Source organism: Pseudorca crassidens, chromosome 2, assembly GCF_039906515.1.
Source record: "Pseudorca crassidens isolate mPseCra1 chromosome 2, mPseCra1.hap1, whole genome shotgun sequence".
Taxonomy (NCBI): domain Eukaryota; kingdom Metazoa; phylum Chordata; class Mammalia; order Artiodactyla; family Delphinidae; genus Pseudorca; species Pseudorca crassidens.
In genome coordinates, this window is record NC_090297.1 from 126,994,983 (window position 1) to 128,148,415 (window position 1,153,433).

Here is a 1,153,433-nt window from a genome sequence, read left to right on the forward strand (position 1 = left end):
CAGAAGATGAGATGTCCTTTCTTAACTGCATTCCCTCTTGCCTCAGGCAGAATGCTACCTCTTTCCTATATTACCAACCTCTTTATCACAGCTGACTCCTGGCCAGGGCAGAGGACAACAAACTTTTTCTGTAAAGGACTATATAGTAAATATTCTAGGTTTTGCAGGCCATATGGTCTCTGTCACAACTACTCAACTCTGCTCTTGTAGCATGAAAGCAACCATGGACAATACAAAATGAAAAAGCAGGGCTGTGTTCCAATAAAACTTTATTTATGGACAATGAAATTTGAATTTCACATGAAATATTATTCTTCTTTGGATTTTTTTCAACCATTTAAAAATGTAAAAACCACTGTTAGCTCATGCAAGATACAAAAAACAGGAGGTAGGCCATATTTTGCCAACCTCTGCCTTAGCCTATATATAACAGTGGTTCTTAGAGTGTGGGCAGGACAGCATGAGCATCTCATGGGAATTTGTTAAAAATGCAAATTTTCCTGCTCCACCCCAGACCTACTGAATCAGAAACTGTGAGTACAACCTGCAATCTGTGGTTTAACAAGCCCTCCAGGTGATTCTGATATACACTCAAGTTTGAGAACTACTAACCTCTAAACAAACTCTCTGCTTATATAAACAAGTCTCTCCTTCCAAAAAAAAAGTTCCCTGACTGCACCTCAAGCTCTTTTTCTCCTCTTTTCATCCAAAATTCCAAAGTGATCTATCAATCCTTGTCGTCTCCATTTTCTCATACATTTATAAAATGATGGTAAGAATACCACCGAGTAGTTGTAAGAACTACTGAAGATGATTGTTAGAGGTCATTCCACATTTCCATGGTGGGGGAAGGTGGGGAGGATTTCAACTTCACATCCCAGGAGAGAGAAGTATGGAAGGAACATCGCCTATGTCCCCAAACCCCCTCACTCACTCCTCCACGTGGAAGAAGAGAGTAAACTTATAGGTGAATCTGGGAGAGGGAATGGAGCCTGCTCTGCTCACATGGCCAGGTGGAACCTATATATCTCCTTTCTGCAAAGTCCAAAAAGGCATCTCCACAGGCGAGCACAGCCCTGGGGAACAAAGCTTGGTGACTGGAAGATACCCTGTGGGAACTAGAATAAGACACACCTTCTCCAGGTGGACAGAGCCCAGGACAGGGTCCCGAGGGCCACCCCCAAGCTCTGTTTGTTCAGCTCCTGATGGATTCATTCTTTTCAGTCTCTAATTTATCAAGATCTGTTGATTCTTTAAGCCTCTATAAATATCCCCTCAGGGTTTCCCTGGTGGCTCAGTGGTTGAGGGTTCGCCTGCCGAGGCAGGGGACACGGGTTTGTGCCCCCGTCCAGGAGGATCCCGCATGCCGCGGAGTGGCTGAGCCCGTGAGCCATGGCCGCTGAGCCTACGCGTCCGGAGCCTGTGCTCCACAGCGGGAGAGGCCACAGCGGTGAGAGGCCCATGTACCGCAAAAAAAAAAAAAAATATATATATATATATATATATATATATATATATCCCCTCAGACTCAATGAAATCAGACAATCTTGATAGAAATTTTTAAATGGCCATAGGTGGCCAGTGGGGCCCTGTACTTGCCCAGGACTGCCAGGACAACTTTCCCTATTCTTTCTATCTGCTGACCAACATCACAAGGGAAAAAGTGTTATGGGGTGTGTTGTTCTAAAACATAGGTGTTTAAATTTCCATCTTTCCTGGCTCCTAAGACCAGAAATGCAATATTTAACGCAGACAACAATCTTGCCTCCATCTTTGCTTTTGGAAAGAATTTTGCTTTGAAAAAAACAAGAACACACAAAGAATGTGCCAAGTCTGAGCTTTATTTAAAGTGCTGGTGAAGTGTCAGAGGAAGTAAGAGGATCATGGAAGTCCTCCCACATCAGTGAGAAATAAGTAGCATTTTTATAGGTGGATAAGGAGGGAAAGAAATCCTAAGTGAGGGAACAGTATGAGAAAAGTGAAAAAAGTGTGGAGTGCCTGGAGCATAGAAGAATTGAGAGTTAGCACAAAAGGTAGGCCTGAAATTCTGGCAAATTCTTGACATTTATATGCCATGCTAAGCCCCTTCAGGGCTAAAGCTATTTAACTCATCCCTTTTCTTTAATGGTTCTAATAGAGTGCTTTGCGCATAGCAGCAGATTATTAAATATTTGTTACATGAAAAAGCAAATGTGTGAAATTACATTTACTCACGCTTAGCTGAGTCAGGTGGCCTAACAAAGTATGAGGAGTCCCAGAAGATGGAGCAAGCTGAGAGTCAAGCTAGGAAATTAGCATATGAGTTATCCGATGAACTCATCAAATGAGTCAGAAACCATTTTCCCAATGTTCCTGTACAGTCAGATGGCAAAGGCAAACCTTATTTGCTTCCAATAGCTTTAAAAACAAACAAACAAACAAACAGTTATTGCAAAAATAAAGCATGTTCATTTTCAAAAATTTGGGACATACCCAAAAATATATAATAAAGACAATTTAAATCCCTGTAATCTCACCAACTAATGATGTAATATTTTAGCAAGAACATTTTCTCATGTCATTAAAGATTCTTTGAAAGTATGGCTTTCATTAATATAATTTTCTATTAATGCACACATCAAAATATTTTCAATTTATTTAACCATTCCTCTATTATGGAACATGTAGTCTTCAAATATTTATTGCACTTGTGTAACTATATCTTTAAATACATCTCTAATGATTTCCATACCCAAGAGTCCTAAAAATAGTCTTACAAACCTTATTAAAGCATAAAAGAAGGCCAGAAAAGAATATCACATTCATGCTGAATAGTTTACCAGTAAAAATGTATAGTTTCTTCTAAAAGTAACATATACATTTAACATATTTTCAGTCAAAATTTCCAGCACAATTTTGAAAGGAATGTGACAAACTGATTCTAAAAAAGTATAAAGGAAAAAAAAGTACAAAGAATAGCTAAGGCACAGGTAGTTAAGGCAATTTTGAAAAAGAACAAAGATGGAGAACTTTTCTTACCAGATATTAAGACATACCACAAAGCTACAGCAACAAAAATAAGTTAATACTGGCATAAGAATAGACAAATGGATCAATGGAATAAAATAGGAACCCAGAAACAGACCCACATGTATATGGAAACTTTCTGTATGATAGAAGTGATATCTCTAATCAACAAAGATAGATTATTTAGGAAATGATACTAGGAGAGCTGACTCACTACATGGAGAAAAATACAGTTGGATTCCTACCTCATACTACATAGAAATGCTAACTGTAGTCGATTTTAGATACTTTAATCCGAAATGGAATCCAATAAAGATCAGAAAGTATAGAAAAATATTTTTCTGACCTTGAAATTAAGAAGGAATTAGTAAGGAAAGCCTAAAAACCACAAATCATCAGGGATGGGGGAGAATTTGTGGATTTCAGTATATTAAAAAAGGGATTTCTTTTCAAAGAAGGACATCATAGACAAAGTTAACAAATGACAGCCTAGAAGAATATATTTGCCACCTCTAAAACCCAAGGAATTAGTATGTAGAATATACAGAGAACTTCTGTATATCGACAAGTAAGAAGCGGGAAATTCAATAGAAAATTGGACAAGGAATTAGAATAGGCAAATCACAGAGGGAGGAATCTGAGTGTCTAAAAAATCTATGAAAAGATGCTCAAACTCTCTATTAATCCAATAATGCAAGTTAAAATAACGAAATAGCACTTTATAAAAATTTTAAAGTTTCATATCAAGAATTGATAAGGGGCTTCCCTGGTGGCGCAGTGGTTGAGAGTCCGCCTGCCGATGCAGGGGACACGGGTTCCTGCCCCGGTCTGGGAAGATCCCACATGCCGCGGAGCAGCTAGGCCCATGAGCCATGGCCGCTGAGCCTGCGCGTCCGGAACCTGTGCTCCGCAACGGGAGAGGCCACAACGGTGAGAGGCCCGCGTACCGCAAAAAAAAAAAAAAAAAAAAAGAATTGATAAGAATGGGACTTCCTGGTGGTGCAGTGGTTAAGAATCCGCCTGTCAATGTAGGGGACACGGGTTCAAGCCCTGGTCCGGGAAGATCCCGCATGCCGTGGAGCAACTAAGCCCATGCACCACAACTACTGAGCCTGTGCTCTAGAGTCCATGAGACACAACTACTGAGCCCGCGTGCCACAGCTGCTAAAGCCCACGTGCCCAGAGCCTGTGCTGTGCAACAAGACAAGCCACTGCAATGAGAAACCAGCGCACTGAAACGAAGAGTTTCAGGCGAGCCCCCGCTCGCCTCAACTAGAGAAAGCCCGCACAACAAAGACCCAACGCAGCCAAAAATAAATAAATTTATTAAAAAAAAAAAAAAAAAGAATGTGGGGGAAGGTTACTCTCACATGCTATTGGTCTGCAACTATTAACTGAGGCAGCCACACTGGAGAGTGAATTACCAGTAGTTATACAGTTAAGTATGTCCCAGCATTCACACTCCTAGGTAGATACCCCACAGGAACATGCATGCAGGTCTTTATGTGGGAATCTGTAAGAGGATGTGCATCTCAGCATTGTTTGCAACATCAGGGAGTTAGAAGCCGCCTGGGGGCTAGTAGACAGGGATATAACTATCAGCTGTGCTGTATGGCAGCAGTCAGAATTAATGAACAAGATATACATTTAGATCTACGGTTAGCACTTAAGACATAGTATCAACTGGGAAAAATGTAAGAAACAAAATAAAATGGATAGAACTGTAACAACGTAAATTTAAAACATTCTAAATAATATTTAAGTCTCAAGCATACTGGTGGATGCCTATGAGAGATAACAGAAGTAATGAGAATGGGGAGCAGAAATGAGGAGAAGAGAAGGCCTGGTGTAGAACTAAGATAACAGAGTGTGATTGATGCTATTCTTTCAGTTGTTCAGGGAAAAAAACAAACAAACTTGGAACTGTTAAAATAATCAAACAAAAAGGCCATTAGACTGAGGTGGCTCCAGTGTCCCCATAGCCTAGGTAAGCAAACCTAAACCAGAGTCAATCCTGTGAATGCCTCAAGGTTAAGAAGAACAACAAATCACAAACAGCCAGCTAGGCTTTCCCAAATAACGCATCCCTTGAGTTAAAGCCATTCAAATAATTTCCTTGCTTCGCTTCCTTGTTTCCTCTATAAAAGCTTTGCCCCTAGTTTCTGCCAGCGGAGTGCTCTTAACCACTTCCAGTTTGGCACTGCCTGATTAAAATCAATGTCTGCTCAGATAAACATAAATATTTTAATATGCCACAGTTTATCTTTTAACAGAACTAGCCCTGATTTCTTTCTTTCTCTCACACCCCCACATTCCTTTCTCTCACACCCCCACATTCTCCCACATAAATCCTTTATCTTCCAAATGTATGCAGAATTCAATCATTTGTCATTCTTTCCATCAATATCACCCTGGGCTTAGTCACCATCACCTCTGGCCTACTTTTGGCAACAGTCTCTTAACCAGTTTCTTTGCTTTTGCGTCTGCCAGCCTTTGGTCTATTTTCACTACAGCAACCAAATGATCCAATTAAACAAGTCAGATCACATCAATTTCTGCTCTAGGTCTTCCGGTTTTCTGTCTCACTCAGAGTAAAAAAAAAAGCAAAGTCCTAATGACCCACAAGGTCACATGAGCTGGACTCGGCCCCACTCACACACACCTGCCTCTCTGGCCTTATCTCTTAATCTCTCCCCTTGGCCACTCCCTCATGCCACACTAGCCTCCTGCTATTCTAGAACATACCAAGCACACCCATTATTTAGGGCCTTTGCAGGTAGGTGTTTATACTGCTTCCTGGAATGCTCTTTCCTTACAGTTACAAACAGCTCATACCCTCATCTCTTTCAGATCTTTGTTTAGATGTCTTAGTGAGACCTTCTCCAACAACACTATTTAAAATTGCAACCCTCAAGTGGACAAAAGATCTGAACAAAGTGGGCAAAAGATCTGAACAGATACCTTTCCAAAGAAGATATGCCAATGGCAAGTAAGTACATGAAAAGATGCTCAACATCATGTCATTAAGGAAATGCAAATTAAAACAATGAGATACCATGACACACCTAGAATGGCTAAAATCCTAAAAAATGTTTATTGTATAAACATTTATACAATACTATTCTCTAATTCACAGTACATATTCGAGTAACATCGATTGTTCCAGCAGTGCCTTCTATAGATTTTTTTTTCCTAATCCAGGGCGCAATCCAGGATTATGCACTGCATTTAGTAGTCATGTATCTTTAGTCTCCTTTAATCTGGAACAGCTCCTCAGTCCTTTTTTTTTCTCTTTTTGGTCTTTCTTCACTTTGACATCTCTTAAGACCAGTTATTTTGCAGCTGTCCCTCAATTTGGGTTCGTCTAGTTCCTCATGATCAGATTCAGATGATGGGTTTTTGGCAGGAACACCGCAGAAGTGATGTGTCCTCAGAGACACGAGATGTTGGCCTGTGCCAAGGTTAGTGATGTTATCTCTTGCTTAAGGTGGCATCCATCAAGTTTTTCCAAAAAGGGAATTTTGTAAGTTTCATTCACTGCTATATTTCCAAAACCTAAAATGGTGCCTGGCACATAGGCACTCAAAAAGAATATGTTGAATGAATGACTAAATGACTTCAACTCTGTGGAGTTGAAAAGACAAAGACGAGGACGTGGAAGAGAAAGGAAGAGGAGGAAGAGAAGGAGGAACAGGGGAAAGCAGTACACTTACGGAACAGATCATCAGTATGCACATCTGAGGTTCATAATTATTCAAAGGATTTCCAGGGCATTTGTATTAATAATAATACCATCAATATTATGAAGTTTCCAGACCTATTATACTCTTGCTAGTATACCAAACACATTTTCTTTTTCTTAAAGAGTAATTATTGCTATTTATTTATTTATTTTAGATTTTTTTGGATGTGGACCATTTTTAAAGCCTTTATTGAATTTGTTACAATATTGCTTCTGTTTTATGTTTTTTGGGCCCCAAGGCATGTGGGATCTTAGTTCCCGACCAAAAAATCGAACTTGCACCCCCTGTATTGCAAGGCTTAACCACTGGACCGCCAGGGAAGTCCCCAAACATATTTTCTAATGTACTTCTTAATGATATAGATTTGTCCCCAGTAATTACTCATTTTAAGAATATCCTAATTCTAAAAGTATTCTCAACTCTTTCAGGAGGAAAATCTCCTAAATAATATAGTAGAGAAGCCTATTTCATAGATTATCAAATTTTATTATAGTAAGCAATCTATCTCTTATGTAAATATAATTTACTCTCAAGTCATCTCTAATTTGGTTCGTCTTGCAATTATAAAACAAGCAGTGTAAAAAAAAAAGGTCACATGTTCAAGCAATATGCTAAGAAGTATTGAAGGACATGAGAACACTATTCTCAAAAAGTTAATTTTGTCAATTTTTATTGACTAAACAAGCAAAAGTCAATTTTGATCAGCTCAATGTCCATAAACACTTACAAATAAGTGAAACAAAATTGTGTGAACCATTTTGTTTTAAATCGTATTTTAAAAGCAATCTTGAAAGTGAAAATTTTAAGCTTGATTTTTAACTATCAACATAATAGATTTTAGCCTGCATAAAGAAGGATTTTTTTTCTCTTCTGATTTTTAAAAAAGTTACTGAAAAACTTAAATCATCTCTGCTGTTAACAAGTTTTCCCCAGCTCCCCACAACGGGGGTGGGGCGGGGGGGAAGCCCTTATAAACAAGTGTGTGAAGTGGAGACTCTTTGAAAGTCAATCCTTCTAAAAAACAGTTTCCAGGCTAATTGCTTCAGTCCCTCAGGGTTAGAAAATTTGCGTGCAGTTATTTCCCATATACCTTTGGGACTTTATTATATAAACAGATAATGACACACTCACCAGACAATACTTAACTGAATGATGGGTATGTTTTCTCTTATTTGTAAGTTCTTTCATAAGAAAAATGCAATTCTCTTTGTTTGACATAAATTTGAACACCATAAAAATGAAGTCTATTTGATAATTGGATTAAAATTTTGGATCTAGCTTCCTATTTTCTAAATGTTTCTTCATAACTCTTCAAATAAATTAATATTTAACAGGCAAAGTTATTTGTACCTAATATGATTAGAAAGGGAGTAAACTTGGAAGTGAAACATCTACTAAAAAAAAATTAAAATTCAAAATATTTATGTGTGGGCATGATTAAAAGAGGAATTCCATTCGTGTTCAAACATCATCTAGAGAAAAAAAATTATCTGTACATGAAATAGTTTATACTCAATGGTGACATCTCACCTAAATGAATGATTTTACTCCCACCAAATACTCTTTGATATACACCAATTTAATCTCTTATGCTTCTAATCTGTGGTGTTGAGTCCGAGTCTAACCTTTCAGGCAGTGTTCCTTTTTCTGTAATTAATCATTTTTTCGACCTAAATATTTCAGGAAAGTAATTTGTGCAGAATTATCAAAAGGAAGTGAAACACATTCAGAGCCAGAATGACAAGTGTTTCACTCCTGAAGGGGTTTTTCAAATCCCAGAGCAGAATCATGGTCTTCCACTAAAGGGCATGGACATTCGAGGCACTCTAATATCCAGGGATCTTCCTTTCTACATTTTCCTGAACAAAAAAAAAAAAGAAAGAAAAGAAGAGGAAAAAAAAAAAATTCAACCACTGCCATCCCAGTTAGACACAACAAGCACTAGTCTAACAATTCCAGCATGCCATTTTTATATACATGCAGCCCACAGGCAGCAGCACATAATAACATCCTCCTCCTCTCACCTCCCACTCCCTTCTGAGGGATGAAACACTGAAGAAAGTGAACAAGTGGATAAGCCAATTTAAGAAATTGTGGGTGAAGTTAGAAACCTGCTTGAGGATGCAAAAGCTTCCAAACTGTGAGACTCCAAAACCATGGAAAACCTTGGTTCTTATCTGAAATGTCATGGCACTTAGAATCTGTACTAGCCAGTTTGCACTTAACCATATTATTAACTGATATTGTTAGTTCTCTTTACATATAAATCTTCACATTTTCTCAGTCATTAAGAAAGAGGAAGATCTCACTTTGCAAAGTAATTTTTTTTCAGGAACATTTGTTTGTAAATTATATTTTCATAGATAAAACATAACTGAAATACACCATTGGACCTAACAATTTAAGGATTCTTGCAATACCTTTAATCATTCACTATTAAGTATTTAATTAGGTCCACTTGGTGCTTCGTACTCTGGTGTCTGAAAACCTCTTTATATTTGTTCACTTGTTTATTATCTGTTTCTCACACCAAAATAAAAGCTCAGTAACTTAAGGAACATTTTTTAATCTTTTCCTCTGCTTGATCTACTGCACCTAGAACATAATAGGAGCTCAATAAATATTTATGGAGTGAACATGTGCCAGCACCTAGTGAAATGTTTTTTCTCCCTCTAGAAAGCCACCTGAGTGTCTCTCTGTCGGCCATAAAATCCCAAACTGCTGTTACCCGAGTCACTGTCACACTGCTTTATGGAATTTGAACAGCAGTTCACTAACAAACTGCCTCAAAGATACTCCCGAGACTACAATTTGCTTATGTCATCAAGGTTCTCCCTTGGGGTACTCATATTATTCCCTTTGTGCAAATCTGAGATACGCAAGAATGAGTTTAGACTAGATGCTAACTCTTGGAAACTTTTACAAATTTTTAAATTTTGATGTTAAAACCAAGAACCCACAGTTACTCTGACATAGATTGGGTTACCTCCAGTCCAAAAAGTGAGCATCAGCAGATGCACGGGGGAAGTGCTGAGCTAAGCTTGGCATTCCTCAAGCAGAGCCAAATAGGAATTTTCCATAGGTACAGACAACCTGGAAATGGAATTAGGCAAATTTTAACCCATCTATCTCACCCTCTGCTTGCATAGAGACTCACAGAAGCAGGAGCTGCTCTGGCAGCCAGTGATTAATGGAAAAATTGGTTCTTCTGTATGTAACCTGTTCATAAGCACCAATCCTCTCTCTTGCCATCAATGCTTCTCCTGCTACCAACCTTACCCAGATTTCTGGGTGCTCCTTCTCTTCTCAGAGACTATCCCTGATATTATTTTGACTTGATTTCATTCAGATGGAAATGGCAAAAAGTGTTTTCCAAACTTGCCTGATCATAAGAATATCTGGAATATTTATTTTTAAATGTAGCTTCCAAGGGACTTCCAGAATAATTATAGCTGTATAAATCAACATCATAAACCTCCTGGAAAGTATACAAAACAACGAGGAAAGCAATAATAAAACATAAAAACAAATATATAATTTGTGTACGCAAATGTTCATAGCAGCATTATCCACAGAGCCCAAAAGTGGAAACGATCCAAATGTCCATTAAAGAATGAATGGATAGGGCTTCCCTGGTGGCGCAGTGGTTGAGAGTCCGCCTGCCGATGCAGTCCGGGAAGATCCCACATGCCGCAGAGCGGCTGGGCCTGTGAGCCATGGCCACTGAGCCTGCGTGTCCGGAGCCTGTGCTCTGCAACGGGAGAGGCCACGACAGTGAGAGGCCCGCGTACCGTAAAATAAATAAATAATAAATAAACAAAATGGTTAAAAGGTTAAATTTTATGTGATATATATTTACCACAATTAAAAAACCCAACAAATACATAAAAACACTCCATTTTTAGTGAGACCAGGTAACAGATATACTCTGCAGATTCCAAAACATGTCAGGGCAGCTAAAAGCAGTTGGGAATGGACAAAATCCATGTGAGAGTAAGTGAAGAAGAGAAATTTGAAGGGTGGTGAAAAACCCTTACATTAGAGCTCAGAAAATAGCAGGAAAAATAATTCACTTTCTTAGGTGAAGAGCTCACTTTCAGCTAAAAGGCAATATCATTTCTTTGCAAAAACTCTTGTGGAAATTTGCGTGAGCAAGGCTCTAACCAGAAGCCTTCCTGGACACGGTATGGTCCACAAGAGAAGTATGGGTGGAGGGACTACCCAAAGAGTCACACAGCTAATTCAAATCTTTAGGAGTAGTATGCTTCTGTAGCAACAGAGAAGAGAGAACCTTTGGGCTATAAAACATCAAAAGCCACCTTCACCCACCTCTCTTGCTGTGCATAATCTGCAAGAAGGTGGTTTATGAAAATCTAACTCATTCATTATTAGGCAATAAAAAAAGGTTCTGGCACTCCTGGGTTTCAGCACCAAAAATAAAAAAAGGTAAAAGTCCTGGCACAGAACGATACATATATACTTTTTTTTTTAATGTGGAAACATTACAAACTTATCAGTGGGCAAGTCATACTGACCAGGAGAAAAATAGCTATCAAGAAACAGGAAATTTTAACCAAAATTTTCATCATGAATTCAAGAAATCTTAATGAAGTAATTATATCTCTGGAAGACACCCACAAAGTGGAAAGACGAGAATTCTGGAAAGAGATGATGAGACTATAATAGGAGATAAAATGTGAACAGAAAGAAGTACAGGAAAAAGCAAACCCAACAGAGATGAGGATGACACAGAGGGAACACAGGGAGAACAGACACAGAAGGAAAACACAGTAAGGATCACAGAGTATAAAAATAAGAAAAGTGATATAAAGATTTTAAAGGAGAGAGCATTATACAGGAAACAAGTAAAGAAGCACCAACACAAGCATAATTTAAATCCTTGAAGAAGAAACCCAAAATAATGTCATAACAAATAGTTAAAGATATCCAGGAAAACTTTCCTGAAATAAATGAGGACATGAATGTACACTTTGGAAGAACATACTAAGTACCAGAGAAAATTCATCCGAAAAAGCTGTCAATGAAAAATTAATCAGTCGATCTAAAAAAGAAATGGAAAATTTTATTCGAGCCAAATTTGAAGAGTATAACCCAGGAAGAGCATTTCAGAAAGCTCTGTGAACTGTTTTGCCCAACAGAAGTCAAGGCACAGTTATATAAGTTTTTTGAGACGGGGGCTATACATCAAACGACGTATTATTGACAGTTTACATAATCCAGATCTAAGTGCCGTGGAAGGAATGTTATCTTTAAGGAATTGTCTTACTGATGCTAGGAGAATATTGCTCTTTATGGTTGAGCAGGTATTTTTGCCGATGGGGAAGTTTGGTTGATGCATAATGCAGATACATAATGCACAGTGGGGGAAGAGAGGAGGCCAAAGAGCAGGGAAATTTTTTATTTAAATTTTTCTTGTCTTGCCATAAAATATGAATTTTATTCCACAAGCATTTCCTAGGAAAGTTATTGGACTGAAAATATAAATAAAGAATACTTTGGACAGCAAGGAAAAAGACTAAATCATTTATAAAGGAGAAAAAAATCAGGATGGCCCCAGATTTCCCCACAGCAATGTTCAATTCCAAAAGACGTTGGAGGTTTGATTGGAGCCAGATTTCTCTCTTTTTTAAAAATCTATAGGTAACATGGTACTGAATTTTTTTTAATATTTATTTTATTTATTTATTTGGTTGCACCAGGTCTTAGTTGTGGCCGGTGGGTTCCTTAGTTGTGGCATGTGAACTTTTAGTTGCGGCATGCATGTGGGATCTAGTTCCCTGACCAGGGATCAAACCCAGGCCCCCTGCATTGGGAGCAGGGAGTCTTAACCACTGCGTCACCAGGAAAGTCCCCCAGATTTCACTTCTTAAGGTTGTGGCTGGATTTGATAATTCACTGATTACTTAACTCAACAAACATTTAGAAACCATTCAATAAATGTTTGTATATTTGGACAATAGACGTATCATCTGACAACCTATAATTTTCCTGAGGATTAAAATCACATTCTAGGGACGTCCCTGGCAGTCCAGTGGTTGGGACTCTGGGCTTCCACTGCAGTGGGTGCGGGTTCAATCACTGGTAGGGGAAGTAAGATCCTGCATGCTGCACTGTGCTGCCAAAAAAACACAAAAGACATTCTATTAGTTTATATGCCCTTGGGAATTTTAGAAGCTCACAGACTAATAGGAAAGACAAACAGGTAAATTATCACAATACAATTTGATAAGGGTCAAAAATCATGACAGGAACAATAGGAAAGTTGTGTTCAGATGGCAAGAATTTCAGGGAGAGGTGGAGGATGGCCTACTTTAGGGCCAGTTCATTATGAAATTTGACGTTAAATTATAGGTGACAGAAAGTCAATGAAGGGTTTTAACTTTGGGAGTAATAAGGAGAAAGTGTGTGTCTCTCTGTGCTGTGTGTTCACATGTGTAGGGATAGGATTCTTATTGGACCTCAGATGCACAGGGATGAGTTAATCACTTGATAGGTCATGGCATAGTACCATTTTTTTTGGTCCTTTTATTCTCTTTTTATCCTCATATTCATTTTCATTTCCCTTAACTCCTACCATATGTAATCATATTATGTTTAATGACATTTTTTGTTTTATGTGTTCTTACAAAATGTACATGTACTTTTAATTTCTGTAAATGATAGTTTGTCACACAGTTCATCTCTTTAGCGTTTTTTTTTCTTTTTTTTGTTGGTCTTTTTTTTAGTTTTTTTTTAAAGGGCCTTTTTAAAAATTTTATTTATTTATTTTTGGCTGCATTGGGTTTCATTACTGTGCACCAGCTTTCTCTAGCTGCAGTAAGCAGGGTCTATTCTTTGTTGCAGTGCACGGGCTTCTCATTGCGGTGGCTTCTCTTGTTGCGGAGCACAGGCTATAGGCGTGCGGGCTTCAGTAGCTGTGGCACGTGGGCTCAGCAGTTGTGGTATGCAGGCTGTAGAGCACAGGCTCATTAGTTGTGGTGCACGGGCTTAGCTGCTCCTCGGCATGTGGGATCATCCCGGACCAGGGCTCGAACCCATGTCCCCTGTATTGGCAGGCAGATTCTTAACAACTGCTCTGCCAGGGAAGTCCTTTAGCATTTTTTTATGTTTATTTATTTTTGGCTGTGTCGGGTCTTAGTTACGGCACGTGGGATTTTTCGTTGTGGCGCCCAGGCTCTCCATTGAGGCACGCAGGCTTTTCTCTAGTTGTGACGTGCAGGCTTAGTTGCCCCTCGGCATGTAGGATCCTAGTTTCCTGACCAGGGATGGAACCACGTCCCCTGCACTGGAAGGTGGATTCTTAACTGCTGGACCACCAAAGAAGTCCCTTTAGCATTTTTTTTTTTTTTTTTTTTTTTTTTTTTTTGCGGTACGCGGGCCTCTCACTGCTGTGGCCTCTCCCGTTGCGGAGCACAGGCTCCGGACGCGCAGGCTCAGCGGCCATGGCTCACGGGCACAGCCGCTCCGCGGCATGTGGGATCTTCCCAGACCGGGGCACGAACCCGTGTCCCCTGCATCGGCAGGCGGACCCTCAACCACTGCGCCACCAGGGAAGCCCTAGCATTTTTTTTTAACTAAACATTATGGTTTTAAAGTATATCTGTATGGCTCTGTGTATATCTAATCTGTTTATTGTAATTGCTATATAAGGGTGTGCATTCATCACATTTTACTATCCACTCTCCAAATGTTGAATGCTCAACTCCTCACTACCATACCAAAAAAAAAAAAAAAAAGCTACAATGAACATCCTTTTATGTGTCCTGTTATACATCTGTATGATAATTCTTAATTTGACTAAATCATTCCAGGCTGCTCTCCAAAGCAGCTACACCGGTCTACATTTTCACCAGTAATGCATGAGGGTAAATTCCCTCACCTTGCTTAAACTTTCTAATATTTGCCAGTTTACTTGGTATAAACTATTTCATTGCTGTTTTCATTTGCATTTCTCTGATTACCAATGACCAGCTTCTAGTCATAAACTCATTAGCTTTTCAAGTTTCCTCTTCTGTAAACATCGTTGGCCCTTTTTTTTTCTTTCTTTTTATCCTTAGCCCATTTTTTCATTGGGGTTGCTGTCTTTTGTAAGAATATTTTAAAATATTCTATATATTAATCCTCAGGTAGGTTTAGACATTACAAATTCTTTTTCCTATTCTTTCCTTTGTTAACATCATTTACAGAAATACTCAGTTTTGATATAATTGCCTTTGCCAATTTTTTTTCCTTACAGTTGAGGCTTCTGTTCTATTTTAAGAAGTCCCATCTGACCCGAAATCACAAATATATTCTCCTTCGTGTTCTTCTATTAACTTTGTCATTTAGCCTTTCACTTTTAGATCTTTAATCCATCCATAGCCCACTCTTCTATATGGTGTTAGGTATTGGCCATGCTGCAGGGGCATGCGGAATCTTAGTTCCCCAACCAGGGATCGAACCTGTGCCCCCTGCAGTGGAAGGACAGTCTTAACCACTGGACTGCCAGGGAAGTCCCATGACTATCTTGATGATTGGAATGTCAGAACCTCTTCTCTATCACAACCCCATCTTCACTTCTTTAAAATCCCTAAAAGTTGACACATAGAAAGAATTTCATAAACATTTACGGAAAGAAGGGAGAGAAGAAGAATAGGTGAAGGATCTGGAAAAAAAAACAAAACAGGCCTTTTCTTTCACTTGTAAAACAAGAAAAATCGAAGTTACCAACTTACCTACGTTTGTTCCTGCCAGCCCAGCCCCACCTCCCTGCAAATAAAAATGTTAACTAAGGCATACAGTTGCATTCTGTACTCCCAGTTCCCAGGAAAAGATTGCAAAAAGACACACAATTGGTCATGTTGGCTGCAAAATATATCTCTAAGCCTCCGTGAGTAAAATACTATTTGGACAGTATTTAAAAATTATTTCTTATATGTAATTAATAATACCAACAGAACCCAAAGAATACAAAGACATAAGAATTAAGATTTAGTGAAGAAAGCTTCAAAGAAAAGATTGTGGGAGTTGTTTTATCTTTTTCTGTTGTGACAAATATATATATTATATATATATTTATATTATATATATATATAGTTCTGAATTCTCCACAGCAACATTCAACTCTGTAAACACATTTTGCTCATGCTTCTGCTAAACAACCACAGTTACTTTGAATTCGTTTCTTCAGGATACCCTGGTATTTGTTCTTTTTATAGTATGTAAAATTGCACTGTTAGTGTGGTCCTGATCTTACTCTTTGTAGCTAAGGAAAATAACCATGTTAAGTTTGAGAATGTGTTAACTCCCATGGGGTGGGGGGGATGAAAAAAAACTAGGCTCAATTAAATTATAAAGTTTTAATATGATATTTTTTTTCTTTATTTTGGCTGCGCTGGGTCTTAGTTGCAGCATGTGGGATCTTTGTTGAGGCATGCGAGATCATTTAATTGCAGCGTGCAGACTTCTTAGGTGCTGCATGTGGACTCTTAGTTGTGGCATGCAGGCGGGATCTAGTTCCCCAACTAGGGATCAAACCCAGGCCCCCTGCATTAGGAGCATGGAGCCTTACCCACTGGACCACCAGGGAAGCCCCTAATATATTTTAGAATGTCATGAATTTTCGAAGCTAGAGCATAAATTATCTGACAACTAGGTCATCTTCCGCTATAAATAAACATTATTCCAAAGATTCACCTAACATAAAAACTGTAGGGTAGGTTCTTGAATGCAATGACTTGGCTGGAAAACCCAGATTATCCTTGGAAAGAAATGAGCACCAGCAGAGAAAATAAAGGGTGATTAGCTAGGAAAGGAGTGCTATGAAGGGTATCCTATTATCAGATGAAGGAACAGGCATTTGGTGCCAAATCACCTGTTATTATATGCAGATGTATATACAGTCCAATTGTTTTACACTGTCTCAACCAAAAGATCATTATGGTCATTATTCCCAAGAAGCTAGATTCAAAGACACTTAGAACTGGAAGGGGATTATTGAGATCATCCAGTTCAGTTTGCTCATTTTCCAATAAGGAAACTGAAGATCAGAAATGTGACTTGCTCTCAGTAACCAGATCATGTGCTCCTTTTGAACCCCCTTGCTTCAGCAGCAACTGCACCAAGCATAAGTTATTCAGTAAGTGGTGCTAAATTTGTATTCATGAGCAAAGCATGGGAAGGGTCATTTTCATGGTGCTTATATTCTAGCTGTGCTTTTGGAAGAAGGTTTGTCAACAGAAAGATTTCTAAAACAGGGAGAAGTAAGAATATGATGTAGAATGTGTCACTGGGAAAAACCTTTAAAAAATTTTTATTGTGGAAATTTTAAAAAATTAATGAAAAGAGAATACAATGTATCCCTAACCACCTTAAACAATTATTGACATTCTGCCATTCTTATTACATATGCATTTCCTCCATTTGTTTTTTCTTTTTGCTTTGTTTTGTTTGCCTAGAATATTTTTAAAGCAAAACTGAGACACTGTATCATTTTACCTATAAATATTTCTATATGTATCTCTAGGAGATGAGGATTTTTAAACAACATAACCACAGTAACATTATTATACCCTTAAACAGGCTAACATCTAGTCCAGGAGAAATTTAGTTCTATGAGAGTATTCAAGAATTGATCAAGATCTCAAGTCTTTCAATAAGGCTAAGAATTCAAAAGAGGAGAACTTCAAAACTAAAGATTGCAATCTCATTTTTTCTTGTATTGCTCTGCAAATACAAATCTGGATACTCAGATTCCAGAAGAAGATAAAAATAGTCTATGAATCAAAACCACTAATCATACCCTGTTATTTTTAGTTATGTTTCTTCCTGATATTTTAATTCAAAATCAGTTTAATATATTTAATCACACTTTTTTTTCAGGGAAAAAGTATTTTAGGTTGAGGTAGAAAATTTTGACCAAAAGATAAATTTAAAGCTAAATTAGGGTGGTTGTCAGAGCCTATATCCATGACCTTGGATGAGGTGCTCACTTACTCACTTGGAAAGTCTCGTGTTAATAGTCTATTCTACGACTCAACTATCTGCCTCATAGAGATAGTACAAAAACACCCTCAAAAAACTCACACCCGGAAAGGTAAAAAAATCACAAAAAATATATAAATGGTAATTGGGTGATAGGTCACATTACCTCCATACTAAAAGCAGACACTAATAACAGGAATGTTGAGATAGCTTGTAAAAACATCTGGCTCTGAGTAAACTTAGAGTCAAATTAAAGTACCAGAGTTTTACTTCTGTTGGAATATTTAGAAAGACCCCTCCATACACAGTAGATGCTCAATAATATTCACTGACTGGATTTAATGCTGGAACCAAACTTTGCAACATAGCAACTATTAAATTTCTGATTATGTAAAATGCAATGGATATGTATTAGTCTACATCCTGGAACTGAATAGGAGAAAACGTTTTTCTTACACATGCTTTTGCTCTGCACTCAGCACTTTTTCTGCTGTCCCAAACCTATACGTTCATATTCAGGGTTCATGCTGAATTTGTGTTTGTGTGGATGGAGACACCCAGCGTCTCTACTTCACCCCCATCCCCAAATTTCAGGGAAGCCAGAGGACTGTCCACAGAGTGAGTGATAATGGGGGCATTTTCTGGGCATTGATAGAAAGGTACTTACCAACACTTTATTTTTACACTAATTCTTCAGGATAGACAGCCTACTTGGTAAGGATATCAGACCTCTCCAGACAATTCTATTTCATCTTTTCCTGACCTAGAATTCACTAAACCTAAGTAGACTTTATATTATCATGTATGCTTCTAATTACATACCAGCTTATATATAAACACATTCTATCAGTCCACATACTTGTCTACCAGCACACTTTTACTCCCAACAGTAACATGAAAAAAACAATAGCACTTGGCCGTCTGTGAAGCCTTAGGCTGTATTTTGCAGGAGGGATGATATGGACAAATAAATTTATATTACCTAGAGCCAAAATCAAACCAACAAACAACAACAAAAACTGATGTGGCTTGACTAAATTTTCCTTATTAGCTATGCTCCTCTCCCAGTCATCTTTGTGAATAGGAACAGTGCCTTCAGTATATTTGCTTTCTTAGAAGAGTTCATCAGAATCACATAAAGAATTTTTTTAAACATGAGTCCCCAGGACCTTGCAGCCCTTTACCACAAATCCCGGAGTGTGAGACCCAAGAATTTATGATCTTAACAATTCCTCAGGTGCTTTTTCTGTGGCCAGCACCAGGAGTGTGTGAGAATCACTGCCCAGAATACCTAAAACAGCACTCTACACATAGTTATTTTATATAAATGTTTGATAACTGAATGAATGAGTAAGTCAAGATTGTGGAAATTAGCAAATCCATGTGTTCTAACCACACCCAAGATCTACTGGTTTACGTACCTTCTAAGTGTCTTGCATCTTGCATAGTCTGGCTTAGATAGATACTGACTCAACTCTGATCTGTGTAATCTCACCCCCATTCTACCCTGAGCAGCCAGCAACAATCCCACTTAGCCAAGAAACAGTGATAAGAAAACTGCTTTATTTTTACCCCTTGACTGGTAAGGTAAACAGACTGAAATCATAAACCCTAGCCTCAAAGAAATACCTCCTGGCATTCAATGTAACTACTTATTGGTTATCTACTATAGACTTTATATATGTCATGCACAGTATAAGATACAAAATGATTACAAGGCTTGATACATGTCCTTGAATATTTTACATTCAAAGTTGATAAGACAAAAGGATGTGTCACATCCTGTGCTGGGAGCTTTTTGATATCATCTTATTCATTCCTCAGAGCAATTTTATGGAGGGAAAAGTATTATCTCTATGTTATAGGTGAAGAAATTGAGGCTTAAAGAGGTTAAATACCATCTCAAGGTTGTATATTGGCAGAGTTTGTATCTGAATTTCTCTTCTTTCTGACTCCAGAATTCAAGCTATTGCCCCAAAACTACTATGCACCGTGCAATGGAGATTACTATCCATTCAACATCCACTCCAGAAGTATGTAATAAGCATTTACTATACACTAGGTCCTGGCATAGATGCAGATCACACAGGGTCTCTGTCTTCATACAGTTTCCAGTTTAATTGGAAAGGCAGACATTTAACAGGAAACACAACAAGGATTATAAGGGAGAACTAGAACTATAAGGATGTTATACAGGAACCTGTAACCAGGAACTTATTTTGGTCTAAGGATTCAGGAAGTAGCTGAATCCATGTAAACCCAGGAACTCCACTTCCTAGCTGCACAGTTTGGGGAAAATGACAGTTCCTTATCTGCAAAATAATGACAACACCAGTTACAGGTTTTGTGAGGGTTAAGAGATACAATGTATATGGGCTTCCCTGGTGGTGCAGTGGTTAAGAATCTGACTGCTAATGCAGGGGACACGGGTTCGAGCCCTGGTCCGGGAAGATCCCACGTGCTGCGGAGCAACTAAGCCCGTGCGCCACAACTACTGAGCCTGTGCTCTAGAGCCTGAGAGCCACAACTACTGAAGCCCACGTGCCTAGAGCCCATGTTCCACAAGAAGAGAAGCCACCGCAATGAGAAGCCCGTGCACTGCAATGAGGAGTAGCCCCCGCTCACCACAGCTAGAGAAAGCCCACGCGCAACAACGAAGACCCAATGCAGCCAAAAATAAATATATAAATAAATAAATATATTTAAAAAACCAGAAAGAGATACAATGTATGTAAAGCACAGAACCTGACAAAAAAATACTCAATAATCATTAATTAGCAGTTATTTAAAATATTCATTCATATTTAAGAATATACAAAAGCAGGGGTAAAACAGAGAGAAAAGAGCAGTAGAGGGAGAAGGAAAATGCAGGGCAAAGGCCCTAAGGCAAGAGGGGCAAAGCATCACATAACTTGGTTTAAGATCCAGTCCTGCTGGCTAGAAAGTAGAGAGCTCTGCCAGAGAAAGCTGGAAAGGCAGGTGGGGGACCACAGCAAGCCTTCAGGTAAAGATTTTTATCTTTATACAGAGGCAACTGAAGCAATTAAAGGAACTTAAGACAAGGAAGAAACTTGTTGAGATTCAAATTTTAAAAGATTACCCCAAGGGAGGGTGGAGCAAATTTGTTTCCATTTTCTTATTGTACATATATACATATATATAATTTCCAACTAGCTTGCACATGCAGCTTTTGTAATTTAAAAATAATAAGATCAGTGATGAAAATGTTACCTTGATTGTGGTAATAGTTTCATTTGACTACAGATGACTAAGGAATAATATACATTACACTGTATTCCATGTGCGATGCCAAGAAAATTCACCAATTTTACCTAGACTACATAATATCCCAGTGTACATTCATCCAAAGGCTCCTCTTGCCCCTGGGGTAGATCCAGACTCAGTTTAGAAGGCTCTTTGCAGTCTGGTCTCTGATCACCTCTGCAGTTTTGCTTTTTACTTCTACTTCTTTTCGCTTTAAGCAACAGAGCTACCAAGATACTTCCTTTTTTTTTTAAGATTTTTTTGATGTGGACCATATTTAAAGTCTTTATTGAATCTGTTACAATATTACTTCTGTTTTATGTTTTGGTTTTTAGGCCACGAGGCATGTGGGAGCTTAGCTCCCCCACCAAGGATCAAACCCACACCCCCTGCACTGGAAGGTGAAGTCTTAACAACTGGACCACCAGGGAGGTCGTCCAAGATACTTTAAAATCCTCAAACATGCCATGTTCCCTTGGGTTTAGGGGTGTCTTTCCACATGATGCTTCCTCTGCCTGCACCATTCTTCACCCTTCTCTATATGCAAGCCAGCTGCCTCTCTTTCCCCAAACACTGTCCCACCAAATACTGCAATTACCTCCCCCATCACAGACACACACTCACTCTTAACATACACCCATATACGTAGCTAATTCCTATAAAATGTTAGGATCCATCTTCCCTGACCAGCCCTCTCTGCATATTTGGTTTAGGTGTCCATTCTTCTGGCTCACATGGTACCTTTTAATTCCCTCATCAGAGCATTTATCACCATTAGTTATAATTGCTTGTAATTTTTTTAACCTCCCCCTTTCTCATCCCACTTGATTATACACTCCCTGAGAGCAGGAGTTTAGACTGTCTTATTTGTTGAAGGAAAAAAGAAAAGTTAAGTATAACATATATAAAGTTAAATGTCCCATACTAAAATTAAAGCAAATAATACAGATTTATGATATACATCATGACATTTACAAATAGCAAATACAGTTTGAGTAATGTATTAAGAATTCCCACCCCCCAAAATAAAAAATGCTTATAGGGCTTCCCTGGTGGCGCAGTGGTTGAAAGTCCGCCTGCCGATGCAGGGGACACGGGTTCGTGCCCCAGTCTGGGAAGATCCCACATGCCGCGGAGCAGCTAGGCCTGTGAGCCATGGCCGCTGAGCCTGCGCGTCCGGAGCCTGTGCTCCGCAAAGGGAGAGGCCACAACAGTTAGAGGTCCGCGTACCGAAAAAAAAAAAAAAAAGAATTCCCATTCCATTTATTTTCTGTGATCCACTTCAAAAAAGGTAAATTCTTCCCCTGACATTAGGTCATCTCTGTGACCTAATAAAGTTCTATACTTATTAGCAAGTTCAATACTTATTAGCAAGACTGATGCCAATTCTTTAAAGCAAAATTCCCTCTAGGCTGATTTTTTTTTTTTTTTTTTTGGTGGGGGGGGCTACACCTCACGGCATGCAGAACTTCCCTGACCAAGGATCGAACTGGTGCCCCCTGCAGTGGAAGTGTGGAGTCTTAACCACTGGACCACCAGGGAAGTCCCCTCTAGGCTGATTTAAGGAAACTTTCTTCTAATACAAGGCAACAATAGTTATGATTTGTTAACAATGCACTTCATCCTAATAAGCCCTTAAACCCTTAACTAGTACCATGGGCTGGCTGACCAGCCCAGAAGTCACACTGCTAGAGAACAGGCAACAGGCTGTTGCTCATTGTTTTTTTCTTCCACTGTTCCTGGAAAAAACTTACCTTTTGCAAGTTTGGGTGCTGAACAAAAAATAATAATAAAAATCTTGAGCCCAAATTTTCTTTCATTCTTCGACTTTAGATAAAGGTCAAAATGTTAAGCAAATAACTAGAACTTATATTTGCATGGTACCACGTAAGCGTAAATACTTTCTCACTACCTCCTCATTTCATAACATTGATAAAGTTGGATAATTAATGCATTGCTGAATTGTTGATTCAATTTGAATTTTAAGGAGAGTGACTGGGGATTTCACTCTAAATCAGTAATCTAGTTACTTTAGTGTTTTTAATTGTATCAGACCAAATTACTGATGATTTATTACTTAATGATTTTAAGCAACTGTATTTCTTGCTTTTGGTGTTAATCTTTTAACAATGGATAGTATTTGTTCATGCTTATTCTTTCTGTGCTTTTTAAAGAATCACTTTAAATCACCTTCTGTCATTGAGTTGAGGGAGATTTCGCCAGCAATGGTCATGCAGCATAACGCTCTACCAGCAAGAAAAGAGCCTGATCTAGTTAACAGCATCAGTCACTGTACCTGAAGGTCACAGAGCAAGTGATGAAGAGATACAGTCCTTGAGTGAAGGGTCAGAGAAAGTATGCCAAGAACCTTCCAGACTGCATCAGCTTTGAAGTTAGACCTAAGTTCAAAACACCAACTCTAGCACCGATTAGCATTGTGAGCTTAAAGCAAGCCCCTTATCCTTTTTGAGCCCAGTTTTATGATCTGTATTGCAATTTGCCACGTAAAATGATATGTGTAAAGGACCCAGAACAGTGCTGGCCAGCAAGCATGTGATAATTTGCAGCTATAACAGTGTAGAAGAAGTTAATGCAGCACTAACAGTCCAGTGAGAACCACAGAACTGATGTGTTCAGTTGCTGCCAGGGGCTCCTAAGGCCTAACTTTTTGGTTTGCTGCAGTCTGGCTAACCCCTCAAGATTAAAAGAACCTTCTCTGGCATCAGAAAAGGCTCCCTTCCTGTTAGTGGTCTCCAGAAAGGGCATCTTCTCAGGCAGATTGTAGAGATCAAAAGGAGACTATAATGTGGAAGAACTTTAGAACTAAGATCTATGGCTCCACTTCATTGCAGCCAGCATAGGGTGACCAACAATCCACTTTGCCCTGGACTGAGAAGTTTTTTGGATCATGGGACCTTCGGTACTAACACCACGAAAGTCTCATGCAAACTGAGATGATTCATTATCCTAGCATTTTCCAAGGTTGGGCAGGTGGCCTGGTAACATGTAGCCTAATAGGTGGTACTATTTTATTAATCATGATTAACACTTTCCAATTAAAAATCTCATACAGGTAATAATGAATATTGAAGAGTTTCATTTCACTGCAATTTACCCAGTCTGTTAAATACTTTGAGAAGCTTTTTCTCAATTCTCTTTCAATCACTATTCCTCTTTTCTTTTCTTCCTATCAAGACAGTGCCCTATAAAGTTAACAATGGTCCAATCCCTCGAGTATTGTGCTTACTATTAATTCCCATTTGAAGCAATTATCTCACTGATACTCTCAGCAACTCAAAGAAATATTTCTGAAATAACTGTTTAATTAACCCCAGCAGGAATAAAAATGGAGAATACAAAGAAATAAAATCTGAACTGCGTGTGAACTACCGATACGCTGTAACACATGAAATTCTTTTTTCCAATAGAAGCCTGAAAGTTATTCAAAATACCTAATCCCAGTGCTAACAAAGAAATGTACTATCATGAAATAATGCCATTTACAGCAACATGGATGGACCTAGAGATTATCATACTAAGTGAAATAAGTCAGACGGAGAAAGACAAGTATCATATGATTTCACTTATATGTGGAATCAAAAAAATCTTCAAAAAATGATAAAAATGAACTTATTTACAAAACAGAAACAGACTCACAGACACAGAAAACAAACATGGTTACCAAAGGCGAAGTGATGGGGGAGGGATAAATTAGGAGCTTGGGATTAACAGATACACACTACTTTATATAAAATAGATAAACAACAAGGTCCTACGTATTGCACGGGGAACTATATTCACTATCTTATAATGACCTATAATGGAAAAGAATCTGAGAAAGCATATATATACACACATATATATATAATTTTTTTAACATCTTTATTAGAGTATAATTGCTTTATAATGGTGTGTGAGTTTTTGCTTTATAACAAACTGAATCAGTTATACCTATACATATGTCCCCATATCTCTTCCCTATTACACCTCCCTCCCTCCCACCCTCCCTATCCCACCCCTCTAGGTGGTCACAAAGCCCTGAGCTGATCTCCCTGTGCTATGCGGCTGCTTCCCACTAGCTATCTATTTTATGTTTGGTAGTATATATATGTCCATGCCACTCTCTCACTTTGTCCCAGCTTACCCTTCCCCCTCCCCATATCCTCAAGTCCATTCTCTAGTAGGTCTGCATCTTTATTTCCATCTTGCCCCTAGGTTCTTCTGACCATTTTCTTCTTTTTTTAGATTCCATATATATGTGTTAGCATATGGTATTTGTTTTTCTCTTTCTGACTTACCTCACTCTGTACGACAGTCTCTAGGTCCATCCACCTCACTACAAATAACTCAGTTTCGTTCCTTTTTATGGCTAAGTAATATTCCATTGTATATATGTGCCACATCTTCTTTATCCATTCATCTGTTGATGGGCACTATATATAGATTTTTTAAAAAAAGGGAAATGTACTACAACCTTACTTCTCTTAATTACTATGTAGCAATAAATGATTTGAATTGGTGGCTTCACTTTTACATTTTACATACAATTGGTTGGGCAGCAAAAAAATTAAAAGTGACTTATACTTTGAGAAATGCTACAGGCAGCAGCCAAAGTTACAACTTTAGAGGTAATAATTGAGTACTGTATTTACATCCATCAGCAATATATCAATTTTCTATTATCTGCCCTAAAACATTAAGAAATCACCTTTTCTGTATCTTCAATTACCACCTGCCTAGTTTCCTTTGTAATCTTTTCTATTTTGCATTCCCTAGACCCACTCCCTTTCCTATTGGTCTCTGGATCCGTGCCCTCTATCATTTACTCACTACCTGACTTGTAACTTCCAGCCTAAGGCAAAACTGTGAACCAGTAAGTCTCTTTCCTCTAGTTCCTTCCTCTTCCCCTCCTTTCTTCTCCATGATATTCTCTGTTCATTAATGACATTATACCCTCTTGATTTAAATCCACTGCTCCAAGAACTTAGTTTCTCCTCTTAGCTAAGAAAATTGTGGGGAAATTTTGGGTGGACAGTAGACTCCACTTAATTCAAATTTCTTTGACATATGACTTGTGATAAATGAACACTTTTAGCCAAAAATGTACCTTTTATTCCATTATAAAAAGGGGTTGCTGAGCAAATTAAGAATAGTCTGATAAATAATGAAAATCTTTATCCTTTACATATATTTTTATATAACATATATAGTAATATATTTAGTATATAACATCTTACAAGTTGGCAAAAGGTAATTTTTCAAAGCACTGGCAATATGTTTTCTTTATTAGCAAAATTACAATATCTGTTGAGGTTTATATAATGAGATTACATTTTCATACAGTATTTGGGTATTATGGTTTTCATTATATCAGGCTCATACTATTTCACAATTTTACTAATTAAGATTTGCTGGGCCATTGGTGAAAGGAAACCAAAATTGTCATGTGCACATAAATATTTAAGAAACACTATTACTAATGAAGAATGATACCTTCATTGGTTCTTTTGTTTTTCACCTCATACCCCATAAATGTTCAGTACCTATGGGTTTATAGAATCAATCCCAATGAGAAGGGTAGAAACAATAAAACTGCTAGCAGATAAGCCTGGGCAATCACAAAGTAGGTCATACTGTTTGGAGAATCAATTTGTTTTCAGTAAGAAACTAGGTTGCCCTATTTCATATATCAATTGGCAATTTGATGTTAACCTAAAATTAATGTTTAAAAAGCAGAACTGGAAATTAAATGCAAGTTTTCATTCAAACTGTCAGGAAAAAAATTTTTGTTATGACAAATTTATCTACACTAAAAGGGTGTTAGGAGAGACGCAAATAATCCAAAACAAAATAAAATTTTTAAAGAGTATTATTTGGCTTTGAACACTGTACCAATATCTAGAGATTGCAGTGAGATTTTCCCCAAGATATTGGAAATAAGGATAATACGACTGCTTCCTGAAAGCTAAACTTTAAGATTATATACAATGCATATGAGCAGAAGTAGGCAAAGTCACCTTTAAAACACAAACTGGGGCTTACCCGGTGGCGCAGTGGTTGAGAGTCCGCCTGCCGATGCAGGGGACGCGGTTCGTGCCCCGGTCCAGAGGGATCCCACATGCCGCGGAGCGGCTGGGCCCATGAGCCATGGCCGCTGAGCCTGCGTGTCCAGAGCCTGTGCTCCACAACTGGGGAGGCCACAACAGTGAGAGGCCAGCGTACCGGAAAAAAAAAAAACAAAAAAACAAAACTGGCCTGACTTGATTGTAACTTGACTTTTAATGAAGAATATTGTTAAGAGGTTTGGGTAGCCATGGAAACAGAGAAAAGAGCATACAGGGTCACTTTAGGGTCAATGCCCATCCAAATGCTGTCAGGAGAGAAGGAGCCCAAATCAACAGTGCAGCAGGATGCCCCGACTATATTGGAGATCAATGTACAAAGTTGCAACCATTGGAAACTGAGTATTTCTATCTCTGGGACAAAACAGTCCGGTCATGGAGTTAGATGAATCAAGAAGTGTCTGTATACACAACTCCACTTGTTCTGAACCTGTGCTCATCAAGCAACCTTCTGTTAATGCCTTTGGTTTCCTGAGTAGGTTTGTCTACATAGAAAATGCGCTGGCTTTGCAATCTTGAGTATTCAGGTATATAAATTACAGCTCTTGGAAATTAACAACTATTCTGGCTGTATACACCAGTCTTGTGACCTCAGTTAAGGTAAGTTCATCTGATGGCCGGAGCTGTTCTACATTGCTAATGAAAGATATTTCTGTTCTAAAATACTCTAGACAACATCCTAGAGTATTTTGGAAAATTCACCAAAGTTATGCTTCCCTGTCTGCCTGGGGACAGTCAGCAGGCCTTTCGCTGGCAATGACCCTATATCAGCCAAGCTTTTCCATTTCAAAAAACTATTGATTATCAGTGGGGTGGGGGTTGAGTGCCTGTGATTTACCTCTCTTTATTATTTTATTTATTCCAACGGTGACAATTTCATGACCACAGTCGTATAGAAGACAGCTCAGACCAGGAGAGGTGGTAGGTAATCTTTGGATATAAAATATACCATAAACAATTTATAAAGTGGACACAAGTTACCATCTACTACACATCCACCATATGTTTAAACACAGTATTATCATTACAGTCTCTCACTTACAGATATCCTTGCCTCCCTATGTTATACATGCCTGGTAAAACTCAGCATGGGTGAATCTTCCTACCTTTTCTGTAGCTGTACCAAAAGAGCTACCATTGCTGGAGAAATCATATGAATAAACTGAATGGCATATTTTAGATCCATAATCACAACTTCAAAAAATGCTCTCAGCAGATCATGCGAATCCTACTCTTCCTCACACTAGGTTTACTTTTTCACTCTCTGAGATAACTTTTGAATCTCCTTCTCCTCAAACTCCTACATACCAAGCCCTCTCAACAGATTACTTTGCTCCCTACTTCGCTGAGAAAACAGAAGCCATCAATGGGACTTCCCTTATGCTCCCATCATCAAATCATCAATTGTCCCTAGAGCTGCAACTATCTTCTCCTCCATCAGTGCTCTGGACTCACCTCTTCACACCTTCTCATGGATTTCTCTCTTTTAGTTTCCCTCTCTCTATTACATAATTGCCACCTCTTCCCTCTTCTGGATTATTCCTATTATCATACAAACATGATCTATTGTCTCCAATGTTTTAAAATGTCTCTCTTTACTCCACATCTCTCCAGCCACTACTTTCTTTCCCTGTCATGACAGAGTTCAAGTTCTGGAAAGAATGGTTTATCTATAGTCTCCACTTTCTCAACATCTATCTAATTTTTAGCTCACTACCATATGGCTTTCTGACCTCACTGCTCCACCAAAAATTCTTGTAAAAGATACCAGTAACCTCCATGTTGCCAAATACAACGGACACTTCTGGCTCCTTCTTCATAAGACTTGACCTCTCAGCAGCATTTAACATAGTCGATTGCTCACACTTTCTTACAACACTCCTCTCTTGGCTTCTGTGACATCACCCTCTTGGGTTTTCCAGTTCTCTGGCATCTGCTCAGTGTTCTTTGCTTAATCCTCCACCTCCACCTAACCTCCAAATGTTGTTGTTCTTTAGGTCTAGCCCTTTATTCTTTTGTTTCTCTAATCTCTCTCTCTGAGTTATCTTATCTCTTCCCACTGCTTGAAACACGTGAAGTACATATGAAACATGTCTATGAAGAGCAAATCTCTATCTCCAACCCCAACCTTCCCTCTGAGCCCAAGACATCCATGTCAACTGCATACTTTATCTACAGTTGGACACTATGTGAACACCTCAAATTTAACATGCCTAAAATCTAATTGTTCTCAATTTTTTCTTTTTAATATTTAATTTTTATTGCTCCACCAACCAAACTGCTTTCCTTCCCTCTCCCAACCCCATGGTCTCTATAAATGTCACTGTCATCCACCCAATTGTTCAAGCCATAAACCTATGTCATCGTTGTTTTTTTTTAATTTTTGGCCGCATTGTGCAGCATGCAGGATCTTAGGTCCCTGACCAGAGATGGAACCTGTGCCCCCTGCAGTGGAAGTGCAGAGTCTTAACCACTGGACTGCCAGGGAAGTCCCTAAATCTACGTCATCATTGATTCTTCTCTCTTCTTCACACCTTCCCCTCACTTAGAAGTGATCATCTCCCACAAGCAAATATATTCTAGCTCTAAAAATATATACCAAACCTGTCTACTTCTCTCCATCCCACAGCCTCTTATCCTACTCCAAGCTACTATCATTCTTCACTACTGTAATTACTTCATTACTGCCTAGTGGGGCTCCTTGCTTCTATTCTCACCTCCCTTTAATCCATTCTTCACACTCTTCACTCAGCAGTAACAGTGAGCTCCTTAAAATGGAAAATCAGACCATGTGACTCCCCTTCTTAAAATCTTCCAATGACTTTTCACTGTACCTGGAAGACATTCTGAACTCCTTACCCTGGCCTCCAAGGCCCCTCTAAGCCTAGCCCTTGTCTCTCCTTTTAGTTTCATCTTGTGCCACTCTCTCTTAACTAAGCTCCAGACAGACTCCTCCTAGCTCCTAGAACATTCCAAGCTCTTTCCCAAATCAGGGCACTTGTAATTGCAGTTCATTTGGTCCAGAGCACTTTTCCACCTACTCTATGCATTGCTGAGTAGGTCCCTACTCTTATCATTTAGGTCCCAGTTTAAATGGCACCTTCTCAGAAAGGTACTCACTGACCACATAAAGTAAATCTGGAGTGCCTGTCTTCCTGGTTATTCTTTTCTTCCTTCCTGTTTCCCTTCCTTCCTTCCCTCTGTCTTTCCTTCCTTCCTGACCTTCTTTTCTCTCCCTTTTTTTCCCAGTTATTCTTTACCTTAATATCCTGTTTGTTTCCTTCACTGCACATATCCGAATCTACTATGTGATCTGCATCACTACACTGTTTCATTAGGACCAAGATCTTAACTTTTCTTTACCTTTGTATCCCAGTACCTAGCACATATAGTAGGTGCTCAATAAATATTTGGTGAGTCAATAACACAAACTTGAGAAGTAGGTGTTATTATCTCCATTTTACAAAATGAGAAAACTGAATTTAAGGGATGTTAACTTATCCATACTACATAGTAATTAATTAGCAGAACTGTTCATTCATACCTGTTTGAGTCTTATTTTAAAGCCTAAAAAATATGTAATCCTTTTTGTATCTTAAACACAATGCTATATATACTTACATAAGCATGCACACTATGTATGCACTATATATGTATACACACATTTATCATTTGTTTCTCATAACAATTTTATCACTCACAAAAATTTTTCTGATTGTAAAATCTGGAAATTACAGAAAGCCATGCATAAAATATTTTTAAACATCTGATGGCTCTAAGAAAACTATTGTTAAAGTACTTAGCATTATAAACATTTCAGAGTACTTTTTTTTTTTTTTTTTTTGCGGTATGCGGGCCTCTCACTGTTGTGGCCTCTCCCATTGTGGCGCACAGGCTCCGGACGCGCAGGCTCAGCGGCCACGGCTCACGGGCCCAGCCGCTCCGCGGCATGTGGGATCTTCCCGGACCGGGTCACGAACCCGCCTCCTCTGCATCGGCAGGCGGACTCTCAACCACTGCGCCACCAGGGAAGCCCCAGAGTACATTTTAAAGTCTTTTTTTTTCTATGACTATGCATATATGTGTGTTTTTAATAGCATATTTAGGGCATAAGCGTATTATGGCTTAAGCATTCCCTTGTCCTTAAAAATTATTCTGAATTTAATGGCTTCCAAATATTCCATAATATTGGTGTAACATAATGCATTTATCTCTGTATCTTTATTAACAAACAGGTTTTGGTATTATGAATACTGAGTATTGTGTATGTACATTTCTAGAAAATACCGATACTGCCAAATACCAAGGTTAAAGATTATGCATAGTTTTATTTTGATACACACTGCCAAAGTGTTGTTTTAACCAATTCACACAACTATCCAGCACCTACAAGAGTGCTCACTTCCGTGAGGCATAACAACCTGTAATGAGGTCTCTAAGAGTTCCTGGAGAGATCTCAGGCGAAATCTTCACCCTGCATCTTGAGCTCTGATCGCAGGAACTCCCTCGGTCCAGCAAGCGGCGCCGTCGCCTTCCGTCGAGGTTGGGTCGTCACGGAGACCTCACGTGATCCGGCCGTCTCTGCGCCGGGGGGCGGTCTTGCGGGGATTTGCCTTACGTACGCCGCCGCATGACGTCGTACGTAGGGGCTGGCTAGCCGCCATCTTGCTTCTTTTTCTCGCTTGCTATTTCCCTCTCGAGAAGGAGCGAAAGTGCTTTGGCGGTTTGTCCATCCGCAGCTTCGGCTCTCTGGGGCCCGGGGTCCTTACAGCCGCCCCCTACCCCTAATTTCCCCTTCCCCTTCCCCCTATCAGAGCTCTGCGGAGCCCCTCGAAGCGCGCAGGCACACTCAGCTTGACACTCATCCTGGCCGGTAAGGAAAGCGAGGGCGTAGGAGCTGCGATCAAAGCGGGCCCTATCCGGGAGGGCTGGCGTGGGGCGGCCCGGGGCGTGGGAGCACACGCCGACCTGGCGCCCAGAGACGAGGGAGCCGCGTGGAGAGGGCCTTGGGTCCGGGCATCCTCTTTTTCTCTTTGGCTACCATCATGTCTGCTTCTGGGGGAGCCTCGGCCTCCTGCTTGGGGAGCGGGAAAAACCGGAGTCAGACCCGCCCCATGTGGTCTGCAGCGGGAGTTCCGGACCCGTCGGCCTCCTCCCACTCAGGCCCTGTAGGGGGATTACGCGCGTTGCCGGGTAAGGGAAGGGAGTTTCCTTCCCGCGGGATAGGCGGGTGCGCGGTTTCTTTTCCTAGTGTGGGTATGTGTCCCCCCAAACAACTCAGAGGCTCATCTAGGCTCTTTAATGCCTACCTCTTCTTCATGTTTAGTGAGGGTGAAAATTGCAATGAGTAGTGTGCGGGAGAGACCGGGTTAAAGGCCGGGCTCGGTGAGAGGCTCTTCGGGGAATGAGGACCAGTCCTACTTCCGCTAGGGACGTGCTTCCCCAACTCCAGAGGCGGGTTCGGATAGTCTTTTCTCACCCTAGGCCTCTGCATCCGCTAACCTGCTTGGTGAATCTCACTCCGCAGCTTTCTCTCTTTGAGATAGCATTAGTGTTGGTGTTACGGTAAAGGCCCCACTTTAGGGCTTGAAGAAAAGGGCATAGGGGGCCAATAGGAGCACTGATAAATTCTTCCTTCCCTTGAGAGGAATGTGTCTAATTCCTTTAAAGGGATGTGTATATGTTTTGACTTGATCTGAGATTCTTTTGAGCTTTCCGACGTGTCTGATGTTTGCTGGCTTCTAAGGCTAGCCGGATTTCCGCATTGACCGATCTTCAGACTATGTCCATAGATTCATACCTCGCCAGGGTACTTAGAATTGTACAGTAGGCAACTGTGCTGTAAGATTTTCATTTGGAATGCCCCCAGAAGAATCGGGATTTTTGATTAAATGCTTGATAGCTTATTCCCGCAAATAAAAATGATAGGGTGATACTTAAACGCCCACTAAGCCCAACTCCAGCATTTGTTAGAAGTAGATTAACCTCCTCTGTTGGTAATTAAGATGCTGCTCAGACTGGAGCCATTTTTAGGTGTGTGTCATAAATGCACTGCAGCATCTTTTCTGGTTCACTTCAAATGCATTGATCCCCTAAAAAAAGGAATAGGTTGAATTTGAGTTTCTAGCATATAGTCAACGAGTAATTCTCTCCTTTTCCATAATGGAATTTTCAGAATATAGACTTTTTACTTTTGTGTTTCGGTATGTGGCTGTTTTCCCTCCACTAGTTGACCTTTTACCATGTACTGAGCACATAAATAAGCTCTTTACAGACATTCTCTTTGTTAATCCTACAGCAAGCCTTTGAGGGAGGTACTATCATCATCCCCATTTTACAGATGAGGAAATGAAATCTGAGAAATTAAAGTAGTTTGACCAAGGTCACACAGCAGTTATTGATGGTGCTGTATAGATTCAAACCCAGGTTGTCTAAACGCAAAGGGGATGCTCTAAGCTGTCGAACTGCCTCCCTGTTTCTTGTAATTTTGCAAACTATAGGACCTAAATAAGATACAGCATTATTAACCTAGTTTTTGTTTTCCTTGACTTAGTATAGAAACATGGTTGCCTGTGAAGGTTAAAGTGTTCCAAGGTGTAAAAAATACATTATAGCTACTCTGGGGATAGAAAAGCCAGTCAAGTAAAACTCAAATGCTGTGGTATGACAGATAAGTTTTAAATTTTGATATCTGGCCTATATTATTGATAAAATATTTCCTCATCTGTAAAATGGAGATGATAATAGTAGTAACTCCTTCAAAGGCTTGCTGTAGGTTTATCACAGATAATGTATGTAAAGAGCTTATTACTGTGCTCAGTACATAGTAAAAGGTCAACTAGTAGTGGAAGGAGAATGACAGAATGCTGGTAGAAGAAAATACTCTTCTTCCAAGCAGTGGGTAACCTGTATATTCTCAGAATGGAGTATACCTTTGGGAACTTAAGAAATAGTTTTCCTTTTTTTTTTTTTAAGGCTTTTTTGGACTTAAATATCTTTTTTTTCTTTTTTTTTACACTTATATATTGGGTTTTGTTTCTTAAAGATTTCTTCATGTTCTAGAGTCAGTACCCCTGTGATCAGTATATTGGGCATAGCTGAAAATACAGAAGTTCTGCCTCATTCAAAGTCCCTGTCTCCTCTCTACCCCTACCCCACCCCACCATCCTTATGGTAAAATGTCTTTGAAGATTATATTATGTCCTCCTCTCCCTCCAAGTGGTTTCCTTCTTCCCCCAGACGCCAAACACCACTTCAGTTTGTAATTCAGTTGAGGAACTCGTTTTTCAGATGCTATTTATGCCATATTTGTGTAAGGCACGAATTGATCATTCATAAAATGTTGACACAAACTGGTATAGAACCCTATTCTTACCATGAAGGAGATCCAAAAGTTGTGTCTGCCTGAGTTATGACTAATATACTTTCAGTAAAGCGAGCCTTGTCATCTTATGAATAGGCTGACACAATGAAAGCTTGTCTCAGTCTGTGTTAACTGTTGCTTCGAAGTCTTGAGAATTAATAACTTAGTTTTGAGTCATAACATTTAAAAATTCTCAATAATGCCATTGATGCATCAGTCAGGACATCTTTGGGGGTAAAAGTGTTCTCTAGAGAGGGTGATTTCAGTAAAGTTTTTATTGTATGTGTGTCCTCCCCACTTCCCCAAAGGCTAAATGTAGTCTGACCCTTTTGCCAGTTATATTTCTAGTCATTATTTTGCTCTAGATTGACAGAATGCCTGTCACATTTTGGGGGCTTTGTGTGCACATATTTTCTGGCAAATCAGAACAAGGACTATTACTGAGTTTCAACAGTTGTCTAGTTGACAGAAACTTTTATGTGGTTAGCCTATACCTAGAGTTCAACACAAGATAGCAGTGGAATTATTACTGTTAATGTAATGTACTCACCCATGTGTGGTGCTGCTAGGTGCTCTACATTAAAGAAGAGCAGGACATAATCAGCAATTGTGAAGCACATCTAGTATTAAAAAAACACTATTGGGTGTTTTTTTTTAATTTATTTAATTTTGGCTATGTTGGGTCTTTGTTGCTGCGCATGGGCTTTCTCTAGTTGGGGCGAGCGGGGGCTACTCGAGCGGGGGCTACTCTTCGTCGCAATGCACAGGCTTCTCATTGTGGTGGCTTCTCGTTGCAGAGCACGGGCTCTGGGCATGTGGGCTTCAGTAGTTGTGGCATGCGGGCTCAGTAGTTGTGGTTCACGGGCTCTAGAGCACAGGCTCAGTAGTTGTGGCACATGGGCGGCTTAGTTGCTCCGCGGCATGTGGGATCTTCCCGGACCAGGGCTTGAACCCGTGTCCCCTGCATTGGCAGGCATATTCTAAACCACTGCGCCAACCAGGGAAGCCCCAATACTGAGTATTATTTACATAACATTATATAGTAGTTTTCTGTTTCTTGTCTGCCTTCTGATATTAGTCTGTTTTCCTTTACTAGACTGTTTCCGTGTCTTATCACTTTGTACAGTGGTTCGCATGTATCTAGAGTTTATTATATGTTATTGAATAAATGAGATTAGGAAACAGAAAGATTAGACCCACAACTAAGGTTCAACTGACAAATGCCTTAGTGGAGCAAAAGAATACCCCAGTCATTTTTCCCCCTTTATTTACCTATTAGAATAGTATCAGATGCTTTCAAATAGTTTGTGTTTATGTTCTGTACATTGTGAGATTTCTTTGCATCAGATTATCCTTACTAATTTTTAGATTTATTCAACAAACATTACAGATTCTTTTAATTTTGTAAGGCACAGTGCATGAGAGGAAAATGGCTTTTGGTTCGTACTGCCGAGATGGTCACAGTCTTAAGGATTAATATTAAAAGTTATCATGTGATCTTTGGATTCATACCAGAATATAAAAATAAAGATATACAGACAGGTAATGGAAATTTGGGGCAGAAAATTCATATATGGAAAATTGTCCATAGTATATAGGTCGAGTACCCAGTTGGTTACAAGTAAAGGCATGATGGCCAGGAGGGACTAAGAATAATTGTAATTATTAATATTTAGTGAGCACTTACCATGCCAGGCACTGAGCTAAGAACTCTTTGAGGATTATCTCTTTCATTCCATACAATAAGCCTAGAATGTGGATTATTTTATTCCCATTACACAACTAGAAAACTGGATTTAAAGAGATGTAGTAATTTGTTCAAAGTTACTTAGCTAGAAGGTGAGATTCAGATTATTGACCCAGAGCCTGAGTGCTTAACTTCTATGCTACATGGATTTCCCAGTGGCCAGTGTTTCTCAAACTTCAGTCATTCACAATTTTTGCTTTATCTTCAAACCATCTGTCAATATTTTTGTTTAATTTAGCTTCCTATCTTTTAATTAAGTGAGTTTAAAAGAAAAATTTATGTGATTATTTGGTGTTAGAGTTTTTTCCCCCCAACATGTGTTAAACATGTAATTTTAAATATTCCTCTATGGACTACTTAAAATCATCTAATATACCATCAGTACTCATTTGTATCCTACCCTTTGGGACATAACTGCTATAAGAAATGAATACTGCATAGGATCAGGCAGCAGTTGGAATTAATGAAGGCCAGAAGTGATGAAAGCCTAAAAATAGAATAGATTCATCAAACAGGAAATGGCAGCATTATAGGAGTAGAGATATAAATTAGAGCCTTAACTACATACTTGGGACAACCATTTCCAGGATGAACTGCAAAGTGGAGTGGGTTTATTTAGACAGAGAAATGTAACAGGATGTCTAAGATAATCTATGGCAAGAGAAGGAGAACAAGAATGACTAACTTAAGAAAGAAGTCACTACAGAAATCAGGGTGGAAAAGGAAAATCTCTAAAATAGGATTGTGACAGCCAAATGTAGCAGAGTTCAGAAAAATATGTGAGATAGGGCTCTTGGATTTGGCTTGAGTGATCCTTGGTGACCCTAAGAGAATTTAAGTCAATTAATGAGGCTGAAAGGTTATAAGCAGGGAGGAATATGTAGTGAGACCTCTTGATTTTTAGGTGTGTTGAATACTCAAAATGAGCTCTGGACTAGGAGTTTGAAAATCTGGGGTTAATCCTTTTGTCACTTGGGGGCAAGTGACTTGGCTTCTTCAAGTTGTGGATACACTATTCATCTGGAAAATAAGGATAATATCGGTTTCCCCTATCTTAGAGGATTGTTACAAAGATCACATTAAATGTATTTCTTATACTTTTTGAGTTTAATATTCTTTGATATCACATGAGTCTTAACCACATTTAAAACAAAAGGGACGCGTGAAAAGTAGAAAGTTGAATTACGGGAGGATAGGTTCTCAACGAGATTGGAAGATCTCCTCATGGTGCATATGTAGTTAGAGAATGGGTGTCTAGAGAGGTTAATAATCGATCTTCCTCCTTTCCTAATGAATAATCTGAAAGTGCAGGGCTGCTGTATATGGTTGTACCATTTGTGCACTGCACAAAGATGCCTAGCTGAAGGAGGCAACAAGGACTGAAATCTAGCCCTTGATCTGCTTTCAGAGTCCGGTGCCCTGGCTAGGCCTCCAGCAGAAATTGTGCCTCCACTTCTCTTCTCCCTCACAAGACATCAGCCCTCTCACCAAGATGAGTACCTGTATCTTCCCAGAGGGTGTGTTTTTCTATTTGCACAAAGGCCCTGTGGAGGCCAGTGCTCTGAAAGGCTCCTTAAGGAGACATATTAAGGATATGGGTTTAGAGCAACATCAAAAACATTTGGGAGACTGGAGAAATGGTCACTAGGAACAGAAAGCTTAGAACTTATTATGAAAATGGGTTAAGTAGTTGCCCAACAGCAAGTACAGAATTCTAGTTTATCCAGTGTATTTTAAAGATGGGCATTATAACTTATTAAGTGTTTCTAATAATTTGGAAACAAATGTTTATTAAAATATCATATGTAGATTATCAGCTTTCAAAGAGAAAAGAGAATATATGAATAAAACTATACTTAACATTTTAATCTTCAAAAAAACCACTTTATGCTTTTTCAGTTGCAATTACAATTTATATTTTTGGCAATATGACTATTGTTGCTTGGCCTATATTTGTATATATTTTTAATGTTATTTATTTTGATGTTTGAACTTTTTTTGGGGGCTGTGTTGGGTCTTCATTGCTGCGTGCAGGCTTTCACTAGTTGTGGCGAGCGGGAGGTACTCTTCGTTGTGGTGCGTGGGCTTCTCATTGCGGTGGCTTCTCTTGTTGTGGAGCACAGGCTCTAGGTGCGTGGGCTTCAGTAGTTGTGGCACGAGGGCTCAGTAGCTGTGGCTCATGGGCTCTAGAGCTCAGGCTCAGTAGTTGTGGCATACGGGCTTAGTTGCTCCGCAGAATGTGGGATCTTCCCGGACCAGGGATCAAACCTGTGTCCCCTGCATTGACAGGTGGATTTCTTTTTTTTTTTTTTAAACACCTTTATTGGAGTATAATTGCTTTACAACAGTGTGTTAGTTTCTGCTTTATAACAAAGTGAATCAGTTATACATATACATATGTTCCCATATCTCTTCCCTCTTGCATCTCCCTCCCTCCCACCCTCCCTATCCCACCCCTCTAGGTGGTCACAAAGCCCCGAGCTAATCTCCCTGTGCCATGCGGCTGCTTCCCACTAGCTATCTATTTTACGTTTGGTAGTGTATATATGTCCATGCCATTCTCTCACTTTGTCACAGCTTACCCTTCCCCCTCCCCATATCCTCAAGTCCATTCTCTAGTAGGTGTGTCTTTATTCCCGTCTTACCCCTAGGTTCTTCATGACCTTTTTTTTTTTTCCTTAGATTCCATATATATGTGTTAGCATACGGTATTTGTTTTTCTCTTTCTGACTTACTTCACTCTGTATGACAGACTCTAGGTCCAGGCAGGTGGATTCTTAACCACTGTGCCACCAGGGAAGTCCCTTGGCCTGTATTTTTAAGAAACTGGGGTTTTTTGTTTTGTTTTGTTTTGTTTTTTGTCGTCGTCGTTGTTTTTGCGGTATGCGGGCCTCTCACTGCTGTGGCCTCTCCCGTCGCGGAGCACAGGCTCAGCGGCCATGGCTCACGGGCCCAGCCGCTCTGCGGCATGTGGGATCCTCCCGGACCGGGGCACGAACCCGTGTCCCCTGCATCAGTAGGCGGACTGTCAACCACTGCGCCACCAGGGAAGCCCTAAGTAACTGTTTTTAATGTTAGGTTTAAACTTTGTAGATCTTAATTGAACATAATATGAAGAATTACTTCTGAAATGAGACAGATAGAGAAATTTTATTTTAAAAGCAGGGAAAGGATGTTATTGAAATAAGCCTTTTGACAGAGATGTGGAAGGTTGGTTATATTGCTGTATAAGTGTTAAAATTTTGATTAAGAAAAATTGGATTTTTTGATATGTGTAGTTACATGTAGCCCACACCACAATTAGGATACAGAATGTAGAAAGATGAAATATCTCCCAACTGTAGAATCAGAGTCTTCTGACATTTTGGAGACACAAAATATCTCTCCTGATGAAGAAAGAGCTATTGAGTAAGGATTGAAAAGTCAAGAATAGCTTATATGTGCTGATTGCTTGATTTCCTGACCTGACCAAAAAATAAATAAATAAATTTCTTTGGTTGTATAGTTATATTTATGACAAATTTGAAAACATGGAAAAAAATGAAAGTAGAAAGTAGGAGAAAGAGATGGGTAGGTTAACATGTCTCAAGACAGATCGTTTTAATGGTAGAGGAATAGAGCCAGTGCTTGGTGGGGAGGGATGCTAACCCATTCTCTACACTTAAAAATTTAAACTTACAATTCCAACCCTTAAAGGCAGCCCTTTAGTTATATGAAAGGTTTAGAATAATTCATGATGTTGGATGAGCATCTTGAACAGAATGCTTCTCTTTTTCTCCCATAAAATCCAACATACTTGCCTTTAAAAAATAAAGTTGACTAAGAACTTATTTATGCATTAGTTTTTATTTACTATCTATAAGTTTTGAAAATGTTATTACCGTTTATTAAGCTCATTATTAAGTACCAGACACCATCTAACAGCTTTATACACGCTTAAATCTCACAACAGACTAGAAGATATAGCCAACAGATGAGGAAATAAAAATTCAGGATTATATTTAATGACTGGAAATGCTTATGCCATAAATATGTGTATGCCACAATTATGCTATAAAAACACGTCGCTACTAAATGTTAGAGCTGGGATTTAAACTGAATCTGTTGTAAGAGAAGTAATTGTGTAATACGAACAGTTTTAAAATACTACAAGTTGTCCAAAAGAGTGCTCTGGCAGTCACCTTATAGAGTAAGTGATAGACACACAGCTTTACTTTGCTGGGATAGTAATTTATAATACAGAAGATTTGATAGCTACATTTCTTTTCTGATAAGGCTTTCTTGGCCTCAGAAACTTAATTCACATATTTCAGTTTCTAAGAACAGTCTGAGCCCTTCTACCATTTTGATTAAAACTGCAACAGATTTATTGGTATTACACTTTGTTTTTAAAAATAACAATTTTTAATGCTTTTGCTGTAGTGCTATTTGTAGTAGAGGCAGTCAACGTGGTGATATTCTTAGCTTTACTATTATAATAGCAGATGATCTTAAAAATATTGGATGTCACTCTAACTTTATTTTTTTAATTTATTTTTTATTGAAGTGTGGTTGATTTACAATGTTGTATTAGTTTCAGGTGTATAGCAAAGTGACTCAGTTATACACATATATATATATTCTTTTTCAGATTTTTTTCCATTATGGGTTATTACAAGATGGTGAATATAGTTCCCTGTGCTGTACAGTAGATCCTTGTTGTTTCTCTTATATATATAGTAGTGTGTATCTGTTAATCCCAAACTCCTAATTTATCCCCCCACCCTTTCCTTGTTGGTAACCATGTTTGTTTTCTATGTCTGTGAGTCTTTCTCACAGAAAGTGATATCTCACATGTAAGTGATATCATATATTTGTCTTTGTCTGATTTACTTCACTTAGTATGATAATCTCTAGGTCCATCCATGTTGCTGCAAATAGTGTTATGTCACTCTGAATAACTAAGTGATTATAACAGTTAGAAATGGAAGTGACCTTAGAAGTTGACCAGTTCAACCTCTCACTCAAAGCAGAAGTTACCTTTTAAAATATTTTTGATAAAGGCTTATCTTGCTGTTACTTGAACATATGTGGTGCCCAGGAAGACACTGTAGTCAACCTTTAACAGTCATTTTAAGATCTTCTAAATTTCCAAATATTTGAACACCATGATAGCATTCAAACCTCTTCACTTTCACTTGGCTTCCATTATCTGCACGAGGATTTGGCTTTCTTTTCAGAGCTCTTTTTTCCCCCACAAAGAAACAGTTATGTATCTCTTCACGAGAGTTACTGTTTCTTTAAAAAGCAAAACAAACTCTGGGGATGAGACAGCAGGAGAGATAGGGAGAGATGTCTAAGCTTATTTCCTAGAAGCATCCTTCTCTCACATACCTCATGGCATTGTGGCATTTTGTGCCTCAGGAAAATTACTTATCACTTCATTTCACAGCTCTTTGGGTTGCTTGGCTAATGGTGAAAGTAGAGAATGAGTTTAAGATATAACTTGTTTCCACCTATGGGTAAACTGAACAGTTACGAAATTTTTCTTTTGTATCCAATTTAGTTTGTTTTTAATGTTTGTCTTAATGAAGACCAGAATTGAGCGTAATGCTCTAAACAATGTGATAAACACAAGATTCAGTAGAACTGTCACAATTCTAGATTTGTGCATTAGATTTCTATCAAAGTAGCAATTTTTGTAAAGCAGTGCTGTCACACTACTAGCTGTTACTAACTGTCCTGTTTTATATGAACAGACTGGGTCTGTATTCTGTATGAAATTCAGTTCTTGAGCTATGACTAACTACCTATTCTTTTTTTTTTTTTCTTTTTTTTGGTACGCGGGCCTCTCACTGTTGTGGCCTCTCCCTTTGCGGAGCACAGGCTCCGGATGCGCAGGCTCAGCGGCCATGGCTCACGGGCCCAGCCGCTCCGCGGCACGTGGGATCTTCCCGGACCAGGGCACGAACCTGTGTCCCGTGCATCGGCAGGTGGACTCTCAACCACTGCGCCACCAGGGAAGCCCACTACTTATTCTTAAATCCAATTTAATTTTATCCAGCATTCCAAGAAAGTCATTAAATCTTAAGAAAGTCATTAAGCACATTGTTACTCTTTCAGATGTTTGTGTCATATGTGGTGTCTACTTTCCAGGTCTTTATTCAAGTTTTTGACAAAAGGCTTTGAAAAGGACAGGGTCCAATATATTAGTTTTTCTGGTCACATTACTTCATATTGACTTACTTGAATATAAAATAATTTTCAGCCTCAAATATTATATGATCCTATTTGTATTTAAGGAGGAGTGTATAAAGACTAGTACTTTGATTAATGTGTTTAAAGTCAAACTGCGGGTGGGGAGTTAGTCAAAAGTAAACTTTTTAGAAAGGTAATATTTTACATTATAAATCAACTATACTCCAATAAAAATTAATTTAAAAAAATTTTTTAGAAAGGTAATATTTTGTGAATGCTGATTGACCTGGAACTCAGAGGAGTGTGGTGAATGTCTTGACTTTTTATTTTAAATGAGTTAAAATTTGAGTTATAAAATGCTGTTTTCTGAAGTTAATACATCAATCCCCTCTATCTTTGTTAGCTACCATGAGAAAATACCATAGGCAAGGTGGCTTAAAAAACAAAGTTATTTTTCACAGTTCTGAAGGCTGGAAGTCCAAGATCACGGTGCCAGTGTAGTCGGGTTTGGCTGAATGCCTTCTAGCTGAGTCCTCGCATGGCTGAGTAGAGCTCTGATGTCTCTTCCTCTTATAAGAGAACTAATCCCATTATGAGGCCCCACGTTCATCACTTCATTTAACCCTAATTACCTCCCAAAGGTCCCAGCTCCAAATACTTTCTATTACATTGGTAGTTAGGGCTTCAACATATGAATTTTGGGGGGACACAGTTCAGTTCATAGTAACCCCCTCTTTTACAGTCTATAGTGCATTGATTTTTATGCTTTTTACATTGTTACACTTCAAAATAATATTTCTACAACAGTTGGAATACATTCATTAATTGAGATATTACTATGTTTTGTTGCTTTAATTTTTTTATCCTTGATATTCAACTCTGTATTGTAACGGAGTAAGTTTTTTTTTTAATTAATTAATTTTTTGCCTGTGTTGGGTCTTCATTGCTGCTCGCGGGCTTTCTCTAGTTGCAGCAAGCAGGGGCTACTCTTCATTGCAGTGCACGGGCTTCTCATTGCGGTGGCTTCTCTTCTTGTGGAGCACAGGCTCTAGGTGCGCGGGCTTCAGAAGTTGTGGCACGTGGGCTCAGTAGTTGTGGCTGGTGGGCTCTAGAGCATAGGCTCAGTAGTTGTGGCACACTGGCTTAGTTGCTCCGTGGCATGTGGGATCTTCCCGGACCAGGGCTTGAACCCGTGTCCCCTGCATTGGCAGGAGGATTCTTAACCACTGCACCACCAGGGAAGTCCCCAGAGTAAGTTTTGATACGAAAAACTTGAATCTTTTAAAATCTCTTAACCTCAAATGACATGTTATTTATTATGTATTTTAAAGGTTTTATGCTTATCTCTTCTATAATGAAAATTGAGTTCTGATTTTCATACGGTGAGGTTATCTTGGTTACTGGCTTTGACAGTAATCTTGGCTCCATCACTTCCTAGCCTTATGAGTTTTACTTCTCTAAGGTTGTTTCTTCATTGGGTAAGTTTTGGTGACTTGGGCTTTGAGCTCTTCTTATTTCCAGTCTGATATTTTTACATTCTAAATCTCTAGAGCTCAGATTTTAAAAAATTGGCTTCAAGAGACATTACAAAATTAGAATGTATAGAAATCGGATCCCTCTTTATGTTAGAAATGGGAGAAATAAATATAGAAGATTATTCAGGGTTTTAAACTAGAGGTTAGGGAAAATGGTTATGGTGAAATTGGGAAGAACATGTTTGGGAAAGCAGATAAGCTTTTAGACTTTTTTGGGGGTTGGATAGTCGTAATCTCAAAGAAATGTTGTAAAAATAATACAGAGAATTTCCATATTCGTTCATTCATATTCCCTGATTGTTAATAGTTTGCTGTATTTGTTTTACCATTCTCTGTGTGTACATGTACCTATGCACACACGCACACATATGTTCTTGACCTTTAATGTCTTGGTCTAAACCCTGTCATTACCTGAAATGTTACATTCAAATCACAAGCTCCTATGCCTCCACTTTTCATTCAGTACATTTTCTCCTGCTGTTTTTATTAAATGAACAGAGCAATCCATAGTAAGCTTGACTCAGCAAGCATTCAATAATCACTACTGTTAAGAGCTTTTATTCAATCTTTTTGAAATTTCCAGTTCCTTCTCCTCTCCTCCTTATTTTTTTCCAGCTTGTCTTACTTCACTCTCTGATTTAGACTTCCATGAAATGTTAATCTAACCATTCTCCTGGCAGTATCCTCATCTCCCTTGCTTTTCTTTACACCTGCCTGGCGCAACTCTAATTTCTTATTCGATCCAGCTGCTTTGTGCCTCCCACCACTCCCTACTCCTAGACATGCTGCTGGACATTGTTAACAGTCTTCAAACTGCACAGGTTTGGGAATACTGTATATTCCCAGTTTCCAGCTTCTACTCAGGTTTCAGTGCTGCCTGTCAATGCCTCGTTTTACTAGTTGGCTGTCTTTTCTCCCAGTTCTTTGCAAATCTTTTCCAGCCTTCTCAAATCTCCACTCAGTTGATGAGATCAGCATGTCTCTTTTTCATTTGTTCCTAGTAGTGCCTGATTAGTAGGCACTGGGTAAATATTTTTTTTGCGTGGATGGCGGAATTAAACATTTTTAGTGCGTAGTTCTGTCAAGAAACTTAAGTGAAGATGTTTTGTTCTATACGCAATTAAAAATGAATGTCTAAAGATTGTAGCTTGAAGGAAGGATTTGGTTGGGAATTATCCTTACTGAAGCAGTGAACAGTAGATGAGATGGCTAAAGAGGTAAGCACATAGAGAAGAGAGCTGACAAAAGCAGCTAACATTTATGTAGAGGGATAGGAAAAAAAAATGAGGCAGATGTCAGTCACAGAAACCAGTGAAAATGGTTTACACAGAAGCTGTTTATTTTTATATTTGTATGTGATACTTGACTGTTATTAGTATATATTCTTCCTATATTTGTTCAATAAAACATTTGTTGAATGTGTCCAGCAGGCTCATCGGGAAATGGTTGCAGTTTCTTTTTAATGTTAACAATTTGAGTGGGACATTGTGCTGTGTTTCCCAGAGGAACTAAACAATCACCATAAGAATAAGGAGGAAAGAGGTAAACAGAGGCTGGATACCTAGAAGCCCATGGAGGCCAGAAAGATTATGATTCTGTCATTTAATTGAATTTTGCAAATTGGTGATTTGCAAAAGTATGAGGTTCCTCCCTCCCCCCCAAATATACTAGATTTTAAATACTAGATTTTAAATACTTAATATTTTTGGTATCAAATACTTTTAATTATTTTGTAATCGTAGGTGAGTCACCTTAGAATCTTACAATTTTTGGCACTGATGGAATTTTAGAGGTGGTACCTAATCTCCTCTTGATGTGGAAATCTCTTACAGATTTTTTTCCCCACAAATTTTCCGCCTACAATACCTATCCTTTCATGAAAACCATCTTTTTGTTACCACTGTTTGTTATTCTTTCATTTCAAAAAGTTGATGTTTATATTATGGTAAACTGCTGCCTTCCAAATTTCCCTTGTACCTTTTGGAAACAGTCTGTTGGCTTTAAAAGCACTGGCTTCCTTTTTTTTTTTTTTCTTTTTTCTTCCTTTCTTCCATCTTAACTTTTTTTTTTTTGGTCAAAAAAGGTAATATGTATTTATTCAAAATTTGGAAAATGTAGGTGCATGTTTTGCTACATCTAATTTCAGTGAAAAAAATGCTAGTTTCTTACCAGCATTGCTCAGTTATAGAACCTTGAATTTAGAGAGATGTTTACTTTCTCTTTCCTTAAACAGAGAAAGGGGATGTGTTATTCAAAAAGCTTTATTTTGGAGACTGACCCTCAGCCCTTAATGATTTAGATTTTTTTAGGTACATAGTAGACAGGGTAGTAATATAAAAAATAGGTGTTTTTTTTGGCCATGCCGCACAGCTTGAGGGTTCTCAGTTCTCTGACCAGGAATTGAACCTGGGCCACAGCAGTGAAAGCCCAGAATCTTAACCACTAGGCCACCAGGGAACTCCCAGAATGCTATTTTTAAAACAAAGACAAGCCTTTGCTCAGAATTCAGTGGTTTCCCATTGTTTCAAAGATAAAGTTTTTAATCCTAATAGGCCCACCTCATCCAACCTTCTTTCTCTCCTTCAGCTGTCCCTTTCTTACTAGCTTCTGCTTCCCCAGCTTTTTTGAACATGGTTAGCATATCAGGGCCGGAGGTCCTTTGCATTTGGTTTTTCTTCAACCTTGAAGCTGCCTGTTTGCCCTTTAGATCCAAGTCAGAAGCTCTCTCCTCAGAGAGGCCTTTAGTGATCAACTTATCTAAAGTAGTTCCACCCTTTCTAAAGTAGTTTCCACCCTTTCATGTTGTCCTGTTTGGTTTTATTTATGGCATTTGTCACCATCTGAAATGATTTTATTTACCTATTATTTGAATCACCAAACTAGAAAGTAAGACCGGAGAGAGCAGATTCTTACCCCTTGTATCTCCAGTGCACAGAATAGCATACATAGTAGGTGTTCAGTAAATGTTTCAAAATATGGATCACTTAATGACTGACATAGATTATAAATAAATTTTACCACATACCATATTGTAGTGAATATCCTTACGTGTATGTGTATTTTGCACGCATTAGTATTTTTTTAGGATAGATTCTTAGACTTTGTTTTAAGCTATGCTGCTGGGTTCTAAACCATTCTTAGCTCTCTACCCAAGCCTTACAAAACAGACCACAGACTGGATTTGGCCATAGGCCTTAGTTTGCCAAAGCCTGCCTTTAGTTCATTGTAAATAGCATGTGAATTGTCTCTGTTTAATGTCAGAATTCCCTTGTGAAATCACCTGGGCCAGACACTTCGGGGGTGGGCAGCTTTTGGACAACTTTTTTTTCCCCATTGTTTTTACCTGTTTATTTTGAGCCAAATCTGGTAATTTCTGTTTTCCTAGAAAACCCTTATTTCAAAGCCTTCTCTTCATGTGTGTATTTTATATCATCTTTCTCATTCTTAGTGTTAACTTAAAATTAGAGTGATTCAGCTAATTTATATATATTTTTTCCAAAAGAGCCAGCTCTTGAATTTATCAGTAGTTATTATTTTTTTTTAATTTGATTTTTCTTTTCTGCTTTTTTTTGGGTAACTTTTAAAACATATTGTTTTGTCTGGTAATGAAAGTCCTTAAGAGCATTCCTTTGAATTATATGATTCTGCGCTTTATGGTTTGATAAGAGGTGTGTTTGTTTTTCACTTTCAGTTGATTTTCTTCTACATTTCTAGTTTTGTCTATTAACTTTGTAGCCACAGGAATATTAAACTACTGTCTTATCAATCCCAGGAACAAAAACAGTTTGTTGATTCCTTGTTTATGATGTTCTGACATTTTTTTTTCTGCTCTGGTATGAGCTGTATTATTACATTGTTCTTCATTACTCCTTCTCAGAGCTACTGATTTCTCCAATTTCATATCTTGCCAGCCTGTTTCCCTCCCTGCCATCCCTGCCCTCTTCCCTTGTACAAATGAAAAACACTACTGTAGGGACTTCCCTGGTGGGGCAGTGGTTAAGAATCCGCCTGCCAATTCAGGGGACATGGGTTCAATCCCTAGTCCAAGAAGATCCCACATGCCGTGGAGCAACTAAGCTTGTGTGCCACAACTGCTGAGCCTGCGCTCTGGAGCCTGCGAGCCACAACTGCTGAGCCTGCGAGCCACAACTGCTGAAGCCCGCACACCTAGAGCCCATGCTCCGCAGCAAGAGAAGCCACCGGAATGAGAAGCTCACGCACTGCAGCAAAGAGTAGCCCCCACTCACCTCAACTAGAGAAAGCCCGCACACAGCAACGAAGACCAAATGCAGCCAAAAAAAAAAAACAAAAGAAAAAAACCACTATTGTATATCTCCTATATTAATATTCTACTTTACTTCTGACATTTCTGGTCACCACGTGGAGGGCAGGGTTCCCCACACCAAGCAGTTAGATTCTCCAGCCACTGTCTGGGTGTCCTGAAATTTAACTCAATTCTGATCTAACTACCCAGAGATAGCATTATATCCCAGAGATTAATAAGGGCTCAGTCCCACAAGACTGTCCCCTCAAATACTTCAGATGCCAGTTGAAAGTCCAGATTGTTAACGATTGTTAACCATGCTGCTAGCTAACTGGCTGGCTGGCTGTAAATCATGTTTGATTAATTGGCTAGAGCAGTTCACAGAACTCAGGAAAACAATTTACTTGCTAGATTACTGGTTTATTACAAAGATATTAAAGTATGGGAGTGAATGAAAAGATGTACAGGGCAAGGTCCAGAAGAGTCCCAAGCACATGAGTTTTTGTCCCTGTGTAGTTTATGGAACTCCATCCTCCAGGAAGTGCTCCCAACCTTAATGGAGGCATGAATAATTAAATCTTTGGCCAATGGTGATTAATTCAACCTCCAGCTCCTCTCCCTACCCTGGAGGAGAGGAGGATGGTGTTGAAAGTGCCAGCCCTCTAATCACTTGGTTGATTCCCCTGGCAACCAGCCCTCACCCCTAGAGGCCTTCCTGGAGTCACTACACTAACTTATCCTGAGGTGTGGTTGTAAGGGGCTTGTTATGAATAACAAAAGATACCTTTATCTCCTATTATTTAGGAAATTCCAAGGGTTTTAGCCCTGTGTCAGGAGTGGGGCTGAAGACCAAGTATAATTTTCTTATAAATCACAATATCATACCTTGCAGTCTACACTCCACTTACAATAAATTTGTGTAAATATCTGTAATAACTTCATTTCTAATCCCTCTTGTTTGCTTGGAATCTAGGGGTCCTTGATCTTTTTAAAAATATTTTTTATTGACATAAAATAAACTGCACATACTTAAAGTATACTGTTTGATGCTTTGCATATACACATCATGAAACTCTTACCACAGTCAAGATAATGAACATATCAAGAAAAATTTCCTTCTGTTCCTCCCAGTTCCTATCCATAGGCAATCACTGATCTGCTTCCTGTACCATAGATACATTTGCATTTTGTAGTGTCGACTGAAAAAAAAGCACAACCTAAAAGTTGAGAATTACGTTTTATTTGGCGGACAAAACTGAAGACTTAAGCCTGGAAGTTAGCCTTTCAGATGGCTCTTAGGGACTAGTCCAGAGAGGTAAGGGAGGAGCCAGGATATATAGAAGTTTTGCAACAAAACCCAGGTAGTTGGAACATCAAAAAAGGTTAAGGTTAATTAAAGAAAACCAGATGTCTCAAGTTAATGAATTTAGCTCTTTTCTAGTATGGGAAGATGCAAGGGTCTGGGCTTATTGAAATCATTCCTTTGATATGTACCTTAACTCTCTAGGACCAGTATCCTCCTTTTTCTCCAACCTGGATCCCCTCAGGGTGCACAGTTGGCGGTGGCTGCTGTAGCTTCTGGCTTGTTGGCCTGCGGCAACATCCTTTGTTTACTGATATGGGAGGCAACATTTTTCATCCACAGTTGAATTCAGTATATAGTGTATATGTTGGGAGTCTAGCTTCTTTCCTTCACCATAATGACTTTGAGATTTATGCATGTTGTTACATTTATCAGTAGTTCATTCTTTTTTATTACTTGGGTATTCATTCCATTTATGTATATACCACAATATGGTTATCCAGTAACCTGTTCGTGAACAGTTGGGTTGTTTCCAGTGCTTGCCTATTACAAATAAAACTATGAACCAGAGTACAAGTCTGAGTCTTCATATGGACATATATTTTCATTTTCTTGTATAAACATTGGGAATGGAATTGGGATTGTACGGTTTGGGGATTTTTTTCCTTTTAAAGAAGCTGCCAAACTGTTTTCCCAAGTGGTTATACCATTTTACATTCCCACGAGCAGGCTATGAGAGTTCCAGTTCTTCCACATCCTTGTCGACACTTGGTATAATTATTCCGTAGTTTTAGCCAATACGGTAGAAGTATGGAGTTATCTTACTGTGGTCTAAATTTGCATTTCCCAAATACTAATGGTGCTGAAATGCTGAATATCTTTACACGTGTTTATTTGCCACTTGTGTATCTCTGGTGAAGTGTCACATCCTGTGCCCTTTAAAAATAATTGGGTCATGTGTTTTATTATTGAGTTCTGAGAGTTTTGTACATATTCTGGATAAAAGTGTTTCGTCAGATACATGATCTGCAGATGTTTTTTCCCAGACAGCAGATTGTGTTTTCATTGTCAACCGTGAGAATTTTCAAAAGGCAAAAGTCTAGTTTAAAAATTTCATCTTCTATGGATTGTGAGCCCCGCCCCCACCCCCACCAGCATGCGGCTTGCAGGATCTTAGTTCCCCAGCCAGGGACTGAACCCACGCCTTTGGCAGTGAAAGCTCTGAGTCCTAACCACTGGACTGCCAGGGAATTCCCTATGAATTGTGTTTTTAGTGTACTATCTAAGAAGTCTTTATATTTAACCCAGGGTCACAAAGATTTTCTCCTATGGTTTCTCTAGAAGTTTTTATAGTTTCAGGTTTTACCTTTTGTCTGTGGTCCTTTTTAAAAAATTTGAGATATTTTTAACATATGATGTCATATAAGTTTAAGGTGTATTTTTGTGCATTTATATATTGCAGTGTGATTAATTATGCACGTGATGTGTGGAGGTTAAGCATTAGCTTAAACCTCCACACATCACGTGCATAATTATCATTTAAGATCTTAGCTCGAAAAATCTACAAACAGTAAATGCTGGAGAGGGTGTGGAGAAAAGGGAACCCTCCTGCACTGTTGGGGGCAATGTAAATTGATTCAGCCACTATGGAGAACAGTATGGAGGTTCCTTAAAAAGCTAAAAATAGAACTACCATACGACCCAACAATCCCACTACTGGGCATATACCCTGAGAAAACCATAATTCAAAAAGAGTCGTGTACCACAGTGTTCATTGAAGTTCCGTTTACAATAGCCAGGTCATGGAAGCAACCTAAGTGTCCATCGACAGATGAATGGATAAAGATGTGGCACATATATACAATGGAATATTACTCAGCCACAGAAAGAAACGAAATTGAGTTATTTGTAGTGAGGTGGATGGACCTAGAGACTATCATACAGAGGGAAGTAAGAAAGAGAAAAACAAATACCATATGCTAACATATATATATGGAATCTAAAATAAAAAGGTTCTGAAGAACTTAGAGGTGAAATAGGAATAAAGACGCAGACATAGAGAGTGGACTTGAGGACATCGGAAGGGGGAAGGGTAAGCTGGGACGAAGTGAGAGTGGCATGGACTTATATATACTACCAAATATAAAATAGATGGCTAGTGGGAAGCAGCCACATAGCACAGGGAGATCAGCTCGGAGCTTTGTGACCACCTGGAGGGGTGGGATAGGGAGGGTGGGAGGGAAACACAAGAGGGAGGAGATATGGGGATATATGTATATGTATAGCTGGTTCACTTTGTTATAAAGCAGAAACTAACACACCATTTTAAAGCAATTATACTCCAATAAAGATGTTTAAAAAAAAAAAAGATCTTAGCGGCTTCGAAATACATATACAATGTTGTTGACCATAATCATAATACTGTACATTAGGTCTCCAGAACTTACCCCATCTTCTAACTGCAAGTTTGTACCCTTTGCTATGGTCCATTTTGCATTGAGTTTTGTATATTTTTGTATTCATTCATTCATTCAGCTAGCTAGCTGCACTGGGTCTTAGTTGCGGCATATGGGATCTTTGTTGTGGCATGTGGGATCTAGTTCCCTGAACAGGGATGGAACCCTGGGCCCCCTGCATTGGGGGCACGGAATCTCATCCACTGGACCACCAGGGAAGTCCCAAGTTTTGTATATCTTTCTATATTCTGTTCTGTTGATCTGTTTTACACTGTTATTACAGTGTCTTCATTGCTGCTTTATAAGTCTTGAAATCAGGTGACATTGGCCCTCCAACATTATTTTTCTTTTTAAAATTCTTCTGCTTATCGTAGAAAAACTCCCTCTGAGGTTTTGTTTGGGATTGCTTTGAATCTGCAGATAAACTTGGCAAGAATTGACATATTATTGGGTCTTTTGACCCACAGATATGGCCTATCTCCATTTATCTAGGTCTTCTTTAGTGTTTTGTAGTTTTCAGTATACAAATATTGCACAATTTTTGTCAGATATATCCCTAAGTATTTCCTAGTTTTAATTGCTGTTATAAGTTGTACTTTAATTTCTGATTGTTCGTTGCTACTATGCACTGATATAATTGATTTTTATATGTTGATCTTGTATACAACCTTGCTTAACTCTCTTCTTAGTTCTAGTAGCTTTTTTTAGACTTAGTCAGATTTTCTACGTATATGATCATGTCAGCAAATAGACAGTTTTATTTCATCCTTCCCCATCTGACTTCCTTCCCCCCCCCCCTTGTCTTACTGCACTGGCTTAGAAATTCTAGAACAGTGTTGAACAGAAGTGGTGAGAGTTGATAGCCTTTCTTTGTTCTTTAGAACATGGGTTAAGCATTCAGTCTTTTACCATTAAGTATGATGTTGCTATAGGTTTTTGTTTTTTATTAGTAGACTATTTTTTTTAAATAGGTTGTAATAGATGCCCTTTATCAGGCTGAGTCTTAATTTCCTGAGAAGATTTTATCAGAAATGGGTGTTGTGTTTTGTGAGATACTTTTTCGGCATATATTGAGATAATTGTGTGTGTGTTTTAGTTTACTATATGGTGAACTGTGGCTTCTCCCGCTGCGGAGCCTGATGCACAGGCTCAGCGGCCATGGCTCACGGGCCCAGCCACTCTGCGGCATGTGGGATCTTCCCGGACCGGGGCACGAACCCGTGTCCCCTGCATCGGCAGGCGGACTCTCAACCACTGCGCCACCAGGGAAGCCCCTGTTGGTCATTTCTGAAAGTATTTTTGCTGGATATGGAATTCTAGGTTATCAGTTTTTTCTTTCTAAGTATGTGGCTGCAACATTTTCTCACTTGCATGGTTTCCAACAAGGATTCTGCTCAAATTTTTTTGTTGTTGTTGTTAAACCTCTTAGTTCCTCTTAGTTTAAACCAGGGATTGAACCCGCACCCTTGGCAGTGAAAACGCAGAGTCCTAACCACTGGCCACCAGGGAATTAATTCCCTCTGCTCTAACTCTTATGTTTGTTTCTCTTATTGCTTTTCAGATTTTCTCTTTATCACTAGTTTTGAACAATTTTATTATGATGTGCTTTGGTATGGTTTAGTTCATATTTCTTATGCTTGGACTTCGTTGAGTCTTTTGCATCTGTATTTATAGTTTTCATCAGATTTTGTAAGATTCTGGCCATTATTTTTTCTTTAACCCACCTCCTTGAGCGACTCCAGTTACACATAGATTAGGCTGTCTAACTCTGTCTCAGGGCTTATCTTTCATGTCTCTGTATTTAATCTTTTTACTTGTTGAACATATAGAATGCAGTTATATAAAATAACTTAACATTTTTGTCCACTAATTCTGATACCTAGGTCAGCTAGATTGGTTTCAGTTGATTGATTCTTCTCTTCAATAAGGTTCATATTTTCCTGCTTCTTTGCCTGCGTAGTTTTTAATTAAATTGTTCAATGTGGATTTTGCCTTCTTGGATGCTGGATATTTTTCCATTTTTTAAAATAAACATTCTTTAGATTTGCTTGGGACTCAGTTACCAGAAACAGTGTGATTTAAAGTCTAGCATGTGAGAATTGGTGCTATTCCCAGTCCTTCCTGAGCAACAGGCACTGTTCCCTCTGATTATTTCAGATGGTTCTTTCCTGGCTTTGGGTGGTTTCCTCACTCACGTACATATTGATACTCTGCTGAATACACAAGGGGGAACAGATCCTCTGCAGATCTGTAGCATTTTCTCTTTGTATACCTCTCTTCTTTCCAGTATTATATCCTAGCTACCTTGGTCATCCTGAATGCCCAGCTTCATTTCTTCAACTTAGGGAGTCTCCCAGCCTCCACTTGGATTCTATTCTGAGTTCCCTTCTCAGTGCCATGACCTGGGAGCTCTCCAGGCAATAAGCTCAGGAAACCATAGGGCTCACTTCATTTCTTTCCTCTCTGTTAGGGATCACATCAATTCAGTATCTTAAGTTCTTGTTTTATTTATATATAAGTAAAATTATACACACCTACCTGCACTGGACAGTATATATAAACACATTACATATGCATGTGTACAAAGTGATTCAGGTTTTTTATATATATATATATATATATATATATATATATATATATATATAAATTCTTTTTCCTACTCTTTTCCATTATGGTTTATTAGTTCCCTGTGCTATACAGTAGGACCTTGTTGTTTATCTATTTTATATATAGTAGTTTGTATCTGCTCATCCCAAACTCCTAGTCTATCCCTCTCCACCCCTCTTACCCCTTTGGTGAAACCACAAGTTTGTTCTCTATGTTTGAGTCTGTTTCTGTTTTGTAAATAAGTTCATTTGTATCATTTTAGATTCTACATGTAAGTGATATCATATGGTATATGTCTTTCTCTTTCTGATTTCACTTAGTATGATAATCTCCAGGTCCATCCATGTAGCTGCAAATGGCATTATTTCATTCTTTTTTATGACTGAGTAGTATTCCATTGTGATACATACCACATCTTTATCCATTCATCTGTCGATGGACACTTAGGTTGCTTCCATGTCTTGGCTATTGTAAATAGTGCTGCTATGAACATAGGGGTGGGGTGCATGTATCTTTTCATATTAGAGATTTCTCTGCATATAGGCCCAGGGGTGGGATTTCTGAAAGTGCCCACATATAACTGGCAAACCATTAGAGTGCAATTGGCTTTTCTGATTTATCCAGTCTTATTGTTTATGGCTTTAAATTCTTTGTCTTTAGAAATGCATGATCTTTTATAGAAATAGGTACATTGTGATAGTTTGTTCTTATCTTTGATTGAATTATCTTTTGAATGCATTTGTACTAGCTTCAATCATGTATTTATGATTTACTTTTGGAGGGGGGTAGTAGGTACTATAAAGTCTTCTTGGGTTTTATACTGGAAAGGCTCATAGGATATGAAAGAATAAATTTATTCTCTATTCTAATGGCCTGAGAAGCTGACTCCCTGGCCATATTTCTTACCTCAGAATATACCCAGTATGTATTTTGTTTATCTGTTTGGTGAAAGAGCATGCACTGAAGGGCATACCATATAGGCAGTAGTTTATTAATAGGGGAAGGAGAAACTTTGTACAGAATTTTGAACCTTAAAAAGAACTACTCAAACTTGAATTTTATTATATATTTACAGGAATTTTCTTTTTTTTTTGTATTTGGAAATTCCTTATAATTTAAAGGAAATTTTTTAGTTTATTTAACTCTTAAGTAGGAAAATTAAGGTTCATTTTGTGATTATTTCCAGGCTCTAATGTTTTGTGATGGCTGAGTTGAATTAGATATTCTGTCACCCTACAGTTAAATTGTGTTATGTTAACTTTGTTTTCCTTGTGTAAGCCTATGGACAAGCTGAACTGCCCTATCTTGTTAATTTTGTTTACTTATAAAATTGAACATTTTAATACATTTGCTTAGTGGTATTTCTCTATAGTGAATTGTTTGTTACATATAGCATTAATATTTGGGTTTCTGCAAGTTTTTTTCTTCAATTTGTTGACTTCTTACATAACATTTGCATTTTGTCAAATGTTGAGGTATTTTTCCTGTTGACTCTCAACTTAATATTTTTAACTACAGTTTTCCTCTCGTGATTTGTGAATATTCGGTAGGTTTGCTTCTGAAACGTTTAATGTGAAATACATGCCTGTGTTGTAGGTAAAGTTGAAACTTTATTCAAAACAAAGGAGAAATGTAAACAGGAAGTAGAATTATGTAGGAACACAGAGTTCTGGGCTGGAGATATAAATTTGGCATGATCGGTTGGTAGTTGAAGCCTTAGAATTGGATGAGATTTCCTACAGAGATGAATTTAGAAGGAGAAAGAAGGTGAGGACAGGATGGGTAGCACAGAAGGAAGGATTGGCCTTAGATGGAATGGGAGGAAAGATACACTTCCTTTATTGCAGTGGTTCTGAAGACTGCTTACATATTAGAATTGACTGAGGAGCATTTTCAAAATAAGGATTGATGATGAGATCCCACCTCACATGCCTAGAAACTTTTTTTTTTAATAAATTTATTTATTTTTGGCTGCATTGGGTCTTCCTTGCTGCACGCAGGCTTTCTCTAGTTGCAGTAAGCAGGGGCTACTCTTCGATGTGGTGCGTGGGCTTCTCATTGCAGTGGCTTCTCTTTGTTGCAGAGTATGGGCTCTAGGTGCACAGACTTCAGTAGTTGTGGCATGCAGGCTCAGTAGTTGTGGCTCACAGGCTCTAGAGCGCAGGTTCAGTAGTTGTGGCGCACGGGCCTAGTTGCTCCATGGCATGTGGGATCTTCCCAGACCAGGGCTTGAACCTGTGTCGCCTGCATTGGCAGGCAGATCCTTAACCACTGTGCCACCAGGGAAGTCGCAAACTGGTATGTTTTAAATCCCCAGGTGATTTTAATGTGTGGCAAGAGTTAAGGACCGACCACTGCTTAGCATATATCTGTTTGTAGTAAGTCAGTGAGTCTTGAACTTTTGTGTTTTTCAGAATCACTGGGAGGGCTTTCTAAGGCACAGTGGTTGGCCCCATCCTCAGTTTGATTCAGTAGGTATGGGTTGGAGCCTGAGAATTTGCATTTCTAACAAGTTTCTAGATGATGCTGAGAACCACTGTAACAGTAGGTGAAGGAAAGGAAACCCTTAGGAAAGATGGATGTAGATGCTGGTGGGCTTGTAGGTTTGCCCCTAGGAAGTTTAAGGAGTTTCTTTCTTAACGTTGCGTTGTTTATGATGTAGGCACGTTAGGGTCTCCACTAAGAGTGCTGCATGAGTAGTTGTAGTGTTAAGAGGGGTTTGAGGATTCTTAGGTGTTAAAATTGCCATCAAATGAGGGTGAAAGAACAAGTTGACTTTTTATTATATGTCAGTTAATTTTTTTTCACCTTGAAGAAAGATCTCCTTGAATCTTAGTTCTGTCGTCTGATGAATATGCACTGTCCTCTTTTGTCACTGGAGCTGAATATTCTTCCTGTATATCTTTGTCCATGTTATTGGTGAAAATATGTCAACAGGATAGATTCTCGCAGTATATAGATAGCTCTCTTCACACCGTCATCGTTAGCACCCTTGGGATAAAATTAATTATATACATTCTGCCACATATGATTGTAAGCCATCTTATATTCACTAATGTAGTTCTTTTGGTTTCAGATGAGTCGTTTTCACAATTTATTTCAAGGAAAGATGGTCTATCGTAAATGTATACTTGGAGAAGCTAAGTGATTACAGTTACATGGGGAGGAGGCAGCATGGTGTAAATGGACTGACCCAGAAGCCTTGATTTCAAATCCAATCTTGTTTACCTATGAACATCAGTTTCCTTATCTGTAAAATCAGAATACTAACTGTATCATAAAGTTACTAGACTGAAATGAGATAACAGATGTGAAAATTATTGATAAATTTTATGGAACGCCATAAATATTGTGGCAGGTGATATGAATATAAAATCACGTCTCTGCAGGTGATGCTTATTCTGCAATTGACAAATGTAAAACCAGTACATAAAATGATTTTTATGATGGTAGGGTCTACACAGGCATTCCTTGACTTTGAATGCTTTTTGCATTATATACTACTCTGTGTTATCTTTAGCTCCCATGCTTTTAGCTGTTGATGGTTTATTGGTAGAATTCACCGCTTCCTGTCCTATGTCCACCCTGAAAACAAAATAAACAAAACAAACAGAAAAAATCCAACTCCTAAGGTTGATAATGTACACCTCACTAAATTGAAGGGAAATAGTATGAGAGCTAATTTGTGTCTTTTGCCCTGTTTATTAATAAACTAGTTTTTAATTGGGTACATGAGTTCCAAAGATGAACATTCTCTTTGTATATGAATGTTCATTAAAATACTATGTACTTCTAATAACTTCTTATATATACAGAGATTTGTTTTGACAAGTGTACACCATTTCTTGAACACTTACTCCATAGCCATGAAATAGAATATTGTTTTTATGTACTTTGGGTTTATAAAGAAGTATCTACCCTTTGCAGAACATCGAGAAAATAGAATGTTCTTTCTATTCTAAACTGTTAAACTAATAGATCTTTGTTAGACACATACTGCCTGAAAACACAGGCATGCAGTTTATAGGGAAATGATGTTATCCTTCTGTCATGTTTGGATTCCATATGTGTAAGCTGATCATGCCAGTCATCTCAACCCTATTAAGTTGAATGATATTTGTTTATTAAATAGAAAGACATTATCCATAGATTCACTGTATTTGAACTGTTCATCTCAGTATGGATTGAAACCCTTATTCTCTATAGTGTAGTTAAATGGTTACAAATCATAAACAATATACTCACCAAGTACGTGGAAGTTTATTTTGATTAATTTTGTCACATTTTGGTTGTTGGAATTTTACAGGCTCTTGAAATTATTGTTGATGTGAGTTATTGAAGATTGACTTAATTTCTCATGTTTTTATTTTTCAGAATTTCTGTGAACATTTGAATTTACTAACAGCATTTAGTAAACTAATTCTAAAGTTTTCCTCCTTGTTTTTCTTTCTTATGTGCATCTTAAAGACTGGTTTTAAGGGGTGTGGCAGGACGTTCTGGACTCGATGAGTTTCCACTGAAATGTCGGAGAAGTCAGGCCAGAACACAAAAGCAAAGGATGGGAAAAAGTATGCGACACTCAGTTTATTTAATACTTACAAGGGTAAATCATTAGAAACTCAGAAAACCACAGGTGAGTAAAATCAAGTGGCATTTATATTTTTTATAGTTTTCATGGTTTTGTTTTATTACTGTAAATGACACACTAGGGCTATTGCTATTAGGATCTAGGTCAAACATATGTTAATGCAGCCCTGTTTACATTGGGCTTTTTATATACGTACACATCTTTGAAGGGATATGAATTTTTTTAGGCTGAAAATTTATAAATGTTATAAAATATGGCTTTTTTTCCTGTTTGTTGTCATCAGAAAATAAATAAAACTATGTGGTTCCAAAAGGGAGACTTGGTCAATGAAATTAATAGGCATAAATATTAGTGGATTTATTCTACCACTTCTAGTTATGGACTAGAGAGTCCTGTGGTTCTTAGTTTTGTTTTGTTTTTTAATACCTTGAACCTAGTGTTTACAGTGAAGAGTGAAAACTGGACCATGTACACATGATAGCTATATGGTGCATTAACAGTGTTCATTATGTACATAAAGGTAGCATATTTCTTCTTTTCTAAACTTTATTCAAGTATAGTTGATTTACAGTAGTGTTAATTTCTGCTGTACAGAAAAGTGATTCAGTTATACATATACATACAATCTTTTCATATTATTTTCCATTATGGTTTATCACAGGATATTGAATACAGTAGCTCCTTGTTGTTTATCCATTCTGTATTTAATAGTTTGCATTTGCTAACCCCAAACTCCCAGTTCACCCCCCCCACTCCCCTCCCCCTTGGCAACCATGAGTCTGTCCTCTATGTCTGTGAGTCTGTTTCATATCATGTTTATTCTTTAACGTACGAAGTTTCGAGTTTAAAATCGATTCCCTGGAAAAATTAAAAAACAGCATTGTCAGTGTTTTCTTTTTCATAGTTTATAGAGTTGGTTCAGTTGTTAGAATTTTCTTTTTTTAATGTATGTTCTATTTTATTTATTTTCTGTATACTCTATTTTATTTATTTATTTATTTTTGGCTGCCTTGGGTCTTTGTTGCTGCGCGCGGGCTTTCTCTAGTTGTGGCGAGCGGGGGCTACTCTTCATTGTGGTTCCTAGGCTTCTCATTGCGGTGACTTCTCTTGTTGCAGAGCATGGGCTCTAGGTGCACGGGCTTCAGTAGTTGTGGTGCGTGGGCTCAGTAGTTGTAGCTCATGGGCTTAGTTGCTCTGCGGCATGTGGGATCTTCCTGGACCAGGGCTTGAACCCGTGTCCCGTGCATCGGCAGGTGGATTCTTAACCACTGCGCCATCAGGGAAGCCCAGAAGCGTGGAGTCTTAACCACCGGACTGCCAGGGAAGTCCCAGTTGTTAGAATTTTTAAAGCATCTGCTGCTCAGTGGCTTGATAGTTAATTTTAGTATAATTTCTACATTGGGTTATGTTGCAGGTGTGTGGCTTAGTTTTAATTTTTTCATTTTAAAATAGAAAATAATAATTCAAGATCCCGTTAATTCCTATTGTCTTTTTATTTTGTTTTAAGAATAAAATAGTTACTAAGAAAGTTGATGTTACTGATCTTTAGTTGCAGCTCGACATGGATTGCAGAGTCTTGGAAAAGTTGGTATTTCACGGCGTATGCCTCCACCTGCTAACCTCCCAAGTCTCAAAGCGGAAAACAAAGGCAATGATCCTAATGTGAACATCGTACCTAAAGATGGCACAGGATGGGCATCAAAACAAGAGCAACATGAAGAAGAAAAGTGAGTCAAAGTCTGTTAAAGAATGAAATCATTCCCCTTTCTTTGTGGGAACTTATGTTTGAGTTCGTTACGTGCTAGGTGTTGTGCTATGCCCTTTTTTATATAGTCAACTTTTGTGTTTTATATAGTCAACTTTTGTGTAATTTTTCCTATGCGTGGGTTTAGTGGCAGTATTTTTATGTGTCAGGGTAGAACAGTTGACAGAATTGCTAATCACAGTTTTCCTTGTATCATACACTGTCGGGCTCCCTCCTATTCCATCCTCACCAAATCAGGCATTCTCTTTCTAAAATGATTTAAGAGTTGATTCTGTTAACTACTTTTCATGAAGCTAAGAGTTTCTGTCTGCCTGATTCATTGAAACTATACCTGATGCACATCATAGGTGCTCAAGTAATATTATTTGAATGAATAAAGAATTCACAAGAAAGCTGGCGTGGAATTAGTAATATCCCGCTTAATCATCATTCATTCAATAAATATTTAGCATTCTGTGTCATGGATTATTCAGGGCTCTTGGTTTATTAAATGACCAATCTAAGTAGTGGTAGTTTTTAAAAATAACACAAGAACATTAATACTTAATGCTTTTTGCCTATATCTGTTACTAAATTTCTATATTCTGGTTTGGGGAGCTTTATATAATAAATACAACTGCTTGGGTGAAGCTTACTAAAGACTTATTGTTCTCTACTTCTTAGTTGTTACAGAATTATTTTATAGTAGCAAGTCAGTTTTAGATCTAAGTATACCAGAAATATATTGCATTTCTTAAGCCTGTTAACTGCCTTTTTCATTTTTAAGCCTTAACTCATTACAAGAATTGAATAAAACTGTAGACCCCTTTAAAACACCTTTTACTCATGGGGATGCATCAGGCAGGTTGCTGTTACCTCTTTTGATTAACAGTAATATGTACAGTCGTGAAACTGTGGACTGCCAAATGGAGAGCTTGCTTAGCCTTAGCCCCTGGTTAATCCCACCAATCCAGACTGTATGTATGACTATAATGTTATTCCTAATTATAAATGTTCACTTCTTCAAAACAAATTTTTGGTAGCTATGTTCAATAATGAGTGCTTCTTTTTTATCTTTCTTTCTCTTCTTTCCTTCCTTCCTTCTTCCCCTCCTCCCCTCCTCCCTCCCTCCCTTCCTCCCCTTTTCTTTCCAAAGTTAAAAACAAAGCTGTCATCTCCTTGGGTTATTCATGGGTAGAAATGAAAGGAGACAAAATTTAAAGGAATGTTGCAGAGGGAAAACATGGTGGCGTGCATCTGAGTAAATATGTAGCCAAAATAATTTGTATACAAATTTAGTTTAAATGCAATATTTATTTTATTTAAACATATAATATCTGAAATAATGGAGTCATATTTTTTTTAAGAGCACCAGAAGTTCCACCAGCACAACCAAAACCTGGGGTTGCAGCTCCCCCAGAAGTAGCACCTGCTCCCAAATCATGGGCCAGTAACAAGCAAGGTGGGCAAGGAGATGGTAAGTGGACATTAGCTGGGGAAACTGGTTAGGCTTGATAGTTACTGAACAGCCATGCAGGAGATAAGGGGCGAATTATGGTGTTTTGGCAGGGGTAGAGAACACTGTCAAAAGGTATTATCAGGCCCTGAAAAAAAGGGTCTTGTAAAAATTCTCTTGGGCTACTTAAGTTTCAGTGTTAAGAGCCATGTATGAGCCAATAATAGAGATTAAAGAAGGAGCCTTTAAGGTACCTTGTGCCCCACATTACTCTGTCTTTACCCTACATGACCAGAAAAAATCTTGTGCCTTCAGCTCTGAGACATAAAAGTACCCAGACGTTATGTTGATTGCTAGAAACCATTTTATTTTCCATCTGTGCCCCTAAACCTCTTCTGTTTCAAATATGCTGTTCACGATTTCCGTGGTAGAGAAGACCTAGAGAGTAGCCATAAAGCACAGTAGCTGTAATACTTCCCTCCCTACTAGAAATGATTGGAATCCCCAACAAAACTTAATTTTCCCACTTGCAAAACATATCTATAAAACATTGTATGGAAAAACCCATCTGGGCCCTCAAGCTAATAAAATCAGCTCTTTTAAATATATGGAAGTATAAAAATAAATAGGCGGGCAGGTAGGTAGATAGGTGAATGAGTGAATAGTGAGGTGCAATCAGTATCTCTGCAATAAATTAAAATGAAGCATTTTAGTCTCACCATGATACTTGTAGTGTTGATTCATAAATTCTATTTTAGCAGTATTATTTGAACTGATTCTTAGAGTTATTTATTAGTAAAGGAATTTTACTTATGTTGAAAATGAAAGGAGTCATAATAAAAGAGAAACAGAAGTGAAATTCTCCTTACTTTCCTCATTATCTTTAATGAGTCCACTGGAACAATGTCTGGCAGATTCCTTTCTTAGATTTTTATTTCCTCATGGCTGTTCATTAACTTTCCAAGGGATTCTAATTCTAGATAAATTTAAAAGTTTTATGGATACAAACAGTCATCATTGAAATGTGGAATAAATTATCAAAAAAAGACAGAGCTCTATCCTGGGAGGGTTTTTGAATTATCTTCAGTATAAAAGTTACATGTAAGGTTTTTTAAAAAATATCCATAGGAATCCAGGTGAATAGTCATTTTCAGCAAGAATTTCCCAGCCTGCAGGCAGCTGGGGATCAAGAAAAAAAAGAAAAAGAATCAGTTGATGACAGCTATGGACCTGGACCCAGTTTACGCCCACCAAGTAAGAATACTTTCTATTTAATAAAAATACAGAATGAGATTATATTTGTGTTTTATCTTGTGATATAACCTCCTGTCTGCTATTGTTGTATGTATGATGACTCACCTAGTTTGAAAAGGCAGATAGTAACTGTAGTTGCTTGCCACTCAAGTATGGTTTTTACATGAACAGCATCAGTTTAACTTGAGAACTTGTTGGAAGTATATGTCTTGGGCCTCACACCCAACCTACTAAATCAAAAGTCAGCATTTTAACAAGATGCCTAGGTGACTTGGTTGCACATCAATATTTGGTCATTTTTACAATAGTAAAATTTTTTAGCACACCTCCCCAATATGCAAATATTTGTTTATAATTTATATCCATTCGTTTGCTTTCTGTTAATATTCTGAAATCAAACCGAGGAACCAGTCAATTTGGATAGTAAGAGATACTCGTATTATGTACATTATAAAGCAGAAACTAAAAATAGAAATATAAAATCTTTGAGAGATTTTAAAACATCTTATTAATTATATTGGATTCATAGTGTTGTCACCAAATATCTCAAAGAACCCTGTACCATGTACAGGGAAGTTCCTATTTACAGTAATGATTACAAATTTATGTTTTTGATAACCTAATACATTTTCTATCTCTTTGGCTCATTTCTTGCCAGGTCTGGGTAAATCACCTTTTTTAATTTTTATTTTTAATTACTGTAATGTGGTTGATGAGTTTGTATTAGGAATAGATGTGTCAGCTCCACTGTTCTCTTGTTTAGTTTCTTTTCACCAGTTACCTGTTGCTGTGTAACAAATTTGGCAGCTTAAAAAGACAAACTGAACTGGGCTTACCATTTCACACAGTATCTGAGGGTCAGGAATCTGGGAGCCACTTAGCTGGGGGTTCTAGCTCAGGTTTTGTTGGTTCTCTGTCAGCAGAATTGCAGTGAAACTGTCATCCGATGCTGACTTGACTAGGGCTGCTGTTTTAAGCTCTCTCATGGTGGCTCATTTGTATGTGGGCGGCTCACAACGGATTTCCTCAGAAAAAATAAGGAGGGACAGACAGACATCTCTCACCCGGGATGGAACCCCTAGGCTTTCATAGCCTGTTCTCAGAGAAGACAGCCAACACTCCTGCCTTATTCTACAGGTTACACAGACCAATCCTGGTACACTGCTGAGAGGGGACTACACAGGGTGTGAATAGCAGGAGGTAGAGACCATTCGAACCAAACAAGGTTTCCTTGTAAAACCATTTATCTCTTTTATTTGGTTAAGTGTAGTTGAATCAGGTAATGCAGTCACTAAATCTGCTCACTTGGGCACATGTAACTAGCAATAGTAGACTGAAAACGAATGAGAGCATGCATCACTGTCAATCCTTCTGGGTTATGGAACTCCCTCTGCCCTTCTTCAGGACACCTCAGGTATAACAGTGATTTTAATCTCTGTATCAAAAATTGGTGAAGCTTAATAGGGAAGTTCTAATATTTTCTTCCCTGACCCCAGTATTTGCTTTTGGTGGTACCCTCTGAGGCAGGGGTCCCCAACCCTTGGGCCGCAGACCAGTACCAGTCCACAGCCTGTTAGGAACCAGGCCACACAGCAGGAGGTGAGCGGCTGGCGAGTGAGGAAGCTTCATCTGCCGCTCCCCATCACTCGCATTACCACGTGAACCATTACCCCCCTCCCCCTGTTTGTGGAAAAATTGTCTTCCATGAAACCGGTCCCTGGTGGCAAAAAGGTTGGGGACCGCTGCTCTGAGGTACATCCTCTCTGCTTTGGAAGCCACTGCTCTTGACTACCTAAACACCTTCAAAGTCTAAATTTCTAGTACAGCCTAGATTAGACTTTCACTATTCCTTCACTATGCTTACTTGCTTAACTTCTCTTGAAATGTGCCTAGTTTGGTTTCACTCTGTTCCATTTTCAGATTTTTTTCTTATTTTTTCTCTCTCTTCATACCAGATGTTGCTTGTTGGAGAGATGGTGGTAAATCTGCTAGTTCGCCTTTAACATCTGACCAAGATGAAAAGTCTGGCCAGGATGAAAGCACGACTGGAACATCAGAGCAAAATGATATCCTCAAAGTGGTGGAAAAGAGGATAGCTTGTGGTCCTCCACAGGCTAAACTGAATGGACAACAGCCTGCCCTTGCTTCTCAATACAGAGCTATGATGCCTTCTTACGTGAGTATTGTTGAATCAGCAAGTGGTTAAAAAAGAGGTTTTTGATCTGGATTCCAAGGAAAGAATTGGAATGGGAAAAAGTTGAAGTCTTTATTTTCATTAACATCTAATTAAAAATTAAAATTTTCTTTGATTATGAATTTAGGAATCAAATCACAGAAAGTATCAGTACCCATGTTTTATCCTTAGGGATCATAGGTATTTTCATATCACATTACATTGTTTTTAGGTATTGCAAATATTGTTTATACTCAGCATTCCTTCAAAATAGTTATTAGTGTTATTTAATGAAGCACATACATTACTGTATCACAAATTTGTTTTTTAAATATTGTGGTAACAGAATTTTAGTATAATTGTTTCCTTAGTAATACTGTGTTTTTAATTATACATTTAAAAACATTTCTGTGAGAAGAGGTCCGTAAGATTTATCAGACTGCCAGAGGGGTTGTTCATGGCACAAGAAAAGGATAATACCTGCTTTAGTTCTAAAGTTTTTATTAGTATACCTTGAATTTTTTAAAAAAACTTTTTATAATGGAATATTTTTAACATTCAAAAATAGAAATGATAAAAGAAAGCGTGAGCTTTCTTCCTCCCATAACTACCATACATCTTCAATGGTTATCGATTTGTGGTCCATCTTTTTTACCTGTTTCTCACCACCTGGGATTACTAAAATCCTAGATATATCATCTCATCCATATATATTTTAGGTTATATTTTAAAAGATAAAGACTAGGGAAACGTCCACAGTGCCATTACCACACCTAAAAAGAAATTCTTATTTATTTATTTATTCATTTAATTTTTTTTTTTTTGGCTGCATGGGGTCTTCGTTGCTGCGTGCGGGCTTTCTCTAGTTGTGGTGAGCGGGAGCTACTCTTTGTTGAGGTGCATGGGCTTCTCATTGCAGTGGCTTCTCTTGTGGAACACAGGCTCTAGGCTTGCAGGCTTCAGTAGTTGCGGCATGTGAGCTCAGTAGTTGTGGCATGTGAACTCAGTAGTTGTGGCTTGCAGACTCTAGAGCGCAGGCTCAGTAATTGTGGCACACAGGCTTAATTGCTCCGCGGCATGTGGGATCTTCTTGGACCAGGGATCGAACCTGTGTCCCCTGCATTGGCAGGTGGATTCTTAACCACTGTGCCACCAGGGAAGTCCCTGAAAATTCTTTTTAAAATACCAAGTCAATATTCTAGTTTCCCTGATTATCTCATAATTAGGATCCAGGTAACATCTATTCTTGAGATGGTTTATATTTTTGTTAGTAATCTTGTTATCTATGGGTACCTCTTTTCCTTTATCGCTTGTTTTCTTTGGAGCATATCTATTACAATTTATTTGTTTTCCTGTGCAGTTTCTCATAGTCTGGATTTTGCTGATTCCATCTTTGTAGTTTCATTTAATATATACTTCTGAGGGGAATTCCCTGGCAGTCCAGTGGTTAAGACTCCACACTCGCAATACAGGCACGGGTTCGATCCCTGGTCAGGGAACTAAGATCCTGCATGCCACACGGTGCAGCCAAAAAGAAAAAAAGAAAAAAGAAACAAAACTTAATAGTGGTTGCTTCTTGGGCAGGGGAAATTTAAAAAATAAACAAATATATATATATATATATATATACACACACACACACACAGACACACACACACACACATATACACGCACACACATATATATATACTTTTGACCCCCATATTTCCTATAAATTAGTAGTTAGATTTGGTGCCCTCATTCATTCGTTTGCTCTCAGTCTACTGTGAAATTATATGGCAAGTTACATGTGCTCAAGTAAATAACTTTACATTTTTTGAGAAAACCATTAATCTCAAAGGAAAGAACAATCTAGTTCATACATTTATTTTTCTTATTACTTAACTCCTAAGTAGTCAAGGTCCAACCATATTTTCTATTTTTTCTTTGTATCATTATTACTTAACCATTCTAAGGTAGAGGGAAATAAATTATTAAATACAATTACTTGTTAAATATTTTCTTAAAAATTTGGGGTGTATGATAAAACAATCTTATGTGCTAACCTGACCTTGAATAATGATTTGCATCCAAATACTTGTCTCCTAAGATTTTTCAAATTGTGCTTCCAAGGACCCCTGCCTGAATTTCCAGGCGTAGGGGTGGAATGGGATAAGGGGGAAAGGTGAGACCAAGTGAGCTTTGTTCCCAATTTCATCAATGAGTTTATTCAAATAAAACGTTTCACTAAACAAAAACATTTAAAACACCATTATTATGTGTTGAGAACTTATAGTTGTTTCTGCATTTTTTTTTTTTTTTTCTGGCTGTGTTGGGTCTTCGTTGCTGCGCGCGGGCTTTCTCTAGTTGCGCGAGCATGGGCTACTCTTCGTTGCAGTGTGTGGGCTTCTAATTGCGGTGGCTTCTCGTTGCGGAGCACAGGCTCTAGGCGTGTGGGCTTCAGTAGTTGCGGCATGCAGGTCCTAGAGCACATGGGCTTCAGTAGTTGCGGCGTGCAGGCTCAGTAGTTGCAGCATACGGGCTCTAGGGCACGCAGGCTTCTGTAGTTGTGGCTCGCAGGCTCTAAAAAGTTGGCGTGTATGTAACTCTAGTGCAGGCTCAGTAGTTGTGGTGCAGGGCTTAGTTGCTCTGTGGCATGTGGGATCTTCCAAGACTAGGAATCAAACCCATGTGCCCTGCATTGGCAGGCGGATTCTTAACCACTGCTTCTTGTTGCGGAGCACAGGCTCTAGGCACGGGCTTCAGTAGTTGCGGCACGTGGGCCCTAGAGTGCATGGGATTCAGTAGTTGCGGCGTGCGGGCTCTAGGGCACGCGCTTCAGTAGTTGTGGCTCACAGGCTCTAAAAAGTTGGGGTGTATGCAACTCTAGTGCAGGCTCAGTAGTGTGGCACACGGGCTTAGTTACTCTGTGGCATGTGGGGTCTTCCAGGACTAGGAATCAAACCCGTGTCCCCTGCATTGGCAGGCGGATTCTTAACCACTGCACCACCAGGGGAGTCCCCTGTTTATGCAGTTTTTGTGGCAAATTCGTAAATTTCAAACATTTATTAATACCACATGAAATTAATACCTATGCCTAAATAATCAGAAAGATCTAATGCAACTTATCCTATGAACATTTGCCTCCAATAGTGTATTTGCTAATTTCAGTGTAAAGTGTGATGCAACCGAAAATTCTGCAGTGTTCCCCAAACAAAAAGCGTCTCCTGTTGTGTTTCAGCTGTTGTTTATCTTAATTAACTTTTGCTCCAACCCTGCTTAGAAATTTCTTGTTTACACAGCACAATCATATAAACATAGCCTTTCTTCTAGTATAAAGTAATTCCCTTATCAGTTTTTTTTAAAGAAAAACTAAACTATTTCAGGATATAAATTATGTATTTAAGATAATACAATTTCATTTTTTTAACCATAATTTAACCTGGATATAAGCAAATAGTAAATAATCAAGCACTCCTTGACACTTCTTCCCTTCCAAATCATAGGATGAATCCTTTGGTGTTATTATTTGTCTTCATAATCTTAGAATTCTCCTAAAGTCAGATTCTCAAAGCCAAGTTCCCGTGGAGAGCATCATCTTTGCGCCTCTGTATATAATTACTATCTGTGTAATGACTCAGAATCCACCTATGCCCCATCCATAGAAAATCTCTCAATTAGCTCCCTACCCACTTCCTCCTTCAACTCTGTTGGGTTATGGACTATCCTTTTATCTGAACTGAGTTCCTCTTTATCAGCAAATCTGCAAATCTACTCTTGCATTAGGATGAGGTCTCACATTATATCATGTCAAGTATTGATATTTGAACTTGGTTAAGAAACTGAAGTTTTCTGGGGTGCATGCATGTCGTCGTTTTTACTTTTTCATTTCAGTACACAGTCATTTTTATGTAACTTAATTAATGGGATAACAGAAGTTCTTAATAAGATGTGTCCTAGTTATTACCTGTATTTGTAATGACTTGTTGGAGGCAGTAGATATTTAAATGGCTTGTTATTGAGGGTGAATGATCATCTATACCAGTAGATAAAATTATTTATTGACAGTACTGTTTATTTTAATCATTTCTATAAATTATAATTTCAGGCTTAGGGTGATCTTTTTTTAAAATAATAACTGGGTAGCTAGATTTTATCAATTTTTGTTTCTTTTATACAGATGTTTCAGCAGTATCCAAGGATGGCCTATCCTCCTCTACATGGTCCCATGAGGTTTCCACCTTCTTTAACTGAAACAAACAAGTAAGACTATTAAATGATTAAAGTTTGCAGGGTATATGTATACTTGTTAAGATTTTCTGGAGGTTGAGTGGATTATGGGGATTTATTTTTCTGTCCTCAAGGTGCATTTGCCATTAACAAGTAATTGGCTAACTTTCGTAAGACAGAACAAAAATACTTTATTCTTCTAAAACTTTAAATCAGCTGACATAAAATTCTAAAAACTGAAAATTGTGGCCCCAAAAATGTATGGCACTTGTTTACTCCTTCCTTCCATGATGTTGATAACCCCCATTCTCTTTTTTTTTTGCTTAGTGTATTTTGAGATTAGTATTAGTCTTAGCCATATCATCCTTTAACATATATTTGTTTTATTTTAGATGTTTGAAAACTTTGCTATTAAATATCTGCATAAGAAATATAATTATGTATTATCTTAAATTTCTTTGTTAATTTTATAATCTCTTCATACATGTCAGGTGCAAAATATTTTGTATATCACGGTATAGAAAACTAATGCTGAATTGAAATGAACTAAATTCCAGTCTTTTAATATTTTCCTAATTTAGTATCATTAAAACTTAGTATCCTTTTCTCTCATAACCTGTCACTGGTTAGAGGCCTTCGAGGAAGAGGCCCACCTCCTTCATGGGCCTCTGAGCCTGAACGCCCCTCCATCCTTAGTGCATCAGAACTGAAGGAGCTTGATAAATTTGATAATCTAGATGCTGAAGCTGATGAAGGTTGGGCAGGTAAGAGGCAAGATTAATTAAGCACTTTTAGTTTTTAGATGCTTTGAAACAGTCAATCTGAGTTCTCCTTAATTTAATAGGTGCTCAGATGGAAGTAGATTATACAGAACAGCTGAATTTCAGTGATGATGATGAGCAGGGAAGTAGTAGTCCTAAAGAAAACAACAGGTAAGTTGTGATATCTCTTACTAATAATAGTATGAATTTGTTGATGTGACATGAGCCATTTACGCAGAGAGGTTTCATTAATAGGTATTTGTTCCCCGCTTACAGAATTTCTACATTCTACCCCAAGGAGTTTTACTGAGTGGGAAGGCGATTAATGAGCCAAATTTTAAAAGTACAGATAATCAAGGAATTAAGAGTTTGATGTTTCTAAAGAAAATACATATTTTTAAAAAGAAGCTATTTAGATGCTTGTCATCTAATTGGAAATATTTTGAGAAACCGTATTTGGGACCATTTAAAACTTGTTACTTACTTGACCTGATCCATATTTATAAAATTGGAGAAAAATTACTTGGGTTACAACAGCTGCTTCAAGTCTTTGATTTTTTTTAAACTTAGCAAGGAGCAATAAGGTCTTTGAAAATAGGAGCTTTTTCTCTTTTTTTCTGGAATATAGGGGCATCAGAGTCAGGAATATATGGGTTATGTAACATAAAAATTGGGCTCTTAAGATAAACAGGAGTTTGCATGCACATATTGGTATAATTTTTCAGCCATAGTGTTATAATACACTGCTGTTTCGTGATCAGTTGTGAGATGCCTACTAAAAATACTGTAGTTTGATTTCTCTTTTCCATTAAATCAGAACAAATTAGAATACATTAATTAATTAATTATCTGGAATATTGGTTGTGTTCAGATGAGAGTTTTGGGTGGGGGTAATAGAAAATGATGGAATCATATTGTGTGTCAGGTGTGAGTGTCCGTATTTGATAAGTACTATATCGCATCTTGTATCTTGTGGTGATAAATCTGGCCAAGCCCAGGCCCCATCACATTATAGATATATAGCATATATTTCTTGAATGAATAAATTAACACTGCTAGGTTACAACACCATCTCATTCCTTGATACATTTTCCCCCTGAAATTGTATGGAAATAATGTCTTTTTTACGTTGAGAAAATGCATTTACTTGTGGTACATTCTGTCCACTCTATTTTTTATTTCACCTGGATTTTGATTCTTCAGTGAGGATCAAGGTTCAAAAGCCTCTGTAAACACTGAAAACCGAAAAGAAGCAGATGAAGTTTTCAACACTAAGTCATCTTCTCAGATACCTGCCCATCCATCAGTAGCAAAAGGTCCCTATGGGAAAGGACCTCCACTTAATCAGGTTTGTTGGACTCATGGAGATTCTTGTCACTGCAGACAAGTGACAAGGATGAATTAATCATAATCATAGAGTTAGTTGGAAAAAGACCTAGGGAATGGAAACTATATATTTTTTCTTAAATAGCTCTAGACCTAAACCATAATTTTATTCCATACCAACAGGAATTATCAATGCAGTAGCTAAAATTATAAAGTAGAAACTAAAGTTTCACTCTTCCTTCTTAGAGCAGCTTGGGCATGTCAGAGTGGAGGGATAAATTGTTTTTCCAAACTAACATAACTGAAGTGCTTTATAGTTTACTGAATGCTTTGTAAATCCTAGTTAGTATTCATGTGTGAAATTGTATGTTATCTGAGTAGGGAAATCACACTAGGGAGTAGAGCAGTCTATGTAGTCTGAGCCATTTTGAAGAATGTTGTTAAAAAGGGGGAAGTATGTGGGCAACAGATACACTTGATCCTACCTCAAAGATGTAGCAAGAACTGCACTGCAAAGTGAGAATTTAACAGGGCTATCTTCCAGAGAGCCTACTTAAGTAATTCATAGTATACTCAGCATGTATTTGTTGAATTCATACCAAACAGATGGAGGAATCGGTGCCTTCAGGGAGGTAAAAGTAAGTAGCTAACAGTGCCGTGATAGGGTGCACATAGTTCTTAGAAAATTCTATGTAAAACATTTCACAAAAGACTTGATACTTGAAGCAGGAATTAGCCAGTAAACAGAGGGAAGAGGGTGCTTCCAAGCAGTGGGAACATGTTCAGGGTAGAGAAGTATAGTAAAGCATGGCCTAATCAAGAAGTCCCCAACAGTTTGACGTGGGAGAGGAGTAAGAGAGCTATGTAAGAACTAGTAGTTGTTAAGTCTTGTATGCTATACAAGAGGTTTGAATTTTATTCTTAAGGCATTGGTTAGCCATTGGAAAATAAATTTGTGAATTCTGGAAAAGAAGGATTTTTAAAGTAATTTTTAAATAAAATCTGTTGTTTTGTGTGATTTTTAACTTACTGGCATAATGGGGAATGATAAAAAAATAGAAAAATATAGACCATATCTTGATGTTTTGATTTGCATGCGTGTGACACTGATATGTATAATAACAAGTGAATAGTCTATATATATCTGGTTCCAATGTTTTAGATGTTTCTTTTCCTTATATAAATTTGAAAGGTTTAGTTTGCCATTAGAAAAAATATTGGGTTTATGTAAATAAAAATTTGAAATTAGAGGCATACTTCTTCACAGCCAGATTACCTGGGCTAAAATTCTAGAATTTGTACACTAAGATTCTACTCTTAACAAAGTTAATTTGAGATTGTAACCTTAATTAAAGTGGCTGAGTGATTGTATAGAACATAAAGTTATTTTGTAGAGACTGATGTACTTTTATTTAAAAAGAGAAAAGGATAAAGATGTTTTACTTTTTGCAGTCTTTTGGTCTCACTGAAAAACATTGCAATCAGAAATATTTCAAGTAGATATTTTTTTATCTTACTTTGTAAAAATCCTTTTCTTAATAATAGGAACGTGGACCATCTTCACACTTGCCACCACCTCCAAAGTTGCTTGCACAGCAGGTAAATTTTAACTAAATGCTTGTTAATGGTCTGTGTGTATTATTTGCCCTATTTGTTTTAATGGAAACGTCCTCTGTGTGTTTCTTATTTATAATTTTTATGAAACAGTTGTTGACTTTACTTTGTAGCTCCTGCACGTCTTCCTCTTTAGCCTGTCCCTCTTCCTTCTCAGCTGATAAGCATATTCCTAATTTTTCTAAGAAAATAAGAAACAGCTCTTCTTCCCATTTGAGTACCCTTCCTGGTCTGACTTCTTTCCTGTTGCCCTTGCTCCTGAGGACGACCCTTCTACTTGTTCTCTGGATCCCATCTTCTGTCAGTTACCAGTAATATTCTCTCTCATCTTTAAAAAAAAGTTTTAAACACCAACCCTTCTTTAACTCCCACTACACTCCATTTCCCCAGTTTCCTACCTGTATCTCTGTTCCCCTTCATGGCAAAATTGTTTTAGTGAGCTGTTTACACTTACTGGCTTCACTTTGTCTCTCATTAACCCTCTCCAGTTATGTTCTCATCTCCCCACTATACCTTTGAAACTGTTAGTATCAAGGTTAGTAATGACTGTTGCATCTTGCCAAATACAGTTCTCTTGTATTCATTTACAAGATTACTCATCTCAGCAGCAGTTGACATAGTTAATCTTTTCATCCCTCCATCCTTCTTAAAACTTTTTGAAAACTTGCTTTTGAGACATCATACTGTTTTGTTCTCTTTTTAAAATTTATATTCCTTTTGGACCTCCTATACTTAAACCTTTGGGTGTCGGAGGGCTCAGGGCTGTGTTCTCATTTCTTTTTCTAACTATATTCTTTCCCTGGGGGATCATCTGATGGCACTCAGTAAGTTTCTTGAGCCCTTAAAGCTCTGTCCTGACTTCGAAAGTCATGTATTCAACAGTCGGCTCAGCATTTCCACTTGGATCTCTGGTAGATATCTGACAGTTAATAGTCCAAACCATAACAACCCCCACCCACACTTAGGCAGTTCAGCTACTGTCTTCCCTATCTTAGATAATGACATTGCTGAGGTTAAAACGTGGAAGTCACTCTTAAATCTTTCTTCTTTTTTACCTTACATCCAACCTAATCTATCAGCAAATTGTCACCTCTACCTTTAGAATATATTCCTATACTGAGTACTTGCTGCCACCAGATATATTTCATTTGGACTTAACAGGTCGTCTTGTTTTCCTGTCTTGCTGCCTTCTCACCCACTACGTCCACCCCGAATTCTCCTATAGCAGATATAACTTTAAATATGTATATATTTATATATCTTATATTACATGTATATGTTTTACACACACACACACACACACACACACACACACACACACATACATACATACATACACTAGGTCAGTTATTCCTTGCTCAGGTTCTTTTCATGGTCTTTAAAGTTTCTGTCTCCTTTTCTGACTTCATCTACTTTTCTCCCTCTCTGTTCTTACCACACAAGCTTTATTGCTCTTGTTTTAATTTTACCCTCAAGACATTTTATTTGCTGTTGCCTCTAACCAGAAGACTCTTTCCGAGGTTCTTGCTGTGGTCGAGTTCTTTGCTCAGGTGTTAACAATGCACAGGCCTTCCCTGATCACTGTACAATGACAGTGCACATACCATCACCATCACCGTCATCTCCACCAGTCATTTTCCTTTTAACCACTGAATGCTCTTTGTAGCATTTCTATACACATAGAAGCTAAAACTAAAACATCTAGCAGAAAATGTAGAAGAAAGTCTTTATGAACTTGGGCCAACAAAAATGTCTTAGATAAGACAAAAAATTCAAGAATTAGAAAGAAAAAGGAAATCGATCAGTTGGACTTTGAAATACATCTCTAAGGCGAAGAAAAGATATCACAGGAAAAATATTAATACATCTGACGAAGAACTTGTATGGGGGTGTGTGTGTATTTAAAAGCCCTTACAAGTCAATAATAAGACAAAAAGTCCAACAAAATGATTTGGACATTTACTTCATAAAATAAGGTATACAAATGGCCAATAAGCACATGAAAAGATGTTCAGTATCTTTAGTCAGCAGGAAAATGGAAAGTAAAACCACATTGAAATTCTGTTACACATCCAGAATTTAAAAGGCTGATGACACCAAATATTGGGGAGGATGCAGAGCAGGTGACACCCTCATATATTGCTCATGGAGCTGTAAAACCTTGTAATCAATTTGGAAAACAGTTTGGCAGTTTCTTATAAAGTGAAACACATAGTTACTATATGACTTGGCAGTTCCACTCTTAGGTACTCATCTAAGAGGAATGAAAACATACATTTACACAAAGACTTAGGCATGAATGACCATAGCTGTCTTATATCTAGTTAAAAAAAAACTAGAAGCGGGCTCCCCTGGTGGCCCAGTGGTTGAGAGTCTGCCTGCCGATGCTGGGGACACAGGTTCATGCCCCGGTCCGGGAAGATCCCACATGCCGCGGGGCGGTTAGGCCCGTGAGCCATGGCCACTGAGCCTGCGCATCTGGAGCCTGTGCTCCGCAACTGGAGAGGCCACAACAGTGAGAGGCCCGCGTACCGCAAAAAAACAAAACAACAACAAAAAAAAAACTAGAAGCAATCCGTATGTTCATCCACAGATGAAACAATATGCCTATGATGCCATACTATGCAGCAATAGAATGGAGTAAACTCCTGCTACACACAGTGACCTCAGAACCATTACCCTGAATGCAAGAAGCCAGATACAAAACAGTATATAACTTGATGTATCCATTTTTGTGAAATTTTAGGAAAGGCAGATCTACTCTATACTGCCAGAAGTAGATTGCTGGTTGCTTGAGGTCAGGGATGCAGGCAGAGGACTGATGAAAATGCTCTATATGTTGATTGGGGCAGTAGTTACCTAAGTTTATCATTTGTCCAAACTCATCAAACTATACAGTTAAAATATATATATCACATTTTATGTAAATTATACTTCAGTGAAGTTGCTTTTTAAAAAATGCTTACTCTCTGAGTTTACAGTGTAAATTAGGTGTGTTTATATAATTACTTTGTTTTTGCAGCTTGTCTTTCAAGCTATAGATGAAGTAACTAAATACCAGAGAGATTAAACGGTTTGCCTAAGACAGCACTGTTAGTAAATGGTAGTCTGGATTCATGGTTTGTTTGGGTTTTTTGTTTTGTATTCAGTCCAGTGTTTTCACCATATCATTATTTTCTCTTTTGTAGGGATTCTGACTAATGGCTTTTAAGGTTTCTTCATCCTAATACTATTAAAAATCTTTTTTGTGGTTGCGTCACTGAGCACGGGCTTCTCATTGCAGTGGCTTCTCTTGTTGCGGAGAACGGGCTCTAGGTGCTCAGGCTTCAGTAGTTACAGCACATGGACTCAGTAGTTGTGGCACGTGGGCCCTAGAGCACGTGCACTTCAGTAGTTGCGGTGTGTGGGCTCATAGTTGCGGCATGTGGGCTCTAGAGTGCAAGCTCAGTAGCTGTGGCGCATGGGCTTAGTTGCTCCACGGCATGTGGGATCTTCCCAGACCAGGGCTCAAACCTGTGTCCCCTGCATTGACAGGCGGGTTCTTAGCTGCTGCGCCACCCCAGAAGTCTCCAAAATCAATATTTTTTAAACAAATTTTTTAGTTCCTTGATATTGCAGCTCTTCATGTGCTTTTTTCATCCTGCTTGTCTTTGCAAAGTTGCTGGCATTTTTAGGCTTTGTAGTAATTGTTTTAGAACACGTTAGTTGAAAATTAAATCATTAATACTCAGCCTCTCAGGTCATCCTCCCATTCTTCACCATGGGATCTAGATACGCCTTTCTGGATCTTTCAGTTTAAAGATAGAATTCTCTCTACCCAAGCTGCTTTTTAGGAATTTCCTCTCCTTTGGCATGTCAGCAGCAGCAATGTCTCCATGTCCTTTACTTAGCATCTTTGACTGTGTGCTCTTTCCTTGTAACTGTATCTCAACCTTCTCAGGGCTCATGTGGTGCCATGTTGCATCTTTATGGACTTCTTTTCTCCCTCTTTAGGCATTCCATCTCTGGAAGTTCCTGCTAAAGCACTCACATTCTAAATTTCCTTTGTCTCTAAATATAGATTTTGAAATTCATGTTGTGGCAATTTCTAATTTTATTCAACAAATACTGAGTGAGCAGTAATGTCTGGCACAGTAAATAGGTACACTCTCAGTAAATATTTATTAGATGGCTGGATTAATTATTCTCGAAAATTAACTAGATTTACTATTTTCCCCACATTGTTACTTGTTTACATTTTAACGTGTATGTTTTTCAGGAAAATTTCTGACACACTGGAGAATTTTGCTCCTGCTCCGTGTCTGTGATATATCCTTTGTTGTCATACTCATCTGATAATTTATCTTAATGTTTCAGCATCCTCCTCCAGACCGACAGGCAGTACCTGGAAGACCAGGCCCTTTCCCCCCTAAGCAACAGGTTCCGGATGAAGATGAAATATGGAAGCAAAGAAGAAGACAACAGTCAGAACTTTCTGCAGCAGTGGAACGTGCTCGTAAACGGCGTGAAGAGGAAGAGCGAAGAATGGAAGAGCAAAGGAAAGCAGCATGTGCAGAGAAGCTTAAACGATTAGACGAAAAGCTTGGTATAGTGGACAAACAACCCTCTCCAGAGGAAATTAGAGAAAGGGAGCGAGAAAAAGAACGAGAAAAGGAACGGGAACGTGAGAAAGAACTTGAAAAAGAACAAGAATGGGAGCGAGAGAAGGAGCGGGAAAAAGAAAGGGAAAGGCAACAGGAGAAGGAAAAAGAACTGGAGCGAGAGCAGGAAATACAGAGAGAAATGGAGAAGGAAAGAAAGCAAGAAAAAGAGAAAGAACTAGAACGGCAGCAAGAAAAGGAAAAAGAACTGCAGAAGATGAAAGAACAGGAAAAGGAATGTGAGTTGGAGAAGAAAGAAAGGGAGAAGGTGGAGGAAAAAATTGAACACAAAGAACCTACTTTAGAGCCTATGGTAGAAAAACCAGAAAGTGAAAACAGCTGTAACAAAGGTATGACAGTCTTGTTTGTCTTTATATAAGCTTTACAAAAGGCTTCATGTTACATGTGGATATTGGATATTTTTGTATTTTTAAAATATGTAATCCGAATAAAAGTGATTAGTGTTTTTTGGATAAGGTTGAATTTTATTGGATACTTTAAAATGTTTTTTTCTGTAATTTTTTTTATTATGATAAAATACATGTAACATAAAGTTTAGCATCTTAACCATTTTTAGGTGTACAGTTCAGTGGTATTAAAAACATTCATAATGAACCATCACTACCATCCATCTCCCGAACTCTTTTCATCTTTTTTTTTTTTTTTTTGCGGTACACGGGCCTCTCACTGTTGTGGCCTCTCCTGTTGCGGAGCACAGGCTCCAGACGCGCAGGCTCAGCGGCCATGGCTCACGGGCCCAGCCGCTCCATGGCATGTGGGATCTTCCTGGACCGGGGCACGAACCCGTGTCCCCTGCATCGGCAGGCGGACTCTCAACCACTGCGCCACCAGGGAGGCCCCTCTTTTCATCTTCTTAAATTGAAATTCTGTATCCATTAAACAGTAACTCTCCCCAGCCCCTCCCTGGATGGTGATTCTGCTTTCTTTCTGTGTAAGTTTGACTATTCTCAGTACCTCACGTAAGTGGAATCATACAGTATTTGTCATTTTGTAACTGGCTTTTTTTGCTTAGCATAATGTCCTTAAGTTTCGTCCATTGTAGCATATTACAGAATTTCCTTCCTTTTTAAGGCTACTAATCATCATATAAATACACACACACACCACATTTTGCTTACCTAATCTGTTGATGGACACTTGGGTTGATTTCATGTTTTACCTATTTTAAATAACACTGATGTGACTGTGAGTGTACAGATATCTCTTTGAGACCTTGCTTTCATTTATTTTGAGCACAGGCATACCTCAGAGATGTTGCAGGTTAGGTACCAGACCATTGCAATAAAGCAGATATGGCAATAAAGCAAGTCACATGAATTTTTTGGTTTCCCAGTGCATATAAAAGTTATGTTTACACTATTCTATAGACTATTAAGTGTGCAGTAGCATTCTGTCTAAAAATACATATATGCTGTATGTACATACCTTAACTTAAAAATACTTTATTGCTAAAAATGCTAACCATCAATGAGCCTTCAGTGAGCCATGATCTTTTTGCTGTGGGGGTGAGGGAGGGTCTTGCCTCAGTGTTGATGGCTGCTGACTGATCAGGGTGCTGAGGTGGGGGCGCTGTGGCAATGTCTTAAAATAAGACAACAGTGAAGTTTGCTACATCGATTGACTCTTCCTTCCACAAATGATTTCTTTGTAACGTCCATTCTGTTTGATAGCATTTATCCACAGTAGATCTTCTTTCAAAATTGGAGTCAATCCTCTCAAACCCTGCCAATGCTTCACCAACTAAGTTTATGTAATAATGTTCTAAATCCTTGGTTGTCACTTCAACAGGCTTCACAGCATCTTCACTAGGAGTAGATTCCATCTCAAGAAAGCACTTTCTTTGCTCATCTGTTGGAAGCAGCTCCTTATCCATTCAAGTTTTATTGTAATATTGCAGCAATTCCACCATATCTCAGGCTCCACTTCTAATTCTAGTTCTCTTGTTGTTTCCACCACATCTGCAGTTACTTCCTCCACTGCAGTGTTGAATCCCTCAAAATTATCCAGTACTAAGTTGAATAAAAGTGGCAAAAGGAGGCACCCTTGTCTTGTTCCTCATCCTACAAAAAAAGCTTTGTCTGTCAACATTGAGTGTGGTATTAGCTGTGGGTTTCTCATAAGTGGATTTTATTCTGTTGAGGTAGTTTCCTTCTGTTCCTAGTTTGAGTATTTTTATCATAAAAATGTGTTGAATTTCGTTGAATCCTTTTCTGTGTTAATTGTGATGATCATGTGTTATTTTCCCTTCATTCTGTCAGCGTATAATATATTGATCGATTTTTGTATGTTAAACCATCCTTGCATCCCAGGAATATATCCCACTTGGTAAACGGTGTATAACACTTTCAGTATACTGCTAAATTCTGTTTTCTAGTATTGTGTCGAGAATTTTTGCATCAGTGTTCATAAGAGATATTTGTCTGTAGTTTTCTTGTAGTGTTGTTGTTTGGCTTTGGTATCAAGGTGATGCTGGCCTTATAAATGAGTTAGGAAGTGTTCCCTCCTCTTCAGTTTTTTGGAAAAGTTTGAGAATAATTGATGTTATTTGTTTAAATGTTTGGTGGAATTCGCCAGTGAAGCCATCAGGTCCAGGGCTTTTCTTTGTCGTGAGAATTTTGATTACCAAGTCAGTCTCCTTACTAGTTAAAAGTCTATTCACATTTTCTATTTCTTTGTGACTTAGTCTTGGTAGATTTTTTGTTTTTAGGAATTTGTACATTTCATCTAGGTTATCCAGTTTGTTGGTGTACAATTGTCCATAATTCTCTCATAATCCTTTTTATTTCTGTAGAATTGGTAGTATTGTCCCCATTTTCACTTCTAATTTTAGTAACTTGAGTCTCCTTTTTTCCTTAGTTCACCCCCTCCCCACCCCAGCTAAAGATTTGTCAATTTTGTTGATCTTGTCAACGAGCTAACTTTTGTTTTCATTGATTTTTCTCTGTTTTTCTATTCTCTTATTTTCTTGATCTCTGCTGTGATTTTTATTTCCTTCTAGTAACCTTGGGTTTAGTTTGTTCTTCTTATTCTCATTCCTTAAGTCGTAACTCTAGGTTACTGATTTGAGAGCTTTCCTGTTTTTTAATGTAAGCATTTATAGCTATAAATTTCCCTCTTTGCTTTGCTTTTGCTGCATCCCAGAAGTTTTGGTATGTTGTGCTTTTGTTTTCATTCATCTCATAGGTATTTTCCAATTTCCCTTGCACTTTCTTTTTTGATCTTTTGGCTGTTAAAGAGTGTATTGTTTAATTTCCACAGATTTGTGAATTGTTCAGGTTTACTTCTGGTGATTTCTAACTTCATTCCATTGTGGTTAGAGAAAATATTTTATGTGATGTCTATCTTTTTAACTCTTGAGAGATGATTTGTGGTCTAATGTGATCTGTCTTGGAAATGTCCCTCAAGGAAAATGTGTATGCTGTTTTGGGGTAGAGTGTTCTGTATATGTCTGTTGGATCTAGTTGGTTTATTAAGTCCTCTTTCCTTATTTATCTTCTGTGTGGCTATTTTAGCCATTATTGGGATTGGAATGTTGAAGCCACTATTTTTTTATATATATAAATTTGTTTGTTTGTTTATTTTTGGTTGCGTTGGGTCTTCGTTGCTGCACACGGGCTTTCTCTAGTTGCAGCAAGCTTGTGGGTACTCTTCGTTGCAGTGCGCAGGCTTCTCACTGTGATGGCTTCTCTTGTTGTGGAGCACAGGCTCTAGGCACATGGGCTCAGTAGTTGTGGTTCACGGGCTCTAGAGCGCAGGCTCAGTAGTTGTGACACATGGGCTTAGTTGCTCTGCAGCATGCGGGATCTTCCTGGACCAGGGCTCGAAGCTGTGTCCCCTGCACTGGCAGGTGGATTCTTAACCACTGAACCACCAGGGAAGACCGAAGCCTCTGACTATTAATGTGCAACTATTTATCCCCTTAATTCCGTCAGTATTTTGCTTCATACGTTTTGATGGTCTGTTACTAGGTGTATAAGTGTTTTATAATTGTTGTATCTTGCAGTATTGAACCTTTTATTAGTATTTAATGACTTTCTTTATCTCTTGTAAAACTTCTTTGATTTAAAGTCAATTTTGGGGCTTCCCTGGTGGCGCAGTGGTTGAGAGTCCGCCTGCCGATGCAGGGGACGCGGGTTCGTGCCCCGGTCCAGGAAGATCCCACATGCCGTGGAGCGGCTGGGCCCGTGAGCCATGGCCGCTGAGCCTGCACGTCGGGAGCCTGTGCTCCGCAACGGGAGAGACCACAACAGTGAGAGGCCCGCGTACCACAAAAAAAATAAAAAAAAAATAAAGTCAATTTTGTCTCATGTTAGTGTAGCCACCCTGCTCTCTTTTGGTTACTGTTTCCATGGACTATCTTTGTCCATCTTCTCATTTTCAATTTATTTACATATTTGGATCTAAAGTGAGTTTATTGTAGATACCATATAGTTAGATGACCTTTAATTCTATTTTGTCTGCAAAATTGTATTAGCTTCATAGTTAGGAGATGCTGATTCTTCTACTCTTTTCTGATTCCAAGATATTTAACTACTAAATAAAATCTCATTTGTTCACATGTGTTAATACCTCTAAAACTTAAGTTGAATAGAGGTTAATGGGAATTTTGGATTGTCGTAATTAAATGACTGTACTCTGTTCATAATTTCATATTTGTTTTTCTACCAGTGGGAATAGAAAAGCTTCCACAGGTCATTTATAAGCTTACCAGACAGTAATTATGCTTTTTGAAAAGAGCCTTTGCTGGACTTTCCTGGCAGTCCAGTGGTTAAGACTCTGCGCTTCTACCTCAGGGGGCATGGGTTCAACCCCTGACTGGGGAACTAAGGTCCTGCAAGCCACACAGCGCTGCCCAAAAAAACCCAAAGCCTTTGTTAGCTATAATCAGCTTTTTTGTTCTTTCCCAACTTAGCTTATAAACTCTAATTAATAAAACTTTGCTCCAAACTTGCTGTAAAATTCAGTCTTAATGAATAGCTTGAGTTAACAGTGATTTAAAATAGAAATAGTTTTATTTCAGTATATTTTCTGTTACGGAAATACTGAAATTTTTTTTACCTCAAAACCAATGCTCTTTCTATAAGACCCTGCTGCTTGAAGTTATAAAGCTGTTTAAAGTTTTGCTTTAAGTTTTTATCTATATTCTAGGTTACCTTCAAACTTGGTCCTTAATGTAACTATAAAAAGAGTAAGAGTGTTTTCTCTCAATTTTTTTAAAAAAATAAGATACAGCCCATGTGGATTATTTGTTTAGTTACCAGATTTCACAAATTTTTATATTAAGCAGTCTAGAGATAAGTTGAAATTGATAATGGGCTTTTATTATATATCTTAAGCACTTTGCTCAAAACACTCAAAAAAGGTAAAGTAAAATTTCTCACCACAGAAATGAAAAACATTTGTATACTTTAAAATTGATGAATTCTGAAAGAGAACAACCTTAGGGAATCTCATTCACAGTTAATGAGAAAGGACCATGGATTAGAAATAAGGAAATGCATTTTAGTCCTAGTTCTGCCAGTGAATACATGTAATGACCCTGATTAATTAATTTAACCATCAGCAGCCACTATATATACTTAATTAGTTATGCTTTTGTTTTTAATAATCGTTATTTAGTGACACGTTTATTTTCATTCACATTTTATATGTCTTCTGATGGCAGTTTAATTTTAGCTGGGTTTATCATGAGATGTACCCATTTCATTTTTAAATGTTGCACCTACTTGGCTCTCTTTTCTCGCTAATATTTTATTTTTTTAGCATTTTTAATATTGAATGTAATACAGACAAAATGTGATTTGTGATTCTTTACTGCATTGTTTTACCATTGGCATTACATTAGCTTTCCCATTAAAATCCACCCCTAATTATCTGAGAAAAGAATTTATAGTATGCATGGCTTTGTAGTTGTGACAAATAGCATTCTCTAGAATGTATATATGGCTCTGGTTTTCTTTGGGATGAGAACATTTTTTGTGTGTGGGGGATGTGTGTGATTCTCCTTCTCGTGTATCATAATTGATACCCTTTACATAAAATAATGATTTTTAAACTCTGATGACAACAGAGTGATCACCATCTATCTTCAGATATATCACAGAATAATGATTTATATATTTGAAGATAGCTGGTGATCACTGTTGTCATCAGACTTAGATTCATTAGTTTTCTTTATAGATAACATCCCCTGATCAAAAAAATTTTTAAGTAAACCAGTATGTTCTATTTTAAGTATTTATAGGCCATTTATGTTTTCACCTCAGTCCTAGAGGACCCCAAGTAAATTTTGACAGTAGTGTTAATATTTAGTGAAACAGTGCAAAATAGGTAGTATTTGAAATGGTTTATTATCACAAAATATCAAATACAGACATTTGTATGGTAAAGCATTTGGGCATGTGATTTCTGTCTTAAGAATCCAGCTTTGAGAAGGTCTAGGGTTTTGTTAATCTAATGTTACCTCATTGATGGTTACCAATATTAAAATACAAAAGTGTTTTAGAGTAAGGATGCTTTCTTCCTTGTTAACTTTTTAAATATATCAATCTAATTATTTCACTCCAGTACAAACAACATGTATTTGTCAAGTGTCGTTGATGAGTATAATTATCTTTCACCTTTTCTTTGGGCAGAGGATGACCCAGTTTTCAGTAGACAAGATAACAATCGCAGTGAAAAAGAGACCACACAAGCAGCACATGAAACAGAACCAGAGTCAGGGTCTCAGCCTCGGCCTGCTATATTATCTGGCTATTTTAAACAGTTTCAGAAGTCTTTACCACCACGATTCCAGCGGCAGCAGGTAACAATAAAAACATTTTATCTTGTATGTGTGATTAAAAAGGTTCATTGTTCAGTAGTATAAGAAATAATTTGACATAAAACTCAAAATACACAAAGCATACAAATTTTCCCTGAAAAATTTCCTCCTTTTAAATTAGTAAAAGTTTGTTGATAAGGGCTTTACTGTGAAACTTCTGTGTCGTTCCTTTTTTCCATCTGCCTCATTTATAGAAACCATCTTCCGTTCTAGGAAGTGGTTTCTGCAGTATAATTAATGAGTGATTAGTTGCTTAAGTCACGTGTAAGGCAAAATGTCATAACTTATTCTTTGTTCTTTTGTCTTGCCACCTCTCACTGTCAAATGTGTTTGGAATTCTTTTCCCTCAAGGTTTCAAAAAAGCCTGTTTTCTGATTGATTGTATTAATTTATCACATGGAACTAAAGTCTCAGATGTAAGGTCCTGCTTTTTTTAGGAACAGATGAAACAGCAGCAGTGGCAGCAGCAGCAGCAGCAAGGTGTACTTCCACAAACGGTTCCTTCACAGCCATCCAGTGGTGCTGTCCCTCCACCACCACACAGACCTCTTTACCAGGCCATGCAGCCTCACCCTCAGCATTTGGCTTCTATGGGTTTTGATCCAAGGTGGCTCATGATGCAGTCATACATGGATCCGCGAATGATATCAGGTAGACCTGCTATGGATATTCCACCCATTCATCCTGGTAAGTTTAAGTTGGCATTGTCTCATGGCTCACTTGCAGTTTTGCAAGTTCAAAGTTTTTCATTTTCCCCACGTTTTTAGTCTTAATTCCTTTGAGAGTTATAATCTAGTCAGAACTTAAGTAGGACTTTTTAATCATAAAATTATGTGTCTTCTCTCAGCACAGAGTAGTTAAATGCCAGGTACTGTACCAACAGTGTGGTAAGACCAAAGAGAAAATATATTTTCTCTCTTGCAAATACTATTTTAAAATTTTCAGGTGGAAAATTGCTATCTTAGTTATAATATCTGTTATTCGCTACATTGTTTTTATTCTTTCAGGTGTTTCAGCATTTGAATTTTGTCCATATATTATATATTACAGCTTTTCAATTTTCTCTGTCATTTGCCAGCCTAACACTTGGATTTCCTAATAGTTTAGCTAAAAACAAATAAAATAGCAGTCTTTATCAGAATAAATCCAGATAATCCAGTACCAAGACAGTCTAGAGGAAAATTTAGAGGTGACAAAAATATGATCAAGAATCACATCTTTATTTTAAAATTTACACTGAAAATTTTAAATTTAAGAGGCATAATTTATAGCATATTGATCAACTAAACTAGATTAATGGGATTTTCTATAGAAAATGTTTTTCTGAAAATTTATCACTTGGTGTAATTGTCATAATGTTTAACATGCGTAGAGTCATGGTGCTTGTTATCTGATTTTTATAGGCATTATCTTTTCTTTCCTTTAAAGTAAAATAGGCTGTTCTTATGGTTTTGCTTGCTTTGCTTCCTCAATTTTTAAATCTATTTAAAAGCAACGATAAAAATCTCATTCACAGAAAAACTCAATATAATTTTCACTGATTATTTTTTTGAATTAATCAGTTTTACTTGCCAAAAGTATTTCTTTGGTTTAAATATAGAATGTCCAAATAGTAATTAAGTAATAATGTAGATTCTACGTCTATAATGATTTTGTTTCCTTCGTTCTCCTACCCCCACCCCCCAATCTTTTTCTGATCTTTTGTATAGGAATGATGCCTCCTAAGCCATTAATGAGAAGAGACCAGATGGAAGGGTCACCGAGCAGCTCTGAGTCATTTGAGCATATAGCTCGCTCTGCAAGAGATCATGCAATTTCCCTTTCTGAGCCTCGTATGATGTGGGGGTCAGATCCCTATCCTCATACTGAGCCTCAGCAGGCCACCACTCCCAAGGCAACAGAAGAACCTGAGGATATAAGGTAATTATTAAAATTATTAGTAGACCAATAGAATATTGTGGGGAAACGAAAACTGTGTAGTCTCTCTGAAGATCTTTCTGATTTAGGACTGAGCCACCGATCTGATTTTCTCCCATTTTAGTATGCCTTATTTCATTCTAGGACGTATTTTCCTTTTTCTGGCATTTCTGTATTGATTAGGGCATTTTGTAACGCAGTTCTGTACACTTAGTTAAATGCTGAAATTCAGTGGTAGATGTTAAAATTGGCAAGATTCTGCTGTTGATTAAGTACTTGACATGTAATGTGGCTAAAGTGTGGATGTAGTTCTTCCACTAACGAGAAATATGGTAGACATTTAATTATCGATATCTTATGGAAGTTTTCTAAGGCTGAGTTGAGGACAAACACTAATTTACAGAGTTACTATGAAGTGTCAGACAATTGGTGATCTCTAACAGTTTATAACCATGAAGTTAGAACTTCTGCCCTTTTAAGGAGTATGTTATGGTGTTTTAAAATTCTGATTCAGTGGGAAAGATGGACCTACTCTAGTGCACTCTCGTTATAAGTGGAAATGACTAGTTTCGGTCTTAAAAATTCACATCAGCATGGTCTAAACTTCCTCTTAAGGAATGAGCTTCATTTGTTTTTAATTGTGGGGGTAGAAACATAGCATATCTGCCCTCCTATCAGAATTTTAAGTGTAGTATAAGCATAATGTTGTACAACAGATCTCTAGAACTTTTTAATCTTGCACAACTGAAATTTTTTACCCATTTAATCATACTCATTTCCGCCTTCCTCTTAGTCCCTGGCAATCGCCTTCTGTGTGGATGAGTTTGATTACATTATATAGTATATATAAGTGGAATCATGCAACATTTGTCCTTCTGTGACTGGTTTATTTCACTTAGTGTAATGTCCTCATCCATGACATAGCATGTAGCAGGATTTTCTTTCTTTTTTTAATACTAAACAACATTCTATTGTATGCATTTACCACATTTTCTTAAGCCATTCATCTGTCGGTAGGCATTTAGGTTGTTTCTATCTGTTGGCTATTATGAATAATTTTGCACTAAACTTTTTATAGAGACATATAAAGCTCTTTATGATTAGAATCCATTTTTTTCTTTTTAAATTAGAGGGGTTATTTTGCTGTACATGTACCTGTGAGAAAGATTTTTGCCTTGATGGCTGTTATTTCTTTGAATTCTCCTTATCATAGGCCTGAAGCCCCATTGGATCAGGAACAGATAACTGCTGCTTATCCAGTAGAACATAGTCAGTTAGAGGCTCATCCAAAAGCAGACTTTGTCAGAGAATCAAGTGAGACAGAAGTACAGAAGTTTTTAAGCAGATCAGTGGAAGACATTAGACCTCATCATACTGACACAAATAATCAGCCTGCTTGTTTTGATGTACCTGATCAAAAGACTGTATCCACTCAAGAAGAGCGAATTTCAGCTGGAGAAAGTCAGCCTGCCCGGAAAAGAAGTGTTTCCCATGGATCTAACCATACTCAAAAATCAGAGGAGCAGAGAAATGAGCCATCTGCAAGCATTCCTAAAGTAACTAGCAGATGCATTGATTCAAAAGAACCAGCAGAAAGGTCAGAGGAAAAACCAAAAAAAGAGGGCTTTATACGATCTTCTGAAGGACCAAAACCTGAAAAACTGTATAAATCTAAATCGGAAACTCGTTGGGGCCCAAGGCCTAGCTCCAACAGAAGAGAAGAAGGTAATGATAGGCCTGTGAGAAGATCAGGTCCTATTAAAAAACCTATACTTAGAGATATGAAAGAAGAACGAGAGCAAAGGAAGGAGAAAGAAGGAGAAAAGGGAGAAAAGGTCACCGAAAAAATGGCAAAACCTGAAAAGACAGAAAAGAAAGAGCCTCTTCCTCCACCCCCACCACCTGTAACACCGCTTCAGCCACAGTCGGTTCCACTGCCACCTCAACCAGAACCAGAGAAATTTCCTTCAGTAGAAACTTCACCTTCAACTTTGGTGCAAAAGCCACCTCAGGATACTGAGAAGCCTTTGGAACCTGTAAGTAGTGTTGAGGTAGAGCCTGCAGCTAAAACTGTAAACCAGCAAACTGTCCCAGCACCAACAGTCAAGGAAGAAAAGCAACCTGAGAAAGTCATCAGCAAAGACCTTGTTACAGAGAGGTCTCGACCAGATTTAAGACCAACCGCTAAGAAAGAATCAGCTTTACCCCCTAGGGCCTATTGGAAAGAAGCTAGAGATAGAGATTGGTTTCCAGATCAAGGGTACAGAGGTCGAGGCCGAGGTGAATATTACTCCAGGGGGCGAAGCTATAGAGGCTCTTATGGAGGGCGTGGCCGGGGTGGTAGAGGACACACTCGAGACTATCCTCAGTATAGAGACAGTAAGCCACGAGCAGAGCATGTGCCCCCAGGGCCCCTCAGACAGCGAGAAGAAAGTGAAACACGAAGTGAGAGCTCTGATTTTGAAGTAGTTCCCAAAAGAAGAAGACAGCGAGGTTCAGAGACTGACACGGACAGTGAAATTCATGAAAGTGCAAGTGACAAGGATAGTTTAAGCAAAGGTAAACTTCCCAAAAGAGAGGAACGGTCTGAAAACAAAAAACCTGTAAAGCCTCCATCTTCTTTCAAGCCTGAAAATCATGTCCGAATAGATAGTAGACCTCTAGAAAAACCTTTTGTAAGGGATGATGATAAATCTAAACCAGGCTTCCTTCCTAAAGGAGAGCCTACAAGGCGAGGCAGAGGGGGAACATTCAGACGTGGTGGAAGGGATCCTGGAGGTCGCCCGTCACGCCCTTCCACTTTACGAAGACCTGCTTATCGGGACAATCAGTGGAACCCAAGGCAGGCAGAAGCTCCTAAACCAGATGATGGAGAGCCACCAAGAAGACATGAGCAGTTTATTCCTATGCCAGCAGATAAACGGCCTCCAAAATTTGAGCGAAAATTTGACCCAGCTAGAGAGAGGCCCCGAAGGCAGCGTCCTACCCGACCACCGAGGCAAGATAAACCTCCCCGATTTAGACGGCTAAGAGAGAGGGAGGCTGCTTCAAAAACCAATGAGGTGGCAGTGCCCACAAATGGCACAGTTAGTAATGTGGTTCAAGAACCAGTTAATACTGCTGGGGATGTTTCTGGGAATAAGACACCAGACTTATCTAATCAGAACTCTTCAGATCAGGCAAATGAAGAATGGGAAACAGCTTCTGAAAGCAGTGATTTCAATGAGAGGCGTGAAAGGGATGAAAAAAAAAATGCTGATTTGAATGCACAAGTGGTTGTGAAGGCTGGAGAGAATGTTTTACCTCCAAAAAGGGAAATAGCAAAGAGAAGTTTTTCTAGTCAGAGACCTGGCATAGATCGCCAGAATCGGCGTGGCAACAATGGTCCACCCAAATCCGGAAGGAATTTCTCAGGTCCTAGGAATGAAAGAAGAAGTGGCCCACCATCAAAAAGTGGAAAACGAGGGTGAGTATTTTGTGTTAGATATAATTACTTACGCAACTTCTCTTTTTTTTTTTTGGCCGCCATGCGGCTTGTGGGATCTTAGTTCCCTGACCAGGGATTGAACCTGGGCCCTCGGCAGTGAAAGCACAGAGTCCTAACCACTGGACCACCAGGGAATTCCCTAGTTTTGTACCTTTAGCGAAGCTAAAAGTATACTTCTTGGTTGAACTGTGCAAAGGAACTAGTCTATAGAGGGCCAAGACATTCTTCTCCTAGAATTTTTTTCTATTCTAAAAGTGTAAGGGTGCTTGAGAAAGAGGTTAGTGTGTCTCAGGAGTCTGCCTGTTGTTACGTTACATTTCCCAAAAGAGTCCTGTTAGGAATTTGTAGGTTTGGGAAAATCTACACACCTAGGGCAGGACCTATATACAGTGTCTTCCATTTGGTAAATCATCTTACTGATGATGAGCAGCCTGCCTTTCTTTCTTGGTTTCTCTTTGGAAAACTGGTGCTCACAGGTGTCCTCTGGGACTTAAATTAATATGTTGTAACCATATACAGTCACTCTGTACTGGTTTCTAGAGAGTGAATGTTGAAAGTTAAGGATAAATTATATTCCTCACTCAAGTTGCAAACCTACAATAAATGATCCAGCTTAGAGAGAGGCCTAGAAAGCAAAGTCCTGCCCAACCACCAAGGCCACCAGTAACATAAATACCATGTCATTGGTGGTGTTTTTAAAAGAATTTTTCTCAGCTATGCTAAACTTGGTCTGTTTTTTTAAATATTAAAATGTTGGTTATAGTAAATTATTATTATTATGTTTAGTATTAGGAAACATTACAAAGTAGCGTTATTCCTAGTTTTAAATCTAGACTCTGGTATTTACTAGTGGTATAAACTCTGCTTCCTCACCAGTAAAAGGGGGAGAAAGTAATAGTACTTATAAAAATGTGTGAAGATTTAGTGACATGATATTTGTGAAACTTAATGTAACACCTGGTATATAGTAAGCAACTATTATTATGGCCTGCCCGTTTGTTCTTTTTTTTTTTAAAACCAATTCCCAGATTTGCAGCCTGAGCTGGTAGGAAATGTATTCAGGCAAAGTATCTTAATCTGCATTGGTTAGTTACTGACACTTAGCATTTCAGGTTACTATACCAGTCAGCGAAAATATTTTTGCTTTCTGATAATTTAGACGAAGTTCCAGGGAAATAATACTACCAGTTGTGTTTGAGTACCTGCTTAACACAGAATTTAAATCTCCCTTTAAAAGTCAAAAGAATAGGATAACATATAAGTTAAAACAACAACGTATCAATAGTTGTTGACTGTAACCAAACTATTAGAATTTCAAGTAATAATACTCAGGGAAAAATTGATCAGATTTGTGTGCACTGTAGATCTCAACTACTTAGCAAGACTTTTGTGCTATGTAGATGATAACAACTTTGAACCTGCAGAAATAGCAGTTACTGGCTGTAGTGAAATGAATGTTTTGCAAGAGTCCCATTTAGAAGAAATGAATTCATTCTTCACCTGTTTGAGGTCATGCTTTTTGTCAGGCTCTTGTTAAGCTTTTATCTTGAGTAATACTATAGACTGAGCTGGAAATGAATTGGTAAGGCCATTTTTCATGGTGTATTTTCATGAAGTTTTTATAAAATGAACCCAAGAAAAGAATCTGTTAGGTAAAAAAAAACCCTGTAGAAATACCTTTGGTTTTGTGACGTGAATCGTTTCCATATTAAAACTGGTTTTTAAAATGTTTACATGTATATAAATCTGATTGAACTTTAAAAAAAAAACATACTTGTAGTATAAGCATAGAATTCTTTAAAAAGACATTTTCATATGCTGCCCTCTTGTGGAGAAGATCCACTAGTGAATACTTTGGACTAGCTTGGATCACAGAAATTTTCTGCTGTAAACAATGTTGATAGCTCATTTATCACATGATAGACACAGTAAGAATAGACACGATAAGAACCTTCAGAGGATAATTAGAATTCTAGAATTTAATTGCTGGAAAGAATCCTAAGGAGCTTGTCTTATCTCCTTTACTGGGAAGCTCCATCTTAGTGAAGTTGTACCCAACCAAAGTCACTAAAGCTTGTTGGTTTTAGAGTTAGGGTCTTCTATCCCACTGTTATTTCTTCTTAGATTGAACTTTAGAAACTGCCACTAAGAGCATTTTTCTTTTGTTCGGATATGTAGAGGTAGTAATAAAATCTCAAATTATTATTTTGTAGGCCATTTGATGACCAGTCGGCAGGCACAGCTGGTGCTGATCCTGTCAATGGCAGCTCTGCACACCACCAGGAAGGAGCCCCTAATGGTACAGGACAAAAGAACTCCAAAGATTCTACTGGGAAAAAAAGAGAAGAGCCCAAACCAGGCCCTAAAAAACCCAAAGAGAAAGTGGATGCACTATCACAGTTTGATCTCAACAACTATGCAAGTGCGTCTCAGGTCCCTTTTATATATCTATCTGTTTATCTATTTGTTACATTTAAATAGATACTGTAAATAAAGAAGTCATCAAAAAAGAAAGAGTTGGACTTCAAGGTAGAGATAGAGACTGGTTATGAATCACCGATATAGCTTTAACTGAAATAACACCAGCTTTTAGCATAGGCTTGAGTGCTTGATAAAATTCTTGTTAAAGATAATCCACAGAGTTTCACTGTTCTTCTTTAAAAAAAAAAAAGAGGAGGAAATTAACCACGCTACCTTGCTAGACAGGTGTGGGGAAGCACAGAAAACCAAATGTGAAGGTGCTTAGTTATATCTGTACATATTCTGTGTCTGAAAGGAAAGAAATATTAACCTCAGTGAGTTATGACCTTGATAAAATTGGCATCTAAGATACGATAAATAGAGAATAAATAATAGGATGGGAGGTAGTGTTGCTATGGATAAATGCTTTCAGAAAGCCACAGAGTGATAGGATATCAAATATGAAGGACAACACAGCAAGAAGGAGATATTTGATGAAGAAGTTAACAAGGAATCTCTATGAGTAGACACTTATATTGATACATGTAATAATGTGCTATTTGCCATTCATTCAGATGAGACTTAAGCTGGAAATACTGAATAAGATTGAGAGATTTACTAAGTTAAGACCAGATAGTAGTAATGGGAAACTTGGGTTAGGTACTTTTGTTATATCAGTATTAGAGATGTAGATGAGAGTTTTCTTTCATCTAGTTAATACTTATTTATACATACTAAATTTGATTTGGGCCCAGGACTTTGGCATTATTATTTCTAGACCAGCGGTTCTCAAAGCGTGGTCCTCAGACCATCAACATCACTTGGAAATTTGTGAGAAATACAGAATCTTGGGCCCTACCCCAGACCTGCTATATTAGAAACTCTTGGAGTGTGAAGCAATCTGTGTTTTAACAAGTTCTCCAGGTGATTCCAATGCACGTAAACTTTTGAGAGCTAATTCTAGACTACCATTTTAGGATTCACATGGGAAAGAAATAAACTTATCTTAATTGCGCGTTTTAAGAATTTTTAGAACTGTGGTTCTTAACAGGGATGGTTCTGCATTTGGCAATCTCTGGAGATATTTTTTGTGTCAAAACTGGTGGCCGGATGCTGCTGACATCTTAGTGGGTATAGGCCAGGAATGCTGCTAAACATCCTACCCTGCACAGGACAGCTAGCGCAAAATGTTAATACTGCTAAAGTTGGAAAGTTCTGATTTAGAGAGAGCGATTAAAGTAAATCCATAGGAAGCTTGGATGCTAATCTTATTGTGGTCCATGAGAAGAGATTAACATCCATCTAAACACTACATTTGGAAAATGACAAGTGAAGATTACAAAAGTCCACAGAACATGGCAGACTTCTCAAATATTTGTTTACTAGTTTCTCTTTTTCCAAACAACTTCTGGAGTAGAAATTTTGCAAAGTATTATATTATTGGATTAACACAATATAAAAAGGTAAGAAGTCAAATTATTTCTGAATTGATAATGGAAATTGAGCTATTAGTTTTAACTTGTTGAAGTTAATTTTAAGAGTCATCTTTAGGTTCTTTTCCTAAAAATGTTCTATAATTTCCTAAAAATGGTCTTCCTAATAATGTCCCATTAGCCCAAAACGTTGCAAAGCACCAGGCAAGAACAGGGTGTTGAGAACAAAGTATTGTTCACATGTCCGTAAATGCTTCATGTAATTGAGTGAACTATTCAAAAGGTTTCTAACGGAGCCCTTAGGCAAGAAAATTAAAATAATGAGTGATGGGGCTTCCCTGGTGGCGCAGTGGTTGGGAGTCCGCCTGCCGATGCAGGGGACACGGATTCGTGCCCTGGTCCGGGAGAATCCCACATGCCGCGGAGCGGCTAGGCCCGTGAGCCATGGCTGCTGAGCCTGCACGTCTGGAGCCTGTGCCCCACAGCGGGAGAGGCCACAAATGAGAGGCCCGCGTACCGCAAAAAAAAATAATAATAATGAGTGATGACATGACTATGAAGATGAGCTTTAAACACACACACTTTTTAGTTTAAGTGAAAAACTGAGATGAATTTAGAATTATGAAGAGGTCTCTTCACAAGTCTGAAATACTGGAGTGCATGACATCCTTAGAAATGTTGGACTAAAACCTTGCATTGAGATGAGCATATGCTCCATTTTACACAGTTAATTTCTTTTTTTTTCTTTTGACATCTTTATTGGAGTATAATTGCTTTACAGTGTTGTGTTATACACAGTTAATTTCTTAAAGGATTTAGAACACAAGTAGAAGCGTCATAGATAAATCAGAATCAATTGGCTTTTTCCTTTGAAATTAAACTTTTATTAGAAAAACAGTAACAGTAATAGGTTTATAAAGAGTGAAAGCCAGTCTTAGTATTTATTTTTTGTTTCCCTGTCAGTGTTTCTATAAATGCAAATTTTTAGCTATTTAAAAGGAACTGTTTGCCAGTAGATTCTCTATGATCCACTCCATGGTCATATTCTCTTGCCAGGCCCCGCAAGTTATCACCATTCTGAATTGTATATGTATCATTCCCAAGCGAGTATCTATTTTTATTACGTGTTTCCCGATCAGAACATATTATATATTTATATTTGCAAAATTAAAATAATTTATTTGAATTGCCTCACCCTTTTCTTATATTTATTGTGCAAACATTATGCCTACAACCCAAAATCACATCACCTGGAATATTTTTATTTTTCTTCTAAGTATTAGTTAATGGATCTAGATTTCTTATACTCACTGGAATATAGAATTTTTTTTTTTTTTTTTTTTTTTTTTTTTTGCTGTACGGGGGGCCTCTCACCGTTTTGGCCTCTCCCGTCGCGGAGCACAGGCTCCGGACGCGCAGGCTCAGCGGCCATGGCTCACGGGCCCAGCCGCTCCGCGGCATGTGGGATCCTCCCGGACCGGGGCACGAACCCGTGTCCCCCGCATCGGCAGGCGGACTCTCGACCACTGCGCCACCAGGGAAGCCCTAGAATAATTTAACAAGATAGCCAGAATAATTGTTAGAGAATGAGTTGAAAGTATATCTTGAATTATTCTTCCACTGGGTTATTATGATGTATGTACATCTATGCCACTTTACATTCACATGGAACTTTAACATGTATTTCATGGTTTTTAACAGCTCCACATTATAGACAATAGTCTACGTAAACTAGAGGCATTAAGAATTATAAGACCAGCTTAGTTGTTCAACACCGCGTTGTTAGCACATCAGCCTCTCAGAGCTTATTACATACATCCTTTGAAAAGGGGAAACAATAGTAATACCCACCTCTTAGAATGGTTAGATGCAAATGAGATAACGTACTATGTAGATCTTTAATAGCACAGCACACATCTTGAGGCTGGGAGAGGTAGAGTTTAAGTGATTTGACTACGATAAGACAATTTTGATTTTTCTTTCTTTTTTTTTTTTTTATAAATTTATTTATTTTTGGTTGCGTTGGGTCTTCGTTGCTGCATGCGGGCTTTCTCTAGTTACGGAGAGCGGGGGCTACTCTTTGTTGTGGTGCGTGGGCTTCCCATTGCGGTGGTTTGTCTTGTTGCGGAGCACGGGCTCTAGGCGCCCGGGCTTCAGTAGCTGTGGCTCACGGGCTCTAGAGCGCAGGCTCAGTAGTTGTGGAGCACAGGTTTTGTTGCTCCACGGCATGTGGGATCTTCCCGAACCAGGTCTCGAACCTGTGTCCCCTGCATTGGCAGGCGGATTCTTAACCACTGTGCCACCAGGGAAGCCCTTGATTTTTATTTTAAAAAACAAGGCACTACCACTATATTGCTTAAGAAAAAAGGATGTATATCATTCAAAGTAGATAGTCTCAGGACTTTTAACCTGTTTATGAAATTTTTTCATATATCTATGAAATCTTTTCAAATTTTGCTGCTAAATGGCCATTTTATGGTGTGGGAAATGACTTATATACTATGCGTTATGAGAACTAGATCTTTGCCATATCTTTTATTTTTTAATCACTACTGGACTAAACATTTCTATTTATCTTTTCAGTTGCAAAAAAATATCATTTTAAATCTTTTTGTATATCTGTAGGTGTTGTTATAATTGATGACCATCCTGAAGTAACAGTAGTTGAAGACCCCCAGTCAAATTTGAATGATGATGGTTTTACTGAAGTTGTATCCAAAAAACAACAGAAACGTTTACAGGATGAAGAACGCCGAAAGAAGGAAGAACAAATCATTCAGGTATAGCGTTTCAATTTGTTACTAGTTATTTAGATTGTTGCCCAAAATATACTAGGAAATGGTCAAGGTTTCTATCCACCTATAAGGTCAGGGCTGCAGTTATTATTCAAGTTTTGAGAATGACCTGATTTTTCACAACTTTAAACTTTTTAACCAGAATGAGGTAAATTTTAAGTAGAATGTAATCACTAGCTCACCATTTGCCTTAGAGAAGACCATCTTTACTTTATTTCAAAATATATCTTATTTGCCCCATCATACTTCATTGCAGAGTTAGGGTTAATTTTAAATCATCTTGGAAACTTAATGAATACAGCTGCCATGATCTCTAATAACTTGCAGATTCTTGACCTATACAAGTTTCTGTTGTAATCTAAATTAGTTCTTTGAAATACATAGTATGAATCACGATACATTATTTCCTTTAGATCAACCCAACACCCATTTTACTAAATGCTGACAGAGGATAAAAATAAATAGAGCACATAGGTCATACCGATAAAGAGCCCTAACAGGTGAGAGGCTTAAAAGCAGGAAACACTGTAAAAATCCTATGTGGTTGGTAATATTGAGTTTAATTGGATATAATTCTTGGGACTAGATATTTTCAGAAGTCATTTATTTGTTTATTGTTTAGGAAGATACATTGGTGCGTATTTTATATAGCATAATACCTAGCAACACTCCCAGGATTAATGCTTCTGTGGCAAACATGAGTTGAGTGAAGTCAGTAATTTTTTGTCAGGTGGGGTCAGATTTTGCTGCCAAATGAATTTAGTGCGAATTTCCTTAATTTCTTTAACTTCAGAATAGTGGAAAAGAGATTGTGGACCTGTATGTCAAGAATATATAATACATATTTGTCTTTTTTCCCCTATAGCATCTTGTAATTTAAAATCTCATTGGCAACCTTGATGTTTTTATTCTATCAAGTAGCTATTTTGTAAAGTAAAGGAGCTAAATTAGCAGTAGATAGCTTTGTTGGAATGTCTGTGTATGAACTATTACTTTCAGCTGTGTTACTGACACAAATGATTCCTGCAAATTTTTTAAGGTCTGGAATAAAAAGAATGCAAATGAAAAAGGAAGAAGTCAGACTTCTAAGCTCCCGCCAAGATTTGCCAAAAAACAGGCTACGGGAACCCAGCAAGCACAGCTTCCAGCTTTGGCTCTAGCCTCAGCTCCAGGTCCAGGTTCAGCCTCAGCTCCAGGTTCAGCCACAACCTCAGCTCCAGTTCCAGCCTCAACCCCAGCTCCAGTTTTAGCATCACCCTCGGCTCCAGTTCCAGCCCCATCTGCAGTCCCAGTCTTTACCTCCACCTCAGCTCCACTCCCAACCTTAGCCTCAGCCTCAGCTCCAGTTCCAGCCTCCACCTCAACTACAGCCACAGCCTCTTCTCCAGCTCCAGCTCCAACCCCAATCCTTGCCTCTGCTTCCACCCCAGCCTCTGTCCCCATCCTTGCCTCAGCCTCAATTCCTATCCTTGCTTCAGCTCTATCACCAGCTTCAGCTCCACCTCCAGCCACCTCAGCCCCAGCTGCCCCCACCTCAGCCCCGACTGTCCCTGCCTCAATCCCAGCCCCAACCCCTGCCCTAGTCCAAGTCTCAGTCCCAGCCCCTACTGCCCCAGCCCAGACTCAGGGACAGACTCACAAACCAGTCCAGAGTCCACTACAGACTACAACACAGTCTTCAAAACAGCCACCTCCTTCAATTAGACTGCCTTCAGCTCAGACACCTAATGGCACAGATTATGTAGCCACAGGAAAACCCATCCAGACCCCACAGTCACATGGCACTCTTACAACTGAATTATGGGATAACAAGGTGGCCCCACCAGCTGTGTTGAATGACATCTCTAAGAAATGTAAGTGTGCAACAGGAAGTGAGGGGTGGGATATGGCATGGGAATTGGGGGTTTGTTTTCAATTTTATTTATATACTCAGTATGTTTTTTCCTAGGCATTTCTTTTTTGTCAGTAGGAAGCAGTAACAGTAATCTTTTCTTAGCTTCCTTTCTTAACACCTTTGTTTCTAAGACAAGTGTGTTATATTTTTAACAGCCATATTTTATGGACACAACTTTGTGTTGATAAAACAATGGTACAATGTTTTGGAGGAGATTATATTTATTTTGGTATGCAAGAATCTCTTTAAGTATTATATACCATGTGAAAAGTCATTGTTTTATTATCTAGCTACCATTAAAAGAAAGGGTTAAATGGATTAAAGATTATTAGCCTCTAAATTTTCATGGTCATATTTCCTGTGGCTTCTCCTTCTCAGTAGGTCCCATTAGTCCACCGCAGCCACCTTCAGTCAGTGCATGGAATAAGCCCCTAACATCATTTGGATCAGCTACTTCATCAGAGGTAGGAACAGACTTAATAATGGCTTTTGTGGGGTTAGTGTGGCAGAGTTTCCTTAAAACAGTTTTTCAAACTTTGGCATGCATCAGAATCACCTGGAGAGCTTATTAAAGTAGATTGCTGGGACCCATGCCCAGAGTTTCTGATTCATTAGTTCTGGGCTAAGGCCTGAGTACATTTCTTATAAGTTCCCAAGTGATGTTAATGCTACTGAATCTCAACAGTTATAAGCTGCTTCTCACCTTTAGACATATTAAGGTTAACATTTTAAAAGTTCTAGCTTTGTGACACAGAGAGTATAAGTGCAATTACTATTTTCTGGACTGTTCTATGTTTTTAATGATATGCACGTTTGAATAATCAGTATAATTACCTAGAAGCAGAGTTTCCGGGAGGTTGTTCTAACGTAATTTCTCAAACACGCAGTATTGGTAATTGACTATTTAGGCCAGCAATTCTTCATTCATTGAACAAACATTTATTGAGCACTTGTGATGGTATCAGGCACTGTCCTAACCTGTGGCCTTAGAAAAAGTGGGTGGTGGTGTGAAAACAGAATAAAAACCCTGTGCTCATGGGGCTTCCATTGTAGTTGGGGAGAACCAACAATAAATAACACATAGAATGTTAAATGGTGATCAGTGCTGAGGAGAAAAGCAAAAGCAAGGAAGGTGTATAAGGAATTTCCCAGGCGGTGTGGAGACAGCTTAAAATAGGGTGGCCAGAAAAGGCTACTTAGGTGACACTTGAATTAAAGACTTGAAGGAGGTAAGAGAGCATGCTATTCAGTTGTCTGAGGAAAAGTGAATTCCTGGTTCAGAGAATAGTAAATACAAAACCCTAACACAGGAGCATGCCTGGTGTGTTTGAAGAGGTCCATATGGCTGGATTGAAGTAGGGATGAAAAGAGAACAGATGAGGTTGGAAAGATAATAGGTGGAGGATCCGGTAGGGACTTCGGGCATGGTAGGAAGACAGTAGATAGTTTTGAGAAAAAGAGTGACAGCATCTGACTTTTTAAAAGACTATTCTAAGTAGTCTGTTAAGAACAGTCTGTGGGAGCAAAGAATAGATGGTAAGATGCTGTTGCAATAATCAAATGATGATAGCTTAAACCAGGGAAGTGACATTAAAAGTGATCAGAAATGGTTGGTTTCTGGGTATTTGAAGATAGAGCTCATAAATTTACTGATGAATTAAATGTGATATGTGAGAAAAGGGAGTCAGTTATCTCCAAAGCTTTTCACTTGAGCAACAAAAGGGATAGAGTTCCCATCAGTTGAGATTGGGAAGCTGTAAAATGAATCATCATTGGGGAAGAAGATCAGGGAATTCAGTTTTGAACTTGTTAGATTTAAGATGTTTATTACACATCTAAGTGGAAATGTCAAGTAGGTAGTTGAATATAAGAATTTGTAGGGCTTCCGTGGTGGCACAGTGGTTGGGAGTCCGCCTGCCGATGCGGCGGACACTGGTTTGTGCCCCGGTCTGGGAGGATCCCACATGCCACGGAGCGGCTAGGCCCGTGGGCCATGGCCGCTGGGCCTGCATGTCCAGAGCCTGTGCTCTGCAGCGGGAGAGGCCACAGCAGTGAGAGGCCCGCGTACCACAAAAAAAAAAAAAGAATTTGTAGTTCAGAGAAGATAGTCTAGTTTGACTACATAAATTTGTAAGTCATTAGATGGTGCTTAAGTGATGACGTTGGTTGAGGTCACGAAGGGAGAATGAGTTATAAAAGTAGTTAGAAAAAGAGAAGAGAAACAAAAACCGAGTCCCAACTCAGGGAGTTGCGGGAGATGGAGAAGCTAAGTGATGAGAAAAGTGTCCTGGAATCCAAATGAAAGATGAGTTTAAAGAGGGATAAATCAAGTGTGTCAAATGCTGCTGGAAAGTCAAGTAAGACAGACCCTGAGAATTGACAGTTGGCATTAACAATGTGGAGGTCACTGGTGACTTTGACAAAAAAAATGTTGGTGGAGCACTTGGTGCAAAAGCCTGGTTAGTGTGAATTTAAGAGAAAATGGGAGAAAAGATGAGTACAGTCGTCCCTCAGTATCGCAGCGGGATTGGTTCTAAGATCCCCCACGGATACCAGAGTCGAATGATGCTCAAGTCTCTTGTATAAAATGGCACGGTATTTGCATATATTTATCTCTAGATTACTTGTAATACCTAATACGATGTAAACGCTATATAAATAGTTGCCGGTGTGCAGCAAATTCAAGTTTCACTTTTTGGAACTTTCTCGGGTGTTTTTTTGGTTTTTTTAATCCAGGGGCGGTGGAGCCCATGGATGCTGAGGCAAGGCTGACTGTGTAGAGAACCTAGAGTAGTTTTGCCATAAAAGGGGAGCAGAGAAATGTCAAGGAAGATACAGTTAAGAGATTTTGTTTTTCTTCTTTTTTCCTTTCAGGGAAGTCTTCCTGTTGTTCCCTACCCCCAGTTCAGCTTTCTGACTTAGGTCTGGAGTAGGCCTCATCATCTGTTTTGATTTTTTTAAGTTCTACAGAGAACTCTTTGTAAAAATAGAATTAAGAATCACTGGATTCTGTATCTGAGATGCCCAGTTTAATCGTTTTTCCTCTGCCTATTTGTTTTGACATTATGATTAATTAGAACATTTCTTGTATAGAAAGTTGATTTTTCATTACTAATGAGAAGGATGGAGTAGAAAGTTTCTTTTCTTTGTTTTGGATGAGTGTACTGGTTTAATAATTTTATTAAAATGTTTGGTCCAGGTTTTTAAGTTGACATTAAAGTACAGGGACCATAATCTCTCAGCTGCAAGATTTTTGTTGTAGACATTCCACTACAAGTTGATAATACTAGAAGGATGCTTACATTCTTCTTCAGCCTCTTGGAGCACCAGGATATTTTGTTGGTATCTCATTTTTCTCATGCATATTTTTCTTCATCCTCTTTATATTCTTTATATTTTCTGGATAGAATGATTTTATCATCTCTCCTTGTCTTATCTATATTTTATAGACATTTTTTGTTTCAAAGAATATAATATTGTCTAACGTTCTCTAAGTCCCATTAACTATTTTAACTAGTCCCATTAACTATATTCCTATTCATTTAACTATTTATAAGTTCTTAATTGTTTTGTACATAAAATCAAGAGCTTTCAGTTATTAAGTACTGCACCATTCTCTCTTCTAAGATTAATTGTACATTTATATTGAACTGACTAGAAAATTTCAACATTGACTAAAACAGAGATGTTTATTCTAAGTTATATCAGTACTGTTTGTAGTTGAAAGTGAATGTTCAGATATTAAAAATAGATCTGAGTGACATGCCTTATTCCTACTGTTGACATTGTTATACTGATAAATATAACAATAACCTTACACAGTAATTGCCACACTTAATTCAGGGGTACCAAAAATGATATGAAATAGTGATATGATTATAAGACCAAGGCCTGAAGTTTAACTTTGTCCCTAGTTTTGTCTTTTTGTTTGTTCTTCCATGAAAAGGTTAAGTACAGTTTTTGTGGTTTCAGTTAACTGCAGTCAACCACAGCCTGAAAATATTAAATGGAAAATTCCAGGAAAAAACAGTTCATAAGTTTTAAATTGTGCACACCCTTCTGAATAATAGCGTCATGAAATCCAGTGTTCCCACCCACCCATTAGTCATTTAGTAGCCATCTTGGTTATCAAGTTGGTCGTTTTGGTGTGTTTGTGTTCACATAACCCTTACGTAACTTAATAGTGGCCCCAAAGCGCAAAAATAGTGTGACTGGCAATTTGGCTGTTCTCTTACTGTGCTTAATTTGTAAATTAAACTTTATCATCAGTGTGTATGTATAGGGAAAAAAACACAGTATGTGCACTGTTGAGTACTATCTGTGGTTTTGAATGTCCACTGGGGGACATTGTTATAAACATCCTCAGGCTTACAAAACCCCATGTCATCTAACCTTCTGCTTGTCCATCTTCTGCCACTGTTCCTAATACCTGCTGTGTTCCAGCCTCACTAGGTTTTTTTTTTGTTTTTTTTTTTAATTCCTGACCTTTACACTAGATGTTTGCTCTGCCAGAAACACCTTCCACTAATCCTATAGTTTAGATTCAGTTTCAGTATGACCTCCTAGGGCCTTTTTCTAAGTGGTTTAACCATATTTTAATTTTTGCATATCCCTTATCTAACTTTTTAGTTGTTTATTTTCTTCATCCATTATAATGCAAGTTAGATAGGTAGTGTCTGCCTGGATCAGCGCCTAGCACAAAGAAGGTATTACATAAAGTAGCAGTTTAATTGATGAATGAATTTCTGATGTGTGTGCACGCCATTACCAATCACGAAGTACTTTCATGTATATTAATTCATTTTATTTTCAAAGCAGAAGTGGGTGACACTGGAATTCCTATCTTTTTTCTGCTCCATTAATTCATTCCTTTATCTCTTGCTGGTGGTACCTTTCTGTATTTGTTTTACATTTGTTTTAAATGATGTTTTACATTTGTTTTAACTTGAGGCTGTGATTTGCCCTTCAACCCAGGGCACTTAAAGCCAGGACTTTAAAACTTAAGTCTTGTCCTAGTTTTTATTTTATCTGTTGTTTTCTAATACAAATCAGTAGGGTTAAGGGAGTGTTCTCCTAAAACCTAAACCAAGGTCAGTTAATCTCAGCTGGATGTAGATTGCTTCAGACCTTCTATTGTACTTTTAAAATGTGTGCTATTACATAAATCATTCAAATTTGAATTCTGCTTTGAAGCAAGTATTTTTTTTAAAGTTTTTATCATTATAAAACCAGAGGGGTTTTTTTTTAATATCTTTATTGGAGTATAATTGCTTTACAATGGTGTGTTAGTTTCTGCTGTATAACAAAGTGAATCAGCTATACATAAACATATATCTCCATACCTTCTCCCGCTTGCTTCTCCCTCCCACCCTCCCTATCCCACCCCTCTAGATGGTAACAAAGCACAGAGCTGATCTCCCTGTGCTATGTGGCTGCTTCCCACTACTAGCTAGCTGTTTTACATTTGGTAGTGTATGTATGTCCATGCCACTCTCTCACATCTGAAGCAAGTTTTTAAATGTTCTCTTACTAGGGAACAAAGAATAGTCAAGAAAGTGGAGTTGAAATTGGAATTGACACAATTCAGTTTGGTGCTCCAGCTTCAAACGGGGGTGAAAATGAAATTGTTCCTGTGCTTTCGGAAAAAACTACTGACAAAATATCTGAACCTAAAGAACAACGGCAGAAGCAGCCACGGGCAGGCCCTATCAAAGCCCAGAAGGTAAATATAGTTCATGTTCCAGATATAATTGTATGAAAGCCACTAACACTTAAGGAGAATAAATAAGTTTCAAAATTGGATTAGTTTTCAATGAATGTCTTTGATCATGATGTGTTTTTGTCATAAACATTGAATTTAGCTTCCAGATTTGAGTCCAGTAGAAAACAAAGAACATAAACCTGGTCCTATTGGAAAGGAACGTTCATTAAAAAATAGAAAAGTAAAAGATGCCCAACAGGTGGAGCCGGAAGGACAAGAGAAATCAAGCCCTGCTACAGTCAGAAGTACAGATCCTGTGGCAACAAAGGAAACCAAAGCAGTTTCAGAAATGTCTACTGAAATAGGAACAATGATCTCAGTATCGTCCCCAGAATATGGCACTAACGTGAAGGTAAGCAATGTGCAATGATTACCAGTTCAGTTGATGCAAATCACATCTAAAATGAATGGGGAAAGCAACAACAAAATACTTTTTTTTTTTTCTTGAGGCATATAATTCTATAGCTTATAAGGGTTATTATTTCTTACAGAGAAGATTTTATTTCATGGTGTGCATATGTGATCTAAAGAAATTCCTTACAGTAAATTATTTTTCTATGGCAACTTAATTCTGGACTATTGAGTAGTTCAAAGTGAAAAAATATTTACCGAAGATTAGAATGCTTTTCAGCGTGTTTATAGACTTTGAAAGAATTGCTCTATATTACTTTTTATTTTGTTAATGGAGTTACAGTGGACCCCTCCTTATCTTGCACACTAGTGAGATTCTGAAGTCAGGAAAGATAAACTAAAAGATAAACTTTTAGTAACTCCAGTATAGCCAGTTTTCTTTCAGGGTTGGAACAGATCATGTTTCATTGGTTGAGCACCAGAGGAATGGTTGACTTGCATTTAGGAACTACATTGAATGAAAGATGCATATCTTTAGAAATAGTCATTAAGGCAAGATACACTGAGTGACTTTATGGGGACTGACACTTGTGGGAGTAGCAAATTTATATCTGCCATTTGGTGTTTACTCCGGAACATGTATTCATGGAGAAGAAAGGTAGATGGAATCTTTCATATTACTTGAATATTTTTCTCTTTTTAATTGCCATACTACTCAGTGCATAGAAGTGAAAAGCTTGTGTGATCTAACTCTGCCATGTTTAAAGAAGAGATTCATGATGATAAACAAGGAGTTTATCCTAAAACCTAATTAATTGTGACAACTAAGATCTTGACATTCGTTTATCCATGTTTTATTTTGAAGAAAATAAAAAATCAATAGTTGAAAGTAAGCTATAGATTGAGTATAAGAACCACACAGAGTTCTTTTAGAAATCCATAGAAATAACTATTTGACACTGTTGACAACCTCCTAGTACTATACAGTATATTTTTTAAATGTATAGGACCCCAGCAGTGGTTGGAATGTGGTAGGTCCATGTTTGTTTTATCCCACTTTTGGTCTTTAAGATTTGAGTCTTAAGATCTGCTCTTCTCTCCTGCTTTCTTCCAAACAACTTTACAACTGTTAGGCTGTTATTAGAAAGTGACTCTTTAATTCAGTTTAAAACGTATTTTTTTCTATTACCACTCCACAGGAGTCTGTAACAGACTATACTACACCTTCTTCCTCTCTGCCTAACACTGTGGCTACTAATAATGCAAAGATGGAGGATACTTTGGTTAATAATGTAAGTAATCAACCTGAGATGTGGCAAGTTTGAATAGGAACCTGGCTCTTGTTATCTAATACACACTTTATAACCAATATTTAACTCTTCTTAGGGAAAAAGTTGATAGTAACTTTGTATTTAGGAGCACTGTAATATAATTAGGGGAAATAGTCAAAGCTGAGTTGTTGCTTTTCCCCTGAAAGTCATCAGCTTTATGTTTAATATACAGGCTTGTGATGCTGAGGCTTGGTTTCATAAGTACTAATCCTATTAACCTGGTTTGGTAAGAATTTTTGTTCTTAGCTTTCACATTCTACAGATTCGGCATTTATTTGGTTGGTAATTTTGTTCTTAAATGACACCTTTTTATAATGCAGTGAAAGGTCATTCACTTAAAAAGACAATTAGATTATTACCAAAGATTTATGTGTTTCTTTTTGAATTTAAATTATACTGAACGTTAACAACTTCATTCCTCTTGTGAAGATTGAGCTATAATGTATATCTTCATATAGCCTTAAATGCTCTATTAACACATTATGGACCAGGGGATTTTTGCAGAAACTAACGCCTGTGGCCGTAATATGTCTCCGTTCAAAAATGTGTTAAAAGATGACAGTAAGTTATGTAAATTTAGCTCTAGTATCCCAAAGCAACCATGTTATAATTCAAGACTGTTAAAAACCAGTAAAGTCCAGTATTTGGCCTAGTTCACTAACTGACAGGTGAAAAATTGTGAGCCAAAAAAAAGTTAGGTAACCTCCCATGGAAGAAGAAGAAGAGCATTTTAGAAGTTACGTGTATGGCTCTTGTTTTGGAGAGCAGGTATGGTGGAAATTCATCTGGTCTCTTTTTTAAATATAGCCTTCTATATTAAACAAAGGCTTCTTTTAAAAAAATAACCTTTACAGATATATTTAAAGATCTCTTAAAAAGCTTTAACTCTATTATTTTAGAATAAAAATCTCAATTATCTTTTATTACAATGTCTTTCCCATGTTTTCTGTTTTTCTCTCTAGCATCAGGTATATAGACTTTTAGGTGAGATGCATTAGGGATCATTTAATCCAACTTTTGTAGTCCAGCTGAAGGAAAAAGGAGAGAAAGGAGGAAGACACACATTTTCTCTTTGTGATAAGAGAACACTTTTGGAGCTGATTAATGTAATTTGTCCAACTTATGTTATGAAGCTTCACTTCATATGCCAAATCCTCTTCCCCTGACCTTTTGGAGAAAGGTTTATTTAACCTCTTATAGCAAGTAATAGAAAACTTGGGAAGGGCAGAAAGACTTTCTGTCAATTTACTTCCTGATGTCACTACATGGATTCTCAAATATTGAATTAGTAACATTTCAGTAAGGTTTAATTATACTTGAATCATGCTGTCTTTTCTCACTTTAGAAAAATGTAGAGTATGTTACCTTTTCCAGAAAGTATATGATGCTTTCTGCCAAACAACTCTTTTCTAAAAATATAATTTATAAAATATGAATATGGAAGGGAAGATCATTATTCTCAGAACCCTTAAAACTCATTGAAAATATCCATATGAGCATTTTAATGGTTTCTGTCTAATCTGCAAGGCTAATTAACATAGTGACTTGTACACAGAGGACTACTGAAGGGAAGACGCCCAGTCTTGGGTTTAAGTAAATAGTCTATATTTGATTTTTAGCAGTGTATCCAGAGTATGTTTGAAAACAAGATCAGTTTGGGTCAGGGAGCATTATAAAAGGTGATAAGTTTGGAATGATTTCACAGTGTTGCTTATTTGTGCCAAGTTTGGTGGTGATTCTGAGCTTAACGTAGTGTTAAAAACAAACGTCCTACATGGGAAAAAATTTTAGGACCTTTTGAAATGTCCCTTTCTAATTCATTAGTCTGGGGGCTCCATTTTATGCATAGAACTTTTGTCTTTTTAAAAATTAAACTGGGGAATTCCCTGGTGGTCCAGTGGTTGGGACTCTGCACTTCCATTGCAGGGAGCACGGGTTTGATCCCTGGTTGGGGAACTAGGATCCCACAAGCCGTCTGGCGTGGCCAAAAAATTAAAAATTAAAATTAAACTGAAAAAAAGCCTTATTTCCCGAGGCTTAACGCACTTTTTAAGGATCTTAGCTAATATTTATTGGTTGTAGTACCTTATATTACAATTGTTTGGAATCTTGAATGTCTTGAAGATTTAAATGCAGGTGGTGTTTTGATTATTATGGCACAGCTATTTTAAAGATTTATAAAATAATCTCCATTAGATTGTCCATAGTACCACAAAGTGATTATCTTAAACCCACCCCCAACAACTCAGTCATTGTGTTTAAACAACTGACTGAACCATCATGTAGTAGTACAAATCAATCATATAGTAGTACATAATAAACTCTCAAGATCCAGAGACTTAGAGGAAGAAAAGAGATATGAGTAGTGAATTTCTAGTATCTTCAAGTTTCTAACAGTACTTGCCATAATCATGTCTTACTATAGCAAAGCAATTTGGTTAGTGTAATGAGGTGGGGGTGATACTATATATTTTCCTCTCAACATTACTTTTGTTCTTGAATCTAGTTATAAGTTGACTAGGTTGCTGTAAAGAGAATAATTTCTTATACTTACCCTATCATGTTAAATGCTTCTCATAGAACCTGTGGGCCCTGTAAATGGTGGAAATTATATTACTTAGAGCTTTGCTATACAGCGTATGGTCCAGGGACCAGTAGCATCAGCCTCACCTGGGAGCTTGTTTGAAAGGCAGAATTTCAGGCCTTCCCCAGGCCAAGTGAATCAGAATCTGCATTTAACAACACCCCCAGGTGTTTTGTATATATATTAAAATATAGGAAGCATGACCTTTGAGTTTTTACCTTGTGTTTGCGACAGATTCTTTTTCTGTCAATTTATGCATAAATAAGCAGATATAGTATTTCTTCTCAGAAGTTTTATCTAAGATGTCCAGAATTATCAGTTACTATAAATACAGTGTAACTAAGCAGTCAAATATTCCTCTTGGCTCTGATGAAAATAGCCTTAGTATACATTAGCATTATCTTTAATGGGGCTTTTGTAGCAGACTTAGTTAGATTATAATATGTGTTGCCTACCTTTTCAGGTGCCCCTGCCCAACACCCTCCCCCTCCCTAAGAGGGAGACTATACAACAGAGCTCCAGCCTAACTTCAGTTCCTCCCACTACTTTCAGCCTCACCTTCAAGGTATGTACTATATCCATTTCTAACGGTCCTTTATTATTGTATGCAAGGGGACATAAGTTAACAATACTCTTGGTATTTTTACTAGTTTTGTGTGAAAAGCAGCAACACTAAGCTGAAGAAATGATGTAAAATTATACCTTAAAATTGTATTCGTTTCTAATACCACATAGCAGTGACTTGATATCCTCATATTTAAAGTAAGGCGTATTATGCTTGTGAATTTTGTCTTAAAAGTACAGGAGAGCATTTTATATTTCATGTTTGTACTGAGTTCCTCTTAGAGATCTTAATAGTTATTGGATACATAAGTTGTATAGAAAACAACTAACTTGGTGTTGCATGTTTTTTTATCCTAAGTACTAATAATGGTAAGAATGCTAATTTTCTGTCTTTCCTCTAAGTCATGTGTGAATTGAATGAATGTAATGTAGTAATTAAGAATATTTTATGAAGATGTAATTGATTAGATTAATACAAGTGATTTTGATTTGATTTTTGTTGGATAATTTTTGAGTAACGGTCCAAAAGAGTTTTACACAACACATGTTTTTTGATGTCAAGAAGTTTAGGCTTTTTTTTTTTAAATCTCCTATTCTTATAATTTTGAGCTATGTTACTAATACTTTTTTTTACAATTGTGTTATTTGAGAGTATTTTAAATCAGTTGTTCACCTCAAGATTAGTCAGTGGTTAAAAGTACAGATGTGGAATTAAGTGAGGATTTTTTTTTTAACTGCATTTATTTATCTCTTTGGTGCTGTTTGTTTAGTTTCATAACCTGGGCAAGTATTTATCCTCTACTGTAGCAGGGCTTTCTAATGCTACACTGGTTGCCAGTGAATCTTTTTGATGATCTTCAGGAGAGGGAGTAACTAAGTTTTTTTTAATAATGTGACCAGTGTTTATTTCTAGACTCTTTCTGTTTGATTCTCCAGCCTCCTGACCACTTGTCCCCTTGCCCCCCCCAACTTTTTTTTAATACCCCCAACTTCTTTTTAAGAAGCTGCTTAAATACAAGTTTGAGACTATAAGATTTTACAAGACAACCGCTTCTGCTTTGTGTCATCTCCATCTTTACCCAGTTCTTACTGTTTACTGCCAGTTCCTACTCAGCCTTTTTTGTTGTTTTTCCACCTGAATGACTGTCTTAACCTGTGTTTCATACTATATCTTACATGTGGTTTTTACCGTTATTCTGCTTAAGGCAGTCTCATTTCGCATAAGCAAATACAATATCATCATTAATTATTCTTCAGGCCAGTTGTTGATTCTTCAGAAAGCCTTTCCTCATTGCCTTTCACTTAATGTTTTTAACACCCCAAAAAGAAATAATATGCATTTGAATTAAAGTAAATTTAAATTAAATTGTATTAGCTTAAGGCTTTTTCTGGTTTATTTTTACTTTTTTTTAATTTAATTTTTATTTTATATTGGGGTATAGTTGATTTACAATGTTTTGTTAGTTTTGGGTGTAGAGCAAAGTGATTCAGTTATACCTATACATATATCCATTCTTTTTCAGATTCTTTTCCCATATAAGTTATTACAGAATGTTGAGTAGAGTTCCCTGTGCTATACAGTAGGTCCTTGTCAATTATTTTCACTTTTTTTTGGACACCTTTATTTGAGTAATTTATGAAGTATGGAAATTTCTATTATATGGGTATTGTCAACAGTATACTTGCCAAAAGGAAAAATGAATGTAGTTAAGTAATTATACTTTTTAGTTTCCTTGAATTTCCAAAATTAGAATCTAAATTTTCATGCTGCTTAAGAAATGAAATGAAACCACTGTATATGGCTTAAGTATTATGTAAGATTGATAACCTATAATTTATGTATTTCCCATACAACAAAACTGGTTGTAAAGGCATTGTAGTCTATAACATTGCTCTAAGCTATAAAATCTCAGACTGTACAAGCAAATTGCATTTTGTCTAACTTGCTAAGTGGTGGTGTGGGGGTTTTTTGTTTTTGTTTCTTACCCCCTAAGACTTTTGTTTTAAAATAAAATACATTTGAAACCAGCAAGGTGATTGTGAGGAAAAGGAAAGAGTCAAGTAAACCTAAAAGTGTCCTATGTTTTGAATTTGTAGTAATGATATTAGCCATCAAGAAGAGGTTATATTATATATAGTGTGTGTTTTAACAGGAAAGTAGGGAGATATGTGATACTTCTCAAATACTTAAAATCAGGTTGAAATTTTTAAAGTTGGTACTTCAGAGACCTACAAACTTCCCAACAGTGGTATTTTTAAATCTTATTTGTGAAAAGTACCCTGGTGTAAGTCATTGCAGCTGAATTTTATAGGTTATCTTAGATTTTTCCTCTCAGCTCAGTATTTTGACTAGTAGAACTAAAAACTTCAGAATCTCTCTGTTTGTTCCTTTCCTGTTCAAGGAGCCTCAGGATAGTTGAGGATCTACATCTGTGCTCTCCAGTTCAGTATCCACAAGCCACATGTAGTTATTGAGCACTTGAATGTGGCTAATCCAAGTTGAGGTGTGTGCTGTAAGTTTAAAATTAAATAGATGGTGGATCTGAAATGTTAATTTTTTTAATTAAAACATCTCAATGTTTGTATTGATTATAGGTTTTAATTATTATTGTAGATATATTGGGTTGAATAACATATGTTACCAAAATTAGTTTTACCTCTTTATTTTTATTTTTTAAAGTGTGGCTACTAGAAAATTTAAAATTATATGTGGCTTGCATTTGTCTGTCTGTTGAATAGCTCTAGATAGATTAAACTAAGCCTACAGGTAAAACCAGCAGCCACAAATACAAATGGTGGCAGTCAGAACCCAAAATGCTTGATGGGGTCTGGAGGTGAAACAAGAAGTGTTTCTACTGTACCCAAGCCTAAAACCTGTCTGGTTACACTGCCTTTTAAAACACTGAGCATAAAACAGCCAAACAAAAGGTACCTGTCACTTGCCATTTGAGAACTGTTGGTTTAAAAAGAAAGACTGGAGAGAATGGATATTTATTTAATGGAGGGCCTTTAGTGTCTTTCCTACTAGAATCAGAGCCTTATGTCAGTCCTAAAGGGACATGGTATTTCCATTTCCTTATTCACTGGTAGGAATAGGGACTCAGGTTTAGATGATACAAGAGCTGTGACTATATTTCACTGACCTGTTTGCCAAAGCTTTCAACAAGTTCTCTATAGAGACATAATTAAAGCCCACTGCCTCCAATTTGAGTAAAGGAGTAGAGATAAAGGAGAACATGAAAGCTTTGAAAGCCTTATGGTCCTAATCTTTATATGTGGTTTTTGAAAGGTTATAGTTGGAACACATTTATGTATATGTATTTGTTTATATATGTGTATTAGTTTTGTTAGCATAGTGATTTTCTTTTTTTTTTGGCTTTAAAAAATGTTCATTTGGTTGCAGATGGAGTCTGCACGTAAGGCATGGGAAAATTCTCCAAATGTTAGGGAAAAGGGATCTCCAGTAACTTCCACAGCACCTCCAATCGCAAGTGGAGTCAGCAGTAGTGCCAGTGGACCAAGCACTGCTAATTACAATTCATTCTCAAGTGCATCGATGCCTCAGATTCCTGTTGCTTCAGTCACTCCCACAACTTCACTATCAGGTAGAGGTCTTGTACCTTTTCTTTAAATACCTTAAATTATTTAAAGTTTCTTATGATCTTTTCCTGTTTACTATCCCTCAAAGTATTATTTGTAAAAGACAGAAGATTGCACATGAGATAATTATCAGCTGGTTTATAAACTTCTTCCCTCCCTCCCCTCTCTTGCCCTCTCCCAATTTTAATTTGGCAAATATTTAATGATGGCTTACTAAAATACTTCGCTTGACCCTCTCTTCTTCCCACCCCAACTCCCAATACACATACGGGTAAGGAATTGGTGGGAAATTTTCTGTCTTGTTCCTCTAAATTTTTCTATAAATTTCACCTTTTAATTTTTATTATTTAACTCATAGAGCTAATTAGACCAACTCGGAAATAACACAGAATCACAAAGCTTTTAAGTTTTGTGTGATCTGTATCTAATTTGAAGGAGCTCTTGGCCTAAGTCTGTTGGTTTAACATATTTTCTGGGGAAGAGTTACAGGTAGAGAATTTCCAGTCTGTGTTATTTGAGTAAATGATATCCATTAGTTTCGGGGTTTTGTTTTTGTTTTTGTTTTTTAAAGGAAAGTCCATCAGCATCCCAAGTTAAAAGGTGTTTTTCTTTCTTAAATGTTTCTCTAGTGTGTAATCCTTTCATTGAACTATATTTCATGTGGGGCTTTATCATTCTTAAAGAACCAGAGATGTTTCTGAAATATTTGGCTCTAAGAAGGTATACCCTTTTACCATATGTATAACCATGTTTCTTCTACTGAAAATAGAAATTCGTTTTAAGCTTTCCTAATACTCTCTAATGTTTCCAAAACAGTCGGGAAACTCCTTTCCAATACATGTAAAATATATACAGCACAGAATTTACTTGCTTTGGCTAGTTCTCATTTAATGAATGCAGTAATGATTTTCAGTATTCTGGCTTTCTGTGCTATTTTCAAGCACCAAAAGGACAGAGGTTGTACTATAGTTATTTTGACATTATCTGGAATCAGATATATGTATTAAGACAAGCCCAGATATTCAAATCAAAAGAGAGTATTCCAACTGTACTTCTTCCCTCTTTAAACCCTTTCAGGCACTACCCATCACCCATTTCCAAGGCATCTTCATTATGCTTACCAGCTTGGGCCCCAGACTACTTGGGTGGATAGGGGGTGAGGCTATAAAGGAACCAGGAGGAGCGTATGGTAGGAAGATCAGGAAATAAAGGGACTAGGGAGGTTCCTAGTTTTTTCTTTGGAACCCAACTACTTCCTTTCCTTTGGGTCTAGTTTCCCCACATTCCCCTCAACTAGGATAAACTTCTAACAAGGACCTTCTTGGCTAGTCATCCTACTGGTAGATTCAAGTGCAAGAACAGAGGTACCTCAGTCTTGGTCCTCTCTTAGAACATCATTTGATATCTGAAAATAATAACTACTACATCACACTTTTGAATCAAATACCTATATTGTCATTTGCTCTAGTATTATTAATAGTTTGTCTTGTTTTTAACGTATCACTAAATACCAGTTTTTGCTGGTATATATACAAGGAGAGACAGGAATAGTCTTATGTTTATATGACTTTTTAGGAGCAATTTACATTAAATTTTTATATTACATTAATAATTATTCTTAAGGCACTTTATCCTTCTGTGTTTTTATGTCTATGCCTGGCCTTTAATAGATGTTCAAATATTTATTTATAAATAAGTGAACTTCTAAAGATTATCCTTAAGGTATTTTGCCAGAAAGAGGAAAAAAATTCTAACCTTAAGTTTATGTGACTTTTTAGGAGCAATTGTGATCTCTCAAGGCCCATTTTGTGCTAATATTTATGCCTCACCATAAATGAATGAAGCTCTTGATTATCCTTTGTGATGATTAAAAAACTAAATATTAGTTTGAGGCTAAACTATAACAATGTTGTAGGCTCTCAGCCTCCTTATTTTGTGAGTTTATTTTTAAATTTTCTCCTCATTTTAATTTTGTATTTATATTTCTCCAGATTTTATAGTCTTATTTGCATCTGATAAATGTGTCTTCCTTTTACAAGCCCCCTCATATCCACTTGTTGTCTGAGGTACCGTATATAAGCGCCTAATAAGTACACAGTGGGCATAAATATTAATTTTCCAGTTTCTGGTTGGTGCTTGAGTTTACTGTGAACATCAGTGGTACTTTAAAATATGCTACATTTCACCCTTATTTTATCCCTCCTCCGAATGTAGGAGCTGGTACCTATACTACCTCTTCTTTAAGTACAAAATCTACAACCACGTCAGACCCTCCTAATATTTGTAAAGTGAAACCCCAACAATTACAGACAAGCAGCCTGCCTTCTGCAAGTCATTTTTCACAGTTAAGCTGTATGCCTTCCCTTATTGCCCAGCAGCAACAGAGTCCACAAGTCTATGTGTCTCAGTCTGCAGCAGGTAAGATGTTTGAATATAAGGAATTTAGAAAATGAAGATGTTTTAATGCTTTTTTTTCTCTCTTCCCTTACCTTTCAAGTTTAAATATTTTTTGATCTGCTTTGCAAATTTGTTTCCTCATAGAATTGAGTGCTGTCTCTCCTTGGCAAGCATTCTGGGGTGTGTGGCAATTGTTTCTTACACATATGTTATATATATAATAGACATATTAGTGTCCAGTACAGTCTATATCCATGGATTCCGAGTCTACGATTTAACCAACTGTGGATTGAAAGTAATTCGAAAAAAATGTTCACAAAGTTCTAAAAAACAAAACTTGTATTTTCTGCACACAGGTAACTATTTACATAGCACTTACATTGTATTAGGTATTGTAAGTAATCTAGAGATGATTTAAAGTATATGAGAGGGGACTTCCCTGGTGGCGCAGTGGTTAAGAATCTGCCTGCCCTGGTCCAGGAAGATCCCACATGCCGCAGAACAACTAAGCCCGTGTGCCACAACTACTGAGCCTGTGCTCTAGAGCCCACGTGCCTAGAACCCGTGCTCCGCAACAAGAGAAGCCACTGCAATGAGAAGCCCACGCACCACAACAAAGAGTAGCCCCTGCTCTCTGCAACTAGAGAAAGCCTGCGCGCAGCAACAAAGACCCAGTGCAGCCAAAAATAAATAAATAAACAAATTGGAAATAATTAAAAAATGAAGTATATGAGAGGATGTGCTTAGGTTATATGCAAATGATATACCCCATTTTACATTTGCAGGTTTTGGTATCTGGGGGGTGGTCCTAGAACCAACCCTCTACAGATAACTGGAGTTTGTTATCTGAAACCTGACAAATTGATGATAAAGTTCATGAGGAAGAATAAACCTAAGAACAGCAAAGAAGAGAAAAAAATATTTATTGGCAGGGGGTAACTTGTCCTACTAAATGTCACAATGTTAATCTGAGTTAAATAGTAAATAAGCATTTGAAAAATATTCAAGCTCACTAATGATTTAAATTCAAAGTAAAAGGATAGTGAGGCTATTTTTTGTCTTTCCATGTGGGAAATATTAGGAAGATTGATAATACCCCGCATATTTAATACCCACTATCGATAAGGATCCACAGGTATTATTAATAGGCTCTTAAAAGTACATTGCTGGGCTTCCCTGGTGGCCCAGTGGTTGAGAGTCCGCCTGCCGATGCAGGGGACATGGGTTTGTGCCCCGGTCCGGGAAGATCCCACATGCCGCGGAGCGGCTGGGCCCATGAGCCATGGCCTTTGAGCCTGCAGGTCCAGAGCCTGTGCTCTGCAACGGGAGAGGCCACAACAGTAAGATGCCCATGTACCGCAAAAAAAATTAAAAATAATAATAAAAAAAAGTACATTGCTAGTGAGCATATAAATTGGCAGAATTCTTTTAGAAAAGTATCTCAGGATATTTTATGTGTACATAGTCACTGTAGTAGCAGTTTCATAGTTGGGAATCTTATTGTACTGGTAAACTTATTAATCAGAGATATATGTATCAGGGTGTTCATTCATTGCAGTATTGTTTATAATGATAATAAATTAAAAACAACATGGGAAGTTCTCCCAAACATACTATTATATAGAAACAGCATAATACAAAGTAGTGAGTATAAACATAGAGAAGAAATCTGTTAAGAATCTATACCAAATTCTTTCAATTATTAAATGTCAATTCTTTTGAAATATTTTGCTAAATTCTAGTTGGTAGATTTAAAATTGGAGTGGATTTGCTGGTAAACAGGTAGGTTCATTTTCAGTTTTAGTGGATTATGTAAAATTTTACTAGTTTATACTGCAGTGGCGGCACTGTATGAGAGTGTCTATTTTCGTCTGCCTTCACAAGTTCTAGAGTTTCATTGTTTTAATTTTGCATATACCTGTCTGAAAGAAGTTTTACATCTTTTTGCATTTGTATCTTTCCACATTTCTAGTTTTTCCTTGGCTGTATTAATTTTCAGAGGGCTCACTTTATTTGAAATCCGCTTTTTGGGTTTTCTGTTACTATTTGGAAAATTCTGAAGTTTAGACACTCATCGCTGCTTGTTTTTCCTGCCAATCTAGCTCAAATCCCAGCTTTCTATATGGACACAAGTCATTTATTCAATACCCAACATGCACGATTGGCTCCACCATCCTTGGCTCAGCAACAAGGCTTCCAACCAGGTCTCTCTCAGGTAAGTATCACAGGCTTCTTCCATTCTGTATTTGTTTCTTTGCATTTTTGTGGTGTGATAGTATTTGGGGGCTCAATGTAGAACTAGTAATGTATTGAAAAGAAATTTTAGATGTTTACATTTGGTTTTGTTTTAAAAAGGAACTGATACATAGCATTAATCTTTTGTTTCATATCTCGAATGTTTATTTTCCAGGTGTTGTCATTTGTGTATATGGTGTTCATATATTGTTTTTTTCATTGCATTGCAGCCAACTTCAGTTCAGCAGATTCCAATCCCTATTTATGCACCACTGCAAGGGCAGCATCAAGCCCAGCTAAGTTTGGGTGCTGGACCTGCTGTTTCCCAGGCTCAGGAACTATTCAGTTCTTCACTTCAACCATATAGGTAAAAGCTTTAAAATTATGTCTGTGATGTTGGAAACAATGTAATTGCTGAGCCTTCTTGCCATATCCTTTCTACTCCCTCCTTCCCCTCCAAAACTCAATGACCCTCTTACAAACTACATTAAATAATTGTGTTGAGTATATGTCATGAACTTCAGCCTCTGGTAATTTCTGTCAGTCTTTATTGAACAAAGTGAATCGTCAAAGCGTCTTGAAGAAGAGGCTAACAGCAGTCCTATAACAATTAGAAATCACAGAAAATAGCTGCTAAAGGACCTGAAAGTTTGAGTGCCATCTCGCTGCTAACAGCTCTAAATCCAGACCTGCTCTGTGTAAGAGCTGAGGCATGGCAGATATCATTACAGTATGTAAGGGGGCAGAGGCCAGCGTGAAATATAATAAAAGCGAGAGAGTAGAGTGTCAAAGAATAGAAGTAGTGGTGATGAGTGGTGATGCTCTGTAGTGTAGAAGAAACCATTGTTTTGAAAGATTCACTACTGTAAGTTATCTTTGCAGTTAAGCAAGTAATGAAAACTGATCTTTATTGAACTTCTTTATATATGATAGTTATTCAGCCCTTTACATACACTAATTTATTTAGTTTTCACAAAACCATATAAGGTAGATTAAGTCATCCCCATTTGACATTCGAAGAAGTTGTGGGGGTTTTTTTTGTTTTGTTTTTGGATTCTTTGGTATTTTATCCTAATGTTACACTGAAAATAAGTGGCAGAGCCTGGACTTAACCCAGGTGTCTCTCATCTCCAACTTAATGAGAGTGGAAGGGTGGGGTAAGAGTTGAATGACAGCAGTGATCATGGCATAACTCAGTCATCATCATGGTATACCTGTCATTGATACTCATGGTAATGGCCCTAAACCATCAAAAAGAAAAATAAGGGACTTCCCTGGTGGCGCAGTGGATAAGGCTCCACGCTCCCAGTGCAGGGGCCCGGGTTCGATCCCTGGTCAGGGAGCTAGATCCCACATGCATGCTGCAACTAAGAGTTCGCATGACACAACTAAGGAGCCCGCCTGCCGCAACTAAGGAGCCCGTGAGCTGCAAATAAGGAGCCTGCCTTCTGCAACTAAGACCTGGTGCAACCAAATAAATATATAAGTAAATAAATATTTAAAAAAAAGAAAAATTCCTTTCAGGACATTTACTGTAAAGAAGGTTGCAAAACTAGGCATTTCCTTTTGGAATTTTGCTTTTTAAGTGGTTCAGGTAGAATTTCCATACTTTATAGATTAAACTTGGCATCAATTGATACAGCTCATTTCTTTCAGATTACGTTTTATTCCTAAAGAAGCTAGGCTCAGCTAATCAAACTTTCTCAAAGGAACGGAGTTATTAGTAAACTTAATAAATGTGGCTCTCACTTCATTTTTTATTAAAGATTATTCAGTAGAATTTAGTACATCTGTATAATTATATAGTATGTTTTATTTTCTGGTATTATTCTGTCATACCAGAGTAATGGTATAGTATGACAGTTTGGGTTTGGTTATTCCAAGAAATTCTCTCTCACTACCAGTAAAATTATTTACCCCAACTGGAATTATAGGCAATCTCTTTCATGTTATTAAATTTGAGGTTATCTTGAAATTTGTGGTAAAAATTAAAATTTTAAGGCTTCCCTGGTGGCGCAGTGGTTGGGAATCTGCCTGCCAGTGCAGGGGACATGGGTTCGAGCCCTGGTCTGGGAAGATCCCACATGCCGTGGAGCAACTAAGCCTGTGAGCCACAACTACTGAGCCTGCACGTCTGGAGCCTGTGCTCCGCAACGGGAGAGGCCGTGACAGTGAGAGGCCCGCGCACCGCGATGAAGAGTGGCCCCTGCTCTCCGCAACTGGAGAAAGCCCTCGCACGGAAACGAAGACCCAACACAGCCAAAAATAAATAAATAAATTTATTTTTTAAAAAAAAAATTAAAATTTTAAAACTTCAGTAGATTTAGATATAGCAAATAGATTTAATCTCAGAACTAATCTCCTTTTAATTGGTACTGGCTGTTTGAAACATTGTTGAAAAGTTTGCTACTTTTCAGCTCTGTTAAAAAGAGTTTAGTAATTAATAGTAAGGTCTTCCATAGCCATGGGAGATGGATTAGCAATGCAATTCTGTATTTGTAACCCCCATTTTAACAATTGCCTTGGAAGATGTACTTTTTTTTTTCAGTACGCGGGCCTCTTACTGTTGTGGCCCCTCCCGTTGCGGAGCACAGGCTCCGGATGCGCAGGCTCAGCAGCCATGGCTCACGGGCCCAGCTGCTCCGCGGCATGTGGGATCTTCCCAAACCGGGGCACGAACCCATGTCCCCCTGCATTGGCAGGCGGACTCCCAACCACTGCGCCACCAGGGAAGCCCCAGAAGATGTACTTTTTAAGACCAGACCTGTTCAATAGAAATATAAGCTGTATATGTAATTGTGGCAAATGGCTACTTGGAAGGCACCAGTTTCAACTTTGAAAGTAGTTTGTATCCCTACCGCATCATTCTGCTGTTTCTTGTTCTGAACGTAACTAGCATAGTGTTTATTAACAGGGAATCCTTGAATTAATTTCTGCCAGGACCAGGGTAGTTTTAACAGTATGCTTATGTTTTACATTTTATATTTGAAACAGATTATAAGTGGACATTGTAAAGAATACTTGTGACCCTAGACTAGTGCTCCTGCTTAATGGGTTTTGTTCCTGTCACATGTGTAAAGATTGGACGCCTCCATCCCAGAAATAGTAGGGCAGTCTGAGGTTAGATTTCAGCATTGTATGTTTTTTGAAACCTTTCAAATGTGCAGTACAGTATTATTAACTATAGTCACCATGCTGTACATTACATCCCCATGACTTATTTTATAATGGGAGGTTTATACCCTTTGACCATAATAGTGTGTTGCATATCTGAACATTGCTAAGAGAACAGATCTTAAAAAGTTCTCATCACAAGGAAGAAAAAAATGTGTAACTGTGTGGTGACAGATGTTAACTAGACTCATTGTGATCATTTTGCATACATACAAATACCAAATCATTATGTTGTACACCCGAAACTAGTGTAATGTTATAAGTCCCTTATACCTCAATTAACAAAACAAAATTTTGTGGGTAATCTTGTTGCTAACTACTACTCTGCTTCATTCCATAGAGGTCTTGAGACCTCTTAGAGGAAAAATATATGTACATATATATGTATGTATGTATATACACACACATATATGTGGAAGTAATGAAATACGAATAACGAAAGTCAGAGCTATTGGGGTCTATAAATTTGAATAGAATGTCAATACCAAAGAGAAAAACAGCAGATTTGGTTCTGAGCTGGCTAATGAACACATGAAAAGAGAATTATTCTCATTGTTAAAGAGAAGGAAATCTTACCATTTCCTCAGGAAGAGCAAGCCTTTTCCCAGAACTTTTACATGGGGAGCTTTGCTGTATACAGGGCTCTAAATCTTGAAACAAGTGCTTTAGACACACTCTGCCTCTTTAATTGTGCTGATTAGAGTATTTGGTCATTTGAGATACTCATTCTTAAGATTCCAGATAGAATTAACTTCTAACACAAGCCTTTTCTCTTTAATACTTCTGTAGATCTCAGCCAGCCTTCATGCAAAGCAGTCTATCCCAGCCATCTGTGGTACTTTCTGGTACTGCCATCCACAACTTCCCAGCTGTCCAACACCAGGAACTTGCCAAGGCACAGTCGGGTCTTGCCTTTCAGCAAACTTCAAATACTCAGCCTATTCCTATACTGTATGAACATCAGTTGGGTCAGGCATCAGGACTAGGGGGTTCCCAACTGATTGATACACATCTTCTCCAGGTAAGGCAGGAGCTAGAATCATGCACTGTCTTTGTATTCCTATGCAGCAAATTATTTAAGAAAACAGTTTTGAAAGAAAAAATGTTAAATGGCGCAGTGGAAAAAACAAGATCTTCCTTTCTATCTAATGCTAAAATTCTTAGAGCTTACTTTGAAGTCATGATCTTGATATCTGAACTGAAAAATATTTCAATCTTACTTCTTACAAAATATTTTCTAGGCTAGAGCGAATCTTACCCAGGCTTCAAATCTTTATTCTGGACAAGTACAACAGCCTGGTCAGACAAATTTTTATAACACTGCCCAGTCACCAAGTGCTCTCCAGCAGGTAAACTATGGCATGGTAAATTTCCTCAATTTTCTTTACTATTATTGTTGTTGTTGCTGCTGTTGCTTTTGTTATTGTTGGGGAATTTAAATAGAACCAAGATGGGGAAGTGGTGCAGTGGTTTCAGACTTCTCTCTGAGATGTCTCGGAATTCCATGGGGTCCACTAGTAGTGGGACATGTTTCAGTCCTATACCACCCCTCTTCTCACCCCCACTTCAATCCATTATGTTTTTTACCTCTTTTTAAAATGGATTTCTGTGTAATCATTTATTTTAACAAAAGATTCCACAAATGTAAAAATTTGAAAACCATTGTCCAGGATATGCAGTTACATGTGTGATAAATGCTTTACCCATTTGTGCTAGAGGTGAAGGAAGACCCTGAAGACCACCACACCGGTTAATATAATACATAGGACTGTGTGGCAGAGTTATGACAGTAAAAATGACAAACACATTTCTTAAGTATATGAATGTAATAATAATTTTCAGTGAAAAATGTATATTTTTATGAAACTATCTCCTCTGGCAATGTCATTAATCAGCTTACTCTTTGAAAGTTGGTAGAGGGCTGGAGGAGAGAGGCAAGCCATTAGTCATTTTCTCATAACTATTTTTGGTGGCTATTTTAGGGGGTGAGAATTCAAAAAATATCACCACATTGACGTTCAAATTAAATATTATTTGTATGAAAACTGAAAGACTATTTTTTTGTCAAAGCTCATTTTGACCACACCTGAAAACAGTATAAAAATGTCTGTTATAAAAATGAAAGTTGTAACTGCTTTCTTAAATTGTATATTCATAATTTTATTGTATTTTGTGGTTATTAGGCATGTACTATGGGTTAATTCAAAGATAGTCATAATTATTTTATATGTATAGTTTCTCTACTGCTAATCTGTTTTATTGTTGCACATTTAATAAAAGAATGGAGATAGTCGCTAAGCAAACTATTTATATGTGAAATATAGTAATAGATTGAAGTATTCTGTTTAAAACATTACTCAAAAGTATTTGAAGAGTCATGTATAATATATAGTAAAAGGGATATACAACAGGTCTAAGCAAATAGTTACAGTTTCTGTTTGCTTATTTTCTAGGTTACAGTACCTTTACCAGCCTCCCAGCTTTCCTTGCCTAATTTTGGATCCACCGGGCAGCCTTTAATTGCTCTGCCTCAGACTCTTCAGCCCCCATTACAGCATACCACCCCACAAGCACAGGCCCAGAGCATGAGTCGTCCTGCACAAGTAAGCCAGCCTTTCAGGGGATTAATCCCTGCTGGAACACAGCACAGCATGATCGCAACCACAGGAAAAGTAAGTGAAGAGAAATGTACGCAGTTTCTTTGAGAATTTAAGGCCATGAGTTTAGATATGCATCTGTGTAGTATATAAAAATAAAATGCATCAGTTTTTACCACCCTCCAAGAAATGTCAAACTCAATATACTTATTTTTTATCTACTCTCTGTTAATGTGTTTGGTCCCCTCTGGTTTTTACCTAATAACAAAGAATTCATAAATTTTGTGGAGGAATTTTGTACTAAGGTTCTTTGCACTTTGCCAGATGAAGTTATCGTATATAGAATACTAAACACAGCACTTTAGTTTATGGAATTGCAGAAATATTAAGTTTACTTTATGCTCTTTCTCAGATGTCTGAAATGGAACTAAAAGCCTTTGGAAGTGGCATTGATATAAAACCAGGCACACCTCCAATCAGCGGTAGAAGCACCACACCAACGTCTAGTCCTTTCCGGTAAAATGGGCCTTTAAATTTGCTTATAGAATATCCGAATAACTGAGCACCATTTGTTTGTTAGATACTTAATGCCACTTTTCCTATAGTAAGTATAAGACATTCTGATAGTTTTACCAAAATGTTAAGCTATTAAGTTATTAAGAATGTATTTGCTGTACTCTATTTTAAGAAAAAAAAATTTAACCCAGGGAAAATCTAGCTAGTGTGCTTTCTCACATCTGCACCTCCAGTGTCTCTTCATTACCACCATAATGTTTGGTAACTCACCTTGGTAAATTTGCATCAACTACCAAGTATGATGAATCTACCAAGAGCAATGTCTCTAAAAATCTAACAGCATCATTTATGTGGCACTACCGTACTGACCAGTGATGGCTTCTTTCCAAGGGCTACTTCCACAAGTCCGAACAGCCAGTCCAGCAAAATGAACAGCATTGTCTATCAGAAGCAGTTCCAGTCAGCCCCTGCCACTGTGAGAATGACACAACCTTTTCCTACACAGTTTGCACCCCAGGTGGGCAGATATAAGTGAGAAATGAGTATTATTTACTTGCAGGTGATTGCTAATCTGGCTAATTCTCTGATTTAATAATCTTGCCGTATTATAACCAGTTTAGAAACAGTTTTTAGTAAATTTATGACATTCAAATATATTCTCTACAATCTTTAGCTAGACACAAGTAGTAACCATATAGTTCTAAAGCAGACAATTGAAATATAGTCATAAGATTCCCCACACAGCTCTGATCATTCATTTCAGTCCTGATCCTTTTATCTTTTTGAAGATGACTTTTCAGAGAAGGGTCCCAGTGCTTAACGTTTTCTAGTTTTAAAGTTGGGGGGTGGGGGGGTTGGTTTTTGTTTTTTTAAGATAACTATATGTAGTTGAGCTGGAAATTCAAAAAGGTGTTCTATTGTATGTGTAAAAATGTTGGCTTCCCTTTGCTAATCATATGGAAGGACTAACTAAAGTTAATAAGCACTCTCATATATTTGTTGAATTAGTATTATTTTCATTTATCTTCAGATTATATTTGGTATAGGTATGTGCCTTTTCTGCAGTTATATCTTTTTTTAAAGATATCCTAATTAATAGCCTTTCTGTCTCCCCTTCAGAATTTGTAGCTGAAATGCTAGAACCAACTCAAGTGCCATAGCATGCTTTGCCTAATTTTTCGGTTAGATTCTCCAAGCATGGCCCATTTGTTCTTGGTCCTTGTAATAGAATGGCACAAACCCATACACTTCCTTTCACTGACAGAATGGGCACAGATTTACTCTGGGATAAGCCAACCTGGTCTAGTTGGCAAATTTTTTCTTTTTTTAACAGTTCAATGTTGTATGTTTTGTTTTTTTCACTCAGATTCTCTCTCAGCCTAACCTGGTCCCTCCATTGGTAAGAGCCCCACATACTAACACCTTCCCAGCGCCTGTTCAGAGGCCACCAATGGCACTGGCCAGTCAGATGCCTCCTCCGCTGACCACAGGCCTCATGAGCCATGCTCGTTTGCCACATGTAGCCAGGGGTCCTTGTGGATCACTATCTGGAGTCAGAGGTAATCAGGCCCAGGCTGCGTTGAAGGCTGAACAAGACATGAAGGTTAGTACAGTGTTAACAGCCAACAGAGCAAGAATCTGTCTCTGAACCATGTCTTAAGATGCCTCTGGACCCATAACTGCATATCCAGGCATTCATTGTCTTAGCAGACTTTTAACCAAACTAACTACTTTTATTCATCCTACCCCGCCCCCCTTTTTTAATTTCTTTTTTTTCTCCCTACCCTCCCCACACTTTTTTCTTTCTTTTTTTTAATGTTTTTGTTGTTTTTTGTTTTTTGCAGCTATAGTCAGCAAACAAGTTAACATTTTAAACTCTGTGGCCAAATGAATTGCTTACAAAATAAATATTTGAGGGAGATCTAAGTTTAGCTACTACATTTTTTGGAAGAGCAAATAAGTAATATGAATAATTATAGGCTTCCCCATTTTCTTTTTTTTTTTTTCTCCCTTTCCACCCCACCCCCATCCCCCCATCCCAAGATATAAATCATGGTTATGTGAAAACTCTGGAATGGGTGAGGCATTTACCTATCTTGATTTTTCTTCCTTCATGAGTCATCCAAGTATAGTTTTCTTCTCAAACTGGTTTCATACCCTTTTTTTTGCCTGCCACCTGAGGCAGCCATATTCCACAACAGATTGTATAGTGTAGATGAAGAACTCAAAAAGCACTTTGGGATCCTTCGTGATAAAAGGCGCTGATAAACTTGAGGTTTGCTAATGCAGAAGGGTGCCTTTAGGAGTCTGTGTGGGGACAGTTTTTATAGCATAAACCTTACCTGTCTGCCTGTACAGCTAGCTGAATCAGTTTATTTCTGTTTCTACACTTAACTTCAGAGGTCTTAATAATTTTGCCAATTTTGTCACTTTATATATCAGGTCAGACAAGAACAAAGAAAAGCTTACTGCTTTCAAATGGGAAATGTCCATAGTAAATGCTTTACTCTGAATTAGAAACATGTTTGTGACAATCCTGCTAGAAAATTCGGTTGACTGAGTAAAGTTTCTTTCTGGGTGGATATCCCTTGTTTCTGATGCTGAGTAATCAGATTTAAAGACTACCCTGCAGTGAAATGCTTGTTAAATGTTACCCATTTTAAAATAGGCTGTGTGCCTAGGATTTCCATCCATTCATAACTATTAAAAATGCTAGTATGTGTAGAAGTCTTTGGAAACCATTTGGCCTTGGTTTCCAGTTCTCTTGCCTTCTTGGCACTTGATTTTCATACATCCCCATGTTGGAAATGACATTAGAGCTTAATAATGAATGGGCTGGGGAAGGATACAGATTTCATGAAAATTGCTTCAGATCTTTGAATATAGTACAGGTTACCTATAGAACATGAAGGGCTTTTGTTATATGCAAGAGGTGTAGAAACTTTAGTTTTAATTGTGTATGTTATACAATGGTATAATTTACAGATTGACGTAAGTATATTCTGTGGGGGCACAGAGTCAATAAAACTAGGAAATTATTTTACCAGCTCAGAATGTGGTAGGAGCTATCAGAACTTAGTGATCAAGTGAAGTTGTAGTTACTAATTTCTGATGCTCTTCCCCTGCAGAAGAGAGCTGTGGGAAGAGGACTCAGCCACAAGACATTTGGTCCTAGGTGTTGGTAATGCCACAATATAAGTGCTTCCTTTTCATTTTATTGTAGACCACATATTGATAACTAGAAGTTTTAAGTATTACATATATGTTTTCAAATTTGCAAGCAGCCTCCCTAAATAAAATTTAATATCAATAAGCTTTGTTCCAGAAAAGATACAAACCAACAACAATTTCTATTTTATTATTTTATAAAAGGGCAAACTTTGAAAAGATGGTGGGAGGTGGTCCTGTTCTTTTTATATTTTTTTTTATTATTTTTTTAAATCACATGGAATGTTTTCAAAAACAGGAAGAAATCTATCCATTAAAAGCCAAAAGATCAGTGAGGTACTTTGGGGCCAAACCAACATGGGGAAAACTGATTTGTGATTGGTAAAAGAATTTGAACTGAGCTTGATTGACAAGCTTTGGTAATACTGTAGCATTTTCAGTTGTTGTTTCTCATTTTTTAAGGCAAAGCAGAGAGCAGAGGTTCTTCAGTCCACGCAGCGGTTCTTCTCTGAACAGCAACAGAACAAACAGATAGGAGGCAAAGCCCAGAAAGTGGACAATGATTCAAGTAAACCTCCTGAAACACTGACCGACCCTCCTGGTGTCTGTCAGGAAAAAGTAGAAGAAAAGCCACCCCCTGCACCCACCATAGCCACCAAACCTGTTAGAACTGGACCAATCAAACCTCAGGCAATCAAAACCGAAGAAACAAAATCCTAAAGGCTGTGGGCTGTTGCAGGGGGTTGGGGGAAGGGAGAGGGGAGAGAGGGAGGATGAAGTCAGATAATGCCAGCAGCCAAAGGGGTAAAATGGTCTCTGACATTATCCTGTCCAGAGCTTGGAGGTGCACAAGGGACATAGGAGCAATTTACACTGACACACAGCTGCTGCACCAGTAAAAATGAGGCTTTGCCAGCTTGCACCTACTATATAACATGCATTCTGTTGATGGCCATGCATCTTCAGTCAGAAATTTATATACGAATATGTGCACGCATTCCTTGAGTGCATATAATTTAGAACTAAAATCCTTATGGTTAGATGAAACACCAGAAATGTGAGGGCAGTAACATCACAGAGGAATAGCTCAGCCTGAACAATGCAATGATCCCAGCTAAGACATCAGACGTGGTTTCTTTGCTCCGTTATGTTCTTTGGATATGGTTATAGCATTTATAGGCTTGGTGGTGAAGAACAGAAGATAACTGGTGCTGGATAGAGGAGCCTTATTTTTTATTATGGCAGCTTGCTATTTTTGTAACATGGTGATTGAGTTGAACACAATCAAAGTACAGTAACTGATCTCCCCTTCTTCCTGAATGAGTGAGCAGATGATGAAATATTGTCGTCAGCATCCTTGAACATATCCAGGTGGGCAGTGTTTGGCTACTGCTTCTGTTTGAAAAGATGCTGTGTTTTGGTTGTGGCCCAAAGGTTTGATGTGCTACTTGGCGTTTTCTTTCTTCCGTGGAGCTCTTACGGTTCAGACACAACAGAGTTGGTCAAATACTAGTTAGGTTGAATCTTGCTTGCCTCTACTCAGTCATCTTTGTATGAATCCAGTAGTTTTTTTTATTTTTTAAAACGGTTTTTAGCTGATGTTCATGAAGATCAGTGAGTACCTAGAACTGTGCCACTAAAGAAAGGAAATCCTATCTAAGAAGGTGCATTTCTGCACTAGAGCTGTGTTATAACCATCCTTTGGGCCCTCTGCTGGAAAAGTAGAATCAAGTCTCAAATAATGCCTTTTTAATTATATCCTCTAGTATTATAGATGTAGGACAGTACTGTATCATACCTCTGTGAATGTAAAATATCTTGTACCTGCTTTATGATACGTAGTAGTGACCGTGCTTTATCAGATCTGTTTTTAATGACGTTATTCTAGAATGTTTTCTTTCCAGATGATAATTGAGAAGCTAATTAAAAAAAAAAATGGTGCCAGGTACCACAACAGTAACAGAATTTGCTGTTTTCTGAGGTTTTGTTTTTTACTTTTTTTTTTAATGGAGTGCGCTGGATGTCTCTATAATTTTGTTCAGATGACTGCAGAACCTGGAAAAGCTGTTGCTGCTATTGATGCATAACATACTGCTATTGGTCTTTTTATATAAATAAATAAATCTATCTATATATATATATACATATATATATAATTTGAATTTTTGGAAACTTTAGCTGTGCTGTCAACTTTGGAGAAGTATCCCAGTTGTACCGTGTTGGGTTGGCATTGTACAGAAATCAACAGCCATATTGGTCTAGAAACATTAAACATAATTTTTTCCATTTGTACAGGGGTAACGCACTGTATTAAATATGTAAGGTCTTATCTACATGGGTTTGATTACAGAAACTAATAAAGTATTCTCTAAATAATGAGTCTTGGAGCTTCTTATCCATTCCTAAAATCTGAAGCAAGAAGGCTTGTCACATACCAAAAAGAGTGATCAAGACTACATTATGCTCTAGGAAAAAAGTCATCATCCCAAGACTTGATTTCTAACTTTCAAAAACTCTAAAGCTTATTCAATCAAAGTAAAGATTGTTTCAGAGGATAATGTTTATGGCTCCTGTTCTCAAGGTAGCCATACTCCTGTTGAAAGCAGTCTGCCAAGGAGGAGGAGAAGAGAAGTCTTTCTTGATGATGCAAAGTGCTGAATGTAGAAAATAGAATCGCCATGCTTCTGGCTGGAAATGGAAGGACCCAAAATAGATCTCAGTACTTATATTTGTATTTTTCTTACTTTTGCTAGCACATTCATAGCCATTATCACCCACACAAGCAGACAGTAAGGGAGTTTGTTTTATCATTCACTCAATTTGTGAAGTGAAGTACTGAGGGATTTCAATTGCCTAAAATCCTGTATCCAGAACGTGTGGCTTCCAGATCCAGCTTTAGGAAAACTAGTAAATTCAGTTACTAATAACCTGTGTGCCTTTTTTACTCATAGATGCTGTGATTCTTAAACATTGAAAATATGCAAGTACTAATAAACCCTACCTTGATGTCCAAGCTTTCCAGTCTCAGGTTTTTCTCTAAATGTGCTCTAATTTGGTATGATGGAGAAGGCTGGGAACACAAGCCTCTACCAAAATGCTGTAGTCACTACTTCACATATGTGCCTTCTCACTCACTTCCATTACCACTCTTTCATATTCTCATCCTTAAGTTCAGTCCTCCTAAATTTTAGGACTTTTAGGACTTACAGAGTGACCAACCAGCTGTATAGTGTGCACCGTCTTCACTTACAAGCCACCAAGTATGTGCTGTTCAGTTGGTTGTGTTAATTTGAAACCATTAATACCTTAGGCCCTTTATTAGCTAGGATCTACAGTGGAAAAAATGACAATGAAAGTATAGCCAATGAAAGAAAGATATTTGTATAAGTTCTTCTCCACAGTTTGGTCATATAAATCTTATCTCTGGCTTCTCCAACATAGGACACGATAACCCAAAAGATGTTGCAGTTAGTGGTTGACAGTAGACTTGGTCACATAACCTTCTGCCCCTTCAGCCCTTCTGGTAAGGGGGAAGGGGCATGATTTTGTCCTTAGTTAATACAAATTGTGCTCTATGATAGAAAAATGATCAGGGGCTATGTTGGGGAATGAGATGAGTATAGTCTGAAAAGGCATTCAATTTACTTGCTTTCACAGTATAAATTACAGAAAGCAAATCTCCAACATACTCTTGGTTGGGGGCAAGATGTAGAAGGTAGGATCAGAGTATATCATAGGTTTAAAAAAGTTGAGAGTAGATGGTCAGAACCTAAATGTATGAGGTATGTCTTTTCTAACAGGTCATCGGTGATTTTTTTTAAGGCAAATAATCCATTTTATTTTTATTTTTTGGCTGCGTCTGGTCTCTTAGTTGCAGCACGCGGGCTTCTCTCTAGTCGTGACACGTGGGCTAAAGAGCACATGGGCTGTGTAGTTGTGGTGCACGGGTTGCAGCGTGCAGGCATAGTTGCCCTGTGGCATGTGGGATCTTAGTTCCCCGATCAGGGATTGAACCCGCATCCCCTGTGTTGGAAGGCGGATTCTTAACCATTGGACCACCAGGGAAGTCCCCATCAGTGATTTTTTTTATGCTGCCACTGTATCATATTTCATTGCTTCTTGGCATTTTCAGTGTTTTCACTTTTCCATTCCAATCATAGTCAGCAGTTAACCACAGTTGACCTATTTGTGAAAAGCATCTTAATTCTATTTTAGGTGCTTTAAGAAACTTTAGCCATAAAATTTCTGCTTGTGAAATGAAACAAAAGAACTAGACAAAGATGTCTTCATGTTACACTGGCTATCTTAGCATTTGCATGTTTCTTTTACGTTGCCAAAGGGAAATGGTTCCTTGGCCCCTTTCCTTCCTCTGTGTGCTGGTCCTCACACCTTCAGGTGTAGGGCTGGGTCTGCTGTTGGTGCTCAAATTAGTGACTGGTTTTCCTGGAATATCCAGAAGATGGTGGCAACAGATGTTAAGCCAAGAGTGCTATTGATTTTCAGCCTTTCTTGAGTTACAATGGGTAAAAGCTTATTTCTGTGGTAGGGTGACCGTGACATGGCATCACTTAGATTCTTAATAGAAGCCCTCAGATCTATCTTTCTGAACTGGGGGCTGTTTAGAGTGGGAAATCAGAAAATATGGATACTTTAATTGCATGATTTTAGGTGTACATTTATTTTCCATCCAACCTTTTGACAAAGCCTATGCCATTTCTTTGACATGTCTGCTAGAGTCTTTTACATATGGCGAATACAGAATTTCTTTGAATTTTTACAGATACTTTCCGTCAGTTTTTTCCACACCTAATTTGACAAGAATTTTTTAGAGTGAAAATTGGTAGATATCAAGCAATATAGACAACACATATTGACTAATGCCCATTGCTAGGAGGCTGTTATCTAGGAATGGTTAAAAAAGTTTGGGTAAGATTCACCAACTTAACTCCATATTCTAACATGGAATTACTCCAAAGAATTATTGTCAAAAACACACATTTCCCTGGACAGGGAAATATCATACCAAAGGAGAAGGAAATTTTACTTGCACTGGAGAGTTTAAGCAAGCGATGAGGCTCTGTTATAATTAGGCAAGGAGTCAAGTATCAACTACGTATGTGTCAGGTGCTGGGAATATAGAAGACAGTTCTTACCTCAACATAGTCTAGTGGTAGCTTGAGGTCTTTCAGGTTGCCATCACTGATACCTGACCTCTATTTCCTGGGTCCCTCAAGCTGTCTTCTTCCAGTCAATCTCTCCCTTCCCCTGCCATATATCCATACTGCTTAACTTCTAAGTATGATTAAAACCTTCTAAAAGTATTTAGGTAATACTAATCTGGTCTTGTTTCTCACCATTTCTTGATACACTAGGTAGTAAGTAGTAGAATTATATGTAAATTTTGGTCTTACTGGTTTCTGAGCAAAAAAAGCGAAGTCAACAATTTGTTCATCTGAGATGAAAAGGGAGCCCCTAAATGAGTTAATATTCAGTGGAGAATTAGAGTGCGGAAATTTCATTAATCAGGCCTGAGGTTCCAGATGAATAAGTCTTAGGTTCAGGTTCAAGGATGATGTAGAGGGACAGAAAAAGGATGGACAGATGTATCTTGGCCCACTGGAATTAGATTTGGAAGTGTTCAATTTCAGTTAATTTCACACTGTTAGGTGTGGAATGATACGTGGTTTACTGACTTAGGGTTGTGGTTTTCAAATTGGAAGTACACATACTGTTCAACTGAAGCAGTTTTACTTTAAAATTTTGGCCAAGGGATTCATCTGCTACAAAACACAAGCATTAACATGAATAAGGTTGATTGATTCCAGAGAGGAGCTGCCCTCTCAAACTCTTTAATATGAGAAGCCAAAAAGACGATTGTACCAAGAGTAAAGCCACACTTCCCACAGAAGCTGATAGTGATACCCATTGGGGGGATTGATTGGTTCTTGAATTTCTATAACCTGGGAATAGAAATGGATGTTATAAAGTTCCCTCTTAAACAGCTCAGTTACCAGAATTTTATATCCAGCTTAAAGCCTCATGGGGGAAAAACAATTCTCATAGACATTACCACCTTTTTTTCCTCAGCAGCCCAGAATCAGGGCATAGTTCAGGTGCTTGAGTTTTGTTTTAACCCTCCTGGCCAAGTAGGCCTCCCACATAAAGCAATCCTATTCCTAACCATAGGGAAAGGCACACGGGCACTCCTATTTATTCCAGAAACATTTGTGCAGCACCTAACACATGGGAAGCATCATCCTTGCTAGGTCCTAAGTGTTTAAAGCCAAAGGCATGATTCCACCCTCCAAGAAGCTCACAGTTTAAGAGACAGTGTGACCAAACAGTAGTGGCACTTCCCTGGTCGTTTAGGTTACTGAAGGGACAGGACCTAGCCACCAGTGCCAGACCATGCTCATACTCCTTCTAAAGTTCCCATCCACATCCATAGTACAAAGGCTTCTCCCAAGTACATTCTGACCAGAGAACACAGGGAAAAGTGGTAACACAAAGAGTAACACTCTCCGGCCACACGTGTCCAAAACTAGCTTTTTCCTTAGTCCTCCTGCTATGTCTGCATAAAAGTAGGAAACAGAAAATGCCAATGTGCCAGGGACTGTCCTAATAACCATGTATCAACTGATGCCTCCCAATACCCTTAAAAGGTATTTTTATTCTCATTTATACTTCAGGAGAATGAGGCATAGATAACTTGCCCAAGGATATGCAGTAAGTGTAGGAGCCAGGATTTGGTCCAGGAAGTCTCTGATTCTCAAAGCACAAGCTCTTAACTACTGAGCTGAACTGCTATGAAAGCACTGGACTTGAAGTTACTAAGAAAATCACAACTCTTATGTCTGTTTCTCCAGCTCTAAAACGGAAATGATTCAGTCTTCCTCACAGGTTTTGATTAAATGAAATAAAATATATATACATACACACACATATATCCACACACACTATGCCTGGTGTTTGGCAGGTTGCAATAAAGTGATTCATGCCTTGCTAAATCCACATAGCTTAATCTAAACTAGTATCTATGCTCTTCAGAAAACTGGAATTTCTAGCCCTTCCACTATGTGAGCATAAAATAAGTCTGCATCTCAGAAGAGGACACTTACCTGACCACGCTGGTACCCTGACCTCAGCCTCCGGAACTAGATAAGTTATAGAAGAGCTGCCAAGATGGCAGAGTAGAAGGACCCTAAGTTCACCTCCTCTCACGAGCAGACCAAAATCACAACAGTCTGCAGGACGACCATCACTGAAAAAGACTAAAACCTTCCAGAAAAGATCTTCTACGACTAAAGACATAAAGAAGGAACCACAAGGAGACCAGTAGGAGGGGCAGACTGACAATACAATCAAATCCATACCCCCGAGGTGGGTGACCCACAAACTGGAGAAGAATTACATTACAGAGGTTCTCTCATAGGAGGGAGAGCTCTGAGCCCCACATCAGGCTCCCCAGCCCAGGAGTCTGCCACTGGGAAAAGGAGCCTCCAGAGTATCTGGATTTGAAGGCCAGCAGGGCTTGATTGCAGGAGCTCCATAGGATTGTGGGAAATACAGACTTCACTCTTAAAGGGTGCACATAAATTCTCACGTGCACTGGGACCAAGGGCAAAAGCAATAATTCAATAGGAGCCTGGGTTGGACCTGCCTGCTGGTCTTGGAGGGTCTCTTGGGGAGGTGGGGGGCAGCTGTGGCTCACCCTGGGGACATAGACACTGGTGGCAGACATATCAGGGAGGATTCATCCGTGTGAGCTCTCCTGGAGGCTGTCGTTTTGGAACCAAGACCTGGCCCCACCCAACAACCTGTAGGCTTCAGTGTTGGGATGCCTCAGGCCAAACAACCATCAGGGCAGGAACACGGCCCCACCCGTCAGCGGACAGGCTGCCTAAAGTCTTCGTGAGCACAGCCACCTCTACACACGTCCTTAGACATGGCTCTGCCCACCATCTCTAGAAGACCAAGACCCAGCACCATCCACGAAGGGGCAGATAGAGGCCCCTCCCACCAGGAAGCCTGCACAAGCCTCTAGACCAGCCCCACCCACCGGGGGACAAAGAGAAGCAAGAAAACTACAGTTCTGCGGCCTGCAGACAGAGTCGGCAAACGCAGGCCAGACCCTACCCTGGGACCAGCTGGCCCTTGGCCCTTGGGTGATAATAAGGGAGTGCACTGCTGGGACACATAGGATGTCCCCTACAGAGGGCCACTTCTCCAAGGTCGAGAAATGTAACTAACCTACCACATACATAAAAATACGAATAGCAATTTAGACAAAATGAAGTGACAGCAGAATATGTTTCAGATGAAGGAACAAGATAAACCCTAGAAGAAGAACTAAGTGATGTGGAGGTAGGTAATCCACCTAAGAAAGAGTTAAGAGTAATGATCGTTAAGATGATCAAATAACTCAGGAGAAGAATGGATGCACAGAGCGAGAAATAAAAGTTTTTAACAAAGAATTAGAAAATATAAAGAACAAAAAAACAATTGGAGAATACAATAACTGAAATGAAAAATACACTGTAAGGAATCAATAGTAGACTAAATGAAGCATATGAACTGATCAGAGCTGGAAGACAGAGTAGTGGGAATCACTGCCACTGAACAGAATAAAGAAAAAAGAATGAAAAGAAATAAGGACAGTTTAAGAGACTGCTGGGACAACACCAAATGCACTAATATTCACATTGTAGGGGTCCCAGAAGGAGAAGAGAGAGAGAAAGAGCCTGAGAAAATACTCGAAGAGATAACAGTTGAAAACTTCCCTAATATGGGAAAGGAAACACTCACCCAAGTCCAGAGAGTGCAGAGAGTCCCATACTGGATTAACCCACATTAGAACACACCAAGACACATTGTAATCAAAATGACAAAAATTAAAGAGAGAATATTAAAAGCAACAAGGGAAAAGAAATAACACACATGGGAATTCTCATAAGGTTATCATCTGATTTTTCAGCAGAAACTCTACAGGCCAGAAGGGAGTGGCATGATATACTTAAAGTGATAAAAGAGAAAAACCTATGACCAGAATACTCTACCCAGAAAGGCTGTCGTTCACATTTGATGGAGAAGTCAAAAGCTCTACAGACAAGCAAAAGCTAAGAGAATTCAGCACCACCAAACCAGCTTTACAACAAATGCTAAAGGAATTTCTCTAGGTGGAAAGAAAAAAAAGGCCACAATTGGAAACAAGAAAATTACGAAAAGGAAAAGCTCACTAGTAAAGGCAAACACAGTAAAGGTAGGAAATCATCCACACACAAAGCTAGCAGGGAGGTTAAAAGACAAAAGTAGTAAAAATCACTTGTATCCACAGTAAGCAATTAAGGGATACACAGAACAATTAGATGGAAAATATACCAAAAACAGTAATCATGAGGAGATGGGAGTATAAATGCAGGGTATCTAAAATGGAGTTGAAATTAAGAGATCAGCAACTTAAAACAAGTGCATATATATATAGACTGCTATACAAGAACCTCATGGTAAAAGCAAAACAAAAATCTGTAATAGATATACACACAAAAAAAGAAAAAGGAATCCAAACATAACACTAAAGATAGTCATCAAATCACAAGAGAAGAGAACAAAAGAAGAAAGGAGGAAAAAAAGACCTATAAAAACAAATCCAAAAGGAGACATCACAACCAACACCACAGAAATACAAAGGATCTTAAGAGACTACTACAAGCAAATATATGCCAATAAAATGGACAACCTAGAAGAAATGGACAAATTCGTAGAAAGGTACAGTCTCCCAAGACTGAACCATGAAGAGACAGAAAATATGTTCAGACCAATTACAAGTACTGAAGTTGAATCAGTAATTTAAAAGCTTGTAACAAGCAAAAGTCCAGGACCAGATGGCTTCATAGGTGAATTCCACCAAACATTTAGAGAAGAGTTAATACCTATCCTTCTGAAACTATTCCCAAAAATTGCAGAGGAAAAAAAAATGCAGAGGAAAAAATTGTCTCTTATAGGAAAACATAGGAAGAACACTCTTGGACATAAATCACAGCAAGATCTTTTTTGACCCACCTACTAGAGTAATGGAAATAAAACCAAAAATAAACAAATGGGGCCTAATGAAACTTAAAAGCTTTTGCACAGCAAAGGAAACCATAAACAAGACGAAAAGACAACCCTCAGAATAGGAGAAAATATTTGCAAATTAATCAATGGACAAAGGATTAATCTCCAAAATATACAAAGAGCTCATGCAGCTCAATATCAAAACAACAAACAACCCAATCAAAAAATGGGCAGAAGATCTAAATAGACATTTCTCCAAAGAAGATATACAGATGGATAAGAGGCACATGAAAAGATGCTCAACAGCACTAATTATTACAGAAATGTAAATCAAAACTACCATGAGGTATCACCTCACACTGGTCAGAATGGCCATCATTAAAAAATCTACACGCAGTAAATGCTGGAGAGGGTGTGGAGAAAATGGAACACTCTTGCACTGTTGCTGGGAATGCAAATTGATACAGCCACTATGGAGAACAGTATGGAAGTTCCTTTAAAAAAACAGAATATAGAATTACCATATGACCCAGCAATCCCACTCCTGGGCATATACCCAGAGAAAACCATAATTCAAAAATACACAGGCACCCCAATGTTCATTGCAGCACAATTTACAATAGCCAGGTCATGGAAGCAACCTAAATGTCCTTTGACAGACGAATGGATAAAGAAGATGTGGTACATATATACACTGGAATATTAGCCATAAAGAGGAACAAAATTGGGTCATTTGTAGAGACGTGGATGGACCTAGAGACTGTCATGCAGAGTGAAGTAAGTCAGAAAGAGAAAAATATTCTATATTAATGCACATTTGTGGAATCTAGAAAAATGGTACAGATGAACTGGTTTGCAAGGCAGAAATAGAGACACGGATGTAGAGAACAAACGTATGGACACCAAGGGGAGAAAGGGGGAGTGGGGTGAATTGTGAGATTGGGACTAATATATATACACTAATATGTATAAAATAGATAACTAATGAGAACCTGCCATATAGCACAGGGAACTCCACTTTGCTCTACAGAAGAAACTAACACAACATTGTAAAACAACTATACCCCAATTAAAAAAAAAACAAAACAGGAATTTCAGGTTGTATTTCCTCCTTTACTCAAGAATTATTTCATACCGTGCTTCCTTTAATAAATATTGAGGAGGGACTTCCCTGGTGGCACAGTGGTTAAGAATCCACCCGCCAATGCAGGGGACACGGGTTTGAGCCCTGGTCTGGGAAGATGCCACATGCCATGGAGCAACTAAGCCCGTGTGCCACAACTACTGAGACTGTGCTCTGGAGCCCGCGAGCCACAACTACTGAAGCCCGTGTGCCTAGAGCCCGTGCTGTGCAACAGGAGAAGCCACCACAATGAGAAGCCCGTGCATTGCAATGAAGAGTAGCCTGCACTTGCCACAACTAGAGGAAGCCCGTGCACAGCAACAAAGACCCAACACAGACAAAATTAATTAATTAATTAATTTTAAAAAATAAAAATATTGAGGAATTTTCTGAATAAATAAATAAATAAATTCAATGGTGTCTGTGATAAGAGTGGGCAGTGGACCTAGTATATGGAAATTGTGGGTAATTATCAGAACATTTCAACTGTTTCCATTGGTACATTTTCTCTTTATATTTCTCTTTACATCTGCAAACTGCTGATTCATTCCTGTGCTATTTTCATGTTGGCATATTTCTCCCATGCATTCTTTGCAGGTATTATCTCCAAGATGGTGCCTCAATTGTGTCTTCAAAAGGCCATTCCATTGCACTGTCGGGGTGGCAGCTTCTAGTTGGTACAGTATGCAATAGGACAGTGGACTCTGGTTATGCGTCCATTGCCACATCTCCTTTGAGGTAAGGTGGGCTCCTTTGTTCAAAGAGAGGTAGGAACCCTTGAGGGGAGAACACACATTCTGTAAGCTCTCTGATGGTGCCAGTTGAGGTCCTGCAGGCAGCGAAGGCAAACCCATATACAGAATGGGTCAGTTCCAGTCACCAAAGGGTTGGATGGTCTTCCAGGCATTTTTCCTTCCAAGCTCCTGACCAATAAGCCAAGTCTTCTCCCATTGCTCATGAGTTTGCAGATATTCTTGGCTTGGGCCCCTTCTCTTTCCACACAGAGTAAATGGCCAGATGAATTGCCCAAAACTCTACTGGGACAATTTTCCCTTGTCCCTATCATTTAGGGCCACGACTAACAAGAGGTACAGCACAACAGCCATCCAGTTTTGGCTTGCATCCACATATTACAATGACGGGACCAAACTTGAGTTTTCCCCTTCTTTCTAGGCTGACCATAAGGGACACTTCATGCAAACGTAGGGATGATCTGAGGGAGAGGTGCTGTGCAATATTAATGAAAGATATGGGGGTCTGGGCCACCTGCTTGTAGCATGGGCCCTACGTATGCCCAGTTCTAGATATATAGCTTATGATAGATTGCTGCTGGGCCTGCTCAACTTACGACCCTGAGGACCTAACAGAGCTGCTCAAGATGAACAGTCCTGGCCATTTGGTCACTTCGCGTCCTGAGGTCAGGTGATCTGTTTCTCCCAGGAGCCTTGTATACATAAAACTCCATTGCAGATGGTCTTGCATTGTAATTTTCCTACTGTATCTTGCCACACAGATCTTTTTCCCGTCATCAATACCTTTGATGGGGTCTTCTAGTCAGTTATCAACCAAGTGGCAAGTGAGTACACTTGCCTCACTGTACCTGCAGGGGCCTTTCCTGCTCTAGAACCTGCTCAAGTTTGGCAGACTTTCATGTCACTCAGTACTCCCAAGTATGGAATATGCTGCCTCAGAATCCAACAATTGTGCTTTTGTGAGAGGTGTAAGGTGCAATATTTTGTCCTTTAATTTGGAGGTGATGGAACGGCGTGACCCCAGATCTCTGGATCCCTAAAAACTTCACTGATGGGGTAGACCCACATCGACCTGCTCTAACAAATGTATTACTTGACTCAGCAGTGACAATTAGGGCTACAGCTGGATTGAGTTTGCAGTAATCTTCAGTCTGGTTTATTGTAGAGGCCAGAGGAGCGAATTAAATGGGGATATTATGGGAGCCAGTATCTCTGCACCCTTTAGATTTCTAAGGGTGGTGCCCATCAGGGCAATAACCACCCAGCACAAGATATTTGATTTACTATATTGACTGGGAGGAGACAGTTTCAGAGACTTTCATTTAGCAACTTAGTATTTCCCACAACAACAGCTCCTACCTCAGGCCCAGGCACGATGGGAGAGGACTGCCGACTTCCAAGTACGTCTGTTCCAATCATAAAAAGCATATGGAAAGCATGTGGAAAGGACCACTGGGTAGGTCCTGGACCCAGTGGACTCACTGTGATTCAAACCTGGGCCAGGACTCTATCCCTGGACTCCATGTGTTCCCAACTCTAACAGAAGGACCATGTTGGCACTTTAAATATCAACGTCAACTTGAATCCTGTATCCAAAAATCTTCGAAATGTGTAGGTAATTCCCAGTGTATGGTTACTTGGGTAAATGGCCCTAGATCCCCATGAGGAATCATTATCATACACTCTCACCAGGGTATTGCAAGGACCTCCTCCTAGAACTTGATTTCTCTTTTATTGATTGATTTGTAAATAATTAATTAATTTCTTTTTTTGGCCACTCTGTGCAGCATGCATGATCAGGGATCGAACCCGTGCACCCTGCATTGGGAAGATGGAGTCTGAACCACTGGACCAACGGGGAAATTCCTGATTTCTCTTTTAGTGAGTGTGGGTTATTAAGGTGGCTGCCCTCGGCCTCATCATCCAGCATTGATCTGATTGTAGAAACTGAGCAATACTTGCTGACTCTTCATTCCTGGGAAGGCTGTGTTCTATGAACCACTTCTATAGTTGTGTGGGGGCCAAACCACCCAGCTGCCACTCTGGTTTTGCTGCTGGTTATGATAACATTATCCACCTGTTCCTGATCTTTAACCACCTGACCTCTCTTACTTTAGTATCTATTATGCTTGCTGCTATACGTGAGGCCAATTCCAGTCATAGCATCTCCCACTGTCAGCCCTTGCCTACAGAGGACAGCCACCCCTGGGCTTCCTAATGACACTGGAGCCCTTTTGTGCAATACATTCTTTGTTCCTTTGGTAAAGGGAATGTCCGCCATGTGCATCCCCAGAGCCTACTCAACTGGGTTTTCTGCCCTACACAGTCTATCCAGTCTAGAATGCCCATTTCTCTGAGCCTTGTGTTACCTTCCACCATCCATCCTGGAATTTATACTTCATTTGACATGGGCCAACTCTTACTGCCAGCTTCCAAGAGCCATCATAGCAGCCGGTGAGCACTGTCTCCCAGGGTCCTTGCTGGGGAGTTAAAACATGTATTGCAGGACAGGGCTCTCCTAAACCCCCCTTGAGCCGGCAGTCACAGGATCCGGTCTCAGATGTAGATTAATACCAGGCCCAGCTGGTACAGGTTAGCCGAGTGCTGTAGCTGTTTCTTCCTATAGTCCCTTTGGTCCCTTAGCAGTTTCCTGGCAGGCTATGTGGTGACTTGACTCTAGGTATTGGTCTGGCAGCCAGAATGGAGATCCTGAAGGGTGTGTGTGTTACCCTACAACACAGAGGCCTCTGCAGCATCTTTAATCAAGAGGAGTGCTAGTCTCCAATAGGGAGGACTAAACCATCTCGGCAGGCCCTGAGGATTTGCTTATAAATTTACTTATTTATTTATTTTTGGCTGCGTTGGGTCTTCGTTGCTGCGTGCAGGCTTTCTCTAGTTGCGGCAAGAGCGGGCTACTCTTTGTTACGGTGCCCGGACTTCTCATTGCAGTGGCTTCTCTTGTTACAGAGCACAGGCTCTAGGTGCTCGGACTTCAGTAGTTGCGGCATGTGGGCTCAGTAGTTGTGGCTCGCGGGCTCTAGAGCGCAGGCTCAGTAGTTGTGGTGTGCACGGGCTTAGTTGCTCCGCACCATGTGGGATCTTCCCAGACCAGGGCTCAAACCTGTGTCCTCTGCATCGGCAGGCGGACTCTCAACCACTGTGCGATCAGGGAAGCCCTCTGAGGATTTTCTTCATCCCAAGTCTCAGGATCCTGTTTTTTCCCAGCCCTGCTGGAACTGAGAAGTCAGCCTCCTCTGGAATGCTACTTTTTTTTTTTTTTTTTTTTGCAGTATGCAGGCCTCTCACCGTTGTGGCCTCTCCCGTTGCAGAGCACAGGCTCTGGACGCGCAGGCTCAGTGGCCGTGGCTCACGGGCCCAGCCGCTCCACGGCATGTGGGATCTTCCTGGACCGGGGCACGAACCCACGTCCCCGGCATCGGCAGGCGGACTCTCAACCACTGCGCCACCAGGGAAGCCCATGGAATGCTACTTTTATAATTACGTCCTCAGCCTTATCCTCAATGTCTTCTGTCCTTTGGCTGCAGAAACTAAGCTGTTGCCTAAGAGGCCTCTGACTTTCTCACTTCACCTTCAACTGCTGATTAATGACCCCAATCTTTCATCATCTTTGTCAGAAAGAGGCATTGTCCTTATAATTGGTTCTTCCCCTGAGCCTCTGAAAAGCTTGAGATATTAAACCTTCCAGTTCATCCTCTTCCAACACAATCCCATCCCAATTCACCATCAGTGAAAAAACTTTTTTGGAATATAATTGCTTTACAATGTTGTTAGTTTCTGCTGTATAACAAAGTGAATCAGCTATATGTGCACCTATATCCCCATATTCCCTCCTTCTTGCACATCAATGAAAATTTTAACCACTGGCCATTACAGCTTGCCAGGGACTGATAATGCTCCACATACCATCAGTGATAAGGTTCTCTTTGCCTGGTAACCCACAGCCAAAATCTCTTTTTAGAGTCGTCTTCCTTAGACCACTGCTGGCACCTGCTGTGCTAGACTGAGTTTCCTGGGAAACACACTGAAATGTAGATTTATGTGCGGGAAGCTCATTGGGGGAGTGCCCTCTGCATCAGTAGCCATGGGAGAGAGAAGCTGAATTGCCATGTATCGATAATTACAACAAAGGCCTCGGTTGATTCTATAGGCAGCTCCTGAGGTAGGATGGGTCTGGGCATTCATACCCCTACACTGGTCAGTCATTGGATGAGGGCTATCATTTGTCTCTAGGGGAGGGGCTGAGGCAACTGTCTTCAGCTGAAAGCAATGCCTGGAGAGGGACTCACCTGAAAGCCATCAGCCGCCAACACTCCTAGCATCTGGGGAAACGAGTGCCTCAGCCAGAAAGAGGATCTGGATGACGTGCCACAGCATCAGCTACGATGCGCTGGATGTTGTTTCAGGTGTTGAGATACAGCAGGGAGTATAGCAGGCAAAAACCTGTGTTTTTTTCTATATTTTAAATGGAGTACACGAGGAAGGCATCACTGTGCAGGCAAAATTGAACGAAGACTTGAAGGAACAGAGGAAACAAGGTATGTAGATATTTGGGGCCGCGTGTTCCAGGCAGAGGCAACAGCAAGTGCAAAGCCTGGCTTGAAGAGGGAGTGTCCCCGGGTGTTCAGGAACACGAGGAAGCCAGAGTGAGAAAAAGGGGGAGTAACAATTGTCGAGGTCAGAGAAATTGGGAGTGAGGGAAGGAGGCAAATTGTAATAAGCTCTGAAGGCCATTGCAAGGGTTTTTGGCTTTTACTCTGAGTAAAAATGGAAAGCCATTGGAGGGTTTGGAGCAGAGGAGGAACATGACATATTTTTAAAGGATTGCTCTGGCTGTGTGTTGAAGGAGGGGCAAGGATGAAAACAGGCAGGCCAGTTAGGAGGCTTTTGCAATTATCCATGCCAAGCATAATGATGAGTTGCGGACAAGGGCAGGTAACAGTGAGGGTGGTGAGAAGTGGCTGGATTCTGGATATAACTTGAAAAGTTGAGCTCAAAATCCATCTGTTGACGGACTGAATGTGAGTTTGAGAGAGAGGAGAGAGATAAGACAAAGATGACTTCTAGATTTGAGGCTCAAGCAGCTGAATGGATGGGGTTGCCATTAACAGAAATGGGGAAGACAGCAGGTAGAGCAGGTTTGAAGGAGTTGATCAAGAGTTGATTCTTAGGCATTTTGAGTTAAGTGTTTATTAGTAAAATGGAGATGTCAAGTGGACAGTTGATGTATCAGTCTGTGGTTCAGGAGAGAGATCTGGAGAGACAGACAGGATGTCATCATCCTAGAGATGGAATTTAATGATGTGACTAAATGAGATCAACAGAGAAATGAGAGTAGAGAAGAGATTCAAGGACCGAGCCTTGGATGCTCTAATGTTAAGAGTTTAGGAAGATGAAAAGAAACAAGCAAAGGGAACTAAGAAAGAGTAACCAGTGAGGTTGGGGCAGGAGACGTGTGGTGTCCTGGAAGCCAATGAGGAAATGTTTCAAGGGGGAGGGAGTGATCTACTGTTTCAAACGCTACTGATGGCTGAGTGAGAGGAGCGTTGTTTTGGTAATTCACCACTGGCGTGGATTTGATAGAGGATGGAAGGAAAGCAATTGGAGACAATGAATACAAACAACTCTTCTTCAAGAAATTTTTCTTGACTTGTTTTGCGGTGGGGAAAACTGGATTCAAGACAGAGTTTTAAGATGGGAGAAATAATGTTTGAACACTGATGGGAAAGATCCAGTAGAGAGGGGACATTTGATATTCAAGAGGAGAGGATTACTGGAGTGAAGACCTGATGTGGATGAGAGAGGATGGGGTCAGGTGTCCGAGTGCAAGCACTGGTCTCTGAAAAGGCATTGATAGTAACGGGAGAAGAGGCAAACAATATGGCACAAAAGCTGGAAGGTGGGTAGATGGGTGGGTGGTGGGTACTTTTGGAAGTTCTCTTGATTGTCTCTGTTTTCCTCAGCTGAAAATGAGAATTAGGAAGAAGGGTTGGAGGTTTGGGAAGAGATGAGAAGGTTTCTAGGCCTGAGATAAGTACCCAGTTGAAGTTTGCCGTCATGAATTTCAAGTGAGTAGTCATCAAGGTGTGTGTTGGAGCGTCAAGAGGTAGAGAGGTGAATGTAACTTAGGCTGGCACTCAGCCAAGCAAATGCAGACTAGAGAGGGGGTCAAGGGAGCTGAGAGTAGACTTGAGGGACTCACACACCTGTGTTAGTGCTAATTATCCTGTTACCTCAGCTAGGCATCTATGCCTATAAAAATTATACCCGGCTTATACATCTTGCAGAGATTGAGACTAACTGAATCCCGTTCAGGGTAGAGTGCTAGAGCCATAAATTTTTGTAGCTGTAGGGATGGCAAGATAATATAGTCCCTAGAGGTGTCTCCACTTTGGCTTTCCCAGTTCAAGTCTTCCTGGGAGGCACAGCAGGGTGACCCATCCTGTTCTTCCAGGAGGATTCCTGTCCCTCTTTTGCCTGCATATCCTCCCAACAATCCCTATCCCTTGGTCTTTGTTCCACATAGCTGAGAGAGCCTAAGAGAGAAGTTTCAGTTCCCCTATTGTAAAATTAGTAATATTGGTAGTTGTATAGTTTTCTATTGTTTTTTAGAGAATACATGTTTTCATTTTATTCTATTTTGTGAGTGGAAAACCGCAGTCATTAAATATGTGAACTTTGGTGTCAGGTAGACCATGTTTTGAAGCCCAGCTTTTTTTTTTTAACATCTTTATTGGAGTGTAATTACTTTACAATGTTGTGTTAGTTTCTGTTGTATAAAAAGTGAATCAGCTATATGCATACATATATCCCCATATCCCCTCCCTCTTGCGTCTCCCTCCCACCCTCCCTATCCCACCCCCCTAGGTGGTCACAAAGCACCGAGCTGATCTCCCTGTGTTATGCGGCTGCTTCCCACTAGCTATCTGTTTTACATTTGGTAGTGTATATATGTCAGTGCTACTCTCTCATGTAGTCCCAGCTCACCCTGCCCCCTCCCCGTGTCCTCAAGTCCATTCTCTACGTCTGCGTCTTTATTCTGGTCCTGCCCCTCATGAACCCCAGCTTTAACACATGTTATCTCACAAGTAGCAGCTAATTTCTAATGTGATTTCATTATAGTTAATGGATAGAAATACCGATTCTCTTACCACCAAACTACTCTATTACCAGGGCTGCTTCTTACACATCTGAAGTGTCAACTTCATGTTTGGATGTCAGGGTTCAGAAACATGTTTTAGATTTGTATGGAATATCATAAAGGATGGCTAGCATAGGAGGTAGGGGTTTGTCCAGGTTTGTATTGCTGTTAATCATTCAGATATATCTGACGACAGCAAACTTCCCAAGGGTTCCTACTTAAGAGCTCAGACTTCGTTCTCCAAAGTCATTGGGCCAAAAGAACACCAGACAAACACAAAACAAACCAATAATTGTTTCTGACATATTCAAACACAATAGAGAAATTTGATTATGTTAGACTTTAGTAATCACATGGCTAAAGGAGACAGATGGGAACACAATGCTATTGCAGTTTCTGATTTAATTTAAGTAATTGTTGGGTTCCCACTAGGAACTCAACACTGTGCCAAGCCTGGGTTAGGAGGGAGGGAAAAAATAGGGCTCCTGGGCTTCCCTGGTGGTGCAGTAGTTAAGAATCTGCCTGCCAATTCAGGGGACACGGGTTCAAGCCCTGGTCCGAGAACATCCACATGATGCGTAACAACTAACCCCATGCACCACAGCTACTGAGCCTGCGCTCTAGAGCCTGCGAGCCACAACTGCTGAGCCCATGTGCCTAGAGCCCGTGCTCTGCAACAAGACAAGACACCCCAACGAGAAGCTTGTGCACCGCAACAGAGTAGCCCCCGCTCACCACAACTAGAGAAAGCCTGCACGCAGCAATGAAGACCCAACACAGCCAAAAATAAAAAAATTTAAAAAAAAATAGGGCTCCTACTTTCAAAAAGTATATAATTGAGTTTGTGAGGAAAAGGCTTACATTCATGTTACTACATCAAGGGCAGTATACACACATATTCATATTCATCCTGGGCTAAATGTATATATATGTATATATATATGTGTGTGTGTATGTGTATATAAACACGAATTTAAACATTTTAAAAGCCCAAAAAAGGTTAAATTAGGGATTTTTGCAAATATTTTCTCAATCCTCACAACTGCCCTTGTAGAGATTATTACTTTTTGTAATTGAAGTATAATTGATTTACAATGTTGTGTTAATTTCTGCTGTACAGCACAGTGATTCAATTATATATATATATATACATTCTTTAAAAATTCTTTTCCATTATAGTTTATCACAGGATATTGAATATAGTTCCCTGTGCTATACAGTAGGACCCTGTTTTTATCCATTCTATATATAATGGTTTGCATCTGCTAATCCCAAACTCCCACTCCATCTCTCCCCCACTCCCCCTTCACTGACAACCACAAGTTTGTTCTCTGTGAGTCTGTTTCTGTTTCATAGATAGGTTCATTTGTGTCATATTTTAGATTCCACATGTAAGCGATATCATATGGTATTTGTCTTTTTCGTTCTGACTGACTTAGTATGATAATCTCTAAGTCCATCCATGTTGCTGCAAATGGCATTATTTCATTCTTTTCTATGGCTGAGTAGTATTCCATTGTGTGTGTGTGTGTGTGTGTGTGTGTGTGTATATATACACCACATCTTCTTCTTTACCCATTCATCTGTCGATGGACATTTAGTTTGTTTTCATATCTTGGCTATTGTGAATAGTGCTGCTATGAGTATTACTCCTCTTTTACGGGTAGGAAAACCGAGGCTTATAGAAGTTAAATTACTTGCCCAAGATCATGCAGCTCAAAAGTGAGAGTCATGAAATCAGTCAATACCTTTTATTTCAAAGTCAAAGCACCTGCCGCCTCAGCAGAAGTGCTGAGTCATCAGGAAGGAGTGGGATCAATTATTATGATGGTGCTGGGAGGACAGCTGTACATGAATTAGCTTTTTAAATGTAGTCAGTAGTAACAGGTCATGCTTTCCAGCCTCTTTCTGTGCTTCGTCGTTGCTCATGTCGCCCAAGGCTCTTGCCCTGCTTTGCGCTCAAGACCCATCTCCCCTGCTGCAACATCTTTGGAGATTTCTCATCAAGGTCAATTCTGCAGGGGAAATCTGTGTCAGCTGCTAACTTATTTATTTATTTAGTTGCACTGGGTCTTAGTTGCAACAGGTGGACTCCTTAGTTGCAGCTCGCGGTCTCCTTAGCTCCAGCATGTGAACTCTTAGTTGCGGCACGCATGGGTGATCTAGTTCCCTGACCAGATATCGAACCCAGGCCCCCTGCATTGGGAGCTCAGAGTCTTAACCACTGTACCACCAGGAAAGTCCCAGCTGCTACCTTTGAAGGGCAAAAATCAATCAATTAACTCAAGCTCTTGAGAGAGATTGACTACAGGAGGATTTAAAAAGTCTGGGAGGCAGTTGGCGGCAGTAGTGGTGGTTTTAGACTTTTCCTTCTCTGAGACGGTGGAGTAACTGACGTGTGGGAACAGAGACTGCACAGAATGAGGGCATTTCTTCAAAGACCATGAGCTGAGGTGTGGAAAGGGTCATATCGTGAGCTGATCTGGAATCAAAAGGTGAGTCATTTGGGCTTCCTCCTAAGAACAAACCTTTCCAGCCAGCAGACCAGGCTGGCGAGCTCAGGCCATTGCAACTCACGTTCTGAGAACGGCCATGTCACCCCGTAAGTGTGACCAGGTATCCAGGAATCCAGGTATCATCCAGGTATCATCCCTTACTCCTTTGGAAATGGCTTGGCACCGAGGCAGAACTGGAGGGTCACTTGACCCTGTACTGGAGTCTTTGAAGCCAGGCAGACGTAGGTTGAGATTCTAGGTCTATTCCCCCTGGGGAAGCTACCTAATTTCTCTGCAGCTCCATTTCCCCATTGGCTCAATGGGGATCATAATAACTTATCTTGCGAGTTACTGCGGTTACCAAACAGAATACTGTAAAAGGATATCCCACATCCGACACTAAAGAGGTCCCACTGCTGTTATTTTTCTTTTCAATATCAAGCCTCCAGTATCTCTGCCAGGTGCATATCTGAATAAGTAGCCTTGTCAATCCTATGTCCCTTTCCTGTTCTTTAGAAGGTAAGTGCTCCAGGAAGAGGGCGGCTCTGCGTGTGTCAGTGATGCCAAACAGCCCTGTGAGAGAAGGGCTCCATGGAAGTGGCACTCGTTAGAGGGGAAGCAGCACCGACAGGGCCCAGCTGTGCAACCTGGGGAGAAACTGTTCACCTCTCTGGGCCTCCGTTTCCTCAGCTGTTCCCTGGGGGAAACCATCGCTGCCCTTGGTTTCCATAGCATGAGATTGGGTTAATAATACCTGTTCTATCTAAGGTGGGGAGGACCTTGCTCTTCCCCCACAGCAGGTATTTGAATGAGAAAATGTCTGCCTCGTGACAGGGGTGGGACTGGGGAATGGGGGGAGGGGGGTGGGCTGTAGGGAGGACCCACTGAGAACATGGCAGTGAAAGTCCTCTGCAAACCGTGCCATGTTGGACCCAGGCAGAGCAGTCCCAGCCCCTGAAGCATGTTTGCTGGTGCTTTTAGATTCGCAGGTGCGGTGAATATAAATCCTCTGAGTGCAAGGCCATGGCAGAGAAACGCTCCATGGGCAGCAGCATTAACCTCCCCTACAGAGACCTGGCCTCCGAGGTGACCAAGCGCCGAATCACCATGACCATGAGGTATTTCCGGGGTCTCTGGTGGGGGTTAGGATGGAACATAAATGCTGATCCTCACCAAGTGCCGTAAAATGCCTCCAGATGCTGGTTTATGTAAATGTATTCATCCATTGCAGCAAGGCAGATTGTTTTTTTTTTTACATCTTTATTGGAGTATAATTGCTTTACAATGGTGTGTTAGTTTCTGCTTTACAACAAAGTGAATCAGTTATACATATGTTCCCATATCTCTTCCCTCTTGCGTCTCCCTCCCTCCCACCCTCCCTACCCCACCCCTCCAGGTGGTCACAAAGCACCGAGCTGATCTCCCTGTGCCATGCGGCTGCTTCCCACTAGCTAGCTATTTTACGTTTGGTAGTGTATACATGTCCATCCCTCTCTCTCGCTTTGTCAGAGCTTACCCTTCCCGCTCCCCATATGCTCAAGTCCATTCTCTAGCAAGGCAGATTTTACAGATGAGAAAACACTTTGTCACCCACTGTGGGAAACAGACCCTTGTCACGTGATCCTTCAATAGGCAATGATAAGGGCGCTGGGATGAACTTCAGGTCAGTGGCTCTTGACTGGGGAGTGAGGATCACGTTGATAATCAGCTGGAAGTTATGATGTACCCTCTCAGTGTAAAAATGCATGACTTTGCAAAGTTTGGGAACAGCATGGACTCCCCGAAGCTTGTCCTCATTCCCAGCTAGGCTGTAAGCTCCCTGCAAGGACTGCTTTTCTCCTTCATGACTCTGCACCTGGTGCCCAGGACTGTGCTAGCATGCCCTTAGCAAGGGGAGGCCTCGACAGCTTATCTGGCACAAAGGAGAGGGTTTGCCTGCCTTGGAGTAGTTAGCTGCCTGAGCTGCATGCTGGAGTTCTCAAACAAGTCCACTGCCTGACACCTTCCCCTGATTGTAGGCTCAGTGGATAAAATACAGGATGCCTAGTTAAATTTGAACTGTAGATGAACAACAAAAAGGGGTTTTTTTGGCCTAAGTAAGTCTGTGTGATATCTGTGATATACTTACAGTAAAAGTTGTTTATCTGAAATTCCAATTTAACTGGGCACCCTGTATTTTCCTTTGCTAAATCTGGCAAGCCTACGATGGCCACTGTGGGATGCTCTGCACTCTCTCTGGTCTGAGATCCCCAGATCAAGTCAGGTGCCTGAGACATCTCATATATAAAGGTATATAAAGAAAACATTAGGACTCCAATTTATAGGAAAACTGAGCTCTATTGAAATTGATGTTGGTTGGATGCTGCACCTTCCCTGTGTGTCAGGAGGTTGTGTGTAGATTGAGACTTTCCAGATGGGAGGACGGGAGCTGCAAAGCTGGAGGAAGGCCACCTTCACTGGACTGCTTCACTCACTCGCAGCAAATGCCAACATGTTGCAGTTTGTCTGTGTGAGTTAAGTGGACTTATGAGTTATTGTGTCTAGGCCTTTTTTTTTTTTTTTTTTTTTTTTGCGGTACACGGGCCTCTCACTGTTGCGGCCTCTCCCGTTGCGGAGCACAGGCTCCGGACACGCAGGCTCAGCAGCCATGGCTCACAGACCCAGCCGCTCCGCGGCATGTGGGATCTTCCCAGACCGGGGCATGAACCCATATCCCCTGCATCGGCAGGCGGACTCTCAACCACTGCGCCACCAGGGAAGCCCTATTGTGTCTAGTCTTAATGAATGCAACCCTCAACAGAGAAAAGTGGCCTAACAAATTTCTGCCAAGAAACCTAGGTTGAAGTCATTCTAATAATGCAGATATGAGTAAACAACAATTGGCAGAGCTGACACTTTTGGTCTGAGTTCTGTGGGTATAGTATGAGCTTAAAAATAATGATTTTGTGAAACCTGACAAGTTGGCTCAAAATAAAAATTATTGATTTGAAATAGGAACCTCTGTCCAGTTTGTTCACAGTGCTTCTTGACTTTAGAGTTTGTTGGGATGTAAGATATTAGTGAATTGATTTAAAAAATTATGTACAATTTCTTAGTTAACATAGGTATGGAGTTTTAAACCTTTACAGATGGGGCTGCGTGGCAAATTTGACACCACTGGTTAGACTGTGGAGTGGGCATTGTCTCCAGGGTGCTGTGGTCACTATGTTCTAAAATCCACTCAGGAAGGAAGAGATCCCACAGTTCTGGGGCCTCTCCTGGCTTCCTTCCCGGTTAGCCCCTCCCCATTCCCCCACATCCCCGCAGCAACATTAGGCATCAGCTCTCACTGGGAGATGCAGCAGTGAACTTGTGATCAGGAAATCTGAGTTTGGATTCCAGTTCTGTATTTTTTTTTTTTGTGACCCATCTCCCTTTTTATTTTATTTTATTTATTTATCTATTTATGGCTGTGTTGGTCTTCGTTTCTGTGTGAGGGCTTTCTCCAGCTGTGGCAAGCGGGGGCCACTCTTCATCGCAGTGCGCGGGCCTCTCACTATCGCGGTCTCTCCTGCTGCGGAGCACAGGCTCCAGACGCGCAGGCTCAGTAGCTGTGGCTCACGGGCCTAGTCGCTCCGCAGCATGCGGGATCCTCCCAGACCAGGGCTCGAACCCATGTGCCCTGCATTGGCAGGCAGACTCTCAACCACTGCGCCGCCAGGGAAGCCCTCCAGTTCTGTATTTTACTGGCCATATGACCCGGGTAAATCGCCTTCTGTCTCAGCTTCCTCAGCTGAAAAACTTAACAGGGGTGAGCTGTCCTTGAGAATCTGAATGTAGTTAGTTTCTAGTTAATTTCCAAGTCCCTAGACCAGAGTAGGTGTTCATTCAGCGAACAGTTAATTCTGAATCTCTAATCACTTAACTGGCTAGTCCTATTCCCTTGAAGGCAGGGTTTGCCCAGACCTGAGTAGAATGGAGATGCCTGGTGCATTCTAGCAGATGGGAAGGAGAACCTGGCAGGCTGGAGGTGGGGACAGGGGGGCAGGGGGTGACTAGGCAGAAAGGAGAGCTGAAGTGAGCCCAGGCTGAACTAGCCAGAGAATAGCTGGTATGCAAATAAAACATTGAGAGAGAGAGCCTGCCCTGGACTGAAACTACAGAGAGCTGGCTGGTAGGGGTGGACCCCAGCTACACTGGTTCCATGGGACCAGTGGAGATGGTTAAATTGTCTCTGAGAAGAGCAGACACACAAAGTGTAAATAGAGTGTATCTTATCTTTGCCAGGTGATGGCTCTGTAAACGTGGGTAGGTGAGTCAAGATGTCCTCCAAAATACTGTATGCTCTTTAGGTGCTGGGATCTGGGGGTTCTTTTTAAAAATCCCACCTTTAAATGACATTCAGTGTGCCTTTCTTCCCAGAGAAGAGAGATTTACCAAGAAAAGTGATGAAGCCGGGGAGATACCCTCAGATTTGGATTTGGGACAAGCTCGTCCTCCTAGTGCAGCTGGCTCCGAAGTACCCCCAGCCCCACCTCCTTCTCCAACTGAAGACTCCAAAGTTTCCTTCTTAAGCACCTAAAACATCAATCATTTTGAACTAGACTTTGACAGAAAACTCCAAAAAACAGTTTCTGTGAAGTCACTGGGGTTGGCTTTGAAGACTCTCTTGGAAAATCTTTGTTCTTTCTTTCCTAGTTTTCTTCTCCTACAACCACTGTTGAGCATTGTTTATCCTTACTTATGCACTTAGAGTAATCTTTGGTTTCTCAAGCCAAGTCTCTGATGTCTCTGTTTGGTCTTTAATTTATGCCACACGGTAGAACACTTATGGTAGTCAGTTGTATTTGAATTAAAAAAAAAATTATCAGGCCTCAGTGTTTGTTACTAAACCTGGATGAGCGAAAATCTCAATTTAAAGATCTGAGCTCCAGAGAACCCTGAGGGGTTTGGGTTTTCAAACCTCAGCCTGGGACGTGACAGTTTTGTGGCCTTTTGTGGCATCTCCTGGGCTTGGACTGGGCTGCATTTCACATTGATGGACGAAATTTTCAAAGTTTGTTTCTTGGAGATTTTCAAGTGAATTTCAAACTCTAACAGAAGAAACTTAACTTCAACAGCAGCCAAGCGCAGAGCGGCTTAGTTAGGGAGGAGGGACCTTAGTTAGGTCTCATGCTCAAGACTCCCCAGAGCGCTTCTAAGGACCCACAGGACTCTTCTGAAGAGTCAGAAAGCATTAAAGAGGTGATCATTCAAATCCACTTCTGGGAAATGTCCTCAGCTGCCGTTGGGGAGGGGGAAATTTCCTCCTCTATTCCTCTTGAGTTCTGGTGGTTGGACTAATAGTAAAATTGAAAAGACAGATGAACAGGAGAAAGAGAAATAAATTTTAATTCATGTGCATGGAGGTCTCATGGAATTGGGACCAAAGAAGTGGCCAAAGCAGGCAGTTTTTATACTTTTTAGACAAGGAAACAATACATTTGTGAGGAACAGGTAGGACAAAGAAATTTAGGTTTTGGGGTGCTCAATTAATGAAGGATCTAAACAGTTTGGGCTTGGAGTAGTAAATAAAAGAAGTAACAAGATTTGTTTACAGGCTTCTCAGCCCGAATTCTCTCTCTGACCATAAGTGTGTCTGTTTATGTGAGAGATTTATTTCCTACTTTAAGGGTCAGACAGAAAGGAGGGTCAGAGTATTCCTCTTGCATTGGCCGTTTCTTAGGTAACGTATTTAAGGTAATCCATATGCCATTGAGGCACATTTTGGGGTGGCCTGCCCTGGCCCCCAACAGGGCCATCTTTTATTGCATTCACTTCTTCAGAGTTCTTGTGGGCGTTCTCCCTCCAAGCCCACCCTTATGTGTGCTCAGATCCCCTCCCCACATAGCAGGCTGTGCTGTTGATGTGGAAGTCAGGTTCCTTCTTGTGGTCTGCCGCCGCAGCAGTGAAGCAGGGGGAGCAGGCCTGGAGCACCTGTCATCGCCAGCTGGGGGCTCAACACACACATGACCTCATCCTCAGTCAGATGAGAGAACAAGCCTGCACTGTCCAATAGGGTAGCCACTAGCCACAGGTGGCTACTTAAACATAAATTCATCAAAATTAAATATAACATTCAGTTCCTTGCACTAGCCACATTTCAAGTGCTCAATAGCTACATGTGGCTGGTGGCTACCATACTGCATGTTACAGATATAGAGCATACTGTGGTTACAGAAAGTTCCATTACCGCTGGAACAGAGGTTAACTGACTAGTCTAGGGTCACACAGCCAGTTAAGCATAGAATCAAGGAGGGAAAATGGTGGGAAGGGGTACCCCTTGAGGTAGTTTTATTTCTGATTGTTTCTGGGCAAGTTCCAGGATATTTTTTCTGTTTATTCATGTGTTCAAAATATTAAGTACCTACTGTGTGAGCTGGACACTGTTCTAGGGACATATTATTATTATTTTGGCTTTGTTAAATCTTGGTCATGAGTCTATTTTTTAACATCTTTATTGGAGTATAATTGCTTTACAATGGTGTGTTAGTTTCTGCTTTATAACAAAGTGAATCAGTTATACATATACATATGTCCCCATATCTCTTCCCTCTTGCATCTCCCTCCCTCCCACCCTCCCTATCCCACCCCTCTATGTGGTCACAAAGCACCGAGCTGACCTCCCTGTGCTATGTGGCTGCTTCCCACCAGCTATCTATTTTACGTTTGGTAGTGTATATATGTCCATACCACTCTCTCACTTTGTCACAGCTTACCCTTCCCCCTCCCCATATCCTCAAGTCCATTCTCTAGTAGGTCTGCATCTTTATTCCCATCTTGCCCCTAGGTTCTTCTGATCTTTTTTTTTTTTTTTTTTAGATTCCATATATATGTGTTAGCATACGGTATTTGTTTTTCTCTTTCTGACTTACTTCACTCTGTATGACAGTCTCTAGGTCCACCCACCTCACTACAAATAACTCAGTTTCATTCCTTTTTTGGCTGAGTAATATTCCATTGTATATATGTGCCACATCTTCTTTATCCATTCATCTTTTGATGGGCACTTAGGCTGCTTCCATATCCTGGCTATTGTAAATAGAGCTGCAATGAACATTGTGGTACATGACTCCTTTTGAATTACGGTTTTCTCAGGGTATATGCCCAGTAGTGGGATTGCTGTGTCGTATGGTAGTTCTATTTGTAGTTTTTTAAGGAAACTCCATACTGTTCTCCATAGTGGCTGTATCAATTTACATTCCCACCAACAGTGCAAGTGGGTTTAGGGACATATTACTGAACAAAACAATCACTGCCCCCGTGGAATTTACACTCCAGTGGGGGAAGACTGACAAAAGGTATATATAATTTAAAAACAACGAATTATATGTTAGGAGATGTTAAATGTAATGGAAAAGACATTTAAAAATAATAAGACAGGGTAAGAAAGATTAGAAGTGGCAGAGGAAGAAGCAGGTGAGTTGCAATTTTAAATAGGGTGGTCTGGGTAGGCCTCATTAGGAAGGTGATATTTGAGTAAAACCTTGAAGACAGTGATGGAGTTAGGTGTGTGGACATCAGAGCAGAGGGAAGAGCCAGTGCAAAGGCCTTAAGACAAAGGTGTATCCAGAGAAGGAGAAGGGGCCAGTGGGGCTTGGCTGGAGTAGAGTGAATCAGGGGCCATTAGTAGATGAAGTCACTGGTGGGGGCGGAAGGAGGTAGATCACGTGGGGCTGTGTAAGGACTGACTTTGAATGAGCTGGGAAGGCATGGAGGGTGTTCAGAAAAGGAGACGCATGCTCTGGCTGTTTGTGTGGAGGACAGGCTGTACGACGGGAGGAAACAGAATCATTTCAGAGGCTACTGTAGTAATCCAGGAAAAAGACAATGATAATTTGGACAAGTAATAGTTGGGATGGTGAGAAAGGTGGTCAGATTCTAGATATATATATATTTGAAGATAGAACCAATAAAAGTTTCTCATGGTTTGGATGAGGGGTTGTGAGAGAGAAGAGTAAGGGATGACCCCAAGATTTTTGGTCTGAGCAACTGGAGGGATGGCGTTTCCATCAGCCTCAAGACGAGTAGATTTGGAGTGTCTGAGGGGGTGGGATGGGCAAACTCAGAAATTCCATTCTTCCTCACTTAATATGCCTAACAGACATTTAAATGGAGAAGTCAAGTGGGCAAATGAATGTATGAACCTGGAGTTCAGGAGCAGTCTGGGCTGGAGATATAAATTTGAGGCATTGTCAGCTTAGAGATGGCATTTAAAGCCATGATGCTAGACGAGATCACCAGACGAATGAGTAGACAAACCCTAAAGTGAGCCCTGGGGTGCTACAGTCTTAAGAGGTTGGGGCTATGTGATGGTTCATGTTATGTGTCAACTTGGCTGAACCAAGGGGTGCCCAGATTAAACATTATTTCTAGATGCATCTGTGAGGGCGTGTCTGGATGAGGTTAGCATTTGAATTGGTGGACTCAGTAAAGTAGATCACCCTTCGCAGTAAGGGTGGGTGTCATACAATCCATTTAGGGCCTGAAAAGAACAAAGAGGTGGAGGAAGGAGGAATTCACCCATTTTGCTCCCTGCTGGCCTGTTTGAACTGGGACATTGGTCTTCTACCCTGCTCTGAGATTTACACCATTGGCTCCCCTAGTTTTCAGGCCTTGGAACTTGGACCAGCTTTCCTGGGTCTCCAGCTTGCAGGTGGCAGACAGTGGGACTTCTCCACAATTGCATGAGCCAATTCCTCATACTAAATCTCTTTTTATATCTGAATCTGTATTTATACTTATATGTCTCCTATTGGTTCTATTTCTCTGGAAAAGTCTGACTAACACAGACTAAAAGGAAGAACCAGCAGAACAAACAAATAAAAACCAAGAAGGAGAAATCCATAATGGAGGAGGAGTTTAATGTCCTGGAAGCTAAGTGAAGAGTTTCCTTCTCCCTTCTGTTCCTCCTTCCATCACCCTCTTCTTCCATCCTGAAGCCAGAAGCAGTAGCTGGTGGAGGGAAAGAAAAGGAAACGTGGGCAGGGCTGTGCAAGCAGGGTTGGCCTTACCTATGTGTGTGCTGTGACCACTCATCTCATTACCCAAAAGTGTCTCGTCTTCCACTTTTCATTCAACAACACCTGGCAGCTACATGTCCTTAGAAAGGTGAATGGCTTCATGCACTCTGACTTCTGGGTTTTCTAGGTTTTAAGAGTTTGCTACCAGTGGAGTAGAGTGGTAATACCCAGTTGTTATGGGCTGAACTGTCTCCCCGCCACTTCATATGTTAAAGTCCTAACCCCCAGTACCTTAGAATGTGACTGTCTTTGGAGCTAGACCTTTAAAGAGGTATTTAAATTTAGGTAAAGAGGTAATTAAATTCCTTAGGTCTGCTCACCTGAGGTTGTGGCTTATGAAATTCATACCTGTGACAGCAATCTTAGAACCAAATAAGAACCAAATAAGAACCAAAATAAGAACCAAAATAGAGCTAGGGTGAAAGAGGGTAAGTTGGAGAAAAGATGAAAAGATTGTTCGAGAAGGACCAAAATCACCAGGAGATGGGCGTAGGAAGGTATGGATTCCACTGTTTGCCTGCTGTCATCGTGGGTGACACCTCAAAACCAGGCATAATCCTCTCAGTTACACACACACACACACACACACACACACACACACACACCCCGAAATTTTAGCAGCCTGTAATCATACCTCCCAACCCAAAGGAATTATCTGATGGTTGGAATCTGTACTCTTCTCTCCAGCAAAGTATCCCACAAAGTTCAAGGAGAATATTGTGTAAGATTATTTTATTTCACGGGGCAAAGTTGCTGTAATATCCAACTGGATCCCACCTGTAGCATTAGAAGCCACCTGTAGTAAACACATTTTATATATGTTCAGCGCTGCCGCAATAGCTGTTCCTCTGCCTTTAGGAGTGCTGCTTGTTATTATAGCTCATGGTAATCAGGCAACATGCAAGAGCAGGTGATGCATGGAACAGGTTCCACGTAGGGAAACATGTTTTTCCCAAACTATTCTCCAAACATATGTTATTTAGCCATTGAGGGCCATTTATTAAAAACTTTGTGGTTTTCATGAAGAAACTACTGTGCATTATAGCTTTTGCCTCAAATCACCAGAAAACTTAAACTATTTTGGTTAAATATCCCTTTAAAAGCTGACAGAAGAAAAGAATATCTATTATAATGTGGAATCATCTAAATCCCCAGACTGTTATTCCCGCCCAGTTGGACATGGTGACCATGCACATTCTTCTGGGTTAATGCAAGCTTGGAAAGCCAGAAAAGCTGCATGGGCATGGGCTGGCTGGCTGGCTTTCCCCTCAGGAACCCTCAACATCATTTCCTTCTGCCTTTTCTGCTAGCGCTCGGCGGCTTTTCACACCTGGGAGAGCCTGATGTCATAGGTGACCATGTTGAAGTTGTCCCAGGCAAAGAGCTTCTTCTCCAGGGGGTTGTAGTCGATCATGCTGCTGTACTTGTAGCGGTTCTTGAACGGGACCATCAGGGCCTTGCTGCTACCGGTGCTGGTGTCGTATGCGAAGTTGACGGTAGCATCAGGCAATGAATAGCTGCTGATGGTATACAAGGTGCTGCAGATGATGAAGGCGTTGGCCACCGACTGCTTACGGATGTTAGTCTCCCAGGTTTGTTCCAGCTCCAGATTCTCTGGGTTCAGCTTGGAGAGGACAATGGCGCCTTTGGCTGCCTCAGTGCTGTAGATGACCCAGAGGCCTGTCTCATCTACTGCCAGGTCGATGTCTGTGTAGCCGCCCCAGGAATAGGGGAACTGCCCGTGGTAGCCGGCTCCAGGGATTTCCTTCTCAGCCTTCAGCGTCTCGGTGCGCAGCTCGTATCTGATCACCGTTCTGGACTCCGCCCCCTGGAAGTAGAGGCTGCCCTGGTACACCACGGCGCCTGTGCTTTCCAGCGGCCTGGGCAGCACGTGCACCTTGGAAGGGTAGCCCTGCAGGAATTGGCTGATGAGGTCATACTCAAAAACCTGGCGGATGTCTGTGCCCACTGTGTCGATTCTCCACGTGGTCTCCTGGGTATAGGGGTAGGCGGCCTGGGGGTCTCTCATCCACACGCCGTACTTGCCCGTGAGTGTTTCAGCTGTTCTCAGAGTGACAGGTTCTCCTACCCAAATGAGTTCTCCACATCCTGGTGAATTAAAACAAATACCATGTAGCCACCATCTTTCCACAATGTGGAATCATGGCAGAGCCGGTAGAAGTGAGAACCCCAGAGACAGACCGTCTGGGTTTAAACCGGGCTTTGCCACGCATCACCTTATTTTGTCACTTATTGTGACTTTCAATAAGTTACTTTGCTCTCTAAGATTCAGTTTTGTGATTTATAAGGGGAGATAAGAGTAGTGTTTTGGGTAGTAGAGCTGTGGTAAGTTTTAAATGTAATTATACATGTTAAGTGCTCGGTAGAGAGTAAATGCCCAGTAAATTTTCTGTGATCACTATGTGATATCAGAGTACAGTTGACCCTTGAACAACATGGGTTTGAAAAGTATGGGTCCTCTTATACGTGGATTCTTTTCAATAAATACTTCTACTCAGTATTGGTTGTAAAGATGAAGGCTGCACAGAGGGCTTCACACTGTATTTGTAATATTTGACTTAAGCTGGGCAACGTCTCATGATGTTCATTGCATTACTGTTTATGGCTTTCATGTCTGATTTATTTCATTATTATAAAAAATGAGACAATAATCAAGTCATTATAATAATCTCTATAAAACAAGTTTTTCAAGCCCTTCCCCAATGGACCACATACTTCAGCCATCATTTTACTATTTTTTTTTTTTTGTGGTACGTGGGCCTCTCACTGTTGTGGCCTCTCCCGTTGTGGAGCACAGGCTCCGGACGCACAGGCTCAGCGGCCATGGCTCACAGGGCCAGCCGCTCCATGGCATGTGGGATCTTCCCAGACTGGGGCACGAACCCGTGTCCCCTGCATCGGTAGGCGGACTCTCAACCACTGCGCCACCAGGGGAGCCCCAGCCATCATTTTAATATAATAAAATCTCAGTATGATTTTTTAAATGAAGAGTTGGTTGAAAAACTTAAATTTGATCGAATCACAATAAACCTCTGTATTTTAATGGGCATCTCAATTTCCTTACAGAAAGTGGAAACTCTTTGTTGCCCATATCTCGGAGAATCATATTCTGAATATCTCAAAACTCTCCATCCTCATGCATGCCCTCTGTACTAGCAATAACTGTCAACAACATGGATAGTCACTGTCTCTAAAAGACACAGCCCTTGTCTTAAAGTCAGGCTTTCAGGGAACACCTTTCAGAGGGTCAATTGTACTTTTCCTAAATACCCAAAGTTCAGAAAAGGTACCTTTAGTAACAGACACTATACTGGGATGGTCCATGGTGTCTCTCTGTCCCCAAGATAAAGATATGAAGGATCTACCGAAAAATGTTGTTTTTCAGGTGCAATCAATTCTATATGACAACCAAGTGGGTGGAACAAACACATCTCTCATCTTCCCTCAGTGCAGCCCAGTCCCCATCCCAAGTGTAGGTGATAAGATACAGAGCTTTGCTAGGGAAAGGCCAACATCCTGCCAGTGTGCCCTGGAAAGGGAGCAGAAAGGGGCTTCTGTTCCTCTTCCCCTTTCCTGCCTCTGCTCCCAGGGAGGTTATTTGTCCACCCCACTCCCCCATAGTGGGCTGAGCAACTCTGAATGCAGAGCTAGACACAGATAAAGACCACATTGGTACAGCAGAGGAGAAATTGAACTCCATACCAGTGCCTCCCTCTTCACTCCTGGGTTGACCAGATGGACTCTCCTTCAAGATTCGGGAAGCAGGAACCTCAGTTAACTCTGACTTCAATTCCTGAAAGTCCACGTTCTCCAAATTCCATTTAGAAACTATATTAAAAGAAAGAGGCAAAACTACTGTGAGGAAAAAGGCCTAAGGATAGACTATGTTGAGAATGGGATTTAAATAGGCTTCCAAAGACATGAGGATGTTTGAGATTTGTTTTAAGATAATAAATGGGGTTCAGGGAGGGGGAGGGACAATGAAACAAGATTGGGCTATGCTGACAACTGTTGGAGCTGGGTGATAGATATGTTAGGGTTTGTATTATTCTCTCTACTTTTGTGAATGTTTGAAAAATTCCATGATAAAAAGCTCACAAATAATAAATTGCATAGCAATGTGCCTAGCACAGAGTAGAGTATTCAAAATAAAGTAAGCTTGTACAAAATTAAAATAATTCCCACTAGAAGGTCTGATTTATGAGTAGGTGAGGTGTGATGCAGGGATATTGAGAAAATCCTTAGCATTTTCTGGGACGCCAGAAATTCAACAATTAACAATTCTCTGCCTGACTTAGGTGTTTTTTTCTCCTGTCATAATGCAAATGTTCCCGTAAGAAGTAACATATTAAGCTTTAACGTGCTCGGCTGAAATATTCTGTCAGATCCCTTTCCAAGACCATTTTAGACAAGGAAGAGAGTGTGCAGGTTTCCTACAGGAATTTGGGAGATGGTTTGAGCCATGGAGAAGGGAAGAGGTGTGGATGACACTGGTTAGACGTTAAGTCATCACAGTGTATCACACGTTGCTACTTTGACTTAGGATCATGGCATATAGCAGCCCTTGAATACAAGGAAAAAGTACAGCCACAGGAGCAGCTGTTTTAAAATGCAGGTTGGATTATGGTTCAGGTATGATGAGGCCAACAGATCAGGAGACAATTGCCATTAAAAAGATAGCTCGTTATACTCACTGATCCCTAGAGGAGGGGGGACCCCACCCCATAGAGGGCCACACGGTGAAGCACCAGGGTTCATCAGGAGGGAGGGGGAACATGGGTGAGAGCTTTATTTTGATTTCCACGGGAAGGAATGAGTGAGGCAGGGTAAGCAGGTTTAGGATTGGCTACTCTGAATAATTTCTGCAGGCTCTGAAGCGTAGGAGCTGTCCCCAGTTGTCTGGTACCTGGCCCGCATTGATCAGGGCAGGAGAATAGTCGCCCTGAGTGTGAGACCCGATGGAGGAGGGGTTGGGGGTATAGGCATCGAATTGGTTCATTTGCGTATGAAAGGTGTGCTTACAGGTGAGCCATTTACCATCTTTAAGAATTGGCTAACCCTCTGAGGGGCAGTCCCTCCTGTTATCAGCAAGACCCAGATGTCAAAAGATATGCTTAAAACATCGGCCTTTTCTCTTGCTGAACGTCTCAGGCAGTCTGACCTGGCCCCCAGCCCAGCAGAATAGCAGGGAGGGCAGTCAGGGCAATGCCTGCGGCTGGGCTCCCACACAGCCCAGAAAGTCAGGAAGACATTCTCTGTCTTTCATCACTTGTTAGCTTAACTCTTCTAAATTCACCTCTCAGGCAATGGAACTCTTAACCCTCCTGGATGTGCCACATTTCATCAATCTTCAGCCGCACATTCTTTCACATTTTCACATGTCTGGAATCAAGGTACCCTCTTATAGTCGCTGGTATTCAGCTTAGGTGAACTACAGTACTAGAAAAGGCTCCTATAAGGAGGTAGGGAAAGCACCCAGCTAAGAAGCGCTAAGGCTTGGGCTGGGCCAGGGCGCTGGGGTTGGCCTTCAGGCGTAGCCCCTCCACCTCCCCTCCCGACCCCACAGCAGTCTCCACCCCTGCCTTTCATGCAGGGGCCTGGCCTCCAGGGGAGTGTTCAGCTGGCCTCCAGGGGAGTGTGACTGCCCTGGAGGGGGTGCGTGCTCACACCCTGGGACGTTCCTCAGTCTAGACTGGGCCGGGTGACTGGTTATGAACTCTAAGCCAAAACGTGTAGCCAACTGAGGTCATCCTAGATATGCACTCCACACTCCAGGGGTAACTGGGAGTACCCCTAGCGATATGGAAGGTCTTCGGTGTCCGCAGCCTTGGGAAGCTGTTTATCCATCCTGTCAGCCAGCCCCTCTGGAGCACCTATTAACTGTTAAGACTAGATGTGGAGAAAACAGGTGAATAAGATACAGCTGGTCCATGGTTCCCTTTAGGAATGGATAATCTGGCAAAGTCCTCTTGGCCAGGAAGTGACATGGGTTCATTCCAGGCTACTTTGGGAACCAGGATCGGTTGGACCATCCAAACAGTTGCTGGAAAGTCCTGGGAAGTTAATTTGGTTCCTTGAATCTCCTTCTCCCTGTCTGAAGAGCTGTGGAGGTGAGGAAACACCTCCGTTCTTCCCTCTAAAGATTGCCTAGACCTAGGAGGGTACCCAAGGCAGAGGCTGCTCTACTAGGTCAGATGTAGGTTCCCTAGACCAGACCAGTCCGGGAGCTGCGTGGGCAGCATGCGAGAGGAACAAGGTGCCCAAGGTCCCCTGTTCTTCTGTGCTGCCAGGAATAGGTAAGTGTGAGGAAGCCCCTTCCTTTACGAGGGGCTGACAGAGCTGTCTTCAACCGTCCCAGCCTCCTGAAGCCCAGGCCTCTGCCCTCTGTCTGCCTCTCCCAACCACTTGACTTATCTCTTAGGCCTAAAACACAAGGAGAGAGCCCTGACTCCTGGCTGTCAGAAGCCACCACCCCCTGCCTTGCCTATGCAACCTCTGACACTGACCAGAGGCTCATACACTGTGGCCGTTTCTCAAAGTCATGTCACTGAGCGAGTTCCCTGAGATGAGCTGTTTTCCTTTCCTTTGTACCTTTCCTTAGACCACTGTTCCTCAGGATAATTCAAACTTTGTTTCCATTAATTCTCAGAACATAGGAGCTGGTGTCAAGTAACGTGAAGTGAGAGAGAAATACTGCAGTGACATCTGTACCAAGCTGCAGAGTTCCCTCACCCCACCCCAGCTCCCTGCCCTTCAGCTCCTTGACTCGCAGTTGCCATCCATCAAGGGCTACTGTGAGCCTGCCCTCCCCTGCACCTGGCTCCTTCCTCTGTGCCTCTGATACAAATCGTTTCACTCTGTGAGTGTAGCTAGGATGGTCATATAATTCAGTGAGAAATTTTACTGAAAAGAAGATGTATATTGAGAAAAGTAGAGGCACACACCTGCAAGTCAGTGAGAAGAAAATTCAGAGAAATGGGGGACTTCCCTGGCGGTCCAGTGGTTAAGACTCCACGCTTCCAGTGCAGGGGGCTCGGGTTCAGTTCCTAGTCAGGGAACTAAGATGCCACATGCTGGTGCGGAAATGCCCTCTCGGGAATTCCCTGTAGGTCCAGTGGTTAAGACTCCGCACTTTCAATGCGGGGGGCGCAGGTTTGATCCCTGGTCGGGGAACTAAGAGCCCCACAAGCCACGTGGTGTAGCCAAAAGAAAAAAAAAAAAAAAAGAAAGAAAGGAAAAGGCCCTCTTTAGCCACAGGGAATAAAAAAAAAGTGAGGGGGAAACAAACCCAAACAGGCATTTTCCCAGGTAACTTCATTGAAGACATTTAAAGTACTGGCACTGAAATACTGAAAAACAGCTTCTTTGTGAAAAGAGTTTCAAAGCAGTTTTATATAAATTATTTATGTGATCTGGTGCCTTCAAAAGTTTTAGAGAAATAGAATAAGGCTTTAGAACTGCAGTCTGCCCCTAATTTAACTATTGCCACCACTTAATAAGTGCCTCCTATGAGCCAGGTCCTGTGCTAGGCTTTTGCTATCATTACCCCTATTCCACATAACAGTCCTAAGAGGGAACGTTATGATCTTCGTTTTGCAGAAGAGGAAGCTGAGGCTCAGAGAGGTTAAGTTACTTGCCCAAGGTCACACAGCTGGTAAGTGGTGGGACTAGCACTTGAACCCACGTGTGCCATCGTCATGGCAGTTGTGAACCTTTCCACCCTGTGGTGGGGATGTGGGTCAGTTATAAATGTACTGCCTGTCAGTGCTGAATGCACCCTTCCATAGATGCTCTCTCAAAAAAAGAGACATTTCTCCTTTAAAGTGAGTATGATGTTAGGCTTTCTCAGTAGAGGGCGCTAGAGGGACACAGTGGGGGGGGGGCGCCCAGTCTCCTGCAGTGTCCCGCAGGGGCTGGGCTGGCAGCAGGAGTGTGAGGACATCTGGTGGAGCTCTGCCTCAGGCACTTGCCAAGGATGTGGTTCTTCTGTGACCTTGCAGCCTCAGCCTGGCCATAACGTTTCCACGACCCTCTCAACACCGCACCCAGAGTCCTTGCATGGGGACCCCCGTGCTCTGCAGACCTCTGCAATCCCCTACGCTGGCTCTGCAGGGCTCCTGCAGCCTTTCCCAGACTCAGGAGATGTCCATTCCACCGCCAGCCTGGGCTAACCAGACAGCGTCTCTGCTCTCTGATGGGCTCAACCCCACCTTCCTCAGTGATGTCGGAACCCATTCCAAGTTTGTCCTTCCTCTGTACCCTCCCTCAGCCCTAGGGTGCCATGTGGGGTTTATTTTATCTCATAGTTGCTCTTTCATCAGTTAATTCTTTATATTGAACATCCCTGACTTAACCTGCTATGTGGTATATGCCTCCTGCTTGAACTGAGACTGCTTCCAGAGGCTCTACACTGCTCAGCACCTCAGGGGGTGACCCACTCCTGGAGTTGACTCAGATTCCAGTGGGTGACTCATACACACACCGCTCCCAGGCGATTTTCCCAGAGAGACATCTTCCCGTCAGCTCTTCCTCCCCTACACGTGCCTGGCTGGTGCCCAGTTCCTTTCCTGGTCCCACCAAGGTCCTCAGGGCTCTAACCAGGGGGTCTTTCTCCCTGGCCCCCTAACCCCCAAACCCTTTGCAAGAACCACACCTCATGTGCTTTCTTTGGAGTAAACAAGAATCACAATAAAACATAAGGTTGTGCTTCCCTGGTGGCGCAGTGGTTGGGAGTCCGCCTGCCGATGCAGGGGACACGGGTTCGTGCCCCGGTCCGGGAAGGTCCCGCATGCCGTGGAGCGGCTGGGCCCGTGAGCCATGGCCGCTGAGCCTGCGCATCCGGAGCCTGTGCTCCGCAACGGGAGAGGCCACAACAGTGAGAGGCCCGTGTACCGCAAACAAACAAACAAACATAGGGTCAGGGAATGGCTTCCAGAATGACTGTAAGGCCAGTTCTCAGTTGGCAGGTGGGATGGTTGGAACACCTGGCAACGGTCAGATTCCAAGAGTAGAGTCGCCTGGCGTAAGAAGCAAAACCTGTGGGAGAGGATGCAGAGCCCAAAGGAAGGGAAGCCGTTGCGTAAAGGGGCCTGGCTGAGCCAGAAGTCATAGTTTCCTAATTCAGTCCTGCCATGTACCAGCTGTGTGACTTTGGGCAATTACTCAATTTCTCTGAGCCTCAGAATTCTTAGCTCAAACTATAAATGAAATGATCCTCAGTAAAAATGTAACAAAACTAAAATTTCTCTGGAATGTTTCAAAATCACTCAAATTTCATTCTGAATGTGGGAGAAAAACAAAAAGAGGTTATGAAAAGATTAAGGACTGTATTGTATCAGACAGCTAAAAATTTTTAGGGCTTTTGTTTGTTTCTATGAAAATTCAGTCCTTCTGCGGTTGAGAAGTTCATGTCTATTATAAAATTTTGGAAATATTTTCTTCATGCTCTGTCCTATTTATATACTTATGTGTAGATATATAAGCAAATGACATTGTAATGATTTTTGTAGTTATTTTCTATCACTGCCTGAAAAGTTAGGTCAGTATTATATACATGAAGAGGATGAAGAAAAAGAAGGGTGCCAACATAATCACAGGTTGTCGTGAATACTCTAGAAGGTGAATATTAGCTAGCAGACTACTGTCCTGGGTGCTGCTCCAACATATACTGTCTCTGGAATCAATGCGTGTTACAGAAATGATATGTACACGTCGACATTTTGATCTATAAATGACATTCTTTTTTTTTGGCCGCACTGGGTCTTCGTTGCTGTGTGCAGGCTTTCTCTAGTTGTGGTGAGCGGGGGCTACTCTTCATTGCTGTGCGCAGGCTTCTCATTGCAGTGGCTTCTCTTGTTGCAGGGCACACGGGCTCTAGGCACGCAGGCTTCAGTAGTTGCAGCATGTGGGCTCAGTAGTGGCGGCACGTGGGCCCCAGAGTGCACGGGCTTCAGTAGTTGCAGCGCATGGGCCCAGTAGTTGCGGCATACAGGCTCTAGAGTGCGTGGGCTTCAGTAGTTGTGGAGCACGGGCTTAGCTGCTCCATGGCACGTGGGATCTTCCCAGACCAGGGATCGAACCCCTGTCTCCTGCATTGGCAGATGGATTCTTAACCACTGCGCCACGAGGGAAGTCCCTATAAATGACATTTTTAAACAGTAGTGGAGCTCAAGCAAAAGAAGCCCTTCGTAGCTATAATCCATTTACTGGGTGGTCACTCAGTGCCAGGCACTGTGCTGGATGCTTTCCTGCGTTACTTCTAATTGGGGGGATTATTCTCCCCATCCTGTAAGTGAGGAAGTGAATCTGCAGCACTTGTGTTGAGCAACTCTGGTGCCCCTCCCTGCATATCTTGCCCACCTTTTTCTAGCCATTGCTGTGTCAACCTCTGCAAGAACAAGCCTGGTGCTCACATCTGTGGATCAGGGAAGTGCAATATACCCCATGGGATGATCCTTGGCCAACAGAGTATCGGATCTGGGAAGGAATGCTTCCTTTCTCTGTTGCATTCTACACAGATTCTCAGAAGTCTTGATGGGGTACAGCCTTTGCTGCCCACCATGGGGACCAGTTGAAGAAGGGCCCTCCCCCACTGCCCCATGCTGGTTCTCTTTCCTTCCCTGTCACACTCTCCCCTGTCCCCGATTCTCCTCCCTGGGATCGTGGCCCATACAAACACTGCACACAAGCCCTCATCCCAGGTTCTGTTCTCTGAGAGTCCAAAGCAGACGAGAAATAAAGGGGAAGGTGGGATTTCTCTTGTGACGCTATAAGCAACTCTAGTTTCTCTTTTCGTAATCTGTATTTTCTATTTATTTAAAAGATTTAAAGATTTCTAGACATTTCACTACAGAATTATTACTACAACATCTTATATGCATATATTATTTCAACTCACACACACACACGTATAAACAAGTGACTTCCATGATTCTAAGGACTTTTTTTTTTTTTTTTTTGCAGTACGCGGGCCTGTCACTGTTGTGGCCTGTCCCGTTGCAGAGCACAGGCTCCGGACGTGCAGGCTCAGCGGCCATGGCTCACGGACCCAGCCACTCCGCGGCATGTGGGATCTTCCCGGACCGGGGCGCGAACCCATGTCCCCTGCATCGGCAGGCGGACTCTCAACCACTGCGCCACCAGGGAAGCCCCCTAAGGACATTTTTTTTCTATATAATAACTACACAATAAAGAAGATGGTGGTGACAGTTCGAATTACAGGTGGAGTCAGGAAAAGTCCACCTCCTCAGGCCTTTCCTCTGCCCACTCGGCCTCACTAAGCCCTCAGTCCCACACCCTCCATCCCTCAGTTATTGCCTCTCCTGCCTAAAGCACACCTACACCTGAATCCCAGCCGCACCAAACACCCCTTTACTCTCAAATCTAGGACCTTGAAGCACATCTTTTGTTCCAAGCGCTCTTTCCCTGATGTTTAAATGTAGCTTTTCTGTCATTCATCTTTAGGTTCTATAAACTAGAGGTCACGGCAGGGTCCTGAAGAGCCACTGAACATCGGGGGAGGGGCTTGAATTCTAGTCCTGGCTCTGCCACTAGAGGGCTGGTGACTGGGAACCTCTGAGCAGCCTCTCTGGGCCTAAGTTCCACATCTGCACAAATGAGCCAGAGGCATCAGATGCTCTCGAGGCCCCCTTTCCAGCTATACATTCTTGTACTAATGTAATTTCCTGCTCACGAAAAACCCACTGCTAGAAAAGAGCTTCCAAGTCTGTAGTTCACTATAATGGGCTGTTGTCTTTATTTCAAAAGTAGAGCAGCTGGAAAGCACAAAAAGAAATATAAAATCAGGGCTTCCCTGGTGGTGCAGTGGTTAAGAGTCCGCCTGTCAATGCAGGGGACACGGGTTCGAGCCCTGATCTGGGAAGATCCCACGAGCCATGGAGCAACTAAGCCCGTGCGCCACAACTACTGAGCCTGTGCTCTAGAGCCCACGAGCCACAACTACTGATCCCACGTGCCACAGCTACTGAAGTCCGTGTGCCTAGAGCCTGTGCTCTGCAACGAGAAGCCACCGCAATGAGAAGCCCGCACACTGCAATGAAGATACAATGCAGCCAAAAATAAATAAATAAAACAAATAAATTTTAAAATATATGTATATAAAATCAGAGAACACACTTGAATAAATTCCCAAAAACTTGTTAAATGACCACAAGACAATAAAAAAAATGTTTCCTCTATTTTCTCTCTCTCTCACATACACACACACTCTCTCTCTCTCTCTCTCTCTCTCTCTCTCTCTCTCTCTCTCTGTCTCTGTCTCTCTCTCATGGGTTCTGTTCATTCAGTTAACAGTCTGAAATACGTAATGCCTCATAACACTTCTATTAATGATTCTTTCATTTGTGCTCAAAGACTCAAGTTCAGCAAGTCTCAGCACCATCACTGCTCAGCTGTTCAACCTGGGATCCCTTGGCATCTTGTGACCTTACTTCCCTTCATTGTAGAATTTAGAATTGGATCTTTTCCAACTCTATCAATACAGGATTTTAAAAAATCCTTTATACCTTAGAGTCATTTCATTTGAACCCTACAAAAATCATTATTCACAACAGGAATTTTCATTGCCACGTTATGGGTGAGAAACCAAGGTGCAGAGACTAAATGACATGCCCGAGGTCACACCCAGGCACGGACCCTTGGGTTTTCTGGTGTCACATCTGTGCAGATTTTGCCTTTCATGCAGAGCCTCTTTAGAAGATAATTTCCCTTCATTTTATTTTGAAGATTTTTCAAAGCTTTTGAAAAGATAACAGACAGTACAATAAATCCCCCATGTGTCGTTCACTTAGATTCGTCAACTGCTAATATTTTGTCACATTTGTATCATTTTTCTTTCTCTCTTTATATATTTACAGTCTTTGCAAACCATTTGAAAGTAAACTGTAGACATTCTGATGCCTCATCCCTAAGTGCTTGAGTATGTATCTCCTTAGAACACGGATATTCTTCATAACCACAATACCATACCTCACCCAAGAAACTGAACACTAATCCAATAACACAACCTGATAAGCAGTCTATATTCAAATGTCCTCAAGGATCCCAAACCTGTCCCTTGTAGCTTTGTCCCCCTGGATGCAGGGGCCACTCCAGCATCATGTACTGCCTTTGGTTACTACATCTCTACAGTCTCCTTTAATCGAAAACAAGGCCCCCACCCCCAGCTCCCTTATTTTTTCTTTCTTGATGTTGACATCTTTGAAGAGCCCAGACTAATAGTCCCCTAACTGGATTTGCTTGCTTGTTCCCTCATGATTGGAAAACTTATTAAACAGTGAATATTTGGGAGCAGAGTTTCACAAAAAGTGACACAAATACTTTCTTCCCAACTACTGGGAAGAGTGTCCCTCCTCCCTCAGTGTACACTCATGGACTCACCTGGCAGGGACCAGGATGAACAGAATGACATCTCAGGTAGCAAAAGCCACTTCAAAGTGACTTAAAAGCAGAGGTTCTCAGATTGGACCAAGAGCAGGAAAATTTCCAAAACAACATATTGAGGGAACCCACACTGGGTTGCTGCCTCTTTATTTTGCCCAGGAAGGACACTTAAAAAAAAAACCCTACCACCTATCATCATTTCATAAATCTATTGTCATTTCATAAACAGAGGTCATTTTAACAACAAAAGGTAAGCGTCAACAATCTCTGAACAAAGACTCACAAAAGGACAGTTTTCTAAAAAGGATAGTTGGCAACTTTCTACTGATCCTATATATTTGCATCTCACCTGGTCTTTATATTTCTCATTTTGCTATGGATTGTGAAAACTGTCATGGGTAGGCACAAGAACTCAGAACCGGGGCTTCCCTGGTGGCGCAGTGGTTAAGAATCCGCCTGCCAATGCAGGGGACACGGGTTCGAGCCCTGGTCTGGGAAGATCCCACATGCTGTGGAGCAACACAACTACTGAGCCTGCATTCTAGAGCCCGTGTGCCACAACTACTGAAGCCTGCGCGCCTAGAGCCCGTGCTCCGCAACAAGAGAAGCCACCGCAATGAGAAGCCTGCGCACCGCAACAAAGAGTAGCCCCCACTCGCCGCAACCAGAGAAAAACCCTCACGCAGCAATGAAAACCCAACGCAGCCAAAAAATAAATTTAAAAAAAAAATAATAAAAAAGAACCACGAACCTCAACAGAACTCTTGGGAGCTGACTCACTAGCAACATGTGAAAGTGATTGCTTTGCCCTCCCTAATTTGTCTGACTCACGCTAGATGCGTGGTCTCCAGGAGAAAGGAGGGGGCAGGAAGGACAGGCCTGGCCACCTGTAACAGGTTTCCGTGAACCGTGCCACCTTCACCCCATGGTGTTACCTTCCTTGGAGCCTGGTGGCACGTCCTCAGAGGTGCTGCGGGCCTGGGGACACAGGCCCCTCCTCAGGCTCGCTACCTCCTCGCTACTGCTTTCCAACCTCCTGGCCAGATCCCCGTTCTCTGCCTCCAGTCGTCTCTTCTCCTCCTCCAGAGCTGACTTGTCACGGACGAGGTTGCTGTAGGCTAACTCCAGCTCCTTCTGCAGCCCCTCCTGGGTGTCCCAGGGCGTGGCAGCCTGGCCCAAGGTCAGGCGATGGAGGAGGGCCTCCAGGTAGCTGAGCCGGGCTTTGGTGGACTCCAGGGCCGCGCGCTGTTCGCTGCTGTCTCTCTGCAGGTCCTGGATGGCCGACATGGCCTGGCCCTGCTCGAGGCAGCTGGACTCATTGGGGCTGGCCACGCTGAAGGTGTACTGGCATCGGCCGCTGCGGTCGTTGGCCTTCCGGAACTGTGCTGTCCTGGCACCCACACCCCATACCAGACAGGCCAGCAGCAGCAGCAGCTGGACAGCTGGCATCTCGGGCCTGCAGTGGCAGCAACGTGCACAGAAGCCCTCAGAGCAGCCGCTGGACGAGGCTCCCTCTGGAACTCTCCCCTGCGCCGCGAGGTGTCTGGCTGGGTGGCCCGGCTGATTCCTGCCCTGGCTGCACAGAGGTTTATATATACTGGGGGAGGCAGCCCTGCGTGGGGGGAGGATGATGCGGTCACGTGAGGCTGGGTGAGGCCGTGCACAAGGGGGGGCGCTGTTTTCACACTGCCAGCAAGAGTCTTAGAAAATGACCTTCCAGAAGTCTGTTTTGAATTTCTTTTAAAAAAGAATGCCCCACTTTATGCACCCCACATCCCCATAGCAGGCCTTATATCCCCACCCTGTTTTCCCACATACACTCACACATACCCACCTCATTGAGCATGACTACTTGTGTGTCCGTTTCAACAAGGATTTATTTCTAGTTCCTATTTCCATTACTCTGCAAACTTTATTGAGAACCTGCTCTGTGTCAGGCACTGTTCTAGAAAACGGGGATACAGCCATACTTAAGACACAGTCCCTTTGTCCCTGTAGCAGTGACGGAGATGAATAACAGCCAGGCAGGATACAAAGGCAGCATGCCGCCAGGCTTAAGGGAGCAGCAATGCTTTAAAAGCAGTTAGAAGCAGAATTCTTCCCCCGCCCCTCCCTTTAAAACAAATGTGGCTGTATCTTTGGGAGGACGTTCCGATTCTAGTCTTGCTTCTCAGGTGCCAAGGTCAGTGCTAGCCTCTAGACTAGTTCTCACCACATGTGTACGTGTGCATGCAAATGCCATTGATCTCACTGATGATATCTGTGGAAGCCTCCTCAGGAAGATTTTTCTTTTTTTTTTTTTTGCAGTACGCGTGCCTCTCACTGTTGTGGCCTCTCCCGTTGCGGAGCACAGGCTCCGGACGCGCAGGCTCAGCGGCCATGGCTCACGGACCCAGCCGCTCCGCGGCACATGGGATCTTCCCGGACCGGGGCACGAACCCGTGTCCCCTGCATCGGCAGGCGGACTCTCAACCACTGAGCCACCAGGGAAGCCCAGGAAGATGTTTTTAAATGTATGAAATATATAGGATTGCAAAGGAAACATATATTGAAATACTACTATCAAAAATTTTTTTAATTGAAATATACATGTCCTTTTTATTAACGTCTTAAAAACAAGGTCAAGCAGGGGGGTATCTAATTTCAAAGTAGTTTTGCACGTAAATACTATTGCATGATAACTGCAACAACTGTAATGAAATGTAAAATGTCTGTGATCTCTATTGGTGACAAAGTCGCAGGTACTGCTAACACAACTTTGGATTTATGGCTAGATCCATATGGAAGGAAATGTTAAACCCAAATTTTACTTCAAAAGTGGTAAAAATAAAGATGTAGTTTTTTTCCATCCAAATTCATGAGCTTTCTGGACCCTAGGTTAATAATCCCTGCTTTATATTAATAAATCTAAAGAGAAACAAAAACCCCACCAAATATGCCAAGAAGAGGTCAACGCAAATCAGAACGTGTGCAGCAGCCTCATAGGTAACTTTTTAAATAACATTTGCATTTAAGCAATTGATGTTGTCTGATACCAATAACATCTTAAGTATTTTTTTTTTTTTGTGGTACGCGGGCCTCTCACTGCTGTGGCCTCTCCCGTTGCGGAGCACAGGCTCCGGACGCGCAGGCTCAGTGGCCATGGCTCACGGGGCCAGCCGCTCCGCGGCATGTGGGATCTTCCCGGACCGGGGCACGAACCCGTGTCCCCTGCATCGGCAGTTGGACTCTCAACCACTGCGCCACCAGGGAAGCCCATCTTCAGTATTTTTGAAGTAAATATAATATTTCAGATGTGCCCTGGCAGTCTCTGCTCGAGATTGAGAAAATACATTTTGCTCTAAAGATTCTATTCTTATTTGATTGGTTCTAAAGTTAGACTTGAACTTGAGACACTTGCAAGTGGGTGTCTGTTTACTGCTGACTAAAGGGTACTATTCTCAGTTCCTGAATCAGGTAATAAACATTACCAAAATGATTTTTTTTAAATATCTTATAGTCAGCAAGAACCGATGCAAATCTGTTTGGCTTTACTCTTAGGAATGTTCTCTTTCTGTTAAAAGGACTAAGATCGTTCCTGGGCTGCCGACTCCATGGAGGAAAAGAGTTCTGGATAAAGAGAAACGTAAGTAATTTTGCTGCATTCGGTTTGCTCAGGATAACTCTGCTTGTAAAGGAAGAACATAGGACTAGAAATCAGGTTTTCTGACTTCCCTTGAATTGATTTCCTTTTTGTGATACAGCACTGCCTCGGATAATCCAGGAGCACACAATCTGTATTTCCCGGGGCTTTTCCAGTCAGTTCCCAATGCCCTTTAGTGAATTTTTGTCTTTTTCACCCACACTTTAGCCCTCTCTTTTGCTTTATCTCCCCTAAGCTGCAGGCCAGTCACTGTTGAGCTGTGTAGGTGCCAGTCAGGGGTGAAGAGTTTAACAATCCCTGGCATTTTTGCTTGGACCAACCCAGTTTTTGACTGTCAGGCAAAAGCAATCATTCTCAACATTCTGCATGGTTCCTGGCAAATGCCACTGTGCTTAGGGAAAGAAATGTGGCTGCTGGGTTCATTGACCTTTTCTCTATCACTGTGGTTCACTGTCCCGTCTTCCCCCTGGAGCCAGATATGATAAGGACTGACCAGGCCCTCACATTCTGCCTTCCTCCCCTGACCCGTCATCACGACCCCTATTTACACCTCACTGCCAGAGCTCTGTCTGCTGCCCGCTCTTAGCATCTCCCTCTCAAAGCCCTCATGGAACACTCGAGCCACCAGGGCACTTACTGATGAGAAAGGACAGGGACTTGCCAAGGTCACACAGCCAATGAGTGGCAGAACCAGAAAGAAAACCGAGGTCTCCAGATTCCAAGGTTTTCCATCTTCTCGCCTAAGCCTAGTCTACCCAAGGGCCCACTAATTGCCCAGAATACGTGAAAGACTCCAGTCACTTCTTCAAGGAATCACTGCTCTAGGAAATGAGCTAGCTTCCTATATTCCCATTAAATAAAGGCCTTCAGTGAAGCAAACCCATGCATACCCTTGAGTTTTCACAGCTGATTTTACAAAACTGCATCCTTTCATGAAATAGAGTTATTTTCCTAAAAGCAGAGAAAAGGTTCACTAGAAGACACAGGAAACTTTCTAGCCCCATGAACAGCAATAAACATGTGGTCGGCTTCCTCCTGCCCTTTTCACCCTTCTGCCTTTCACCACCCTCCCCGCGCCAGCGCCCGACTCCCCGCGCCAGTCTCCACCTCCTGGAACCCTGCACATGGAGACCCCTTTCCCTCTGACGAAACCCCGTCCACTCCAGATTCGCCGTTAGACTGTGTGTTCCAGTTGCATTTCCTTTCCGGAGTGTGGAGCCAGGGAGTCTCCGGCTCAGATGCTCCCGGCAGCCGGAAAGGCGTGCGTCCGGCCACCCACAGAGCTAGGTTTGTGGCCGGAGCAGTCACGGAAGGCGCTGGCCTGGGGCCTCCGTGCAAGATGGGGGCAGCAGGGGGCACGAGGGAGCGGCATGCTTAAGGAATATCCGTTACATAATTCGTTTCGAGGTTGTGTTTATTTCCGTTCTTTTAGCCTGGGGTTTAAGCTGGTTGGCTACTGGTTTTCTTCTGCATTTCTTCCACGAGAAACTGGAACCTTCATGAGGGTAGAGCTGGGGACCGCTTGGCTCACCATCTTGTCCCCAGGGTCGGGCAGATATAAGCGCTCAATACATTTTCAGTGGATTCGTGGATGGGTACGTACTTCAAGCGGAAATAGAACACAAAAGAGCCCTCAGGCATGAGAGTAAAGCCATGGATGGTGCCATCTTCTGGGCTGCTCAGGACCCTCTGGGCGCCGCCCTGGGGTCTGCCAGCAGGGCTCTCCCAGCTGGAGAGGAAGGCTTTGCTGGGGACACACTCCTCTCCCCCAAATGCACACACATAGCCTCAATTGGAATTATTTTATGTATGCCTTTATTTCACTACGGATAAGGAGGCTTACTACAAAACACTGGTGAATTAAAATGGTAACTTACTACCATGAAAATGAGGACCAGGGAAGGGACTGATGAGACGCAGTCTTAACCCGGGAGCTCAAGGCACCATTCTCCACCCCGCAGCTTTCCTCTGTTTCCCGGATGGTTCATCATTGAAGTGATTCATTATTAAGCACCTACTGTGTGCTAAGGGCTGTGGCACACACAGGAATATGTAGGAGGTGGACCCCATACTCAAGGATCTCTCAGGCTGTAACGCTGGGTAGGGCTGGTGGAGTAACCTAAGTGCTGGAGAAGCCCAGGGGAGGTGGGTGTCCCTCGTGAACGGGGGGGCTTCACAGGGGAGATGCATCTGTAAAGAGACCTAAAGAGATGACATGTTAACAGTTGCTCAGGTCCTCGGGTTGCGACTGGTTATAGGTCTGCCTTGGGTTCTTTCAGTGTACCTTGTGTCTAATGACAAGGCATGCGGAATCACTTTCACATTAAACATGTCTATTTCCTCTGTGGCTGCCTCCCACCACCCTTTTACCCAAAGCAGGAAGCTGGGAGGGGGGCGTGGATCTTAAGCCATTGACCCCTGCACATTCTCTTCCATCCAGTGCTTGTCTGGTGCTGTCCAATGGGAGCTGGCCCTGGGCACTGGGGCATCCTCTCCCTAGTGGGAGAGAGAGAGACTTACAAGGGTAGGACCCAGCAGCTGCAGCTACAAAGTATAGCCCAGGAGCTTGTCCCTGCCTGGAGAGGAAGGCTTTTATGAGACGTGAATGTGTATAGGGACAGCCCTCGTGGCAGTTCTGAGAGCTCCAAATGTCATGCTATCATCTAGATAGTGTCAAACCACACTTATCACAATAACATTGTTGGCAATTTTCATCCTACAGATTCTACCACTAGTGCCATGAACATCCCATGAAGCCTTATTATATGGCATGTTAAGCTGGTTTTCTTCCAGCTATTAATGGGTAGCATTTCTATAGGGGATTAGGGGGTGGGATATGGAGATATGAAAGGAAGGACGGAAAGAAAAAGTGAGACACTTTCGAAAGACCAAACAATAGCCCAGTTTGAAAAAGAGCATCGGGCCTGTGTTACAAGGGCTGTGATAGATCAGGGTAGAAGAACTAGGCTTGGTCGGACAGTGATTTCTAATGATTTCTAACCAATCAGAAGTTGGATACAGTATTCTTGTATGCCTGACTTTACAAAATTGTTAGCCTTCTCTAAATTAATTATATGCCACATACTTATATCTATTTTTAATTTAGAATAATTAAAATTAGTTCTCTTTTGAGAGTTTCTTGAGATTTCCTAAGAAAACTGGACTTTTAAAAAAGATTTAGGGTCCCTGCCATCAGACCTTGCTGGTTTGAATACACTCAATGTTCTAGGTGTCTATAAACAGTCTTTTGTTTTACTCTCTGCTCTTTTATCTTTCCCTTAAAAGCCTGACTTAACCCAGTCAATTGTTTGTGTCTCCTGATACAGGGAGATGTTATGAACATGTTTAACTACCTCATCACCTTCTGTTATGAAAGCCTGCCCGGTCCCCATTTGCTTCCTGCATTTGGAGAATTTTGTTGTCCTTTTCTTGCCCTACATTCCTGAGCTCGCCTCTGCACAGTGATACTGTCTGCTTTTGTTTTGTTTTATTTTTTAAATGAGGATCCACTTTGGGATCTGATCAGATCATGCTTTTTATGTTTTTTCCATTTTTCCTTCAAGTTTCCATGGAAGTTCCTTCCTAAGGAACAGGTACTTAATTATCAATTTAGAAATGTCTTTTTCTGTGCTGTTTTCCTTACTCATTGACTATTGATTCTCATCTTTTTTTTTTTTTTTTTTTGCGGTACGCGGGCCTCCCACTGTTGTGGCCTCTCCCGTTGCGGAGCACAGGCTCAGGACGCACAGGCTCAGCGGCCATGGCTCACGGGCCCAGCCACTCCGTGGCATGTGGGATCTTCCCGGACCGGGGCACAAACCTGTGTCCCCTGCATCGGCAGGCAGACTCTCAACCACTGTGCCACCAGGGAAGCCCCTCTCATCATTTTTTCTTCCTGAAGTTAAAAGCAAGGGAAAACTTCATTTTCCATTATTATTTGCTCTCCTGGGATTTTCACATGGACAAGTCTCATAATTGGTCGTGTTTGGTTTCTTAGCTCCGCCTTAATGGACTTACCTTATGGAATCTTATTCTTCCTGAAGGTCAGCTTCTGTCAGGAGGAGCATCAGACACTAAAAACAAGAGCAGATATAGCCTGAGCACTTCCCTGGAGCTGACACTCCTTATTCAATTCTTTATCACGCAACCAAAGACATATACCTGAATAAGGGCTGAAAAGTTTACAGGACACTTTCACATACCTCGTTTTATTTAACCTCTCGCAAGAAACATGAGCAGCTGCTCTGTGGCCTGCGATGTTACCCGGGAGTCCCGGACTAACCCTGAGGGCAATCCAAGACTCCTCCAGAGGCTGTGTGAGGGCTGAGGGTATAACTCTTCCTTAGGTTGAGCACAGAAATTCTCCTGTTTTAGTTTCAAGGTACAGATTTCCATTCAAGTCTCCTCAAGGAGAAAAGAAAAAAGAAAAGTGTGTGTGTGAGGGGAGTGGTGGGTAGGGAAGCAGGATATGAGAAGTGTTCTCCTAAATTGAAACTGAAACTGACCTTTTGAAAAATGAACTAGTTTCCCTGCTTCTCAAGAGCTGCGAAATCTTACTCATGGTGGCTCTGCTTCTCAGCATGTCAGCTCTGTTCTCTACTTTACCAGTATCTTCCTGCTGACTTCAGCTTTCATCTGGTCCCCCATGGTCAGCCCAGGCCTGAGCCTACCTCCTAGCACAGGGCCTTTCAGCTCTGCTTACTGACTCAGTGTCTGTCTCCCAGGCCACGTTATTTTATTTTATTTTATTTTAATTAATTTATTTATTTCTGGCTGCATTGGGTCTTCGTTGCTGCGCACGGGCTTTCTCTAGTTGCGGTAAGCAGGGACTACTCTTCATTGCAGTGTGCGAGCTTCTCACTGCAGTAGCTTCTCATTGTGGAGCACAGGCTCTAGGTGCCTGGGCTTCAGTAGTTGTGGCATGCAGGCTCAGTAGTTGTGGTGCTCGGGCTCTAGAGCACAGGCTAGTAGTTGTGGCACACGGGCTTAGCTGCTCCGCAGCATGTGGGATCTTCCCGGACCAGGACTCGAACCCATGTCCCCTGCATTGGCGGGTGGATTCTTATCCACTGTGCCACCAGGGAAGTGCCCCAGACTATGTTCTTGAGAGATTTGATTGGCTGAGCTCATTCATTCAAGCCGACCACACCAGTTGGACGTTGTCCAGTGGCCCACTGAAGTTCTGCCCTTGGGACAGAAATTCAACTTCAATCCGTTTGTTTAATTATGTGGTTTTTTTGTTTTGTTTTGTTTTTGCGTGGGGGTGGGGATGAGGGGACTATTTAGAATAGAAAAGCCAGGGAGGGGGAAGGGTAAGATGGGACGAAGTGAGAGAGTGGCATGGATTTACATATACTACCAAATGTAACATAGATAGCTAGTGGGAAGCAGCCCATAGCACAGGGCGATCAGCTCGGGGCTTTGTGACCACCTAGAGGGGTGGGATAGGGAGGGTGGGAGGGAGACGCAAGAGGGAGGAGATATGGGGATATATGTATATGTGTAGCTGATTCACTTTGTTATAAAGCAGAAACTAACACACCGTTGTAATGCAATTATACTCCAATAAGATGTTAAAAAGAAAAAAAAGAAAAGAAAAGCCTACTGGCAAAAAAGTTTCCCTTAGAAGGAGATGTGAGATAGCTAGCAACTCTAGTTCAGTGCCCCCAAAGTAATATCTTCCTCACCGTGTTTAGGCAATATTTATTACCATGGAAGGAAACATGGTGGGACATTCATCTAATAAATATTCTAGGGACTTCTGTGTGCGCAGGACTGTGCTAGGCATGGGACAGATATTTCAAAGTTAGGGGTTAAGGGGAAGACAGAGACAACTTCCTGATGACTTAGACTTCCCTTCTCACCCACATAGAGGGAAAAAAAACTGGGTACACAATAGCCAATAGTAAGAACATCGGTAACATAAACTTTTATGGGTTTTGGGGGCCTCTACTTATCATTTACATTTTTCTGTAGGAAAATGCTGAGTTCTCATGGCTTGCATCAAAGAAGAAAAACATGCTTCTTTTTTATTTTATTTTTAATTTATATTTTATTGAAGTATAGTCCATTTATAATGTTGTATTAGTTTCAGGTGCACAGCACAGTGATTCAGTTTATATATATATATATATATAAAGCCATGTATATATGGCTTCTCATACACTAAAAGTTTATCAATTATTGATGGAGCACAATCCACTTGTGATCTTTGGGGTGGAGTCAAGGTGGTTCTTGATCTACTGTTAATTAAATAAATGGTCAGTGCTCAGTGGAGGGGTGATGAGAGTCTCAGAGAGCCCTGTGCCACAAGAGCAACACGATGGACTGAGCTTGGTGTGTAAAAACACATGAGCAAAAACTGTGGGCTTTTGAGAACATTTATAAATAGATAAAATATTGCCTTATTTCTCTGAATAGTACCTCTGTATGTAAACATATTTTTACGTTTACCAACTCATGTTTGTTTTGAACCTTATGACCATCCTGAGAGATAAGTGCCATTAACCCCATCTTACAAAGCAGGAAACTGTGGAAATTGACTTGTCAATCCATGAATGGGTTACAGAGTCTAGCACCGCCCTCCCCCTGGCACCACGGCATCTCCCATATTCTCCCATGCCTCTACTCACCCGCTGTTCCACCTCATGGAAATCATATAAAAGTTAAGCAATTTTAGCCCTGATCTATATTAAATTTATACTGATTTTTTTCCTGGCAGGTAATTAGTATAAACTTTACTTTCACAGAAAAGCAGAATGTTTTCAATAGACAGTGATAAAAAGTTATTGAAATATTCCCATTGTATTGCTTTTAGTCTAATAGTGGAAGATTAATAATCAATCTGAACTTATTTTAAGTGATTATTAAATAACTTACCTTAAATTTTTTTTAAGCTTCTTCCAATCTCTTTATTTATTCCTTATATTTCTGCTCTTTAGGAGTCAGTATATTACAGCAAAAAGAAAATGGGACCGAGATATCTCCACCTGGTCTGTTCACTCCTTGTGTCCCTGGGGCACTGGTCAAATGGTCATACCTCAGTTTCTCTGGACTTAAAATGCTTCAGAAAAAGCTCTTGTCAAGATCAGATGCCAAATTAGACCGAGAACCTTGAGAGCATAGCATCAGGATTTTTAATGCTCGTTATCACTCATCTGTACCTCTAGTGGAGCAAAGGGGCTCCATAAGGACGAAAGTTTCTCCTGAATTCTTGTTATGAGACTGGATGATACAAGAGTTAAGAATCATTTCCTGATAAAATGGCCCGGATCACACACTAGGTGCAATCATCCTTTCAACCACCCTATTAGATGCTTAGTAATTTCCCCACATGACTTTTGAATAAATTCAGTTTCTGAGTCTCAAAGAAAAACGCATTGGTAAGAATGGGAGCTGGGATGTGCACCCAGCTCTTCCCCAGGGCCTGGGCTCCCTGAGTGACCAGTTTGTTCTTTCTTACTTGAGTGAAGTTAAGTAAACTTTCCAGTCGATAATTTCTCAGTGTGACATGTGTTAAAGAGAGGGATTTCATTGCGGGAACACTTTCAACCATTCATTTCCTTTCTGAATTCTTTTATTCCCCTGGGAACAGAAAATCTCTTCCCTGCCGATCAGTTAAATCCATGTAATAGATTTCAGTAAGCATGATTCAAAGGGTTTTTAATTAAGAAACTATTGCAATGTATTTTATTTTTAAAGATGGAACTGTGATCTGCCACCAGCAAAACTGAATGATGAAAGAATGCCACGGAGGCAGACACACACATTCATTTAAAGTTGGCAGTTTGGGTTTAAGGGAGAACAGTTTGTCCTTTAAAAACCCAGTGCTGCTAGGTTATAGCCAATGTTCCGGGGAGGGAGGAGGGGGACGCAAAAGTAAGAGCTATCTTCCTGTGGCTTTTTGCCCCATGTAAAAGTGAAAAAATATCGAATGCGGCAAATCAGGAAAGGACCTTATGTCAAAGACCCCTGAGCATCCTGCTGGGAATTATGTGTCTTGCAGGTTTTCTGTAGCTGTATTTCAGGTCCAGTGAGCTTCCTAAACAAGCTCCCAATCTCTCAGGCAACTTTTCCACAAAATCTAGCTAGCCTGTGGTCAGGGAAGTCAGAATGATTTTACTATTAGCACCAGGAAGACTGAATAAAAAGGTAAATCTGCTAAAAACAAAAACAAACAAAAAATAAAACTAAGAACATAACACAGCCAAGTTAAATATAACTTTGCTTTTCTTCCTTTTTTAAACATTTTACATTCTTTTCTATCATTACAGCATTTAATATTGATTCTGCACTCCTTCTGGAATATTGCTTCACTCTTGTAGCAACACTGATCTTCCCTGCGTCTCCTGTGCCCCTCTGATTGCTTCTCCTCTGTCTTAGCTGGGTTCTTTCCTTCCTTCTGCTCTGTATCTATGGATATAGATTGCAAGTTATAATGCGCTTTATATTTTAGGTAATAATTATATCTAACCACTCATTGAGTACCTGCTATGTTCCAGAAATTGTGCTGTGTACTTTACGTGCATTATCTGTTTTTGTGTTTTTGTTTTTGTTTTGTTTTATGGACCATGCTGTGCAGCATGTGGGATCTTAGTTCCCTGACCGGGGATCGAACCCTCACCTCCCATATTGGAAGCACGGAGTCTTAACCACTAGACCTCTGGGAAGTCCCTTTTTTCTTTTGTTTTGTTTTGCATTATCTGTTTTAATCTCACTGCATGCAGTCCTGCAAGGCAGATGTTCACATCCCCAACTTATTGGCGAGGCAGCTGACATTCAGAGATGACAAGAAATTTGCCCAAGGTAAACACACCTAGGAAGTTGTGGAGCTTCAGAGCGATGACCCTCTGGCTGTTAACCTCCTGTCCTTCCCCTGTGCCGTGCTTGCCCTGGCCCTGGGCCGTGGTCAGGTAGACGGGACTGACTCTGCCTTCACCTAGGCTCTGTGTATGTGGCTAGGGGCAAGGTGGGGGATATGAACAGAGAAGAAATAACTGGACAGGCGAAAAAAAATAAGAGGTAATATCTAAGGTCTATTACTTTAGTTTAAGATGGAAGAAAACTTGATGTGTTTATACGCTAAAACGAAAGCACCAACAGAGCAGAAGGGTAAGTACTGATGATAATAACAGCTGACACTTATTAAACATAGCCGTGTGCCAGGGACCATGCTAAGCACTTTAGCAGGATTGCATCACTAATCTTTCACAACACGCTTATAAAGTAGGTACTATTATTATCATTGTATTTTACAGATGAGAAATATGAGGCTTTGTCCAAGATCACCCAATGAGGGTGATTTAAATAAAGGGGATCTGAGCTGCGATGTTCAGGAATGCAGAGGTAGCTGCCTTTCCTGGTATGCAAGCCAAGCTTCTGTTTAAGGAGCACCCAGTAAGTACCAAGACTTTATTTACATTACTGTGACACTTAATGATATCCCTCAGGGTAGGTAGATAAATACCTCAACCGCAATCCCATATTAAAGTGAGAAAGCTGAGCCTCTGTGGCTACAGACTTGTTCAAAGTCTTCATCTTTTCTCTTTAAACACCCTGTAAAGAATGATGATAAATGTGGAGCTCTACATCCTCAAATCATAATCAGCATTTGTTTCCAACACTTCTCATCTAAGGAAGTGGAATGAGAATTCCTAGCTCAGGGAATGATGTTCTCGGAGCAATAGTTTAGGACTGTTTGGCTGCACCACCCTCCTAAAGAGGTTTGACTCAACTGTTGGGATTGAGATGATGCTGGCAATCGGGATCTTTGCTTTTGACAGTGGAATTCTTTTCTTTTTTTAATTTATTGTAGTGAGGTATGGTTGATCTACACTGTTGTGTTCATTTCTACTGTACAGCAGAGTGATTCAGCTTTATATATATACATTCTTTTTCATCTTCTTTTCCATTATGGTTTATCACAGGACATTGAATATAGGTCCCTGTGCTATACAGTAGGACCTTGTTGTTTATCCACCCTATATATACTAGTTTGCATCTGCTAATCCCAAACTCCCAGTCCTTTCTTCCCCCAACCGCCTCTCCCTTGGCAACCACAAGTCTGTTCTCTATGTCTGTGAGCCTGTTTCTGTTTTGTAGATAGGTTCATTGTGTCATATTTTAGATTCCACATACAAGTGATATCATATGGTATTTGTCTTTCTCTGACTGACTTCACTTCGTTTGATAATCTCCAGGTCCATCCACATTGCTGCAAATGGTGTTATTTCACTCTTTTTTATGGCTGAGTAGTATTCCATTGTATATATGTACCACATCTTTTTTATCCATTAATCTGACAATGGAATTCATAATCTTACTTTTAATGATATAGGTATGGTACTGTTTGGTACAACACTCATTTCACTGAATAAGGCAACTAATTTTATTTCTTTTCCAAAAATTGCAATGCACAGTATACTTTGGCTTAATCATAAAAAGTTTCTGAAAATAATCAATCAGTAGTAAATAACTGAAAAAAAAGGTTGAAAGAGTATAAGAAATGTAATATAAACTTTTGATGAATGAGAGGCTTAGAGAGAGAAAAAAGATCCCAAATAAAGACGGTCTGTATGCTATTAATTCTATATTTAATTGACCAGCAACTAGTATCTGAAATGTTTATGTTGGTTCCCATTTTCCAAAGCACAATCCCATACACACCTCATTTGTCCTTCACAACAATATATGTCAGTTAGAATCCTTTATCTACATGTAACAGGAAACTTGGCCTAAATAGATGGAGGTTGTTTTTCTCATTTAACGAGAGGCTGGGACGTGGCATTCTGAAACTGGTGTGGGGCCCAACAGTGTCATCAAGGACACATGTTCCTTCTACCTCCCACTTCACCATTCTGATAAGCATGCTGGCCTCTCACCCTCATAATGTGACAGTTGCTCCAGGCATCACATTGGTGTTTAAGTCTGGAAGAAGGAGTAAGGAAAGGAGCAGGTACCAGGAACGTCTTTGCTTTTATTAGAAAAACAAAAACTTTCCCAAAGGACCTTTCATTGGCCAGAACTGTGTCACTCAGCCATCCTTGCTGCAAAGGAGAGTGGAAAAGCAACTATTTAGCTTTTCCAGGTCATCTATAGTGAAGGTGAGCAAGAGTGAAGCATTTTGGCAAGGAAATCTGGTTAGCCAACCAACAGTGTGGACCACATAGGATTCTTTACAGATGGGAAAGCTAGTGTGCATGCTGATCACTCAGTCACAAAGAGGCAGAGCGGGGGCACAAACTAAGGTGCCCTGATTCCAGCACCCATGTAGTTTCCACTGTGCTATTCAGCCTCTCTAAATTCCTCTCAGGAAGAAGACAGTACTTAAAAGTGTAGAGCAATGGGGATATATACGAAACAGATCTTTAAACTGGTAGCTTTATATCAGTATATCATATGATACCTTTATAATTGTTGTTTAATAAACATTATTATTCCATTTTTCTAAATGTGTATAACAACTAAGTTTTAAAGATATTGATTGAAGCATTGTTTATAACAGCAAAACACTGCAGGGAAAGCCTTAATTTTCAACAATAGAGAATGGGTTGAAAAAAGCATATACCATAAAGTAGAACAGTCAGAAATAAAGTTTCAGAAGAATATTAGTATTTACAATATTTTATTAAATGAAATAAATAAATTATAGAACTGTATATACAATGTGAACCTAAGTTTATAAACCTATTTTTATATATAAAAGCTAGACATATATAGCAAAATGTTCATAGTGATTATATTTAGGTGATGAGATTACATGATACTGTGGTTTTCATCTTCGTATTTTTCTGCAATATAATTTAATTTTTAAAAGTCAAGCTATTGAGTGTGAATCACTATGTTGTACACCTGAAACTTATATAATATAGTAAATCAACTCTACCTCAATTTTAAAAAGATTTTAGATTTAAAAAAAAGTCAGGCTGTTGAAGTATAATTTACATACGATAAAATTTACTCTTTTATGTGTGAGTTTTGACAAATATATTGTTATGTATCCAAGACTACAGTCAAAATATAGAATATTTCCTTTGCTCCCCAAAAGTCCCCTTGTGCCCTTTTGTGGTTAATCCCTTTTTCCTTTTCATTGGCTGTTGGCAACCACTGATCTGATTTTTGTCCCTATAGATTTGCCTTTTCAAGAATGTCATAAAAGTGAAAATATGTGACACACAGCCTTTTGTTTTTGGCTTATATCGATTGGCATGAATGCTTTTGAGATCATTCATGTTGCTTCATGTATCAGAAGTTCATTCCTTTTTACTACTGAGTAGTAGTCCACAGTACAGATGTACCATTATATGTTTATCCTTTTACCACTTGATAGACACTTGGGTTGTTTTCAATTCTGGACTAATAGTAATGTATTAATTTACTAGAGCTGCCATAACAAAAGTACCACTAACTGGGTGGCTTAAACAACAGAAGTGTATTGTCTAGCAGTGTAAGAATGACAAGAGAGAAAGAAATCTACCAACTCAAGGAAATGAAAGGAAGCTTGAATCTGTTTCCTGAGAAGCCTTCCAAGAAACTGAAACTGTCTTTCACCTTGCACAGATCTGAGGGTTGAACTGATACCACCTGAATGGTCCAGAAACCCCCAAGGTGAGAAATAATATAAAAAATAGATCCCTGATAATACTCTTGGAATGCTTGGCAGAAATAATGTGAAACCGGAAAGCAACTTCTATGGGGGTCCCACAGGAAAAAATATCCATACTAAAGATAATTTACCAGTGGAAATGTATCAAACAAGGCAGACCCCATTAGGCCCACCACAGGTGCCTGCCTAGGTTGTGTGTTGCACACAGCAGGGGCACATGCACGGTGATGAGAACAAAGCTCCTGGAGTTATGTGTTGGGGTGGCCCTGGAAGCCATCTACCACCAGCAAGAACCAGCAGGCACTGCAACAGGGGTAGGAAAGCCCAAGAACTTCAGTTGTTGAACTTCAACTTCAACAACATACGTCTTAACTAAAAATATGTCTTAAAAAAACAGGTATTGTAAAAATAATTAAAGGCTTGAAAGAAAGACTTGAAATCCTAAGAAAATAGCAAGGTACTATTTTTTCAAAGAAGAGGCAGATTTGAAAAATAAATATAACTTCTAAAAATGACAAATATGGTTGAACTAAAACCTGAAATATATAGGTTAAACAGCAATTAGATATAGATGGAGAGAAAACTGATGAGCTGGAAAGCAAATTGGAAGATATTCCAAGACGGCACTGCAGAGAAATAAAGAGATAGAAAATAGGACAGAAATTAAGGGGCTTAGGAAGAGATGACATGTTCTTTGAAGATGTGGCTTCTTAGGAATTTTTTCTTGATAGAGAAGAGATTATTACAAGACAATAAGTTCTTTAGTTTTCTCCATTTGGGCAACTAAGAAAAGAAAACACAGAGAAAAAGTCTTAAGAAAAAATCTGGACTTTAGGAATATCAGGATGCAACCCCAAGAAAGAGTCTTTTATTAGAGGATTAGAATTAATAGCAAGGTGATTAAATGAAGAATATAGTTGCTGTGAAGGCAGATGTAATTAGGACAGGCAGAAGCTATGTTTAGGCATTTGATTTCCAAACTCTAAATGGAAGAAGTTTAAAAAAATCTTTATGGGAGAAATAATAGTTAAATGGTGATATTTCATGCTTGGGTTTAATGTGAGAAGAGAGCCTAACTTGTACCTTGGTGAATAGATTTCTTTGTCTTACTCCAAATATTTATTTATATTAAGCAAAATAGTTGTGGGGAAAGTGGGAAAGTTATGCTCATATTTGTACTTTTTGTTGTTAAATCACCCTGATTACTTCAATCACATCTGGAGCAAGTTTACAATTGGGGACCACTGCCAAATACAAGGATCCAATATTTCCTTGGAAATGTCAACTATAATCACAAGCAGAACGCCAAGAAGGAAATCATCAATCTCTTTAGAGCTGACTTGTATTTTCAATTATTACAGTACAAGTATCTGATCACCATTTCCTTCAAGAAATAATATAAACTACTGATGAATGGACAAAGGCAGGAGATACTGAGGACTAGATAGAGGATGAAGGTCTTTAGTAAGAAACAACCTGTTTACAAACATAGGACAGTGCTGCTTTTGGAAGTCATCAAGCAACAATGGCCTTCAACCTGGCTTTCTTGGAAACTAAGGAAGGAAGAAATCATTCCAAATTTTAAAAGTAGATTGGTAAAAATTTTAGCGACATGTTTCTGGAAAAGCTATTTTCTCTTCCCCTAAACTCCCCTCTTAAGTAGGGCATACTGTTCAGAATTCAAAACCTGCTGGCCAAGTTTCTAGGATAAACAAGACTTTGTGGCTCTAAAATGAGCCCTAGCTTGAAAGCTGATTTAATTTGGAAACAGGGATGAAGGGAGAGGAAGAGGAGTTCTTAAATGAAAAGGAATATGGAATTTAAAAGTAAGTAATGCTTGGATTTCGTTCCAGGCACCAATATTTCTCCAGGCAATTTTGGGCATGTACTATAAAATCGAAGCCAATTTGGCTAAGCCCAGAGCTGGCTGTACACCTGAAGGAATCTCAAGTGTGAAAGCCATCAAGAAGTGGGACTCGGGGGCTTCCCTGGTAGCGCAGTAGTTGAGAGTCCGCCTGCTGATGCAGGGGACGCAGGTTTGTGCCCCGGTCCGGGAAGATCCCACATGCCGCGGAGCGGCTGGGCCTGCGAGCCATGGCCGCTGAGCCTGTGCGTCCGGAGCCTGTGCTCCGCAACGGGAGAGGCCACAACAGTGAGAGGCCAGCGTACCGCAAAAAGAAAAAAAAAAAAAGAAGTGGGACTCGGACTATGGGTATAGAGATGAATTTTAGAAGAGGATATAAGCTTTTCGGGAAAGCAGGATAATATAAACTTTGGGGGAAATGAAGCTTTTTAGGAAAGCCAGGGGAAAACTGACACTATTTAAGATACAGAATAAGAAAAATGTTCCACAGAATAAGTTAGATCGACGAATATGAGCTTAAGTACCAGAAATGAGGGAATTCCCTGGCAGTCCAGTGGTTGGGACTTCACCTTCCAGTGCAGGGAGTACAGGTTCGATCCCTGCTCGGGGAGCTAACATCCCACATGCCTTGCGGCCCCAAAATCAAAACATGAAACAGAAGAATATTGTAACAAATTCAATAAAGACTTTAAAACTGGTCCACATAAAAAAAATCTTTAAAAAAATACCAGAAATGAAAGAAAACGATTGGCTTTTTTGGTTCTTGTTATTGTTGGCTGATATTGTTGTTGTTCTTTGCCTGAAACAGAGGGTTTTAAAACTTTTCTTTTAATCCTGCCTTTACAATGATGAAAAGGCCCTTTGATTAAAGAGAAGATGAGAAATAAGTGTTTCATCTTAAAGGATAGTAAACAGTTTCAGTTTAGTGCTTGTCAGCAAGATGGAAGGTTAAACAGAAAAAGTTACAAAACTGATATTTTTCCAGTTTTTTTTTTTAAATAAAAGAAGCCATTGTTCATTGAGCTAGTAACATTTTTTTTTTTGCTAGTAACATTTTTTAATTAACAAAATTATATTTTTTATAATGCTAAAGACCTACTTTTTTTGCTCTTCAGTTTATGGAGATATAAAGAATTTTGACTTGTTTTAAATGCTTTGAAATGTAGTTCTGATGATTGCAGCAAGGTGGAAAAATTGATGATGTTTTAAAAATTGTATAATTTGATGTAAGAGAGTCCATGGTAACCTAAGATTTTCTTAATGGTGCATTGTTTCCAAACCCTATAAAAAAATAGTTTATCTTAGAGCTTATCAACCTCAGCACTCTTGACATTTTGAGCCAGATAATTCTTTGATGTGGGGGGCTGTTTTGTGTATTCCAGAATATTTAGCAGCACCCCTAGCCTCACCCAGCTAGACACCAATAGCATCCCCCACCCCAAATTATGACAACCAAAAACGTCTCCAGATATTGACAAATGTCCTTGGGTTGGAGGAGTGTATAAAATCACCTCCAGTTTTGAACCACTGGTTTGTTTTAATAGTGTTAAGATAATCCACTTAAGATTCAACTTCTAATTACAGTAAAAATAATGTAGGCTTATTTTCTTAGTTGATATCCTCAACAAAAGAGTGGGTTTTGGGGGAGGTTATTTTTTAATTAATTTTAGAATTTTATTTATTTTTTTATACAGCAGGTTCTTATTAGTTATCCATTTTACATATATTAGTTTATATATCTCAATCCCAATCTCCCAATTCATCACACCACCACCGCCTTGCCACCACTTTCCCCATGGTGCCCATACGATTGTTCTCTACATCTGTGTCTCTATTTCTCCCTTGAAAACTGGTTCATCTGTATCATTTTATTAGGTTCCACACATATGTGTTACTATATGATATTTGTTTTTCTCTTTCTGATTTACCTCACTCTGTATGAAAGTCTCTAGATCTATCCATGTCTCTACAAATGACCCAATTTCGTTCCTTTTTATGGCTGAGTAATATTCCATTGTATACATGTACCACATCTTCTTTATCCATTCGTCTGTCAATGGGCATTTAGGTTGCTTCCATGACCTGGCTATTCTAAATAGTGCTCCAATGAATGTTGGGGTGCATGTGTCTTTTTGAATTATGGTTTTCTCTGGGTATATGCCCAGTAGTGGGATTGCTGGGTCATATGGTAGTTCTATTTTTAGTTTTTTAAGGAGCCTCCATACTGTTCTCCATAGTGACTGTATCAATTTACATTCCCACCAACAGTGTAAGACGGTTCCCTTTTCTCCACACCCTCTCCAGCATTTGTTGTTTGTAGATTTTCTGATGATGCCCATTCTAACCACTGTGAGGTGACACCTCACTGTAGTTCTGATTTGTATTTCTCTAATAATTAGTGATGTTGAACAGCTTTTCATGTGCTTCTTGTCCATCTGTATGTCTTCTTTGGAGAAATGTCTATTTAGGTCTTCTGCCCATTTTTGGATTGGGCTGTTTATTTTCTTAATATTGAGCTGCATGAGCTGTTTATATATTTTGGAGATTAATCCTTTGTCCATTGATTCATTTGCAAATATTTTCTCCCATTCTGAGGGTTGTCTTTTGGTCTTGTTTATGGTTTCCTTTGCTATGCAAAAGCTTTGAAGTTTCATTAGGTTCTATTTGTTTATTTTTGTTTTTATTTCCATTTCTCTAGGAGGTGGATCAAAAAAGATCTTGCTGTGACTTATGTCAAAGAGTGTTCTTCCTATGTTTTCGTCTAAGAGTTTTATAGTGTCTGGTCTTACATTTAGGTCTCTAATCAATTTTGAGTTTATTTTTGTGTATGGTGTTAGGGAGTGTTCTAATTTCATTCTTTTACATATAGCTGTCCAGTTTTCCCAGCACCACTTACTGAAGAGACTGTCTTTTCTCCACTGTATATCCCTGCCTCCTTTGTCATAGATTAGTTGACCATAGGTGCATGGGTTTATCTCTGGGCTTTCTATCTTGTTCCATTGATCATATTTCTGTTTTTGTGCCAGTATCATATTGTCTTGATTACTGTAGCTTTGTAGTATAGTCTGAAGTCAGGGAGTCTGATTCCTCCAGCTCCGTTTTTTTCCCTCAAGACTGTTTTGGCTATTCGGGATCTTTTGTGTCTCCATATAAATTTTAAGATTTTTTTTTCTAGTTCTGTAAAAAATGCCATTGGTAATTTGATAGGGATTGCATTGAATCTGTAGATTGCTTTGGGTAGTATAGTCATTTCCACAGTATTGATTCTTCCAATCCAAGAACATGGTATATCTCTCCATCTGTTGGTATCATCTTTAATTTCTTTCATCAGTGTCTTATAGTTTTCTGCATAGAGGTCTTTTGTCTCCCTAGGTAGGTTTATTCCTAGGTATTTTATTCTTTTTGTTGCAATGGTAAATGAGACTGTTTCCTTAATTTCTCTTTCAGATTTTTCATCATTAGTGTATAGGAATGCAAGAGATTTCTGAGCATTAATTTTGTATCCTGCTACTTTACCAAATTCACTGATTAGCTCTAGTAGTTTTCTGGTAGCATCTTTAGGATTCTCTATGTATACTATCATCTCATCTGAAAACTGTGACAGCTTTACTTGTTCTTTTTCAATTTGTATTCCATTTATTTCTTTTTCTTCTCTGATTGCCGTGGCTAGGACTTCCAAAACTATGTTGAATAATAGTGGTGAGACTGGACATCCTTGTCTTGTTCCTGATGTTAGAGGAAGTGCTTCAGTTTTTCACCATTGAGAATGATGTTTGCTGTGGGTTTGTCATATATGGCCTTTATTATGTTGAGGTATGTTCCCTCTATGCCCACTTTCTGGAGAGTTTTTATCATAAATGGGTGTTGAATTTTGTCAAAAGCTTTTCTGAATCTATTGAGATGATCATATGGTTTTTCTTCTTCAGTTTGTTAATATGGTGTATCACATTGATTGGTTTGCATATGCTGAAGAATCCTTGCATCCCTGGGATAAATCCCACTTGATCATGGTGTATGATCCTTTTCATATGTTGTTGGATTGTGTTTGCTAGTATTTTGTTGAGGATTTTTGCATCTGTATTCATCAGTGATATTGGTCTGTAATTTTCTTTTTTTGTAGTGTCTTTATCTGGTTTTGGTATCAGAGTGATGGTGGCCTCATAGAATGAGTTTGTGAGTGTTCCTTCCTCCGCAATTTTTTGGAAGACTTTGAGAAGGATGGGTGTTAACTCTTCTCTAAATGTTGGATAGAATTCACCTGTGAAGCCATCTGGTCCTGGACTTTTGTTTGTTGGAAGATTTTTTAATCACAGTTTCAATTTCATTACTTGTGATTGGTCTATTCATATTTTCTATTTCTTCCTGGTTCAGTCTTGGAAGGTTATACCTTTCTAAGAATTTGTCCATTTCTTCCAGGTTGTCCATTTTATTGGCATAGAGTTGCTTGTAGTAGTCTCTTAGGATGCTTTGTATTTCTGCGGTGCCTGTTGTAACTTCTCCTTTTTCATTTCTGATTTTATTGATTTGAGTCCTCTCCGTCTTTTTTTTGATGAGTTTGGTAATTGGTTTAGCAATTTTGTTTGTCTTCTGAAGAACCAACTTTTTGTTTTATTGATCTTGTTATTGTTTTCTTTGTTTCTATTTCATTTTTTTCTGCTCTGATCTTTATGATTTCTTTCCTTCTGCTAACTTTGGGTTTTGTTTGTTCTTCTTTCTCTAGTTTCTTAGGTGTAAGGTTAGATTGTTTATTTGAGATTTTTCTTGTTTCTTGAGGTAGGCTTGTATAGCTATAAACTTCCTTCTTAGAACTGCTTTTGTTGCATCCTATAGGTTTTGGATCGTCGTGTTTTCAATGTCATTTATCTCTAGATATTTTTTGATTTCCTCTTTGATTTCTTCAGTGATCTCTTGGTTATTTAGTAACGTATTGTTTAGCCTCCGTGTGTTTGTATTTTTTATGTTTTTTTCCCTGTAATTCATCTGTAATCTCATAGCGTTGTGGTCAGAAAAGATGCTTGATATGATTTCAATTTTCTTAAATTTACTGAGGCTTGATTTGTGACCCAAGATGTGATCTATCCTGGAGAATGTTCCGTGCATGCTTCAGAAGAAAGTGTAATCTGCTGTTTTTGGAAGGAATGTCCTATAAATATCAATTAAATCTATCTGGTCTATTGTGTCATTTAAAGCTTCTCTTTCCTTATTTATTTTCATTTTGGATGATCTGTCCATTGGTGTAAGTGAGGTGTTAAAGTCCCCCACTATTACTGTGTTACTGTCAATTTCCTCTTTTATAGCTGTTAGCAGTTGCCTTATGTATTGAGGTGCTCCTATGTTGAGTGCATATATAATTGTTATATCTTCTTTTGGATTGATCCCTTGATCATTATGTAGTATCCTTCCTTGTCTCTTGTAACATTCTTTATTTTAAAGTCTACTTTTATCTGATATGAGTATTGCTACTCCAGCTTTCTTTTGATTTCCATTTGCATGGAATATCTTTTTCCATCCCCTCACTTTCAGTCTGCATGTGTCCCTAGGTTTGAAGTGGGTCTCTTGTAGACAGCATATATATGGGTCTTGTTTTTGTATCCATTCAGCAAGCCTGTGTCTTTTGGTTGGAGCATTTAATCCATACACTTTTAAGGTAATTATCGATATGTATGTTCCTATGACCATTTTCTTAATTGTTATGGGTTTGTTTTTGTAGGTCCTTTTCTTCTCTTGTGTTTCCCACTTAGAGAAATTCCTTTAGCATTTGTTGTAGAGCTGGTTTGGTGTTGCTGAATTCTCTTAGCTTTTGCTTGTCTGTAAAGCTTTTGACTTCTCTGTTGAATCTGAATGTGATCCTTGCCGAGTAGAGTAATCTTGGTTGTAGGTTCTTCCCTTTGTTCACTTTAAGTATATCATGCCCCACTCCCTTCTGGCTTGTAGAGTTTCTGCTTAGAAATCAGCTGTTAACCTTATGGGAGTTTGCTTGTGTGTTGTCATTTTTCCCTTGCTGCTTTCAATAATTTTTCTTTGTCTTTAATTTTTGCCAATTTGATTACTATGTGTCTTGGTGTGTTTCTCCTTGGGTTTATCCTGTATGGGACTCTCTGCCCTTCCTGGACTTGGGTGGCTATATCCTTTTCCATGTTAGGGAAGTTTATGACTATAATCTCTTCAAATATTTTCTCGGGTCCTTTCTCTCTCTCTTCTCCTTCTGGGACCCCTATAATGTGAATGTTGTTGCATTTAATGTTGTCCCAGAGGTCTCTTAGGCTGTCTTAATTTCTTTTCATTCCTTTTCTTTATTCTGTTCCATGGCAGTGAATTCCACAATTCTGTCTTCCAGGTCACTTATCTGTTCTCCTGCCTTAATTATTCTATTGTTTCCTTTTAGTGTATTTTTCATTTCAGTTATTGTATTGTTCATCTCTGTTTGTTTGTTCTTTAATTCTTCTAGGTGTTTGTTCTTTAATTCTTCTGGGTCTTTGTTAAACATTTCTTGCATCTTCTCTATCTTTGCCTCCATTCTTTTTCCGAGGTCCTGGATCATCTTCACTATTATTATTATTCTGAATTCTTTTTCTGGGAGGTTTCATATCTCAACTTCATTTAGTTGTTTTTCTGTGGTTTTATCTTGTTCCATCATCTGGTACATAGCCCTCTGCCTTTTCATCTTGTCTATCTTTCTGTGAATGTGGTTTTTGTTCCACAGGCTGCAGGATTATAGTTCTTCTTGCTTCTGCTGTCTGCCCTCTGCAACAACAGAGTGTTTGTGACAAAGTGACTAATGTTGAGATGATGCATATAAAGCACCTAGACTGTGCCTGGCATTGCTTGAGTGTTTCAAATAGTGATGATAATGATGGCTCTGGAGATGACAGAGAGAAGGGAGGGGAGGAGGCAGAAGGAGGGAGAAAAGGGAGAGTGAGAGGATGATGGAGACAGAGCATATGCTGTACTTTCCATGCTCGGAAATGTGTGACTCTCATGTGGCACTGGGTCAGAGCCTGTGACCAGGAAGAAGATAGTGAAAAGTAGGGTAGTCAGGTGGGGATAAAAGGTTGGGTTTTTCATCAAAATATTGGTGTTCCTTTTTACAATGATCTCTAAGGATCAATTCCTTTACACACAGGGCATTTTCTGGTCCCAAGTAATACTGACTTGGCTTTGGGGTGGCGGTGGGAATCAGACAAGTCAGATTTATTTCCAGGACCGCTTGAGGGAAAGTAGATGTTATTGGTCACTGAGTCAGTAACGCTTTAAACTTCCTCCTAGTGTATTTAGATCTATTGATGTCCACACCCATTTTGTAAATAGATTCAAAAAACATTTATTGGATGTAAGACACTCAATAAATGCTAATTGCATGCATTTTCATTAACTTTACTGCAGTGAAGAATCTTCTGACACAAACGTTGTCCTGTGGATTTAAAGCCAGGATAAGAGATTGAGAAAATGTAAGCAAGTTAAGTGAGTTAAGCTAGTTAAGTGAGTAGGTGATTCTGGGATTAGCCTCACATGTGAGCACAGGCCTTCCTCGTCACAGGCCCACAGCTCTTTCTGCCACCCCACAGCTGCTCTTCATCACTGTGTGCTTAAAACTCAGCACAGGCAGCCACACAACTCCTGAGAGCCGGCAGATAGCAAAATTTCTCCTCACACCTCTCTGGTCTCTCTCTTTTCCTCTATCCCTCCTCTTCAGGCCCTGACGCCTCTAGGTAAAATCCTGCTGCTCACTTGTCCTGCTCGAGGGAGACAGAGGTCAAGAGTAGGTGTGGAGCTCCACTTGGGGTCACCGCTGCACTGAGGTACAGCCCTTCAGAGAGTTCTAATCGAGGTGGCTCCACCTTGCCTTTGCACCAATCACCGAGAGGAAAAGGGACCCTCCGGCTGGCAGTAGGACCTTGCTCTCTGGCCAGGCTGATATCAGCCGCTGCGTAGATGTGAGTACAACTGTATTGATTTGAAATTGTTGACATATTTCCTTCTCTTTGGTAAATAGCTGTTGCCCTGAGCCCTTGAGGGTCCTGCCCCGGTCCTGGGCTCAGTCCTCCCTAATATTTTAAAATATTTTGAATATTACCTTGATGAGTCTAGTGCTTTTAATGCTTTTAGCTAATGACTGAGTTCTATTAAAAAAAATTTTTCGGGGGCTTCCCTGGTGGCGTAGTGGTTGAGAGTCCGCCTGCCGATGCAGGGGACGTGGGTTCGTGCCCCAGCCCGGGAGGATCCCACATGCCGCGGAGCAGCTGGGCCCGTGAGCCACGGCCGCTGAGCCTGCGCGTCCGGAGCCTGTGCTCCACAACGGGAGAGGCCGCAACAGTGACAGGCCCGCGTACCGCAAAAAAAAAAAAAAAAGAAGAAGCTAGGATCAGGGCTTCCCCGGTGGCGCAGTGGTTGAGAGTCCGCCTGCCGATGCAGGGGACGCGGGTCCGTGCACTGGTCCGGGAGGATCCCACATGCCGCGGAGCAGCTGGGCCCGTGAGCCATGGCCGCTGAGCCTGCGCGTCCGGAGCCTGTGCTCCACAACGGGAGAGGCCACAACAGTGAGAGGCCCGCGCACCGCAAAAAAAAAAAAAAAAAAAATTTTGTTGAGTTTACAGGTGGAAGTCAAGGTGGGTAGAGCATTAAGAGGACAAATTTGCCAATCCCATGGGGTAAATAGCTAGTTTCTAATGGGTATTGATTTCCAAGGAGTGCTGGGCACAGAGTAGCATTGAACACATATTTGTGACACATATTTGTGACTGAACAAATCATTGAATACAAGACTGCATGACAAGTAGAAGTACCATCTCAGGATACTTGTTTTTATGAGGGTTAAACAAGATAATGCAACAAATGTGAAGCACTTGCTCTATGTCAGGTTTGGGCTAAAATACAAAGTTGGGTCCAAACAAAGACTATTAATTAAGAGGAGAAAGTAAGGTTGAGAAATGAGAAAGTGTATGCAGCAAGGAATTGATGGGCCAGAGAAAGGTCTGGTATTTTAGAGGATATGAAAGATAATGAACAGAGAATAAAATCAGCAACAGGGTTCAGGCATTAAAAAAAAAAAAATTCACATGATGCTGGTATTAGCAGAACAACCCAGCTCTATGAGATAATTCTCTCACTATACTCCATCTTACTAAACTTACACTACTGAGCTCAACTTGGGCCCCATAGTTAGGATAGGCATTGAGAACGTGTAAATGCTCCAAGGGAGAGTGGCCAATGAGCTGGGTCAGCTCGATGTGCATGTGACAAGTGCGCTTCCACCTCTTGGCTATTGTGAATAATGCTGCTATGAACGTGGGTGTACACAGACCAGTTCAAGTTCCTGCTTTCAATTCTTTTGGGTACATTCCAAGAAGTTGAATTGCTAGATCATATGCTAATTCTGTTTTTAATTTTTTGAGGAAATGCCATAATATTTTCCATAGTTGCTGTACCAATTTACGTTCCCAACAACAGTGCACAATGTTTCCTTGCCAATACTTGTTATTTTCTCTTTTTTGATAGTAACCATCCTAATAGGAGTAGGCTGGTGTCTCACTGGGGTTTTGGTTTTCATTTCCCTAATGGTTATTGACGTTGACCCTGTTATGTTTTATAACTAATAAAATATATATATATATTTTTAAACTAAATTTATTTATTTATTTGTTTTTGGCTGTGTTGGGTCTTCATTACTGTGCTTTCTCTAGTTGTGCTTTCTCTAGCTGGGGCTACTCTTCGTTGCGGTGCACGGGCTTCTTGTGGTTGCTTCTCTTGTTGTGGAGCACGGGGTCTATGCACGCGGGCTTCAGTAGTTGTGGCACGCAGGCTCAGTAGTTGTGGCTCTCGGACTCTAGAGCGCAGGCTCAGTAGTTGTGGCACACAGGCTTAGTTGCTCTGCGGCATGTGGGATCTTCCCGGACCAGGGTTCGAACCCGTGTCCCCTGCATTGGCAGGCGGATCCTTAACCACTGTGCCACCAGGGAAGCCCGAGCTGGGCAGAAACTTAATCTGAGTTTATGAAATCTCTTTGCAAGGAGATGTTGATCACCTGTTGCCCATCACTCTTGACTGTGGAAATAGAGAAAAAAGACTTAGTGAAGGTTTCAGAGATTTATTCATAAAGGAAAACCGCCTAGCACAAGGTGATGCAGCTTGATGTAAAGGATCCAGTGGTTGGTTTCACGCTGGATTTCAGCTTTGGCTGTCACGCATCACCTGTGCAAGTGCCGGGTTAATTGTTAAATCTCTCTCTGTGCCTTGATCGGCCAGGCAGGGCAGTAGGGGCAGATCCTGAGATGGGCCAGCGTTGTGTTGTAGGGCACTTGCCTTGTCTGAGGCGCTTGCATGGCTTTCAAGCAAGCAAGAGTGAAGGAAGAAAGGGAGCTTTATCTGTCAACAAGGGGGGTTGGGCCATTTCTGCAGGCCCAGAGAGTTTGGGGATCTGAGGATTCAAGTTTCTCAAGTGCATCCAGGCAAGTATTCCCATCTCAAGTCTCTAGGTCCTATTCCTTCTCTACCAGGACACTTCTTTGGTATAGACCTGCCTAGGCTAAGGAGTCATCCTTCTTTGAAGTTCTGCCAACTCTTATGGTTAAGTCCTGGGCCTGGTCTCCAGCTCTCTGTTCTTTAGGCTCAGGAAATGAAGGTCTCCTTAAATACTTCCAAGGAGACTCCGATTCTCACATTTTGCTTTAAATTAATGATTGATTGCCCTGCACCTGTCGTTTTCCTTTTCAAAGCTATGGAGGGTTTTTGGCAGTAGGCACCCTATTCCAAAGTCCTTATAAATACTCCGTTCCTCTCAAATGCCAGAGATATTGCATGAATTTATGCATCCCCTCTACCTGTATCACTCCCTCTCCACCAGAGGGGAACATTTTAGCAATTGCACTGCTACTGCATGTCAGGAACTATCAATACCCCACCTCCCACCAGTGATGAGATCCATATTGCCCTCCAATCAGTGGGTGATCTAATTCCAGAATCTCATCCTTAGAACTTGTTTTCTAGGACCACTCCTGGTACCAGCCATTTTAATTGGGTCCCTTAGAAACAGTTGGGCCCAGGGATTCAGGCCCATTTGTTTTGCTGAGGGAGTGCTTTTCAGGAGAAAATCTGCACCCTGATAAGGGATGCAGGATAAGGAAAGCTAAGCAAGGATGTAGTTCTGGGTAAAGTCTAGTCTCCACTGAGCCAAAAGGGTGTGTGTGTGTGTGTGTGTGTGTGTGTGTGTGTGTGTGTGTGTGTGTGTGTAGCTCTGAAGCATATATCACAACATAAATTTTCTCACCTTCAGACACAGAGTCAGCCTTCTGAACCCCAGTATGAGTCAGTCATTGGCTCCAGGGTACCCTTAGGGATAGGGCATAACCTCCAGGTGAGGCAGTGCCCAGTGGCTGAGGGCAGTTCTCCCAGAGAAGGGGGCAACTGTGAGCCATTAGCAGCTACCATTTACAATAGCTGAGGAATGGGATCTGGGCATCAGATGTACTCTCCACCCTACTTTTGGATGGTGACCGGCATGGACTATATCACTAGGACGCCTTGCCATCTACTTTCTAGTTGGGTTAAAAAAAAACTGGGAGCCTTAGCACTGGATCACACAGAAAATGGAATGAGGTCAAGGTATTTATGCACTTGGCTTCCTCCCTGTAAGATCATCTTACGCTGGCTACATCCCTTGACCAAGTCAAGACAGCCCTGTCCCTGTGACTTTTTACTTCCAGGTTCCTTCCAGGTAAACTCTCCCTTCCCTCATCCCTTCAAACTTGGGTGTTGCCCTACCCCTTCTAGTTCCTTTAAGCCCCATCCATATTTTGTCAACAATCTCTTTATTAAACGTTCCTTGAATTATTTTGAGTGTGTTGTGACCTGTGGAGACTAATGCAGTATGCCACCATGACAGCAATTGATGGGATCAGGAAGATAAAAAGTTTGCTTTTTACTCAAGTACACAGAGCATCTATCCAAGGTTTTTGAGTAGAAGAGTGAAATAATCTGATTTTTTTTGAACTTTCAATTTTCTCTTAGTTGCCTGTACCATGTAGGTTTTCCAGTAATTCTTTTCAAGAAAAGAGACAAGAATGTTATATTTTCTGAACCCTCATATTTCTGAGTATGCATGTGTGTTTGTGGTTTTCATGCATAAGTGATAACTGGCTGGGTATTAAAATTCTTGAGTCAACAGTTCTAGCCTCCCAACTGTGTAGATGCCTTTCTAGGATTCTAGAATTTAGTGTAAGAGAAGACAGAGATGAGCTTTATTTTTGCTTCCTTGTAGGTATCCCATTGTTCCTGCCTCAGTACTTACAGGATTTCCCCCTTAAACTTATGGTTGTATACTCTGCCACAGGGTATCTTAATGTGTCTTTTCTTATATTTGACAAAACCTGTATGTCCTACAGGACTTTTTAAAAGTTTTTTTGATTGATTGATTTGATGATGGCTTCTGCTCCACTCTTTTTGGATTTATTACACAGGAATATTATGTAATTATTAGTAATCTTATTCTTTTTTCCTCTCCATTTACATTTTTGGTCTTTTTCCTCTGTGTTCTGTGCCAGCTTTTTTGGCCTCTCTTCCATTCCTCTGATTTTCTTCAGTCAATTCTGCTCCTTACTGCTTCAGTGAAGGGTTTGATAACTGCATTGGAATTTGTTTCCTGGCACTCCTTGCTTATTTAACTTGCTCCCCTTTTAGCTGATCTAACTGTCTTTATAACTCCTTAACTGTTTTATCTGTGACTTTCTGAATTATGGAGGCCATGATGCCGAGGTACTCTAAAAATGTAGTTCTTGTAGTACATCATTTTAAAAATTATGGTTGTCTTTTGCTTCAGGATAATTGACTCATTCATTCATCTATTGTAGTGAGTACCTTGGGATACATCAGAACAAAAGAGACAAAAATCTCTCTTCTCGTGAAGCTTACATCTGGATGAAAAGAGAAAGACAATAAACAAAAGGCATAATTAATTAGATAACTACAGAATGTTAGAAAGGCTAAATGTTCTGGGAAAATAGAGATGTTAGTAAGAGGATTAGATAGTGCACTCGGGGAGACTTCATTGAGAAGATGAAATTTGATCAAAGACTTGAAAGATGCCTGGGAATTGTTCATGCAGCTCTCTGAGGAAGAGCTTTTCAGATAGGCACACAGCAAGTGCAAGACTGTTAAGACAGGAGCATGCCTGGTGTGTCTGAGGAATAGTGAGGAGGCCAGTGAGGCTGCAGCACGGTGAATAAAGGAAAGAAGACAGGCAAAGAGGTCAGAAAGGTAACCTGGGGATACATCCTGAGAGTTTTTGATTTTTACCCTAAAGGGTTTTGACTCTTACCCTAAAGAAGATAGAAAGTCTTTGGACAGCTTTTTTTTTTTTTTTTTCGGTATGCGGGCCTCTCGCTGCTGTGGCCTCTTCCGTTGCGGAGCACAGGCTCCGGACGCGCAGGCTCAGCGGCCATGGCTCACGGGCCCAGCCACTCCGTGGCATGTGGGATCTTCCCGGACCGGGGCACGAACCCATGTCCCCTGCATCGGCAGGCGGACTCTCAACCACTGCGCCACCAGGGAAGCCCTCTTTGGACAGCTTTGAGCAAAGGCATGATCTGATTACATTTTGAAAGAATCTTTTCCACCATTCTATTGAGAACAAGTTAAGGGGAGAAAAGGAAAAGTAGAATATGGAGAACAGTTAGAAAACCATTGCAGTATTCCAGGTGAGAGGAGACGGTAGCTAAGGACCAGATGGTCACAGTGGAGGTAATAGGACTGGTCAGATTTCAGATATATTTTATAGGTAGAACTAGAAGGATTTTCTGACAAATGTGAGTTGTGAAAGAAATTAAGGAGTCAATATAACTCCATGATTTGGGGGCTAAGCAATTGGAGGGATTCAGTTGTCATCAACTGAGATGGGAGAAAATGCTTGTGGAGTAAGTCTGGGGGAGCAGATGGGAATTTTGTTTTAGATGTGTTAAATTTGAAATGAAGAATAATGAAAATGTCACATTGAATATTTATTTACTTTTCATTGAAATATAGTTGATTTACAACATATTAGTTTCAGGTGTACAACATAGTGATTCAAAATTTTTATATTATCGGCAGGTGGACTCTCAACCACTGTGCCACCAGGGAAGCCCTGTCTTCCTTTTTTGTTACATTCACTAGTTTGTTGTATTTTTTAGATTCCACATATAAGAATATCATACAGTATTTGTCTTTCTCTGTCTGGCTTATTTCACTTAGCATAATGCTGTCCAGGTCCATCTATGTTGTTGCAAATGGGAAAATTTCTTTTTATGGCTGAGTAGTATTCCATTGTATATACATCACATCATCTTTATCATTCATCTGTTGATGGATACTTAGGTTGTTTTCATATCTTAGTTATTGTAAATAATGCTGCTGTGAACATTGGGGTGCATGTATCTTTTCAAATTAGTGTTTTTCTTTTCTTTGGATATATGCCCAGGAGCAGAATTACTGGATAACATGGTAGTTCTATTTTTAGTTTTTTGAGAAACCTCCATACTGTTTTCCCTAGTGACTGAACCAATTTACATTCTAACCAGCAGTGTACGAGGGTTCTGTTTTCTCCACATCCTCTCCAACATTTGTTATTTGTTGTCATTTTGATAGCCATTCTGACAGGTGTGAGGTAATAGCTCATTTTGTTTTGATTTGCATTTCTCGGATTAGCGATGTTGAGCATCTTTTCATGTGCCTGTTGGTCATCTGTATGTCTTCTTTGGAAAAATGTCTATTCAGGTCTTCTACTCATTTTGTAATCAGATTGTTTGCTTTTTGACATTGAGTTATATGAGCTATATATATATATATATATAAAATATATATATGTGTGTGTGTATGTGTATATATATATAATTTATTTTTCATGGAAAGGCATTTTATTTTAAATATAGCAGTGTGTACATGTCAATCCCAAACTCCCTCCCAATCTATTCCTCCCCCCCCCACCCTTCCTCCCTGGTAACCATAAGGTTGTTCTCTAAGTCTGTGAGTCTGTTTCTGTTTCATAAATAAGTTCATTTGTATCATTTTTTTAAGATTCTGCATATAAGCAATATCATATGATATTTGTCTTTCTCTGTCTGACTTACTTCACTTAGTACGATAATCTCCAGGTCCATCCATGTTGCTGCAAATGACATTTCATTCTTTTTAATGGCTGAGTAATATCCCATTATATAGATGTACCAAATCTTCTTTATCCATTCATCTGTTGATGGATGTTTAGGTTGTTTCCATGTCTTGGCTATTGTAAACAGTGCTGCAGTGAACACTGGGGTGCATGTATCCTTTTGAACCATGTTTATTCTGGATATATGCCCAAGAGTGGGATTGCTGGATCATATGGTAGCTCTACTTTTAGTTTTTAAGGAACCTCCATACTGTTCTCCACAGTGGCTGTATCAATTTACATTCCCACCAACAGTGTAAGACGGTTCCCTTTTCTCCACACCCTCTCCAGCATTTATTGTTTGCAGATTTTTTGATGATGATCATTCTGACTGGTGTGAGGTGGTATCTCATTGTACTTCTAATTTGCATTTCTCTAATAGTTAGTTAGCAATGTTGAGCATCTTTTCATGTGCCTCTTGGCCATCTGTATGTCTTCTTTGGAGAAATGTCTCTTTAGGTCTTCTGCCAATTTTTTTTTTATTTTTTTATATTGAGCTGAATAAGCTGTTTGTAAATTTTGGAGACTACTCCCTTGTCAGTTGCATCATTTGCAAATATTTTCACCCATTCTGTGGGTTGTCTTTTTGTTTTGTTTATGGTTTCCTTTGCTGTGCAAAAGCTTTGAGTTTAATTAGGTCCCATTTGTTTATTTTTGGGAGATGATCAAAAAAGATATTACTGCGTTTATGTCAAAGAGTATTCTGCCTGTGTTTTCCTCTAAGAGTTTTATACTATCTGGTCTTACATTTAGGCCTTTAATCCATTTTGAGTTTATTTTTGTGTATGGTGTTAAAGAATGTTCTGATTTCATTTTTTTACATGTAGCTGTCCAGTTTTCCCAGCCACTTATCGAAGAGACTGTCCTTCCTCCATTTTATAGTCTTGCCTCCTTTGTCATAGATTAATTGGCCATAGGTGCGTGGGTTTATTTCTGGGCTTTCTATCCTGTACCATTGATCTATATTTCTGTTTTTGTGACAGTACTGTACTGTTTTGATGACTGTAGCTTTGTAGTATAGTCTAAAGTCAGGGTGCCTGATTCCTCCAGCTCCATTTTTCTTTCTCAAGATTTCTTTGGCTATTCAGGGTCTTTTGTGTCAAAAATTTTTTGTTACAGTTCTGTGAAAAATGCCATTGGTAATTTGATAGTGATTGCACTCAATCTGTAGATTGCCTTGGGAATATGGTCATTTTAACCATACTAATTCTTCCAATCCATGAACACGATACATCTTTCCAACTATCTGTGTCATCTTCAATTTATTTCATCATTGTCTTATAGTTTTCCAAGGAGGTTTTTACCTCCTTAGATTTATTCCTAGGTATGTTACTCTTTTTGATGTGATGGTAAATGGAATTATTTCTTAATTTCTTTCTAATAGTTTTTGTTAGTGTATAGAAATGTGACAGATTTTTGTATGTTTATTTTGTATCCTTCAACTTTATTGAATTTATTGAGCTCTAGTAGTATTTTGTGGCATCTTTAGGATTTCCTATGTATGGGGTCATGTCATCTGCAAACAGTGACAGTTATACGTCTTCCTTTCCAATTTGGATTCCTTTTATTTCTTCTCTGACTGCTGTGGCTAGGATTTCCAATAATATGTTGAATAAAAGTGGCAAGAGTGGGCATCCTTGTCTTGTTCCTGATCTTAGAAGAAATGCTTTCAGCTTTTCATAATTGAGTGTAATGTCTGCTCTGGGCTTATCATATATGGCCTTTATTATGTTGAGGTATGTTCCCTCTGTCCCACTTATTGAGAGTATAAAAACTCTTTATAATTTATGTTTATGATAAAACATAAATGGATGTTAATTTTGTAAAAAGCTTTTTTTGCATCTACTGAAATGATCACATGGTTTTTCTTCTTCAGTTTGTTAATGTGGTTTATCACATTGATTTTGTGAATATTAAAAAATCCTTCAGATGTAGAGAACAAATGTATGGATACCAAGGGGGAAAGGTGGGGTGGTGGGATGAATTGGCAGATTGGGATTGACATATATATGCAATTGATACTATGTATAAAATAGATAACTAATGAGAACCTACTGTATAGCACAGGGAGCCCTACTCTGTGCTCTGTGTTGACCTAAATGGGAAGGAAATCCAAAAAAGAGGGGATATATGTATATGTATTGCTGATTCACTTTGCTGTACAGTAGAAATTAACACAATATTGTAAAGCAACTATACTCCAATAAAAATTTTTTTTTTAAAAAAGTAAAATAATTGGTCCATAGGGAAAAAAATTAAAAATAAATAAATAAATAAAATAAAAAATCCTTGCATCCCTGGGATAAATCCCACTTGATCATGGTTATGATCCTTTTAATATATTGTTGAATTTGGTTTGCTAATATTTGGTTGAGGATTCCTGAATCTATGTTCATGAGTGATATTGGCCTGAAATTGTGTGTATGTGTGTGTGATATCTTTGTGTGGTTTTGGTATCAGGGTGATTCTGGCCTCAAAGAATGAGTTCAGAAGTGTTCCTTCCTCTGCAATTTTTTAAGTAGTTTGAGAAGGATAGGTGTTAACTCTTTTCTAAATGTTTGGTAGAATTCAACTGTGAAGCCGTCTGGGCCTGGACTTTTGCTTGTTGGGAATTTTAAAATTACTGATTCAATTTCATTACTGGTAATTGGTCTGTTCATATTTTCTATTTCTTCCTTGTTCAGTCTTGGGAGATTGTACCTTTCTACGAATTTGTCCATTTCTTCTAGGTTGTCCATTTTACTGGCATATAATTGTTTGTAGTAATCTCTTATGATCCTTTTGTATTTCTGAAATATATGTTGTAACTTCTCCTTTTTCACTTCCAATTTTATTGATATGGGCCCTCCCTCTTTTTTTCTTGATGAGTCTGGCTAAAGGTTTATCAATTTTATCTTTTCAAGGAACCAGCTCTTAGTTTCTTTGATCTTTTCTATTGCTTTTTAAAATTTCTATTTCATTTATTTCTGCTCTGCTCTTTATGATTTCTTTCCTTCTACCAACTTTGGGTTTTGTTCTTCTTTTTCTAGTTCCTTTAGTTGTAAGGTTAGGTTTTTTACTTGAGGATTTTCTTGTTTCCTGAGGTATGCTTATATCACTATAAAATTCCCTCTTAGAACTGCTTTTGGCTGTGTCCCATAGGTTTTGAATCACTGTGTTGTTCTATTTACCTCCAAGTATTTTTAACTTTTCTTCAGTGATCCATTGGCTGTTTAGTAGAATATTGTTTAGCCTCCATGTGTTTGTGCTTTTTGCAGTTTTTATCTTGTAGTTGATTTCCAGTTTCATTGTGTTGTGATTGGTAAAGATGCTTGATATGATTTCAATTTTTAAAATTTACTAAGACTTGTTTTGTGGCCTAAGATATACTTTATCCTGCAGAATGTTCCATGTGCATTGAAAAGAATGTGTATTCTGCTGCTTTTGGATGCAGTATTCTCTCTATATATCTATGAAGTTCATTTAGTCTAATGTGTCATTTAAGACCAGTGTTTTCTTATTTTTCTGTCTAGATGATCTGTTCATTGATGTAAGTGGCGTGTTAAAGTCCCCTGCCGTTACTGTGTTTTACTGTCAATTTCTCCCTTTATGTCTGTTAATATTTGCTTTATGTATTTAGGTGCTCCTATATTGAATGCATATATATTTACAATTGTTACCTCTTCTTCTTGGATTGACCTTTGGTCATTATGTACTGTCCTTCTTTGTCTCTTGTTACAGTGTTTGTTTTAAAGTCTATCTTGTTTGGTATAAGTACTGCTACCTCAGCTTTCTTTTGATTTCCACTTGCATGGAATACCATTTTCCATCCCCTCACTTTCAGTCTGTGTCTTTAGATCAGAAATGAGTCTCTTGTAGGCAGCATATATATGGGTCTTGGTTTTTATTTTTCATCCATTCAGCCACTCTGTCTTTTGATTGGAGCATTTAGTCCCTTTCCATTTACAATAATTATTGATAGGTATGTACTTATTGCCATTTTGTTAATTGTTTTGGGGTTGTTTTTCTAGTTATTTTTGTTCCTTTCTTTTCTCTTCCCTTTTGATTTGATGACTATTTTTAGGGTTTATGTTTGGATTCCTTCTTCTTTCTTGCATGTGTATGTAGTATAGATTTTTGGTGTGTCATTACCATGAGGTTTATATATAGTAACCTATATATATGTGATTATTGTAAGTTGTTGAGATCTTAATTTCAAATGCATTTTAACAACCCTGCATTTTTATCCCCCTCCCCACCACGATTACTCTTTTTGACACCATATTTTACATCTTTTTGTTTTGTGTATCCCTTAACTACTCATTGTGGCCATAGATGACTTTACTAATTTTGTCTTTAACTTTCCTACTTAGCTTTGCACATGGTTGATTCACTACCTTTACTGTATATTTGCTTTTACCAAAGAGTTTTCTCCTTCTGTAATTTTCAGGTTTATAACTGTGGCCTTTTCTTTTCTGCTCAGAGAAGTCCCTTTAACATTTCTCATAAAGCTGAGCTCTTTTAGCTTTTGTTTGTCTGTAAAACCTTTGCTCTCTTTATCAAATCCAAATGAAAGCCTTGATGGGTAGAGTATTCTTAGTTGTAGGTTTTTCCCTTTCATCACTTTAAATATATCCTGCCACTCCCTTCTGACCTGCAGAGTTTCTGGTGAAAAGCCAGCTGATGGCCTAATAGGAGTTCCCTTGTATGTGACTTGTTGCTTTTCCCTTACTGCTTAATATTTTCTCTTTATATTTAATTTTGCCATTTTCATTACAATGTGTCCTGGCATGATTCTCTTTGGGTTGATCCTTTTGGGACTCTGTGTTTCCTATACTTGGATGTCTGTTTCCTTTCCCAGGTTAGGGAAGTTTTCAGCTATTATGTCTTCAAATATGTTCTCTACCCCTTTCTCTCCCTTCTCCTCTGGGATCCTTATAATGCAAATGTTAGTAAACTTGATGCTGTCTCAGAGGTCTCTTAAATTATTCTCATTTCTTTTTATTCTTTTTTTTTCCCTTTGTTAAGCTTCAGTGGTTTCCACTACTCTATCTTCCAGCCCACTGATCCATTTCTCTGTATCATCATCTAATCTGTTGATTCCGTCTAGTGTGTCTTTTACTTTGGATATTGTATTCTTCAGCTTTGCTTGGTTCTTCTTTATATCTTCTAAATCTCTGTTAAACTTCTGTCTTCATCCATTCTTCTCCCAAGTTCTTTGATCATCTTTCCAATCAATAGCTTGAACTGTTTATCAGGTAGATTGCCTTTAAACTTCACTTAGTGCTTCTTCTGGGGTTTTATCTTCTTCCTTAGTTTGGAACATGTTCCTCTACTGCCTCATTTTGCCTAATTTGCTGTTATTTCTATGAGTTTGTATCACCTTGGATAAGTGGCCTTTTGTAGACGATGTCCTGTGCATTCCAGCAGTGCACTCCCCTCTGGTCACCAGAGCTGTATGCTCTGGAGGTGCCCCCTCTGTGGGCTGTATGGATCCTTCTATTGTGGCGGGCTGACTACTGTGGGTGGTCTGGTAGTCATGGCTGGCTCCCAGTCCGGTAGGTTGCAGGCCCTACCTTGTGCAGAGGGTGCAGCTACTGGTTGGGCCGGGTCACATGGTGGCTGGCTGTGGAACCCTGGGTGGTGGGCAGGGCTAGTGCTGGCCTGCTGGTGGACAGAGCTGGGTTCTGAAGTAGGTAGTCGCAGGGCCAGGGTTCCTGGATCTAGTGTCATCCTGATGATGGTTGGGGCTGGTTCCTGACATGGCTAGGTGTGGGTTCTGGTGTGTCTCAAAGCTGGTACGGGCCCACTGGTGAGAAGGGCTGGATCCTGGGGCAGCTGGCTGAGGGGTCCAATGTGTCTTGGAACTGGTATTGGCCTGATGGTGGGTGGGGCTGTAGCCTGGGGAGTCCCCAGACTGGTGCTGGCCTGCTGGTGTGCGGGCTGGGTCCTGTCATGGCAGGCTGCAGGGCTGCGGTCATCCTGGGGCTGGTGTTCACCTGCTGGTCAGTAGGGCTAGGGCCCAGGGTGTCTGGGTAGTTGGTTCCTGCCCACTGATGTGAGATGGCGTTCCTGTGGCTAGTGACAGCTCACTGGTGGGCAGCACCAGGTCCTGGGGTCTCTGGCTGCAGGACCTTGGAAGTCCCGGTGGTACTGCCAATGCACTGTGTGTAGGGCTGGATCCTGGACCCTCTGGTGGACAGGGCTGTGTCCTAGACAGGCTGTGGCCTCAGGGGTTCTTAAGGTTGTCTCCTGCTGGTAGGTGGGGCTGTGTCCCCACCTGGCTAGTTGCTTGGCCTGAGGTGTCCCAGTACTGGTGCCAACAGGCTGGTGGGTAAGGCCAGGTCCCAGTGCTAATAAGCTAGAGGAAAGATACCAAAATGGTGCTTGCCAGCACCCGTGTCCACATGATAGAACAAGCTGCCAAAAGTGGCTGCCACCAGCATCTCTGTCCCCAGGGTGAGCTCCAGTTACCTCCTGTCTCTCCCAGAGGCTCTCCAAGAACAGCAGGTAGGTCTGACCCAGGCTCCTTTCAAATTACTTCTTCTGCCCTGGATCCCAGAGCATGTGATTTTTGCGTGTGCTCTTTAAGAGTGGAGTCTCTATTTCCCACAGCCCTCTGGTTCTCCCAAATGTAAGCTCTACTGGCCTTCAAAGCGAAGAATCTAGAGGTTCATCTTCCTAGTGTAGGATGCCCGGGCTGGGGAGCCAATATGGGGCTCAGACCCATTACTCCTTGGGGAGAACCTCTACAATTGTAACTATCCTCTCATTTGTGGGTCGCCTACCCAGGGGCGTGGGTCTTAACCATACTGCAACTCTACCTCTCCTACCCACCACACTGTGGTTCCTTCTTTATATCTTTAGTTGTAGATGATCATTTCTGCTAGATCAAGTTACTCTGTAAATAGTTGTGATTTTGGTGTGCCTGTAAGTGGAGGTGAGCTCAGGGCCTTCCTACTCTGCCATCTTGGCCAAGGTCCTCTAGAATATTGAATAAAGTCTGTATTCAGAAGTCAAGCAGGAGACATAAACTTGGGATTTGTCAGCACATAAATGTTATTTCAAATTAGATAAGATTACCAAAGGGGATGTGTGTGGAGATGTGTGACTCAGACCAAGACCTGAATCCCGGAGCAGTCCAATGTTGAGCTGGGGAGAAGAGGAGCAACCAATGAGGTAAGAACAAACCAAGCCCAGGAAGTGTGTATTAAGGAGAAAAGAACAATCAGCTGCATCAAATGCTGCTGATGTGCAGGGAAGAGGGCTGAGACTGGAACCCTGGCTTTAGCAAAGCAGAGGTCATTGGTGATCCTGACAAGAGTTTAAGTTTGGAGTGTGGAGGCAAAAGTTTTACTGAAGCATTTAAGAGAATGAGTGAAAAAGAACTAGAAACCATAAGCATAGACACATTTTTTCAAGGACTGTTGCTATAAAGAGCAAAGATATGAGGTGAAGGCTGACAGGGGAAGTGGTGAGGAAAGGTGGTTGGTGTTTTGTTTTTGTTTTTGTTTTTTGCGGTACGCGGGCCTCTCACTGTTGTGGCCTCTCCCGTTGCGGAGCACAGGCTCCGGACACACAGGCTCAGCGGCCATGGCTCACGGGCCCAGCCGCTCCGCGGTACATGGGATCCTCCTGGACCGGGGCACGAACCTGTGTCCCCTGCATCGGCAGGCGGACTTCCAACCACTGCGCCACCAGGGAAGCCCCCGGTTTTTGTTTTTTTAAGAAGGAAGAAACAACAGTGCTTTTGTATGTTACAGGGGATGACCCAGGAGGATGTTCTCTTTCGCTTCTTACAGTGTGCTCATAGGCTCCACGCACAGCTTTTCACACATCCTTGGACGAGATCCAGTCCTTTTACTCAATACACAGGGTGAGTGCACTACCCCAGGCCCTGCTCAGTTATACATTTGGCTACTAGTCAAAACTCTTCTTATACCTGCAGCTGAAAAGCAGGGTGTTGTGCTCCACAGACGTTTCTAGCATTCAGTAGCTGTTCACAAAGTGTGACTGTTGAATTCAGGTAGGATCTGACCTTCCTGCCTGGTTCTCTCATAGATGACTGGTTGAATTATATTAAATACCATCATTCTCAGAATGCACATACCTGGGTCCTTCCCATCTCCATTCCTGACTACAGCCCTCTATTTATAGAGACTATATACCTCTGGGTACAATGATGCCCCCAGTATCATCCCCTTCCCACACGTTTTTGGAGAATTAAAGAGACAAAATTTAGTTTATGGGTGGAGGAAAGTTGAAGAGAATGAACACTACTCTAGTTGCCTCTAAAAGCAGCATATGCAGCTGAGAGGGAGGTGCCAGGTTTTCTGATTGGAACACAAAGCATGAGAGAAATTGGTCCCCCTTCCTCCCTTTCAAATAGACATCACTGAGGTAAAGCATGAGTATTCCAGCAATTGGTTTTTCTGCAGTTGAGACTCAGTAATTTTACACTGAGACATTCTTCCTAGATTCTCTTAATAGCTTGGGCATTGGGCATGGTTTTTGGTGACGGAACACTTTTTATTTCTTATTTTTCCTCCATGTACTTTATTGGAAAACTGGGATGGATTAAATCAGGGTGATTAGCCAGATGGTATTTCAAATAAGTTATGCTTTAAAGTTAAGGCAACAGGTAACACATATTGAATGAGCCGAGAAAGTGCTTAATTTTCTTTTCTATGAAATAGTTTATTTTACTGTTTACTATGGAGGGGCTACAAATACATATCTGATAGGAACACCAAGGACTAAACTTTGCAACACTGGTAAAAATGGTTATGAAGACTTGACAGTCTAGAGAACAGGGTGCATAAAAAGGAATGAAACGTGGATGGACCTAGAGACTGTCATACAGAGTGAAGTAAGTCAGAGAAAAACAAATATCGTGTATTAATGCATACGTGGAACCTAGAAAAATGGTACAGATGAACTGGTTTGCAAGGCAAAAATAGAGACACAGATGTAGAGAACAAACGTATGGACACCAAGGGGGGAAAGTGGGGGGTGGGTGGGTGGTGGTGGGATGAATTGGGAGATTAGGATTGACATATATACACTAATATGTATAAAATGGATAACTAATAAGAACCTGCTGCATAAAACATAAATTCAAATTAAAAAAAATAGAGAACAGGGTGCACATCTTTTTCATTGCTCATCTCCCACCACACCTCTTAAAACATCAAAGGCACTTATCAAAATGTTTAAATAAAGGAGTGTGGAATTTAAAACAATGACACATACCCCAGGCATAAAATCAAGGGCTTGAGTTTTCTAAGAGTTTGATTTCTGACATTTTACTAAAATCTCTGATTTATGCAATTTACTTTGTAGCCTTCAAATATTTAACAGATGATTTGATTTCAAGACCTTTTCAAATGAAAAGAACCTAATGAAATACTGTAAAATCAGAATTTTTCTTTACCCAATTATTATAAAAGAGCACTACTATCTCCTGGTAAAGGCAAAAGACCCACTATTATGTCAATCGTGCCATCTCTGCAGTGAGGAATATGGACACCAACACTCACTTTATGAGCAAGCACACCGGTGTCTTTGTGGTTTTCCTAGGCACACTCATCTGGCCAGGTGCACAGCACTATGCTGGGTTGGTCATGCTTTCAATTCCTACTGACCTGTCCCAAACAGCTCCTTAAATAAAACAGGAGCAGGAATAAAAGTTTGTGTCCCCCTATCCCTTATTCTACTTGATTTCCAGAAAGTCAGAGTAAGACAAACTTATACAGAAGGCTCAAGTCCCACATCAGTCTAAGAAATGGTTCCACTTTGTCTACAACATGGAAGAAACAGTGGATGGATTGAGAAGCAGGGCGCCTTCCAGCTCCTTCTGACTCAGTGTCTTTACGTTGCAGCAACTTCCTACAGAAACATCAGCACTACGCTGCATTCTGAAACAAGTGTATAAATGCTTCTGGACTGATCCATGCATGCTGTTACTCCCCACTCAGGGAAAAATAAAATTGACTCCAATCACATTTCCATGTGAAAACACAACCTTAGACTAATATGAGTTGGTTTTCCTAGACTTAGGAATACTGACGCAATACAGTTAGACATCTTCTAAAGGCATTCATTCTCAACATGAAAAGATAATTTCTTGCATATTTTCTAATTGTAGTATATACACATTTAGATGTAGATAGTGTGGGCAACAATGCTGACAGGCCATTAAGCATGTTTAAGATTGTTCTGATGAGAAATTTCCATTTTTTTTTCTTCTCAGTTTGTACACGTATAATCATTTCCAGGATACCCACATGCTACACAGAATTGAAAGATACTCAATTTTTCTATTAAAAAAATGAAGTTATAATTTTCTAGTGCAGAGTGACTGCACAGGAAGACTACCATAAGCAATCTACAGGAGCGCTAACGGAAGGTATTTCTGTATTTGATGTGTACTAATTACCCTTCTTCCATTTTAGATAACGTTCCATTTTCAACAATGAACTTTTCTTTAGTCAAGAAATCCCCACGTTTATAAAACCTGAGAGCAATTTCCAGTGAGCTTTATCAGGATAGAGGGGCCAAAAGACCACAGGTATTACTGGGTTATAATCAGTAGGAGGAACTAATTAATCAGCATTATCATGAAACTGCTGCAGGGCAATAGGTTTCAGTAATTAAACATAAATCACGAGGGTATGTTGCAGGCATTATAAAAATAGTGACCTGATTTCACTGGGTATCGACTAGTATTTACAAAGCTACCTGAATTTTTCTGTTGCTCTGCATTGCTGTTAAATAACGAGAGTTCTGATGGTGGGGAAACTTCATTTTTCAAGTGCAGGATGATCCGAGCTGAATAAGAATGATTAAGGGAGGGGAGGAAGGTAGGCCTGGCATCAATTTGAACAAATTTTTCTTTTTCTGAAGGCTCATGTCTCCAAGGTTATGATAATAAAGTCATAAACATGCCAGCCACTTCAAGGGTCTCAGGATTAATGAAGACCAAGAAAGATGAAATGACAAACTGTGAGCCAAGCCACCACTAGTGCAAAGCTCTAACAGAGTAACATATCCGCCACCAGTATTCTCAGCAGCAATATATTTAAATACAAAGAGAACTACGTATACATGGTATTGTCATATAAATATTTCCTTTATTTTTCATGGTTAAAAATTTTTTAAATTTTATTTCTTTATTTAAAAGCATACTTTATTAAAGAAACACTGGAAATGTGGATTCTTCTTGAGAAATAATCTTCCTCTTCACCGACAGATATGAAGAAACCAGATTTCTATACCAACAAATGGAAAATTAACCACTGGTGAGTCTAGTTCCAATCCCAAATCAAGGACACACATGTTAGTACTGATTCTGTCCACTCAGTTAAAACACTCCCATTCCTGAAGTACATTAGCTACTGAAATTCTAAAAATGCTCATTTTCCTGGGTATCCTCTTTTGTCAAAGGGTTTATTATTTATTATGTTATTTACAGTAATTGACATTTACGAAAAGTGGAGAGACCAGAGAAAACACTCCAGAGAATGTAAAACCTTTATCTCTTTTTAAATGTTCTTAGCAGACTATAATACTAAGCGATTATATTTAGATCTTCATGACTTGAAGGTGTCTTCAATACCTCTTAATCTGCTTTCTCCCTTCAAATTCTTTCCATTCTAAAGAGAACATTTTTGCATCTTAGTACTAATCCTGTAGAATTAAAAAAAAAACAAAAAAACAAAGATTCTATGTTTCATACATTTTGAATTAAAATTACCAAAGCAATAAGGATCATTTTTTTTCTTATTTAAATACTGGTACTTTCTATTATCCCTATTTCAAATTTAGAGTTATATATACATTGTGAAGATGTCCATGTACACAAGTTTCTGCAGAACCTCCAATTTTATTATAAAACTTCTTCCTCACACACATTAGAGAACTATGTATGTTCACTTTCACATGTTTAAACAACCCAAGAAGGGTGGCATATTTTAAAGTTAACACTTTTTATCATAAAAACAGACTGAGATCAATGGTGACTCTAGCATTTGGTTACTCTGACTGACTGATTAGCTAGGCTCCTGACTTTTTATATTCATTATTGTTGGCTAATGTGACACTGGATTGTACATATCACATGCATTTTCCAGGAGATAAAGAGGGAATACAAATAACGCAAATTCTAAGCAGATGATTTTGCTACTTTTAGCACTTCTGGTAAAAGGGCTAGTTGAAGTTAAACAGGAAAGCTATTAACAAAAAGAAAAGTAGGGGACAAGATACCTGTGGATTTCATTTACTCACATTTGCACTGGTCCTCCTTATTGGAGGCTAACTGAAAACAGACCAGACCATGACTTCTAGCTTTATGTTGGTCACTTTCAAATACTCCAATGACACTCTCCAATAATTTTATTATTTCCAGTTTTATGACACCATACTATGCTTTTCACACTGTTTAAATTTCCCATTTCTATAATCCAAATGCCAAAAAATTACTACATTCCCTTATACAGTCAAAAATAGGTTTACTGGAATGTTGTTAGTTATAGCTGAAGGCAGTAACATTTACATTTAGCTTTTGTTACACCCATAAACATGTGAAAATTGCTTGCAAAGCAATTGTAATATGAGAAGAATCTTGCAAATATCAATGGAATGGTTACACACGTCTTTCGGCATAATGATTTGGTACTCTACAGAGGCTCCCTGATCACCAGCCTGACCCCCACCTTGATGCAACAAATGCAAGTCCTTATGCCATTAAAATAACAGTATGAAATATCATTATCAGTGTTTAACTATATATACAAATAATGAACTGGCAAGTATCTAGTTTCAAATTAGACCTTTGGAATATGGCAAAATCGAGGCTGGTTATCTTTGCCTTAAACATAATTTTTTTTTCTTTTTTTTTTTGCGGTACGTGGGCCTCTCACTGTTGTGGCCTCTCTCGTTGCGGAGCATAGGCTCCGGACGCGCAGGCTCATCGGCCATGGCTCACGGGCCCAGCAGCTCCACGGCATGTGGGATCCTCCTGGACCGGGGCACGAACCCGTGTCCCCTGCATCGGCAGGCGGACTCTCAACCACTGCGCCACCAGGGCAGCCCCGCCTTAAACATAATTATTAAAAGCACACTTTGTTGGAAGGGAAGAAGATAATGGGACATTCTCAACGCTCCAATTTGAAGTGATACTTGCCTCTTAATTTCTTGAAAAAGAAGCTTTGAAAGTTATATACATGGGTTTCACTTAAATTATGCAGCAATCTTTTATTATTATTGTCCCAGATTTTGTTTAATGAAGATCTGTCATCAAATCAAGTACGGTATTTCACAACTATAAGAACTGCAAGAGAAAAAAATGAAAAAGAAACATCAAAGTCAGATTCATATGCTATGTTAGAAACAATACTCCTAAATGTAGCTGTGTCCATTTTGAAAATAGTTAATGAGGACAACTTTTATCTGAAATGATAGATAACAAATGGGAATGGAGAAGCAAAAATATGAAACAACCTAAATGTCTAACATTAGAATTTTGATCAAATAGATTAATATATAACCATAGATTAAAGCAGCTAAAATACTTTTTAAATATTTAATAACATGGGAAAATATTCACAATATATTTATTAGAAAGTATACATATGATCTTAGTTTTTGAAAAACATGTTTATATATTAATAGGAAAAGACTTAAAGTATATACAATAGTTATATTAATAGTAGCTATCTCTGTGTGATAAGAGAACAGTTGGATTTTATTTTCTTCTTTATGTTATTCAACATTCCATGGGTTGATTCTTGGTACTGGCAGTAGTTATGTTCTATAAAGTCATCACAAACACTGAATGAGTAAACACTGAACCACTGCTCTGAGGGGAAACACAGGCTTAAATCCCTGCCAGCCTCTGGCTACAACATTTTTGACAACCAATCCATACATAACCTTGTATTACATGTTTCTGTGTGAAGACACCTTATTTACTATATACTGTTGGCTTATTAACACTGAACTCCTGTCCAACAGTGCTGTCACTCACGCCTGAACAAAGCTCATCTAACACGTGTATTTCCTCCATAAGACACATCACAGCCTTGCTGTGCTCAGCAACACTAGCCAGCACTGCAGCACCAGTATACTTGGGGGCCTTTTTAAACAGCAAAAGCATCAACAAGACACACAAAAATGTGAGAAACTGTGCACTAACATTCGCTTCTCTGACCGCATCTGCCAATGACTCTGAAAGCATTGGGGTAACTGATCAATGTTAGCTAGTAGGTGAAGTCACAAACACAGAATCCACAAATGATGAGGACTGACTTTTTCTTTAGAACAAAATCTTTTTTTCTGTTTAAAAAGAGTATCACCATGGAATTTTTCAAATGGCTATTCTGAGATACTTTCCAAATCTTTATAAAATCCCTGTAAACAGAGATAAAGAAGCTTTGGAGAAAAGGAGATATTAAAAATGATCTGACCAAAGAAAGACAAATATATGATATCACTTGTATGTGGAATCTAAAAAGTAATACATATGAATCCATATACAAAACAGAAACAGACTCACAGTCATAGAAAACAAACTTCTGGTTATCAAAGAGGAAAGGGGAGGGGGGAGGGACAGATTAGGAATATGGGATTAACAGATACAAGATACTATACTTAAAATAGATAAGCAACAAGGACCTACTATATAGCACAGGGAACTGTATTCAGTATCTTGTAATAACCTAAAATGGAAAATAATCTGAAATAATATATAACTGAATCATTTTGCTGTATACCTGAAACTAACACAACAATGTAAATCAACTACACTAAAAAAATTTTTTTTGAATGATCTGATTTTAAAAAGAATATTAAGGGGAAAAAGGAAGGGCAAGAGTTATGTTTCAATGACTGAAATGAAGCTCAAATCCAAAAGAAAAATTATCATCTGGAGAATTTATCTGGATTTTCCTTCAAACACAATATTATGAAATGCAAGCTGCCATATCTAAAAGTTAAAAATAAATAGAAAATGTGTGTTATGGTCCTGAGCGTTAATAGTAGCCATATTTGGCCTCAAACAAATCACTTAGCCCTGCCTTTGCAGGGGTAGGGGTGGAGGGTAGGACAGAGGTTCTCTTTGAGAATCTGATGAAAGATAGATATACTCTCACCATAAAACTGTACATATACACATTCACATAAAATTTTACATACAATTTATGTGCATTTTCAGAGAGCTACAGATTCTAGGTTAAGAGCTCCTTACTGGAGTCAGAAGTCATTACTCAATCCTGACATTAGTCATACTAGGTCAACTGAATATAAATTAAAAAGGAAATTTAAATGAACTTCAAAACAAATGACACCCCCTCCAAATTAATAATCCAGTAAATACTTACTGATAATCACTAACAAAACGATAACAGCAACCAAAGCCATGATGGCTTTTATCTACAACACACAAAAAGGCATGAGAAAGATTAATGTCTGACTTGTTAATAAAGACTATCTGTTGTGCTTTTTACCACATTACACTAACTCATCATTGGACAGGCTCATTCCTTGAAAGGTTTCCAAATTTTTTCTCATATGAACTTCTGACTATTTGCATCTTTCTGTAATAATCAGAGTTCCCCAAATTTGAGGGTTTTGGCTTGCCTAGATTTTATTGTTTAAGGCTGCAGAGTAAACAGTAATAATCAAAGCCTTTATGGGCCTGCTCTTTTTTGTCTATGATTTCTCACACATTTCTAATCTAAGACCAGGAAAAGAACAATATTTTATCAACTCTGTTCAGAAGTGTCAGGATATTATGAATAAGATTAGCATCCAATACAGATGGTTCAATATATATAGAATAAGGCAGCATTTTTTATAGCACTTATTCTCAAAGTATATTAGAATTCTGTTAGTTTTTGCTCCCCTTACTTTCTTCTTAGCATTTTTATCTTCATTTTGAGGAATATAGTTTATACTTTTCGTGAAGAACCTCATTTAATAAATAACTTGCCTAAGAGCATTCTGTGTGTCAGTTTCACAGTCGAGAAGAGAAACCTTAAGATTAGTCCTTAGCTAGTTAATATTTTAGGTCTACATCACCTCTCTCCATAAAATTGTCACATTCCTCATCTAATCCTAAAATGCATAAATTATAAATTGACTTGATTTTCCTGATGAATTCAAATGAGTCTTGTTTTCACCAAACATTTTCATAGATAATTGATTAAGATGGTTCATTCAGAAAAAAGATACCCAGTTATTATAAACACATAAAACACTCTGATGAATATCACAAACAGCAACTAGAAGTAGCTAATGAAATGTTTCTAAAATAAAACTACTGGCTGCATTTTAGTGGCATTACACTCATGATGAGAACAAAGTGGCCAAGAGAATACATGGAGGCGTTCCAATTTGAATACCAGGTGCCTATTAAAATTATTAATTATGATAACCAAAAAATGTAGAAAGTACTTTACACTGTAAAGTACTTTAGTGACCAAGTGATCCAGAGAATATATGGAAGCTCTGCATCTTTTTTTTAAGCTGAAAACATTTCTAAAGTAATGTGGAATTTTACAATAGCTTTTCAACTTTACCAAAAATATATCTTAATTTGCCCTGTTAATTTGTGCTAGCCTTAACATTTAGAAGATTTAAATGGAAATATCAATACCAATTTTAAAATACCTAAATAAACGGAGTTTCTAACGCTGGCCAGGAAACGTTTACAACCAAAAATGGCAGCAATGTATTCATGCATGTCCAAAGTTCTCTTCTTCCAAACAACATAGACAAAAATCTGTTTCTCATTAAACACATAAGAGCCTCAGAGCCCCATAAGATACTTAAGAGAGGTGTCACTGATTCTCTCTCCTCATCCATTGGATAATTCTGTTCACTTACTTATTTTTAAAGTCAGGTTTATTAAAATATACTTTACATACAATAAAATTCACCCTCTTAAAGTTCATTTTGATGCGTTTTGACATACATACAGTTGTCAACCATCACCTTCATAGTCAAACATAAGACATTTTCATCACTCAAAAAGTTCCCTCATGCCCTGCTGTAGTCAATCTCCACCCCTCCATCCTTAGCCACTGGCAACCTCTGATCTCTTTTCTGTCCCTATATCCCTTTCCTTAGCTCTTCCCAAATAATCATTATGAAGTTAATCAAGAAAATGGTAGTGATATAGAGACTATTTAAAAATATAAATTAAAAATAGAATTCAATTTTTCCCCTTAAAAGCATACTATTCCTTTGATGTGGACCCCGTAAAGTACAAAATGAAACTCTTTAGATATAGCTAAAAAAAAGCTAGGCAAAATGCACATTATCATTTTGTTAATGGCCACATGAATGAGTCATGTGGGGAGAGGAGGTAGCTCACGGACCTTTTGTTCTTCCAAACTAGTCTGCAGGATAGAAAATTTCTATAGAAATAGAAAATTTATTCATTAAAGAAAAACAGAAAATTTAAATTCTACATAAGGGAGCAATGAAACTTGTTTCTTTCCCTAAGTTCTACTTCTGAAAGTAAGAGAATTCAACAGGTCAACAGACAGAAATAAGCAAATCCAAGGCAACTCTTGAATGAAATCCTTGGCATATGTCCACATCAAGTTTTGAAAGTTATTGCTAAACTTGAAAATGAGAGACTAAAAACAATGTGGTATATCCAAGGTTTTCAACAAAGCCAAAAATGACAAATTTTTATTTTATATCTTATTTCTCCTATCCAAGTACTAACCAGGTCTGATCCTGCTTAGCTTCTGAGATCAGGCAGGTTGAGGGTGGTATGGCATAAGACTGTATCTTATTTCTCTGGAATAATGAGGGACAGTGGGATTTTCTTTTTAGCCCCATTTGCCATATGGATTCTGACACATTAAACTGCTTTTATTTTTTTCTCCATCCAACAGAAAATTGTATTTTTCTCTGGCTTGCTTTCTGTCTTTTAAATATCTCTATGTAATGCTATAGGTTGCTCCAAAGAGGTACTAAAAATAAATTACAAGTTAATATTTCTTACAAGATAAATCTAGAGGAAGCTAAATTATTAATAAAATGTGGATTACTCTCTAAGAAGAAATCCATGAAAACATCCTTTTAGGCACTGCTTGATTCCTTTAGTTATTTCTGACCCATAAGATATTAATTCAACAAATATTTACTGAGTTCCACCATGTCCCAGGTTCAGAAGATATAATAATAAGCAAGACAGCTGTAGTCCCGTTCCCCACAGAGCTTATCCCCTAGAGGCCCTTTTTTCTTCATGTCTTTGAATACCACTGGATATGCTGACAGACCTATCCAATATCTTCCAATTTACTTACTTTGCATCCACGCCACCACATTTGCCTTCGAAGTTGTTTGGATCTGTTGCTAAAAGCAGTTGCATTATCCGATAGGCTTTCTATATCACATAGAGGATGGAGAGAAGGATTAATCAACATAACAGCACTCTTATCTAGTCACACAAAGACAAGAAAACATTAATTTCTACTTCTGCAAATCTATTCCCTTTTAAGCATGAAAACATCTTTCCTTTCCTCTATCCACAAACTCTGGCATTCTGTATTCTAAAAAAAAAAACAAAAAGTAAAAAATGGCTGCAGGTCAGTTTGCTCAATCCACTTTTACAATAAGAGTAAGAGAAGTCTTCCCAGGGCCTCAATGCTTTCAAATAAACTTATGAATTCTGGTAGAAATACTCTGTAAAAATTCAAATACTTGGCACAACTATAGAAAAAAAAATTTACACATGGAGAAGGCTAGGTTCTTAGAAGATATCAAAAGTGACTGATTTTGAAGCAAAACAATATATTTTTTAAGTGTTTAAGTTTTTTGGTTAAAAAAGTCTGTCAAGGATTAATCAGATATTCACTCAGCCATTCATCATCTAAAAAATATGTGAGTGCCTAATAAGTGCCATGGACTGTTATAAGAACAGAGACTAACATTTGTCAGTAAAGAAATGTTACTAAGTCATCAGAGAAAGCATAAGATAAAAATATTAGCTATGTGTGAAATAAGTTTGAAAAGAAGTGATTAGACCTATCCTCCCTGAGATCAGGAGAAATACAAAGCACATCAACGTAACAGGACAAAAGAAAAAAATAATCTAACTCTTCAACAATGAATTTTAATCTTTCCATTCTCAACTGATCAATTAAAGAAATAATACAACAATAAGATGATTCAAAGCAAAGGGAGCTACATACAACTCAATAACAAAAAAGCAAACAACCCAACTGAAAACTGGGCAGAAGACTTAAATAGACATTTCTCCAAAGAAGACATACAGATGGCCAACAGGCACATGAAAAGACGGTCAACATTTCTAATGATTAGAGAAATGCAAATCAAAACTACAATGAGGTACCACCTTGTATCGGTCAGAATGGCCATCATTAAAAAGTCTACAAGTGACAAATGCTTAAGAGGGTGTGGAGAAAAGGGAATCCTCCTACACTGTTGGTGGGAATGTAAATTGTGCAGCCACTGTGGAAAACAGTATGGAGGTTCCTCAAAAAACTAAAAATAGAGTTGCCATATGATCCTGCAATCCCACTTCCAGGCATATATCTGGAGGAAACTATAATTGAAAAAGATACATGCACCCCAATGTTCACTGCAGCACTATTTCCAATAGCCAAGACATAGTAACAACTTAAATGTTCATCAACAGATGAATGGATAAAGAAGATGTGGTACATATTACAATGGAATACTATGCCAGAAAAAAGAGTGAAATAATGCCATTTGCAGCAACATGGATGGACCTAGAGATTATTATACTAAGTGAAGTAAGTCAGCAAGAGAAAGACAAATATCATAGGATATCACTTACATTTGGAATCTAAAATATGACACAAATGAACATATCTACGAAACAGAAACACTCACAGACATAGGAAACAGACTTGTGGTTGCCAAGGGTGGGGGGTGGCGGGGTGGGGGAAAGGATGGATTGGGAGTTTGGGATTAGCAGATGCAAACTATTATACACAGAATGAATAAACAACAAGGTCCTACTGTATAGCACAGGGAATTATATTCAATATCCTGTGATAAACCATAATGGAAAAGAATATGAAACAGAATATATATATATATATATATATGTATAACTGAATCACTTTACTGTACAGTAGAAATGAACACAACATTGTAAATCAACTATACTTGAATAAAATAAATTGTATATTAAAAAAATAAAGAGAGCTAAAGTTAAAAACATTAAAACCATAAATGCCATTTTTCCTAAGTCAAGATTCCTAAACTTTGGCTAGAAAAATGCAAGAAGTAAACTATCAAAATACAGATTAATAACATCAAGAATTATATGAAGTATCTGTACCTGATTTGTCCTGTAGTTCATCTAGTCTCTCCCCTCTTTCTATTACCTTTGTAATATTTTCTTGCATGACATCAATGACTTCATCCACCTGGTTCTGAACACTAGTTTAAAAAAAAAGATTAAAAAATAATGCATTCTTCTTTTGAGAATTTTACAGTTTTTGAGACTTTCATTAGACATGATAGAAAACAGCAAGTTCTCAGAGTTATTCAACTCTAAAATGTTTAAGTTTAAGGCTTGTAGCAACAGTCCTTCCATTTGTGGGCTTGATTACTCAGGCAATTAAAAGACAACATGATACAAATAAAGTAATATTTAACTTATAGTTTATTCTTAACCCTGTTTCTTCAAATTAAATATACTGTCAGAATGCTTAGTAACTGCAGAATTTAGCCAAATAGCTTGACTCTATGTAATCCGTTTCATTTTCTTTTCAATAGGCCACTGAGGCATCACATAGACACAGCTATAAGCTACTTTTGCTATACATATAGTTCACACACTAAGGCTAACAAAAGTTTGCCCAGGTATGTTAGAAGCCTATGAAAAATATTCAGTTTCCAAAATGGAAAGGTACAGTATGCTCTAGGACACTAAGGCTCAGTGGGTATAACTCTTCACAGCTCATCAGTTTCCTCTTAAACAGGGTTTAAAACAATGAGCAACACTTGGGAGGGTTTTCAAGCACCCACGAAGGAGCAAAGAGGAAACATTTTTGGTTGTTCTTCAAAATGAAAATATGATTTTCTTCTTTATATCAAGTGATGAGAGCCTGTTCCAACCAAACTTCAGACTGTTCAGTGAAGATTTTTTTTTTTAATAAATTTATTTATTTATGGCTGAGTTGGGTCTTTGTTGCTGCGCGCGGGCTTTCTAGTTGCAATGAGCAGGGGCTACGCTTCGTTGTGGTGCGTGGGCTTCTCATTGCAGTGGCTTCTCTTGTTGCAGAGCATGGGCTCTAGGTGCATGGGCTCAGTAGTTGTGGCGCATGGGCTTAGTTGCTCCGCGGCATGTGGGATCTTCCCGGACCACGGCTCAAATCCGTGTCTCCTGCATTGGCAGGCGGATTCTTAACCACTGCGCCACCAGGGAAGTCCCATGTTCAATGAAGATTTAAACTAAATTCAAAAATTTAATAATTGGACCTCAGCTGCCTACTCTCACTCAGAAGTTACCCCCAGAGTACATAAACATAGAAATGATTAAGTGTCTAGTTTTCCTCTGTTGCTTCAATCATTTGACAAATGTCTAGTTTTCCCCTGTTACTTCAATCATTTGACAAAATGTTACCTTAAATTAGTTTATGGAATAAGTCATGCCAGAGCAATATTTAAAAGGAGAAATAAAATGAACTCACAGTTCTTATAACTCAAAAACTGTTTAAAATATAAAAACTGTTTAAAGTGGATTACTAGCAACTATAAGTAGATATATGTTTTAAATAAATAAGGATATGCAATTATTCTTTCTAGTCAGGGAAGTGTATCAATTTATCAAATATCACCTAGGAAGCTTTTAAAAAAATTTCACAATACACATCTCCTCACTGCCCCTCTACTCTATAGTGAGTTGGGAGTAAGGCAGGACATGTGTAATTTTGAAAAAGAGTTCTATCCCTTCCCTGCCACGAAGATATATCTTCAAAAAGTTTGCTTTAAAAACAAATGAAGGCCCATTTAGACACATACGGGTTCGTAAGAAGCATCCTCAGATTCAAGTAGAATTACTACGTTTGATGATAGTCACCCCCCCTCCCATGTTAAAAGCACCCACTGATTATCCACACATAGACTTCAGGGTTCATCATAGCTTCCTAGAGTTCTGTGCCTCTCACACAGTATTCTACTAAACTGTATAAAACTGAAGCACAACTAAAGTGGGACATGGAGAATTCCCTTCTGCCCACACAGAGCTGAAAGAGCCCCCACATGTCTAAGAGGTCTTGTTGCAACTCCTAAGCAGACAGCTAAAGATGTAAAATCTTATACAAGAACAATGGCACAAATACTGCAGCAATTTATTCAATAAATAATTAAGAAGAGCTTACTATGTACTGTTCTAGGCACTAGGAAAACAATACTGAACGAAGCAGACAATAATTCTGGCTCTCATGGAACGTATGCTTAAATGTGCAATGAATGCACTTCATTAACCTTCAGAGTTGTTTAACAGTCTGTGTCTAACCCATTACTGTATATTGTTTACAGCATTTAACACTAAGCGAAAGTATTTATTTATTTACATGCTTATTTCCTGTCTCTCCCCATTAGAAGGTAAGTTCAACAAATGCAGAGACCTTGCCTACTTTGTTCACTTTTGTAGCCCCAGTACCTGTAACATTGCTTGGGAAAGAGTATGCACTTAATACTTAACAGCTGAATAAGTGAACAGTTTGGGTATAAGTCCTGCAAAGCACATCCAGCTACTTAAGAAAGAGTTATAAGGCAGATATAAGAATGTAGAGGTCTCCATTTAACTATAATGGAAGCAGAGCTATTGTTTATCAAGGGCCAATCTTGAAATTCCTAGGTAGTTATTTTCCATCATATGCAAGAGATAATAGCCTAAAGTAAGGTGCAGCACAGTGGAAATGGACAGAATGTACGGCAGCACCTACACATAATCAGATTATAGCTATTATGGATATTAATATACCTATACTACATGTGATTTTAAAACAAAACCAAAATAACTGAAGGAATCATTATGGTCCCAGAATCCCTATAAGCAAGACTCCATGAATAATACAGGCAGATTAATTGGAATAGAATTCATAAAATTACAGATTAAGTCTTACTAGATTATGATAAACCTAGGGGTATTACCTCAACAACATGACACACATGTAATCTCTATGGCTAATGGAAACCACCCAACATTTTAATTTTTCCTGCCAAGTGATTAATAAATTATTGTTACTTTCTCCTTCACATATTACTATCCACTGGTATAACCCTCTTAATCCAGCTACTGTATAACTGTCATTCAATCTTAAGATAACGGAACATCTCATGACTGTGCTTCTATATTTCAAGATATTTTCATGCCCAGAACACAACTTTTATAGAAAAAAAAAGGAAGAAAATCATCTACTTATTTACTTTAATATAAAGGATAATTTTTAAAAAAACAAGTGGAAGGGGACCTCTCTGGTGGTCCAGTGGTTAAGACTCCACGTTCCCAATGCAGGGGGCCCAGGTTCGATCCCTAGTCAGGGAACTAGATCCCACATGCCACAACTAAGAGCCCGCATGCCACAACCAAAGATCCAGCAAGTTGCAACTAAAGATCCTGCATGTGACAATGAAGATCCCACGTGACGCAACTGAGACCCGGCACAGCCAAATAAATAAATAAATATTTTTTTTAAAAGTGAAAACATATTTCCCCATGATTTCTTACATTTTCATAGTAGTTACAATACTTTGATTTCTACTTTATGTTGGTCTTATCCTCACTATTATACTGTAAATGCCTTAAAAACAGAGATTGTCCCACTCATCTGTTTCCCAGGTCATGTGAAATGTGCCTAGTAGAAAATAGGCATTCAACAAATATTTTCTGATCTGAATTAAGTATTTCATTTATTCAAAAATATATATTAAGGAGTTATTATTATCCTACGCATTGAGGATACTGATGTGAATGTTTTGATCCTCAGCAAGATTACAGTCTAGTGGGGAGCACTGGTAGCTACGATTATATTACCATATGTCAAGTGCCATAATGGAAGGAAACACATGGTATCAGTCGTGCAGCCTAGATGAATCCAGCCTGGACCAGAGATGGCATCAAGATCCTGCTGCTGAGTTTTGAGAGGTTAAGAGTGAACTGGGCAGAGTAAAAAAGGTCATGGATGGTGGGAAAGTTCTAGGCTAAAGGAATAACAGGAGGGGATATTTCAGGAACCAATGATTACCTGGATATGGGTGATGGAGCTGGGGCAAGAAAAGGGTAGAGAACTTCTAGATTTATAATTTGAGCAACTGAGTAGATGTAGATGATGGTCATTAACTGAAATAGAAAATTAAGAACTCAAAGAAAAAGCAAGTTTTTGAAGGAGGGGGTGGAGATTTATTTCCTGTTAGAGTCATATAGTAGAGATACCATTATATTGAGATATTAGAGATATCATTTCCTGTTAGAGTCATATAGTAAAAGAAAGGACACAAGAGAGAACATACCCAGGAAAATATCAAGACATGTAGAGAAAAGACATTTTAACATTGTTTTAGTAATTTATTTATTTATTTTTGCTGTGTTCGGTCTTTGTTTCTGTGCGAGTGCTTTCTCTAGTTGTGGCAAGCGGGGGCCACTCTTCACCGCGGTGCACAGGCCTCTCACTATCGCAGCCTCTCTTGTTGTGGAGCACAGGCTCCAGACGTGCAGGCTCAGTAGTTGTGGCTCACGGGCCTAGTTGCTCCGCGGCATGTGGGATCCTCCCAGACCAACTCGTGTCCCCTGCATTATTAGGCAGATTCTCAACCACTGCGCCACCAGGGAAGCCCTTAACATTGTTTTAAATCCTGCTTAGAGTCTGACAGCACTTGTGTTCCTGAGATGTCTCTATTCTAATTATCACCACTACAGGGAAGCCGCGTGGTATAGTGTAGAGAGGCCAGGCTCTGGACACAGACAGATCTGGGTTTGCAATTCAGCGTTATCACTTACTATGTATGTGGCTTTGCAAGTCATTTTGCAAGCCTCTTTGAGCCTCATATTTTCTCACCTTTGAAATGAAGATGATAATCTTTCCCTTATGAGAATTAGATGTGACAAGTGTGTTTTAAACACTTAGCACGGTTCCTAACACTTAGCATGTGTTTAATGTCAGTGTTCTTCCATTAAGGAAAAAAAAAGCTCATGCTCTGCAACACACACTCATCTGTTATTTTATAAAGAAAATATTTATTTTCACAGTTAACACCCCCATCTTGTGGCCTCTTAAGGTACTGTTGACAAAAAGTTTTAAATATGTGCTGTATTTTTGCACATATATATATACACACACACACATACATATATACTATATGTAGTATATATGCTGTATTTTTGCAATTATATATATACACATATAGTATATATGTACATATATACGTATATATGTGTATATATGTGTATCTGTTCATCATAGAACATTCCTTGGGGGAATAAAGTTAAACTTGCTGGACCAAGGCTATAGATAGGAGATTTCCTACTTGTGGCAGAGAATGTCTACAATTCATTGGAGTGGCATTTATAATGCTACTATTTAATTTAAAAGCAAAGGAAACATTCCAAAGAGAATCATAAATTTTTTATATAGGCATGTGACTATTTAAAATCTTTCCCAAAAATCTTCCCTGAAAAGTGACATTGGAATACTAAAGAACCCATTAAAAGGACCTACTGTATCAGCACAGGGAACTATATTCAATATCTTGTAACAACCTATAATGGAAAAGAATCTGAAAAAGAATACATATATATGTACAACTGAATCACTGTGCTGTACACCTGAAATTAAACATTGTAAATCAACTTATACTTCAATTAAAAAAAGAAAGTGACACTGGGCATTTTTGTGGGATTAATCTGCTATCAACATGTCAGTCAAATGCAGACAAAGCAACAATGTTGCTGATCCACACATCAAAAAAACACCCTGGGGCTTCCCTGGTGGCGCAGTGGTTGGGAGTCTGCCTGCCGATGCAGGGGACGCGGGTTCGTGCCCCGGTCCGGGGGGATCCCACGTGCCGCGGAGCGGCTGGGCCAGTGAGCCATGGCCGCTGGGCCTGCGCGTGCGAAGCCTGTGCTCTGCAACGGGAGAGACTGCGGCAGAGAGGCCCGCGTACCGGGAAGAAAAAAAAAAAAACCACCTTGTATGGAAACGTTACACATTAAGCGGTGACAACACACCTTAAAGAAACTCACCAGTGCTCCCAATTTTAGTTACTAAACAAATGCCAGGAATCTGTCCTTGGGCAAGTAGCGTAGCAGGTTGTGCTCCACCATTTGGGGCCACTTTGGGCACATGCCTGAGTCATGCCCTGGTTAGATAAACACTCATGGGGTTGTGCCAAAGGTTAATTTGTGTGTTTTGATGACTGACCATTTTCTGAGTACGTATGATAAGCCTTCAGCTCTAGAGTAAGAGCCATTACACTTCCTCAATAGTGCCTTACTGTTCTAAAATTCTGTGATCACCAACGTTATTATGGTAATTTAATATGCACATATACACATTCACGTGCATGTGTGCTTGGCACTTACTAACACAGACATATCCTGCAATGCCCACTCTGTACAACTGGCACTGGTTTTGTACAGCTGTACAAAACTGTACAGCTGGAAAGTCAGCTGACTTTCTGTACAGCTGGAAAGTCATACTCAAAAGACTCACTGGGCCACACTCAGTACCAGGCTCACTCTGCAGAGGATGTCAGACAGGAAATGAAGCACATTGGCAGGGAAAAAAACAGGTGTGTCATCAGTGGAGTCCTCTTCTCCTGTGGCAGCTGAGGTATATATGTGGGTGGATAGAGAAGTCACTCTGGCTCAGAAGGGCAACCGTTCTGCCATGGCATCCTCGCAAACTTGAATGCCTTGTGATCCTTCCAAAGATGAGGATGAGTGGCTTCTGAGGCCATCTCCCACTCACCTCCCCATCTCCCCTAGGAGACTGTCATGAGACAGTTTCTTATCACCTCCCAGGTTCTGATGACATATAAGGCTTTCGGCAGGATATACCTGCAGACTATAAAACCACTTAGCTGCAGGCGAGAACTGGCTCCTTTGTAATAGGGCATCTCACTTTTCATACTGTAGCCACCTGGACCCCTCTATTTTGGTATCATCATTTTTGGTGTTTAGGACAAGAACCCAGGGAGCTGGCACCTTTGGCTACTCTTCCTTTGACAATCTATGTGAGTAATAAACTGTCTGAATCTCAGTGGCTCATTGTATCTTTACTGGCTGAATCAGACACTTGAAGCAGCAGAGACTCTCTTCTGCTGGCCTTGAAGAAGCAAGCACTGTGGGTTGTACAGGTGCAGGGAAGTGCATCCTGTCAACAACTACCTGAGCTTACTCAGGAGCTTCAGATGAGATCAAAGCCCTGGCAACACCTCAATTTCAGCCTTGTGAGACCCTGCAGAGGGCCCACCTAAGCAGTGACTGAACGCCTGACCCATGGAAAACGTGAGATGATGAATGTTTGCTGTTTTAGGCTGCTAGGTTCAGGGTAACTTGTTATACAGCAATAGAAAATGAAAACATCCCATTTAGTAGTCAAATCAATTTGTTGGTACCTTGCTTCTGTATTACAGAATCCATTAGCTAGGATCAGGATAAATGTGGACCTATTTCTTCACAACAACCACTACCTGACTAAAGCCCAAGTATCTAATGAATAACTTTTTTCTTTTTTAAACTGTGGTTTATTATTTATTTATTTATTTTTGTCACATCACGCAGCATGAGGGATCTTAGTTCCCCCAAGAGGGATCGAACCCATGCTTCCTGCAGTGGAAGCGTGGAGTCTTAACCACTGGACCACCAGGAAAGTCCCTCATCAATAACTTGATATCCCATTACAGTACCCTTCCCACTATGTGCCATCTATATCCAGACTTAGGGTAGCAACTACCCCTCCTTAGATCCTGAACCTGGGCCATTCAGTTTATCTTCCAGTTTATCTTTTATAGCTCGGTACGTTTCCGGGCCTATTTCACTGCTCCATTCATTCCTTCTCCCTTCTTGCCAGGACTCATATGATTCTAATGTTAGATACATTCACTACAGCATTATCCACCAGCTACCATCAACAATATATACAGAAAAGCTCTAAACTGAAAATTAATGAGCCATAAAACTTAGATCAATAAATGGATTAGGATAAGTAATAGATATGAACAAATTCTGGAAGTATATAAACAAGATACTGTACTTCAGAAAACTAAATCTATTATATTACTTTTATTATCATGCTGAAAATGGGAATCAAGCTATAGATTTAAAACCAAAATAGACCTTGAGATTATGCTAAATAAATGAATTTGATATATAATAATTAAATTAAGAAAACCAACAACCAGGAATTGCATCTCCTTAGCTATAATTAAGAGGTAAATTTGTGAAAATGAAAAGAATGACTGGGTTTTTACAACCTAGTAGTAATATTAGTCTACATCAAGGCTCAGCAAATTTTTCTGTAAAGGGCCAGACAGATAATAGAGAGTTTAGATTTTGTGGGCCATAAGGTCTCTGTCACAACTACTCAAATCTGTCACTGTAGTTTGAAAGCAGCCAATATATCTATAGGAATGGCTGTGTTTCAATAAAACTTTACAAAAACAGGTGGCAGCCAGATTTGGCTCATATGCTGTAGTTTGCCAACCTCTGGTCCTTGTAGAAATATGATAATCATTTAAACAAATGAGCGTCTCACAAACTTACTGCTTAATTTTTTCATTTCTAGGTCCAAATCTTGGTCCAGATGGTCCCCTTCTGAAAACAAAACACCAAGTACATATTAATGAGAGCATTAAAACAAACCCCAAAACAGAAAACACACACACTTGCTGAATTCTAAACATGGATCATTTATCATAAGGAACCACATATTACTGGTACTGATGGAACCTAATGATATTTAATCATGTCTGTACTTCACTGGTACTTAGTGCAGGCCATCACAACTTAATTCTTCTGAATGTTATCACTTTTAATATAATTGTTAGTTATACACAGGTAGTTTTAATCATTAAACTCTGAAATACCATAAAACTAAAGTGCCAGTGACTATGAATAACTTTATGATCAATTATAGAACACTAGAAGTCCAACTACCTTGAATTTAGGCTCTAATGAAATGCTGATTTGGGGGATGGATGTAGAGAAAAATCCATTCAAAACACTAAAATTTTTCAAGTATGTTTTTTGATTACTCATCTTAAAACTTAGCAACATAACTAAAGGGAAATTTAAGAGTCTATGTAAATATTAACATTTCTCAAATTATTATCTCTCCATTATAGTCGAGTGTGGTATCATTTAAACCAATCCATTTTAATAATCTAAAAATTAAAATTTTTTGATGTTTTAAGTAATTTTCCATCTTCTGATGATAGAAAATAAGGTATAAACCATAAAAATCAAAAAAGAATAGGTTCTGTACCAATTAAACACTAATTTCCCATTTCCCCCTCCTCCCAGCCCTTGGCAACCTCCGTTCTACTTTGTGTCTCTATGAATTTGATTACTCTAGGCCTCAGATAAGAAGAATCATGTAAAATGTATCCTTTTGTGACCAGCTTCTTTCACTTAGCATAATTAATGTCTTCAAGGTTCATCCATGTTGTAGCATGTGTCAGAATTTCCTTCCTTTTTAATACTGAGTACTATGCCATTGTATGTACATACCATATTTTGTTTATCTATCTTTCCACTGACGGACACTTGGGTTACTTCTACCTTTTGGCAATTATGAATAATCCTGCTATGAACAGGATTATTGTTCATAATAATCAACAGGTGTTAATTAATATATATATATATTTTTTTGCGGTATGTGGGCCTCTCACTGTTGTGGCCTCTCCCGTTGCGGAGCACAGGCTCCTAACACACAGGCTCAGCGGCCATGGCTCACAGGCCCAGCCGCTCTGCGGCATGTGGGATTTTCCCGGACCAGGGCACGAACCCGCGTCCCCTGCATCGGCAGGCGGACTCTCAACCACTGTGCCACCAGGGAAGCCCGTGTTGATTAATTTTTTAAAAATTATTTCAGAAATTTTATTAGCTCTGTCTCCCTTTCAATACATAGACAGAACCACAGGGTGTGGTAGTGTGCCGGTTTTGTCGTCAGGCCCTTTGGAAGATGTACAGCATTATTTGGGAGTGAACCTCCAGTGTACAGTTAGCCTGAAAAGTTTTTGTTTCTCACTTACATTCGGGTGATCACTTGTTTAGCCAAAGCATCTGACCTTTTCAATACTGAGTCCTTTGTTGACAGGTAGCTGTTGCTCTAGTCTAAGGCTTCTCACTGTAATTGGCACTATGAGCAATTAGCTTTTTGACTCTGGAAACCTTGTTACCTGTAGGAAATTATCTTCCCACTTCATCTGACTTTCCTGCCAAAAATGATACTATTTCCTGTTATTGGATTTGATTTCCATCCTGCAGTCTCTTTTTGCCAATTGCTTCATGGCTGTCAATTACTTTTTATAAAATGTTTTATACAATGTTTTTTATTTGGGGAAAAAAAGCCTCTATAAAAAACTCCACAACATTATAGCAAAGTGGGAGGTAAATGTTTCCTCCCAGGCATACCCTTCTGGAGGTATGAGCCTCCAGAGAAAACTCCTGCAACAATATGTCATCCTTCCTGACTTTGCAAATAAAACCAAGGCCCTTTCTAATCAAAACTGCAAAGGACTGACCAGGTTAATTAATTCTGACAGAGCATCAAGACAATCCAACAGGGAAAAGATAATCTTTCCATCAAATGGTGGTGGAACAGTTGGATATCCATATGCTCCCTGGCCCCCCCAAAATGATCCTTCACCCTTAACTCAACCATATATAAAAAAATTAACTTATAATGGATTATAGACCTAAATGTCAAAGTCAAAACAATAAAACTTTTGGAAGAAAACAAAGAAGAAAATCTTAGAACCTTTAGGTTTGGCAAAGATTTCTTAAATAAAAACAATGAAAGGAAAAATTTAATAAACTAATTTCATCAAAATCAAAACTCTGCTCTTCAAAAGACACAGTTATGAAAATGAAAAGATTCAATTACAGACTGGGAGTAAATATCTGTAAAACATATATCTGACAAAGAACTTGTATCTTGAATATGTAAAAAACTCACAACTTAATAAGACAAACTTAGAAATGGGCAAAAGATTTTTAACATGTACATCATCAAAGAAGATATAAGGGGCTTCCCTGGTGGCACAGTGGTTAAGAATCCGCCTGCCAACGCAGGGGACATGGGTTCGAGCCCTGGCCTGGGAAGATCCCACATGCCACGGAGCAACTAGGCCCTTGAGCCACAACTACTAAGCCTGTGCTCTAGAGCCCACGAGCCATAACTACTGAGCCCATGTGCCACAACTACTGGATGCTGCGCGCCTAGTCCCCATGCTCCACAACAAGAGAAGCCACTGAAACAACAAAGAGTAGCCTCCGCTCGCCGCAACTAGAGAATGCCCGCACACAGCAATGAAGACCCAACATAGCCAAAAGTAAATAAATAAAAAAGAAGATATAAGGATGGCAAATACACACAAAAGATGTTCAGCATAATTTGTAATTATGGAAATGCAAATTAAAACTGTATGGGATACCACTATACACCCACAAGAGTGGCTAAAATTAAAAGACTGACCACATGCAGTGCTGATGAGGATCTGGAGCAACTAGAACCCCCATACAGTACTGGTAGGAATATAAAATGGTACACAACTTTGGGAAACAGCTGTAAACATACACCAGCCATTCCACTCCTATTTACCCAAGAGAAATGAAAGCATAAGTCCACACAAAACCTGTACATGAGTGTTTATGGCAGCTTTATTTGTAACAGCTAAAAACTAGAAACACCCCAAATATCCATCAATAAGTGAATGTGTGAATGAATTGCAGTATGTTCATACAATGGACCACTACTCAGAAATAAAAAGAAACAAACTATTGATGCATGCGACAACATGGGTGAATCTCAAAATAATTATGCAAAGTGAACGAAGCCAGTAAAAAAGGCATACTGTATGACTCCACTTCCAAAAAAAAATCTAGGAAATACAAACCACAGTGATAGAGAGCAGATCAGTGGCTGCCTGGGACTGGGAGAGTGACAGATTACCAAGAGGTTTGAGGAAACTTTTGAGGTGATGGCTATGTTCACTATTTGAATTTCATGATGATTTCACAGGTGTACAGTGGATATGCCAAAACTCTTATTGTACACTTTATATGTATTTTATTGTATGCCAGTTACACCTCAATAAAGCTGTAAAAAGAAAAACAAAAAACTTACAGAAAAAAGTCCTCTTCTTCATCTGAATCATCTTCCAAAAGATTTCTCTGTCAAAAAAAGAAAAAGACTTGAGTTTTTAGATTCCAAGGGGCTTACAAACTGTCAGGGGCAGAGTAATGAAACAAGTTCTATCCTGGTGAAATTTCTTAACTCCAAGCTTCCAGACACAGGAAAGAGTAATTACAGGTGCTTCACTGGAAGCTAAAAGATATGGAACCACACTGCAGACTTTCTAAGAAAATGCTTATAAGCCTGGAATCCTTTGACTGACCACAAGGTAGAGAGGTCACTGAAGCTGGCATGGGAGTAAGGGATGCAGGCAATCAGGGAGGGGCAAGTCCTTCCTCCTCCCCCTGCTTTCCAGTCTCTCTCTATCAGCAGAACCTAAGAAGAAGCTGGGGGCAAAGGAGAAATGTAGCTGCAGAGTCCAACCCTAGCATCAGAGAGAAGAGTATAGAAGGTACGTTTGGAGCTGAGAGACAAGGGTTTATTAACTGGCACAGTCCACCTAACAGCTACTCGGCCTATGAATAGCCCTCTACACATATTTGAACTTCCAAACAAAAACAACTTTATACTTTTACCTTATAAGATACAACTGTTTTTATTAAAATGAGGAATGTCTCACCTTCTACCCAAAAGGGGAAGAGATAAAGTTCCAAAAGGAGGCTGAAGAAGAGCAAAACCCAGACCTTTTCAGCATGCAAGAACTCAAACAGTATACAACTTGTAGGCCGAATAATGGCTCCCCATAGATGTCGACATCCTAATCCCCGAAACCTGTGAATATGTTTCCTTGAATGGTAAAAGGAACTTTGCAGAAGTTATTAAATCAAGGATCTTGAGGTTGGAAGATCAATATAGTGGGCCCAAAGTCATCACAAAAGTACTTAAAAAAGAGAGAGGCAGAAGTGTGTGTGTGTGTGTGTGTGTGTGTGTGTGTGTGAGGGGGGGGGAGGGAGGGAGGGACAGAGGTTGGAAGATGTCACCCTGTTGGATTTAAAGATATAGGAAGGGGCATGAGCAAGGAGGTCAGGCAACCTCTAAAAGTTGGGAAAGGCAAGGAAAGAGCTTCTTCCCTATAGTCTCCAGAAGGAACATGGCCCTGCCAGTGCCTTGATTTTATCCCAGCAAGATCCATTTTGGACTTCTGGTCACCAGAACTGTAAGATAATAAATATGTGTTGTTTTAAGTTTGTGGTAATTTGTTAAAGCAGCAACAGGAAGCAAATACAACACCCATGTACCTTTTCTGAAGTAACTACTTAAGGAATTACACCAGCTAAAAAGAAAATTAAATCAGAACAAAGATCTTAAGATGGAGATTGACATACTCAGTACATCTAATAAAATGTGTGGTCAAATCTAGATGGAAGGGCTTCCCTGGTGGCGCAGTGGTTGAGAGTCCGCCTGCTGATGCAGGGGACACGGGTTCGTGCCCCGGTCCGGGAAGATCCCACATGCCACGGAGTGGCTGGGCCCATGAGCCATGGCCGCTGAGCCTGCGCGTCTGGAGCCTGTGCTCCGCAACGGGAGAGGCCACAACAGTGAGAGGCCCGCATACCGCAAAAAAGAAAAAAAAAAAATCTAAATGGAAGGTGATTGTGAACTATAACTTGAAAGAGAAAAATGCATAATATAAAGAAAAATTCTACAAGAATCTAAAACTTTTCTCACAAAACCCAAAAGCAGGAAGTGGAGAGTAAAATGAGGAAGTTAAAAGCAAAGTAACATGCTCATCTTGGTGGGGAGAGGAGTGGAGAAGTGGGAAGAGGCCTAGAATGAAAAAGTAGTGTGGAGGGGCATAGTTTTTGGCATGTTGAGAGAGAACACAAATTTAAACATTATTGTTAACATATAAAGTTAATTAAAAATAGAGCGGGAAAGAGAAAGAAAGGGAGGAAATTTTTAACTGCCTAGTGGTCCTGGGGGCAGGGAAAAAGTGAGGAAAAATAATCCATCTAGCTAAAGAAGTTAGGGAAAATAGGGAAAACATAAGAAATACAATGAATATCATTATCTCTATATATTATAACAAATAATACACAAAGAGTAAGAAAATGAAAAGAGAATGTGTTCAATATTCATTTAACAACTATGTCTGAGCATCTTCTATGTACTAGGCACTGTTCTAAGTACCAAGCATCAGCTTTGGACAAGACAGACAAGGTCTGAACTCTTACAGAAAAACACCTGATGGTGATGAATGTTATGCAGAGAATTAAAACAGTGATGGGATAAAAAGTGACAGGGTGACTAAATAAGATTAGGCTGTCAAGGAAAATCATTCTTAAAAGGTGAAATTTAGGCTGAGATCCAAACAATAACAAAGAGCCAACCAAAGATCAGGGTGAAGAGCATTCACTGCCAGCAGAGGGACTAGCAAGTGCAGAAAAAGTCCAAATATATCAGTTACCTTAATAGATGTGAATGGTTTGAATGCTCCTACTCAAAGTAAAAACTATACATGATTAGAGTTCAAAAAAATTGCAGCCAATATGTTTATAAGAAATTTACCTAAAATAAATGTCAAATAAAGGATGAAAGAAAAAAGAGAGATGAAAGAGATATATTATCAAATTCTAACAAAAAGAATGTTAGAGTTAGCAAAAGTAATATAAAGAGATTATTTTAGGACAAGCATTAAACAATCAAATAAGATTTTACAATGACAAAATGCACAATCCACCAAGATTTAATAGCAACGAATGTTTATGTGTAACAATATAGTTTCAAAATACATAAAGCAAAAGCTGCTCAAATTATAAGAAGAAATGGATACATTCAAAAATCATAGGAAAAAAAAAATCATACGAAAGCTTTAACATATCCTTCAAAGATGGAGAAACCAGGAAGACAAAAAAATAAATAATCCAGAACTGTGTACTCAGCAAATGTTATTTTCAAATATCCAAGAAATGAATAAGCAATAAAAGAATTTTAATAAATAGCCCAAACTAGAAATTACACAGGCCACATTCTCTGGACATAATGCAATGGAAATTAAAACAAATAAAAGGAAATTTTAAAACACTCTTCTGTTAAAATGTTAAAAGGTAAATGCAAACCTAACAAACTACTTAGAAATCAATGACACTGGGGACATTACAAGACAAAATCTGTAGAGTATGGTCACAGCAGTACCTAAAGGAAAATGTGACCTTAAATCCATTTATTTATGAAATTACAAAGCCTGAAAATATATAAAATAAGTATTTAACTATTAAGATGAGTAAATTATTCCTAAGTCACAAACAACCCCAGAATTTCTAAAGAAAAAAAATTCATGAATTTGATTACATAAAAATTTAAAACATAAAGAACATACAATATCATACACAAGGTTAAATGGCAAGTAACAGGCTGGGAAAGAAATCTGCAACATAATTTCAGACTAAAGGGTCTGGTATCTCTCTTATATAAAGATCACTGACAAATTAGTAAGAAAAAGACACATTATAGAAAAATCATCAAAGAAGAGAACTAGACAATTCCTAACAGAAAAAGAAATGGCCAATGACCACATGAAAACATGTTCAAAGTCAATAATATTCAGGAAGATACATTACTTCCTTCAACAAATATTTCTAGCTAATAAGTAACAATCATTACATTTACAATACAGTTTATTTACCTTAGAGGATGATGATACTAAAGTGTGTTTATTATAGTTGCCCAATGAGAAACACAATGAAAACGAGTGTCTTTACACTTATTCACTGAACAAAAAAACACAAGAGCTAGGGATACATTATCAAAAAAGGGTAATGAGATACAATGAGATGTCATTTCACACCCACTAGGCAGATAATAACAAGTGTTGGTGAGGAGAAATTGGTGGTGAGGAGAAATGTGGAGAAATTAGAACTCTCATACACAGCTGGACGGGAATATAAAAATAGTGCAGCCACTCTGGAAAACAGTTTGGCAATTCTTCAAAAGGTTGAACATAGAGTTACTATAATACCCAGTAATTCTACTACTAGGTATTTACCCAAGAGAAATGAAAACATATGTAATGAAATGAAATGAAAATAAAAACTTGTATGTGAACATTCATAGCAGTGGTATTCATAGTAGCCAAAAAGTGTAAATAATCCTAAATGTCTATCAACTGATGAATGAATAAAGAAAGTGTAGTATATTCATATAGTGGAATATTATTCAGCAATAAAAAAGAATGAAGTACTGATACATACTACAACATGGATGAACTTTGAAAACATTATGCTAAGAAGCCATTTACAAAAGACAACATAGTGTATGCTTCCATTTATATAAAATGTCCAGAATAGACAAATCTATAGATTTGTGGTTGCCTAGGGCTGAAGGGATGAGGAGGACGGGGGATGATTGCTAAAAAGTACAGAGTTTCTTCCTGGAATGATGAAAGTGTCCTAAAATTGATGGTGGTGATGGTTGCACAATTTGGTACTAAATACTAGTTACTAAAATCCACTGAATTGTACACTTTTAATGAGTAAATTGTATGGCATGTTAATTATATCTCAATAAAGCTGTTATCAGAAAAGTGTTACAGGAAAGAGGAACAAAATTTTTAAAAGTTTTATAAAAGTAATTTATAAATTCTTAGAACCAATCAGTTATCAAATTTCATGATCTGATAAACATTCAAAAGGAGGACTCTATTTAAACAGCCAATTTTTTTTTCAATTCTGCTATCTAATATCCTATTTTTACAATAAATTGCGGTAGTATTCAACCAACAATGTAAAAAGAAAGTGCCACAGTTATGGTCTTAGAAGTAGAACTGATTGAAACTGTATATTTTATATTTTTGAGTAAATGAAGCTTATTCTAAAAAGTTTACTAGCAGTTAGTCTGTTGGTGGATTGTATCCCCCTTCAAGCAAAACAAAAACAGACACTGAATAAAGAGTTAGAATAAAGGGATGACAAATGATTCCTGTACTGTATTTCAAGATACTCCTAAATCATAAGATGTTAGACAGAGGTTCTAAGGTTGTGCAGAAAAGGAGCATGTAAAATGAAGTCAAACAGACTATCTGCTGTTTAAGGGCAGAGACCATGCCCTCTAGTTTTTAGCACAATGCCTAGCACATAGTAGGTAGTCAATAAACATTCGTTGCGTGAATCAGAAAATAAAGAATGGCAAGAAGATAGGAAGTGAGGGAGGGCTTTAGGTTGCTGGATGAAAAAGAATAGCTCTAGTTCCTTCCCTCAATAAATACTTATTGATTACTTATTCTAAAAGTAGCCTATCTACAATACTCATATCAATGTTATCTTGCAAAATGCTGCATAATTTCTAGATTTATACGATCCTGCACAGAATGTTCTGAAATAAACTAAAAATTGAACATTATATAAAAGCTACTCTGGACTCTGTGGCAACTGCAGGACAAGAATCCTTTATCTGCCATTCCAAAATCTAAAAAGTTCTGAAAACCAAGAGATTTTATAAGCTTTGGAGTGAAAACTCATTTGGAGGAAAATCTTACCTGAATTGATGTCAGCTAATTTATATACTTAATTAGAATAATCAGACATTCCACTGAGAAATATTAATATGTTTGGAGGTGCTGCTCTAGACCCCCAAAAGGCTCTTGTATAATGTGTACTAACTAGCTTTGTAAAATCTGAAAATTTCTGAGGAACTCCAACCACATTTGGCTCCAGAGTACTAAATAAGATATTGTGTATTTGTACAAAATTCCCTTTGAAAGACTAGAAAGAAGCTGGGAACATAATTTGGTCAATAATGGAAATAGAATTTGGTTGAGTCCCAATCTAAGTAACATATATTTTTTGATGTTTACTATGAAGAAAACAAATAGGATTCGAATATAGCCACAAATATTAGATTATTCTAAAACAAATTATTTACAAAGGAAAGAAAAGATATTTTGAATCTTTCTTTTTTAAAGATTAAGATTCTGAACTTACCCTTTCACTTTTCACAGAACCAGTGACATCATCATCATTTAGGTGGCGCTTAAACTTGGGAGGCATCTTTTTTAGTGAAGAAGTACGCTTTTACTTCTCAGCAGAATAAGTCTTCACCACCTTAAGGAGAAAATAAATTTCATCAGATTTGAGACTTTGGGGTATAAGCTAAAGTACTGAAAACAGCGTACAAGGCCCTATATGGTGGGGCCCCTCCACTTCTCTGACTGCAGCTGCTCCCTCTCACCTGCTCCACTCCAGTGACCCTGGCCTCCAAGCTAGGCCTCAAAACACAACAGTTAAAAAGAGAAAATGGAGGTAACTTGTAGAGAACACGTGGGGGAAATTAGCGAAAATATTTTTATAAAATCAAAGAGCAGCTTGTACAGGAGATGGGGAAAATTAGGAGGTTGTCCCCTTGCAAGTGAGACATCAAATGCTTAAAGATTTTAACTTGGAGTCAGAAGACGGCAGAACACTTCTAATTCTCTCACTTTTAGGGAGTTGCTTAAACAATGATTCTGTGTCCTCATCTGTAAAATAGTGATTTCTAGGCTTCTGCATGGAGTTGGGATGGTCAAATGAGATTAATACACACATGCAAAAACATTCTGTCAATTACAACGTCCTGTTCTAATGCAAACACTAGGTGCTCCAGGAAAAGGGGTAAGTTTGGAAAGTACTGGGTTAAACAAAGCCAGGTTTTTTGTTTAATTGGTTTGCTACAGAAAGTCTCACAGTCTTTTATATACTAATTTGCATTATGATTTTCCAGGAAAATGCTTGAATACGCAACATATTCAAAATTTTCTTGAGAAAAAGCTGACAAGCAAATACGAGTTTTCAGCATCTTGGACTAGAAGATGGATGAATAATAAGAATAGCTAAGGTGTACTGAATGTTTTACTATGTGTCAGGCACTATGCTCAGCGATTTACACACATTTTCTTTTACTCACTACAACACTCCTTCAAAGTAACCACAAAGAAACTAAGAGAAAACTAAGGCTTGGTAAAAGATAAGTAACTAATAGTGTTAGTCACTCTACTGATTGAAATATCAGAAACATAGGCCTAAATTATTAATGGCTGTGCATGATCCATTTTAATATTTATCCAATTAGTTGTCTATCAGGTTATACAGTTCTGTTCTAGAAAGACCACTTCCCTGTAACAATCCAGCAGTCCTCTTTCCCTTTCCACGAGAAGAACCTCTAAGATTTTTAAGTGTAATTAGACATTTGTTGGTTAATATCATACACTTAAAAAAGAATAAACAAGCCGAGTCCAGTTTCATAAACAAAATAAAGTAAAATTTTAAGTTGACTTCCCATCAAAACAAATTGATACACTTTGATAAGAAATAATTTTCCAAACCAGAAACTTAACCACTTGTAACAAAAACCAAATACTTGCTACCTAAGTAACAGCTCTAGAGTTCTTCATTCTACAATATTTCTGTCACGTACATCCAGCATCTGACCCATTTTATTCCTCATACTTTGATTTCAGAATAATTCATTCATGCAGAAATGTTACAGAATGCATGGAGAAACAGATGACAAAGTAAGCAACCGAAGAACTAGAGCTTTTAATTATACCTGTATTTTATGTATATTTTAAACCCTACAAAGGGTCTGCTTCAATATCCAAAAGCAAATAACAGGCCAACTTACATAACATCTTTATGAAATATACAGTAAAGTTACAAGTTTAATGATGAGCAAACCCAAATTCAGGTCCCATAATCCAAGAATCAGCTTCATGAAGGCAAGAAATCACTGTCTGACAAACATAAAAGCCATCAGCAAAGCAGCAGGCAGATTAATTAACTGTGCTTGAGGAAGCACAGGGTAAATGATGGTATTTGCACCAAATGACTAGTAGAAATAAACAATGCTCAGAAATTAGATTTATACATATTCTACCTAAGAGTTCTCCTGTACAAAATACATATGAATTCAGGTGTTTGTGTCTAGGTATATATGTAAATAAGAGAACCTTCATGATGTATTTCAACATCACCAATACATTTTTAAAATGTCACACACCATACGCTTTTTATGCCATCATCATACGTTTACAATTTCATGTATGTATTTTTTGAAGAGGCAGTACGTTCTGAATTCAATGGCTTTACAAGTAATAAACTTCTAACCTGTTGTTTAGCAAATGTTGGCTTCTTTTTTGCTTTATGCAAACAACAAGCACACCAACCCCCCTAGTATTTCATTTCACAAAAAGCTTGAATCTGGGCAGAGGCTTCCCTTTTCCCAGCCTGCGTTCCCTTTCTGACTCCTCTTCCTCATCTCTCATCAGCAGTCTTGGTTGGTGCAGTTTCACGGAAATAAGTGACTTGGATGGACACAGCCTGGAGATGTTATTCACAAAACCTGTCAAAGTGTAATGATTCACCTCACCTTCCAGTCATTATAAACACAGCGGGGTTGGTGCTCTCTCCCCCAAACCTTTTCATGGTGAAACAAATCCATCCCTCCAGCAAGCAGCTCCGTTCACACCCCCCCTCCCACCCCATCTGTCGCACCAGGCCACGTCCCCCGACATCTCCTAACTCTAGTCCTTTCTGTCCCAAGATCCCCACTCGCAGTCCGGGCTGCCTCCCACTCTTCTCCAATCTTCCCCAGCCCCGCCACTATTCTCTTCCCATTTCCCCAGAGCACCCTACAATTTCCATTCTTCTCCCCCTTAACCGCTCCCCATCGCACACCCCTGTCCTGGTCGCCCTTCCTCTGGGAACCCCCGGTCCGACCCCAGCCTCTTCCCACTCTGGGCTCCCTCCACTGCCCCCGAGGCCGGTCCCCCTGCCCGACGCGGACGTTGGGGGCGGCGGGGCAGGGACTTCGTCTCCGTTTCCTTTCTCCGCACATCACCCTTTCCCGTCGGGAACAGGCGGGCGGCCGTACCTGAGTCTCCCGGAGAGCTCCGGGCAGCTCTCCGGGGCGGGCAGGACTGGGCGGGCGGAGGAAGGAGTGGGAAGCGGAGGAAGAAAGCGGGGAGGGGGAAGACAGTAGGCGCGGACCCGGCGCCTGCCGCTCCGCCGCAGCTGCACCCCCGCTCATCGAGCCGCTCGGCGCTCCGCAGCCTGGCGCCAGGCGGAGGGAGCGGGTCCAGGCCGCAGAGATCGTCGAGGGAGTCGATTCCCCCCTCCGCTCTCTACCTAGAGGCCCTAGCGGACGCGAAGTTTGGATCCCCGGGATGATTTTGTGCTTTAAGGGAGGGACAACAGCCGCGGGCTCCCGAGGTCCCAAGCGGAGGTCGGAAGTTCAGGGGAGGTGGTGGAAGCTCTGAGAAGTCACGCAGGGTGGGGCGCCTTAGGGCTTGCTCCTGGCTGGGGTTGATGAGGCCTTAATAACGTGGTGCTTTGTGCCTGGTCCATTCCCCGGGCTAAGGAAGCCTAGCAGAAAAATGAGGATGGCTCGAAGCCTGACGACCGGCTTCAGCTCGTCTTGGGCCTTTTCTGAAGTAAGGAGATGTGTGTGATCCCTTGTTTATAGCATCAGAGTTAGACTGATGAGAGATCTTCAGGAGAGAGATCTTCAGGGTTACTAATCCAGGCTCTTTATTTTAGACATTAGGAATCTCTCGTCCAAAGAGATTTACTTGACGTTGCACAGCTAGTTGGACAGGTTTGGGACAAGGACTCATTCTTTCCCCTGTATGCAGTAGAGTTCTAACCTAAAATAACCGGGTCCAGACACCACGCAGACACCAGAGCCTTCAGATTTCAGGTGGGAATTCACTCTTGCACGTCCATTCCACTGTTCTCTTGACACCGCCTACCTCCCCTCCCCCCAAGTTAGTAGCATATTTAAGCCTGCAGTGGCTGGGCATAGTAATCCAAAACAATTCCAGTTTCGTTTTTGCTTTCTCTTGTTTCTCTTATTTATCCATTCCTCCCACACACGCCCCAGCTGGATTGTTTTATCATTTTTTTCCTATCCATTTTTTTGCTACATGTCATTTCTACTAAATATCTTTGGGTCCTTTGTTTAATACAGTGTTTTGATTTAGTGCATATTTAAGCCAAACAAACACTAATTGAATGATACCTTGGCTAGGGCAATGACTCTCAAGTTAATTACATAGAGTTGAACCACCTGGAAAGCTTTAGAAATGGATGCCCCCGCACTACTCTGAGATTCTGATTTAATTGGCCTGCGATGTTGAGAAACAGTAAGCCATAGGTTGTCAATTGAAGCTTCTGAAAGCCTGATGTTAGACTCGCTCATCATCTGTGAGTCCACTACTCGGATCCAGGTTGACTTGGACTGAAATAGTCCACCTGGAAGGGAAGTTGCTTATAGTATGTTTCTCTGCTTGGGCATGATGATGAGACTACCCATCCACAGATAACCCAGAAGTTTTTTGGTTTGTGTTTTCCTGTCCACAGTTGACTTTATATCTGCATATCTGCTTGCTATGGCTGCTTCCCTGCATTGGTGCCTTAGCCAGTTAGAGCTTTAGCCAGTTACAGCCTCTGCCCTTCTTACAGAACAACTTAAGGCAATATGATTATTGAGCTGTACTGGCATGTCATTGCATAGCTTGCATGAATAAACCATTCTTTTTGTTTTTTTTAACCATAGTTCTTTAGTTCTGCCAAATATTTCGGTATAATTGGTTTGGGAAGGGCTAATGCAAGCCTCACCCTTTAATCACCTGAACAAAGTCTCTGACTATCCCCAACATTTCTGAAAGCTTAGAAAATATCCTTTTACAGTAATATGAATCAGATATACCAGCTATCCTGAAAGAATATAAATAGCACTGGATGTAAGGTCAGAATGGGGTTCCAGTCTCACCAATTTGAATTATTTGATTATCTCCTACCCTATTTTCTTTCTTAAGCTCCAATTATTCAGATGTTGGTCCTCTAATTTTCTTATTCTCTTTCAATTTTAGACCTTCACCCTTAGTGGGGCCTAATATCGTCCTCGCCAGAGATCCTTTGTTCTTTCTTTTCAGAGATCCTTTCTTCGAGGACTAAATCTCTGGACTTCTGATTGATTCTTAAATAGGCTTTCTATTATTCCTTCTGTTTTTAGCCCACACCGTGCTCAGAGGTATCTGGTGCTTTCAATTCCCTTATGTGGGGTTTAGCTGTGTGAATTAGGTTGCTTCATGACCTGCTTAGGATTCCTGTCTCTCAAGTTGGCTAAGATAATTGCCACTAATTCATATACTTTCCAGGTTTCAATATTTTGTTGCTATTATCTTCTCTCCCATGAGGCAGAAAAAAAATACAAATCAGTTATAAGCCTGTGAACAATTGTTCAACATCAGTCAAAATGTAAATCAAAATAAACAATGAAATATCATTTTTAATCTATCTATTTTTATCTTCCTTCCTCCTGGGAAGGAAGGAGTTAAGCAGCAGATCTACAATCAGTGCTCTCCCTTTAGAGGGAAATACTCCTAGGAGAGCAAGCAAGCATGCAAATCTTAAAAGTATGGTAATAACAGACTTCCTGGCTACAAACTAGTATTTACTAGCAGGAGAGTTTGTATCTATTGAATTCCTTTAGCAAGATGTCCTTGGGCTGGGATTGATTATAGAGACCAATTGTTGATCAGTTAATTTAAAAAGTCAGTTAAAGCAATAGGTCATAAAAATGGCAGATATACTTTCACTTTTAAATTTTTGACTCAAATGTGTAATTATACATTCACTCACTAATCTTTGAAGTAGGACTAAGACCTTTTATCTGAGCCTGAATCTGTTTGTTGGAGCACCTCATTGTTTTTATTATAAATTACTTTGTTTACATTTTTTTTCTTCAAAGCAGAGCAAGAACTTAAAGACACATTTGAAGCAATTTGAGTGCCAAGTCAATCTAGATTTTGTACAATTTTTTCCCAAAGTTTTACAGATTTTTCTTACCCATATCTTGTTCTATAGTAATTTATTTGTTGTTCACCTTCATCAATTTAGTTTTCATGGAAACAACTTTTTATTGGTATTTCATTGGTTTGAACATTTAAATTCCATAAGTATAATAAGAGGCATAAATATTTTAGGTTACAAATACAAATTGACTCTTTTGCGGTACGCGGGCCTCTCGCTGCTGTGGCCTCTCCCATTGCGGAGCACAGGCTCCGGACGCGCAGGCTCAGCGGCCATAGCTCACGGGCCCAGCCGCTCCACGGCATGTGGTATTCTCCCAGACCGGGGCACGAACCCGTATCCCCTGCATCGGCAGGCGGACTCTCAACCACTGTGCCACCAGGGAAGCCCCAAATTGACTCTTGATAAGCATACAGCTCAACTGTTTTGGTGAGGAAGTACACAGGTATATCATATAGCTAACCTGTTAGCCTCTAACCTGTTAGTGCTCAGAGGGCCTTGGTGTTATGTAAATATAATTAGCTTGTTTTACTTTTGATTTTGAAAGAATCTCAGACTTACCAAAGAATAAATACAAAGAACTCTTGCAAACACTTTATTCAGATTCACTGGTTAACATTTTCTGATGCCAGGCTCCATTCCTCATTGAATTTCATGGCTCACAGTGTGAATAATAGTGAAAGAGTTCTCTCTCCTAGTAGATGAAGGAACAGAGGGCCAGAAAGTATACTCGACTTAACTCAAGGGGGTTGTTAACATTTCACTTCATTTGCTTTATTCTCTCCCCACCTCTTTCCCCACCTAAGTATTTAAAAGTTACATAATCATGCATCCTTACCCCTAAATACTTCAGTGACTATTCCTAATAACAAGAACATTCTCTTCATAACTATGATTCAATTTTCAAATTCAGATAATTTAACATCAATACAATACTATTTTCTAATAAAGCTTCCATATTCAAAGTTTGCCAATAGTGCCAGTTGTGTCCTTTGTGGCAACAGTGAGTACAGTTCACAGAGAGAATGTACAGTAATGAGTAACAGAGCAAGTGGGTTAAGTGGAGTCTGGTTTTTAAAGATAGACTCTATGGTAGTTTAATTTTTGTTAAAAAATATGTAATAAAATGGAATGTCCCCTATGCTTTCCTCATGGAATGTTAGATCTAACATTATAAGATAGACTCATAGAGATGCTTTGTTCCTCTCCTAACTTCTTGTTTATTGATGTGACATGTTATAAGCATTTTATCTCGGAGAAGTTGCCTCCCACAAAGATGGCAACAACAGAGACCTGTGTAGTAATATGCTCTAATTGTATTATAAATTTACTTGCTATTTCTCTGAAAGTTAAACGTGGCTACCACTTATTAAATGCTCATTTTGTTAAACACTATGTTCAGTGATTAGCATATGTTATTTCAGCACAACAACCCTCTGATAACAAGTATCATTTTTTTCATTTTATCAATGTGGAAACCAAGGCTTTGAGATGAATTATGTAATTTGTCCAAGGTAAGAGTACGGTAAAATTGGGCACATTAGTAAATATTGCAGAGCTATAAGTTTAAATTAAGATGAGATAAATATTTTATTGAAATGGGTTGCATGCTTTGCCCTTAAAATAGAAATTAGACATTCTTAAAGCATGGTAAAGGTGGAATCTCTCAGGCTTAATGTCTTATGATGATCTTATATGACTAAGGAGGCTTTAGTCTGTTGAAGGTCAAACACAACTTTAATTTCTTGCTGAAGATAGTAATATTAATCTTGGGTGTTATATCAAAGTGAATAAATTCATCTATCAGCTATGTGACAAGTATTCTGTTAAAGTCTGGTGATATAAGGATGGTAAACAGTGTTTTTTGTCCTCCAAGAACCCACATTCTTACATAGAAACACAAGACTAAGCAACTATTGAAAACTGAGTAAAGTTAATTATAGATTCAAGTGAACAATGGAATATATACTTATATGTACACACACATATATGGATATCTTAGCAAACAGAATTGCCTAAGGTGAACTGTAATATCAAAACTGAATTACTTGTAGGAGTCTAACAGTAAATTAAAACCACAAATGGAATCAAGCAGACATGCTGATACACCTCAGGACAAGCAAGAGGAGGAATCCATTACTATTCCCAGGTACGAAAAGGCAAGAGAAGGGTCAACAGAACAAAGCAAGAGCCATAGTTGTAGGAGAGGGGCTATCTGGCAGGAGCCATGGTCCTAGATAGAGGAATCTTAGCCATTGCTAAGACAGCTCTGACCTATTCGCCTCCCACTTCTCTTGCCAACTAAGTGAACCCCATGGAAAGGCAAAAGGAAGGTGATAAAGTCTGCCCCTTCCCTTAAATGCACTTTTCTTTGGGGAAAGTGTTTTAGCATTCCCAGAGCATGGGAATCCTCAGCTTCAATTATTAGCTCTATGAAGAAGAATCCAAAGAAGAGTGTATATAAGGAAGAAAAGCAGAATTTAGGAGAATGTCTGTGTTTAGGGGTGAGAGGATGAGGGGTGTTCAATAAGAAGTGGCCAGAGCAGTACACAGAAAAACAGTAGAGACAGGACAGTGTAAAAGAAGGAGGAATGGTCATTATCACCAAAGACTTCAGAGAAATTGGGGATGGGGAGGGAGTGGGGAGAGGGCAGGGGTCGGGAGAATGAAGGCTAGAAAAAGCCATCAGATTTATTGACTCGCAGACCACTATTGATCTTCAGGAAGTGTTTCAGTAATGTTGTGGAAGTGGAAGCCATATTGTAAGATTTGAGTTTTAGGGGAAATGCAGATTATATATTCCTCTTTCAAGGAATTCAGTTGTAAAGAGAAGTTGCAACTCAAAGCAGCAATAGGGTTAAGGTACCATCAGAAATAACTATGTTATATTTAGGAATGGGGAATAAGGAGCCAGTGTGAGAATGAGATTAACAATGCAAATCAAAAAAAGAAAAAACACCAACGGACATTGGAGTGATATCTCTGAATAGGTGGGGGATCAGTGTTTGAGAGTAGCAGAGGGCAGTTCTGGGCCAGATGGAGAGAGAATACCTTCTTGCAGGCAAGGGGGAAAGAAGTGACTGATGATGACGATAAAGAGATTTTGAAATGGAAAAGAGAGAAGTTAAGGAAACTCATAGACTCAAAATGATCAGTAAAAGGCAAGCAAGGTCTTATGTGAAGGGTCAAGAAAGCAGTGTTGGAGTTGGAAGCTTAAAGAAAATGGAGACGGTTTGGAATAGCTGCTTTAACCATGGTGAAATGGTGAACAAAAGGAAATTCTCAGCAGTTGTGAAGATCAGGCTAGAATCGTGATTTTGACTGCTTTAAATCAAGGACTCTGTCTTAGATTCCTTCTTATCCTCCGTGGTACCTTGCACAGAGCAAGCACACAATAAATATTTATTGATGATTCTAATTTTTAAAGTTTGCTTTTGAATGAGAAGAAAAGACAAGAGAAAAAAGAAAATAAGGGAAGTGAAAGCATGAGAGAATGTTTTATATTGCCAGTGCGTGGGATTCCTAGAAGCACTTTGCCTGCTTACTGACCTTCACAAAGTCATTTACTTTCAATAGTACTGGTTTCATTTCCCAGGCTGCAAAAGAATGAGTAATCTCCACCTCCTATTGTCTTCCAAGAATATCACAAGCTCTTAGTAAAATAATATTTACATATTCTTTTGTTCACCTTATAAACAAGATAATATACAATTTCTCCATTTTTAAAGATTTCCTGCTCTTTTGTCTGTACTGTTTTATTATTATTAAAAGTTAGCTAGTGAGAGTTTGGCCTATTGCCATTGATTTTCTTTTGGCATTTCAAGAAAACAGAAGTGAGAAAAAAGAGTATGAAAAATGGGCTTCCCTGGTGGCGCAGTGGTTGAGAGTCTGCCTGCCGATGCAGGGGATGCAGGTTCGTGCCCCGGTCCGGGAAGATCCCACATGCCGCGGAGCGGCCGGGCCTGTGAGCCAAGGCCGTTGAGCCTGCACGTCCGGAGCCTGTGCTCCGCAACGGGAGGAGGCCACAACAGTGAGAGGCCCGCGTACTGCAAAACAAAACAAAAAGTATGAAAAATGAAAATTTGTGACTTACAAAAATAAATTGAAGAAAGGAAACAGAGGCAATTTGATTCCAAGTCTAATTAGTCAATATCACTGTCTTTAAGTATTTAAATAAATGTTTATGTTGGGATTCCATAGTCATTTCACCTTATCAGTTTACCTGAAGTACACTTTAATTTCATAATCTGGACTTCCCTGGTGGCACAGTCGTTAAGAATCTGCCTGCCAATGCAGGGGACACGGGTTCAAGCCCTGGTCCGGGAAGATCCCACATGCCGCAGAGCAACTACCCACATGTCGCAGAACAACTAAGCCCGCGTGCCACGACTACTAAGCCTGGGCTCTAAGCCCGCGAGCCACAACTACTGAAGCCCGCGTGCCTAGAGCCCATGTTCCACAACAAGAAAAGTCACCGCAATGAGAGGCACGTGCACTGCAACAAAGACTAGCCCCTGATCTCTGCAACTAGAGAAAGCCCACACGCAGCAATGAAGACCCAGTGCAGCCAAAAATAAATTTAAAAAAAAACATAATCTATTTCTAGGAGGCACTCTCTCTTTGTATTTTACTCATAAAGTGTAAACAAGCAAAATGCTTTAATTTAAAAAAAAAAGTTAACTGGAAAACACCTTTCTAAGTCATCCATAGCTTGCTGTATCATATTCAGTTTTTCCCTATGTTGTAGTAGATCACGTCTCTTTTAATAATTAATAATAGAACAGTTTTCCTTCCAGCTCTGGTTATGTTGTTATTTTGAGTTTATTAAGCATCCAACATTCCCTCACTTTAAAAGAAAAACAATTATTTAACCAGAAAACTTCATAGCATCTTTTCTGTGACTCTGAATTCATCATGTTAGCTTACATTACAGTGAATGCCTCAATGTCAGGCAGGTCCAGGTCTGAACCATGGCATATGAGATTAACTGCGGGAAATCTAACTGGCCTCAAGCTCAATGACAATCATCCCTATGGAATAATTTTAAGAAAAGTTTTTGGCAATCACCGTGCTGCCTTTCTCCCTCAATCCTTTACAGATAAATAACAAGTTTTGCAACTATTTTCTAAAATGTCATGGTAGTAAATTTAATAATGGACCTGTGCTTAGAATTATTTTGAGAGAATTCTTGAGGACGTTTTTGTGACCAAAGAACTCATCATTATGTTTTGAAACTTGTTTACTGCAACACAGTTCTAAGAGTATACTCTTGAAGAAAAATGTGTTTACATTTTAAAAGTTTTTCTTTTTTTTTAAACGTGTGCGCAAATCCTTTGAGTCTGCACTAGATCTCAGGGTTCCGGCACTGACAGAGGGCTCCAGAGATGCAACTGAGTCACATCCCGAGCCTGTGTCAGCATCTGTGTGCACAGACATATTTCCGTACCTGCTCTTGATTTTCAGGCTACTCTTGATTTCAGTTATTGTATTTTTTGGTTCCAGAATTTCCATTAAAAATAGATCTAATTCCCTGGGGAAATTCTCTATCTTTTTATCATATTTTTAAAATATTTTAATCAAAGTCCTTGTCTGCTAATCTAATAGCTGAATTACTGGCTTCTATTATCTATTTTTTTCTTGGATTTTGGTGATATGACTCTTATCTCTTGGTATACCTAATAGTTTTTGATATTCATTCGATATTGACTATTGAATATAAAATAACCAAGTATTAAAAATTGAGTAGAGGGAATTCCCTGGCCATCCAGCAGTTAGGACTGCGCTTTCATTGCTAAGGGTGTGGGTTCAATCCCTGATGGGAGAACTAAGATTCCACAAGCTGCACGGTATAGCAAAAAAAAAAAGAAAAAAGAAAAAAATTGAGTATGAGAAAGAACATCTATGTGATGTTATCCCTCTCCAAAGTGGAATCACTCTCATCTCTGCTGGATAGATAAAGATGCTAAGCAGAAAGCTTCTGAAAAACAGTGATTTTCTCATCCTAACCTCCCACCCCAAGCAGCTTCAGCATTCAGCAAAATTTTGTGGGGAAACCATCTGTGTCGCTCAGTTATTCTCTCTTCTCTTCTCCCTGAAATCCTGGCTCTCCAAGATTTCAGCTTTGTCTCTTCAGTCCTATGAGAACCCAAAATGTAAGTGCTTTGTTTTGTTCCCCAACAATGACCCTTGACCCAGGCGAAGCCCCGATGCTCAGCATCTTGCCTTGTACCCAGAATCTATAAGCACCTCCAGCTGGCAAAGGAAAAAGCTCACCATTTTGCAGTTCCTCCTCTGGAATCTTGGTTCCTCTAGTCTTGTTGCTCCAACAGCACTTGGATTGCTTTATAGAGATGCTTTTGGTACTTATCTGGCTTTTCCATTTATTCCTAGAGGGAGAATTGGTGTGGCTCAGTTTACTCCGTCAGACCTGAAAGTAGAACTATATTCAAGCTACTCTTAAACTACTATAAAGAGACCAGCTCACTTGCAGTGACTACACAAGAAAATGGGAGGGAGGGGTTTCTGAAAGGGAGAGTTTCTTAAGTCCTCCCACATACAAGCGGGTAGTTAGAGTGCATTACTTATTATAGGCTCTGGCTGGGTGGTGAGCCAGAGTGAGAAGATCCTGGTTTCTTCAGGCAATGAAGGCACATTCAATCAGCATCGTTTATTCAGAAATACTTGGGTCAGCTCCCCTTTGGCCACATATTACAGAGTTGGTAGAAAGAAAAGTAGGGTCTCCTTTTACTTTATATTTCTCTTTATATATAGGCTGTATCTAAACCTTTTTATGCATGATACATACACATTTATCATTCCTATTTTCCTTTATTACAGCAGTGAATTATTCGTTTTTCATTTTTAATCTTTTTTTTAAGCAAAGAAATGATCACATCCTCTGTTCACACTCATTTCAAAGCCTATAACACAATCCATAAAGTTGGTCTCAGAGTCACAGTCACACTTCACTGACATCGCAAATCACAAGGGCTCCATTATCATAGTTCCCTGCTTTAGGTTCTATGGTCACAAATGGCATATGAGCAGTTACTTAGAAGGAATGAAATTATGTCATCAAAATACCTTGAATAGATACATTTCAAACTTTCTTCAGAGGATGAAAAAAAAGTGAAATAATAAATCTTTCCCTAACAATGTTTTTTAAAAATGTAGTCAAGTTTTCTCTATGGACTAAGCCGGCCTCTGTGGTTTATTCTTTACGTAATGATAGATTTAAGGCAGCACCAAAAGCACAGGAAAAATTCTCGTGACCATGAAGCATCCTTCATGGCCCTCCTATTAAGTGACAGGCACTGTGCATACACATTATGTACCAAGAACCTTGGCAATCTAGTGAAATCTAGGAACCTCTTATTAAAATAATATCTCTAAATGCATCAAAATACAGAATTACAAAGGAAGGAAATTTATAATGCTATAAAATATTTTAAAAGAAAATTTGTGATACACTAAGATATATTAACTCATTAAATAAAATCTAGCGCCAGGCCTAACATCTACCATGATTTTGAATTAGTAATAGCATAAACAATATTTCAAGATATCTATGGTTGTAATGTGATATGAAAATCTTAGTGATTCCCATCACTAGAACTGCTGAGGGTTTTGGGGGGCTCCATTTTATAGTTGAAGAAAATGCTAATATCTGTTAGAGATTACTGAAAATAAAGATGTAATTTCTTTCCCATCCAAGTTCACAGACCCTCTGAATTCTATCCATGGTCTTCAAGAGTTCCCTGATTTAAGTATTTCATCCTCTTCGCCAAACAGTGGATGGCCCCAAGGATACTAGGAGGTTTCTTTCTTTTTTAAAAAAAATTAATTTATTTTTTGGCTGCTTTGGGTCTTCGTTGCTGCACGCAGGCTTTCCCTAGTTGCAGTGAGCGGGGGCTACTCTTCATTGTGGTGCGCGGGCTTCTCATTGCAGTGGCTTCTCTTGTTGCAGAGCATGGGCTCTAGGCACACAGGCTTCAGTAGTTGTGGCTCGCGGGCTTAGTTGTTCCACGGCATGTGGGATCTTCCCGGACCAGGGCTCGAACCCGTGTCCCCTGCATTGGCAGGCGGATTCTTAACCACTGCACTACCAGGGAAGTCCCAAGTACTACTTTCAGATGACATCCAAATGACAACCTGAGGAGGCCAATTACCAAAATGAGCCTTAAGTTTTGCACACTGTGCTTTGAGGCAAGGAGGAAGAGGGAGAGGACGCACTTCTGAATAACTGGTTGTTATTCTTTTCCCCTGAATTTCCATGTTGTTACATTATTAACAGTGAAACCCTGGGAATTCTCTGGCAGTCCAGTGGTTAGGACTAGGCGCTCTCACTGCTGGGGTCCCAGCTTAAATCCCTGCTCGGGAAACTAAGATCCTAAAAGCTGAGCACAGCTAAGTGCTACTTTCCTCCAAATTAAACCTGAATTGTACAAGTAAAGTGGTTAAAGTAAGACGGGGGTGGGGCGGGATATGCAGAAGATAGAGCTGGGTTGGGCAGCTTTCTTCTGCTATGGACTGGCTCTACTCATCCCTTGCCTCACTTCCTTCTAATCTACAAGTTTTCCTTTTCCGAGGCCCCCCTCCTCCAGTGTGCCCACCGCCGTCAGCGTTCAGACCTTATGTGGCTCGTGATCAGAATGGGAGCTCAGAGACGAAAGGAACAAACAGCCTGGGACCCGGGAGCTCTCTTCCAAGGCTGAAAGCCCAGAGCTGAGAAGGCTGCCCCCGCTCGGTGCTCCGACGTAGGCCTGGGACCGGGACAGCCCAGCTCCCGCCCTGCCTCCGGCCCTTGGCGCCGCCCCTCTCCGCTCCGGCTCACGTAAATAAAAGCGCGGCGCCTGCGACGAAGCCACCGGCGTGAGGCGAGCGCGTTGCAGCCAGTGACGTGCCAGGACGAAAATCACTGACCAATGAGCTGCTGAGATGATGTGGACAGCCAACCAATCGCGAAGCCTCGCACCCGGATATAATTGCCGGTTCTGAAACCGAGCTCAGAAAAAGTGTGAGGGCCTCCCCGCATGGGTCTGGGGCTTTGAGATGGAATAGGGGGTGAGCGTTTATTAGGTTCAGTGCCTTACGTGTGCGGTGGGCGTGTAAGGATCATCTCTTTGGGTTTTGAGTGAGGGACAAGTCAATGTGGCTGTTTGTCCGTGGAAAGAATTCCCGCTGCGGTGTTCCAGAACCAGCGCGTGGGGAAACCCCTCGGATGGTACCGCACAGGGAGTAGGAGAGTCTTGAAGACGCAGCTCGAGCAGTGGGAATATGAATCTCTTACCTAAAAGCCCTAAGGAGTTTGGCTCCATTGACTATTGGGAGAAGTTCTTCCAGCAGCGGGGAAAGAAAGCTTTCGAGTGGTATGGAACCTACCTGGAACTGTGCGGGTTGCTGCACAAATATATCAAGCCCAGGGAAAAGGTAAGCGCGGCCTGGCAGCCCTGTGTGTGCCCTGGAAAGTAGGAACTGATAACAGAAATCCTGCACTTGGTAGACGGTGACAGGCGTGGGGGGCCCTAAACAGGCCCATATTTTCAGGATTCCATGCAACATTCTAGCTAAAAGGTAATTACAAAATATCCTTTTAAAGGTTTTCAGATAACAGAACTTCCACCCCCAGATCATTTCTTGAATTAGTAACCTCACTGGAAGAATGAGTGAGGTTATTAAGAATAACCTCACTTCTTTAGTAGTGCAACCTAGACATCTCCTCCTAGTGAGGAAAGTGTGCTTTTCTGTCACTGTGCATCCTCGTGGAGCTGGCAGCACCCGTGGCTTTACTGATAAATGAATCTGTTATCAAATAGTTGTTGTGGGCCCACTGACTTTCAGGCACTGTGTTCAGCCCTTAAGCCACACGAGCATCAACATATAAATCCTGGGCAAGTTCCAGAAGTGAAAAGTGCCAAGTACAGTAATAGGAGGTTTGATAGAGGTGGAAGTAGGGAAGGAAGAAGGGTAGAAAACGAAGATTTGAGGAAGAAGCTTTTAAGAGTCAAACCTTATGCTGTGTGTGTGTGTGTGTGTGTGTGTGTGTGTGTGTGTGTGTGTTTGCTCAGTCATTGAGTTCTCATAATAAACCTTGAGGTGAGTGGTAATACACGAATTCTACAGATGAGGAAACTGAGGCTCTGAGAGCCAATTTCTTGCCCAAGATCATACATGTAGTAAGTGGTCGTGTGGGGATTTAAACTTAGATCCACCTAGCTCCAAAGCTTATGCACTTGTCATTGTACGATGCTTTTCCAGAGATGGTGATATCAGGGCAGAATTTTGAAGGATCAATGGGAGATTCCTCCACAGAGAGGGAGGCAGCAACCTGTGTTTTAAGTTTGGCTTCAGAAAATAGCAGAATATCGTGAGTTGGAGCCAAAGGCATGAGTGGAATAGGATTATGCCAGACCTAGGTTTTCAACAGTAAAACAAATAGGAGATTTCAGTTATAACTACTGTATTTGGATTCTGTGACTTCCTATCAATTCTTAAATAATAAATTCTTGATTAAGAGAAAAGAACAACCATGATTAGTTTGTTCCTGCAGTTGATTAATAAACGCTTGATTCAGAGAAAAGAACAACCCCGGTTAGTTTGTTTCTGCATAACTTGCATTGTTATAGTGGAATGTGCTTTGTTACTAGTGAGTTCTTCTAATCGGTGGTGTTTCAAGATGGAGCCTAGAATCCACTTTGTAATGGTGCGCTCTCATGGCATAGCATCTTCGCCCTCTGAAAACATACAGCAGCCAGGGTGAGACTTGATTCCTTGAAGTGTCTGAAGCTCATTCCTTTGCCTTGATGACCTCCATCTTGTTTTCTTTCCCCCTGCTAGGTGCTGGTGATTGGGTGTGGAAACTCAGAGCTAAGCGAGCAGCTGTATGACGTGGGCTATCAGGATATAGTGAACATTGACATCAGTGAGGTCGTCATCAAGCAAATGAAGGAACGCAATGCCAGCCGACGGCCCCAGATGAGCTTCTTGAAGATGGACATGACAGAGATGGAGTTTCCCGATGCCTCATTCCAGGTGGTGTTGGACAAGGGCACCCTGGACGCAGTCCTGACAGATGAGGAGGAGAAGACCCTGCAGCAGGTGGACAGGATGCTGGCTGAGGTTGGCCGTGTCCTGCAGGTGGGCGGTCGCTACCTCTGCATCTCCCTGGCTCAGGCTCACGTCCTGAAGAAAGCAGTGGGTCACTTCTCTCGGGAGGGGTGGATGGTGAGGGTGCACCAGGTGGCCAACAGCCAAGACCAGCTGTTGGAAGCAGAGCCTCGGTTCTCCTTGCCTGTCTTTGCCTTCATCATGACCAAGTTCAGGCCGGTCCCTGGCTCTGCCCTTCAGATCTTTGAGCTGTGTGCTCAGGAGCAGGGCAAGCCTGTGCGGCTGGAGAGTGCCGAGCGGCTGGCTGAGGCGGTGCGGGAGCGGCAGCAGTATGCCTGGCTGTGCAGCCAGCTGTACCGCAAGGCCGGGCTGGGGAGTGTGTCTCTGGACTTGTGCAGTGGGGACACGGGGGAGCCACGCTACACCCTCCACGTGGTGGACAGCCCCACTGTGAAACCATCGCGGGACAGTCATTTTGCCATTTTCATCAGTGAGTTGGGATTGCTCCCTCTCTTCCCTGGAGGGGGCTGGCTTGCAGGGGCTGGGGCTGGGGCTTTGGCGGATGGGTATGCCTTGGCTGGTTTTATCTTGCAGGGGGCGGTGCTTGAAGAGGTTAGACTGGCCAAGGCATGAGGAAGGGGGAGCTGCCTGCTTGGATTTGAGGTTTATTTCTTCTCATCTTCCATTGCAAAGGCTTGAAGTAATATAGATACATTTAGGCAGGTCACGCATTTGTAGAGATGTTAGTCACTTTGTAACAAGGAGTAGTGGAAGCAACCGGGAGTCCCAGCCTTGTAGCCTGTAAGCTGTGTGACCTGGGGAAGTTTCTGTGCGTCTCTGCTGAATTCAGAGGCAGTACAGAGTAGTAGCTAAAAAAGTGAGCTCTGGAACCAGACTATTTTGTTTCCAGTCCTGGCTCAGTCGCTTCCTGGTGGTATTGGACAAGTTAGTGTTCTTTCTGTGCCTCTGTTTCTTCATCTAGAAAGTGAGATCTTAACTGTGTAATTGTGAGAAGTGTAAAAGCTCTTTGAATGGTGCCTGGCACATGATAAGTTTTACAGATGTTAGTATTATTATTGAAAGGGGTAAATGATACCAGATTCACCTTAGTAATGATCAAAAGAGGTAGTATGAGGAAATGCTTTCAAAAGTAGAATATTCTAGACAAACGTGAGGTGGTGATACATCATGCTGGTAATTTGTTCCCTGACATCGAATCCATTTTTCCAAGTATTGCCTTATCCTAACTGTGCACCTGTTAGAACTAATAGCACAGAGGATACGAACATGGAGTCTGGGGCTGGACTGCCTGGGGTTGAGCCCTAGCTTCGCCAGTTACGAGCTCTGTGAACTTGGGCAAATAATGTAACTTCTGTGTCTTAATTTCCTCATTTATAAAATGGGAATAATAATAATACTCCCTGCATCTTGGGCTGTTGTGAGGATTTGATTAGTTTCTGTTTGTGAACTGCTTGTAATAATGCCTGGCATTAAGAAGTGTTAGCATTATTGCTATTTTTCTTGCACTAGGTACTTGCCTCCCTCCCCTTACATACACGCTCACACTTTTCCACGCTGGGTCCTGCCACGGGTCTGATGGCCACTTTGCTGTGGACATTGTTGACTGGGGATTGATAGCCCCTCAGTAGGTCACAGTTGGAAGGGTTGCTGGGCTTGGGTAGGGGCTGGCTCTCTGCCACGTAGGGCATATTGGTTGTGGGCTTGAACTTTTCCCAGGACTCCCTGTCAACAAATGCCTCTTTCCAGTCCCCCAGGGTCGGGAGACCGAGTGGCTCTTTGGCATGGAGGAGGGCCGGAAGCAGCTGGCAGCCAGTGCGGGCTTCAGGAGGCTGATCACAGTGGCCCTTCACCGAGGTCAGCAGTACGAAGGCATGGACAGCATCCAGGCCGAGCTGTCAGCCAGAGTCATGGAGCTGGCCCCGGCCGGGATGCCCGCCCAGCAGCAGGTAACAAAGCTTTGGTAGCAGTTTTCAGGGTCTCTGGAGAAGTCATATTAGTAGCCAGGAAGGCAGAGGGTATCTTAGCAGAAGCTAGGACTAGGGTCTGTGACCCTAGTCTGTTCCTGGAGGGCATGTCAGCAGCTGAGAGCTAAGTGAGCAGAAGTTATGTCCCAGGCAGTGAGTGGAAGGTGAGCGGTTGCCCTTATTGAGAACCCCAGTAGCATCTGTGCCTGTGGGGCCACTCGGATGGCATGAAGGAAGTGCTCTCCACCCTGCAGGCTCCAGCTCTGCACACTGCAGCTTACTCAGGCTGTATTTCTCCTAACTCACTTTGTGCAGGATTTCCTTGGCCATTTTGCTTCTTAGAACCATCATTATGTGAGGTAGAATGGGAAAGGGCCAAAACAGCTCAGCTTAATTTTCAGGATATTAACATTGCTGGTCTGATGTTCCACTGGGAAGGAAACTGAAGGTCTTTGCCAAAATGGTGATATGGTATTATCAGTTGACACCATCTGTCTTGTACTATCCTGCTCACGAGACAGGGTAATTGATAGGTGACTTTATTGCAGGGGCTTTATAGAAAGGAGTTTATCCTTCTTGATAGGTGGGAAAGACAAGGTACCTGGAAGCTTGATGCTGTAGTAACAGAACTGAAAAGAAGAACCAAGGCTCCTGGGTTCCCAGCCTGTGGTTCTGCCCACTAGGCTGGCTTGTGCTTACAGATGAATATGTATTTGATGCTTTCTGGAAGACTTTGGGGTTGGTGTCCCATCAGAGAGACCCAGATCCTGTGGGGAGGCTCGTTTGTGACTTTCTCTCAACAGTGCCTACATCTCCGCAAAGTCAGGAGTCCCTCATGATTATTAAATACTCTTGTAACTCTTTAAAAATAAATAAATGTGAAGGTTGGGAAGGGAGTGGAAAAGTTTAGGGGAAAATGTATTTTTTCCTCCTAATTTTTTCTTCTGTTTAGAAGAATGCAGAAAAAAGTTGAGAATAACTGGGGGAAGGGAGACACTTCGCCAAATTTGGAGTGGTTACTTTCCCCATGGATTTTGATATCTTTATCCCTATTCAGATTCCTTCTCTCATGATTCTAGTCCCTTCATGAGGCTTCCTTCTAGCTTTCATTGTCTTGGACTGTTGAAAGTCCTTTTAAGGATTACTGTTGACAAACTCATATTTTTCTTGTGGAGAACCAACTGCATTTCACGAATGGTTTGGGGAATCTTTAGTTGTTCAGTTGGTTTTCAAAAAGGTCAGTTAAACCTTTTGAGATCTAGTCAAACGCCCCAGAAGAATACTTTAACGAAATGGCAAATCTTCGGAGTTGTTGCTGCTCAGAACCTTGGTGCGGGGATTCTTCACATACAGACAAAGGGAAGGGATTATAATTTCTCGTATTTCTCAGTTGAGCTGGTGTTTTCACCACATCTCTGCTCTTCCTTCAGGTACCCTTCCTGTCTGTTGGTGGGGACATCGGAGTCCGGACCGTTCAGCACCAAGACTGCAGCCCTTTGAGTGGTGACTACGTCATCGAGGATGTGCAGGGGGATGACAAGCGCTACTTTCGGCGGCTGATCTTCCTCAGCAACAGGAACGTGGTGCAGTCAGAAGCCAGGCTGCTGAAGGATGTGTCTCACAGAGGTGAGGTGTCGTGGGCACAGTGGTGGGGCCCACGTGGATGTGGTATGGACAATTTGGGGTGGTCAGAAAGACCTGGGAGCTTGGCGGAGCTGTAGGACAGACCCGGATACCTGTGACCAGAGGCACACGGCTTTGTGGGTGGTCCTCTTATCATCTGGGCTCTTAGGGTGTGAGTGGCGATGAACAGAAGGGAGGTCGATGTTCTGTTCTTGAGCAAAGCCTGACTCTGCAGTGATAAGGAGCCGGGGTGGTGGTTTACCAGACAAATGTGATAATCACTTTAACGCCTGCAGTTCAAAGACCACGTGTTTTACAAGTTGCTCCATATACGTCTGTATATTAATTCAGTAGGCCTGCCCTCCTCCATGGGGCCACCTCCTAGCACCTGTTTTAGAGGGTTGTACAGTTGGTGGGTGCCCTAGAGGTCACCTAGTCTGGTAGAACTTTCTGCAGTGAAGGAAATGTTTAATACCCAGTTAGCTGCCCAGGGTGGCAGCCATGAACCATATGTGGCTACCGAGCACTAGGAACATGGCCGGTGTGACTAAGGAACTGAATCTTTAATCTTTTTTAATTCTGATGAACTTACATTTAAATTTAAATGGCCACAAGTGGTGCGTGGCTACAGGCGTCAACAGGGTAGATCTCTACCATGTTCTCTCTTTTTTTTAAATTAATTAATTAATTTATTATTTTTGGCTGTGTTGGGTCCTCGTTGCTGTGCGTGGGCTTTCTCTAGCTGTGGTGAGCGGGGGCTACTCTTCGTTGTGGTGCCTGGGCTTCTCATTGCGGTGGCCTCTCTTGATGCAGAGCACGGGCTTTAGGCGCGCAGGCTCTAGAGTGCAAGGCTCAGTAGTTGTGGCACACGGGCTTAGTTGCTCCGCGGCATGTGGGATCTTCCCGGACCAGGGATCAAACCTGTGTCCCCTGCATTGGCAGGCGGATTCTTAACCACTGTGCCACCAGGTAAGCCCCCCACCATGTTCTCTTTTAAGTGGTCTCCCAGGTGCTGCTCAGAAACACCCACTAATGGGGAGAGCAATCGTTTGTTTATTTTCTTGGGGCATTATATGTTTGTATTATAAAAGTAATACTTACTCATTGTAATCAATCACAGATCACATGTATAGAGTAGAAAAATATTCCTCCCTACCGCTTCTCCAGTATAACTTCCCTTTAGAGGCACAGAGAGTCAGGCTTGGAATCTGAAATCGGCTCTCCTGATTGCCGGTCATTCCCTTTGCCTGATGATGCTGTCCTGTTGGCAAGGCCATCTGGAAGGAGGGTGAAAAGAGAGAATTCACAACCTCACGAGGTCATGGGTTTGCCCACAGCTCAGGATCAGGTTATTCTCAGCAGGATGGTCTCCTCTTGAGGGGTGTCCCCTGGTCATGTGCACCCGTATTTGTTGGGTTCCTGTGCTGTCATTGGGTCACTTGGGCTGCAGGTTGGTTCAGTTTCATCTCACTGAGAGCTCAGTAAAAGTGCTTCAAAGAACATTTTGCCCTCCAATTTGGGTTTTGGTTTTTTTCCCCACTGTTATCAAGCCTGTTATCAAGTATCACTTAATTCTTAGGGGAATGATTTCCCTCATGGAAGTATTGGTGAGCAAGAAGAAGAATGTGTTAAAAAGCAATTTAACATCTCTGAAAAGCATGCTGCCACTTACATTACAGTGCCCAATGGTGCAGCTGGTCCCTAGGGAAACCCCAGAGCCATCTGTTCACTCTCTCCTGGAGCAGTTGAGGAGTAGGTAGAGGGAGAATAGAGGGGCCTTTTGTACGATTTCCCCCCTTCTGTGAACATTTGTGATGTCCTTGTCCAATGGGGTGGTATGAATTACTGTCTGTGTGATGTAGTAGAAAGGTGATAGCTGCTGCAGACAGGTAGTCCCAGGTTCAAATCCTGGCTGCATTGCCTACTGATTTGGGCCTAATTAATAACTCTTCAGATCTTCAGTCTTTCCATCTGCCAAGAATTAGAATAAGAGCATTGATATAGGGTTGTTTCAAAGCTACAAGAGTAAAAGTCCTAGTATAGTAATTGGCATAGAGGAGGTAGTTGGAAACTAAGTCCTTTTTCCCCTAAAAGAACTGATGAATAAACTTCTCACCTGTTAGTGGCTTTATATTTCCCAGAGGAGAGGTACTAGTACTCCTCACTTGAGTTTTCCCAATGTTCTGAGTTTTGGGGTGTTTCTTTGCCACTTCCCTTTTCTGACTCTCTGGTGTATGTTAAATATTTAACAACCGTCTCTTTGGGGAAAAAAGCCATGATATGCACTGTTTGCCAATTTCTGTGGCATAAAAATGGCCACCATGGCCAGATTTCAAGCCACCAACATGTCAACCAGTTCACAAAATTCCTGCATATTTCACAATTGGGTTCTCGAGTCTCATCAAACCAGTTGCAGCATACTGCTGCTGTTGTGCCTTACTTTCCAAGGAGTAGTGTACCACGCATATGACTTCATTCATCTCTGTCTGTGATCTAGCCCAGAAGAAACGGAAAAAGGACAGGAAGAAGCAGCGGCCTGCTGATACTCCAGAAGACCTCCCTGCAGCTCCGGGGCAGTCCATTGATAAGAGTTACTTGTGCTGTGAACACCATAAAGCCATGATTGCTGGCCTTGCCCTGCTGAGAAACCCGGAGCTGCTCCTAGGTGAGGGGGTCGCCACTGCCTTCCACAGGAGGGAACATGTAAGATTACAGAGGTAATCAGTGTCAGCTGCCTTGCAGTTTAAGAACCATGATTATAGACCAACAGATGCACATATAGTCATGTCTTTCTTATTCCCAACCATCTTCTACATTCATGAACATCCAAATAACTTTTCCTTCAAACTCAAATTGTTTGAAACACCTACATGTGCTGATACCTAAATTTTTTTCCTCTGTTCATTTGTTTAAAAAATCAGTGTAAATAAACTATACTCAGTTTAAAAAGTTAATGTATAAAATACATTCAATGAGATCTGTAAAGTATACAGATCTTAAGTTGTTCAGCTTGATGAATTTTTGCACATGCATTTACCCATGTAACCAGATGGAATATTTAAAAATCACATCTCTGGAGAAATATACCTGTGCACTTTAGGAGAATTTCTGGCTTTTCGGTGATGCATTATTTGAGTACTAGATGTAATTCTATCTTGAATTTCTACTTAAAAAAAAAAAAAAACATAGTATAGGTAGTACTGTCATAGCCTTATCACTAATAATAGGTTTGGATCTGACAACAGTAGCAAAAATGTTCATGATTCTGTCTACTCTTGTAACTGTCTTCACCCAAAGTCCCTAAGTATGTCCTACTGGAACACGCTGTACATTTGATCTATCTTGGTGTTGATGTATGTCCCTAGAGTCTCAGGTCTTCCATTTAATCCTCAGGGTCTGTCTCCTTTTGGTGATTCTTTCTTTTTTCTTAACCTTCCTTTCATCCCCTGTGGTTGCTGTGGTTTTTCTGTGCTTGTGTGTAGGATTTGGGCCTTTGTTTTCCTGTGGTTTCTGGAACTTGGGTGGATTGCCCTCACTTGGTGGCTGTGTCTGAGAAGGCAGTGTGTCCTTTGAGTTGAAAGCTGAGCAGAGGGCATCACATCTACATTCCCTGTGATCATAAACAAGATGTTGGCCATTGTCCCTCCCGTTTTCTAGGGGGGTTTAATAATGCTTATGGTGGGGGTTATTGCTATAATGTCAGCTGAGTGCTTTGGGATCTTTAAGGGCCCATAATAATAATACACTGGTTCATCTTCTGGATCTAGTAAAGGAAGGATTGTGAGGCCAGGGTTGAGTTTTCAGATGTTAAATTGACTCCCGAGTTTCTAGAAAGAGACAAGGGAGGCCAGGTCTCTAAATCTTGTTTCCCCTGGGCAGCACCAACAATCTGACTCCCTCTTTCGCCCTCCCCAAGTGTGGTACAAAACTTTACAGTGAGCAGGTAGTAAAACGATGCTTTTATTCTTTATTACAGAAACCCCACTGGGATTGTTGGTGGTAGGCCTGGGTGGGGGCAGCCTCCCCCTTTTTGTCCACGATCATTTCCCAAAGTCCTGCATCGATGCTGTGGAGATCGACCCCTCCATGTTGCAAGTGGCCACTCAGTGGTTTGGTTTCTCCCAGAGCGACCGTATGAAGGTCCACATCGCAGATGGCCTGGACTATATTACCAGCCTGGCAGAAGAAGAAGGTACTGCTATTGGAGAATTTGGAGGGGTGTTGAGGGAGGATTGATCCAAGGTTGTCAGGCCTGCAAGGGCCTCTAGAACTCATCTCTGAGAGGGCAGCATCCACATCATCCCAGTTCGTTTGTTCATTCATTTGTTGATAGTTATTCAGTAAATATAGAGTGTCAACCACATGCTCAGTACTCTTAGGGGTTGGGCTATGGCAACAAGCAAAACAGACCGTTTCCTGCCCTAATAACGCTAACAAACAAGTGGGCTTCCCTTCTGAATCTCTTCTGACCCTGCCACTTTCTCATCATCCCAAGAAACCCAGAATCTGTATCTGAATGAGGAAAAGGGGAAGACACGTTGGGGGTGTGTGTTGGGAAGTTGTTTTGTAAATCTTTCAGCTAGAGGTGAAGCCAGAAACAGAGCAAAACAGCATTCATGTAGATGAGTGCTTCTAAACCTCAGGGACAATGTCCGCAGGCACTTTTTTGTTGTAACCATTAGGTACGAGTGTTTCTGGCATCTAGTGGGTCGAGACCAAGGGTGCTGCTCAACATCCTACAATGCATAGGACAGCCACTGATGATAAAGAATTATCTAGCCCAAATGTCAATAGTGCTGAGGTTAAACCATAATGCAGGTGTTAGTGGGAATTCCAGTAGCCTTGCTGCTACTGGAATTAAGGCTCCATTTTGCTATAATAATTTGTATCCCAGACTTGGACAAAAGGCATATTAATGTTTTACAATAGCTCCCCTGATCCTTCTGCAGCTTAATATGTAGGCTTCTGATGACTGATGCTTTGAAGAACATGAGCCCCCAGGGAGAATTCAGTTAGGTTGGTTCAGTCCTACGTGAACCTGGGGAGCCCAGGCCACACGCCCTTCCAGGCCTGCTCATTCTATAATAGATGCTCTGGTTCTCGCTGGGTTAGAGTATCTTCCAGGAAGGGTGTGGCAAAACGGGTTGCCTGGGGTAAGTGTTTTGGTGCTGGGATGGACAGATGCTGTCTTATGTAATAGCAAACTGAACTTAACTCTATCAGAGTTTCACAGGTTCACTCTCTGAGGCTGGGACCAGTCTGGGGGCCCAGGGCTGATACATGTGAAGCTCATAAAACAGTGCCAGGCACATGGTAGGTACTCAATCCATGATGTGCTGCTGTTGTTATTACCTCTAAGTCAGTTTTGAACAGCCCTGGCCTTCGTCTTAACAACAACCTTTCAGATTGTTGGAGGGCTCAGTGCCACAAATGTGGGCCTTGGTTGTCCTTGGACTTTGATGAGCCAACATGTTCTGCTCTTGAAGAAACCAAAATCAGATCTGTGCTGTGAACAGTGATGAACATGCTGTAGTCCTAAGTAAATACGTATTGAATAATCATTAGCACTGTCTCGAAGTTTGCCCAAAACACATCATTAGTATCGCAGGCCTACCCCTTGTAAAAACTAACATTATAGTAAGGAGTGGATCAGATTCATGGTCAGTTCTTTCTCACTCATTGAGCAAAATCAGTTCTTTCTTGAGCCAGTAATTGTTCAAGCAGCTAGAAAAGATATGCTAACTTTAATTGAGAACACTTTCTCCTAGGAGGCAACATATGCTGTTTCCAGAGTTAAGTTAAAGTTACCATTTGCAGGGTCAGCCCTTAAAGGCAGAGGCAGCTGCTTTGTCTAGATCAATGGTTCTCAACTCTGACTATATTTCGAATCACCTGGGGAGCTTAAGAAAAGTACACCGGAGGCTTCCCATCTCCCCTCTCATCTGTTCCTTACCACCCCAGGGTTTTAACTCTGTTGATTAGGAGTGGAGCCCAGGTTCTCTGAATCTTCAGAATTTTCCCATTTGACTCTAATGGTCTGTCAGGATTGAAAATCATTGGTATAGATTGACTCTTAACCAAGCAGTACTCCTGCTGGAGTGGACCCCAGTAATGTGTGTCTGTGGAAAGGGCTTTAAAACGTGGAGGAAGAAGGTGAGATGAAGGCTCCATCTTAGACGTGGAGTACTCACGGCAGAACGCTGATGACGTGTCTCCTCTGGACTGTGACATTAGTGCCCTTATAAGCAAACCACATCCTCCATGCCATCCTTCTGACTTAGCCACCTGTGTCCACCACGGAGGAGATGTGGTGGAGGAATGTAAATGGTGTTATTTTATCCAGCAGAGACAAAGACTCGTTTGCTTCTCTTTCCCAGCACGACGTCACTACGATGTCATAATGTTTGATGTGGACAGTAAGGACCCAACCCTGGGAATGAGTTGTCCACCCCCAGCGTTTGTGGCCCAGCCTTTCCTGCAGAAGGTCAAAAGCATCTTGACTCCTGAAGGTATGAAGAACAGAAGGTTGGAGAGGGAGAAGGGATGGGCCCTTTAAGGAAATTTTTCTTTTTAATGAAAAATGCACGTATCATAAGTGTGTACCTTGATCGATTTCCCCAAATTGAACATATTCATTTACCAGCACCAAACACCAAACATTTCCAGTGCCCCAGAAGTCCACCTCTTACCTCCTTTCAGTAACTTGTCCTCTCAAGGATAACCACTGTCTTCACTTCTATCAGCACAGCTTAGTTTTGCCCATACGGAATGTTCTCTGTTTCTTTCACTCAGCATGATGTTTGTGAGATTCACCCATAGTGTTGTGTTGACACTGGGTGATACACAGTTTATTTCTCCATTCTGCTTTTGGCATTTGGGTTGTTTCCTATTTGGGGCTTTTATAAGAAGTGTTGCCATTAACGTTCTAGTAGATGCTTTTTGGTGAAATGTGTGTGCAGGTCTGTTGGACATAGATGTAGGGCTATAATTGCTGGATCACAGATTATGCATATGTTCAGTTTTTGTAGATGCTGCCACACAGTTACAAAGTAGTCGTAGCAATTCACATCCCCACCAGCATGGGGCGCTAGTGACCATTTGAATTCTTCCCACGTGCCCTGGACTGGGCAGTATGTGATTTCATCTTCATAGCAGCCTGTTTTCAGATGAGGAAACTGAAGTAGAGACTTGCCAAGGTGACACAAGATAAGAGCTAGGGCTCCAACCCTGATCCTTGTGATTTGAAAGCTGGAGCTCTTAATCCTTATGTTCACTGCCTCCCAGGTATTTTGATTTGGCTAAGGTACTGTGGTGAACAGAGTTGATTTAGAACCCTTAATTGTCACCAGTGAAGGCATGTGATATATATGTCAAGTACATAATCTCTCTGTGGAATTGCTACATTCTTACTTGGTATTAATTACTTCTTTCTCAAAGCAATCCTTTGTGAAACTGAAGCATGGAGAATGGTAACATTTGTTAGCAGCACAAAAGAGCAAGAAATTAGCTTGAAGTTTTCTCATGGTTCACACATCCCCCACGCTTTTCTCTTCCTGCCTTTGTATGCTGTGTGTTCTCTGCAAAGTCACTGCCGCTGTAGGTGTGTTCTTTGGTCCACCAGCCTCCCTGGGGCAGGAATGGCTGTATTCCTCAGAGCTGAACCCTGTCTCCAACGTGTCCCCTGAACCAGTCATTCTGACCCTTTCCTCCCCACCCTACAGGTGTCTTTATCCTCAACCTCGTGTGCCGAGACCTAGGGCTAAAGGACTCAGTGCTGGCTGGGCTCAAGGCGGTGTTCCCCCTCCTGTATGTCCGGCGAATTGAGGGTGAAGTAAACGAGATCCTGTTCTGTCAGCCACACCCTGAGCGGAAACTTGCCACGCCAGAGCTGCTGGAAATGGCCCAGGCCTTGGAGCAAACCCTGAGGAAGCCTGGAAAGGGCTGGGATGACACATACGTCCTGTCAGACATGCTCAAAACTGTGAAGATTGTGTGATTGTCAGGACCAGGCAGTCCTCTCAGCTTCCTGCCAGACTGACCTTGGGCTCCTGGCCTATCAGAGATTGAAGAAATATAATGCACAATACTTTTTAAGCCTTGTATTTTTCTTAGTTTCATACTCACCTGCATGCAACCTTCTGCTTGGTGAGGTTGCCTGAAGATCTGGGAAAATAAAAAAGTCCTTTCCATCCTGTCTTCTTCAGTACTGCTTGGGTTGATTGCCTTCACTTCCTTTACTGTGTCCTTGAGTAGGAGTCCCTGCTGGAGCCCCCATCAGGTGTTATGCCTTAACGAGCATGCCCCAAGCTCCTTAGGACCGGAGACGATCAAATGCGATTGCTGGTTTGCTTTGCTTTCTCCTTCTCTTGGTCCTAAAGGAACAATCTCAAGTGAGGTAGCAGAATATTCTGTGCCAAAAGACTATAAATAGAGTAGGATCATTTAAGAGAACATCTACGCTGTCTCCCTACAGATGGAACAGCTGCTGACACGGTCCCAAGTTTTTTTTTATATAAATTTATTTATTTATTTATTTATGGCTGTGTTGGGTCTTCCATGCGGCCAGCAGAGGCTACTCTTCATTGCAGTGTGTGGGCTTCTCATTGCAGTGGCTTCTCCTGTTGCAGAGCATGGGCTCTAGGCGTGCGGGCTTCAGTAGTTGTGGCACGTGGGCTCAGTAGTTGTGGCTCACGGGCTCTGGAGCGTAGGCTCAGTAGCTGTGGCACGCAGGCTTAGTTGCTCCGTGGCATGTGGGATCTTCCTGGACCAGGGCTCGAACCCGTGTCCCCTGAATTGGCAGGCGGATTCTCAACCACTGCGCCACCAGAGAAGCCCAGTGGTCCCAAGTTTTAAGAATCTGCTAACCCACTCCTCTGCTTAACAACTTTCCTTGTAGCCTAAGCCATCTGTTCTGTTCCAGTGGAGGGAGTGGATGTAACTGGCCCCATGACTGCATGTGTCAGAGACTTAGCAGGCTGAAGTCTCCAGTATTGGTTTACTCACATTTACTGAGTGGCAGCTACATGCCAGAGCCACTGTAAAGAGCTGTAGTGGAAGTAAAGATGTTTAAGAATTGCCCAAAACCACGAATTAGTGATAAAAATTAACATGTTCCAGGAACTTTTCTAAGTAATTCAGTACACTGTCTCATTTGATCTGAGGTAAAGGATAGTTAAACCAAAACTGCATCTAACCCCAAATCTCACTTGGCCAGAAGTATCTATCTTACCTATTGAAACTGTTATGCCAGCAGTTCAGAAATTGGCTGGAATTTCACCTCTCCTAATAGTAGTAAGCCAAGGCTGACTTAATGAGCAGCACCATGGAAAATCCACCACCCCAGCACCTCTCTCCACAGGCCCTTAAAATGAACTCTAACCTCGAGGTGAAGCATATTTCAAAACTAGGTTGTCATCCTTACAAAATTTGCAGCCCGTTGAGGAGAAGGCTGTGTAATGATTTTAGATGGTATCCATTAGAAATACTGGGTCTTCTTCAGCGGCGGGGGGGCCTTCCCTGGAACTGTGTAAAGGGAAGCTAACGTAAAGCTTAGCATGCCCTGCACCCCAAGGACCTCAGCTTGGGAATCCTCCATTGTTTTCTAATTTGTAAACTTATGCAGTGTTAGGATAGGTTATAGAGGCACAGGGTCTGAGTTGGAGGATCTAGTGCTGTGCAGACTTTGAAACAGCGTACTTGGTGGTATAGCCAAGCTAGAGAATTACCAGAATGCTGACAAGGTCTCAACTGTGTCTCTTATGAGGAGTAGTTGAAGGAATTAGGTTCACTGCAGAGAAGCCTTTGGATGTAGGAAGAGGCACTCAGGGGTGATGATAATTGTCTTAAAATTTTTGAAAGACTGTGGGTATGTAAGAAGAGTGAGGTTGGTTACACGTGCCTCCAAAGGCTGAAGAAAGACCGATGGGCAGAAATTACAGTTGGGCAGCTTTCAGCTTAATTTCCTACAAAGAGGTTTATGCTGATAGAGACCATTGTGTTTACCAGGACACATGGTGATTCAGGCTTTTACTCAAACCCTAGTCTAACTGCTCGGTGTGCTCACTTGTGAGGAAAGGGTTTTGTGTGTGTACCAGGCAATGCCATTGGCCTGTATACCATCTTTCCTACTGGAGAACTATTAACTTTTTCTTTTTTGGGGGGGTGGGGGATTTCATTTTATTTCATATTTTTAAAAACTGAGGTGTAATTGATACAACATTATATTAGTTTCAGGTGTACAACACAGTGATTCAATTGTATATATTGTGAAATGATCACAGTATGCTATTCACTTTTGCATTGATGACAGGCAAATGGCTCTTCATGAGAATTTTGCCTGACTTTAGGCATATGAACTCTGGAGGATAGGGAAGCTTGTAAAGTCATATTCCTTCTAGACCAGGCAAGTAACAAAAGAGTGAAGTGAGCCAGGTGTGAAACAGAAAGGCTAGGATAAAGCCTGCCGTAAACCAGAGAATATATGCCCCGTAGAAAAGCAGCAGCTCTTCTTCCAGTGGAGAGTTGTTCTGCAGGAGTGCTAGATTTTTTTAAGAGAAGCCAGAAATCCCAAGTGGATGTGTGTGTGTGTGTGTGTGTGTGTGTGTGTGTGTGTGTGTGAATATTAAAGTGTTAGCCAATCAGAACACCTCTTCAAGCCATATTCAACCAGTTGGCCAGTCATCTTCCACTACAGGGGACAGCCTTCAGAACACTTGAGAATCTGGCATACACCCAGGCTCCAAATGAGCATAAAACAAGGAACAAGCTGATAGCTACCAATCTCAAAAGTCTGGAAAAGTTCCATCTTGTGTTATGACTTACATTTTCTGTAATGGCTATCCTTGAGTGGGGATTGTCCCACCACCTTTGGGATAGTGTACAATTTAACTTCCCAGGACTGTCAGAGAACTGAATGAAAATATATCACACGACCCACCCCCCCACCACCAAGACACGTTCTGCAACAATGTAGAACTGGTGAGACTGGTTATTGTTCCTCCCCCTCCCCCCTCACACCAGTTTTTCACTGTGTGTCTCCAATCTGCCTTCATGGCTCAGCTCGCTAACTGGGCTGCTGCTTGAGTCCATCTTCTTACAGGTAGACCAGTAGTTCTCAGCTGCATGTTGGCGTCATCCGATATGATAGGCAAAATAATGGTCCCCAAAGATGTCCACATCCCAGTCCCAGCAACCTGTGAATATGTTACATTACATGGCAGAGGGGAATTAAGGTAGCAGAAGGAGTTGAGGTTTCTAACCAGCTGACTCTGATATGGAGATTATCCTAGAGTATCCAGGTGGGCCCAACATAATCACGAGAGTCTTTAAATGTGGGAGAGAGAGGCAGAACAGCCAGTGTCAGAGTGATGTGATGTGAGAAAGTTTCGACTAGCTTTGAAGATGGAAGGAACTCAGGCAGCCTCTAAAAGCTGTAAAGGTAAGAAAACCGTTTCCCCAATAGAGCCTCCAGTGAGAAATGCAAATCAGCCAATAACTTAATTTTAGCCCAGTGAAATTTCTGACTTCTGCACTATAGACATATATAATCAGTTTGTGTTTTTTGAGCCACTAAAATTGTGGTAAATTGTTACAGCAGCAATAGAAAACTAATATACAGGGGAAAGGTGTGTGATAAGAACTTTTAAAATCTCGTTTGGCAACTTTCAAATATGCAGTACAGTATTATTAACTATGGGTCACCATGTTGTACATTACATACCCATGACCTGCTTTTTTTTTTCGGTTGCGTTGGGTCTTCGTTGCTTGTGTGCAGGCTTTCTGTAGTTGCTGCGAGCGGGAGCTATGCTTCGTTGTGGTGCGCGGGCTTCTCATTGCGGTGACTTCTCTTGTTGCGGAGCACGGGCTCTAGGCACGTGGGCTTCAGTAGTCATGGCTCGTGGGCTCTAGAGCGCAGGTTCAGTAGTTATGGTTTACAGGCTTAGGTGCTCTGCGGCATGTGGGATCTCCCCGGACCAGGCTTGAACACGTGTCCCCTCCATTGGCAGGCGGATTCTTAACCACTACACCACAAAGTCCCAAAACCTGCTTATTTTTTAACTGGAAGTTTATATCTTTTGACCCCCATTTTACTATCACTGCCACCAACCCCCCTCTTCCCCCATCCCTCTGCCTTTGGCATCCACCAGTCTGCTCTCTGTATCTATGAGTTAGGTTTTCCCCTTTTTAGACTGCACATATAAATGAGATTATATGGTGTTTATCTTTCTTTGCCTGACTTTTAGCTTAGCATAATGCCCTCAAGTTCCATCCTTGTTGTTGCAAATGGCACTACTTCATTCTTTTTTTTAATGTCTGAATGATATTCCATTTTGTGTGTGTGTGTATGTATATATCTCACATCTTCTTTATCCATTCATTCATTGATGAACACTTAGGTCGTTTCCATATGTTAGTTATTATAAATAACGCTGCAGTGGACATGGTGGTGCATATATTTTTGAGTTAGTGTTTTCATTTTCTTCAGATAAGTACCCAGAAGTGGAATTGCTGAACTGTATGGTAGTTCTATTTTAATTTTTTTTGAGGAAATTCCATACTGTTTTCCATAGTGGCTGCACCAATTCACGTTCCCACCAACAGTGCACTACCTGGGAAATTTTAAAAAATACTTGAGCCTGGAAATTCCCTGGCAGTCCAGTGGTTAGGACTCAGTGCTTTCACTGCCATGGCCCAGGTTCAATCCCCAGCCAGGAAACTAAGATCCTGCAAGCTGTGCGTTGTGGCCAAACAAAACAAAACAAAAAAACAAAAAAACTTAGGCCTGGGCCTAAGTTAAATCAGAGATTCTGATTTAATTGGTCTGGGATTCAGCCTATGCCTCAAAATTTTAAAAAGCTTTCTAGGTAATAATGTTGTGCAGCCAAAGTTGAGGCCCACTGAGGGAGAGGTTCTATGGTAGCTGTGTTATTGTAACTGAAAGTGGGGTCTGGCTGCTCACTGCTCAAAAGCCAGTAAAGAGGCAAGGTTGGTGGAAAGGAAAGTTTGCTTTATTTTGGGTGCCGGCAACTTGGGGGCGGGGAGGGTGGACACCTGTCCAAAGGCCGACTCTCCCCCACTGACAATCAGTGGGCAAGGGCTTTTATAGACGGACGGAGGGAGCTATATGTAGACACAGCACAGTCAGCTCTGACAGTCATCTTGAAATTGGTCATCGGTAGTCTGGCCAGTGTCGTCTTGATTGTTTTAGGTACAGTTAATCTTCAGTTCCAGGGTCGGTTTGTTCCCATTTCCTTGAGGCCAATTCTCAGAATTGTGGCAGCTTATGTCTTGGCTAAAGTATTGTCCTCATGTAGTTAACTTCTTCTACCTAATGGGGGTTTCAGTATCTGCAAGACAGTTCACAGGATATGGCTCAGAATATTATCTATAGCCCTTGAGCAGGAGCTAAAAGTCCTTGACTTTACTTAATGACTAAACTATTATTACTTGGTCTCTTTTGACTGTTTTCCTTTGTTTCTGCATTTTCTCCCTTCTCTGATTGAACTTATTCTTTGGCTAAAGTTTTTCCACAGACAAAAGGCAGGCGAAGGACATGGTTTGTGTGTGGGGGGAACCATAGGGTCCTGGTCCCTTTCATTATGAGATGGGGGGAAGGAGCTGTTATTCCCATCAGTGAATATCAGTTTAGCTCTGAGATGCAAGCAGCAACAGTCACTTGATAATTGGAATATGCTCTCCCACCTTGTCTAGGAAAAACACACTGTGTTTGCCTTTACTCACAGAATACTCTGATATCAGATGTGTGGGTTCTTTCTCCTCCACCCTGAGCAATTCTCCACCTCTCTCTGGCACCAACTAGGGCTCATACAATTCAATTCAGATCTGACACTCTCTTGCTGGGGTTAGTGCAGACCACACAAGACTGCCCCCAAACCCTGCTTCAGACGCCAGTCTCCCCACTGCAAGTCCAGGTTGTTGCCCGTGCTTCTGACCAACTGGCTGTAAATCCAAGGTTCCCATGACCCTCTCCTCGGGTTTGATAATTTGTCAGAGTGACTCACAGAACTCGGGAGAACAGTTTACTTAGGTTACCGGTTTATTATAAAAGGATACAACTCAGAACAGCCAGATAAAAGAAGTACATGGCAAGCTATGTGGGAAGGGGTGTGGAGCTTTCATGTCTTCTCTGGGCGTGCCACCCTCCTCGTACCTCCATGTGTTCACCCACCCGGAAGCTCTCAAAACCCTGTGCTCGTGGGAGCTTTATGGAGGCTTTATCATGTAGATATGATTGATGATTAACTCTCTGTCCAGCCCTTCTCCCTTCCCCAGAGAATGGGGGTGGGTGGTGGGGATGAAAGCCCCTAGATTCTAATCATGGCTTTGTGAGCGACCCAGGTTCTTGGACTCTTTAATCAATAGAAATTGGTAAGAGGCCAGATGAGGAATTCAGGCAAGGCTTTATTGGGACTAGTGCTGCGGCATGAGGGAGCCAGAACAAGTAACAGGTGCCCTTGCTCGCTCCCCGTGGCGGGGCGCTGGGGCAAGGCGCTCCCTTAAAGGGGGTGAGGTTGGGGCAGATCCGTGGGTGGGGCCGTAGGGGCAGCTTAGGTGGTCTGCCCGTCTCCTTGGTGGTGCTGTGTGCAGGCATCATGCGCAGTACCCTGCTTTTGCTCCTGGCACCTCAGAAGTGGCAGCTGGGTTTTGGTCTTTTTGTATCTTGTTAATAATTTGCCCCAACTGCTCATGCAGGCAGTTACTTTTAGTCCCTTATAGTTTCTTTGTAGTCTGTTGCTTGAGGAGCTGTTTGTCCAGGTGCAAGCACTGCAGTGAGGGGTCCCAGGTCTCAGCCTGTCTCAGCTTGGTCTTTCTGACGGCCAGCTTTCATCCAGGGAGCCTACCAAGAGTGACCACTTAGAACAAAAGATGTTTTGCAGGAGTTTTAGGAGCTCTATGTCAGGAACTGGGGTCAGAGACCTATACATACATAATTATTTCGCACACCTATGCGCTGCTGCACACGCCAGCCCCCTGCCCTTTAAGTGGATGGCAGCAGGGTGGGGAGGTCAGCTTGTGGTATGGGGTGATCTCCTCCATGGCGCACCGTGGACACACTCGCGCCATAACTGGGCCCTGGTGTGCATCCTAACGACTGCTCAGTGAAGGCCAAATACTTCAGAGTAAATCACAGGTAATCCACTTTCCCTCTTGTGGGTTGGCTTGCCATTTCATTTCTACAAATTTGTCAATAAGTAATGGTCAATAAGAAGCAGAATTCTTTGGTTTTTTAAAAATATTCAACAGGCAAAAATATATATATATATATTCAACAGGCATTTTTTTGAGAGTGTGTTATGTGCCAGACACCATGCTTGTGTTGAGGATAGATGCAGGAAAGAGAGACAGTTCCTGCTGTTACAGGACTCACTGACAAACTGCAACACCTGGATGAGTTCTGGAACCACCGCCTCTCCACCCATGTTAATTGTGAGGAATGCACAGAAGATGGTCAGGTGTTTGCTAGGAGTCTTCTTAGATCCTGTTAGAACAGACAGGAAAGGGTCAAGTCTCAATAAAAAATGGCTCCCTTAAAGTGACTCAAGGTGTGACGAACTGTTTTGTTTTTCTGGCTCAGGTCTGACCTGGTTCCTATGTTTCCCGGTAGATGGCACTAGAAAACGCATTTAAGTGCTGGGGTTTCTACAAAATTTCCTTGGGAGAGGCAGAAAGAACTCTTTCAATGACTTGTTTCACCTGAACCATACTTCCTGCTTTTTTCTCTCATGTCTGAGGACAGACTCCTTTTTTCTCTCTCTTTACCCAATATCCTACCCCCTCTGCTCTTTCATCATCATTCTTTTGTTCTTCCCATGCATATAAAAAGAGTATGCTTTTTCTCCAATCAAACCTCTACAATGGCTTGCCTCACATCCCTGATTTTAGAAACACTGGCTGGAAGTAGAGCAATGGGATAATTCTAATAGAGCTTAAAGCTAGGAAGCGTATAAGAAAGAAAAATGTAACAACATGCATCTGGGCCTGAGTCAAATTTTCTGTCAGATGTAAGTCATTGCTATCATAGTAAATTAGAAGATAAGAGAAAGGTTGGTAAAAGTAAAATTTGATTGAAATAATGGATTTTGATATTTTTCATGTAAGCCTGCCTGTAGTGCGTTGAACAGTGGCTCCCAAAAAGAAATATCCAAGTCTTAACCCCTGGAACCTACACATGTGATCTTATTCAGAAAAGGGTCTTTGCAGTTGTAATTAAGAATCTCGAGATGAGATTATTCTGGATTGGGGCAGTTCTAAATCCTATGACAAGGCCTTAGAATAGATGGGGAAACAGACTGAGACAGGGGAGACACACAGGGTAGAAGGCCATGTGAGGACCGAGGCAGATTGGAGAGATGTAACCACAAGCCAAGGGATGCCAAGGGTCACTAACAGCCACCAAAAGCAAGGAAAGAGGCATGAAACCATTCTCCCTCAGCCTCCAGAAGGAACCAACAATGCCGACACCTTGATTGAGGACGTCTGGCTCATAACTGCGAGAGGATGAATTTCTGTAGTTTAGCCACCTAGTTTGTGGTCATTTGTTTTGGCAGCCTCAGTAAATGAATACCACTGCCTGTCCACGCCACTCCACAGAATCAGAGGTTGTATGGTCTCTGAGCAACGTGCTACCCACAGGTGCGTTTAGTTTAGCCCTCACAGGACAGTTTATATAAAATCTGGATTTCTGGCTTCTTTGGAAAACTTAGAAGCTCTGGCGATGTCAGGCTCACATTTACACTTGGCTAGAACTGGTAAACATCTGTCCATTTTAGATCAATCATATTTGCTGCAGTCCCCACTGCTCCCTGTCTGCCTCCTTCATGCATTTGTTACACACCTGGTCCTGTAGGCATTTGAGGTTGTAGATTCTATATATGCATCAGGATTGGTAGGTTAAAAGACTCAATCCTCTCCTTTAGAATAAGAGGAAAGAAGCCCCTGATTTTGCAGTCAGTAGTTTTGGAGGGTTTTTATAAAGCAGAACAGTGTAAGAGGTAGTTCTGAGATCTGGTTGCTTAATAAAACTACCTGGAGACCATTTTCCATATACAGATTCTGGACCGTATCCCAGACCAACTGCATCAGAATCTTGGATATATGTATGGGGTGATAGAGGACAGGGGTAGAGACTAGAAATCTCCATTTTTAAAAGCTCCCAAGTGATTCTGATAATAAACAGGCCATAGAACAGCTGCTACAGGATATTATCTTCTAGAACTAAAAAATGGAGTGTGAATTTCTTATCCCAGTGGAGATCTTTGAAGCATGTTGTTTTTAAAAAGTCTTTTCTCAATAAAATTGGAATGATTTGCAATATTTTGCAGACCTAAGGGTTTGAATTTGTTAAATTCTTTGTATTTAAGTATCTACAAATGAAAAGTGGCCAAACAAGGTAGCTCCTTTTAATAAGAGCAGAGAAACAGACAGCTAATTAATATTATAGTGATATATTTTATCCAGGCAATATATTCATAAAACCTTTTTTCTCTCTGTCTTGGTCATCAGTGGGAACAAGCTGAGAAGATGCTCCATAGGGCTTGTTGACCTGCTGATGGGGCCTGCAGAGTACCATTTTCCAGGGATAGTACTGGTTAGGTTGAGACGTAATCTACAACTCTGAAACAGATATTTCCAGCTTCTCTTCTTTAATATAAGGCCCAGATGTCTACGAGGCTCCTGGGGTTGCTCGTAGACCATCTGAAGGAATAAATAAGGAAATACGAGGGTATTTAAAGGAAGTCGTTACCACAATTTTGATCAAGGAAGGTTACATTTGGCGATTCTCCAAAGCATTGCATACAAATTCAACTCACAAATATCTTATTAAATGATTCTTTTATTCGATAAACATTGAGTGCCTACTATGTGCCAGGCACTGTTCTATTGCCCTAGAAATACTGCAGTGAATAAAAATAAAAGTCCCTATTCTCATGAGCCTTGTATTTGATGATGAAAACTAAAAAGAGAGCTTTGTTAATATGTGGCAGGTGCTTTTCATAGAAAGCATGTTTGTTATATGGATTATATTAATTTATTAATTTTAAAGGCACCTATGCCAAAATGTCCTGCCGAGAACCCAAGCTGACCCCTCCCTGAAAGATAATAGTTCACAGAAGCCAGCAAGTGCAATTTTCAAGCTAATTTCTCTCAGCAATGTTTTATAACTTTTAATCCACAATTATTGTACACCTTTGTCAGATATCTGTCTAAATACTTTATAATTTTAATGCTATTGTAAATTGATCCTGTGCAGAAATGGGGAGGATTCCTGTCTTTCTCCTGTTCTCAGCTGTATTTCTTCATCTTCTAAAACAATGCTGCTGGGGTCCAGGCCAGGCCTTTCAGGGGCTCATCACCTTCTGCCTGGAATGCCCTCAGGTGGCACCAACTTCACCCTCACAGACCTACTCTCCCCTCACAAGCAAAGCAATGTCTGCAGCCTTGAGCTCCACACCTTTATCAGACATACTCAGGTTCCTCAGTATCCTCTTTATTGACGTTATTCCGGGACCTATACTAGACTGAGGAGCCAGAAGTCACCATGCAGGCACACAAGAACAGGAATAGAAACTTTGATCTTTTCCTTAATATCTTCCTCCTTTCAGCGTTTATCAAGCACTAGCCACATAACAAACACTGTGCTGGGGCAGTAGGGTACAAAAATCAAGAACTTCACATTTTGATAAGCTACCAAATTGGGTTAGATTGCCAAAGATGATGGCCCTGCGAGGTGAGGGTGGAGAGGAATGAAGGTAGGCTAGCCTTTCTCACTTCCTGGCTCTCCGGGGGCATTGCCGATACAGAGCTGCTAGCTTAGGAAGATTGAAAGCAAAGGTGACTGAGCAGTTTAGTTTTTCAGAAATTATTTCTGCCCTTTTTCTGGTGAGAGAAGAGCTCCCCTAGCCAGGAATTAAGATCCTATTAGTTCATAGCTGTAAAACATAGTTGTTAACATAAAGAGAACTAACATTTACTTATGACTTACTATGTGTGGGGTACCATACAAATATTGTATAATTTTTAAGAAGTAGCTTTATTGAGGTATGATTGACAAACAACAAACTGCACATGTGTAACTTATCATACACTGATAAGTTTTAAAATTTGTATATACCCATGAAACAATCAAGCCATCACCCTCAAAAACTTCCTTCTGTCTCTTTGTAATCCCTTGGCCCTATTTCTTCCCACCCCAAGTCTTATCTTCAAGCAACCAATGGTCTGTTTTCTGTCACTATAGATTAGCTTACATTTTCTAGGATTTTATATTATCAGAGTCATACAGTATGTACTCTTTTTTGTTTGACTACTTTCACTCAGCATCCTTTGAGATTCATCATATTGTGTGTATCAATAGTTAATTCATTTTCATTACTGAAGGAGATTCCATTGTTTGGATATACCACAAGTTTATCCATTCATCTGTTGATTAATATTTTTTTGGCTGTGCTGTGGGACCTGTGGGACCTTAGTTCCCCAACCAGGGATTGAACCCAGGTCCACGGCAGTGAAAGCACAGAGTCCTAACCACTGGACCGCCAGAGAATTCCCTGTTGATGAATCTTTAAGTCATTTACAGTTTTAGTGATTAAAAATAAAGCTGCTATGTTCAAGTTCTTTAACGGCTGTGTACTTTCATTTCTCTTAGGTAAATACCTAAGAGTGGAATGGCTGTGTCCTATGGTAGGTGTATATTTCACTTTTTAAGAAACTACTAAACTGTTTTCCAAACTGATTGTATCATCTTACATTTTTGCCAGCAGTGTATGAGCCTCCAATTTCTCCATGTTTTTGCTAACACTTAAGTCTGGCCAGTCTTTTTAATTACAGACATTGTAATATGTGTGTAGTGGTAATAGCTAATGGTATTGAGCATCTTTTCATGTGTTTATTTGCCATGCATGTATCTTCTTTGGTGAAGTATCTTTTCAAATCCTTTGCCTGTTCAAAAAATTAAATAGTTTTCTTATTCAGTTTTGAGAGTTCTTTATATATTCTATACTTTGTGTTACTTGTGTCTTTTATCAGATAAGAGATTTGCAAATATTCTTTGTGCCTTATCTTTTCATTTTCTTAACAGTATCTTTTAAAAAGTAGACATTTTGATGAAGTCCAGTTTATCAATTCTTTTATGGATTGTGTTTTTGATCCATATCTAAAAAATCTTTGGCAGCTAGCCCAAGGTCACAAAGATTGTTTTCCCCTTTTCTTCTAGAAGTTTTATAGTTTTTGATTTTATATGTAGGTCTAGGGTTCATTTCAATTTAATTTGGTGTATGGTATGAAGTATAGATCAATTTGAAATATATATATATATAAATATCCAATTACCAGCACCATTTGCTGAAAAGACTCTTTTTCTCGCTAAATTGCCTTTGCACTTTTGTCAAAATCAGTTGTTCAGATGTGTGTGGGTCTATTTCTGGACTCTGTTCCATTAAACTGTCCATCTTTATGCCAATATTAGTCTTGATGACTATAACTTTATAGTAAATCTTTTTTAACAATCGTTTATTTATCTTTGGCTGTTGGGTCTTCCATGCTGTGTGTGCGCTTTCTCTAGTTGCGGCGAGTGGGGGCTACTCCGTGTTGCGGTGTGCAGGCTTCTCATTGCAGTGACTTCCCTTGTTGCGGAGCACGGACTCTAGGCACACGGGCTTCAGTAATTGCAGCACGTGGGCTCACTAGTTGTGGCTCGAGGGCTCTAGAGCACAGGCTCAGTAGTTGAGGTGCACGGGTTTAGTTGCTCCGTGGCATGTGGGATCTTCCCAGACCAGGGCTTGAACCTGTGTCCCCTGCATTGGCAGGCAGATTCTTGACCACTGCACCACCAGGGAAGTCTAGTGCTATTGTAAATAGTGTTTCAAATTTTCAATTTCAGATTGTTTGTTGCCAGCATATGGAAATACAAGGCCAATATACAAAAGTCAACGTATCCTGAAACTTTGCTAAACTCTTTTACTCTAGTATCAATAGCTTTTTTTTTTCCAGATTTCATAGGATTTTGTTCATAGTCATGTCACCCTGGGTAAACAGCTTTATTTCTTCCCTTCCAATTTAAAATTTTTAAGTGTTTTTATTGCCTTATTGGACTGGCTAGACTCTCCATTACAATACTGAACAGAAAAGGTGAGAGCAGATATCCTTACCTTGTTCATACTTAGGGGAAAGCATTCTGTCTTTCACCATTATGTATGATGTTGGCTGTAAGTTTCTCATAGATACCCCTTATCAGGTTGAGGAATTTGCCTTCTACTCAAGTTTACTGAGATTTTTAAAAAAATCATAAATGGATGTTGGATTTTATCAAATACTTTTTCATGATTTCTTTTCCTTTTTGGTCTGTTAATATGGTGAATTATATTAGTTAATTAAAAAAAACAACCTTGCATTTCTGGGATAAAGCCCACTTTACTGTGATGGATTATCCTCTTAAAATATTGTTTGACTGGTTTTGCTAAAATTTTCTTAAGAATTTTTACATTGATGTTCGTGAAAAATGAGTTAATAATTTTCCTTTCTTGAAATGTCTTTGCTGGTTTTGGTTTCAGTGTAATGCTCATTTTGTAGAATGAATTAGGAAGTACTCCCCCCTTTCTAACTATCTGGAAGCATTTGTGCAGCATTGGAATTCTTTCTTCCTTTAGTATACCTCACTGGTGAATTCGTCTGGGTCTGGAATTTCCTCTGTGGAAGGGTTTTTAACTACAAATTAATTCCATTTTTTGGATCGATATAGGGATATTCAGGCTTCAGAAAAAGTTCTTGAGTGAGCTTTGGTAGTTTCTGTCTTTAAAGGAATTTCTCTCCCCTACTTTGGTGACTCCAATTACATACATCTTAGGATTCTTGAGATTGTTCTACAGCTCAATGATGCTCTATTTATTTTTTTCATTCTCTTTCTGTTTTATTTTTGATAATTTCTATTGTTAGGTCTTCAAATTCACTTATTTTTTTTCTGCCATGTTTAATCTGCCATTAATCGCATCCATTGTATTTTTTATCCCAGATCTGTGGTTTTCATCTCTCGAAGTTTGATTTGGGTCTTTTTATATCATACATATCTCAAACATATTTAATGTTCCTCTAAGTTCTTAAATGTGTGAAATGCAGTTATAATTGTTTTAATGTCCTTGTCTACTAATTGTATCAGCTGTCTTTTTTCGTGGTTGATTTTGGTTGACTTTTTTTCTCATTATGGGTTGTGTTGCTCTGCTTCTCGGAGTGCTTGTTAATATTTGATTGGATGCTGCACATTGTGAATTTTATGTTTTTAGAGTGCTGGGTATATATGTATACTTATAAATATTCTTAAGCTTTGTTTCAGGACATAGTGAAGTTATGTGGGAACAATGTGATACTTTTGTCTTGCTTTTAAGTTTTGTTAATCAGAAACACAGAAGTGTTTAGTGTAAGGTTGATTTTTGCCTTACTTTGAGGCAAAATCCTTCTGAATACCCTACCTAATGCCCCAGAAATCATGAAGTTTTCTACTCAGGATGAAAGAACTATTCCAGATCCTGTGTGTACTCTGGGTATTATTTTCCCTAATCTTTACAGTCCTTTACTGAATACTTGAAGGGACCCTCTGCCTGGCAAACTCTGGCCACTTGATCTCTCTGGAGTCTCATCTGTGTGTCTTCAGCTCAGAGTTGACCAGGCTTCATGTTGATTCCATGGCTTGGGAACTCTCTTATGGCAGTAAGCTGGCTCAGTCGTAGGGCTCACATCACTTATTTACCATCAGTCTCGAGCGGGTGAGCCGGCAGGCAGGTGGGCCCCAGCTGGAGCTGGAGTATTCCTTGGCAGGGACTTTGTCTTTTATTGCCTGATGTCCAGTGTCTTGAAAATAGTTGTTTTCTATATTTTGTCTTGTATTTCAGTTGTTGAAAGTGGGAGGTAAAATTTGGTCCCTAATACTCCATTTTACCGGAAATGGAAATTACTTAATCCTAATAACTTCATTTTCCAACGAGTATTTTTTTATCCCTATTTTTCATGCAAGAAAATTTTGGTTCAGAGAGATTTCATTCTAAGATAATTAAAGGTAAACCAAGGGCTTAAATCCAGGCGTTTCTTTCCAAAGTCTGAGTTCTGTTCACTGTGTTAGGCTCATGGTGTTGTCTGAATGGCAGTCAGGGCTTGGTTTTAGCTCAGTCTCTGACTTCAATGATATACACGATCTTAGTCAAGTCAAGCAAATTTTCTATGTCAGGGAACTCAAGGGAACGTTTCGATTGCTTTGTTCCAAGGCTACTCTTTAGGCCCTGACTGACTTTTCTTATAGGCCACATATTTTCAGCCTGGTTTTCTGTCCCTTTTAAAGCAATGACCCTACTTGTAAAGTTATTTTCCTTTAAAACTCCTTTCTCCCCCCAGTGCCTAGTGCAGAGTCTGGCACACAAAAAGGTCCTCAATTAATGCTTATTGAGTGAGTAAATAAATGGGTGTATGCATGATTGACTGAAGAGAAGGGTACTGTCCCCTTCCTTGCCTTCTCCTAAAAACCACAGCAGGAGGGTCCCAGGCCCCTGTAATTCCTGGACACCAGTGGAATCACATTAACATCAGCAATTCCCAGCATCTGGTTCCACTCGGTCAAGCAGGCCCTTTAGCTCTCTTGAAACTCTTCCCCCGCACCCGGTAACAGTATTTCTGAATTTTTAAGAGTTCATGAAGGAATAACTACCAAGTATTTTGAACTGTTGGAGAAAAAAGGCACTAACTATAGTTACGTAAACAGAAGGTGGTAATTTTTTTGTTCCATCAATTTAAAAACCAAAGTCTGAAATTCTGATGGTACCGGTTTCGGGCTGTAAATGTCACCTGTCAGCAAGAAAGTCATGAAATTCATAAAAGGGCACTTTTCTTCTTAAGATCCCTCTGGCTTAAATAGCTCCTGCTGACCAGGTGATGGGATGAGTCAAGGCCCCTTTCTGGCACACTTGGCCATTACCAGGAGCACTTGCCTCCTAGGAGGTCTTTTGCAGCCCAGTGGGCTATGGAACAAAGAGGGAGGGGCCGGAATAGAAAATTCTGCTCAACGGCCCCACACGTGTCTTTGTCCTTCAGGCATGGTGACATCCCCATTTATTGTTTGATTCCACAAAATGGTTAGTCTCAGACGCTGGCTTTTAGGACGCTTGGGAATCCAGTTAAATTTAACCGCTGTTTATGGAGCATATGCTGTGTGCCCAGCTCGGTGCTCTTATCGAGGTGATCTTTAGCTTTCAGTTTGGCAGATAACTCACTCCTTAATCCTTCGCTCTGAAGAGAGAACACTGAGAAGTAATACACTGGGGCCTGGGAGGATCAGCTCTGCAAAGAGACTGGTAGCTCTGATAGATTAAGGGTCTCTGATAGTTATAGAAATGCCCAGAAAATTCTCTGCCCTTTCTGATCCCACCCCCCTACTTATTCCCATCCCCTGAAAGGCTTGAATATGCAGCATTTAGAAATTAGTTCAGGTAAGTCCAATGAAATCAATTTGTGTTTTAACTGCTTATTAAAATTCATACTTAAAAGTGAATATTTTATATGTTAGTCATATCTACATGTTTATCCATTTTGTCTTTATAAATACTTATTTGAGATAGGTGCTAGCATTTTCTCCATCTTCCTCAGGTGTGGAAACTGAAAAGGGTTAAGGTATTTACCAAACAAGTTAGAAACTGAAATTTAATTAAAATTTGATCGGCTGATTCTAGTTCCAATGCTCTTCTCGCTATACCCCTTCCTCTCAGAGGGACCTCTTTATGGGCCAATAACATTTGTTTTAGATCTTGAATTTACCTGTTAGTGCTTTTTCTTCTACCTATGCTGCTCACTATTAATTTTAGTGTTAGATAAACCTTATTTTAAATCCTGGATTTATCACTTAAAAGATTTGTGACTTTGGGCAAACTACTTAACTTCTCTGACTCTCAGTTTCTTTAGGATAAAAGCACCTGCCTTTCAGGGTGGTTGTTTTGAATATTCTGAGAGATTATGTATATAAATGCCTGGCACACTAAATACACTGGGAGTAACTATTACTAACCATACAGTTCTCATTTCTTTCACAATACATCCTCTCATTCCACTTGAAGCTTCATTCCATGAAATCTTCCCTTATTATTTCGGATCTCGTGAATCTATCTTTTCTAAGTTACTTCATTATTTACAACCTCTGTTGTTCAATTTGGCAATTATTGTTTTATATTCTTTTTTTTTTTTTTTTTTTTTTTTGCAGTATGCGGGCCTCTCACTGCTGTGGCCTCTCCCGTTGCGGAGCACAGGCTCCGGACGCGCAGGCTCAGCGGCCATGGCTCACAGGCCCAGCCGCTCCGCGGCATGTGGGATCCTCCTGGACCGGGGCACGAACCCGTGTCCCCTGCATCGGCAGGTGGACTCTCAACCACTGCACCACCAGGGAAGCCCTGTTTTATATTCTTAGTCTTAGTCCCTGACTAGTTTGGAAGCTTTGGGGAGCTATTGGACTAGGTCTGAGATCTCTGTATATGCTATGGTATTGAATACATCCTAGGTGTGCAGTAAACACTTGATGGAGTGCGATGGCTTAGATTCTTTGGGGAGTAAGTCTTGTAGTCACAGTAGAAAGCAGAAGGCAGGGTATCCCAGTGCCACTGGCTTGTACTAACATGTCCAGCTCATATTGCTGTACAGACTGAGAGGATAAAGGCAGCCTTCCTATGTCCAATCATACCTGTTTGTAGCAAGACTGGTGATTTCGGTTATGTATTGCCTCTCCAGGTTGCCCGACCCATAGTGACCTATGCACTGAGTCAAGGTGGCAGTGAGACCAAACCACAAGTCTCAGAGCATAGACTTTGAGTCTTACATCCATTTTGACTACCTTTGGGTCCCTGAGCAAGTTTTATCAGCCCTCTGAATCTGTTTGCTCATTTTAAAAATGGGGATAATGGTCTTTGCAGGGCTGTTATAAAGATAAAATGAGCTTTATTAAGTGCAAGGATTTAGTAAATGGTGATGTGCTATAAAATCTTTTAAAAATTATTTTTATTAAGAAGGATTTGGATCCTTGTTTTTACTATTTTATAAAAGGCAGAGAAGGGTAAAATGAAGTGAATAAAAAGAGAGCTAACTTGTTGTTGCCCAAATTGTGATTATCTAGAGTCAAGGAAAAAAGGTGAGTGAGACAGTTTTGGGGAAGGGCACCTGAAGATACTGGCAAATTGATAAGCCAAGTGCAGAAAAGTGTCCTCATCAGAAAAAAGGCTTGCTTTTTCAGAGTCCTAGAATACTGAGGGAGCTAAGATGGTTTTGGGGATGTGGGATGGAAGAGCAAGAAACAGGTATGATCTTGAGGGTCAGAGCTAGAGAAAGAGCCCATGGAAGGAGTAGAACCTGTGCTAATTCAAGGGTCCACGTGCCAATGGTTAGCTATTTACCTAGCATATATACATCGGGCACTGTGGTAAGTATTTTCCAGGCTGTATCTCATTTAATCTTCACAACAACCTCTGGGTAGCCGATACTGCTATCCCTGCTTTACTGGTGAAGAAACAGAAGCTTAGAGGAGTTAAATCATCACAAGATCAGCTCTTGTTCTGCCTGACTGCAGATCCTAACTCTCAACCAATATGTCCTACTCTCTTGAAACCTGTGAACTTACGTTTCTACTTAGTTTGTTTCCCTCCAAATGTTTTACTTTGGAGTAAAAACTACTTCTGTATGTGAACACACCAGGGTATGTGGTATTGTGATCTGGGTTAGGAGGTTATTGCCCTGGAGAAGAGGAAGTGGAGAAAGGCCACAATCCTAGCAACAGACAGACACACACACCTCATGTTCATTGATTCTCTGGTCATCATGGAAGCAAAAATTTACCAAAGGCAGTGATGGAAACCCAGATTAGCAGAGAGCAGGGGGAGGGTGGTAAATTTTGGATTGGGGACTGCCCTGCAAGAGCCCCATTTCTTCTCAGCACTGTGGGTCAAGATCACAAGCTGTTCCCAAAAGCACATTCACCTCTTCCTGGAACAGTGCTTATTTCCAGAGCTCTGTAGGGCTTCTTATACATCCTGACCATCTCCTGGGATGTGACCTTAATAATTCATTCTTCATACTGCTTATTAACTGAACATGACAGCATAGTGGAATACGATGGGCCTGGGAGAGAAAAGATTTTTTAATAGCTAAAAGAATCATTTAATCTCAATAAGAAAAAGATTTCTCAATTTATTCCTCAAATCTTGTCTTGAGTCACCTCTTTATGGTTATCAACTGTACCAGGTAGAGATGAATAAGAAACAGCCCCTAAGTCTAATGTAAAAATGTAAATGTGATACATTGTGATTATTACCAGAATAGAAGTTGCAGCAATTAAAGCCTCCCTCAATTAGAATAGATTACAAAGTAAAGTCATGAGCTTTCCTTTTTCTGGAAGTTTCGTGCAGAGGCTGGATAACCACCTGGTCATGACTGGATTCTTGCATAGGATGGGGACATGGACTACATGACCTGAAAATAGTCTCTTCCTGGGGTGCTAAGACTATTATTTCACTCAGCAGCTACAATGTTGTGGTAGTTCTGGCATTAAGGCAGAAGCAGTGTGGCAGATATTCCTGGTTGCCTCCCCCTCAATTTATTCTCTCTTTCCTAAGAGAAATCCAAGTTTGTCCCGATTATGCCCAGCTAGTTTGCCACTAGGGGTGGCCTTGTTACATAGTTCTGACAGTGAGATGCAAGATCAAGTCACCAAGTGGGGCTTCTGAGAAACCTTGTTAAACGAGGCTGAGTCATCTGCTAAGAGCCTTTTCAGCTTTTACATTTTGCCTTTTGTCCCCTCTCCAACTTTTATTTTCTGCTAGGAACATGGCTATGATGTCTAGAGGTGGAATAGCTATTTTGTGACAAAAACCACTTTGCTAAAGATAGCGAGACAGAAAAAGAAGAGAAACCTGTGTCTCTGGTGCCATCCTAGATACTCTTTACCAGCCTCGATTCCACACACGGGAAATTTTTGTCACAGGAAAAAATAAACCACTATTTAGTTAACTCACTGTAATTGAATTTCTGTTAATTGCAGCCAAATACACTCTTAACTGATATATACAATATAGTGAAAAACATCTGGGTTCAAATTTCCTTTTCATCATTATTATCTATGCGACATTAGGCAAGTTACACGGATCTCACGAAATGTCAATCTTATCTTTAACTGACATGAATAATACATATCTTACAAGGCTTTTGGAAAGATTAAATGAGACAATATGAATGAAGTTGTCCAGCACATTACCTGGTACACAGAAGGACCTCAATAGATGTATCTTTGATTTTTGTAGTTGAATATCCCCTAAATGTGGTCCTTGAGACCACTGAGAAAAGATGCTCACTTTATTGATGGGCAGAATCCATAGTGGGGATGCGCAAGATGATCCACTGATGTGTGAAAAGAAAATATTGGAAATTCTATTTAGATTTATTTGTATCTTTTTAACATTTCTATTTTGAGTGCATTTTATCTTATAAGTACAGAAACACATGATCTAACTTATAAATTAAAAAATTAAATGCTTGAAGTGCATAATAAAAAATGGTTTGGAGACTACTGCAACATTACTTGGGTTGCTTGTTTAGAAAAGGAAAATTTCTGGGCCATTCATTACCATGAGGTGACCGCTTTCATGTGGTATGAACAAAAAGCAGTGGGAGCACAGGGGAAAATATCTAGTTCTGTTTGGGAGAGGCAAGGACAGCTTCCAGAAAAGGCATCACATGAGTCAAAGGATGAGGAATTTGCCAAGGAAGGAAAGTATGTTCTAGGCAGAAGATTCAGCTGGGCAAAACTTCAGAGCAGGAGAGAGCTGGAGGGTTCTAGAAAATTAGAGTGCTTTGGTTTTTTCTGTATCAATGTGGTGGGATGGTCAGGAGATGTGCCTGGGACCCAACTATGCCATGCAAATGTTTAGGTTTCATACTCTTAGCAATTGGGAGCCATGGAAGGATTTGAGGCAGAGAGACACTGTTATATTTCTGTGTTAGATCACTCTAGGAGCAGAATGGAGAATAGATTTGAGGGGACATCAGCCTAGAGAGAAAAAGACCAGTGAGAAAGCCAGTGTTTTTTGACCAGGTACGAGATATGAGGGTCATCGAGGGAGCTGGTAATGGGAGTGGAGAGGAAGGGATGGATTTGAAAGATAATAAGAGGTTCACATCAACAAGACATGATATATCTTTGTGATATACTGGATATGAGCAGTGAGGGAGACATGTTTTTTGCTAAAGTAATTAGGTGAATGGAAGGGCCATATCCCCAAAATAGGATGTTGAAGGAGGAGGCATTCTGCTGCTTCTGCCACTAACTGTCTGAACTTGACAAGTTACTTGACCTTTTCAAGTCTCATTTCTCTTCATCCATAAAATGAAATTGTTATGACTATTAGATATAATGGTATGTAGGAGGTACTCCATCCATGAAGGCTAACAATAACATCTTTCAGATGTTAAAATGCATATTTTATTTTCCCAAGTAATACATATGCTTTAGCATAGTAAAAAAATGCATGCATGCATCTTCAGAAAGTCTTGAATTGTGTGTGTTTGTATAGTTGTATTCACTTATATTTGCATAAAGGAACAGAGAAAGGATATACAACAGACTTAAGTACCTAAGGGATGGAGATGGGAGTATGGGATGGGGGGAGGGAGGATGGGAAGATGAACATAGACATTGGAACAAGATTTTAAAATGTGCACCCTTTTATATTGTCCTAATTTTGAACCATGACTATTTTAAAATATTAAATTAAAAAATTAGAATGATAAACAACAAGGTCTTAATGTATAGCACAGGGAACTATATTCAATATCCTGTGATAAACCATAATGGAAAAGAATATAAAAAAATGTGTATATGTGTATAACTGAGTCACTTTGCTGTACAGCAGAGATTGACACAGCATTGTAAATCAACTATACTTCAATAAAAAAAAAATCCTGGGTGACTTAAATGGTGTGAATTTCAGGCTGTCCAATGGGTTCCATCAAAGGTCCTGGGGCTCTTACACCTCTCTGCCTTTACAAAACCCACCTCTTTTCTGGAATTTTCCTCCTAACCTCCCCCCACCCCCAACTTCCCTTCTACCTTGGTTGACTTATTTTTTTCTTCCTTTCCTTACTTTCTGCTCCTCTTCCACCCTCCCCTCCTTCTTTCTTTCTAAAATATACACATATATCACCTATTCTGGCCTCTTAATCGCAATTATTAAGTAATAAGCAGAAATCCTTCAGCTATGAGGTTGACATAAACAAGGGCAAAAATTCACCCTTGCATAATACCAGAGCCAAAGGGAAACCAGAAGCCTTAAAAGAAATTCAGAAGCTGTTTCTCTAATTAGACTGTGAGCTCTTGGAAAGCAGAGACTCTTTTCTACTTTTGTGGCTCCAGTACCTGGCACAGTGGCTGGTACACAGTAGGTGCTCAGTAAATGAGTGCCAAACTCAATTGAAAAAAATCTAATAGGGCATGTCCTTCCTTCTCTTAAGAATTTTTGTCTGGAGGTAAAGAACTCTGAATTTTGAAAATTAAATGATGCAATATACACAGAAGCAGGAAAATGGTTAAGAGTGCGAAGCTGAGGGGCAGGTAGACCTGGGCTCAAATTCCTTTTTTTACAAATAACTATGTGACCTTGGCTAAATCACTTAACTTCTCTGAACCTGATTTTCATCTGTGAAACGTGTACGCTCGGGTACGCACACACACACACACCAGTTTCAGATGGTTTGTAAGACAATTGAATGGGATAACCAAAGTAAAGGCCTTAGCACAATGCCTGGCACCTAGTAATTGCTCAGTGTTGTATCATTGAACGTGTTATTGCTGAACATGATATCTAGTTACTATAAAAAAATTTCTGCAAGGTCAGGTCAATGGTACAGGTCTCAAACTTATGAAACCTGAAAGAGCCTCAACTAAGAGAGGAGCTGAGGAGGAGAGACTGGATTAGAAGCCTGTCAGCAGAGGGTACTTGCATCTTTAAATTGAGTTCCTTGCTGAAGCTATAACTGGAAGACAAGAGAAACCAGGCTTGGAGTCATGGATTTTGTGCACGACAAAATGATTAGAACAAAGTGCAGTGTTGGCTGGTGGCCTCATGCTTGTTATCTCAGAAGTGCAGACCTTATGCACCTCTATCTGATTCATTTTCAGAAATGTACTTTTTTTGTGGGTGGCATGGAAAGAGGAGGGATGACAGAAGGATATTGGAGGACTGATGGGAGAGAATATTTGAGGACATGAACCAAATAGACCAAGATTCCTGTGCTTTTTTTTTTTTTTTTTTTTTTTTTTGTGGTACGCGGGCCTCTCACTGTTGTGGCCTTTCCCGTTGCGGAGCACAGGCTCCGGACGCGCAGGCCCAGCGGCCATGGCTCACAGGCCCAGCCACTCTGCGGCATGTGGGATCTTCCCGGACTGGGGCACGAACCCATGTCCCCTGCGTCGGCAGGCGGATTCTCAACCACTGCACCACCAGGGAAGCCCTCCTGTGCTTTTTAACTCATTGATTGCCAGGAACCTGGCTGAGGCAGAGCATTGGTTTATTCAGCTTTTATGCAGCTCAGCAGCCTGTTAACAATATGTGTCTGAGTCACAGGAGGTCAAGTGACTGCAGCTTCTCTGATGAGTCATTGTCTTGCTTACACTAATGTCCTGGTGGCTGGGGCTGACTTGTTTACTGAGAGCAAGCTACAGCTGTCTGCAGGTACAGACTCACTTGTGCTCCAGACCTCACCAGAAGAGCCAACAGGCTTGATTCCAGAGCTTCTGCACTCCTGGAAGGTCCTGATGTGGAACAGGTGGTAGGGGCAACCCTATGTGATGTGATAATGCTCCTCCCTTTGATTTGATATATGTAGTGAGCAAGTGTTTAGATTGGGAACCCAAAGGACTGAGCAAGAGGTAGAAGGTGTGAATAGCACTAATTACATCACTTAGGATCCTAGCATGACAGATGACACATTCACACTGGGCAATTGAGAGCACTTAATAGAAAGACTATTTACAAGGTGTGGGCTGGGTTCAGGGAAACAACAAGGGATGGTGCAGGGTCTCTCGGAAAGCAAGAGTGGGGAGCCATTACTAGGCTGAAGGAGCAAGGAGAGGGAGTGGCTACTGGAGTTGGGAGGGAGGAAAAGTATGGAGAGGGTCACCTGAGAGGAGCTGTGGCCATCATTTAAGGGTTACAGTCGACTTCTAGTCAACCAACAGGAAGGGAGCAAGAGGAATAAATACCCAACCTTACTCTCCTTCCACTCTCCCTTCTTAGATCCTTCCACTGGCCAACTCTAAGTGGAAGCCAGTGCGCAAGGGGGCTATTGATATAGGTCACAGAGGTCAGCCTCCTGGGAAGGGGGTGGGTGGAAAAGGGAGAGAGAGGATCTGGGGGGCAAACAGAAAATATTTTGTACTACTTCCTGCCTAGATATGCTAGTTTCCTCTCTGGTTCTCAGTTTTGTTCATCAGTAAAATGGGAAAATCACTCTACCTACTGTGCTTTGAGAATGGAATGAAATAATGCGGGTAAAATGTTTTGAAAAGCCCCAAAGGGTTTTGTGAATGTTGAGCATGAAGTTGCTGAGTAGCTGCTACGTTTCAAGGAAGAAAATGTCATAGTGACCAGAGTAAATGCCTTGCTTCCAAGTTGGTTTACCAGCCCTTTTAAAAAAAATTTTTGTTTTATATTGGAGAATAGTTGATTAACAATGTTGTGTTAGTTTTAGTTGTACAGAAAAGTGATTCAGTTACACATATCCATGTATGTATTCCTTTTCGAATTCTTTTCCCATTTAGGTTATTACAGAATATTGAGCAGAGTTCTCTGTGCTATATAGTAGGTCCTTGTTGGTTATCTATTTTAAATATAGCAGTGTGTACATGTCAATCTCAAACTCCCAATCAACCCTCCCCTCCACCCTTCCCCCTGGTAACCATAAGTTTGTTTCTAAGTCTATGAGTCTGTTTCCATTTTGTAAATAAGATCATTTGTATAATTTTTTTTGATTCCTCGTATGTGATATCATATGATATTTGTCTTTCTCTGACTGACTTCACTTAGTATGATAATCTCCGGGTCCAATCAAGTTGCTGCAAATGGCATTGTTTCATTCTTTTTAATGGCACCAGCCCTTCTTGAGACCCTACTAAGTATATAGCCCACACCTGAAGCTGAACATGGGCAAGATGGGTGGGCTATAAAAAAAGGTGGTGACAGATACAAGGCATAGCCACTTCTCCCTCAAAAGCCTGTACTATAGTTAGAAAGATATGAAGGTGTGTGTTCATGTGTGTATACTCCTTCATCTACATATGAAATGAATAGAAAGACAGGATGATATCTATCACGTGAATACACACACATGCACAAAATAATGCAGTCACTTATGCAAAATGAAGCAATACAGTTAGGAATGATTAGAGCTGGTTAGGGACAGTCAGGAAGGTATTCAGAAGAATGGAGTTTGAGTTGGAAACTGGATCTTGAGGTGCTAGCCTTTGGCCTGTCCAGGTTGGTGGTTATTATTCTCCTTCCATGTTTAGAAATAGACTTTCAAAAAGAGGAGGAAATATTTGAGTTCTTTCAACTTACATCTTTGTTTCTTCTTTTTATCTCCAATGTCAGGCACGGTATTCTGAAGGTCCTCAAGAAATGTTTGTTAACTGAATCAGTAAAAAAGATCTGGCACTTTGTGCTGTTTTATTAAGTGAGAGAAGAGAATTCACATGATAACAGTGTCTCTTTTCAGCACTGGTCTCTATGAGAATTCTTCCAAGGGTGTTTAAAAAAACCACTGCCCGCAAAAGAACCCACAGTGAGTGAGCTTAGCATATGCGTTTGATAAGTGATTTGCATATGATTAGTGTGTGCATAGATTGCAATCTTGGAAATTTCCAGACAGAAAATGACTGCTCTCTGGGAGATGTTTAGTTTATTAAGAGCCTGTGACATGCCAGACATGTTTCTCCTCTTCTTCCGTTCTGGGACTCAGTAGATAAGAGATGAGTAAGGGTGGTGATAGTCTCCTCAAATAGTTGTCAGGTTATTGTAAAGCTTAAAAACAGTGGTTAGCCCTCAAGCACTTGTCCCATAAATGTTACTAGTCAAGGACTCAGGATGTAGCAATGCGACAGAGTGTTAAAGTAACATTATCCAAACTTCTTTGAGCAAATATCAGTGGAAATGATACTGGTGTGGGACTGCTCAGAAACACTGCTGTGAACTCAGAAATCACTGGCTCTGAGCCCATGGGGCACAACCCAGAGAACAGCCCTGGAGCCATGCCAAGGCTTCTTGAGCTTTGAGATGTGTCTGTAGCAGGTAGGAGCTCTTGAAACTGGCTGAATATTGTGGAATAAAAGCACAGCTTGCCCTTCCTATCATCTCCCTGAAGAAGAAAGAGGAGAACATCACCCACTCAGAAGCTTGAGGGCCACAGAGGATGTTTGTTTCAACCCCTGCTCTCCCCCAGGCTCAGGGCTGCGGGTGTGTGAGACTGGTGTCAGGCTTCCGATGACCAAAGAACAACTTGTGCCACACCTCAACCTAAACACAAGACTGCCAAGCCCTGGTAAAGGACCACAGATGATGAGGTGTATATATGCCTAGGTGGGTCCTGTCTGTTGAATTTTTTTTCCATTTATTTTTATTGAGGTAAAACACACATAAGATAGAATTAATCACTTTAAAGTGTACAGTTCAGTGGCTTTTAGTACATTCACAATGCTGTGTAACCATCACCACAATCTAGTTTCAAGACATTTTCAACATCCTAAAAAAACACCCCATGCCCATTAAGCTGTCATCCCCCATTTCCCCCTTTGCTCGGTCCCTGATAACTGCCAGTCTGGGTTTGGTCTCTATGGAGTTATCTATTCTGGATATTTCATATAAGTGTAATCTATAATATGTGGCCTTTTATGTCTGGCTTCTTTTTCACTTAGCTTAAAGTTTTCGAGGGTCATCCATGTGTGGCATATATCAGTACCTCATTCATTTTTATGGCTAAATAATATTCCATTGTATGAGGATACCATATTGTGTTTATCCACTCATCAGCTGATGGAAATTTGGGTTGTTATCACCTTTTGGCTATTGTGAATAATGCTGCTATGAAATTCGTGTACCAGGTCTTTTTGAATACCTATTTTCAGTTTTAGGGGGCTATATACCTAGCAGTAGAAATGCTTGCTGAGCAATATGATAATTCTGTGTTTAGCTTATTGGGGAAACAGCAAACTGTTTTCCATAGCAGCAGCACCATTTTATATTCCCACCAGCAATGTAGGAGGGTTCCAGTTTCTCCACATCTTCACCAACACTTATTTCCCATTTAAAGAAAGGGTTTTAGCCATCTTAGTGTGTGGTTTTGATTTGCATTTCTGTAGTGACTAATAATACTGGGCATCTTTTCATTCCCGGTTTCATTTTAACTCAGTGGAAATATTCTAAAGCTATAAGTTTCTGCCCTTGAGGGGATCTGTAGTATAATTTAGATGGTAAATTCTCATGTGTAGATTTGTTTAGCTATCTTTGAGTCATGTGGAGTAGGCTACTATGGATGAGTTGCAAGGTCTTTCCAGATATGACCATTATCTTTAGCAGAGCTAGAGATTTCTTCATTTCCATTTCTCTGTAGTTTCCTGCCTCTGTGTTTTAATAACTGGATCTTAACATTCCTCAGTGAGTCCTCAAATGCAATCTGCAATTGCACTGATTTTGAGTTGCTGTAACTGGTCCTGAGTGTTCTGAGATTGGGACATATTTTTTTTAATTTTTATTTTATATTGGAGCATAGTTGATTAACAGTATTGTGTTAGTTTCAGGTGTACAGCAAAGTGATTCAGTTACACATATACATGTATCTATTCTTTTTTAAATTTATTTCCCATTTAGGTTATTACAGAATATTGAGCAGAGTTCCCCATGCTATATAGTAGGTCCTTGCTGGTTATCTATTTTAAATATAGTAGTGTGTACTTGTCAATCGAGACTGGGACATATTAAGAATATATAGTGAGATCACATTCCTCCTTCTTATTTGGGTATTATTTATTCAACAGAAATGTTCTCTTCTTCCTAGTAGGATTGCAGATAAATACAGGATATCCTGTTTTGTTTCATAATTTACCTAAATCTGGCAACTCTACTTACTGGGCACTTAGCTGGACTACACTTCTTAGTGTTCCTTGCACTTGGGGGTGGCCATGGGACTGAGTTCTATCAGTGTAATGTTTGTAGAAGTGATGTGCCATTTCTAGGACCAGCCCATAAAAACCTCCCATGTGTGTTCCTGCATGATTTTTCCTTTTAGTAATTGGCTAGAATGGAGAAAACTTCTAGGGTGACTTTGGAAACTGCATGTTGAATGTGGAGAGCTACTGTTAGACTGACTGCATAGAGGAAGACCACCCCATTACTTATTCACTTTTCTGCACTATGTGAGCAAAAAATGAATTTTTATTGTATTTGGACTATTATGCATTTTGGGATCTATTATATTTGTTATATGAATAGTTTACTTAACCAATAAATATATGCAGGGGGTTAAGTAATTTTATTGGTGACTAAATTGCTAGAGAAAGAGAGAACTTAGTATGGAACAGCTAACTGAATAATATGGGAATTATTTATAACTTCCAAAAGCAGTGCTGTAAAAGTGTGCCAGTAGGCTCTTGCTATGTAATCATTAACTCTAGAACTTAGTGGCTTAAGAGAACAACAGTCATTTTATTATCTCTCAGGTTCTGTGGGTCAGGAATTTGGGAAGGGCTCAGCTGATCAGGATATTATTTATACTGAAGTTCAATTCAATCGGTATTTAATGTGGAAACTCATCTTATGGAAGCCATGATTTGTGCTGTGGAGGGAAGTCAGAAAAGTAGATGGCATGATTCTGACCATCAGGAAGCTTGCAATACTATCAGACTTGCCCATATGGATAGGTACAAAATAATATAGAACACCTAGTTAACGTGTTAAAATCATTCATTCAGCAAATTCTTGGGGGGCGGAGTCAAGATGGCATACTAGGAGGACGCGGAATTGGCGTCTCCTCAAAACTAGGGCACCTACCATGCACCAGTGTGAGACCACGGACATCTAAGGGGATGGGAGGAACCCCCAGTGACTGGGTAGGATGTGGGGTGTGGGGGCAGTGAAGGGGGACGAGAAGTGGAGGTGGGACAGAACTGGTGCCCCTGAGGGGCGGCTGGGGGAGGGGAAGGGATCCCACTCCCGAAGGGGGAAATTGGGGAACCATTGGGAGGGCAGAGGATCAAAAGAGAGTGTGGCCAGGTTTCCCCTGCCCACTTGGACCCCAAGGAACCTGCTGAGATCCTGGGCTTGATCCTCTGCCCACCTAGGGCCCCTCCAGCCGCGCGGGTCCTGAGGGAATGGGAGGGAGGGAAGGCGGAGCAAAAGTAAAGGCCGGACCTCCGGGACCCGGACCCCTGAGGGGTGGCTGGGGGAGGGGAGGCGTTCCTACACCCAGCGGGACCCACGCACGGTTAGGGGTCAAGTGCGACAGGGGAGACTCTGGGGGAGACGGTGGGGGAGGAGTGTGAAGGAACGGAAGGGAACACAGCCAGCGCTTTCCCTGTCCACTTAGGCACCGGGGAGCCTGTTGGGCTCCAGGGCCTAATTCTCTGCCCTCTGAGCCTCCCGCAGAGCCCAAGCCCCGCCGCTACACCCTCACGCAGGGCCCTACCTCCAAACTCCGGAACTCCATACTCCAGAGTCCCTGCTTTGGACATGTTGCCTCTCCCCTTCCTCGCAGGTCCTAAGTAGAGGCCCCGTCCCACACTTGAATATCACCCACCCACCTGCCTAGATCCTGCCCCACCCTAAATCTGTCCCTGCCTAAGTTCCACCCCCACCTAAACTCTGCCCCCATAACTAAGGCTTTTTTTCTTTCTTTCTTTTTTCCTCTTTTAGATTGGGGTTCTGTTTTACTTTGTTGATTCATTGTAGATTCTTCTCTATTTTTATTTTTCCTAATCTTTTATTTTTCTAAATTTATTTTATTCTCTTTTTTTTTGTGGTACACGGGCCTCTCACTGTTGTGGCCTCTCCCATTGCGGAGCACAGGCTCCGGACGCGCAGGCTCAGCGGCCATGGCTCATGGGCCCAGCCGCTCCGCGGCATGCGGGATCTTCCCAGACCAGGGCACGAACCCGTGTCCCCTGCATCAGCAGGCGGATTCTCAACCACTGTGCCACGAGGGAAGCCCTATTTTATTCTTTTTACTTTGTTATTGTTCTCTCCTTTTGGCTTGTTCCCCGCACCCCCCCTTTTTTTTTTCTTTTTTCTGTTGTGTTTTATTTTACCTTGTTGCAGTTGTTTCAATTAGTTTTATTTTTCCTAATATATTTCTTATCTTTCTAATTTTATTTTGTTTTTTATTCTTTGATATTGTACTGCTCCTTTTTTTTCTTCCTTCCTTTTTTTTTTTTTTCACTGCGTGACAAAGCTTGCGGGATCTTGGTTCCCAGGATGGAGGTTGGGCCCGAGCTCCCGTGGTGGAAGCTCCAAATACAAACTGCTGGGCTAACAGAGAACCTCAGAACCCAGGGAGTATCAGTCGAAGTGGGGTCTCCTGGAGGTTCTCATCTCAGCACCAAACCCAGCTCTATCCACTGCCTGAAAACTCCAGTGCTGGACATCTCAGGCCAAACAACCAGTAAGACAGGAGTACAGCACCACCCATCCAAAAAAAAAAAAAAAAAAAAGAAACGACAAAAAAAAGTCACAGATAAAGGAGCAAGGTGAAAAAAAGACATGACCAAATAAATGAAGATGAAATAGGCAACCTACCTGGAAAAGAATTCAGAGTAATGATAGTAAAGATGATCCAAAATCTCAGAAACAGAATGGAGAAAATACAAGAAACATTTAACAAGGATCTAGAAGAACTAAAGAGCAAACAAACAGTGATGAACAACACAATTACTGAAATTAAAAATACTCTAGAAGGAATCAATAATAGAATAAGGCAGAAGAACGGATAAGTGATGTGGAAGATAAAATGGTGGAATAACTGCCAGGGAGCACAATAAAGAAAAAAGAATGAAAAGAATTGAGGACAGTCTCAGAGACCTGTGGACAACATTAAACACACCAACATTCGAATTACAGGGGTTCCAGAAGAAGAAGAGAAGAAGAAAGGGTCTGAGAAAATATTTGAGGAGATGAGAGTCAAACTTCCCTAATGTGGGAAAGAAAATAATCAAGTCCAGGAAGCACAGAGAATACCATACGAGATAAACCCAAAGAGAAACATGCCAAGACACACATTAATCAAACTATCAAAAATTAAATACAAAGAAAAAATATTAAAAGCAACAAGGGAAAAGCAACAAATAACCTTCTGGGGATTCCCTTATATGTTAACGGCTTATCTTTCAGCAGAAACTCTGCAAGCCAGAAGGGAGTGGCAGGACATATTTAAAGTGATGAAAGGGAAAAACCTACAACTAAGATTACTCTACCCAGCAAGGATCTCATTCAGATTTGATGGAGTTAAAACCTTTACAGACAAGCAAGAGCTAAGAGAATTCAGCACCATCAAACCAGCTTTACAACAAATGCTAAAGGAACTTCTTTAGGCAGGAAACACAAGAGAAGGAAAAGACCTACGAAAACAATTAAGAAAATGGTCACAGGAACATACATATCAATAATTACCTTAAATGTAAGTGGATTAAATGCTCCAACCAAAAGACATATACTGGCTGAATGCATACAAAAACAAGACCTGTATATATGCTGTCTACAAGAGACCCACTTCAGACCTAGGGACACATATAGACTGAAACTGAGGGGATGGAAAAGATATTCCATGCAAGTGGAAATCAAAAGAAAGCTGGAGTAGCAATTCTCATATCAGACAAAATGGACTTTAAAATAAAGACTATTACAAGAAGCAAAGGACACTACATAATGATGAAAGGATCAATCCAAGAAGAAGATATAACAATTGTAAATATTTATGTACCCAACATAGGAGCACCTCAATACATAAGGCAAATGCTAACAGCCATAAAAGGGGAAACACACAGTAAAACAGTCATAGTAGGGGACTTTAACACCCCACGTTCACCAATGGACAGATCATCCAAACAGAAAATTAATAAGGAAACACAAGCTTTAAATGACACATTAAACAAGATAGACTTAATTGATATTTAAAGGACATTCCATCCCAAAACAACAGAATACACTTTCTTAAGTGCTCATGGAACATTCTCCAGGATAGACCATATCTTGGGTCACAAATCAAGCTGTGGTAAATTTAAGAAAATTGAAATCATATCAAGTTTCTTTTCCAACCACAATGCTATGAGACTAGCTATCAATTACAGGAAAAAATCTGTAAAAAATACAAACACATGGATGCTAAATAATACGCTACTAAATAACCAAGAGATCACTGAAAAAATCAAAGAGGAAATCAAAAAATACTTAGAAACAAATGACAATGAAAACACGATGACCCAAAACCTATGGGATGCAGCAAAAGCAGTTCTAAGAGGGAGGTTTACAGTAATACAATCCTACCTCAAGAAACAAAATCTCAAATAAACAGCCTAAACTTGCACCTAAAGCAATTAGAGAAAGAAGAACCAAAAAAACCAAAAGTTAGCAGAAGGAAAGAAATCATAAAGATCAGATCAGAAATAAATGAAAAAGAAATGAAGGAAACAATGCAAAGATGAATAAAACTAAGGGCTGGTTCTTTGAGAAGATAAACAAAATTGATAAACCATTAGCCAGACTCATCAAGAAAAAACGGGAGAAGACTCAAATTAACACAGAAATGAGAAAGAAGTAACAACTGACACTGCAGAAATACAAAGGATCATGAGAGATTACTACAAGCAACTATATGCCAATAAAATGGACAACCTGGAAGAAATGGACAGATTCTTAGAAAAGCACAACCTTCAAAGACTGAACCAGGAAGAAATAGAAAATATAAACAGACCAATCACAAGCACTTAAGTTGAAACTGTGATTAAAAATCTTCCAACAAACAAAAGCCCAGGACCAGATGGCTTCACAGGAGAATTCTATCAAACATTTAGAGAAGAGCTAACACTTATCCTTCTCAAACTCTTCCAAAATATAGCAGAGGGAGGATCACTCCTGAGATCATTCTACGAGGTCACCATCACCCTGATACCAAAACAAGACAAAGATGTCACAAAGAAAACTACAGGCCAATATCTCTGATGAACATAAATGCAAAAATCCTCAACAAAATACTAGCAAACAGAATCCAACAGCACATTGAAAGGATCATATACCATGATCAAGAGGGGTTTATCCCAGGAATGCAAGGATTCTTCAATATCCACAAAACAATGTGATACACCATGTTAACAAACTGAAGGCTAAAAACATATGATAATCTCAATAGATGCAGAAAAAACTTTTGACAAAATTCAACACCCATTTATGATAAAAAAAAAACACAACTCTCCAGAGAGTAGGCATAGAGAGAATCTACCTCAACATAATAAAGGCCATATATGACAAACCCACAGCCAACATTGTTCTCAATGGTGAAAAACTGAAACCATTTCCTCTAAGATCAGGAACAAGAAAGGGTTGCCCACTCTCACCACTGTTATTCAACACAGTTTTGGAAGTTTTAGCTTTGGCAATCAGAAGAAGAAATCCAAATTGGAAAAGAAGTAGCACTGTCACTGTTTGCAGATGACATGATACTGTATGTAGAGAATACTAAAGATGCTACCAGAAAACTACTAGAGCCAATCAATTTATTGGGTAAAGTAGCAGGATACAAAATTAATGCACAGAAATCTCTTGCATTTCTATACATTAATGATGAAAAATCTGAAAGAGAAATTAAGGAAACACTCCCATTTACCACAGCAACAAAAAGAATAAAATACCTAGGAATAAACCTACCTAGGGAAACAAAGACCTGTATGCAGAAAACTATAAGACACTGATGAAAGAAATTTAAGATGATTCAAACAGGTGGAGAGATGTACTATGTTCTTGGATTGGAAGAATCAACACTCTGAAAATGACTGTACTACCCAAAGCAATCTACAGATTTAAGGCAATCCCTATCAAACTACCAATGGCATTTTTCACAGACCTAGAACAAAAAATTGCACAATTTGGGGCTTCCCTGGTGGCGCAGTGGTTGAGAGTCCGCCTGCCGATGCAGGGGACACGGGTTTGTGCCCCGGTCCGGGAAGATCCCACGTGCCGTGGAGCGGCTGGGCCCGTGAGCCATGGCCGCTGGGTCTGCGCTTCCGGAGCCTGTGCTCCGCAATGGGAGAGGCCACAGTGAGAGGCCCGCGTACCGCAAAAACAAACAAACAAAACAAACAACCCAATTCAAAAATGGGCAGAAGACCTAAATAGACATTTCTCCAAAGAAGATATACAGATTGCCGACAAACACAGGAAAGGATGCTGAACATCTCTAATCATTAGAGAAATGCAAATCAAAACTACAATGAGGTAACACTTCACACTACTCAGAATGGCCATCATCAAAAAGTCTATAAACAAAAAATCCCGGAGAGGGTGTGGAGAAAAGGGAACCCTGTTGCACTGTTGTTGTGAATGTAAATTGATCCAGCCACTATGGAAAACAGTATGGAGGTTCTTTAAAAAACTAAGAATAGAAGTACTGTACCACCCAGCAATCCCACTACTGGGCATAAACTCTGAGAAAACCATAATTCAAAAAGAGTCATGTACCACAATGTTCACTGCAGCACTATTTACAATAGCCAGGACATGGAAGCATCCTAAGTGCCCATAGACGGATGGATAAAGAAGATGTGGCACATATATTCAATGGAATATTACTCAGCCATAAAAAGAAATGAAATTGAGTTATTTGTAGTGAGGTGGATAGACCTAGAGTCTGTCATACAGAGTGAAGTAAGTCAAAAAGAGAAAAACAAATACTGTATTCTGAGGCACATATATGGAATCTAAAAAAAAAAAAGCTTCTGATGAACCTAGGGGCAGGACAGGAATAAAGATGCAGACATAGAGAATGGACTTGAGGACACGGGGAAGGGGGAGGGTAAGCTGGGACGAAGTGAGAGAGTAGCATTGACATGTATATATTACCAAATGTAAAATAGATAGCTAGTGGGAAGCAGCCGCATAGCACAGGGACATGAGCTCTGTGCTTTGCGACCACCTATGGGGGTGGGATAGGGAGCGTGGGAGGGAGACGCAAGAGGGAGGAGATATGGGGATATACGTATGCATATAGCTGATTCACTTTGTTATACAGCAGAAACTAACACAGCACTGTAAAGTAATTATACTGCAGTAAAAATGTTACAAAAAAATACTTAAGCATCTACTAAGCACAAGGCACTGTACTAGGACCTGGGTATATAACTGTGAACAAGATAGACAAATTCCTTTCTTCATGGAGCTTACTTTCAGCTGTGTGTGTGTGTGTATAACAGCTAACAAACAACTTAAAAAGTTAATTATGTAGGATATTAGAAGATACATGTGATGGAGAAAAATAAAAGAGGAAAGGAGAATAGAAATTGTCTGTGAGGGAGTACAGTGTTAGGTGCAATGATCAGGTAAAGTAACATTTGAGCACAGACTTAGAAAGAAGTGAGGATGAGCCTGGGGACCATTTGAATAAAGAGTGTTTCAAGCAGAGGGAAGAGCAAGTGAAAACCCCCCACAAAGGAATGTTTTGGGTGTTTTCAAGGAGCGGCCAGGAAGCCTATGGCTGTAGCAAAGTGGGTGAAGGGATTAGTTGGAGATAAAGGCAGAGGGGAAGCGGGATGGGAGCCAGGGGATCAGTAACAAAGGCCCTTTTAGTCTGAGTAAGATGGGAAACGAGTGGAGAGGTTTTTGACTAAAGGGGTGGCACGATGGGATTTATGTTTAAAAGCATCACTTTGGCTGCTGCATTGGTAATAGTTAGTAGGAGGGTCAGGATAGAAGTAAGGAGGCCAGATAGGAAGCTGTTGTAATAATCTAGGTACTAGATGGTGGTGGCTTAGACCAGGGTGTAACAGCAAAGGCGGTGAGAAGTAGCCAGGTTCTAAGTCTATTTTGAAGGTAGAGCCAATAGGATTTCTTGATGGACTGATTATATGGTGTGAGAGAAAGACAGAAGTCAAGAATGATCATGTTTTTTTGGTGTACTCAACTGGAAGGAGGGAGCTGCCACTAACTGAAATAGGTAAGAAAAAAATAATTATATGCTGATGGAATGATCCAATAGAGAAATAAATGATGCAGTAAAGAAGAGAGAATCGTTGTAACTGAATAACAGAGTAGAATCTAGTGTGTATGTGGAGATTCTGTCTTAGGAGTTTCAGTAGTCCATCTATTAAAAAAAAAAAAGTAGGGAAGGCAGAATATATGGCCTAGAAATAGGATATAATTCATCATTTGAGAATGAGGGTGAGAAGAGACATGGAGGTCTGAGGAGAAAGGAGAAAATATGAAGTTGTCGTCTAGGAGAGTGAGAGAGTGAATGGACTATGGAAAGGCAGTAGGATTGCCAGATCTATTTGAGGTTCAGTGATATTAACTTAAAGTGGTTCCTTATCAACATGATGGTGCATTTTTTTTTTTTTTTCTAGCCATATTCTGCTTCTCAGGTGCAGGCACAGAATAGGAGGAGAGCTGGATTTTCCCAGGGCTGGGTTTTGCTAAGTGTTATAAATTGAGAGAGAAGCAAGAGGGTGGAGGGTATAAGTAAGACAGTGTTTATAATGACAAATCACAGCATTTTTAAACAGGATAAGGGAAGTGAGGACATGATGGGGGTGAGGAACAATGAACAGATGGTACAATTAATTGGTTGTACACCCTAGTGGGGCTGATGGATTATTGCAGGTAGACACTATAGAGAGTGACCTGGTAAGAGAAGTGGATGGACATCTGACTGTGGGATGTTTGAATCTGAGATTATGGGTGACTGTAGATTTTGGTAATGACAAGGACTAGGGATTGGCCCAGGGGAGATGGACTGAGATAGGGTAGAGGACAAAATCATTGGAGGGGGGAGGATGGAAGAACAAAGAGAACAGTGTTGAAAGTATCATCAGCATGGAACTGAAATTACTAAGAATTAAGACAAGCATGTTGTTAGAGTGACAGTGGCCTTGAAACATGAGTGAGAATGACCAAGAAGTTGGTAGATGTCTACAGCAAGGTGGGGGGTGATAATATACTGAGATATAGATTCAAAACTGGAAAATTTTAGGGAGAGGGAAAGAGAATGATTTAGAAACAGCAATGAGGAGCACAGAGTATACCTACCTCACTTTTAGTCCTAAGAATTTAGGACACATGAAGGAAACAACAGCTACCACTAGAGACTACTCCAGTAGTCTGCAGACAGGGTCCTCAAGGAAGAACCAGGTTTCTGTTAGTAACTTTGGAGAAAAGTTAAGGATAGAAGAGAATTTATTGCTAATAGACTGTGGGGTGCAGAGGGCACAGTGGAGGGGGTTCAGCAGTAGGGGGGAGATGGAGATAGGAGAGATGACCAGACTGAAGAAAATAACATAGGCCCTATATATATATATATATATATATTTTTTTTTTTCTTCTTTCAGTACGTGGGCCTCTCACTGCTGCGGCCTCTCTCACTGCGGAGCACAGGCTCCGGACGCGCAGGCTCAGCAGCCATGGCTCCTGGGCCCAGCCGCTCCGTGGCATGTGGGATCCTCCCGGACTGCGTCCCCTGCAATGCCAGGCAGACTCTCAACCGCTGTGCCACCAGGGAGGCCCTGGGCCCGTATTTAATGCAGAGGTTATTAATGATAGTATGAGAAAGTTCTTTCCCTTGTCTGCTTCTGACTGACTGTTTCCATGAACTAGGGCTCTGTCTGCAGTAGGTAGTATGTGTCCTAGTTCTCCCCTGTCTAAAATGGATCTAACTTTTGGAACAGAGAGGAGAAGCAGATAATAAAAGAGCCCTCAGCCAACAAGGCAAGATTAGACATAACTGTCCATCAACTCTGTAACTGATTGCCCTGAAAGAGACTTCTCTGATTTTCTTGTTCTGTTTGGATGAAGACATCTAGGTAGGACAGAAAAATCTTTGAAGAGCCCATCCCGGTTGCATGAAAGACTTGGCAATGGGAAATTTTTCCATTCCATTGCAGTGTCTAGCCCCTTTGGATTGTGAGAGAAATTGTGTCAGTGGATGGAGGACCAACACTGCAGCCAGATCCTTCTCTAACTAGCCACTGTTGAACATTGATTTTAAAATGAAAAAAGAAAAAAAATTGTATTAGTATAGGTGATAAATGGCTCATCTGAAACATATGCACACTCATTCACAGAAAACATAATTGTTTTCTTGCTGCTGCCATGGCCTCCTTGGCAGAGCTGTTATTTTGCAGATGTCAGTGGCCTGAAGGGACTCTCTCAGTGTGAGTGTGTGTGTGAAAAATTCCTGTCCTGCAGTAAAATATAAGTAGAGCATGCCCTAATGGAATCAGAGGCGTTGTACACTGAGTTTGGGATTCAGTCTTCTCAGTTGAATTTTTATTTTTCAGAACATATTTCTTCAGCAATAAGGTCTTTTCTGGAAATGTTTACCAATAAAAAGAAATAAATTGCATAAAAGGGAGATGGGGTCAAAGCTGCCTCTTACCTTTTATGTGATTTTCTTTCTATTCTCTCAGCACATATCAGCCAGCATTTATACTCCTAAAATGTGAGAATGGAAGAAAACAGAAAAAAAAAATTTCCTCCAGCTACTCTAAAAGGAGAAGATTTTGAAGGTCTTATAGGGCTGCACAGAGAAGATTTTATCCTAGTGACTGGTGCATGGAATAGTGAAGTGGTAGTAAAATCAAGGGTCTACTGTTTTGATGCTTTTCCCAGGTTCAGCTCTGAGACCTCAGGGTACTGACTTCTTACAATGAGTTGCTCTTTGGCAGACTTGATACAGGACTAATTCTTAGATCTGCAAATATTTTTCAAAGATGAATGAAGGTGCTAGCTGGGAGGAGGGTCAGCAGGCTGAGGGAAACAGTGTAGAGTGGGAGTCCTGCTTGAATGGTCACCAAGGAAAGTAAAAAGGAGGCTTCCGCAGGGAGTGGGAATTTTTGGAGATCCTTGGTTCCAGAGATACTGGGTTCCTTTTCCTAATTTTGACTGAGAATCTGAAAATTACACTTGTGTCTTTGGCTACTTTGATTCTATTAATACTTTAAGCCCTTTTCAGCTATACATGGAGTACACAAAATTTGTAAAGGAATTAAGCTTAATTGTAATTGCTCCATCAAAGTCAATCTTGGCTCACTTTTGCCACCTCTTAACTCGCTGCTTCCTGGATGTTCTTACCTATTTGTGAAAACTCAGTTTGCTTTCCATTACTTTGTCATGCTTGGTTCCTAGTGAATTGTTACTTTCACCTGCACTTTCTGTTTGGTTATTTCTGGGCTCTTCCTAAGAGTGAACTCTTCAACAATTCTTATTTACTAGATGAAAGAATCCTAAAATTGTTGAGATCCATGAATAGTAAGATTCTTGAAGATATTTTCTCACATAGATCTTTAGCACATAAATCATTTAAAAATTAATTAAAAACCTTTTGGTTATTAATAAAACATATTACAATCCCTGTGTAGGTTTGGATAATTATAGATAAAACGTCTTAATAGTCATTTGGCACTGTGCAGTTTCTAGAATGTTTTAGTGTTCATTATTTATTTGATTTCACAACAGTTCCGTGCATTAAGAGGAATGGACATTAATATATCCATTTTATAGATGAAATTAAGGGCTAGGAGAGTGAATCACACAGCCAGCAGGAACTTGAATCCCAGTCTGCTGACTTAAGGTCATGGCAGTTGAAATAATTTATGTAAAGATAAAACCTGCGTTTGTTCACAAACAATACTGTGCATTTTAAAATATTTATTTTTAGTTTTTTTATACAATTTTAAAGGTTACACTCCATTTACAGTTATTACAAAATATTGGCTATATTCCCTGTGTTGTACAATACATACCCAGTAGTTTACACCTCCCACTCTCCCACCTCCTATATTGCCCCTGTCCTCCTCCCCACTGGTAACCACTGGTTTGTTCCCTAGGTTTGTGAGTCTGCTTCTTTTTTGTTATATTCACTAGTTTGTTGCACTTTTAAGATTCCACATATAAGTTTACCATGTATTTTTATTATGGATTGTGGCTGACTATTACTTAAGTTGTCCCCAGAATATCATACTTTGTATTACCATTTCATGTATTACTGTTACGTAAATGCCAGAGGTTATTTATTTTTATTGCAGTATAATATGAAGTGTACAGTTCAATGAGTATTGACAAACATATACAACTACATAACTACCACCACAGTCAAGACATAGTTTCCATGTTCCCTAGTCCCCCATCCTCATCATCAGCTCCAGACTGCCTTCTGTCAACGCAGATTGTCTAGAATGTCATATAAATGTATTCATGTAAGATTCTATGTTTGGCTTGTTGACTCCATAGATTATGGCCTATGCTTTAAGTAAACAAAATTCAGTACATGTAACTACTTTCCTACACCTGTGAATAGTCTGCAGTTTTGTGAACTGAATGAACTCTTGGCTAATGATAGTCCATGTGATCATGGTGGCCTGGGCATCTCACATTTTTACTGTTTAAATCAGACAGAAATATTTCCCATTTAAAAATCTTAGTTATAGTTAGCTAGTTATCCACTGCCATTGAGTGGCAAAGTTTTGGGGATAGGGAAGCTTGAGGACTCTCCTGCTTCTATTTGCAAAGGTATTTTAACCTTACATTATGCAACACTTTTGTCTTTGATAAGCTGTTGTGTATGTAAACCAATTATGGGTCAATCAAATGGCATTTATTCAACTTTTAATTTTTTTTAACTCTTCTTAAAAGTTTTAAAATTTACTTTTGGCTGTGTTGGGTCTTCACTGTTGTGCGCGGACTTTCTCTAGTTGCGGTGAGCGGGGGCTACTATTCCTCGCGGTGCAGAGACTTCTCATTGTGGTGGCTTCTCTTCTTGTGGAGCACGGGCTCTAGGCGCTTGGGCATCAGTAGTTGTGCCTCTCGGGCTCTAGAGCACAGGCTCAATAGTTGTGGCGCACGGGCTTAGTTGCTCCTCGGCATCCTGGACCTGTGATCGAACCCGTGTTCCCTGAATTGGCAGGTGGATTCTTAACCACTGGGCCACCAGGGAAGTCCCTATTCATCCTTTTAAATTTTAAGAGTAATACATGCTCATTGTAGAAAATTTGAGAAATAAAAGGAAAAGGACAGTAATTTTCCCCCCATACTTTCTCATAGGGAATAACATTAAATTTCTGGGTATATTTCTTTCCAGTTCTTTTTCTTAGACATGGCCTTTTATGTAGATATGGTAATACTTTATATAAAAGTTTGTACCCTGCTCTTTAAATTTAATATTTCATTTTTACCATTTCTTTGTGTCATTAAAAAGTTTTCATAAACATTTTAAACGGCCATTTATAGCTTACCAAATAGATATTATTTTATTATAATTCTATATATATACATAGATGTATGTGTATATATATATATATATACACAGAGAGAGATTTATAATTCAATAAATGAGAATTAAGAAGCGCTAGAGGGACCTTCACCTTTAAAAGGAGTCCTATGTGATATCTAACTTTAGTATATATGGATTATGTTTACAGGAGAACACAGTTATACCTACTTGATAGAAAGAAGCACAAATTGGCTGCTAAATCAGACTTAAGTGATATAGAGAGTTCTCCTTAACCCTCTCTCTTAATACTTTACACTTGCCTACTGGTATTTGTGCTCTGCATGTGTGTAGATTTATCCATGCTTCCATGAGACTACTGGTGAGTTTCCATCTGTCGGATCTCACATTGACAGAAGTCATACCGAGTGGTGCTTCCAGAGTTATTTTGCTTCTTGATGACAGCTGATGAAAAATATGGACAATAAAACTGGGAGTCTTTGCCCTCTCACCACCACCCTCCCCCCGACCCCAGACTAAAGGAGAGAAACCCTGAGAGGCATGTGTCAACTACAATGGCTACAGTATTGAAAGTCTGTATATCTATATTGGATGTTCACAGGGTTTACAGAATTCAAAAGATGCCCACAGACAAGCAGATTTGCAGTAAGATCTAAAATCTATCCATGAGATAACCTTTAGAGAAAGAACTGAAGGCCTTGAATAGGTCTTAAATAGTACATAGAGTAACAATATTGTAATAATATTGTTTATGACAAATGCTTAAGTTTGTTTTAAAGATTTTTTGATGAGGACCATTTAAAAAAAGTCTTTATTGAATTTGTTACAATATTGCTTCTGTTTTATATTTTGGTTCTTTGGCCCCCAAGGCATGTGGGATCTTAGCTCCCTGACGGGGGATTGAACCCACACCCCCTGCACTGGAAGGCAAAGTCTTAACCACTGGACCGCCAGGAAAGTCCCATTGCTTAAGTTTTTATTCAGTTCTGTTTCATAAATATTTATTGACCACCAAGCTAGGCACTATGAGAAATAAATGGAATATGACTTTGCAGTAATCTGACTGGTTTAAAAAAAATGAATTCTTGAATTCATATATTCAAGTACGTGCTGTTCTTTGAGAGGTTAAACATTTTTCTAGGGATGTTTTTACCACTTCAAAATTTTCTAACTCTTCTCTTAGAGCTTTCCTTCAAGCCTGTAGCATATTAAAAAAAAATCTATCTATAAATGTAATATGTGTATACTTGTGTATATAGATACATATGCTTAAAATTAGCCAAAAGTTATTTGGTGCTAAGTCCTATGAATGAGGTAGGAGATCAATGTGGATAATATTCTGTTCATCTAAAATGATGTGTGACTGAGTTTGAACTTTGGGGTAAGGTTCATCAATTTCAAAGGAGTTCCACTGATATTGTATGAAATGTGGAGGTATTGCAGTAAGTTTGTCACTTCTCAAAATGACCCTGAAGGAAAATATTCATTTAAATATAAGAACTCTGAAGTGTTTATAAAAAGTTCTAATTTCTTAGCTTGAGAGCCACGCCTAGAAAAGGCTGTTAACCTTTGGAATCTTCTGCCTTGCTAGGAAGATGGAATGGAAACAAGTGCAATAGAGGGCAAGAGTTGGTGTTAATTACTTGGTGTTGAAACAGTGCTGAGATGATCGTATGGTACAGTCAGGAAGCTGGGGTGCCTGACCAGTCTCCCCTTTTCAGCTTTGCATTCACTCTCAAAGGTGTAGGTTTTCTTTCTGTCAAAATTTTCCCCCTGCTTTTTGCTTTCAAGTTTTCCCTTGCTAGTTGTTTTATCCAAGGTAGTTTATGAACAAATGGTATCAAGTGTGTCTGTGTGTGTTTAACTTCTCTCGATTCCATGTTACTGTAGGACTGATTCTGGAAATGGGAAGTAAAGAAGGAAAGCAATTAACAAGACTAGTTCAGGATGATTTCTCGAAGGAGGTGGGTGGGACTGACTTTTCCTAAGTTCTAGAGAATAGAGATGACAGGCATTGCTTCAGTGCACATGAAATTCAAATTTATCTAAGGATGATACATTCTCTGTCTAATGCATGGTAGCACTGTCTCCTAGAGTGGAGTGCAAGATACTTGAGGCAAGGATGAGTGCTTCTGAATCTTTTATATTCCTCACAGCACATAGCCGAGTGCAGGACAGACTCATTAAGGCTCACCTCAAGAGTCACCTCTTCTCTGAAACTTCCATGACCCTCTCCAGGCAGTATTGTTACTCTCAGATTTCCATCTCGTGTTCCTTGAAACAAACCCTGTGTCTTAGCTTGGGCTGCCATAACAAAATACCATAGGCTGGGTGGCTTAAACAACAGAAATTTATCTTCTCAAAATTCTGGAGGTTGGAAGTCCAAGATTAAGGTGCTGACTGATTCAGTTCCTGGTGAGGATCCTCTTCCTGGCTTGTAGATGGCTGTCTTCTCACTGTGTCCTCGCATGGCAGAAAGAGAAAGAGAGCAAGCTCTCTAGTGTCTCCTCTTAGAAGGACACTAATCCTATTGGATCAAGGGTCCACTCTTATGACCTTATTTAATTTTAATTCTTTACTCCAAATACAGCTACACTGGGGGTTAGGGCTTCAACATACAGATTTTGAGCAGACAGTTCAGTCCGTCGCACCCTTAGAACACTTATTACATTTTGTTGTAATAATTTATTTCTGTCTGCAATAGACTATGGTCGTCTTAGGTGCGAAGCACTGTGCTAGGCATTGAGAATCACAAAGATGGATGTTGCCCTCAAGGAGCTTGTCATTAGTTGTATTAGCTTTCTATGGCTGCTGTAACAAATTACCACAAACATAGTGGTTCAAAACAACACAAATTTATTATCTTACATTTCTGTTGATTAAAAGTCCAACACTAGTCTCGCTGGGCTAAAACCAAGGTGTTGGCAGGGCTCTGGTCCTTTTGGAGGCTCTCGGGGATAAGGATTATCTGTTTCCTGCCTTTTCCAGCTTCTTGAGGCTGCCTGCATTCCTTGGCTTGTGGTCCCCGCTTTCTGCATCTTCAAAGCCAGCAAAGTTGCATCTCTGTAACTACTCTTCTGTAGTCATGTCTCCCTCTGACATAGCTGGTAAAGGTTCTCTTTTCCTAAACTGGGCCCATCCAAATAATCCAGCATAATCTCCCCATTCAAAGCTATTTAATTTAATCACAACTGTAAAGTCCCATTTGCCATGTCAGGTAAGATGTTCATAGGTTCTAGGGATTAGAATGTGGACATAATTTGGGGGGGCATTATTCTGCCTACTATGTTAGTGGAAGAGAAAGATGCAAATTAGAGACTCAATGCAACGTGTCAAGTGCAATGTGAAGATCTATTCAAGGTGCCTGTACATGGGAAGCATAGAAGAAGGTGTCTGTTCAACCAATCACAGTAAAAATGAGGCACTGACAGCAAAAAGGAGGAGGAGATGGGTTCCAGGGAGGTAGAAAGGGCATGATTTGGGAACCAACTTGAGGTAGGGGATGAGGGAGAAAGAGAGAAAGGGAGTTAGAATGACTTCCAGATTCTGGACTGGGACTGGGTGGTACTCTTCGTAGCTGAGCCTCAGAAATTAACTAGAATGAAGACATAAGTACCTTAGGATTTCTCTCTGCTCCTCTCTTTCTGTATTTAATTTTTCTCTCTGAAGACCAGCATCTTTTGCATCTCCCTTCTGTAGATGAAAACATTACTAACCATAGTTCCATAGTTCTCTCTTTCTCTCTCTGAATTCTGTAGTACTTGGAAAGGTCTCTGATTGATACAGCATGAGTCAGTGTTCCCTTGGTGCATCAGGCTGTGGCCACAACACAGTTATTGCCCTAATGCCATTTTATTGTTACGACTGCTCTGGCTTCAACCATATGGTAGATGGAGGAGTGATTCTTAGAAAAAGCAGACATTGCTGTCTGTTGGGCAGACATCCCACTTACCTTGGAGAAGATGATGTGTTCTGTTTTGTTTTTCTTTTCTTCTTTTTTTTTAAAGTTGAAGTATAATTTACAGTGAATTGCACAGATCTTAAATGTTTAGTTTGATGAGTTTTGGTAAATGTATACTCACACTCAAATCAAGATATAGAACATTTCCATCACCTCCACAAGTCTCTCATGCCTCTAGCAGTCAATCCTCACCCCTCAAAGACAACCACTGCTCTGACTTCTGTCACTGTAGAATAGTTTTGCCTGTTCCAGAACTTCACATCAATGGAATGATACAATACGTACTTGGGCTTCTTTCATTCAACATAATGCATCTGAGATTCAACAAAGTTGTTGCTGTATCAGAATCCACTCCTCTTTGTTGCTGAGAATCTGTCACTGAATGCATATATCCCACTTGTTTATTCATTCACCTTTTGATGGACATTTGGGTTCTTGGTTTTTTGGTTATAATGGACATTTTTATACAAGTATTTTTATGGTTAGAGGAAAATTTATAGCATTAAGTGTTGAGACTAGAAAAGATGAGTTCAGATTTGAATAAATTAAGTCAGAAGTGAAGATAAATTAATTCAGGCAGTGAGGTCTAGGACCAACGGGAATATAGTCTAAGGCCCAGAAGAGAGAGGTGGGCTAGTTATTTAGATTCTGTAGCCCCTAGCCATTATGTGTAGTTAAAGCCATGGGAAGTCCTCAGGTAGACTAAAACGGTCCATGAATTAAATCCTGAGGAGTATCAGTATTTGAAAAGAGGATCCCTCTAAGGAGGCTAAGGGAAGCATGCATTTATCCTTTGTGTCGCCATCACAACGCACAGGACCCAACGTACAGTCTCAGTTCGCTAAACTTAAGAGAATGGGTGCAGAGTGCATGGTTATTGATAGAGCCTATAGAAGGAGATCAGAGGAGAAATGGCATGAGGGGTCGCAAAGGACAGAATGAGCTTGGTAGATTGAAGAGGAGGAGTGGTGCGGGGTAAGCACGACGGACTCCACCTTTCCTTAGATGGGGCCGGGAGGACCAAGCCGTTAAAGTTGAACGATTAAGTAGGGTCAGACTACGCAGGGCCTGAAATGGATGTCAGATTGAAGAATTTAGACTCCAAAAGGCCGGCTACCCCAGGAAGAGCCAGGGTTCTGAAGTGGGGCGTGAGAACGAGAGATTTCCTTCTGGGAGGTGCACTCTGGAGGCGGTGCACTGGTGGAGGCAGCCGAGGTGCTGCCGCAGGCGACAGTGCTGACTTGTTACCGGTGGTAGGGCTTTCCACTGGACTTTGGCTTTGTAGCTACTGAAAGGGAACAGTGCCGCCGGCTGCTGCTGATTTTGTGCCGTTCCCTGCCCAAGTGCTGTAACTCTGCTCCTGAGCCTTGAAATCAGACGACAGAGGCGGTGGCATCTGGCCGCAGCTGGGAGGCAGTGCGTGCGCGCCGCGCTGGGATGTCTGGCTGGGAATACTAGGGCAAAGCAGACGCCCAGCGCGCCGCGGGCGGGGCGGCGCTGCCGCGGGGCCAGGCCACGCCCCCGCTCGCCTGCGCAGGCGCGCTTTGGGGCCGTTTCTGTCAGGAGCGCACTAGAGGCCGGACAGTGGCGGGATCCGACGTCTGACTGGACCCGGCTGACTGAACTGAGCGCGGCAGCGGCGGCGAGGGCTGCGTGGCCCCGGCTACCCGCCAGGTCGCAGAGACTAGCAGGGTCTAGCGGGCAGCCGGCGGCGCAGGCACAATGGGGAACCGGGAGATGGAGGAGCTGATCCCTCTGGTGAACCGTCTGCAGGACGCTTTCTCCTCGCTGGGACAGAGCTGTCTGCTGGAGCTGCCGCAGATCGCCGTGGTGGGCGGCCAGAGCGCCGGCAAGAGCTCGGTGCTCGAGAACTTCGTGGGCAGGTGAGTGTGCAGGGCGCGGGGGTGGGGCGGTGGGGGTGGGGGCGACCCCACTCCGGGCCGTTCGAGCGTGGACGGCGGGAGCACGAGGCTGGACCAGGGGCTGCGGCGGAACGGAGGGAGGAGCGGAGGTGTCTGTGAGGCGGGCGGGGTCGTCCCGGCTCCGGGCATCCTCTGTCCCTCCCTGCCTGGCGGTTCTCCTGTCTGCCTTTCATCCTGCTATACAAAGCCATTTCCTCCTGGTCCTCCGGTCTGGGAGTCGGGGGAGGGGGTCCGCCCCGGGATCGACTTCCCCCGCCCGATGTGCACCAGCCCCGGGCAGCCTGGGTGCGTCGCGCGCCCGGGAGCTTCGCAGTCCCCCTCTGTTTTCCCAGCTCAATATCCTCCTCCTTTTCTAGTCAGCCTCCCGGAGGCTCTCGGCAAGGCTGTGGGGTATATTTCCCCGCCCTTCCCCCCCCCCGCGCCCCCCCCCCCCCCGAGATGCTTTCCTTCTTGCCCTGATTCTCGGCTCCTGTCAGCTGTCTACTGTTCGGGACAGTCGTCGCCTGCCCCTAGCAGGGGAGGCGGGGTACGAGGAGAAAGAAATCGTTTGTTGTGGTGAGGCTTTAACCCGCGACGCTTCCCCACCATTCTCCTCTCTAGAAGTCGAAGAATAAAAGGTGGTGTGTTTGCGTGTGCACCTATTCACAGATCCAGGCATATGTCAGAGAAACCGAGGCACAGACTCTGAGGGGGGTGGACGTGGACTTGTGTTGTCCAGGTGCCATGTCATTCCTGCATCATCTCGGAAGGGACGAGCATCTTTCTCGCACTCTCTCTGCGCCCCCTCCCCCCAGCATCATCTTCGGTTCCTTAAGCTTTTATTTGTCCTGCCAGCCTTCAAGTTAACACGCTGAATCTAAATTATAGTTACAGGTTTCGTAGTTACTCTTAATTCAGAAAAAGCTAAAGAATTAATTTTTAAATTGGGAATCAGCATTTTTTCCATTGAGCAATTCATGAGAGATTAAGTTACCTTAACGGCCTTGCCTGAGCAGTGTAGACATTTGCTAAGAAAAGCCCATTAGAAAGCATTATGAAAGCCGAAATCTGTTTTCTAGCAGTAAACCAGGTAGAAATGTACAACAGCCGAGAGAGTGGGCCAGAGAGGGTACAATACAGAGATTGTACTTTACTCTTTTTATTTGGTATTCAGAAAGTTTCTGTTTTTTGGGTTTTTTTTTTCTTCTTTTTTTGTTAGTGTTTGGTGATGTGTAAAATTTAGATATTCCTATATCTCCTTTGGGAATGCTAGTATCCATAAAGTGTATATTCTTTTCTCTCAGATGATGCTCTGTCTCTCAGATGATACTCTTAGGGTTTTTGTTTTTTTGTTTTTTGTTTTTCTGTTGAACTAGAAAACTAAGAAACCCAACTAAAAAAAAGTAAAATTGCTGACGGTTGGTATCTTTGACTAAGTCACTTAATCACTTTGCTTGGTTTTATCATTAATCTGAGTGATGAGAAAAGTGATGGTAAAGCATTTTGCCTACGTCATCATAGACTTATGGTGAAGTGATGGATGAATATGTGATTTAAAACATGTACACAGAACAGTCACATACTTAAGGGTTTTACTCTCTTTGATTTATTGCCAATGAAATTCACTAAATTTAAAGTGGTATCTATAGGGAAGGTGAGGTTTAGATGACAACATTTTTTGGGTTTTCAAACTCTAGAGCATTTAACAGTATGCCTTACTTGTCATTTAGCTACTTTTGTTTTTTAAACAAATACTTAAAGATTAAAATTGTAAGTAATTCAAATGCAGTGACCATATTTTATGCATCTTTCATATATTTAGTTGGATGAGTCTGTTTTATAAATGCACTTTTTGTGGCAAGAGCTTTTGAACCTAATGTCAATTTTATGCATGTATCTTAATTCTGTTCTTCAGATTTTCAAATCCTGAATATATTCATTAATGCTGTAATAAAATTGTAAACATTTTTCCTCATTAACTATCCTCATTTCAAATGAGAATTTAAAAAAATCTGGAAGAGTAAAATATTGTAGCTTGAACATTTTTTATGATAGAATGAAAAATAGGGACGTCATTTACCAGAATACACTAGTAATTTATTATACTTTTTAAAGCTTTACCAATAATTAATTACTGTAAGAATGTCAAGTCAAAGAAAAGGATGGACATAAAGGGAAAAACTCATTTAGTAAATATAGCAATGCTTTATTATCTGTAGAGATGACACCTGCCAGCAGAGCTTATATATTACGAGAAAATTAATTAAAAAGGTCATTTGACTTTAATAAAGTTTTCGGTCATTGAATTATTGAGGAATCTAATTTCTAATTATAAACCAACCTTGGGGAAAAATGAATTCTCTATTTTGTTAGGAGATTCATCCTAGGTGGAAAAAACTACTCGTATTCTACTATAACATTTTATCTTTTTATTATCCAGAAATTTTCCAATAAAGATAAGGTTCTTTTCTTTAAGAATGAAACTTTCCTCTTTTACATGTAGCTGTTTTCATTTTAAGACTCTGACCTCTGTGCAGTTATTGAACACAGTCATAAAACAAGGGGTCATTACTTGTATAAATTAAGCATTTGCTCATCATTTAAGCTGGTCTTCAAAATAATGATGCATTTTCTCCTTAATATTTAACATTTCATGTTTAGTGGACTAAACATCTCTTCTCCTCTCAGTTTGTTTGTTTATATTGATTTTTTTGACACCACTGAGTGAATTTGGATGTGAATGGGTTAGTTTATTTAACTGTAGCTCTAAAATCCAATTTTGGGGTGACAAGTTTGAGATTATTATGAATAAAATGAATCATGAATGAACTACTTGTTTGTGATTTTTCTTGCTGAAGTGATGAATTTACATATTAATGTAATATAGTGTGAGTAACCAGATTGTTCTTTTGGGTGTTCAGATGAGATATAATGCTCTCAGTGAGAGGCAGCTTAAGGTCTAATGAATAGAAGCTGAGACTCATGGTCTGAATATAGGGGTTCACTAGATGGCTTGGGGTCTGCCCATTGGTCTGGTTTGTGTACAGAAGAATTTATTCAACTACTTTTATACACCCCTCTTTATTTTTTAACAGTGCAGTGAGACGTTGATGATGATAATGGTCAACATTTATGGAGTGCTTGTTATGTATCAGGTACTATTCTAGGTGCTTTTACATGGATAATCTCATTGAATCCTCATAAATCCCTGAAGAGGAGGGTACTCTTTTTTTTTTTTTTTGCGGTACGCGGGCCTCTCACTGTTGTGGCCTCTCCTGTTGCGGAGTACAGGCTCCGGACGCGGAGGCTCAGCGGCCATGGCTCACGGGCCCAGCCGCTCCGCGGCATGTGGGATCTTCCCGGACTGGGACACGAACCCGTGTCCCCCGCATCGGCAGGTGGACTCTCAACCACTGCGCCACCAGGGAAGCCCGAGGAGGGTACTCTTAAGAGTTCTGTTTTGTAGAGGAGGAAATTGAGATTTAGAGACTTTGAGTAACTTGCTGAAGGTAAATTTAACATAAAAACAGTGGAGCTAGGATTCAACTTGAGGTATCTGGGCTCTATACTTGTGCTCTAAAACCTCTGTGCTGTATTAAACCCCCTCCATATTGAGATTTACCAGTGCCTCTGATAAATACTTTTAACTTCTTTTTTTGATCACACTTAAAATCACCACCTAAAATAATAAGAAACTGCTATGTTAATAATTTCATTCATATTTATTTATGTATGTCTATCTTGCCTCATTTCACGGAGGATTTGAGGCAACCCCTTAGGCAGAAACAACATTAGTTAAAAGATAAGTTTTTTTCTTCATATTAGACATTCTTGAAGGGAGCTCTCGGATATAATTGGGTTATTTATTTAAGTATGTATTGATAGGGAATATAACTTGTTTATAGAGGTGTTAAGTGAAAACTGTACTACTAGTTGCTAAAGTGTAAATGTTTTTTAATGACATACTTGTTAGAAACATTAGTTCTTCAATGCTTATTATATAGCCAGAGGATTCACATTATTTTCTTCTAACCTAAATGGTAAATAGACTTTCAATTTTGCACAAGTAGAATAGGTTTTTTTGACTAATGGGGATCAAATAAAGGATAAAGTGACTATGTTGAGGGGAGTACATTTCAATGTGGAATGTCATATAAGGTTTATTTATTTAGTTGTGAGGTTTCTAAAGATGGGTATGTTGATTATCAAATTAGAGTTGTTTCACAGGAGAAACTTAAAAGTGAGCCATTTAATGCTATTGTTGAATGGATGTGACCAGATAATTTTTCAAAAATCCAAAGTCATTTATATGTCTTAGATAGATACTAATTTTTTTTTTTTTAAAGAATAACCACTTCTGTAGGCTCTTTTATTTTTTTTTTGGGCTGTGTTGGGTCTTCGTTTCTGTGCGAGGGCTTTCTCTAGTTGTGGCAAGCCGGGGCCACTCTTCATCGCGGTGCGCGGACCTCTCACTATCTTGGCCTCTCTTGTTGTGAAGCACAGGCTTCAGACGTGCAGGCTCAGTAGTTGTGGCTCACGGGCCTAGTTGCTCCGCGGCATGTGGGATCTTCCCAGACCAGGGCTCGAACCCGTGTCCCCTGCATTAGCAGGCGGATTCTTAACCACTGCGCCACCAGGGAAGCCCCCGATAGATACTAATTTATTCTTAAATCCTTTGACTGATTTCAAGAGAGTATTAAAAATTGAGGTAAGAGTTCTCTAATTGCAAGTAAGATTAGGCACAGAGCATGCATATTAGTAAACTTCTTAATTCAGAAATAGGTTTGTATTGAGGGAAAAGATTTTTAAAAATATCAAAGCATCTGAATTAGTGACTATTTTTCAACAATGGCTTCCAAGTATTAAAGTTATTAGGTAAATGGGTGCTAACAATTAAAATGTGATAATTGTTGAAAATCATACTTCATGGTTCTCAAGGGTCTATACTTCATGGTTCTCAAGGGTCTATTAAACTGAAGTGTCAGAAACATAAACCTTGTTTCATCCAACAATGAATTGCTAAAACCTGAAATTACAAAGATATTTTTGCTGAATTCACATTATGTAATATACTTTTAGGTTATCATAAATTCAATTGGTAGGATTTAACTATAACAATCAACTTAATTATCAATAATTCGTTAGAAGCAATATACCTAGGTGAACTGGACTTCATAGGATATCTCTGTTTTGAAATTTACTTATGATTAACAGATATCAAAAAAAATGCACTCCATTAACTTCTTTAAGAATGAAGTTGGGCAGGCGTCATCCAAAACTTTGGAGGAATGGAAACTTAGTAGTTAGCTGTTCTAGAAGGTAGGCTATTGGGCTCTCTACCAATGGGACATACATTTAGTATATTAGTGTTTGTCTTAGGTAGTAAGTACTTGGTGCTAGGGCTCATAAGTACAGTTAAATTATGCTGTTTTACTTATTATGATTAATTTTAAGAGAGGACTGCAAGCAGCTAAAAGAAATAGATGATTTTTTTCCTCTTCCACCAGAGCCAAGTCAAGAGAACTCTGAGCTAATGTACTGTATAGAACAATTCAATTTATTTTCTATATGGCCAAAGTTTTGCCTATCTCTAAGTCTGCTTTGCTTTTTCTCACAGTTAGCATTCATTTAAAAATTCTCAAGGATTATGTTATAGTAAACACATTTTTATAAAGTGGAAGGAAGAAGGAGACCAATACTTGCTTCGCCTTACTTGGTTGCAGGCATGGATTCTGTTATACACATTCCATGCCTTCTGTAGCTTGTTTTCACATCCCCATGTTAATGAGGGAGGAAACTCAGGGTTAGAGAGACAAATAATTTGTACAAGGTCACATGGCTAGCAAGTGCCAAGCTGGAATTTAGCCTTGGATATGACTCCTATTGATACTCTTGAGAAATGTGGGCAAGGGAAGTCAATGAGCATATATTACTGAGTTCTAAGTATACTGGGTAAGAACGTAGAAGGAAGTATAAATGTATAGGAGCTGATGTATATATAAAAAGAGAACTGACAGCATAAGCTCTGAGACCACAACTTTCAAAGAGTTTGTAAAATGAAGGCAGTTGGGTATAATGCAAACTAAATGGGACAAAATTTTTACTATGTCACTTTATTTTTGTGAAAAAGAAAACAACTCTGAAAAACTACAATTCTGAAAATGAATTGTGATATAGTGGAAAGCAGACAGTATTTGAGATTTCAGTGTCATTTGGCAGTCGGTATCATTTTAGCTCAAGGCTGCATGTACTGAAGTATCGATGTCAAAGCAGGGAGTTGGTGATCTGTGTCTCAGTGTCTGACTTGACAACAAGGCATTGAATTTAGACTGTCACTTAATCACAAAGAACACTGTATGTTGGAGAGCGCCTGAAAGAAGAGTAGCAGGAAAGAAAAGAGGTTGGAGAGATTAAAAATATAACTGGATGCATTGAGATAGGTGGGATGGATCAGACTCACTAAGGATCTTTAAGGAGATGGAATTCTATTCTTTAAGAATAAGGCATTTAGTTAAAGTAGTAGAGCAAGTGGAAGACAAAATGTCCGGGAAAATGTTCTAAAGGCAAACCTGAGAATAGAAGGTATTTAGAAAGAAAGGAGGGTAAAGGCAAAGGGAAGGTTGATACTAAATGATTTGTATTATTGAATTAAACTGTTCCAAAAAATTAGAAGGTTTATTAATACCAGGTTGGCAATTTTGGTTTTTTTGGTCATAGCTGGCTTAGCTTTTTTAAAATCAGTAGTGAGGACTGGCTTTTCATTAGGTTCTGTAAAAAACTTTCTCCTGGTTTAATTTTGGTCACTTCTTGGAGCTACATTGGGATGCAGAGAAACAAGAGATTGGCCCAAGGTCAGAAATAGAATCACAGTTGAGTTTGGAACTTGGTGTTCAGAACTGGGAGCCCCATGGCAGTTCATCATTTTCTCTTCCTCCTCTTATTGTTTTAAAGTGCCTCCCTCTCATCCTCTCCACCTCCTTTTCCCATTCCATTCCATTGGACCACTCTTTCCTCCTCCTTGATACTCCCCTCCATTACTTTTCTTGATGGTAGACCAGCAATGATTTTTTTCCCCCCATACACAATAGGGTAAAGAGACAGGGAACAGGATTTTTCTCAGGCTTAGTCCAGGTAATTTGGCTGAGATAATATATTCTAGAGTAAATTGTAACTTTTAGGAAACAGATGGGCCCAGGAAAAGACTACATGAAATAGTGGATGTTTTCACACAATATTTGTTTTTTGGTTTTTTTTTTTTTTTTTCGGTACGCGGGCCTCTCACTGTTGTGGCCTCTCCCGTTCCGCACGCTCAGGCTCAGCGGCCATGGCTCACCGGCCCAGCCGCTCCGCGGCATGTGGGATCTTCCCGGACCGGGGCAGGAACCCGTGTCCCCTGCATTGGCAGGCGGACTCTCAACCACTGCGCCACCAGGGAAGCCCTTTCACACAATATTAATATTTTCACACCAGGTGGGCATATCTAGAAAGTTGTGCCTGGGTTGGTCACTGATTGACCTTGCTTAAACCGAGGAAAGCTTCTGAAAAGTTGTGTATGAATAAGTAATATAAATGGAAAGGTTACTATTTAAAGAAATGGGTGAGATTTTTTTAAAATTAAGATATATATTTGGGGCTTCCCTGGTGGCACAGTGGTTAAGAATCCGCCTGCCAATGTAGGGGACACGGGTTTGAGCCCTGGTCTGGGAAGATCCCACATGCCACGGAGCAACTAAGCCCGTGTGCCACAGCTACTGAGCCTGCACTCTAGAGCCCATGAGCCACAACTGCTGAGTCCATGTGCCACAACTACTGAAGCCCGCGTGCCTAGAGCCCATGCTCTGCAACAAGAGAAGCCACCACAATGAGAAGCCCACGCACTGTAATGAAGAGTAGTCCCTGCTTGCCGCAACTAGAGAAAGCCCAGACGCAGCAACGAAGACCCAGCGCAGCCAAAAATAAAAATAAATAAATAAATTTATAAAAAACAAAACAAGTGAGCATGCTTTAAAAGAAATAATAAATAAGATATATATTTGGGTAGCAAATCCTTACCTTTCAGTTTGCCTGTTTAATATTTTTTTGTGTTTGTATTCTTTGGGTGAGGCCCATCAATGTCACAGAAATTATTTTAACAGTTTCAACAAGCATTAATGTTGCGTTAAATTCTTAATGTTAACAAGAAAGGCAAGATAATTGTTGAGGAAAAGGATGACTTATTTGGTCCATGAATTTTATGAATGATACAGGATTGCTTTAGATTTTGTTTTTCTTCTAACATCTCTGCTGAAGATTCTCTATTTCCAGGAGTTTGAAGTGTGTGTGTCTCAGTGCTTCTTTGTGACAGTGTCTTATTTTCATTTCCCGGAGCTTCAAGGTCATGATATCCCCGGGGAATAACACATACACACCTATTAGAAGTTAGTAGGGCTTCTGAAGGACCTCATTGTCTATAATTTCCTTGGCTTGAAATTGAAAAGACTAATTCATTTAAATAAGTAATTTGATGGGTACCTAATCTTATTAAGATATTTGTTTTCTTAGATCCTCAAAAAGCCAATATTTGAAAAGGAGTCATCATATTCTGGTGATAGAGTGCCGGCTTTGCTGGTAGGTGTGTCCGTCCCACCGCTGACTCTATACTGGATACACACATGGCTCCTCAGCAAGGCACTGAACTTCACTGAGACTTAATTTCCTCATTTGCATTATAGGGACAATAATACAGACTTCATTGTTTTATGTGCGTGTGAGTTCCAAGTAAGATGATGTAAAGCGTATGACCCATAATAAGCATTTAATAAATGATTGCTGCAATATTGTGATTTATAAGAAAAAAATATATTTTGTCATTCACATGACATGTCATTCACATGGTAATTCTCAAATATATTTGGTCTTTGTTCACAGTTCCTGGTTCACTGCTCCCAAAACCCTTGGAATTTCCGAAGTGTTGAAGGTGATAAGGGTGTCTTTTGTTAGGTTAATGAGGTGACTTTTGGAAAGCGCCCAAGGATGAGGGCCGGTTACCAGTGGAACCAACCACGTGATTAGAGAGTTGGAACTTTGTCCCATTCCCCACCCCCAACCTCTAGGGAGGGGAGTGGGGCTTCAAGTTGAATCAGTTGCCAGTGGCTAATGATTTAATCAATCATAACTGTAATGAAGCCTTCATAAAAAACCCCCCAAAGGACAGGGTTCAGAGAGGTTCTGGGTTGGCAAACACGTGGAGATTTGGGGAGAGTGGTGTACCTGGAGAAGGCATGGAAACTCCTCACCCTTTCCCCATACCTTGTCCTGTATGTCTCTTCTATATGGCTGTTCCTGATTTATATGTATCTTTTTATAATAAACCAGTAATATAATAAGTAAAATGCTTCTCTGAGTTCTCTGAACTGCTCTAGCAAGTTGACTGAATCAAGGAGGAGGTCATGGGAACATCCAATCTGTAGCTGGTGGGTTAGAAACACACCTAACAACCTGGGCTTGTGATTGGTGCCCGAAGTTGCAGGAGAGAGTGGTCTTGTGGAACTGAGCTGTCAACCTGTGAAATCTGATGCTTTCTCCAGGTAGATAGTGTCAGAATTAAGTTGAATTGTAGGATACCCAGCTGGTGTCCGGCGTACTGCTTATTGTCGGTGTGGAAAACCACCTCCCCACGTTGGAATTGCTACCAGAACCCATTTAATGGTTATTAGCTTTAGTCTTTTATCTAGAATGGATGTTTTCCAACTATTTTAAAAATAACAGTCAATTTAGGAGAGAGGATAGATAGTACTGTGCCTGGTCTATGATAATGCAATCAATAAATGATAGCTATTTAAGTTTTTTATCTAGACTGGGTATTTTCTGAAACAAAAGCAAATTTAGGAGAGAATAGATAGTAATGTGTATTTGCAAATTCTCTTTTTTGTGCATGTGGGAAAAATCACAGCTGCATCAAAATACTAACTTTTAGATCAGACTAACTTAAAGTATATTTGGACCTTTTTAAAAGAAAGCATTGTCCACATTTTGCATAACCCCAGGGTATTTTTTTTTCTTTAAACAGATATATACAACATAAATCCCGTTTGTATACTCTTCCCTCCCAAGAGTTCCAAAGTACTTTTCATTTATTCTTTTATTAATCCTAACAATATCCCTTAGAGCATAGTGAAGGCATGTTTTATTAATTTCAATTTAGAAATGTAGAAGATTGAACTAGAAGAAGTTAAGTGACATGCTAGGGTTTAAATGGCAAATACCAGAGATAATGAACGTAAGTAGAATTAATAACAGAGATAATAGAATTAAAATGAATCTTGCTGAAATTATTTTCATAAGTTCTAGAGGATGAATTTTAAGCAAAGTATTTGATTCTGTGATGTGGAATAAACCATTCTTAGCATATCTTTATCTTTTGGAAATGTTAGATGAAGTTGTAGGCAAAGATGGAGGTAGAAGTGGCAAAAACAACTGAGAGAGTCTGATTGGAGAAGCAGGACGACTTAGCAAGAATATGAGCTAAGACCAAGGAACAGAAATGATCTACAGACAAGGGATCAGGAGGTAAGATAGAAAAATAATAGTGTCTGGTGCTATTAGACCTTAGAGAAGTATCAAAATTCTTGCAGTAGGTGTTGAACTAATACCCAGTGACTCTATTTTCAATGGAAAGTTTCATATCCTGACTTGATTGACATTTCCACAACTGTTAACCTCCAATTTTAGCTCTGAGCTAGTTAACTAATTCCATTTGGTATTACATTATCTTTGTGTTGCTAGGTATGCCTCAGAAGCTTTGTGTAAGAATAGCTTTGGGTTATCCAGAGGAGGCTTAGAGCTTTGTGTGTATGTGTGTCTGTTTCTGTTACCTAGTTAATAAAACTGAGGTCCATTCTTTTCATATATTTAAAGGAGGAGAAAAGATTTGAAGAAAGAACACAGTGGAATCTTACTGCTGAGGGAGTTAGGAGTATTTGTGAGTTATCTAGTTTGAGGTGGATTTGATTTACACCCACTGTAGGTGTTCCCTGGATGTTTGTTAAAGAAATACCGCAGATAAGCTGAGGCAACATGGCAGAAAGCAAGGAGAGCTAGGATTAGTCTGGTCTTTACTGTCACCCCACTGGTCTTCTGCAGCTCTCCCTGTCTGATTTAGAGCCCCTCTTCAGTGGTCCTCGTTCATACTTCACTGCACAGGGATCTTACTGTACAGTTGGTTGCCTTGTCTCTCTGTCCAAATGTTTGCAGCTTCCATGAAGTCAGGAGCTGTGTTTCATCGGTCATTTTCCATAACAAAATGCTGGCATATAGCAGGAGCTAAATGAATGAACTAACTACGTGATTCTATACATTTATCCAAGCTGAAGCATATGTTCTTCATCAATAAATTGGTTGAGGATGGGGTGGATGTTGGACTGGATCCGAGGTTTTCAAACTGTGGATGTGACCTACTAGTGGGATGTGATATCAATTTAGTGGGTTGCAACAGCCTTAAAAAAGTATCAGAGTACCTTCCAGGTAGTGATGATAAGCACTGTATGGTGAAACTTTTGTATTAGTTGTATATTTGTATATGTTTACCATGCAGCAATATAAAATGTATTTCTTACTATGGTTGTCCTCAAAATTGTTGAATGCCTCTGGACTAGATTAATGTTACCTCTAGTCATTTATTTAATTCTATATTTCAATAGTAGGTTGTAATATGGAAGGCAGAATTCACACTATACTATACTATTTCTCTAGGTGAGTTAAAATGAAGAAATTTTAATATTTTGTTAAATTGACTGTCTTAATTGAAAAAGGAATATGTATATGTGATAAAAACTCAGACGTTTCAAGAGTGCGTATAGTAGAAATAGTAAAAATTGTCTTTCTCTCACTGAGGTTTCTTATTTATTAAGATGTTTCATTTAACCTGCATATCTGACAAATTATATCTGAGTTTATATTTTCTTTATATTACATTTATTTGATTTTTGAGGGCAGAGAGAGTTTAATAAACTTGTTTGGTTGTAGGTAGATGATTAAACCAGTTGTGAAAGGAAACGTTTGAAAATTCTAATAGCAGGTGGATTTGTTCACTTACTGAGTCATTTACAGTCATATTTTGAGAGTCCACTCCATGCCAGAAACTGTGTGAGCCTCTATGTATATAACAGCTCCTTCAAAGAACTTCGTGACCCAGAAGGGTACAGGATTGATATGCACCATGCTGTCATTATCAGGGTAATCAGGCTAACAATTTTTATGCAAGGCATTTGTTAGAAAGTACTTGGCTGGGTCAGGATGATATCTCCAAATATCTGAGGAGCTGTTAATTGGAGATTGACTCTATGTCCCTGGAAGACTGAATTAGAACAAATGGGTGAAAGTTATAGGCAGGCAGATTTAAACTTAACATAAGGGAGACTGCTCAACAGAACGGTTGAGAAACGGAATGAATTGCCTGTGAAGCAGTAAGTATTCCATCACCAGAAGGATAGAGGCTGGGGATTAAAGACTGACTGGCTTCTTGGCATGGCGTAGAAGGGAGGCAGGTGGAGCCTCTGAAGGTTCTTGACTTTGAAGATTCTTGCTATCATATAGCAACAGTTATGTGTTTATGATTATTATTGGAAATGGAAGTTTAGATAGAATTTGGGTGTCTTTAGAGGTACAGAGTGGTCTGAATGGTTAAAGGAAAATATCACACCTCTTTGGAGAGTCCAGGAAAGATTTCATCAAAGAGGTAGGGTTTGAGATGAGCAGGAGAGTCTAAGAATTTGATAAGTTGAGATGGGGCCAAAAGTCACAGATTGCAGCCTTTTCTGACCTCTCGATGACTTAGGGATGGTTCCCTAAGTTTAGTTCCATGCTGTTTAACTCTTCAAGGTTTCTGACTGACTTATTGTAGTTTGTGGTCCCTGAGGCAGACTGCAAACTCCTTACTGGTATTCCCCATAGTATCTTGCACAATTCTGTTTTATGTACTTAATTTTTATTGAATTTTCACTAAGAAAACTGTTGACCCAACTTAAGATGGGTTGGTACTGGGCATAAAGATCATGGCTTTTAGAAATACTTCTATTTGACACTTGTGAGATAATATTGACTGTATTTGAAATAATGCTCTTAGCTTGATAAACTAATATTTATAGCCCATGTGCCTTAGTTTTTGAGTTATCCTTTCTCTCACCTGTACTTCTCTACTATTTTTACTTATTTAAAAAAATTTTAAATTAAAGTATAGTTGATTTACAATGTTGCATTAGTTTCAGGTGTACAGCATAGTGATTCTTTTTTTTCAGGTTATATTCCATTATAGGTTATTATAAGATATTAGATGTAATTCCCTTCCATTTTTTTAATGATATAAATGTACTTATGATTCTCTGTTTTAACATCTGCCCTCTTCAGCTGTGTTAGCTTAGCTCTTTCCTTCCCATACTATCTTTCCAACTTTTACTATCTGAACTCTTGTTCTCTGAACCCAGGAACCAAGTAGATTTGAATTACAAGGGATAATTAATACGTGAAAGAATGGTCCATCTCAACATTTCCCAAAGCAAGTATATAGATATGTGTGTGTATGATTTACCTGAGGAACTTGTCAAAATATGGGTTCCTGGGCTCCACTCATGGAGACTGACTCAGTGGGTCTAGAGTTAAACCAAGAGTAATCAGTGTTTTTCCAGAAGCTCTTCTGGTGCTTCTGATAAGCAGCCAGATTTGGGAGCTACTAATCACTACTTTCACAGTTCTATTATTTCTGCAGCTGTGGATAAGGAATGAAATGTGTCTTCCTTTCCCATCAGTACACTGAAACTGCCCTTGCCAAGGTCACTGATGATCTCCAAACAGCTTAATTTGCTTTCTAAGTATTTCTGAAGTTAATCACCTATGTATGCTTAATTCCTATTACCAGTGATGCTTAATTCCTACAACCGTTAACTGAGTTCAAGTTATCATCATTCATCTTCTGGACTATAGCAATATACTTAATGCCTTCCCCATCTGTAACCCTTCAATCTAACTTCCACACAGCCATGGCATGATTGATATGAAATTAAAATTAAATGGTGTCACTATCTTAGTGAAAACTTTTCAGCTCTTAATGCCAATAGCATAAAATTTAAGCTTCTTGGCATGGCATAAAAGGCCCTGAATGGCCCAGCTTCTCCAGGTTATCTGTTGTGCTTTGACTGAACTCTGATTCATGCCCTACACACATTTACCATGTGTTTCACATTTCTTTGCCTTTTTCATGTGAACCCCTTTATAAGAATGGTATTATAATCTTGGAAGAACAAAAACAAAAACAGTAAAGTTGGAGGACCCACACTTTCCAATTCTAGAACTTACTACAAAACTGCATTAATCAAAATAGTATAGTACTGGCATAAGGATAGACATACAGATCAATGGAATAGAATTGAGAGTCTGGGAATAAACTATTATATTTATGGTCAGTTGATTTCTGACTAGAATGCCAAGACAATTCAGTGCAGGGTAGGAAGAGTAGCCTTTTTAACAAATGGTGCTGGGCAACAGGATACCCACATGCAAAAGAATTTGGAACGCTATCTCAAACCATATACAAAAACTAAAAATGTATTGAAGACCTAAATGCAAAAGCTAAAACAATAAAACTCTTAGAGTTTTAGAGCAAAACACAAGTGTAAATCTTGATGACTTTAGATTCGGCAGTGGTTTCTTAGCTATGACACTGGAAGTACAAGTGACCAAAAAAAAAAAGATAACTTGGACTTCATCAAAATTAAAAACTATTGTGCTTCGAAGGACACTACTAAGAACATGAAAAGATAACCCAGAGAATGGGAGACTTTTTTTTTTTTTTTGCAAAGCATGTATCTGATAAAGGACTAGTATCCAGAATATATAAGGAACTCTTATAACTTAATAAAAAGACAACCCAATTTAAAAATGGGCAAAGGATTTGAATAGATATTTCTCCAGTGAATATATACAAATTACCAATAAGCACATGAAAAGATGCTCGGTGTCATTAGCTATTAGGGAAATGCAAATCAAAGCAACGATGAAATATCATTTCACATGCACTAAGATGGGTATGATTAAAAGAAAAAGATGAACAATAACAAGTTTCAGTGAGGATATGGAGAAATTGGATTCCTTATACATTTCTGATGGGAGTGTAAAATTGTAAAGCCACTTTGGAAAACAATTTTTCGGTTTCTTAAAAAGTTAAATATAGTTATAATATCCAGCAATTCCACTCCTATGCATTACACCGACAAGAATGAAAACCTAAGTATACACAATAACCTGTACGTGAATGTTATAGCAGCATTATTCATAATAGCCAAAAGGTAGAAATAGCCCAGATACACATCAGTTGATGAATGGATAAACAAAATGTGATATATCCATAAATGAAACTTTATTCAGCCATAAAAATGAATAGAGTACTGATACATGCTACAATGTGGATGAACCTTGAAAACATTATGCTAAGTGAAAGAAGCCAGACACAAAAGACCACATATCATATTCCATTTATATGAAATGTCCTGAATAGGCAAATCCATAGGGACAGAAAGCAGATTAGTGGTTGCCAGGAGCTAAGGCAGGGTATGGAAATGGAGAATGACTGCTAGGGGGTATGGGGTTTCTTTTGGGGGTGATGAAAATGTTTTGGGATTAGATAGCATTGATGATTGTACAATATTGTGAATATGTTAAAAATGACTGAACTGTATACTTCTAAAGGGTGAATTTTATGGTACGTGAATTATATCTCAATTAAAAGAAAACCTTAGGGATTAGATTAAATCACTTCAGGAGAGGATATGTGGAAGAGGGGAAAAAGAAGAAAAGCCGAAGAAAGGCACCCTGCAAAGGGAGGCAAGGAGAGACCAAAGATGTAGCAGGTAAATCAAGAGGCTGTTTAGAACTGAGGGAAAAGAGCAGTTTTATTGGAGGGGTAGGAATCTCAACTTGGAGTGAGTTGAGAAGGGAATGGGAAGTAAGTGGGGACAGAGTGCATAGACAACTCTTCTGAGGAAAAGCTGGAACAGGGTTTGGGAGGGTACATTTTTTTGATGGGAGATATTAGAGCAGCGGTCCCCAACATTTTTGGCAGCAGGGACCGGTTTCATGGAAGACAATTTTTCCATGGACCGGGGGGGGGGGGGGCGTGGGGGGGGGATGGTTCAGGCGGTAATGCTAGCAATGGGGAGCAGCAGATGAAGTTTCGCTCGCTCACTGCCGCTCACCTCCTGTGCGGTCCGGGTTGGGTACCCCTGTATTAGAGCATTTTTGTTTGCTAGTGGGAATGATCCAGGAGAAGACATAGATGATACAGGGAAGAAAGACAGGAGGGAGGGTCAGGAAAGCCTTGGGAAAATGCAAGGGGATGGAATCCAGAGGTTCTGTGGTGGAAAGCCTCTTACAAGAGGAGGAGGGGCACCTCATCCATTGGAACTAAAGGATAAAGAAGTTGGTGCATAGAGTTGATAGGGGGAGGATAGGGAAGTTCCAATTTGATAAATGACAGCATTAGCTGATGGTAGAGTGGGAAGGAGAGGGAGGAATAGAAAGAAGAAGGGAAAATGTAGGCAAAGAATATCTGAGGGAATGGGAGTGTGAGTTCAGTAGAGAACTATATTCAAAATGTATATGAAATTGTCCTTTTCATAAGTCAAAAACAAGTGGATTTTCTAAAATGCAAGTTTTGTCGTTACTCTACTGTTAAAGTCTCTGTTACCCAGCTTTTTAGCATGATACGCTGTTTCACTCATGATCTGCCATCTGCCTCTCTCCATTCTCTCCTGCTGCTCCTCCTGTTCACCGTGGTGTTCAGTCCTGCTGAACTACTTAGAGTTCCTAGAAAAAGCATCAAGGCCTTTCATGTCTCCATAGCTTAACACATACTGCTATCTACCTGGAAAGCTCTTTGGGTTCCCTTTTGCCTGCCTAACTTGACTTACTTTTCAAGATACAGCTTTCATCTCTTCTTGGAAGCCTTCACTAAACTCACAGGTAGAAGATATTCACTAAATGTATGTTGAAAGACTGGAGATTCTTAGAGCTCTGTTGAACTGATGATGAGCTCTTTGAATAAAGAAGAATTATCCAGAAAGGCAGTGTTGTGTGTACAAAAAGCCAAGGGCTCTTGAACTTTTGTGGCTTTCTAAGTTTGCATTTGCAAAGTCTTCATTTTCAAAGTCTAAAAAGTCTAAATGTCTAGGACATAGGACATAGACTCCTCAATAAATGAGCTTTAAAAATAGTGCTTAAGCAAAGAGTTACATGTAGCAAAACATGCCCAAGAGATGGTCTCCATGCAAGGATCACAAGGACATTTGCTTTATTTAAAATGCTGCATTTTTTTTGGCATAACATTTAAGACAGATTTTGAAAGACCTATAATGAAAGCTGTTTTTCCAAAAGTTAATGTTTCTTCAGAATGACTTGTAGGTTCCCTGGTTTGGACCCATGGATGGGTGAATGGAGGAATACATTTGGCGTAGAAGGAAAATATGTATATTTGGACCTAACCTGCATATTTTCCATTAAGGTCTCCAGCTGCTTGAGCATTAAGGAGTTGTGCCAGTGAGGAGGACAGGACCTGGTAACTGGTTGAAAGGAGCTAACAGAGCTTATGATAAGGCTTGCCAGGGCAGAGGACAAACTCCCAGTTGTCCATAGAACAGACAGGACTTGTGGAAACATAGTGTTAAGTGGAGGCCCCTGAGCTTGGAAAAGGGACTTTTCTATTAGGCTGGAACCAAGAAAAGCACAAAGAGATCACAGCTAATATACATAATATACATGTACAAACACCTCAATTTGGAATGGGGTACAACATTTATTGTTGAGTTGTCATTGTGTGGCTTGTTTATTCAGTATCTTCTTTCTTTAAAAAATGGTATATAAATTGAATATTTGTAAATAGTGTTTTCTTAACACTTTGCATTACTATATTAGAGATGCTTTAATCTTCAGATTTTGCTTGCCAAAAGTTTCTAATTCTTGAAAAATTTTTCTTAGCATGTAGCTTGGATTTTTGGAGTGAGAATCTTTGCGAGGCTAAATTGTTTTATAATGAAATTGATCATTCCTTAATTCCCCTTTTAAAACACAGATGTTTAAAATCTAGCAAGTTTTCTTCATTGGAGAGAAACATTTCCTTAATTTATAAGAAGTTAGTTATCATCCCTGCAAATAAAACCATTTTAAATTTATATTTATTTATATCCTGTTTTTCCACTGAGGATTTGAGGTGGCTTCCTATATTCATTCATTTTTTCAACAAATATTTATAGAGATATTGGACACATAAATGAAACAATAAAGATTAGAAGTGAAGAAGCAGGACAAAAGAAAAAGTAACTACTGTAAGATCAAAGAATGGAGAATAGAAAATTTGCAAACATAAAAATTATCGTAATAGTGGACTTGAACGCATGTAAACAGCCTGGTAGTCAGGGGCAAAAGCGAAATATGATCACTTAGTTTTATTACCAGAAAGGAGAAAGAAACATTCATATTCACAGAGTCTCCTCTAGAGCTAAGGCAAGAGCAATTTCTCATATTTTATAACAACCTGTAGTAGCTTCCTTCCTCTTATTCATTATCAGGGTTCAGCTTGGCAGGTGACTTTGGAATCTTGAGCCTGGATCCCATTCCCATATTGCAGATGCATGCTGAAATTTCAACTTAAATGCTCATACTTTCACTAATAGATTCATCATCTTCCCTAGATAGCTCATTTCTTATGTGTATTAATGGACTTCTCTTAATCAACAAGCCTTAAAACTTTCATATTTTCTTCAAGTCTCCACTCCCCACACCAACTAAATGTAGGGTTTCTACTTCAGGGTGCCTTTGTACTTACTCTCTCAGTGCTTTTCCACTTCTGTTGCTGTTGTCTCAGTTCTGAACTTATTTTCCTCTTGCCTGCTCTATTACAATAGCTTGTTTAATAGCCTCAGTTCTTCCAGTGTCAACCCCTGTCTAAATCATCGTAAATACCCTTGCCAGAGTTCTCTTAAAGCACAACTCTAATCATCATCAGCTCCTTTTTCCAACATAATAAAATCCTAACTCCTTGGCATGACATTTAAAGCTTTCCATGATCTGGTCACCAACTACTTTCCAGCATAATCTTCCATTCCTTTCACACACTGTAGGTACCATTCTCTGGAACATTCCTTGTGCAAATTTCTTTCCCTTGTGTCATTACCCATACTGTTTCCTCAATCTAGAATGCTTTTGCTCTTCCTATTCCTCCCATTTTAATTCAATTTATAAAAATTTTCCTGAGTCTTTGCCATAAACAAAGGGTCGTGCTAGCTATTGTGGATTCAGAGATAGAATGCTTACCCTTTCCCTCAGAGATCTCACAATTGTATTCAGAGGAATTAATAAATTGAAGTTTACCTACTGTTTCCTCTATGAAGCCTTTCTAATTTCCTAGCTTAAATTGATTTTACTTTCTTTCATGTTTTTTTAAAGCCCTTACTTGCATTTTTTATTTTTCATTTAAAATTTTTTCTACAGTTTTTTTTTTTTCCTGTGGTACGCGGGCCTCTCACTGTTGTGGCCTCTCTCGTTGTGGAGCACAGGCTCCGGACGCGCAGGCTCAGCGGCCATGGCTCACAGGCCTAGCCGCTCCGCAGCATGTGGGATCTTCCCGGACTGGGGCACGAACCCGTGTCCCCTGCATCGGCAGGCGGACTCTCAACCACTGCGCCACCAGGGAAGCCCTTTTCTACAGTTTTTAAAGATTACTTTCCATTTATAGTTATTACAAAATATTGGCTGTATTCCCTGTGTTTTATAATAGATCCTTGAGCCTATCTTACACCCAATAGTTTGTTCCTCTCACTTCCCTACCCCTGTTGCCTGCCTCGCCCCCTCCTGCCCCTGCACTGGTAACCACTTATTTGTACCCTGTATCTCTCATATATTTTAAATAGGCCTTATGGAATTCCAAATATTATTTTATATGCCCCATTATAAACTTCTATGCATCACATTACCTGCATCCTTAGGTCCCTATGCATGCTATATTATAACTTTCACACAGTAAGTGTTCAGTAACTATTTTCAGGGCGGCATACATGGTCAATTGGCTGAGATGTTACATAGATCCTAAGAAGTAGGTATCATTGTCAAAACACTCACAGAATGTATTTTTGGGGTCTGGTTTGAAAAGTTGCTTTTAGGTCTTATCTTAAAAGCTTTGGTGCATGTAAGTTTTAATAAAGGCCAAACATTTAAAAAGTTTTCCGCTATGTGTGTAACCACACATGGAGCGCAGCCTTTGAAGTCAGCAGGAAATCTACACAGCATGTGGAGAAGAGCCTGAAATGGTTTGGGCAGGGATAGGAGTCAGACTTTCAGGGCAGGCCTCCCCCAAGGACAAGTGGGCTGAAGATCAGGTTTGGAACAGATTTGAAGCAAACCTGTATTCACATGAGAGGTGATGGCTTTTGAAATTTGATATAACTCTGATTAGTTTGCTGTGGAAATGCTGTGGAACCAATTACTGGTTAAGTAATTGAAGAACACCCCTCTCCCTGCCCCTACCATGATTACTTTATTTCATTAAAAACACCCCTATATTTTATTTTATTTTTTTAAACTTTTATTTTATTTTTTATTTTTAAATTTTTTTGGCAGCACTGCACGGCATGTGAGATCTTAGTTCCCTGACCAGGGATGGAACCCGTGCCCCCTTCAGTGCAAGCGAGGAGTCCTAACCACTGGACCGCCAGGGAATTACCCTAAAAAACCTATATTTTAATATGGCTGTTCATACTTTGAACCTCAAATATTTGGAATATAGATGTCACATCTGTGCTAGGCTATAATAGGTCGCATCCATGGTTCATCTAGTCCATGATTCTTCTGCTAACACATAGTCAAGTAACATGCCTTGGAGAGACGCTGGGCACATGGTCTCACTTTCATATATTAATCTTAAACGGAGGTTAAATGCGCCCAAAGTATTTTCGTATACTTGTCATATTATATTTTTTCTGCATTTCCTTTGAATTTACTTTTATTTAAACCTAACTTCTGCTTGGAATAATGTATACTTCATATTTATAGTCCACTTTGGAAATTATTAACAGGCTGCAAATTTACATGCTTGAGTGTTGAAGGGAATTCTTATCATCCCAGTATTTGACATTTGTGGGTTCTACTTCAGTGGTACCTTTAATCATATATCACATGTTTATATATTTACCATATTTTATCTATCAAAGATGCCACAATTTTAAGATGCACCATTATTTTATATAAGCTCAGAAAGAAAAAAAATCCACTGTCATTTAAATACATGCTTTCTGGTCATAAAGAACCTAGGGGCAAGACGGGAATAAAGACACAGACCTACTAGCGAATGGACTTGAGGATATGGAGAGGGGGCAGGGTAAGCTGTGACAAAGTGAGAGAGTGGCATGGACATGTATACACTACCAAACATAAAATAGATAGCTAGTGAGAAGCAGCCACATAGCACAGGGTGATCAGCTCGGTGGTTTGTGACCACCTAGAGGGGTGGGATAGGGAGGGTGGGAGGGAGGGAGACGCAAGAGGGAAGAGATATGGGAACATATGTATATGTATAACTGATTCACTTTGTTATAAAGCAGAAACTAACACATCATTGTAAAGCAATTATACTCCAATAAAGATGTTAAAAAAATAAATACATGCTTTCTTATGTTTTATAGTTATTGGAAAAGCTCTCAGACTTTAGAAATAGATTTTTATCATATGTCACTCTTATGTATACTTAAGTTGTAAGATGTTGATAAAATAAATTGGTTAATTATTCCCCAAACTTCTTCACATTGGGTCCAACTCATGAATTACTCTTCAGTGCATGACTGATGATTGTGTTTTTCCACCCAATATCATCCCCTATACTGTTTAGAGTGTTAGTGGTGAAGTGTTTCTTTAAAAAGTACTTCTTGATTGAATAAGAATAATGTTATCTCCTAAGAGACAGGATCTTTTAGAGCTGATCAGTTTTAGAATTCTTTGGTTCACGCCCCGTGACCCACCCTCCATGGTGAGAGTGTCCAGTGGTATCCTGATCACAGCTTCTGGCATGCCAGGCATCCATCTTCTCTCTGGTCTGCCCAGGCCAAGGGGCAGAAACTGAAACACCCTGAAGAACTTGGTGCCAAGCCAAGTGATTTTTCCTGTTTTCAACCCTGACACTGTTCACGCATTGCATGAACGAGTGGAAAATTTTGAGCAAAAAATGGCTTCTTGCCAGATCTATTTGAAATACTCAGATCTACCTATTTAATGGTGTCTTCATAGAGATGCATAATTGAGTTAGAGATGTCACAACTTAGGCAATTTTTCAGGCAGAAAGAAAGGAGAATTAGCTCTCTTCGAAGTCAGTGCTTCTTGGCAACTCTGGCTTGCTTTATGAAGCAAGGAGTAGCCTCTGTCTATTGAAAAACATAATTTTTTGTTTTCTTTCATTGATAGAGCAATTGCCGTATGAGAAGAAACAAAAGAAGCTTCTTGGTGTCCTTTATATAATTTATCAGACTACAGTTGCAAGGGCTAATTATTCTTGCGTGTGCTTTTTTTAAGGATGTGTATTTGAACATCATATGTTTGGTCTTTTGGAGAAAACCATTTAGTGAATGAATGCTTTTGTGCACAAGCTATTGCTTTCCCCTCTGAATTAAGGTATGTGAAAACACCTGGCACATAGCCCAAGTGCTATTTCCTTTGCACTCCCCCATCTGGTACTATCCTCCACATGCCCAAGGAACTGTCATCTCCTTACTCACTGCTTGGCCACGTAGGATCTTAGCAGAGTTCAAGTTTCCCAAGATCTACAGTGTGTGATTTTCACTCTTGCTCGAGTTTGTTTCTTCAGAGGCATTTCCTCATAAGGGAAGCAGGTAGTTATATCTGTCATATGTAGTTAACTGTTGAATTGTGCTGCTTCATTGTAGAATTCCTCTTCTCTAGTTTATACTAACCACGTTTTTCCTGTACCCATATCCACAAAGAAACTTAAGCTCTTGACCTGAAATTTTCTGGTTGTTTATTTTCTCTTTTTCCATTTACTTAATTATAAATGGATTCATGTCATGACTGATAATCATTAGTTCTCACTGAGATATGATGCTGGGTTATTATCACTAAAATATTTTACTGCTGTACCTTATTTTTATTGTTTGAGAAATTAAAACTAATGCTTATAGGTGATAAATGTTTCATGCTACCTCAAGACGGAAATCAACTTATTACCAATTACTTTCAGTTTAATTTAACCTTCAGCTTGTTAAAGGTGGGAACTGATAACTTTTACATGGACTCCAGTTAATTTTTTTTAATTGAAATATAATTGATTTACAATGTTGTGTTAGTTTCTGATGTATAGCAAAGTGATTGTTATACATGTGTATATGTATTCTTTTTCATAATCTTTTCCATTATGGTTTATTACAGGATATTACATTTCCCTGTGCTATATAGTAGGACCTTGTTGTTTATCTATTTTATATATAGTAGTTTTTATCTGCTAATTCAAGTTAATTTTTTAATATGGGAAGTTCTGACATGTCCTATAATTTTAGATACAGCAGCTCATATCTGATATTCAGCTTCCTTCACTAATCAGGGAGGTCAGGGAGGAACCAGTGCCCATTGTTTAGAGATGGAGTGATACAGTACACAATCATGTATGTGCTCACCACTTTGTGCTCAATGACTAGAGTCACAAGAACAGACAGATACATTGCTCTTAGGGATCTGATTTTACCAAATGCTGCACAATTTTTCATAAATTTCCGAAAAACAAAGTATAATACAATCTTCTCTCAGTTTACATGCTAGTTTTATTCTGAGAAAATTCCATGTGTTACCTGAATTCTTGTTTATATGTAAAACAGAATTAGGCTCCAGTTCAGATAACTTCATCTACATGGATGTGTAGCAAAAGATTAGAAAATTATGCAGGATGCAGGGTAGTTGTTCAGTGTACAGAACTCTCCCCAAAATTCAGGATGGTTAACATTCCTGATTCTGCAGTCTCTGTGAAACATCTTCATGAATTTCCAAATTGCACTCCCTTGACAACCAGTGCCCTAGTGTAATATCAGTGACTATGTAACTTATATGTCCTAATTTCCCTTTTTTGTTTAAATATTTGGTTGTTGTTGTTTTGCTTGTTTTTATCTGCTGAAGAGAACGTTTAAACTGTAATCCTCTAGTAAGACAGAGGTCATGTATTAATTTAATGTTTTCTCCAGAAAGATAGATTCTGTGGATTTTAGAAGTAGTAAATTCTTTATTCCATTCAATTTAGCCAACATTTGCTAAGCTAGGTACCATACAAGTCTGGGCTATGGCTTCTGCTCTCACATGGCTGGCTAATAGCCCATCAGGAAAGTCAGTGTGACAAGGAGTGTGTGGAGAATTTGAGAAATGATAAAGCCTTGTAGAGGATTGAGGGAAGGTCAGGGGAAATGACAGAGACTGTCACATTTGAGTTAGGTCTTAAGGAATAAGTGTAATTTTAATAGGATTTTAGGAGTGTACTACTTTGTAACAGAAAGTTGAATTTGACATGACCTTTCAAGTCATATTACTTATACAGACTTTGCAATGAATTACCAAATGCCAAGTATTTCTTGAGGTGATAAACTATCCCCCAGTTTCTACTTTTTTTCTTTTTGCTGTTAACTTTTTTATTGTTTGTCTTTACATCTTTGTATCTTGATCTTCCCAGCTGGTTTTTGAGGACAGAAACTGTGCCTTACACTTCACTGGATCTCCCACAGTGCTGAGCACAGAGTAGCCACTCAGTGAATATTGGAACTTAGATATTGTCAAAATAATTTATGTAGGAATGAAGGGATTATTCTTAGTTGGGAAAATTTTCAGTTTATTTTCCTATTAGCATTTCCTAGGAAAAGTGAAGTCAAGATGTTAATAATTGGGACAGTAGGAGGACAGCCTAGCCTCCACCAATCTTGGCACGCTGAGTAGGCCCCAGGTGTACTGTGTCTCAGTTTGTAGAACCATGTTGTTTTTCTCCTAGTCTCTTTCCTTAGATAAGAGAAAATTTGGAAAACTAATATCTGCTCTGGAATTTTATAGAAATTGCCACTCAGGAGGTCTCTTTATGAATATTCATGTCTCATTCAGGTCTAATTTGGACAAGATGTTCTTTCTCACTTTGGAGTCAGTTGACAAGTAAGAATTATAGATATATTTTTTAATAGTTTAGATAAATTTGATAATATTTGTAAAGTATGTTATAAATTGGAAAGCATTACAGAAATTCTGCTGCTGCTGCTATTATTAAGATTGAGGGAAGGGGCTTCCCTGGTGGCACAGTGGTTGAGAGTCCGCCTGCCGATGCAGGGGACACGGGTTCGTGCCCTGGTCCGGGAGGATCCCACATGCTGTGGAACCGCTGGGCCCATGAGCCATGGCCGCTGAGCCTGCGCGTCCGGAGCCTGTGCTCCGCAACGGGAGAGGCCACAGCAGTGAGAGGCCCGCGTACCGCCAAAAAAAAAAAAAAACAAAAACGAAAACAAACAAAAAAAAGATTGAGGGAGGAATATAATCATAGCAAGGAGGAGCAAAATAGTTCTATAATTACTTTTAGGGTCTGAGTCTTGTGTTTGCCATAATTTGTGAAGACACTTGGTAAGCTTTGTTGACTCACATTTTATTGTTGTACTTATTGGATGTGTTTGGATATTTAAAGATATAATGGTGTAGTCCTTTAAGGAATCAAGTTGAATCATACTCAAGATGAAAAGATCTTGAATGAGCTTCACTTGCTGTGAAGTTACTTAATCTATGTAGGTGAAACATTTCTCATCAGTAAAATGGTATGTATTTCCCCATCCTGTTATGAGTTTCTTTAATGGGTATGAAGGGCACAGCTTGGTGCCTGGCCTGTGATAGGTTCTCCATTTCCATAAATGTTTGCTATAGAATATTACTATTATTAAAAGAGTTATTTAAAATCCCCAATTCAACAGATATTTGTTGAACACCTACTATGTGTCAGGCAGTATTTTAAAAACTAGAGAACAAAGCCAATGAAGGAATCAAAGATTACTGTTCTCTAGGAACTCATATTCTAACTGCAGAGGTGGATAAGCAACTGGCATAATAAATAAGTAAATTTTATGTTATGTTATGGAATGGTTAGGACTATGGACCTAAGTAAAGGTAAAGCATGGCACGGGGGATCAGTACTGTTCAGGAGGAAGAGACGAAGACTTGGAGATGACAGCATTAATTGTGTCTCCAGAGTCGAGAATCGGTATTGCAAATAGCAAAATAACTTAAGGTGGGAGAGATTGGTCCCAAGCAAAGAATAGGTAGTTTTGGGAGTGAGAAGCTGACATCTCTTAAAGAAGTATTCAGCCCCTTTGTTCTAAAGAACAGCTGTTACTCTCTAGAAGCTGTGGAAATACCTGATGTTCTTAACTATTGGCTTAAAACCTGTGAAAAGTTACATATGTTTTCTTTTCCTTTCTCCAGAAAGTAAAAAAAAAAAAGTCCTTTATCTTTTCCTTCAATGACAATAAAATAAGCTTTCCTAATAGTATTATTAAATCTTTTCCTTTAGGAGCTGTTTCCTTTACTTCCTAAAGGATTTTGCTCTAATTCAAACCAGAGGCACGTTTAAGTTAAACCTCTCATTATATGACATTATTACTGTGTTTTCAGAAGTAAGAATGTTTCTATTTTTCTCCTGAATGTTACTTGATTACAGGAAGGGAATGTGAGAAGGCCTCTTACCACAGCTAAAGTACATTATTTAGTACTTTATGGTAGACAGTTCTTTTTCTGGAACTCATTTGAAAACTTAATGTGATGTGAACTCAGTTTTTTCAATTCCTAATCAGATGTCAGTTTTTCTATTATATTTTAAAATTATATGTCACATCCATATACATATATACAAACATGTATTTTTCATATATCTAGATATTCAGGTATAAACTTAGATGCCATAAATATATTTGTATATATTGTGTATAGATATGTATATATACACATAAGCATATTTTAGTAATTAAATTAATTTGATTAATCTGTTAATTGTTTGAAAGAATTGGGGAAACCATCAGTTTTTATAATTAAAATTCCCTTAAAATTAAATTAATTGTGGAATTTGTACAAGTCAAAATAATTTAATGTTTCAGTGGTGTCTGTGATAGTTCTTACATTTCGATGCTGCAATGAGAAGGTATACAGTGGTATAATAGATAATATAGGATTTTCAAAAATACCTTGAGAACTCCATGCTTTTAGCATGAAAATATGATACTCAAATAGTTCATTACTTGTCAAATGCACATATATAATTAGTGAGCCTGGATGACTTGCTATTCTTGCATTTATTCAGCAAGTTCTAGAGTTCATGATTGCTTTTTCTAAATTGTATGTACTAAAGCTACTAAAAAAACCAGTGTTATTCCATTGAAATAAGCATGCAGTTGTACCTTTTCCTGCTTGGTTGAAGGACTAACAGTGTCTCTTTTTGAAGACAAGTTGGAACATAGGATGTAAAAATGACTCTTGTGTAAGTTATGGCTGGACTCTGAAGGAGTAAACCAAGTATTTACTGGCAGTATAGTGTTGTGTAGTGTTTAAGAGCATTGATCTGAGCCTGAACACTGGATTTAAATCCTGTCTTGCCACTTACTAGGTGGCCAGTCTTGGTCAAGTTGCTTAACCTTCTGGGCTTTAGTGTCCTCATCTGTGAAATAAGAATATTAGTAACTACATTCTAGGATCATTTAGTTTTTTTTTTTTTTTTTTTACGGTACGCGGGCCTGTCACTGTTGTGGCCTCTCCCGTTGCAGAGCACAGGCTCCGGACACGCAGGCTCAGCGGCCGTGGCTCACGGGCCCAGCCGCTCCGCGGCATGTGGGATCTTCCCAGACCAGGGCACGAACCCGTGTCCTCTGCATTGGCAGGCGGACTCTCAACCACTGCGCCACCAGGGAAGCCCTCTAGGATCATTTTGAAGATTAAATGAGTTGGTATTTGTAAAGCACTTAGGATATTTTGTTACATAAATATAAAAATAGATATCACAGTAAGTAAAAAAAATGTCTTCATCGTTTAAATAAATATACTTAAATCTTTACTGATAAAATGTTGTGGTATCTGGGATTTGCTTCAAAATAATCTGGTAGGAGAGTGGGACATGGGAGTGAGAGAGAAAAGGGATGAATCAAGATTGTTTATGTGTTGATAATTGTTGAAGCGGAATTTAGGTGTGTGGATTTATTATACTATTCGTTCTAATTAAGCTTGGAATTTCGCAAATAAAAAGTCAAAACAACAAAAAAGTGCAGTTTGCCCCTTCCCATTTTCTTTTTCTTTCCTTCTTTTCTTTCCTCCCTCCCTCCCTCCCTCCCTCCCTCCCTCCCTCCCTCCCTTCCTTCCTTCCTTCCTTCCTTCCTCTTTCTCTCTCTCTCCCCCTTTCCTTTTTTTTTTTCTGGAAATATATTTTTTTAACATCTTTATTGGAGTATAATTGCTTTACAATGGTGTGTTAGTTTCTGCTGTATAACAAAGTGAATCAGCTATATATATACATATGTCCCCATATCTCCTCCCTCTCGCGCCTCCCTCCCACCCTCCGTATCCCACACCTCTAAGTGGACACAAAGCACCGAGTTGATCTCCCTGTGTGATGCGACTGCTTCCCATTAGCTACCTACTTTATAATTGGTAGGGTATATATGTCCATGCCACTCTTTTCCTTTGTTCCAGCTTAACTTTCCCCCTCCCCGTGACCTCAAGTCCATTTTTGATGTCTGTGTCTTTATTCCTATCCTGCCCCTAGGTTCTTTAGAACCATTTTTTTTTTTTTTTACGATTCCATATATGCGTGTTAGCATATGGTATTTGTTTTTCTCTTTCTGACTTACTTCACTCTCTATGACAGTCTCTAGGTCCACCCACCTCACTACAAATAACTCAATTTTGTTTCTTTTCATGGCTGAATAATATTCCATTGTATATCTGTGCCACATCTTCTTTATCCATTCATCTGTTGATGGGCACATAGGTTGCTTCCATGACCTGACTATTGTAAATAGTGCTGCAGTGAGCATTAAGGTGCATGACTCTTTTTGAATTATGGTTTTCTCAGAGTATATGCCCAGTAGTGGGATTGCTGGGTCATATGGTACTTATATTTTTAGTTTTTTAAGGAACCTCAATACTGTTCTTTATAGTGGCTGAATCAATTTACATTCCCACCAACAGTGCAGAGGGTTCCCTTTTCTCCACACCCTCTCCAGCATTTATTGTTTGTAGATTTTTTGTTTGTTTGTTTGTTTGTAGATTTTTGATGATGTCCATTCTGACTGGTGTGAGGTGATACCTCATTGCAGTTTTGATTTGTATTTCTCTAATGATTAGTGATGTTGAACATCCTTTCATGTGTTTGTTGGCTACCTCTATATCTTCTTTGGAGAAATGTCTATTTAGGTCTTCTGCCCATTTTTGGATTGGGTTGTTTGTTTTATGATATTGAGCTGCATGAGCTGGTTGTATATTTTGGAGATTAATCCTTTGTCAGTTGCTTCATTGGCAAATATTTTCTCCCATTCTGAGGGTTGTCTTTTCATCTTGTTTATGGTTTCCTTTGCTGTGCAAAAGCTTTTAAGTTTCATTAGATCCCATTTGTTTGTTTCTGTTTTTATTTCCATTTCTCTAGGAAGTGGGTCAAAAAGGATCTTGCTGTGATGTATGTCATAGAGTGTTTTGCCTATGTTTTCCTCTAAGAATTTGATAGTGTCTGGCCTTACATTTAGGTCTTTAATCCATTTTGAGTTTATTTTTTTGTATAGTGTTAGGGAGTATTCTAATTTCATTCTTTTACATGTAGCTGTCCAGTTCTCCCAGTACCACTTATTGAAGAGGTTGTCTTTTCTCCATTGTATATTCTTGCCTCCTTTTTCAAAGATAAGGTGACCATATGTGTGTGGGTTTATCTCTGGGCTTTCTGTCCTGTTCCATTGATCCATATTTCTGTTTTTGTGCCAGTACCATACTGTCTTGATTACTGCAGTTTCTATATAGTGTGAAGTCACGGAGCCTGATTCCTCCAGCTCCGTATTTCTTTTTCAAGGTTGCTTTGGCTATTCAGGGTCTTTTGTGTTTCCATACAAATTGTGAAATTTTTTGCTCTAGTTCTGTGAAAAATGTCATTGGTAGTTTGATGGGGATTGCATTGAATCTGTAGATTACTTTGGGTAGTATAGTCATTTTCACAATGTTGATTCTTCCAATCCAAGAACATGGTATATCTCTCCATCTGTTTGTATCATCTTTAATTTCTTTCATCAGTGTCTTATAGTTTTCTGCATACAGGTCTTTTGTCCCCTTAGGTAGGTTTATTCCTAGGTATTTTAATTTTTTTGTTGCAATGGTAAATGGGAGTGTTTTCTTAATTTTTCTTTCAAATTTTTCATCATTAGCGTATAGGAATGCAAGAGATTTCTGTGCATTAATATTGTATCCTGCTACTTTACCAAATTCATTGATTAGCTCCAGTAGTTTTCTGGTAGCATCTTTAGGATTCTTTATGTATATTATCATGTCATCTGCAAACGGTGATAGTTTTACTTCTTCTTTTCCGACTTGGATTCTTTTTATTTCTTTTTCTTCTCTGATTGCTGTGGCTGAAACTTGCAAAACTATGTTGAATAATAGTAGTGAGAGTGGGCAGCCTTGTCTTGTTCCTGATCTTAGTAGAAATGGTTTCAGTTTTTCACCATTGAGAACGATGTTGGCTGTGGGTTTGTCATATATGACCTTTATTATGTTGAGGTAGGTTCCCTCTATGGCTACTTTCTGGAGAGTTTTATCATAAATCGGTGTTGAATTTTGTCAAAAGCTCTTTCTGCATCTATTGAGATGAAAATATAGTCTTTCTCCTTCAATTTGTTAATATGGATTGTCACATTGATTGATTTGCATATATTGAAGAATCCTTGCATTCCTGGGAGAAATTCCACTTGATAATGGTGTATGATCCTTTTAATGTGCTGTTAGATTCTGTTTGCTAGTATTTTGTTGAGGATTTTTGCATCTATATTCATCACTGATATTGGCCTGCAGTTTTCTTTATTTGTGACATCTTTGTCTGGTTTTGGTGTCAGGGTGATGGCAGCCTGATAGAATATGTTTGGGAGTGTTCCTCCCTCTGCTATATTTTGGAAGAGTTTGAGAAGGATAGGTGTTAGCTTTTCTCTAAATGTTTGATAGAATTCTCCTGTGAAGCCATCTGGTCTTGGGGTTTGGTTTGTTGGAGGATTTTTAATCACAGTTTCAATTTCAGTGCTTGTGATTGGTCTGTTTATATTTTCTATTTCTTCCTGATTCAGTCTTGGAAGGTTGTGCTTTTCTAAGAATTTGTCCACTTCTTCCAGGTTGTCCGTTTTCGTGACATAGAGTTGCTTGTAGTAATCTCTCATGATCCTTTGTATTTCTGCAGTGTCACTTGTTACTTCTCCTTTTTCATTTCTAATTCTGTTGAGTTGAGTCTTCTCCCTTTTTTTCTTGATGAGTCTGGCTAATGGTTTATCACTTTTGTTTATCTTCTCAAAGAACCAGCCTTTAGTTTCATTGATCTTTGCTCTTGTTCCCTTCATTTCTTTTTCATTTATTTCTGATGTGATCTTTATGATTTCTTTCCTTCTGCTAACTTTTGGTTTTTTTTGTTCTTCTTTCTCTAATTGATTTAGGTGTCAGGTTAGGTTGTTTATTTGAGATTTTTCTTGTTTCTTGAGGTAGGATTGTGTTACTATAAACTTCCCTTTTAGAATTGCTTTTGCTGCATCCCATAGGTTTTGGATTGTTGTGTTTTCATTGTCATTTGTTTCTAGGTAATTTTTGATTTCCTTTTAGATTTCTTCAGTGATCACTTGCTTATTTAGTAGTGTATTGTTTAGCCTCCATGTGTTTGTATTTTTTACAGATTTTTTCCTGTAATTGATAGCTAGTCTCATAGCGCTTCAGTTGGAAAAGATACTTGATATGATTTCAATTTCCTTAAATTTACCAATGCTTGATTTATGACCAAAGACATGATCTATTCTGTAGAATGTTCCTTGAGCACTTGAGAAGAAAGTGTATTCTATTGTTTTTGGATGGAATGTCCTTTAAATATCAATTAAGTCCATGTTGTTTAATGTGTCATTTAAAGCTTGTGTTTCCTTATTAATTTTCTATTTGGATGATCTGTCCATTGGTGAAAGTGGGGTGTTAAAGCCCCCTACTATGATTGTTTTACTGTGTGTTTCCCCTTTTATGGCTGTTAGCATTTGCCTTATGTATTGAGGTGCTCATATGTTGGGTGCCTAAATAATTACAATTGTTGTATCTTCTTCTTGGATTGATCCCTTGATGATTATGTATTGTCCTTCTTTGTCTCTTGTAATCGTTGTTTTTTTTTTGTTTTTTTTTTTGGTGGCATGCGAGCCACTCACTGTTGTGGCCTCTCCCGTTGTGGAGCACAGACTTCGGACACACAGGCTCAGCGGCCATGGCTTATGGGCCCAGCTGCTCTGAAGCATGTGGGATCTTCCCGGACCGGGGCACAAACCCGTCTCTCCTGCATCAGCAGGCGGACTCTCAACCACTGCGCCACCAGGGAAGCCCTCTTGTAATCATATTTATTTTAAAGTCTGTTGTGTCTGTTATGAGAATTGTTACTCCAGATTTCTTTTGATTTCTATTTGCATGGAATATCTTTTTCCAGTCCCTCACTTTCAGTCTGTATGTGTCCCTAGGTCTGAAGTGGGTCTCTTGTAGACAGCATATATACAGGTCTTGTTTTTGTATCCATTCAGCCAGTCTGTGCCTTTTGGTTGGAGGATTTCATCCATTTACATATAAGGTAATTATCAATATGTATGTTCCTATTCCCATTTTCTTAATTGTTTTGGCTTTGTTATTGTAGGTCTTTTCCTTCTCGTGTTTCCTGCCTAGAGAAGTTCCTTCAGCGTTTGTTGTAAAGCTGGTTTGGTGGTGCTAAATTCTCTTAGCTTTTGCTGGTCTGTAAAGGTTTTAATTTCTCCGTCAAACCTGAATGAGATCCTTGCTGGGTAGAATAATCTTGGTTTTAGGTTTTTCCCTTTCATTACTTTAAATATGTCCTGCCACTCCCTTCTGGCTTGCAGAGTTTCTGCTGAAAGGTCAGCTGTTAACCTTATGGGGATTCCCTTGTATGTTATTTGTTGCTCTTCTGTTGCTGCTTTTAATATTTTACTTTGTATTTAATTTTTGATAGTTTGATTAATATTTGTCTTGGCTTGTTTCTCCTTGGATTTATCCTATATGGCACTCTCTGTGCTTCCTGGATTGGTTGACTATTTCCTTTCCCATATTAGTGAAGTTTTCAACTATAATCTCTTGAAATATTTTCTCAATTCCTTTCTTTTTCTCTTCTTCTACTGGGACGCCTATAATTTGAATGTTGGTGCATTTTATGTTGTCCCAGAAGTCTCTGAGACTATCCTCAATTATTTTCATTCTTCATTCTTTATTGTTTATTTTCCTCTGTGGTAGTTATTTCCACTATTTTATTTTATTTTATTTTTATTTTATTTTATTTTTTTTTGAGGTGCGCGGGCCTCTCACTGTTGTGGCCTCTCCCGTTGTGGAGCACAGGCTCTGGAAGCGCAGGCTCAGCAGCCATGGCTAATGGGCCCAGCCACTCCACGGCACGTGGGATCTTCGCGGACCGGGGTACGAACCCGTGTCCCCTGCATCGGCAGGCGGACTCTCAACCACTGCACCACCAGGGAAGCCCTCCACTATTTTATCTTCTAGGTATCTTATCCCTTTTTCTACCTCAGTTATTCTGCTATTAATTCCTTCTAGAGAATTTTTAATTTCATTTATTGTGTGTTCATCGTTTATTTGCTCTTTAGTTTTTCTAGGTCCTTTTTAAATGTTTCTTGTATTTTCTCCATTCTATTTCCAAGATTTTGGATCATCTTTACTATCATTACTCTGAATTCTTTTTCAGGTACACTGCCTATTTCCTCTTCATCTTTGGTCTAGTGGGTTTTTACCTTGCTCCTTCATCTGCTGTGTATTTCTCTGTCTTCTCATTTTGCTTAACTTAACTGTGTTTGAGGTCTCCTTTTTGCAGGCTGTAAGTTCGTAATTCCCATTGTTTTTGGTGTTTGCCCCCCCGTGGGTAAGGCTGGTTCAGTGGGTTGTGTAGGCTTGCTGGTGGAGGCGAGTGGTGCCTGTGTTCTGGTGGATGAGGTTGAATCTTGTCCCTCTGGTGGGCAGTACTGCATCTGGTGATGTGTTTTGGTGTGTCTGTGAACTTATGCTTTTAGGCAGCCTCTCTGCTAATGGGTGGGGTTGTGTTCCTTTCTTGCTAGTTGTTTGGCATAGAGTGTCCAGCACTGTAGCTTGCTGGTCGTTGAGTGGAGCTGGATCTTAGGGTTGAGATGGAGATCTCTGGGAGAGCTTTTGCCGTTTGATATTACCTGGGACTGGGAGGTCTCTGGTGGACCAGTGTCCTGAAGTCGGCTCTCCCAACTCAGAAGCTCAGGCCTGACACCTGGCCAGAGCACCAAGACCCTTTCAGCCACATGGGTCAGAAGAAAAGGGAGAAAGAAGAAAGAAAGAAAGAGAGAGAGGGAGAGAGAGAGAGAGGGAGGGAGGGAGGAAGGAAGTAAGGAAGAAAGAAAGAGCAAGCAAGAAAGAAAATATATAATGTTATCAAAATAAGAAAATATTATTAAAAATAAAAAATTAAAAAGTAATAAAAAAAGAAAGAAGAGAGCAACCAAACCAAAACACAAATCCACAAATGATAACAAGTGCCAAAAACTATACCAAGAAAACAAACAAAACAAAACAAAACAAAAGCAGGACAGACAGACTCCTAGGACAAATGGTAAAAGCAAAGCTGTACAGACAAAATCACACAAAGAAGCCTACACATACAGTCACAAAAAAGAGAAAAAGGAAAAAAAATTCTATATATATAAAAAAAAGAAGAGAGCAACCAAATCAATAAACACATCTACCAGTGAGAATAAGCTCTAAATACTAAACTAAGATAAACATAAAACCAGAAACCAATTAGATGCAGAAAGCAAACCCCAAGTCTACAGTTGCTTCCAAAGTCCACTGCCTCAATTTTGGGATGATTCATTGTCTGTTCAGGTATTCCAGAGATGCAGGGTACATCAAGTTGATTGTGGAGATTTAATCCACTGCTCCTGAGGCTGCTGGGAGAGATTTCCCTTTCTCTTCTTTGTTCATACAGCTCCTGGGGCTCAGCTTTGTGTTCGGCCCTGCCTCTGCATGTAGGTCGCCTGAGGATGTCTGTTCCCTGCCCAGACAGGACAGGGTTAAAGGAGAAGGTGATTAGGGAGCTCTGGCTCATTCAGGCCAGGGGTAGGGAGGGGTACGGAATGTGGGGCGAACCTGTGGCAGCAGAGGCCAGCATGACGTTGCAGTAGCCTGAGGTATGCCGTGTGTTCTCCCGGAGAAGTTGTCCCTGGATCAGGGGACCCTGGCAGTGGTGGGCTGCACAGTCTCCTGGGACGGGAGGTGTGGATAGCGACCTGTATTTGCAGACAGGCTTCTTGGTGGCTGCAGCAGCAGCCTTAGCATTTCATGCCTGTCTCTGGTGTCAGCGTTGATATCTGCGCTGATAGCCATGGCTCACGCCTGTCTCTGGAGCTTCTTTAGGCGGTGCTCTGAATCCCCTCTCCCCACGCACCTGGAAACAATGGTCTCTTGCCATTTAGGCAGTTCCAGACTTTTTCCTGGACTCCCTCCTGGCTAGCTGTGGCGCACTAGCCCCCTTCAGGCTGTGTTCACACAGCCAACCCCAGTCTTCTCCCTGGGATCTGACCTCCTTAGCCCGAGCCTCAGCTCCCAGCTCCCACCTGCCCTGGTGGGTGAGCAGACAAGCCTCTCAGGCTGGTGAGTGCTGGTCAGCACTGATCATCTGTGCAGGATTCTCTCTGCTTTGCCCTCGGCACCCCTGTTGCTGCGCTCTCCTCCGTGGCTCCGAAGCTTCCCCCCACCCCTGTCTCCGCCAGTGAAGGGTCTTCCTAGTGTGGGGAAACTTTTCCTCCTTCACAGTTCCCTCCCAGAAGTGTAGGTCTCATCCATATTCTTTTTTTTTTTTTTTTTTTTTTTTTGCGGTAAGTGGGCCTCTCACTGTTGTGGCCTCTCCTGTTGCAGAGCACAGGCTCCGGATGCGCAGGCTCAGCGGCCATGGCTCACGGGCCCAGCTGCTCTGCAGCACGTGGGATCTTCCCAGACTGGGGCACGAACCCGTGTCCCCTGCATCGGCAGGCGGACTCTCAACCACTGCGCCACCAGGGAAGCCCTCATCCATATTCTTTTGTCTCTGTTTTTCCTTTTTTCTTTTGCCCTACCCAGGTATGTGGGGAGTTTCTTGATTTGGGGGAAGTCTGAGGTCTTCTGCCAGCGTTCAGTAGGTGTTCTGTAGGAGTTGTTCCACATGTAGATGTATTTTTGATGTATTTGTGGGCAGGAAGGTGATCTCCGCGTCTTACTCCTCCGCCATCTTGAACGTCCTCTCTCTCCCCCTTTCTTTTTTTTCTTCCTTCCTTTCCCTCTCTCCCTCTCTCCCTCCCTCCCTCCCTCCCTCTCTCTCTCTCTCCCTCCCTCCCTCCCTTCCTTCCTTCCTTCCCTCCCTCCATTTCTCCCTTCTTTCTTTCCTTCCTCCACCCCTCCCTGCCTCCCTATTCCTTATCACTCGTCCAAATCTGGCATACTATTTCTGTCTTTTTTGGTGTAGTTCAAATGCCACCTAGTATGAAGCCCTCCTTGATAACCCCAGCCACATACCATCTCTTCTCTTCTTTCTAACGTAGCCCCTGGGCCTTTCTTAGGCCCTCCTGTATGCTGTATGGCTCTGGGATTATTCCCACATATGACTGTTTTTTCTTCTAGCCTTAAACTCCATGGGGGCTAGAATAATTGTTTAATTCCCATAGCAAACACCTGACACTTCACATCTTTGTAGAACAAATGGCCTTTGTTGACTGTAATTGAGAAGGAGTGTAAAAAACTTTGTGTCACTCTTGTTACTAAAATACTGTGTTTCTGAATGAAAGATTATTATTAGGATTGTATAATGGTAGTTCTAAATAGAAATACTTGTGGCTTTATATTATTTTTGCTGTTTGGGGTATTTCCTTTTATCTTTTCCAGGATTTCATTTGGAAAGTTAATGTTGTTTCAGGTTATTAGCTAAGTTACAGAAATAAATATTCATCTAGTTCTAGAATATTGGGATTCTGAATATGTGTGATACTTGTTTTCCATTTTATAGTTATGGAAAGTAAGATTTTCATTTGTGGACCCACATTATTTTTTCTGCTTATAGACTTTAATGATTCAAAGAAGAGTCTAGTACGAAATTGGGAAAAGTTAATGTTGAAAACCTAAATCACAGAACTTTGTTTTGCTTCTGGATAGGCCCTGCAATCATAGAAATAAAGCAACCATAATTTTAGTCACCCAACTCTTGCCCGTAACGCAGGTAAGGTTTTCTTTAGGTGTATTCCTGAAACACCATATGTAAAATACAGTTTGCTAAATGGTATATTTTAATTTATATTTTAAACCCAAAGATTTTATGTCTATTAGACAGTTGTAACTAGAATCATTTTTATAAAGCAGAGACTATTTTAAAGCAAAGGATTATAATTAACCTTATAAACAAGTTTGCTTGTTTATAAGTTGAACTTACCCAAGGTGAAGATTGCATTCATCTTAGCCTTTTCTTTACAATAAATCTTTCTTGCTGAATATATTGCCAAGTAGTGAAATTGGGCCACCTTGAGTTTCACGTCAGTTTCCTTTCCATTTACGTCCTCTATAGAGGTGCTAATCACCAGTGAAATAGTTAAAAGGTGATGCTAACAGCAAAAAGAAGCACTAAAGGACAGGGCAGTCTATAAACTAAACAATCAAGTTTCTAAAAAAAAAAATGAAGTGAGGTTATATTGCCTAACAGCATTATTGCCTTGATTTTCTCATTTGCAGTGGAGATCAAAGAGTCTCTGACTTTGATTTTCTCCACTCCCTGCTGCATTGCCACCCCAGTGGCATGTTCTCATTAACCCAGTTTCTTGACCTTTAGCTACTGCACTGAAGAATTCAAATTCGCAAGAATTGAATTGCCTCATTCATATCTGCAAGGTTCGAATCATGGTTAAGTTTTAGGCGGGGTGTCTGATGAACAGGCTGCAAGTGAGAGTGGGTGTCCTTTAGTGAGGATTTGCGCTTGCTAAGCTGTATTGTTTCATTCACTCATTTTCTCATTTAGCTTTTCCGTAGCACTAAGGACAGTGATTCTCAGTGTAGTCATTGTGACACATCATGCTATCTCTGGCTGACTAATGAGGTTCTGAGACAATTTAAGAATAGATTTTTCACTTAAAAATATGCCACATGAAATTATTAAGAAGAATGAAGGAGTAAGTATTGAAGATAAGATGTCCAGCAACTCCTGCAAAGAAGGATTACTAACCCTTTGCCAAAGCTTTAATGAATTTTTTTCTTTTGCTTTTCACATAGATTAAACAAAACAGTGTGAGAACTTCTCTCCCTCATACTTTCTTGGGAATAGGGACCTTGTTCCCTATTCTGCTGAATCCTTCATTGTCAATTAATAAAATGCTTTGCACAAATTGAATAATCAGGAAATATTAATTTAAAATTACTTTTTTTGGTAGTTGGGAAAAACTCAAATCTGTTGGCAAGTTGATAGGACTGTGGGTATTTATTTATGAAAAATGCTTGCAACTGAAGCGGACTTCTCTCCTATACTAAACGTGCTTCTGGTAAAAGGATCTGCTGAACCACCTGTTTCTCCCATGAACTGGAGAAGAGACTTGTGTTAAGTGACAGAGGTGAAAGTAAGCCCCATTTATTCCACTGCTTTTCTGCAGAGGTGTGAACCCAGACTGGACAATTTATCATCCAGGGGAGAGCCAGGTGGCCATGGCTTTATTTCTTTTATATTATATTTTTGCATGGAAAGGTATGTCATTAGTACTTTAGGGGAAGAAGAATATTGCATTGATCCCTAGAGGTACTTGGTACTGTTGGGACCTTTCATCAAGCAGATTCTGTCTACCTCAGTGAGTGTATTTCTGACCTTTGAGATCAAGTTCTCTTTTTTTTTAAATGGAAAAAAAACATTAATATGTGAAAAAACAGAAATAACCTGAGGAAATTATCCATCTGATCAGATCCTCTGTCATTCTGGGAAATTTGACTATTACAACCTTTATAGAAATTTACTAAGATTTTAACATGGAGCCTCCTATATTTTCTGTCAGAGTGTTTCTAGTTGTACAATAAAGTAAATAGATTTCATGCTAATACATTTAATTTTATCTGTAACATTCTCATAATTCAATCTGCTGCCCCCAAATCAAAATTAATGTACTTTTGGCTTATCTACTAGTTTGAATCACCTGTATCATTCTGCCCATACTCAGTTGCTAACATGTATTCAGGGTCTGATATATGAAAGGCTCCATTTTAGTTGTTCAAAGAAGCAAGGGTTGGAAGTAGTTAGAAAGTCCTTTCTTTATTACAGTTTTCAAACATCAAATCATAATGAGTTTTAATGAAAAATGACTCACTGTGTTGAGTAGCTGTGTTTTTAAAATCTAGGGTTTTTTTTTTTGTTGTTACAGCTCACAGAAGAGAATGAAGAATTATATGATGTGTGCAATTAGTGCTGTCCACTTTAGATTACTTTGGATATTTGAAAGCATGAAAGCATTCAGACAGGTGAATGTTGCAGTTGCAGGTAATGGAAACCACTCTAGCTATATAAGCAAAAAAAAAAAAAAAAAAGTATCTGCCAAGGGAATTGCTACCTTTAATAAGTTTAGGAAACTGGGGACTCAGGAAATCTCTATGCCAACTTCTGGTTTGACCACTTTAGTCACCACCAAGAGTCACGAACCACCTGTTGTCTTCTGGGACATTCTACCTTAGCTGTGATTCACAATCAGATTGCTGCCTGAACTGTTAGCTTCAAAGCTGTCTGCTGCCTGCTAGATTTATACCAGCAAAAAAACACCTTGAGTGCTGCTTCTCTCCCACTTAACTTGATTCTGAATTCAGTTCTTACGGAAGTACATCTAATGGTGAAACCTAAATTGCATTGAGAATGCTAGTTACAAGGGATTCTGGAAAACAAAGATTTTGGCATTCTAGCTTCTGCAGTATAGGAAGGCAGAGAAGGAGACTGGAACAGAAGTTGAGCTAGCTGGTTGCTGTCTCTACCACAAATGCTCTTGTGTTATTCCCTGTGACTTCTAGAAAATAATCTTAAATTTAGAATTTGACTGATTAAATAAGGGAAACGATTTTCAGATATAGACCTTGTATTTTGTATTTAGGTCTTCATGTAGATTTTTAAATAGATTTTTTGTTTTTATAATCTAATTCTTCAGAAGAGTATCTAGTAATCAGCAGTTACATGGTCAGATGTGTCAACTGTAATCGTTCAAGTATCTATAGGTGTAGTTATAGTTTGTATTACATATGTCTTCTCTTTAGAACTTGGCTATTTTTTGAAATTGAACTTTTCCGACTGGTGCTTATGCTAGTGCATTTAATTGAGATTATTTTTTGCCATAGAGAGCAATAAGTAGAGCAAATGGAGCATAAACAGTATTAGTTTACTAACTTCTTTAATTTTATGATCATGATATTGAATATACATTAAGTATAGTGTAGAATATACTTAAGATAGAGCTCCTTCTTTCAGGAACTTAACATTTAAGGAAATGGACAATGTATAATGCTTTTTAACCTGAAAATTCTTCTTTCCAGTTTTGTCTTTTCACATAGAACTAAGCAGAGGGACTGAGGGGTGTGGTTTTCAGCTGTACTTGGGAATATTTACATGACTGGTAAATTTTCAGATGAGATAATAGGAGATTCCAGGCAGAGGGCCAGGCTGAGCCAGAAGTGGCACCATAGAGCCAGGCAGGGCCTGAAAGAGCTGGAGAGTCTGGATGAAGGCCATGGGTGAACTATTATTCTGTGTATGTCGTTGAAATGGCAGCATTCTCCATACAGTATAGATATGCAAATACCAGCACCCAGAGAGCCCCACTTTGATGTGTTGCCAAGCTCCTTTGGCCTCTAGTGGGTGCTGAGTGGGAGAGATTCCAGCCTCAGTCTAAACATCTGTTAGGAGAACAACAGGATTAATTTCGGAATTTGTCCATCTCCTACCTCAGTTTCTCCAAGGAGACAGTTTTGTTATTTGACCTGAATGTTACATAATGTTTTAGGAACCAAATCTTAGAATTTTCTATGAAACAATAAATTTGCAATACCAACTGAATATTATTTCTCTTTAAATAGATTTTTTTCCAGGTCTAGAATTATTATTTTTGACTTTAGTTTGAAATAATTTCAAACATAGAAAAATTGCAAGAATAATATAAAAATCTCCTGCACACCCTTCACCCAGATTAACCAATTTTTAATGTTTTGCACACACACACATGTGTGTGTATGTCTTTTCCTGTACCATTTGAGAGTTAGTGGAGATATCATGCCCCTTTACTCCTAAACACTTCTGTGTATATTGCTTAAGAACAAGGACATTCTCTTATATAACCACGTGGATATATAATCCCTATTCAAAATTTACCAACTGTCCCAATAATATTCTTTAGATCAGAGGTCCCTAACCTTTTTGGCACCAGGGACCGGTTTCGTGGAAGACAATTTTTTCACAGACTGGGGTGGGGGATGGTTTTGGGATGATTCAAGTGCATTACATTTATTGTGCACTTTATTTCTATTATTATTACATTGTAATCTATAATGAAATAATTCTACAGCTCACCATAATGCAGAATCAGTGGGAGCCCTGAGCTTGTTTTCCTGCAACTAGATGGTCCCATCTGGGGGTGATGGGAGACAGTGGCACCCGAGGTGTGTTGCTTATGTCCAGTCTACTCCGTCATCTCGTTTTGGTGGCCGTCACTGCAGAAAACCCTGCTTCACAAAGATAGGATGTTGGAAATGGAAGCAGGCTTTTCAGTGCTTTTGTGGCAATCTCAGGGTATTCCGCCTTGACTTTAATCCAGAACACATGGAGATTTGAAGTTGTCTCAAACATACTTTTAAGGCCACCATCACTTGCGATCTCAAGCAGTTGATTCTCTTCTAGCACAGACAATGTCGATTCACCTGGCTTGTTCACAAATGGGGCACAGATCCATTCCTTCCCAGTTCTGGGGTCTTTTGTGGTTGGGAGGTAATGCTCAAACTCTTTTGAAAGCTGAGATAGGTGATCATGCACCAGGTGGGAGAAAGAAGGCCCTGGCTCAGTCTCTTTCAAAATCTCTGCCAATGTTTGAAACATGTCAGAAATCCCAATGTTCCCTCATCACCCCCATAATTCCAGTTTGGCTTTGAATGCAGCCACTTTGTCTGCCGACTTGAGCACAGTTGTCATTCTCCCCTGAAGTGACAGATTGAGTTCATTGAGCAGGTTGAATATATCACACCAGTAAGCAAGTTTTGTGACCCATTCTGTGTCACTGAAATGTGCTGCCAGTGGTGACTGTTTTTCTAAAAGAAATCTCTGGAACAGCTCTTGTAACTCAAAAACTCTGGCCAGTGATCTACCTTTAGAAAGCCATCTCACTTCTTTGTATAAGAGAAGATGTGTGTGCTCTGCGTCCATCTCCTCACAGAGCTGCGCGAACAGACGTGAGTTAAGGACATGTACTTTAATGTAGTTGATAATTTTAATCACATTCTGCCAAACATTGTTAAGTTCAGGTGACATTTTTCAGCTAGCCAGCATTTCTTTATGGATGACACAGTGCATAGAAGCGACCTCTTTGACCCGAGTAGTGAAACCAGAAAGCCATCTAGTCATGGCAGCTGCTCTGTCCATACATATACCGACACAAAGTGACCAATTCAGTTTTCCTGATAAGTAATCATTCAAAGACTTGAATAGTTCTGCAGTTGTGGTGTTGGTTGGCAGCAGAAGTGCACATAACATATTCTCATGTGCATCCTGAAAAATTTATTGCACAGAAACAAGCATTGTTGCCTTGTCAACATCAGTAGACTCATCAACCTGGATTGTGTACCACGGTGACTCATTAATCCTCTCTAACAATTGTGCCTCACTAACCTCTGCTATTTCATCAGTTCTTCTAGTTATGGTGCTAGCTGAAAGAGGAACACGTACCACCTTTGAACTGCAGCCTCTCCTAAAAGTTCATGATAAATGTCCTTAATAGCAGGCAGGATCAACTCTTCACCAATAGTAAAGGGCTTCTTAGCTTTAGCAATGCAGTTAGCCACTAAGAATGATGCTCTCAGTGCAGACACATTTGATGAAGTGGTAGCCTTCAATAATTGATTCTGTTCTTCGTGTTCATATTGTTTTCTTTTGAAAAACTCCAAAGGCTTGTTTTTTAATGCGGGATGCTTGGTCTCCATGTGGTGAAGCAGTTCTGAAGGTTTCATGGCTTCCTTGGATAGCAGGTCTCCACATATTGTACAAAGTGGGCTTGGAGAATGTGAATCACCTGTTGCAATGAACCTGTAATTTAAGTAGGACTCTTGGTATTCTCTTTTAAATGCAGCTTTCTTTTTGTTGACAGTCTTAGAGTCTTCGGCTGTCTCATCATTGGGTCTTTACCCCTTTTCAAAGAAGTCCTCCAGTGACGTTTGTTTTTTACTCATTTTGGCTAGGGTTAGCTTGTGGGCTTACCAAAACTGTGATTGAGACAAGTGCACAGTATGGGAGAGAGGCGCAGACAGAGGTGGTAAATAAAATAATGGGTGAAAATATAAAATAAAATAATGGGCGGGGCACATGCAGACTAAAATAAGGGTTGGGTTCTGACTTAAAGCCTGCCACCAGATGCAGCTGTACAATTGAAGTACATCAACTCACTTGCCACTGTAAAGCCTGCCACCAAATGCAGCTTGTCACTTGCCACTCACTGATAGGGTTTTGATATGAGTCTACAGGCGATTTATTATGGTCTCTGTGCAGTCAAACCTCTCTGCTAATGATAATCTGTATTTGCAGCCACTCCCCAGCGCTAGCATCATCGCCTCAGCTCCACCTCAGATCATCAGGCATTAGATTCTCATAAGCAGCGCGCAACCTAGATCCCTCGCTGCACAGTTCACAGTAGGGTTCGCGCTCCTATGAGAATCTAATGCTGCCGCTGATCTGACAGGAAGTGGAGCTCAGGGGTAATGCAAGCGATGGGGAGCAGCTGTAAATACAGATGAAGCTTCGCTCGCTTACTCGCCGCTCACCTCCTGCTGTGTGGCCTGGTCCATGGCCCGGGGGTTGGGAACCCTGCTTTAAAGTGTATTTCCCCTTGACCAAGCAACCAAGTCAAGATCACATACTGCATTTAGTTGTCATGTCTTTCTAATCTCCTTTAATCTGGAACATTTCCCTAGCCTTTCCTTTTCTTTCATGACACATACCACTGAAGAGTATAAGCCAGTTGTCTTATAGACTAACCATTAATTTTGGCTTGTATGATTCAATTTTTAAAAAATAAATGACTTTATATTTTAATTTGAAAAACATAGAAATATATGAGAAGGAAAACATTCACCTATGATCCTGCTATCCAAGGATACAGTTGACATATTTCCTTTCTTCCCCTATGAATATATTTTTCTACGTTATTGAGATCATTCTGTATATGCGATTTTTGTAGCTGATTTTATGAGAATTTTCCACCTTATTAAATGCTCATTGAAAGCATAATTTTAGTAGCTTCCTTGTATTTATTACAGATACACTAACATATATTTAAATATTCTTTTATTGTTGGACATTTAAATTGTTTCAGAAGCTCAGGGCATTCCCAGTCTGACTTTTGAGTAAGGTTTGCTTTCTCCCAATGTGCCAGTGTACCTGTCTGTTCAGAGTGTTTGTCACACCATCTGCATTTTCTCAGTCTGCCTGCTGGGAGATCACAGGGAGTTGAATATAGCTGAGTCAAGCAGATGTTCAACTTGGATGCATCTTCAGGGTCTTGTCTTATTCCAGTCCTGAAGAAGCTTCTTGGGCTCTGAGAGACAGACAGAGCTTCTGGCTGAAAGAATACTCCACAGTTTTTCAGTGGAAACAGCAGCCCATGGATTCCAGTTTGGTTCTGGTGTTCTCTTTGGGGATTTGTATCAACGATGAAAGAAGCAGAGGTTGGCTGAGTCTGTCACCTCCTGAAACGTTTTTTTTTTTTTTCTTCAGAATGAAGAATATGCATCATCTCTTCTGTGATTCTTTTCTTGACGCTCCTGTCCAGCCTTCCACACTGGACCCAGCATGGTTAATCACCCTCACCTCTGAGTTATCCATGAATCTTGTCCTTAGGTCTGTTACTGTAGCCCTCATACTGTATTGTGTACAAGACTGGCTTACCCACAAAGCTTTGAGTTTTTTATCAGTTAGACTTTTCCCTGCAATGAACTACCCTAAAACTTAGTGGCTTAGAACAGCAGCCATTAATGTAGCTCATGATTCTGTGGAATCAGCAGTTTGGGCTGTGCTTAGCAGGGCTCAGCTGATTTTTGCTGGGATGGACTCTTATGGATGGCCACTGGTTCAGCTGGGGGCTGGCTGATTGATGACTGGGACACCTCAGTTATTCTCTTGGGGTTTCTCATTCTTAAACAAGCTACTTGGGCTTGTTGACTCATGGCCACAGGGTTCCCAAGAGCATTAAGAGGGCAAACCCTGAAGTGCAAGAACTTTTCAAATTTCTGCTTCTGGTACATTTGCTACTGACCCATTGTCCAAAGCAAGTCATATGGCTGACCCCAGAGTGACTGTGGGAGGGCGCTATATAAGGGTGTAGATATGTCAACAAATGGGGCCATTTCTGCAGTTAATCCACTAGAAGTTCCTTGATGTCAGGGTTGAATTTACACATCTTTCTACACTTAGCTTGTATCATGCGTTTGGCACAAGTTAGTTGCCTGGGAAATGTTGAACTGATCTGTATAGTTACCTGACTCCTTTAGCATCTCCCCAAATTCTAGGGTACAGTGAGAGCATTAAGGCAATGCTCTGGGGTGCCAAGCTTTAGGAGACTCTGCTTCTGGCTATTGATCAGTTAGTTGATAAGGAGTGTCTAAGAGAAGGTGGGTAAACACTTGGTATTTTTTTAAAAAATCAGATTTTTAGTGGAATCCTAATAACCTTCTCTATCTCCTAGACAAAACATGCATACTTTTATAATTATCTTGTACTCTTATCTTTCTTAAAAGATTGCCCTTGATGTTCATTTTAATCTGATTTTATTCTGTAAAACTATTAGGAAGAGGGCATACAGCTGTGTTTAGACTGTATCCTCTAGAGTCAAGGCCTCTGAAGAATTCTTGAAATTTCAAATAACTAGGAAGAGTACCTCCCTTAGTTATATGCAATGGGGACCTCTGTCGTAGCCTTCAAACTGTAGAGGGTCTTACTCTATCTTTCCTCTGGCTTTATGGGGCTAGGAGTTGGAGGGGTCAAGGATGTGCCAGGGGGCACATGCTCACCTAGAGATTGTACCCTTCCTCCTTCTAAATTATGTTCCAGGTAACTCAGACTCCAAAATTTTCTGCCTAAGTGGCCTTAAGTTGCTTTCAGGACCTGGGTGGGCCTCTTTGCTTTTCTCCTAAAGGCACACCACACCAATGTGTTCCCCTTAGGTGCAAGAAATGTCCAAGGAGTAGCATTTGCACAGTGGGGTTTAGGGAGAAGATGGATCTTGGACTTTGGGTTGGGGTACCCATAACCTTGCTTTGGAGGATTCTGAGGGTGCGGGTTGGAACTGGGAGTATGATGAGATGTTGACAGGCCCTAGGCTAGGGGCCACTTTGCCTTGCACTGCAAAGGTTGTGGGTTGTCTGATCAGGAATCTTGAAAGGCTGTTTGTTGTCAGTAGTGGAATATTCCAGGGGAGCAAGAGCTGGACTGGTCTCTTTGGTTCGTTTGTTTTTTTTGTTTTAATTGAAGTATAGTTGATGTACAATATTATATATTAGCGGTGTACAATATAGTGATTCATAATTTTTAAAGGTTATATTCTATTTATAGCTATTATAAAATATTGACTATATTCCCTGTGTTGTATAATATATCCTTATTACAACTTATTTTATACATAGTAGTTTGTACCTCTTAATCCCTTACCCCTATGTAGCCCCTCCCCCCTTCCCTCTCCCCACTGGTAACCACTAGTTTGTTTTCTATATTTGTTAGTTGGCTTTTTTATTTATTTGTTTATTTTTTTTTTTTTTGCGGTACGTGGACCTCTCATTGTTGTGGCCTCTCCCGTTGCGGAGCACAGGCTCCGGACGCGCAGGCTCAGCGGCCATGGCTCACGGGCCCAGCAGCTCCACGGCATGTGGCATCTTCCTGGACCGGGGCACGAACCCGTGTCCCCTGCATCGGCCGGCGGACTCTAAACCACTGCGCCACCAGGGAAGCCCTTTTTTTTTTTTTAATATTCATTAGTTTGTTGCATTTTTTTAGATTCCACATGTAAGTGATACCATACAGTATTTGCCTTTCTCTGACTTATTTCATTCATCATAATGTCCTCCTAGTCCATCCATGTTGCTGCAAATGCAAAATTTCATTGTTTTTTATGGCTTAGTAATATTCCACCTGTTCTTTATCCATTCATCTGTTGATGGACACTTAGGTTGCTTCCATATCTTGACAATTGTAAATAGTGCTACTATGACATCAGGGTGCATGTATCTTTTCAAATAGGTGTTTTCTTTTTTTTTTTCTTTAGGATGCATACCCAGGAGTGGAATTGCTGGGTCAAATCACAGTTCTATTTTTAGTTTATTAAGAAACCTCCATACTGTTTTCCACAGTGGCTGCATAGACTGGTCTTTTTTGAATTCTGGGAGTTTTGCTAAAAATTAAATGACTTCTGGAATATAATGAGCTAAACACTGCTAAATAGCTGCTTAACCTACTACATTTTATGGCAGTAAGTGAATTTGTTTCTTCTTTTGTGAGATTATGAGCTGAAAGTTTGGTTCCTGTTAATATATGACAAAATTATGAGATTGTATTCTTTCTTTTAGGAAAACGGTCAAGTTGTTAAGCTACTTTTCCTTGATCAATAATAAAATCTTTTGAGGTCTAAGTGAATACTGTGTAAAGTAATCATTACATCATTATGGTATAATGATGCCTTTTTTTTGTCCTTCCCTCTCCCCTGCTCTTTTTTCTTTCCTTCAAAATCCCCATGGTCAGTCACTGCCTGCCTGGAAAATTACCTTTGCCTTTGTTATTTACCTTATGATTTTAGGAATTTAGAATGGTGTAGGAGTCTTAACAGACGAGTTGGAATCAAAGCTTATTGTTTTCTGGCTATGGCTTGAATTTGAAATAAGTAAGGGCAAACATAAAAGTTTTAATCTTTAAAATGTGAGAATTAGGTTAAGTTATTAGTGGTGAACATATGTCTAGTAATTTCATTTACAAGACATTTGATTAATGACTATACTATAAACATTTCTTCAGATTCACATAGCTCTCTTACAGCCAAATTATTTTTGCAAGTTAGCACATAGAGTTATCTTTTCTGGCTTAATGTTTGAAAGAGTCATTATACACTTTCTTACTAGAAAGTTATTTCCTATTGGTTATAGTAGAATTATATTTTAATGTGTTGTGATTGGATAGTAATGTATTATCATCAAATAAAAGGGCAAGAGAAGGTAGATTTATCAGACAATTGAATTATTGGAGATGTAATTGCTGTGAGGGAAAACCCAATTGCCTGTTGGTTGTAGACAGAGTGCTTCCTATTTTCTGCTGGAGGACTAGAATTGATTAGATTCAAGCCAGTAGACTTCTGCTGATATTCATAGAATCACAGAATTATAGAGATAGGATTTTAAAAATTATCTAATCCAATACCTTCATTTAAAAAATAAGGATATTGGGCTTCCCAGGTGGCACAGTGGTTGAGAGTCTGCCTGCTGATGCAGGGGACACGAGTTCGTGCCCTGGTCCAGGAGGATCCCACATGCCGCGGAGCGGCTGAGCCCGTGAGCCATGGCTGCTGAGCCTGCGCATCCGGAGCCTGTGCTCCGCAACGGGAGAGGCCACAACAGTGAGAGGCCCACGTACCGCAAAAAAAAAAAAGTATTGAGGTGAAAGTTCTCTTGTTCAAGGTCACACTGTAGTCAGAACCCAAGGACCATAACCCTGAGCTAGTGACCATTACTTCTAAATACAGAGATTGTCTGCTCTTTGTTCATATTAGGTACACATTCTGGAGGTGAGGTCTTTTTAAAAAATTGTTTATTATTTAAAAGATTTTCTATAATTTTCACAGATGCATGAACAATTAAGCCAGTTCTTAGCCTGTTTTTAAAGTTCTTTGGTTTGCCTTTATTATTGCCAGAGTTATTATTGCAAAAAGATCCCATGCTTTTTTTTTTTTTAATGCGGTATGCGGGCCTCTCACTGTTGTGGCCTCTCCTGTTGTGGAGCACAGGCTCCAGATGCACAGGCTCAGTGGCCGTCACGGGCCCAGCCGCTCCGCGGCATGTGGGATCTTCCCAGACCAGGGCATGAACCCGTGTCCCCTGCATCAGCAGGCAGACTCTCAACCACTCCGCCACCAGGGAAGCCCTGCTTTTTTAATATTGAGTTACATGAGCTGTTTATATATTTTGGAGATTAAGCCTTTGTCCATTGATTCATTTGCAAATATTTTCTCCTATTCTAAGGGCTACCTTTTCGTCTTGTTTATAGTTTCCTTTGCTGTGCAAAAGCTTTTAAGTTTCATTAGGTCCTATTTGTTTATTTTTGTTTTTATTTCCATTACTCTAGGAAGTGGGTCAAAAAAGAACTTGCTGTGATTTATGTCAAAGTGTGTTCTTCCTATGTTTCCTCTAAGAGTTTTATAGTGTCTGATCTTACATTTAGGTCTTGAATACATTTTTAGTTTATTTTTGCGTATGGTGTTAGGGAGTGTTCTAATTTTATTCTTTTACATATAGCTGTCCAAGTTTCCCAGCACCACTTATTGAAGAGAGTGTCTTTTCTCCATTGTATGTCCTTGCCTTTCTCCATTGTATATCCTTCAACTATCGTTTGTCATAGATTAGTTGACCATAGGTGCGTTGGTTTATCTCTGGGCTTTCTATCCTGTTCCATTGATCTATATTTCTGTTTTTGTGCCAGTACCATATTGTCTTGATTACTGTAGCTTTGTAGTATAGTCTGAAGTCAGGGAACCTGATTCCTCCAGCTCCTTGTTTTTCCGCTCAAGATTGCTTTGGCTATTTAGAATCTTTTGTGTCTCCATACAAATTTTAAGATTTTTTATTCTAGTTTTGTAAAAAATGCCATTGGTAGTTTGATAGGGATTGTATTGAATCTGTAGATTGCTTTGGATAGTATAGTCATTGTCACAATATGGATTTTTCCAATCCAAGAACATGGTATATCTCTCCATCTGTTTGTGTCATCTTTGATTTCTTTCATCAGTGTCTTATAGTTTTCTGAGTACAGGGCTTTTACCTCTTTAGGTAGGTTTATTCCTAGGTATTTTATTCTTTTGGTTGCAGTAGTTAATGGGGTTGTTTCCTTAATTTATCTTTCTGATATTTTGTTGTTAGTGTAGAGGAATGCAAGAGACTTCTGTGCATTAATTTTGTATCCTGCAACTTTACCAAATTCATTGATTAGCTCTAGTAGTTTTCTGGTGGCATCTTTAGGATTCTCTGTGTATAGTATCATGTCATCTGCAAACATTGACAGTTTTACTTCTTCTTTTCCAATTTGTATTCCTTTTATTTCTTTTTCTTCTCTGATTGCTATGGCTAGGAATTCCAAAGCTATGTTGAATAAGAGTGGCTACAGTGGACATCCTTGTCTTGTTCCTGATCTTAGAGGAAATGCTTTCAGTTTTTCACCATTGAGACTAATGTTTTCTGTGGGTTTCTCTTATATGGCCTTTATGATTTTGAGGTAGGTTCCCTCTATGCCTACTTTCTGGAGAGTTTTTGTCATAAATGGGTGTTGAAAGCTTTTTGTCAAAAGCTTTTTCTGCATCTATTGAGATGATCATATGGTTTTTATTCTTCAATTTGTTAATATGGTGTATCACATTGATTTGCATATATTGAAGAATGCTTGCATTCCTGGGAAAAATTTCACTCGATCATGGTGTATGATCCTTTTAATATGTTGTTGGATTCTGTTTGGTAGTATTTTGTTGAGGATTTTTGCATTTATATTCATAAGTGATATTGGTCTGTAATTTTCTTTTATGTAGTATCTCTGTCTGGTTTTGGTATCAGGGTGATTGTGGCCTCGTAGAATGAGTTTGGGAGTATTCCTTCCTCTGCAGTTTTTTGGAAGAGTTTGAGAAGGATGGATGTTAGTTCTTCTCTAAATGTTTGGTAGAATTCACTTGTGAAGCCATCTGGTCCTGGACTTTATTTGTTGGAAGATTTTTTTTTTTCTAATTTTTACTTACTTATTTATTTTTGGCTGCGTTTGGTCTTCATTGCTGCGCGAGGGCTTTTCTCTAGTTGCAGTGAGCAGGGGCTACTGTTCGTTGCGGTGCATGGGTTTCTCATTGCGGTGGCTTCTCTTGTTGTGGAGCACAGACTCTATGCTCATGGGCTTCAGTAGTTGTGGCACACGGGCTCAGTAGTTGTGGCTCATGGGCTCTAGAGCGCAGGTTCAGTAATTGTGGTGCATGGACTTAGTTACTCCATGGCATGTGGGATCTTCCTGTACCAGGGCTCAAACCCATGTCCCCTGCATTGGCAGGTGGATTCTGAACCACTGTGCCTCCAGGGAAGTCCCTGTTGGAAGATTTTCAGTCACAGTTTCAATTTCATTACTTGTGATTGGTCTGTTTGTATTTTCTATTTCATCTTCATTCAGCCTTGGAAGGTTATACCTTTCTAAGAACTTGTCCATTTCTTCCAGATTGTCCATTTTATTGGCATAGAGTTGCATGTAGTAGTCTTTTATGATGCTTTGTATTTCTGCAGTGTCCGTTGTATGTTCTCCTTTTGCATTTCTAATTTCATTGATTTGAGTCCTCTCCCTCTTTTTCTTGATGAGTCTGTCTAAAGGTTTGTCAATTTTGTTTACGTTGTCAAAGAACCAGCTTTTAGTTTTATTGATCTTTGCTATTGTTTTCTTTGTTTCTATTTCATTTATTTCTGCTCTGATCTTTATGAGTTCTTTCCTTCGACTAACTTTGGGTTTTATTTGTTCTTTTTTCTCTAGTTGCTTTAGGTGTAAGGTTAGATTGTTTGAGATGTTTCTTGTTTTCTGAGGTAGGATTGTATTGCTATAAACTTCCATCTTAGAACTGCTTTTGCTGCATCCATAGGTTTTGGATCATTGGGTTTCCATTGTCATTTGTCTCTAGGTGTCTTTTGATTTCCTCTTTGATTTCTTTAGTGATCTCTTGATCATTTAGTAATGTATTGTTTATCTCCATGTGTTTGTGTTTTTTGCGTTTTCTCCCCTGTAATTGATTTCTTATCTCATGGTGTTGTGGTTGGAAAAGATGCTTGATATGATTTCAGTATTCTTAAATTTACTGAGGCTTGATTTGTGACCAAGATGTGATCTGTCCTGGAGAATGTCCCGTGCGCACTTGAGAAGAAAGTGTAATCTGCTGTTTTTGGATGGAATGTCCTATAAATATCAATTAAACCTCTCTGGTCTATTGTGTCATTAAAAGCTTGTGTTTCCTTATTAATTTTCTGTCTGAATGATCTGTCCATTGGTTTAAGTGAGGTGTTAAAGTCCCCCACTATTATTTTGTTACTGGCGATTTCCTCTTTTATAGCTGTTGGCATTTGCCTTATATATTGAGGTGCTCCTATGTTGGGTGCATATATATTTATAATTGTTATATCTTCTTGGATTGATCCCTTGATCATTTTGTAGTGTCCTTCCTTGTCTCTTGTAAGATTTTTTATTTTAAAGTCTATTTTATCTGATATGAATATTGCTACTCCAGCTTTCTTTTTGCATGGAACATCTTTTTCCATCCCCTCACTTTCAGTCTGTGTGTGTCCCTAGGTTTGAAGTGGGCCTCTTGTAGACAGCATATATATGGGTCTTGTTTTTGTATTCATTCAACGAGCCTTTGTCTTTTGTTTGGAGCATTTAATTCAGTCACATTTAAGGTAATTATTGATATGTATGTTCCTATTACCATTTTCTTAATTGTTTTGTGTTTGTTTTCATAGGTTCTTTTCTTCTCTTGTGTTTCCCACTTAGAGAAATTCCTTTAGCATTTGTTGTAGAGCTGGTTTGGTGCTACTGAGTTCTCTTAGCTTTTGCTTGTCTGTAAAGCTTTTGTTATTTTATTTATTTATTTATTTTTAATCTTTTTTTTTTAACATCTTTATTGGAGTATAATTGCTTTATAATCGTGTGTTAGTTTCTGCTTTATAACAAAGTGAATCAGTTATACATATACATACGTTCCTATATCTCTTCCCTGTTGCGTCTCCCTCCCTCCCTCCTACCCTCCCTATCCCACCCCTGTAGGTGGTCACAAACCACCTAGCTGATCTCTCTGTGCTATGCGGCTGCTTCCCAGTAGCTATCTGTTTTACGTCTGGTAGTATATATATGTCCATGCCACTCTCTCACTTTGTCACAGCTTACCCTTCCCCCTCCCCATATCCTCAAGTCCATGCTCTAGTAGGTCTGTGTCTTTATTCCTGTCTTACCCCTAGGTACTTCATGCCCCCCCCTTTTTTTTTTCTTAGATTCCATATATACGTGTTAGCATACAGTATTTGTTTTTCTCTTTCTGCCTTCACTCTGTATGACAGACTCTAGGTCCATCCACCTCACTACAAATAACTCAATTTCGTTTTTTTTTATGGCTGAGTAGTATTCCATTGTATATATGTGCCACATCTTCTTTATGCATTCATCTGTTGATGGACACTTAGGTTGCTTCCATGTCCTGGCTGTTGTAAATAGAGCTGCAATGAACATTTTGGTACATGACTCTTTTTGAATTATGGTTTTCTCATGGTATATGCCCTGTAGTGGGATTGCTGGGTCATATGGTAGTTCTATTTGTAGTTTTTTAAGGAACATCCACACTGTTCTCCATAGTAGCTGTATCAATTTACATTCCCACCAGCAGTGCAAGAGGGTTCTCTTTTCTCCACACCCTCTCCAGCATTTATTGTTTGTAGATTTTTTGATGATAGCCATTCTGACCATTGTGAGATGATATCTCATTGTAGTTTTGATTTGCATTTCTGTAATGATTAATGATGTTGAACATTCTTTCATGTGTTTGTTGGCAGTCTGTATATCTTCTTTGGAGAAATGTCTATTTAGGTCTTCTGCCCATTTTTGGATTGGGTTGTTTGTATTTTCTGTTATTGAGTTGCATGAGCTGCTTGTAAATTTTGGAGTTTAATCCTTTGTTAGTTGCTTCATTTGCAAATATTTTCTCTCATTCTGAGGGCTGTCTTTTGGTCTTGTTTATGGTTTCCTTTTCTGTGCAAAAGCTTTGAAGTTTCATTAGGTCCCATTTGTTTATTTTTGTTTTTATTTCCATTTCTCTAGGAGGTGGGTCAAAAAGGATCTTGCTGTGATTTATGTCATAGAGTGTTCTGCCTATGTTTTCCTCTAAGACTTTGATAGTTTCTGCCCTTACATTTAGGTCTTTAATCCATTTCGAGTTTATTTTTGTGTATGGTGTTAGAGAGTGTTCTAATTTCATGCTTTTACATGTGCCTGTCCAGTTTTCCCAGCACCACTTATTTCTCCATTGAATCTGAATGAGATCCTTGCCAGGTAGAGTAATCTTGGTTGTAGGTTTTTCCCTTTTATCACTTTAAATGTACCGTGCCACTCCCTTCTGGATTGTAGAGTTTCGCTGAGTAATCAGCTGTTAACCTTATGGGAGTTCCCTTGTATGTTATTTGTTTTTTTTCCCTTGTTGCTTTCTGTAATTTTTCTTTGTCTTTAATTGTTGTCAGTTTGCTTACTATGTGTCTTGGTGTGTTTCTCCTTGGGTTTACCCTGCCTGGGACTCTCTGCCCTTCCTGGACTTGGGTGGCTATTTTCTTTCCCATTTTAGGGAAGTTTTTGACTATAATCTCTTCAAATATTTTCTTGGGTCCTTTCTCTCTTCTCCTTCGGCACCCCTATAATGCAAATGTTGGTGTGTTTAATTTTGTCTCAGAGGTCTCTTAAGCTGTCTTCATTTCTTTTCATTCTTTTTTCTTTATTCTGTTCCATGGTAGTGAATTCCACCATTCTGTCTTCCAGGTCACTTATCCGTTATTCTGCCTCAGTTATTCTGCTATTGATTCCTTCTAATGTATTTTTCATTTCAGTTATTGTATTGTTCATCTCTGTTTATTCTTTAATTCTTCTAGGTCTTTGTTAAACATTTCTTGCATCTTCTCGATCTTTGCCTCCCTTCTTTTTCTGAGGTCCTGGATCATCTTCATTATCATTATTCTGAATTCTTTTTCTGGAAGGTTGCCTATCTCCACTTCATTTAGTTGTTTTTCTGGGGTTTTATCTTGTTCCTTCATCTGGTACCAAGTCCTCTGCCTTTTCATTTTATCTATCTTTCCGTGAATGTCAACCTGTCTAGTATTTTAATACCCATATAGTCAAGAAGTTCTTGGTTACCTCCTAGTTAAAGATTTTTCTTTTTTTCCTTAGGTTTTATTTTTTTCTTCTTCTATTTCTATAGGTGGAAATCAACTAGTTATTGTTATATATTAAGAATTTAGAGGAATTTTTGGTTCTTTTTATGATTAGAAAAATCATTTGTTCGTGAAGTGTGAAAAATTAGTGACGTTATATTTGCAATAGAGTTTTGAAGCCAATTCCCAGGGCTATACAGTGAAACGATAGTAGAGCTGGGAATAAAACCAAGGTCTTATGAAATTCATTTTTTTTTTGTTTTTTAGAGGGGAGGAAATAATGTCATTTCCCCAGAGAACAAACTCTGTAGCTAGTAGAAACAATGAAAAGAGTTCTTAATATAGATTTTAAAACTGGTATAGATGCAAGAAATAGTAGTGACGGGGAACTTCTAGCATCCTGATGTTGGCTGGAAGTCTAATTCTGCTAAATGAAGAGCAAGGCATCATAATGGAAAGGACCCTGAAATACGTTCCAATTTCCTTTTGCTTGGCTGAAGGACCTTGAGTAAATCATTTAACAGTTTCTGTCCTTGGAACGTTAACACCTTTCTTTCCAAACTTGTAAGGTTATTATGAAGATCAAATATGGTAAAGCTTGTGAAAGTATTGAAAAGAGTACTGTACAGGTGTGAGTTAGCATAAAGCTAAAACATCTGATGTATTCTTCTCTCGTATTGCCAACAGTGTCATCTCTTTGATGTTGGAAGAAGCAGTGGAGAGAATTGCCATTCTGTGTCTTTTAATGACTGATAAAGAATGTATTGGTGATATGACCTTAAAAGGAATTCTGGGAAAGGTGACCTTATTTGACTTTATAATGTCAAGGCAAGACACTACTGGGTATAATTTTTTTAAAGTAGATTTTAAGAAATTTAGAGAAAAAGTAGATATTTTAGAAGGGACTGTGACTCATGACGATGGTTCATAATAAAAAGTGAAATTCTAATGATTTATTTGTAAATGATTTAAATAAGAGAGGAAGGTGTATGGGCAAGATGGTTTATCTTAACAAAGCCAGTGATTTAGACAACTCTCTGAGCACAAAGTGTATGGAAAATATAACAAATAGTAAGGGAGGGGAATGTAACTAAGGAAAAATACAAGCATAGAATTTATTTAAAATGAAATTGGTTACTTTCCTGTAGTAGAATTGGCTTTAAAATATGCATTTAACTGAACATATTTTAAAGTTAAAACAATGGCTATTGGCTACTCCTTAACTCTCTGAGTAGAAAAGAATTCATAAGAAGGTTTAGGCAGGATAGTGTCATTTAGGCTTAAACTGAGAATTAGCTGAAGTTTATGAAAAGATTAGAGCAAACAAACAAAAATAGGCTAAAGATAGGAAAATGGGCTCTTTGTTTTGTAAAGGTTAAAGCTCCTTCCAGTTGATAGAGAAGGGGATAAGGCCACTTATTAGGAAGGCTGGAAATCCTCCTTAAAGCTAGTCTTTACTGCAAATATATTAACAGAGACTGAGCATTTACCAGGGATAGTTGCAGAAGAAGGGGAAAGATTTGGGTTTAAATGTCTTTATTTCTAGCATTACTACTTAATGTATTCAGTGTAGCAGCATGGATGTCTAGATGTGTTGTCATCATCATGATAGAGTTTAAGGCTCATTTTGTGTTCTTCTAATTAGGATTAACCAGTCATTTGTAGTGCAGATTTGTAGTGATATTGAGTGCTGAGAACTAGGGTATATGGAAAAATTGAGAAAACCTACAAGTGTACCAACCTCTATTATCCAAACCACCCCTAATTATTTACAGTAGTCTCAGTGAATCAAAGGATGCTCTTGGGTACAATTCTTCAAAAAAACTATTCTCAAACAGTATGGGATCTACCAAGTTGAGGGCCAGAGAAAGAACATTAAGGGTACTTTGTAGCTTGCTGGGGACCCGTAATCAAACCTCTCTTCCAAAGCTGATATGTAGTGCCTTAAAATGAGCTGTTTACTTGGTTGTGCTTTCTCTTTTACATTTTGTGTTCAAATTCTTTACAGCTCATGTCAAAAGAGAAGAATGGAGCCTGGGCAGCAACCCCTTTTGTGAGGACATATTTAAAACTTTGTTTGATATTGTACTGTAAGAAGGATGCTAAGAATAATGATCATAGTGGATCTGTTTTCAAGTTTTATTTTAAGATTTGGCTTTTTAAAACTATCATCAGTCTTAAATGGAAGTACTTATTCTGTGAATTTATATATAAGTAGCATTTCTAGCCAAGTAGAAAAAATGACTAGTTTGTTCATTTTCCTAGAAAACTAACAGATGCTTTCCTAGAGATAAAGTGTAATTAAATTTATTTATAGTTGAGTTGGTAACTTTCTTATAGTAAAATTGGCTTTACAATATGCATTTAACAGAACATATTTAAAAGTTAGAACAATGGCTACCAGCTACTCCCTGAGCCTCTCGTATTAAAAAGAATTCATATGAAGTTTTAGATGTCAGTTGAATTAACTTATAAGCAATGTCCAGTGGGGAAAGAAATCATTAAATTGGCCCTTTTTTCTTTTGACACTGCTCCTGAAAAATAAGTTTGAGAATTATAAAGGTGACATAGTTTATGCTAGAATAGTAATAATAACTTCCAATTCTGTATGTGTGTGTGTGGAGGGGAAGGGCGTGTATAACTCTATCTAGAAGGATATCTTTTTGGTCTTGATATTTAGATACCGATCACATCAGCAAAAAATAAAGTCATTAATCTTGAATTGAAGGTAAAATAACAATGGATCTGGTTTCTAAGAGTCACTCCATGTGGTTATTGAGAAGTCTGATTTTAAAAATGTATTGGGGGCTTCCCTGGTGGCGCAGTGGTTAAGAATCCGCCTGCCAATTCAGGGGACATGGGTTCGAGCCCTGGTCCAGGAAGATCCCACATGCTGTGGAGCAGCTAAGCCCATGCTCCACAGCTACTGAGCCTGCACTCTAGAGCCCTCATCAGCCACAACTACTGAGCTCACGTGCCACAACTACTGAAGCCCACATGTCTAGAGCCCATGCTCTGCAACAAGAGAAGCCACTGCAATGAGAAGCCTGCGCACTGCAACGAAGAGTAGCCCCTACTTGATGCAACAAAAGAAAGCCCACGTGCAGCAACAAAAACCTAATGCAGCCAAAAATAATTAAATTAATTAATAAAACCCCCCAGTAATTCTTTAAAAAAATAAAAAATGTATTTGTTTCTGAAAATTTTCCCATATAATTGACTTTATATGGTTTTTGCAACCAAATTGTGCTGAGATGGCCAACAGCCCACCCAAGAGAGGAAGAGCATCAAAGTGAAAAGGCCACAGTGGTCAAAATGTCAGATCTAAGAGTTTCCCATTTAGAAAGCTGGAAGTGGCTGATGTCAATGGATAGTATTAAAGATGGGGCTGGAGGCGTAAATTTGGTAATCACATGCAATAAATATCCCATCTCTTCCCTAACTATTATTGTTACTACTTTTTTTTTTATGGTACGCGGGCCTCTCACTGTTGTGGCCTCTCCCGTTGCAGAGCACAGGCTCCGGACGCGCAGGCTCAGCGGCCATGGCTCACGGGCCCAGCCGCTCCGCGGCATGTGGGATCTTCCTGGACCAGGGCACGAACCCGTGTCCCCTGCATCAGCAGGCGGACTCTCAACCACTGTGCCACCAGGGAAGCCCTTCCCTAATTATTTTTAAATAAACTTTTAATTTTAGAATGGTTTTAGGTTTATAGAAATATTGCAGAGATAGTAAAGAGAATTCTCATATACCCTATACTCAGTTTCCCCTATTATTAAAATTTTACATTAGTATGGTATGTTATAATTAACAAACCAAGATTGATATAATTTTTATTATTTAAAGTCTGTATTCTATCTAGATTTCCTTGGTTTTTATCTCGTGGTCTTTTCTATTCCAGGATCTCATGCAAGATAGCATTCTGCATTTAGTCATTGTGTCTGTTTAGGTTCTTCTTGACTTTCACAGTTTATCAGACTTTCCTTGTTTTTGATGATATTGACAATTTTGAGGAGTACTGATCAAGTATTTGGTAGAATGTCTCTTAATTGGGATTTGTCTGATGTTTTTATCCTGGAGTTATGTGTTTTTGGGAGAAAGACTACCGAGGGAAATCGCCTTTTTCATCACATCACGTCAAGGGCACATACTATCAACATGACTTATTACTGTTGATGTTGACCATTATCACCTGAGATAGTGTTTCCCTTTCCATACTGTCCTCTTTGGAAATAAGTCACTTTGTACAACCTGCACTTAAGAAGTGGGAATTTTATTCCACTTCCCTGAGGGTGGATTCTTTCCATAAATTACTAGGAATTCTCCTGCATGACAGATTGGTTTGTTCTCTGTTTATTTCTTTACCCAACCATTTACTTATATCAGTTGGACTCATGGATATTTATTTTATACTTTGGGGTACAAGCCAATACTATCAATACTTTGTTTTTGTTCACAGTTCCCTTGGGAGCTCTTTCAGTTGGTTTCAATGTCCCCTTTACCCATCATTTGTTCCATCTTGTGTGTGTGTGTGTGTTTGTGTGTGTTCTGAGCACTTCCTTACTTTCTGTCGCTGTAAAATGCTCCAGGATCATCTTTTATATTTCACATGCTAGTCTCAGAATCAGCTGTTTCTCCAAGGAACCCTGAAGAATGGTATTAGGAAACAAGATCTGATGTTAGTTGTGATCATTGTTACTGGGATATAGTTGCTTCTAGGCCTTCTCAGCTTACAGAACAAGGAAATATATATGTGTATACTAACCCATGTATATACACATAAATATAAATATTTCTGTATGCGACCATCTGTACCTATGTTAAACTAAACATGAGTTCATACTCATGTCTTCACTCTAATCCATTACCATGTGGATAATTTACCCTCTTCCTCTTGCTTATTTGTAACTTCCCCATTCCAACAGTGAGAACTTTGGCTCCCACCTTTCATTTATTTACTCATTTTAAGTTATCATGAATATATCCCATAATATTAAATATATAGTTATATTTTACATACTTGGTAAACACTGTGACAAAACTCCTGTAATTTTTCTGAAAAATGGCAATTTCCTTCTGTAGTCTTTCTCCCCAAAACACATAACCCCATGATAAAAACATCAGACAAATCCCAATTGAGATATTCTACCAAATAATAGAACAGTACTCCTCAAAATTGTCAATATCATCCAAAACAAGGAAAGTCTGATAAACTGTCATAGTTATATTATACATGTGTAACATTATCAGAATTTTTAACTTGTACCCCCAGGGGTAACAGCTTTATCAGCCATGGTACAGTGGTTATATACAGTTCCTTTTGTCTTACGTCTTGCAGATTTCACTCATTTCCAAAGTTATTTAGGTAAGTACCCTACCCTGTCAGTGAATAGTTTCATACAGTTAGAACAATTTGTAAGAACAATTTGTGATACAGTTAGATTGTTTTGTCATACTCTTCATTCCATTTTGGAATCCTCTGATGTCTTTAATGATTTTTTTTTTAGTTGCATACACTAAGGTTTACTTTTTGTGCTGTAAAGTTTTATAAGTTTTTAAAAAATTTAATTAATTTTATTTTTTGGCTGTGTTGGGTCTTCGTTGCTGCTCACGGGCTTTCTCTAATTGCAGTGAGCAGGGGCTACTCTTCGTTGTGGTGTGTGGGCTTCTCATTGTGATGGCTTCTCTTGTTGCAGAGCACAGGCTCTAGGTACGCGAGCTTCAGTAGTTGCACCACACGGGCTCTAGAGCACAGGCTCCGTAGTTGTGGCACATGGGCTTAGTTGCTCTGCGGCATGTGAGATCTTCCCGGACAAGGGCTTGAACCCATGTCCCCTGCATTGGCAGGCGGATTCTCAACCACTGCGCCACCAGGGAAGCCCCAAAGTTTTCTAAGTTTTGACAGTACATAGTGTCATGTATTCACCACTGCAGTGTTATATACCCCAAATTATTTTTAATTGTTTAATATTTGATTATTTTTGACTAAAAAATTCCAGCAGTTTGGGGTGATTCAATCTAATATCACTTGAAATGTAAGCCAGTGATTATTTACAGTTACGTGAAATAGCTGAAACTTTCAATTAAGTTTTAAGTTATCATAAAGATATACTATAATCTTAAACATATAGTTATATTTTACATACTGGGTAAACACTGTGATAAAACTCCTGTAATTTGTCTGATAAAAGTTATGTTAAATGGTTACATTCCTTAATCCTCTCCAAATATTTGCATTTTCAAAGAAGAGTACATAATAATTCAAATATATCCTATCGAGTGTTAAGAGTTTTAGGCAGTGTTAATGACTTGACTTAAAAACTTGTAGGCAGGGTAGGGGAATCTTGCTCTCTAGTGCCAACCTCCCTTAATTATAATTTAATGTATTGCTTCTTACTTCATTTTTGAAACGTCCTAGAGTCGTAGATGTTTGGGACCATCTTAACATTATCCTCAAGCCACATCATCCGTGTGAAACAGGATTACATTTCTTCATTCAACAAATATGTTTTCGAGCATCTTCTATATGTGTGATATTGTGTTAGGGGCAGCATTCCATATTGTAGATCAGCTACCTTCTGGGTGGCTAAAATGCTCTTGGAACCAGTGGCTTCCAGACTGCTAAATTTCAAGAGAAAGTTAAAGAAAAATAGCGTGGATGTAGAGTTGCCACCTTTTTATTTTGTGAAGCCTGGACATTAAAAATGAACAAACAAACAAATAAGACTTTGATCAGGCAGGATTTGTTTTGCCTTTTCTGAATGTCAAATTTAAATTACATATTATTTTCTTTTCTCTAATTAATAAAAGCTTTTCACCCTAATCCACTTTTATTTGAAGGCTTTTTTCTTAAACAACTTCAGCTATTATCCTACTCTACAGATGTCAAGGGTAGACCTTCAATGAGAAGAACAGATGTCAGAAATTTGGCAGTTGTGAATAATCATGTCTATCGCTTGTCAATATTTTGATTCTAAGTAAGGGAAATACTGTGGAGAACTGCTGCTTTGGTTGGAAACCTAGATTAGCACATGCTGTTCCATAGTGAATGCTTAATAATATCTGCTAACTGAATGAAATAATGAACCTTCTCAAATCGTCTCATTCATTATGTGGGGATACAGAATCCAGCATCTGACAAGAACTTCCTTTGCTATAACAATCTGGCATTTTCTACATTTTATACGTGAACATAATAAAAACAAAATATTTGCCCTAATTGGCCTAATTCTAATTGGTAGAATTTAGCCTTGGTTTTCTGACTTTGTCTTAATCTCTTTATAATAAGAAATCATTTTAAAATTAGTACATTTCTCATTCTCATTTTCATTTTGAACCTAGTTTCACAAGTAAGCATTTCATTGGACATGACAAGACAGCATTTTGTGGATTTAGTGATCCTACAAATCTTGTACCATCACTTCCAAGACCTAATAAGGCTGAAATAAAAAAATTGTTTTAAGTCCTTAGGATATAAATAAAAATTGAATATATTTATGAAGATATAGAGATTTATAAAACTTAATCAAGAGATGACTACCTCATTCTCTGAAACTAGTTTTTCTCTCTTAAAGAAATATGTTCATTGAAGAATATTTAGAAAACACAGATTACATGATAAGAAAACAAAAATCACCTATAGTCAGCTGAAAGTTAGCCATGTTTTGGCATAGATTTAGCTTATATTGTACTGTTATGTCATATGATTTAAAAATGTAATTTATATGTTTTTATTTTATGTAGAAAATGAATGAATTTTTTTCATGTAATTAACTATTCTGTTATACTATAATAATAGTATTCCATTGTGTGATAGGTCCCCTCTTTTTGGGTGTTTGTATTATTTCCAATCACAATTTCACTTTAATTCTTGTTAATTCGACAGGAGATTATGCTGTTGACTTTTTAGGAGAAAGGGATGAAGAGTTGTATTTGAAACTAAAGTGAAGTTGTGGGACAGCAATGCCCTTAAGTGCTTGGAATCACTGCTATGGAATTTGGTCTGCTTGCTTCCCTAGCTGGGCTGCAGGCCTGCTGAGGCTTGTTTGCTGTTAGCCAGCTGAGAGGGCAGTGGCCTCAGTTGTGTCAGCAGGAACAGAGCGGGCTTCATCTCTGCTCTTTGTCTCAGATTTGGTGCTGGTGTGTTGTCCCTGCTGCTACCATGTGATGGCTCGTAAGCAGCACTATACCCTGTAACTCCTTTTGAAAGCTCTATTGTGAGATGCTGCTGAGTTTTAACGCAGAGCAGGTTTTTGCTAGCGTGTTGCTTTTGGTTTCTTTCAAATGTGAATGTGCCTTCCTCTAAAGAATCCTAAGTAAGGAAAGCACCTAAAAGATGAATTAAATTATCCTTCCCTTCAAGCCTCCTATGGTAGAATGGTAATGTAATAGAAAAGTAAGTACTCATATTTCTTTCTCTATTTTGCATTGCAGTTAATCACTATGAGAGAAGTGAGAAATAAGAGAGTGGGTGTGGGAATCAGGGAAGGTTTCATAAATGAAATGATATTTGAATGGGGTGATGAAGAATGGGTACGGTTTTTGAGAGTAGAAACAGATGACAAGAAGCACAGAAATGTGGATAGTGGAAGTTACTCAGGTTTTTTTTTTTTTTAATTCATTCATAAAACATTAATTCAGGGCCTATGATGTACCAGGAATTATACTAAACGTTGCTTACACAAGGATGAATTAGATATGGTTTCTCTTCCTAGCAGTTGAAGTGTGGTTGGGAAGGTGGAAAATATATAAGCATATATAGTTGGCTCTATAATATAGGTTTCTACAAATAACATGGAGTTCAGAGTAGGGATGTCATAGCCCAGCTTAGGCAAAGTAACAAAAAGCCTTGGAGGGCTGATACCTGAGCTGAGTCTTGAAGGACCTATAGGCAAGGGGGAGGGTACTCCACGTAGAGGAAACTGCATGTGCAAAAGCAAGTATGCAAGGAAAGAAGATGGAATCTACAGGATACTACAAGAAGTCCGGTGTACAGCAAAAGAAGATACTGCAAAGTGGAGGAGGATTGGCAAGAAGTAATTTATGAGGGCTTGAGTTAAGACAGATGGGGAGAGGGACTTTCCTGGTGGTCCAGTGGTTAAGACTTCGCCTTTCAATGCAGGGTGTATGGGTTCGATTCCTCGTCGGGGAGCTAAGATCCCACATCCCTCGCGGCCAAAAAACCAAAACATAAAACAGAAGCAATATTGTAACAAATTCAATAAAGACTTTAAAAATGGTCCACATTAAAAAAAAAAAAGACAGATGGGGAGAAAATCAAGGATGACTTCCCAGTTTTTTACTTGGTTGATTGGTTGGTGCTGCCATTCACTGTTACAGGAGATAAGGAGAAGTAGATTGGGACATCACTGTGCTTGGATTGGGACATGTTGAGTTTGGGGTGCTTGTGATGTACAAGTAGAAGTCTGGAGCTCAGAAGAGAGGCGAGACTGCAGATACTTGACTGGGAACCATTAGTAGGGAGTGGATGAAATCACTGAGGGAGAACATGTAGAGTGAGAAGAGGGCTGATAAAAACCCAGAAAGGGCTAGACAGTGGAAGACACTTAGAAGGAGAAGAGGTTGGAGTAAAACCAGGAGGGAATGGAGTGAGGGAAATTAGCTGAGAAAGCATCAGGAAAGGAGAAGGAGAAGAGGTTGTAGTAAAACCAGGAGGGAATGGAGTGAGGGAAATTAGCTGAGAAAGCATCAGGAAAGGAGAAGTGAGAAGAGGAGAGGATGAGAGGAGAAGAAAAGAGAGGAGAGGAGAGAGAGGTCAGCAATATCAAGTGTTCCTGAAAGAAGAAGGAAGATAAATTCTGGGAGTCCCATTGTTTTTAGAAATAAGACGGTCATAGTGATATTGATGAAGGCAGCTTTAAGGGTGAAGTAGAAGACTGACTTGAATTTCAGTGTTTGAGGCACACATTAGAGGTCAAGGAGGCATGATTTTATTTTATTTATTTTTGGCTGCATTGGGTCTTCGTTGCTGTGCGCAGGCTTTCTCTAGTTGCAGTGAGGGGGGGCTATTCTTCTTTGAGGTGCACGTGCTTCTCATTGTGGTAGCTTCTCGTTGTGGAGCACGAGCTCTAGGCGCGCGGGCTTCAGTAGTTGTGGCACGTGGGCTCAGTAGTTGTGGTGCACAGGCTTAGTTGCTCTGTGGCATGTGGGATCTTCCCGGACCAGGGCTCGAACCCGTGTCCCCTACATTGGCAGGCGGATTCTTAACCACTGGGCCACCAGGGAAGCTGGAGGCATGATTTTAGAATCCTCTTCTAAGAAACTTGGTTGTAGAGGGAGTGGTGAGGGGTAAGAGGAGGTGGGAGGGGATGAGTGGAGCAAGGACGGAGAGAGATGATGGTATTAGTTTGCTTGTTTTTTCCCCGAAGATGGAAAACTGGAATATATATATATATATATTTTTTTTGGAATATTTTTATAAGAACCACTTGAGAGGGGAGGTTGAAAATGTAGGAGAGTCTGGGAGGATGTAAATTACTGGAGAGAGTTCTCTGAGGAGGAAGGAGGGAAGGGGGTTATGAGCACAAATGCATAATTGTACGGAGATCTTTCTTTCAAAGGTGTCTGAGTGATGTTAAAGGTACACATACTAGTACACAGACTTTATTCTAAGTGGGCCTTAACTCTGTCTCTGTGTGTTTGTAGTGTTAGCCTATTTCAAAGGCTTTACTATTTTATGTCCCCCCAAGAAAAAACGTATGAGATTAGCCATTTAGTCTTTCTTGTCATCCCGATATTCTTCCTCTCTCTAGTTTAACCTATGATCTAAACCATTTTTTCCCCTAATACCTACTGAGTGACCTCTGTAAAAAGTAAAGAGTAAAATTTCTTGACATATTCCTCTCGACCTATTAGGGACATGCTCTTCTCAAGTGGTGGGGGTCCCTGGAGAGAGAACTTCATGGGTAAGGCAACTTCTTTGGGAGACAATTCTTTTAGAAAAAGTACAGGACTGGAAATCATGTTCCAGCCCCAATTCTGTCATTAGTGAGCTCCTGTGATAGGGTATGAGTCCCTTAACCCCTCTTTGTCTCTTTCCTCACTTGTAACACGTGAGTACTAAGTGCCATTGTACTTACCTCCTGTACTGTTGAGAGAACTAATATATGTATATTATTAATGCTTTGAAATGTATAGAATGCAGTGCGTATGAAAGATGATATTATCATAGTTGTGCCTTACCTGGCCAGAATTCAGAAATCCAAACATTCATTGGTCCCTAGTAGTGACAGTTTAACGACATCGTGCATTATGTGGTAGAAAGCATTTTCACACCCTTGGGTTTCCATGTAACCCTGAAAGAAGACAGCTATAAAGGGACAAGAGGTGAATTAAATAGGTTCTGCGTAGCCATGGTGATGTAGCAGTGTTCCTCTAGATTACCCTCAGGTGAGCAATGCAGGCTGTTGCCCAGAACCCACTCACTTCCTCACAACTCTCACAGGCTGGGTTTTCTGACATCTACACCCATTATGGAGTAGGAGTGGCAGACTAGGAGCTAGGAGGAAAGGAATGGTTAAGAGCAGGCACACTTATGGCAGGGAGATGTGGTACCTATCGTAAAATACCTCTTAAGGGAACAGTAATAATAATAAAAGCTCACAATTTGTGCAGGATTATCAGGCCTTTTAAAGATTTAATGTGGGCATAGCTATGTTTTAGCATAATACAATTGTTGATGTTTAAAATGGGGACTTTATAAAAGAAATATTGAAATACTTGATATACTGTATGCTAAGAATGCCAAGAAGAAAATATCAACTATATTTATAGTTTTTCATTAAAATAAAATTTTGACAGTTAAAGTGCCAGCTGGGGCCTTTCCCAAAGGGTCTCACTCTTCTATTTGTAGGATGCTCATGAGTTACTGCTTCTTATATAAATTGCTGAGAGATAGAGCTCGTATCTATCTCTCATGTAGATGGTAGATGGTGTACAAAACCTGATGATGGATGAAGGGAGCTTCATATTATCAGTTCAAGCTTATATTTCCATAGCACGTTTTAAAAAACATTTTAAGTCTGTAGTGCTCCATGGGATCATAAGAAGGTTAATCCATACTCAGGATTTTTCAAGAATAAAATAACCTTACCCCAGACTATATTCTGACCCTGGAGAACACATTATCAGCTTTGGAGTAGCAATTATTCATCTTTCTAATTCTGAGATATAGTGTTCTTTCATTTAATATCTTTAATTGAAATAGTAACCTATAATAGAAATTACTAAACATCAAATATGAAAGTTTCATTATATTTCTTTTACCAGTTAAATGAGTATTTTAGTTATCCTTTGAGAATTGCCAGTGATCAAAATCAGCCTCCTGTAAAAGGAAAGTAAAAATATTTATTATTGAATTGTGGTAGCCCTGTTGACATTCAGGAAGGACAAGCCTTGAAACCTTCTAAGATCCAAAATTCTTGCCGTGAGAAATGTTTTTGTCTTTTATAAGCAAGAGTCTGAAATCTGGACAATGGCTTAAAATCAAAGTAATGACCTGGAATGCTGTTGATTCAGAAGAAATGTGTTCAGGAGTGATAATCTGTGTTAAAAAGGAGAGACTATTTTTTAAATTGATCAAAGACTTACATTTCTCATTATTTTACTAACAGTTGTTTCAGTGAACATGTGCTACTCTCTTCACATTGAAGTTGACTTGTTGAACATTCGATAAGCTTGAGACAAAGTTGTTGTGTCAGAAGCAATATATTTTGGTGATTGACTTATCTGCTGGTAGTGACAGGTTGTTAGGTGTTTGTCAGGGATTGGACATATAAAAGTACCGTTAGTGGTTAAAAACTACTTGTATTTTTCTGTTCTCTGAGTGGAAATTTTCTACAGCAGTTACGTTAAGAAAAGGCTTTTTAAAAAAATACTTTTGATTTTATTGAAAAAGTTTAAAAATCAGTAAATACAAAGACTTTTACAACAAATGCCAGTGTACTCATCACCCCAAATTAGTAAGTTATTAATATTTTGTCTTTACAGATATGAATGACATTATAAATATGATAGAAATAAATATTACATGTATGGTAATGCCTTCTTTGTTTCTTCAGCTCCATAGCCCAGAACTAATCACCAACTTAAATTTGATGTTTATCCTTCAAGGCTGTTTTTATACTTTTACTCCATATATGTGTTTGTAAACAAAATATAGAATTGTTTTGTATGCTTAAAAAATCTACATAAAAGCTATCATTCTGCACCTTTTTTTTCGACTGAACATTACTTTGTTAAAAGCTATCCACGTTGATTCTTACAAATCTTGTTTATTCATTTTAATTGCTGTGTATTATATTCCACTGTATGAATAAATCACAACCTACTCTAAGAAAAGGGTTGAACTGGGGTGAAAATGGAGTGATACCATAAGGAGAAGTTCTAATTGAGGGAAACAAGATAAATTATTATTGATTTCTTCTTTGTACTTGATGCTATCTTTCTGAATTTTATTTTTCTGGAGGTAACTTTTTTCATTTAAATTTATGCTCCAAGGTGGATGTTGACAATAATACTGGCTTAAATTTTTTTACTTTTCATGCTATAATTTTTAGAGAGCTTTCCCAAGCACTATCTTATTTATTAATACATGACATGACTAATTGGGAAGGCAAGTATACTATTGCTGTTTTACTTGTTTAGTAACTTGTTTAAGGTAAAAGGGGTTTAGTAACTTGTTTAAGGCCCTAGAGCTAGTGTCAGGACAAAACACTTTCTTCCTTGTAACGCATTTTCCTTTTTTTTAAATTAAATTAAATTTATTTTTTATACAGCAGGTTCTTATTTGTTATCTATTTTATACATATTAGTGTATATATGTCAATCTCAAGCTCCCAATTCATTCCACCACCTCCATTGTCCTTTATTTGTAGCACATTGTTAATGTGAGAATTGATGAGGAAGATATTTTGGCTGGAGGTTTTAACTGAGCTTGGAATTTGAAAATTTAACTTGTAGACTTGTCACTTTTGGAAAAGCGGGCTTAAGTAACCTTAAATTAAAAAGATAATAGCTAAAAATTCTACATATGTCTTACACACTTTAAAATTTTGCTTAAAAACTATTTAAATGAAACTAAAAATAGAGCTACCATATGACCCAGCAGTTCCACTCCTGGGTATATAGCCAACCCCCGCCCCAATTCGAAAAGATATATGCACCCCAATGTTCATAGCAGCATTGTTTACAATTGCCAAGATATGGAAGCAACCTAAGTGTCCATCAACAGATGAATGGATAAAGAAGATGTGGTATATATATACAATGGAGTACTGCTCAGCCATAAAAAAGAGTGAAATAATGCCATTTGCAGCAACATGGATGGACTTGGAGGGGGTTATGCTAAGTAAAGTAAGTCAGACAGAGAAAGACAAGTACTGTATGATATTACTTATATGTGGAATCTAAAAAAATACAACAAACTAGTGCATATAATAAAGAAGCAGACTCACAGATATGGAGAACAAATTAGTGGTTATCAGTTGAGAGAGGGAAGAGGGAGGATTAAGTGGTACAAACTAGCATGTATAAGATAAGCTACAAGGATATATTGTACAACATGGGAATTATAGCCAATATTTTATAATAACTATAAATGGAGTGTAAACTTTAAAAATTGTGAATCACTATATTGTGCACCTGTAACTTATATAATATTGTACATCAACTATTCTCCAATAAAATTAAAAAAACAAACTATTTAAAATGGTCTATTAAGGGCAAAATCATCATAGAACTAGAATTCATTATCCACTAGATATGGGTTCATAGGCTCTGCATTTATTATAACTAACTAGTGCTTTGTAGAGGAATAATTCTGGAGAATATTTTATTGACCAAGTTTAGAATCTGTCAGAGACACAGATTTGATTTACACTTATAGATAATGTGACTATATTTTAATGCTGGGGTTAAAGGATAATCCTTATATCTATTCTATAAGTTTTGTAACATATGTTGCACCTAGCTATACTTTAAGGGACAGATTGGTTTGTGATATGTCAAAAATATGGATTTATGTAATAGCTAAAATATATCCAGAATATATATGAGTGCGAACTGTGGCAATTATACTAGGTGCCTGTGATCTAGTTGGAGAAGGATGACTTAATGTTACTTACATATATGTTAATAGGGCAACTTATCAAGAATTCACTGTAGCATGGTAGAGAAACACAACTTCGTTTTTTGTTCTGCAGCCTTAAGAGAAGCATGCATTCTATCCTTAGGAATGGGAGACTATTTACTCCATTCCTCAAGATGGAATTCTTATTCCCAAGGAAGGTAAACATGCTCTTGGATGGTCCTAGAATTCATGGTGCAGGCTTTTAGGACCATCTTGTGTCTCAAGTCTTTGAAAGAACAACTGAATCCTATTATTGTTGAAAGAGATTGGGAAAGAAATGCTAGTTGTCTTTAGAAGATTGGCTGATCCTCTTCCAGGGAAGAAAGAAATTTCTAGGGAGTGGAAATCAGAGGTGGTCAATTTTTGTGGGCAGTTGAAGCTGGTACTCTAGTTGAAGCAGTTCCTTGGAGGTTCCGAAGTGGGTATGGTTATGTGGGTGCTAGGGAGGACTGAGCACTGAGACAACTTTGACATCCATAGTGAAGGTCCTCATGCCTAATGTGGCATAGAGTAAGCAATGGATGCTACCAATGGAGCTAAGTCACCTTCAACAGGGCCATGAGGGTTTACAATGAGCACTTCCGGGAGGGGGTGTTCACCCTGGGCCACTGACTTCAGGCCTTGCCTTCATTTTTCTTCACTGCATCACCTTTTGGGTCTTTTGGCCTCGCCGCTCGGCTTGTGGAATTTTAGTTCCCCCACCAGGGATCGAACCTAGGCCCTGGCAGTGAAAGTGCTGAGTCCTAACCACTGGACTGCCAGGGAATTCCCAGCGTCACCTTTAGGGTCTGATACAACTTAAGGGGTGAGGGAACAAAGAGCCTTTAAACATGTCAGATTTCTCACTGACATGGCTGAATCATGTCCTTGAAGTCTGAACTGATTTGAATATGAAAAAAACAAAAAGAGGGACTTCCCTGGTGGCGCAGTGGTTAAGAATCCGCCTGCCAATGTAGGGGACACGGGTTCGAGGCCTGTTCCGGGAAGATCCCACGTGCTGCAGAGCAACTAAGTCCATGCGCTACAACTACTGAGCCTGTGCTCTAGAGCCCACGAGGCACAACTATTGAGCCCGTGTGCTTAGAGCCCGTGCTCCACACCAAGAGAAGCCACCGCAATGAGAAGCCTGTGCACTGCAACAAAGAGTAGCCCCCGCTCGCCACAACTAGAGAATGCCTGTGTGCAGCAGCAAAGACCCAATGCAGCCAAAAATAAATAAATAAATTTATTAAAAACAAAAAGATGTGATATTTCTTGCATCTCTAGTGTAGTGGAGCAGTTCATAGCTTTATATGCATATGCACATGAATATATATATGCATCTGTTTCATACCTCCCTGGCATTTATGCATCCATCCTGAAATGTCTTCTTCCCTTGTTTCACCACCTGGAAAATGCTTACTCATCATTCAAAATTCATGTCAAATACCACTTCTTTTTGAATAAGCAGAGAGTAGGGAGTCTAAAAATAATTCTTGGCTTCCTAATTTGCAATATAGAGATAATGCCTGCCTTAATTAAATCACAGACTGGTTGTGAGATTTTTATTAAATGACATAGTAAAGAGACAGAAGGTATTAAAGACTGAGGGAGCCATACAAAAGCATGGAGTAGAGGAATTCGGTGCGCATAGAGGCAGGGCACTAGGGAGACCTGTCTTGATGGAGCTGAAGATTTATTTTTAATTTTTTTTTTATCTCTGGGTGTATGTGGCTGGGAGGAGAATAACCAAAAAAATACTTAGTGTGAGACTGGATTTAGGGGAGGATCTTGAAAATCGGGAAGAGGACTTTTAATACAATGAGGTGGTTATCAGGAAACATTTTCTTAATAGATGAGGGAGTATTTCAAGTCAATTTAGCTTGGGAGTGTTACACAAAATTAATTTTATTGAAGGGTGAAGAGCCTGGAGAGACAGGAAAATTAATGTGGATACAAGTAGATTGTGAGGGCAAAAATCATGAACAGGTTTAAAAGCACAACCTCAAGACTGAAAATATAATGGGCTGCTTTTGAAGTAGAGAGTTTTAAATTGTAGTAGGTGACTCACCTTCTAAATTTATTGGTAGAGTATGATTTCAGGGTGTGATGGTTTAATGAAGGATGGATGTACTAGACTGAATTCCATGGGGGAAGAGACTGTTACTGGATTGTTCAATCTTTTCACAGTGCTGGCAACATCATAGCTTTCAGAGATTAGCTGAAGAAATGAAGTAACTTATCAAACAGTAGTAAGATATTTTTAGCTGTAGTTCCATTGTACTTTGTAAAAGGAAATATTTTAATTCCTTCTTTAAGACAGTTTCTTTTTAAATAACCGTTCCCCATTTCAAAGACCAAGAAGCTGCTCTTCGTGTTCCACCATTAGGTCAGTCTTATGAAATGATGAACCTGAGTGTCAAGAAACTTTTGCACAAAATCCAGGGTCTGACATGATTCTGAATCTACTATTTTGGTTTTTTTAATAAAAATGCACTGTGGTTATGATTTATAAGAAATATACATTTGGTCATTCAGATAACCAAAATATATTTCTCATATATATATTTTTCATCATCCACAGTTTCTGGTTCACAGCTTCCAAAACCCTAGGAATTTCCTAAGTGATGAGAGCCTTAAAGGTACCTTTTGTTAGATTAATGAGGTGACTTTTGGAGCCCACCTAAGGATAGGGGCTGATTGCTAGGGAAACTGACCAAGTCATAGGGGATTGGAAACTTTAGTCCCACCCACCTGACCTCTGGGGAGGGGAGGGAGCAGGAGATTGGATCAATCACCAGTGGCCAAGTATTTAATCAATCATGACTATATAATGAAGCCTCCACAAAAACCCAAAAGGACTTCTAGGTTGGTGAATACCTGGAGATTTGGGGAGAGTAGTATACCTGGTGAGGGCATGGAAGCTCCGTGCCCTTTCTCCATACCTTACCTTATGCATCTCTTCCATTTGGCTGTTCCTGAGTTATATCTTTTTATAACAAATCAGTAATCTAGTAAGTAAAATGTTTCTCTGAGTTCTGTGAGCCCCTGTAGCAAATTAATTGAACCCAAGGAGAAGGTTGCGGGAACCTGTGATTTATAGCCAGTTGGTCAGAAGTACAGGTAACAATACCATGTTGCAATGTTAGAACCCCCAATCTCTAGCCCCATCAGTCAGAAGCACAGGTAATAACATGGGCTTACAATTGGCATCTGAAGTGTTAGGGAGATGGGGGCAGTCTTATAGGACTGAACTCTTAACTTGTGGAATCTTATGCGATCTCTGTGTAGATGGTATCAGAATTCAGTTGAATTCTTGGGAACTCTGCTCATGTCAGAATTGTCGTTAGTGTGGGGAGCCCCTCACGCACCCCATACACATTGGAAATTGAGTTTCAGAACACCAAAAGATGCACTAATCTTTCATATTTTATGGATATCAACTTTATTTTGGAAACTTATTTTTATTAAAAATTCTTCCAGGAAATGTCCACCAGATGTGACTTCCTGGGCCTTTTGTATTTTAAATATGTCTCCAACAAGTAATAATAATAGGAAGAAAAAGAGCTCACGTTTATTGAAGTCCTGCTATGTGCTCTGTGCATATTATTTAATCCTTTCAACAATGCTTTAGAGTATATAATTCTATTTTTATTTTATAGACCTCCACCCTGAGATTTAGAGAGCTGATAGCCAAGGTAATATAGACTTAATGAGCAGTAGAGCTGCCATTTGAACCCAAGTCTTTTTTGGAAACAAAGTTTGTTTGTGTCCCACCACATTGTGCTGCAAGGCAGAAATAATTCCAGGCAGGCTCTGTTTTTAAACATACCCAGAATCTGACCACCTCTCACCACCTTCACTGTTACCATCCTGGTTCAATGCTCCATGATGTTTTGCTTCTTTTTTATTCTAACATTTTCTGTTTTCCATACTTCTCTCTATGGACTCTAGTTTATTCTTAATAGCTGAAGTGATCCTTTAAAATAAGTCAGATTAATAGTTCCTGATTTCACATTTCTCCCTCTGACCTAATCTCTGATTTCTTTCCTTTGCTAATTCCTTTCTAGCATGATTTGCACAGCTAATTCCCTCCACCCCTTCAAGTCATTTTCTCATTGAGCCCTACCCTGACCGACTATTTAAAACTGTAACCCCAAAGGGACTTAATATACAATAATCTAGGATTTTCAAGCTCTTGATAAAGTTCTTAAAACTCAAATTCTTTGCTTCAGTGTTAAACAATAACTTTTTAAATGTTGAAATACAGAATTGGAATATATGTAAAATACCGCAAACATATGTAGCCTTAAGTGGAATAGTGAAGATGCACCTAGTGTTTTTCAAACATTGACTATATCTCTTTGTAAGAGATACATTTTACATTGTGACCCAGTGGATGTTTATAAAATTGAAACAAAAGTATTGTGAAATACTTAACATTTCTACATGTGATATACTGGGATATTTTCTATTGAATTATATTCCTTTCCATTATAAAAAGTATGTTGGTTATGATTTATAAAATTGATTTCATCACCTACTTATTGGTCAGATCCCATAGTGTAAAAAATATTGGCTTATTGCATCTCAAATCTCATTGACTCAGGAGTTAAGATATGAATCTTGAGCACTGACTTCATGAAAATATAAACTGTAGAGAGTGACAGCTGAAACTTCACTTCAGTTTTGAGTTATTGGCATGTGACTATTAGTGAATATTTACGATATTCACATTAACAAAAGTAATAGATTTAGTTGCATAAATATGTAATTAAATGATTTGAAGTGCTTCTATTTTGTTAATATTGTGTACTAATGTTAGAACTCTTGTGCTACATGCTACTTTCCACCTAATAATCAAGAGATTTCGTTCTATCTTTTCTTCCCTCACTTCCAAATCTCAGTGAGGGATTTTCATTCATTCAGTGAATTTTCATTCATTATTTTCATTTTCAGTTGATTGGCATTTATTTTTCTACCTATATTGATACTAAAAACTAACAATGAGGAAAAATATTCAATAATGAAAAAATATTGATAATTTATGCTCCATAAAGTATTACAACAATAATTCATAAATACATAACCCTACATAGCCTATCACACATTAAATTTTTTAGCATCTTATTTCTGAGGGTAGAAAACATTTAATAGGTATTATCTCTGTACTATTTACTGATATAGTATATTCTCTAAATTTAAAATTTCCTAATATGATCTTTATTAAAAGTAAGAAACCCATATTCCAAGCTGTCTTTAATCATTGTCATCTTACATGCCCTGCTCCAGCCACAATAAATTATTTAGCCAATCCGTTTCTTTCTTTCTTTCTTCCTCTCTTCTTGCCTGCCTTCCTTCCTCCCTTTTGTCCTTTCCTCTAATAGTTTTGAGTACCTGCTATGTGCCATGCATGGTATAGTAGGGAGAAAATAAAAGACATAATCCTTTGCCTTCGTTGGATTTAAACTGGATACAAATATCTCCAGTTGTGGAAGTGAAAACAGGAAGCCTTAAGATTGCTTAGAAAGCCACTGATGGGATTAGATTCTGTGTATCTTGATTTACTTCTACCATCAGACTGATAGAGCATTGGAAGTGGCAGAGGTGTTCTCAGACATTAGTTTAGTCCTCATATTTTAAAGATGTTTTAGAAAACTGAGTCTTATAGATTAAATGATGTGTTGAAGTCACAGCTGGAACCTAAGATGGGTTTTTGACCAGTACTTTTATACCACCTCCTCTCTTTTTTGTGATATTGTCTACCCAGATCCCATGTTGTCATATACTTTTATATGTGGTTTGTGTTGTTAAAGATCTCTTTTCATAATGCACACACTGAACTAAAGACTTTTATACTATTATTGGTTTTGTTTCTTGAAATTATAATTGGAACTATTAGAGATACATCTGTGGAAAGGCAATGAAAGGGGGCCATTAAGTGCTAATAAATGCCTCTCCTTATGAGAATGGAAATCTTTTCTAAGTATTTGAGCTTGAGCTCTTTTCACTGGTGCTCTTAAGTGGCTAGAAATAAAATTTGCAATACGCTTGTGGAATACTCTAGATGCCGGGGGATTCATTTCATTCTGCATTTGAATTGAGCACATTGTAGTTGGAGAATGTTTGTTGGTTTAAGCTTTCATTCCATGTTTTGCATTAACCTTTATTATGGAAAACAGCAGAACAATACTGAGAGCTCTTAGAGAATAGTCTTTAGGTAGCTGATGACTTTCCAGGAAGCAGCTGAAAAGGTTAAAGTTATAGGTGTTTATTTTGATATATTTTCCTTTTCATATTACCCAAAACTTTTCAGTATGACAAACTGAATCTAGTTTACCCTAAATTCACATGCCTGTGGCTAGCAGAAGATCATCAAAGATACTTGTTGCTATGGATATATATATATATATATATATATATATATATACATATATATATATATATATATATGTTCTGAAACAAATTTGGGTAATTAATTACTAAATAGATTTCAGGATAACTTACTAGTACTACTTTTTTTTTTTTTTTTTTTGCGGTACGCGGGCCACCGTTGTGGCCTCTCCCGTTGCGGAGCACAGGCTCCGGACGCGCAGGCTCAGCGGCCATGGCTCACGGGCCCAGCCGCTCCGCGGCACGGGGGATCCTCCCGGACCGGGGCACGAACCCGCGTCCCCTGCATCGGCAGGTGGACTCCCAACCACTGCGCCACCAGGGAAGCCCACTACTACTATTTTTGCTAAAAATAATGATGATGATGATGGTTATAATGATAGCAGCTAATATTTTTGACCACTTACTATGTGCTGGGTGTTACTATAAGTACTTCAGTCTTCCTGTCTGTGATTTCAAAATGCAGAATCCTCTGAAAATTAAATATTTTTGTAATTCATCTGGCAAAACTTATATTGACCTAAATTCATTTACTGGCAAGCTTTACCTGACTGATGTGAGGTTATTCACAGTTTGTCTTTATCTCTGTTAGTGTGAATATTCGTTTGTTTTGCTATAGATATACTAGTAGCAAATATGTGTTAGATATATTAGCCTGTTTGATTTTAGGGTGCTGCTTCAGATTTCATTACACAATGTAAGTTTCATGCATGATTTTACCATTCTCAAATCAGAAAAAATTTAAAAAAAAATTTTAAATTGAAGTATAGTTGAGTTACATTGTTGTGTTAGTTTCTGGTATACAGTGAAGTGATTCAGTTATACATATATATATTCTTTTTCATATTTTCCATTATGGTTTATTACGGGATATTGAATATAGTTCCCTGGGCTATACAGTAGGACCTTGTTTTTAAATCTATTTTGTATATAGTAGTTTGTATCTGCTAATCCCAAACTCTTACCACCCCCTTTCCCCTTTAGTAACCATAAATTTGTTTTCTGTGTCTGGGAGTCTGTTTCTCAAATCAGAAAAAAATTGAGTTGCGTTATCATATTTGGCCAACAACAGGTAAACTTACACCCCAACTTACAGATGAGGAAACTGAGACAGTTAGCAATGGATTTTGAATTTAAACCCAGGCATTTTAGTGCTAGAATCTGTGCTCTTAACCACCATGCTATACTGCCTTAAAAATAAGTCTTTAAAAGCATTTCACAGACATAATTATTATATTATTTATCTAATAAAACTCCAGTAAAGATAAATTCAAATTTGAAAATAATTACTCCATTTATATCTCTCTGTTCTGCTTCCTATGTTAAATGCTATCTTAAACATTCATTTTTTTAGTAGATTCTGCCAGATTTGATTGTTTTATCTTCAACCTAATGGTCTGTTCTCCTTTGGACTTCTTAAATTTTCAAAAGCTTGTGTGCTCGTTTTTTAAAGCATGCTGGGGGACTTCCCTGGTGGCGCAGTGGTTAAGAGTCTGCCTGCTAATGCAGGGGACATGGGTTCAAGCCCTGGTCCGGGGAGATCCCACATGCCACAGAGCAACTAAGCCCGTGTGCCACAACTACTGAGCCTGTGCTCTAGAGCTCGTGAGTCACAACTACTGAGCCCACGTGCCACAGCTGCTGAAGCTTGTGTGCCTAGAGCCTGTGCTCCGCAACAAGAGAAGCCACCGCAATGAGAAACATGTGCACTGCAGCGAAGAGTAGCCCCCGCTCGCTTTCTCTGCAACTAGAGAAAGCCTGTGTGCAGCAACGAAGACCCAAGGGAACCAAAAATAAATAATTAATTAATTAGAAAATAAAGCTTGCTGGGTCTTACAAGAAAGAGGAAACATTGCTGCTGAGGCAAATGATACTTTGAGGTGCTTTATACTCTAAATAAAGAAGGAAGCCACCAAGCAATTTAGTATAGCAAATAATTTGGACAGTAAAAAAAAAAAATGGCCACCTTAGTTACATACTCTCAGTTTACTGATTGTTGGTGGACATGTAGTTTACATATTATTCTTGACATATACGAATGAGCAATATGGTCTAATGGGTATACTCAGAGAAGTATAGATAGAGAAAATAATTCTTAAGTTTATTCATTAATATGCCTTCTTTAGTCAGCAGAGTTTATTGAATAGTAAGAAGGAATTATTTGAACTCTGTGTTTCCACTGGCTACTTTTAGTACATTTCAGGACTTGGAGCTATTAAAAGTATTTTTCCTAAACTTTTATTGGGAATATAGTTTCAAAGGTAACTTCTAAGATAAGAAATAACTAAACATTTATTATGTGTGTATTTTAAATATATATATTCATGTTTATATATATATATAACCATCTGTTAGATATTGAGTGCTTTTCCTTTTTCCCTAGTTCTTTGATCTTTAAAATTTTCGTAATCAATGATATAGGATCACAGGAAAAAGTCAATTAAACAGACAAGAAAAAACACATTTCAGGTAAGAAAATAAAACAATAGACCACATACATGATACCTATATCTTTAATTATGAATGTGTATTTATTTTTTAAAAGCCACCCCTTAAAATTTATCTTCCCAATAAATTCAATTTTCATTCCTAGAATGCTGACTTTATGTGTTTACCAAGTCACCACTGAGCACGTTCTTTGTGCCAGGTGCTATGCCAAACACTGGCGTTATAGAAATGAGGTTCCTGTCGTAGGGAGCTTGTCTAGGCAAGGGGATGTGACTGGGGTTCGTGGTACTTTGGAATAAAGAGGAGGAGCATCTAAATATACTGTCGTATAAGGAAATACTTGCCATGCATAGGAAGCTCTGCCAACATTCTATCTTTAAGGGTGAGATGGGTAAAGAAAGGTGCATTGGGTAAGGGCTTCTGTGGTAGAGGAGTCAACACAAGGCTCTGAAATTAGTGTGAAGTCACTTGAGAACCAGATGTTCTGGGAATAAAAGATTTGTGAGGGGGAATAATGGATGAAGCTTCTAGAGTGTTAGGGAGGAACTGGATTCAAGGATCCACTTAAAGCTGTCCTTGACAATTGGAAATCTTGTTCCCATTGACAAAAACACTATACGGTGTGGCTGTGGCTCTCTGTTTTGTTTTCATGGAGAAAATGACCTATACTTTTGGGCTATTTTTTTCTTCCAGTGTCTCAGAAAAAGTGAAAACAGAGAGTACAGTATTGACTAGGGAAGTTTCTACCCTTATTCATACTTTCCTTCCGTCACCCTGCCAAGGAACCTGTAGTACACATTCAGGACCAAGGACAGTAATTGGGCCACATTTCTCCAAGTTATGCCTTAGTAGGGGAGGGGTCGAAGTGGGCTGCCTAGACCAGCTTTGCCTAGTCATTGGATAAGTGTTCTCTCGCCCTTGTTTCTCACTGAGTGTGGTCTTCCACACATGGGCCTTTCCTAGCCATTGTGGTGTCAAAGTACAAAGGTCTGAGGTTCATGAATGAGATTCATGGAAAAAGGGGCACGGGACACCTTTCAGTTTCTTTGATAGCCAGGCTTTAGGCCTGCCTCTTAACTTGGCCAAATGAAGGTTACATATGATCCAGCCCATGTTTTCAGGGTTGTGAAGGGAATGTATTGGGGTTTGAGGCAAAGGCTGTCTGACCTTGTCCTTTCCACACATCTCTTTTAAAAACCCTGCAGGAAGGGGTGACCAACAGAACTGAATGTTTAGCACCCTGGGTTCTCTTATTTTTCTTTGATCTGTAGTACATATTTTCAATGGGGGTGAGATTGCCCCTGAGGGGGCAAAAATTGATTCTTGGGGGTCAAAAAAAATCTTACTCTTTTTATGTATAAAGCATAGATGTACATGCTGTACATATACTATAGTACAGCTGTGGTATTAAATTTAATGGGAGGAAATTAATGCGGAAAATGTCTAATAAGGCTTCTTATGTGCACAGTAGTAAATAAGAAAGTTGAGAAACATGTCTAAACCATGCTGTCTCTCTTTTTCTTTCTCATTCTCTTTGTTAGGCAGTGCAAGGCTGGTTCAGTGACTCATAATGCCATCACTATTCTGGACTCTGTCTTTTTTTTCTCTGCCATTCTTAGTGCATAGCTTTCTTCTTCAAGGTTGCCTTGTGATGTAAGATGGTTGCTGCAGCTCTGCTATCATGTATAACTGAGAGGGAGAAGAAAGAGGGTAGGGCCAAAGGTATACATCAGTTAAATTAGGTCCTTTCAAAGGAACTATCTGTGATGTCACTCAGCAACCTCTAATTATATCTTACTGACTAAAATATAATTGTGTGGACACCCCATTTATAAGGGAGGCTGGGAAGTGTAGGTTTATTTATTTATTTACCTATTTAAGTTGGGCACATTGCCATTCTCAACAAAATTGGGATTCTGTTAATAAGAAATAATGGGCAAATGGTTATTGGGTAGGCAACTAACAGTCTCTTTAGTTGTCCCTTTGTCATTCATTTGCACGGCAGCTACCCAGGGTAAGGTATAATCTGTGATTTGAAATAGAATGACAGCTAAGTGCCTCTACTTGATGCTGGGACTCATTAATCTGGTGCTTTAGATTCTTGAACTGACTTTGTGAATAAGTAATTAAAGTGGATTACATATGAAGGCATTAAATTTTTGAGAGCATTTCCTAGTGGGGAGAACACATGGTATTTGTAAACTGTGAACTGGCTTCTTCCTTCAGTTTACAGATCTCTGACTCAGAAACTTTTGCATTTTGAATATTGCAATGGGAACCATTAATTATTGGTTAATTATATTTAATGAAAACATATTGCTTAGAAATTCTGAGTTTTGTGAATGAAAGGTAAATATTGAAATTTCTTAGATGTTTGTAAAAAAAAATAAAAGCACTGTGTTTCTTGCGTTTGGATTTGCAACTATGTTTTTCAAACAAAATGATGGTGGTATTTATTGAATACCACAAATTATAGAGTAAATGATAGCCCCAAAATGTGATCTTTTACAAATCAGTAAATGCTAATATTCTTATTGTGTGCCAAGAATTTAGGGGAAAAAGGAAACTGTGGTGGAAAACTTCCAATTAAATGTGTGGATTTTGGCATAATTACTTCCTGCAGCAATTAAAGTGGCATTGTAATGGCTGGCAAAGCTCGAGATTAGGGCATGCAAACACAAAGCCATTTTAACAGCGCCATTGTGTTCAGTGTGTGGAATACATGACCTCAGTCCTTCTTGGGGCAGGGAGTAAACAGTATTTGGCAGTGACCTATCTCTGTTTCTCTCTCCTATTTCTCTCCCTCTTTTTCCTCTTTTCCTTTCTTTCTTTAAAATTGAGTTATCATTTTGAAAGACTGTGAGATAATAATCCTACCGGAACTGTTTTGGAACACATAAAATTACATTTTGAGGATAATTTTTAGAAGAGACGTCTCTGTTTTTAAGGAATGATTTTAAAAAGTATATTGGCCCTTGGATTTTTAAAAATATTGTTTCCTTCAAATTCTATTCTGTGTCTTCAGACATTCAGTAATATTTGCCTCCCTGATGTTCTGTATTGTGTACTTTGGTGAATACTGTTAGATCTTAAACATTCATAAATAAAATATTAATTTCAATGACCTCAGCAGATTACTGGTAAATCAAAAGTTATCTTGCCTGTTCTTTCTGTCCATGGTAAAATGCCACTTAGTTGTCTGCTTGTTGAGAATCAAATATGAGAATGTTTTTCTTCCATGTTTTGAATATATGGGGCAATAAGAAAACATCCTGAAAGAGTAGGTGGAAAGTGTTAAAAATAATACCTGGGCACTGAAGGAGGCACTGGAAGGAACACAGGGATGAGGGAGCAGATGTGTAAATAGACCAGTATGACAAGTGTGTGTTGAGAGTTTAGGTAGAGGCATGTACAGGGGGATTTCAAAGAAGGTGTACAGGGGGATTTCAAAGAAGGTGTACAGGGGGATTTCAAAGAAGGTGTACAGGGGGATTTTCTTGGAGAATGTGATATGGAGCTGAGTATTGAAGATTAAGTAGGAGTTGACTAGATGGAGAAGTGGGGAGAGCGCATCCCATGAGGGAAGCATGGAATATGCCAAGGAACGTGCCCGAGAGCACAGGTGAACACTGAAACTTCCACTAGGATGCACACTTTTTTTGTTGTTGTTTACAGTTTGGATTTCATGCTAAAGACAGTGGGGATTCATTTAATGATTTAGAGTCTGTGAATGTTGTGATGGGACTTATGTTCCTCTTGAGGTTGGATTGGAGGGTGCTCAAATTGGATGCAGAGAAATTAATTGGGAGATTATTGTGGTAGTCTGTATGAGAGTTGGAGGCACCTGGAACAGGGATTGAAATAGAGAAGAGAGGATGCATTTAAGCGATATTAAGGTAGAATCAGCAGGACTTGGTGGCCATTTTGGAGCATGAAGACAGAGGATGATGGTGGATGGATGATTTCCATGTACTTGGTTTGGCTGACATGTATGGATGCTGATGATGTGGATTGTGATTGAGAATAAAGGAAGAGAAACATGTTGGATAGATGATAATGAGTTGAATTGTAGAGAATAGTTTTGAGACATCTAAGTGGAGATGTCTAAGAGGCTAGTGTGACTTTGGGATACCTCTGACTTCTGGTATTTAACTTATTGCTCTGGGGACTCTTTCTCAATCTCTTCGTTAGTTCTACTTCTTTCAGGTGCTCATTAAGTATTGGTATTTTCCAGACTCCATATTCATCACTCTTCTCCACTCTGTTCCTACTCATCTGTTCTCTTGGCTTTAACAACCTGCTCCAATGAAGACTCACAAATTATTATCTCTGCACAGGACCTTTATCCTAAGTTCCAGTTGCTCAGTCTAACTATGTACTTGTTGTCTTAATCTAGATATTCTCTAGGTATCTAAAGGTCAACATATCCTCATCTTCTCTCATTTTTTTTTTACAGTGTAGCATAGTCTAATGCTCAAGAGCACAGATGCTAGAGTCACACTTTCTAGGTTTGAGTCCTAGATCTGTCACTAGCTTTGTGACTTTGAGAAAATTATGTAGCGTTTCTGTGCCTCAGTGTTCCCATCGGTGAAGTGAGAATAACAATAGTATCTACCTCATAGGGTTGTTATGAAGATCAAATGAGAATGATGCCTGGCACATGGTAGATACTATATATATATCAGCTATAACCAGATATTTCTGTATTTCCTATTCTGATTAATGGCACCACTATTCAATCAGCTTCCCAAACCAGAAATATCCTGGTGGCTATTAACTCCTTCATATCATTTCATTCCACATCAAAGTGATCATTAAGTCCTGTCAGTTGTCCATCCTCTCTGTTGTCTTCTCTCCATATTCACTATCACTGCCTTGAATAACCTTTATCATCTTCTTCCTCAGTGACCTAGACTGGTTAGTGACTAGCCTCCCTGTCTTTTGTTTTCCCTTTTCAACATTCTCTGTAGAGTCCCCCAGTGAACTGTAAATCTGATCACTGAAAACTCTTCAGTGCTCTCCTGTTTTCATAGGAAGAAAAAAATACAAGTGAAGCATCTAAGGTCTCCTCCTGCCTCCTTCTCCAGAGACTTCTCCACCTCATTCTGACCTTTCTTTAATATTTACAGTTCCATAATGTTCTGTGTTATGTAGATCTCCCATGTCTTTACACATTCCCTGTGGATCCCCTGTGGGAATGCCTCCTTATCTTATGTCTCTCTGAAATTGTTTCTGGCTGGTCCCCCAAGCAGAATAGATTATTCCCTGCTTTGCATTGATACTTCAACTTGTGTGGAGCTTAACCATAGAGTCTGTCATGCTTACTGTAGTCATTTGCATTTTGTTTCCCACTCCCCTCCCCAAGACTAAGATGATTTGGCTTTGAATGGATCAGCTACATGAATTAACTTATTGGAGGGTATGAGTTATATCTCTTGGCTTCAGTCAAGAGCAGATGTTAGACATTTATTTACTGAACAGATCACCTGGTTAGTCATCATTACATCTATATTGAACAAAAGCATGTCCATAGTTTATTTTCTGCTAAGGGGGGGGAAATTCCTTTTAGCTTTGTTGATACAGCCATTGCTCTCTTTTTAGGCTTCCAAAGATCAATCATTTCCTAATTGAGCAATGATAATATTTCTTGATAACTAAGTTTCTGGAAGAGCCAATAAGAAATGTTATCAAGGTGGTTCTTAGACCATAGCATGGGAACTGTTCTCTCCTTTTTGTTCAGGAATCAGGAAACCATGAAAGAGCATTGACTTTTTGTCTGAACACTAGCAGTTAAGACTGTGTAGATTAATGCTTTATTGAGATGGGTTGAGAGAGAAGAAAGACATTTGAATCGTAGCTGCTATGTGGCATAGAGAGGGAAGCACTACTCCTGCCTTAAAATCTGTACAGTCCAATCATAGATGAGGCATTCAGGCTAAAGAAGGGAGTCAATTTAATACTGCTTAGTCTCCAGATTACTCTTCTTGCTCTACCTTGAAGGTCCATTTTTCAGGAAAATGGCACACAAATTTAAATCCACAGTAATACTAAAGGCACAGTCTTTTTTTCTGCATTAATTTAGCAAAGTAATTTTTCTGTAAGATCTACCTACAGAAGAACCAACCACCTATTGCACAGAAAATAATAACATTCAAATGGATGGTTGTACTCAATGGCTAATGAATTATTCATGATTGTTTGTATCAGTGCCTTGGCTCCCTGTTGATGGAGGCAGGAATAAGGAACTGAGCTTTCCAAACCAGTGCAGCTGGTCAATATCAAGGTGACAGTTCAGGTGGGATCTGAGCCTCCTCACCTCCAAATTTCATTCATGAAATGTTAAAAATTGTCAAGGCTTTTTTTCTTTACGTGAGAGGATGCTAAAATATCAGGGAAAACACCCTGTGGTTGTATTGTAGCAATAATAATAGTACTACTTTTTTCTGTGGTGCTTTGGTTTTTAAAAATTTCCCATGTGTTGCATTTCCTTTAATTCATAGGATTATCTCAATTTAGTAGAAAAAGAAACTAAGGTTTAGAGAATTTTGCCCATTCAGTGGCAGAACTGTGGTTCAATGAGAAGTCCTCTGTGTTTCATTTGAGGGCTCACCCCCTTACCTCTCACAGCAGGGGTGTGCTGGGCATATGGTTTTCATGCTGCTGGGTCATCAGAATGACATGAATCTTCAGGGTGCCAGATTAGTCACTCAGTCTTCAGAAGAGAGAAATTTCTCTCGTGCTTTGTGGCACTCAGATACTCCTGTGAAGTCAGGAGAGACTTCAAAATAGCAGGATTTGGTTACCAAATCTTTTGACTTTTGGTGAAAATGTATGTGTTGGAGGTAGGACTGGTGAGAGCCATGAAGGGGATACTTGAAAACGTTTATTACTCTTAAAGCAAAGTTCTGTTTGCTTAATAAAAATGTAGAGAAAAGTGTTAGCTATGTCTGTCGGCTTACTTTTTAGCCAAACACATGATAATTATTTGTTATTTAAGATGTTTGATACCTTCTCTTTTGCTTTGATAATGTTCAAATGATTGTTACTAAATCTACATCATAAATACATGGTCACAAGCATGAGTTGAAGCAGATCCCAGCACGAAGGTATTAAGTAACTAAACCTCCTTTCTTCCTTCTCTCCTTTATTTTCTACATCTTTTTCTTAAAGAAAATATTTTATTGATTTGTTAAATGCCATTATTTAGACATTTAAGACATGTATATTTATCTTTGGCATCTATACATCCTAAAACCTCATTCATGGCCCTAATAACTCAAACAGATGGCCTCCCGCTCTTTGCTCTGGAGTTTTGTTTCATTTTCCCTTTATCCATTTTGATTCTCAAATTAACTTTTCCTTTTTAGGTCTAGGCACAGAGTAGATGCCCTCCTTGTTTTTTTTAAAGTGATTACTGAAAACATCCAAACTAACAAATATTCTGATACAGTTCCTGAAGAATATTAAGAGTATCTGATTACATGTATTTGGATGTTTTTAAAAGGAGAGTGTCTCTCTCATTTCTGAACTCTAGTGTAATTTATCTGCTCCCTTCTTAATGGTTTTCTTTGTGTATGTATGTCTTTATCTTCCCATTAGATTTCATACTCCTGGTGTCTAATTAGTGCAGGCCCATGCCCACAGCATCTTCCTAGCACTTCTTAGTTTATCAGTGAATTTTTTGATAAGTAAATCATACTATTTATTCAGGTGGCATTTTTTAAAGAGCAAAAACAAGTCTGTAATTTCACTATTCTCTATTTTAGTTACATATAGTGACATTACAAATGAAACTTAGCCCTTGGAGTCAAGGAGTAAAGTCATTAACTTAGCTAAGAGGCTGTCAGAATTTACACTAGCACTTGCAAAATAAATTAGTTGTAACTAGGGGAAATTTTGCTTAATTTTATCTCTGTAACTCTCTATTTCCAAAGTATTAGTGGAGCTAAAGCCTTGGATTTTGCAGCATTCTCACTGACCATTACCAATTGTATAAGCTGTTGTTTACTGAAATCCCATCTGTGTTGAAGCTGTGTTCTGTCAATTTTCCTACAAAACTCATAGTATATCCCATGCCATTATTACCCACTAAATCGTTAAGTAACATTTCCTAACTTGAGGCCAGTGGTTCTCAAACTGTAACAGGGAAGAGCTAAATTGGACTCCATGTTTGATCTGTTTCTTTGACTTTAACCTTTGCTTTTCGTTTTTTTTTTTTTTTTTTTTTTTTTTTTTTTTTTTTTTTGCGGTACGCGGGCCTCTCACTGTTGTGGCCTCTCCCGTTGCGGCGCACAGGCTCCGGACGCGCAGGCTCAGCGGCCGTGGCTCACCGGCCTAGACACTCCACAGCATGTGGGAACTTACCGTACCGGGTTTCCCGTACCGGGGCACGAACCCGTGTCCCCTGCATTGTCAGGCGGACTCTCAACCACTGTGCCACTAGGGAAGCCCGCTTTTCGTTGTTTTTGTTATTATAATCATACATAATGGCCTCCCTCAGGTAACCTTGCCCCTCTGCCTGAATGTTAAACCAAAGTGCCTTTGTACATCCTGACCCTGTCCACCTGTGGATGGCTGCAAGAAAGAAGAAATTAACACATCCCCTCCTGGAGGCTGGCCATTCCAGGTGATATTTGCAAAACTTATGGCCATTTTACTTTACTTCCTCATCACCTCCCCCTCTCTGATTCTATAAAAGAAACTGGCATCCAGACCCTGATAAGATAGTTTTTCAGAGACACTAGTCCACCATCTTCTTTGTCTGCAGGATTTCTGAATAAAGTTGCTATTCCTTGCCTCAACACCTCATCTCCTATTCACTAGCCTGTTGTGTGGCATGCAGAGCGAGCTTGGACTCAATAAAAAAACCATGGTGAACATCAGAATCCCCTGGAGTTTGTTAAGAGTATAGATGCCACATCTTTCCCCAAACATTTTGAATCTGTAGGTTCAGAATGGATCCTGGGTGTCTGTGGTTATAACACTTTCTGGTGGTCCTGGAACCACTTTTTGGGAAACATTGCCATTGAGTCAGAAATTTATTTTGAATGGAATTCTGTGATTTTTAAAATGATGATCTTTTAAAAGTTGTGAGTCATTCTAAACGTCTTTAAAAATAGTGTTATAGGTATGTTTATGAATTCTCTTCGACATTTCAGAATCAGTACTGATTTATGTGGCATTATAGATGTAATTATAAAATACTTTCTTTGCAGTTTTATTGGTTTAGTGTATATTAACATGCCATTTTAAACACAATATTTATTTGAAAAATCTCCTTTTTTATAAGCTCCTATCTATCGGGAATGAGAAAAACAAAAATCAAATTGCAGTATTTTTTCTGCTGTTAATTTCTACATATGCAATATTTATCTCCGCTTAATCCCACATTTTGTGTATGACCTTTTATTGGAGAAAAAATTTAGGTATTTAGAAGATACAATCTAATGTGCCTTTATTACCTCTTATTATAATGGTCAGTATTTCATGGTGTTAATATTCATCTTGAAGCTGGACGGAGTGATGAATTTTTTAATTACCAAAGAGTTTAAGGATTAACTTCTACAGCAAATATTTTTGTAAATCCTTGTTCTCTGAAAATAAAAATGAATTGACAATACACAGTAGTTTAATGCAAACTTTTATTAATTCCAGCTAAATGAATGAATTACATATTCCAGTGAGGTCATTATGATAATGCATGTGGGTTAATATTCATTATAAGGGCCCTTCCCCACCCCCACCCCCTTTTTTATTTTGCAAACGTCTCTTTTATAAGGTGGGTCTAGCATTCTTTAGATATGTGATGCATTGAAAGGTTGAGAATTAGAATTTCTGTGGAACTTGATTTGTAAATTTATAGGTGATCAGAATTCCTTAATATGCCTTAATCTATTCCTTCTTTTTTTTTTTAGGGACTTTCTCCCTCGAGGGTCAGGCATTGTAACGAGAAGGCCTCTTGTGCTGCAACTTGTTACTTCCAAAGCAGGTAATGAATGAGGATGTTTGCCACATGGATGAGTGTATCCTATGGTACCTGTTGTCTCCATTCCTGGCTGTTGGGTTGTAGCAACAGAAACGTTTTTGTGATCACTCTGCTATGGGTAGCTGCCTATATTTCTCTCCAAAATGCCTTCTTCTTCATTGCTTTTTAAATTCCCTTTATTACATTAAATGGAAAGTCTCATTTCTCATTGTAATATATTTATAATTTTACAGTGTGGCATAACCACTAATACCCCTTTGGTATACTTTCTTCCTGTGTGTGTGTGTGTGTATGTGTGTTTGTGTGTCTGGGAATTTTTTTATAAGTAATTTAACATCCATCTAACACCTGTATGCATATTGTCGACTGAAAAAAAAAAAGTGCAACCTAAAAGTTGAGAGTTGTGTTTTATTCGGTGGGAATTTTTAGGGTTTAAAGCCCGGGAGGCAGCATCTCAAGTAACCCTGAAAGACCTGCTCCGAGGAGGCAATGGGGGAGCTAGGATATATAGGAGTTTTGCAACAAAGGGCAGGTAGTAGGAACAAAAGATTACTGTTAATAAAAGAAAACTAGATATCTCAAGGAATTTATCACTTTTCTGAGACTGGGAAGATGCAAGAGTCTAGGCTCAATGAAATCATTTCTTTGATACGTACCTCAGCTATCTGGGGTCAGTATCTTGTGTTTTCACATCCTGAGTTTCCTCAGGGCTCACCAGCTCACCCTCCCGTGGTGGCTGCAATCACTGATAACTGTGACATCCTTTGTTTACTGATATGGCAGGCAATATTCCATTTATCAATATGTATAGTGTATGTGTATCTATATCTATGTTTATATCCATATCTGGATCTATATCTAATGTGCTGTTTTTGGCCCTCTCCTTAACACCATGGTAATTTGATAGGCAAATGAGCTTTGTTTTCATTTTTGTTTCTCAATAACTGGTGATGTGGAATTTTTTGTGTGCGTTTATTTGGTATTTGTATTTCTTCTTTTGTGAATTGGCTGTTTTTTTTTAATCTTTGCCTATTGCTTTTTGAGGATTTTACTACTTTTCCTAATAATTTCTTTGAATGCTTAAGATTGAAGCACTTGTAAAGTTCATGTCTCATAATTTGCAAAAACAAGGTCATGGAGGTTTACTCTTATGTTTTCTTATAATAATTTTACAGTTTTGATTTTACATTTAGACCTTTGATCCATTTTGAGTTAATTTTTATAAGTGGTACAAAGTAAGAGTTCAACTTCATTTTTTGCATGTGTATATCCAATTGTCCCAGCACCATTTTTAGAAAAGACTATTCTTTCTCCACTGTATGTTTTTTGGCACCTTCATTGAAAATAAATTGGCCATAGATATATGGGTTTATTTCTGGACTCCCAAGTCTATTCAGTTGTTCTATATCTCTGTTTTTGTGCCTGTACCATACTCTCTTAATTACCCTTGCTTTGTACTTAGTTTTGAAATTCAGAAGTATGAGTTTTTCTACTTTGTTCTTCCTTTTCAAGGTTGTTTTGGCTATCCTGAGTCCTTTAAAATTCTATGTGAATTTGAGAATCAGTTTGTTTTATCCTAGGAATGCAAGATTGATTTAATATCTGAAAATCAAGTAATGTATCATATCAACAGGATGAAAACAAAAATCACAGGATTGTCTCAATAGACTTAGAATGAGCATTTAAGAAAATCCCATACTCCATCATGAAACACTTAGCAAACTAGGAATAGAAGGCACTTCCTCAACTTAATAAAGGACATGTATGAAAAACTCACAGCTAACATCATACTTAATGGTGAAAGACAGAATGCTTTCCCTCTAATATTGGGAATAAGACAAGGATGTCCACTGTTGTCACTTCTATTCAGTGTTGTACTAGAGGTTCTAGCCGGCGCAGTTGAGCAAGAGAAAAAAAATAAAAGACATCCATTTTGGAGAGGATAGAGTAAAATTATCTCTATTTGCAGATGATATGATCAAGTACATAAAAGTTCCTAAGGAAGTCACTAAATAACTATTAGAACTAATAAATGAGCTCCACAAGGTTACAGGATACCAGATAAAGATACAAAACTCAATTGTAATTTTATACACTTGCAATGCGCACAATCAAAAACTTGCAGTAAGAAAACAATTCTATTTACAATAGCATCATAAAGAATACATTACTTAGGAATAAATTTAACAAGAAGAGCAAAACTTATACTATGAAAACTAAAACTATTATTTAGATAATTTGAAAAACATCCCATATTCACTGATTGGAAGACTTAATATAAGATGGCAATACTTCCCAAATTGACTGATAGAGTCAATGCAATCCTTATCACAATTCAGCTCACTTTTTGGGTAGAAATTGTAGACATTTTAAACCATTTCTTAATGTAAAAAAATCGAAGTTTGATCCAAAGGAATGGACTTGAATGATGTCATTTGAAAAAAGTAAATTGCTTACAAATCTACAATGTACCAGATACTATTTGAAGCTCTGGAGATATAGCAGTGACTAGGACAAAGTCTCTGCCCTTCTGGTGATTTATAGCCTGGTTATATCATTTTTAATGTATAGAAGGTTTACTCTTTTTGGTTATAAAATCTATACATATACATTTAACAAAAAGCGAATATTTAGCATAAGTTTTTCCTTTCCATACTTTTTAAATTTTTTAGCATTTAGTTCAGAAATTTATTTTCATGTATGAAGAAATAATTCTTGCCCCAGTCTCCTTTATCTTATATTCCACTCTTAATGCAATCTATTTCTGAATATCTTTTTTGTTTTAATGTGCCAACACTATAGTGTTGTGCCATGCGGCATATGGGGTCTTAGTTCCCTGACTCGCACCTCCTGCAATGGAAGTACAAAGGCTTAACCACTGGACTGCCAGGGAAGTCCCTACAGTGTTTTACTTATAACAGGTTTATAATTTGCTTTAATATCTATCTATCAGGGCTATAGTCCTCCCCCATTATCTATTTATTTATAATTTTTATTATTTTTATTAATTTGAAGAGTTTGAATTACAAAATTTTATTTGTGTAAAACTGATACAGGCTTCTTCTACATTTTAGGCATTCCCAGTTTGGGAGCTTTTTTTTTAAAAAATAATTATTGGAGTAAAATTGCTTTATAATGTTGTGTTAGTTTCTCCTGTATAACAAAGTGAATCAGCTGTATGTATACACATATCCCCATATCTCCTCCCTCTTGCGTCTCACTCCCACCCGCCCTATCCCACCCCTCTAGGTGGTCACAAGGCACAGAGGTGATCTCCCTGTGCTATGTGGCTGCTTCCCACTAGCTATCTATTTTTAATTTGGTAGTGTATATATGTCCATGCCACTCTCTCATGTCGTCCCAGCTTACCCTTCCCTTTACCTGTGTCCTCAAGTCCATTCTCTACGCCTGTGTCTTTACTCCTGTCCTGCACCTAGGTTCTTCAGAACCCTTTTTTGTTTGTTTTAGATTCCACATATAGTTGTTAGTATACGGTATTTGTTTTTCTCTCTCTGATTTACTTCACTCTGTATGACAGACTCTAGGTCCATCCACCTCACTACAAATAACTCAATTTCATTTCTTTTTATGGCTGAGTAATATTCCATTGAATATATGTGCCACATCTTCTTTAGCCATTCATCTGTCAGTGGGCACTTAGGATACTTCCATGGCCTGGCTATTGTAAATAGTGCTGCAGTGAACATTGTGGTACATGACACTTTTTGAATTATGGTTTTCTCAGGGTATATGCCCAGTAGTGGGATTGCTGGGTAGTACAGTACTTCTATTCTTAGTTTTTTAAAGAACATCCATACTGTTTTCCATAGTGGCTGGATCAATTTACATTCACACCAACAGTGCAATAGGGTTCCCTTTTCTCCACACCCTCTCCGGGAGTTATTGTTTATAGACTTTTTGATGATGGCCATTCTGAGTGGTGTGAAGTGTTACCTCATTATAGTTTTGATTTGCATTTCTCTAGTGATTAGAGATGTTGAGCATCCTTTCATGTGTTTGTTGGCAATCTGTATATCTTCTTTGGAGAAATGTCTATTTAGGTTTTCTGCCCATTTTTGGATTAGGTTGTTATTTTTTGATAATTGAGCTGCATGAGCTGCTTGTATATTTTGGAGATTAATCCTTTGTCAGTTGCTTCGTTTGCAAATATTCTCCCATTCTGAGGGTTGTCTTTTGGTCTTGTTTATGGTTTCCTTTGCTGTGCAAAAGCTTTGAAGTTTCATTAGGTCCCATTTGTTTATTTTTATTTTATTATTTAATTTTTGCGGTATGTGGGCCTCCCACTGTTGTGTCCTCTCCCGCTGTGGGGCACAGGCCCTGGATGTGCAGGCTCAGCGGCCATGGCTCACAGGCCCAGCTGCTCCGTGGCACGTGGGATACTCCTGGATCGGGGCATGAACCCATGTCCCCTGCATTGGCAGGTGGACCCCCAACCACTGCGCCGCCAGGGAAGCTCCCATTTGTTTATTTTTGTTTTTATTTCCATTTCTCTAGGAGGTGGGTCAAAAAGGATCTTGCTGTGATGTACATCATAGAGTGTTCTGCCTATGTTTTCCTCTAAGAGTTTGATAGTGTCTGGCCTTACATTTAGGTCTTTAATCCATTTTGAGTTTATTTTTGTGTATGGTGTTAGGGAGTGTTCTAATTTCATTCTTTTACATGTAGCTGTCTAGTTTTCCCAGCACCACTTATTGAAGAGGCTGTCTTTTCTCCATTGTATATTTTTGCCTCCTTTATCAAAGATAAGGTGACCATGTGTGAGTGGGTTTATCTCTGGGCTTTCTACCATGTTCCACTGATTTATACTTTTGTTTTTGTGCCAGTACCATACTAACTTGATTACTGTAGCTTTGTAGTATAGTCTGAAGTCAGGGAGCCAAGATTGCTTTAGCTATTTGGGGTCTTTTGTGTTTCCATACAAATTGTGAAGTTTTTTGTTCTAGTTCTGTGAAAAATGCCATTGGTAGTTTGATAGGGATTGCATTGAATCTGTAGATTGCTTTGGGTAGTATGGTCATTTTCACAATGTTGATTTTTCCAATCCAAGAACATGGTATATCTCTCCATCTGTTTGTATCATCTTTAATTTCTTTCTTCAGTGTCTTATAGTTTTCTGCATACAGGACTTTTGTCTCCTTAGGTAGGTTTATTCCTAGGTATTATATTCTTTTCGTTTCAGTGGTAAATGGGAGTGTTTCCTTAATTTCTCTTTCAGATTTTTCATCATTAGTGTATAGGAATGCAAGAGATTTCTGTGCATTAATTTTGTATACTGCTACTTTACCAAATTCACTGATTAGCTCTAGTAGTTTTCTGGTAGCATCTTTAGGATGCTCTATGTGTAGTATCATGTCATCTGGAAACAGTGACAGTTTTACTTCTTCCTTTCTCATTTGGATTCCTTTTATTTCTTTTTCTTCTCTGATTGCTGAGGCTAAAACTTCCAAAACCATGTTGAATAATAGTGGTGAGGTGGGCAACCTTGTCTTCTTCCTGATCTTAGTGAAAATGGTTTCACTTTTTCACCATTGAGATCCATGTTGGCTGTGGGTTTGTCATATATGGCCTTTATTATGTTGAGGTAAGTTTCCTCTATCCCTACTTTCTGGAGGATTTTTATCATAAATTGGCATTGAATTTTGTCAAGAGCTTTTTCTGCATCTATTGAGATGATCATATGGTTTTTATCCTGCAATTTGTTAATATGGTGTATCACATTGATGATTTGCGTATATTGAAGAATCTTTGCATTCCCGGGATAAACCCCACTTGATCATGGTGTATGATCCTTTTAATGTGATGTTGGATTCTGTTTCCTAATATTTTGTTGAGGATTTTTGCATCTCTGTTTCTCAGTGATATTGGCCTGTAGTTTTCTTTTTTTGTAACATCTTTGTCTGGTTGTGGTATCAGGGTGATGGTGGCCTTGTAGAATGATCTCAGAAGTGATCCTCCCTCTGCTATATTTTGGAAGAGTTTGAGAAGGATAAGTGTTTGCTCTTCTCTAAATGTTTGATAGAATTCGCCTATAAAGCCCTCTGGTCCTGGGCTTTTGTTTGTTGGAAGATTTTAAATCACAGTTTTAATTTCAGTGCTTGTGATTGGTCTGTTTATATTTTCTGTTTCTTCCTGATTCAGTGTTGGAAGTTTGTGCTTTTCTAAGAATTTGTCCATTTCTTCCAGATTGTCCATTTTATTGGCCTATAGTTGCTTGTAGTAATCTCTCATGATCCTTTTTATTTCTACAGTGTCAGTTGTTACTTCTTTTTCATTTCAAATTCTGTTAATTTGATTCTTCTCCCTTTTTTTCTTGATGAGTCTGGCTAATGGTGTATCAATTTTGTTTATCTTCTCAAAGAGCCAACCCTTAGTTTTATTTATATTTGCACTGTTTCCCTCATTTCTTTTTCATTTATTTCTGATGTGATCTTTATGATTTTTTTCATTCTGCTAACTTTGGGGTTTTTTTTTTGTTCTTCTTTCTCTAATTGCTTTAAGTGTCAGGTTAGGTTGTTTATTTGAGATTTTTTTGTTTCTTGAGGTAGGATTTTATTACTATAAACTACCTCTTAGAACTGCTTTTGCTGCATCCCATAGGTTTTGGGTCATCTTGTTTTCATTGTCATTTGTTTCTAGGTATTTTTGGATTTCCTCTTTGATTTCTTCACTGATCTCTTGGTTACTTAGTAGCATACTGTTTAGCATCCATGTGTTTGTATTTTTTACAGATTTTTTCCTGTAGTTGATATCTAGTCTCATAGCGTTGTGGTTGGAAAAGATACTTGATATGATTTCAGTTTTCTTAAATTTACCATGGCTTGATTTGTGACCTCAGATATGGTCTATCCTGGAGAATGTTCCATGAGCACTTGAGAAGAATGTGTATTCTCTTGTTTTTGGATGGCATGTCCTTTAAATATCAATTAAGTCCATCTTGTTTAATGTGTCATTTAAAGCTTGTGTTTCCTTATTAATTTTCTGTTTGGATCATCTGTCCATTGGTGAAAGTGGGGTGTTACTGTTGATTTCCCCTTTTATGGCTGTTAGCATTTGCCTTAGGTATTGAGGTTCTTCTATGTTGGGTGCGTAAATATTTACAATTGTTATATCTTCTTGGATTCATCCCTTGATCATTATGTAGTGTCCTTTTTTGTCTCTTGTAATAGTCTTTATTTTAAAGTCTGTTTTGTCTGAGATGAGAATTGCTGCTCCAGCTTTCTTTTGATTTCCATTTGCATGGAACATCTTTTTCCATCCCCTCACTTTCAGTCTGTATGTGCCCCTAGGTCTGAAGTGGGTCTCTTGTAGACAGCATATATATGAGTCTTGTTTTTGTATCCAGTCAGCCAGTCCATGTCATTTGGTTGGAGCCTTTAATCCATTTACATTTAAGGTAGTTATCAATATGTATGTACCTATTAGCATTTTCTTAATTGTTTTGGGTTTGTTATTGTAGGTCTTTTCCTTCCTTTGTGTTTCCTGCCTAGAGAAGTTCCTGTAGCATTTTTTGCAAAGCTGGTTTAGCTTTTGCTCATCTGTAAAGGTTTTAATTTCTCTGTTGAATTTGAATGAGATCCTTTTTGGGTAGAGTAATCTTGGTTGTAGGTTTTTCCCTTTCATCACTTTAAATATGTCTTGCAACTCCCTTCTGGCTTGCAGAGTTTCTGCTGAGAAATCAGCTGTTATCCTTATGAGGATTCCCTTGTATGTTATTTGTTGCTTTTCCCTTGGTGGTTTTAATATTTTTTCTTTGTGTTTAATTTTTGATAGTTTGATTAATATGTATCTTGGCATGTAAATCTCCTTGGATTTATCCTCTATGGGACTCTCTGTGCCTCCTGGACTTGATTAACTATTTCCTTTCCCATATTAGGGAAGTTTTCAACTATAATTGCTTCAAATATTTTCTCAGTCCCTTTCTTTTTCTCTTCTTCTTCTGGAACCCCTATGATTCAAATGTTGGTGCATTTAATGTTGTCCCAGAAGTCTCTGAGACTGTCCTCAATTCTTTTCGTTCTTTTTTCTTTATTCTGCTCTGCAGGAGTTATTTCCATTATTTTATCTTCCAGGTCACTTATCCATTCTTCTGTCTCAGTTATTCTGCTATTGATTCCTTCTAGAGAATTTTTAATTTCTTTTATTGTGTTATTCATCATTGTTTATTTGCCCTTTAGTTCTTCTAGGTCCTTGTTAAATGGTTCTTGTATTTTCTCCGTTCTATTTCCAAGATTTTGGATCATCTTTAGTATCATTACTTTGAATTCTTTTTCAGGTAGACTGCCTATTTCCTCTTCATTTGTTTGTTCTGGTGGGTTTTTACCCACTTGTGTATTTCTCTTTCTTCTCATTTTGCTTAACTTACTCTGTTTGGTGTCTCCTTTGTACAGGCGCATATTCGTAGTTCCCATTGTTTTTGGTGTGTGCCGCCAGTGGGTAAGGTTTGTTCAGTGGGTTGTGTAGGCTTCCTGGTGGAGTGGACTGGTGTCTGTGTTCTGGTGGATCTTATCTTTCTAGTGGGCCGGATCATCTCCAGTGGTGTGTTTTAGGGTGTCTGTTAACTTATTATGATTTTAGCCAGCCTCTCTGCTAGGGTGGGGCTGTGTTCCTGTTTTTCTAGTTGTTTGGCATGAGGTGTCCAGCACTGGAGCTTTCTGGTCATTGAGTGGAGCTGGGTCTTTGCGTTGAGATGGAGATCTCTGGGAGAGCTCTCTCCAATTGATATTACGTGGGGCTGGGAGGTCTCTGGTGGTACAATATCCTGAACTCGGCCCCCCCACCTCAGAGGCTCAGGCCTGACACCCAGCTGGGGCACCAAAACCCTGTCAGCCACACAGCTTTTGGGAGGTCTGAGGTCTTCTGCTAGCGTTCAGTAGGTGTTCTTTAGGAGTTGTTCCACACGTTGACGTATCTTTTATGTATTTTTCTGGAGGTAGGTGATCTCCATGTCTTACTCCTACTCCATTTTGAAGGTCCTCTCAGGACTTTGTTTTTTGTGTTTTTTTTCCCCTGACTGCTTTGTGCACAACAGATTGAGAGAGCAAAGCTCCAGTTATCATACACATATACACATAAGGTCCTGTCCATTACAGTAATTGTCATAGGTGTCTGGTTCAGGAAGAGAATGAGTCCATCTTATAAATTATCTTCTCTCAGCATCTTCAGATAAGAAGAAAAAAGCGGCACGTTTCTCCTCGAGGTAAATCCACAATAAAAACGGGGTAACAGGAAAAAGCTCATGGAAGGCTCTTATGTGAAGGACTAAAATGCCAGATCCTCAAATCTACACATGTATGGATGCATTGTTGATAGTTTTCTATTCCCATAATTTATTTTTATTTAGGGGTTCTTTTCTATTTGTGTCAAAGTTTAGAATAATTTTGTAAAGACAAAACCATTGCCACTAGAATTATTTTGACTTCAATAGATTCATTAGAGAATAATCAATATTTTTAAAGTATTATTATTATTATTTTTTCCAATACAGAGACCATGCTATGTTCTTTCCTTTGCTCACGGTTTCTTTTACTTTGGTAAAATTCTTGATGGTCTTTGTACAGAGTCCATACATTTCTATTTAGGGTGTTCATATTTATTTTTGTTCTTGTAGTTTGAATATTTTTTTTTCCATTATATTTTCTGACTCCTAATTGCTGATCTATGTAAAAGCTGCTATTTTTAATTTTTAAATTAACCATCTTAGTCTATGTTTGACAGATTAAAATATTTTTAATTGATTCTCTTGGGTATTTTAGTTATATAGTAATTTTGTTTGCATTTCTTAATTTATTCAACAAATACTTATGCAAATATTGGGATGGCTTAAAGAAGAGAATTATTGACCAGAATATTAATAAGCTCTGTTGCAGTGGGGGCTTTTTGTTGAGTACTGACGTGGGAAAGATGTTCTTACACATTGAGCTCCTTTGAGAAGGAACATCACATGCTTCTTCCATATACCCTTTTGTCAACAGTCTCCCAATCTTGTCCCTTCCAAGCTCCTGACCGTTCTTTCACTACTTCCCATTAATCAGTGAGGATCATACCTCATGCCTCTCCTCTCTCTTCATGTGAAGTGGACTAGAAATTCTCCCCTCAGGGAAAACTTACTATCCCGACAATCCTTCAGGAACCTCAAAATGGGGCTTTTGCATTTCAGTACTCTAATTGATACCAGCTAAGAATTGCCCCCTTCCTTTTTTTTTTTACCCTAAAGGCACACTGTTCACAGGGAAGTCTGGGGTATGACTATAGGCTTGGGTTGATGGACGGCTAACAAAATGGGAAAAAGAAGCAAGGGGGGGATATATGTCACTGTTCATGCAATTTACTTGTGCCTTCATATCCTAACTGGGATAAGTTCCATAAATACTACTTTCTTTTGATAGATGCATTCATTCAACCAATGTTTATTGAGTGATTCCTGTGTACCAAACAAATATCCCTGTCATCATGGAGCTTTTATTCTTGTGGAGAAACCAACAGGAAGTGTAAAAAACAGCAAAACAAACACACAGAAGGTTAGGGGATGAAGAAAGTGGACATTCAAGCTGTGATGATATTTGTATAGGCATAGGGACGTTAGATGATTCTAAGTTGGGAGCTGCTTATTTGTTTGAAGTTTAACAGGGAGACCAGTAGGTCTGGAGGTGGAGTGAGTGAGGAAGGGGAGTAGGAAATGGGGTAAAGAGAGACGATGTTGCTGAAACAGGGAAAAAGCTCATTGGGTAGGGTCTTGTGGGCTAGGGACCTCAAAAGAGAGCATGATAGGAGGATTAGAGCCTTAAAGTAGGTGTCATTGAATGTAAGAGAAAGAAATGATAGAGTGATTCAGAGATTGAAAAGTGGTAGGATAATTTCTTTTCTCATGAAGAGGGTGAAGGGATACCTCTTTTGTTGCAACCAAATGGAAAGTGGAAAATATGGGGGAAACTGCAGATAAGTCTGTACTTGTAGTGGATTCCTTGTTTGATGACTTTATTTTCTCTAGAAGAAGTAAGAGACAAAGTATTTGCTGATAATGATTATCTTTTTATTTCCATTAGTATGTCTTTCATTTCTCTTTAATGCCCTATTACATTGATCAAGGCTTCCAGAACCATGTTGTGCTCCTTTGATGAAAATGCCTCTTGTGTTAAATTATGCATATGCTATTTGCTATTTGTTTTTCCTGGTAAGGAACTATTTTATTCCTAATTTTTAAAAGATTTTAAAATCTAATAAATAAATAGGTATATAATCTTATTGAATGCATTTAGGCAGTTATTGAGATTATCTTTTAAAAAACTCAGATATGTTCACCCTTACCTTTATAGATTTCTTATTTAAGCGTCCTTGCATTCCCAAGGTATACTTGATTACAGTACCTTATTCTTTTACTGTACTGTTAAATTTCACTAATTTATTTAGGTTATTTACATTTTTTTCTATACTCATCTATCTTGTTGGTGTTATAGAGTTATCAAGTAAAAGTTATACTAGTCAGCATAAAATAAATTGAGCAACACTCTCTCTGTCTTTTGACTTTCTTCTATTAGCTTTGGATACTCTTAAAAATGCATTTTGGTTTCTGTTTCCAATTAAGGAGGGCTTCTAGCCTGGCTTATTACAAAGGGTTATGCCTTCACCTCAGGAGTTCAGCAGCCATGGGTAGTGAGAGCCTGGGCAAGGTTAGACTTGAGGCTGTGGTTGCACTGGGTCCTGAGGCCTGGGTGTCATGCACATGGGGAATATTCAAAACCATGTAGATGCTTAGTGTCCTAATGCAGAAATTTTCCTGCCATAACTCTAGAAACTTTTATAAAAGGATTGCTACCCCAGGACAGTGACTATGGAGAAAACTATAATAATAATTTGCTGCTATTCTTTTGAGCATTAATTATGTACCAGCACTATGCACTTTGAAGATAATTTAAAAAAAAAATTATTATTATGTTTCTTTATTTTTTTAAATTTATGTTTGGCTGCATTGGGTCTTTATTGCTGTGTGCGGGCTTTCTCTAGTTGCGGTGAGCTGGTTTCTCATTGCGGTGGCTTCTCTTGTTGTGGAGCACAGGCTCTAGGTGCACAGGCTTCAGTAGTTGTGGCATGCAGGCTCAGTAGTTGTGGCTCACGGGCTCTAGAGCGCAGGCTCAGTAGTTGTGGTGCACGGGCTTAGTTGCTCTGTGGCATGTGGGATCTTCCCGGACCAGGGCTCGAACCTGTGTCACTTGCATTGGCAGGTGGATTCTTAACCACTGTGCCACTAGGAAAGTCCCTGAAGATACTTTTATTTAATCTTTACAAGAAACTTCTGAGATACATATCATGATTCCTATTTTAGAAAAAGAGCCCCAGCAAGGTTAATCTATTTGTCCAAGGCTACACTGTTGGTAGGAGTGGGGATTGTTATTAGTATCTTCCTGACACTGTTAATATTGCATTTTTAAAATAAGAAACTTGAACTGCTTGATTTATATTTTCAGGGCACACTTTATATTTTTATAGGGTATTTTTAATGTAAAGGAGCATAAATATATGAATAATAAATATAGAAATTGGTTAATTCACAATTAGCATCTAATTTCCAACATAATGCCTATATAGTAATATTTAACTGTTTGTCTCCACCTGCTGTTTTATTAGTTGCTAAACCAAGTCAAAAATTAATTATAGGTGCTATGCCTTATTCTGCATAATTTGTTTTAGGACATTTAGTAATTATCACAGAGGGCATTCCAAGAAATCACTCAGTGTTGTGAGAAAGGTGAGCAAAATCACCACCTCTATTTTATTAACAGTTTTAAGTGATATCGTGGTAGTTTGGTTTCGGAGAGAGGTATTTCTGTAGGTATGGCTTGGAAGGACAAGACTTGGACAAAGTGTTGGTAAGGTGTTGGGTGAGGACTGCAGTGTCAAGAGCAAGGAAGTAGGGAGAAGGTCTTCATAACACAAGAAGACAGTTTTCAGTGCCTGGGGGTTTCCTCCAGTGCCGTGCTGAAACTGGGTTACGCCAGCTCCCACGATCAGGCTGTGCACCTGTCTTCCCATCTCTGTAATCAGTGACATCATGGTGGTAGCTTGAAGTTGGTCATGGTGGGAATATTTACAGTACAGAAATGGTCAAATGCTACAAATCAGGACTTTTTCCTCCCTATGGTGCCAGCTATTAAACATTTACCAGCATACCACTGGTTTCCTTCTTTTCAACACCTGATCTTACTGTTTACTGGTTAAATGACATGTCAGACTGAGAAAGCAAGTGTGTCTGTGTGTAATACTTTGATGAACTACTGAGTATGCTGAAAGTGTCACTACTTTAAGAAATGATCCATTTGGAGTTTGATATGCCCTCTGAAGGAGAGGTGTTTTTTTAAGACATCAGAATCCAAGTCATTCTCTGCATTAAAAGTTACTGTTAAGGACTTATACAAGTAAATCCTGTAGGTCATGGTTAAGGACAAGTGATTTTGTCTCCTGGAGAACTTTTCTGTTAAAATATTTCTCTAAATGCTGTTATATTCCCTCATTCTCCTTTATTTCAATGACAATAATGTAAGAAAAGAAGGTATTAAAAATCAGAAATTACAAAATGGATACATTAAAGGTAATTGTTCAAATTACTGAAGTATTCTTTTTTTTGTGGAAAATTTCCTTGGTGCTTCTATGTGTGTCAAGTATAATAATTCATCAAAATTTGATTTACCACCTTTGTATTGCATCTGCTGCACAATATAACATGTGTCCATGTTTTAAAAACTGCCCGAGACTTGTAATTTATTAAAAACTTATTACTATTCAGTATTTTGGGTCCTTGGTTAGAGTTGGTATAAATAAGCATTTTAATAAAGATGCTCAGTAACAGAAAATTTGTTTCCAAGGCACCACATAACTAACAGGATGAGGTGGAGATGTAAAGTTCAGGCAGCAGGTCTGAGAAGCAGCCGGAAGGCTTTAAGGTGGAGAATCACTGTGTTCTGAGTGATGGGCTGCACAATGGAGTCCATCTTCAGGTCAGCATGGAGAGTACTGTGAGTCCCGGTGGAACTGAGCCAAAAGGTGTTTGAGGAAACTGTTTCCTACTACAATAGCGCCAGGGAATAATTAATTCTAGAGAAAAATGTCAACTTTTCACAGGTGAGGTATTTTTAAAAAGTTCATACAGTAGTTAGACTTTAAATCCTGATTTATGTACAGTGACCAGACCTTGTTTTCTAGTTTCATAAATTAGACTGACACATACTTAGTGGAAAAGTTCAAGTACTGTTTTGAATAACAACACTGAAAATATTTTAAAACTACCTCTCATTTTGTTTGCATTTAAATATCTGTATTTAATTAAGGTTGATTATTTTAGCATAAGATAGTCTGTTTTTGCAGAGGATGAAATGTTTATTTTTTTTTTCATCATAACAAGTTAACCACATGGTGAAAACAAATGTGATTCTGAAAACATTCTTTCTTAACTACAGCTTTGACCTTGTTCTGCTCCAGTGCTGGTTCCCTGTTGCTTTACATATAAAGTACAGGTTACCACAAAAAGTGCAGACTCATAGTTTAAAGTCCCTTGAATATAGTTACTCTTAAATTTTAATGTGCACAAAATACCGTGAGGATTCTTGGGTATCACCCTCAGAGGTTTTGATTCAGTAGGTGTGGGGTAAGGCCCAGGGTTCTGCATTTTAAAGAACTACTGTAGAGTGCTTCTAAAGCTGTTGGTCTTTGAGTTACACTTTGAGAAACAATTATAACAATTTCATCTACTTATTTTCCTGTTGTTATCTTTTGTTTCTCCAAATACCTTTCCTGCTTCCTTTTAATAGGATCTTTCTGTTGAGGAATTACCTACTGTTCTTTAATAAGTTGTCTAAATATTTGGTCATGGAGTCTTTCTGTAGGTCTAAGCTCTGTGCTTTGAATATAACAGGCGTTCATTCAATGCTGTATTGTATTCTCCTGCTGCCTGGACATCTAGCTCAAACACCAGCACATCTGGCCCTGGTATTTTAAGAACCCCAGCATCTTCAAAGACTATCAGAGGTTGAGGTTCTAAGAACGCCAAGTTTTGTTGTTAACATAACTGACTTTCCTTCCAGGTGTAAATGTAGAAATGTAAGAACCATCCAGGAGAAATCTCCACTCATCCCTTGGAGCTGGGGTCCTCCTACTTGATTTCTGATAAGCCCAGGAATTCCCACTGACCCCATGGAATGTCACATAGTTATCAAGCACATAATCTTAATTCTGGAAAATGTAACTATCAAAAATAAATTAGAAATATTTGGTGGGGGAGTTGGACAGAGGGGGGATGTTAAGTTTTCTAAGAAGTTTGAGGATCACTGGCATAGAAGGGACCAAAGGGTTTTACCTTTCTGGAGGATGCTTTGGGTTATTATTCCATGAATATTGGACATAATATAATAAATGCGCTTCCAGAAGTCCTAGGTAGAAGAACATTCTTGTTAAATGGATAGATGTAGAGGCTATAAACATGTATTAGAGTAGGGCTGTGTTGAAATATTCCCAAATTTATAACCTATTTCATAGGCCAAATTGTTCTCTTTCAGGGTTCTTATAAACTTTATTTTTGAGGAGGAAATAAGGTAGTTAGTACTGTTTAGGACTTTCAACCAGACCTACTTTAAATCTGGTTTGGTTCTTTCAATATTTGTGTAACTCAAGAAATCAAACTTGTCCTTATGTGTAGTTATTGGAATTCCACTGTGAATTACTGGTTATATTCAATTTTTTTTTCTTTTTTCATTTCTCTTTCTTTGCTGGCAACTCTGAAACTGTTATTTTCTACCAATTTTCTCATTACCCTTTTTTTCTCAGTTTAAATATTGGCTATATGTTTATTAATAGACTTAGAATTTCTAGTAGCTCAGTTATGTACCTTCCAATACAAAGTCGAGAAATTTTCACTCAACTCTCAAAATTTAGAGAAAAGTCAAAGAACTACTCTAAGCAAACCTGACCCAAATTTTATTTCTTCACGGTTAGATGACTGCCCTTTAACAACACATACATTTACATTTAGGAAGAAAATAAGTAAATAAAAGATATTACATATTTCTCCTCAAAGAAAATGAAGAAATAATACATTTCAGTAGAATTACTACTCCTGATTGTGAGGCTAAATGACTTTTGAGTTGGTAATAATTTGTTGTTTTTTAGGTCTCTATTCTATTTTAGAGAGAAAGTATTGAGGCTTTTATATGCCTTGAGTTTCCAAACCAAAAATTATAGTCCTCTAACCTTAGACTCTTTTGGTCCATTTAATATTTACTCTCAGCTTATGTCTGCTTAAAGTGTTTAGATAGAAGAGAGACATCAGGTTTCCTAATTTTGGGGCTTTTCTCTCTTTTTATTCCTCTCCTTGCTTCCATTTTTTAAAAAATGGGTTTTCTTGAAGTAATTGATATTGAAGAGGACCAAAAGGTAAACTGTAGAGTTGTTAATACCTGTTTAAATCTGAGAGGAGGAGGTATGATTTTTTTTAATAGAAGGAAAACGAATAGACTTGTTTTACATCATGACCATGGCTATAGTCAACTAATAATTATTACTTATCCGCCCCTTCCCACTCTCATTTTTTCCCTTTGGGCTTCTAACGATAGTAATCTTAGATCAAGGATGTCCTCTGTATTTGCATTTGTTAGATGAGTCAAGTAGTTTTAGAATGCATTTTCTCTGCCTTCTCCTCTGTGGGGCTTGTTTTACCCTCTCTGCTGCCACAGCCTGCATCCTCCTCTCTGTGTAACATTGACTTCAGTAGTCACTTGACCCTGCTACTGTTGAATGGTATGGTCTCCAACTGGAAGAGACTGGTTGTTCTGTTGTCTGAACACCATAGGAACAGGTCATAGTTGAGCTACTCTGCTGGTTTATAAGATGCTTTTGTACTAACTGAAGGTGTTTATTTTGCAAAATGAACTAAATTCACATTAAGTACTTTTCAATTAATGGTGTTAGTTTAATTTTAACAATCTTCTGCAAGTCTGGTGGAATTTCTTCTCATTGTTTTCCCCAAAGTGTATTTGTTTTGTAAATTTTTATCTTCATGTTTTTGCAGTTATTCATTCATTTCATGTGTTCATTAAACAGATTTTAATGGCCACAGTGTGCCACACAGAGAAGTCGCCAGTTTGTTTCCTGCACAGGATGTTTCTTCAATTGTTTTCCTATTATTCTCATCTGGATTACTGTTTAAAGAAATTGATTTTTTTTTTTTTTTTTTTTTTTTTGCGGTACGCAGGCCTCTCACTGTTGTGCTCTCTCCTGCTGCGGAGCGCAGGCTCAGTGGCCATGGCTCACGTGCCCAGCCGCTCCGCAGCATGTGGGATCTTCCCGGACCAGGGCTTGAACCTATGTCCCCCTGCATCGGCAGGCGGACTCTCAACCACTGCGCCACCAGGGAAGCCCCAGAAGCTGATTTTTTAATCTCTGTATAAGTAATACAGTGGATGGAATTGTCTTTCTCACTTTAGTTTTTTTTTTTTTTTTTTTTGGTTGCGTTGGGTCTTCGTTGCTTCACGGGCTTTCTCTAGTTGTGGCGAGCGGGAGCTACTCTTTGTTGTGGTGAGTGGGCTTCTTGTTGCGGTGGCTTCTCTTGCTGCGGAGCACGGGCTCTATGTGCGTGGGCTTCAGTAGTTGTGGTGTGCGGGCTTCAGTAGTTGTGGCGCGCGGGCTTCAGGAGTTGTGGTGTGCGGGCTTCAGTAGTTGTGGTGCGCAGGCTTCAGTAGTTGTGGCACGTGGGCTCAGTAGTGACTCGCAGGCTCTAGAGCACAGGCTCAATAGTTGTGGTGCACGGGCTTAGTTGCTCCGTGGCATGTGGGATCTTCCTGGACCAGGGCTTGAACCCGTGTCCCCTGCATTGGCAGGCGGATTCTTAACCACTGCGCCACCAGGGAAGCCCTATTGCGTCTTCTTTTTCAAAAAGGATGATGCAAAATTGGAAAAAAAATCCAATTATTTGCATTTTTTGGTTCAAAGGGTTTTATTTAGGTAAGAATTTATTAAATAGATAATATGCAGCAGAGATATATGGATGCAAGATAAACAGTTCAGAAGCAGAAGAATTAACAATTAGAAAAAGTGTTAAAATTTGGTAAGTGGACAAATTCAAATGTTTCATAAAGGAGGATTTCAGAAAATGAATTTTTTCAACTCATACTTTATTATTAAAGTCAGTTTCTTAAAGATCTTAGTAATTATGAGAGGCTATTACAAAGATTTAAAATTCATGGTATATATTTATTCAACAATGGAGGAGTACAGGGAGTAGACAGTAGAAGCAAAGAGAATGAACTGGTAGAAGTTGGATTGGTGGCCTAAGAGGTTTTTTTTTTCATGTTTAAAGACTACTAAAAAGTACATTTCTAAAATAACTTTCATTTTCATTTTGCTCTGAAACAAGGGGATAAGATTGGGAACAATGGGAGTTGGCAGTGGAATAGTGTGCTATTAAACTTTTCCAGTGTATTTTTCATTTGAGTTACTGTGTTTTTCATCTTTAGAAGCTCTTAAAAATATTTTCCATTTCTCTCCTCATCAACTTCATGGTTTCTTCACTCCTCTTGAACATATGGAATACCTCTTTGTAATTTCTGCTTCTGTTCCTCTTGATTGAATTTTATCCTGGTTATGCGTCATATTTTCCTGCTTTGTTCATGCTTGGTAATCTTGACTAGATATTGGACATTGTGAATTTCATGTTGTGCTGGATATTGTTTTAGTAATTTTGGACTTGGTTCTCATGTACAGTTAACAGGCAGCCATTTGATCTTCTTGAGGCTTACTTTTTTTTTTTTTTTGCGGTACGCGGGCCTCCCACCGCTGCGGCCCCTCCCGTTGCGGAGCACAGGCTCCGGACGTGCAGGCCCAGTGCCATGGCCCACGGGCCCAGCCGCTCCGTGGCACGTGGGATCCTCCCAGACCGGGGCACGAACCCGCGTCCCCTGCATTGGCAGGCAGACTCCCAACCACTGCGCCAGCAGGGAAGCCCGAGGCTTACTTTTAAAATTTGTTAGGATGGCTTCAGAGCAGCCTTTAGTCAAGGGCAAACTTGACCTCATTATTGACTCTTTTTGAAGTCCCAGATACTAGTAGGCATTTCCACTCTTGCTCATTGGAACACCAACTACTCCATGCATTTTGTGAGCTCTGGATATCATTCCTTCTACTCCTTTCTAGTGGTTCTTTCCTCCAACCTAGGTACTGTCCTTACATGTGTTCACTGATTGGTACTTGGGGGACTCCTTTAAGGGTCTCGAACAGTCTCGCTGTTTAGCCCCCTTCTCATCAGTATGTCACTGCACAAAATTCTAGCTGCCTTGGCCTCCTTGAACTCTGAGTTCTGTCTTTTTATCTTAGTGAGACCATTGAAGTCTGTTTGGGTTCTTCCTCTCTGTGCTGTGGTCTCCAGGCAATGCCCTGGAGCAGCTGAAGCACTCACCTTGTTGATTTCCCTTCTCTCAGGAATTACTGTCTTGATTGCCTGTTGTCCAGTGTCTGAACATTGTTCTTTCATATATTTGATCATATTTTCTAATTGTTTAAGGTGGGAGAGTAAATCTGAATCCTGATACTCTATCATGGCTGGAAGTGGAGGTGAGACTCAGTTAACCATTAGCCCTGCTTGTTAACGATCAACACTGAGATCACATTGGTTTTCACTGCTTATGAAAACATTGCCAGGGTTATTTTTGGGCATTGGTTTATGGCTCTGAGGTCATGAAGAAAATCTTACAATTATACCTCCCAGATAAAGAGTTTATCTCAAACTGTTTATTTCACCTGTCCTCTTTTGTTGTTGTTGTTGTTGTTGTTGTAATATGTCTCCCAATTATGGAAGCTACCAAAGGAATACAGAGTATCAAATGAGTGAGGCATTTTCTCCCAAGTTAAAAACACCAGTTTTGCTAGAATCTTGATGATGCCTCTGAGCTATTTATAAGGATGTAAAATCCATATATTTTTAGGTAACAGGGAATTTTTACCAGGCTGCAAGGTAGATGTGTTAGCAAGGGCTTTGAATTGAGAAAGGACTTGGATTTATAGTTGTCATGTTTAGAACCTCACCTTAAAATTTACCTCCATTAGACTCTGCAGATGGTTACCACTAATATGGCTGTGTTTGTCAGGGGAGAGGTCAATCTTAGTAGAATATCATCAGGACTATTTATTGGTACTTACTTTATCAGCTCTTGGCTGTTGAAAAGACGATCCCAAAGTTGGTCTCCTAAGGAATAATGGCATGACTAGTAGGGAAGCTAAATTAGTTCATGAGGCCTCTCCTCGCTCTAAGGATTATATATCTACCTAAAACAGGTGTCCTTGCTTCAATTATTCTAACTCTAGTGGGAGTTAAATGTTAGACGATACCAAGACTAAGAACCTCACAAGGGTAGTTGTTTAAACACATTACATAAATGTGTGGTGCACATCTGTAATTTTAATTTAAAATTAAATTATTTTAACTAAATACCTTTAGCTAATTAACCAAGAAAGAGATTATTAGAGAGATGAGAAAGCAAGTGAATAGCCCCTTACTTAAGGGCAATCTTGTGTAGGCTATTGGTACCTGGGGTTCCCACCCATGTATTTCCACAAGCTTGAGGGAGATTAGGGGCACTATGCTAAACTAATGCTGATTGATAAGTATCCTTTCCATGCTGACTTGTTGGCTAGATAATAAGGAAATTGTGAACTTGTGACAAATGTGTGAGTGAATATGAATACTGTGCAGTTCAGTGAACTATCCATTACATGTCCATTTCAGTTGGTAGCAGTGGTGGGATTACCATGCAATGACATCTATCAGAAGTGAGACAAGAGGAACAGGGGGCAGATATCTGTTACTCTGACGGCAGCACAGTGATAGACAGGTGGGGTTTGTAGTTCTTGGGGTGTGTGGATCAGGGGGCTGCATTTGGATTGAGGCTTCATTTCTTCCCTTTATGCCTCCGGCCTTATTCTCAGCTCAAGAGTTGTAGTTGGTAGGACTTTTGTGTGTGTGTATGCTATACTGTCCTTAGGTTAATATGGCAAGTTTTGTGTATGTGTATGTTGGGGAAAGGGGTGTGCATTATCCATCAAGGTTTCTAATTTCACTGGGCCTAGATATTTTTAAAAAGTACTACTCATAGGGCTTCCCTGGTGGTGCAGTGGTTGAGAGTCCGCCTGCCGATGCAGGGGACACAGGTGCATGCCCCGGTCTGGGAAGATCCCCCATGCCGCGGAGCGGCTGGGCCCGTGAGCCATGGCCGCTGAAACTGCGCGTCCGGAGCCTGTGCTCCGCAACGGGAGAGGCCACAACAGTGAGAGGCCCGCGTACCGCAAAAAAAAAAATAAATAAAAAAAAACAAACAAAAAAAAGGTACTACTCATAGCTTAAGTGTTTTTAATTTCATTATAACAGGCTGAGAAAAATCAGTTTTTCATAGCAAATAGTGGAGTTTTTTATTTGACTTTAGAAGTTTTATCAATAATTTTAGGTATATTAATAATAATTACTTTCCTTACTGTTTATGTAGAATTTCAAAATTTATCTAAGATAAAATAATAAAGTACTTAAGCAAATTAAATTTGTTTCCTTTGGCTCCAACCTGCCATATCTACATTCATTTTTACTCCTTATGTTATCTCATCTCTCCCAGATCCCTGAGGTTTCAAATCCTATTACCACCTGGAAAGCCTTTCCAAGAGCATCTGATAAGTTCACTTATGCTCAGATACAAGTAACTGATACAGTTTAAAGTGTTAATATCCCAAAGGTCTTTGCATTTTAACAGAAAAAAATGAGAAGCCTTACATTATAGAAATTAATCTCTACCAGCGGAATTTTCTGTTGGGAAGGGGGGGAAGGGTTTTTGTTTGTTTGTTTTTAATCTATAGGGGCTTTTTCAAGCTCTTAAAACCACACCAGTTAGGTGGCTGTAGCTGTGCTTCTCCCCAAGTTTAGCACCTTAAGGTAATTCCATCTTCAGTTAGTTAGGAGTGCTTTATAAATTATTTCTAATCTTTAAAACATTCCACTTGTAGTGAACAGACAGTATTTTAATATGCTTGACAGGTGATGAAACAAATACAATATTTCAGAGAAGTAAAATAGCATATTTGAAAATACTTGGAAAAGTGTTAACACATTATGCAGACATACGTTTTTATTGGTAAAATGCTTCAGCCCTGACAACTTAAGCAGTGTCACTAAATTTTTAATCAAGGTCCTAATTTATAATGGATAAGGAAAGTAGGAGAAGTAAATACTGAGATGTTTTAAGAATGAGCTGGGTTAAGAACTCTTATATTTCTTTATTTGAGTGCCTAAGGTAAACCGTCATTTTTGTTTTTTAGAGTTCTGGGTGTTTGGGCATGGAAGGGTAATATGATAGACTGTCAAATGACCAACGCCAAGATGAAAATGTCCACCTTATATATATATAAGCTCACATCTGAATGAGCTTCTCGTTGATCTGATTACTTTTAGAAAAAGGAAGGCAGCTCTTCTCTGATAACATGGGGAATTGAAAGAAGTGCTGCCAAGGAAAACAGCTACTACATGTTACTGGTTCTGCTGGAACTCCTGTTAAACGTCCTAAAAAAGATGAGTTTCCTGAAGGAGCCAAATTCCTAAATGGTAATCCGACCAAAACACTATAAGTAACTCTTGTGGTTAAAACAGAATCCAGATAGAGGAAGTACTAAGGTCAAGATTTGTAAACTACAACTAAATTATGAAAACTATTCTGCTTCCTAGTATTCAAGCATTCAAGAGCTCTGAAAAAATGCAGTATTATGTGACTTCCTCAATTATGTAATTTGTTTAGGCATATTGGTTAGGAAGTGAAAATATAGCTACCTCACTTAGATTTTATCTGTTTTTTTGTATTAAAGAGAATATTCTTATTTTCAAAAGAGAAAAGCATCAAAGTTACTAAAAAATCATATTATTTTTGTAATTAAAGGGAAATCTCAAGAATTTACTATTTCATGAAATAAATAGCTGCTGCATTTATAAAATGATATTAATATGGGAAGTTGTAGAATGAATATATATATATATATATATATATTTTTTTTTTTTTTTGCGTTATGCGGGCCTCTCACTGTTGTGACCTCTCCTGTTGCGGAGCACAGGCTCCGGATGTGCAGGCCCAGAGGCCATGGCTCACGGGCCCAGCCGCTCCGCGGCATGTGGGATCCTCCCGGACCAGGGCACGAACCCGTGTCCCCTGCATCGGCAGGCGGACTCTCAACCACTGCGCCACCAAGGAAGCCCCTGTAGAATATATTTTAAATTTTGTAAGATATTACTAATTGTACCAGTAATGGAAGAACATTATCCTACCAATATTTGCTCCTAGTTTTAGATAAATGTGTGAATAGAAATGTTAGATGTGGTTCTCCAGCCAGCAACAAAGACCAGTAATTTACCGAGGGTGGGGTGGTGAGAGTGGAACTGCCAGTGAAAGCATAAGGAGGGATGGCAAATAAGCACATGAAAAGATGCTCAACATCATTAGTCACTAGGGAAGTGGAAATTAAAACCAGATGGAGGTATCACTATTTTAGACACCTATTAGAATGTCTAAAATTAAAAAGACTGGCCATACAAAGTGTTGGCTAGCATGTAAAGAATTGGAACTCTCAATTGGAACTGCTCTGTTGGTATCTAATGTAAAATGGTGCAACCACTTTGGAAAACAGTTTGGCACTTTCTTTAAAAGTTAAACACACCTACCTGTATGATCAGCCAATCCACTCTTAGGTATTTACTTAAGAGAAACTGATGTATTTGTCTTTTTGACTTGTACACAAATAGCCAAAAAATGGAAACAATCCAAGTTGGTTTCATCAACAGGTGAATGGATAAACAAATTGTGGAATGTCCATACAATGGGATACAACTCAGCAATAAAAGGGAATAAACAATGGATACACTCAGCAACATGGATGAATCTCAAAATAATTATGCAGAGTGAAAAAAGCCAGACCAAAATAGTACATATTATATGATTCTACAATTCTGGGAAATGGAGACTAATCTATAGTGACAGAAAGCATAGCAGTGGTTTTGGGGGGAAGGTGGGCCAAAGGAAGGGATTACAATGAGGAAATTTGGGGGAGATGGTTATGTTCTTTATCTTGATTATAGTGATGGTTTCATAGGCTTATACATGTGTCAAAACATCGAATTGTATACTGTAACTATATGTGGTTTATTGTTGTGATTGTTAATTTTATGTCATCCTTACTGAGCTAAGGGATGCCTAGATAGCTGGTAAAACATTATTTCTGGGTGTGTCTGTGAGAGTGTCTCCCGAAGAGAGAAGATTAGCTTTTGAACTGATAGACTGAGTAAAAAAAATCACCCTCACCAGTGTGGATGGGAATTCCCCCTTTCCCCACATTTCTCAGGCCTTTGGGCTTGCACTGCAACTAAACTACGAGCTTTCCTGGCCTCCAGCTTGCAGATGGGTCTTTTCAGCCTACATAATTGTGTGAGGCAAACACTCATAATGAATCTTTCTATGTATCTGTATCCTACTGGTTCTGTTTCTCTGGAGAACCTTGACTAATACAATTGTATATCAATTATACCTCAGTAAAGCTGTTAAAAATATTATATGTCCATCTACCCAATTGCTCTCAATCTGTGGCTTAGTCATATACAGAAGCTGCTGCTTATTTGGGGGATGGGGGATGGAGGGTATGCCATGCCATCCTACTCATGCTTTGGTTTCTACGCACTGTTTCCCAGAAATGTTAGGTAATAACACAATTGGACTAATCACATACATACTTTCCTAAGGTTAAATTTTCTTTAGGATATTGTAAACTCTACGAGTCCCATATTTGCTGAGTCCTTAGTTCAAACAATGAGACTTGGTGGTTGCTTTATTGATTGTAATGATCCTGGTGATTGATCTTCTTTCTTGTTTTTGTTTTGTTTTTTTCACTTAAAACATGATAGCTACTTTGATAGAACTCACATTTTGACCTCAAGGCAGGCAAATCTTTGTATCTCTACCTCTTTTGATGAATGTAAGACTTGGTGCCTACTTGGTTATAAGTGGTGAAGTACCGAAATAGAAACCAAACCTGGAAATATTTTACATGCAATCCTTTGCATTTTAAAAGCCCTATTTGTCATCTGTTTGCATTTCTGTTCCCGAAGTGTGCTTATATTTGGCAAAAGCATTATGATTCTCTGAAGTTTTAATTTATTTTTAAAGAAATGTGCTTCTGAATAATCATATTTCTGAAGAGGCAGATTTTCTGCTAAGGCAGCAAAACTTGGTGTAAGAAAATGTATTGCTGATTTGTTGTGTGACCTTGGTCAATACACTGTGGTCTTTAGTTTTCTGTTCTTTGAAATATATGTGATGTTCAAAGCATAGTACTATAAGCTGACATTGTGAATTTCTAAGCAGTAGTTTCCCAATCTATTCTCTCTTTCATTGCTAGGTTGTGCATTTTTCACTCAGAAAGTGTCTTTTCTTTCTCATATACTGTGTTGTACCATATAGAGATGACTTGGATGGTAATGGCAGTGATGACTAACTAGAAAGAGGACATTAAAATAATCAAAATGTTGATGTCCTCTGAAAGTTAGTATACAAAAATCAAGATTTCCATACTCATTTAAAAGATTAAAAAATATGTTCTCTGCTCCCCATTTAAAAGATTAAAAAATACGTTCTCTGCTCCCCATGTCAACTAGAACTTTTGTTTGTTTGATACATCACCACGTAATTCTTGTACAGTTTTCCCAGTACTTGCAAGTCCTCATGGACATATGATTCAAGTAAAGCCATAGCTTCTGTAGTGGAGAGACACAGGGCAGAATTGACAATTCAGTGATAAGCTGTGTGGTTGTGACTCTCAATGCAAAAGGAGTTCAGGCTGGTTTGAGTCATTAGAGAAGGTGCTGTGATCTGATGTATACTTCAGACAAATGGAGGGTAAGCTGGGGAGAGGCAGAATTAAAATTAGGTCTTGAGGGTGGGTTACGCAGGAGTCAGTGAGCAGACCTCTCCTTTCATGATGGTAATGAGCCTGACCTGGCAGGGTGAGGCCAGGTTAGGGAGAACACTGAAAACTTGATAGAGGAGTTCGGAATTTCGTGGTTAAAGACAGAAAGCCATTGTAGATTTCTGAGCAGGGAAATATAATACGTGAAAAAAAAACATTTTAAGAATCTTGAAGACTGCAGCAATACAAGTTCAAGTGATAGAGGTGTTGACAAGGCAGTGGACAATTGTTTTACCTAAAATATATAGATTATTTAAGATTGCTGAGGTTCCTGGATATTGATATTTCTTCCCAAAGCCTTCAGAGTTTGTTTCTATCTTTCCAGTCTCGTTTTCTTCTGTGTTGTTCAGTCAATAGTGAGCACAGCATTTCTCAGGCTGTTCTTTCTGACTGGAATTCCTTCTGTCACCCTCTCTTTCTGATGCACTTTTGTTTCCTGGTAAGCTTCAGCTCTGATGCCACCTTTCTATCACCCTTCTATAACATCATCCTTTCCTTAATTAATTTTGCTTTTCCTTATGTGCCGTAGCACTTACAGAGGCTACTCTAACAATACTGATCACATTGTTCTGTAACTTAGTGTTTATCTGACTCTCTTATCTAGTAATCAGTGAACATCTTGAGGGCAGAGTCCACTATATTTGTATACCAAGCACCTAAGTGTAGCTCCAGTAAAATGGTAGGCATTTGTTTAAATGCTTCTTGAATGAATGAGTTGGTCCCTCTACATCTCCACTGAATGTTGAATTTGAGGTCTTGTGAGATCCTACCCAGTATAAACTTTAGTGGGTGAAAATACAGTGGAAGTTTATGTTCCATGAAAACTTAATGACATGAAATTTAGTACATGAAACTTAAATAGGTTGATTAGTAAAAATTTATTGGTTATTTTGAAGAGAGTTATTTTACAATGTGAATCACCAGATAACTTATTCGGTTACTACTTTGCTGCTATAGAAAGCAAAGGACTTCCTATGACTGGACTGTAATACATTTCTGTATTTCAAATTATGATTCTTTTCTCTTAGGGAGTTATAATTTCTATTTCTCATTATTAATAGCACTGATTTAACTGCCAGTATATGAATAAAACACTCTCCTTTTTACTTTGTTTTATTCTCTCATTCAGAGAGGTTGTTATTATGGCTTCTGGTAAGAAATGGCTGATGATTCTAGCCATTTACATAATGGTTCTTTTTTGGAGAGCGGGTTTTCAGAGCTTTAAAACATTCAAATTCCAATTAAGTAAAAATTGCTATATAATATAAGAAATGGTCTGCTTATTTAATTTGTGTTATATGCGGCTATCTAGAAGACTAACATATTTGTGCCTTCACACTCATATCTAGTTCCAGAAGATGTATTTCTTTCAAACATCACATCCTAGTTGACTGTTATAGTTGCTATTATCTACAGATTGCAAACTTGGCTGTTATTTTTTCCTTTGTAATTAATGCCATATTTACACCTTCAATTATAATAATTATTTATGGCTTTAGAAGTTTAGGCAAATTATCTTGCCCTTTCAATGATACCAGTTATCTGAGCTTTAAATAGATGAGCCCCACCCCCACACCTCCCGTGCCCACAGCCAGTGCTGCAGCCACAGCCACCCTGGTCCAGGCTCCGCACCGGGGACGACGTCGTCGATCGCCGTGGTGGAGCATGAAGCTGGAGCATTTGGGGAATGCGGAGATGGAGACCCGACTGCCGCACACCAGGACCTGCTGAGCTTCTGCAGCCGCTGAGTCCACACCTTCAATATGGCAGAGGAGTAAGACGTAGAGATCACCTCCCTCCCCACAAATATATCAGAAATACATCTACATGTGGAACAGCTCCTACAGAACACCTACTGAATGCTGGCAGAAGACCTCAGACCTCCCAAAAGGCAAGAAACTCCCCACATACCTGGGTAGGGCAAAAGAAAAAAGAAAAAACAGAGACAAAAGAATAGGGATGGGACCTGCACCTCTGGGAGGGAGCTGTGAAGGAGGAAAAGCTTCCACACACTAGGAAGCCCCTTCACTGGCAGAGACGGGAATGGGCGGGGCGGGGGGGGGGGGAAGCTTCCGAGCCACAGAGGAGAGCGTAGCAACCGGGGTGAAGAGGGCAAAGTGGAGAGATTCCCACACAGAAGATCGGTGCCGACCAGCACTCACCAGCCCGAGAGGCTTGTCTGCTCACCCACCGGGGCGGGCGGGGGCTGGGAGCTGAGGCTTGGGCTTCAGAGATCGGATCCCAGGGAGAAGACTGGAGTTGGCTGAGTGAACACAGCCTGAAGGGGGTTAGTGCACCACGGCTAGCCGGGAGGGAGTCCGGAGAAAGGTCTGGACCTGCCTAAGAGTCAAGAGACCATTGTTTCGGGGTGTGTGAGGAGAGGAAACTCAGAGCACTACCTAAGCGAGCTTCAGAGATGGGCACAAGCCATGGCTATCAGTATGAACCCCAGAGATGGGCATGAGATGCTAACATTGCTGCTGCAGCCACCAAGATGCCTGTGTGCAAGCACACATCACTATCCACACCACCCCTCCTGGGAGCCTGTGCAGCCCTCCACTGCCAGGGTCCCGTGATCCAGGGGCAACTTCCCTGGGAGAACACATGGCGTGCCTCAGGCTGCTGCAACGTCACGCCGGTCTCTGCGCTGCAGGCTCGCACCGCACTCCGTGCCCCTCCCTCCCCCCAGCCTGAGTGAGCCAGAGCCCCCTAATCAGCTGCTCCTTTAACCCCATCCTGTCTGGACGGGGAACACACTCCCTCAGGCGACCTATGCGTAGAGGCAGGGCCAAATCCAAAACTCGACCCCAGGAGCTGTGTGAACAAAGAAGAGAAAGGGAAATTTCTCCCAGCAGCCTCAGGAGAAGTGGATTAAATCTCCACAATCAACTTGATGTACCCTACATCGGTGGAATACCTGAATAGACCACAAATCATCCCAAAATTTAGGCGGTGGACTTTGGAAGCAACTGTAGACTTGGGGTTTGCTTTCTGCATCGAATTTCTTTCTGGTTTTATGTTTATCTTAGTTTAGTGTTTAGAGCTTATTACAATTGATAGATTTGTTTATTTATTTCATTGCCCTCTTCCTTTTTTAAACATATATATATATATATATTTTTTCCTTTTTCACTTTTTGTGAGTGTGTATGTGGAGGCTTCTTTCTGTGATCTTGTCTGTATAGCTTTGCTTTTGCCATTTGTCTTAGGGCTCTGTCTGTTTTTTTTTTAATAGTATAGTTTTTAGCACTGTTTATCATTGGTGTATTTGTTAATTGGTTTGGTTACTCTCTTCTTTCTTTCCTTCTTTAATGACTTTAAAATTTTTTATTTTTAATAATATATTTTTAATTTTAATAACTTTATTTTATTATTTTTTTTCTATCTTTCTTTTTCTTTCTCCCTTTTCTTCTGAGTCGTGTGGCTCACAGGGTTTTCGTGCTCTGGCCGGGTGTCAGGCCTGTGCCTCTGAGCGGGGAGAGCCAAGTTCAGGACATTGGTCCAGCAGAGACCTCCCGGATCCACATAATATCAAATGGCGAAAGCTCTCCCAGAGGTCTCCATCTCAATGCTTAACACAGCTCCACTCAACAACCAGCAAACTACAGTGCTGGACACCCTATGACAAACAGCTAGAAAGACAGGAACACAACCCCGTCCATTAGCATACAAGTTGCCTAAAATCAAAATAAGGTCACAGACACCCCAAAACACACCATCAGACGTGGTCCTGCCAATAAGAAAGACAATATCCAACCTCATCCACCAGAACACAGGCACCAGTCCCCTCCACAACCCACTGAACCAAACTTTCCCACTGAGGGAAGACACCAGAAAAAAATGGGACTTACAAACCTGCAGCCTGTGAAAAGGAGACCTAAAACACAGTAAGTTAAGCAAAATGAGAAGACAGAGAAATACACAGCAGGTGAAGGAGCAAGGTAAAAACCCACTAGACCGAAGATGAAGAGGAAATAGGCAGTCTACCTGAAAAAGAATTCAGAGTAATGATAGTAAAGATGATCCAAAATCTTGGAAATAGAATGGAGAAAATACAAGAAACGTTTGAAAAGGACCTAGAAGAACTAAAGGGCAAACAAACAATGATGAACAACACAATAAATGAAATTAAAACTTCTCTAGAAGGAATCAATAGCAGAATAACTGAGGAAGAAAAAGGGATAAGAGACCTAGAAGATAAAATAGTGGAAATAACTACCACAGACGAAAATAAACAATAAAGAATGAAAAGAATTGAGGACAGTCTCAGAGACTTCTGGGACAACACTAAATGCACCAACATTCGAATTATAGGGGTCACAGAAGAAGAAGAGAAAAAGAAAGGGACTGAGAAAATATTTGAAGAGATTATAGTTGAAAACTTCCCTAATGTGGGAAAGGAAATAGTCAAGTCCAGGAGTGCATAGTCCCATACAGGATAAATCCAAGGAGAAACACGCCAAGACACATATTAATCAAACTATCAAAAACTAAATACAGGGGCTTCCCTGGTGGCACAGTGGTTGAGAGTCCGCCTGCCAATGCAGGGGACACAGGTTCATGCCCCGGTCCGGGAAGATCCCACATGCTGCAGAGAGGCTGGGCCCGTGAGTCATGGCCGCTGAGCCTGCGCATCCAGAGCCTGTGCTCCACAACGGGAGAGGCCACAGCAGTGAGAGGCCCGTGTAATGCAAAAAAAAAAAAAGAAAAAAGAAAAAAAGAAAAAATATTAAAAGCAGCAAGGGAAAACAACAAATAACATACAAGGGAATCGCCATAAGGTTAACATTTGATCTTTCAGCAGAAACTCTGCAAGCCAGAAGGGAGTTGCAGGACATATTTAAAGTGATGAAAGGGAAAAACCTACACCCAAGATTACTCTACCCAGCAAGGATCTCATTCAGATTTGACAGAGAAATTAAAACCCTTACAGACAAGCAAAAGCTAAGAGAACTCAGCACCACCAAACCAGCTTTACAACAAATGCTAAAGGAACTTCTCTAGGCAGGAAATACAAGAGAAGGAAAAGACCTACAATAAGAAACCCAAAACGAGTAAGAAAAGGGTAATAAGAACATACATATCAATAACTACCTTAAATGTAAATGGATTAAATGCTCCAATAAAAAGACATAGACGATGAATGGATACAAAAACAAGACCCGTATATATGCTGTCTACAAAAGACCCACTTCAGACCTAGGGACACATGCAGACTGAAGGTGAGGGGATAGAAAAAGATATTCCATGCAAATGGAAATCAAAAGAAAGCTGGAGTAGCAATTCTCATGTCAGACAAAATAGACTTTAAAATAAAGACTGTGGGGCTTCCCTGGTGGTGCAGTGGTTGACAGTCCGCCTGCCGATGCAGGGGATGCAGGTTCGTGCCCTGGTCTGGGAGGATCCCACGTGCCGTGGAGCGGCTGGGCCCGTGAGCCATGGCCTCTGAGCCTGCGCCTCTGGAGCCTGTGCTCCGCAACAGGAGAGGCCACAACAGTGAGAGGCCCACGTACTGCAAAAAAAAAAAAAAAACCACAAAAAAATAAAGACTGTTACAAGAGACAAATAAGGACACTACATAATGATCAAGGGATCAATCCAAGAAGAAGATATAACAATTGTAAATATTTATGCACCCAACATAGGAACACCTCAATACATAAGGCAAATGCCAACAGCCATAAAAGAGGAAATGAACAGTAACACAATCATAGTAGGGGAGTTTAGCACCCTGCTTTCACCAATGGACAGATAATCCAAAATGAAAATAAATAAGGAAACACAAGCTTTAAATGATACATGAAAGAAGATGGACTTAATTGATATTGATAGGATATTCCATTCATAAACAACAGAATAGACTATATTCTCAAGTGCTCATGGAACATTCTCCAGGATAGATCATATCTTGGGTCACAAATCAAGTCTCAGTAAATTAAAAAAAATTAAAATTGTATCAAGTATCCTTTGCAGTCACAATGCTATGAGACTAGATATCAATTACAGGAAAAAATCTTTAAAAAATACAAACACATGGAGGCTAAATAATATACTACTAAATAACCAAGAGATCACTGAAGAAATCAGAGAGGATATCAAAAAATACCTTGACAAATGACAAAACACGATGACACAAAACTATGGGATGCAGCAAAAGCAGTTCCAGGAGGGAAGTTTATAGCAATACAATCCTACCTCAAGAAACAAGAAATATCTAAAATTAAAATACCTAACCTTACACCTAAAGCAATTAGAGAAAGAAGAACAAAAAACCCAACATTAGCAGAAGGGAAGAAATCATAAAGATCAGATCAGAAAAAATGAAAAAGTAATGAAGGAAACAATAGCAAAGATCAATAAAACTAAAGGCTGGTTCTTTAAGATAAACAGAATTGATACAACATTAGCCAGTGTCATCAGTGAAAAAATGGAGAAGACTCAAATCAATAGAATTAGAAATGAAAAAGGAGTAGTAACAACTGACACTGCAGAAATACAAAGGATCATGAAAGATTACTACAAGCAACTCCATGCCAATGAAATGAACAACCTGGAAGAAATGGACAAATTCTTAGGAAAGCACAACCTTCCGAGACTGAACCAGGAAGAAATAGAAAATATAAACAGACCAATCACAAGTACTGAAATTGAGACTGTGATTAAAAATCTTCCAATCAGCAAAAGTCCAGGACCAGATGACTTCACAGGCAAATTCTATCAAACATTTAGAGAAGAGCTAACACTTATCCTTCTCAAACTCTTCCAAAATATAGCAGAGGGAGGAACACTCCCAAACTCATTCTACCAGGCCACCATCACCCTGATACCAAAACCAGACAAGGATGTCATAAAGAAAGAAAGCTACAGGCCAATATCACTGATGAACATAGATGCAAAAATCCCCAACAAACAGAATCCAACAGTACATTGAAAGGATCATACAACATGATCAAGTGGGGTTTATTCCAGGAATGCAAGGATTCTTCAATATATGCAAATCAATCAACATGATACCCCATATTAACAAATTGAAGGAGAAAAACCATAAGATCATCTCAGTAGATGCAGAGAAAGCTTTTGACAAAATTCAACACCAATTTATGATAAAAACCCTGCAGAAAGTAGGCATAGAGGGAACTTTCCTCAACATAATAAAGGCCATATATGACAAACCCACAGCCAACATCGTCCTCAATGGTGAAAAACTGAAAGCATTTCCACTAAGATCAGGAGCAAGACAAGGTTGCCCACTCTCACCACTCTTATTCAAAATAGTTTTGGAAGTTTTAGCCACAGCAATCAGAAGCGAAAAAGACATAAAAGGAATCCAAATCGAAAAGAGGAATTAGGCTGTCACAATTTGCAGATGACATGATACTGTACATAGATAATCCTAAAGATGCTACCAGAAAACTCCTAGAGCTAATCAATGAATTTGGTAAAGTAGCAGGATACAAAATTAATGCACAGAAATCTCTTGCATTCCTATATAGTAATGATGAAAAATGTGAACGAGCAATTAAGGAAAGACTCCCATTTACCATTGCAACAAAAAGTATAAAATATCTAAGAACAAACCTACCGAAGGAGACGACCTGTATGTAGAAAACTATAAGACACTGATGAAAGAAATTAAAGATGATACAAAGGGATGGAGAGATATACCACATTCTTGAATTGGAACAATCAACATTGTGAAAATCATGATACTACCCAGAGAAATCCACAGATTCAGTGCAATCCTTATCAAACTACCAATGGCATTTTTCACAGAACTAGAACAGAAAATTTCACGATTTGTATGGAAACACAAAAGACCCCGAGTAGCCAAAGAAATCTTGAGAAAGAAAAACGGAGCTAGAGGAATCAGGCTCCCTGACAAAGCTACAGTAATCAAGACAGTATGGTACTGGCACAAAAATAGAAATATAGATCAATGGAACAGGATAGAAAGCCCAGAGATAAACCCATGCACCTATGGTCACCTTATCTTTGATAAAGGAGGCAAGAATATACAATGGAGAAAAGACAGCCTCTTCAATAAGTAGTGCTGGGAATACTGGACAGCTACATGGTAAAGAATGAAATTAGAACACTCCCAAAGTCCATACTGAAAAATAAACTCAAAATGGATTAAAGACCTAAATGTAAGGCCAGACACTATAAAACTCTTAGAGGAAAACATAGGCAGAACACTCTATATGAGTTAAATCACAGCAAGATCCTTTTTGCCCCACCTCCTAGAGAAATGGAAATAAAAACAAAAATAAACAAATGGGACCTAATGAAACTTAAAAGCTTTTGTATAGCAAAGGAAAAAATAAACACGACTAAACGACAACCCTAAGAATAGGAGCAAATATTTGCAAATTAAGCAACCGACAAAGGATTAATCTCCAAAATTTACAAGCAGCTCATGCAGCTCAATATCAAAAAAACAAACAACCCAATCCAAAAATGGGCAGAAGACCTAAGTAAACTTTTCTCCAAAGAAGAGATACAGACTGCCAACAAACACCTAAAAGGATGCTCAGCATCACTAATCATTAGAGAAATGCAAATCAAAACTACCATGAGATAAAGACGCAGACCTACTAGAGAGTGTGCTTGGGGATGCGGGGCGGGGGAAGGGTAAGCTGGGACAAAGTTAGAGAGTGGCATGGACATATATACACTACCAAAATAGATAGCTAGTGGGAAGCAGCCGCATAGCACAGGGAGATCACCTCGGTGCTTTGTGTCCACCTGGTGGGGTGGGATAGGGAGTGTGGGAGGGAGGGAGGCTCAAGAGGGAAGAGATATGGGGATATATGTATATGTATAGCTGATTCACTTTGTTATAAAGCAGAAACTAAGACAGCATTTTAAAGCAATTTTACTCCAATAAAGATGTAAAAATTAAAAAAATAGATGAAAATGTAGGGAAGCATTCAGTATACCCTACGCTGAATTCTTTATTATTATTTACAATAACTTTCTGCTTCCTTATTTTTCTTAAATTTTAACTAGAAGAATGCTAATAACCAGCAATGATCCCAAGAATATGTAGCTTTGTAAGAAATGTCTTTGGAATAAAAAGCATTGAATCCCCTTTAAGCTTTTAATTTTCTTTACGAAAGTATGGGATGTGGGGTTGGGTTTCCTCATTATTATGGACAGTATCCTTTTTCATATGTTGCAGTTTTCCAGGAAAGCTGATGAAGCATGACATCCCAAACTGCATGCAATGCATGTGGGCTTTACCCAGCACATAACTCAGAGGCAGTTGCCCCTCATGTTCTGGACGTAAACCTGCAATTAATGCACTTTTAGATCACTTAAGTTTGGGGGCAGGAATATTTTATTATTGATGTATATTGAACTTGCAGTTCACTATAACTGCCAAATCTTTCGTTCTTGTACTTTACTTGGATCCTCTTCTGGTGTTATTGATTTAAGAGCAGGATTTTACATCTATTATTATAGTAAATTTCTTTTGTTAAATTTCAGCGATGATTCCAGCCTACTGAGGTAATTTTGGGTTCTGATTCTCTTTTCCAATTTAGTTACAATTCCTCATTTGTCGTTGTAATAAACTTATCATCTAACCTTTCCCAAATCACTGGAGGAAACAATGCTTGTCAGAACAGGCTCTAGGACCTTATGAAATAGCCAAAGACCTTGTTCCCCCTCACACATTTCTTAACCATCTTTGACTTCTGGGTGCCTACTCCTTGATGACAAAATGGAAAATGAAATCCTGTTAGGATAGCAAAGTGACTGCCAACCCTAATGCTCTTAAATCGCTCTGCTGCTTAGTACTGTCACCATCGAAATGCAGTTCCCTCTGGGAGCAGTGACATTTTATATCTGATCACCTTTCATTTCAATTAGCATGCTTACTCATTCCCACAAGGAGAGGTTTAGTCCTTAGTGATGAGTCCAGAAGATTCTAAATCACACCAGTGGAAAACACCACCAGAGGAAGAATAATTTTTAATGAAAATGTATTTTCATACTGTGACATTTCAAGTAGGACAACCAGAACTGAGGAAACTGGGGCAACACTTTGTTATGTGATTTTTCCTGAGATAGCTAAAAATGTGCTCTCAGTGGAGAATTAATGAATTATAGTGATTTGATGCCAAGCAGTTCTGTTTTAATTAGGGATATTTAGCTTACTAGTAAAATGTTACAATTTGAAGGTAGAGAAGTTCTGTTAGAACAGCTTAAATTGATATTCTCTTTTTTTAAACACTGGCTCAGCATGTTAAAATAAAAATTTGAATACATATATCGATAGTACTACTATGTAATAGCAAACTTCAACTTGTAGTTGCAGCTGGGTGGGCTCTTAGCTCTACTCTCTTGAGTCAGTGAGTTGCTGAATAAGTGTTATCTCTTAGCCAGGGAGAAGTTACCATAAATATATTGTCTGCATGAATGAACGGCTTAATGGCATGAAAGTTATGCACAGCTGAACTTTAGAAAATTTGAGAAATATCCATTTATATATAAAACACGATAAATCAGATCATTTCAAAAATAATATAATTTTCTAAAATAAGATCCTAACTTTCTTATACAGAACAATTATAAAATAAATCATTTTTTCAATATATGCTGAGTGTATTGTATATTTCCAGCTCTATGGCAGATATAAAGGAGACAGAGATGAATATGAGATAGTCTTGGACCCATAGGAGCTCAGAGACTTAATAGCACAAATGGCTAATAAAATGATAAAGCTACTCTCATAACCATAACAATAACCATAACTATAACTATCTCATGTGACACCACAAAGACATATCTCATTTTATTGTGCTTCACAGATGTTGTGTTTTTTCAAGTTGAACGTTTGTGTCAAGCAAGTCTTTCAGCCCCGTTTTTCTAACAGCATTTGCTCACTTTGCGTCTCTGTATTACATTTTGGTAATTCTCACAATATTTCAAACTTTTTCATTATTATTTATTTGTTATGGTGATCTATGATCAGTGATCTTTGATGTTACTGTTATACTTGTTTTCGGGCACCACAAACAGTGCCCAAAGATGGTGAACTTAATAGATAAAAGTTGTGTGTGTTCTGACTGCTCTGCTGATTGGCCGTTCCCCCATCTCTCTCTCCTCGGACCTCTGTATTCCCTGAGACACAAAAATATTGAAGTTAACCCAATTAATAACCCTACAGTGGCCTCTAAATGTTCAAGTGAAGGAAGAATTACATGTCTTTCATTTTAAATCAAAAGCTGGAAATGATTAAGTTTAGTGAGGAAGGTATGTTGAAAGCCAAGATAAGCCAAAAGCTAGGCTTCTTGTGCCAAACAGCAAACGTGTGAATGCAAAGGAAAAGTTTTGAAGGAAATTTAAAGTGTTACTCCATTGAACACACGAATAAGAAAGTGAAACAGCCTTATTGCTGTTTGTATGGAGAAAGTTTCAGTGGTCTGGATAGAAGTTTAAACCAACCACAACATTCCCTTAAGCCAAATCCTAATCCAGAGAAAGACCCTAACTCTCCTTGATTCCATGAAGACTGAGAGAGGTGAGGAAGCAGCAGAAGAAAAGTTTGAAGCTAGCAGAGGTTGGTTCATGAGGGTTAAGGAAAGAAGACGTCTCCATGAAAGTGCAAGGTTAAGCAGTAAGTGCTGATGTAGAAGCTGCAGCAAGTTATTCAGAAGATCTATTTAAGACAATTAATGAAGGTGGCTACACTAAACGGATTTCAGTGTAGACAAAACAGCCTTCTATTAGAAAGAGATGTCATCTTAAGACTTTCATAGCTCTTAGAGAGGAGAAGTCAGTGCCTGACTTCAAAGCTTCAAAGGATAAGCTGACTCTATTGTTAGGGGCTAATGCATCTGGTGACTTTAAGTTAAAGCTAGTGAACCCATGGACAATGGAGAACCCCCAACGTGTCAGAACAAGGGGATAGTGTAGTGAGCTTTACATACTAAATGGATAGCTTTGATGATGAGGATGAGGGTGGATAGTACAGGACAAGACTCAGAGCGTGACTCTGGAGTAAGCTGCCCAGGTGACAGCTTCCCTTACTTGGCATTGGTAAAAGGATTTAGAATGGAGTGAATAAATTTTTAGAAAGTAAAATGCGATAGATATACCTATCTTACATATCTTTTAAGTTTGTTTGTAGGCAACATATAGTTTCTATTAATATTGTAAATTATATATTTTTAAAATTATGTTTTCTGGGGGCTTCCCTGGTGACACAGTGGTTGAGAGTCCACCTGCCGATGCAGAGGACACGGGTTCGTGCCCCAGTCCAGGAAGATCCCACATGCCACGGAGCGGCTGGGCCCGTGAGCCATGGCCGCTGAGCCTGCGCGTCCGGAGCCTGTGCTCCGCAACGGGAGAGGCCACGACAGTGAGAGGCCCGCGTACCGCAAAAAAAAAAAAAAAAAAAAAAAAACCAACAAAAACCAAGCAAAACTAAATATTGAGGTGTTGTTTAGAGTTGCACATGTGTGTTATCAATCAATATAGAAAAGGAAATATTAAAAACAATATTAAGGATGATTGTTACCTCTTACAGAGGGGGAGGTGAGGGAAAGGATATGAAATGTGGAAGTACATACGTGGATGGAATGGTACTGGACAGTTCTGGTTCTTGTATGGGAGGTGGATTTAAGGATGCTGGTTTTATTACTATTAGTCATTATATGCATGTCATCCACTACCTATGTATTCTTTTGTATTATGAAATATTACATTAAAAAGATAATAAAGGAAAAAATAGATGTATAGGTAGAAATAAGAGCAAGAAATCCAAATTTCTAGCTTGGATTACTGGATCAATGATGGTGACATCAAGTAAACAGATAAAATTGACAGTTTATTCAGGGAAAATGATAAGCTGAGTGCTTGAAGCACATTCAAGCAGATGGATATTCAAGCCTGCAGTTCGGGGGAGAAATCTAGGCTAGAAATGTAGGTATAGAAGTCACACAGTTGTTTTTCAAACCAAAAAGTGGATAAAATTACCCGGGGGGAATGAGAAAAATAGTGAGTAAAAAGGGTGTACAAGGGAACACCAGCATTTAAGTGTCAGGAGGAATAGAAACCCATGCAGAAAAGGAATGGATAGAAAGACAGGAAGAAAACCTAGAGAGGAAATCATGGAGGAAGCCAGTGGGGTAGAGTTTCATGAAAGAGGAGTGATTATCAGTGTCAGGTACAGCTGGGCTATTTATTAAAGTGAAGCCTGGCGTTGAGAGCCTCTGCTGACCTTAGTGAGTTCTGTTTCAGAGCAGTGGGGTCAGAAACCAACTGCAGTGGAGGGACATTGGGTACGGAGGGTATAAAGGAATGTTTGCAGAAATATGATTGCACTGAGTGGAATTCTTTCTCCCCAAATTGATGCCAACCTCAGATTGTGATCATATTTCAAAATACGGTCTTTGCAGATGTAATCAAGTTAAGGTGAGGAATCAAACACTGGATTAGAATGGGTCCTAATCCAATGACTTGTGTCTTTACATGACGAGAGAAATTTGGATACAGACACACAGGGAGAATGTCATGTGACAACAGCAGCAGAGATCGGAATGATGCAGCCACAAGCTAAGAATGCCAAGGGACTAGGCAAGAAATGGTATACCTGATTTAGATAACAAATAACTGTTTTTTCACCAGTTTACATGTCCGTTTTCAAAACGTTGTTGTGGGGACTTCATATATCACAATAATTAAGAAATATGCTGTATCTTTTCTTATAGTATGTTTGTGTATAACACCGTTAATGAGTCATATGTGCCTGTAAGAACCTGGAAAAATATATTTTTAGCTTCAAAAAAACCCAAAAAAACAAAAGAATGCCAGGGATTGCTGGCAGCCACCAGAAGCAAAGAGAATGTTATGGACAAATTCTCCTCTGGAGCCTTCAGAGAGAGCATGGCTGTGCTGACTTTTGGACTTAGATACTACAGAACTGAAATCACAAAACTGTTATTGTTTTAAGCCACCCAGTTTGTGATACTTTGTTACAGCAGCCTTAGGAAACAAATACAATAAGTGATAGCTAGAGTGTTATCTAGCTAAGGGAGCTCTGCTTTTTATAGGATGGATGAGACTTGCATGTTTTCAGAATAAGTGGAGTCAGGAGAGTGGGAAAAGATACAGATAAAGGAGGGGTGGGAAATGCTTGGTGGAGTCCTGTCCTGGAGGCCCCAAGAGGACAAGGGGTCAAGGGTCCAGGTAAAGAGTTGACTCTGAAGTGTAAACTGTACTCTGTGACCAGAAGAATGAAGGCAGGGTTGAGTGAGGCAGTAGTTACGTTTGTAAATAAGAACAGGAAGATAAGAAAGAGTATCTATGATGACCTCAGTTTTCTTAAAGAGATAAATTCTGCTGGACATGGGGATGTGGGGGGAGGTTAAGTTAAAAGAAGTAGTGGAGGTTTGTAGTAGTTATTAAGGATGAGGTAGCTGGGATCAGAGACAAACTATGATTGACAATGCCTAGATCAGAGACCGTTAATTTGTACCAAAGATGACCTGTACTGTTGTGAGATAGCTTCAGACAGTACTTGGACTCACAGGTGTCATGGCGAGGAAGATAACTTCTGGAGTTGGGGTTTTGTAAGATGGGTGCATTGGAGGGATAGAAGTACAAGGGAGAAGAGAAGTGGATGCCGGTCAGCGGATGGGTCAAATGATCAGCAGTGGACTCCAGACTGACTAGAAAGGAAGAGTTAGAGGACAGAAGGGAGTGACAGACTTTAAAGAAAGAATAGGGTAACTAACAGGAGCTGTCATGATATTTGATAGAAATATATGCTTTTGATCCCTGCATTTTTGACAAAGTGTGGCCATTGTCATCTGTGAATGTTTAACATCTCTTATACCCTACTCAAAACTAAAGTAAAATGGAAAATAATGAGTATTGGCAAGGGTGTGGAGAAACTGGAACTTTTGTGCATTACTGGCAAGAATGTAAAATGGTGCAGCCACTGGAAAACAGTTTGGTGGCACCTCAAAAAGTTTAGGATACAGCAATTGCAATTCTGGATTATATACTCAAAAGGATTGAAAGAATTGACTCAAACAGATACTTGTAAACCAATATTCACGGCAATTGCCAAAAGGTTGAAACAACTCAAGTGTCCATCAGCAGATGAATGGATAAACAAAATGTAGTATATGCATACAGTGGATATTATTCAGCCATAAAAAGGAATGCAGTCTGATACAGGTTGCAATATGGATGAACATTAAAATGTTATGCTAAGTGCAGTAAGACGCAAAGGGACAAATATTGTATGATTCCACTTGTATGAGGTATTTAGAATAGGCAAATTTATAGAGACAGAAAGTAGAATAGAGGTTAGCAGCGGCTGGGGGAAAAAAGAAATGGGAGTTATTTAATGTGTACAGAGTTTCTGTTTAGAATGATGAAACAATTTTGGAAACAGTGGTGATTGTTGTACAACATCGTGAATGTACTTAATGCCACTGAATTGTACACGTAAAAATGGTTAAAACTACACCGATTAGAATGGAAAAATACACTGACAATACTAAATGCTGGTGATGATGTGGAGCAACAAGAACTCTCATAATTGCTGGTGGGAGTACAAAATGGTACAGACACTTTGGAAGACAGTTTAGCAGTTTCTTACATAACTAAACATACGTTTACCATACGATCTAGCAATTACAATATTTGGTATTTACTCAAAGGAGTAAAAAAATTATGTTCACACAAAACCCTACACATGATATTTATAACAGCTTTGTTCATAATTGCCGAAACTTGGAAGCAACCAAGATAGGTGAATGGATAAATAAACTGAGGCACATCCAGATGATGGATTATTCAGTGCTAAAAAGAAATGAGCTGTCAAGTCATGAAAAGACATGGAGGAAACTTAAATGCATATTACTAAGTGAATGAAGCCAATCTGAAAAGGTTACATACTATCTGATTTTAACTATAACTTCCAGAAAAGGCAAAACTTTGGAGACAGTAAAAAGATCAGTGATTGCCAAGCATTGTGGGGAGGGGAGGGATGAATATAGGGAGAGCACAGAGGGATTTTAGAGTGGTGAAACTGTTCTGTGTGTTACTATAATGATGGATACATGTCATTGTACATTTGTCCAGATCCATAGAATGCACACACCAAGAGTGAATCCTAATCACCCATGGACTATTGGTGATTATGATGTGCTAATGTAGGTTCATTGATTGTAATAAATTACCATCCTGGTGGGGGGTGTCGATATTGAAGGAAGTTGTGAGCTTGTGGGGATGGGAGGTATAGGGAAACACCTCGTATTTTCCACTTATTTTTTCTCTGAACATAAAACTGCTCTAAAAAATAAGGTTTATTTTTAAAAAGTGGTTAAAATGATAAATTTTATGTTATGTATATTTCATCACACATAAACCAAACCTTAAAAGTACAAAAGATTTTTTTCAAATCTGTTTATTTTATTAAGAATCCCTTGATTCATGGTATTTTATCACATAATTAAAAACTGTACTTTGTATTTTGGGGTATATGTTATTTTAAGTGTAACCAGTAAGGGTTGAATAAGCAGGACACAAGAGTGCAAAAAGGCCTCGTCTCACTTGGTCCCTTCAATGATTTCTCTTCCTTGGGAACCTCCATTGTGGTGCCCTTTGGAGGAGGAAGTCTCTTGTTTTTCTGACCATCTGGTCCACACACACACTCCCTGTTGGAGTCCTTGCCCTCCCAAGTGGCCCTCGTCAACAACACTAAAATGTCTCTTGGGCTGCTGCTTTCCCCATGTGGCCACATCTGATCCATGGGAAGCGTTCAAGCATCCTGTCCTTTGCCCTGTCACTGTGGCTGTGCAGTCTGGATAGTCTACTAACCACAGGCTTGGGCTTTCCCTGGCTTGGCCAGGCACTAGGTTCTTAAAATGTTCTTCACTAAGTGTGAGATATGGAAGAGGGCATCTTCCCACCCTGTCCGTCATGGCAAAAATGCGGGACCTGGGGGGCTTGGCCATTAATTTCTTCAAAGAAATCTCTTTGCAAATGCACACTTATTCTCATCCTTTTATTGTTATATTTTTGGAGACATTAAGGGGACCCAAGAGGTATAAAAAATCATATCTGAGTCATATCCTGTGACATTTCTTCCTATGTTGTTGATCTCATACCTGAAGGTTTCCACTGTAACTAAAATACTCTTACATGAGGTTGCAGCAGCTTGGTATGGTGAAATGAACTAGAGACCAGGGATGAAATAACCTGAGGTCTCGTATATCCACCATTTTTTTGGTTTTGTGACTCTATAAGGAAGTCATTTAAGCTTTTTGATGATCACTTTCCATAAAATGGTTTTGAAGATTGAATGACTTAATACACCTGGAGGTGCTTTGAACACTATACATGTGCTAGACATGTGCAAAATGCACTGTTGTTAGTTCAGAAGACTTTCTCTGCTATGGAGGCTTCTGATGAACATGATTCTGTGATCATGAAACTCAGAACTACGTTTTTTTTCTTCTGATACTAAAAATGTTAGTCTCAAGGGACTCTTATAGTTGGAGTGGAAGTCCATTCTTATGTTACATTTGTTTACTAAGCTATACTGAGGAAAAATGGGAGTTGATTTAAATATTGTTTTAATTTTTCTATTGGAACACATAAATGATTACTATGTCAATGTAAATTTGAAGTACCAAATGCAAAATTATGTTGTATTGTCCAAGTGTGAACTTTGGTGGTTGCAACTGGTGCTATTAGGGACATGTCTCAGATTCTGCCTGCTTTGGATCATTTAGCTTTGATGGAGAAAAGTAGTATTTCTAGTTATACAGAAATAATAATTATTATTATTATCATTATTTTACAAGCTACATTTATATGGCACTTAGCATGTACATGCTTACCAGGCACTTATGTGAGTGCTTTGCATATATTGACTTATGTTCACAACAGTCCTGTGGGGTAGCTGATATTATTATTCCCATTTTACATAGTAGAAATTGAGGCACAAAGCCCCTTATTTCTTATTTCTATTTTCACTTTATGTATGGATTACTTTGAAGCCCAAACAACCCATTATATCTTGAAATAACAAACTCAGAACTATTAAAGAATAATAAGAATTATTATAATAATAATTATATTATATATTATATATATTATTATATATTATATATAATATATATAATATATATAATTATATATATAATATATATATAATATATTATATATATATATAAATATAATAAGAATAATAAAGAATAATAAAGGTGAGATCATATATATTAAAAATTTTAGGGCTTCCCTGGTGGCGCAGTGGTTGAGAGTCCGCCTGCCGATGCAGGGAACATGGGTTCGTGTCCCGGTCCGGGAAGATCCCACATGCCGCTGAACGGCTGGGCCCGTGAGCCATGGCCGATGAGCCTGCGCGTCCGGAGCCCTGTGCTCCGCAACGGGAGAGGCCACAACAGTGAGAGGCCCGCGTACCGCAAAAAAAAAAAAAAAAAAAAGTTAAGGGTAACTCTTTTGGTAAACCTTGGCCTGTTAGCTTTTATGAGATAGTATTATTAGTAGTATTAGTATTATCATTTTACTTGGGAGGAAACTGAGGCACAGAGAAGTTACAGTTTAACTGGGATAATAATACCTGTTTCCCAGGATTATTGTGGGTATTAACAGGAGTTAATGTGTGTTAATTTATGTCCTGACTTATGCAATAGATATGTCTTAAAATATGGGTATAAAATAAGTTTTTGGATTCAAATTCTATTTTAAATGTGATAAATGAAAAGATTTTTGGTAAGATATATAATTACCCTCCAACTTATCTTTGAAGGTGAGTATGAATTTTTATATGCAATGCGCTTCCATCTCCTACAGGCACAGCATTCTAAATCAGCTTTTAAGACCATGATGTGTTATGGTCAAAAATCACCATTAGGACTACAAAGTGCAGTATATATATATATAGCCACAACTATCGTCTCTAACTTTTCACCGCTCAGTGCTTATCAGTGGCCTTCAATTAGTTCTTTAATATCTTCTTTGAGGATGTTAACAAGAAAGAATCCAGTAGCTGTTATCAGAATTCAGTTTGTTTTCTGAGGAAACTTTCCTCAACAGGTCATAAAAATCAAAAGAAGAGCATGTCAAATTTCAGCTACTACTTGTATATTGCTCATTTGGAAAAATAATAACCATAATAATAACCTACATTTTTTACATTCATAGTATGGAATGGACACTGTGCTGAATGCTTTATGTGCATCACCTCATTTAGCATTTACCCACAAAGAGGGGTGCATTCTGTCTCCTGCACTCCTCCATAAATGCTTTATGCTTTCATTCATTCATTTCTCAAATTTTATATATATGTGTGTGTGTGTGTGTGTGTGTGTGTGTGTGTGTGTGTATTTTTCTTTGCCGTGCGTGCGGCATGCAGGATCTTAGTTCCCCGACCAGGGATCGAACCTGTGCCCCCTTCAGTGTAAGCATGGAGTCTTAACCACTGGACAACCAGGGAAGTCCCTCAAATATATTTTTTAATTTTATTTTTGAAATTTATTTATTTATTTGGCTGCATTGGGTCTTAGTTGCGGCATGTGGGATCTTCGTTGTGGCATGCGTGATGTTTCGTGTGGTGAGCCGGCTTCTCTCTAGTTGTGGTGTGTGGGCCCTAGAGCGCGCAGGCTCAGTAGTGCGGCACTCGGGCTTAGTGCCGCACTACCGCATGTGGGATCTTAGGTCCCCGACCAGGGATCGAACCGGCATCCCCTGCATTGGAAGGAGGATTCTTAACCACTAGACCACCAGGGAAGTCCCTCAAATATATTTTTTAAATTGAATATTTCTTGTTATTTTCCTGGCTGGTTCATCCTCAACTCCCTTTGCTTTTCCACGTTGGTGCTTTTTTTGTCATTTGTTTGTAGTTTTAAATGGTCTCTTGGCTTTCCCTCAATTCTATCTATTCTCCTAAATTTAGTTCATACTCAAGTCTTTCCATAAATCCACCCCAGCCTAAAAAGACCCCCACCCTTTCTAAATCCACATGACACCAAGGTGCACCATTTATTTGTCAATTACTCATTATGGTGTTTTCTATTCTGGAATCTTATTTAAATCTTGTGCTTAATTTTCACAAGTTTGTCTTCTTTCTCCAACTTGGGTAAGTTCTTCAAGATTGTGAATTATAGCTTATCACTCTGTGTCGCCTATAGTATTAGTTGCTTAATAAGTAGATTTTCGCCAGAAACTCAACTCCCAGTTGAAAGGATATATTATATTATAGAATGGAAAGCAGTCTCAATTCTGTCACCTAAGAAGCACAGTGTGTAATTGAAGGCTTGCTCACTAAGGGAATAAAAAACCTTATCACAAAAGCAGAGGTTTTTGGGAGACTGAAAATATAATATTTTTGTGGTGTTAAATTTCTCACTAAAATGAAGACCAGAGAGCAAAAACATACTCTCAAGAGTCTTATCCAGAGCTTGTCTCTATAACTGATTAGACCAGAAGGGGAGAAGATGGCTCGTAAAAAGATTCTAAAGAGATCTGCTGAGAAAAAGATTTTGCTCCATAATGTGGATTCATACTGAATGAGAAAAAAAAAATACTGGAAGTTCTAAAATACTGAAAGAGACATTCTAGGCCTCATGTGTTTTTGAAAAATACTGAACAGTAATTCAGGTTTAACTTGGAATTATTCATTCATTCACTCATTTATTTTTTTAATCATTCCTGTATCTTTAAGGAATGTTAAGTTGAAGAAGTAAGTGAAACAGTCCCTACTGTCTTAGCACTTTCATTATAGTACTGGAGATAAGACATATAAATAAATAGTTCCTGTGTTGTGGAATGTATAATACATGTTATATGAATATTTTTAAACATGTTACTTTGGATAGAGAATCTTTAAGTTTCTTTCTACCTGTAAAATTACATTCACAGAGGAGAAAAACATTCCTTACAGTCAGTGAAGTGATCAAAGGAAGTTTTTGGTGGAAATGATCTTTGAGCAGGACCTTGTTAGCTAATATTTTGATAGGCACATATTATAATCATGATACAAATCATCTATTGAGTGTTTGCTATGAAGGAGTCAGTATATTAGGTGCTTTAAACACATATTCCTGTGAGGAAGAGGGTACTGCAGAGTTATGTATGAATACCCTGAAATTATACTGAAAATTCTGTGTATACGTAAGTTTGTACATTTTTATGGGGAAAGGTTCCAGAGCTTCCAGAAACACGAACCATGGTAGAGAGAGTAGCACATGTGATTCCTGGACTTTGAGAAATGCACACATAGGTGGGTGGCAGGTGGAAAGAAGGATCTACTGAGGACAAAGAAGCTGTGAAAGGCTGAGAATTGGATGCTCCTGGGAGGTGAAAGCTTGAAGTAGTGAGAAGCAGTTAGTCTGGGATGGTTAACAGATTGTCCTTAGGAGTCAGATTGTCTGGATTTAAATTCTGGACTGCCACCTCCTAGCTGTGTGACCTCAGGCACACAGATCTGAGGTCTCAGGTCCTGAAGACCTCAGACCTTATCCTCTCTGAAACCAAGACCTCTGCTATTTAGATTAGCTGTTACATATTTACTTAAAATTTCTTTGGTTATTTTTTTAAAAAAATTTTATTGGAGTATAGTTGATTTACAATGTTGTGTTACTTTTTGCTGTATAGCAAAGTGAACCAGTTATACATATATCCACTCTTTTTAAGATTCTTTTCCCATATAGTTCCCTGTGCTATAAAGTAGGTCCTTATTAGTTATCTATTTTATATATAGTACTGTGTATATGTCAGTCCCAATCTCCCAATTTATCCCTCCCCCCTCCCCTAGTAACCATAAGATTGTTTTCTCATCTGTAACTCTATTTCCATTTTGTAAATAAGTTCATTTGTAGCCTTTTTTTAGATTCTACATGTAAGCAATATCATACGATATTTGTCCTTCTCTGACTTGCTTCATTCATTATGACAATCTCTAGATTCAGCCATGTTGCTGCAAATGGCATTATTTCATTCTTTTTATGGCTGAGTAATATTCTGTTGCATATATGTACCACATATTCTTTATCCATTCTTCTGTCGATGGACATTTAGGTTGCTTCCATGTCCTGGCTATTGTAAATAGTGCTGCAGTGAACACTGGGGTGCATGTATCCTTTCGAATTATGGTTTTCTCCAGGTGTATGCCCAGTAGTGGGATTGCTGGATCATATTGTAGCTCTACTTTTAGTTTTTTAAGAACCTCCATACTGTTCTCCATCGTGGCTGCACCAATTTACATTCCCACCAACAGTGCAGGAGGGTTCCCTTTTTTCCACACCCTTTCCAGCATTTATTGTTTGTAGATTTCTTGATGATCTTTGGTTATTTTTAAAATTAAGGGCTTACTATGTGTTAAATGCCTTCATTCATTTATTCTTTGATATGTGTATGTAAATGTGTATGATGTATTCTTTGATGTATGTATTGAATAATATACATTTGTTGAGACCATATAACTAGTTACTGGGAGAGTAGTCACTGGGAGAACTTTTATGAAAGAAGCAGACATGGCCATGCTTTTGTCCTCACAGCAACCTATGAATGAGATACCATTTACAGAGGAGGAAACTAGGGATCGGGCAATGTAAATGACTTTCCAAGGCACGAGATAAAGAAATGGAGAAACTTCAAACTCAGGTCTGATTCCAAAGTTTTAAACACTCATGTTCTCAACTATAGAATATTGCACAGCATGACTGACTTTGCAAGAATGTTAACAAGGGGAAACCTACCTTAGGGATGATTTATGTGTAGATTTTGTGGTTGAAAGAGGAAGGATGCAGATAGTTTTCATGGGCTCATCTAATGTGATAGATGAACTAACTAAGTGGGTTATCAAGCAATAGGCCATATTTTCAAATCAGTCTTTAGTATGATGACACATTTGGATGATCCAGTAGTTAATACATTGTTATTGAGATTACACTCTTCATTGTGATCCATGTGATATATTCATATCTGAGGACCCTCTAAAATGAGTGCACTTACTTTCCAAGCAAGGTGATTTTTTTCTTACATGTTTTTTACTGATTATCCTTTTTTCAACTCTTAGAATTTTATCTATTTTGCAAAAGTAATTGTTTGCTTCCATGTTTGAGCCCCTTTTCAAGGAGGTGAGTGTCCTTGTGAGAGAATTTTCTATTTATTAAGTTCCTACTGAGATAATTGATGACTACTGCAGCTAAGCATTAATATACAAGCAAATTGAATTGGCAAAAACCATAGTACTGAGTTTCAGATGAGAACTTTATTTTGTTTTTCTTTATAGGTACATTTCTTTTAGCATCATTTAAACTGAAACACATAATGCATTGGGTTTTGCTAAGTGTTGGGTGTTCTTATGAGAATCCCTTGAGATTAAATAAAAAATTATTTAAGGGTGGCCTTAAAAATATTTTAAATTTATTTATCTCCATTTAGATAATTCAAACACTAATTGACCAGTTCTATTAATTGAGTTTTCTTCATACTAGGGGCAATTTTTAGTTTTTTCCCTTCCTCCCTCCCTCTTTCCTTTCTCCCCTTTTTAAGTTTTCAGGAAGTGGTTAGATTGGCTCTATTGTCTGAGTCATAGAATAATTTTTGTAATTTATGAAGCAAAGGGCTTTTGTCAGAAGAGTTACTTTGCATTTTAGTTTTATGCAATCAGTTTTGAATATTATGCCCAAGAATTCTCATACATTCATAATTTTTCGTTTATGCAGACTTCGTTGCAAAAATATGTACTCTCATTACCAAGCTATCCCATACTGACTCTGACTGCTTAGTGATTGGGCCACAGTTGATAATAAATATTTTTGTATGACTCTCTACAGCACTGAAGTGATTTGCTCTAATGAGACAGAATTTAGAGGAGATGTACCTCTCATTTTTAAGAATATGTACTTTTGTTAAAATTTAGTGCATTTAGCAGAGTAGGCATTCATGGGAAAATTCTTATGCTTTTAGCTAAACATGCTGTGTGTGTGCATATGTGTGTGTATGTGCAAGCTTGAGCCTTTTTTTTTTTTTTTTTTGCGGTACGTGGGCCTCTCACTATTGTGACCTCTCCCGTTGCGGAGCACAGGCTCCAGACGTGCAGGCTCAGCGACCATGGCTCATGGGCCCAGCCGCTCCGCGGCATGTGGGATCTTCCCGGACCGGGGCACGAACCCGTGTCCCCTGCATCGGCAGGCAGACTCTCAACCACTGCGCCACCAGGGAAGCCCAGAGAACTATTCTTTAGTAATACTGTAAAGAATGCTGTAGATAAAGATTAAAAAAATTAAATTGTCTTGTAGAAATTGACAAGCTGATTCTAAAATTCCTAGGAAATGCAAAGGACCCAGAATAGCTAAAACAACTTTAAAACATAACAACAAAGTTGGAGAATGAACACTACCTGATTTTAAGACTTGTTACAAAGCTACAATAATCAAGATAGTGTGGCATTGATATAAATATAGTCAAATAGACTATTGGAACAGAACAGAGTTCAAAAATAGACCTACAGATATATAGACAACTGATTTTTGATAAAAGTGGAAAGACTATTCAATGGAGAAAGGGTAGTATTTTCAACAAACAGTTTTGCAGAAATTGAATATTCATGTGTAAGAAATGAACTTCTATTTATACCTTTCACCACATAAAAAGTTAAGTTGGCTCTGTTTCTAACTGATAATGACCTTCATGAACACATTTGAGGAGCTTACCAAATACACTAAGATATTGTTAAAATATTTAGATGGAATAGTGTTGCTGACAAATTGTGTGTAGAAGCTCACACTCATAGAAAAATTTTTCTTTGTCCAGCTGCAAATATATCCAGCAATGAATATTGTAATTTGATATTTTGAGAATTTTTTTAGTTACGTATTTATACACTTGTAATTCTGATATGATTACTACTTAAATTTCATTTATAAACTTCATTTCTTGTGTATAAGATTCTATGGGAAAATATTTTCATTTTGCAAACTTTAGACTTTCTGTTATATTTTTTGTATAGCAGTCTGATTACTTGAACTTTCATGACAAAGTCTAGTGATTTCACTTTAATCACAGATTTTTACTTGGCAGATCACCTTATTTTTGTCTTTTTAAAACAAGAAATAACATTGACATGTTTGCTGTTTCTGAAATTGTACATTAATTACTCTTTAATAATACTGTAATAACTCACTTATTTGGAAACCTCTTTTCAGTTTCTAAACTTAGCTGATTATCAGGAGGAAGTAAAAAGAGTCTTGGGCAGCCAAAATTAATATTACAAAGACTATGACCTAAAGTTCATTTTTGCAGGGTCGTGGCCTTACTCTGGGCAATTCCAGTCTTAATTTAGAGTCAGACCATACATACTAGGTTATTGGACTTCTCAGTCTAGAATAAAATATAACGCTGCCAGTTAGAATGGGAATATGCCTTAAAAACAGAAGAGACACAATAAAAAGAAAAGCATACAAAAGATAAAACAATTTTTAAGTTAGCAAAGTAATCAATAGCAAAAACTTTTGAAATAACAAGAAATATTTAAATTATGTATAAAACATTGTTTAAGCATACAGGAAACTATATAATACATACTCAATTTCTATAAATGCCAATAGTCACTTGCTAGTATTTACCTTGCCCTTTCAACAGCTTTTAACATTATTAATTATTCTCTCCTTAAAACATACACTATTCTTTTAGCTTCCATGATGCCAAATACTCCTAGTTTTTGTTCTATCTTTTTGGCCAACTCTCTCTGTCTTTTTTGCTGATGCATTATCTTCTACCTGGCCTTTAAAGTTTGTACCTACCCAAGGCTTCTTTCTGTGTCATTTCGTATTCTCCCTTAGGGAATCGCTTCTACGCCATGACTTCAGTTACAACTCATGCACCTATGAATCTCACATTTATAGCTCCTGGGCTAAATTCCAGACATGTATTTCCAGCTGACTGCTTGAAGCTCTACTTGGATATTTCAAAGATATCAAACTCAACATGTCAAAAGCCGTATATTTATGATCATTTTCTTCTCAATACCCACAAACCTCAAGTGTCCGCCAGTGTTTATTTGTTGATTCATTCACTCATTTACTCATTCGTTTATTTGCTCTTTAATTCAAAAAATATATATTGAATGCCCAATAGATGAAATTCATCGTTTTAGGTACTGGGAATACAGCAGATAATGTTCCTGTTCTCACAGAGCTTGTATTCCAGTAGGTGAAGACAGGCAATAAAAAACAAAATCTTCACATAATGATTATGTGCACAGAAGAAAGTAAATTAGATGATGTGATAGAGTGTGACTTTACTTTGCCTGATCAAGGAAGGCTTTCTAAATTAGAGATGATATTTTGGATGAGAAGTAAACGACAGGATGGAGCCACACATGCAGAGATCTGGATGAAGGACATTCCAGAAGAGGAGCACCTTGTAGAGGGACCCTGGAGTGGGGAGGATGTTGCAGCTAAAGTGTTTTGAGCACAGAGGGTAGAAATAGTGTTACAGATAGAGGTACACAGGGTTCAGACTGTCTAGGACTTTGTAGGCTGGGGAGAGTAATTTGGATATTTCTGACTGATCTGGAAAACCAGTAAAAATTTTTTAAAAAGGAAGAGACATGATCTGACATATGTTTTAGAAAGACCTCTCTAGCTGCCATGCGGAGAATGGATTCAGTGGAGTGGAACCAGGAAGACCAGTTGGGATGCTTTTACGGTAGTCCAGGTAACAGGTGGCGTCAGCTTAGAAGGAGGATGGCCACAGTGGAGGCAGTGAGAAGATGACTGGGAGAGAGCGGAGGAAAAGAAGGATGCAGAAATAGCTGTTGTTTGATTCGAGGACCTGATTCAATGGTAGTATCAATAATTGAGATGTGGAAGACAGGAGGAGGAGGAAGTGTGTATGATGAGAGGGGAAGGCAATGGGGGATTAAAAGTTTGGTTTGGGACATGTTAATATTGAGATCTATTAGACATCCAAGTGGAAATGTCAATTAAACATTAGAATTAGAATGCTTGAGACATGAATTTGGGGAGATATATATGTGATATATATATATTTGATATATATATCACATGTGTGTGTATATATATATATATACTTTTTTAAAGGCCAATAGATTATATAAGAGAGGATAGGATATCCACCTAGGGAGAGAGAGATGACAAAGAAAATAAGAAGGTCTAGGAGGGAGTCTAGCTGCACTCCAGTATTTAGAAGTGGTGAAGAGAAGGAACAATGAGCAAAGGATATGGTGAAGGAGACGTAAGAGAGGAAGAAGAAAAAGTCAGGAAAGTTGGAATAATGGGAGTCAGTAGAAGAGAATGTTTCAAGGAAGAGGAGGAAAATCATGTCAGATGCTGCTGAGACTTAATTATCCACTTTGCAATTTTTGGCCAAGTGCTTGACCTGCTTCCTATTTGGTTTCAGTATTTGGAGTATGGTTTATCTCTCAATTGTGTTTTGTTTTGTTTTGTTTTTTTGGGTGGAATGTTCTTTTTTTTTTAAATATCCTTATTGGAATATAATTGCTTTACAATGTTGTGTTAGTTTCTGCTGTATAACAAATTGAATCAGCTATGCGTAAACATTTATCCCCATATCCCTTCCCTCTTGTGTCTCCCTCCCACCCTCCCTATCCCACCCCTCTAGGTGGTCACAAAGCACTGAGCTGATCTCCCTGTGCTATGCAGCTGCTTCCCGCTAGCCATCTATTTTACATTTGGTAGTGAGAGTAGGCCAGGCCACTCTCTCACTTCGTCCCAGCTTACCTTTCGCTCTCCCCATGACCTCAAGTCCATTCTCTACGTCTGCATCTTTATTCCTGTTCTGCCCCTAGGTTCTTCAGAAAACTTTTAAAAAAAATAATTAATTAATCAATTAATTTATGGCTGCATTGGGTCTTCGTTGCTGTGCCCGGCTTTTTCTTGTTGTGGCGAGCAGGGGCCATGCTTCATTGTGCTGCATGGGTTTCTCATCGCGGTGGTTTCTCTTGTTGCAGAGCATGGGCTCCAGCTCACGGGCTTCAGTAGTTGTGGATCGTGGGCTCTAGAGAGCAGGCTCAGTAGTTTTGGCACACGGGCTTAGTTGCTTTGCTGAATGTGAGATCTTCCAGGACCAGGGATCGAGCCTGTGTCCCCTGCATTTGCAGGCAGATTCTTAATCACTGTGCCACCAGGGAAGTCCCAGTATTTTATTGTTTAGCCTCCATTTGTTTGTATTTTTTACAGATTTTTTCCTGTAATTGATATCTAGTCTCATAGCGTTGTGGTCAGAAAAGATACTTGATATGATTTCAATTTTCTTAAATTTACCAAGGCTTGATTTGTGACCCAAGATATGATCTATCCTGGAGAATGTTCCATGAACACTTGAGAAGAGTGTATTTTGTTGATTTTGGATGGAATGTCCTATCAATATCAATTAAATCCATCTTGTTTAATGTATCATTTAAAGCTTGTGTTTCCTTGCTTATTTTTCATTTTGGATGATCTGTCCATTGGTGAAAGCGGGGTGTTAAAGTCCCCTACTATGATTGTGTTACTGTTGATTTCCCCTTTTATGGCTGTTAGCATTTGCCTTATGTATTGAGGTGCTCCTATGTTGGGTGCATAAATGTTTACAATTGTTATACCTTCTTCCTGGATTGATCCCTTGATCATTATGTAGTCTCCTTCTTTGTCTCTTGTAATAATCTTTGTTTTAAAGTCTATTTTTTCTGATATGAGAATTGCTACCCCAGCTTTCTTTTGATTTCCATTTGCATGGAATATCTTTTTCTATCCCCTCACTTTCAGTCTGTATGTGTCCCTAGGTCTGAAATGGGTCTTTTGTAGACAGCATATATACAGGTCTTGTTTTTGTATCCATTCAGCCAGTCTATGTTTTTTCACTGGAGCATTTAATCCATTTACATTTAAGGTAGTTATCAATATGTATGTTCCTACTACCCTTTTCTTATTGTTTTGCGTTTGTTATTGTAGGTCTTTTCCTTCTCTTATGTTTCCTGCCTAGAGAAGTTCCTTTAGCATTTGTTGTAAAGCTGGTTTGGTGTGCTGAATTCTCTTAGCTTTTGCTTGTCTGTAAAGGTTTTAATTTCTCTGTCGGATCTGAATGAGATCCTTGCTGGCTAGTGTAATCTTGGGTATAGATTTTTCCCTTTCATCACTTTAAATATGTCCTGCCATTCCCTCCTGGCTTGCAGAGTTTCTGCTGAAAGATCAGCTGTTAACTTTATGTGGATTCCCTTGTATATTATTTGTTGTTTCTCCCTTGTGGCTTTTAATATTTTTTCTTTGTATTTAATTTTTCATAATTTGATTAATATGTGTCTTGCTGTGTTTCTCCTTGGATTTATCCTGTATGGGACTCTCTGTGCTTCCTGGACTTGATTGACTATTTCCTTTTCCATAATAGGGAAGTTTTCAACTATAATCTCTTCAAATATTTTCTCAGTCCCTTTCTTTTTCTCTTCTTCTTCTGGGACCCCTATAATTCGAATGTTGGTGCATTTAATATTGTCCCAGAGGTCTCTGAGACTGTTCTCAATTCTTTTCATTCTTTTTTCTTTATTCTGCTCTGTGGTAGTTACTTCCACTATTTTATCTTCCAGGTCACTTATCCATTCTTCTGCCTCAGTTATTCTGCTATTGATTCCTTCTAGAGAATGTTCAATTTCATTTATTGTGTTGTTCATCATTGTTTGCTCTCTAGTTCTTCTAGGTCTTTGTTAAATGTTTCTTGTATTTTCTCCATTCTATTCCCAAGATTTTGGATCATCTTTACTATCATTACTCTGAATTCTTTTTCAGGTAGACTGCCTGTTTCTTCTTCATTTGTTTGGTCTGGTGGGTCTTTACATTGCTCCTTCACCTGCTGTGTGTTTCTGTCTTCTCATTTTGCTTAACTTACTGTGTTTGGGGTCTCCTTTTCACAGGCTGCAGGTTTGTAGTTCCTGTTGTTTTTGGTGTCTGCCCCCAGTGGGTAAGGTTGGTTCAGTTTGGTTGTGTAGGCTTCCTGGTGCAGGGGACTGGTGCCTGTGTTCTGGTGGATGAGGCTGGATCTTGTCTTTCTTATGGGCAGGACCACGTCCGGTGGTGTGTTTTGGGGTGTCTGTGACCTAATTATGATTTTAGGTATCCTTTCTGCTAATGAGTGGGGCTGTGTTCTTGTCTTGCTAGTTGTTTGGCATAGGGTGTCCAGCACTGTAGTTTGCTTGTCATTGTGTGGAGCTGAGTCTTAGTGTTGAGATGGAGATCTCTGGGAGAGCTTTCGCTGTTTGCTATTACGTGGAGCCAGGAAGTCTCTGGTGGACGAGACTCCTTCAGGAGATCCTGAACTCGGATCTCCCACCTCAGAGGCACAGGCCTGGCACCTGGCAGGAGCACCAAGACCCTGTGAGCCACACGGTTCAGAAGAAAAGGGAGAAAAATTGAAAGAAAGAAAAAAAATAAAGTGAAATAAAGTTATTAAAATTAAAAATTAAAAAAATTATTAAAAACTAAAAAAATTATAAAGTAATATAAAAGAAAGAAAGAAGAGAGCAATGAAACCAAAAAACAAATCCACCAATGACAGACAGAACCCTGGAACAAATGGTAAAAGCAAAGCTATACAGACAAAATCAAACAAAGAAGCATACACATACACACTCACAAAAAGAGAAAAAGGAAAATAATATATATATATATGGAAGAGAGCAACCAAATCAATAAACAAATCTACCAGTGGTAATAAACTCTAAATATTAAACTAAGATAAACATAAAACCAGAAACAAGTTAGATGCAGAAAGCAAACCCCAAGTCTACACTTCCTTTCAAAGTCCACCGCCTGAATTTTGGGATGATTCATTGTCTATTCAAGTATTCCAGAGATGCAGAGTACATCAAGTTGATTGTGAAGATTTAATCTGCTGATCCTAAGACTGCTGGAAGAAATTTCCCTTTCTCTTTGCTCACACAGCTCTTGGGGTTCAGTTGGATTTGGACCCACCTCTACGTGTAGGTCGCCTGAGGGCATCTGTTCTTCGCTCAGATAGGATGGGTTTAAAGTAGCAGCTGATTTGGGGGCTCTGGCTCACTCAGGCTGGGGGGAGGGAGGGGTACGGAGTGCGGGGCGAGCCTGTGGCGGCAGAGGCCGGCGTGACGTTGCAACATTCTGAGGTGCGCTGTGTGTTTTCCTAGGGAAGTTGCCCCTGGATCATGGGACCCGGGCAGTGGCGGGCTGCACAGGCCCCCAGGAGGGGAGGTGTGGATAGTGACCTGTGCTCGCACACAGGCTTCTTGGTGGCGGCAGCAGCAGCCTTAGCATCTCAGGCCCGACTCTGGGGTCCGTGCTGATATCCGTGGCTTGCGCCCGTCTCTGGAGCTCCTTTAAGCAGCGCTCTTAATCCCCTCTCCTCGCACACCAGGAAACAAAGAGGGAGGAAAAAGTCTCTTGCCTCCTCGGCAGCTCCAGACCTTTTCCCGGACTCCCTCTTGGCTAGCTGTGGCGAACTAACCCCTTCAGGCTGTGTTCATGCCACCAACCCCAGTCGTCTCCCGGCGCTCCGACCGAAGCCGAGCCTCAGCTCCCAGCCCCGCCCGACCCGGCGGGTGAGCAGACAAGCCTCTTGGGCTGGTGAGTGCCGGTCGGCACCGATCCTCTGTGCGGGAATTTTTCCGCTTTGTACTCTGCACCCCTGTTGCTGCGCTTTCCTCTGTGGCTCCGAAGCTTCCCCCCTCTGCCACCTGCAGTCTGCGCCCACGAAGGGGCTTCCTAGTGTGTGGAAACCTTTTCTCCTTCACAGCTCCCTCCCACTGGTGCAGGTCCCGACCCTATTCTTTGTCTCTGTTTCTTCTTTTTTCTTTTGCCCTACCCAGGTACGTGGGGGAGTTTCTTGCCTTTGGGGGGGTCTGAGGTCTTCTGCCAGCGTTCAGTAAGTGTTCTGTAGGAGTTGTTCCACATGTAGATGTATTTCTGATGTATTTGTGGGGAGGAAGGTGATCTCCATGGCTTACTCCTTCGCCATCTTGAAGGTCTCCTTTCTCAATTGTGTTTTACATGGAAACGAGGATTATGAAATAGAGTTAATTTTTGTTATACTTTTTGAGCTCCTTCTGAAAAAATATGGAACTAAATTGCGCTATGTAAGTATTACAGCTGCTGATTCTCTGATTGTTATTTTTGGCACTTGTGGTAGAATTCCATACAAATTCCTATTGCTGGATGGATTTCTGCCAAATGTTAGTCCTGGTCTCATATGCCAGCACTGTTCTGTGGCCACTCAATCCTCACCTGTAGGGTTAGCCTCACCCAGGATTTAGACCCAGCCCAACTCTTAGGCAAGCAACCTGTATAGGCCATCGTTGAGCAGTAAATATCAAGGAAGTACTATTATTAATCTCTCTTTACTGAGGTGTATGTGGGTGGCTTTGGCTTTGTTTCCTGTGAAAAAGGCTCTACCTCCCTTTTCATGACTGAATTCTCACCTTGTTTTTTTGCCTTGGACCATCTGGCTCACTTGGGTCTGGAGTTCTGTTTTGGCCTCCTCCTCTGCCTCAGGAGTACCAGAGCCCTGATGCTTACCCCTAGTCTCTGCAGCTGGTCTCTGATACCTGCTTAGCACCCACCTTTTGTCTGCTATGAAATCTTGGCCCTTCTTATTCCCACCCTATTGTTCTTTACCCTCTGACTGGGACCTCTACCTTTCACCCACTGTTGGACTCCCTCAGGTTAATTGTTTGTTTCTTTAGATTTTCTTTTCTTTTCTTTTCTTTTTTTTTGATTACTAAACTTTCCCTGTTTACCTTAGGACACAGTTGACTTCTGCTGTATATCTGGGTCTGTATAATTCATATCTAACTTGCCTTGTTGCTTAGTTAACCACCGTTCCAGGCTCTTGCCTTCAATTTGGAATGACATGAAGGCTTTCTGGAAGCATTTTTCCAAATTGCTCAATGGTATGCAGAGAGGACTTCTTTAAAGAAGAAGGAAGAAATCTACAGGTGTTCTTTTCTCTAAATATGATAGGCATTAGGGAAACACAGATGAATAAAATGCAGTCTTTGCCTTTAAGGAAATATGTTTTTAAATGTAGTCATACTAGATGGTCTTTACAGCCAGTGGATTTAGCTAGTTGCATTGAAAACCATTCCCTGTTTATGTGTCCAATGTACTCCATTTTCATTGGAGCCCCGTGCTTAAAAACATTGCTATTAAAACATTTTAGAAATAAAACTCCAGCTAAAGTATTGAGGACCTTAGTTCTTAGAATAAAGATTGACAGGAGGTTATATGCCTGTGCTCCATAATAATTCCTTTCTACTTAACCTTGATTAATTGAAACATATGAATGTTTTTCCCCATGGAAGGGGCATATTGGGAATATTTAAATTCTTATGGTCATGCTGTGCTTTTCACAGATGATTGGAATTCTGCCCAGGCACAAACCATATCATCCTGCCCCCAAACAATTTGTCAGCTGTTTAACCTAGCGTAATTTGTTTTTCATGATCAGCAGAAATGACAGTGCTAAAATGCTTTATAGGGAAATAAAAATAAAATAGAATGACAGCTCTGATTTTTTTTTAATATCCTCTTTTTTCTCCCAAATCATTCTTTGATATAAAAATGTATCTTAACCTTTGCTTTAATACTGGGAAAACAGGAAAGATTTTTTAAACTAGAGTCTTATTTTGTGAAACTGAAAACATACTATGAATTTCAGCAAGGTAGGTTATACTGACACACAAAAGAATTTCATGGATGCATTATTAGGATTTCATTGCTTATATACACATAGCCTTCAACCTTTATATGAGCTTGTGACTAAGAAATTTAATCACTCTCCATTCAGACTGAACTTGGGCTGAAGCCTGGAATTGTTTGAGAAAGAGATCATTCCATGTGCCCAACTACCAAGCATTTAGAATGAAAGGAACACTGAGAACATGCCAAGAGAGCTTGTGCCACTGGAAACTGTACCTTTCTATGAGAAAGAATTTATCTCAGGACCGTAAGATGAGGTTTGTTAGACCTTTAGGCATATTAATTTACAACAGTATAAAAGTCTTAGAAGATACACACTTATAAGCTCTTAAAAAGTCTAACTATTGATTGGCTGGTGCAGCGTGTTCTGTAGGGTTTGGCTCAGGTGTTAGAATTTCCTTCATCCCCAAACTCATATGAACATTCTTCAGACGTGAGTATAGTAAATGGTTCATTGTTCTTGTGGTAATCCTTTATAAGATTTTCATTTATAATTGTATTTTTGGACAGCAGGGAAGTAAAGCTGTGACCTTTAAATTCTGCACTGCTAATCAAGATTTATTCAGGGATTGTGTGATGATAAGCTGATTGATGAACCTCCTCAATAGCAACTATGGGCAATTGTTCAAAAACATGTATGCCACCTCTGCTGTCCACCTATTTATAGTCTGCTTGCTAGAAAGCTGGGATCCCATAACAGGAGTGGCTTATCTTGTTGCTAGGAGGACTCATCTTATTGACAATATAATCCTGTAGCTATAAATTCTGAAATGTAGTTATGGTTGCCATGTTTTTCTAATAAGAAAGTAGGATATGTGGTCTGACAATTATCACTGTACTGTTAGAGATGAAGGGGACATAGACCTATGAGTCTCTGGACCTGGGTAGAGGATGGACTACAGGTAGCTCCCTTCTGACAATTTAGATTAGGTTTTCCCTGAATTTTCTATCCTGTAGGATGAATTATTTCCCAGGAAGCTCTTTGAGACCCATAGAAATAGGGATTTTGTGGTTCCTGTCCATTAGTCCTTCTGATATGCTGGGCAGGTCTGAATCCCAGTGATGGACATAGTTGAGACCCAAGTTGACATTCCTGCTATGGTTACTCTTAGGTCATTTAGGATCACTCTATGTGTGTGCGTGTGTATGTGTGTGTGTATGTGTGTGCGTGCGTGTGTGTGTGGTATTTTGTGGTAAAAATAATAGTCTTTGTAGGGTTTAATCAGTGAGAATACAGAAATGTTTTCTACAGGCGTAAAATGACTCGACAAAATGATAAATCCCCACTCTCACCTGATGAATTTCACATGCTCCCACCACCATCAATTCTACCGACTTGTGTCGTCCGTCAGTACTCATTATTCTGTTTCCTTCCTGTTCCTATGGATGAACTGGCATGTTCCTTTCTAGTGCTTCCTATCCCCTCTTCCTTGAGACACTACTTTAGCACTTGTCCCTTTTCACTTCTGCACCATCAGCTTTTCCTCAGGACTGGATTAATACCATCAGCCTATGAACATGCTATTAGTTTGCCCATCTTTATAAAACCCTCCCTTGACTTCATAACCCTCTCCAGCTGCCCTCTCACTTCTTTCCTCTCCTTTACAACACAACTTTTTAAAAGAAATGTCTGCAACCAGTCTCCACTTCCTCTCCTCCCATTCTCTGTAAAGTCTATTCCAATCAGACTATCACCCACCCTACTCCACTCTAACAGCCCTTTTCAACATCCTGAATGACCCTCAAGTTGCCCAATTTTATGATTTGTTCTTAGTTCTCATCTTACCTGACATGTTGGCAGTATTTGATGGAGTGGAAAGTCTCCTTTCATGAAACATTCTCTTTAACTGGCTTTAGGTCACCTTTCTCTCTGGGTTTTGTTGACCACTCGGGCTTACTCTCCATTTCCTGACCTCTAAACATTGGAAAACCTGGGGCCCAGTGCTCTGACCTCTTCCTTATCTGTGTCTCACTTAGTGATCTCATCTACTTGACTAACTTTAATGAATTCCAAATACATATAAATCTAGCTTGGATTTTTCCCTAGATGAAAGACTCATAGATCCAGCCCCAAGGCATTTTTGTGCTAATTAGAAAAGGCTAACCTTTCCTCAAGCCCTTGACTGCCATCTTCTGTAAAAATTTCAGAATAGATATACACTTATCAGATGAGATGAATGGGAATTGTGTGTCTTTCAGCTGCATGATTCTCAACCATTAGCGGCAGTTCTGTTTCTCCATGTGGGTGGTGTGTAGTAGGCATCACAAGCTTAATAGGTCCCAAACTGAACTTTTAAATTTAATTTTATTGGAGTATAATAGATTTATAATGTTGTGTTAGTTTGAGGTGTACAGCAAAGTGATTTGGTTATACATATACATATAGTCATTCTTTTTTTAGATTCTTTTCTCATATAGGTAATCACAGAATATTGAGTAGAGATCCCTGTGCAATACAGTAGGACCTTGTTGGTTATCTGTCTTATATATAGTAGTGTGTGTATGTTCATCCCAAGCTTCTGATTTATCCCTCCCCCCTACCCACACGTTTCCCCTTTGGTAACCATCAGTTTGTTTTCGATGTCTGTAAATCTGTTTCTGTTTTGTAAATAAGTTCATTTGTATCTTTTTAAAAGTTAGATTCTACATATGAGTGATATCATGATATTTGTCTTTCTCTGTCTGACTTCACTTAGTATGATAATCAATAGGTCCATCTATGTTGCTGTAAATGGCATTATTTCATTCTTTTTTATGGCTGAGTAATATTCCATTGTATATATGTACCACATCTTCTTTATCCATTCCTCTGTCGATGGACATTTAGGTTGCTTCTATGTCTTGGCTATTGTAAATAGTGCTGCAATGAACATTGGGATGCATGTATCTTTTCAAATTAAGGTTTTCTCTGGATATATGCCCAGGAGTGGGCTTGCTAGATCATATGGTAACTCTGTTTTTAGTTTCTTAAGGAACCTCCATACTGTTCTCCATAGTGGCTGTACCAATTTACATTCCCACCAACAGTGTAGGAGGGTTCCCTTTTCTCCACACCCTCTCCAGCATTTATTGTTTGTAGATATTTTGATGATGGCCATTCTGACTGGTGTAAGGTGATACCTCATTGTAGTTTTGATTTGCATTTCTCTGATAATTAGTGATGTTCAGCATGTTTTCATGTGCTTTTTAGCCATCTGTATGTCTTCTTTAGAGAAATGTCTATTAAGGTCTTCTGCCCATTTTCTATTGGGTTGCCAAACTGATCTCTTGATCCCCAACCCCATCTCCCCAACATCTTCCTTTCTGTCAGTCTTTTCTACTTCAAAATTCTTCTCATTGTTGAGGTCAGCCTCCTTGAAGTTATTCTTAACTCCTTTCTTTCTCCCATACCTCTCCTTTAATCCATCAGCAAATCCTGCTGGTTTTTCCTTCAAACTTCATTAGAATGTAACCACTTCTCCACTCTCACCCAGGTCCAAGCCTCATTAGCTCACCTTTATTATTCTGTTAGCCAGCTTCTTCTCTTATACCTCTCTGTCTGTTCTTAACACAACAGTACAGTTCTTTATTTAAAACCTAGGTCACCTCATGTTTCCCCTCTACCCAAAATGCTTCAAGTGCTCTACCATTCATTTTGAGTAAAAATCAAAGCCCTTAGTATGGCCCACAGGCCCTACACCATCCAGGTCTGTACCACAGCTCTGACCTCATCTCCTGCCTCTCTCCCCCATGCTCTGTGCTCCAGGCACGTTGGCCTCCTTGCTCTTCCTCCAATATGCCAAGCATAGCCTGCTTCAGGCAGTCTACTGGGATCCTCTTATGTAAAGCATGGCTTCTTGAGTCTTTGCTCAAATGTTACTTTATCATATCAGAGAAGCCTTCCTTGACCGACACATATAACAAAGCAACCTCCCTTCCTCAGTATTTATTATCCCCCGTATTCAGTTTTCTCCATAGCACTTATAATCTGGCACACACACACACTGTTTACTATTTTATCTCACTGGAATTTAAGCTTCATGAGGCTAGAGACTATTTTTTTCACTTTACTATATCCCCAACTTCTAAAACAGTGCCTGAGAAGTAGTAGGAGCTCAGTAAATACATCCCTAAATCTCTTTGTGGAACCCTATCCCTAAAAAGACACAGAGGTTTGAGATGGTACTGCACAATTCCAATCTCTAAATTCCAAGATAAAAGCATTTTCAGAAGTCCAGGAATGAATTTAAATCTAATTTGAAAATTGCATTGATTTTGCAGCTTTCTGGAAGGGCATTAGTTTCCTACAGAGAAAGCAAGTAGGCGCCATCTAGTGGCAACAAGAGAAGTACACATTTGTGTTACTTGAATTATTGATTAGTAACATACTTGAAAATGTAGTCCCTGATCCAGAAGCTTTTTAACTCTATGAACGTAATAATTACGATAGCCAAAAGTTCTCAGATTTGTAATTTCCACAGAACATGTTGAATTGAAAAGTACTGTTTATTATAAATTATTTATGGCTCATGTTTACTAAGTTTTGTTTGCTTATTTTTTAGGATCTGACATCCATTGCTCCTCTTTATTTTTCTTATTGTTTTATCCTCTACTTATCTTTAAACTCTTACATGGTACTGGCCTAGCCACTGAGTGGGTAAATAAAATAAAGGCTCTATCGTCTAAGAATTTATAATCTAATAAAAACAGCACCAATGAGGGTAAATGTGTGAAAGAAAATGCCAAATGATGCAGTGGTCTCTTCAGTCCAGACTTCTGAAGCCTTTTGAAGCTTAATTGTTGTGTATACTTCCACCATTGATGCATGAGCCACATCTTGTAGTTGTCTCCCTGTTGGCCTTGCCATATAGTGGGTGAAGGTTAAATATTTATGGTGGGGAATCATAGAAAGACTACCAATAATTCTCTCAGCCGCTATCTGTCCCAAGATACTTAGCCTTAGTCTACGTTTGGTGGAGCAGTTCTTCAGCTAGTTGTTAGAGAAATTAAAGTATTTGTTAAGACTCGTTCCCTTGTTAAAATTATCATAAAATTTTTAGGTCTAATAGTATCAGTTTCCTTTTCTGAGTTGTGTTGTTTATCATATACTTGATATCTCTGGAAGCAGATATAGAAATTGATAGCACAAAAGTTTCAAGATGTTACTGAAATTTAACAATAACTAATATTCTGTTATTATATAGTTACTTTAGAGTTTTTCCTTCTGCCTACAGATACTGATTTTTTTTTTTTTTAGATTACAGGTAAATAGTTTCTTTGTAATATCCTATCTTTTTTTTCTTGAGAAAATATCTTTTTAATTAAAGAAATTGGTGTGGTATTTTGAATAGTATATTTTAAAGCTAAAATATTCCATATATTATTTCTTTTTAAAGATAAAGCAAACATTGTTTCTAAATCTTTTTGCCTTCTGAAGCTATATTTATATAATTTAGCATTCCATCGTGATAAAGTGGTGATATTGAAAAAGGACATTCTAATAGGATTAGTAAGTAGGCTTTTTGTGTACCCTAGCTCTAATTTCTTTGACAGTTGGTTGCTATTATTTGTTTCATCATTTGGAGGGCCAGGATTCTCTTTATTTAGTAGGCTAGGTGGTTTAAAGACTGCTTATAATACTTAATTGCTTATCTGAAAATTAGCAAATTTAGCAGCCTTAGTATTTGAACTGTTTAATATTTCTAAAGTATTAACTGTGCTTTTTGTTAACTACTGTGTTCTCTCATTGTGATGGCTGAAGAGGCAATACTGGATACTTTGACTTGTAATTAAAGAAGCATTATTTCCTTATTATTGCAAGAGTACATGAATTTTAGGTTGTATTAATTTGTCTTTTGTAGAATATGCAGAATTTCTACATTGCAAAGGAAGAAAAATTACAGATTTTGATGAAGTTCGCCATGAGATTGAAGCAGAAACAGATCGAGTAACCGGAATGAATAAAGGGATTTCCTCCATACCCATTAATTTACGAGTCTATTCCCCACATGGTAAGTAAAATAACAAAATTCCAAATTCTTGTCCTCAAAAATTTTTACTATATTAATTAACATACAGTATTTATAGAAGATGGTTTTTTTCTCTCAAAAAATACCGAGTTTCTAGGATTGTGCTTAGATACTTCAGTAAATGGTATGATCCAAACAGCTCATAAAATTATTTATGGGGAGACAGGAGGAGATAACTTTTAAAAGAGAAGTCATTTTAAAATGTTTTCTTTATGTTTATCTTAAACTTTTAGAATTCCAAAGAGGTATGCATGAAAACTTCCATTTTTAATATCTTCAGTTTTTGCAAAAATCTTAGAGGTGCATGGTACTATGGTTGAGTTATCCTTAATGAATTTTCTTTCAGTCCTATATATTCCTCTTTAATCTCTTCCTGAGGAATCAACTGTGATTTTTTTTTCCCCCAGACTGTCGGCAGAAACTTGTCAGATATCCAGTTCCTGGTGTGTGATACAGAATAGCCTCCATTCTGACTAAGATTTTAGTGGGGCAGATTTTAATCTCCTATCTTCTACCCAGCTCTGTTGCTTTTAAAATGGACCATGAGTGACATAAGCTCAATTACAACTTCCCAAGAGGACTTGGTGCCAATAACGTAGCGTGCAGAGAGAACGATAGCCAGGTCGGGACTGGAGTCACTGACTCGGTAGTTTCCTGGGCTCCCAAAATGGTGTTCCATGAGTCTGGCTGTATAGCCTGAACACTAACCTCATGGCACCATGAATGGCTAACAGCTTTCCTATAGGTTAAGTGGCTAACACTCTGTAAATAATGTATGATGTTTTTAAAGGGAAGGGCAAACCTTACCCAGAGAATTTTTACACCATTTGAAGGCAGTGTACAAGACTGGCAGACAGCATATTCACTTATTGTTCAGTGTTTGAATTATAGCCCCCAGTTACAAATGTGACAGCTCTCTGAGAAAACTGTTAGATATGCAAATCAGTGCTTCTTAAATTATGTTAAAATGATCATTTGGCCTAGCACAATCATATTATAAAAATAGAGAAAACTTGAAAAGCCATTTTGAATTCTGTCCTTTTTATTCTATGCACGAGTCGAAGTTCTTCAGATACACAATACGTAAAGCTCAGCTTGTTTTATTTCTACTAAAGTGACACATGATTCTGCATTGCTGATATCTTTCAGCATTGATGGTATATGTAAAACTTTATTTTTTTTTTCCTTTCCACAGTGTTAAATCTAACCCTTATCGACCTGCCTGGAATTACTAAAGTGCCCGTGGGAGATCAGCCACCAGATATCGAGTACCAGATCAGAGAGATGATTATGCAGTTCATCACACGGGAGAACTGTCTGATTTTGGCTGTTACCCCAGCCAACACCGATCTTGCAAACTCAGATGCACTGAAACTAGCTAAAGAAGTTGATCCTCAAGGTGAGTGTATGGCCCATAAGATGAACGGGAATTAGTTTAAAATGTCAAGAGTTTGGGTATATTTCAAGGTAACACAAATTCTCATAAGTTGATTTTATTATTAATTAAATTCACCATTATTAATATTGTTAGCTCTTTCATATTTAAGATGCTGAAAGAAAAATAACTGGGGAATATAGTCTAAACCTATATAAATAAATGTAAGATTAACTGAGATCTAGGAAAATAGACCTTTCTAATTGTTATGAACTACTTATTTTAACAGCTAATAAAAGAAATTTCTGATACAGAATTCAGATTCTCCCCTTAGTTTTTATGAGTTATCTGAATATACTCCAAATAAAAAATCTTTTCTGTTTTTGTTTGTTTTTCATTAAAATAGGAGGCTCTTTTAATGCATGTAAGATATTATTTAGTTTATAATGTTTGACTTAAATCCCTGCTTTCATAATATATGTTTGTTACTGGCATTTCAGAATCCAAAAAAGTCCCTTATTTATGCTGATGTTTGATTTTTCTTTCTCTGAGCTGAGTAATAATTTATGTTCAGGGACCCCAATGATGGGTCTTTGTGTGTGTCTGTTTAAAGAAATTATGAATGGCACTCAGTGATGTGTCCTTTCAAGATGCAGATGTATCTTCTCCAATTCTAGGAATTCTTTTTTTTAAAAAAAATAATTAATTGCCCCATTTTCTCTGGTCTCTTTATCTGGAATTCTTATTATTGACATCTTAGAACTCCTGGATTAATCCTCTTTTTCTAAAAAAAAATCTCATTTATCATCTGTTTGTCTCTTTGTTCTACTTTTTGCAATCTTTACTCAACTTTTAGCTCCTCTACTTTTTCATTTTTGATATCATTTAAAAATTCCAACAGCATTTTCTTATTTTGTGAATGTTATTTTTTAAAATAGCATTGTGCTCTTGGCTTCTCAAGTGCAGTATCTTCTGTAAAGATTTTAATGACAGCTTTTTGAGGTTTTCTTTTTGTAATCTAGAATATCTCTGAGTTCATTTTTTTCTGGTTGTTTGTTTTGGTCATTATCTTTGATGTTAGAGACCTTTTTCAAATGACTGGTGATCTTTTGCTGCTCTCGTAGATTTAAGAGTAGAGCACTAAAAAGCTGATGGAAGGTCTGCCTGTGCTTGAAAGGGATTCATTGACTAATGGGCTTTTCCATAGGGCGATTGGGCTGGGACCTGGCCATTTTGTGGGGAGACTTCCTCAGCTGCTGTTAGATTCAAGTATTTTCTCTTGAGCTGACTTGGTATAAGCCTGATGTCCAGTGGTCTCAGAGCTACAAGGAAGAATTGAGTTGGTAGGGGAAGGTGAGGTGATTCTCACTATTCTGCATGTAGACTTTTCATTAATCCCTCTGCTTTCATAATGACATTCCTGAAGGTCTTCTTAAGTCCAAAGTCCCTCTGGTTCATCCTCTTCTTTTTTTTTTTTTCGGTACGCGGGCCTCTCACTGTTGTGGCCTCTCCCGTTGCGGAGCACAGGCTCCGGACGCGCAGGCTCAGCAGCCATGGCTCACGGGCCCAGCCGCTCCGCGGCATGTGGGATCTTCCCAGACCGGGGCACGAGCCCGTGTTCCCTGCATCGGCAGGCGGACTCTCAACCACTGCGCCACCAGGGAAGCCCTGGTTCATCCTCTTCTGAAAGTAAATCTTCAGTATTCTGCTGAGGTCAAGGAGGAGTAACTGTGTGGGTGTGCAAGATGGGAAAAAGAGTCTGGCGGCCTAACAGTAAACCATATAAACTTTCAGCCAGTTCTCCTATTTTCAGCTCCTCTTCACTAACCTTGGTGCCTTCAGTTCTTGAACCTTTTCAGAGTTCTGCAGTAGTGACTGGTTTTCTTCTTCTTGGCTTCTTCCAACATACCTGAGATTGGGGTTTGAAACAAAGTAGGTGGAAGTTCCAGATGGCTACATGGGGACCATCACCAGGACTCCTTCTTCAGCTTCAGTAACTTGGGAGAGCCAGATTATGGATTAGGGCTGGAGTCTAGTTATAAAAATGATACTAAAACACCCCTGTCTCAGAAGCCTTCTTGTTCTGAAGGAGACAAAACCAGGTTATCTGATTGGAACAGAGAGAGATAACACTTCCATCAGTGGATTCTAGTGAGTGCAGCACAATCACATCCCTGAGAAGTCCACACTTACTTCAGATGAAACTTCATGGAGGAGTACAAATGATATCCCCAGTCTGTCTGTCACAAATCTGTATCCAGAAAGTTAAATGAGACTTTTTTTTCTGCTATAGACCTGGCTTATTTTATTAGCTGCCACTTAGAAATTGCCATGTGAATTTACCATGAATTCATTGCCATGAATTTACCATGAATTCATTGCCATGAATTTACCCCAAATGAACCTCATTTCTTGCGGCTCATTTTAACTCCTGCTTTGTCAAAGATAGGCCCTCGTTACCCCAATTTTTTATATTCTGTAAATGGTAGTCCTAAGAACAGATTTTTGAATGTTTGCAGATAATTCACAGGGAACTTTGCAAATAATTGATAATTTTACAGAAATAGAGAAAATATTCAATGCCACTGTATGCTACTTCTTTGTCTACTCTTGCATGGTGATCGCTAAGGAGGACAAATTCATTGCCTGAAGGCTCATAAGTACAATTCTTGTGTTAGTTACTAGAAATTCCTTGCTAACCTCAGGGTTTATTATTTGTTTTAGAATCTTAGTTTCAATTCTGAAACTTCTGAACACTGTCGTACTTGAGAACCCTCAGGTTTGCATGGTGATTACGTCTCCACCAGAGACCCACTTTTGTGTGCTGCTATCCTGAGGCTTTGGCTGGTCCTGGACATCACTGAAGCTCCAAAGGAAGAGGGTGAATTCTTGCCCAAAATAAGGTTCACATTTGTAGTAAAAGAATTAAAATAGAGAAAAGAAGAAGCTGTAGGACTCAATGCAACTTGAGCTTAGAGTATGAGATATAGAGACATGGTATATTCGGGTTGACAAATCAATACCTTTATTTACCCTCTGTGCCCTCCCAGTCATTCTGTGGGAAGACTGAATCATTCTAATATCTGATTCAGAGGTCTAGTTTTCCTTATAATTACAGCTTTGGTAAAAAAGCAGTGACACCAACTTTGGTTAGTTAGGTATGTGTTGCTTAACTTCTACATGTTTTTGAGTTTCCCAAATTTCTTTCTGCTATTGATTTCTAATTTCATTCCATTGGATTGGAGAACATATTTTGTACTATTTTAATCCTTTCAAATTTATTAAGACTTGTTTTATGGCCTAACGTGTGGTCTATCCTGGAGAATATTCCATGTGCATTTGAGCAGAATGTATTTTTTGCTGTTGTTGGGTAGAGTGTTCTATAGATGCTTTTTAGTTCTATTTGGTTTATAATGCTGTTCAAATATTGTTGCCTTCTTGGTCCTCTGTCTGGTTCTTCTATTATTGAAAATGAGATATTGAAGTCTCCCATTATTATTGATAAATTATCTATTTCTCCCTTCAATTGTGTTGGTTTTGCTTTATGTATTTTAGGACTCTGTTGTTAGGTATATTTATACTTGTTATGTCTTCTTGATGGATTGAACTTTTGATCATTATAAAATGTTCTTTTTTGTCTCTAGTAACAATTTTTGTCTTAAATTCTATTTTGTTTGATAGTAGTGTAGCCACTGCAACTCTCTTCTGTTATTATTTCCTTGGTATATCTTTTTCCATTCTTTACTTTCAACCTATTTGTGTCTTTAAATATAAAATGTGTCTCCTGTAGATAGCACGTAGTTGGATCAATTTTTATAAAGCCCATTCTACTAATATCTGCCTTTTGATTGGAGTGTTAGTCCATTTCCACGTAATTACTGAAAGATAGAATTTATGACTTTCATTTTGCTATTTTACGTATGTAAATCTTTTTGTTTCTCTATTTCTTTATTAGTGCCTTGTTTTTTGTTAAAAATGTATTTTCTAGTGTACCATTTTAATTACTTTGTCATTTATTTTAGTATTTTAAAGTTTTCTTAGTGGTTGCCATGGGATTACAATTAACCTCTTAATTTATAACCTCTTAATTTATAATCTGGTTCAGATCAATACCAACTTAATTTCAATAGTATACAAAATTTTTGCTTCCATATAGCTCCAGTTCCTCCCTTTCCTTTGTGCTATTATTGTTCTACAAATTACCTTTATACATCACGAGCCCATCAACACAGACATAAATACTGCTTTATGTAGTTCTCTTTTAAATCAGATAGGAGAAAAAAAGTTACACACAAACACAAATACATTATATTTTTTTACATTTACTTATGTACATTTGTCCCTTGGTATCTGTGGGGGATGGCTCTAGGATCCCCAGTGGAAACACACCCAAATCTGCACGTGCTCAAGTCCCTTATATAAAATGACATGATATTTTCATGTAACCTATGCACATCCTCCCATATACTTTAAATCATCTCTAGATTACTTATAATACCTAATACAATGCAAATGCTATGTAAATAGTTTCTGGTGTGTAGCATATTCAAGTTTTGCTTTTGGCAACATTATGGGATTGTTTTGGGAATATTTTTGATCCACAATTGGTTGACTCCACAGATGCAGAAACTGTGGATACGGAGGATCAGCTGTAGTTACCTTTACCAGTGTTCTGTATTTCTTTGTGTGAATTAGAGTTACTGTCTAGTGGCCTTTCATTTCAGCCTGAAGGACTTCAGTTAGTATTTCTTGTAGGGTAAATTTGCTAGTAAGGGAATCTTTCAGTTTTTATTTATGTGGGATTCTCTTAATTTCTCCTTAATTTTTGAAGGAAAATTCTTAGCTGATAGTCTTTATTTCACCACTTTGAGCATGCCATCTCACTACCTTCTGACCACTGTAGTTTTCTGATGAGAAATCAGCTGTTAATCTCACTGAGGATCCCTTCAACATCATGAATCTCTTCTCTCTTGTTGCTTTATAGATTTTTTCTTTGTCTTTTGAAAGTTTGATTTTGATGTTTATAGATGTGGATCTCTTTGATTTTTTATCCTTCTTGGAGTTTGTTGAACTTTTTGGATGTGTAGATTGATAGTTTTCATCAAATTTTGGACATTTTCAGCCATTATTTCTTTAACTATTCTTTCTTCCCCTTTCTTTTCTTTCTGAGATTCCCATTAAATATATGTTGGTACACTTGATATGCTCCTTTATTTTCTTTATTCTTTTTTCTTTCTGATTCTCAGATGAGGGGAACAATGTCAACTGACCTGTCTTAAGATTTGCTGGTTCTTTTTTCTGCTTGCTCAGATCTGCTGTTGAACCTTTCTAGGGAATTTTTTATTCCTATTATTTTAATTTTCACCTCCAGAATTTATTTTTTAAAAATAATTTCTAGGGGCTTCCCTGGTGGCGCAGTGGTTGAGAGTCCACCTGCCAATGCAGGGGACACGGGTTCGTGCCCCGGTCTGGGAAGATCTCACATGCCACGGAGCGGTTGGGCCCGTGAGCCATGGCTGCTGAGCCTGCATGGCCGGAGCCTGTGCTCCGCAACGGAAGAGGCCACAATAGTGAGAGGCCCACGTACCACAAAAAAAAAATAAATAAATAATTCTATATCTTTATTGATATTCTATATTTGGTGAAAAATCATTCTCTTACTTTTTTAGTTATTTAGATATGGCTTCCTTTAGCTCTTTGAAGATATTTAAAATAGCTTTTTTAAAGTCTTTGTCTAGTAAGCTCAATGTCTGGACTTCCTCAGAGACAGTTTCTACTGCATGCTTATTTTCCTGTGTATGAGGCATACTTTCCTCACACATCTTGTAATATTTTGTTGAAAGCAGAACATGTTAAGTAATATAATGTGGCACCACTCAAAATCAGATTCCTCTCCTCCCCCAGTGTTTGTTTTTGCTGTTGGTTGTTGTTGTTGTTGCTATTTGTTTGCTTAGTAATTTTCCTGAGCTAATTCTGTAAGGTCTGTATTCTTTGTTCTTTGTGGTCATCAAAGTCTTTACTCAGTTTTCTCATTGATCAGCTAGTTATTAGACAGAGATTTTCTTAAATGCTCAGAGCCAAGTAGTCTCCCAGCATTTGCTGAAGGATTTGATGTGCATTTTGGAATATGCCTTCAATGCTCAGGCAGTTTATAACTCTGCTTTAGTCTTCACTTCCTGCTTGTCTTCATTTCCTGCTTGTGTAGAGCCTTAAGGTTAGCTAGAGGTGAGAGTTTAGGGCCTTCTGAGATCTTTCCTGAGAATGTGCACAGCCCCAGGCATGCATGTGGCCTTCTAGATTATACAAAATTCACAGGCCCTTATGGCCATCTTGTTCCCCCAATTTTTCTTTTTTTTGGTTGTCATCTTTTTTTCCCCAGCTGTTATTGCTGCCTGAGGCAGCTGTTATGTTGAACAATTGCCACTGATTGTTTTCCACATGCTACCTGGGGGAAAAGGCAAATGCACTGAGTAAGCTCTGAGTTGGGCCAAATAAAGAAAGCTCTATGAATGGGTAATTTTAGAGAACTACTAGACAGGTTAAATAATTACAGTTCTCTGAAAGTGGTACTTTTGGTGTATTCCAACCCCATTCTTTCCCTTCCAATAGCTGCTGGCTGCTATTTTTGCTGTAATTGTGGGATTTTTGGTTTTTAAGGCTACTGCAGGGCTAAGGAGAGGAGAATGGGAATAGGGAAAGTCCAAACACCACAAATTTCTCTGTTATTCCTGAGATCCAGTGATTTTGTTGAATAAATGCCAATCACATTGTTGGAAACCTTTGGTTAATTTTGAGAGTTCTGAAAAAGTTGATTTTGACAACTATTGCCAGTATTCTTGTTGCTTTTATGGAAGAATGGCCTTTTCAGAGGTTCTATTCCACCATTCCTTATTCCTTTCCAATATTCTTTATCCTAATCCTATATAACTTTAATAATCAGGACATTTTCATATAAAAGACATCTGAATTGAGATGATGAGGGTAATCTGGTTGTGATATCTGTCACCCTGTTAGTCTTCAGGATTGATTTGGCTGGCTTGAAAGTGACCTGTTCTTATCACTTCATGTACATTCTTCCTGAAGTTTTGCCTTTAGCTAATGAGGATTACCTATTTAGATAATAGAGGACCATTCTTTATTCAAGGTATCTAGATTATAATCTTATCCACCAAGGTACATAATTATATAGTTTTCTGAGAAGTGGTCTATTTTAGGCAGTAGCTACTTTGCACTAAATTAGGCCTATTTGACATAGATAGGCCATTTTCACCTTAGCAGGACTTGGGTATATTCGAATATGTACCTGAGAAGGAAGTTTATGTTGATAAGTTAATTATAAATTATTTGCATAATGATCTTAAAAGTTAAAGCTTTTACAAAATAAATGTTACTAAAATGCTGGGATAGAGTTATACATTTTTTTATATTAAAATAAGGTTCATGATGAATTATTCTCCCAGTGTATGTAGAATGTCACAAATTTGTAGCTAGACAAAGGTTGAGCTTATCTTTTGAATTATTTGTGAAAAATGTTTTTCTGACTAAATGAGGATTTTCAGTAAAACTGCAAGGGGAATGGCTATGCTATTTCAAAGCTCAAACTCCTAATCATCAGAATTATTTAATGTTTTACAAATATTTTTCCCAGTATAGTGGTCTTAAATTTTCAAATTACTCTTACGTACTTTGGTTTTAGTTTCACCAGAATACTTTGAGGTTGGCTGCGTTGAGGTCGTATTTTGGGATGAGGAAATTTGTTCAGGTTATGTACACAGTATTGAATAACATGCCTGCAACCACACTGTGCATTTGTGATAGCCCCCTCCTCCTCATCTAGTGCTCTTTCTACTTCATCAGACCATTCTTCAATTAATTGCTTTATTAAATAGATGAAAGAACACAGGATTTGGAAACTGATCTGTCACTTCATGGTTGTATATTCTTGGGCAAGTTATTTAACTTTTTTGAACTTTATTACCTCAACTCTAAAATGACATGAAATTATAATAAACCTCAAAAGGTTGCTCTGATAATTAAATAAGATAAATTTGCCTGTAAAGACAACTCAAAATCTAAATGGCTGGCCAAATGCTAGCAATTATTTTCCTCTTGAAAATATTTACAGTATACTACTTTGTTATTTTATTTTTTGTATATCATTTATAGTAGTAATAAACCTATAAAACAATCAGTAGCATTCTCAAATCCAAACTGCTGCCTACACTAATGTGAACTAATAAGGCTTGATAACAGAATTGTAATAGAATTATTTTGAATATTTTAATAATGTGTCATAAAAATTAAAATAATTTCAGATTCACCTGCAAATTGCTAGATTAACTGTAGGTAAAAGAAGACCTTAGCTGGGTTGAGGCTGGGATAGGGTGGAAGGAGGGTTGTCCTTAGCTTTGCTTGATGTGTTTAAGGCATTGTGCCAGCTGCTACTCACAGATACAGAGTAGGATTCTTACCTAGCCAGACTAGGATTCTTACCATGGAGACTGCATTGATTTCTCTAAGGAACATTTCCTCCAGCTATTTAGAAGTTCTAATCGGGTGTATTAAGAATTCAATCACTGCCTTTGTTAGTTAATCCATTAATTTGTTATTCAGCAGACATTTATCAGGCATCTATTGAGCCAGGCAAAGTGCTTGTGGTCCTTAGCGTTAATTCTATATGCTGGACCACCTAGTAGGATCCTAGGCTAGGTAGATACACACTACATATTTCTGATTATTTTTGTGACTTTCCACTACTTAAAAAAAATAAGCTGTTTGCATGGCATCTTGTCTTATGTGTGAGGTCATAAAAGTCCCCAGAAAAAGGTTTACAGAGGATCTGCTTTATGAAATGAACATTTTCATATTTTAGGGGATGTGATTTGGCTCACAACATATATTAATTCAAGTGAAATGGGTTGTGTAATAACACTGTGTGTCGTATGTTATAACCACAAGTATCCTGTCAGGTAGGTGGAATTGCCCAGTTTTATATAAGAGGAACTGAGCTTAGAGAAGCTATGGAACTTGCTCATGGTTAGACAACTGGTGAGTAGCAAAAGCATGATATGAGCCTACCTATCTCTGAGACCAGTAGGTGTAGTCTACCACTGTATCGTCTATCTTTCTCACACCAGCTGTGTTTTAAACACTTCGTTCAGTGATAATCATGAACACTTTAGATTTTTATAAAATTTGAGTAATACCTGCTTGATAAAGTAGTTTTATGGTACTAAACATGGTGAAGCATTTTTAAAGGTATGTTGAATTAGGTTTTGCCTCATAATTCTTCTCTTTAAGGCAGAGATTTACTAGAATATCTCTGTATCAATTTGTATAAGAAACAGACTCATTGACAAACTTAAGGATTGAACTTTTCAAGGAAATATTATAAATGCTGGCTAAAGAATTGGTTTGGAAGAGTTCATGTTTACATTCTCACCTGAATGCTTCTTCATTATTTCCCAAAAGCACTCAGTGAATATTACCTTCAACTGGTTTAATGTGATTTTTACTTTTCATATCAGTTTTAAATATGGCTACATTGCTTTAACTAATATTAAAAGATGATTATAGTTACTTGTTCATTTATTCAACAAGTAGTTAATGAGCAACTACTATATGCTGGACACCACTTTGAGCAGCATGAATACAGTGGAACAAAGCAAATCTTGGCCTTACGCAATTCACATTCTAATGGGGTAAACAGCCAAGATGTCTGATAAATGATTATTTTAATGTCCAGTAGTGATAAGTGCTATGAAGCAAAATAAAATAGTGTAAGGGAAGAGAGAGTGATGGTCCATGGAAGCAGCATATGAGCAGAGAACTGTTAAGTGAGGGAACAAGCCCTGTGAATATCTGGAGGTACAGCATTCCAGGTAAAGGGGACAGCAAGCACAAAGGACTGGGAGAACTGGCTTGACTGTTAAGGAACAGCAAGGAGGCCATCGAGGATGGAGCTCAGTGAGAGGAAGAGAAGTACTTTCTGCAATCAGAGAGGTAGGCGGGCCCAGATCAAGTGGGGTCTTCTAGGCCGTGACAGAGACTTTGAATTTTGTTCAAAGTGTGATGAGCAGCCGCTGGAGCATTTTGAGTGTAGAGAGACAAGATCTGATTTATGTTTTCATAGGTCAGTCTGGCTGCTGTGAGAAGAAATGACTAAAAGAGGGCATAAACAAGGAGATCAGTTGGATTACTCCTTCAAAGAGGTCCAGTGGGGAGAGGGATGATGTGGCATAGAATAAGAGAGTAATGGTACAGAGGGAAGAAGCTGTCAGACTCAAGATATATTTTGAAAGTAAAGCTGATAGTTTACTGATGGCTTGCTGTGAGTAAAAGAAAGGGGTCAAAGTTGACTCCAAGGGTTTTAATGGTGGTGCCATTTACTAGGATTGGGAATATTAGAAGAGAAACATGGTTGGGGGAATCAAGTGTTCCCTTTTGGACATATAAAATTTGAGATGTTTATTAGTCACCTAAGTAGTGGTGTTAGAGACCGGAATTCAAGGGAGAGTTTCAAACTGGAGTTATGAATCTGGGAGATATCAGCCTAGAGGTGGTGTACTGAGTTGGATTATATCCCCCCCAAAAGATATATCTAAGTTCTAACCCCTGATAACCTGTGAATGTGTCCTTATTTGGAAATAGGGTCTTTGCAGATGTAATTAGGTTAAGAATCTTGAGATGAGATATTCCTGGATTTATGGCGCTTCCTAAATCCAATGACTAGTGTCTTTGTAGGAGAAGAGAGAGGGGGATTTGAGAGGGACACAAAGAAGGCCATGCCAAGATGGAGGCAGAGATTAGAGCAAACCACCAGTTTGTGGTAATTTGTTGTGACATCCTTAGGGAACTAATTCAGATAATATCTAACTCCTTGAGACTAGTTGAGTTGAGAGCACGTAGATGAATGTAGATAGAGAAGAGAAGGAAGGCCAAGGAAGTAGCACTGGGGCTCTCCTGTATTTTAGTAGTGGTGAAGGGGAGGAGAAAAAGCAAAGGTGACTGAGAAGTGGTAGAAACCCAAGTGAGTACGGTATTCCTGAAACCATGGGAAAAGAGGATTTCAAGAAGGATGTTGTCATGGGCTGTGTCAAATGCTGCTGAGAGATCAAGAGGGTGATTTGGTAGGTCAAGGCCGATTCTACTGCTCAGGCATTGTAAGGAAGCCCAATAACAGTAAGAAATGAAACACAGGAGCTGGTAACTACGGGAAAGTGGGATTTCCCTTACATTGTAGTGAAGTGGTGCACCCAACCTAATGGCATAAAAGGCAGTGAATCTATATTTCTTTGCCCCTCTGACTTGGCAGTTTCCCCTGTCCTCACAGCTTGTATTCAGCTTCAGACTTATAGTAATTCTCTGTGAGGAACCCGGGAAGTGCTGAGAAGCTGCATCCATTCAGTTGCTTGTATTCTTAGCCCATGAATTCTTTCCACTGCTTCCTGGAAGATTCAGTTGTAAACAGAAGGAAAGCAGCCTTGAACTCTAAGTCATCATTACTTTCAACTTTTGTATCTAAACCAGACTTTTATATTTTCATGTAATGGAGATGAGGGTAGAGAATTGACCTTTGGATTTGGTACATGAAAGTCATTGCTGACCTTGATAAGAAGGGTTTGGTAGGAAAGTCTCCTAGGAGAAGGTTCAAAGGAGACTTGGATGTGAGGAAGTGGAGACAGAATACAGACAGCTTTCTCAGGATTCACAATAGAGGGAAGCAGAAAAATGGGACACTAGTTGTGTAAGATCAGAGAACGTTTTTGAAGGATGGGCAATATTCATACCATGTTTGTGTGTTGATGAGAATGGACCAGAAGAGAGAGAAAATTGTTAAAGAAGAATAGAGATGGTATAAATATAGGAGAAGCAGGATAAAGACAAGATAAATATATGAGAAAAATCCTTGATTAAGGGGAGTGGGAATGTTACATGGGGCACCTGTGGGAGTCCTTGCCATAGATAGAAGAGAATTAGATTGTTCTCCATTTTAAGAGTACAAAAGGCAGAGGATATGGATACAGATGAGGTTAGCTGGTTAGACTGATTGGTGGAGAGATAGCTTTCAACATATTGAGTTTATTTATGTTGGTGTAATATCCACCTATCTTGATAGGTTCTAATGGTCATATAATAAAGACGCCATGTTTACACTGCTGTTCAACATGACTAGAAGTGACACTAGTATCTTTGTGTTTTATAGATACTGTTATACCCTCGCTGAGCAGTTCATCCTAAAGAGGCACTCACATTTTCTGTATAAAAGCAGAAGAGTCAGTCCCAGCAGTGGTACTGATTTATTACTTGAGCATGAGTTCATTACCCATGAAGACTCTCATTGTGCCTTTTATCTTCTAGGCACAGCAGTTTTTTAGCATTACCCATCAAGCTTGTTGTCTACAATAGAGGGGTGTTTAAAGGCCTCACTAGGGAGGCAAATGTGTCTGGAAATTCCTTTCATGGTGATTTATTTCACAGCAAACAAATTTCATTTCTAAATCTAGCATGACCAGAGGTCTTCCGGAAGTATAAAAAACACTCCAAGAGGAATGTTAGACCTCTGGTTGGGAAAGAGGGCACCATTTTCCCTTGAGATGAAATTTGTGAATTGGTGAGAATTTACCAGGAGGCTGGAGGCAGACTTCCTTATTTGTTTTGTGGAGGTGTGTCCAACCTACCTCCTCAAGGTTTTGCCTTTCCACAAGTCTCCGTATTCAATCTGGAAAAAGTTAGTTCATAGGTGATGTAAGCTGATACTCATTGCCCTTTGGCAGCACTTAGCAGTTGCCAAAGCACCTTACTTTTCTATCTGGTCATGGAGGTGCTGGAGGTGCTGTTAGGTTAAACAGAAGCTTCAAGCATCCAGGCGTTAAGTCAGCATTCAGAATATGATGAATATGTTTATAAAATGCAAATGTAAGAGCAATCCATGGAGAAAACCTATTTTCCAGTCAGTGTCTCTTTCTCTGCAGCTATTCTTTTTTCCTAATTGGATTCTCGTTTTACCTTGAAATTCTTAGCTTAAATAGTTGACCATATTAAAAACAATTAATACAGTTGTTCCTCAGTGCCCCTGGGGGATTGATTCCAAGAGGCCCTGCAGATACCAAAATCCATGGATGTTCAAGTTCCTTATATAAAATGGCATAATGCAATGAATACAGTTCACCCTCCTCACCTGCAGGTTTTGCATCAGCAGATACGGAGGGTCGACTGTAGATATTAAGTAATTAAATCAAGAGTGCAAACCCGGATATTAATTGAATCAATTAATATTTGTGAAGCTATCTGATTCTTTAAGAAGAAATAACCTAGTGTGTTAACTCATACAAGGCATGTTTTGAATTCTTAAGGGATATATTTTTGAGCTTATATTTAGCATGAGTGCGACTCTTAAAATCAATTTGTTTTTTTTTTTTCAAATGGAGGAAATGCTAGGAACAAAGGCTAAAACCAAAATATTTCTGGTCTTTGAAAAAGTTGTTTTACATTCTTTCTGTTTAATCAATCATTCTTTTAAATTAAACATCTACTATGTACTAAGCTTGAACAAGGAATACATTAGATATCTGCTCTAAAGAAAGCAGGGACCACAGATATACATGACCTTACAATCCTGTGTGATCAGAACTTTGATAGGAGGTGTATGGAATATATCATTATAATATTATACTCTGAAGCCTGAGAATTACAGATGCATATTTCAAATTCATATTGCTATTTTACATTTGTACTTGAATTTCAAGAGTTTCATGTGTATACAATTCGAATAAGTTTGTTAAATCTTATGTTAGAAATCAGCCTCTTTGCAAAGTGAGTAGTTCGTCTGAAGATTGATAAATAGGCTTGCCCAAGTGTAGAGAAGAACTTCCATTTGAGCTTTAAAAAGTATGTTGTCTTAGAATTATATTTAAGATTATATCTAGATTTATATGTCATATATAAATCACATCTTGATTTATGTATGTCATAAAAAGTATGTTGAATCTTAGAATTGGAAACATGACAACAAAAAAATTTCATCTTAATAGGCTTTAAAAAGATTTTTTACAAAAGTGTGTACTTCTTGATATGCTATTTTTGTTGGGAAAAATAAAATAACCTTGATTATGAAATTCACTGTGAAAGAAAGAGAATAGATTTAGAATTTGAATAAGGATATAAATAAATAAATAAATTTAATTCTTTTAAAAAACAGGAATAAAAGAGAAAAACATGAAGACGTTGGTAACAGTGAATGTTCTATTAAAATGGAACTTGTTATTGTCATCAAGATTGTATCAGTACGAAAGGCCACTAAGATGTGGATTACTAAAACTGACACGTTCATTCCTTTTGCCACTGGGGGTCACTGTAAAGACGTTGGTTGAACAAGTCTAAAATTTCCTTTTGTGGCATTTGAATGTAGAAATTTAAATGTGAAAAAGAAACACTATTTATTAGAAAGACTAAAAATATATATATAAGAAAGAAATAAGACATATTCTCTTGTTCCCTAAATTGCATATTACTGATCTGAATCTTTCTTAAGACTTCTGTTTATATTGATATATGTATGTGTTGCATTGCTATTCAAAGTGGAAGTGTTTAATTAAAGTGACTTTAGCATTATAGAATAATTGTATTCTCATGTGTTTCTTGTTTCAAAATTCAAAGATATTTAAAATACAAGTAATAGTTACCTATGCAATTAAAACTTACTCCTGAATTCTGATATGACCATAAGCTTCTAACATTCCCGTTAACGTAGATAGAAACATATTCTATAATCCATCTCCAGAATATCTGTCCAAACCAGATCTATATATTTATTTCATTGACAGTATAAATAAAAATATCATTAAAACAAAACAAAACTCTTCTAAATTTCTATAAGACCCTCATTTTCCATGGCTTTCAGAATCTCTCTCTCCTTCCCTCCAGCTCTATCTTCCTTTGCTTTCTCTTCTCTCTGTTCTTCGTCTAACATTTCTTGAGTGCTTGTTATAATCCTTGAATAGAAGGAGAATTATTTCTTCCACTGAGACAAGAGTGAAGTAAGAAATTTAGTACATGCAGATAGAGGTTCATCTGTAGATATCTGGATAAGCATTTGAAGAATTTATTGCCTATTGACTTAGGTTTTTTTCTCTTAAGTAAGAAGCAAGGCTATAGGCTGAGAAGGAACTGGGAGTCAGGGTGGTGGTGGTGGTGGGACAGTAAGGAGAATAGGAGAAAAGGGAGTTGTGTAAGATGTTTGAGGAGAAAGGTATTTTGGACAGCCACTGTGGGGAAAGAGAGAAGGAGAAAGTGGGCAACATTAAAGGACTCCACTGAGGCCAGAGCCATCTGCACCAAGGCTTCAGGATTTTATGATTCCCAGGAACACTCAGCAGCGAAGGATTTTGAGAGGCAAATACTTGGATTGCATTTGGGTCAGAATTCTGTGGGATCCATTGGATGGAAGGCAAAAGAGTTGAAGATATTGGAAAAATAATAGTTAGAAAGATGAACTGTGAAATCCTTGGAGGAAGGGAAGAAAGGGAAGCCAAAAAGGACCCATAAGTTTTGGGGAAAATGGGATGGTTCAGGGATGAGGTTCCAGATAAGACTGAAGAATATCAATGCATTATTCATAGTAGGTGAGTAAAGAAATTGTAAGAATAGGAGTTTGTGGTTAGAGACTAGAATATTAGAGTTTATAATTTACAGTTGAAACAAGTCCAGATAATAAATGTCCAGGATGTGGTCATGGGAGGAAATTGCTAAAATGACATGCAGGTGAAAATCATTGAATTTTCAAGAAACTAAATACATGAAGAGAAATGAATACATCGTCCTCACATACATTGATGCTGCCGGTATAATGGTGGAACTAAGGGTGGTGAAGAAGACCCTGATGCTGAAACCTGCAATAAAGAGGGTGTGTGTGTGTGTGTGTGTGTGTTTGTGTCTGAGTGTTGAAGATGGGTGTTTGGGCATTTGGTAGATGACGGCAACAAGGAGGAACAGAGGGTGCTATAACCAGATGGTGTAAGGCTCCAAAGCAATATTTTATATGAAGGTGGAAGATTTTGGTTTGGAACAGAACTGAGGAGTAAGAACATTAACCTTCATTCTCTTTTCTTCCACCAGAGGGGCATGAAGGAAAGAACTAGATGAAGGCAAGGAGGTGAGAGCTATTGTTTAGACCAGAGCATGAGTGTGTTGGAGTAATATGGTGACAATAAAGACAGTTCCAGGTGGCATAGTGCAAAGGATTGGCAGAAAGGCAGCAAAGGGAGGAAGTGGGAAGCATGTCGAAATGAAAGTACAAGCTGTTCTGCTGAAATAACCAGGAAACATTCTTAAGAAATGTTGCCTTAATAAAGAAAGTACACTAATAAAAGCATAAGACATATAAAAATTACATTTTAAAACAGTACAGCCTAGTGGTTAATAGCACAAACTCTGGAGCCAAACTTCCTGGGCTTGAATCCTGGCTCTACCACTTACTAGCTGTGTGATCTTGGGCAAATTTCTTAATCTTTATATACCTCAGTTTCCTCATCTGTAAAATGGGGATAATAATACTACCTTCCTTATAAGATTGTTATGAAATTAAATGAGTTAATATCCACATAGTATTTAGAAAAGTGCCTGGCACTTAATAAGCCCTGTAAAAGTACTACATAAAATTAACATACTTCGTTGGTTAGAAAGTAGGTTTGTGGCTGTTGAGTTTCAGACTTAACAAAGTTATTTTTCCTGCAGGAATTTCTGTGATAAAAGCCAATAGTTGCTGTATTTTCATGAAGTTTATATCTGTTAAACCAAAGTCTTACTCAGCAAAGTTAACCCTTGCTTTCTACTTCCTTCTTGCTTGTCTCTTCTTAGGGTTGCCAACATTATCACTTGTCTAATGCCCCTTACACATTCATGTGTTGTCACCTTTATAACCCATGATGATGCACAAAGCCAGAGCCAGTTGGGTTACCTATACAGTTGTGTGCATGGTGTGTGTGTGTGTGAAACACAGTTTCTGGTGATGGTGCCTATAGTGATCTATATAATGAAAATCATGTTCCCTATTTAGTAGGTCCCAGTGGAGCTGATGGACTTAATAGAAACTTTTGCTGTAGGAGAAATTCCTGTTCAGATGACCCGAGAAGCTTGGATTTGATTTGGGAGTGAAGGATGACATTAAAAGAGATCTGGTGCTATCAGCCAGTTCCAAGTTAACCAACTGCAACTTCAGTTAAAAGTGTTTCCACGCTATTGCCAACAGAGTCCCTGGATGGTGTTCTGAACCAGACCATTTTGTAGTCAGCAGTCTGAGCTATCTGTTCAGGATTTCAAATAGTTTGCTGAGGGCTATGAGTGGAGCATTATTAGTTACTGTCTGCAGTTAAAACCCCTGTATGAGAAAGGTAAGAGTGGGAAATATATAACAGTCCCAGGTCTACAGCAATGATGGAGTCCTACTGGGCAGGCATTGTGAAGACTTCCTAGCCTGGCAGTGAAAGAAGTTTATTGATTAAATCCTAAGTGTACTTTCGGGGAGGAACTTCCTTGTCTGCTGTCCAGGGCTCCACCTTCTGGGAGTTTCTTCCTTGTCCATTATCCTCTAAGACATATCTGAAGTGGAAATGAGGGATTATAACCTTCTCTGGAGATGCATAGCTTTCACAGCCTGTTGTCTACTTGTAAAATCTTGGGGTCATAAAGGTTTTAAGACTCAAACTATGAAAGGCTTTTTCAGGGCAGGCTTTTTGTTTCTTTGGGAATACAATTTCTTAAAAAACTCATTAAGCCTTAACTATCTGCTAGTTAATTCCAGGTACAAACAACTACACCAAAAGCTTTTTCCTAGGCATAGATCTTAAAAGATCTTAAATCTGTTCTTTTGTTTCCTTGCCACCAATACTCTTTCCCCACCCGTCTTCTCTCTCTTTCAACTTATTACGGTTATCTTCAGGCTACCTGAGACTATTGGCTTGGGTAGGGAGGTATGTATTTTAAGTGTAAAGTCTGATGAGTTTTGATGAACATATACACTCATGCAACTACCATTACAACCAAGATAAAGAACATTTCCATCACCTATAAAAGTTCCCTTGTGTCCCTTTCTAGTCAGTCCCACCCTGGTCCCCTAGTCCTGGTGCCAGGAAACCACTGATCTGCTTTTTGTTGCAATCTGTTAGATTTGCCTTTAGAGTTCTATATAAAATGGAATCATCCAGTAAGTACTCTTGGTGCCTGGGTACTTCTGCTCAGCATAATGTTTTTGAGATTCATCCATGCTGCTGCATGTTTTAGTTCATTCTTTTAAATTGGGGAATAGTATTTCACTGTGTGGCTATGCCACATTTTGTTGATTCATTTACCTGTTGATGGAACTTTAGTTTTCTCCAGTTTTGGGTGATAACAAATAAACAGGTAAAGCTGCCATAAATATTTATGTACAAGTTTTATATGTTTTCATTTCACTTGGGAAAATAAGAGTGGAATTGCTGGACTATTCACAATAGCCAAGACATGGAAACAACCTACATGTCCATCGACAGCTGAATGCATAAAGAAGACGTGGTATATATATGCAATGAAATACTACTGAGCCATAAAAAGAATGAAATAATGCCATTTACAGCAACATGGATGGACCTAGAGATTATCATACTAAGTGAAGGAAGTCAGAGAAAGACAAATACCATATGATATCACTTATATGTGGAATCTAAAATATGACGCAAATGAACCTATCTACGAAACAGAAACAGACTCACAGACATAACAGACTTGTTGCCAAGGGGGACGGGGTTGAGGGAGGGGTGGAGTGGGAGGTTGGGGTTAGCAGATCTAAGCTATTATATATAGAATGGATAAACAACAAGGTCCTACTGCATAGTACAGGGAACTGTATTCAATGTCCTTTGATAACCATAATGGAAAAGAATATTAAAAAGGAATGTATACATATATATAACTGAATCACTTTGCTGTACAGCAGAAATTAACACAAATTGTAAATCAATTATACTTCAATTAAAAAAAAAGTGGAATTGCTGGGTAAGTGTATGTTTAATATTTTTAAGAAACCACTACAAATTTTATTCCCAGCAGCAATATGTGAGTGCTTCAGTTGCTCCACATGCTCACCAACACTTGGTATTATTAGTTCTATTTTAATTGTAGTCATTGTAATGTCTGTGTAGTGGTATTGATTTGCATTTCCCTTACGACTCATGGTGCTTGGCATCATTTCATGTCCTAATAGGTCATTTGTAAATTTTCTTTTGTGAAGTGTCTGCCTATTTTAAACTGTCTTCTTAGTATTAAGTTCTGAAGCTTAAGAAAAATGCTGATGCAGATTTTATTATGTAATGCAAATATATTTGCTCAGTCTATATCCTTTCTATATATTTTAAAAACAAGTTTTAATTTTGATGGTGTATAATTTTAATTTTTAGAATATGATCCACATTTTTTTATCCTCTCTAAGAAATCTTTGCCTAATCCAAGTGTGCAAAGATTTTTGTCCTATGTTTTCTTCTAGAAGTTTTGTAGTTTCAGGTTTTTGGTCCTCTTAAAATTTTTATTACTACTCAGAAAAGCTTAACCCAAATGGTGTTAACTGAGGCACCAATTAACTTTTGACCCAGTAGGAAAAGATGCAATACAAAAATAGTAAAACTAGGACAAAATCAAATACACGAAGCACTTACATACATAAGTAACATTCAAAAGCAAGCTAATTGTAAAATATCTCAATATTCTATTACATTATAAAGTCACAACTAATATAAATCTAAAAAATGTAGCTGGATCATTTTCCTTTTTTAAAAAAATTTTGAATTTTATTTTATTTTTTTATACAGCATGTTCTTATTAGTCATCAGTTTTATGCACATCAGTGTATACATGTCAATCCCAATTGCCCAATTCAGCACAACACCATCCCCACCCCACCGCAGTTTTCCCTGCTTGGTGTCCATACATTTGTTCTCTACATCTGTGTCTCAATTTCTGCCCTGCAAACCGGTTCATCGGTACCATATTTCTAGTTTCCACATATATGCGTTAATATACGATATTTGTTTTTCTCTTTCTGACTTACTTCACTCTGTATGACAGTCTCTAGATCCTCCCACGTCTCAACAAATAACCCAGTTTTGTTCCTTTTTATGGCTGAATAATATTCTATTGTATATATGTACCACATCTTCTTTGTCCATTCATCTGTCGATGGGCATTTAGGTTGCTTCCATGACCTGGCTATTGTAAATAGTGCTGCAATGAACATTGGGGTGCATGTGTCTTTTTGAATTATGGTTTTCTCTGGGTATATGCCCAGTAGTGGGATTGCTGGGTCATATGGTAATCCTATTTTTAGATTTTTAAGGAACCTCCATACTGTTCTCCATAGTGGCTGTATTCATTTACGTTCTCACCAACAGTGCAAGAGGGTTCCCTTTTCTCCACACCCTCTCCAGCATTTGTTGTTTGTAGATTTTCTGATGATGCCCATTCTAACTGGTGTTACCTCATTGTAGTTTTGATTTGCATTTCTCTAATAACTAGTGATGTTGAGCAGCTTTTCATGTGCTTCTTGGCCATCTGTGTGTCTTCTTTGGAGAAATGTCCATTTAGGTCTTGTGCCCATTTTTGGACTGGGTTGTTTGCTTTTTTGATATTGAGCTGCATGAGCTTCTTGTATATTTTGGAGATTAATCCTTTGTCAGTTGCTTCGTTTGCAAATATTTTCTCCCATTCCGAGGGTTGTCTCTTGGTCTTGTTTATGGTTTTCTTTGCTGTGCAAAAGCTTTGAAGTTTCATTAGGCCCCATTTGTTTATTTTTATTTCTGTTACTCTAGGAGGTGGATCAAAAAGATCTTGCTGTGATTTATGTCAAAGAGTGTTCTTCCTATGTTTTCCTTTAAGAGTTTTATAGTGTCTGGTCTTATATTTAGGTCTCAAATCCATTTTCAGTTTATTTTTGGGTGTGGTGTTAGGGAGTGTTCTAATTTCATTCTTTTCCATGTAGCTGTCCAGTTTTCCCAGCACCACTTATTGAAGAGACTGTCTTTTCTCCACTGTATATCTTTGCCTCCTTTGTTATAGATTAGTTGGCCATAGGTGCGTGGGTTTATCTCTGGGCTTTCTATCTTGTTCCATGATCTATGTTTCTGTTTTTGTGCCAGTACCATATTGTCTTGATTACTGTAGCTTTATAGTATAGTCTGAAGTCAGGGAGTCTGATTCCTCCGTTTTTTTTCCCCTCAAGACTGCTTTGGCTATTCGAGGTCTTTTGTGTCTCCATACAAATTTTAAGATTTTTTTGTTCTAGTTCTATAAAAAATGTCATTGGTAATTTGATAGGGATTGCACTGAATCTGTAGATTGCTTTGGGTAGTATAGTCATTTTTACAATGTTGATTCTTCCAATCCAAGAACATGGTATATCTCTCCATCTGTTTGTATCATCTTTAATTTCTTTCATCAGTGTCTTATAGTTTTCTGCATACACATCTTTTGTCTCCCTAAGTAGGTTTATTCCTAGGCATTTTATTCTTTTTGTTGCAATGGTAAATGAGAGTGTTTCCTTAATTTCTCTTTCAGATTTTTCATCATTAGTGTATAGGAATGCAAGAGATTTCTGTGCATTAATTTTGTATCCTGCAACTTTACCAGATTCATTGATTAGCTCTAGTAGTTTTCTGGTGGCATCTTTAGGATTCTCTATGTATAGTATCATGTCATCTGCAGACAATGACGGCCTTACTTCTTCTTTTCTGATTTGGATTCCTTTTATTTCTTTTTCTTCTCTGATTGCTGTGGCTAAAACTTCCAAAGTATGTTGAAAATAGTGGTGAGAGTGGACAACCTTGTCTTGCTCCTGATCTTAGAGAAAATGGTTCCAGTTTTTCACCATTGAGGATGATGTTGGCTGTGGGTTTGTCATATATGGCCTTTATTATGTTGAGGAAAGTTCCCTCTATGCCTACTTTCTGGAGGGTTTTTATGATAAATTGGTGCTGAATTTTGTCGAAAGCTTTTTCTGCATCTATTGAGATCATCATATGGTTTTTCTCCTTCAATTTGTTAATATGGTGTATCACATTGATTGATTTGCATATATTGAAGAATCCTTGCATTCCTGGGATAATCCCCCCTTCATCATGGTGTATAATCCTTTTAATGTGCTGTTGGATTCTGTTTGCCAGTATTTTGTTGAGGATTTTTACATTTATATTCATTAGTGATATTGGGCTGTAGTTTTCTTTCTTTGTGACATCTTTATCTGGTTTTGGAATCAGTGTGATGGTGGCCTCGTAGAATGAGTTTGGGTGGGTTCCTCCCTCTGCTATAGTTTGGAAGAGTTTGAGAAGGATAGGTTTTAGCTCTTCTGTTAATGTTTGCTAGAATTCTCCTGTGAAGCCATCTGGTCCTGGACTTTTGTTTGTTGGAAGATTTTTAATCACAGTTTCAACTTAAGTGCTTGTGATTGGTCTGTTTATATTTTCTGTTCCTTCCTGGTTCAGTCTCGGAAGGTTGTGCTTTTCTAAGAATTTGTCCATTTCTTCCAGGTTGTCCATTTTATTGTCATATATTGCTTGTAGTGATCTCTCATGATCCTTTGTAGTTTTGCTGTTTCAGTTGTTACTTCTCCTTTTTCATTTCTAATTCTATTGATTTGAGTCTTCTCCCTTTTTTCTTCATGAGTCTGGCTAACAGTTTTATCAATTTTGTTTATCTTCTCAAAGAACCGGCTTTTGCTATCTTTTTTTCATCTCTTTTTCATTTATTTCTGATCTAATTTTATGATTTCTTTCCTTCTGCTAACTTTGGGTTGTTTTTTGTTCTTCTTTCTCTAATTGCATTAGGTGTAAGGTTATGGTGTTTATTTGAGATGTTTCTTGTTTCTTGAGGTAGGATTGTATTGCTATATACTTCTCTCTTAGAACTGCTTTTGCTCCATCCCATAGGTTTTGGGTCATCGTGTGTTCATTGTCATTTGTTTCTTGGTATTTTTTGATTTCCTCTTTGATTTCTTTAGTGATCTCTTGGTTATTTAATAGCGTATTGTTTAGCCTCCATGTGTTTGTATTTTTTACAGATTTTTTTCCTTTGATTCATTATCTAGTCTCATAGCATTGTGGTCGGAAAAGATACTTGATACGATATCAATATTATTAAATTTATCAAGGCTTGATTTGTGACCCAAGATATGATCTCTCCTAGAGAATGTTCCATGAGGACTTTAGAAGAAAGTGTATTCTGTTGTTCTGGGATGGAATGTCCTATAAATATCAATTAAGTCCATCTTGTTTATGGTTTAATGTGTCATTTAAAGCTTCTGTTTCCTTATTTATTTTCATTTTGGATGATCTGTCATTGGTGAAATTGTGCTGTTAAAGTTCCCTACTATTGTTGTGTTACTTTCGATTTCCCCTTTTATGGCTGTTAACATTTGCCTTATTTAATGAGGTGCTCCTATGTTGGGTGTATAAATATTTGCAGTTGTTATATCTTCTTCTTGGATTGCTCCCTTGGTCATTATGTAGTGTCCTTCTTTGTCTTGTGTAATAGCCTTTATTTTAAAGTCTATTTTCTGTGATATGAGAATTTCGACTCCAGCTTTCTTTTGATTTCCATTCGCATGGAATACCTTTTTCCATCCCCTCACTTTCAGTCTGTTTGTGTCCCTAGGTCTGAAGTGGATCTCTTGGAGAAAGCATATATATGGGTCTTGTTTTTGTATCCATTCAGCCAGTCTATGTCTTTTGGGTGGAGCGTTTAATCCATTAACATATAACATAGGTATCGATATGTATGTTCCTATTACCATTTTCATAATTGTTTTGGGTTTTTTATTGTAGGTCTTTTCCTTCTCTTGTGTTTCCTGCCTAGATAAGTTCCTTCAGTATTTGTTGTAGAGCTGGTTTGGTGTGCTGAATTCTCTTAGCTTTTGCTGGTTTGTAAAGGTTTTAATTTCTCTGCCGAATCTGAATGACGTCCTTGCTGGGTAGAGTAATATTGGGTGTAGCTTTTTCCCTTTCATCACTTTAAATATGTCCTGCCACTCCCTTCTGGCTTGCAGAGTTTCTGCTGAAAGATCAGCTGTTAACCTTATGGGGATTCCCTTGTATGTTATTTGTTGCCTTTCCTTTGCTACTTTTAATATTTTTTCATTGTATTTAATTTTTGATAGTTTGATTAATATGTGTCTCAGCATGTTTCTCCTTGGATTTATCCTGTATGGGACCCCCTGTGCTTTCTGGACTTGATTAACTATTTCCTTTCCCATATTAGGGAAGTTTTCAACTATAGTCTCTTCAGATATTTTCTCAGTCCCTTTCTTCTCTCTTCTTTTTCTGGAACCCCTATAGTTTGAATGTTGATGTGTTTAATGTTGTTCCAGAGGTCTCTGAGACTGTCCTCAATTCTTTTCATTCTTTTTTCTTTATTCTTCTCTGTGGTAGTTATTTCCACTATTTTATCTTCTAGGTCACTTATCCGTTCTTCTGCCTCAGTTATTCTGCTATTGATTCCTTCTAGAGACTTTTTAATTTCATTTGTTGTCTTCGTCATTGTTTTTTTGCTCTTTAGTTGTTCTAGGTCTTTGTTAAACATTTCTTGTATTTTCTCCATTCTATTTCTAAGATTTTGGATCATCTTTACTATAATTACTCTGAATTCTTTTTCAGGTAGACTGCCTGTTTCTTCTTCATTTGTTTGGTCTGGTGGGTCTTTACATTGCTCCTTCACCTGCTGTGTGTTTCTTTCTTCTCATTTTGCTTAACTTACTGTGTTTGGGGTCTCCTTTTTGCACGCTGCAGGTTCGTAGTTCCCGTTAGTTTTGGTGTCTGCCCCCAGTGGGTAAGTTTAGTTCAGTGGGTTATGTAGGCTTCCTGGTAGAGGGGACTGGTGCCTGTGTTCTGGTGGGTGAGGCTGGATCTTGTCTTTCTGGTGGGCAGGACCACCTCTGGTTTTGTGCTGTCTGTGACCTTATTATGATTTTAGGCAGCCTCTCTGCTGATGGGTGGAGTTGTGTTCCTTTCTTGCTAGTTGTTTGGCATAGGGTGTTCAGCACTGTAGCTTGCTGGTCATTGAGTGGAGCTGGGTCTTAGTGTTGAGATGGAGACCTCTGGGAGAGCTTTTGTTGTCTGATATTATGTGGGGCTGGGAGGCCTCTGGTGGTCCAATGTCCTGAGGTCAGCTCTCCCACCTCAGAAGCTCAAGCCTGACACCAGCCAGAGCACCAAGACCCTGTCAGCCACATGGCTCAGAAGAAAAGGGTGAAAATGAAAGAATGAAAGAAAGGAAAAAATAAAATTAAAAAGTTACTAAAATAAATAATATTATTAATAATTAAAAAAATTTAAAAAGTAATAAAAAATAGAAAGGAAGAAGAGAGCAAGCAAACCAAAAAACAAATCCACCAATCATAACAAGTGCTAAAAACTGTACCAAAAAAAAAAAAAATGGAGAGACCGAACCCTAGGACAAATGGTAAAAGCACAGCTATACAGACAAAATCACACAAAGAAGCATACACATACACACTCACAAAAAGAGAGAAAGGAAAATAATATATTTATCTATATATAAAAAAAGGAAGAGAGCAACCAAATCAATAAACAAATTGACAAGTGGTAATAAACTCTAAATATTAAAGTAAGATAAACATAAAACCAGAAACAAATTAGATGAAGAAAGCAAACCCCAAGTCTACAGTTACTTCCAAAGTCCACCACCTAAATTTTGGGATGATTTGTTGTCTATTCAGGTATTCCACAGATGCAGGTACATCAAGTGGATTGTGGAGATTTAATCCGCTGCTCCCGAAGCTGCTGGGAGAGATTTCTCTTTCTCTTCTTTGTTCGCACAGCTCCCGGGGTTCAGCTTTGGATTTGGCCTCGCCTCTGTGTGTAGGTTGCCTGAGAGCATCTGTTCTTCGCTCAGACAGGACGGGGTTAAAGTAGCAGCTGACTGGGGGGCTCTGGGTCACTCAGGCCGGGGGGAGGTAGGGGTACGGAGTGCGGGGCAAGCCTGTCACGGCAGAGGCCATCGTGACGTTGCAGCAGCCTGAGGTGCACTGTGTGTTCTCCCGGGGAAGTTTTCCCTGGATCACGGGACCCTGGCACTGGTGGGTTGCACAGGCTCCCGGGAGGGGAGGTGTGGATAGTGACCTGTGCTTGAACACAGGCTTCTTGGTGGCTGCAGTAGCAGCCTTAGCATTTCATGCCTGTCTCTGGTGTCTGCCCTGGTAGCCATCACTTGTACCCATCTCTGAAGTTCGTTTAGGTGGTGCTCTGAATCCCCTCTCCTTGCGCACCCCGAAACAATGGTCTCTTGACTTTTAGGCAATTCCAGACTTTTTCCCGGACTCCCTCCCGGCCAGCTGTGGCGCACTAGCCCCCTTCAGGCTGTGTTCACACAGCCAACCTTAGTCCTCTCCCTGGCATCTGAACTCCCAAGCCCAAGCCTCAACTCCCAGACCCCACCCGCTCCAGTGGATGAGCAGACAAACCTCTCAGGCTGGTGAGTGCTGGTCCGCACCGATCCTCTGTGCCGGAATCTCTTCGCCCTGCCCTCCGCACACCTGTTGCTGCGCTCTCCTCCATGGCCCTGAAGCTTCCCCCCACCACTCCCTGTCTCCGCCAGTGAAGGGGCTTCCTAGTGTATGGAAACTTTTCCTCCTTCACAGCTCCCTTCCAGAGGTGCAGATCCTGTCCCTATTCTTTTGTCTCTGGTTTTCCTTTTTTCTTTTGCCTTACCCAGGTATGTGGGGAGTTTCTTACCTTTTAGGAGGTCTGAGGTCTTCTGTCAGCATTCAGTAGTTGTTCTACATGTAGATGTTTTTTTTTTTAACATCTTTATTGGAGTATAATTGCTTTACAATGGTGTGTTAGTTTCTGCTTTATAACAAAGTGAATCAGTTATACATATACATATGTTCCCATATCTCTTCCCTGTAGATGTATTTTTGATGAATTTGTGGGCAGGAGGGTGATCTCCATGTCTTACTCCTCTACCATCTTGAAGGTACCACCCGCCCCCACCCCAGTTAGCTATTTACCAGTCCTCCTCCAAACTATCAAGGTCTTGAAAAATAAGGAAAGCCTGAGAAACTGTCACAGCCAAGAGAACCCAAGGAGACAGGATGATCCACTGTAATGTGGCCTCCTGGAAGGGGTCAGTTCTGGAGGCTGCAAGTCCCCAGTCAGTGGGCCATCAGGGTCGGTTTCTGCTAAAAGCTTTCTTCCTGGCGTTCAGATGGCCACCTTGCTGTGTTCTCTCACATAGTGGAGAGGGCCTTTTTATGTTTCTTTAAAGGGTGGGTCTACAGTAACCTTTACTGAGGTTCGATCCTTTTGGTATCTTTAATTCAACAGGTTTCTCCCCTCTGGCTGGTGGGACTTAATGATTCCCAGCCCTATGTGAGCTCTGGGAATTGTTTGGTTTAGCGCTCCCTGGAAGTTGTTTTTTGCCTAGCCTTGTGGAGTTTTACCTTAGGCATGCATGCATTCAAAGACTGGGGGAGACCCCTATGCACATTTGTAGAGCTCTTTCTATTCTTAGCTCCCTTTTATCTGGCACAGGATCCTGTAAATTCTAGCAGCCTTGGCCTCCTTGAAATCCAATCTATGTCTCTTCAACTAAGCAGGACTGCTGGAATCTCTTTGGATTTTTCCTCCTTGCGTTGTTGTCCAGAAATTGCCTCCAAGTAGTAGTTGAATAATTGTATGACTTATTTTGTTGTTTCTCTTCTTTCAAGCATCATAGTCCTGTACAACCTATTATTTCATGTCTGAAAACTATTGTTTTATATATTTTATCAGTTTTCTAGTTTATAGCAGAAATGTGTGTCTGAACCCTATTACGCTTTTAAGCCAGAAAGAGAAATTACTGAGCTCCTTTGCTTAACTGAAATTCTTAGTGGACGTTCGCTGCTCAGAGCCTTTTCAGTCTATTTTCTTATTTGAGTTACAAGAACAGTTGGCTTTTTCAACCATTAAAAGACCCAGATTTCTAGCTTCTCTCTAATCCTTTCTTTTTCTGTTTGCAATATAATAAATTTGTGAACTCATTTCTTTCTTAAATACCTTGCTTTAAGCAGCAAGGAACAATCAAGACAAATTAACATCCAGGCCCTTTTCAATAGCTTCTCCTTTCAGTAGGCACTTAGTCTGCCTTACAACTTATCACATGCGGCAGGTTTACAAAATACACAGCTACTGTATAACATGAATCTTCATCTTTCCATGTTGCAATACTTGTTCCCTTGCTACCTAATCTTGCTAAGCCAGGTTTTCATTATGGCAGCTCTCGTCTTCAGAGTACCATTGTTTGTACTGATATACAGTAATAAATAGACTGAAACATGTAGTGGTGCAAACAGTAGAAATGTCTATGCTGAGTTGATTTTTAGGGTAGTGTGGGGTAGTGTGATGTTTCTTGTCTATGACATCATTCATAGATACCCAGATACTTATATTTGTCACCCATAGCGACTTAGGGACTTATTATGGTTAAATCCAGCAAGTGGAAGGTGAAAGAGCTGGCAGAAGAACACGTGGGAAGTTATACAGACCAAGCCTAGAAGTAGCACATATCACTTCACCCACTTCCACTGGTTAGAACTCAGTACAGGCAGATTATAAGGGAGATTGTAACTCAATTGTAAGGGAGATTTGAAAATATAGTTAAGCTGTGTGCCAAGGAAGAGAAAGAAAATGGATTTTGGTGGAGAAAAAGCAGGGAGATATAAGTATACAGGAGTCCCTCTAATACCTGGGTATATGTTCCAAGACCCCCAGGAGATGCCTGAAACCGTGGAAAGTACTAAACCCTATATATTCTATGTTTTTTCCCTATACATATATATTCGAGGTGTGACAGGAAAACTAGCAGGAATTTCTTTTTCCATCACAGTTTCAATAGAAGATTGATTTTTACCATTGATCTTTGCAACCTCAGCTTATGATTTTTTTCTTTCCTTATTGAGTTGAGAACTTGTTTCTTTTCACTTAAAGGAAGAACTTTACAGCTTCTCTTTGGCATATCCAAATTGCCCTCATCACTACTCTTGTGCTTTGGGGTCATTATTAAGTGAAATAAAGGTTACTTGAACACAAGCATGAAGATACTGTGACAGTTGATCTGATAACCAAGAGGGCTACTAGGTAATTAATGGGTAGATACGCTGGACAAAGGGATGATTAACATCCAGGGTGATGCGGCAAGATGGTGGGAGATTTCATCAAGTTACTCAGAATGGTGCTCAATTTAAAACTTATAAACTGTTTCGTTCTGGAATTTTTCATTTAAGATTTTTGGACAACAGTTGATCTCTGGTAAATGAAATCATAGAAAGTGAAACTGCAGATGGGGGTGGGAACTACTGTATGTGGATTCTTTTTCTTTTGTTCCTTCATGCCTTAGTCTGTTTTGGAGTACAGATTCTCAGTGAAAGAACCACTCTATACCTAAATTTTCTTACCTTTGGAGTAATTCTTTTTCCTTTCCCTCTCTTATATCCTGTCTCCCTTTGCCCTCTCTTTCTGCTCTCCCTTCCTTCCACAAATATTAAATCTTTCAAGGGCTGCGCTAGATTCTGGGTATAAATCGGTGAGTAAGATAGTCTCTGTTACCATAGCAACAGTAATTTTTATGTTTTCTATTATTTACTTAATATTTTACCTAGTATCACATGCAGTAATATTATCTGATGACTTTGAAAATGAGAACTGTGTTATTCAGAACTGTTGGAAAATAACAAGAAAATAATGTTAATGGAAAACTTATAGGAAAAAAAGATGAAACTATTCCTATTCATCACTGATTGCTTTCAGAAGTAAAATATTCCATAATCTTTGCCAAACAGAAAGAACAGCATTTACTTCAAACCACCCCCAACTCAAATACCACCAAAGCCCAAAACAACAACAAAAAAGATGCATTAACTGAAGGACATCTAATTTCCTAAGTCTGTTTTTAATTTTGCTGTATACATGTTTACACTAATTCTTCATTGATTTTGTTTTTCATTGCTGCCGTTTCAGTGTACACAGTGTTCCAGATTACCTTTCTGGCAACTGCTAATGTGGTTCGTGGCTTGGTTTTGTCCCATTTCTTAATTAGATGAAACAACACACTGCTTACAATTCAGTTGCCTATATAAATGGAAGAAATGGCAGTGTTCTTATAGGAAAATCACTGTATTGACAACAAACCTAGGTAACATGGTAGAATGGTATCATGTTTCTTTTTTGGAATTTGTATTTCAATTCTTGTCTAAACCTAAGAAAAGTAAACATGCTTTTTACTCATTTATTCATTTGATAAATAAACATTTATTGAGTTCCCGCTCTGTGTTTGGCACCTATATGAATTGCTTGGAATACGTAGATTAGATGTTGTCCTTATTCTTGAAGAGATCATGGCTTAGTGGATGAGACAGACAAATAAGCAGATTCCTAGTGTCATGTAAGAACTATGATTTCAGTGTATGCAGAGAGCTCTGAAGTCACAGAGAAAAGGTTCCACACTTACACTTGTGGGAGCCTGATTAAGGACCTGCAGGAGAGGCCTATAAAGTATTTTGAAGGATGAGTAGGAAATAACAAAAAAAAGAAGAGAGGGAAGGATATTTGAAACTGAGAGGGATATCATTGTGAAGGTGAAGAGGCAAGAATGCATGATCACATGGAGAGCTACGACTTGAGTGTCACAGGAGCTTAGGACTGGAATAGAGTGGGAGTAGTGGTGAAAAACAAAATTGGTGAGATCACAATTTTCATTTATTGAGTGGTTTTTATGTACCAAATACTTTACATGTGTTATGTTATTTAATTGTCTTTAATTCATAGACTTTAGTTTTTAGAGCAATTTTACATATTCACAGAAAAACTGAGTAGAAGGTACAATTTCCATGTATGTCCTGTCCCCATACGTGCATAACCTCTCCAACTATTAATATCGCCCACTAGACTGGTACATTTGTTGCAATTGATGAACCTACATTGATGCTCAAAGTTCAGAGTTGACATTAGGGTTCACTCTTGGTGGTGTACACTCTATGGGTTTGGACAAATATATAATGACATGTATCCATCATAGTAATATCATACAGAATAGTTTTCACTGCCCTAAGAACTTCTGTGCCCCACCTTTTCATTCCTGCCTCCACTAACTGCTGGCATCCACTAATCTTTTTATTGTCTCCATAGTTTTACCTTTTCCAGAATGTCATATTGTTGGAATTATACACCATAAAGCCTTTTCAGATTGTCTTCTTTCACTTAGTAATATGAATTTAAGGTTACTCCATGTTTTTTCATGGTTTGATTGCTCATTTCTTTTTAGCACTAAATAATATTCCATTGCCTGGATGTATCACAGTTCATTTATCCATTCACCTACTGATGGACATCTTGGTTGCTCTGAAGTTTGGCAATTATAAGTAAAGGTGCTATGAACATCTGTATGCAAGTTTTTGTATGGGCATGTTTTCAGCTCCTTTGGGTAAATACGAAAGAGTACAATTACTGAATCATATGGTAAGATTATGTTTAGTTTTGTAAGAAACTCCCAAACCATATTCCAAAGTGGCTGTACCATTTTACATTCCCACCAGCAGTGAATGAGAGTTGCTAACATTCTCCCCATTCTTGTCTGCATTTGGTATTGTCAGTGTTTTGGATTTTGGCCATTCTAATAGGTGTACAGTGATATCTTACTGTTGTTTTAATTTGCAACTCCTTAATGGTGTATGATGTGGAACATCTTTTCATATACATACTTGCCACCTGTATATCTTCTTTGATGAGATATCTGTTCAGATCTTTCACCCATTTTTAAATCAAGTTGTTTCTTTCTCCCACTCTCTGAAGCACAGGGAGATTTTTCTCAGATAGTCACTGTGAGAACCTGGTTGAGCTCCTAGAAGCAAAACTCACAAAAGTATGGGTACCCTCTATGACTGGGTCCCCCTGGAGTTTTTAACTCTTAGACTGCCCACACTGAGCTTCCAGCAATTCATCAATTACAGTTTAGGTTTTTCTGCCTAGGCCCTGGTTCCCACAGAGTTTTCTGCTTTTGTGTTTCTGCTCCAGTAAGTTGTGATTCTCTGTATTCACCTATCTGTCTCTCCAAATTTGGGGGACAGTGGTTTGCTCTGTGGCTTCAGTTCTCTGATGAATCTCAGAAGTGTTGTTAATTTTTCAGTTGTTCACTTGTTAGGTAGGACACAGTGGCAACTTCCAAGCCCCTTACGTGGTGGACCAGAAACCAGAAGTCCTATTATGTAATTTTAAAACATAGGTTTGTTATTTCCTCATTTTATTGTTGAGTTAGAGTAAACATGTAACTTATTCTTCTGTTTGAAGTCATTTGAGAGTTAAAGGGGATGCTATTAATAATTATCCCAGACATCAAATGTAAACTGTGATGATTACTTTTTTGATGTGGTTATACCTGATGAGGAAACTAATGTCTCGGAGCTAACAAGGGAAACGGTTGGGACTTGAATCTAAACAGTCCAATCCTCGACTCAATGCTCTTAGATCTATGCTATATATAAGAATCAGATTTTTGAAGTGCCTTGTATGTTTTTTCTAGGTCTTTGTCAGGACTTGTCAGTACTCATCATTGTGGCTATTCTTTACTGAAGAGAAACATAATTGAAACAAAGTATCATACATTATTTATTAGCTCTTAATGTATTATTTAAAATTTTCCTTTTAGTTGGAGGGCAAGAATTTTATTACATTACTTTTTACTTTACATACTACTCTACATAACCTCTTCTGAATCTGGAAGTTGTTCTCCTTCCCAGAATTCTGGACTTGAAAGAGACATCTAGTTAAACCTTTAGTTCTGTAGATAAAAAGACCCAGATGATGTAAATAACTTGCCAAATAACACAGCTAATCACTTGTAGAATCTAGCTAAGAATTGAGAGGCAGAAAAAGATAGTGATTAAAAATGGAATTAGGTTGCCTGCCTTCTACACCCTACAGCCTGCAAGCCTTTGGGCAAGTGTATTTTTCCTTTCCAAGTCTCACTTTGAGGAAAGTGTAATTGAGAAATAATAGTACCTATCTCAGAGTTGTTTCAGGTCTATGTCTGGCACATAATCAGGACTGAACAAATGGTCTCTATTATTATTTTTATCTGAATCTATATATTTCCAGTGAAGTGCTTTTAAAAACATGGTGCCTTTGAATCTCTTCAGGCAATGTCTTTCTGAGATCTAACAGTGTAGGTCTTGAGCCTGCCAGCAGGCATTCATTGATTATTTCAGTTGCCTACTTGTATAACTAAGAGTGAAAAAGAAAATAATTTCATTGGCCATTTCTGGGACACCACTAAGCATAGACTTTTCTGCCTTTTCAGAAATAGGGAGTAGTGAAGAAAATACTTTTAAAATTTAACTCTTATTTTTATTAATGTTATAAATGTACATCACTTCAGAAAAACCAGTCTCTAAGGCTTTTAATAAAAACTTTTAGTCCCTTGCCCACTCCTCCTGACTCTGGATTACTGATTTCCAGAGAATACCACTTTCAACCCTTCTAACTTTCTTTTGTTATTTACCTCCATATTTAAGGATTTGGCTGCCTCCCATACCCACATATACTTACACACACATATATACACTTACCTCCCCAATTCTACTAATATAACTATATCATATTTTGCTAAATGAATATTTATGATTCTAAAAATATTATTCACAACTGAACCATGTGTTAAATTATGATTAAATTTCCTTTCTTGAGTGATACTGCTGTCTTTGAGGTTGATAGTTGTCTCTTTTTTTGTTTGTTTGCATAGTCTACGTATCTGTCACCAGTGCATTCCCAACCTCTCCTACAGAAGTCTAAATCTCTTAATACCTTCAAAAGCATTAGGCTTTAAGTATCCTATCACTTTCATTTTCTTTTCTTGGTGGGGGAAGATATCTCTTCAGTAATCTTTGTCCTCTTATTCTAATAGATACTGACTGCTCTCCTGGCCTTAAACTGGGATCTACATCATCCTAAAAATTTCCTTCTTTTTCTGGTTAGATTGGATTCCCTGTTTCCTGGATTTCCTGTCTACTTCTTTGTTAGTTTGTTCCCATGTTTGGTGGAACACATCTTTTAGTAATTGTCCCTCCCCTCACACACAAAAAAAGGAGAAAGGGAGGTAAAATATTTTGAGATTTTGCATGTCTGAAAATATCTTTTTCTACTGTCACATTTATTGGTAATTTAGAATTCTAGTCTAGAAATTATCTTTCTCTCAGAATTTTGAAAACATTGCTCTGCGGGTTTTTAGTTTCCAGTTTGCTGCTGGGAAGACTGATGCTGTAATGTTCCCAGTATTATGAAATCTTATATGCCATATTGTGTGTGTGTAGGTATGTGTATGTTTTTCATATTGTGTTGGGCACGTGATGAGTTAATCCCTAAATTCATCTTTCACTTATAGGACATCTCATTGAATAGTATGTCCCCACATCTCCAACTGTTTCTGTTTGTCATTCTTTCTCTTATTGGAATGCCAATCATTCAGATGTTGTATCTCTGAATCATTTCTCTAGTTTTAAAAAAGTTTTTCCTTTCCTATTATTTACTTCTTTTTCTTTTGTTTTCTGGGGGGGTTCCTAACTTTGTATTCCAACATTATTATTTCTGCTCTCATATTTTTAATTATTATTATTATTATTTTTTGCGTTACGCGGGCCTCTCACTGTTGTGGCCTCTCCCGTTGCGGAGCACAGGCTCCGGATGCGCAGGCTCAGCAGCCATGGCTCACGGGCCCAGCCGCTCCGCGGCACGTGGGATCTTCCCGGACCGGGGCACGAACCCGTGTCCCCTGCATCGGCAGGCGGACTCTCAACCACTGCACCACCAGGGAAGCCCTCATATCTTTAATTATTGAAAATTATTTTTGTTTGTTCAAAAATTTCCTTTTTATGGCATTCTATTTTTGTCCCATGAATGCTATGACCTCTCCTTTCTGTCTAAGGATATTAATACAAATAATAGTTTTCTTCTGTATTTTGCATTATCTTTGTTTTCTTTAAGTTCAGCTTTATAATGTTTATTTGTTTTGGTCTCATATTAGTGAATCTCCTTGGCTGTCCATTGATATTTAAGGGTGAAATATTATCAGGTGGTTGGAGTTCTGTGTGGGTGTTCTTGAATTATGGAATGATAGACTTCACAGCAGAACGATTTATTGGACTATTTTAATTATTGTTCCTTCGAATATCAATATATATGTTTTTCTCTTGGAATGGTTAGTATCCCCAGACCATTGTTCCAATCTCTTGCTTGGGGGGTTAAAGTCTGCCAGCCATCTCTTTCCTGAAGTCAAATTAGGGAACTGGCCTGGGGAGGGGGGTCCCTGCCATTCTCTATGTAGAATTTTACTTAATCATCCTCTTTTAATACCAGATCCATCCAAACCGGGCCAGGTACCCATGAGTTCAGAGTTTTTTCTAGTTCAGTCTTTCCAGAGAGTAAACCTTCACTGTCCTGTCAGGATGGACCAGGGCAGCTCCTAGCTATGTTACCCATGGAAATCTGACTGCTTCCATCCAGTATTTCTATTTTCAGCTTCAGCTGCCACCACCACTCTCCATAGTTTTCAGGGCTTTCTGTCCCCCAGGTCTTGAATCTTACTGAGATGCTGTGATGTAAATTATTTAGTTTCTGGACGTCTCCTTTTGTTGGCTTTCTTGGATGCAGTTTTCCTCTTTCTCTGATATTTTAAGTTGGTTAGCAGTCATCCAGCTAGATTTACAGTTTAAAAAATTTTCTGCATTCCTTTCCCATTTTCTTTGACTTTCTTGGTTTAAGCCTTTTAAATTAAAAAAAAATTTTTTTTTACCACAATAAGCAGTATATTGGTTAAAAGCATGGACTCTGGAACCAGACTGCCCAGATCCACTTCTTATATGACCTTGGGAAAGTTATTTAATCTCCCTCTGCCTTAGTTTCCCCATCTTAAAAAAATTAGTGGTTGGAGTACTTTTTAAGATTAAATAACTTCCAATGCTTTATTTTACAGATAAGGGAAACTGAGACCCAGAGAATTAAATGACTTGCCTTGAGACTAGAATCCAAGGCTCAGAATTCCTATTTCAGGCTTCTATTAAGTCATATTTCCTTTTCTGTGAGTTTATTTTTGGGGATGATGGTATCCTATACGTAGTTTTCTTCTTTTTATGTTTTTGACCTCAGGTGCTCAGAACTGGATCAATAATAAGCTTTGGTTTATGACACACCCATATCATTGGTCCATGTGTAGCCTATTTTTTTTGTTTTTAGTAATGTGATACATAAAAAATTAAAACATCCATATTGTGTACAGTCCCTGGGAGGAAAATTTAAATGTATCATTTCCATGTATGCGTAGTACAAAAATAAACTCATACATTTGAAAGTATTTTGGTGAAGCAGCTATTTGTTTTTTTCTCTCCTGAATCAAGGGTTATCTTATGGATGGGTGGTTTGCAACTCTCTGCCTCAACCCGTTGACCTTCACCAGACTGGGGTAGTGGATTAGAAAACAAACTAAGATGGAGAGGAACAGGGAAAGAACCAGGATATGAGTGCTTTGTAATTAGCATTGAGACATATATGTCTCTGAAACTTGTTAGTATTCTGCAAATTGTGTAATGTGGGGTTTGTTTGTGATGCAGGTCTAAGAACCATTGGAGTCATCACCAAACTGGATCTTATGGATGAGGGAACGGATGCCAGGGATATCCTAGAGAATAAGCTGCTGCCGCTTCGCAGGGGTAATGTACTGTGTCCTGTACAGGACTTCCTTTGATGATGTGGCAGAGAAACAACTGGGAAAACAATGGGAAGCTGGATTTTAACGCCTCCACAGTTGTGAGGAATGGATTGATGATTAGTTAAACATTTTATGGAATGGCATGGTGTTCCCAAATGATGTATTAAAAATTATCCAAAGGGAGAACTATTCCTTCAAATAATAAGAAAACAGGAAAAGGAAGGTGTTTGAAGGGAGGGTATAAATATTCATCATAGATTGCATACATGTATACTGTTTAAGTCTGAATTATTTACTTGCCTGCTATATGACAAAACTGCTTAGAGATTTACTCTATTTACATGCACAGATCTTTTAAGGACAAAAGACAGTACTTAGTTAATGCTAAAAAAATCAACGTTAGCCAAGTCATCCAGCCGTTGTTAAATACTGATATCTCAAACTGAGTTTTGTAAAGGGATCTATTCTTCAGGCCCTGAAATAATTTTTTTTTCTTATTCAGCCTCTTCAAGAGCTTTAAAATTTCCCCAGAATAAATCAAAGGTGTCCCAACTCCATAGGTGTGTGTTTTGTTTTAGGTTACATTGGGGTGGTAAACAGGAGCCAGAAGGACATAGATGGGAAGAAGGATATAAAGGCTGCCACGTTGGCAGAAAGGAAATTTTTTCTCTCACACCCGGCTTACAGACATATTGCTGATCGGATGGGGACCCCACACCTTCAGAAGGTCCTTAATCAGGTAAAGATGTTTTCTCCAAGCAAAAAGAACAATGATAAAATATGTAAATGACTATTGGAATCCATATTTCTTATTTTTATACTCTTTTTCTAAACTAAGACATTTAGCATAATGATAGAAATTAAAAAGATGAATATGAATACTGGGATCCAGACTGTTACTATTCTAAGTGACCAGACTCCACCTTAATATTATTGAAAAAACAGCACGCAAAGCAGAAATACATATTTATTTGGAACAGTGAGCAGGGGAATACATTTTAGCACGTTTGCTCATAATATATAGTTATCTTAAGGAGTGAAACTTGTATATCTCTGAAAAGTCAGTCTCTTGGCATCTGTTTTTGAAATATCAGTCTGTGATGGTTAGGTTAAATTTTCTGTATGGTTTTGTTAGGATTGATTTGTTCCTTAATTTACAATCTTGAAAATACATAAGCAATTATTGATCTACATTCCTCTAAGAAGCTTTTCCAGATAATCCCTTTCCCTGTGACAGATAGAATTAGGCCCTCTGCCTCCCCTTGTCCCACGCACATACACATTTCTTGCATAAAAATTCAGCAGGCTTGGCCACATATTTTCCTGCCCTTAGTGGAGTTAAGTGTCATTGTCATTGAGTGTAGAGCTCCCACACCAAGTTTTGATCACATTGACTCAAACAGTGAGCAGCTTTTCTCACAAAAAGCACTGTGTAGGGGAGCTTCAATATGGCGGAAGAGTAAGACGCGGAGATCACCTGCCTCCCCACAAACACATCAGAAATACATCTACATGTGGAAGAACTCCTACAGAACACCTACTGAACGCTGGCAGCAGACCTCAGACCTCCCAAAAGGCAAGAAACTCCCCACGTACCTGGGTAGGGCAAAAGAAAAAAGAATAAACAGAGACAAAAGAGCAGGTACGGGAACTGCACCAGTGGGAGGGAGCTGTGAAGGAGGAAAGGTTTCCACACAATAGGAAGCCCCTTCACTGGTGGAGATGGCGTGTGGCGGGGTGGGGGGGGGGAGCTTCGGAGCCGCGGAGGAGAGCGCAGCCACAGGGGTGCGGAGGACAAAGCGGAGAGATTCCCGCACAGAGGATCGGTACCGACCAGCACTCACCAGTCCGAGAGGCTTGTCTGCTCACCCGCTGGGGTGGGCGGGGCTGGGAGCTGAGTCTCTGGGCTTCTCTCGGATCCCAGGGAGAGGACTGGGGTTGGCGGCGTGAACACAGCCTGAAGGGACTAGTGCGCCAAGGCTAGCCGGGAGGGAGTCTGGGTAAAAGTCTGGAGCTGCCGAAGAGGCAAGCGACTTTTTCTTGCCTCTCTGTTTCCTGATGCGCGATGAGAGGGGATTAAGAGCGCCGCTTAAAGGAGCTCCAGAGACGGGCGCAAGCCGCAGCTATCAGTGAGGACCCCAGAGACGGGCATGAGACACTAAGGCTGTTGCTGCTGCCAAGAAGAAGCCTGTGTGCAAGCACAGGTCACTATCCACACCTCCCCTCCCGGGAGCCTGTGCAACCCGCCACTGCCAGGGTTTGGTGATCCAGGGACAATTTCCCCTGGAGAGCGCACGGCGCGCCTCAGGCTGGTGCAACATCATGTTGGCCTTTGCCACTGCAGGCTCGCCCCGTATCCGTACTCCTCCCTCCCCCTGGCCTGAGTGAGCCAGAGCCCCCGAATCAGCTGCTCCTTTTACCTGGCCCTGTCTGAGCGAAGAACAGACGCCCTCAGGTGACCTCACGCAGAGGCAGGCCCAAATCCATTGCCGAACCCCAAGAGCTGTGCGAAGAAGAAGAGAAAGGGAAATTTCTCCCAGCAGCCTCAGGAGCACCGGATTAAATCTCCACTATCAACTTGATGTACCCTGCATCTGTGGAATACCTGAACAGACAACAAATCATCCCAAATTGAGGAGGTGGAGTTTGGGAGCAACGATATTTATATTGTTTTCCCTTTTCCTCTTTTTGTGAGTGTGTATGTGTATGCTTCTGTGTGTGATTTTTATCTGTATAGCTTTGCTTTTAGCATTTATCCTAGGGTTCTGTCTGTCCGTTTGTTTGTTTGTTTAGTATAGTTTTTAGCACTTGTTATAATTGGTGGATTTGTTTTTTGGTTTGGTTGCTCTCTTCTTTCTTTCTTTCTCTTTTTTTTATTACTTAAAAAATTTTTTTTAATAATTATTTTTTATTTTTAATAGCTTTATATTATTTTACTTTATCTTCTTCTTTCTTTCTTTCTTTTTTTCCTCCCTTTTATTCTGAGCCGTGTGGATGACAGGCTCTTGGTGCTCCAGCCAGGTGTCAGGGCTGTGCCTCTGAGGTGGGAGCACCAAGTTCAGGACACTGGTCCACAAGAGACCTCCCAGCTCCATGTAATATCAAACGGGGAAAATCTCCCAGAGATCTCCATCTCAACTCCACTCAATGACCAGCAAGCTACAGTGCTGGACACCCTATGATGAACAACTAGCAACACAGGAACACAACCCCATCCATTAGTAGAGAGGCTGCCTAAAATCATAATAAGGCCACAGACACGCCAAGACGCACCACCAGACGTGGACCTGCCCACCAGAAAGACAGGATCCAGGCTCATCCACCAGTACACAGGCACTAGTCCCCTCCACCAGGAAGCCTGCACAACACACTGAACCACCCTTAGGCACTGGGGACAGACACCAAAAACAATGGGGACTACGAACCGGCAGCCTGCAAAAACGAGAACCCAAACACAGTAAGTTAAGCAAAATGAGAAGACAGAGAAACACACAGCAGATGAAGGAGCAAGATAAAAACCCACCAGACCTAACAAATGAAGAGGAAATAGGCAGTCTACCTGAAAAAGAATTCAGAATAATGACAGTAAAGATGATCCAAAATCTTGGAAATAGAATGGAGAAAATACAAGAAATGTTTAACAAGGACCTAGAAGAAAAGAGCAAACAAACACTGATGAACAACACAATAAATGAAATTAAAAATTCTCTAGAAGGGAACAATAGCAGAATAACTGAGCAGAAGAACGGGTAAGTGACCTGGAAGATAAAATAGTGGAAACAACTACTGCAGAAAGAATAAAGAAAAAAGAATGAAAAGAAATGAGGACAGTCTCAGAGACTTCTGGGACAACATTAAACGCACCAACATTTGAATTACAGGGGTCCCAGAAAAAGAAGAGAAAAAGAAAGGGACTGAGAAAATATTTGAAGAGATTATAGTTGAAAACTTCCCTAATATGGGAAAGGAAATAGTTAATCGAGTCCAGGAAGCACAGAGAGTCCCATACAGGATAAATCCAAGGAGAAACATGCTGAGACACATATTAATCAAACTATCAGAAATTAAATACAAAGAAAAAATATTAAAAGCAGCAAGGGAAAAACAACAAATAACACACAAGGGAATCCCCATAAGGTTAACAGCTGATCTTTCAGCAGAAACTCTGCAAGCCAGAAGGGAGTGGCAGGACATATTTAAAGTGATGAAGGAGAAAAACCTACAATGAAGATTACCCAGCAAGGATATCATTCAGATTTGACAGAGAAATTAAAACCTATACAGACAAGCAAAGCTAAGAGAATTCAGTACCACCAAAACAGCTTTATAACAAATGCTAAAGGAACTTCTCTAGGCAAGAAACACAAGAGAAGGAAAAAACCTACAATAACAAACCCAAAACAATTAAGAATATGGTAATAGGAACATACATATCGATAATTACCTTAAATGTAAACGGATTAAATGCTCCAACCAAAAGGCATAGACTGGCTAAATGGATACAAAAACAAGACCCATATATATGCTGTCTATAAGAGACCCACCTCAGACCTAGGGACACATACAGATTGAAAGTGAGGGGATGAAAAAAGATATTCCATGCAAATGGAAATCAAATAAAGCTGGAGTAGCAATTCTGATATCAGACAAAATAGACTTTAAAATAAAGGCTATTACATGAGACAAAGAAGGACACTACATAATGATCAAGGGATCAGTCCAAAAAGAAGATATAACAATTGTAAATATTTATGCACCTAACATAGGAGCACCTCAATACATAAGGCAAATGCTAACAGCCATAAAAGGGGAAATCGACAGTAACACAAAATAATACTAGGGGACTTTAACGCCCCACTTTCACCAATGGACAGATCATCCAAAATGAAAATAAATAAGAAAACACAAGCTTTAAATGATACATTAAACAAGATAGACTTAATTGATATTTATAGGACATTCCATCCAAAAACAACAGAATACACATTCTTCTCAAGTGCTCATGGAACATTCTCCAGGAGAGATCATATTCTTGGGTCACAAATCAAGCCTTGGTAAGTTTAAGAAAATTGAAATCGTATCAAGTATATTCTTGAGAAAGAACAACGGAGCTGGAGGAATCAGGCTCCCTGACTTCAGACTATACTACACAGCTACAGTAATCAAGACAATATGGTACTGGCACAAAAACAGAAATATAGATCAATGGAACAGGATAGAAAGCCCAGAGATAAACCCACACACACATGGTCACCTTATCTTTGATAAAGGAGGCAAGAATATACAGTGCAGAAAAGACAGCCTCTTCAATAAGTGGTGCTGGGAAAACTGGACAGCTACATGTAAAAGAATGAAATTAGAGCACTCCCTAACACCATACACAAAAATAAACTCAAAATGGATTAAATACCTAAATGTAAGGGCAGACACTTTCAAACTCTTAGAGGAAAACACAGGCAGAACACTCTATGACATAAATCACAGCAAGATCATTTTAGACCCACCTCCTAGAGTAATGGAAGTAAAAACAAAAATAAACAAATGCGACCTAATGAAATTTAAAAGCTTTTCCACAGCAAAGGAAACCATAAACAAAACGAAAACAGAGCCCTCAGAATGGGAGAAAATATTTGCAAATGAAGCAACTGACAAAGGATTAATTTCTAAAATATACAAGCACCTCATGCAGGTCAATATCAAAAAAACAAACAACCCAATCCAAAAATGGGCTGAAGACCTAAATAGACATTTCTCCAAAGAAGATATACAGATTGGCAACAAACAATGAAAGAATGCTCAACATCGTTAATCATTAGAGAAATGCAAATCAAAGGTACAATGAGATATCATCTCACACAAGTCAGAATGGCCGCCATCAAAAAATCTACAAATAATAAATGCTGGAGAGGGTGTGGAGAAAAGGGAACACTCTTGCACTGCTGGTGGGAACGTAAATTGGTACAGCCACTATGGAGAACAGTATGGAGTTTCCTTAAAAAACTAAAAGTAGAACTACCATACGACCCAGCAATCCCACTACTGGGCATATACCCTGAGGAAACCATATTTCAGAAAGAGTCATGTACCACAATGTTCATTGCAGCTCTATTTACAATGGCCAGGACATGGAAGCAACCTAAGTGTCCACTGACAGATGAACAGATAAAGAAGATGTGGCACATATATACAATGGAATATTACTCAGCCATAAAATAAAACGAAAGTGAGTTATTTGTAGTGAGGTGGATGGACCTAGAGTCTGTCCTACAGACTGAAGTAAGTCAGAAAGAGAAAAACAAATACCGTATGCTAACACATATATATGGAATCTAAAAAAAAAAAAAAAATTCATGTTCATGAAGTACCTAGGGGCAAGATGGGAATAAAGACACAGACGTACTAGAGAATGGACTTGAGGATACGGGGAGGGGGAACGGTAAGCTGGGACAAAGTGAGAGAGTGGAATGGACATATATACACTACCAAACGTAAAATAGATAGATAGTGGGAAGAAGCCGCATAGCACAGGGAGATCAGCTCGGTGCTTTGTGACCATTTAGAGGAGTGGGATAGGGAGGGTGGGAGGGATGGAGACATAAGGGGGAAGAGATATGGGGACATATGTATATGTATAACTGATTCACTTTGTTATAAAGCAGAAACTAACACACCATTGTAAAGCAATTATACTCCAATTAAGTTTAAGAAAATAAAAGCACTTTGTAACTTTTATCTATGAACTTAAATCAGTCAAGTAATTATCGAAAGTTCTGATGTTCCCTCCTAGAAGGTATCAGTAGAGACTAACACAGTAATAGGCTGCTTGTTACATTATATCTGAACCATTTAGGCAAAACAATTGAAGAAGTTTTAGGAAATAAAAAACAGTGGTGTACTTCTATTTTAAGCGACATAGTACTTCTATTTTAATGTGAAATTTGTACTTTTAAATTAAGGGTAGATGAGTATTTGGAAGCCATGAAGCAGTGATAGTTGTGTCATTTAAAAATTATGAACATGGTTTAGAGAAGGAACACTGGTTTGTCATGCATGAACCGTGATAGTCTATCAATATATTTAGCTCTGGTAAAATTCCTTTTTGATTACTGGTTTCATGCCTGTATTGGTCTAAGAAAAAATATCTTAGAGAAATATCACTAAGATGATTAGAAAGGTAAAGTTAGAAATAAATTAAGTTGTGAATGCTGGATGGATATGATTGATCATTTGGTTACTACAGGTGACCCCTAAATTATGGCATAACTGATTCTGGTTGACTGAAAATTGAATAAATGTTATACTGAAGATCTTTCATTTCCTACATAATCCGTTTCTGTATTGCTTCAAGGACCTTCATACTGTGTTTGAAATTAAGATAATTTTATTGCTGATTTAATGTGCACCAACACCTCTGACCGTGAGACAGTTACTGTGGCAAAAACTGCAAGAGAACTGGACATTTTTGAGGAATTGAAAGGAATATTATTGTTGCTGGAGGGCAGAAAATGAGGGAATGAGTTGTAAGAGATGAATTTGGAGATGCAGGCAGTGGCTGGGTCCTACAGTGTTTGTAGGCCAAGTTAAGGATTTTGGCTCTTATCCTAAGAGCAGTGGGAAGTCAGTTGTTTAAGGAATCTGAAAAGGGGAATAACACAGTCATATCTGTGGGTTAAAAAGGATTATGGTGGTTGCAGATAGGAAGTCCAAGAGTAGAGATGAGAGGACCACTTAGGAGTCAAAGTGAGAAATGATGGTAGCTTGGTCTCAGTTAGGGCCAGTGGAGATGGGAAAAGAAAGCAGATTTGAGAAATGTTTTGGAAAATTGAGAACTTGGTAGTAGATTAGCTCTGGTGGGTGATGGAGAGGTAAAGTCAAGGATAACTCCCAAGTTCCCAGGTTGTTATGAAGTCATCAAAATGGAGAACATTGAAGGGAATATTAGGTACTTTATTTCAGACATGCTGAGGTTGATGCTTCCAAGAGGATAAGGCAGGCAGGTGGTCTAATACATATACCCTGACCAAAGATAAGAAGTCTGGTCTTTAGATAACATGTCCATAGCCACAGGTGTTTGAATATTTATTGAAACCATGGATGAAATGATTGCCTTAGTAGAGAACAGACAGTGACCAAAGAAGAGGTGTAGGACCCACATTTGAGGAATATCAATATTTACAGGTCTGGCAGAGGAGAACAACTTGGCAAAGGAGATGGAGAAGGTGTTCAGAAAGGTTAGGAGAAAAATGACAGGAGCTGGGGTCACGAAAGCTAAGGAAAGAAGTGTTTTAGAAAGCTAGGAGTGGTCCACAGTATTGCTTTGCTATTGAGATATATGAGAAACAAATGGTAGAAACCAAGTATTTTGATTATTTACCACTCACATGGCAGTCAGGGGGCTACTACTTTCTCGTGGTTACTCTTAGATTTGGGGGTTTGTGTCTTGTGGAATTGCTACTGGGAATGCAGTCTTCTCTATTCTTCTGTTTTCTGCTTCAGAGCCATAATGGCAGCACATGCCAGGGGAATAACATGATAAGTCATAACTGTGGACAAGGGTATAATATAGTATGAACTATTGACAATTAAATAACTATAGATTTATTGAATAGATATATCCAGGTAACCTCAGATGAACATAAAAATTATTTGAAATGGTTCTTCAGTCAGTCTGGGTCTATTTATTCCCCTTACTTTAAATTTATTATTCTTTTTCCTACATTTCTATGAAGTTGATATTCTTTCTCTTGATTCTGAGTTTATTCCTTAAGCAGTTCAAGAAGGTGCTCTTTTTTTTTTCCTTTTAATTCAGACTTTCCTTAATTACACTGTAATAGAAAGAACATCAGGCAGGGAGCTAACCAGTCTGGGTTTATATCCCACCTTTGTTCTGAATGAATTGTGTCCCTCTTAGAAAATCTCTTGGAGAATTTTTTATCAGACTGAGCTTGAGGTGCCAGCAGATGACTTCAGTGGAAATGCCAAGAAGGTGGTTAGGTAGAGATATCAACAAGAAAGCTTGTGTGCAAGGTGAGAGGAAACACCTGCCTGAGCTATGGAATGGAGAGGAACTTAACAGCTGATAGGTACCTCTGAGCTCCACCAGTGGTAAGCCATTTGGTCCTGAGAACTCAGGCAGCACCTGTAACTCTCCATTTCCTTCATTTGTACCACATTCTAACTTAAGGTTCCTTTTGACAAGGTAGCTGATTTGACAAATCAATCCATGTTAAGGTGTTATTAGGCAGCTTCATTAGTAACATTAGCTGCCTTTTAACAGGGTATCCCAGACGTAAAAAGATTGTCCGAGCAAGTGACTTTAGCTGAAGGAATTTTGAGCTTCGCCGTAGGGCAGTGGATGAGAGAGTTGGAGTTATCTGTCTACACAGTCAGTCTCACATGTATGTATGGCTTTTTAAGGTTTTGAATGACCTGGAAAACAGTGAAGGGCGATTTTTGTCTTATGAGTTGATCTTCAATCTGTTGTATGATTTTGTTTTGTTTTATTTAGCAACTTACCAACCACATTCGAGACACCCTACCTAACTTCAGGAACAAACTGCAGGGACAGTTGCTGTCCATAGAACACGAAGTAGAAGCCTATAAAAACTTCAGGCCAGAAGACCCCACCAGGAAGACCAAAGCATTGCTGCAGTGAGTTACCTTTCCCTTCTCTTGTTCACCATTTTAAACTAACTCTTCAGTTTTCTTTTTCCTTAGTCTATTTGTCATGCCGTTTTCTAGGTTTTTTCATAAAAGTAAAGTATATGAGTGAGGCTTTGTATATGTCATACAGTGAGCCTTGAATCTTTGTTTTCTAAAAGAATAATTGTTGATATTAATTCTACTATTATAAATTTAACCAATGCCCAATCCTATGCCCAGTTTTATATTGTGCTTTTATAATTGGATTCAGTCAATGAGCAAAACCAACAGTGATAACTCAGCAGGGTTTTTTTGCCCTTAGTCTTTAAAAGTGGGCTAAGTTCCTATAGAAAAGCAACTGTTTCTATTATTGTCACTTGTAGTTATTATATTTTTATTTCAGTCATTTCATATCATCTATCTCTGTGTATTTTTCAATGCAATGAGAACCAAGGATTTCATTAAAAAAAAAAAGTACACACAGTAAGGACACATTTAAATTATTTTTCTTTTTGGTAATGATTTTAATGTAGCCCTTTAGAAACACAAATGTGAAAACTGCCAAGTATCTTTTTACTCCTTCATGATCTTCCCATCTTATCCTTGGGTTATTAGATTTATCCCTGAGGGTTCTTGGGTTAGGATAGCAGAGTTGTTGGAGAATTGCCAGCCCCTTATGTCTTTTATCCTCATTCCTTCTTTCATCCCCTTTCAGCCTCATCTATTCTTTTATCCCTGTGCCTCAAATTGCCTCTCTCTCCACCAAAAGACCCCCACTGACCAGCTTACATTCCAGGACATCTGAAGTCCATCTCTAAAGATGATGCTTGCCACTTCTTATGGCCCCTTTCTCCCTCTGCAATCCTGTAATCAAAATACCCTTAATCTGGCATTTAAAATACACAACATAATTCCTTTTGTTTGTGGGGAAGTTTCTAAATATTCAAATTAAGTAACATATTAAATGCATTATCTTATATTCCTCCATTAAAAAAAATAATAAGATCATACGGAGGAAAGAATTTTATTCTTGGATTCATCTCTTTCCTAGTTTATCTTTTCTTTTTATTCTTGGCTTTGATTAAGCTCCTATAAAAAACTCTCTAAGTTACAGAGAAAGGAAAGCTATTTCTGTTTAGGCACTAGGTCATCATCCTAACACCCAACTGAAACTATTCTCTTTGCAAAGACTGGGTCTTGCCTCTGTAATTCTGTTGGACTCAGATTACACTTTTCCACAGCTGGTTTCTTCCCTTGTTAGGGAGCTGATTCAGCTCCTTCTTTCCTTTTTTCCTTCTTTCCTTCCTTCCTGCCTTTCTCCCTCACCCCCTTTCTTCATTACTTCCTTCTTGCCTTGCTCTCATCTCTGTGTATCCTATTTGATGGCTGGCTCTGTGCTAACTACTGGGAATTCAATAATGAATAAGATTTTAACCCTCAAAAAGTGGCCACAGTAGAGCAGTGGAAACAGACATATAAACAACTGTGTTAAAATTTGTTAAATGCTACATTTCTGGTAAGAATAAAATGTTAAGGGAACCCAGGTAAAGAGCACTTACATGCGAGGAAGGGTGTGAATTCACAGAGAAAAAGATACTTGAATGAGACCCCGAAGTATGGGAGGAGTTTGTCAGGTGGAAGAAGGAGGTCAAGAGAATAGTGTGAACTTCGGTACAGCTTGTTCTAGTGGGCCAGGTGGCTGGGTTGTAGGATATGGGGAATGGAGGTGAATTTTCTAAAGTTACCCAATGTTTCATACCTTTCCAGGTGTTTAAAGTTAGATTAATATTAGCATATGCATGAACATAGCTACATCTAATTATATTCTAAGTTTTCTGGCCTAAATATAATTCATCCATGATTTTGATGAAAGAGAATAAAAGGTTCAGGTTTTAGGTGGTTTGAATTTTTTTCCCAATCTAACAGATTCTGAATTTGAAAGTGTTCCAGTATGTCAAAATTAGAGTTTCTAAACCTACTAATCACAAATACAAGTAGTCATTTTTTCTCTATAATATATTTCTTTGTTTTTTTACCAACTGCCTTAAGGTAATTCATTCCTTCATTGAACTTATGGAGTACCACTCGTATGCCAGGCAGGGGGAAATAAATAAAATGCATGGTCCTTGCCCTTTGGAGAGAGACTGATAGATGCACGATGGTGATGTACTCTGCTAAGTGCTATGCTGAAAATATTGTGAGAAAGCCAAGGAGGGGCCCTTCATCTGGGTGGCAATGAGTGGTGGTGGGGAATAGGGCTGTGGATCATGAAAAGTTTCCTGTAAAAACTAATGCTTGAACTGAGTCTTGAAGGACAGATAAAAATTAGCCGGACAAAGAAGCACAAGGCAGATCAGAAAGGAAAACAAGTGTAAAAGCACAGAGATTTGGTACATGTGGGGAACTGCAAATAGCTTCTTCATGGTTGGCTTGGAAGGTGAGTGGGGATGAGAAGTAAGAGATGGGGCATCCAGGGCCAGACCACGGAGAATCTTAGGTGATGGGGTAAGGAGTTGTAATTTTATTAAATTCTGAGGAGTCATTGGAAAACAAGGCTAGACCTAGTTGTAGAGGGGCATGGATGGGGAGTTAGAAATTTATATTGTTCTGGCAGAATGAGGTCTGTGATGCTGGGCCCAGGGAAGAGCGTAGCTCATGAAGTATGAGGGGGCTCAGCTGGAGCAGTTGGAACACTAGGTGATTGTAATGTCACAGGAGTTGTGGCTCATTTGACTATTATATATAAGGTTTTATTGCTTAAATTTAATTCTTAATTTAAGTATTTTAAAATACCATTTTATGGTTGCAGCTAAATGGGCGAATGCATTTAATACACAGATATTTAAAATATATATTTTATTATTATTTAAAAATTATTATTATTATTTTCTACTTGGGGGTATGTATTCAAAAGAATTGAAAGCAAAGGCTTGTACAGGTATTTGTACATTCATAGGAGCATTATTCACAATAGCCAAAGATGGAAACAACACAAATGTTCACTGATGTATGAATGGATAAACAAAACATGAGGGGTTTTTTTGTATATACATTCAATGGAGTATGCTTCAGCCCTAAAAATGAAGGAAATTCTGACACATGCTACAACGTGATGAACCTTAAAGATATTATGCTGAGTGAAATAAGCCAGACACAAAAGGACAAATACTGTATGATTCCATTCATATGAGGTACCTAGAAGAGTCAAATTCATAGAGACAGAAAGTAGAATGGTGGTTGCCAGGGGTAGGGGGAGAGGAGAATGGGGAGTTATTTTATTTTATTTTTTTTTGCTGTACGCGGGCCTCTCACTGCTGTGCCCTCTCCCGCTGGGGAGCACAGGCTCTGGACGCACAGGCTCAGCAGCCATGGCTCACGGGCCCAGCTGCTCCGCGGCATGTGGGATCTTCCCGGACCGGGGCACGAACCTGTGTCCCCTGCATCGGCAGGCGGACTCTCAACCACTGCGCCACCAGGGAAGCCCGGAGTTATTTTTTAATAGATACCAAATCTCACTTTAGGAAGGTGAAAAAGTTCTGGAGATGGATGGTGGTGATAGTTTCACAACAATGTGAATGTACTTAATGCCACTGAAATATACACCTACAAATAATAAAAATGGTAAATGTTATGTATGTTTTACAAAAACAAACAAACCAAAAATCCCTCCAAAGCAAAAACCTGATCTTCTCAATCCTCTCCTTAGGATCTTTTAATGATTTCTGTTTACAGTTAGCATGGGCTGCAAGGCCCTGCATGACCTGGCTGGTGTTTACTTTGCCAACCTCATTTTGGGAAGGAAGAAAGGGAGGTAGGGAGGGATAAAGGGAGGAATCAGAGCTGAGATTCAATCCAGGTCTCATGACTCTCAATGATATAGTCTGTCTACTGTAATTACCTGCCTCCTATATTTGTAAGTTAAACTTTATCAGCTAATTAACACCTTGGATCAAATAATTTAGCAATTGTTTTCCAATGTGATACCTTGCTGAGAATCCAGTCCTTACCTACATAATATGATAACTTTTTCATGAAGAAAGATATCCTGAGCAGGTAGCACTGGAAAATAAAAGCAGAGTGGGGAACTGCAGTCAGTTCTGATTTGTTCTAACTGGGGAAGCAGGGAAAGCTTTACAGAGGAAGGGCTGTTAGAACTCAGCAAAGCTTTAAGAAGAAGTAGAATTTCCATGGGTAAAGGATGGTAAAAAGGACACTGAAGGCAGAGGACAGCCAGAGCAAAGACAAGGAAAAATGCATGAGTGGAGAATGCCTGGGAACAGTCAGGTGGATGGAAGGGTGGAGCAGTTGTAGTGTAGACTGGAGGGGTGGGAGATGAAGCTGGGGAGGCACTTCAGGACCTAAAAGGGAGAAGGGAACTCAAAGCCATGATAAAGAAACTGAACTTTAAATAGAAAAGGAGAGTGAGTCACTGCAGTGTAGAATCAGAGCCAAGGAACCCCAGGAGTTTTTGGCGGAGAGAAAGGGAAAGGGCAATGTCATGGGCCAAGTACCTGCACCTGAGCGTGTGGGGACTTAGGATGGGGAAAGCAGAAAGATGGGGAAGAAAAAGGAAGGTCTCTTCCGGATCTATGCTCAGACAGGGAAATTAAGAGGAGGGGACCAGAGACAGGCGCTAGACAATTGTGGTACTGTTTGATGAACTCTAAAGAGTGTAGTTGGCACAGGAAACTATATTAAATATCTTGTGATAAACCATAATAGAAAAGAATATGAAAAAGAATGTGTATATATGTATAACTGAATCACTTTGCTGTACAGCAGAAATTAACACAACATTGTAACTCAACTATACTTCAATAGAATAATTTTTTTAAAAAGAGTGTAGTTCAAACCTGGAATCAAGAGACCTTAATGAAAAAAGTAACAGAGGTGGGTGGATCCTAGAGGGTTTTTTGTTGTTGTTGTTTGTTGTTGTTTTAGAAATTTCACGTAATGTCTGAAACATTTATATTAACATATTTCCATACAAATAACCCAAAGAAAGTTTAGTATTAGTTGTTCTGTTTGTTTGTTTGCTTTGTTTGTTTATACTGCAGGTTCTTATTAGTCATCAATTTTATACACATCAGTGTGTACATGTCAATCCCAATCGCCCAATTCAGCACACCACCATCCCCACCCCACTGCGGTTTCCCCCTTTGGTGTCCATACATTTGTTCTCTACATCTGTGTCTCAACTTCTACCCTGCAAACCGGTTCATCTGTACCATTTTTCTAGGTTCCACATACATGCATTAATATATAATATTTGTTTTTCTCTTTCTGACTTACTTCACTCTGTATGACAGTCTCTAGATCCATCCACGTCTCAACAAATGACTCAGTTTTGTTCCTTTTTATGTCTGAGTAATACTCCACTGTATATATGTACCACAACATCCTTATCCATTCATCTGTCGATGGGCATTTAGGTTGCTTCCACGACCCAGCTATTGTAAATAGTGCTGTAATGAACATTGGGGTGCATGTGTCTTTTTTTTTTTTTTTTTTGCGGTACGCGGGCCTCTCACTGTTGTGACCTCTCCCGTTGCGGAGTACAGGCTCCGGACGCGCAGGCTCAGCGGCCATGGCTCACGGGCCCAGCCGCTCCGCGGCATGCGGGATCCTCCCGGACCGGGGCACGAACCCGCGCCCCCTGCATCGGCAGGCGGACTCTCAACCACTGCGCCACCAGGGAAGCCCCTGCATGTGTCTTTTTGAATTATGGTTTTCTCTGGGTATATGCCCAGTAGTGGGATTGCTGGGTCATATGGTAATCCTATTTTTAGATTTTTAAGGAACCTCCATACTGTTCTCCATAGTGGCTGTATCCATTTACATTCCCACCAACAGTGCAAGAGGGTTCCCTTTTCTCCACACCCTCTCCAGCATTTGTTGTTTGTAGATTTTCTGATGATGCCCATCCTAACTGGTGTGAGGTGATACCTCATTGTAGTTTTGATTTGCATTTCTCTAATAATTAGTGATGTTGAGCAGCTTTTCATGTGCCTCTTGGCCATCTGTATGTCTTCTTTGGAGAAATGTCTATTTAGGTCTTCTGCCCATTTTTGGATTAGGATTTTTTTTTTTTTAATATTGAGCTGCATGAGCTGTTTATATATTTTGGAGATTAATCCTTTGTTGATTCGTTTGCGAATATTTTCTCCCATTCTGAGGGTTGTCTTTTCGTCTTGTTTATGGTTTCCTTTGCTGTGCAAAAGCTTTGAAGTTTCATTAGGTCCCATTTGTTTATTTTTGTTTTTATTTCCATTACTCTAAGAGGTGGATCAAAAAAGATCTTGCTATGATTTACGTCAAAGAGTGTTCTTCCTATGTTTTCCTCAAACATTTTTATAGTGTCTGGACTTACATTTAGGTCTCGAATCCATTTTGAGTTTATTTTTGTGTATGGTGTTAGGGAGTGTTCTAATTTCATTCTTTTATATGTAGCTGTCCAGTTTTCCCAGCACCACTTATTGAAGAGACTGTCTTTTCTCCATTATATATCTTTGCCTCCTTTGTCATAGATTAGTTGACCATAAGTGCGTGGGTATATCTCTGGGCTTTCTATCCTGTTCCATTGATCTATATTTCTGTTTTTGTGCCAGTACCATATTGTCTTGATTACTGTAGCTTTGTAGTATAGTTTGAAGTCAGGGAGCCTGATTCCTCCAGCTCCGTTTTTTCCCCTCAAGACTGCTTGTGCTATTTGGGGTCTTTTGTGTCTCCATACAAATTTTGAGATGATTTGTTCTAGTTCTGTAAAACATGCCATTGGTAATTTGATAGGGATTGCATTGAATCTGTAGATTGCTTTGGGTAGTATAGTCATTTTCATAATATTGATTCTTCCAATCCAAGAACATTGTATATCTCTCCATCTGTTGGTATCATGTTTAATTTCTTTCAGCAGTGTCTTATAGTTTTCTGCATACAGGTCTTTTGTCTCCCTAAGTAGGTTTATTCCTAAGTATTTTATTCATTTTGTTGCAACGGTAAATGGGAGTGTTTCCATAATTTCTTTTTCAGATTTTTCATCATTAGTGTATAGGAATGCAAGAGACTTCTGTGCATTAATTTTGTATCCTGCAACTTTACCAAATTCATTGATTAGCTCTAGTAGTTTTCTGGTGGCATTTTTAGGATTCTCTATATATAGTATCATGTCATCTGCAAACAGTGAGAGTTTTACTTTTTCTTTTCCAATTTGTATTCCTTTTATTTCTTCTCTGGTTGCCGTGGCTAGGACTTCCAAAACTATGTTGAATAAAGGTGGTGAGAGTGGACATCCTTGTCTCTTTCCTGATCTTAGAAGAAATGCTTTCATTTTTCACCACTGAGAATGATGTTTCCTGTGGGTTTGTCGTATGTGGCCTTTATTATATTGAGGTAGGTTCCCTCTATGCCCACTTTCTGGAGAGTGTTTATCATAAATGGGTGTTGAATTTCGTCAAAAGCTTTTTCTGCATCTATTGAGATGATCATATGGTTTTTATTCTTCTATTTGTTAATATGGTGTATCACATTGATTGATTTGCATATATTGAAGAATCATTGTTTTCCTGGGATAAATCCCACTTGATCATGGTGTATGATCCTTTCCATGTGTTGTTGTATTCTGCTTGCTAGTATTTTGTTGAGGATTGTTTTTTTTTTGCGGTACGGGGGCCTCTCACTGTTGAAGCCTCTCCCATTGCGGAGCACAGGCTCTGGACGCGCAGGCTCAGTGGCCATGGCTCACGGGCCTAGCCACTCCGCGGCATGTGGGATCTTCCCGGACCGGGGCACGAACCTGTGTCCCCTGCATCGCCAGGCGGACTCTCAACCACTGCACCACCAGGGAAGCCCTTGTTGAGGATTTTTGCATCTATATTCATTAGTGATATTGGTCTGTAATTTTCTTTTTTTGTAGTATCTTTGTCCTGTTTTGGTGTCAGGGTGATGGTGGCCTCAGAGAATGAGTTTGGGAGTGTTCCTTCCTCTTCTGTATTTTGGAAGCGTTTGGGAAGGTTGGGTGTTAGCTCTTCTCAAAATGTTTGATAGAATTTACCTGTGAAGCCATCTGGTCCTGGACTTCCGTTTGTTGGAAAATTTTTAATCACAGTTTCAATTTCATTGCTTGTGATTGGTCTGTTCATATTTTCTGTTTCTTCTTGGAAGTCTTGGAAGGTTATACCTTTCTAAGAATTTGTCCATTTCTTCCAGGTTGTCCATTTTATTGGCATAGAGTTGCTTGTAGTATTCTCTTAGGATGCTTTGTATTTCTGTGGTGTCTGTTGTAACTTCTCCTTTTTCATTTCTAATTTTATTGATCTGAGTACTCTCCCTCTTTTTCTAGATGAGTCTGGTTAATGGTTTCTCAATTTTGTCTATCTTCTCAAAGAACCAGCCTTTAGTTTTATTGATCTTTGCTATTGTTTTCTTTATTTCTATTTCATGTATTTCTGCTCTGATGTTTATGATTTGATTCCTTCTGCTAACTTTAGGTTTTGTTTGTTCTTCTTTCTGTAGTTCCTTTAGGTGTAAGTTTAGATTGTTTACTTGAGATTTTTCTTGTTTCTTGAGGTAGGCTTGTATAGCTATAAACTTCCCTCTTAGAACTGCTTTTGCTGCATCCCATAGGTTTTGGATTGTCGTGTTTTCATTGTCATTTGTCTCTAGGTAGTTTTTGATTTCCTGTTTGATTTCTTCAGTGATCTCTTTGTTATTTAGTAATGTATTCTTTAGCCTCCATGTGCTTGTGTTTTTTACGTTTTTTTCCCTGTAATTCATTTCTAATCTCATAGTGTTGTGGTCCGAAGAGATGCTTGATATGATTTCAGTTTTCTTAAATTTACTGAGGATTGATTTGTGACGTAAGACATGATCTATCCTGGAGAACGTCCCATGCGCACTTGAGAAGAAAGTGTAATCTGCTGTTTTTGGATGGAATGTCCTATAAATACAAATGAATCTATCTGGTCTATTTTGTCATTTAAATCTTGTGTTTCCTTATTAATTTTATGTCTGGATGATCTGTCCGTTGGTGTAAGTGAGGTGTTAAAGTCCCCCACTATTATTGTGTTAGTGTTGATTTCCTCTTTTATAGCTGTTAGCAGTTGCCTTATGTATTGAGATGCTCCTATGTTGGGGGCATATATATTTATAATTGTTATATCTTCTTCTTGGATTGATCCCTTGATCATTATGTAGTGTCCTTCCTTGTCTCTTGTAACATTCTTTATTATAAAGTCTATGTTATCTGATATGAGTATAGCTACTCCAGCTTTCTTTTGATTTCCATTTGCATAGAATATCTTTTTCCATCCCTTCACTTACAGTCTGTATGTGTCCCTAGGTCTGAAGTGAGTCTCTTGTAGACAGCATATATATGGATCTTGTTTTTGTATCCATTCAGCAAGCCTGTGTGTTTTCGGTGGAGCATTTAATCCATTCACGTTTAAGGTAATTATCCATATGTATGTTCCTATGACCATTTTCTTAATTGTTTTGGTTTGTTTTTGTAGATCCTTTTCTTCTGTTATATTTCCCACTTAGAGAAGTTCCATTAGCATTTGTTGTAAAGCCGGTTTGGTGGTGCTGAATTCTCTTAGCCTTTGCTTGTCTGTAAAGCTTTTGATTTCCCCATCGAATCTGAGTGAGATCCTTGCCGGGTAGAGTAATCTTGGTTGTACGTTCTTCCTTTTCATCACTTTAAGTATATCATACCACTCCCTTCTGGCTTGTAGAGTTTCTGCTGAGAAATCAACTGTTAACCTTACAGGAGTTCCCTTGTATGTTATTTGTCGTTTTTTCCCTTGCTGCTTCCAATAATTTTTCTTTATCTTTAATTTTTGTCAATTTGATTACTATGTGTCTCAGTGTGTTTCTCCTTTGGTTTATCCTGTATGGGACTCGCTGCGCTTCCTGGACTTGTGTGGCTATTTCCTTTCCCACGTTAGGGAAGTTTTTGACTGTAATCTCTTCACATATTTTCTTGGGTCCTTCCTCTCTCTGTTCTCCTTCTGGGATCCCTATAATATGAATGTTGTTGCATTTAATGTTGTCTCAGAGGTCTCTTAGTCTGTCTTCATTTCTTTTCATCCTTTTTTCTTTATTCTGTTTCACAGCAGTGAGTTCCACCATTCTGTCTTCCAGGTCACTTATCCATTCTTCTGCCTCAGTTAGTCTCTATTGATTCCTTCTAGTGTATTTTTCATTTCAGTTATTGTATTGTTCATCTCTGTTTGTTTGTTCTTTCATTCTTCTAGGTCTTTGTTAAACATTTCTTGCCTCTTCTCGATCTTTGCCTCCATTCTTTCTCCGAGGTCCTGGATCATCTTCACTATCATTATTCTGAATTCTTTTTATGGAAGGTTGCCTATCTCCACTTCATTTAGTTGTTTTTCTGTGGTTTTATCTTGTTCCTTCCTCTGGTACATAGCCCTCTGCCTTTTCATCTTGTCTATCTTTCTGTGAATGTGGTTTTTGTTCCACAGGCTGCAGGACTGTAGTTCTTCTTGCTTCTCCTGTCTGCCCTCTGGTGGATGAGTCTATCTAAGAGACTTGATGGGAGGGACTGGTGGTGGGTAGAGCTGGCTGTTGCTCTGGTGGGCAGAGCTCAGTAAAACTTTAATCCACTTGTCTGCTGATGGGTGGGGCTGGGTTTCCTCCCTGTTAGTTGTTTGGCCTGAGGCAACCCAACACTGGAGCCTACCTGGGCTCCTTGGTGGGGCTAATGACAGACTCTGGGAGGGCTCACACCAAGGAGTCCTTCCAAGAACTTCTGCTGCCAGTGTTCTTGTCCCCACAGTGAGCCACTGCCACCCCCCACCTCTGCAGGAGACCCCTCCAACATTAGCAGGTAGGTCTGGTTCAGTTTTCCCTGGGGTCAGTGCTCCTTCCCCTGGGCCCCGATGTGCACAGTACTTTGTGTTTGCCCTCCAAGAGTGGAGTCTCTGTTTCCCCCAGTCCTGTCAAAGTCCTGCAATCAATTCCCACTAGGCTTCAAAGTCTGATTCTCTAGGAATTCCTCCTCCTGTTGCCGGACCCCCAGGTTGGGAAGCCTGACTTGGGGCTCAGAACCTTCACTCCAGTGGGTGGACTTCTGTGGTATAAATGTTCTCCAGTCTGTGAGTCACCCACCCAGCCATTATGGGATTTGATTTTACTGTGATTGCGCCCCTCCTACCGTCTCCTTGTGGCTTTTCCTTGTCTTTGGATGGTGGGGTATGTTTTCAGCTGAGTTCCAGTGTCTTCCTGTCGATGATCGTCCAGCAGCTAGTTGTGATTCTGGTGTTCTCGCAAGAGGGAGTGAGAGCACATCCTTCTACTCCGCCATCTTGGTTCCTTACTTTTAAAATATATATTTTAAATTAAATGTCTGAAATAAATCTTAGTAACGTGTATTTCATATAGTTACATTTTGAGTAATGAATAGAGTGCAATGTTAATTCTGCCAGTAGGTGCCGCTAAGAACACCAGGAAAAGAATTGCTAACCATAGCAAATTAAAATGAAAAATGCGAAACCTTGTAACTTTAACTTGAATTTATTTCTCTTTCACAATTATAGGATGGTTCAGCAATTCGCTGTGGACTTTGAGAAGAGAATTGAAGGGTCAGGGGATCAAGTAGATACCCTGGAGCTCTCAGGGGGTGCTAAAATCAATCGTATTTTCCATGAACGTTTTCCTTTTGAGATAGTAAAGGTTTGTACCAAATGTTATTTTTCCTTTTGTTTCATTTCATTTCTGTATTCTGTTCTACATAACTTTTCATCAAATGTTATATGAGTGGTAAGTGGTTTTCTTTAAACAAAGGCTCCATACTCAGGTAATGAGATTTAGGAGAGAAGTTATTTTCTTACTGATGGTTCTGATTTTATTTAATGGGATCTAATGATATTTCAATAATTCAACAATGACTAATTGGTTTATTTGTTGTCTAGTTAATTTAAAAATATTTCTTGAGTACCTACTGTGTACCAGTGGTCTACATGCCAGGGATCAAGACAGAGATACTGTCTGGTGGGAAAAGACAGAAAATTAACAAATAAAAAAGGAAAAAAGTATCAAGTATTATTATGTAATATAATATGAGAGAAAGGGGAGTTGCATAAGCCACTTTTTTTTTGGTCAAGCATAAGAGCTAACATTTATTTAAAATTTTTTTATGGAATATCAATTTATTGGATTATATAAGATGAAAAAAATTAAAGACTAATAATCAGAAACTGTTCACATAAGAACGTAATTAAAAAAGTAGAATATAAGTGTAAGCACATTGGAATTAACATTTTGTAAAAAATACAAATGATAAAACTTGGTAGATAACTCAGGCACTACCAGGAAACAATTATCCGTAGTTCCCCATTGGCTAAGCCAGTTTTGATGGAATATTCAGACAAGGTCTCTCTGACTACGGGGCCTTTAAAGCATGACCTGAATGGCATGAAGAGGCTACCTGTAAGTATCTGGAAGAAGAAGGTTGTTCAAGGCAGGAAGCCAAGGACAAAGCCCTAGAACAAGCACCTGTATAGCAGGTGAGGAACAGCTGAGGCTGGGGTAGAGCTGATGAATGGGTCGGGGGGAAGAAAATGAATTCAGAGGAAGGAAGTGCCCAGTTTACACAGGGCTTTCTGTGTTGCTGTGAAGTGTTTACATTTAACAATGGAAAGTTAAGGGAGAGTTTTAAGGATTTGGCTGGTGATTTTAAAAGAACACTGTGTGGGTTGGATTGTTAAGGGGCAAGAGTGGACTGAGGGAGACAAGGTGAGTTAAACAGTAGGGCCAGAGCAGGGGTGGATCCATTTTCTGTGGGGCCTGAAGCCTATACAATTTTGGGGAACCCTTGAAGGAGAAGAATACAAAATTATAAACACAGACACATGTCTTGGAAGGAGCTTATGCAAGGGAGAAGTCCTGAAACTTAAACTTCTTTAGCTTAATAGTAAAAATGCCTCAGAAGAGAGGCTTGAGAGAAGTGGATGGATTTGTGATTTTGGAGGTAGAGTCAATGGGGGTTGGATTGATATGGGAGATGCAAAAAAGAGAAGATTCAAGATGACTCCCAAGGTTTTGGCTGGCACAATTGAGCAAGTGTTAGTGCCCATCAGATGAGGGGAACTGAGGAAAAGTTCAGTGTGGAAGTATGAATCAAGAGTTTTGTTTTGGTTATGTTCAGTTTGAAATGCCCAATAGGCAGCTAGGTAGTTTTAGGGACTATGTTACTTGCCTCACATACAGAGGCGGGTGCTTATTTCTTGATGTAGGAGGCAGATGGGTAAATAGACAATTTCATTAAAATGTGCTAGGTAAAGTGACAAACTTCACCACAGGGTGCTATGGAAACAAGGCCCACAGACATGAATCCCAGCCTGACTGTGTAAAGGAGCCTGGCTTCTGAGCTGACTTAAGAAGGATGAGTAGCTAGTTAAGCAGGAAGAGGTGGGATTAGTCGAGGGAGAGGTTGTTCCAGACAGAAAGGGAGGAATGGTAAAGGCTGAGCTGTGGAACTAAAGCAGTTCATTGCTCTATGGCATAAAGTGTGAGGGGGAAAATGGACAGATAATGAGGCTGGAGAGGCCAAATCTCAAAAGTTAGGGGCTGAATCAAATGTTCTCTTGATGTCCCTTCCAGGTCTAAGCTCTATGACTCTTTGATCCTACTTCCAAGTAAATTTAAGATACCTAGAACTTATGGGAAATTTTTATACAGTATTCTATCCTGTGTTGGATTGGCAAAATATTATTAATTTCCTCTTTTAAAGAGGCTTTGAACTCAGGTGGTTAAAATGGCCAGGGAGAAAAGACAGCCATTGTTAATCTCAGCACAGCTGGACTGCTATTGTACGTCAGGTGACACTCTTATTTATGCATTCATGTATGAATACATTTACTATATTCAGCAAAAGAATGAAGAATTATATATTCAAATGAATAGCCAGATTTATGTCCAGAAGTCATCCTTTATGCACAGCACTCCTTATCTATAATAGAGTTAAAATCCGCTACACTAAAACTCCCAGAAATCCCTAATGTTCTGTGTGTGTTGCCTTGAACTTTATATAAACAGATGTTTTGACCATCTGGGTTTAGGTTAGGAAAGACATGAGTCTTTATTAATAATGGAGTCAAGTTATTCTCATTTTTTAATATTCAACGATATTATTATTCAAAGGAATTGTCATAACTGTGGCTCATTTTGCATCTGCAGATGGAGTTCAATGAGAAAGAACTGCGAAGAGAAATAAGCTATGCAATCAAAAACATACATGGTATCAGGCAAGTGCTTCACATTTTCCTTGTCTTCAGTTCAAGCTACTAAAAAAAGTTAATGTTTATGAATGGCTAGTGAAGTAGCCTTTTCATCATCTGAGCAGAGTAGATTATAGAGGTGGGAGTAAGAAATAGGAAATCCTCGTTTGGATTCAATGGTAATTTCTATTATTGGCATACTGTCTGTTTACAATTAAAAAAACAAAAACCCTTTCTGCCCTCACAGCACTGTGCTCTGAACAATCAGGGATTTACTGATGAACAAGACCTTGTTCTTCAGGGCTCTGTATTTCAGGGACAGAGGCCAGACTTGCTCATAAGTGATCATTACTTACACAGAGACCAAATAGATTAATTTTGGCTGGATTTATGGAGCAAGATTGGGAAAGATTAATGAAGGTGGTTGCCTTAGAGTCACACCTTGCCTGTTTTGCGAACAAGAATGATTTCAGCAAGCAAAGGTGTCTGTGTGGATACATGTGCTTGTGTGTGTGTGTGTGTCTGTTTGTGTGTGTATGGGGTAGGTGGCAATGCAATGAGGTGTGAGAGGAGGGAGGTTGTTGAGGCTGGAGGAGAAACAGGGGGCTTAAAGTGGAGGGAGTAATGTGAGCAAAGGCATGGAGGTGGCAAAAGGCAGCACGTATTCGTGGAGCAGGAAGCCATACATTTGGACTGGAGTTAGGAATGTAGACAGGAGAGCGGAGGGACATGAGGCTGGGAGGAGAACTTGTACCTGAATTCACCCTTGTATGAAGTGGGATTATTTTCATTTACTTTCATTACAGAAATAAATGATAAAAAATAAATGAATTGATAAAAATAATTGATTAAAAAAATGGATTTAAAACATACATTTCTTGAGTTCATGTATAGAGGGCTAAATACAATGTAATGGAGCATATGTTAAACTGAGGCACCCTGAATTCAAGGTAAGAAAACAGGTTGCCTACTTCATGATCATCTTACATGAAGGAGGGATCCCCAGTCCATTGGCCGGTTGTATCTCAGCTTTTGCAATAGGGCCAACTTTAGACTATTTTGGAAACAGAGGCTGAGAGAGCAAAACTTGACCCTGAGTGTGCATGTGATGGGTGATTTTCCAAAGGAGTTATGACATTTGAAGTATCTATCCTTACAAAATTTAGAAAATCTCCTCTACAAGTCTCAAATAGTATGGGCAAATATGCATTCACAAAGTGAAAAGGAGACAACATCTATAACCACATCCAATGTTTTTTTCTTAACCTTCAACAGGGTTTCTAGTTCCCTATTAATTCTATTCCCTGTCCGTCAAATCCAGAATACATTTGGTACAGAAACTCTGCCTTGCTCTTTAGCTGGGCAGAGCTAGTATGTGAACATACAGATCTGATAAATGCAGTGGAACCAAATTACGTTTTGTGGGGGGGGTGGGTCATAAAGTATTTTACTTAATCAAATACAGTAGTTTTACTTGGCTTTTAAAACTCCTTACCAGTTACATTTTCGTTGAATGTAACTGCAAAAGCTCAGTAATTCAGGATTGTAGATTTCTGATTTACATGCATACCAACAGAAGAGATTGGTTGTTACTATTTTTCTGGAGTTCATTTGCCTATAAGATGATAAGAAGTGCACAATGTCCTGAGTATAAGACATATTAATGGTGTGATTATTTATGCCCTTAAATACACTTAATTTGAAGAGTTTTGTTCCCAACTGATTCTGTTAGATATTTGAATAATAGAAAGCATCTTTGCCCACTGGGGACCCACCTTATGGTCCTTCTTCATTCTGCTAACACTGAGTGCCAATGATGAGCAAGGGATCCCTCCTTGTGGGGAAAACAAAGATAAAGACAATAACGACTCTCCCTACCAGTGTAGTAACAGGACTAAAATATGTGCTCAGACTACTGTAGTGCAAAGTAGGACGCTGGGATTCAGAGAAGGAAGACCTAGTCAGCGGCAGGACTGGAGGAGGCGAGCTGTAGGAAGTGGTTATTTTTGGTCTGGTCTTTGAAGCACAGGTGGGATTTGGACAGGCTGAAATTGTGGGAAAGGTGAAATGAACATCATACATGAAGGAAAAGACATAAAATATTAGTATGAATATGTTTGTGGAAAGGCAAATGGTCTGGTTTGGCTGAAACATAGCATGCATGAAAGGAAGGAGGAAAATAACCTCAAAGGAAGATTAGGGACAGACGGGGGAAAATTTTTAATGTCAGACTAAACAACGTGGATTTTATTCTGTATCCAAAGTGGAGAAATTACAATTACAATATAATATGATTACTACAGTACAATTAGAAATGGAGGTCGGCACAGGGTGCTAAGTAAATAAGAAGGGACATAGAATAAGGCTGCTAAAATGGAAGTGTTAAAGAAATCTCCCAGGGCTTCCCTGGTGGCGCAGTGGTTGAGAGTCCGCCTGCCGGTGCAGGGGACACGGGTTCATGCCCGGGTTCGGGAAGATCCCACATGCTGCGGAGTGACTGGGCCCGTGAGCCATGGCCGCTGAGCCTGCGCGTCCGGAGCCTGTGCTCAGCAACGGGAGAGGCCACAACAGTGAGAGGCCCGTGTAACGCAAAAAAAAAAAAAAAAAGAAAAAGAGAATTCTCCCAAAAGAGGTACCATAAGACTGAGTGTTTCAGGAAAAGAAGGTAACCAAATAAGGGGGAGGGAGGAGGGTCTAGGATGGGGAGGATCAACCACCAACATCTGGAGCCTGCACGTCTTTGGGCATGGCATATGTCAGGGCTCAGGATCCCTCTTATTGTAGCTTTTCTCTATTGACCTTTTGTTTAAATATGAGTAATCATTTTTTACTTTTTTATGAAACACGCACACATGCATACACATACCTGCTTTCCTGTGCTTCTGTACAGCATGAGAAAAGCATTGTTATGACATCAATTTGAATTAATTCCATCCAAATGAAAAGATACTTGCTACTTTGGTTATTGTTTGTCATTTTTGTAAATTCACAATTTAGGCATTCTGGGCTCTAAGCTAGTTCCACTTAACTGCCTTCCTTTTCCTTCAGCACCCCAGGACCTCAAACTGGGAACCACTGAGCTCACTATAATACAGCTCTCCTGGAAAGAATATGTTGTGTAGTCCAGGAATGCTACTATTTCAGTGTTCAGAAAGTGAAGATAATTTTCTGCTCCATGAAGGAGAAGAGAGGATTGCTTTTGGAATACTTTAGAAATAGAAATGTAAATTTAGGACACCATTTCTGTTGTAGCATTCCTTTGTATTGCTGTGAACCAGTGAGTTGAGACAAATGACAATTAAATATTGAGGGTCACATTATGAGCCTTGAAAACATTTTGGGAACTGTTTTTAGGTAATGTTAATCATCTATAGAATGTATTAAGGATATTATTACAAATGATATTGTGGATAGAATAAATCACTATGTAACTTTTAAACTAGGCTTTTTGCATGCTTGAAGTAGCATGTCAATTAAAACATTTTTAAAAAGAGTATTGAATATCATTCAATTTAAAATATCTAATGTGCTGCTTTCTTTCTTATGTTCAGGACAGGGTTGTTTACTCCAGACATGGCATTCGAAGCAATAGTCAAAAAACAAATTGTAAAGCTGAAAGGGCCTTCCTTGAAGAGTGTAGATCTGGTAATACAAGAATTAATCAACACTGTCAAGAAGTGTACCAAGAAAGTAAGTTTGAATTATGTAACTTTGCAACCAGTAACTACTTGGTTTACCCATCTTTCCTACCCTGCTACATACCTCTCTTTCCCTGACTCTCCACTTTGTCATAGAAGGTTGTGTGTTTGCTCAAGGGGAAGGATTGTGAAAAGTACTGAATGGGAATTGCTTTCATGATATATGGGCGTATTGACTTCTATCACCCCATTCCAAATAGGGTTGTTGTCTTAATCAGGTAAACATCACTTTAGAACAATTAAGTGAATGCCCTAAACCAATTTTTCCTGTGATGCATGGATGGGAGTAATTGTTAGGGGAAAGGAATCAGTGATATTGTTTGTAACAAAAAGGTAATTCTTCTAAATTTTAAATGAATTCCACTTGAACCTGGATGTTCTGGGAAGGGGCACTGTGGTATAGTAGTTAAGAGCCCAGCCTCTGAGGTCCAGTTATCTAGATTCAAATCCTGGCTCTGCTATTTACTTGCTGTCTGACCTTGAGCATCATACTTAATCTTTATATTTTTGTTAATTTCTGTGTAAAATGGAGATGATGATGATGATGATAATGATGATGATATCACCTCAGTGAGGATTAAACAAGATGATGCCTGAAACCCATGAGGCACTTAACACATTGATTAAACATAGTAAGTGCTCAGTAAATGGTGGTTAATCTATAAATGGCCATTTTTAGTAGCACCCAATATTCCCTACCTTGTAATATTTATTGTAATATTTATTGATGGAGAGTAGTGGGCAAGAGACTTCCCAACCTGGGGGCTCTTCACTGAGAAACATGGAGGAATTGTGCTGGATTCCATCCATTCCATAGGGACATGAAAGGGGTACCCTGTATTGGAAAATATAAGAAGGGAATTACTGATGGTGTTAGGATAGGGTAGGCCTAGCCCTGTGGCAGTTACTATTGTTACTTTGATTATTTCTTGAAAGTATAGATACTTCCGATTTTGTTAGTTTTGTTACCCTTCCCTTTCTGTATGTTTACTATGAGTAACATTCCTGAAAAACCAGTGAGAAGAAAGAGAGAATGAGTATGAGTGTTGGTTCCCAGTTACCTTACAGAAAAACTCAGATGAAGGAAAGATATAAGTAGTGAAAGAGGAAAGGAATCTAAATTTAGGAATTCAGGATTGTCAATGCTAAAAGAAAAGGAGTTAGGTGGAACTAGCTTGGGGCCCAGAAGTGGCTCTGGAGCTTCAGATCCCTTCTCTAGACTTCTTACTATTCTTCTACCTTATTCCTTAAAGTTCTATTTTCTCTTCTCTAAAATAGGAAAACGCCATAGGCATTAAGGGACTGAGGAAAGGGAAAAGAATGCACATGGGGAAGAAAAAAATGTCTTTATGCCAGCTCTTCATTTGGAAACTTGAAGCCATTTAATAATACTTCACATCCCTCCTGTCCTTGCCTATACCTCAAAATACAGTTAGTCTTGTCACCTGTATATTGGCCTCCTCTTAACTGACTTGCTGAACTAACTGAAACTGCATTCTCTATTTAATCACATGGATTGCCGCCCTCAGCACATAGATGTCTTCTTCAGCCAAAAGCTTCTCTTTAGGTTGCCCATGCATTCCTGCTTCCACCAGTTAAGTGGTCTTCTTTCCAATGGCCAGTTGTGCTGTGTTTGTCCTCAAACCTGTTTAGCCAGTTTTCCTTCTTATTTTAATTATGTAGGTTAAGTGAAGAGTAAATAAATTGATCAAATGCAGGAAAGACTTTGAATTTTGTTTCCATAAAAATCCAGCTTTGGAATGACTTAATAAAGGTTAGCTACAAAAGCTTTGCAATTGATTACGTGTAGGTAGGACAAGGCTAAAAGTATATGGGGGGGGCGGTGATAAAAATCTAGATGGGCTCTGCATTCAGATGATTTCCCGAGTGTCTTTATGTTTCCCCTCCACTTTAAAGAAAGCAAAACTGGAAATCACAGATGAAGGATGTGGTTTATGTAAGACAGAAGACGCATAACTCCAATCAGCAGATCCATATGCAGAGAACAGGCCTTGGCCTCACATCAAAAGATTGGCACATGTGTGTACATTTATGTTTTAAGTTATATAAAGTGTTTATGGTATGTATGAATCTTTTTTTTTTTTTTTTATCACTTCCCATTGTATCCAGCTTACTGGAAAACCAACAGTTGGTGCCGATGGCATAGGACGAGACAGCTTCTTCCTGCTTCTTCCTGGACACTTTTTGGCTTTTATTCTTTGCTTTCCACCCTTTGAAACTCCTTTTCCATTAAGCTCTCTAGACCAGTGGTGGTTGTATATTTGTACTGTCTTCTCAAAACATTTTATATGTTGCCTTGAATAAAACCTAGCTTTCTCCCTGAGATTATTGTTTACCCTTCAGCTCCCTTCACTGAAGGATATTTATTGGCCCAAACTCAAAGAATCTTAGGGCCTGGATCAGGCATGACATTTGTGTACTTCTCCATTTGTGCCTTCCAAACATTATTCCTTCACCTTCCTATAAAAAGTCTTCCATTAAGGCCCGGGTGTTACCAGCTCTGCCACCCTTCTCTCTTCTATTCACTGTCACCATCAGGTCCTGGTCACTGCCTTGTATTCATCAAGATATTTAGAACTTGGCTTACATTTTTCCTCTCCATCCTAAATTCACCTTCAACTTGGATGACTTCAGTAGAGGTCATGTCCAACACCCAGCAGCTGCTGCTCTTGGAGATCTTTGACTGCAGTGGTTCTCCATTCATTCCACACTAGCATCACACTACTTGTGACCTCTTCCAGTCCCTGTCATGGTGGACAAATGTTCTACCAAAAGATTCTTCAGAAATTTAAAACTCTAAATCTAGGGTTTTCAGAGCACTGATTACCCCCTTCTACCCTCTTTTAGCTTTTAAGTCAGTTGGAAAATTAGTAGGAAAGCTTAAAGGAGAATTGAAATTTAGTATCTGCTTTGCTGCTGATAAATCTAGATTGGAAAACATGGCTGGGATTTCCTGCTGAAGTGGGAATCTCCCATTACTTCCTCTTCCAGCCATTAACTTCAGAGTCCACAGTGGCGGAGAGAGTGAGATGTGCACCCAGAAGGAGCACAGAGTTTTTTGGCTAACCTCACACCTACGGGCCTCTACAGTGAGCAGTGATGGAGTGCACCTGCTCCACGAAGCAGAGAGCTGTGAGCCAACACAGGTCAGGGGCTCACAGGTCTTCTTTTGTCTTCTCTTTTTTTTTTTTTCTTTCCTGCGAGGTGACGAAAATGACAAGGGTTTCTCCTGTAGTACTTTCTCAAGGGAGAAGAAATGTTGGTGGAAGTTCCTACTTTATGAGTGAGGTGTGAAAGGTGCTGGGGAGGAGGAAGGGAGAGAGCAGTTCTTCTCTATACCTAAATTCTGCCACAGGGTCCAACCCTTCCAGCTCTCTCACTCCTTTACTCTCCCTATAACCAGTCTTTAAACTCAAAGAGACCTTCAGACCTTTGGCTTCTTTTTTTTTTTTTTCTTAGCTACCTGTCTCTTTCAGATTTTATTATATTTCCTGACCATTGTATCAGTCTGGGTCCAACCAGAAGAGAGAAACCACACAGCAGTTTGAACAGGGAACAGTTACTATAAAAATGTATTAAGGGCTACCCCAGTGGCACAGTGGTTGAGAATCCACCTGCCAATGCAGGGAACACGGGTTCGATCTCTGGTCCGGGAAGATCCCACATGCCGCAGAGCAACTAAGCTCGTGTGCCACAACTACTGAGCCTGTGCTCTAGAGCCCGTGAGCCACAACTACTGAGCCCGCGTGCCACAACTACTGAAGCCCCCGTGCCTAGAGCCCATGCTCCACAATGAGAGAAGCCACCACAATGAGAAGTCCGCACATGGCAATGAAGAGTAGCCCCCGCTCGCCGCAACTAGAGAAAGCCTGCGTGCAGCAGTGAAGACCCAACATAGCCAAAAATAAATAAATAAATAAAATAAAATTTTTAAAAAATGTATTAACTATAACATGGGCTTAGAGGAATGAGGGATTGGCTAGTAAGAAGTTAAGAGAACAACTGAATATAGGGGTAGAAGCTGTAAGGAGCAGATGCTAAGGTACCACCTTTAGGGGAACATGCAGGAAAGAGGGCCCCTGACAAGGGCTAAGACTGGTACTTCCTTAAAGTGGGCCTGGATGTGGCTCACTGGGTGGCAGAAAAGTTGCCGTAGTGTCATGCTGCAGTGAAATCTGCCCTCTGTGCTGGGAGGGAAAGGGTGTCCATGGGGAGGTGTCTCCTTGGAGACACTCTGCTGCAAACTGTTCAAGGTGGGGACAGTGGCTGCCTTGTACTGCAGTAGCCTGCTTTAGTCTGCCTTTTCCTCCCTCAGTGTCTCTCCAGGCCCCGCCTCTCCTGACAAAACTTCACTTGGTGCCAGCCAGCAAAGGAAAAATACTTAGAGGGCCCAGGATTATTTTCACAGAGTGGGCAAGCAGGTTGAATTTGGAGCTGAGAGGCAATAAATTGACAAGCAGTACATTTACCTTTAACTTTCTGATCTGTTACTTTAATTCTTCTTGGATTAACTTTGCCACCTGTTAAAACTCTAAGGCTGGTCGAATTTACTATTTGTGTTTTATCTCCCTTTCCCCCAGGTTGCTGAAGAGCTTGGAGACAACCCTCTATCTGTGTGGATTAGTGCCACATAATATACCCATTGTCTTCAGCATCTCATTAGTTAGTGACTTGCAGTGTTCTCCACCATAGTGACGTTAAACTTTTAACACTCTTTTTAAGATGCTTTGCTCATCACTTTCAGCAATGATTTCACAGAGAGAATAGAGGCCATAAATGGGAACATTAATTTCTAGCCCCCAAACCTATGTGTATTCCCAGCCATGCCCATCCTTCTCTCTGTCTCTGTTGAAGTATTAATCCTGACCAGGGCTGGGCTTCTACTTGTACTCTCACCTACTTAAGGAACTTACTCTCTGGATTCCTCTGTTTCCTGAATCATCGACTTCTCCATCACATTTTAAAATAAGTCAATGTATAAATATATTTATGTCTCTCCTGACTTATAAGTAACAAAAACGTGTCTTCTGTCCTATTCCTCTCCTTTTCATCATGGCCAACCTTCTTGGGGAAAAAAGTAGTTTGTGCTTGCTATATCTTTACTGTCTCATCTCCAGTTAATTCCTTAACCCTCTGAAGTTTGGCTTCCACCCACCACTCTATTGAAATAATTATGGTAAAGGTTAACCAGAGACTTGATTGCCAGATTGAAGGGACACTTATTCCCGATATTGAATTCCACTCTCTTTTTGAAGCTGACACCTCTCTTTCTTGGATTCTTCTCCATCTTTCTCATGATTCTTCTTCTGTCTCCTTCAAGAGCTTATCCACATTTGCCTGCCTCTAAACACTGGAGTCCCCCAGAACTTGCTCCTGGTTTCCTTCTCTTCTCTCTCCTTTCTCCCTGGCAGATCATATCTCCCATAGTTCAACTATCACTTAAAACATTGTTGATTCCCAAATCTATACCACCAGCTCAAGCTTCTTAACTGAAACTGTCTACTCTACAGTCTACTACAACTACCTTCTCTTCTTACTTAAGGCTCTAAACAGTTTTTTTTTTCCCCCCGCAAACTAAATTACTACAGTGACCTCCTAACTGATCTTACTGCTTCTAGACTGGTCATATTCAAATTCATCCTCCTCACTGTTGTCAAAATGGCCCTTCTAAAATACGCACACATATTTTTTGCCTGTTCCCTCAAAATTATTCAGTGGTTCCTTATACCTTAAGAAAGTTCAAATCATTTGTGATTGTGTTTAGTTTTCACCATCTGATCCCTGAATAACTCTCCAGCTACATCTGTTGTCACTTTTTGCTTGCTTCAGCCCTTCTAAGTGATTTGCACTATTCACAAAGATTTTTTGTGCCTTTAATATTTGTACATGTGATTTTGTTTGTTTAGAGTCTCCTTAAGATATAGCTCAGTCATCGTTTTTCCTGAAGGGCCTCTGTGAGCCCTTTCTTGGTCTCCATCCTCACTCCCTTCTTAGTGCTTTAATTGTAACCCTGTATTTACTTCTATCATAACAATTATGATACGACACTGCAATTTGTTTGTAATTTATTTGTTTAGGTGAATGCCTCTTCTTGCTGACGATAAGCTCCTTTCAAAAAAGAGCTGTCTTTTATCTTATCTTTGACACCTAACCCATGACTAATCCTACATGAGACATTCTATAAATACTTATTAATAATTTAGATATTTTAAAGTTATCCTGATGGCAAAGAAATCTGTACTTGGTTTAAAAATAACATTTTAATCACTCCTTTTTAAAAAAAATTTTTATTTTATATTGGAGTATAGTTTCAGGTGTACAGCAAAGTGATTCAGTTATACATATATATGTATCTATTCTTTTTCAAATTCTTTTCCCATTTAGGTTATTGTGGAATATTGAGCAGAGTTTCCTGTGCTATACAGTAGGTCCTTGTTGGTTATCTACTTTAAATATAGTGGTGTGTACATGTCAATCCCAAACTCCCAATCTATCCCTCCCCCCAGTTCTTTTTCTGAGATCTTGAATCATCTTCACTATCATTACTCTGAATTCTTTTTCCAGTAGATTGCCTATCTCCACTTCACATGGTTGTTCTTCTGGGGTTTTATCTTGTTCCTTTATCTGGGACATATTCCTCTGCCGTCTCATTTTGTCTAACTTTCTGTAATTGCAGTTTCTTTTCCACAGGCTGCAAGATGGTAGTTCTTCTTGCTTCTGCTGTCTGCCCTCTGGTGGATGAAGCTGTCTAAGAGGCTTGTGCAGGCTTCCTGATAGGAGGGGCTTGTTCCTGCCCACTGGTGCGTGGAGCTGGGTCTTGTCCCTCTGGTGGGCAGGGCTGTGCTCAGGAAGACTTTAAGCAGCCTGTCTGCTGATGGGTGGGGCTGTGTTCCTGCCCTGTTGGTTGTTTGGCCTGAGGCGTCCCAGCATGGTTGGGAGGGGATAGGTCTTGGGGAGGAAGTGGCAGCCTCCAAGTGGGCTCACACCAATGAGTACTCACCAGAACTGCTGCTGCCGGTGTCCTTGTCCCTGCAGTGAGCCACAGCCACCCTCTACCTCCGTAGGAGACCCTCCAATATTAGCAGGTAGGTCTGGCCCAGTCTCTTATGAGGTCACTGCTTTTTTCCCCTGGGTCCTGGTGCGCATGAGACCTTGTGTGCACCCTCCAAGAGTGGAGTTTCTGTTTGCCCCAGTCCTGTGGAATTCCTGTGATCAAACCCTGCTGGCCTTCAAAGCCAGATTCTCTGGGGGCTCCTCCTCCCATTGCCAGACCCCCAGGCTAGGAAGCCTGACATGGGGCTCAGGACTTTCACTCCTGTGGGAGAACTTCTGTGGTATAATTATTTTCCAGTTTGTGGGTCGCCCACCCAGCGGGTATGGAATTTGATTTTATCGCTATTGTGCCCCTCCTACTGTCTCATTGTGGCTTCTTCTTTGTCTTTGGATGTAGGATATCTTTTTTGGTAGTTTTCAGCTTTTTTCTTTTTTTTTTTGTCAATGGTTGTTCAGTAGTTAGTTGTGTTTTGTTAAGAAGGGGTGAGCTCATGTCCTTCTACTCCACCACCTTGCCACTTCCTCTAGTCACTCCTTTTAAAATGATAAAATTTGGACAGGTTTTCTTTCAAGTATCTATCCTTTTCCTTATTCCTCAATTTGATGTTCTTGATATTTGGCCTTATTATGTCTACCTTCAATTTTTTTTTTACTTTAAAACTGGTCTAATTCAAGTCTTTTGTAAAGCAAAATAATCCTAATTAAAGTTGAGTATGCCAGGACTTAATTATTTGACCCCTTTTGAACACAGCCCATAGATAAAGTGACCATATAATTTATTGTCCAACACAGATTTGAGATTAAAAGGGGGAGCTATCAATACTTTCACTGGAATAGTATGAGTAAACCAAGACTGCTCCAGGCAATCTGAAATGTATATATATATATATATATATATATATATATAAGAATATGTATATGTGAATATACATATGTGAATATATATATGTGAATATATATATATAAACTTAAAACAATAATTTCACTTACAATTGCTCATGTTGAATTTCTTATGTGTAAAATACTTAACGTTTCTTTTCCTTAAGCCACATAAATAAACATCAGTGAAACACATGGGATTTATGTGTGTTCAGATAACAAGGCACAAAGCTAACCTGGGGGAATGCACTTCTTCTCGCATGTTTTCTCACTGGTCTCTGGGGCACTGGAGGACAAGACGGGGACATTAGAGTTTTATGAGCTATTTGGCTTCACTCCAGGGACATCTCAACTTTGGAATTTTTCTGGTGGGCATCATCTTTCAGCTGCTTTTCTCTACTGCCTCTTCTCCAGTGCTTCATTGCAGGGTCCTGAGCTTTTTTGCAGGAAGCACTGAGAGGAACATCTTGTTTTTTTAACCACAGTTTAGCAACTGTGCCATTTATTGGCCTCTTGGGAAGCCACATTCTTGGATCACCATCATACCAATTAATTGATTTTTTTCCCCCTGCTTAGAAAAAAGAAAAAACGCTTTGCAAGGAAATAAAAAAAATATATTAGTTGGTTATTAGAAATACTGGGAAAGATTTTTCATTAAAAAGTGCTGTTAGAAGAAATGCTGAGTTTTGTGGCATGTTAGGTAAGTAGATATCTGACCCTGAATACACATAACTAAGCAGTGAATCCAAAGACCTTACCGCAGCTTTCAAGGCCCTGCATGATCTTGCTCCTTTTCATTTCTAAACTCCTCCCCATCTCCCTCCCCACAGTCCACTGCAGCTACACTGGTTTCCTTGTTTCTTCACAGGCAAGGAGATGTGGTGCAGGGCCTTTGCATTTCTCATCCTCAGTGTTGGAAATGCTCTGCCTCGAGATGTCTGCATGGGTCACATCCTAGCTTCTTTCAGGTCTTTGCTCAAATGCCACATAATCAGAGTCTTCCTCTGACAGAAAATTATTATTTTCTATCAGCAATTTCACATGCTTCCTTCGAACACACACACACACACTCATACCATTCTTCATCTACTTACCAAATTTGTTTTTCTTTGTGGCACATACGACCACATGAATTATACTACATACGTCTTTTATTTTTGCTGTGATTGTTGGACAGTAAAGGGACTTGAAGAATGTAAGCTCCATGAGAGTAGGGACTTGGTTTGTTAAGCTCATTACTCTATTTATAACCCCTGAACATCCAGGTTTTCAATAATAATTATTGAATGAATAATTGAATACATGAATCATGTCTCATTGACTTGGCAGGTGATTTTCCGTTTGGCTAAAGTAGACATTTGAGTAACTTCCATGAAAGCCTGTAGGATGAAAGAGAATAACTACAAAGCATCATGCTCAAATAGGATTTTCTTTTAGGTCTGGATAGATCTGCTCTGGTTTTCACTCTGTACATAAAGATTTGCATTTCATCTCTTCTAATGGCTGGCTGTCCAGTCAAACACTCTGTGCTGTGCTACTCATACAGCAGATGCCTCATGTAATGGGCCATGGTACTCAGGTTTCAAATCAGGCTGAGTATTAAAGTTTGAATCATTTGTTGGGTTTTATATGAAATTCAGTCCTGGGACTTGACTAAAATTCAAGAGATAGTAATCTCACCTTTTAATCTCACACTTCATTAAAGGATTCATGATCTTTGCAATTAATTCTTAATTTATAATTTACCCTGGCCCCTGCTTTTCCTCTTACTTTCTGCATGATTTTTCTTGTTCCATTTTAACTACTTAATAATGTTTACCAGAGATAAATGTGGAAAGAGTGGTGATGAAAACCTGGTTATTGTCTTCAGGTATTGTTTTGACCCAGCACCAACGCCCTCCTGCCCTCCTGTTTGGATGTTTTCTGATTACTTAATGAGATTATGGCTCTTCTGACTACCTTTCAGCTTTATTTCACTTAAGGTTGGGCTTTTTCTTTTAATTCCTTATCATCTGCTAAATAACACTAGCATTCTCTTCATTTCTTTATTTAGAAGAAATAATAAGGTCAGATATGTAATGGAGAACATATCAACTTACCATATATGTTCTTCCTTCACAGAGCTCACCATTCCTCCCATCATTTGTAGAAAATATTTGAGGTTTGGGATTTGCCCACTTGGAGAAGGAGGACTAACAGTATTTCTTTCTCTCTGACTACTTTACCCAAGGCCACCCGGGTGGGATCTGGCATCCTTCCCCTTTTTACCAACTTCACTTAGATCTTCCTAGACTTCCTATATGCCACTCCTAAAATATAGAATCCTCAATAAAGAATTTTCCAACTTACGCTTGTGAAGTTTCTTGACCTGTTTTACTAGAATTGTTTCTCATTTTTGATCACTTTTGTAAATGTGAATACTTCTGTTTTTCCTTTTTTCATAACAAATGTGTTGTGCCCAAATAAATATTCTCTCATCTCCTGAATAAATCCACCATTATGCTACACACAAATTAAAAATCACTAGGGGTTTTAAGGGCAGATTTTTTTTTTTTTTTTTTTTCTCTCGGTACGCGGGCCTCTCACTGCTGTGGCCTCTCCCATTGCGGAGCACAGGCTCCAGATGCACAGGCTCAGCGGCCATGGCTCACGGGCCCAGCCGCTCTGCGGCATGTGGGATCTTCCCGGACCGGGGCACGAACTCGTGTCCCCTGCATCGGCAGGCAGACTCCCAACCACGGTGCCACCAGGGAAGCCCTAAGGGCAGATTTTAATTCACATAAATAGAATAAAATTATTGCATGCTTTTATAAGCAGTGAAATCATTATGGCTACTGAGTTTGTAGTGCGTGGCCAACAGTGGTTGGTTTATAGCATTTTGATCAAAATAGAGCCCATATCTTTAGGTCAGCCAAACCATCAACTCAAGTCATGCACATAAAAGAAATTTTATTCTGGTTTTAGTTCATTTTCTCCGTGGTGTTTGCAACGGAACTGTGAACAGATGGTTACCTAAGAACCTGAGTCTTTGCTTAAGGCATTGAACTAGTTACTCTTGAAGGTATAGAATCTTGCCTGGCCTTGTGCCTGTTCCAAGAGATACCTAATAGTATGGCTCTCATGATCGGATTAATCAATGGTTAATACATTTTGTAAGTGTATATTTTTATTGAGTAGAAATGTCTTTCAAGTGATTTTTTTTCCTCTAGGGAAAAATGTGCTCCATGCGTAAAATTAAATTTTTATATTGACGTCCCATCAAAATAATTAAACACTACCCTAAATAATACTTAAAATATTGGATTTTATTAAAACATGCTTTTGTATTTAAAAAAATGATGGTGCTACTTTGTCTCAAAACAAGTATAAAGTTTTCTCTTAGAATTATATACCTAAAGTTTTGATTCCTAAATACAGGTATATTATGACTCCATTTAATCTTCCTTATTATTTAAGAATATTCAACATAATTTTAACATAAGCTATTTAGAAGTAATTTATCATTTAATAGATGTTCAACTTTGTCTGGAAGCTTTGCTGTCATTGTTTAAGCATCAAATCTTCTGAGGCCTTCTCAGAGCAGGTTTAGCCACTTACTTCTTTGTGTTTCTCCTTGATTTTTGTTAAATATTTCTCTCGCATAACAATTTATCTGTATAGTCAACCTGCCACTCAAGACTGTGAGGTTTCCAATATCAGGTGCTTTGACATAAACTGAGCTCAGAGCTGGCCTATAGTGGTGCCCAAAGAATGTTTGTTAAATGAATGACTGATGTGAAATAAATTTAAGAATATAAAATTATTATATCCAATAGCAAAGCCTTAATTCCTTGAGCCTGTATAAATCAATTTGCAGAATATTTAAATAATTAATAGAAGAATAAAAATCTAATGATGGTGATTTCTAGGTCAATATTATTTTGGCACACATGATTAAAATTTTGATGACTTTGACAAAAAAATTGTGTTCTTACAATGGTAAGCTTTTAGTTCAACATCCAGAGCAAAAGAGATTGAAAATTATAATGACTTAAGTGGTTGAGAAAACTGATTGCACCTTAAGTAAGAGACGTAGAAGAGAGGCAAGGAATTGAAGTGAGCAATCAGCTAAGTATCTGTTAAAGCTAAGTAGAATGTCATGCAAACTGAGCAGGGACTCTGCTGAATGAGGTAATGAAATGAGTGGCAGAAAGCCTACTCAGAAGTCATTCTGAATGTCAGTAGGACTTTTTTTTTTGCCTTTTTCCTATATGTATTATGAAGAATTGGGACTGGAGCATTACATTTGGGAGCCAGCAATTAAAACCATCATTTTGAGTTTTATACTCCCACAACATTTTTTACACTCCTACAAACCTTTTAAGATCAACCAATTAGAAACTGTACTGGCTTAATTACTGCCTTTCAGTAATGCCTAGATCTTTCCTGCTTACTGTCCCCTTCAATATTTCTCTGAGGGCAGTTCTTCTAGTGTATTCTCTTTCCATTTTATCCCACTTAGAATTTAGGCTCATTTACATCCAGTTTTCTCAGTTGTAGATACAAAAATATGGCTTTGGCGGGTTCCTTTCCTGATGAAATTGAGCTTGGAAAGATCGGGAGGTACACACAAAAAAATCAATCCTCCTGCCAAGGGCAGTAGATTGGAGGGTTCTTAGATGTTTCTACTTCATGGGATGCTCTTATCATTTTGGCCTTTCCTTGACTTACTGATGTCTGCATACTAGTCTGTGGTCCTTCAGCTATCAAGTATTTAGTTTCTGAATAAATATTTATATTGCCACTCTTTGGTGTTTTAGAAATAATCTGCTATAATCCATTTTCTAAATGCTATTGCCATCCCCATCCTATTTAGTAGACCGCTATTGCTTGTGTAGTCACTTCTCTGCAGGAGTGTGGTTCTATGTTAGTGTGGCTATCATCAAAAGCAAGTATGCAATGATAGCTTGGGGTGCTCTCTGAGTGCAGAAGAGGAACAATTGCTCTGGTGACCTAGTGCAGGCTAGTGGTTTGTGCCGGATGTGCCACCTAGTTTTGCATTAGTCAAGAAGAAGGACAAGTATTCATCAGCTATCCCTTCCATACTTAGAGACTTTTTATAGGCCTTACAAAAAATAACTTGCAGTATTCTCAGAGTATAAAACGGCTTCTGGAATGATAGAACTGTCCCCGAAGAATGTTTCCCAAACTCAGAATGGAAGCTTCATTTGTGTCTTGAAGTTATTCATGAAGTAAGCACCTAACTGATCACAGATCTCAGGATTCAGCTAGGAGTCTCAGTAAGGGGGTGATGGTTTGGTGATCTCATGAACAGACACTGGGCTGTGAATTTTGAGGTGACCAAGGCAGCCAGGTTTCTATGCTCTAATGATGTTGTTATAATAAAAGTACTCTAGGACTTCCCTGGTGGCGCAGTGGTTAAGAATCCACCTGCCAATGCAGGGGACACGGGTTAGAGCCCTGGCCCGGGAGGATCCCACATGCCGTAGAGCAACTAAGCCCGTGTGCCATAACTACGGAGCCTGCGCTCTAGAGCCCGCGAACCACAAGTACTGAGCCCGTGTGCCACAACTACCAAAGCCCGAGCGCCTAGGGCCCGTGCTCCGCAACAAGAGAAGCCACTGCAATGAGAAGCCTGGGCACCACAACGAAGAGTAGGCCCCCCTCGCCGCAACTAGAGAAAGCCCGCGCACAGCAATGACGACCCAATGTAGCCAAAAATAAATAAATTTTTTTAAAAAAGTATGTTCGTTGTGGAAAAATTTGGAAAATGCAGACATGTATATAGAAAAAAAGTAAAATTATGCATAAGCCCATCATTCAAAGAGGTTGTTGCCATTAACATTTTGTAGTATTTGTGCAGATTCTTTTCTGTGCACAGACAGCAGACTTACAGCATTAGGTGATTTAACATTTATATGTGATTTGTAATCACAGTGGTTCCATGAAGTAGTGCAGTTTGTTGTCTTGCTAAGACACTGATGTGCATCATGCATGCTATTAAGTAGGTGCGCACAGTGACTCCAATGACCATGGAGCAATCACATCTCAGGGAGGCCTAGCATACAAGTTAGGGGAAATATTATGTGCTACAGTATTACTCAAGAATTTTGGAGTTTTTAAGGTTTTTGGCTATATCCTCAAAGAGTATCAAGTGTATATGGTAGCCTGTGACTATGAGTGTGTGTATATGCTTGTGTGTAATCACATTTTATATTTAGTAGCCTGATTTTCTTCACCCAGTGTCATAGACACTTTAGCATGTTATTAGATATTATTTATAAATTAGATAGTATTATATCAAATATTAGCTATTATTCGGAATGGCTTATTACATCCCATTAGTGGACCTACCTTAATTTATTTAACATCATTGGATACTTAGGTGGCTTATAGAGTTATGTCTATTTGTCTTATTGTTGCTATTACAAGTAACGCTGTGATGAATTTCCTTACTAGTTTAGCTCAGAATTCCATGAAGTAATTAGACTGACGTGTGTGTGTCTTTAAAATTTTTGAAACATATTGCCAAATTGCTTAACAGAAAGATTATTCTCATTGACGTCCCTTCTGCAAGTTTAAACTGTGCTAGTCTCAGTACACCTTCACCTGCATTAAGTCTTATAAAAATGATTATAGTAACTTGACAACATAGTAGTTATTATCTTTCTTTGTATTACTCTGTGCAGTTTACTATCTCTTATTGACCATTAAATTTCTTTTTAAATTAAATCACGTTTTTTGCCTGATTTTATGTGAGATATTAGTGTTAATCTTATTAATTTGCAAGTGCTTTTTATAATAAATGGAATTCATCTTTGCCTGTCATAAACCATGAATTTGCCCACTTTTTTCCCTTTCTATTGCTGCCATCCCTGTCCAAGTCCCCTTATTTTCCATCTGAATTGCTTCAGAAGCCAAAATTCCTAACAGGTCTACAAGGATCAAGCCCCTGTTTACCATTCTAGCTTTGCCTAAAGACCATCCCCTTGCTCTCTGCACTGACCTTCCTTTACTTCCTTGACCACTCATTGTCCCTGTCCTCTCCTGTGCTTGGCAAGCTCCATTCTCCCCACAACCGACTTTACCCGACTAAGCCCCGTTTTTAGGTTAGGCTTCCTTGAACATCCTTGTATTGATAGCATCCTTTTCTTTTCTTCCTTACACTGAAAACAACTATAATTCATTCATTTCTGCAAACTAAATTTTGGACAATTACCTGCATAATTGAGATGGGATAAGTGATTGACATGCATTATTTCTACAGTTTTGCCAAAAATATGTATATAAAAACACATCTGTTAGGGTAGAATTTTAAAAAAATGGTCTCTGTGGTTCATGGAATGTGAACCATCCTCAAAGAGTAATGGACAAGACCAGGAGCTCTGGAGTCTGAGGGCTTGGGTAGGAATCCTGGACCTACCGATTTTGAACTGTGTAGTCTGGGGCAAGTTACTTAACCTCTCTGCACTTTGCTTTCCTCCTCTGTAAAATGGGGTTAATAATCGGATCTGTCTTTTATGATTGTTGTGAATTTCGAATGAGGTAATTCATGTGGTGCTTAGCACACAACCTGGAACATGGTAAGCACTCTATAAATGTTAGTCATTTTCCTCCTTTTCATCCTCATTTCTGTCTTCGTCATCTTTGAACTTTATTAAGTGCTAACTCTGTACAGCATAGAGCTAGATGGTATCTGGGTTTCTGTTTTCGTTGCAGGGAATTTCTCTGCTGGTTTTGAAGTGCTTCTTCTCAGATAACGTAGTAACTTCTGATTGTAGTTTGTGCAGTCTTTTCTGTCACTCTGCCATTCTTCTTTAGGATATTTCATTTCTGCTTCCAGAATGGTAATGCATGTCTTCTGGAATACAACATAACTTATTTGTTTTCTTTTTTGGCAGTATATATTTGAGTATTAACACTCAGATCTGTTTTTCTTGACAGCTGGCAAACTTCCCCAGACTCTGCGAGGAAACGGAAAGGATTGTTGCTAACCACATTCGTGAGCGAGAAGGGAAGACAAAGGACCAGGTGAGGAGAGGCCTTCCCTGGTGGGCAGGGTCCTTGTGGGAAGTGGAAGACCTCTCCAGGATTGTTTGGTCTCCAACAGTTGGCGTATCCCTGAATGGAAAAAAAAAAGAGCTGAGAACACCACCACATATGTTTATTTTTACTTATTTATGAATTTTATACATGTGTTGCTATACTAACATCTTGCGTATGTTAAAAATATAAACATATATAAAGACCTTAGAAGGATAACGTTTAAAAAGCAGTAATAGGAGTTCCATTATTTTTTTCAACACTTCATGAATCATCATGTGTACCCTTAGCATGTACACACCCCACTTTGAAAACCACTAATTTGGAAACATATCACATATTTTCTTTAAGATCGGGCCCACAGATGGGCACCAGGATATTCATAAATTGCTGAAGTGTTTTGCAAAATGTTTAGTGTTTTTATTTTTTTTCTTGAGGAGAATGGATAAAGCTATTCATCAGCTTATCCATGGAACCTATGACTAAAAAAATAAAAACATTTAAGAACAGCTCTTTTAAGCATTTCTAACTATTTTGTAAATACACATGGTTTGTAAGGAGTGGCTTTGAAATTGTCTTCGAATCTTGGCTAACTACGAATGAACGATTATTTTCAAGTGAGGATAATTCATTGAAAAAAGTTAAGGACTACGTGAAAATAATTCAAGCTTCTTAAATTTAGGTGGATGTTTTCTTAGTTACTTATAAAACATTATAATGGGAAACACAAAGGTTTTCAGATGCTCTTCAGTTACAGGACACAGCTGTGAGTGTGACAGCATGGAGAGGACACTGGACTGAAGCCATGTGTTCACCACAGAGTAACAGCATGTTCTTGAGCAAATCACTTCTCAGGACTGTTTTTTCCTCAAGTACAATGTTGAAATGTTGGTCTATATGATCTCTGAAGTCCTCTATAAGTTAGAATTCCAAGATTTTGTGGTTCTTAGGTGAATTGGAAAGAAGGAGAGAAAGAACTGGGGAAAAGGAGGAAGGCAGAATAGGAGAGAGAGAGGTAGAGACAAACCACAGGGAGAGAGACACATGCAACATGTGTTAGAGGGTGCTGTAGGGTTGGGGTGGGCGTGGAAGGAGAAAGCGAAGAGACAGAGGGATGGAGGCCTGGCAGGTTGGGATATTTGTGAGTGACTCTGGTAACAACCTGCTGCTCTCTGCTCGAGCTTTGGGATTCATTGCTGCTACTTTTTATCATCGCGTGGTTTTTTTTTGCGGCACGCGGGCCTCTCACTGTTGTGGCCTCTCCCGTTGCTGAGCACAGGCTCCGGACACGCAGCCTCAGCGGCCGTGGCTCACGGGCCCAGCCACTCCGCAGCATGTGGAATCTTCCCGGACCGGGGCATGAACCCGTGTCCCCTGCATCGGCAGGCGGACTCTCAACCACTGCGCCACCAGGGAAGCCCTATCATCGCGTTTTGAAAGTCAACTCACAATTATTCATAGTTTTCACTTATTTCGCAACTTTCTCACTCTTGGAGTAGTCACAATAGCCAAAAATGGAGAAAATAGGCTTTGTGACTTAGTAGAGATAAACAAATCAGTGTTAACTCATGAGCCAGTGAAGTCAAGCCTGGGTCCAGGTATACAACCCGAGACCAGAAGTTCCCCCACACACCTAATGTCATGGCTCCTGCTGGACCAAGAAAACGAGTTCTGTTATCAACTGTACTCCTGACCTTAAGTAACTAAGATAACCATTTTAATTTGTGTCTTTATTCTATGAAGTTCAAATGATAATACATTCTACTTAACTCTTAGGGATCCTGTGTAAAAACAGTATTGAGGAAAAAGTTGTACAGTTCTTATCTTAATTATCTTTGTGTTCATATCTAAATCAGTTAACTTCTTCATGTTTCATAGTTTTTGTTTTACTGAAATGACACACTCACATTTTTCATTGTCATTAAGATTGTGGGCTCCAGGGACTTCCTGGTGGTCCAGTGGTAAAGAATCCGCCTTCCAATGCAGGGGACGTGGGTTCCACGCACCGTAATGAAAGATCCCACGTGCCTCAATGAAGATCCCATGTGCTGCAACTAAGACCCGATGCAGCCAAAAAAATAAGGAAAAAAATTATTAAAAAAAAAAAAAGAAAATAATTGTGGGTTCTGGGTTCAGACTGCCTGAGTTCGAATCCAAGCTCTATCATTTGCTTTCTGTGTAAATGAACAAGTTATTTATTAATTTTACACTTCAGTTTCCTCATCTGAAAGTGGAATAATAATGGTAGTTAACTCACAGGTATTTTGTGAGGATGAAATGAAGTAATCCAGATATAGCTCTTAGTTCTTCATTAATTTTAGTTGTTTTTGTATTCCTAAAGAGCTATGACACATAGTAGACATGAGAAAGAATTGCCTTTTCTGATTTCAAGGGAGACTGTCTTCCATCTGTACCTCTGAGGTAGTGATTACTTCATTCCCCAAGTGGGAGTTAAGGGAGGGAGCGAGCATCTCTCTCCTAAGTGACCATCTCAGGTGGCCTGGTTTGACAGTTAATCAACTGCCTGAAGAAGCTGGTGCCTGCCACTGCTAATATTGACCTGTGTGGCATAGTAAACACATGCATGTTTTTGGTAACGTGAACATGTCAGTTTGCATAGATTTCACATTTGAGTTCTGAACTCCGTGCTGCTTTAGGCCATATGGTACTTCTGAAGTCGCTGGTCAGAGAGTGACCCATTTCCTTAGACTTCTGTGCCAGTACTGCTTTGAGGTATTCTTGCAGTTTTTTTAAAAAAAAATGGAATTATTACCAACCTCTGCTCTGGAAACTTTGTGTGTGGGGGAAATTCTTCAGAATTAAAAATATGAAAAACCATAAATCTCCCTGAACGTTTTTCTAAAACAAAGGTTTTTTGAGCTTCGGTGTGTGCCTGCTGTTATTCCAGGTGCTTCCATACATGTAATTACATGTTGAAATGGTTGGCTTTGTGGGTGATGACTGCTACCAGGGGTAGCTGTACATTTCTTCAACTAAATTTTCAATAACTGTGGGTGAGAAAGGCAGTGAGAGAGAGTGAAAAAAAGAGAAAAAATGTACTTTTTTCCTTTTCATCCCCCACATGCGACCTGGCTCTTTTCCTAGGATGAAAACAGACTCCCAGTTTCCAGGAATATGAATGAGAGCAGCCATAGTTGTTATTTTTCTTCCACTTTTCCCCCGTACTGCAGTCCAAGTTAATGTGTTTGAACGTCCAAGATATTCACAACAACCTTTGGCAATGTTGAGAATTATGTAGATATTTTGCTCTTTATGGTGGCAACTACTAATTTGTGCTTAAATATTACGGTTTATTGATCCAAACTCCTAGCCAAATGGATTTGGGGTATAAAATTTAATAGAATCTGGATTTATTGTAGGGAGAATAGTGGCAATGCCACAGATAATCTAATAGTGATGACTCCTCCTAACTCTTCAGTTTTCTTCATTGAGAGAAGAAAAAAAACTATTATCTGATGATATGAAAGTTTTTCATACAAGTATGATATTGTTGACCCAGTTAGTGCCTGGGCATTGGCTTTATGTTGGTAGTGGGGATGGGTTTGGGGTGATTTAGTCTTTTTTTCGGTAGGGCTCCTCGGGGCTCACAGCAAGATTTGGTCGGATGACCAACTGAGATTAGCCACAAAAGCAAAGCCTCAGAGACCATAGCATTGGGTAATGAGTGAGAAACAATAATACTTGGCCATGTACTAATTATATGGGAATAAATTTCTCCCTTTAAAATAAACTATTCTTCAAGACTGGTAGATAGTCATAGAATTTACAGCCACAAATGTTTCTCAGGCACCTGTTGTGTGTATCATGCTAGGTTCTGGGGATAAAGTGGTGAACAAGATAAATATAATCTCTGCTTCCATGGAGCTTATAGTCTTGCAGGGAAGCAAAACATCAAACAAAATATAATATAAATAATTAATTACATTTGTGATAAACACCACAAAGAAAAAGTATAGGGTATAATACATAAAAATATTATCATGATTTATAGACTATATGAGAGTAATAGCATGATCCAACTTGGTCTTGGGTGAGGGTGTGGGGTGAGGATCAGGGAAGGCTTTCCTGAGGACGCACCTCCTGGGGGGCATTATATAGACTGTGCCAATGAACTGTTACCACAAATGCTTGGATGCACTCAGATTTCACCTTCAGTGAAGCCTATTGATTTCAAGGAGGCTTTTTATTTGTATATTGCCTTTTTGAGTTGGTTGATGAGATACTTCTACTTGCCTATAGGGAGCTTAAAGAGATAGAAAGAGGAAAAACAAGAGGTGATATTGCTATTTTGTGGCTAACAACATATGATGTCTACAGGAGCAGGAAGCTCTAAGCAGCTCCTCCATGGCCTTCGTGCCACGTGTATTTTTATACATGTGTCCTTTTGAACATTACACCTACGTTTTAGAGGAATAGAATAATTCTAGGTTCTGTGTTAAGTTGGCTCTGTGTTAAGTAAGCATGTTAAGTACATGCTTATAAACTATAATGCTGTTGTCTTCATGTGGGACTCAGGCTTTTCACATAGATCTTTTGTTTCTGAGTTTAGAGTAAAAATGAGAGTCTAATGAAAAAATTTAATGCAACTTTTCATTCTAACTGAAGCATCCTTTTTAAAATTAAATAAAGATAAATGATTTGTAGGCTATTACTGAATTTAGTGTTTGAGAATATTTAAGATGGGTTTTCACTGAAGTGATTCTCTTGGACTTATAGGTACTGCTGTTGATCGACATCCAAGTCTCCTACATCAACACCAACCACGAAGATTTCATTGGCTTCGCAAAGTACGTGAAATCCTTGATTGTCACATGCATTCCTCCTGCTGGTTTGTCTCAAATACACATGTGAATTTCTACAACAACCCCAGCATTCTGTGTCAGGATTAACTCTGAGTCAACCTACTGAGGAGATCTGAGCCTCGTGGCCATGGGGCCATTTTCTCTGAATAAAGGAGTTGGCTTCTTTATTGTACAGCATGTGAAATCATATGTAGCTCAGATACTCCTTGTTTTTGGATGATGATCTGCAGTTTGTACTTGAGCTCCCATAGATAAGCAGTAACAGATGCACATTTAAAATATGTTAGGGAACAATTTCTCACATAAATTTGAAATATCAAGTGCAATTCACAGGATACAAGCTATTTCGCCATCCCTAAATCAGACTATAGTGGCCTATTTTTTAAAAAAACTGTCCTTTGTGAACTTAGATGTAATCTTTTTGGATGAACATTCTCTTTTCTATGAAGTATATATACTTTATATAGGCTTGTCTATATATTGCTATTCTATCATACATGTGTTCTGTTGTATTCTAATATTCTGTTGCTATATTCACAGATATTGTCAGGTAAACATTATGCTTAAGTATTCAAGGTTGGTTATTTATTGTGTGACATTTTCAAGACCCTGAATTTACCATTTTTTCCTGCCCTTTAGTGGAATCAGTTTTTTACTGCTTTTAAAGAATTTTGATTCTAACTCTAAAATATACCTGTGGCATGTAAGCGGTTCAAACCTCAAGTATATAAAATATAGTTTATTTTATATAAAAAATAAGGTAAAGAGGCCTATGTACTGTTACTTTACTATGTATTCAAGAATAGGAACAAATAAAAAATGAAACACAAGAAAATGTAAAACTAGCCTGACTTAGTTTTACATTTTGACTTAGAAGAAACAGATATCTAGATCATGTGATCTAAACTAAACAGTGGCCTGAGGAATTTATAGGCATGTTTTAGAGAGGAAAGTCCCAGTTATTCAACAGAAAATTGTCTCATTCTGAACATAGCCTAACGAACAGTGTATACACATTTTGCATCCAGCAGTTATTACTACTGTGTGGTACACTAGTTTTTGGTTTTCGTACATTAGTTTTTTCAACTGTTTTCTGTCTGTGACTTATGTGTAAAATTGTTAGAACTCAGTGATTAATATGTTTCTTTAGACAGTTGTCTTTTTTAGCCGGCACTGCCCGCTCCAACGTCTAGATAGGGATTTACTCCACAGCCATTTCACACAGACCTGCTCCCCTGTCTTCTAGCCCCTATGGCTCTCATCATCTGTTCTGCTCATTTCCCTCTGCAAAATCACCAGTGGCAAGAAACCTAGACTCTGATGTGTCTTCTTGTCCCTAGGCCTGGAAGGGTGGACCTGAGAATTTCTACCTGGTTTTCTGTGTAGTCAGTGAAATCTTTGTGGCCTGTTCTGAGCTCTGCTCTAGTTGCTATGGGGGAAAGAAAAAGAAAAGGAAAAAAAAATTGTCTTTTAGGAGCTTGCCTAATAATTGAAAAGTATAGAGAAATGCAGGTAAAAATTTAAACTGATGTATTCTCCATTTACTTCACTTGCTTCTTTGAGGAATTTAAAAGAAAAAGAAATCCTTGAGTCATTTGAAATAACCAGGAATACTGCCTTTCATGTTGACTTTTATTGGTTACAAATGCCAGTTCGATTTTTGTAAAAATGTAGCAGATGCAGATATAAACTTGACACCGTAACTTAAAAGTGAAAAGGATATTGCAGCACTGTCCTGTTATGGTATCCTGATTCAAGGAGGAAACAGAGAAAAAAATCATAATCAGTATGGAAAGATTCAAGTTTTGAACATGTTTTTTAACCAGCACTAAATTTAAATTTCACCCCTATACTCTGCTTGAAACATTTTCCCCCTAGATTATCCTTTTACTTATTTTTAAAGATAAATGGTCCAGAGTTTATGTTCTCCAGTAAATTTTAATATTTTCTACCTCAGAAACTGTTGAACTAAAGTATTAGGTTGACTAGGTTTTCAAAGGCCTATAATTTTGCAAATGAAAATACTTCAGTTGCAGCCTTTTGGTACAGTCTCTCTGTAATCCAGGTGACAGTCCCATTTTTCCAGCAGTGAGATAGATTGTGAACCTTTATGATGCTAGGGGACTAAAAAGAATCATTGTTCAAACTGCTTTAGAAACCCAGCAACTTTGCACGTTTCTCATCTAATTTAAACTGCACACCTAAACTTCCTTTTGAAGGACTGGTCTGGGAGTCAACAGTCTGAATTCTTTTTCCAGGGTTTGCCACTGATGAGGTTTGGGTTTTGGCCACTTAGTCTCTCTGTATCTCAGTTTATTGCTCTGTCAAATGGAATAATAAAAAAATCCCTGTCTTGTATACTTTTCAGGATTGTTGGAAGATCAAATTAATGAAGTTATGTGAAAGTGCCTTTGAAAATTGTGGTGCAGTCTGTAAAAGTGAGAAAGTACCATATGTACACACTCATACACACACACACACACACACACACACACACACACACAGGGGAACTTGATTCTACGAGATGTACCATTTTACTTCATTTATGACGTTTTTAATGACTGGAGTATGATTGCCACTGAAAGACTTTTTTAGTTGCTGATGTTATCTCCAAATGTAATATTTTGCACTGAGACTCAGAGGTAAATGTTCTTTCTGTTTGTATGCTGAGTTGGAGTGCATTTCAATTTGACATGGGATAATTATGATGATGAAGAAATGTTCATTACAAAATCACTTTGAGGAGTTGTGGTATTTTTTGTGCTTTTAAAAATTAAAAAAATATGGTTGTAGCTATAAATTTTGAAGTTGGCAGGAATGCTGTTTCCATCAAGGAAGAAAAGTCAAGCCATATTTGAAGACAATTATGTAAGTATTTTTAAGTTCTGAAGATAGAAAATTAAAGTCTAGAGTTGAGGAAAATAAGCATTAGTTTCATGAGATTTTTAGAGATTTACCGAAAGAGGAGGACCACCCCTCAGATTTATAGGATGGTGATGTATAGAGTATTTTACACATGTAGTTTGTTTTTCAACTGGGATGACATTTTGTTCTAAAAATTACCAAAAAGAAAGGAATACAAATTGCTAAAATTAGATTAATGGAAAGTGATGTCTCAGAGTAGTGTTCAAAACAACTCAAAATTCTTCTTTTTGCTCTAGAATTTATTCTGCCATGTTGAATATGTGAAACTTTTTTTTCATCTCCCAGTTATTTGTTAAACATGGACCGTAAAATATGTACCATGTGTAATGTGTCCAAGTAAGCGCTGCTGTAGACTTGCTTTGGAATTTAATTTCTGAAGGCTTGGTTTTTCAATTGTAATATAGTTTCTGAACCTAAAAGTTTTGTATTTCAGAAGGAAATGTCAACTTTCCTCATGACTTAAGGATTTTAATTTGTCATTCTTTCCTGGTTAAAAAAACCCCAACATTCTATTTTTCTTAACACAACATAATTAGTTTTTGTTATTTAAGAAAACGAGCTATTCCAATTAATTATTCTTCATTCACTTCCTCTCTTTCTCAGTAATCCTGTTGTCTGAACAGAAAGGCAGGCTTGTTAGCTGAATGCCTTGGGGAATGGACTTTCAAATTCTTGTGCTCTTCTCCATTTTCATGGGCACAGTTTGCCTTCTGAGTTACTAAGATTTTTGCAGTCCAGTGGTTTAAGAAACATGGGCTCCAGATACACACCGTTAGAATAACATGTCTATGCCACAAACAGCAGACCGAGTCTGTTTTTCAATCTGCTGAGTAGGTCTCCCCACCTGTTTTCTCACAGTTGAAATGATAGTGTGCAGATTTCAGTTCTTGTTATGTGAGCACCATGAAAATTCGAAGGGTGGTAGCATTCATTATATCTCTTTCCTGATCCTCTGGAATGTCTCTGTTACCATTTTACTAAAGGCAGTATATGTGAACCTTGGCACCAAATTCCAAAACAATCTTGGTCTTTACCTTTACATTCTTTTTTTTTTTTTACATTCTTTTTTTATGTGTCCCTAATACATAATCATATTCCATTGCAATGGTGTATCTAGTTCCTATTCTTACATGAGAATGTTCTCTCTCTTGTGGAATTAAAACTTAGGTATTAGATTATAGCAAGATCCTTATACGCTACTTTAGGAATTAAATGCTTGGTTTCCTACCAGGACTGGTAGAAATATAGATTTGAGCAACTTGCAAGGACCTCGTTAGTATCATCTATTTAAATAAGTTATAAATTCTAATGTTTCAAGCACTGTTTTAAAAATAAGTGGACTTCCACTTTTCTCTTTCATTCTCAAATCTGTTGTTTTGAACTTTATCTTCATCCTTAAAATGAGTCTTAGGAGATGAGTCATCTTTCTTTTATAGGCCCCCAAGTTCTGTAGGGTTTTCTTGCATAATATTTAGCTTGAGACTTCACTAAAGATCCTACAGGGGCAGTCGACATCATGTAGTTTTCTTCTTCCTTTGGCTTCAATCTGATTGGTTGGAGCCAAGCCTACATGTGATAAGTTGCACTCTTGGGACTCTCAGCAACTGTTTATAATCTTGGGGTAATATAAAAAAACATTCTAAAAGAGATTCTTTACCCCAGAGCAGTGCTGTCTAATAGAACTTTCTGAGATGATGGAAATATTTTATAACCTATGCTGTCCAATACAGTAGCCACTAGCTACATGTGACTATTGAGTAGCTGAAATGTGGCTAGTAAAGCAGAAAAAATGAAAATTAAATTTTAATTAATTAAAATTTTAATTTAAACAGCCACTTCTGGCTACCAGCGACTGTACTGGACAGCACAGTTCTAGAATACGGTGAATCCAGCTGATTGCTCTGGGTCCTTTAGCAGGCTATACTTTATTGACAACTTGGTGGTAACCTACAGTGGTGGCTTCAAGAAGAGAAAAAAGAGGTAACTCTGTTAGCTCCTTCTAAACAAACCCCAGGGCTCAGGAATATACAGTCAGCTTTTTAAATGCTCTGTCACTACAGTATAAAGGATAGACTTTTCTCTTCCACTGCCTTAGTGTGTATGTTGCCATTTTTCTAGTAATTCCTCCATCATAGCACAACTGACGTTTCTTTTAATTTCAAATCTCCTCTACAAACTAAACGTAGTAGTAGAGGGAGAGGTACGCTCTGACGTTTGCCGTGGAATCTGCATCTCTGAGGGACTCCATTTTCTTGATTCCTTTGAGTCCTCTTGGGTTTGACTTAGAGTCAGTACTCCTCTTTCTTCTTTCTCACTTCTCTTTTACTTTTTGGCTCACCGTAGCCTTGTTTCTACCACACCACTGTACTGAGACTGCTTTCGGCCAGGAGCGAACAGTTAATTCAATGGACAACTCTGAGTCCTTTGTTTGACATCATTAACCACTCCTTGTTGAAGAGACCTATCCTATCCCTTTGCTGAAATAACTCTCCATTGTCTCCTGGCTTTCCTCTTTCTGCTCTAGCCACTTCTTCTCGTTTTTATTTTGGAGCTCTTTATCCTCTGATCATGGCTTAAGAACTTCTTTTTATCAGTATTCTTCTGTAGACCCTTTTCTTTTCTCACTCACTGCACTATCCCTGTCCAATAGTGTTACCCACCACAGTGGTTTCAGTTACCAGCTTTATTTGATGCCTCTAAATCTAGATCTCCATTCCAGAACTTTTTCTTGGACTGTTACCATAGTCAGCTACATACTGGGAATCTCTACTTGTATATCCTAGGGAAGCCTCAACCCAGTATTCCCAAATTAAACTCATCATCTGATTTTATAATTCATGCCTCCTCCATTGTTCCCACTCTCTGTGGGTGGTAACTCCCAGTTGCTCAAACCAGAAACCTGGGTGTCATTCTTTACTCCTTGTTCCCCTCACCTTTGTTTCCTTCCATCTTTAACAGGTCCATATGATTCTACCTCTATAATATTTTAGGAATTTTTTCTATTTCTTCCTATCATCATTGCTATTATTAAAGTTAGTCTTCTCTTGGGTGGGTTGCTACAATGGTCTCCTTGCCCCTTGTCATGTTCTTTTTCATTCCTTCTGGAATTCTATTACTTTCAGAATAAAATGTAAACTCACTAGTGTGGTTTCCAAGGCCCTGTAGAATCTGTCTTTTGCTTACCTCTTCAGCCTATTCTATTGTTACTATTCCTCTCTATCCCAGCCCCTAACTCTGTGCTGTAGCCAGACTGGCCACTTTTGGATTCCTAAATGTACCATACTCGCTGCAGCACATGTCTATGGCACACTTCTTTAAATTATTTAAATTTCCTATTGCAGATAAACATTAAGAATCTGGTTGTATATAACCCTGGTATCAAAATACAATTCCATAAATATTTCTTAAGAAACTAAACACTGCGAGGTAATGTCAGTGCTGAGAGAGGTAGAGATACTGATTAATGCAACACACCGTTGGCCATCAAGCAGCAGACCTTGTTGGAGGGGAGTTAGAGGCCTGTGTATAACACAATCCTGTTTATAGAATACAGGCACAGACCAAGAGCTAGCGGAGTTCATGGGAAGGAGAGATAACTGGATGTTTCTGAGAAGGCATATTTCAGAAATGGTACTTGCTTTGATTTTGAAGGCTGGGCAGGACTTCCAACAGTCAGAGGGAGGGGGTCAAGGCTGGCTGCTTCCTGTCTTCCCTGATTCAGAGTTGACACTGATTATTTCAGGGAGGTAATATTTAATAAAACACTTCTTTGATCATGCCATTTTCTGGCTTAGAATCTTTGAATACTTTCTGCTGCCTTCAGTATAATGACCAAATTCTCCATAATTGGCCCTAACATAGAGTTATTGTACTAGGTGGCTTTTAAGATCATTTATTGAATACAAACCTGAGTCTATGGTCATACAATTTTTCTTATGATAGTTTTACTTTCCACAACTTCCCTACATGTCCCAGCTTTCTACCTCCTGGCTTTGCTTATACTACTCCATTCTCTTGGAATGCGGTTGATTTTCTTCCTCTATTAAAATTTTACTTTTATTCAAGTTTTCTATGAAAATCTCAGATCAAATCAGACCAAAATGATCTTTCTTTTCTCTGAACATTCAGAGCAATTACCATATACAGGATTTATCTGATAAATGGTCACACATACCCCTTGCCACATTCTTATGTCATTATAGTCTTATTGCTTATGCACATGGACATGGATAGACACAAATATGCAAAAAAAATTTTTGAGCTAAGACGTAACATGGATTATTTTTCTTTGAATGTCTTTCAATGTGCTCTTATTTTTATAAAAATTTAAACCTTTTGTTATATAATTTCAAAATCATTATGTCTCAGAGCATTAAACTAATTAACCTAATTTGGTTTTATGTGTTTTAATGTTCTGGCGAACTCTTCAGCAGTGACTTGTGTGTAGTAGGAATTTTATATGATTAATAACGTACACACAGATATGGGGTTAATTATATCCCACATTTGAAACAGAAGCGCTTTTTTGGCTTTCTATTACAGCCTCACATATTTATTCTTTTAGAGCTTATTCCTTTGTTATTTGTGTTTTGTATGTCACTACCCACACTAGATAAATTGTAGGCTCTTTTTACAAGGACCATACCTTATTTATGTTTATATGTTCCACAGAGTTCCTTTCAGATAGTTGGTGCCCTAAAAGTTTTGACTTATGTCAAATTAAAACATTATATATAGGTGTGTTTTACAATATTGCAGATAAAACCAGTTAAAGACCTATTACCAAGAATACCTCTAAAGACTCAAATTAACTTGCAAGTCCTTACATGGTTTTCTGTGAACACATTTTTAAATAAGTATTTTGAAATATTTTCAGTTCAGTTATCATTGCATTCCTAAGAATTATGATAAAGGATGTTTTCTATCTAGGCAGATTATTTTTTATTATGTTACTTATGGAGTAACTTTAAGTACCTAAATATGTCATTAACAGCAGTATCTTTGGATTTATGGGGACAGTTGCTGCAAAAAAGATTATTTTTTAGGTGAAAAGTAAAGGTAATTTAGTATTTGTTTTAACACTAATATTTGAGATTGGCTTATAAAATAAATCTGTTTTTTCCCTGCATATTCTTACAAGTGGTAGATCCTAAATATGCATTATTTAGTAGATGAACATTCTATGTCAGTGGAAAATCTCTTCACCTAGTGGATATCACAAGCATCTGAGAGTAACTTTGCATCTCAAGGAATCTTAGATGTAAAAGAAACTTAAGAAACATTTCCCCAGCGCTTGTCTCTGTCTCTCTGACTCTTCACACCACACACACACACACACTTTATAGCCAAGAAACTAAGGTCCATTTAGGTCATACTCTTTGCCTAAGGTAGCACAAGGAGTCATCAACAATCTCTGTGTTTTTTGCTTAATATTCAGTTTCTTTTCTTTTATATGATTTTAAGGGGACCTATACATAATTTGAGGGTCCCCAGTAGTTCACCTACTTCAAAGTAAACACCTGTAAGTCTGCCATAGTTCGAAGTTACCACTACTAGTCAGTGATTTATTTTAAAATAGTTCCTGTTTAAAACAAAAAAACCTCTAAAACACAAGTATGATGCTTGGGAGAGATGGTCATATCCATGAAGAAGGCATGATCACATTATAATAGTAGTTTTCCCATTTCTTCCTAGAAGAGAGGAAAGCATGGGATCTGAAGCCCCAGGAAGAGTTGTACTTTAGGCACACTTTGTGCATCTGGGCATGGTGGGCAGCCAGAGGGCAGTGTGGGCTCATCAGACCCCTGGCCACAGACACAACCTTCACCTCATTCACAACCTCACCACAAAAACCTGAATAATGTAGATTTGGATTATGCAGAGAAAAGGTTGGAGAGAGATGAATTTTATAGTAATTAAGGGAATTAAGCATTTAACTAAAGACTAGAAAAATAATAAGAACCCAGGAGAGAAGAAAAGCTAAACTCTGAAATTAGCAAATTGAAAAAGAAAGAGACACAAAATATCTTTAGTAATGAAATACAGTGTGGCCTTTCAGCACCCACTTCTTCCCCATCCTCAGTTGAAGGTAGTATATAGTTTTTTTATGAGTTTGAAGGGAAGCAGCTTAAATACATCATGGGAGATTATAAAAGATTGCCATTTTGAGCAACTAAGTGTGGCATTGATTTCTGATGTGCTGTTGAGCTATAATATCCCACTACTTTAAACAGTTGATTGATAACCTTAATCTATCTTTTATGTTTTAGACTATTTCATTAATCTCCAAAACAGCTTCTATAAACAACTAAACAATCAGAGGGTTCAGTATTGCTAGTCTTCTCAGAATAACCAAAATGAGTTTTATTTTCTTATATTGATACATGTTTACTCATGGACTCACCAAAAGAAAGCCTTCAATCTTTTGAGAGATAGAGTAACATATTGCCTAATCTTGAGATTTCTGGGGTTAAATTGTTGGGGTGATATCTGGCTCTTATCCCCTCTGTGCTCATGTTATAATAGTATCACCCTCATCGGATTTCTCATTCAACAGATATTTGTTGAAGCCAGCTATGTGCCAGGTAGTTTCTACGCACTGGGGTTATAGCAGTGAATGAAACAGGCAAAAACCCCTGCTCACAAGGAGCTTTCATTCTAATGGAGGGAGGCAGATAATAAACACACAAAAAATCAGTAAACTATATAGTCTGTTTGAAGGTGAAAAATGCCATAGAGAAAAGCAGAACAGTATAAAGGGGATGAGAATCCTGGAGGAAGGGAGGGATTCAGTTTTGAATAGGGTGGTCGTGGTAGGTCTTACTGAAAAGATAAATTGGAATAAAGACTTGAAGGAGGTGATGTTGGGAGCCGTGCAGATATATGGGGGAAGTGTATTTTTTAGGCTGATGGAGCAGCTGGCATAAAGGCTTTGAGGTGGGAGTGTGCATGGTGGGATCAAAAAAAAAGGAGATCAGTATGGCTGGACCTCTCAAATGAAAGAGGTGGAGAATAGGAGGAGATGAGTCAAAGAGGTGGAGAGTGGGGGTTAAGGGCCTTGTGGACCATTGCAAGAATTTTGACTTTTACCCTGAGTGTAATTGTATTGCATAGCAGTAGAGGGTTTTGAGCAGAAGAGTGACAGGAACCCCCCTTTACAAGGATCACTCTGGGGCTTCCCGGGTGGCGCAGTGGTTGAGAGTCCGCCTGCCGATGCAGGGGACACGGGTTCATGCCCCGGTCTGGGAAAATCCCACATGCCATGGAGCGGCTGGGCCCGTGAGCCATGGCCGCTGAGCCTGCGCGTCCGGAGCCTGTGCTCAGCAATGGGAGAGGCCACAACAGTGAGAGGCCCGCGTACCGGGGGGGAAAAAAAAAAAAAAGGATCACTCTGGCTTCTGTGTTGAGAATAGACATTAGGGGGACAAGCGTGTAAGACCAAAGAGACCAAACAGTAAGTGATGACAACAGTGCAAGTGAGAGATAATGGTGGCTTGGAACAAGGTAGTAGCAATGGAATAAAAAGATGTTGAATTTTAAAGACATTTTGAGAAGTAGAGTCAATAGCATTTTCTGACGATTTGATGTGGAAGTAAGAGAAAGAGGAACCAAGGACTTTGGCTTAAGCACTTGGCAATATGGAATTGCCATTAATTAAAAAGGGAAAGAAGGTGGGTGGAACAGGATTTAGGGAGGATGTCACAAGTTCAGTTTTCACAGATTAAGTCTGAGATGCCCATTAGACATCCAAGTGGAAATGTTGAGTTGTTGAAAACATATTTGAGTCTAGAATTGATGAGATGGGTCCAAGCTGACGATGCACTATGAGGGTTGTCAGAATACAGTGGAATTCAGAGCAATGAGATTAGATGATATCATGAGTTTGGGATCTGGAATTAGACTACCTAGTACCAGCACTTGTTAGCTGAGTAATTTTGGGGAAGCCACTCAGCTTCTCTGTGACTCAGTCTCTCCATCTGTAAAATGAATGAATATTACCTCACAGGGTTAAAATTAAAATAAAATCACTAATACCTGTAAACCACTTAGAACATGGCATATACTCAAAAAGTGCTGTCAATTTTCAGTACAATCTTATATACCTGTGGGATATCACTAATACTTAACCTTGACTTATTAATGCAGCAATACAGGTTTTCTTCCTGTGGTATATTATTTTTGATTTGTGATTACTAATTGGTTCTAGAAGTTCCATTGAGTTGGTTTTGCTTCCAGAATTAAACTGACCTGGATTTTTTATATTAGCTCTGCCTCAGTTGTTGATATATTTTTAATGCCTGTATTTATTTTAGTATCTGTTACGCGCTCAGAAAAAAATCTTATGATTTTCTTCAGTGCTTCTCTCCTTTGCTTTTCTCAGTGCTCAGCAGAGGAGCAGTCAGGTTCACAAGAAAAACACAATTGGAAATCAGGTAGGAATTGTTTAAAATAATTAAAGCATGCATGTCCCAAAGAATTTGAACTAAATTGCTTGATTGACTTTTTTTAAATGCAAATTAATCATGTGCAAATTTTGCTGGAAATGCAACTTTTTGTTTTGTTTTTGCTTTTAAAGTTTTTGGAGTGAATTGCATTTTTTTTTTTTGCTATTTTATGCAGTTAACCCTATTGATTTATTTTAAATAACTTTTCTGCTATTTGCTCTGCTTTTCAAATTTGCCTCCTTGTGTCCTGCTTTGCTTGCTTACATTACCCCTAAATTTGATTTAACATTGAATCTGTGAGTCAGTTCAAGGTTAAAATATGGTGAGTAGTTGCATGAGCTTTCTGGTGCTGCTGACTAGTTCACACATTTGCACAGCTTGGTAACAGTGAAGGGACAGCTCATAAAGAAGGCAGTTTGGGATTTAAGATTTAATCTCTGCCACACCACATCCTGTTGGTTAATGAAGATGTTAATTCCTAAGAAGATCTGATCTTTTAAGTTTTTGTGTTTTGGGCTGGCCAGCTGTCTCTGACTAATAGCGCTCTGCAGAGATTGCATTAACTCTGACAGTTTGCTGTTTCTTTTATGTTCTATGTGATAATGAATATTTGCATTGTTATTTCTTTTCAAGTCAAAACAATGATGGTTTTATAGTTTTTTTTTTTAATTCAGAGGTACAATTGTTGAACAAATTGAAACCTCTGCTCTAAAATTTTTTCCATTGTTTTGAAAGGAGAAGAGGTAATAATAGACTTTATTTTGAAAACTTTTTTTCTGAACTAAAGCATATAATTCTTTGCTATTTCAGGGAACCAATCTTCCGCCTTCAAGGCAAATTGTACGAGCTAAGTTCTGTAAGCTTTACTGTTGCTTTTTCATTTAGCGTCCCAAGGGCACAGTTTGTCTTTAACTGATTAACTCAACTAGCGCTTGCTACTAATTTTTTTAAACTTAGATTGTCTTGTCCATAACACCCTATCATTGAAATAAAAATCCTCTTAAGAGGGTTCATCCCTTCACTGCTAATAACTTGCTGTGATTGAAAGGTATGAACTAGTAAATTCTAAAATGCTGTAATAATAAATGTTTAACACTGTGGGTGCTTTGATATTTCTCTAATTTTAATGGGCCTTAAAATAATTAAAATCATTAATGACCTTCATCTCTATCCTTTTATGCTATGTTGTTATAAGGTGTAAGCCTTTCTCTTCCCCTTCTATGATAATATTTCCAATAAATGTAGGTGACACTTCTAAAAGGTGGGTGAATATTAAACAACTGATTTTGATATATCTGTTGATACTATCCAATAGCAATTATTTGTATTTTTTTAAAATAATAAAACAAAAAGTAAAATTACACTGATTGACATTTTATATGGCTTTAGAGTTGAAGCTTTTAAAACCAGATGCTATATCTTCACCTAATGGAAGTATAAAGATATTGTCAAATTACTAGCATTAAAAAAGCAATTATATACATTTCTACCATGGGCGAGGCAGCCCTAAAATCTTTCTTCCAGCTATGTACAACTTGAGAATGAGCTCGGAAGATGGGTCAATTATTTTCCTCATGATGCTTTGGCAGAAACAAACTTTGGAGCGAGATATTCCTGGGTTCAAATTCTCCTCTGTCACGTAGTAGCCATGTGGCCTTGGACAAATTGAACCTGAGTTTGCCCAGTTGTGTGACGGGAAGAAGAAAATATCTCTGTCCGGTGATTGTGAGAATCAGAAATAACCCACATCATGAGGTTTGCAGCTGGGTACTAGATACGTGCCCTATAAAGAGTAGACGGTAGGTAGGTGCTGCTTCTTGGAACTTTGGGGAGAAAAACAATATGGAGTATAAGAAAATTATAAAAGTTATTAAATGAAAACAATGAAGCATTTGGGAAAATTAGAAGCTATGGCAATTATTCTGTAGATTACAATGGCCAGATTAAGCCAGGGTGTGGTATAATGGATTTACCTATAAAACTTTCCTCATGGTCAGAATTCTAGCTCATAGAAGTTTATACTTATTGGAAAAGCAATAATATAGTGGCATAAGTGCATACTTTAAATCAGATCTGGACAGAAACTCAGAACAGTTTTCAATTATACTGCCTCCAAATGCTAAAATCATGTTAATTGTGTTTCTGTGCCTTTACTTTCACTGAGTACTTCAAAGCCCATACATTATGGAAGTTTTATAACTCAAGATAATAGAATTGGGGTGAGTGTTATAATAGAATACAGATCCCTTATCCAAAACTGCTGGGGCCAGATGTGCCTTGAAGGTCAGAACTTTCTGGATTTTAGAAAAATATTGCATATATTATATATTACCCAGTATTCCTGTGGGGTCAGAGGCAGCACCCTGTAATTAAATGTATTGTATCTCTGCAGTGAAACAAATGATAATCACACCAAGTAGATTAAATGAAAGACATAAATATTTTCACATCAAGTCAGGTTTTGCTGCCACATTTGTTGCTGTTGTTGCTGTTGTTTTAACCTTTCACTTTGCAAGTAAGAGGTTATGAACCTGAATATCTTATTTTTCAGAACCAAATCCAATAATTAAACATGATATAGTATATTTTAAAGAATCCTTTATTGTTTTTTTCTGCTTAGCAGAAATGAACCATAATGACTTGAAACCCCTTTCTTTATGAATCTGAATAACTGAGGTTGATTTGGGTTTGTATTCAAAAATCAAGAAGCTCAAAAGACAGGGAGCCTTGGAGCTCAGCCTGCTAACTGATGTCAGCCAGCTTTAATGGTTGGTGGGGCTAAGATACTCTGCACTATCCTAGCAAATGCTTCATCCATTCTGATATCCTCTTAGCGCTCCTGATTATAAGAGATGGCTGTGCAGAATCTATTTTGAATACTTTAGAAGAATTTGAAGAAAGAAAAATTCCTCCTTAAAGTCTAAATCCCCATTTGTTTTCACCTGCCTAGAAATTTGTCTGCTTAGAAGTTCTACGTGCTGGTGTCAACAAATGTATGAAAAAAATGTGAGCACACAATTAGCCTAAAGTTGCACTGCCCAGAAATTTCAACATAAACTTCATTCATCCCTTCACTCATCACTTGTGTATTTGAAACTTTTGAGAGTGAAAAACTGTGATAGATGTTAGAATGATGAATAAATCATGGGCCCTGCTGTCAGGGAGCTCACATCCCAGTGGGGATTATGGTGAGTAATTGAAGTCTGTCCTCCTTTTCAAGGTTAGCTCCTTCTGATACTTCAGGCCTCACTGAAACATCACTTCAGTAAGAGGCTGGCCCTGACTGTTGAATCTAAAGTCACCTTTCCTCCCCCAAATCTTGTCATTATTATCTATCTTGTTTATTTATTATTTTTTGTTTTCTTTCACTAGGACAGTAAGCTCCATTAAAGCTATTTCTTTTAAATTTTATTTATTTATTTTTTTGGCTGTGCTGGGTCTTTGTTGCTGCACATGGGCTTTCCCTAGTTGGGGTGAGCGAGGGCTACTCTTTGTTGTGCTACATGAGCTTCTCATTGCAGTGGCTTCTCTTGTTGTGGAGCACGGGCTCTAGGCACGTGGGCTCCAGTAGTTGCAGCATGTGGGCTCAGTAATTGTGGCATTTGGGCCCTAGAGCGTGTGGGCTTCAATAGTTGCGGCGCGTGGGCTCAGTAGTTGCGGCTTGCGGGCTCTAGAGCGCAGGCTCAGTAGTTGTGGCACACAGGCTTAGTTGCTCTGTGGCATGTGGGATCTTCCCGGACCAGGGCTCGAACCCATGTCCCCTGCATTGGCAGGCAGATTCTTAACCACTGTGCCACTAGGGAAGTCCCAAAGCTATTTTTTTTGTGTGTGTGATGGTGAAAGCAGTGGAGTATCATTGTAAGGTTTTAAGTGCAATCATAATAATACTTTAGAAAGATCATTTTGCCTATAGTGTGGAGAAAGATTTTGAAGGGAGGACGAGATTAGAAAAAGTAGACTAGTTAGGAGTCTAGTCTAGGAGTCTAGCCTCCTAACAGTTAGGAGTCTGTTGCAGACAAAAGATTATGATTATTTGGGCTAGCTAAGCTCTCTGTACTAGATTTGAGGAGAAGCTGATGAATTCAGGAGATATTAAGTAGAAAGAATCTAAAGGATTGTGATGAATTAGATGTTGAGGAGAGCACTGGGGATTGTCAGCAATGCAGCGTGGACATCTGATTTAGGCACAGATGAGATGGTGGTGCTCTTCATGGAGAAAGGAACATAGTGAGGAAGGGTAGATATGTTGAATATAGTCACTGTGGAAGATTGGAGTAAAAATATCCAGTGGGAAGTTGGATGAAAGTGCCTAGAGTTCAGAAGAGACAGAGAACCATTTATTCCAAAAGTAGGGAACCACTGAAAGATTTCCAGTAGGGAAGGGGTATCATCTGATTTATATGTTGGAAAGATCTGTGTATTAGTCATATGAAATGATTTGGAAGAATAAAACTAGATATATGGAAATTGGTGAAGACATTTCTGAAATAATTCAGGTAAGAAAATACAAATGTCAATAGCAGGAGGTATCTAGGAGAAAGGTTCAAAAATATATTTAGAGGACAGAAAGAGTTATAAATAGTTGTGGAGTTGGGTGGGGGGTGTTAAGTCATTCTCCCAGGCTATGGCTAGAGAGGTCTACTGACAAAGGGAGTACAAGTGAAGGAGGAACAGATTTCAGTGGAGGTGGGAGAAGTGGTGGTGATTTCAGTTTCAGATATATTTTTTGTGCCTGTTGGAGATGTCAGTAGAGTTTGAGGTTCAAGACTTGTCTAGACTGGAGATATAAGCTTTACAGTTGTCAATGTGTACATTGTAGTTGAAGCCATGGGAGTAGATGAGATCACCTCCAGAAGATGAAAGCATAGAAGGAAATGTGGGATTTAAAGGATAAAAGAGAAGAGTTGGGACAGAACGAGGAACTGAAAAGGAGTCTAAGAAGTGATAAGAGAAGTAGGAAAACTTGGACAGTTGTAGAATGAGAGCTCAGGGAAGAGAATGTTTCAGAGAGGGAATGGTCAAATAGTATTAGATATTTCCAAGAGCTCAAGAAGCACGGGGGAAGTTGTCAGATTGGTGGACTGGTAGAAGGTCCTGCACATTGTTTGGACCACCGAGGTAGTACCAGTCCTCTTGGTCTTATGAATTGCTTTTCTACTCCACAGCTGGAAGGTAGAACAAAGCTAAGAAAGCAGACAATGGAATTAATACCCTGAGCTGAAGTTTTTCCAGGGAAGCAGCATTTAAGGTCAAAAGAGCAGATGAGTTAAAGTTTTGAAGACAGTTTGAAATAAAGGATTGATATTAATGGTTCTGATTAGTGTACTAGTCATGACATTAGTCAGGAGAGGTTAACCAAGTAACAATCCCAGGATTTCAGTAGCTTAATATAATAACAATTTAATTCACCCTGCTATGGCAATTCAATCAAGTCATCTAGATGGGGCTGGGGTGAGGCAACCCTGCTTCACGTGGTCAGTCATGGACTTTCGAATTCTCTTCATTCTTCCAAAAGATGAGAAAGAACGAAGCCTGAGTGTCTTTTTGAATTATGGTTTTCTCAGGGTATATGCCCAGGAGTGGGATTGCTGGGTCATATGGTAGTTCTATTTTTAGTTTTTTAAAGAACTTCCATACTGTTCTCCATAGTAGCTGTATCAATTTACATTCCTACCAACGGTGCAGGAGGGTTCCCTTTTCTCTACACCCTCTCCAGCATTTATTGTTTATAGATTTTTTGATGATGACCATTCTGACCAGTGTGAGGTGATACCTCATTGTGATTTTGATTTGCATTTCTCTGATTATTAGTGGTGTTGAGCATCACAGGGAGAGGAAGGGGAAGCTGGGATGAAGTGAGAGAGTAGCACTGACATATATACACTAACAAATGTGAAATAGATAGCTAGTGGGAAGCTGCTGCATAGCACAGGGAGATGAGCTTTGTGCTTTGTGACCACCTAGAGGGGTGAGATAGGGAGGGGGTGGGAAGGAGGCTCAAGAGGCAGGTGATATGGGGATATATGTACACATATAGCTGATTCACTTTGTTGTACAGCAGAAACTAACACAACATTGTAAAGCAATTATACTTCAATAAAGATATAAAAAAAATAAAGAAAAAGAAAGAAGCCTGAGTGAGGGAGGTTTGTAAGGACGAGCCTGGAAGTGGCACACATCTTTTCCATTTCCATTCCACTGACCAGAAGAACTCAGTCATGGCCTCACCTAACTGCAAAGAAAACAGGAAAATATAATCTGAGATTGGGCCCAGAAAAAAAGAAAAGACAAAAGATGATGTTGACTGAAAATTGAAAGGAAATGGGGAAACAAGGGCACTGGGGTTTTTCTGAAATTATAGAAAATGTGTACCAGGATTAAGGGGAAAAATGGTAGGGTTGGAGGTTGAAGTCAGTGAGTGGGATATTGTATCTCAAGGTTTAAGAGGGAAGAGAATGCCGCCTTAAAGTCATAGATGTTATTGGAATAAGAAGGAACAGACGCTGGAGGAGGGAAATGACAAGTGATAGCTACAGATATTTGTGGAACATTGTCTTCAGAAAGTCTGGGTAGTAAAGAGAAATAGGGATGAAGTTTTCTGGAGTTGAATGTGTTAAGGGCCAGGATATATTGAGACCAGGAGGATTGATGTGGCTTTTACATAACTGATAATCCATTCCTTTAGCTGTAAAAATCTACAGCAGGAAGTGCTGATGTGCTCTTTGGCCCAGACTGCATCCAACTGCAACTGTGTAACTAGGAAGACCTTTTCCTTTGGCAGGGAGCAGAGCAGGTGTTTGCAGGATACCTCCTAGTTCCGGGCTATCAGGGTACCTTCTAGTACTAGGCTTATTGTCAATTTTGTTTCCCACCAATGTGCCTTCTGTTGCTCTAACTTTAGAATCAAGTGTGAAATTTGGCTTTCCCAAACCTACAAGTCTCCAGATAACTGGATTCTCAACCTTCTTGAATTGTAGGCTGTAAGGTAAAAAGACCTTTCTTATCAACAAAGGGTCTCTTCCCTCCCTACTTTCTGAAAACTAGTTTCAGTAGACAGTAGTCTCTTTCCCTTAGGACCCCCTACAGGTCCAAAAAGATCAACACACTCCAATATTCTAAAATTTTCCTACCAAGTTCCCTAGTTCTTCCATCTCCGTAAGTAATAGTTCGAGACCACTGTTAAAAGAGGTGAGAGTTTAATCAGCTATTTTACAGCTGGATAGCAAAGACTGCCAACTTCCTAGGCTACCATAGAGGGCTTCTAACAGCCCTCTCTCCTTCTTTGTCCACTCAGCTAATTCCACCTTTCAGGGTCTGTCACTTTTAATTCCCACACTCATGTGACTTCTTGGTACCAATATCTATATCAGGATTCTTTCAGATATAAATTTCAGAAGAACTCAATTTAAATGACCTTGGAAGAAAGTGAATTAATTAGTTTACATGATTGAACATTTCATAGTTAAGTACTATTTATCCATGGCTCAAACAGTATCAAGATGAACTGATTTGATAAACCATGATGAACTAGACAAACTCTTTCCTGTTTTTGGTTCTGCTTCTTTGCTATTGGCTCTGTTCTTCGGCCCCAAAGACTTGCAATATGGCAGCCAGGGGGTTTCCTTCCTGGTTTGAATCCCACAGAAATAAATGAGTCTTTCTCCCAGATTCTCAGAAAAACTCCTGAGATGCACTCTGATTAGACAGGCTTGGATCATGTGCTCATTCCTGAACCAATCACTGTGGCCAGAGAAAGAGATATACTGATTGGCTTAGGCCAGATCACATGGACTGGAAAGTGGAGGTGGTTTCCTCTCCACTTGAAGTCAGAGCTGTTGTTAGAAGAAGAGAGAATAGGGGCTGGAGGAGGTGCATCAGAGATGACGGCTACAGGTACTTGTTGAGCATTGTTTGTCTTCAGAACAATTTAATTTGGGTAATAGGATTCTTGTATGTTTTGTCTTCTTGAAGGAATATAAGATTTTTAATACTTCATTAATAAAATCCTATTTTCATTTATTGATTAAATTTAATAATTTTCCCAATTCATCCTCTGACTTTCTATCTCCTTCCTCCTCCTCTTTCTTTCTTTTTAAAAAATAATTCTATTGACTATACAAAATTGAGAAGTAATATAGTGCAATTGTTCTTCAGAGCTGGAATTGTGAAGCCACTCTGGGAACAAATTATTTAGGCTTCCTGTTCCTCAGGTTTCTAACTTATAATAAGCTGATAAGAATTGGAACTGCTTCATAAGGTTTTTGTAAGTATTAAATGAGATAATACAAGTTAGGTACCTAGAACAGGGACTGGCTGATAGTAAGTGCTATGTAAAGTACTTCCTATTATTATTGTTGTTGTTGTTATCTATTTGTATTATTCTGTTAGTCTTCAAGAAAGATAGTAAAATAATTGCTTTTATTTTCAAATTGAACCTTTTCTCCCTTGGAAGTGGGAAGACTGTTACAAAGCAACAATGAAATCTGCATATCCAGTAATGGTTCATGGATTAAATTTTTTAAGGTTGTACTCCATTTATAGTTATTATAAAATATTGGCTACAGTCTGTGTATTGTACAATATATCCTTGCAGCTTATTTTATATGTAATAGTTTGTACCTCTTAATTCCCTACCCCTAGATTGCCCCTCTCTCCAGTGGTAACCACTAGTTTGTTCTCTATATCTGTGAGTCTGTTTCTTTTTTGTTATATTGACTAGTTTGTTATATTTTTCAGATTCTACATATAATTATTATCATATAGTAGTAGTCTTTCTCTGTCTGACTTATTTCACTTAGCAAAATACCCTCCAAGTCCATCAGTGTTGTTGCAAATGGCAAAATTTCATTCTTTTTTATGGCTGAATAGTATTCCACTGTGTATGTATAGCACAGCTTCTTATTTTGTTCATCTGTTGATGGACACTTAGGTTGCTTCCATATCTTGGCAATTGTAAATAATGCTGCTATGAACATTGGGATACATGTATCTTTTCAAATTAGTGCTTTTGTTTTTTTTTAGATATATGCCCAGGAGTGGAATTGCTGGGTCATATGGTAGTTCTATTTTTAGTTTTTTTGAGAAATCTCCATACTGTTTTCAAGTATTGGTGGCTGCACCAATTTACATTCCAACCAACAGTGTACAAATGTTCCCTTTTCTCCACATCCTTGCCAACATTTGTTATTTGTGTTCTTTTTGATGATTGCCATTCTGACAGGTGTGAGATGATATCTCGTTGTGGTTTTGACTTGCATTTCCCTGATGATTAGCCATGTTGAGCATCTTTTCATGTCCCTGTTGGCCATCTGTATTTCCTTTTTTGGAGAAATGTCTATTCAGGTCTTCTGCCCATTTTTTAATTAGGTTTTTTGTTTTTTTAATGTTGAGTTGTAGGATCTGTTCATATATTTCAGATATTAACCCCTTACTGGTCATATCATTTGCAAATATTTTCTTCCATTCAAGTAGGTTGTCTTTTCATTTTGTCGATGATTTCCTTTGCTGTGCAAAAGCTTTTAAGTTTAATTAGGTCACATGTATTTATTTTTGCTTTTATTTCCTTTGCTTTAGGAGATAGATCTAAAAAAATATTTACAATTTATATCAAAGAGTGTTCTGCCTACATTTTCTCCTAGAAGTTTTCTGGTTTCCAGTTTTACATTTAGGTCTTTAATCCATTTTGAGTTTATTTTCATATATGGTGTTAGAGAAAATTCTAATTTCATTCTTTTATGTGTAACTGTCCAATCTTCCCAGCACCACTTATTGAAGAGACTGTCTTTTTTCCATTGTATATTCTTTCTTCCTTTGTTGTAGATTAATTGACCATAAGTATGTGTTTATTTCTGGGCTCTCTATTCCATTCCATTGATCTACGCATCTGTTTTTGTGCCAGTACCATGCTGTTGTGATTACTGTAGCCTTGTAGTATAGTCTGAAGTCAGGGAGTGTGAATCCTCCAGCTCTGTTCTTCTCTCTCAAGATTACTTTGGCTATTTGGGGTCTTTTGTGTTTTCATACCAATTTTAGAATTTTTCTAGTTCTGTGAAAAATACCATTGGTATTTTGATAGGGATTGCACTGAATCTGTAGATTTCCTTTTCTGGTGTGGTCATTTTAACAGTATTAACTATTCCAATCCAAGAACACAGTATATCTTTCTATCTCTTTGTGTTGTCTTCAGTTTCTTCCATCAATGTCTTATAATTTTCCAAGTACAGGTCTCTTACTTCCTTAGGTAGGTTTATTCCTCAGTATTTTATTCTTTTTGATGTGATGGTAAATGGGATTGTTTCCTTAATTTATCTTTCTGATAGTTCATTGTTAGTATATAGAAATGCAACAGATTTTTGTATATTAATTTTGTATCCTGTGACTTTACTGAATTCATTGATGAGCTCTAGTAGCTTTCTGGTGGTGTCTTTAGGATTTTCTATGTATAGTATCATGCCATCTGTAAATAGTGACAGTTTTACTTCCTCACTTCCAATTTGGATTCCTCTTATTTCTTCTCTAACTGCTGTGGCTAAGACTTTCAATACTATGTTGAATAAAAGTAGAGAGAGTGGGCATCCTTGTCTTGTTCCTGGTGTTAGAGGAAATGCTTTCAGCTTTTCACCATTGAGTATGATGTTAGCTGTGGGTTCGTCATATATGGCCTTTATTATGTTGAGGTACATTCCCTCTATGCCCACTTTCTGGAGAGTTTTTATCATAAATGGATGTTGAATTTTGTCAAAAGCTTTTTCTGCATCTACTCAGGTGATAATATGGTTTTTATTTTTTGGTTTGTTAATATGGTATATCACATTGATTTGTGGATATTGAAAAATCCTTGCATTCTTGGGATAAATCCCACTTGATCATGGTGTATGATCCTTTTAATTTATTGTTGGGTTTAGTTTGCTAATATTTTGTTGAGGATTTTTGCGTCTATGTTCACTGGTGATATTGGTCTGTAATATTCTTTTTTTGTAATATCTTTGTCTAGTTTTGGTAACAGGGCGATGCTGGCCTCGTAGAATGAGTTTGAGAGTGTTCCTTTCTCTGCATCGTGGACTAATTTTTGAGGGCAGCTTTCTGAGTACAGAACAAGAAAAATGGCTTCACTCCAATATTCTAATAAGCAATTTATATCACGTATTTTTAAATAGATGTTATAAATTTTTAGAACCAATCAGCAGTTTCTTTATCAAGTTCTTTTAATTAAAAGTACTTTAAAAAACATTTTTGTAGGAAGAATTGTATAAATTTTTGCTCCATCTCTCTGTTAATCTACAAGGTAGCCAATTTTAATGAAACCTCTATCAATGCTCTAACAGGAGTTTGTGCTTTTTATTAAGAAATAACTGAATATTTAAAAATTCTCAAAGATTTGTGGCAAGGTATTATATATACCTTTAAGAATATAAATGATTATCTGTATTCATGATACATTAAATAGATGTCCCTTATCAGCAAACAAGTGTAAATGTAATTTTTATTACACGTATAAACACATTTCTAAAATTATGCAGTTCAAGTTCGTGGGAATATAATTTGTCATGCCAATACATGCATATATCACAACTGTTCTAGCATGTACCTTATCTGTAAAATGAGATCTATTGTTCTTAGCTGAGTTTCTTTCCTGTTAGGATAATATAGCGTTGCTTGTTGCTACTTAGTCTGACAGGGAAGTCTTTAAGTTTATAAACTAATTCTGAGACTTCCATTTTCCTTGATGTATTAGTTTCCTAGGGCTGCTGTAACAAAGTATTACAAACTGGAGTAGCTTAACACAACAGAAATTTATTCTCTCAAAGTTCTGGAGACTAGAAGTCTGAAATCAAGGTGTGTTTGGGGTTATACTCTCTATGAAGGCTCTAGGGAAGCAGCTTTCCTTGCCTCTTCCTGCCTTCTGGTAGCTCCTAGCATTCCTTGACTTGTAGCTGCCTGACTCTAATCTCTGCCCCCATCTTCACATGGCTTCCTTCCAATGTGTGTCTGCCCATGTGTCCTCTCTTCTTCTTTAAGGACACCAGTCATTGGATTTGGAGCTCACTCTAATGCAGTATGACCTCGTCTTAACTAATTACATCTGCAAAGACCCTGTTTCCAAATAAGGTTACATTCTGAGGTTCCATGGACATTGTGGGAGACACTATTCAACAAACTATACTTTGGATACTTGAAGATTTTCTTTTTCTTCTTCTTTTTAAAATGGCTTATTATAATAAACTTTACCTAGGATTTAGCTTTATAATTTATCACTGCACTTTAATTGTTTATTAAACTAAATTTATAATTTGGACCATTGGAACTTTAAAAGGTATTTTCTTTATTATTCTGTTTTGAGAAAATACTAATAGCTTCTGTTACTGAGATAAATCACAGCTATTCTCTCCTTCTGCATGGTACCATTCTTAAAATATTATTTTGATTAGTTTTTTTGAGGGTTGCTTCCTGAGAATTTTTTAATTTTCTTTAAAACTCTGTAGCTTACAAGATAATTTATCATGAGGAAAAAATGAAACATTTAACACTTTTTTTTTGCGGTACGTGGACCTCTCACTGCCGCGGCCTCTCCCGCCACGGAGCACAGGCTCCGGACGCGCAGGCCCAGCGGCCATGGCCCATGGGCCCAGCCGCTCCGTGGCACGCGGGATCCTCCCGGACCGGGGCGCGAACCCGTGCCCCCTGCATTGGCAGGCGGACCCCCAACCACTGTGCCACCAGGGAAGCCCTAACACTTTTTTTAATGGTAATACACACACTCTCTTTTTCCTTATTCATTTTCTATGTCATCTACTCTTCTCTCCAGTCTCACCCCACCCTCAAGAAAGGGCAGGAGTGGGAGGGAAGAGGATGGCAGAGAGAAAAAACTGACAGAGAAATGGACCCATGAAGTTCCACAGACATGTTGTGGAACTATAAATCCATATAAGATTTGGGAATTTCCATTTTCAAAACCTACCAAGTAGGAAAGTTTTATTTAGTAAAAAAGATGTAACAGAGTGAAAGGCTGTCTACTCCCACCAATTCTGTAGAAATCACAACAGTTAACACTGATTACTTATAAGTGTTTCAGGTGTAGTTATAGGTACTTTACACACGTTAATTCATTACTCCTCCCAACAACCTTAAGAGGTAGGTACCCTAATTATTTGTATTTTACAGATAAGGAAAGTGAGGCATGGAGAGGCCAAGTCATGTGTCCAGTCATAAAGATAACTGACAGCACCAGGATTCAAATCCAGGCAGTTTGATTCTAGACCTTTTTCTCTTAATTACGGTGTTAACCACTGCTTCTAATAGTTTGTAAATTGCACAAAGAATTTTATTTAATAGTCTCAATTATGGCAAGTCACATCATTTCAGTCATTCACTCTTATTTTTATTTATTACTTACATTTTTTCTTAATCTAAAGTGGATTGATCCTGAATAGAATGAACTTGGGTTTGTATAAATTAACCTGATTTGGTCATTGTGGGCTGCTATAACAAAGTAACATAGACCAGGTGACTTAAACAAAAAACATTTATTTCTTGTGGTTCTGGAGGCTGGAAGTCCAAGATCAGGATGCCAGCCTGGTTGGGTTCTTGGCGAGGGCCCTCTTCCTGTTTATGTCCTCACGTGGCCTTCCACGGTATATGAAGAGAGAGAGATCCCATGTCTCCTTCTCTTTTTATAAGGTATTAACTCCATCGTGGGGAGATCTTCATGATCTCACCTAACCCTCATTACCTCCCAAAGGCCCCACCTCTTAATACCATGCCATTGGGGGTTAGGGTTTCAGCATATAAATTTTTGGGGATCATAAACATTCAGTCCACTGCACTGATCAACAATGAAAAACTATAATAGCTGTTAGAATGTGTTTCATTTTTTATTCCTTAATTCTGTGAAAGTATCTCCAGAGGGGCCAATCAATAGCTTATAAAATACAACCAACTTATTTTAATAAAATCAACAGAGGATGGAGTCCATGAAAGCCACACTTAGTGAAATGTATGGACTGCTAATTTGTTCTGTATCTTTTAAATCTAGACTTCTACTTGAAATAGCACTTAATGTATGTCTCGTGATGTTTTTCCAGAAAATACACAGATGTGCTTACTGTAATTTTACAGCCAAGTTACATCTTAATTGAAGGTTTAGGGCTAAAAATCAGTGAGGAGAAAAACCCTGTGTATTCAGAATTACCTTGAAAAATCCCTTCAGTAGGCAGAATCTAGCCCTACCTTTCAGCTGTGATCTTTCCTCTGGGCAGTTGAGGCCTGGTCTTGTTTCACCAGGGGAAATGGGCACCTGGGCAAACTAAGGATTTCCCCTCCTGCCTCTCTCCTGCTATCTCACAGCTACCCTTCCTCCCTCCCTGCTTCCCTCTTTTCTTCTTTCTGTCTCTTTTGTCCTAGTTGCCTGTCTCTCTCTCTCTCTTTAACATGATATATTTCATTCCAGTAAATTAAGTTCCTGTGTGACTTGAATTCCCTGGAATTTTTGTAACATGTAAAATTTTATTTTCTCCCACTATTATTTTATTAACCACTGTAATTTCAGGCCTGAATGTTCCTCTGAATTATCAGATAAATGACATCTTGGTGTCTTCCTGTTTATGACTATTTTCAGTGTTCATGGACATTGGAATTGTATCATTCTCTTGTTCCAGGATACTTAACTCTCACTGTTTTAATTTTCACTTCTTTAATCTCCACTCCATATCTTAGAGAAGAGGTTTCCATTTTATTCCTACACAGCCACCCAGGTGGTGGAGGAACTCCACATGGGTTGCTACTATTTGGCCCAATACCAAAAGTTGCTGGTTTTCTCTCTCAGGCAGGTCTATCATAAGCCAAACCTGTGATAGACCCACCCAGGCCCCTCCCTCCCCCAACACTGCCCACTCCACCCCTTACTGCTCCTGATTGCAAGCCTGGGGAATGCCAGTGATTAGCTGCTAGATGTCTCACTCGAGTCTCCTACAGCTTCACTGTAGTAGAGTTTCTCCCATTTCCATCCCTTACCAGCTAGCTTATCATCTAATCCTTTGGCCACAGTGACTTTTTAAGTAGTTAGTCAAGGATAGATAGAGCTAGTACTCTAAAAAAGCAGAAATCTCTGCTCAAATTTTCTTTAGTTCTTGCTTCAGCCCTTCCCTTATGTGCACTGTATAGCTTATTTAGCACAGAGTTTCAGTGTAATGTATGATTTTTGAAGCTTACTTTTTGTTTGTTACACAAGAAATACATAAACACATTTTCACTGTGAAAAAAGTAATACAGATCAAGTAAATATACCCTTGACCCTTACCCAGTCTCATTCACCTTCGTAGCTATAGCTACTGTTATCATTCTGGAGCATATGTACACATATACATACATACCCAAACACGTATGTACATACACACATGATTTGTTGATTTAAAAAAATAAAAGGTTTGTACATATTTTACACTATAGTTGTTAGCTCCACAAAGGCAACGACTTTTGTCTCTTGTTCATTGATATATCTGTGACTAGAACCTGGTATACAGTAGATGCTCAGTAAATATATGTGAAGATGAACTAACTTTATCTACTTAATGATATGTCTTGGAGATCTTTTCATGTAAGTACACAGACAGAACACAAGACTTCTTTTACTGGCACATAGTATTATTGTATATTCCACAGTGCAGGTGTGCCAATGTAAATTTAACCATTCCCCTAAGGATAGGTATTTGTGTTGTTTCCAGTTTTTCCAAAACAGTTGAACCAGTTTATAAACCCAACAACTATTTATGCGAGTACCGGAATCCTCAGTACTGGATAATTATATTTTATATAATTTTGAATAATCTGATGGGAAGAATAATATATTATTTTGAGTTGCATTTCACTTATTGCAAGTTATAGAGCAGCCTTTCAAATATTTAATAGACATTTGTATCCTCTCTCCTATAAAATGTCTGATTATGTCCTTTGTCCATCTTGAAAGGACTGTCGTGTTATTTTCTCATTGACTTTTTAGGATTTTTATAGTTTTGATATTAATTTTATGTGTATTATATATAGTACAAATATTTTATGCTTATCTATCACTTGACTTTACTGTATATTATAAAACAAAAGTTATAATGTTGATTTAGACAAATTTAAAAAATTTTGTGGCATTTATATTTTATCTCATATTTTCTTCTAATAAGATTTTTGTATATAGCTATATGAAAAAGAAAATTATTTTCTTGTTGATCACATACTTCTATTCTTTAAACCTCAGTCACTTATGTCTATAACTTACTAGAGACAGAAATTCTTTTCATGCTTATTGACCAGTAGTATTCTCCTTTTCTGAATAAGCTGTTCATGCCTTTGCTTATATACTCTTTGAAATTTTTCTTTTACTTTTCTGACTTATAATAGAATTTTTATATAATAATGATATTGCTCTTTTGCCATATTTATTAGCAAGTATTTTCTCATTTTCTTGTGTATGTTTTAATTTTACTTAACAGGTATTTGAGATAAAAGTTTAAAAGTTTTTGTAGCAAAATCTGTTACTCTTTTCTCCTGTCATTTCTTCCACTGCTTTTATGTTTAGAAAGGTAGTATTCACCTCAAAAGCAATTTAATATTCACCCGTGTACTTACAGCATTTTTATTAAGCCATTATTGACATTTGTCTCTGTAATCCATTTAGGATTTATCATGGCACATGGTAGAAGGTAAGGCCTGGGGAGCAGAGTGTAGGCATTAAGAGCATGGATTCTGAAGTCTGATAGCCAGGCTTTAATATCTGGCTTTGCCACTCATCAGCTATGGGCAAATTACTTAACATCTTTGTGCCGCAGCTTCCTCATTTGCAAAAGGCATGTGACTGTTGTATCTGCCTGTTAGGGTTAATGGGATTAAACATATTGGTTCATGTAAAGCACTGAGATCAGTCTTTGCACATTATAACAGCTCAATGATTATTGACAATGACAATAATAATATAATAATAATTATTAAAATGTTATTCCACAGGAGCGAATGTCTAAATATAATTTTTTTAATGATTCATACCATCACAATTGGTTTGCAATACTTCTGTGATCATATAATAATGGCAACAATAATTTTAATAATTATAGCCACTTACCTTTCTTGAAAGCTCAGTCTATGGGTGGGTATTGCACTGTGTTCCTTACGTCAATGTATGCAGTTCTACAACAACCCTATGAAGTTGGTTCCATTATTTCTCCTATTTTATAAATGATGTAGCTGAAGTTTAGAAAAGTTAAATAGTTTACCATAGGTCGTAGGATGGATAAGTGGCAGAATTCTAGCCTCAGTCCAGGCCATGGCCGAGTTCTTATCCTAGGATCTGGATTATTTATCCCTCCATCTGTTGATTTTTGTACAATGACATACTTTTTAATTATTGCAGATGTCTAATATATTTTAATATCTGCTTGGTCATTTTCTTTCATTACTTTTTTAAAAATGCATTTTGCTTTTGTAGATTTTTCATTTGAAGATTAAAATCTTTTCATATTCCAACTACAGTTCTGTTTGAATTTTGATGAGATATTTGTAAAGCTTATAAACTAATGTGGGAAAAAGTCACATTTTTCATACCCTTTTATCCCATCCAACCAGATGATGATTCCTTCTGTTTACTATAATTTCCTGGGTTTTTTCCCTTAGTATAAGTAAATTCACATTTCTTGTTAAAATATAAAATAACTGGAATACCCTTATGTTGTAATTATAGAGTGTTTTTCAATTATATTTTCTAATTATTTAGTGCTATAAAATGAAATTATTGATTTTTAAGCATTTATTTTGGGTTTGTGGAATTTACTGTATTATCTAGTAGTTTTTTGTTTTTTGGTTTTTGGTTTTTTGGGGTTTTTTTGCGGTACGCAGGCCTCTCACTGTTGTGGCCTCTCCCATTGTGGAGCACAGGCTGTGGACGCCCAGGCTCAGTGGCCATGGCTCACGGGCCCAGCCGCTCCGCGGCATGTGGGATCTTCCCGGACCGGGGCACGAACCCGTGTCCCCTGCATCGGCAGGCAGACTCAACCACTGCACCACCAGGGAAGCCCTATCTAGTAGTTTTTAATTTAATTTTAATTTTTATCTCATTTATGGAGTTGTATCTTTTATTTCTATTTTCATATATTTTTCCTTTCAGAACATTATAAAATTATAGTAGATTTTCTTAGCTTTTCTTTTTATCTTGATGGGAATGTTTACAACCATTTGATGTTGGCTTTTGGTTTAAAATATATTTACTGTGATAAAGAAAGAAATGCCTCTATTTTTCTGCAACTGATATACTCAAATGAGAAGTGAGTTTTGTTGAGATGATCATGGTCTTACATATTGAACAAATTATGTAATTTGTTATACTGATAGATTTACTAACCATCCTTGCTTTCCTAGTGTAAGCCCAATTTGGTCATTGGTGGGTGATTCTTTTACGATTGAATTAGTTTTCCTATTATTTAGCTTAAGATTAATATATTTTACCTATGAAGTAAAGTTATTCTTTATAAAAATAAATGAATATATTTATGAATAAAAAATGAATGATTTTGCAATGCTATTAAAATTCCTAGTGAAAGAGAAATATCACAGAAACTGAGGAGAAAAGAATATTGTATGCCTCATTCCTCATTATCTCAATTTACTTGATAAGACAGGAAGTTGGGCTGTTTGTTGAGAGCTAGGGAGGTGGGAGTTAAATGTTACATGGGAGTCTTAAGAAGATAGTGAAACTCAGTATAGGTACCAAGTAGAATGTAAAGAGCAGCAAAAGGGCTTTCAGCTGTTGGCCATGCTGGGGTCTCACTACCAGTTCAGATGCTGAGACTCCAGTGTAGAGATGCTAATTTCTTTATTTGTTATACTGAGAGAATCCCAGTCCTTTCAATTTAGCAAATTAAGGGATTATCAAAGAACAAATCATAAAACCTCACCGACAACAAAGGTGCCATGGGATCTTTTGTTAGTGATGATATCCATGTCCTGTATCTGAAGGTCCTTTTGAAAGGGTGCCACTGATTCACCATCACAGTGAAAATAGAAGTAAATCGAAGCTGAGAAATTCTTGTATGTATTTCCAATAGAGCTCTTTTGTTATTTTTGTTCATTGCTTCCCATATTGAAATCAAATCCACGCAACATAAGTATGTCCCCAATTCACCATGACCAAGGCAAATTGCAGTTTCTGTCCCTTGAGCACGAATCATTTCATACTCAGTGCAGTAACATTAAAGAACTTTTCCTGAGTCATAATGTTTAGCCCAGGAGCCTCAAAATACAGAGACATCTTTACATTCTTAAGACAGAGAGAGTCAACTTTCATTGAGAGTCCTGAGATGTATGTTTATAGAAAAGAATGCTCATATTGACCATGTCAGTTAGACAGGGGAGGGGACCTGGTCATCAGCCTTGTGGGCTCCATTCTCAGCATCACTCCCAACTCACTGCTTTATTTTGAGTCTCATTGTCAGGTACCTAAATGTTGGAGCATTTATCCCGGCATTAGTGTAAATTGCTGGGATAATTTATCATAATTTAAAAAAAATTTGTTTTGTAATGGGATAATTCCATTTGAGAATAATCTTATTTTTTCCCTCAAAAATTTAAATATATTTTCTAATCTTAGGGTCTCAGATTTCCCAGATAGTAACTTTATATGTCAGTTCAAAATTTTATTTGCCCTGAATTCCCCACCCCTTTGTGAAGTACCTCCTTTTCTTCTTTCTCCAGGCAGCTCAATGAACAGGTCTCTAATAGCTTCTGCAGAATCATATTAACTTTTCCTCAGGAGGAGTTTGAGTGGTACAAGAAGATTGTGATTTAATCACAGTAGTCCTAGTAGATTGAAAGAGTTAATGCTGGTCTCAGATTTATCTGAAAAATCGTGGAAAGACCAATATGGTTTATTTTCCTAGTAGCATATATTTCCTAATTATGTAAGTGCAGAAAATAAAACTTATCAGAGATGATCTCTTGAGCAAAATGTAAACTTGTAGAGCTTTAAACTAAAGGAATAAACTGTCTTGCCCCCAAAGTAACTATGAAATCTCTTTGACTCAGCAGCCAATCCATTCCCACCTTAGGGAATTCCATTAGGCTGAATTCTATGGGATGAGTATTTCCACTCCAGGAAATGAGTGTCCTGGCTTCATAATTGAACCTAAGTTCCTTGAAGCTTTGTACGGTGCTCTTGCCTCACCAAATAATTGGCTCAAGTTTTTGTCCTGATTCCTGGGGAGGTTATTTTCACTCTTGGCCTGTGACGGATGGTCCCTGTGGGTAGATTGTGCTATGTGCTGCCATTTATATTGCCTGGATGGAGCACTACTTGGGAATACTCTACATAAATAAAAATGAGTTTTAGAAATACAAATATGAATAGGAAATTCAGTCATCATAATTTGTTTCTAATGCCTATGATTATTCTTTGTTTGCAGTATAGTATGAATTCTTTATATATGGAGTTCTACCACTTCCAGCTCCTTTTCTGAGTTTTAATTCAAGTCTCTATTGACTTTTTATAAATGTCTTTTATGAGAATGCACTATCATAACTAAAACATGAGTTTAATAGCAAGTCATTTGTTTCCTGCCCCAGTCTACTAAATATAATCTTAATTAAGGTAAGACATTTTTAACATACCATTCTCTGCGTTTAGTTTTTTAGTGTTTAGTTTTTAGTTTAGTGTTTAGTGTTTAGTTTTTTTTTCTCTTCAAAAACCTTTTCCTTCTCCAGCAACTCTGGTCTTCCTGTTGACCTGCTGTAAAGTAGAGGCGGGGAAAAGGAAAAGGAGGATTTGTTTTTCAGAACTCAACTATCTATAAATGACTTCCTTTTGTTTGGTACATCCATTTGCAGGGTTTCATTTTCAAATGCCTGGTTACAGGATCCATGTCCTGGAGGAAGGAACCGTGTCATCCTTCACTCATCCTGTGCACATAGCTCAACGACTGCTCCAAATATTATCTTCTATCACTTCTGGCATTTTTTGTACTTCTCCTCTTCCTGAAGTTCATAATTCATGTCACTGATTTCCGGTGCATACGGAGTCAGGTTTTAGAAATATGAGACAATTTTAAAATTACAGATGCAAAGCCTAGTGTTTGAGCCAACATCTGCAACTAGTTTACAGGATTAAGCAAAATAGCTGCTCTGGATGACTGATATTTACCAGGGCCTCTCCATTTCCCATCAGAAATTAGAATGCCTGTTATTTATATGTTCTTCAGTTTTCAACAGAAATCAGGATTTCATCTGTTACATACCTCATTTTATTAAGTTTCCTCACAGAGTATCTTAAGTTACAGCCAATTTTCAATTAGCCATGATTAAGGAAGTCAGGAAGAATATGGGTAATTAAAATCCACAAATAATTAAAAGACTTATTTAACCAGAATTCAACACGCTCTCCTAAAACTTTTTGCTGAAATTACAAGCAAGTAAAACATCTGATGTGATTTTCATTTGTTTTGTTTTGGTGCAAACAAAAAAATCTGAACTTGCCACTCCCTTGCTTATAACCACTCAAAAGTACTTCTTTCCAATTAGGATAAAGTCTAAACTTTAACATCCATTATTCATTCCGTGCCTGCTTCTAGTTCCTTCTCTTGCCACTAGCACTCTTGAATTCTGTGCTCTGGCAATAGTGACCTTCAGTCAGTGCCCTCAGTGGTCCAAACTCTTTCCCTGCTGGGGCTTTTGATGTGCTCCTTCCTGTGCTTTAGAATAGCTTCTTTTTCATTTTTGCCTGAGTAACAACTTCTCATTTTCCTTAGTTTATCACTTCCTTAGGAGTACTTTCCCTATCCTCTATAGTATTTTCAGTCCTCTGCTGTATGTTCCCATAATAGTCTGTCCCTTTCTCATTGAATGTTTGTGTATTTTCTTGTTTAATATTGTTCTTCTCTGTTTGCCTGTAAGCTCTGTGAAATCAGAGACAGTAGTTGCCATGCTCACTGCTATGTTCTCTGTGTCTAACGTAGTGCCTACTCATGATAGGTGTCCAAAAAACTGTCGAATGAGAGTTATGTATTTTAAAATCTGGAGGTAAATGACCAAATATGTAAATGACCTCTAAAATATTATGAGGTTAACATTCAGAAAGGAACATCTAGAATATATTATAGCAGCTTATTAACTTTGAATGTTACTTTTTGTCATCCAGAGGAAACAATTGGGTCTTAATTTATAATTGTTACTCAGAGTTGTCATTTCAGGCTTGCTTATGGTGATTATTCAAGTTTTCCACCTAAATACATCACTCAAAAAATAATTACATATAACTCTAAAGTGTGATTCTGATTGTAATAAATTCCAATTTTATAAAGAAACTGATTTAAACTTGATTAACAGTTAGAGCTAACCACCCAGTTATGAATTGTATTTGGACTCCAGCAGATGCTGTTGCCATCTGAGATAGGTGTGTTCTTCATTTATCATCTTTGATCTTTACGTGGTAGATATCTCCTAGGCATTGTGACAGCACAGTATGCCTGCTACAGTATGCCTGCGGTGTTCCCCCTGGTTTAGAGCCATTATACTGATAATTTATTACTAATCTGTGATCTAGGGAAAGTATAACTATTTCAAAGGAGCATAAAGTACAGTTTCTACTTTGATAATATCTACCATTTATTGAACATTTACCAGATGCCAGACTTCATCTCACTTAATAGTCACAACATCTACTTGAAATTGGGACTATTAGCTCCAATTCTCAGATCAAAAAATGAGGCTTGATTAGACTAAGTAACTTGCCCAAGTTCATACATCTAGTAAATGGCAGAACTGACATACAAATCCCAAAAGTCCATGCTTTCAACTAAGCTATAATCTTATTGTGATCATGGGAGCAAGGCAGACACAATTGCTAGTAATTCAAAACAAGATGATGTAAGTGCTAAATTCAGATAATGAACAAAATAAATGTTCAGAGAAGGAAGAGATCCATATGGACTACTGGAGCTTCTTTATTATTTATTAAAATAGTATCACAGATTAATTCCTTTTTTTCCTTAGAGTGTTATATTACCCAGAAACTGCTACATGTATTTGTACTTCTACCTATTACTCTGGTATATTTGAATTTTAAATAATCATGTCATAAAATTAGCTACCACTTTTTTAGTGGCTGTTTTGTATAAGGTAGTGTGTTAAGTGCTTTGTTCTTCAACACACTTTAACCTGGATCCTTGAAGGACAACACATCTTCTTGCTTCTCATTATGGGCCAGAATTTCCAGGAACTTTTTAAAAACAGGTTCTCTGTTTGATATATATTTTCTTCATTGACCAATTATTAACTTTTCAAAAAATTTTTTTCTTTTTTCTTGGCCACACTGCCCGGCTTGCAGGCTCTTAGTTCCCCGACCAGGGATTGAAATCGTGCCCCCTGCAGTGGAAGCACAGAGTCCTACCACTGGACTGCCAGGGAATTCCCTGGCCAATTATTTACTTAAAAACATTTTTTTGGAAGAAATTTTTTCTGCATCTAGAAGATGTTGTGCAGGTATTGATTCATTACATGAAATCAGGGTTGCATGGGAGACCTTCAACTCTGTTCCCCATCCATTCCAATCTGGCTGCTTCCCCTCTCCATCAAGCCACAGAAATAATGCTTGGTAAGGTTGTACCTCCAGCTTGTATCTGTGGAGCCACAGTGGTTTTTCAAATATTGAATACTTTTCAGGGAACTCTACCTAATGCACTGTGGTAACCTAAGTGGGAGGGAAGTCCAAAAGGGAGGGGATATCCCCTCTCTTTTGGATGTGTATGTACATGTGTATGTGTATGGCTGATTCATTTTGTTGTGCAGTGGAGGCTAACACAACATTGTAAAGTGACCATACTCCAATAAAAATGAATTTTAAAAAAGTCAACTGATGAGAATACTTAATTTAAGGAAAACTTAAAAAAAATATATCAACAGATAAAATTCTGTTGCTGTTTTTCTGAAACTAGAGTGATCTAACACACTTTCTGAAAAACATATAACTGATATCCCTTTTGAGCATATCTTTACACTTTAAATGTTCCAGCCATTAAAGGAAAAAGGTAACTAAAAAAAACCCGAAAATGACTGGCTGCTCCCCCAAGTGCCTGCCTATCATCAGAGATGCTGAAGTTCCTCTCTCAGAATCCCTACAACTTCCCCCTTATCCAGACTTTGAAGGCAAAGTTCTGGTACAGAAGGGGACTTTTAGTACCCTACCCTAGTACTTTGACCCCCACACCCCTTCAGATTGGCCATGCTAGTATAATGCCATACTAGTTGTTAATTATTTTTAATGTTTTCTCTTCAATAACCCCCATGTTACCCAAACCAGTGAATAATTTTTTACTTTGAATCGTACTTTCCCTCATGGTATCATATGACTTTTTCAATCCTTTTGCCTTATTAAAACATTCTCTTCTACTGACTTTTGTTTTTTCTCCCACCTTATAGCCACTCTTCTCTCTCCATTGTAGGTCCATTCTCTCCTCCCAGCCATTATATATTGGCTTTCCTCAAGGTTCAGTCCTTAGTCCTCTTTTCTTCTCACTCAAACTCTCACTTCATGTCATTTTTTTCGTACGTGTGGTTTTAATCACACTGATAATCAACAATTCACAAATCTGTGTATCTTATGATGACTTCTGTATAGCCAGTAGTTTATTTTGCATGTTCACATCTTCACATGTCCAGACTGAACTCATGACTTATCCCTTAACATATTCCTCCTACTCTCTCTTAGAGAATTGGCCTCCACAGTCTGTCTAGTTTCCAGAAACTTAAACCTTGGGAGTTGTCCTTGACACCTCATTCTTTCTTTTCTTTTATCTCCAATTTATCATTTGTCATTTAAATTTTTCTTTCTAAACAATTCTCAAATGTGTCCACTTCTCTCTCTCTGCCCATTTTTACCACTCTTGTCAAAGTTATTATTGTCTATGATTTAGGAGATCTATCTGATCTCCCTGCATTCTCTCTCCCCTCTCTCTCTCCTCTCTCTAACCTCTTTATCAGACCAGAGATAGAAAAGCAAATGTTTCATGATGCAAATCTTATGTTGCTGCCCTACTTTAAACACTTCAAAGGCTTCCCATTCCTCTCAGGATAAAGACCAAATTTCTTCCCATAAATTACATGGCTAAGCATGATTCACCTCCTCTCCAGGCTTATCCTGCATAAGGCCCATTCTTGCTTTCTGTGCTATGACCATCCCATCCCTACTCCTGGCCCACACCCTTCATGTTAGTGCAAGTGCTAAAGTCTTCAAGGAGGCCTCCTCACATACCCCATGCAGGTCAGAGCTCTGTTAATGCACTGAACCACTTCTTGGCAGCTGCACCAGCCACAGCAGTAATTCTGTATTTATCTGTGTGCGTCTTTGCTTAGTGTCTCTTCCGCCATTTGTCCGTAAGCTCCATGAAGTTCAGGGACTGGGCCCCTTTTTGTTTTGGTTTTTGTTTATCCTTGTAGTTTTAGTGTGCTGCCTGACATATATCAGGTACTCACTAATTTTATAATAAATAATGACTAACGTGCTTTTCCTTTCTCTCTTAAAGAAGCTCTCTGGATTACTTTTAGTAAAATATCCAGATTCTACTCAGAGCTTGCTAATTATGTGGTATCTTTTCCTTTGTATGTGTGTGTATTTTTGTCCTTGAATGTGAGAAATAGATGACAAGCTTAGTTCTCATTCTGTTTTGTATCATTTGGAATCTCTTCCACATGGAGGGTTCCCACTAACTTCAAAGGAAGCTCTGCACATGGAAAAGATACACAGGAAAAAAGTGAAAAAAGTAGAGCCCTGATTTTCATCATGGTTAATGGCCTGGATCTTGTAAAGGTTTAGGTGAGTAAATTCTGAGAATAAACAGCTCATTCTTAGTGAATTCTTCAGAAATAGCTGTGCATGTGGCAGAAATAATGCATAAACAGGCAGTTGGGACAATTCTGGGAAACAAGGAGAGGGGAAGAAATTCCTCAGGAGTAATTTTGAGAATCAAGATAATATAATAGCTTAGTGAGCCATAGAGGCATGAAAAACGTACTCATTATGTGAACATGGGCTAATGTTCTGGAAGAGACTCGATGGAAAGGGTTTCAGGTGCTTTTATGGGACAGAATGCATGGAAGCTGATGGAGACACCATAGAGGTAGTCCTTGTAGATTGGGGTGGTCCAAAATAAAGTGGGAAGGAGGCTCCTTGTGTTACCTGGCGAGGTTATTTTACGAAAAAAATAACTTAGAGTTCTACTTAACCTGTAAAATTTTATTTATGTGGTTAAGATTTAAACTTATACCAGTGTTTTTAGGTAAAGGTTGATTTTTACAGACAAACCAAAAAGTTATTATCTTTTGGGGAGCTGTATCTTCAAATAAAAAGGGGATTTGATATGAATATTAAGCATCGGTTTCTTATTTTCAGTCAGTTTTTATTGCACACTGTTAATATATTTTCAGTCAATCAAATCAGCTCCTTATTTAAAATAGTCAAGCTTCTTTCATCATGATCATTTCCCACGTTATATTCCATAACTATTTCTTTTTCTGTTGTGCTGTGGAGTTATTTCACTACCCGACTATTGGGAATCTGCCTCAGTTTTCCAACATGCTGTGTTCATTACACATTAAAGGGAATCTTAAGAAATCGCCTGTTCAAAGCAAGCAATAATGTGATGGCAATTTGCATTTTTAATACCATGAAAATTGTAGGAAAATATAGGAAAATTGAAGGAGGAAATAAATATAACTTTATATCTTGCCACTAATTTTCAATCACAGTTGACATTTTGGTATATATTACAGTCTTTTTTCTATCCTTATCTTAACACATATAACCAAAATAATACCATATTTAATAATACTAATACATACTGATCTAAGTCCTTTATATATATTAACTCATATTTTTCACAACAGCTATTACAGGTGTTATTATCCATGTTACGTATGAGGAAATTGAGGCAAAGAGACTTACCCAGTGTCATCCAGCTAGCAAGTGTTGGAACTAGGAGGCTGTCCCAGATGGTCTGACTCCAGAGTCCTGCCCAGTGTTAGCACTCCCTTGCAAAAATGTTATCTCACATCATAGCATAGGTGTTTGTCCTCAGCTTAATTTAACATCAGATGAGTATATCATAATCTGTTAACCAGTTTCCAGTTTGGCAGATAGGTTGTTTCCAATTGCTTGCTGTTAAAAACAGTACGGCCGCCAACATCCTTGTATGTGTTGTGAATTAAGGGCTAGGGCTCTGAAGTCGGACCACCAGAGAGACTCTATTTTATTCAGCTGCTAAGGTGCTGAATCCTCTGAGTGTGCTCTGCACAGCAGAGCAAAATGTAAGAAAGCCTGTTAGTGCAATAGGAGCCTGACTGTAGTTCCTTTACCTGTCACATAGGGAAATCCCCCCTCAAAGGATTACTATGTGGATTAAAAGAAATAATGTGCATGGAGCTCTTAGCACAACTCCTGGTACAGAGTAGTGTTAGTAAATGCTAGCTATTGTTATTTTTCTTGAATTCCTAGAAATGGAGTCAAACTGTATTCTTTGCCTGTTTCAGATACTTACAAAACTCTGTGCTCTGATTTCCTAGAAAGTTAAATCCATGAAAGGAACATCCAAACATAAAAATGTCATTTAGCCCATTCATTTGTAGTAGTATTTTATAGAGTCTAAAGAACAAAACAATATTTCATCAAATATTTGATTATTTTGTATCTTAATTTGTATCTTAATATCTTAATTTAAATCTCCTTAGATATGCTTTACCTTATTTGTTTGTTTTCACAGCTTCTTTATCCCAATCATAAGTTCAATGGTTATGAAAATCTATTTTTCACATTATGTCAGACCATTGTGCATAGTTATGGTTGCTCTCATTTGTGATAAAATGGGCAGAGCACCTAGCACAGTGCCTGGTCTATCATAGGCATTCAGTGCATATTGGTTGGCTGACTTATCAAGTGTCTTAGGGGAGAAAAACCTTTGAACACTTTCCTGAATTAAACTTATCTTTTAAAACTGCAGGCATGAACCCCTTTCTTCCTCAGAGTGTGTGCTGTCTGTGGGCAGGCTAGCTCCCAAGTTGAATAGGGGAGAGGATGGGGGAGGGAATGGCCCTGGACTACACTCCTCTATTTATCCTTCTAGATCTACTGGTATGAGAAGTCACTTTCCTGTTCCACGAGTGGAATGAGTGAGGAAGCAACAGGAGGGCCTCTTCATCCCTCACCCCCTGACAGTATTCCTCAGCCTTCCTCCACTTTTTATTTCATTGAGTTTAATCATTAAGTTAGTGGTTAACTAGAGGTGCAGCTAGACCGCTTTGGGGGAAGAGATTAACAGTCTATCAGTCCTGCTCCTACCGTCTAGAAGCCTCTCCTCCAAAGCTAATCATGGCTCCTTTGGGCATCCTGCTAGGACCACTAGTGGATAGAGGGCTCTCAAATGGGTCAGAATAGTGCATCGATAAAATTCACTCCAAGGCTGGTTTGTTCCCCAGTCATGTTTCCTCCCTATTTTATTTCCTGTTTCAAATTACATGCAGCCATTTTGTTCCCCTAGCCTATCAGAGATTCTGCAATGATCACATGACATCATTAATATAGTCTAATACATTACACCCAGTAATAAAATGTCAAGAAAATAGATGTGTCCTCAATGTGACTATGAACCCCCTCATACTATGGAATTCTCAGAAATTAAAGTCCAAAGATTACATTTCCAAAGGAATTTGCAATGTCTAAGATACTTGTGGAACATCAAATTAAAGTCCTCCCCCAATTCTTACTTTCTGGGTTTCAGCCAAAGTGGTTCTCTTGTCCAGGTGGAGTTGGGGTTCTTTTAGCCGCTGTATACTCTGAGCTGGCCTCCATAAGAATGGGTTGTTCCTTCTGGGCTTTGGAAGTTGAAATAATCTCTTGTGTTCCTTACTTCATGAATAAAGAAAAGAGTGGGACACAAAAGATAATCCCAGCACCAGCTCCACAGCAACCAAATTTAATAAGACAAATAGACTCCCTAGTCTTTAGGCTACACTATGTTCCCAGACCCTTTTCCTAGATATAGCCACCTACTATAGCAAACATTCAGAGGTATGAATGAGAGAGGGTAGACAGAGCCTGGTTTTAGCCCTACCTGGCTGTCAAGCAGTTTTTTCTAGTTTGTGAACCTATAAATTTATTGGGGGAAATCTCTCCCTAAGAGGCTAATTTTGCCACTATGCACTTACCATAAAGGGGGAAAGCCATCCATCCATCCAGTCTTGGAGAAAAACACTTGAAACATTGCTATTGCAAAGTTTAGGACTTTGCAGCCATGGCAGCCCCAGTCACCAGGTCTTGTCTGAGTTACCTTCCTCTCCTGTGCAGCATATTCAAAACCTTGTAATTTTTACTTCCCTTTTGCTTTTGTGTTTCTCTTTCTGTCTCTTGTTACATCATTTCTTCATCTAGAAGCCTGGGCCTCCTAAGGAGACTTTCTCCTGCTTATATAATCCAGAGAGAGTTTGAAAACATGTGCTGGGGTGGGAGGTGGGATTGACTCTTGAGTCTGTCCGTAAGCAACACAAGTTAAGTATAGCTCTCCACAGTTCCCTTCTTGCCCTGATCCAGGGTAAAGTATGGCACTAAGGGCAGCTAATCTAACCCTTCCTACTTCCCACCTAATAAAATAAACCTAGAACCTCAAGAGTGCTCTGTGATATACATATGGACCTCAGTTGCCTTACAGTTTAAACATAGTAAATCTAATTTTCCCTCCTGAGGCCTATCAGGCCTGTATTTAGAAAGACTTTTCTCCCTATAGTTGAACTCTTGCCCCAGGCACACCTGTTTAGGAAAATCTCTGCCGGCCAAATTCAAGGATAAGCAGCCTATTTCCTGTGGATGCCTGTGCTCGCAAAGGTAGGTCCCTCCCAACCAGCTGAGTGACCTGCCTGGCCTGTGCCCTTGCTGAGCCTATGCAGCTCTGCAGATCCACCAACGTCAGCCCTGCGGCGTGTGAACTACCTTTATAGAAGCAGCTACTTACCTATGGTTAAAGCCTTTTGTAATCTACCAAGATCAAAATATCAAATAGTCTGTGGTTACAAACTCCACACACAGGCTGCAACAGTTAAAAGCCAGCTGCAAACCTGAGAAAAACTTGTATGGTCTACCATAAATAAGGCCAAGGTCAAAATGCCCTGCTCACAAAGTTCAAGGCCCAAAGCTTTGGCCACATTATAACTTTTCCACATGTACTGTTTTCTTCCCATAATTTGATTCCTTGTCTGTGTATTAATTTTATGATCCAGTGTGCTGGCCAGATGTTGAAGTCTGAATTTGTCCCTAACATACAGGTTTTGCCAAGCCTGAGAAGGCCTGACTTTTCATAGTGTGGAGGACCTAACTAGAACACATACTCTCTAGAATAGGCTTGCCTTTAAGAGGAGAGGCTGAGCTACTCCACTCTCCCTATTCCACTTTCAAAGTATCTATATCTGGCAAAAGAAGCTTGGGTGATATTTACAGCAATACATATTAAAAAACTGGTTTGCCTCAAGCCTTACAAGTAAGACATGGCCTTTCAGCTCTCAAGATCCCTTCCAGTCATATAATTATGCTCTTGTTTACTTGGACACTCAAAACAGAATTTGACATTCAAACACTAAGAAGCTGTAAATGGCTATTGTACTAAATGTTGATGGATTTATTTTGGGAATTTTAGATTTGAATATAAAATTAACATATCTTTCTCTATGAAGAGACTATAATCAATCACATTTGGCTTAACATTCTTTTCAAATTTTATTATTTAGTCTTTGCCTTCTCTTTCTCCCTACTTTCCTTTGTTTTGTTATATTAATTTCCCCTTAGTATTCTTTCTTTTTTATTTTTAAAATATTCATTTATTTATTTATTTGGCCGTGCTGGTTCTTAGTTGTGTCATGCAGGATCTTCGTTGCCGCGTGTGGGATGTTTGTTGCGGCATGTGGGGTCTTTAGCATGTGGGATCTAGTTCCCTGACCAGGGATCAAACCCTGGCCCCCCTGCATTGGGAGCGCAGAGTCTTAGCCACTGAACCACCAGGGAAGCCCCCCACCCCGCTTTAGTTTTGTTATCTCTTGTGTTCTGATCATTTTTCCTTAATGCTTGCCTTTTCTTATTTTGTTCCACTGTTTCTCCTTGATTTTGTGATTTCTCTCTCCCTCAGTTCTTCTGTGAAAAAGTACATTAGGAATTACTTTTTCTTAATTCTTATTTTGAGCTGTTTGTCATTGGGGAAAAAAGTCCATTTTTGGCAAATATGCTTCTTTTTTTCCCCCAGGAGGGATTGGGATTGGACCAGAGCTTCTTAAACTTTTTTATGACAGCTACTTGCTGACAGCTTTCAGTGCTGAACACACTTCCATGGATTCCTATGAAGGGATCTAGGCCATGTGTACTCACAGCACGGCAGCTGTAATCCTCTTTTTCTCTCCAAGTGAGAAAGCCTATTGCAATTAAAATGACTAATGTCATAGAATATAATAATCTCTTCTAATTACTTTTTATGTCAATTCTTTGCAAATTTCATTTTAACTGTTATTAGTAGCTCATAATTTCCATATAGCTTACTTGACTATATTCACTGGACTAAATGATATTTAATAAATATCTGTTTTGGCTATAACGTTCAATACTTCTAGAAATAGTGTTGCATCTTTGAGAGGTGAATCCAGTGGTGCCAATAAGATCAGGCAATTTATTGCTTCACATCCTCTTAAATTCCCCAAACTCTATTCTTGCCTTTATCTACATAGTAGCTGACATTTTTTTTTCTTGCATTTTCTGCCGCTCTATTAGCCCCCTCCTGGCCTCATTTCTCTGCCTGGCCTAGATTAAATGGATGATCACCCAAATTACTCTCTTGCCCCAAACCTTCAACATCTTTACACCCAGGTACTTAGGTCACTTGGGTCCAGAGCCCTGGATCAGTTCCCACTTACCTTCTCTTTTTCTATGTCGAGTGTGCAGAATGTTGCTAGAGGCAATAATGCAACTATGTTGATTGTGTCCCTGCAAGTTATGGACTTCATTCTTAGCTTCCAGCCATTATTTTTAAGACCTTATGTTTTTAGAGCAGTTTTAGGTTTACGACAAAATTGAGAGGCAGGTACAGAGATTCTTCATCTTCCCCCGCCCCGACACGTGCACAACCTCCCCTGTTATCAATATCACTCACCAGAGTGGTACATTTTTTTTAAAACCAAAGATGAACCTACATTGACACATCATAATCACCAAAGTCCATAGTTTACCTTAGGGTTCACTCTTGGTATTGTACATTCTTTAGGTTGGAAAAAAGTATAATGTATCCATATAATATCAGAGTATTTTCAGTACCCTAAAAATCCTATATGCTCTGCCTACTTATCTCTCCCTTTCCCTACCCCACCCTTGACAACTACTGATCTAAAGTCTCCATAGTTTTGCCTTTTCCAGAATGTCATATCGTTGGAATCACACAGAATGTAGGCTTTTCAGATTGGCTTCTTTCACTTAGTAATATGCATTTAAGATTCCACCATGTCTTTTTATGGCTTGATAGCTAATTTCTTTTTAGTGCTGAATAATATTCCATTATCTGGATGAACCATGGTTTACTTATCCATTCATCTACTGAAGGACATCTCAGTTGCTACCAAGTTTTGGAAATTATGAATGAAGCTGTTATAAACATGCATATATGTACCTAAGTTTTCAGCTCCTTTAGGTGAATACCAAGGATTGTGATTGTGAATACCAAGGATAACATGGGAAGTGTACATTTAGTTTTGTAAGGAAGCACCAAACTGTCTTCCAAAGTGTTTGTGCCATTTTGCATTCCCACCAGCAATGTATATAAGTTCCTGCTGTTCTACATCCTCACTAGCATTTGGTGTTGTTAGTGTTTCAGATTTTGGCCATTCTAATAGGTGTGTAGTGGTATCTCATAGTTTTAGTTTTCATTTCCCTGATGACGTGATATTGAGCATCTTTTCATATGCTTATTTGCTATCTGTGTATCTTTGGTGAGGTGTGTTATAGTCTTTGGCCCATTTTTTAATTGGGTTGTTTGTTTTCTCACTATTGAGTTTTAAGAGTTCTTTGTATGTTTGGATAACAGTCCTTTATCAATTATGTCTTTTGCAAGTATTTTCCCTTAATCTGTGGCTTGTCTTCTAATTCTCTTGATACTGTCTCTTACAGAGCAGATGTTTTTAATTTTAATGGAGTTCAGATTACTAATTATTTCTTTCATAGATTGTGTCTTTGGTATTGTATCTAGAGAGGCGTCATCATACCCAGGGTCATCTAGATTTTCTCCTATATTATCTTCTAGGAGTTTTTAGTGTTGTGTTTTGTCAACCTTTTTTTTTTTTTTTTTTTTTACTAATTCCAGTTATGTTGTCTCATTCAATTACTGATTGTCCCAGTGCTTAACACTATCCTCAAACCTTCTTTGATTGTCCCAGTGCTTAACACTATCCTCAAACCTTCTTTCCAACTTCTCAGCCTCACTCTCCTGCAGATAATTATCTATTCTCTTATCCAGTGAAATGGAAAGGTCAACTATAACCTTTCTAAACTTTCTACCCTTTTCCATTCAGAGAACCTACATCTACCCTCATTCTTCCAACCTCCCAGGCTCACATTCCTGTTCAAAGACAGCCCCCTCCCTGTGCTCTTCATCTCATTCATTTCCATCTTCGTTGTCCTTGTATCATTTTTCTATATCACCAACCTCTTACTCTGTACTATTATTAGTTCTCCTCAAGCAATAAATATGCTTGATTCTTGCCTATACTAAAAAAAAAAAAAAAAAAAAAAATCCCCAAACCAAAAAACAACAGCAGCAGCAGCAGCAACAAAAGCAATGACAAAAGCACCTCTTTTGACCCTGTGTCTCTTCTGGTTTCAACTGGCTTTCATCCTCCTCTGTAAAGAGCTCTCTTTAGTCATTGTCTCCATTTTTCACTTCCCATTCACTTTTCAACCCAGTGAAGTCTGACTTATCCCACCACCTCACTTCAACTTGCATAGCTAAAGACACTATGATGTCTGCATTGCACTTTATATGTCCCTTTCTGTGCTGAATCTGACACTCCCAATGGCACATTCCTTGAAATTCCCCTTGCCTTTGGCTTCCATAACCTCACTGCTCTTATTTTTCTGACATTCCTGACCACCTCTTAAAAGTTGGTCTTTTCCCCAGGATTTCCACTGTGAGCCACTGCTTTTTCACACAGTTTTAACTGCCACCTATGTATATAGGCTGATGACTTGCAAGTCTGCATGTCCAGTCCTAACATTTCCATTTTGCTTCAGAGGTCAGGTCACGTCTATGTATGTCTCCCACAGGTACCTCAGATTCAACATGGCCTTGGCTGAATTCATCATCAACTCCCCTACTTCTAAAACTTGATTCTCTTTCTCTGTTCCTTCTGATTTGGTAGCCCCATGAGTTTCAGAATCATTCTAGAACAGCACAATGTCCAATAAAAATAAAATGTAAGCCACATGTGTAATATAAAAATTTTCTGGTAACCACATTAAAAAATAAAATGAGTCAAGTGAAATGAATATTAAGAATAGATTTTATTTAACCCAATATATCTAAAATATTATCATTTTAAAACATTTAATAGGGCTTCCCTGGTGGCGCAGTGGTTGAGAGTCCGCCTGCTGATGCAGGGGACACAGGTTCATGCCCCGGTCCGGGAAGATCCCACATGCCGCGGAATGGCTAGGCCTGTGAGCCATGGCTGCTAAGCCTGTGCGTCCGGAGCCTGTGCTCTGCAACGGGAGAGGCCACAACAGTGAGAGGCCCGCATACTGCAAAAAAAGAAAAAAACCCAACCATTTAATAGATATTTTACATTTCTTTTGTACCAAGTTTTCAAAATCCAGTGTGCATTTTACACTTACCACACATCAGAGTTTAAACTACTTACTAGGGCTCAATAACCATATGTGGCTAGTGGCTACTGTACAATGCAGTTCTAGTCTTTACTTTCACTAATCTCCCTTTCATCCAGTCATAAGTCCTATTGATTTTGTCTCCTAGGTGTTTCTCCAGTAGGTTTATTTATTTTCATGCTTTCTGCTCGTGGCTTTACTTCACACCTTGTTCATGTCTCACTTGGTTTATTGCAATAGCTTACATAACCTAGTTTGTCTCAGGGAGCATGCAAAATTCGCTGGAATGCAGGAGGATATAGTAGAACATCTACATACATATTTTATCTAGAAAATAAGGAAACAGTTAAGATTTATTAGTATTGAATATATATATATATATATTGATGCCAGTGCCCTCGCTTTGTATCACAGAGAAGTCAATAATAAAATTATAAATGTAACAAATAAAATACATTTCCCCCACAAAATAAAAAACGTAAAATATTTACTTCATCTTCATATAATACTTTAGAATTTCTTTGGGTATTTCTATAGATGTACACAGTTTAGTAATACATTGGTCATATCTACTTAATAAATTTACATGTGTACTTGAAATTTATTTTGGTACTGCCAAATTTTATCACTAAAATTGGTGGTCTATTGAACTGGGTCGACTCTGGCTTTACCCCGCTTGCCTCTCCAGTCTCAATTTCTTCATCCCACCTCACATTTTCTGCATGAAGTAGCTCTTTCATATTTTGTTCTTGTTTGTCCTTCTTCATGGAAAACAAATAAATAGGCAAACGAGCTACTTCCTGACCTAACTCTAATTCTCTGCCAGGTTCTTTCAAGCTATCATGTCTCCAAGGAAAGCCTATTAACATTACCTAAGTTGTGTCCAGTCCTCCTTCTCTTGTTAAGGATACCTCTCTTACTACACTGTTATGTTGAAATTGTCTCCTTATGCATCTTCATTCCCTACAAAACTAAAATTCTTGAGGACAGGGGTGTGGCATCATCATGCTTTTTCATCTTGACATATGATAGGTTCTTAACAAATGTTTGTTGAACTAAATTCATGGCTCTCCTTGATGAAAGCCAGCCTGTTCTATCAATGGGTGAAATAGTGATTTTCTTATTGCAATTTGTGGAGTATCTGGAAGACTTCTTCTTTGTCCAAAAGATGCCTGATAGAATGAAATAGTAAATACACTTTCATTAAGTACTATAATTAATATGCTATTTGTAAGCCCTGGTAGTGTGGGTAACAATCCTATTGGGAAATAACCAGTTCCTTCTTACTAAAAAATTAAATGAGATTATTTGCTCTAAGACGAATGAAGTTTTGATTGTATGTATACATGCAACGGCTTTCAAACTTCAGTATGAATAAGAATCACTTTGGGAAATGTTAAAATGTAGATTCCTGGGTTTCATATGCACATATTCTGATTCCTTTGGACTTATAGGTATCCCAAGAATCTGTACTGTTAGAAAGCATCCCAATGGTTATTTATTATAACCATTTTATTTTATTAGCTGGTAGAAACCATACTTTGAGAAGTATTGTTTCCTTCTTTCTGAAGCAGAGGGTTAAGAAGGAGTTGAGTTTGAACAATGGAGAGAACTGCCTTAATCTGGGCCTGAATGGGTTTCTACCTGGAGGTCTGTAAAAGTTAAAGAGTTAAAAAGGAAAATGGACGATGCTGGGAGATACTGAAACAGGGAATCAAGGGTGACAGAGACTAGGATTGTGGAAAGAGGCTTGGAAGATCAATAATGACCTTGGCTTACTTCACAATGTTCCCTAGGATTGACTTTCTTCAACTAGAAAGCTGAAAAATAAAATATAAATATAAACATAAAATCTGATTATTATTAGGTTATTTTCATTTTCCTTTAGGAAGTGACACTCAGTCATTCAATAAGTAATTTAAAAAAAATATTTCAGAATGTTTAGGATAATGGACATTGTAGGTATAGGGTGATTTTTGACATTTAGAACAATATACAATTCCATATACATTTCATTTCTATGACAACAAAAATTATCTAACATAGAGGAGATGGTAAACTATGCCATATGGAAAACAGAATTTAACTTCATAAAAGCTGTGAGAAAAAACAGATTTTCACTTAAATGCCATTTATAGGTAATTTCTTTCCAAGTTGTTAATGTTTAAAAATTTAAATGCCGTTTAAATATTTTTATGAAGACTCTATGTATTTCTTAGCTTGGCAAATAACAACCAGAGGTAGATGGATAAACCTAGACCATTAAAAACCTCCAAACTTTTATTTTAGCTTATTGTTTCAGCTTTCTCCCCCATTCAGCTTATTGAGAGCTGTTAACAAGGAACTAATTGGTTGGCTTGTTTTTTCTTTTCACCATTTGGTGGCCAGTCTCTGGTAGAAATCCTAACGAGATGCAAACCAGGCAAACAAATGGGCCAGTGGGCTGGAAGGGGATAAGAGACAGTGGGCATGGAGAGTCTATTGTTGTTTGTCCAGTCAACTAAATATCTTTTAATTGTAGCAGCACTGCCATAAATAGGCCTGGCACAAGCCTATTAGTCTGCCTTATTTATTAGCCTGCCTGTTTCAGTCTCTCTGCTTCCACCATCCATACAAGTCTGTGATTCTGATTTTTGTTCATTTGATGGGAGAGACTTCCCTCTGCTTATCTGTGCTTTTGGAAGATATATTATTTTGTTTTTTTTTTAAAATAAATTTATTTATTTATTTTTGGCTGCATTTGGTCTTCGTTGCTGTGCGTGGGCTTTCTTTTTAGTTGCAGCGAGCGGGAGATACTCTTCGTTGCAGTGTGCAGGCCTCTCATTAAGGTGGCTTCTCTTGTTGCGGAGCACAGGCTCTAGGTGCGCGGGCTTCAGTAGTTGTGACACGTGGTCTCAGTAGTTGTGGCTCTCCGGCTCTAGAGCGCAGGCTTAGTAGTTGTGGTACGTGGGCTTAGCTGCTCCGTGACATGTGGGATCTTCCCGGACCAGGGCTTGAACCTGTGTCCCCTGCATTGGCAGGCAGATTCTTAACCACTGCGCCACCAGGGAACCATGAAGATATATTATTCTGAATAGTTTAATAGAAGGTGAGCTTTGAGGGAACAATGCTATTCTTATTGTAACTTGTATCTTGTTTTTAACTTAGTGCAAACGTGCATTCCCCATGGGCTCATGTTAAATTAAATGTCTCTGCTGATCTGTGCTCTCTTGAAGGTGATTCGCAAGGGATGGCTAACCATCAGCAACATTGGCATCATGAAAGGAGGCTCCAAGGGATACTGGTTCGTCCTTACTGCTGAAAGCTTATCCTGGTACAAAGATGATGAGGTGAGCCACAGAAGTGACAGAATTTTTAAAATTAAAATGTTTCTCTTTCAAATTAATTGATAGTATTGTGATATACAATTTTAAGGCACCAGTGGTTTTTTTTCAGTAAGACTTAGCTTGGGATGTTTGAAGAAGCACTGTTTTTTCCTCATAGATTTAAAATTTTACGATAGTCCCCTCAAATATCTTTTATTTGTAGTCACATTTATTTCCCTGAAGAAATGGAGTTAGGGATCCTTCTTTGTAATAATGGCAAGGTAGTGATATAGTGAAAGCGATTTTCATTCAATAATGTGTTGAAAATACTCAAGATAATAGAGCATCATAAGAGCAAAGTTAATAGCAGTGATGCAGAGTTAATAAAGCATTTTGGAATTGTTGCTGTGACATCTGTCTCAAATGACAGGCTTTTGAAAATGTCCAAATCACTAGTCTTCAAGTGAGTACTAGATAATTGTTTATACAAATTTTTTCTTTGAGAATTTGATATCTATGTAAAAGCATGAATTATGATAATTATGGTGTTCTGGTTCATGTTAGATGTTAATAATATTGGGCCTGTGACTTATTACTCATTTAAGTCTGATAGAAAAGCACACACAAAAAAATCAGTCTTACAGAGCCATTAAAGTGCTATAAAGTGATACTGGTAAATTTGGGAGGGCATGGATGGAAATTAAGCAGTGTTTTGGAAATTTTAATAGCTCTGGTCTGACTTGAGAAATTTGGGGGGCTTATAATGCAGCATGCAAACATTGGATAAGAATACTCTGTGATAGCAAAACTATATACAGGTGAGATTGTGTCAGTTGTATTTGGTTATAAAAGGCACGCGTTTCAGAGTTAAAAGTCCTTCCGCTCTTGGCTTGATATCTTCTGAAAGCACTGCAAGGTGCTTTTGTAAATTGTTGGAGGAAAAACTTCATGTCCTATGTAGTTCTTTCTTTTTCCTAAATGCTTTGTGCAAATAATGTGTTTAATAAATATCAGATGATCAGTTGATGGGCACTAAATTTTCTGCAGTAAAGGAAATCAGATCTTATAGAAAAGTCCAAAGAAAATTTCTACTCAAAAGCTTTATTTCAAATTTTTGTCACATATTTTAATGACTTCAGTCAAACGTGGAATTGGTTGTTGTGAGTCTGAGGATTAGCATTGGTTTCTTTCCTGTGCTGGCTGCTTAGATCTCTCTCTCATTCTGTGGAAGCTCCAGTGTTTAAAGGCAACAGCCTCAGGAGCTCTGAGATGCCTTTCTAGATATAAACATCAGTAATTACATAATCTTCTTTTGTATTCAGTTGCCCTACTAGATCTTCTCTTAGATGCATTTTGTTTACAAGTATTTGTTTACCAGTGTTCACAAGTAGGTGATCATGTATGTACACTTAAATACATATTGGTCTATGGGCCATTCTCAGTTATTCTAGGCAAAGCAAAAGATTTTGCTGAGGAATCATGTTAGTAATAGCTAGTGTTTTATATTTATTAATTAAGGCATTTAATCCACATTACAACCATAAGGATAGGTACTATTATTATCCCCATTTTTCAGGTGAGTAAATGAAGAAAAAACACAACCTTTCAAAAAGTCATTTCTATAGGACTCAGTTTTCCTTATGGTAGAACACTTGGTGTTGGTGAGGATAACTAACTTGCCAAGGTCTCATAGCTACTTGGTAGCAAAGCAGAAATTTGAACACACGCTGTCTGGCTCCAGAGCTTAGGACTTCAACCACAAATGGAGGCAAGAATCTCCGAGGTGCTGGAGTTTTCCAAGTCAACCTCATCCCACAGAGGATTTATTAAGATGAGTACCAGGCATCCCAGCATTGACCTCTCCCTGAGTGTTAGTATCAGGGGCCCTGAAGACTCTGGGATTAGCCACTGCTGTCGGAGTATGGCTTTAGGGTTTCTGAAACAAGCCTGTTGGAAGGCACATGATGCTCCCTGTAGGGAAGGAAGAGGCTTTGAGAGCTTGGTGAGCTCATGGTCACCAGTCAGCCCTTTCTCTCTGCTATAAATTCAGAAAAAATTTTTACAAAATCTCTGCTGCTGAAGCTCCCTCATGAGCACTTGGTTACCATAGATAGAAAATACATGTGTGCAGTTATAATATTAACCAAGTGCCAGAGAACATTTTATTAAAGGTATGTGTGTGGAAGGTGGTGGGCTGTGTGTGTGTGTTGGGTGGGAAGGGTAGGTCATAATGACCCTTAAAATAGATTGGACTGATTTAGATGAAAAAAGTTTAGAAAAGGGTTGTTTTCTTAGTTTAGATCATTTTAAGAAAGGGAAAACGACAGATGAGGATGCTGCTCTATGGAGCTAACAAGTAGGCTAACAACAATACAATATCGGATAGTAAGTGCCCTGAAGAAAATAGGTCAGTGAGCTAAAAACTGACGGGGGAGGGACTTTTAGATTGAGTGTTTGCGAAGAAGTAACATTGGAGCAGAGACTGGAATGACGAACTGTGTAGAAGATTATGTTGAAGAACATTCCAGGGTGGCAGTGGGCAGGAAGCTTATGGCTGAGGTGGAGGAGGAGAAGGAGAGAGAAGTAGGAAATATAGAATCAGAGGTACCTTGTCAGGCCAATGATTTGGATTTTATTCCAAGGATAATTGAAAACCATTGGCCTGTGTCAATAGGATGTGACCTGATTGGATTTACGTTTTAGAAGGATCAGTCTGGCTGCTGGGTTGGTCATGATTTGTGGGATGGAATGTGTGTGTGGATGGAGTTGGGGTGGCAAGAATAGAAGAAGGGAGACCAGCTAGCAGACTGTATCAGTGGTTCAGGCAAGAGAAGATGGTGGCTTGTACTGGCTGGAGAGGAGAGCTCAAGTTCAGGGTAAAGCAAACTGATGGGCCACATACAGCTACACTGTAGTTATTAGCTACTGTTTCTCATGAAAAACTCTGCTCAAGAAACCAGATAGGAAATTTTCCGAATAGTATTGCCTGACTCATGACCCCTGTCTTCAAAGTATGTGTCAGTGGGGCAGAGCCTTTTCTCCCTGAAGCCATCCTCATTCATCCCCACCTTACCACCCCTTGGTAACCACCACTCTGGTTCACCATCCTGCTCCATTTCTATTGCCAGCACTTCCTACCACCACAGACCACCTCTGAGCCTGTGGGCAGGGCAGAAGGGAGGGGTCAGCACTGTTCCTTGCTCTTTACCAGTATTCAACTAATAGTTATTAGCGTCTGCTGGGAGCCAAGGCTGGAAGGGAGGGTATGGGGAAAGGAGGTCAGAAGAAATGTCAGGAGGGTGGGGCTTAGAGGTAGTGAATTTTCTTTGGCCCCTTGAATTTGTACCCTGAATACCCATCCTTTATTAGCAGTGTTTTAAATGATGCTTAGATTTCATACATGCCTTGCTGTCATAGTTTAACTATGCTTCTGGATATGGATTAAAGATGCTTCTGTGGGCAACCTTGAAAACCCCAAATTTACAATTTTCCTTTGTGAAAATAAGCATGAGTCCTTACCCAACTTTTGGAGTCAGTTTGTTGGTAAGTTGAGTGCTTGTACTTTGTTCCCATGGTATCTGTCACATCAGCATCTACACACTTTGGAAATCCTGTTACATAGCAATTTATCTCTCTTAGTCAAGCAAGTGTGACACCATAAATATTATTAGGTTAGTTATAGATTTATCATTTATTTAATAATTTATATTCAGATTTTCATAGAGAATTGTTATTTGTTTCTATGTTCTTTCATCTTCCTGCTTTCTTGTGTAATTAGACTGGTATGTTTTCATTACAATCTAATTGGCTGTTGAATAAATAGCATATTATGGCACATGAATAGATATGGTTTTATTTAACTTTTGACAGGTTTGTAATAAATATAAATGACTTATGAAATGTATTTGTGATTAAAGAACAATGGTTCAGACTGTTTTCAAGATGCGATTAATTGAACAAAAGACCCTGTAGACCATATGCTTGGTGCAATGAAAAGGGTGAGGTGCTGGAGGATGTGAATTTGCTACGACTAACTGCCAGTGTTGGAACAAGTCAGACTTCTCTGAGCCTCAGTTTTAGCTTATCAAATGGGGACTGTTGCTGACCAAATCACCTCAAAGGGAGTTTGTAGGACTCTAAGAAATCGTATATTAACAAGTGCATTTATAATCTTTTAGGCGTCACATTTATATATTTATTCTTGTCGTCTCAAGTAATACTATGCCCTCCTACAATAATGTCATTCTTTCACTCACATGTCTTCTAATTTCCAATTTGGTCATTTCATTTCGTGAGATAGGATGTATGGGATCTGGGATTTTTCAGCAGACAATGGTAAGATTCAGGCAGTAAAATGGAACTCAGATCCTGTTCCTTCAGTGGGACTTTTCTATGCTGCCTCCTCACCAGCCTATGGGTTAGAGATGATAATATCAAACTATGTGATTTCCTATCCAAACTGGCAGAGGCAATAGCATGATAACCCTGTGTAATAATTTTAAGCTAGATTTGGCATGATGGTAATAATAGGTCCCCATCATTTTTCCTGCTTTCTCCCCATCCTTAATATAACTATCCTCCCTACCCTTAAATCTTAGATGGGTTCGTGAACACGCTCAGACATCTGTGGACCTCATGTTTTGAACCATTATTCTACATTACAGTAATGTTATCTGTAATGTTACTGACAGATGATCTTAATGGAAAGGTTTCCACCTGTGTCCCAGGCAGTGTTATTTCAATGTGTTATCTTCAGAGAATCTATATAATACAAAGTGGTTATGGAAAACATAATTAATCTATGTACTTGACTATATGTTATCCTTTAGCATTACTCAAAAATTGGGGCTTTCTGCAACACGAAAATAAATAGACCATCTTGTACGTGGTTAGATAGTTTATAACTAATCACCAAGGGGATTTACCCAAACCTGGCTGTCCTTCCAAATCATACTCCAGTACCCCAGACTCTGAAATTCTGTACAAAAGTGGCTCTGAATGCATTTCTAGGGGTTGCATAGACCTCTTCCTGGGTCCATCCTCTCCAGAGCATTCTGTCATTGTGCATACCCCAAGTCAAGGGGGAACTGTTTATGGGGGTGAGGACAGAGCTTGGACATGCAGGATTGTGTGTCCACATATATCCCTTGGGATCTTGGATGAATGATACTCAGCTCCTTTGATTTCTATCAAAATAATAATATAAACATATTTGTAGTACTTATATTTACTAAGGATTTGAGGAAGAAATACAGCAATTCAAACAACCTCAAATAGCATATTAGATAACCCTCTGCACAGCAGTTTTTAACTAGTGGGCACTGGGTGTGTCACTGGCAGCTCTAGCCATGTGCTGGCCCAGCCCAAGGAAAGTACATAGGCTTCTCTCTTTCTCTTCCCCTTCACATCTCTCCCCTCAGTGCTGTCAGTCTGGATTGCCCCAAACTCAAGGTGTTTACTCATTCTTTTATGTACATCCACTCAGCTCTTCTTAGCATCTAGTCCAGCCTTCATTTCAGGCTCACCTTTGTATATCCAAATTAGTCAAAATGCTCAACCAAGCCAAATGGACTTTCAGTTAACAAGATGCTCCCTAGTTCTAAAGTAATTGTGGTTGTAAAAAATATCTCTGTTATTCATCCTACCTGCTTAAGCTCATGAAGGCCAGCTTTCAATCTGAATGATGATCTTGATGAAGATCATCATGATAATGGTTAACATTTATTATTTATAATAAAGTTTATCAGGCACTGAACTAAGTCAGTACTTTATTTACATTCTCCATTTTAGAAATGAAGATTGAGACTCAAAGAGACTAATTCAGCCAGCTACTAAGTATCCGTGCTGTGCTCTTAATCACCTGAACATTTCCCAACAAATATATTCTGAGCACTTGTTATGTACCAGACACTATCCTAATCACTAAGGATAAAGTGGTTAGCAAAGTACCCACCCTTATGAAGGATATTTTCTGATAAAGAAAACATAAACAATCATGAACAACTATGAGATTCAGATTACAAACTGAATAAGATAAATCCAATGATGTGTTTGACTTAAGGAGTATCTGGGATGGTAATCACAGCATGGGGGACATTAAACTGAGTGGTCAGAGAAAGTTTGTGTTAATGCCTAAGGCAAGATAGAGCCTGATGAATGTAAGAAACTGAACTTAGGCCACTGTGACTGGAACAAATAGAGAAAAGGACTCTATAAAGATTAAGGATTTTGATCCAAAGAATGATGAGAAGACTTTGAAGTTTTTAAGCTGAAGAGTCACATAATAGGATTTGAAAGTTTTATAGATCTTTGTGATTGCTTTGTAGAGACTGGATTGGAGGAGGACAAACTGAATTGGGGAGTTGTAGAAAGCTATTGCTGTGGTATACATAAGAGATAATGGTAGCTTGGGCTGGATGGGTTGAGGGAAATTGATAGAAATGGATGAATTTAAGAGATTTTTTAAAAAGGAGAAAATTGACAAAACTCATCACACGTGTTAAGTATTGGTTGAATGCTTTTAAGTTCCTGCTGAACTGTAAGCTTCTTGAGCCCAGGAGCCACTGTCTTGTTCCACGTTCTACCACCAGTAGACATGGCTCTGAGAGGTGACGCTAAGTAAATATTGGCCAAGTGAAGATGTGATTGAGCAAATAAATAATTAAGTGCAGCATAGTAATTCATCATGTCCTGGTATCACAAGTGGCTAAACCAAATTATTGAATTACAGGGTAAAATTACCCTTAGATGTAGATTGTCTTAAAATTTTCTTAAGTTTCATGATTGAAGGTTAATGGATTTTTTTTCCCTCTGACTATATGACTTCCTGGATTGAAGATAATTTAAGCAGAAAATAAATTTCCCAGTGTCATTTTCATACATTATAAATATATTTTGCACAGTTCTTTTTTTTTTACATCTTTATTGGAGTATAATTGCTTTACAATGTTGTGTTAGTTTCTGCTATATAACAAAGTGAATCAGTTATATGTATACATGTATCCCCAATCCCCTCCCTCTTGAGCCTCCCTCCCACCCCTCTAAGTGGTCACAAAGCACAAGCTGATCTCCCTGTTGCACAGTTCTTTGGAGGGATTTAGAAAAGGGCAAGGCATTGGAATAAAATAGAAACTATCATTTCAAAAAGATTGTGGATTTAGATAGCTCTACATTAATCTTTAAAATCAGATTTGAAAAAAAAATGTGATGGCTTTTATTTAAATTATTCCAAAATACAAAATTTAAAAGAATAGAATATTCTGATTCAAGGAGAAAAGAGTCTTATTTTTCTTAGTATCAATGAGAAATGTGTAAATGGTAGTTGAAATCTCTGAAAAAAAAGGGATTGCTAGTTTATGAACAATGATAGTACATAGCCAATATTTATTCCATTTAGGTAGTCCAACATGAAGATTAAAATCATAATGGAATACTCCTAGGAAAGTAGGGTAATTCAACAGAAGCATTTCCAGTGGAAATGTACTAACCTTACAGTATTGAAGAAAATCCAAAATCTGCATTGAAATAAGGACATTCTTTGGACTCAAAAAATTACAGGCCTCATTTTTGTGGGTTGATGTGTTTGGAAAGCTTGATAAGGAGATTATATAATTCCCTTATAGGGATATTTACTTAGTATTGTTTTTATTATGTAACTGTAACAGATGACACATGTAACTTTGGTAATAGGAAACGAAGTGACAGCTATGTCCCTGGATGGTGAAAGTTGTGAGACGGAGAAGTTATAGAAATCTTCAGCTCCTTCCATTTGCACTTAGACTTTCAAGATTCTGTTTCCTGTTAGGTCCGCATGCTCCCTGTGATGAGGTCAGGATTGACCCTGTGAACACTAGTCACACTCCTTGCTGAGTTGTTTTAGTTAGCCAAAATTTAGATATTTTTTATTTTAAAAAAGTCTCAATAAATATTAAACTTTAAAACATTTATGTTACTTTAAATTCTTCATGATCATAGTTGTGCATGTGCTTTTTCATATACATAAGCTATCTTGTGTTATGCTTTTTAATGTGGGATTATTTCATGTAAACATTTCCAAGTTCTAGAATTATGCAAAGATTTATACTTTTGAAAAACATATTCAACAAACCATAATGGTAAATGCTATTTCAAATTTATTAAAAATACTTATAAACCCACACCCATTCCCTCATATGTATTATTTGTTGTACTCAGAAGTTTATATTGGAAGAAAAATATTACCCTTTATATTACCGTTTCCTGGAAGAGTAAAATTTTTAAATGTACCTCATTTAATGAATTTATATATATATATATATATATATATATATATATATATATGACATTCTTTCAAGCTAAGTAAAAAGAATGTAATACCAATATGTTAACCTCATGTTTTAAGGGAAAATTATTTGAAACGTCATCCTGGAGTGGTTCACTACAGGATGACTGCGCTGGCCTGGCCTCCTTAGCTTTCCCTTTGGAGCTTGGTGTAATGGAACAGTCTCCTTTATGTTATGACCCAGCTATCGTGTCAGCCAGAGAGCTCTCAAGCACTGTCCTGGCACTGCCTTGCCGGGTCCAATAGGATGATCCATATGCGGACTCCTGTCGGAGGCATTTGCTACAGGTTGTATAAAGCATTTACAACTGGGTGATTTTATGCAAATATTGTGAGACATTTTTATATTGTCTTCCTGTTTATATTTTACATTTTGTGAACTATTGTTCAGGACTTTATTTGCTAGTCATGGGACTCTTCTTTAAGGTAAAAACCTTCATTTCATAATGTGTTTTGCAGTAGCATGTTTTAGCAGATGACATATTTCCTTAGGCCAGATTGTAAATGCAAGAATTTAGCCTTAATCATATTTTTACTTATTAGTTTTACCCAATCACTGTTTTTGTTTTTGTTGTTGTTTTTAAGAAACTATGGTGTCAGGTTTGGTAAAATATCAAATAATAATAAAAATTTTGAACCTCGGGGAGTTTTTATCCTTATGACTAAATCTTTCATTTTAAAAATGAAATATCTGAATAAAAATGATTTGCTTTAATCCAAAATATACACTTGAAATGTTTAGTTAGATTTAAAAAAGCAAAAATTTTGGGTAGCCTTGTGCAATATATTTTAAAGTTTGACCAGAATCTTTCTAAGAAAGATGAAAATTAATTTTAAATACTGAAGTTGACATGTTAGTGAACCAAACCAAAGTTGACAAATTTTTAATTTTACCCATCTCCCCATTTTTTACCCTTGAATATTTGAAATATTCATATAAACAAGCCAACCCTGATCATTTCACCCTAGTTCACAGTGTATAAAGTTTTGACATATCCTCAAAAGACATGGCAAAATTATACACTGCATATCCAGTAATAGCTTTCCTTGTTCTTTTTGAAAATAATTGAATTGCCTGAACATTTCAAGAGTTTGAAAATTTACAGTGAATGGGAGCATGTATTCCAAGTGAATGCATTGGCCCCGTAAATTCCACCCTTAGAACTGTACTTCCTTCTTAATTTCTTAATTTAACAATGGCAGTAATAAATCATGTACATCATGACATTTGGAAATATCGAAGCTTCAATTTCAGCTTTGTATATATCAAAAGAAGAGAGGCAAATATTTTAATACACTTGAAAATTATGTTGGAAATAAATACTCTTTTCACTGTGTTTTACCCAGGCCCAAACTGGCGGAGTTTGTTAACTCAAAATACATTATTCCCTGGAATATTATCTCTTCACTCTTTTTCTTTTCTTCATCTCTGTGTCTTAAAAAGTCATGATGATATAGAAAACTAAACTTAGTTTTTGGAGTAGAATTGTTAGAATCACTTATTCTGTCAAACATCAGACTGAGGTTATATTGTTTTGTTACATTCATTTTGGGGGTGCTGCTCAAAAGCTGTGTACAATAAATGTCAAGGGTAGTAATTTACTGACAACGATTAGGAAAAGAGAACTATAGAAAGCACAGGAACATTTTCAGAAATGGGTTTTATTATATTTCATAAGCACCACTCACTTTACTTTTGGTGGGTTTCAATATTTGAATCAAAAATAATAATAATACATAAGAGTTAAGAAACCAACAAATTAAAACCCCAGGCCCCCGCGCCCCTCATTTTGGTTGTAGCTCTTGGTGTAGATGCTATGGTGTGAGGGCTGCTTTCTTTCAATGGCTGGTTGTCATTCAGGCTGGGTTGTCATGTGACTGCCTGTCTGTGCCTGCTGTACAGGTGAGCGGATGTTCTGCACAGCAAGTGTAGACAGGCAGACACATGACAACTCCGTCCAGCCAGGCCCTTGGTTCCTTCAGGTTTCCTTTGCTCATGGGCAGATACAATCAGTCTGTTTTCCAGATTTGGTGATTTTGGAGGGTCAGGGGAAAGGGAGAAAAACACACAATAGAATTAAACATTAAAACATTATGGAACTAAAAACAAGTTAGACTTTTGACTTTATTCAGAAAGTACACTTATACATTCATTCCAAATGTGCTAACATGGATAATTGACAGAGCAGAAAACTCACATTGAAATTTTAAGGATAAAACAACAACAAAAAAGACTAAACACAAGGTTTATTCTTAAATCCAGTTCATATTACTACTGGCCCACATGCAGTCAGAGTTCAGAGTAATTGAACCAGATGTTTTTCCTCTTCACAAAACTCTGCATATTTTAAAACTGAAGTTAAAGATAAAGACTATGTTTATACATGTTTCTTGTAATAGGTAAGTACCATAATCTAGCCCATGAAAAAGAAACTTGTCATTTACATGGAAATGGCAGCCATTTTCAAAATAATCAATGAGCCTAATGTATTTGACAATGCAACAAACGGACTTTGGTATCTGATGCTTTGTTAGTTGGATTTTGACAAGGGGATGTATTTTTATCAATATTTTATTAAGCAACAGGAACTTATATAAACTTCTCATATTTTTTAATGCAAAGTTTTAAAGTATGGATTTGAAAACCAAATAAAAAGCAGTTGTGAGCTTAAGTTTTCTTCCTCTTAATTAACTACAGGGCTGTGCCATGAATCAAAAGGGTATAAACTAAAAAGTTGTTACCCACAGGGATGCTCACAATGTGTATTGGACATTGTTAGTGCAGCGCAGTTACAAAATAGTACCTTAAACACAGAAGAGAAAGCTTCATTTCGTATCTAAAAAGTAAAGCCAGACCCTCTGGAAAATTTCCTTAAAATTCATATAAGAAAGAATTAATGTTGTTAAATATACAGTTAGAAAATTTAATTCTGGTGACTTGAGAATAATTCTACTGGTTATTTTAATATAAATGATCAATTCACTTCCGTAGAGGTATTTAACAAATTTCCCTGCCCTTTAAAAAATAAAATATCCAGATAGTCAAAATTCCAATAAATAGAATTTTAAAAAACAAAACAAAACCTTATTGTCCAAGGAATGTGTACTTAGGGATTTTTTCAAAGAATTTTAAGGAAAACAAGTAGTTTGTTATTTTCCTTTAATTGTAAAATTCTGAGAAAATAGCAAATAGAAAGTTTATGGAGAGCAAAATAGTTTTTAGAGACTGAAAAAAATGACAGTATTCTACACATCTGAACTTTTATGGAGTGATTAGATATGGTACAGTTTTAACAGAGTTGATAAATGCAACTTTCCATTTATTTATTTAATTTCAAAAAATAAATGTCAGATTCTGTTTCTGGTCATCACTTCTGAGTAGAGGACTTAGTTTTTTTTCTTGACAGAATCAAAAACATCACTAAACTTGGCTGCTGTTTAAATAATTACAAGGCCAGAGTATGCAAAAACAAATACCTTAAGAAACTATTTTGTTATTGTTGCTGCATTCAGTGCAACAGAAAATATTTATGGAGTGATTCACTTACAAAGAGTATATTGGTGGAAATTTAAAATTACTGTAATTCTGTATAGCTTTCCCTCTCTCTCCCATAAATAATTTGATCCAGTTAACTCTGCTCAATTAAAGGAATGATGCATGCAACCTGAAAAAATAGAAAGAAATATTTGTGAGTTCATGTTATCCTTTAATATGAAGCAGTTCTATTAAACCAAGATACCCAATGTATTTGAGCCTGAAAAACCATAACTGTTTTTCAGGGGGGAAAAAATCTTGCTGAAAAATGATTTTATTCTACTCATAAGACTTTTGGACAATTTATGTTTCTAGTAGATTTTAAAAACACAATTTTAGTAAGTATGTGGCATATGCACACTTTTTGGTTATGTTGAACCTGATGGAAGACTGAAAAAACATTTAAGATTTTTTTCTATCTTCTAAACTGTACAGTAAATATTAATTCATTATCACTTAATATACTAGGTAAAATATAAAAAAGCTATTTATATTATTATCATACCATGTATTTTTTAATATGGTTATTACACCTCCTTTTTTGTCTTTTGTTTATTATCTTAAGAAAGAAATGCAAAAATAGAATCATATTCTAAGTCTTCTACAGCAAAATTAAACCAAATCAACTCCAGAAAACTGGCTGTCACAGTTAAGTCAGGAAATTCAAAATTAAGATTTAATTATTTTCTTTAATTTACTTCTTTATCTCTATTTATTAAAACTGATAAAAATTCTTAATAAGAGATCTTCAAAAAATTGATAAATATTTCTACCTAAATAATTTGTAGCACACCGAGGTTAAAAAGGTAGAAGAAACCAAGTAAGAAAGTTTCAATCTTTACTCAGGAATTTCCTGTCTTTTCTTAGGTTAAAGCCTGACTTCTAGTTATTTTAAGCTGGGATTTATGAGTGATGGTCTCTTAGCTATTATTTAGACATTATTGAGATGGGTGGGATAGTCTCCTCAGAGAAGAGCAAATCTCTTGTAGAGTAATCAAAAGCTTTGGCTTCTCTTTAGTAAGGATGGACTCTGGTGGGTGAGTGAACTTTTCTACATTACCAAGTTGTATTTTCTTTTTATGTCCTATAACAGCTTTAAGACTTCAACCGGGGGAAAAAAAAAGGGGGTGGGGGGAGAAAATTCCTTCATTAGGAGTTTTGTGCCTGAACTCTTTCCCACAAAGTGAAAAACTTGGGTGGTCTGTAGGGTGAGAGGTGGGGGTAGATAGTATATTTTGGTTTTTAAAAAATATAAACACATTATCTTGGCCGAAAGCTCAAATAGCAAGCAGGAAGGACATTAAACCTATTAACTAATTGCAAGAAAGTGATCAGTGTGAAATTTCGTCCCACTGTAAATAAATTTTCTTTGGTTTTGAGATCTATGGCTTAAAAAAGCAGTGGGAGTTGAAAATGTAAATAAACTGTTTTATGTTGATCCTTTTCCAATTAAGAAATGATGGTGTTAAAGCTAAGGCTCTGAATTTCCTTCTCTTAGCGGAAAAATTTTTCATTTTAACTCAGTACCTGGTCTAACTTATCAATCACCATGCGCTAAAATGCAAAATAAACTACTAAGTTTCTATGAAGTACAGTTTGGACAGGCCTTGCAATTTTCTCTTTCTGACGATGTACAATATTTAATTTTAATACTTACACTTACCATTACATCCAGGGGTAGTTTTAGTAGAAGTTGTTCATTGTTGGTTAGTTTCCTCTGGAATAGATCCCATGATCCCTAAAACATTTGTATATTTCCTTACAAAGTAATATCAAAAGAAAGTTAAACATTATTCTAATTACTCTGGAAATAGATAAGGTTATTTTACGATATGTGTGTGTATACATGTTAGTATGTATACCAGCGCATAAACTACCATCCTTCCTTCAGTCAGCAGTGGTTTATAAAGTGAGCTTTTACTTTTGATTTTTAACTTAGTTCATGAATTTAAAAAGATGTACTATTCCTTCCCATTTGTTAAAAGCTTGCATTAAAAATGAGTTGCCAGGGCTCACTGAGCACGTGCAGGGGCTCCTCGGCTATCCCTTTTGCAAATTAATTCTTATGTTCCTACTCCTGTACTTATGCCAAGGACACCATCGGGTCCCCTCTGTCTCCAGACTAAAAGTAATCCTGAGGGAGAAAATAGGTGAGGAACCAGTGGGGGTTTGTTTCATTAAAACAAAAAGACCACTTAATATGAAGAAAGACATTTAAATTAAATAAACATGAAATTAAAGCAAGTTAGGAAATTCAGTTATTTCTATGGAGTAAAAAAACAAACAAAACCCCCAAATTTGAAAAATCTTAAATATTGCCAAAGTACCTTATAGCTATCTTCTTTAGTAACTATATCAATTAGTAAAAATATATTTCTTAAAAAAATAAGCTCCCATAAAGTTACCTAATAGATTTTTTCAATTTTCCTATGTAAAAAAAAACTATATAGAGTTTTAAAATCTTACTTGTTTTATTAAAAATAATTAATCTGGAAGCCTCCAAGATACAATAGAAGAAAAAAAAAAGGATGACATTGTATCATCTAACTGGAGAAAATAGCTAAAATAAATCCTTGCTTTTTATATTTTAACTAAAAACCATGAATAAAAGAGAAAACTTTTGTACCAGTTTTGGAATGATCAAAGGGGTAATTTTTAAAATAAATTGTCTTGACCAAAGATAACGTGGGGAATCTTTGGTAATAAAACGTTTTGCCAAAGAGAACTTGTGACAATGTTTGAATTGTTGTTGCAAAATGTATGATTTAGAAAAGGATTTTTTAAGGAACCAATGTAACTTTACAGAATTTAAAGGAGGACAAAAGGGGTTAGATTCACACAAAAGCCTAAAGAACAGATGTTTTCATTATATAGAATTGTTTGGGGGTAGATATAAATGGGGGTTGAGGCAGTAACATTTTTTTCCAGAACGTTCTTTAAGGAACCCATCTCTAAAGTTCAGCATGGATCATATTGCAACCCAGACTTTCTCTATTATTCTCTCTATTGGGATTTCATTCAGCTTGAGGGTTTTCCTCCCTCCCACCTTCCTCCCCCTCTCCCACCCTCCTTCACCCCCAGGACAGCTGGAAACTGACCAAAGAAAACTTTGCTTTCGTTTACAAATTCCTTTTTTATCAGTGGGTTTCTAGACAAAGTACCTTATCATTTTAAGTGCTCAGAGAAGTAGAAGCCTTGTAAAATATAGCCACGAGGGCTCAGCTGACCAGCAGTTATCAACCATTCTTGGATTTTTTAAAAAATGCAATATAGAGATATATATTGTGATATCTGAACATAGAGGTTTTTATTCTCCGATTTATTTATTGCTGACTCAATAAGTTCTGGGTTGGTGCTCTTTTCTGGACCAGTCCCATCTGCATTGTCTGGTAGGCAAAAACTTGGCAGCCTCTTCTTTTATTGTTAGATACTATTATTTCTGATGTTTATATTATATAAAATTTAAGAAAAGCACTATTCAAGTAGCATTTTAATAATAGCAAGTATTCTTTGGGGCAAAATGGATTCAATCCTGGGATGCTAAAAGTTATACTACAGCCCTCATTCAAATAAGTTTTTAGGTCTCTGGATTATCAATTTCAACAATTGAAAACCAGCCTCATTAAATTATTCTTAAGTGTTTGGGGTGTGTTTCATATTTCATTTTGAAGTGGGAAAACCTTTAAACTTAAGAAAATAGTTAAACTCTTCAGAAATTGAATAACATCTAGTAAATCACTATGTACCACACATTGTTGCTCTTTTAAAATTAAATGCAGACCTATCTGTCATGCAGATACCTCAGTTTCTCTCACATGTGAAAGCAAATCATTGGCTCCCCACCTAGGCTCTCCTGGTCATAGCCCAGGTGAGCAGTCAAGAAGGCCTTACCCACAGGTCTTCCCTCGAGCAGTCCTTTCTCGGCAGTGTCCCGAGGGCTTCCTGGTCCCTACTGTGCAAAACCTGTGAAGAAAAACACTGTATATGAGATTCAAAAAAAGGGGCAAACAAATGTCTTCTCCTCGGAAACAGCAACTTTTGTCCCCAGCTGTCCATGGCGTTGCTCTCCCTTGCCCAGTCTAACCAATGTGCAGACTACTGTACAACGGCATTGTCCTGAACAGGTAGTCTGAACACTGGGGCGACGGAGCAGGATCTCCAGAAGCTTCCATCTATGTACTTAAAATCCTCTCCGGTCTTTGGGAAAAAGGGGTTGCATTCGGCTTCCCCCCCTGAATTCTGCTGCCCCGACTGAGACTCAAGGGCTGTGATTTCCAGTCTTGACGTGGCACATTTGCTGCAGACTGGGGAACTGGCAATGAATTTAGGACCAGGAAAAGGGGGAGGGCTGGGCTGGAGAGTCCATATATGGGATGATGTCACCCTGGGGAGGTTTGGGTATGCGCTGTGCCGCTGGAGAGACCGCTAGAATCGCCTGCTCTCAGACATGGGTCTGTGCATAAAATGGTACCAGATGTTTTAGTGTAATGTTAAGCAGTCATTTCATCTTCAGGCCAGATTTTTTTCCTCAACTGGGCAGGAAGTGGGCCCCAGTATGGAAAAGCTGAAAAAAAAGAGTCGAGATGTACAGTTCTGCTGTGGCCAACTGAAAGTGAGTTAGTGTAGAAGTACAAATTTGCTGTCCGATCCAGGCTAGAAAAGTAATTTGAAGATAGAGGGTAGATAAAAAAGTAAACAGAAAGTTGAACTCTGGAAGCCAGAGCTCATTTGGAAACCTTTTTTGAGCTTTCCTGTGGTACTTTATTTTCTGGTAATTCACTCTTCAGAAAGGGCAGATAAGTTCTTTTTTTTTTCTCTCTCTCTCTCTCTCTCTCTCTCTCCCTCTCCCTCTCCCTCCCTCCCTCTCTCCCTCCCTCCCTCCCTCCCTCCCTCCCTCCCTCTCTCTCTCTCTCTTTCCCTCCTCCTCCTGTCTGTTGGATCTGTCAGCGGCTTGCAGGCTGATCTAGACTTGAACAGTAATTATAGCAACTTCCTGAAAGTGAAGCCCCCATGAAAAGTCTGGAGAAATGTTCTTTGTCATGGCCTCTCCATGAGTAATTAGTTCCACATGTGGCCTTCCTCAGCTATTTTGGCTGGCTCTCTGAATGCTGTGCTATAGTTTGACCTAAAGAAACTTAAAAGTTTTGATTTCAAGCCTCCACTATGAAATAATGACTCTGGTCTCCTAACAAATTGCCTCTGGTAGATCCATGCTACTAGGTGCAGCACTGTTTTTCACTGGTAATTCCTGATTCTGTGTTAATACTTTTGTTTTAATGGTATTCTACTGCTTAGTTTCATCGCTGGTTAATTAAATCCGTTGAAATTTGCCAAGCACCGCTTGACAACATGTTATAACATAGATGCCAGTCTGCTGGCATCTACTTTTCTTCTTTTGGTGATGTTTTCAATTATATATACTGTTGCGTATTCTGATTATACAGCTCTCTGACTTCCACTCAATAGTATTCTGACTGAAGTTCGAGTTGCCTCAAACAAGAGCTTGATTAATAGCCCTTCTAGAGATCAAAATGTGAAAAAATTTCTAGGTAGCTTCCAAATTTAATTTGAGTAGCCAAACTAAGAAACTTAGAATTCTTTAAAGAATTACAGCCAAAGCAATTCATTTCTACTGACCTTCTGCAATACTTTTTAGAAGCAGAAAAATCTCTCTTTAAAATGTGTTGGGTTGAATATTTCCAAAGGCTTCAAGTGAGAAGTGTCTTAAAGCATTTGCTTTTCATTAAATGTCTTCTCTTGAATTAACATACCATTAAAGTGTTCAAAAGTTATTATAAGCCCTGCTCACCTGGGGAGGAAGATTAAATAAGATAAAAATGAATTATCCAGCAGTTTAGGATGGAATTAAGAGATTAGCATTAGGTATATCATTCATAGAGAGATTTAACTCATAAATGGAAATTCAGAAGAATTACTTGATATCACTGTACTTCTGCCTCCATACTTGTGTTTTCAGGGCCTGTTCCATAGTGGTTGAGCAAGCCCAGTGTGCCTCAACTCCTTTTTTCCCTGTCACTGCTTTACACTATTACATAATACTGGAAATATGCAAGTGTGACTATATACTACTTAATAGTCTTATTACATGTGGATACCAACTCTGTCTTTTTTGAGTATCTATATGTTTATTCAGGAATCATCATAGAGGAGCCATGAGCCAGTGGGACAATAGTCAGCCAGGAATCCAGCATTCCAGGTGTGGGCTTGTTCCTGCCACAAATAGTGAAAGCCTTTCCTCTGCCCTCTTCTATTTATACTGAGGAAACATGCCTTGGGAATTTTTGTAAGGCAGTTGAAAGGTGATTCTGATCAGCCTGCTCCATGATTTCATCTTAGTTCACACATCTATACTTTTTCAAACATAGGAGAGATCTGTTTCTCAAATAGGTGTTTTTATGACATTTTATTCAAGGAACTCAATTTTATACTTACCTTTACTGCTTTTGAAGCATTTTAAGTGATTTTCCTATGGAAACAACTGTAAAGGTTGTGTTTCCCTTAGCATATATGCCCATCTCATTGGGCTTCCAGGTGAGGAAAATGTTTTAGAGTTATCTTTCTTCCAAATAGTTCAACAGATATTTATTCTTGCCTGCTCATGTGCTAGTCACAAGGCCAGGGACGGACATTAAGGTGAAAAAGATATGATTCCTGCCCTCAAAGAGCTCACACTTACTTCTAATGTTAGGAATGCTAATCTGTGATCAAGTTCAATCTAAAAAGTCTGCCATGGCTTTATGGAAAGCCCTTGGCATTCACTTGGAAATGGCCTAAGGACTTTTCTATGTCTGTAAAGTTACCAGTTAAATATCTAAAATGTGATGGGCTCTAAAAAGCAAAGTTAGACATGACAAAGGCTTGCCTTTGAGAACTAATGTTATTTACCTTGGTTATTTCAAAATGTATTGACCGAAGTGATTGTTTGAATCAATGGATGGTTTTGGGTGACTACAGAATTTGCTCTTTTTGGAAGTGACATGGATAGGAAACACTGTTTCAGTTATTTATCATTCCCAAGCTTGGCAAATTTTTATAATTTTAAAAATTCTCAAATTGAAACCAGGACTGAGTCTCGTTTCTATGTATTTATAAAGGAACAGTGTTACCAGTGTTTACAGTTAGAATATTTTGTGACATCCAGGTATGCATACTTCAGATAGTATTTATATAGCTTTAATTTTTTTGTTACAAGACTAGTGCATGAGCATTATAAAAGTTCAAATGATAGAAAGTATGTAAAGAAAAAGTTAATAATCTTTCCCTCCAACATCCTGACCCTCTCTGCTTTTTCAAATTAATGGTAACAGTTTGATGTGATTCCTTTTACCACCTTCTCAATGGTCATTTTATAGCTTCTTTATAGATGCCCAAATCCTTTCATATACAATGTATCCATTTCTTATAATAACCTTATGGGGGTAAATATTACCATCATTCCCATTTTATTGATGGTGAAATTGAGGCTCAGAGAGGTTAAGCATACTGCTTTGTGGAATTACAGTAAATAGAAGAACTCAAACTTTTCTAAGTCAAAGGCCTGTGCTCAGAAGCATATTGTCAGCCCATACAGATAAATTTTTTCCTCTACTGAATTTGTATAGCACTTACATTTCCTGTTAATAACTTGTCAATTATCTTCTGCCTTCTTTTAGTTTTATACTGAAATGTTGTTACTATTTCACATATTTGGATTTTTTCCCCAAAATAGAATATGTTAATTGAAGGTAGGAATGGTGTCTTTATACTTTCTTTAACTAGTCTAAAGTAGGCCATTTAGTAAACTATCAAAGGATGAGTAAAAGCTACATAGTATGCATGTGTTTTCTGATCAAACATTTGTCATGATAATAATTCAGGAATTAAAGCTGTCTTATTTTTTATCTTAAATGGAAAACATGGTACAATTTTAACATTTATATATGTGTACTGCAGTTATGTATCAGATTGCACTGCTCTTTTAGAAATAGTTGTGAACATTGGGCCAGCCATATTTCCTTGCTTATTTTTGGGCTTCTAATCTTCTGGACGCATCCTGTGTAACTATCGGTCATACCATCTTGTGTGAAAAGCAGGATCTAACCAAGATGTAGTGTTTCCTCTCTTGTTGTTTTCTCCTTCCCAGTTTGTATTTGAGATAAAAATCTAGTTGACCCCAGTTCATTGCAAATTAGGGAAGATAGCCCCACTTAGTTTGGCTTTATGTTGTGTGGATTAGCACTTTTTTTTTTTTTTAATTGGAGGCAATGCTGTCTTCTGATTGCCAGCATTTCCTATTTTGTCAGGGCCCGAAAGGACTGGGAAATTTGTTGTAGCAAAGCTTTCCCCTTTTCTCTCCTTCCCTGATTCTCAAACAAATGGCTGCCTACAGATCACTGCAGAGAAGTGCCTTCTTAGCCAGAGATGCAACATCAGAGGCTGTAAAATACAGGAGAAATAGTCCAGAAGAGTTAACGGATTTTCTTTCAACAATTGAAAAAGAAGTTAGATTAGAACAGCTATAAATCATAAGCTTAATGCAACTGATTTTACAATCTTCAAAAAGCTTGCAAAAAGGCAAAGATTGTGAGAGAGTTGATTTTAAAACGTACATTTACTAATGCATGTTTTGTTTTGCCCGTCTCTAGAATTTCCATTGCTGAGTCTGTTTATTTAGAAATCAGCCCCTAACCAAAAGCAGTATATATTTTATGAACATTCTTTCCTCAAATCAATTGAGAAAGATAATGTTACGTCTTTGAGTTTTACTAACCACTGGCGTGCACAGCAGCCATTTCTATATTCCAGTAACATAATACATCCGGCAGACAAACCTTACAAACTCTGGCTCTATTGAAAACCAGTTGCATGAAGGTAAATATATGATTTATGACTCCAGTAAAATTTGAAGTACTGTCTTGAAATCTTTAGGGGGAAGCAAGATAAAGGGGTTGGAAAATTGGTGCTGGCCTTTTCAGGCGGATTTTAAGTGAGAGCGTACTAGGAATGCAGTCTGCTGCCTGCTTCAGCCCCCAAAAGCTGACGAGCATCATCTGAATGCTATGTACTATGGACTCTTATTGAATTCCACGTTACAATCAGACTTTAAAATGAGTATTGGCTCACTTGGACAAGAGAAATATGGTGTACTCGGGTCACTGACAATTTTAGAATATTGACTCCTGATGTCTTTTGGCATCACCAATAGTTTATTTCCTTTGTACGACTCAGAAACAAGCATGCGTGGTTTCAAAAAGGGAAAGAAAATCTGCATGTGCATCACATAAAGACTCAGAAAGCACATTTTTGCAGGGGTAGAAAAAGTATCCTTTCTGTGGCTAGGGGTGCAAGTGAAGCATATTGGCTACAAGGAAATATGTGTGTGAAGAGAGCTTTCTGCTTTATCCAGGATACCTGCAATTATGCAGTAGATTGTTACAGAAGCTCCAAGTCTTTAAGTGATGATACACATACCTCCATAATACATGGCACAGTATCTTTATTTTAGGATTTTGTTATATTCAGAAGGGAAACACAATTATTTGAATTGCTAAAAGGGTTAAATCCGACATAAATCTGTTTAGTTGAGAATATTATAGTTACCTTAACTGGCTTCCCAGTTCTGTTCATTCTCCAGAGAATTTATTTAAGGGATATATGAGACCATATTAAAATACTTCTATTCATGCCACCATGAGAATTTGCTTTACTTTTATAGACAAATGAAAGCACTTGGTGTATAAATTAGTTCATGTTGAAAGGTTATTTCCATGTTGCAAGTGACTATTAATCACATATCTTTATGAAAGCACTTATTTGCATATTAACCAAAAGTTGCTTCAATTTGCCATGCAGAATCAGATTATGTAACTTCATTGACTCCCAGGACTACAGTGCAAAAGTTGTAGAGAAAGGAAAGTGTACTGTTTTCCATTTTTAAATGTTTGTTTTGTTTCTTTTTAATTTTTTTTTTGAGACTTATTTTATACCAGGCCTCCATGCTAGTTTTTCACATGTGATATAATTTAATCCAACAACCCCGAAAGGTAGGATTTCTCCAAGGCTGCAGATGAAGTGGAAGCAGGAGACAGTGCAGCATAAGGGTTTTGGAGCTGGAGGGCGTGGGTTTGAATCCTGTCTTCACAACTCATTATTTGGTGACCTTGGCAATCGTTTAACTACAGTATTCTGAGCTCCAGTTTTCTCATCTGTAAAATAGGGTTTCTCTGAGGACTAAAAGGGGTAATGTGTGAGAAAAGCTTGGATCAGGGCCTGGCGCACAGGAGGGCCTCATGCAGCTTAGGTACTGCTGGGAGGGCACAGGCAGGCCCCCACCTTGATTCAATTACTGATCGTCTATTCAAAACCAGGTCCTGTGACTCCAAAGCACAAGCAACAGCAAGTACTGTTCAGGAAGAAAGTGTTATTTTCCTCAAGGTGTTTATAATCTCATTGGGTAAATAAATCATCTGTGTGTAAAACAAGTAAAAATAGAAGAAAATACTTGATTCTGAAAGAAAGACAACAGGGTTTTTAAAAAACACTGTAGTGGGAGAGGCTCCTTAAGATAACCTTTTGGAGAATCTCTTTGAAAAGTCAGTAATGACCTTCCTCTCCTTTGAGTGTATCTGTTTTTATTATAGTTTTGCATGTATATATTAAAACACATGTGTTTACACATGCATAAACATGTGTAAGTGCATCTATGTATATGTGTGTATATATACTTTGTAAATATTTATATAATTTATAAATATTTTTATATATCTATATCTATATATACTTTTAAACTAAACCAGATCTCTATATGAGAATTACCAACATCAAAATCAATTCTTTTCCCCTTTTAAAAGTTAAAGCACATGAATGTTTTTTGTAATCTTAGACGTTAGTTTTAGTGTGTGCACATTTCATTCTTTTTTTAAAAAATTGTGCCTGCCAGAGCTTTATAGCACCAGTTGAAGGTTAATAAGTGAAAATTAGGTAGTAAATGCCTTTGTAATTTTGCAAATGCAACATTTTAAGGGGATTGATTCCTCTACAGGTGGAGCTATCACTGACTGCATTTAAAAACTGCACGCACACTTTGTGTAGTATTGGTTTGGTTTTGTTTGGTAACAGTTTACTCCCAACCCTCCACCTTGTAACAAACAGTTTTCCTTCAGTGCATGCTGCTTCATTTCCATTTCACCTTAGTCTTTTCAAGAAAGAACTAGTCTTGGATTTTATTGGCTAGAATGGATTATGATTGCTTTTGAAATATTGGCTTGTTTTGTTGGGGAACTAGTAGTTTTTTAAATAGTTTGTTTTCTTCAAGGGATCTGGACTCCACTGAAAGTGTTTGAGGGTAGCCTTAGGTGCTGTCCGGCCCATTGTGTGCATCAACTCACTGGAGATGATGCTTAGAGTTCACTCTGCGTTTTCAGGGCCTCATGAAATTATTACTGAGAAGCTCATCAAAGAATGAAAAGAACTTAAAGTTCTTTTTTTTTTTCCTTCAAGTTTTCTAAACAGAGAAAACAAGAACCAGAATAAGCTGTATAAGAGGAATCTTTTGATTTTTCTAAAAGTAAGTGCCTTCTGCCAGTAATGAAGCCAGTGTGAAGATAGTTGTACTTACCTCCCTTATTTCATGATTTCAGTCCATGAAATTTTCAGTACTACATTTCAATTGGTTAATTTTTAGAAAGTTGACTCCCTCATTTTTTTAACCATTAAAAAGGACAAGAAAGCTAATGGGAGTTTATTTTCCAGTAAATTTTGCCCTGCCTGTTTTCTAAATCAATCTTAATTTTAGTTCCACCTTTGCCTTCAGATCATAAAATAATTGGTGTTAGTCTCCCAATAATGCTCATACTGGTTATGAGCAATTAGGTTGGATCCAATTTGTTAAAGTTAATTCTAACTTTATTTTATTATTGTTTAATTTTATTTTGCTTCGACAGTATTTTGTATATTCAGACTCATTTAGATGAATGCCACTTCTGTTGCATTCCTATACTGTATCATTTTCAGTGCATTTGTCTGTTGTATGTATATGCAGGGTTTTCTGAATGTATCAAATTCCCCACTTTTTTTCTTTCTTTTTTTTTTTTTTATTTGGCTTGGTTGTGCAGCTTGCAGGATCTTAGTTCCTGACCAGGGATCGAACCCATACCCCCTGCAATGGAAGCACGAAGGTCCTAACCACTGGACTACCAGGGAATTCCCCACTTAAAAACTATCATTCCCATGGTACATATTTCCTTCACATTAAGTATAGGAGACTTTTAGTGAGTTTTTTGTGTATGTGCATACTGATGGAATCTGTTTGGAAAGACCCTGTGAAAAACTGTTCTTTGTAAGATTTCCATAATACAGTTCTCTTTGCTTACCTACATCAATAGAAGTTTCAAATTAACATTTATAGTGAAACTGCTATAGCCAACTATAGCCAAGTTGCTCAGTGCCTAGAGCAGAAGATGTTTGGTGATTTAGTATTCATAGAGATTAAATTAATTGTATTTGATTTCAAAATTTCATCTTTCTTGTACAAATTCCCCTTCTTTGAAGTTAATTTAAACCTTTGCTTTCTTGGATACAACTGAGGTATAAGAGAAGGAGTACCAAAATTGACTGATTCTAGTTCAGCTCTGCCATTTTCTCATTGGTCAAATGAGAGGTGGTTGGGAGGGGGTGCTTGGGAGCAGGTCTGATTTAGATAATATGACAAAATAAATTGGGATGTTTTTGAAGACTTTTTCAACAATTCATATAGCAACAGCTTGGAGAATTGTCACGGCACTGCCTTGGGGCCGGTGGTTGTGGCGCTTTAGCAGATACCATTTCCACCCTTGGTAACTTTTGTGGTGTTGCTGAATGTCTAAGGAGAGGAAGATCTGAGAATATTAGTTAAACTAGTTATTGCGTCAGAAGGCAGTGGTATGTGTTATTGTACCGTACTGTATCTCTACCAAAGTGATCGAAGGGCATTCAGGAGAATAGGCTTATTATTAACTTTTGCTCCTTTCTTCTCCTCCTCTTTCCTACTGTTCTGTCTTCCTTCTCTGCCCCTCCTCTGCTCAGTGTGAGACTTTCTGTAGCTCTTCCCTCTCCTCTCCACCCACAGTTCTTCCTGATTCTTCTTTAGGAAACAGAGTTGGAATTGAGCTACCAGTAAAAATATGTATTAGACTGTTTAATGAGATTTTGTTTTTTCTCCTTGAATTTTCAATCAGATAAATTTAATCCTGTGTATGCATTGCTTAAAAACAAATAGCTCCAAAACTAAACTAAATTGTTTTTATACTTCCTTGTGGCCTTTAAAATAATCTTCTTCACAGGCAGTGATTTTTTATTTTTTGGCCTCACCTCACGGCTTGCAGGATCTCAGTTCCCTGACCAGGGATTGAACCTGGGCCACGGAAGTGAAAGTGCCGAGTCCTAACCACTGGACCGCCAGAAAATTCCCCATACCATTTTGCTTTAAATTGGCTTTCTCATGGCTCCAGAGAATATTGCATATCAGGTATTTCCAGATAGCCTTATAGACCTCATTGTCCATTCCATTCATTCATCCATTTGTTGTTTGTGCTTTGCTGATTCTTCTCAAACTGTTGCTTGACTTGTTCTGGCATTTATGTCTCATCTTTTTCACTTGATTATAAACTTTTTGAGGGCAGGGGCCACACCTGTAGTTGCTATGTGCTGCACAATGGCTTCCCAAATGGAATCAGGCTAATAAACATATATTGATCAATCTGAGATTTTCCTGAACGTGAAGAGTCAAAGAAAGGAGATTCCTTCTTAAGTAAGAATCAAGGCCACCCAAAATCACCTTCCTAATTACATTTTTAACGTCTTTATTTACCTTTACAAAGACTTTAAATGTAAACTGCAATGCAGAACGCTATAATGCACAGGCCATTTGTAGTGCATTTGAGAGTGTGCTTAGAATGTGCCACAAAATGCTACAGATGCCATCTTACTTAAAAATCACTCAAGGAATAATTTTTTAGATGAATGTCTGCTGGGAAACGACTGCCAGGAGAAATGTGGAAACCACGTGAAATTCACTACATAAAGAAATCTGGTTTCCATTTCTGCACCACATTTTGTGCTAGCGGGAAGAAGATAAACAAGCTGTTTAAAACTAAAGTGAATAGCAAAGGGATTAAATTTTAAAATCCTGCATCGTAAATGTATTTTGGAATTTGTGAAATTTAATCCCATCACATAGGATCCTTTAAGAAGGGAGAAAATATGTTGAGTCTTCTAGTCTTAGATATCTCAGTGGAATGGATGAGTAATTTTGCTTCCTGTTGATGAGTAGTAATACTCTAACATTTGTCTTAGTTGAAATTAAAACGAAAGTCTCATTCTGGTTTTTGGTAAGCAGACATTCTTTTGAGAGTGAGAAAGGGAAGAAAGCAGAAAAACCCTCTTTTTTTGGTTAGTTTTAGATCATCCCTTTTAGGGATAGGGGAATTTTACTGTAGTGTTTTAATTTAGCTATGTAAAACTTGATACGAATAGGTGTATGGATGGGCTAGTTGGGAGTAGGAGGGTTCAACTGTTTTAATTTTCAGAAAAATATTCTGGAGATTCTTTTTTAAGCTTTCTATTTAGTAGCCCTTATATATTTATAATTTAAATAATAAATATAAATAATTTATATAATTTAAATATATTATGAAGTTGGCATTTAAGGAAGAACAAACACGATTAAGATAAAGTAGATTGTGAATAATAAAAATATTAACATTTAAAATATAGAGACCAATCATTCAAGTTGTCATTTCCCTTTAATAAACGTGACCAGATCATACATACCCATGTTTAGGAGTAACACACCTGCATTTCTGAATTCAGTGGGCCTTGTGCTTTGAAAACAAACAAACAAACATGAGATCAAGGTTACAAAATCAAGTTGATTATATGCTTGAATAGATTAAAACTTTTCCTTTCACAACTTAATTTCCCACTTTATGTTGGAAAGGGAGGCTGAGTTGTTTAAGGTTTATTTTATATACTCTTATTTAACATGATGTTTTTTGGGGGTTTGTTTTGTTTTGCTTTTTACTATTTTAACTTCCAATCTGAAAACTTTTAGCTGGCTACACTTAATAACTAATACATAATTTGTCTAAGCCTACATTTATAGCCAAGGTGTCTTGTGTCCTTAGAAAGTGCTGTTTTTTAGATAAGATGTAAAAATAAACTTCCAGTCACTCCATTCATTTGTTCTCTCATTCACTCATTTACTCTGTAAACATTTATCAAACTTCTACTATGTTACAGACACTGTGCTGGAGATAAATAACATAAAACTCATGCCTTCTAGGAGTTTGTTTGAGATTACTTAAAGGGCAAAAACCATTGTTAAGGGCTTCTCTGGTGGCGCAGTGGTTGAGAGTCCGCCTGCCGATGCAGGGGACACGGGTTCGTGCCCCGGTCCGGGAAGATCCCACATGCTGCGGAGCGGCTGGGCCCGTGAGCCATGGCCGCTGAGCCTGCGCGTCCGGAGCCTGTGCTCCGCAATGGGAGAGGCCACAGCGGTGAGAGAGGACCGCGCACCGCAAAACGAATAAACAAACAAAAAAAACCCATTGTTAAGACGAAAGAATGGTTTCAATCTTTTGGATAAATATATAGTTACAAAAATGCTCAGGTTTATCTAACAGTATGCTGTTATCTGTTTAAACAGTGCAGAACTAGATTTTCTTTGGTTTTTTTTTTTGTTTTTGGGTAAGCAGTAGAATAGTGGTTGAGTGTACAAACTATGGAGCTAGATGGCCTGGGTATGTATCCAGCTCTACCACTTACTTTGCTATGTGACCTTGGGGATATTACTTGCCATTCTTGTGATTTGTGGATGAAAGCTCTTTACATAGTGCCTGGTGTTTATTAAGCACTTTAATAAATGTTAGCTTCAGGGATGATTTTCAAGATATTCAACAAGCTGTATAGTAGAAGCACCAAACACTTAGAACTGCTATTGGCTATAAAATCTGATATGACCACACCAGTGTGTATGGTCCAGATCAGCTCATTTAGCCTCTATTGTTATTATTGTTTCTACTTAAAACTTCTGAACCAAGCTTTATGCCTCACCCCCATCCCATCCTATGGACCATGACCCTGGGCCAGGCTCTGTGGAGCACATAGTCCTGGAGTTTCTAGGTGCCTGCAATTCGTATTTTTTATATCTTTTTTTTTTAAGTAGCTAGACTTAGTATAGACTTATTTTCATGTTCCAGACAATTTGGGATGCTTTTCTTAACTAATAACTTTGAGAAAGACATCAGAACCAAGCCTTGAATTCTCTATTTCTTTCCCCTAATGTTGATTGGTAATTGTGATAGTGTAGATCTTATTCTTTTTTTTTTTCCTTTCTTCTTCTTTTTCTCCTCTCCATTCCTCATTTCCTCTTCCTCCACCTCTTTCCTCCCCCGCTTCTTATTATAAGAAGAAAATAATATCTAAAGCTAGTTGCCTCACATTCTTTTTAAGAAAGACATGTATACCATGCATAAATTTACTCTTTACAGTAACGGGTCAGTAGTTTGTGGTAAGGGTAGAATGGATATAAAAGCATTTGGGGAAAGTTAAAAGACATATGAGGTGCAAAAGACTGTCATTTTCTCATTTGTCAAAGGAGAGGTGGTTGGGAGAAGGTCTGACTTAGATGATACTGACAAAATAAACTGGGTTGTTTTTGAAGACATTCTTCAACAATGCATACAGCAGCAGTTTGGAGAATTGTTGTTTCAACTGACACTAGTTGCTTAACTGTAATTAATTCACTTGATCTGTCTGTTACATTTTCTCCATCTGTTAAAATGGGATGCTAACAACGTTTCTCATAGATGTTGTGAGGATTAAACAAGGAAATACATATCAGGCACTTAGAACATAAATTTCAATAGTCATTTAATTTATTGTGCTTATCATGCACTTAGAATATAGCTAGGATTAGGGGCTTCCTTGGTGGCGCAGTGGTTGGGAGTCCGCCTACCAATGCAGCGGACGTGGGTTCGTGCCCCGGTCTGGGAGGATCACACGTGCCGCGGAGCGGCTGGGCCCGTCAGTCATGGCCGCCGAGCCTGCGCGTCTGGGGCCCGTGCTCCGCGACGACAGAGGCCACAGCAGTGAGAGACCCGCGTACTGCAAAAAAAAAAAAAAAAAAAAAAAAAGCTACGATTCAATAATTTTATTTAATTTATTCAGCAGATATTTAGAGTACTTACTATTTGCCAGATACTATTCTAGGACCTGGGGATACAACAGACAAAAATCCCTGCCCTCCTGACAGACCCGTGCTTTGGAAAAAAAATTAAAATAGGAAAAGGGAGCAGAGAACCTAGGAAATGGGTTGCAATGTAAAATAGGGTGGTTAGGAAACATGATGTTGGAGAAAATACGTGCAAGTGGTGAAGGTATGAATACACAGACTGCTGGGGAAAGAGCCTTTCTGGTAGAGAGAACAGTATATGCAAAGACACCAAGGTAAGAGTATGCCTGGAGGCCAGTGGGCCTGGAATAGAATGAGAGAGAGTAGGAAGAGGTGAAGTTGGTACTAGAGACCTGCTTAAGATCTGAATGATACAATGACAGGCATAGAGAAGGGGGAACAGGAACATACCAGAGAAGGCTTCTTAGAGGGGAAGATAGACCTAGGAAATGAATGGACTATGAAGAAGCGCATGGAAAAAGGAGAACATTCCTGTTAAGGGAAAGAACAGGAATGAGAGTGAAGGCACAGACAGTGGAGGAGGTACGTTTTGATTGCATCTGAGTAGTCCGTCCAGAACAGAGGGTGAACAGTGGGGGAGGGAGGGACACAAGATTGGTTAAATAGAGTGGTATTGGATATTGGAGCACCCCGAAAGTTAGGCAGAGGACTTTTAGTTTCTCCTGATTAAAAAAAAATGTTTCTAGTCAATAGAAGCAAACCACTGATAAAATCTTTTTTTAACATCTTTATTAGAGTATAATTGCTTGACAATGGTGTGTTAGTTTCTGCTTTATAACAAAGTGAATCAGTTATACATATACATATGTTCCCATATCTCTTCCCTCTTGCATCTCCCTCCCTCCCACCCTCCCTATCCCACCCCTCTAGGTGGTCACAAAGCACCGAGCTGATCTCCCTGTGCTCTGCAGCTGCTTCCCACTAGCTATTTTACATTTGGTAGTGTATATATGTCCATGCCACTCTCTCACATTGTCCCAGCTTATCCTTCCCCCTCCCCATGTCCTCAAGTCCATTCTCTAGTAGGTCTGCGTCTTTATACCCGTCCTGCCCCTAGTTTCTTCATGACCTTTTTTTTTTTTTTTTTTTTTAGATTCCATATATATGTGCTAGCATACGGTATTTGATTTTCTGACTTACTTCACTCTGTATGACAGACTCTAGGGCCATCAACCTCACTACAAATAACTCAATTTCATTTCTTTTTATGGCTGAGTAATATTCCATTGTATATATGTGCCACATCTTCTTTATCCATTCATCTGTCGATGGACACTTAGGTTGCTTCCATGTCCTGGCTATTGTAAATAGAGCTGCAGTGAACATTTTGGTCCATGACTGTTTTTGAATTATGGTTTTCTCAGGGTATATTCCCAGTAGTGGGATTGCTGGGTCATATGGTAGTTCTATTTTTAGTTTTTTAGGGAACTTCCACACTGTTCTCCATAGTGGCTGTATCAATTTACATCCCACCAACAATGCAAGAGGGTTCCCTTTTCTCCACACCTTCTCCAGCATTTATTGTTTGTAGATTTTTTGATGATGGCCATTCTGACTGGTGTGAGATGATATCTCATTGTAGTTTTGATTTGCATTTCTCTAGTGATTAATGATGGTGAGCATTCTTTCATGTGTTTGTTAGCAAGCTGTATATCTTCTTTGGGGAAACGTCTGTTTAGGTCTTCTGCCCATTTTTGGATTGGGTTGTTTGTTTCTTTGATATTGAGCTGCATGAGCTGCTTGTAAATTTTGGAGATTAATCCTTTGTCAGTGCATCATTTGCAAATATTTTCTCCCATTCTGAGGGTTGTCTTTTGGTCTTGTTTATGGTTTCCTTTGTTGTGCAAAAGCTTAAGTTTCATTAGGTCCCATTTGTTTATTTTTGTTTTTATTTCCCTTTCTCTGGGAGGTTGGTCAAAAAGGATCTTGCTGTGATTTATGTCATAGAGTGTTCTGCCTATGTTTTCCTCTAAGAGTTTTATAGTGTCTGGCCTTACATTTAGGTCTTTAATCCATTTTGAGTTTATTTTTGTGTATGGTGTTAGGGAGTGTTCTAATTTCATTCTTTTACGTGTAGCTGTCCAGTTTTCCTTGGACCACTTATTGAAGAGGCTGTCTTTTTTCCCTTGTATATTCTTGCTTCCTTTATCAAAAATAAGGTGACCATATGTGCGTGGGTTTATCTCTGGGCTTTCTATCCTGTTCCATTGATCTATCTTTCTGTTTTTGTGCCAGTACCATACTGTCTTGATTACTGTAGCTTTGTAGTATAGTCTGAAGTCAGGGAGCCTGATTCCTCCAGCTCCGTTTTTCTTTCTCAAGAGGGATGTGAACCGGATCAATAAAGTATTGCTGGAATGGTGTGGAGAGAAGGTACACTATGTATCAGTCAAGAATAATGCTTCCCCTCTGCTCAGTGTTGGTCATATTTATTTGAGATATAATCCCATTTAATGTCCATATTCTAAGAGGTATGAAAAATTTGAGGAAGGTACCATAGATGAGCAACTAAAGTGATTCAGGGTTGGGATCTGGCAAGATGGAGGGAGGTCCAGGGGTGTAAGTTTAAGAAAGAAGGCATTGTTTTGACTGGGGAAGAAGCTTAAAATTGACTTAACTGCCTTTAAGTAAATTAGATTTCAGTGTAAGAAGGATTTTCACCCACACTTCATCTTCTAAGGGAAAGTAAACAAAATAAATTAGTGTAAATTGCTACCAGAGACTTAGATTGAGCAAAAGAAAGAACTCCATGGAATCTATTGCTGTTAAACTCCAGGAGGTACTGATAAGTTATGGATTTTTTTCTCTGTGATTATCTTTTAAAATGAGATTTATTCATCTTGCTTGGATGATTGCTTACCCTGTTTCCTAAAAGCATGATTCTCTAAGGCAATATTTTGGCTGAAGTGTATTAGCAAAGGAATTGAAAAATTAGTTCTGTTTCCATCATTTTGTTAAATTTCTTGCTATTCATGTACTTCAAAGCATTCATTTGACAAATATATATTGGGCATGGACTTATGTTAGCAAATGTTCTTATAATGGTAGGAAACAGCAATACATGCAATTATTGTCCCTGGAAAACAATACATAATCTCTTGCCTAAACTTTGCTTCTGATTATTTATATGGAATTTTATGTAAAGAAAATACTTCAAAGCTTGTATAATATAATGGCATATCTGTTGTTGCTTGCTTATCAGCTTTCAGATTTCCCTAAGAGAATTCATGATTTGTAAGTTCAAAAAGTATCATTTTAGGTCACATAATAGACATAAGGCTGCTTTCCAAACATTTGGCAATAAATTCTGACCTCCTGATTAATGTTAGGTAGCTTAATGTAAGATGCTGTTATAGTAACAATTACTCAGAAACACAAATATGCAAAACAGATAAAATATGGCTTTCTTTTTTTTTTTTTAAAGATGGCTTTCTAATGTATTTCTCCTGCTTTAAAAATACTCCAGTCAGGAGTGAGAAAGATACTTTTTAAAAAATATCTTTATATTTTTTGAATTTTGAACTGTATGAGTATATTGCCCATTTAAAATGTTACCTTATAATATAAAAAAATATATTTTTAAATACTTCAGTTTTGTCTTAAAATTTCTTACAAATTCTTCTTTGAAACTGAAAAACACATCAACATCCACAGAATAATTTAATCTATTTTAACCTATACTCAGATCATTGCATTAGAGTGTTACTCTTTTCATTGTTTTCAGGGCTTCAAGTAAGGTGGCCTGAATAATAGACATAGAGGACATTCTGAGAATGAATACCTGTCAAAGCTTTTAAATATTACTTTGATGGAGAAGCACGTATCTTTTTCAAGGCACTTAACATAAGCAAGCATCTGGTAGGATTCTGTCTCTTCATGCAAACAGGTGTCCTTGAGACTTTATATTGAATTAACCACTTTTTCAAATAAGAAAAGAAAATACAGTTAGAAACAATTGAACAGTACCTCTCCTTTTTCTTATCATGATAAAGTGACAAGGGAGAGAACTGGCATTCTTTTTTCTTTTCTTTAAAGTTTTTTTTTGTTGTTGTTGAGAACTTTCTATGTACCAAGATAATAAAATACAAGTTAAAGCAATAGACAGTGTTAAGGGCTGTGTTCAGCTTAGGGTGCTATTACTTGGTATTATGACTAGAGGACCAGAAATACCCAAATCCTCTGGAGACCACAGCAACCACTCCCCCCGTGGTTTCTGAAGAAGGAATAATGGCAAAGAAAAGCAAAATAACACCTCATCATTTCCTGGGGATTTGGCCCCAAACCCCAGCACAAAGAATGCTGGCCAGATGGGCCAGACCACCTATCTGGAGCAACTACTTGAGGTGGTGAGGCCTAGCAGCTTCAAACCAAAGGAGGCCTCTTCTGTCCTAAAGTCCATACTGCATTTTTGCCTCTTATCACACTCCAACCACATGTAAGAAAGAATCAAGGGAGAGTGATGTGTTTGGGCCTGGGGGAAATGAACCTTGACCCTAAAGATGCCAAGCACAGGGGGAGGATGTAAACCACTGGGAAAGCCGCGACTGTGTATGCTGCTGGGTTCCTGTTCACCCTTAAGCAAAAGTAGCCCAGTCTATCAAACCACAGCACCTTCTCCTCCTGGGGGTGGTGTGGGACAAGTGGTGTGTGAGGAAGGTGGTGGGGAGAGTGGTCTTAAAGGGCACACTCTCCTAAGGACAACAGGCTTGGCAATGCTGTTGGTGGTGGAAAGTAAATGAGCCACGCTGCTGCTTTTGTTTCAAAGTCCAAGGCACACATCGCTCATGTTTATGCTAACAGCACATGCAACTCTTTGTCCTGAGGCTGAGGACTTGGAGGAAATGCAACCTTGTCATTTCAATCAAGTTTACAATGTAGGCTCATGATCTAGTTTCAGTGACTGGCCTTACAGTCTATCCAAGAAGCAATCTTAGTTAAGTCTGGTTATATGTAGGTATGTGTTAAAGACCTAACTGGTCTTTAACCAGGTTAATCTTTCAAAAATACAGCTTTATTGGGTGAAGAATGGACAGGAAGTTTCTGTACTGTTTTTCCAGCTCTTAGGTAAGTCTAAAATTATCTCAATATAGAAAGTTTTTTAAAAAGTAGAAAACGAAAGACCAAGACAATAATGTGTTTCAGGAAAAAAAAAAATAGATGAAAGTGTATGTCTTTAAGGAAATAAAGATATTCTTATATGTTGAATATACAAAAAAAAATAGCTTTTATGGTAACACACTGCTCAAAAACTTTCAATGACTTCCTGTAGTTTATAGAATGCAATTCAAACTCTTTAGCCTTAGAATTCAAAATCTCTTAACCTAAGCCCCAGTCTACCTTCCCTGTAAAATAAGTTACTATCACCTACCCTAATCCAAATCCCTAGCCAAATTGGTCTCCTTGCTGACCTTCAGTGAGGATTTCCCTATAGGATGCCCTCCATCCTTCTAGCTCATGAAATCTACAACCCTGCAAGGTACCTAAAATCTCCCTTCTTCCAGGAAGCCTTCCCTAAATACCCTCAGCCCATGGTAATACCTTGTTCTTCTGTACTCTTAAAGCAAATAATGCATTTAAAACTTTAATGCTTCTATTTATTAAAACTCCTTATTTTTAATGTCAGTTTTATGTGTATATGTCTCATCTCTCTACTAGAATTTTTAAGCTGCTCAAAGTCAGGGCTTTATATATTTTTGGAATTCCCCACATTGCTCAGAATATTTATTCATTCAATAAACTTTTATCAATTACCTTTTATGTGCCAGGCACTGTGCTGGGTTCTGGGAAAACGAAGCAAAGTTTAAATATTTAAATATTTCTTAAGGAAGCCTTTCTTGTTTCCCCCAGCCAGCTTAATCAGAGGGTCTCTCTTTTGGGCTCCCATTGCATCTTGCCTTTACTACTATCTTACTTAGACGTATCATGCAGTGTCGTTTGTTAGATGATGTGGCTGTCTCTTCCTCTAGACTGTGAGCACTTTAAGGATAGGCGCTCAGTCTTTTTTCATTGTATCCCTCATATTAAGAATAGTGAATGTAGTAGTGCTCAGTATATAGGCACTGAATGAGACAATTAGAAAGAAACTGCAGCTGAAGGTCGTGGTGGGATAGTTATGACTGAGGCCCTCACTTAAATAGGTCATTAGCTTTTAAGCAAGCTGCCTGAGAATCACATTCTTTGGATTTTTTTTGATACTCTCTTCAATCAATGTATAATTTTAGTCATGATGTATGCATCATTACTAGCGTGCCTTATGACACAGAATTTACACACACAGTTATATGGATACGTCCGCCATCATAGTGGTCACTTTACAAATCTACAGATATACAAACTTTTTGAACTCCAACTAACTGTATAATAATCTCTAGCAACAGGTATCAAGTCAGCATTAGACCTGAATTCCTTGAAGGCAAGGAATCCAATTTGGGTTTTAATCCATCTTTGTATCACAAATGTCTAACACAAGCCAGGTACCTAGAACAGAGTATGTGCTTAATAAATGTTTGTGGAAGCAATAATATGAATAATTACAGTTCTTCTCCCCACCCTACATCATTTTTTCACTAGCCTTTTTAATCTCTTATGGTTTTATCAGAGCTGCTAAGAATGGAACTTACTGACTTGAATTTCCTTCTACTCTCCCTACTTTTGTGCTCTAAAATCCTGAAATGACTAAAAGTGGCAGCTCCGAGAATGAAAAGGAGCAAAAATCACTTTTGTGATCCGGGAATTCATTTTCAGATCTATATGAGTGTCAAAGGATTGAGTTTTTAATTAGATGTTAAACTGAAAATTGCTCATTACTTACTAACAAAGAAAAACCTCATGATTCTTTTACGTAATTGGGGGTCCTCAATTATTTCTAGGAATAAACAGGCACATAGTTTAGAAGAATTTATCAAAGTCAGTGTACTGAAAATTTAAATCCAGCTACAGTTATTTAGCTCACATTGCTCCAAAATACCTCAAAAGAAGTTGAAGTAGAGAGACTCTAAGTTTTTAAACTTGTCTTGATAACTCATATTACCACAGTAAGATTTTTTTTTTTTTTAAGTGCAATTTCCTGCAAAGTGGAGATTAATTCCTGATGCTTTGAGGGTTTGGGTTCTTCAGATAAAAGACTACAAAGGGAAAACATGAACATGCCATCTCCGGGAATAATTATACTCTTTAGATTTCATGGATGTTATACTGTTCCCCTGCACATTAGAACAGCTTTGCTCTATTTCAGTATAAAACAAACATTTCCTTATGGTATTAACCACCTATATGTTATAATTCACTCTGCGATATCTTGCAGTGGGTGCTAGGTGAATACTTATTGAATAAATGAATGTCTTTCCTGATTATTAGTTGTTGAATATGGCCTCCCTATCATTTTTTCCCAGTCTTGTCTTGAAAGGTTAACTATAATATAAAGGAAAAATAAGGAAGCACACCTTCTGTTTCCTCGTTATAGTCCATCACAGCTTCCTGTATGTATTAACACAGATGATAGAAGGAACCTTGCATATTTTTAACAAAAGTTTCAGTGATCATGGCAGGATGGATGCTTTAAACAGGGCAGAGTATATAGTTGTTCTATTGTCAAGACAACTGCCTGATTGAGAACAGCTCTCTGGAAGAACTCCAAGTATGTGTCTGGATTACCACAGGGTGCTGGAGTAATTAGAATTGCTAATGAGCAACCAATGACCTGGCTGATCTCCACAAAGTAGTTGAAGTGTATGGGATCCCTGAGACATGACTTAGTTGAAAGTGTTCTCTTCCTGTTCTAGCCTTCTTTGCCTCATTGGAAGTATTAAATGCACAGCAGATCTCTGCACAGGAAGCCCTAATGCAGACAGTAGGTTTGCAAGGTGTCCCCAGCCAACTCCACATGGGACAAGCCCTTTTCACAGTCTTATTGCTTGTAGAGACCTGCCATGATGACCACTTATAGACATTTAAAAATCAGGTATCATTTATCAAGTTCTACAAGCCAAATTGCAATAAATGCAGGTGGATAAATCCACAAGTACGGGGCTTATGCTACTGCCCCAAGAGATGAAACTTGGTGTACATTTTGGGATGAATATGGTTTTTTGCATTTGAATTTCAAAAGTCTAGTGGCTCAAATGTTTATAAGTGACTGATAAAAAGTCAGGGATGGTGAAAACAGTAGTAGTCTTCGCCTCTCTTTTCTGTTAAATGATTATTCCCTTAGTTCAGGTTTCACCTAACTGACAAGGTTTCACCATATTATGTCTTGCTCAGTTATCATCACCATGAGACTTCTGTTACAAGACAGACTCCTTCCCTGTTTCTGCACTTTGTCTGGGGTGAAATTCTTTATCAAGTGGAATTTCCCTCCAAATACTTTTAAGAAAAAGAGTCTCTTTTCAATTCTCCGTCAACCTGAGTGGGCTGAGGTTAGGCACTCCCAGCGCTGAGTGGGTCAAACACTCCTTTACTTGCCCCTTGGGCTCTTAGTTGCTCAAAGTCCTATCTTCCTAGCTACATTTCCATGACTGCTGTTTCTCAGAAGAAAAATACTCTCTATGTTATTTTCACGAAATCATGAAGAATCATATAATCTTTTTGTTCTCTCATTTCAGCTTAAATCTTAGGAAAAACAACTATTGCCTAAGGGTATTTAGTTTTCAAGTGGTTTAAATATTCGCTGACTTTTTGGCTTGTAAACTCTCTAAATGACCACTAATGCCAATAAGCCTTGTCCAAACTGTCCTTTAAAATATTCCAGTTAACTTGAGTCTTGGGGATAGAAAGTTAATCTGGAGATTGTTACCTTGATTTTTGGGATAAGAAGAAACTTAAGAAAGGTCTTACGTGACTTGAGAGAAAACTTCATGAATAAGCCTGACTTAGTAGAAACAGAGTATTTGCAGCTATGGACATAGACTCATATTATTCCATTTACTGACTGGGTGACATTGGACTAGTTGTTATTTGATATGAACATCAGTTTCCATAACTGTGAAATTATTTGTGGTGATATTTAAATAAAATACCTGTAATTTCTTTTCTTCTTTTAAAGAAATTTGACTTTCAGTTTTTATAGCATCAAAGAACTGAGAGCAAAATCCAGTAATACGTTGTTTTGTAGTATGAGAAGAAAATTCCCTTGCAGCTCTGTTTATAAACTTAGTTGCATTTTTTTCTAAGTATGTTTAGGAAGCAGGTTTGGAAGGAGCTAGAAATCTGTGTAGTGCAAATTAGCTTCTGCATAAATGTTTTCAGAGGGGAAGGATTAGACAGCAGAAGAGTATCACATGAAGAGAAACTAGAGAGCTTTTTGGTTTTGTTCTATTTATGTTTAAATTCATATACATTAAGCATTTGATATATGTTAAATGCATTATTTTTTATGTCTTCATAATAAGTGTCTCAAGAGGAGGTACCATTAATATTCTCACTTGATAGATGAGGAAACAGACTTGGGAGGTCAGGCACCTCACAGCTAATAAATGGCAAAGCTGCTATTTGAAAACAGGTGTGTTGGACTTGAGCTTTTAACAACTAATGGGGAGGGTAGAGGTGAATGGGGCTGACTCTGGAGCTAGGCTGCCATTACAAACTGTGAGACCTAGGGCCTTAATCTCTCTTCACCTCCTCAGTTTCATATCTGTAATGTGAATGAAAATAGGATTAAATTAGTTAATATATGTAAAGCTCATAACATAGCACCTGGAATATGATAAGGACTTCATTGTTAATTGGTGGTTTCATTGTCAGTGTTATTATAATTATTTTCTAAAGATGGTCACGTTGGGGTGATTTGTTTAGAATTCATTAATGGAACATCATAATGTTCTTGTTTGCTTCGGTTTTCTGGCAGAAAGAGCCATTTGAGTCTGGCCATCTACCCTCACATGAATTAATTCCTAGAGTCTGCATTTGAAGAAGCCTGGTGTATTATACCTTTTTTGTAACCAAAACATTAAAAAGGAAAATTGAATTTCTGAGTTACGAGGGATCTTGTCAAATCTGTCTTCATTTCACGCTAAACTAAAATTAGAAAAAGATCTAACAGGTGATATTTCTATACTGTTGGGAATATAGTAATGTTATTATTCATCTGGAATTTTAACTTCTGCCCATCTTTGAATTCACAGTCTCTTTCTATATCCTGGTCTGGTATTTCTGTTCCTTTTCAACATAACTTCTGAGAAATAGAGGTTGATTAGTTTTGTGCCTCAAAGGACATACCTCCAATTGCTCTAATGAGTCCCAAAGAAGTTGTGAGGAACAGCACATAATTTCAAAGAGAAGAGAGTTTGTAAGTGGTAATGATTAACTAGTGATATTGATTCTTTCCCCTCATACTTATTCTGTATTATCTTCTTTTTTTTTTTAATGGAGTTTATTGAACAACTCTAAATATTTCATGGAAGGGAAATTCAAGCATTTAGCACCGTGGTAGCACAGCAAACACTGTAGAGGTCAATTTTTTTTTTTAATTAATTAATTTATTTTTGTCTGCGTTGGGTCTTCATTGCTGCACGTGGACTTCCTCTAGTTGCGGCGAGCGAGGGCTACTCTTTGTTGTGGTGCACGGGTTTCTCATTGCGGTGGCTTGTCTTTGTTGCAGAGCGCAGGCTCTAGGCGCGCGGGCTGTAGAGCGCAGGCTCAGTAGTTGTGGTGCACAGGCTTAGTTGCTGCACAGCATGTGGGATCTTCCCAGACCAGGGATTGAACCCATGTTCCCTGCATTGGCAGGTGGATTCTTAACCACTGCGCCACCAGGGAAGTCCCTGTATTATCTTCTTTATTCAAGTTAAGCTATTTTGACTTCTGGAAACCTATAAATGATAGAACGATTTTTTTCAGGTCAGTATGATCATGGTAGTGAATAATTTATTACTTTTTATTTAAACATAGAATTTAATGTTATATGATAAAGGTTTATAAGTAGAATATAAGACTGAGGTTACCTGAGTCAAAATTTACCACTTGGGGTGGGGTGTGACTATGTAGAAGGAAGAGAAATAAATTGGATATATATTTTTTCTGAAATTCTTATTTATATGTCATTCTCCATTTAAAATGGTTGAGTAGAGGAGCTATATACTGTCTGTCAGTGCTCTGCAAGACCTCAGTACCAGCTTCTCCTTGGTGGCAAGTGAGGAGATGCAAACATATTTTGGAAAATGTACTCATTTCAACCTTAGACAGAAGAGTTGGGCTGATGACAGTATTGAGCAGTGTTTGTTAAATTGACTTAACCAGTATTTATTGTAGAGTCATCTTGAGTTGTGCTGATTTCTGTATCCAGATGATAGATATAAATAGATAGGGTAGTGCACCCCCCAAAAAAAATCCTGTAAATAACAGTACTTGAGTCTTTATTCTCTCCATTGTAGAGGAAGGTTAAGAAGAGGGGATGTGGATTTGTATTCCAGACATAAGAAATAATCTCAAGTGTAGAGGCTTGGGAGCATGAAAGAATGATATGTTCAGGGAACTTTACATGTGACTGCAGAACAGCACCTGGGGCCTGGCGAATAAGAGGTGCCTGCTATTTATGGATGAATAAATATTTGTTGAAGAAATAAACAGGTTGCCTTGAGAAGAATGATGGGAAACGCGTGTGGAATGTAAAGGGGAGCAGGGTAGGGAGCCTGCTAAAGAGCTGAAACTCATTCCTTCTGGTAAGTGGTTCATAGCTGGCGTGTTCCTGCTTCTCAGTGAGGAAGACCACCTTCATAGGTGGGCTTCTAAGACTTCACTTATTCATTTTTCTACATCTGTGAATACATGCTATTCTGCTGCTATCTGTCAGCCTTAAGCTGAGTTGTGGATTGTGTGATTCAGTATAGAGAAGGATACAGCTATGCATGTAAAAAGATGGTGAGCCACGGTTACAGGTGGTGGAGAGCTCTTGAAAGGGTTGAGCAAGGAAACAATTTGGTCAGGCTTGTGTGTTAGAGACATTATTCTAGTAGATATGTAGAGGATGGACTGAAATGGGGGAAAAACTGGACATAAAGAGAACATAAGAAGTGAGTGTTATTTGTGTGAAAGATGATGGATGCCAGACTAAGGCACTGAGAGTGATGACAGAGAGATAGGGAAGAAAGAGAGGTATTAAAATGGTAGAATTGACAAACTTTTGATTTAGCCATTGGATGAGGGAGCTGAGAGAGAGAAGGGTCAGGGCTGATTCCAAGGTTTTTGCTTAAGAAAATGGGCAGAATGGCAGTATCAGTAACCACACAGAGAATCCAGGAAGTGGTAGGAATGTTAAGGATAATAAATACTTTAGTTTGGGATAAATTGAGATTCACAAATGTGTGAGCCATCCAGGCAAAGATGTCCAATTGGAAATGCAGAATTTAGTCTCAAAAGAGAGCTTTTAATCCTGAAGCTAGCCAGGGAGAAGTATTATACCAAGGATGATTTCAGGATAAATTAAAAAGGAATAAAACTGTGGTTAGATTTACTTGTGATTAAAAATATTAAAGTTGAGAGTTTACTGTGAAGATAATTCATAGCATTCATGTTTGTCTTTCAAAGGTTTAATATTCATTAAATTTGCTAGGCCTACACTTTTATATTTGCAAAATGAATATAAAAAAGTATTCATCTTTAAGTGGAGATACCTACAGTTTAAGTCTTTATGTCCAGGACCAAGCCAGCATGACGGTATTTAGAGTCCGCATACCTCAGAGGAAATTAGCGTCTTACATGCTGAACTTGAAATCATGACGAGGCAGTAGTGGTGCCATAACCTTACGTTCTAAGAAAAACTAGATCTATTGATTTTACTGACTAGAAATATTTAAAACGATGCAATTCTTTATAACGTATGCTCTGTGGAAAATGAAGGGAAACTATCATGCTTTCAAATATTAGAGAATATTTCTTATAAGTACTATAGTTGAACCTTAAACAAATTTGATGATTGAGTATAAAATGAGTTTTTTTTTTTTCTTTTTTTCTGGGCTTGAGTCCACCAACTCAGGAAGGAAATATAAATTAATGGAGTGTAAGTTTAAGTTTTAAATACAAGGTTTTAAGACCTTTCCTGCTTAACTGTGTGTCCATTGTTAAATGAATATGCTCTATTTTGAAATAAATATGTCCATAAGTGAATGGAGAAGATTTGAGGCTGAAAACACTTTTTTCCTTGGCAGCAGCTGAGACTTGGATACCAACTCTTGATTTTCACTGTTTGGTTTAGAAGGGACTGACAAGTTACACCTTGGTGATTTATCTTCCTTGGCTGACATTTTTGAACAAATCCCTTAGTGTGTTATACTTAGAGTTGGTGTTGTGCTTAATGTTTCCTTTTCGTAGTGTTTAATATTACTTGTTAATTTTCCTTATATCAGAGAAAGTGTGCTAAGGTATCTGGAAAGAGCAATGTCTAATGATGAAAGGTTGGTAGACTATCCTATGGATGGCACATAGACTGCAAGTAGATAATTTATTTTTTATTTTGTTTTGTGTTTTCATAAATGGGTGAAAGATATTGCTGAGTTCCAGGTTTATTCTCTGATAGTAAAGGTACTTATGATAAGCATTCATTCTGGATATTAATAAGCATTTCCTTTTTTTTATTGGGGTATAATTGCTTTATAGTGTTGTGTTAGTTTCTGTTGTACAGCAAAGTGAATCAGCTATATGTATACATGTATCCCCTCCCTCTTGGACATCCCTCCCACCCATCCCCCTCTACATCCCACCCATCTAGGTCATCACAGAGCACCAAGCTGAGCTCACTGTGCTATACATTTTCTTAATGAGATATCACAACAAGGCTCAGAAAGGGGCCATTTATCTAAATTGCTTTATTTCTTCCAAAAAGAGACACATTGGGCTTCCCTGGTGGTGCAGTGGTTAAGAATCCACCTGCCAATGCAGGGGACACGGGTTCAAGACCTGGTCCGGGAAGATCCCACATGCCGCGGAGCAACTAAGCCCATGCGCCACAACTACTGAACCTGTGTTTTAGAGCGCGCGAAGTGCAACTACTGAAGCCCACATGCCTAGAGCCCTACCACAAAGAGAAGCCACCACAATGAGAAGCCTGCGCACCACAATGAAGAGTAGCCCCCGCTCACCGCAGCTAGAGAAAGCCCGCGGGCAGCAACAGAGACCCAATGCAGCCAAAAGTAAATAAATAAATTTAAAAAAGAAGAAGAAGAGATACGTTAATAGCGAGATCAGCATCAAGTTGTGGAAGTACTGAGTTTTAAAAAATTATTATCTTTTTCCACATGGAGTAAATGCAGTTCATTAAAGCATGCTGCATTCTAATAAGACAACTGCCAGGGAATTATATTCACAATAACAATCTATCACAATAGCAATCTATCTGTTTCATTGCCACACACTCTCTCCTGACTTTGCTCAGATATCTTCCAAATTGCTATCATTGCTTATGCAGGAGATATGGTAAAGATTATGACTGGATCAGCACAAATGTATTCCCACTTTTGGAAAAACAACAGTATTCTGACTGTGAAACAGTACCATCCTTATTTGCAAACAACAATCTTCTTACCCATTGTGTGTGTACCTTGATTTTCCTCTTTAATTTTAAAAGTGATAAAAACTAAACATAGCAGGCAACTCATATATTTGGCTACTCAAAACTTATTCATAATGATTTACTCATTAATAATTATTGAGTGCTTACTATAGTTACAGGTTGTGCCATGGGAAAAACTGAGTAAAGATGTAAGGTGTAGACCTTATTTCCTGAAGATCTAACAGTATTATATGGAAGTTTCCATTCATATATATAATTTCAGTGATGTTAGAAAATCCATGTTATTTCAAACCAAGTGAGTAATATACATAATAAATACAAATAAGAGACTGGAGGAAAGAAAATCCTCTGAGAACTAATAGTGGTAAAGAAGATTGCATGAATGAGATGGGAGCTGAGGTGTACTTTTCTCCTGTTTTATTATGAAAAGTTTCAAACATTCAAAAGGTAAAAGAATTTTACAGTGAGTACCAGTATGCCCTTTACCACTACCATTGACTTTTTTTCAATATTTGCTTTATCACCCATAGATATATTTTAATGATAAGCAAAAAAGATAGGTCCTGCTGAAAGGATCAAAGTGTGTTCAAGGGGACTTCCCTGGTGGCACAGTGGTTAAGAATCTGCCTGCCAATGCAGGGGACATGGGTTTGAGCCCTGGTCCGGGAAGATCCCACATGCTGCGGAGCAACTAAGCCCGTGTGTCACAACTACTGAGCCTGCGCTCTAGAGCCCGCGAGCCACAACTACTGAGCCCGCGTGTCACAACTACTAAAGCCCATGTGCCTTAGAGCCCATGCACTGCAACTACTGAAGCCCATGCACTCTAAGGCCTGTGTGCCGCAACTACTGAGCCCACGTGCTGCAACTACTGAAGCCCATGTGCCTAGAGCTTGTGCTCCGCAGCAAGAGAAGCCACTGCAATGAGAAGCCTGCACACAGCAACGAAGACCCAATGCAGCCAAATTAAATAAATAAATAAAATAAAAGACAAAAGTGTGTTCAAGGTGGGGAAAAAGTAACAGACAGGTTTTGTGGTACAGTCCGCAATGATCTCTCTACACACCCTTGTATAATCCCCTCTCACACTGTAGCAGGGTTGATCTGTGTGACTATGGTAGGTTCAATAAGCTCCCTCCCCTGCCCTCCCAGCCCAAAGATGTGCATGCCGTAATCTCTAGAACCTGTATATATGTTGTCTTATATGGCAGAAGGGACTTTGCATATGTGATTTGTGCATAAATTAAGGATTTTGAGTTGGGGAAATTATCTTGGATTATCTGGGTGAACTCAATGTAATTACAGGTCCCTATAAGAGGGAGGCAGTAGACTTAGTGTTAGAAAGAAGATATAAGGATGGAAGCAGAGGTCAGAGAGGAGAGAGGATTCTACCTTACTCACTGGATTTGGAGGAAGATGGAGGAAAGGACCACAAGCCAAGGAATACGGGTGGCCTATAGCAGCTGGAAAAGAAAGGAAATGGATTCTCCCCTAGGGCCTCCAAAAGGAATGCAGTCCTGCTGACTCATTTTAGACTTCTGATCTCCAGAACTATAAATCTGTGTCACATAAAGCCACCAAGTTTGTGGTAATTTGTTATAGCAGTGATTGGAAACCAATACAGTGATCAACAGAATATGACAAAAGTGAAGGTATATCACTTCTCAGGTAATCCGATTATAAAAGACTGCAGCTTCAGTCTTGGGCTCTCTCTTTCTTGGATCACTCACTGTGGGAGAGGTCAGCTGCCATGTCATGAGGACACACAGCAGGCAGCCTATGGAGAGGCCCATGTCAAGGAACTGAGGTTTCCAGCCAGTGGCCAGTAAGGAAATGAGAGGTGTCATTCACCATGTGAGTGATCTTGAAAGCAGATCTTCCCCTAGTTGAACTTTCTCATGACTGCAGCTCCAGGCAGCAGCTTGATTGCAATCCATGGGAGACGCTGAGCCAGAATCACCTAGCTAAGCCAATCACAGATTCCTGACCCACAGAAACTATGAGATAATAAATATATATTATTTTAAGGTGCTTAGATTGGGGGCAATTCTCTATGCACCAAAGGACAACTATACAGAGTTGAAATGGGTTGAGGAGAGATTGTTGAAGGTTTGAATGCTCTCCTAATTGACTGCTCAGTAGGGAACCCTTGAAAGTTTTTGAACTGGGAAGTGAACAACTCAAAACAATAGCAAAATTTATGGGGTTGGATATGTTAGAGAAAGGGGAGACTGGAGGGAAGAAAAATAGATATAGTAATATTAGGGATAGTAAAATTAGATATAGCAATGAAAGCCTGTTCCAGGGCTATGAATTTAAGAAGGAAAAGGAAAGAACACAGGTAAAACTTCAAAAGAAACTCAGTAGTACTTGGTGGCTGAATGGACTCAAGGGAAAGGGAAATTGAAAAGTGGAAGATGGTGTGTTTTGAGTTTAAGAGAACAGTGGTATAATTCTGAAAATGGGATATTTAAAATAAGAACCAGTTTTTGAAAGTTTCTTATTCTCTCTGAAATTAAGTTGGATAGGTGAAAATGCTCAAAAAGAAATTTAGGATAAAAGATTTCATTACCTGCCTGTGGGGGCTTAGAAATGTAGGATAAGTGAGAGATGAAACTGGGACATGAGACAGTAAGAGCAAGGGGTATAATGTTACAAGATACACAATGGCATGTATAGAGACCTAAGCAATTTGACTCTAAGTGTTCTTGCAGCCAACCCAGAGGAAATGCTGATGATAGCATGGTTTCAGTACCGATAGGACTAAAACTGAGAGGATGTCTTCCTTGGGTCATCCTAAAAGGTGCATGCATCCTCAGCATTGCCCTATGGTAAACATAATTATTTTCATAGGATTTTTTTCTTGATATGTTTCTTAATGTACCCACTGAGTGTAATGGTCAGATAAAAATAAAAACAAATTGATTTTAGGTCCAAAACATTAGTGATAAAAAATAAATCTAAATCTTGAGAAGGTGATTGAGAGTCATTCACTCCAAAATATTTATTGAGTATTTACTGTGTGTTAGGGTCTGTGTGAAATTCTGAGAGTACAATAGGAATTTTATATATATAGTACTAGTGAAGATGACAGGAGAGAAGAGAAGGAGGTTGATCAGTAAGTTGTGGAGAATTCACAAGGACTGGGAATGAACAAAGATGAACAGAGATGAAGCAGCTAGAGAAACAAGATTGTAAATAGTGTCAGTCATAATGGTGGAGAGAGAGAGAGAGAGAGAGACATCCTGGTTTACTGTAGCATCAAATTGATGTTAAGGAGATATCAATGAGAAGCAAGAATAGGTCACTGGGTTTGATCATTAGTTGATCATCAGGGATATTTAGGATTTCATTGTCAATATGATGGTAAGGATAGGAGCCAGATTGCAGAGGGTTAAGGGGGGACCTTCTGGAGATGAAATGGAATCAGCAGACTCTAAGTCATTCTTCCAGCTCCCTGGGCGTGGCTACATCACTTTATGTCTCAGTCTATAAAACAGAACAAAAGTAGCAATCTCCTTCTCGCCCAAGATATAAGGAGTGCTTTGAGTTCTGGGTGATATATGGTAAATACAGGATATTAATAGTAGTTATCAGTGTGTACTTTGAATAAAACTAGACTTGAGGATTGATTACTGAAATAGTTGGTTTGTGGAGTCTACTTTTAGATTGTCACATCTAATTTTGCATTAATATAAAGCATCCCCTGTCTGGACTGGAATTTGGAATTTTTGTTTATTACTAGTGGTGACTGATTGTCATCTGTGACCTTTGGTTTGTGTGTTATGAGGTGGAATTTGGTAATTGGTGGTCTTGCAAAGTTTTTCTGACTAGTCCTGCTGGGTCTCAATTTTGACAGGTTGTTATTCCCACTAGGTTTTAATCAGATGTAGAATTCAGTGTGATATTAGTACTCTCACTGTGTCATTCAGGAAACCAAAATAAAATAATAGATATGACCATGCTTTGAAAAGGTAAAGGATCATTTAAGTATTAATTATGTTTACCATCATTATGAAAACGATTGGAAGTATTATTCTATTAATGTTTAATTATTATTAATTAATAATGAAAGGAGACGGAGAAGTTTTTGTTGTGGTTTATTTCAGCTTCTGTATAAATTACATGAACTGTCTAAGAAAAATATGTGTGTGGGCAATATTTATAAATATATATATTTTAATGATGCTCTATTTAATCATTTGCATTTGGATTGTTTGCAGCCTTATTTAATTCTGGACTGATTTTCCCAACATAGTTTTGGAAATATGGATTCAATAATTTTTTAGATATAACTAGTAAGTATTGAGTTACTATGTGAGAAATACTTCTTCATATGTCACATCTAAATCTTCACAGTAACCTTTTCAGGTGGTGTTATTACCTTTTCATATATAAGGAAACTAAGGCTCTGAGAGATTCATTAGCTTTTTGCCCATGGTGTATGTAGCAGAGATTTTAATCTACAACTAGAGCACCACAGTTATTTAGATATAAACTTAGGCGATGAAAATCAGTTTACTTAGTTAAAACATAATTGTATCTGTAAATATTGTATCAATACCGTATCATGTCTCTGAGTCAAATTTGCATTGTTTTCAAAGCAGCATTGTCTCTTTCACCAGATCTCTCTCACCTTCAGCATGAACACATGACAGTTTGCCATGTAGGAATTTTATTAGTAACCTAATATATGTAAAGGATAAGCTATTATATATTTGGGGTTTTTAATATAGAGCCATGAGTAGAGGATAAGATGGTTAGTGATGTTTTGTGGAATCCAACATCTGTTTATGCTTTATGGTTTACTGATCTTCTTGCTGTCCTTTATCTCATTCATTTGATCCTCGCCATCACCCTGTGAAAAAGATAGGCCTAATTTTTTTCACCTCGTTTTACTGCAGAGGAAATGGAGGGTAAAGGAGGGGGTGTGATTTTCTCAGCAAACTTCAAATACATCTACATAAAAAGGATTCTGATAGATAAATAGTCTAAGGACAACTGGATCCAATGCAATAATGGCAATACATCTTATTGCTTATGTATCTGAGTTTATTGTGGATTATAGTTTAGTTTAGGTAAAACTTCTCATCATATAGCATAACTGAGGAAAACAAGAGAGTATAAAAAGTTTCCTTCCTTTTTCTGCAGGGAAATTATACTGCTTATTTGAGCCCTAATTATTACCCAGAGGAATGCTGCATACTTCTCCAGTGGTTGTGTGTTTTTGTGAAGAGTTAAAAGAGAAGCTACCTATATGCTTCCCATAGTGATATTACCAATCCTAGGACTGTGACCCAGAGTACTCTGCTGGGTTATATATGTGCATGGAAATTTGTCCACCTGTGGCCTGTGTTGTTTACTTGTGAAAAGATCATAACGTCTGATAGGTTTGTTTCCTAGTCATAAATGTAATGTAAGATTACATCAAACAAGGATAAGTTATCCAGTTGCCAACATTTAAAAATCATTTTTTCATTGTCAACCAGCTGCAACTCCAGACTCTAAGGAACACAGATCTTCCTTCATTTGGCTCATAATCTAGATTGTGAAGTCCAAACATCAGGACAAGTGGTTTCAAGTTTCATTTTTCATATAGTAGTTGTTTTAGTGTGTTTGGTCTGCTATAACAAAACCCAAAGCCTGGGTGGCTTATAAATAACAGAAGTTTATTTCTCAGAGTTCTGGAGGCTAGAAGACCAAGATCAAGACACAGAAAATTCAGTGTCTGGTAAGGCCTGTTTCCTGGTTCATAGACAGCTGTCTTCCCTCTGTGTCCTTACATGGCAGAAGGGGTGAGGGAGTTCCCTGGGATCTCTTTTATAAGGGCACTAATCCCATTCAGTGGGGCTCTACCCTCATGACCTAATCACCTCCCAAAGGCCCCACCTCCTAATACCATCACACTGGTGATTAGATTTCAATATGTGGATTCTGGGGAACACAAACATTTAGTCTCTAACAGTAGTTTTGAAAACATGTGAGATTTCTCAAAATATAGTTTTTAAAAAGATGCTTTTCCATCATTTCTAAGATAAATTTGTTCTTTTGGCAAAGGTGATTTTAATTGTTGGCACATTTCCAAGACAAGGAACACACTCTGTTGACACTCCTTTCAAAACGATCAGATGAAAACAAGGCACACAATGCCAAGCCACAGACTCTCCATTGTACTCTTGTTGAATCCGTTCTTATGCTTTAGAACAGTTGAGTTTATATATACATCTTGCTAGTAGGGCAGTTCTCTGAAAGATGATACTACTTTCTTTATGCACAATGTCAGTGCCACAGTATTAAACAGAAATGAAATATGTGTCTGTGCTTTCCTTCTTAAAAATGTGAATGTATTTCTCTATAGAGTTGTTTTGTAGCTGTCTTGCTAATAAAGTAGTGCCCAGCTACAGGCCTGCAGACTGCTGACACACAGTCTCACAAATTTATGAATGCCAAAGCATGGAGCAAAATGAAAACAACTGGGGGAATGTTTAAGGGAAATAATTGGACTGTATCCAGATGTGCATGTGTAAAACATCACCCCTTAACTCCTCCCCCATATCCTGTCTAAAGACAGGATTTTTTTTTTCTTTTTCTTTTTTCAAAAATAAACGGAGGTTATTTGAAAGAAGTCATGGTCCCTGACTGAAACTGAGTAGGCAAAGCCAGGCTGAACATAATCGTGTATGTTCTTGGTGTCTTTGTTTTTTAATTGACTCGTTGGATGCTATGAATCAATCTGCCTTATGGCTGTTCTTCGTAGCTATGGCCACAATTTCATGTACTCCATCTGAGGATAATATGTAAGAGTTTTCAGGAATGTTAATTTTCTTGAATTTGGGGTTGTCATAAACTATAACTTTTTTCAATTTTTATTTATTTATTTTTTTTTGCGGTACGCCGGCCTCTCACTGTCGTGGCCTCTCCCGTTGTGGAGCACAGGCTCCGGACGCGCAGGCTCAGCGGCCATGGCTCACGGGCCTAGCCGCTCCGAGGCATGTGGGATCTTCCCAGACCGGGGCACGAACCCGTGTCCCCTGCATCGGCAGGCAGACTCTCAACCACTGCGACACCAGGGAAGCCCTATAACTTTTTACTATTAGAAATGGGCAACATTAAATTGTCTAGTGTGGAGGAGGTCATTAAGATAGGGAGTGAAATCTGGTTACAAGGGAAAAGAAGTGTGAGAGCATTTATGGATTGTTTGTTTGTTTATTAGTCCAAGACCAGCCAGAGGAACTAAAGGGAAAATAAAAAAGAATTTGTCTCTATGGTGCTTAGCTCACTAGATAAAACATAAAAATGGAGGTAAGGGCTCCCCTGGTGGCGCAGTGGTTGAGAGTCCTCCTACCGATGCAAGGGACACGGGTTCTTGCCCCGGTCCGGGAAGATCCCACATGCCGCGGAGTGGTTAGGCCTGTGAGCCATGGCCGCTGAGCCCGCGCGTCCGGAGCCTGTGCTCCGCAACGGGAGAGGCCACAACAGTGAGAGGCCAGCATACCGCAAAAAAAAAAAAAAAAAAAAAAAAAAAAAAATGGAGGTAATAGTGACCTTGCATACATGAAATTAATTTAGGACCAGGCATCACTGGGACAAAAAACCCTAGAGAACAGGGGTGCTCTGAGTAAGAACCTTTGCATGTTGGTATCTGACCATCATATGTATCTTAATGTACCAGAGGTGAAGCAATAAGATACACTTTTAGCTTAAATGTCAAGAAATAGTTCCTTGAAAGCAATAACCAAATCCAATAATAAATCCAACTAATTTCAATAAAGGAATTTTCTCATTGACTTGCTTTTCTCTTGTTCTGCATAAGAACAAAAACAAAGATGAAATTAAATTGTAATGAACTTGCTTAGAAGTACTCATTAAGACAGAGCATATAAAGACCTCCTGCCTGCATGCCCCTCCCTGTACAGTCTCAGAGACTCTCCCAGGGGATTAGAATTCCCAGCCTCATTAGGCAGAGTCTTGAGACTGGATTTCTGTTTTATTCAAAAAGAGAAAACGAAGTAGAGATATTAGAGATATTTTAAATACCCAATTTTTTATCCTATTTTAGAAAGGATTAAAGACCCCAGTTCTCAATGTTTCTGCAGTGGGTGGCAGATTTTTATCATAAAACTTCAATATTAGAACAGTGTCAGCACTTCATTTTGAGGATAAGCATTGATTATCTAATTTCATTCCAATTGTGCAGATAATTATCCAATATAAAGCCTAATTTTAATATTGTAATTACTGGAAATAATTTCCGTAAATAAGGAATTAGTCCATATTCTCAGCTCCTTTACCAAAGGGAACTGAGTGCAGAAAGGCATTGTCCTGTGCCAGATGCCAGGAAATAAGTGGGAAACGATGGACCCAGAGAGGGAAAGTAGATGAGAAGATCACTTGTTTAATAATTATATGTATACGTATAGCACCTATCCCTATACCATGCCTATTATTCCCCTCCAGATCGTCTCCACCTACTACCTGATTGTGATATATTTCAGTTATTCACTTTGGGTTTCAAAAGCAAATAATTTCTGGGAGAGTTAGATATATTGATTTTATATACCTTATGAATATATAATTTCATGATGTTGAAAATATTCTATATTATCCACAGTATTTTTAAAAGCAGTGAAATTAACATAAATTAAAGTTTGATGTCTTAAGTGAAAACTTGGTGAATAAATACTCTAGAACTATTTCTGTGGCAGTTTAAGGAAAAAAACAGTGATTCTGGGTTTCAAAACTCAAATACAGTAAACATTATGGACTTATTTAGTAAGGGTTGTACTTGGTCTGGCAGATGATAAAATCTTCACTTACTAGAATGGCAAAACACATCAGTTGCTTAAAATCATTGACAATTATTTGACAATGCATTCAAACATTTTCCTTGCTAGAGAACCCAAGAGCAGTGTAGTAGGAATGACTAGTGTTCAAAACAAGAACAACCACAACAGTGACAGCAAAATCTGGGTTCTTGACTCAGTTGTACCCCTTACAGCAGTTTGACCTTGGATTAGTTGCTTTACTTCTATGAGCCTATTTTCTCTCTCTGTAATGAGACTGGGATCTCTATCCTGCTCACTTCACATGTTGTGAAGGTCATTACATTTATTGTCGTATCCCTGCAAAGTTCCCTACCCCTCTCTACCACTTGCCTAAATCAGCTCCTGCTCTGGTCTTCATCTGGAAAACACCACCTTTATCTGTTTTTTGTTTAGGTCAAAAAGCTAGGAGTAATCTTCCATCCTCTCCTCATTCCACCCTTTCTAATTCATCCCCAAGTCCTGCTGATTCTATCTCAAAATATATCTCAAATCCACCTCCTTCTTTTTAGCCACACTGCCACTAGCCTGGTCCAAGCCTTGGTCATTGCTCATCTGGATGGCCACAGTACCCTGTCAGTGTCTCCTTCTACTCTTTCGCTCTGCACCTCATCACATCCCAGAGTAATATTTTAAAAGCAAAAACCAGATCTTTTCACTTTTTTTTGCTTAAAACATTCCAGTGGCCTCAGTTGACCTTAGGACACAATATAAAATCTTTAATTTGACCCCCACACCCTGGTCCCTTCCTGCCTCTTTGCCTTCATCAGCACTTCCTTGCCCCTCCCTCTCCCCACATTCAGGGGCTGCACTCTTGCCACACCAACCCCTTTTCATTTTTCCTTTCAGTAGCACTCCTTCCCACTCTAGGGCCTATATCCTTTCAGCTTTAATATTCCACATAGGGGCTTCCCTGATGGTGCAGTGGTTAAGAATCTGCCTGCCAATGGAGGGGACACGGGTTCGAGCCCTGGTCCAGGAAGATCCCACATGCCGCGGAGCAACTAAGCCAGTGTGCCACAACTACTGAGCCTGCGCTCTAGAGCCCAGGAGCTACAACTACTGAAGCCAGTGCACATAGAGCCTGTGCTCCACAGCAAAGAGAAGCCATTGCAACGAGAAGCCCGCGCACTGCAACAAAGAGTAGCCTCCGCTCACCGCAACTAGAGAAAGCCTGCATGCAGCAACAAAGACCCAACGCAGCCAAAAGAAAAAAAAGATTCCACATAAATGTGGCCTTTTTTAGAGAAGCTTTCTCTGATTTCACCTTCTAGTCTAAATTAGATTTCCCTTGTCATACTCTCCCATGGCACCTTCTTTTCCCTTGAGCACTTATTCCAATATATAATTACATATTTATTTGTGTATTTGTTCCCTGGTGCTAAACCCAGGGGGCCAAGAGCCTTGTCTGTAGTGTTCACTGCTGAATCCTGAAGGCAGACATACTGCCTGCATACAGAGGCTCTTGAATGGCACTCTGCCGAGTGCTGGGAATGCAAAGTTCATTTTGCCACAGTCCCTGGCCTCAAGAAACTCACCATCACTTCATGAGAAAGAAAGATGAACAGGAATTATTTGTAATTCTGTAGCTCAGAGAAATTCTTAAAAATGAGTTTTAAGATCAGAGAAAAGAGTATATTTCAAGCAATCATACAGAAGCATTCTCATGACAAGTCTCTTCTCATTTGGAAGGGGCATTAACAGTTCAGGCCATTAATTAGTTACTATTGGTTTAGACAGGAGTGTCATTATATATTTAGAGTGGAATCTACCACTAAACCAGAAAATTTGCTAGCTTGTATTAAGCATTTCTTGCTGTTCATTCTTTTTTTGTGTGCATTTGTGTATGAATCTGTATGTGTATCCATGTGTGTATGAACTTTCTATCCATAAGGTTCTGTTCTATGAGAGGGAAAACATCCTTTTTGGAGAATGCAGAATGTCGAGGGGGAGATGTTGCAATCTAATATGGAGATAGAAATAGATATAAAGAATAGGTTGGGGGGCTTCCCTGGTGGCGCAGTGATTGAGAATCTGCCTGCCAATGCAGAGGACACGGGTTCGAGTCCTGGTCTGGGAAGATCCCACATGCCGTGGAGCGGCTGGGCCCGTGAGCCACAATTAACTGAGCCTGCGCTTCTGGAGTCTGTGCTCCGCAACAAAGAGGCCGTGATAGTGAGAGGCCAGCGCACCACGATGAAGAGCGGCCCCCACTTGCCACAACCAGAGAAGGCCCACGCACAGAAACAAAGACCCAACACAGCCATAAATTAATTAATTAATTAAAAAAAAAAAGAAGAAGTTGGGGCTTCCCTGGTGGCACAGTGGTTGAGAGTCTGCCTGCCAATGCAGGGGACACAGGTTCGAGCCCTGGTCTGGGAAGATCCCACATGCTGCGGAGCAGCTAGGTCCGTGAGCCACAACTACTGAGCCTGCGCATCTGGAGCCTGTGCCCCACAACAAGAGAGGCCGCGACAGTGAGAGGCCCACGCACTGCAATGAGGAGTGGCTCCCGCTTGCCGCAACTAGAGAAAGCTCTCGCACAGAAAGAAAGACCCAACACAGCCAAAAATAAATAAATAAATTAATTAATTAATTAAAAAAAAAAGAATCGTCTCTTCCAATACAGAGTATGTATAAAGTGAGCTGGGTGAACATACGCAACTCTGTGCAATCTTTTAAAATCCTCCCATTTTAAAAGGATGTTAAAAATGCCTAAGAACCCAAATGATCCCAAGCACATGGATGCGGGATTTAGATACGTAGTCCAAATTTAGCATCAGACAACCTCAATTATTAAATAAAGAAAATGGTCACAAAACAAATATGGAAAATATTACCTTTATAGCAGTTTAAATTGTACAACTTTTCTAAAACATACTTACTGCATAGAATAAAACCTATCTTCAGAGGCACAGCAGTTTTTTTCCACGACTGGGAAGCTAGTCATTGAAAAATAGGAATTTAGAATTAATTTTGTTTAGAAGTTGAGAAATTTGGAAATGTTTATTCTCCCTTCTGAACATCACCCTCAGCACAGTATCGAGCAGCATGATGGGGAAAGCATGGTGATACCCCAGAACATCTCCCCAGGCTAGGTGCTGAGGACCAAATCCCTCTTTTAGAAATTCCTTGTCTCCAGTTAACACTTGCTCTCTTCATGTTGTCTACTTTATAAGACAGATCCTTCTGAGAGGTATAAGTCTGGATGTAGGAAAGGAGGAGAACATCTTAGAATTTACCGAATACTGAATCTGGGCCATGTACTTGGCATGCACATTCCCCTTGGAATCTTGTGTTTTCCCCATTTTACAAATGCAGAATCCAAGCCTCAGAGAGATTGAGTAACCTTCTTGAGTACTCTTTTTCATGAATGAATTGTAGAGCTGAGATCTGACCCCCTAGTTGGTCTGCCTGTAAACCCACGCTCTCTCCTTTGCATGCTCGACACCTTCTAGTAAATTAATTCATGAGATGCTTTCCTCAACAGATGAAAATTTGAGCAGCAAGAGTGTACTGAACATCTGGAATAGAAGTAGCCATGATTTAAAAAAAGGGGGGTGGGGACAAGAGAGCAGAAAATGAGGCTGGAGAGTCCTGTCATTCAGTCCCTAAGGAGCAGCTCCTCTGGGCCCTGCCTATCCGGGGGTTTTGCTGTGTGCCTCAAGGGGCTCAGATAGACTCTGGGAACCAAAGGTAAAATGATATTTAAGGAAGCTCCTGATGTGTCCTTCTTTATTTGCATCAGCAGTGAGATTGAAACGCTCCCTTGGTGTGTGAATACCTGGAATTAAAAGACTACAAATAGGCATTTAGGCTGTTTATTTTAGGTTTCCTGTTTACTTTATTCTCTCACTGGGAAGTAAAATTGGACTGAAGAGAAAAAAAGGCAAATAGACTCAAAAGGGAAGTGAAACTCAAGTTTGAAAGCAGAACCATTTTTACATTTAAGTTAAACTGTGGGTTTAAAACATGCAGCTCTCTATGGGAAACCATTGTGGGTGGAGTGCGTTTGTAACAGAGCTTCACCTAATTCATTCTATATGCTTGGCAGAGAAAAAGCAGAAATAAGAGCCAAATTCCAAAGGGTCTCTAAGGGAAGCAAGGTCACACTGTATTCAGAATTTAGAATATAGCAACCTGGCCTGAACAGAGGATTGTTAATGTGTTTGTGTACTTAGGAATCATTCTTCTAGAATATTGTAATTGTTTAACCATTCTGTGAAGTTCTATTGTACGTGTATTGCAAACACCGCTTCAGAGCCAGATAAAAAAGACTACTAAATAATTTAATCAAGTTTAACTTGGTTGATTTTATAGCTGGTTTTGAAACTAAAAATAGGTAATGTAGAAGGGTTTATTGATTAGTTCCACTATCACAATAAACTTGTAGAAATGTCTAAGAAGCCATATTTTGATTTTTTTTTGGTCTGAGGAATTTGGCCCATTCTCAAATAATAATTGTGCTTTAATTCCAAGTGGTCTTATTATGAACAGTTGTTGAATTTTACATCGTTTTATAATTGGCTCTGGTGCTTAATAAAACTCATTTGCAAGGTAAAAGGACAAAGATGTGAGAAGCAAGGAAACCAAAAGTTGTTAATCAGTAACTACAGTGAAAACGGGAATAAACAAGAGTGTCACTTTAACTCACTTTCTGGGAAGACGTTTCAGGGTTTGGGGGATGACAGAACATCTTTTGGGTGGTTAGGGACCAAAAGGGAGTAAGGACTTCAGACTTTTGAAGTTATTTTTGCTTACAATCAAACTTACCTCAAAGTGCAGAGTCCATAAGAATTAATTTAAATGTCGGTTACAAATTCCAAGAAATGTGGGGATATAAACCAGAAAGACAGTATGACCTAGAGAGCTGAACTCTGATGTTGACCTTGTGTCAGTTTTTTTTTTTAACTTCGAAGTGTTGAAATACAGCTTTTTTCTGGTGACCCCCCCACCCCGCCCCGCTTAAGGAAGTCCCAAATGGAGATAAAATAGAGAATACTTATTTCTGTTTTTCTGGGGAATAATATGGAAGAAAAATACCTCCTTTTTTTGAAGATGATAAGGGGTTAGAACAAAGTTTCAGCCATTTCTGAGAGGTCTAGGATCCAGGCACTTGCCTATTGATGCAAATGTTGCTACCTCCTGCCTCTCTGAGGTATTTCTTGTCCTCTAGTGATGGTCAACCCAGCTGAAGAAATCAGACTCAGTTAATAAAAGTTTTGGGGGCAACCTTCACCAACGTCAAAGTATACTCTATGTATACCAGTGGTTCTTCAACTTTTGGGGTCACATACCTATTTGAGAACATCATACGAGTTATGGTCCTTTTCCCTGGAGTATTGCACACAGTCATAAAATGACTTCCAAAAGTTCTCCAGCCTGGAGGCCCAACCATGAACCACAGGTTATAAGCCCTATCTCTACGGGGTTAATTTCCCTAAACTCTGAAAACATCACCATCCAGATCATCTTCTTTAAGCGAGGAGCTACTCCTCTTGGCCATTAAGTCACCTTAATGGAGAGAGCAAACATCTGTGCATTGTAATCTATTCTCTTCATATTCTGTCCATCACTGCCTCTCCTCTGAGGTATCAGAAGACCTCCCCAGAGGGACCTAACAGTTTTACGTCATCATTTTTTCTGAGCTCTGAGCAGGTCTCCTTTTCTTCCTCCTTTCTTTGCATCAGACTCCTACCCATCTTCTGACCTGCTGTATTCTCTCCCACCTGCCTTCCCTCACCAGCAGCCCAGAGTGACCACTCTCCCAGTGATTTCTAATACCATTCACACTTGGTACCAGCCATATGATGTTCACTCACTATTCTCTCTTATTTTTAAAGTAATTTTACTAAATATATACATATATATGAATGGAGAATAGAAATGCTACCTGTTTTAATAAAATCTTAGCATTTTGACATATTGCATCAGATCCTTGAAAATAATAATTACAGTTATAATGAAGATCTACTACCCTGCCCTTGGAAACCCTTCCTCTTTTTCCCTCCCCAGCATTAACCACTGTCATAGCCAGGCATGGTTCATCCTTTACTCTTCCCCCCAAATTTTTTTTCCTGGGTATAGGTCTGATCTCTCCAATGAGACTATAATTCCTGAGAACAGATAATAACCTTATTCTTTTTTTGGTTTGTCCCACAATGTTTGGCTCAGTACTCAGGGTCCTTAATAAATGACTATAGATGCATGCATGTTGGATTACTTGGCTTCACTTTAAGGTTCTCTTCCATATTCTTGGCCCTCAAAGATAGTTTGCATCTTTTTATCAGGAATTTCAGAAGACTACTTTCTGTTCTTTCCTATTTTTTCTCTTCTTTCCAGAGAATAAAACTCATATTATACTAAATTTTATATTCCTCTTGGTATTCTGTTGCTCTTCACTTTTCCCATTTCCTTATAACAGGCATGATTCTTATCCTTGTGTCTCAGTTTATTTATTTGTAGGTGTGGGGGAAATACTCTTGCTTTAAATTACCTTGAACTTTACAGATAGTATAAAATATATGTAATATGTGATTAAATACACAAATTCATTTTATTTCCCCAAATATTGTTGCTTTACCTTCTATGCTTATACACTTCTAAAATACATCAGTTTGTCCCTCTTAGCAGTCTCGATTTACTCCTATCTGACAGATAAGAAAACCAAGGCCAGGAAGTCTAAACGACATCTCAAGTAGCAGACTGAGGTCTCCAGATTTCTATTCTTTTCACCTCACCATTATACATTATTATAGTAGAATATTGAGAATAGCAGCTATTAATCTTATTGAATGATTTGACATTGTTTGGGGCACTTTACACCTATCATCCTAGGTTACAGTTATACAAACTGAGGCTCAGAAAGCTGAAAGGAATTGCTTAAAGACATAGCTAGTAATTAGTATAGATGATAATGAATGATAACAACTCACACTTTTATAGCACTTACCGTGTTCCAAGCACTGGTCTATGGACTTTATGTAAGCTAATTCCGATTACATTTTGAGGCACAAACTAGTATCTTTACTTTACAGATGAGGAAAATGAGACATAAAGAGGCTAAGTAACTTGCCTAAAATCACTCAGCTAGTAAATGTTGGAAGGAACTTAAAATCCCAGTAGCCTGGTACCAGAATCATGGTGTTACCTCCCAACAGCAGAAACAAGATTCTAATCTCAAAAGTGGGTGTACTTGTCATTATACCTCCAGATTCTTCTGCAGTATAACTCTTCCTAATTTGTTGTAAATATAGAAATATTTTCTCAACTTTAGAGTCTTATTCTAGTTTCTTATTCTTTTGGCCTGGAATGTCCTTTACCAAATGAACAGCAAACTCCAGTGAACTCTTCAAGACCCTACTCACCATCTCTGTTACTGTCTCTGTGTCCTGGAGCTCTTCCCTCCCTCTTCCAAGAGTTAACCGCTCTGTTAAATATTCTACTTTTGAACCATAAAATTACGTTTTAAAAATTAATAGACTTTTTAGAATAGTTTGAAGTCTACAGAAAGATTGAGCTGACAGCACAGGGTTCCTATATAACCACTTTACTCACTCACAGTTTTCCGTATTTTTAACATCTTTCATTAGTGTGGAACATTTGTTACAGTTGATGAACCAATATTGGTACATTATCAGCTATATTATTAATAACTATTATTATTAACTAAAGTGTATAGTTTACATTATGGTTCAGTCTTGTGTTGTACATTCTATGGGTTTGACAAATGCATAATATCATGTATCCACCATTACAGTTTCAGTGTTATAAAAATCCCCTGTGTTTCAGCAATTTATCCTCCCATTTCCCTCCTCCAAACCCCTGGCAATCACTGATCTTTTTGCTGTCTTTATAGTTTTCCTTTTCAGAATATCATATAGTTGGAATCATAAAGTATGTAGCCTTTTCAGACATGCTTTTTTCACTTAACAATATGCATTTAAGTTTCCACCATGTCCTTTTGTGGCTTAATTAATATCTTATTTCTTTTTATCGTGAATAACATTCCATTGTGTGGACGTGGCACATTTTGTTTATATATTCACCTATAAAGGAATATCTTGGATGTTTCCTAATTTTGTCAATTGTGAAAAAAGATTCTATAAATGTTTGTGTGCAGGTTTTAGTGTGAAAATAAGTTTTCAACTCATTTGAGTACGTGCCAAAGAGCGTGATTGCTGGATCATATGATAAGGGTATGTTTAGTTTTGTAAGAGACTGTCAAACTGTCTTCCAAAGGGTCTGTACCATTTTGCATTCTCACCAGTAATGAATGTGAGTTCCTGTTGCTTCACATCCTCACCACTATTTGATATTGTCAAGTTTTTTTGGGGGGAGGGAGGGGTGGAGTTTGGCCATTCTAAAAGGTGTGTAGTGGTATCTCATTGTTTTAATATGCAATTCCCTAATGACATGAGATGTTGAGCTCTTTTCATATGCCTATTTGCCATCTGTATTATCTTCTTTGGTGAGACTGTTTAGATCTTTCACCTATTTTTATTTATTTATTTATTTATTACCTCTGCAATTGCTGTGCCTGGATCACTACACCCGTTTTATTTGCTTAATAGTTGCCACTTGGGCCAGGCCAACCCAAAATTCTCCCAAAACTATAGTTACCAATAATTCTATTTTGGTTTCTGCCTCCATATCAGTTGGTATGGAAAGTTAGCTTCCAAAGCCTATTCTCAAAATGTTTCACCTATTTTTAAATTTAGTTGTTTGTTTTCTTATTGTTAATTTTTAGGAGTTATTTATATATTTTGGATACCAGTCCTTTATCAGATTTGTATTTTGCAAATATTTTCTCCCAGTTTGTGCCTTGTCCTTTCATTCTCTTAACAGTGTCTTTCACATAGCAGAAAGTTTTTAATTTAATGAAGTCCAATTTAGTATCTTTTTCTTTCATGGATTGTGTTTTGGGTGTTATCTCTAAAAACTCATCACTCAATCCAAGGTCACCTAGATTTTTTCCTATATTATTTCCTAAATGTTTTATAGTTTTCTGTTTTTCATTTAATTCTATGATCCATTTTGAGTTAATTTTTGTGAAAAATATAAGATTAGTGTATAGATGCAGTTTTTTTTCATGTGTATGTCCAGTCATTTCAGCACCATTTGTTGAAAAGATCATCCATTCTCCATTGAATTGCCTTTGGTCCTTTGTCAAAGGTCAGTTAAATGTATTTGTTTGAGTCCTTTTCTGGGCTTTCTATCTGTTCCACTGATCTATTTGTCTATTCTTTCACTAATACCATACTCTCTTGTTCACTGTAGCTTTATGGTAAGTCTTGAAGTCGAGTAGTGTCAGCCCTCTGATTTTGTTCTTCTTCAGTATCATGTTGGCTATTCTGGGTTTTTTGCTTTTCCACATAGATTTTAGAATCAGTTTGTCAATATCCACATAATAACTTGATGAGATTTTGACTGCGACTGCATTGAACATATAGATCAAATTGGGAAGAGCTGACATCTTAATAATTTTGAGTTTTCCTATCTATGAATGGAACATCTTTCCATTTATTTATGTTTTTTAATTGATTCCATCATAGTTTCATAGTTTTCCTCATATAGATCTTGTACATATTTTGTTAAATTTATACCTAAGTATTTCTAAGTATATTTCTAAGTAAATTTATACCTAAGTATTTCTTTTGTTGGTGTTAATGTAAATGATGTATTTGTAATTTCAAACTCCAGTTGTTCATTACTGGTGTGTGGGAAGGCAATTGACTTTTGTATATTAATCTTGTATCTTGCAACCTTGCTTTTATCACTTATTAGTTCCAGGAGTTTTTTGGGGTGATTTTTGCGGTACGCGGGCCTCTCACTGTTGTGGCCTCTCCCGTTGCAGAGCACAGGCTCCGACACACAGGCTCAGCGGCCATGACTCATGGGCCCAGCCACTCCGTGGCATGTGGGATCTTCCTGGACTGGGGCACGAACCCGTGTCCCGTGCATTGGCAGGCAGACTCTCAACCACTGCGCCACCAGGGAAGCCCTCCAGGAGTTTTTTTTTGGTCAATTCTTTGGGATTTTCTACATAGACCATCATGTTATCTGCAAACAAAGACAGTTTTATTTCTTCCTTTACAATCTATATACTTTTAATTTCCTTTTCTTGTCTTATTGCATTACCTAGGAATTCCAGCATGATATGGAATAGGGAGTTATAAAAGGGAATATTGTTGCCTGGTCCAGATATTAGGAGGAGACATCTAGTTTCTCATCACTAAGTAGGATGTTGGCTGTATGTTTTTGTAGATGTTTGTTGTCAAGTTCCAGAAGTTCCCCCCCATTCCTAGTTTGCTGAGAGTTTTGATCATGAATGAGAGTTGGATTTTGTCAAATGCTTTTTTCTGAATTTATTGATATGATCATAGGATAATTTTTCTCTTTAACCTGTGGATGTTAAGGGATTACATTAATTGATATTTGAGTGTTGAACCAACCTTGCATACCTGGAATAAATCCCACTTGGTCATGGTGCATAATTCTTTTTAAACATTGTTGGATTTGTTTTACTAATATTGTGTTGAGGAGTTTTGCATCTATGTTAGTGAGTGATATTAGTCTTTAGTTTTCCTTTCTTATAATGGCTTTATCTGGTTTTGATTTTAGAATAATGCTATCCTTACAGAATAAGTTAGGAAGTGTTCCCTCTCTCTATGTTTAGCAAGAGGTTGTAAGAAACAGATATCATTTCTTCCTTAAATGTTTGGTAGAATTCACCAGTGAAACCATCTAGGCCTAGCGCTTTAATTTTGGGGAGAAGTTATTAATTATTGACTTAATTTATTTAACAGATATAAGCTATTCAGATTATCCAATTCTCTTTGTATGAGTTTTGGTAGGTTGTGTATTTCAAGGAATTTGATAACCACTCAAATATTCTATTTCTAAACCATGTATTTTTATATGGCATATTTTATACTTTATTAGTTTATATATGTGTTTTCTTCTGCTAAAGTGTGGAGTTCTTGAGAATACAGACCATGTTTTTAAATTTTGCGTCCCTAAGACTTGGTACAGTGACTGGGCCATTTCACTGAGGGTTGAATGAGATGACCTGAAATTCTCTAAGATATCAAATGGATATAAGAAATACATAAATGGATATAAGAACACCATAGCTGTAAGAAGAAGAACATGAGATTATTTTTAATGTCATAAACATTTTCACTTTAAAACAGACTAATCTACCAGGTCCTTTTAACTGGTTTGGTTCTGTGGTGAATTTTAATGTTAATCTATAGCCAATTTACTGTTTGAGAGAAGGCTGACTGATAGAGAAATCTAAAGTTAAAGGAGTTTTATCTAAAATGATGACATTTGTCGTTGGAGGAAGTATAAATAGAATTATAAGAATGCGATTCACCCCTTTCCCTATTTCTAGAAGTTATCTACTCCATAAAACAGAACACACCTGAGTAGACACAATAACCATAAAACCTGAGCTCCACTGGGGAGAACTGAAAATTAAAAATTACAAAACAGGAAGTTAGACATAATTTAAACTTCTGCTTAGTCTTTGGCTATGATTAAATGTTCAGGACAAAAAGTGAGCTGGAGAGTTTCTTTAATCTCTGCTCTGATGTGCTAACTACTATTGTGTAACTGAGGTACCTTGTGTTCCCCAAAGGGTGAGCCACAGGCCGCTTTCTCCAGACCCCATGTTTAGATTGCTTGCAAGCCCTCAAGTGCTGCATCCGCTGAGACTCAGTGTTGCATTTCATTGATGTGTTCAGGCTCTTTTGGTCAGAGAAACCAAAGCATAAACATAGCACTGACAAGTCCAGGTCATGGAGTGGTTTTTGGTCACTGAACTGCCCAAGCAGGTTATTAGGGAACAAAATTTTAGCAGTAGCAGCAAGTTGTTTATATGATATCTGATCCCAGACATTTTGCATGTGTTTAACACTGTATGAATCTGTTTTTTGAGACTTGGGATGATTATGGTAAACAACCAGATTTCCTGGTGAAGTTGACTCTTGTGTTATTTCTCATAGAATTTATCACATTATTTATATGTATTTCTTCTTTATAGCCTGTGAAGTTTGCTTTTGTATAACACGTTTTTAAAAATAATCCACGTGTGTTAAAAAAATACTTAGTCCCAGCATTTTATTAAATAATAGTGTTCTATATGGGTTGGTACCAGAATATAATGTATGCAGTTCCTCAGTTGCAAAGCTATGTGGTATAATGGATAAATTCTGATATGTTTGATTGCTAAATTGGTTATTTATATAGTGTGTGATGTTTGTAAGGCTGCTTAACCAGTTTGATTCTTGATTTCCATCCCTATAAACTGGATCAAACTGTGTGCCACATTCTTTAATGGTCAAAAAGATCTTTGATATTTTTCAAGTAAAATGTCTTGTACCAAGGATTTTGTTGCCATTAAACACATATTTAGTAATAAGTAAGCTTGACATGAGGCATCTAAAAAGAAACTAATTGAATTGGGGTTCGTGCCCTAAATTTTGAATGCTTATGAATTTAACATTTCTCCACTCATATGATCTTTGTGTCCTTCCTCCTTAGATCTCTACAAAAAAATGAGTGTAGCACTCTCTTACAGTTGGCTCATAACGTGTTTATATCCTTCTGCATGCTGAGGTTTTATTGTCATGAAAAAGATTTTCTTAGCAGTATGTAACATCTTCCAGTGCTATGGCACATTTTGACAAGGACCATATGTGCTGCCTTTCTTTTGTATAATTGAGCCATGTTGAGGAAATTTCACAATATAATGGCCTCTGCAAATTTATTTTGAAACTTGAAACTAGTATTTTTTTTGTTTTATTGTTTTTAATGACACTGTGTCTTCTAGGACCATAACTATTTTGCATAAACTGATACAAACGGTGTGTTATTTATGCTCAAAAAGAACATACTTAATAGTGTTAATACAAGACTGAGGGGACTAATACAGTGTTCCTAAAATGACAGTATGGAGACCCAAGGTCAATTATTTCTGTATTTTCAGACTTGAATTCTTTCCACGTCACTATAATCAAATTTCTATTCCTTTCTTGGGCATCGCTATTTGAGTGACTTGCAGGCATCTGAAATCCAGCCCATCCAAAACTCAATTTGTTTATTTCCGCCTTTACTTCCATGCCTTGCGAACCTGTCACTCTCCTACATGTTCTATCTTAGCTAATAGCCTCAGCAGCCGAACAGTTCTCCCAAACTATAAACTTCCTCAGAGTCATCATGGATAGATCTTCTACAGGACCTACATCAACTTGTCTTCAAATCCTGACAGTCCTTTCTAAATCAAATACTGCCCCTCCTCTCAGTCCTCTGGCTCAGGTCATATTCTTACCATAACTCCCCTGGATAAACAGAACAGTCTCCTGAATGTTCCATCTTCCACACCACATTGTGATTCTTCAAACACAAATGTGATCATGTCATTTCCCTGGGTAAAACCTCTGTTGCCCCTTGATTCTCCATAATATAGAGCAGTGTTTTACAAATTATAGGTTGCAAGATATTAATGAGTAGTGAATTAATGTTAGTGACTTACATTGAACTTTTAAAAATGTCATAAAGAAAATAGCAGAGTGCATCACACTTTATAACGATATTGTTCTGTGAAACTCTGCTCTAGTTGTATTTATCTATATAAACATGTATGTGTCTGGGTACTGTTTTAAGATATAAAATGTATATCTGATTGTGGGTTATAGTCATGAAAGTTTAAAAGCCATCAGTATAGAGAATAAAGTTCAAGCTTTTTATCAGGGCTTATAGTTACTTTTATAATCTGCTCAGTTTACCTTCCTACTATCAACTCCAGCCAACTCTTCAGAGAAGCCTATGCCTATTTCTACTCAGGAACTCACCATATTCCTTTGCATGAACTTTGCCATTATACAAACTAGTTCCTTTAAATGAAGTAGCAGTTCTGAAAGGTTTTGGTGTCAGCATCTCTTTAAACTCTGAAGTATTCCCCAAAAACCTTTGTATATGTGGACTATAGACTGTATCTCTTGATATGTAACATACTAGAAATTAAAATGGAGAATTTTAAAAAATATTAATTTATTAAAAATAATAGTAAACCCATTATGCATTGCCCTAAGTAGTATATTTTTGTAAAAAATAGCTGTATTTTCCAAAACAAATACAATTAGAAGAATGACATTGTTTTGCAATATTGAAAATCTCTTCAATGTTTGGCTTAATAGAAAACAGATGTATTCTCATATCTGCTTCTGCATTTAATCTGTTGTGTGTTATTTGGTTCAAGGATATGAAGAAAATTCAGACTCTAACAGATATGTAGTTGGAAAAAGTTTGAGTATTTTAATAACCTTTTCAGATAATTGTGTAGATATTCTTCTTTAATACTACATCGAAACTCAACAAGCAGTAATTTCTTAAGATTGGTTGCAATGTAGATCTGAAATCATACCAGTTAACTTTTCATCATCTATGACATTAAAATCCGTTGCTTTGTCTCATTTTCACTTTGAATGAATCTTTTACCCATGCATGATTTTGCAATACTATGCACTGGCCATTTGGGAAATATTGTTTTTTTGAATGATGTATAGATCTTCCAAATGTTCATCTACTTTATTATACAATGTCAAAAAGTCACATTGGTTAATATCACCATGGATTGCATCAAATAAGTCTTTAAGTATTGGGAAGCTGGCAAGTTCACTGTGGCAGATACAAGTTTTCTAAAGTTTTAATTTTCACATAAAAGCACTAATATTATGATTGGCAACTAATATTATTACTTGTTTTTCCTGAAACGTCATACAACTGAATCAAAGTTTCACAGAACAGCAACCTTACTGCCTGTGATACACTTGAATAACTGTAGTTTGTCTGGCAGTGATTCTTTCAAGTAAAAATGATATTCCATGAAAAAAGCACAACTCCAGCATCACACAAGTGCTTTTCCTTGAAATACCCATTGAACTGCAGAATGCAGAAGTGTTTTATGTATACTTCCCCATTTCATCACAGAGAACATTAAAAAGCCACATACCTAATGGTCAAAATTTTAGAAATAATTTTTACTGCTTTATCAAGGATATTCCTAAGTAAATCTAGCTCTTTTTTTAACTGTAAGTGCCTGGCACTGAAAAATATGACTACTAGTGAAGTTTGGTGTCCCATCCTTTATTTGTGCTAAGACATCAGCACTTTTAGAATCGTTACTCCTGTGTCATCAGTGCAAATATCCATATGGTGAAAAAGACAAATAATGCACTAATGTTACTATAAAAATAATTTGGGGGCTTCCCTGGTGGCGCAGTGGTTGAGAGTCCGCCTGCCGATGCAGGGGACACGGGTTCGTGCCCTGGTCCGGGAGGATCCCACATGCCACGGAGCGGCTGGGCCCGTGAACCATGGCCGCTGAGCCTGCGCGTCCAGAGCCTGTGCTCTGCAACGGGAGAGGCCACAACAGTAAGAGGCCCGCGTACTGCGAAAAAAATAAAAATAAAATAAAATAATAATAATTTTGACCATGTGGGCCTCCTGAAAGGGGTCCTGCTTACTCCAAGGTCCATACTTTGAGAACTGTTGTCTCGAAATCTTCCCTAAGCTCATTATTTGATTGGAAAATTTGTCTTAAAATCTTAAGATAAGGTTCAAAAGTCATGTCCTTGGTGAAGCCTCCTGAAGCACCCCAGGTTAGTTTGTCACTTCTTCTGAGTTCCTATTATAGCCCTTACTCCATTTCCCTTTGTCCATGAAGTATTTCCGGTAGGGGCTGAGTCTTATTTCTTTACCACCCTACAATGACTGGTATGCGCTGCGGATATATTAACGAGTAGCAAGCCTGCTCACCCTATTACACAGGCTGGAGGCTGGTTTTTGGTATTTTCCCTCAAGTCTGGCATCGAGTCAGAAGGGAATAATTACCTGCCTTCTATTTTCTGAGGCAAGCAGGAACATTTTGCCAACATATCCGTGAGGAAAAACTGATACAATACTTAGGGTTCCAGGGCCATGTTATAGTATTGATATCGTGACACTGATGTAGATAACACCAAAATCATTTCTGTTCAGTAAGGGCATAAAAGATTTTCTTGTGTCCTTTGGTCCAAACCTTGATACAGATCAAGGGATAATTTTTAGTAACTCAACCCTAACTTAAGCTATCCTTGGATCTATTAGTCTCCTATTAGATCATTTTGATGGGACTTTATTTGAATATTTTCTTAAACTTCTATGGCTTACATTTATTCAGGAAACATTTATTCAGCATCTGCTATGTGCCAGGTGCTATGCTAGGTGATTAGGATACAAAGATGAGCAGGACATAACCTTGCCCTCAAGGTGTTATAATAGAGGGATGGGAGAAAGCCGTCTGGATTTGGTTCTCAGATTATAGTGCTTTTATTTTCTGTAATTTGAGAGTTAAGGGATTTTTAAAAGTGTGTTTTGTGAATAAAAGCTAAATTGTAAAGGTTGTCTTAGATGTTTCAGTTGTAGATGTCCTTCTCTCCCTGTATTTAAAATAGTTTTGAGTTTGTTGTTTGGAAATTCGAGGTTCAGGGTAAGACTTCTAGAATAAAGAAAATCACATTCCTTAACATATCATTTACAAAGATATATCACAGTATCTCAGCATTAAATTTAAACTTTGTATTGGATTCAGGCTTTTTAGCAAAACAAAGAAAGTATGCACTTCTTTAAGTGTAATATCCCTTTTAAAACATCCTACATTTATTTTCACTAAGAATTATATAGTAATATTGCTCCGAATATATATAGCTTTATGCAGAAAGTGGAAAAAATAATCCTAGCTTGTCCAAAGACTATTACTGTTTATTTAATGAGGAGATATACCAAGTAAAAAAAAAAAAAAGAAAGTTTCTACCAATCCAAATAAGAATTATGATTGAGAATGGCTGAACTACAAATTGTAGTTCTTCCCCAAGGTTGGGCAGAGAGGAAGCCAAAAGTAGTGGAGGCTGCTAAGTAGACACAGTATGGCTGCTGGCTTTCCTCTTTGAGTTTAAGGACCGAATTCCAAAGTTAGTCCCTATGTATTGTTATCTAGATCATGTTTTGCTGATGTGATGCCTTTTTTTTTTCTTTTTTTTTGCGGTATGCGGGCCTCTCACTGTTGTGGCCTCTCCCGTTGCGGAGCACAGGCTCCCGACGTGCAGTCTCAGCATGAACCATGGTTCACAGGCCGAGCCGCTCCGCGGCATGTGGGATCTTCCCGGACCGGGGCACAAACCCGTGTCCCCTGCATCGGCAGGTGGACTGTCAACGACTGCGCCACCAGGGAAGCCCGTGATGCCTTATTTTATGTGTCCACTTGGCTGGGCCAGAGTACTCAGATATTTGCTCAAATACCAGTCTAAATGTTGTGTTGAAAGTATTTTTTTAGAGATTAATATTTAAATCAGTAGACCTGAAAAAGCAGATTATCTTCCATAATGTGGGTGAGCCCCGTCCAAACAGTAGAAGGCCTTAAGGAAAAGATTGACTTCCCCTGAGGACAAGGGAATTCTGCCTCCAGACTACCTTTGGACTTGAGCTGCAACATCAGCCCTTCTGTGGGCCTCCAGCCTGACACCCTGCTCTGCAGATTTTGGACTTGCCAGCCTCCACCATGGTGTGGACCAATTCCTTAAAATAAATCTCTCTCTGTCTCTATCTCTCCCTGTCTCTGTCTCCCTGTCTGTCTCTGTCTCTCTGTCTCTCTCTCTCCCCCTCTCTCTCTCCACACGTGCACACACACACACATATTCAGAGCCTATTGGTTCTGTCTCTCTACAGAGCCCTAACCAATACAGCTGGCTTGTCCACATTTTTGGTCTTATTTTAGTCTAAGGAATAAGATCCTGCCCTGCATACTCTCTAATCCTTGACACTGCAAAGCTTAGGCTTAGAAATCATAATAATATAATGTTTCAGATCACAGTACAGGTTTCAAAGAACTTGAACATTTGTGCATAATAAACTGTTTCTATAGAAGTATTCAGAAGTGATGAGCACTAGGGATTCATAGAGAAAAGAAAATGTGTTGAACTACATGGACCTTGGTAGAAAGGAAACATTGATACTGGTGGGAGAAATAATAGGAGGAAAGGCCTTATTATAAGATGAATTGCGTCCCCTCCCCCTAAACTCATATGTTGAAGCTCTAACCCTCAGTACCTCAGATTATGACTATATTTGGAGAGAGGGCCTTTAAAGACATGATTAAGTTAAAATGAGGCCATTTGGGTGGACCCTAATCCAATATGAGTGGTGTGCTTATAAAAAGAGGAAGTTTGGACATAGAAAGATACACCAAGGGTGCACACAGAGGAAAGACCATGTGAGGACATAGCAAGAAGGCAGTGATCTGCAAGTCAAAGAGAGCCTCAGGAGAAATCAATCCTGTTGACACCTTGAACTTGGCCTTACAGCTTCCAGAAACGTGAGAAAATACATTTCTGTTGTTTCAGCCACCCAGTCTGTGGTATTTTGTTACGGCAGCCCTAGCAAACTAATACAGGTCCCAAGGGTGAACGTTAATGATTTTCAACTTTGCCTAGGGCAGGGCATGATCCTGGTGTGTTAGATATTTCTGTCCACCCAGAAGCCAAGTCAGTGGATCTCAAGAACTGTCTTGGCTGGGCTGGAAGTGTTGGTCTCTGACTGGCTTAAGAAAGGCCAGACTACTTGTTGCTATTTGCATTGAAGCAGGAAGGGGACTCCAGTACCTCTCCTAAGAGCCCTACAGAAACATAGTCCTGAGTCTGCAGTGCTCCTGCCTGGGTCCTTGCCCATCTATAGCTGCAGCTCCAGAAAAGTCGTGTCAGCTCAGGCCACAGGCATCTCCAACAGCCCAGTGATTTTTTTCAGCTTAATATTTCTGAGGCCATTTTTTACCACCTTGAACATGTATTTACTGAAGTCTCAGTTTAAATAGCTAGATTCATAAAATTAAAATTATTTTTTAAAAAACATTACGAGTTATGTGATAGTATAATACAATCATCAAAAATGCACTAGTCAGTGATCACTTATTTGGTGCTTTGCAGTTTTAATATTAATTATAAAATACGTAGCAGTATTTTGACATACACTATCTCATTTGATCCTTGTAATAAAGCTGTGAGTTAGATAAGGCAGGTATTATTCCCATTTTGTAGATGAGAAAACTGAGACTCAGGAAAGTTCAGTGGTTTCCTCAAGGTCACCCTGCTGGTATATGGCAAAGCTTGAAGTATAATCCAGTTCTTCAGATTCCTAAATTAGTGCTTTTTCCAAACCACTTTTCTGTAAATAGCCTCAAATATTTTATAAACATAATCAAGAGCTTGCAAGCATGCCTTTTTTTTGCCTTCTTAGGTTATGAACAAAGAAATGTGAGAATCAGTAAGATAAGGAAAATGACATTTGCCTCCCTAAAGGACTACTAACTTTCAGGCCTTGCAGGAAGGACGGGGAGTGAAGAACAGGGTCCAAGAAGCACACTGTCTTGCACACCAGGAGCTGTATGGACTGGAGGACAGAATAAAACTAAGCTGGAACTAAAGCAAAGGGGAATATTAAGCCAATACGAGAATAATAAATTATAAAGTTACATCTGAACCAATCAGAAAAACTATAAAGGAAATGGATAAAACGTGAAATAAAAAGACTAGGAAAACTTTCTTTCACTTATTTATTTCATTTGTAAGTTGAATTTGATTTACAGGAGATAAAATATGTCCCCCCAAAAGTTGTGCCTTTGAGAGAGAGAGGAAAGAGGATAACATATGTCGTCAAAATCTGAGTCTCTAACATACATCAGTATGTCCTTAACAATATAAACTATTTGTCAGTTTCTATACTCAGGTTTCACTCCTAGCCACAGCAGTAGACCCTCGTGAGGGAAGGGTTTAAAGCTAGACTAGATAGAATAAGAAATGGTTAAAGAGCACTTGTTAAATCCAGTGATTTCAGCTGCCCTCCCTTAAGTCATAACTCCTGAGCAAATTTGAGATTGCTATTGCAGTAAAAGGGCAGTTGAGTAAACAGAGCTACATCTTATTGTTTCCAAAAATTAAAAAATATTATCATAATACCTTTTGGGGATTTCAGTATCTAGGGTAGGATAGACTCTACTCTGCCCATAAAGATACTTAGGAAGCAAAGTAGCATTATTGCTTAACCAATACCTTGATTAACTAATTAAGGCTTGAGACAAAAAAAAAAAAGAGGGGGAAACTTTTCATATTATCGTCACTCGATAATTACTAGTATTTTCCATAACCTAGGCAATTCGGTATCTAAGAAACAAAATCCAGCTGAAACTGAACCTTCAAAAGTTTTCCTTCTACCTTTTTTTTAAGACCCAGAGCAGGATCTCTGTCATACTAAATAAAGTCCCTCCTGGATGTCTGGAAAAAGTCTTAGAGTCTGGGAGACATTCCAAAATATGTGCAGTGACCATTGCCACAGGCGTGAACTTCTTAATGCATTTTGCAGAAATCTCACCACGATGAAATTGATTACTGTCTGAAAGGATTTTTTTCCTTTTTTTTAAAATAGTGAGCAGTTAGAATATGCTTTTTAATATTTTATTACATCCTTAAGTATCTCATGTGGACTGAATATGACTGGAGAAAGTTGCTGCTCTGAGTTTGATATACAATGTCTAGTTTACATTTTTTTTTAATTGATAGGTTTAGGTGAATGGAAAAAGAAAGACTCTAGGATTTATGAAGACTACACATCCAAAGTTGTATATTGATTACTAAAACTTGAGTTTCTATCCAGTTCTCCTGCTGCAGATACCGAAATAAGGTCAGAGAATAAATGTGAAGAAATGGCTTTTCAAGGAATAGATGGAAATTGAAAAGAAAATGGAACCTGGAGTTTTGTGAGTCTGTCTTGTAAGGATAGTATTTATGAGGATGGAAGAGGGGGTGGGAGGGCTTGTTGTAATGTTTTTACATAATCAGGATCGAATTGTTCAAGTTGTTTAATGCTATCTATTCATTGCAGTGAAGCAAAAGAGTGAATTTGTAGCTAACAGGCAATAATTTGGGTTTCCTTCACCTAATGCAAAAAATTGCAGCAGAACTGTCGTCAGACTTATTCTAATGTCACATAGAAAAAGTCTGATGAATCAAGAGAAGGGAAAGTGCAGGGAAGATACTGGAATCGTAATAAAGAATGGACAGAAGGGACATCAATAATGAGATTTCTAATTCTTGTTTTCATGGCAGTTTCCATATTCTTGTGAGAAGTTGGAAGGTTGCTTTGTCTCTGGTATGAATCATACCTTAGCCAGACAGCAAACTAAGGCTAGTCACTGTTGCTGGAAGATTTCTTCCTGACAATGATTCATGTGAGCCAATTGTCAGAAGTTTTGAAGTTCTTAAATAAAAGCTGATGTATGTCTTTTACTGTTGTGCAGTTGCTGAAAATATTTCATATGATACAAAATAGCTTTGCAGAAAGATTAATGTACTCCTTATCTTTGAACAAGGCTTAGCTCAAAAATCATCTGCTCATTCATGAGCGTCACATTTTCTGAGTATTTCATGTTTCACGTATATGTGTGATGAAATTCTTATTCGTATGGTACACAAGTTACCACAAGAGGAGGTGTGAGAGGCTATTTAAGAAGCCCAGATTTTATCTTATATTGTCATGAGAGACTAAAAAGGCAGCAAAAAATTATACATTTAACTTGTGGTCTTAGAAATTATTTTTTAACATCACAGACTGATTTTAGTACATAAGAAGGGCAGATCAAATAAATCTAATTTAGGCTAAACACACGATTCCAGAAATAAGAAAGATAAAGGGTGGAAGTCCCCCTAGTCAGATCAGTACTGAAGAGGAGAGAATTTACTTCTTTATACCTCACCTGTGTATCCAACCATACTTCCATATGAAATAATAATCTTTTAGCCTTGGAACAAACCTTAAAGATCATATAGTCAAACATCCTTTTTGATGGATAGAGGAAATTAAGGCCTAGAAAGGTTAATTAGTTTAGTTGCCCCAGGTCAAATAACCACTTTGAGAAGGAAAATCTGAATTTCAAGCAGTGGGTTTGCAGCCTGACAAATCCAGGATTCTTTCTTCTCTTCCCACACACTGTCCCCTGCACCTAACTTTTCCACCTGAACGACAAGAGAGCAGCAGCAGTATCTCCATCATCACCATCATCCAGGCAGGTAAATGTCAACTTTTAGAGGGAGCCCCTTGCCCACAAACCAACTATACTTCAGGTCAACAGAACTAAAAATGACTGGCTAGCCTTGCTTTATTCTATATCTGCCTCAGAAATTGCTTTTTGGAGAAAATGCTTTGACAAGGTGAATTAAAAGGCATTGTTAGAGGAGGTTACAAGGACGGTGGCATTTAGGGTGCTGATAATGTTGTTTCTTGATCTGGTGCTGGTTACATGGGAATATTCAGTTTGTGAAAATTCTGTGAGCTATGCATTTCTGGATACTTCAACAAAAAGTTAAAAATTTTTATAGAACAATTAAAATTCATTGTTAAGGAAAGCATGTTGGCATCAAAGAAATTAAATATCACTGGAAATTATTAACACACATATTTTAAAAAGTTAAAACAAAAATTTCAACAAAAACAGTCATTGTTTGGCATGACCAGAGTTGTTATTGTAAAGCAAGTTTAATTTATTTTTTCAGGTAAAAACTTTTTCTGGATGCTGGATCTTTCCTTCATAATGTGTAACTGCTAAAAATGTCATTTAACAACAAAAATCTATTAGATGCTTACTACATCTTCTCACTATTATAAATTACAGCTAACGCAAAGCTTTTTTTTCTCACCTTCATTTGAACTTGTAATTTATGTCTAAATAGTTGGGAAATTGATTTCAAAATTTCATGGTATCCCATTATAATTCCTATGGAGAAAAAGAAAACTTAGAAGTTGTCCTGGTTGGATAAAATATTGTTCTAGTTATTTAACTATTGTCATTAACAACGCAATGTTTATATACATATACAGACATATATGTGTACACAACACAAAGAATTGGAATATGATAAATATACTTTACCACTAAAGCTGCACTGGACATAAATGAATGTGTTTGTGATGAGTCAGAAGCATTTCAGTATCTTATAGCACTTTAAATATTGTATACTATAGTTAATATCCTGCGGATATGAAAAATGGCCGGGAACATGCTGGAATGTAAATTTTAAAGTTAATGCATAACAGTGTAGATGTAGAGAGATTGCTGAGTAAATTAGAACTTATTATTTATTGAAAATCAGCCATTCTTTTCAGTAGTATAAAAGAGAAAATGAAAGGATACCTGAAATCAGTGCATTTTGAAATTAGTCTTCTTTTCTGTTTCCAGCTTCCAGTGGAGGGCATATTAATCAGAAAAAGGACCAAATAGACAAAAATGCAGAAAGGAGATCTATGGCATAAGGTGCCTGAGTAGTCAGTTCCTACCTAATAAAGATTCACCTATGTTGAGAGGAATTAAATACTATTAAGAAACTGATACCAATTTCATAAACAATATGCAAATATTTTTATGTTTCAAATGTAGCTACTCAGCAGATATCAAGTAACAAGCACATTTAAAATTGATCCTATGTGCCTGGTAACTGGTTAATATGAGTAGACTCTTTTAGTAGTAATTATTTCCAAGCTGATTGGGCAGGGACCATTTCTTCCACAGTTTTGAATAGCAGTTTGAATCCTGTTAGCTTTTAGCACATGTTAAATAACAATGCTCTCTGGAAATGTTGGCATCTGGTAACTTTTCTTTGAAGTGCAAACTTAAATTCTTGGTTACAGTAGTTTGTTCATTTGCCCCTGTGTCTACATGCACAGATCTCTACGTGCATCAAATAAATCACACTTACTGGAAGATAGAATGATTTCTGAATGTACATGAACCCAAAGGGGAAGACATAGACTTAGGGAAGTTTTCAAGCTCCAGTCTTTATTAAGTATGTGTGTTTTAGATTAAGAAGCAACCCAAAAGTAAAAAATCAGGGACACTTAAGTTTACCAGAGCAGGGAATTCCCTGGCAGTCCAGTGGTTAGGACTCTGGACTTTTCACTGCCGAGGGTTCAGGTTCAATCCCTGGTCATGGAACTAAGTTGCACGGCAAAAAAAAAATATATATATATATATATATATATATATATATAAAATATTATATATATGGAAATATTATACATATTATATATATATATATGATGGACTATAGAGTTCTTCCAAAGTATTTATTTGCAGGGGTAATTCTTGTACTGTCTGCCACAGAAGTATTTAGAGTATGTAATATGTATTATAAGCACAAATAACTGTATTGGTTTGCTGATTTAGTGAAGATTATAAGAGTGTCATATATACAGCTGGGAAAAAATGTTCACTCTGCTTATCCAAGGAAATTAAAATGAGGCAGTGAGCAAAATTTGAAAGATTAACAAATGAACTAAATAAAACCAAATGGGATGAAATAATAGCTAAAATAATACAACATTTTAAGAAGGATAAAACTGAAAATTTCCCCTTCAAACTGTACATATCTACTAGTTGGGCTTAATAGTTGGTCATCTTTTCCTAATGGAAACTAGGAGTTAATCCTTATGACTGCTTGTGAAACAGAGCCAGGGTGACTGGCTCATCGGAAACCTAACCATAAAACCACTGTGAGAATTGTTACTCCTATGACTTAATTCTAGTTTTGAGCAGCATTGACTCTTATAAATCCTGAGGAGTTATAAAACCTTGAGCCATTTTTTTCTAAAATACCTGATAATTCAATTGGTAATTTGCACTTAATACTACAGAAATGAAGGAAGGGGCAAGAGCCGCATCTGTACAAAATTGCAGATATAAATATACTTTTCAAGCTCTCTGTCAAAGAAATCAAAGAATCATAGGAGGACCTGAATAAAATCAAGAAATTTAGCCAGTTAGTTGTATAATAAGATTCAGAATTCTAGATTTCATCCAAATATAGTCTCTTAAGTATATTGGGAAATCATTCCAGAATGGCTTCTCCATTCAAAGGCATAATTCCCTTGGAAGATTCATGTATATCTTATGCAATTTGGCCCTAAAAATGTTTTTTAGAGATTTTAGAGTCAACTCCATGATAAAATTTAAAGTAGTTTGATGCCCTTATCAGTGTTTTATCTCAGACATGTTCTCCCATAGCAGTGATTATCTGGCATATTTACCCGGGACATTGATCTGCTTATTCCTGAAAAATCCCAATCTTCTCCCCACCCCAATTCTAAAAAGCAAGGCAAAAACCTGGCTTCTTCATTGGTAATGGATGTTTTAGTCATGATCAGCCAAAAGACTTCAACTCATCAGATTACATGCGAAGCCGCAAATTTATCTTGTTGGTCTCCAAGTTCAAAAGGTTAAAATGACTCATAGACATGCTAAGCCAAATTAGAGAAAAATTATTAATTCCTGTCAAATGTTTCTTTCTTATAAATGGGGTTTAACTCCTTGGGAAAATGTAACATCCTTTTCACCTCTATGATCACCAAAGTTTCTTTAGAGAAGAAATAAGGGAAACAATATATATATGTACACACACACATATTTGTGTATAGATTTTTTTAAATCTCACGCTCCAACCACACAAAGCAGTTATTGAATATGTCTTTGAACTTGGTTTATGCTCAGATTTCAAGTCCTAGGTAAGTCAAGTTTTTCACTTAAATATTTTCCCTCTGTAATTAGATACATACCTAGATATTTTCCATAACAATGGATTCTTAACATGACATTAAAATTTCATTTCACTATTAGAAAATCATAATTTATTGTTTTTCACCATATCCTTTTCAAACTTCACAAGAATATTACTTTATTAACTGAGGTGACACATCTATATGATTATTTGTTCCAGTGGAAATGGAATCCTTCCTAGAAAAAAAGAAATGTTCTGATTAGAATTACAGCCTACAAGCAGTGTCACCCATACAGTGATACTTATAGACATTCTGACTTTACTTGTCTTCTTACACCCATCCTTATAACATCACAACTATTCCCTGAAATGTGGAGAGGCAGAAACTTCTTTCTGAGCTTGAGTGCTTTCTCTGACTCTCTATTTGCTGCTGCCACCCTTTCTTACAGGAGCAGCAGGGGCTACTTTCAGAAGTCCGAAACCAATACGGTGGTTGGGAAGCCATGTGTTAGGTGTGGTTAGGGCCTGTCAACCAACTATGCTCAGTCCTTTACCCTCTGAGATATTTGAAAGCTCCTGGTGGCTCTTTTGGTGTAGGAGTGAAGATTCAATAGAACAAATCTTTGAATATGCTGGAGGCCTCTTTTCCTTTAGAGATGTGTTGCCTGGTTGAATTTTGGCTTCACACTTTATTTTCTTCTTCTTACTGCCTCTGATTACATCACTTGTTTATTTTGTTTTTGTTCTTTATTTTTTCTTCTCCTTCTCCTGACTAATTTTGTCTCTGAAAATTCAACTCATTTTAGAATATACTATATGTCAGGCAATGTTCTATTTTCCCTGTGCTTTTATCCCCGCAACCTAACAACCAAACTTTATTCTGTAGTTGACTTCCCCTTGGAAAAAAGAGACAAATCATATACATATATATATATATACACACACACACACATATACATATACACACACACACATGATTTCAGAATATTTTAGGTAATTGGGTAGGGAAAATTTTTAGAGTATTTTTAATATTACTGAAAGAGACTATGGATATAATGATAACATCTGGTCATATGCTAATTGAAATGATTCCTGCATGTTTGAAGGCATCAGAGGTATCCTTTAACTTGTAAAATTTCTTTTTATTCTATAGACATAACCACCGTGGCATAAATTACAGAGAGATACTGTGGTCAGCAATGATGTAGGAGAGTAAAAGGAGGAGAGTAGCATATTGAGTCAGCCTCTTAAGAGAAGCAATTACTAAGAAAATAGCTGTGTAGCTGAATCATAATTAAATATTGAAACTGATAGAAACTAATTAATTGGATGGTTTGGGTTTGGATTAAGTGCATGAAGAAATTTTTTTTTAACGTGAGAGAACTATGCATTTTGTTACTCTAGTAAGATTAAAATTAATCTGAGTAAGTATAAAGAGGACTGAGCAATTAATGCAACTTGTGGGTTCATTGTCACAAGCTAAAGAAGATAAATTTTGACAAATTTTTGTTGGAAAAACGTGATTTGCACCTAATGTGAAGTTATTTATAATCTTTATATATCCCACTTAATGTGACTGTTCATATATTTAACTGTGGAAACACTTATGTGTGGGTTTTGCTGCATATGATACATATACACAATATTACTTTTGTAAATTCTGAAAAAATCTGAATTCTGAAACGTGGTTCCAAGAACTTCAGATACGGAATTATGAACTTTTGTATAATTATCAACTATTGGGAGGAGAATTGGAAGGGGAATTGTGAGTGAGCTAAAAACTCCTCTTTAATAGGCAGAGTCAGTAGCTCGGGTGTAAAATGGTTAAATCAAGATGTAAAAGTATATGCATATTATATAGGGTTATGGACCAGATGATTTAGATAGAAATTCAAAGAAATTTCCCTTTGAAGTGGAGAGGGATGGAGTGGGAGACTTGCTTCTCATCACATGCTCTCCAGAACTTTTTGAACTGTTAGCACATGCATGTATTATTTAGGTTTAAACAAATCAAATTAATTATTACAACAGACTTGCTCTGACAACCCTCAGAATGGGAGAAAATGTTTGCAAATGAAGCAACTGACAAAGGATTAATCTCCAAAATATACAAGCAGCTCATGCAGCTCAATATCAACAAAGCAAACAACCCAATCCAAAAATGGGCAGAAGACTTAAATAAACATTTCTCCAAAGCAGATATACAGATTGCCAACAAACACATAAAAGGATGCTCAACATCACTAATCATTAGAGAAATGCAAATCAAAACTACAATGAGGTATCACCTCACACCGGTCAGAATGGCTATCATCAAAAAATCTACAAACAATAAATGCTGAAGAGGGTGTGGAGAAGAGGGAACCCTCCTACACTGTTGGTGGGAATGTAAATTGATACAGCCACTATGGAGAACAGTATGGAGGTTCCTTAAAAAACTAAAAATAGAGCTACCATATGACCCAACAATCCCACTACTGGGCATATACCCTGAGATAAACATAATTCAAAAAGAGTCATGTACCACAATGTTCATTGCAGCACTATTTACAATAGCCAGGACATGGAAGCAACCTAAGTGTCCGTTGACAGATGAACAGATAAAGAAGATGTGGCACATATATACAATAAAATATTACTCACCATAAAAGGAAACGAAATTGAGTTATTTGTAGTGAGGTGGATGGACCTAGAATCTGTCATAGAGAGTGAAGTAAGTCAGAAAGAGAAAAACAAATACCGTATGCTAACACATATATATGGAATCTAAAAAAAAAAAATGGTTCTGAAGAACCTAGGGGCAGGACAGGAATAAAGACACAGATGTAGAGAATGGACTTAAGGACCCGGGGAGGGGGAAGGGTAAGCTGGGACGAAGTGAGAGAGTGGCATGGAAATATATACATTACCAAATGTAAACTAGCTAGCTAGTGGGAAGCAGCCGCATAGCACAGGGAAATCAGCTCTGTGTTTTGTGTCCACCTAGAGGGGTGGGATAGGGAAGGTGGGAGGGAGAAACAAGAGGGAGGGGATATGGAGATATAAGTATACGTATAGCTGATTCACTTTGTTGTACAGCAGAAACTAACACAACAGTGTAAAGAAATTACACTCCAATAAACATGTTTAAAAAAATAGAAACTTGCTCTGAGTTTGCACAATGTGCTAAGCACTATATTTGAAAATGTAAAAATTAAAACCTTCAAGAATTGTAATATGCAAAATAGACTATAAACAGTGAAGCATAATACAAAAAAGTAAGTGATAATCTAACTATATAGAGAAGAGAGCGACTACTGTTTCTAGAACTAAGAGAGAGTATAAATAGATGCAAGGGACTGTGTGCATCTATGTGTATATGAAGGTGATGAGCCTGGTGAACTGTGGGTGAAAGAAGAGGGAAGTCAGGCAGAGAAGTCGTCACAGTGACGACTTGTTAGAACCCAAAGGTCTCAATCCAAGAGAGGTAAGAGGGAGATGGAAATGGGGGAGAAGATGTGGAAAAGTTTATAATGGAGAGCACTTATCCATGCCTTCCCTGTAGCCAGGGAAAACCAACTTGCAGCTCCTTAATTTAGACCTGTCTTCCCTGGCAAAGAGGAAGCTGTTCAGATAGTTTGTTGTTGTTTTCTTGGGGGGTGAAGGTGGAGGGGAGAAAGGTACATTTTACGTAGGAAACCTGTGTCTTAATTTTACTCTCAAAATAGAAAACCGTGAGACATAAGCAGGAAAATTTTTCAAGAAACTCAGTATAAAGTCAACTTTTTCTAGATTGCAAATTAAATATGTGACGTAAGTGAAACATGGCTCATCTGACCAGGATCCTAAAGTAGGCAAACTAACTAAATCTCCCAGGTGGTCTTTAAGGACAGCCCTAAACCCAGAATTCATTGCACTAATCCAGCTTAAATATTTTAAGGGCGTGAACAAATATGATGAGGTCATTGATGAGAAAGGGTTGTTTGCTTCCATACCCATCTTGGCAGCTGTAGCAGCTGTGGTATCTCTTCAAACACCCAGATTATAGGTTAAACCGTCAAGTTGAGCCATTGAGTTTTAGAACTAGGTAGAAGTTTCTTGAAATATCAGGCTTTTGATGCAGCAGAAACAATGGCATGGGAGCTGTATGCAAAATGATTACAGTGGGGAGTGATCAGATACACTGGGAATAAATACAATATACAAAAACAATTTAAAAATGGAGAATGAGGACAACTCTCCAAAGAGAGCTCAACAAAAAATGCTTCAAGTACATGTAGAGTTAAGAGTGCACATGGGAGTGGCAGTGAGGCCTCTGACAGGTGGCAGGGGAAGTAAGTTGACAGATGAGCTTTACATTTCTTGAAACTTTGTCTTTATCTCAGAGTTCACAGAGGCGGATGGGAAGGCAACAGATGTCAGAAACAGCAGTGCTTCTCAGGGAAGATTAAATAGTAGAGGAAATGGAGATCACATTACCAAATAAGATGAGAAAGGAAAGCAGTGTGTCTAAACGGCACTGGATGGAATGACCACGTGGAATGTGAAACAGAATTTTGATGAGATATCATATTATAGAAGTAAACATCAAGCTATCACAATATATCTGGTTGGGATTCCATTAATTGATGACAATTATGGGTGCTTCCTTTATTAATAAAATAGCTCCATAGAGGATAAGAAAATTAAATTATTTATTTATTTATCTTTTATTGAAATATAGTTGATTTACAATGTGTTAGTTTCTGGTGTATAGCAAAGTGATTCAGTTTTATGTATATACATATTTTTTCATATTCTTTTCCATTATGGTTTATTACAGGATATTGAATGTATTGATAGTTCCCTGTGCTGTACAGTAGGACCTTGTTGTTTATCTATTTTGTATATAGTAGTTTGTATCTGCTAATCCCAAGCTCCTAATTTATTCTTCCCCCACCCTCTTTCCCCTTTGATACCCCCCATACCATAGAAAAGTTTGTTTTTTATGTCTGTAAGTCTGTTTCTGTTTTGTAAATAAGTTCATTTCTCTCATATTTAGATTCCACATGTAAGTGATATCATATATTTGTCTTTCTCTTTCTGACTTACTTCACTTAGTATGATAATCTCTAGGTCCATCCATATTGCTGCAAATGGCATTAAGGAAAATAAAATTTTCAATTTTTAAATATATGTATATTGCTCCATTTCAGAATTGGTGGAAATTGAAAGTATTTTTGCGATTTGTTGGAAAGAACTAGGGTTTAGGAAGATTTGGGGTTGAGAGCTGATTGGATCACATGTTACTTTTCATTCATTTTTTTCCCCTCATTTCACTTCCCTTCTCTTCCTTTATTTCTTCATCTTTTCTCCTTATTGCGACACGTGGAAGTGGGAACTCCCATGTGGCAGCTCACAAGCGGTATTCGAAGAAAGAAAATTTATTACTAAGGATATTGCCCACGTTATTCTTATATGAGTATATATTCACTAAGAAAACATTTATATAAGAAATGTAATCAATTAGATTTCTGATCCACATATTAAAGATCTTTTCAACTGAAAGAACTTGAGGCTGGAATTTGAAAGACCTGACCCCTAGTTCTAGCTTACTCCTAGTTAGCACTGTGACTTCAGGCAAGTCATATGCCCTCTTTGGCTGTCAGTTTCTTCAGCTGTAGAGAGAAACCTGAGATAATGTCAGTAATGAATGTTCTTGGTGGATTGAATACCAGAGTCTAAGTGGTGATTCTAGTTAAAGCAGATGGCATTCACTGTAATAACAGCAAGGGAAAGGGTGGCTCCAAGGGCAGAAAATTAGCTTGATAAAGGAGTTCCTACATTTTTAATCCATTCATTCTACTAATGCTAATCAAACATTACTGTGATTTTCTATGCCAGGAAATGTTTTTCTTCCAGATATCCACATTGCTCATTCTGTTGCCTCCTTTAGGTCTTCACTTAATGGTTCTCTTCTCATGAGACTTTCCTTCTTCCCTATTTAAAATTGTGCACACACATGCATATGCACACCACACACACACACACACACACACGCACACACACACCCTTTCTGTGGAATTCCCTATTCCCCATTTTAATCTTTATTTTTCTCCATAGCACTCCTCATTTTCTAATATTCTAAAAAATTGCACTTGTTTATTTATATTTTTATTTTTTTTGCGGTACGCGGGCCTCTCACCGTTGTGGCCTCCCCCACTGCGGAGCAGAGGCTCCGGACGCGCAGGCTCAGCGGCCATGGCTCACGGGCCCAGCCGCCCCGCGGCATGTGGGATCCTCCCGGACAGGGGCACGAACCCGTGTCCCCTGCATCGGCAGTCAGACTCTCAACCACTGCGCCACCAGGGAAGCCCTGCACTTGTTTATTTTATTATTTATATCTCCCACTAGAAAGTAAGATGAAGGCAAGGAATCTGTCTGTTTTGTTCAATGCTGTGTATTTAACACATAAAATAGAGCTTATCACATATTCGACCCTCATTAAAGTCAAATTCTTGATCAAGTGGCTGAGGGACTCTAGACTGGTTGTGAGTATATTGCTGAAGTGAGAATGGATGGGGAGACTAGGAAAGTCAGAGATTGTAATGGATCCATGACTGTAATTTTCAAGTGTTTTTAGCAATAGGATCTTTGCTTCAGATGGAAACTTATGTAGAGCCTCTTATAAAAAGAGTAAGCACAGACCTAGTCTGAGTGAAGCAGGTGAAAGGAATATGGCTCAGCCTGCTTTTCTCCTGCATCCTTAAGGTGGTCCCTGAAGAGACTCCGTATAGATTTTCTCAAATTTACCTAAGCTCAAAAATCACTTAGGTTACTTGTTAAAAATAGGAAGGAATGAGAGTATAGCAGGAAGTTGATAAAGGGGCAGAGGTTTATATCAAGTAGGTGACAGTTGGTAACAGAGAAGGGCAAGAATTTAAGAGGCTGAGCAGAGAGATAGGTTAGCAAAAGGGCAGTGGGGTCTAGTGAGTAAAGTAATTTTAATGGTGGTCAGTCACTTATACTTGTCTCCCACATGAGAAGAAAAAATTGGATCTTGGTTTGGGTTGAGAATCAGATATGTTTAAAAAGAGAAAAACAAAGCCATATTTAGGGGTTTGTTTTGTTGAATTTTATTATTGACAATGACGCCAAAGAACCAACATACAACCACTTGAACTAAATAGAACATGAACAGAGAGTTCTAAACATTCAATCATGTGATGGAAAGAAAATTCCATTGGTCAAAAATCTCATAGGAGACATAACTCACTCGTTCATTAAACTAGTACACAAACAAAATCCAGAAAAAGATGTAGTCATATTCCTTGTTTTTTCATATTAAGTATAAATTTCTTTTTCTATCAGTAGATCATCATAATCAAATTATCTAAGTTGTGCAACCTCTCCAGACACATCTGCACATCCCATTGTATACCCATTCTTTTGTGAAAATTCCCATATATCCTTTAACTTTTCACCCATCAATTCTTACAGTTCTTTGCATTCATTGAAATCAAAATTTCTTCTGAGAATATCACATCCTCAAAACTATATCAAATAGAGAATTCTCTTCTTCCCATTACCCTAGCTCCTCTTGGATGTCTCAGACTCCTCAGCATCAAAATATGCAAAATGGAACTCATGGCCCCACTGAACCCATGAGTTATCTCCATCTATTATTTCCTATCTAGTGAACATCATCTCCATGTCCAATCTATTACTTAAACCCTGTTTGTCTTCTAAGTAGTTTTCAAATATATATGTACTTCCTCTACTCTCCAACTTTAGCCCAAGCTACTGTTGTCTTCTTCCTTGACTCTTGTAACAGCTTCCTACCTGTTCTACTGTGTGCTTCTCATAGACATTCTCTAAATTCTTGGGAGTCTGCTCAAGGTGTCGCTCCATCAGTCACTTCTTTGCTGTTTTCACTGCCATTATCTCATTCCATCACCTTTTTATCTGGGCCATTGGAGCATCTAGCATCCCAGTTGCTGTCCCAACTTTTAGTCTCTGCCTTCTTCTATTTACAGTATATTCTAATACCAGTTTAATCTTCATAGAGCATACGTATTTCCCAACTGCCCTGTTGCTTATTGAATTAGATCCAGACCTACTAGTTTAGCATTCTTTTCACCAGAAATACCCTTTTCTTATACTTATGCCTATCAAAATCCTGCCCACCCTTTGAGACTCTTGAAGCTTTTCCTGACCTCCCTTAAGCCTGATGAGGCAAGTCTGAACTCACATAGACCTGATGTCCTCTCTTACTATAGAATACAGACTTCCCTGAGAGCAGAGTTCCACATTTATATCCCCAGACAACCTTGCACTGTCCCTTGCATATGGTAAATACTCAATACATTTAATTAATTTTAGTACATTTTATTTGAAGAGCTTTTAGACCTTGAATCTCAGAAAAGAACTAAATTACTTTATTCATTTTAGTATTCTGGAGTTCCATAATAATCAAATGGAAACCACCCTGCATATAAAAGCATAGCTTCACTCTGTTTCATTTCAAAGTGAGCCAGGTCCTTTTACCAACAGAGAGGAAAAAAGGGGATTAAGCTGAAATTAGTGTTTTAATGAAGATGAGGCAGATGGTAAATTGACCCATGGGAAACAAACAAACAAACAAAAAAATCAACTTGCCACATGTTAGCAACAGAGACTCTTCATGATTGATGTTCAGTGACTTGGAAATTCTCTTCAGGGCAAACTGCATTTTCACCGCTTACTCACATACATTCTGAGGCATAGATTAATTCCAAAACAAGAACTTAAAGCTATAAGGAACCTCAGACATCAGCTTAGTTTGTGGTTTTCAAACTTTTCTCTCTCCTTTTTGTTTTTAAACATTGGAACCCTTTATTCAATCAAAATCTTCTGTGAAATCCCATTATATGAAATAAATAAAAATAGAGTTGCTTTGGTTAAAGTAGGCTGGGAGACCAGGATCCAGCCCTCTTGCCTCAGGGCTCTCCAGCTTCCATGGTGGCCCCCGAAGCACATCTAGAGAAGCCCCAGAATACTGGTGATCTAAGTTTGAAAAGGAAGGATCTGTTCTCCCCTTTCATTCCTTACATGAGGAAACAGATTCAGAGAGATTAATTACATGGCATGCCCAGAATTACAGTATTGAGCTATGGTAGAGCCAGAACTAGAACTTGGTTTCTTGCCATCCAGTCCAACATTCTCCTCCCATTTCACCATGCTGTTTTCTTTAGTGGCACATACCTCCTTCTAGTCATCTCAGTTTAGTCTTTATTTTTCCCAGTGGCAGCACATTTGAACAAAGAGCTCTGAAGTTCTTCTCTGAGTGTTTTGATAACTTCTGCTCAACACCTTAACTAGCAACTATTACCAAATGGCCAAGTACCATATTTTTATATAAAGATGCATTAAGTCGGTAGCATGTTGACAGGCAATTCTAAGAACCCTGTTTCACCCCAGCATTCAGGGGAACTTGGGATAATAAAGGTAAATAAGGGTAAAGGGCTAATAATTTTGAGGCCAGAATAGACAGGATTAAAAAGAGGGGAAATATACAGGACTTTTTAAATAGGAAGACCAACTGGAACTTAGAAAAAGTTTTATTAACTCCACATTTCCCCAAATGAAAAATACTTCATTTTTAAAAATTTTGGTTTTATTGTTGTAAGAACATCTTACATGAGAGCTACCCTTTTAATAAATTTTAATTGTACAACAGAATTGTAAACTATAGGTACACTGTTGTACAGCAGATCTCTAGAACTTATTTATCCTGCACAGTTGAAACTTTATGCCTTTGTTTGTTAGCGATTTACAATTTCCCCCACCCCTAGCCCAACTACCATTCTACTCTCTCATTCTATGAGTTTGACTATTTTACATAGTTCATAAAGTGGATCCAGCAATCCCAATTCTGGGCGTTATCCAAAAGAACTGAAGTCAAGATTTCAAAGAGATATTATCATCCTGATGATAGCTATTCACAATAGCCAAAATGTGGAAACAACCTAAATGTTCATCAATAGATGAATGGATAAAGAAAATGTTGTGTGTGTGTGTGTGTGTGTGTGTGTGTATATATATATATATATATATACAGTAGAATATTATTCAGCCTTAAAAAAGAAGGAAATCCTGCAATATGCAGCAACATGGGTAAACCCTGAAGACATTATGCTGATTGAAATAAGCCAGATACAGAAGGACAGATACCACATGATTCCACTTATGTGAGTTTTCTAAAATGGTCAAAATACTTTCTTTTAAGAACTTGTTTTTGAAAAAGTTCAAGAATAGAAAGTTTTAAATAACTCAACATCTCACCATCTAGGAAAAAAACCGCTATTAACCCTTCCTTTAGACACCTCTCTTTTGAATGTAAATGCATGAATTTATAGAATTTAATATAAATATAATTATACTATCATGCTATTCTATAACCTGCTTCTCTCAGCCAAGAAAAATCTTGGTGCTCTTTCCACTGAATATAGATATGTCACTTTATTTCATAGTCACACAGTGTTCTTTTGTATGGATTTATCGACCATACTCTGCTCACTTTTTTTTTTTCTGCTGACTTTTAAACTGTAATGATAACAGTACCTACTTTATAATATTGTTGGAAGGATTAAATTACTAAATATATGGTAAAATGCTTAGAACAATAAGCACTTGACAACTGTTAGCTGTTATTAATATGTACTGTAATTTTTTAGCTAGTCCTCAGTTGATGGACAACTCAGCTTTTCAACAGTAACAAAGCAAATAACATTTCATATATGTCCACTTGTGCAAGTACTATTTAGGCTCTATTCCTAAAATAGAAAATGGAGTTACTGGGTCAAAGAACAGATACATTTAAAATTTTGGTCTTTTCACATCTCCCCTCTTCTAAGAGACTGTACTAATTAATATTCCAACCAAGAGTATTTAAAATATCTATCTCAGTATAGGATATTATCAGTCTTATGTGCAAATATTTACACACATGTAGTTTTAATGTGCGTTTCTTTGATCAGTTGTGAGGTTTGGTGTCTTATGTTTTTTTGACCATTTGTCTTTCGTCATCTGAGAACTGCTAAAACTATCCTTGATCACTTTTCTGTTAGTGTTGTTTTCTTTTAAAAACAGATTTTTTGAAGCTCTCTGAATATTAATTTTTAGCCATATATGTTCCAGTACCTTTTCTCAAATTGTCATCTGTTTTTCTGTTTTGTCCATTATTTTGACATGAAGAAGTATCTCATATCCATAAGACATTATATAGCTTCAGGTTTTGTGTCACATATCAAAAGTTGGGGTTTTTTTGTTTTTAACACCAATCTTACCAAAATTATCACTTAAACTGTACTATTGGACTTTGAGTTCGACCCACCTAAAAATTATTTTTAGGGGGGTGGGGAACGGAGGCCAGTTCTTCTAAAGTCATTTTTCCAAAAGTCTGATTTGTACACAGATGTAGAGAACAAATGTATGGATACCAAGGGGGAAAGGGGTGGGGTGGGAAGAATTGGGATTGACACATATACACTACTGATACTGTGTATAAAATAGACAACTGATGGGACCATACTATATAGCAGTGGTCCCCAGCCTTTTTGGCACCAGGGACTGATTTTGTGGAAGACAGTTTCTCCTTGGAAGCAGGGGGATGGTGCAGGCGGTACTGTGAGCAATGGGGAGCAATGGGGAGCAGCAGATGAAGCTTCACTTGCTCGCCCACTGCTCACCTCCTGCTGTGCGGCCTGGTTCCTAATAGGCCACGGACTGGGTATGGGTCTGAGGCCTGGGGGTTGGGGACCCCTGCTGTATAGCACAGGGAACTCTGCTTAATGCACTGTGGTATCCTAAATGGGAGGGAAATCCAAAAGGGCGGGGGTGTATGTATATGTATGGCTGATTCATTTTGCTGTGCAGAAGAAGCTAACACAACACTGTAAAGCAACTATACTCCAATAAAAATTAATTTAAAAAAATACTCAAAAGTCTGATTTGTAATGCTACCTTTATCACAAAGTAAATTCTCATATATTTCACTCTTTCTATGCTCTTTTCTATTCAACTAATCTGCCGGTGGACTTTTACAACAGGCATGTGATGTTTATCACTGTAATTTTTATATTAAATTAAAATTTTAATATTTGAAGGGTATATGACTTCTGATTACATTTTTTATTTTTTAGAAATCTCCTGTTTATTCAACTGTTTATTCTGCCAAATGAAATTTAGAATCATTTTTTCAAGTTACCTCTTGAAACTTTTCTCTGAGATTACATTATAGGTATTTAATTTTAGGACAATTTACAACGTTAAATATTAGAGTTTCCTATTCAAGATCTGTTTCTCATTTTATTTTAGCTTTGTCCTTCAGCATAATTTTATAAATTTATTCATAACGCACTGCACATTTCCTGTTAAACTTATTCCCGGGTATTTTCTAGTGAATACCCTACATTTATTTAATGATTGATTTGGAGTACCATCTGACAAAGTGAGTCTACAGTGTGAATATAATTTTTTTTTTTTTTTTTTTTTTTTTTTTGCGGTACGCGGGCCTCTCACTGTTGTGGCCTCTCCCATTGCGGAGCACAGGCTCCGGACGCGCAGGCTCAGCGGCCATGGCTCACGGGCGCAGCCGCTCCGTGTCATGTGGGATCTTCCCAGACCGGGGCACAAACCCGTGTCCCCTGCATCGGCAGGCGGACTCTCAACCACTGCGCCACCAGGGAAGCCCTCCATCACACTTTTAATGTTTGAAAATCCTGTGTTGTAGGATAAAGCAAAGAAGTAAATTTGTTTATGCTATTAGAAACAACATTATTCAGTGAATAAAAGTATAAACATAAAAAAAATTTCCATCAACAGTTGTCACCAAAAGCCTCTCCTTTTGCCATTTTCCAATATGGAACACAGTTTTCCAAAGGAGCTCAAACTATATTTCAGAATCCTTTAAACAATAGGTCATTTCTGAATAACATGTCTCACCTACATGCAGTTTCCATTAAAAAAAAAAACAACTTATTTGGCGAAGATTTTACTATAAATTATTCAAAGAGTTATGTTTTCATTATTTTTCTAGTCTTACCTAAAGAAGAAACACAACTGGAAAGTCCTTGAGTTTGCAAACTCACTAGGGTTAAAAAATAAATACTCTAAATTCAGCCAAACAGCCATTATGCTTAATTCCCATTCATGTAGCAAACAATTATTGAGACCTATTATGTTCAAAGTTAGAAGCAGAAAACTTTCCCTACTCTGCAGAGACTCATTGTCTAGTAGGAAAGACAGAGATGAGACCAATAATTGAAATACATATTCTGAACGATTAAATCTGATAAAAATCAATAAGAGCTCGAAATCAAATGACAATTAAATACCTAATGGATATTGTGTATGCGTGTGTGTGCACACACGTGCATTAGTAGCACTTATCTGTAGTGAATAGCACACTCAGGCAGAAATATGCCTGGCTAAGGCAGGTTTCTGTAAGGTGTAACTGCTATCTCTTTTTCCCACTCTGCATACAAAAATGTTGTCAATAATAATCAGGTTAGACATACCCTATTTATAAGTCCTAACTCTAGCAATAACTTTTTGAATTTTAAAACTCAAGTGTTTAATAAAAAGATATGGGGGGCTTCCCTGGTGGTGCAGTGGTTGAGAGTCCGCCTGCCGATGCATGGGACACGGGTTCATGCCCCGGTCTGGGAAGATCCCACATGCCGCGGAGCGGCTAGGCCCGTGAGCTATGGCCACTGAGCCTGCGTGTCCGGAGCCTGTGCTCCGCAACGGGAGAGGCCACAACAGTGAGAGGCCCGCGTACCGAAAAAAAAAAAAGATATGGGGAGAATGATCGAGTTCATGGTACAGAATAAGAGCTATATCCTTTTTTTCTAATTTAATTTATTTTTTTTGGCTGCATTGGGTCTTGGTTGCTGTGTGTAGGCTTTCTCTATTTGCGGTGAGCCGGGGCTACTCTTCGTTGTGGTGCACAGGCTTCTCATTGCGGTGGCTTCTCTTGTTGCGGAGCATGGGCTCTAGGCAAGCAGGCTTCAGTAGTTGTGGCACAGGGCACTAGAGCACGTGGGCTTCAGTAGTTGTGGCACGCAGGCTCAGTAGTTGTGGCGCATGGGCTTAGTTGTTCCATGGCACGTGGGATCTTCCGAATCAAGGATCGAACCCATGTCCCCTGCATTGGCAGGCAGATTCTTAACCACTGCGCCACCAGGGAAGTCCCAGAACTGTATCCTTCTTATTACATAGACATGTAGGTATATTACAATAAAGTAGAGTATAATAAAATATACCGACTCAGGCATGCATGTTGGGGTTCTTACATAAACTTCCTGCTTCTCCTCACTAAGAAACCTGTTAGGAGAATGCTTCTTTCATTGTCCAAGTTGTGCTGATTCTTCTCTGTATGCGCCAGTGTTCTCATCCTGTGCTGATCTGTGCTAGGACATCACATTCTTGCATAAGTTCACTATCTACGTACAGGAAACTCTCATCCTTTGCTTTTGCACATGTTCAAAGATCCATCTCCAGTGTTACTAGAGTTTTGTTTTGTTCTTTACTTCCTTCACTGGGGGAGTCAAAACTATGAGCCTGCTTGACCTGTCATGCTGGTGATGGCTCTGCCATGTTGTGATGTTTCTTGGTCTGCCTCTGTTCTGAGAACACTATGTATGCTGAGCTCTGCCCCCTGTGAGAATGAGCTAGAATTTTTAGTTTATGGGAACAAAGCACTTGTTTGGTATCCAAGCTCAAAAACTGCCTTTTCTCCATTGGACAAAATTGTGCATGGGATAACACGCCTATGGAATTCCATTGAATTATAGTCCTGCCTTCCTCATCATGGCAGAAGCTCATTACTGTTTAACCCAGTTGTTTTCTGAGAATTCCACTAAAGCTATGTCTTCCCCTCCTCCACACAATATGTGTGCATATACAAAAGTTTGCATATTGTTTCAGGCAATTGATTGGTTTGCCGGGAACCCCCAGCACTCTGGTGCTCTCTTGACTCCAGGAAAGAACGCTTTGTTAAACCACTTCACACCTACTATCATACAGGACACATGCTATTTGAAAAGTAGGAAAAATATACATACTAATAGAATGTTTTAATAAAGTTAGAATATTCCTTTAAGTGAATGTTATTTTCTTATGTTCGCTTTCTTTCTTTTTTTTTTTTTTACAGCTTGAAGGTTAAATGTCCATGGGAATATATCTCCTAGACATGTCTGTAGTATTTCCTCTATTTCTTCATTCTCTCTTTAACCCACTTCAACCCAGTTCAAGAAGGTTCTGTTCCTACCCTCCCCCAAAAGAGCACTTCTCATGGTTATCAATTTCCTATATCTTGACACATGTAATGGTTACTTTTCTAACCACATCTTACGTATTTCTTAGAAAGACTAAATATAATTCACTTCCCCCTCCATCTTAGAACACGTTCTCCTCTTTTCCTTATTTTTCTTACTAGCTATTTAGTATCTTTTAACTGATTCTTTCTCCACTCTTCCACCTCTAAATATTGGAGTGACCTGGGCCCTGTCCTCTTCTCTGTCGACACACACACCCTAGCTGAACTCATCTAGTTTTTTTGGCTTTAACTACCATCTGTATGCCCTATTTTTATGACTACCATAATTATATCTCTAACTCTGAACTCCAAATTTGGATATCTACCTACCTTCTGGACATATATAGTTGAATGTCTAATCAGCATTTTAAATATAACTTTCCAAGACAGGACTCAACCTACATGTCCCGTACTCCTCTTTATCTTAGCAACAGGAAAACATAAGTGTCCACCTTTGATTCCTTTATTATTCTCACCACCCTCCTTACACCTAATTCAGCTGCCCTGATTGTCATTCTAATACCTGGATTTTCCTTCCTGCCCCTTTATTTTTCTTTTCTTTTTCTTAACTTTTAATTTTTCTTTTATTTTTTATACAGCAGGTTCTTATTAGTCATCCATTTTATACACATCAGTATATACATGTCAATCCCAATCTCCCAGTTCATCCCACCACCACCACCAGCCCCTGCCGCTTTCCCTCCTTGGCGTCCATACGTTTGTTCTCTACATCTGTGTCTCAGTTTCTGCCCTGCAAACCGTTTCATCTGTACCATTTTTCTAGATTCCACATATATGCATTAATATACGATATTTTCCTCTTTCTGACTTCCTTCACTCCGTATGACAGTCTCTAGATGCATCCACGTCTCTACAAATGACCCAGTTTCATTCCATTTTAGAGAAGAGTAATATTCCATTGTATATATGTACCACAACTCCTTTATCCATTCATCTGTCGATGGGCATTTAGGTTGCTTCCATGACCTGGCTATTGTAAATAGTGCTGCAATGAACATTGGGATGCATGTGTCTTTTTGAATTATGGTTTTCTCTGGGTATATGCCCACTAGTGGGATTCCTGGGTCATATGGTAGTTCAATTTTTAGTTTTTTAAGGAACCTTCATACTGTTCTCCATAGTGGGCTGTATCAATTTACATTCCCACCAACAGTGCAAGAGGGTCCCTTTTCTCCACACCCTCTTCAGCATTTGTTGTTTGTAGATATTTTGATGATGCCCATTCTAACTGGTGTGAGGTGTTACCTCATTGTGGTTTTTATTTGCATTTCTCTAATAATTAGTGATGTTGAGCAGCTTTTCATGTGCCTCTTGGCCATCTGTATGTCTTCTTTGGAGAAATGTCTATTTAGATCTGCACATTTTTGGATTGGGTTGTTTGTTTTTTTAATATTGAGCTGCATGAGCTGTTTATATATTTCAGAGATTAATCATTTGTCTCTTGATTCATTTGCAAATATTTTCTCCCACTTTGAGGGTTGTCTTTTCGTCTTGTTTATGGTTCACTTTGCTGTGCAAAAGCTTTTAAGTTTCATTAGGTCCCATTTGTTTATTTTTGTTTTTATTTCCATTACTCTAAGAGGTGGATCAAAAAAGATCTTGCTATGATTTACGTCAAAGAGTGTTCTTCCTATGTTTTCCTCAAACATTTTTATAGTGTCTGGACTTACATTTAGGTCTCGAATCCATTTTGAGTTTATTTTTGTGTATGGTGTTAGGGAGTGTTCTAATTTCATTCTTTTACTTATAGCTGTCCAGTTTTCCCAGCACCACTTATTGAAGAGACTGTCTTTCTCCATTGTATAGCCTGCCCTCCTTTGTCATAGATTAGTTGACTATAGGTGCCTGGGTTTACCTCTGGGCTTTATGTCCTGTTCCATTGATCTGTGTTTCTGTTTTTGTGCCAGTACCATACTGCCTTGAATTCTGTAGCTTTGTAGTATAGTCTGAAGTCAGAAAGTCTGATTCCTCCAGCTCTGTATTTTTCCCTCAAGACTGCTTTGGCTATTTGCGGTCTTTTGTGTCTCTGTACAAATTTTAAGATTTTTTGTTCTAGTTCCATAAAAAATGCCATTGGTAATTTGATAGGGATTGCATTGTATCTGTAGATTGTTTTGGGTAGTATAGTCATTTTCACAATATTGATTCTTCCAATCCAAGAACACAGTATATCTCTCCATCTGTTGGTATCATGTTTAATTTCTTTCATCAGTGTCTTATAGTTTTCTACTGCAGGTCTTTTGTCTCCCTAGGTAGGTTTATTCCTAGGTATTTTATTCTTTTTGTTGCAGTGGTAAATGGGAGTGTTTCCTTAATTTCTCTTTCAGATTTTTCATTATTGGTGTATAGGAATGCAAGAGATTTCTGTGCATTAATTTTGTATCCTGCAACTTTACCAAATTCATTGATTAGCTCCAGTAGTTTTCTGGTGGCATCTTTACAATTCTCTATGTATAGTATCATGTCATCTGCAAACAGTAACAGTTTTACTTCTTCGTTTCCAATTTGTATTCCTTTTATTTATTTTTCTTCTCTGATTGCCGTGGCTAGGACTTCCAAAACTATGTTGAATACTAGTGGTGAAAGTGGACATCCTTGTCTTGTTCCTGATCTTAGAGGAAATGCTTTCAGTTTTTCACCATTGAGAGTGATGTTTGCTGTGGGTTTGTCGTCTATGCCTTTATTATGTTGAAGTAGGTTCCCTCTATGCCCACTTTCTGGAGAGTGTGTGTGTATATATATATATATATATATATAGCATATATACTAGTATATATAAATCATAAATGGGTGTTGAATTTTGTCAAAGTGTTTTCTGCATCTATTGAGATGATCACATGGTTTTTATTCTTCAATTTGTTAATATGGTGTATCACATTGATTGATTTGTGTATATTGAAGAACGCTTGCGTCTCTGGGATAAATCCCACTTGATCATGGCGTATGATCCTTTTAATGTGTTGTTGGATTCTGTTTACTAGTATTTTGTTGAGGATTTTTGCATCTATATTCATCACTGATATTGGTCTGTAATTTTCTTTTTTTGTAGTATCTTTGGTTTTGGTATCAGGGTGATGGTGGCCTTATAGAATGAATTTGGGAGTTTTCCTTCCTCTGCAATTTTTTGGAAGAATTTGAGAAGGTTAGCTCTTCTCTAAATGTTTGAAAGAATTCACCTGTGAAGCCATCTGGTCCTGGACTTTTGTTTGTTGGAAGATTTTTAATCACAGTTTCAATTTTATGACTTGTGATTGGTCTATTCATATTTTGTATTTCTTCCTTGGAAGGTTGGAAGGTTATACCTCAGTCTTAGAAGGTTATACCTTTCTAAGAATTTGTCCATTTCTTCCAGGTTGTCCATTTTATTGGCATAGAGTTGCTTGTAGTAGTCTTTTAGGATGCTTTGTATTTCTGTGGTGTCTGTTGTAACTTCTCCTTTTTCATTTCTAATTTTATTGATTTGAGTCCTCTCCCTCTTTTTCTTGATGAGCCTTGCTAATGGTTTCTCAATTTTGTTTATCTTCTCAAAGAACCAGCTTTTAGTTTTATTGATCTTTGCTATTGTTTTCTTTGTTTTTATTTCATTTATTTCTGCTCTGATCTTTATGATTTCTTTCCTTCTGCTAATTTTGTATTTTGTTTGTTCTTCTTTTTCTAGTTCCTTTAGGTGTAAGTTTAGATTGTTTATTTGAGATTTTTTCTTGTTTCTTGAGGTAGGCTGGTATAACTATAAACTTCTCTCTTACAACTGCTTTTGCTGCATCCCATAGGTTTTGGATCATCGTGTTTTCATTGTCATTTGTCTCTAGCTGTTTTTTGATTTCCTCTTCGATTTCTTCAGTGATCTCTTGGTTATTTAGTAATATACTGTTTAGCCTCCATGTGTTTGTGTTATTTACGTTTTTTTCCCTGTAATTCATTTCTAATCTCATAGCGTTGTGGTCAGAAAAGATGCTTGATATGATTTCAATTTTCTTAAATTTACTGAGGCTTGATTTGTGACCCAAGATGTGATCTATCCTGGAGAATGTTCCATGTGCACTTGAGAAGAAAGTGTAATCTGCTGTTTTTGGATGGAATGTCCTATAAATATGAATTAAATCTACCTGGTTTATTGTGTCATTTAAAGCTTGTGTTTCCTTATTAATTTTCTGTCTGGATGATCTGTCCATTGGTGTAAGTAAGGTGTTAAAGTCCCCCACTATTATTGTGTTACTGTCCATTTCCTCTTTTATAGCTGTTAGCAGTTGCCTTATGTATTGAGATGCTCCTATGTTGGGGGCATATATATTTATAATTGTTAAATCTTCTTCTTGGATTGATCCCTTGATCATTCTGTAGTGTCATTCCTTGTCTCTTGTAATATTCTTTATTTTAAAGTCTATTTTATCTGATATGAGTTTTGCTACTCCAGCTTTCTTTTGATTTCCATTTGCATGGAATATCATTTTCCATCCCCTCACTTTCAGTCTGTATGTGTCCCTAGGTCGGAAGGGGGTCTCTTGTAGACAGCATATATATAAGTCTTGTTTTTGTATCCATTCATCAAGCCTGGGTCTTTTGGTTGGAGCATTTAATCCATTCACATTTAAGGTAATTATCGATATGTATGTTCCTATTACCATTTTCTTAATTGTTTTGGGTTTGTTTTTATAGGTCCTTTTCTTCTCTTGTGTTTCCCACTTCAGTAAGTTCCTTTAGCATTTGCTGTAGAGCTGGTTTGGTGGTGCTCTGTTCTCTTAGCTTTTGCTTGTCTGTAAAGCTTTTGATTTCTCCATCGAATCAGAATGAGATCTTTGCTGGGTAGAGTAATCTTGGTTGTAGGTTCTTCCCTTTCATCACTTTGAGTATATCATGCCACTCTCTTCTGGCTTGTAGAGTTTCTGCTGAGAAATCAGCTGTTAACCTTATGGGAGTTCCCTTGTATGCTATTTGTCGTTTTACCCTTGCTGCTTTTGATAATTTTCCTTTGTCTTTAATTTTTGCCAGTTTGATTACTATATGTCTCTGCATGTTTCTCCTTGGGTTTAGCCTGTATGGGACTCTCTGCGCTTCCTGGACTTGGGTGGCTATTTCCTTTCCCATGTTAGGGGGGTTTTTGACTATAATCTCTTCAGATATTTTCTCGGGTCCTTTCTCTCTCTGTTCTCCTTCTGGGACCCCTGTAAGGCAAATGTTGTTGCGTTTAATGTTGTCCCAGAGATCTCTTAGGCTGTCTTCATTTCTTTTCATTCTTTTTTCTTTATTCTGTTCCACAGCAGTGAATTCCACCATTCTGTCTTCCATGTCACTTATCCATTCTCCTGCCTCAGTTATTCTGCTATTGATTCCTTCTAGTGTATTTTTCATTTCAGTTATTACATTGTTCATCTCTGTTTGTTTGTTCTTTAATTCTTCTAGATCTTTGTTAACATTTCTTGCATCTTCTCGATCTTTGCCTCCATTCTTTCTCCGAGGTCCTGGATCATCTTCACTATCATTATTCTGAATTCCTTTCCTGGAGGGTTGCCTATCTCCACTTCATTTAGTCATTTTTCTGGGGTTTTACCTTGTTCCTTCATCTGGTACATAGCCTTCTGCCTTTCCATCTTGTCTATCTTTCTATCAGGATTGTAGTTCTTCTTGCTTCTGCTGTCTGCCCTCTGGTGGATGAGGCTATCTGAGAGGTTTGTGCAAGTTTCCTAATGGGAGGGACTGGTGGTGGGTAGAGCTGGCTGTTGCTCTGGTGGGCAGAGCTCAGTAAAACTTTAATCCACTTGTCTGCTGATGGGTGGGGCTGGGTTCCCTCCCTGTTGGTTGTTTGGCCTGAGGCAACCCAACACTGGAGCCTACCCGGGCTCTTTGGTGGGGCTAATGGCAGACTCTGGGAGGGCTCATGCCAAGGAGTACTTCCCAGAACTTCTGCTGCCAGTGTCCTTGTCCTCACGGTGAGACAGAGCCACCCCTCAACTCTGCAGGAAACCCTCCAACACTAGCAGGTAGGTCTGATTCAGTCTCTATGGGGTCACTGCTCCTTCCCCTGGGTCCCTATGCGCATAGTACTTTGTGTTTGCCCCCCAAGAGTGGAGTCTCTGTTTCCCCCAGTCCTGTCAAAGTCCTGCAATCAAATCCCGCTAGCCTTCAAAGTCTGATTCTCTAGGAATTCCTCCTCCCGTTGCCAGATCCCCAGGTTCGGAAGCCTGACGTGGGGCTCAGAACCTTCACACCAGTGGGTGGACTTCTGTGGTGTAAGTGTTCTCCAGTTTGTGAGTCACCCACCCAGCAGTTATGGGATTTGATTTTATGTGATTGTGCCCCTCCTACTGTCTCATTGTGGCTTCTCCTTTGTCTTTGGATGTGGGATGTCTTTTTTGGTGGGTTCCAGTGTCTTTCTGTCCATGATTGTTCAGCAGTTAGTTGTAATTCAGGTGTTCTCGCAAGAGGGAGTCGCCCCTTTATTTTTCATAATACTCCATCACTAAGTTTTTTTTCAGCCTGTCCTTTTTCTAATCATTCCTTCCAAAGTGATGGATTTTAATTCACATTAAAAGATGGTTATAGTTCTTAAAATTTTAAATATAAGTAAATAAATATAAAATATAATTTTTTGTAAGGAGAACTTATCATTGAGGCCTACTGTAATACCAATGTGTAATGTTGTAGTAAGGAACGAAGAGGTTGCAAAAATGGTTTATAAACTCTTACACACTAAAAAAACCGATTGTAATTTTTTATTAGTTAAGAAGTTTATGTTATTAGCACTACTGAAAATGAAGCTAATGTATCAGTTAAATTCGGTAATTATGGAACATGTGTCTTCTACAAATCTGGGTCTTGTAAATACTGAGAAAAATTAGAGTTACTTAAATAAGTCACTGCCAAGGAGGGGAGGCAGACAGATAAGTAAATAAATATGATAGTGAAAGAAGTACAACAACAAAGACATGTAGAAGATAAAGTGGAGGCAGCCAGGAGGGTGTGATTGACTGCAGTGGAGAGGGTGTGTCTGTCACCCATCTGCTCAAGCTAAAAACAGAGGTGCTTTCCTTCATTCCTATCTTTACTTCATTCTTCTTTCTATCTGATTCAGGTTCAAGATTTGCTGACTGTACTCCAGGGACTGTCAAACCTTGTCTGTAAGAGGCAGATAGTATATATTTTAGGCTTTGTATGCCACATGTGTTTTCTGTCACGTATTTTTCTTCTCTTTCATTTTTTCATAAACATTTAATATAGTAAAAATCATTCTTAGCTATTAGGGCCTTATGAACATAAGCTAAGGGCAGATTTAGCCCTCTGGGCTGTAGTTTGCCAAGAACTGCTCTCCTCTAAAACCTTTTCCCAAACCCAGTCACTTCTCTCTTCCATCGCTATCCTAGCTGTAAAGACCACTGTCTCTTTCCTGCACTACTGCATTAGTCTCCTATTTGGTTTCCTGCTCCTACTCTTGGCCCTCCCTAATTCACACTCCACAAAGTGACCAAATGATCTTTTAAATCATACATATCACTTCCCATGTCAAGGAAGGCTTCTGTGATGAACCTATAAAAAAATAATGTCTTGCAACTTTTCTGTTATACTTAAAGAACTGAGGTTGCTTTTTTTCTTTTTTTTGTGGGGGGGAGGTGAGGATCCTGGTATTTTTAGAAAAGCAATATAGTTTTCATCACTCAGATTTTATTTTAAATATGTTAACACAGTTAAAATAAGGGATGTGAGATTTATCTTTTTATATATTGAAATATAATTATTCTGAATAATAAAAGAGTAATTAATTAAACTTATAAGTAACCATTAAATCTAATTGTAAATAACTCAGTAAGTATTTAAGTTTAGCAAGAGTAAGAAAAGGAGGACGAGTGGGAGGAGGGGGGTGAGGAGCATGGGGCAGAAAAGAGGATGACACACTGTCATCTAAAGTTGGATAAAACTCAGTATTTGGGGCTTCCCTGGTGGCGCAGTGGTTGAGAGTCCGCCTGCCGATGCAGGGGACACGGGTTCGTGCCCCGGTCCGGGAAGATCCCACATGCCGCGGAGCGGCTGGGCCCGTGAGCCATGGCCGCTGAGCCTGCGTGTCCGGAGCCTGTGCTCCGCAACGGCAGAGACCGCAGCAGTGAGAGGCCCGCGTACCGCAAAAAAAAAAAAAGAAAACTCAGTATTTGTATTTATGTTGTTTATCTCTCTTTGGGTTGCTGTGGGTCTTTATTTGTCTGGTCCTGTCTGTGTAAAACTTTTTCTATGTTATTAATGAGGCCTAGGTGTGAAAATCTCCATAACCCCCCACTTACTTCTGTTACTTTCTACAAGCTTCTTGATGATGTCTTTTCTTACCCTTAGCACCACCTTTTTCTGCTGTGTTCTCCCTTTCTCTTCCTTTGATTCACCCATTCTTCTTTTGTTAAGGGCCCAACCTTATTTTGTCTTTCCCAGGTATTCCTAATTCTTCCACAGCTCTATTTTTGAACCATACAACTCAGCATTTTACCAACCCGGCTTCTTAAAGGAAGCAGATAATTTGCAGCAAAAATTAAACATAGGTTCAATTACACATGTCAGTATGAATTAGACACATATTATTGAGATATTTTCAAGAGTTACTCTTTTAAATAGTACCTTCTTTTTCTCAAAAGATGAAAATGCTTTTTTCATCTATTGCCTCTTTGTTCCCATAACATTAAGTTTATTTGTTTTCATTTTTCAATTTAAGGATTGAGTTTGTGTATTATTATCCCTGCTTTACATATAGTGAAAGTGAAGTGCAGAGCAGGAAAACAGTCCCCCCAAGGACCCTCAATGTATGCTCCAGCCAAGGCTGGGCCTCCCAGGTTCTGAGGGCCAGAGTGTTTCTTCTCCTGGTCCTGCTGAGGGCAATTAGAAATTAAAGCAATTCCTAAGCTATGCTCCAAGTTATTTATAAGTCAGGGTCATTTGTTTGTACCTGTTTTGACCATGTCGACCCTTTTAAGAGAATTCCAAATACACTTTCCCTAAATCAGTGTTTCTGAAACTTGGGTAATGTCCAAACACCCTTTAAAGAAAAGAATCCTCATCAGTTATAAACATAGGCAAACTATTTTTGTTTGTAATATTATTTATGTATGAACACGAAATTATTTTATTTTAAATATCTACAAATATATAAGTACCTTATGCTTATCATTCTACTTTAAAAAAACAAAGAAAGTCAAATTCAAACAGAACTATATTACCAAAAAACTTCGCTTGATCAACAACATTAATGGGAGAGATGATGTCCTTTAGGAAATGTGTTTAGCTAGTCAACAGGAATGTGTTCTGGCTGCCAGGCATAGTGTATTTTGAGATTGGCATACTCTGTGCTGTATGACCCCACCATCCTCCTGCCACTTTTATCCTGTTGGAATGAAACTTCCATCCACCCACGGTACTGTGATGTCATTAGAGGAAAGTACGTAACTGGTATATTGACATCTGTCTCTGCTCTTTTTTTCATCAGTATTCTGCAAAGTACTCTTACTCAGTGCATACACAAACATGGGCACTGAAACTGAATGCCAGTGTTCACTTATAGAGTGGCATTTCAGAAAATCCTTTATACTAATTTTATTAAATACCAACACAAAATTTTTTTTAATTCTCACAAGACCTCATAGACTCTGGGGGTCAGGAGACTCTAATTGCAGAAACACTACTCTAAGCATACTGCTTTAAGATATGGAGAAGCAGTCAGGGTTTTCTGGTCCAGGCTTGGACTAGGCAGGTACATACTGGAATGATTTAAGGGCAACCCAAGGATCTCAGGCCTACCAGGTGGCCAAAGCACTTGAATGACTCAGTCCTTTCAGGTGAAAGGATTGAAGTACCCAATTTAAATGCAAAAATATTTCCTGGGAGGGACTTCCCTGGGGGTCCAGTTGTTCAGACTTTGCCTTCCAATGTAGGTGGTGCCCTTCAATCCCTGGGTTGGGAGCTAAGGTCCCACATGCCTCGTGGCCCAAAAAAAAAAAAAAAAAAAACCCAGAACATAAAATGGAAGCAATATTGTAACACATTTAATAAAGACTTTAAAAATGGTCCACATCAAAAAAATCTTTAAAAAACATTTCTAAAAAAAATATTTCCTGGGAAGAATAATTAATAACAATTGATTTTCTAGCGACATTAATTTATTATAAATGTAATTGTGCATGAAACAAAGCCTAGCAGAAGGAGGCAGAGTAGAGGTGAGTTTGATATCATCATAAATCAGCGTGTATTAAGTATCTACTAGTATCAGCGATCTACGGGGATAAACAGATTTCCCCACTCTTGGCTTTTAAAATCTAGTTGGTAATATACAGGACAAATGGAGTGAGAGGGGGATCTTTCTTGGGACATAGCAGAGGGAGAAATTTACAAACTAGGCAGCAGCAAAGCAGCCAGCCCAGGCCATCTTGGTGTGGAATCCACAGAGAAGAGAAACTGCCTAAATGGAAGATGTTTGGAGAAAGAAAACAAGCCTTTCCTACTTTTTAGTTTCCTAGTCAGTCTTGAGACTCCTGCTTATTTTTTTTGAAGTATCATAATATATTTGTAATAAAAAGTAGATGATTCTTCAATATTGAATTTCATTTTTGTATTTCCTTCAGAACTTGCACTCCCTCCAAGTAATTTCCTTGATCTATTTGGTACAATCCATCGTGGGAGTGAAGGAGAGGAATTAGTATCACCCCTTAGCCTGTAGTCGCATTTCCTCTCTCTGGATATGGACATAGTCCGACAGTTCTGGGTTTCTTACAAACCTTGCTTGAATAAGAACGCAGAGTTGAAAGTTGTTGATATTGTTTCACTGCTTGTCACCCTCCTGGCTTGATATTGTTCATGTGATAAATACAGTGTTTAATGTGTGTTTATCTACTGGGCATGTAATTAACTCATTTCCCTCATAGTTCTATAGCTTACAAGTGTAAAAGCTTACTATTGTAAGTATGTTGAAGAAACACCCACCTTCTGTTTTTGTTGGTGGGAAGATGATGGCTAATAAAGTGTCCCCAAGGAAAGGTAAACAAACATTAGGAATCCCTAAATGCACAGACCTCTGCATGATCTCATTTAATCATCACACCCCCTATGAAGCAAGAATTATCACCTCTATATAGAGGTAAAATAAGGCTTAGAGAAATCAAGTAATTTGCCTGGGTTCACATGGCTAGTGTCAGAGCTCATATGTGAACCCCTGCGTCTTAATTCCAAACCATGTGTGTCCTTGTCCTTGACTCACTGGTCGTTGTTTCTCAGAGACTGGGGATAGGGCCACCTGTGCATGCAGTGAAAGCAGAAAGCACTTCTAGCTTAGGTAGCTTTTGGTTTCTTTTGGTTCCTTCTACAGGTCACTTCACTCTCCCTTTCTCTGTCTTCCCCCCACCTGCTCCTTTCTGTTTCTCTGTGCTACTTTTGTTCTTCATCACCCTTCCCCAAGAAAGCAGTGGGCAAGCTAGGATTAGGATTGATGGAGAAGAACTATTCCACTTCTTTTTCCCTTGTCCAAAGCTTGTTTCTGGGTGGACATGTGTTTGAGCCAATAGCAGTACACAGGCCACCAGCTGTGCTCAGAGCAATCCAGCCAAATGTCATTTTAAGTCCAGGGCTGCATCTCAGAAGGCACATGGAAGGGCCCCCTTTTTCCCTGTTCCCATCTTGAGCCTACACTCCCTGGAACACAGGGAGAAGGGCTCTCAGTAAAGTACAGAGGGCATGATACTCAGGTCTCCTTTTCAAACAGTTGTTTCCCTTTCAGAAGGAACCTCATTGAATTATGTTAATATCAGCAGAGGAGTGGGAGGGGTAGCTTAATGGTCAATTCAAAGGACTTCAGAAAAGCTCACTGGTTTGGTTGAATGCTCAGTCCTGTTGCTTTTTTCCTTAGCGCTGCCTCTTTTTGAATGTTGCTTTGCTGAAATGATAGGGGAGAGAGGGAAAAATTGAGCCTTGATTTTTGTCTGAAGCTTGGTGACAAATGATGGGAGTAAAATTTAAACCATTCATCTACTGAGTTCTGGGAATTGTCAGAGGATTTTATTTGTACATGCCTTCCTGACACCCACTTTTCTAAAATAAGTAAAAATGATGCTGAATTCGTAAACAAGTTACTTTTATTGAGTTGAACTTTTACAAATGTATGGGGCATTTAGCCAAAATAACACTTTTATTTAACACAATTGTACTCAAAGGACTATGCATGTAGAATTTTGTACGATTAATATGCACTTGAAAGCGTTACAAAGTAAGCATAATTTCAGAGTTTGTGGGATCTCTTAAATTCACTTTGTAATTTAATGTGCAGCCACAGAAGTCAAAATTGAGGGATATTACCACCAGGAATTTGTATTATATCACATACCTTTTCATGTAAACTAGTCACCATTCCAAACTTGAAACTTTCTCTTTTAAAAAAATATAAATTGTGATGCCTTGGAACACAGAAAGAAGTGAAGAAATGAGACCATTAAACATTTGAAATATGCTAATTTTAAAGTGCTTGCAGTATGTTTTGCCATGCTAAGTAAAGTCCCTATACTTAGCTTACTAGTAGAGAAAATTTAACCCATGAAGTTCACTGTGATTATAGAGGTAGTTGGTAATAGTTTATGAATATACATGCCACCAGGAATTTTTCTTTCTGTTTTATTCACATCATTTGCCTTATTTTGTTTCTTATAAATCTGCTCAAATGCTGTCACCTACCCCCTGAATTTTCAATTCAAAATTTCTCATACAGGTTATTTCTCCTATGTATATAATTTTTCCTAGCTGAAGACTCTTTCCTTGAGTGAAAAGCCCTGGAAATTCATAACTGCATAGCTTTCTCGCTCGCTCTCTCTCACTCACACACACTCACACTCACGCTCACGTTCACATTCACATACTTGCTAATAATCAGTTCATGTAGTTTTTTTTAAACGACTATTAAAATGGGAAATGTTTATTCTTCTACTTTACTGGATATTCATTTTTGCTAAGACATAATAGTACATGATGACTAGATATTGTTACTGTATTTTCAGAGTTCTTAATTATCAACAACAGAATCTACTCTAGCTACTTTAAGTAGCAAAACGTTAATTAAGGGAGATATACTGTTCAAAGAAGCTTTAGGAGGGAAAAATTACAGAAATAGGCTGAGTTTCCAGGAATGGTTCTGCAAATTAAATTTCAGAACCTGGGTTGCCAGAGAGCTGTTTCCTCCACCAATCCGGAGGCAACACAATTAGGAAGCCACCCTATATTATATAGCCTCTGGATTCAGAGCCATAGCACCTCTGCCATGATCCAGGCCAACAAAACAGGTGCCACATCCTCTGCCTCTTTTCAGTGTGACTCACTTCTGAATCAAAGTCTGGCATGAGCACATCAGATTGGCTGAAACTATGTCTCATCTGGAGCCCTCACTGTAAGAGCAAGATTGGGAAGGGAAGGGGAGTTTTGAATTGAACTCAAACATCACAAGGAGGTTGGAATGGGTATTGAGATAGTCCATCCTCAGAATCCACTTCAGTTAATAGCTGTGATATATATAATCTATGGTGATTCTGTGCCACTCAGCTACTTGGGAATTCTATGTGTGAGTGAGGCTTGCGAAGTATAGGATCTCCTTGTAAGGCGATCAGGTAGAAAGCTGGCTTTTTTCTTGAAATGTTAGGATATGGGGCATTTTCTCTGAATCTATTTAGCTTCCCAGAGAACAACAGTCCAATATCCTGCCTGACAGAGGAATAGAAATCCATCTGGTTGCTGGCATTCTGGGGGGAGGGCAGGAAAGGGGGCTGAGGGACAGCATTTCAGTATAAAGACTTTCACTAAGTTCTCTTGTTTTTAACCCATGTTTGCTGTCCACCCTGCCTGGTATATCTGGGTCCAAAACTTCTTTTGTATAATCTTTTCTCTAGGGAAAAGCCTCTGGTCTCCTGCTGGGTTTAAGGAATGGGCTGCCATATTTAGAGGGAAGTCATCAGTTGCTCTGTGTACTTCTGTGTATGGCTGTATCTGATCCTGCCCTTTCACTCCCACAACTCCCACAACTGTATCCCTTCATGTGAGGTACCAGGTGCCTCCAAGGGGAAGACAGGACCCAAGTGGGGTGGCTTCTCCTCCATTCTCTCTCCGTGTAGGTGTTAGGACGTGATAACTCCTATCTGTATGCTAAGTTAATGAATGCTCCTCTGTCTGCTTTCTCTTTTCCAAAGCTTTTGGGAAATCTCTTGTCCACTGTTTCCTCCCCTCCCATTTTCTTTGTCCTTGTGAATCAATATCTGTTTATTCCTTTACTGTTATATAGTGGGTTTGGAGGAGGGAAAGGCTATATATGCATGCAATCAATCTACCATGCTTAACCATTAAGTCCTTTAAATTTATTCTTTAGTGCACTTATTATATCTGTCTTTTACATTGTCAGTGTATGTACAAATATTCATGAATATTGCTTTAAATATAAGGATTAATATAGAGATTAAATATAAACATTTAAGAATAAAATCATTAATGTTCTCACTTTCAAATTATAAAAGTACCTTTTTAATCGGGGGTAAGAGCAGTCCACATTTTGAGGGTATCAGATGTACCTGAAATTATAGGGCAATATATATATACTAAATGAAAAAAAAAAAAGTGGTAGTGCCCAAGAATGCCATGAGAAGGGAGGAGGGAGCCCTCCAGTGGGCTCTTATGGCCAGACAGGCTTCCTGGAGGAGGTGGAGATTTAACTGGACTCTGAAGAGAGAGAAGGAGCCAGGAAAAAAGCAGTGTCTCCAGTTGGGTAATGACAAGTGTGACTGTATTTCCCTTACCCAGTAGAGATATGCCAGTGTGTAGCTCCATTTAAGGATCTGAGTGAGTGCAGAGGGGGTAGCCATGAAGCCAATAGCATATATAAACCATGGAGTTTTCTTGGGCCTACTAGGACAGCCCATCAAAGGCACACATAGCCAGTTTCTTCAGTGCCCAAGAGGAAAATCTAAAGAAGTACTATTTACTAGCAGTGTGCTGGCTCACAGATGCTATTTACTACTCAAAATGTAATTCTGATTAAAGCAGGGTATTAAAACCCAACTAAAAAGATGGGTAGTTTATGAGTTTCATACTTGTACATCTCTATAGTTATAACTTTTTAATAGCAATAAACACCAAATTTTAGTTTTCAACAGCATGTGGAACTAGTAATCTGGTATTCTCAATATTTTTATAGGCTCTTTTTTCTTTGATATTTTGATTATTTTATGTCAGTCATCATCTCTGAGTCCTTAATCTAGGCAAAGCACCATGCCAGCCTATGAGGGAACTCAGGCATATGTGCATTCAACACTTTGTAGAATGTCAACTATGCAACCAAAAGTAAGAAGGAAGCAGTTGCTTCCCTCAAAGACTTGATGCTTTGATGGGGAAGTCAGGATATAGTTATAGTGTAGCAAGGGAGCAAGATACATCGAATAACAAAAATAATTTAAAAAGGTAATAATGGTAATGGGTTCACTCTTTCCCTTAGGAGTTTACCTGGTAGTTGGAAAGGCAGAACATACACACACTTAGATGAAACATTTGGACACTTAGAAAATAAGACAAAAGTACAAAGTAATGTAGTACAAACCAAGCACACAAGTTCTGTCAAGGGATCAGACTTGGGTGGGAGGAATCCCGGAAGTGGTACAGGAGGCCTGCGTGCCGTGCCTGGCCATAGCAGGAGCTTGTGGTGGTTCAGGAGCACTGCATACTTGGGTGAGTTTTTGGTGGGCACATCAAAGTGCCCAATCAGGCAGGCAGAGCATGGCAGGAGTGGTTTGAACTGGAAGGATTTGCTAGATTGTATCCATGGTTCTGAGAGATGCTGTTTGCTCAGTTAGAAGTCACAGGGAGCTACATGGAGCTGCTTGGTGTAGTGGACTTAAAGGGGTGAGACGAATCAAGTTCCAGGCAGACTGGAAGTGAGAGCAGAGCCCTGGCACTGTGGGAACATCTGGAGAATAAGACGAGTAGGTGAACCAGACTCTGGAAGAGGGATCCGGAGATCCAGGCCTGTGTACTAGAGTCCTTAGTCATTGCAGCTGCATTTCTTAGGGCGAGAGGATGAGTCTTAATGGGCAGGTTTCTCATATCCCCACTCCTGCTTCAATTGAGGACCTACACTTTTTAATCTACTTAATGTAATGGGCTTCAGTGTCAGAATTTTTTTAAAGGATCCCACTGATTTGAAAATAATACGTCTACAAATAGGGTGGGGAAGGAAAAGAAGACAGAAAAATGAGACCTATAATACTTGAAGAAAAAATGTACATTGAGCTAGATGGAGTAATCTTTTGCAGGAATTTTGAGGGGAGAGAAACAGAGTGGCAAATAGGCAGCAGTATTTCTAGTGGAGGAAATAGTATAGATGAAGACAAGATATGATTGGATGTGTTCTGTGTGGAAAGTGAAAATACATTGACTTCCAGGAAAGCAGGAGTCCTGTGGTTGGTGCAGTGGGTATGTTGAAGAATTAGAATTTACTCTGAAGGGAAATACAGTGTCATCTTGGAAAATGAGGTGAGGTGAGGGTGGAAACATGATGAGTATGTATGCTTTCATAATTCTTGTGTCAGTTATTTAAAGCATGAAAGGTTTATGTTAATTTATGAGGGCATCACAATTTTCTTGGCCCTGATCCCCACCCAGAAACCCAGGATAAAGTCTCCAGTTTCCCTGTTTGCAAACATTCTGGTCATAGTGTGTCAAGGAGAAAAGAAAACATTGTCAGGGAAAAAATATTGATCAACATCATTGTCTCTTGAGCAGCAAGCAAATTATAATAATTGAGTGTCCCACAGTATCTCATGAGTTTTCAGGATTCTGCAAAAGCATTTATAGCCCCTGGATGAGGGATTTTTTCAGCTTGGACTGATCTGTGGGCTACTGCCCTGTTTTTGGACCAGGTTCTCGGTCGCTTCATCATATTGTCTCCTACTGTAGCTGGCACTGCAGTACCCACTCTGTGCCCTACACACATCGTCGGTGCTGTTGTGTCCTACGAATGCCGCATTCATTGCTAGCAGAATGGTGCAGCACTGAGGGAGGACAAATATATGTCAGGTTCTCAATAAGAGAAGAGACGTTTAACAAATTAGGAGTATACAATATGGCAAATGTGATAATAGAGAATGCACATGAAATATTATTGAGTATGAGAAGAGGAGTGGTCAAAACCAGGAATCTTTGCTCTACTGAAGCACAGCTATTCTCAGCAACATGGTATATTCTGTTAGTCTGTCATGGAATCTGTTTCTAATCTGATTATTTATTAGCCTGAGAAATTGCCATGATGTTTTAAAATGTTAGAGCAAGGCAGTGAAGAATTATAACAAATCTCACATATTTAAAAAATAAATTTGGAACCATTATTACATATTTCAAAGATATATTTGGTGCCTTTACTGGCTTTTTAAAATAGTTTTCTCTTGTCTTTTATAATCTAGTCTCTTTTATGTTCTGTCAATTTTTAAAACTTTATATCAGTTCTTACCTCTTAAGAGCAGCATATCTGCTGCATTTTGTTTTTTGTACTGTTTTGAAGTATATTGGATTGTCACAGTATATTTATATGTTTAGGCCATGAGATTTTTTTATTAATCAAATCAAGTATGTTGGTCTAGGTTAGTAAAATTTCACTTAATAAACTATATGATACTAAGCAAAACACTTAAATTAATTCAAAATCAATCTTTGAGGAATTTAAAATAAATTTTCATATCACATCTGGTTAGATCATTTTTAACATAATAGTATAGGTAGACATAATAGTAAAAATAGTATAGGTACACCATAAGAGTAAAATTCCATCATTTTGGTATTTATTTGTAATGCATCATCAACAATCAAAGGTTTGCTAAGCAACATCTGTATATGCAGCAGTGTAATAACTGTTAAATGTAAACACAAAAGAATTATAACACAGTCCTTGCCTTCAAGGAGCTTCCAATCTACTTGAAGAAGAAAACGGAACATAAATAAGGAATGGCATTCCATATAGCCTATGACAAAAATTATGGGAAATTTGAGAGCTATACAGAGATCTATGACTTGTTGTAATCAGAGTAGACTTCATGGAGGAGGTGGCACTTGACATAAATTTCAAGGCCACTAGTATTTGCCTTCTTGCTGAGAAGAGGCATTCCTAGCGAGTAGAAGCAATACAAACAAAGGCATAGGTAAAAATAAGCACAGCGGTCAGCCTAAACTTTATAAAAGTTTAATGATCAAAAGCAATGCCAATCAGTTAAGTATCTTATACAGGTTTTTTTTCCCATAAAATTTTTATTTGATTCTCAAAATATATGTGACTATCAATATTTTTTATGCAGTATTTGGCTTTGGTTATCCGACATTCTAAAGTCAATTCAACAAATATTTATAATATATGCTATGTAAATTTCAGTGACCACTATGCTAGGTATATGTGGAAATGAGGAAGGATTTGTGATCTTATCCTTGAAGATTTTGTTGCCTTATTAGTGAGAATGATGCAGAAATAAAATGATTCAATGTAGTCATCAAACCAAGGCCACTCAAATATTCCCCAAGTTATAAAACTCTCTACCTATGAGTCACCAATTGTATGAAAGGCTTTCCAATCCTTTGCATATGCAGGAGTTATTCCTCCACACACCAAACCCTCTCCTCATACCCACTGTAGCTCCTTCTAGCAACCAAGTTATATTGATGGTGCTCTGCCAGCTAAAGGTTATCATTGGGCACTTGCTGACCCCACATCTGTCCCTCATTGATCCTTTTGTTTCCTTTCAAAGTCAGTGAACACGTACTGTGGGGCTATATCTTAATTCCCACCTCCCTCCAACTTGATTCCTCTGCATTTACCACTCATAGTTTAGTTACTTCCACCTCAGACCAAACTCTTTCACACATTAATGCCTCCCTTTTTCGGCCTATTCTATTTCTCCTCTTTCTTCTAACTCTTACCAAGTTAGTGCAAGGAAAAAACACACTCTCTCTCATATTCCCTCTCTCTTTGAACAAAGAATCCCTGTCATCTTTGATGCCTCCCATACAAATAGTGCTGGTAACCACCTTATACTGAGAAAAGGAAAGGTACCATGTTTCAAAATGAAGAAAATAATGGTGTTGAATGAGTGACATGAGCTTCTGAAGCTCTTGAAAATATACAGAAATTTCTTTATGAATCTCCATTAAAAAATCTTTCTCTAGAATTTTGCAAATGCTTCCTCCAAAATGTCTATTAAAGGTAAAATGTTTAAAATATCAAATTCTATTTCTTATTTATTTACAAATATTACAAAAAGCATTCTCTATTTTTCTCTTTTCTTTGCAAATGTAACCTACTTGAACAATAAAATTTACTGAACATTCTGAGTTCCAAATGAAAAACTTTGACAGAAATTTTTTAATGTAATGCATTTACAAGATGAGGGTGTCTCATATAAGGTATACAGCATACCTCATTTTATTGTGCTTCACTTTATTGCTCTTCTCAGATAATGTGTTTTTTTACAAATTGAAGTTTTGTAACAACCCTACCTTGTCAGATGATGGTTAGTGTTTTTAAGCAACACAGTACTTTTAAATAAAGGTAAGTACGTTGTTTTTTTAGACATAATGCTATTCCACATTTAATAGACTACCGTATAGTGTAAACATAACTTTTATAGCATTGGGAAACCAAAAAAAATCATTTGACTTGCTTTATTGTGATATTTGCTTTATTGCGGTGGTCTGGAACTAAACCTGTAATATCTCCAAGGTATGCCTATAATTTAAAAATTAATAGAATAAGCAATACCTATTGTATGAATTGAAAGGAGAGAGATGGGGAAGTGACACAGAGAGACAGACAATTAAAAACCTGGGAAAACTTTTTGCACAGAATATAGAAACTTGAGCTGGACTCTAAATAGTAAACTGGTATGATAGGGAGAAGTTGACAGGGTGTCTCAAGCTGGGAAAAGACTGTTGGCAAATGTGTTTTTGGTTGAAATGGAGACTTCCTATGGAAGAGTAAAGGAGATATTGACAAATAAGGATCGGACCAATTTGTAGGTGTTTTTCAATTTCACATTAAGGAGTTTCATGGAATTTCTTCCGTAAGTAATGGAGAGCTATGAACGTTTTGAAGGACTGTAATGAATTTGACAGGGTGGTTTAAGAAAATTGCCCTCCCTGGTGATGTTAGAGGAATTAGAAGACTAGAAAGGAGGCCATTTATAACTGCATGCTTGTGAGATGCCAGGGACCTGGATTAATGTAGTGGGAGTGTCAAACAATGGGAGTTCTGACAAATGCTTCAAACACAATGCAGCATAGTCTTGATGTAATAAAGGAGGTGAAGGAAGACAATACATCATAAATGATAGTGAGGTTTCAGACTGGGTGACTGGGAGAATGGTAAATACACCTGATGGCAGAAAGGTGTATTTATCAATTTTCAAGAGGAAAATTGAATGGATGAGAGGAAGGAAAGTGATGATAGGTACATGGGCTCATCACTGCCAATAGAAAGTTAATGTGAGTCAAGTATGCCATTTAAAATTGTCTAGCAGCCACATTCAAAACAGTAAAAATAAACAGATGAAATTATGTTTAATAATACTTTATTTACCCCAATATATTCAAAGTATTATCATTTCAACATATAATCCATATAAAAGTATTAATGATATAGTTTGCATTCTTTTTTTCATACTAAATCTTTGAAATCTGGTTTGAGGTTAACACTTAAAGCACATCCCAATTTGACTTGCTACATTTCAAATACTTGGTAGTCCCCTTAGCTAGAGGCTACCATATTGAACACTGCATTATGTTTAGGCAGTTTAATGGAGTTAAAAAGAATATGTAGCAAATGTCTCAATTAAGCTGGTGCTAAGATTCACTATATTTTGGAAATTATAATTCTGTTTTTCCTTTCTCCTCCTCTATTTCTTTTGTTTATTTTAGCTATTTCATATTCAAGATGTTCTTTTAGCAGAATGTCATACTTTCCCAAAAGCACCAAGAATTTTAGAAATATCCACAATATGTCATTTCATTGCTCTCTCATTTAATTCTCCATTTGACTTATAACTTTAATTAAACAAATCAGTCTGAATCTTCTTTTTCTTCCATTTTTGTCAGTCTTAAAACTCTTCTAGTGGGAAGCAGCCGCATAGCACAGGGAGATCAGCTCGGTGCTTTGTGACCACCTAGAGGGGTGAGATAGGGAGGGTGGGAGGGAGATGCAAGAGGGAGGAGATATGGTGATATATGTATATGTATAGCTGATTCATTTTGTTATAAAGCAGAAACTAACACACCATTGTAAATTATACTCCAATAAATTGGACATATAAACTCCAATTATGCTCCAATAAAGATGTTAAAAAAAATACAGTAGTGTACAGACATTTTTCCAAATAAGACATACAGATGGCCAACAAGTACATGAAAAGGTATTCAACATCACTAATTATCAGGGAAATGCAAATCAAAACCACAAGGAGATATCACCTCACACCTGTTAGAATGGCTGTCATCAAGAAGACATGATAACAAGTGGTGGCAAGAATGTGGAGAAAAGGAACACTTATGTACTATTAATGGGAATATAAATTATGGAAAATAGTATGGAGGTTCCTTAAGAAATTAAAAATAGAACTACCTTATGATCCAGCAATCCCACTTCCGGGTATATATCCAAAGAAATGAAAACAGAATCTTGAAGAGATAGCTGCACTCCCATATTTATTGCAGCATTATTCACAATAGCCAAGTTATGGAAAAAACCTAAGTGACAGCTGATGGGTGAATGGATAAAACACATATGGTATACACAGACAATGGAATATTATTCAACCATGAGAAAGAAGGAAATCCTGCCATTTGCAACAACATGGGTGGACTTTAAGGGCATTATGCTAAGTGAAATAAGTCAGAGTAAGAGAAAATAATATAGGATATCACTTATTTGTATAATCTTAAAGAGTGAAACTCAGAAACGGAGAGTAGAATGGTGGTTACCAGGGGTGGGGGTGTGGAAAAAATAGGGAGACATTGGTCAGAGGGCACAAACTTCCACTTACAAGACAAATAAGTTCTAGCAATCTAATGTACAGCATAGTGATTATAGTTAATAATACTGTATTCTTAACTTGAAAGATGCTAAGACAGTAGATCTTATATATTCCCACCACAAAAAAAAATGGTAATTATGTGAGATGATGAAGGCATTGGCTAAAGCTATGGTAGTAATCATTTTGCAATATATGTTTATCAAATCAACATGTTGTATACCTTAAAGGTACACAATGTTATATGTCAATTACATCTCAATAAAACTGGAAAAATAAAAATAACTCTTGATTATGAAATAATTTAGCAATATGTCCTCAAAACTCTTAGATAAATGACATTTAGTCCTTTGGAAATGAAACTACATTTTTAATATTTCTCTGTCTGCATATGTGTGTATTTCTCCAGTGTTTAATATCTGATGTAAACTTGCTGGAGTTCTGGTCTTCACTATATGCTAAAGAATGCAGTACAAAAGGGAGCCTACTTCTATAGAAAACATGCCAAGGACATTGTATTCCATCTTTACAATGAAATGCAGATTTTCCATTAAAGGCGAATCCATCATTTCAAAAGGTTGAATAGGATGATGCATTAAAAAAATCCAGCTGCTTAAATTTAGGGCATTGAAAAACAACCAGTAAAAAAAATGTTCCCTGCGTCTCAAACATTTTCATTTGATTATGTATTGGGTAGCTTTTCATTCAGTCTGTGATCTTGCCTCTTAGAATGCTATCTTAAAATAGTCTGACAAGTCTTTCAAACAAGTTAGACCCAACTATAATGCTTCATTTATGTAAATTATGTATTTTGCTATTTAGAATATCCTTGTGTTTGCTAATATACTGTTAATTTTTGTACAAGAAACACTGGAATCTTCTTACAGTGCTTTGCTTTTTCATGTTTATTCTTGGGCTTCTCTCACTGCCATTCAGTTTCTTTTATGTTTTTGTTTTGTTTTGTTTTGCTATCTTCTTTGAAGACCTTGTCTGCCAGGACAGCCATTTTGTTCTCCAACCAGCTTCCTTCAACTTCTTGAGTCATCTATTTCTCTATGCCTCACTATTCTAAAGTGCTCTGCCCAACTTTCCCTGATTAATTTAGGAGTGAGAAGTGGCAAAGCCAGTGGTAGTTCTTGCAATAACACTCTCTGATGTCTGTAGAGAGTGTGGTCCCCACAAGCAGGCTAGGGAGCATGGAAGAGTTCTGCCCCACACTACTGAGCCTAGACCAATTCTCAAGCAAGAGCTGGAGGAGCTTCAGGAACAAAAAGGCTTATGTCAAGCATATCTGTATGGTACATGTATTTCCCACAGGCATTAATAGCTGTTTATTAAAAGTCATGGCTAGATCTCCATGCTCTCCTCCTCTGGAGTCTGGGCCTGGTTTTTCTCAGGACTGTCACCCGAGATATACAGAGGACTACTGTTTAACAAGGACTGTGCAAAAGTGCCCCAGGTAATAGATATCGACTAGGTTTCTTAAACTGAGTATTCGGCTCTCTACTATTATACTGGTTGTTAGGCATTTATGCATATGATAATATTGTCCCTGGGCCAGTCCTTAAAAGTAAATGTTTCTAATAATTCTTTGGCATCCAATATGTTTTGTTTTACCAAGATTAGTTTGGTCCCATTTGCAGACCTCCCCTCTCAAATGTGCATTTTCTTCCTAAAGTGTTGTTAATTTTAAGAGAATTTGTTCTAGTTAATATTAGTTCACTTCTAATGGGTTCTTTTTTTCTCAAAGAGTTTGACAATTTAATGGAATCATTTCTTTCTGGACCCACATTTTATTCTAGACTCAAAGGAAGGAAGTATTTTCTGTGCTTTATCATAGTTTATAGGTGGTATTTCATACTAGGGTCCTTGTGCTTCCAGGCTCTTGCCAGCTCTGGCTATCAAAACTGCTTAGGCTGCAAATAAAATATGAAATGAAATCCATCTGGCATTTCTCATTGAATTAGGACCAGAACATTTTTGTTAAATATTAACAGATGGCTAAATTTTTAATATCAAACTAACATTTTAAAACATCTAAGGGGACCCACATGAGGAAGAAAGGATAGAGGACCATGTGTTTTCTCCATCCCTGAGCCCTTCCTTCCTCTGCACTTTCCCTCCCCTCATTCTTCTGACCCACGTGTTGAGAACCATTGGAGTCTCCTATCTCAGATAATTTTTGTTCCTTGGTAGCTGGTATCAAAGTAATGTGTGATGCTATCAAAATATTCTAATTAAATGTTGACCAACTCAGATGATGTGTTGCTATGGGCATGCTTCAAGATCTTTTATTAAAGCCAATTCTCTCTCTCTTTCTCTCTCTCTCTCTCTCTCTCTAGGAAAAAGAAAAGAAGTATATGCTTCCCTTGGACAACCTGAAAGTTCGGGATGTGGAAAAAAGCTTTATGTCTAGCAAGCACATCTTTGCACTCTTTAATACCGAACAAAGGTAAGGAAATGAAGCAACTTTTGTCGTCACATTGTCTTTCCTTGAATTTCTACATGATCCAGAGACCATATTTGCAAGATTTCTTTTGCTCCCACCTTGAAATTTGTCAAGTCTTCAGTTTTCCTTTTGTTTATTTTGTATTTTTAGCTTTTACCATAGGTTGTGGATTCAAAAGATTTAAACTTAGAATAAGGAGGATCTTCAAGTATTAATTAATTTTTTTCCAGCAGGCACCCATGTCATGCTGCTTCCATTCTTAAATTACATTTTGTTACTTTAAAGTCTTCCTTGTCCTGAATTTATTGTTTACATACTTATAAATAAATTACTCAGCTATAATTTTTAATGGTCTCTGTCTAGCATGGATGAATATCACTTAAGACCTTCTCCTATGTATTATGACTCAATTCTTGCATTGGTGAATAGAATTATTCAGTTAATGTGAATATAAATATATTGTTCTTTACAGTTTTTCAAAGCACTCTCTACCTTCATTGCCTGGTTTTTGTAACAATTGTCTGTGAGGTAAAAGATAGAGTACTGTGGTTACCATTTCCTAAATTAGAAATGTAGCTCAGAGACTTTCTTAAGATCACAAAATTAGCCCTGAATTTTGGGCTGACTCTCATGGAGTGCCATGGTTGTTCACTGAAACTAAGCAGTAAAGTTAAGTAAACAAATGGGGAGGCGACAGAGAATTGGATAGAGAGATGTAAAAAGGCTACAACTAGGCAAAAATAATAAAGGAGATCTTTTCCAAATGGAATTGTTATAGGAACAAGCTAATTAATTTCTATGAGTCAGTTATTAGGAGACTGAGTCTCTAGGTGGCAGGATCTAATTTTAACCCATATCTCAAAGCCTTTTATCTTTATTTAGCAATGAATGAAGTTCCTTGATTAGGTTCAATGACTGGTCCAGGGTCAATCACACAGTAAATCAAAAAAAAAAAAAAAAAAGCCGTTCTTCCTACATTCCCAGTCAGTTGCTCAGAGTGACTCATTATACAAAAATACTTAGAAAAACCACAAGAGTGAGCATTTAAAGAATCAAGGGAAAAGAAAATTAAATACAACTCCCTACCAGATACTGTGATGGGGTTTTATTAAAGACTTAGTATTGTTTTTGAGAGCAGCTTGTAAAAAGACACTGAAAATGATAAAGAAGAAAAAGGTTTCCTGGAGAGAGCAGTAGAGTGTCTTCCACTAGGGCAAAGCTCAGTACTGTTTACATACCTTCCTCAGAGCAGTGGGGAGATGGGAGGTCCTAAAGGAATCTTCAGGGGTATGCTCAGCCTTCTTGTCTGGATGCAGAGCGGGGAGTATGATTACCACACAGGAGGTCAAACTAAATTTGAATCCTTGATCAACCTAGAAAGTTCAGGTTATAAAAGGGCTGAGTACAAAGTAAAAAAATCAGACAACGGTAAAGCATCTATTTAGACAAATACAACTATGGATTTTAAAGACAGCAAAAAACACAAATATAAGAAAACTCTGGGATTCTAAAAATCTAGGTATTCTGGAATTCTAGACTTGTCAGAAGGTATTGAACTCTTCAACCACTTCTCAAGACCTCTGTGTGTGCAAGAATGTCCCATCTACAGGCACATTTGCCATTTGTCTTTTCCTCTGAAATCTTGATTATTTTCAATTATTTTTGTACTGGCTAGGCCCTCCAGTACAATGTTAAAGCACAATTGGGCATCTTTGTTTTGTTTCTGATTTTAAGGAAAATTATTTCACAACTTTATGGACTTTAAGCACTTTCTTAAGGTACCTGGTATCAGGTAAAGAAGATTCCCTGGGTTCCTAGTTGCTAAGGTTTCTGTTTTAATCATGGATGGGTGTTTAACTCTTTTAAGTGCTTTTTTTGCCTCTGTGATTTTCTTCTTTAATCCGTTCATGTGGTGAAATATATTAATAGACCTTCTTATTGTAAATCATCCTTGATCTCCTGGGATTAAACCTAAATTAAATTATGATGTTTTATTATCTATTATGTGTTCCTGGCTTAAGTTTGCCAGCATTTTATTTAGACTTTTGCATCTATGTTCAAAAGTGAAATTGGCCCATAAATGTTCTTTTCTGTACTTTCCCTGCCTGGTTTTCATATCAAGGTTCTGTTAGCTTCATAATTGAAGTGGAAATAAGTTCTTATTTTTCTTTGGAACACTTTGTGTAAGGTAGGGATTAACTGTTAACTGATTGGTAGATCTCACCTGTAAAATCATCCAGCCCTGTGGACAGTTTTGATAAGTAGACTTTTGACTAGTGATTTAATAATTATAGATTTGTTCAGGTTTTCTGTTTTTCTCCATGAGTCAGTTTAGACAAATTATATACTTTTTTAGGAAATGTCATTCTGTTCATTTTAACATATATTAGCATCAAGTATTTCTTAACATTCTATTTTTACAAATCTCTGCTGTATGTGAAATATGACCCCTTTTTATTTCTGATATTAAGCCTTACTTTTTTTTAACTTGATCACTCTTTCCAGAGTTGTATCTATTTCCAGAGAACCAGATTTTGATTTTGATCCTCAATTGTATATATTTTGTCTATTTCAAGAATTTCTGCTCCCTTCTTCATTTCCTAACTTGTATTTTGTGTTTACTTTGTAGCTCTTTTTTTCTAACTTCTTAATTTAGATGTGTTGCTCATCAATTTTTATCCTATTTTTTCCTATATATGCATATAAATGTATAGATTTCCCTCTACATATTTTTTTGCTGCTCACCACAAACTTTGTAATATAATACTTTGTTATCATTAAGTTCTGTTTGCTCCGATCTTCTGTTTCCATAATCTTCATTATGATTTTTTTCTTTGAGTTGTTTAGGACTGTGTTTTATATTTTATAGTGCATGGAATTTTATTGTTTTGCTGTTGGTTTCTAACTTAATTGTATTGTAGTCAGAGAATATGGTCTACCACATGGTGAAATTTCATAAATATTTCATGTATGCTTGAGAAGAATGTATTGATTTAGGAGTATAGGGTTCCATGAGAGTTCTTTGGATTATACTTGTTAATTATATTATCCAATCTCTATAGTTACTATCTTTTTAAATCTTTACTAATGAAAAAACTTAACAAGTGTATATTAGGCAGCTGTTACATGCCAGGCACTGGCATATACTTAAAATACATCTTGAATAAAACAGAGAAAGATGATACATTTTAAGATTATATTCTAGAGAGGAGTGTTGGCAAGGAGACAGATAAAAGCCATAATGAATCTTACTTTATAATAGAGTGGTTTTAAAAAAATCACACTTCATGATTGTGAGCTTGATTATTCTAGGAAGTCTGTCAGTTTTTGCTTTATGTATTTTGAGGCCAGTCTAAGAATCTAGTAGATTCTTAGAAGTTTAGAATTGTTGTTTCTTCCTGGTGACCTTTTAAAAAAAAATCATTTTGTGGAAACTCTCTTTATTTCTAACATTGTTCTTTGCCTTAAAATTTATTTTGTCTCATCTTAATATAGCTACACTACCTTTCTTTTGGTTAATATTTACCTGGTTTATCTTTTTTACTTCCTTTTGCCATCAACCTTCCTGTATTTTTATTAAGTGTTTCTCTTATAATAACATGTAGGCAGATTTGTTTCTTTGCTTTTAATCTAATGTGAGATATCTTTCTTTTAACTAGTAAGTTTAGCCCATTTATATTTTTTATTATTATTACTGATTTATTGAATTAATTTGAACATCCTATTTTAGTCTTTCTCTTTACCTTGCCTTTTCTTTTTTTATTATGCAATGTCCATTCAGTGTTCACACTTCCAATTATCTCACAAAAATCATTATTTTTCTAACTATTTAATTTTTTACTTTTTTATTAGAGTATAATTGCTTTACAGTGTTGTGTTATTTCTGCTGTACAATGAAGTGAATCAGCTATATGTATACCTATATCCCCTCCCTCTTGGACCTCCCTCCCACCACCCCCATCCTACCCATCTAGGTCGTCACAGAGCACCTAGCTGGGCTCCCTGTGCTATACAGCAGGTTCCCACTAGCTATCTGTTTTACACATGGTAGTGTATTTATGTCAAACCTAATCTCCCAATTTGTCCCACCCTACCCTTCCCCCACTGTGTCCACATGTCCGTTCTCTATGTCTACGTCTTTACTCCTGCCCTACAAATAGGTTCATCTGTACCATTTTTCTAGATTCCACGTATATGTGTTAATATACGATATTTGTTTGTCTCTTTCTGGTTTATTTCACTCTGTATGACAGACTCTAGGTCTATCCACATCTCTACAAATGACCCAATTGCGTTCCTTTTTATGGCTGAGTACTATTCCATTGTATATATGTACCACATCTTCTTTATCCATTCATCTATCATTGGACATTTAGGTTGTTTCCATGTCCTGGCTACTGTAAATAGTGCTGCAATGTACATTGGGGTACATGTGTCCTTTTGAATTATGGTTTTCTCAGGGTATATGCCCAGTAGTGGGATTGCTGGGTCATATGGTAATTCTATTTTAAGTTTTTTAAGGAAACTCCATACTCCATAGTGGCTGTATCAATTTACATTCCCACCAACAGTGCAAGAGGGTGCCCTTTTCTCCACACCCTCACCAGCATTTATTGTTTGTAGACGTTTTGATGATGGCCATTCTGACCAGTATGAGGTGATACCTCATTGTAGTTTTGATTTGCATTTCTCTAATAATCAGTGAAGTTGAGAATCTTCCATGTGCCTCTTGGCCAGTTGTACGTCTTCGTTGGTGAAATGTCTGTTTAGGTCTTCTCCCCATTTTTTAATTGGGTTGATTTTTTTTTGATATTGAGTTGCATGAGCTGCTTGTATATTTTGGAGATTAATCCTTTGTCCATTGTTTCATTTGCAAATATTTTCTCCCCGTCTGAAGGTTGTCTTTTCGTCTTGTTTAAGGTTTCCTTTGCTGTGCAAAAGCTTTTAAGTTTCATTAGGTCCCATTTGTTTATTTTTGGTTTTATTTTCATTTCTCTAGGAGGTGGGTAATAAAAGACCTTGCTGTGGTTCATTGTCAAACAGTGTTTTCCTATGTTTTCTTCTAAGAGTTTTATAGTGTCTGATCTTACATTCAGGTGTTTAATCCATTTTGAGTTTGTGTTTGTGTATAGTGTTAGGAAGTGTTCTAATTTCATTCTTTTGCATGTAGCTGTCCAGTTTTCCCAGCACCACTTATTGAAGAGGGTGTCTTTGCTCCATTGTAGGTACTTGCCTTCTTTGTCATAAATTAGGTGACCATACGTGTGTGGGTTTATCTCTGGGCTTTCTATCCTGTTCCATTGATCTATCTTTCTGTTTTTGTGCCAGTACCATACTGTCTTGATTACTGTAGTTTTATAGTATAGTCTGAAGTCAGGGAGCCTGATTCCTCCAGCTCTGTTTTTCTTTCTCAGGATTGCTTTGGCTCTTCGGGGTCTTTTGTGTTTCCATACAAATTGTGACATTTTCTGTTCTAGTTCTGTGAAAAATGCCACTGGTCGGTTGATAGGGATTGCACTGAATCTGTAGATTGCTTTAGGTAGTATAGTCATTTTCACAATCTTGATTCTTCTAATCCAAGAACATGGTATATCTCTCCATCTGTTTGTATCATCTTTAATTTCTTTCATCAGTGTCTTATAGTTTTCTGCATACAGGTCTTTTGTCTCCTTGGGTAGGTTTATTCCTAGGTATTTTATTCTTTTTGTTGCAATGGTAAATGTGTTTGTTTCATTAATTTCTCTTTCTGATATTTCATTGTTATTTTATAGGAATGCAAGGATTTCTGTGCATTAATTTTGTATCCTGCAACCTTACCAAATTCATTGATTAGTTCTAGGAGTTTTCTGGTGGCATTTTAGGATTTTCTATGTATAGTATCATGTCATCTGCAAACAGTGACAGTCTTACTTTTCCAATTTGTATTCCTTTTATTTCTTTTTCTTCTCTGACTGCCGTGGCTAGGACTTCCAAAACTATGTTGAATAAGAGTGGCGAGAGTGGACATCCTTGTCTTGTTCCTGATTTTAGTGGAAATGCTTTCAGTTTTTCACCATTGTGAATGATGTTGGCTGTGGGTTTGTTATATATGGCCTTTATTATGTTGAGGTAGGTTCCCTCTATGTCCATTTTCTGGCAGGTTCCCTCTGCCCATAAATGGGTGTTGAATTTTGTCAAAAGCTTTTTCTGCATCTATTGAGATGATCATACGGTTTTTATTCTTCAATTTGTTAATATGGTGTATCACATTGATTGATTTGCATATATTGAAGAATCTTTGCATTCCTGTAATAAATCCCACTTGATCATGGTGTATAATCCTTTTAATATGTTTTTGGATTCTGTTTGCTGGTATTTTGGTGAGGATTTTTGCATCTATGTTCATCAGTGATACTGATGTGTAATTTTCTTTTTTTGTGATATCTTTGGTTTTGGTACCATGGTGATGGTGGCCTCAAGGAATGAATTTGGGAGTGTTTCTCCCTCTGCAATTTTTTGGAAGAGTTTGAGAAGGATATGTGTTAGCCATTCTCCTAAATGTTTGATATAATTCACCTGTGAAGCCATCTGGTCCTGGACTTTTGTTTGTTGGAATACTTTTCATTACAGTTTCAATTTCATTACTTGTGTTAGGTCTGTTTATATTTTCTAATTCTTCATGGTTCAGTCTTGGAAAATTGTACTTTTCAAAGAATTTGTCCATTTTATTGGCAAATAGTTGTTTGTAGTAGTCTCTTCTAATCCTTTGTATTTCTGCAGTGTCAGTTGTGATTTATCCTTTTTCATTTCAAAATTTATTGATTTGTGTCCTCTCCCTTTTTTTCTTGATGAGTCTGGCTAAAGGTTTATCAATTTTGTTTATCTTCTCAAAGAACCAACTTTTTGAGCAACTTCATTGCTGTGCTCAGTTTTATTGATCTTTACTATTGTTTTCTTCATTTCTATTTCATTTATTTCTGCTCTGATCTTCTTTCTCTAGTTGCTTTAGGTGTAAGCTTAGATTGTTTGAGATTTTTCTTGTTTCTTGAGGTGAGATTGAATTGCTATAAACTTCCCTCTTAGAACTGCTTTTGCTGTGTCCCATAGGTTTTGGGTCATCGTTTTTTCATTGTCATTTCTTTCTATGTGTTTTTTTATTTCTTCTTTGATTTCTTCAGTGATCTCTTGGTTATTTAGTAGTGTACTGTTTAGCTTCCATGTATTCTTGTTTTTAACAGTATTTTTCCTGTAATTTATTTCTAATCTCGTTGTGGTCAGAAAATATGATTGATACGATTTCAATTTTCTTAAATTTTCTGAGGCTTGATTTGTGACCCAAGATGTGATCTATCCTGGAGAATGTTCCATGTGCACTTGAGAAGATAGTGTATTCTGCCACTTTCAGGTGGAATGTCCTATAAGTATCATTTAACTCTATCTGGTCTGTTGTGTCATTTATTTTATTTTTTTTTCTTTTTCTTTTTTTTAAATTTTTATTGGAATATAGTTGATTTACAATGTTTTGTTAATTTCAGGTATACACCAAAGTGAATCAGTTATACATATACATACATGCACTCTTTTTTAGATTCTTTTCCCATATAGGCCATTACAGAGTATTGAGTAGAGTTCCCTGTGCTATATAGCAGGTTCTTATTAGTTATCTATTTTATATATAGCAGTGTGTATATGTCCATCCCAATCTCTCAGTTAATTCCTCCCCACCAGCCCCTTTGTAACCATAAGTTTGTTTTTGCTATCTGTAAATCTGTTCCTGTTTTGTAGATAAGTTCATTTGTATTGTTTTGTTTTTTATAAATTTATTTGTTTATTTTTGGCTGCATCAGGTCTTCCCTGCTGTGCGCAGGTCTTCTCTAGTTGCAGCAAGCAGGGGTTACTCTTTGTTGAGGTGCCCAGGCTTCTCGTTGTGGTGGCTTCTCTTGTTGTGGAGCACGGACTCTAAGCACATGGGCTTCAGTAGTTGTGGCACACAGGCTTCATTGCTCTGCAGCATATGGGATCTTCCTGGTCCAAGGCTGGAACCCGTGTCCCCTGCATTGGCAGGCGGATTCTTAACCACTGCACCACCACGGAAGCCCTTGTACTGTTTTTTAAAATTAGATTCCACGTATGAATGATATCATATAATGTTTATCTTTCTGTGTCTGACTTACTTCACTCAGTATGACAATCTCTAGGTCCATCCATATTGCTGCAAATGACATTATTTTTCTTTTTTATGGCTGTGTAATATCCCATTGTGTATATGTACCACATCTTCTTTATCCATTCCTCTGTCTATGGACATTTAGGTTGCTTTCATGTTGCTGGCTGTTGTAAATAGTGCTGCAATGAACATTAGGGTGCATGTATCTTTTCAGATTATGGTTTTCTCTGGGTATATGCCCAGTCGCCGGATTTCTGGGTCATATGGTAGTTCTGTTTTTAGCTTTTTAAGGAACCTCCATGCTGTTCTCCATAGTGGCTATACCAATTTACATTCCCCCCACTGCTGTGTCATTTAAAGCTTGTGTTTCCATACTTATTTTCTGTTAGGATGATCTGTCCATTGGTGAAAGTGGGGTGTGGGGTGTTAAAGTCCCCTACTATTATTGTGTTACTGTTGATTTCCCCTTTTATGGTTGTTACCATTTGCCTTATATATTGAGGTGCTCCTATGTTGGGTGCATACATATTTGTAATTGTTGTATCTTCTTCTTGGATTGATCCCTTGATCATTATGTAATGTTCTCTCTTGTCTCTTTTAACAGTCTTTATTTTAAAGTCTATTTTATCTGATATGAGTATTGCTACTCCAGCTTTCTTTTGATTTCCATTTGCATGGAATATCTTTTTCCATCCCTTCACTTTCAGTCTTTATGTGTCCCTATGTCTGAAGTGGGTCTCTTGTAGACAGCATGTATATGGGTTCTATTTTTGTATGCATTCAGCCAGTCTGTGTCTTTTGGTTGGAGCCTTTAATCCATTTACATTTAAGGTTATTATCAGTATGTATGTTTGTATTACCATTTTCTTAATTGTTTTGTGTTTGTTTTTGTGGGTCTTTTTCTTCTCTTGTGTTTCCTGCCTGGAGAAGTTCCTTTAACGTTTGTTGTAAAACTGGTTGGTGGTGCTGAATTCTCTTAGCTTTTGCTTGTTTGTAAAGCTTTTGATTTCTCTGTCGAATCTGAATGAGATCCTTCCTGGCTAGAGTAATCTTGGTTGTAGGTTTTTCTCTTTCATCACTTTAAGTATATCCTGCCACTCCTTTCTGTCCTGCAGAGTTTCTGCTGAAAAATCAGCAGATAACCTTATGGGGATTCCTTTTTATGTTATTTTTTGCTTTTCCCTTGCTGCTTTTAATATTTTTTCTTTGAATTTAATTTTTGTTAGTTTGATTAATATGTGTCTTGGTGTGTTTCTTCTAGGGTATATCCTGTATGGGATTCTCTGCACTTCCTGGACTTGATTGACTCTTTCCTTTCCCATGTTAGGGACGTTTTCCACTATAATCTCTTCGAATATTTTCTCAGACCCTTTGTTTTTGTCTTCTTCTTCTGGGACACCTATAATTCGAATGTTGGTGTGTTTAATGTTGTGCCAGAGGACTCTGAGATTGTCTTCAATTCTTTTCATTCTTTTTTCCTTATTCTGCTCCTCAGCTTTTACTTCTACCATTTTGTCTGCCAGCTCACTTATTCGTTCTTCTGCCTCAGTCATTCTGTTATTGATTCCTTCTAGTGTATTTTTCATTTCAGTTATTGTGTTGTTCATCTCTGTTTGTTTGTTCTTTAGTTATTCTAGATCTTTGTTGAACATTTCTTGTATTTTCTCGATCCATGCCTCCATTCTGTTTCCAAGATTCTGGATCATCTGCACTATCATGACTCTGAATTCTTTTCCAGGTAGGTTGCCTATTTCCTCTTCATTTATTTGTTCTTGTAGGTTTTTACCTTGCTTCTTCATCTGTGACATACTTTTTTGTCATCTCATTTTTTTTTTTTTTTGATGGGTGGGATTGTGTTCCCGTCTTACTGGTTGTTTAGCTTGAGGCTTCCGGCACTGGAGTTTGTAGGCTGTTGGGTAGAGCTGGTCTTGGAGCTGAGATGAGGACCTCCAGGAGACCTCACTCTGATGAATATTCCCTGGGGTCTGAGGTTCTCTTTTAGTCTAGTGGTTCGGACTCAGAGCTCCTACCACAGGAGCTCAGGCCTGACCCCCAGCTCATGAACCAAGATCCCACAAGCCGTGCAGGGTGGCAAAAAAAGAAAATAGAAAAACAAAAAAACAATGCAGAACAATAACAAAGTGTAAAAAATAAAATAATATTAGAAAACTAAAAGATATGTTAGAAAGAATTAAAATATATATATATATATATATATATATATATATATATATATATATATATATATATATAAATGAAACAACAACTGGAAGGTAAAATAGAACTACAATAGCAAAAAAGAGGAGAAAAAAAGAAAAGGCCAGAAAATGCCTTGGCTGTGGGGGGCGAGGCTTAGGCAGGGGCGGGGTTTAGGCGATGGGCAGGGCCTATGCTTAGGACCCAGAGGCCCGGAAAAGTCCCTGGCACGGCGGGAGGGGGCACTTAGGCTCAGTGCAACAGGAGGGGCGCAGGAGTGCCTCTGGCCTTGGAGGCCAGAGGACCGGGTCCAGGACCTCAGCAAGTTCTCTGGGTCTGAGTGGGCGGTGGAAACGCTAGGCACGTTCCTCCTGATCCTCCATTCCTGGAGGGTTCCTCCCCCTTGGCCTCTCTTCTTCCCCCTCTCCCTCCCTCCTATGCCCCTAGGACCCATGCGGCCAGAGGAGGATCCAGAGAGCAGGGAACCAGACCCGGAAGCCCAAAAGGCTTCCCTGGGCCCGATTGGGTGGGACAAACACCCTTTGCACCTCCCCTGATCCTCTGATCTCAGAGGGCCCCTCCCATCTGCCTCTCCTCTTCTCTCCCCCTACCTCCCTCCTATGCCCGTAGGACCCACATGACCAGGAGGGTCCTTAGAGGGCGGAGAACCAGGCCCTGGAGCCCAGCAGGCTTCCTGGGGCCTGATATGGTGGGAGAAACACCCTCTGCACCTCCCCTGATCCTCAGAGCCCCCAAGGGTCCTTCCAGGCATGGGAACCCCTCCCCTCTCCCAGCCACCCTCAGGGGCACTGGTCCTGTCTGGCCTCCACTTCTACCCCCTCACTTCCCCGCACATCCTACTCGGTCGCTCAGAGGTTCCTCCCATCTCCTTGAGCATCAAGGTTCCCCACCAGTGTCCAAAAGGTGCGCTAGTTATGGGGAGACGCAAGCTCCACATCCTCCCATGCCATCTTCTACCCTGCCTTTTGTATACTTGTTTTACCCCCTTCTTTCCAGACTCATTTTTCTTCATTTCAGGTTAACTTATTTTTTTCCTTGGCTTGGAATTTACAATATACACCTTATTTTTATTCTTTTAGGCATCCCTTTAATATTTTTGACTTAAAGCTTGAAGTTAGTCATTCTACTCTTTTTTCATAATAACTTCAAAACACTTTAGCTCCACTAATTCTCTCCTGATTTCCATGTTATTTTTACCCAGTATTTGAGTTCCACCTTACTTTTTACCACCTTACCCAATATTATAATTGATCCACAAACTCAATCCTTGTTTAGATTTATTGACGTGATCTCCAATTTCTTTGTTTACTTTTCTTCTTGCATCCCAGTGTTTAATTTTGTTTTTTTCTCTGTCACACTAAAGTATACCCTTTAGAAATCCCTTCAGTGGGTGCTACTTGATTGTAACTCAGTTTGGTGTTGTTTTTATTTTGCCCTCAATTTTGAATAATACTTTAGTTGGATATTAAATTACAGATTGATAGTTCTTTCACCCGATAAATTTGAAGTCATTATTTCCTTATCTTCTAACTTCAGCTCTGCTTTTGAGAAGTCAACTGCCAGTCTAATTATTGCTCCTTTCATAAGTTAATCTGTATTTTCTCACTGGTTGATTTTAAGATCACTTTTCTCATTGATATATTGAAATTTTGATACAACGTGTTTATGTGTGTGTGTTGCTTTATATTTGCTTCTTGGGATTCATTGTGTTTAGTAAACCTTATGATTCATGACTTTCATAAAATCTGAAAATCTGTATATCATCTCTTTGACAGTTTTTTTAATTTGAAGTATAGTTGATTTACAATATTGTGTTAGTTTCCAATATATAGCAAAGTGATTCAAATATATAGGTGTATACACACACATACACTTTTTTTTTTCTATTCTTTTCCATTATAGTTTGTTGCAAGATATTGAATATAGTTCCCTATGCTATACAGTAAATCCTTGTTGTTTATCTATTTTATTTATGGTACTGTGTGTCTGTTAACCCCATACTCCTGATTTATCCCTCCCCGAATTCTGCTTTGGTAACCATAAGTTTGTTTTCTATGTCTGTGTGTCTGTTTCTGTTTTGTAAATAAGTTCATTTGTACTATTTTTTACAATCCATATATAAATGATGTCATACAATATTTGTTATTCTCTGTCTGACTTGCTTCACTTAGTATGGTAATCTCTATGTCCATCCATATTGTTGCAAATGGCATTATTTCATTCTTTTTTTATGACTGAGTAACATTTCATTGTGTGTGTGTGTGTGTATGTATATATATATATATATATATATATATATATATATATATATATATATATATATACACCACATCTTCTTTATCCATTCATCTGTTGATGGACATTTAGATTGTCTCCAAGTCTTGGCTGTTGTAAATAGTGCTGCAATGAACATTGAGGTGCATCTATCTTTTCAGATTCTCATCTTTTCTGGGTATATGCTCAGGAATGGGATTGCTGTATCATATGGTAAATATTTTTAGTTTTTTAAGGAACCTCTCTACTGTTTTCCATAGTGGCTGCACCAATTTACATTCCCACCAACAGTGTAGGTGGATTCCCTTTCTGCACACCCTCTCCAACATTTATTATTTGTAGACTTTTTGATGATGGCTATTCTGACCAGTGTGAGGTGATACCTCATTAAAGTTTTGATTTACATTTCTCTAATAATTAGTGACGTTGAGTGTGTTTTCATGTGCCTGTTGACCTTGTGTATGTCTTCTTTGGAGAAATGTCTATTTAGGTCTTCTGCCCATTTTTTGATTAGGTTGTTTGTTCTTTTGATATGGAGTCGTATGAGCTATTTGTACATTTTGGAAATTAAGCCTTTGTTGGTAACATCTTTTGCAAATATTATTCCCATTCTGTAGGCTATTTTTTCATTTTGTTTATGGTTTCCTTTACTGTGCAAAAGCTTAGAAGTTTGATTGGGTCCCATTTGTTTATTTTTGCTTTTATTTCTTTTGCCTTCGAGACTGACCTAAGAAAACATTGCTACAATTTATGTCAGAGAACATTTTGCCTATGTTGTCTTCTAGGAATTTTATGGTGTCCTGACTTATATTTAAGTCTTTAAGCCATTTTGAGTTTATTTTTGTGTATGGTGTGAGAGAGTGTTCTAACTTCATTCGTTTACATGTGACTGTCCAGCTTTCCCAAAACCACTTGCTAAAGAGGCTGTCATTTCTCCATTGTATATTCTTGCTTCCTTTGTCGAAGATTAATTGAACATATGTGTGTGGGTTTACTTCTGGGCTTTGTATTCTGTTCCATTGATCTATATGTCTGCTTTTGTACCAATGTCATGATGTTTTGATTACTGTAGCTTTGTAGTATTGTCTGAAGCCTGGAAGGGTTATGCCTCCAACTTTGTTCTTTTTCCTCAGGATTGCTTTGCAATTATGGGTCTTTTGTGGTTCCATATAAATTTTAGGAGTCTTTGTTTTAGATCTGTGAAAAGTGTCATGGGGAAATCAATGGGGTTGCATTAAATCTGTAGCTTGCTTTGGGTAGTATGGCCATTTTAACAATATTAATTCTTCCAATCCAAGAGCATGGGATATCTTTCCATTTTCTCAAATCATCTTCAATTTCCTTTATCAATGTTTTGTACTTCTCAGCATATAACTCTTTCACCTCCTTGGTTAGATTTGTTTCTAGATATTTTTCTGATGTGATTTTAAAGAAGATTTTTTTTTTTTACTTCCTCTTTCTGATATTTCATTGTTACTGTACAGAAATGCAACAGAACTGTGTGTATTAATCTGTATTTGGTTACCTTGCTGAATTTATTTATCAGTTCTGATAGTTTTATTGTGGAGTCTTTAGGGTTTTTAGTATTTATTATCATGTCATCTGCATATAATGACAATTTTATGTCTTCCTTTCTGATTTGGATATGTTTTATTTCTTTATCTTGTCTAATTTCTGTGGCTAGGACCTGCAATACTATGTTGAATAGAAGTGGTGAGAGTGAACATCTTCTCTTGTTCCAGATTTTAGCTGAAAAGGAAGGCTTTCAGCTTTTCACTGTTGAGCTATATGTTGGCTGTGGGTATATCATAAATGGCTTTTGTTATGTTGAGATATGTTCCTTCTACACTTTGGTGGGAGTTTTTATCATGAATGGATGTTGAATTTTATCAAATGCTTTTTCTTCATCTATTGAGATGACCATGTGGTGTTTCTCTTTTCTTTTGTTAATGTTGTGTATTGTATTGATTGGTTTGGGTATGTTGAACCATCCTTGTGACTCTGAGATGAATCCACCTTGATTATGGTGTATCATCGTTTTTATGTGTTGTTGGATTCAGTTTGCTAAGATTTTATTGAGAATGGTTGCATTTATATTCATCAAAGATACTGGCCTGTAATTTTCTTTTTTGGTAGTGTCTTTGCCTGGTTTTGGTATCAGGGTAGTTGTGGCTTCATAGAATGACTTTGTGAGTGTTTCCTCTTCTTCAGTCTTTTAGAAGAGTTTGAGAAGGATTGGTGTAAGTTCTTTGTATGTTTGGTAGAATTCCCCAGTGAAGCCATCCTGGACTTTTGTTTCCAGGGAGTTTTTTAAATTAAAAGTTCTATTTACTTCTAGTGATTGGTCTGTTCAAATTATCTATTTCTTCTTTTTTTAAAAAATATTTTTAAATTTACTTGGTTGGGCCAGGTCTTAGTTGAAGCAGGCAGGCTCCTTAGTTGTGGCTTGTGGGCTCCTTAGTTGTAGCTCACTGGCTCCTTAGTTGTTGCACATGGGCTTTTTAGTTGCAGCATGCAGTCTCCTTAGTTGTGGCTTGAGGACTCCTTAATTGTGGCAGGCAAACTCTTGGTTGCAACACGCATGTGGGATCTAGTTCCCTGACCAGGGATAGAACCCAGGCCCCCTGTATTGGGAGTGCTTAGACTTCACCACTGTGCCACCTGGGAAGTCCCTCCATTTCTTCTTGATTCAGTTTTGGTGGGGTGTATGTTTCTAGAAATTTGTCCATTTCTTCTAGGTTGTCCAATTTGTTGGCATATAACTGTTCTTAGTATTCTCCTATGGTTTTGTTTTTTTTTCTATGGTATTGGTTGTTATTTTTTCTCTTTCCTTTCTTATTCTGCTTATTTGGGTCCTTTCTCTTTTCTTCTTGGTGAGCCTGACCAGAGATTTGTTATTTTTTTTTGTCCTTTCAAAAAACCAGCTCTTGGTTTTATTGATTTTTTTTCTATTTTTTAATCTTTTTTCATTATTTCCTCTCTGATCTTTATTATTTCCTTCCTTCTCACTTTGTTTTGTTTGTTTTTTTCCTAATTCTCTTAGGTGGTAGGTTAGGTTGTTTATCTGAGATTTTTCTTATGTTTTGAGGAAGGCCTGTATTACTATGAACTTCCCTTTTATGACTGCTTTTGCTGCATCCCTTAGCTTTTGTATGGTTGTGTTTTTATTGTCATTTGTCACAAGGTTTTTTTTTATCTCCTCTTTGATTTCATCATTGACTTTTTTTTTTTTTTTAGTAGCATGTTGTTTAGTCTCCATGTTATCGTTTTTTCCTTGTTTCTCTTTCTGTGGTTGATTTCTAGTTTCATGCCATTGTGCTCAGAAAAGATGCTTGAAATAAGTTCTATCCTCTTAAATTAGTTGAGGTTTGTTTTGTGTCCTAGTATGTGATCTATCCTAGAGAATGTTCCCCATGCACTTGAAAGCAATGTATGGTCTGGGTTTTTTGGATATAATGTCTTGTAGATATCAATTAAGTCTAACTATGGTGTCATTTAGAATCTCTGTTGCCTTACTGATTTTATGTATGGAAGATCTGTCCGTTGATGTCAGTGGAATGTTTAAGTTTCCTACTATTATTTTATTCCCATCAATTTCTCCCTTTAAGTCTGTTAGTATTTGTTTTATGTATTTGGGTGCTCCTGTATTGGGGGCATATATGTTAATGAGTGTAATATTCTCTTCTTGTATTGATCCTTTTATCATTATATGGTGTCCTTCTTTACCTTTCTTTATGGACTTTGTTTTAAAGTCAGTTTTGTCTGATGTGAGTATTGCTACCCCTGCTTTTTTGTCATTTCCATTTGCATGAAATATCTTTTTCCATACTCCCTTACTTTCAGTCTATGCTTCCTTCTCCCTAAAGTGGTTCTCTTGTAGGCAGCATATTGTAGGCTCTTATTCTTTTTTTTTTTTTAACATCTTTATTGGAGTATAATTTCTTTACAATGGTGTGTTACTTTCTGCTCTATAACAAAGTGAATCAGCTATACATATACATACATCCCCATATCTCCTCCCTCTTGCATCTCCCTCCCACCCTCCCTATCCCACCCCTCTAAGTGGTCACAAAGCACCAAGCTGATCTCCCTGTGCTATGTGGCTGCTTCCCACTAGCTGTCTATTTTACATTTGGTAGTGTATATATGTCCATGCCACTCTCTCACTTTGTCCCACCTTACCCTTCCCCCTCCCCATGTCCTCAAGTCCATTCTCTATGTCTGCATCTTTGTTCCTGTCCTGCCCCTAGGTTCTTCAGAGCCTTTTTTTTTTTTTTTTTAGATTCCATATATATGTGTTACCATACGGTATGTGTTTTACTCTTTCTGACTTACTTCACTCTGTATGACAGTCTCTAGGTCCATCCACCTCGCTACAAATAACTCAATTTTGTTTCTTTTTATGGATGAGTAATATTCCATTGTATCTATATGCCACATCTTCTTTATCCATTCATTTGTTGATGGACACTTAGGTTGCGTCCATGTCCTGGCTATTGTAAACAGAGCTGCAGTGAACATTGTGGTACGTGACTCTTTTTGAATTATGGTTTTCTCAGGGTATATGCCCAGTAGTGGCACTGCTGGGTCATATGGTAGTTCTATTTTTAGTTTTTTAAGGAACCTCCATACTGTTCTCCATAGTGGCTGTATCAATTTACATTCCCACCAACGGTGCAAAAGGGTTCCCTTTTCTCCACACCCTCTCCAGCGTCTATTGTTTGTAGATTTTTTGAGGATGGCCATTCTGACTGGTGTAAGGTGATACCTCATTGTAGTTTTGATTTGCATTTCTCTAATGATTAATGATGTTGAACATTCTTTCATGTGTTTGTTGGCAATCTGTTTATCTTCTTTGGAGAAATGTCTATTTAGGTCTCCTGCCCATTTTTGGATTGGGTTGTTTGTTTTTTTGATTTTGAGCTGCATGAGCTGTTTATATATTTTGAAGAATAATCCTTTGTCGGTTGCTTCGCTTGCAAACATTTTCTCCCATTTTGAGGGTTGTCTTTTCACCTTGTTTATGGTTTCCTTTGCTGTGCAAAATCTTTTAAGTTTCATTATGTCCCATTTGTTTATTTCTGTTTTTATTTCCCTTTCTCTAGGAGAAGGGTCAGAAAGGATCTTTCTGTGATTTTTGTCATGGAGTGTTCTATTTAGGCTCTTATTCTATTGTCCAATCTGCCACTTTATGTCTTTGATCCATTTAGTCTATTGACATTTAAGTTTATTATTGATAGATATGTATTTATTGCAATTTTAAGCCTTGTTTTCCAGTTGACTTTGTATTTCTTCTTTGTTCCTTTCTTTTTTGTTTTGTTTTTCCTTTTGTGGTTCAATGATATTCTTTTGTATCATGCTTGAGTTCTCTACTTTTTAGTTTTTGTGAATCTGTTGTATGTTTTTGATTTGTGGTTACCCTGGGTTTCAGGTATGTTAACCCATTACTAGATCTACTTGCTTTCAACTGGTAGTCATATAAGCTCAAACACATTCTAAAAAAACTGTATTTTTTTTACTCCACTACCCCCCATTTTATGATTTTTATGTCCTCCTTTACATCTTCATGTTTATCGTTTTGCTGTCCATTGTAGTTATAATTGCTTTCACAAAGTTTTTTGATTTTTTTTACATCTGTGTACTGGTTTATTTAAGTTGTTTACTTTCCTATTGTGAGTTTCTCTTTCCTATAAATTCTTGATTCTTTTTTATTTAGAGAAGCCCTTTCAATATTTCTTTTTGGATAGGTGAGTATTGCTGTATTCTTTTTGTTTTTGCTTGTCTGAGAAATTCTTTATCTCTCCTTCTATTCTAAATGGTACTCTTGCTGAATAGAGTATATAAGTGTGCAGATATTTCTCTTTCAAGACTTTGAATATATTTTGCCACTCCCTTCTTACCTGCAGCATTTCTGTAGAGAAATCAGCTAATCGCCCTATGGGATTCCCTTGTAATTAACTCTTTGTTTTTCTCCTGCTGTCTGTAGGATCCTCTCTTTATCTTCAACTTTTGTCATTTATATTATAATATGTCTTGATATAGGTCCGTTTGGGCTCATCTTCTTTGGGACCCTTTGTGCTTCCTGTACCTGGACATCTGTTTCCTTCTTTAGGCTTGGGAAGTTTTCAGCCATAATTTCTTCAAATATATTTTCAATCCTCTTTTCTCTTTCTTCTCCTTCTAGGATTCCTATATGCATAGACTGGCATGCTTTATATTATCCCATAGATCTTGTATGTTGTTTTCACTTCTCATTTGTCTTTCTGTCTGCTCTTCTGATTGGGTGATTTCCATTATTCTATCTTCCAGATCATGTATTTGTTTTTCCTGCATTATTTAATGTGCTATTTATTGCCTTTAGCTTGGTTTTCATCTCTGCAATTGAGTTGTCTAATTTTGATTGGCTCCTCTTTATAGTTTCTGGTTCCTTGTTACAGTGATCTGCATTTCTTTGATAGTCTCTCTTAATGCCTTCAGATGTTTTATTACCTTCTTTTTGAACTCAGGGCCTGGTAGAATGGAAAGGTCTGTTTCTTTGTTTGTTCTTTCAGGGGATTTTCTCTTGTTCTTTTAACTGGGAGTAGCTCCTCTGCTTTTTCATTTTACTTATATTTCTCTGACCCTATGAATTTAAGAGAAACAGTTATCTGCTGTGGTCTTGAAGGGCTGTTTTTTTTTTTTTTTGTGGGAGCGACCCCGTGTAGTCTGTGTGAGTCCAGAATTTTTGGTGCAAAGGTTGCTTTTGGCGTGGATGCTTGCCACAGCTTTCCTCAGCGTGTGCTGGCCCTTGTCCCCTTAATAGGGCATGTGTTTGGTGTTGTGGTGTCCAGAGCCCATACTGGTTGTTAGGCGGGGCCTCCTCTTTGCTCTGTGGTTATCACAGCCCTGTCTGGGGCAGGTCTGCTCTACAGCTGTTGGTGTAGAAGACCCCAGATCCATTTTCAAGCTGTGGTGTGAGGTAGGCGGGACTGGAGCTCTCCCTTTGTGGAAGGAGCTGCTTCGTGTTCTTCCCCAGTAGCTGTCTGCTATGATTCTGTGACACCGTCGTCCACAAAGATCACTGTTGATGGTACTCCTCTCAGGGGCCAGGTCCTCTGTGGGAGTGCCAATAATTGACTCGGAAAACCCTCAGGTGTGTATGCAGGCTCACAAACCTGCTGGCACAAAAATCCACTAAAGCCATGTCTCCACACCCACTGTGAGAGAGCAGGCAATTGGCTCAAATTTCAGCCCCACCTGTGCATGTGTGCACCCACAAAGTTTTATGCTGCTGTTGCCTGGACCCATATCTGCTGTGGGAGCACCTATAACTTGCTCAGATGTCCCTCAGGTATGTGTGTGCTCACAAAGCTGCCAGTGTGGAAAACCCACCGAAGCCACACCTCCAGGCCCATTGTGAGAACCCAGGTAATTGACTCAGATTTCAGCCCTGCCTCTGCGTGTCTGTGCCCACAAAATTTGCAAACCTGTGGTGGCCGGAACTTCGCCCCGCTGTAAGCATGCCGATGATGCACCTTCTATGGCGGATCTACATCCCTCCCTTCCCATGTTGACAATGAGTTTCCTATGGCGGATCCCTGCTCTGTCCTGCAGGCACCCCCAGTTGTGGCCCAGACCACAGTCCAGGCTCTTCAGGCTGTTTCTGCACAGCCAAACCAAGTCCTTTCTCTGGGTCTGTGTGCTGAAGCCCAAGTTTCGCACCCAGTCGCTGCACACACCAGCAGGCACGCGTCTCAGGCTGGGAAGTGCAACGGGGTCACAAGAACTGTCTGTGCTGGTCTCTCTCTGTCCTACCTACTGCAAACTGGGTGTTGTACTCTCCTCTTGAGCCTCTGAAGCTCCCTCTCTGTCCTGCTGGACATCCCAGCTGGTGAAGGAGGTTCCCAGGATGAGGGAACCTTTCCTTTTTCACAGTTCCCTCCCAGGGCACAGGTCCTATCCCAATTCTTCTCCCTTTTCCCTTTGTTCTACCTGGTTACAAAGGGATCTTTCTTGTAGCTTTGGTTGTATGAGATCTTCTGCATGCTTTCAGTAGGTATTCTGTGAGAATTGTTCCACATGCAGATGTATTTTTGATGTATTTGTAGGGAGAGGTGAGCTCCACATCCCTCTTCTCCACCATCTTGATCTCTCTCCATTATCTCTTTTGTCTCTTCTCTGTTCTTTCTTGTTTCTCCTTCTAGAATTCCTATTAGACATATACATACTAAAACATTTACTCCTGGTCTTCATGTGTTTAACTCTCAATCTTGTATTTATCTCTTTGTGACTTGTTTTGGGACATTTTTTTAGTTCTATCTTCTAGTTTCTCGTACCTTCTTCATATGTGACTAGGCCAGAACAAACTTGCCTGTCATCTTTCTTTTCTAGTGGACAGAATTCTGTTTTGCAATCTATTCTTTTTCTGAGGATGAGGCCTTTGAAGAGTCCTAGTTCTCACATAAATCCCAAGATTGTGTTTCCTATTCTTTTGTGACCACTGAAATTCAAGCCTTTTGGTCACTAAAACTGACCCAGTGGCAAAAGAGATAAAAGATGTAGTTCTTCTTGGCTTGTTTTTCAGCACTTCTAGCTGTCTTGTAGGAACGAATTCTAAAATTTTCCATTCTGCCAATTTCGTTGAAATGAAAATGTCTTTTATTACCATTAGATTATTGAAACAAAAAACTATGTTCCTGACTTCCCCTAAGAGGGAGGATTGTGATAAAAGTGATAAAAGTCAACCTGGGAGTTCTCTGTGTTTTCAAGCATGAATGTTTTATAAACCAAGTAGGGAAAAACAACTGTCATTCTCCTATTCTCTCATTCATTTTCTCAATAAATAAATATTTATTCTGTTATTCATTCCAAAATGTTTATTAGACATTTCAGCATTACTAGCCCTGCATATCAGTATCGGTACTCTAAATGAAATATAAGGTGTGATCTTGTTGTGCTCTTGTTCTGCATGACTTTTGTAATCAGCGACTGTATATAACATTTGTTTTCCCGATCTTAAGATATAAAATGTAATAAATCAATGAAGAGATTAAAAAGGAAGAAAAGGTAGTCTAGTTGAGAGGATATTATACATGAAACAAATGGGTTATAGTGTAAAAGGTAACATTTAAACAGACTATATGATAGTGTATTCCATTCCAGTACTTAAGTGCTGGAGGAGCAGAGAGCATAGGATCTAGCCACAAGCAATACTTAGCATCGTAGAAGATGACTCTCATTGGGTTTGGCATAGATTGATGCAGAGGAAATAGAAAGGAATATCCCAAAGAGGGAATAGTATTAGTCAAAGCAAATGGGTGGAAAATGTTGCTTAATCTTTTGCCGGCCTTTTCTGGATGAGAAGTTAGTTTCAAAGGCAAGATGGCCCTAGTTAAAAAAAAATAAAAACATTCCTTTGTCTTCCATAGGGTTTAATGAACTGTACTTACCCATGTAAGTTTATGTATTTAATATTTCATGTAAAGGGAAAATCATGCCTCTATCAAAATCCCATATACTTAGCATAATTCTTTTAACTGTACGTGAATGATATTCTTTTCACCACTTACATTGATTCTGAGGTTATGTTTCTATATTTTTTCTTTCTTCTGAGACAAGATCTTAAAAGAAGTGTTCTCTTTCCTTTCCTTTAGGTGAATTTATCCTTGATTAATTTAGAAGAGATTTTGTAAATGCTCTGTTGCTTTGTGTTCCTCATCCCTGTGTTCTGCTGCAGTGTTTTAGATCAACTTATTTAGCCATTCAGCTGACCCATGTAAGGTGCACTGGCCTAGGACTTAGAGTTTCTGTGTGAACGTCAGGGTTGGCACTAATGTAAATGTAAAATATCATGGCTTTTTAGGGTTCTCTGAGACCTTAGAGATAATCTTGTCTGCCCTCCTCACTTCACAGATTAAGGAGTTGAGAGCTATAACTGTTCAATGCTTTCCTCATGTCAAAAAAAGTAGTTATGACCGAGCCAGAACTGGAACCCAGGTCTAATGTCTCCTTTATCCAGAGCTCTTTCTGATACTGTAGTTTTGATATTAACTATGGAAAGGAAATTCCACCTAATAATTTAATTGGAATTGTTCCTAAAAGAGCAACAGTGAAAACATTTTTACTTTCTTGTGAAGGTATTTCAATTTGCTGTTAGGTCTTACAGATTTCCATGGAACACTTTTGTGTCTCATTTGCAAAGCCTGACATGGAACCGACCAGTACCCTTGCTACAGTTCTTGAAAAAATGTATTCGCCACTGCTACTTGTATCACAGCATTATTCCTAAGAGTTCATTCAGTTGCTATTTCAACTTTCCACCATAAAGTTTAAAACAGTTATTCTGTAATTCCCAATCATCAGGTGTGTGGGAATTGATACATTTAACATCCTTCTTTAAAAAGCCTTCAGTGTCCTGGTGAATTAATATGATCTTCATGAGTCTGGTGACCAGATTTTTGAGCCCTTCTAAACAGAGTTTTAGCACTAAGATTTTTGTAAATGGAAGGAATTGTTACTAGTTGCAGTAGCTTCAGCGCTTGAAGAGAGTAAATTTCACACCTAGACTGATTTAGCCTACAAAAACTCCAGGTAAGAATATGCACCCTCAGCCCTCCTCTGAGCCTTTCAAAGAGGGCATCTTAGATACCTGGGGAGACTGATAAGTTACAATATTTAGATCTCACATTCATTGCATCACCATATCATTTACAAAATCTAAGTTAAAAGATTCCTTAACTTCTTTGTGGCAAGGTCTAAACTGAAGATTGGAATGTTCCCCCGGGTTTTTGTTCCATTTGATTTTGTTAGAAACGCCATGTTTTCTCTGGTAGAAACACCTTTAGATAATGGCTCACTGTGCTGTTCTTTGCTCTCCCCAGGCACACATTGGCTTTTAAGGTCATGCTAAGGCCCATTTGGTCCCAGGTATGTCAGCTCTGGTAGCCAGCAGAGATCTGTGCCTGTCCAGGGGGTTTGTAGAGCAGCCACATGGTATTTTCAGAGCACCCCTTGGAGTTGTCCAGCTCTGTTTTCTTTTAAATTAAGGCATTCTTTCTTTGACACTGCTTTGTAGCTTCAATTCAGGGTATGGTTTATCAGTATTACCAAGTGTTCCAATTCACTGCTCCCCCCTTTTTCCCACAGAAAGTGATTTTAGGATGTTTCACTACTCCGCTCAATCCCCAGCACATTGTTTTTGTATGTGTGTGTGTGTGTGTGTGTGTGTGTGTATTTTAACATCTTTATTGGAGTATAATTGCCCCACAATGGTGTGTTAGTTTCTGCTTTATAACAAAGTGAATCAGTTATACATATACATATGTTCCCATATGTCTTCCCTCTTGCGTCTCCCTCCCTCCCACCCTCCCTATCCCACCCCTCTAGGTGGTCACAAAGCACCGAGCTGATCTCCCTGTGCTATGCGGCTGCTTCCCACTAGCTATCTATTTCACATTTGGTAGTGTGTATATGTCCATGTCACTCTCTCACTTTGTCACAGCTTACCCTTCCCCCTCCCCACATCCTCAAGTCCATTCTTTAGTAGGTCCGTGTCTTTATTCCCGTCTTACCCCTAGGTTCTTCATGACCTTTTTTGTTTGTTTTTTTTTCTTAGATTCCATATATATGTGTTAGCATACAGTATTTGTTTTTCTCTTTCTGACTTACTTCACTCTGTATGACAAACTCTAGGTCCATCCACCTCACTACAAATATCTCAATTTCGTTTCTTTTCATGGCTAAGTAATATTCCATTGTATATATGTGCCATGTCTCCTTTATCCATTTATCTGACAATGGACACTTAGGTTGCTTCCATGTCCTGACTATTGTAAATATCCAGACGCGCAGGCTCAGTGGCCACGGCTCACAGGCCCAGCAGCTCCACGGCATGTGGGATCCTCCCGGACCGGGGCACGAACCCGTGTCCCCTGCATTGGCAGGCGGACTCTCAACCACTGCGCCACCAGGGAAGCCCCATGACTCTTTTTGAATTATGGTTTTCTCAGGGTATATGCCCAGTAGTGGGATTGCTGGGTCATATGATAATTCTATTTTTAGTTTTTTAAGGAACCTCCATAATGTTCTCCATAGTGGCTGCATCAATTTACATTCCCAGCAACAGTGCAAGAGGATTCCCTTTTCTCCACACCCTCTCCAGCATTTATTGTTTCTAGATTTTTTGATGATGGCCATTCTGACTGGTGTGAGATGATATCTCATTGTAGTTTTGATTTGCATTTCTCTAATGATTAATGATGTTGAGCATTCTTCCATGTGTTTGTTGGCAATCTGTATATCTTCTTTGGAGAAATATCTATTTAGGTCTTCTGCCCATTTTTGGATTGGGTTGTTTGTTTTTTTGTTATTGAGCTGCATGAGCTGCTTGTAAATCTTGGAGATTAATCCTTTGTCAGTGGCTTCATTTGCAAGTATTTTCTCCCGTTCTGAGGGTTGTCTTTTGGTCTTGTTTATGGTTTCCTTTGCCCCAGCACATTGTTGACACTCAATAAATGTCAAATAATGCTGCACTATAGTGAGTGTGGGCTCTTCAGGCATTCTGAAAAGAATGGCTCTTTATTCTCATTGTTGAGTGGTGTATTTTTCCAATTGTTAGCTGGAAAGGAATTGGAGTCAGGTTTTCCATTTATATACCTTTATGGCTATATTTCTATATTCAGACATGCTTGGAGTTTAAGTTGTTTGGAAAAGTGCTTAATTAAACAAATATGCTGGGCAAGAGGGAGTATGAAGTGCCTTGCCTAAAAGGTTATGTCTAACTTGGGTGTGGTGGTCAAATCTATATTAAAAGGGAAGCAATTACTCTTCCATAAATATGGATGGCAGAGGCTCATATTTATTGAAAATCCAGTAGAGTAAAAACATATAGTGTTTGGTACTAGGTAATGAAATATTGTGTAGAGAATACAATGCAATTAAGCTTGTGTTTGGAACATAAACAAGACACCTGGAGAAGTTATTTTATTTCATTTTATCCTCCACTATTGTCAACAGAATGTTTAAGACATTTCTTCTTGCTTCATAGAATACTGAGGATTGTTTATCTTCTGAATATTCTGGTTCAAGAAGATTTTTCTTCATCAGATGAAGATTCAGGTAGTAACCAGTGTTTCAGTCCAAGCTGAGTAATGAAGTATGTGTCATCCTTCACTTTCTCATGGAGTGTAGGTGGGTTATCTTTCCACAGAGGGGGTCTTTGTAATACCCTCTAACTATGAGTACCTGGTGGAGGAAGAAAATCAGGTTGAGAGTAAAAACTTTTTATCACTCTCAATTGACTTATCCATTTCATTGTACCCATTCTGTAACTTCTGTAAGGTCTGGTATAAAGATGTGGTTTTCCCCATACTTTATTCTTGGTATAAAAAATTTCTGCTAGGTATGAGATCAACCGGAGTCTGATGCATTGTCCTGAGGAACACATAAGTAAATTGGTATTAATCAGGTGTCAGTGGTATCCCTGTGAGAAACACTTAAACAATGTGTTTAAGTAACAGAATGTGTTAAGTCAACATTTTAATACCTTGTACTTCTTTCTAGTTTTAACACAATGGTAAATTAATTAATTAATTAAAAATGTAATTCATATCATCAGTGTTTATCTCCACTGCTAGATTACTTTACATGTGGCAGAGGCTGGTTTTGGGTTTTTTTTTAAACTTTTATTGGAATATAGTTGATTTACAGTGTTGTGTTAGTTTCAGGTGTAAAGCAAAGTGAATCAGTTATACATATACATACATGCACTCTATTTTAGATTCTTTTCCCATACAGGCCATTACAGAGTATTGAGTAGAGTTCCCTGTGCTATACAGTAGGTCCTTGTTAGTTTTTGGTCCTTCTTGTTTCTGCTAGAACTATTAAGTTCATGGAGTCAGACAGAGATTTGAGGACTTTTGCAGAGTTATTGATTATAAGTTCACAATATGACAGTAATGTTTACTTTCCTCTACAAATCTATAAAGATAAACCCTGTGCTTTCCCTGTCAAGGAGTTGGATAGGAGTACATGTTTAGCAAGTCAATAAAAGGACACTTTATATTTTGAAAGCTGTTAAATCCAGATCTTTGAATCAGAGAACTCTGTTTTTGTGTCCACTATCTTCTTTGTTCGAGACTCTCACTGCAAAGATATTTGTTGTCATATGGTTCTGATCTTGCATATTACAGTGGTTTCTCAATTCTTGCTACTGCATCTTTTCCCTTTAAGAGTGTCTCTTTGGTTGTGAAATAGCATCATTAGGAAATCCTAGGTACATCAAAGAGGAGGGGTAAAAGTATTTTCAAAGGGGAGCCTGGAGGGAGATGGATTGGAGAACCAAAATTGTCTGCCCATTTGATTTATTTGACTCACCAACCACACCAAGACAGACATCAAATATAATTTGGTAATATTTTTGTGAACTAAGCCTGTGACAATTGATTTCACAGCTAAGATAAATTCTCATGAAAGTCAACATGATTGCTTGGGTATGAAATATCTGTGGCTTGAAGCAATCAATTTAAATTCTTCTCTTACTGGTTTTCAAATTAAACTCTGAAATGAAATAGGAGTCTGATGCCCTACTTGGATGACTGTTTCTGCCTTTTCTGAAGGAAAAAATAGCAAGTTAGTGCTTTTCAGCTTTTTCAAATGTCATTAAAAGGCTTTGGAGAAATTCTTCATGCTTAAAACACCTGTGTGTAGTCCCTATCCACTTTTTTAGGGGAATTAGGCATTGTGCTCTCTGGGAGCCCTTGCGTATTTCAAACAAAGGGATTGATAGGATAGACTCAGCCACTTAGATTCAGTTCCTTTCTTCACTAGAATTTCAACTGGAGTTTATCTTAAGCCAATGGGAGCGCCAGCAGGGATTTTGGTCAGTTTTTGAGGCATTCATGTTCAGGAGGTTTCCGTCCAAGGGCTATCTGATGAATGAGCGCAGCATGGCTGTGTAAAGTTCAAGAACAAAAAGAAATTATGTCCTTCACAGCAAGTTTACTTTTCTTCTAAGATTTCAGAACAAACACATTGTCTGCTCCCCACCTACTTCCCGGAACAACTATTTGCTGATGGTCAGTCCCCTCCCCCTACCACCCCCTGCAGACAAACACTGTGGCTTGGGACGGACGTGCTCCTCCATTTGGGGACCGTAAAACGGCCCCAACTGTGTTCATTAATGTTAGTTGCAAACATACTACGGAAAAATATATGCTTGGTTCAAAGATACAGTCTTTAAAAGAGATGCTGTAGTGGTTAAGTTGCAAGTGAAAGTAACATATCATCATTATGAGAGACTGGTACCCATGACCCGATATCTTTAAATATGTGATTGTTTATAAATAAGATTGTATTGCTAGTTTTTATTAAAAAATTAATATTCCCTTTTGAAAACTAGTTAGTCATGCTAAGGAACTGGATTCAAGATATTAACTAGCTTGTCTCAGGCTTTTATTTTTAAAGGATGAGTGAGTTTACCTTCTGGTTATTTATGATAAGGGTATGATAAGGGTGGAAATAAAGTGAGTTGTGTGTTGCGGCTTGTGATGGCTGGGCACCCCCAATAAAGCCAGCAGGGGGATAGCCAAGTATGCAGGTATTTCAGTCAGCAACCTGCGGGGAGAGCTCTTAAGAAATGAATAAGCAAGGGTGTGAAAATTTCCCTAGCTGGGTCTAGCCTGAAGGAAACTTCTAAACACTTAAATTTCTTTGGCAGTCTTAGAGGCCTCCCAAGAACAAAAATAAAGAAAACTATGGGCATGTTTTACTATTGCAATAGTCAGGTTTTTAGCGATGGCCTGTAGAATATTGTATAACAATCAACCTGTTGAAAAAGAAACTTACATCAAATAGAAGAATAAACAGAAAAAGTCCAAAACGGTTATTATTCAAATCTGTTGCTGTTGAAATCCTGTTACACTGAACAATGTATCCATGGTTCTCACTGGCAGACACAGTGTTTTCCATTATTACCAGTGTTACCATATACTATCCTGATTATTAAAGCAGTTACTAAAGCAGTAACACCTTGCCTAGTTCTTGAGTTTGAAGGGGAAAAAAATCCTTTAAATAAAAGTAACACACATATATATAAAGCTCTCTAGAGATCACTGAGCTCCCTCAACTCATGCATTTAAGAATATTAATTATAAGACTTTTTTTATAATATCAATTTATAAATCAGAAATCTTTTTGTAACCTAACATTTCATGTTTAATATATTTTTATTTTTCCTCAGTTGATTTACTGTGAAACCAACTTACCCATAAAGAATGTCCTTAGTGACTATACCTACTGAGAGAAAATATTGTGAAGGTTTTAATTATATACCTTGCATATAAATTATATTATTCTGCTTCAATTTGCTGCATTCAGAGGGAAACTATTTACTGGCATGTGTAATTAATTTTAATTAACACACATAGGCTTAGTAAAGGAAACTGACACGGCACAAGCCTTGGTAGGAAATGTTAGTCACACTCTGCAACTAATTCTGAGTAGATGCATGGTTTCATAAAGAAAATATTTGCAAAGCCTACTGGAGCAAGTTTTTTCCTTTTCTTTTCTTTTCCTAATTTTTAAACTGCCTATGTTTATTTCTTAGAACCTGAGGAAAATACTGTTCATTTAAAGGAACTGTCTCAAAAAATGCAATCACAGAGAGTAGTTTTGAGTATTCAAACACAGAATCTGCTTTTTTGATCCGTGTGTTTGTTAAATCCATACATATTTATTAGCACTGCCAATTATATCCATTGTTAGAAATTAAAAATGAAACATTAGAAAAAATTAACTTATTATATCAATTAAAAATAATAGTAATGAATCAATTTCATATTAACATAAATAGTATGTTTTTATGGAAAATATTTTTTTTAATATCAGTGAGAAGAGTGGCATTTTTTTTTTTTTTACAATTTTATAAATTTCTTTAATGTGTAGCTTAATAGAAGGTGGCTGGATTCTCATATCTGCTTCTGCTTTCAATCTATTGGAATATGTTTTGGTTGAAGTATATGAAGAAACTCTTGTCTCACACAGATCTGTAGTTAGAAAGGGAAGAATATTTTTCACACAGCTTTTTCACATTCTGTGGATTTTCTTCTTTGATACCTCAGCAAAACGCAACAAGTGATAGTTTCCAAAAAGTTAGTTGCAGTGTGGAATCTGAAATCATGTCAATGAACTTTTTATATTCTGTTACATTAATCCACTGGTCTACCGTGCACTTTAAATGGATCTTTTACTTATGAGTGATTCTGTAACATCACACATTTTGTCATTTGGAAAATATTGGTTCATTTATTCATACAGATCTTCTCAATGTTTTGCATTTCATTATACAGTATTTTAATTATATTCATTAATATCACCACCAATGTCATCAGAAACGGGGGAGCTGTCAAGCCCATGGTGGGAGATACAAGGTTTCCAAAATTGGAGGCTCAATTTTATCATTGGTTATAAATGCTGTCAGTTGTCTTCCTCTAAGTGATAGGCTCATTTTGTTCATTTTGAGAAAATTTCTGCCAAAACTCAAGTTTGTTAACCATAGATTGACTGTTGGACTTTCAAGTAAAAATGGCGTCCCATGAAAAAACTAGGTACTTCAGCTTACAGTTTAATTGCACCCTTTGCTTGAGAAGATCACTTCAGTATGCAGCAGAAGTGCTTATGCAGACCTCCCGTTTTTGACATAAAATATTGGAAAGATGTATGCTCAGGGTCTAGATTTTAAAAAATTAATGTTTTTACTACTTCAGCAGAATATCCTTAAGTGAAACTGGCTTTTTTTTTTGAACTGTAAGTTCTTGGCAATGACTCTCAGTGCAACTTCATGACATTGTCTTGACTGGTGCTAAGTCACCCAATCTTGCTCTTGCACCATCAGTACAAATGTTGACACATTTATTGCAGATAAATCATGAGCTTCAGAAAAATTTGTACTTTGACTACCAGCAACACTTATTAATTAATAAGTATTTCTATTAAAATGAAGGTCTTTAAGGATTAGTTGGTACTGATACCGGACAAATATAACAAAAACAAGTGTAGTCATTCTTTAGATTTGTCCATTTTAAGGCAAAAGTATAATTCTGTGGATGAGATTTTTAATTCATGCTCCACGTTAGCAACCAAATCTTTAATTGGACAAGTTACTCTATCATTGGAAAATGACAGTAATTTCTTTTTTTTTTTTTTTTTTGCGGTTCGCGGGCCTCTCACTGTTGTGGCCTCTCGCGCTGCGGAGCGCAGGCTCAGCGACCATGGTTCACGGGCCCAGCCGCTCCACAGCATGTGGGATCTTCCCGGACCGGGGCACGAACCCGTGTCCCCTGCTTCGGCAGGCGGACTCTCAACCACTGTGCCACCAGGGAAGCCCGACAGTAATTTCTTTGTACTCACTTTTTATCCAGCAGGTATTCACCAATATCAAGTGCAAATTTTTTATTTATTAGCCTCTCAGCTACAGTGTGCACTTCTCTAGCTGTTGCAGTACAGTGACTTATCTCGTAAGATGCTTCAAGGGCTTTTTCACTGCTACTTTGAAAAACTCTAACAAACAATATTTGGACTTCAAAGAATATATCATATCTCTGTTTAAAATATGTGATTTCTTTTTTTTAAATGTCCAATAATTGGCCTTAAAATGATGCTGTAACTTAACTGGCATTATAATGCTCTTCAAAAGTGTTTAATTGCATAAGACAGTAAGGTAAATTATAAACATTAATAAAGCCAAGGGAAAGGAATAGCTTTAATTCTATTTTTATTTTGTATTTATACAAGACAAAAATGTATACATATAGGTTTGTGTGTCTCCACATAGGCATGAAGGAAACTTTAGGATTTCAAAATAACAATTTACTGGATTATAATGAAGTCACAAAGATTATAGCAGGTATAAATAAAAAGTAGCTGTTAAGAGCACAATAGAAACACTGAGAACACATGAGTTAATCTCTGGAAAAGCACATACTTCCTCTGAAAATTCTAGGTAACATGAGAGTACACCAGCTCATCTTCCATTAACTGCCAGAGTGATGACATCATCACATGTCATCACAGCTTCTAGCAAACTCCTCTGTACATTCATAGCAAATGAAAGTGAAAAAAATTAATATTATTATAAAATTGTTTTGACCTTGAAAAACCCCTGAAAGTGTCTTGGGGACCCCAGAAGTCCCCAGGTAATACTCTGAGAACTGTGGCAGTTAGGCAGTACATGATATAATGATTTAGTGGTATGACATCAATTTAAGGTTTATTTCATGCTGTGATGGAGGTACTTGTTGCATAAATATCTCTATTAGTCGCTTCAAAACTAAGAGTTTTGAAGAACCAAGAATCCACTGATTACCAGCTTAGATTTTTACATGTCCCCTACACACTGTATTAAAACAGTGTGAAAACAGAACACGTATGGAAAGTCAAACTCATTTCAGGCCAAGTTGATAGAGAGGTTTATTTTAGCAATCAAAGCCATGCCATTTAGTCTCCTCCCACTCATCCCCTAAGATAAAATCCAAAACAGTTATAGAATTTCCAGAACATTTGTTTACTCCCCTTATCTGTCATTGATCTTTTACCAGTGATGATACTGAGGAAGATGGGTGACAATGAGAGAAATCATCAAATAGCTTTGGGTTGAAAAGGAGATGAAGATGTTGGAAATGTGTTGATTTCCGAGAAGCATATGTGGAAATGCAGATGTGACTAAAGAGAGTAGCCCTATCACCAAGAACATAGACATTTCCGCTGATCTCTAATTCTGTCCAAAAGTGAAAAGATCCAGGGCCTCAGTCTCAGATGAGAGAACTCCTCTGGTAATCTGGGGAAAGATATCAAATATATCCTTTTTCCTTCCCTTCCACTGTGATAGGTTTGAGAAGTGATGAAAAACAGGAAATATTGAGCTACTGTTAGGTGGTTTTTACTAAATGTTGTATATGTAAAGGATTATTTGGTCAATATCCTTCATCTTAAATCAAAACAGTCAGAAATTTAAAGTAGAGAATTTTCTCCTAAAGCACAGCTTTTCAAGCTTTCTGTGGTAAAGAACTTTTAAATAAAAGGTTTTTTTCAGTCTCTTCAGAACAATATATAGTCCCACTGCACAGCCAGTATTCAACTTAAACTGCATGTGACTCCCCTCATGAGTTTAACAACACCCAAACTGGTCTGAACTCTACTCAATAAGACTCATCCACTGATCATGGCTTGGATGTCATGCAGTGTCTGACAACTACAAAAACTTCCAGCTGCTTTTTCTCAGGTTCTGTACTTTAAATGTATTGTAGACCAGTAACAAGCAGTTCTCAGACCTCAAGTACTGCTCTGCTGTTGACCATCACAAATAGGGGGTTGAATTTGCCAAACACACTCCCTAGTAGAGATTAATTATTTCTAGACAGTTATGGCCTGTAATTTGTGTAGCTGTTGCTAGACACACAGTGGAGCTAGTTACAGTAATGTGGGCTCACCAGGTAGAATCATTCAAAGTGTATGTCATTTACATCTCGGATTAGTGCCCATGGTCCAGATACTGATTTTGGCTTTTCCTATAAAACAGAAAATGGTGTTAAATTACTGGCTAGGTCAAATTAACTCATCTCTATTTAAAAAAATTTTTTATTGAAGTACAGTTGATGTACAATATTACATAAGTTACCGGTGTGCAATATAGTGATACACAATTTTTAAAGATTGTACTCCATTTTAGTTATTCTAAAATATTGGTTATATATATTCCCAGTGTTGTACAATATATCCTTGTAGCTTATTTTATACATAGTAGTTTTTACTCTTAATTCCCTACCTCTGTATTGCCCCTTCCCCCTCCCCTCTCCCTGCTGGTAACCACTAATTTGTTCTCATGTGACTTCTTCTTATACCTGAATTGTTAATGAGGAGAAAGCAACCTGAGAAAGATGCACTTATTGATACTTCAACTTTCCTGTTCTTTTTAAACTATTAATACTTTGTCCTGCTGACTTCTTTTGCCCCTCTCCACAGAGCTGTTTATTTTTTCTTCCACATGACTTGACTGGTGTAAAACTCTGAGAAAAATATAGATTTCCAGCCCTTGGAAATCCAGATAGTGCATTCGAGCCAGAGGCCTGAGAAGGGAAACGGTCAGCTGCTGTTAGTCCTTTAGATTTCCTGGCTCCATGAGAACACCTATAATATAGTTCCTTAAAAATCATATATTGTTATAAGATAATTTTCGTTTCCCAACAAACTTCTTCCCAAAGGGTATTTCCTTATTGAATCATTTTATGTTTAACCTGGCATTTTATGATTAACCTTTTATGTTTAAGAAAAGCAGGAAAGTTGTCTTATAGAGTTGAAGGATTCACGTTCTGTATTGCCTTTCCAAGAGGGTCAAAATAGTAATGGGTAAAAGTGACTCTGAAAAAAGATGTAAGCTCATCATTAGAAAGAGATGTCTAGTATTTTTAATATTTTTATATGTTACATATATATTTTATATTTTTATTATAGCCTTTTAAAAATAGAATGAGCAAGTTGTGAATTAGCAAGCCTCCCCCATTGCCAGAGCACTTTGAGCAGAAGCTAGATTAAAAACATATTGGTAGGGTGATCATAATGTATCCTCACTTTTGGGAGTAAAAGGGGGCACTATTAATAATTATGCTAGAAAAATAGCTAGCAATAAACCGACATGGTCTGGGGGAAAAAAAAAAGGATAAATGGTCAAGCCTACATGTTGATGATGTCATAGAGGAGAGTCCTGCCTTATTTATGGGGGAATTTGGCTTAGATGACCTCTATGGTACATGCCAACTTAACTACATAAACCTGTTTTATGCACAATTATTTTCCTATAGTTTTTTTATGATTACTTATTTTGTTAGTATTCTCTAAATAGGATGGAGTCTGAAGTACATTATTAAGCATTAAAGTTTAAACTATGTTTGGCAAGATTTTTGTGTAAATTGTGTTGTACTTCTTTTAAATCTTGTAACAGAAATTACACACACACATATTCTAATTTATATATAAATTAAATTACTTAGTATAATGGCCCATTCCTTAATTGTCCTTTATGAGTAAGAGTTCATGCTAATTATAATTTTCCAGTCTCGAAAGTGATATTTATAACTGATGCCTTCAACCTGCCCCTGGGATTCTTCTTATGAATTGGAGGATCAGAGTATTTCCAGAATCAGAAATGGGAATTCTCACTTTCATATTAGGTAAACTGGTATAAATTATAATAAATGGTGTGAGAACTAAAAGTTAGACAAAAAGCAAGATAGTTTCTTTGAGAAGAAAGCATGCCTAACTATTCTATGAGCTCTTTGGGAAGTTAAATATATGGCAATAAAGAATAATCAATGGATGTACAAAGTGGGGAGTATACCCAGTATTTTGTAATAACTGTAAATGGAGTGTAACCTTTAAAAATTGTATAAAAAATTTAAAAATTAAATTTTTAAAAAAGAATAATCAATGAATAACTACACATTTAAGTTTTCAAATAATCATTAGCAAAGTTTTACTATAAAGTTTATGAAATTGAGGGTTTATTGGGTTTTTTTTTTAATGTGGCTAGGAAACTCTTCAAGAAAGTAGGTTGAGGGTGGAAATTAGCCAACTTATCAGCACTTTATTGAACACTTATAATGTGCTGGGATCTGTGGTAGGGGCTAGAAGAAACAAAAATGGTCCTTGTTCTCTGCATTCATGATTTCCATAGAGTATTGGAACGAGATGGGTATTTCTGTCAATGGCATAGTATAATAACTGAGATTTCCCAGCATCCTAATTTCCTACGTTTCCAATGCACAAACTAGTCTTAACATCTGTGTAAATAATCTGAAATACATTGCGAAAAACTCAAATTCTGTAGATCCATCTCCCTTGGGCAGTGAGAAAACAATCTTTAGAAAACCTCACAGGGCTTTAGTAGTGAGTAAGAAAATGGCAGACTAATTGCAATGTGAGAAAACATGAGGTGTCACGTATTAGAGGAAAATGATCCAAACTCTGCCTAAGACTCTTGGAATCTGGTTAAGTGCATTGAGTGAAAAGGGCCTAGGAATCTCTGTAGACTAGCCCTGAAAGTATCTAGCAACATGTTGATATGGTCAGGTGGATATCATCAAGAATTGAAAATGTCCTGCTTTTATACAAAACCATGTTGTTTTATAACCTAAAACATTACATTAAAAACTTTTCAGTCAATTGCAAGAAAAGGTATAATATAAAAAGATAAGATCCTGTGAATGAAAATTAAAATAATCGATGAGATTAGGAGAATTACCTTGCATATCTTAGCAAGAGGATTAGGGTGCTTTATTCTGTAAAACTGAGAAATGTTTTTAAAGTGTTGACGTCATTAGATTATGTTACTATGATTTTCCCCCATGAAATTTTAAACTACTAGAACTTGGATAGATCTTTGGATAAAAATATAGGCTGCACTACAGTCCTGTCAATCATAGACCTTAATAGATTACATTAGCCCCAAAAGGTGGTGCAGATACATCTCAAGCAATTTATATAAAATTATGGCTGCATCAAAAATTAGCCTGTTCCTGAGGAAAAGCATCTCTGAGCTCAGAAATTGATGGCAAGGGAGACCTCTTTGCCTTTTCTGATATGTTTCCTACTTTCTCTCTCACATATGGAATACTCTTGTGGTGATCCTAGATTTGACCCAGAGTTATGTTTTTCTTTTACTCTGTTCAAAGTACAGTAGACTTAAAATGGCAAAGTGCTTATAAAAATATTCTACGGTCTATTTTCCTTAGATGCATAAATGGCTCTTTTCCTTGCCCAGGGTCAATATTTCCTAAATTTTTATCACAATTTATAATTTATGGCCACTTTGCAGGAATGCATGTTACCATTACTGTTTCATAATAAGCAGCACATACAGTTGACTTCGGGGAAACGTTCACTGCTCATTCTTTGACATGCTGTGGAGGAGAAGACAAGTTTCTGTGATTCATTAGCCCTTTTCTTCATAAACATCCCTGCTTTATCCTGCCTTCAGTTACAAATCAGGAGCATCAGCATGTGAGTTATTGCATAAGTATACAAACTCAGCCTGTGTCACATTGCACCATTGGCTTCACTGCATTTCATATTCTGCTGTGTTTCCACAGTGAACCCCAGCACATGCTGACTAGAGAAGAACCCCAGCAGCTCGGAGTGCTTGATTTAATTTGGAGGTTAGAATGTTCTTTCTCTGGTAGTTTGTATTATCACTGTGGTTTTTCTGGGCTATGAGGTCAGTCTCCCCATGCTTCACCTGGGGAGGCAGGCCAGTTTTCTTGTTGCTGAAATTTGTTTTGCTTATTTTAACTAGCAATCTGGTTTTATAAACATAATCCTGCCAGACTGTGTATCATTTTTCTCCTTTCAGTATAGGAAATGAATGAGTGTGCATGTTGAGAAAAGGATTGATGCTTCATCACCTTTGGAGGGTGCAATTCATTTATGAGAAAGCTTGAGAATAATAATTTTATGCTGGATTGAAAACTAATGTGGGGCATTTTAAATTCCTTTTAATAGACTGATGTTGATAGTAAAACCTTATTCATTTGAAATACACAAGTTTAAAAAAATGTTTAATTGATTAACTTTGGGTAATAGAATAGTATAATACCCAGTGCAGGGTCTTTTATTTCTCTGCCTAGTCACGGTATAGCATGTGAGTATTTGCACTTGAATAATTTCTAAATCAGCACAAAACCACTAGCAAACTCATGACCTTGGTGCATTTGCATTGCTGTTGTCCTCCTTACTGTTTCTTGAGTATGTTGAGCTTCATGCTGTCTGAGGGCCTTTGCGTTTTTCTGGAATGTTCTTCCCCCAGAAATTCTCATGAGTCACATCCCCCTCTTCAATTCTTGATTCTTTTCAAATGACATCACCTCATTTCTGACTACCCTCTCTAAAAAGGCACTTCTATCATTATGTCCCCTTCTCCTGCTCTATTTTGTTCATAACACATTACTTTTTGATATGTTTACTCTTTTTTGTTTTCTATCTTCCCCATTTGAGTGTAAGTTCTGTGAAAGCAAGAATTTAATCTCATTTGTTCATTGCTTTATCCTCAGTGCCCAGAACAGTGCCTGGCATAGAGTAGTTATTCAGCAGTGAAGGAGTGAGTGAGTGAGTGAATGAGTGACTGAATAGATTTTGGTATTGCTTATTATTACCCTTGAGCTTGCTGCTTGCTGGGTTTTTTCCTCAGTTTTAAGCATTAGTCAACATTTATTTAATGGTAACTGCATGTTCTGTGAGGATATAAAAAAATGGTACTGAATAATTATATAGAACTTTTTACTTTACAGTTCATTTTCGCATATATTCCTTTATTTTGTTAAACATTTAGGTAGCCATCCAAAAGAGATTCCAGATTAATAATCGAAGGAAATAAAACATTCATGAAAAGTTTGTAAAGAGAGACACTAAAACCAAAATTATTGAAATTAATAGTATCCAAGTTTTGGATACACACACACAGGCACGCACACACGCACACACACGCACAAACACAGTGAGATATGAAAGGAGTAGTTCAAACCAAGCATTATTAATTAAGTTTTCATGAAATACTTTTGTGAATGAGGTAAAAGGACGGATTGAAATAGAATTCTACATACAAAGACTGGAATATGGGAAGTCTTGGTCAAAGATAGAAAATTGTGTTCTGAGAACAGAAAGTTTTGCTTTGATAGGAAGAGATATTTATAACTGGCAGTTATGAAAACTGAATATGTTAAGATTTTCTGTGTATGTGATGATGGAGAGGAATAATGTGTTAGCAGAATTAAATTATAGGAAGTTTTGAAGCTGGTCTGAAAAAGTTTTGAAGCTAGGGAACAGGGACTCCAGATTTTTAGAAGGGAGTTGACAGTAGTATGGAGAGGAATATACTTCTGATGAACCACAGTGTGGGCTGAAAGGAAGAAAGTTGAAATACACGGAAAGGAGCCTGGGATGTTGTTGGAATGTTCCAAGAGATGGTAAAATGACAGAGTTCCAGATGGACTATCCACTTGGAATTGGTTTCTTTTCTCCAAGGTCCACAAATTAATCATTATAACGGCAATGTCTCAAGAGCAGAGTTACCAGAAAAATGGTACCCCAAATAGAGATTAGGTAACCTGTGAGCCAACATCCCCATTTTCCTCAGTGTAAGCAAGCTTAAAACTTTGCTTCGGGCTTCCCTGCTGGTGCAGTGGTTGAGAGTCCACCTGCCGATGCAGGGGACACGGGTTTGTGCCCCAGTCCAGGAAGATCCCACATGCCACGGAGCGGCTGGGCCCGTGAGCCATGGCCGCTGGGCCTGCGCGTCCGGAGCCTATGCTCCGCAACGGAAGAGGCCACAGCAATGAGAGGCCCGCGTAGCACAAAAAACAACAACAACAACAAAAAAAAACTTTGCTTCCACAAAGTGTTTTAGAGCCCAAAGTATTGATGCCTATTGTTTAGCACTGTAAATTACTTTGTAAATAGCTATCGTGCTCAATATAAGTAATTATTACTCATTTTTAAAGCGTATTAACAAACTGGATCTTAGTATTTTCTTTATGAGTCAAGCTGATTTGCAGACCTAACTGTAATTTACTACAGTTCTGTTCTTGAATGTTAGCTTCTTTGTTTGGCAGTATTGTACTTGTTTCTTCTTCAGTGATACTTTGAAAAATATGATGTACTTTTGTTCATCCCATTTCTTTGCTCTGAAATTTTAGAATTATATAACATCGAGATTGAAAGGGACCAAGAGATGTCATATTTCATCTCTAGGCAAGACCATGTCTAAAATATATTAGCAAGATGAAAATCTATTATACTTCCTTCCATGACTGTTTTTTTAAATTAATTTTTATTGGAGTATAGTTGCTTTACAATGTTGTGTTAGTTTTTGCTGGAGAGCAAGGTGAATCAGCTATACGTATACATATATCCCCTCTTTTTTGGATTTCCTTCCCATTTAGGTCACCACAGAGCACTGAGTAGAGTTCCCTGTGCTATACAGTAGGTTCTCATTAGTTATCTGTTTTATACATAGTAGTGTATATATGTCAATCTCAATCTCCCAATTCATCCCACCCTCCTTCCCCCACCCCCATATCCATACCTATGCTCTCTACATCTGTGTCTCTATTTCTGCTTTGCAAATAAGTTCACCTGTATCATTTTTCTAGATTCCACATATAAGCGATATTATACAATATTTGTTTTTCTCTTTCTGACTTACTTCACTCTGTATGACAGCCTCTAGGTCCATCCATGTCTCTGCAAGTTGCACAGTTTTGTTCCTTTTTATGGCTGAGTAATATTCCATAGTATATATGTAACCACATCTTCTTTATCCATTCTTCTGTTGATGGACATTTAGGTTGCTTCCATGTCCTGGCTATTGTAAATTTAATGACTGTTTATCCCAGTGTTTTTACCAAGCTCAGGACAGAGAGCTATGGAGGAGCTGGAATTTGTGATTGATCTTGTCCATTGCTCATCCTCACTGCTCATTCTGTCTACCTTCTTCTTCATTCTTTCTCAGTTAGTTACATCATTTAGATATTGCCTTGTGAGCTAATAGCTTTCTCCAGGAACATTTGCATTTTAATGACAACTACTGCCAGGCGCCATGCTAAATGCTTTTCATACATTATTTCAAATCCTTTAAAACCCTCTTAGATAGTACTATCCTCAGTTATCAACAAGGAAATCGAGACTCTGAGAACTTGAGTAATTTGCCCAAAGTCACAAAACTAACATATGATTAACAAGTTCCAGAGTTAGAATTTCTCTGATTCCAAAGTCTATGCTCTTTCTGTCCCATCACACAATGATTAGTGCAGAAACCTAAAGATCTCAAGACTCAAAAGAATGAAACTGCCAGAAACAAAACTGGTTGATGAAAGTTTTGATATGGGATAAGGATATTATGGGTAGGATAAAACTGTTCACCTACTCCACATATTGAAAAGCCACTTTATTTATTTCTATCGGGAAGCATATTTTGTTAGACCATTGGAATGTTAGGCTTAAGTCTACTTGGAGATAGTCTCAGATTCCTTATTTGCTGATACAGTTCATCATTCTTGTCTGGTAACTTTTACAGCCAGTAGAAACCCATATGTGTTCCTCATATGGAGGAAGAAGAAAAGGACAGTCCTCCAGCCCAGGTACCTGGACAGCTTATGGGGCGTCTCAGGCAGGTTTCACCTTTGGGTCAGCCCTGTTTTTATGCCCACACAGCTCCAGCCACATGGCATCAACTTGCACCTGTTTACTCCAGATCTTCTTCCTTCCCAGGTATCAGCCACTTTATAACCTTCTAGCTACAGAGGGAGACCTGATTATCAGAGGTTCACTTGAATTACTGGAACATTCTTCCTCATATCTCTGCGCCACATTTTCTCTCAGCTTTTCCATCAGTGGCAATGGCTAATTAAATGCAAGGGGCTTCAGAGTGCTGCAAAGAGTGCTTTGCCTGCTAGTTTCATCTTGAAAACATCTTCCCCTAGCCTTTTAACCTCATCTGTCTCCTCTTAATCACCTTGGAGGCTCTCTCCACCTCCCTCATGGATGGACTCCATTGCTTTAGTTGGGTTCCAAAACTGGGCACAGTGGTTGGCGGGACTTGACCAACGAAGTATACAAGGCAGCAATTACTTATATTCTTTGTGACTGATTCTCCGTTGCTACTTCCTGAAGTTGTTTTAGTTATTCCTTTCCATTCTTATAGAAAACCAACTTAACCTTGATTTTATTGAGATTTAGAGGGGTCATTTTCTAAGTTTAGCAGGGAAAGAGGTGAACTTCACCAGGAAAGGGCTGTGTTTTCTTCTTCCTCAGCTAAAAAGAGATTTGGGGTTGCCTTTATGTTTTCCTTGTGGTTAAAAAGGCGCAGTTGCTTGTTTTGCAATAGGTTTTCTTCTGTGTTGTATGCAATTTTCTCTTTTATACCTTTTTTCCCCTTTAAAATTAAATCCAGTAAAATGTGAAAGAAAGAGAAGTGAAATAATCTTCACAGCTGCTGAGTTTTCCTGGGAGGGAAAGACATCTCAATTTTAAAGTTACTCTTAAAACATGAAATCATTGTTCTTTCAAACAGCTGTCTGGTCAGAAACTCCTTTGTAGTGTTCATTTTTAAACAGCAATTTTTAAAAACCACTAAGAGCTTTGTAAAGATTTCCTTTATCTGGTTATGAATTATTTTCAGTCTTTTGAGTAATTGTTAAATGATGAAACTTACTGGAATAAAACAGATGTCTGTTTTTTCTTTTGTTGTTTAGGCAAAAGGGGGAAATGTCATTGGGATATCGGGAATTACTTGGTACCTTGACAGTGAAGTCTAGATAAATTATTGTTAGTATCTTAGCATTCCATTCACCATCAATTTTTATACGTACTGCCAGAATATAAGCTTCATGAGAATAGGGACCTTGTCTGTCCTATTCGCCATGTGTCCCTCAGGGCCTAGCACAATAACTGGCACATAGCTTCTCAACAAATGTTTATTAGACAAGTAAATCAATAAATGAATGCCACAAGAACCATTATACAGAATGACATGTCACATAACCAGTTACATACTTCATCCATCCGTCTGTTATATTTTACAGAGACACTTGGTGTGGAAATCTTCCTTAATAGAAACTTGGAGGTTGAAGATGTATCTCATAATCTCTACTGTTTTTATTAGTCCTTTATGGATCTTTTACCCAGGATTTTTATGTAAATCATCTCTGACATTGTTTATATTTCTACCACCTCTAGAAGTAATAAATTCCTTAAACAGAAGATGTAGTTCAACTCAAATGCTGTATAAGTAAGTCATTAGGGGAACATAGAGAAGAGGATAATTAATGCTACCTGGGGAAGACTCAGAGGAAGGAATATATGAGTTGAGGCTCTAAGGATGAGCGGAAGTTTGCCAGGTGGTAAAGAAGGTAGGAGGACATAGGCAGCATTGAATGAAAAGGGCTGAAGGATGAAAAGGCATGCCGTGGGACCCCTGGTCATAGAACCACCACCATCATCATCAACACATTCTGCATAAATATTGGATTGCAACAACTTTTTTAAATGCTATTGTATTATTGGCTAATTTGCCTGCTATTTGTTATGCCCAAGTAGACACATGACCTGTGGTTGTTTGGCTTGTCCTCCTATGGGAAATACTTAATGAGGCTATTAAGCTGTATTAAAATAAAATAAACAAATTCATGTGGTACATAGCATCACAGCCACATGTAGTATGGTCATTATTTATTATCTTGAGACACCAGTCCCACATCTCCAGCTGCCTACTGGGCATTTTCACTCAGAAGGCCTACTTTCACTTCCCGTTTAACCCATCTGAAACCAAAACTATTAACCTCTCTTCAACGCTACCCCTCACTGTTGGAGTTTTAGGGGGCCAATAAATCACACTCTTTTCTCCCCTTCTCCAGTTCAGATTTGTTGTTGTTGTTGCTGTTTTTGGAAGCACAGGAAACAAACAGATAAGTCATGAAACAAATGGATCTAGATCTGTGGCCAAGTGTCTTGCTAATACTTCAGCCCCCAATAATCATAGACAAAGCTGAGCAACCACAGACCTCTCCCACAAAGCAGAACTCACCAGAGCATCTTGGAATGAGAGAGAAATGCATGTGTCCTATGGACACAGGCTTGCTCAATTTCTCTTTTATAACCCATCAATCAAATCTATCAGTCCTCCTCCTCTTTTGCAGGAGAAACAATGAAGTCTGGGGAAAAGGGGCCAGGAGCAGAAGGTCTTTCAAGAAACCAGGTCTTTCCAGTTTCTACTAAGGAATCCAAACTTTCTATTTTTATTTAGATTACCTTCTTAAATTGTGTGACATCAGATTATTTTAGCATTTGGGTATGAGGAAGAATATTTAGATATAAAATATGCTATATTTTAAGAATTTCCACCACTTAAATTGTAATCTGCCTTCTTTATGACCTTTCTCTTCATAAATAAGACCCCACAGTTATAACCAAAATTCATGCTTTCAGCTCTTTTATTGTGTCAGTGATTAACACTGACATGGACTTGGCACCATGGCCGTTGGCAGCCAGAGAAAGTCAGGAGTGGTGGTGACTCAGCTGATTCTGCAGCTGCACTTACAGTAAATGTGTTTTGCAATGCTCTTATATTTTAAAATATTTTTTATAAAAATTAATTTTTTTTCATTTAAAATTTTTATTTCTTCACCTTTTTCTCTTCACTGGGTCAAGGAAAGGTAATACTAAAGACTGAATATCAAAATTGGTGATCTTTATCCTAATACAGTGGGGAGCCATTGATGGGGTTGCGTTTGGCTACAGAATGGAGAGTAGGAGAGAAGCAGGTCTAGGAGTTAGGAGTTTTGTGTAGCAATCCAGGTGAAAGATGATGGTGTCCTGGACTAGAATGGAGGCAGTGGAGATGAAATAAAGGAGATTCATTAGGGGGCTGTGTTGACAGACGGACTGATTGAAACTGAAGTGCGGGAAAAAGAGACATCCAGAATGACACGTATCTAGCACAAGCAACTAGTTGGAAGGGGGCACCATTTACTAATACGAGGAAGCTTTGGAGGAAGGGAAGATTTGAGAGTAACTCAAGATTTTGAAAGGGAAATATCCAGAATTTAACTGTAACTTGGAGGAGAAATCTGGGATTTGTGAGTGGTCAATTTATACATGGTACTGAATGCAAGTGATCTCTTTACAGTATTCCTCACAAAAACTTCTCTTAGGAAAAACCCTACTTGGTAGTGGTGGCTGGATCTTTTTTTCTATTATTGAGGTATAATTGACATATAACTTTATATTAGTTTCAGGTGTGCAACATGATTCGATATCTGTTTATATTGCGAAACGGTCTCCACAAGTCTAGTTAACATCTGTCTCCACACATAGTTACAAATTTTTTTCTTGTGGTGAGAACTTTTAAGATTTACTCTCTTAGCAACTTTCACATATGCAATGCAGTATTATTAACTATGATCACCATGCTCTGATCACCATTACATCTCCATGATTTATTTCTTTTTTAACTGGAAGTTTGTATCTCTTGCCCACCACTCCATGCCCTGCTTTTGGCAACCAACAATCTGTTCTTTGTATCTATGAGCTCAGTTTTTTGTTTTGTGCTTTATAAGATTTGACATATAAGAGAGATCATACAATATTTGTCTTTGTCTGTGAGACTTATTTTACCTAGCATTATACACACACACACACACACACACACACACACACACACACATAAATAACATTTTCTTTACCACTCATCCTTTGATGGACACGTAGGTTGTTTCCATGTCTTTTGAGTTTAATGTCTTACTTTTCTTTGGATAAGTACCCAGAAGTGAATTGCTAGATTGTACTGTAGTTCTATTTTTAATTTCTTGAGGAACCTCCATACTCTTCCATAGTGAGTGCTCCAATTTACATTCCCACCAGCCGTGTACAAGAGTTCCCTTTTCTCTACATCCTTGCCGACATTTCTTTCTTGTCTTTTTGATAATAGCCATTCTAACAAGTGTGAGGTGATATCTCATGGTTTTGATGTGCATTTCTCTGATGATTAGTGATATTGAGCACTTTTTCATGTACCTGTTGGCCATCTGTATCTCTTCTTTGGAAAAATGTCTATTCTGCCCATTTTTAAAATCAGATTTTTTGTTGTTGTTGAGTTATGTGCATTCTTTTTACGTTTGAATATTAACCCTTTACCAGACATATGATTTGCAAATATATTCTCCTTTCATTTTGTTGATGGTTTGCCTTTTAATTTTGTTGATGGTTTCCTTTGCTGTGCAAAATCTTTTTAGTTTGATGTAGTTTTGTTGCCTTTGTATTTGGTGTCAAATCTAAAAAATCATCACCAAGACCCATGTTAAGGAGATCACTGCTTATGTTTTCTTCTAGGAGTTTTATGGTTTCAGGTTTAAATTGAAGTCGTTAATTCATTTTATATTTGTTTTTGTGTATGGTGTAAGATAGTGGTCCAGATTTATTCTTTTGCATGTGACTGTCTAGTTTCCTCAACACCATTTATTGAAGAGACTGTCCTTTCCCCAATGTATATTCTTGGCTCCTTTGTTGGAAATTAATTGACTATGTATATATGAGTTTATTTCTGGGCTCTCTATTCTGTTGTGTTGACCTATGTGACTGTTTTTATGTCAATGCTATACTGTTTTTGATTACTATAGCTTTGTACTATAGTCTGAAATCAGGGAGCATGATGCCTCCAGCTTTGTTCTTCTTTCTCAAGATTGCTTTGACTATTCAAGGTCATACTTTTAAACATTTTATGACACTCAATATCCTAACATATTTTTTAGGAGTTCTACATCTTTATTCATAGGTGAGATTGGTTTATAGAGAAATATCCCAAAGTTTGGTCCTTAAAGTACACACTAACCCTGTGAGAAGTTCAAGGAAAAAAGAATCTAGGGTCAAATAAATGGGGAATTCTGCTTAGCATGTTCTTTTCTTGGAGATTTACAGTGTGTATTGGCCTATTAATGTTTCTGAGATGACCTGCATAAAAGAATCTTTCCCTTAAAATTTGGAAAGAAAGACCTATAAACTCTCTGAGATCAGAACTAATTTGAAGAAAAGTTTTGTTTTCCAGTTTATCCTGTGGATATTGGTCAGTTGGGATTTTATGATTCTTTTTTCATAATTTCCTAGAAATTGTACCCATCATTGATACTTATAAATTTTCTATCATAAAAGTATACTTAGCATCTCTTAAAATAATTTAATCTTCTCCCTGTTAAATCATGTCTCATTTCTGATTTTGATTATTTTTCTCATCTTTTATTTACTATATATTACAGAGCTATTTCATTATTTGATTCATCAAAGAACAGACTCGTAAATTTATCAATGATAATTCAGTTTTCCATAATTAGTTCCCAATTTATTATATCCTGTATTTTGCTCTGCTAAGTTTTATCATTTTCCAATTTGTTAAATGCTGACAATGTATTTTTGCTTCTTTTTTAAAAAATAATAAGATGTACGTGACTGTGATTTTGCCTCTGAATAGAATTTGCCTCTGAATAGAATCCTGAGTTTCAATCTGGTGTGTGGTATTATTTTGTCTATTTAGCAAATAGTGTGTAATTACACCTTTAAGTTGCTGTTTGACACAAAATTTGGTGAGGGTGGGGGGTTACTTTAAGTGGTTTTATGGTTCTTTTCTGCTTAACTTTTATCATAATTTCTAGTTTTATTGCACTGCTTCTTATTATTACAAGTACATGACATCAGGAATATTCTCTGTAAGATATAAGAATAATTCATTGTCCTAGCTTATTAAATTCATATTGTTGAAATCACAGGTTTGGTTCTCAATTTATAATAATGTAACATCTTGGTATCATTGATTCATTGTCAATAGTCTTTGAAGAATTTTGGATGCTGAGAAAAGACTGAAAGAGTAGTTAGTTAGCCGACAAATATTATTGAGCACCCAGCGTATAATGTAAATGCTAGAAATACATTGATCAACATTTAGCATTCCATCAATGAACTTACGTTGCAGTTGGAAGAACATAAATGGAAAACGAGGTTGGAAAGGTAGATCATTCATGGCAAGAAGTTTGAATTTATTTCCTGCTCATGGTGGGAAGTCACTGGAGGATTTTAAACAGGGTGGTGATATAATATATGATCACTGTGGCTTCTTTGTGGAGAGTGGATCAAGAGAGGTGTCAAGGAGGTGTTAGAAAGCTGTAACAATCAACCAGATGAGAGAAGATGGTGGCTTGGATGTGGGAGTCTGTAGTTCAGTGTAGAGGTCTGGAGTTATCTGCATTTAAATGGTATTTAAGGTCACCAGACAGAGATCACCTTGGAGAAAGCACAGACCATGGAAGGAGCTTGGGGCACTCCCGAATTTAAAAGTCTAACAAAGGAAGAGGAGACAGCAAAAGAGATTAAGAAGCTGCAGTCAGTAGGGTAGAAGTGTGGAAAGCAGGAGAGTGTGATATTGCAAAAGTCTTGAGAAGACAGTGATTGAAGAGAGGGAGTGGTCAACAATGTCAGATGCTGCAGTGAAGGCAAGTCACATGAAGGCTAGGAACTGAGCATTTTCTGTGGCAAAATGTAGATCACATAAACTTGATAAGACCAGTATCTATAGAGTAGCAGGACCACAAATCTCACTGGGATGGATTGACAAAAGAATGAGAGGAGAGAAAATGGAGAAAATGATTCAAGATAACTCAAGGAATTTCACTGTAAAAGCAAACAAAAATGAGGCAGTTCTTAGGGGGTGAAAGTGAAAGTATGTGTGTGTATGTGTGTTGTGTGTGTATGTGTTTTAAGATGGTTGCTTTTGAGGCATGCTAGTATGCCATATGAGTGATCCAATAGTAGAAAGGAAAAATTGTTGACATGGAAGAGAAAAGAAATAATTGCAGGAAGTTCAGGAAGACATTAGAAGACATGGGACCCAGTGTATAAGTTGAGGGTTTGGTCTTCCGTGGTACAAGAGGAAGGCAGAACCTGTGGTTGCTAATGCAGGTAGTCTGGTGGATTTGGTGGAAAGAAGATACAATTCTCATCAGATTGTATTTGTTTTTCCTGTGTAGTATGAAGCAGAATTATCTGTCAAGTGTGAGTGGCAGATGGTGTATCAGAGATTTAGGGAAAAAAAGGTATGAAGTAATCCTCTAGTACAGTGAGAAAGTATATTGATTGAAGACTTATAGTAGGGAAGTCTGGAAAAGTTAGGTGCCCATTTGATATTTGAAGTGAGTATAGTCATCACAGTTGCATAGTTTTTCTCTTGGATTCTTTAGCAACTTGGATATATGAGCTGAGTAAGAAAGTAATTCAATTGGAGTTTTATTAGGTAAATAAAATGGTGAAGGAAAAGACAGGAAAGAGACTCAAAAGTTTGCAAGGTAGTAGTTATAGTGCTAAACTGAGTGTGCACAGAAGTGAAGACATAGCAGTGTGATGATGAGTGGGAATGTGGTAGGATCAGTGGATCAGTAAAAAAAAAAAAGTCCACAGAGGAGGCTGTTGTCCAGATTTTCAAAAGGGAAAACAAAATGGAAATTTGATCGATGAGTTTATCATCAATGCCCTGCTATATACATCTATAATTAATTATGAAATTGATATTTATAATTATTTAGAAAGGATATCAGTGATCAATAGGAACTTTCTCTGAATCTTGAAAAACAAGTTGAACCAAACTGACTCCAAATTTTTAATAGAAGGAGTAGATATAATATACTTAGACCTTGATATAGTCTTTTGAAATATGCGTGAGGGGAAATAGACATAACTTGATAGTCCATTTATGATGGACTTATGATTACATCTTAAGTCTTATTGTTGATAGCCAATGGGTACAAGTTAATGGAACATGTAACTCTGGTATGGGATCCTTTGAGTTCTGTTTTAGGTCTATAATATGATTACCAATGACTCTGATAATGATATGGGAATGTTATGTAATAAATATGCAGATAATGCAAAACAGGAAGAATTGTGAATATATTGTGTGCCAGAATTTGGATTCAGAACATCTGAGCAAACTGGTAAATGGGCCAAAACTAACCAGATGAAATGTAATAATGCTAAGTATAAATTTTACTCATGTTTTAAAAAGTCTATATGCATTCAGTCCAAGAGAGGTCTGGTTTTATAGGACATCAAATGTAAGGGACCTAAATGCAGTGAAAGTAACGCATAATAATAATTTTTGTACTTTATATATTTTACTTGTACATTTAGCCGATGCTGGACGTGGTGTGAAATAAGCTCTTCATGCATATAACCTTATTTTATTATCATAGTAAGCCTGAGATAGATAATGCTATTATCCCCATTTTATAGATGAGTAAACTGAAATTCAAAGAGGTTGCCTTCTCCAATGTCATATAAGATAATAAATGATAATAATAGCCGGGATTTCAATAGGTGTTTATGGTCTTTACTATATTCTACTGTGTTTTACTTAAATTTACATTAGTAAAAGTTTTCTGTCCAGAAAGCAGGCAAAAATTCTGCCAGACTTCTTCCTTACATATGAATAATATCGCATCTGGAGATCTGTGATCAGTTGCTGGCATCTCATTTTCAGAAAATCCATTTAAAATACAGCAAATTCACAAGAATGCAAGAAGGATGCAGTGTTATCTAGAAACCTCTTCATATGAGAAACATTTGGAAAAGTTGGCAAAAGTGTTGGCTTGGGGACTAGAAGACTTGTGGGACACGTAATATCTGGTCTCAGATGTTTGAAGAACTGTCATAGGCAAAGAAATTAAACCTCACATTTTTAACACCCAAAGACATTCTTATGATGTGAATGAAAGTTATGTATATAATCAAAACATGGGCTCATCATGTGGTCATGTTCTCTACAGTGTAACACTTAAAAGCCTTTTACTTATGGGATAAAATTTCTTATGGTCATTTTTAATACTGAGATGAATTTTATTTTTTCAAACTGCAAAACATATAGTTCAGCTTGATTTCATAGTGAAATCATTCAGAAGCCCATATCTGTGTGATTGCAGCTGAAATAGACTAAACAACAACAAAAAATGCAGTCAGTACAAATTGCTGTGGGTTATCTATATAGCTACGGCATGTGGTGAGAACCTGGAAGCTGCATCCACAGAATTTATGAGACTTCCAGTAAATCAGCTCAGTTTAGTGTTTTAGACCTGTATCCAACTCTCCTTGGATGTCTAGACACAGCCTAAGACGAGGCTTCAAAAATGGGTAAAAATGAAGCAGCCAAAGCCACCAGAAGCCTTTGACCCTCTTCTAATGTTTCAACCAGATAATTATTTTCCCTCTCAAGAATTTGGCTATCCTTTGAGGGAAAAAAATCAAGATTTTCCATTTGAAGAGCCCCTGAAAGAAAATACTCTGGAGAAAGGTCAGTAAGAGTGGGCCAAAGCTGAATTCTTCAGATCTGCTTAGAGAGTGTGGAAAGTCTGTACCCTCTACTTTTTGTGCTTTCCAGCTGGCCAAGAGCTCCCATGGCATTTGTCCAGCTTTGCCTTCCCCATACCTTTACATCTTAAAGAAACTCATACTGTGTAGTGGAAATGCCTCAGATGGAAACCTACGTGGTAGTTAAAAGCTATTGTAGAGAGGTAATTAGAAAATTAAAAACTGATGAATTTTGATTCCGTCAAGATAATCCATTACCCTTTCTGCTCTGTAGCAAAGATATGACCTTTCAAATTTTCCAACAATAAACTCTCATACTAGGAAAATGTATTTCCTTTAAATATGTCCCACTTTAATTAAAATTACTCATTCTACTTATTATGGTTTGTCTCTTCAAACTTTTTAAATCTTAGGTTTTCTGTAGAAAGTTAAGGGTCCAGTCAAAAATGAAAAAGGTGGTTTTAAAAATAAGCACAGTCCAAGTTCATTCCATAGTTCATTTATTCATTGATTCCTTTGTTCATTCATTCAACTCATATTTGCTTTACAGAGGCTATATGCCAAGGAACGTGGTAGGCCCAGGTTGTGCCGTTAATTAGCTATGTGATTTGGGGAAAGTCACCTAATCTCTCTGAATCTCAGCTTCCTCAACTGTAAAACAACTCTATAACCAACTTTGCAGGGTTGCTATGAAGGTTAAATAAGATGACCTCTTATAAGATGGTGAAAAATTAGAAGCTTCTCTTTTGCCCTTCTCCATCCATTGCTATATCCAAAAACTCATATACAACAGAGATGGAAAGTCTCAAAAGCACTGGGAAGTGGAAATGTCAGTCAACTATTTGCAAGACTCACAGAGTGAACTAGATTGAAATCCTTTGAGTGACCATTGCATGCATTACCCTGAATAAGAAAAACTGGGCTAAACAGTAAAAAAAAATAAGAAATTTCTTCACTTACTCACTGAATCAATGTGAGAAATGTAGAGACTGCCCCAACCAGAAATTTAGATAGCTAACTCTAGTTTGAGCCAGCTCAAAAAATGAATCCAAGTAAGAATTTACAAATTGAGAAGTCCAGGTAGAAAATGCCTGATGATAAATCTTTATTAAAGTTAAACATGTAGAGTTCCATCTAAATAATTGCTTAAGTATAACAAAATTGAATACAAAAGTAAAAAGAGAAAAAAAGGAGCCTCAAAGAAATGTGAAAACAATAATTCAGAAATAATATTCTAGGTTAATATTTCTAGACAGATTTGCAAATGTCATGAGATAATGTGAAAAGTAAAAGCTTCTAAATCCCCCAAGAAGCCAAAACTTATTATTTTATTCCTAAAGTTTATATACAGGAATTTTATATACAAAAATGAATTCAAGAATAATTTGGAAAACTTTAAGATGGTCATTTACCTGTAGAACTGAAAACCACTAAAATAATATAGAAACCAAAAAGGCGAGAAATAAACATGATTAAAACTTTCCTAATTGTAGGAGGTGATTTTCAAATTGGGATGAAAATTAAAGCCTACTTTACAGTTAGCATTTATAACAGATATTTCTTTTTAAAAACTAAAACAAATGGATAAAAGCAAAAGAGTAAAAGAGGCAAAGATATGTCAGGCAAAAGCAAATAAAAAATGAGAAATTATTATAATAATATACAAAAAGTATGTAATGAAATCAGAACAAAGAACATCATTTCCATAAATATATAAAAATGCTCATCCTCCTTTGCAAAAATATTAAAGCTTTGATGGAGAATCATTTTTTTAATTTATTTATTTTACTTATTAATTTTTGGCTGCATTGGGTCTTTGTTGCTGCGCGCGGGCTTTCTCTAGTTGTGGTGAGCAGGGGCTACTCGTCATTGCAGTGTGCAGGTTTCTCATTGCGATGGCTTCCCTTCTTGCGGAGCATGGGCTCTAGGTGCGTGGGCTTCAGTAGTTGCAGCACATGGGCTCAGTAGCTGTGGCGCATGGGCTTAGTTGCTCCTCAGCATGTGGGATCTTCCCGGACCAGGGTTCGAACCTGTGTCCCCTGCATTGGCAGGCAGACTCGTAACCACTGCGCCACCAGAGAAACCCCGAGAATCATTTAAATTATAAAATTTGCAAAGGTGTTTTAAAGATGATAGTCATTATTTTTATTTATTTATTTTTTTTGGCGGTACGCGGGCCTCTCACTGCTGTGGCCTCTCCCGTTGCGGAGTACAGGCTCCGGACTCGCAGGTTCAGCGGCCATGGCTCACGGGCCTAGCCGCTCCGTGGCACGTGGGATCTTCCCAGACCGGGGCACAAACCCGTGTTCCCTGCATTGGTAGGCGGATTCTCAACCACTGTGCCACCAGGGAAGCCCGATTGTCATTATTTTTAAGGGTGTGATGGTACTCATTATTCAATAAGTATTTATTGAATACCTACTAGTGCTACTCACTTAGTAAGACCTAGCAGTATAGTGTAATCAAATTAACACATCCAAATATGCCTTCCCATTTATGAAGATCTTATAATTTTCTTAATTTAAAATAATTTATTTTTATGTGTTTTATAGCCTTTCTCCTAGCGTGAATGGAGTATTTCTTCCATTTCAAAGTTATTGGGAGTATTGAGGAAAGTCATTGATTTGTATTTTTTTAACATCTTTATTGGAGTATAATTGCTTTACAATGGTGTGTTAGTTTCTGCTGTATAACAAAGTGAATCAGCTGTACATATACATACATCCCCATATCTTCTCCGTCTTGCATCTGCCTCCCACCCTCCCTATCCCACCCTTCTAGGTGGTCACAAAGCACAGAGCTGGTCTCCCTGTGCTATGTGGCTGCTTCCCACTAACTATCTATTTCACATTTGGTAGTGTATATATGTCCATGCCACTCTCTCACTTCTGCCCAGCTTACACTCCCCCCTCCCTGTGTCCTCAAGTCCATTCTCTACATCTGTGTCTTTATTCCTGTCCTGCCCCTAGGTTCTTCAGAACCATTTTTTTTTTTAGATTCCATATATATATGTTAGCATACGGTATTTCTTTTACTCTTTCTGACTTACTTCACTCTGTATGACAGTCTCTAGGTCCATCCACCTCACTAAAAATAACTCAATTTCGTTTCTTTTTATGGCTAATATTCCATTGTATATATGTGCCACATCTTCTTTATCCATTCATCTGTTGAAGGACACTTAGGTTGCTTCCATGTCCTGGCTATTGTAAATAGAGCTGCAATGAACATTGTGGTACACGACTCTTTGAATTATGGTTTTCTCAGGGTATGTGCCCAGTGGTGGGATTGCTGGATCATATGGTAGTTCTATTTTTAGTTTTTTAAGGAACCTCTATACTGTTCTCCATAGTGGCTGTATCAATTTACATTCCCACCAACAGTGCAAAAGAGTTCCCTTTTCTCCAGACCCTCTCCAGCATTTATTGTTAGTAGATTTTTTTGATGATGGCCATTCTGACCTCTGAAGCCCTTCAAGCCTCAGCTCCCAGCCCCCGGCCCGTCCCGGCCGGTGAGCAGACAAGCCTCTCGGTCTGGTGAGTGCTGGTCGGCACCGCTCCTCTGTGCTGGAATCTCTCCGCTTTGCCCCCCGCACCCCTGTTGCTGCACTCTCCTCCGTGGCTCCTGGCCGAAGCTTCCCGCTCCGCCACCCGCAGTCTCCACCCGCGAAGGGTCCTCCTAGTGTGTGGAAACCTTTACTCCTTCATGGCTCCCTCCCTGTGGTGCAGGTCCTGTCCCTATTCTTTTGTCTCTGTTGTTTCTTTTTTCTTTTGCCCTACCCAGGTACGTGGGGAGTTTCTTGCCTTTTGGGAGGTCTGAGGTCTTCTGCCAACATTCAGTAGGTGTTCTGTAGGAGTTGTTCCACGTGTAGATGTATTTCTGATGTATTTGTGGGGAGGAAGGTGATCTCCATGGCTTACTCCTCCGCCATCTTCAAGGTCCCTCCATGATTTTTGTATATTTGTCTTGCAGTCATTGTTAGTCTTTTAAGCAAGTATCTTAATACTAGCAGTGTTTTGTAAAAGCAACTTGGGTTTTCCAACTCTTTCTGAGTTAATTTTGTTGATATTTTTCAAGGATATTATTAATTACCTCTAGGTTCTTAGTTTTGGCATAAGATTGCATAAAGTATTTGATTGTAATTTTCTCAATCTCCTATATATTTGTGGGTATGTATTCTATCCTTTCTCATTTGTGATCTTGTATACTTTTGTTTTCTCCCCTAATTAGGATTATAAATTTATTATCTATTACTAAAGGGAAAATACTGATGGATGTCTTTATCCTTTATGCTATCTTAATATTTCCTATTTCATTAGTTTTGGTTTAATCTATGTTAATTTCCTTTCTTGGCTTATTTTTTTTTATCCTAATTTAACACTTTCTATAGATGAATATTAACTTTTAAAATTTTTTCTCTAAATGATGAACATATTTAAAGCCATAAGTTTTCCTATAGCCTTTGCTGTGCTCCACTGGTTGGATATGATGTGTTTATATATTTTTTATTGCTTTCTAAATAATTTACAATTTTGTTTTGGTTTCTTCTGTAATACAAGAATTATCAAGGAGTGTGCTTGCTTTTTATTTTCTTTTTGAGTCTTTTTCTTAGAAATTCATTTTTTCTTTTTTTTTGTTTTGTGACCAAAGAATGGGATTCATAAAATCTCTCTTCTTTTTAATTTCTTAAAACTCATATTATGTGTGTGTGCAGATCCAAGTATATGACAGATTTTTGTAAATGGTTTGTTGATCGTGAAAACATCTTTATCTTCTATTTAAGCGATAAAGGAACCTATTAAATTTACTTCATCTGTTGTACTATTTATTTTTTTATGTGCTTACTTATTTTTTGTCCACTATATCAAATTTGAAAAATGCCATATTAAAACTTTCCATATTTATATTTTAATTAATTATATGCAATAGTTATGTCAAGTTTATCCTACATTTTTAAGTAACATTTGCTTCATTTATTTGTCTATTATATTATTTGGTGCAAACAGGTTTAGAAGTATTTTCCAGTCTTCATAAATTGTACTTTATATCATTATATAATATTTCTATTTGTTCTATTTAGTGCTTTTAAATTGTTTATCCTGTTCAGTACTTTTAAATTCTATCTTGCCTATATTAATATTGCCATTCATGAATTTTTATTTCTTTGTTTTGTGTTTGTCTGATATATCTTTACCTGTTCCTTTAGTTTTGCAAATAACATATAATTGGGTTTTATTTTTTTAACCTAAATTAACTGTTTAGCTGAGAGAATTCAGTTCACTTTTATTAATTTAATAATTAATATACTTGATTTTATTCCTATCGTTAAAATTTCCTGTTTTGTTGTTTCTTTTCTTAATTTTTTGTTGATTTGATCAAGAGGCTATTAATTTTCTTTATTTTTTCTTTTTTAATTTGGGAGTTCTGTACTTTTTATTTTATTAATATTTACACTCACCAGTATATAACCCTATTATTCCATGAGGCAAATTATCAAATATTTCTCTCCCAAGACACTTTCTTCTCCTACTTCTCTCCTTGCCCACTTCTTCCAACAATATGAGAACTCTGGGATCCCTTTGCTTCCCTACTCTTCACTCCTATACCCATCAGAGGAGAACTTGTGAGCATCTTTTTTTCCTTCCACCCTCCCCTGAGTTTTAGACTATTTGAATTTCTGTTGCAATGTGTCTCTTCTTCTTTAAGACTTCTTATTTAGTCCTTATATTGCAATTCTTAGATGATCTATCATTATTTATTTTGATTTGACTCTATGGATACGGCAAATTTTGTTGCTTACCACTGTTTTCTCTTCTCTTAGTTTTTCTTCACCCTTGAACACTCTCTGCAGGTACATTCAGTGTTGTTGTAATCCTAATACTGCCTTAGCATCTCCCTCAGACTGGGTATATGGTGATAACCTGGCTGGATGTGGGACTCTGAGTCTGAAGTCCTCTTAAGAATTCATGAATACTATTTCATTGCCTTCTACCTTTTGAATGTTCAGTCCAGTGCCAGTCTAATTCTTTTTCCTTTGTAAGCAACTTTCTCTTTCTTTACAGACGACTTTTCTTTATCTCAGAGCTCAAGATTTATACTAGCAGGTGTGTATGTGGTAATTTTTCTCATCAATTCTATCTGAAACAGCACTTTAATGTAAAGATTTGGATCTTTCTAAAAATCAGGATACGTTTCTTTTTTTCTTTTCTTTTTTTGCGGTACGCGGGCCTCTCACTGTTGTGTCCTCTCCCATTGCGGAGCACAGGCTCCGGACATGCAGGCTCAGCGGCCATGGCTCATGGGCCCAGCGGCTCCGCGGCATGTGGGATCTTCCCGGACCGGGGCATGAACCCGTCCGTGTCCCCTGCATCAGTAGGCAGACTTTGTCAACCACTGCGCCACCAGGGAAGCCCACGTTTCTTTTTAAAACAACAGGTTTTTTTCATAATTATTTTTCTCCTCCCATCTTCCTCCCAGTTCCATTTTCTGGAACTCCTATTATTTACAGGTTAGATGTTCTGGGTCTTTCCTCCACACTTCTCTCTTTATATTTTTCTAATTCTCCTACTGGATCTTAACATCTACTAATTCTAATCTCAAGATTGATCATCCTTTCCTTCAACTTGTCTACTCAATATATTAACTTAAAAATCTTATTTTTCTTAGTTCTATAAGTCTTTTTTAATGCCCTTTTGTACCTCTTCAAATACTTATTATTCTTTTGCTACCCCCAACCTTTCTCTTTTGTTGATAGACTGTTCTGATTGCCTTCTTTATTCTTTGTCTCTCTGGCTGTTAGACCTCTTTGGGTGTCCTTTTATTTTCCTTTGTTCATTGTGGCACACGTGCAACTGCTGGGTACTTTAAGTGGACTGGTCCCATGAGTGTGGGAAGGCACAGGAGTTAACTGTGCAATGAGGGAAGGACAGATAGCTGCAGACAGAGAGAGCAGTATATTCAAAGACTTCGGGAGTAAGCATGGCATATATGAAGAAGTAAAAGGCCAGTGTGGCTAAAAATCAAGGGAGGGCTTCCTTGGTGGCGCAGTGGTTGAGAGTCCGTCTGCCGATGCAGAGGACGTGGGTTCGTGCCCCGGTCTAGGAAGATCCCACATGCCGCGGAGCCGCTGGGCCCGTGAGCCATGGCCGCTGAGCCTGCGCGTCCGGAGCCTGTGCTCCGCAACGAGAGAGGCCACAGCAGTGAGAGGCCCGCGTACCGCAAAAAAAAAAAAAAAAAAAAATCAAGGGAGAACAGAGTATGAAAAGAAACTAGAGAGTAAGGTAATGTTGGGCCAGACTGTGCAGGACTTTGTAGGCCATCATAGTGAGTGTGGTCTTTTCCTAAAAGCATGTAGTATTGCAGTGTTTTATACCAGGGGTTTTAACTGGTATAACCAGGTATATTTATGTGAATATCTGATTCACATTTTCAGAAGATAATAAGGATTAGAGAGCAAATTTAAAGTGGTCGTGTGATGCTGCAAGACTAAAGAGATGTTGTAATAACCCAAAAGAGAGATGATAATAACATGATGGTCAATATACAGGAAGTACACTTTTAAGTGGTAAAATGTAAGGAGGTGTATGAGAGTGTGGAAGATGTCTAAGATACCTCCAAAGTATCTGCATTACACTGATGCTGCATGAAATGGGAACATCAAGTTGGAAATCACCAATTCAGTCATCCATGTCACAGTGCCTTTGAGATACTCAAGTGGAGAAGTCAATAAGCAGTATGAATCGGGCAGGTCTGGACAGGGGATGTAAATATGTAAGCCATCTGAGTTAGGTGTAAATTGAAACTCTTAGCCATGAATGAGAATACCTTGGAAGAGATAAAGAAGAGAAAAAGATTGTTAATCTTGTACACTGCTAGTATCTGTCTAAATTGGATTATCTTTTCTGGAAAGATGATTGGAACGTGTATCATTGTCTTCAAAAATGATTATAACTTTGATTCTGTCACTCTATTTGTAAGAATCTATCCTCAGAAAATAATAGTAGTAAATTAAAGTAGAAAGACAAAGACTTATGGATAAAAATATTTATTTGAGCTTTATTTATGATTGCAAATAAAGTAAATTACTTATCTAATATTAGGAGGTCAAGTAAATTATCATACATTTATATTAATGAATATTATAACATTATAATTTGATGTTTATGAAGATGTAATAGCGTAAGTATATGACCATGATACAATAGTAAGTGAAAAGGACACAAAATAGAGAGAGACAGAGTGAGAAAGAGAGAGAAACTCAACTGTGAAAAAATGCATAGAACAAAGGAATATAAAGAAATAGGTTTATCTGTAAATAGTAGAAAATGGTTGATTGTATCCATTTTTATACTTTTATCTAGTTTCTAAATTATTCTAAATGGGCATTATTACATCTTGTGTATTATTTTATTATTAGGAAAGGAAATATAAAATTATAGTATTGTCCAGTTGTCAATATGCACTTCATAGGCACTTTACTCTGTTAAATATTAATGTTCTTTCCTTTTCAAATATTGATGAGCATTTGTGATTTGAATCCAGCATAATATTTTAGTTTTTTGAGTTTATTGCCATAATTTTAAAGTTTTATGAGCCATTTAGATTTGTAAATTAGTTTCAAAAATTGATCTGATTACTAGACAATAGCAAATCCATTCCCCTCAGAACAACTCCCTGTCAGTTGGCACTCAGTGTGTCATACTGAGAATCTTTGTTATTTCCTTCCCTTCTTATTGCTTAGCAGTACAGATAACTCTAAATTCTTTAATGGGAGGGTTTTTTAATTGTATAATACATACATATAGGAATTTGCTAATTATTTGAAATGCAATAGATTGTTTTTGTTTTTCTTCAGTGACTGTCAGAGAACCCTTCATTTGGACTGTCATTTGTATCATCATCTGCAGGGATATGAAATCATTTTGAATTTGGTTCAAAACTAAAAGCATGATTTTTTTTTTGACTCCAGGAATGTATACAAAGACTATCGCTTTCTCGAGCTGGCATGTGATTCACAGGAGGATGTAGACAGCTGGAAGGCATCTCTACTAAGAGCTGGGGTTTATCCAGATAAATCTTTAGTAAGTTGGATATATCTCTTATTTTAAAATTATTAACCATGTTTAAGAAAGCATAATTCTACATACTATATGCTGGAAAAGCTAATTCTTGTCTGACTTAATTAATTTGCCATAGTTTTAACTGCTACTTTGCTTATATTTTTTTTATCCATTAGATTTCTATTATAAGAAGTTTATCAGTATATTTTTAAAGAAAATGCCCAACTTTGCCATGAAACATAATATATGCAATCTCAAAGCAAGAGAGTTTCTTATGCTGTTGTACAGTATACTATTCTATAGTATTCATATAAGCAGGTTATAACATTCTTCATATAGTCATAGTATATATATCATCAATCAGAACACTATTTCATATTCTTTAAAATGTACTTATTTTTATAAAAATCTACCTCCTTTCATTATGTCTGTGGTACCTATATCCAAAATTAAACTCTGGTTAATGTCATTGTGAGTATAAAAGAACAAAAAAATATTACCATTGCTATATTAATAAAGATAAGTTATTCCCACTTATCTTTATTAATATACTTCAAGGGTCTTAGAGACAGTTCTCTCATTCAAGTTAATAAACAGACCTTCTATTTGTGTTCTTTGGAAAATGTAATATTACACAGACTAGTCTGGATTTAAACTTCAGAATTCCCACCCAGCATATGTACACACACCATTAAACAGACTCTTCAGATGAGTGGCTCTTACTGCTTACTTGCTACCCCTGAGAATTGTACTATCCAGGTTCCCCCCCAGAAGTTAAGCAATGAGACTGAGCTTTAAGGATTTACTCCAGCTTGACCTTTGTGGTGCTTAGATTGGCTGTAGATTAGTTTATAGGACTGACCATGTATAAGTTGGGTTATTTCTAGGCCCCAAATAGGGATAGAGTCTTCTCAAGGGAAAGTCTGAGATGTGAGCACATTGTGGGACAATTGAAGCATCTTGGGGTGGATTTCAGACCTGACCATATCCCTGAGGTTACACTGGAATTTAACAAAGTTCCAAAGTTCCAGGGGTAAAGGATAGAGGATTTGTGCCAAAACATTCTCCTTGTTGCTGTTATTTTAGTTCTCACGTAGACCTCTTAACCCTATCTCAACCTCCACTTGTCTGGTTAACACCTAAAAGAGTGAACCCCCATGACACACCCTGTGCCTTCCAAATGAGGTGAAACCAGACTCTTTCCAGGTGCTATGCAGTACAGAGGTATCTTCTGTACCACTTCTATTTTTGTTGTTAATTCTAATCATTACTTATTACTCTCTCCTATCCATTGACGGTAGTGTGTTTAATTTCTATATTAAACGTTCTGTATTAAAAATGCACATATACTTAATGTTTTATTCATTCATTCCACAAAAGCCTGTTGAGCACGTGGTTTTTGCCAGCTACCTTTCCAGGCACTAGTGATGCAGAGGTGAACGGTGAGGCCCTGCCCCACCAAGGAACAGACGTTAAATAATTGAATGCATACGGTATAATTGTAGAGTGTGATTGTTAGAGTGATAAGTTCTATAAAAAATTAAATTAAAGGGACAGATAGTGAGAATGAGGGGCAAGTGAGCTTTATTTTAGTAAGGTGATTAGGGAAGGCTCCTTTGAAGAGTTGACATTTGAGTAGACTCCTGAAAGAAGCGGGGGATAAATACTATGAACGTCTGATGGAGAGTGTTCATGGCAGAGGGCTAGCAAGTACAAAGCCAGCTCAGTGTCTTAGAAGAGCAGCAAAAAAAGTCAGAGTGTCTAGACACAATGAAGGAGAACAAAAGTAGTTGATGATTTCCAAAAGTGGTCAATAGCCAGATTATGTAGGCCTTGAAGGAGGTGGCCAGCATTTGAGTTTTATTCTGGGTGAGATGGGAAGCCATTGGAGGGTTTCAAGCCAGTTAGTGACATGATAAGATTTATGTTTTTAAAAGATTGTTATGGCTGGATTGTTACGAGAACCAGCACAGCCTGTGGGTTAAATCACAGGCATTAGCATCAAACTACATAGACTGAAATTCCTGAGGCTCACATACAAGCTCTGAGATCTTGGGAAGGTTTCCTAGCCCTTTTATCTTTCAAGATTCCCACATCTAAAATGGAGATAACAAGAGTCTGCTATAGCGTGGTTGACAGGATTAAATGAGATAATGCAGGGAAAGCACTGGACAGGTTAAACACAAGTAAGCACTCTATTTTTATTTATAATGATGACGATGAGAATAATAATTATTTTCATCACAGACTACTTACTTAAGCAAGTAGAAGAGAGTTAAAACATTGTGGATATTTATAATACAGCCAAATGAGATTGTAAATACTTTATGATATTTTTTGTCTTCCAAATACGTTTGGTTATATAAAATGTCAGTGTGTTTGTGTGTGTGTGTGTGTGTGTGTGTGTGTGTGTGTGTGTGTGTCTTCCTTCCAAGGAACTGTAATGTTTGTGAAAATGTTTTCTTACATCATAATTTTGTCAACTAAACTTATTTTAAATGCACTACACAAGTTTGCTATTTTAAAAAAAATTATGTAATGCATCTCTTGTGAGCAAAAAACTGTCTTGGAAAAGCAAAATTACCCATCCCTCTGTGAACTCTTTTTATAAATCTGAATTTTCATGTATCCATAGCTCTACACAAAAGACGATGCTCAATGAGATATTTGCTATTTATTTTTATTAGGCTGCTCAATTTGAAGCAAATCTAGAGTTGTCCTACACAAACTGTTTTGATTCTTTTCACATCATTTTTATTTGCTTATTAACATACATTTTGTACAATTGCTTGGAAAATCGAGACAAAGGGGCTTTTTACTACATGCCAAAGACATGACAGGAAATTAAACTTGGCAGTGTGCCATGAGCATCGCTTTTCTCAGTTTTCATCATAAACAATATTTGCATTTCTTATGCACCATGTAGTTCTGCAGGTTATATTACACTATTGCTTGACTTTCAGATGTTTAAATGGAAGCTAACTACTGAAAGCAATCTAAGTAGAATGCTTATCTAAACATTGCATTTCGTGAACACTCTTAGGTTTGGGGGAAGCGATACTTTTAGGTAGAGTTATTCCTAATTTAGAAAGATTTGATGAAGAAGTCAGAGTAACCTAATAACAGATGTCTCTTTCCAAGTAAATTTTTAGGACTTCTGGTGTTTTTGTTTTTGTATCAATAAACTATTGAGTCAACAGCAAATCAGTCAATCCCTACCCTAATAATGAAACATTTATGTGTCATACATGGATATGAGTCTAGATAAAGTTCTGCTTTCTACATGAAACATCTCTATTTTAACTCTACATGAGACATCTCTATTTTAACTGGGAAAAATTCTACATAGGTCATTTTTCTAAATTGTGTAAGTTTGGCTTCAGTTAGATAAATAGCTATAACCCAAATTTGAATGAATTGACATTTTGGATAATTTTTTTGTCCAAACTAAGGTTGCATACTTTTTTATAACATGTTTATCCTCATCATATCTTTTTCTATCGTGTCCACGTGGTGGAATGTTTTTATGTCACTCATATCACAGTGTTCTGCTACCTTGTTCCTTCTGTCTCTTAGGTCATTTCTCTTGGAGTTTTCTACAAATTTTTCTTCTTTCTTTCCTTCCCTTCCACCGTCTTCTCCCACCTCCTTCCTTACCTTCATCTAACACTATTATGATGGACTCTAAAGATTCAAAGATTAAAAAGGAAGCAATTCTTACTTTATAGGAGTTCCAAGTCTAGTGGAAGAGAGAGATGCAAATAAATAACCACTCTACAGTGTGATTAAAAAAACTATAGTGGGGCTTCCCTGGTGGCGCAGTGGTTGAGAGTCCGCCTGCCGATGCAGGGGACGCGGGTTCGTGCCCCGGTCCGGGAGGATCCCACATGCCGTGGAGCGGCTGCGCCCGTGAGCCATGGCCGCTGGGCCTGCGCGTCCGGAGCCTGTGCTCCGCGGTGGGAGAGGCCACAGCAGTGAGAGGCCCGCGTACCGCAAAAAAAAAAAAAAAAAAAAAAAACTATAGTGGATAGCTATATAAAGTACAACAGCCCAACTATATTCCCATGTGCATTTTCTAATTACCTTCATTCCCTTAAACTTTCTGGATCTAATGCTAAATGTAGACTTCTTATCTGAGCATTGTATTGTAATAGAATGTGGCCCTAAAATGGAAATGAGGAGTCCTGAATTTTGTTTCCCATGATGCCACTGACTTACTCAGTGAACTTAGACATAGCATCTCTGAGCCACAACTCTGTCACCCTACCATCACCTGAGCTTTCTGAGCAGCCAGAATACTTTTTAAATATATTTAAATCTGAATTTGGATTAGGCAGAATTTTATTTTTTATTTCTATTTCCTTTGGCCATTAACTTGAAATTATAGTCAGTATAAAATTGTTAAATAAGTGTGTAGGATTTTACACAGTTTCAAAGTAAAGATGCTTCTAATTGAATTAATTAATAGTTTTCTGGTTTTGTTTTTTACTGACGAGATGTTCCCTCAAGGATTTGGGGAAAGTTGAAACAGGAGTGGGGACTGAAACCGAGTCCCCCTGAAACTGAGTTCCTCTGCTAAGTTTATAACTAACCTCTGTACCCAAAACTTTATTCCCTTTCTTGCTCCACACCATTTCCCCCTCAAAATTAAGGAGCACCAAAAAGCGTGTGTGTGTGTGTGTGTGTGTGTGTGTGTGTGTGTGTGTGTGTGTGTGTGTATCAATAGCTAGGCAAGTCATAATTTTAAAACTTTTAAAATATTTTTAAATTTTTAAAAAATTTAAATTTTTAAAAAATTTAAAAAATTTAAATTTTTAAAAAATTTAAAAAAATTTTTTAAAAATTAAAATATTTTATGACACATGTACATAAATTTTTCCTCTAAGTGTGAACACAAATAAGTGCAAATTTAATTAAATATCTAAAGAATGTGGTATAACAAATGACTGATTTTTCTGACACAGTTTTGTCAGCTCACAGTAAGACTTAATTTATATATAAACATGAAGGAATTAGAAATTCTTTGGAACATTCTGTGTGCATTGAAGTTAAATAGACTTTAAGTCAAATCCACTCGCATTGGAATCCCGACCCTTCCATTTATGTGCAGTGTGGCTCAGGCAACTTACTTCACTCTCTAGTTGTTTATTCTTTTTTTAAACACAAAATAATAATCTCTTCCTCTGAGTGATTTTATGGGACTAAATGAATACTGTTGCAAATCACATCTAGCTCAGTGCCTGCAACTGGATGAAAGCATTCAATGCCATGTAGCCTTTATTATTGTGATTGACTATCATTAATGTGTCCATGAAGCTGTAATTCTCAGTTTAGTAGTTACCTTTTCTTCGGAAACTATCAGTGAGATCTGGAAAGAATTTCCCCAACTGTTGTCTCAGGGTACCAGATTGCTGCCCTGTGGACAGGCTGGCCTCAAAGGCTCCATCAGTTAGTCAGGAGTGAGCCATAGAGGCTGTCAGGGTAAGTGAGAATCCACAAGCCTACCCTCAGCTGCTGGTTAACTGGCTATCCGAAAAAAGCAGCTTGCAAATCTGTGCATGCCCTGAAATAAATTTGGTGCAAATTCAGTTTTGCGTATTTGTTAAGTCATATACCTCAGAACTTTTCACAAGGGTTTTTTTCAGCTATCTAGATAGATGGTCCTCCCCTCTAGTATATGGTTTAAGAGATGAAAAATGACAGTAGAAAGTGAAGCACCCTGGAACTTCACTATACCTCTGAATTCAGGACTCTCCCAGGACTCTCCCAGTCATAATTCATGCTTTTAAGGACTGCCTTGGAGGTTGAAACCATCGCGTAATGAAGTCTTTTAGGGACATCAGAAAGTCCTTTTGGATAGACTCTGCAACTGAACTTTTCTCTGTGGCAAATGACAAATAGGGGAGAAGAGGGATGGACACAGACCCCCATAAATATTTATTAATATGGTGATGACCACTCCCATGCATTTACTCAGCAGTCTTTTGTACAAGACAGAAAATGCCCATGTTAGTCCAGCTGTACATAACTTTATTCTTAGCTTATCCAACAGTGCTTCCCACAGAAATTAGAGCAGCTCCATGACCAATTTCGAAGAGTTTAGTTTTTCTTCAGTGGAGGTACTTTCTAAATATAAATGCTGCCATACAGAGTGGTGGAGGAATTATAGAGAATTTACAATTCACCAGTCATGACTGTTATGCCTCACTCAGAATAGACAATTGGGAAATGATTGAAGGAAACAAGAAATCGCAAAGCCACACCACGTCCTCCACTTGTATGTTTCTCATATTTAAGGATTAAGGCCCCCTACTCTGTGACATCACTGTTGCCACTACAAACAGAACCATCTGCCACCGAGCAGGGAAGCCAGTCATTCCCTAATGTGCAAAAATACTTGGTTGAACTCCTGAAACTTATTTGGTAGATCAAAAGCTGCACTGCTGTGGAATGCAATAAACCCCATCTGTTTGAGGTATTTTCAGCAATACTGCACTTCTTTGGAGAACCGAGGTCCCATTATTCTCTAAAAAATATTTTACTCCTGATAAAATTCTCTTTGGGGATCTTTATTGCCTTATTGAACCACTGGCATATTGTTTTACAAAAGACTCTTTTTCCCCCGATTTCATTCATTCTTGTACTGTTATTTATGTCTCACGTAAGCCAGTGATGTTAACGGTTATATCACGGCAACTCACAATGTCAAGAAGCTTCTCTACACTATTTTACCAGTGTCTTTAAATTTATGCTTTTATTAAATATGATGGATGGCCTCGATGGTCCTTGAATTAGACATTTCCCCAGTCACCAACTGGCATTGTTTTCCAGAAAATATACTCTCCTGTGATGGTTCCCTTACTGCTCTCCAGAAAATTTTTGTACGTATTACTTCCCCACACACGCTTCCTCTCTTAAAACTAAATGCCAGATCTCCAGCTCAACCTGTTACTCCACCCGTGCTCAGGCTCCTCCACAGATGCACACACTTCAGTTGCAGCTCTCTTCCACTCTGCATCTCAGCGGAGAGAGAAATTCCTTCTAGGCCCCTTGTGAGAAGAGTTGAGATCTGTTCCCTGCCCATATCCCATCACGTCTCCCTCACAGGATCTGACCTTGCGAGGACTCGGGCTGCCCTGGGGGTAATGAATCACCGTTTTATTTTTTTAAGCCATATGTGAGTTAAATTGTTTGATATAAATCGTACTCCTGCAGCTCCAGTTTGAAACAGGAGAGCCATTTGCCTGCCGCCTGTGGCTGGCGGCTCTCTGTGTCTCTATCCAGAGTGTCCCTTTTAGAAATGACTACATTTTTGTGACTAACCTTTCCAAACCCATTTTCTTGAATGTGGACCAGTGTTTATTTTGGCTGCATCCCCACTATACAGTTTTCGCTTCCCATGCCAACCCAAGACAAAAGTCATAATTTACGAAGTAAAGGAATGGTACAGATGGAGGTCGTAACTTGGTCTGCTTACCCTGTCTCCCCAGAGCCACCCACTCTTTTCCTCTACTCATTTTTTTTTTCCCCTACCTTCTTTGAAACCAAGGATGCAGTGTTTGTTTAAAAATGCATTGGCTGATGAAATTTTCCACTGCTTGGCACGTTGGAGGAGGGGCTGTCAGGAAAGGGCAAGCTGACATACTAAATACTTTGCCTTTCATGCTAACAGTTCACTTATTACCAATTCAAACCAATGCTTTTTGGCCAGGTTCCCGTACTTCAAGTATTTCAAGTAGAAAGAAAGGGGGAAATCTCTGTCATAATTTTCTACTGTTATAAATGTATGATTTCACTTAATATAAGCAGAATCTCTGACTTGTCCATGAGCTTTGGGCGCTGTATGCGTATGAATGGGATGTCAGTGAATAGCTAAGTTATTTGTTTGGATTTTGCTCTAGCATGAAAAATCTCATGATTTTAAAATAAATTTATGTTTAACATATTTCTTTTTTGTTTCTTTTTCCTTGCGGCTACATGCACAGGGGAACAACAAAGTAAGTTCTTTGTCCTACTGCAGCTCCTCTCTCTCCAGCCCCCACTCCCCTCCCTCATGTGCCTTGGCGAGAGTGTTTCTGTGCACTTTGAAATGACCGATGTTTGTGACAGTGCACAGAGGGTGTGCAAATGTCAGAGAAAACAGAGCTTGGACTACCATCATGGCTGTTCATTTTTGACCTTTCGGAAGGGAAATATTATGTTCCTCAGGGTTGGTTATTGGACAGTTCAGAGAGATTGTTATTATAAGGAAAGAGAGCAACACTGAGAGCAAAGATTATGAAGATTTAATAATGAGGACTCTTCTGCAGAAAGGGGAAGACAGTCTGATGAAACTCAGTGCAGCTGAAGCTTTTGACCAAAAATCAAAGCTCTCATGTTAATGTGTAGCTATAAAAACACCAAACTGGTGTCTTAAATAGCAGGATGGCTGGCTTTGCTGGTGAAACTGAGCTAGATCAGTGCTCTGGCTTTGAAGGTGCCTTAAAATGGATGGAGGAGGGTGGGGTCAACATTTGCCTTGGCTTCTGCACCCTTGATGTATTCCAGCTGGATGGAAACAGGAGGGTGTGGGGAATGGAGGGGGAGACTGAAATGTGTATGGTAGATTTGTGAAACCAGGCAACGCACACAAATGGTGGAAATTATTTTAATGTTGTTATAATAGGTAAATGAGTAATTTAGTAGTTCATAGGGTGGCTAGATTGTTAAAACTTTAATTCAACTTTTCCAGAAGATTAGAACTACTTCTCACTTATATTAGGTATGTAATAGTAGTGTAGTTGGGGAAGATGGTCTTAAGTTTAGCAGGGTGATTTGTTTTTCTTTTTTTTTCTGTGGAGAATTATTAGTGCTTTATCCTACCAGGTGGCCCACTTAAAATAGGCCTCATTGAATACAATAAGAATTGAAAGGATTCTGTTATAAAGGGTCTGCCTGCATATTTAAACCAGCTGGAATTCATCAAAATTGCTATTCATAAGCCATACATATAGAATTTAAAACAAATGTGGGAAATCTTGGAGTTTAATTTGATGGAATGTGCTATTATGGAATAAGGTGATAGAGATGGTTGGTATTGAAAATGTGTCACTTTATAAATTTATATCTTGCTATAATTGCTTATGACCCAAGTAATAATATTTAATAAAGTTAAAAATAATATAAGAAAACTACAAGATAGACATTTGTGAAGGACCAGAGGGGCAAACTCAGCCCACTAATAGTTTACTTTTTAAAACAGAAGGTAACTTATGAAATCAATTAAAGATTTCTTCTACAAAGTAAAAGATAATATTTCTAACTAATATACCACTATTGGAAAAAACATTTGGACAAAATTTTAGTTCTTATACCATATAATGTATTTTGATTCTTGAATAGTAAGTATCTCTGATCCTGGTCACTTAGGTTACACTGAGTCGCTGTCTAGAATTGCATGTGCTGCATCTCTTAATCGTTTAAATAGCCTGAGCTATGTGAGTGCACTAACAGCAAGCCTATACATGCTGAGGATCAGGGAATCAGCTGCTGACATTTTAGGGAGGTGCTAACCCTTAGGCCATTCAAAAAGCATTTATGATTTGCTTCTTTCACTAGTGATTCACTGATGACTTAAAAGCATTTGTAAAATTCCCCAAAGAAAACTCTTCTTCATAATAGGAGTCATCCATTTGTTGTGTCTTGCTTGGTCAAGTTCTTCTGGGTAATAAAATGTTCAGTTTAACAGAATTTACTGATTTTTCAAATAATTATACAATGAGCAATAAAACTCAAACATTCTAAGCTGCTGCTCCTCAAGGCCACCTCTCAGATGATGCAGAAGGCCTTCCAGGGTCTCCTGGCACCTGGAGCCCCCACCTGCAGTGTAAACACTTGGTACAATGCTGTGGGAGATATTTGGGTGCCAGTTAGAGTGTTGGTTGAAGAGTGCCAAAGATGCAAGTACTTAACTGTTTTGATTTTTAATTAAAGAGCAGCTGCTTTGGAGGGGCTGATGTTTATTGCCCCTATGCCTTAATTCTTAGTTGCTTATATTATGAATAAGTAATAGTTTGTGAAAAAATAGAAGGCTAATACTTTTAAAATATGATCATTATACTGACCATGGACTCTGGCACAAAAGAGCCTCTTCAAATCACAAGGAGCACATCTGCATGCTATTTTCCTTTAGCTTAGAATTTCAGTATAAATGGAAAACACTGGAATACAAGCTGTGCTGTCTCCAGAGTATAGATCTGGAGTCTTCAAAAGGAGAATATGAGATTCACTTTTCCCTCTCACGCTAGAATGCTTGTCTGAGTTGTCCCCAAGGCAACATACCTGACTGCCATATACATGAGCCAGCTATAAAAGGTGACTCATTTCAGACTCACAAAGGCTAATTGTTTATTTAGTGAATGGTATTTCATTATTTATGATAACTAACCAGACACTAAAGAGAATGAAGCCTGCTCAATTAATGTTTCTTTAGATGAGCAGGATGAATGGATTCATCTTCCTACATACATTAAGTATAGTGCACATACACACATATACATACACACACGTATATTAGAAGGTGTATGGAGCAACCCTACTATTCATTTTCTCAATGACAGCTAAATTGATCTGCTTCATCCACCTTTAGATTATGCTTAGAGTGTGGGAGCTAATTCTCTAAACTCCCAGAAAGAAAAAACTTCTACAAGAGACACACAGATTTATATTATAAATGCATGATGGGGCAAAACACCAAGGGTCACATTCTTCCTTGAACAATTATATGTATTTTATTTGTCCTTAAAAAGCAAATTTTCCTTTTGTGAGGAGCTCACAGTTGCTCCGGAAAATTTTTCCTTCCAGGCCCATTACTTATTTTTCCTTTGAAAATGTTTTTCTATTGGCATAGTGATATCCTAAGTTGCTTCGGGTAGAGTCTGTCTCCTCCTTAGAGGGGTTTCCCTAGATCTTGGATTCCAAGTCAGTGTCTTCCATAGTAAGACTATAATCTAGGACTCCCTGAATCAGTTTGGGAAATGTGAACAAATATAATACAGTAACAGGGAGGTTTGGGGCTTTTTTTGTTTGTTTGTTTGATTGGTTGGTTGGTTGGTTAAACACAAATGTAAATCAGAATGTCATTTTCAGAACTGAGGCCTTCAGGTAAAAAGTAATCTCCATGCTTTGTCCTAGAGAGAAGACATTTAATTTCCTTCTTTAATTTGATGCCCTTGCTTGGTGGGCATGTCTAGAAATTTAATAAACATTTAGTGTTATGTTTTTGTTAACGACTTTGAGTTTCAGGTATCTTTGATATATTAGGCAAATTGAAGGTAGAAACAGCCCTTAAAATATAAAGAATAAAATACTATAATAAAAACTCTCAAATTTCTTAATGATGTTGGTACAGAAACACAAATGAAAACTGAAAAGAACCCTAGGCTCAGAAATGAATACCTCAAAAAATTTTAAGTTATACAGAAATGCTACATTTACTCTCTTATGAATCTTTTATTACATTTAAAAGAGAAATTTACTATCACCTTACTTAATTTCAGTCTAAAACTTTAGTTTTAAAAACTAAAGGATTCTTGTATGCCCCCCAGCAAAAATATGAAGTTGACTGCCTTGACTGGAGAGAAGGAGCATTTGAAAAGGAAAAATAGAACTGAAACATGCTAAAACATGTTAAAAACATGCCATGTTAAAAATAACTAAGCTTTGGGCTTCCCTGGTGGCGCAGTGGTTGAGAGTCCGCCTGCCGATGCAGAGGACACGGGTTCGTGCCCCGGTCCGGGAGGATCCCACATGCCGCGGAGCGGCTGGGCCCGTGAGCCATGACCGCTGAGCCTGCGCGTCCGGAACCTATGCTCCGCAGCGGGAGAGGCCGCGACGGTGAGAGGCCCGCGTACCGCAAAAAAATAAATAAATAAAAATAACTAAGCTTTTACTAAGTTCCGTTTAGGTTAAATGCAATAATTTATAGAGAATTGAGGGCTTTGATATTTAAGGAAAGAAGAAGGAAAGAAAATCTGATTTGAACACCTGTTTTAACAACATTTAAAAAACACTTTGTCTAGTAATTTTCTAACACATTCAGCAAGACAACTGTACATTGTCAGTCTCCATTAGTGGGAAAAATAGTTATTACCTAAAGTGCTGATTTGGTAATCCATTGGATTCTGGCCATCATTTGCAAAGACAGAGTGTGCCAAATCTAATGTCACCAAAATATATTACACTGAAGAACACAGATGTTAAATCCATGTTAATTTGTTTTGCCTCTTATGCCAGATCTTTAACTCCTAAATTGGTCATATGTGAGAGAGTATAAGTAGGCACTGAAAATCCATCATCAAACCTGGAAATGTCTTATTGGTGTTGTGTGTTAAAATCTTAGTAGATGAAGGAGCAGACAGTACAGTGTCAGAAGGTATAACATCTTATGGAAAAACCCAAACGAACTTTTTGGCCAACCCAATATATTTCCTCTCTAGTATTTAAAATGACTGAAAGAACATTGTATGTAGTTTAGGTATAGTCAACTCCATTAGGGTTATTTATTTTCTTTGAATAATGTACATTCTTTCCTTGATTTTCCTAAAGAAGTTTAGTGAATGTATTTCCCTGGGATTTAAGGAGAGCCCATCTGGTTCCCTTAATTTATGCATAAACTAATAAGAATACCATTAAAGTTAAAAGAAAGGATGAAAACTGACTAGCCTCAAAGTATTATTTTAGTTCTATGTGCATATAAAAATGAATTGTCTGTTTCAATCACTGCAACACCAATAAACCTTTGGTTCTTTTTTGGCAAACCAGTCTTAAAAGAGCGTTGCTAATGAATGCTTAGTTTTTGAACCCCCAACTTTAATTTTAAACAGTTGGAAAAAAGGATAGTTCAGTTGAAGGCAAAAAGCTTTGATAAATGAGGTGGAATCTATATTGTGTTCCCAAATTTATGAATCTTGCCAAATAGACTCTATAAGTAAGCAAGAATTGATCTGCTGTTTAGAAAGCTCACAGTGGGTGATAGGACAGGGACCTCTGAAGGATGTTTGGGGCTTGTTTTATATTTTTATTTTCCCTATTGTATCTAAAAAGAAGTGACTTCTCTCTAGTTAATGAGAAATAAGAGAATAATGATGTCTTATGTCGTAGCTTTTTTGATGTATTTTTTCTCACAAAATTTTAGACATCTTTTTGTATGCCCTATGACATTTTTCAAAGGAATGGGTTTAACACTGCCCCAAAGTAAAAGGAATTCTTTATGATTCTGTTCTGAAAACATGTTGTCATCAAGTATGATTTTAGAAGTTTCATTGTGATAAGTTTTATTTTGACATTTAAGCCCTCACAGAAGCATTTTTAATCAAAAAGTAGAAATTTATTTCTTTTGTTAATTTATAGGAATGTGGTTATCACAATGTACAGTGAAATCATACAGAATCACTGTAGTTATGAGAGTTTAAAATCCTTCTCCCTATCTTTACCAGATCAGCTGGGCAAAAAACAAAATGAAAAAAAAAATGTGATTGGTATAAGAAAAAAGGTGGATTCAAAAGATATGTATGTGTATATTTAAAATATATATTAATATTGGATATCTAATAAGCTTTAGAAAACTAGAGACACATAGCAAACTTTATTTTTTTTATTAATGTATTTATTTGTTTTTGTCTGCCCTGGGTCTTCGTTGCTGCGTGCCGGCTTTCTCTAGTTGCAATGAGTGGGGACTACTCTTCATTGCGGTGCACGGGCTTCTCACTGTGGTGGCTTCTCTTGTTGTGGAGCACGGGCTCTAGGCACGCGGGCTTCAGTAGCTGTGGCTCGCGGGCTCTAGAGCGCAGGGTCAGTAGCTGTGGCACACGGGCTTAGTTGCTCCGTGGCATGTGGCATTTTCCTGGACCAGGGCTCGAACCCGTGTCCCCTGCATTGGTAGGGAGATTCTTAACCACTGCGCCACCAGGGAAGCCCTACATAGCAAACTTTAAATGTGAAAACCTATCTACTTAGAAATGAAAAAATACACTCCAAGAATGGATCCAAATGGAAATCAATGCTTAATTTACAGACTATTTGAAATATAATAACAGTAAAAATACTATACAGGAAATATTATAAAATATACCGTGTTATTCACAGAGAAAAATCAGTAACTTTAAATAGAATTCTTATTTTAATAGAAGTAAATAAATTTAAAAGGTCGGAAGGGGGCTTCCCTGGTGGCACAGTGGTTGAGAGTCCGCCTGCCGATGCAGGGGACACAGGTTTGTGCCCCGGTCCGGGAAGATCCCACATGCTGTGGAGCGGCTGGGCCTGTGAGCCATGGCCGCTGAGCCTGCACGTCCGGAGCCTGTGCTCCGCAACGGGAGAGGCCACAACAGTGAGAGGCCCGCGTACCACAAAAAAAAAAAAAAAAAAAAAAAGGTCAGAAGGAGAGCAAAAAACTAAGGAAAGAAAGAAATTAATGATTAAAGTAAAAATTAATGAATTAGAAAATAGGAAAAAAAATGCAAACTTAAATTACATGCAAATTTAAAGCTTTTGTATGGGACAAAAGATAGTAAACAGTTAAAAGGCAAATGACGAATTCATAAAATATTTGCAGTATGTATGACATACAAAGGATTAAATGTCCTCAAAATAGAATTGTTTCTATTCAGTTCATTTAAAACATAACAAAAACCAGCCAATCAATAGACATAATCATTTAAGACCAAAAAACAGAAAGAAAAAAGACTGATAACTAGATGAGAAAAAGTTTCAATTTCACTAGCAGCCAGGAATTGTAAATTAAAATAGCTGTCCAGACATCCTTTTTTTAAAAATAATTATTTATTTATTTTTGGCTGCATTGGGTCTTCGTTGCGGTGCGCGGGCTTCTCATTGCAGTAGCTTCTCTTTTTGCGGAACACAGGCTCTAGGCGTGCGGGCTTCAGTAGTCGTGGCTCACAGGCTCTAGAGCGCAGGCTCAGTAGTTGTGGCACACGGGCTTAGTTGCTCTTTGGCATGTGGGATCTTCCTGGACCAGGGCTCGAACCCGTGTCCCCTGCATTGGCAGGTGGATTCTTAACCACTGCACCACCAGGGAAGCCCCAAACATCATTTTTGAGCTTCAGATCATGAGAAATGTGAAAGAACGGTCATGATAGGTGGTAATGAGGAAGCTGTCCTTCTTATGTACTGCTACATGTGGCAGGGTATACACACAGCCTTCCTGGAGGGTCACCAGTTTGGTGATGTGCATCAAATGCCTTGGTTATGTGCCAACCTTTTGGCCAAGCCATTCCACTTCTAAAAATTTATTTTTATCAAATAACTTGATAGTTGTGCAAAGGTATTTGTTCAAAAATTATTTGGAAACATTTTTCATAATTACCAATGTTTAAAAACTGTATCAATATCCATCATAGATAACTGGTTAAGTAGAGTGTGGTACATCAATGAAATGCTATGAAGCAAATTTTGAAAACTAAAGATATATATTTTATATATGTACATAAAGATATAAATATATCAATTGCAATGGAAATTTTCATGATAAATTAACTTAAAAAAATCACCACAGATAACATAATCCCATTTTTGCCTTAAAATTTTGTAGAGGATGATATTTATATGTATATATATTTACACACAGAAATCCTGAGAAGATACACACCAAAATGTTAATTGTATGGGCAATTTTAAATTTTGTTCCCATGTCATTTTCTTAATAACTGTCTTTTGTGCAATTTTCAAAAAAAGATTTTAAAACACACAGAAAAAATGAAAAAGGAAGATATTTAAATGGAGGATGGTGAGAAAGAAACAAATATAAAATGATGAAAATAGTATTCAGAAGGAGAGATATATTACATAAATGGATTAAACTTTACAGGAAAGTAAAAGATAATATAAATAAATAGTGGAAATTAATCATCTAAGACTACAAACTTGGCATAATTATATAATCTTGTTTATTTTTTTTTTAAATTAATACACAGATTTTGTCAACTCCTTTCCCCTGCCTGTGCAAATATGTTGTTTTCCTCACTGAATTAACATATTGTTGAAGGACCATGTTATGAGTCTCTGAACGCCCACAACCACCCCCACCCCCCCGCCCCGTTGCCTATGAGTCTCAAATAATGTCATTGTTTCAAATGCTCAAATTCATAGTATCCAGCCTTCCCATCTTCCTGGACCAATCATTCTTCCTGAAGTTGCAGTTTTGTAACTGTCAGCACTATTGCCGTCTATGACTGAGTTGTGCATAATGTACAAATAATGTATATTATCTAAGGATTATCAGCCATTCCATGGCCTAATATCTGGCCCTTGATCCTCCGCTATTTAAAAAAATCTAATTGAGATTTAAAGATGAAAACATATAATATTAGGCTAATGAAAAGAATTCTGTAAATTTTAAATTTAAGAGTTGATTCATTTGCCTTGAATCCATTCATTTATGTAACAAAATGTATCATCTGAAAATTGAAAAACAGATGACAATTGAAATACTAGGATTAGCATTAGAGTCCCTACTAAGAAATACTCCCCTTGAGGGGGAAAATCATCCTTTTGGTTTCAGAGAGTTATGTTGACCTTTGAATATTTACTCTGTGTTGCTAGCTCCCTACCAGACACCTCCAGTTTGAACAAGAACCGAAAGGTTTAGAGGTGTAAAGTATCTAGTCCCCCTGTACCATATTTAAGCACAAAGAGACTAAGGCTGATGGTAATAAAAGCCAGTGACTTAATCTGACTCTAAAAAATAAACAGGGTAAAAAAAAAAAAGTTAAAATTGGAGAAAACATTTGCAACACATATGGAAGGTAAAGAATTAATACCTTTGCCAAAATTAAAGAGTTCTAAGAAATCAATAAGAAAAAACAGTAATAAAGATGAAAGAGAGAATTGGTGTTTAGAGGGAAAATGGGGAGGCTGCTGAGTCAGTGCAGAGGAGAGATGATGATGGCTTGGGTTAGGGTCACAGTAGTGGCAATAGTGAGAAGTAGTTGGATTCGGGATATATTTTGGTAGTAGAGCCACACCTTTAAGATTTACTGATGGATTGGATTTGGAAAGTGAGAGAAAGAGTAAAATAAAAAAAGATTATTGGATCTTGGATGATGGGTGTGTGTTAGTGCCATTTAATAAAATGAGTAAGATGGGGAAAGGAGAAAATGGAGTGGGTCATTTCATTCTGACCATGTTAAATTTGGGATCCTAGTACACATCGGTGGTTAGTCAGGATAGGTTAAGTTATACTGCTGCAACAAACACTCCACAAAATCTGGTGGCTGCAAACTACAAAATTTATTTCTTGCTCATGCTGCATGTGCATCTCAAGCTGCCTGAGACTCTGTTCCTTGTTATTCCCACTTCAGGACTCAAGCTGATAGGATTATTACTGATCACCATGGCAGAGGAAATGAGTGGAGAGTCATACACTGACTGTTAATGCTTCTATCTGAATGTGACATGTAATTTCTGTACTCTTTTCATTGCCCAAAGCAAGCCACATGGCCACACCTAAATTCAAATGGACAGGAAGTATCATCTTACCAGGTATCTTGGAGGGGAGAATCAAATATTTGAATGTCTATTTAAACATCCCAATGGAAATGTCTTCTAGGCAGTTAAATATATAAATCTAAGCTCAGAGGAGAGGCCTTTAGACAGAGATTTAGGAGTTGTTAGATATTTAAAATCTTGGCACCTAAGGAGAAAGAAGCAAAGTATAGAAGCAAAAAGAACAGAGCTGAGGACAGAATTATCTATTCTTTAGAAAGATAACAGAAGAGGAGAAATCAGTAAAGGAGACTGAGAAAGAACGTGTGTGTGTGTGTGTGTGTGTGTGTGTGTGTGTGTGTGTGTGTGTGTGTACGTACGTACGTACACATACACGTTTCTGTATGTGTTTATAAGAGCATAGAGAAAGGTGTAGGAAATGGGTTTGGAGAAAAGTTAGGAATTATATATATTTTATTTTTATTTTTTTTTTTTTTTGCGGTACGCGGGCCTCTCACTGTTGTGGCCTCTCCCGTTGCGGAGCACAGGCTCCGGACGCGCAGGCTCAGCGGCCATGGCTCACGGGCCCAGCCGCTCCGCGGCATGTGGGATCTTCACGGACGGGGGCACGAACCCGTGTCCCCTGCATCGGCAGGCGGACTCTCAACCACTGAGCCACCAGGGAAGCCCAGGAATTATTTTTAACTTCTTTAGACATCCATATGTTAACTTGTTACAACACTCATGTATTTTCTTTATAAACTTAGAAATACAATAAGATAAGAAAAAAATTTATACAGAAAGTGTATGGGGGGAAGTTGGGGAGAGAGCAGTAACTTTTAGGTAGACTGAGCAAGTGAGTATGAGGCAATTTGTAGGAAGCTAGAAGAAGGCCAGGTGAGCATATGCCTGAACCCAGTTGGTAATGATAATTAGTACATGGAAGCCATATACTTGCATATTAAAAATTAAGCATTCTGAATGGATGGGGCAGGTAGGCAAGTATCCCAGAACAAAACCTAAAATAAGTCACTCAGGACTCTAGTTTTTAAGAAATGATAAAGAGGACTAATATATTTTAACTTAAAACTATGTTCTTTTTCTAAAGCATTTGCATTTTGTTTGCCTCAACTTGCTACATGCTATTTTAATCCAGAATTAGGAATGCATTTCCCTTAATTATTGGGCTAAGCAGAATCTAGTAAAAGTTCTAAAATGAAAACAGAATAGTATTTAAATAAGAATTTAGAAGATATATTCAATTATATGCCAACTAATTGAATCAGCCCTAAAATAGAAAAGGCTAGTGTTATTTGGGGATATAACGCAAAATGGAACACTAAAGACCACCTTTACATAACGACAGCACACATTCTTCAGCAAAAATTATTATTATTGACCAAGTTTTAATTGAAGAAAGTTTCTAATTTGGACATTTTCATTTTCCTCTTTGAAGTAATTAGCCATTAGTCTCAAATTTTCTCATTTTGTGTCACATGGCTTCAAAGGAAGAATTAGTGACACTTCAAGGAATTGGGCAAAAAAAAAATGACAATTTGATACAAGGAGCAAAATAGAGCTTTAAAAAAAGGATCAGCCTGTTGAAATTTTTCTGTCACTGCAGTTATTCTCTCAAGTAAGAAATTGGAAAAAAGTACTCTTTCCACTTAGATCAGTCGTTCTCAACTAGGGGTGATTTTGCTCCCCGGGGACATTTGACAATGTCTGGAGACATTTTTGATTGTTGGACTGGGGAGATACTTCTGAAATCTAGTGGGTGGAAGCCAATATCCTATTATTTACAGGATAGCCTCCTCAATAAAGAATTATTTAGTCATACATGTCAATTGTGTTGAAGTTGATAAACCCTGACCTAGCTTGAAATAAGTATGCAAGGACCTCTCATACCCAATTTAGCCTATGAAGATTTGGACCTATAACCTTCATTAACTGAGTCAAATTCATCTAAAATTGGTTGAAGAACTGGAATCTGTTCAGACTACAAACTCTGGTTTATAAGCACTTTACACTTCCCATTATGCTTCAGCAGTATCTGCTTCATATGAAAAATATTCCTTACCCTTTGATTTGATAGGTTGCCTTAGAAAGTATGACAATAACTGAAAAGATTTTCAAACTTAAGCTTGTATACCTAGACAAGTGGTATGAGGTCAAGGACTGTGAGTGTTACAAAGAATTGCCTTCACCAGAACTTTGTTGTGAACATATATCTTTCATTAAATAAAAAAAACCCGGGACTTCCCCACTGGCTCAGTGGTTAAGAGTCTGCCTGCCAATGCAGGGGACACAGGTTCGAGCCCTGGTCCGGGAAGATCCCACATGCCGCAGAGCAACTAAGCCTGTGCGCCACAACTACTGAGCCAGTGCTCTGGAACCCGTGTGCCACAACTACTGAAGCCCGTACTCCTAGAATCCGTGCTCCACAACAAGAGAAGCTACCGCAATAAGAAGCCCACACACAGCAATGAAGCATAGCCCCCTGCTCACTGCAACTAGAGAAAGCCTACGTGCTGCAATGAAGACCCCAAACAGCCAATAAATAAATGAATAAAATTTAAAAAACAAACAAAAAGAAAAGCCCAGTTTTTTAAAATTTGGGTAACTTTTATGTGCTACCACTAAAAGCCTATTTCAAAACTGGAATTCCATGAAAACAGGAAAAAAAGTCAAAACCTTTCTATATTTGAGCATTAGAATGAGACATAAAAAGAGACTCAGTAAAGTATGGTTAAAAATCTGAGTCTTTATCAAGAAAAACGTTTCTAATGTTTTACCCTAAGCTTATTCTTCCCTTTCCATGTGGTCCAACAATCCAACTCATGGATTGTAAGCAGAAGCTTTTTTGGGGTAAGGTATGGAATGTATTGTCTGCCAATAAAGATTTTTTAAGTCACTTTAAGATGGCGACATCCAGACCCAGTCATATAAATTTGCTCAGCCCATATAAAGGTAGAGTTTGTCAAGCATTGAAGCATAACTTTGATACTTTGATTTTCTTAAAATGTGACAAAATTACTGAAGTCACTTATAGAAGCCAAGTTTTATGAAGGCTATTAACAATTTTACATTTCCAATTCATGTGAAGTGCTGAGAGGGTTATAGTTATAATGAATTACAGAGGGACAGAAGTATAAAGATTATAGCATTATGGATTTGTAGAATACAAATGTCACATCAGAGAGTGGGAGACATCTAAATTTCAGCTTGGGGACTTCCCTGGCGGTCCAGTGGTTAAGACTACGTGCTTCCAGTGCAGGGGGGCAGGTTCGATCCCTGGTCGGGGAACTAAGATCCCACATGCCTCGTGGCATGAACAAAAAGTAAAATTAATTAATTAATTTCAGCTTGGATTCTATAAAATGACATAATGACATGATGGTTGTGGTCCAGGGATAGTTCTTTAACAAAGACAGTGTATTACAACTGCTTACTAAATAGAAAGGCCTCCCAAATCGTGAAAAAGCAGTATTTAAATTTTAAGTACTGGACAGGGAACATTAGGCAGAAATTTGACAGAACAGCATTTTGTATATTGGTTGATTTGTGTGATATTCTCCTGTGTTACATTTATTGGTTTATTATTTGTTTATTGTCTGTCTTCTTAACTGTACTTCAGACTCCATGAAGACAAGATCCCCTCTGTGGTTCTGTTAACTTATTATATCCCTAGAACTTGGGACATAATAGGTAGTGAGTAAATATTTGTGCAATGATTCAATGAATGGACATAAATGATGGGAGAAAGAAGTCACACACTGTGACCTTAGACATAGAGTTTTGAGGGAAGAAGTAGGTGAAAGTGCAAAGGAGGGAAAAAGAAAGAATAGATAAGAAAAGGTAATGACAGACAGAAGTAGCTTCCAAAACCTCTAGCCATTAGCTTTGTCACCATGATTCATTCACCTGAAATTTCTCCCATGTACATTAAAATTTTTACTTTGCCAGACTATTTATACACCTCATTCTTCAGGGCTAGGCACAATAAAATGCTAATGAAATAAATTACTAAGGTTTTTTTTCCAGTATGTATAAGTTAATTGTGTTTTATTCCCAACTCTATCAACATATTTTGTACCCTGAGAAAGAGAACTTTTTATGTCTTAATTTTTCTCAAAATGGGGATAATAGCATTACTATAAAAAGGAAAATCCTCAGGATTCTTTCATTTCTTCATCCTTTCTTTCTGTACTCCCAGGTCAGAGGATGTTCCTCTTCTTTGACAAGGCCATCTCTTCAGCGTATATTTGGGGCTTTGCTTTATCAGTTATTTCCATGTCTTGGATTTTTATTCTCTCTCCTACTGGCTTTTTCTTCTCTAGATAGATAGATAGATAGATAGATAGATAGATAGATAGATAATCTCTATCTATGTTTTGTCTATAGATATATAGACTTTTCTTTCTTCTACCTGGTTCCCCATTCAAAAACTGTATTTCTCTCTTTCCCTTCACCGCTAGATATCTTTAAATTAGCTCATTTAATCCTCACAACAGTCCTGTAAGGCAGTGCTTCTCAGCTGGGGGCATTTGGCAAGGTCTAGAGACATTTGTGACTGTCACAGCTAGGTTGGGGGGTGCTACTGGCATCTAGTGGGTAGAGGCCAGGGATGCTAATAAACATCCTATAAGGCACAGGACAGCCCTCTACAACAAAGAATTATCCTGCTTAAAATGTCAATAGTACTGCTGTTGAGAATCCCTGCTGTAAAGTAAACACTATCTTCTCCATTCTAGAGATGAAGAACATGAGGCTTAGTGAAGTTTGCAAACTAGCCAAAGATCACATATCTAATAAGTGAAGGAGTCAGGATTTAATTCAAACCCAGTTTTGAATTTAGAGTTCATGAACTTTCTGATGTACATACTCAATTTCAATATAATTTTTACTGTATGTAAATTTAGAGTAAACATCTTAGTGCATGATTCCTCATATTCATTTCTGATTACTTCCTTAGGGTAGACTTGTAGAAGTGGAACTGGTATCAAAGGGAATGAATAATTACAGAGTTTTTGATTACTTTCCTCAAAGCTAGAGTGATTCACATTCCTAACATCTCACCTAACCGTAACCTACAATGAGTATTACAATTTTCTTTTACCTTCATATTTAATCCTTGCCAATTTGATCATCTGCCTTTCACTTAAAAAAAAAAAAAAAAAAACCCTTCTTCTCAAATAGTTTCCTTTAACTGCAAACCTATTGACCCTCCTGATTAGGGCAACAAAGAAGTGCAGAGTTTTAAAGCTCCAGTGTGGGCTGAAATCCCAGCTCTGCCACTTAATAGTGGGGTGACTTTGTGCAAGCTACTCAGAGCCTCTCTCTTCACTTGTTAAGTGGAGCTTGATGACAATCTCTACCTCACAACGACCAAGTGAGCTAATAATACTTGTGATGTATGTAGAACAGTGCCAGGAATAAAGTCAATTCTCAAAAGGTGTTGGCTGTCTTCAATATTGTTTTTTGTACTCACGTGGTTTTTTAAGCTTTGTTAAAGTGCTATGGTTCTGGACCCAGTAGTTGCGCTGACTCCCAATACCATCCTTTTTCTCCAAATATCATCCCTTTTCCAAGCTTACTATTTACGAAAGGCTTACTATTGCTAACGCCCTGAAAAGCATCAGTTGGGCTACTATTGCTGAGCTACTGCTTGGCTTTTACCTTCAGAATTTGTTCATAGCCTCATCTTTGCTCCACGGTATTCTCATATGCCCGACTATAAACCATCTCTGTCTAGGTATTACAGATTATCCTACTCAGTAGTTCTCTGCTTTTATGTATTCTTACATGAAAGTTCTATATATTGAATAGCAGCATTTCCCAAAGTATGCTCAGCCTATTTAAAGGAGAAGGAAGTGTTTAGATGATCAAAATTATTTTGGTTACATTGTATTCTTTGTCTCTCTTCTGGTGAGACACAGAGTACATTAGCATTTTTTAAAATTTGAGAGTCCTGGAATAAAGAAATATGTAAATGTGTTTCACTGCAATTCTTGAACTTATCAAATAACCTCCCCCCCCCCCCATTTTTTAAAACAACACTTGTCATCATCTTGTTTGACGGGGAACACTGTTGCAGAATAGGCAGCAGTACTAGGAGTGGCCTCTGACTCAGGGTTTCTCAGCATGGTCCATCTGGCCTGCACCAGGCACACCCAAGTTTCTTATTAAAAATGCAAACTCCTGGGCCACTCCCAAGTCTTCTGAATTTGAATATTTGAGGATGCCACCTGGGAATATGCATTTTAAATAAACTGCCAGGGTAATTGTATAGCATCTAAAGTTTTAGAATTACTACTGTAGGTACTAACAGCAGCCATAGTGCAAGGTGCAAACACTATTAATAATTCCCTTCTGTCACATCGAGGAAGATTTTTACACTCATAGCCTTTGATTTTACTGTGAGGTATATTGATGTAATGCTAAGAATCATATGCCCTAAGCCCAGTTTACCAGAAATTCAGTTTTCTCATCACACCCCATCCCAAGTCCCTGTCAGCTGTGAGCAATAGCAAATCAGTTTGCCAGTAGCTAGAGAGGCTGTGAATGGATTCTGTTCACAGCTCTGACACTGATAGTGAGGAATTATTACTTTTCCTCGTTGAAAATGACCGTTGGCAGTCCCCAGACAGGGAGGAAGATCTAGAGAGGCCCAATACATTTCTTCATGGCGCAGGATCAGAGCCGCCACCGGGTGTGCCTGAGAGCTCAAACTAGCTCACTCTTTTCTGTATATTTGTTTGTTCAGGGAAGTCATTACCATATCTCTTTGTACTTCTGTGCTAAGAAGCTCTGAAAATTTCCAGGGAGTTTTCCAGATGAGCCAAAGTGTATAACTAGTACTTCATTTTGGTTTTAAGTCCAGAGTGAAAGTGGATCTGAACTTGACACACATAAACAGCAGAAAGTTTATTTGTACAGGTTTATAGTTTTCGTTTTTTCTTTCTTTCTTTTACCTTTTGCTTATTAGAACTGTTCTGCTAAATAATATTAACTCGTTAAAAGGTATGTCCACATTTTCCCTCTTTGGTGATTTCCACACTTTGTACCCTGCCAAATTTGCCCATGATGTTCATTGACACTTGTTTTTCTAAATAGAAAATAAAGTTTGATTGATTTCAAAGGAGAGTTGAGAATAACCTCTGGTCATGAAATATGTTGGTTGTTAAGTTGTTCCTTTTCAATGTGTAAAAGACTATTCCATTCTTGGTATCACTTTGGAGTCTACCTTTAACTAAATTTCCTTCCTGACTTCTGACAGTATTGAAAGTTTGCATTTGCTGCCCTTGTAAGACAAGGACAGGGTGATGCTATTCTTGAAAATGTTAACTCAAACTGTATTATCTATTTCCATCTGTGTTTCCACCAATCTGTTTCTAGACATTCGCAGTGGCTTATATTGCCTTAGAACTTCACCTCTGCCAATCACTCTTGCCCTTGACCTGTTGTTAGCATTAGATTGTCATCTGCTGAGAAACGAATGGTGCCCTGGCCTGGCAGGTTATCTGCTCCATCAAAGTACTGCAGTCTGAAGTAGTCTTTGCATGCTATGCTTAGGGGTCAAAGCACCCAGAGGTACAGCAAACACTTGGTGTTCAGCCATATTTCAAGGCAATAGCTTCCTGAATCTTCCCCCTAACTTTAGGGAGCCAGTGTACTTGCCTAGACTTCCCCAGGTAACTTCCTAGTGTCCGATAGGGAGGGCAACCTGAGAGCCAGCCTTCTTTTATGCATCATTCCTGCTTGTCCTGTCTGTTGTAGTTTGATGTGATTTATTGTTTCTCTCATTTCACATCAGTTCAGTTCACTAAACCTTTATCGAGCACTTGCCAGGTGTCAAGAATACAAAAATTACTAGGTCCATGAGTTCTCTCCTTAAGGAGCTCACTATCTGACAGAAACTTACAATAGAGGGTGATAAAAGGTATATTCAGGGTTCAGTGGCTCCTAAGGAGTGCCCAGTAATCTTTGGGATGGGAGGGGAAGGCATCCTAATGGGCAACACCTAACTGTTGAGGTCAGGCGTGGCGGGACTGATGCCCTCACAGCGGGCAGGGGATCAAGTCACTGAGGATAATGTACTTCATCCTGTGCCATTGAGAAGCTATGAAAGGTCAGAGTGGTGTTTTAGACTGTTTAGTCTAGCAGCAGTGTGAAGGATAAATTTAATGGGAGCCAGGAGACCCGTCAGGAGATTCTCATAGTAGTCAAGGAGAGAGGATGTGAGGGCCTGAACCAAGAAGAGTTTTAAGGAATAGATGATGATGTAAATGAAAAATATGCCCCTTCCAAATCTTTGGGGTTAGATTTATTCTGGGAATTTAGTATGTCATCAGAATCAGATCTAGGTTGACACATTTCCTTATATTATAAGTTGTGGGTTGACAGCCTCCTCTTCTCAGAGGAAGCACCACTCTGTCCCCATTGCTGGTCCCAACTTCTGTTTGTTTGTTCCCATCTCCCATACAGGTCCCCTGCCCCACTCCCACTGGGCTTCTCTGCAGCTATGACCATTAAGGCTTATGCTGACCGCTCTTAGGAGCTTTTCCTAATTACAGTCTCTGATAAACATTGAGCACTTGGCATGAGTTTTACCATCTGTGTGACAAAAAGTGAAAAATAAATTAGAATATATAGTATTAACCATTTCTCATTGTTTGGGGGGGTAGGGTTTCCTCTCACTCAATCAATGCATTGCAACATTTCTCTAGTTAAAAATGAAAGCAAGCATGTTGTAGAAGTTGTGATCTATTACAGTCTTGTTCTGTGCTTCATTTGTTGCCTCTCAGTAATCTGTAAAGCTGTTTGGTTTTTTCTTCCCTGATATGAGCCAATTCCTTTGTTCTTTTCCCTTTACATTTCTTCTTCTTTGCTTCCCCTTTTCCTCTTTTGAGATCCTGAGAGAGTGGTTTCAAAGGAAATTCTTTAAGAGACCTGCAAAATGTATTTTCTACATTGAGTTAAAAAACTCCACAGCAGTAAACTTGGTTTAATGTGGTCAGTTTTATCACAGATCAGGCCTGCCCAAGGCAAGGGAGCTCAGCCAGTAATTTGGGAAGCCTTTGAAGCCGCATGCACATGTATACATTAACCTCCGAAACTAACCATAATTTTAATTAACATAAAATAATCTAAAGACATGCTGATTAGACACCATGTGGCTTGAACAAAGCATTCTGGGCAGGGGGTTGGGGAATAGAGAACTTTGACCATTCCTATCCCCAACAGACAGGGTTTTCTTTAATCATTTAGAAACACATTTTATTTTGTTCAACCTTGTTTTTTCCCTTGCACAATGTTCTTAGAGACCAAAAACAACAAAATTCCAAAAGCTTTTGCTAATTAAAAAGAGAGGAACTGAAACTGTTATAGATTATGTCAGTTAAACCCCACATTAGAAAAGAAAAAAGTAGAGCTCCAGATCTCTTTTAAAGCACATGATTTACACCATATTCCAGGAAATTGAAGCAGGCCGAGAATTTTTCATTCATTTCTCTTGTGTGTCATGTGGGCCACACTTCGAGCTTTTGGTTCTCCTAGGGACAAAGCAGGAAGAATTAACTCGAGCCAGTGCTGCTTTTTATGATATGTGGTTTTGAGTTTCAGAGCAGTGGAGTGCAGTGTGAATCATGGAAGCAACCAACTGAAAAATCCTCAACCCTATAACAAAAAGCAGATTTTTTTCCACATTTCTTCCAAGTTTTTATTTCACATGCAAGTCTGAGATACAAAATATTCTGTAAAACTGTAAGGAAGCCACAGTAGTTCTTGCTGTTTAGGGGTTTCCCAGAGAGAATCGGGTTCAGAATGTTCCTTTTTTTGCCAAAAGGTTTGTTATGTGGCCTGAACGGCCCAACAAAACAGATAACACCATCTCCATTTTATTACACATGTTATTTACTGGGGTTTCCCTGAAGAAAGCTTAAGAATTCTTTCCCCATGAGTCACTGACCAAGTGATTGTTTTCTTAAAATATAAACTTTCCTTCAGCTGGTCAATTTGGAACACAGTCTTCCGATATTCTGTTCACTTCAGGACTGCTTCATCTTCATCTGTAAATAATCACGTCTATAGCCAAAACGAGTGGCTTGAACGTAGCCAATTTCTTTCCGTTTAACACTCAAGTTTAAGAAATCAACAGCCTGATCAGGCAAGATTCAGAGGACTCTATCCTCTGAATGTGACCTGCATAATTATATTTTCATTGCTTTGGCAAAATGCCTCTCCTTGGTTTAATTTCTGTAGCAATTAATGAAATGGGGAATTGCACCCCTTTTCACCAAGAATTGGTGGTGGTCGCTATGCCCAGGTGACCTTACCTTTTTACCTTTGTGTGTGGGTTAGATGATGTTGACTTCTACTCTCGTGTTCTTATTGTATATGACACTAACGATTGTCCTTGCTAGTAGCTGAACTTCCTAATTAAATATTGACACCTTAACAAATGTGTCAATATGAACGTTAATCAAAGTTAACTTTTTCTCCATAAAAATAGCCCTATAATTGCACTCATGTATTCTAAAGGAACAATATTATTTTAGAGAATATTTCTGAACCCCTTCCCACCCACTTTCCCAGTGGCTATAAGAAGCCAGCTGATGCCAGCTGAGTGGTCTAGAATATCTGCTAATTACCTCCTTCCACAGCTTTTGATTTTGAGCCCAACTGATGGCGCCAGAGGCTGAACCACAGTCAGATCTACAGGCCCCTGATTTGCCAAATGGAATCTATGCAGTTTGTTTCCTTTCTCACAGTGTTTTTATGATGGACTCAGCTCAAACTAGAAATAGACTAGGAATTGCTTCAAAATATTAATGGATGATGGTTTAAATTTTGAGAAAAATAGCCATCAGAATTCTAATTCCATTGCCTGTGTGTGTGTGTGTCTATGTGTACACAAAAGGATACATGTAAACATATCACAAAATTTATTTTTATGAAAACATTGGCGTTCTTTTAATTATTTTCCACTAAATACACTAATACCAAAGGCTTTCAGAATACTTCACATTTTATAACTCGATAAAGGTTTTAATCCATTGTCTGTTGATGACTAACGTGTAAGGTCTCATGTCCAAATCAGATGTGCCTAGAATTTTTGCTAAACTGGCATCCTTTTAAAATATACCTTAGAAAAAAAAAACATTATTGTATGCATAGAGGGAATAAGAATTCCCTTTCTGGGAGTTTCAGAGGAGTTAGCCTGAGACCCTAACAGTTATCTCTCCATTTCATAGAAAAAAATTCAACACAAAGCTTTAGTTTCATGACCTTTAAAAATGTTTGTTTCTCTAAAAGTACTTTTTCAGCTGTATATTGCTTTCTTATTTGAGGTTCCTTTGGAAAGGGAAATTGATTATGCTAAAGAAAATAATGTTAGAAGCCAAGCAGTTCTCTGACACTTGCGAGTTAAAGGTTTCCTAAGTGAACTAATGGCTTTTCTCCCTATTAATTTGGCTCCGAACACATTTGGGGTACGATGGCAATAAGTCAAGTATTTCAAACTCTATAGGGCAGAGTGAATGGAAAGTTAGCTCTCATTTTTCTCTATTGATGGAAGTTGGAAATTATGCATAATTTTAAAGAGCAGATAATCTAAATTGCACAGCAAGCGCGCGCATGTGCACGTGCACCCGTACACAGACACACACACACACACACACACACACCCTGTTACCCATTAGAATAAGTCTTCCTCATCACATTTACCAAACTTGTAAGTGTAGCTGTAACCACTTGGTTCACTGATTCATCCCACAGACATTTAGTTAGCCCCTTCCATGCGTCCAGCTATGTTTGGTGCTGGGTATAAAGCATGAAAAAATTCCTCTTCTCAAAGAGCTCCCAGCCTCGTAAGGGAGGCTGATAAGAAAATCATTTATCATCACCTTTTATGATCATAACGGTAATATTTCTGTTAGAGAGCATAGATGAGAGGTGCCTAATTATGTTTTCCTGACAAGCAAGGATGTGCAAGGATGTGGATCAGAAAGTGCTTTGAAAAGAAAGTGACTTTTGAGATGAGTTTTGAAGGGTACAAGTAAGAATCTGGGAGAAGGCTGGGGAAAAGGGAGTAGATCCCGGACAGAGGAACAGTATAAGTAAAAATTCAGAGGAATGAGAATATACTGGGGGAACCGAAGGTAGATGGCTATGACTGCATGAAGTTTGAATGACGATGTACAAAGGAGGCTGACAGGCAGGGGAAGTAGACAGAGGACAAATCTTGCTGGGTTTTGTATGCCATGGGCAGGAGTTTGGACTTTATCCTAAGAGCACTATGCAGTCATTAAAGAAATTTAAACATGGGATCATCTTTATTTAATAAGAGTGTTATACTAGGAGTGAGTATTAGTATATCTAATCTATTAAGATATAGGACTGGAGACTAAGAAACTGTTGCAATAGAAAATGAATGTTGAAATGGGTACAGGCAGACTTCTATTTTAAACAGAATGACAGACCAGATACCCTGATGGACACCCCAACACAATTATAGTTAAAATGCTGAATGTAATACGTAAAATTTGTTTTTAAATACATCGCCAAATGGATTGAAGGAAAGAATTCACAAAGACCATAAAATAAAGTAAAAGCAAGAAACCTGGGAGGTGAGCAAATACTAGAACTGGTTTTCATTCTGAGGGTTTCACCCAAACTCTAGAGATCTTGAGCCTTCATCATGGTGGCCAAAGAAGGCCTGGGGAACAGGTGTAAACTTAGAACATTACCATTTCTAAGGAATCTAACAGGAGACTGTCATACAGGCTGGTATTACAAAAAAAAAAAAACGGCAACGTTAGTATAAGGGCATAACTAGAAATAGACCCAGTATCCAGAAGGGTGAAGCAAGGATATGATCCTTTATTGACCTTGGCACTAAATGGAAGGACGTGGTGATCTGCCTTTAGACTTATAACACCAAATCTGCCCTCATTTGAGTGTAAGGTCTGAATTGACATTATATGTGTGTTGTGGAAAACCTCGAATACAGAATTTAATTTTCCTGGGTTAGTAGTACCCCAGACAAATTAGCAGAAGCAATCATAAATCATCTCTGGAAAAATGCAAGTTTAACCCAGCTCTTAAATAACTCCCTCAGATAGAGTTCCAAGGAAAATGAATAGTTCACAAGGAACAAGGAAAGGAATGACATAAGGAAACAAGCCACTACTGAGAACCAAGAGAAACAACAGACAGGGAAATCAGACCATTAAGAAAAGATAGGGGTTATTAGGCACAGAAATAAATTTAAATGTTTAATATTTTTAAGGAGTAAAAGAGAAGCTTGTAAGTATAAGCAAGAAAGAGCAAGCAGATTGGTGGGGTGGAAGGAGTAACTTCTAGAAATGAAATACAATCACTGAAATGAAAAATTCAATCAAAAGATTCAAAGAAACAAATTAGATATAACTGAATAAAGAATTAGTGAACTGGAAAATCTGTAGTGACATGAATACACTGACCAAAATAAAGTTCAGACCAGAATAAAACCCACAAAGAAAAAAACTGAGATCATAGATTGAGTAGGTCTAACATATGTCTAATCAGAGTTCTAGAAGGAAACAGAATGGAGAAAAGGCAGTATTCAAAAAAGGAATAGCAGAATATTCACGATAGCACTGTTTATAATAATGAAAATCTGGAACAATCTAAATGTCCATCAATAGAAGGGGAAATGAATAAATCGTAGTATATTTTCACAGTGGAGTACTATACAGCATCCCAAACTATAGTACATGTAATAGTATGCATGAATTAGCAATATAAATTTAAAAAATTATGTATAGTGTATTCCTTTTATGAAATTAAAATAACTGATAAAAAGAACTCTTTAAAACTACATATAGATACAATAAAACAATAATGAAAGGAAAGTAAGGGAATGATGATTGTTTTCACAGATGGTTAACTTGGGTGACAGAGACAGGGAGATGAGTTGGTGGAATGTCCCCTATGAGTAGATGCAGTTATGTAAAAAGTACTAGCTTTTGTTTTGGGTAATGAATTCACAGGTGCTAATTACATTATAAAAATAACTAATTTAAAATCTAAGTAAATAAATAAAATTGATTCATACATTGACCAATGATGAAAGTGTGCCATGAACCAAGAATTATGGTTAATCCAATTCTGTATACTAGAAGTGTATTGAGGGAGATGGGAGGAGAGAGAGAGAAAAAGAGAGAGAGGAGAAAGAGAAAGGAAGGAGGACAGAGAATTTCCTAAAATTGTTGATGTCCACCAATTCTCAGATTCAGAAAGCACAGCAAGTCCTAAATAGAATTAAATAATAATGACAATAAATATACACTTAGGTGCATCATAATGAAACTATAAGACAAAGAGATCTTAAAAGAAGCCAGAATAGATCACCTACAAAGACAATGGAATTAGCTTGACTGTTGATCAATTAACATGTAAATATCATTGGATAGGTAAATGGTAGAGCCAAGACTCAAGTCCAGAGTCTACCAAAATTTGTCACACATCTATGTATAGAATATTTTGTTTACCATACGAACGCAAACCAGAAAAATAACAGAAAATAGAAACCCCAAAATTTGAAAAGCTGGGAAAAAGCTTAGTAATAATCCATTTAACATATAAACAATCCATTTAACATATGAAAATGTCTGTAAAACTTATGTAAGTACAAGAGAGAAGAGGGAAGTAACATTTGTTTAATGCCTAGATATGTGTCAGGCATTGTGCTGGTGTTTTAAAAATCTCATTCAGTACTCACAACAAATATTTATGGGTTGCAGTTCTTATTTCCATTTTGTGGTAGAAGAGACCACGACTTGGAGAGATTAAATAACTTACCCAATTTCACAGAGCTGGCAAATGGTAAATTCAGATTCTGGAGAGATGCCATCAGCCCTGCCCAACCTCCGCATCTTCCCAGTAGCATTTTCAATAAATGAATAATGTAATTTGTATTAGCTAAGGTATCCCACTTTCTGGATAACCTTCCAATACTACCACTCCTAATATCAAGGGTTCCTGACCCCAGAGACATGCCTGGGAAAATCAATTCTCCCTTCTCACTTCTCTAGACTTTTTTCCTTCTTGAATACTCTACCAATCCCTCCACTACATATTTGGTCATCCATTTAAAAGTATATTCACTATTTTCTAATAGTGCAAGCGTTTTGAATCCTGGCCTACACACTTAGACAAATTATTGAATCTGTATGAGCCTCAGTTTCCTCATATGCAAATTAGGAAACACACACCCCTCAAGGATTATTGTAATGACTAAATGAGAAAATAAAATCAATAAAGCCCTTAGTTCAGTTCCTGGCACTTAGAAGTTCTCAGTAAGTGATTGCTGCTGCTATTATTATGTCCTGTACAGGTACAGAAATGGCTTTTATGGTCAGTGGTACTCATTTTCCTTTCCTAGTTTGCTTCAGAGTAAGTGATCCATCTTTAGTCTACTGGTTGTGTTCTGATACAGTCTTGACCTAGTTGTCATTAATTTCATATCATTTTAATAAGAAAATAATTATGAAATATTCTGTCCTGAATTTCACATTGAGGTAATATTTATACAGTGATATATTACAGATAGCCATTTTCTAAATTAAGATTTTTTTTTAAATCCCAAAGGGTCATCCCCTGAGTTGAATTCACTAGAATGGAATAAATGAAAACAGTGTTCACTAAGCTTCTAAAGAATATACATGTTATTTAAGTTAGTCTGGCCAAAGAGTAATTTTGCCTCCAGGATTTATTTTTCTGAATTAAGTGGTTATGCACAATCATTTTAATGATACAGTGATTTATGAAGACGATTGCTATACTGTGGAGAGTTAGAAACAGAAGAGCACCAAATCCACATGTATATAAACAACTCATCCTGAGGCCAGAAGGAGGAGGAGAGGCAGGAAAAAAAACATTAAAATGAATCAGTAAATATGTACATTGTGTGATGCATGTCTGTGATACATACAAAATGCTAAATTGGTGTCGATTCCTGGAAATAAAATGCCTATTGTTTTTTTCAAATTGTGCAAATTTGATAAACCTAATAGGCAGAAAGTGTTATATTTTACCTTTCAACTAACCATTCTATCATTTTTTTCAAAGAGGATAATAAATGCTATTATAGAATATCTTCTTTCTACTTGATTATGTCAGTTGACTTGGCATTTCTGTTCTCCTTTATGACTTTTTGGTATGGTAATAACATCATAAAGTTGCTTACATTTTTCATACCACTCCATTTTATCTCGTTAGTATACTTCTTGTAGGTGGACTCTTCCTCCTGCTAATGACTTAATATGCTCGTGAATCCAGAGAGGTGGACTTTTTTCCTTTGCAAAACAGCATTCTGTGCCACTTTACGTAGTATTCAGACTTTTAGAAGATTGCTTGAGTATCATGGTATAACTAGAGAGGATGAAAGGATGTACTTAGGTTTGGAGAAAAATTAATGTGAAAACAGTTCTCCAAAGAGCACAGCAATACAATAAAATATCTAGATAATCTATTAGGCTATCAGAGACCAGGGTATGCTAGAGGACCAATAGGAGAAGAAAAAAGCTTCGGTTCTTACTCATGTTACACTTACTTTGTAAAAAGAATTTTGCTCTCTTTTACACAAAATGTAATTCATAAGACCTTTTTATATCAGCAGGGAACTCATCTATCTGCATAGCCATGGAACCTGAGGGCTGTTAACAGCATGACAAAACACTGCTGAACAGTTCAGGATGCAGGGATAAGGAATATCATTCTATCATTCCCAACTGAAACAACATCAGAAAATGTAGGCAGGCTAAATAGAATTATCCAAAATGGAGCCTGTCTGAAATTCCAAGTCTCCCGGAGACAAAAGTACTATTCACCTCTTCTCCCTTCTTACGGCTGAAATTCATTTGCATCCACTGACATCTTTTAAATTATTACCCTCCTGGGAAAGTCTGAGCCCCCCGTAGAGTACTTATAAACATTCAGTTGTTTCTGATCAAACCTGTGTTGTTTGTAGTTCCCCTGACTCATATTTTAGTATCCCAGAAAAGAAAAATCACGGCCAGAAATATAGCAAATGTTTACCATCTAGATTCTCTTGGTTTTAGGGACTTCCTGCAGCAATTTAAAAATTTTAGATATCTACTTTGTGCTTTAAAGGTCATAATTCTAGAAGTCTGGCTTTTATCTGACCCTTGAGAGTGATAAATCTAATAGAATTTCTTGTGCCCTGAGAAATGCAAAATGGGAACTAGCAGGTTCCAAAAATTCAGCTATGGAGTAATGGACGGCTTTCTCCAAATATCTGTTAAAATCTTACTCTAAGAAATGCTAGGATTTTTTTAAGTAAAATTGTTTGGCAACAAGAATTTAGCACTTTCAAAGCAGCCACATGGTCTGTTACCCAGGACTCCCTTAAAGATTGCTTTGCTGAAGCTGTTCGACATCTGTCAGCATTTTCAGCATAAACCATCGGCTAAAAAAAAATGCTTCAGGCTGAAACTTGATATATCAGATCCCAGCTCAGGAGTTTTTATATGTATTCAGGAAAATAAGTTCAGCTGTTTTTAAGTTAGAGCTATAGGAAAAAAAAAATCTAATATACCATTTCAAGATACACTTTTAGTTTATACATAGGTAAAAAGAAAACAAACTTCTACCCAACTAAAATGAATGGGAAACAGCTAAACAATTTGATAGTCGTGAATTTTTCTTCACACTGTATTGCTGAAACAGGATGTCTTTACTGGAGCTTGGTGACTGCATTCTTAGTAGGGTGGTGTATGGAACTCTGCCCAACATTAATTCCAGAGGTCAGAATATGCCCACCTCTTGGCAGCTGAGGATGAATGGCCTAAGTGACAAATTCCAATCTCTCAGTTTCCCAGATCATTGTACAGCCAGAGACTAATACAATAAACAGCAGTTTGCCAAAAGGGATCCACTGGTGGATTGTGCTTTTGCACAGCTTCAACATACATTATCTTGACATCTAAAATTACTTCTCAGAGTACAGCTGTGTGTGTGATACTGGACTTCATTCCACTGAATGATCCCATGCAGTCCATTTACAACAGGAATGCACTTTTGAACCAAAAACTGTCACCACAAATCTCACCGTGAGTGCAAGAATTCATGAAGAGTTCCAGTTTATTGGTTTGCAAGGATTTGCCTATGAAGTTCAAGAGATTGTGTCTTAAAATTGTTATCGTATACAATAAGAAAAAAATCATTTCAGTGAATGAACTCCTGATATTGATATTTTTCAGTTGACTATTTGTAATGTGAACATTTTTTTTCTTTCTATATGAATGTTAATTGGAAATAGAAAGGCAAGGAAGGAGCAGTCCTTCAACGTACCAGTCCTCTGCACCAGGGTCTATGTTGCGGAACTTTTTTGAATTAAAGGTTCCTTAAATTTCTACAGCATAACCCTCAGGAAAAGAAAAAAAAAATCTCAAAAACATAAACAATTAAAACTGTACTAAAATTGAGCCACTCTTTTATGTATGTATATCCCTCTGCCCTGATCACAGAGTCTTCTATTCCAATAGAACTTTCTTCCCCATGGCAATAGGAAAATGCCCCTGTTTTTCTGATTGATTTGTGCTTATTGAACACTGAACTTAGAGCTTCGAAAGCTGTATTTCAATTCTAGCTCTTCAACTGATCTTGTATGGCCTTGGAAAAATTGTGCATCTTTTTGACTCTTAGTTTCTGAAAAAGGAGATAAGTATACCTATGTCACAAGTTTGATCAAAAGCTCAAAACAAATTATGTAAGTAAAACAATTTCAAAATTGTATACCTCACATTTATACAAAGTACATATTCATATTTCTACAAATAGTACATAGCATTGTTACTAACATCAAAGGAAACTAGAAGTCTAAATTATGTGGACACCAAATAAAAATTTGACAAACAAATGGTGGTTAGGATTTAAACTGCTTTTAGTATCAACCTTTGATTCCACTTATTCATGGTTTGCAAAATGTTTTGTAAGGATCAATAGCTATTCTGAAATAGCTAATAACAGTCAACACATAGTAGTAGTAATACGTAATATGTTGATGTGTGTGTCTTTTTATCTGTGGTATATAAAACATTTTTGCTATAGAGTATTCTGAAGAAAAAGAGAAGTCTTAGCACTAATCAGAGCTCTCAAATGGTTATTATTTTAAACTATACTAATCTTAAGATCTTTTTGAAAGACATGTGGCCTTTATTTCCAGCAGTTTTTTAGACTAGTTATCTTGACTTCAAAACATCCAGAAATATTGAGGCGAGTGTGAGAATTGCTCTTTTTATTCCTGATTGAGCTCACAAGAAAGATGAGAAAACCTGGGGTGCAGAAATAAAGAGGAGGCTGGAAAGCAGAGGGTTAAGCCTGTGGTGAAGCTACAGCTGTCCGTGGGGCATTTGCCGTCACTGCACCCAAGAGCTTTGGGTTTACATACTTATATGGGGATAGGAGAAAAGACTTCAGCCAGAACAAATTGGAAAATTGAAACCAAGACCCTGGCAGTAAGCAGGGTACTCAAAGAGATACACCTTCAGTGAAATGGTAGATCAAGAAAAATCTACCTGCCAATAATGGAAGAAAACAAAGAAAATTATTTATCTCAGCCTGGGTTCTGGGTAGAAGAAAAGTCTTCCTTGAGAATCCTTTTTGTCACTGTCATGTGATTTAGGGTTCAAATTTGTACCACTCGCATGGTCAAGTAGATCGAAAGCTGAGAAATTAACTTAAAGTGGACCCTGGTTAAAAGCAGTTCTGGGAGCCTGTAGAAACATGAATATCCTCTGGAGGAACACACCCTCATATCAGACCTAATAGGATTAACACGAATAAAAATATATATAAATACACAATCCAACATTTAAAAGGAAGCCATCATGAGTGAGTCAAGGGAATAACAAACAATAGAAAAGTTGTTGGGCTATGTTTAAAACGTTTACAGAAATAAAAAAGCAAATCACAAACTTGATAAAGGATCACCTTTTTTTTTTTAAAGACAATGCCATATCTTTACAAAGAACCAAATAGAACTTTTAGAAATGAAAAATGCAATTATTGAAATTAAAACTTTCTGAGTGAATTAAACAGTTGAAGAAAGACTAAGTAAAACGGACTGTATACAGTGGTGTGCTGATAAATGTTTAATAAGTGGCTCTCCAGGGGCTGGAAGAAAACCCTTTTATGTAGTATTTGCCAATTCCCATGGTACACCTACTCCCACCATAGCCCATTTTAAGCTACCAATGTGATGGCAGTGAACACAGACTTGGGAAAATATATGCCCAATTTGTTATTGTAAGCTTGTACAAGCCAGTTCCTACACACGACTGGATGTATAACTGAATAAGGTACCTGGAATACAGCATAGAGAGGTAGAGAGATGGGAAATGTGTATGCGACGTAAAGGATAGCATGAGAAAGTCTGACGTAAGTCAATCATTAATATAAGTCATGAATTCTAAGATCTAGGAACACCACAGATAACATGCAGAAACACATTGTAATGAAATTGCAGAACACCAAAGACAATCTCAAAAGCATCCAGAGAAAAAAGAGATTAGCTTCCAAGGAACAAGAATTAAGACTTCTTCTCAAGGGCAACAATGGAAAAAAGAAATAATGGAATAATCTTCAAAGTACAGAGAGAAACACTGTTAACTAGAACTAGTTAACCTAATTATATAAATATTATTATTTAATATTAAAGTGAAGGTATAATAAAGTCATTTCAAACAACAAAAGCAGAGAGTTTACCACCAATAGATGCACACAAAAGGAACTTCTTAAAGAAGTACTTTAGGAAGAACTAAAATGATCTGAAAGGAATATGGACAAAGAAATAGGTAAACATTTAGGTAAATCTAAGCTGACATAAAAACAATAATAATAATTAAAGGCCACGTGAACATGGAGTTTTATTTTCCCACAAATACTAAACAGCTTTTTATGCAATTAATTTAATTATATTACCACTTAGAAGTTTTAATCATCTTTCGTTCACTTTGACTTATTAAAAAATCAGGAAAAAATGTTAAACATTGTGGTAAAAAATTTACTTGTTTTAGTCCAAGTTACACTTTGCTAAACATACTATTTAGGTAGGTTTTTAATTTGTAATGAAAGATCCATCGATATCTGTGGGAAGAGAACACTCTCTTTTGTGTGTTTCTTGTACTCTCACACTATTCTGTAGACAGTCCCCAACTTATGATGACTCACTTATGATTTCTCGACTTCAGGACGGTGGGAAAGCGATACACATTCAGTAGAAACCGTATTTTGAGTTTTGATCTCTTCCTGGGTTAGCGATATGCTTTATGATCCTCTCTCATGATGCTGGGCAGCAGCCACAGCTCCGCATCAGCCCCAGGATCATGAGGGTAAACAACCAACACACAACCATTCTGCACCCACACAGCCATTCTGTTTTTCACTTTCAATACAGTATTCAATGAATTACATGAGATATTCAACACTTTATTATAAAATAGGCTTTGTGTTAGATGATTTTGCCCAACTGCAGGCTAATGTAAGTGTCCTGAGCAAATCAAAACTACAGTGAGGTATCACACCGGTCAGAATGGGCATCATCAGAAAATCTACAAACAAGAAATGCTGGAGAGGGTGTGGAGAAAAGGGAACCCTCGTGCACTGTTGGTGGGAATGTAAATTGATACAGCCACTATGGAGAACAGTATGGAGGTTCCTTAAAAACTAAAAATAGAACTACCATATGACCCAGCAATCCCACTACTGGGCATATACCCTGAGAAAACCATAATTCAAAAAGAGTCGTGTACCACAGTGTTCATTGCAGCTCTATGTACAATAGCCAGGACATGGAAGCAACCTAACTGTCCATCAACAGATGAATGGATAAAGAGGATGTGGCACATATATATAGTGGAATATCACTCAGCCATAGAAAGAAACGAAATTGAGTTATTTGTAGTGAGGTGGATGGACCTAGAGTCTGTCATACAGAGTGAAGTAAGTCAGAAAGAGAAAAACAAATACCGTATGCTAACACATATATATGGAATCTAAAAAAAAAAAAAAAGGTTCTGATGAACCTAAGGGCAGGACAGGAATAAAGACACAGATGTAGAGAATGGACTTGAGGACACAGGGAGGGGGAAGGGTAAGCTGGGATGAAGTGAGAGAGTAGCATGGACATATATACACTACCAAATGTAAAATAGATAGCTAGTGGGAAGCAGCCACATAACACAGGGAGATCAGCTCAGTGCTTTGCGACCACCTAGAGTGGTGGGATAGGGAGGGTGGAAGGGAGACGCAAGAGGGAGGGATATGGGGGTGTATGTATGCATATAACTGATTCACTTTGTTATACAGCAGAAACTAACACAACACTGTAAAGCAGTTATACTCCAATAAAGATGTTAATATATATATATATATATATATATGTGTGTGTGTGTGTATTTATATCTTGTTGATCTTTAGCAATCAGTTTTGTGAGTCCTATGTCATTATCTAGCAAGGATTTCCAATTTAGAGTGAACTGGGAAAAACATATTTTACTGAAGTTTATGGTTGTGAAAAAGTTTATCCCCAGAACACTGGAAATTCAGAGCCTTTGTTTCTTCTTACCCGCGCACTGGTGACTTTTTACCACTAGGAGAGTTATGTACTCACTCCAACTCACAAAAAAAGGGTTATTTTATACTAGTCTCCAATAAAAGGACCAGGACTCTTTGGAGAAATTCTAGGACTGGAGCATAGAAAGTACAAAATGAGCCTGGAATACATATGGTGCCAGAAAGTAAGTACTCAAAGAATGATGGGGGACATCTTAAGGATACAGGAGGCAACTTGAAGGAGGCTTCCAATGACTAAATTTGGGACAATTTCAGCAAAAGAATAATGATAGTAACGGACTGTATCCTGTAGAATCCATATTTATATAAATAAATATTTGACTAAATAATTAAATGAAGGGGAAGGGAAAGTTCTTCCTTACAATATAATTCCAATTAATACATTTAGAAGAGAAAGTAGAAATAGAAAACCAGCATTTGCAAAACAGCACAGTAATATTTGTTTCTTTCAAGAATCATCAATGGATGCTGAAGTTAGTTGGTGAAAATGTGATGAGAAACAGGATATTTACATACCCTCAACATATCACCCATAAGATACTTACTAATTCCAAAAAGGCAAAACTGGAAACTTTACAGTGGAGAAACCTGGTAGTCACCATCTTAACCAAGTGCTCAGAGTTAACCTCACTAGTTAACGGGATAGATCAACGACATGTGTCTCCTGTTGTAATTCACTGAGGCGGACATCTCATTTATGTGGTTTGCTTGACAAAAATGTATAACCTGGAATAATAATGAAGAAACCTCAGATAAAGTCAAACTGAGAGGCACTTTGCAAAACAACTGGTCAATACTCTTCAAAATTTCCTGACAGATTTTCAAGATGAAAATTTATTTAAAAATCAAAGATAAGGTTACTTTTTAATTCTACTTTTTAATTTTTATTGGAGTATAGTTGCTTTACAATATTATGTTAGTTTATACTGTACAGCAAAGTGAATCAGCTATATGTATACATATATCCCCTCTTTTTTAGATTTCCTTCCCATTTAGGTCACCACAGAGCACTGAGTAGAGTTCCCTGTGCTATACAGTAGGTTCTCATTAGTTATCTATTTTATACATAGTATCAGTGGTGTATATATGTCAATCCCAGTCTCGCAGTTCATCCCACCCCTTCCCCCTTGGTATCCATACGTTTGCTCTCTACGTCTGTGCTGTGTTTCTATTTCTGCTTTGTAAATAAGATAGTCTATACCAGTTTTTTCAGATTCCACATATATGTGTTAATATATGATCTTTGTTTTACACTTTCTGACTTCACTCTGTATGACAGTCTCTAGGTCCATCCATGTCACTACAAATAACACAGTTTCATTCTTTTTTAAGGCTGAGTAATATTCCATTGTATATATGTGCCACATCTTCTTTATCCATTCCTCTGTTGATGGACATTTAGGTTGCTTCCATGTCCTGGTTATTGTAAATAGTGCTGCAGTGAACATTATGGTACATGTATCTTTTTGGATTATAGTTTTCTCAGGGTTTATGCTCAGTAGTGGGATTGCTGGGTCACATGGTAATTCTATTTTTAGTTTTTTAAGGAATCTCCATACTGTTCTCCATAGTGGCTGCATCAATTTACATTCCCACCAACAATGCATGAGGGTTCCCTTTTCTCCACACCCTCTCCAGCATTTATTGTTTGTAGATTTTTTTGATGATGGCCATTCAGACTGGTGTGAGGTGATACCTCATTGCAGTTTCGATTTGCATTTCTCTAATAATTAGTGATGTTGAGCATCTTTTCATGTGTTTGTTGGCCATCTGTATGTCTTCTTTGGAGAAAAGTCTATTTAGGTCTTCTGCCCATTTTTTGTTTTTTTGATACTGAGCTTCATGAGTTGTTTGTATATTTTGGAGATTAGTCCTTTGTCAGTTGGTTCGTTTGCAAATATATTCTCCCATTCTGAGGGTTGTCTTTTCGTCTTGTTTATGGTTTCCTTCACTGTGCAAAAGCTTTTAAGTTTCATTAGGTCCCATTTGTTTATTTTTGTTTTTATTCTCATTACTCTAGGAAGTGGGTCAAAAAAGATCTTGCTGAGGTTTATGTCAGAGTGTTCTGCCTATGTTTTCCTCTAAGAGTTTTATAGTATCTGGCCTTACTTTTAGGTCTTTAATCCATTTTGAGTTTATTTATTTATTTATTTATTTTTGGCTGAGTTGGGTCTTTGTTGCTGTGCACTGGCTCTCTCTAGTTGTGGTGAGTGGAGGCCACTCTTTGTTGCGGTGCATGGGCTTCTCATCGTGGTAGCCTCTCCCGTTGTGGAGCACGGGCTCTAGGTGTGTGGGCTTCAGCAGCTGTGGCACGCGGGCTTCAGTAGTTGTGGCACGCGGGCTTCAGTAGTTGTGGCACGCAGGCTCCAGAGCGCAGGCTCAGCTGCCGTGGCACACGGGCCCAGCTGCTCTGTGGCATGCAGGATCCTCCCGGACCAGGGCTCGAACCCATGTCCCCTGTATTGGCAGGTGGACTCCCAACCACTGTGCCACCAGGGAAGCCCTTGAGTTTATTTTTGTGTATGGTGTTAGGGAGTATTCTAATTTCATTCTTTTACATGTAGCTGTCCAGTTTTCCCAGCACCACTTATTGAAGAGGCTGTCTTTTCTCCTCTGTCTTTGCCTCCTTTGATAAAGGAGGCAAGAATATTGTATATTCTTGCCTCCTTTATCAAAGATAAGGTGACCATATGTGCGTGGGTCCATCTCTGGGCTTTCTATCCTGTTCCTTTGATCTGTATTTCTATTTTTATGCCAGTACCATACTGTCTTGATTACTGTAGCTTTGTAGTATAGTCTGAAGTCAGGGAGCCTGATTCCTCCAGCTCCATTTCCGTTTCTCAAGATTGCTTTTGCTATTTGAGGTCTTTTGTGTTTCCATACAAAATGTGAAATTTTTTGTTCTAGTTCTGTGAAAAATGCCATTGGTAGTTTGATAGGGATTGCACTGAGTCTGTAGATTGCTTTGGGTAGTATAGTCATTGTCACAAGATTGATTATTCCAATCCAAGAACGTGGTATATTTCTCCATCTGTCTGTGTTGTCTTTGAAATAAAAAAAAAAAATCAAAGATAGGGTTATGATAGTTTCCTAGGCCTCTCCAACCTCCCTCATTCTCAGAAGGCCCATCTATTAGGTGTCTCCCCTCCCAGCTCTATCCAGAGACATCAATGCATGGCTTCAGTAGAACGGGGCCAAGTGCAAGGCTAAGAAGGAAGGAAGCAGTTTGAGTATGCACAAGGTCCCTACTGTGTTGAGTCAGCATGGTTGAGGCTATTAAAATGCCATCTTTTTCTCCCTCCCACTCCTCTCTCTCTTCCTCTACCTCAATACTCCACATCCCAGACTGCTTTTAATCCTATTGGGAGGATATACAGTGAGAAAGAAAGGAAAAATAATGAACGGCTGTATTCCTTGGCACATGAATAACACTTTCCCTTTTGGGGCTTCAGGAATAAAAAAATGAGAGGCTTTTAATCTTGCTAACTAGTGCAAGTGTGTGTGTGTCCCTGTGTGTATGTGTGTGTGTATGTGTGTGTATAAAAATATAAACTACCACTGTGGGAAGAATAATGCTGATTTTGAAAATCTACTAAGGCAAAAGAAAGCATTATTCCAGAATAAGGTGTGTTAGAGGCCAGTGAGAAAAAGAACAGCAGATGATTTTGTTTAGGGCTGGGTGAATTAGGAAATACCCTTTTCATAGCTAACTCTAAAGAGATGAGCTGTTGTTGCCAAGATGTGTTTATCAAACGTCTAGGCCATCTCACAGGATGTGAAATTTGGTTCAGCTGTGTAAAATAGCTCTGTATTTTTATTTTAGCCAAAACTCAGCAAGACTCAGTCAGTTCCCTCCCCAACAGAGTAAAACAGCAACAAGGACAACAACAAAACACACTGAAACAGCAGAGTAAATGTTGGCAGGAAGCCTGTTGTGATCCAGCCTTGCTTTTTAGAAGGAATCTCTCTCAGTTTGATGCATTGTTTCTCATAACTCCTGATGGCTTTTCTTACGATAAAATAAATTGAAGTGAAAAGAGAATATTGCCATTGGTAATTCCTTCTACTTTAAAAAAAAAAAAAGCAAGCAAAATTTCCATGCTCCTGTTGACTTTCTCGTGGCTCTAACAGGCTATGGAAATGTGCAAAGCAAAGCTACAGTTAGAATAGTCGGGTGTGAATACAGACCACATGCCTCACTACTTGCGCTTCTTTCTGGAGCAGTCTGTTTTGAGTGAGCCGGCTTCCCTCTGGTTAATCATTTGGCCTGGTGAGATTCCACCAGGTTGTGCCTCTGGTGACTCAGACAGAGCCTGGGGCATCACTGAATTTACATTAAAAATCAGATTGGCGTCTGGACACCACCCCACCTCCACCACCACCACCACCCCCAACACACACACACACTTAATAAGCATCAAGTTGTGCACTTCCCTCTATACTGATGGCGCTGCTGGCTGTTTGTGTTGTTTTTGGCTTTGAGGTCTTATAGACCAGCCAGCCATTGTGTAAGCATGGTCTGTCTGAACTGCTTCGGGGCTAACTGCCTTCTTAGAAGTCCTCTTGCTGTTCATTATTTTGCCAGCAAGCTGTTACTATTGTTAATTTAAAATAACTCAGTCTATAAGATGGTGAAGTGTAGAAAACAGTAGTGCTTTAAATCTTCAAGATTTGGGGGGATCTTCATTTCTATAATTTGGGATAGGGGTTTTAAGCCAGTGTAGAACTTGTAAATTTGCTAAATTTAATACAGAATTTGGGGATAGGGGTTAATACTAAAGTATTCTGCTCATGCTGTTTTAAAAACTTCTGGTGTGTGTGCCTTTTTATTTTTTGTTCATCGTACAGTCTATTCAGAAAAATTAAAAAAAAACAAAAAACAACATTAAGTAGCTCTTGGCAGAAGGTCAAAAACCAGCATTGCAGGGAAGGTATTTAAAAGTCTTTTAAGTGTGGCTATTTGTATAAGCAATAACCGAACATTTCTTATGACTAGGGAGGACTATTTTCACAGTCTTTCATGGAACTATTTCTAGACGATTTCTGTGGCTCTTTTCCTTGAGCTCATTTATTTGCTTTTGCTTTAGAACAGAGCATTTTAATGAGCAGTTTTATGAGCCTAACCTGCGTTCTGCAAGCTCCACATGACTGGATTCCTGTTACACATAACCTTTGCCCTATTTTCCATTAAAACACAAGACTTTCCTATAATCAACTCTGTACTAAGACCTTAGAGGAAAGAATGCAACAGATACTTTGGTCTACTATTCAGCCCACTAAATATGTTTTTGAATTATTTGTTGTTTCCTTGTGGTTTTAAAAATTATACATATTAATATTTTAATCACAAATTCCTTTCTTTTCTAAGATGCTTATATCCTCATTGGTTTCATACCTTTACCTAATCCAATATTGCCATATCCCTCTGAGTAAAAACCTATTTAGCTGTCTTTATAATCCACTGAGGCAGGTATAAGGGCAAGATGAACCCCAAATCATTTTGGAAATAGGAACTTTCAAGAAAAATAAACCACACAGTTTTTTTAATCTTATGTGTAATTGCCAGTGCCAGAAAGTTCCTTCTTATGGCAAAGCTAGATAACCATCTGATGCACTTTGACTCCTTCTCTTTGTCTTTTAATTGAAAGATCAGACAACTATTTTCCATTTTATACGTAGTATCCTAGATATTTTGGTATAGACTGACTTTTTTTCTCTAACCTGAAAAATCCAAATTTGTTTAATTTTTCTTCCAAGTCCACTTTCAGTGTTTTAATCCGTTTTATTGATGTCTGCTAAACATTCAAGTTCTCCCCTTCATTTGAGCAGGCTGCAGAACCCAGTTCTTAACCATACTAAGAACAATGGAGCCGTTGTTGTTTGGCACACTCAGCTCCCCTCTTGGTCATGCATTCCAGCCACGTTTTGCCTTTTAAAACTATACTAAGAATTTAAGGTAGTCTGCGGTTCCTTATAACACCTAGCTCTTTTTCTCCCCTGGTTACTTCAGTCAATCTGTCCTCGTCTTACAGTTTTATTTACTTTTTCTTTTTAGAACAAGGAGGGCACTCTTTAAAACAGAGTGAAGTAAGTTTAGGGTAAATGAAAGGAAATCTACTTCACATAGCGGGTTATAAACTTATGGAACTTGTTAGTTCCCAAAGGTGGTGCTGGCAGGAAAGGTAAATGAATTAAAAAACCTCGTAGCCAAATTTATGAATGAGAGCCACAAATGGCTACTAAGAAAACCAGGGCTCTGCCTGATTTTTACAGTTGAAGTCAGAGAGTTGCTCCAAGCCTTCCTACAGGAGAGGTCTCTTGAGATCTGTTAAGTTGGCTGACCTTGGGTGTGGCCCATTACGGGATCTCCCGAGCATCCCGTGTCCTCTCAGTACTTGTCTCTCCTTGGTCTCACTGAGGCTCAGAAAGACCCTACAGGCCTGTTCTGGGATCGGCAACTTTCTTTTTGAAATAACATTTTTTTGGTAACTTTTCCTTTACCGTCAACCCTCTGTCTACCACAGTGCCAATTATGACTGTCAGGGAATGGTGACGTCTGTCCAGTGGAAACTAGCTGAGATCACATTTGGATCTTAAAACATAGATACTTTCTTTTATGTAAAGTCAGACCTTTCTTTTTTCCTGGGAATTTTCAGGCATCAGACCATAAATAGTGTTTTTACTTCACCCTGTACTCTATCCTCAGTAGAACCTTCAATCCCCTCACCCCTTCTGCTTTTCCCAGATCTATATCTGCAGGGGTTCTCAACCTAGGACAATTAAAAAATCGCAGGTGCTCTCATCCCAGACCGAGTAAATCACAGTCTGTGTGGGTGGGGCCAGTCAAGGGTATTCTTCAAAATCAGGCTATTCTCAGCAGCCAGATTGAAAGCCTGGACTGACGGGTTGCTTTAGGTTTTCTCCTCCACCTGCACACCCTGCTCATCATCTCAGTGCCATCTGAGGCATCATTCGGCCACACCCCCCACCTCCCCACCCCACCCCAACCCCCCTGCCACCCTCCCATGTTAAATGTTCGTTAGTGATTTTGGTGAAGCTCACTGCACCAGTCAACAACGCTGGACCTTTATGCTGTCTGCTTTCTTTGTCCTTCCAACTGGGAACTCCTAGGAAAAGAAAACTTACTGCAAAAATATGGTCCCTTGCAAATTTATGATACCCAACACTTATAGGACCTTCACCTCCTTTTACTCATCTCTTTGTTGACTGATATGGTACCTGCTCCAAATATGATCTTTCTTCACATCAGTCCCTCACATGCCTCTAGGCAGGCATGTCTCCTCTTTTTGGGGGAGAATGTTGAGACCAACCAGATGAAGCTGCCCAATACCCTTATTTCACCCTTCCCCCCTTTCTATTCTTACCATTCCCTTCAATCTATGAGAAGAAAAATTCCATTTCCATTTATTAAACACTATAGAGTACTAACCATGTGCAATGAATTATAATACAGTGGAAAAGACCTACTAGAAAGCAATTAATAATAATTCATAGGAAAAAATGTAAATTCTTAAGAAGAAGAAACATTTAAATAAGCAATAAATGTGTAGGAGGGAGAGATCAATTCTGATGGTCGAGGGAAGGTTATCACATAGATAACCATCTCACAGTCTTCTACGCTGGATATAAACTTAAAAATTTTTTTTTCAAAGACAACTGGGAAAATGTAATGTGACACTGAATATTTGTAATGTTGAGAAATTATTAATATTTTTAGGTGTGATAATAGTATTGTGGTTATGATTGTTAAGGGTCCTTTTCTTTTAGGAATACACACTGACATATTTACAGATAAAATTATATGTTGTTGGAGTTTGCCTCAAAATAGTTGAGGAAGATAGAACAAGGATGTGCATGTGGTGAATTACTGAAGATGAGTAATGAGCACCTCCAGGTTAATTTATATTATTCTCTCTACTCTCTCTACTTTTACACGTATTTAAAATTTCCCAAATAAATAGATTTTTTTTAAAGTCACTGATGTTAAGGAATTCTTGTTAAATATTTTTGAGGTGACAATAGTACTATGGTTATGTTTTTTGAAAAGGAGTCCTAATCTTTTAGAAATACCAATTGAAATATTAATGCATGAAATGGTAAAAAAAAAATGGAGTCATTGAGATCATTGCAGGTTTTTTTAATTATAGTAAAGCAAAAGCACAAAATTTTTACTTTGTCATTGAAAAAATTTCTCCTCAGGAATATATCCACAAACCCCAAGTTGAAAAACAATACTTTAGAAAGTTATGTAAATTCTGCTCTGTATTTTACCTGTTTTTACCTAAAGATTATGACAGTTTCCAAGTAAAACTGTGAGTTGTACATTCTGTAGATGAGTGCATACAGAAGAGTAAAAACCACCAAACACTGGGTGTGAGTAGATATAGTCCTTAGCATTGTAGGATTTATCACAAGAGTAGTGGCTTTAAAAACCATTTGGTTATATTCCAGTTAACATCAGGCTTCAGTAGATTTGCATTGAGATGTACTAAAACAGTCCTGGATGAAAACAAAATTCCACAGGATTTCCCCATTATCAGTTTAATTAGTAAATTCAATCTTAGCTCTCTGACAAATTTTTCAATGAAACACTGATGATTAACAAATTTCTCTGATTTGGAGAAGAAGGAGAGTCTTGGCTCTGAGATTAGGATATTCATGAGCAACAAAATGGTCATTAAACTAAAATCAGATCCCAGCTGACTATCTGGAAAATCCACAGATTAGAAAATTCTCATTCATGGATGAATGAGAATGGAGTGTGATACCAATACCTTCATTATTTCAAGTGGATATCTGTAAAGCATATTATTCTCTATTCTTGTCACCTTAAAGCCGTAAATGCTCATTAAACTCCATCCCCATACTGACAGTATCTCAATAAAAGTTAAAATTAAGTGCACAACTGATTACCTTAATGAGACCATTTTATGCTCTCTCAACGTCTCACTTGACACTATAACCAAAAGGAAATAAAACTTTTGTACACTTAACCAGGAAACATAGGATTTATCAGGGGGCCATTCTGAGACTATCAATCTAATGTGAGTATTTTTATCAGCATGAGTCAGCAATATTGTTTAACAGTGGAACTGGAACTTAAGAACAGGATTGTTAATATGTAACCATTTATAAAGTTTTCTAAATGAGCAGAATTTCTTTAGAGCTTAAAAAGAAACCTTTATTTAGGAAAATATAATACCATGTACCTACACTTGTGTCTACACTGTCCAGTGAGGTAGCCCCTATGGTTACTGAGCACTTGAACCATGCCTAGTCCAAATTGAGATGTGCTGTAAGTGTAAAATACACACTGGGTTTCAAAGACTAGGTGGAAAAAAAACAGAAAAAGAAAGAAAGAAGGAAGGAGGGAAAGGAGGGAAGGAAAAAGGAGGGAGGAAACTATCTCATGATGTTTATATTAATTATACATTTTATCAGTTTGCTGGGGCTGCCATAACAACCTACCACATACTAGGTGGCTTAAACAACAGAAATTTATTTTCTCACAATTCTGGAAGGTAGAAATCTGAGCTCAGTGTGTCAGCAGAATTGGTTTCGTCTGAGGCCTTTCTTACGGGCTTATAGGTGGCCATCTTCCCTCTGTTATCATCTGGTCTTCCTTCTGTGTATGCCTATGTCCAAATTTTCTCTCCTTAGAAAGACAACAGTCATATTGGAGGAAGGCATACCCTAAAGGTCTCATTGTAACTTAATTACCTCTTTAAAGACTCTATCTCCAAATGCAGTCCCATTCTGAGATACTGGGAGTTAGGACTTCAACAAAGGAAGTTTGAGGAGATCCAACTTAGCCCATAAACATATGTCAAAATGATAATATTTTGGATATATTTTGTTAAATAAAACATTGTTCAAATGCACTTCACTTATTTTGCTTTACTTTTTTTAATGTGGCTACAGAAATGTGGCTTGCATTATATTTCTATTGGTTGACACTATTTTATTTCTTTGGAGTGTTAAAACACTGTATCCATCACCTATTGGAGGAGTAAGAAAAAGTTCTAATTATGAATAAATTTCTCACTTTCTATTTAATTCTACTTTTAATACTCAGGTTTTTTGTTTGTTTGTTTTTTGCGGTACACGGGCCTCTCACTGTTGTGGCTTCTTCCGTTACGGAGCACAGGCTCCGGACGCGCAGGCTCAGCGGCCATGGCTCACGGGCCCAGCCGCTCCGCATGTGGGATCTTCCCAGACCGGGGCACGAACCCGCATCCCCTGCTTCGGCAGGCGGACTCTCAACCACTGCGCCATGAGGGAAGCCCCTTAATACTTCGTTTTACTTAGGTATTGCTAATGAGCAAAAGCAGTGAGATGGTATATAAAGATCATGAAATGTACACAAGGAAAATTAGGTCGGAGTTCCATTTGGATCTTCCTCTCTTTATGATCTCAGGTACATCATCTTCCCTCTCTGTGCTTTAATTTATTCTTCCTTAGTGAATAATAATGGCTAAAATTTATTGAGGGTTTATTATGTGCCAGGCACTCTTCTGAATTCTACCCTAGTAATTTATTTAATCTACACAACAACCCTTTGAAAGGTAATAATTATAATAGGTAATAATTATAATAGGTACCATTATTACTCTATTTGACAGAAAACTGAAGCTCCCAGAGATTAATTAACCTGCCCAAGGACACAGAATTAGTAAGTGGTAGAACCAAGTGGTCTAACTTGATCACCTCCTTTATTCCTTCCCATACTTCTCTCTCATAAGATTGTTTTGGGACTCAACTGAGATGGTGTCTGTGAATGCATTTAAAAATTATCGACAGTTATTTTTTTGGTCTGTTTTCCTAGAAATGATGCAGATAAAGCTATGTGTTTCTCTTTTGATCAGCAAATGTGTATATCTTCCTTGACTGCCTGGTCATTTCAAAGCTAACAGAAGTGACTGTGTCTGTGTTTTTAATACATTATTGAACACAACTCTTTAATTCAGAAATCATTATATCTATTTTACTTTGAAACTGTTTATATGGATTGAGTAGACATAAACAATTGGCAGAGGGACTATCATAGTACTCACTAATAATAACATTTCTAGGAATTTTGAAGCCATGGATAGGAAAAAGGGAAATTCGGGGGAAACTGTGAATACATGCATTGGTACATTTTCTTAGCAATATTTACATCTCTAATCTAAAGTTACCTTGTTATTCTGTAAAGGAACAACTTGATCTCGTCATAAAAAACATTATTTGGAACAGTAGATTGATTGATCAACATCTGTTAGTGATTGTAGTCTGATATCTGCTCCTAAACTACTTTTAAAACAGTCTAGGGGAAGAAAGTTTTTAAGAAACCACATCAATTTTTCTCTTATACTTCAAGTCATGTTTACAAATTTTATTAACACAGCCCTCAGTACAATCTCATGTATACAAACTTTAAAATACTATAGAATTTTTCTCATAGTAATTGCACCTTTTCATAAATTTACCTTAGAAGAGTTTTAATTTTTATTATAAATGAAACCGTAAGTTGCTGATCTTTTTTTGTTTTTGTTGGTTTTTTTTTTTTTTTGCGGTACGCGGGTCTCTCACTGTTGTGGCCTCTCCCGCTGTGGAGCACAAGCTCCGGACGCGCAGGCTCAGCGGCCACGGCTCACGGACCCAGCCGCTACGCGGCATGTGGGATCTTCCTGGACCGCTCCGCAGCATGTGGGGTCTTCGCAGACCGGGGCACGAACCCACGTCCCCCGCATTAGCAGGCAGACTTTCAACCACTGCGCCACCAGGGAAGCCCCATGATATTTATGTCATCTTGTCTCTCTTAACTTTCACCACTCTGTGAAAAGTAGACAGAATTTGATAGCTGAAGCAAATATCAGTATTAAGGTGAAGCAAAGTAAGTTTTTTTTAAAATATATGTTCCATCCTCCATATTGGTAAGCAGGCAACACACACACAGACACACACACACAGAGTTTCAGAAGAGGGATGGAGAGAAGTAACAAAAGACAAACTCTAGACTCAATGGTTATAACTTCTGCTATATAGCTCTTTGTCCAATCAATCTTACTTTCAATATCAGTAGTTTCAGCATCTACAGTATATTTTATTTTTATCATCTTCATGAATTTCTATTTTCTGCAAACTGAAATTTTGCCTAAATTGAGACGAACTTGCTTACATTTTAGAGTATTAATTGGGAACGACTATCTACAAAGACAGGAGTTCTGTTTTTGGCAACTTTGGAAGTAACTTTCCAATTCCAATGTATGTGCTGTCTATTTTATGACGCAGACAGATGTGGTCCAGTGCTGTCACCAGAAATGTTCTACCTTTGAACGTTGGAAACAAGAAATTTGCAATATCTCAACATGGCGAATTTCTTCTGATTTTACTTTCATCTCTCATATTAACAGAAATGAATCTAAATTGTCTAAAACAGCTTTTAGATGTTTTACCTGGATTGTCTGGTAAGGCTGTTGGGCCCTCAAGGTGTACTCACTAATTCATTTGTAGGGATGGATGAAAAAGTTATCTTGAGGCCTTTGGGAATTCTGCAGTAGAATTCTGTGGTTGACAGCTTTATCAACTACAGTGTTCAGTGGACCTTGGAGAAATTTAAAACCCTTGACTGTAGCTGCTTCTTTAAAGGCTTCGTTTTTTTTCCTACACTCTTGAAGGAAGTAACGATTCTACCTAAAGCGTTTTACCATTGTGTGTTTGTAATCCATTGCATTCTTTTTCGTTTGTTTTTTACATGTTTTTGCATGTAAAGCAAGTGATACTGTATTTATATTGAACTTTTAAGATTATTTACCTCATAATATAAGGAAGAACTAAATTAATGTTTTCATAATACTTGAATTTTATTGCCCCTGCTTTCTCTAGGACTTTATTAACTTTACTGTGATGTATCAGTACTCATCCATGTAAACATTTCTGAAGAATGAAACAATAGATAAATTTTGTTTTATAATATTTATGATTTTTCTTTCACATCTTTGTCCATCTTTCAGCCTTTATAACAAGACCCAATGTTTCATTGCATAGACCTTATAATCCCTTAATACCCTGATTCTAAAATGAATGAGCTTTAAGAATATCTGTTAAACAAATGGTATGATGGATGTAATAACTTGAAATTTCCCTGCAGTTATGCATTTTAGATAAGAAAAGTAGAATTCTAAAAGCATAGATTACTCTTTTGAGATGGTCATTTTTGTTCCTAGTCTTCAGGTATTATCTTCTTACAAATGAAACCACTAAGATTTATCTTGTGATCATAATATTTGGTTACTTGAGTATAAAACATTTGTGATGATAGTGACGTTATAGAATTAGCAGCATCAAAAGAATCACTCTGAATCACAGAAGAGCTTTCATTGTGACCAACATCATGAAGAATTGTTTTACGTCTATAAGGCATTTCTCACAGGACTATATTTGGTCATCCTAGTAGCATTTGGAAGTACATCTTTCATTTCAAGGTATTTGTAGATCACTTTTGTTGGTGGGGTGAGTATCAACCCCACCCTAATCAAGAATGGAGAAGAGGTAATATTGTATAGCAGTTAAGAGAATACATTTTGCAATTGGAATATCTGTATGGAATCCCCGCTCTACCACTTATTAACTAAGTGACTTTAAGCAAGTGAGTTTACTTCTCAGTCTCCTCATCTGTAAAATGCAAATAACAACAATAACAACAACAATAATAATATCTACTTCATAAGCTTGCTGTAGGATTAAATGGGTCAGTGAATGTAAATCCGTTTGAAAACTATCTGACATTTTCCTATCATTTAGTGAGATTTTTTTTCATCATAACTTTCAATGTAGAAATGTTTCCATATGGTAGAAGTCAGTCTACCAATTTGGTTGAAGAAAAAAAGAAAAATATAGCCCATTAACTAGTATATGTAGTAATGTAACAAGAATGCATCAATGTAGTAATGGTATCCTCTAAGGATTATCTGAGCATCATTTTAGCCCTATAACTTTCACCTTTTTCTTGTGGATTTGCCATCAACCATTATGATCCCTGCCTTCAGGAAGCTTTCATTTTGGTTAGGGAAATGGACATTTACATACCTAACAAAGATACAAGACAAAGGATAAAAAATCTAAACTGAATGTTCAGACGGTGTTGTGTTTTAGCTGCAGCATTCAAAGGTGTGTTACATTCGCGCTAAACCGTGAAGGACGAACAGGAGGAGGTGTAAGAAAAAAGTTTTAGGCTGAGAGAACATCATGAATATCTAAGTGTTTTATTCATTTGGGCTCTTTAGGGCATAAGTAACAGAAATTAAATTCAAGTGTACTCTTTAAAAATAACAAAACCATTTACTGACTGGTATAACTGTATAATCCAGAGGTAGATAGAGCTGTCCCAGCTGGATCCGGACATTCCAATAATGTCTTTAAATATCTGCCCCTCTCCGTGTCTCAGCTATGCAGTTTTCTCTGTTGACTTCATTCACTGGCAGGTTTGACCCCTCTTCGCTCTGAGACAGGCTAGCCCTCAGGCTTACATCTTAAAAAGTTTTCATCCTAACTGAAAGGGAACGTCTCCTTCCTAACAGTTCTGACAAATGTGCTGTGATTGGCTTTGCTTGGTCACATTGCCGTCTACCATCGCAGAGGCCAGGCCAGATGGGTATTTGGGGGGACTTGGCCCTATCAGTAAGATCCCATCTAACCACCAGGACTGAGAGTGGGGGAGAGGAGGCTTCCCAAATTTATATTTGGTCTACCAACAGAGGAGGGATGGCAAGACCTGTGATAGAATAGAGAGGATGAAGATGGATCATTTTTTGACTCATCTCTCTCTCCCTTAATCTAATTGCATTAGATTTCTCAATTATTAGTGAATGCTGTGAAGTAAAGTTAAATCATTAGAGTGAGACCATTGTAACTCCCCATCCCAGCCTCCCTGATCTTCTGCTTCTCTGAATTCTTACAGCACCTATAAACTCCACTAAGCAATGTAACACTGAATCACTTACTATTTTATAATCTATAGTGAGACTGTGTATTAGCATTCTCCAGAGAACAGGTAAGTTCATAAATATAAACTTATTATGTTGAAATAATAATGAAATACCTGCCCCAAAGTACCAGACTGTAGCCTAGACTCTCCTCAAAGGCTTCCTGGAGCATGTTTCTCCCATTGTTGTTTTTTTTTTTTTTACAAGTTTCATTGCCTGCCTTTCTGGCCTCTGCAAATCAGAAGTGAATGACTGGAAGTGGGGAAAGGTTCTTAGTGAAACATTCTCCATATTTTGGGGCTAGAAAATTCAAAGCAGCATTACCATGGAAACAGTATTTTCAGAATGACAACCTGCTTCACTAAGAAAAGTTAAATGATTTTTTTTACCCTTTTTTTAAAGGGAGTGGAGAATTGTATAACAGTAATAAGATGCTTTAAAAGGGGCAAGCATTGGTTATCTGGAAAAATCACTTGTGTAGATCTGTACATTAACTCCCAAAGTTCTCCACTGCTGAGAAGAGATGCAGCCAACTCCCCTTTAGCTCAATAGTATGTTTATGTGCATATTATTGCCAGGATACTTCGGATTTCTATTATTCCACTTTTAAAGAGTTGCAGTCACCAGCCTTATTTAGACGGTTTCAATGATCCTCAAAGAAGCCTATGACATAATTAAGTAAGAGCTTTAAGGAAAGGAAGGAGACAGAAACAAAACATATGAAAAATAGATATCCTGATCAAGCCCAGAGCTTCTATAGTGGATGCTTTGAGGTATTGTGGGAATTATTTCTGATTTGGCTCTATCATTCTTTCACTTGTTAAAGTTTCAAGTCTTTAGGAGAAAGCTTTTAAATTAAAATTTTATAAAGCAGGCTGTTTCTTGAATACGTGCAAATAATATTAATTTTTATAAACAATTTTACATTTATAGTGCTAAGTTGCTATTTTTGATTGTTTAAATTGCATTAGATTTCTCAAAAGCTATTTAGAAAAAATTTACAATAGGAAGGCTGTCCATTGTTATTTTTCAGAAGAAAGCTGGTTTTCACAATATTATTCACATTTTGTAAACAGCATCAATGAACCTGCACATAAAAGGTTAAATGTTTGCAGACCATTCTTTTTTGCCTCAAAGATCAGAGACAAATTACTATTTTTATTTTACATTCCCTTGATGAGGATAATGATAAACAGCTGTCACTTCAGTGCTTAGACTGCAAAGAATCCTATTGCAATCCTATAGTTTAAACAAAGAAAAAAATACATAGTCATACACAGTATTCATACAGAAAAGAGAATGATAGAGAATTTGCTTAAGACTGGAGTTAGAGAAAAGGGAGTATTTGCTCTCTGCAGTTACTCAGTTAAAAGATAATTTCCACATATGTACATTTTCCCCATTCATCTTAGACATACTGGAAGGGGAAATTACTCCTTCTTTCTTTCTAAAATCAGAAAAGAAATTAAATTCGCATTTTGAATTCTGTGAGTCCCCATCATGCCCATGGTATTATCAGAGTAGTTAAGATTTGCATGTGACTACGTGTCTACTAGTATTTCCAAAAACTAAAGAGAATTTCTAATTGTTTTACTGGTTATTCTGGAATGTTTCTTTTTTTTTTAATGTTGAGAATTAAACCGTTCAGTGTTCTCCATTCACTCTAATGCTTTGTTTATTATTTGCATCTGATTTCAGAAAGTGAATGTCAATGTCTTTTGCATATTTTTATATGCAGAAATTAAAGCAAGGCTAAATGTTAAGAATAGTGTGAAGTGGGGAAATTCAGTGTTTCTATATGAAAATAAAAATGGTGGTATAATTTTCCTGGTGTTTCATGTTCCTAGAGGTTCTTTTAATAAATGCTATTTATTCTGGTTTTCTCTTTTGGCTCAATCACTTTTTTTTTTTTTTTTAACAAATATCAGTATTTAAAATGACATCTTTTTCCTAGAAACTCTTTTTACATTTATCATTTTATCTGTGAAGCTAACTTGATATATTATAGATTTTCCCCTGTTTCATAATACTTCTTGATTTTTTTATACCTAAGGAAAATCAGAAATTGGATTCACATTATATTCATCTTACACTTATTGAAAACATGTCAGCTCTCAGAGCCTCAGTGTGCTCTTAGGTTGACAATAACAATGGTACCCACCTCCTAAGGTTGTGGTGTGGATCTTCTATGTAAAGTGCTTATCACAGTACCTAGAACACAGTAAGTGCTCAATAAATGTTCCTGGGAGAGGTAGTATGTTGATGCTGAAATGCCATCACCTCCTTCTGTTAAATACAACAGCAAAATCCCAGTATGTTTCAGATCAGAGAGACAAACTGAATTGTACTTTATCCATTATGGAGGTTTATATTGCTTTATGTAAAAGATGTTTTCATCACAAAGCTGTAGGTCATGTGTTCTCACTTATATACATAATTTCATCATCATTTTATCATCCTCACTATGATCAAGTAGTAGTGGATCCTAACTCATCAACTTGCGGTTTCTCTCATCTCCAATTTTTGTAACAAGTAGACACTCTTGGAGATCCTGAAATGCACTGAGCAGCTTTCTTTTTTTCTTTCTTTTTTTTTTTTTTTTGCGGTACACGGGCCTCTCACTGTTGTGGCCTCTCCCGTTGCGGAGCACAGACTCCGGACGCACAGGCTCAGCGGCCATTGCTCACGGGCCCAGCCGCTCCGCAGCATGTGGGATCTTCCCGGACCGGGGAACGAACCCGTGTACCCTGCGTCGGCAGGCGGACTCTAAACCACTGCGCCACCAGGGAAGCTCTAGGCAGCTTTCTTGATTTAGGTAAACCCTTTTGTAGTGTCAGCTCCTCCTCTTTCTCCTCTTTCTCTGGTGCATCAAGCTCTGTTCTAGGTGCTGAGAAGGGAGAGAGAAACAAGACCCCAGAGTCTAATAGTGGAGAAGCATAAAATTAGGCTGGATAAAATAATAAACAGTAGTACCAGACACAGATGAAGTACAGTACAGGGAGCGGTGGAGGGTCTGAGGGCCATCGGGAGTTTGTCTAGAAGAGGTGATGAGGGAGCTGGGTTTTGAAAGATGAAAGATCTTCACAGATGGGAGGAGGGGATTCCAGGCAAAGGGACTAGCTTGCAGAAAACATGGTGGTATAAAAAAATACGTTTGCCATTTTTATATGGTTGGAATTGAAAATGTTTTGTGCTCAAATTTTTCAACTTAAATTTCCATAATGTGTGTTGAGAATCAAGTGGCTCTCTAACTCATTCCATGAATATTCAGAAAGGAAAGAGAGAAACTAACATTATTGAGCACCCACGAGACCCTTGGCTAGGTTACTTCATATGCATTATCTCATTTAACTTCCACAAGTTTTCCAGAGAAGTGTATTCCCATTTTAAAGATGGGGAAACTGAGTCTCAGTTACATTAAATAAGTGAGGTGTGGCCACACAACCACTACATGATAAAGCCTGAATTTGAACCTAAAGTTTTTACTTTCAAATACAATACCCTTAAAACAACATTGCAGTTACCACTGATTCTTAGAATTTGGGCTCAGCATGGAACACAATCTGCAGTGGTTTTTATGCCCTGGAAAGAAGTTTGGGAAAACAATTGGTTTTTCACTGCCATGGCTGACCTTCCCTCTATCACTTTACCAATTTATGACCTTAGTTTTTTACCTATTTATCCCAGATCCTATTGTGCTTATATTACAGATTAATAATAAAAATAAGGAACTACCTGATTTAATTCTTTCAGTGACCAAAGACCATTTAAAAAGAAATGGTATAGGGAAACGACTGTCATTTTTGAAACTTCCAATCCTCTCTCTTGCTGTAGTAGCAGTTAGATGCCTCAGAAATGTCCTCCACAGTATGGTACTGGCACAAAAACAGAAATATAGATCAGTGGAGCAGGATAGAAAGTCAAGAGATAAACCCACACGCATATGGTCACCTTATTTTTGATAAAGGAGGCAAGAATATACAGTAGAGAAAAGACAGCCTCTTCAGTGAGTGGTGCTGGGAAAACTGGACAGCTACATATAAAAGAATGGAATTAGAACACTCCCTAACACCATACACAAAAATAAACTCAAAATGGATTAAAGCCCTAAATGTAAGGCCAGACACTATAAAACTCTTAGAGGAGAACATAGGCAGAACACTCTGACATAAATCACAGCAAGATCCTTTTTGACCCACCTCCTAGAGAAATGGAAATAAAAACAAAAATAAACAAATAGGACCTAATGAAACTTAAAAGCTTTTGCACAGCGAAGGAAACCATAAACAAGACGAAAAGACAACCCTCAGAATGGGAGAAAATATTTGCAAATGAAGCAACTGACAAAGGATTAATCTCCAAAATTTACAAGCAGCTCATGCAGCTCAATAACAAAAAAACAAACAACCCAATCCAAAAATGGGTAGAAGACCTAAACAGACATTTCTCCAAAGAAGATACGCAGATTGCCAACAAACAAATGAAAGAATGCTCAACATCACTAATCATTAGAGAAATGCAAATCAAAACTACAATGAGATATCATGTCACACCAGTCAGAATGGCCATCCTCAAAAAATCTACAAACAATAAATGCTGGAGAGGGTGTGGAGAAAAGGGAACCCTTTTGCACGGTTGGTGGGAATGTAAATTGTTACAGCCACTATGGAGAACAGTATGGAGGTTCCTTAAAAAACTAAAAATAGAACTACCATACGACCCAGCAGTCCCACTACTGGGCATATACCCTGAGAAAACCATAATTCAAAAAGAGTCATGTATCACAGTATTCATTGCAGCTCTATCTACAACAGCCAGGACATGGAAGCAACCTAAGTGTCCATCATCGGATGATTGGATAAATAAGATGTGGCACATATATACAATGGAATATTACTCAGCCATATAAAGAAACGAAATTGAGTTATTTGTAGTGAGGTGGATGGACCTAGAGTCTGTCATACAGAGTGAAGTAAGTCAGAAAGAGAAAAACAAGTATCATATATTAACACATATATGTGGAATCTAAAAAAAAAAAGAAATGGTTCTGAAGAACCTAGGGGCAGGACAGGAATCAAGATGCACACATAGAGAATGGACTTGAGGACACAGGGAGGGGGAAGGGTAAGCTGGGACGAAGTGAGAGAGTGGCATGGACATATATATACTACCAAATGTAAAATAGATAGCTAGTGGGAAGCAGCCGCATAGCACAGGGAGATCAGCTTGGTGCTTTGTGACCACCTAGAGGGGTGGGATAGGGAGGGTGGGAAGGAGACGCAAGAGGGAGGAGATATGGGGACATATGTATAAGTATAGCTGATTCACTCTGTTATAAAGCAGAAACTAACACACCATTGTAAAGCAATTATACTCTAATAAAGATGTTAAAAAAAAAGAAAAGGAATGTCCTCCAGTTGTCACCCTGAAGTATGGGGCCAGACTCTCAGGATTGGAAAGTGACCACTGTGTTTTAGAGTGAGCACATATTATTTTAATATTTTTAAGGTGTTAGAAGAGCAACAGAAGCCTTTATAAATGTTTAGAACTGATTTCTACCTTTGTTATTATTGATTTTTGTAGCCTACAAATATGCCTTTCACACATGCATATTGATCGAAAGTTAACGCTTATTTATAGATGTCTTTAAGCGATTCAGCACAGTGCTTTGCCGAGAACTGATTGGATGAGTAAAAACCCGGCATATCAAAGTATGTACATTTCGAAAGAAAAGTACTTCATGTCCACATTGGAAGCAATAAATTATTTTCCCCTTTTATTTTTTGCATTCATAATTAAATCTTTCCAAAGCTAGAAAGTAGCCAGACCACTAACAATATTTGTATCATGTTCTGGGGCTTAGATGGTTCAACCTGACTTGAAATGGAGACCATTTGTTCTAAATTGATTTCAATGCCAAGCCAATAGGTCAGTCCTTAATGATGAAGATGCCATTCCAGCCCAGCCTCTGGTGGATAAGCCAAAATTAATTAACTCAAGTCCCATAGTATAGAAAACAGATGCTTCTCTCATGCTGCAGAAATAAATGCTTTGTGTGTGGATGCGTTCTGTTTTATTCAAAGAATAACAAGTTAGAAGTTAAAATTGTAAGTTTTTCACAGTTGAGCCAGCCTTTAGTAGTGATGACAGAAGCATGAATTTATATAACAAATTCCAGCAAGAGCATGGAAAAATGAATTATCCCCTATATCTCTTACTTTGGCTCCAGGCCAGGCCTAGGAGATTTAGTTTTAAATCTGGACTGATCCAAGTGCTGATCCATTCCAGAGCAGACCTAGGAGTTCCAGAACAACACCAAGGTTATTTCTAATCTATAGGATCCCTGGAGACGCCTCCCAGAAGTGTACATCTGCATCATATGTTTGGATTCAGTTCTTTGGCCAGCTTGCAAATGGCTTAAGATTAGATTGTTCTCTGGAGGTATGTTGTTAGGTGCACTGTTTATCTGGTCATCCATCTAAACATTCATTCAGAATTACAATACTTGCTTTTCCTCAATTGTGGCAGGCTAAAGGTAGCATAATAACTGCATGGTTCTGATCTCTTTTCAGAATTAATGGCTGTTTGATAAGATAAAGATGTTACCATCTAGTAGTACAACTCCAAATTCAGTAAACAGAAGTCTTTCATCTGATAATGTCTGGTATTCTTCTCTTCTGAATAAGTGTGAAATAATCCATGTTTGGCTTTCCTTTCTGTTAGACTGAAAATGATGAGAATGGCCAAGCAGAAAACTTTTCCATGGACCCACAGTTGGAGAGGCAAGTGGAGACCATTCGCAACCTCGTAGACTCCTACATGTCTATTATCAACAAATGTATTCGAGACCTAATTCCAAAAACGATAATGCATCTTATGATCAATAATGTAAGTGATTATAAACTGTCTCATTTTAACCTCTAACCCATCCTAGTGTGGAAATTGCTCACATTCTCTTCAGCTTCTTTGTGATATTTTCTGGATGGTTGAAATACCTACCACCTAGGCTTATCATTTTCCATTACAAGTGGTAAGTGACTGACGAGTGGAAGAGAACTTAAGAAAGAAAACATAAAACTTCTAGATACAGTACAGTGGTATTCCCTATTGGCTGTCTCCTCTAGAAGGGTGTGAATTTGCTTACAATAAAGCAGAGCAAAAATACTCTAGTCAGGGTATAAATTAGTTGCAAAGCCAGCAATAAAACCAGATACCCTGGCTCCTAGACTTTGAGATTAAAGGCAAAAGATATTTATTCTCTTCTGCATACACACACATACTGAATATGGTAATATGATTATTTTCACCTTCTAAAAACTGTGGAATGCTATTTTAACATGGGAAAGGGCTTTTTGCCCTGTGCCCTTGGCTACAAAGTCAGTTACCTTTTCTTTTCTAAGGTAAAGATGAAAGAGCCACGGATCTCAAAGTGCCTGCGAGACTAGCCATCTGTTGATCTATATTGCATAGAATCTCTCCCTTTTCATGGTTATTTTTATAGCAGTCAGAAAATGATACTTAAATTACATGGTCTGGTTTGGTCCTTTTGTTAGCTACTTTGTTAAAGTGTAAATAACATCACAATTTGTTTGAGAACTTATCTTTTAGATAAGATAGGCTATAATGAGGTGTTTTATAGCAGGCTTTTCTGACTCTTGAAAAGTGAGACACCAACGATTTTATTCCTAGTTATCTTCTAAGGACACCTTCTTATTTAAATCAATGATATATTATGAGCATTTGCTTGTAACAAATAAAAATTAGATGGTAAAGTACTGAAAAGAGCCCCACACTAGAATTTAGGAGAAACCTGGATTCTATGCTTGGCTCTGCTACCGACTCTGTTAACCTAAGACAAATCCTTAACTTATTTCTACCTATTTCCTCCATATGTGAAATATGAATCATAGAAAAAGTACCTGGCTTAGGGATTTGTTCCACAAGATAGTATATATGGAAGTACTATGAAAAGTATAATTGTAAGAAACTAATATGGCTGCCTACTTAAGAATTGTAAATAGCCATTATCCATATATAAAGATTCCTTTCAAAATTCTAAGTATGACAATCCGTTTGTTATTCATGATCTATGAGTTTCTTGACTTTAAGAAGCCCCAAACGGTCACGCGAGCAATCTTGTTTTTAACTCACTCTGTTTTTGTACACATTCCGTGTATTCAAACAAGGTTAGTAGGATGCTTTGATGCATCAGCAGGTAAGCAATGTATTGCAAATATATTGGAAACTATAAATTATATACTTAAGCTTGGTCAATGGCCTGCTGTGTGACCTGAAGCAAATCATTTGGCCCCTCTGATCTGAACTCAGTCACTGCTAAAACTACACTAAGAACCCTGAACTACCCCACAGAGTTGTCAGAGAACATCATAAGTATGACTATATGCCATTTTGAAAAATATAAAGTCCTAAGCAAATAGTCTATTTTTTAAATTACCCTCTTAACTTCACTTAAATGAGTTCAGGTTGTTTTGCCTGTGGAATCCAGGCACTTGCTTATTTAAACATTTTCCTGATTAAGTATCATTTATCTTTTCACTGTTTTACTGAGAGTCATTAGTGCTGCCATCAGTTCAAACGCTGCCCTGCTCTGCACTATATTATATCATCAGCACAGGAAATAGCACTTCCTGTCTACAGCTGTGAGGAGTGGCTTGACATAAATTAGTTAAAAGGAAAAAAAAAAACCTGTTGCAGATCTAACCTACTTTCACCTTCTCAAGAAACACACACACACACACACACACACACAGAGAGAGAGAGAGAGAGAGAGAGAGAGAGAGAGAGAGAGAGAGAGAGAGAGAAACGTGAGGGTAATTGCCCTCACTCCTCACTGGTGTGCTCACTTGCTTCATGAAATGGCGAAAGCCCCACCTACAGGGTATTATCCATGGAAGTAAAGTTCTGCTAATTGTCTCCAGGGAGACCTCACATAAGAGTCATGAGAAAGAAGACTTCAATTAAGATCTGATCTCCAAGGTCAAACCTTGAAGTAGAGATTAATAGGAATAAGGAGAAAGCAAAAACATTATGTAATGCTGGATTCTTATGAAGTTATGGTTATCTTTGTTTGAATTTAGCTTTTCATATCTACCAGAAAATAGTTTTACACATCTAGGATGACTGTTTTTCTTTGGGTATTATTTTATCCACTTTTTTACTATACATGTAAGAGTATATAGTTATATATATATATTTTAAATCTATATATGTAATTATGTATATGTAAAAATACAAATCCCTTTTTAAAAATGTACTCATATTCTCATGGCATTTTATTGTACAGAACGTCTGAGCCCTTTTTGTTCATTCCAGAAGAATTTGTTCATTCCTGTTGAGTACAGGAACAGAAACACAGTGAACACCCAGCACTGTGTCATGCATATGTGTTGACTTTTTTTTTTAAAGTGAAGAGATCTTCAAGTGAGAGAATTAATCATAGAATCACAACAAGAAAACACATACTTTGACTCCTTATTCTGAATTCCATCCACTTAACCCTGCTGTTTCTACAAATGGTTGTGGGTGAGAAAGCTAGCTGTTCCTCCAGAACCAATAAATGCCTAAAGCCGGGTCCTCTATTTGTTGACTATCACTATTGAAAATGGTGCTGTGGCCCTTCCTCTTTGAAATGGGAGTGACTACTCTGCCTTCTGAAAAAGAATATGTTCCAGCCAACTTTCATAAAGTTCAGAATTTGGTGGGCAGTTTCCTTTGAAAGTTTACATTAAGCGTTCTGCCACTCAAGTCTCCATATGGAATTGTTTAAGAAATTTAAAGCCAGCAATAAATGCCTCCCCTCAGACATACTGTAAGCCTTTGTCTATTGAAATGCAGCAGCTGTTTCATTGCTTAAACATACCAGGTAACAGCAGCGCAAAGAAATAGCAAGCTTACGACAGGCGGTTGTTCTAGACAGGCTACAGGCAAAGAAACAGAGTTTTGTTCGGTACATTAAAGAAAACACACATATAGTGCCCCACAGCAAGCATATTTTGATGGCCTCTTCTCTGTAGCTCACACCACCAGAAGTTCTCCATCAGAGAATCAAAAAAGTGGATCCAGTTTTATTCGAAAAGTATTACTGGCTAAGGGGCACACAATTCTGTGTTTGAACAGAATAGCCACCTGCTGGGTACTCATGATTTTGTGCAGTTTCCAAATGAAGAAATTGAGGCCCCAAGAGGTTTAAGTGACTCGCCCAGAGGGTTCATTTTACTTGAAGATTTAATTAGGGTTTGTTTGAATATGAGAAACAATGTTTTGTATCTTAACTAGTAAGTAATTTAAAACATTGTTCCTCATATTCAAACAAACCCAGCTAATACAAAATAGAATGTAAAGTTTTTTTATGAAACATTTTAAGAACCAAACATGAAACCTAGAGGCATTTCACACTTGGAGCCTGTGCCCCTGGACCCCTGGAGGTCCAGGTTCACTCTCCTTGGCCATTGATACTTTGGTGGAAAATTAGTAACATGTGCCCTAGTTTCAAAACTTACTGTAACTTTAATGTGTGTGAAGTAGAGTGTTATTTTAAATGTTCATTATTTGAGGGAAAAGTACATCTTAAATGCCAGAGCACTGATTTGTTTCCACGGGTCAAGAATTCTGCATCCTGCCCAAGAAACAGATCCTGACTAGGACCCAGAAGCCCCACTCTTTCTCCCCCTCCCCTATCACTCCCCACCAAGGGTAACACTCCTGCTTTCTTACACTGTAGATGAGTTCTAACTGTTCTTGAACTTTGGAATCATACAGTACGTACTTTTTTGTGCATCTATCTTCTTTTCTCGACCTTTGTGAGTCAAAGGATGTTACTTTTTTTTTTTTTTAAAGAAGGAAAACTTCGTTGGTCTTTAGCAAAATGAAAACCCTCGGAAATGTAAAGCAGCCTTAAGCGGAAATGAGAGAATTGTGAGATCTCAAAGAATCACAAAATTCTACCCAAGTCCGTCTCTAAAACTAAACAAAATTAAACTTCTCAATTAAATTTTTATGTGCGTATTCACATGAATGAGAGTTATCACTGTCCCATTCTGTAGTTCCTCCTGTCTCAAAACAGATTTTAAGGAAATGGTCTCCTTAGTAAACTGAATTGTATGAAAACTCTATAAATGCCTCTCCTATTTGTGAAGGCTTTAAAATGGTTGTAGTAATAAAGACAAAGTTACAGATCCAAAAATACTGCAGGTTGCTAGAGAAGGGTTAAAGTAAGAAAGAGAGGAAAACATGTGGAACGTTTTTAATGACCTCACATTCCTTTACACTGAGCAGAACGACATGGTGCAGTAATGCCTGTTTATCTAGCCTGTAGAGTTTGAACTGGAATGAGGTTTTGTGTGTGAGAATTTTTTGGTGAACCACACAAAGATGTATAGGTTATAAGGTGTTATAATTAAAGGCATAAATATTATTTCAAATCTCACATCCAAGTATAATTAGTTTATGTCATGTTCTGTGAGGTATTTTCTAAATGCTATCATGTAAAATGGATCCACTTGCCCTCCAATTGTGCAGAATCCTTGGTTTAAATATTTGTACCATTGACATACAAACTGCTCAGAAAGTCCCTGAAGTGTCTGGAAACTCCCCGAAGTCCCCCACCTTTGTTCCAGTTGTAGCATTAGAAAGTGAGGCTAGCAGGAGGGGAAGAGTCTTTCTAGAAGTTTTCTTAAGTGCAAAATAAAATGTTAACTTATGCTTTATGTTGAACTATGTCACTTGATGCCAGCACTGTTGCACTAACCTCCTACCCCTTCATACCTAACGCCAAGTTAGACTATATACTGTAAAAAGAACAGCTTTTGTTGTTGGAGCACTGACTAAATGCTGGGCATCATGCTAGGCAATTTATATTCACTCTTTCACTGAATCCTTGTACCAACTCTTTTTTTTTTTTTTCCTTCCACCAACTCTTGAGGCAGCTCCTACCTTTAACCTCATTTTACAGATCAGGAATCTGAAACTCAAAGAGGTTAAATTATTTGTCCAAGAACAATAAGTGTTAGAGCTAGGACTCAAATTCAGAGCTGTCTGATTCCAAAGAATATGCCCGTAACCACTGTGCTATATTGCCATTTTCTCTCATGCTAAAATTATTCATATTATTTCGGAACATTGCCAAATCTGTTGGATAGTAGGCAACTATCCAACTATCCATCTATGGATATGTTACATATCCATGTGTCCATATCTATGGATATGTTACAGTTTTAGTGTGTAACATTTTGATGTGGAAGAGTTGATTCAAGGCAGATCTTTGATCAAAATGCTGAAGCAGGCTCTTACTATTTTATTTTGTGGTTTGTTTGACAGTTGCTTCTTAATTCAGATCTGCTTTAAATCTATTCTTGGAAGAATCTTCTTTTAAATTGTGTTTAATAGATTCTAAGTGATACTCCAGGAAGATGTAAAGCTTCAAAAGAGCTTAACCCAACTGATGGTCAATGCCAGGAAACTTGTCTGGTTTTGAGTTTGGAGTTGCATCATCTCTCCAAGTGGATACACACACCTCACAGTGGAAGATTTGTGCAAGCGTGCATGACTCCTTGGGTACCTGCAAGTGTGTCTGGCAGTAAATAAATCTTCAAGGAGGGGAATGAAGTATTTCTTAAGCCAAATTTACTATCTTCTCTAAATCTGACTTTCTTTGACTTCCCCTCACCCAAACCTCAATTCTTGAGGTGTCTTTGTTCCTTTCTTTGTTGCCCTTCACATCCAAACAGCACCAAGTCCTGTTGGTTTTTCCTTTATAATGTCATTTATATCTGCCCATATTTTCTATGCCACTTACTAAATTAAACCCTTATCATCTCATAAATGATCTGCAATGGCCTTCTGACAGATTTATCTCTACTACCACACTTGCAAATTATTTTCCAATCACAGCCAGATTGATTTTCCTAAAACTCTCTTTTATTATTTCACTTACTTGTTTTAAAAGCCTTCCATGGCTTCCCATTGCCAAGTGGATAAAGTTCAAGCACTTTTCCTTGATATTCAAGGCCTTGAAACCTGGCCCAGGGTTATCTGGCCAAATTTACCTTCCACAGCTATCACACATAAACCTTCCCTTCCACCAGACAGTTGCCCAAATACATCTTGTGTATTAGATTGCTTCCACATTTAAATCACTCCTGGTTTACAGAATATGTGCAGAGAACACTTTTTATTTCACCACAACAAAGCTGTGATTTAGCTGAATTTTCGGATTAGTAGAATTATCTACATGGTTTGATACCTTTAAAAAATAGTGAAGCTATGTGTTTTAGAGTCTTGTCATCTCTGAGTTACAAATGTAACTACAACCCAGGAATTTTGAGCATCTGACAGGTGTTCTGTTGTCTGCTTGAATTAGTAACAATTAAATATACTGGACTTTGGCCTTTCTTAGAGCCAGTGACTCTAGATAAGCACTAGCTTTCTCATTTAACAGAGAAACTGAAAAATCCAAGTTGCTTTATTTTTCTAAGCTTAAGTTAATTGGCATACATGTGCACCACACTAAAATAATGATGCTTAAACATAAATTATCTTTTCTAAGCACTCAAAGTTAGGCAAGGGGGTTAATGGAAAGAGCACTGGACTTCAAGTCAGAAGATTTGGGGTTCAACTTAATGTGTGACTTTGGGCAAGTTACTTAAACTCTCTGAAGTCCATTCAGTTCCTTCATCTGTAAAACTGGGATAATAATATACATTTCATAAGTATGCAGTGAGAATTTAAATCAGATAACTTGTAAAGGCACATTGGATTTCATTGATTCTCACATTCACTTTTTTCACATTTAACATTTCTAACATGAAGATGCATGTTACACTCAATGACATCTTGGCATTCTGTTGTAGTTTAGTTGATGGTGTTTTTTCTTTCTTAGTGGCACATAAAAGACTGGTGTGTCTTAAAATCAGTGGTGCCTTAGACTTGATGAAATATAATGATTGGTTCTCTCTCCCTCAGGGCTACACAATATATGCATCCTCTCCATTCTCATCCTGCCACAAAATGCCCCTCCCCTAAGACTCATACGAATTTTTCATATTTTAGTTTGTTTTCATATATCTGTTAACTATGGAACCTTATGTCAGTCCTCATCACTGTTAAGCTCTAGAAAGCAGAGAATATATCACTTTTTTTTTGTAAATCAACTTGCATAATTATATACAATTCTGTATTTAATAAATACTCACTTATTGGTGCTGATTCCACTTTTGAAACAACACTGAAACCTGGGGTCTTAATAGTATTCCAGTGATTTTGGTAAAAGCTAGGTAAAGGGCTGGGAATACCAAGGAAGGAATAGCTTGTGTTATTACATAGGTTTCTGTGTGTCATTGTTTCCTGTTGAAAATACCACTGCTTATCTCCTGGTACCTTCCCTTGTCTATATATAAGCCAAGCAGCCTCAGACAACATTGCAGAAATGCTTGTACAGCCAACAGGCCCTGTTCTGGCGATGGTGAGGTTTGGCCCTCTTTTCAACTAATCTATGTTTTTCTTTACTGTCAACAGCCATAAAACTGAGAGGAAAACTATTATTGGCATTGGAAGGATAATGAAGAAAATAAGCGTAAATAGATGCACAATGCATCCCTTTTCCCAGAGTGGACTTTTGTGGCCTTTGTCCACAGGCTATGAACCAGTTTATCATTCAGTCACTCATTCATTCCCATTTTTTACTTTTCTGTGGTGACCTGGCAGGTTAAAGATTTCATAAATTCTGAGCTCCTAGCACAGTTATATTCTTCAGAGGACCAAAATACTCTGATGGAGGAATCTGCGGAACAGGCTCAGCGCCGGGATGAGATGCTTCGAATGTACCAAGCCCTTAAAGAAGCCCTCGTGGTCATCGGTGACATCAACACATCCACGACGTTCACGCCCGCACCGCCGCCAGTGGACGACTCCTGGATCCAGCATTCCCGCAGGTAGGAAGATGGCTCCACATCACCGGAGGCCTCCCAGCTTGTCCAGTGTCATTTTCTGAATGTGCTTCCCTAAACCAGTATGAACCTAAAGAAAAAAGAGGAAAAAAGATATTTAAGTCCAGGAGCGAGAGAGAAGGTCAGATGATCCCAACCGCTTTCAAAAGCAAGCACAAAATCGTTGGAAACGCCTCATAGATTAACTGTGTGGTTTCCTTTACTTATAGAACTACTTGTTAGATCTGTGGGAAAGAACTACAGGACAGAGCTGCCAAGTAAACTATGAAAAGCCTAACAAACTTTTTATCTTAGGTATTGGCATATCCCAATGATCTGTACTGTTCTAGGGTGTGATGGCTTAGGAGTGAATATGATTTGAACCTAGTACATTTTTAGAGTGTGTCAAATTCAGAACCGGGCAGATCCATCTCCTGACCCTAAACATGGTCCTAAAGTAAATCGCTTGAGGAAATTGGATCCTAAAGATTACAGGTGGGGAATTTTGAAGTGTGTCCATATTTCATTGGAGATCAAAGAAGCCTAACTAAAAGAATTGTGGGCTGACTTACATGATAACTTCTTTTTGAAAGGGCTATTTTATCTTGAAGATTATGAGTTTGGAGGAACTAAGGTGATTGGCAGTGGAAAGAATCAGAACATGTGAAATTCCTTAAAAATTTATTGACTTAAATAACTGTGTTACACATAATTTAAAAAAAAACTTTGCACTTAAAAAAAAATCAAGCACAATATATCCTTACATTGGAACGTTATACAGCCATTAAAAAGAGTAAGTTCTTTAAGTAGTGGAATGAAAACACAGGCCAGTTAATGTGAAGCTTTAAAAAAAAATGTTAAGTTGTAGAACATTGTGTACAAAAAAGCAATGTATGTATATATATATATATATATATATAGAGAGAGAGAGAGAGAGAGAGAGAGAGAGAAAGAGAGAGAGAGAGAGAGAGAGAAGATATTGTAGAATATAGTTAAAAAGGATACCCGGGAAAAGATGTTGGTTGTCTCCACAGAGCAAGGGGGGAAAGGAGGGAAACTTTCTTTTCACTATTTACCCTTCTATTACCGTTTAACATCCCTAACACGTGTCTGAGTTAGTCAGAAAATACTTTTTAAAAAGCAGTTATAAAATATTTTTTAAGGATGAATTCCAACGGAGAGGAGGATGGGCAAACTGCTGTCGGTCTCTGCCCCCAGGTCCCCGCCTCCAAGCCCCACCCAGCGGAGACCGACGCTGAGCGCGCCCCTCCCGCGGCCCACGTCCGGCCGCGGGCCCGCACCCGCCATCCCCTCCCCGGGACCCCACTCGGCAGCGCCTCCAGTGCCCTTCCGGCCTGGCCCATTGCCTCCTTTCCCCAACAGCAGCGACTCGTTCGGGGCGCCTCCACAGGTTCCGTCTCGGCCCACCAGGGCCCCTCCGAGCGTCCCAAGGTGAGTGTTCTGCGCGAGGCCGAAAGCAGGGCCATGCTCATCGGTTCTCTTCTCATAGCCTGACAGACAAAATTGATTTGGAAAAGAAAATGGTAAAGATTCTGTCATACACGTTTTCAGCTTTCCCTCCGGAAGGGGGATCATGGGAAGATTGCTGAGCCTGTGACACCATTTAGAAACCAGTATATGGCCTAAACCTCTCCTTTCTCAACTGGCACAAACTAAATGGGACCAAAGAAACCTGGGTCCAGATGAATGACGTTTTGGCAGCTGGTTGTAGAATTTGACGGAGACCTTTGAAATGAAAGAGTCGTGGCTGGGTTGCTGCAAGCTGTGTGCTCCCTAGGTCACAAGAGCATCACCAGCTAAGGCCTGGCCTTCTCTATTACCAGAGGAATTCTAGAAAACCACTGACTTCAAGGAATATTATCCATCTGCCCTCTGAACTTTGACCCTTAAACCCAATATTATTAACTTTAATGTAGGCTGAGTAAAAATCTGGCTGGTTAATCTGTGATTGTTTTTTAAAAAGCTATGCATAGAAATTTTAATACAGACATATAATTGCTGTGTGCAGTCACTGATCACATATAAGATAGAACATTGTACATTTGAATAATACATTTGGCATTTGTAAGCAGATTGTCAGGCTTAACTGTGAAACAGAATAGCTAATAAATAAGTAGGACTTGAAATATGTATACATATAGTTGAAGCTATATTCTAACCTTCATACATTTATGGTCAATATACTAATTAGAGATTTTGAAAATAGAGGGAATTAGGGTTTTTTCCCTCAACATCAGAAATTTAAAAATGAAAGAAAATAGCCCATACAGAAAGTTAGTTTTTTAGAAGTTCAATTCAGAGGGTTAAAATATTTGTATACTCCATGAAGAAAAACCTTACTATGCAGGTACCATAAAAAGAGAAGTGAGTTCTGCCCACCCATGAAGCCTGAGTCACCTCACGCTCTGATTTCAGTACTTACATCTATTTTGATCTTCAGGCTGTTGGGTATAATGAAGAGAAGAAGGGGCATCTTAACCCACTAAACAAAGGGAAGTGTAGGGGGAATAGAAGGAGATGTGCAATCAGAAGACCTGGTTTGCCACAGGCCTTGGGCCACTCATTTAACTGAGCCAGGAGTTCCTCATCTATGAAATAAAGATATAACAAGGATGTGGCCCAAATCATATGAGACAAGGTATTTGAAAGAGTCTCACAAACTGTAAAGCACTGTGGTTGTTACTGCCATCATGATTTTGGTCCCCATCAAAGAGGATATATGTACTCTCAAACCTATGTATTTTTTTTTTCTAACCTCAATAGGTTTGGCTTATAATTTATTTGGAACTGAGCTGAATTTCTGGTAATAATAGTAACAACAGGTAGTATTTATTGAGCTCTCAATGTATGCTAGGCACTGTCCTAAGAGCTTTGCAGGTACATTTTTGTTTAATGCTCACAGCAACCCCATGAGATAGGTTATTATCTATTTTACAGACGAGGCACAGAGGTTAAGCAACTTGCCCAAGGCTGCTCAGCCAGGCCCGAATCGAGCTGGGCTTTAATCCCAAGCAGTCTCCTAACCATGTCGGGGTTTCTCCACCTCAACACTACTGACATTTTTGTTGTGGACATTGTGCTATGCGTTTTAGGATGTCCAGCAGCATCCTGGCATCTACCTAGTGGATGTCGGCTGCACTCCCTCAGTTGTGACCACTAAGAATGTCTCCAGACATTGCCACTGGCGGCTGGGAGAGAGGCGGGGGGGTGAGGTGGGGGGATGCGGGGAGAGGTTAGGGTTAGGGTTGAGAAGGCTTGAGGACCCTCCCCTGGAGAACCACTGCACTGCAGTATTCAAAAGACTGTCCCTTCCATGTAAACAAGCATAAAGGTCAGCATTGAGCCTCACCACACACAAGATTAAATTATTGTTTTAGGAAACTTAAAATTGACTGGGAAAGGGTCTGCAGTTGTGCCAAGAAGGTGTGGAGGCCATTGGTGGGGCGGGGTGGGGGGGTGTTAAGCATGGGAAGACGGGAGTCCCATACAGGAGCCTTAAAGTGGGCTATTTTGTCTGTTTAGCTATAAGAAGGAACTAGAGCAACCTGGTGGCGCCTGTCTTCGAGAATGAAAGTGCATGTCTTTGCCTGCTCGCTTGGCTGCTTTACCTCTGGGTTTCAGATAAGCTGGCTTGCCAGTACCCTTCAGAGATAACTGTTGAATGCTAAATTGATTTGTTAAGCCGGGTGGAGTCGCCCTTGGTATTTCCCAGCTCACACACACACAAGGTAGGCAGCAGGAATCGGGCTCTGGAGCCTCTGCTGGAGAAGGGAAACTGCCAGGTTTCAGGCACCTGCTTTGGGGAATTTATAGGACAACAGCGTGTTATTCAAAATTTCTGGAGTATTCTCAGGTTAGAGCCAGACTTAACTTGATCTGACCTTGCAAAGAGTCTCAAAAGTAAAACAGAAATGAGGGTTCAGAGTAAAAAAGGAAAATTGGTGGTTTTTGCTGAGCCTTCCAGTTTCAGCGCCAGTTCAGCGCACTGGGAGGGAAATCCTTGGGGGGACGAGGGGGGGGTCACCTGAGAGAGAGCAAGAAAGACTTTGTTAGAATCCTTATGCCTATTAAAATTTAGCTTTAGATGGAGAATTCTGACCACGTAAAGTCTGTTTTTAATAAAAGCCAGGGCAGGAATCCTACCAAATGCAAGCCAGAAATAGGGTTTAAGATTTCAAAAAAAGAAAGAGAGAAAAGGAAAGAGAGACAAAGATAGAAAGAAAGAAAGAAAAAGTTGAGGGAAGCTCTTGTTGAAACTTCACCTTGTTCTATTTATTTATATACTCTCTTTTCCCTCCATGACTTGCCTCCATTTTCTCTATTAAAAACTAAAATAACTCGAAATGCCATTATCCATCATCTCCAGAAAAACAACCCTTAGGTTTCCGAGAAGGAAGTTTAATTTTTTCTCCAGTTTTTTGCTTTCTTAAAGGCCCTTTCTCCCCTTTTATCTGAAACCAGAAACTCATAACGTGACAAGACAGCACAAGCAGTGTGCTGCCGGCTCCCTGCTGGGCTTTAATATTACAAAGGCAAAAACTGAACTTTTAGAGGCAAAAGATTCTGCCACTCAGCGTGTGCCTGTGCACAGTTTTCTTCTGGATAATTTGTGATTTCATTAGCAAGTTGTGATCTTCACTTTTAAGAGCGTAGATTTATCATAACCCTATTCAGATGTAATGAAAGCACCTGCAATTGTACAGAAACCATGAGTGTTCTGCTTTTTAGAAAAAAAATGATGATTTTTCTATCTTTCCATTCCAATGTAAAGGACGAGGAAGGAGAGAGGCTGGTGGAGTGGTTTTTGGCCCAGTTTTTCTCAGCTGCTCAAGCTGCTCTGGTTTATGTGCACGGAGATTTTCAGTGAGGGCTAGAAATATTGCAAACTACATGCCTGTTTTAATTAACTCCTCCTGAACTAGGGGAGCATCTCTATCCCAAAGAGCCTCACCAGCATGTATGCTTCTGCCATTAGAAAGTTAACTACGCAAATCTGATTTGTGGAACATTCTCTGTTGCCGGAATGTTTGGTGTGTCCCCTCCCCTCTCACCTCTATCAACTTCTCTGAAGCGTCTGAAACCCAGTTGGAAAATCCCAGCCAGTCGTGTCCTTGTTGAGCAACATGATCTTAAACAGACATCAGTACCTCTTTAGGGGCCCTATTCTCTTACTTGAAGATCCTAATCTTCACCAAACACTAACTTTAGGGCTGATGTAGCTATTTTCGGTTACAGCTTCTTAAAATTAGCTAATTGGGAATCACAACCTTTGACATTAACAGAACAAATTAACTGAATCAGAGTGTGTTTTTCCTGGCAACAGCCGACTCTGGCATTATTTCACTCATTTGTCTTCTCCCCTTGCCTTGGACTAGGCTATTTTGCAACGGTCAAAAGGGGATAAGGGTAGGAGGAAGGGTCTCTATCCAAGGAAAAGCAAACTTCATTTACCTCATCATCCAGTCTTCTATTTAAAAAAAATTTTTTTTTTGAAAAATAGAAGTCCTTTCTTTTAACCACCCCTGTCACCAAGTCTGATGGTGTCTTTTAAAAATGACAAAAGTGAATCAGAGGAAAGGACTTAGCTTTTACTCCAGCTCATTCACATGACAGAAACACAGCATGGAAACCAAGAAATGCTCCACAGAAAGACTCTCTGGTGAGGCCCATGGTGAAACTGGGGTCCCTGCACTGCAGAGACAACCCTGGAATAGCATCAAGAGATTATCCCAGGGCCTCCCACTTATGCTCCTTGCATGACTTACGAAGTTTCCCTGACTTTACATGCACACTTTGAGAGTCTCATCACAGCCCCACATTCTCAGTAATTTACTACTCAACCAATCATGGCAAAAGGTACATCAGTTTCTCTACGTGAAGAGACAATCCATGCACTCATGTTCTTTTTTTTACAGAGGTAAAAGCCATTTGGTTCTCTACAGTTTAGCTTAATCTGGTTTTAAATGTTTGACCCTGATGCTCTTCTGTACCATATCTCTTTTACGTATTTTATATGTTGATTTAATTGACAGTTAACACAGAATCCCTTTCAGCTAGAGATAAGGTCTCCCTGTTTTGTTTTCAGCCAGTCCCCCGAATTTTGAGTAAGAGCAAACCCATGATTCTTATGAGTGTGTCTTTGCATCCCTAATATCAAGGTTTGGTGCCATGAAGGACGAAGCTGCCGAGCCTTGAAGTTGTGGGCTCAGGGTTCACGGACAGTTAAGCGACTTGTGGGACTAGCCTGTCTGACTCCCCAGCAGTCATGTACTGGAAACACCCTGACTTACTTCCTCCTCAACAGCCCTCTAAGAGTACGACTTCTTTTAGCAGCTGAGTGTCTTTGGACAAGTGATGAATTCATCTTGTGATTTCTGATTTCAGCCATGAGCTTTCTATTTTCCTCGACATCCTTCTCCTTTAAAGAACAAACAAATAAAAATATGATTAGGTGTTCTGATTTTTCAGGGAACAGTTTTTATATTTAGCAACTGGATTTAAAAGTCAAGCAAGGATTTTTACAAAGTATAATTGCTGAGAATAGAAACAACTTTGAGGCGTTCTTTCTGACTCTTAATATTTAAGGCATCTCATGAGGCTACTATGTAACAAAATTAGTTACAGAAACCCCAAATGTAATTAATAATTTGTTGCAGGTTTAACATGAGTTGTCACGATGCTTAACATATTGTAATGAAAATGGGAATTTGGCCACAAGACGCTCACTAAAGAAAAGCGTCCAATTTAATCTGAGCCCCACAATTAGATATTTCATCAAAATCATTCAAATGCCACAGTGATTCTGGTTGTAACATAATAATTCACTGAAGTGAATCAATGGTTAATGTCAAAGGTTTTCATTCTTCAGGTCTTGGTTTCATTCTGGTTCAAGTGGAAGTAAAATTAGCCTGGTGGTTTCCTTCTTGGGTATAGCAAACTTGAGTCTACTTTACACAAACATCTGCCTCCCGCCACAGTCCAGAATGACTGGCAGTCTGTTTAGGCAAAGCCCAGGAATTTGGGAGCTTTGCAGATGTGTCAAGGTAGATTTCAGATTGTCTTTCAGTTTTCAATGTGCCCCTTATCTCACTTTTCCAAACTTCTGATGGTGCAGGAGGGTACAAGAAAACGGAAAATAAGAAAGGATCTGCATGAGGCAAAGTACAAACAGCAGAAATGCAGACAGGCAGCAGGGCAGTAAATATAACAATATAGCATATACCATACCAGCCCCGTGCTAACTGGCCTTGAGTTAAGGGAACAACTGCTTCCATGTCCCACGACCAAGAATAGCAAATAGCTCTGTCATTGTTCTCATTTGGCACTCTAAATTGCTAAGCTTCAACAGTGTAGGGAAAGCCTTTCTGAGTTTCAGGGTACCTAATCCTGCCCCTGGTTTCACCTGATTGAGGAAGACAGCCAAGACGGGAGTCTGGCACAAGAGCCACTGACCAGTGAAAAACGCACGGCCAATAATTGTTATTCTTCCTGCAGCCACTCAGCAGCAAACTGTCACCAGTTGGAATCTGCTGAATGTTCCTATATATAAGTTGATGTCAGCTCAGAGAAAAGAATTCTACACAGTGTAAGCAGACCCACAGTCTTGCAGACGCACACAAGCTAGTACTTCTGTTTCATCACTGCCCTCTTTTGTCTCCCTCACTGTAAGAAAAGAATGATTTTACAGGGAAAATCTTCATTTTCAGGCAGTTGTGGTCAGATGGCATGTTTTTCAATGACTTGAGAGATTCATGGCACAACATGATCCATGGCTCTTTCACCTCTAAATTTTATATAAGCAGCAAACTCCAAGAATGAGCTGCTGGATGCCTCTTCCTCCCTCTGGCTTATCAGCTACGAGGAGAAATTAGAAGTGAAATTTAGCTTACCGGAGCTGCTTTAGCCGATAGCCAGGAAATTAAACATGAAAACGTAACTGCTGCATCTTTCTCTCAGAATGTGCTTTACATGCCTCCCTCCAGCAGAATGAGAAAGGAGTTGAGGATTTAACTGAGGGTTTGACGGCTTTTGTCTGCTTGTCATAACTTTACTGCTGCTTAAACATAGAATTTTTAAATGCACAATGTTAAAACCTTTAGCTTACTCTAGCCAACATATTGTAACCTTGTCTAGGGGAACCTCTGAATCTAAACACATATTTACACCCTTTAGTTGCCAAATGAAATCCACCTGGCTTACCCAATGCTGTTTCCCAAAGAATATTACACTTTTGGTCTGGCCAGTATTTTTAAATGCAGGGGACCAGGGGGCCGGGGTGTTGGAAATGCATTGGGTTTGCAAGAATCTGCATGTGTCCTGATGCCACATTACCGGTATTTAGGTGAAGTTTAGATCATATGGCAACTCTGACCAGAAGTAGAATTCCTACAGAGGGCAAAGTCCAAAGCCACAAGGAACTGAGGCAGCCTCATCATGGCACAGTACTTTCTTTTCTTTCTGGCTACTTTTCAGGCGTCAGAGCCACATGATAGGCAAACCTGCAAATAACAAGTGCTCTAATTTCTGAAATTATTTTTTAACCATTCCCATGAACACCAGGAAATGTCCACTCCTGTTTTCCAGTCAAAATTATCTGCTCACATGAATTCTAGAAAGAACACATTCCATCCAAGGATCAGGAAAAAAATCCTTAATCAAAATGGCAAATAGCAAAATTCTCAATCATTCATGGTCAATGACAAGGCCAGACCTTCTTGATTTTAATTGCTCAGACACGTGGAGAATTCCAGATCTTTGTGACGTCAGCATTTTCCCCCATTGGGATGAGTTTAAACACTGAAAAACAGGATAATACTGTTCTTGCTGCTATTATGGGAACCCAGTAAATATGCAAGTTAATATAAAATTTAGAAATATGCTTCATCCCTTTCCTATTTTTTTTGTTTGTTTTGTTTTGTTTTTTGTAGAAAGGCTAATGAACCAACTGAGACAGAGAATAAGCTAAAGGCTAGATAACCACCAACTAGATATACCACCACAAGTGAATCCCCAAGCTTCTGTGGCAATGTTGAAATCCAAGAGAAAGGAGACCTCAGGTGGCTTTGAATATGATTTGGAAAATAATCTTATTTTACAAACAAATATGCCAGTTGCCTCCACCATGTAAATACTACCTGTATTAGGTTTCTGATTTTCATGATCAGCCTTATCTAAATTTCAGTGAATTTTGCATTCATCTAGAATGAGACCTTTTATGAGAGTAGGAGACAGGAAAGCCTTTTCCAAGGTATTTTGCAGCCCAAGAACCTAAAATGGAATTATTCCACTTGGGAATGGATAATTATGTAAGATATATTCTGAACCACGTGTATTTTTTTAACTTTGTATTAGGATTATTCTCAAAGCCAGTTTTAAAAGTGAATGAAGTTTTTCCCTCAAATAAATCTCCTAGTCTCGTGTTCAAGGGTCTCCGCCAGAAAGTCTGCACACTGCTTTGCCTTTAGACCACCATTCATGGAGGAAAGCTATAAAAACTGAGGAAAACGCCTACTTATTTTTAAAACAACTAGAATTTCTTCTTGCTTCTTAGTAGTATTGGAAAATATTTTAATAACTAAAATAATAAAACTTCATGTGAGGCCAATTCTACATTAATTATTGCCTCTTGGGGTGGAAAATTAAGGAAACATTAGTAAATGTGTTAACTAGAGAAACCACTGCACTAATTTCCCTGCATGTATCTGGGTCTAAGGTCACAATAAAATCCATACTGTACATAGCCCTTAAAAGAAAGCAAACTCACAGTTTTAGCTCTAACAATAGTAGTATCAGAATACTCAGGACTGAAATTAATGGACCATAAAAATCCCTGTGATTCATCAGTAGAATTTGATTAACCTACTTAAATGCTCTACAGTTCAGTTTAGGGATCTGTAATGAGGGTTGCTGATATGATTGCTTGATTTGTTTTAATATTTCAAACACTCTACCCCATTACCATCTTAATACTCGAAAACTAATGAGTATTTGAAAACTCATTTTAAAGCACCGTATCTTTGAATAAACATGTTGAAATCGTGTTTCTTGCTTTTGCTTAAAACTTTGGTGTGTAATTGATGCCACCTTGTAGATTTCCCTCTTTTTTTTTTTACTGTACTCGCCTCCTTCAACCCGGGACCTTTTCTATTTGATATATAGTGTTTATCCAGTCTTCTAGGTGTGTGAACAACACATGGGGCACTCATACCAATGACCATTGTTACTGTGTTGTTCCCTTCCCTGTAGAGCAAGAAGTCTCAGCAAAATATTCTTGATGGTCCCAAGGAATCTTTGCAATTTACAAATACTTTCACAGTCTCCGGAGACTCTTCAGGTTTCTGTCAAAATGATGTCATTTTTATCATTAGAGTTAACTTTTCTATTTTTGTCTATAGATTTCATACCACTTACTAAAGTGCATTTTGAGGTACAAAAACATGAAGCTAGAATAAGGAAGGTAGCACTGACCGTTGTCTCCAGTCCAGAAAGCAATGTTAAATCGGCAAGGCAAGGTTTTAGGACATTTCTTTTTACTGCATTCTCATTGCACTCCTGCTTTGTACCCCAGTCCTTCTGATTCCCCTTGTCTGTCAGTTGGGCCCTACACCCAGTTATACAGGACAGTCTTCCTTTGGTTACTTCTGTCTGACACCTGCCTTCTAGCTGTGTTTGGCAGGCCAGCAGGATGAGGTAATAATCAGAAGAAAATGTTCTGGTTCTTTGGCCTCATCCATGTACAACATTATTCAAAACAGTTTTCTGTGAGTGAGAATAGAGTTGCTTTGAGGTCCCTTGGTCTAACATTCTGTGGTGATGTGGAGGAACAAAACTGTAAACTTTTTTGATCCCTTCTAGAATAGTGGAAATATAAATTATACCTGCCTTTGTCCATCCTCTCAGTGATGTTTACAGACAGATATATGTAGAAATGAGAGCCTTTCATTTGTAAACATTCTGGCTTTACTCTCTCCAAGTCCAGCCATCTTCTTAAGCACAGCTCCCATGGTCGTTACAGTCGTGTTTTCCTAAAAGCATATTTTGTGAACTATTTCTCCAAGATGATGGCAGTTTTTGTAAGCCAGATGCCTAAAAGACATATGGTTTTCATAGATTTTTCCGTCTAGACTCGCTTTATTTAGTGACTTTCGGTCTGAATTGGTCCAGTTAAATTTTCTGTAGGAGCTTGTATAAAATTTTTAAACGTGGGCATACCACTAAGGTGTAAAACAAAAAGTTTGACTTCTTGTTGGCGAGCGATTAAAAGGGATTGGTTGAAACTTTCCTTCAGGTTAAGTAATTCTGATCATACTGTACGCCCACTCGTCTATTCCTCTCCCACAACACTGTCCAAAATGGAAAGGCTTACCCTAAAAATCCGGTAACTGTTAAATTCATATACTTCTCACTGTTTTCCTGAGTAAATTTTTTGTATTCCAGTTGATGTATGTGAGTGTGTTAGAAAGCTCTGATTCTTTCTGCAGACTCTTTACATGGCCCAGGGGACATATGATTCCTTGCCCTTTTAGCACCAGTTTTTACAAACACAGCATTTCCCTCATTTTAAAAAAACACCCAACAAGCCACTGAGTAAAGGAGACGAACATACAGGAGTTTTTGTAGTGCCTTCGAACACCAATGAAAAATTTCATTCTAAAATGCGGTTTTTGAGCCGGCATCAAAGACTCATTTAGCAACAATATGACACTTCAAGAGAAAAACAATAACTTCTAGACTTGCCCAGAAAGCAGCCTTTTGCTCCCTCTTTTGTAAGAGCTAACACCGCAGATCCGTTCCCAGTTTAACTGCATCAGGACGAGGAGACTCGTGGAAGGGAGAAAATGTGGGCCGTTCTGTCTCCACCAGTATCATCACTTGGCTTCGCACTAAGCATTTAATTGGACTCGGTCACATATTTGTTCACTGACATGGCAGCTTGCAAGGCACACCGCCTCTCTGTTTTTCTGTTTGCTTTCAACTTTTTTGTTTTTAAAATTTGAACTCTAAGGCATGTTAGAGCTCCTCCTGCTGGAATTTTTTTTTTTTTAATCACTGGGATTCTAATTAGTAAACAGTAACTCGTCTCCATTTTCTCCACTCTGACTGATACGAGTGACCGGAAAAATACCACATGGTGCATTTAAAACTGGCCTTTTAATTCACCGGGTATCACAGGTCAGGCAGAAATGAAACAATGGCACAACGTAAATCTTCTGTAAGTCTTCAAATTCCCTGTGCTCAGTTTTTTCTTGTTGTTGTTCTTACAAAAATAAGAGGAATTGGAAAGTTAACTTTTGCATCAGTATTCCTAATTACATATTTACCCTCTTTGAGATAAGGCCTCAAGTCAGATATCATGCCCGAAAGCTTCTTGCTCTCTATCAGAAAGGGGCAAAAGGTCTTTTCCACCTTTCCAAAGCAGAAATGAATTTTACACTTTCTTATAGAGATCCAGTGTTGCCTTTTCCCTCCCCATCCTTGCTTGTTTTGCTTCTTCTCCCTGACTTGAGATGACAAAGGAATATGCATCTCAGAAGTAGAAGTTTGCCTCTCCCAGTAGCTAGTCCTTAGCACCTCCTTCCCAACTTCTCCTCCTTCCCCCAGATGTCTGAGTTGGCCAACCCCTTCCCCTGGTGCCTGGGGTGGGAGTGAGGGGAAGGGCAGGGAGAAGAGGACAGAAGAAGATGAAGAGGGTTAGAAATAGTTTTACCCCAGCTACCATCAATGGGAGTAGGTTTCTACATACAGCATGTAAGTTCTTAGATCTCTTTGGGCATTTCTTGAAAAAGAGAGAGAGAGGGAGAGAGAAGGGAGGAAGGGAAGGAGGGGGAGAGAGAGACAGAGAGAGAGAAAGTCTTCCGAGGGGACACTGCCTAACTTCTTTCAATAGCCATGTGTGTGTAAATCTCTTTAAAAGCCACATCCTCTCTCTCTATGTAGTTTTCTCATCACTGTATTCCTCTTACCTTCTGCTTCTCTGCATACCTTTTAGTCTTTTTCTCTACCCAACTTATCTGTCGTCAGTGATACAGTACAGAAGCTAAAATATAAAAATTAATCTCAGAAGTAATGCTTTTTAGGAATCATATTTTAAAACAACTAAAAGCCCTCCAAAAGTTATTTGTTTTATGAATTAGGACTTGGAGCAAAACAAGTAATTTTGCCACTTGTGCTAAAGAATATGACAATACTTGATTTCTCAAACTGACAGTACTTTTTCTAGCTTTTTTTCCCTTCATACATACTATCTCCTATTCCTGGAATGCCAGTCCCCTCAACTTGTTTTGTTTTCTTCAAGTCCTTCCAATCCTCCAACCTCTTTCCATCCCCAGGCTAAGACTCCAGGTGTCCCTGAAACTCTTGAGGCATAATCCTGCCGTAGCACTTACCCAACTGTGGACACTGTTTACTTGTCTCTCTTCCCAGCTCAAGTAGAAACTCCTGGGCAGCGACTGTCTTTACTTCTGTACCTCTAACTCTTAGTACAGCACCTAGCACATAAACAGGGCTTATTGAGGTAATGAAAGAAAACAAAATGTGTTGATGTTTGGTGTTTAATCAAAGTTTACTTTTAGAATTAGCCCAATATTTAGTGTATTTTAAGGAACAATTTAAACACACTTTCTCTCTTGTTCTGTTCTGTTGAAAACCTTGCCTGGCTAATTCTTTTTACGGCTCATAAACTGAGCAGATTTAATGTGGGTAAATCATCCCTTAAGCTGCCTTTTTGCTGCAGCCACAGAAGTGGGTTTATCAGTACCATCCTTACGGGTGAAATCCAAGTCAGATATTTAAAATAAAGTAAGGAAAGTGTGGCAAGGTAGGTTATATTAGCACTTATCTCAGAGACTAAGTTATACAGTATACTATATGTTTGCATCATCAAATAAAAACTGTGGACTGTTTTTCTCCTTATGTTCTTATTTCAAAGTCTATCAATTGATTCATACTTTCCCAATAGCATACATTATAAAATCGTGTGTTCATTTTCACAGGGGAAAGAAATGCTGGCTCTAAAATGTAGCAAGAATCATATTAGAGAATTTTTTGAATCCTTTAAATGGACTCCAAGTTCTCTGTTCTTTCCAACATCTACTGTAAACTATTCTTGGACAGTATCGGCTTATTCTGTTACTAAAGCTAAAAGGCCAAAAATACGCTGGATAGCATCCTATAGTATTTTTGATAATAAATTACAAAATATTATCTTCCATGTGGACGAAATCATGACTGTTTATAGCATTTTTCTGAACTTATTAGCCTTAGATTTTTTAGATGTGTAAAACCTGTTTTTTGAATAAATGCTCAAATCAAGAAGCAAAGCACAACACAATGCTGACATTTAAAATGCTGTGTCCCATAACCTGTTCTCTTAGAGCAGACATTAGCAAGAGGAAGTCCTGGGTCATAGTTAGTTACCTTTCCATTTCACCGGGAGGTGTGCTCCTGTCTGATTTATCCTTGGGGATGTTCACTCATTCATGTTCTTGAACTTCTGGTTGGGACACTGCCCCCTGCAGGTGCTGTGGAAGGCTGCAGGCAGGGTAAGGAGTAATCTCAGGTTTTAGGAAAGTTTATAACGTTGTTCAGATGCCTTAAACTTTGAAAAATGATGCAAGGATTAAATAATTCAAAAGGGTCGTGGAGAAGAAAGGCGTTTCAGTTCCTGGGAAGGAGATACTATGGGCATCTCCCAACTCAACTGATTCTGACGCCACCAGAGCCATTTTTGCCTGGAGCCACTCTAGAGCCGAACGCAGCAGAGTGCACTGTGGGAGGCTCTCTTCACAATTTTAGAAAACTCAGAAGCAGTTTTTGCTTTTTTTCTCTTTTGTTTTCTAAGAAATTCGTCCAATGTAGCCCTCAAAAAGGAGGTGCCTTACTTCTTGTGCTTAGGTAGAGAAAAACCTTCATTTTGGGCGGGGGGGGGGATCTGTTTCATCAATAAAATTAAAAAGTTGTGCAACGGCTTCCCTGGTGGCCCAGTGGCTGAGAATCCGCCTGCTGATGCAGGGGACATGGGTTCGTGCCCCGGTCTGGGAAGATCCCACATGCCGCAGAGCGGCTGGGCCCGTGAGCCATGGCCGCTGGGCCTGCGCGTCCGGAGCCTGTGCTCCGCAGCGGGAGAGGCCACAACAGTGAGAGGCCCGCGTACCGCCAAAAAAAATAAATAAAGATGTGCAAGTTGGTATTAGATTCTCATGGCTCCTAGTAACCTGAGATGTATACCTCTCTCATGATCCTAAATGCAATTATCTGTAAATTAAATTTTGAGACAGTTATATCTTAAAGCTTCACCTATATCTAATAAGTAGAACTTACAGTATAAATGAAGCCTATTGCATATCCTTTTTTTTATGCAAATAACTATCCTCTTAGGCAGATAGCATTCCCCTAGAAGTATCAATCTTTGAATATTTTTTTGAGGGTTTTCCTTTTTTTTTTTTTTTTTTAAATTTGGGTCCACCTAGCTAACTAGGTTGGATTTCAATCATACCCTCTCCAAAGATGAGAGTTTGGAATGCATGGTTAGATGTGCTTAGTTTCTATACCTACTGCCATTTTCATGAGCAAATACAAGCTTCCCTAAACAAGTAGTTATTCTTCTGGTGATGACTAACAAGAAAACTACCATAGCATAATATCTTTGTCTTTATAAAATAAACCTAAAACTGACCCATGCTTGAGTCTAATTTCCAAAGGTATCAAAGTATTTCTACAACCATTTCTTCATCTTTCTTAAGATTTTTTTCCAGCACTTTCTCTTTTTGCTTTTACTTTACCTGGCAAGTGAAATGAATTGCTAATGAAGCAAGGACAAAATCATTTATTATGTCTTAGAACAGTTTTCAAAGCACAATCCCAGGACCAGCAGCATCAGCATAATCTGGGAACTTGCTAGAAATATCTCACCCCTTTAAAAATTCTGTGTGGGACCTAGAAACCTGTGTTTTAACAAGTCCTCTGGGGAATTCTGATGCACTGTCCAGTTTGAGGACCATAGCCTTAGAACATGCCAACATAACTGCCCAATAGAAAGAATCCTGGCCTGGGAGTCATGATATCTTGTTTTAAGCACAGGAAAGGACAGAGCCTGAGCTACATAGACCCAGGCTGGCTCACATACTTGCCAGATAGATAAATCCCACTTCCCATCTTGAAGAGGAATAAGGGCAGGGGCAGAAAGACCAAGCCATTTCAGTAATCAGTCTTATGCTGATTACCAGGAAGCAGGGAGCTAGAAGAAAGGTAGCTTCCATCCTCACCCCCATTCTGATGCACCCCTGTTAAGACAGTCTCCCGTCATGAATACCAAGAACCAGTTAACCCAAAGAAGAGCAGATGAGAATTTAGTTCTTCCATTCTTAGAAGAGAATCGAACAAAACAATAAGACAGCTGACCATTCTTCTCTCTTATCAGTGTTGCCAGTTGCTCCCCCACCATGCGTCCCACCCCAAGTGACCGTTTGACTTTCTTACAAAATTTGTCATTGTCCAAAATACTGCAAACGGTCCATCCCTACAGCTACAAATGCAACGTCAAGTATTACATCTTTCCCTTTGATTTGGAAGCAGAAACATAGCTTTTCTATCGTAACCATGAGCCGCCCACACACAACAGTGTTTCAATAAACACTAAGTGATGCAAGATGCTCCATTGCAATGTAATGGGTAACTTAATGAAGCCCATCACTGCACAAAGTAACAGAGGAAAATTTGGTACAAAACAAATAACTCTGCTTGGCCCAAAATAAACTGTCTTATGAGGTGAATGTCTTTGGAAACTCTGAATGGTTAGGACCTAGACCAATGAAATGAACCTTAACAGTAAACCTTAAATGTTTTTCTGGTGTTGAAGTTGGCAAACATCTTAGCATTACTTATTAAGAAAATTCACACTGAACAACTTAATGCTTCTCTTGAATTGCTTTCTATAGAGATTATTGGGGGATTATTGCTTTAGAAATAAGATGATGCTCATTTCTTCCAGTAGGGTTGACAGACTTTTTTTTATAAGTAAAATTATTTATATATAAATAGTGAAGAAGTTAGTAATCATAAGCTTTCATAATCTATGACACTGACACATTAAAAAAAACACAACAAAACACCAAAACACTGTAATCTTTACTTAAACATTCTAAGACCGAGACAGTGAAGCATTTGAACACACTTTTTAGGGTTGTTTTTTATTCCCTGAAATAATGGCCAGTTATGCTATTGTAGTTACCTAAGCAAGCTGTTGTAATTACCATCAGTCAAGGGTTGACACACTCTAGGATTTTTAATTACTCAGTACATATATGGGTTACTTTAACCTGAAACCAAGCATATTTTAAAGATGTTATAATTATTTTAAGAGAACATGATGGAAATTTTATCTTTCTTTTTCTTTTTATCATTAATTCACCACACAGGTGTGCAGTGCCTAGTCAATGCCTTAGGGACTCCGTTAAAGTGCTCATAATGGGGGGCTTCCCTAGTGGCGCAGTGGTTGGGAGTCCGCCTGCAAAGGCAGGGGACGCGGGTTCCGGCCCTGGTCCGGGAAGATCCCACGTGCTGCGAAGCAGCTGCGCCAGTGCGCCAGAACTGCTGAGCCTGCGCTCTGGGGCCCGCGAGCCACAGCTGCTGGGCCTGTGTGACACGGCTGCTGAGGCCTGCGCGCCTGGAGCCTGAGCTCCGTAGCGGGGCGGGGGGGGGGGGCGCCGGGGGGGGGGGGGCGCCGTGGTGAGAGACTCGCGCACCGCAGTGGGGAGTGGCCCCTGCTCGCAGAAGCTAGGGAGAGACCGCGCGCAGCAACGAGGACCCAACACAGCCAAAAATAAATAAAACAAAAAATAAATAAATTTATTTTTTTTAAAAAAGTGCTCATAATGGATAGGTTCTCCTGATTTATTTATTTGAAAAAAATATTATGAGCCAAAGGCAACGCCGAGTTCTGGGATACAGTGGTAAACAAGACAAACAAAAGACCTGGCACATAGCAGAAAGTTACACTTTTCTGGTCTCCTGCCTTGCCTTCTATGTGCAATTGCCCATTACCGTTGACCTTGTTGTGTCCCATCAGCATGGTCCAAAGATTGGGGTGGAGATTAATGAGAAGTTGCTGTTCCATCAGAGTATTTCAATCTTTCTATTCTCTGTCTCCATCATTGAACTCCTCCATTCCACCTCATCACTTAATTTCTAGTTTCTTTAACCTCATTATAGACCTTCATTCTCTTATGACTTTCACATTTTATGTGTCACAGTTAAAATCATATTTGCCCCTGCTTTGACCACATTATTGTATTTTCAGGCTCTGATAATATATTCTCAGAGTCTGACTTACAAAATTTTGCCTCATTTTTTCCACATAAATGGGATGCTGTGGTAAAACCACTTGCATACTTCTCTTATCCCATTCATCTTCCACTATGAATAATAGGTTTTGAGTTTTTAAAAATCATGCAGCATAATACAGTCCACATAGTACATGCTCAATAAATAACACATGCAATGCATAAGTGGAAAGCATGTTATAGATCACCTAGTCTGAGTCTCCTGTGTCATAGATGAGAAAACTGAGGCTTAGAGAAGTTTAGTGATTAATGATTATACATACTGGCAATTGGAGCTAGAATCCACATCTTTTGACTTCTGTGTAAACTTGCTGCCTCAAATATAAACCTCTGACAAATGCCTCAAAAGATTGCATTTCTGGCCTCATTGGACCCACTTACCTTGACCTGGTCTGTACGCTAACCTGGCTAAACATCCTTGTGTAGGTACTTTTCAGTCATTCATTTGTTTGTCTACTATTTAATAAATATTTTTATTTTATTTTTTTGCGGCACGCGGGCCTCCCGTTGTGGAGCACAGGCTCCAGACGCGCAGGCTCAGCAGCCATGGCCCACGGGCCCAGCCGCTCCGCGGCATGCGGGATGCCCCCGGACGGGGGCACGAACCCGCATCCCCTGCATCGGCAGGCGGACCCTCAATCACTGCGCCACCAGGGAAGCCCTTAATAAATATTTATTCACTGCCTTCTAACCACATTATACAATGATGAATATACATAATAAATACAGAATATGTCGTCTCTGCACTCAAGAAATCTGCAATCTACTGGAGGACACAGGCAATAATCTAGTAAATAAATACATAATGGCAAACAGAGTTAAGTGCTATGAAATACATAAAACTATGAAGCCATGAGGAGTGGTGGTTGGAAACTATAGGATGGTCAGGAAGTGCTGAGGAATGACATTTAAGCCAAGAACAAAAGGATCAGAAGAGAACTCAGTTTGCATTCCTTTCTGTCTTGGCTACAACCCTTGGTCAAACCTATCACACATGCATGAAACAATTTCCAACCCACCATGCCACACTGTACTCTGCCCCTCACTGCGATTGTCATTTAAGATCCACTTTTTTCAAATAAAATCCCCTAATTAAGTCCATCCCATTATTAAGCCTCTGGTAGAGTTTCCCTTTTTCAAGTTCAAATTCTGGCCAACTCTCTTGCCCCTCCTGTAACTGCTTAAATGCTAAGAATATATTTCTATAGGTTATGTGACTAATTGTCAAACTCCCTGAGGAAGAGCCTATGATTTACTATTTATTCCAAACATCTGCTGAACAACTGAGCAGTCAAATACCCTGTAGGTAGAGTTTCCAAGAGTCTAAATCCTACATGCCATTGTAGCTTTTTTTTTTTTGCAAGAGCAATGATTTACTAAAACAAAAAAAAACCCCTTAATATAATGTAAAGATCAATGGTTATCACAAGTATTCATAAGTTGTTTCTTACTTCTAGGAGTAACTTTCATTTATTCATTTTGTCAAACATTCAGTGGCTGAATGACAAGCCCTGAGCTAGACACCACAAGAAAATGAAGATAAGTGAGACACAGCCCATTTCTAATCAGTTGCAATAAGCATATAAACCTAATTCTAGAAATATGTTGAGATTCTACAGAAGCATCAAGATAGGGAAAGGTAGGTCAGAGAAGACTTCACCAAGGTTAGCCTTGCGGGAGGAATAGCAGGTTCCAGCAGATAAACAAAAGAACATTGAGAACATAATTGAAGGCAACACCCTGCTAAACACTCTATGAAACAGCTCAAGTGGACATGACCTCTGGCCTCTGGAAACTTCACATCAAAGGAGAAAATGATTTAGGTTCAAATCCAGGACATAAGTTAAACAAATATGGCCATTTCAAATGAAAATGAGCAGTATGCTAGTGAAAGCGCAGGTGTTTTTGCATGGTCATAAGTGAAAAGGAAATTATAGGAGGATTTTTCCCAGCAGGAAATTACTGAAACATTTCAGGTGGTCATGGTAGCAGGTAGCCTTTCTGCAGGAAAAGGACTTACTTGTTTACTCAAATTAAAGAGCTGGTAGAGATTGGTTTAGTTTCATAACTGTGCCTATAAAGTATCTCTAATTACACTTTCAAAAACTGAGCGCCTGCTTAGTAATAATGAGACTTAGTAGAAGAGGTTAAACTGAAATGCACCTTCCCAAGGAAACCTTTCCTCTCAAGCCTCCTGGACATTTTTCAAGTACAGGAGGCAAAAGAAACTCCACTAAGATCTATGAGTTTGTGCTTAAGTGGTCAGTATTTGTACCATTAATCAACAATATCTCTTTTGCTTTGATCTTTCCTTGACCATCTAATTTTATCTTATAGCTCTGTAATTTTTTAACATTTCATAACCATTTTCTTTAACTTTTCTAACTTCACTCCTTCATCCTGAGAAAAAATATTTGATTTGATTAATTTAGTGTGTCCAATACAGAAGAAAATTTCATGACATGACTGTAATTCCAGAAAGGTTCTTTCTGAAAAAAATCAATGGGAGAGTTTTATCAAGAAGAAAGGTTTCAGTTTGCAGAATTTGTTGAATTTTGTTGACTATAAACATTACTCTCCGAGATATGACATATAAAGTCAAGTACACACCCAAAAAAGCTTATTAATACATTTAGGAAATAAATGTATGGGTTCAGGGAATAAAGAGTATTAGTTGGTAAAGCTGAGATTCTCAGATATAGTAATATTTCGTTATCTGGAGTTTATTCAGCAACCTCAGCTATTAGAAACACCATTACCAACCAGAAAGTGAGCAATACTGTTGCTAAGAATAAAACTTTTAGGACCCAAAATAGGAACCAGAGCTCATGCAGTTTACTCAGGCGCTCACCTTGAGCCTGTTTACACTTATTGTGGAGAACTCTAAAAACCTTAATTTTTCTTTCTACTGCTTAGCAAATTAGAAGTAAAATACAGGATAAATTGGAGAAAGCTACTGCTAAAGACAATGAGAAGTGATAATTAACATCCAGACAGGGAGAAAAAATAAGAAGAAGATTACTCAAAGGGAAATAAAAATTCAAACCCCATCAGTCTCTGAGGCCTAAATACCTTATTAGTTCCTGGAGTGGGCATCATATAGTACACTTCATACTCTGCTGACCGAGAAAAATGCCATGTATTTCAGATGGCTTTTAAATGACTTAGTATTTATATTAGTATTGGGAGGGACGACTTCAGTTTTTAGCAACATTTGTATATGAAAAAATACCTCATTTAAAAACAAAAATGCTAGGTGAATGAAAGGTGACAGTATTAAATTATTACAAATGGCAGCCACTCCTGCTGACCTGTCTGTGCATGAGCATGTGCGTGACGGCTCTTTCTCAGTGTCTTTGGGATAACCTTCTGCTAGATATTCTACTTGTGTCTTTACCTGTCTCTTTCTCTCTTTCTAGCCGGAGACCACCCCCATCACCTACTCGTCCCACTATAATCCGTCCACTAGAATCCTCCCTGTTAGACTAAACGAAGTGTCTGGCATGGCAATTAATTACTAATGAATTATGCAAAAGCAAAATATTTGGTAACCGTTGCAGTAAATCATGAGTAGTCGCATGTGTGGATATCAGTCGGCAAGTAACCAGTTTTACTAATGCATTCATCACTCACCTTCATTGCTCATGATATGTCAAACTTTTGGGGTTTGACTCTTGAAAACTGCTGACTCTTTGAGGCTTTATATGTTGTATCAACCAAAGTAGATTGTATAGCAGCCCGCTACTTTGTGGACCATTGGCCTACCCTGGCATATGTTTGGAATTGCTTTGACAACTTTCCCAGGTTACCTACCAGATAGCCCATTTAATATAATTCCTAAGAGATAAGAGATGGTGGGCTTAGACCTAAATGATACATATTTATTTTTCCACATTCTGTTTTGACTGACGGAAATTATGTTGTCTATTATACATGTTTCCGCCTACGCCATGATTAGCTATTTAGATCCTTTCTCCTTCCTCTTTATTTCATAAAACTGCTAAGAAGTGATTTTTTAAAAGTTAGGATTCCTTAAAAATAAAACTTTTCCAGAAGCATGAGGTAGTTTGCAAAGGAAAAGTTAATGCATTGCTTGCTCTAGAGGGCTTCTCATGGCAATGTGTTTTGCTTCAAGCTAGAAGCATATTCAACAGTGAATTAAAGCTTGTTTTTTGGTAGTCAGTCAGTAAATTGGGCTACTTTCAGAGTTCAAGGAAGAAGCAAAATATCACATCTCTAGAAGTGTCTGTACAAATGTAATTTCTTTATTCACATATATACTTAGCTCCTCACAAGTTACAGTGAAGGCTGATATGGAAAATATTTAATTTTTTATATTGATCTAATTTTAAGCATGGCTACTTATACTTCGACACTAATTCCAGTTGATTTAGTTAGTTAGTTAGTGCAAAAATATGTCTCCCTTTCCATGCTAATATGTAACTTTCTAATATAAAAATTTAGCCTACCTTTTAAACAGTTTAATGTAACTTTTTAATCGGTTCTAGGCTTTCTTAATAAATCCTGAGCCTTACTATGGGATAGCCATATTTAAAGAATGGGACCTGGAATGGAAAGAAAAGATGCCCTAGTTTGAGAGCAGAGCTCACATTCCTACAGTCGGACAACTTCAGAGTCTCTTTCCAGGTCATTCCAGAAAATAGTATTAAGACATCGAGATTTAAAGCAAATTGGCAAATTCTAACATTTCTAAAATTTATAAGAGCAGCTTAGCCTGAGGGTTAATAGTTCAGTCTTGAGGCTGACTTTTGGACTACCTAGAACTAGATGATTAGCATGTAGGAAACAGCCAGAAGCCAACCGGAATTTTGTCTGCTAACTGTTCCCAGACAGCAGACCAAGTATTCACTGCATAGTTGTGTCCCATGACACCATTTCATATTCTACAGAACTAAATCAGGTTTAACCAACTGAAATACCTCCCTTTGAAAGCAGCAAACATGATTTGTATGTTAACTTTAATTTCCTGTGTAGTTTATACCCAAAGCAGACACCCATAAAGTATGAAGTAAAACTTTTAACCATTATTAAAAAGAGACCTTGCCAAGTTGAATGGCATTGTTTTGAACTTATTCTAAAGGGTTAAAAGTAGTCCACTTAGGCAAAAATCAGAGAATACAAGATTTACAAAAAGGGCATTTCAACTTTTAAATTGCAAGTGATTGTATAAGAACGCCGCCCTAAATCACCACCCTAAATCTTCTCATATCTTTTTTTTTCTCATGGAAAAAAATTAACTCTTTGTGAATGGAACAGATGTGCAAAATACATACTGTATTTTTAAAATAGTGTTGCAGCTAAGTGGAAATAAGTTAAGTAAACATCCATAGTAAATGAATAGTCTAAAGTGATATCTTTTCACAAAATTCCCTCTTTTTTAGGATCCCCTTTGCTCCTTCTTTTGAATTCTCTAAAATAGGCATCTAACAGATTATATACTTCAGGGTTTGGCTTTGTGCTGTATGTGGTTTTGCGTTTTGCTGTATTTCAAAAATTTCCTTTGGTTAAAGGAAAATGTTGTGGATAACCACTGATGTGTTCTTAGATCAGCACAAACCATGTCAAAGAAAACTGGGGATTTTTTTCCCAGGTTTCTTTGCACCGATTTTATGCATCATAAACAATGGCATTCGTCACCTTTGGCTTTTGCTCTCAGATTATCACCCCACAGTTTCACTGTCCCAATTGTCTCTTCTTGTGTGTACATTTTTGTTTTATTTTACTTCTAAGTTATTTCTAATAGAACCCAGCCTCCCCTGGAATTTCAGCAGTCATGTTGGAGAATATTTTCAGTTTACTGCAGTATTGTGTCATATGATTAGTATTAATCCCATTTCCCAAAGGGTTTGTATCCTGCTAAAAGGAGATGTCAAGGTAAATGAAGTCAGAAGCCCTAGGATGTGCGGAGTGTGAAGTACAGCGTTCATATCAGGCCTTAAGATGGGAATGTCGCTTAATGAGCTTTCTAAGTATTTCCCACACACTTCAGATCTTTTGTGTAACTTCATCCTGATTGCTCTGATGTTGTCTACACAACAGATGTAGCTCCATCATGTCTAGTATAATAAAACGTACAGTGTTTTTAGGATTTGGAAAAGTAAACTGTATATGTTTATTTGATGGGTAAATCTGTTTTATTGTCACATGCTAATTCTTGCATGCTTATTGACTAACTGGAATAGCCATTTACTCAATTGTGGACAGATGGTTGAAATAGTATTGATTTAGAACAGATATATTGAATTTCCAGAAATCATCTACCAAGATTACTCCTCTGAATATTGCTTTTAGCTGTGTTTTGTAACATAGAAGAGCAGTAGGGTCTGTTTAGTTAGCAAATTGCCTACTTGTTCAGATAAAAACTCACTCTATTCCAAAACATTATAATAAAACCAAGTTCCTGTGATATAACTATAAGCCTTCTGACCTTAGAATTAAAGAGTAATCGTATAGATTCATTTTATGACTTTTTAGAATAGACTATAGCCATAATTCTCAAATATGAACTGGGACCTAATACCAGTATGTGATAAATGTTGATGTTTTCTGTGTACACACGTATTTTCTAAGCATGTGTCCCTATGTATACAGTATATACATAGTAAATTTGTGTAAGTACATGTATTTTGTGCCCCTGTGGGTAAGTAGCTTTAAAAATCACTTGTTAAAATGCCATGAGCATGTGTGTGATTGTGTGTGTATTGTATATATATGTATATGTTTGGGTGTAAATATTTATACATGTGTGTATGTGTGGGTATGAATATATTTTTTAAACTGTGTTAATACAAGAGTTAGCTTTAGAGTATTTGCCATAATATGTGATAAAAGTGGTTCATTTCTCATAACATACACGAGGTGTACAAAATTTTCTCCAGATTACATTCATTCTGAGAGGCACAAGGCTCAGAACTTCCATGACAACATGGTAGAATAACATCTACAGGCATTTGCATCTAAATTCACAGCATTGCTATCGAAGAAGAAATTATCTTTGCCAATATAGCTAGCTCATAGTAAGTGTAAGATCTGGAAACCTACCTTTAAGGTCTCTGATTAGAATTATAAATTATTCTTAGATTGCTGAGGTGAATCTTAAAAAGCTGTTTGTCTACATAGTCATTTTCTTTCTCTACAGTAACTGTCAAAAAATAAAAATAGAGGGATACAGCAGTATAACACAAGTAGTGGATTTTCTGAGTAAGTTTGCTTAAAATGCAGGGAAGAAGTTATGTAACACCTCAGAGGCAGGTCATCCATCCACTTTTTCAGGTAAACATTTTTCATTTGTCAAACAATGTAATTATTTGAAATGGACAGGAATCTCCTTAACATTAAGAATAAAGCTTAAATAGTAGGTCTCTAAACTATGGAACTCGATGAAAGAAGATAATATTTGAGACTCAAGCCATGAGTTTTATATCATTTCACTAAGAGGACTGCAAGCTGTGAGCTCAGAGTTTAATGTGAATGAAGCTAGATGGTTTCTAAGAAACAGTTATTGGTTCACTAGATCCCTCATTCCTTTCTTAAAAGCTCAAATGTGTCTTCTAGAACCTTCAGTCATCCTGTCTAGTTGGTATGTTTAACATTACGTGGTGCTCTGTATGGTGAAATTTTAAGAGTATTTTGAAGCATATGTAGTATATGCATTGCTATTTGTATATACGTGTAAGAATGTATGTATGTATGAGAGCAAGAGAGAGGAAACTCAAGGAAGAGTCTCCTGTTTGTCTTAAGACCTGCTCATGCTGGTATATTGGTGAGACTTTTCACCTCTCTGGTCTGGGGTTTCACACATGGCTCAGCTCAAGGCTTCATTCCTTTTTAATTTTTACCCTCAAATTCCTTAATGTAATGTTTTTTAAATTACGATAAAATTACTCTGTCTAATCTCTTGCATTGTATGTTGCCAATTTGCTAAAAATGATTCCTTCCGATCAGAAATTCTACCATTACTTGATTTGTGTTTAATTTTACATGTACAGCCTTTGTTTTGCTTGCCTGTATGTTTCTTTTCTCTCCCTTTTCTGAATCAAACTCCTCTTTTGCTTTTTTATATTAAGAAGCAGTGTACAGAAGCAAAATCTTGCCTTCTCTGTTGATTCTTTAATTAATTGGAGCCAGAGAACTTTCCCCTGTCTTCTTGGCACTTTCAGGCTTTCTTAATGCTGAGATATGGATGGACTCTATGAATGGAATTTTTGAAGCAAGTTCCTAAAGCTTGTATCATTCTTGAAGGTCATGTGTACCTATTGTGAAAATGTGAAGCTGTATTTCTGAACCTGAAATAAATGATAACATTTGAAGGACTCCCCCCTTCCTCATTCTTGTATATATTTGAGTCATGTCTATGCTTATCAGTAAGATCTGAAACTTGTAAATATTTGTAACTCTTTCGATCCTGTTGGTACCAATGTGGAGAACGATAGCATTTGGCATTACTGTCATTAATTTGGGGAAGGATGAGATTTTTAAAGGGAGCAAATTGGACAAATCAAAGGCAGGAGAGTGGGAAACATTTTATTCCTGATTTGAAGTCATCGTTGTACTAAGTTAAAGAAGAACACAAACCTTAGGCAGCTGGAGGGTACAAAGTGACACTTGCCAAGAAGCACCGTGACATTTTGCTATTGAAAAGGAAGTGATCCCGAAAAGCTAGGAAACAGAAAGTTGAAGAATACTCTGCCCAAATGGTAGGTCTACAGAAGGCATTTCTAACAGAAAGTAATTAAGTTCCTGACTCAACAGTTGGCCTCCATTGTTTATTCATTCGGCGTTGAGGGGAGAAGTTACCCCTTTCAGTTTCCCCAATATTAAGAGAACAGAAGAGTGTTCACTCTTACACACGTCCTTATCCTGAGTTTCCAGAGAATAGAGAAAGATTCCTTGTTACAAGAGTTTTGATGATAGGTCCCTTATCAACATACATAGACTCAGATTGTGCCGTCTAAAAGCAGGAGACAAGAAGGGAGTGGGAGGGGAGAAATGTTGGTTTACTTTCCCTTTGTGTTCAGGGTATGCTCTTTGTGAAAAGATGAATTGGAAAGACTGTTGGGTTAATTCACACTTTCTGTTGTGATTTCTTTCTCATGTCTATACATCTTCCATGAGTGGAGCCATCAATGCCTTCAAAGGAAGCTTTTTAATGGAAGAAAGAGTCAGGATGCGAATCATTCTGTGCACTGTGCTGTGAGTGTGTGTCTTACCGCATGATTCTGTATTCAGAATAGTTCCTGGTAGAAATTACCAAAACCAAAGGACCTTATTGTAACTATCTGGCAAATTTCCATTTGTATTTTAAAAATAGTTCTGACATCAGTGTAAGTATCTACTCAATTAGTTTTCAAGATTCTTGTTTTTCAGCTGAAACCTTTAAATTTCGTACTGAGAAGTACTAATTTCATCACACACCTGGCATTGCCACTTTTAAGACCACTTCTTGGTGTTCTTTCACACTGAGGCAGACTGATACTTAGAGTACATGCAAGAGATGTTGGCTAAAACTACAACCTTAATTTGAAGTTTCCCAAAGTCCATTCCATGAGATTTTAGTAAGTTTTACACAGACATACACCAAGGATTTCTTGATTGACTATACTTTGGAAATGATGACTAAAAATTAGATGTTTCTTTACTGGAAGACTCTATAGAAGCTTTAATATCAGATGGCAGGGCTAGTGTCTCCATGTTTCTCAGATTTATTTGACCATCAATGCTTTGTTCATAGAGCATCTCACAGGACTAGTGCTCTGAGGTACATGCCTTAGGAGACACTGCTTTAGTGGCTTTAGGCCAGAGGGGAAAGGCATTGAGTGAGATTGTCCCAGTACAGACTGTCACTAACACAAAGTTGGGTGATAAAATCAAATGTCATGGCAACTGGAGCTCCCAGCTTAGGACCATCCTCCTGGAGCTCTGATGCTTGGGGAGATCCAAGGAGGTAGGTCGCATAGGAACAGGGGGCATGAAAGCAGATAGAGACAGACATGCAATGAGTCCTAGGGGGGCATTGTGGAGGACTCAGATCACTTTCAATATTACCTTTTCTCTCTCACTTGCCAAAAAAAGAGCTCCTTTGAATTAATTACATTACCCCCATTGTATTCTTGTAAAGGGAGGGATCTAGGCTGACTTAAAAGTGAAGATCAGCAGAAAAGCATTGAGAAGAACGCTTATTCTTACTGCCTTTGTTGTCTCACTTTCCCAAGCCTTCAGGCTCACCAACTGCTCTGGGATATTAAGTTATCTGAGTGATGGGCAAAGAAAACAAGCAGGGAATGTTTTGTGAGATTGTAACAGAAAAGAAAAAAGTTATAAAGAAGACCTTCCCAGGGCTCTTGCCAGAGGAATGTCACCCTAGGAACAGCGTGCAGCACTGAGGTAGATCCAAGAGAATGTGGGTAATCCATCATTCTTCTTAATAATGGAGACTTTTATATATGAATTATGCCCATGTTCCACACACAGCTTTTCCTACCACCTTACCTTCCTGTTTCAGCCAAACGATTCTCCGAAGTTGTTTTTAAGAAAGCTTAAGGAGGTATAACCTGCAATTATAACCTTAAGTAGGTAGAATTTGCTTCTATGGTGAATGCTAGTATGATGAGCTTTAATATGTTAGCAACTCAGTATCCCAGCTCAGTGTTCCAAACTCAATACTTCGAGTTTTGTGTTAGAAGTGGCAACGGTATAAGGTAACTTTGTAGCCCTTCATATAAAAAGCCCCAATATTTTCAGCACGTGACCTTCAAGCACTTCAGCACTGTGTTAAGTAGTATGGAAAATTCTGGAAAAGAAATAGTAAAAACCCAAACTGCCGAGATCCGTAATAGAAGTAACTCTGAGCCAGTGTACGCCGTCATCACCAACAATGCTTTTTTGGCAATGAGAGGAAAGTTAGATACAGGATGAGTGAAGAGGGAAAGAAAAGAGCTAAGGGGATAGATGTCACTCTGCTGTTTGAAGCAAACGTTCTAGCTGTCCATGAAATATATTCCAAGACATAAAGTTTCTGATCCTGTTTCTAGACTAGAACACCAAACTAGCTCAAACAGAAAAGTGTTTTGGCATATGCTGACAAAACGTCCCTTTAGCACTGTGGACTTGCTGTTCAGTTTAATGGCTCACCTCCCCACCCTGCTGAGGTAATTAAAGTGTTCTAAAGCCCCTTCAGAACTCAAAAATAGTTTCGGTTTGCTGGGCAGGTGATAAATCTCATTGAGCCTGACAGGAATTTCATTACACTTTCTTCATGAAAACACCAGGGATAACCATTACCTGGATCTTGCAGACCCCCCCCACCCGCCCCCCCGCAGTTGAAAGGTTACAGACCACTAACAAGTTCTTCATCATTTAAATGGATAGGAGGCCTCCTTAAGTTCAGCCAGCTTAAATTGGACCAAAGAAAAATTGGTCTTGGACTTTGGGGAAGGTAAGGTCGTTTTTTACTGCTGCTCAGAAATAGCCCAGTCAGTGTGGCTCCATTAACATCTCATAGAAGATGAAACAGAAGTTTGCTTTTGTTTTTGCTTTTGTTTTCTTGTAGACTTCATTGCACCACTCACTGAAGTGTTACAGAAGTAAGATGGAAGTGAGTATGTTGTTGAACACCTGGATGAGTAGCCAAAAAGGAGTCCCGCAGGGAGTAGGGTACTGAACTAACCTGCCGTTCTATGGCTTGCTGTAATGTTGAGCTCATTACCAGTTGGGTTAGAAAGAGGAAATTAAATGTAGACTTCTGCTGGAAACCCGTGGGAAAGCTTCATTGGGCCTGCTGTTTTCCTACTTACAGAGCTGTCCATTGCCATGTAGCGTTTACCGTATCTTCCCTAGCAGCCCATCATCCAGAGAGAGGCTGCTGTCAAAACGAAGCAAAACTCTGGATCCTTCTTTCACCACCAGTGGGCCTGACAAGATGCAAGCCAGGCTAGGGATACGGAGAAAGAGCCAGCAAACCAAATTTCATTTACCCTGGACCTGGTTCAGAATAAATAAGAACTTCAGTTGCACCTAACTCTAAGACAGAGGGAAACCTTACCCAAAAGCTTTGGGGTCACCATGGAACAGACATAGCCTCATAGCTTGCCTGGGCCTGGAAAGGCTATCACATCAGGATTTCACCTGAAGGAAATTCTTATTTACAAATCCTTTTCTCCAAGATCGACCCCAGTTATTTTCTGCATTGTGATTACATTGCTCATTTGATCCCTTGCCGCCTTCTACTTTCCCTCATCTTAAAGAAATCTCACATGTCATATTTCTATATCAACTCCCTCTCCCCCTATGGAGATTTCACAACATTTACTGAAATCTTTGGAAATAACCGAATGTCACAAAATCAGGGTTGGGAAACATACTCAAGTTATAAAGGTATGCGGCTCTTGTACTGTTCCCAGTTCTCCTGAATATGATTGCATGGATTTATCATTCCATGGTACAAAATAACAAGGTTTTGGAGTGGGCTCAAATGGCTCATACCTAGCACATGGCTGGAAGCCAGGAAACATCCTAGGAGCTGCTCACTATGCCATGTGATATTCTCTCATTTCCCCTGCATGTCTGCATCTGCATGTTTTCTGTCTGATTTGAGTTTGATTTTTGTGGGATATTTATGCATGCTGTTATTTGGATTTATTTTCTAATTTAAACATTGTTTTCTTCCTCTGCATCTGTGTTTTTCTTTTTCTTTTGTTTTATTTTGTTTTTTTGTTGTTTTGTTTTCACTAGGCGACCCCCTCCTGCAGTTCCCGGACGACCATCCTAACCCCCATCATTCATCTCCTTTTGTTTTCGACAATATGTCTATACTTGGTATTTAAAAGCCTTTCATTTGCACTATATGTCATATGTACATAAAAACTTTTATTTTTGATCCATGTCTATAATAAAAACAAAGTTTATTCTATATAAAAAATGAAATGTGTTCTGTTTCTTTTTCTAAAGAAGATCCGAGTTAAAATAGGAGTTTGTTTCAACTAAAACCACGTAAGGTGAAAAATACATAATTTGACCTTTTAAGGTGCTTAAATTGAAAATGATTGATTTTAAGTTCTTAAAGCATTGTGATTTGGAATGCCATTTGGTGGAGAAAAATAATCTATCTTCAGTTGAAATGTCTGTCCAACAGAAGAGTGAAACAAGTAAAAATCCTAGGTGTCTAGAAAAGACACAGAGGACTGAATAATTTCACTCTGCCCCCAGGAATCCCATTAATAATTATGATTGCACCAAGAGCTTTTTTCTATTTTCATTATTTTTCTAGGAGATAAAATATGTATGATTATGGGAGAAATTGTTGGTCTGAAACACATCAATCTCATACTTTGGCAAATTCAGGGGGAAAAACACATCATCTGAATAAAAGTACAAGACAAGGAAATGTTGCCACCTTGAGAAGATTCTTAATGATGTCAGTAAAATACTGGAAGAATAGAATCTTTATGAGTGTTCGGGAAAAGACAACTTTTTTTCTACTTTAATCCTCGAATGGTAATTCCAACAGTGAAATTCTAAGCTATCGTTAAAAACAAATCCCAAAGATTTATCCAAATAAAATGTTTATTATTAAGGTAATGTAGTCCATCCTGCCAAATATGTGATCTGAAGGCTCCCTAAAGGTTTGAGATTTAATTCAGAGTTTTCTTTTTGAAGATTTACTTGGTCTAAATTAAAATTTTAAAGGATCTCATCTTGGATGACATCACTTCTGAATGTGCCTCACTTTAGCATATGAAGAAAAAAACTATAGGACAGGAAAGTAAAGTACTGTTGATCAGGACTTGGTGGTCCACTCACTTCCTGGCTGACTTAGACAAGCCCTGGCAAAGAGAGGCAGCGCCGGAGATGTAGGCAGGAACCTCAGTTCAACAATGGGGGACCCTCACTACCAATACCCTTTCTCTAGGCTGTAAAAATCTTTTTTAAGGACTATGTTCTCCTCCCCCAAATGGAAAAGCGGTTCATTTCTCAGGTGAAAACTTTCATATGGCACGTTACGTTGGTGTGTACTTGCATCTCAAGTTCAGAGACTGCGAGTTAGAAGCGCTCGTGACTAAGGGAATTCAAAGGCGCCAAAGCTGGGGATCAACAGAAGCTCAAGTTTACCTGGAGGCGGCTGAATTGATGCAAAATATCACACAGCACGCAGTTTGTTGCCCTTCCCTTCACCTTCAGTCCAGGCGTTTAATTCCTTTTAATCAGTATTCTTATCGGGTAGCTTTCTCATCTGATAGCATGCTCATCCCAACAGACCCGGTTTTCCTGGATTATATCACACCATCTCCGCAAACACAAAACAGAGGTTGTCAACAGGAAGGTTTTTGCCAATTATCTTTTTTAAGTGTTTGGTACTTTTCCACTTTGTCTTAACCTTGAACTTATTTTTATGCGCAGTGTTACACCATTTAGATGTTTAAACCTTAGACTGACCTGATGACCATGAGAACGTAAGGCTCGAGTCATGGCAGAATGAAATGATTCCCTGGCGATCTTACTCGGTCTCCTCAACAACTAGGTATGGCCCCTTCCTCACATTCGATAGGCGAGAAGAAAGGGGGCCTCCTCTTCAAATGGGAGGGGGAAGGAAGCAGCCTGGAGTAAAATTAAACTATGCTGAGGTTTGTTCATATTTACCGCTCATCGTGTTTCTGTGTTTCATAACATCCCCTTCCTCAGCTCTCCCACCTCCACCCTCAATATTGGATAGAGAACTGAAGAAGTATAGTTGAACTGTACTGACTCAGGATCTTCGGGAGAAACAAACCATTATATCTTTAGTAAACATAATATTCCTTAAGTATTCTCATCCCTTTATTTATTCATCAAACATTTCTTGAATTCATAAGAATGTCCTAGTTACTGGGAACACTAGAGAAGAAACAGGATAAAAGTAGCTGACAAAATACCTAAATAAGCAATTCCAATATAAGCTATGACAGGAGAAAATTTGGGTCCTTTTTTCCAGGGAGAACTGTTACCGACTTCCATGCTGAAGCAGTTATTTGAGTCCTAGAACCAGATTATCTGCTTGACCCAAAGCCTGCTAACATTCCAGAATGTGGTGATTTTGACCTCTGACAAAGAAGGGAACAATAGAGCTCATTTCAGCCAATCAGAAACCAAACTTTTCATTTCTAATGGAATAGTATAAGACTCTGAATCACATAAGTGTTGGTTGAGAAAGACATAGTGCTATTGAAAGTGAAGTAGTCTGTTAACTTTGCTTTGGCTTCTAACAAAAAGGTTTTTGATTTAGAAGACACCCTGTAGCAGTCTCCCACTGGATGCAGTGAGGGGAATGAGAATCCCCGAGTCTCCAGATAGAAACACCCAGGACACCTAGGAGATGGAGAAAAGAGAACTAAAGGTAGGAAAAAATAAACAAAACGACCCATGCTTTCCTTGGGGAGTTCCACTGTTAAATAAATGTCTGTAAGCCTTGGGAGCCACATATACAGTGAAGGGTGTTTCAACAAACATCCTAGAAGTTGAAATCCAAGAGTAGATAAGGAAATAGCCTCAGCTGTTCATGTACAAACATGGATACCTTCGGTGGGTTCAGATCCTGTACCCTTCAGTACTCTTTATCCCAGAGTTTGAAAAAGACTGTACTTGCCAATGTCTGTTTTATAACTCAGCACTAAGTATGATTCTTTAAAAAAAACTCAGAAAATGGATGTTGCAATCTTTAGTCCAGTTCCATGAGATTCACAGTCTTCACAGCTGTAAGTCCATCTTAAAGACATGAACCTCATCCACAGAAAGAAAAGATTGCTGAAAAAGAAAAAAAACTTCTATACCCTTTATAATACTAGAGTCTATATCTGAATAAATCAAATGGAGCTTATGCTACCACACCACTGTATGTCCCCCATTTAAAGAGACATACCAGCTGCCTCCACTACCATCATATATACCTATTTTTGTTTGTTTGTTTAATACTACAAGTTTCTATCGAATCGCAATACTGTCAACATTTAAGATCGGATGGCAGGTTGTTGGATGATGAGTCAAGACTATAAACTGCTACTCTCGAAGTGTTCTTAATCTAATCACATTTTACAATACTTTATATCAGGTTTTGATTCTCACTGCAGTTCACGTCTTCAGTGGTCTTCTTGAACACGAGCCATGAGCAGGCAGAGAATAAAGAAAGCCTTAGCCTGTGGCCCCCAGGAGCCAAAGAGACTTAAGGATCCTCCAGACAGTAACAGAGAAGTCACTGAAGTGGGTCCTCCATCTCAAAACAGCTGCTAACAGACTAACAGAGGATATTTTTGAAGCTCCATATAACACAGTGGAAAAACTAGCCTTTCAGATTCTTTGTTTTTGTTTTTTAGTCTTTTGGATTATTAAGGGCTAGCTTTTCTTCCCCCAGCCCTCCTCTCTGTGGCTGTGTTTCAGTTAGAGCCAAGGAGATACTTACCTCTGCCTGCTGCTTTTTTCTCTTTTAAAGACAAAAATACTCTCAGCCTCATACGCAATAGCTGCCTGGGGCCTAAAGATCTGTTTATTCTGCAATTTAGAAAGAGTGGGAGGCCCACGGTGTTCTCACCGACCAGAGTCCAAATGTTCCTTGGGCCCCGCACAAGGCCACGGGGCCGTCCTGGAGCGTGAGCCGTGTGCCAGCGGAGCTTGGGAAAGCAGAAGCAACTCCTCAAGCCAGCTCTCTCAGGGGCCCGAGGGGACAGTATCCCTCGACCTCAGCGCTGGTAAAATCAATGTGCTCCAACACCCCAGCAAAAGTATGGTCAAGAGATTGGAGAGCTAGTCTGTTTAGGGCACAAGACCTCACTAAGGCTGATCCTGGGTGTCATTTGAAACCCAGGTGCCAATTGGCACTGGACGGTGACAGAAAAGGCCATTTGCCTTTCTAAGCCCCTTCCTCTGGCACTCTTAGCCCTGCGGCACCTGACGGTGCGAGGAGGCACCAGTACCGTGGAGTTGCCAGGCCCCAGGTGCCGAGCAAATGTTGGGCTGTTGGGAAACAGAACTACCTTATCGCTGGGGAGTCCTCCTGTTAATCACAGTAATAGATCTGGGAAGAAAATGGTGTTTTGATTTGGCTGGTGATTGCCACTGTTCCCAAGGTAAACGAGCCAACATTAATTGCCAACCTGTGAGTTGTAAAAGAAGAAAGACACCAAAAGCAGTGGCATGGTCTAAGCTAGCTCACTCCTACAGAACTTCAGCTGTTTCTACTCTGCCTCTTGCCTGCAGCTGAGCTCGCCAGAGCCCTCTCAGTGGTCAGAGGAGCGTCCCTCCTCAGGCCTGATGGTTCCCAGGACCTTGGTCAAACCCTGGCTCTCACTTCAGCTCTGATCACTTTCCCCAGAATCCAACTTTCTAGAACACTACAAATGGCCCTGCCCCACTGTTGGAAGTTGGCATGGTTCTCGGGAAATTAGTCATTAGCCCCACAAGGCTCTTGTCAATATGTCCATTACTCAGAGAATCAGCACATGAATTCCATTAGGGAACAATAAAGAACATGTTCGTGATGACATGAGGATGCCTGCACACTAAGACCACACCTCCTCTGAGGTAAAAAGGAGGGCCCCAGAAATCTCCCCAGCCCTACCCACCAACACTCATATTCTCATCATCTGCCTTGAACCCGCCGGGACTTACATAGCTCTTTATCCCAGCCTAGGTCAGTCTGCCAAAAAGCCCTAGACTGCTGGGTCGCTGTCCTGTATGGAGATTGGAGTACATATCTATTCCATGCTCTTCTCCCCACCTCTCCAACTTCTGAAACCTTTACCCTGTACCCTTTATAATTCACTGCCCATGATCAGTAAACTTCCCCTAGATCTTCAACCTGTCCTCTGGATGTGTCCGTCACCTTCTTTCTCTAACAGGACAGCTCTAAGCGTACTGCTTTCCGGCAGCCTTCTCCAAAGGGGGTGCTTGTCTCCCACAGCCCTTGTACTGCTGAGCCTCACGTGGGGTAGGTATCCTTGTTTCTCATTTTTGCTTTCAGACCATTCATCCTTCCTCCTCCATAAAACCTTCAGCTTTGAACCTCATGCACCAGATTATAGCACATACCCCTCATTGTTGCACTTATCTACCAATCTCCAGTTCATTCTCTCTTATTTCTTGATGATTTTAGCTCCTGTTTCCCTGTCATTCTTTCCAGTACCACTCTTGTCTTAATTCTTGGGGATTTCTACCTAAGTGTAGGTATTCCTTCCAACACCGCCCCCCATCTCACTTCTCATTTCCTTGGACTTCACTCCTCCAGTGACGTTGCCCTCCACCCTACCTCAGCTGCTCACTCCCAAAGTCATAACCTTGTCTTTATCTATTCTCTGACGTTTACTTCCTTTCAAACCCCTTGAACCTCCAATCCATTGACCTTTGCTCTGTCCCTCACCTCCCTGTCCTTCACCCTTCTTGAGGTTCACTCTCCTTCTCACCTAACTTAAATTCCACGGTCAACCATTATAATCAGGCCCATGCATAGCTACCGTTCTCCCTTGCCCTTCTCTCAATCTGATTAATCACCACCCTGGGTAAATTCAATTCTCCGTCTACTCTAGTTTGCACTCATGTAGCTGTACATGGTTAGGAAAATGCACACACAACCCACACACAACCAAGCTTCACTTTAAATTCATGACTACCATTCTCAAGAGAGCCCTTACTACTGCTGGGCAATTATACTAGGCATCCCTAGTTCATTCACTCTCTCAATGTCCTGAACTGTTTCATACCTCCTCACGTCATCACTTCCCCCTTACTCTCACATCTCAGCTGATTCTTTGCCTCCTACTTCCCTGAGAAAATTGAAGCAATCAGAAAAGAATTTCCAAAGATTCCCATCACCTCATTTATCCACTAACCATCTACCCACTTACCAGCATCCGTATCTATATTCTCTGCCTTCCCACTATGTTACCATAGATCAACTATCCCTTCCCATCCTAAAGCCAGTCCCTCCACTTGTGCAATAGATCCCATCACCTCTCACCTGCCCAAGAATATTGCCCCAGCAATTAATTCTTCCCTTTCTCACATCAAATATTACTTTCTACTGTTTCATTTCCATCAGTGTACAAACATGCTGTCATTTCTCCTATCTTAAAAATAAAAAGGTTTCTTGCCCTCACCTCCCCTTTCAGTTTCTGTCCTATTTCCTGTTTCCCCTTTGACGTAAAACTTCCAGAGAGTTGCCTGTACTTGCTGCTCCAATTTCTCTTCTCTTATTCTCTCTTAAATCCACTTCATATAGTTTTTATTCCCACAACTCCACAAAAAAAATGTTCTTTTAAGGGACACCAATCACCTCCTCCTTCCTAAATCCGATGGTCAATGCTCAGTCCTTGCTTTCTTTTCTTTCTTTTTTTTTTTTTTTTTTTGCAGTACGCGGGCCTCTCACGGTTGTGGCCTCTCCCGTTGCAGAGCACAGGCTCCGGACGCGCAGGCTCAGCGGCCATGGCTCATGGGCCCAGCCGCTCCGCGGCACGTGGGATCTTCCCAGACCAGGGCACGAACCCGTGTCCGCTGCATCGGCAGGCGGACTCTCAACCACTGCGCCACCAGGGAAGCCCAAGCCATCAGTTTTGACTGAACTTCAGCTGTCAGGCTAAGTAGAGGATCACATACTACTATTGCAGTATTGGGTTGCTTTCTTGATTTTTCAGATTTTGATCTGATTACAGTTGATCACCCCTTCTTCCTTGAGTCATCTGCACTCGGTTTCCAGGACTCTAAACTCTTGATTTTCCTCCTGTCTCAGTGGTTGTGCTTTCCAAATCTTTTTGCTTATTCTTCTCTCCAACCTTTTACTTTGGATTTCTTAGTCCTCTGTATATATAAACTTCCTTGGTGATGTCATCCAGTCACATAGCATTCAATGCCATTTATATACCAACAAGTCTTAAATTTATATCTCAATCCCATACATTGCTCCTAAAACCCAAACTCATATCTCCAACTCCCTACTCAACATTTCAGTTTGGATGTCTACATTTCATACCCTACATGCCCCAAACTGAATTCCCAATCCTCCTCCACAAAATCTTTATCCATATCCCCTTGGCCCCCATCTCAATTGATGGCATCTCCATCTTTCAATTTGTTCAGGCCAAAAACCGTAAGAGTCACTTACGATTCTTCTCTTGCATCCATACCCTACATCTAATATGACAGGAAGACCTTGACTCTACTTTCAAGTTATATCTAGAATGTGACTATTTTTCACCACTTCTCCGCTATCACTCTGCTCTGAGGCACTGTCATCCCCTGCTTGGATTAATATCAGAGCCTCCTAATGCTTATTTCTGCTCTACTTTTCCCGACAGCAACCAGAATGAGCCTGTTAAAATTTATGTCAGATCATGTCCCTCTTTTTCTCCAAGACCCTCCAGTGTTTCCCACCTCAGAGTAAAAGCCAGAGTCCTTTTAATAGCCTACAATGTGTAGGTGACCCGTCCTCCCACTTTCCCTCTCTGGCCTCATCTTCTGCTCTCCTTTATCACCCCACCTTGGCCACTCCTGGCTATTCCCCAAACATGCCATGCAGTCTTCTGCCAGGGCCTTTGCAGCAGCTCTTCCCTCGGCCTGGAACTCCCTTCCCCTGAGAATCTGAATAATTCCCTCACCTCCTTCCAATCTTTGGTTAAATGTTACCTTTTCCATAAGACCTACCCTGACCCCCTTGCTGAATACCATTGCTACTTTTTTCTTCTTTTTTCAATGGCATTTGTTACCTTCTGCTTATGTTTATTGTCTCTCTCCTCCTGCTAGAATGTAAGCTCCATTAGGTCAAGGGAGTTTGTCCCTTTTACTCGTAGGTGTATCTCAAGCACGCAGGGCAAACAGTATCTGTCATGTAGTTAATGTTCAGTAAGTATTTGTTGAATGAATAAATTTCTGAGGCTAAACATCATAAAATGCAAATGGTAGAAGTGAGTAGAGGTGGTCCTAGGTGGACAATACATTTTTTAATAAATAGATGTTGGAGGAAGAGAATAAGGGATAAAGGGGATGATGAGGGGCTTTCTAAAGCATTAAAAGCGACTGCCTACCAGTTAGCCTTTAGCCCTAGGAGCAATTCAAGACACATTGAATTTCATTGTAAAAGGGAACATCAATAACTTCCGCAAGATGGCACTGTGTCCAGTCCTGTTTTCCCGCATTCGAAGGGTTTGAAATATCGTAAAATTGTGTGACTGATGCCCTCTGCTGGCTTGTTTTTGTTTTTCTGGACCTTGAGCCTTTGGCTTAAAGATGTAAACGATGGCTCCATATGCTTCCTTGAACATGCTCAGTGTGATTCTTACATCCATAATTTAAGCCAGCTGGCCAAAAGCACACTCAAAAGTTTATAGTACCGACACAGCATACAGGCATAACACTGACACCGATTTGATTGCCACACAGAACCACTGTGGTGTGGTGACACTCAGATCCCTGCGACGCATTCTAGCCACATGCCAGTCATGCATCACGCCAAAATATCAAGCACACGTGCTGCCTTGTGGCTCTACCTGTCCTTCATCCTTCCATCTCAACTACAATCCCTGGTACCATTTTGGAAAGATGGGTAACACTGCCTTCCCATTCCTCCCTCCTTGCTCTCAATTGCCACCACCACCCTCCAGCCTTCCTTATAACTTAGGGTGACAAGAAACAGAGCTGGGAGGAAGGGGTACATCTTCTTATACAGGCAAGTATTTGACAAGTTGGGGTTTTAATTCCAAAGCTACCCTAACCCTCTCCCCTTCCCTGCCCTCCCCGACCTGCCCACAAACACACACCGTAATACTCTCTGGAAATTTAGATCATTAATATCCTATTTGTACCCTTTCAGTGTGGTTTAAATTTAAAAGACTGACTGGATTACTATAGTTAAGTGATAGGTAACTTTCCCAAGAACTGTCACATTAGGTCATACCAATTGTTAAGTAGGCGTGCATCCCTATGCCAGCAGCAACCCAGAGAAGCATGCCATAAGTGAGCCTCATCATCCTTCAGGTAGCAAGACCTAAAGGCTTGGGATTTCTTAACATTTATTTATTTGTTTGTTTGGTTGTGCTGGGTCTTAGTTGTGGCACGTAGGCTTCTCTCTAGTTGTGGCACGTGGACTCTAAAGCACGCAGGCTTAGTTGCCCTGCGGCACGTGAGATCTTAGCTCCAAGACCAGGGATCGAACCCACAACCCCTGCATTGGAAGGCGGATTCTTAACCACTGGACCACAAGGGAAGTCCCTTAACACTTTCTTACAAGACAGTTATGGCTTTTTTATGTACGTTTTTTCCCAAAACTTTTTGGAACCCATTTATATCCCTGGCTTGTGAAACTTCTTAGACTTACATGTAGACAGTGTATAAAATTATTTTTTCATTTGTCTTAAATTTGCTCTGTTCAAATTTCAAAGGGTGTCTCCTCCTATAAGTCATGATTTGGTAGGCAAATAACATCCACTTTCACCCTTATAGTTTTATAGAAATGACTATATCTCTTTCGAGGCTTCCTTCCAGGCTGTGGTGTTCTATTCTCTAATCCATTTTCATAGGCCAGCTTCCTTTCCCTCTGATTCCTACCATTTTGGTTATTGCAGTTATCCTTCTGTGATCTAATTCCACTATAGCCTGGTTGTGAGGCAACCAATTCTGTACAAAGAATTCCAAACACAAAAGCACTGGATTCTATTCTCAGTAACCTTCTAGATAATGCCCAGAATTCTGAACCAATGTCCTTCAGGTACTACACATGGAACACCTTAGCTTGGGTGTACCATCTCAGGTACCTCGAACTTAACATGCTTCATTCTTATTTTCTTATCTACTTTACTTCCAAACCTGTTCTCACATCTGTTTTCTCATGGTATAGTTACTAGAAAGAATCCACTCAAGGCAGAAGCCTCCCCCCACCCCGCCAGTTCTCTTTCCCTCCCATTGTCCAACATGAATTTACCAAGTTCTGAAAATCTCTCTAATCAGAATCGACACCTCCTTGGCGCAGTCACCCCCCTTAGTCTAGACCCTCATTTTTCACTCTTACCACAAGAGCTTCCCATGCTCAGCCTCTGTAGTTCAGCCTGAATCCTGCTACCAGAATTTTATAAACACACACACACAAAAGTGTGTTTGGTGGGAGACCTATATCCCTTTTCAAAAGCTCCTTAATTTGCCATTGACTCCAGGATCCAGGAATTCAAGGTATTCACCACGCTCAGACCTCAGCCTCTCACTGCAGCCCGTCCATTCTGCGCTCCCCTCTCCTGCCAGGATGAGTCAGGCCCCGTGCCCCTGGACATACACACTGTTCACTCCGGTTGGAATATTCTTCTCCCCACAGTCACCTCTTTTCTCTTTGAACTGCATCTGCTGCCCCACCCTGCACCCTCACATCCAGCCCATAACACCCCATCCCCTGCCACCTCCACGGGGAACTTCTACAACCATCAGACTGCAGAGGATCAGGCCTCGGGTAATTCCAAATACTATTGTGTGGAAGAGCTGAACATGACAGCACTGGCACATTCATTCATCCCACTGAAGAAGTATTTTTGAAAGGGATTCAAATGTGGGCAACTCTCTGCTCACCAACGTGGATGCAGTTGCTATGTGAGTTCCCTAAAGTTGATCATTGGAAATCCATTCAAATAAGGAAAGTGTATTAAAACATTAAAAAGCAAAAGCTATTTTATACAACTCTTTACTATATTCACCCACTAAGCCCTGGCCCCATTTCTGATGTGGACTAAATAATACTTATAAGCCAATTCTGGTCAGTCAAGGCATGCAGAGTAGTGGTTACCCTCTTTGGACTGGGCACGCTCTCCCCATAGTTCTAGCTGCCATTAGTCCCACAAAGCATGCCAGCTTCAGCTGCTCGTATTGTTGACCTGGCTCCTAAAGGTCTCTGCCACCTTGGCCCCCAAACCATCTTTTGCTTGCTTGAATCCCACCTGACCTCTAAGACTAAGCTCAAGTGCCATCTCCTCTAATAAGTATTTCCTCATTACTCCAGCTAATTTGACCTCCAGCCTCTTTGAAGTCCCCCAACATTTTGCTAGTGTATTATGACACATCATACGCCCCTTGTAGCTAGTTGCATCCATGCTTCATTAAGAACTAAGTGGAAACTGTGAGTCAAGGTTAAGTGACCAATTCTGTGATCTCAGGCCACAAAACTGGACACAGCATCCAGGGTTCTAGGATTTGAGCTGTAGATAAATAACAGAGCCTGCATTTAGTTCACTGAAAAAGGTAAAAGTGACTTTATATGCACACACATTCTCTTATTCTCTCTTCATGTCCCTTCTATCTGCCTTCTGCTCACAGAAAAATCATAAGACAATTTGATGGATGTGTTACTTTTTTAATAAATAGAAACCACATCATTTCATTTGTTACAGAGAATAATAATGAGAGGCAATAATTCAAGAGGGCCCCGGGAAGCTTTTTCATTGACAAAGTAACAGAAAGGAGAAGCACCTTCACTGCCCAAGCCTATGGGTTAATTTTTTTCTTTTGATTTCTGATCTCCCACCCACATCATTATGCCACTTCCAGAATGGAACTCTGCCTTCAAATCTCCTACTAGTTGGAAGGCTGGTCTATCAGCTTGTCTCAGTAACGGAATGGAGGTCCCTAACTCAGCTGAGGAACCTCGACAAGTCTTCTTTGATTTCAGCCTCATCCCAAGGCCCATGAATGTTTTCTTTAAAAAGCTGCAGGCGAATGAGGTAGAAAGGGCAGAGACATGAGATGGAAACCAGCAGAAGGGCAAAGAGTATGGCTCCCACAGCACTAATGGACAGCAGGCCTCCCAAGGCTGAAAATGCAAAAAGCAGTGTGACTCCCACATAGCTGTGGGGAGTACATGCCTTCAGTTTCTTCTGTAACATGGGCCATAGGGCAAAAATCTGGATGGCAAATGTCACCATGACGAAGGCATGTAAGGACCGGGGCAGGCGTGAGGCAAGGCAGACAGAAGCAAAGATGGCCATGTTCAAGGACAGTGTGCTGGATACAATGGCACCATTGGCACCATAGTCAAAGAAGATGAGGTGGCCTAACAGCATGAAGACTGACATGGCATAGATGGTGTCAGTGCTGACGGACTCTGTCAGAGTCTTTAGCACCGGCGAAAAGCCATATGTGAAAGTTATGAAGACTAGGGCACTCTTCAAGTCAGCCCACCGGGTCCGCCCACTCTTCTTCCGTCCTTCACCTCCATCAATGAGATCAAACAAAACATAGCCAATCAGTGAAGAAGCCAGGCCGGTCCCAAAAAGCCAATGGGGAGCCAGAAGACCCTCATCCATATACCACCAGATAACCACAAAAACACAGACACTGCACAGCTGCTGTATCACCACACTGGACTCAAATACCACAGCCCAATATTGGTATTTCCGGGCATAGATGTTCTTCCGGAGCTCTTCCAGGAAACTCTGATCCACGTAGTTATCAGGAAAAGGCTGTCGCTCATACAAGACCTTCTGCCATCTGGCCTCTTTGGTGTTAGTTACAGGCTGGGCACACATTATCCTTTCGCTCAAACTCAGGCCAGTTCAATCTCCCTTGCAGAAGTCCATGTGGTTCTCGATCTTTATAAAGTTTTGAAATAAAACCTCTCTGGAAATTCCATGCTGAGCTGTGGGTGATATTGTACCGACTTTCCCTTGCTTTCAAAGGCAGCAACCCAGGCTAGACCTACAGTAGATGAGTTTGTTCTCTGAGGCAGGACAATACAGCTAAGTTCCTAGAAAAAGAGAGACTATGAATCTATGAAAGTTGTGACAGGTCAAGGGTAGGACTGAGTTAAAATCAAACCAACTTATTGCTTTATTAGAAGTTGATTAGCAGTCTGAACAGAATACACACGGTGGCCATCTTATAATTATGGATATTAAAATTTCATTTCAGATTTTACATTATAATCCCTTGTCAGCTATCACTTATGGAGTGCTCACTATGTGCTAAGAGTGTTACGTAGCTTCTTTCAGTTAATCTCCACAACCTTGCAAATTAGTATCAACCTCACTGTAACTAGTAAAAAAGCTGAGACTCAAAGTGCTTAGGTAACTTTAGCCCAAGTTAACAGTGGTAAATAGTGGATCCAGATTTCAATGAAAATTCTGCCCCAAAGCCTGTGCCTCTAAACCAGTTCTTAACTCAGGAGTTCACATATCCTTGAGGTCTATAGATGGGCTTCAGACCGTTCAAAAACCCTGTCAATGCATACTTGTAGTTGTAATTTATGCAAATTTCTAGGATTAGGCCCCAAGCTTTTATTGGGCTCTCAAAGGCATCTGTTACTTAAAATAAAAACAAAAAAGTTACCGGTCTAAAGACAAAAGTAAACCTCACAATACAGAAAGATATGAGCTTTATGGTTTATTTAACCAAAACCAAGGACTCAAGATTCTTAATCCGTTAACTGAGCTTAACATCCTTTAAAGAGCTATCATCCTACTTATTAACGCCGAAACTCGGGAGGATCAAAGATAATGATACCCTTTTCACAATGGGAAAACTATGAGTCAGAAATACCAAGTTCATCCAGCAAGTCTGCGAGGAAAATTCTTATTGCCCGACCTAATTTCTTCCATAGAGAGCACGATAGGTTTTGCATCACAAGCCAGACACCCTGAGAGCCCCCCTCACTGCAGCAGGGAACCCAGCCCGGGGATCTCACGGCCGCCACGGGGGCTGGAGGGTCAGAGGCGCCGAAAAGGGCAACGCCCGCCCGCAGGGCGGGGGAGGGGGCGGGGGTGGGGCAGGGTAGGGCGTCCCCGCGGGGACCTCCCGGGTCTCCCCCGCCCGCCGCCGCCCCTCACCCGGCCTCGGGCCTGCGGGGGATGGCGGAGGAGGCCCGGACACACTGACTCCCACTCGGAACCCACCTGCCCGCGAGTGCGTAGGGGTGCGCGGCAGCGGGAGAGCGGCCGCCCGCCTCCTTCCCCATCCGGGGCGCCGGGGTCGGGTCGGCGGCCGAGCATTTCCGGGGCTGCCACAACCTCCGGGGTTAGAGCGCCCTTCCTCGGCCTTCGCGGCCGCTGCTGCTCCCTCCTGGCCGCTCAGAGGAACTTCCGGCTTCTGTCCCGGAAAGAACGCTGTGAGCCAGGAAAGCGGATGCTCAACGGGGAGACTGGGACGTAGCGTCCGAAGGGCAAGGGAGAGAGGCTGGGCTGAGAGAAGAGAGATTATAACGGCTACTTTGATGGAGCTCCTATTCTGAACTCAGGCCCTCAGCTGGGGACTTCCCATGCATCCGTGCATCCACTGGACACATATTCACTAAATATCTACAGGTACCAAGCACTGTTTTAGGTGCTAGTGGTAACAGCAGTGAACAGAACAGACAAAAATCCCTCCCCTCATGAAGGTTTCTGTCTTGTGCATTGACCTGTAAAGTGATGATATCGTCCTCCTCTCCTGGAAGACAAAACTGAAGCTCAGAGAGGTTGTAATTTTTCCAAGGCCATACAGTTGGGAAGTGGATTAACCAAGATTAATATCCAATTGTCTATAGCTTCAAAGTGCAGTTCTTTCCTCTGCCTCCTAGAAGGGATGAGGGTGGAGGGCCCCATGACTGAAAACAGCCAGACACTTTGAATAGGTGCTAATGTTCAGCTGAGGTCATGGAAATACAAGCAGATGCATGAACAGATGGGAGTAATGAAGAAGCAAAGGGATATAGTAGAATACAAGATGTAGTGGACACAAAAGTCAGAAAACCTAAATCCACTCACTAGCTGTGTGACTCAGCAAATCACACTGTCTAAGCTTTGATTTCTTCATCTGTAAAATGGAGATAACACTATTTCCTCTTGGCTACTTAATGGGAGAGTCAACAGGGTCAAATATGAAACATAAAAATGCTTTGTAAAGTGTTGACTGCTGTGTAGCTGCTATTAGCTTACTTTGATCATCCTAATGATGGAAATAGCCAAGTGCAATAAACCCTGCAAAATGATCTCTTTCCATTTCCTTCCAGGTTTCTGTTCCAAGATTTGACAAGATTCCGTGGTTTAGTGAGGCCAGCCTCATAAACAAGCCATTAGTGCTCAGCCTCCCGAAAAGGTAATAGCTCAGCCGCTGAGGGCAAAGGTTTCAAGCAAGGTCTCATGGAAGATGATTTCTTAAGGGTTAAGGGCAATCATCTGAGGGGCACAGCTGATCAGTTGAGAGACATTAGTCAGGTGCTCAAAACCCAGAAAGGGCCAGGGTTTCTAAGACAAAAGTGAGCCCTGAGAATTGGCCTGGCTGGAGGAGATAAGACCTCAATTAACCTCCCTCTGTACCACCACCACTTAACAATGCAAGAGAATTTTGCCCATGGACACTGCCTTTCAAAAGACTTCTGTCCTCTTCATCATCTTTTCTCCCTGCTTTAGCTTGAAGTTTTAAAATTTTAACCATCAAAGTCTAGAACCATAAATTCCTGTCTTTACAGAGTAGCAACTTCCTATGTTTAAACTTTGAGACAATCGCCTCCAATCTCACCAGTCCTGCCCTTTCAAACTAACTGCTATGGAACACGTTTCTATTTTTCAAAATTGGGGAAATTCATGTGTAGGGAGCTGCCACTTGAAATAAGTGGGTTTCCTCATTCCTCCCCCCTTTTTGATCCCCAGGTGTAGTGATATACCCCAAGGGGGGATGAAAGGAAGGGTGAGTGTGAAAGCTAGAAAGATTATGCTCTCTGAAAACAGTCTTTCCTCCTGTTGGTAACTGTCACGTACCCTCCTGCCCATGGATAAATGACTCTCCATGAGGGATATCCCCTCCACATCCCCACTTCAATAACATGTACCTTTGCTTTGTCTGCTGCAGTTTAAAACACCACATTCTCAGTAAGCAGCTAAACAATTTTGTGTATTTTCAGAGCACCTATGAAATGTTTGTTGTTCAATTCTGGGTTTTTCTTTTTTTCCATAACTTTGAATATATCTAAACTCTAGCTAATGTCTTAGTATAAAGCAGGCAATCAGAGATTGAATAAACCCAAAGGCTTATTTACTAAATAAAAACACAGGTAACATAGTTCTTATTAAGAGTCGTTAGCAGTTCAAGGATCACCATGAGTAATGACAATTTAGCACCTTTTAATTGGAGGCAGGGTACAAACTCACCTAACAACGGTAGTCAGATGGTCGGCATAAATGAATAGAGCTGGCCAAAGGGAACTGTAGTGAAGGGGAGATCACCTCCCTTCAGGATTGGGACTGCCTGCAGGTATGTGACCCCAGTGGCCAGATCTGCTGGGTTTTCCAACAATAGCAGAAATCTGGATTTTCATGTGAAATGGCTCGTGTCTGACATCGAAATAGGGTAACACTCCACTATCCCATCCCACCCCAGCCCCTTAGACTTGCCCCTGCAGCCAGGAGCAAAGCATCCCTATGCGTGGCTCTCTCACCCCCAGCTCCCTTTTTCCTTGATTGTACAAACCTCTGGTAGGGGGTGGGGGAGGGGACTCAGGGTGGGGGGCTTGAAAAAGGCAGGCCCAGAGCACAACTGATCACCCTCAGAACTTGCTCGCTTTCACAGCCAGACCCCCGAGTGTCAGAGGGGACGGCCAGCCGAGAAGGGAAAGAGTAGTTTTTCCTGCAGCCAGACATGCTTGAGCTAGTTGCAAGGAGAAATTACCTCACATGGTCTGCTGAAGCTCTACTCATGTCTGTACTGGGAGGATTTGGGCAGCAATCTCAACTCTTGTTAAGAGACATGGCGCTTATCTACCTCGCAAGAATTCTAAGACGACTGGACAGCACCTGTGAGGTGCCCTGAGCTTTCAGAAGGACAAGATAGAAATGGAAAGTCTTTTGGAAGGATGCTTTAAGTATCAACAGTTCCTAAGGATTGGAAACTCTTCATGTGGCCAAAGCTCTGAGTTCCAAGCTGTTTATTTTCGGCAAAACCCTTTTTTGAGAACTTGGTTAGAAAGTTCTGAATGTGCTTTAAGTATTACCTAGCTTTGGACAGGCAATTCCAACACAGAACAGTCTGAAAAAGAGAAAGGAACATTTAGCGAAATGTGCTCAGAGCACCCCTAATTGTGAGCTCTGGAAACACACCTACAGGCTTGGAGGAGGTGAGACCTGGGTCTGAAGATCACTGCCTACAGACCACTTCCTTCCAGGAGGTCTCTCTCAGGTTGGCCTGACTGTGCTGAGCCACACCCATCATCAGTCTCAAAAGCCCTCAGGTCACACCAGGTCCTGTTTGTTTGAGATTGTTGTGTGCTGAAGCAGTTTCAAAGTGGCCTCTGGTCTCTCCTGGTCAGCATTTGGGTGTCAAGTCCAAGGCCAACTGTTCACATATCAAAGACAAAGGCAGTGAAGTCAGACCTGGGTCAGACCTGCCTCCCCACTCTCCCAGGGCCCAGGAAAATGGTGGGAGAAATAAAATAATAAATGCCTCATGGACACCAAACTCCCTGCTCATGCCTTTGTTATAAATGAACAAGGGACAGTGAAATCTTTCCTCATAAGAGAGGAGAGGTGTTGTTGGCAGAACTACCAGCGTTCCGAGTGAGTTTCCATTTCTAGGGAGGCCGGGCCAGGCACAGGGCTGTACACACAGGCTGTTTACAACGCTCAGGCCCCCTGCACACCCTGGCTCCTTACGCTGTAATAAAATGCACTACAGCAGCCAGCAGGGCGGGTCACCCTGGGAAGAGAACTGATGTTATCTCTGCAGCATCTCTGCCTCACCTTCTGCCTGGAAAGAAGGAGTGTTCCAGAGGAAAAGTGTAGTTGGAAGGAGATGTTTCATGGGAGGAAATGGATGGATTGTTTCAGGTTGCAGAGACAGAAACTGAGAAAAGCAGGGCAGGCAGGAGAGGACTGCTTTTGTTAAATATCAATTAAATATCCATCTGCTTTTCTGAACAATTATTTTCTTGCCTTGTTTGCACACTGTCTCTGACAATCTAGAACTGGCATTGGTTAGTTCAAAACCAAAGGGACAGAGAAGCCAGAGTGACTAAAGAGGGAAAATCTTGTGGCAGCTCCAAAATGACCTGGGCCCTCCAGGATCGGAGTGGGGAGCAACTCCTTGGGTGTCCCTAGGGTCCTCTCTGAAACAGCCAAGAGCCTGGTTCTTCAAACCAGCGACTACGGTTCTAACTTGCTCTTGTTTTGATTCCTCAGATATCCTCATTCCTCTGCCACTTTTCTGGTTTCATCCAAGAAGGCTATGAATTTGCCAATTTTGTTCCAAGTTCCAGATGTCTTATCTAAGGTACTCAATTTTGTTTTTTAATTGAAAAGAAACCTGGGACTTTCCTGGTGGTCCAGTGGTTGGGAATCCGCCTTCCAATGCAGGGGACGTGGGTTTGAGCCCTGGTCGGGGAGCTAAGATCCCACATGCCGCTGCAGGCAACTAAGCCCATGCACTGCAACTACTGAGCTCGCACTCTGGAGCCCACGCAGCATGACGAAGACCCAGTGCAACCAAAATAAAAATTAAGAAAAAGGAAGAAAACACCATAGCTAGTTCTAGAATGACAGAAAATTTGGATACAGAGTCATTTCCTATCTCCTTAACACAGCCCTGAGTCTGGATCATCGTCATTGTTTAACAGAGATTTGTTGAAAGACGTGAATGAACCCCTCTCCTGCACCCTGTCTTGAGTGTCTTAGGGCTCCATCCACTAGAACTAAGAATCAGGTTAGAATCATCAAAAAGGGACCCCCCAAAAATTCATATTGAGGGATCTTCCCTGAGACCTTCAGAGACTGCTTCTAGCCTGTGTCCAGAACGAACCCTTTTCTGCAGTCTCTAACCCCCTACCCCACCCACCATGAACCCCTCTGTCTCCCACCTACAACGCCCTAAACCCATGGAATTTCGCGTTAAGAGCTCGTGATCTCCCCTTCACCTCACGGAAACCTGCCACGACTGGCTGCCGAGTGACACTCCGGGACGCTGCGCTCCAGGGGCCGGGGGGGGGGGGTACCCACATCAGGGGTGTTTGTGCAGCGAGCATCTGCCCCAGGTGGAGGCAGACAGAGGACTCTCGGGGATGAGAGCAGTTTCTCCACCCGAAAGATCACAAGTCACAGCCAGGGCCACTGAAGGCAGCGCGCGAAGCGGCGTTCCGAGAGCAGCCGGCGCATTGCCCACTCGCAGCCAGAGCCAAGGGTGAGCCGCGGTGGGGACGAGCCCCCGTGTCAGGGGATAAACGTTTACAGAGTCCTCGTGTCGCTGGGCTGAACGCAGATACAGAATAAGTCAGATGCCACCCACACAAATGAGTGGGCGGACGGCCAGGTACGCAACCGCGGAATAAGAGAGAGAGGGGCAAAGTACTGGCGAGAGGAGGTGGGAGGAAAGGTCACCTGCGGGCTGGGGGCGGGGCGAGCGGAGATGGGGCGAGGGAATGATTCAAGAGGAAGCGGCATCTGCACTGGGTCTGGAAGATATTCTTTCCACAAGCGGAGGAACAGCCGGGGGAGCAAAGACAGGGAGACAGCGGGCGGGCAGAACATCAAGGAATCAGGCCGGCAGGAGCACTGGCTGAAGTGGGAGGGACCTAAGGAGAGGGGTGGACCCCGCCCGGGCACAGAGGGGACGTGCGAACGTTCCCGGTTCACAAGCACAGAAGTGGGTCAGGGCTGTGCTTGAGAGTCAAGCACGAATCCCCCTAACACCCTAGACTGAACGGGCAAGTAGGTAAGAAATGCACCGAGGGGCCTGGGCGGAGACAGGGCTGACCCCTCTGTTGCTGCAGAGCCAGCAAGAAGCCTACTAGTCACTCGTCTCTGAACTTCTTACTGAGATAGGCTCTCCCCTGCTACCGAGCGCCTCCTCGTCCGGGTCTGTTCTGGGTCTCAGTACACCGTGCCATCCTGGGCACTGAGGTTCTGAGGCCGGGGAGGAAAGCGTCTCTAATGAGCGGGTCGAGCGAGAGGCACCCACTTCAGCAGAGCTTAGAATTTCACGGCTGCAATACTCACATGCGGCCACTAGATGGAAGCCAAGAGCAACAGCTTCCGCGGCCTGGCCAATAGGCTGGGCCCGCGGGGAATGGTCTCTAGGCGGACCCAGGAGGTCGCAAGTCCGTCGCTCCTGCTGGGACAGGAGACTCAGGTACCTCATGAACCCCTAACCCTCACCATCACCCTGTCGAGGGCTGACCCTCCACCAGAGAAGGAGAGAGAGAGAGAGAGTCGCTCTTGCTGATTGGAAGGGCTAACAGGCGTAGGGGAGACAAAAGTTTACTGTACCTTTGCTGTCTTAGGGTTTGGGGCTGGGCCTGAGAATTAAACTGACAGAGTAACAGGAGAAAAGCACGTAAATTTATTTACTAGAAGTTTTATGTGACACAGGACCCTTTATAAGGAAATGAAGACCCAAAGTGGCAAAACCTGAATGTTTTTATAGTAGGTTAAAAAAAGAGGGGCAAGTGTGTAAAAGTAACTAAACTGTGGGGAGGCTAAAGGAGGATAAGAATTATTTTGAAAAGGTCTGTTTGTACAGAATTCTCTTGGCTTCAACTTCTTGTCCTTGAAGATAAGAATGATGGTTTCCTCCTGGTGTTAGGACATCTCCCATTTGGGGTTTTTTCTCCTGATTTTCAGAAGAAAAGGAGGAGGGTCAGAGCACCCTTCTTGCACCTGCTGTTTTTTCCAAGTGTCTTAGCTCAAAATGATGCTGAGGCCAAAGTGGCAGATTTGGGGGAGGCATATTCTGCCACCCTTCATAGGGACCTGGGATCCCTGTTCCGTTGGGGCACCTGGCAGCTACCTCACATCAGATCCTTGCCTGCCACACAGACCTCCTCAGATCTGAATCCAGCCCCCAGAGTCGGCTGCGAGCTTGAGGCCTGCATGTGTGCGCTGCTCCTTTCTAGAGAGAAACTGTGCTGTACCTTGTGGGAGTGGAATGCACTATCTCTTATCTCTTTCTACTCCTCCAAATCAGGGACCTGTCAGGAAGCTGTGGTAGCCCCGCAGCCAACTAGAGGTCCAGGCCCCAGGGCACAGGTGCAAAGGTCCTGCCACCTGGCGCCTGTCCTCCTCACCATCACAGGTCAAAAGGCAGAACTTCGAACATCCACATTCCAAATGGCCTTTCTGTCCTGCCCAGGAGCCCTCTCGGGGCAGGGGCGAGTCTCTGTGTGACTGGAGCACGATGCCTTAGTGAGCAGCCAGAGAGACAGAGAAGAAACAGAGGCTCAGAGACAGAAAGACAGGGAGAGGGAGACAAACATCAAGACAGCAGAAGCCAGAGACACATAGAGAGTTCAGGGGACAACAGACACCAAAAAGGAAACAGAAGAGGAGAGTCGGAGCTACCAAAGAAGAAAAACAGAAAATGCAGACAGAGAAATGAGGCCTAAACACGTCCGCATTTAAACACCTGTGGAGCAGCTTCTTTACTAGGCAGGGCTTTCACCTGCGTTTTCCAGGCCTTGACAAAGGACTCCTCCCGATGCCGTGAAAAAAGAAAGCGAACCGTGATAATTGGATACTTGAGGTCAGGAGGTGACTTAGAGCTCACGGACAGGCAGAGCCGACGTGGGGCTGATCGGGGAACTGCAGCGGGAGCCCCTGGAGCACCTTTGCCTGCTTGCAGGGTTGGCTGTGACCAATTCTTCGAGGAGAATAAAGTGCCCCCCACTCCCTCCATTCCTGCCCCCAGCCCCGGCTACTCTCCTTGACTGGCTATGTTGTTCCAGTCTTAACGAGTCAGGGGAAAGAGGAGGGCATTGTTTATGTTGCTTTGCGCAGACCTGTGACAAAAAGCCCTGGGTGACAACACTGTACAGTGGAGATGTGGCTGGGAACACATATAGGAGGCGACTTCTGGTTTTCTCACCACTGAGAACTCTTATTATTTTTCTCTCATTGACTCTCAGTTTTTGAAAATTCATGACCACCAGGGAAACATCCTCATATACTCCCCATCCCTTCTCCTGTTGATGAAACACATACAACAAGTACAACGTTTAAAGGGAAGTACTGATGAATACCACTGATCTGAAATAATGATCTAAGTGTAAATAATGATATAAATAATGAAATAAAAACCAAGTTTAACAAGTCTGGATGGGAAGTACATGGCTGTCGACCATTTCGTGTATGTTTGAAATTTTTCCTAGTGAACAGTAAGAGTATTTTTTTTTTTTTTTTTTTTTTTGCGGTACGCGGGCCTCTCACTGTTGCAGCCTCTCCCGCTGCGGAGCACAGGCTCTGGACGCGCAGGCTCAGCGGCCATGACTCACCGCGGCCCCGCCACTCCATGGCATGTGGGATCCTCCCGGACAGCGGCACGAACCCACGTCCCCTAGCATCGGCAGGCGGACTCTCAACCACTGCGCCACCAGGGAAGCCCAGTAAGAGTATTTTTAAAACTGTGTTCAGCTTTGTTCTTTAATTGAGATGCTTGGTATTGTCAGAGAGCAGGAAAATGTGTAATTATGATAGGGTTTTCTTTGTTTGAATATTGAAAATAGTTCTCTGACCACTACTTTTTGGATCCTAAGGGATACAGGAATCATTATGTCCTGATATGGACCCTAAGAGTCCACTCTCTTCCTGAGAAAAGGTAGTCTTTCTTTGACCCTTTATCCAAAGAACTTTCTGGCTGATGGAAACTAAATGTATGTGCTGCTGGACCTTTCTGGGCCAGTTTCCTCACTGTGTTCAAGGAAAGAGTTGAAGTAGGTGACTGATGAGGTGCCTCCCAGTTAAGGCAGGAGAGGGAAGGAGGAAAGGAGCGGAGACCTTGGGCGAGATCAGAGGCACATTTGCTGGTGCCCCTCGACTCATGCTTGTGGTCCTATTTTTAAAATTGCCATCTGGTGCTTCCATTTTTCAGTTTTTGTTATGTGGACAGGTGTGTGTGTGTGAGAGAGAGAGACAGAGACAGAGGAGAGGAAGAGGGAGGGAGAGGGAGAAACAATTCTGTTTCTTTCCCAAAGATTCAAGGAGGCCAAGGACTTGGGCCACGAGCCGGAGCTTAGGCACCTGAGCAGACACTGAGCTCAGATACGAAGGTATTTCCAGGTGTGAAGTCTGAAGAGCAAGCTTCGGCCTCTGGGGCCGAAGCTGAGCTCTGCATCATGCCTTGTCCTGGCTGTCCTGTCACACTGCCACCTGCTCTCCTGGGGACAGCTGCTCGGGAAACGAGAACCCCGTGAACATTTCCGAGCCTCCTTTCTTGGTGGCTCTGACTGTACAGATGATACAGCTGGGGGGCCTGTGCTCAGAACCACCGGTCAGTTCACTCTCCCTTCCTGCTAGTGTGCTGAGCGGGCCCGAGGGAAACCGGGAGTGAGAAGGACGTGCTGAGGAAGGAAAAGGCCTTGGTTTCAGGGCTGAGGAAGGAAGCTGAGGCCCAGGGAGAACACAGAATCCCAAACTGTCTGTGTCGGCTGCTTTGTAGACAGGCCAGGCAGGATTGCCCATCACGGCTGCCTAACAAACACATTGCACAGACAGCCCCAGGGCCCTTGCCCGCCTCTCCAAGTGAGGAGGGATACAGTGGCTCTTCTCAGGGATGAGGCTTTGGCTGACAGCGAGTCTCAGGCGGAGTCACTGCCACTTTCCTGGCAGAGGTGACTGAAGCCACACATCAAAGACTTTTTCTTCTCTACATAGACAGTGTGGGCAGGATTAGAGTTGGCCTCTGGCCTATTGGCTGCAGAAACCAGCAGCACCAGGGGGATGGGAGGCCCGGGGCGTATCTGTGACTGACCACGGCCAAGTCTCTCAGCGCCAGGTCTGGAGCCGAGCAATTTGCTTCCAGCCTCTGCGTTTCCTAAGAATTTGGTACAGATGAATTTGTTGCACACAAATGTCCTGTAATGTTTCCCTGAGCACAGTGCTGTTATAATAGTGATCTTCACACATGTGTGTCTTGTAGGGACTTATGGACATACATGTATGCTGGTCATGTCTCTGTTTATACCTGAGAGCTTAAAACGCTTACACTGATTCATTCATTCAGCCAACATGTGTTGAATGCCTACTGTGTGCCGATTCCGAGACAGCTTCTAGATTCCTGTCCTATTTCGGGTCAGTGGTGTTCATCAGTACTTCCCTTGGAAACTTGTACTTGTTGTTATACATGTTTGATCAACATAAACAGGAGAAGGACTTAGGAGTACGCAGGGTAGTTCCTGTGGTGATCACGAGCTTTGAAAACTTGAGTCCAGCGGAAAGAAATAATAAAAAGAGTTCCCGGTGGTGAGAAAATTGGAAGTCAGCCTCTTATACATCCAAAGATGTGTGAGATACGTTCTTGCTCTTAAAGAACTCTCAGCCTGGAGGAGGAAACAAACACATTAAAAAAAAAAAAGAATAACAGTACAAATTGCAACAAGAGTTATACCAAATCTGTGATGGAACCTGAGAGGCAAGCACCCAGGTAAGGGGGTCAGGAGAAAGATTTTCTGAGAAAGAAACATCTAAGCTATATCATAAAGGGTAAGGAGTTAACAAGGCCAGATAGGGCAACATATATGGCATTTTTTCCCTCAGATTCCAAAGGATGACAGTCATCGTGGTGGGGCACCTTGTGTTTTTTTTTTGCGGTACGCGGGCCTCTCACTGTTGTGGCCTCTTCCGTTGCGGAGCACAGGCTCTGGACGCGCAGGCTCAGCGGCCATGGCTCACGGGTCCAGCCGCTCCGCGGCATGTGGGATCTTCCCAGACCAGGGCATGAACCCGCGTCCCCTGCATCGGCAGGCGGACTCTCAACCACTGCGCCACCAGGGAAGTCCGTGGTGGGGGACTCTGGAGTCACAGTTTCAGCTGTCATTCACCTAGCAAGCTCCTGCCGTGCTCCATGCGTGTCTGTTGCTTGGTTTGCCATGAACCCCGTGATTCCAGTCCCTGTCGGGTCTGGTGTATTCTTATGCAGAAACCAGAAGTCCGGAAAAGGTGGCAGAACCAACTGCAGGAAAGACAAGCATCCACTTCTAACTCGACTAAAACCAAACCTGCCTGAGAACATTCCCACCCCACCTCCAGCATCCAGGCCTTCCTCATCCTTTCAGACCAAGCAAAGATGCCACTTCCAGAAGCCATTCCTGATTCCTCACGTGGGATGCAGTCGCTCTCTTTGCTGAAGGCCCAGAAGCATCCTTGCTTCTTCAGTGATACCTGGCACATCCAGCCTTGAATCGCAATTTCAGACCAGTGTCTTAGTCTCAGAACTGAAAGATGTGAGGGACAGTGGGAAAAGCCTGGGCCCCAGGAGATCCCACCCCCAGGGTACAAGGAAGATAAGGTAGGAGGTTGAATCGGCCCAGAAGAGTAAAGGAGTCATCCCCGGGGGGTGGGAAGGGGGCTTGATGGGCTTGATGGTGGGTGGGGTGGGGGTGGGGGTCCTCTCCAGCCTCCCTCCTCCCTCCTCCCTCCTCCCACAGACAACTGGCCATTCCAGGCTGTCCTCACTTACCTGAAGCGGGTTGGCCAGGTCTTTCTTCCATGCTGTTACACAGTGTTCCTAGGTTGGAATGCCACCCCCCTCCTTGCTCACCACCTCCAACACCTACCTGAGCACCACCTGTTCTTTCAACCTTCCTCAGACCCTTTCCTTGATGCCCCACTCCCACCAGATGAGCTCAGCGCCTCCCTTCCACTCCCCTGTGGCCTCAGTATATTTCTGCCCTTCAACACCAGCACACCTCTTGGTACCCAGGCTGCTGGGTGGTGAGCAGCTTGCAGTCAGAAGCTGTGTCTTCTTTATCTTGATGTCCCCAGTACGTAGCAAATGGACAAATACATAAGTCTGCATTCTTCCCTGGCCTTCCTTTGGGCCAGAAACCTTCTTATTCACCTTTGTGACTCCATCACAGCGCCCTCTACGTGGTGGCCTCACAAAGAAGGTTTGTTGCTGAATGATAAATCTAGCCGTTCCCACTCATGCTTTCCCGTGCCATCCCACAGTGTGGGGATACTGAGTTGATTCTTTGAAAATGGCCTGTACATATGAAATGTATTTTAAATATTTGTCAAAAGAATCCAACGTGGTACATCGTTTACAGTCCTCGATCCCCAATAATGCCGCACCCAAGCGCCATGTGTCTCTTACGAGACAATCCAGCAAAAGTCACCTTAGGAGCACAGCCCAGGCACTCACTCCCCACGCTGCACAGGTATATTCCTCCTTTCCTGTTGCACACACCCCACAGGGCAGCCCAGGAGCAGATCAGGGCACAGGCGTGCACACCTGCAGTGCTAGGTCACCAACTCGACCTCATGAAAGAGGAGACTTCAGTTCCTAGTGACTGCTTGTCCCTGTGGACCCTCCTCTCCCCTGAATTCTATGCTTCCTGAGAACCTATCTCACGACTCTGGTGTCAGTGTGGATGGGGAAGGGTGAGAGAATCCCCAGACGGAATGTTAACCTCAAGCTGCCATTTGCTCCCTTACCAAGCTGTCATCAGTCATGCGAATGAGAAGCCTGTGTTTCAGGTGGAAATGCCCTGAAGCCCACTCTTCCACCCTTTGGCAGAAGTGGAGTCAGAAAGGAAGCAGGGGTTCCAGTGAGCAGAAGGGGTGCCCCACTCTCCCTGCACTGGTTGTTTGTTTGCCTCCCTCCTCTAGGGGAGGGAGTGGGCTCAGGACCCACACACCAGCTCCAGTTCTGCCTAGGGCTTGATGGGCGGCTCCGGGGAGGTGCAGAAGGGCCACGTGGTGCTGGGCAGTGCAGGCTTGAGAGCTGATGTCAGGCCAAAGTGAAGGCGTGAGAAAAGAGGGTCGGATTTCAGAGGGACCAGAGAAGGGAGGTTTGCAGAAGTCTCCTATTCATTTTTCTCAGGCCGTCAGAGGTCTTCAACTAGTCCAGATGGTGGAACTTTTGTATGAAATGTAGGAAGTGTGTCACCCACGAGAGAGCGCAGCCCCTCAGACTGCGTGCTCGGGTTGGAAAGAGGGACCTAGCTGGATTTCAGCCCCCAGCCCCATCCCCGCTGCCAGCTGTCTTATTCCTGTTCCACTGCACGCAGGGGCCCGAGGTCACCATTTAGTCTGTGGGTCAACCCCTCCTGCCTAAACCCTCTCTGAATTTACCAGCCACAGACAAGCCTGGGTTTCATATCCACCGAGATGGGGCTGAGACCGAAGTGTCCATCTCTGTTTCATGGAAGAAATAACGGTTACTTCTCTCACCCCTCCACCCCTTACCCACTTCTTTGCTGCCCCAGATTCCCCACCATTTCCTCACCTCTCTGTCTCTCTCTCTCCGCACAGGCCGGGAGGAACCGGAGAGACCCCACGCTGATCAGAAACAAGCAGCTGTGCTCCATGTGTCGAGAAATGAAAACAGTAGTCGTGGAGGATGGCAGACATGGGCGTGAGCATCCCCAGGGCACAGCTCTACCCCTTCCCCACCAAAGCCCAGCAGAGAGACCATGACGGGGCTTTGCAGGAAGGGCTGCAGATGAGCAGCTGCTGGTCCTGGGCACACCGTCTCCTGACACGATATGGTAAATCTCCCCATTTACAACAAACCAAATGATAAATGAACCAAGGCAGCTTGGGCCAGAGGGGAAGAGGCGAGACGAGCCATGCTGCTTTGGGCTCGTCGGGTAACTGCGCGTTACAGAGGTGCCGGAGGCTGTGGAGCCTCTTCTCCCCCTTACCATGTCTCCAGCACAACACTCCAGCATCACAGCCATGAAACAAGCAGCTTCATCTTGGGGTTTGTCGTAAATTCAGACACGACCACAGTGGTGGTGGAGTTGGGGAGAGGTTCTCTGGTTCTTCCTGGCTATAGGGGTCGTTTGTAACTGGTGGGGGGGGATGGTGGGTGGGGGGAGTTTTAGGAAAAGAAAGGCTATCGGAGGGATGTGGGCTCCACAATTACGTAGCTCTGCCATCAGAGCTGCTGAAGAAAGAGGCGTGTTTTGGGGGGTGCTGTACATGTTGGAGCTAGGACTTGGGTCAGTTTAGGGGGTAGGGTTAGGGGCCTTCAGAGCGAGCACCAGGCTGAGTGGAAGGTTAATTTAGCTAAACGGTTAGGTTAGGGTTTGGGAAGAGTCTCTCCAATTCCAATAGCCTGTGATTCTCCTTTGACTCGGGGAGGAAGGTGGGGCTAGATGTACAGAAAGAGGAAGGACAAGGAGTGGAAGACAAACAGGAGACGTGAGAGAGGCTCCTTTGATGAGTTCATGGCAAAACTGCTTCCAACCAGCAAGCACTTCTCTGGCTTGTCATGTGGGATTTGGAAATTTAACTGAAGCTACCATCAAAGGTGTACCTGGATGTTCCGACCTCTGTTCATGTTCTGCATAATTAGGATCACAGTGTTCAATATTAGCATTGACTGGGATCTGAGAAGCTGGGATTGGGATTTCTCCTGGTCTCATTCCTGGAATCACTGTGTCCACATTTAGAATGCCCTGACGCCAGGCCTAAGCGGGCCCTGGCCAGCTGGCTCACTTGGGACCTTGTCACATGTTCTCTTTCTCAAGACCTCTTTTCTGACCTTTACTCTTGCCCAAACCTGCCCCAAGTAGAAGCACACACCGTGGTTTTACCATTCCTGTAGATGCCCAAAGGAAGGGCCTCAGACACAAAAGTGCCCAAGGGCCCTTCCCTACCATTGTCGAAACCGGGGCTCACAGACCCTGGTGGGAAATGATAGAAAATGAGCGTGAAATACCCTTGTCTCACTATGTGCAGTAACAGCTCCCCTTCCTTCTGGGGCGGGGACTGGGGAGAGGAGGGGCTGTCTGTCTGCTGTTGTCACTGAGACCCCTCCATTCTCTGCAGGGGGTTGAGCGGAGATACTGGGAAAGTATAAAAAGACTCCTAAAAATAGAAGGGACTTCCTCAACTTGATATAGGGTGTCTACAAAAAACCCACAGCTAACAACGGACTTAGTGAGGAAAGACTGGATATTTTCCCCTAAGACCAGGGACAAGACCAGGATGTGTGCTCTTGCCACTGCTGTTCACCATTGTACTGTACGTTCTAGTCAGGACAGTTAAGGCAAGAAAAAGAAATTAAAGGTATCCTGATTAGAAAGGAAAACATAAAACTCTATTTGCAGATGATGTGATTTTATATATAGAAAGTCCTAAGGGATCCATAAAAAATCTACTAGAGCTAATAAATGAGTACGGCAGAGTCACAAGACACAAGATCAATATACAGAAAATAATTTGATTCCTAAATGTTCACAGTGGACAATCCAAAACTGAAATTAAGAAAACAATTCCATTTATAAAAGCATCAAAAAAGTAAACTACTTAGGAGTAAATTTAACAAGAGAAAGGAGAAAGCAGAAAATGATTTATTAATGACTCATATTAAATACAACCTGAGTTTGCTAAGGTAGTACGTTATTTCTTTAAATTAGAATGCAGTTTGGGGCACTGTTCTACATGGGACTTTCTTCCATTGGTGCAACCAAGAACTATGATAATCCCAGATGATCTGAAACTATCCTTTAGCAACTGTCCATAGCAAATACTATGAGTCATAGGTAACTCAAAGATTTAAATCAGGACACAGCTTTGTATCTGGTTATATCGGTTGTGGATTGAGAAATACAATAAGTAAAATGCTTAGGGAATGCTTTAGGGATGAGCTTCTTGAGTGGTTTCATTTTCTGGTTATAGTACACAGTTAGACAAAAAAAGTTGTTTTTAACCTCTTTGCCTGAACAGCTATGGAAACTACTGTAGAAACTATAATCTTCCTTTCTACCTTCATAAGAATAGTGCAAGGCATAGGATAGGAGATCTCTTTGATAAAACTTAGGCAGAACTAAATACAAATTCTCCATGTGGAGGACATATCTAATTCATAAAGTGTGGGAGGTTGCACATAAATTTTCTTGAGTCTAAGACAGCCTCTGCTACTTTATATTGACTAAAATTACTGTTATCAGTTTGTTGTCATTTGCTGCTTTCTTATCAAGATCAAATATATCAAAAATAAAATCCAGTCAAAGTTGGATTAGTTGGATTTCAGGGTTTTTTCTGCATTTAACTACCAGACCGGGAAGAAGGACTAAGTTTTCACTTTATTAAAAAACTCAAAACGTGGAGTCACCCTGGATAAGGCACCAAGATAGGTGGACTTGCCTTGCGGTAGATGGTTGAAATGTAAACATACAGTCACCCTTCCATATGACTAAACAGAAAAGTTATATGTGATCTAATGGCAATCTTTACTTTGTTTCCTCTACAGAGAGCAGTAACGTGGGAAAATAAATAGGTCTTTTTGTAACCTTAGATGACAGCAGGAGTTGTTATATTTCCCTGTATGAGCTCAGAGCCATTTGTACAAACTAACATATAGACTCAGATACACCAAAACCACGTCCTGGCCCAAGCAGACAGGGCCGTGGAAGAAATGTGTATTTGAGCATTACAGACTCCAGCACTAGTGACATTTACTGCCCCCCAACTCTATACTATTTAAGTGCTCTTATATTGGATCACAATAAAAGTCATTCTAAAAAATATTCCTTACAGACTTTAAATGGAAAACTGGAATTTCTGAGCCAAAGGTACTCTTCTATGAAAGAGACTTTTGAAATGTTTTGTTCCAATTTATTTATCTTGCAAGTTTGGTACTTTAAAGAAAGTCTCAAATCCTGAGTCATTAATTGTGTGTGTGTTTTTTTAAAACAAGCTCTTATTCCTTTAAAGCTAAGACCGAAGTTTGAACCAATCCTAAAATCATGTCAATTCCAGACAGAAGTATCATTAGATTGATCTTTTTTTTTTTCAGTGTAGTGAAGGACAACATCCTACTTCTGTTTGAGATTTAGCTAGTGTGACTCTTAAAGTCAGGTCCTCGTTCTGTTTGTAGCTTATAAAATCTGTCCTCACAGTTTTTAAATCTCACTACATATATAAGCAGATTGGAATTGTCCTTACTGAAATAATTTTTAAAGTGACTTTAATTATAGCCATTGTAGGAATTAAATGACGTTTGTTGACTGGAAGGAATGAAGGAAAAAGGGGAGGGAGGGAGGAAAAGAGAGAGGAAATAAGTATGAGCAGATAGATATATATTTGTTGAATTATAGTATAGACAGATCTTAAAGTATTCAATCTTACAAATACCACCTTCTTGTTTGCCCAAAATGGGTAAAAGAAGGGATTTTTCTTTTTCTTAGTCCCAGTGAGTCCTCCAATGGCAATTTAATAAAATTAACTGACTGGACTGACCACAATTTTGGTAGCAAAGTAAAAATAATCCTGGAAAATCTCTGTGGAAGTAGATACCAGGAAATGAATGTAGAGACGTAGATTGCCCATACAAGTTTACAGATTGGTCAGTCTTTAGAAATAAAACAATTTAAAATAATGTAGAAATGGTTTGAGCTTATATACCTTTTGGTTGAAGGTCACTTCCACAGTCTCAGCCACCAGGAGAAATAGGGAGTGATCAAGACATTTTTCTTGAGAACTGGAAGGTTCTAAAAAAATATTCTCAGTTTTGCACTGATCTGGAAGTGGTGTTACTTTTTTTTCTGAGAACTGGAAGATTCTCTCCTTAATCCCTTCTATTTTCAGACCATATATTATCTGACAGTGGAATAAAACATTTTTTTAAATGAAGGTTTTATCAAAATCCATGAAAATACTACTAAAGTAAAAAGAGCTTCAGAAGTGGTGGTCTTTGGCCAGTCATCTCACACTGCTCCCAGGTGGTCTGAGCACCAGGTTAACAGGTGCTGGGGTCGAGAGACCACCTGTGTTTTAAAATGTACAATGACACATTCCTTTCCACCAAGCTCTAGCCAAATCACTAATGTGTATTCTTGCTTCTTCCAGTCAGAATGATGAGTCTTCATCCACCAAAGGCCCAGACTGTACCCAAACGTCCTCGTGATGACATCCCAACAGGTTTGCTTTCTTTTGGAGTACTTGTAGTGGGAGACATACCACCCCCAGAGTAACACCTAAGATAATTTCTAAATTTTCTGAACAAATTCCCATTCTCCATCCCTTCTCTTTCACGTACTGCTTATTGACCTGTTTCGCCAGGTCCACAGCCCTCCCTTCACTCCAGCCCTACCTGTCCCCTCTTCAGGCCTCACTTGCATTTATCCATGGTGTGTTCCTTCCCAGGTCCTCTCCATGCCACAGGGCTCTGCCCCATTCTTTCTAAAGAGCCCCATAATCCACTTGCTGAAGAATGTCTGTAGGGATGGGGCACAAAGTAGATAATTCCCTTCTCAGGCAGTCTTGATAGTACCAGTTAAGCTGGGAAGGGAAATGTGTCCCCACACCCAAGGCATGGCCTCGCCAAGCCCTGAGCCCTCCCTTCCACAGGCTCCCTAGAACACCTGCCTTCCCCTGGCAGCTGCCCAGTGCTATTCTTATGTTCATGTGCTGGTATGGAAAAAAAGGACAGCACGACTCTATCTCCAGCTTCAGCATTGACCTAAGTCTTATCTTTTAGAGAAGCCAACACTGGGCTGGCAAAGAGGAGGTGGGTCATTCTTTGGAGTGATATGATTCAAGGGTTTAATGCAGTATAGGCTGCCACTTTAGTAACTTTGTCCATCTTCTCATTTGCTCCCAGATTAACTGAAGCCACTTTCAGTTTTTCTCTTATTTGATACACACTGTAAGGAAAATCAGGTTCACTTTGTACTGATGGGAAAGTCTAATCTCTATCCTGGGTGGTTGCAGAGAAGCTAGAGCCAGAACTGAACTGAGAGGACATCAAGAAAGGAAATTTGAGGGTAGAAGGGATATCTTGAAGGGATGTCAAGAGGGAGGACCAGAGACTCAGGCGACAGCTGAGGTTAGGAGATAACCACTCTAGCGGAGTGAAAGACTGCTATAGTCCCAATCCCTTCTTATGTATCCAAAAATATTGGCCTCACTCGTGACTTCCATTTAGCCAAAGTGGACTGAATTTCCAAGAGCTAAGAGCATCCTCCCAATGAAAGCTGCCCCCATCTGCCTGCAACCACTTCATTCTCCTGAAGCCTAGGGAACACTGGGTGACAGGCATGTGCAGTTGGTTTCAGGGTTCTCCGTACCAGCCATACATTCATTCTGAGTTTCCCTTAAACCTGAATTTTTTTCAGGTCTGCCTCACAAAGGATAAAACACACATACAGGTGTACACACACTCACACACAATTACATGCCCTTCCCTCAGCAGGAATGTTTATTATCTGATTCTACAGGACCGTGTGATAAGATGCCTTTCATCAATTTATTAACCCTGGGAGTGTATTTCAATTACCAGTGTGAGAACTAGACTCAGTGCACATAGATCAGCACATTATGTTCTGGACAGACCTCGTTCTTGCCTATAGAGTTCATTCAAGGGCAGCAGTGTTGGAGGTGAGACTTCAGAGAGAGTGCTTATGGAGCTGAAGCTTGGTAGATCTGCAGTTGATTCCAGTTGCAACCCTTCTGAGCTGAGCTTTGCTCTTGTGTGTGCTCTCTGAGGTCAAAGAAAAATCCTAGGAGCAAAGAGACCTGCATTCACATCCTAGTCTTGCTAGACAGGTTTGGCCATATTGTTGAAACTATCCGGGTCTCTGTGTTCCCACCTTTAAAACCAGAGAAGCATTTTGCCCACCACTACCTGCAAGAGCCAGACACTCAGTACAAGCAGCCTTCACCTTTGACTGACCCAGAAAACCTGCTGACACTGCCCCAGCCCCACTGGTTTATACAGTTTAGACACGTCCCTGTGCTGCATAGCCTGTGGACGTGCTGCAAATACCAAATGGCTGACTCATCCCAGCGACCATCCCTGCCAGTGACTGTCTAACTCATTCTGTTGATCATGACAGTAATCTCTAGTATTTTTCTGGATTCAGCTAAACTTGATATGTCCTCAATAATTATTAGTGAGAACTAAGTAAATAGAAAGAGCCTATCTCTAGTAAGTGATGGGGTTTCTTCTGGATTTGTTTATCTTGACTTTGGCCTTGAGTCCAGAGTTCTATGACACTCACAGGCTCCTGTCCATAAACATTGGTAGAGCTGCTAACCACCTGACTTAGGTCTACCACCTGGCCCAGTGCTGAGATATGGCACAGAGGGTTAGGATTAAGGAGATCTGGGTTCTGGTCCTCAGTCCATCATGACCCTGGACCTGTTTCCTCTTCATTACGGCAATGACACTGAACTGGGTCCTAGGTTTGTGATCTTGTGACATCTCTTAGCTCTCATTCAGCTGGACTAAACAGCTTCTTCCAGAGAATTCAGGACTCCAGTTCCCTTAGTCATTCAGTGATTTCCAATGGGAAGATGCTATTTTATGCACTGATTTACTCTCCTGCACAATGAGTATTTTCAAAGAGTTGAATATTAACCAACTTCCTGTATATAAACTCATATTCAAAGAAGAGGTCAGGATGGTAAGGATTTTAAGGAGCACTAAAATAAATTATTTCATAAAATGAAGTTTCCTTTTGAAATACAAGACTTTTCCACTACTGTAGCCTTTCATAAAATCACGTTTGTTTGAAGAGCAGAACCATATACATGTCCCTGAAAAGTCTTCTGAGAATTGAATCCTCTTTTCCCTTTGACCTGTGTTACAACTCCAGACACTTTATCTTCATTTATAATTTTTTTTAAACTTCAATCATTCTTTGGCAAAGATTAGTCCTTTGTTTTATTAATTAATTAATTTATTTTTGCTGTGTTGGGTCTTCGTTTCTGTGCGAGGGCTTTCTCCAGTTGCGGCAAGCGGGGGCCACTCTTCATCGCGGTGTGCGGGCCTCTCACTGTCGCGGCCTCTCTTGTTGCAGGGCACAGGCTCCAGACGCGCAGGCTCAGTAGTTGTGGCTCACGGGCCTAGTTGCTCTGCGGCATGTGGGATCCTCCCAGACCAGGGCTCGAACCCGTGTCCCCTGCATTAGCAGGCAGATTCTCAACCACTGCGCCACCAGGGAAGCCCCCTTCATTTATAATTTAATTGGCAATGTCTCCAAATATTTGAGTTATGTTTCTAAGCACTCCTTTCTGGCCTCTTTGTCAAGATTTGTAAAAGCTTAAGTTGGTGGGGGCTAAGATGGTTCTAGTAAAATGGATTCTTATGTGAACTTTGAAGCTGTTTTGTAAGGTTAAAGAAGTCTTTGGTGACATCGGTTATTTTGAGTAGATTTTAAAAATAGACTCTAAGGAGCCCTTGTCCTTCCTTCTTACACTGTCCTCCAGAGGGCGCTCGCTACAGACTGCCCATTCTGGGCCCCAGAACAGCTGTCTCCCGTGGACTGCTGTCAGATGCCTACAACACTCTGCAGGATATGCAACTCTCTTCCTTGCCCAGAAAGGAACCAGTGGGCAAGACAATGAGGCAGTGAGTGGTCGGAGCTCATCCCCTTCCAGACTCTCAGAGAGAAAGCATCCTCACCAATCCAGTTTCTGACACTAGTGCCTTCTCATCACTTCCTCTTAGCATGAAAAAGATGACTCAGGGACTTCCCTGGTGGCGCAGTGGTTGAGAGTCCGCCTGCCGATGCAGGGGTCATGGGTTCATGCCCCGGTCCGGGAGGATCCCACATGCCACGGAGCGGCTGGGACCATGAGCCATGGCTGCTGAGCCTGCGCGTCCGGAGCCTGTGCTCCACAACGGGAGAGGCCACAACAGAGAGACGCCCAAGTACCGCAAAAAAAAAAAAAAAAAGATGACTCAGTTTTGCCTTCCTAACTGTTGCTAGAATTCTAGCTCTTGCCATTGTCTTATCACTCATTTCTCCTAAAAACAAAATGGTTTAATGTCCATGATTATAAAGATATGTTGATTAAAATGGAACATATTGAGTGTCATTCATTTTACTTTGCTAAAGATTCTTTATAATAGACAAAATCTTTCTGTTTCTAAGACATGAAATTTCTGTGAAAATTATTTCTTCCTTCAGGGCAAGGGGCTAGAGATGGCCCCAGGAGGTCCCTCATGAATTCAGCCTAATAAGAATAAAAGAGAGAAATGGAGGTCACCCTTCTGTCCTTATCTCTGTCAGTTAACTCTGATAGATGACAGAGGATACTGGGATGCAGTAACTGGAAAATGACAGGTGATTAGCTGTTGCCACCCTTGAGGACAGGAACAGTGTCTGTCTTGCCTTCCTCATGCCGCCTTCTTTAGTGCCTTGCATATAACAGATGTTCATCTGATCTGTGTTCAGTCGAATCCAAAACAAATGCTTGTATTTGGTAGTTTGGTTACTTTAGTTTGAGGATATATATCTCCAACTCTGTCATAGTCCATGTGTGTGAGGGAGACAAAGGAAGAGTCTAGGCTTGTAACTATTATATTTATGGGCACACATGCTCCATGCCCAGCTTCAGGAGGGCTTGTATAAAACAAAAGGCCAGGACTTCCCTGGTGGCGCAGTGGTTAAGAATCCGCCTGCCAATGCAGGGGACACGGGTTCGAGCCCTGGTCTGGGAAGATCCCACATGCCACGGAGCAGCTAAGCCCGTGTGTCACAACTACTGAGCCCGCGTGCCATAACTACTGAAGCCCGTGCGCCCAGAGCCTGTGCTCCGCAGAAAGAGAAGCTACCGCAATGAGAAGCCCGCGCACCGCAATGAGAAGCCCGCGCACCGCAATGAAGAGTAGCCCCCTTTTGCTGCGGATAGAGAAAGACTGCACATAGCAACAAAGACCCAACACAGCCAAAAATAAATAAATAAAAATAAATAAATAAATTTATTAAAAAAACGAAAAGGTCCCTTCCATTGCTTAGGAGGCAGTGGCCTTATGGAATCTCAAGCTCCTGACTAAATGGGCACTGGACCAACATGTGAGAACCAACCTCTGTGCTGACTGTGTTTGAAGAATGGGATTCAGAAATATCTAACAAATGGCCTGGTGACCAAACTGACCTCATTTCTTGTGCGCATGTGGGCACGAACAGGCACACACACAGACTCCCAAACCAGAAAAACTTGCTTGATTGCCCTATATTCCTGGTAGGCCATGGATTCTTGGTTTCAGTTCATTTAGAGTTCAGGAATTCCAAAAATAGCACGCACTGCCTTTCAAGGTGAAGGCTGTATGCGTGAATTATGATCCCATTTCAGATGATTGTCAAAGGACAGACAAATCACAGATAAAGGTGTTTCCTTCTCTTTTTTTTTTTTTTGCAAATTAGCATATCCAGTAAAAGGATTTGGGGCACCTATACCCATACATTAGGGCAGGATACAAGCCCCCAGCACAATTATTTAGAGCTTTTGAGGTAATCTGAATATTATGTACCTAGACAGATAGAATGCTTCCTAAATCTCCTTAAGAAGTCTTCATCTAGAATACTTGGGTGTTTCCAAACTCTCATCAAAAAGAATAACATTATGGTATTTGCTAGTGTTCTAGCATGGTGACTGAGAATGACGGTCTATATCAGCAGTCCCCAACCTTTTTGGCACCAGGGACCAGTCTTGTGGAAGGCAATTTTCCCATGGACCGGGGCAGTGAGGCGGTGGGAGGGATGATTCAGGCAGTAATGCGAGCGATGGGGAGCCGCAGATGACACTTTGCTCGCTAGCCCGCCTCTCACCGCCTGCTGTGCGGCCCGGTGCCTAATAGGACACAGGCCGGTACCAGTCTGCGGCCTGGGGGTTGGGGACTCCTGGTCTATATCATGGTTCTTAAAATTTTTGATCTTAGGAACCTTTTGCACTCCTAAATAGTGGGTTATATCCACTGACAATTATATTATAAATTAAAATGGAGAAATTTAAAAACACAAAAATACACAGTACACCTTCCAGTTTCTATCAGAGTGATAACATCATCACATGTCATGTAGCCTCTGGAAAACTCCACCATACCCTTGGGAGGCAAGAAAAGTAAGAAAGGCAAATAACATCTCAGTGTTATTATGAAAATAATTTTGACCTCACAGAAATCCCAAAAAGGATTTCAGAGACTCCAGGGGTCCCCAGACCATGCTTTGAGAACATCTAGTATACAGCATATACCCTTGCATCTCCAGCCTTCCAGGGAAAGGGATGCCAGGATGCTTAACTCACCTACCTGAGAAATCTGGTCCCTTGGCAGAGATTAGAGAGAAGGCAGCAGCAGTTTTTCAAAATTTGGTGGTATTGACTTTTTAATTAATTAATTTGGCTGCATTGGGCCTTTGTTGCTGCGCACAGGCTTCTTCTCTAGTTGCGGCGAGCAGGGGCTACTCTTTGTTGCGGTGTGTGGGCTTCTCATTGCGGTGGCTTCTCTTGTCATGGAGCACAGGCTCTAGGTGCGTGGGCTTCAGTAGTTGTGGCTCATGGGCTCTATAGCGCAGGCTCAGTAGTTGTAGCACATGGGCTTAGTTGCTCCGTAGCATGCTGGATCTTCCCATACCAGGGCTTGAACCCGTGTCCCCTGCATTGGCAGGCAGATTCTTAACCACTGCACCACCAGGGAAGCCCTTCAGATTTATTTTTTAACATGGATAATCTTGGGTAGACTTGTTTGATTCAAGGCTAAAGCCAGATTTTGCTGTTTTAAAAATAAATGACGCTTGTTATAATAAAAATCTACAGACATGAGTCAGACTTACTCCTACTTTTCATCTTCTTTCACCCCAACAGGGAACTTAAAAAGCAATCAGTCAGCACAATTCTTTTTTTTTTTTTTTAATTAACTTATTATTTTTGGCTGTGTTGGGTCTTCGTTTCTGTGCAAGGGCTTTCTCTAGTTGCGGTGAGCGGGGCCACTCTTCATCGCGGTGCGCGGGCCTCTCACTGTCGCCGCCTCTCTTGTTGCGGAGCACAGGCTCCAGACGCGCATGCTCAGTAGTTGTGGCTCACGGACCTAGTTGCTCCACGGCATGTGGGATCTCCCCAGACCAGGGCTCAAACCCTTGTCCCCTGCATTGGCAGGCAGATTCTCAACCACTGCGCCACCAGGGAAGCCCCTCAGCACAATTCTTTTACTGCCAGAAATGGAGAGAAATTCTGTATTTAGGAGAATCCATGCAAAAAATCAAGTATGTAACACAAAGCCATTGTCACCTCCAGTCCCCAGTTTAACCTTGGGAAATCCCACAGGCCTTTACTGCCTCTGCCCTCATCAGGGTCACTCATCTTTTCCCTGGCCCCCGACTGTCAAAGCTCATGGGAGGCCTGTCAAGGGTCTGTTGGCTCCTGGGCCCTGTGGTATTACACATTAGAGCTGCCCATCTACCTGAAAATGTGCAAGAATCATATAACTCCAGGGAGGAGAAGTGTAACAGGGTTGGCAGAATGGCCTTGTCTCCTCCTAAGGAAGCCCTGTCTAGAATGTCCTGTGTGGATGTAGCTACTCCAGTTGGGGGAGGTCTGAAGGCTGAGGACGGCCCTGCCCAACAGAATACAGAAAATTTCCAGGAAGAAGAGGAAGCACCAACTTGTTTCTGTTAATGAATCTATAAACTACAGTCTTAAGAATCAAGATTAAAGAAATGGATAAAACTTAACTAATCTCTAGAAAAAACTGAGATGATCAATCATGTTTCAACCATGTTCCCCTCAAGCCCATCTTAATTTCGCACCTTAGTAAGTACTGTCCCTATATCATACGTGTAATTCTTGCCTCTCTAGAAAAATGTGTCACTTCATGAGGATGAGAACAATATCTCATGCTCCCACCATATCCCCATGGGAGCTACCCAGACACATACGCAAGAGATACTTAGAAGGAAGAAAATCCATTTCTCAGTTGCTAAGCAATATGAAAAAAATAAGAGGTGAGATCCTTGTATTTGGGGATCTGAGGATACAAAGGGTTTAGGTATTAGGACCCTGCCTTTGACTAACTTATCATTGGAGAAACAACACACATATATACAAATGAAGAGCATGTGTACAGGCCAGTATGGGAATAAGCATGAGTTACTCTCCACTATAAACTGAACCCTGGTGATTGCAGCAATAACGTTCTCATAGCACCAACTGTCCAGCCCTCTGGACAGGAACAAAGGTGCAATTGTGTGACCTCGTCAGGAAAGTTGGTCAGAGGAGAAATAGACATATTCACCCACACACAATGTTATCTCTTGTTCTTTGCAGAGTCTTTGGCAAGAGGTTTAACTGCCTGGCCAGTGGAGTGCAGAATGCTGAAATAAGGCATTGGCAAATGTTTGCAGTTTCGAGGAAAACTTGTTCCGAAACCTCTTGGGGTTGGCCTCCCCTGGGTCCTGTGTAACAGTGACCATCCTATGGGATGTCACATGGCCAGAGAGTCAGTGACTTTCAGATCCCTTGCTGAGAATCTGAGAGGAGCAAGGAGGAGGACAGAGAGGAGGACTCTCTCCTTGCTTCCTAGATTCTCACATGGAGAAAACTACATGAAGAGTAAGAGTGTCTAAAAAACAAGAAAGATACTGGGTAACATCAGTTGGCTCTTAGGAGTGGAACTGAATGGCTAGAGGACAGAAATTGACAGAAGGAGATTTTTCATAATACACCCTTCTTTACTCTTTGAGTTTTAAACCACATGAACGTTTTTCATTGACTCAAAAACAACCAAAAACAAAGAGGAAATGAAGAAAAGAAAAGAAAAAAAACCCTTCAAGAGTTGCCAGGGAGATTTCTATCTTTGGAATTGGAAATCTGATAAACTATCAACATAATTACTCATCTTCCTGAAAAAACAGACAAAGGAGTCCTTGATACTATATACAAGGTTCAGGCAAACATCCAGGTCAAAGATAAATTTTATCTCTGGCCCTTGGAAGTTTTGCTACTGAAATGCTAGTTCTGGCAAGTAGTAACAAATGTCTCAAGCTTATGTAGCATTTTAAGCTTTTCAAAGCACTTTCACTCATTTTTCCTCTCTCTTTGCATCAGTTCCCCAGTGTTCTCCTTACATTAAACAGGAGCAGTAATGATCCACGCAAGCTGTCCATTTAACAAACACAGTCCTTTCCTGGGCACTGCTACAAAAATGCTTCATTTTATTGTAACAAGTGCACCTGCTTCTTTTTTATGGCACTGCCTACATGGGACTAGTCTCTTGCACAAAACCCTTGAAATATTTGGTGGCATGACCATGTTCTCCTTAGTCTTTTTAAAAATAAATGAATAGTTAATTATGTAATTGAAGTATAGTTGATTTACAGCATTTTGTTAGTTTCAGGTGTACAGCAAAGTGATTCAGTTATGTATACACTCTTTTTCCAATTCTTTTCCTTCATAGGTTACTACTGTGCTCTACAGTAGGTCCTTGTTGTTTACTTACTTTACATATAGTAGTGTGTATCTGTTAATCCCAGACTCCTAGTTTATCCCTTCCCCCACCTCCCCCTTGGTAACCTTAGGTTTGTTTTCTATGTCTTTGAGTCTTTTTCTGTTTTGTAAATAAGTTCATTTGTATCATTCTTTTAGATTCCACATATAAGTGATATATAATATTTGTCTTTGTCTGTCTGACTTACTTCACTTAGTATGATAATCTAGGTCCATCCATGTTGCTGCAAATGGCATTATTTCATTCCTTTTTAATGGGTGAGTAGTATTCCATTGTACATTTGTACCACATCTTATTTATCCATTCATCTGTCAATGGAGATTCATGTTGCTTCCATGACCTGGCTATTGTAAATAGTGCTACAATGAACATTGGGGTGCATGTGTCTTTTTGAATTAGAGTTTTTGTCTTTTCCAGATATATGCCTAGGAGTGGAATTGTTGGGTCATATGGTAGTTCTATTTTTAGTTTTTTAAGGAAACTCCATACTGTTTTCCATAGTGGTACACCAATTTACATTCACATCAACAGCATACAAATGTTTTTCTCCACATCCTCTCTAGCATGTATTATTTGTGGACTTTTTGACCCTTAGTCTTTTTTTAAACTTATGAGCCCCAGGTTCTTTGGCTAGTATGATGTGGCCCAGTCATCCTCTCTGGACCTATCCCAGTGCCACTCAAAACAAGGGACTTAGAGTGGAATCTAAAACTCCAGATGTGACCTGGCCGGATGTGGCTGTGTGACCATCACTCTCCCTTGTTCTGGATCTCCTGCTTCCAGAAATGAGACTAAAAGGGCATTAGTTGTCCTAGCAGCTACATCACTTCATTCTCTCACATTGACTTGCCACCAACTAAAGCCTTTTTGTCCTTTTAGTGAGAATAGCTGTTCTGACTGCTTTCCTCAGGCTGCTAATATTTTAAAAACCTATATACATGACTATATTCTTCCTTATTAAGGTTCCCCTGGCTAGATTCCAGCCATTTTCAAATCTAGATTCCATCAATCATTAGTCCTCCCAAGTTTGACTATCTGGTCCTCTGTCTTCCTCTCAGTCTTTGATACAAACCTTGTCAGGAGCCAAACCCCATGGCATGACTTTAAAGCCCTCCCTTTAGATCAGCGATTTTCAAGGGCCTTTTCTTAAATCTCTATTCTATTATGAAAACATTAAAATATACAGAGAAGTAGGACTAGTAGCGCAAAGAACACCTATGTATCCTCCACCTATAGGGTCTACAATTGTCAATATTTTGTCACATTTCCTCTATTTACATATTGTTTAGCTCAATCATTTAAAAATAAAGACACATGACATTTTACCACTAATAGTTCATTTTACCACTTGCAGCTCTGCACCCCACCCCTGCAAAATTCTCCTTCAAAGGATAGCACCTTTATCAAAAGTAACAAAAAATGAACAATAATTCCTGCTTGTTTCCTCCACTTCGTCCATATTCAAATTCCCCAATTTGTTGCCAACATGTCTATCATGGCTTTGACAAAACAAAATCAAATCAAGTGACACATTGCATTTTTGGCTCTTTTAATCTAAAAAAACAATACCTCAACTTCTTTTTTTCAATGAATTGCCTGTCAAAGAGACAAAGATAATTGTGTTTTAGAATGCTAAAGACCTCTTTAAATACTGTCTGTCTTCATGTTGGTAATTTCAAATGCTGCTACCAGGTGTGAACGATTTATTGAAAAATTACTAATTTTTCTTGTCTATTAATCAAATCCCTATGTAACTGCCAATAAGAACTTCTGATAAGCATGAGATAACACTCTGACCATATCAGGTTGCTAGAATCACAGGGATAAACTCGGAATTGTGATACTTTATAATTGTGTAACTTTGGTCAAGTTACTTAACCCCTGTGAATCTTGGTCTCCTGTGCTCTGTAATGAAGATAAAAGTATCTGTCTCAATAATAAGAGCAGCATGTATACTAAAATTGGAAGGATACAGAGAAGATTAGCATGGCCCCTGCACAAGAGTGACATGCAAATTTGTGAAGCGTTCCATATTTTTTAAGCTATGTATATTTATTAGATATTGCAAAATATCCCTTTATGAGAGTTTTCTAATTTATATTATCACCAGAAATGTATGCAAGTGCCTGTTTCCCTCAGCTTCGACAACAGTGGTAGTAGTTTTTATTTTTAAATCAATTTTAGAGAAATTATATCTCTGTGTAATTGAAATTTGTATTTCGCAAATTATGAGATCAGACATATTTGCAATATGTTTAAGAGTCATTTTTATATATTTTTTGGTAAATTGTTCAGCTTTTAAACTTATTTTACTATCATGACCCATTAATTTTTTTAATTAATTAATTTATTTTTATTTATTTTTGGCTGCATTGGATCTTTGTTGAGCTATGTGGGCTTCTCATTGCGGTGGCTTATCTTGTTGCGGAGTGTGGGCTCTAGGCGCACGGGCTTCATTGTGGTGCACGGGCTCTAGAGCGCAGGCTCAGTAGTTGTGGTGCATGGGTTTAGTTGCTTCGCGGCATGTGGGATCTTCCCGGACCAGGGATTGAACCCGTGTCCCCTGCATTGCAGGCAGGTTCTTAACCACTGCACCACCAGGGAAGTCCTTGACCCATTAATTTTTAAAGAATAAAATATTTAATTAGCCAAATGGCACAAAAGAAAAAAATCCTACAAGGATTGATGCAATAGCACTCATGGTTTCCATTTAGAGTCTCTGACCGCAGGAGCAAACAAATTTTCATTTAACATTTGGAAAGCTGACTTTTTAAACTAACATTTATCAAACTCATACTGTATGCTCATAAATGATCAGCTGAGCACTTATTGTGTTCCCTACTACATGCTGGACACTGTGAATTCACATTTCATCTTTACAGCAACCCTACAAAATAGGTAGAGTTATTATCCCCATTATATGAATGAGGAAATTGAACTCACACATGTTAAATAAGTTCGCCAGGTTCACACCAAGTTGGGAATTGAACTGAGGTCTTTCTGAGCATGTAGTTGGAGCTCTTTCCACTACCCTACTCTGCCTCTTTGATTGTAAACAGTGCCCAGTTCTTATTCAGCACAGTATATCTCATATTTCCTTGCAATCAATCACCTCAACCTTGTTAGAGTTAAGTCCAAAGTAGCAATTCCTCTGTGGAATCCTCTACCTTCTGAGGGATAAAAATGGCTCCAAACCAAGCCAGGCCAAGCCTCGTCTTGTGTTTTCTCAGGGTAAGGAATGCCATGTGCTTGCTCCAGGCAGAGGCCTCTGTTCTCTCAGCCTGTTATCGGCATGTGTCATGTGTTTGGAATGGGAAGCAGGCTCTGGCATGAAACTCGCCCACAAGGATAGACAGGGCTTGGGCGGTGGATGGTAGAGGGTAGGAAAGCAGACTAGACCCAAGATTGTGGCAAAGTCAGTGAACGAGTCTTAACAGCAGTCAGCCCTGGTGTTCCAGTCCACAGCTGGAGCCCAAAGTGGAGCACAGCAGCAGTGGGGAGGGAGGTGCAGGAGTGTGTATGGAGGGGAAAGGAGACACTTGAAAATGTCACGGGCAGGAGTTCATCATCTTGGAAGTCTGGTTACCTATGGCAAAACCCCATCGTGGAACAAATTTCAAAGAGCTGCCCATAGAAGGGAGTCTGGCCAGAGCAAAACTAGAAAGCCCAGGGATTCCCAGGAGGAACATATCATGATCTATGGGGGAGGAGTGTAGTTAGAAAGTGCATGCAATATTTCAATATTTTGCATGTACACATATTTAAAATAAAATATTCTTGTTGTGTTAAAATAGAACATAGTGAAAGTAAATTTGAACAAAGTCTTTTTAGCTGGTGAGGATGTTCAGAAACTTAGACTCTAGCCAAAAACTGTTAGTTATCTTGCGCATATTAGTGACTTTCGAGGAGGTTGTGAAATTTTTGTGTTAAAAGAGAGGGCATCAGTTTCAATATTAAGAAACCTTTGGAAAGTAGAAGAGAAATAAGGAGTCCAGTTCTGGGGGCAGGCTTTGTTGCCCCCAAGGGCAATGAGTTAGCCTAGGGCTTCCCTCCATTTGCTTTATTTAATTAATTCATTCATTTATTTTATTCTATCTACTGTTTGGTGCAGTGATAATTTCGTCTCATACCCATTCCAAAGTGGAACTAAAGGAATATGTGTGGATGGCCAAATAATCTTACTAATAATCAGACCTGATCTTTAAAATCTTGTTGTTGTAACTAAACCTCTTGGTCTAGGATCCAGGGGGAATTGACAATGCTGTTCTTTGATGCCCTTTGTGAAGTTCATGGAAGGGAGTTATTATGTTAATATGCATATTAAAATTTATTCTCTAACTTGGCTGAGAACCAAACAAAAGAAAATAAGCTTCCTTCTATTTCAGCAGAAACATTTGAGTTATAAGAAATGTAAAAATCATTTTTCTCACTAGGAAAAGAAAGACAATTTTCTCCACTCAATGGACTATTAAATTTTAGAATCTCATTCCCTGAAGAGGTTTAAGAATCTGGTAGGGCTTCCCTGGTGGCGCAGTGGTTGAGAGTCCACCTGCTGATGCAGGGGACATGGGTTCATGCCCCGGTCCGGGAGGATCCCACATGCCGCGGAGTGGCTGGGCCCGTGAGCTATGGCCGCTGAGCCTGCGCATCCGGAGCCTGTGCTCCGCAGCGGGAAAGGCCACAGCAGTGAGAGGCTCGCGTACCGCAAAAAAAAAAAAAAAAAAAAAAAAAAAAAATAGAATCTGATAGATGGGCTAGATCTGTGCAGTCCATGAGTTCAGTGGGGACCAGATGATCTTTGATAACAGGGAACAGTTGGGGTCACTCTTTCAGTCTTTGGGTTCCACACTGAAATGAAGATTCACCAGCACTATTTCTAGATTACTTAAAACTAACAATACATAAATTATTATAATATATAAATATAAAAACTCCTATAAAGGTAAATGTGCAACATTTTGAGCATTTTATATTATATCAAGACTTTATTGCTTAAAAGACTTTAAATAAGGTAAAATGAGATTTTTTTCCTTAAATTGAAAGAAAAAGGAAAAAGTGAGAAAGGAGTGAGGAAATGGAGGTAGAAAAGACCCAGAAATCCCGCTACTGGGCATATACCCTGAGAAAACCATAATTCAAAAAGAGTCATGTACCACAATGTTCATTGCAGCTCTATTTACAATAGCCAGGACATGGAAGCAACCTAAATGTCCATCATCAGATGAATGGATAAAGAAGATGTGGCACATATATACAATGGAATATTACTCAGCCATAAAAAGAAACAAAATGGAGTTATTTGTAGTGAGGTGGATGGACCTAGAGTCTGTCATACAGAGTGAAGTAAGTCAGAAAGAGAAAAACAAATACAGTATGCTAATACATATATATGGAATCTTAAAAAAGAAAAAATGGTTCTGAAGAACCTAGGGGCAGGACAGGAATAAAGATGCAGACGTAGAGAATAGACTTGAGGACACGGAGAGGGGGAAGGGTAAGCTGGGACAAAGTGAGAGAGTGCCGTGGACATATATACACTACCAAATGTAAAATAGATAGCTAGTGGGAAGCAGCTGCATAACACAGGGAGATCAGCTTGGTGCTTTGTGTCCACTTACAGGGGTGGGATAGGGAGGGTGGGAGGGAGACACAAGAGAGAGGGGATATAGGGATATATGTATACATATAGCTGATTCACTTTGTTATACAGCAGAAACTAACACAACAATGTAAAGCAATTATACTTCAATAAAGATGTTAAAAAAAAGAAGAAGTGAGGGGTTCTCTGCTTATATAGCTGCACAAAGGACAGGAGTAATTTTTCCATTGACTTAAAACATTTCTTTTTGATTTTGTTCATTCTAGCAGTCATTACTGATTATGAAGATAACCCAAATGAATGAATCTGTAACCAGTTCATAGATATGGTCATTTAAAAATTTTTAAATCCAATTTGTTTAAGATGAAATAAAATTCACCTATTTCTTCTACTCCCCATCACCCCTTGCCTCTTGTAACCATCAATCTGTTCTCTGTATCTATGAGTTTGAGCTTTGTTTTGTTTTTTCAGATTCCACATAAAAAAATGAGATCATATGGTATTTGTCTTTGTCTGATTTATTTCACGTAGCATAATTGCCTTGTGGTCCATCCATGTTGTTGGCAAGATTTCATTCTTTTTATGGCCGAATAATGTTCGTGTGTGTGCGTATGTAATTTCTTTATCCATTCATCCATTGGTGGACACTTAGGTTGTTTCCATATCTTGGCTATTGTAAATAATGCTGCAATGAACATGGCTGTGCAGATATATTTTCAAGTTGGTGTTTTTGTTTTCTTCAGATCAATATCCAGAAGTAGGATTACTGGATCTTATGATAGTTCTATTTTCAGTTTTTTGAGGAGACTCCATACTGCTTTTCATAGTGTTTGCACCAATTTACATTTCTACTAAGAGTGCACAAGAGTTTCCTTTTCTTCATATCTTTGCCAACACTTGTTATTTCTTGTTTTTTTGACAGTAGCCATTCTGACAGGTGTGAGGTTTATCTCATTGTGGTTTTGATTTGCATTTCCCTGGTGATTAATGATGTTGAACATCTTTTCATCTACCTGTTAGCCATCTGTATGTCTTTTTAGGAAAAATGTCTTCTCAGACAAAGATTTTTAATGGGGTTGTTGGGTTTTTTTTTTTTTTCGAGTTGTATAAGTTTTTTCTTTTTTACATATTTTGGATATTAGCTCCTTATTGAATATATGATTTGCAATTATTTCTCCTGTTCAGCAGGTTGCCTTTCCATTTTGATGATGGTTTCCTTTGTTGTGCAGAAGCTTTTTAGTTTGATGTAATCCCACTTGTTTAATTTGCTTTTATTACTTTTGCTTTTGGTATCAGATTCAAAAAATCATCACCAAGCCAGGTGTCAAGGAGCTCACTGCCTATGTTTTCTTCTAGGAGCTTTATGGTTTCAGGCCTTACATTCAAGTCTTAGTTAATGTTTGGTATGGTGTAAGATAGTGGTCCAAGTGTCATTCTTTTGCATGTGGCTGCCCAGTTTTCTCAATACCATTTCTTGAAGAGGCTGTCCTTTTCCCATTGTATAGTCTTGGCTCCTTTGTTGTAAATTAATTGACCATGTATGCATGGATTTTTTTCTGGGATCTCTGTTCTGTTCCATTGACCTGTGTCATTTACTTTAATTTAATTCAATGAACATTCTGTGAAAACCTACTGAGCAATAGGCATTGTGTTGGGTGCTGTAGATCCAACAGTGGGTATCATTGTTTTCTGCTCCTGAGAAGTTTGTGATCTAATTGGGCAGCAGAGGTAGGTTGACAGATAATCACAATGAAACGTTAGAAGTGCTGTGATAGAGGTATGCACAGGATAGTAGGAGGGGTGGGGAAGTGAAAAGAGGGTTTCCTAGGAGAATTGTCTATAAGCTGATTTTAAAGAGCACTCGATATTGGATCTAGTGCAAAAGGGCAGCCTCTAAGGGGGTGAGGAACTATAGTGGTTATATGCTTGGACTCTGTACTCACGCTGGCTGAGTTTCCTTATCTGTAACACCAAGATAGTAATATACCTTATAGGGTTGCCATATAATTAAAGGAAGTAATTATGTACAGCACCTTAGCACCTAGCTCTCAGTATATATAAATTATTATTACTTTTTTTAACATCTTTATTGGGGTATAATTGCTTTACAATTGTGTGTTAGTTTCTGCTTTATAACAAAGTGAATCAGTCATACATAAACATATGTTCCCATGTCTTCCCTCTTGCGTCTCCCTCCCTCCCACCCTCCCTATCCCACCCCTATATAAATTATTAATTCACTTTAAATGCAGTATTACCTGATGGACCTGAAATTGTGTTTGGAGGGCTCTTACTTTAGGGTTAATTCTGTGCTTAGAAATCTTTTTTTTTTTCTTGTAGAATATTACACAAGAGTCAACAGTGGTGATGTATTAAGGAGTTGATAAATTAATTAGAAATGTGGCAGTGTGGAGGGTTTTTTTGGCTGCTTTGGGTCTTTGTTGCTGCACGTGGGCTTTCTCTAGTTGTGGTAAGTGGAGGCTACTCTTCGTTGTGGTGCACGGGCTTCTCATTGTGGTGGCTTCTCCTGTTGCGGAGCACGGGGTCTAGGCGCATGGGCTTCAGTAGTTGTGGCACACAGGCTCAGTAGTTGTGGCACATGGGCTTAGTTGCTCCGTGGCATGTGGGATCTTCCCAGACCAGGGATTGAACTCGTGTCCCCTGCATTGGTAGGCAGATTCCTAACTACTGCACCACCAGGGAAGTTCCACAGTGGTGGTTTTAAAAAGAGTTAATAATGTTTAACAAGAAGGTACCTCAGCCCAATCCAACATTTGCTCTCATTCATTCATTCAGTACTTGAGTTCCTATTGTGTACTCTATGGAAGGCTTACAAAAAAGATTCCAACATAATACTTTTCTGTAGAAACTCACAGTCCAATGAGAAAGACAACATGGAAACAAAGCATTACAACACCATATGATAAGTGTGATCATAAAGTCATGTGCAAAATACCGGTTATGACATTATTTGGATTATTTGGCTGTGTAATACTTAACTGAATAAGCTGGAGAATAGCATGATCAGAAATGGGTCTGAGAAAGAACAAACAATGGCAGCTGAGTGGAAGGAGGAAACACCAGTTGGAAAGAGATCGGTTAGAGGCTTTTGCAATAATCTGGCAAGGTTGGTAAATCTTGGTAGTTTCTAGCTGAATATATGGTCTGGCCCTAGGAAGAGAGATCTGGACTGGAGGGTCATGTCTAGGAGTCATCAGTCTAAAGGTGGTATTTGAAGCTACGGGTACCAATGAAATGTAAACTCTTGGAGCCACTCTCCTAGCTATGCTTGGGCCTTTGACATCTATCTAAAGTACAAGGTCTCACTAGTATCATATCTCTTCCCCAGGCATTCAGTCTCCCAGTGTTCCCACAGTCAATAGTTATAATAATGGCACTGTATCAGTCAAGTCAGATTCTTATTCTTTTCTGACTGACTGTAGAAAATGAAGTAGTATTTTCATTTGCTGCCACATCCCTTTTCAGTGGCTTTCTCCCCTGCTGTGGCACCCTCATTCCACATACCATCTCACATTCCATTTCCAAAGTGCTAGACTTTCTAATTAATCACTGTATGTTACCCTATCTAAGATGCCATCAATGAAAAGATGCACCATTATTTTATATACCAATAAAGAAGGGACTTCCCTGGTGGTCCAGTGGTACAGAATCTGCCTTCCAGTGCAGGGGATGCGGGTTCCATCCCTGGTCGGGGAACTAAGATCCCCCATGCCGTGGGGCAAGTAAGCCCGTGTGCCACAACTACTGAGTCCGTGTGACGCAACTAAGACGCAACGCAGCCAAATAAATATATAATTTTTTTTTAATGCCCAAGATGAAGAATCTAATGGGAGACCCCTACATAAAGCTGAGACACCAAAGGGCCACACTTTCCATACAGAAGTAAACAAGAAATAAACTCACCACACAGAGAGAGACAGCAAAAAATCTTGCGTGCCCCGGTCTCGGCACCGATGGAGAGAGGGTGAAAAACATCTCATGTGAGAAATGAAACTACAAGCTGGCACTCATACAAGCAGTCTAAGGTCACACTGCTAGTGTGGCCCAAATATTCTCAATCTCAGAATTTAATTTGTAGTCGTGTCACAGTGACCAGTAGAAGAAGAACTAAATCCTCACAACCAAGGTTCTCAAGGCCCATATGATGGTCCACCAACTCTAGCAGTAACCAAAATCAGTACATTCTACTGAAACCAAAGGACACTGAGCATCTGGTAGACTTCCTTGTGTAAGGATTTGGACTATAGTCTCTTTCCTGTGAGTTTAAATTATGAAGGTAATATTTTGTCTATTTAGACCACTCCAAATTACAGATGGAGAAACCAAGGTTTATATATAACCATGGCACTGGGGTGCTCATTTAGTGCTCCCCAAAACTACTTCTTTTTCTGTGAAAGATCATAACTTGTCTGTGTCTGGCATCTTAGGCTCTTCCTGGAATGAGGGAGGGCTAGATGGTAGCTTTTATTAAGTATCATGTTGGCATTTACAGACATGAACATAAGTTGCTGGAGCCATGAGTCGTAATGTTGACAGAACCTCACTAGAGACTAATTCTGGGCTCCGCATCTGGAAGTTACAGATGCTGGTAAAGGTTTTGAAACTGTTGTAAAACAGGAACTAGGTAGGAAGGGTAAAATTCTGGGCTTTTTTTTTTTTTAACCAGAAGGAATTCCAGAGACCATCTAGTGCAGTTCCTCAGGCCATCTGGCAGGGTTGCTATGCAGATCAGATTTTTGCATGGCTCAACCTTTTGCATAAACTCTGTTTAAATGCCCCCTTTTCAGAGAAAACCCCTTTGATTATCTCATCTATAATAGCCTACCTACAATCCAGGACGCTTAATACTTTATTCTGCCTCTTTTAATCGTGGCAGTTATCACTATCTGATACTGTCTGAAATGATTAGTTAATTGTCAACTTGCTTTTTTTCTCTCTTCTCCCACTAGAATGTAGAGACCTGGTTCAAACAACTCTGTAAACCCAGAGCCAGAACAATACCCCTAAAATAGAAACTCAAAAATATTTGCTGAATGACTGAACAGTGAATGAATCAATGAAGAAAATAAGGACAGAAGCTGTTATTATTTCACTCAGACAGATAAGATTCCATATCAGGTTTAGACTAGGTTTTAAGTGATTCATTTTCTCTGAGGAACTAGCTATAATGTTTCTGTGTCACAGCTCTTAGCATAGTGCCTGCCACATACAAGGCTCTCAGGAAATATTTGCTGGGTAAAAGAATGTGTATCGTATACCCCATAATGATGAGCTGCTATAATTACCAGGAAGAGTAATCAGGGAACAACATATAATCTTATTAACCAAAAAAAAATTGGGAAATACAAATAGATTTTATATGACATGAAGATTGAAAGAGATGAAAGATTTAAAGATTTAAAATAACATTTTTAGAATAAGAAGTGGAAAATCATTAAGACTGGGAATGGAATGCAGGGGACTTTTAAGGAAGAAGGAGAAATTCAAGATGTCATGATTGTCCATGTTCCTCTCATCTCCTTTGTTAAGTAACCCAGGAAGGTTATAAAATCTTCCAGGAGGGCTTTAAAAATAAGAGCACTGGGCTTCCCTGGTGGCGCAGTGGTTGAGAGTCCGCCTGTCGATGCAGGGGACATGGGTTCGTGCCCCTGTCCAGGAAGATCCCACATGCCGCAGAGCGGCTGGGCCCGTGAGCCATGGTCGCTGAGCCTGCGCGTTCAGAGCCTGTGCTCCGCAACGGGAGAGGCCACAGCAGTGAGAGGTCCGTGTACCGCAAAAAATAATAATAATGAAAACTAAGAGCACTTTCTCCTTGACTGGAGTGCCCCCAGAATGAGGGATAAACCAAGCAGCCTTTCCAACATCTTCCAGCCTCATGATACTCTGAATTTGGACACTGAGAAACTACTCATTTGTAATCCAGCAAACACTTACAAAGTGCCTCCAAGTGCCAGAGAAGAGTCAGGATCCTTTGGCTGCAAGTGACAGAAACTCAATTCATACAATTTAAAGAGAAAAGAAAAGAAAAAAAAAGGACGTATGCTTGAAGGATACTGGGTTTTCTCTCAGAGCAATAAACCCACTAAAAGGGCAGGGATGTAGCAGACCCTAGGAACCACTGGAGCCAGGAACTTAATATGGTGTGGATTCTTTCTCTACCTTTTCCCTTCTTCCTGGTGTTAGCTTTTTCCTTCCCCTGCTGCAGACTGCCTATTTCCCCATGGCAGAAAACCTGACAACAGGCATCTTCTAAGATTTATGCCTTATAGCTTTTGGCCACTGTGGTTCCAAGCTGAAAAATCTAAAAGAAGGCACCTAGCCCAACTTGAAAACGCACACGATCAAATCAAGGCATTCAATTATGACCATTGCAATGGGATTAGATTAGAATTCCATAAAGATTAAGTGGTGGGGAGAGAGAAACAGTTTCTAAAGGAAGTGGGTGGGGCTGAGCAGGCAATGCCACATACACTCATTATGGTCTGGCACCGTGCTGGACACTGGTCAAAGGTGACTGAGGCTTTATACCTGTAAAACCAAGGTGTCATCAACTACTGAAGCACACAAAAATGCTGGCAGCAATATCACCGGGAAGTCTGACGTGGTGCTGTGTTTGGGTGCAGCTGAGTTTGGTGCCTGTCTCCGAGAAGGCAGCCTCCAATTTCCTTGTAAAAGGTGTATCCTTGTCTCTCCAGTTCAGAAGTCTGACCTGTCCCTTGGAGCTAGTGATGACAGTGGAGGTAAAGGTGATGGTTAAGGAACTGGTTTGTCAACACTTGGGAACCTGCAGAAGAGGTCACTGTGACACTCTTGGGGGTGAGCATGATCAAGTAGAGTAGATGGAGAGAAAGAAAGAGAGAAAACAGGAGAAGAGTGTTGTGAATGGGGTTAATGTCAAATTAACCCCAAAGCTCACTTCCTCGTAGTTCTGCATTTCTTCCTCCATTGAGGAATGAGAAAGTTAAGCTCTCCTGGAAAATACTAAGAGTGTAAAGCTTTCTGATCTGGGAGTCTCTGATCACAGACTGTCCCTTCTACTCTGTGGCTGTGTCTCCTCAGCCCCGCCCCCCCCCGACCCCCCACCCCGCCGCCCCAGCAGTGCCTGGTTGGAAAGGGGGTATGAGACTGAATGAGCTATTTCTGTCCTAGCTTTGTTTCCATGACAACTGATCCTCAAGCATTGCATTTAGGCCCTTCTAAGTCACACCTTCCCAAGGAGGACTCTGTAGGTTTGCGGAAGGGATGGAGTTGGCTTCTGGTCACATAGCTGGGCTTTTCAGAGATTCTCCAAAGGGCTGATGTATCTTTTAGAAATATTTCTGTTTTCAATGCTTAAAGTAATAGTAATTCTTTCCTAAATGACTTGAAATCAAAATTCTTCACTTTTCCCTTTAGGCAATGGCCGCAGCCCGCTAACTCCCAAATAGGCCTATAAGAACAGCACGGGCTAGAGTATGCCTGCTCATTTGTCAGTCAAACGGGAAAGTAGGAGGAAGTAATGCATTGGTGACAACTGACTCAGCCAGTCAGCCCAAGTCAGGAATCATCTCTCTTTTCTCTGAACTAGAGTGACTGTCCAGAACTGGAGCATTTCAGGGGAAGGAGTGTGTTAAGACTTCTTTCAAGTTAAGAGACACATGTGGCAAGCATCACAGAGGAGATGGAAGTGTTCAGGGAGATGAAGCTGGTAAACATCCGTATTGTAAGAATGTCAGTGACTGACTCTGAGTTCCTCCTTTAGGCTTGAAGGAAGAAACCATGACTTAACCATTTCCCTGTATCTAGCTAGGATGGTGCCTGGCACTGAGCCGGTACTCAGTAAGTTTTGGTTGATGGACTGATTAAAAGTAATATGTGGTATTTGCAAGCGTATCTCAGGAGCTATGCAGAATCTGGGGCTTCCTAAAAGCACCAAACTTGCTCTCTAGAAGTAAAAGTCATCCTTTTTAAATTTTTAAATTATCACTCATTTAACTCTGATGGATTTTTCTTAATCGTGCTCCATGTTAACTAGGAATTTGATTCCCCAAAACTGGTTCTGAGTGAAATAGAGGGAATTAGTTTTCTCTCTCATCATCCTCTAAAGGAGGAGCAACTCATTCTGAGATCCAGAAACTGAGCTGAGGATAGGAATGCCTGTGGATTCCCAGCAAAACTCGAGTTTGAAATAAAGTGAAATGCCTTGTGGAGTTATCTTCACTGAGGGACCACGAAACCACCACAGAAACGTAGAAACAGAGTCTAGTCAGCGTGGAATCCTCTTTGGTTTCCTTTCAATTTGTAACCCCCCTAGACCTTAGATAATTGAAATCTGGAGTTTTTCACAATTAGACCTCTTATTTGTGCATGAGAATTGCTGAAGTAAACTGGCTTAAAATTGAAAAACAACAAGGAAAAGGTAAGCAATGAGAATTGACATTTGTTAATGAAGAACAACAACGTAAGATGTTTATATTTTAGTGGCTGAGAGCAGGTCCTCTAGTGGCAGCCTGTCTGGGTCTGTGTCCTGACACTACACCTTCTTGCTGCCATGTGGCTTTGGGCAAGACTGTTGTGAGACTGAAATGTATTATATCAAGAAAAGTGCTCAAAATATGCCTGGTACATAATAAATATCAACGAATAAATATCAACGAATAGCAACGAATATCAATAAATATCAACGAATCTTACTATTATGATATTATTTTTAAATGCTTTGTAAGCCACAATTTTAATCAGGCTATCCTCCTGCTTAAAATACTTGAATGGTTTCTTGTTTTCCCCCTAAACTGCAAGTTCTTGAGCATGGCCAACATATTATTCCAGTGCTGGCCTCTACCTACTCATCCCCTGCCTCTCCTCTCTGATCAAATCCTAAGCTCTGTTCTTAGGATTTGAGTTCTTTGATATGCCTTGTCCTCTTATGTCTCTACACATGTTCTCTTTCCTCTGCTTGAAACACCGTCTCCCTACTGCTCACCTGGCTAATAGCTATTTGTCCTTAAACTAGCCTAGATATCTCCTCTTCCAGGAAGCTCCCTCTAACTTAACTAGTTTGGCTTAAGGACTCCTCCCACAAGCTCTTCAATCCCCTTGTTCTACTGCTTTGCATTCCCTAACATACTCTGCTCACATCTTTCCTTCTCTTTCTCTCCCATGTGCTCCTTTGTGGAAGGAAATGACATCTTGTTGTCCAACGTATCCTCAGCATGTATCACAGAGCAGGTGTTCCAAAAAATGCTTGGTCTCTTAAGAATAGAGGAGGCTTACAAATGAAATCTTCTAGAAAAATCAGCAAAGGTAAAGAACTGAAGCCCACAAGAAAGAGAAATAGAGAAAATCTGTAATTCCCTCACGTCTCAACCCACTCCTGCACCCTCACATTTGCAGGCCTGGGATTTGCTCCTTTGCTGTCTTCCGTTCTCAAGTTGCCCTGAAGAGAATGCCAGGAGTTACATTCTCTGATGACCCATGCCTTTGAGGGCCACCTGATCCTGCTTTATTTCCTGTTGTGCAACCAAAACAGGCTGTGCACGGGAATTAGGGGGGTTACAAATTGAAAGGAAAGCAAAGAGAATTCCATGCTGACTGGACTCTGTTTCCACCTTTCTGTGGTGGTTTCGTGGTCCCTTAGTGAAGATAACTCCGCAAGGCATTTCACTTTATTTTCTTGATGCTCAATGGAAAATCCGAGCAACCACGGTTTCAGATCCTTCTAAGCTGATTATGGTTCTTAGAGGTAAGGGAACCAAGGCTTTCCATAATCTAGACAATGCAGAGCTTGTCTTTTGGACTACCAGCACTGGATAAATACTAATCAACTGCTTTTCTCTTTTCTAAGAATCCTAGAGGGCCACAGTTAATCCTTTAAAGGCTCCTGTGGGTGGAAACACCATTCTGTTACACATTGATTAGGAAAGTGATAGCTCAAGGTCATTCAGCAGTTAAGCGGCAGAACTAGGTGGTACTGGGGTCATATAACGCAAGTCAGTCTCTTTTTCCCTTTGGCATTTTTAATTCTGGACACAGAGCTACAGAATTAAAACCAGAGCAGGGGGCAGGCTAATGAGAAAATTATATATTTGAACAAGATTTAAAAATAAATAAATGATAAATAGAATTTATGGAATCCCTATGAACCTATTCCCAGCAATCTGGAAAGCATTAGCAAAAGCAAATACCCCAAGTTATCCCAGGGAATTACCCTACTATATTCATTTCTTTGGCATGAAAAAACCCCCAAGGATCCAGAGTAAGGGTTAGAAGAGAAAGAGGAAGAAAAATATTTCTAAAGAATCAGGGATTTGATTTTTCTGCCATTTAGTAAAGATTTTATTTTGAGATGAATTGGTTACAAGCTTCTGAAATCTTTTTCTTAGGATGTTTGATCATGGAAAGTGGAAGAGACTTCAGACTATTTCAATCTCAAGTGTGAATAGATCCAAAGCTTTTCACCTGTCTCTGAAGTAGACAGGAAAATAGTCAGGGAGCTTCTCCAAGTTAATGAAGTTTCTTCTGGCCCAGAGATCATATATCACCTATCATTATGGCTCTTATTCTAGTAATTCTAGTATAAGGTCTGTCATTTAGCAGATGCGCAACAAATTTTGCTGAAAAAAGTTGTGAACGCATAGCATGTTTGGTGAAGGGATAGTGGTCTCTTATTTTTAGTTCTCAAAGAAAGAAAAGCCCTGATTTATAGCATTTGCCAATTACTGTGGTGTAAATACTCCCAGCCAGGCCACTTTCAAGTTACCCATGGCTTAACAACAAGCTCACAAAGTTTCTAGAAATTTAGCTATTGGCTCTCGTGATGGTCAGGAGTCAATCCAGCACACCCATGCTTGTGGCAGTACATTCTTGGCTCCCCATGTATACAAAGGCAGAGCAGTACTGAATGTTTTCAGTATATTTAGCCTTCAGAAGGAAAAGGGGGTTCTAGATAAAGCCAGAGGTAGCTTGGGAACAGAAATTCTGCAGCATGATGAGGCCTCCCACGTAGAAAAGCACATCAGTCGTGTCCTGGGGGGACTGCCAAGGACCAGAATAATTTTATGTCTTTAGCTTAGTGTGAAACATTGAAGAAGTGCATGTCCAACACGCCTCTGCATTCTGCATGCCTCTTCCTCTAAGCAAAGAAGAAAAAAACCCTTGGAATTCCCAAACCCTCTTTAATAGAGCTGAGGTTTGTGTGAACAATTAAAAAACACTAATCCAGGTCTGAGTGTACTCAAATCACAGTTACCAATGTAAGATGTCTTTGTAATGTGGGGATTAGACCAAAGAGGGTTATTTCTAATTATCGAAACCAGGAATATTTTCTGTGTGTGATTGGCAATAAGCATTCTTCATCGCAATAAATAGATCATTATTTCCATTCCCTCACAATTTACATCATTCATATAGTTTTTGTTCAAAGTTTCTCCATTTGTCGTGCTGCTGAATTAACAGGGTTTCCCGCTCTTGCGTGCTTAGGATGAGTGCTTGGTGACAGGTGTTTCTCAGAAACACATGTATGTAGCCAGTATGACTTCTTTCAGCCAATTCATCCTCTCCACTCTATGCTCTGGACAGATCCGTAGCCTGACACAGGGGTTCTGATTACGGATCTCAGGAAAGGAGCTGGGACCAGGTCCCATGTGAAGCGCATGTCCCTCCTCCCCAGTTCTACCCTGTCCAGGAGGTGGGAGCCTTGAGTAGAGCCCGGGAAGGCGAGAGCCAGACCGGCAGGGCTTTCTTTCAAAACACACACTTCCCCCACCACCCAAACGGGCACTATGTAAAAGACGAGCCCCAGCCTGCACTTCTATTCACAGATTTAGTTAAACATCACTCACCGCAATCTTTTTACTTGTCCCTTGATCCTACTCTTGGTCTTTCTCACATTCACTCTGCTATTATTCTCTTCCTCCTTTCCTAAGATCATTCTTTGGAATTACCCTGTGCGTTTGGGTCGGCTCCACTCGGTTTAGCATAAGAGATAGCACAGAATCTGAGAAGTCAAGTGGTCTGGGTTTGTGCCTTGACCCCTTCACTTGCTGGCGGTGTGACCTTGGGAAAGTGACTTGACCTCTTTAAGCCTCAGCTTCCCCATACGCAAAACCAGGTCACTACAAGTCCCTATTTTATGAGTGTCGTGAGGTGAAAATGAGGACATACATGCCAAATTCCCAGCAAATATCTCGGTGGTAGACACATAAACAGGTTAGCTCTTGTGAACATTACTTCCGTCCTTGTTATTATTGTTGTCATCAGTGGAAGTGATGTTTCCATGGCACAACGCTGCCCCAAGTGCCTTGGGGGAGGCCCACACTGCAGCCCCAGAGGTTCCCATGGCCAAGGTCCCTGAGCGAAGTCTTTTTTATTTATTTATTTATTTATTTTGGGCTGCATTGGGTCTTTGTTGCTGTGCGCAGGCTTTCTCTAGTTGCAGAGAGCGGGGGCTACTCTTTGTTGCAGTGCGCGGGCTTCTCACTGTGGTGGCTTCTCGTTGTGGAGCACGGTCTCTAGGCGTGCAGGCTCAGTAGCTGTGGCTCGCGGGCTCTAGAGCTCAGGCTCAGTAGTTGTGGTGCACGGGCTTAGTTGCTCCACAGCATGTGGGATCTTCCCGGACCAGGGCTCGAACCCGTGTCCCCTGCATTGGCAGGCGGATTCTTAACCACTGCACCACCAGGGAAGTCCCCTGAGAGAAGTCTTGATATACGCTTGCCGTGCAGAGATGCTTGTGAAAGTGATGCCAAATCTTCCTCCAAGCACAGAGCCTGGTAATCATCTGTCCCTTGACGTGCCCTTCAAGTTTGTCTTGGATAAGAAAATCCTTAATGACTTTTTGATTTTGCTTGCCATGTGCTTTGTTATTGCTGACACAAAATTATGTCTAGAAAACATACATCTTTTCAAAAATTTAATTTGATAAACACTGACTTCTTAACCTTTAAACTGAATAATGACCATTGTAACAATGTCAGGAATGAAATGGTTTTATTGTTTGTTCCCCCTCTAAGAAGCTGAACCAGGGATGGGTAAGATGGCCTCTTATACCTCCTGTAATTAAGATCAGTCTGGAGTCCTGCTTGAAAACCCCAGCTTTTTTCACTTCCCTCCATTTATTCTGGGGAAACAGCCAAGCTCCTGAAATAGGACAGATGCGGCCTGGATTTTTCAGGTCTGGAAGCCCTTGAAACTGCAGTTGAACTCATCTGTCAGGATCGGCGGTTTGAGTTTACCTTCAAGGTCAAAAGTACCTTTGAATTTTCCAAGATACATGAAAAGAGATTCCATGTATGCAGTCATGTGCCACCCTATATGTCAGGGAATGAAACCATGCCTTCTAGATACTCCAACAATAGACTTTACAAGAGTCTGAGAAACCTGGAGAAGGCAGGAGATGGCCAGGAATAAAGGCAAAGAGGAGCACTTGGGCTTTTCCAATGAGCAGGAAAGGTCACTGCCCAGGGTCGGCAGTGTTAGGACTCCCAGCGTTTCCTGACAGCACCGTGACCATTGCGTTCCACTCTACCCGAAGCCTGTCTCCACCCTCCCCCCCCCAACAAACCCCTTCCTCTAATTCTTGGCCTCCTCCCCACCAGCCTGCCGTCCTGTTCCAATCTTCAATTTCCATCCCTCTTAGTGAGTCGTACAGAACCCGCCAACCCCTCTTTAGCATCAAAACTTAAAAAGTCAAATATATGAAGACAATCGTTCTACTTTCTTTTAGTCATTTCTTCTTGAAGGACAGAAAGGTCACCCACTTTGCTACATCAGATCTCTCAGCTAGAAGGACTGGAGGAAAAAAAAATGAATTTTAGTATTTATGGGAAAAAAAAAAAAAGAAATTGGTCCAGAGATGAGTTTCCCTCGTGCTGTTTTGTTGAATCTGGCCTCCACTGCTCATTGAAGGGTAAGGATTGGTAGAGCCAAATTTTACTCCAAAATAAAGAGGTAGCTCTGGCCTTACCTTTGCAGCCTGAGGGGAGGCAAAGAGAGGCTCCCTTTGACAGTGGACATTTCCTGGCAGCCTCAGAAAAGTTTCATGAGCTTCTGTAATAGATTGCAAAGCCTTTGGAGGCAAGGGAATGCCCGTTTCCACAACACAGAAGTTTTGCACAGGATTTCATCCAGAAGTTTATAAAGCCAATAAAATCAGGGGACTAAATTTAAGCGCACTGTTCTTGGATTGGAAAGACAATGGATAGACGTGGAGCTTTGTACCCAATGCCTTTCTTTTTTAAAAAAAAAATTAATTAATTAATTTATTTTTGGCTGTGTTGGGTCTTTGTTTCTGTGCGAGGGCTTTCTCTAATTGCGGCAAGCTGGGGCCACTCTTCATCGCAGTGCGCGGGCCTCTCTCACTGTCGCGGCTTCTCTTGTTGTGGAGCACAGGCTCCAGACGCGCAGGCTCAGTAGTTGTGGCTCACGGGCCCAGTTGCTCCGTGGCATGCGGGATCTTCCCGGACCAGGGCTCGAACCCGTGTCCCCTTAATTGGCAGGCAGATTCTCAACCACTGCGCCACCAGGGAAGCCCCCTTTCTCGATTTTTATTATCATTCAACAAGTATTGTCTCCCCTCCCCGCTCCATCCCAAGTCCCCAGAACTGTGCTAAAATACAAAGGAAGCACCAGGATATGTACCCTGCCCTCCAAGAGCATATATTCATCCTGAGAAGGCTATATGCACACAAAAGCAATAAAGTAAGAATACAAGACCGACTAGACTTGGCTAGAGAGTAACTAGTCACTGGGGCAGCATTCAGCCCATGGAGTCTTTCTGTAGCAGGTGCACACACAGGAACCCCTCACAGATTATATGCCTTCCCAGGCCTGAATATTGTCCTCATTTCCTCTCTCCTCCAGAAAAAGGACCCTACTGACCTATTAGGAAATGACCTTCGAGGTATCTGTCCAGTTTCAAAAGAGGTACCCCCCCCCACCTACCCAAATACCTTTTCATCCTGGTTTCCCTTATGGCTAAGGGTACACATTGGGGACCTGCTGACTGGAGTAGAAGAGAAAGTCTGCAATTATGAGGTTTGAGGAGTAGTCAGAGAGGTTTGTCTGCCAGAGAGATATCTTTAAGGCTCAGATTCAGGCCAGAATAATGTTCACCCCTATGAGATGGCAATTCCTATAATGTCTCCCTTAGCCCACCTGTGGCACTCCTGAGCCCCTCAACAGCATGGTAAAGCCTGTCCGGAAAGGTGGTCTTCCAGAGCCTTGGCTTACCTTATCAGCACTGTAAACACAGGAGGAGCTAGGCATCTAGAAAGGCATGAAACTGGACAGTAAGTGCTTCTGTTTAAGCCCGTGTTCTTTCGTCTCAGTGCAGGCACTCGTTCATCTGTCTACTCTGGCCCGGTTCACAACACGCTGGCAGCATCTCTCTTTGCCCAGCTCAATCAATTCAGCCCGGCTTTAAGCTGGAGCACGTCAAATGTGTTCTCACCCCAGTGTTTACCACTAACCAAGCTGAACGACTCAGCAAGTGTTTCCTGCCTTTTATTGTTCTCTTTGAGGGTAGGGGTCAGGCCTTCCCCTTGTGGAAGGCCCACAGCAGGCACTGAGCCTGGCGAGGAGAGGGTGGGCATGCCCAAAACACCACTCAGTGAATATTCAGTGATTACCCCCCATCAGCCTGGTGCTGTGCTTGGCACTGGGAGATCAGGGATGAATGAGGTGCTTCTGCCTTCACGTTGAGAGAGGGAAGCAGACAAGCTAGCAAGCCGCGCACGGTACAGAGAACCGCGATGAGAACCGGGGCCAGGAGTGCACTGAGATGGGCACCGAATCCAGCCTTGGTGAGCAGAGGGGCTGGGGAAGGGAGTCTAGGAAGCGTCGAGGGGAGTCACGCCCCACCTGTTGAGTAGGCGCTAGGTGACCCAAAGACAGGGCCGGGTGTGCACACAGAGAGGAGGTTCAGGAGCCAGTGGAGCCGTTGGGAGGTGAGAGAGCATAGGTTAGAACTGAATGATGGATCCTTGCATCTCAGAATAGTTTCTTATAGCTGGAAAGTTCTGAAGGTTTAATCATCCGCTTTTCACTCAGTTTAGTGATGGTGATTGATACCAATTCATATTCATATTCAGCCTAGGTTTAACAAAAGCCCTCTGTCCTGATCTATGAAAGGACAGCTTAAAAAGTGTGGAGGTCAGGAAAAGCAAAGGCTCAGTCTCTAACCCCACCCCTCCAGCTCTGGTAGAAAAACAAAGGCCACTAGCAAGTGTCTGTCCTGCTGGAATGTGCTGGCGCAGCTCAGGGTTTGGGGAGCTCTTTCTCCTCTCTCTTTCTCTCCTCTTTTGGTCTGGTGAGCTTGAAAACAGTCTGCATTCTCAGAGCTGCCCCATCAGGTCTCATACACGACTCCCTGCTTGATCAGCCGCACACGCCCGACAGCTTTCCGCACACACCCTCTTGCAGCCCTCCCCATGCCCACCTCCCCACCGCGCATGCCCTGGGGCCCTCAGAACCGTGACCGCTCTCCAGAGACAGAAGGTCTGCAAGAGGGCAGCCCGATCTCCTGTGGGAGGACCTAAACACGGGAGGAGATGTGCATGTGATTTGTAGGTCTTTTCCTTAGGACCCAGGAGGAAGTGGGATGGGTCATCCTCTTAGGCAAATCCTTAAAAATCTCAAGAGAAGGAAAAGGACCTTCAAATCTTTGTTTCCACATTGCGAGTAATTAACATTCTTAGATCTTCAAATGAACGTTTGACGTGGATTATCTCACTCAATCCAAATGATAATCTTACGAGGTGTTTGCTATTATCTCTCTCTGTGCCTCTGTCCTCATTAGGGATATAATGGCACCTACCTCATAGTCTTGGAAGAATTTAACCCACAAATAATAAATACATTAGAGCTGTGCCAGCTCTCAGAAAATGTATATATTATTGTGAGGAATCTGGGGCACAGAGGCTAAGTACTTTGGCCAGGATCACGCAGCTGATAAAATGAGGCCAAGATTCAAATCCAGCCAGTCTGACCCCGAGCCTGACCTCCTAATGGCAGCACTATCCACCCAGTGGCTCTGCTCCAAAGAAGGATTAAGGATGACAAGGAACCAGTGACTCTGGGTTTTGCTAGAGAGAAGCTGGAAAACCCCCTTGGCTGCGTAAATCAGTGGTTCTCAGAATCTGCTCCCAAGTGGCATCCTCAGCATTTCCTAGGGACTTGTTAGAGATGCATGCTCTTAGGCCCCACCCCAGCTACTGAATCTGAAGCTCTGGGGTGAGACCAGCATGCTCTGCTTTCAGGAGCTCTCCCGGTGACTCCGCGGCACACTAGAACCCCAGAAGCACCAGTGTAGACTCTCAACTCTCAGTTATCTCATACGTAATGTGCTCTTAGGCTCCACAGATGAACGTGGCTCTCAACCACATTATGATGAACTGTCCCTCACCCAACTCCAGGCGGAGGCTTAGAAAAGGCTTAGCTGAGGGCTGGCCACAGAGGGCTCATGGAAGCCCCAGCTGCCCTCGGTCTTTTGTCAGAGAGCAGATGGCAGTGGGACTTTCTCACCTTCTCTGATATTCCCTCCAGCAGTTAAAGAAACAATCCTCTGAAGAAACAGACCTCTAAAAATGTGGATTAATTTGGCCTCATGGCCACAGCACACGGAGGCCTCAGTTTTGGGAAACACTAGGTCTCACAGTGGAGAAAACAGATTTGGTACCCAGGTTTTGGTGGTGGTTATTGATTTCCCCCCAAAATTGACTGAAAGTAGAATTTAAGGGCCAGAAAGGCTAAAAAGTGACCAAATGAATTCTTCCCCTTGGGGAGTGTATCTATGGGGCGTAGGGGTGGGCAGAGGTATAACCGAGCTCTAGGCTCTATAGCATTAAAATCGGGGTGAGAGTTCATAAAATTTACAAAAGAAGCCCAATTTCCCCAAGGATCAGGGCAGGAGAAGGGTTGGCCCATGGGTGGGCATGGGGATCAGGCTTCGTCACGTTCTTTAGCAACTTCACATTCTTGAATGTCTTCTACCTGGCTCAGTCTGCAGCAGCAACTTCTAGAGGGCTGTAAGAAGCATTATGGTGATGACTTAATACTGTCCTTTTCGAACATGTACCCTGAGGCAGGCACTATTCATTTTGCATGTGTTAACTCTTTTAATTCTCATAAGTCTTGAAGTAGGTATCATTTTTTCATCCTCCTATTACAGATGGATTTAAAATACTGAAGCACAGAGATATAAAGTAATTTACCTAGGGACAAACAGCTACCCAGCGGTGGAGTTCAGGTTAGAACCCAGGCATTGTTGGAACAGAGCAGGCCCTACGATGTGATTCCTCCTCTTCAGGAGAGTTTGTGCCCATGCCGGGGGAAAAGGAAAAGAAGGAGAGTGGGGAGGAGAGCAGGTCAGAAACACGAGGCCCTCAGCTGATCCCTGAGCCAGATTCCCTCCCTGACACTGCCTCAGCCAGCCGCTGCCACATCAGTCCTCCGGACTGGAGTATGACACCCACACCCCGTTCATCAGAGTCAGGTGGCAATGACACATGCAGTCCTTTGCCAGGGAGCATCCCGAGACAGGTATCAAAGTCCACCTCCAGCGCTGGACTGCACCTACCCCGACTGAGACCAGAGCTCAGGAGGGCACCCGGCAGAGCTGCCCTGGCCCTGGGGAGTTTTGCTCAGGCCCTGCCTGCCTCTCTGCTCAATAGGAAATGGGCTCCGCGCAGGATGTCCTGGCCCAAGGGAAGGGCCTGTCACTCCATGGCATCTATTTCAGCTGAGGAAGCCGGGCTGACAGATGTCACCAGGTGTTCCCTCACCTGCCCACACTTCCTAGAAGACAGTAGGAGGTTTCTCACTGAGAGTCTTTCTTCCTGGGCATTTTCAGAGGGAGGGAGGACTGCCTTCAGGTTTTCTCTGGGGGAAAGGAATTCAAAGCCAGCAGGCCTCTCCCTGGGAGACTGCAGCCACATGCCAAGGTTCCCAGGAAACAGCCAGCTCACCTGATCTGACAAGTGACCTCTCCTGACAAGTGGCCAATTGAGTTCCAAAACAACAGTGCCACTGACTAAGAGCAATTTGCCTCTTTTTAAGGAACACAAGGTGTTTTTGACAGGTGGGGGCAGACCCCCTTTGCTCTTCAGACGCAGGAACACGGAGGACTCTCAAGCCTACTCCACAGAGCAGGATATTTGGATCACCCCTTCACAGAGGGGCTGACACATTAAATGACCCTGCTGACGCGTGAGGGGATTGGTAGCTTGAGGTGGGCGCAGACCCGTGATACTGCTGACACTGTCTGAACACAGGAATGCCTACCATGGATCCACTCCTTCGTTGGGCAATGAGTGCTCGGACTTGTAACTCCTGGCCTCTGAACAGTGCATGTTTTGTTTCCTTGTTTGAAGCCAATTTTAAACTTAAATGTATGTAGGGGAAAAAAATCATGTTTTTGCTATTGGACAGTATAAAAAAACTGGCAAGGATACAAGGAGCCCTTGTTACCTGGACCAGGATCTGAGGAAATGCTCCTTACCCAGAAGAGGACTCTGGAACAAACTGTTCCTTTCACCAGGGCTGGCACAGCCCCCAGTGAGAACTGAGGGAACAGATGAATAAAACCTGAGGGCTGGAAGAGCCAGTGGGGCCTCCCAAAGTTGTCAAGCCCCACCAGGGTCCTCATCCTCCTACCTAAACCATTCTGGATCATTTAGCCTAAAATCCATCAGTCCTTAAACATCTTCTCCCACCTCCTCAGGGAAGATGTCTTCCTCCAGTTCCCAGAAGTTTCTGCCTTTCATTTCTGAGAGCTTGCTTTTCACCTGATGTTGAAGACCATCCATTCGAGAAGCAGGCTGGCAGGCTTCCCTCCACAGTCCGGCTGTGAGCCCTGGGATGCCTAAGCCTACATTGGAAGCACCCCACGTTAACCCTGAAACTGCTGGTGGACTCATTCACTGAGCAAATCTTTAGGGAGCACCTTCTACACACCAGGCCTGATCTAGGCCCTAGAGAAATACGAATGAACCAGACCCTTATCCCTGCTCTCACAGAGCCTACATCTGTGGGCTTGGCCAAAACGTTTGTTTGGGTTTTCCGTAACATCTTATGAACTTTTTGGCCAATCGAGTAGTACATATAAATAAATAAAACACAAATTTTAAATATGGTATATTAGGAAGTGATGATTGCTGTGGAGAAAAGCACAAGGGGGTAGGAAATAACCAAGGAGACTGATAGAGACATGAGGACCCAGGGGGACCCAAATCAGGAGTGAGTCACTGGGTGGGGTTGTCTTTTGGCCTGAATGCCACAGCTCCCTTCACCCCACCTCCTGCACTTTTACCAAGAGCTCCTTCTAATGCCTGCCTCTCTTCTTTTGATCCTACCCTTCCTCCACCACCAAATACCCTGGCTCTTCTTCTATCTTTCAAATTCTCCTGGTTTTCAAGGTCCAGCTCAAGCCCAGCCTTATCGCAGCTCCTCTGAAGTGTACAGATCTGTCCCTTCTCTGAGCTCTGTAAAAACAGTAAGCCATGCAAGTGCTGTTTTTTGTTTTTGTTTTTGGCTGTGTTGGGTCTTTGTTGCTGTGCACCAACTTTCTCTAGTTGTGGCGAGCGGGGGCTACTCTTTGTTGCGGTGCGCGTGCTTCTCATAGAGGTGGCTTCTCTAGGTGCACGGGCTTCAGTAGTTGTGGCACGCGGGCTCAGTTGTTGTGGCTCGCGGGCTCCAGAGCGCAGGCTCAGTAGTTGTGGCTCACAGGCTTAGTTGCTCCGAGGCATGTGGGATCTTCCCAGACCAGGGATCAAACTCTTGTCCCCTGCATTGGTAGGCGGATTCTTAACCAATGCGCCACCAGGGAAGTCCCAAGTACTACTTGATCTTATCTTGTCTTCTGTAAGTGTCTCTTCAGTAGCATTCTCAACTTGTGCAAAGCTATAAAAGAAGGAGGCTGAGCTCTCAGCATACGGCCTTGAATATAGGATGCCTTTAGTCATCATACTAAGTGGCTTCAGTGCAGTTTGCTAGGAGAGGACTTCTCTCTCCCTTCCAGGAAGCCGCAGCTTTTTCTCCTCAAGCCTTAACCACTCCCCCAAGCTCTCTCAGCAGAATCTCCATCTGATATGAACTCGCTCAGTTTTCCCTCTCCTCAAAATGTAATTTATATTTTCATCATCTTCTTATTTAAGAAGAATTAGTGCTGACTTTGTTCAAGACTAACAGTTTCATCTACACTTTCCCACCATGGCTGCTCATGACTCTGGCATCTTGTTCTTTTCATTATCCAGAAATTCCTGTTCATTCTCTTAAAGGACTGGCTCCTTCTTAGCATCCCAGCGAGTTGAAGTCTTCCCCGTTAAAAATAAGAAAAAATCCTGATACTTCTTCCTCAAGCTACTACCAACTCATTCCACAGGGAAAAGTGACTTAGAACATGGACTCTTGAAAAAGATTGCCTGTAGTTTAAATAATACAGTTCTATTGTTGCTAACTGTGGGTTTGGGCAACTTACTTAACCATTCCATGCCTCAGTCCTCAGGGGATAATCATAATAACAACTATCTCATCATGCAGAGCTGACAATGAAATAAATTAATTGTCAACCACTTAGAACAGTGTCTGATACATTATAAATGCTATGCAATTGTTAATTAAAATATATAATTGTTAAGCATTCGCTATTATTACTTCTTTCATTTCTTTGGTCTTATTTCTTCCTAAAGCTACCATCCAATCTCTCTATTGCCTTTTATCACCAAATTTCTCAAAAAGATGGCTTACGTTGCAGATTCTCCACTAATTGCCTCCTTTTCCTCATGTCTTTCATTCCTCGACCCACTCCCATACTGAAACCACCCTCTTCAAAGACACCAATGGCCTCTTAGGCTGCGAATCCAAAGTCTCTTTTCCTTCCATTTGCCTTCTAATATCTGACTTAGAATCTCTTCCTCCCTTTGGAGAAGGCACTCCAGCTTCCCCTCAGCCATCACCTCTCCATACACTCCAGCCCTTAACGCAGGCCTTCCCAAAGGTTCTTGGCCTCTTGTGCTACCCTCCCTCCCTGGTGATGTAATCCGCACTGCTGTCTTCAGTTACTGCCTACATGCCATTGCCTCTTACACCTGTTAGGCCTGACATTTTCCCCTGGGCACCAGCCCAAAAGCCTGACTGGCCAGACAGATAGATAACCTATCAAATATTCAGTTACAACATGTAAACCTTCTCCCTCTCATGTGTTGCTGCAAGTCTTTGTTTTGATATTTAGCCTCAAAAGCTTGAAATCTTAGAGTCTTTGTTGTTCTCTACCCCTACATGCCTTTGCATTTTACAAATCAGTTGTCACCTCCCTTAGCTCAGTTGCTCCCCACAATGACCCTAAGAGCGTTATTTGATTAGTGATTTAGTAAGTCTTAATTTAGATGAGTCTTCTTTTCCCAGACTGACAAAATGAGCATATTTGCCAATTCTTTTAAGAAAGGCTGGTATAACTCTGATTTACAAAGGAAGAAAATGAGGCTCATGAAGGTTAGGTAACTTGTTCGAGGTGTTGGAAGGGTCAAGTACAATAGTATGTGTGGACTCTCAACCACTGTGCCACCAGGGAAGCCCGACATTTCTTTTAATAGTTACTCATGAATAGTGATATCTTGAGAACTAGGCCTGAAACTGGACCAGCTATGAGCTGTCTAGCCACAAAAATCAGGGGATGCCCCTTTACCTAAAAAGGTAGTCACAGAATGAGATATTGCCAGTCTGCTCTGACAGCTGTAAATAACATATATCACATTTATGTTCAGATCACTAAGAGGTCCTGTTCCTGGTGGGCTGGGGAGAGGCCACTTTCTCTGCCTGAGTGGTCATCAGATGGTGTTCAGTCAGTGCCCCAGCCTGGGCCACTTTGTCCCAAGATGGGGGACAAAAGAACTAGAAAGAATAGAGCCAATCCCAGCTTACCAACAACTTCACAATCTGTTGAAGATGTAAGAAAGCTTTGTTTCACAAATTGCAGTGCCTGAATTAAAAAGTGAGGAGAAGGGCTTCCTTGGTGACATAGTGGTTGAGAGTCTGCCTGCCGATGCAGGGGACACGGGTTCGTGCCCTGGCCCGGGAAGATCCCACATGCCGCGGAGCAGCTGGGCCCGTGAGCCATGGCCGCTGAGCCTGCGCATCCGGAGCCTGTGCTCCGCAGTGGGAGAGGCCACAACAGTGAGAGGCCCGCGTATCGCAAAAAAAAAAAAAAAAAAAAAAAAGTGAGAAGAGACCTCTCCTAGGTCCCAAAATCTTCCCTGTGGTTTGCAGTGGATGTAAAGGACAGGGAGTGGAGGAAGAGAACTGAGTCACTAGCCAGGGAATAATTCATTTAAATCTCTGGGTTTTGGGCTGTAAGTATTCACTGGTGCTGGCAGCTTTTCTCAAGGTTCTCCTGTTACCTACTTTCTTGAGCACCCCACCCCTGAGGAACACTAACCTGGAACGACAGTATCAAAAGAAACTCCTAAAGCTTAGTCCATAGCAGGACAGCTAGATGGTGGGAGGGCCAGCTGGAGAGGGCCTCAGGGGGTGTGGGGAAAGAACCTACCACAAAGTACAGTTGCAAAGTGACATGCTTAACTAGAATTTTTTACTACTTGCTTCCAGTTGAAAAGGAAAACCTAGCCTATGATGTCAAAAGTATTGTCACTCACACAATTATGTAGGCAGCATAATTGACTGACAACCTCACTGCTCCTCTGGACCTTCCACCGCGCTCCTGCTGAGGCCACACTTCCTACGGGCTGCTCCCAGCCACTGACAAAGCACACAGGGCATAATGAGGCAGGCCCTTTCCTGCAAGACTCTTCCAGTAGGTGACTTTGGCTCAGGGACATCCTATCAGGTTGGCCAAACCCTTCCTGTAACTGTGCTGTAGTCCATGATTCTTCCTACCCATTTCCCCTTCCTTCCGCCTCCACTTCACAGTTACCAGAGCTGCATCATGATCTGAAAGCTCTTCCCAGCTTCTCTTCCTTCCCCCTTTAACCTTCACAGGCACCGACCCTGTGAATCTCCTTCACATCTAATCCTCTCTTGGCTCTGTTAAGAGGACCTGAATTAGCACAATCATTAACAATAATATATCTATTGCATTCTCTGTGGAGGGTACTCTACCAAGACTGAGGGATGGAGGAAGCATACAAAGAGATACAGGCCACAGTCCCTACTCTCAGGGAGCCTTTCACTGAATAAGTATCCCACAGATAACAATGGTGAACAGTAAAAAGAAGTATATGCTTCTAACACAATACTGCAATCACCTATTTACATGACTGTTTCCCTTTCTATATCTCAGTGGGACCAGTGCTTTTTAAACTGTAAGTCAAGACTTATTAGGGGGCTATAAAATCATAACAGCGGGCACAACCAGCATCATTTAAAACAAAATAGAAGATACAGAAGGCAGCATACATAATAAATATTATATTGTGAAACTCTTGTGTCTATATGTGTGTAATGGGCTGTGATGTAAAATATATTTCTTACTGGAACACCATTAAGAAATTTTGGAAGTGAGTGAGCTGGACCATAAGCTTCCTGAGGACAAGGACAGTGTCCTTACTCAGGGCTACAGTCCCAGGGTCCAGGCACTCAATATTATATGTAGGCATTCAATAAATATTTGTTGACTGTGTGTGCTTTTGATGGTTAACTTTAGATGTCAGCTTGACAGGGCTTAGTGGTGCCCAGATAGCTGGTAAAACATTATTTCTGGATGTGTCTGTGAGGGTGTTTCTGAAAGGGATTAGCATTTGAATCAGTAAAGCTGAGTAAAGAAGATCACCCTCACCAATGCAAGTGGGCACCATCCCATCCCTTGAGGGTTTGAATAGAATAAAAAGGATGAGGAAGGGTGAATTTGATTTCTCATTGAGCTAGAACATCCATTTTCTCCTACCTTCAGACTTCGGTGCTCTGGTTCTCAGGCCTTTGGACTTGGACTTGGAATTATACCATTGGCTCCCTTGGTTCACAGGCCTTTGGCTGTGACTGCACCCCTTGCTTTCCTGGGCATCCAACTGGCAGACGATAGATTGTGGGACTTCTCAGCCTCTATAATCACATGAGCCAATCCCTTATAATAAATCTCTTTTAAAATATCTCTGTATATCTCCTATTGGTTCTATTTCTCTGGAGAAGCCTGCCTAATACAGTGCTGAATAAGACAAAGAGAGTCACTTCACAGAGGAGAGGAAACCTGAGTTAGACGTTGAAAAAAAGGACTGGATTTAGAAAACTGGAGAGGAAAAGCAAGAATAGGCAGGGGGCATGATATGAGCAGAGAATCAAAGGTCAAGATGCTCATAATATACTGGGGAGATTGAGTAGAGCAGTTATTTTGGCTTAATGCCCATTAGTGTGGAAAGAAAGAAGGGAGGAAAAAGAAGTTGGCCTGAAATGTATGTCAAAATGGCCAACACAGTTCTCCAAGCATGTGTTTTTGCAATGGTAAGGTGATAAAGTAATCATGATAATGACAAAATCATACCCAGAACTTATACAAGGCATCTTTCAAACGTCTCAAAGCATGTTACCATGCTGCATTATTCATCTTCTTGATAATTCTGTGAGACAGGTTCAGGGAATTTATCAATCATCTCTATTATACGCATAGGGAAACGCGGATAGAGGCAGGTAGAGTGTCTTAATTCCACATCCCTATAGTGAGCAGGCTGGCGTTCATTGAAATGCAGTCGCCCCATTTCAGCTACCTTTCCTAGGGCCAGTCTCCGTTGTTAATGTGTGTCCCAATTCCCATTCTGTGTAAGTCTGTAGATGTTTATCTCTTCCAGGCAACTAACTGGACTTAAAGCCACTTCTCCACCTTGTCCCTTGGAAAGGTGGACTGGTTACATCTTCTCTTTTAGTGGGATACAGATATTTCTCACTGACACCTAAAATGAAACCTTTGTGTCTAAAGCTAATAGAGCCAAATGACACATGGGTTTTAAAGTGAATTTCCAGTCTAATATACATTCATTCTGTTTGTCTACTGGAGTCTTCTGCCTTTGAATTCCATCAAGTTCTCTCTCTTTAGGCTGTTCCTTTGCCCCTCTCCCCGCTTTTACCACTGATAAGACATGATACATAATCTCAGACACTGATTACCAAATCTAGTGAAAAAATTGAATGGTCCACAAACCTCCTCAGCCTCCAGTTACTGCCTTTTATTCTTCATGGCCCACAGTAACTGATTGGATCTCCGACCCAAGAGTTCCTTAGAGACTATTTTACTTACCCTATGGCAGATGCAAGGGCCAGTTATGGCTTCTCCTGGTTTTCCCAGAGCTCTGTTGAATAGCAGCCTACCTTTGACCTCTTCAAGGTCACCTGAGCTTGCCAAGAGTTTCCCAATCATATTTTACTTCTTCCTGCTTTACAAAGCCAATCAATATTCCTCCCATTGATTGAATGTAGACCTCTATTGTGTCAGGCTCATTCAGGTTACGTCAACAAGGTGTGCAATGACATGGTCGGCCATGGCTTGTACTTTCTTTCCTGGCTGTCCCCAAGCTAAATTGGCCGTACTTAATGCCAAAAGAGCAGCAGAGTGTTATCAGGAAGATCATGAACTCTGGAGTCCTGCTAGGTTTCCGGTTCTGCTGCACCTACTTGCTTGGAATCTTTAGATAACCCCTTTGAGTCTCAGTACACTGCTTTAGTCTTTCTCTTCAGTGCCTAGCAGAGTCCTAGACACAAAGTACATCCTTTGTTAGTTCCTGTGGACTTGATGTAACTGACCTGCCTATAGGACATCACAGCAAGTTTAAAGCTTCACCTCCCAAACTGTAGCTAGGTCAAAGTCATCAGGGAGCAAAAGAGACAGTGGTCATAGGAATGGCTTTGGCAGCAGCTGAACACTAGTTGATACTTTCTTTCCTCTTCCAGTTCTCCCAGGACTTCTTCCTACCTGATGGAGAACTCTCTGGTCTGGTATTGGAGGGTGGGTCACACTCTCAGGGAAACTCCTGAAGATTATACCAGAGCCCTGTTGCTCCCTTATGACATCAACAGTGACTGGAATAGGAAGAAATGGAAAACTGAAAGAAACACTCCTATCTCTAAAGCTAAGGCCACGTGAGAAGGCTGCTAAGGGACATGGCACCATCTGGTATTTATACGGGAGCACTGATGGAAGAGCAGCAAGGATGTTCCAAGGATAATGGCATGGCCCCTCCCTTCCTTACTTGCTCTCCCACAGCTTCCTCACATATGTGCCAAGATCCAGGCATAGTGAACTGCTTGCAATTTCCTGAAAGTGCCTTTTTTTTTTTTTTGCCTCTAGGCTTTTCTTTATGCTATTACTCTGTCTTCCTAGATGCCCTTCCCATGTCTGACTTCCTACTACTTATCTTTCTGGGCTCAGCTAGGTATTAATTTCCCTTCTCTTGTTAGCCTTCTTTCTCATCACCATCCCAGACTATGCTGTTTTAAGACCTTCTCCCAATCTTCATACAACACAAGGGATATTGTAATTGTTAATTTAAGATCATAATTGACCGTCCCCAGGATGATGGTGACAGTGAGATCATAGATGCCATCTATTGAGCTCTGTCTATATTCCAGGTACTATATTTTAAGCCACTAATTCTCACTCCAACCTCATGAAGTAGGACTGTTATTCCCACTTTAGAGATGGGGAAAAGGAAGCTTAGAAAGGCTTTGTCTGCCTTTATACAGTTAATAAGAGGCAGGGTCAGGATGAGAACATGTCTGGTTTTCACCTGTTGGGCTGTGTACAACCTGAAGGCGGGGCCACATCTTTCATCTCTGTATCCTCAGCGTCCAGCACAGTGCCTGGAACAAAGCAGCTGCTAGCAGGCACCCAATAATGTATTTGATAAATCAGTGAATGAATGGTGATGAGTTGCCATCACAGTCGGCCTTGGCTCAGACCTGATAATCTCGATATGTATTTCCTGGCCCTGGGTACCCATTTTAGAGAAATAGTTAAGTCCGAAGTAAAAAGATACTTCAAGGACAGCAGCAAGGGAGTATTTTGTAGCTTGGCTCTGAGTACATTAGGCATGATTGAACTGGGCTGAGTTACTGGGCTCGATAGCTATACAAAGCAGGTCAAGGATCCAATGAGGAAATGAATATAGATAAACTGTATTTACTCCCAGGAACTGCTACAAAGGGTTTAACAGAGTCTAACATTCTGCTGAGGCAAGGCTTTGGGCAAATAGCTTGGCTTTATTTGCACAATAAACAAGTGGTCCCCTGTATGAGCTAAATTTCTCAGCCAGGAAGGCTGCTTGGAAAGCAGATCTAGGCTCAGAACAAGTTTGAAGCGGCTTCTTTTTGTGGGAGAATGAAAGAACAGGTCACTTTTGGTGGAAATAATAAACCTGAAGAGAAGAGGCTTAGAAAGACCTTGTCCACATTCATACATTTAATAAGAGGCAGGGTCAGGATGAGAACACGGGTCTGCCTGACTCTAAGCCCGATTTTCACCACTATGTCGTTCAGCCGTCCCTGGTTAACTCATCCTTGGCCACCAGCTGATTAGTGGCAGAATGTGGACTAGAATCTGCCAATTCCTCAGAATTCTTGCTTCTCAAGCAATGGTTCTCTGTAGAGGGCAGACCTCAAGTAACCAGTACGTTCTTTAAGCTTCCTTGTGGAGCAGTCAAATACAAGAATTTTCCTTCTTCCTTGGGGAAATTCCTCCTATAAAAAAGAAATATATCTTTGTCAATCTTTCATGGAATTTGAATTTCCCATCCTGGCTGGGTCCCAAGCCTCCTTTTTAGAACTGACTTCCAACAAAATTAAGCACAAATGGGTCCTAATACAACTAATAAAAATGCACTTTTCCCCACTTGGGCAAAATAAGAGGTGATATACCAACTGAAACTTCCTATTCTTATCAAGCAGAAAATAAATAGCAATCTCAGAACATACCAGTTGCCATAATGCTTGTCTTTTCTTTCCAGTCTTCTCTATGGGCAGGCCACCTCCCTTGATGCTCTGTGGCTTTAGATCAATTACATGTTTTCTAGTCCAAGCTGGGCCTAAGTGTATTTGTGACTATGGTCTTTGCTAGAGATTAAACCTTTCTTGGGGTTCTAATCTATTGCCCCCTGGGTTTGCTATTGTAGCTCTGTTTGATTTCCCTTATTGAATTATAATGATCCTGCATTTGGGCTCCAGAATTATAAGCAATCATAAAACCCCAAGCTTAGAAATTGATTAGGTAGTTAACTAGGGGATCTGAGAGTGAACTTCTATAGAAGATGACTAAAATCATTCATTCATTTATCCAACATTTATCAAATATGTAGTGTATGCTAGGCAGAGTGCTAGGGGCTAAGGATATAGATAAGACATTACCCTCAAGGCAGTTTTAGTCTACTGGAGACTTCAGTGGAATTGCAAGTTTATGATTTAGTAGAATTCCTACTTTAAAAGTCATTTGGTGGTTACCAGGGGCTGAGGGGATAGGGGAATTCAGGAGATGTTGTTTAAAGGTACAAATTTGTAACTAGTAGATAATTCCTGGAGCTCTAATGCACAGCATAGTCATTATAGACAATACTGTATTTTAAACTTCAAAGTTGCTAAAAGACTAGATCTCAATTGTTCCCACCTCAAAAGAAGTGATAATTATGTGACACAATAGAAGTGTTAACTAATGTTAAGGTGGTGATCATATTGTAATATATAACTGTATCAAATCAACACATTGTACACCTTAAATTCTTACAATGTTATATGTCAATTATATTTCGATTAAAAAAAAAGTCCTTTGGGCCTCCCTGGTGGCGCAGTGGTTGAGAGTCCGCCTGCCGATGCAGGGGACACGGGTTCGTGCCCCGGTCCGGGAAGATCCCACATGCCGCGAAGCAGCTGCACCTGTGAGCCATGGCTGCTGAGCCTGCGCGTCCGGAGCCTGTGCTCCGCAACGGGAGAGGCCATAACAGTGAGAGGCCTGCGTACCGCAAAAAAAAAAAAAGTCCTTTGGTTTCATTCAAATCAGAATACATCCAACCACTGAGGTTGCCTACTTAGAGGATCAAATTGGTGCTATGGGATTTAGATTCAAATACATTTATTTTAATTTTTAAATCACCTAAAATTTTAGGAAAATTATAAAGCAATTACTGAGATGCAGAATGAATACATCAGGTAAGCATGTTTACTTACTAGAAAAATCAATTCCTGACAGGTAGAGTTGGTGGCAAGGAATCTTGATAATTTATTCCAGTATTGACAGTTGACAATACATATGAAAGTACCTTTCCATTTGTAAAGGGAAGATAAAGCTGTTGTTATTGATACACAGTACTCTAAAAATCTGTGACTGTGGGAATTTCATGTGATTGGATATGAGTCTGGAGACCTGACCAATCAGCCACTAAGAATAATAATTTGGAATTTTCTTGACCCTTTTAAGCTTTAGACTTTTTTGCTTATGAAATATGGTTAGCTCATCTACCTACCTCACTGGTTGGAGCTGATGAACAAATGAGATCATGAGAATTAAAGAAGTAGACACCATCTTTTCCCCTTACCCAGTAATCAACATCACAAGTCCACTTTCAAGGGAGGGAAGTGAAGTAAAGGGACTGCTTTTTCCTGGTGAAACCCTGTGAAGAGAGAGGAAGAAGAGGTAGATAATGTGGTTTCTTGGCTCACCATCTCCCTGAGTATTAGTCTCAGTGAATCACTAGCCTTTGATACAAGAGAAGCAGGTTTTTTCAGAAACCCTGTAGCAAATTTCCCTGCTTCTGCCTGGAACATCAAACATTTATTGTGTGTACCTCACAAAAGACAATGGGCCTCAAAGAGGAAAAAGGTATAGTCCCTGCTCTCAGGGAAAGTTGAGATGGGAAGTGACCCCTAGAAGCTTCAGGGCGGAATGGTTCACAAAACAGACAATGGAAAGGGAGATCTTTATTAGTTTATTTTATCAGGGTCAGGATTAATTCTGAAACTTTAGAAGATATGCTTAAACAAAAGCTGAATAATTATCCTCATAACTGGACAAGATGCATCAGACTGCATTTGCTAGAGTGAAACAACAGATCACCCAGAATAATGGAGCTTCTTCCTTGCTTTGGAGGTACCTTGGATTTTATTCCCAAACCTTCTCAGATGTGAGGTTTCGAGAATAATCAAGGTGGAGTAAGACATTGAAAAGCAACAAAATGATAGAGAGAACACTGGAAAATAACAGAAATGGGTAGGCAACTTCAGGGGAATTTGTAATGGAAGAGGGATGGCAGATCATGGCATGAACTAAACAAACTGTGTATTCACTTTGCAGCAATTATGTTACTGATTAGTGTGAAGGTAATATAAATGAAAGAATTTGAAAAGGTGACATCTAGATTCATTTCAAGTTTTTTATTAATGTGTTATTAAGTTTGTTTAAATCTTCTTTTATAGTGTCTAAGTATAACCTGGGCCAAGACTAAGTCTGGTAACATTGAATATTGAATGGAGAAAGACTTGTCCTTGATCTTTTCTTCTAAAACCCCTTTTAGTCCTTTATTTCCCTGCATCTTCAGGCAGCAGACAAAACCTGCCTACCTAGGTGAGAACCCTGTTGTCTAAACCTCTCCCTGACCTACACACACCATCAGCACTTGCGTTCTGGATCTAATTTCAACATGACCCTGCTCTCCACTGAGGAAAAAAAGCCAGTGAATCAACAGCAGTATAGAGCCTCCATTAAAGGAGAAAATGGAGCTGGTCCAGAGACAGAGATGGATTTAGAGAGCTAGGAAGGGAACAAGGGAAGCCAAAAGAGGAATGAGGTTAAAAAAGGAGATGGTGAACCATTAGGCCAAATGCTGAAGAGCGGTCTTGGACAACTGAGAAGAGTTGGATTTAGTGATTAGAACTGATGAGCTGAGTAGAATGAGGGGAGAAAAGACAGAATGCAGCACGTTAAGGAAAAAAATCAGCCCGTGAAGAAATGGAGACAGGGTTATAAAAATAATGATGATAACCAATGTTTATTGGGCACCTTAGCTGTGTGTCTAGAATTCCACAAACCACTTGGCATGTATTATCTACTTACAGAGACCCTATTAAGTAGGCACTATCATTATCCCCATTTTACTTACTTACTTAATTAATTAATTTATTTTGTGGTACGTGGGCCTCTCACTGTTGTGGCCTCTCCCGTTGCGGAGCACAGGCTCCGGACGCGCAGGCTCAGCGGCCATGGCTCACGGGCCCAGCCGCTCTGCGGCATGTGGGATCCTCCCGGACCGGGGCACAAACCCGTGTCCCCTGCATCGGCAGGCGGACTCTCAACCACTGCACCACCAGGGAAGCCCCATTATCCCCATTTTAGATGAGCAAATTGTAACACAGACTGGACAGTAATTTATGCAAGTTAATTTACTATGATACATTACCCATAATCTGGAGCTGATGAAGCTCAGATCAAACTCAGAACTGTTCAACTCTTGACTGCCAGCTTACTGTGATTCTCACTCTAGATTTGTTTGATTCAGAGGAAGGAAATAGTTTTATCTGTATCTCATGAGGAGAATGTGGTTTGGGGGAACTTTTTGTTAAGACAGGGAAGCTGTAAGGATATATGTCAGCAGATGGGAGAGGAGCACTGGAGATGGAGGTTGAAGATATAAAAAGAGTCTACTAAATGGAAACGTGCAATTGATGGGATAGAATTTCCCAAGGATAGAAAGAGCTCTGATTACAAACACAGCTGGAAAACTTAACAAGACATAAGAAAAGGAAGAAAATGCTTACTGGGTTTGATGATCAGGAAATAATTTTGTTTGCAATAGCTTTAAAACTTAGATTTTAAGATTTCCTTTACAGAGGAAGTCAGTTGTTAACAAATATTCAGTTATTTCTCAGATGAGTTATGTACCCTGTCAAGTAGAGTCAACAACAGCATTGCCTGTCATTTCTAATTATTTTCTAGACACTGATTATGATGATGAAAAACAATTTATCAGTACTCCATCATGTAAAATATTTACGTTGCTCCATTCATCTGAGAAATTATATTCCTCAGGTAGTCTCTGGATAGGTAGGGCATGTCAATTGGAATTCTTTTGATTCCAGGGGTCAGGAACCCAACTGGAACTAATTTAGGTAAAAGAGGATTGCCTTGTCTCACACAGCCAGACCCCAGGAAGGACAGGGATGTAGCCAGCCTTGGGAGAACAGGAACATGGGGCTTGAATAGCAGCAGGTTTCTCTATCCCTTATCTCTGTTTCTCTCTGCCGCTAACTTCATTCACTCCTACTCCAGGCTACAAGCTGTTCCTGGGTTCAGTCTCCATCCCTTCCCTACCAGAAAGAAAGAAAGACACTTTTCCCAAACTCCAGTGTGAAAATCCCAGGGAAAGGCTCAGAGTGCATTAACCTGGGTCATGTTCCCAACTCATGGGGCCGATCACTGACCAGAGGAGTGAGGTCAGCTGCCATCCAGACCACTTGCAGCCAGGTGCAAGGTGGGGAAGTTCAGTTCTTCTAAAATAAGGAAATGCTGTTTACAGAAGAAAGAACGGATGATGGTCAGAAACAAATAATAAAAATCTACTGCCTAAGTGTAGTCAGTTCTTTTACTGATGGGGAAAGTGAAGTACAGAAGCATTAGAAAATCAACTCAGAGTCTTCCTGAGTAAGAACGGACAATAGATGCGGTTCTTTTTATTAATCTTGCTGCTAAATTATTCTGGCTATTGTGTTAAAAGTTGGATTTGGTTTTGGTCATAATGATTGCTGTTCCCCAGTTGTATTCTTTGTAAGCAAAGAGCAGTATGTGACTAGGAGTACGTATTTCTGGATATATCCTCAAGAGTCAGCTTCCCTCTTCTCCACAGAAAGTAGTAGGAAAATACTGATAAAAAATTTACCTTGGGCCACCAAGACTCTGCTTGATTCAGGCCTGTCTTCACCTGAGTTATTCATGGTGCTCTCAGAAAGAGCCCCACCTGCAGAGTCATAATGAGTGAGCTAAGAAATAGGAAACTTCAGCTCCATCTGGTCTGCGGACACAAGCCTTTGAGCTATCATTTCATTTGTCACAGTTCATTTAAAGTGAGGACTTGCTTCCTTCCCAGTCCTGAGAATATAGACATTTAGGCATTCTAGAATATGGACGACATGTCCAATTTGTATCTCTTCACTTTAAATATTTTAAAGGAGTCGGCATATTTCACACAGCTTAAGGATAATTTTCCCCTCATTAATGAAAGGAATTTGCAAAAGTAATTATTGAATACTTAGAAGTAAAGCAGAACATAAGGATTATCATTGTAGGCAGAGCTCTTGGAAATACATATACATGAAAAGAAGGCAACGTGAACTTGAATAATGCTTATGTCTAATTTATTCTGTGCAGATCTTTGGCTGGAATGCTGAAAGATTCATTGAGAAAAACTCAATTCATTGTTTCAGTGTTGAGAAAATAAAAGGGACTTTTCTTTTAACTTTTTTTTTTTTTTTTTTTTTTTTTTTTTGCGGTACACAGGCCTCTCACTGTTGTGACCTCTCCCGCTGCGGAGCACAGGCTCCGGACGCGCAGGCTCAGCGGCCATGGCTCACGCTCCGCGGGGATCTTCCCGGACCGGGGCACGAACCCGTGTCCCCTGCATCGACAGGCGGACTCTCAACCACTGCGCCACCAGGGAAGCCCGGGACTTTTCTATTAACCTCCAGATTAGTAAGTACAATACACAAAACATGTTTCTTAACTAGCAGAATGGTTTTTAGGACTAAAATTAGTCCTAATGGATATTTTTCAAGTGTTTCCTTTTCTCTGCCACCCACTCATTCAGATTCAGATTCAACTAACTGTTTGTGATTGGCTGCTTTGTTCGGGCACTTTGCTACATGCTCCTGTTACCTCGTTTGATTCTCACTTCAGCTTCCTGAGGAGTCTCAGCATTCTCATTTTACAGAGACTTAGGGAAATTAAGAGCCTTAAGTAAGGCCTGATCAGTGTTAAGTGAGGAGCAGGGGTTCTGGCATCAGAATCTGTTTTTTTCCAGATACCATGACCTGTGCTCCTTCCTCTGACCCTTGTCTCCATTTTATCAGAGTCAGTGAGTTGTATCAACATTTAGATATCAAACAGCAAAAGGAATGGGAGTGAGAAGAAAAATATTCTTTCTTTGCTAATTTCAATTTTATGAACAAAAAAATCAAGCCGTTTGCAGAGAAATAACAAAGAATAGAGCAATCATAACTTGAGTAGTCATGAGGCATGATATAAAACCATCTGTTCTTTCCCATGTCTTCTGCGTGTGTGTCTGTTTGCTTTCTGTAGTGTCACCAAGTTCTCTGTGTGGCAGAAAGGCGTGAAAGATGAAACACAGCAGATTTGAATTACAGGGTTGTATGGGTAGGAGCTATCCCCCCCACTCATGGAATTTTATTTACTGATTGAAAGCCTTGTGTAGCATGTGTTCAAAGATAGCTGTGTCTTGGAAGAAGCGATATCACACTGGTGATATCAGAGGGTCATGTAGCCATGTGGGACCTTAAGATAAACAGTCCTGCACAGTCTGTCCCAGTCAATACACAATTTGCCAACTTCACATGAAATGTCCTTTGGCAAATAAAAAGGTTCTCTTAGGGAAACGTAGGATGGATACATGCTGGTATTTTTACCTCAAATTAAAATAGAGTTATCCAGTGGATTATTAAGGAACAAAAATTAATTATTCCTGAACACATCACCCTAATAATAAAACTAATTTCATTCTTGTGTATTCCCTTCCTGGGGACATCACTGTCTTTAGGATGCATCACTTTGGCTCCTGTGATCTCTTTTGAAGAATGACAGTTTGCAAGAGTTGGAATGCCTGACCTTGTATTTTATTGTGCAGGGTCATGGCCCTCAGCAGTATGGTTGCATGGTGTTTGTTTGTCCTTTTATGCATTCCCTGGTGGTGTCTAGATGTTCAAACCAACATACTAAGAACAAAATAAGTGTGCTAAGGAAGACCCATTTCTCTGTAGCCCGGCTCTCCCCAGTCATTTCTGGTACAAAAGGCAAACCACAGGGACTGCTTCCTGATCATGCATTTTCAGTTTCTTAAGTAACTGCAACAGGAAGCCATGAGGCTAGGCCTTATTTCCTAAGATGCATTGCTTTTGTCAGCCCATTGCTCCTATCACTATTCAGCTTCTAGCTTTTTACATTTTTAAATAAATCCCTTTTTTTTCTTTAAAAAAAAAGAAAGAGGGTGGGAGGGAGGGAGACGCAGGAGGGGAGAGATATGGGAACATATGTATATGTATAACTGATTCACTTTGTTATAAAGCAGAAACTAACACATCATTGTAAAGCAATTATACTCCAATAAAGATGTTAAAAAAAAAAGAAAAGAATTTTAAATTAATATGAATAAGAATTTCTCCTAAGAGCCTCTTCCACACAAATAACTATTAGGCCATGTCTCCCCAATCCTATCCTATCTATTAGCTTTTGATCGCATTTTCATTGTTGCTTTTAGTCGTAAGTGACAGAAATCCCATTTCAAGCATCCTTAGGCAATTAAGAAACCAAACCAAACCAAACAAAACAAAAGAAAGGTCATGCTCAAAACGCAACACTCATTGCTGCCAGTAAAAGCAATGAAAAACAAAAAAGATATAGGAGCTTTTCCACTGTTCACTAGGCTTCCTTCGACTATAGGTCAACCCTTCCAAGCTTGTTTTTCTGCGAACAAGCAGGAGGACAGAGAAATAGCTTCAGGAGGGTCACCTCGATGCCCACAAAGTTGCATGACTCAACCCATTTTAATCACTCTTCTCTCCCCCAGCTCCCCGCTCTCTTCTCTTTTTCTCTCTCCTTGTCCCTTGTCCATATTCTCCCTCCTCCCTTTTCTCCCTTCTATTCTTTTATCTGGACAGGTTTTTAATATGGTTAGAATGTTAAGATTAATGAAGTAATACTTGAGTGTTCTGATGACCTCCAAGGAAGGTTCTTTGGATTTCCTTCTTCTCTCATAACTAATGTCTTCTCTGGGAGTAAACTGTTCATCCAGCAAGCATATTAGCTCTTCTCCAACAAGTTAACCATTCATTAGGCGATTTTTTTCCCCCAAGATTAAGGCCAAGGATCTGTATTGGCTCCTTGCGGGAAGGAAATGGAAACAATTCCAAGGGCTGCTGTCCTTGGGTGAAGAGGAGAGCAGTACCATTGCGGGGAGGTTGTGGGGGGACATTCAAGGCCTTCTATAATCTGCCCCAAACTACCTTTTCAGCCTTGTCTCCTACAATCCCTGACAGGCCTGTAGCCTTCTCCCAAGGTAAACTGAACTTCTTTCTTTTCCCTTAGTATATGAAGCAGGGCCCAGACCTTAGCTTATATGCTCTTCCCCCTGCCTGGAAAGCACCATCCCATACCTGAAACATGACAGGCACACACGCAGTGCCTCACATGCTCCTTCTGCCAGGGAAAGTGCATCTATCCTTGAAGGCCCAGTCCTAGGCCCATCTCTTCCTTTCTTCCTTTCTTGAGTAGCTCACCTTTCTCCATCCCTTCTTTTCTTCTCTGAACACCTACAGCACTTACCTGTGTCAGGCAAAAGTTAATCTCCATGATGAAAACACATTGGCACTGAAACTGAATATGATGTTCTTGATAAAATGTATCAGGCTTTGAAAAAGTGATGTGTGTGTGTATGTACGTGCGTGTGTGTGTCTTAGTGAAGAAGCTGAAGGCTGAGAGGGTGAGAAGAAGAGATGATGAATACAGAGATGAGAGGAGTGATGAAAATAAAGTATCACCTCCTGGTCCTGGTCACTTATCTTACAGAACCCATTTTTACTAGTCCTCTCTCATAGCTGTGCTAATTCTCTCTCTCTCTCTCTACTTTGGCCTTCATCCTGCAGCTGCCAGTCTTATAGATGGTAGAAACTCACCAAGGCTTCTCAAACACCAGTTCAGGGCTTCCCTGGTGGCGCAGTGGTTGAGAGTCTGCCTGCCGATGCAAGGGACACACATTCGTGCCCTGGTCCGGGAAGATCCCACATGCCGCGGAGCGGCTGGGCCCGTGAGCCATGGCTGCTGAGCCTGCGCATCCGGAGCCTGTGCTCCGCAATGGGAGAGGCCACAACAGTGAGAGGCCTGCATACGGGAAAAAAAAGATATAGGTAACAGAGGAGAAATTTTCAGGCCTGGAAAAAAATTACATTTAAAACACTAAATAGGTGGTTCTGAAAGCAGGGGTAGTGGGGAGAGTTCTAGTAACGCTTTCCTATTCTAAGAGAGAAAAATAATCAATAGGAAAATGTTCATTTGCCCCACATCTCCACTTTTTATTATCTTCTTCCATTCTATTCAGATTTTCAAGTCTAAGGACTGAATAGAACAATTGTGAAATCTACACATCGTAGCAAATAGTTTACTTTGTTCCACAGATTTAGGATAGACAAATGGAAAACATATTAAAACATGAAAAATATGAATTTATTTTGCCACAAATCACAAATATTATGATAAAGTATCTTAAGTTTTTAAAATTCAAAGTTATACATGCACATAAGAATCAACTAGTTCTAACAAAGTTATGAAGAAAAGCAGTTCCCTGCTGCCCTCCTTCTTTTTCTCCCTGTTCAAAAATCAACTGCTTTTACTGCTTAAAGTCAGTTATTTTGATATTTACCTCCATGTCCTAAATAGCATGTGTTGTTATTCTTTGTTTTTGATTTTCCAAGTTTTAGGCATTATTGCTTGACTTTCTGCTATGGAAGCTGAGGGTTTTGCTCTTTTTCCTTTTTCCTGACCAATCACTCCTACCCGAGACGTATAATCCTTCCAATCCTCCCATCGTCCTGATGTAGTTATATCATAATTTTGATTAGATTTAATTTCATTGTTCTTAAGATCATGTAAATGCTATTCACAGATGAAACTTGCCTGCAGAGCTGTTTTCTAAATTGTTTTATTTTAGTTTTCTAAAAGTGCTTTTCACTAATCAACTATCTTTTCAAAAGTGTCTAAGTTTCCCTCCAAATCACTCAGATGCAGTAGATGTTCTGTGGCTGTCATCTTCTTGAAGAGGTCTCTCTCAGTGTCTTCTGACCTGCCCCAGTCCACAGTGGCTGCCTCCTATGCCTTGATACTCAGCTGTCATGCTGGGTTCTTCCTTCACAATCACGCTGGGGATCCCCTTCACCTCTTTCCTCTGTACTGGATTTCCTGTTTCCTATATCAAGTGTCTTCTTCTTTTTGGTTTCCTACCTTGTTTTGGTAGAGCAAAATCTCTTTTCATGAGAAATGCACAGCAGGTAAATTTATTGAGAACTTGCCTGTCTCAAAATGTCTTTATTCCCCCTGACACTTGGGGATTGATTAATGGCTTGGATGAGCATATAATTCTTGGTTGGGAATAACCTTCCTTCAGTATTTCGAAGATGCTGCACTACTGCCTTTCAGCTTTCCATGTAAATGTAGAGAAGCCTGAAACTATTGATTCCTGATTCTTTGTGCATGGTCTATTTTTCTCTCCTATCTCTAAAACTTCTGTGATCTTCCCTTTGCCTCCAGTGTTCTCAACTTTCCCAATGATGCACCTTACTGTTGGTCATTTTTATCCAGTGTGCTGGGCACTTAGACTAAGGAATTTTCAATATGGAAACTCCCAACTGCAGAAAAATGTCTTCAGAATTGTTTATTACCCCATCCCTGCCTTCTCTCTTCTTCTATTGCAGGTATACTGGACCTCCTGGATTGGTCCTTTATCTTTTGGTCTACTTTCTAGATTATTTCTGCAACTTAATCTTCCAATTTTTCTATTGAGTTTTTTATTTCATAGCTTTACTTTATAAGAGATCTTGTTGTTGTTCTTGACAGGTTCCTTTTTTATAGTATCCTGCTCCTATTTTATGGTGGCAATATATGGCAATGTTAGAATTTCTTTCTTTTTCTTTTTTTTTATTTTAAGATTTCTTCTCACTGCATAGTCTTTTTCTTCTACTTCAAGTTGTTTATTTTTCCCTGTTTGTTTTAGTCTCTATCCATCATGTCAGAGTATTTTCTCATGCCTGGTAGTCATTAGTTATCTACTCCTTTTAAAGAATGGGGCATTAAAAAGCTGATTGGATACTCCGAGTACATGGCTGGGACTTGACTACACTTTCTCATAGGGCGAACTAGTTGGGAAAACTCAGGTCTCAGTATCTTTTAGGTCTTTTCTCTTGGGATAATCAAATTGCCCAGAGAAGACTCTTCCAGTCTCCCACCTGGAGAATGAGAGACTGCCTGCCAGTGCAGGAAGATGGCTGGGGTCTCAGCATCAAGTATGTGTGCCTACTCCCTCCAAATTTCTATTATAAAATTTTTTTTTATAAATTTATTTATTTTATTTATTTATTTTTGGCTGCACTTTGTCTTTGTTGCTGCGTGCGGGCTTTCTCTAGTTGCGGTGAGCAGGGCTACTCTTCGCTGTGGTGCACGGTCTTGTCATTGCGGTGGCTTCTCTTGCTGCAGAGCATGGGCTCTAGGCGCGAGGGCTTCAGTAGTTGTGGCACGTGGGCTTCAATAGTTGTGGCTCGTGGGCTCTAGAGCGCAGGCTCAGTAGTTGTGGCTCCTGGACTTAGTTGCTCCGCAGCATGCGGGATCTTCCCGGACCAGGGCTCGAACCCGTGTCCCCTGTATTGGCAGGCAGATTCTTAACCACTGTGCCACCAGGGAAGCCCTATAAAAATTTTAAACATAGAAAAGTTGAAGGAATAGTACAATGGCTACCTGAATACCCTCTATCTAGATTCAACAATAGTTAACAGCTGCGCCTATTTGTTCTTGCTCTCTCTCTCTCTCTCTGAATCTTTGAAGGTAAGGTGCTGTCACTATGACATTTTACTCTTCAATATTTCAGCATGCATCTCCTTAATGTGAGGACATTTCCTATATAATTATAATGGTATTATCATATATAAGAAAAATAATTTATTATTTAATGACCAGTCCTAATTTAAGTTTCCCCAACCGACTGTCACAAAAATACTCTTGTGTTTTGCATGATACTTCTGCCTTAAACTATGCCAGGTGTTCCCAAGTCCAAGCTTTACCTTTTTCCTCCCCTGATAATAAATCTATAGTTTTTTGAGGGAGATGGGGGAAGGGCAGTCACCTAGCCATGTAGAGTCATGGAGGGTCTCTAACTATTTCTTAATTTGCAACCCCCCTCACTACTACCACCACCACCAAACACATGTACTGTTAACCTCACTTTCCGTCATACTTTGGGCTGGCCTTTCCTGAATGAGCTTTCTGGGGATTTCCTGTCACAAATTGGGTCAATTTTTGCCACTTCCTATTGCTAAATTAGGGTTCAGTTTTTTCATGTCTGCTATGTTGAGGATTATTATCCATTGTTCAAACCAGAACATATTTGAAAGTAAAAGTTGGCACTATTATTAATTATGCCAGGACGATTAATAAGGGTAAACCAGAGTTGTCCTTGGAAGACCAGCATATGGTCACTTTAAGAAGTCGTTTCCTTACAGATATGCTTTCCAGTTTCAAAGTTTTGTTCTTCTGATTCTCTCTCCTGATCTCCCCATCCTTGTGGCTTTATGTACAAACAACAAACAAAACTTTCGTGTTGTTTTTTTTTTGTTTGTTTGTTTGTTTTTGCGGTACGCGGGCCTCTCACTGCTGTGGCCTCTCCCGTCGCGGAGCACAGGCTCCGGACGCGCAGGCTCAGCGGCCATGGATCACGGGCCCAGCCGCTCCGCGGCATGTGGGATTCTCCTGGACCGGGGCACGAACCCGTGTCCCCTGAATCGGCAGGCAGACTCTCAACCACTGCGCCACCAGGGGAAGCCCCTTTTCCTGTTGTTTTATGGGGTTTTGTGAGTAAGGTAATTGCATGTGTTCAGCTGCATTATCTTTACCCAATTTAATGATCCTGAACTCACTGTGATCACTTTGTACTTGGCACCGCATTTTGTTATTTTAATGTTCTTGAAGGCTTTGTTTCAAAGAAGATAGTATCTCTAATGCTTAGTCTTTAAAGTCATCACATGACCTAAAGTGAAGTATTTTATGTAAATATTCAATAAATATCTGTTTCTTTCTTTATTTTTTTTGGTGTCGTTTAGAGTTCACTATCACTGTTTATGTCAAACGCAGAATACCAGATAAGTGTCAGGCAAACCAAAACTAGAGGGCACATGATAAAAATTGTAAAGGTAGTTTTTAATTAGATTATAGGGTTTACTGTTCCCTATACCTGAAATAGGTTCTCCTCACATCTCTATCTATGAAAATCCTACTCATCTTTCAAAACTAATCTCAAATCTGCCTCCACCTTTAGGTCTTCCTTGATAGTTTCCGCAAAAGAAAAAGTAATTTCTTTTTCCTCTAAAATCTTGTGACACACATGATTTGTATTATTTGTGGCATTTGTTCCATGTCTTATGTATCTTATTTCCCCTAGTGCAGTGGCTTTCACTTTATTTTTACTGCAATCACATTAAAACATATATTTTACATTGCAACTCAGTATGCATATACATATATAACAGAACACATACATATATACACATGTACACATACACAATACATACGTCACTGAAACAACAGTAACTGAGATAATACTACCCCTTACTGAGACACTGATATTTTATAAATTATTACCTTTTACTTTTTAAAAAGTACCCCTGGAGTCCCTTAAAATTGATTTCTTGACTCTCTAACTAATTGTGACTCACAATTTTAAAAATAATGCTTCAGTGCAGAGCTTCTTAACTTGGAATCCACGTATACAATTCACTGGTCCATGAACTTGGACAGAAAAGTAATTATGTCTTTATTTTCACTAACCTTTTACTGAAATTTATAATTCTCTCATTACGAATGTAGGTAAGTAACCTTAGTAGTACTAACAATATCTATAAATTTGTCACTAATGGAAATCTTTATATCACATGATACATATTGTAGGTATCTTTTTAAAAATTAATTAATTAATTTTTTATTTTTGGCTATGTTGGGTCTTCGTTGCTGTACGCAGGCTTTCTCTAGTTGCGGTGAGTGGGGCTACTCTTCATTGCAGTGCACGGGCTTCTCATTGCGATGGCTTCTGTTGTTGCAGAGTACGGACTCTAGACGCGTGGGCATCAGTAGTTGTGGCACATGGGCTCAGTAGTTGTGGTTCGCAGGGTCTAGAGCGCAGGCTCAGTAGTTGTGGCACACTGGCTTAGTTGCTCTGCATCATGTGGGATCTTCCCGGACCAGGGCTCAAACCTGTGTCCCCTGCATTGGCAGGCGGATTCTTAACCACTGTGCCACCAGGGGAAGTCCCTGTAGGTATCTTGAAATACCTTTTAAACTCATCACTCTTTTGGAATTATTGAAGCTACTAGACCTGCTGTTAAGTCTTATTATTTAATGTGTTAATAAAAAAGCACGTGTATTACTAATCACAAATTTGCTTTGTAATATTTTCACAACTGTATTTCAGTTTAATTGGTTTCCTTTGTAATCTATTATTTTATTTTATACCCTTATAAACCCTCTGAGAAGGGTCCCATGTGTATCACCAAACTGCCAAAGGGATGCAGTCTGGAAGAAGGTTAAGAAACCTGCTAGGACAATGTGGGTTTCCTGGAGGCAATCTGCTGCAGCACCTTTCATATAAGAAAAGCTCGGTAAGTATTTGTTAAACACGTTATTCCTCCAGATTACTCAGGGATAATTTAAGCCCAGAAAAATCTAATCATATACAAGTCAAACAGTATTATGCTAAGAAGCTAAGTTGGCTATTTGTAATGGAAGAGATAGCTGGCTAGGGGCTCTAGACTGTCAGTTACATAAAACTTTCCCAGCTTAGGGCATTGCTATTCCTAGGAATTAAAAATATTGGGCAGGGCTTCCCTGGTGGCGCAGTGGTTGAAAGTCCACCTGCCGATGCATGGGACATGGGTTCGTGCCCCGGTCCGGGAAGATCCCACATGCTACGGAGCGGCTAGGCCCGTGAGCCATGGCCGCTGAGCCTGCGCGTCCGGAGCCTGTGCTCCACAACGAGAGAGGCCACAACAGTGAGAGGCCCGCATACCGCAAAAAAAAAAAAAAAAAAAAAAAAAAAAAAATATATATATATATATATATATTGGGCAGATTGTAATGTGGTATGATTAGACAAATGAAATAGTAGTTAAGTAAAAAATTATTTCTTGGGCCCCTATAATAATTAAAAAAAAGCATTGTGTTTTTCATATATAACACATGACCTCTTTGCATAAGGAATTTACATGCTGCTTGGGGAGACAGACATTACAAGAACTAAGAACACAGGTGTTTCAGGACATGGCAAGGATGTGATGAAGGTAATGTTTTAGGAAGCTTCATCTGAGAGCATTGTACAGGAGGTACTGAAGGGCACAGCAGTTAGAACTCCTAATACATCATCATCAGTTGCTTCGTTTCTCTCCCTATTTGGAAATATGTATTTATAAATGCTTGCTAGATCCTTCCACCAGACCTCAAGCTCAAAACTATGTTCCTAAAATCAAACTAATCTCTCCTACAAACCTGTGACTCCTGACTTTCCCATTCATGTCATGACCACACACCCTCCTGGAAACTGTCTTAGATTTCTCCCTCTCCATCACCCACTTCCTGAGTAATCTTTCCTCTGGCTGATTTCATTACTAGCCGGCTAAATTCATGTATTTTCAAAGTAGACATTTGTAACCAGCGATAGAAGATTAGATTGGCGATCATAAAGTACAAAAATTTTAAGGGGAATTCTTATCTTTTGTTATTTGCAGTATAAACAGAACTGAACAAACCAACATTGCAGTTTGTGATTCTTCTGTTAAGGGACTGAGTTCTCAGGCTGTCCTAGAGAAGCAATTCACTTTCTTATCTCCCTCTGAGTTCTACATTTTCCTCCTCCAGTGGCCACATTATCAGTGCTCTAGGGTAGATTTGGCAAAGTAGTTTAGGCTCCCCTCAGGCAAGGAGTGACTGAATAAAACAGGTATGTGCTATTCTATGTACATGTCTACACACACTCAAAGAAGCAGCAGCAAGTGGAGTGAAGACAAACAGTAAGAAATCTCTGTACTGTATCTATATGTAGTTAAAAATTTAAGTGCTGATCACCACATTCACCCTTCTTTCCATCTGGTTTAGTCCCTTTTCTTGTCTCTGTATATGTCTTTTCTCAGTTCTCTGGCATTTCTTTCACTGATTTCCAGGGAACTTTTGTCCTAAATGGCTTTTACTCTAGAAGTATCTAATTTCATTGAGCCTCAGCTGTTCCTCTCTAAGACACATAGTATCTCAACATTTTATAATATTGAAAAGGGCAAATAACTTTTCAACAAATTCAAAAATAAGTCAGAGCTTGCTCATCAAATATCACCAACTTAAATTAGACAAATATTTCTTCTCTTGTGCTTTGAAAGTATGATTTATATATGAGATAAATGACAAAGGAGATGGCTAGAGTGGTTGGCTTCTTTTCTGAGATCTGCTGCTTCTTCTTCACCATCAGCAAACAGAGTATCTGATCTCAATCAGGGCAGGGACAACCTGTCCAGAGTTTCTGTGTCTTTAACCTTTTAGGAATGGGAGAGCTCCTGTTCATCATGCATTTTAGTTCTTGGTGACTTCCTGAATAATCCAAGGGTCTGCAAGTCACATGAGTTATCCTGTGTGTTGTCAGTGCTTTATAGATTTTATTGAATTGTGAGATTCTGCTATGGCACAGTTTCTCAAGCTGGGTACTTTCAGCTTTTCAGGCCAAATAATTTTTTTGTTATGTAATGCTGCCTTCTGCATTGTAGGATGTAGCATCCTTGAACTCTACCCACTAGATGTAGCATTACCTCAGTTGTGACAACCAAAAAATTTCCAGACATTGCCAATTTTCCCCCAAGGGAAAAAAAAATTGTCCCTGGTTGAGAATCACTGTAGTGTAGTTAAGAGGTGGTAAATGGTGATTACTTAGCGTGAGCCTTAAAGATTATATACACATTTTGATTTTTCTATATACTTTCTTGCCATTCTTTGGCATATGTTATACTTTTGAGTATGGTGGCATTTATCTATACTCTATTTTATATAATTCTTACTCATTTTCTTATTATATTTATCTATTTCATTATAATATAATTTTTTCCATTATTTTTTCTCATTATATTTACCAACCATGCAGAAAAATGTCTACCAGTTTTTCAAATGTCACCTCCATGGAACTTCTCTTATTCTCACTATCTGAAGCCTTAAAACAAAGAAGAATTAACACAACTAGAAACTCAAGTGAAGAAGTTAATTTATGGGGAAACAAGTTCTATTTTATGCAGGTAAAATTTGAAGTGATGGTAGAATAAGTGTTATGTCCAGCACCTACTTGAAGAGAAGTTGGGATATAGACCAGGGAGTCAACAGTATAGATGAGAACTGAAATTATGAAATATCCAAGAGAAAAATGAAAAGGCTCAGAGGGCTGAAAATTATACCTTAACATGAAGCAATGGAAATGAAACTAGCAAAAAGAGAAAAAGATATTTATTGATTGAAATAATAAAAGCTAATGATTGATTAATAATTAGGTGAATGACAACCCTACCACAGGGGTCACAATAAAGCCCCAACTGTAGGAAAAAAGAAGAAAGAAAGAAAGGAAAGAAGGAAGGGAGGAAAGAAGGAAGAAAACTTCTATCTACTAACTGTATATTCCAAAAGATCATTGCAGAGACTTAGTGGAAAAGCAGTGGGTGGACTTGTGGGTTTGGGGTGAGAAGGAGAGGATACAAGAGAGGCACATGATAACTTGCCAGGCTTGAGTTGAGCATGTATTCTAACAGAACTTTCTTTGCTGTGATCTACTGAGGATCAGCTCAGGAGCACCTGTTCCTTGCCATGAATAACCTATTTCCTGGAGTGAAAGGAAAAGTGTGCCTCACATGGTAATGAATGTAAAATAATCCCCATCCTTCTGTTGCCCCTACCTTCCTTTTAATTTACATATTAATCATTTGATACTGCTCTTGGGCGAGTTAAGAGCTTGCCTACTGCAGTGAGAGAGATGAAGTGATTTTATTGTCATATACTAAAAGTGCCATGAACAGATCATTGGAACTGTTACCTAATTATTGCCAGAAAAATTAGTTTAGGATGAATTCTTCTAAAACCAAATCATCCTATGTAGAATTTTTCTAATATCCAGTTGACTTAGAGTAAGAATTTTAGAATGAGTCAAAACATTCTGTTCCCTGGGAATACAATTAACAACGAATTCAACTTAGAAGGTTTACAAGGAAATTACGTGGTTCAAAATTAAGTGTTAGATAGGCACTTTACTGAGTCTTTTTTCCTTCGACCACATGAGCACCAAGTGGCCCACGCTTTAATAACACCTGCTTTGAACATTTCTTACACTAGACATTGTGCCATGTTCCACGGCACAGACAACTGGAGTCTCCATTCTCCCATGTGTCTGGCTGCTTTCTGGAGAAGGTAGTTCTGAGTTTCTGACAGCCAAGACAAAAAGGGAAACACCACTGAGTTATACTTTTATACTTCTTATTTTATAAAAGAAATATCACTCGGTAGAGACTAACTTCCCTCTTAGTGTCAAGAGTCAAATACATCACCAGAGATAGAAGAAGGAACACATGAGGCCAGAGGCCAGACGTCTTCTCCCGAGCAAAAGCTCGTGCGTCTTCCTCTATAACACCTCATAGAAGAGAACTACGTCAAGAGGCGCTTGGGAAGAAAAGCGGTCAAGCATTGTGGACTTTCAGGCAGAGGGTCCCTAAACTAGCTTCTGAGAGATCTTTAGGGGCCTCAATGGCATAAAAATCTCGCGGCGGGGGGCACACTGCTCGTTTTAAAGATTGAGAAGCGGTCACTTTTTGTCTCAGACTGTAGCAACAGACGTGTGTACGCGACCAGCTTCCCCGCTTTCGGTGAACCTCAGAACTTGGAGCTCCCCCATAAGGAGCCGCAGTTTTCCCTTCCGGCCCCACCGCAGCGAACCCAAAGCACGAATCCAAGAGACTGAAGACCAATCGAGCCGATCCCAATGGAGGAATCTGGCGGGGAGCGAAATTCTCCAAGAGGCGGAAAAGATGCGGAAGACTTCTCACTCCAACCAATCAGATGAGAGGAATTCTTGGCACACCTCTTTCCGCTAGCCAATCAGCACCTAGCTTGATGGGCCCGGCCCACTGACACCCGGAAAACGTCTTTTAAATTTTATTAGTATAGCTTTTCCCCCAACGTCATTCTAGGCCTTGCCACAAACTGTGGTCAAAAAAGGAAAACTGGATGTAACAATTCCAAAGCTGGCCAGTCTTGCAGTGAGAAGCGAAACCACAGACCTCTTCGTCAAAACAGTTATACTGGGAAGGACAGGGAAAGGGAAAGGGAAGGGTTCCGGAGAGAAAACTACAGCTCCCAAGGGCCCTTGCACGGACTCGGCGCGCCCTGGGCTAGAGGGCGGGCCATCGTACGAAGAAGGCTGAGGGTCACAAGGCTCCTCTCGGACTTCCTGAAGTGGGCGGGACTTGAGATGGGCGGGGCGGTGGCCACCCCCGCCTCTCTTGCTTTGTGTCCTCCTCCCTCTGGCTCAGCCGCCTGAGACGTCGAGGGGGTGTGGCTCGCGCGGAGGCTAGTTAGGGGTGCGAGCGCCGCGGGACGTGGGTGACGCGTATTCTTCCAGCTCAGCGGTGTATGAGGTGTCGCGGCCCCGCCGGTGATTGGTTGTTGAGAGGCTAGTACGCAGCGGCCGTTGGTCGCCGGCAGCACGGAGCGAGAACCGGGGAGGGCGGGGGGGATATGGGGCGGCAGCGGCGGCGGCGGCTGGAGGAGGCGGGCGCGGACGAGCTGGCGGCCGCGGCAGCAACGGCGGTCCCCGGAAGCCTCCTGTGAAGCGCACCCGTCGGCGCCGCTGTGGGCCCCTGGGAGAGAGCGGCCAGCGCGCGAGCCGCTCAGGAGGCGCTCCTCCAGCGCCGCAGCCCTTCGAACTCTCGGTCTCATCCTCGTTCTCCTGTTCCGGCTCCTCCATCTTGGCCTCGGCAGTAGCAGCTGCCGAGAGGATGTGCCGCCTTCTGGCAGGGGGAAGAAGGAGGAGAAGATGAAGAAGTACCGGCGGGCCTTGGCCCTAGTCTCCTTCCTCTCTCTGTGTTCCCTGGTCTGGTGAGTAGCCGCGACCACACGGGAGTTTCCCGTGAGGGGAGAGGGGGGCAGGGAGCGGCCCAGGTCACACCCCCAAATCATCCCGGCTTTTAGGGTGCGGGTCTCCAAGGCTCCTATGAAGCGACAAACCGATTACTCTGTGACTCCTCGGCGGGCTGGCCTGGCAGCCCTCTCTGCGGAGGTTTTCGTGGTGCGTTTTGGAATTTATAGAGACTAAGTGGGAGAGGGAAGCGCCTGGGTGCCTTTGTACCCGGTTACCCTGGCCCTTGGTGATGGTGGGTTGTGTGTGGGAAGTGTTCAGATAGAGGCTGGGCAAGTTGCTCGGGCTTAGTAGCAGCCACTTGTTTTCATGGTGTGGGAAGGGCATAAGGTATGTCGGATGTGATGTGTTCCCCACAGGCAATTTTAAAAACGCGACTTGTCGTGAAGGTGACTAATGTACGAGCACTGGTTTTCCTGGACCTTTCTCTCCTAGTCTTTGGCCTCGGGTACACTTGGGGTTGCTGTTCTTCGAGACTTTTGGGAGGCGTTATGAAGCACTTTTTCAAGGGGTAGATGATACGAAGCTGTTTAGCAGACAGTGTCTTAGGGTGTAGTGTGTACAGGGGTTTCTGGTAGTGTGGATTGGATAATGCCCCGTAGTAATGGAAGGATAAGTCCTGCATTTTGAAGGCGGGAAGAGTGCTTTGTCTATAAGTTTGTGGAGTTTCTGTTAGTCCCTGGCACATTTGGGGTTTTTTGAAGGAGAAGAGAAAGCTTGTCAGTCAAAGGATCTCTACTACGATACTTGGAACATCCATTCTGCCCTCCGAGGGAGTTTCTTCAGAGATGTGTGACATTTGCTGACTGTAAAGATGCTTCTTCAGTCAAAGTGATTTGCTGTTACATTAAAATCTAGATAAACTAAGTTTCTTGTTCAGCTTATTTCTGCAAAACACCAACAATTTTTTTTCATTTATGTGGGTGCCTAATGGATTCCAAAGACACTGAAGTTGTAGAGTTGTTGTTCATAGAAAATAATATGTAAATAAGAAGAAAAGAAAACACTTGCCTGGCTGAACAATTTTGATTGGCAGGTTGATAGACGTTTTAGAGAACAAGAAATTTGGTCTCTTGACGTTCATTCCGAACCCTTTAATGAGACCAATGTTATCTCACCTTCTACTTTTTAGTATCATGTTGGTTACCAAGAAGTGCATGTAGGAGATGAGTCCACTCACCTCATTTTAAATTTAAATTTGTACATGAGATACAGAAACCTTGTGTTCATATCCACTTCTTTCTGGGGGCTGTTTAGTTGTTTGTAGGTTATATATGTTTTTTCTTTCCTCTTTCTACTTGATCTTGCCCATCTTTAGGCCATGTTATTCTTCATCACTTTCTGAAATGGTTGAGACAGCAAAGAGGTTACACTTTTCATTCAAGTTTAAAACACCAGGATCTCTGATTTTTTTTTTAGTTGAAATATACTTGTCATATAACATTGCGTAAATTTCAGATGTACAACATGTTGATTTGATGAATTTACATAATGTAATACGGTTACCATTGTAGCAGTAGTTAGCATCTCTATCACATCACATAATCATTTCTTTTTGTGGTGGGAATAATTAAGATCTGGTCTCTTAGCAAGTTGATAATTATAATACAATAGTGTTGTCTATACTCACTATACTGTGATCTCCAGGACTAACTTATCTACCAGTTGCAAGTTTCTACCCTTAAACATGATTTAAAAAAAATTAATTGGCTGGTGGCAGTGAAATCAAGCATTACAGTGTGGTTTTTAAAATCATTTGCAGATTTAAATTAACCATACTTCTATTACTTTGTTTAATTTCGGGCTGTCTTTTGCTTAAGCTGACCTCAATATGGTTTCTCAACTTTATTCATTGGAAGTAGTGAGGAGATCATGACCTGTTGGGGAAGAAAAAAAATCAGCCTAGTATTGAAAATAATAGTCATAAAGTTCTGTAAAGTTTGTTGACTTTCACAGTGAAAAATGGATGTTGAGGGATTAAGTAAATAGTGCAAAGTTTAAGAAACTTTTGTTTAAGAAACAATTGGATTAGTTTGTTTTGAGATTTGTTTGCGCTGCTAAATTTTAAGATATTTTAATTGTTCTTTACTGAGGCCGTGGAAAGGCATTATAGGATATTAAGTCTTGAGAATTTTTTGGAAGGGTGATGATGATATCAGGGAAGAGAAGTGGTGTGTGGTGTGATTGGCAAAGGGTATGTTGTGTCTTTTGAGTCTGTTCTTCCTGGGGAAATTGGAATAACTAAATTATGTCACTGACTCAGCTGGAGATCTAACTCTTGCTACAAGATGGTCTGTTAGGTCATTTCTCAACATCTCCATTCTCCCTTAGCCTAATGCCCTTGTAGGGTTCGACAAGTTTTGCAAAGAGTCATTTTTGTTTCTGTCATTTATAAAGTGTTCCAAGATTTTGTGATCCATTTCTTTTTTAAGCCGTACCATTTTGTAGATTTATGAGTGCTATGTGTTTATACTACAATACTCTATAAGTTTCTAAACTCCTCATCCTACGAATATTACTGAATTTTGCAATCACTTTATTTATACTGTCACATATTTATAGATCTTGCTTATGTCTCCCTTCTCCTTTTGTCTTTCCAGCCTGGAGTCCTAACCTTAGATTACTTTCACAAAAGACTCATCCTATCCTTCTTATTATTCATTCTGGTTGCTATTATTTTCCTTTTGCATACTTCATGTGATTCTTTATCAAATAGTACAGAGTATTTTAGGCATAAGTGTACTATAGCTGTGGCAAGAATAATTATGATAGCTACTATTTATTGTCAACTATCTCTGACAAACCTGTGGTGTGTACTTTGCACATTTTAGCACCTTTAATCTTCACAACAACCCTATTAGTATTATTGATAATTTACTTTTACATTTTATAGTTAAGGAAGTGGAGAAGTTAAATAACTTGACTAAGGTAAAGCAGCTATTAAGTTTTGGAGCTTGGATTTGAACCTAGGCCGCCTGATTCATGGGATCCTGACTACTATAATCCTTTGACTGTAGGTCAGGAAACCTATATTGTAGATACGGCTCCATCACTTACTAGATCTGCATCCTTGGACATGTTTTGTAATTTCTTTAAACCTTAGTCCTTATATCCTAAAAGTGGGAAAACTAATCCATTCACACCCCACAGGGTTGTTAGGAGGATAACATGAGATAACATATATGGTAGATCTTTATAAAATAGTAAGGGTACATTATCTGTATGTTTCATCATAAAGTCATTCAACAAAAGTTTTTCTCATGTTCATTAAGTACCAGATGTTGTTATGGGCATTGAAAATGTGAAAATACGGTGACCAACTTATCCTGGTTTTAGCAGTGAAAGTCCTAAGTCCCAGGAATCCCCTATGTTAGTTTCCTATTGCTGCTGTAACAAGTTACCAAAAATTTAGTGATTTAAAACAACACACATTTATTATCTTACAGTTTTGGGAGTCAGAAGTCCAAAATAAGTCTTAACTGGGCTAAAGTCAAGGTGTCAGCAGGCCTGGTTCCTTCTTGAGACTCTGAGGGAAGAGTCCGCTTCTTGACTTTTTCAGCCTCTAGGGTCTGCTTGTATTCTGTGGCTCCTTACTCAGATTATTCCAGCCTCTTGCTTCAGTCTCCACATCTACTAATGACAGATCCTCCTGCCTCCTTTTACAAGGACTCTTGTGATTACATTGTGATTACATTGGGCCCACCCAGACAATCCAGGATTATCTCCCCATCTCAAATTCCTTAATTTAATCACTTCTACAAAGACCTTTTTTACCATGTAAGGCAATATATTCAGGGATTAGGACTCAGACATCTCTGGAGGGGCCATTATGAAGCCTAGCATACCCCGCCTTGGTCCTGGCAAACTAGGAAGATTGATGACCACCCTAAAGAGGGAAAAAAAAGACTTGGTCAAGTGCCTTAAGTGGTGGATATTCAATTTTTTTTGTATTCCCCCATCAGAAAAGCATTGTGCATGCACCTTTAATATGTAATTAATTGTTTATAAGATTTATACATATGTAAATATGGTATTAGTATACTAATAGCATATTGGTACACATAATAAATTACACAAATTAGATGATTAAGAAAGATGAGAAAGAAAATAAACAGTCTAAACCTTTATGTTAACAGACCTTTTTGTTCTTATTTAAAAAGTAGTAGTTTGATGAGAGGTGTGTGATTGACTGACTAGATTATTTTACATCAGAATGTGGATGAAATAGCTTGTACTTAGCGCTGCTATTTTCTTGTTGGCTTGTGCTTGCATTATTATTATCTTTGCAGTCTTTGCAGGAATTTTTTCAAAGCTACTTCTCCATGTTGTGAGAGTCAGTTTAGTTAAAACTAAATAATATAATCCCTAAATTTGCTTCATTGAGCACACATAAATTGCAGTGCCTCACAATGTGCTGGAAGTAAAGCCCACTGTTTGTGGAACTTCTGTTCTTTCCTCAGGTTTCTGACTATATAGTCTCTGCTGTTATGACCAGCTGACCTTCAGATCAAGTGTGAATCCTTATATTAATCTTGATAAAGCTAAATTAATTAAAAAATAGCCTTTATTTTTTAGGGCAGTTTTAGGTTCATGGCAGAATTGAGCGGAAAGTACAGAGATTACCTTTAGTACTTGCTCTCTGTGCCCACACGTGCACGGCTTCCTCCATTATCAGCATCCCCCAGCAGAGTGGTTTAATTTATTTTTTAAGACTAAAAAAATCTATTTTTTTCTTCCTGAACCCGAAAGGATCATCTTGGAGAAGCTCATATATAGAGCTAATGAGAAGAGCCTGCCATTCAAACAATTCTCATACATTTGACAAATAGGTACCAAAAATAGTTTAAAAGGTCTTTAGAAACTCGAAAGGAAGACTTTGTATTCTAGATAACGGTCTATCACTAGCTGTGTGTCCTCTGACAGATTATTTCTATGAGCCTCAGTTCTCATCCATAAAATGCTTTGCAGAATGGCTAGTTCAAGATGGGAGAATTTTGTTTCAGGCAGAGGAAAGATTCCTGTTGGTGGAGAGAGATGGGAAGGGAGATTAGAGCCAGGTTTTGAAGGGACTTGATTATTGTGCAGGTGAACTCTGATTTTAACCTGACTGAGAGGAGAATTAGTGAATTAGTTTAAATAGGAGAAACCGGAGAGTGAGGTCAGATTGATCTTTTAGTTAGATCACTGGGGGATAGAGTGGATTGGAAAGGACAGACATTAGAGACAGGGAGCCCTAAAGTGGCAGTCATACTAGGAGAGAGTTGATAGATATCCACAATATCTTGTGGATAGATATCCACAAACATTTTGTTAGGTAGAAACATTTATATGTTTAAAATACTTTAGTAAGAAACTAAATACTCTTTGTTGAAAACGTACATGTTGCAGATTGTACTTTAGTGCCAGGTGTATGTTACCTGTTTTGTTTTCAAGACCGTATTTTAAAGTAGATTCCAAAAATAAAATTGTACCTGTCTCAAGGGAATGGAAATTGCTTTTGAGTATTTGTAGTATAGGAATGTCAATCCTTTGCGATAGACTAGTTTCATAAATGCCGAATTTTTTGAAAGAAAATTTGGTTTTATTTTAGGACTTTGTTTTTGTAATGAATCACTAGTTAAAATTATTTTATATTTTCCGTAAAAGTAACAACTAGCTTTGGTAGAAAATGTTTTGTAGCATTAACATGGCTCATAAGTACTAAGCTTATTTTATATTTCTTTCTTTTTTTTTTTTTTTTTGGTGGTACGCGGGCCTCTCACTGTTGTGGCCTCTCCTGTTGCGGAGCACAGGCTCCGGACGCGCAGGCTCAGCGGCCATGGCTCACGGGCCCAACCATTCCGCGGCATGTGGGATCTTCCTGGACCAGGGCCCGAACCTGTGTCCCCTGCATCGGCAGGCGGACTCTCACCCACTGCGCCACCAGGGAAGCCCTATATTTCTTTTTATGGGGTATTTGAAATCGATAACAGGAGAAAATGTGTAAAGTGCTTAAAACAGTGCTTTGCTCACAGTAAGCCCTATTATGTAAGTTCTTATTATTCATTCATCCTGGGTGCTTTGGCAGAAGTAGGATCCTAGGCTGAGGTATCAGAGTTTAGAAGTAGGAATCCATACATCTGTTCAAAATATCAATATTATTTTGTTGCCAACAATGTATTTGGTGTGGTGGGGGTGGCTGAAGAAGCAGGAGACTTGAGCTCTGCCCTCAGGAGTATACAAGCTGCTTGTCAAAATATAGGTAGGTACTGGTGTAGTGGAAAGGGCATGAAACTAAGTTAGAGCTTGGCTGTAATCCTTTATTTCCAGTATTGACAGTGAACATTTATTGGGCACTTATTTCTTTTTTTAAATTTTTTGTACAGCAGGTTCTTATTAGTCATCCATTTTATACACATCAGTATATACATGTCAATCCCAATCGCCTAATTCATCCCCCCCCCCATCATGGCCACTTTCCCTCCTTGGTGTCCATACGTTTGTTCTCTACATCTGTGTCTCTATTTCTGCCCTGCAAACCGGTTCATCAGTACCATTTTTCTAGGTTCCACATATATGCGTTAATATACGATATTTGTTTTTCTCTTTCTGACTTGCTTTGCTCTGTATGACAGTCTCCAGATCCATCCACGTCTCTACAAATGAGCCAATTTCGTTTCTCTTTATGGCTGAGTAATATTCTATTGTATATATGTACCACATCTTCTTTATCCATTTGTCTGTTGATGGGCATTTAGGTTGCTCCCATGACCCGGCTGTTGTAAATTGTGCTGCAGTGAACATTGGGGTGCATCTGTCTTTTTGAATTATGGTTTTCTCTGGGTATATGCCCAGTAGTGGGATTGCTGGGTCATATGGTAATTCTATTTTTAGGTTTTTAAGGAACCTCCATACTGTTCTCCATAGTGGCTGTATCAGTTTACATTCCCACCAGCAGTGCAAGAGAGTTCCCTTTTCTCCACACCCTCTCCAGCATTTGTTGTTTGTAGATTTTCTGATGATGCCCATTCTAACTGGTGTGAGGTGATACCTCGGAGTTTTTTTTTGGTTTTTTTGCGGTACGTGGGCCTCTCACTCTTGTGGCCTCTCCCGTTGCGGAGCACAGGCTCTCGACGCGCAGGCTCAGAGGCCATGGCTCACGGGCCTAGCCGCTCCGCGGCATGTGGGATCTTCCTGGACTGGGGCATGAACCCGTATCCCCTGCATCAGCAGGCGGACTCTCAACCACTGCGCCACCAGGGAAAGCCCCTCATTGGAGTTTTGATTTGCATTTCTCTAATAATTAGTGATGTTGAGCAGCTTTTCTGGGCACTTATTTCTGTTCTAAGTGTTTTATATACACTAACTGATTTTGTCCTAATTAAACTCTTTTGAGATACACACAGCATTTTAAAGAGATTAATAAAGATACAAAGAAATTAACCAACTTGCCTACATTCTCAGTAAGCAGTGAACTGGAATTTAAGTAGCCTGAATCTGAGCCTGTGCTCTTAACCACTACTCTCTGCTGCCTGTAGGCCGGGAGGTGGCCTTAGGCAAGTTTCTTTACCTTTTCTTTGTCAAATTTTTAATCTAAAAAATGAGGCTGACTGGATTGGCTCTACAAGGAATGAATAATAGAATTATTCATGAAGCTTTTAAAAAAAAAAACAAACATGCCTACGGCACTTACCTTGGAGATTTTGTTAAGTTTGGGTTACTCTTGTGCATTACAGTCATTACTGCTAAATTAAATGAATTCTGAGATTTTTCTTTTGCACTTTTAATATTCTAAGGTATCTGATTTGAGCGTTAGTGAACAATACAAAGAGCTGAATTGTTTAGTAGTTTCTTAAAAAAGGGAAAAACTGGACTGGAGTTGTCAAGGCAGACGTGGTTTTAAGAGAAATGACATGTGTGGTTCATATACCTTACTTCTGTGGAATACAGGTGCTTCATGAACTGAAATAAGATACACTGGTGCTGCTAATATGAATAGTGGCCTTTACCTAGTTTGTGTGTGTGTGTCTGCTTGCCTGCCTGCAGTGGGCAGATAGTACTTAATTGTCAGGAGAAATGAGAAAGATTATGAGTAAAAGAGACGATGTACTTGATATGGGTGGAAGTGATAGCAGACAAGCCTGAGTAGAAAATAAAAGCTAAAGTCATCCCTTGGTATCCGTGGGGGATTGGTTCTAGGACCCAACCTTGGATGCTCAAGTCTGTTATGTAAAATGGCTTAGTACACTCAGCCCTCCCTCTACCCAGATGTGGAACCTGTGGATGCGGAGGGCTGAGTGTATTCTGGAAATTGTGATGGGTTTTGCAAGCTAAACCAAGGAGTAAGGCAGTAAAGATCCAGCAAAAGAAGTGGTGTTTGGAGAGTGTTATTTTGACATCATGTGTTACAGGAGAAAGGCTGGAGGGATGAATACTAAATGAAAAGCAATTGGAATAGTTGAAGTTTTTCGTAACAAGGACTTGGCAGTAGAAATGAAGAGGGTTCATTGAGCAGAGATTTTGAGGAAGTAAATGATCTGGTTTGGTGATAGGTTGGCAAGTTGGCAATGCAGTACAGTAGAAACAGCATTGGGCTACGATTCAGAAGAACTGGGTTTTAGTTTGCCTCTAACCAGCTCTTTGTCTTCAACACCACCTTTCTGTTGTCCATCTCAATGTCAAGAGATGTTTACCGAGGCTTTTCTATGTGCTGCCTTCTGTGCAAGATTCTGGCAGACAAAACAGAAAAAGTAGCTGCTTTCTTGGAGCCTACTGTGGTTGAGAGAATAAATTCTAGGGTCTAAAATGATGAATCTGTGAAGTAAAGTTCAAAGAGAGAAGAGGAGTTAATTTTTTTTCTTTTAACTTGGGCAACTAGAAGAATTGGAGGTGTTAAAAAAGAACTGGAAGAGTTGCAAAGAGTTTTAAAGGAGAAGGAGATGTTAGTTGAGGCGAGTAGAATACCCTAGTATTCTAGGGTATTTGTAGGCACTTAAATGCAGACTTCAGTGAAAATGAGATTTGGGCTGGAGCTGTCCTCATAGAGGGGATCATTTTTGAAACAGAACCTTTGAACATGGAGTTTCTGCAGATGCCTAGAACAAACAAAGGTGACAAGCAAAGTAAAGCTCTGAGAGCGGAAACTAGGGAAGGTGGAAAGAGGTTTAAGGAGGTCATTTGAATGGTCAGCAATTTAAAAGTCTCAGATAGCCTGAAGAGCTTGAAAATTGAGAGAAGGGCCTTGTTTTCAAGAGAGGTGATTGATAAGTTTTTGTGAGTGGAAATAGAAGGTATTTGGAGAGTGGTAAGTGTGAGCCCATACACATTTGTTTCGCATCTGGAAGGGATACAGGAAGCTGGAGTAGCCTCATACTTGTATGTTTCAAACCATTCAGCCCATTTCGATTTGAGGAGGGATACTGAGGGCCTACTGCAAAAGACTTGAGCATCTGTGGATTTTGCTATCTGCAGGGGGTCCTGGAACCAAGATACCTAGGGACAACTGTTTACACTACTCTGGAATTTGATAAATGAAAGAAGATAAGGATAGTTGCTGATAACAATTGCTAACATTTGAGTGCATATTCTATGCCGGGCTAAGCATTGCACATGCATTATTTCATTTTCCCATTTTTCCCATTTCCCATTTTCCCATTTTAAGCATTGCACATGCATTATTTCATTTTCCCATTTTACAGTGGAGACATACAGGTTTTATAATTTGTCCAAGAGAATGCACCTGGGATTAACACTTGGGTCTTTTGACTCTGAAGTCCATGCCCTAGCCACTACACTACAAAGCTTTGTGTTTATCTCTTGTGGCTGCTTTCTAAATCAAGAGGTAAATATTGCCCCTCCCTTGTAATAGTTCTTATATTTTTATGTTCTGCTGTAACTAGCCATGACTAACATCATCAGTTCTTAAGGGAATGGATTAGTGTTATTTTCTCACCTTTCTTTTCATTTATCTATTGACCAGAGAGTATTAAATAAGAAATGTAGCACTAGAGAAAGATCGTAGGCTTTGGAGAGGTAGATCTAGATTTGTAGTCACAAATTGAGTGACTTTGGGCCAGTTAACTTCTGAGCTTTAGTTTATTTGTAAAAGTTAGATTAACATTTTAATCTAAACTGCCTGACACACTAAAAAAAAAGACTGTTTTCTTCTAGAGACATCAGATATTTAGGATTGGATTGATCATACTCTGTTTATGCCACCTTCTGTATGGGTCCCCCTTTTTCCTCCATTTTACATCATTACTCTTTTATCTTCTGTCTTCATTTTCACTCCTATCTCCCCCATGTTAGGCATTTACCCTAGAGTATATTTGATGTGTTTTTCCAGTTGACCTTCAGGTATTTACTTCATATATTTGTGCTTTCTTCCAAAATAATGTTTTGTTTATATGTTTTAAAATTTACATACAGGGTATAATGCTATTAATTTCATTCTTTTTCCTACTTTTTTCCACTGAACACTTTTAGAAGCTTGTTTTAGTTACTAGAATCATCAAGTGAATTCTACGTAGTTAATGATGTGGCAGATGCCTCAGGAAGGCCTGATGTCATTTATTCATTCATTCAATGGGTATTTATCAAGCCCTTTGTGTGCAGGCTGCTTCTAATGAGCGACTTTTTATGCCAACAAATGCATTTGGGAGTATTTGTTTCAGTTGCTTGTCTTTTGCACTCCCAGTACTACAGATGAATTAGGGTGGTTTTGTAGTAAATCTTAATTATCTGGCAAGGTGAAACACTTGTCTTTGCTTTTTTTGTTAATGTAGTTGTTCTTAGACCGGTTTTTCCATATCATATTTAGAACATTAGGATCCTTCAGGTTATTTTGTTTGTTTGTTTTTGTCTTTAGGATTTTCTTTTAATTTTTATTTTATATTGGAGTATAATAGATTTACAATGTTGTGTTAGTTTCAGGTGTACAGCAAAGTGATTCAGTTATACATATACATATATCTATTCTTTTTCAGATTCTTTTCCCATATGGGTTATTACAGAGTGTTGAGTAGGGTTTCCTGCCCTATACAGTAAGGATCCTTCAGGGTTTTTTGTTGTCTTTGTTTTGGCTGCGTCAGGTCTTAGTTGCAGCACGCAGGATCTTTCGTTCCAGCGTGCGGGCTCAGTAGTTGCAGCATGCGGGCTTAGTTGCCCTGTGGCATGTAGGATCTTAGTTCCCCAACCAGGGATTGAATCCACATCTCCTTCATTGGAAGGCGGATTCTCAACCACTGGACCACCAGGGAAGTCCCCCTTCAGGTATTTTGATAGGAGTTATATTTGAGTGGTGAATTACTTTGGGGAGAATTGCTGTCTTTACTCTGCTGTTAGTAGCATTCCATCCATGAACATATTAGATCTTCATTTATTTGTCTCTTCATTTTTTGGTCATTATTAGAGTTAACACTTTTTCTCTATAAGTGTTTGTAATTTTTAAGGTTAATTTCTATAAATTATAATTTTTGTTATTGCTAATAGTTTATTTTCTATTTTGTTATTGCTGGGGAGGAAAATACTGACTTTTTTGCTTATATTTTTAAATTGAAATAATTTACATACAGTGAAATGCACATATGTTATCAACTGTATAGTTGGATCAGTTTTGACAAATGCATACATCTGTGTAACTCACACCCCATCAAGATACGGAACATTTCCATCACTCCAGCATGTTTTTTCATTCTACAGAATTCCCTGAAGCAACCGGTGATTTGATTTCTATCACCATGGTTAGTTTTGCTAATTCTGGAACTTTGTTTAAATGGAATTATACAGTATTTATTCTGGTGTCTGGCTTCTTTCACTCAGTGTAATGCTTCCAAGATTTATCTATCTTGTTTCATTCATTAGTAATTCATTCCTTTTTATTGTGAGAAGTAGTACATTGTATGAATATACTACAGTTTGTTTACATTTTCCTGTTGAACATCTGGGCTGCTTCCAGTTTTTGGCTATTAGGAGTAAAAGCTACAGGGGACATTTTTGTATACATAGTTTTCATTTCTCTTAAGAAGTACCTAAAAGTGGAATTGCAAGCGCCAAAACAGATGGATATCGCATGCTTCTGGATATCATACCCTGAGAAAGACACAACATCGCTTATGAAGGCTTCCAGCCAGGAATACATAACCTGAATCTGGTCGTGATGAAACATCAGACAAACCTCAAAAAAGGACCATATTATTTCAAAATAAAAGGACTGTGTCCTTCAAAATGTCAGTGCCACATAAGGTAAAGGCCAAGAACTATTCCAGGTTAAAGGAGGCTGAAGGCACATGAAAAATACAGGATATGGTCTTACACTCGATTCTGTACTTGAGGTGGGGAGAGGGGGAATGCTGTAAGGACACTACTGAGACATAGATTATTGTATCAATGTAACATTTACTGAGGTTGATAATTGTGGCATGGTTGTATAAGAGAATATCCTTATTCTGAAGAAATACATACAGAAGATATTTAGAGATAAATTACATGGAGTGGGGAGAGAGGGAGGGCTATGTGCTTGCCAGGAGCAAATGGCAAATGATGGAACCAATGGGTCAAAATGTTAACAGTAGGTTGATATGGGCAAAGGGTTTGTGGATGTTCTTTGTGCTATGTTGGCATTTCTTCTGAAAGTTTGAAATTATTTCCAAATAAAAAGTGGGGGAAAAAAGAGTGGGATTTCCTTTTTCTCTGTGTATGGTGTTGATTAATCCACTCAAATTTCTTTAATTATCATCAATTAATTCCAATTTTTGTATACTTTGTGCCAATTTTGTTATTTTTCTAGAAACATCCATTTCTTCTGAGTTTTCAAATGTATTAGTATATGTAGCTGGTAATATTTTGTAATTAAAAAAAAATCTGTTTTGTTTGTGGTTATTTCATGCTTTTAGAACATATTTTGTTAATTCACGTCACCAACTCTCCTTTATCGGTTTTTCCAGAGGTTTATCTTTTTAATATTTTCGTCGAAGAACTAACTTTTGGTTTTCTTAATCTTCTTTGCTTTTTTCTGGTTTTGTTTTTTATTTCAGTGATTTCTGTCCTTATAGTCTTCCTTTTTTCTTTAGATTTACAGTCCTTTATCTTCTTGAGTTGAAAGATTAGCTCTTTTGTATTCAGTGTCTCCAAATGTGCTCAGAAGCAGTTTTCCTGCTGCTGTCTTACCAGCATTAGTGGCATCCCACCAATTTCTACCTGTAGTCTTCTGCCACAATGTTTTGTAATGTTCCCTATTGTTTCCTCTTTAACCAAAGGATTATTCTGCTGCATAATTTTGTTTCCAGGCTTTAGAATGTTGTTAGCTGTTGTTACCCTAAATGACACTCAAATGTGAATTTTACAAGACTTTAAATTACATTTACTCAGAAAGTTAATACCTTTCTATATGAATGGTGAATCCATGCCACATTATTGGGGAGGAATTGGCAAAAAGGGATAAATGTCCTCTTAGTTTACAGATTCTATTTTTTGAGTTTGTGTGTGTGTGAGGGGATGGTGGGTGGGTGGGTGGGCGAGTTGGGGAGTGGTAGTGGTGGAGGTGATGGGGCTGATGGGAAGAGGAATGAAAAGTGACCTAATTTCCTTTCTGCTACTTGCTACAAAACAGTTCCCCTTAGAACCCTTATTCATTTAATAAGTATTTATTAAGCACATAATGTTTGCAGGTTTTGGCTTTGTAGGGAGGGGCTAAAGTATCAATAGTTAGGAATATGGAATTGATTCTCAAAGAGTTTAAGTGTAAGAGAGGATATACATGGCACAGAATCAACTTACAAATAGTAGAGGGGAGTACTCATTTTGAACTGAGGGAGATTGTCAGAGGCTCACAGACTGCCATTTATCTTGATGTGATTTGTGGTGCTGAACTTCTTAAAAGTTTTGAAACTCATCAGGCTTGGGATTTTCATAGTACAGTTTTTGAAACTTGCTTAAGTAGTATGGAATGAGACCCATTTAATCATGCAACAAAGTGCCCTCAGCCATTGTAATGTGACCCACTGATTCTTAATGAGGGGGCATGCATATCTAATTCACCTGGGGGAACTTGTTGAAAGTAAAGACCCCATTATAGAGATTCATTCTTCTTCAGTAGAGTTGGAGTGGGTTTGGGGTATTTCATTTTACTTTGGTGATTTAAAATTCCTTGACAGTTATTAGTTGGTGATAAATTTTATCTATTTTAGGCTTTTTCTTATACACAAAATTAAGGTTATCTTTATAGGTCTGTCCTTAATTAATATCTGTCCTTAAATAGGGACTGATATGTTAGAGGTATTTAAGTGATACTATTGATAAAGCTGGAGGAATAGGGTAGATAGGTAAAGAATGTAGTCTGTATTAATGTCAGGTGTACGCGCGTTCTTCAGAGAAATAGAACCAACTCTCTCTCTCTCTCTCTCTCTCTCTCTCTCTCTCTCTCTCTATATATATATATATATATATATATATATATAAAATGAGGCATTGGGTCACACAATTATGGGAGCTGAGAAGACCCACGGTCTGCAATCTGAAAAGCTGGAGACCGAGGAATACCAGTGGTTAATTCAGGCCAAGTCTGAAGGCCTATTAACCAGTAGAGCTGAAGATATAAATCCCAGTTAAAGGGCAGGAGAAGATGAGATGCCTCAGCTCAAATAGTGAGCAGAGGAAAAAAGGGCAAATTCATCTGATTTTTGTTCAATTCAGGCCCTCAAAGGATTAGATGATGCCCACTTACATTGGGGAGGGCAGTCTACTGAGTCCACTGATTCAAATGCCAATCTCACCCAAAAAACTCCTAACTTTGGGTAATGGGATTTGATTATATGATAGTAAAAGTAAGGATCATGAGATTTAAATGTCTTTGGACATCTTCACATTAACTGTGAATATTAGGATTTATACACACATATACACATACACATGCAGAATTCTTGATGATAAAACTAGTATGTGCTCATGATAGAAATTCCGAAAGTATAGAAAGGAATATAGAAAATAAGGGGGCATAATCTCGAAAATTCTAACACCCACAGTTTTGAATATCTGAAACTTTTTGCTGTCCCAAATATGTGTATATATACACACTCACAAATGCACCTACAAGCACACATGTGTACACACACACAGCTGAGAAACAATGCAAAAGTCTTATCAGTAAAGAAATATTTAATAAATAATGATATATCTGTATGAAATTTTGAATAAGTAATATGTTCTTGTGGTTCAAAAGACAGAGTATTATAGAGTGAAGAATATCCATTATCCTGTCACCCAGTCACTCAGTTTTCTACCCTGGAGGCAACCAAGGTGGTGCTTTTTTTTCTTTTCTTTTTAATTCTTCCAGAGAAATTTATGCACATACAGGTCCCTTTAGTACACATATGCACACATGGTAGCATACTATATGTGTATATTATTATGTACTTTGCTCTTCTCTATTTTTTTTTTTTTGGTTTTAATTTTTATCAAAATGATGTATTCATATCAAAAAGTCAGATAGCTCTAAAAGGATTTTGTTTGTTTGCTTTTGCAAATAAGCCATTCCCTCATCCCTCTTTCCCCATTATTTCTTTCAAGGAAACCACTTTTATCTCTTGGCTGATGAATTTTATGTTTACCTCTTTGTCTCTAAAATAATTGCTTTAATGTCAGTTTTAGGTATTTTACTACAGATGATCAGATTCTCTTAAGCACATGCTAGTAATACAGTTTAGTCATAATTTGGGTTAGATCAGTATTCAGTGTTTATATTATGACTATAAATGATACAGCTGAGCTGTGTAGTAAAACATGATTACTTTTCCCTTTTCTGTTCTACTTTTCCTTTTTCATGGTACTAATATTTGACTTGTTTTGTTATGTTTGCTTATTTTTCTATTTAATTACAAATTATCTGCCAGTTATGTAAATCTGTTCTTGAGATTTTCAGACTCATCAGTTGTGCTGTTAATTTCATCCTCCTAAAGAAGACTCTTCCAGAGCTTCTGATGACCTCCAATTTAGTATGGTTGCCCTCTGTTCTTTGTGTACGTACAGCTGTCATCCTAGGAATTCTCTTTCCAGTCACCCTGGGGATTCCCTTTTCCTCTCTCATCTCACTACCATATTGTGATTATTGTGGTTTCTTAGATGTCTAGTTTCCCCACATTAAAATGTTCTTGACTATTCTATTTATATAAAGTTTAGAGTCAGTCTGTCTAATTTTTTAAGTTTCCTTTTTTGCCACTTCAGTATGTGGTTTTCAGATCTTCCATACATATTACCTTAAATTGTGTAAAATTGACTTCTTTTTTTCAACTTAAAGAATTGTCAGTAATGGCAATTTCAACCATTTCTACTATTAACAACATTGAATATGTACTAGTATATGTATAGAACATTTCTCACTAAGTTTAGTATTTTATTGTAATACTATAAAATACTATAAAATACAAAATAATAGTATTATATTGTAATACTATAAAATACTAAATAAAATATTTAGTATTTTATTGTTTCTATTATAAACGGGGACTTTTCTTCTGTTAAATCTTATAACTGGTGGTGGTGATTTGAGTAGAGAGTCTGTTGATTTCTTTCTAAATTTTATACCTAGGAATATAATTTTATACCCAAGACTTCTTTTTTTTTTCCAAGACTTCTTTTAATAGGTGTTTCTTTTTAGTTTACCACCTATATAAACTCATTATCTGCAATTAATGATAATGTTACTGTCTCCTTTCCCATTTTACACTGCTTTTGTCCTCATATTATGTAATACTAGTGATAATGGACATTTTTGTCTTGTTTCAGATCTAAATAGGGGTATTTTTTGGTTTCTTCACTGAGTATGATACTGGCTTTTAGGCTTATGTGTTATGCATATGTTTCCCATGTTAAATGTCTACTTATTACTATTTTATTGACTTTAAAAATCTTGATGGTTGTGTAAATTTATCAGATGTCTTTTGGTGACGGTAATCATGAGATGTTTTTCCTTGATATTTTTGCATGACAAACTAAATAGGTTATATTATATTGAACCATTTTTGAATATCGGAGCTAAGTTCAACTTGACCGTAACAGTGGTATTTTATATCTTTGGTATGTTATTGGAGACTTTTTAAAATTTTCTTTAGCTGTTTTGTGTCTGATTTCATATTATTAACCTATAGTATTTATATGTATGTGCTCTTTCTGTTAATTTTTGATATCACTGTTATGTTCCCTATATAAAAATAATTTGGAGGCTTCTGTGCTTTGAAATATCAACAGTTTAGGTAGCTTTAGAGTTATCTGTTCTTAAATATTTGGTAGAATTTAGAATATCATTGGCATTTGATGCTTTCTGAGGAGGTTAGCTCTTTGACAACTTTCTCTGTTCCTTCTGTGATAATTATCAGATACTCCTTTTGTGAAGTTTTTACTGTTTTACCTTCATGAGATTCATGATGCCTTACTTGGAGTGTTGATAACACTGTTCATGGTTTTCTTAGAACATTAAATAAAAAATCTTTACCTTATGTACATTTGTCTTCATCATTAAATTGTTAAGTTCTCAAGGGCATTAGGATAAGAACCATCTGTTTATTGCCTCAAATTCTAGTCCAGGTATGGAATATGTTGGCTTAACAACTTTTTTTTCTTCTTTCTTTCTTCTTTTTTTTTTTGGTGGTGGTGACGGTGGATGTTTTACAGGCTTCCCAGTTGGCATGTATGTTGCAAAGAGAGTTCTTCAGCTTCATCATACTACTCTCAAGATGACAATTGTGCACTAGAAAATGAAGATGTACAATTCCAGAAAAAGGTACCTTAAATGAAGTTGAAGTTGTAATCTGTGTATTAGCTTTCTGAGACTTCCTCAAAACATTTGGAATAAAAGTATTTCAAAAATACTATGACATAATTTTTGGTGGAGATTTGTAATTTTCTTTGCTGTAATATGAGGAGTTACTCAGGTAATTCTGAAATTAATGTGACTCTGAGATATTTATATATTTATTCTTATTGCTTATATTTGGAATGTTGTAATAACATCCTTAGTCCTATAGTAAGGAGAAAAAATAGTGCCTATTCAGAGAGAAAACTAGGGTTCTCTTTTTAATGCTTTAACTAGCAAAGGGTTTCTAAAGAAACCCCAGTCTTATAAATTAAACACTATTAGAAATGAGGATTGTAGGGAAAGTCTGCAATTAGTGGCTATGTACTTTGTTTTATATAATTGTGTGGAGTGAATAGACAGAGTCCAAAAAATCTGATGGTGTCTAAATAATTTATTATTTTATCATTTTAAATGATAAAAGGTGAGTATTGACTTTAGCTAGATTTGGCTCCCCCCCCCAAATCAATATACTTATTTTAAATTACAGATGTAATTTATACCCACTATAAGATATTCATATTTATATCCCATTCCCCTCCTCAAAGGAACCACAATTTACGGTTTCTTGTGAAAACAGACCATTTTCTGTGGTTATAGATATATCATTTTATAGCACACAAATTAATGTTTTAATTTTTGTTCAAAAAATATTGTACAAATTTATTTCCCCTCTTCCCCAGTAATATCTCATGGATACCTTTGCATATTACTGTATTCTTCTGAATAGCTACATTTTTATTCTGTCATTTGGGTATATCACAATTTATTAAGCATTTATTTATTGATAGACTTTTGCATTGTTTCTCAGCTGTGTGTGTGCATGCATGTTTGTGTGTACGTTTGTGTGTATGTGTGAATGCACAAACTTATAATTACATGCTTGGGCTGTTTTTATTTTTGGCATGATACTGTGTTTAGAGTAGATTATTTAAATTTCTGAGTTACATAGGATATATTTCTGGGATGGAGCAGTTAAAATTTTGAAGACTATTGCTGGGTATCTCTCTGAATAAAGTATAATTGTGTGCTTCTATCTACAGCCTATAAGATTTAGAGCTAATATCTTCTTTGATGAGAAATTTGAAAACTTAAATGTAAGAATGAGTTTAAGCAAAGCATTAAGGAAGGGGAAACATTCTTTCAGCAAACATTTGGGTACCTAGTATATGCTCTACAGGCTTAGATAATGATGAATATGAACTTCGCTTTTATGAAGCTTATATGCCAGAAGATAAATTTAAGGACAATATATCTGAAATTCTAATTTGAAACTCAGTGTCAAGAGAGATGACACAAAGAACTATAAGTACATTCATTTATCAAGTATTTACTGACACACAGTGCTGGGTAGTAGGACTAAAGTGTTTATTAAGAAATCAGATGTAGTGTATATTTGGAAGGCAGCTATGCTCATCACTATACCACCAGCGCACACATGTAGTATACATTTGAAGTGAAGCAGTAAGGAGGGTAATGCAGGAAGGTAGACAATAAGCATGGAAACAAATAAAAGACATTAAAGTCACAGTAAAGTGTTTTGGTTGTAAAGTATAGAAAGATGGTCTTTAATGTTGCTTCAGGACTGTTTTGTGAAACAGTTTTATCCGTTGACCTTTTCTTTGTTGCAATATAGGATGAAAGAGAGGGACCTATCAATGCCGAATTATTGGGAAAAGTGGGTTCAAGCTTACCTGTTCCTCCAGAAGAACACAAGTTAAAAGATGACTACATTGTGAATGTACAAGTAAGCTTTGTTGCTTTGATTTTTAATGATATGCCTTTTCAAACTGCTGCACGAAACAGAAAACCTGTTTGGTCACCATATTGTGTATTTTTATTTTTTTCTTTTTGTAGTACCATGCAACTGGCCTTAATACTAGTCACCTGCTAAGAATACTACTTTTGAGAAAATTCGGAATTACAGGTTTAGTAGTAAATGTGACTTTTCTCTGTAGTATAGGTTTGGTTGTAAGTCCTCCTTTCTTTTAGATCCATTTTGGCTTTCTGTAGTTTATCTTGTCTCTTCAGTTTTTCAGATGTCAGGGGAAATTATATTCTGACTTAACATATTTGTATGTAGAACACAGAGCATTTTGATACCAAAATTTTACCACTTAGTGTGGAATATGGATTAATAAACAATAGGTTGAGTGTGTTTTTTCCTTTTTCTCTCATATTACATCCTAAATGTTATTTTCCATTTTGTATACCAGATTTTATGAAAGATATTAAAAACTAGACCAGAATGTAAGCTGATCAGAATGCTGAAGCATCTGGAAACCATTTAATATCAGGAGCGACTGAAGGAACTGGGGATATTTGATCTGGAGGGAAGAAGGACTAAGGAAAAACTAAATATCTCAAATATTAACAAATACAAATTTCAGCTTAAAAGGAGGGAGAATTCTCTTAAAAAAATGCAGCCAGAGTTATCTTATAAGTTAATTGGGTTATCTAAGGAGATATAGTAAGTTTCATTTTATTGGATTCTGGAGGACATTTGGAAAAGATTTGTGCATAAGAATAAGAGAAAAGTGATCTCTGTAGCCCTTCAGTTTTATGAGTATCCTGAACAGTCCAGCCATTGTTCATTTTCCTGAATCTTTATTATGGTATTCTCTTGTTCAAATACTTTGAAGTGCTTACTGCATCTTAGAGACCTGTGCTGTTCAATATAGTAGCCATTAGCTACCTGTGGCTATTGAGCATTGGAAATGTGGATAGTTGAAGTTGAGATTTGCCGTTAAGTATAAGATACACATCGATTTTGGAGACTTAGTAAAAAAAAAAAAAGTGTAAAATATCTTACTAATTTTTTTATATTGAATGCATATTGAATGATAATGCAGTATTTGATAATATTGTAATGGTTCTTTTCTAAAAGTCTCCATCATAAAATGCAAACTATTTGTACTCTTTTGTGAATTTTTCGTTCCAGTGTAAATAATTCCCTAAATGATGACATTTTATTTTGTATTCTTCTGACTCTGCCTCATGTTTTCTTTCTGCTGCTGTACTGGCTGTCCGATTCTTCAGAACCCTAGTTCTTCTAGTCCAGAGTAGTCCTTAGTTTCTCTTTACCTTGAACTGAGCATGAGTACCTCTCACTTGATATTCATTTAGTAACTATTAAATGTCTACTGTGTGCTAGATACTGTGCTAGGCACTAGGAACATGAAGATCAAGAAAACATAGTCGGGCTTCCCTGGTGGTGCAGTGGTTGAGAGTCCGCCTGCTGATGCAGGGGACACGGGTTCGTGCCCTGGTCCGGGAAGATCCCACATGCCGCGGAGCGGCTGGGCCCGTGAGCCATGGCCGCTGAGCCTGCGTGTCCGGAGCCGCTGACCCTGTGCTCCGCAATGGGAGAGGCCACAACAGTGAGAGGCCCGCGTAACGCAAAAAAAAAAAAAAAAAGAAAAGAAAACATAGTCCTTACTCAAGACATTTATAGTGTAGTTGAAGAGAAATAAATAAATAAGGGCAATTGAGGTGTTATAGATCCTGTGATTAAAGTCTGTACAGAGAACAAGTGGAGGCATAGAGGAAGGGGAATGGCTAATTCTATTTAGGGTTAGTTGTGGGGGAGGAGGTACTGATAAGAGGTTTTCAAACATGAGGAGGTATTAAGTACGTTTCAGTTTGTGTTTTGGAGGAGTGAATGGCCCAGAGCATATGGGCCTTGAAGGAGCAGCAAGAATCATGTATTGCTTTGTAATGTTATTTATACATGCCTTGTGTTGTTACTTGTTGATACACATTGTCTTCTAAACTGCTCAGGGGCAAAAACTATGCGCTGTACTATTTTATATATTTATATAGGATTTCTGTGTTGCTATTAGCATTAATTAATTACAGTAAGAGGGAAATTTTGTGGGTCCTGGTATAAAATAGGAAAGAAGAAAGACAAGCTCCTTTGTCCTAGTTTATGAAATGCCATGAAAAATGTGTAGAGCCTGTATTTTAATATGAAATAGATTCCTTAGGGTGGTAATGTTGGAAGAAAGGATTTTTATAAAAGTACTTTTTTAGTGAACATTATTTATATTGTTACTTTTGAGACATACTTTTTATGATACCCTCTTCAGCTAAAGAGATAATTAATCCCAACATTAAATATAACTGACTTTTTTAAAAACAGAATACGGAGTCAAAAAAGTTAAGTCCATCTGTGATTGAAACACTCCCTACAGTTGATCTACATGAAGATTCTTCCAGTGTAGTTGTGGACAGTGAAAACGTGGAAAATATTTCCAGCTCATCTACCTCAGAGATCACTCCAATCTCAAAGCTTGAGTAAGTCATTACAAAGAAAAAAAAATATGATTAGATAATGACAGAAAAATTTCTTTGATTCTCAAATTTGGCATTTAGGCTATATAGCAGATCTAAGTAATAATGCCTATTTTATTTTTATACATTGTTTAAAGTTTACTTTCCATTTATAGTTATTACAAAATATTGGCTATATTCCCCATGTTGTACAATACATCCTTGAGCCTATCTTACACACAGTACTTTGTACTTTCCACCCTGCCACCCCTATATTGCCCCTTCCCACCCTCCCCATTGGTAACCACTAGTTTGGTCTCTGTATCTGTGAGTCTGCTACTTTTATTATATTTATTAGTTTGTTGTATTTTTTAGATTCCACATATAAGCTATATCATACAGTATTTATCTTTCTCCGACTTATTTCACTTAGCATAATGCCCTCTAAGTTCATCCATGTTGCTGCAAATGGCAAAATTTCATTCTTTTTTTTGGCTGACTAGTATTCCATTGTTTGTGTGGGTATGTGTGTGTGTGTGTGTGTTATATATATATATACACACACATACACACACACACACACACACACATACACCACAGCTTCTTTATCCATTTATCTGTTGATGGACTCTTAGGTTGTTTCCATGTCTTAGAAATTGTAAATAATGCTGCTGTGAACATTGGGTGCATGTATCTTTCCAAATTAGTGTTTTTGTTTTTTTCATGTATATACCCAGGAGTGGAATTGCTGGGTCATAGTTTTAGTTTTTTGAGAAACCTCCCTACTGTTTTCCACAGTGGCTGCACCAATATACATTCCCACCAACAGTGTACAAGGGTTCCCTTTTCTCCACATCCTTGCCAATATTTGTTATTTGTAAACTTTTTGATAATAGCCATTCTGACAGGTGTGAGGTGATAATCACATTGTGGTTTTGATTTGCGTTTCCCTGATGATTAGTGATGTTGAAGGTTTCCTTAATTTAGAAAATCTCTTTTATACTCCTAGCTCCAGCAACACTACAAAGAACAAAACAAAATTCCCTTCTCTTAATACTACATTAAACATATCCTTTATCAAATGAGTTAATTTATATAAAATGTATAGGACAATATCTGGCACATAGTAAAAATACATGTGTCAGTTAATATCATCATTTTTATCATCACTACTATTTTTTTTTTTTACCACAAGCACTTTTTAGACACCTATTCTCTTCAAGAATGTAAGGGAATGGGTTGAAGGAGTTGTACACAAAGATGTTACAGTTACCATTTAGGAGTTTGCCCTGGTAAGGGACAAGGTAACAGAAGACATGCTTAGAAATAATGATAGTATTTAACATTTTTAAATATTAAATGCTTAGAAAGAATTTAAGGCTAGATACTGTGTATCTGAACAGTACATCTTATTTTCTCATTATATTGAACATGACAGTCTAGTGAAATGGGAGTGAGGTAAAGAAAAATATTAAAGTATATATTTTTTAAATGAAATTATAGACGTGCTTTAAGAATTTTAGTGAACGTTTTGAGATAATAGATGATTTCTTGATACTATAGGCAACAATTCTAATATTGGTAGACTGTACTAATAGAAATGAAACATTAGAGAATATTCATTTAGAATAAATAATTTAAAAATCTTATTTTTGGCAAGATCAGATATTAACCTATAATATTTTGTTTTAAAATTTGGTAATTAGCTATTCGGTTGGCCAAAAGTTTCGTTCATTTTTTTTCTGTAAGATGACTCTAGTAGCACTTAGTTGTCTTTAACTTCATTCGAAGCAGTTTTGTTAGATTGTATGTGACAGCTGTCATATCAGCATGCATTTAAAAAAAGACATCAAAATTGGTGAATTTTTGTGTAGCCATTTTAATATTGAAGATGGAAGAAAAAAAAGCAGCATTTTCGGTCTGTTATGCTTTATTATTTCAAGAAAGGTAAAAAAGCAACTGAAACACACAAAAAGATTTGTGCAGAGTATGGAGAAGGTGCTGTGACTGATCGAACATGTCAAAAGTGGTTTGCGAAGTTTCATGCTGGAGATTTCTCGCTGGACGGTGCTCCACGGTCGGGTAGACCAGCTGCAGTTAATAGAGATCAAATTGAGACATTGAGAACAATCAACGTTATACCACGAGGGAGATAGCCAACATACTCAAAATATCCAAATCAAGCATTGAAAATCATTTGCACCAGCTTGGTTATGTTAATCGCTTTGATATTTGGGTTCCTTATAAATTAAGTGGAAAAAACCTTCTTGACTGTATTTCCGCATGTGATTCTCTACTTAAATGTAATGAAAACATTGTTTTTAAAACAAATTGTGACGGGCAATGAAAAGTGGATACTGTACAATAATGTGGAATGGAAGAGATCATGGGGCAAGTGAAATGAACCAACACCAACCACACCAAAGTCTGGTCTTCATCCAAAGAAGGTGATGTTGTATATATGGTGGGATTGGAAGTGAGTCCTCTATTATGAGCTCCTTCCAGAAAACCAAATGATTAATTCCAACAGTACTGCTCCCAGTTAGACCAACTGAAAGCAGCACTCAACAAAAAGCGTCTGGAATTGTTAATTAGCATTTTGTTATTAGTAAACAGAAAATGCATAATCTCCCATCAGGATAATGCAAGACTGCATGTTTCTTTGATGACCAGGCAAAAACTGTTACAGCTTAGCTGGGAAGTTCTGATTCATGTGCCATATTCACCAGGCGTTTGCACCTTTGGATTTCCATTTACTTCGGTCTTTACAAAATTCTCTTAATGGAAAAAATTTCAGTTTTCTGGGAGACTGTAAAAGGTACCTGGGACAGTTCTTTGCTCAAAAAGCTAAAAAGTTTTGGGAAGATGGAATTATGAAGTTGCCTGAAAAATGGCAGAAGGTAGTGGAACAAAAGGGTGAATATGTTGTTCAATAACGTTCTTGGTGAAAATGAAAAATGTGTCTTTTATTTTTACCTAAAAACCGAAGGCACTTTTTTGCCAACCCAATATTTAAAGGCCAAGCAAGGGAACTAACAGATCGAGTCAACAGTTTACGTAATTTAAATCTTTACATGATTTAAAATATCTGAATTCTTGAAAATCGTCTGCAGAGCTCTAAAGCATTCTTTTCTGGCTTAGATTTGTTTTGGAAATCAGTAATATGACTTTTAACTTATGGTTCATTATATCCATTAAATTGTCAGATTGTCTTTTTTGTTTCTATTTTAGTGAAATAGAAAAATCTGGTACTGTTCCTATAGCCAAGCCAAGTGAAACTGAGCAATCTGAAACTGATTGTGATGTTGGTGAGGCCCTTGATGCAAATGCTCCAGTTGACCAGCCTTCCTTTGTCAGTCCACCTGAAAGGTGGGTGTGAGCAGTTGTTTGCCCTTTGTATGGTTCTGTAATAAACAGCAGTGTCATGTTTTAGTAGACTTTGGTGCATGCTTAATTCCACTTTATGACTGAGAAGAAACTGATCCCTTTGTACTCCTTTCTTGGTTTACTTTGTACGCATGTACACTTATAATAGTTTAGATTGCATATACTTGTTATTCAGCTAAAATTTGTTTATTTAATATGCCTTTTGCTTTCAAATAGCCTTGTCAGCCAGCATATAGAAAATGTGTCATCTTTGCATGCTAAAGGAAAGATAACAAAATCGGAATTTGAATCAAAAGTTTCATCAAGTGATCAGGGTGGTGGTGACCCAAAATCTGCATTGAATGCTTCAGATAATTTAAAAAGTGAGGTAGGTAAATAACTTGCACTATATCCTACTTTATTATACAATGCATATTTGTTATTAGCTAATCTTGTAATTTGCTATCCGTATTTGCCGTAAAGTCAGGGGATCAGTAGTTAGTGATGAATGTGGAACTGAGGTGAACTGTGCTCCCAGATAGCAAGTGGTTACTTCACAGAACTATTGCCGGTATACTGTTTATACATAGTGTTGTCCCAAGTATGAACTCTCTTGGGTTATATTTAATTATAAAGGTTTTTTGCCACCATTGATTATTTGATAACCAGATACATAAAGTCCTTATTTAAGCAGTTAAGAGAGCTATATAGAAGAAGTTATGATTGTTAAGTATCTTCAGAATAAAAATTTAACTCAATAATACAAGATTAAATTTAGTCTCTTCAACCAGAATTATTTTAAAGGAACATTTTACCCTTTGTTATTTGTGTGCAGACTACAACTAGACCAGCTTATATTAAAGAATATGGTTCTTAAAATAAAGACAGGGCTCATTCCTGTGTAGCAGTTTTACTTTCTTTTCTCCTTTCGAGTTCTACTTTGACTTCACGTAGAGGCCAGTACAGAATTTCCTGAAGAAATGTTGACAGAGAAGTCTGCTCCCTTCAGCTAAGAAATAGCTAAATAAAAGAGATGAAGGCCACTCTATGCACTTCAAAACACGTGGAATCAGAGTATTTTAAAATACTGAGTACCACATCCACATTTATTTCTTTATAATTTGGATCTTCTGTTCTCCACCTTTTCATTCACATATTTTCTGTGAATCTGCACTCATAACTAACTAAACTTCATTCTGGAGACTTTACTATCATTGGGCCAGCTGTTTATTTGATGTTTTTTATAAATATAGAAGGTCCCCATTTCCTAGTCCAACATCTTGAAGGAAGTAATTTTCCCAGTGAAACCAAATCAAGCATATGTTACAGTTCAGTTGTCAAATACCACAGGCATAAATAAAATTAGACAAACATTACAAAAATGTCTTCTTTGAGCTATTTAAGTATCAAACGTAAAACTCAAGCATGGCAGCCAGTTTTGTCCAAGATTTGCTTGTTCTCCTTAACCATTTGCAGCAGTGTCTTGCAGATCCTTGAGATAACAGGGATAAACTCTCTCCTACTCACACAAACTTAACAGGGCAGAATTATTCTGAACTGGATAGTATACAAAACTACTGGACACTTTATAATATGCTCATTATCTGATAATTTTTCTGGAATATTAAGTTATTTAGGAGGTAATTAATACAGTTAAAAATTCCACTCTTTTGCCTGTTATAATGCTTTACAAAGTAATTTTATTGTGTTGTTTAGTTCTCTTATTTGTTGCTAAGAGGCGATAGTGATTGCTCTGCCTGAGTCTCACAGAGTGTGTGTACGTTCTTATGTATTTCTTTTAGTATTTGGGCTTTACTCTTAAGTATCTCAATTATATTAATTTTTATAAATAATTGTTTATTTTCTCATTCAAACTAGATTTTTGTTATTTAATTTTTAAATTAAATTAGTATAATGCTACTTCTTTAATTTTATTTTCTGCTATATATTTTTTTAATAGCCACATACTTTATTTGATAAGTTAGTGTGTTCTGCAAAACGCTCCGACGTGGAGGTTGTATAGGAACCAATTTGCTAATAAGTCTTCCTAAAGGGAGATAATAGGTATTTGTATTGATGTATTACACTAATACACTAATTAGTATTAGTACTCGAAAATGTGCCCTAATACAGCAAATATATACTGTATGAGATTTGTGCTATTTACCAAAGTACGCTGTCTAAATAGATGTTTTGTACACTTCTCAAGGTACTGTTAATAAGTACATTATGTGTTGTTTAAGGAGTACAGAAATAATTTAAAAATGGAATGAACATCATTGCATACATTCTTCCAATTAAGAAAAAAATTACAGATTGAATTTTATGCCCTTCCCAGTTACATTTCTTCTCTCCACTTTAGATATAACCACTATCTTGAATTTGGTGTTTTTTACATTGGTAGAGCATGTTTTTTAACTTTTACCAAATATGCATTGCTACAAACAATACATACTATTATTTGGCATATTTTGAAACAATGTAAAATGGTATCGTTCTTGTCTTAAGTATCATTTTACTCAACATTGTTTTTAAGTTTTGTCTATTCATTGTTCAATTCTACCACAATTTATTCTTCAATTAATGGATATTTAGATTGTTTCTAATTTTTTTGATGTTATCCATAGTGCTGCAGTAAGTATCCTTATGCATATTTTCTTAGGCACATATGTGTGTTTTCACTGATATTTATACATAGGAGTGGAATTATTGAGTCATAGGGTATGCATATCTTTATTTAATATTCCTAAATGTGAAACTCACTTTAGCTGTCTAATAGATGTACCATGGCTCAATAGGCTGTCACACTTTAACCTCAGATTAGTATAATTTATTTAGTATCTTTAGCTTTCCTTTGCATTCCCTGATTATACTGAGAGTGAACATTTTGTATTTTCTCTTTGCTTAGTTTATTGTTATTCCTTTACTCTCCCCTATTATTGATTTTTGTAGGCAGTCTTTATAGTTGGTAATAATTGCTTGTTGGCTGAATGTGTTGCAGGTATTTATTTCTGCCTCTGGCTATTTGAACCATGTGGTTTATGGTCTTTTGATATATTTAATTTTTAAATTATAATCTATCCAAATGTATCAGCCTTTCTTAAAATGATTTCTTTCTTCATCTTGTTGAATCCTTTTGTAGCCTGAATCATGAAGATGTTTTTCTGTACTTTCTTTAAGCTTTGCTTTTCACATTTAGGTTTTCATATCCACCGTAAAATTTTTATATAAATGGTACTTCTTTTTATTTTAATTTTTATTGGAGTATAATTGACTTACAATGTTGTATTACTTTCTGCTGTATAGCAAAGTGAATCAATTATACATATATCAACTCTTTTTTATTTTTCTATTTTTTTCATTTTAACATCTTTATTGGATTATAATTGCTTTACAATGGTATGTTAGTTTCAGCTTCACAACAAAATGAATCGGTTATATATATACATATGTTCCCATATCTCTTCCCTCTTGCGTCTCCCTCCCTCCCACCCTCCCTATCCCACCCCTGCAGGCGGTCACAAAGCACCGAGCTGATCTCCCTGTGCTATGCGGCTGCTTCCCACTAGCTATCTACCTTACGTTTGGTAGTGTATATATGTCCATGCCTCTCTCTCGCTTTGTCACAGTTTACCCTTCCCCCTCCCCATAGCCTCAAGTCCATTCTCTAGTAAGTCTGTGTCTTTATTCCTGTTTCACCCCTAGGTTTTTCATGACATTTTTTTTCTTAAATTCCATATATATGTGTTAGCATACGGTATTTGTCTTTCTCTTTCTGACTTACTTCACTCTGTATGACAGACTCTAGGTCTATCCACCTCATTACAAATAGCTCAATTTCGTTTCTTTTTATGGCTGAGTAATATTCCATTGTACATATGTGCCACATCTTCTTTATCCATTCATCGGATGATGGACATTTAGGTTGTTTCCATCTCTGGGCTATTGTAAATAGAGCTGCAATGAACATTTTGGTACATGACTCTTTTTGAATTATGGTTTTCTCAGGGTATATGCCCAGTAGTGGGATTGCTGGGTCATATGGCAGTTCTATTTGTAGTTTTCTAAGGAACCTCCATACTGTTCTCCACAGTGGCTGTATCAATTTACATTCCCACCAACAGTGTAAGAGGGTTCCCTTTTCTCCACACCGTCTCCAGCATTTATTGTGTCTAGATTTTTTGATGATGGCCATTCTGACTGGTGTGACATGATATCTCATTGTAGTTTTGATTTGCATTTCTCTAATGATTAGTGATGTTGAGCATTCTTTCATGTGTTTGTTGGCAGTCTGTATATCTTCTTTGGAGAAATGTCTATTTAGGTCTTCTGCCCATTTTTGGATTGGGTTGTTTGTTTTTTTGTTATTAAGCTGCATGAGCTGCTTATAAATTTTGGAGATTAATCCTTTGTCAGTTGCTTCATCAACTTTTTTAGATTCTTTTCCCATATAGGTCATTACAGAGTATTTAGAGTTCCCTCTGCTATACACTAGGTCTTTATTAGTTACGTAAATGGTACTTCTTGTTAAGGATTTTGTAGAAACAATATATGACATCTAAAATTAGTTAGCTTCCTTTATTGTATATATTAATGTAGATTTTAAGATGGATGCATTAAATTATAGTATTTGTACAGTTTTTGTATGGTAATTTTTGGCTTACGATATTATGTAGGTTTTTTTACAGCCTGTGCTAATATTGCTAACATGTGAAGGGATTCATCCTGTGGTGCTTAGGTAGAAGATTTTAATTCTTCGAAGAGAAACTCAACTTTTAAGTTAAACCAAAACTTTTCTTTTTACATTTTTTGTTTTTGTTTTCAAAATACTATCCTTCATTATAAAATTGGACTTTTATTTGACAGAAACATTTGTATTTACTATTATAATTTATTAATCTGTTTTCTCTATATTCTTTGAAATCTGAAATCTGTTTATTTTTGACATTTCTGTCAGAGTTCTGATTATACAAAACCAGGAGAAATTGACCCTGCATCTGTAACAAATCCCAAAGATCCAGAAGATATACCAACATTTGATGAATGGAAGAAGAAAGTTATGGAAGTAGAAAAAGAAAAAAGTAAGGAAGCACTGTGACTCTTTTTTTCTTTTTTTAAAGGGACTGGTTTAAATATGTAGTTCTCTTTTTAATTGGTAAAACAAAGTAACATTTTTGAAAACTTTTTAAAGGTGAAACTTACCAAGATGCCTTTGATTACCCACATGTAATTTACCTGTGCATATGTCTTAATCCTGATTAAAATCCATTATTGTAAATTATTAAATGAGGCTAAAATAAAGTAGGCAGAGCAGTGATTTTTCACCTCAGTTTATAAGAGGAAAGTTGAGGCATGGAAAGTTCTGAGTCATAAAGCTTTAAACTGTAAACAGAATTGAACTAAATTATTATACTCTCTTTTTGTTGTAAATTAAATCTCAGAGTTAAAAATTATTATGATTGGGATTAGAGATAGAAGGATAGCATTCGTCCTTAATAGAATAAAATGTATATGCAAAAAGTTTTGATTTTCATGGATAAGCTTCATTTTGTGAATTGTACTAGGCATAAATCGAGTAATGTGGATTTTTGTAGTTAATTTGTTTATTGGGGATATTTTAAAGTTATTGAGCTGAAGCATTTTGATTTTCATGTGGGTTTTTAAAATTAAAACATTAATTTTATTAAGTATTTAAAGTATTTGAATTTTATTAAGTATTTAAAATATTTGAAGTATTTAAAGCATTAAAACCTGTTCTCTAGATGGCAGCCTGTTGCTCTTGAGATTGTTTGCTCTGGGTATTTTCAATCATAATCATCATATATATATGTTCATAATAAGGTTTGTCTGCAGGTCAGTCAATGCATCCATCTTCTAATGGAGGTCTACATGCCACAAAAAAGGTCCAGAAAAATCGAAATAATTATGCTTCAGTAGAATGTGGTGCCAAAATTTTGGCAGCTAACCCAGAAGCCAAGGTACTGAAGTGTAAAATTCTTCTGTACATATAGAAAACTAGTGACTTTATTAAATGTAAGCAGTGGTTTCCTGGGAACTGTATTTTAACATGAGCTATTTTCCTAATCCACTAATAAATGCAGGATTATGCTTTTAAAGACATTTTCTTGCATGGATTCTTAGTGTATTGGTTGATACATTGCACCCTATTTTTGTTTTTTCTTTTTAAAGACAATTTTTTTAGAGCAGTTAGAGGTTCACAGCAAAATTGAGAGGAAAGTACAGAGATTTCTCATATACCCACTGTCCCCACGCCTGTTAGCCTCCTCCATCATCAACATCTCCCACCAGAATGGTACATTTGTTACAGTTAATGAACTTATATTGACACATTGTTATCACCTGAAGTCCATAGTTTACATTAGCGTTCACTCTTAAACATTCTGTGGTTTTGGACAAATGTATAATGACATGTATCTACCATTATAATATCATACAGAGTATTTTTACTGCTCTAAAAATCCTCTGTGCTCTACCTATTCACTGCTTCCTTCCCCCAACTTTTGGGAACCACTGATCTTTTTACTATCTCCCTAGTGTTATCTTTTCCAGAATGTCGTATAGCTGGAATCATACCATACGCAGCTTTTTCAGATTGGCTTCTTTCACTTATTAGTATGCATGTTAGATTCATCCATGTCTTTTCATGGCTTGATACCTTATTTCTTTTTAGTCTTGAATAATATTCCATTGTCTGGATGTACCACAGTTTATCCATTCACCTACTGAAGGACATACACTCTGTTTTTAAACTTAAAACCTGTGTGAAATTTACAGAAGGAAATAGCTAATAGAAAAATAATTTTTCCCCTATAGTAACAGACATTTAATTTTAAATGTCTTGTTATAAGGCTAACTTAACTTAGCACAGTATAGACAAAACTTATAAATTTTAGCTACTTTTATGCTTTCTTCCCAAAGTGAATGTTTCAGAGTCTTAGGTGTATTTTAAGATCTAAAAATACAGAAAACCTAGAAAGCTTGATAGTTGAAATAAATCTTTTTCTTTAAGTAATTTATTCCCTTCCCCCTTTCTAAAAATAGAGCACATCTGCTATTCTTATAGAAAATATGGATCTTTATATGTTGAATCCCTGCAGCACTAAAATTTGGTAAGTAATATAAAATTTAATAAAGTGTACTCTATACATGTATTATATTCAGCTTTTATTTTGGGATTAGATTGATTTGTTCATATAGTCACTTAATAAGCATTTATGATTGGTTGGTGCTGGTACTGTACTTACCTTAGGTCCTGGGGTACAAAATTGAAGACAAAAATGTCTTTCCTTTTAAGGACGACGTCACACAAAAAAATTGACAGATCTAGTTCAACAGTTTTCAAATGGTATAAAAAGTACTGCTGCAAAGGTATTATAGGAAAAGAGATGATATATAACTGCAGAAGAGGATGAGCTTGCTAGAAGAGGTAGTTCATGAGCTGAAGGATGAATTCCTTGAATTCATAGGAAGTCACAGATGAGGGAGGCAGAGGTATTCAGGAACTATAAGAATAAGGGGATAGCACTAAAAGGAGCATATTTCTGGGCAACTATAAGTAGAAGCAACCTGAAGAAGTTATTTTAGTGATTACAAGAATAGAGGTACAATTAGAGTAATCATGGAAGGTGAGACAGCAGAGTCAGTTTAGCAATAACCAGGCCATTCCATGCTACACATACCCAGCTTAAAAGTTTCTGAAGTTTATCTTAAAGACCGTGGAGCATAGTGTTTGTTTTAAGTAAGGAAATGACATGACCTCACTGGCATTTTAGGAAGGCTTATCCTTAAAAGATGGCCTACAGCATAATGCCGTTGGAAGCAGGGAAACCAGTTAGGAACCTGTTGTCATAGCTCAGGTGAGAAATGAGGGCTTTAAGACATTGACAATTTGGATAAAGAAGAGAGGGGAATCTGAAAAATTTGTATAGCAGATAAAATTGACAGCTCTTGGTTAGTAATTGGATATGAAGAGAGAGGCATCTGTTAATCTCCCTTGATTTTGGCTTCCCTGCTTGGATCTATGATTCTGCCATTAACTGAGAATATAGGCAAAGGAACCGATTTATGTGGGAAATAAATTGATATACCAACAATTTTATTAGCTTACTTGATTTCATTGATCAAAAGCAGCTGTTTTGAAAAAGAATTGAGGTAAATCACCACCATCAAATTGAGTAACTAATATATATGATATATATATATACATTTTTTTAATTTAAAGATAAACTCTTTAAAGATAATGCTTATTCTTTTCTACTTTTGGTTTTCATTTTGTTAATATACATATTTAAGTTCAGTTTGAAAATTAACACCAAGCTATTTAAGAGTATTAAGGGATAATATTAAAAAACTTAATTTTCCTATATGCCATTTGGTCTGGAAACTGAATTTGACGAAATAGTTATCTGAGATCATAATCAAAATGTTATTTTTTGGCTTTTGTTTTTGTTTGTAAAAGCCCCTGTAGTCAGTAACAACTCAGTTTTTATGCTCTAAAATTTTGTATTTTAAGCAAAGACATGCTGGGATGAAGTTATATGAAGCAATCATTTTGTTTTATTCTGGTTTACAGAATAAGTGATCATAGCTACCCGTTTTTTTGTTTTTTTTTTTTTGCGGTACGCGGGCCTCTCACTGTTGTGGCCTCTCCCGTTGCGGAGCACAGGCTCCGGACGTACAGGCTCAGCGGTCATGGCTCACAGGCCCAGCTGCTCCGCGGCATGTGGGATCTTCCCGGACCGGGGCACGAACCCATGTCCCCTGCATCGGCAGGTGGACTCCCAACCACTGCGCCACCAGGGAAGCCCTGTATTTTAACGTTTTTGCAGACAGCATGTATTCGTGTATATGTGTTTACTGTATATTTTACTTTTTGCTCATCTATTTATGCGTCTTTTCATTGTATAATTAAAAAACCTCAGAACACCTTTACTGATTTCACCTGATTTGACTGGGTTGACCCACCTAAGGGTATATTAAGACCACAGTCTCATTATAGCTTTATAAATCCTAATATCTGGTAGAACAAGTTTATACCTCATCTTCAGATGTATCTTCACTATTTTCGTCCCTTTGTTTTTTCTTTTAAATTTTAGAATCATCTTGTTGAATTCTAAAAAAAGAATCATGCTGGCATTTTTATTGACATTGTATCAAATGTCTAGATGAATTTCAGGATAATTGACATTTTAGGATTTTGAGCCTTCTTGTTCATTTGATAGTTTGTCCATTTGTTCATTCATTTGTTTGTTCCTTCTTTCGTTCTTTCTATGTTCATTGAGCACCTGTTATGTGAGGTTGCTGATACTAGAAATAACATTGTTTCACAAATTAGGCTGAGATCCTAGAAAGGTGTCAATCCCTAATCACTAATGGGATTGAACATATTTTCATGCACCAGTTTTTCCTGTAAATAATGCTGCTATGAACATTGGGGTGCACGTATTGTATCTTTTCAAATTAATGTTCTCATTTTCTTCAGTTTTATACCTAGCAGTGGAATTGCTGGATCTTATGGTAGTTTTATTTTTAATGTTTCGAAGAACCTCCATACTGTTTTACATAGTGGCTGCACCAATTTACAGTGTACTAGGTTTCCCGCCAACAGTGTACTAGGGTTCCCTTTTATCCACATCCTTGCCAACATTTGTTATTTGTAGACTTTTCAGTGGTAGCCATTCTGACATATGTGAGGTGATATCTCATCGTGGTTTTGATTTGCATTTTTTGATGATTAGCTATGTTGATCATTTTTCATGTGCCTGTTGGCCATCTGTATATATTCTTGGAAAAATGTCTATTCAAGTCTTCTGCCCATTTTTAGCACATTTTTGACCAGAGACGTATTATGGCCACAGGCGTTAGTTTCTGCAAAAATTCCCCGGTCAGTAATGTGTTGGGCTTCCCTGGTTGCACAGTGGTTAAGAGTCCACCTGCCAATGCAGGGGACACGGGTTCGAGCCCTGGTCCGGGAAGATCCCACCTGCCGCGGAGCACCTGAGCCCGTGCGCCACAACTACTGAGCCTGAGCTCTAGAGCCCATGCTCTGCAACAAGAGAAGCCACCACAATGAGAAGCCTGCACACCACAACAAGGAGTAGCCCCCACTCACCACAACTAGAGAAAGCCCGCTTGCAGCAACAAAGACCCAACACAGCCAAAAAATAAAAATAAATAAATAAAATAATGTGTTAAACTGGGTTCTTTGTTTTCTTTGATATTGAGTTGTATAAGTTGTTTATAAATTCTGGATATTAACCCCTTATCAGTCATCATTTGCAACTTTTTTCTCCCATTCCATAGGTTGTCTTTTTGTTTTGTTGATGGTTTCCTTTGCTGTGCTAAAGCTTTTAAGTTTACTTTTGCTTTTATTTCTTTTGCCTTAGGAGACAGATCCAAAAAAATAGTGCTGTGATTTATGTCAGAGTGTTTTGCCTATGTTCTTTTCTAGGAGGTCTGTGGTTTCAGGTCTTATTACATTTAGGTCTTTAATCCATTTTGAGTTTACTTTTGTATATGGTGTGAGGAAATGTTCTGATCTCTTTTTTTTTACATTTAGCTGTCCAGTTTTTCCAGCACCACTTATTGAAGAGACTGTCTTTTCTCCATTGTATATTCTTGTCTTCATTGTCATGGATTAATTGACCATAAGTACATGGGTTTATTTCTGGGCTCTCCATCCTGTTCCATTGATCTGTTGTCTGTTTTTGTGTCAGTACCATGCTGTTTTGATTACTGTTGGTTTGTAGTATAATCTGAAGTCAGGGAGCATGATATCTCCAGCTTTGTTCATTTTTCTCAAGATTCAGTGTTTGGAACTCAACTGTAAAACCTTCCAGGCCTCTGGGAAGATGTTAATTTTAAATTAAATTAAGTATGTGATTTCAAAAATAAATATTTAGTACAGTCACATGGCTCAAACCCAAAAAGGTATTTAAAAGAGGTAGGGGAGTTACAGTGAGAAATATACTTCCAGTCTGTCATCTGTCTTCCTATTCAGTGTTAAATTTTTAGGTATCTTTTTAGTTTCTTTATGCAAAAAGTAGAGATTTTAATTTATCTCTCACTTTTCACAGTAGCATATTATACTATCTCACCTTGAATTAAGTTTTAACTTAAAAATATCTGGTCATGTTTCTGTTTCACTCATATAAAACTTTCTCATTTTTTTTTTGATAGCTGCATGAAAATCCATTATATGATTGTACCAAGATTTAACTAGTCTTCTGTTGATGGTATTTGGGTTGTTTATAATCTTTTGCCATGACAGGCAGTTATTATAAATAAGCTTGTGCATGTACTGTTTTATACTTGTGTGAATAGATGGAAAGTTTTAAAAATTATTTTTAAAAGAATTATGAGACTATATAGGTTTTCTATTTCTTCTTGAGTTAGTTTTGGTAAATTACATTTTTCTAGGAATTTGTCTTTAATCCATTTTGAAAGTTTTTGTAGTAAAGCTGTTTATGGTATTCTCTTATTGTTTAAAGATCTTTTCTTTGTAGCTTTGCAGTATAGTCTGATGTCAGGGAATGTGATTCTACCAGCTCTGTTCTTTCTCAAGATTGTTTTGGCTATTTGGGGTATTTTGTGTTTCTATATACGTTTTAAAGTTATGTGTTCTAGTTTTGTGAAAAATGCCATTGGATTGCATTGAATTTGTAGATTGCCTTGGGTAGTATGTTCATATCATCTAAATTTTGACACATGGTATTTTATCAAACTATTATGTTTAGATCTGCTACTTTACTGATCTTTTAAAATTCCTGACCTATAAATAATAAAGGGAAGTATGTTGAAATTAGATTCGTCAGCTTTTTATGTAGTTCTATTAATTTACAGTGTTGTCTGCCTCTAAGAAAATAGAAAAGGTGAGGCAGTAAGATAAAGCATTTTAAAATCAACTTTCATGTGGAATAATTACATATGTACTAATGTTTATGAGTCTGTTAGTTTCATACAAGTTTTAGAATTGTTAAATTTGCCTAGTGAATTGACTCTTTACACCTGGAAATACATTTGTCCAAAAGTTTATTTTAACTGTTAGTAATATAGCTTCTATTTTCTTAGAAATTGAGAACACATTGTATGCAAAAAAAGGAGGTAGAGGAGAATTTGCTTTTTCTTCTTAATGCTCTTTTAGATTTATTTTCTCCATTGTAAATAAAAAGCAAAGTCTTGAGTCTGATTTTCTTTAGTTTCCTCTCCCCAGGATGTTGTGGTGGTATGGACAATGTTTAGGCTTTGGAGCCAGATAGATGTTTGTTTTGACTTTTAGCTTTACTATGTATTGGCTAAATGACTATTAGTTAGGGCTCTTGATTCTGCTGCTTTAACAGAGACCAGATAACTGTGGTTTAAAAAAGATAGGTATTTAATTTTCTCTGACATAAAAACCTCAAGCTGGTAGATGGTGCAGGGAACAGAGAACAATGAAAGGACCCACACACCTTCTGTCATGTTTTTCTACCACCCCTGAGATGTTGTCTCTGCCTGCATTGCTGAGATGATTTCCTACCACACCCTCATTCTAGCCTGCAAGGTAGGAAAAAGCAAATGGAGAGGTAGCAGCTTCTTTTTAAAGGCTTGACCTGGAAGTTGCACTGGACACACCGCTCACATCCCATGACTCATAACTAAGAAACATTGCCAAGTCTGGGAAAAAGTCTTTGATGGGTGGCCGTATGCTTGGCTACATCTTTGGAGGGGGGGACAGGTTCTGTTACTAAAAAGGCAGAAGGGAAAAATGTGAAGTAACCAATTAGTGATTATTGAATGGTTCTATAAAATGGAGATAGTGTCCTATGCAGTTTGGTTGTACGAATTAAATCAAAGGATGGATATAAATCATCTACCATGGTATCTGACCCAGAGTAAGCATTCAGCTAATGTTAGTTTCCTTTTTTTCATGAGCTTTTCTCTGAATCATGGCTGTCTTTACCATCTCCTGGAACTCAGTTCTGTTGCTTTCCAGGATTAACACAATATGTTAATTTCAATGCCTTTAATTTATTTAACATTTAATTGTCAGTGTATGTAATCTCATTTGATATAATACTTAGTTTATTAAAGTATTGGAGTGCTAGATGTCATGAGTATTTCTTTTCCCTAAATGCCATGCTTTATGCAGTTTTATTTTACACATGTAGAACCATACTTTTAATTTTTTCCTAAACAGCAATATTTTGTGGCATCTTTTCCATGTCCATAAATATATATATCTCAAGTATCATTTTTTTCAAAAATTTCATACACATGATTTCATATAATCCCATAATAACCCTTTTTTTTCCCTTCCCTACCCCTATTTCCCCTCCTCCTTTCCCTCTCCCCACTGGTAACCACTAGTTCTCTCTATCTGTGAGTCTGCTTCTTTTTTGTTTTATTTACTAGTTTATTGTATTTTTAAAAACAGCTTTATTGAGGAATAATTGGCATAAACAACTGCATGTAAAATAAATTGTGAAATGTTAAAGTGTATGATTTGATAAGTTTTGACATTTATACATCTATGAAACCATCACCACAATGAAGATAACAAGCATGTCTGTCTCCCCCAAAAGTCCTCATGCCCCTTTATAATTTTTCCCTCCCAGCCTTAACCCCATAGCAATTAAAGATCTGTTTTATATCACTATACATTAGTTTATATTTTCTAGATTTTTATGTAAATGGAATGTATGGTTTTTAGTACCATTTTTAATAGCTGTTTGGTATTTCATTGTCTGGGTGGGGCCATAATTTGTTAATCAATGCTCTGTGCTAAACATTTAGGTTGACTTTCCCCCCCTGCTCTTATAAACTGTGCTTTGTTATATTTATTAAGATGTATATTCAAGGGTGATCATTTGGTGACGTGTATCCGTAGATTAAATTTCTAAAAGTATATTGCTGAATCAAAGGCTATGGTACCTTTTGAGACAATATGGCCAAACTGCCCTCTAGAGTGGTCAGGTTACTCGTACTAGCTATTCTTAGTCAAGTCATTCCTTCTCCAAGAATGAGGTTTGTCATTAGAAAAGAATCTTCTAAAACAATATTATAGGACAAAATCAGTATCTTTTTTTCCCACTAATGATATGGCTGGGAAATACTTAAGGGTGTTCCTTTTTTATAACCAAGGTTGCTAATCCTCTTCCTTACATTTTTTTTAATGAGTAACTTCATGAGTAACTTCATGAGTAACTTCATGTCTAGTTTATGTAAGCTGTTAATGTCATGTTTAATATGAACTGTTATTTTGGTTGGTTTATCTAAATAATTGTCTTGTGTTCTTTTTAAAGGTTTGTTATTGAACTCTGTGAACCAATTCAAGTAAAACAGTTTGATATTGCAAATTATGAATTATTTTCTTCTACTCCTAAAGACTTTCTGGTTTCTATCAGTGACAGGTAAATTCTAAAGCTGGTTTCTACAGAGTTTATATTGGATTTTCAGAATAAAAATTTAAAAACAGGTCACATTTTAAAACTTTAATTATTTTATTTTTTATTTTAATCAATTTGTATCAATTTGTAAGAACAGTAGTAATACTATTGTAGGAAAGGCACTTGTTAGTTTACTTTCATTAACTTATATAGTGCTTATAACAGCCCTCTGATATTATTCCCTTATGAAATGAGGAAACAGACAAGGAGAGATTAAGTAGCTTGCCTAGATCACATGACTTGTGACTTGGACAACCAAGATTCAAATGTAGATCTGTATGACTTTAAAGTCCTTACTTTTAATATATTATGACCTATTGCTTTCAGATATTTCTTTAAAGAGTTATTAAAAACATACATGAGCATTTTATATCATGAGGTATATTTTTGTTAAAGTATATTTTAAAATCTTTGGTATATATGTGTGATTATAAGAGAAACATATGTTGTAAGGAATTTGGTAGAGAACCCCAATCCTGTCAACCATAGATAACTGTATTAGCATTTTAATACATTCCTTCCAGTCTTTTCTACACATTTATTCTACCAAAAAAGTCAGTTTTTAATGCTTACATCTTGAGAATATCCTTTTGTGTTTTAAACACATCATTTTTAATGAATACTTGATATTTTCCTCCCTGTGGAGGTGTTTATTCCTTCCATAAATCCTTTTTGAGTGCCCATAATATACCATGTAGGAAGCTGTTTTTTTTGTTTGTTTGTTTTGGTTTTACTTTTGCGATACACGGGCCTCTCACTGTTGTGGAGCACAGGCTCCATACGCGCAGGCCCAGCGGCTGCGGCTCACGGGCCCAGCCGCTGCGCTGCATGTGGGATCTTCCCGGACTGGGGCACGAACCGGTGTCCTCTGCATTGGCAGGTGGACTCTCAACCACTGCGCCACCAGGGAAGCCCTACCATTCTTTTATCATTGATCATTAAGGGTTTTCCGTGGTGTTTCTTCCCTCACCCCACACTTAGCATTGCCAATATACAGTTTTTGAAATGAATTCTCAAAATCTCTCCTTCATTTTTCTTTTACTAATCTTGCTCAAATGATTTCCTTTTCTCTAAGCTGTAATTTTCTTATATGTCAAATGAATATTCAGCTTTGACAGCTTAAGTGTTTTTTTTAATGTGATGAGAGAACACTCGTTACTTTGAGGGATTCTTTAAATGCTGTAGTAAAAATAATAGTTTTGTACTATTACATTAGATTTCCTTTTAAAGGGGGAAAAGCTATATAAGAGCTGTGAAATTCAAATATAGTAAAGGATTTTTTCTTTTTCCCTTTCCACCAGTACTTATACTTCATGTCATCACACACTTATCAGTACATGAAGAATAGTACCTCTTTCTTCCAAAACAATCTCTTGGCTACTTTCTGTTTTAAAACCTGCAGTTTACTTGGAAGCCCTCCCAAACCCCAAGAAGCAGTCCTGGTCCTACTTTTGTCGTCCTCTGTCTTCTATTTGATAATGGTGTAATTTTTCAAGACCATCTTTCCTCATAAGGAAGAACCTGTCAGAGTTTAGCTGGAAGAGAAAAATGTATTTATTCAACTCGATGCTTAACTCATATTTAAACTATGTTAAGTGAGTGTGTTTACCTGGAGAGGGGAAAAATAATGCAATAGGATCTCTTTTGAAAATATGATGGAACCTCTCAATATGTGATTTATGATATTCTAAAAAGGAATATTTATATGTTATATTTTCTAGATACCCCACAAATAAATGGATTAAGCTGGGTACTTTCCATGGTAGAGATGAGAGGAATGTCCAGAGTTTCCCTTTAGATGAACAGATGTATGCAAAATATGTGAAGGTATGTTTATATTTGCAGAACTATGTTCTATAATGAAACATACCTGTTATTCATACTTTGTACCTCACCTGTTTAGAAATAAGAAAAATTAAGAGGAAATTTACTGCAATATTCCTTTTAATAAAACAATTCTTACTTGATATATTATTTTATGGGACAAATACTAATAAAGTCCCTTTTGTATAACTGGAAACCTAGGCTAGTTTTTTGATATCTGTGGCTCTCATGAAATTCCAAATTATAACTCGTAATATTTTTGGAGTCTTGATATAAAATGTCATTTTTATAGTATTATATTTCTTTATATTTTAAAACCCAAATCAGTTAGTCACTGCAGTCTTTAAAGCAGTTCTGATTATTAGAATCTAATATCATTTCCATTTTCATATCTAGTTATTTATCATTATAGCTTTTTGCCTTTTGTATACTCAAGTGAAATATTATGTCTAAGTAACAATTTCAAATAAAGGTTTAACCATTTAAATTCCTGCTGCAACCTAAATGTCCATCAACAGAGGAATGGATAAAGAAGTTGTAGTACATATATACAAAGAAATACTACTCAGCCATAAAAAAGACTGAAATAATGCCATTCGTAGCAACATGGATGGACCTCCAGATTGTCACACTGAGTGAAATAAGTCAGACAGAGAAAGATAAATATCATATGATATCACTTATATGTGGAATCTAAAAAAGAAAATGGTACAGATGAACTTATTTACAAAACAGAAATGCTACAAATGAACTTATTTACAAAACAGAAACAAAACACAAACTTTTGGTTACTGGGGAGAAAGTGGAGGGTGCGGGGAGGGAAAACTTGGGAGACTGGAATTGACACGTATACATTACTATGTATAAAATAGATAACTAATAAGGACCTACTGTATAGCATAGGGAACTCTTATATAATACTCTGTAATGACCGATATGGGAAAAGAATCTAAAAAAGAATGGATGTATGTATAACTGATAACACTTTGCTGTACAGCAGAAACTAATGCAACATTGTAAGTCAACTATATACTCTTAATAAAAATAATAAATAAATAAATTCCTGCTGCTTCCTGCCCCAATGTAGAGGTGGAATTATCTACCAAAGTAGAATTAATTACTCTTGAATTGAATTTAGACAAAATATGGGAATTTCTTACTCCTCTTATTTCTTCCTTTTTTTCTTTAAAATAATACAGCCATACCTTAAAGTACAACTGTGTTAATAAGACCTTTTGGAATGACAGCAGCTCTAATTTTCTTTCTAATCTTTTCTTCTTTAAGTGTGAAAACTTATAGCTACCTACTTGTCTTTTGGGATTTTACTGTCTATGTCTTTTTTAAGCATGTATTAAATTGGCTTCTGTAAATGGGTAAACTTGTAGTATTCCTAGTCTCCGTATAAAAATGATTTTATAAAAATGCTGTTTTTAAAGTACAGTTGATATTCTCAGTTAATGATTCAGCTGTGTTCAGAAAAGTCAAAGGTACATTTTCAGTTTCTTTTAAAGTGAATACTGAAACAGTTGTTTAATGACTTTTTTATATAGCACAGTTTCTACACTGTGATGAGGAAAAAAAAATGTTAAAAATAATTTGGCAGGTGATAACAAGTGTACCTAATTTTACAATTAAGACAACTGACATGTTATGAAATAGTTCCAAGAATCATTCTTTATATCATCTACTTTGTTAATAATGGAAAAACATTTTATTGGTGATACAAAAAATGCCATATAAAACTCCCTACTTTGTCCTTTTTATGATGGGAGACTATAGAGCATTTTGATGATTGGTTTTCTTAAAAGCCCTTTTTGGTAGAATTAAGTCTGAAAGCAAAAAATATTTACTTCTGATTCTTATTTTATACTGATAAATGTTATGTAAGTTTACCTGGGTTTTCTTCATCCCAAAAGAACTAAATCCAGATTTACAAAATACTTTTTAATAATTTGTATTTTAAAAATGTATTGATAAATATCTTCTACTTCTATAAGTTATACTTGAAATAGCATAGCATATCAAAAATTCATGCTTTCCCTAAAACAATTTGTATACAGTACTGTGCAAGAATAAATATTTCATATTATGCTAGTTAATTTTTTTATCAATATGAATGTTCATAGATATGTGTAGCTGCATATGTATCAATATATAAATTCATATGTGGGTATATACATGATAACATATCTATAATATTTAAAGTAATATAAGACAGGTTATTTCTAGATACTCTTTATAATTACTTTTAGAATGCTTTCATATCTAATGGATAAATAAAACAGCAGCAATGAATTTTAGGTTAAAGTTAATTTATTTCATTATAGTTAGACTATACTTTCTAGTTGTGTTGGTAAAAATTTAAATCATTGCTTTGGTTTCTGCAAAGAAATAAGAGTACTACAATGTTATCCATCACAGTACATTGCTTTCTATTCCTTAATTATACAATAATTTACAAATATTAAATGTTGCTTATGGTATGTTATCCAGACTTTGGAACTGATTTCTTTTTCTTTTCCTTTCTCTTGCTTCAGATGTTCATCAAGTACATAAAGGTTAGCAACCTTCTCTTTTGCAATATTGAATAACAGGGCATGGCATATTATTTATGGCAAAAAGCAAAACTTTACAAGTATTGATTTTTGGGGAAATGAGGACTTTATTTTTAGAAATGTTATAATGAAAAAATGAATATATTGTTAGATAATCTCACATGCACTGTACTGGCTTCCCATTTCATGTGCTTTTATTCTTTAGGTGGAGTTGGTATCACATTTTGGATCAGAGCACTTTTGTCCATTAAGCCTTATAAGGTAATACAGAATTAAAAAATTTACTGAGTGGTTTAAAAAGAAAAGGGATACATAAATATCCCACTATATTTAAAGTGAAGAAATAATGTTCTACTATGTGAAGATAGCACCATAGAAATATAAGCTACTAAAAAAAAAACAAGAAATATAAGCTACTATACCTTTCTTACTCTTGAATACCGTTTAGAAAAATATAAAAATTTCCTTTAAGAAAAAAGAACCTTCATTTTATGTGTTCGATTTAGCTTGCTTGATGTGATGAAAATATATGGAAACATTTTAGACTGATAGAAAACTTAGTCATTGTATTTTTTTTATTTTTTATTATTTTTTTTTGCGGTACTCGGGCTTCTCACTGTTGTGGCCTCTCCCGTTGCGGAGCACAGGCTCCAGACGCGCAGGCTCAGCAGCCATGGCTCACGGGTCCAGCTGCTCCGCGGCATGCGGGATCCCCCCGGACCAGGGCACGAACCCGTGTCCCCTGCATCGGCAGGGCAGGCGGACTCTCAACCACTGCGCCACCAGGGAAGCCCCAGTCATTGTATTTTTAAATGCCTTAAATAGATTAACATTTTAATGGGAACAGTGGATTGAGAAACAGTGGTCATTATTTTTGAGTCCAGAAGTTAATGGCCCTCAAAACATAACCAAAGTTATTATATTTTGTCATTTATTATGAAGAGATGAGTCTTAACAACTGTTTAGTTTTGAAAGACTTTAATGAAATTGTTGTTAATAGGGTATTTGGCACTAGCATGGTGGAAGAATATGAAGAGATTGCTGATTCCCAGTACCAGTCAGAACGTCAAGAACTATTTGATGAGGACTATGGTAAGTGACTTTAAAACAGTGACTATTTATGTATTATTTTTTGCTTTTTAAAATCTAATGGTAATGGGTAAATGTAGGTCACTTAAAAAAATCAATGTGATGGTTGTCTTTAGTTTTTTCCTTGTTTTTTTTTTTCCCCCGGTACGCGGGCCTCTCACTGTTGTGGCCTCTCCCGTTGCGGAGCACAGGCTCCGGACGCGCAGGCTCAGCGGCCATGGCTCACGGGCCCAGCCGCCCCGCGGCACGTGGGATCTTCCCGGACCGGGGCACGAACCCGTGTCCCCTGCATCGGCAGGCGGACTCTCAACCACTGCGCCACCAGGGAAGCCCTTTTTCCTTGTTTTTAACCCTAGTAACTAATTTTTTCTTAAACCTATTTTCTAAAATAATTTTCTGCTTTGTAAATTGAGCTGTTTTCCAAGCTTATCAATCAGTTATTTGTGACTGGAACTCCCTTCCATAACATCAGTGCTATAAATTATGGTTATATCCCAATGCCAGCCCCCAAAACCTGTTACTCATAAGGCAACTGAAATAGTAGAATTGAAAATTAATTTCTTTGATTTGCCTTTAGCCTCAGAGCAAGCATATTGAGGCCTGAGTTTTTGAGAAACTTCCATGAACCTGCAGAGGTCGGAGAAGGTTTTATGATACCCTCCATTTCTACTTTATCCAGTTCTTGTTTTAAGATGTCTTAAACTGTAGTCTGAAAAACCTAATTTTTCCCTTCCCTAGTTTTCCCATAAGTGAAGTGAAGACATTTACTAGGGGTTGGTAAACTACATTGAAAGGTTGAATAAAAGTCTTACAAATGTGATTACAATTTTGGTAAGCAGTAGAAATATTTTCCTTGGTTTATATCTGTTTGATAAATGGCTTGTGAATTTCATTTTCTTTTTGTGAATGTGTTTTAGATGTATAATAAAAATTATAAAATTGTTTTAAATGTCAGCTGACTTTGACGGGATATAATTTGAGCTTTTAAACATATTGGAGATAGTTCTTAGCATAAGTACCTTCATTTTCTCTTTGAACAGATTACCCACTGGATTATAATACTGGGGAGGATAAATCCTCAAAAAATCTTCTTGGATCTGCTACAAGTGAGTATTTTGGGTTTTGTCAGTCACTAAAATTAAAGTATTTCTCAACTTTTTTTTCCTGGCATATGTGAACATTTTGTTGTGGTATAGTTTAGGGGGCTCCTACTCTCCCAGTGTTAAACTTTGAGTTGAAATCAAAGAAAATACTTTTGAAAAGTATTTCCGTGGAAATAAAATAGGAAGAATATATGAAAACAAGAGAGGGAAAAATGCAAGCACAAGTTGGTTCTTCTAAAATTAAGCAGTTATATTTTTAGGCAAATTCCTTACAGTGAAGAATGGGCTGTGAATTTACTTGGGGAAAGAATTATTAAAGAAGTCCTAGACCATATGAGTAAGAGCATCTGGGTAATCATACTGGATGGGAAAGGAATTAGTTTTAGAGGTGGTACTCATCAATGAAATCCTACCAAATGAGGATTTGTTAATGTATGGGTATGGTTAGTTTCCTACTTAATTATAAAACATAAAGCCTGTTTCTTATTCATAATAATGATGATTCCCAACCAGTAACAATAATAGCAATAACAATATACTCTTTGTAAACTAAAAAAAACAATGACTAACATACTAGTTGTTTAATTTCTTGTCATGCCAACCTATTATCCGAACTTAGTGGTAGGCTAACTAAGTAGACTCCTTGAAAGACCATTACCGACTGACACTATAGTTTTACTGTTAGAATGCAGGTAGGTATATTTTATGTTTGTTATCTTTGGTTGTTCCTAAAGAATATGGAACTTGAAGGAATTTTCTTTTTATTTGGAGATTAATAATTGAATTTAATGAAAGTAAGTCTTAGTAAAATAGAAAACTATTTGTGCATTTCTCTTTTAGTGAGTTGAATTGCTTGAATCCCAGTCTCACTGTGTACATTGTCCTTATAGCTTTTTAAGATACTCAACCAGTAGTACATATACTTTAGGTAGATATTTGGGTGGCTACAGTATATGGAGTTGAGTCACTTCTATTTCTTTTCATCTTTTTTTCCCTTTCTTCCCTTCGTGTCCTCTTCCTCTCCATAGAAGACTATAGATTTCAGTGGACTTTTTAGGGAATAGGAAGAAGAGTGTTAAAAATACCTGCATAAAGGGAATGTTTTTATGTACTATTTAGCCTTGTTACAGATTAGCTCAATATATTTTGTTTTACTCTATTGCTAGTCAACTGACATTTTAGATATTATAGACTACTTTTAAGTAGGTTCCTTAGCTATATCTAGCTGATGATAGCATTAAAACAGGTGCCTCATTCACTGCTATGGTGTATAGTTTTTTAGGAGTGAAAAAATGATGCTATTTTATTTATCTGGATATTAATATTATTGTTCATGTCCTTAAATTTGTAATAAAAAACTCTATGTTATATAATAGTCATCATATCATAGCTCAGTAATGCTGACTTAGCTGTGAGGAGGAATTTTTATTTTATGGGGTCAGAAAATAGCCCCAGACTAAAAGCTCTCTAGTATCCAATGGTTACTGGGAAGGAAGAGGCACCTTCCAGAAGTAATGACTTAGAAGTTTTAGATAAGGGAAAACTGTTGATATTCTTGCTTTCTTTTTCTATCTTCCTATGGGATTAACTCCAAGACACCATTAACACGTTTTCAGTGGAAGACATTTCCCTATTTGTAATCACTTCTCTGACTAATATATTATTTTAATTAATGAGACATAGAATTTTTTTAGATCCTACTCTTTGGATCTTTTTCCTCGAAGGTGTGTTTCTTGGTAACACATCATTTTTCTTTTTTGTGGCTTTCTAGGACAGTCCATTTACCTTCCAGTGTTCTAGATGTTGAAAGATTTTGTGTAGTGAGACAAGATGGGTGGGAGGATGTCAGCTGAGCCTAAGCATGAAAAATGGGGTTTAAAAAGATCTCTATTTCTTGAAGTTTCAGAACAAGAGAGGCAGTAGTAACTGAGTGATAAGACTGCTGTCATAAAGTTTATAGGCATGACCTAACACTGCTGCCTTCTATACCTGTATCCCTCTAGTTTTCTCTGAACAGTCTAGGACTGGTTTTGAGCCTGACCTAGTTACTGCCTCCAATGTAGTATAACTTTAAGGCGTAAATAACAATGTGGAATCAGGCCAAAGAGCTAGTCTCTGGCACTGGAATGCCTGAATTTGACTATAATCATCACCACTTTCTAAATTAGCTTGAAATTGGCCAATTTTGCACCTCATTTATTTTCAGTATTTATGTAATGTCTCCAAAACAGAATCCTGTGGCTTTAATCTAAAGAGAAACTCTTTTTTTCTTTTTGTTGTTGAGCAATTAGTAGTCATAGGAAATATACCTCACCAGAGTATGTTGCTTCTGATTGGACTTGGTTGTCAAAGAGCATGCATGCTGCATATTTAGACATTGTTGATATTACATAATTTACTGAACTGCCAGAAAGGGAGAAACTACTATTTTAGAGCAGCATTCTTGGCTTTTACATATGCCAGTTCTGGCAACTCTTCTGCCTGAATCTTTTTTTTTTTTTTTTTTTGCGGTACGCGGGCCTCACTGTTGTGGCCTCTCCTGTTGCGGAGCACAGGCTCTGAACGCGCAGGCTCAGCGACCATGGCTCACGGGCCCAGCCGCTCCGCGGCATGTGGGATCTTCCTGGACAGGGGCACGAACCTGTGTCCCCTGCATCAGCAGGCGGACTCTCAACCACTGCGCCACCAGGGAAGCCCCTGCCTGAATCTTTTGTTTACATTCTTGAACCAGAACATTTAAATATTTTATATCACCAGAAATTCTTTGTATCACTTTGCTCTACTTGTGCTTGGTCATGTGGCTCTTCCTGACCACTCTCTACCTTGACATTCTTGCAAGTCTGCCTTTACTCCTATATGTGGTCTGCATTTTATTAGAATCATCAGATTTGCTAAAGTCCAGGTTTCTGTTTATGTTTCTGTATATGTTTAAGACAAAGTATAGTTTTTGTTTTAAGTCAGAGTATTTTTTATATTTTAAGGTCCTAGAAAGAAAAGAGAATGAAGGTAGGCATGCTCAGTACACATGGGAGGAAGTAGTTTTTTCATTGGTTTGTCTTGTGTTGTAGTGTAGGCAGTTTGTTTCCTCTCTCAAAAGAGCTATTGGTGTGCTGGAGACTGAGTATAACATATTGATATTTGGTCCCTAGGGGAATTTCATCCCTAAAGGAATGGGATGGGATAAATAGTTGCCCAACTCAAAGAGAAAGGAGTTGGCTAATCCATGAGAAATTAAGGATGGATATCTCGTTTGGCACTATATTCCAAATTATACTTTTACCCTTTAGCCTTTCTGAAGGCTTTTTAGTGGCCAGATTATCGTCCTGACAAGCAGTCACGTGTTCGGATGCAAAGTGAGAATGGTTAAGAAAATTCACAAAGCTCCTTTCTCTCAAAAGACAAAAGAAAAAGGTTGTATTTGTCATTGTTCTGTGAACATAGCAAGATTCTTTCTTACAGGTTAGATGGGCTGAGAAAGAAGAAATTTGCCAGATTTTGCTTTTGTTATCAAGTGGCCCCCTGAAATGATGATAATAATATTTTAAAATGATGGGTAGCGTAAATCTTCCTTATTATAGGTACTAGTATTAAAATTTAGGTTAAAAAGTAATACTCTAAAGCTTCTTTCTCTACACAGATTAATAGATAACAGATTTTTTTTTAATTGTTAATAATACCAGAAAATTTTAATGCAGAAAGTTTGAAACCTGTGGTAAGATTGCCCTTTGAAGCACAAGGGACTTAGAATATAGACTTGGTTACAAAATTTGGGTTCTGTGAAGCCATCGGTTTTTGTTTTGTTTTTTTTGTTTTTTGCGGTACGCGGGCCTCTCACTGTTGTGGCCTCTCCCGTTGTGGAGCACAGGCTCCAGACACGCAGGCTCAGCAGCCATGGCTCACAGGCCCAGCCGCTCCGCGGCATGTGGGATCTTCCCGGACCGGGGCACGAACCCGTGTCCCCTGCATCGGCAGGCGGACTCTCAACCACTGCGCCACCAGGGAAGCCCAAGCCATCAGTTTTGACTGAACTTCAGCTGTCTGGCTAAGTAGAGGATCACATAGTACTATTGCAGTATTGGGTGACATTAAAATTGTATTTATGAGGAAATAACAGAGTTTCCTTTGCTACTTTATCTTGGTTTGTAAGAAAATAGAGTTTCCATTCCTGTTTTTATCTCATGCTGAGGCATCTCTTTAGCCTAAGATCCAAGACTGCTTCTCTGTTTAACAGTTTGCCAGGTCAAAGGGCAAGGTTGACCTGTAATCCTAGATATTTAAAAAGCAAATATAAAGCTTTTGTGTGTCAAACTGATGATTGGAAACAAAGTACCACTGCTTATTGTCTTTCAGAATATAGAATCATAGTTAATGTAAAGATTAAAATTAATAACTGTCTACCAGATATCACTTTTAAAAGTCTAAAATATACTATTTTTACCTGCCATAAAGCATATCTTTACAGTATCAGTGCCAGGTGACAGTGCTTGGCTTGTTCCCAGCCTTCCTGATGTGCTAGCTTTTACTTCTTTAGATCCTTTTGTACTTCTCACATCTATGGTTTTCATGAAAGTGTGATGAAAACTCCATGGATCTCTTTTAGGAAAGGAAACTAAAATGGAAAAAACTGATGAGGCTTAATATGTAGCCCCTGCCAGATCTTAGTATTTTAATAGGATAAATACCTGGTGAATTAACTTCTAATAGAATTTCAGAGATTAGATTGGAGTTGGAAGTTAATTTCCCTTGAAATTACATTATATTACTAGAAGGAAGTCTTCTGTTCCCAGCCAGCTAAGTTTTATGTCTTTGACTTTCAATTCATCTTCCCTTGCCCATACTCATCCAGTTCACTAAAGAATTTATGTCATTTATTGGCCATAAAACATTGTTAAAAGTCATCAAATACATGATCCTATGCAGTATCATTTTGGATTTAAGCGTATTACCTAGATATTTTAGTTGAAAATAAAGTCTTTCTGCTGCCCTTTGGATAATAATCTTCCCATTTCATTTATTTTTACCTATGATAGTCACATGTTTAGGAAAAACTTTTATTTCTTCAGGCTTTCTTGTTTTTGATTTAAACTGTAAAACCCCTTTCTAAAGAAAAAAAGACTTTTCTATAAAATACAAATTTTGGTTGTCACATTTCTTTCCTATCTCAGTACAGGCTATATGTTGAATTATACTTGAATTTTATAATATGCTGAAGGTAGTGTTTGCTAAAAGGTTTGGGGAAGTTTTACAAAAAAGTATAATTAAATTTTAAAATCCTTCTGAACATAAAAATTCAGATTTATGCGTAATACTTTTTGCCTGAAATTTGTGTCCTATATTGGACTTACATAGTAAGGCAAGCAAAAAGGTAATTAGTCCAAAAAATGAAAAAAGACCATTACAAATGGTTTTTGACTATCTGATATTGAGTTTTATGAAAATATTTAGGTGTATTGGTATTTTTCTCTGATTGAATTTTGTTTTAGATGCCATTCTAAATATGGTGAATATTGCCGCTAATATTCTGGGAGCAAAAACTGAAGACCTGACAGAAGGTACCTAATCATTTTATGGGTCTTTTAAATATATGATACTCCAGGGATTTTCCTAGTTAGTAAAATTAATTAATAAGCCAAGCAATTTGATTTTTCATTTAGAAATATAGAAACCATTCAAAGGAACTTAGCAGTCTTCTGTTATTCATTGCTTATTTGAATTTCACAAGTTCTCTTTAATAAATAGGATCCTGTCTATATAAAATCATGAATTTGTTTTTTGATTCTTCCCTGCTGTAGAAGTAATGATTTTATCCCTTATCTCTTTCCTGAGGTTTTGGTGCTCTAGAGGTACTTCAAGTATGCTTTTATTTATCAAACAGCTATTCAATTAAGAAAGCAATTATTTCCTTAAAGAATGTCAGATAAGAATATTATTAGCAACGGGAAACAATCTTGCCTTTTTTGTTTTCAAAAATACTTCGTCCCAGTTATAAAATAAGTAAGTCATGGGGTTGTAATGTACAACATGGGAAGTACAATATGGTGACAGATGGTAACTAGACTTATTGTGGTGATCATTTTGCAATGTATACAAATGTCAAATCACTGTGTTGTACACATGAAATGAATATAATATTGTATGTCAAATATACTTCAATAAAAAAAATTTAGTTCCAAGTGCAAACTTAAAATGACCCATTTCTTCTCATTCTTTTAGTAACTCAGGTGTCTTATTAATCATGTAAGATTACACAAATTTCGTAGTCATCTTACTTGCTTTAATTATCTGAGAAGCTGAGAAAGAATATGCACTACTTGTAGTTGTGACGTTCTACGATTATTTCTTTCCAAAAGAACTTTATGAAAAAAACCCACAAAGTCTGCAGTAGTAAACGTATTTGACTTTTTTTCTTCTCCCTCGAGAAACTAAAGTCCTTTATTTGTTATAGTGAAATATTTTCATGGTATAGCTTTTTAAAATTAAACTCAATATGGGCATCTTTCTTAAAATAGGAAATAAAAGTATATCTGAGAATGCCACTGCCACAACTGCACCTAAAATGCCTGAATCAGCTCCTGTTTCAACTCCTGTTCCATCACATGAGTAAGTTATATTGTGATATTAGAGTTCTATTAAGATGGAAAGCTAAGTATACTTGTACATAAAAAGGTACTTGTAACTTGTGGGAAATGATTATCTATAGAAAGCTCTGGATCATGGGACAGATATTCCACAGCCACTTAAAACATCTTTGAGTTGCTTTTTGGGTACTGGGAATTCACTTCACTCCAGACCAAATGTCTGTTGTTTTGATTTTATGTGTTACTTTTATTATTTACAATACTTAATCTTTTCCTTGTTGCACATAATTAACCTAACTCTGCAGGTATAAGTTTGAGGACAAATATTAAAGACCTGTTTTTATTAAGTTCAAATTTAAAAGCATTGATTAAGTATCTATGCTATGCCTAGAAAGCTAAAAAGGGTACCTGAAATACTTAGAGCAGTGATTTTTAAATGATTTGTTTGCCACACAGCATACTCTTACAGTGTTCAGTTTCTGAAATCGAATGATATAGGTCTTTTCCCAGGGTGCAGTGGGCACTTTGGGCAGGGATGTATATATGTAGGTAACATATGAAATAACCTCATTTGGCCCTTTATACCAGAGGTGATTAAGGTTTGTCGGTACCTCAACTTCTGATCTATAATAGATAGGCTCATTAATGATTTGGGTTATTGGGACAATAATTGGGATAATTTGGATATAGTTATTACAAATGTAACTTCCATATATTTCATTGGATATACTCCCTGTAAACTTTGACAGCCCTTTCTCTCAGAGGAACTCTACTTAATGGGATAAGATATTTGAACAAGAAGCAGTTAGTTCAGGGTTATAACTAATGAAACCTCCAGTGGGTGTGCTTCAAGCTGTAATTCCTAAGTACTATCTTAATTAAAAAATGAGATTTTTGTGCTTTGAAGTGCACAATGTCAAATTTGTATTTTCCTGTATTAATCCTGAAAGTGACTAAAGATATTTATTGGGTGATCAGAGTGAAATATATAGCATTATGTGCTATTGATTCCTAGAAGGTCCTAAGAAATCTCTTTGGGATAGAGATTCTTGGTGTTTCTAGTTATGTGGAGCTGACCGGTTTTTGTAACTGAATTCTTTAGTTAATAACATATATCAATAGTATGTCTTATTTTTCAAAACTAAATGAAATTAATTTCATTTTACACACATATACACACATAGGCACATATATACCTATACACATTCACCCCTCATACATATGTATGAATATTTGTTGAAAGGTATCACATCAGGCTAATGTAGCAGTTTTTACTTTTCTATATTAGAGTTTTTTAATAGATATTCTTGCATACTTGTTTGTTTCTTTACTTAATGTTTCTTCATGTATGTTTGTCTTAAATTCTTTTTGATGGTTATATTGCAGTCCTCTGAAGAAAATAAAAGAATCCATGATAGGGTATCACTTTTAAAGTTATGAAAAGATGACTTACTTTCTTTTCCCAGGTTTGAGTTTTTTAAAGTGTAACTCTGATTAGGGTGTATATATATATATATGTTATATAACTTAATTTTTACCAAATTAATTCAGTTTAGTTTCTTTCCCTCCCCTTCTTCAGACATTCCTCCTTTTTACTGTTATAATTTATTTGGTAGATAATAAGCAGTATACCACCTGAGTATGTAAGAAATGTTGTATAGTGACTATATATTGATATCTGTATCTATATCATCTATTTAGGGAAGCATAGCCTAATTATGTTTTAGTTTAGTCCATTTACTATTTTATTATCAACAAGATGAAAGTCCTGCTTTTAGATATTGTCTTTTTTATTCCTACTTTTGCTATTTTGATATTAGGCTTTGTTTGAAGACATTTCCTGGCATTCTTAGTAGTGTTTCACAGTAGGAAAATTTGCATATGAAGGGGTTTTTTTTGGTTTTGAAATTACTTTGTTTTCTCAAATTATACCTTTGGTGCTGCAAGGGCTGCACCCGGAAATTCATTATCTTTATCTTGGAAGGGACCACAGATATTATAATTTATAACACTGTTCCCACCTGCTCCATTTCTCACTCTCCCTACCCTACACACATACTCCAGAGCCCAAAGATAGGACTGGGTTAGTGGCACTACTAGTTTATTATTAGTCACGATTTTCATTAAAATGGTTAAGTATTTAGCTTTCAACAATTGAAAGTTAGCCAAGGTGATACTGAGATTATCTGGGGGGAGTGGAGATATGTTTCTTCTCCCTTTGCAGATAATTGTGTGTGTGTGTGTGTGTGTGTGTGTGATGCCATGTTGAAATTCCTCAAATCATCCATAGAGAAATAATCTCTGAGAAATCTGCAGTTGACCCTTGAATACCATGGGTTTGAACTGCACGGATCCACTTATACATGGCATTTTTTCATTAGTAAATACTAATGAAATACAGTACAGATGATTTTGGTTGGTTGAATCTGTGGATGAGGAATCGTGGATATAGAGGAACTGTGGATATAGAGGGCTGACTAAGTTATACTGCATGGAGGCCGACAATTCTAACTCCCCATGCACTGTTCAAGGGTCAACAGTAATTGCCTTTTGAAAGTAGGATATTCCAGCACAAAGTGCATTCATAATAAGAGTCCTGCCTTCTAGTTCTAGCTCTGGGACTAGCTCTGGGTAGCTCAATTTCTGATATAAGGGGTGATGAGGCTTGTAATATTGGTGAATATTTATGGGAGGAAAGTTACATGAAACTTTCAGTAAATGGAAATATTCACATACAAACAACTCTTAAACAGAGTTTAAAGAAAAATTTGATTTGGTAAATATGGTGATTTGAATTATCTGGCTGTTCACTTGATAAATTATCTTTCTGTTACCATTTCTGAGTAATACTGTTTTTATAATGAAAGTGATTTGAAGGGAAATAATTCATCCAAAGTAAATTGAGTGTTTTCTGTATTTCCAGCGTTCCTTTTACCTTATGTATGATACATTTATTTTCCTTAAACATAATTATGGATATGTATTTCTAGGTTTGTAACTACTGAAGGACTTGTACATGACACAGAGCCATCATCACCAGATACTACAAAAGAGGGTCCCATTGTACAACTAGTTCAAGAAGAGGAAGAGGAGGCAAGTCCTTCTACAGTGACCCTTCTGGGTAGTGGTGAACAAGAGGATGAAACGTCACCTTGGTTTGAGTCAGAGACACAAATATTTTGCAGTGAACTGACCACAATTTGTTGTATTTCTAGTTTTTCGGAATACATATATAAATGGTGTTCAGTTAGAGTTGCTCATTATCGGCAACGCAGCAGAACTGCTGTGAGTAAAGAAAAAGAGTATCTTGTGTCAGCTCAATCACCATTAGTACTTCCTGAAGAATCAGTAGATGTTTCAGTATTGCAACCTCCAGCTGGAGAACCAGACAGTAAGAGTAAAGAAAAGAAAGCTGAAACTGTTGTTCTAGGTGACTTAAGTAGTGTGCACCAGGGAGGTTTGATTAATCACACTTTAGATGCAATTGAACTTGAACCAAGCCATCCTCAAACTCTTTCTCAGTCTCTTCTCTTAGATGTTACTCCAGAAATCAATTCATTATCTAAAATAGAAGTATCTGAGCCTATTAAATATGAGGCAGGGCGTACACCATCACAAGTGATTCCCCAAGAGAGTTCTGTTGCGGTTGATAATGAAACAGAAAAAAGGTCTGACAGTTTTAGTTCTATAGAGAAACCAACTGTGATCTATGAAACAAAAAAACTTGATGAAGTAATGGATAATATTGTAAAAGAAGACTCCATGCAAATTATCACAAAGCTATCCGAAACAATAGTGTCACCTGTAAACACAGCTATTGTGCCAGACAGTGAAGACGGGGAAGCCAAAATGAACATAGCTGACACACCAAAGCAAATTTTGACTCCTGTTGTGGATTCTTCTTCATTACCTGAAGCAAAAGAGGAAGAACAGTCTCCAGAAGATGCCCTTTTAAGAGGGTTACAGAGAACAGCTACAGATTTTTATGCTGAATTACAAAATTCTTCAGATCTAGGATATGCTAATGGAAATCTTATACATGGATCAAACCAAAAGGAATCAGTGTTTATGAGACTTAATAACCGTATTAAAGCCTTAGAAGTTAACATGTCTCTCAGTGGTCGCTATCTGGAGGAACTTAGCCAAAGGTAAGCTTTATTATGAATTAGCACAATACACTTTGCACAGTGAGTTAAGTAGCAAAGTATAATCTGTGACTAGAGAAGGAGAGGATTTAATTATCTCATGGTATAACAGTAATAAGCACCATTTTAGCTGGAGAGAGAAAGAAAGTTATTTGGATGTTGATCAGTGATCTTAAGAATTGATTTCCTTTTCTGGAAGTATTACTAAGTGACTATTATTAGGCTGATAACAAGTTTGAATTATCTATAATCAGTTTCTCCTTTCTTCTGTTGCTTAACTTCAGCCACTTTTGCTGTTTGATTCCCAGAGCACTCATGGGAAAAATTAGTCTATAGACTTTAAAGCTCTATGTGGAACATGACCAGATATTTTTTAAGAGTTTAAATAAGTGAAGATTAGAAAAATGCCAGAGGCCATGCCAGTTTGCTTATGCAGTGATGAAGATCTCAGGCACAGTTTTCCACTTTTTAAGCCTATTTACTTTTTTTTTATTCCTTAAGTATCCAGCGTCCTTAGGGCTTTTCCAACATTTTGTAACCACCTAGGCACTCAATGCCCAGAATTTCTGAAATGCTACCTTTTCATAATATTCTTAAATTAAAATGCTGCTGATGAAATGTCACTACGGTCATCGTTATATCCTAAAAGGGGTTTCTTCTTAATTCATACATATAATTTATTGGCAAATTTTCTGTGGGTGTGTGTGCATGCCTACATCATACCTGTTCTTGCCTCTCCCCACCCCCAACCTATTTGCCCCACTAAAGGAACCACAGAAATCACTAATAAATCTTTCTTTAATTGAGATGTAATTGACATATAATATTGTATTAGTTTCAGGCATATAACATAATGATTTGATATTTGTATATATTGCTAAATGATTACCACAATAAGTCTGGTTAATATTATCACCACATACAACTTTTCTTTTTTCCTTGTGGTAAGAAATTTTAAGATCTACTCTGTTAGCAACTTTCAAATATACGATCCAATATTATCAACTATAGTCAACATGCTGTACATTATATTCCTGTTACTTATTCATTTAAAGTTTTACCTTTTGACCCGCTTCATCAGTTTTGCCCACCCCCACCTTGGCAATCACCAATCTGTTCTCTGTATCTATGAGTTCAAGATTTTTTTTCCTTTTATTTAGATTCCCCATGTAAGTGAGATCATATGATATTCGTCCTTCTCTGTCTAACTTATTTCACTTAGCATAATGCCCTCAAGGTCCAACCATGTTGTTGCAAATGGCAAGACTTCCTTCTTTTTTATGGCTGAATAATATTCCTTGGTATACACATACCACATTTTCTTTTTTTTTTTTTTTTTTTTTTTTTGCGGTACGCGGGCCTCTCACTGCTGTGGCCTCTCCCGTTGCGGAGCGCAGGCTCAGCGGCCATGGCTCACGTGCCCAGCTGCTCCGCAGCATGTGGGATCTTCCCGGACCGGGGCACGAACCTGCGTCCCCTGCATCGGCAAGCAGACTCTCAACCACTGCGCCACCAGGGAAGCCCTACCACATTTTCTTTATCTATTCTTCTATTGATGGATACTTAGTTTGCTTCCAGGTCATGACTATTGTATATAATGCTGCATTGAACATGGGGGTACAGATATCTTTTCAAGTTAGTGTTTTTTTCCTTCAGATAAATACTCAAAAGTGGAATTGCTAAATCATATGGCAGTTCTAGTTTTGATTTTTTGAGAAACCTCCATACTGTTTTTCATAGTGGCTGCACCAATTTACGTTCCCACCAACAGTGTACAAGGGTTCCCTTTTCTCTGTATCTTCACCAACATGTTATTTTTTCTCTTTTTAATAATAGCAATTTTAACAGATGTGAGGTGATAACTCATTGTGATTTTGATTTGCATGTCCCTGATGATTAATGATGTTGAGCATCTTTTCATCTATTACCTGTTAATCATCTATCTGTTTTCTTTGGAAAAATGTCTGTTGAGATTCTCTGCCAATTTTCTTTTTTTAATGTTTTATTTATTTTTGGCTGCATTGGGTCTTTGTTGCTTCACGCGGGCTTGCTCTAGTTGTGGTGAGCAGGGCTACTCTTGTTGCGGTGCGGGGCTTCTCGTTGCAGTGGCTTCTCTTGTTGCGGAGCACGGGCTCTAGGTGTGCGGGCTCAGTAGTTGCAAGCACGCGGGCCCTAGAGCGTGCGGGCTTCAGTAGTTGTGGTGCGTGGGCTCTAGAGCGCAGGCCTCTAGGTAGCCTTTTCATTAAGTTGATGGTTTCTTTTGCTTTGTAAGAAGTTTTTCAGTTTGATGTAGTCCCACTTGTTTTTTTTGCATTTATTGCCTTTGCTTTTGGTGTTAAATCCAAAAAACATTTCCAAGACTCATGTCAAGGAGCTTACCGCCTGTGTTTTCTTTTAGGAGTTCTGTTGTTTCAGGTTTTATGTTCAAGTCTTTAATACATTTTGAGTTAATTTTTGTGTATGGTATAAGATAGGGGTCCAGTTTCATTTTGTTGCATGTGGCTGTTCAGTTTTCCCAGCACCATTTATTGAAGTGACTGTCCTTTCCCCACTGTATATTCATGGGTCCTTTGTCATAAATTATTGACTATATATGCGACTAGTAAATCTTTTATAGCAGTGAGGAACATAGAATTGATGTTGAGGTAGCAAATACCTCAAGGGACCTCTTTATTTTACCTTTGTAAGTTTTCCTGTATCGCACAGGGTTCAGTAAGAGTCATTTTCAGAAATACGGATTTATCTTATATATTGAAATCAGAAGTGTGTTTCCAGTAATAAATTAATAAATAAGAAATTAAAATCAATTTAAATCAATTCTTACTCCATAGGTACCGAAAACAAATGGAAGAAATGCAAAAGGCTTTCAATATGACAATAGTAAAACTTCAGAATACTTCAAGAATAGCAGAGGAGCAGGTTGGTCATCTTCATATCTTATTTAATTTTTATATAAATTTCCATTGAATTTTGTAGGATCTCTCTGGTAAGAAGGATAAGTAATGTTGGTTCACTTTTTCCCTGATAGCTGATGATTAAGCTGTAATGTGATGTTTTCTAGCTGTTAGCATCAGTATCTGCTCAAGAGAAAATTTTCTTGAGCATTATTTGTATTACATTTCAAGATTTGTATGTATGTGTATGTGTGTAGAAGTGCAGTGGACTTTTTGGCAACTTTGTTAAACTCTAAAATCATTTGTGGTTTTCTGTGTAGACAGTTTTATTGGTTGCAAATAAACAGCTCTATTTCTTTTTAATCCTTATACCTTTTTTTTTTCTTCCTTTTTCCTCTTATCTCTTGCCTAGAGCTGTACAGTGATGCAATAGGACTGATAGTGGCCATTCCCCTGTCTTGTTGATTTTAAGGGATTGAGTTCAGTATTGCAGCATTAAATGTGATATTCATTAATAAGTTTTTATAGTGTGTTACCATCATGAAGAAATTTTATATTTAACTTTTCTAAAAGGTTATTTGGGACTAAGGGAAGGTGAGGTGAGGTGAGGAGGCCTCAGGTTGCAGAGTTTAGTTGCATCTTACTCCCAGTTTGTGACATGTTATAATTGTGGTTCTACACACAGTTTTTCCCCACCCCTCTTTTTTTTTCTTTCTGAAATTGAGGTTTGAAAGTTGTTTACATATTCTTAGTATGAGTCCTTTATCAGAGACAGGCTTTGCAAGTATTTTCTCCCAGTCCATTACTTGTTTTGTCATTCTCTTAAACATATCTTTTGAAGAGCTGAATTTAATTTGTTGAAGCCCAATTTACCTGTTTTCTCTTTGCCTAACCCAAAGTCACAAAGATTGTTTTCCTCTGTTTTCTTTTAGAATTTGCATAGTTTTAGTTTTACATTTGGTTTATGATCCATTTTAATTTTTACGTGTCACAGAGTATAGATCAAAGTTCCTTTTTTGTGAGGGAGGGGATTGAGAAACATGAATATTCCTTTCTTCCAGCATCATTTGTGGAAAGGACTATCTTTTCTCCACTGGATTTCCTTTGCGCTTTTGATGAAAATCAATTCACCATATACATGTGGATTTGTTTCTGGAATTCTCTTCTGTTTTGTTCATCTGTATCTGTCTTTTTGCTTATACTGCACTGTTGTGATTACTGTAGCTTTATAGGAACTCTTGAAATCAGGTAGAGTGAATCCTTCAACTTTGCACTTGTCCAAAATTGTTTTGGCTAATCTGGATTTGACTAATACAGATTTTAGAATCAGCTTGTCAGTTGCTACCAAAAACAAACAAACAAACAAAAACCTGTTTGGATCTTGATGGGGTTTGTGTTGAACTTAGAGATCAATTTGGAGAATTCACATGTTAATAGTATTAAGCCCTCTGACCCATGAACACAGTATTTATTTAGTTCTTCATTAACATTTTCCCTCTGTATTTTCTCTTTATATTTAACATCTATGCTTTATTAAAGACTTGTTTAAGTACTTTTAAATAATCTTGTGTATCATTAACACTATTGGAAGTAAATCTTGATTAGAAGTGTTAACCAATTTAATAACTGTAATAACTTATCTTTTAAAACTGTCTAGAATTTCTCAGTGTTTGTCAAAAGTGAGTCAAAAGAAACAGTTTAATGAATCACATTCAGCATTTTAAAAATATGAAGTAGGATAGAAAGTACCACAGTGGATCACAGGGAGGGAAGTAAGTGAAACTTCTTGTTACAGTTTTATACATCCGCCTACTCAACCCCATATACACAGTGGAGACTTAAAGATTACTTAAATCTAAGTTTGAAAAACTTAGGTTTAGAATAATAAAGGGTTATGTAGCTATTTCATAGAGGGTCCTAAATTAGAGTGTTAGATTTCCTTGACTTCTTTCTGCCCTCTTTTCCTTCTTCCTAAATTCACTAGTTAGTTGAAATTTTCAGTACAGTCTACCTAACGTAGGTTCATGACCATGAGTATGTTGCATAAGTCTCTAAAATATGCATGCGATATTTTAAATAAAGACATGTCTGTTGATTATAAAAGTTTCTAAAATTCAGAGCTGGAAAGATGGGTGTTTTTGATGAATTTCTTTTCACTGGTTGACTAGAGGATCTGTTGTAGTTTTTTGACTATGTGACATCCTAAGTTCCATCCTAATATGCTGTGAAATAGAACTTTTAAAACCTTCTTGGTATGAGCCTGCTTGATATCCAGAAACATTCTTCAAAAATTTTTCAACATGTCTTTGTATTGACTGCTTTGGTTTAAAAAAAAAAAAAGCATGCTTGACAAAGTGACTGTTCTGCGTATAGCTGGTTATATACTGGTTTATACATATGGAGCCCATATTAACTTGAAAAGCAGTTTCTTAGCATCTGTTAGACAATATTCTACATGGTAGCAGTGAATGGTGAAAGGTTTTTTGGTTTTTGGCTTTTGTTTTTTTTGGCTCAGGGCAGGGGAGGAAGGTTGAATAGTCTTAGATTCTTGAAGTGGTTTATGTTTTTTTTTTTTTAATTTCTGGTCCAAGTTTACAGTATTCATTCATTAAGAGCTTCCTATTAATATGTCCCCCCCCCGCCCTGAGGAATTTAACAGTTTTTCCAGATTTTTTACTTGAATTTATAATGCAGTTAAAGTACACATGAAACACAAAGGAAAATAATATTTATTTCCTCCTTTATTATAGGATCAGCGGCAAACTGAAGCCATCCAGTTGCTACAGGCACAACTGACCAACATGACACAGCTTGTTTCAAATTTGTCAACAACAGTAGCAGAATTAAAACATGAGGTAATTGTTATTGATGGTATTGTAGAAAATGGTGTCATAAAGGCAGGCTTCGTATCTAATCGAAGAAGATTGTCATTTATAAAGAACTTTTTAAGAACACCAGAATATGGCATTTTAAAGTTTTGGAAATATATTAATTATCATAAACTTTTGGAAAACACGGCTTTCATAGTTTAGGTCTAAATTACAGTTATAAAGCAATTCTGTTAAGCCTTTTGTAAACCATTGGTAGTTGCAATATGTACTTCATTTTCAGTTCAAATAGGCTTATTAATTGCTTAATGAAACAAATTTTTCATTGATTTAAGCAGTATTTATTGAGCTACCGGTGTGTGTGAAGCATGAGCTGTACAGTTCTAGGTTGAGGCATACAGCAGTGAAGAGTCACTAGCCCCACAGGGCTAGGGAATACATACAGTAAATATATATGACGGACAGTGGGGTAGAGAGTGAAACTTGTGTGTGTGGACTGGTGGTGCTTTAAGTGTTGCTGCTTTAGCTACGGTGATGTTGGAAGGCTTGCCTGAGGAGGTGGCATTAGAACTGAGTGCTCAAGAGGAGTTAGCATCCACACAGAGCCTGGGGTCAGAACAAACTTGTTAGTAGCAGAAGTAGGGCAAAGGCCTGTGACTAGAAACAGTGTAATGTGTTTGGGGTCAGAAAGAAAGCTGGTGTGGCTGGAGCAGAGTGAATGAGAGAAGTAAGGGTAAGAAATGAGTTTAGGAAATTGGCAGAGACCTGGTCATGTAGGCCTTTGTAGGCAATACAGAGTTTGAATTTTATTCTAATCACTGCAAGTCATTGAAAGTATTCAGTAAAGAAGTAACATGGATCATCTCATTGAAAACACTTTGAGAAACTCCCTGTTTGTTGCTCTATAGAGAATTGCCTCTTAGAGACCAGCAAGAGTGGAAGTGGGGAGGAAACCAATTAAAGAGGCAATTGCGGTAGCCTGGGTGAGGTGATGTTGGCTTGGACTAGGATTTTAGAAGTGGAGAACATTGTGAAGTTGCTGAATTCAGGATACATTTTAGAGGTAGAAAGACATGCCTTGCTGAAAGATTGGATGTGGGACATGAGGAATTTAGGGTGATCCCCAGGCTTAAATCACTGGGCAATTAGTGGTTTAGTTTTGTAAGGTGGGAAAGATAGGTAAGAGCATGATTTTTTTTTTTTCTTACCAAGGAGAAGATAGTACAAATGAAAAAATGGAACATATGTGGCAAATAATGATTGAAGAACATGTTAATGATTGGTGAAAGTCATATTATATTATATTAATTGTATTATACTATTTTAAAAACTTTTCCATAGGTTTGAAAATTTTTAAAGAATGGAGGGGGGAGAAAAAGTAAAACATTGCCTTTGTAGTACATTTTCAAAGAGCATGCCCTGCATTTACAGTTTTGAAGCACTCTGAAAAAAAATGTTTAAAATGATTTGTCCTTTGAACTTTAGATCCCATTGTATTTTTTTCTAATATGGTTTTCAAATTATTATTATTATTAAGCCCTCTTCTCATCTCAGGTTTCAGATCGACAAAGCTATCTTGTCATATCTTTGATTCTCTGTGTTATCTTGGGACTGATGCTTTGTATGCAGCGTTGTCGAAACACTTCTCAATTTGATGGAGATTATATTTCAAAACTTCCTAAAAGTAACCAGTATCCAAGCCCTAAAAGGTAAGGCAGCATTATATTTCAGTTTTCCTCTTATTTTTATTTTTTATTTTTTGGCCACTCTGCGCAGCATGTGGGATCTTACTTCCCCGACCAGGGATCGAACCCGTGCCCCTTGTATTGGAAGCACGGTGTCTTAACCACAGGACCGCCAGGGAAGTCCAGTTCCTCTTATACCTTTGAGAAATTTGAGCAAATAAAGGATACTGAGATAATTTCTTTCCCCGTATGATTATCTTGAAACCAAAATGTTAAAAACATCATTGGAACTAGTGAGATGGTCCTATGCATGCCTGGAAGGTTCTATAGACTCTAATAGAGAAAACACTGATAGTAAGTGTATAAAAACCCTTGAAATGGTTGTGAAAGATGCTTCAATGTGGAATTTAAAGGGGGAGGAGGAGAATAGGTATTCTAATACAACACCTTTTAGAGAATGATCCTTAAATTTTTTTTACATGTGTTATCAATAACTGGAGTGTTACTTTAGAGGTTCTATGTGGTATGTACTGTTCTCTAGCGTCTGTCTAGCCCCAACTACAGAGTAAATTACATGTATTTTACTCATTGTGCCCAATGTTGTTTTTTCTTAATGTTAGGTGTTTCTCTTCCTATGATGATATGAGTTTGAAAAGGAGAACTTCATTCCCACTTATCAGATCCAAGTCTCTACAATTAACTGGGAAAGAAGGTAGATTTTTGTGGATATGTACTATGTGTATAGAAATGTGAATCTAGCTTCCTTCTAGCAGAAGCATGTCAATGTTGTGTTCGAGACCATCTGCAACAGAACAGTGGGTATAAGTAGCCTTTGTTTGTGCGGTGTCAAAGCCACTTTACCATTTCCACACTTTAAATCTATCTTTGTTCCTAAAAGCCCAGAGGGTGGGGTGGGGGGCTTAGTGAAATTAGCCATTGGTAGCCTTATTTGCACATGCTCCTGTTTAGAAGTATTTCTTTTTAGAAAGGGGTGTTTGAGAAAGTTCAGCAGATATGGAAAACCTGAATGTGCTCCCATAGTATCCTGTGCTTATCTGCCTTCTCTTCCTGTACAGGTAGGACCCCTTTTGTCTCTAGTTTAGGTCTGTGAGGCACTTTCCGAAAAATAAATCAGGTCTTTCTCTTTTTCATAGCCCAGGGTCTATAATAGTATTCCATTGTCTAACACTTAATGAATACTTAAATTTAAATGAATGGGTGTGTACTGAGTGGTTGTTCTCCTGTATTAGTACTTTTTATAATTAGTACTGTAATTAGTGCTTATTGAGAGACTTATCTTTATAGCAATATTAAAATAATCAAATTAATGATATATTTCAACTAGTGCTTTCTTAATCATTGGATTCTCTTTCTTTAGGATTTAGTAACTGAGCAGCATCTTTCAATTGATTCAATCATTTAAGCAATCATTCCTGAGATTCTCTGGTTTACTGTTATCACAAAACTTTACAGACTTAATCCATTACATGTGTGTTTACTTACGACTAGTAAATTTCATCCTAGTTCCTGCCTTTTTCTTTCTTTTTTTCTTCTTTTGGCTGATGTGTCTTTTTATAACTGAGTTTTTTAAATGAAGTGTAACTTGTACAGGAAAGTGTACTTATCGTATGTGAAGCTTGGTGGATTTTCACAAACTGAACATACCTGTGTGACGAACACCCCGATTAAGAAGCAGAACATTATCTAGCACCCCAGAAACTTCCTTGTGCTCTACACTGCCCATCCCCTCTCAGTATAGCCACTACATATTTTGATATTGTGAGATTCACCATGTCATTGAGTATAGTTGTAGTTTGTTTACTCTTATTCCTGTATAGTATCCCATTATACAAACATACATTATTCATTTACATTGGATTATTTCAGTTTGAGGCTATTACATATCTTTTGGCGAACACATGAACACACATCTGTTGGATATATACCTAGAAATGGGATTGCTGGATCATAAGATTGTGTATATGCCACCTTAGTAAATACTGCCACACAGTTTTGCAGAGTGTTGTATGAATTTGCCCTCCCATCAGCTCTTTTTGAGAGTTCCATTTGTTCCATATCCCTATTAACATTTAGTATTGCTGGTCTTTTAGCCGTTGTGGTGGGTGTTATGTGCATTACTTATTTGAGCTGTGTTCATGTGATTAGGAAATATGTTGAGATGTTTTTCCTTCTCAGCATTTCTAGTCTCATTTCAAATTAGTTGAAATCCTATTTTACTATTTCTTTTCTCTATGTCACTCTTCAAAGCCAGATAGAATAGCCTTTTGTACCTGAGAATAGAATTACTTCTGTTTTAAACAACTGTGTCATCTTGGTTCATCTTTACAGTTAAAAAAGTTGAGTACAGTAGGCAGGAAGCTGGCTTTAATTCTGATTCCACTGTTTGTTAATTCATTTATTTCTTCTCCTGTTTGAATTAAATCTCTTCTTAAGGCATTTATTATAGTCTACTTTGATTTTAGCCATCCTGTACTGGCCTTATTTTTAATTCTAAGCTCAGTGAGAAGGGTCCATGTCTTATTTTGTTTTCTTACTGTAGTAAAAGACATGTAAAATTTACCATCTTGAAATTTAATTTGCTCTTAAAAATTTACTTTTTAAGTGTATAGTTCAGTAATGTTAAGTATATTCACAATGATGTGAAACAGATCTCCAGAACTTTTCCATTTTGTAAATCTGAAACTCTATATCCATTAAACCAATCCCTTTTTTCCTCTCCTCCCAGCCCCTGGTAACCTTCGTTGTTTTTTCTGTTTCTGTGAATTTGAATATTTTGATAAATAATATGATTCCTCTTATATGAGTTGTCTTTCTCTGACTGGCTTATTTCGTTTAGCTTAGTGTCCTCAAGTTTCATCCATGTTGTAGCATGTGACAGGATTTTCTTCTTTTTTAAGACTGAATAATATTCTGTTGTACAGATATAATCATGTTTTGTTTATTCATCTGTTGATGGGCATTTGGGTTGCTTCTACCTCTTGGCTATTGTGAAATAATACTGCTGTGAACATGAGTGTGCAAATAAATCTTTAAGACCTTGCTTTCAGTTCTTCTGGATATATAGTTGACCCTTGAACAGTGCTGGAGTTAGGGGCACTGAGTCTCTGCGCAGTTGAAAATCCATGTATAATTTATAGTTGACCCTCCATATCCATGGTTCCTCCGTATCTAAGGTTCTGGATCCGCAGATTCAGCCAACCACATATTGTGTAGTACTGTAGTATTTACTGTTGAAAAAAATCCACGTTTAAGTTGACTCATGCAGTTCAAATCCACGTTGTTCAAGGGTCAACTATGTACTCAAATGGGATTGCTGGATCATATGGTAGTTCTATTTTTTGAAGAAACTTTACAGTGTTTGTCATAGTGGTTGCACCATTTTACAGTTCCACCAACAGTGCACAATGGTTCCAGATTTCTCCACATCCTCACCAGTACTTGTTTTCTATTTTGATAGTAGCCATCCTAATGTATGTGAGGTGATATCTCATTTTGCTTTTAATTTGTGTTTCTCTGATGATTAGTGATGTTGAGCATCTTTTCATGTGCTTGTTGGCCATTTATAAATCATCTATGAAGAAATGTCTATTCAAGTCCTTTGCTCATTTTTAAATCAGGTTATTTTTTGTTAAATTGTAAGAGTTCTATATATTCTGGATATCAATCCCTTATCAGATATATGATTTGCAGCTATATTCTCCCATTTTGTAGGTTGCGTTTTCACTCTGTTGATTGTGTCCTTTGATGGACAAAATTTTTTTAAGTTTGATATAGTCCCATTTGTCTATTTTTGCTTTTGTTGCTTATACTTTAAATGTCACATCCAAGAAATCATTACCAAGGCCAATGTCATGAAGTTTTCCTTCTGTGTTTTCTTCTAGGAATTTTATAGTTTTAGGTTTTATGTTTAGGTTCTTAATCCATTTTCAGTTAATTTTTGTATATGATGTAAGATAAGAGTTCAACTTCATTCTTTTGCATATAGATATCCAGTTTTCCCAGCACTATTTGTTGAAGAGACTGTTCATTCCCCATTGAGTGGTCTTGCCACCCTTGTTGAAGATTATTTTACCATTTGTGAGAGGATTTATTCCTGGGCTCTTTTTTTTTTATTCCATTGGTCTGTATGTCTCTTTATACCAGTACCACACTGTTTTGATTACTGTAACTTTGTGATGTGTTTTGAAATCAGGCAGTGTGAGTCCTCTGTTTTTATTTTTTAAAAATTGTTTTGCCTATTTAAGATCACTTGGGATTTGATATGAATTTTAGGATGCATTTCAGCAAAAGAATGCTATTAGGATTTTGATAGGGATTATGCTTAATCTATAGATCGTTTTGGTAGTATGGACATCTTGACAATATGAAGTTCTCCAGTCATGAATGTGAGATGTCTTTCCATTTTTTTGTACCTTCTTTAATTTCTTTCATCAGTGTTTTGTAGTTTATACTTTGATTTACGTCTCTCACTTTTGTTGACCAGCCAGGTGGACCAAAATTTTGATTTTTGTAAGACATTTTTATTATAAGTGAAATACAAAAAAGTGCACAAAACTGAAATGTACAACATGCAAAGTAATTATAAAGTGAACACCTGTGTAACTAACACCCAGATCAAGAAATAGAACAAGGCCAGCACTTTTGGCATTGCTCCTGTAGAGATAGCTACCTTGACTTTTGAAATAGTCATATTCTTCATTTTCTTAATAGTTTTACCATCAATGTTTGGATTCCTCAACAATATAATTTGATTTTTACCTGGTTTTGAGCTTTTGATAAATGGAATCATACCATATATACTTTTTTGCCTTTCTTTCAGCATTCTATTTGTGAGGTTCATATACATGATTATACTTCATTTTCAATATTGTATAGTATTTCAGTAACTGACTAAATCACAATGTAGTTATCCATTGTACTGTGTTGTTTACAGTTTGGGGCTATTACAGATAATGCTGCTGTAAACATTCCCTTTGTTTGTATACCAGCACATAGTTGCATGAGTTTCTCTAAGAATATTACCTAGATGTAAAATTGCTGGATTGTAGGGTATGCTTATCTACAAGTTATAAGATAATGGCAAACTTTTCCAAAGTGGTCATATCAGTTTATCCTTCCACCAGTACCATGAGAATTCCCATTATTCTATGTTTTTACCAGCAGGCACTTAGAATTGTCAAATTTTAAAGTGTTTAACCTCATTGCAGTTGTAATTTGCATTACCTGATTACTAGTGGGGCTGAGCATTTTTACTTATGCCGTTTATTCATTTGACTTTCCTGGGCATTAAAGGTTTTTGCCTGTTCTTTTACTGGGTTGTTTCTCTCTTTCATACTGGTTTATAGTTATTTTTAAGATTTGGATTCTAATTGTTAGTTGGTTAAATGTTGCAGATATCTTATTTCATGTAGATATCTATTTCACTCTTGACAACCTATTTTACATGGAGTCTTTTTTTAAAAAAAATATTTATTTATTTATGGCTGCATTGGGTCTTAGTTGTGGCACGTGGGATCTTTTGTGGCTGTGCACAGGCTTTGTCTAGTTGCAGCAAGCGGGGGCTGCTCTTCATTGCAGTGCGCGGGCTTCTCATTGCGGTGGCTTCTCTTGTTGCAGAGCACCGGCTCTAGGCACGCGGGCTTCAGTAGTTGCAGCACGCGGGCTCAGTAGATATGGCGCTTGGGCTCAGTTGCTCCATGGCAGGTGGGATCTTTCCAGACCAGGGTTCGAACCCATGTCCCCTGCATTGGCAGGTGGATTCTTAACCACTGTGCCACCAGGAAAGTCCCACAAGTCCCCTTTCAAATCACACTATACTACTTTGCAGGTAGTATGAATATTTTATAATAACAAAATATTCCTAATTCATCCCTTATATAATTTGTCATTCTTTTTACTTCTATATAAGCATGTATAGTTACATAAGCATACCCAAATACATTGTTGCTATTATTGTTTTGAACAAGTTGTTATGTTATGGATTAAGAAAAGTTTTTATCTTACCTTCACTTACTCATTCTCTGATACTCTTCCTTTTTTTATGCAGATCGGAGTTTCTGACCTGTATTATTTTCCTTTCTGAAGAACTACTTTTAACATTTCTTGCAAAAGCAGGTCTATTGGCAACAATTCGCAATTTTAGCTTGCATCTTTGATATTTTTGAAATTTGTATATGAAATGCCTGGGTGTAGTAATTTTGGCATTTGTCTTTCTTGGTATTCTGAGTTTCCTGGATCTGTGGTTACTGTCAGACATTAATTTGGGGAAATTCTGTCATTATTACTTACAATATTCCTTCTGTTCCATTCTCCTACTCTTGTCTTTCTGTATTCTCATTACTCATATGTTACACCTTTTGTAGTTGTCCCGCGGTTTTTGGGTATTCTGTTCATTTTTTAAAATTCGTTTTTCTCTTTACTTTTTAGTTTTGGAAATTTCTATTATCATATCCTCAGCCTCAGTTATTCTTTGCTCAGCTGTGTTCAGTCTACTAATGAACCCATCAGAGGCATTCTTCATTTCTGTTACTGTGTTTGATCTCTAGCATTTCTTTTTAATTCCTTTTTAGAATGTTTCTGCTTACATTATCTATCTGTTCTTGGATGTTGTCTACTTTTTTCCACTTAAATCCTTAGATTAATCATGGTTTTTAAAAATTCCTGGTCTAATAATTTAAGCATTCCTTCCATATCTAACTCTGGTTCTAATGCACGTTTAGTCTTTTCAAACTGTGTTTGCCCCGTTTTAAATGCCTTATAATTTTTTGTTGAAAGGGGAGTATAATGTACAGGTGGTCCCCAACTTATGATGGTTTGACTTAATTTTTCAACTTCACGACGTGTGAAAGCAATATGCATGCAGTTAAAATAGTGCTTTGAATTTTGACCTTTCCCAGGCTAGTAATATGTGATGCTGGGCAGTGGCAGCAAGCTCTCAGGACAGAAATGACTTCTGTGTTCCACTTGACTGTCTGGGTTCCTACTTTTTCCTTCAGTTGTGGCCTGGAATTACTTACTTAGTCTGGACAGCCCTTCAGTGCTGTTAGTGATTTTTTTTTAAAATTCATTTAATTGCTTGAGGTTGATCTGAAAACCATTAACAACCATTCCTAGAAGTACACGTCATGTTTTTTAAAAAAGCAATTTGAATGAGATTAGTAATCTGATAGAAATGACTATTTAAAGGAATCTTTGGATACTTTTATATATTTGATGACTTTCTCAACAAATTTCTAAGACAGTGTAAAAAATTATAATTCATTGAATCATGTTATTAGTAGATTTCTGGTACATGAACTTTTATAATGAGTTTGCTACTTATAAACTTCTGCCTACATCAGACTATAAATCATCTGCTTTTAGTGGGTTGAATAGGACTGAAGTCTCAGAGTGCCTCTTTTATATGCGTATTTATCTTGTCAGGATGGGGGTGGCATAGAGCTGTCGTGAATGTGCTTAAAGTAATGAAATTTCAGCAACCTAAGGCCAGTATTTCTAATCTACTCACCATGCCAGAGTGTTCATTCATTATTGCTTGATCGCTGATACTGCATATTCAAGCTATTTTAAGATTTTGGAGTTCATAGTTTTGATCACAATAAATCATAGTTTTGATCGCAATAAATCATAGTAATAAACAATTAGAAAAAACTTCTTAGATCTCTTTTTGTATGTTCCTTTAACTGGCTTTCATACAGTCACAACTGCTTGTTGCACAGTTAACCCATATTTGCAACACAGTATAGTCTTCTGGAAAAATATTCAGATGATCTATAGGTTTGGTATTAGCTTACCTGGAATGTGATTTTTCTCATTACATATAAGAGGGTAGAGCTGGCCCAAACAAGGATCCTTACTATGTTGGCTGATAGCTTAACTTATTTGATGATGATCAGTGAAGCCCAAAATAAGAATGGTGCCCTCTCCTAACTTATTGCTTTTGGCTTACTAATTTCAAGTGTATAAATATATTATATATATATATATATATATATATATATATATATATATATATATATAAAATTCATTGGTTCTGTTAATAATCATAAAGGGATAATATTTATAGTATTTAATCATAGTATAATCTACATTTTATGTCTGCTTTTTTTCTTACTTATAGTAGACCCAAATGATCTGTACATTGTAGAACCCCTCAAGTTCTCTCCAGAAAAAAAGGTAATGTTTTGTTTCCTTTTAAGTATATTGGTGTGTTATGTGGGTGTAGATGAAGAAATAGGTTGAAAGTTTTAATATAACCTTTAAGTGGTCCTTAAACTTACTGTTTATTTTCAATCATGATAATGATGTAAATGTTTACAGGGGTCAGCAAACTATGACCCATAGGCTATATATGGCCTGTGGCCTGTTTTATAGGGGCCTGAAGCCATTTTTAAAGAGTTGTAAAATAAAAAAGAATATGCAGAGAGAGGGTATGTGACCTGAAAAGCCTAAAATATTTACTATCTGGCTTTTACAGAAAAAACTTGCTGACCCCTGGCTGATTGTCTGACATGCACTGATAATAAAGAATGACTCAGTGTGTGTCTGACATGCACTGATAATAAAGAATGACTCAGTGTGTGTGCTATTCCTGTAATCCTCACATCAACCTGAAGACGATACTCGCCCATTTTTTAAGTGAGAACACTGAAACTCAGAGTTTGTATCTTCTTTAAATGACTCATTAAATAGGTGGCAAAAATCAGACTGTACTTAGGCTTTTTTGGTTACAAAGTGTGTGCTTTTTCCATTTTGCCTCTTAAAGTAAGTTGTCCTCATTTTGATTAGAGGTAATTGTCTCCAGGTGAAAGGACTTGGCCATTAGAACTTAACTATCTTGTAACTTGGCCCAAGTTACAAGGTAGTATGTGGCAAAGTTAGGATTGAAATAGCCTAGGATTCAATCCTAACTTCACCACATACTACCTTGTAACTTGGGGAGGGAATTAAACCTGTGAACCTTGGTGTTTTCATTTGGTAACCAGGGACAAAATATTGATACTCACCTTTCAGGGTTAGCAAGTAAGATACACATGAAAGCAACTAGAATGATGTCTGGCACATAATAGGCATTCAGATTTTAGTTATCGCCCCCTAATCTATATTCAGAGGTGGCAGATAAGAGTTTGACTGAGTAGTATTTACAAAATGAAAAGGTAATTATGGTATCTGTAAAGAACATAACAGTATGTCTTGCTATTTATAATACTCTTTTACTTTCCACCAGGAGAGGGCACTTTACTCCAGTAGCTCAGCTCTCTGAATTTGGTTAGGTAACTATTGGAGGTCTAATTCCTACCCTTTCTTTTCCTTGTGTTATAGAAGAAACGCTGCAAGTACAAAACTGAAAAAATTGAGACCATAAAGCCAGCACATCCATTGCACCCTATAGCCAATGGCGACATAAAAGGAAGAAAGCCTTTTACGAACCAGAGAGATTTTTCTAATATGGGAGAAGTTTATCACTCTTCTTATAAGGGTCCTCCGTCTGAAGGAAGCTCAGAAACTTCATCACAGTCAGAAGAGTCTTATTTTTGTGGCATTTCAGCTTGCACAAGTCTGTGCAATGGACAGTCCCAAAAGACAAAAACTGAGAAGAGGGCTTTGAAACGAAGGCGGTCTAAAGTCCAAGACCAAGGAAAATTGATAAAAACTCTCATACAGACTAAGTCAGGATCATTGCCAAGCCTGCATGACATAATCAAAGGAAACAAAGAGATCACCGTGGGAACACTTGGTGTTACAGCAGTCTCGGGACATATTTAAAATTAATCGAACTTTTCATACTGGAGACTTTTGTTGTTGTTCTTTGAAGAACAGTCTGTGGTATTTGAAGGGTTTGGGGGAGGGAGAAAATATTACTGGGAAAAGTATTCAGAAATTATGATTCCTGCCTTTTTAAAAAGTAGGTGGGATTGTGTCAATCTTGGTTAGTGAGCTGCAGTTTTACAAGGCTGATCACTTCCTACAAGGACAATGGTAGACATTTTATAAAGATTTTTTTCACAGATTAATTACTGGGACAAAAGTAATTCGGAAGCCCAGTTCCTTGGGTGGGATAGGAATGAAAGCCTAAACCTCTTCCTTTAGCTTTGTTCCTACTTCTTGCACCTTCCCATATTTATGTGCCTTTTGTCTATTTATAATGCCACTGGAAGAGGAGGGAGAACTTTTCCTGTCATTTGATTTCTTTTATAACTTTGTTAGTTTTTTGAAGCTGCAAACACTACAAGGCTTTAATGTGATCTGCGCCTGGAGTTCAGTAAAGATCAGTAAAGACAGTGTAAAGATCCTAAAGACTTGGCCAACTAGACCTCTGTTTAGCAAACTCACTTGAAACAGACACTTGATGGAATTTTTACATCTGTTCTTTTAGGTAAGTGGTGATGCTTTTGATGTTATTTTCATTTAACTTATTCACACTAGTTTTCTTTGGTTACTAATTCAATGAGAAGGGGAAGAAAAAAACGACAGGATCTTTTCTTGAAAATAACTAGTACTTGCAAATAATTGTTTTATAAACTCACCTTTTAAACACATTTAGCCACTTTTAAGGGTTTTCTTTAGCTACATTACATTTTCAACATTCACAATAAGCACTAATCCTCCCAACTTTCAGATCACTGTTTTCTCTTACAAATGGAAAATTCAAAGGTTTGTCAAATGAGTCCAGGTCTCATAATCACTGCCTATGTATATATGCACAGAACCAGCTAGTGAGTTTGTCAAGCCTTGTCTAATTGGTCAAGTCTAAAGGGATTATTATTCCTTGATGTTTGCTTTGTACTGGCTACAAATGTGCAGAGATATACATGTGTGATGTCAATGGGTTTGTCTTCGTCTTTTTTCTTTAAAAATAATTGGCAGTGACTGTATTTGAATCAAATCATTTCTTAAGTATGTGTTTGTACAGTAATGAGTGAAAGTGGAAAGTTTCTTTTTGAAAGGGAGAGAATTGACCGTTTTGTGTTGCAAGATTTAAGTTATTGAGCACTTTTAGTAATAACTGTTTTTAAACTTGTCTAATACCTTTCTGGGGGTATTGGTTGTAATGTGACTTATTTAAAGCCTCTTTTGTTTAAGTTGCTGCTTTAGGTTAACAGTATGTTTTAGATGATTTAAAATTTTTTCCAATCTGTACAATTAGCCATTCAGAGCAAGAGGGCCTGATTGTATAGAAACCCATTGAAAAGAGGTCCAGATGAGAGCAGAGGTAGAGCGGGAAGTTACACCATCTGTGTGCAGCATCCAGGGTTGTGGAAAGAAGACTTTCAATATGTAACTACGGAGCTGTAGTGCCATTAGAAACTGTGAATTTCCAAATAAATCTGAACACTTGTCTTTATTAATTACTGGCTCTTCTGTTCTTTGAAGGAGAACTTTTACAAACTTGTTACTCTGAACAGATTTGTTTTTGCCACTTTTAAAGTTAAATACAGCAGCATCCTGTTAAATAATTAGTCACATTTCAGCCAACTACAAACTGATTGAACTTTGACAGAAACATTTTGTTCCCTATACAGTCAGAATTTCACCATTTCAAACACTGAAATGAGAGTTTTGAATATTTAGTAGACTACGTTTATGTGCTTTTCTCTTATTAGGTGCCATCTTTAAGGCTACTAATTGTTAATTTTTTCCATATATAAACATGGCATAACATTTTACAATTTGGGGTTTATTTTTCCTCTCTGAGATTATACTTACATGAGGGGAAAACATGAAAATTCTTGCCAATAATAGATTTGTGACTGGCGAGAAGCAAAGCTATACGTGTGTGTGTGTATATGTGTGTGTGTGTGTGTGTGTGTGTGTGTGTGTGTATATGTAATAGGCTTTCAATGTTCCTTGGTAGTCAACTTTATTTTATTTCTTCTAATATTAAGTAAAGCATTAAAACAGCAAGAAATAAGAAGAAACGAAGGGATCTGTAAGAGCAAGAACACAAAGTAAAGTTCTTATAATTGGATTTTTAAAAATAGAGTTATATAATTTGAGGAATGAAATAGTTTTATAAGGTAAGGTTTGCACAGAAAGACAGCTGTTCTCTATTCTCTGCCACTACACGTCCCTCAACACCCCAGCCTTTCCCCCATCAAGGGTTCCTTGCTCCCCAGCAGCAACCATTTTCAACTCTGTATCTCCAGTTACTGTGCTTATTTTGCCACTTACTGATTTGCCAGTTTTTGATGTGTCCCCAGTGTGAATATATAAACTTGTCGGCACGAATATGAAGTAGATATAAACTTATATTTGTTAACCTGGTTGAACAAATTTAAGATCACAGTATAATAAGCAACATGTCTATTTAGAAATATGTTTTAACTCTCTATTTCATAGAACAAAGTTACTTAAAAGCCTCATGCTTTTCCCCAACTTTTTAACTTGAGAAATTTCAAATCCATAGAAAACGTGAATTCCCATGCACTGTTACCCAGGTTCAACAATTAGCATTTGTAGTTTTCTTTTTATACATACATAGACATGTATTAAACACATTTTTTGGGTGAGCCCTTTGAAAGTTGAAAGATATCATGCTCTTAACCCCTGAATACTTACGCATGTGTTTTCTAAGAATAAGAACATTCACCTACATGACCATAATACTAGTATCACACCTGAGAGTCAGTAATTCCCTAATATCTAATACACACTCCATGATCAGATTTCTCCACAGGTCCACATGCATACTCTTTCCTTCCTTTTCCTTTCCTTCTTCCTTTACCAAGGGCCAGTCAAGTTTCATTTGGTTTCACTGTCTAGTTTCTTTTAAAATGTACAGATTGCTTTATGACTTTGCATGTCTTCCTTGTGTAAGGGCCATACTTATTTTCTCTGAATCATTCCAGTTTTAGTGTCTGAGCTACCAAAGTGGCTATTAAGAGCTTTTCTAGTGATGTATCAACACTGTCACTATAAATTTTATCCCAACCCACAAGTATTCATTTATATGACATTAAGACATTAAAAATAATCCTATTGGAACATGTATTATACTCCACTGCACTATACTCCACTTAGTCTATTACTTTCAAAATTAATCTTTAGAATATTTGTTTACAACAGAGTTCATCACTTGCATTTATAAGGTCATACACCCCAGATTACCAACTTGGCATTCCATTTTTTTTGACAAATCAAGATATTGAAAACCCAAACAAATACCTTCTGTTATAAAACTTGTAAAATAAGTCTTTTTGAGCAAACAGAAGCATTTGTGATTTTTAAGTTTATAAGGGATAAAAACCAAGTTTTACACCCAGAATAGTTCCCTATGTAGGTGGTGTATTATCCCACTTAAGAGCAGGTGTTTAAATCATACTGCCTAGTTTCATATTTGTTCTCTATCTCTTGAGTTTGGCATTAGACAAAATCACAATCAGTCATAATCTCATTAAGCATCAGATTTCTCACCTGTAAATATGTGTAACAGCACCTATTTCAGATAATTGTTCTGAAGATCAGTCATGCTTATACATGTAAAACTATCATGTGCCTAGCATGTAGTACACACAATGTTAGCTATTAATGTTTTGATGCTCAGAGTGAGATCTCATCCCTTTGTCTCTGGGCATCAACCAGCAGGTGTAAGACTGTCCTCTCCAGCCTCAGTCTACAACCACCATCCATTAGCAGGGTCAGCAGGGAGCTTTGAGCCAGATGTGCTCTGAGTAAGATTCCACCCTCAGTGCTTCCATTGCAGGTGTCAATAAGTCACTCCAGAGCTCTGCAGGGCCCCTGGAAAGACCTTGCTACCCCTTGTTATAAGGCCTTGCCACAGTTTTATGCCTCAAAACCATTAAGGCATATTTCGTATGCCTTTGATTCCTATTAATTTTATCACCACAAGAAACCCCATATGGCTCTTCACATCCTTCTTTCTGGACCCATGTTCCTTCACCAACACCTAAAAACACTTCCCCTGTGTCCCCTGGAACTCAAAAGTCAGTCATCAGTAAAATTTCCTAAATCTTTAACTTCTTTCAACCTTCTCTTCACCTCCTTATTCTAACTGAAACTACTTTCCTTGAATTCTTTCCAGGAGGTCACTTTTTTTCTTCCTGACTGCCTCATACCACTCGACCTAGAGGTAGAATAGATGGTCTCCTTAATCTTCAGTGCCTGAAACGCCTCACTTTGTATCTTATATTGACAAACTCTAGCATCTACTCTTTCTCCTTGTTGCAAGTGAACCCCTGTTTTCTCTCACCCTCTCTCATCTTCCTTCATGGGGTCACTGTCATTCTAATACTGTTTCTGTCATAATCCTTGGTTTCAATGTCTACACATTATTTTTTCTAGTTTCTCACTTCTTTGCCTTCTTTCCCCTAAGATCTTATTCTCCAGCCTGTATTAGCCACTTTAACTCCCATGATTAAATCCTAGTGTTTATCACTGTCAATATCCATAATCCTTAATACCAATTTCAAGCACCCAACTCTGAACACCTCCTATTTTTCTAGCTCATGCCCCCTCACACCCTAACTAACAATTCTTCGATTTCACCGAATCCTACAGTCCATTGGTCATACTGATAAGAACAGAGTAAAGGGACAAAGTAGGTGATTAAATAGATAATCCCACTAAGGGAACATAAGAAAAATGTATGGGAGACCCCTGTAAGTTAATGATCACTCAAGAAAGCAGGTTTGCCTAACCACAAAACCAAGCAGGCTTCCTTAAAAACAAAACCATGCAATAGTCATGAGACATGCCCTACAACAATAAAACGATGATGGCTTTCTTAAGTTCCCTTTACACCCTGGTCTTTCTTGTCCCACTCCCAAATCACTTTTCTTTCACTCAAAAGAAAATTCTCTTTCCTATAGGGGAGGGGAAAAAATGACACTTTCAAAATATTTTCAAATGAACCTTATTCTTCATTAGGGCAAAGGCAATGCTTCCTATCTTTGTCCTTGACTTCCAAGAATGGCTGAATGATGGACTTCCCTTTTACCATTTCAACTCAACACCCTTAAAAGTCAACAGCAATGGAAGAGGAATCAAGATGGTGGGGCAGTAGGATGTGGAGCTTACCTCTTCCCAGAGATACAGCAAAAACACATCTACAAGTGGAACTATTCACACAGAATATCTACTGAATGCTGGCAGAAGACCTCAGACTTCCAAAAGGGCAAGAAAACTCCATGTAACTGGGTAGGACAAAAGAAAAAAGAAAAAGAAGGAATTGGGACAGGACCTGCACCCCAGGGAGGGAGATGTGAAGGAGGAAAGGTTCCCCCACCATGGGAAATCCCCTCAATGGTGGGGAGACCAGCCTGGATGGAGGGGGAGCCATAGAGCCTCGGAGGAGAGTGCAGCAACCAGTTTGTGGAAGGACCTGCACAGATGGTCAGTACCTCTGCCCTGTGCTCCCCAGCCTGGGACGCTTGTATGCTGGTGTGGGCGGGGCTGGGTGCTGAAGCTCGAGCTTCAGATGTCAGACCCAGGGATAGGACCAGGGTTAGCTGCATGCAGACAGCCTGAAAAGGTTGGAGAGTGACAACTGAGTGTGCACTCAGAAGAGACCTGGGCCCACCAGAGAGGCAAAACACCACTTGAGAAGATGGGCAGGACTGCCATAGGAGTTTCTTTTCCTACTTGTGGGCTCTCAGGCAACAAGGCACCACTTACACAAGTTCTGGGGGCAGGTGCAAGCTGCTGCCACCATCTTGGGCTCCAGAGACAGACATGGGCCACTGCCACAGCTAAGGGACCGGCAAGCAGGTGCCACTTGCTGTCCTGGCGGGGGGAGTTGCACAGCCCGCCACTACCACTGTGAGACCCGTGGGTGGGCGCCGATTGCTGCCACCACCATATGGGGAGCGCGCACAGGCCATGAGCAGGCACCAATTGCTGTTCCTACTGTCCTGCAAGTAGGTAGGTTATTGCTGCCGCTAAGAGACACAAGAGCAGGTGCCATCTGCTGCCCCTACTGTCCTGGGACTGCATGGGCCACTGCTGCCACTGGGAGACCCGGGAGCGGGTGTTGATCAATGCCCCCGCCGTACCAGGAGTGTGCACAGGCCACCGTGCCTGCACACGTCATATCAAGAGGATAAGAGCCAGCACACACACTGTGGAAAGAGGCAACAATCATCCAAACTAAAAGCAGCCCCTTGATTCCAGACAAGATGGCAGGGGTAGAAGGACGTGAACTCACCTCCTCTCAGTAAAACACCAAAATTACAACTAACTTAATTATCATTGACAAAAAAGACTGGAACCCACCAGAAAAGATACTTCACATCCAAAGACAAAGAAGAAGCCACAACAAGACGGTAGGAGGGGCACTTCCACGATATAAGACAGATTCCATACCCGCCAGCTGGGCAACCCAAAAACTGGAAAATAATTATATTGCAGAGGTTCTCCCACAGGAGTGAGTTCTGAGCCTCATATCAGGCTCCCCAGCCTGAGGGTCTGGCCACAGTAGAAGGAGCCCCCAGAGCATTTGGCTTTGAAGGCCAGTGGGGCTTGAGTGCAGGAGCTCCACAGGACTGGGTGAAACGGAGGTTCCACTTTTGGAGGGTGCACACAAGATTTTACGTGCACTGGGACCCAGCACAAAGCAGTGACTCCATAGGAGCTTGGGCTAGACCTACCTGTGGGTCTTGGAGGGTCTCCTGGTGAGGCATGGGTCAGCTGTGGCTCACTGAGGGCAAGGACACTGGTGGCGGAAGTCCCAAGGAATATTAATCGGCATGAGATTTCCTGGAGGTCTCCATTTTGGCACCGAGACCCAACCCCACCCAACAGCCTGCAGGCTCAAGTGCTGGGATAACTACAGGCCAAACAAACAGCAGGGGGGAACACAGCCCCACCCATCTGCTGACAGGCACCTAAAGTTGTACTGAGCTCACAGCCACCTCTAAATACACCCCTTGACATGGTCCTGCCCACCAGAGGGACAAAACCCAGCACCACCCACCAGTGGGCAGGCACCAGTCCTTCCCACCAGGAACCCTGCACAAGCCTCTGGACCAACGTCACCCACCAGGGGACAGACACCAGAAGCAAGAGGAAATACAATCCTGCAGCCTGCAGAAAGGAGCCCACAAACACAGAAAATTAGACAAAATGAGACGGCAGAGAAATATGTTCCAGACAAAGAAACAGGATAAAACCCCAGAAGAACAACTAAGTGAAGTGGAGATAGGCAATCTACCTGAAAAAGAATTCAGAGTAATGATAGTAAAGATGATCCAATATCTCAGAAAAAGAATGGAGGCACAGACTGAGAAGATGCAAGAAATGTATAACAAAGATCTAGAAGGTTTAAACAATAAACAAACAGATGAATAATACAATAATTGAAATGAAAAACACACTGGAAGGAACCAATGCCAGAATAAATGAGGCAGAAGAAGGAATAAGTGAGCTGAAAAACATAGTGGTGGAAACCACCGCTGCAGAACAGAAAAAAGAAAATAGAATGAAAAGAAATAAGGACAGTCTTAGAGACTACTGGGACAACATTAAACACACAAACATTCACATTATAGGGGTCCCAGAAGGAAGAGAGAGAGAGAAAGGGCCCGAGAATATTTGAAGAGATTATAACCGGAAACTTACCTAACATGAGAAAGGAAACACTCGAGTCTAGGAAGGAGAGAGAGTCCCATGCAGGATAAACCCAAGGAGGAACACGTCAAGACACATATTAATCAAACTGACAAAAATTAAAGACAAAAAAATATTGAGAGTAACAAGGGAAAAGCAACAAATTACAAGGGAATCTCCATAAGGTTATCAGCTGAATTTTCAGCAGAAACCCTGCAGGCCAGAAGGGAGTGGCACAATATATTTAAAGTGATGAAAGGGAAAAACCTAAAACCAAGAATACTCTACCCAGCAAGGCTCTCATTCAGATTTGATGGAGAAATCAAAAGCTTTACAGAAAAGCAAAAGCTAAGAGAATTCAGCACCACCAAACCAGCTTTACAACAAATGCTAAAGCAATCTCTCTAGGAGGAAAAGAAAAGGCTACAACTAAAAACAAGAAAATTACAAATGAAAAAGCTCACCAGTAAAGGCAAACAAAGTAAAGGTATGAAATCATCTGCACACAAATATGATATCAAAACCAGCAATCATGAGAAGAGGAGAGTACAAATGCAGGATATTGGAAATACATTTGAAATTAAGAGATAACCAACTTAAAACTATCTTGTATCTATACAGACTGCTATATCAAAACTTCATGGGAATGCAAACCTAAAATCTACAATAGATACACACACACAAAAGAAAAACCCATCCAAACACAACACTAGAGATAGTCATCAAATCAAGAGAGGAAGGGAAGAGAAAAGACCTACAAAAGCACATCCAAAACAATTAACAAAATGGCAATAAGAACATACATATCAATAATTACCTTAAATGTAAACGGATTAAGTGCCCCAACCAAGAGATATAGAATGGCTGAATGGATACAAAAACAAGACCCGTGTATTTACTGTCTACAAGAGACCCACTTCAGATCTTAGGGACACATACGGACTGAAAGTAAGGGGATGGAAAAAATGTGTTCCATGCAAATGGAAATCAAAACAAAGTTGGAGTAACAATACTCATATGTTTACTCATAAAGTAAACAATATTTTTTTAAATAAAGACTTACAAGAGAAAAAGAATAATGATTAAGGGATCAATCCAAGAAGAAGATATAACAAATGTAAATATATATGCACCCAACATAGGAGCACTTCAACATAAGGCAAATGCTAACAGCCATAAAAGGAGAAAATCGATAGTAACACAATAATAGTGGGAGATTTAACACCCCACTTTCATCAACAGACAGGTCATCCAGACAGAAAAATCAATAAGGAAACACAGGCCTTAAATGACACATAAGACCAGATGGGCTTAACTGATATTTATAGAACATTCCATCTGAAAGCAGCAGAATATAATTCGTCTCAAGTGCACATGGAACATTCTCCAGAATAGGTCACATCTGTGCTACAAGTCAAGCCTCAGTAAATGTAAGAAAATTGAAACCATATCAACTATCTTTTCCGACAACAACACTGAGATTAGAAATCAATCAGAAGGAAGAAAAATATAAAAACCACAGACACATGGAGACTAAACAATATGTTACTGAACAAGCAATGGGTCACTGAAGAAATCAAAGAGGAAATCACAAAATACCTAGAGACAAATGGTAATGAAAACACAACAAACCAAAACCTAATCATGGGATGCAGCAAAAGCAGTTCTAAGAGGAAAGTTTATAGCAGTACAATCTTACCTCAGGAAACAAGAAAAATTTCAAATAAACAACCTAACCTTACACCTAAACCAACTAGAGAAATAAGAACAAACAAAACCCAAAGTTAGTTAAGGAAAGAAATCATAAAGACCAGAGCAGAAATAAATGAAATAGAGACATAGCAAAGATCAATGAAACTAAAAGCTGGTTCTTTGAAAAGATAAACAAAATTGATAAACCTTTAGCCAGACTCATCAAGAAAAAACGGGAGAGAGCTCAAATCAATAAAATTAGAAATGAAAAAGGAGAAGTTACAATTTACACCATAGAAATACAAAGGATCATAAGAGACTTTTATAAGCAACTATATGCCAATAAAATGGACAACGTAGAAGAAATGGACAAATTCTTAGAAAGGTACACCTTTCCAAGACTGAACCAGGAAGAAATAGAAAACATGAACAGACCAATCACAAACACTGAAATTAAAACTGTGATTAAAAAATTTCCAACAAACCCAAGTCCAGGACCAGATGGCTTCACAGGCAAATTCTATCAAACATTTAGAGAAGAGTTAACACCTATCCATTTGGAACTCCTCGCACAGGAAGGAACACTCCCATTCTATGAGGCCACCAATATGCTGATGTCAAAACAAAACAAATATACCACAAAAAAAGAGAATTACAGGCCAATATCACTAAGGAAAATAGAGGCAAACATCTTCAACTAAATGCCAGCAAACGACTCCAACAATTTGGTGAAAGGATCATACACCACACTCAACTGGGATTTTTCCCACTGATGTAAGGATTCTTCAGTATCTGAAAATCAATCAGCGTGATATACCACATTAACAAATTGAAGAATAAAAACTGTACGATCATGTCAATTGAGGCAGAAAAAGCTTTTGACAAAATTCAGCATCCAGTTATAATAAAAAGTCTCCGGAAAGCGGGCATAGAGGGAATCTAACTCTACATAATAAAACGCCATATATGACAAACCCACAGTTAACATCATTCTCAATGGTGAAAAGCTGAAAGCATTTTCTCTAAGATCAGGAATGAGACAAGGATGTCCACTCTCACCACTTTTATTCATAGTTTTGGAAGTCCTAGCCATGGAAATTGACAAGAAATAAAAGGAAACCAAATTGGGAAAGAAAAAGTAACACTTTCATTGTTTGAAAATGACATGATACTATACAGAGAAAATCCTAAAGACACTACCAAAAAACTACTAGAGCTCAGTGAATTTGGTAAAGATGCAGGATACAAAATTAATACACAGAAATCTCTTGCATCCCTATACGTTAACAAGAAAAGATCAGAAAGAAAAATTAAGGAAACAATCCTACTTACCATCACATAAAAAAGAATAAAATACCTAGGAATAAGCCTACCTAAGGAGGCAAAAAACCTGTACTCCTGAAACTATAAGACGTTGATGAAAGGAACTGAAGATGACAGAAACAGATGGAAAGATATACCATATTCTTGGATTGGAAGAATCAATATTGTCAAAATGACTATACTACCCAATCCATAAGGCAATCCATAGATACAATGCTATCCCTATCAAATTACCAATAGCATTTTTCACAGAACTAGAACAAAATTTTAAAATTTGTCTGGGAACACAAAAGACCCCAAATAGCCAAAACAATCTTAAGCAGAACAGAGTTGTAGGAATCACTGACTTCAGGCTATACTACAAAGCTACAGTCATAAGAACAGTATGGTACTGGCACAAAAACAGACACATAGATTAATGGAATAGGATAGAAAGCCCAGAAATAACCCCCTGCACTTATGGTCAATCAATCTATTACAAAGGAAGCAAGAATATACAGTGGTTTTTCAAAGACAATCCCTTCAATAAGTGGTGCTGGGAAAACTGGACAGCTACATATAAAAGAATGAATTTAGGAGGCTTCCAGGAAGATGGTGGAAGAATAAGATGCAGAGATCACCTTCCTCCCCACAGATACACCAGAAATACATCTACACATTGGAACAACTACAGAACACCTACTGAACGCTGGCAGAAGACCTCCCAAAAGGCAAGAAACTCCCCACGTACAGGATAAAAGAAAAAAGAATAAACAGAGATAAAAGGATAGGGATGGGACCTGCACCAGTGGGAGGGAACTGTGAAGGAGGAAAGGTTTCCACACACTAGGAAGCTCCTCCGCGGGCGGAGACGGTGGGAGGCAGGGGGGAAAGCTTCGGAGCCGCAGAGGAGAGCACAGCAACAGGAGTGTGGAGGGCGAAGCGGAGAGATTCCCACACAGAGGATCGGTGCCGACTGGCATTCACCAGCTCGAGAGGCTTGTCTGCTCACCTGCAGGGGTGGGCGGGGCTGGGAGCTGAGGCTCGGGCTTCGGTCGGAGCGCTGGGAGAGGACTGGGGTTGGCGGCGTGAACACAGACTGCAGGGGGTTAGTGCGCCACGGCTAGCTGGGAGGGAGTCTGGGGAAAAGTCTGGACCTGCCGAAGAGGCAAGAAACTTTTTCTTCCCTATTTGTTTCCTGGTGCGCTAGGAGAGGGAATTAAGAGCGCTGCTTAAAGGAGCTCCAGAGACGGCTGCGAGCCGCAGCTAGAAGCGCGGACCCCAGAGACGGGCATAAGAGGCTAAGGCTGTTGCTGCCGCCACCAAGAAGCCTGTGTGCGAGCACAGGTCACTATCCACACCCTGCTTCAGGGGAGCCTGTGCAGCCCGCCACTGCCAGGGTCCCGGGAACCAGGGAAAACTTCCCCGGGAGAACGCACGGTATGCCTCAGGCTGCTGCAACGTCACGCCGGCCTGTGCCGCCACAGGCTCGCCCCGCACTCCGTACGTCTCCCTGACTCCGGCCTGAGCGAGCCAGAGTCCCCGAAGCAGCTGCTCCTTTAACCCCATACTGTCTGAGCGAAGAACAGACGCCTTCTGGAGACCTACACACAGAGGCAGGGCCAAATCCAAAGCTGAGCCCCGGGAGCTGTGAGAACAAAGAAGAGAAAAGGAAACCTCGCCCAGCAGCCTCAGAAGCATCGGATTAAAGCTCCACAATCAACGTGATGTACCCTGTATCTGTGGAATACCTGAATAGACAACGAATCATCCCAAATTGAGGAGGTGGACTTTGAGAGCAACATTTATGATTTTTTCCCCTTTTCCTCTTTTTGTGACTGTGTATGTGTATGCTTCTGTGTGAGATTTTGTCTGTATAGCTTTGCTTCCACCACTTGTCCTAGGGTTCTACCCATCCATTTTTTTATTTTATTTTATTTTTCTTAAAAATTATTTTTATTTTAATAACTTAATTTTATTTTAGCTTATTTTATTTTACTTTATCTTCTTTCTTTTGTTCTTTCCTTCCTTCCCTCCTTTAGACAACAAATCATCCCAATTTGAGGAGGTGGACTTTAAGAGCAAGATTTATGATTTTTTCCCCTTTTCCTCTTTTTGTGAGTCTGTATGTGCGTGTGTATGTGCATGCCTCTGTGTGAGATTTTGTCTGTATAGCTTTGCTTTCACCATTTGTCCTAGGGTTCTATATGACCATTTTTTTAAAAAAAATTTTTCTTAATTATTTTTTATTTTAATAACTTTATTTAATTTTATCTTACTTTATTTTATTTTACTTTATCTTCTTTCTTTTTTTCTTTTTTCCTTCCTTCCCTCCTTCCCTCCTTCCTTCCTTCCTCCCTCCCTCCCTCCTTTCTTTCTTTCTTTCCTTCCTTCTTTCTTTCTACTTCTACTAATTCTTGCTTTCTAATTTTTCTCCCTTTTATTCTGAGCCGTATGGGTGAAAGGCTCTTGGTGCTGCAGCCAGGAGTCGGTGCTGTGCCTCTGAGGTGGGAGAGCCAACTTCAGGACACTGGTCCACAAGAGACCTCCCAGCTCTACATAATATCAAATGGCGAAAATCTCCCAGAGATCTCCATCTCAACACCAGCACCCAGCTTCACTCAGTGACCAGCAAGCTACAGTGCTGGACACCCTATGCCAAATAACTAGCAAGACAGGAACACAACCCCACCCATTAGCAGAGAGGCTGCCTAAAATCATAATAAGTCCACAGACACCACAAAACACACCAAGAGATGTGGACTTGCCCACGAGAAAGACAAGATCCAGCCTCATCCACCAGAACACAGGCACTAGTCCCCTCCACCAGGAAGCCTACACAACCCACTGAACCAACCTTAGCCACTGGGACAGACACCAAAAACAACGGGAACTACGAACCTGCAGCCTTCAAAAAGGAGACCCCAAACACAGTAAGATAAGTAAAATGAGAAGGCAGAAAAACACACAGCAATTGAAGGAGCAAGATAAAAACCCACCAGACCTAACAAATGAAGAGGAAATAGGCAGTCTACCTGAAAAAGAATTCAGAATAATGATAGTAAAGATGATCCAAAATCTTGGAAATAGAATAGACAAAATGCAAGAAACATTTAACAAGGACCTAGAAGAACTAAAGTTGAAACAAGCAACGATGAACAACACAATAAATGAAATTAAAAATACTCTAGATAGGATCAATAGCAGAATAACTGAGGGAGAAGAACAGATAAGTGACCTGGAAGATAAAATAGTGGAAATAACTACTGCAGAGCAGAATAAAGAAAAAAGAATCAAAAGAACTGAGGACAGTCTCACAGACTTCTGGGACAATATTAAATGCACCAACATTCGAATTATAGGGGTTCCAGAAGAAGAAGAGAAAAAGAAAGGGACTGAAAAAATATTTGAAGAGATTATAGTTGAAAACTTCCCTAATATGGGAAAGGAAATAGTTAATCAAGTCCAGGAAACACAGAGGGTCCCATACAGCATAAATCCAAGGAGAAACATGCCAAGACACATATTAATCAAACTGTCAAAAATTAAATACAAAGAAAACATATTAAAAGCAGCAAGGGAAAAACAACAAATAACACACAAGGGAATCCCCATAAGGTTAACCGCTCATCTTTCAGCAGAAATTCTGCAAGCCAGAGGGACTGGCAGGACATATTTAAAGTGATGAAGGAGAAAAGCCTGCAACCAAGATTACCCAGCAAGGATCTCATATAGATTTGTTGGAGAAATTAAAACCTTTACAGACAAGAAAAAGCTGAGAGTTCAGCACCACCAAACCAGCTTTACAACAAATGCTAAAGGATCTTCTCTAGGCAAGAAAAACAAGAGAAGGAAAAGACCTACAATAACGAACCCAAAACAATTAAGAAAATGGGAAGAGGAACATACATATCGATAATTACCTTAAATGTAAATGGACTAAATGCTCCCACCAAAAGACACAGATTGGCGGAATGCATACAAAAACAAGACCCATATATATGCTGTCTACAAGAGACCCACCTCAGACCTAGAGACACATACAGACTGAAAGTAAGGGAATGGAAAAAGATATTCCATGCAAGTGGAAAGCAAAAGAAAGCTGGAGTAGCAATTCTCATTACCAAACAAAATAGACTTGAAAATAAAGACTATTATAAGAGACAAAGAAAGACATTACATAATGATCAAGGGATCAACCCAAGAAGAAGATACAACAATTGTAAATATTTATGCACCCAACATAGGAGCACCTCAATACATAAGGGAAGTACTAACAGCCATAAAAGGGGAAATCGACAGTAACAAATTCATAGTAGGGGACTTTAACACCCCACTTTCAACAATGGACAGATCATCCAAAATGAAAATAAATAAGGAATATTTATTCCTTATTTATATATATAATATATATATATTATATAAATAAGGAAACACAATTAAGATGGATTTAATTGATATTTATAGGACATTCCATACAAACACAACAGAATACACATTTTTCTCAAGGGGTCATGGAACATTGTCCAGAATAGATCATATCTTGGACACAAATCAAGCATTGGAAAATTAAAGAAAACTGAAATTGTATCAAGAATCTTTTCCGACCACAACACTATGAGACTAGATACCAATTACAGGAAAAGATCTGTAAAAAATACAAACACACGGAGGCAAAACAATACATTACTTAATAACGAAGTGATCACTGAAGAAATCAAAGAATAAATAAAAAAATACCTAGAAACAAATGACAATGGAGACACGACGACCCAAAACCTATGGGATGCAGGAAAAGCAGTTCTAAGTGGGAAGTTCATTGCAATACAAGCCCACTTTAAGAAACAGGAAACATCGCGAATAAAGAACCTAACCTTGCACCAATATCAATTAGAGAAAGAAGAACAAAAAACCCCCCAAGCTTAGCAGAAGGGAAAAAATCATAAAAAAAAGATTAGAAACAACTGAAAAAGAAATTAAGGAAACGATAGCAAAAATCAATAAAACTAAAAGCTGCTTCTTTGAGAAGATAAACAAAAGTGATAAACCATGAGCCAGACTCATCAAGAAAAAAAGGGAGAAGACTCAAATCAATAGAATTGGAAATGAAAAAGGAGAAGTAACAACTGACACTGCAGAAATACAAAAGATCACGAGAGATTACTACAAGCACCTCTATGCCAATAAAATGGACAACCTGGAAGCAATGGACAAATTCTTAGAAATGCACAACCTGCCAAGACTGAATCAGGAAGAAATAGAAAATATGAACAGACCAATCACAAGCACTGAAATGGAAACTCGGATTAAAAATCTTCCAACAAACAAAAGCCCAGGACCAGATGGCTTCACAGGCAAATTCTATCAAACATTTAGAGAAGAGCTAACACCTATCCTTCTCAAACTCTTCCAAAATATAGCAGAGGGAGGAACACTCCCAAACCCATTCTATGAGGCTACTATCACCTTGATACCAAAACCAGACAAGGATGTCACAAAGAAAGAAAACTACAGGCCAATATCACTGATGAACATAGATGCAAAAATCCTCAACAAAATACTAGCAAACAGAATCCAAGAGAACATTAAAAGGATCATACACCATGAGCAAGTGGGGTTTATACCAGGAATGCAAGGATTCTTCAGTATACGCAAATCAATCAACGTGATACACCATATTAACAAATGGAAGGAGAAAAACCACATGATCATCTCAATAGATGCAGAGAAAGCTTTCAACAAAATTCAACACCCACTTATGATAAAAAGCCTGCAGGAAGCAGGCATAGAGGGAACTTTCCTCAACATTATAAAGGCCATATATGACAAACCCACAGCCACCATCATCCTCAATGGTGAAAAACTGAATGCGTTTCCACTAATATCAGGAACAAGACAAGGTTGCCCACTCTCACCACTCTTATTCAACATAGATTTGAAAGTTTTAGCCACAGCAATCAGAGAAGAAAAGGAAATAAAAGGAATCCAAATCGGAAAAGAAGAAGTAAAACTGTCACTGTTTGCAGATGACATAACACTATACAGACAGAATCCTAAAGATGCTACCAGAAAAATCCTGGAGCTAATCAATGAATTTGGGAAAGTAGCAGGATACAAAATTAATGCACAGAAATCTCTGGCATTCCTATACACTAATGATGAAAAATCTGAAAGTGAAATCAAGAAAACACTCCCATTTACCATTGCAACTAAAAGAATAAAATATCTAGGAATAAACCTACCTAAGGAGACAAAAGACCTGTATGCAGAAATTATAAGACACTTATGAAAGAAATTGAAGATGATACAAATACATGGAGAGATATACCATGTTCTTGGATTGGAAGATTCAACATAGTGAAAATGACTCTACCACCCAAAGCGACCTACAGGTTCAGTGCAATCCCTGTCAAACTACTACTGGCATTTTTCACAGAACTAGAACAAAAAATGTCACAATTTGTATGGAAACACAAAAGACCCCGAATAGCCAAAGCAATCTTGAGAACGAAATACGGAGCTGGAGGAATCAGGCTCCCTGACTTCAGACTATACTACAAAGCTACAGTAATCCAGACAGTATGGTACTGGCACAAAAACAGAAAGATAGATCAATGGAACAGGATAGAAAGCCCAGAGATAAACCCACGCACATATGGTCACCTTGTCTTTGATAAAGGAGGCAGGAAAGTACAGTGGAGAAAGGACAGCCTCTTCAATAAGTGGTGCTGGGAAAACTGGACAGGTACACGTAAAAGTATGAGATTAGATTACTCCCTAACAACATACACAAAAATAAGCTCAAAATGCGATTAAAGACCTAAACGTAAGGCCAGAAACTATCAAACTCTTAGAGGAAAACATAGGCAGAACACTGAAATAAATCACAGCAAGATCCTTTTAGACCCACCTCCTAGAGAAATGGAAGTAAAAACAAAAATCAACAAATGGGACCTAATGAAACTTCAAAGCTTTTGCACAGCAAAGAAAACCATCAAGAAGACCAAGAGACAACCCTCAGAATGGGAGAAAATATTTGCAAATGAATCAACTGATAGAGGATTAATCTCCAAAATTTACAAGCAGCTCATGCAGCTCAATAACAAAAAACAAACAACCCAACCCAAAAGTGGGCAAAGGACCTAAATAGACATTTCTCCAAAGAAGATATACAGAGTGCCAACAAACAAATGAAACAATGCTCAACATCGTTAATCATTAGAGAAATGAAAATCAAAACTACAATGAGATATCATGTCACACCAGTCAGAATGGCCATCATCAAAAAATCTAGACACAATAAATGCTGGAGACGGTGTGGAGAAAAGGGCACACTCTTGCACTGCTGGTGGGAATGTGAATTGGTACAGCCACTATGGAGAACAGTATGGAGGTTCCTTAAAAAACTGCAAATAGAACTACCATATGACCCAGCATTCCCACTACTGGGCATATACCCTGAGAAAACCATAATTCAAAAAGAGTCATGTACCAAAATGTGCATTGCAGCTCTATTTACAATAGCCCGGATATGGAAACAACCTAAGTGTCCATCATCGGATGAATGGATAAAGAAGATGTGGCACATATATACAATGGAATATTACTCAGCCATAAAAAGAAACGAAATTGAGCTCTTTGTAATGAGGTGGGTAGACCTAGAGTCTGTCATACAGAGTGAAGTCAGAAAGAGAAAGACAAATACCGTATGCTAACACATATATATGGAATTAAAGAAAAAAAAATGTCATGGAGAAGCTAGGGGTAAGACAGGAATAAAGACACAGACCTACTAGAGAACGGACTTGAGGAGACGGGGACGGGGAAGGGTGAGCTGTGCCAAAGCGAGAGAGAGGCATGGACATATATACACTACCAAACGTAAGGTAGATAGCTAGTGGAAGTAGCCGCATAGCACAGGGAGATCAGCTCGGTGCTTTGTGACCACCTGCAGGGGTGGGATAGGGAGGGTGGGAGGGAGGGAGACCCAAGACGGAGGAGATATGGGAACATATGTATACGTATAAGTGATTCACTTTGTTATAAAGCAGAAACCAACACACCATTGTAAAGCAATTATATCCCAATAAAGATGTTTTTTTTTAAAGAAAAGAACCCGCTGTATAGCATAGGAAACTCTACTCAGTACTCTGTAATGCCCTATATGGGAAAAGAGTTCAAAAAAAGAAAAAAAAAGTGGATATACGTACATGTATAACTGATTCACTTTGCTGAACACCTGAAGTAAATGCGTTGTTTTAAGTCACTAAGTTTGTGATAATTTGTCACAGCAGAAATAGAATATCCCACTCAAAAGAAATGAATTTATTTCAAGATCCACTGAGAATGTCCTTTTCAAGATAATTTCGTCTAAAATAATTCATAAGATTCTTTATGTGTCTTCCTGTGGGAGTACAAGTGTCACATTTTTCATGTAATATGTATATAATAAAACATTACATCAAAGCTTTAAAAAAAAGAAATAAATGAAAAAGAAATGAAGGAAACGATAGCAAAGATCAATAAAACTATAAGCTGGTTCTTTGAGAAGATAAACAAAAGTGATAAACCATGAGCCAGACTCATCAAGAAAAAAAGGGAGAAGACTCAAATCAATAGAATTGGAAATGAAAAAGGAGAAGTAACAACTGACACTGCAGAAATACAAAAGATCATGAGAGATTACTACAAGCACCTCTATGCCAATAAAATGGACAACCTGGAAGCAATGGACAAATTCTTAGAAATGCACAACCTGCCAAGACTGAATCAGGAAGAAATAGAAAATATGAACAGATCAATCACAAGCACTGAAATGGAAACTCGGATTAAAAATCTTCCAACAAACAAAAGCCCAGGACCAGATGGCTTCACAGGCAAATTCTATCAAACATTTGGAGAAGAGTTAACACCTATCCTTCTCAAACTCTTCCAAAATATAGTAGAGGGAGGAACACTCCCAAACTCATTCTATGAGGCCACCATCACCTTGATACCAAAACCAGACAAGGATGTCTCAAAGAAAGAAAACTACAGGCCAATATCACTGATGAACATAGATGCAAAAATCCTCAACAAAATACTAGCAAACAGAATCCAAGAGCACATTAAAAGGATCATACACCATGAGCAAGTGGGGTTTATGCCAGGAGTGCAAGGATTCTTCAGTATACGCAAATCAGTCAACGTGATACACCATATTAACAAATGGAAGGAGAAAAACCACATGATCATCTCAATAGATGCAGGGAAAGCTTTCGACAAAATTCAACACCCACTTCTGATAAAAACCCTGCAGAAAGTAGGCATAGAGGGAACTTTCCTCAACATAATAAAGGCCATGTATGACAAACCCACAGCCAACATCGTCCTCAATGGTGAAAAACTGAAAGCGTTTCCATTAAGATCAGGAACGAGACAAGGTTGCCCACTCTCACCACTCTTATTCAACATAGTTTTGGACGTTTTAGCCACAGCAATCAGAGAAGAAAAGGAAACAAAAGGAATCCAAATCGGAAAAGAAGAAGTAAGGCTGTCACTGTTTGCAGATGACGTGATACTATACATAGAGAATCCTAAACATGCTACCAGAAAACACCTAGAACTAGTCAGTGAATTTGGTAAAGAAGCAGGACACAAAATTAATGCACAGAAATCTCTTGCATTCCTATACACTAATGATGAAAAATCTGAAAGTGAAATCAAGAAAACACTCCCATTTACAACTGCAACTTCAACAATATAATATCTAGGAATAAACCTACCTAAGGAGACAAAAGACCTGTATGCAGAAATTATAAGACACTTATGAAAGAAATTGAAGATGATACAAATACATGGAGAGATATACCATGATTCTGGTATGGAAGAATCAACATTGTGAAAATGACTCTACTACCCAAAGCGATTTACAGGTTCAATGCAATCCCTATCAAACTACCACTGGCATTTTTCACAGACCTAGAACAAAATATGTCACAATTTGTATGGAAACACAAAAGACCCCGAATAGCCAAAGCAATCTTGAGAACGAAATACGGAGCTGGAGGAATCAGGCTCCCTGACTTCAGACTATACTACAAAGCTACAGTAATCAAGACAGTATGGTACTGGCACAAAAACAGAAAGATAGATCAATGGAACAGGATAGAAAGCCCAGAGATAAACCCACGCACATATGGTCACCTTGTCTTTGATAAAGGAGGCAGGAAAGTACAGTGGAGAAAGGACAGCCTCTTCAATAAGTGGTGCTGGGAAAACTGGACAGGTACACGTAAAAGTATGAGATTAGATTACTCCCTAACAACATACACAAAAATAAGCTCAAAATGCGATTAAAGACCTAAACGTAAGGCCAGAAACTATCAAACTCTTAGAGGAAAACATAGGCAGAACACTGAAATAAATCACAGCAAGATCCTTTTAGACCCACCTCCTAGAGAAATGGAAGTAAAAACAAAAATCAACAAATGGGACCTAATGAAACTTCAAAGCTTTTGCACAGCAAAGAAAACCATCAAGAAGACCAAGAGACAACCCTCAGAATGGGAGAAAATATTTGCAAATGAATCAACTGATAGAGGATTAATCTCCAAAATTTACAAGCAGCTCATGCAGCTCAATAACAAAAAACAAACAACCCAACCCAAAAGTGGGCAAAGGACCTAAATAGACATTTCTCCAAAGAAGATATACAGAGTGCCAACAAACAAATGAAACAATGCTCAACATCGTTAATCATTAGAGAAATGAAAATCAAAACTACAATGAGATATCATGTCACACCAGTCAGAATGGCCATCATCAAAAAATCTAGACACAATAAATGCTGGAGACGGTGTGGAGAAAAGGGCACACTCTTGCACTGCTGGTGGGAATGTGAATTGGTACAGCCACTATGGAGAACAGTATGGAGGTTCCTTAAAAAACTGCAAATAGAACTACCATATGACCCAGCATTCCCACTACTGGGCATATACCCTGAGAAAACCATAATTCAAAAAGAGTCATGTACCAAAATGTGCATTGCAGCTCTATTTACAATAGCCCGGATATGGAAACAACCTAAGTGTCCATCATCGGATGAATGGATAAAGAAGATGTGGCACATATATACAATGGAATATTACTCAGCCATAAAAAGAAACGAAATTGAGCTCTTTGTAATGAGGTGGGTAGACCTAGAGTCTGTCATACAGAGTGAAGTCAGAAAGAGAAAGACAAATACCGTATGCTAACACATATATATGGAATTAAAGAAAAAAAAATGTCATGGAGAAGCTAGGGGTAAGACAGGAATAAAGACACAGACCTACTAGAGAACGGACTTGAGGAGACGGGGACGGGGAAGGGTGAGCTGTGCCAAAGCGAGAGAGAGGCATGGACATATATACACTACCAAACGTAAGGTAGATAGCTAGTGGAAGTAGCCGCATAGCACAGGGAGATCAGCTCGGTGCTTTGTGACCACCTGCAGGGGTGGGATAGGGAGGGTGGGAGGGAGGGAGACCCAAGACGGAGGAGATATGGGAACATATGTATACGTATAAGTGATTCACTTTGTTATAAAGCAGAAACCAACACACCATTGTAAAGCAATTATATCCCAATAAAGATGTTTTTTTTTAAAGAAAAGAACCCGCTGTATAGCATAGGAAACTCTACTCAGTACTCTGTAATGCCCTATATGGGAAAAGAGTTCAAAAAAAGAAAAAAAAAGTGGATATACGTACATGTATAACTGATTCACTTTGCTGAACACCTGAAGTAAATGCGTTGTTTTAAGTCACTAAGTTTGTGATAATTTGTCACAGCAGAAATAGAATATCCCACTCAAAAGAAATGAATTTATTTCAAGATCCACTGAGAATGTCCTTTTCAAGATAATTTCGTCTAAAATAATTCATAAGATTCTTTATCTGTCTTCCTGTGGGAGTACAAGTGTCACATTTTTCATGTAATATGTATATAATAAAACTTATTACATCAAAGCTTTAAAAAAAAGAAATAAATGAAAAAGAAATGAAGGAAACGATAGCAAAGATCAATAAAACTATAAGCTGGTTCTTTGAGAAGATAAACAAAAGTGATAAACCATGAGCCAGACTCATCAAGAAAAAAAGGGAGAAGACTCAAATCAATAGAATTGGAAATGAAAAAGGAGAAGTAACAACTGACACTGCAGAAATACAAAAGATCATGAGAGATTACTACAAGCACCTCTATGCCAATAAAATGGACAACCTGGAAGAAATGGACAAATTCTTAGAAATGCACAACCTGCCAAGACTGAATCAGGAAGAAATAGAAAATATGAACAGATCAATCACAAGCACTGAAATGGAAACTCGGATTAAAAATCTTCCAACAAACAAAAGCCCAGGACCAGATGGCTTCACAGGCAAATTCTATCAAACATTTGGAGAAGAGTTAACACCTATCCTTCTCAAACTCTTCCAAAATATAGCAGAGGGAGGAGCACTCCCAAACTCATTCTATGAGGCCACCATCACCTTGATACCAAAACCAGACAAGGATGTCTCAAAGAAAGAAAACTACAGGCCAATATCACTGATGAACATAGATGCAAAAATCCTCAACAAAATACTAGCAAACAGAATCCAAGAGCACATTAAAAGGATCATACACCATGAGCAAGTGGGGTTTATGCCAGGAGTGCAAGGATTCTTCAGTATACGCAAATCAGTCAACGTGATACACCATATTAACAAATGGAAGGAGAAAAACCACATGATCATCTCAATAGATGCAGGGAAAGCTTTCGACAAAATTCAACACCCACTTCTGATAAAAACCCTGCAGAAAGTAGGCATAGAGGGAACTTTCCTCAACATAATAAAGGCCATGTATGACAAACCCACAGCCAACATCGTCCTCAATGGTGAAAAACTGAAAGCGTTTCCATTAAGATCAGGAACGAGACAAGGTTGCCCACTCTCACCACTCTTATTCAACATAGTTTTGGACGTTTTAGCCACAGCAATCAGAGAAGAAAAGGAAACAAAAGGAATCCAAATCGGAAAAGAAGAAGTAAGGCTGTCACTGTTTGCAGATGACGTGATACTATACATAGAGAATCCTAAACATGCTACCAGAAAACACCTAGAACTAGTCAGTGAATTTGGTAAAGAAGCAGGACACAAAATTAATGCACAGAAATCTCTTGCATTCCTATACACTAATGATGAAAAATCTGAAAGTGAAATCAAGAAAACACTCCCATTTACAACTGCAACTTCAACAATATAATATCTAGGAATAAACCTACCTAAGGAGACAAAAGACCTGTATGCAGAAATTATAAGACACTTATGAAAGAAATTGAAGATGATACAAATACATGGAGAGATATACCATGATTCTGGTATGGAAGAATCAACATTGTGAAAATGACTCTACTACCCAAAGCGATTTACAGGTTCAATGCAATCCCTATCAAACTACCACTGGCATTTTTCACAGACCTAGAACAAAATATGTCACAATTTGTATGGAAACACAAAAGACCCCGAATAGCCAAAGCAATCTTGAGAACGAAATACGGAGCTGGAGGAATCAGGCTCCCTGACTTCAGACTATACTACAAAGCTACAGTAATCAAGACAGTATGGTACTGGCACAAAAACAGAAAGATAGATCAATGGAACAGGATAGAAAGCCCAGAGATAAACCCACGCACATATGGTCACCTTGTCTTTGATAAAGGAGGCAGGAAAGTACAGTGGAGAAAGGACAGCCTCTTCAATAAGTGGTGCTGGGAAAACTGGACAGGTACACGTAAAAGTATGAGATTAGATTACTCCCTAACAACATACACAAAAATAAGCTCAAAATGTGATTAAAGACCTAAACGTAAGGCCAGAAACTATCAAACTCTTAGAGGAAAACATAGGCAGAACACTGAAATAAATCACAGCAAGATCCTTTTAGACCCACCTCCTAGAGAAATGGAAGTAAAAACAAAAATCAACAAATGGGACCTAATGAAACTTCAAAGCTTTTGCACAGCAAAGAAAACCATCAAGAAGACCAAGAGACAACCCTCAGAATGGGAGAAAATATTTGCAAATGAATCAACTGATAGAGGATTAATCTCCAAAATTTACAAGCAGCTCAATAACAAAAAACAAACAACCAAACTCAAAAGTGGGCAAAAGACCTAAATAGACATTTCTCCAAAGAAGATATACAGAGTGCCAACAAACAAATGAAACAATGCTCAACATCGTTAATCATTAGAGAAATGAAAATCAAAACTACAATGAGATATCATGTCACACCAGTCAGAATGGCCATCATCAAAAAATCTAGACACAATAAATGCTGGAGACGGTGTGGAGAAAAGGGCACACTCTTGCACTGCTGGTGGGAATGTGAATTGGTACAGCCACTATGGAGAACAGTATGGAGGTTCCTTAAAAAACTGCAAATAGAACTACCATATGACCCAGCATTCCCACTACTGGGCATATACCCTGAGAAAACCATAATTCAAAAAGAGTCATGTACCAAAATGTGCATTGCAGCTCTATTTACAATAGCCCGGATATGGAAACAACCTAAGTGTCCATCATTGGATGAATGGATAAAGAAGATGTGGCACATATATGCAATGGAATATTATTCAGCCGTAAAAAGAAACGAAATTGAGCTATTTGTAATGAGGTGGGTAGACCTCGAGTCTGTCATACAGAGTGAAGTAAGTCAGAAAGAGAAAGACAAATACCGTATGCTAACATATATATATGGAATTAAAGAAAAAAAATGTCATGAAGAAGCTAGGGGTAAGACAGGAATAAAGACACAGACCTACCAGAGAACGGACTTGAGGAGACGGGGACGGGGAAGGGTGAGCTGTGCCAAAGCGAGAGAGAGGCATGGACATATATACACTACCAAACGTAAGGTAGATAGCTAGTGGGAAGTAGCTGCATAGCACAGGGAGATCAGCTCGGTGCTTTGTGACCACCTGCAAGGGTGGGATAGGGAGGGTGGGAGGGAGGGAGACCCAAGAGGGAAGAGATATGGGAACATATGTATACGTATAAGTGATTCACTGTTATAAAGCAGAAACCAACACACCATTGTAAAGCAATTATCTCCCAATAAAGAGGTTTTTTTAAAAAAAAGAACCCGCTGTATAGCATAGGAAACTCTACTCAGTACTCTGTAATGCCCTATATGGGAAAAGACTTCAAAAAAAAGAAAAAAAAAAAAGTGGATATACGTACATGTATAACTGATTCACTTTGCTGAACACCTGAAGTAAATGCGTTGTTTTAAGTCACTAAGTTTGTGATAATTTGTCACAGCAGAAATAGAATATCCCACTCAAAAGAAATGAATTTATTTCAAGATCCACTGAGAATGTCCTTTTCAAGATAATTTCGTCTAAAATAATTCATAAGATTCTTTATCTGTCTTCCTGTGGGGGTACAAGTGTCACATTTTTCATGTAATATGTATATAATAAAACTTATTACATCAAAGCTTTAAAAAAAGAAATAAATGAAAAAGAAATGAAGGAAACGATAGCAAAGATCAATAAAACTATAAGCTGGTTCTTTGAGAAGATAAACAAAAGTGATAAACCATGAGCCAGACTCATCAAGAAAAAAAGGGAGAAGACTCAAATCAATAGAATTGGAAATGAAAAAGGAGAAGTAACAACTGACACTGCAGAAATACAAAAGATCACGAGAGATTACTACAAGCAACTCTATGCCAATAAAATGGACAACCTGGAAGCAATGGACAAATTCTTAGAAATGCACAACCTGCCAAGACTGAATCAGGAAGAAATAGAAAATATGAACAGACCAATCACAAGCACTGAAATGGAAACTCGGATTAAAAATCTTCCAACAAACAAAAGCCCAGGACCAGATGGCTTCACAGGCAAATTCTATCAAACATTTGGAGAAGAGCTAACACCTATCCTTCTCAAACTCTTCCAAAATATAGCAGAGGGAGGAGCACTCCCAAACTCATTCTATGAGGCCACCATCACCTTGATACCAAAACCAGACAAGGATGTCACAAAGAAAGAAAACTACAGGCCAATATCACTGATGAACATAGATGCAAAAATCCTCAACAAAATACTAGCAAACAGAATCCAAGAGCACATTAAAAGGATCATACACCATGAGCAAGTGGGGTTTATGCCAGGAGTGCAAGGATTCTTCAATATACGCAAATCAATCAACGTGATACACCATATTAACAAATGGAAGGAGAAAAACCACATGATCATCTCAACAGATGCAGAGAAAGCTTTCGACAAAATTCGACACCCACTTCTGATAAAAACCCTGCAGAAAGCAGGCATAGAGGGAACTTTCCTCAACATAATAAAGGCCATACATGACAAACCCACAGCCAACATCGTCCTCAATGGTGAAAAACTGAAAGCGTTTCCATTAAGATCAGGAACGAGACAAGGTTGCCCACTCTCACCACTCTTAGTCAACATAGTTTTGGAAGTTTTAGCCACAGCAATCAGAAGAAAAGGAAATAAAAGGAATCCAAATCGGAAAAGAAGAAGTAAAGCTGTCACTGTTTGCAGATGACATGATACTATACATAGAGAATCCTAAAGATGCTACCAGAAAACGCCTAGAACTAGTCAATGAATTTGGTAAAGAAGCAGGACACAAAATTAATGCACAGAAATCTCTTGCATTCCTATACACTAATGATGAAAAATCTGAAAGTGAAATCAAGAAAACACTCCCATTTACAACTGCAACTTCAACAATATAATACCTAGGAATAAACCTACCTAGGGAGACAAAAGACCTGTATGCAGAAATTATAAGACACTTGTGAAAGAAATTGAAGATGATACAAATACGTGGAGAGATATACCATGTTCCTGGTACGGAAGAATCAACATTGTGAAAATGACTCTACTACCCAAAGCGATTTACAGGTTGAATGCAATCCCTATCAAACTACCACTGGCATTTTTCACAGACGTAGAACAAAATATGTCACAATTTGTATGGAAACACAAAAGACCCCGAATAGCCAAAGCAATCTTGAGAACGAAATACGGAGCTGGAGGAATCAGGCTCCCTGACTTCAGACTATACTACAAAGCTACAGTAATCAAGACAGTATGGTACTGGCACAAAAACAGAAAGATAGATCAATGGAACAGGATAGAAAGCCCAGAGATAAACCCACGCACATATGGTCACCTTGTCTTTGATAAAGGAGGCAGGAAAGTACAGTGGAGAAAGGACAGCCTCTTCAATAAGTGGTGCTGGGAAAACTGGACAGGTACACGTAAAAGTATGAGATTAGATTACTCCCTAACAACATACACAAAAATAAGCTCAAAATGCGATTAAAGACCTAAACGTAAGGCCAGAAACTATCAAACTCTTAGAGGAAAACATAGGCAGAACACTGAAATAAATCACAGCAAGATCCTTTTAGACCCACCTCCTAGAGAAATGGAAGTAAAAACAAAAATCAACAAATGGGACCTAATGAAACTTCAAAGCTTTTGCACAGCAAAGGAAGCCATCAACAAGACCAAGAGACAACCCTCAGAATGGGAGAAAATATTTGCAAATGAATCAACTGATAGAGGATTAATCTCCAAAATTTACAAGCAGCTCATGCAGCTCAATAACAAAAAACAAACAACCCAACCCAAAAGTGGGCAAAAGACCTAAATAGACATTTCTCCAAAGAAGATATACAGAGTGCCAACAAACAAATGAAACAATGCTCAACATCGTTACTCATTAGAGAAATGAAAATCAAAACTACAATGAGATATCATGTCACACCAGTCAGAATGGCCATCATCAAAAAATCTAGACACAATAAATGCTGGAGATGGTGTGGAGAAAAGGGCACACTCTTGCACTGCTGGTGGGAATGTGAATTGGTACAGCCACTATGGAGAACAGTATGGAGGTTCCTTAAAAAACTGCAAATAGAACTACCATATGACCCAGCAATCCCACTACTGGGCATATACTCTGAGAAAACCATAATTCAAAAAGAGTCATGTACCAAAATGTTCATTGCAGCTCTATTTACAATAGCCCGGATATGGAAACAACCTAAGTGTCCATCATTGGATGAATGGATAAAGAAGATGTGGCACATATATACAATGGAATATTACTCAGCCGTAAAAAGAAACGAAATTGAGCTGTTTGTAATGAGGTGGGTAGACCTCGAGTCTGTCATACAGAGTGAAGTAAGTCAGAAAGAGAAAGACAAATACTGTATGCTACCATATATATATGGAATTAAAGAAAAAAAATGTCATGAAGAAGCTAGGGGTAAGACAGGAATAAAGACACAGACCTACCAGAGAACGGACTTGAGGAGACGGGGACGGGGAAGGGTGAGCTGTGCCAAAGCGAGAGAGAGGCATGGACATATATACACTACCAAACGTAAGGTAGATAGCTAGTGGGAAGTAGCTGCATAGCACAGGGAGATCAGCTCGGTGCTTTGTGACCACCTGCAAGGGTGGGATAGGGAGGGTGGGAGGGAGGGAGACCCAAGAGGGAAGAGATATGGGAACATATGTATACGTATAAGTGATTCACTGTTATAAAGCAGAAACCAACACACCATTGTAAAGCAATTATCTCCCAATAAAGAGGTTTTTTTAAAAAAAAGAACCCGCTGTATAGCATAGGAAACTCTACTCAGTACTCTGTAATGCCCTATATGGGAAAAGACTTCAAAAAAAAGAAAAAAAAAAAAGTGGATATACGTACATGTATAACTGATTCACTTTGCTGAACACCTGAAGTAAATGCGTTGTTTTAAGTCACTAAGTTTGTGATAATTTGTCACAGCAGAAATAGAATATCCCACTCAAAAGAAATGAATTTATTTCAAGATCCACTGAGAATGTCCTTTTCAAGATAATTTCGTCTAAAATAATTCATAAGATTCTTTATCTGTCTTCCTGTGGGGGTACAAGTGTCACATTTTTCATGTAATATGTATATAATAAAACTTATTACATCAAAGCTTTAAAAAAAGAAATAAATGAAAAAGAAATGAAGGAAACGATAGCAAAGATCAATAAAACTATAAGCTGGTTCTTTGAGAAGATAAACAAAAGTGATAAACCATGAGCCAGACTCATCAAGAAAAAAAGGGAGAAGACTCAAATCAATAGAATTGGAAATGAAAAAGGAGAAGTAACAACTGACACTGCAGAAATACAAAAGATCACGAGAGATTACTACAAGCAACTCTATGCCAATAAAATGGACAACCTGGAAGCAATGGACAAATTCTTAGAAATGCACAACCTGCCAAGACTGAATCAGGAAGAAATAGAAAATATGAACAGACCAATCACAAGCACTGAAATGGAAACTCGGATTAAAAATCTTCCAACAAACAAAAGCCCAGGACCAGATGGCTTCACAGGCAAATTCTATCAAACATTTGGAGAAGAGCTAACACCTATCCTTCTCAAACTCTTCCAAAATATAGCAGAGGGAGGAGCACTCCCAAACTCATTCTATGAGGCCACCATCACCTTGATACCAAAACCAGACAAGGATGTCACAAAGAAAGAAAACTACAGGCCAATATCACTGATGAACATAGATGCAAAAATCCTCAACAAAATACTAGCAAACAGAATCCAAGAGCACATTAAAAGGATCATACACCATGAGCAAGTGGGGTTTATGCCAGGAGTGCAAGGATTCTTCAATATACGCAAATCAATCAACGTGATACACCATATTAACAAATGGAAGGAGAAAAACCACATGATCATCTCAATAGATGCAGGGAAAGCTTTCGACAAAATTCAACACCCACTTCTGATAAAAACCCTGAAGAAAGTAGGCATAGAGGGAACTTTCCTCAACATAATAAAGGCCATATATGACAAACCCACAGCCAACATCGTCCTCAATGGTGAAAAACTGAAAGCGTTTCCACTAAGATCAGGAACGAGACAAGGTTGCCCACTCTCACCACTCTTATTCAACATAGTTTTGGACGTTTTAGCCACAGCAATCAGAGAAGAAAAGGACATAAAAGGAATCCAAATCGGAAAAGAAGAAGTAAAGCTGTCACTGTTTGCAGATGACGTGATACTATACATAGAGAATCCTAAACATGCTACCAGAAAATGCCTAGAACTAGTCAGTGAATTTGGTAAAGAAGCAGGACACAAAATTAATGCACAGAAATCTCTTGCATTCCTATACACTAATGATGAAAAATCTGAAAGTGAAATCAAGAAAACACTCCCATTTACAACTGCAACTTCAACAATATAATATCTAGGAATAAACCTACCTAGGGAGACAAAAGACCTGTATGCAGAAATTATAAGACACTTATGAAAAAAATTGAAGATGATACAAATACATGGAGAGATATACCATGTTCCTGGTACGGAAGAATCAACATTGTGAAAATGACTCTACTACCCAAAGCGATTTACAGGTTCAATGCAATCCCTATCAAACTACCACTGGCATTTTTCACAGACCTAGAACAAAATATGTCACAATTTGTATGGAAACACAAAAGACCCCGAATAGCCAAAGCAATCTTGAGAATGAAATACAGAGCTGGAGGAATCAGGCTCCCTGACTTCAGACTATACTACAAAGCTACAGTAATCAAGACAGTATGGTACTGGCACAAAAACAGAAAGATAGATCAATGGAACAGGATAGAAAGACCAGAGATAAACCCACGCACATATGGTCACCTTGTCTTTGATAAAGGAGGCAGGAAAGTACAGTGGAGAAAGGACAGCCTCTTCAATAAGTGGTGCTGGGAAAACTGGACAGGTACACGTAAAAGTATGAGATTAGATTACTCCCTGACAACATACACAAAAATAAGCTCCAAATGGATTAAAGACCTAAACGTAAGGCCAGAAACAATCAAAATCTTAGAGGAAAACATAGGCAGAACACTCTATGAAATAAATCACAGCAAGATCCTTTTTGACCCACCTCCTAGAGAAATGGAAATAAAAAGAAAAATCAACAAATGGGACCTAATGAAACTTCTAAGTTTTGCACAGCAAAGGAAACCATAAGCAAGACCAAGAGACCACCCTCAGAATGGGAGAAAATATTTGCAAATGAAGCAACTGACTGAGGATTAATCTCCAAAATTTACAAGCAGCTCATGCAGCTCAATAATGAAAAAACAAACAACCAAACCCAAAAGTGGGCAAAAGACCTCAAGACATTTCTCCAAAGAAGATATACAGAGTGCCAACAAACACATGAAAGAATGCTCAAAATCATTAGAGAAATGCAAATCAAAACTACAATGAGATATCATGTCACACCAGTCAGAATGGCCATCATCAAAATATCTAGAAACAATAAATGCTAGAGACGGTGTGGAGAAAAGGGAACACTCTTGCACTGCTGGTGGGAATGTGAATTGGTACAGACACTATGGAGAACAGTATGGAGGTTCCTTAAAAAACTACAAATAGAACTACCATATGACCCAGCAATCCCACTACTGGGCATGTACCCTGAGAAAACCATAATTCAAAAAGAGTCATGTACCAAAATGTTCATTGCAGCTCTATTTACAATAGCCCGGATATGGAAACAACCTAAGTGCCCATCATTGGATGAATGGTAAAAGAAGATATGGCACATATATACAATGGAATATTACTCAGCCATAAAAAGAAATGAAATTGAGCTATTTGTAATGAGGTGGATAGACCTAGAGTCTGTCATACAGAGTGAAGTAAGTCAGAAAGAGAAAGACAAATACCGTATGCTAACACATATATATAGAATTAAAGAAAAAAAAATGTCATGAAGAAGCTAGGGGTAAGACAGGAATAAAGACACAGACCTACTAGAGAATGGACTTGAGGATATGGGGAGTCGTAAAGGTAAGCTGAGACAAAGCGAGAGAGAGGCATGGACATATATACACTACCAAACATAAGGTAGATAGCTAGTGGGAAGTAGCCGCATAGCACAGGGAGATCAGCTCGGTGTTTTGTGACCACCTGCAGGGGTGGGATATGGAGGGTAGGAGGGAGGGAGACGCAAGAGCGAAGAGAATTGGGAACATATGTATATGTATAAGTGATTCACTTTGTTATAAAGCAGAAACTAACACACCATTGTAAAGCAATTATACTCCAATAAAGATGTAAAAACAAATTGAAAATAAAACTACCATATGATAAAAAAAAAGAATGAATTTAGAATGTTGTCTAACACCTTACACAAAACTAAAGTCAGAATGGATTATAGACCTAAATGTAAGAGCAGATACTATAAAATTTCTAGACGAAAACATAGGCAGAACACTCTGACGTAAATCACAGCAATATATTTTGAATCCGTCTCCTAGGGTAATGGAAACAAATGCAAAAAAACTAATGGGACCTAATTACACTTAAGAACTTTTGCATAGCAAAGGAAACCATAAAAAAAGTTAGAAGACAACGTAAGGAATGGGAGAAAATATTTTCAAATGATGCCACCAACACGGGATTAATTTCCAAAATATACAAAAGAGCTCATACAGCTCAATATCAAAGAACAAAACGACCTAGTAAAAAAATGGGCACAAGACCTAAATAGACATTTTCCAAAGAAGACTCCCAGATGGCCAATAGGCAACTGAAAATATCCTCAATATTGCTAATTATTAAGAGAAACGTAAATGAAAACCACAATGAGGTATCACCTCACACTGATCAGAACGGCCATCATTAAACAGTCTATAAATAATCAATGCTGGAGTGGGTGTGGAGAAATAGGAAACCTCCTACACTGTCGGTGGGACTGTAAATATATATATATATTATATATATAATATATATAATGAAATATTACTCAGTCATAAAAGAGAATGAAATAATGCCATTTGCAGCAACAAGGATGGACCTAGAGATTATCATATTAAGTGAAGGAAGTCAAATAGAGAAAGGCAAATGTCATATGATATCACTTAAATGTGAAATGTAAAAAATGATACAAATAAACCTATAGAAAACATAAGTAGACTCACAGACGTAGAGAGAGGGATAAACTGTGAATCTGGGATTAAGGGATACACACTACTATACATAAAATAGATCAACAAGGACCTACTTATAACACAGGGAACTATATTCAATATCTTGTAATAACCTATAATGGAAAAGAGTCTGAAAAAGAATATATGTATAACTGAATCACTGGGCTATACACCTGAAACTAACATAACATTGTAAATCAACTATACTTCAATAAAAGAATAAAAAAAGGATATATGAGTCCTTTCAAAGAGGTATTTTATTCAACGAGGTAAAATAAGTATTTTTTGATCATCATGTATTAGGGATGGACTGCCACAACCCTTAACTTTAAGGCATAAGGAAGTTTACACAGTCTAAGAACCATGCAGCATTTAGGAGAAATGAACAGTATTTTTATCACTGGTGAAGAAAAGTCTGCTCTCCCCAGGAGCAGGCAATCAGTATTCTTATTTATTGGGGTTTATGGAACTTTAAAAGAACAAGTACAAAAATGACTCAAAATACCCACATGAAAAAGAATATTGATTTGAGGGGGCATGAAATGCTAATGTGTATCACATCAAAGAGATTCTGCTTAAAAATAACTAGTAGCACAGCAGAGAACGGAAATTGTGGCTCTTCTTTTCTCCCCCAAGAGTCTCTGATCTCCCCCTACAGCCCCATAGCACCCTTCACATGTATTGCATGAGCCCCACTAGGGTTTTGCTAGCTCTGATCTGCATGTTTCTGTGAATCCCAGATTGACCAAGTTTATCAAGTCACTCAGAAATACCTTAAATATTTACCACAGGGACATATTGCCTATCCCAGGCTAGACCTGGCCATTGTTTGCCTAATGATAGTTATAGCAAATAGATAAACCTGGGCATTTTAGTGTTTACTCTTTTTTTTTTTCCTATAGTATAGATCAGTTTAGAGCTATCTCTAACAGCTATTTGATTGTAAAAATAGGTAAGCCTCTTTGTATGTTATCAGGAATGAGAGTCTGAACCTGGTACTAACGAGCTCAGTTTTAGTCAATTCTAGGGTGACTCTGTAAAGTAATTCAGAAACTATTATTTACAGTAAGGAAATGATCAATTCATCTGTCTTTGAAAAGTGGCTGTGGGTATTTCCATTCTGCGATATTCATGAAAGAGGAGTCATAACTAAAAGACAATTAAATGAAATTTAAGGAAATGATTTGCCCTCAAGACTTCTACTGAGGAACATTAATTGCTAATATATTTCATACTTCCTACAAGAGGAATTACAGATGCACAAACTTCCACTGGTAATTAGATGGACTAATTCCCCCCACACCTGTAATCTACTGACTTTCATCACAAGTTTTATAGGTCTAGGGCTCTTTCTGTGGAATCGAATAACTTAACTGATTTATTACCCTTAGCTCAAAAAGGACCCATTAGAGGGTCCTTTATTGCCTGACCCATTTCAAAACTTTTCCTGAGTAGCACAGCATCCAGTTCTTTAAAATCTTCATAATCCAAGAATACACTCTCCTAACATAAGGAACCCTTTGGAAGGGCCAAGCAGACCCTATCCAGGTGCTGCTGGGCTGTGTCAAGTCTTGTTTCATTTTCTTTCATGGTGTGGCCTGAGAAGAAAAGGTCACATCTACCTGACCTCCTACCTTAGTCTGGGCCTGCTCCAGTCTCCCATGGGCACAGCTTGGACAAGTCCACGTGGGCATCCACACACTTGCTTGTGCACGTACATGTACCTTCCAGGAAACAAACCTCATAACTTTCAGATGAAGGTTAAGTATACATTTAGAAAAAGTTCTAACAACCTTCATCCCTCCACTTATTCCTCTATTCTAACATTTGACCATAGTAGCATAATGACAACAATTTACTTAGACATCTGTGTCTCCTCTTCCTCACTAGAACTGTGAGGTTTCTGCGATTGAAGTCTTAGAGTAATGCCAAAGGATATGCCTAGTTCAGTTACAAATCTTAACTAATGTTTTCCTAATTAAGATCTCTGCCTGAAACATCTTCATTTGGGTTACTTTGCAATTCTGAAGCTCCCCCAAGAACAAATGCGAAGGCTAACGGCAGGGCTGTTTTTTTTTGTTTTGTTTTGTTTTTGCTGTGCGCGGGCCTCTCACGCCTGTGGAGCACAGGCTCCGGACGCGCAGGATCAGCGGCCATGGCTCACGGGCCTAGCCGCTCCGCGGCATGTGGGATATTCCCGGACCGGGGCACAAACCCGCGTCCCCTGCATAGGCAGGCGGACTCTCAACCACTGCGCCACCAGGGAAGCCCAGGCAGGGCTGTTTTAACACAGCCCCTAATCTTAGGAACCTCATAGTCTAGTGAGCAGGGGTAGACAGAGAAATGCAAACAAACAGCCATTAATATAATATCATGTTTAAGTGCTCTAGTAGTGGCATGATGAAAAGCTGTAGGCACACGGAGGGTATACCACTGCCTGGGCAGAGCAGATTTCAGAGAGAAATGTCTTTGCCTTTTGAGCTGTGTCTGCAAGAATGAGTAGGAGTTTACCAGGCAATGGAAGCAGTGGTGGTAGACACTGTTGGGGAAGGGTAGGAATTAAGACTGGCCGTCAGGTGGGCATTTCATCCACAAAAAGCCCTAAAAAGCCTAGAGGCATAAAATGCAACGAGCTTCATAACCACAGCTGGTCACTAATCAGATGGATTTCAATTTCTCTCCCAGGGCAAAGATCATCAGATTCTTACCTGTACTCTTGGCTTTCTTTCGTGATATGAAGATGCCTTTACTGAACCATCATTATGAGCTTTTCTGCTCATGGAGATTAATTAGTAGGTGTGGGACCTCCAAATACCGTCTCTCCTCTGTTGTTACCAAACCAAACTTGGGTCCGCTTGCCTGCCACAGTAAAGCCAATCTCCAGACCACAGGTTGCGGTGAAGGAAAATGCAGTGTTGATTGCAGGGTTCCACGCAAGGAGTTCAGGGCAGCTAGTGCTCAAAAAGCCCAAACTCCCGGATGGCTTTCAGTAAGGCATTTTTAAAGGCAAATTGAGGGAGGGGCGTCACGGACATGTGATCACCTCATGCATAGTTCTCTGATTGGTTGATGGTGAGGTAACAGGGCAGAGTCAAAGGGGTTAACATCATCAATCCTTAGGTGCCAGTAGGTCTGGCGCCTACGTGCTTATGATCATTGAGTAGTTAATTTCTTCCATCTGGTGGTGGATTTGGCCTCTGTAAAACAACTCAGGAAATGTGCGTCAGATACTGTTACCTAGGTACTTCAGAGATGAGCTAAAGCAGAGGATATGGGGGAGGGGGTCTGTCCTGGGAAGGCCCCATAGGGTCCTGCTCAGTTACATTGTTGCTGTAGGCTTATGTTTGAGATGATGACCAGCTGGGATTAAGAAAGTAGGCTTTGCTGTGATAGTGGATCCTTATGGGCCTTTATCGGTTCTCTTCTGGGCTAATCAACTGAATTAACATATATCTATACCCTATGGGCAACCCAGGCATTTTTAATCCCTTTCAGGCAAGGGGTAGGGAAAAGCGAGTCACTTCCTCATATTCTTCATTGCTTTTCTCCATGGAGGCCAAAGAAAAAAAAATTCCAAAGTAAAATAAGAAAAAAATCTTAATTTTTAAATAGTAATTGGCATGGAAAAAAACTAAAGACACAAAATGACCAGGAAGATTGAGTTCAGAAGTCTGGATCATGGACCAGATCAATCCTGATAGGTATTTATTTCAGGAAAATTTCCCTCTTCCATAATGACACTCCCTTGCAGAAAAAATATTTCACATCAAAGAGGTGACTCACCTGGAAGAATTATTTTTCTTGAGCAGCTCAAGATTGAAGACACATGTGGGACCCATTTCCCCTTATTCCAAAGGTTTCTTCAATGGTGGCTCCAGGTGAGTAAGGGGACGTGTGGTATTGAATTTGAACCTCTCTGCCCAGGGATCTGAGGGATCTCCCAGGGCCCCTAGCCTTTGGAAAGCACTGGTCTTGGATGGAAGTTCTTCATCTGGGCTTAGAGAAGGAGTCTGAGGAACCTGAAATTCTGTGCAAAATTTTGAGTTTATTCTTATTTGTCTTTGTCTTTTGTCAATTTCTCAAAGGAGTCTGTCACTCTCAAGCAGGTTTAAAACCCCAAGTTTGATACAATGTTTTAAGTCCTTCCTTCCCCCCATCCCACCTTTTTTTTGTGGGGGGGGGGTTGGTGGTGGGAACAAAAACTGGTGGAGCTTCCCTTTGATGTTACATCACATCTCCCTAAAGAGAGATCTGAAGGACCCAGGAAAAATCACTTCAGAACCCTTTTAACCTGGCTGCTTTCAAAATTCCGGCAATAACTCACAAATTATCCTAATGAGCAAGAAATGGGGAGACAACATCTACAGAGGCCCATATTTCTATACTAACTTGGATACAAACTGAACCGGTACAGAAGCGGGAGGTTTTGTGCACGAACACAGAAGAGTGACACAAATAAGTATGACTCTGAAAAGAAAGGCCAAAGCAAAGAGGAAACCATGAGGCAAAGCTTGCAAAAGTGCAACATCAAACTGCAATGACCTCTTTTTTTTCCCTAAAGGACGATAAACAAACGAGATCAGGACACCAGCAACAAGTGACATAGCTCACTGGTGGCAGAGAGCCGGCAGAAAAACTGTGTCTTGTCTCAGCCTGGGGAGGTAAGAAAAGACGTCCCTATACAGGGGAGAGTATGGCTCTCAAACTGGTTCAATGGGCAAAATACCTGATGATTTTTATCAGCAAGAAAGATGATAATCTAGGTTACAATTTCTGATTCAGATCTGTAAGGCCAAAGTATTTCAAAATTTAAAAATGTTTTCATTTTAGAAAGGTAACATAGTACATATTTTGCTATGAGGTGACATCCCCAGTCTGGATCAGGTTTCCATGATCAAACTAATATTTGATCAAAATTCACATTTTGACAGTTCTATGAATATTCACACTAGTGGGAAAAGAGACTCTCTACAAAGACTTTATATATCGACTCTAAATAGCCTCATGGCAGTTCAGGTCAAATACTGTCACCGAATGAATTCAATTTAGGGCCCACTGCCAAGTGAGTTATGAAGAACTTCCAGTTTTCAGGCCTTTATGGAAGAAGGATTGTACATCTGTATTTTTATATATATATATATATATATACACACACACATATATATATATATCTCCACACATATATATACACAGATCTCTGCAACTCAACAAATAAAGTATTTTCTAGAAACCATGCACACACCACCTATTAATAAAATCATATCATCCAGATATTGAAATATAGTTTCAGTAATATCCAGAATAAATTCAATTGAACAATTTTTAAAATATTGAGGACATGTGTTTCTCTCAGATGTCTCCCACTCCTAGTTTCCGTTTCTTGAGAGTTACAAATTGTCTCCACATTCAAAGCTGCAAGTTTTGACTATTCTAGAATGAAATTAGTCTGAGCACGGTGAATGTGATATAATAAAAAAATAAATGTTTGGTCTTATCCCAGGTTCCTAGCATACAGCTCCTAAACCTTTGGAATCTCTGGAATGATAAGAGTATCTTTTGTATGCTGATGAGGTGACTCTGGCTAGGGTTCCCTAGGTAGCTTCAGGATGGGGGCTGGTGCCAGAAAGACAACCCCCAATCTCTGGGGAGGGTGGAGGGGCTGGAGATTGAATTAATCACCAGTGGTCAGTGATTTACTTAGTCACACCTGTGTAATGAAACCTCCATAAAAACCCCTAAACAACGGAGTTTGGAGAGCTTGCAGGTTGGTAAGCACATCAAGGTGCTAGGAGGGTGGTGTAACCTGACACGGCATGGAAGCTTGAACCCCTGATTTATAGCCAGTCAGTCAGAAGTATGGGAGACCCAGGACTTTTGACTGACACCTGAAGTCGGGGGCAGTCTGTGGGATGGAGACCTTAAACTGTGAGGCACTCTGGGAAGTTAGTGTCAGAATTTAACCGAATTGTTGAACACCCAGTGGGTGTCTGGAGATTCAGAGAATTGCTTGTTGGTGTTAGAAAATACCCCAGAGTGAAACTTTCATCATAGTGATTCTCAAACCGTGTTCCCATGGGACAGTAGTGTGTGTGGAGCTGACTGAGGTCCTTTGTGGTGGTTATTGAATAATGATATTCTTTAAAATTTGCTGAAAAAAAGTGCAGAGGTTCTCAAATTATGCTTCATGAAAGCAAAATTCAGAGATACATTTAACGCCCAGTCAGAGAGGCACATTCAGTGCCTGACCTGATATGAAACAACATCTGACTCTATACCAAAGGACTCTGCTCAGCACCAGAGATCCAGGTAGTCTGTCTCCAAGACCAGCATGAAACCCAGGTAGATTTTGGTTCCGATCTTGACCTGGCTATTTACAAACTTTTTCACCATGGGCAAATGACCATTTCTAAGCCTCGGTTTTCTTTTCTTTTATCTACTTTATCTATCTATCTATCTATCTATCTATCTTTCTCTTTCTCTCTCTGTCTTTCTCTTCTCTTTCTTTCACCAATTATGACCCGCTATCATCTATCATTTCCATCTGTCTATGGTAGACAAACTATTCGTCAACATCTATTTCCTTTTACTTCTATGCATTTGGGACGATCACGCACACACTCATACACAGCTACACATGACCTGCTCTGGCCAGTGAAAAATGAGGAGAGGTGATGACCTGTGTCCCTTCCAGCAGAAGTACTGAAGAGCTGGTGCCAGTGTTCCATCTTTCCTTCTCCCTGGTGCTGTGATTGACAGTGTAGATGGTGACGCCTCAGCTGACCAAAGTCCCTGAATGAAGACATGATGGAGCCCAGCCACTGTGGACTCATGCTGTTGTGTGAGGGCAGTGAGATTTGGGGAGTGTTTGTTGCTTAACCTAACTTAACATGACTAATACATCATCTTGCCTTGTTCCAAAAAGAAGTTAAAGTAGCTTAAAGAGAAATAGAGCGCGATAGGATAAAAAAGTAACTGAGTAAATTAAGGATAACATATATTAAATTTGCCTCACAGAATTATTGGGAGAAGACATATATTCATCAGTGATTCATAGTAGATGTAACAATATGAGACTTCAGCTCATTTTTATGTATGGATCTTTCTGTATGATAGTCCCTCCCCACCCCAGATACCTCTTTCACTTTCTATTATGCTCAGGGAGCCCTTCCTTGACCAACTTACTTACGATTACAAGCCAGTTTCCTCCACCCCACACTCATTATCACCTTAGCTTACTTATTTTTTTCCATTGTACTTATCACCATCTACCATACTACGTCTTTTATTTATTTGTTTGATATCTTCTCCTACACTAGAATGGAAGCTCCATGAGGGCAGGGGCCTTTATCTGTTTTGTGCACTGCTGTATGCTCAGTACCGAGCTTGACATATAGAGTCAGTGCTCTTTTTGAATGAGTTATGAATTAATAAATTGACTCGATAGGAGTTTCCAGAATCCTTACTGCAGATACCCAAGTGGGGAAAATAGCCAATTTCCTGGCACTCTAGACTTTGGGAGAGCAAGACATACCTACCACACTGAGAAATGTCTTCTCCACGACACTCTCCTTGACCCTGATCTGCCCATCTTTACCTTCCCTGTCTCCTCCCTTTTCAGTATTCTGGTTGTGAAATATGCTACCCACTAGGCAGACTTCAACAGCAATAATAATGAGAAGTGAAATTAAATAATGGTTAGTATTCATTGAGTGCTTCTGATGTGCTAGCTTCAAGGCTGAGTACATCCCATTCATAATATAATTCGAATTTCAAAAACTCTGAAGTCAGTACTATTATTTTCCTTATTTTAAAGATGAAGAGATTGAGGCTTAAAGATGCTAACTAATATGCTTAAGGCCACATTCTGTATAAGTGGTAGGGTATGTGACTCAGTTACCTTTTGTTCTGTAACAAGCCACCCAAAACACAGTGGCTTAAAACAATTTACTAATATTTATCCTGGTTCTGTGGGTTGAAAGGGTTCAGCTGGATGGGTCTCTCTTGGAGCCTCTCGTACGATGGACATGTTTGTATGGAGCTAGATGGGTTCTGGCCTGGGTGTCCAGATGGCTTTCACATGTCTGGCATCTCAGATGGGATATCTAGAACACTTGGGGACTCTCTCTGTGTACATGGCCTCTCCCCATTGTTAGCTTGGGCTTCCTCACAGCACTGAAGCCTCAGAGGAGTCCGACTTTCTGTGTGGTGACTAGCTTCTTATGAATTGTCCTTAGAAGCCACACAAGTGTTGCTTCCATCACATTCTATTCGTTACACAGGACCAGCTCAGATTCACTGTGGGAGGTCATAACTACCGGGGGGCATGGGCCATTGGGAGATTATTTTGGAGACTTGCTATCATGTTGGAATTCTTAAACCAGATATTCTGAACTCAGGCTAGAGGCTGCAAACTCATTTATCTAGATGGGGCAGCAGGTGACATGTGAGGAAGGAAGCCCTCACAAGACAATTGAGACTGGAGAAGAACCCGGTGAACTTGAGAGCACAGGTCTTACTAAGAGGCTACCTGCTATCAGCACAAGCTGACTTTGCCTGGAAAGACTACAGGCCCCATATTACTGCACCCTCTGATTTTTAAAGGGAAGCTAGAAATCTAGGTTTTATTTTTAAATGAAATACCTTAATTTAGATACTTTTCCCATATAGGCCATTACGGAGTATTGAGTAGAGTTCCCTATGCTACACAGTAGGTCATTATTAGTTATCTATTTTATATATAGTATGTATATGTCCAAGAGTAGATATATATATGTGTATAACTGATTCACTTTGCTGTACACCTGAAACTAACACAACATTGTAAATCTACTATACTCCAATAAAAATTTTTTAAAATACCCTAATTTAAAAAGCACAGTATAGGTCAAGCAAAACACTCTTGTGTTTGGTCCAAGGGCTGCCAGTTTTTTTAAAACTGGTCCTTGTTGGTCATCTATTTTAAATATAGTAGTGTGTATATGTCGATCTCAATATAGTAGTGTGTATATGTCGATCTCAATATAGTAGTGTGTATATGTCGATCTCAAACTCCCAATTTATCCCTCCCCCCACAAAGGTTTCTCCTTTGGTAACCATAAGTTTGTTTTCTAAGTCCGTGACTCTGTTTCTGTTTTGTAAGTAAGTTCATTTTTATCATGTTTTTAGATTCCATATACAAGCGATATCATATGATATTTATCTTTCTCTGTTGACTTACTTCACTTAGTATGATAATCTCCAGGTCCATCTGTGTTGTTGCAAATGGCATTATTTCATTCTTTTTAATGGCTGAGTAATATTCCATTATATATATATATATACCACACCTTCATTATTCATTAATCTGTCAATGGACATTTATTTAGGTTGCTTCCATGTCTTGGTTATTGTAAACAGCGCTGCAGTGAACATTGGGGTGCATGGATCCTTTTGAACCACGGTTTTCTCAGGATATATGCCCAGGAGTGGGATTGCTGGATCATATGGTAGCTCTATTTTTAGTTTTTTAAGGAACCTCCATACTGTTCTCCATAGTAGCTGCACCAATTTACATTCTCACGAAGAGTGTAGGAGGGTTTTCTTTTCTCCACATTCTCTCCAGAATGTATTGTTTGTAGACTTTTTGATGATGGCCATTCTGACTGGTGTGAGGTGATATCTCTTTGTAGTTTTGACTTGCATTTCTCTAATAATTTGCAACGTTGAGCATCTTTTCATGTGCCTCTTGGCCATCTGTATGTCTTCTTTGGAGAAATGTCTATTTAGGTCTTCTGCCCATTTTTTGATTGGGTTGTTTGTTTTTTTGATATTCAGCTGCATGAACTGTTTGTAAATTATGGGCTGCCAGTTTGTAAATATGGCACTAAGTCTCCAAGTTCATGTCCACACTCGCTAGCAGAGCATACAAGGCCCTCATGATGGCGAGGCTACCCTGCCTGACTGTCCAGCTTCATTTCTCACTCCTGCCAACATCCATGCATTCAGCAAGTATTTGATTCCTACTACATGCTGAACATGTTTAGGTGCAGGGATTATCGCAGAGAACAGAACGAAGTCCCTGCCCTCGGGGGAATTATGTGCTAGTTGCTGGTGACAGACAATACACAAATAAAGGTATAAAATGGCAGATGGCACTAAGTACTATAGAGAGAAACAAAGCAGGGCGAGCTCTTGCGAGGCAGGTCGCAGACATTCCTTGCTTTCCTGTCCTGCTCCTTCGTCTGCTGGGAACGATGCTCCCTCCCTTGCGGCTTAGCTGCTTGAGACTTAGCTTGAGCATCACAACCTCTGAAATATTTTCTCTGACCCCCACCCTGCCTGTGGAAGATTGGTGACCCTTCTCCTGGCTTCCATGGCACTGTGCCTACTCTCACCATGAGGTTATAACTGTTTTTTAAGTTTGTATTTACTTTTCAATATCTCCCACCAGATAGTGTGTAGTAAATCGAGGGCTTTTGTACTTCCTTAAAATTTTATAAATCTTTGACGATCAAAGGAACATCTTTGTGAAGATCTTCAGTGAGGAAGCCACTGGGTGGGAGGGGAATTCTCCTGCTCTGTTTTCTTCATGCCCTTTTCCAGTAAGAAAAGCACTTTCTTCTGTTGTCAAAACACAGAACAGTGCATGTGATTACTTGGAAAACCAACTTAAAGGACATTGTTTGTGTCCTTTGGTTTAGGGACAGCTTATTAATGAGTGTAAAATATTGTCTTGTATTATCAGTGGGTCAAAAGAGCCAAAGCTAACTTTACCTGGTTGTGAAACAGATGCTGATATACCCATCCTATCTGCATATTCGCGTATTCACGCACACATCAGAAGATGAGGAATATATCTCCTGTGCCTACAGGCTGGGACTTAACCATGTGAACTTACGCTACACAACTTAGGTAAACAGGATGCATATTTATGATTGACAAGCATCAAACACGAAAAGCTGCTCCTGGCACAGCCCCATCACTGACCAGCATCTCTGACTTGCTGTGCCACTGTGGTTCCATACGGCTCCTGCCGCCTGAGTTTCCGTGGTTAAAGCCTCCTTTGTCTAACATTCTGAGAACCCTGGCCCGTGTGCCTGGAGGCTGGCTCGTTTTCTAGAGGACCCAGAGCTGGGGCTCCCTCTACCCATGTGTTGCCACCCCCTGGAACAAGATGAGGGCTGATTTTCTGTTTCTGAGGCGGAGCACACACTTGTTCCACTGCACTCTGGAACGCTTGAGATCTAGAGTTCAGACCACAGAGGGCTGTGGGCAGAGCAGCCTCTGATGTGTCTCATCTCTGGAAACCCTGACTTTCAAGTTGTGTCAGAGCCGCTCCAGAAGAAAGTGACCAGGCTTGAACTGTGCGTGGCAGTAGGAGGGAGGCGAAGCCTTGGGCAACAGGTGCCTGTCTGGGAAGCTTGTGCTCTGGAAGGGCGGCTGTGGGGAAAGGCCCACCGACGGGCATCACTTGTGTGTGCCTCACCTCAGAGGAGGAGGGCTGGTCGTGGACAGGACGGTAAGAGATGCAACTGCAGCTGACCTCACTGCTCAGGAAACAGGCTGAGTCAGGCTGGCAGGAATGCCTGGGGGATTCTGATGACACGGAGCAAGGAGGATTCAGGTCACAGATCAGATTTGCAATTTCCTTGAATTGATTACTTGCTTCATATGAGCTTTCGGTTGAATGGACCCAAACTTTTTTTTAAAGACATCAAATTAAAATAAATGAGTGGCGGTAATTCTTCAAGTCCCATCTCACCACCATTGGTGCTCTTTCTTTCTCAGATTCCTACCTCCGTCCCTTTGTCTCAGCTTTCTCTTCCCTCCCCCCACACCCCCATCATTGGCTGGCATATAGCAAGCTCTGCCTTCCTGTCTTCAACAAATATTTCCTGATTGCTAAACTCTCTAATTAGGTGCTGATGATACAACAGCGAATAAGGTAGACCTGACCTCTGCCCTCCATATGTCTTCAGTTTAGCGGTTCCTTTACTGCCAGTCTGACCACGGTCACGAGAGCTGCAGCATCTTGCCCCCCTCTTATTCATGGAACTTAGGGTTGGGAAGGATTCCTTCACCACCATCCTTATTTTACACAGACACACACACACACACACACACACACACACACACACACACACACACGTGTTCTTTCTCAGTCTTTCCCCCTTTCCACTGTTTAGCTTTTTTTCTAATAAATCAGACATCTTTGGGTGCCTCTAAAATAAAAATTATGTTCTGGGGACCTGGAAAGCATTGTGGGAGTTAGAGGAGGTGAACCTCATCGAGAGCAGTTTCATATTCTCACATTGAATCTCACTGGAAGGTTAGGTGGGTGGAGGTCTAGATGTCAGCCCAGGATGAGCTCTTCTCTCCTGGTGAGCTCTGCTCTGCCACCCGGCAGCAGATTATTTGATTATTTGAGTGGGGTGGACCTTTCCTCTTCTCAGGGGCTGGCCAGACTCAGGCCAGTTGCCCCACACATTGTCAGTGCCCGTTCGTTAAAACTCTTATTCTCTTTAAGCATCCCCTCAGTATCCTTGCCGTGGGTTTATTAGGTCTCTTTTGGTTTCAGGTGACAGAAACCCAACTCCAATAGGCTTACACTAAAAAAAGAAAGAAAGAAAATGTTCTGACCCCCACAGTTTATAAAATTTAGGCCCCGCTGGAATCATATACTCAGGTGATATTGTCAAGTACCTATCTTTGCCCATCTCTCAGCTCAGCTGTCTTAGACGCTCCCCTGTAGATGACTAGACAAGCAGGGCCAGGCCTCCCCTCTGCGTTATTAACAAGCCCTGCGGAAAAAGAGCGCTTCTTTCCCAGCAGCACCAGCAAAGTTTCCAGAGATGCTCAGTAATGGCCCAGCTTGGGGCCCTTGACCAGCTCTGACCCAGTCACTGAAGCCAGCGAGATTCATGGTTTTATTGACCGAGTCTGAGTCCTGGAGCAGGATGGCATCTAGATGGGATCGGCTGCAACTGAACCACATGGACAGAGAGGGAGGAAAACTTCTCAAAGAAAATTGGAACGTTGTTACCAAAAATGGGGTGATTGTTGCAGGGCAAATTTACCTCACAATGAACAAGCGCAGTCACTCTATAACGATTTCTGCATCCTTCCTACAAGCAGGAGTGTTCATATAGAAACATTTCTCTCCATCTAAGCTTTAAGGGCTGGGCTTCTAAAATTGGGTCTCCCCATTCTCCTCAAACCCTCCTGGTTCCATAGAGGAGCTGGTTTTTTTCTTTTTTCTTTTTTTTTTTTAGATAGTTGAATATTTTCTTGTGGAGGGCATTCATCAAGAGGAAAAATAACATTTCATTTTTTTTTTCAATCCAGTGAAACAATCAAGAAGCACAATCTCTGCTCCTCAATGAGGGCAAACACAAAGTTTCTAAAACCAGTTATCTGGGGACAAAAGAGCATCATAGATTTATCTGAATGGGACCCATAAGTCATGTGGTTTGAGCCCTATCTCCAGGGCGATCAGAGTGTTTGGAGCCTGCAGGGGGATGCACCTGGCCTTGACGGATGTTGGAAGACTGGAGGTTTTGGCCCTGGCTCTGCCACTCATAACCTGGGTGAGACTGAGTCATTCACTTTTTTCCTGGGTTTCAGTTTTCTCATCTTTTTTTTTTTTTTTTTTTCCGCTACGCGGGCCTCTCACTATTGTGGCCTCTCCCGTTGCGGAGCACAGGCTCCAGACGCGCAGGCTCAGCGGCCATGGCTCACGGGCCCAGCTGCTCCGTGGCATGTGGGATCTTCCCAGACGGGGCACAAACCCGTGTCTCCTGCATCGGCAGGCGGACTCTCAACCACTGTGCCACCAGGGAAGCCCGGTTTTCTCACCTTTAATGTTAGGTTTGGACAACTAGATGTTTTCTCTCTAGTGTACTCCATTTTATTTCTAAAGTATTTGATTTTTGGCTGACACTCAAAACCCATAATATTCTGGGTTGCACATCCCCCATATTTGTAGATGGCACAACTTAGGCACTGTAGGATTAAATTTAAAGAAGACCTTTCTGCTTGATTCAAGAAGAGGAGTGTAAGTGACAATAACGTTCAACCCTTCTTTCAGGACAAGAGAGGTCACTAGGTCACGGATATCTTCAGATCCAGTGTGGACTAGACTTAGTTTCTGGGACACAGTCAACCAACTCTTAATTTTCCACTGACCTTGTGACATGAAGTTGCCCACAGAAATAAGCAGATGCCTCCTGTGTGCCTGAAGCATGGAGGACATGAAGCAGGGGAGGAGAGAGACATCTGTGTACAGGAAACCTCTGAATTCAACATATATCATATTTAAGCGCTCTGAGATATTTAATTAATGTAAATGATATGCTGCCAACCATGATGCTCATTTCAGTTTGGGAAGGTCTTTCATCTCAGATTTCTAACTGGACAATGAGAAAGTTATACTGGATGATCACACTGTGTTAAAACCCAAGGCAGGGTCCATGCCTGGCACAGGGGCACGTGGTAGAAGCAGAGTGAAAGAAAGAATGAATGAATGAACTGATGGCTGAGTGCTAAGATGAATTTCAGTTGCAACTCTGTGACCATGAACACAGGGATCTCTCTTCAGGAGGGATGACAGTACACAGGTCGAGGAAAATGTGAAGAAATGGAGAACACAGAAAATATGTGTGTATAAGCTGGAGAAAGGGGCTGTGGGGCAGGAGAAGAGATTTTTGAACCAAGAGGTCATGATGCTTAGCTTCTGCCCCCAAGGCCTGTGAAAGGAAATGCTTCCTGCCACTCTGACCACTTCCTCAGTGTCCCACCCGCCCCACTGCTCCCCACTCTTCACTCTATGGAGTTGGAGCTGAAACAGAATCAACTGCAGGAGTCGTGGAAATGAAACTGCTTTAGTGGCCATAGGCACTGGGTCCTTGTCGGTGTCTTTATGCTCTGCCCCACCCTCTCTGGGGCCTCCCTCTGTCCTGTGTGGGTTACATGAGCCCAGGGAGAGTTAGCAGTGCCTTTGCAAGCTGTTGCACACACTCATGTGTGCACACACACACACGTCAGGATGTAGGTTTCACACACAGGTTAGGATGCAGCTGTGAGAGCAGTACTTGCTGTGTAAGAATAAGGAAGGTGCAGAGCTGCGAGATGAAGGAAACCCCAACACGTTTGCTCACTCAGCGAAAATCCCCACCCTCAGAGGATTGGAGCTTGAGGAGTGCCAGGCCCAGGGCTGAGATCTCCCTTTCCTTACAGCCAAGTTACCTTGATGTGTGAGCAATGAGATGTGTAAAGATGATGTGGATTGTAGGATCCGGGTTCCTGTGGGTTAGATATCTGCAGAGAGGAAGCTGATTCAGCCGGCTGTCAATCACTGTCCTGGGCATGCCTTTGGGTGTCTCAGTGTATGTGAAAACCAGTCTGTCAGAGGAAGGACAGACCTGCTGTGGACGGAAAGATGCAGAGGTTAACCTCTGTAGTGGTGATGGGGGCGGGTTTCTGAAGCTGGCAATAAAAAGGCAGGCAGGCTGGCCTCCACTGCAGTGAGGCATGGGACAGGAGACAGCCGGGGAGGTGCCTCGGTAGGCTGATGGGGCATCTGTCACGGGGCTGCGTCAGGGGACGCAAGCACAGGTGCCAGGCTCATGGCCTGGGGAGGAGAGTCTGGGGCAGGGGAGCAGGCCTGGGGAAGACAGTAGTGAGCAAAGCAGGGCCCGAGCATGAGAGCAACAGGCACATGGGCAGGGCCTCGGGGATAGAGGAACAAAATCCTATTGCTGGATGCAGTTTGTTATGGACCCAGGAGCTCAACAGCCTGGGTTTGAATCCAGACTCTGCCACTTAATAATTGTGCGTATAACTTTGGAAGAATTATTTTACCTTTCTGAGCTTTGGTGTCCTTATCTGCCAATGGGGATATTTAACCTCACTGGGTTATTTTGAGGAATTGACATGATAATCCACATAAAGGGTCTGATTCAGTGTCTGGACGGCATGGGTATTCTGTAAATATTGACACTCATGATACTTGGTAAACATCCCTAGGGGCACCACATGGTTGCTTGTTGATAAGAACCAGGTTATGAAGTTAGAGCAGGACCTTCAGCCCCAGGGTGACCAGAGTGCAGGGCGCCTGTTATTTCCTATTCAGAAATCGGCCTGGTCCCAGAGCTCGGCCTGCAGTGTCACCATTTGTAACGTGCAATAAGTTTTGGGCAAAGGGGGTGGATGGGTTATGGAGCCAGTGGGTCACCAGAGCTGGCGGGGTGGGCTGCCCTCCCTGCAGCCTCGTTGCTTGAGGACTGGTCCTCCCGGCATGCTGACTCAGGGCTGGCCAGGCTGCGACACACGGAGAAGGGCCAGATGGCGCAGGGCAGTAAGTGCTTTAACTGTGTTCCCGTGTGGCTTGGTTTCTGTCAATTGAAGCTGATTTTCTTAGGATTTAGCTTCCCGTTTGGGTGGGAGAGACATTAAGTCCATTTCAGACTGATTTCCAAGTGCAGCAGCTTTCAGCATTTCAGCTTTTCTCTATGACTTTGTGCCTACGGGCAGTGGGATCTCAGGAATCTGATCATGCCCAGTGTGCGAGCACCTACCTGCGGTTAGTGAGGCCCCACTCCCTCATTTTGTCCTCCTTCTTGCCTAGTCCCTCCAGTCCCCTCTCTTTCTCCAGTTTTCAGCCTCCCTTTCCTCACTGACCCTTATTTTCTGCCCTGTGCCTCTACCTTCCTCTGTCTACCACTTTTCTTATCTGTCTTTTGATCTTTTAACCAACCTCTCCCTCATCATGGAACCATGGTTTTGGAGCTCGAAGGGACCTCAGAACATTTAGTGCAGCCCTTGCCCCAAATCTCTGCTGATGTATCATTATCCCGAGCTTAGGCATCTCCTGAACTGGGAACTGACCCCAGCCCAGGGTGGCTCGTGCTGTGTTCGCAGCGCTGTGACTGTAAACACGGTAGGGACCCACTGATGGAAGAAGATTTTCCCCCCTGCCTCTGAGGCATTCAGAGTCTAGTGGAGCAGACCTTCCACTGTTTGGTTCTAGTTCTACTCCACAGGGTCTATCTAGACAAGCAATACTCGGGATATTTATTGAACATTTCTGTGTACCAGCCTCTGGGCTAGAGATTAGATTGCGAAGTTGACGTGAAAGTGTCCCAGGAGTTAAGATGCTTGAGTTTAGGAAATAGAAGAGATTTCTAATGACTTGGTATGTGAAGTGCTGTAATAAACGGGCTACAGGAGCCTTGAAGAAGGAGGGATTTGCTGTGCCTGGGAAGGCGTCACAGAGGAGGTGATGTCTGAGCTGACTTGGGAAGGAAGAGTTCACCAGGCATAACTCGGGGATATTGGGCTAACCCAGGATGCTAGACTAAGATAAAATAGAGTTAACTGCGGATAGAGGGAATGAAGAAATGGGCTGGAATGATAGAGAGATCCCCAGGAGATGGAAAAAACAATCACATGCAACATGACATGGGACCCCTCCCCACAGGGTGGGTCAGGGAGGTCTGGGAGCAGACACCCTGAGGAGTAGAGGTGTAGGGGTCCAGGAGTTCCTGCTGTGGAAGGACACAGCCTTGCTGGGCTCCCGTTACCTCTTCTGTTGATAGAGGAAGTGACAATACTGGGCTGCCTGTCCTGTGGTGGTGGGTAGGGAGGGTAGAGGGTAGAGTTTGAGTAGCTCAGTCCAGGTCTCAGTTCTAGAATACAATGCATTTAGGGAGGTTAGTAGAGCTAGGAGTTGAGAGTGTGGCTTCAGAGGCAGGTGGACCTCATAAACCCAGGAGGCATGGAGGAGTGTGGGCTTGGGAGTGTAGGGGTTGGGAAGTGACAATGAGAAGCTTCCATGTGGAATTCAGTTTCCCTAGAATGACAAGTAGGGATTTTGATGGCATGTGTTTGGGGAGGGGAACTTATTTGTCGAAGGAGTTCTAAAGGCATGTGAGAATTTTCAGGGAGGAGGAGACAGCTGTGAGGTGAAGTAAAAGCTAGAAGGACAGTGTGGTCTGGTGGGAAGACCTGAATTCAAATCCAGGCTCAGCCTCCTTGTGGGTTCTTCAGCTTCTCCAAATCACTTGTAAAATGGAGATAAGAATCATGGAAGGCTGCTTGAGCGTCAAATAAGGTAATGTATAGTGTTCCTAGCTCAGTGTAGTTGCTAAGTAAATGTTTCTTTCCTTCCCCTTTTCCTTCCCACCCATCCCAACAGAACATTAGTGATTGACCAGGGTGGGACAGAAAAGACTGGATGAATTTCAGGGGATGTGAAGACGACACCAGGGGCAGGACCCACCAAACTAAGAGCTCCTAAAGGAGTTGTGTGTGACCACGGCTGTGTCCTTGTACCTTCCATGCTGCGTGGCACCTGTTAGGTGCTCAAAACATGTATGGATGGAATTGAACAGAAACAAATGTTTACTGTGTTTCATTTCCACATGTGAAAGTTGTGGTGGAGAAACACTAAGGAGACAGAGTAGGTTTTCTTCCCAACTCTTCCACACACTGGCTGTGGCCCTGGGAGAATCCTCTCACCTCTCTGGAGCCCAGGTCCAAATCTGTAAAATTAGGGACACGACAGAGTGATCTCTTCCCTATTCCGGCACTGAGATTCTAGAGCCCTGTAAGGTTTTAGGTTGGTAAGACAGCACTGCAGCTAGTTTGCAAGTAAAGCTCAGCGGGCAACGTTTCATTTGTCAAATAACGAACTGGTACAAGGCCTAGGGCTCTTCACTCACTGGACTGGGGCTCTCTCAAGGTCCGTAACAGACAGTGAACCACATCCCAGGATCAGAGGCTGTGTGCTCAAAAGTTTCTTCTCATGAGACCCTGAGGATGGAAGGCTCTGGAGGCATCCAGCTGCAGAGACCTAACTCACATCTGGTAGACACTCAAAGGAAACAGTGGGTGACAAAAACAACGACTTTGACATTTACGTCAGTCCTTAGTGCATGTGACTTTCCCACAAACCTACCAAGACACATGTTTTTGCAAAGAAACATTTCAAACATCAATAATGGGTTAATAAAAGAGCCCACAAGACCCAGGCCTTTCCAGGCTTTTTTTCTTCCAGTTTTATCGAATTATAATTGACATACAGCACTTTATATGTTTAAGGTGTACAGCATAATGATTTGACTTACACACCCCATGAAATGATTATCACAGTAAGTTTAGTGAACATCCGTCATCTCATATAGATGCAAAATTAAAGAGATAGAAAAGCTCTTTTCCTTGCGATGAGAACTCTTAGGATTTACTCTCTTAACTTTCATATATAACATATGGCAGTGTTCATTATAGTTATCATGTTGTACATCACATCCCTCAGACTTATTTATAACTGGAAGTTTGTACCTTTTGACTGCCTTCATCCAATTTCACTCCCAACCTCCCCTGCCTCTGGTAACCAGAAATCTGATCTCTTTTTCTATGAGTCGGTTTGTTTTTAAAGTATAATTGACCTACAACATTATGGTAGTGCCTGTTATTTGGTATTTCTATACATACCAAAGTGATCGCCATGGTAAGTCTAGTTACAATATGTCACCATACAAAGATATTGCATAATTCTTGACTATATTCTCCACACCGTGCATTTCATACCCGTGACTCATTTATTTTGCAACTGAGTTTGTACTTCTTAATTTCCCTCACCTATTTCTTCCCCCGTGGCCACCAACTGACTTCTTCTCTGGCGACCACCTGTTTTGTTCTCTTTATCTATGACTCTGTTTCTGTTTTGTTATGTTTGTTCATTTGCTTTGTTTTTCAGATTCCACATAATAAGTAAAATCAGACAGCATTTGCCTTTCCCCGTCTGACTTATTTCACTTATCACAATACCCTCCAGGTTCATCCATGTTGTCACAGATGGCAAGATTCCATTCTTTTTTATGGCTGAGTAATATTCCATTATATACATCTTCTTTATCCATTCATCTCTTGCTGGGCATTTAGGTTGTTTCCATATCTTGGCTATTGTAAATAAAGCTGCAATGAACATAGGGGTGCATATATCTTTTCAAATTAGTCTTTTCCTTTTCTTCAGATAAATACCCAGGAGTGGAATTGGTGGATCATATGGTAGTTCTACTTTTAACTTTTTGAGGAGTCTCCATACTGTTTTCCATAGGAGCTGCACCAATTTACATTTCTGTCCACAGTGCATGGTGGGGGGTTCCCTTTTCTCCACATCCTTGCAAGAACTTGTTATTTGTTGTCTTTTTTTTTACATATTTAATTATATCTGCTTTATTTTTCTTCCAAACTTTATTTTTTTATATTTTATTTATTTTTTTAACATCGTTATTGGAGTGTAACTGCTTTACAATGGTATGTTAGTTTCTGCTTTATAACAAAGTGAATCAGTTATACATACACATATATCCCCATATCTCTTCCCTCTTGGGTCTCCCTCCCAGCCTCCCTTTTCTAACCCTCTAGGTGGTCACAAAGCACCAAGCTGATCTCCCTGTGCTATGTGGCTGCTTCCCACTAGCTATCTATTTTACATTCGGTAGTGTATATATGTCCATGCCACTCTCTCACTTCGTCCCAGCTTACCCTTCCCCCTCCCCATGTCCTCAAGTCCATTCTCTATGTCTGCATCTTTATTCCTGTCCTGCCCCTAAGTTCTTCAGAACCTTTTTTTTTTTTTAGATTTCATATATATGTGTTAACATACAGTATTTGTTTTCCTCTTTCTGACTTACTTCACTCTGTATGACAGACTCTAGGTCTATCCACCTCACTACAAATAACTCGATTTCATTCCTTTTTATGGCTGAGTAATATTCCATTGTATACATGGAATATGTACTTTATCCATTCATCTCTTGATGGACACTTAGGTTGCTTCCATGACCTGGCTATTGTAAACAGAGCTGCAGTGAACATTGTGGTACATGACTCTTTTTGAATTATGGTTTTCTCAGGGTATATGCCCAGTAGTGGAATTGCTGGGTCATATGGTAGTTCTATTTTTAGTTTTTTAAGGAACCTCCATACTTTTCTCCATAGTGGCTGTATCAATTTACATTCCCACCATCAGTAAAAGAGGGTTCCCTTTTCTCCACACCCTCTCCAGTATTTATTGTTTGTAGATTTTTTGATGATGGCCATTCTGACCCGTGTGAGGTGATACCTCATTGTAGTTTTGATTTGCATTTCTCTAGTGATTAGTGATGTTGAGCATTCTTTCATGTGTTTGCTGGCAATCTGTATATCTTCTTTGGAGAAATGTCTATTTAGGTCTTCTGCCCATTTTGGATTGGGTTGTTTGCTTTTTTGATATTGTTTGATATTGAGCTGCATGAGCTGCTTGTAAATTTTGAAGATTAATCCTTTGTCAGTTGCTTCATTTGCAAATATTTTCTCCCATTCTGAGGGTGGTCTTTTGGTCTTGTTTATGGTTTCCTTTGCTGTAAAAAACTTTTAAGTTTCATTAGGTCCCATTTGTTTATTTTTGTTTTTATTTCCATTTCTCTAGGAGGTGGGTCAAAAAGGATCTTGCTGCGATTTATGTCATAGAGTGTTCTGCCTATGTTTTCCTCTAAGAGTTTTATAGTGTCTGGCCTTACAGTTAGGTCTTTAATCCATTTTGAGTTTATTTTTGTATGTGGTGTTAGGGAGTGTTCTAATTTCATTCTTTTACATGTAGCTGTCCAGTTTTCCCAGCACCACTTATTGAAGAGGCTGTCTTTTCTCCATTGTATATTCTTGCCTCCTTTATCAAAAATAAGGCGACCATATATGCGTGGGTTTATCTCTGGGCTTTCTATCCTGTTCCATTGATCTATGTTTCTGCTTTTGTTCCAGTTCCATACTGTCTTGATTACTGTAGCTTTGTAGTATAGTCTGAAGTCTGGGAGCCTGATTTCTCCAGCTGTTTTTCTTTCTCAAGATTGCTTTGGCTATCTGAGATCTTTTGTGTTTCCATACATATTGTGTAATTTTTTGTTCTAGTTCTGTAAAAAATGCCATTGGTAGTTTGATAGGGATTGCATTGAATCTGTAGATTGCTTTGGGTAGTAGAGTCATTTTCACAATGTTGATTCTTCCAATCCAAGAACATGGTATATCTCTCCATTGTTGTCTTTTTGATAAGAGCCATTCTGACAAGTGTGAGATGATATCTCATTGTGGTTTTGATTTGCATTTCCCTGATGATTAGTGATGTTGAGCATATTTTCATGTTCCTGTTGGCTAACTGTATGTATTCCTTGGAAGAGTGTCTGTTCAGATCCTCTGTCCATTTTCAGTTGGGTTGTTTGTATTTTTGATGTTGAGTTGTATGATTTTTAAAAAAAATATATTTTGCATATTACCCCCTTATTGGATATATTGTTTGCAAATATCTTCTCACCTTCACTCCCATTTAGTAGGCTGACTTTTTGTTTTGTCAATAGTTTCTTTCACTGTACCAAAGCTTTTTAGTTTGGTGTAGTCCTGTTTGTTTATTTTTTCTTTTTTTCCTCTTGCCTGAGGTGACACATCCAAAAATATATTGATAAGACTGATGCCAAAGAGCTTAGTGCTTTATGGTTTTTTCTAGATGTTTTATGGTTTCAGGTCTTATTTTTAAGTCTTTAATCCATTTTGAATTTATTTTTGTGCATGATGTGAGAGAGTAGTCCAGTTTGATTCTTTTGCATGTAGCTATACAGTTTTCCCAACATCATTCGTTGAAGAGGCTGTTTTTTCTCTATCATATTCTTGCCTCCTTTGTCATAGATTGATTACCCATAATAATGTGGTTTTATTTCTGGGATCTCTATCTCGTTCCATTGAATTATGTGTCTATTTCTGTGCCAGTACATACTGTTTTGATTACTCTAACTTTGAGGTATAGTTTGAAATCAGGGAGCACGATACCTCCAGCTTTGTTCTTTCTTAAGATCATTTTGGCTGTTTAAGGTCTTTGTGTTCCCATAAAAATTTTAGAATTATTTGTTCTAGTTCTGTGAAAAATGCCATTGATATTTTGGTAGGGATTGCATTGAATCTGTAGATTGCATCGGGTAGTATACTCTTTTTAACAATATTAATTCTTCCAATCTACGAACATGAGATATCTTTCCATCTGTTTGTCTTGCCTTCAGTTTCTTTTATCAGTGTCTTGTAGTTTTCTGAGTACAGTTCTTTTTTCTCCTTAGATTTATTTTTATTATTTTGATGTGGTTGTAAATGGGATTGTTTTCTTAATTTCTTTTTTTGATACTTTGTTGTTAGTATATAGAAATGCAACAGATTTCTGTATATTAATTTTACCAAATTCAGTGATGAGTTCTGGTAGTTTTTTGGTGGTGTCTAGTATCATGTCATCTGTAAACAGTAGCAGTTTTATTTCTTCCTTTCCAATTTGGATTCCTTTTATTTTTTTTTTATTGTCTGATTGCTGTGCCTAGGACTTCGAGCAGTATGTTGAATAAAAGTGGCGAGAGTGGGCATCCTTGTCTTTTTCCTAATCTTAAAGGAAATGCTTTCAGCATTTCACTGTTGAGTGTGATTTTGGTCGTGGGCTTGTCATACATGGCCTTTATTATGTTCAGGTATGTTCCTTCTATACCTACTTTGTGAGAGTTTTTATCATAAATAGATGTTGGATTTTATCAAAAGCTTTCTCTGCATCTATTGAGATGATCATATGATTTTTATTCTTTAATATGTTAATGTGGTGTTTCACATTGATTGGTTTGTGGATATTGAACCATCCTTGCATCCCTGGGATTAATCCCACTTGATCATGGTGTATGATTCTTTTAATGTATTGTTGAATTTGTTTTGAGGTATTGTTGAATTTTGTTGAGGGTTTTTGCATCTATGTTCATCAGTGATATTGGCCTGTAATTTTCTTTTTTGTGTGATATCTTTGTCTAGTTTTGGTATTAGGGTGATGCTGGCCTCATAGAATGAGTTAAAAAGCATTCTTTCCTCTGCAACTTTTTGGAATAGTTTGAGAAGGATCGGCATTAACTCTTCTCTAAACGTTTGGTAAATTTAATCTGTGAAGCCATCACATCCAGTTTTTTTAAAAAATTCCTAATTCAGTTTTATTACTGGTAGTTGATCTGTTCATATTTTCTATTTCTTCCTGGTTCCATCTTGGGAGATTGTCCATTTTATTGGTGTCTAACTGTTTGTAGTAATCTCTATGATCCTTTGTATTTCTGTGGTATTGATTGTAACTTCTCCTTTACTATTTCTGATTTTATTGATTTGGGCCCTCTCTCTTTTTTTCTTGATGTCTGGCTAAAGGTTTATAAATTTTGTTTATCTTTTCAAAGAACCAGCTCTTAGTTTAATTTTTCTATTGTTTTTTCAGTCTCTATTTCATTTATTTCTGCTCTGATCTTTACATTTCTTCAGACATTTCCATTCTTAATAGATATTGTCTCTATCCTGCTTACTTACTGCCCTATAGACAGTGGGTTCCCAGACCTATATACTTGGGAATACTGCTCACAGTGTAGTCTTGAGTATTCTTGTTTCATAATCCCTCTCACATTGTGTCCTTTTTGGATTAGAATTTTGGCTCAAACACCAACAGTCTGTGTGGCTTTAGGCAAGTCACTTAACCTATTTAAGTGTCAGTTTCTTCATCTATATTCATATAATCAATAGATATTTATTGAATGCCCCTAATACAAGGCACTATTCTAGGCTTAGAATTCATGTTTAGCCATTTCTCTTCGAGAAATTAAAACAATTAGTCACTGACAAAATTTAGGTAACCAATGTATGACCTCTGACACTGTTCCCTGTTGTACACAATGTATTATCATGCTCACATACAAGGACTGAGAATAAAAGATGGTCAATCTACAAGGCCATACCTAACTTACCATGTCAAGGTCAGCCACCCAGGTTCTAACTGCAGGAGAACATGATGAACCTCCTGAGAGAAATAGTAATGCACTGAATGGTATTAAAATGTTTGAGCCAGGAGGGAGGAAAGAGTATCTCCCTGGCTTCTTGGGACATACTTTGGGTGTGAAGAAGGTCATCTGGAGGCAGGAAAGACCAAAGGATGCTTGGGATCCTATTGGATTATTAATGGTAGTAGATGACTTTAGGAGTAAGTCTGTTTTTCCTTTCAAATGCCTTCTGACTTGTCTCAGGGTTTAAAAGCCAACAATTGAAGAGAAATTGAGGAAGTAAATTGTAACTTGAGCATTCTGTAAAGTTACTTTATGAGGAGTCTGCAAAGAGTTTCAACATTTATTTATTGAGTGCATATTAGTTGTCAGGCACCGTGCTGGGCTGGGTATACAATCAAGTGCAGAGTATAGACAGGATTTTATATCTATACCTATGATATTGTGATAAGTACCAGAAGAGGAAAAATACCCCCAGAGTATTATTAAGAAAATAGTAATTATCTAATTTAGATGGAGTGACAAGTGAAGGCCTCTTTGAGGAAGTGATATTTAGTTTAGGATTGAAGCATTCTAGCATCTGGTCAAATATAAGTGGGGCAAAGAACTTTCCAGGCAGCATCGCAGGCAAAGGTCCTGAGGTAGGAAAGAACTGGCCATATTTGATGAACTGAAAAGTCAGTGTGGCCTTAGTGTGGTGAGAGAAGAAGAAAGTAGAAAGAGCTAAGTTGGAGAGTTAGGAAGAACCCAGATAATGCAAGGGCTTGGAAGTCATGATAAAGAGTTCAGATTTTGTTCTAAAGGCAATAGGCAGCCACTGAAGTGATACTTTTAAAAAGCAAATTGACATGATCAGATTTACATTTGCATCAGTGACAATTGAAGAAGCGACATGGCCCACCTCAGTGGAAGGTGAAGAAATACAATGTTGCCATGCTTCTACAATAAGTCAGCAGCAGGCCAATAGCACGTGCAGAGTATCATCAGGAGGTGGAGCCCATAGCATCACTGAATGAGGTGGCAGAAGCATCTCAGTTCCCACCAAAGAGTGCTTTGCCTGACCTGGGACCCTCCTGCACTGATTAATTCAGCCAATATATGTTCGTTGAGTTTTTACCCAGTGATGTTGAACAAGATAGACACAGTGTACCACATGTAAGTTGTTAATACTCAGTACTATCCCTGTCTTTTTACCCTCTTTTCTGTTCCTAGGAGCATAAAGCCTAGAAATTACAATTCCTACACTCCATTGCAAGTGGGATCCCAATTAGATTCCACCAATGAGAAACAACTGCATGAGATTTGGAAGGTGGTAAAGGAGAAGCCATTAGTTGTCACAGCAGCTACTGATGTGTGGTGTGGTGTGGGAACAACAGAGGTAGTGTGGGGTTTTCCTACAGCTTTCTGCTGTCCTCCTAAGAATCACCAACTTCAGTGCTGCTGGAAGCTGAAACTATTGGTTGTAGCATAGGTTTTGCACTTCAAATTTTCCTAAAACTGTCCTTCCTGACCTTTGCTTGTCCAGTCTTTAATTCCTGTATTAATCCTTCCCCACTTTGCATACTTAGAGTGGCTTCTGTTTCCCTGACCAGACTCCAACTGATACACAAAGGACAGTACAGTAGTCTTGACATCCAATAATAGTGTTGCATGGGGTGGCAGGGCTGAAGGATAATTTTAGCCCCATTGCTACTGTCATCCACAGCTTCCTGATTTTCCCCCTTCAACTTGCTGTGGCCTGGAGAAACAAGAGTTCCCCTTGATAGGTTATTCCCCAATCCATTCTTTTATACTAGAAAAGAACATCAAAGTTGCCTTTCTCTTGGAGACAAGAGATCAAATTGAAGCACAAAGAAAGTTGTGGTCATCTACCTAGGAAAGTGAATTAAAAAGCCTTCAACATCTTGCAAATTTTCCTGAGCCAATCAGATCTTGTGAGGTGGGAGTAGAAAAGGGCCATCTATAAAAAGAACAGTAGGAAGAGCACACTCTTTGGAGATCCAATGGACTTGGATGTGACTGAACCCTGGTTCAAACTCTTACCAGGGTTACTTTTCTCCTCTGAATCCAATTACTCATCTATGAAGATAATATACTCATTTTCATAGACTTATTATGTATATTAATAATGATGATGATAAATAATAATTGCAGCTAACAGGTATAGAGCATGTACTATATTCCAAACACTCTCCTAAAGTGCCTCACGAGAATTAACTCATTTAATTAATCACCACAGTAATGCTAGAGGCAACAGATGCAAAGAACATAGCAGGCCTGACAAGTTGACATATGAACATGAGTTTCTGACTCTGTCCCTTGAAACAACTCCAAGAAAGAGGATGTGTCTTGATGGGCCTGAAAAACTGACATAAGCATGAGAAACTCGTGAGGGGAAAAGGATGGTTGTTGGCTCTCAGTGTACATGTGGGTATATGTTTACAGCAGCACACGGGAGAAGGGGATCAGATGTCATAGGAAGATAGGTTGGGCCAGAGGTTTATGGTTTTGTGTGTTTCTCTTTCCTATCTTGCTTGGTCGTCATTTTGAGGCAGATAAACAGCAGTGATTGCCCAGCAGCACTGGGGGGGAATATCAAGATAGTGCTGGAATCTGGCTGAGATGAGGAAGAGTCAACAGCAGGTATAGGCAGGTGACTCCAACTGAGGAAGAAATCTCTTGAAAAAGAGCAATGCCAGGCAGAAACTCGGGAAGTTTTACTTGGTAAGGTAGGTAGGTGACAAACAGGGGATGACTGACCCCAGAGTACAATGCCAGAGGCTCTTCCTCCGAAGGAGTGACCATCTGCCAACTCCCTAAGCTCTCTAGGAAGGGCACAAGGTACTCCTGGATCCCTGGGCTTTAGCCACCTTCACCTCTCCCGACCTCCAACTCCCACATACATGCTGCACGTTATCCTGCATGATAGATGACATTCCCAGGAGAGTGAGTACAAGCTCGCAAGGAAAAGTGATCAGACACACAAGGAGCACACTGCTCTATAAGAAAGACAACATACTGAACAAAATACACCAGGCAGAGAAAATGAACAGACCAGAGAAAATAAGTTTAAAATAAGCAGGAGAAATACCCTCAAAAAATATAAAGGTGAAATACTGATAACATTAGTCAAGAAAAACAATTCAAAGAAGAACTAATTGGAAATATTGGGTTTGAAAAATGTAATAGTTGAAATAAAAATCTTAATGGATATGTTAAGTTGTGGAAACGATACAGCTGAAGAATGTATTACTGAGCTGGAAGATTTCTGAACGCTGCAAAGCATCAAAAAAGTAGAAAAGTATTTTGAAAGAAAAGCTTAGAGGCGAGGAGAGTAGAAATTGAAGTGTCAGCATCCTTGTAATAGGAGTTCCAGAAGAAAACAAAATAAATGTAGAGAAAGAAATATTTAAACAATTTCTCCAAATTAAAGAAAGGTAAAAGACCTTAGTCTGAAAAGGCTTGTAAAGTACCACATAGGCTATATTGGAAAAACCAAGTGATATATATTCATTTTAGTGAAATTAATAATACAAAGAGAATATTCTGAAACTTTCTGGAGGGGAAAAAGAAAAATGCCTAAAAAGAATAGGAGTTGGTTTGACCACAGACTTCTCACTAATCTGGATGTGAGAAGACAAAGAGTAATATTTGCAAAATTTTGAAAAAAAGAGAGATAAAGAACATCAGATTCGGAAATATATATCCAATTAAATTACCATTTAAATATTGGTAAAAAGGGACCAAAAGACTCTATCACAAGCCAGAATTAAAATTTTAGGCAGTACGAACATGATGAAGGTGATGGTGGGGAATGGGACTCTATTTTGCTCTCTCTCCTGTGAATTTACCCTGTATGGACTACATCAATGGACTTCCTCACCTTCTGGCTTTGGGTTGAATTTGCCTAGTGTGGAGCCCCAGCAGGAGGGAAGGGGGAAGGTGGTAGGACAGGGTATTCATTCTCCAGGCTCATCTAGGGCTGGCTGCAATTCTTGACTGGAAGTCACAATTCCTGTTTAGGCTGTCTTCTCCACACAATTCTCTCCTTCTTAGGTTCCAGTAGCTTACCTTTCCCCTTGACTAGTGGTCATAACGACACTGTTCCTTATAATATTGCTAGAATATTATACTATCCTTTTTGATTTCCCTACACCTTACCTCTATGTTTGTAAACAGTCCTTTTTATTAAGTCCTTCTCAAGCTATCCTAATTTGTGTTTCATCTGTGTGCTGATGAGATGCTGATGATACAATAGGAAACTTTTATTGACCAAAGTGATATATAAAAAGCAAAATCCTTAGGAAAACATCATACTTACTGTGAGAAACTTTAGGTGCAGTCTCTTTGTGATTAGGGACAAGACATAGATACCCACAATCACAGTTACTGTTTTATATAGTTCTTCTTGAGGTTTGAGACAACACAAAAAGAAAAGTAAAAGAATGAGGCATAAGGATTGGAAGGGAAGATTAAAACTTCTCATTTTGTCCACTGATAATGTATATCTATATAGAAAAAACCCCAGAAATCAATAGACACACTATCAGAAATAAAAAGAGAGTTCCACAAGTTTGTAAGATTCAAGATTATTTGTTACAAAGTGAAGAACATTTATTTAAACCAGTTATAGTCATCTGTAATAGTTATCTATTGCTGCATAACAAATGACCCCAAAACGTAATGGCTTAAAATAAAAAATATTTATCTTAAAATTCCTGTCGTCAGGAATTCAAGGTTGGTTTAGGTGGGTGTTATGGAACTGAATGTTTGTGTCCCTCCCAAATGCATAACTTAAAATTCTGTGTCCCAATGTGATGGTATTAGGAAGTGGGGCTTTTTGGAACTAACTAGGATTAGGTGATGTCATGAAGGTAGGGCCCTCATGAATGGGATTATTACCCTTATAAGAGCCAGGAGAGAGCTTGCTTCCTCTCTCTTTCCACCATGTGAGGATACAATGAGAAGGCAGCCATCTGCAATGCAGAAGCTGCAGTCTTTTTATAACTTAATCTGGGAAGTGCTATCCCAACACTTCTACTGTATTCTATTAGTTAGAAGTGAGTCAGTAGGTCCAGCCCACACTCAAGAGGAGGGAATTATGAAAGGGCATGAATACCAGGAGGTGGGGGGGGGTCACTGGGGTCATCTTAGAGGTTGCTTACCGCAGAATCTAAAAATGCCACAGAAAATTACAACATTTATAATCACAACAAAATTACAAAGTATCAATTAATCAATTAATCTAAGAAAGAATGGATAAGACCATCCTGAAGAAAAATTTTAAAAGTCATAAAGAACACATGGAAAACTGTGGATAGGGCAAAAACATTGTAAAGAAAACACTTCCCCTAAATTAGTGCAATTACTGTTAATAGTCCAGTAGAACATTTTAAGACGATGATAGTTTTTCTTTTCCTAATACATATAGGAGAGATTAAATATACTCAAATAGTTATGTCAATTTTGAAAAAGAAGATCAAAGAGGGAAAATTTTACCATTCTAGCTCTCAAGACATTTTAGAAAGCCATAATTGTGAAAACTGTGTGACCCTAGTACTGGAATAGAGAAATAAATCAATGAAACAGAGATAAGAACCCAGAAAAAGACCCGACTACATGTATAAACTTCATATATGATAAATATACCACTGTAATTCAGTTGGGGAAAATATAGATTGTGTTGGGAAAACTGGTTCATACATGGAGAAAAACAAAGATGAACTCTTTTATACCACAAACAAAGATGAACTCCAGATAGATTAAAGCCTATACATGAAATCTGCGATGGTGTGACATATTTTCAATGTCTAAAAGTAACAATAGATTAATATCTAGAATATAAAGTACAAGGAAATCCTGTGAATAAACACAAAGAGATAAGAAACCCAATTGAAAAATGGGCATGGTGTACAAAACAGGAAATATACACAAAAGGGAAAACATTTGTATAACAAAAATATGACAAGATGTTCAACCTCACAAGAAATCAGAAAAAATATTAGCACTTGGTAAAAATTAGAAAAGTGGATAATACCAAGTAGAGATGAGGACATAGGGTAAGATCATCATGGTGTCAAGGGACTCAACCACTCAGATACTGATGTCAGACATTGACTTGTACTTTTCCCTGCAACATCTCTCCCCCATCTCCACCCCCTCTACCTTCTTTTATCCTTAGTGAAAGAAGGTAAATTACATGAAGTCTACAGATGAATCATTTGTGGGAAGATACACTGTATTTACAACAGCAAGAACAGCAACATTTTTTGAGTGCTTACTTTGATGTTGAGGACTATTTTAAGTGTATCAAATGTTTTGACTCGTTTAATTTTCATAATGCCCTATGAAATAGGTACTATTGTGATCATGCCCATTTTTATAGATGAGAAAACTGTGGCACAGAGGAGGGAAAGTGACCTGTCCAGTTCACACAGCTAATAAATGGAAGAACTGGGATTTGAACCCAGGCAGTTTAACTCCAGAAGCACACACCCTAACCATCATGTGACACTTTCCTTCTATCCTCCTCATCCAGGATATGGTGTATTTTTTCCATTTATCTGAATATTTGTCATTTTTAGGAAAATTTTTATAGTTTAAAAAATATGATTCTATTCAGTTGTTATTAAGAGTTATTTCAGGATACTTTAAGGGTTGTGCTTTTGGTTGTACATATGGTGGAATTCTTAAAATTATATTTTCTGATTATTAATTATAAACATCATTTTTCATGACTATGAAGAAAGCCGTATGTGAGTTCTAAAACACGTAACCTCTGCCCATCTGTAAAAGAGAATGAGAACATTGTGCAGTCATTCTGATTTCATCTGTCTCCCTGTTTCATGCATGGAGACTAGGATGTGGGCAGAAGTGCCTGGAGAGGGGATAGTGACAGATGTTGGAGTCTGATTTCAACAGACTGCCTTGTGTGTCACACTAAGGCATTTGGACCACTCCCAGAATCAAACTTTCTGACAGAAGGTTTTAGGCAAGGAAGTGAGATAACTGAATATGTTTTTAAAAACATCATTCTTGCAGCATTATACAGGGTGACTTGGGCTTGGGAAAGGCTGGTGGCCTGGAAACCAGTTAGAGTATCACTGCAATATTTCAGGTGAGATAATAAAAGTCTGACCTCAGGCAATGACAGTAGGGAGGGAGCGTGCTCATGTGACAAACACGGCTCAGGTAAAATCGACAGTCCTGCGTGACTAGTGCAATGCTGGAGGAGGGGAAGAGGTGGAGTGGAATTTGTCACCATAAAGAGTGGGAACGGGGGTGGGCAGAATGGGGCAGGGAAATAAGTTTGGTGTTGGTTTGGTTCAGGTGGAGAGCCAGAATGATAGTCATAGAAATGCCAAAACATGATATAACAACTGATGAAACTTCAAAGGCAGAACCCTTTAATAAAATGGAAAATAGGGATTTATGAGAGGTTTATATGATTTATGTGGAGCTGAGCACTTGAAAATTACTGTAAATGGTATTTGAAGCCAGAGAAAATGTGAAATAAGTTTAGGTAGAGTCCCATCTTTAGTTAAAAAAAAAAAATTAGGATAACCAGTTAAATTTGAACTTCAGATAAAAATGGAGTAATTTTTACTATATTCCATACAATGTTTAAGACGTACTTATCCTAAAAACTAGTTATTATTTGAGATCCAAATTTAACTGGGCGCCATCTGACCACCATAACAGATATGGCAAACAGAAAGGCCTACAGGGACCAGGAAAGCCGTTGCACACAGTGAGGTGCGTGAGAAATATAGTGGAGGGTGTGCAAGCTGGGCAGCCTGGAACATCTGTGTCCCATCCCCAAGAGCAGCTGCTGCCCAGCTGGTTGGTTGTGCAGAGAGGGTCTCCAGACGGTCCAATAGTCTAGCGGTTCAAAGCATAATATAAAGATAATATAAATTTAAAAATATATGGAATACTCACATTTTTAAAGGGGACAATCAGTAGAAAGAACACTTGTGAGGCATAAGCAAAGCAGGTCTGTGGGCTCCGTGAGGCATATGGGTGATGGGTTTGTAACCTCTGATCTGACCTCTACAAAGTGGGTGGAGCAGGTTTGTAACCTGTAAATTATGTTGCTTTGCTATGTCGGGGTGAATAGTATTTGGGTGTGGGGAAGGGCTGGCAGCAGGGGGACGATTCCCTCCTGCAAAAGGTGAGACATAGAAGCGACTTCTCTGGCCACGACTCCGTGCTCTCGCCCCTCAGTGCCTGAGTGAGCCCCACTGGCCACTCTCCCCATAGCCGGGCAATGGCCGAAGTCGACAGGGCTGTGCTGCTGCTACCTGCTCTCGCAGGGCCTGAGGAGACGAGCCCGCCCTACCAGCCTCTCAGGCAGCAAGGCAGCAGCAATTGGGGTTTTGAAAGCTTTTATCAGTAGATTGTGGGCGGAAACTGCCCCGGGTTTGCTCTGAGCTTCTTGAGGCTTCTCAGCTTCAGATGCAAAGCAAGTGGGTGTCTCTTTGAGAAGCAGAAAGGGGGAAAGAAAGAACAAAAGAGAGGTGTTTCCCTGGGTTCTGGGAACTCTATAAAGAGAGAGCCGGCTTCTTTCTCTCGAGCAGTCAGAAACAGGAGTCCCGTCCTTGACACCCGGGACTCCCCAGGATTGAGAAGGAGAAAAACCCTTGGCTGGGGGCTGGCCCGAGGCACTGGCTGCCATGCAGCAGCCCTTGAATTACCCGTACCCCCAGATTTTCTGGGTGGACAGCAGTGCCAGCTCTCCCTGGGCTTCTCCAGGGTCAGTCTTCCCCTGTCCGTCCTCTGCGCCAGGAAGGCCCGGGCAAAGGAGGCCACCGCCACTACCACCACCTCTGAAGAAGAGGAGGGGCCACAACACAGGCCTGTGTCTCCTTGTGATGTTTTTCATGGTTCTGGTGGCCCTGGTTGGATTGGGACTGGGACTATTTCAGCTCTTCCACCTGCAGAAGGAACTGGCCGAACTCAGAGAGGTAAGCTGCCCTGTGGATTGCTGTGCCCTGAAGGCATGGGTGTGAGACAGCCCTGCTGTAGTGGAGGGAGGAAGGTGACAGTGATCTATATGGACCACAGTCTTGCTTGCAAAGTACTTCACAATCCTTTTTTCCTGTCTCAGAAATGAATCGCTCTAGCCATCTGTTCTATATGCAGAGAAATGGGGGCTCAAATGAGTGGAAGGAATATTATCTATGTTGGGAAGGATCAGAGCCAAATTACGACTGGTAACTAGAGTTCTTCTTTTCTCAGTTGGCTGCTACCTACCTTATACTCAGTGATTCAAGAAAGAAAAGGAACTTGGAATCTTGCTTACAAGTGAATTTGTTCAAATGGACAAACTAAATTTCCTTGAAAATACTTAAAAATATTGGAACTATTCCAAATCACAAAACTGAGGCATGGAGAGGCACAACTTGGCCGGAGTCTGAGTTAGCAGAGGTTCTAAGGTGTTTAGATTCCCTTTCCAGTGCTTAGTTTATTTGACAATTCTGCCTCCTTTGCTTAAAGAACTTCATATTTATTATATACCTTTTCTCTTTTTGTTTCACCAGTCCACCAGCCAAAGGCATACAGAATCGTCTTTGGAGAAGCAAATAGGTGAGTCCTTTCATGCGTGTACATGAGTTAGAAAGATAGTCCTTAGCGCTGAACCATGTTGGGGGAATGCCTTGAATTCCATCTCATTCCTGGGCATATGTATACTATGAAAGAGGAATCCTAACCAATTCTGAATCTCTGGTCATTTTGGTTCTTTGAGCTGCCCTAAAATATGAAGTGAGTTTAATTGTTCAAAATTAGTATAGCTGAGTATCACACAAAAGTAAAAATAATTTCTGCTTGAATTTGGAAAAAGCAACACACATATAAAACCCTGGACCTTTGCCCCTTAGCAGTTGGCTCCAGGCCTGTCCGCTTCCTCAGGCCTCCTGGTTCCCATGCACAGGGCTGTGGCTATAACTTCTCGGGAGAGAAGGGGAGGTAAAGGCAGAGAAAGCTGCTGCTGGGAAAGACCCGTGCTCTCCTATTTAATCTCTATAAGAGATTAGTTAAGAGTCAGACCTTATTTAAAATTTTTCCATAGGATATATTTAAGCTTTTAAAAAGTGGGCAACCAATCATCCCCATTAGGATGGTTCTTTTGCAGCCACTGGAAAGCTTGGAGGAAGACTTTTGCCATTATTCAAAGGGTAGTCCCACTTCACTCACAGAGGCAATCGTGAGCTACCTTTGATAATAAAGGAAAAACCTTTGTATGAGATCCAGGACAGGAGGAAGATGAAAATGTTGAACACTGACCTTCTAAAGTTTCAGGACATAGTTTTGGAAACTGTGGACAGATAGATTTAGAATACTGCAACTCATTAAACTAAGAGTCACTGAACTTTAGATTTGATAAGAGTTGGAAGGGAGCTTAGAGAACATCTGGTCCAGTCATCTCATTTTTCAGAAGAGAAACAAAACACCAGATAGATTAGGTGATGTGCCCAACACTACTGGTGTGAAACTAGGATGAGAAGGAACATAGGCTCCTAATGCCTTGTCACTTATAGTGCTTCCCAGTACATGCTCTGGTGCCTCATGACACAGGGAAACTCCTGTCTTTTTCTGATGGCCATGGAATGAGAACAAAGATGACAAGCAAGATGCCTCTGCAAAGACAATAGTTAAATCTCATCCTTAGAAATTGGGAAGAAAACAGAAGACAGCACTGGCTACCCAGTAAGGGGAGGCTGTTCCAGGTTCTTAGGATATGCCTGAGAAACCCAAGTCACCCTATTGCCCTAGCAGGTAGGCTCTTGTAGGAGCCATCCTTAGGATCCTCTGGTTTCCAGTTCTGGGTCTGAGCCCCTAAAGAGTTAGAAATTCCAGATGTACCCAAGCAGAGTAAAAACATTTGTTAGAAAAATAAAGCCTCTGGAGGATTTCTAAAATAAGATAGATTTGAAAATCAGTGGAACGTGGCTGGCAAAATGGGTACCTAATTACTCATCTTTCACCCACTTTGTGGAGTCATTTTAGTAATTAAAAGTCAAGTGAACAGATAAGTCAGGTCCACTTGTCCCACTAAACAAGTATCAAGTATCTTTCCTAGATCAACGCAGATGGACCAGAAATTGGTGAATTATCACACAGAAATCAAATTAGCAACTTTACTAATGAGCTAAGAGATGCAAATTTAAAAAGGGGGATACCCAGGTTTATCCATCAAATTAGTGAAGTTTAAAAAAAAACACAAAACCCCAGGTTGGCAAAAATGTGAGAGAAAAGGGTCTGCTTCAACAGTTGAGAGTCAGTGGGCATGTAAATTGCTACACCTTTCTAAAGAGTAGTTGGGAAAAAAATATCACAGGATTAAAACTGTTAATTTACCTTGTGATCTCATCACTAAGGCTTTATTATTTAAGAAAATAATCAAAATGTGCCTGAAAATTTATAATAAGGATGTTCATCACTTCCTTATAAGGCTATTTATAATAAACCAGTCAGAAGAAAGTTAAATGCTTCTTAATAGGAAATTAGTTAAATACATGACAGTGTATTCAGATGAGATCATAATACGCAGCAACTAAAAGCTATATGTTAGAAGGACATTTAATGCCATAGAGATTGTGCATTCTATATTGTTGGATAAAAGACAAGTTATAAAGCAGTGTGTTTAGTTTAATATTGACATATGCATATTTTTATATTCTTAGTAAACATCTAGAAGGATTTATACTCCAACAGGTTAACTGTGATTTTTCTCTGGAAGGTTCTATTGTAGGTTATTTAAACTTTCTTATTTGGTTCACTTTCATTTTTCCACAGTTAACTCATTAAATCTTTTATTCATTCACAAATGTTCTTGGAGTATTTCCTGTGTGCCAGGCTGGGTGTTGGGTAGTGGGTGATGACAGAATGAGAGACAAGTGGCTTGCCCTCATGGAGCTCTTAGCATGATAGAGAAGATAAACAAAAGCAAGCAAACAGACAACAAACTTTTAAGTTGTACTAAGTGTGACCTAAGATTGAGTGGTCTGCAAAGTCCCCTCTAAGGAGGTGTTGTTAATGTGGATGTGTGTATGTGTATGGGTGGGTAGGAGGCTGGGAACATCATTCCAGCACTGAGAATGGCATGTGCAGAGACCCTGGAGCAGGCTACAGTCATCACCAAAATATAGGATATATTTCTCCTTTATTTATTCCATCATTTATCCAGCAGATATTTTTATTGAGTACCTTCTATGAGAATAACACTGCGAGGGATATACCACATGTGATTCTCTGTTCCATTTCCTGTCAGTTCATGGCTGAATGCCAGATCAGCTGCACAGATGGTTTGTGGTGTAGGAATATAGAAGAGACTCAGTTTTGCCTTTCCTGTTCACTAACACCTCACCTCATTCATGGTGGGTGGTCTTGGGTGGCTACAGAGGTAATAATTGCTTACATCATATCCTCAGCTGATTGGAGCACTCTCAGGCCATATAGAGTTTTACAGGCTAATCATGAAGAGCCTGATGTGGATGAGTGCCTTTCTATGAAACTTTCTTGAACATCTTAGCTAAATTCATTAGTTAAGTGGTAGAGCTATTCCACTGAAATATCTAAAGTCAGAGAACTAGTACCTATTTTGAGAACTGTTGTGTATTTTAAATCTTTCCATTTAATTTAGCAAACATGTACTGATCACATGCCTTGGGGTAGAAACCGAGCTAATTACTCTGGTGGATTAAACATATAGTAAGGAATTTGCCATTTATTTGGGGAGTAAGATGAATTATACAGTTACCACAGAAAAAGGGGAGTCAAAACTGACAAGAGAGGTGACGACAGAGTGCTTCTAGGTTTCAAAGGCGGAAACAAGCATATTTGATTAGAAAGGCTTGGGAATGTTTTGCAAGAAAAGAGGTATTTTAGATGGTATGTGCAGGGTTGATAGGAATTTAGCACAGAGATCTGTTTGGGAGGGCATCCCAGGCAGAAGGAACAGCATGGGCAAAGGCACAGAGGCAGGGAAGCTGGGTGTGTTCAGAACTGTTGTACAGCTATGTCTAGCGTGGGTGAGTAAGCAAGATAAGGCTGGACAGATAGGCAGAGATCACATGGTTGGGGACACTTGTACATAATTACACGTTCAATGAGGAGCATTCAAGGTGTTTGAGATCTTAGGATAATTTATCTGGGGCAGATTGTAGAATGCCATTGGGGAAGACCTAGTGGCCTGGAGATCAGCAGTCTTCAGGCTTTGTCCTGCAGAGTCCTAAGGGCAGCTGAGCCAGAGAGGAAAGAGCCTTGGATCTGGACTCAGGAGACCTGAGTGTCAGTCCCACTCTGACACTGAGTAAACAGGTCTTCTTGGATAAGTCACCCAACTTGTTATTTTTTTTATCAGGAAATAACTTTTTATTTTATATTGGAGTATAGTTGATTAACAACGTTGTGTTAGTTTCAGGTGTACAGCAAAGTGATTCAGTTATACGTATACAAGCCACCCAACTTTTAAGCTCGTTTTGCCGTCTATAAGATGGGACAGTAATCTCTACCTCAAAGAGTTGTGGCCAGTTATAAATGCAATAGCTTATATGGCACATCTTTATAAACTAAGCTTTCTATTATTTTATTGTAGCATTATAATTTATGCATGTGTCTATTTTAATTTAGTTCCTTTTTACCTCTCTGTTTCTGAAATACAGGCTGTTGTAATTCCTACAATTTGGACCTGAATGAGTTGGCTATGTTAGACTGTTGCCATTTATGCTTATAAAACTTCTTTTATTTAAATGCTCTGCTTAGAGTCCCACAGAAAGAATAGTTGTTATGTCATTTTTTACGTATATCTTTCATCTCTCTGTGAAACAGGTCACCCCAATCCATCCTCTGAGAAAACGGAGCTGAGAAAGGCAGCTCATTTAACAGGTCTGTATCTGGAAGATGGGCTTGGGAAAGCCTTTGGCAGAAAGCAGAAGAGCTGGTTGGTCTCCACGACTGTGCTCTGCAGTAGTTGATACTTTCCAGTGACAGTATTTGAAACCCAAGAGGAGTTACATCTTTCTAGTCAGGTCAACCTCACACACACATTGAGCCCCTACTCTGGGCAAGGCCCTGTTCTAAACTGGAGAAATGGAGCTGCTTATGACGTGATCCTTGCCCATAAGGAGCTCACTCTTTTCACTCACTCCAATGACCCTTAGGGAATTTGGGGCACAGATCCAAGCGGTGAGAGCTGGGGAGATGGGGAATGATGAATTATTTTAGTACGTGTTTCCCTGGTTTTCTGTAAGAGCTTTACTCTGCTTTCTCCATGAGTAGAAAAAGGAGAGGCGAGGCCCAGTCCTGGCACTAGTGGTCGTGTAGTGGAGTGAAATGATTTGATAGCAAGGTGGTATGGGCATTCCCAGTGTAAAGTCCACAAATATCTGAAAAGTGGATAAGTATCATGGAAAGTGGTATGCTGCTGTCCCTGAAATTATTTCAGCAGAGACTGTAAAATGATCCAATTTAGATAAACAGACATTTCTTGAACACATGCTGTGTGCCAAGCCTGGGGGACATGGAGATGAACCACACACGGCTCCTGCCTTCAAGGAGCTTACAATCTAACAGGGAAAGACATGTGCACAAGCAATAATTCCAGCATTCTCTGCTTAAGAATGTACATAATGCTGTGGGGATACAAATGAAAGGGGATTTTCGCCCACACTGAAGAATCCTTAGTGCAGGTAAAGATTGGACTAGATGATCCCTAAGGTCCTTCCCAACTTTAGAACTTCAAAGTTCCTTGGATTTGATTTTTCACCTCATGAAGGGACCTCAAACCCTAGTAGTTTTGGTACTAGTTCTGAACCTTTGTTCCAGAGAGCTAAAATCATCCCAATCATTTCTCACTGCAGTTGATGAGGGGTATATGCTATTGTCCCAGTTGTGTGGATGATAAAATTGAAGACGTCAATTTGATAAAGGTGTGAAGAAATTCAGTAACAGGTCAGGCCTGATCCGTCACCTGGCTCAATATGGGCTATGTCATTTGGGGTAAAAAGCATTTGCTCAAGGCATGGTCCGCAATTTTGCCTTGGAAGCTTGGTTTGTTGATACATGAGCATTCCTGGCTGAAAGCTCCTCTCTGGTTTGGTTTCAGGCAAGCCCAACTCAAGATCCATCCCTCTGGAATGGGAAGATACTTATGGAATTGCCCTGGTCTCTGGGGTGAAGTATAAGAAGGGCAGCCTTGTGATCAATGAAACTGGGCTGTATTTTGTGTATTCCAAAGTGTACTTCCGGGGTCAGTCCTGCAACAAGCAGCCCCTGAACCACAAGGTTTACACGAGGAATTTTAGGTACCCCCAGGACCTGGTGCTCATGGAGGGGAAGATGATGGACTACTGCACTACTGGCCAGATGTGGGCCCGCAGCAGCTACCTGGGGGCTGTGTTCAATCTCACCAATGCTGACCATTTATATGTCAATGTATCTGAGCCCTCTCTGGTCAATTTTGAGGAATCTAAGACATTTTTTGGCTTATATAAGCTCTAAGAAAAGCACTTTGGGATTCTCTCCATTATGGTTTCTTGTTATAGGCACTGAGAATGTTGTCTTGAATGAGGGTCTTCTTAAGTCCACTTGAGGTCAAGAGAGAAGACATGAACCAAGAGGATCTTGAGACCACAGGGTCCAGCAGTTCTACAGCTCCTCATCTCACCTAAGGTCCACGAGCCAGACAGGAGGAGGACATGAACATGAAACTCTGGGCTGCCATGTGAAGCTGCAGAGACAGGGAAAAGCAGCTACCAGGGTGTTCTACACTCATCTTAGGTGGCCTAGCACACTTTGGTACACTGAAAATGGCACGTTTTAACTCACCTCTTGGGGTGGGTCTACTGTCTACCTCAGGGGAGGCTGTCTTTCATGTATATGGATGCAACATGAATGTATAAGGGGTGGGAAAAGAGGACTAGGCTTACATGATAAGCTAAAGAGACTAAAAGGCCAGTGTCCCACTGGCAGCATCTTTACTTGTAAATGCATAGCCTGAGCCATCAGGTGATGCTAACAGAGAAGCAAGGGAGATCTTTTGAGGACTCAGTCCATTCCCTATACAGCATGTATATTTCCAGTGCAATTGTAGGGGTGTGGGTGTGTGTGTGCGCACGCGTGTGACTAGAAGAGTTACGTAAGTAGAGAGAACGTGGAGATTGGGAAGGACATGTTAGGAAAATATGGGCTGCATTTGGTGGTAGATTTTGAATGCTTTTTGGGCAACCAACTCTAATAGTCCTCAAAACTCTTTGATTGTCAGTTATTAAAGCTGTTTCCCCATAATATAACTAATATTTATATATATTTTGTGGGTTTTTTTTTTCTTTTTGCAGTACGCAGGCCTCTCACTGTTGTGGCCTCTCCTGTTGCGGAGCACAGGCTCCGGACGTGCAGGCTAAGCAGCCATGGCTCACGGGCCCAGCCGCTCTGCGGCATGTGGGATCTTCCCGGACCGGGGCATGAACCCGTGTCCCCTGCATTGGCAGGCGGACTCTCAACCACTGCGCCACCAGGGAAGCCCTATTTTGTGCATTTTTAATGAACAGAATACATGTAACAAAAACTATGTTAAAATATAGATAAACATTATGAGTGTCCTTTTTGGAAATCACTAAGATCTGGAGTTTTTCCTTATTATTTCTTTCTTCCATGGCCTCCTCATTCATTATGACTTAAGCCCACTTTAAGAAGAATTTACTAGGATGAGAAGAGCTGTGAGGCAAATCTTTGCATCTTTGCCAGGCTCTCCTCTCCTCGCTATATTCTCTTTCCCCTCCATCTACCACTATCCAGAGTTTCCATTGCCAATATTATTGCCAGTGTTAAGCTCACCCAACTTCCCATAGATCTGATGACAATTTGTCTTTTCCTGGGGGCAGAGATGTGGCATAGTGGAAAAGGCACAGACTTTGGACTAAAAAGCCTGAATTTGAATCTTTGTTCCTCTACTTATTAACTATGCAATCACTGGGCAGATCACTTGACTTTTTTGGATAAAAAGGGGCTGATTTGGACTTATAGTATCTAACACATCATAGAATGTCAAACAATAGTGTCTGCCATTATTAATAAGCCACTCTATGGGAGGAACTTCATTCTCCAGAAGAAGCCACTGCTCTGAGGGATCCATTCAAACACCTGGTTTCTTGCCTTCTCACCTTGGTCTCACAATAACCTTTTCCTATTTTCTCCAAATGCTCATTACCATGACTTCTCCCTAGACTTTTTCATCATTAAAAATAACAACATCTCTGGAATTTGATTTCAGACACCTTATTTTCACAACATCATGTCCTTTTTCCAACTCAGTTGGTCCAACATTTTCTCTCCTAAAAATATGTATATATATTTTACTGTGTTGTGACATCTACTTAATAAATGCTATCATTTTCTTATATATCCATCAGCTCCTTCTCTATCTTCACTCTTTTCTCTATCCAGCTTAGGTTCCACGATCTGTCGTTACAATCAGAACCTTGGAAAGACCCTGAATTCCAAAATACTCTGTTACCGTCCCTGTTTTCCTCTTGTAAAAATCCCATTCTCTTTATGCTGGCATCCTAGCAGCCGGATGTTGCTGCAGAAAAATGACACAAACCGATTGACTATTTTTATTTTTATCTATCATCTACTTAAATCATCCAATCAATTTTTTAAAATAAATTATTTATTTTTGGCTGCGTTTGGTCTTCGTTGCTGCGCGCGGGCTTTCTCTAGTTGTGGTGAGCAGGGGCTACTCTTCGTTGCAGTGTGCGGGCTTCTCATTGCGGTGGCTTCTCTTGTTGCGGAGCACGAGCTCTAGGCGCGCGGGCTTCAGTAGTTGCGGCACACGGGCTCAGTAGTTGTGGTTCGCGGGCTCTAGAGCACAGGCTCAGTAGTTGTGGCGCACGGGCTTAGTTGCTCCATGGCATGTGGGATCTTCCCGGACCAGGGCTCGAACCCGTGTCCCCTGCATTGCCAGGCAGACTCTCAATCACTGCACCACCAAGGAAGGCCAAATCAATTATTTATCAGTGAATTATTTCTGTCTTTTGATAGATTTGAATAGGTAATACATGCACATAGCACAAATTTTAAAAGGTACACAAAGATATAGGATGAAAATAAGCCCTTTTCTCATCCTGTCCTGTGGCTCCATCTCTGCCCACAAGGAGGATCACTGTCTCCTTCTGTAGCTTTTCCGAGATGATCTATACATAAATATGACATCACTTTACATCAGGGTTTTCTAGCCTCGGTTCTATTGACGTTATGAGCTGGACAAATCTTTGTTGTGAGGGCTGTCCTGCCCGAGCATTGTTGTATGTTTAGCAGTAACCCTGCCCTCTACCGACTAGATGCCAGTAGCATGCCCTTGCCCCCATGTGTGATAACCAGAAATGTCACCAAATATTGCCAAATGTCCCCGGGCTGAAGGTGGGGAGACAAAATCACTCCTGACTGAGAACCACTGCTTTACATTAGTGATCACAGATTTCAAATAGGCATTCAACACAGCCCAGCACTTTTCCTCCAGTTCCCTGGTAAGCATGTTTTTTTCACTGTTTGAGACAACTACATCATGTCTTTTCCTTTTATAAACCAACTTCCTCCCCTCCTCCCACCATGGAACCTCACTTTTACCACCAAAACACAAACCCACTTGTATCTGAATGATCTCTTTCTTCCATCTGATACAGTGGAGGAAGAGGACCTTCTGTGTGCATTAATTTCCTCTTCCTTATTTTACCTGTTTAAAAATTTTCTTCTTTCTTCTAAATCTTCAAACTAGCTCTATGAAATAACTTCCACTGGCATGTACATATATTCAAGTATCCCGTCACTGAAAGATAAACCAAACCAAACTAAACCAAAAAAAAAAAAAAACCCAAACCTTTCTTTAGCCTTCTTCTTCCTCCAGAAATGGCTGCATTTCTCATTTTCCCCATAGAGAGAAACATCTGAGAAGGTTTTCTCCACACACATGGGCTCCATTTTTAAAGCCAGGAATCTGCCTGTTATTTATTTAACCACTTAAAAATATCTGGGTTTTTTTTTCTGCTAGAAAAAAAACTCCAAAAGCAAGACCTTTTCTGCCTTGTTTACCACTGTATTCACACTACCTAACCCAGTGCCTGGCACATATTAGGTGCTCAATAAATATTTGTTGATTAAATAACTTTCAGTATAAGGCAAAAGTCTTTCAATGGGTATGTTTCTCAGAGTAGTGAATCTATAATTGTGTTGCCTCAAGGACGTGTGTGCTTGTTTATCCAGCTTTGACTAGATTATTCAATGGGGGTTTGAGGCTACAGATGAAAAAATATAGTGCGCCCTAACTCATAGAATTAGAAAAAAAGAAAGAGCTATTTGGTCGTTAGCATTACCAGGAGCTTTTGGGAGACTGTTGAGGAAAAATTCTAGGTAATTAAAGCTGAAACTGTCGTTTAGAAGATACACAATACATGTTTGTTGAATAAATTAATGAACAAAACTAAAAGTCCAGGTTGGAATGTGTCACCTGCTCTCCTTGAAACTCTTCTGTTGATTAATCTGCTCTATGTGGTCAGGTTTCTGACCAGGTACTTCATGGAGAAAGTCAGAGAGGTAGTCACCCTTCTTTTGGCCGACGGTCTGTATTCCCAACCCTCACAATGAAATTCTCCTCATCCATTTCTTCTTCATATGACTCCATCCATCCAAGTACACCAGTTCTAATGGTCACAGGAAGTTTGCGGGACCATTTTTTTGGGTCAGTGGGCCCTCCTAGATAATGGTATTAGAGCAAAGAGGAGTAGGAACGGTGCTGGGCATCCTGTGATGACTGATGCCATTAGCTAGTTGTGGTACTACTGGTACTTTTATCTGTCTAACTCTGAGCTCTGCTAGGATGCCTTCAGGATTTTCTGAACACAGGGTTGTAGCTTACTATGCTTTAAGTACTGGTTTCAGGGAAGAGATATTAACAGTTCCTTGAGTTATTTTTCTTTAAGAGGGAACACAAGGAATGTCAAAACCCCAAAACCTTTTGAATGTGCTCATCAAAAGTAGAGTCAATCATTGTTCCTTTATGAAATGCTAAACCCAAAGTAGACCACTTAAAAAAAAAAAGGTCACTTCTGGTTTAGTAGTTTGAGGTTTTCTTTCTTTTTAAACAACTGAAAACACAGAAAACCATGTTTTTTTCTTAGCCCCCACCGCCCCCCAGAGTGGTGACTTTGTATTCTCTGAAGTAGGTTTTGACTTACCACAGCTTAACAGAAAAAAAGCTTTCCTGGAATCATCACTGTGAGAATGACTAATTTGAAACAACAGATCATTGGAAGAGGTTGAACTGTGGGGAGAAGCCTGGTTCCTCAAAGCCAGACTATAAGATTTCCTTAAGGAGGTTAAGCCGTAGACATTCCCTGGTCCTTATCTAAGAAAGTGTGCTGTTAAATTACATGTTAAATTACACATGTTAAATAACATTTTTTCATAGGAGTTTGGTTAAGTTGTGATGTCAGTAGAGATAAATTTTTTCTCTGTGTGTGTGTGTGTGTGTGTGTGTGTGTGTTTCTTTCCCCGGGTTTTGGATCATCCAGAGGCAGAATGAGGTGATCCTAGGAGAGCCAAATTAAAGCCAATTCCTTAGGGTTTTCAGACTCAAAAATGGACCTTATTCAGAAATAATATAACTATTGAGAGTAGCCAGGAATCTTTGGGATTCATCTAGAAGCCAACCAGCCTTGGAAATATAGACAGCTAAGTGGGTATCTTTTGCTCCTTACAATTCACCCAGAGGGTAGAAAAGCATCACCTCAGTGATGACTTTCTTCCTTTTGCTAAAGCTTTCCCTTTGCTGGGAGACATTTATTCACCATTCTGACTGATACATCTTTAGAGAAAAGTGCAATGCACATGTCTCTCCTCTCTCATTTGGAGGTTCCCTCAGCTCTACAGAGCCACCCTTTTTTCTCCTTCTCAGTAAAACGACATGAACCTCAATCACATTCTGTTGAAAGTTGTCTTCTCTCTAAGTTTTCTGAAATTTTCAGGAAATACTTCCGTTCTTTGGGCAGTCCACATGATAATGGGTTTCCTGGCTCTCACCTGGTTTCTGGCAGTGGATGTTCTCTAAGGTACTCCCATTGTGGAATACCTGTATTTCCCTCAAGGCACTACTACCACAACTTGCTGGGTGTAGACAAATTTTATTGATGGTTTGGGGGTAATGGATAGAGATTACACTACACACACAGTGTAAGTTATACCTAAAATTGAGTGTTAGACATCACTATCATCCCCCAAATTTGCCACAATTATCTCCATAAGTGTGTCACCCAAAACCCTAGTACTTGAAAGGAAGCATAAGCTCATTCATTCAAAAACGGTTTATTTAATATCTACCATATACCAGAAACTACCCTAGGTACTGTGAATACAATGAAAAATAAAGCCTCATATGGAGTTATATTTTAATGGAGAGATGGTAAATAGACAACAAAAAAGAAGCAAATAAATACCTAATTAGTCATATGGTAGTAAGTGTTAATGAAGAAAATTTAAGCAAGGTAAGGTGGTAGAGAGTGGTAAAGAAGGAGGGGATTATTTGATAAGTGGTGAGGGCACACCACTTAGAGCATATCAAGTAGAGAAATGAAAATGCAAAGATGTGGTTGGTATGTTTGGTATATGGTTAGAGTGGAATGAGCTTGATAAAAACTGGTTGGAAAGGTAGCCAGAGGCCAGATGATGTAGGGCCTTGGAAGCTTCGGAAAGGAGTGTGGATTTCCTTCTAAGTGTCATAGAAAGTTGTTAGAGGGCTGGGAACAGAGAACAGAGAGTGATGTGACCTCATTTACAATTTAAAAGGAACACTCTAGTTTATGGAGAACAGTCTCTGAGTTGGGAGACCAGTAGAAGGCTGCTTCAGCACTCCAGATGAGAGATGGCAATGGCTTGAACCAGGGTATTGAGAGTCATTTTGATGTTAGAGTTAAACGGATTTGCTGATGGATTGGATGTGGGACATGAGAGAAATGATGATTCTCTCATTTTGGGTCTGAGCAATTGGGGGGCTGGTGGTGCCGTTTACTGTATTATAGTTTTGCTGCTGTCATGTAAGACTTCATGTTACATGAAGTCTTCTTACACTTCTCTGCACAGTCTGTGACAGAGGAAGAAAACGCTTGTTTCTTGCTGCACATCCTTGGGTTTGTACCAACAAGGGCCAACTCTTCACTAATAGCCAAAGGCACAGAGACCAACCAGCCTTAGAGTTCTGCTTGAGTTCTTCTCATGGATAGAAGTTCTCTATACCAGCCTTAAGAAGGAAGGAAACTGTGTGTATTAAGATTGCCATATATAAACCTGAGACTGCCCCCATTGCCAAAAATTACTCATCACAGATCTTGGGTTATAAGTAATCTTAGAAGTAATGTAAGGCAACCTCTCTTCTAAGGTAGAAGTCCTCTTTGCCATATTTCCAACAAGTGGAACCCATTTCCAACATATTCTCTATTTGAAAATGTTTGGAAGAGAGGGCTCCCTGAACTGTGAGGGAACCCATTTCTGTACTGGCCTATATCACATTGTAAATAGTTCTTTCTTAGATTTAATTGAAATCCTCTACACATTTGTCATAAGTCTTTGCTGCTTAATACGCCTATAGAATTTTATGGCTTGTCAAGCTCTCTCATGTACCTTATCTTGTTTAATTTTCACTAAACCCTGTAAGGTAGATTGTTATCCTCATTTTACACAAAAAAACAACTGAAACACTGAAAAGTTGTGAGCCTTGCTCAAGGTGATGTGGCTAAGAAATGGTGGATGGGACTTAACTCTAGTTGTCTAACCGTATGTCTTATGTTCTTTCCACATGCAAAGAGACTTCTTAGAACTGTATCTTATATAATGGTGCTCAAAATGAGCCTCATCCCATTAATTTGCAGTGTTTCCTTAGCTCCTGGCATTTCAGTGTGAGTCTCACTTTGCCTATTACCAATACTCTGCATTATATTTATTGTTATATTATATATAACGTATGTATATATTGATGTAATTCTATAGATAGAGGTCACAGATTTTCAGTGTTGAGACTTTCTCTTAGATTCTTCTTTTGTTTCTTCTCTCTACTGTGTTCCATCTGAATTGCCCTTATTGTCCCTCTACCAGCAAATAGCATCCTGGTTTTTATAAGGTGAGAATGAAAGAGATTGAGCTTCCGGTCAGAAAGTCTGGGTTGAGTTCAGCCTCTGCCGCTCAACTAGCTGTATGTGGGCCCTTAAGTAAGTGACATGAATATCTTGAGATTCAGTTGTCTCCTCTGTAAAATAAGGATGCCAATTCCTTTTCCTATGATTTTTTTGGAATGTTGTTAACGGCAAATGGAGTGAGGCTACTTTGTGACTTGGAAAATCGCTCCTGACGGTTAGTCAGTGGAATTGTCATATCCCTCAGCAACTTTCTTGATAAAGTCACTGTTAAAAAAATCCTTACAAAATCGATTATTCATAATCCTACTGTATTTTGTATGAATCCCATCACACATAAAACTACTAATGAGGAACAACATGTAGGTAAATCTCATTCTGAGGTATAAAAATGAAATAATATCTTACATTTTCATAGCCTTTAAAACATCTTCTCACATGCCTCTTGCTTTTATTGTTTTTAAAAAATATATGACGTAATACACATAAAAGCAGTTGGCATGTGTCAGGTTCTCTATAAAAGTTATTTGAATATATCGAATATAGTCTGTGCTCACTATGTTCACAGCCTAGTGTGATCCATTTTGATGCCTAGTTTTTAAATCCTGAAATACAATGAAATAGAGTGATGTGTACACTTTTGACTGGTGAGATAGCTCTTTGCTATCCTTATCTATAGCTAAAACCCTCTGCTTAACTCAGGGTTGCCTCAAGAGATGTGAGCCACTAAGGAAATCCACCTTCTCTGGCTGCTCATCACAGAAGGGATAGAACCTCTTGGTTCTTCTGTCGTAGCCCTGGCTTTCTGTGGGTGAACCACTTCAAAGACTGTGAGCTAGTAAGAAGCACCCTTGACGTTATCGAACTCTGAAAGTGTCCGCACATGTAAGACACCGTAGGCAAGACAGGAACCTTTGCAAAGGAGACTGGAGAGTTGGAGAGGCATCACTGGTGTCTCAAAAGTTTCTCTGGGCAAAGGATCTTCTAGTTTCACTTGGTTTAGGTCTCAGTTTTCTCACACACCCCACCCTAGCAGCAGCACGCCTGCACTACTTCCAGTCTGTGGAAGGGAACTCGGTACACATTTTCTGGAAGGGAAGCTTCTATAAGTTGTTCCTGATTGGAAGAGAAGGCAGGTGGAAGATTCAGGAAGCTACAGAGGTCTCTGGCCTTAAGTAAATGAACTAAGATTCTAGACCTTCGTAACAGATTAAAGACTGCAGCTTGAGGAAACTGGGGATTCCTATAACATGCAATGCATCTTTTTCTCCTCACCCCGTGTCTTCATTGAGAAGAGAAAACAGCCTTGGCTCAGATGGTGAGAAAGAGACACGAAGGTGTTAAACGAACTCTAAAGTGTGAGCTACAAGGGAAGACAGCTCAAACCTCAGCATCCTCTTTGCATCATTTGGTGGGTTGTGTTCTGGCTTCTAAGAAATTCCGGAGGCTTCTGCAGGGGTCTGGGAGGGTGGCAAAGAGAAGAACACCAGGCAGGGGCTGAGGTGGTTGATACTTCCTTTAGGATGGCAAATTGGCTCTTTCCTACTTTCCAGAAGAACACGGAAAGACTGCTCTGCTCTGGGAAGGAAGCAGGAGTACAGTCAGTGGCCGGGTAGCTGGAAAAACATTTGAAGAGGAGATGAATATGTTTTTTTCTGCTCTACAGCCAAGTCCTCACTGTCATACCTTATGGCTCTCAAGGTGGATGCCCATCTTGGGTAAGAATACCCAACTTTTTATTTAAAAATAATGGGATGCTTGTCACAGGACTTATTCTTGCCCTAAGCCAAACCATGAAGTATATAAATAGCCATAGTAGTTATAATTTATTGACTCCTTTTTGTGAGGATTATGCAAAGCACCCAACGTTTATGTTTACTAATCCCCACAACAGCTCCACAAGTCCATTTTGAAAGTGACCAAAAACTGATTTAGTTTCAGAGAGGTTAAGTCACTTTCCCAAAGTCACGGGGTAACAGAGCCAGGATTCAAGACCAAGCTTTTACGATCCAAGGACTCTTACCTAAAGCAAAGTCATACTACCCCATTATAATACCCATACCCTTCATTCATTCAACAAACATTTATTAAGCACCTACTAGGTGCCAAGCATTGTTTAGGGGATAGAGTGGTGAACACGACAGACAAGTTCCTTGCTTCTTTTAAACTTACATCCTAATTGGGGGTGTGGGTGGTGGAGAAAATAAACAGACAAGCAAACAAATAAATACATAAATTATCAGATAAGCACCATGTAGAGAATTAAAATAAGGTGATAGGGTAAAGAGAGCCTAGAAAACTACATCAGAGGGAAGGCCTTTCTGAGGAGGTACCATTTAAAGTAACAAGAGCCAGGAATGCAGAGATTAAGCTAAAGAGCATTGCAAGCAGAGGCAACAACTTTTTTTTTTTTTTGCGGTACGCGGGCCTCTCACTGCTGTGGCCTCTCCCGTTGCGGAGCACAGGCTCCGGACGCGCAGGCTCAGCGGCCATGGCTCACGGGCCCAGCCGCCCCGCGGCATGTGGGATCTTCCCGGACCGGGGCACAAACCCGTGTCCCCTGCATCGGCAGGCGGACTCTCAACCACTGCGCCACCAGGGAAGCCCCGGCAACAACTTTTTATGGCTTGCTTATGGTATTTGGAAACCATAATGCACCTAGCAATATGCTGAGCTTTCTTAAGAGCTTAAATGCCAGTAGGTCCACTAGTCACTGTGACGACTGTCAACCTAAATAAAGAGGTAAACTGAGGCAAGCTCAAGTTACCAGAAATCGGGTTTATTTGAGAATAGTGGAGGAATTGCTATTCAGGAAACACGTGCTGTAGCAAGTTACAGGCAAGTCTGTCGAGGGTTTGGGGTGGGCTGTATTTATGAGCAAGCAGTGCAAAGAGGAGGAAGTTCAGGCAGAGTCCAAGCAATACGTTTTTTGGCTTGAGGATGGAGAGAGATTCTCGGCAGATGTTCACTGGTCAGGAGACAAGACTCAGTCTTCCATAAACCAGGCATTTAGAGGAAATCAGTCTCTCGGTTCTTAAGTTCCATTCCTTTGAGGGCGCATAGGTGAGGTTCTTCATTGCATACCCTCCAGTTCCATTTTAGATTGAAATCCTTTCACACCACCAAATATAGCCCCCAAACATTTCCAGACTTCCCTCTGTGGTGGCTCCTTCCTCCCTGCTTGTTGAAAACCAGCATCAAAAGCAATGGCTCTAAAATAGGAATGAGCTTGGCATGTAGCAGGAATAGCATGAAAGACCACAGGGCTGGAGTCTGGGGACAGCAAGAGATAATGCTAGAGAGATTAGTAGAGACTCAGATCACATACGGCTTTCTAAACTGCAGTGAGGGCTTTAGATTTTATTGTTAGTTCTAGTGGAAGCCACTGAAAAGCATAGTAGAAGGAGAATTGGAGAGAAGTGGAAAATTTTGATCTATTACTTTTGGTAGTGGAATTTTCAGGTCTGTTGATTGGGTGTTGGGTGCATGGAAAAGAGATGAATCAAGGACTACACCTACTATTTTCTACTCTGTTTCCTTTACAGCACCTATTGTAATGATTTCCTAGACATTTTTTCCTTTGTGTATTTTTCCAATTAGATCCATGTCTGCTTTTCTTCTGGCACTCAATAAAAGTGTGTTGAGAAAATGATTGAATAGAACAATATGAATATCTCTTCCTCCATACATACAGACCTACCTCTTTCTTTTTAATGGCTGGGCGCATAGACCATCAGCACATCTTCAGTCATGTCTCTACGAAGGAACATTTAATTTGTTCCCCAAGTTTTGCTGTTTCAAAAAAAAATGCTATAATGACTATGTTTATATACATGTTTGTGTATTTCTGCTAGTATTTCTCTAGGATAGAAAAATAGAATTGGAAGGTCTAGGCATAAGCTATATATTATGACTTTCAATGAGTATTATCAAATTGCTCTGTGAAAAATTGTACTGATTTTCACTCCTACCCACACCAGGTGAGAGTGCCTTTTCTCTATACTATAAGCCCTGTTTATATGATCATTTGTAAAAATTTTTACAACACCAGCAGGCAAAAAACGGTCTCCATAATTTGCATTAAAATATTTTTGAAGGGGGCTTCCCTGGTGGCGCCGTGGTTGAGAGTCCGCCTGCCGAGGCAAGGGACATGGGTTCGTGCCCCGGTCCGGGAAGATCCCACATGCCGCGGAGCGGCTGGGCCCGTGAGCCACGGCCGCTGAGCCTGTGCGTCCGGAGCCTGTGCTCCGCAACGGGAGAGGCCACAGCAGTGAGAGGCCCGTGTACCGCAAATAAAAAAAAAAAATATATATATATATATATATATTTTTGAAGGTGAAACTCTTTTATTTTTGGTTTTATTTACTGCCATTTGTAGTTCTTCAGTGAATTACCTCATATAATTTACTCTTAAAAATTAAGCTGCTGTCTTTTTATTACTGGTTTATAGCAGCTCTTTATGTGGTATGAATGTAACTCTTTGTCAGTTACATGTATTACAAAGATCTCTTCCCATTGTGTCATCTGTCTGTTAACATTTTCCATGCAGAAATATTTAACTTTTTTTTTTTTTTTTTTTTTTTGTGGTACGTGGGCCTCTCACTGTTGTGGCCTCTCCCATTGCGGAGCACAGGCTCCGGACGCGCAGGCTCAGCGGCCATGACTCACGGGCCCAGCCGCTACGCGGCATGTGGTATCTTCCCAGACCGGGGCACGAACCCACGTCCCCTGCATCGGCAGGCGGACTCTCAACCACTGCACCACCAGGGAAGCCCAAAAACATTTAATTTTTAAAAGCAAATCTATTGTTTCCTGTATAGCTCTTATCACACTTGGACTTCCCTCACCCTATGCTTATAGGTATATATTTCTCTATTTTCTTAGAATATAAAACTTTCATTGTGCTTTAGCTCCACAATGTATTTAAAAATCTACTTTTATATAGTGTGAGATAAGTAGTAAACAACTTTTTCAAAATAGATAGTGGATAACATAAGCAACACCATCTTTTAATTTCACACTTATTTGAAAGGACAGCACAATCTTAGACAAAGCTCCCTTTATGCTTGGGTTTGTTTCTGTTAAAAAAAAAATAAAAAGGAAGGAAAAAGAATCAATAGGCCCAAGGTGGAACCACTTGTCCCCAGAACAGCAAACTAAGACTTAATTGCAGTTTCCACTTCTCCCAGGAGTGGAATTTCTGGAAATTTTTGGTCAGTACTAGTGAGGTAACCTTGCCTGAAACTTTCTTTTCGTTTGCTAATAACCTCTTTGTACTGCTCTGTTTCTGTAAAAGCCTTCCATTTCGTACAGCTTCTTGGGAAATCCTTCTGTTTATTAGATGGTATGCTGCCCAATTCATGAGTTGTTGAATAAAGCTAATTAGAAAGCAAATGTACTCAGTTGAATTTTATTTTTTAACAGTTCTAAACTCTCTCTTCTGTTCCTTTGATCTTCTTCTCTGTTACTGGACTAGTCACTGTATTTTAATAACTGCATCTTTATGATCTTTTGTTTTGGCACTTTATATATATATATATATATATATACTCTTCGTATAGAGTTTATAATCAACTCCTCCAATGCCTCTCCCCCCACCCACTTCCCTGCCAAATCCTACTGGACTTTTGATTGGAATTACATAAAATTTATTATAATTTATTTTTTGGGGGAATATGACTGCTTTACACTATGAAGTGTACCCTTCTAGGAAAATATGCTGACCTCTATGGCAGGCAATTTACAAATTAGTTTCTTTTTCTCCTCATACCAACCTATGAGGTGGATATTTATTATCTTTTTATAGATGAAGAAACTAAATGTTAGGTTAATTTACTTGTCCACGTTCATATAGGCAGAGAGTGGGTAAAATGAGTGTTAAAACCTAGGTCGATAGACCAACAGGTTTCCAAAATTGGTTTTCTTTCCACTCTAATATTGGTCTCCAGTGTCAGACCAGGAAAGAGATGCTGAAGGCCTGAATTAGAGTAATAACAGTGGAGGAGATGATAAGAAGCCTGACTTGAGAGATGTTTAGGACTCAGTGATTTATTGGATTTGGGGTAAAGGGAGAGATAAAGCTGGGGCATATAGGGTAGTTGGATGGGTGGTAGAGACATTCACCAAGAGATACAATACAGGAGTGGAGCCAGGGTCTCTGGGGAAAGTTATGAGTTCAGTTTTGGATACATAGCTTTTGGTGTCATTCATGAAACAAAGAACAGAGGTGACTGGAAGTCTGCATGAATTGTGGTGGAAGGATAAAAGGGCAAGGGGAGATGAAGATCCTAGTAAAGGAGTTGTTTAAATTATCCCCCAGGCCACCAGACCCCTACAAGTTTTTAGTGATGAGACAGGCCTCTGAATCTTCATGGGATACATCTCCCACCCTCTGGAGTGCATGTATCTTACCAAGGCCTTCAAGATACTTGCCATTTCTTGCTCATCTTGTCTGGTTAATATGGTGCCATCTGTAGAATACACTAATGTGTGTTCAGATGGTCCAAGTCTCTTTAAACTATATTATGACAGAGGGAGAGAGTTAATATAGCCTTAGAGGAAAACCATAAATGCATACTATTTTCTCTTCCATGGGAACATGAACTGTTTCTGCTCTGTTGTCTTGATAAGATGGAAAAGAATTCATTGACCAGATCAATGGTATGTACTTTGTAGCTGAGACAGTGCTAATGTGCTCTAACAAAGATGGCATATCTGTCACGGCAGCTGCACTTACAGGTAGTATTGATGGAGTTTGTAGCAGTCCATTGTCATTCTCTAGGCTCCATATGGTTTCTTTATGAGTCAGACTGGTGAATTCAGTGGAAACATGATGAGGAATACCACCCCTGCCATTCCACCCACTAGCACGCGAGATTGTTTTGATTTACTATCTTGGCTGAAGGGTGATGGTGGTAGAGTTTGGTCTTCCCACCATAATATGCCATGTTGTGAATGACCCTAGTTGTTGATGATGGTGGCTAAGAGGTGGAGGTGGAAGTAAATTTTGAGTTTTGAAAGTAATTTTTTCTTGCAAGGCAGAGGCTTCTGTGTCATCTTCAAGCAATGTGGGATGTTAACCTTTAATACAGAGGAGTGGGCCTCTTCTGCAGGCCCAGAAAGGTCAAGAGAATCTGATATTTCAAGGCTTTTGAGTGCATTGACCCAAATGTCCTATTTCCCAGTCTCAAGGTACCATTCCTTTCTAACCAGCGTCCTTCCTCTGGCATAGTGGACTTGCCAGAGATTTTAAACTGCTCTGCAAGATACTAATTAAATCTGGGACCTGATTCTCAGATTTTTCTGCCCTCCAGCTTCAGGGGTTAGAGTCTCTTTGATGTTGCCCAGGAGGTCCTCTGACTTTCTCACTCCTTAGCACCATTGACATTTTGAGCGTGATAAATCTTTGTTGGGGATGGTGTTGTGTTGTTTACCATTGGGTGGTTAGCAGCATTGTATCAGAGGCCAGTAGCAACCTCGACTCCCACCCTCCCAGTTGTGGCAACCAAAAATGTCTCCAGACATTGCCAAATGTTCCCTGGTGGGGGAAAAATTGACTGTAGAGAACCAGTGCATGAGATAAAAGGTTTTTAGGGTGGAACAAGCAGATATTATGTGCCTCAGCTGTCCTGATGTAATATGCCCTTCACCCCTGCCCCCCAAAACATGCTGAATCTGATTCTGTCCAAACCTTACAGCACGCTTACATGTGTTGTGGATAATGCAGTGCACTGCCCCCGTTTCCCTTCAGGACCAAGGCACTCATTTCCCAGCAGTGAGAATGTTGGCCACTGAGGGTTCACAGCTGAGGGAAACTGCCCTCAGCTGAAGGCTGCTGCCTTGTGCAAGGTTTCACACCCTCCCTGTAGGCGCCTGCATCCAGTGACTGGCTGATGTGATGGTACAATGTCACTGCCACAATTTAGAACAACTTTGAAGGGCCATCCTACTTCTAGAACTTCCCAGGGGATAGGTAGTGGCCTTTGTTGCAACTTCATTGCAGTTTGATTTCTCCCTTTGTCTAGTCCTGCTTCTTTCAATCCCACAAATGTGGTGCTCCTGAGAGCTAACCCTAATAAATAGATCTTCCACAGATCTCTCTCTTGGTGTCTGTTCCCAGAGAACTCAACCTAAGAAAGTTGGTCTGAGAAAGCAGACTACAAAATGGGATTTTAGAGGTGGACAGCCCACCGACCAGCTGGCAATAAGGATCCCATCGCTAGTGTTCTGATAGACTCTGGCATGTGGTGAGTAGAATTGTTAAAACTTTTTCTGGGAACTGGGATGGGATACAGGTGAAGGGAATGTGCTGGCAGGTGCAGTATCTCAAGCATTTGAGAAGTCCAAGGGATGTGAAATTATAAGGACAATGAACTTAGATGGCTGAGTGCTGTCAGTTAATTGAAAAAAGACAAGAAGTCTGATGATGAGAAATGTTAGTAGTGCTGAGGTTGAGAACCCCTGATCTAATGGCTTCAACTATCGATGATCTTTCCTTGAGTCAATAGCTCATAAGGATTTATAAATTTATCATTTCTTCCACATTTATTAGATGGAATTCTCTAAAAAAGAGCTTTTAATGATCATCTAGGTTTACTTACTTTCTCTAATATTTTTCATTTTAGGGTAATAGAACAACCAGCTATGAAATGAGACAGTAGGAGTAATCAGAGAAATCATTATAGTTTTCACTACAGGCCTAAATTAAGTACAGATAATTTAAAAATGTAAAAATGAGAATCAGTAACATTTGATAAACAGTTACTGAGGGTAGGCAGAAGTTAGAATGGCTCTTAGTTTTCTTTTTTTTTTAAAGAATTTATTTATTTATTTACTTCTGGCTGAGTTGGGTCTTCGTTGCTGCACGCGTGCTTTCTCTAGTTGCGGCAAGTGGGGGCTACTCTTCGTAGCAGTGCATGGGCTTCTCATTGTGGTGGCTTCTCTTGCTGGGGCGCACTGGCTCTAGGCATGCGGGATTCAGTAGTTGTGGCACACGGGCTCAGTAGTTGTGGCTCACGGACTCTAGAGCACAGGCTCAGTAGTTGTGGCGCACGAGCTTAGCTGCTCCATGGCTTGTGGGATCTTCCTGGACCAGGGCTCGAACCCCTGTCCCCTGCATTGGCAGGCGGATTCTTAACCACTGTGCCACCAGGGAAGTCCGACTCTTGGTTTTCTAACTGGATGGATAGTGGTGCCAGTCATTAGATAAAGGAGAACAACAAGGAGGATGAGAGATTTGGAGACACTGAGTTTGAGTTTAGCAGATTAAATATCATTCAGCAAATATTCACTTCCTCTTTCTCAGCCTCTATGAGAAAACTGCTCTTCTCTGAGCCTTTGATGGTGTGCTTGGGTGCATGGCTTGTTTTGACGGACAGAATGTGAATGAAAATGATAGCTGCCCTTTCAAAGCCTAAGCCATGAGAGGCATTGTATATTTCCACTCAGAGAAGGAGCTTCTAATGCCTGCCATGAAAATAAAAACCCCCTTCATTCTGGGTCACAGAACAAAACCCATATGGAGCAGATCTGAGCCTAACCCTCAGCTTGGAGCAGAGCTGCCTAGCCAAGCCCATTCTAGATCAGCTGAACTGCAGTCAATTTGCAGATTCATGAGCCTGAGAATCAATGTTTCTTTACCATTGAATGTATGGTAGTTTGTTATGTGGCAATACGATGGAAACAAAACCCTGAGGGACACACACATGAAAATACACAGCATGGATGTAGATATGCAGTTCTCAAAATGAGGAGAAGATCACAAAGGGAAAAAGAATAGAATAAAAGAAAGACCAAAGACAGAACCCTGGGAATTATTAACATACTGACAATTTGTCATTTGGACATGCTTCGTTCTGAGTATTGAAGATATTTTGCTCTGTGATGATATTATCTAATTTAAAACATACATGAGGATATATGTTACTATAAGAATTATCTGTATATGCTACCCAGTCACTTAGAGCTGTAATATACACATGGACTCTGGATTACCCAGATAAGATAAAATACCAATCTGTAATTTTTTTCTGAATAAGACACTTTCTCTCCCATGTCGGTCTTAATATTTTGATTTTAAAGGTAAATTGCTCTTGCTGCTTTTTTTTTTTTTTTAATATTTATTTATCTTTGGCTGCGTTGGGTCTTCGTTGCTGTGTGCGGGCTTTCTCTAGTTGTGGCAAGCGGCGGCTACTCTTCATTGCGGTGCACAGACTTCTCATTGTGGTGGCTTCTCTTGTTGCAGAGCACGGGCTCTAGGCACGTGGGCTTCAGTAGTTGTGGCATGTCAGCTCTAGAGCACAGGCTCGGTAGTTGTGGCAAAGGGCTTAGTTGCTCTGCGGCATGTGGGATCTTCCTGGACCAGGGCTCGAACCTGTGTTCCCTGCATTGGCAGGCAGATTCTTAACCACTGCGCCATTAGGGAGGCCCCGCTCTTACTTCTTTTGATTTTACATTCCAGCTTCTTTGCTTGGCTGGATTTTGCCTCTATAACAAAACATCTCTCCAGACTTCCAGGTCAATTTCCATTAGAAACCATTCTGTATGTCAATCTTTGAGATTGATTAGTCACTTTCTACTTCTCTTTCCTCAATATTCAGTTGAGAAGATTTTATTTTTTTTGCTCTAGGCCACTGAAAAATCAATTTTGTTCTGCAAAGGTTGGAGGTTCCTGTTTTATTTTAGCGTTCTCTCTTTTCCTCTTCTCCCTCCTCCCAACTCCCTCTCCTCTCCTTTTTTTCCTCTCTCTTCTCCTTGAACTCTTCTGCCTGAACTCCACCATTCTGCTCCTTTTTTTAATGACACTTTCTAATTCTTTGAGGTACTAAGAAGAGGGTTAACAGTTGTTTTTGCTCTTGTGTCCCAACGCAGTGATACAGTGTTCATCTTTTAAATGCCATGGTTCCTGTTAACTGCCAGAATCACAGTAGCATCACTGACCACAAAAATGCTTTCATTCTAATGGGGCCTGGAGCCTCTGCTCTAAGTCTAGGTAGAGACAGCCACAGAATTGCATGTAAACCAAACTTCATGAAGTGGTTGCTGATGCTCTCTCTCCCAACCAACATTTCAGAGCAACTTCCTGTCCTCATGAGGAACAAACCAGAATGAATTACTTTATGCAAACAAGAAAGGAGAAAGATAGTGTCATTTCCTTTGCTGAGATTATGACTTGACACTCATCCACTTAGTTCAGACCTTTAACAGAAAGGGGGAAGTTCTGATAAACAGCTAGTTATGAGGGAAGATGATGTATTTAATTTTAGAAATATTGAATTTCAGAGTCTAGTGAGTTTTGGGGGCACAGAGTCCAGTTTTAAAGTGCATGTAATTAGTTTGGCTTTGAGCACGTTGAGTTTGAGGTTCAGGGAGACTTTCCTATGGAGATGTCCAATTGGCATCATAACAGGTAGTAAGACTACAGAAATGGAAAGCGTAGATTTAGCCTTAAATAAATATAGAAAGGAATGCAGCTAATTACAACCACACGAGATAGACGCTCTATTCCACATGTGTGTGCCAGGTGCTCTGAGAGATCAGACGGAGGGACCAGGGGTGCAGGGGACAGAGGTCCGCACAAGTTCCAGAAAGGATCTAAGTGTGAGCGGGTCCCTGGAAGTGTTCAACGAGGAAGGCTCAGGAGCAAAAGGAAGGGCGGGAGGACATGAGAGGAGGAGTCTTTGGCATGAAGTCTCCAGTCAGACTATTAGAATGACAGTTCCTTAGAAGGTGACCCCATGTTTGATTCATCTTCATATGTCCCAGGGATTTTTCCCGGACCTTT

The 1,153,433-nt window shown here is 39.0% G+C and overlaps 9 protein-coding genes, 5 long non-coding RNA genes and 4 other non-coding genes across 50 annotated transcripts; 9 read left to right on the top strand and 9 right to left on the bottom strand.

Annotated features, from left to right (window-relative positions):
- Positions 1-31,779: 31,779 nt before the first annotated feature.
- On the top strand, positions 31,780-129,819 carry PRRC2C (proline rich coiled-coil 2C). Of its 13 annotated transcripts, XM_067728631.1 has the most exons (36): positions 31,780-31,991; positions 59,038-59,203; positions 60,708-60,885; positions 62,270-62,379; positions 63,487-63,612; positions 65,568-65,788; positions 69,945-70,027; positions 70,625-70,758; positions 70,839-70,926; positions 71,959-72,103; positions 73,627-73,680; positions 78,052-78,685; positions 84,992-85,161; positions 85,617-85,866; positions 86,889-87,099; positions 88,310-90,562; positions 92,797-93,005; positions 97,102-97,256; positions 98,311-99,124; positions 99,544-99,629; positions 104,699-104,887; positions 105,027-105,278; positions 106,477-106,569; positions 109,656-109,757; positions 113,160-113,361; positions 115,571-115,774; positions 117,856-117,968; positions 118,219-118,355; positions 121,952-122,183; positions 122,404-122,526; positions 123,616-123,834; positions 124,172-124,275; positions 124,666-124,792; positions 125,642-125,878; positions 127,404-127,456; positions 127,906-128,125. In XM_067728631.1, the coding sequence occupies exons 2-36, from the start codon at positions 59,092-59,094 to the stop codon at positions 127,976-127,978; spliced, it is 8,493 nt and encodes a 2,830-aa protein (XP_067584732.1). In that variant the 5' UTR covers positions 31,780-31,991; positions 59,038-59,091; the 3' UTR covers positions 127,979-128,125. The 13 variants fall into 13 exon arrangements, with proteins under 13 accessions (XP_067584732.1, XP_067584725.1, XP_067584728.1 ...); XM_067728624.1 differs by lacking the exon at positions 127,404-127,456 and having other exon boundaries at positions 127,906-129,819; XM_067728627.1 differs by lacking the exon at positions 127,404-127,456 and having other exon boundaries at positions 122,404-122,511; positions 127,906-129,819.
- On the bottom strand, positions 90,645-90,717 carry TRNAE-UUC (transfer RNA glutamic acid (anticodon UUC)). The gene has a single exon. It is a non-coding gene; the product is annotated as a tRNA-Glu (tRNA).
- An 11,350-nt stretch (positions 129,820-141,169) lies between the features above and the next one.
- On the top strand, positions 141,170-153,792 carry MYOCOS (myocilin opposite strand). The gene is made up of 3 exons (XM_067714335.1): positions 141,170-141,252; positions 150,007-150,143; positions 153,427-153,792. Exons 2-3 carry the CDS (start codon positions 150,049-150,051, stop codon positions 153,584-153,586), a joined length of 255 nt encoding a protein of 84 aa, XP_067570436.1. The 5' UTR covers positions 141,170-141,252; positions 150,007-150,048; the 3' UTR covers positions 153,587-153,792.
- Positions 153,793-158,781: 4,989 nt separating this feature from the next.
- On the bottom strand, positions 158,782-173,086 carry MYOC (myocilin). Of its 2 annotated transcripts, XM_067728638.1 has the most exons (3): positions 172,424-173,086; positions 161,790-161,915; positions 158,782-160,175 (listed from the first exon to the last, which is right to left on the bottom strand). In XM_067728638.1, exons 1-3 carry the CDS (start codon positions 172,935-172,937, stop codon positions 159,391-159,393), a joined length of 1,425 nt encoding a protein of 474 aa, XP_067584739.1. In that variant the 5' UTR covers positions 172,938-173,086; the 3' UTR covers positions 158,782-159,390. The 2 variants fall into 2 exon arrangements, with proteins under 2 accessions (XP_067584739.1, XP_067584738.1); XM_067728637.1 differs by lacking the exon at positions 161,790-161,915 and having other exon boundaries at positions 172,424-173,073.
- A 3,927-nt stretch (positions 173,087-177,013) lies between these two features.
- On the bottom strand, positions 177,014-179,569 carry LOC137211752 (uncharacterized). The gene is made up of 3 exons (XR_010937202.1): positions 179,334-179,569; positions 179,149-179,204; positions 177,014-177,333 (listed from the first exon to the last, which is right to left on the bottom strand). It is a non-coding gene; the product is annotated as an uncharacterized lncRNA (long non-coding RNA).
- A 4,827-nt stretch (positions 179,570-184,396) lies between these two features.
- Positions 184,397-215,155, top strand: LOC137219696 (uncharacterized). Its single transcript, XR_010941207.1, has 4 exons — positions 184,397-184,527; positions 197,293-197,533; positions 212,517-212,629; positions 215,006-215,155. It is a non-coding gene; the product is annotated as an uncharacterized lncRNA (long non-coding RNA).
- Positions 215,156-216,733: 1,578 nt separating this feature from the next.
- Positions 216,734-257,681, bottom strand: VAMP4 (vesicle associated membrane protein 4). 5 transcript variants are annotated; one of them, XM_067728644.1, is made up of 9 exons: positions 257,545-257,681; positions 255,188-255,300; positions 243,050-243,169; positions 237,123-237,169; positions 233,537-233,587; positions 225,101-225,201; positions 223,074-223,153; positions 220,131-220,182; positions 216,734-218,083 (listed from the first exon to the last, which is right to left on the bottom strand). In XM_067728644.1, the coding sequence occupies exons 3-9, from the start codon at positions 243,113-243,115 to the stop codon at positions 218,055-218,057; spliced, it is 426 nt and encodes a 141-aa protein (XP_067584745.1). In that variant the 5' UTR covers positions 243,116-243,169; positions 255,188-255,300; positions 257,545-257,681; the 3' UTR covers positions 216,734-218,054. The 5 variants fall into 5 exon arrangements, with proteins under 5 accessions (XP_067584745.1, XP_067584742.1, XP_067584741.1 ...); XM_067728641.1 differs by lacking the exons at positions 255,188-255,300; positions 257,545-257,681 and adding exons at positions 245,358-245,441; positions 245,973-246,153; XM_067728640.1 differs by lacking the exons at positions 255,188-255,300; positions 257,545-257,681 and adding exons at positions 245,207-245,441; positions 245,973-246,153.
- A 40-nt stretch (positions 257,682-257,721) lies between these two features.
- On the top strand, positions 257,722-271,817 carry METTL13 (methyltransferase 13, eEF1A N-terminus and K55). Its single transcript, XM_067728639.1, has 8 exons — positions 257,722-258,343; positions 259,751-260,510; positions 261,788-261,987; positions 263,436-263,631; positions 266,126-266,293; positions 267,605-267,820; positions 270,006-270,137; positions 271,350-271,817. The coding sequence occupies exons 1-8, from the start codon at positions 258,191-258,193 to the stop codon at positions 271,622-271,624; spliced, it is 2,100 nt and encodes a 699-aa protein (XP_067584740.1). The 5' UTR covers positions 257,722-258,190; the 3' UTR covers positions 271,625-271,817.
- Positions 271,818-318,685: 46,868 nt separating this feature from the next.
- Positions 318,686-889,445, top strand: DNM3 (dynamin 3). Of its 9 annotated transcripts, none has more exons than XM_067728647.1 (21): positions 318,686-319,017; positions 408,667-408,740; positions 474,351-474,500; positions 475,714-475,917; positions 512,558-512,656; positions 513,234-513,394; positions 522,164-522,306; positions 533,850-533,985; positions 536,491-536,558; positions 540,083-540,221; positions 556,127-556,213; positions 560,963-561,033; positions 572,354-572,405; positions 573,228-573,257; positions 610,539-610,652; positions 728,392-728,501; positions 788,018-788,129; positions 849,937-850,101; positions 857,935-858,161; positions 859,319-859,607; positions 889,265-889,445. In XM_067728647.1, exons 1-21 carry the CDS (start codon positions 318,857-318,859, stop codon positions 889,391-889,393), a joined length of 2,721 nt encoding a protein of 906 aa, XP_067584748.1. In that variant the 5' UTR covers positions 318,686-318,856; the 3' UTR covers positions 889,394-889,445. The 9 variants fall into 9 exon arrangements, with proteins under 9 accessions (XP_067584748.1, XP_067584752.1, XP_067584749.1 ...); XM_067728651.1 differs by having other exon boundaries at positions 859,374-859,607; XM_067728648.1 differs by lacking the exon at positions 889,265-889,445 and adding an exon at positions 879,934-884,847.
- Positions 620,591-626,657, bottom strand: LOC137219698 (uncharacterized). Of its 2 annotated transcripts, XR_010941211.1 has the most exons (3): positions 624,147-626,657; positions 622,497-622,613; positions 620,591-620,963 (listed from the first exon to the last, which is right to left on the bottom strand). It is a non-coding gene; the product is annotated as an uncharacterized lncRNA (long non-coding RNA). The 2 variants fall into 2 exon arrangements; XR_010941210.1 differs by having other exon boundaries at positions 620,591-622,613.
- On the top strand, positions 858,292-858,426 carry LOC137220356 (small nucleolar RNA SNORA18). Its single transcript, XR_010941657.1, has one exon. It is a non-coding gene; the product is annotated as a small nucleolar RNA SNORA18 (small nucleolar RNA).
- Positions 864,467-872,704, bottom strand: LOC137219700 (uncharacterized). The gene is made up of 3 exons (XR_010941212.1): positions 872,592-872,704; positions 871,562-871,663; positions 864,467-864,594 (listed from the first exon to the last, which is right to left on the bottom strand). It is a non-coding gene; the product is annotated as an uncharacterized lncRNA (long non-coding RNA).
- Positions 889,446-900,851: 11,406 nt separating the features above from the next.
- PIGC (phosphatidylinositol glycan anchor biosynthesis class C) lies at positions 900,852-903,568 on the bottom strand. Of its 2 annotated transcripts, none has more exons than XM_067728654.1 (2): positions 903,406-903,568; positions 900,852-902,261 (listed from the first exon to the last, which is right to left on the bottom strand). In XM_067728654.1, the coding sequence occupies exon 2, from the start codon at positions 902,041-902,043 to the stop codon at positions 901,150-901,152; it is 894 nt and encodes a 297-aa protein (XP_067584755.1). In that variant the 5' UTR covers positions 902,044-902,261; positions 903,406-903,568; the 3' UTR covers positions 900,852-901,149. The 2 variants fall into 2 exon arrangements, with proteins under 2 accessions (XP_067584755.1, XP_067584756.1); XM_067728655.1 differs by lacking the exon at positions 903,406-903,568 and adding an exon at positions 903,053-903,215.
- Positions 903,569-932,580: 29,012 nt separating this feature from the next.
- LOC137220269 (U6 spliceosomal RNA) lies at positions 932,581-932,684 on the top strand. The gene has a single exon (XR_010941581.1). It is a non-coding gene; the product is annotated as a U6 spliceosomal RNA (small nuclear RNA).
- A 52,457-nt stretch (positions 932,685-985,141) lies between these two features.
- Positions 985,142-1,061,366, top strand: SUCO (SUN domain containing ossification factor). 5 transcript variants are annotated; one of them, XM_067728656.1, is made up of 24 exons: positions 985,142-985,347; positions 1,003,031-1,003,139; positions 1,004,848-1,004,958; positions 1,007,353-1,007,507; positions 1,010,715-1,010,852; positions 1,011,087-1,011,237; positions 1,015,807-1,015,930; positions 1,016,691-1,016,827; positions 1,017,912-1,017,979; positions 1,025,153-1,025,260; positions 1,027,018-1,027,123; positions 1,029,658-1,029,678; positions 1,029,881-1,029,936; positions 1,030,676-1,030,767; positions 1,031,805-1,031,870; positions 1,037,351-1,037,419; positions 1,038,377-1,038,467; positions 1,041,436-1,042,593; positions 1,045,422-1,045,509; positions 1,048,235-1,048,339; positions 1,049,867-1,050,021; positions 1,050,618-1,050,709; positions 1,058,138-1,058,193; positions 1,059,340-1,061,366. In XM_067728656.1, the coding sequence occupies exons 1-24, from the start codon at positions 985,286-985,288 to the stop codon at positions 1,059,781-1,059,783; spliced, it is 3,762 nt and encodes a 1,253-aa protein (XP_067584757.1). In that variant the 5' UTR covers positions 985,142-985,285; the 3' UTR covers positions 1,059,784-1,061,366. The 5 variants fall into 5 exon arrangements, with proteins under 5 accessions (XP_067584757.1, XP_067584759.1, XP_067584760.1 ...); XM_067728658.1 differs by having other exon boundaries at positions 1,058,141-1,058,193; XM_067728659.1 differs by having other exon boundaries at positions 1,016,703-1,016,827.
- Positions 1,009,350-1,096,612, bottom strand: LOC137219703 (uncharacterized). The gene is made up of 3 exons (XR_010941213.1): positions 1,096,341-1,096,612; positions 1,095,267-1,095,356; positions 1,009,350-1,009,574 (listed from the first exon to the last, which is right to left on the bottom strand). It is a non-coding gene; the product is annotated as an uncharacterized lncRNA (long non-coding RNA).
- LOC137220294 (U6 spliceosomal RNA) lies at positions 1,062,790-1,062,894 on the bottom strand. The gene has a single exon (XR_010941602.1). It is a non-coding gene; the product is annotated as a U6 spliceosomal RNA (small nuclear RNA).
- A 30,534-nt stretch (positions 1,096,613-1,127,146) lies between the features above and the next one.
- On the top strand, positions 1,127,147-1,134,036 carry FASLG (Fas ligand). 2 transcript variants are annotated; one of them, XM_067714354.1, is made up of 4 exons: positions 1,127,147-1,127,437; positions 1,128,014-1,128,059; positions 1,132,305-1,132,361; positions 1,133,581-1,134,036. In XM_067714354.1, the coding sequence occupies exons 1-4, from the start codon at positions 1,127,147-1,127,149 to the stop codon at positions 1,133,973-1,133,975; spliced, it is 789 nt and encodes a 262-aa protein (XP_067570455.1). In that variant the 3' UTR covers positions 1,133,976-1,134,036. The 2 variants fall into 2 exon arrangements, with proteins under 2 accessions (XP_067570455.1, XP_067570464.1); XM_067714363.1 differs by lacking the exons at positions 1,128,014-1,128,059; positions 1,133,581-1,134,036 and having other exon boundaries at positions 1,132,305-1,132,340.
- Positions 1,134,037-1,153,433: the final 19,397 nt, after the last annotated feature.

What these genes read in the sequence shown, in the direction of transcription:
- PRRC2C (XM_067728624.1), top strand. Translation starts at nt 59,092, where the DNA reads ATGTCGGAGAAGTCAGGCCAGAACACAAAAGCAAAGGATGGGAAAAAG. An exon ending in TGATCTCAACAACTATGCAA is followed by an intron (nt 93,006 to 97,101) that starts GTGCGTCTCAGG and finishes GTATATCTGTAG; the next exon opens with GTGTTGTTATAATTGATGAC. An exon ending in AGGCTGAACAAGACATGAAG is followed by an intron (nt 125,879 to 127,905) that starts GTTAGTACAGTG and finishes TCATTTTTTAAG; the next exon opens with GCAAAGCAGAGAGCAGAGGT.
- MYOCOS (XM_067714335.1), top strand. Translation starts at nt 150,049, where the DNA reads ATGGCAGAGAAACGCTCCATGGGCAGCAGCATTAACCTCCCCTACAGA. An exon ending in CGAATCACCATGACCATGAG is followed by an intron (nt 150,144 to 153,426) that starts GTATTTCCGGGG and finishes CTTTCTTCCCAG; the next exon opens with AGAAGAGAGATTTACCAAGA.
- MYOC (XM_067728638.1), bottom strand. Translation starts at nt 172,937, where the DNA reads ATGCCAGCTGTCCAGCTGCTGCTGCTGCTGGCCTGTCTGGTATGGGGT. An exon ending in GCCACCAGGCTCCAAGGAAG is followed by an intron (nt 161,916 to 172,423) that starts GTAACACCATGG and finishes CTTTTAATATAG; the next exon opens with TTTCTAAATGGAATTTGGAG. An exon ending in GAGTGAAGAGGGAGGCACTG is followed by an intron (nt 160,176 to 161,789) that starts GTATGGAGTTCA and finishes TTAATTCACCAG; the next exon opens with GATGTGGAGAACTCATTTGG.
- VAMP4 (XM_067728644.1), bottom strand. Translation starts at nt 243,115, where the DNA reads ATGCCTCCCAAGTTTAAGCGCCACCTAAATGATGATGATGTCACTGGT. An exon ending in TGTGGTGGCGTGGATGCAAA is followed by an intron (nt 220,183 to 223,073) that starts GTAAGTAAATTG and finishes TGTGTGTTGTAG; the next exon opens with ATAAAAGCCATCATGGCTTT. An exon ending in CGTTTTGTTAGTGATTATCA is followed by an intron (nt 218,084 to 220,130) that starts GTAAGTATTTAC and finishes TTTCTCTTGCAG; the next exon opens with TTCTTATAGTTGTGAAATAC.
- METTL13 (XM_067728639.1), top strand. Translation starts at nt 258,191, where the DNA reads ATGAATCTCTTACCTAAAAGCCCTAAGGAGTTTGGCTCCATTGACTAT. An exon ending in GGATGCCCGCCCAGCAGCAG is followed by an intron (nt 261,988 to 263,435) that starts GTAACAAAGCTT and finishes CTCTTCCTTCAG; the next exon opens with GTACCCTTCCTGTCTGTTGG. An exon ending in CAGCCTGGCAGAAGAAGAAG is followed by an intron (nt 267,821 to 270,005) that starts GTACTGCTATTG and finishes TCTCTTTCCCAG; the next exon opens with CACGACGTCACTACGATGTC.
- DNM3 (XM_067728645.1), top strand. Translation starts at nt 318,857, where the DNA reads ATGGGGAACCGGGAGATGGAGGAGCTGATCCCTCTGGTGAACCGTCTG. An exon ending in CTCGAGAACTTCGTGGGCAG is followed by an intron (nt 319,018 to 408,666) that starts GTGAGTGTGCAG and finishes TTTTTTTTTTAG; the next exon opens with GGACTTTCTCCCTCGAGGGT. An exon ending in CTCTTTAATACCGAACAAAG is followed by an intron (nt 728,502 to 788,017) that starts GTAAGGAAATGA and finishes TTTTGACTCCAG; the next exon opens with GAATGTATACAAAGACTATC.
- PIGC (XM_067728654.1), bottom strand. Translation starts at nt 902,043, where the DNA reads ATGTGTGCCCAGCCTGTAACTAACACCAAAGAGGCCAGATGGCAGAAG.
- SUCO (XM_067728656.1), top strand. Translation starts at nt 985,286, where the DNA reads ATGAAGAAGTACCGGCGGGCCTTGGCCCTAGTCTCCTTCCTCTCTCTG. An exon ending in ACTATTTGATGAGGACTATG is followed by an intron (nt 1,030,768 to 1,031,804) that starts GTAAGTGACTTT and finishes CTCTTTGAACAG; the next exon opens with ATTACCCACTGGATTATAAT. An exon ending in TAGCAGAATTAAAACATGAG is followed by an intron (nt 1,048,340 to 1,049,866) that starts GTAATTGTTATT and finishes TTCTCATCTCAG; the next exon opens with GTTTCAGATCGACAAAGCTA.
- FASLG (XM_067714354.1), top strand. Translation starts at nt 1,127,147, where the DNA reads ATGCAGCAGCCCTTGAATTACCCGTACCCCCAGATTTTCTGGGTGGAC. An exon ending in AACTGGCCGAACTCAGAGAG is followed by an intron (nt 1,127,438 to 1,128,013) that starts GTAAGCTGCCCT and finishes TTGTTTCACCAG; the next exon opens with TCCACCAGCCAAAGGCATAC. An exon ending in AAAGGCAGCTCATTTAACAG is followed by an intron (nt 1,132,362 to 1,133,580) that starts GTCTGTATCTGG and finishes GTTTGGTTTCAG; the next exon opens with GCAAGCCCAACTCAAGATCC.